The sequence below is a fragment of the Eubalaena glacialis genome, chromosome 7 (genome assembly GCF_028564815.1).
Source record: "Eubalaena glacialis isolate mEubGla1 chromosome 7, mEubGla1.1.hap2.+ XY, whole genome shotgun sequence".
In the NCBI taxonomy this organism is placed as follows: domain Eukaryota; kingdom Metazoa; phylum Chordata; class Mammalia; order Artiodactyla; family Balaenidae; genus Eubalaena; species Eubalaena glacialis.
The window spans coordinates 15984512-17137944 of NC_083722.1; the positions used below are offsets into that span (position 1 = coordinate 15984512).

The following is a 1153433-nucleotide window of genomic DNA, read 5'->3' on the forward strand; positions in this document are numbered from 1 at the left end:
CGGATTAGTTGGTGGAGAATCCGACCAAACAGGGGGCCAGTAACTTCGGGGCAGAACTAACATTGTCATCAACGTGGCCTCCAGCTTCAAATCCAACTGAAGGCCTGTCAGACAGTCACAACAACTTCCCCTCCAAGGCTGGGCCTCACCCTGGCTTTCTGGAAGAGTTTCATCACCAAAAAGCTGCACAGAACTTTAAATGGCCGGGCCAGAGTTTCTCAACTCATGTCCCCTGTTGAGGAGCAAAAAACATGACCCCACCACTCCCTGTCCCCATGGAGATTTTATAGGAGGCCACCACCACCAGATGACAATCTGCTTTTCACACCACACACACATATACACACAATCACACACACATACATATACACACACACACAGACATATGCTTGAGGATCAATCAGGCTAGACAGGCTCATTAAATATCACACAGTTCTAGAAACTGACCAGAATTGAAGCAATGTTCCTCTTATCTTGAGCAAAATGACAGCTTACATGAGGTGTCTGACGGCAGAAGGAGCTTGAAAGCGTTGTTAAAATAAAAAAAAATCAACACTTAAATGTGAACTGCCAGAAAAGAAAAGTAGGCCAGTTTGGGTAGTATTTATGAAGCAAATGCTCAGACCACTCATAATTTTCCACAAAGCTATGCTCTTCAGACTTCAAAAAGTAGTCTTCACATTGGTGTAGGTTTAAAAACAGAAGATTAGCCCTACACGGATTTTCTTCTGCTCAACAAAACACAGATTATCATCTAGTCTAAAATTTTCCCTTAAAAATGGAGGAACTACGCTTAGATCTTGAAAACAAAACATCACAGAACTTAAATCTTAATAATTCTGTTTTACTGATACTGTAGTACAATTAATGTTAAAGAACTATTAGGTGATGCAGAATCAAGAGAATGGACCAGTTACACTATAGGTTAATTCAGCTGGCTTCTGGAGGATGGGACATGATTCTAAGATGTATAAGAGCTGTACCATGGACTCATCACTCTCTTTTCCTTCCCCTTTATCTCTGTTTCCATCAGAGATCAATTCATAATAATAATTATTACATGTTAGATATACCTTTTAAAAAGCTCTCTCATTTACCAGTGACAATAACCCACGTGGTTGTTATTATAATCTCTATTTTATAGATGAGAAGTCTGGAGTTTGGAGAGTTTAAGTATCTTGGCTGTGTTTAGGGAGGTTGAATAAAACATGCCTGTCTGATTCCAGAACCTGGGCACTCAGTCACTATGCCAAGTTGCCTCCTCTAAAACAAAACATTTCTCTCTTTATCAAGAGGCCCACTCATACACCCACAGGCCTGTCATTCCTGCGGACAAAGCACTGCATTTACTGTTCAAAAATGAGGTGGCTTGGGGTGATGCTACAGGCACTCCGTCTCACCTGTTTTCTGTCTGCCGTAGGATGAGGCTTGATATCAAGGTCAAGTTTCTAATCTCCTTTCTGAAGCTATACTCAGAATGTGAAGTCATCCAGAAGATCCAGTGCTTATCTTGATGACTGGTCTAAAATTAAAGGCCAGACAAAAAGACCTGAAAAAGGATCTGGCATATTTCAGGGAGGCAGCATGATACTGTCGACTGATAAAAATTCAACACCAGTCTCATGCCAATCCAGACCCAGCCAAAGAAACTCAAACAACAAAATTGAATTAAAATCAGCCTCAAAGTTTACAAAGGTGTAACCCTTCAAGAAGGTAAATTCTCATGATTCAATCAAAAATAATCACCAACAAAAACTAATTAAAACCATCTACAATGACATAACCCACGTAAAAATAAAATACCATAATAATAATACCACATATTCGTGTAATGATACTGTGTATTCACAGAGCACACTCATTTATAACATCCCCTTTGATCCTCCCAACAATTCTATGAGGTTGAAAGGGCAGGTGTTATCACTTTTATTATTATGTCATCACCCTCTCCATTTTTATTCACGAGAATACGAAGTTTCTGGTAACTTGCAGCTAGCTTATCCAGCTGGTAAACAGCAAAAGTAGTATTCAAACTTGGCTATTCCATTGTTCTTTTTATTACACAGAAATCTTTTTATTATACTAGGAGACCACCTTCAGGAAAACAGCAGAAACTGTTGCCTGCATAGAACATTTAACTCCACGCCTAACATTTGAGATCTGATCCGGAGAATGGTCTGAACTGACCCACGATGGGTATCAGTTTTGCTTTTTAAGCAGTTTCTTTAAGCATCACCCACACAAAACTGTAGGGAATTTAGATTTTGCAATCAGTGCCCTACTCCGTCACATTTTAGCTCAACCATTCTGCGTTTGCTTGGGGCATCTGTTACCTCCTACCTGCCTAACGTATTTCCTGAGTTGAGGTCACAGTTAAACATTGTTTTTATATTTGTTCATGTTCAGAAAATTAAGAAATTAATATAACTGAACACCTACCAGATTTAGCTCTTACTGCTGCATAATATAGCATTTTCCCCTGAGAATACTATCATTCAGTCATTCAAGATAAATCAACACAAATCCTCTCAGCCTGCTAACCTCTGTACTTACATCAGGGAGATGCTGATATGTCTAAAGACAAAAGAATTCAAAATAATATGCCAACCTCTGAAAGAAACGAGTTATGAGAAATACAAAGCAGAAATTAGTCACGGATAAGCAAATGCAGAAATAAATCCCGCTAACAAAACACCATTAACTAAAAATACACAGAACAATATTTATAAATACGATTTTGCACAACTTCTGAGTGGGCAGGATTGGAGGCTAAAATGTAGAAGAGAAACAGGTAATGAAAATCTAAAGAACCCAGCCTTTAGAGCAAAGCAAAACTGGACCTGAAAACCAGTACTGCTTTTTACTAGTTTTGTGACTTTGAGCAAATCAATTATCTTCTTCAAGTCTCCGCTTCCTCCTCTATAATGTGGAAATAAGAATTACCGTCTCTTTTGGCTGGTGTAAGGACTGAAGGAAAAATTATATATGAAATAACCCATCATCAAGTAATTGTTCAAAAAATATTAATTAACTCTGCTCAGCGGAGCTTACCCTCTACAAGCTAACATTTTATTTTTAACTTTAGTCTTTGGGGAAGGAGAGGTTTCTAAAATGGATCGCACATGTCCCTGCATACTTAAATGGAGTTCGTGACCATTACTGAGTTTTTGCTGATGAGTCAAGAACCCATCCTGCAATAGAGTGATGTCTTGGAGTCCACTGGCTTGTCAAGAATTTGTCCGTACACTAAACTATGCCCAAAGAGGTCAGCTTTTTCAATTACTGTGTCTACTTTCTAGTGTTTCAACCTCTTCTCATATTTCGGTTGTTGCTGCCTTGACTGCTATTTTGGTTCTCCTATGAGTTAGGGAACTCTGTAAAATCGCTAGGCTTTGGCTGAATGCCTAAGGAGTTCTTGTAGAAGTCAAGTACAGTTGTCCCTCAGTATCCGGGGAGGGTTGGTTTCAGGATGTGCGGCAGACATCAAAATCCGTGGAAGCACAAGTCTTACAGTAGGCTCTCCTGTCTGCGAGCTCCACCTCCGCGGATTCAACCTACTGCTGATGGAAAACGCAGTACTGTATGCAAACTATATGTACGGAGGGCCGACTGTACTTCGTTTTTAAGTAAGCTCTATGCTGTCTATCTCGGATATTCAGAGGGTTTTTTTTTTTTTTTCTTCTTACTTCTTTTGGGTGTCCTGACATGCTTGGTGTCCTGATATGCTTTGGGTGTCCTGACATTCTCCATCCCCTGCCCCAGCCCCACTGTGGGTGTCGTTGCTGAGACCGCTGCCATCTTAGGCTTCAGGGAGCTGCCCAGCATTAATCCTTTAATCCTAGACCTCGTATTCAGATCAGAGGCCACTTGGACGCTCCCTCAACTCATATTTTTACCTTACTCTTCACTCTCTGTTCTGCTGCCTGATTCCTAGGCCCAATGATAGTGTCAAGCACAACAATGCTTCAGAATGAAGGGATGGATGGTTTCCTGGCAATCAGTGCAGCCAGTGGTCCTCATGACTTCTCACTTAAATCCTCATGACCCAGTCTGTTGTTCAGAGCCTGTGTGGCTCTCCGTGTCAGCACATTAGGCTGGCCAGCCCTAAATGCTGAGTGTACACTGTAGTCTGTTATTTATAGGACTAAAGTAGGTATTTGTCCCTATTCCCTAAGCCTTTCCTATACTCCTATTGTGCCATTTCTGCAACTTTCATTTACTTTGAAACAATTTCCATCATTACTGGTCAATTATTTCAGAGTATCTCAAAAACATACTAGCAGGCGCTCCTGTTGGCAGTCTCTAAGAAAGGAACATCAAGCTCAGTTGACCACAGGACATTTTTTGTGTGTTCATGGTGCATCCTTCAGAATTAACATTCCCCAGATTCACTTGGGGAAACAAGGCTTTTGCTTTTGAAGACTGAGTTGACATTCAGCAGATGTTTTTTGAGGAACTGTTATTTATAAAGCACTATTCTAAACTACCAACAGACAAAAATACCTCCCCCAGTGGAGCTTATACTCTAGCAGGGGAAGACAACAAAAACATTAAATATATATATATATGTATATATGTATATGATATGTATATGCAGGGTACATATGTTGTAGTGTTTTATAGGGTGGCCAGGGTAGACCTCATTAAGATCACGTTTAAACAAAGACTTGAAAGCAGCTAAGGAGTTAGCCAAGCAGATTTCTGGGCAAAGAATATTCCAGAAAGAGGAACTGTCTAGCACAAAGGCCCAAAGACAGGAGTAGGCCTGGCAGAGTGGAGAAACAACAGGCTGCCAGGAAGCCTGGAGCAGAGCGATTGAGGGGAGAGAGGGAGGAGATGGGCCAGAGAGGTATGGAGAGCCAGCCTATGGGGACGTTGGGGGCCATCATAACAACTTTGTCTGTTCCTCTGATTTCGATCGGGAGCCACTGCAAGGATTTGAGCAGAGGAGTGCCTACACTCTTTAAGCAGCTCCCCTTTCGCCTCCCCCTAGCCCCTGGTAACCACCATTCTACTTTCTGTTTCTATGACTTTGACTACTTTAGATACCTCCTATAAGTGGAATCATATGATATTTTTCTTTTGGTTACTGGCTTATTTCATGTCCTCAGGGTTGATCCATGTTGTAGCATGTGACAGGATTTTCTTTCTTTTGAAGGCTGAACAATATTTCATTATATGTAAAGGCCACATTTTGTTTATCCATTCATCTGTTGATGGACACTTGGATTGTGTCCACCTCTTTGCTATGGTGATAGTGCTGCTATCAAAATGGGTGTGTAAATATCTCTTTGAGACCCTACTTTCAACCCTTTGGATATATACCCATAAGTGGGATTGCTGGATGATATGGTAGTTCTCTCTTTAATTTTTTGTGGAACCATCGTACTGTTTTCCATAGCAGTTGTGCCATTTTACAATCCCATCAACAGTGCACAAGGCTTCCAATTTCTCAACATTCTTACCAACACTTGTTGTTTTCTGTTTTGTTTTTATTCAGTAGTAGCCATCCGAATGGGTGTGAGGTAATCTCACTGCAGTTTTGATTTACATTTCTCTGCTGGTTAGTAATGTTGAGCACATTTTCATATGCTTGTTAACCATTTTACATCACCTTTAGAGAAATGTCTGTTTAAGCCCGTTACCTATTTTTTGGTCATGTTATTTGATTTTTTGTTGAGATGTAGGAGTTCTTTGTATATTCTGGCTATTAACCCTTTATCAAATATATGATTTTCAAATATTTTCTCCCATTCCGTATGTTGCCTTTTCACTCTGTTGATTGCGTACTTTGATGCACAAAAGTTTTTAAGTTTGATGTCCCATTTCTCCCTTTTTACTTTTGTTACTTGTGCTTTTTTGTCATATATAAAAAATCATTGCCACATCCAACGTCATAACGTTTTTCCCCTATGTTTTCTTCTAGTTTTCCAGTTTTAGGTCTTACATTTATGTCTTTAATCCATTTTGAGTTAATTTTTGGATATGGTGTAAGATAAGGGTCCAACTTCAGTTTTTTGCAGATGGATTTCCAGCTTCTCAACACAATCTTAGACTGTCCTTTTCCCATTGAGTAGTCTTGACACCCATGTTGAAGAACATTTGACCATATATGTGAGAGTTTATCTGAATTCCCTCATTTTTTAATGTAAAACAATTAAACTATCTCTTTCCTTCCAAGCTCTTTAAAATCTAGCCTATAAAAGGACTTATTATTTTCCTACATAAAGATAATTTTCTCCCTGAAAGAGATTCTCCTGCCAGCTGTGAAAATTTTAGATTTTCCGGCAACTGTCACAGCTATGAATTCAGTCTTCCTGGGCTGCAGTTTCCATGTATGTGGATGAGAAATAAAACTGCCCTGCAACCACTGTAGATTTTTTAAACTATATTTATTGAGAGATACATTATATATGTAAATGTAATAATATATATACACACATATATATATAATTTAAATTAAAATAACCAAATTAAAGATATATGCATGTTCCCACAACTCTTTTAAGAAATAGAACATCAGGAATACCATCAACAGTGCTCTCCAAACCAAGGCTTGTACCACCCTCACCCCCCCACCCCAACTCAGGTACGTAAGGACTTTCTGGGGGTACCTAAGCATCCACCAGTTTAAGTAAATTATTTCTAGATACCCAAATTCCATATATACTCTTCCTAAACCCAATTTGCCTGAGAACTCTTGAGTTCCCAATAGTCCTTCTCCCACTTGACCAAAGCACCCATTGCAAATCTCACAGTGCACCAGGGTCCTGGGTGTGAACCCCTCTCATCTCCAAATAGGCCAGGTCTCCTGAGGATTAAGCAAGGTACCATACACCCACAGGCCTTTCTGTGTTTCCCATTTTATGCATATTTCTGTCAATGGTAAAGCATGAATTTTAGAATCAAGTATTGTGGCTCCTGTCAAGATGTTCTGAAATCAGATCCATGGTAGTGATAAGGATGGAGGTGGCAATGATAATTTTCTACCTCTTTCTTCCCCAGTTTATTTTCAAAGAATGAGGAAGAGTCCTGGGAGAGAAAAACAAAGAAAGCATGGATAAGAAATACTCAACACTGAAAACTTGGGCTTTATTTTTTCATATATTTAAAAACAAGCATTTCTTTTCAGCTATTTTCAATACTCTTTCCTAGGGTGTGTCATTTGCTGGAAATAAAAACATCTTGATCAGCTGAAGAAGCAGAATGATTCTGCTTCTTTTCCGTGTTACTGGAATGTTTTCTGGGACTGCCAAAAATATCAGGATAACTTTGGGTAAAATCCAAAGATAAAATTTTTATGTAACTTCTTTCCATTTTGGTATGTGGTACTCAATGTAGTAATTAAAACCCATTTTATCAATTATATTATGAATTTTTTGTAATTACAGTGAATCCTCGTATTATTTCATCCTATGAAATGTTTATTATTTTCTATCTCCTATTAATAAAAAAAAGTATTGGGCTTCCTTAGTGGTGCAGTGGTTGAGAATCTGCCTGCCAATGCAGGGGACACGGGTTCGAGCCCTGGTCTGGGAAGATCCCACATGCCGCAGAGCAACTAGGCCCGTGAGCCACAACTACTGAGCCTGCGCATCTGGAGCCTGTGTTCTGTAACAAGAGAGGCCGCGATAGTGAGAGGCCCGCGCACCGCGATGAAGAGTGGCCCCCGCTTGCCGCAACTAGAGAAAGCCCTCGCACAGAAACGAAGACCCAACACAGCCAAAAAAATAAATAAATAAATAAATAATAATTTAAAAAAAAAAGTATATGAAATAACTGCTAGTCCCACCAGTTATTACCAGTATAAACCATTCTCTTTATTAAAAGCATAGAAGAAGATCATGATTCTTCTTATAAAAGGATTTATTTCCAAAGCCAACTATACTTCAGTAAAATGTAAAATAGATAAATAAATAAGCAAAAAAAGGATTTATTTCCAATAAATTTTACTTTTTGTGTTTAATGATTATTTATCAACATTTATAACATATTTAAGAATTTTTGATAAAGTGGGTACTAATAATAATTACAAAGGTAATTTTTTTTAATCTTGGAGTCTTATGACTTCAGAAAATGAGATAAATGTTAAGATTACATTTATATGCATATTTTGTTTTGGATAAGTATGATAGGATAATCAAGAGAAGAGTTTCAATCATAAAGATATATTAGGACAAAAGCTTGTGGAGGAAGTAGAATAGAAATATTATTCAAAGAGAAAAAGGGAAGATTTACATATTTTAATGTTTTGTTTTATTGAAGATTAGTTGATTTACAATGTTGTGTTAGTTTCAGGGGTACAGCAATGTGATTCCGTTATACCTACATATATACCTATATTTTTCAGATTCTTTTCCCTTATAGGTTATTACAAAATATTGAATAGTTCCCTGTGCTATACAATAGGCCCTTGTTGGTTATCTATTTTATATATAGTAGTGTGTATATGTTAATCCCAAACTCCTAACTTATCCCTCCTCCCCTTCCCCATAATTTTTAACAAGTTAAAGAGCTTGTTTACATATGTTTTTTTTTTTTAAACATCTTTATTGAAGTATAATTGCTTTACAATGGTGTGTTAGCTTCTGCTTTATAATAAAGTGAATCAGTTATACATATACATATGTTCCCATATCTCTTCCCTCTTGCATCTCCCTCCCTCCCACCCTCCCTATCCCACCCCTCTAGGTGGTCACAAAGCACCGAGCTGATCTCCCTGTGCTATGCGGCTGCTTCCCACTAGCTATCTATTTTACATTTGGTAGTGTATATATGTCCATGACACTCTCTCACCCTGTCACATCTCACCCCTCCCCCTCCCCCTATCCTCAAGTCCATTCTCTAGTAGGTCTGTGTCTATTCCCGTCTTGCCACTAGGTTCTTCATGACTTTTTTTTTTTTTTTTCCTTAGATTCCATATATATGTGTTAGCATACTGTATTTTTTTTTCTCTTTCTGACTTACTTCACTCTGTATGACAGACTCTAACTCCATCCACCTCATTACAAATACCTCCATTTCATTTCTTTATATGGCTGAGTAATATTCCATTGTATATATGTGCCACATCTTCTTTATCCATTCATCTGATGATGGACACCTAGGTTGCGTCCATGTCCTGGCTATTGTAAACAGAGCTGCAATGAATATTTTGGTACATGACTCTTTCTGAATTATGGTTTTCTCAGGGTATATGCCCAGTAGTGGGATTGCTGGGTCATATGGTAGTTCTATTTTTAGTTTTTTAAGGACCCTCCATACTGTTCTCCATAGTGGCTGTATCAATTTACATTCCCACCAACAGTGCAAGAGTGTTCCCTTTTCTCCACACCCTCTCCAGCATTTATTGTTTCTAGATTTTTTGATGATGGCCATTCTGACCGGTGTGAGATGATACCTCATTGTAGTTTTGATTTGCATTTCTCTAATGATTAATGATGTTGAGCATTCTTTCATGTGTCTGTTGGCAATCTGTATATCTTCTTTGGAGAAATGTCTATTTAGGTCTTCTGCCCATTTTTGGATTGGGTTGTTTGTTTTTTTGATATTGAGCTGCATGAGCTGCTTGTAAATCTTGGAGATTAATCCTTTGTCAGTTGCTTCATTTGCAAATATTTTCTCCCATTCTGAGGGTTGTCTTTTGGTCTTGTTTATGGTTTCCTTTGCTGTGCAAAAGCTTTTAAGTTTCATTAGGTCCCATTTGTTGATTTTTGTTTTTATTTCCATTTCTCTAGGAGCTGGGTCAAAAAGGATCTTGCTGTGATTTATGTCATAGAGTGTTCTGCCTATGTTTTCCTCTAAGAGTTTGATAGTGTCTGGCCTTACACTTAGGTCCTTAATCCATTTTGAGTTTATTTTTGTGTATGGTGTCAGGGAGTGTTCTAATTTCATACTTTTACATGTACCTGTCCAATTTTCCCAGCACCACTTATTGAAGAGGCTGTCTTTTCTCCACTGTATATGCTTGCCTCCTTTATCAAAGATAAGGTGACCATATGTGCGTGGGCTTATCTCTGGGCTTTCTATCCTGTTCCATTGATCTATATTTCTGTTTTTGTGCCAGTACCAAACTGTCTTGATTACTGTAGCTTTGTAATATAGTCTGAAGTCAGGGAGCCTGATTCCTCCAGCTCCATTTTTCGTTCTCAAGATTGCTTTGGCTATTCGGGGTCTTTTGTGTTTCCATACAAATTGTGAAATTTTTTGTTCTAGTTCTGTGAAAAATGCCAGTGGTAGTTTGATAGGGATTGCATTGAATCTGTAGATTGCTTTGTGTAGCAGAGTCATTTTCACAATGTTGATTCTTCCAATCCAAGAACATGGTATATCTCTCCATCTATTTGTATCATCTTTAATTTTTACATATGTTTTAAATGGTTGTTGGTAATAGTATAAAATTATTATAGTTTTATATCTTATTGAATACTTTTAAAAGCAAGACATGACAGTTTTATTTTTAAATGTCAAATTTTACAACACACTGGAAATTACATTCTTTGCAACTCTTTCAACTTATAATGAACATTTTTAGATGGTAATTTTAAAATGTAGGAACAAATACATAGTTTCTCAAAATTCTTTAGGGGAATAAGTGAACAAAATATTTGAAAGCCAGTGCCGTAAAAAGTCCTATGTGTCCCTTCTCAATGAATTACCATCTCACAAAGGTGACAATTATTTGAATTTTATATTAAGTATGTACTTGCTTCTTTTTGTAACTTTGACATGTATGTATATATCCCTAAGCATAATTGTTAGGTTTAGCTGGTTTTGACCTCTGTACAAGAATTCCGCATTCCTTGTGGTTTTTTTTTAACACTCAAAAGGTTTTTGCAGTTCATCCATATAGGGATGTGGTTAAAATACCTTAATCATTTTCACTGCTGTGTGGTATTCCTTTATATAAACTATATCACAATTTAACAATTAGTTAACAATTAATTATCACAAATTAACAATTTAACCATTAGCAGTGGTTAAGAATCCGCCTGCCAATGCAGGGGACTTGGGTTCGAGCCCTGGTCTGGGAAGATCCCACATGCCACGGAGCAACTAAGCCTGTGCACCACAACTACTGAGTGTGCACTCTAGGGCCCATGAGCCACAACTGCTGAAGCCCGCATGCCACAACTACTGAGCCCAGGTGCCTAGAGCCCATGCTCCACAACACAAGAAGCCACTGCAATGAGAAGCCCGCACGCCACAACTAGAGAAAGCCCGCGCACAGCAAAGAAGACCCAAAGCAGCCAGAAATAAATTAATTAATAAATTAATTAACAATTATCTGGTTCATTTGATATCTGGAAACAATGGATTCCAGATTTTTGCTTTTAAAAACACTAACATAGGGCTTCCCTGGTGGCGCAGTGGTTGAGAATCTGCCTGCCAATGCAGGGGACACGGGTTCGAGCCCTGGTCTGGGAAGATCCCACATGCCGCGGAGCGACTAGGCCCATGAGCCACAATTACTGAGCCTGCGCGTCTGGAGCCTACGCTCCGCAACAAGAGAGGCCGCGATAGTGAGAAGCCCGCGCACCGCAATGAAGAGTGGCCCCCACTTGCCGCAACTAGCGGAAGCCCTCGCACAGAAACGAAGACCCAACACAGCCATAAATAAATAAATAAATAAATAAAAATTTAAAAAACCCAAAAAAACACTAACATAAAACCATAACAATGCTGATATAAATATTCTCAACCCCTGGTAAACATAGATAAGAATTTCTTTGTAGTATAGATTTAGGAGTGAATATTGCTGGATCATAAGCTAAATGCACATTCAACATTACAGGATGAGACCAAATTGTTTCCCAAAGTGGTTGTACCAAGCTGCCCTCCCCCCAGCAGTGTATGAAACTCCCAGTGTTCCACATCCTCACTCACACTCGGTATTTTTTTATCTTTATTGGAGTAAAATTGCTTTACAGTGCTGTGTTAGTTTCTGCTGTATAACAAAGTGAATCAGCTATATGCATACATATATCCCCATATCCCTCCCCCTTGTGCCTCCCTCCCACCCTCCCTATCCCACCCCCTAGGTCGTCACAAAGCACCGAGCTGATCTCCCCGTGCTATGCAGCTGTTTCCCACTAGCTATTTATTTTACATTTGGTAGTGTATATATGTCCGTGCTACTCTCTCACTTCGTCTCAGCTTCCCCTTCCCCCTACCCCGTGTCCTCAAGTCCGTTCTCTATGTCTGCGTCTTTATTCCTGCCCTGCCACTAGGTTCATCAGTACCATTTTTTTAGATTCCATATGTATGCATTAGCATATGGTATTTGTTTTTCTCTTTCTTACTTCATTCTGTATGACAGACTCTAGATCCATCCACCTCACTACAAATAACTCAGTTTTGTTCCTTTTTATGGTTGAGTAATATTCCATTGTATATATGTGCCGCATCTTTGCTCAACATCACTAATCATTAGAGAAATACAAATCAAAACCACAATGAGGTATATCACCTCACACCATTCAGAACGGCCATCATCAAAAAATCTACAAAGAATACATGCTGGAGAGGGTGTGAAGAAAAGGGAACTCTCCTGCACTGTTGGTGGGAATGTAAATTGATACAGTCACTATGGAGAACAGTATGGAGGTTCCTTAAAAAGCTAAAAAAAAAAAAAAACTAGAAACACACTTGGTATTGACAGCCTTTTAAGTTTTTGTCAGACTGGTGAAGGTTAGGTCCTTTTATTATTTTTTCTTATTAGTAATGAAGTTTAGCATCTTTCTATTTGTCTAGGGACCATTCATGTGTCCTCTTCTCTGAAATATCTATTCATGCTTTTTGACTATCTTTCTATAATTTGTTTTGTGTTTTATCTATTTCTGTTTTATTTTTAGGAGTATTTTATATGTTCTGGATAGCAGTACTAAACATGTATCAGTCATAATTATTGCAAATATCTTCTCCCAGGCTGTAGCCTGTGTTTCTCTCTCTTCATGGTGTTTTTAAGTAAATGATCTTAATTTAAATTTAGTCACATATTTAACCTTTTTCTTTATTGTTGCATCTTATTTAAGAAATCTATCTTACCCATAATTCACAGATAAGCTTATTTTCTATTATCTCCTAAATTTTTAATTAATAGATTTTTTAAGAGCAGTTTTAGGTTTACAGAAAAATTGATTGGAAAGTACAAAGAGTTACCACAAACCCCTCTCTTCCCACCCCGCCAGTTTTCTCTATTATTTACATCTTGCATTAGTGTGATACATTTGTTACAATTATGAACAAATACTGATACATTATCATTAACGGGAGTCCATAGTTCACCTTAGAGTTCACTCTTTGTGTTGTACATTTTATATGTTTTGAAATATGTATAATGATATGTATCCATCACTACTGTATCAAACAATATGGTTTCACTGCTCTCAATATATTCTGTGCTCCACCTATTTATCCTTCCCTCCCCCATCTCCATCTCTGTAGATTTGCCTTCTCCAGAATGTCATATAGATGAGATCCCACAGTTTGTAGTCTTTTCAGATTGGTTCTTTTCATTTAACAACATGCTTTTAAGGTTCCTCCCTGTTTTTTCATGGCTTGACAACTCATTTCTTTTCATCACTGTGTAATATTCCAATGCATGGATGCACCACAGTTGTTTATCCATTTATCTACTGAAAGACATCTTGGTTGACTAAAGCTTTTTAAAATTTTGTTTTATACTTAAGTCTCATCTAGAATTAATTCTTGGGTATGATGTGAGATAGAATTCAGGTTTCATTTTTTACGTATGGATTATTAGATGTTTCAGAAACTTTTATCAACCTGTTCCTATTTTTCCCACTGATCCAGCTCTGTCATATATCAAATTCTCATTTTTGTGCTGATCTGTTTCTAAGGTCACTATTTTATTCCACTGGTCTCTGTGTCTACTCTGGGCCAATACCACAATGTCATAATTACAGTTGATGTATTAAAGCCTCGGTACCTGGTATGATGTGTTCCACCACATAGTTCTTCAGGAGCATCTTGACAATCTGGGACCTTCTTCTTCCATATAAATTTTAGAACCAGCTTGTTAGTTTCATGAAAAACTCTTGGGTTTTGACTGGAATTGTATTGAATTTCTTTCTCAATTTGTGGAGAAATTCTCATTTGTGGAGAACTGAAATCTTTATAATATATAGAATCTTGTGCTCTATGAGTATTGTATTTCTCTCAATTTATTCAGATCTTGATGTTTTCAATAAAGTTTTATTGAAATACCTTGATCATTTTTATTAGATTTGTTCAAGGTACTTTATATTTTCTTTTGCACTTGTAAATGTTCTCTCTTTTTTTTTTTTAATTTATTTGTTTTTTATTTTTGGCTGTGTTGGGTCTTCGTTTCTGTGCGAGGGCTTTCTCTAGTTGCGGCAAGCGGGGGCCACTCTTCATCGCGGTGCGCAGGCCTCTCACTGTCGTGGCCTCTCTTGTTGCGGAGCACAGGCTCCAGACGCGCAGGCTCAGTAGTTGTGGTTCACGGGCCCAGTTGCTCTGCGGCATGTGGGATCTTCTCAGACCAGGGCTCGAACCCATGTCCCCTGCATTGGCAGGCTGATTCTTAACCACTGCGCCACCAGGGAAGCCCTTTTTTTTTTTTTTACACTACATATTCTGTTTGTTGCAATTTACTTTTGTAATTGATCTATCATCTTATATATAGCAACCTTTTAAATTTTTATTCATTTTACTTATTTGTATATAGATCCAATTTTTCTAAGTAGAAAATCATATCTTCTTTTAAAAGTTACAGTTTATGTCCTCCTCTCTACTCTTTATATTTTTATTTCTTTTTTTTTTTTTATCCTATTGAGCTGGCTAGAACCTCCAGTACTTTCATATGGAATCTGAGAAGACATAGTCCTTCTCCTTGAAGTGCTTTATTGAGGGAAGTAAACTCATCAATATGATACATCGTGACAGGACATAGGAATAGTTGGTATAAATTATATGGAAATTGAGTACGGCTACATTTAATTCCTCCCTAGAAGACAGAGGTCAGGTCCTACTATGTATTGGGTTGGCCAAAAAGTTCATTCGGGCAACACGTTACAGAAAAACCTGAACAAACTTTTTGGCCCATGCAATACTTATCATTGTAGCTTAGACATATACGTTAATATTTTGCTAACTGAAGTCAATTATATAATCATTCACAGAGTCTTAAGACAGGTAGAACATTGTTTTTGAAATGAGAAGATAGATTTAAAAAAACAATTATTTTATTCATACATGTATTGAACATATAACACCCTTACCCAACATTGTCCCCGACCATACAGTATACTGATGCACAGACAAACACAGTCTGCTCTCAGTTATTAACTGGGGAAGGGGGAGGGACTCTGTTTAAACAGTGAAACATTTTTGTGTCAGTTTGTTCTTCCAAGAAAATAACAAATACATGGGGCTCATATGTAACCCATGACAGTCACTGTGGAAAAAGCATATTGGTTAAAAATTTTGCTCATATTGAGTTAAAATCTGCTGTCCCGAAACTCTTAACCACTATTCCTAGTTCTGCCAAATGAAATAAAAAATATTTTCTTCCAATTGACAGGGGTCAAAATCTGTGAAAAGAGCTTTTTTTTTTTTTTTCTCTTCTAAGCCTTCCTTTCCATTGGCTAAACTAGTCCTTCAATAACGGTGTGATTTTAAGATCCCATACTATTTTAGTTACCCCCCTCCTGAGAAACTATTGTATGTCCCTGTCTCTCTTAAAAACCATTACACAAAACTGAAAATCATTTTCCAAGAAAGAAATGACCAGTGCATTGTAGATGGAGACTATATCATCGCTGTTTCTAGAAGTTAAAAATATCCCTGCCATATAGAAGTAAATTTACATTACTTCTTTTGGTCCCTCAGTATAGAACTCAGACCTACTGTCATCTATTTCAAGAAAACAATTTTAAATTAATATGAATAAGAATTTCTCCTAAGAGCCTCTTCCATACAAATAACTATTAGGCCATGTCTCCCCAATCCTATCCTTATCTATTAGCTTGTGATCACATTTTCATTGTTTCTTTTGGTTGTAAATGACAGAAATCCCATTTCAAGCATCCTTAGGCAATTAAAAAACAAAACAAAAAACAGGGTGATGATTTATTGGCTAACAAAGTGATTAGTCAAATAACTGAAAAGTCCAAGTGTATTCACACTTCAGACACATCTAGATCCCGGGTCTCAGTGTTTTCAGGGTTGGTCTTTTGCCATCTCTGGATTTTGTTTTCCTCTATAATGTTCCATTCTTATGCAATACTCCCCTTAAAATGGCAAGACGGCTGCCTGCAGTTCCAGGCTAGTGTCCTATCCTCTCAGTAACCAGAGGATGCTGTCCTGCCAACGGGAATCCCAGGATTGAGTCTCATTGGCTCTGGATGGGTCACATGCCCATCTCTGAACCAAATAAAGAATGTACCACTCTTACTGGTCAGGCCTGTGTTACATGCCCATCTGTGGAGCTGGAGACTGAATTAGCACAACTCAACCTTTTAACTGAAAGTGGGGGAAGAGTAATTTTCTAAGAAAACAAATAGGGTTCTGTTACCAAAAGAAGGAGGAGTGGATTTCAGGCTTTCAATAAAAACAAATGTCCACTTTAGCTTTAAAGTTCAGATATATTTATCTCTATTAAATTGAACCCATATTTCTATATTCTAATGTTGATGTCTTCACTAGCTAGCTGCATGCTTTTGGTTTAATAATTTAACCCCTTTGATTTAGTTAACTCATTGTAAAATGAAGGCGAGAAGGAGGTGAAATAATCACTAAAGCTATTTCCACTTTTAATTCCCTCATTTCGTGGTATATATGTTATGTAAATGGAGGAAATTAGGACTTTAAAATGTATTCTCAAATGTGAAATTCTGCCATTTGTAGCAATGTGGATGGACCTAGAGAATATTATGATGAGTGAAATAAGTCAGACAGACAAATACTGTACATTATCACTTATATGTAGAGTCTTAAAAATAATGCAAACGAATGTATATAACCAAACAGAAACAAACTCACAGATATAGGAAACGAACTAGTGGTTACCAGTGGGGAGAGGGAAGGGGGAGGGGTAAATTAGGGTATGGGATTAAGAGATACAAACTACCATGTATAAAATAGATAAGCAGACTTACATTCTTCAAGATGGCGGAGTAGAAGGACGTGCTCTCACTCCCTCTTGCCAGAGCACCAGAATCACAACTAACTGCTGAACAATCATTGACAGGAAGACACTGGAACTCACCAAAAAATACTGCACATCCAAAGACAAAGGAGAAGCCACAATGAGGCGGTAGGAGGGGCGCAATCACAATAAAATCAAATCCCATAACTGCTGGGTGGGTGACTCACAAACTGGAGAACACTTATACCACAGAAGTCCACCCACTGGAGCGAAGGTTCTGAGCCCACGTCACGCTTCCCAATCTGGGGGTCTGGCAATGGGAGGAGGAATTCCTAGAGAATCAGACTTTGAAGGCTAGTGGGATTTGATTACAGGACTTCGACAGGACTGGGGGAAACAGAGACTTCACTCTTGGAGGGCACACACAAAGTGGTGTGTGCATCAGGACCCAGGGGAAGGAGCAGTGACCCCATAGGAGACTGAACCAGACCTACCTGCTAGTGTTGGAAGGTCTCCTGCAGAGGCAGGGGGTGGCTGTGTCTCACCGTGAGGACAAAGACACTGGCAGCAGGTTCTGGGAAGTACTCCTTGGAGTGAGCCCTCCCACAGTCTGCCATTAGCCCCACCAAAGAGCCCCGGTAGGCTCCAGTGTTGGGTCACCTCAGGCCAAACAACCAACAGGGAGGGAACCCAGCCCCACCCATCAACAGACAAGCAGATTAAAGTTTTACTGAGCTCTGCCCACCAGAGCAACAGCCAGCTCTACCCACCACCAGTCCCTCCCATCAGGAAACTTGCACAAGCCTCTTAGATAGCCTCATCCACCAGAGGGCAGACAGCAGAAGCAAGAAGAACTACAATTCTGCAGCCTGTGGAAGGAAAACCACATTCACAGAAAGACAGACAAGACGAAAAGGCAGAGGGCTATGTACCAGATGAAGGAACAAGATAAAACCCCAGAAAAACAACTAAATGAAGTGGAAATAGGCAACCTTCCAGAAAAAGAATTCAGAATAATGATAGTGAAGATGATCCAAGACCTCAGAAAAAGAATGGAGGCAAAGATCGAGAAGATGCAAGAAATGTTTAACAAAGACCTAGAAGAATTAAAGAACAAACAAACAGAGATGAACAATACAATAACTGAAATGAAAACTACACTAGAAGGAATCAATAGCAGAATAACTGAGGCAGAAGAATGGATAAGTGACCTGGAAGACAGAATGGTGGAATTCACTGCTGCGGAACAGAATAAAGAAAAAAGAATGAAAAGAAATGAAGACAGCCTAAGAGACCTCTGGGACAACATTAAATGCAACAACATTCACATTATAGGGGTCCCAGAAGGAGAAGAGAGAAAGGACCACAGAAAATATTTGAAGAGATTATAGTCAAAAACTTCCTTAATATGGGAAAGGAAATAGCCACCCAAGTCCAGGAAGCACAGAGAGTCCCATACAGGATAAACCCAAGGAGAAAGATGCCGAGACACATAGTAATCAATTGGCAAAAATTAAAGACAAAGAAAAATTATTGAAAGCAGCAAGGGAAAAATGACAAATAACATACACGGGAACTCCCATAAGGTTAACAGCTGATTTCTCAGCAGAAACGCTACAGGCCAGAAGGGAGTGGCACGATATACTTAAAGTGATGAGAGAGAAGAACCTACAACCAAGATTACTCTACCTGGCAAGGATCTCATTCAGATTCGATGGAGAAATCAAAAGCTTTACCTACAAGCAAAAGCTAAGAGAATTCAGCACCACCAAACCAGCTCTACAACAAATGCTAAAGGAACTTCTCTAAGTGGGAAACACAAGAGAAGAAAAGGACCTACAAAAACAAACCCAAAACAATTAAGAAAATGGTCATAGGAACATACATATTGATAATTACCTTAAATGTAAATGGATTAAATGCTCCAACCAAAAGACACAGGCTTGCTGAATGGATACAAAAACAAGACCCATCTATATGCTGTCTACAAGAGACCCACTTCAGACCTAGGGACACATACAGACTGAAAGTGAAGGGATGGAAAAAGATATTCCATGCAAATGGAAATCAAAAGAAAGCTGGAGTAGCAATACTCATATCAGATAAAATAGACTTTAAAATAAAGAATGCTACAAGAGAAAAGGAAGGACACTACATAATGATCAAGGGATCAATCCAAGAAGAAGATATAACAATTATAAATATATATGCACCCAACATAGGAGCACCTCAATACATAAGGCAACTGCTAACAGCTATAAAAGAGGAAATCGACAGTAACACAATCATAGTGGGGGACTTTAACACATCACTTACACCAATGGACAGATCATCCAAAATGAAAATAAATAAGGAAACAGAAGCTTTAAATGACACAACAGACCAGATAGATTTAATTGATTTTTATAGGGCATTCCATCCAAAACCAGCAGATTACACTTTCTTCTCAAGTGCGCACGGAACATTCTCCAGGATAGATCACATCTTGGGTCACAAATCAAGCCTCAGTAAATTTAAGAAAATTGACATCATATCAAGCATCTATTCTGACCACACGTTATGAGATTAGAAATGAATTACAGGGAAAAAAACGTAAAAAACACAAACACATGGAGGCTAAACAATATGTTACTAAATAACCAAGACATCACTGAAGAAATCAAAGAGGAAATCAAAAAATACCTAGAGACAAATGACAATGAAAACACGACATCCAAAACCTATGGGATGCAGCAAAAGCAGTTCTAAGAGGGAAGTTTATAGCTATACAAGCCTACCTCAAGAAACAAGAAAAATCTCAAACAATCTAACCTTACACCTAAAGGAACTAGAGAAAGAAGAACAAACAAAACCCAGAGTTAGCAGAAGGAAAGAAATCATAAAGATCAGAGCAGAAATAAATGAAATAGAAACAAAGAAAACAATAGCAAAGATCAATAAAACTAAAAGCTGGTTCTTTGAGAAGATAAACAAAATTGATAAACCATTAGCCAGATTCATCAAGAAAAAGAGGGCGAGGACTCAAATCAATAAAATTAGAAATGAAAAAGGAGAAGTTACAACAGACACCGCAGAAATACAAAGCATCCTAAGAGACTACAACAAGCAACGCTATGCCAATAAAATGGACCACATGGAAGAAATGGACAAATTCTTATAAAGGTAAAACCTTCCAGGACTGAACCAGGAAGAAATAGAAAATATGAACAGACCAATCACAAGTAATGAAATTGAAACTGTGATTAAAAATCTTCCAACAAAAGTCCAGGACCAGATGGCTTCACAGGTGAATTCTATCAAACATTTAGAGAAGAGCTAACACCCATCCTTCTCAAACTCTTCCAAAAAATTGCAGAGGAAGGAACACTCCCAAACTCATTCTTTGAGGCCACCATCACCCTGATACCAAAACCAGACAAAGATACTACAAAAAAAGAAAACTACAGACCAATGTCACTGATGAATATAGATGCAAAAATCCTCAACAAATACTAGCAAACAGAATCCAACAACACATTAAATGGATCATACACCATGATCAAGTGGGATTTATCCCAGGGATGCAAGGATTCTTCAGTATATGCAAATCAGTCAATGTGATAAACCATATTAACAAACTGAAGAATAAAAACCATATGATCATCTCAATAGATGCAGGAAAAGCTTTTGACAAAATTCAACACGCATTTATGATAAAAACTCTCCAGAAAGTGGGCATAGAGGGAACCTACCTCAACATAATAAAGGCCATATACGACAAACCCACAGCAAACATCATTCTCAATGGTGAAAAACTGAAAGCATTTCCTCTAAGATCAGGAAGAAGAGAAGGATGTCCACTCTCACCACTATTATTCAAGATAGTTTTGGAAGTCCTAGCCACGGCAATCAGAGAAGAAAAAGAAATAAAAGGAATACAAATTGGAAAAGAAGAAGTAAAACTGTCACTGTTTGCAGATGACACGATACTATACATAGAGAATCTTAAAGATGCCACCAGAAAACTACTAGAGCTAATCAATGAATTTGGTAAAGTTGCAGGATACAAAATTAATGCACAGAAATCTCTTGCATTCCTATACACTAATGATGAAAAATCTGAAAGGGAAATTAAGGAAACACTCCCATTTACCACTGCAACAAAAAGAATAAAATACCTAGGAATAAACCTACCTAGGGAGACAAAAGACCTGTAGGCAGAAAACTATAAGACACTGATGAAAAAATTAAAGATAATACCAACAGATGGAGAGATATACCATGTTCTTGGATTGGAAGAATCAATATTGTGAAAATGACTATACTACCGAAAGCAATCTACAGATTCAATGCAATCCCTATCAAATTACCAATGGCATTTTTTACAGAACTAGAACAAAAAATCTTAAAATTCGTATGGAGACACAAAGGACCCCAAATAGCCAAAGCGGTCTTGAGGGAAAAAAAACAGAGCTGGAGGAATCAGGCTCCTGCACTTCAGACTATACTACAAAGCTACAGTAATCAATACAATATGGTACTGGAACAAAAACAGAGATACAGATCAGTGGAACAGGATAGAAAGCCAAAGCCTGGAGATAAACCCATGCACCTATGGTCAACTAATCTATGACAAAGGAGGCAAGGATATACAATGGAGAAAAGACAGTCTTTTCAATAAGTGGTGCTGGGAGAACTGGACAGCTACATGTAAAAGAATGAAATTAGAACACTCCTTAACAGCATACACAAAAATAAACTCAAAATGGATTAGAGACCTAAATGTAAGACCAGACACTATAAAACTCTTAGAGGAAAACATAGGAAGAACACTCTTTGACATAAATCACAGCAAGATCTTTTTTGATCCACCTCCTAGAGTAATGGAAATAAAAACAAAAATAAACAAATGGGATGTAATGAAACTTAAAAGCTTTTGCACAGCAAGGGAAACTACAAACAAGATGAAAAGACAACCCTCAGAATGGGAGAAAATATTTGCAAACGAATCAACGGACAAAGGATTAATCTCCAAAATATATAAACAGCTCATCCAGCTCAAATAGTAAAAAAACAAACAACCCAATCCAAAAATGGGCAGAAGACCTAAATAGACATTTCTCCAAAGAGGACATACAGATGGCCAAGAAGCACATGAAAAACTGCTCAACATGACTAATTATTAGAGAAATGCAAATCAAAACTACAATGAGGTATCACCTCACACCAGTTAGAATGGGCATCATCAGAAAATTTACAAACAACAAATGCTGGAGAGGGTGTGGAGAAAAGGGAACCCTCTTGCACTGTTGGTGGGAATGTAAATTGATACAGCCATTATGGAGAACAGTATGGTGGTTCCTTAAAAAAGTAAAAATAGAATCACCATATGCCCCAGCAATCCTACTACTGGGCATATACCCAGAGAAAACCATAATTCAAAAAGACACATGCACCCCAATGTTCATTGCAGCACTATTTACAATAGCCTGGACACGGAAGCAACCTAAATGCCCATCAACAGATGAATGGACAAAGAAGATGTGGTACATATATATAATGGAATATTACTCAGCCATAAAAAGGAACGAAATTGGGTCATTTGTAGAGACGTGGATGGATCTAGAGACTATCATACAGAGTGAAGTAAGTCAGACAGAGAAAAACAAATATCGTATATTAACGCATATATGTGGAACCTAGAAAAATGGTACAGATGAACTGGTTTGCAGGGCAGAAATTGAGACACAGATGCAGAGAACAAATGTATTGACACCAAGGGGGGAAAGTGGTTGGGGGGGAGTGGTGTGATGAATTGGGAGATTGAGATTGACATATATACACTAATATGTATAAAATGGATAATAAATAAATAAATAAATAAAACAGATAAGCAGCGAAGATGTATTGCACAGCACAGGGAATTATAGCCATTATCTTGTAGTAACTTAATGGAGTATTATCTGTAAAAATACTGAATCTCTATGCTGTACACCTGAAATGAATATAATATCATAAATCAACTATACTTCAGTTTAAAAAACCGACAAAAACAAAAAAAATTAAAAAGTAAAATGTATTCTCAAATGCTGGCAACAATAAAATTAAAATTCCTGTGGCTGTAAGGTTTATCAAGTATGCTAGCTCCCTGGGAATCCTTAAATTAAATTCTAAAAATCTTCACTGAGTGCCTACTATCAATCAGCAAGTAGTCCTCTAAATGGAAAAAGACTCTTGGGAAGTATTCAAGAGAGGAATTCTGATTTCATAATTGCAAATATTCACCAAAGGGGCAGGGGAGGTGTGTATCTTAAAAAAGTTACAATTGCAGGCTCTATTTAACTCTGATTTTTAAAATGATATTCAGGAAGGGTGGAAGGAGGGAGACAACCAAGCACAAGCAAAATATGATACTGACCTATAAGAAATAATAGGAAGTCCAAAATCCAGAACTATTTGAGGTTTGCCTTGTGAGACATGGAATGGTGTAAAGAAGGAAAACCGGGGTCTTGAACTCAGACAGAACTGGATATAAAGGTCACCTCTGCACTAAACTATTTGATGGCTTTGGGAATTTAAGCAATTTACTAACCCATCTATCTCCTTATCTGTAAAATGGATATCATGACTTTTCTCAAGAGAATGGGATTATAGCAAATAAATTTCTGGCATGAAGTAGTCATTCAAAAGACACCCTTCTTCCTCTAGCAGGCCTGACCTTAGGAACATTTTTATCTATGACTTGACTGAAATCATGGAGACATTCACTTGATATCACAAATGATATGAAATTCAAGGAATAGAAATTATAATAAAGGAAAGTCAAAGTTCAGAATGGTTTCCCATTTCCTTGCTATGTGATCTTTGGCATGTGTTAAACAACTGGAGCCTCAGTTGCTTCATCTCTACAATTAAGATAATTATTTTTACAAATTTTACAGGATATGGTGAAGGCTAATTACATCATTTTCATGAAAGCTTGTCTAAACCATAAGGCACCGTATGAATCAGTGGTCACTCAAGGGTGCCATGTTTAGATGCGCAAGTGGTACACTGCACAAAGGGCTACATTTAAAGACAACATTCACTTCAGAAACATTATAGATTTGTATTCTAGGGCAACAATTTTCTAACTGGTGGCAACAAAATGCCTTGTACTACAAAACTGGTATATTATAATAATTTTCCAACAGAAGAAAGTAAAGTACCTTGAAATGGGGTGTATTTTTTCTAATTTTTACAAAAATACTTTATAGGCTAGCAGTGTCCCTGTGGCTATTTATCCCAACTCCAAAAGACAGAATAAAACTAGTACATAAAAACTATGGAGAAGAGTCTTTGTAACAATCATAACTTTGAAAACAAAATGGATGGAGTGAGCTCCCTGTCCCTTGGGGTATTCAAGAAATGACTGACACCATTAATGAAGGACATTATATTAAAAACTCCATAGATCAAGTAAAAGTTAGAATTGATCATCTCTATAGGAAAGAGAGTTAACATTTATTAAGCATTGACTATGTGTTGGGTATTGTGCGGGAGTTAACATACTGTTAATTCATGATACGAGTTAATCCTGATAAGAGTCCTTCAGAGTTTGTAACATTATCCCTGTTTTGAAGACAAAGAGGTCAAGTAACTTGCAAAGATTCATACGAAGCTAATAAGTGGCAGAGAGAAATTGTCAGAGTCTGTATTCATTTACTATGGCTGCTGTAGCAAATTACCACAAACATTGTGGCTTCAAAGAACAGAAATTTTTTATCTTACAGTTCTGGAGGTCAGACATCCAAAATGGGTTTCACTGGGCTAAAATCAGGGTGTCAGCAGGGCCACATTCCTTTCTGGAGACTCCAGAGGAAAATCTATTTTCTTGCCTTTTCCATCTTCTAGAGTCTGCCCACATTCACTGGCCCATAGACCCCCTCCATCCTCAAGTCAGCAATGGGCTGGTCAAGTCTTTCTCACGTCACATCACTTTGATACTGACCGACTCTTCTTCCTTCAGCTTTCATCTTTGAGGACGCTTGTGATTATATTCAGCCCACCTGGGTAATATACCTACTTTCAAGTCAGCTGATTAGCAAACCTAGTTCCAACTGCAACCTTAATTCCACCCCCCGCTCAACCCCGCCAAGTAACTTAACATATTCGCAGGTCCAGGAATCAGTTCGTGGACGTCTTTGGGGGACCATGATTCTACCCACACAGACTCCAAAGCCCATCCTCTTTTCTTTATATCATACTCCCTTCTCACTGCCTCTCCAACGTTCTTTCCAATTCTCAGTGAAGCTTATGGAAAATGTAAAAAGAAAAAAAAAAAAAGAGAGAGAGAGAGAGAAGACATGATCCCTGCTGTTACGGAGCTTCCAGTGAAGTTGAGGTGGCGAGAAGAACTCGTATAAAGTGTAACACCCAATTTGGGTTTGCAAGTGACACAGCCCATAAGAGACATCACAGTTAAACCTCCGCTTACAAACTCCCTGGCTGTGGAAACCTAGTGCTAACGTTTAGTCCTCTCACTGCTGTGCTCGTGAAAACAATTTTCTAATTTCCTGCACGCAAAAGTGAAGGGTACGGAGCCGTTTGGGGCGTTGGACAACACAGAGAAAGTGATGTCCCAGAAGCAGGGGAAACAGTGGCATGTGCTGGGGTGAAGTCACAGAGGCAGGGAAGGCCCAGGGAGGGTGACGGAAGGAGAAGCACTGTGGAGGTTGCAGGAGAGGCAGCAAAAGGCTCTGGTCGGGGAAGAACCGTTGCTGAGCACAGATGCCTCGTGAGTGGGCCAGAGCCTGGACGCCTCCTCGTGAAACTTTGGACAAGAAGCCCACCCCCAGAATGCTTCTGCTTCGTTCGTTGTGATGGTAGCAAGTCTATAGAAGGGAGAGAGCCACGTGGACCGAAATAGTCAAATTCTCAATGAAGTCATGAGAACTGAAACAGGATCGTTATTGTGGTCGCTGAGAGAGAACAGAGGGCAGTCCATGGCAGAAGCGATTGGAGAGAAAAGGATCTGAAGAGAGAACGGACAACCAGGAGAGCCTCTCATGGAAGGCTCGTCCCACCATGGTTGCCAACTTCATCCCCAAGCCAGGTGTACTTTAAAAGCATCTTTATCACAGCCAGCGCTCTGCTGCCGCAAGCCCCGAAGCAGGCTCAGACCCTACCAGTACCAGAACCCTCTGAGGTACTTGTCAAAAATGCAGATTTGAGGGCTTCGGGGCAGACCTTCCAGAGCAGAGTGGCTAGCGCTGGGGACCAGGAATCTTCATTTTAACCAAAATTCCCCAAGGAGATGAAATTGAAAGCCAGGGAGGCAGGTGGCCCAAATCCTTCCCTGTAAGAAAGATCACTGAAAATAGATTAACACTTCACCATCAGGTGAAGGTCAATGAACTGGGCCAATAGGAAGAAGATGTAAAGGAAAGAAGCTTTCTGTGTCCCGGTACTGTGGTCGCTGCAGAAAGCAGCCTTGAGAAACGTAAATGGGATCGCTAACATTTAGACTCCTTAGATATCTGTTTTCAGACCCAAACTTTTGTGGTGCCAACTACTTGGTAATTTTAAAAATAGAAAAAGGACTGTATTTTGCTCTGAAATAGTATTACTTCAATCATTCTGTCTTTTCTATAACTATGGGGGAAATATGTACTAATTGCAGTTAGGGGAAGACTATCAGCAGCATTTAAAGGGAGAGCTACCCCCTCGAGAACATAAGCATCTATTCACCAGTGGCAGCTATGAACTATAGGCAAATTGTAAGAAAAGTAATAACATTGATGCTCATTGGATACAGTTAAAAAGGCTTTCAGTTTAAAAAAGAAGAATAGAAAGAAAATAACAATAAATGTATTACTATGTGTGCCATTTTAAATTTTAGTCCAGAGGGACTTCTGAATGTGGCTCAAGATTCAAAATACCTTTTAAAATCCTTTAAAGTTTCAACACGTCTTTTTAGCACCATCTGCATAAAGGAAAAATGCCTTCACATTACTAGATTGTACCGCACCTATTTAGAGTATTTTGTCTCAAACAGGTATGGCCTCAGCCACACCTAAGTCTTTTTTGTGTTCAAGCCAAGTGAGAATTCTGTGGCTGGAGACCAATTCTTTCCATTTTTGGAGCTTCATCAAGATTCGTTGAGCTATTTTTTCAAACCTAGGCTTCCTCCTACACGGATGGGCATTTAATAGAGACTACTTTACAGGGCTGTAAAGAAATTTCTATTTCTCTCTCTTCCTTTCACTTCTTTAAATTTCATTTCTTGTCTTAGAAGATCCCACCTGTTCTTCAAACTTTCAAGCCAAGGCTTGAGTCATCTATTCTCTACTGGCAATTTTTGTTTATGTGTTTTTTATGTTTATGTTTAAGCTTTATGTTTAAGCTTTAAACCAAAGTTCACAACCTTGGCTATACATCAGAATCACCTGGGGGGGGGGTGATAAATTACTGATGCCAGGGCTGTATTCCAGGCCAATTAAAGTGAGGTGATCCCCAGCAAGACAAAGGCAAACTTATTCTAAAATTGATATGGAAAAGCAAAGGACTTAGAAGAACTAAGACAATTTTGAAAAAGAGGAATAAAATGGAAGGAATCACTCCACTTGATATTAAGGCTTATATAGCTACAGTGATCCAGATAGTGTGATAATAAAAAAAAAAGATAATGTGGTACTGATGGAAGGATAGATACATAGATCAATGGAACAGAAAAGAACCTGTGAATAGACCCACATAAATATGTCCAACTTATTTTTGACAAAGATGGAAGAGTAATTCTAGTGAGAAAGAATAGCCTTTTCAAGAGATGGTGCTGGAACAACTGGACATGCATAGGCAAAAAATGAATCTCAGACTAAACCTCATGTCTTATACAAAAAATTAACTTAAAATGGATCACAGACTTAAATATAAAATATAAAACTACAAACCTTTTAGAAAAAACATAAGAGAAAATCTTCAGGACCGAGGGTTAGGTAAAGAGATCTTAGACTTGAGGCCAAAAGCATGATCCACTAAAAGTATTGAAAAATTGGATCTCATTGAAATTAAATTTTTTTATTCTGTGAAAGAACCTTATAAGAGAATAAAAAGACAAGCTACAGAGTGAGGGAAGATATTTACGAATCATATATCCTACAAAAGAGTTGTTTCTAGAAAAATATAAAGAACTCAAAACTCATGGTGAAAAGCCAACAATCCAATTTCTAAATGGGCAAAAGTCATGAAGGGACATTTCACCTAAGAGGATATACAGGCGGTGAACAAGCACATGAAAAGATGTTCAACATCATTAGCAATTGGGGAACTGCAAATCAAAATCATGAAATATCACTACACACTTACTGGAATGGCTAATTTTAAAAAAAAGTGTCACCATCTAATGCTGGCAAGGATGAGGAGAAACTGGACCACTCATATGTTGCTGGTGGGTATGTAAAATGGTACAGCAACTCTGGAAAATAGTTTGACAGCTTCTTATAAAACTAAGCATGTACTTACCATTTGACCCAGGAATTCCACAGTTGGTCATTTATTCCAGAGAAATGAAAACTTAGGTTCACACGAAAACCTCTACATGATTGTTTATAGCAGCTTTCTTCATAACAGCCCCAAACTGGAAACAACCCAAATATCCCTCAGTGGGTGAATAGTAAAACAGACTGTGAAACACCCATCCCATGGATACTACACAACAATAAAAGGCAGCCAACTGTTGATACATCAACAACTTAGATGGATCTCAAGGGAATTATGCTGAGTGAAAAAAGCCAACCTCAAAACATCACATACTGTGTGATTTCATCCACATAACATTCCTGAAATACCAAATTATAGGGATGGAGAACAGATCAGTGGTTGCCAGGGGTTAGAGGTGGGAGAATAACATGAGGGAGACTTGTGGTGACGGCACAGCTCTGTATGTTGATTGTGGTGGTGGTTACACAATTCTACAGGTGCTAAAATTGCATAGAAACACACACACATGCACACACAGGAGCGTATTAACACTGGTGAAATCTGAATAAGCTCTTGTAGACTGTACCAATGTCATTTTTCTGGAGTTGATATTGTACTATACTTAATGCAAGATTATCATTGGGGGAAACTGGGTGAAGAGTACACAGAATCTCCCTGTACATTTTTTCCGATTTCCTGTGAATTTATAACTATTTCAAAGTAAAACTTTTAAGCAAAAAAAAAAAAAAAAGTACATTAATAAAATGCTGATGCTTGACCCCTATTCCAGACAAATTAGATGAAAATTTCCTGAGGTAAGACCGGACACTAATATTTTTAAAACTCTTTCCAGATTATTCTACGGTGCATTCAAGATTGAACCACTGTTTTAAGCAAGCATGGATTTCCAAAAATATGTAAATTACAAAGATGAGAACTTGCTTTATTAAAAGAATCTTTGCTCTACAATACTAAATTGATCACAAGCAGTCTTTCAAGAATTGAGCCCTCTAAATCACTTAAGAAATCTAATTTACACATTACCTTTTAGGAACACATATATCTAGTGTTCATGCTGAAACACGTGAGTAGTCATAAGTAGCTAATGCTATAAAGAAAAAAAACAAAATTCAAAAGGACATATGCACCCCTATGTTCATAACAGCACTATTTACAATAGCCAAGACATGGAAGCAACCTAAATGTCCATCAACAGATGAATGAATAAAGAAGATGTGGTATATACACAATGGAATATTACTCAGCCATGAAAAAGAATGAAATAATGCCATTTGCAGCAACATGGATGGACCTAGAGATTAACATACTAAGTGAAGTAAGTCAGACAGAGAAAGACAAATATCATATGATATCACTTACATGTGGAATCTAAAAAAAATGATACAAATCAACTTATATACAAAACAGAAATAGACCCACAGACATAGAAAACAAACTTACAGTTACCAAAGGGGATAGTTGGGGTGGAGGGTAAATTAGGAGCTTGGGATTAACGTACACACTACTATATATAAAATAGATAACCAACAAGGACCTACTGTATAGCACAGGGAACTATACTCAATATCTTGTAATAACCTATAATGGAAAAGAATCTGAAAAAGAATATATATGTATATGAATCACTGTGCTGTACACCTGAAACTAACACAACATTGTAAATCAACTATACTTCAATTTTTAAAAAAATCTATTGCATTTAGCTCGCTGAGAAAATGTATTTGACTAGATTATTAATTTCTCTTTATGTCTACTGCTTGAAACTGCCTGTCTCTCCAAATCAGTGTCAGCAGAGTATCACCTGACAACATTTAAACATTTGCCTTTTGTTTCAAGAATCTCAAGGGAGATTGAGAAGTAGCCCCCTGGGGCCTCAACAGTGTTCATCACGAGGGCAGATATTTTAAGGATATGAGTTGTACTGGACCAGCACTAGACCCTGAGTGATACAGCCTCCCTGGATTTTTACTTTTTAGTGCATTCATGATATATGCAGGGCCCTCTAAATCATGGGCCCAATATCCAGGCTCCTCTCACCCCAGACTAAGGTCAGTCCGGCACACATCCTATAAAATAAGTCTCATTTTATTGTTTGTATCTCAATTGTGCATGTGACCTGTTTGATAACCAACTTTATTTGCCATCCTGGGATCAAGGTAACTTTTGTTCTAAAAATTATGTCTGTCCACAAATGATGATCTTTTATCATTGAAAGATCTCCAAAGAATATGCCAGAGACTCAAGAGAGGAATCCAAAACAATTTGAAGAGTGGCAGCATCTCTGGAATATCAGTGTAGATTCTCAAGGTAAACTGTTACCAAATAAAAATACTTATTTGTTTGTTACATGTCTTGTCGTTTTCAAATCCTATCTTGAAAACTCAGGGGTGCCTGGCTACTACCCTGCAAAAACTAGGTGAGGCTAAGAAAGCTCCTGTGCTCTCTATCTGCTTTTATGTGGCAATTCGGAAAGATTCACACACTTTGCCACTGCTGCCATCTTCCCCCTCTTGCATTCTTTCCATTATTTTTCTGTAAACATTATTTCACATAATTATGGTCATAAATATATACATTAAAATTGTATATTCTAACCATCAACAAACAATGTGAGAAGATAATCTACAGAATGGGAAAAAATATTTGCAAATCATGTATCTAATAAGGGGTTAATATCCGAAACATATAAATAACTCATACAACTCAATAGCAAAAAACAAATAACTCAATTAAAAAATAGGCAAAGGACCTGAACAGACATACCTCCAAAGAAGGTATACAAAAGGCCAACAGGTACATGAAAAGATGCTCAGCATCACTAATCTTAGGGAAATGCAAATTAAAACCACGATGAGATATCACCTCCTGCCCGGTAGAATGGCCATCATAAAAAAGACAAGAGATAACAAATGCTGGTGTGGGTGTGGAGACAAGGGAACCCCTGTGCACCATTGGGGGAATTGTAAATTGGTGCAGTTACTATGGAAAACAGTATGGAGGATCCTCAAAACAATTACAAATAGAAATACTATACCAGCAACTCCACTTCTGGGAATATATCCAAAGGTAACAAAAACACTAACTTGAAAAGATATATGCTCCTCCATGTTCATAGCAGCATTTTTTACAATAGCCAAGACATGGAAACAACCTAACTGTTCATCAGCGGATGAATGAATAAAGAAGTTGTGGGATATATATATATATATGCAATGGAATATAATATAGCCATTAAAAAAAATAAGGAAATCCTACCATTTATGACAACATGGATGGACCTTGAAGGCATGTGCTATAACACCTCATAGAAAAAGGGATCAGAATTGTGAGAGAGGGAATTGGAAGAAGGTGGTCAAAAGGTACAAACTTCCAGTTATAAGATAAATAAGTACTAGGGACGTAATGTACAACACGACGACTATAGCTAACACAGCTGTATTATATACAGGAAAGTTGTTAACAGAGGAAATCCTAAGAGTTCTCATCACAAGGGGAAAAAATTTTTTTTCTCGATAAAACTGGGAGGAGGGCTTCCCTGGTGGCGCAGTGGTTGAGAATCTGCCTGCCAATGCAGGGGACACGGGTTCGAGCCCTGGTCTGGGAAGATCTCACATGCCACGGAGCAACTAGGCCCGTGAGCCACAACTACTGAGCCTGCGCGTCTGGAACCTGTGCTCCGCAACAAGAGAGGCCGCGATAGAGAGAGGCCCGCGCACCGCGATGAAGAGTGGCCCCCGCTTGCCACAACTAGAGAAAGCCCTCGCACAGAAACGAAGACCCAACACAGCCAAAAATTAAAATTAATTAATTAATTAATTGAAAAAAAAAACTGGGAGGAAAAAACCTCTAATGCTGTCAGCCCACTTCCCAAACAAAACAAAACAAAAAAAACACACAAAAAAGACTAGCAGAATTCCTGGAGTACATAAAAGCTTATCGCCACTGAAAATTTCCTGGCACAAGACCACATATTGGTCCCCTCATTTTATTTGTAGCATAACCATAGGTGCTAATTAGGTGCTCTTTCAAGCTGCCAGAGTAAGATTCTGAGGTCCCAAACTGCTGTCAGCCTCCTCATCCTTAGCCCTGAGGTGCTCCTCTACAAGGAACTTCTCACACTTGACATGTCCCTGCTCTTTACAAATTATTTTGGATGACTTCTTAATTTGAAGAGTGATGTCACCCATGGCTAATGAAGCACGCAGGAGCTGCAGAGCCGTCAGGAGATAGGGACGCTTCTGATTCCCCTCTCTGCTCTCCGAGGACCCCTGTTTCTAACTGAAGTACTTGTGTCTACCCTTTAGCCAGTGTTGCGTCTCTTTACAATAAAACGTCAATTCTTTATCTCTGGGTTGCAGATTTGTGCAGGTATCAGAAAACTCAACTCTGGTTATCCTTATTTTAATGTTTTTCCCTCTCTACCAGTGACTTCTGAAAGACATAGAAAAGAGATTATTTCTTGCAAGAAGCGTTATCTATGTAGTTTGTCTCTAATCCAGGTAGTGATTGTTGTATGTTTTGCAAAGGTATTGAGCAGTCTGACATTGGGAAGACTTCCGGTGAGAACTCAATAAGAAAGCACGGCCAAATTCAAAATAAATCCTTTTTCCTACACTAGTTTGGAAAACATACAACTCTGCCTACCTTCATTAAGAATTAGCTTGTATCAGACGGGAATAAAGACGCAGACCTACTAGAGAATGGACTTGAGGACACGGGGAGGGGGAAGGGGAAGCTGGGATGAGGTGAGAGAGTGGCATGGACATATATACACTACAAAACATAAAATAGATAGCTAGTGGGAAGCAGCCGCATAGCACAGGGAGATGAGCTCAGTGCTTTGTGACCACCTAGAGGAGTGGGATAGGGAGGGTGGGAGGGAGGGAGACGCAAGAGGGAAGAGATATGGGAACATATGTATATGTATAACGGATTCACTTTGTTATAAAGCAGAAACTAACACACCACTGTAAAGCAATTATACTCCAATAAAGATGTTAAAAAAAAAAAGTGCCTTACCAAAAAAAAAAAAGAATTAGCTTGTATCAACTATACCTCAATAAAAAATGTTAAATTTAAAAAAAGAAATGTTTGTGAAATAAATAAATGATGAATAATGAAACTACCATCCAAAATATTTTTTTTAAGTTTTTTTTTTTTTAATTAATTAATTTATTTACTTATGGCTGTGTTGGGTCTTCGTTTCTGTGCGAGGGCTTTCTCTAGTTGCGGCGAGTGGGGGCCACTCTTCATCGCGGCGCGCGGGCCTCTCTCTATCGCGGCCTCTCTTGTTGCAGAGTACAGGCTCCAGACGCGCAGGCTCAGTAACTGTGGCTCACGGGCCCAGTTGCTCCGCGGCATGTGGGATCTTCCCAGACCAGGGCTCGAACCCGTGACCCCTGCATTGGCAGGCAGATTCTCAACCACTGCGCCACCAGGGAAGCCCCCAAAATAATTTTTTAACAAAAGAATTTGTTCCAAATTTTCTTCAAAATTTTGGTTAGTAAATTTCTTAAATTAAAAAATAATTGTATATTCTTATTTGCTACTGAAGTTCTTTCTGGCTCTGCTCTGCCCACAGTATTTTATTGTAGGAGCAATACTTTGCAGGCTACAAATATGCCCAATTATTTCCTGAGAATTATTTTTTCAGGTATCTAAAAGGGAAAAAAAATGAAGAGAAAAGATATATATAAAATTAAAATTGTCCAAGATCTTTACACTGAAAACTACAAAACACATAATAAAGAATAAAGAAGGTCTAAACAAATGGAGAGATTATACCTTGTTTATGGATTGCAAGACTCAATATTTGTTAACATGGCAATTCTTCCCAAATTGGTCTATAGATTCAACAAAATTCCCATTTAAATTCCAGTTCTTTTTTGTCAAAATGTATAAGCTTTTTAAAAAACATATATGGAATTGCAAAAGAACTAAAATCACCGAAGCAGCTTTGAGGAACAGCAAAGTTGGACATTCAGAGGAAGCAGTAGCACAATTGGCCTTGGTGAGCTGAAGCCCAGCTGTCCGTCACTTGCACAGCCTCCATCTCTGCTACCGTGGCCACTCCATTCATGTGCCCAGGTCCCTGATGGCCAGTGACAGAGGCCTTGCTAATGTCAACTGGCCAGAGCATTTTTCCTATTTGGTTGTTTAATGCATCTCCCACGACCCACACTTTCTGATGGGTATAACGTGATACAAAAATCTTCACATTTTGTACCCATTTTCATATGCCCAACCATATGCCTCTAACCCAGACCTGTCACCAAAATTCCAGTCCATTGCCTTCCAAGCTCCTGACCACGTGGACAGGCCACTGACCATGGCCCAGGAATCTGTGAATAGTCCCATCTAGAGCCACTTCTTCTTCTACACAACATAGATGACAAGCTTTGCCCATTTGAGATGACTTCCTCTGTCTACCACCTTTCAAGGCAATCCTAAGTATGGTCATAATGCAGCTGCCATTCATTATCAGGTTGTACCCACATAATGAGCCAATCATCCATAAGCCAATCTTGGACTTTTTCGTCTTCTTTCAACTGGTTATGTGGGACCCGCCGTATAGGTGGAGCTGGTGGGGGAGAAATTGTGGCAGCAGACCTGGAGTTTGGGGCTACCTGCTCATATAGCTTAACCCATGCCCTCTCGTCCTGCTCAGACTCAATCTCAGAGGCATCATTTCAATCTTACGATGGGCTGCAGCTGGCTCCTTATGAATTTGTATTCCTACAAACCCATCCGAAATGGCAGCGGTAGTTACCTGGTGCACCGTGTGCAAGCATTCCATGTCTACCTGGACCCAATAATACGCAAGGAGCTGTTTTTCAAAAAGCATATAATTCTTCGTGGCAGATGGCATAACCTTGCTTCACAACACCAGAGGCCTGTTTTGTGATTCTCCCACCTAGGGCTTGACATAAAATCCACACTGCAACTTTTTCAACTTTTTTTTTTGGTATCTCTAAACACCATCGAGTCTGCTCACTTACATGGCCCAGTTGAGCCCTTTCCTGCACCAGGACCGACCCAAAGCTGACAACCTTCCAGGCCTCTTGGTAGTGAGTTATAGCCATGTTCCCATGTGTAAAGTATGAGCCTCTAGAACTCAGAGAGGCCCACAAGCAGTGTGCTCCCTTCCTTGTGTCAGGGGACGCAAGATGCAGCAACTTGTCTTTACTTTGGAGGATATGTACAAACACACCCCTGTGCACTGGACCCCTAAAAACCTTCCTCAATTGGCAGGGCCTTGAATCTTTGTAGGGTTTATTTCCCATCCTCTGGAGCACAGATGTCTCATCAAGGCCTCCAATATGCTCAGCACCTCTTACTCATGACCAGCACGATCACTGATGGAACGGATCCGTGAGATGTTCTACAGCACTATTTGAAATATTTTAAAAAATGGAGATAACCTAAATGTCCATCAGTATCCATGACTGACTAAATCATTAAAAGACTATTAAAAGGAAACAGGTCTATAAAAATACAAAGATCATTATGATACCTAATTGCATAAAAAAGCAAGTTACAGAGTACTATGTGTAGTATGAGCCGATTGATGTAAAAAGAAAAACATGTTTGTATGTGCATGGAAACGCTGTGGAAGGATACACAGTAAACTGTTGTGTGAGTGGGTTTCTCTAGCACAGAGAAGGAAACGCAGGAATACGAATTGGAGAAGGAAGCTTTCGGTTTTAATTTCTACGAGATTGTCAGGAAACTCTGTGTTGCTCAATAATGGCATGGGCATAACAGGATGATGTTGAGGAAATGTAGAGATACTATGTTTGTGGCTCAGATGACACATGTCTGAAACAGGAAGCCCATGAAATTAACAGAGAAATGAGCATTCAGGTCACATACACTTTTCCACGTAATGAAGTCATCTTCAAGGTTACCACTTTTGAAGACTCATAGCTCATGAAGAGGTTGTATCCATTTACTTAAGCTTTTCCCTCCTCTTTAACAATTGAGTTACCTGCAATTTTCCCTGCTTTCAATATCCCTGCATAATTATATTAGAACATGTAAGTTTAAAAAATTCTTCAGGCTATTTCCTTAGATAAATTCCAGTGGGTCAAAATATGTGATCCCTTCTGTGATTAATGTTGCCTGTTGATAGGTTACCCTCCGGAATGACTGTCACTTCCAAGGGACACTGCCAAAAGTAATTCCCATATTCTCAACTTCCTGGAGTCTTAATTATTTACTTTGAATTATATTTAGTCTTCTGTGCACATCACATCAAAGGCCAGAGAATTCTGCCTGCATGATTTAGAAGGGGGCGAGCCCAGTTTCTGCCAGCCCACTAGCCGAGACATCCCTGCCCACAGCTTTATCTATTGTGTGAGAACAAGAGTCACTCAACTTTCCAGCAGTAGTAGTGTCATTCTCTAATTAAGTGACCTGAATAGATACATTAAAATAGCTTTGGGGAACACTGGGTTAAATCAAGTTTTAAAAATTTCTTTTTTACCAGATGTTGCAATGCTTTTAATATGCTAAGTTACTGATACATTGTGAATCTCCAATAAAGGACTAAAATAATCACCACTTCCAAAACTTATTTGACCACAAATCCTTTTTGTTTTCTTTTGTGAACATCTCTCCCGATTAATGTTCTGTGGAACTCACTTTAGGAAATGCTACTCAACAGTTATATGATGGAAACAACACATGTGCATTTTTTTTCACATAACAGCTTCTTCATTTTGCTCTGCTGAAGCAAACTGCAATTACCATTTATTGTGAAATTTGTGATATCTCTCTTTCCAGTCTTTTTTTCATCACTGTTCCATTTGTAGTATTAGCCTCTACATCTCTACTCTGTATCAGTAGTGGGCCTTCATTTTAAATTAAAATTTTTCCCCACTTACAGATCTACCTCTTAAGATTTTCAATATTTAATAGAGGATATAAGACTTACTCACAAATAACTATAAGATGGACAACTAGAAAAATGATTTAGAGATATAATTAAAATTATAATAACATTTAAATGTATTTACCGCTTATGATTCAATAGGTATCAGCGTAACTTACCTCTGCATAAAATATTCAAACAAATACATTACAATATTACATTGGTACATGTAAAAAAATAGTTCAAACTGAGTCAATCCATTGACCAATTAGATAGGTGAATACTAAATGACACACACACATTACATGTGCAATACATTACAATGTGATGCAATGGTTAAATTGAAATACAGTTCTACCAAAATGGCTGAGTGTGTCTAATGGGAAAATATTTCACACTGCTTCAGTTTTTTAAGTTAAAATGAAAATTAATTAAAATGAAACAAAATGTAAAACACAGTTCCTCAGTTACTCTGGCCATATTTCTAGTACTCACCAGCCACGTGTGGCTAGTAGCTACCACATCACTGGTAGTGAAAGGGAAATGCAGAGTCATAGGGGAGCTTCTCAAAAGATAAGAGAGACTTGCACACATTGTACATGGAAGGGATGTTGCTGATGGAGAGGGAGAGTGGGTACCACATAAAGGAGATATGAGGATGTGGGATCCAGAGGGACCAGACTTGAAGAGGAGGAGGGACATCTTACTCCAGCCCTAAAACTGCCACAATACCCTTCTACTCCATCTTCATGTACCCCGTCCCCATCTCTCTAAAAACAGTACATAAAGTAGGCTTAAAACCTCCAAAGATGATTATAAAGGGAGGGGTTTTTAAAAGAACATGACCTGTGGCATCAAACAGACCTGGGTTCAAATCCTGCCTCTACCATTTACTAAGTGAGTTTTGTCAAGTTATTTAAACATCTGAGACAGTTTTCTTTCTTTTTTTAAAAATTGAAGTATAGTTGATTTACAATATTGTGTTAGTTTCATGTGTACAGCAAAGTGATTCAGTTATATATATATTTTTTCAGATTATATTCCATTATAGGTTATAACAAGATGTTGAATATTGTTTCTGGTGTTATACATAAATTCTTGTTGCTTATTGATTTTATGTATGATAGTTTGTATCTGTTAATCCCATACTCCTAATTTATCCCTCCCCCCAAACCTCCCCCTTTGATAACCATAAGTTTGTTTTCTATGTCTGTGAGTCTGTATCTGCTTTGTATATAGATTCACTTGCATTATTTTTTAGATTCCACATATAAGTAATATCATATAATATTTGTCTTTTCTCTGTCTGACTTAGTATGATCATCTCTAGATCCATCCATGTTGATGCAAATGGCAATATTTCATTCTTTTTATGGCTCAGTAATATTCCATTGTATATAAACCAATCATCTGTTGATGTGCATTTGGGTTATTTCTATGTCTTGGCTATTGTAAACAGTGCTGCTATGAACATAGGGGTGCATGTATCTTTTCAAATTAGAGTTTTCGTCTTTTCCAGATATATGCCCAGGAGTGGGATTGCTGGATCATATGATAGCTCTATTTTTAGTTTTTTAAGAAACATCCGTACTCTTTTCCATAGCGCTGAGCCTATGATTAAAATAGGGAAACTCCTTATCTTAAAGAATGGTGTGAGAATCAAATAAGGTAATGCACACAAAGAAATGCTTAGCACGGTACCCATCTCATTGGAAGCACTCAATCTTTCACAACAGGTGGTAAGAACACCCCTCACGCATTTCACAAATTTGTCTGAAACTGTATCTGATAGCTATGAGGAACCCCAAGGCTAGCATGTACTAAATTGTACTTGGCAGAGCTGTCAAATCAAAGAATACTAGTGAGAAATCTGGACATTTTCTAAAGCGCTTTCCCTTACCCACCATCCTTTTCCATAAGGCCTTCTGCAGCTAAATCTCCTGCCCTCTCATCCAAAGCAGACTATGAGACAGGAGGAAAAGCTCGTAGTAATAGATGGTCAGGTATCCTACACTTGGCCTTTCTTCCCTGTATCTTTGAAAATCTAAACTCGATGTGATATTTCACAAAATATTTGAGAGGTTCCCCCCAGTTTTGTGGGTAGTACACCTTTCCTAGACTCTTGGAAAAGACATTCTTTAGTCCTCCAGTAGCCAAACCACCTCAGAAGGGGCCTAGCCAAAGCCTACTGGTAAGGGAAACTGCTCTGAGGGAAGCTGACTCAGATCCCGCCTCGCCCAGCGCCCACCATGCACAATGACATCAACAGCGCATCAAGAAGCTTTGGCGATGCTAAAGAAGAGACAAGTTCTTGCCCCTCCAAATTTCCCCCTCCCCTTCCAGTCACTTTCCCGACCTCCACTAATTGGTTGGAAGTTCTCATCACTCTATACTGTCATTTTTGTGGTGTAATTTCCCCAGTGGTAAGTCAAAATGCTGATAGAAGAGTGGGTGTGCAGAATGATTTGATGACTTATAAAAATGATCAAGGCTTCATGAAGCCTGTGTACAGGTGTTTTATTACGAGGTATTTCAAACAGACAATAAACGAGGAGAACAAAATAATAGACTCTTAGTCACCACCATCCAGATTGTTCTCATTTTCCCCATGTTTACTTCAGATGTTTTTGAGGGGATAAAATATCACAGATGTGGTTGAAGTCCTCCTTATACCTCTTTTGGAAGTTGCAGTTATTATTATTCTTTAAACGTTATAAATACTAGGTTGGGAGCATGGTAGTAATAAATCTGAAAACAGCATTCAGAGGTAAAGTGAAATTTTTCTTCTGTTGCAATGGGGTTTAACTAGTCTTAGGGCATGTTTTCCTTCTCATTTATAGGGCCTTTTTCTTCTTCATTTTTTCAAAGAATCTCAAACCCAGAATTAGGATTCATTGTGCTATTAGGTTGTAAACAAAAAACAGATCGAAATGTGCTTTGAAATTATTACCTGCCTTCAGTCTAAGTTATTAAAGTTTAAGATGCCCAAAGACATGCTGAAAATCTTGTGTAATTTCACAAGTTAAGATATTTGATTTTTTATTTTATTTTCCCATAGTGTAGCCATTTAGAATTGTGAATTTCCTGCAAAAATAACTGATTGCTGCTCTTGCCCAATTGAATCTCTTCCTATTCAACTTTTTGTTCATTTCCATCAAAATCTGAATGTTTATTTATCCACAAATTTCATAACTCAGGGTGAGAGCCCTGCAAATGTAATAAATATGTGTTTTTAGTTACTAACTAAATTTTAGTTAGCATCTGAATTTTCACATTATAAAAGACTAGACTATCTAGAAGTTTAGAAGCTTTCTTGTTACTTTTCCAAGGACCCATTTGGAAAATCCAAACTTCCTCATCTTCCCCTTAAGTTCATTAATCAAGCTATTTTTCGATAAAGCTTTATGCCCATTCTTCCAGACGGAACTCTCCATACACATGCACTCCCTCTCTTTCGCCACCTAGAGGTCAAAGAGTAGAACAACTCATAATCTTTCCAAGCTGTTTCCTCCCAACTGTACAAAATTATCTTTTTTTCCTCCAACACAGGAATTTCTGTAATACTTTCTACCACTTTTAATTTGTTCATACATTCTACCTTATACAATAGTTATTTGTGAACAAGTCTTATGTCCCCTTACAGACATTGGATATCTTAAGGGGCAGGTCTATATGTTACCCATTTCTTTTTATCTTCCATAGCACCTAACTCAATGCTTTACAAGGAGAATAATGAATGAAAGAGTGAATGAACAAATAAACAAACATATCAATTTGGGGACAGAATCTCATTCATCTCCATTCAGTCTTGGGTATATAAGAAAAGACGACAACCATAAGAAGATGCTCCCTGGCAGCATGATGTAGGGTAGAGTGGTGCTGAAATATGAAAAGAATATGACCTTGGGAATTAGATTCTTGCCTTCTCCAATCCTAGCTCTGTCACCAGCCAATCAGGAAATTGTTGGTTAAATAACATTTTCTCTTATACTTGCTTTCCCTTTCTCTAAAGTAAAGAGAGTAATACCTATTTTGCAACAATGTATGAATATTAAGTAATACAGCATAAGAGAAAGTGCCTTGCTCTCATAATAAATAAACAATAAAGTATACATGATTGTTCCTGGAGAGGGTGCTTGCTCACAGAAAGATGCAAGATCTTTCTGGGCCCAGCTCTTTCACAGGCTGACCAGCTGTGCCACCTTGAGGAAGTCATTCACCCTCTCTGGGACTCCCTCTTCTCATTAGTGAAATTGAAAAGTTGTGTGCATAATCCTTGAGGTCTCTCCCAGCTCTGTGATTTACAAAATAAATGTTTAATGTATCAACTCATTATCACAGTATGTCTGGGTTGAGGAACTCCATAATTCCTCTCTTTTTTTAAACAACAACACAGTTGACAAATTTATAGTAATCACTACTTCTAAATTTTGTTTCCCTCATGAGAAGAATAAGAATCCAACTTTAAAAACCTCTACATCTTTCAGAAAAGAATATTTAATTGCCTTTATATATGACACCATCCATTGAGCATATTTTTGCTTCAACATATTTTTGCTGAATGAAGGAATGAATAATACTTTAGTGGGTGTTTGCCAAAAGTTCCAAGAATGATAATTCATATTCTCTACTAGGCTTGATTCTTTATAAATAACCAGCTTAGCTTTTTTTCCTCCCCAAATTGGCTTTGAGTCACTGATATGATTCACAACTTAAAAAATATAGGTTGAACCTGAAATTGCCCTGGCGGGAAATGAGCTAAGGAACACAGTACAGGTGAAAGGGAGATGCCCTCCCCCCAGAAAAAAAGATCGTTCTTCTTTTCATTTTCTAGTTCCCAACATGAAATGAGGAAATGTCAACACGTAGCTTTATTCCCATCTCTCTGATCACATTGGTTGAAATGGTAAAATCAAACGTGAAGTACAAAGCAATTAAATCTCTAGGATCTAACAGGCACATTTTTTTTCAGGTGTGGCTGGCCTTCCCACTGCACCCCAGATGAGTCACTTAACAGGAGCTAAGCAGAGGAAGATGAATTGACATTCTGTCAGAGAAAAGGTACATACCAGGTCAGGTCTTGACCCACAAAGAAATCGTTGATGTCACACAGAAAGATACAGATGGCAAGAGCTAAGAGATGACTACCAGAGAGAGGTCAGGATGCTCTAGCACAGCTAGCCCTGCTTGCATCCTTTAAAAGGGAAGAGATGGCAGAGAGCAAGCAGCACAGGTGCCATTGGGAAGGAGGTCTGACTGACAGAAAGAATCGATGCACTTGCTTGTTTTAGAAAGTTTGCCTTGTTTGAAGAAGGATCCTAAAAGGTAAGAGGATGGTTTCAGTTCCCTGTTTTCAATATCCTCTCTGCAACTCAAACTTCCAGTATTATCCAGAAGCTACTTTGCCTTCTCCTGGCCTGTCTTCCCATGGATAATGGCATATCGTCATGTTTGTCCAGAAGCTTATAAAAGCAATTATCCTGGGGAAATAAACAAGACACACTGGGAGAATAGAACACTGTTAAATAGGAGTAGGGTGGTTTCAGCCCTTAGGCAAGTGCCAGGAAGTTACCTAGTGCCCACGCTACGATGTGGGCAAGAAAGGCTCCTTCCCTGGACTGAATGCTGACGCCTGCTCTTCTCGGCCCATGTCCTCCCTTCATGGCCAAAAGGACACACCAATCTGGAGCTCGTAACCTCTCTCTAGATGACACTACAGGCACCCAAGACCTTGGAATTCCCTTCCCAAATAACCCTGAGCCCTCTTGCATGTTCTGCACTGGTGTCTTCTCTGGGTTTGGCCCAAAGGCAGACAGAACAGCTAGAATACCCACTCCTAGCCCTGCGGGACAGCTGTTCGGGGAGATGGTAGAAGGTAGACAGAGCTTGTATGCAAGACTAGGGTGTCCGCATGTGCCTCGTGCCACAAGGCCCTACAGTACAGGACGGAGCTAGTGATGAGAAGAGAAGAGGGGTGGCCGGGGGACGGCAGACATTCAACACTAAGTGGTCTAAAAATTCTAAATTTGACCTTGACTTCCAATCATGAAAGCACATTAGTCAATATACGTGGATAGAACATATTTTGTTTAGCAAGTTGTTAGCTTGGTTTAAACCTATGACTTGTGGGCTTCCATTTGTGCTCTTGCCTGGGTCCTGTGAATGTTGGAGGTTTCAATCAAAGGTTGGTTATTTATTGCTTTTATTATGACAAGTGATTTGCAATTTGGTCAGTAGTGAAGGATTGTTTCTTTGATACATGTCAATTTTTCATTCTGTTAAAGGGATTGTTATGCTCTACATCCTAGAGCAATTTGTAACCTAATGTCAATAATTCATAACAATACCAGAAGAGGGGCTATAGTTTTTAATGTAAAAGCAAATGAAGTTGTAAGTTTGGATTATGGTTTCAAGAAGTAATTCTAGTGACAGCTGCCCTTTTTCTTTACATTTCTAGACACTTTTTTCCTAAGTGTCTTTATAAAAGGACTTTGTGAGGTCTATTTAGTAAATTAATGAATTTTCTGTACTTTAGTTTATTTTAGAGAGAGCACTATCAAAATATTTAAACATCTTTAATACTAAAAAATGTTTAGTAGATCTCAAAATTTGCACTTATTATTACTATAGTAACTATCTTGGGTGCCATGCTCACTTGCCTTGCTGCTCTACAAGTCATAAAAATACCAAATAGACACCAAAGTCTTGTTAAATGCACCCTGACAGAGTACAGAATTCTGTTTTATAGTCTGTCTCTAACACTGTTTAAGGGACTTAGTTGCCAGGGAACCTCATTATCACAGGATCTTGCTTGTGCTCTAGTCCTAACAGCAGTCTTGCGGAACAGCATCATTGTAAACTGCCAATTACCATGAATCCAGATGTTTTGAAAGTCTTTGTGAAAAGGGGATAGGATACTTTTTACTTTTCTTAAGCTTCATCACCATATTATTTAGGCTTTGTGTATTTAATTAATTATTTGAAATAGATATTAAATTCCATCATCTTATTGGTTTGGTCACACAATGTATAGTGGTAAAAGAATGTCCTGAAGAGGATATAAGTTCACTCACCACCCAGATGAAACCCAACGCTATAAGGCTAATTCCCTTTCCAGTAACAAATGCCCATAGCCCAATCCAAAGCCTTCAGGAAAAGGGGACAGATTCTCCCTTATTTCTCCCCTTCCAAAGGAGCACATGTACCCCAGGTAAATCCTTTTACAAACCCCAGGTATTGTTCAGGCTGCTCTTCCTTGCCCTCAGGTGCCATGTTGCTTTCAGTCTCTCGGCAGCATCTCTTGGCTGCTAATTGCCTTGCCTTGTCAGTATAACGCCAAACTGGCATTTACTTCCTGACTGCTGGAACACAGTCATGGCTGTCACAGCTAGCATCACAGACATTCCCCTGCCAATGACGTTCCTCACTCTGACCCCTGCCAGCCATCACTGACTCCACCACCACTGGCTCTACTGACGCATACTAGTTCCTTGGAGAAGCTGAGAAAAGAAGGGACATCTGGGCTATAGACTTTCTGTTGCCCAACGCAGATCCTTGACATTGCTCTTTCACTGGAGAGGTATGAGTCAAGCCAGCTACCTACCCTTTTATACAGAAAGGTCAGACAGTTCCATTCATTTTCTTTGATTAGCAGGCTGTGTAATATCCTCTCCTCCAGGATGGTCTTTTACCATCTTATAAGTCCCTTATCATAACACTTGTCTGTATCTCCTTGTATTTACTTATCCACAAGTGCTATGAGGGCAGGGATTGTATCTACCTTGCAAATTGTTATATCTCTAGCACCTGGTGCTACCACACCCTACAAATCTTCCTTAAACTGAACCGAACCTGAAAAACTTAGGGCAAAAACTGTACAGGCATCTATCAACACTATAGTGTGTGCCTCCAGAACTTCTTCCCCAGCCGTCACCTACCTTCCCAGTCCAACAACCACAAATTATGATCAAAGAGAAACCCCCTCGGTCTTCAGGCCCAGCCTCCCAGGGTGTATGCAGGTTATTTTAGATGGCTGGGTTGAATTTTTGTCTTGAGGTTTCAAAACAACTACTCAAAATTAGGGGTGTGGGGAGACGAGGGGAAAGCATGTTTCTGTTTGGATCTGCAAGAGACACAGCATAACCTCCCTGCTGTGGAAACCATTCTCATCATTGAAAGGGCTTCAGCCTTCAAACCATGGCCTCACCATGGCTACCCACCCGTCTTGGTTGGGTGGTGAAAATGGGATCAGGAGAAATGAATATACAGAAATGGAATAGAAGAACAAGACATAGAAAAGGTATGCTTACATGTTCATTCTTAACTCTTAGTCCAATAAAGTCATAATTAACTAAATTATAATTTCATTATCCTCTAACAGGAGATAATTCTGACTTCTGGCATTTGGCATTTGTAAGTGACACTACTCAGAACAATTCTTATCTGAGTGTGGGATGTGACCATACCCATCAAGACAAGCCCAACCATATTACCACTCTGAGGAGATGTAAAGATTGTTCCTTGGTTTGGGACCACAGCTGCCATTTACAGAATCATAGTGACTGCATATAAATCAGCCTCTTTGACAAAGAACCTTTGTGGGTCAAGCTGTCCCCTCCTAACTACCTCAGGCATGGCTTTGGTGACAGTTCTTAGTAATCAAAAAGTAGCACTATTTAAAATTCTTCTTCAGAGGGTACTTAACAGTTTTTCTTTTTTGTCTTTCAACATAGTGTGCTATAGTTCACAAGATGGAAAATAATGATATTTTCTTACTGATAATTCATTTCAGAATAATTCAGTATCGTGATGATAGCAGGAGAGAATGGAGGAGAGTCTATTGATATAAGACAGACAGGTATTGACCCTCAATGTATCATTCAACAAACACGAATATCTAGCTGGGGTGGTGCTATGTGGTAAGACTGTAGGAAGACACAGTCCTTGGTCTCAGGTAGCTAATAGTTTAATGTGGAGGAAAGACTCAGGTAAACCAGCAATTGCAGCAAGTTTATTCGGTGAATGTTATGGTAGAGTTATATTTGGGTAGGGAAGAATATTTGGAGTACCAAAAAAAAGGGCATCCAATCAGACTGGGGGAGGTGGTATCAGGAAATGCTTCCAAGATTCATGTTTAAACTGAATCTTTTTTTTTTTTTAGGCCATGCCACGCAGCATGCAGGATCTTAGTTCCCCGACCAGGGATCGAACCCGTGCCCCCTGCATTGGGAGCTCGGAGTTTTAACCACTGGACCACCAGGGAAGTCCCTAAACTGAATATTAAAGGCCAAGTATGACATGGAGAAGATGAGGAGGGAGGAAGAGGGTAAAGGCATTCTGGGGAGAGGCCTTACTACATGCAAAGGCATGGAGGTACAAAATCTTGGTATGTCCTGGGAACTACAAACATGGCTAGAGAAAAAGGCAGGTTGCAGAATGTTGCATGATCTGGAGCCAGACCATGTAGAAGCTACTATGCTAAGCTCAGTTTAGAGGACCACAGATTGGCTTAGGCTGTTCACTGTACTGTAAATGCTGCAAAGGGCAGAGAACATACCTTCCTTGTACATTTCTGTATCCTCCGTGTCTAGTACATGGTAGCCTCTCAACAGATATGTGTTGGATAATTATATTAATTTATTAGTTAAACCCTATCACTGGAAGGAGAATACTTTTTTAATCAATTACAGGAAGGACAACTTTTATTTATAGTAGCATACAGTTACTACAAAATGAAAAAAATGTAAAATACAAAAGATACTTTAAAGATAAGCAATTTTTTTGTTTTTTGTTTTGAAAAGATAAACAAAATTGGCAAGAAGCTAGACTCACCAAGAAAAAGAGAGAATTCAAATAAATAAAATCAGAAATGAAAGAGGAGACATTACAACTGATACCACAAAAGTACAAAGGATAAGAGACTACCATGAATAACTACATGCCAACAAATTGGACAACCTAGAAGAAATGGATAAACTCCTAGAAATATTCAACCTACCAAGACTGAATCATGAGGAAATAGAAAACCTGAACAGACAATTACTAGTAAGGAGACTGAACCAGTAATCAAAAACCTCCCCCCCAAAAAAAGTCCAGAAGCAGATAGCTTCACTGGAGAATTCTACCTAATATTTAAAGAAAAATTAATACCAATCTTTCTCAAGAAATTGAACTCGTTTTACAAGGTCAGTATTACTCTGGTATCAAAACCAGACAAGCACACCACAAGAAAAGAAAATTACAGGCCAATATCCCTAATGACCATAGATGCAAAAATTCTCAACAAAATCTTGGTAAGCCAAAATTAATAATACATTAAAAAGGATTATACACCATGATCAAGTGGGATTTATCCCAGGGATGCAAGGATGGTTTGACATCTACAAATCAATCAAGGTGATATAACACATTAACAAAATGAAGGATAAAAATCATATGATCATCTCAACAGATGCAGAAAAAACATTTGACAAAATTCAACATGTGTTTATGATAAAACCTTTCAACAAAGTGGGTTGTTCTTATATGAATAGACATTTTTCCAAAGCAGACATGTAAATGACCAACAGATGCGTGAAAAGATGCTCAAAATCACCAGTCATCAGAGAAATGCAAATCAAAACTACACTGAGATATCACCTTACACCTGTTAGAAGGCTATAATCAAAAAGAAATAACAAGTGTTGCTAAGGATGTGGAGAAAAAGGAAATTTTGTGCACTGTTGGTGGGAATTAAATTGGTGCAGCCACCTGGGAAAGCAGTATGGAGGTTCCTCACAAAATTAAAAATAGAACTACCATATGATCCAGCAATCCCATTTATGGGTATTTAGCCAAAGAAAACAAAAACATTAACTTGAAAAGATTATGTATCCCCATGTTCATTGCAGCATTACAGTTGACCCTTGAGCTACCTGAGGGTTAGGGGCACTGGCCCCTACTCAGTCAAAAATTTAAATTATAACTTTATAGCCAACCCTCCACATCCAAGGTTCTGCAATGGCAGATCCAACCATCTGCTGATCATGCAGTACTATAGTACATATCTGTTGAAAAAAATCCAGTACAAGTGGATCTGTGCAGTCCAAACCCATGTTGTTCAAGGGTCAACTGTATTTACAACATTCAAGACATGGAAGCAATTCAAGTGTCCACTGATGGATGAATGGATGAAGAAAACATGGCATATATACACAATGGAGCATTATTCAGCCACAAAAAGAAGGAAATCTTGCCATCTGCAACAACATGGATGGACCTTGAGGGCATTATGCTAAGTGAAATAAGTCAGACAGAGAAAAGTAAATACCATATGATCCCGCTTATGTGTGGAATCAAAAAACCAAACTCATAGATACAGAGAACAAATTGGGGAGGGGAGCAGAAGTGGGTAAAGGTGGTCGAAAGGTACAGACTTTCAGTTATAAAATAAATGTCATGAGGATGTAATGTGTAACATGGTGCTTGGTGACTGTAGTTAATAATACTGTATTGTATATTTGAAAGTTGCTAAAAGAAGAGACTTTAAAGTTCTTATTACAAACAAAAAAAAGATAACAAGAATCAGTACCTACCACAATTATTATAAAGAGTTTTAAATTCCATCAAACAGATCTCTTAAGGATGCATGGAGTGGCATCCTTTTCTTCTCATTAGCAACACAGCAGAAAATATCTTTGAAGTTTAAAGTGCTGTCCAAGTGTTCCTCAGAACTCTATTATTAATTTCACATACTATGTTCCATGCACTATCCCTTAATTCGTTGTTTATCTAAAAATTCAACTTTAAACTGGATGTCCAGAATTTCATCTGTCAAATCTATATTATGGCCATATAAAAATACCGACTTAAGTAAAGTTAAACAAATATCTTTTATGCTGGTCTCCACAGAGCCACTAATAAATTCTGGTAAATAATGTTTCTCTGAGAGGGAACTGAATGTGCAGTTTTTCTCAAACTTATCTGAACAAAAATTCCTTTTTTAAATGAACATTCCCAAAAAGCTACTCTGAAGGGCAATTACTCAATTATCTCTGGAGTTTCAGTGTCCTATTCACTAAGTATTTCTACAGTTTCTTACTGGATTCTGAGCAAATCATTTCTCCATTTAATATCATCAAATCATTCTTTCCAAGAGAAAGTGTGAAATCCTTAGCATGAAACCCAGGGTCTTCTGCAATCTGTTAGTTACCTTTCCAGCTTCACTCCCAGGTTTTCCTCATACACAATCCTACCCACGTGTCTCACTGAGCTCCCCTCCACCCTCTGAACATTCCACACTCTTTCAGACCTCAGTAGTCTTTGCATGTGTTTCGTCTTCCGGGAGTGCCCTTCTCTAGGTCCCTACCTTCTCAATGAACCATTAATCCCTTAAATGAATAAAGATGTTGCTGACCCCCCCACCGAGCAGTTAGTCATTCACTCCTTCCTCTTCTCACAACACTGGGTGCATTTGTCTGTTAGTACTCACCTTCCTGTGCTATAATTATTCATTTACAGGTCTGCCCCCTCCCCCCAGTAGACAGGCAACTTTTCAAGGGCATTGCTTTATGTTATTCATCTTTGAGTCCTCAGCTCAAACCATGGGATTTGACACATATATGCTCGATAAATGATTGGTGAATGAATGAATGAATGTAGATGTGATTTTTAAATGGAAGATTCAGGTTGTGGACTCTTCCCCTTTTTCCTCAGTCCTCTCTGTTTTGGTGAATGAATGAATGAATGTAAATGTGATTTTTAAATGGAAGATTCAGGTTGTGGACTCTTCCCCTTTTTCCTCAGTCCTCTCCGTTCTGCTTCTTCAGAAGACCTAGAATGTCTTCCAAGAATATAACTATTTAACAAATAGGTACCATTTTATCGAAATTGACTCAGACTTCTAATACTTTCTCTGAAAAGAATGAGAGACAATGAAATTAGGTAAATGTCTTAAAACATAGTATCTATCCATGGATCCTTGCCTTCCCATGGATTATGATTATATGATAAATTACTTAAAACACGTTTTTCTCTAGTTACATAGTAACATATTCAAAGAGGCTTACTGACATTCAATTAACCCTTTATCTTCCATACATGAGGTATTATTATTTTCATTTTAAGAGGTATGAAAGTATAAGAAGCCATGCCCACAGGAGAGTAAACCCTCTTTGGGCATTAGTCTAAAGTTCTTGACTGATTTAACCACCTTCAGCAACCAATTAGAGACCATAAATGTTGATAGATCTATCTGATTCAGGTACCTCTCTTAAAAGTATAGTGGAAAAAGATGTGGTACATATATACAATGGAATATTACTCATCCATTAAAAAGAATGAAATAATGCCATTTGCAGCAACATGGATGGACCTAGAGATTGTCATACTGAGTGAAGTAAGTCAGACAGAGAAGGACAAATATTGTATGATATCACTTATATGTGGAATCTGAAAAATGGTACAAATGAACTTATTTACAAAACAGAAATAGAGTTACAGATGTAGAAAACAATCTTGTGGTTCCCAGGGAGGAAGTGGGGGAGGGATAAATGGGAGACTGGGATCAACACTACTATATATAAAATAGATAACTAATAAGGACCTACTGTATAGCACAGGGAACTCTTCTCGATATTCTGTAATGACCTATCTGGGAAAAGAATCTGAAAAAGAGGGGATTTATGTGTATGTGTAACTGATTCACTTTGCTGTATGGCAGAAAGTAACACAACATTGTAAATCAACTATACACCAATGGAGATTTTTTTAAAAATAAAAAATAAATTTTAAAAAAGTATATGAAGAATGACTTCAAAACTCAGGACTTTATAAATTCAACAAAAAGATTAACTGAGACTAATGAACCCATTATATGGAATAAATTATATACAGTTTACTAACTACAGACATATAGATAGAAGAAACAGGTGTATGTAACCTCTTCCCGACTGGAATTTGCTCTCACACAAAGTTCTAATATATGAAGATTTATTTTCCAATATATTTTCAACAACTAAGAGAATTTTACTTCAAGTATTAAAAAGTTGTGTATTAAAAGTTGGGATTCCCTCCATGAAGGAAACTGAAAAAGAGAGAATTAAAGGCAGAGAAAAGAAAAAGGAAGTAAATTGAGTAATACAAGCACAGTTATTGGTAAATAATATTTGCTGACTTGAGTTGGATCAAGATAAGGACATAGAGGCTTGAGTAATAAAGTGAAGAGAAAGATGTATTTAAAAAAAAAAAAAAAAAAAGCTGAGGGAAAGTAAATCCAGGCCTTAGAAACACATTATTAGGAATGAGAAGACTGTGATGGGTAAAAGAGTGTCTGATGGCGAATTGATTGACATGAAGCCACCAAAGACAGGAGCAAGCAGAGGAGTTGGGGAGGCTGCTCAGAAATACGGGCCTGACCGGGGGAAGCAAGCTAAGCAAGGGCGATATAGCTCTGCTCACTGTCAGCTTTCAGTGATGCTTTATCTCTGAGGCCTCATAGGGACCCTATAATAAAAGTTTATTTAGTTGAGAAATAAACTGTCTGGGATCATAAAATGAGAAAGACACTCACCCTGGGATGGAGGCCCAGAAAGACACTGGACGGCCTCAGAGCCCCACTGAGCATCTGGCAGGCACAGCCTGCACAGCTGCTGGTGAGCAAACGATGATAAATGGAAAGTAACTCCGCGGACCTCACAGTCTGTAACGGGCATGGACGAGATCATGAAAAGTGTCCTTATTTAGTGGGCTGTCTTTATGGTTTTATTCTTAGTCATAGTGACAGCTAAGCTTTCGTGTTCCAGATTGTTCAAGGAGCTTTACATATTAAGTCATTTAACCCTATTAACGACCCCATGGAGTTGGTACGATTATTATTTTCATTTTATAAACAAGGAAACTGATACATAGAAAGATCACTTGGCAAGTAAGTGGTGGAGGGAGTAGCCATTGGAATCTAGTCGGTCTGACGACACACATGCACACACGTACCCCCAGGGTGACGTTCTCATAGTAACTGTTCAGCCATCCTCCTCGGAAGGGTGCTAGGAATGACCAGGGTGGTAACTGCCAGGGGCGCCTTGTAGGGGCTGTCCCACACAAGCAAGTGTCTCATGGTCATGTCTGTGCTAAGCCATCACCCGGTATAGAAGCTACGCACTCTGGCCCAAAGAAGGAACATGACCCAGGCTAGGTCAACAGAGAGCCCATGCCCTGGCCACAGTATAGTCCAATAATCCAAGTGGTGGGCATAAGAATCCCATCTGAACAGTCTGAGTCCTTCCCTAGGATCTTTCCAACTGAAATTCAGAGATAAATAGACATCTCTGGCTGCAAATCTTTCAGGATGTGACTTTGACAGTTGCTGAAGGCCACTCTTCCTACTGGGCAGAGAATGTCCATCTCTATTAACAGAGAAGGAAGCTTAAGTGGAACAGATGAGAGAGAGAGAGAGACAGACAGACAGAGAGAGCTAACAATGTTTGGGTTCCTGGTTCCAGTCCGTGGGACCCCAGAATGACTCTAGGTCCTGTGATGGTCCTTTGAGCTACTTCCATGCTCTTCAGATAAACCACTCGTTTTGTTTAACCTAGTTTGGATTGGTTTTCTGTCACTTGCTGTTCAAAGTGTCCTGGCTGAAGACTCTTCTCTCGTTTTGCATCTCCATCATCCCGTCCTGGTTTTTAATCAGCTGCTGAGGTGCTTCTGAATCCCACGTGGACCACATGCCGTGGCGGTCCACCTCCTGTGCAGATTCACATCTGTCCACACCACATGCTCTGCGATCTGATCCGTGGATTGCAGAGGAGATTTTGGTCATTTATACCTACAATTTTCAAAGTTTAGCTTTCGGGAACATATGTTTAATACTCATATTTCCATTTCTCTAGATATCCCCATTTTAATTGTTATTGCACAATTCTACAGAAAATGCGGAAATGCCCCAAAATTTGGGTACTTTTTCTTTCCGATGATGAAAAGCTTTAATCCTTGTCTTTAAGCAGAAAATGAGTACCTTACAGGTAAAGTGTAGGCTGGAAAATTTTTTTCTAGAAGTCTGTCCCACTCTGATGATAGTCTCTGGTTGTGACAGCTGGGGTTAAAAACTGGCCACCTCCTTCCTCTTTGGAGTTCTGTTATTTAACTATTTCATCCCTACCATATGAGCCACAGTATGACTAAATATTTTGCCTACAGTACAGCTGATTAATAGATAAGCAGCTCTTCTCTCCCTCAGTTTATATTTGAGTAGACCACACTGTCTCTAAATATACACACAAAAATTGATGTACTTGAAAGTATAAATGAGTCAAAGATGACAACCAAGAAAAGTTGAGATTTAATTCACCTGTATTATTTCTTCCCATAGTTTTGAATTAAGAGCTAAATCTTGGATTCCAGCCATCTCATTTGGTTCTGAGTTTCTTAGATGGCTTTGTACATGATAAACCAATAGAAGTCTTTTTAAAAATTTATTTTATTAAAGTATAGTTGATTTACAATGTTGTGTTAATTTCAGGTGTACAACAAAGTGATTCAGTTACATATATATATTCTTTTTCATATTCTTTTCCGTTATGGTTTATCACAGGATATTGACTACAATTCCCTGTGCTATATAGTAGGACCTTGTTGTTTATCCATTCTATATATAATAGTGTGCATCTGCTAATGCCAAACTCCCAGTCTATCCCTCCCCCTACACCCCCTCCCTCTTGGCAACCACAAGTCTGTTCTCTATGTCTGTGAGTCTGTTTCTGTTTTGTAGGTAAGTTCATTTTGTCATATTTTAGATTCCACATATAAGTGATATTATATGATATTTGTCTTTGTCTGGCTTACTTCACTTAGTGATAATCTCTACATCCACCCATGATGTTGCAAATGGCATTATTTTACTCATTTTTATGGCTGAGTAGTATTCCATTGTATATACGTACCACATCTTCTTTATCCATTCATCTGTCAGTGAACATTTAGGTTGTTTCTATGTCTTGGTTATGGTGAATAGTGCTGCAATGAACACTGGGGTACATGTATCTTTTTGAATTAGAATCTTCTCTGAATATAGGCCAAGGAGTAGGATTGCATAGCGGTTGCACCAATTTACATTCCCACCAACAGTGTAGGGGGATTCCCTGTTCTCCACACCCTCTCCAGCATTTGTTATGTGTAGACTTTTAAATGATGGCCATTCTGACCAGTGTGAAGGTGTACCTCACTGTAGATTTGATTTGCATTTCTCTAATAATTAGCAATGCTGAACATCTTTTCATGTGCCTATTGCCCATCTGTATGTCTTCTTTGGAGAAATGTCTGTTTAAGTCTCCTGCCCATTCTTCCATTGGGTTGTTTGTTAGGAGAAGTCTTCTCCTAACATAGGCCATGTGTCCTTGAGGTCAACTTTCAGCATTCTCAGCATGAGCACAGGAAGCTCCTGGTAGACCTGAGGGCAAGCCTGCCCACCAAAGCAATCTGAAAGGTGATTCCATTTTCTGGGTGATGCAGGGGAAAACCTCTTATAATAACTTAATTAAGCTGTCAATCAAGAAGTCGTTATCGAGAGCCACCTTCAGGACATTCAGGAAGGAAACTAATGTCCAAGGCAATAGCAGAGGCCAGTGCTAAGGGGGTCAGCTATCCCAAAGGCTCTAAGTAAAATCACAAAATGGGAGAAATTTATCTGCCCTCTTCCTTTCTTTATGATCTCTTCGCCCCTCTGTACCTATTCTTTTTCTAATATAACCAGTATTTTATGCTGTCCCACCCACACCTAGACCTGCCATTCATTCATTCCTACGTGCATGCATTTATTTATTCAATAAATATATATTGGGCAGTATGTACTCGGCACTGTTCCGGGCAGTAGTGAAATAGCAGTGAATAAACACCATTCCTGAGCCTCAAGGAGCTTATATCCTAGTGGTGGTAGACAGTGAGAAAGAAACATACAGCAGATCAGATGTTAAGTGCAGTGGAGAAAAATTAATTAGGTTAAGAGAGACAGAGAGTAGGACTGTGTGTGCTGTTTCTTATTTTATTTTACTTATTTTAATTTTAAGGTTTAATTTCATTTTTGGTCAAAGCAGGACCTACTGCAACTGTGCTATTTGGGCAGAGACATAATAGAAGTGAGGGGATCAAGCTGTGGGGATATGGGACCCTGGGCTGGGAAACCACAAATGCAAAGACCCTGAGGCCAGTGATTGCTTAGAATGTTGTAGAAACTGTTGGGAATCCATGTGGCTGGGGTCCCAGGAGTGCGGGAGTGAAAGGAGAGCAGCCAGAGCCCAAGGGCACGGATGGGGGTGGGGTGTTCAGCTTCTCCCCCGTGTGAGATGGGAACCGCTGAAGGGTTCTGAGCAGAAGAGTGCCAGGAGCTGGTTTACACTTTAGCAGAATCACTTTGGCGGTTGTGTTGAGAAGAGATCGGTGGGTGTGACAAAGGCAGGGGCAGGCAGATGAACTGGAGGCTATTACATAATCCAGCAGAAGATTACGCCTTTGAGGTTGTTTTAAAGATCTTGAAAAGTCATCAGACTTTGGTTATATTTTGAAGGTAGAGCCAATGGGATTGGCTGATGGAGGAGAAAACCATGCATAAATTATTCTATTAAGATAATCATTACTGTGGTGGAGGTTTATAGCATATAGTGGAACCACAGGGGAATTTGTGCCTCGATCTGGCTAAAATCTACGTTCTCTAATGAAATACAAATGCTATTCAACACTGTGTCCTAAGCTTCTAGGAAAGGGCCAGGTATATAAAAGGTGCTCAATAAAGGCCTCACAGAGGAGAGAGTTTTAGGCTGAGATCCAAAGGGTAAAAGGATTTTTACAGGTGACAAATGGCCCATAGGCTAAATTTATCAGCCATCCTGACACCCCTTCCTCCTCCAAATAAAATGATCTTTCCTTACTTGGTACAAACTTGGGGAAGGGGAGGAGAATTTAAATCAAAGATTTCTAAGATCTAAGATCTTTACAGCAGGAAGTATTCGAGATAGGTGTTAAGAGAAATGGGAGAATATATTTTTGATCTCAGAGTTAGAAAGAAGTCCATAAACAAAACCCAAAAGCACAAACCAAAAAGGAAAAGACTGGTTAATCTCTTGAGTATATTGAACAAAGTGGCATGACACAGAAGGGGAAAAGATAGTTAGAATATAACAGAAAAGAGATATATAAAGATATCTAATAAATCAATGAGAAAAAGACAGCTATATCTAAAATGAGCAAGGGATATAAATTGTCAGTACCCAAAAAGGAATTCCAAAGGACAAATAAATGTGGAAAAGGCTTGATTATTGGTAATCAGGTAGGTACAAGTTTAAACAATAGGCAGATGAGAAGCCTATCAGTTTCACTGACTTTTTCTTAGAACACGTCCTTGTGGAGCCCTTACATCACTGGTTCCAGTCTGCAAAGGTTGCTTTCTGGCAGCACATATACTGTCTTAGATTCCCCTTCCCCACGGCTCTGGGAAACCCCTTTACTTCTGTTTAGATCTTATTTTCAGGGTCTTCTGCCTACCGACTTGCTGACTGACTTTGCCTTGACGAACACAGGTTCCATCATTAGGTTTTGAGACTCAGTGAAAGAAAAAGCTCTCTGTGTTTCTCTACTCGACACACTACTCTTCATTCTCCCCAGCAAACTTCTGACACCAGATGTGTGGGTTCTTTCCCCACACCAAGCAGTTCTCTAATTTTGTAGACAGCTGAGTGTCCTACAAGTTAATTCAACTCTGACACTGTCTACCTGGGGTTAGCGAAGACCCCATAGGTCAAGGGCTCAGTCTTACAAGACTCCCCCCTCCCACTTCAGATGCCAATCTCAAGTCCAGGTGGTTTCCCGTTCTTCTAACTGACCAGCTATAAATTGGAGGTTCCCATGACCCACCTCCTTGGGTTCAACAATTTGTTAGAGCAGCTCACTTAGGAACACAGTTCACCTACCATGTTACTGGTTTATTATAAAGGATACAACTCAGGAACACTATCAAAAAACTGTAAAAACAACACACAAATGGTAGAAAATATTTGCAAATCACATATCTAACAAGGAACATGTTATCTAGAATATATAAAGAACACTTACAACTCAACAATAAAAAGGCAAGTAAGCCAATTAAAATATTGGACAATGTATCTGAATAGACATTTCTCCAAGAAAGATATATAAATGGCCAATAAGCACATGAAAAGTTGTTTGACATCATTTGTCAAAAGGGAAATGCAAATCAAAACCACAATGAGGGACTTCCCTGGTGGTGCAGTGGTTAAGAATCCCCCTGCCAGTGCAGGGGACACAGGTTTGAGCCCTGGTCCGGGAAGACCCCACATGCTGCGGAGCAACTAAGCCCGTGCGCCACAACTACTGAAGCCCGCGCACCTAGAGCCCATGCTCTGCAACAAGAGAAGCCACTGCAATGAGAAGCCCACGCACTGCAATGAAGAGTAGCGCACACTCACCACAACTAGAGAAAGCCTGTGCGCAGCAACGAAGACCCAACACAGCCAAAAATAAATTAATTAATTAATTTTAAAAAAAACCACACACAATGAGATACTGCTTCACAACCATTAATATGGCTAGAATCAAAAATTCAGATAGTAACACATATCGGTGAGAATGTGTAGAAATTGGAACCCTTATACACTGCTGGTAGGAATGTAAAGTAGTGCAGCCACTTTGGAAAACAGTCTGGCAGTTCACCAAATGATTGAACACAGAGTTACTATATGACCCAGCAATTCCACTCCTACCTATATACCCAAGAGAAATGAAAGCACATGTCCACACAAAAACTTGTACACAAATGTTTATAGCAGCATATTCATAATGGCCAAAAGGTGAAAACAACCCAAATGTTAATCAACTGATGAATGGGTAAACAAAACTGGTATAACCTTACCATGGAATATTATTTGGCCACTAAACACAGTGAAGTATTGATACATGTTACAACATAGATGGCCCTTGAAAACACTAAGTTAAAGAAGGCAGATACAAAATACCACATTTTTATGATTCTATTTCTATGAAATGTTCAGAATAGGCAAATCCATACAGACAGAAACTAGATTAGTGGTGGCCAAGGGCTGGAGAAAGGGTGAATGGGAACTGTATTAGTTTCCTAGGGCTGCCATAACAAACTGCGTAGCTTAAAACCACAGAAATTTATTCTCTCACAGTACTAGAGGCTAGAAGTCAGAAATCTTAAGCGTTAGCTGGGCCATACTCCCTCTGAAGGCTCTAGGGAAGAGCCCTTCCTTGCCTCTTTCTGGATGCTGATGGCTCCCAGCAACCCTTGGCATTCCTTGGCTTGTAGCTGCATCACTCTTATCTCCGTCTCCCCCTTCACACGGCTTTCTTCTCTGTAGCTCTGTGTGCCCTCGCCTCTTCTGTAAGAACACTGGTCATTGAATTTAGGGCCCATGATAATTCAGTATGATGTCGTCTTAACTAATTACATATGCAAAACCTTATTTCCAAATACAGTCACATTCCAAGGTTCCAGGTAGACATGAAGTTTAAGGAGACACTATTCAACCCACTATAGGAAGTGACTGCTAACAGGTATACTGTTTCTTTTTGAGGTTATGAAAATGTCCTAAAATTGACTATGGTGATGACTACACATATCTACAAATATACTAAAAACCATTTAACTATATACTTTAAATGAGAGAATTGTATGGTTGTGAATTATATCTCAAAAATAAAAACTATCTTAAAAAGCAAAAAGCATTAAGATTCAACAAGCTCCCAGTGATGGAACTTCCAGAAGATGTACAGGAAGAAGAAAAATGATCCCAGAAAAAACATATGAGGTGTAGGATGGAACAGTTACTGTGAGCTGGAAATTAGGTCCCTGAAGGTCAGAGACTTTGTTTTGTTTACTGGCTGAGTCCCTAGTTTGGAATAGATGTTCAAAACTTACACATTGGATAAATGGTTGAATTGGTAAATAGGGGCATAAATCTAAATAAATGTTTTCATTAAACAATAAATTCTAATTTTTATGATTAAAAACAAAAAAAGAAAATAAAACAAAAATAGCTGACAATAGCATGTAAGCTGGGAGAATGTGATCAGAATTAGAGCAATGAAATGCCTTGGAATTTTTGAGGCATGGGCTAAGGATATTGATTATAGACTTTGTAAATTAAATATGCATGAAAATATTTCAAAAGGAACCATTAAGAGAATAAAGAGGTTATAACTTCCTAGCTAATTGAGCAAAAACTTAAGAAAAAGAGAAAGGAAGCTCAATTAATCCAATAGAATGTTGGAAAGAAGGAAAGTACAGATAACGTGGGACAATTAGAAAGCAAAAAAGCGAGAGGACAGAAAAAAATCCAAATACATCAGAAATAGATGTACGTAGACTAAACCTTCCATTTAAAAGACAGATTGTTAGATTAAAAATAAATCCAGCTAAATGCTGCTTAAAGATACATATCTAAAACATAGGAACATGGGGAAAAATATACATATATAATATATATTTTATGTATTATATATGTAATTATATAGAATATATAGTACATATATTTTATAATTTATAAATATACATATTTTATGTATCTTAATATGTAACACATATAATGTGTATTATATTTTATATTATGTATGTTATATAGTTTTTATATATTTTATATATCATAAATATTTTGTCATATAAAAAATGTATATATATATATATATATATATATACACACACACACATACACACACACACACAAGTCCTTAACCCAAACCCTAGAACAAAATGTTTCAAATTCACATTAATTTTAATTTATTTTAAGAAATTAATACAGGTATATGTTACATCTGCATAACATCCCCAGTGGGGTTTGATGCAGCACTTCAGAACCAAGCAGAGTAATATTTCTGAAAGAAACATTAATATTCACACTAAGTAGAATAAATAAAGACTAAACAGCTTCACATCAGCACAGATCAGGTTTTGCTGCCAAATGAATTATGAAAAAAAAAAAAACCTTTGTTTTTCAGAGCTCTTTGGTCTTCAGAACTGCAGATAGGGAATTACAGACTTGAAGCAGGCAAATATTAGCCAAAAGAACTGGTATACCTGCAGTAATATCAAACCAAATAGGTTCTGAGGCAAACAACATTATTAGGGGTTACCAAATAATATTTCTAAAATCTTCAGTTCACCAGGAAGGTACAACAATTCTAAATTTATCTATCCTTACTGAGATAGCCTCCAAACACAAAGAAAAATTGATAGTACAATAAGGAAACTTTCGTGTACATGCAAAATAATTTCAATGTATTATATACTCTGTTCAGTATTTCAATGTGTCTTGTCATCCCAACTAGATTACAATAATCGGTGATGAGTGGGTGTTTTCCTTCCAAGTGAAAGGCCCTTTACACTCACGACCTCCTTTGAGCTTCATGTCCCTATGAAGTAGGAACTGGTGTGCCCTTATTGCAACAAGGGAGATTAAGTAATTTGCCCAAAGTCGCCCTGCTAAGTATCAGAGTTTGGATTTAAATTTAGTTCTGCCTGACTCCAAAGATCCAAGACCTTTTTCTGTGGATCCTGAAATAAGCATAAGACATCATCCCCTGAGTTAGTGAAATTAAAATGGCAGCCATTATATAGCAGAATTTAAATCGAGATTGGTGATCTATACATAGTATCTATCATTTTCCAGAAGGCATATTATCAAGTGTCCATGCACAGGAGACACGTTCTAAAGACTGATACAGTCATCATCTTCCTTCATCTCCCGGAATACTGGGATTGTCTCCCTGACCTTCAGACAGCTTTGAAACGAGATGAACTCACAATCCCAAGACATTCTGAGATTTCTCAGCCTCTAACTCACATTATTCTTGTAACACAAAAATGCAGAGTTGTTTGGGTAACGAATGAATTTATAGTTTAAAATGTAAAGCCTTTTAAAACCTGTTTAAAATGGGTTTTCTACTTTCATTCACCAATTATCCTCCATGAAATAGAAAGAGAAAATAGTAACTAAAACCGGTGACAGGAACAGCAGTAGGCAGAAAAAGATACAGAGAAAAATAAAGTCTAGAAATAAAAACAACATATTTGTCCTTATGCTTCAAGAACACCAGAGACTACTCAAGACCGGGCGTACTTCTCTTCACCAGGGGTATCGGAGGATGCTCAAGACAAACCACTGCTCGTCCTGTGTCACAAAGAACGTTCGAGCAAGATGGAGACGTGCATACTCACAATCCACCGCAAGAGGGCGCCCATCAAAAGGGAGTGAAAGGTCATCCTGCCCTAAATAAGCACCGGAAGAGTAAATCCCTGTCTGAAAAGCTTGAGAATATTTTTATAATCAGGCGCTGCTAGAATTGGTAAAACAACGATCCAAATTAAGATTTTTTCCCTCCAATACTATTTTTGTGTTGTCAATCCCATTTCTGTAAAGAATTCTTAGAGACACTCTATAAAGAATGAAAACACATTTTCCTGTCTGTATGGTAAAACAGAAACCAAATGAATTGCTCACATAAAACAATTCCAGTAAGCGTCAGTGAAAAAAATAAGTGAATTTTATTTTAGGTAGACTTTACTAAAAACTGGAGACTAAAAGGGATTCAGCCTACATTTCCCTTTAGAAAGGAAGGAAGGGAAGACGTGAATTTCAATTTCAATTTCTTATGAACTATTGAAGAGTGAAAAACTTGAGTTCAAATTCCAGTTTTATCTTCCAGAAGTGTTGTTAGCAGCTGTCTCAGCCTCACTGTCTCTCCATATCATTGGTGCAGTGTTTGTCTTGGATAACTCTTTCCTTCTAATGGCTTCCACTAACAAATCCATCCTATAGATCTAATCTGTCAACCAAGAATCTGTTAGGTGGCCAGGTGCCCAGGAGCCAAAAGGTGGTGTGTGTCCTATAGGCCAGAAGAGTCTCTGGGATCAGGCATTTCTGTGTTTGAACGCTGCCTCCACTTCTTGCTAGGTATATGTAACTTTGGGTTAGTCTTTCAATATGCCTCAGCCTCTGTTTCCTTATCTGTAAAATGCGAATAATAATAGAGCATAGATAGGGATAGGGGATTAAGAGGTACAAACTACTATGTGTAAAATAAATAAGCTACAAGGATATATTGTACAACACAGAAATACAGCCAATAGTTTATAATAACTATAAAAGAAGTATACCTTTAAAAATTGTGAATCACTGGGTTGTACACCTGAAACTTATATAATATTACACATCAACTATACCTCAATAAAAAAAAAGAGGAACAATTGTAAGGACTCAATGAGATTAAATAATATAAAGCATATAGTAAAGTGCTTTGTCTAAGAATGTGCTCAATAAATGTCAGTTAAAATAATTCATTAATATTTATTGATCACCTATGCTGTGCCAGGTACCATTCTGGGTGCTCGAGATGCATCCATGAACAAAATTCTGAATGATCCCTGCCATTGGGAGTTTGCATTCTAGAGAGGAAAGGCAGATGGTAAACAACAGGCGTAATGAATAAATAAAGTATGCTAGAAGGCAAGAAGGTAATCAGTGCTGTGAAAAAGAGAAGTAGAGCAAAGTATAGAGACTGGAGAGGGCAGTACAGTTTTAAACAGGGAGTTGGGTAGGCCTCATTTAGAAGGTGGGGCTTGAGAAAAGAATTGGTGGTGTGGGAGATACCATGTAGCTATGGTGGGAGGAGGGGCATTTCAGGTGAAGGTAACAAAACAAAACATGGCATCTTCCCCCATCAAACCTTCTGTCATATTTTCCCTCTTTACCAATGTTAAATTCTTCCAAGATCATAACTTTGAAATCATTTTTTAAATTCCTTTTTTGGTTCATTCTTTGTGTTCTAGCTTTTTTTTCTTTTCTTTTTTTCTTTTTAGAGTCTTTAGATGTACTCTTTTCTGTCTCTGCTGTCATGACACGAACACAGATTAAGACCTGGCCCTAAGACCAAAAAAACGCCTGGTGCCCTTTTTTATAAGTTGCAAAGGTCTGTAAAACTTCATGAAAACTGAAGATTTCTCATTTTTAGGGGCCCCCCTTTTGTCCCGGGGTATGTGCTTAATCTGCCTCTCAGATATCCAAAACGACCATCCCCCTGTGTGCATTCTTATCACCCACCTCACTTGTAGGTTAGTTCCATTGTTTTTATTTATTTCTTAGATTTTACTGAAGTCTAGTTGATTTACAGTATTGTATTAATTTCTTCTGTACAGCAAAGTGACTCAATTATACATATATATATTCTTTTTCATATTCTTTTCCATTATGGTTTGTCACAGGATGGATAAACAACAAGGTCCTACTGTATAGCACAGGGAACTGTATTCAATATTCTGTGACAAACCATTGTTTCTTAACTGGTCTTCCCCTGCAGTTCCTCCCAATATAATCTAGACCACACAAAGCTTTCTGATTTACCTTTCTAAGATGTTGCATTCATTTGTCATCTCTGTATTTAAGAACTTGTAAAGTCTAAATTGCAACACCTGGGACTTCCCTGGTGGGCCAATGGTTAAGACTCCGTGCTTCCAATGCAGGGGGCCCAGGTTCGATCCTTGGTCAGGGAACTAGATCCCGCATGCCGCAACTAAAAAAAAAAAGATCCCGCGTGCCGCAACTAAGACCCAGCGCAACCAAATAAATAAATAAATAAATTTATTTAAATAAATAAATAAATAAATAAACTGCAACGCCTGTCCTCATAATTATGAATAACTTGAGGTTGGAATCCTAGTTTGAAACTTCTGTTGTAGTCCCAGAAATGCTTAGCCTGGTGGATGCTACATGGAAACACTCAACACTTGTTCAATCGATTTGAAAAGAAAATTGAAAGAAAAGAAAGAGTGAAACTCACATAGCTCCAAGTCTTCCAGCTCTGGGGACCATATTGATTTTTTTAAAGTCTGGTTTACTGAAGCATAATTTAAGTACAGTAAGATTTACTCTACATAGTGTACAATTCTCTGAGTTTTGACAAATGCATACGGTTACATAGCCACTGTCATCCTCAAGATACAGAACAGTTAGGACACTCTACTAAAACACTCCCTGTGTCCCTTTGTAGTCAACCCCTCTCTCTGCCCCCAGCAATCATTGATCTGTTTCCTGTTTCTATAGTTTTTTTCTTTTCTACATGTCATATAAATGAAATCATCCAGTATATGACCGTTTGAGCCTGGCTTCTTTCACTTAGCGTAATGTATTTGAGATTCATCCATTTTGCTTCATATACCAGTAGTTTGTTCCTTTTTCTATTGTATGGGTGGACTACAGTTTGAAGAACATTTAAACTGTTTCCAGTTTGGGGCAATTATGAATAAAGTCACTGAAATCAGTCATGTATAGGTTTTTGTGTGAACATATGTTTTCATTTTTCTTGGATAAACATTTAGAAGTGGAATTGTTGGAGCATGTAGTATGCTTTTAAAGGAAATGCCAAACTGTTTTCCAAAATGGCTGTAACCATTTTCCATCCCCACCAACAATATAGGACAGTTCCAGTTGCTCCAGATCCTTAACAGCACTTGGTATTATCCACTTTTTCTTTATTATTTTACCAATTCTAATAGGTATATTTCATTGTGTTTTAATATGCATTAATGAAACTGTTGAGCATCTTTTCCCATGCTTACTTACCATCCATCTATATTCCTTGGTGAAATGTCTATTCAAATCTTTTGCTATTTTTAATTGCTTTGTTTGTTTTATTATTAAGTTTTGAGACTTCTTTATAATACTGAATACAAGTCCATTAACAAATATGCTTTGCAAATATTTTCTGCTAGTTTCTGGTTTGTCTTTTTGAAAAATGTTCATACAGTAGAGTTCACATGGGTGTACAATTCTATGAGTTTAACACATGCATGGATTCTTCTAACAATCACAAATAGGATATGGAACATTCCAGCACTCTAAAGAATTCTGTCCCACTTTTGGTCAGACTCTCCCCACCCCAACCTCTGGCAACTTGTTCTCTGTTCCTATAGTTTTATCTTTTCCAGTCTCTCAAGGAAATGAAATCATATAGTATGTAATCTTTTGGGACTGGCTTCTTTCACATAGCATAATGCTGAGCAATGGTCTATGGTATGGATGTACCACAGTTTATTTGCCCACTAAAGGACATTTAAGTTGTTTCCAGTTTTTGGCAATGAGGATTTTTGGAAAATCGGTGCATTATTCTCATGATGAATAAACACAAAATATTAGACATTGTTGAAGAAAACAGATTCAAGCAACATTGTTGGAAAAGTCAGTGAAGAAGGGATATCAGGAAAGTGGAAAGAAAGGCCACCGTGGGACCAGCTCAACTAGGATAATATACCCACGGGGAATAAGAGAAACTAAAATGAGTGTGAGCAGCAGTGTGGCTCAGAAAGGCAGCCCAGGGCAACACAACTCTGCCTTGCCCTTGAATGCAGGAAATGCAGTTGAATGCAGAACAACTACTGGTAACATTATGAAGCTATAACCATATTCAATATTTTACCTACATTTTTATAATTTCTCCTCCCTACTTCTTAGGAATATTATAATAATTTAAAAGCCATTTGCACCAGAACAGCTAAAACCTAAATCAGAGAGAATGTTTAGAAGCCATATTGAGGAAGAAGCAAGGAAAAAATTCAGCTGAGAGCCTGCAATGAGATGCTTATTTGTTCTCTGAGCTGCCTATATATCTTCCAGGGCAAAAAGAGAAAATTCTTTTAGTTGTTAATTGGAGGAAAATCAGTTTTTCAGGAGAGGAAAACATTTTCCTGTCACTAAATTCTCAGATAAATTTGTCACATAATTCCTTATATAGAATACCCATAGGCAATATCGAATAGCATCATGAAAACAACAGTTTTGCCAGAGATGCAAAAATTTCTTCGTAGGAAATTGCATTGTGTTCCGTCTCCTACATAATCTATCAGAACATAGTATGTAGGAAAATTTGATGGATTCACATCTAGTTTCTCAAACATAGTCAGTGGTACCCCCAGGTCAAAATCACTTAGCGCTACTTGATACGCATTCAAATTCCTAAGCTTTATGCCAATCCAACTAAATCAAAATTTGGATAGACAAGGCCCAGGAATCTGGTACATTAAAGTTTGAAAACCACCGCTATAGAAGAATATGGCTGCTTTTCGGTCATGTAGAATGCAGAAACAGGAATGGGAGAATTTGGGAAAATGAATAATTAACACGTCCTTTAAACCATCTCTCTTGATATTAATTGCTTCCGCTGTGCTTTTGGCAGCCAATTAAGTGCTGCATTCTTTGGTAAGTGCCTGGGGTGCAAACCTTCAATATTATTGACTGAACCTTGGTAATTTAAATACTTTGAAGTGTGTAAGTCTACAAAAGAAGCCATACTATTGCTCATCTCTTGAAAAAAAAAGTCTTGATAAGCACTTTAATAAAAAAAAAAGAGGTTGATCGTATTTTAATTTCTATTTGCCCAAACTATCTGCTGTAAGCATGTCAGCACACTGCGTGTTAGTGTCTGCACTGTCTGTCACAAATGAGACAGAAACACGGACCAGGAGGCCCTTAACTTGAAAACACCTTGCCTGAAGCGTTAGTTCATGTATGTGCCAGAAAGTCATAAACTACAGTTCTTTGAAAATATTCTCGAGTTTAGATTGTGCTCCCACATTTAGTTGAGGTTACTGAAGTGTTACAGTCTATGTTTCATGAATCTCCTTATTCTTACTTCAGTAAACCACTAGAGGATTTGTCAATTTTCTCTTTAAAAGCAGGATGAACAGAAGAGGTGAACCAGTGAGAAGTAAGTGGAAATTTCAAGTCAAGAAAACATACTGCGTTTATTTTATAACCCCATTTATACTTAGATTTAGCGCATGCCCAGAAGACCTTGATATACATTTATTTCCTTGGGAGAAGATGCCAGCCTGTATAACAATATCCACAGTCATTATCTGTGTCTGGCAGCAAATCACATTTGTTAAGCCCTTGTGGGCATGTGTGAATGCTTGGTGAGTTACAACACCTCTATAAGTGTTTACATTTTAGGGGTAAAAAACCCACCACGTTCAGATTGAAAGACATATTGGAATGCCTTGGATTTCTAAAACCCAAGTAAAAAAATAGGAAGACGACTCCCACTGAAAATAACACAATATTGAACTTTAAATCCATACAATTAAAAACACCATTTTGCCTTTCAGAGTATGCAAAGAAAACCAATTACCACAACCACTGTTTGCTTTGGAACGATTAGAAAAACAAAATATGTGAACATTATACTTGACTTATGATTAGATTTAACTTTCATTTCTATTTAACCCAATCCTTTTTGTCTCGTGGGCTGAAAAATTCTGTTTCTCATTCAGTACAGACCATCCTTTCTTCTCCCCACCCCCAACCTTCAACTCTCAAGGAATGCATTTCCTAGAGGAATGTTATGGCCCGTGTTCTCATTTCTGCCCTGTACACTGTATTATGTATACACATAAATATATACTTTGTGCTGTTTACCCTTAAAGAACTTTGATTTGGCCAGTTACCCTAACACTTGATTCCTTTTCAATCATGTAGTTGATAATAGCTGGAAGTTCCCTTAGAGTTCCCCAATTTTTAAACATTAAATCTTTTAGAGTCATTCCAGGCCATTTCCTTTTCTAGTCCCTGACTCTTTCTTGAAATGACCCCTTTTAGTTCAGCTAAATGTAAACAGAACTAAATTTTAGCTCTGCTCTTACAAGACCTGTGTTTAGAATATGATTTGCTCCAGGCCAATGCTTTTCAAAGGGGGAGATTTTGATCTCTAGGAATCCTTGAAGGTGAATGATGACAAAGATCGGGAAGGAAAGATTAAAATTATATATGTACACATATTTGTTCATCATACTTATGTTAAAGGGAAAAAATGATTTAGATGCAAGTAAAAGGCATCTAAGCATGAAGGGCCACTTACGTAATTCAAAAATGCAGAATTATCCTATAACTCACTAAATAACTTTTGAAATATTATTTCAAAATGGATTTTATTATATGGTTCTATTTATATGAAATGCCCAAAATAAGCAAATTCATTAGAGACAGAAAGGAGATTGGCGGTTGCCTGGGGCTGGAGGGTGGAGACCGGGAGAAGTGGGGAGAGGCTGCTCAGGGTACAGGGTTTCTTTTGGGGATGATAAAAATATTCTAAAACGAGGTAGTGGTGATGGTTGCACAAGTCTGTGCATATACTAAAAACCACTGAATTGTACACTCTAAAAGGGTGAATTTTATGGCTATGTGCACTGTATCCCAATAAAGCTGTTATTTTAAAACTGGATTTACATGGTTCCCATCTGACAATAAGAAGATAATAAATAATCCAATAGAAAATGGGCAAAGAATATGTATTGGAAACTCTCAGAAGAGGAACCACGATTTGGCAAATAAGAGGTTTCCCCACAAGGGGTTGGGGAAAATGCAGAACAAAACAACAATGAGATATTTAAACCCATTATACTGGCAAAAATTATAACAATTCCAAATGATAGCAGGATGTGAAAGTGAGATTCTCATACATAGCTGGTGGGAATGTAAATTGGTACAAGAGCTTTGGAGGGCAATTTGGCAACATCTCAAAGTTAAAAATAAGCATACCCTCCCACCTGGCAGTTTGGTTTCTCAGCACACTCTCACAAAGCAGGGTGAAGATATATGTACAGGGACGTCCATTAGCATTGTTTGTAATTGGGAAAAATGGAAACAACTCAAAGACCTACCAATAAAGGGATGGGGAATTAAACTATAGTACATATATACAATGGAATACCATATAGCACTAAAATAAATAAATTAGATTCACTAGGGGAAATAATGCATTTACAAAACATGCCACAGAATTTTTTTAAAGAGAGATAAAATAGGAAAAATAAGATTAAGCTAAGGGTTTAATGCACAAAATGAGGTTTGGTTTACTTGTTAGTGCTGGATCACATTTGGCTCTAAAATTTTAGCAGCCAGTGCGAAAGGATAATCTGATCAATTACAGAATCAGACCGTGATGGAAAAACACACAACTCTTCCTGACACTAAGATCAGAGGGAAATTTCCCCCAGGGTTTTCAGAAAGAGGCCACCACATAAGGTGGGTAATTAACATCCTCAATGTCATTCACCCATCCATAGAATGACCCTTATTTCCACAAAGACACATCTCCGTGCTTCAGTGTCCAAGTGTCTGGCTTTATCAGAAGATTCATTTTTGAGATCGGGGGTTAGAAACCGAGGTGCCAAAGTACTTTGCTTGGCCAGCACCGTATTTAAGATTTTTTAATTTGAATGCCTTCAGGTGGCACATACATTCCTTAGAATAGCACTGTCAAATAGAACTTTCTGCAATAATGAACATGTTCTGTATCTGCACTGTCCAGTGTGGTAGCTGACAACCCTATGCAGCTACTTACTGAGTATGTGAAATGTGGCTGGTTTGATTGAGGAACAGAATTTAAATTTTATTTATTTTTAAGTAACTTTAATGTAAATAGTCATGTGTGGCTAGTGGGGACCCCACTGGGCAGTACAGCTCTAGAAAACCACGGGTCCCACCATTCTCTACTTTATTAAACCCCACCCTCAAAATCACACATTTAGGTTATCTGGCCCCTAGAGGTGTATCTGTTTGTAACTCATGTTTTAAAGTACCATGTCTCTACTGCTATATTTAAAATAGATAACCAACAAGGATCTACTGTATAGCACAGTGAACTCTGCTCAATATTCTGTAATAACCTAAATGGGAAAAGAATTTGAGAGAAAAGAAAGAAAGGAAGGAAGGAAGAAAGAAAGAAAGGAAGAAAAGAAAGAAGGAAGGAAGGAAAGAAGGAAGGAAGGAAGGAAGGAAGGGAGGGAGGACCGTGTCTCGAGGAAGGATAGATTGTCATTTTATGGTATATCCTCTTTTGTTCGTTTATCCAATAAATACTCTTTCTACATGCATCAGGTCTGTGACAGACACAGCACTTACCATCTCAAGGGCAGCAGAGACCAATCAATCTATGACAGCCCTGCAAGGATGGGTGATGCATATGGTGGAGGAAAAGCAAGGTCCAGGGAGCACACAGGATAGTGGCATTTAACACCCAACCTGAATTTGGTGGGACAGAGAGGTGCCCTGTAAGGGAGAACTAAGAATAAGTACAAATCAGCTGGAATGAGGGGCAGTTCTCAGAAGAGGAAACAGCATGACCTATTCTATGGCTTCAAAAAAATTCACTAGAATTTAGAATGTGGGGACGGATGACAGTGAAAGACTGGCAAAGGGTGAGATCATGCAGGATGTTAGAACTGACTTTGGACTTTGTCCTGAAGGCAATAGAAAAACCACTGAAAAATTTTAAGCAGAGGAGTAGATTCCTATCTTCTCTACATTCAGAATAAACCCGCAAGAATTACCACATGATCCAAAAATTCTACTTCTGTAGATACCCAAAAGAAATGAAAGCAGGGACTTGAACAGATATTTGTACACCCATGTTCATAGCACCATATTTAAAATAGCCAAAAGGTGGAAACAACCCAAGTGTCCATCAACAGATGAATGGATAAACAAAATATGGTCTATACATAAATGGAATATTACTCATCCTTAAAAAGGAAGGAAATTCTGACTCATGCTACTACATGGATGAATCTTGAAGACATTATGCTAAGTGAACAAGTCAGAGACAAAAAGACAAATATTATATGATTCCACTTATATGAGGTAACTAGAATAGTCAAATTCATAGAGACAGAAAGTAAAATGGTGGTTGTCAGGGACTTGGGGGAGGAGGGAATGGGGAGTTATTGTTTAATGGGTACAGAGATTCAGTTTGGGAAGATGCAAATGTTCTAGAGATAGATGGTGGTGATGGTTGCACAGCAATGTGAATGTATTTAATGCCACTGAACTGTGTACTTAAAAGTGGTTAAAATGGTAAATTGTATGTTATGTATATTTTATCACAATAAAGAATAAATGAATAAAACTAAATAAAATAAACCCTTATTTCTTGCCAAAACTATGTAAAAGCCTCCTAACTGTTCTCCCTGTGACTATTCTTGATCCCTTATATATAGTTTATTTTCTATTCAACAGAGAGAGTGATGGATGAAACATGAGTCAGGTCACCTGACTCCCCTGCTGAACAGCTTTCAGTGGCTGGACTGGCCTCTAGTGATCTGGTCCCTCGTCACCTCCCTGGCCTCTTCTCCTCCTATCTCTGATGGCTGACTCTTCTCCAGCCTCACTGGCCTCTTTGAACTCACTAAGAAATCTCGGGCTTTCTCATTCTGGAACATTCTTTCCTCTGATATTCACCTAGTTTGCTTCCTCACTTCATTATGAAGGTAATATCACCCTTCAAACACCTTTCTTGACCACCCTATCTAAAAACATCCCTACCCTGCTTTCCTTGATAGAACTTACCCCCGCCCATCATTTTAGTATATATCCATCTGTTAACTTGTTTATTGTCTGTCTCTCTTGCAATGTAAGTTCCATGAAGGCCAGGACTTAATTTTGTGTGCTACTGAATCCCAGTCATTGGAACAGTGCTGGTCATGGAGGAAACATTCAATAAATATCTGGTGAATAGAAGAATAATTATATTTGTGTTTTAGAAAGATTGTGAGGATAGACTGCAGTGTGGACTAGAATGGGAGATACCAGCTTGGGTGGCTGTTTCTTAATCACACAAGCAGCTAAGATGGCCCAGATAGTGGCAGGGGGTCACCGGGAGATTTGGGGAGACAGAGGTATTTAGAAGAGTGAATCAAGAGGAAGGATGGAAGGTTCATTCAAAGAAGTAAAAGACTCAGAAAGAAGAGCAGGTCTGAGGGAGAAGTGAGCTCCATTTTAAACTCATTGAGTGGACTTTCTTCATAGAAATGTTCAGTGGGCAGTTGTATTTCTTCAACAGAGGGATCTGGGTTAGAAATGCAGATTTGGCAGTTCATAAATATAATCTCAGTGGAAATTTTGATAACCCTTGAGCAGCAGTTAGTTGGAGGTTATACTTTTTGAATAAGTACTTAAATGTACATATTCAATGGTGCCAATTAACTTCAGACTCATGTGCTCTCACAGTGAGCCAAGTTGGTCATACTTTTTAAACTGTTAAGGAAGGAATGCAGGAAATGAAATTTCTATTTTTTAAAAAAAGTGGAGTAACGTTACTCTTTTTTTTTTTTTTTTTTTTACTGTAACAGGGTCAATTTTAATGGATTATATCCAAACCTCAAGCCATATATTCTGTAATCCACCTAATTAAATATACAGATTAATGATTGGCCTTTATGGGAACATCATTATCCTTTATATTTAAAAGCGATCTCCTAATCCAACTCCATCATTTCAGATATGTGGAAATAATATCCCTTGGACATTAATGACCCACCCACCTAAGGTCACACAGTTGGACGTAACAGAATCAGAACTAGAATCCAGAGCTCTTACTCTGTGTCTAAGTAGTTCATAATTGTGGGCACAGTATTTAGATTTTTGTTTTGGTTTATCTTTGGAAGGATTCCTTCAAAATTGTTCATCATGACTGCATGCAGTTTACCAAGACCAAAGCTACCTGGATACCCTTCAGTGACCCATTTGTCCCACCCAGGGAACCTCTTGTCAGACACTGAGTCTTCACTCTTTATTACCTTTCTGCAAAGTTGAATACGTAGCAGAACTGCTTGAGAATAAAGATATGGGCTCCAAGGCACACTCGGATTTCACATAACTAAAAAGTACAAGCCATTTCTGCCTTCTAGATTTAAAGTCTGGACTTTGCTACCACTCCAAGGCTTTTCTTGAATGAGTTTCTTGCTTCATGGAAAAGCATTATTAGATGATGTCCTAGGAACCAAAATTTAGTGACCGCTTGCAGCAATGAAATCTTACATTAACTGGCACAAAAACAGAAATATAGATCAATGGAACAGGATAGAAAGCCCAGAGATAAACCCACGCACATATGGTCACCTAATCTTTGATAAAGGAGGCAAGCATATACAGTGGAGAAAAGACAGCCTCTTCAATAAGTGGTGCTGGGAAAATTGGACAGGTACATGTAAAAGTATGAAATTAGAACACTCCCTAACACCATACACAAAAATAAACTCAAAATGGATTAGAGACCTAAATGTAAGGCCAGGCACTATCAAACTCTTAGAGGAAAACATAGGCAGAACACTCTATGACGTAAATCACAGCAAGATCCTTTTTGACCCACCTCCTAGAGAAATGGAAATAAAAACAAAAATAAACAAATGGGACCTAATGAAACTTAAAAGCTTTTGCACAGCAAAGGGAACCATAAACAAGACCAAAAGACAACCCTCAGAATGGGAGAAAATATTTGCAAATGAAGCAACTGACAAAGGATTAATCTCCAAGATTTACAAGCAGCTCATGCAGCTCAATATCAAAAAAACAAACAACCCAATCCAAAAATGGGCAGAAGACCTAAATAGACATTTCTCCAAAGAAGATATACAGATTGCCAACAGACACATGAAAGAATGCTCAACATCATTAATCATTAGAGAAATGCAAATCAAAACTACAATGAGATACCATCTCACACCGGTCAGAATGGCCATCATCAAAAAATCTACAAACAATAAATGCTGGAGAGGGTGTGGAGGAAAGGGAACCCTCCTGCACTGTTGGTGGGAATGTAAATTGATACAGCCACTATGGAGAACAGTATGGAGGGTCCTTAAAAAACTAAAAATAGAACTACCATACGACCCAGCAATCCCACTACTGGGCATATACCCTGAGAAAACCATAATTCAAAAACAGTCATGTACCAAAATGTTCATTGCAGCTCTATTTACAATAGCCAGGACATGGAAGCAACCTAAGTGTCCATCAACAGATGAATGGATAAAGAAGATGTGGCACATATATACAATGGAATATTACTCAGCCATAAAAAGAAACGAAATTGAGTTATTTGTAGTGAGGTGGATGGACCTAGAGTCTGTCATACAGAGTGAAGTAAGTCGGAAAGAGAAAAACAAATACCGTATGCTAACACATATATATGAAATCTAAAAAAAACAAAAAATGTCTCTGAAGAACCTAGGGGCGGGGCAGGACAGGACAAAGATGCAGATGTAGAGAATGGACTTGAGGACACGGGGAGGGGGAAGGGGAAGCTGGGACGAGGTGAGAGAGTGGCATGGACATATACACACAACCAAACATAAAATAGATAGCTAGTGGGAAGCAGCCGCATAGCACAGGGAGATCAGCTCGGTGCTTTGTGACCACCTAGAGGGGTGGGATAGGGAGGGTGGGAGGGAGGGAGACGCAAGAGGGAAGAGATATGGGAACATATGTATATGTATAACGGATTCACTTTGTTATAAAGCAGAAACTAACACACCATTGTAAAGCAATTATACTCCAATAAAGATGTTTAAAAAAAATAAAAGAAATCTTACATTAGGGGCAGAATTAAGAACCATCTCAATTGTGATGGCCACTCAGTCAGAGCTGGTAATTTTTCTGACCATAGTGGAAACTACTTGTGGCAGATTCTTTAAGTGGCTACCCCAAAGCCTCTCCAACCTCTTCTCCTTGCCCCGTCCTACTATAAATTCCTCATTAAAGTGCAGATGGCCAAGTGAGCCAATTCAGACACATAAGCAGAAGTCTTCCCAGGCCACTGCTGGCAAGTCGGCATGACCTTCTTCCCATTTCCCTTCCCTCCTCACGGACAGGATGGCTTGAGCTACAGCAGCTTTCTCGCGTTTATGAAGGAAAAGGCCAAGGGAATCGCACAACAGAGGCCCTGCCATTGTCTAACTGCTGAACCAAAACCCACCAACGCCAGATTTCTCATGTGGGAAAAAGTATTCTCTTCTTGTTTAAGCCACTGTAGATGTATTTTCTGTTTCCCACATCTAAGTACAATTGTATTAGATTATTCAGTCTAATAATGGAGGGGGTAAGGGGGTAAGAGAAATGGGAGAATTGGGTTGTTTTAGTTTAACTAAATTGTTTTATTATTTTAATTTTAAAAAATAAATAAATAAATTTGTAGCCAAAACACTAATGAAATAACTCAAATTGAAAGGGTTGGCGATGGGATGGGAACTATCAGAATATTTGTGGGCGGAACCTAGCGTGTATATATGGATACACACTATATATATATATATATATATATATATATATATATATATGGTCCCCAACACCTCCTCTCCCAATTGGGAATTATCTGTATATCATATTTTCTTTACTAGGTGCAGTTTTATCTCTTTATACCACCATAATCAAGCATGAAAAAGAAATGACCTAGAAAGTGGGTATCCGAAGACAACTTTCGTACACACAGGAACTTTTCTCATTTGCTAAACTCTGAATATTGCCAACAAATTTCAGAAAATATCCTAGGAGCATGAAATTATATAAACCATTAGAGACACTCTTAGACCATTTGTGACGCTCTATAGGGCTGCACCCCCATGACCACATGCTGAGGAGATTAGGGAAAATCTGCTTTGCCCAGCCCGGGATTCAGGCTCCACTCTTGTCCTGACACGACCCTGTGACAGCCCACTCCCTCGTCTGTGCGGTATGCAGAGCCTCAGCTGACTAAGCAATTGCCAGCTCTGGACTCTGTTGCTATTAGCGCCTTGGCCGCATCACTGCAAACCATCTGCTGGCTTTCCCCGAATCCACCCCTCTGCAAAGATCATGGTTCAATCTATTCTACCACAGCGGGGCCAAAGCTCCCTGATTGACAATGCTAGTCAATTCAAAAATCAAGATCTTGCCAACAATGGGTTGTTTCTTAGATCCTTTGTGGTTTTCTCCCCAGTCCTACAAATAACAATGATAGTAGGCCTTGAAATCCAGAGGCATCTTCTTGGTTCTCTGACTTTGCAGGAAACAGCTGGGCAGGTGTCTCAACAATATTTTGTCATCCTTGATTTGACCACCAGCCTGGGAAACACCGAAACGGGTGAAGTCGGCCTGTCCTGGCTCTTTTAGAACACCTCTTAGTACCCTCAGAGCTTCTTCTTCTCCCAGCTGCCACCTGGTGACTCTCTGCCCACCCAGAACCATCCCCTGGAAAGTCTATACACATGTGTCCCCAGCCAATCACCTGCCACATTGGGGAGAGATGCCCTTCATGAATAACTTAGCCTAGACTTAAGGTGTTATGCCATCTGGGCACTGGCTCTTTAATAAGCACCTCAAAGCCAAAGGAACGAATCTGGTGGTACTGTTTCGGGCACCAGTGACAGGCTGCTGGGAAACATTCTGCGGCAACACCAACCCCAAGCATGTCTAGATCCCGCCTGCCTGCGAAGCCTCTGCATTTTCACTCTTGTGAGACATTTTGAGTACTCTAGCACTTAAGAATAACAAAATAAAAATAAATACAATCTGTACATGTTTTATTTGTCCTCTTCCTCTATCAGCTATTTCTTAAATCAAGTCATCTTTTTTCTAATCATAGGAGTTGGAAAACAGTGTCAATATTTCTGTAGTGGAAATCCTAGAAGCTCACCAAACCAGCCGACATGTACGTACCACGCCGCCATAACCACACACAGGAAAAATTTGTCAAAGCAAGCCAGAAAAGCAGCCCATTGGGTCACTTTCCTTCACATCAGTGGCACTTTCCAGTGGCCACTAAGGGTCATCTGGTTGGTCTCTCTGAGCATGAATGTTCCCTACTGTGACATAGTCTATATTTTTGTTTCATGAGTTTCTTTGTTTATTCTATTTAATACAAATGAAACATCACCTGATTGTTCTCTCATTAAATGCAGCATTAGACTTCCCCACTAACTCTGCAAATTATTTTTTTCAGTGGTATGTGGAAGCTGGCAGAGTAAGCGATCTGTTATTTGTCCTGTTGTAGTGGCTTATGAAGAAAAAAGCATGGCAATTATAAGAGCAATGTTTTGGGCACTTAAGGTTGATGTCGTAACTAATTTCAAAAGCCCTTCTGATCACAATCTCCTCTCCTACCTTCTGCCAGACCTTTTGGGTCCTGTTAAAAGAGCCTCTAAAATCATGGGAAGAGTGTTCAAAGTAATTTAAGAAAACAAACTTTACACCTTGCAAAAATAGTTCACTGGGAATTCTTGGTGTCAATTCCCAACCCCAGCAGACTGCCTGGTGTGAATTTCACCTGCCACTTGTCAGTATCCCAAGGCTTGATTCAGGACAGCCCGGGGAGTCAACAGGAGACTTGTGGTAATATAATTAGAAAGGGACCCTTTGTCCCACTAGTATTTTTCTATTTCTTCCTTGCCCTCTGTAGAATGGGCTCCCAGCCTAAAAATGCTACTTCTTAGAAGAAGCCTAACAAGCAACAGGCAAATGCATTCTTGTCTGCGATGCAAAGCAAGCCCAAGCTGCTCGTTCTTACTGGGATAAAAACAAACCAACATGTAAACAAAATACATTACGAGGCGTATGAGGTCATGGGTGGAAGATTTCATCTTAGAGGCTGCTCCTGTCACGTGATTGGCAGGTGCTAGAACACATCAGTTCTGTTAACCAGTCCTGCTGTGTGCCCTGCTCTCCCCCTATTTCCCTGGGTGAGACGTCAAAGGGGGCCTCTGCTCCTCCAGGTGTGAAACAAGCACGATGATAATCTCACACATTCGGTACATCAGTGAGGGTTGGCCTCACAGTCATGCTACTGTCTACGTCTGTGTCACTTTCCCTGCCTGCGCCTGCAAAACCCACATGGAAATCTGCAAGGGGAATTTATGTTTCTTTCTCTGTCTTGATCACAGCCTCTTTTCCTGTTCCCACTGCTGACACTGTCTCTCTAGTTCTACTCACTTCCATCTGGCTGCCAATTCCTTCCCACAAAGCCAGATGGAATTACAACCCAACATTGCACAGTTCGAATTTGTCCTACACATCCTATCTGTACTTTGATAAAACGGGAATCTTTGAACATCATAAAATGATGATTATTTGGAGTGTTACATGTTCAAAGGTCAAAAAGAAATACAGGAGAGAGAATCGTATCCTGTTTCTTTTTTAAACTGTATGCTTCCAGTCAATCTGATAGGATTACATAGTGAACTTGTACAAGAAGTAATTTTGCATCTATTGCCTGCTAATTTGTAAAAAAAATAGGGGGAATGATAGTGCTATGATGCAATGAATTAGCTCAGTCTTAACGATTTCCTGCTACAACTGCTTTGTTAGGTAAATGAGATCCTCAAATGCTTTAAGGATTAGAAAACCCCAGTGCTGGAGGGACAAAACAGATCTGTCAAACAACGTCAACCCTGTCGGCTGTTTTCCTTACCTTTGCATCTGAAGGGAATTGAATTAAGTATTAATTTCATGACGACTTTTCTTAAAGCTAGGATCAAATCACTGCTCTTCAAAAAACTTTGAGAAGTAATACATTTAACAACATGATATTTAGAGGCAGGTTTACCTCGTAGTATTTACAGGCTGAGCAATGAAGCTTTAGACTGACGTAGGTTCAAATCCCGGCTCTTGTACTCACCAGCTGTATGAACTTGGACAGATTAGAAAGCCTTGGTTTCCTCACCTGAAAAAGAGGAATGAGAGCATTTCTGTGAGATTTGTGGCACTGTGCATATAAAAGAGACTTAGCATAAACAGTGGAGTTTCTGACTTGGGATCAGATCCTGGCATTGTTGCATACGAGTTATGTGACCTTGACCTTGCTATGTAAATATTATAGCACCATTATAGCTTAAGTGGTGCTATGATACATGTCTTACAGGGCTACTGTAGAATTAAATGAGACTGTAATTAAAGGGGTCAGCAAACTTTTTATAGAAGTGTAAGATAGTAAATATTTTAGGCTTTGCAGGCCATGTGGTCTTTGTCACAACTACTCAGCTCCGTCCTGGTCACACAAAAGCAGCCATAGGTAATGCTGAAATGAATGGGTATGGCTGTGTCCCCATAAAATTTTACTCACAAGAACAGGTCATGAGCCAGATTTTGTCCATAGGCCATAATTTGCCAATTCCTGCTCTAGGAGATAATCAATAAATGATAAAACTGTAGTAAGAAACACAATCTTTTTAATTCATGTAATTGATCATAGATGAGACAGAAAGAGAAAGAATTGAAGATGCAATCTTTCCCTAGACATCTATATGTTTTTATATAATTACTCCATGTTAGATATCCATATGAATTCTATGAACAATAATAGTGCAATAAACAATAGAGATACATGCATTCCAATGTTCATTGCAGCACTATTTTTTAAATAAATTTATTTATTTATTTATTTATTTTTGGCTGCGTTGGGTCTTCGTTGCTATGCACAGGCTTTCTCTAGTTGTGGTGAGCAGGGGCTACTCTTCATTGAGGTGTGTGGGCTTCTCATTGCGGTGGCTTGCCTTTGTTGCAGAGCACGGGCTCTAGGCATGCTGGCTTCAGTAACTGTGGCACACAGGCTCAGTAGTTGTGAAACACGGGCTTAGTTGCTCCGAGGCAAGTGGGATCTTCCCAGACCAGGGCTCGAATCCATGTCCCCTGCATTGGCAGGCGGATTCTTAACCACTGCGCCACCAGGGATGTTCCTGCCTCACTATTTACAATAGCCAAGGCATGGAAGCAAACTAAATGTCCACTGACAGATGAATGGATAAAGAAGATGTGATATATAATATTCCATTGTTTTATATATATATACATATATATGTGTATATATATATAAAACAATGGAATCTTACTCAGCCATAAAAAAGAATGAAATAATGCCTTTTGCAGAAACATGGATGGACCTAGAGATTATCATACTAAGTGAAGTAAGTCAGACAGAGAAAGACAAATATCATATGGTATCACTTATATGTGGAATCTTAAAAAAATGATACAAATGAACTTATTTACAAAACAAAAACAGACTCACAGATATAGAAAATAAACTTATGGTTACCAAAGGGGAAAGGTGGGGAGAGGGATAAATTAGGAGTTTGGGATTAATAGATACATACCACTATATATAAAGTAACCAATAAGGCTTCACTGTATATAGCATGGGGAACTATATTCAATACCTTGTGTTACCTTGTAATAACCTATAATGGAAATAATCTGAAAAAGAATATATCTATATCTATACCTATATCTATATACCACTGAATCACTTTTCTGTACACCAGAAACAAGCACAACATTATAAATCAACTAAACTTCAATTAAAAAATGATTTAAAAATATGTTAATAGGCTGAGGCCAAATAAAGGGAGGTCATGTGGGTCGTTATAATGTATTTTTAGCCTTCATCCTGAGAGAAATGGAGACCTGCCATAGGGCTTTAAGCAGGACAGTGGCAGGATCAGATTTGTGTTCCAGAAGACACAATGACTACAGTGTGGAGAATGGACCTGTTAGGAATCTATTGCATAGTCCAGGCATGACGTAATGGTGGTGGAGACAGGATTGGTAGTAGGAAGGATGGAGAAGAGTGAATGGATTGGAGAAATATTTAGAAGGTGCCATTGACATTAATGTTAGATTGGTTTCTGAGAATTGGAAGGCATGAGAAAGACTGGAGTGAAAAGAGGATAACAGTCTGGGAGAAGATAAGGAGTAGATAGATGGTCACATCATCTACTGAACTAGGGAAGAAGAACAGGTATGATTTAGGGACAAGATGCTTCCGTTTTGCACGTGTGTTTAGTGGACCCATGACATATCCAGTTGGAGAGAGCTCTTTCCATGCCTCCTCAGCTGCCCACCTCCTGCCATCCTCCTCTGACCTGCTTCCCTCCTCTTCCTTGTCCTCTTTCTCTCCTGAGTTTAAGGCCTCCCAACCTCAGGTCTTCAATTCCCATCAGAGGAAAATAAAAATAAAAACATACTTATGAGAAGGATTAATAATGTGATTCTCCCTAGAGAAGATACTTAACAATTTCATATCAGAGTCTGAAGCATCTGCTTCTATTTGATGGTTTCCACTGGTCTCAAATGTCTCCACAATGATGGTTAGCTATTATGGTTCATCTTATATCTGCTGATTAAAAGTGGTCTCCAGTGGGCTCTTTCTCAGAAGACAAGAAAATCACTGAAAGATTAATTCTAACATCTTTCCTTAGAACGACCCAGGATTCTACTGACCCTGTTAGATGTATCACACCATATTTCCATTAGATCGATGATTTTTACACAGTGTTTAGTTATGGAACCCTTTTGTCTGAGGACAGGTTCCCTAGAAATAGAAGCTGAGATGGAGATTCTTGCACAAGTGATTTGTGGAGGAAGTGCTCCTGGAGAAGAGGAGAGGGGAAAGCAGGATAGGGCAGGATGGAAATGCTGAACAAGGATGTGGTCTCAGCTGGAGCCCAGCTTCTGCCTGATCCCCAGGGAGCCGGGGAGCCAATCTACACTACAGACTCAATTACCTGCTAGGCAAGGGGTCGGCCTTTTGTATCCCATCAGCTGGTCTTTGGCTGAGGGCGGCTGAGTGGGGTTGTAACCTCCAGGCAGCCCCATGCTGAGGGCAATTCTCTGGACAAGAGGGCAGTGGTGGGTCACAAGCAGCCAATGTTCACAGCAGCTGGGGGATGGGTGCACCAGGCCTGGGAAAGGTAATCTAGACAGGGAACTAATGGCTTTCTTCAAACAAAATCTTACCTGGACGTCTAATAGATGTAAAGGAAAACACACACACACACACACACACACACACACACACACTGGCGGTGCATGGCACCTTCACAGAAAACCTTTTGACTCCTCATCACCCCCAGAAGGAGAGAAAGCTCACCAGTTTCTATGAGAAATTTACAGGAGTAAATAGTAAATATTGTGTTTAAATATTTAATGTTTAAAAATGTTAGAAAAGTAACCAAATTAGATAAGATGATCATCATCATCTCAAAAAGGTATAAAGAGTTTAAAAGCACACTTTAAAAGCCCTATGAATGAAAGAAGAAAGAATAGCAAAAATAAATATACATTTTACAAGGAGATACAAAAAAAAGAAAAAGAAAGAAAAAAGAAAGAGTATGACTAACTCAATTACTAGACCCAATCCACATTGGGTACTTAATAAAGATTTGCTGAATTGAATGGAATTGAATTGATTATCCCTCCAAAACATCATATACTGAATGTTTTAACTTTTCAAATTCACATGTTAAAGTCCTAACCTCCAGTACCTCAGAATGTGACCTTATTTGGAGACAGGCCTCTACAGAGATAATCAAGTTAAAATGAGGTCATTAGCGGGAACACTAATCCAGTATTACTGGTATCCTTATAAAGGGGAAATTTGGACATAGACACATAAAAGGAAGACAATATGAAGACACTGGGAGAAGATAGTTATCTACAAGCCAAGGAGAGAGGCCTGGAATAGCTCCTTCCCTCACAGCCCTCAGAAGGAACGGAGCCTGCCAACACCTTGATCTTGGACTCAGCCTCAAGAACTGTGAGATAATAAATTTCTGTTGTTTAAGCCACCCAGTCTGTGGTACTTTGTTAAGGCAGTCCCAGGAAACCAATATATATGCCAAGGAATATGTTTGGGGCAAACACTGAGGAAGCGGTTCACAAGGCTTGCCTGTTTGATTATAAGGAAAATAAGAGTTGCTATCTTACTGTTTGATTTCAAAGTGAAATAAAGTCATCATAGAATAGTAAAAGTTATGGTAAACAACAAAAGCCTAAGAACACTGGAACACCATGCAAGGAAAAAATAGGCAGAAACAGAATTGTACTTTGAAATGTCAGTGTTCCACATGACAAATCGGGAGGATCAAGATTTAATGAAGAAAGTGTGGGGTTGATTAGTATAATAAATTAGGTACAATTAACAGACATGTAGAATCACAGAAGTTAATACATTTTTTTTCTAGTGTAATGGGTCATAAAAAATATCAATCAAATAAGGCACAAAAATATTTCTTCATTCAAACAACAGCAACGAAAAAGAGATTCTACATACCACATTCTCAAAGTAAAAAATAGTACAACTTGATATAATGAACAATAGCAGAATTCATTAAAATTTTAAACTAATTTCTTAACTAATAACCTACATCAGAGAAGAAATCTGCTATACAATTCCAATATAATTTAAACTACATATTTATATTGTGTAATAACCACATATGATCACGATATATAAAGTTTATATATGGCTGTCACAAAATTATGTAAATGCGAGTAAATTCATCAAAATAAACACAGTTCTCTTTGGGTTGTGGGACTCAGCCCTAAGTTTCCTTATTTAATGAATTTTCTAAATTACCTATTTTTTAAAAAGAAAGAAAATCATGAAGAAAAACTAGAAAAAGGAGACCTAATAAACTAAGCACAAATAAAGAAGGCAAAAGCTATAGAATCAATAACAGGACGTTCTTGGACAATTTTTTAAAAGTGTTAATCATTGAAATAAAAGGAAAACCCGGATTAGTAACATTCTGTGCAAGAAAAAAGCTATCACAATTCAAACCCAAACTTTTTATTTCACTAAAATGGAGGACTATTAATTTCAACTGTATGTTAAACTTGATAACCAAAACAAAATGGACGACTTTTCAAAAATATAAAATATAAAAGCTAACAGAACTCACAGAAATACAAGTTCTCATTTTGATTGGTGTAGCGTCCTGAAGAATATCTCATGAGGCTTTCTGAGAACATCTTTAAAGTACCTGTTATTCTACCCTTGAGTGAAAAATTAACAACAGGTGATTTATTATAACAGACTTATTATAGTAGAGAAAAAAAACCCAACAGAATTAAGCAGAAAAAAATAGGAAAAGCTGTTACAATATATGAAAAGAAAGGAGGAGAAAAGGCACCTGGCCCTGGCCCTGCTAAATTTGCAGAGTTTTCAAATAACAAATAATTTTGTCACATATTGTTTCAAAAACTGAGAAAAACAGTATGTTTCAGAACTGACTTTATAAGTTAAACATGGATTTGTGTCCCAAACCTGAAGTCAATATCAAAGAAGAAAATTGTAATTATCAGCATAGATGCAAAGGAAGAAAGGGGAAAGGGGAGAGAAAGAGGAGGGGAAAAGGTGGGAGGAAGTGAGGAAGCAGGAAGGGAAAAAAAATGAGATCGTTCCAAACATCTAAATACAAATGATCGCTGATGACCAAGTTAGGTTTATTCTAGGAATGCAAGGTTAATATAACACATAAAACATGATCAAGACAATCATTATATTAACAGAAAAGAGTAAAGATCATATAATTATGTGAATAGGTACAAAGAAAGTATTTGATTAAGTACAAACTATTTTCTTGATTAAAATTCTAGGAATTTTTCTTTCTTAATTTGATAAAGAGTGCGTATTTGGGACTTCCCCAGTGGTCCAGTGGTTAAGACCCCGACTTCCAAGGCAGGGGCTGCAGGTTCAATCCCTGGTCAGGGAACTAAGATCCCCCATGCCTGTGAGATGCGACCAAAAAAACAGAGTGCATACTTAAAACTGATAGTCGCTATCGCACTTAGCACAGAACTTAGCATCAGAAATGTTCAGCTTCAAAATAGGAGTATATCAAATTTCCCTTTGTCATTAGTCCTACTAAATATTGTACTAGAAAAGTCATCCATTGTTATTCTAAATAAAAGAGATGCAAATATAGACAAAGGAAAAAATAATATATGACTTTTTACAAAATATTATAAGTGAGTTTCACGAAGAAGCAGGTTATAAGATCCACGCATCTTAATTGAATTGCCGTAAATTAGTGACATACCTTAAAAAACAACCAGTAAAGTAGATGTACTAGATGTTTGTTCTAGAAACCAGAAAACAATGATAATCAAAAAGAATAGAAATCAGGAAAAGAGTCACTATTAATGAATATTATTGGGATAACTAGATATTGGTATCAAGAATTATACCAATTACTACCTTATGTCATACAATGAAATAAAGCTTATTTTAAAAACTAGAAGTTATTAAGAGTATTACAGCTATGGATGGTTTGTCATCACTGTTGTCAATCAAAGATAAGATGTCAAAAGAGATCAACAAGTATATGAGAAAATACAGCAAAACAATGTGTACAGAAGTCACAGGTTACCATTCATTATGGCAATCAAAATTTAATAACTCTAGGGTCCACCTTTTAAATTAGCTAAAATCGATTTATATCGTAAAAATCCAATACATTGGGACTGCATACAGATGGCTGTACTAACAGCTATCAAGTGGCATGTCTTTCCAGAAAGCAATCTGACAACATTTAAAAGCATTATTAAACTGTTTTGTATGTTGACAAAATAGTCATAACTTGGAGATCTACTCTCATTCCCCTCAAAACTCCAAATTTTAGGAATAATAATTTATATAAGAATGCTCATGGCAGCAGTTTAATAGCAAGATATTACAAACAGCCCAAATGCTCAACTACGGGTAGATGCTTTAGGAGATGCCAACAAATACCGTGCGGAGTGCTTGCTTTCTCTCTCACACCCTCTCTCAGTGAACGACAGCAACACCCACACACGAACCCCACAGAGAAGCCCAAGACTTCTTTCTTTACCGTATTCCAGCCCTTCCCGCATCTATTAGCTTCCTAACTGGTCTCAGCCTCCAGTATCATACTGCTTCAGCTCATTTTCCGCAATGGTGCCAGAGTGCTCACTCTGAAACTCGAAGCTACTTACAAATCCTCTAGTGCCCATCCCTGTCTCTCCAACTGCCCATCAAAATAAAATCCAAACAGCATGGCATCCAAAGTTCTCCAAGACCTGACTCTACCTTCCAGTTTACTTCTTCACCCTGCCCCCCCCCCACCAGCCCCTACACACACACACCCTGTTCTCTAACCATTTGGACCATTTTCAGTTCAACAAGCGCATCACGCTGTTGACAACCTACAATGCCTTTGCCTTTGCCTTTGCCTGGAACGCTCTCCCCTCCCCTCTTGTCCTCCTGACACACACACCTCATATTTCGACCTTAACTCAAGCTTCACTTCCTTATAAGTCCTTCCTCATATAGCAGGGGTGAAATGCATGCACTTCATCTCAGATATGCAAAAATGTACTCCTACATTTATTTTCTCTCAATTATATTATTCCTGTCCATGATAGGGGCAGTGCCAAAATGTAATTCGGTCTCTTTGGGTTGAAAACTGTTGCTTTCAGGAAGACAGGGAAGTTTCCAGCACCTCACGAGACAATTTCTTCTCTTTCAAAGGAACTCATGCACCACCACTCCCAACAGTTCCCAAGATGACACCTGCATGCAGGGATATCACATATCTTCACTACTGTCTCAGTCTCTTCCCTGGCTTTGCTGAGATATCACCTGCTTTGTCAGATCTCTGAATGTACTGAACTGGTAGCTGCTGAGATACGGTTTGTCGACCTGGATTTTGGACATTGTGATAATAACAGGTGCAGAAATCCACGACCTCTGGCATCATCCCCATCTTCTGAAGCCTCCTCAGTCTGAGCCCAGGAGCCTTTCCAGTCTCCTGGCAGAACAGCCCTGCTCTGACATGTGTGGAGCTTCCGGAATCCTCATGCCACGTGCAGGCTTTGGGCACCTGGTACCCTGCATCAGACTCATAAATTTAGATCCATCCTCTGCCAATGCCATCCTATTGTTTTTGTGTCATACAGGATGTGATGATGTGATAAGCTGTCCCCAAATAATACCCAAAGAAACAAGGGATCTGCCCCAATATTCTTGGTTGCCACAAAACTACCTGGCTGCTTCTACACCCTATCCCAACCCTGAAGAGTGAGTCCAGCAGTTATAACTCAACCCTTGCCCTTCACCTCCTCTCTCCTGAGCACCTTCTCTTAGTGCTGGAATGGGTTTCTGATGTCTCTTCCTGACCTACAGGAGTTACTAACAACAATGCTTTTCAAACGTTGATGTGAACATAAATCACCTGGGGAATGCTATTAGAAAGCAGATTCTAATTCAACAGTTCTAGAATGGGGCCTGAGAGTCTATATTTCTTACAAGCTCTCAGGTGATGCCAGCCAAGCTGGTCAACCACCACTCTTTCAGGAGCCAGGCTGATCAATCCTCTTTCCCTGGGCTGTATTCGCTTCCCCCACTCCACTTCCCTGGGACAATAATAGCAGAGGTGGTGCATGGAAAGAAAATAGATGAGCAATGGGAAAATGTATCAGGGCGTGTTCCACAAATATTATCTCAATCACACCGACCACCACCACCTTTTCCTCTCCCACTGGAACCCTCCTGCTTTTCTGAGTGTCCTCATATGCTGTACAAATGTCAGACACTGCTCCTGTAGCTGATTCTACGTGTTTCTTCCTAACCATACTATACGTTTCTTGAAAGTATAGAACAGAATTCCCAAGCTGGTGGCAAAAGGCTGCATATGGCCACACAGACACTTTGTTTTACTACCGCAGTGCTTTTAAAATATATGAATTGCTTGCCAAAGGCAAAGCACTGATTCTCAACCCCAACTGCACATTAAAATCACCCAGAAAACTTTCAAAATACGTCAGTGCCTGAGTCCTACCCTCTGAGCGATTCTGCCTTAGTTTAGTACAAATACATCGGTATTTTTTTGTTGTTTTTTGTTTTCTTTTTTTTTTTGCGAGGGCTTTCTCTAGTTGCGGCAAGTGGGGGCCACTCTTCATCACGGTGCGCGGGCCTCTCACTATCGCGGCCTCTCTTGTTGCGGAGCACAGGCTCCAGACGCGCAGGCTCAGTAGTTGTGGCGCACGGGCCTAGTTGCTCCGCGGCATGTGGGATCTTCCCAGACCAGGGCTCGAACCCGTGTCCCCTGCATTGGCAGACAGATTCTCAACCACTGCGCCACCAGGGAAGCCCAGGTGTTTGTTTTGTTTGGTTTTTTTTGGGGGGGGGATTGTTTTTTAATAAACTTTTTTTTTGGCCGCACCGTGGGGCATGCGGGATCTTAGTTCCCCGACCAGCGATCAAACCCGTGCCTCCTGCAGTGGAAGTGTGGAGTCTGGACCACCAGGGAAGTCCCTTTAATAAACTTTTTATTCTAGAAGAGTGTGAGACTTAGAGAATTATTGGAGTAGTTTCCTACGCCCCACACCCAGTTTTGCCTCTTATTAACAACATCTTATATTACCATGGTGCATTTGTTACAATTGATGAACCATATTGATACATTATTATCAACTAACGTCATACTTTATTCAGACTTCCTTGGCTTTTTTTCCTAATGATTCTTTTCTGTTCCAGGATCCCATCCAGGACACCACATTACATTTAGTTGTTATGTCTCTTTAGGTTCCTCTTGGTGGTCACAGTTTCTCAGACTTAGCTTGGTTTTGGAAACTTGACAGACCTGAAGAGCAGGGTCAGGGATTTGCAGAATGATCCTCACTTGGGATTTGTTTGATGTTTTCCTCGTGGTTAGACTACAGTAGGCATTGATATATTTTTAGTGAATTAATTAATTAATTAATTATTTTTATCAAAGTATAGTTGATTTACAGTGTTGTGTTAGTTTTAGGTGTGCAGAAAAGTGATTCAGTTATACATATACATATTATCTGTGTGTTGTGTGTATATATATATTCTTTTTCAGACTCTTTTCAATTATAAGTTATTACAAGATACTGAATAGAGTTCCCTGCGCTATACAGTAGGTCCTTGTCGTTTATCTATTATGTATATAGTAGTGTGTATCTGTTAATCCCAAACTTCTAATTTATCCCCCCCTCCCTTTCCCCCTTGGTAACGGTAAGTTTGTTTTCTAGGTCTGTGAGTCTATTTCCGTTTTGTAAATAAGTTCATTTGTATCACTTTTTTAGATTCCACATGTAAATGATATCATATGATATTTGTCTTTCTTTGCCCGACTCACTTCGCTTAGTATGATAACCTCTAGGTCCATCCATGTTGCCACAAATGGCCTTATTTCATTTTTTTTATGGCTGAGTAATATTCTATTGTATATATACACCACATCTTTATCTATTCATCTGTCGATGGACATTTAGGTTGATTCCGTGTCTTGGCTATTGTAAACAGTGCTGCTATGAACACTGAGGTGCATGTATTGTTTTGAGTTAGAGTTTTCATCTTTTCCAGATATATAGACATCGGTATTTTTTAAAGATCCCTCAGTTATTCTAAGTCCAGCTAGTGCTAAAAAAAAAAAATCATTGATTTTAAGAATGTGAAGCGTTCACATGAAAGTTCAGATCTGGCTTCTCTTGACACGTGGGGGAGATCTGACAACACTGAGTCTGCTATCCTTCAAGGAAACCCGTTTGACAATGAGAGGTGGTTACTGCACCCTCCAGGTCTCTGCAAATCACTTCACCATGGGCCTCCTCTCCTCACCCCCAGGGTAGACCTTCACCTCTTATTCTTTTATACACAGCAACTGGCACGGTACCTGACACAAAGCACATACTCGATAAACGTTTATTAAGTAAATGAGTGACAATGAATTTATAAAGGAAAGAACATATAGTTACTGAAAATGGCAAAGCTGTGTGTTATATCATCAGATTAAAATATTGGGGCAAGATGGCCAATTGACTTACTCAACATTCATTCTAACCTACTTTCTATATTATACAGCCTATAGTTTTTATTATGGTTACAATTACATTTCCTAGACTCCCTCGCAGCTGGGTTTCCTCAGGGGAGGGTGGTCCTGAGAAACTTACTTTGGCCAGCAAGTCCTCAGCGTGGTTCCGGAAGTTGTCCCCCAAGCATAGCCCCCTCAATCTGCTCTTGCATTTTCCCAACAATTTCTCCATAAATTTACAGTCTGGATTCTGTCATCTTCATTTATTCATCTTGAGTGATAGAATAATTGGTCAGAAACTACAAATTGCCTACCCTGTATCCATTCTCTTCTTCACTAACTTCTATATGTGGGAGGTGTAAATATGTCATGCTTTAAAAACATGTGCTCCATTTCCATATCCCTTTGAAGAATGAATGGCCAAGGAAATGAAATGGAAGAGTTTGGACAGAGCTTCTGGGAAAGATCTACAGGCAGACCTCCGAGACAGTGCAGGTTTGGTGCCAGACCACCGCAGTAAAGCAAATAGCACAATAAAGCAAGTCACACGAATTTTTTGGTTTCCCAGGGCATCTAAAAGTTATGTTTACACTATACTGTAGCCTATTAAGTGTGCAATAGCACTATGTCTTTAGAAATGTATGTACCTTAATTTTAATATACTTGATTGCTAAAGAATGCTAACCATCATCTGAACCTTCAGCAAGTCGTAATCTTTTTGCAATAGTCTCATTAGGTCACTGATCACAGATTACCGTAACCAATATAATCATAATGAACACGTTTGAAATCTTGTAAGAATTACCAAAATGTGACACAGAGACACGAAGTGAGCAAATGCTGTTGGAAAAATGGCGATGACAGAATTGCCACAAACCTTCAATTTGTGGGGGGGAAAAAAAAAAAAGAAGCCAATATCCGTGAAGGGCAATGAAGAGAATTGCAATAAAACGAGGTGTGCCTGTACTCGCTGGCAAGCACTCATTTGTCCTCAGACCATCCTCCAACTTGGATGAGATGTTTTTAGCACCACCTCTTGTGAAGGTGGAAGCCATGTGCTAAAGATGGCAGAGAAGAAAGCCAGGAGGAGGCTGGATATTGATGCCACTGTAGTGCCGTCACACCAGCCCTTGACTGCCTTCCTCTAGCCTTCTTGTTATGTGAGAGAGAATCAATAGTAGTAGCTTATAATAGTAGTAGCTTATAATAATAATAGTAGCTTATCGTGTTTAAGCTACTATTATTGGGGGCAGAGTGGGGGGGGTCTCAGTTACTAAGCATTTAAAGCAGTTCCTTCATAATAAAAATATAATGTAACAAAATATCCAGCTGAAAATGAAACTTTATGAGTGTTTTTAGCTCTAGAGAAAGGGGAACTAGAAAATCAACTGGGCCTTTTCACCAGCCCAGTCTAATCCCCTTTGAGCCATCAAAGGGCTCTCCCTCCATCTTGAGAGCCAATTTAAGGTCTGGATGTTTATCTGGGGGGTCAAGGCTATTACCTGGCAAGGGGATTCTAATCAGCCCTTTATCCAGAGGAAGCCCTGGGGAGAAATTGACAAAGGGAAGGCGGTCAGGGCTCTGGATTCATTTGTTTATACAGAGCTTCCTAAATATTCATTGTGTATCAACTGTATGCCAGACACGGTCTGGGCATTAAGTCCCAGCAATGAAAGAAAGATCAGGCTCTGCCCTCAGGGAGCGTGCACTCTGGTGGAGCGTCTGCCAGGAAGCCAAGCTGTGTTACAGAATCAGCTAAGTGGAGGTGTCTGTGCAGGTGAAAATGGAGAAGAGATCTGCCACCCGACCTCCGCCCAAGACAGCTCTGCAGCCTGGAACAGAGCCCCTCGCCCTTTTAGGGAGGGCTTCTCTCTCAGACCAGCTGTCACTCTCTAATCTGCTCTCCCCACTGTGATCCTCGCTGGACACACAGCTCACCAGTTTCCCTGTTACTTTGTAAATTATGGATAGGAACTCTAGCCTTCATGCTCTGGGAATGGAAGAGAGTAAGCTGGGCTATAGTGAGCTTGGAGAAGGGGAAGTAGAGGTCTGGTTAGATAGTTATTAAATCTTGGTTTTTAGAAGCAGAATTCGAATAGAATATACACACTGATTATAACCATTTATTTTATAATGAATACAGAACGTGACCTGCAATGTGCAAGGCACTTGATCTTACTCAGTCTTCACAGAAACCCAGAGAGTGATGCATTATTAGCTTCATTTTACAAATGAGATCAATGCTCAGAGAAGTTAATTATCTTGATTGGGTGCAGTAAGAAATCAAAATCGATCCATCAGACTCTAAGGTCACATTCTTCCCACTTCACTATTCTGGCTCTTCCATACCAGCCTACAACTAAAGACCTTGGGTCCTAGAGAATATTGCCAGTCTAAGTTTTGCCAAGCAAATCTTACAAATTCAAAACATAGCCACAGCAATCACCCTGCAAGAACTGATGCTGAAGGCTGAAGTAGGCTGTCCAGCTTGGAGGAGAGCACAGGAGCCATATGAATCCAGGAATTTAGTGTTTTTCAGTAATCATCTTTCTCAAGAGTACATCCAGCCAGAAGAAATATTTGACAGTACAAGAAGTTGCTTTTTTTTTTTTTTGGTAATTTACATGACCTATTCTTGCTGTGGATGGGGGTCTAAGGCCAATTACTACTGCCCTAAAGAGAGAAAAATATTTTCTCCTGCCATTTTCACCTTCTCAGTCTTTGATTAAGACTGTAGGGTCTTCAGCAATATCCACCGGTTAACAGAAATGCACAGACAAGGGGAAACTGGAGAAGAAAAGGAGTTGCCAGAAATTTTTTTCCAGACCACTGGATCCTCCTCAAACTAATTAGCTTGTAGCACGTAGGAAGAGAGATTGTATGTCTCATGGTCAGTAGGAGTGTAGGTTAGTCACTAACTGTTACCCTCTCCAGGCTGGGGAAAATTACTCCCCCAGACAGAATCCGTGGCTCTACCCCCTCACACTAGGAAGGTATCTCTAAATTTGTACTAACTACACGTCTGCCACCTCAGTATCAGGAATGACGTCTTTTCATCTATGTCTCTGTATCAAAACTCTGAAGTGTTGGTGGCAAAGGACAAAAAATTAATTCAAACTGGCATAAGCTAAGGGAAAGGGTGTTTAAAAAAACGAAAAAGGAAATCTATAGGAACTTTTCTATAAAATTGAAAGTACCAGACTGATAAAGCCTGGATCCAGGGGCTCAAATGCTATCTTCAGAATTCCATTTTTATCTGTCTTAGATCTGCCTCCCACGGAGTGGGTTAGGTGCTGTGTGCTGGCTCCTGGCAACTCCAGGCTCGCTTCATTCTTACTGTTATGAATCCCAGGAGAAAGATATCTTCCCGGTACTGCTGTGTTGGGTCTTCGTTTCTGTGCAAGGGCTTTCTCTAGTTGCGGCGAGCGGGGGCCATTCTTCATCGCGGTGCGCGGGCCTTTCACTATCGCGGCCTCTCTTGTTGCGGAGCACAGGCTCCAGACGCGCAGGCTCAGTAATTGTGGCTCACGGGCCTAGTTGCTCCGCGGCATGTGGGATCTTCCCAGACCAGGGCTCGAACCCGTGTTCCCTGCATTGGCAGACAGATTCTCAACCACTGCGCCACCAGGGAAGCCCCGGTGCTTCCCTCTTAAATTCTGGGTTCATTCTGATTGGAGGAATCGGAGTGACTCAGCCACTTCTGAACCAATCACTAGGTAGGGGAATGCAGTGCTGTGATTGGCCAGCCCTGAGGCACATGCTTCTTCTCTGAAGCTGGGGCTGGAGACCGGAGTCTAAACCACGTGGATTGAGCAAGGATGGGTGGGAATAGTTCCCTAAAAGAAATCCATGGAGTTGTTACTTGAAGAAAAGGTGTAATGGATAGTAAGTAACCAAAAGAACGCATATTCCTGCAGTATTCCCACTCCCTAACCCAGTGCTTGGCACATAGTAGGAGCTCAGAAGTCTTTATTCAATTTATTGTTGACAGAGAAGGTTCTGCCTAGTGTAGACCTGTGCTCGGAGCAGTGCCTTGACTCTGGTACCCTATGGTGTTGGTAAGTGATGCCCACCTTGGCTTTCTTTACCCTCGGCTCCTCTCCTCTGAGTTCTGACTTGATCCACACTTGATCCTGGATAATTCCCTCTGCTTCACAACATGCCTTCTATTTCCAATCATGACCAGTCTACCCTCTTTCCACCGAGGTTGAGCTCTTTAGAAGGCAAGGTCCAAGTTGCCTCCCTCTCTGGTCTTCAGAACGCAACTGGACCTGAGCTGTTCTGGGTGAGGCACTAACTGGGATGAGTGCACTACTGCACAAGGATGAAGGACAGGAAGTAAAAGAATGCCAGAACGGAAGTTCTGTTCTCTAGCTCCCCCATTGCATCCTCTTTCCAAGCACCCAGGGCTTCTTTTCCACAGTTTATCTGGCTGATATCCTGAGAATAAGTCCAGGGGCCTTTCAAGATGCCAGCAGTTAGTGTCTAAATAGTTATAACTGCACTGGTAAAGTTCCATCTCAGAGTATTTTACTAATTGGCCGGGAAATATTGTGCCCTTGAAACAGTCAATAGTTAAACCCTATATAGCATCTGTAAGAAGATACACTCATTTCCTGGCTGCTGTGATATTAGAGGCTACCTTCTACTCCCAAAAGAACTTGGAGTTGACTGAATCTTCTTGTATTATGAAACTCACATGCTAAGTTAGCATAACAGGATGCTAGCAATCCTCTTTGTTTTCCTACAATAATTAATTTTTCTTAAATTTCTTCCTAATTGATGCACTCATTTAAAAAATTTACAATGTATATAACAATGACTGACCTTCATCTTAAAAATTGTGCACCAGAAGGTAAAATATCCAATTTCCTATTTTCACCACCCATATTCTTTTAAATAAACCTGACATTTAAGACACTAATTGTAGATATGTATTCCAGTTCGGGCATCATAGATGAACCTGGAGTAACTAATAAACTTTTGATTTCTCATGCATTCCAAATAAGAACTTGAAAAAAAGAGAATCATCCAGGACAGGGGATTTTAACAGGTGCCTGAGGATTTGTCTTCAAGTATGTCTTTACAGTAAGAGGAAACTGAAAGTGAAATACAGAGTAGCTTACGATAAGGGACATATTCTATATCTGCACAGTGCACTTCTCCATAGAATGTTGTAATCCTTATCTCAGTGATCTTTGTTACCACACGGGGAGTTGAGTAGGTGGTCCATGACTCCATTTTACAGATAAAGAAACTGAGGCATAGAATAATTGAGTTTCTCAAAGTTGCATACATTAGAGATAATGCTGGGAATAAAATCCACTCTTAATTATCAGTCTAGAACCTACTCATATTTTTAAAAGCTAAGACCCACCCAGCTTGGTTATTAACCTTTATTCCACTTGCTGCTGTTCTTTCTGTCTCCCTTGAAATTCTTGTTTTCTTCTCAGATGTCAATTGTCTTCCTGGCACCAGAATCTTTTTTTGTTTTTTCCTAATCCTTGGTTGTCTCTCAGTATGAATAGATTTCCTGTTTGTGTTCCTGAGGCTCATGAGTGCATTTATTTTACCAGCTGAGAGACATGAGCCAAAATCCTTGTGACATACATTGAAATGCAGTTAAGCTGTTAAGTGGAGCACAAAATGTTGTAAAATCAAAATACCAAGGTTTATGGGTGCAGAGTGTACAGGTTTATGCTATTCAGCCCTGATTTCCAGGAGGCATGTGCCTGCCCTTCCCTGATGTAGGGCTACATGTGACAAATTGATTTTTTTCAACCAGGGTTAAATAACGATTAATTTCCCAGGAGCATAACTTTCCTTAGGGGTTGTAGTAAAATGTCCTTGTCGTGCCCTTTCACGGTTAGGTGACAGAAAAGTTGAATCTTTGGTTTTTTAAATATGCTTTTGACAGCAAATGTTCAGAAAACTTCCTAGGGCTTGCACTAAAAACCAAACTCTTCCTTAATCACATCACTTGTTCTTAAACATATCGCAGATTCTAAGAGGGGAAGCGTTTATTTAGCATTAATCACCTTCTAGGTGTCAGGGTCTTCTAGACACTGTTTCCCTAATCAAAAATGTATCGTTGAGAATTAAGTACAGAGAATAAAGAATCAATATTTGACTAGGCTTTTGATAGGAGGATAGAAAATTTTGATTAACAGCAATGGGTTTCAGAGAGATGTGGATCCAGAGCTTAGCTCTCTGCTGCCTTGGGAAAGTCAGTTGATTTCCTGTGCCTGTCTCCTCACCTGTGAAACGTTGCTAATGGTACCCAATTCCCAGCATCCAAGTGGAGCTGAACTGAGCATGTAAAGCATGCTTGTTGTACTCCATGAACAGCAGCTATTTGAGGGTATGCTTAAAAATTAAAAGAGGCTGTTAATTGCACTTGTGTGTACGAGAATATTCAAGGCGATTTGTCACTGATGATTGGTGATAACTTGAACTCAGCATCCCATTCTGTTCATTTTGTATATATTGTATAGATGAGGCACAAGGTAGCAAGTCACCACGTGTCCACTTATAATTTGAATGAGTGCAGACCGTCCGGTTCTCTGATCCGTGAGTGGTAGAGCTTTATGTTTCTATAAGAAATGAGAGAATTGATTTCCTGTCTTTACAAAGAAGGGGAAGACAGAGTTCCTTCCACTCTCTCCAGCTCACAGAAAGGTAGTGGTATATTCTCGAAGATTAGACAGCTGAGCTGGTTACCTTTCTATAAGTAGAAAATCTTTGTGATGGAATTGAATTTTATTTTTGCACATGATCTAATTTGAAGCTCCAGAGTTAAGGCAAAAAAAAAAAAAAGTCTCTTACTTACTAAAAACTGAACTAGAACTGGAGCTTTCAATGCGTCTTGACGCTGCTGTGGCCGTAAGGTGGCTGAGCCATGAGGGCATGGATGAAACCCAAACTCAGTTTCTCTTCCATCTCTAGTTCTGTCTGGTGTATTCTGCAAATGTGCAGAAAAACCCTTTGGCCCACCTTTTTACAACCAGTGAGGCAGCTGGAATTACCAGCAGCTGCCACTAGCAGAGCTTTCTTCAGGAGTTTCCAGGTCTTTGCTTGAGGCTCACTCTGCTACAGGTGTATAAAGCCCTGCAGATTCCCTGCTGATCAGCTCGCTGGTGCTCACGGCACGGACAGAGCTCGTTAGCACTTTTCTGTGTGAATGGGGCCATGACCATGGTGTTCTACTGGCGGAAGTCGGTTACCGCAGTCAGACCAATAGCCACCTATGAGCCACACACACACCCCTGCCACCAGCTGGCCTGCCTGTGGACAAGCAGCAGCATCACACCCCCATCACAAGGTCAACACCACCAGTAGGAAGCAAGACAACAGGACTCCTTCACGTTGGCGCAAGTGGGTGGTCCTACCAGAGGACAGTCCTCAAACCATCATTACTGGGAACAGCAATGCTAAGTGTGTTTTAGGACTAAGGTAGGAAAAGTGAGGATGTTGAATGATTCAGGAAGCAGGAATCAGAGAGATAAGCATGAGGTCATGTTGGTTAGCTATTATTATGGTACTTTTCTCAAAAAAAACCACAGAATGTACTTGTGTGTACATGAGAGCCAAAAAAGTCAACTAGTATCTATTAGGCAACAGCAACAAAGTTGATCACAATATTGAGTTGGATGAGGTTGGAAGTACATTAGAAGTATCTAAATTCCGCCCATCTTTTAAGGCTTAACTTAAGTACCATGGCTTCTAAAAGCCTACCAAGAGGAATCTCTCCCTCCTCTGACCTTCCATTCTATCTCTTGTCTACCGAAAGGTTTCATACTTTTTAAAGCTGTAAATATCTTTATTGAGAAAAAAAATTCTTCACAAGCCAATATGAAAACCAGATATAAGCAGAGGCTCTGACAGCAGTGGGGATGTGCTAGCCTGAGCATCTCTCCACCGATAGCCTGAGGAACCCTGGGGTACCCTGGAACACTGTTTGAAAAATACTCGCCTATATCACTTACTTGGCAGTTAACTGGCATACACTGTCTTATGTTTCCACCTGATTCTTGTAGATTTGCCAACTAGATTACAAATTTCTAAAGGGCAAAGATTCAAATGCAAACAACAAAACCAGCAAGAGCTAGGAGCCAGGAGGTGGAGGTTCTGGGCCTGGTGCTGTCACTTGGCAGGCCTTGCATATGAGCCCACTCAGTGTGCTGGGCCTATAAAGGCCAAACTAGATAGTATATAAGAAATGTGACCCTGATTCCCAGTTTCCCATGATAGTCCTGGTTTCCATGTGCTGTAGACCAATTAACTTAATTATTTTTAGGGCCGCTTTCACTCTCAGAAGTCTCCCAATTTGGGATGATAATCCTGTGACTTCCCTCTATATAAGGCCTCTTTTTGATTCATGATGCTATGCTGGTGCTTCACCTACACATTCACACCCCATCCCCACGCCCACCAGCATAGGGCTTAGGACATAATAAGGACTCAATGTATATTAAATTAATTCAGAATAAGACATAGTTATTAACCTAAAGGGGCTTGAGACCTAACTGAGGTGATGACTTACACGTATGAAGTCTCTAGAAATCAATACAGACCAGTGTGCAGTGAAGGCTGGTAAATTGTGAGACAAATGAGAAGGCCCACAGCCAGATCCCATGTTCTCAGTACTGCAGGTGGTCATTCCCATCCTAGCACGTAAGGTTTTGAACAGCAGAGCCAGGGAGAGGAGCCAGATGAGCAATGGCCAGGACCCAGACACGGGCAGACCGCCAAGTGGGAAACGTGGTTGGGACAACAGGGGTTACAAGGTAGTGAGTTTCAGGGAAGCAGAGTGTGGGCCTGCTTAGCTGTCTGGCTGGCTGGCAGAGCTCCATAGAGTGAGGCAATCGGCAGCAATCCAGGCAGGCAGTGGGGTCAGCGAGGTCCATGTGTGGATGGACCAACAGCAGTGGGGTTACCGTGGCAGGGGAAAGCCAGGCGTTGGGTCTGGACAACCCCATGCAGCCGCCAGCCCTGGAGAAGGGGAATCCTGAGGCAGAGACAGGGCATGGTGGTTTAGGCAGGAACTTTCTGAAAGTTGGGGGAAAGTGGATGCTATAATTTGGGCTGATTTGGCTAGGGGGCAGGCTGGGATCTCAATGGTGGGTGAGAACTGAAAGAATGAGTTGATAGTTGGCAGAGACCAAGCAAGAGGGATTAATTTGGTTTGGAGCATGACCCCGAGGAGAGGAGCCAGCTGTCCAAACCACAAACTAGGGTCTAACTTGCGTTGGTACCAGTGCTCGGATCTGGCAGCAGAAGCCCAATCCCTGCCTCTCCTGATAGGCAGAACCAGGCAAAACGACTGGGGCAAATCCCATGAGTTATGAGAGGTCGCTGGGCAGAGCACGACTTCCCCAGGGCGATGGTTACAGTGGGTGAGGCTGAAGGTAGAGGCTTTGAATCATGTCAAATCTTAGTAATGTTCACAGCAGCATTACTTACAATAGGCAAGATATGGGAGTAACCTAAGTGTCCATCAGCAGGTGAATGGATAGAGAAGATGTGGTGTATATGTATATATACACAATGGAATACAACTCAGCCATTAAAAAGAATGAAATTTTTCCATTTGCAACAACATGGATGGACCTGGAGGGTATTACACTATGTGAAATAAGTCAGACAGAGAAAGAAAAATACTCTATATGATATCACTTATACATGGAATCTAAAAAAATAAAACAAATGAATATAACAAAACAAACAGACTTGCAGATATAGAGATCAAGCTAGTGGTTACCAGTGGGGAGAGGGAAAGGAAGAGGGGCACAATAGGGGTAGCAGGTTAAGAGATACAAAACTACCATGTATAAAATAAAAAAGCTGCAAGGATATATTGTATAGCACAGGGAATAGAGCCAATATGTTATAATAACTTTAAATGGATTATAAGCTATAAAAATTTTGAATCATTGTGTTGTACACCCGAAATTAATATAATATTGTAAATTAACTATACCTCAATAAAAAAGTAAAAAAAATAAATTTCCACACACAAAAAATTTTAGACAGCAAATACAAAACTAGGTCATAAAACAAGAGTTTGATTGAGAATAGGTTTTGAGTTAAAGATCCCAACGGGAGATCAGGAAACTAGAGGAAAAGGTTGAAGAGTGGAGGGTCAGGGCACACAGGACAGCTTCCAGGGCAATTTCATGACAAAAAGTTAGCCCTGATGGTGGCCTTATATGTAGCAGTCCCAACATGGGCTGACGTAGATGCACTTGAGCCACTGAAAGAGAAGCTGATGATACATGGCAACACCACCTCCAGGTAGAGGTCATGCATGCAGTCACACAGGAGGGGGGTTCATGGTTCTGGGAGAGCCTGGCCAGCTGAGCACAAGACTCCACCTAGCGGCTGGAGGGAACAGGTGCAGCCCCCCAGGAGAGGAGGTAGACGAGGGCCCAGGCAGGATGTGAGGGCCTCAGCAAAGCAGACTGGGGGTCAGGCTGGGGCTTCAGTCCCGGAGTAGAAGTCAGGACCCAGGACAGAAGCACAGGCACACACATTCAAGGTTAGATGTATAGCTGGAATGTGTTGGACCCGCCCAGGACCACCAGATATTGGCCAGGGGCAGCAAGACGGCAGGGTGGTGGAATCTGGCCTCTGTCTCGACTCAGACTAATTGGGGTTTTAATCTTGATTCTACCATGAGCTGGCTGTGAGACTGTCAGCGAATTAACATCTCTGAATTGTGGTTGCCTCGTCTTTAGGGTGGGGATAACAACATGTACTTGGCACATGCTTGTTGTGAAGATTATGTGATGTAATGTGCATGAAGCCCCAAGCTTGGTGCCTGGCACCATTATAGATGCTCCATAAACAGAACTACTACCATCATTAAGACTAAATCCAAACCACACCTATTGGGAGGGAGGCAGATGGAGCTTTTAATACACTGCCAGGATGGTCCAGATCACCAAAGGAAATGGATGATGCCCAGCCTGGAGGTTTAAAGCTGGATGGTGCTGAGATAGAGGGACCAGGAGTGGGCTTGGTCCTATGGAAAAAGCAAGGGCTAAGTTTCTTAAAACAGGAGTTCCGGTTCAGAGAAGAATCAGCTATTGGGTACTGACTTACTAGCCTCTGTTTCCAACTCAAGGAGCACTGAGCCTACAGGCAGAGTCCAAACAACCCTTGCAGAAAGAGGGAAGGGATGTGGGATTAGGCAACCAAACAGTTCATCATTCTGGGAGCCAGTGGACCCTGTCATCCAAAAAATATCCCCTCTCCTTAATTCAGGACCAATGGTACCTAAAATTCCACCATTCTGTATTCATTTCTTTGAATTAAATATTCTTCCCCCTAGGCATAATTGTTCAAAACGTAGGCATTGCAAGATGTGGAACACACCGAGTCACTCATAGTTCATGCATCCAGACCTCAATCTGCTGGGATGCCTGCAACTCCCCCAGAGGATTCATGTGGGCACTGACCTTCTCCAGACCTGGGGCAGCCAGCTCCAGAGGAGGAGAGGAAGCATCTTCAGGACTGTGAGGGCTCGGGAAGAAACTGGGAGAAGACGGAAGTTCACACAGCATTTGTTCTCTTCTTCCTGCTCACATTGGGGTTTCATGAGATCTAGTTTCTAGATTCAGTTCTCAACATGAGGACTACAGGCATCTGGTCATGGGCAAGATGGTCTGGAAAGGTAAGGGGAGGAACATTGCCTCCACCATTTCCTTTTTCTGGGGCCCAAACCTCTGACAGGACCTTCTTCCTTTGGTCTCCAGACTTCCTCTGAGGACGCTAATACCTTTAAGATTTGGGCATAATCTGGCTGAGGCGGCTTTCAATTTAGGCCCCAAAGCTACATGAGAAATGTATGAGTGTGGGAAAGGTGGGGGCGGGAGAGGGATAAATTAGGAGTTTGGGATTAACACATACACACTACTGTATATAAAGTAGATGGTCAACAAGGACCTACTGTATAGCACAGGGAACTATACTCAATATTCTGTAATAACCTAAATGGGAAAAGAATCTGAAAAAGAATAGGTATATGTATAACTGAATCACTTTGCTATACACCTAAAACTAACACAACATTGTGAATCAACTATACCCCAATACAAAATAAAATAAACTAAAATAAAAGTATGTGTATTGTTGGCTTGCAAAGGTAAGTTTTTGACCTGTGCTGAGCAACATACAATAACCCAAGCCACACATGGCTCCTGAGCCCTTGAAATGTGGCTGGTCCGAACTCAGATGTGCTACAGGTATAAAATATGCACCAGACTTCAAAGACTCATTACAAAAAGAAAAAAGAACGTAAAATGCCTCTTTAATAATTTTGTACATTGATTACATGTTGAAATGATATCAATAATACTCAGGATATGTTGGGATAAATAAAATGTATGATTGAAATTGATTTTTTTAAGCTTTTTTAATGTGACTACTAATTTTTTTTAATTCCATATGTGGCTTGCATTATGTCCTATTGGACAGCACTGTTTTAGACAAATTGATGACTTAGTTTTGTCCAAAGAGTCCCAGCCCATGAAGGTCCAGCCACCCCCACTGTGATTAATCAGTCTGGTGAGTACCTGACCTCTGGCTGATCACAGAGGGGCAGCTCATCTGGTGAGAGGGAGGGTGGTGGCTCCAGGCAGGCAAAGATAACTGAACGTTACCTACAGCAAATGAAACCATCAACAAAACAAAAAGACAACCTGAATGCGAGAATATATTTGCAAGTGATATAACCAATAAGGAGTTAATATCCAAATATATAAACAGCTCATACAGCTCAATATCAAAAAAACAAACAACCCCACTTAAAAACGGGCAGAAGACCTGAATAGACAGTTTTCCAAAGAAGACATACAGATGACCAAGACACATGGAAAGATGCTCAACATCATCAACCATCAGAGAAATGCAAATCAGAACCACAATGAGATATCCCCTCACACCAGTCAGAATGGCCATCATCAAAAAGACCACAAATAGGGCTTCCCTGGTGGCGCAGTGGTTGAGAATCTGCCTGCCAATGCAGGGGACACCGGGTTCGAGCCCTGGTCTGGGAAGATCCCACGTGCCGTGGAGCACCTGGGCCCGTGAGCCACAATTGCTGAGCCTGCACGTCTGGAGCCTGTGCTCCACAAGAGAGGCCACGATAGTAAGAGGCCCGCGCACCGCGATGAAGAGTGGCCCCCGCTTGCCACAACTGGAGAAAGCCCTCGCACAGAAACGAAGACCCAACACAGCCATAAATAAATAAATAAATTTTAAAAAAAACCAAAGAGTGAGTTGCATACAACCCGCTTGGTAGATGCTTTAAAAAAATAAAATAAAAGACCACAAATAACAAATGTTGGCGAGGGTGTGGAGAAAAGGGAACCCTTGTATGCTGTTGGTGGGAGTGTAAATTGGTGCAGCTACTGTGGAAAACAGTACGGAGGTTCCTCAAAAATCTAAAAATAGAACTACCATATAATCTAGCAATTCCACTCCAGGGTGTATACCTGAATAAAATGAAAACATTAATTCGAAAAAATATATTCACCCCGATGTTCATAGCAGCATTATTTACAATAGCCAAGATATGGAAGCAACCTAAGCATCCATCAACAGAGGAATGGATAAAGAAGATGCGGTACATAGACAATGGAATATTACTCAGCCATAAAAAAGAATGAAATCTTGCCATTTGAGACAACATGGATGGACCTAGGGAGTATTATGCTAAGTGAAATAAATCGGACAGAGAAAGACAAACACCAAATGATTTCACTTATATGTGGAATGTAAAAAGCAAAACAGATGAAGGAACGTACCAAACAGAAACAGACTCATAGATACAGAGAACAAACAGGCGGTTACCTGTGGGGAGAAGGAAGGGGGAGGGGCGAGTTAAGGGTAGGGGATTAAGAGGTACAAACTACTAGGTATAAAATAAATAAGCTACAAGGATATATTGTACAGCACAGGGAACATAGCCGATATTTCATAGTAACTATAAATGGAGTATAATCTTTAAAAATTGTGAATCACTATGTTGTACACCTGAACTTGTATAATATTGTAAATCAACTATACCTCAAGGAAAAAGATTTTTTAAAATAACTGAACATTCCCTTTATCCCTAGTGTTGGGATCTGTTAAGGAAGTGCTGTCTTGCTTCTGGTCAGACACAAAGACACTTAGGCAGCGGGAGAATCTCTCCTAGCCTTTTTCCCCCATCACCACCTTACGGTTCCTGCCTATGTGCTGAGAAACAGAAACTCTTAACTCTCTATTTTTTCACCAGCTGGTGCCTTGGAGGACAGGATCTCCAGTAAAACATCTCGTGCTTTTCTCTCTCAGGGAGCTCATGACTCTGTGTTAACACCCATCTACATCAAAAAACCTGCTTTAGCTCCTCCTCTGAAGCTAGAAAATTAGACCTTTATTAAGACTACTAAGGACACAGACCTCACCTCATTTCTTTACTCATTCAACAAATATTTGTGTAATGTCTACTCCATGCCCAGCATTGAAGAGAAGAGCTAACAAAGCAGACCTCTGGCTCTGTCGACCAGCAACAATTGATGTGTCCATCTTGACATTTCTTTCTTGAAAAACTTGCTTCTTGTTGCCCCTAGACATCCCTTTTTCTTAGTTTTTCCTATTTCACTGTCCAGCCCATCTCCTTAACTAGTTCCTAACTGCCCAGATCTTTGCATCTTGGAGTTCCCTCAGTCTTCAGACCTCATCTTTTTTATCATCACAAACTCCCCAAGTTATCACTCTCTTCCAATGGCTGTGAATTCAATCTGTGCTCCAACAACACCTCGTCTTCTCCATGACCAAATGCCTGGTCCCAACCTCTCTCTTGGATCCCAGACTCATATATCCAGCTCCCCCTTCAACATTTCCACTTGGATGTGTAGTAGAATCTCAGATGTAGCACATCTAAAGCTAAATTCTGGTTTCTCCTCTAAAATCTGCCCCAACTTGGTATATTGAAAACCCATTCTTCCAGTTGTTTAGGTTAAAAAAAAAATCTTGACATCGTCCTGACTCCCATTTCTCTCACATCCCATTTCTAATGTATCAGCAAATCCTATCAGCTCTATTTCAAAATACATCCACTTTCTGACCATTCTCTCCATCCCAACCCCTACTCCCTTGGGTCAAGCCACAGTCGTCTCATATGGGGGATTATTACAATAGTTTCCTAATAGGTCTCCGTGCTATTATCCTTGCCTTCCTATATAGTCTATTCTTAAGTCAAAAGCCAGAGTGGTCCTTGAAAAATGTAAGCAATAGCATATCATTCTCAGAACCCTCCAACACCTTCCATCTCTCTCTAAGTGAAATCCACAGTGTCTACTGCATCAACCAGGCCTACCATACTCTCCCCTGCGCTCTCCAATCCGGCCACCCTGGTCCCTGGCCTCCTTGCTTTCCTAAAACATACCAGCCAAGCTGCTCACACTTCAGAGGCTTTATTTGTTTAATTAATTAATTTATTTATTATTTATTTTTGGCTGCGTTGGGTCTTCATTGCTGCATGCGGGCTTTCTCTAGTTGCGGTGAGCGGGGGCTACTCTTCGTTGCCGTGCGCAGGCTTCTCATTGTGGTGGCTTCTCTTGTTGAGGAGCACGGGCTCTAGGCACATGAGTTTTATTAGTTGTGGCACGAGGGCTCAGTAGTTGTGGCTCGCAGGCTCTAGAGCACAGGCTCAGTAGTTGTGGCGCATGGGCTTAGTTGCTCCGCGGCATGTGGGATCTTCCCGGACCAGGGCTCGAACCCGTGTCCCCTGCATTGGCAGGTGGATTGTTAACCACTGCGCCACCAGGGAAGTCACTATAGAGGCTTTAAATTTGCTGTTGCCTCTACCTAGAAAACTCTTCTCGCAGACATGTGCCTGGCTTGCTTTCTTACTTCCTTCAAGTCTGCTCAGATGTCACCTTCTCCAGGAGGCCTTCCCTGACCACCTCTTATAAAGTAGCACTCTGTACCTTGCTATCCCCTTCTTCTGCTTGATTTTTCTTCCTGATGCTCATCACCATCTGCTGTATGTTCACTTAAGTGTTAATTGCCTGCCTCCTATTAGAATGTGAGCTCTCTGACAAAAGGGTGTGCATCATTTTGTTCACTGCTGTCTCCCACCATCTGTTACAGCACCCAGCACACTGTAAATGTTCATTCAATATTTGTTGAATACATGAAGGCAAAGAAATGGTTTCCTTCATGAAGATAATCATTATAAGAGGCAGACAATAAACAAGCAAAAGAATAAACACATATAATTACAAGTGGTGATGAGTGTGGTGAGGAAGCTAACAGGTACGGTGATGGAGAAACCACTTTAAATAGGGTGGTCAAAAGGGATCTTCAAAAAGAATTGGGATTAGAAGAATGAGATAGGGCCAGCCCTGGAAATGGTGGTAGAGGACCATTCTGGAAGGAAAAAATAACACATTCAAAGACCTTGAAGCAGGAATGAGTTTGACATCTTCAAAGTTTTGAAAGTGGTCAGGGTAAAAGGAAAAATGACAAGAGATGATGTTGAAGAGGGATCCAGAGGCCAAATCATAAAGGACCTAATAGACTACGGTAAGGTTTAGATTTTTTTTTTTTAATTTTACTTTTTATTGAAGTAGAGTTGATTGATTATATTAGTTTCGGTATGCGGCATACAGAGTCAGTGTTTTTGCAGATCACACTCCATTATAAGTTATTACAAGATAATGACCATAATGCCCTATGATATACAAAATATCCTTGTTGCTTATCTATTCTAGACATAATAGTTTGTATCTCTTAATCCCATACCCCTAATTTGTCCCTCCTCCTTTCCCTCTTCCCTTTGGTAACCACGAGTTTGTTTTGTATAACCGTGAGTCTGTTTCTCCCTTGCACATACATTCACTGGCATTACCTTTTAGACTCCGCATACAAGTAACATCACCCACTATTTCTCTTTGCCTGACCCGTTTCACCAAGCATAGTATTCTTGAGTCCATCTACATTGCTGCAAATGGCAGAACTTCATTCTTATTTATGGCTGAATAATGTTCCATTATACATACATGTACCACATCTTCTTTATCCATTTGTCTGTTGATGGGCACTTGGGTTGCCTCCAAGTACTGTTTATTGTAAATAGTGTTGCTGTGAACATTGGGTACATGTATCCCTTCAAATAAGTTCATTTTCTGCAGATATATATCCAGGTGTGGAATTGCTGGATCATATGGTAGTTCTACTTTTGATTCTGGAGGAACCTCCATACTGCTCTCCATAGGGGCTGCACAAATCTACATCCCCACCAACAGTGTCCGAGGGCTCCCTGTTTTCCACACCCTTGCCAACATTTTTTCTCTCTGTTCTTTTTTTTGTTTTTTTTTGAAAGTAATTTTATTTTATTTATCTATCTATTTATTTATTTATTGGCTGCATTGGGTCTTCGTTGCTGTGTGTGGGCTCTCTCTTTAGCTGTGGCGAGCAGGGGCCACTCCTCGCTGTGGTGCACGGGCCTCTCACCGCGGTGGCTTCTCTTGCTGCAGAGCATGGGCTCCAGGCGCGCAGGCCTCAGCAGTTGCCGCCTGTGGGCTCAGTAGTTGTGGCTCTCGGGCTCTAGAGCGCAGGCTCAGCCATTGTGGCACAGGGGCTTAGTTGCTCCGTGGCATGTGGGATCCTCCCGGACCAGGGCTCGAACCCGTGTCCCGTGCACTGGCAGGCGGATTCTTAACCACTGCGCCACCAGGGAAGCCCCAATCTGTGTTCTTATGGTTATAGCCATTTTGACAGTTGTGAGGTGATATCTCATTGTGGTTTTGATTTGCGTTTCTCTAACAATTAGTGACGTTGGGCATATTATCATGTGCCTGCTAGCCATCTGTATGTCTTCATTGGAAAAATGTCTATTCAGTCCTTTTGACCAGTTTTTAATCGAGTTCTTTGATTTGTTGACTTGTATGTGTTCTTTGTATACATTGGATATTAATCTCTTATCAGATATATCATTTGAAAATATCTTCTCTCATTTAGTATGTAGCCTTTTCATTTTGTTGATAGGTTTCTTTGCTGTGCAAAACTTTAAAGTTTGATGTAGTCCCTTTTGTTTATTTTTTCCCCTCTCCTGAGGAGATATATGCGAGAAAATATTGCTAAGGTCCTGTGGTGCAGAGTGAGGTGGACCAGGGCTTTAGCTCAAACAGGGCAGGGAAGCATAGCGAGGCAATCAAGGGTAACCTTCAGAGCGGAAGTGAAACAGCAGCTCTCCTGAGAACTCAGCCCACTGGTTTCCTAAAGTTTAGATTTTACTCACCGTTTTGTCTCAGGCAACACCTGTCAGCAGCAAGTTGAGAGGAATATCTGAGATGGTGTCCAGAGATGGAATGTAGATTTCTGGCCCATTACCTTAAGCTTCTTAGTTAGGAATGGAGTGGCCTTCACAAGGAGCGTGCAGACTGGTCCTCCTACAACAAAGCTTCCAAGATGCCATTTCCTGTGCAGGAAGCAACAGCGTCCTCTCTCTATAAGAACCAGCCCCCAGCTGCTCCAGCTCTTCTGTTATTTGCTCCCTCTTTAATTAAGTAGCCAGTTTCATCTCCCACTACAGCAACATATCCCGTATGACGTTTCCAGTCCAGTTGGCCTGGTCCCCATTATCTTCTCTACATCCTCACAGCTGCCCCTAGGCCTTTGCTTATGCTGTTTCCCTGGAAAGAAATACCCTGTGCCTCACCCGCATCTCCAAATCCCAGCTCTAGTTCTGAGACAACCAGGAGATCAGATTTATAGGCCTGGATCATGATTTCAAATTTACTTTATTAGTGTAGAAACCTGAAGAATGCTCCCTTCTGCCCTGCCCGCCCCCCCCAAAAAAAGAGATCCACATCCTAATCTCTGGAACCTGTGAATGTTATTTCCTGTGGCTAAAACAGGACTTTGCAGATGTGTCTAAATTAAAGATCTTGACATGGGGAAATTATCCTCCACTGTCTGGGCAGGTCCTAAATGCAATCACAGGTATTTTTACGAGAGAGAAGCAGAGAGAGAAAACCTAGACAAAAAAAGGGGAAGGCAATGTAACCATGGAGGCAGAGATTGGAGTGATGCGGCTACAAGCCACAGGACACCAGCAGCCACCAGAAGATGGAAGAGGCAAGAAATGGAGTCTCCCCCAGAGCCTCTGGAGAGTATGTCCCTTTGACACCTGATTTCAGCCAAGTGATGCTGATTTCAGATTTCTGGGCCTCCAGAACTGTGAGAGAATAAATTTCTGTTGCTCTAAGCTACCAAGTTTGTGGTAATATCTTACAATAGCCACAGGAAACGAATACAATTATGCTGCTCTCTTCCTTGGCCTGTTGTCACTTTGGAAGGTCACATTGCTTCCCTGTCAGCTTTCCTGGTGAACTGCTAGGTAATTCCTGCTCTTTTGCCTTCCTTGATGCTATGCCCACTCATATTTATTGCATCCTAATTTCACAGGTTTATGTAGGTATGTTCTCCCTCCTGCTTTCTTCGTCATAAAGCCACATGTTCTAGCCAGCCAGACTCCAGGCAAATACCTTTATGGTCTGGTGGCAGATCCAGGATGGATCGTGCTCAGCAGGCCTGGAGGCTAGTTCAGTAGTCCATGAGTGAGGTGATGGAGTGTGGACCAGTAGGTGGTTTGAGCTAGTTAGGCTGTCTTGTTTTTTTACTTTTGATAATACTGGGTGCCTGGAATTGTGATGACTAGAGACAGAAAACAAAGGCTCCAGGCATTATTGTACCCAGGGACTTGTGACCTGAAGTGAAAGGGAAGAACTAACAAAATGTAATGGCTGAATGGCTCCAGGGGATGAAGAAAATAGAAACACAAGGTTTTAAACCTCAATCACTGGGAAGATAAATAGACGTACTATTGACAGAAATGGAAATATTAGGACACAATGAGAGTTGGGGAGAGAAAATAATGAATTTTTTATTTGAAATATTGAGTCTTAGGTAAGTGCAACTGGCCACTTGAAAGGTCATCTCCTACTGGGAAGTCTCCTCCTCAACTCTGGTGCTTCCAGAATCCTCTAGTTATGCCTTTATTGTACCCTGATGACCTGTATCATTATTACTGGTTTTTCTGTCTTCCTAACAGTCTAACAGTCTGTGAACTCCTTAGGGGAAGAATGGTGTCTTCTTCTATCTCCAGCACCAAATAGATGCTCAATAAATAAATTTTAAATGAATTAACGAATGAGATGGAACTCAGACAAGAGGTTTGTGCTGGAGCTGAAATCCTTGGAGTTTATAGCCCACTTTCATGGGTGAGGGTTGAAGCCATGAAAAATAGTACAGCTAGATCTGTCATCAGTTGGGTTCTACAATAACAGGAAGTAGTTCTAGCTAAGTAGTTTTTAAACTTTAACCCAATATTCAGGTGTCAGGGATCATAATAATCAAATAAGGAAGAAGACAGGAGTCTGAGACATTATCATCCATCCAGGGCTTTCTCGAAACTGGAAGTAATTTTTCACTAGCCAGGCAGTTCAAAGTTCACTCACCCTTATCCCTGTTGTCATGCAACCTTCTAATAAGCAGCCATCAGAGGCATAAAGATATTCTTTATGTGACGTGTCTGACTTCTGGGGACTGGTAATTATATTTTATGCCATATCAAAGATCTAGTCAGGCAGGAAGCTCTACAGGCAATATATTTTTTTGCTGGATATTTCTGCTCCTAAAAAGCTGCCAAAGGTATGGAGTATTCTTTAAAATGCATTTCATGCACTACTGTAAAATGCTTTTCCTTATATTCCCAGCCAGATCCTTTTTGTACCTCTGTAGGCATCAATACATGGGGTCAACTTCTTCTGAATGCCAGAAGAGATAGATAATAATCCCAGCTGTTTTAGATACTGCTCTTACCTTCATAGCCTGGACCTATCATTGAACTTCCCTGGGCATTTTATGATATATTGATTGAACCTAATTAAGTCAAGAACTCGCTCTCTGTATCTGCCTTAGCAGCCTCTACACAGAGCTATTCAATTCAAACAACATTTACTAAGCTACTAATAAGTACAAAGCTCTGGGCTAGACACAAAGATAAATAAGACATAGTCCTTGTCGTCCGGCAGACCATGGTCTTGGAACAGTTAGGGTTTATATGCACATACTCTAACCCAGGAAAACTAAGGTAAATACTGTAAAAGCTATGTAAAGAGGGATCGACCTTTTCACAAAGTTTACCTTCAGTTACTGGGTTGAAATGGTAAAGATCTGAATTACTCGTTAGAAATAGTAACGACTCTGCCTGCAGATTTGTATGCACTTGTTTTTGAAACAGAGTATAAGGAATACTGACTCACTTGGTATTATGTACCTCAGTCACTTTCTTCATGATTAACCCAGACACATTCTTCTGGTAACCACCTTTGCTGCTCCTCCATTTCTGGAGGCCATGTTTAGACAGACACAAAAATATGTGGGATTGTCTCCTAGGAAAATGCAGCAACATTTTTAGGATGACCTTGGGGAGCTTTTGTTTCTTTAGCTGGAGAATCCCTTTTTCATGCTTTCATTACTTGATTTCCAGTTCCAATAGTTCCATGCCATATTACCTGGAAACTTTTGAGAACTAAGTTTCAACAACTGTGTGTGGACTCTCCTCTCCGTAGGACTCTCCCTGGTACCTTAGCAAAGACTACGTGATGCTGAGTTAACATCCTTCACAATTCTTTCCCACTCCTTTCTCCTGAGAGAGGCTAATGTTCCGACATGTCTCCACCACTGCCAAGACTCCAAGACAGGCACTAAAGAATTGGATGAGTCCAAATCTTCAGGCAGACATCGCTACACCCTAAATTTTGATAGAAAATTATGTTCACGGAAAATCATAGCTATTTCTCTAGAATATTATTTTACATAATATTCCAGGTAAGTGGTACTTGATTATGTGTGTGTGTGTGTCCAGATAGATTAGATAAATAGATAGATAGATGGTGTGTGTAAACTTGTAATTTCAAACTTCATGGTTATTTTCAGAAATTTGTACCTGCAATTAGAGCAGACTACAACTAGGCAGTAAGTGCTTTGATTGCATCCCACAGACTTCCAGACTTCAAACGTACATGTGGTTAATTTAGAAAGAAATTACCATGCTTTTCCTACACATATTAGCTTGAGCAAGTCACTTAACCTAAATCTTAGTCACTTTTTTACAAAATGGGAATGATCATATCTGCCCTTCTGAACTTTCAAAGTGGTTATGAGGAACAAATAGGATATTGGTAAAGCTACTTTATATAAAACAAAGGGCTCGTGATTATTATTATTCAAAAGTGTCTTCTAGACTCTTGGGTTCTTTGCTATCTGTAGACCACTAGGCAATCTAGCTATTGTGGGTATTGAAGGTGGACTTCTTTGTCTTTCCATTAAAATTACTTACAATCTTGGACCCCAAATATCTAAGACTAGAAGTTATTCTACTCAGAAAATTCTAGAACCTTACCTGTCATTTATTCAATACATGCGTTATTAATATTCCTCTGTGTCAGGAACAGAAATAGACCTTGGAGATGCTAAGACAAATAATTCAGAGTCCCTGCCTATAAAGGACTTAGAATATAACTGAAAGAAACAAATAAATGCAATAAAACTTTATAGGTACTATATAGAAGCACGTATTCTTCTCCCACACAGGAGGGAGAGGTTGAGTCTTGCAGTGGGCAGGGGAGTGTGACAAACCTTGCTTACTGCCTAACAGTCATCCTTCCCCCTTCCCCCAAACCACCACCCACTAGACAGACTTGAAGGTCAAATACTCCCTTTCTCACCCTCCCTAGCAACTAAGCGTGTATGTGACACAGATGTGTCAGTGAGATACAAGAGTAAATTTGCCGGTGGTTTCTGGGGAAATGTTGCTTTCTTAATAAAAGGGCTCGTGGAATATTGTGTTTTTCAAAGATGGCCACAACAATGGCTTCCACCCATGTGCTCTTCTTACAATGTGATCGTAAATCTTCTCCCATTAAGAGATGGGGGTCAATGTCCTCTTCCCTTGATCCTGGAGTGAGCTTTGCGATTGTCTTAGCTAACAGAGCGCAGAAGTGGCACTGTGACATCTGAGGCTAGATCATAAAATTGCCACGCATTTCCACCTTGCTCTGTTGAGAGACTTGCTTCTGGAAGCAAGGAAGCCTAAACTATGCCAAGGGACCACAGGGAGAGACTATGTCTAGATGCTCTGGACAATACAGTGGAGGTCTCAGCCCACAGTCAGCACCAACTACGAGACCTGTGAGTGAGGACATCTCTCAATGACTGTAGCCCCCACCAGGGAATCATGCCCAGCCTTGAGGTCTTCCTAGCTGAGACCCCAGACGTGGTGGAGCAGAGGCAGCCTCTCCCCACTGTGCTCTGTACAAATTCCTATACCACAGAATCTAAAAGCGAAAGGAAATGGTTTTTTTTATGCTGCTTAGCTTTAGGGTGGTTTGCTTTACATCTGGAATGTGGATATAGCCAGCATGACCCTTTCTTTCTTCTTCCAGCCTTGATTCTAGGAGCTGAGCAGAGTGGGAGTGGCAGAAATCTTACAACCACATAGTGAAAGCATGATCTTGGCCTTGACATTGTTGAGCTGCTGAACCAACACCCACAACTGTCTATCTCCAGACCTCTTGGAATGGGAGAAAAATCAATACACTCTTGTTTGTTTATGCTGCTATAAGCCAGATTATCTGTTACTTATAGTTAAAAGCACCCCTGACTCACACAAGTGACCCCTACTGGTAAGATTTGGTGGATTTATGGGGGATAAAATTTGATTTTAAAATATCAACGACTGTCTAATCAGAATAAAAGTGGAGATAGCAATTGTTATCTAGTCTTCTGAGAAATTTGGCTGTGAAGAAAATGAGAGAAATGAAGTGGCAGCTATGGGGATCCTATGGGCAAATTTTATAATCCATGAGGCAATATCTAGTAGAGCCAGAGAGATTAAAAAATGGAAAGTGAATAACCTCAGCAATTATTGGTACAGTTCAACCCTACTTTGGCCCTTGCTGTCTTTAACCAGTCTCAAAGACTCTCTTGGAAACGTTAAAAACAGGGCCAGCTTCCTGGGTGTGCATCTCATACAGTTGCACAGGGCTTCATGCTTAGAAGGACCGCACAAGTGATTTAATGCTCTACTGTCTCTGTCTTGAACTTCTTAATAATTTTTGAACACGGGGCGCCACATTTTCATTTTGCAGAGTCCTGCAAATAATGCAGACAGTCCTGCCTAAAAGTTTCCTGCTCCTACTACCCACTCATGTGCAGTGCTAAGAAACAACTTGGGCTTTTATTACCAATGGATTTTTGTCTTAAGGGCACTATGTTCCTCAGGTTTTAAATAACATGGCACAGGGTGTCATATAGACATTTCTTCAGATGGCCATCAAGAAAGTGGCCTTTTCCAGCGGGGAAATTTTCCAGCCCTGTGGAGTCCTGGACCAAGTGATCACAAGCCCAGTGAGACTCTTGTAGCTCCTAATTAAGACCCTGCCATTCAAGCCCATGGATCTCCTGCCCAGCACTTGCATCACAATGTCAAATGCGCTAGCAGATCTGTGAATTAATTCCTCAAGAACTATACCCCATAATATCCAGATAATTGGGCAGCTGAGTGGCCCACTGCTGACTAATACCTTCCACATGACCAGCTGAAATATTCCTCCCACAGTAATTATGAATTCTCTCATCTATCCTTCCCATCCACCCCAGAACCACAATTGTGCCTACAGGATGAGCTCCAGATCAATCTCTGGGACACGCTTCATGTCCCAGAGGCTTGGTACATGAAGCTCTTGTATAAAGAGCTTGGTATAAAGTCTCTGAAAAAATGCAGCTACTTAAAGGGGATTTTATGTAGATGGAATGACCTTGGTTGCCATACTCTTTATATTTTATCTCTCTAGCTGTTCAGAAGACTTCAGGATGTCTCTCAGAGGACATGGATAGCTAAAAATAGTTAAGCAAGTGATTTGATCCACTGTCACTGATATGGATGAACAAAACACCATTCTCTCCTTCCTTTCTATGTGGAGATTCCCAGAACCTGGGACTTCACCCATTGCTCACCATAGACACCCGCTAAGGTGGGGCAAAGGGGACAGCAGAATATTCTGTGAAGCTGTCATTTTCAAGCCATCAGGCATGTGCCATAACTATGGATCAGGAATTCCAGCTGCAGGGTTCATTCCTTTTCTAGATAAAGGCACGGTGATCAGGTCTCCAGACAGCTGGGCTGAGCTTTAGTCCTACCAAGAATGAAAACCAGGCATGGGGGTAGGAGGTCTGTTGGGTGGATGGGCCACATATGGTAAGGGTTTGATTAGAAAGAGGGCCTGCACATCCACGAGGGTGTCTATGGCCCCATTTTCCAGAAATAAAGCAACAGATTCTTACCAAGCTCCCTCATCCTCCCCATCAGCAGGCAAAGAGCCACTGACATACACCACCTGACCTGACTCTAACGGGCTCAGGGCCTGGGAGGAACCAGATGGTCATTTCTTGCAGATGGGGGTGAGTGTGGCTGTGAGTTGAGGACAGTGAAAGCAGGAGCTTACCTCCTTTCCCCTCCCCTCTCCCTGTGCTAAGGGAAAAGACTACGATGAATTTATTCCTCCATTTTTATTAGCAGGGCTCAGCAACCTTTTTTTTAATTTATTTTTGGCTGCGTTGGGTTTTCGTTGCTGCACACGGGCCTTCTCTAGTTGCAGCGAGTGGGGACTGCTCTTCACTGCGGCGTGTGGGCTTCTCATTGTGGTGGCTTCTCTTGTTGCGGAGCATGGGCTCTAGACGCGCGGGCTTCAGTAATTGTGGCACACGGGTTCAACAGTTGTGGCTCGCAGGCTCTAGAGCGCAGGCTCAGTAGTTGTGGTGCATGGGCTTAGTCGCTCCACGGCACGTGGGATCTTCCCGGACCAGGGATTGAACCCGTGTCCCCTGCATTGGCAGGCGGATTCTTAACCACTGTGCCACCAGGGAAGCCCTCAGCAATTATTTTTTAAAAATAAAATTTAATGTTTGTTTTTTAATAAATGGCTAAGTACTAGCAGAAAACTGAAAAGCAGAAAACGGAATTCTACTCACTTAGAGGAAAAGCTGGTAAAAACCCTGGGTGTTTGATAAATACCTTCAAGACCCATTTCTGTGCCCACAATAGAGAAGCCCATGGTCCAATGCCGACATATCATAGCAGCCTGAAATCATTCCAGCCCAAATATCTTAGAGAGGTATATGGTCCACAGGCATACTTTAAAAAAAATCCTCTTTTCCTTCCCCCACCCAAGGTCCCACACCCAACAGCTCACCTCTTGATTCTCAAAACCCTCCAGAAAATATCCTCCAAGCCCTAGCCAATGTGCCTTTCCTGTCAGTTCTCATCACAGAAGCCCAAAGGACTTCATCTGGCAAGACAGACCCTTCCATAGAGAATGAGAGAGAGAAAGAAACATATCAGGCAGACTTAGAATTCTCCTTTGCAGGTGGAGAGAGGGGAAAGCCGAGCTCATATACACTGGTAATCATTTTCTTGTCGTATATGTGCATTTTAAAAAATGAATGTTTTTCTACATCAATCAACATTCTTCTGTGTCATGATTTTGACTAGCTTCATTGTATTCCATTGTACAGATAAACTATAATTTCTTTAACCAAAGCACTATTTAATTGATTTCCAACTTTCACATAAGGTCTGTGATAAATTTCATTGTTATTTAAATCTTTGCACGTAACCTCAATTATTGACTTAGGATAAATATCCACAGTAGGGATTCAGATGCATTTTTGGGGCCACGTGTGTGACATGCATTGACTTAAATAACATAAGAGTGTATTTAGGGCTTCCCTGGTGGCGCAGTGGTTGAGAATCTGCCTGCCAATGCAGGGGACACGGGTTCGAGCCCTGGTCTGGGAAGATCCCACATGCCGCGGAGCAACTAGGCCCGTGAGCCACAACTACTGAGCCTGCGCGTCTGGAGCTTGTGCTCCGCAACAGGAGAGGCCGCGACAGTGAGAGACCTGCGCACCGCGATGAAGAGTGGCCCCCGCTTGCCGCAACTAGAGAAAGCCCCCGCACAGAAACGAAGACCCAACACAGCCAAAACAAATAAATAAATAAATAGCGTTCCCTTTAAAAAAAAAAAAAAAAAAAAAGTGTATCTGTATCTGGGATAAAGTCAGAGCTGGGATGGTGATTCTATGCCATGATGTCAAAGATCCAGGTTCTTTCCACCTTGTGGCTCTGCCATCCCTAGATATTGCTCTTGCCCATGTGAGCTAAAAGCACATCTGTATTCCAGACAGCAAGACACGGAAAAGGGGGAACAAGATACCACACTCCTGCCCTTTTAGGGCTCAACCCTCAGGTTATACGCATCACTTCGGCTCTCATTGAGCATTGGCCAGATCTTATTCATGTACCCATACCTAGCTGTAGGGGAAACTGGGAATATGATCTTTATTCTACGTAGCCTGGCTGAAAATTCCACTACCATGGAAGAAGGGGTTAACGAGTATACATTTTTAAGGTTTTTGATATATACTACCTTATTGGTCTGCAAAAACTGTAGCAATTTATATTTCCCTCACTTGTGCCAACACAGGACATTTAAAATACCCTGCCAAATCAATAACTCAAGAAAATGATCATTGTGCTATTTTATTTTGCATTTTCCTAATTTCTGGTGATGTTTGTACCATTTTTTTTTCTGTTGAAATACATCTTGGAGGTGGCTTCTGAGATTCTAAGTGCAGAGTTAAGTGGGAAACCCAGATTTCAAGATTATAGACTCTCAGTAGGGCATGCCAGCTTGCCCAGCATCTTCCAGGGCTGTTTTGTTACAGACAGTTCTAATTCTGGTTCTCAGGAGTGGTCCCTTTTCTTTCACCAAGTATGAATCTACTGTTGCCAAGTAGGTACCTTTGGGTTTTACTGTTTCAAAGACTTTCATGACATGGTGAGGCAACCCCCTTTGAGGCAAGGGGGGAATTCCTCAGAACTTGAAAGGACTGTTCCTTCTGGGAATTCCAGCTAAACTAAGTTCAGTGTTATCTTTGTTCATTTAGTGTTGCCGGTCATCCAGGACCCCCAATCCTAAATGAGATAGCCTGATTCAGGACCACAAAAACTCCTGCCAGGTCTGGGAGAGGTCCACTGTATCTGTCAGGAAAGGCTAGGTTATGCTGAGGTAACAAACACTTCCAAATTTCAGTGGCTTAAAACAACAAAGTTTTTTCATGCTTACAGCATTATCTATCTTGGGTCTATCTTGGAGTAGGGGGCTCTACTCCAAGTCACTCTTATCATGGGACCAAGTCTAATAGAGCCTCACCATCTGGAACATAGCCAGCCACTAACACAGCAAATCATGCACTGTCTCGCAAAGGCTTTTTCTCATAGGTGGGATATGTTACTTCCACTCACATCATATTGGCCAAAGCAAGTGATATGGCTACACTTAATTTCAAGGGGGAGAGAAGTGAAATTCTACCATGATCCTTGAAGGAGGAGAACCAGAAATATTGGGGAATAGCACTAATGATGACCAGACTCTTATTTCCATGAAGTGGGGGGTGGCGAATTCAGGTTTTAGGAATCTTTGGAGTCATCTTGGCTGGTTTTCTAAGGGTTCTAGGTAAGTTTTCCATGGTCCTTATGAACCTGCAGGCTCCTTAAAGATAAAATCTTGTCTTACTTGCTTTGGATCCCTAGTACCTGGCACATGGCAATTACTCAGCAAATATTAACTGAATGGGGGATGAGAGAGAGGGAACAGCTTTTATATAAAAAGTACTGGAGGCTGGAGAGCATAGGAACAGAATACTAGGAGGGGTGGCTCCTTGCTTGGGGTACTTCAATTCACCACATAAAAGGAGCCAGAAATAACAAGTTTATATAATATAACCAGGTGGTGTGGGTGAGATGGTGGGTGGCTAGCTAGGATGGAAGGATACTGACCCATTGTTCTCATCATCACACACCCATACCTGTACAACCTTGACTCATACACACACACACACACACACACACACTCCCAGTGTGTCTGAGTTCACATGGGTATCAGCTTAATTTCCAATGATCCCATAATGCTACGTGATATACACATAAACATGCACATACATACATCCAGCACTAGCTGATTATAAATGTCTTGTTCATTCTTTAAAAAAGCTTGGCAATAATTACCACCACCTTGAAAAGAGCAAAAATAAAAAGCCTAAAAATTTTCCATGATTTAATTTTTCATAGGCAGGAGGACAGGATTCATTTATTCTTTATGTTTTATCTTATTAATCTTTTAAACTAAACAAGCAATACATGTTGTGTCAGTAAAGATAATTTTGTTGCAAACCCCCAAATCAATTGAGGGTAACTTAAACCAAAGACAAAACAAATACAAGAAACTGGGTAACCCTAAAGTCAAAGTAACTCCTAAATCCTCAAGAAAGATAGCACCAAGGAAGTTCTGGGTATCTCTTTTGACACGGCCAACAGAAAATTCGACTCTAAAAACCATCTATTCCTATATTATCTATATCAAGATTCAGATTCCAGGAAAGTATCTGACTGGCCAACTTCAGATGATGTATATCTGCTTTTCTGTTGGGTGGGATGGGAAGGTGGGAAACAGAATCACATGGACGGAAAGCAGGGCAATTACTCAATAGAATGAACACTGATTAGGACAAAATAATAGATGTTTATGACATGTGCTTATATTTTTAAAATAAAAATAAATGTACGGAAGAAAATTTAAATCACCTATATTCCCACCACAGTTTATATTCTGATATATAGCCTTTCAGACATTTCTCTAATCATATATATTTTTTTTCCTTGCAGAAATTGAGTCATACTGTATATCCTGCAGTATAATTTGCCTTTTTTTCACTTAAAATACCTTGAGAAAACTCTATGTAAATAGCAACAAGATTGAAATATAGTTTTTAATTTAGAGTAAGGAGACTCAAATGAATTACAATTAAAGATAGTGACCAGTAGACTAATTAATCAATGTTAGAGCAAAAATTGAGTCATTGGTTCCAGACCTATAGTCCTACCCATGAATAACTTCTACCAGTATATCTGAATTTCCATCTCTTCGTCTATATACCTGTCTACCTATATACATACCTATCCAGAGCTAGCTACCTACTTTACCAGTCATGATGGACTAAGTAATGCTCCAGTAACAAACAACCCTGAAATCTCAGTGGCTTAATAAATGTATTTCTTCATCCTACCACATGTCCAATGCAGGTTGGGGAGACTCTGTTTATTTAGGCTCCAGGGTAACCAGGGTAATAAAATCTCCATTCAACCCAGCAGGGGCACACAATATGGCAAAGCACACCCTGGTTCCCAAAGCCTCACCCAGAAGTGACACATCTTACTTCCAAGCATATTTCATTCACCAAAGCAAATCTCATGGCAATCTAACTCCAAAAAAGTAATCCTGCCATGCAACCCTACCATGTCCCCAGAAGAACTAAAATATTTGTGAGTGGCAAGTGGCAAAGATGACACTTTGTTTTCTGGAGTTTATAAACAATTTAGTAGTAGAAATTGGGTTGGAATGGAGAATAAAATCTTTCCCGATTTGCAAATCCTTTAAGAGGATCAAATGATTTAACCATATTAGTCAGAGTTTGCATCATAATCATTTCCATGTCTATCTCAAACTATATTTTGTCCCTCCCCCTAATCCTCTGTTCATCTAATACCAAACGAACCAGAAAGTAAGGACATGGACAGCTGGTGCTGGTAACTTGCACAGAAGACAATTTCGGGATATGCTAAAAAGCCCAGTGTTATTCGTTCTAGGTGACCTAAAACAAATAGATATGATTATTTAAACTGCTTTAAAAATTATCCTGAGGAATTGAATATCAATATTAGAGCCCTATCATCAGTGATTCAGACCAGGAAGCTATTATGAAAATGCTACCAATAATAATATGCAGCTCTGCAACCAGTTTATTTCAAGGGTTACCTACTGAATATATTAACTGATTAAATTTAATTAAAATTCAAATCACTTTTTAAAAAAGTGATATACAGATTATGGGAGAACTACATCTTTAGCCATTGTATGGTGCAACTAAGGTATATCAATCAACCTGTTACATTTATTGAGGGATCCCAAGGGACCATGGTCTTGGGGAAGAGAAAGATGGACAGGGTCATCATCAGAGGGCACCTGAGCCTAGGACAAGTTGGGTACCACTGGAACCAAAGGATACAGCCCTCTGACTTAGGTGGAAGCTGAGATGGAAGCAAAGGTAGCCAGTTGAATCATAGTGGAAGCTACGGATTTGAGGCAGACAGGTTCCAGGGATGACCTCTGATGAGACTAGACACAAATGCTTATTTATAACCAATCTTGTCAGCTCGCTGGTAAATATGCATCAGGCATGGGAAAGAGCAGAAAAAGGAGAGACGATGGGACTCCAGGGACGACAGTTTGCAGTCCTTGGAAAGTGGGGCTGAGCCAGCGGTGGGCACAGCAGAGGACTCCCCGAGGCCCAGGGCAAGTCTTATTGGGATGTGGGCAGGAAAGGACTTCTGCACCTGGCATAGCACAGGAGGATGTTTCCTAGAAAAAAGCCATAAAGACACTGAAGAACCAAAACTTATTGCAGAGGAAAACGCTTAGCTGCGGGCTAAGGGCTGGGCTTTCACTTCCTGGTCCTGCCTTCTGTTCACCGAGCAGCTAGGGAGGGTGAAACTGGCCTCTGTCAAATGCACACTCTCTTGCCAGACCTCGGCTACTCTGAGCAGAGAAGAGAGGGTCTCCCAGTCCTAAAAATGCAGGGGACAGGCTGAGAGAAGAGGTATAGACGGAGCGAAATTGGATTCAGAAAAATGCTGCTCATCCTGCTCTTGTCCAATTAGCCCATCCCCCTTTTAGAGTCCAGATGCTGTATGTTTGGTGATATATATGCAAGTTTTAATCAAGTCGATATATATGCAAGTTTTAATCAAGTCAGCAAGTATTCTTTTCCGTTCAATATAAGAAGCAAAATGGTTGAGCTCACTATTTTTTTAATGTATCAAATATATTGGAATTAAAAAAAATTTTTTTGTAATTATAAAAGTAATACATGCAAATGTAGAAATTTTTGGAAAAGCAGAAAACTATAAAGAAAAAAATGTAAAGGAACCATAAGCTCACTGCCTGGAGATGGCTACAGTTTAATGTTTAATATGTTAATATAATGTTTAATGTATTTCCTTCTCATCTTTTGCTCTGCAATTTTTAATAATTTAGATTTGTAAAAACATTTTAAATTATATGTTATATATAATATGAACCCTATGCTTATCAACTTTAAATAAAATATGAATGTTTTTCTATGTATTAGAAAACTCCAATACTATTTTAATGGCTTTACATAATCTTAGTGGTTCACCAGCACTTATTCATTTTCCTATTGTTAGTCATTAAGTTCATTTCCAATATTTCATTATTATAAATTATACTGAAATGCATTCATAAATATATTTCAGTATAATTTATATATATAATATATATATAAATTATATATATATTAAATATATAATAAGTATATATATACTTATTAAACATAAATATATTATATTATATATATATATTATATATATGAGCATACAACATTGTCCACATTTTGAATTATTTCAGTAAGATAAATTCTGAAAAGTGAAATCACTGAGTTAGAAGACAAACACTGAGGTAGTTTTGAAACACGACCCTGAAATTCTTTGACACTCTTCCTAGGGAGAGCTGGGGTCTATTATCCCCTCTCCTTGAGTCTCAGCAGGTTTGGGACAACTTCAACCAATAGAGTAAACAGAACTGATGCTGTGTGGTCTCTGAAATTTGATGGCTGGAGCATCCACACTTGGATCTCTGAGCCGCCATATAAACAACCTTGACCACCCCACGGTTGCCATGCTGTGAAGAAGCCAACCCACGTGGAGGCCAAGTAAGGCACTCCAGGGGACATTCCTAGCCTGTGCCTCACTCCAGTCTCCAGTCCAGGCCCAAACTTGTGAGAGATCAAACCTTCTGAAGGTCAAACCCCAGTCACTGAGTCACCCCCAGCCTTCAAATCTTACCAGCTGAAACCCCACCTGTCTTAGAACAGACAAACCATCCCCACTGTTCAAATTCCTGATTCCCAGAATCTGTGAACTTAATAAAATGATGTTTTAAGCCAAGTTTCCGGTTAATTGTTCATGCAGCAATGGTAACTGGAACAAACATTTTCAGGGTTCTCGATATAGCCTGTCAATTTGTTTTCCAGGCAGCTTATACCAATTTGGACTCCCACCTAGAGCACATGAGAACTCCCATAGCACCGCACTTGATCCACACTGACACATTTCAGAATTCATCTCTTGTTTTATCTTTAAATTTTTACTACGGAAAATGAACATTCACAAAAATGAGGAACTAATATATGAATGAGCATGTACCCATCACCTAGCTCCAATAATTCCCACTCTTATTTCATCCATCTCTGCCCCTTTCTACTCACATCTCTTCTTTCTACCAGCAGAGCAGTTACATTTCTACATCACTCTTCTTAAATAAAAATATATTTGCTCCTGTTGGTCACTGAAGACCAGGACTTGCCAGAAATAGCTAGATTAAACAATAAACAATGGAGTAAGAAAAGAAGATTGCTAAATACATATTAAATAGTTACAACGAGTTAGGCGCTATTTTAAATGGATCACACGTAATCACTCATTTAAGCCTCTTAGGAACTCTAAGAGGTAGGTAAAATTAATTACCATCATCCCATTTTACAGATGAGGAAATAGAGGCACAGGAAACTAAGTAACGTGTTCAAGTTTGCATAGCTAGCTAGTAAGTGGTAGAGACAGAAATGGAATCCAAGCAGTCTGGCTCCAAAGCCCATGCTGATAATCACTCTACTACTTCACTGCTCTTGAGGGAGCCTAATTTCTGTGGCTGGTTATAGCAAATTAGTTTGTATGGCACACTGAACTGATTCTCTAATCCACCATTATCCCAGTTACTGGGGAGATATTTGAAGGTTGAAGATATATATGGTGCCATTTGACCAGATGGCTCAAGTAGAAGTATTGCTGGTTTACGTGTGGAGCCTTGTAAAGAAAAAGCCAGTTTGTGACCACCTAGAGGGGTGGGATAGGAAAGGTGGGAGGGAGACGCAAAAGGGAGGAGATATGGGGATATATGTATATGTATAGCTGATTCACTTTGTTATAAAGCAGAAACCAACACACCATTGTAAAGCAATTATACTCCAATAAAGATGTTAAAAAAAAAAAAACAAAAAGAAAAAGCCAGGCTAGGAAAAAAGGCAACTGTGTTATAGCCTAGTAAAGTCAGGGTTTCTACTGCATATGGAATAAGTCTTTTTATACTGAAAAGGAAAAAAATACAACTTCTGGATTAATACAGTGGAATAAAGCTGCATCTTACCTAATTCCTAAGGAAATAATGGAAAAAAGTAGAAGCAAGTCCTCCAGAAATTCACCAGCAGCAATCAAATGAGGAAAGGTGCACATTCCAATGCTATAAACCTTGAAAAGGTGGTCTGGAAAGGACATAGATTTGGGAGTAAAGCAGGGCAGCATCTTGGTAGAGCTGCCAACCCCAATTCCTTGTGTCACAAGTTATAAAATCCTAAGCATTCTCATCAATACTCCAAATCTGCAAATCTGTGTGGTTATCCTTATTTTTTCTGTTTTCTGATTGCAGGGAATGGAAATGGCTGCTGAGGTGAATTGGGTGAAAGAGTCCATTGGAATAACATGGATGGGAAAGCTCTAGGGCTACCCTCTTAACTGGAGAGGGGATCCAAAGCCTGTGGAAATGCAGGACACCAGGTGGGATGAACTCAGAAGCACAAAGCTCAGGTTTTCCAAGAGGACGCCAGCCTCAGCGGAGCCCCCCTACCATGCCCAGAAGCTGCAGAAAAACAGGAAACAACTGAGCCTGCCTATTTTCCAGCACCACGATGGAAACAAACTGGTCTCAGATAAGGTGGGAAGGCAGTCACAGAGCCACCCACACTCCATCAGGGCAAACAGGGGGTTTGACAGAGCTGCCCGAACTTGAGCAAGATGAAAAGACTCAGCCCTAGAAAGGAGGCACCGGTGCCTGCGGGGCTGGGGGTGGAGTAGGGGGGGAAGGAACCAACTGGAACAAAAGACAAACATACACCGCAGCCTGCATGAAAATGTGACTCAAGGACAAGAAAGACTTGACCTTACCAGAGTGTCCAGGACAAGGCAGAGCCACGGCGGCGTGATCAAGGCCTTCCAGAGACTGCCAGAGAGAGGAGGGGTCGAGGAGAAGAGAACCAACCAGAGCGTGTCCACGTGAGACAGCCTCTGAAGGCCCAGCTGGGGAGGCTTGAGACCTTATTCCTTTGTGAGATTCAAGGCAGTGAGCCAGCTCCAGCCTTAGGACCAATTCTGAACCCTTCAGAAAGAAGACAGCTATTTGAGTACCACAGTGTATTAGGTACTAAGCTCCCTTCATGTATTAAATCATTGAATTCTTACAGCAACCCTATGAGATATACTGTTATCATCCCATTTTACAGATAAAGAAATTTTACCCAAGGGCACACAGCTGGGGAGGTGGTCTGGATCCAGAATCTATTCTCTTATCCATTAAACTCCCCTGGCTCTCCTTTACTCAAAAAAAAAAAAAAAAATTTGAATCCTCCTCCAGAGCTGGAGAAGCCCATGTGGTTTAATGGGTAGACACAAGAACTAACTGCAGCCTGCCTAATCTAGGAGAAGTTAAGAGTTTTTTGATTTTTCCTCCCCACTCCTATCCCTGGAAAGTAGCTCAAGGAGGAAGGCAACAGCCATCCAGTTGGTTACATTTTCTTTTGCTAACAAACCTTATTTTCCAGGTAAATAACCAGGTGAAATTAATCTGATCTCTACTAAGTGTTAAGATCTTTCTCTTAGGTAAATGAAAATCCCTTCACCAACAGGTTTAGCCTCCCAGGCTGTGGACTACACCCATACATAAAACACCCACACAGGCACACACAGCTTGCAGCAGTGTTTTCACACAGACGTAATTATGACTCACAAATAACCATGGCTGGAGCATAAAGCACTCAACCAGAAGTTACATAAGCATGGATGACATCCATTTGCTACTAGAGCAGTACTAACATGAGGCCTAGTTGGGTTGGAGAGTCAATTAACAGAAGGCAGAAAGAGGCCATTTATTGTAATGAATTCTTGAAGGGGGGGGTCTCTGTCTTGTAATCACTAGACCACTGCGGGGAGTGTAGTATTTCACCAATTAACAATAAACTCAGCGATAAGCCCAAATGTTGCTTCCAGAGAGGCATTTGGTCTGCAAACCAGTGACTCTAGAAACTTTCTCTGACTCAGTATCTCATGTTCTAGAGTTGATCACCCTTAAATAATTCCCACATGTGAATGATGATGGATTCTTTTTTTGGATTCTCCCAGAAAGTACATAAATTGTATTAAACTCCTCAAATCAAAAATAGGAGAGGGGGACAAAGCCAGGCTTCTCAGCTCAGAAGCATAAGGGACACATGAAATGCCTACAGCATGTGGGGCAGCAAAAGCGTTTGGCCCAAATGTTGTAACTTCCTCCCTATTTAACCCTCTCTGTCTTATTTGCTCCTTGATCTTTCTCTAAAGTTGTTGATGTATGAACATATGGAAAACTTGTGAGAATAGGAGGGGTAGAAGAAGTTGATTATTGGAGCGTTGATTATAAGAAGTATAAAGAATAGATTGTTGGATCTATTTTCTCTATTGCCCTACTTCCAGTGATCTATTCTCTATTAGTATTAGTATTAGTATTAGTATTGCTTTCTCTATGGTACACCCACTTGTTGGCACGTGTAAAGGTGTTAGTTGAGAAGATAAGGAGGAAGAGAGAACAAGTGACATCATATGGAGGATAGTGGCTGAAAACTGTATTGGCACCAGTAAAACTTCCTCCTCCAGTGACGAGGCTTGGTGTAGGGAATGATCTCACATCTCTGCAGGCTCTGGGGCCATCCCTGAGGCAACCATGAGTGTTTAGATTCAATTTAGAACAAGTCGGTAAGGGACTTCCCTGGTGGCGCAGCGGTTAAGAATCCACCTGCCAATGCAGGGGACACGGGTTCAATCCCTGGTCGGGGAAGATCCCACATGCTGCAGAGAAACTAAGCCCGTGCTACTGAACCCCACGCATCCTAGTGCCCATGCACTGCAACTACTGAGCCCGCGTGCTACAACTACTGAAGCCCGCACGCCTAGAGCCCCTGCTCTGCAACAAGAGAAGCCACCGGAATGAGAAGCCCACGCACCACAAGGAAGAGCAGCCCCTGCTCGCCGCAACTAGAGAAAGCCCGCGTGCAGCAACGAAGACCCAACACAGCCAAAAATAAATACATAATTAAAAAAAAAAAGTCGGTAAGAACTACTACTATTTAGAATCATCAAGGGTATTTAAGTACTTGTGGTGCTACATGTATAGGGGACAGAAGAACGAAGTACATCAGTGGAAGAATTAGGAAGACTGAGAAGAGAAAAAAAAAGGACCAGCGAAAAGCAATTACACAGAAGCAAAGAAATTAGGGAGTTGCAAGAAGAGAGAGGAGAGTTAAAAGTGTCCAAATATTAGGTTTCTTGAAACGTTTTCTCCTTAAAAAAAAAAAAAAGTCCTTTCTGGATCCTACATATCTCCCTTGTACTCTCCCCCAACTACTGTCTAACCACGTTCTTCCTCAAGAGAAGTCCACTGTCCTTTTCTCACTCTCCACCCTGACACTAATTCCATCTATTTCTGTAACCGAGCAAGACCCTGTGGGTCCTCCCTGGACCGACTCCTCCCCCATATCCTCTGCTGAAGCTCCTCTCTCAAGTGCCCAGATAATAGTATCTGATGCACATTTCCTGAGTTGTTTTACAGATGAGAAAACTCCCACCAAATGGAAGAAATTAACTACTTGATGACCATGAGCACGTAGCCCTCACGCCTACTGGGGCCTAAGGATTGATCACGTTAACCCCTGTGACGCTTGTTACCTCACCATCAACCAATCAGAGAATTGTGCACGAGCTGATCAAGTACCCTGGGACGCCCCTCCCTCACCTGGCCTTTAAAAATGTTTCGTTGAAATCCATCGGGGAGGTCGGGCTTTTTGAGCACTAGCTGTCCCGGACCCTTTGCTTGGTGCCCTGGAATAAACACTGCACTTTCCTTCACCACAACGCGATGTCAGTAGATTGACTTTACTGCACGTGGGTAAGTGGACCCAAGTTTAGTTTGGTAACATTTCTCTTGTTTTAGCCACCTCTTGTCTACATGCTCAGGACTCCCAAATCTATTACTCCTGTCTCAACCTCTCCCTGAAGTTTAAGCTCACTGTTTTTCGACTACTTGCTAAACAATTTCACCTGGAAACCCCATAGACCCAGCTGAACTCTTTATTGACGTCCCTGGTCTACAGCTTTCAGCTGGACCCACCACTATCTAACAACTACCCACTCTGGAAGCCTGTGAGGCATCTTGGATAATGCCTCTCCTCCAACCCTCATTTTCAATCCCTGAGACTTGCCTCTTTTGGCTCCTTAACATTTCTCAGCTTCATCATCCCTTCTCCACACTGAGTTCCTGTCACGTCATCTCTCTCCTCGACCACCACTGTGATCATCTGTTACTGGTCTCCCCTTCTCTGGTCCTGCCTCCCTCAAATCCATCCTTCCCACATTCTCAGAGTCAGCTGATTGCAAAGCTCACTCTCCTTTAAAGTTTAAAAAAGTTTAAAGTTTAAAACTTTTCATTTTCTGCCATTATCCATGGACACTATGGAAACAACTTAAGTGTCCATCCACGGATGAATGTATAAAGAAGATGTGTTATCAACGTACACTGGAATATTATGCAGCCATGAAAAAGAAGGAAATTTTGCCATTTGCAATAAAATGAATGAACCTTGAGGGCATTAGGCTAAGTGAAATAAGTCAGAGAAAGACAGATGTATGATCTCTCTTATTTGTGGAATCTTAAAAAAAAAAACTCATAAATACAGAGAACAGATTGGTGGTATCCAGAGGCAGGAGGTGGGTATGGGTGAAATGGATAAAGGTGGTTAAAAGGTACAAACTTCCAGTTATAAAATAAATAAGTCCTGGGGATGTAATGTACAGCATGGCAACCATAGCTAATAATACTCTCTTGCATGTTTGAAAGCTGCTAAGAGAGATCTTAAAAGTTATCATCACAAGAAAATGTAACTGTGTGATAAGAGATATTAACTAGACTTATTGTGGTGATCATTTTGCCATATATGCAAATATCAAATCATTAAACTGTACACCTGAAACTAACATAATGTTATATGTCTATTGTATCTCAATTTTAAAAAACTGTTCACTTGCTGCCCATCATCCATTGGATAAAATTGCCATGGGCCCTCCATCATCCAGCCCCTGCCTCCCTCTTCCATCTCCTCCCAATGTCCCCCTCTCCAAACTCCAGCAATAATGAACTTTATGAGGTTCTAATTACACATGATGCTATTTATTCCTTCATTTCTCTGCTCATGCCCCTTCCCTGAATCCAGCTCAGCCTGACCATCTCACACGCATACTCTAAGATTCATCTCCACTTTGCTTTCTCCAAAAACCTTATCTGATCCTTCCAGGCTAGTTTCCCTCCCAATACCTTGTACATTTTTTTAGTTCATGCAGTAAAACACTCAGAATTATGCCTAATAGTAGCTTAGAGTAATAACTCCAGTGTACGCTACACAGCTACTCCATCACATCCCACATCGTATTATAAGTGCCTGTTCTTATTTCTGTTAGGTACTGAGCTCCTTGAGGACTTGCAGGATACCTTTCATTTGGCTGTCCAGATCCACTCTACCCTTCTCCCTCCTGCTCTGCTCAAGGAGGCTAATGTATAGACACATCAATTGGCTTCCTCATCCACTGGCTTCTAATTGGTTTGGAAGGGGCACAGCAGGGTGAGGAGAAGGTCAGGGTATTTATTCCTCAGCTCAGTCCTTGCTAGGTTGTCATTGGCTGACTGCTCTCTTGACTGAAAGCCACACTGGACAGGAAACACCTCTACATAGTTTCCTGGTACTTCTCCTTCACCTCCCATGTTCCAGTAGCTTTGCTCCCCATCTCCCCCAATTTCAGGCCTAAGGATGGTAAAGTGTTCCCACTGTTATTAGCTTTAGAAGACTACACTACCCCGTGTGGTTTCCCTACACTCTGTCTACATTCTCTTCAAATTCACCAATTTTAAATACCATCTGTTTTTTCTACTGGGATGCTAACTGATAAAAGGCTAAAGATGGATTCTTTTTTGTCTCTGAAGCCTCATATCTAGCATAGTGGCATACAGTACGTGCTCAGTAATGACTGGGTGAATAAATGTGTCATCCTGCTGCAGTTCATCAAGTCACACCCAACTAAGTCTGAGATAACAGAAAACAGTGGTAATTAATGAACTAACTAAACTTCGGTTCGAGAGAAAATAGAAATGCTTTCAAAAGCCGAGGTAGGGGAGTAGTCTCAAGACAGGGACTTGTAATCAGTTAGGATTAGAGAAAGCAAGGATGGTCTTGATCTTCCTGGTAAATTTAGGAGAAAGGAAGTTCACCTCTGGAATTTGTAAAAGGTTGGAACAATTGATGAGACGAATGAGATATAGGAAGATATAGAAAAAAGAACTGACAATTAGCAGAGAAAGCACAGTTGACGCTAGTGTTTGTATTTGTGCGTACCTATAGTATGCCTGGACACAAGAAAAGAATTCAAATAAACACTGTGTTGAGCACTCCCATGGGCCAGGCATTGGAGTAGGATCTGGAAACGTGGTAATGAATGAGACATAATTTCTATCTTTGAGAAGTTTGCAGTAGAGAGAGAGGAAGACAAACACAAAAATAGATCATTTAAGGGCCACCTGGTAAGGACTATAGTCTGTGGAAAGCTCCCACAGACACGGGAAAGTTTATCAACCCAGCGTGGAGGAGAGAATGGGAAAGAAGTCCAGAAAGACTTCCTGAGGAGGTGAGCTCTGAGAGGTGTCCTCAAAGAGGCAGCCAGGTGAAGAAGGGCAGCCCAGGCTTGGAGTCATTACGGTGACCAGAGGAGAAGGTCAAAGGGGTAGAAGCACAGGACTCATACACCCAACCCCAGACCCAAGATCCAAACACTATGACCTGCTTGGAAAACTATTGGTTTTTTGTAATTAGTTTTAATTACAAAAGATATCATTAAAACATGTCTACAAATAATGTAAAGAAACTAAAATAGGTTTTCAGAGTAAAAATAGAAAGTCTGCTTTCTCCTCACTATTAATTCCCCTCTGTTCCTCAGCGATAAACCTCGCTAACACCTAGGCAGGTTTCCCAAATTTTCTTCTGTGTGTGGTAGAATAATATGTTGGTACATTAATCAATGTGATTTTGTCTTTGATATTTGTTTTTGTTTCTGACTTCTTTTCATAATTCTTTTTTATCTGATGACCCTTTTAGTTATACTCCCTACACACCCTATACACACACACACACACACACACACACACACACACCCACACCCACACCATGAAAGCAGGACCATGAGGCAGGGGCATTGTAAGAATCAAGGCAACTCACGGCCAAAGCTTTAGATTCCAACGACCTGACATAAAAGTATTCTCAGTTCCCGAATCTTGATGTTATGTATCAAAAGCAAAGCCCTAAGATATTTGGGGCTAAAAACTCATGGCATAAACAGTCATTTGCAAATAGAAAGGTTGCAGAGGCCAACTTCCCTGCCACCAGAGACTAGATAGGAAGTGGAGTGATGGAAGGGACAGGACATGACAGAGGGGTGGGGACCTCAGGATGAGGGGCAGGACCTGAAGCAGCCACATCTGTAGAAGAGGAGACTCCGCCTTCCTTCCCTGTGAGCAGTGGAGAGCCACCAGGGGGCCAAGGCAATGTCTGCAGAGGGTCCAGCAGCCGCTTGAATGAGCAGAACCAAGGAACCCTTCAGCTGTTCTTCTGGTTGCCCTCTGGTGAGGGCTTCCTATAAACAGCAGCCAGCTGGACAGCCATCAGTTGTTCAGCAGATATGATGCCTGTTTACGCCCCAGAACTTTGCCCTTTTCAAAGGCCCAGGCCATTTATAGGCCTCCAAGATGGAGGGCGGAGCCAGGATACATAAGAAGTGATGTGTGGTCAAGCAAGCTCTAGCATCCACTTTGGGTGGCCTAACGAGAACCAGGTGGCCACCCTGCTGCCTGGACAGAGGGGACCACAGCCCAACGTATGTCTGTACATAGATGCAGATTATTGTTTAACACTCACATTCCATAATTTCATACTTTTAACTTTCAACACCGAGAACAGTAAGGTCAAAGTAAATCCTCAATAAATATTTGTTGAATAAATGAACGATATATGGGTGATCTTTCCATGTAGAACGTATGGATTTCCATTATTCTTTCTATTGGCCGCTCAGTATTCTATCATATGATATAATCTATTTAACTATTTCCCTACTAACAGACATTTCAGCAAGCATATTCCTGTAGGCTAGATACTGAGTGCAACTGTTGAACCAAAGTATATAGACATTTTGATAGATACTGCCAAACTGTCCTCCAAAAAGGATATGCCAATTTATGCTTGTAGCGAAGGCAAATGATATGATAGCCAATGTTGACTGAGAGTTTATTGTAGCCAAGGCACAAATATTCTGCGTGGATTGATTTTTTGATTCCTTCAAATAGCCCTTTAAGATAGGTATTATCTTCATTTTACATATTTAGAAACTGAAGCATAGACAAGTCAAATAATTTGACCAAAGTCATGGATTAGTAAATTGGACTCCAGAGCATATGTCCTTATCCATGTGCCTCTCTAAGGGAGGGTATCTATTTCCCCACACCTTTATTAATAACAGGGATTGATGCATTTTTGTCAATTTCATGAGATAATGTAGGTGAGCATACCATATGAGCTCTGAAGTAGATGTAAAGGGTAAAACCTTAGGAAGTTGACTCCACGTGGCTACCTCTCCAGTAGACCCAGTTTTTAATATTTTTGTGACTGAAAGAAAAGTCCTGCTGTTCTTGCTGACAGTGTAAGAGTATTGGTGAGGGATCTGATTCGGAGACAGCAGAATCACTCTACCTAGTCACAACAGAAATGGATCTATCATTGTTATCTAAGCTTAAGGAATTTCCAAGAGGGACAGGACCAAGTTTGGCAGCCACATGGCCAGAAACTATGCCGCCGGGAGAAACACCCAACCACACCAGGAGCCTGTCTAACACCAGGAAGCCTCTCAGCTGCTGCTGGCACCACTGGACACAGGACAGTTGTGCCACCACCCAGCTGCCCCAGAAGAATCAGAGTCTCCACCACAAGATCCTGTCTCCCCGTGGGCTGCCAGCTCATATCATTTGCTCCACCTTCTAAGTTTCTGGTGGAAGCTACTGGAGTCTGCAAAGTGGATTGTTAGCTTTCTAGCCTCTGAAGTACCATCCAGAAGGGACTGAAGTGAGTTCTACACAACCGACAGATTCCACTACAAGGAAACATATACTTTTTCTCCCTAAGGGTTCAATAAAGTTTTGTCCTCTGTGAATGAGAGGGGAAAATATTTATTTATTTATAAATAAATATGATTTATAAATATGATTTATAACTAAATAAATATGATTTATAAATATCTTTATTTTTCCTGATTTAGTCCTCTTGCAATTTGTCCTAAACTTGAGGGCAGCGTTGTAAGTGAGAATTAGTGGCTCCAGCTATGAGAACAAAGTGAGAACTGGAAACCGGTGAAGATTTAACATCCCCAAACGAAGACAATCGATCACCTGTTAATATAGATATAATGGGGGGAATTCCCTGGTGGTCCCGTGGTTAAGACTCTGCGCTTCCACTGCAGGGGGTCCGGGTTTGATCCCTGGTCGGGGAACTAGGATCCCGCATGCCACACGGCGAGGCCGATAGATAGATAGATAGATAGATAGATAGATAGATAGATAGATAGATAGATAGATAGATAAAGGTAGATAGAAAGGTAGATGGACAGATAAATGATATAGATATAACAGTAATGGATATCTGTGTCATTGTCCCCCCAGCACTGACTTCTCTGCTTCTGAGAAGGGCTCTCCCCAGCACCACTCCCATCTGCATGGCTACTATAAGACCTTCCTTGTTCATCTATGCTCTTGATAATTCTTGCATGACTACATCTCCCAGCCAAATGTGACAAAGCTAAGGGTGAGCAACTGACCCAAACCAAAATAATGAGTGCCTTTACTGGTGGTTTTGAATTTGTGACTCAGTGGTGGAACCCATAAGATATGACCCTAAAGAGCTGTTGGTAGCCCTGTCTCTTACTAGTCTGCAGTGAAAGAAATAAAGCCAATCCAACTGAGCGAAGCCACGGCCATAGACAGAGTTCCAGTAGCATTTGAACTTCTGGTTCAAGTCATCCCCAAGACGTACCTGCATTACAGCCCTATTTGACTTACCATACCTGATCAAGTTTAAGACACCATCAGTTAAAAGATGCACCACTACGTTATGTATGTATTTGATGTAAATACACTTGTAATGAAATAGTAACATGCTATCAATTGTTAGACTCATTTCAGAGCTGTTTTTTAAAAGTGTAATGCAAATTTTAGAATCAATGAGCTAGAGTAGTTATTCAACTCTTCCTTGGCATCTAAGCAAATTCAAGTTGGCTTGCCATGACTTACAATCACAAGACTAATATATTATGGACTTACATATGTGAATATGATGCAGAGAGAAGTTCTGACCTGGGAATAAGATAATGTGAAAAACACACAGCAGTAAATATTTCTTAAGGGAAAAATTATGTCATGTAGGAATTATAAAGAGCATAAATTACCCTGAAAGTAAGCATGATTGCCAGTGTCCTCATTTGCTCCAGTATTACTTGGAAGCATCCAGTGACCCATCTTGAGGTGAAGAACTAAAGACAGTAACAATAGTTTCAAGCAAGTCAATTAAACCATTTTCCTATAATTATCAAACATAAACACAATTTCGGATATTGGTTAATATACATGAGCATCTTCTCAAGAGTGAGAGAGTCCCCAAATTCCATCCTCTTAATGTAATTAAATCATATTCTAACAACTAGTGAAGAAAGAATGATTCAAACTAAAGAAAGCTTTAAAACTCCACAAATCAGCAAACTTTTCTTTGGGAACAAAACAGTTTAGAAACTCAGATTTACCTTTGCCAGCACAGGTAACGGGCCCTATCCGAAAGGCTACAGAGATTTGCCAACTGTTCAAGGTGGTAGTTTGAATTTATGGAACAAAACAAGAATTCATTCTTACAGGTTCAAGTGTCCTGTATCTCACTTTTATTTTAAATTTGGCTCGTGGTCTCCCGTCTGCCGTAGCGTGAGCGGCGAACTCACACAGTCTGCCAGATGGCAGAGGGAAGCCCATTAGTTATGCTTCGCACATCCTGATCAAAACTGAAAGAAATTATGCTCAGATTGAGGAGGGATGCTCGAGAGTAAGGCAATGATTAGAATATTCTGTATTTCTACAGAAGATTTCACATCATCATTGTCCATAAATAAACTCATTCTTATGATCTGCAGACCCAAATCTGGGATTACTTCCAAAGGAACTTCTCTCATGGTTTGGGTCAAAACGCACACGTTCCTGTGATATTCATTAGAGAATGCCACAGAGCCGATGCCCTTTCAAGGTTATCTCGAAAAGTCTGAGAATTAGACTGTGAGATAATACATTAAATGTTGTGCCTTTCAGAGGAGGTCTGTTCTTTAATAGGTACTGGGGAGGAAGAAGAGGAGTTCAGTTACAAAGGAAGCTTATTAGAAACTTTGAGAGAACAGGCTTGATGAAAATTAATGGGAAATGCAATGTATAAATACTGCTGATGAGAAAAATTCTAAGAAGTACTCTGAAAGGAGCTGAGGGACCCAAAAGCGTATAGAATAATATTAACTGATTGCTTTAAGGAAAACCAATCACTGTACATATGTCCATGGAAGCCAATCCCAGCTCCACTTGGAATTGTTCTTTTGACAAGGAGCGAATGAATAACTATTTCTAGTCCTCGGTTGCCCCATCTATAAAATAAGAATAAAAATGCCTGTCTTTCCCCACCCACTAGGATGCTGTGAAGAAAAATGACAGAGAGAGACATTTCAAAGGGGGGAAAGCTCTGTCTCAGTTGAAGAAAGGAAAAATATCTTTCTTCCTATCCCGAACTTTCTGAAAAAGCTAGACAAATCAACAGACATTCACTGAGCATCTATGATAACTCCAAATCAGCTCTGAGGGAAGCTTAGAAGACCACAAACATGCAACTGCAGTAATAGAAGTAGAGAAAATAGCACAGTGGTCCAGGGTAAAGATGGCCCTCCAGTTGTGAGGGATGCAACATGTACACTTCCTGCTCTCATGGAGTTTCTGGTCTAGTGCCCAGGGGAGCCCTGGGGCTGCAACATCCAAGCCTGGATCTCCATTAGAATTGCATGGGAAGCTTCCTAAGATCACAATCCCTGGGTGCCTCGCCCAAGATCCAGTGAATTGGAGCATCTGAAATGAAGAGGGATGTGACAGGTAGAGAGGTGATTGGATGACATCCCTGGACGTCTCACGCAAACTCGCATCAGTGTGGTTCTGCCCTTATTTACATTCAGCAAGATTTTGGTTGAATAGAGAATTCAACATCAAAAATAAAATAAGCCTTTGGTTTTGCAAAATCTTAGGTCTAATGGGTTTCCTCATAGACAGGAAATTATTTCAAGAAATTCTTTCATTCATTCACTCATCATTCGTTCACTCAACAAACACTTCTTGTATGCCTCTTGTGGCCCTAGGGTCTCAGCAGTGGAAAGGACAGACAAAGTCTCAGCTCTTCTGAAGCTATCACCAACATAAACTGAGCATCCAGACCCCCAGCTTTTGTTTTTTCAGGTTTGATTCTTTAACTGAACCAGATGTTCTTCCCATAATTCCACACATTCCTTCTCACCCTACCCCCTTTCTGCCACCCTTTCTTCCCTCCAGAAATTCATTTCTATTTATTTGCAAACACAGATTTTAACATTTGCTCATCTGAAGTCTATTAGTCTCTGCATATTTCTGCCCTTGATTCTGAACCAGGCAGGGCAGTAAAACAAGTACGTCTGTGTAACACGTGCTTGTTCCTTGCTTCATTTTCTTCTGTTTTATATTCAGGATGACAGGAACTATATCTTGGAGCAGGAGGTTTACATGTACATACCTTGGGTAGATAGAATCTGATGGGCGATGTAGACATGATCAATCGACAAATATTTATGAGACATTCCTGAACATATAAAACAATATCCTCATTCTCAAGAAGCGTATCAAGCTTCCTGTGATGGACAACTCAGTAAAGGTAACAGAGGCCTACTCTCTCCCTTCAGTAATGTGAGGAGAGGAGAGGAAGGATTTTCAAGGTGGCAGGCAAATTATCTCCTCCTGTAGTGCAAGGCCAAAATAATGCCTGCCTTGTATTGAACAGTTTCACATTAGGTACTGTGTGTGTGTGTGTGATGCAAGAACAGGACTAGTGGTACCTAGAGGGATAAACTTTTCACTCTTCCTGGTGCATATCTCACCAGCTTTGGGCAGGATGAAAATAAGGGCAATTCTTGATAAAACCAACAAAAGCGAAGATGGGAAGGTGACCCTCTGAGCATCCTTTCCTCCTTTGTTCCTCCTGCTCTCCCTCAAGTGGGCTTTCTCATCACCATCACCTCATCAGCACCGCTCCCATCTTTCTGTTCCCAGAACATTGCTACCCAAGGCCCCACTGTTTGTCCCACCTCCTCGCTAGGGTATGAGGGCACAGCATTCCACCGAGCCCCCTCCTTCATTTGTCAACAGAGTGAGTGCAACTGCTGCTTGGCAGGTGGACCTCCCTTCCTCCCTGCTCGAGAACGTCCCTCCTAAAGCTGGCTGGCCAAAGGGAGAGGACGACCTTCCCAGATAGAGAAGGACTGTTGTCCATGTGAAGAGTCTACCGATCTCTCCCACAACCCTCCAAGCTCACGTTATTGTGCTTTCTCCAGCACCAAATTTAGCCTCTCTGATCCAGATTCTTTGACATTGCTGGTAAACTTTAACGGATCAAGTAAATTATTCCAGGCTAATCAGCTCATGGGAAAAGAGCCATGGAGAATCTAAACACTCATCTGTTACCTGTCTCAGTGTCATCTGTGAATTATTACAACCTCCCAAGACAACATCCCGACCTTTGTTCTCTTAACCCAAGGAAATGCCTCTAAGAGAAGGAATTTCAGGCTACGGTAAAAAGGGCAGGAGATATATTAGCATTGGAGGGTCCTTCACCTCATACTAGTACCTGTAGGTCATCCTCCAACACAAAACTAGTTCAACAAAGAAAATTCAGTGACCTTCTTGCAAGCCCTCTTCTGCAAGGAGAGGAAAAAATTATTATATACTTCAAGTATTAGCCATGTTTTATACATTTTCTGCCATAGTTTAAGTTGAAAATGTTTTCATAGAACCATAATGTGTAAGTAGTTCTCTGTACATTTCCCCAAAATAACTCAGAGTTAAAAAAAATATCCATTTTTGTAATAAAATGTTGGGAAAATAACCTTAAGGATTAAATATCAACTACTTGCTCTTAAACCAAGGACATGCCATTTACCTTTAAACCCTTAAACCATCACTGAGTAACTGAAAGATACAAATCATATTGTTTCTGGTTTTTTATAAGAGCTTTGTTTTGTTTTGAGCAACTTAACATATAAACAGAAAATATTACCCTGAAGAAAAGAATGTGATCACTTTTTTTGGCAAGTAAGATGTTAGCAAAGACATTTACCTTTGTAGAATTTATTAGAAAGAAATTTACCTGCTGTATTAGTGTCCTAGGGCTGCTGTAATGTGGGATCTTAAAACAAATGAAATTTATTGTCTCGCAGTTCTGGAGGCTAGAAGTCTGAAATCATAGTGTTGGCCAGACCATGCTCCCTCTGAAAACTGTAGGGGAATCCTTCCTTGCCTTTTCCAGCTCCTGGTAGTTTGCTGGCAGTCTTTAGCATTCCTCAGCTTGTAGCTACACACTCCAAGCTCTGCCTTCATCATCACATGACATTTTCCTTGTGTCTGTGTCTTCACATAGCCATCTTCCTACGTGGACACCAGTCTTGTTGGATTAAGGGCCCACCCTATTCCAGTATGACCTTGTTTAACTCAACTAATTATATCGCCAGTGACTCTATTTCCAAATAAGAACACATTCTGCAGTACTGAGGGTTAGGACTTCAACATATCTTTTGAGGGGGACACAATTCAAGCCATCATATCTGGAATCTGTAATTTTATTTGAGAATGACTTGGAAAGCAGGTCTTGCCCTCTGGAGAAGCTGGGTCCTTGGTCTAAACCAGTGTTCCATTTTCAGAACTATGTTATTGATATATATAGGCCACTGGGCTCCCGTTTAGGGTGGTATGAGTTGTAGAAGGATCACTGAATCAAGAGTAGGAATATCTGAGTTAGAAATTCAGCTCTGCCATCTAGCAGGTGTGTGACTTTGGGCTAGGCGTTTGATATCTGTAACCCTTTGTGTTAGAGAGGGTAAAAATACCTAGGTTTTTCAGAAGGTTAGAAACACCTATATACCAATATTGCATAAAGCAAAAGCACCTAGCCTTGTGGATTATTGTGAATATTTTTAATTATTCAAAACAAGACTGTATTCATGTATTACTTGTAAAATTAAAATACCTTCATTAAAATGCATACGGCTTTATAATCTGTAAAGCACTCACAAATTAAGATATCATTACATTTAATAAATCATACCCAATGTCTTAAAAAATATTAATATTCCTCCCAAAATATCTACCATTCATCTTAGATTTCACTCGTGCAAGTAAATGGCATTTGAGGCAATTGTCCAAAGCACTCCCACAATTCCATATTCCATCCCTTTCTTTTTCTTCCTCTCACCTTTCGCCTTTCCCATTTGTTCTTCTTCTGCTTTTCCTCTGTTGTTTGTTTTAGGTCTTCTTCTCCGCTCAAGGGCATTCCTAAGAGCACACAGGATTAACAGAGGTTGCTGACCATGAACACAGAATAGGTCACATGTGTGGCCTGTCCACTCAGTGCCCTGTGTTATACTCACTTCCCACTCATCTGTGATTTCAGAGTAGCTGTGGGGAGTTCCATGCACCCCAATGCTGTTGCACCTCAGGTGTAAGCCCAGCATCTCCCTTCAGTTCTGCTTGAAGTTCTCTCCAAAGGTAAGGAAGCCTACTCAACTGGGTGCACCAGCAGCTCCAAATTACAGATAAACGAGGGACAAGAGATGCTGGGTAGATGCCTCAGTTTCCCTTCCTTTGGAGGGACAATTCTGAGACATTCTACCCAGAGGGTCCCCAGGTCATTAACAAACCCCCTTTCTTGGCTTTTGCTCTTTCATTCTCACTGCTCCTTCACCCCTGCTTTCTGATATCATCTCCCAAATAAGCTACCGGCACCCCAATACTTATCTCAGGCTCTGGAGCCCAAACTAACACAGCACCTGATAGGCTTCAGCTCCATAAGCCTTTAGACAGGAATTATTCCATTTGAAGTAACAGAAACTCAACTCAGACTAGCTTAAGCAAAGAGGGTCCTTATTAACACACGTAACTGAAAAGCACAGGAGTCCAGTTTAAAGTACACCTAGACCGAGGGGCTCTAATTATATTATTAACACTTGGATTCTCTTCTTTTTTTACTTCCATTGTCCTCTGCATTGACTTCATTCTCAGGTAGTCTCTTTCTAAATCATCATCTCTAGATGATTTAGACTTATATCTTCCCAGTTTAGAAGATAGTAGAAAGAAAGAGTTCCTTTTTTCCAATAGATATAGAAAAACAAAATCCTGAGTTGAGTTTCACTGGCTTGGTTTAATCCATATGCCCACCCATGACATTTGATTCTACCTCATCTTCTCTTATTATTTTTGGTGCCACGTGAGAACAAGACAAATGAGTACCTAGAGGGATAAATCTTTCAATTTTACTCATGGATCTCTCACCAGCTTTGGGTAGAATGAAAGTAAGGTCAACTCTAGGCAAAATCAACTAAAGGGAAAGTGGCCCTCTGAGCTCCCAAGTAGGAAAACCTAAGGCTTAGAAAAGACTTACTGGCCAGGCCCAGGCCACATTCCCACTCTTGAAGTGGGGGTAAAAGTTTCCAGCTTCAAATAAATCACATGGTTCCTAGCAGTGAGGAGTAGGGACCAGCAAGCAAAAGTAGCTGATGCTTTATGTATAACTACATATGTCTCACGCCCCTACAAATCCACGTATATCTATTTATCCAACAAACACTTAACAAGCATGTACTATGTGCTAAGCATCAAAAAGACAAAACTGACTGAAGAAAAACATCTACTCTCAAGATGTTCACAGTGCAGTGGAAGAGAGAAAAATAGAAAGCAATAAGAAATCAAGAGAGTATCATTTTAATTCACATGCTATGGAAAAGGAGAGAAGGAGACATCAAAGTCTGCCTGGGTTGTCTGGTCTAATTCACTATGATGTCTTACCTAAATAGGTCAGAGGTTGGAAAACTTTTTCTGGAAAGGGCCACACAGTAAATATTTTCAGCTGTGTGGTTTAAACTCTCTCCGTTGCAACTACTCAACTCTGTTCTTGTAGCCATAGACAATATGGAAACAAATGTGTTTGGCTATGCTCTACTAAAACTTTATTAATGGAAACCAAACTCTGGATTTCTTTTAATTTTTCACATGTCATAGGATATATTCTTCTTTTAATTTTTTTCGATCATTCAAAAACGTAAAAAGTATGAAAATCACTCTTAGATTTCAGGCTGTACAAAAACAGAGTGGGCCAGATTTGGTCCAGAAGTCAGATTGCCCATCCCTGACCTAGATTACTGCCACAGTCCTGGCCACTCCAATACATTCCCCATCCTGCAGCCGGAAGAATCCTTCTAAGACCAAATGTTATCTTGTCACACATCTGTCTCAATGACTTTTCATTGCCTTCAGGATAAATTCCAAATATCTTGATCATTGTAAGTTTCTTCACAACTCCTTGCTGAACTGCTTTTATTTCCTCCAACAAACCATGCATCCCATATTCCCTGCTCCCATTCCGTATTACCTAAATAATCCCTACTCTTTCTTCTACCTATTTTTTTTTTCCTCCAAGAAACCTTCCTTAAACTCTTCCCCAAGACTGGGTTAGGGGTCCTTAGTGTTTTGATAGCACTGTATATTGCCTCACTTCACAGCACTTATTATATATTATAATTATTATCATAGTATATAATTACAATGATAACATTATTATAATTCCCTGTTTGCTAGCCTGCATCTTCAAGCTGGATGAGGAACCCTTAAGTCTATCTCCTTCTCACTTATATCTGCCATTTCTAATTTAGGGTCTGGCACAAAGTAGATGCTCAACAAACGTTTATTGGATAAATGAATAATATGAAGAGGGGTATCTTAGGAGGCTTTGCAGAGGATATGTTCCACGAGCAGAGTCTTAAAAGATGAGTAACAGTTTATAATTTTGACAGGGAGTGGTAGGTATTTTTAAGCAGAGTGACAGCTATATTAGACGTGAAAGTGGGAAAGACCATTTGCGATACTCCAGACAGTGTGGTATGGCTGGAGTTCATGCTAATTGGAAAATGATGTGAAATGAGGCTAGAGAGAGAACCTGAGAACTTGTAGGCTAAGATAAGGAATTTAGTCTTAACTCTTCAGGTAATGAGGAGCCTTAGAAGGACAGCTGGTTGAATTTACATTTTAGAACGCTCTTTTACATCTCATTGCCCATGTAGATAGTCTAGATACAATTAAAGCGCCTGGGATAAAGTAGACAAGATCATTCTGGCAGTAGAGTTGACTGGAATTTGATGCCAACCTCCCATTAGGAAATAATATTGGAGTCTGCAGCGACAATGCATTTAAGAAATAAGGACCACATGAGTCAAGGAAATGTTAGTGGAAACTTAGTGGAAGTGTGTATTTAAAAGAGGAAAAATTGCCAGATTGGAAATACAGAATTAGAAGAAGTCACAGCCTATAGATATACGCTGTCTGATTCACTAGCCCACACGTGGCTATTTACATTTGAATTTAAATTAATTAAAATTATATAAAACGTTAATATTCAGTTCATTCATCACACTAGCTACGTTTCATGTGATCATTAGCCATGCGTGGCTAATGGCTACTGTACTGGACAGTGCAGAATTACAGAACATTCCATCATTATAGAAAGTTCTGTTGGACAACACTACATAGACTTAGTTGAAGTTATAGCTAAAGTCAAGATCATCCCAGGAGTTCCTCAAAAAGCTAAATATAGAACTACCATATGACCCAGAAATTCCACTGCTAGGTGGAATACAGGCATACCTCATTTTATTGTGCTTTGCTTTATTGTGTTTCACAGATATTCCATTTTTACAAATTGAAGTTTTGTGGCAACACAGCATCGAACAAGTCTATCAGCACAATTCTTCAAGCAGCATTTGCTCATTTTGTGACTCTGTGTCACATTTTGGTAATTCATGCAATATTTCAAGCCTTCCACCAACAAAAATATTATGCCTCACTAAAGGCTCAAATGATGGTTAGCATTTTTTACCAATGAAGCATTTTTAAATTAAGATATGTACGTTGTTGCTTTAGATATAATGCTATTGCACATTTAATAAACTACAGGATAGTGTAAAGATAACTTTTATATGTGCTGGGAAACCAAAAAATGTGCGTGGCTTGCTTTATTGTGATATTCATGTTATTACGGTGGTCTGGAACCAAACCCACAATATCTCCGAGGTATACCTCCGAGGTATATTCAAAATAATTGAAAGCAGGAACTTGAACAGATATTTGTATACTAATATTCATAGGAACATTATTCACAATAGCCAAAACGTGGAAGCAACCTAAGAGTCCACCAACAGGTGAATGGATAAACACAATAAGTGTATACATACAATAGAATATTATTCAGCCTTAAAAAAGAAGGACATTCTGACATGCTACAACATGGATGAACCTCAAAGATACTAGGCTAAGTGAAATAATCCAGACACAAAAGGACAGATGTTATGTGATTCTACTTATATGAGCTACCTAGAGTACTCACATTCATAAAGACGAAAAGTAGAATAATGATTACCAAGGACTGAGGGAAGAGGAGGATGGGGAGTTATTGTTAATGGGTGCGGAGTATTTGTTGGGAATAATAAAAAAGTTCTGGGTATAGATAATGGCAATGGTTATACAACATGTATTTAATACCACTGAATTTTATACTCACAAATGGTTAAAATGATAAATATTATGTTATGTAGATTTTACCATAATAATAATATAAAAGATTATCCAGAGAGAATGACTAGAACAGGAAAAGGGGAAAGAGATTTTTAAGGAAATAGAGAAGAAAATGAAGTCATCAAGGAGATCCAGAAAGTCAGGGGGGTAGAATGGGAAACCAGAGGGAGTGCTGTCAAGGAAACCAAGGTGAGAAAGAAAACAGTGATTTTCTACCCACAGGCCCATTTGTGATATACTGCCAACCATGTTCCCTATTTAAAACCCACAAGAAAGAGGTACACCCAGACCACCAAGTCTGAAAAGGTAGCTTGCGACCCTTTGCTTACTCCTGTCCCAGATCTCATTCTAACCATTATCTAAGTGAATCAAGGATCTTGACTCCACTTTTCTTCTTCGCTTTTTCAAGTTCTCTCTGAGAAACTGCGAAGAAAACAGCTCATAACTTTCCTTTCCCTTAATGCTTGTTGGAGACGTTTGCCTACGTGGCATCATTTCAATGACACTTCAATGTGGTAGGTTCAAAACAAACGTTTAAAAAGGAAGGAAAGGTAAATCTGAACGGGCGATGAAGCAGCATCGTTCCTCAGTCTCTCCTTACTCCCACGTGAAAACAGAAAGGACGTCTAGATAGGAAAACCAAACACCATGGGCTACATTTGCAACAAGACTTAGTGGCAGAGGTGCCTCCACGAATCCCAGAATATAAATGAATGTGAACCAACCACCAGCTGCCATAAGAGTTGTGTGGTATCAGCCCCTGTACATGAGGAAGAAGGAAAGACTTGGGTGGTGCTGGGTGCCTGTTGGACCTAAGAACAGGAGGAGCCCCCAGAGAGCCAGTAGATCTTCACTGGGATGTGAGTGGGCTGATGGGGCCATGGCAGCTGAAACTGAGAGGGGTTTTGCTCCCCAGGAGTAGGTGACAATAAGGGAGGGCAATAGGAAGGTCTAAAGGGACCACAGCAGTCTCATCCAACTCCCCTCAAAACTGACCCTCAGGGCTCCCTTTTCAGACAGGGAGAAAGACCAAGGAGGAACTGCTGGGGGTGGGAATCAAAATTGATCAGGACAACATGGAATCAACCTAAATGTCCATCAACAGATGAATGGATAAAGAAGATTTGGTGTATATATACAATGGAATACTACTCGGCCATGAAAAAGAATGAAATAATGCCATTTGCAGCAACATGGGTGGACCTAGAGATTATCATCCTAAGTGAAGTTAAGTCAGACAGAGGAAGACAAATATCATATCATATTACTTATATGTGGAATCTAAAATCTAAAAATGATACAAATGAACTTATTTACAAAACAGAAACAGACTCACAGACATACAAAACAAACTTATGGTTACCAAAGGGGAAGGGGGAGGGGGTAAATTATGAGTTTGGGATTAACAGATACACACTACTATATATAAAATAGATAACCAACAAGGACTTACTATATAGCACTGGGAACTATATTTAATATCTTGTAATAGCCTATAATGGAAGAGAATGTAAAAAAAGAATATATGTTTTATATATATATATATCTGAATCACTTTGCTGTACACCTGAAACTAACACATTGTAAATCAACTATGTTTCAATATAAAATTTTTTAAAAAGAGACTTAAAAGACAAATCAACATTTTTTAATGGGCAAGACTAAACTATATTTCCTGGAGATGCATATTTGGGTGACAAACTTTTTTAAAAACAAGGAAGTAAAGACTAAAAGATATTAGGCTAACGGTACTTTTAGTGGGAGGGAAGGTGTTGTGGTCAGGATTAGGGTGAATGAAAGGGACTTCAGGGGTGCAGGTCAAGTTCTACTTCTTGACCCGGGTCGGGGTTACAAGAGTGTTCACCTTATAATAATTCATTAACCCATGATTTGTTTTGTTTAGGTTTCTGTATCTGTATTTTTTGTTTCGATAAAAATCTGTTTCAAAACGGCAAGGAAACACATACATTTGAGATAATACCTTTTTTTTCCATCCAGTATATTTTGTCTGAATCACATTACTTGTTAACTGAGCAGGAAGCGCTTTAGTAGAAGAGGCAATTTGCAATCACAGTGCAGTCTAAATAGTTACTAACAGTGGTAACGTTAGTTGCTCTAAGATTCTCTTAACAAGGGAGTTTTCCATGTCATCATTGCCTAGAAGCCAATTTGTAGAGCAGAGACTGCTAGGTCATGGGTGCCTGTGTGGCATTGTTTCCCAAGTGTACCACCTGCATCACAATTATCCTGTTTATAATGCATATTCCTGGACTCCAACCGGAAATTCAGATTCAGTAGATGAGATGGGCAGCGATGCTCTGTGCTGTAAGTTCATCCTAGATTTATTTAAAAACACAAAAGCTCTATCTAAACAGTACCTTCCTGGTCTGGTCAAAGAATTGAAGACAAGAAACTCTACGCTGGTGCGCAAACCGCTATCTATAACAATAATGGTCAATTTTCTAGGATGAGCACCTAGAAATTTTGTTATTAGTGTTTGATGTGGTAATGGCTTAAGGCCATCCTCCTCTTTCTTCCTAACCAGGAAAATAAAACGGAGAATGTTATTTCTATGTGGGCAACTAACTGAATTGCAATAGAAAAGACTTAGACTCAGACTAGTTTTTTCCAGACCCTAAAACTTAAAACTTTACACTCTCAATCCGATGTGACAACCAGATTTGGCTAAACTAAATTAGAGGCACAATTTAAACTTTAGATGTTCCAAAGATTTTCTGGGCTTGTGAACAGTTTCCTTAATCTCATAATATAATATAATAATATTATATATTATTTATATAGTAAATATATATTTACTATATAAATGTATTTATATAATATAAATATAATATTTCCATCTGAAGATTTAATATTGAATTCCCATATTATAATAAATGTAATATTATATTATATTTATCTAATAAATATAATATTATATATTTATATAATATATATTATATCCCATATTATAAAAATATAATAAATATATTTATATAAATATAATAATATTTCCATCTGAAGATTTAATATTGAATTCCCAAAAAAACTGTTTAATAGTATTGTTTCTTGGGAGTTATTTATATAGATCTTATGGATGTTGGCAAAACTGTATCCGAAATTGAAAATGAAGACTTTTAGAGAAAATTGTAATGTCAAATTTTATATCTATAGTATGTATAATGTACATATATACGTGTATATATGTGTATATGTATAGGTGTGTGTGTGAATAAAAATTCAGAGCTTGTTATGGTAACCAGCAGGATGAGAAGGTGTAGTAGGGAATTGGAAACACCCATCAAGTTATTAGACAGAGGGGTGGCAACGCTAGCTGTAGCAATGGGATATAATGGGATATAATGTAGCAATGGGATATAAAGTCATACAGCTGACTGTGGCCATCGATCTCTAGAGCATAAAGGAATTACTTGGAGGGACTTGTTAAATGAGATTCTTGGGTCCTGCCACAGGGATTCTGATTGGTTGCGAACCTGCACTTTTATAAGCTCCTTGGGTGAGTCTGCACCGGGTGGTCAAGAAGTGATACTTTGAAGAATCTTCAACAAGCTGGCGATAAGTTTCATCGATGTCCAGTAAGGAATAATATCTTGGCAGCAATCCAAAACAAGTGAGTAGCAGCTAAGAGGTCTGAGGTTCAGGTAGGCAGGCTAACAGACTGCATTAGTTTCTCAGGGCTGCCATAATAAATGACCACACACTGGGGAGCTGCAAACAACAGAAATTTATTCTATCACAGGTCTAGTGGCCAGAAGTCTGAAATGAAAGTGTTGGCAGGGTTCCGCTCCCTCCAGAGGCTCTAGCGGAGATTCTGTTCCTTGCTTCCTCCAGCTTCCGGTGGCTGTTGGCATTCCTTGTCTTCAGCTCCTCATCCTAACCTCCGCCTCTGTCTTCATGTCTTCACATGGCCATCTCCTCCTCTCTGTATGTCTCTCTTCTCGGTGTCTTTTTTTTTTTTTTTTTTTTTTATTTCAGAGAGGAGCACGAGGCTTTGTGTTTCTTTCCTTCTTTTTTATAAATTTATTTATTTACTTATTTATTTTTCGCTGTGTTGGGTCTTTGTTGCTGTGAGCAGGCTTTCTCTAGTTGCGGCGAGCTGGGGCCACTCTTCGTTGTGGTGCACGGGCTTAGTTGCTCCGCAGCATGTGGGATCTTCCCAGACCAGGGCTCGAACCCGTATCCCCTGCACTGGCAGGTGGATTCTTAAGCACTGTGCCACCAGGGAAGCCCCTAGGTGTCTCTTATGAGAACACTTGTCATTAGATTTAGGGCCCATCCAGATAATCCAGAATGATCTCATTTCAAGATTCTTAACTTAATTACACCTGCAAAGACCCTTTTTCCAAATAAGGTCACAACCACAGGTTCTAGAGATTAGGACAAAGACATGTTTTGGGGGGACGGGCACCATTCAAACAACAACACAGGCCAATTCTGGGACAACTAGCTGCCTTGGGTCACTGTCAGAGCAAGGGAAAGGGTGGTGGTGATTGGCAAGAAGAGTCTGGCTCTAGTGCTAGAGCAGTCTGACCTTCGCGGGAAGGTCTTGGGGACTCAGACTTAGTAAGCAACCAGAAGCTGGCCATGAACAGATGAGCAGGTTAGAGTAGGATGAGCAGCAGAGCTGACTTTATTACCTTGAACTTCGGAGTCAGGATTCTGTAATCCCTACTAACCAAGACATGATCGTGCTCCTACCCTGTGACAAAGCTAAGCTGCCACAGTAAGTGGACATCTGGGGCAGTATGAAGATTAGAGGCCGGGAGTCAGCTTGGACTACAAAGAGCTGCAAAGCACAATCACACAAACAAGTAGAATCATAAGTACCTATCACTTATTGAGCACTTGCTGTATACCTGGTACAGTGCCATTATTATTGCCTCTTTTCATCATAATCTTGCAATACCGGTACTACAATATGGGTTCCCATTGAACGTACAAGAACACAGGCTTTTAAAGATTAAAGTTATATAGCCAATAAGTGGCAGAGCTAGAATTTAAACCAGATCACTCTGGCTCCAAAGCCCATTTTCTTTCTTCTAAAACATGCTACCTCTCCACAAATTAATAGCCTGCCCCAAATTTTAGCATCTTAACTTCTAACACCTCCTCTTCTCTCTTTGAACCCTTCCCACCCCATCCTGTGGTTCACTAGGCATAAAATGTCAAAACATCTGTTTCTCTACCGAATACCCTACATTAAAAATTATAACTTGGCTAAGGTAGAATGGTAAATATTTCAAAGCTTTCTAAACCAGAACCACAGGTGTGAATCTAGATGGTGAACACTTGCTCCCTTGTGACTGTGTTATATCCATCTTACTGTGACCAGTAAAGAGGAGTGTGAGGAGTTCAAGCAGAGACGCTGTGCACAGTCCCAGGTCCTAGGCTTGTCTCTAATCTTAAAATGCAGGTCTTATAATGACTGTGCATGTTGCACCATTCCCTCCTCCCACAATCCCCACAAGAGCCACCAAAATGCATGCTGCCAGTGACGTTCTACAGCTGGTGATATCCAAGTAGTTACAGTACAAGTTTCCTCCGTAGTGACCCACAGTGGAAAGTAACTTTGATGGAACAAGGTCAAGGAAGTTGCTAATACCTTATGCCTCTAGCCCAACCAGCAATTGATGCCCCTTGAATACCACCTAATCTGCCCTAAAGATAGTGTCAGTTTGATGACACATATCATTTATGTCAGTAAATGTTTGGCTACTGGGCCTTGGATCCTCAATTAGCTTGAGTGCAAGACCAAAATATTCTTGAGCCTGGTGCAAGGTGTAACAGTACTTTGAGTTCACCCTATTTCAGGTAACAGGACTGAAGTAGTAAGGACTCCTAGCCTGAACTGACATATCTTGTCAGGCCTTTCAGAAGACTGAGCATATGAGTTTTGAAAATTAATAATAATAATAATGTCTTGCAAAAGGGCTTGAGGTATTGCAATGCTCATCACCCAGTGAGCACCAGATCAGCAGCTATTTTGTGCAGTTCTCAGTGACTGGAAGTGTAAATGATGACCTGACCTAGGTACACCTTTTCCCACAACCTGCCGGGGTCCCTTTTCCTGCTCAGTCTCACAGGCGCAATCTTCAATTTTAAGACCCGTGAACACTTGCACCAACACTGAAGTCAATTTGACAATAATTTAATATTTTTCTGGTGGCAATTTCTAGTTTACTTTAACAAATTCTTTTAAAATATTTTGGAATAGGTTTGGGTCGTCGTGTCAGAGAACTTGGTAGGATACCGAAATTGTAAAGTGCTCGTGCCCAGCGTGCAGCGTTTGTTAGGAGCAAGACGTCACCGTGGGAAGCACGTACTTCTTCGGATTACTGTTTGGCGGATTAGAAACATGCAAATCAGTCCTAGGTTAGCCCAGATTAACTGCCCTGGGTGCTTCTGGGCCAGTGGGTAGGGTTTTGGGGGTGTCTGCTGGACTCGAACCAGTACTTGTGGTAAGATTTCACTCGGCAAAACATTCGGAGTTAATTTTTACTTAAACCCCATCCAGGCTAATAATGAAGCTACCGGTAATGATCTGGAATGATAACTAAATGGTGCCCGCAATCACGTCAGTCGAACCTTCTGCCCCCACGATTCTGTCGGCCCACGTGCTTCTGTCCATCAGCCTCGGCCTCGGGATCAGCTCTCGCCGCGGCATTGGTCGGATTTCAGGAAGAGAGAAACCCACGATTTAAAGGGCTCAGTTTCCACCTGCCAGGCGTCGTTCGCAAGGTCCAACTTGCCTTTGGCACATACTTGGGAGAATCTCTTGCTGTTGTTCATCTATTACACTGACTGGTCAAACGGAAGAGAGTTCCCGAAAGTGTCCCCTTTAGTCACCTTGACAATCTACAAAAGCGAAACTTGCGCTCTAGGTTAGATCCACACTGAGTCTGCGGGGCGCGGAGTCCCTGCCCAGGTCAGCAGTGCCCGCCCGGCTGGCGGGCGGGGACAGGGGCGGAGCCTGCACCAGGCGTGGTCTTCCGTGGGAGAGAAGGCGGACTTTACCCCCACCTCCTAAAAACCCTACTCCCTCCCAGCCAATCAAGGAAGCATATGCAAATAGGGTCCCTGTCGCCCCGGCAACCATGATGCACGGCAGCCAATGGAAACCGGAAAGTTGCGACCCTGCTCCGTGATTGGGACGGAAGGAAGGAGACAGAGGCCCAATGGGCTGTGGGAACGGTCCTCGGCGGGTTGAGGGGCGGGGATATGCAAATATGGTTTGAAAAGCCGGCGGGAAATCTGAGTTTCGCGGGAGGACCTTGGCGCGTAAACCGTATCCCTTCATTCATTGTCAGCAGCAGCTTCCTGGAGCCATTTTTCAGCTGCCGGCCGCAGCACCCGTGCTGCCGCCGCCGCCTCGCAATCCATTGCATCGGCCGCCCCCGACGCCTCCATCCCCCCTCGGGGCCCGATATCCGTGCGCCCGGGACCCTCCTCTCTCCAGAGCCCCGATTATTTTTGGCCCCCGGGGCCCGGGCGGTGCGGAAAAATAAAAAGAAAAGGGAGAGAAGGGGCTCGGAAGCGCCGGGCGGGGAGGAGAGAAGGAGAGACTTGGAAACTCCGACTGCAAATAATAAAGAAATTGAAAACAATACGTTAATATACCATAGCAATAAAAAGAGCAGGAGCGAGAGATGAGAAAGGGGATCCAGCCCGCCCTGGAGCAGTACCTGGTGACCGCCGGGGGTGGGGAGGGGGCGGCTGTCGTCGCCGCCGCCGCTGCAGCCTCCATGGACAAAAGGGCACTGCTAGCCAGCCCCGGCTTCCCCGCCGCCGCCACCGCCGCTGCTGCCGCCGCCCCGAGCGCGTACATCCAGATCCTCACCACGAACACTTCCACCACCTCCTGTTCCTCCTCCCTCCAAAGCGGCGCCGTCGCCGCCGGCCCCCTCCTCCCCAGTGCCCCCGGCGTGGAGCAGACCGCCGGCAGCCTCCTCTACACCACGCCGCACGGACCCTCCAGCAGAGCCGGGCTGCTGCAGCAGCCACCAGCGCTGGGACGCGGCGGCGGCGGCGGCGGCGGCGGCCCTCCGGTAATGCCCTCCCGTTCCCACCGTCCCCAGCCCGGGCGGGAGGTGGGCTCGCACCGCGCGGGGTGGTGGGCGCGCTGCGGGCCGCCCTGGGAGAGCGCGGGGCCGAGCGTCGTGGGCCTCGGCGGCTGCCCCTCCAACGAGGGTTTATTGTTAGACTTGTGTGTTCCCCCCCAGCCCCCGAAGGGTCTGGGGGGCTCCGCCAGGCAAGCGGGGCAGCGGGGATCGCCTTGGCGCGAACCACATCAAACACTCCGAAACTTTTCGCGGCCCCCCCTTCCTTTCCTGCACTTTTCCCTACCCCCACTCTCCCCTCCCCTCCAACTCGAAGCTTCCTCTTTCTCGGGCGTAGGAAGGGGTCACGCCCCGGATGGAGAAGGGGGTGGGGGAGGGAGTAGTGAACTGGGGAGTGGGAGACTCCAGGGGGGTGGAAACCGGGGGGTCCTGGGGGTGATGGCCGCCCGCCGGCCTCGGAGGCCCGTTGGCAGCCGGGGGTCCCTAAGGCGTGCTCGGAGTGCAGGGGCTCTGCCAGGCTGCGCTTGACACATTTTGGGATCTGTAACTCCCGGCAACAAAGGGGCTGGGGGAAGCCATGGGGGGAGGTGGAGCTGGAAGCCGGCTGCAGGCCGGGGCGTGGGCTGTCTGGGGGTGAGGGGCTAGCGGGCGGGCGCCCCGGCCTGGGCGCATCCCGGTGGTGGCAGCGGCGGCGCCCGCGTGGCCCGAGCGCCCGGGCCTTCCTCGCCGGGCCCCGGGCCTGCCCTTGACCCGCCTCTCCCCTTGCCCCTTCCTTCCCCGCCCTGTCCCCCTCTCCGCCCCCCGGCGACGGAGGGCGGGGGCAGCCGTGTTCCCGTCCCGCCGCCTGGGTCTGTCCCTCTCCCCGGGACCCGCCGGTGACGTTTCGCACACGTGCGCGGAGGACGCGCCTGTGACTGGGGAGGAGGCGGCGGCGGGAGGGGGCGCTGGAGGGGGAGAGGGGGCACCCACTTCCTCCTGCTCGCCGGCTCCCTGGCCTGGGACGGTCCCGGCGCCCTCGCACCCGCCCCCGGAGCGGCCACCCTCCCTCTCCTCTCCCCAACCCCCTCCACGGGCGCCCGCCCTCGCCCGGCGCCGCCGGTCCGTTCGGCCCTCCGGGCCCCCTTTCCAGCCGGCCCCCCCCCACCTCCCCCCGGAGCCAGGCTGGTTTCGGAAATGCCCTTACAGCAGCAGGTTAGTGACCGGGACGGCTCGGGGGCCGCCGCCGCCGCGGGGGCACCGGATTCTGTTGGGGGTTGGAGCCGTGAGGGTAGGCGGTTGAGCGGGGTTTTGGAGTGGGAACGGGGGGTTGGGTGCTCGAGGGAAATGAGTAAGCAAGAAAAATCTAACTAAGTAAATGCCCGGCCTCCGGTTCTAGGAACCTCCGGGCAGGAGTGTCCGCCCCAGGGGGTGGGTATGGTGTTTACGTGTGTTTTTTTCTAGGGGGCCGAGGGATGGGCGATCGAAAACCGGAGGGGGGGGCTTCTCGCCAATGGCCGAGTTGAGCTCTGTTTTCTATCTTCCTTCCCTTGTGCTGGAGGGGGAGGGGGGCGGGTCAGAGGGTAGGGTGTCTGTAGGATTCCCAGGCCACCCGCCGCCCCCTCCCTTTGTCCCTGTAATTTATAAAGCGCCTTTGAGAGATGATTTAGGTCAGTATGCGGCTTCTCTTTTTGTTGATACTAGAAAGAAGTGTGGCCCGGAGGTCTTCCTCCTTTCTCCTTTTCTCTCCTTCATTCCCTTCCTCCATGCCTCCTGTCTTCACCCTCGTGGTGAGGCTCGGCCCCCACGAGGCTAGAAACGAACCAAACCCAGTTAGATAAATGGTTGGCTGATAATATCAGTCGTTGACCTCACCTTGTCTCGGCTCCGAATGGGCTGAATTTTTGAAGAATCAAGATTTTGCAGGGGTCTTTAAGAGAGTCGGCACCGATGCAACACTTTGGGGGATGAGATGGGTTTTGGAATAATGAAAAATTTTAATTCATGACTCTTCCCAATTTCTCCTCGAGTTGGATCTTAACTGCTTTGCAGCCCCAGAGATACTTGCTAGGGATGTGTGATACCGTCTCAGTCAAAGAAGCTCGTGGTGTTTTAGTGACTAGGGTCTGCCAGCAGGGGGGAAAGAGTACAGTACCTGCTTACACATAACAGTATCCAGTGTGCCGGATTCTCAGACACGAGAATATGCCACGCTTTTATTAGCATTAAATACTATTACTGACTTGACCTAAACGTGCTTGGATATATTTTAAGCATATTTGCCCCCTACAGGGTTCTGTCACTATATCATAAACCTAATCTGAAACAACCAGCTATTGACATACTTCTGGGACTTGATTCAGATTTATGGGAGGGTAGTTTTGACAATGGGAAATTGTGAGACGACCAGTTTGCTTTTTTTTTTTTCCTTTTGAATTTTAGCCCACCTGGGCCAGGTCTCTGAAACTGTCTAGCCAAACTTCTATGTAATTCATTGTATTTCAGTATTTAAAGTATAAAAAATAACCCTCACCACCGTCCAAGCTACTTCAAAACTTTATCCTCCTTGCCATGAGATTATTATTCCAAAATCATGAGCACTGTATATAAAGTTTGGTTTCTAATTATATTAGAGTCTAATTATATTAGACTTCTATTTAAGTCTTGAACTTTTGTTGATATTCTTTCCCTAAGCAGGAGGGACAATATGGGGATAGCTAAGTGATTGGCTGAGCAAAGAGATCGTTTAAACACTTTCCATCCAAGAAGAGGTTGAGAACTCCTGTTCAAGTGGCCACAGTTACAGACCCACCTGGTTCTGATTCCATGTTCTGTCTCTAGAACAACCAGGAGCATATTCTTCACCTTTTTTTTAATGTGGAAAAAATATATATATACATATGTATATCTCAGTACTACCTTACTAGCTGTAATTGCCTCTGTCATTTACAAGTCGTTGGATCTTAGGCAAATAACTTAAATTCTCACAACACAGTTTCCTCTTCTGTAAAACAGGGATAATAACAGTACGAACTTGAAAGTTCTTTTTAAGGGTTAAATATGATAATGCATGTAAAACACTTAGCACAGTGCCAGGTAAATAGTAGAGGCCCAATAAAATGAATATTCAGAAATTTATATTTTTTTGGAACTTAGAGAAATAATGTAAGACCATGTGCACACTGCCCCTTTGTTGACATATATGAGTAAAATGGTTAAAAGTTTTTAAAAATGATATGTAATTAACTATTTATACCTAGTTAACTTGAGTTTTTAAATCCATAAATCATGGCTCTCCTAAGAATGGATAAAATAGGGACACGTCAGTACCACAGGCCTATGTTAGAGATGGTGGTGATGAACTGCCCCAGCATGAGCTTCTGCCTTGAGTTGTGACAAATTTAGATCAACTCATCCTCACTTTTTTGCCTCGCTCCTCCCTTGATTGCATGGACCGGCCATCTTGCGTGCAGCCCGTGCTTAGTGGCTTTTGTAGAACTGAACTCTTAATCATCACCATGTCAGAGACATGCACTAGATAAATTCAGTTCTAGATGGTGAGCTGTTGGACATGGAAGGAGTCTAGAGAAACCAGAGTCACAAGTGCTATATATTTTCTGGAACTGAAAGGGCTTCATCATTTTCTGCCTCTGCTAAAAAGAAGCTGAAATGATTTCATTCCGCTTCTAGAAAGTTTGGGATCTATTAATGCAAGAGACAATGGCCTGTCACATCTGATTTAATTTAATCCAGTCATAGCATCCCACTGATTAGACTTTGGGAAGGAACCCACAATGCTTGAAATTTCCCTGTAAGAATGGAGAAACCATAGGTGCTACAGCTGGGTCTCTTTCTTTCCTGTATAAGTATAAAAGAAGAAAAATGCTGGGTTCCTGTGGTTCTGTAGTCAATAATCTTGCTTCTGCTGAGATAGATGGTTGGTGCCAAGTTTAAGCTAGGAGAGAATTTTTAGTCACTACATACCCCAAAATGGAAGTTTTAATATAATGCAGTGCCCAGACTCAGGCAGTACAAATAGCTCCACTATAATCAGTACCCAGGGCACCACTCTAATCATCGTCTGAAACAAAGCACCCTTAAACGTGGCTCTGTGAGCTAAGGAACCCAAGCTTGTGAACAGGAAAGGACTTTTTTTGTTGTCGTTTTTCTATAAATCGTCACCTTATGTAATACTTGGAAGAGTAGATTCTGAGATTAATGTTGTGCTGTGTAAAGCTAACGTCAAAACAAAATAATACTCTAAGCTTAGACATGAATAGATAATAGCACCTGGAGATTGAAAGGTTGGAGGGAAAAGTGGCTTTTATTCTCATTTCTCATAGGTATAATCCATATGGTCTTTTATTGCCATCCCCAAAGACACACCATCCATACCTTTAGCCTTTTTCCAAAGGACCTGGACCCACTTGGCAAGGCTTCAAACATTCATAGTTGATTTTTCTGGCTGGTTTTCTAAGTTAACATGACTTAACATATATTCCATTTGTATGTCTCGTTTACATCCACTTTCCCAGGCTGACTGACTCCAATTCCTTTTTAATCACCTACTTTCTACTAACATTTTAAACTAGGAAGAGTGAAAGATCAGCCACTGCCTGTGCTCATTAAATCACATCCCTCCTAGATGCCCATGAAACCGCCCCAAATAGTGCAAGGCAAAGAAGGTACATTGCAATTCTTATCAGATGCTCTGTTTCATTTTGGTTTTTAAAGAGAGGAACTTCCCTGAATTCTTTGAGGTACTAAGTATGTGGTTTAATGCATATTTTTCATGCTTGTTAGCAGCTTAGTAGTGTTTCGGGGACTGTATTTACAATTGCTAAGAAGCATTTTTTCTACTAATCATTTTTCATGGGACTAAGAAGGGAAGCTAACTGGGAAAGCAGTAAGTATAGGAAACCACTAATGGTATCTCTTTCCTCCTACGCTGACCTTCTTCTCTCTGGCTCCCAAGAGTGGCTTGGAAAATGTATCTTACACGAGGAAAAGTTATACAACAGAAGGGACAAAAAGACAACAGCTGGGATGGGGATAAGGAATCCTGGAGGGCAGGAGTAGGGTTAATATAGAGGGATAATACATATAGCTTTGGGGCCAGTAAGAAGGAAATCGGTTTATTTTCTGTTGTCACTTTTGCTTCACATGCTCTCCTCCCAAAGCAATGCATTTTTAGAACTCAAAGAATGTGTAAGTTACAAGGATGCATTCTCAGTCCGCCTCCAACCTTAACTGGGGGTCAATCTTGTTGCTGTGACAGCCACAATCATCTACAATATAACTTTGAAGGGGAAGAGATAAAGCCCACTGGTTGCCAGGTTGCCATCACAAAGCCTGGGCCCCTTGCTTTGCTGGAGAACCTGGGTGAAACAGACCACTGCGTAGCTTTGTAAACTAAGGCCGGGGTTTATGTCAGCGGAGGTTGATAGCAGTGAGAATGGACAGCTGATGGAATAGAGAGGAGATAGGAGGAAGTAAGAAGAATAAAAGTAATTGACTTCAGTCTGCTTTCTATTACTGTAGCCCAACCCTCTGGGGCTATTTCTAGTGTCCAGACAACATTCTTATAACTAATTCTTCTAATTAGCATAGGCAATAATTGATATTCCCAACTGTCTTTGAATCGTAACATGTGAGAGCTGTAAAGCAAGAGTCATCATCAGACCCAATCCCCTTCATTTTGCAGGGGAGGAAATTAAGACCCAATGCAGTTGTTACTTACCCAAGGTCACAAGCTAACTAGTGGCAAAGCCAGAACTGAAACTGGAGACTGGAATTCTTAGAAGCAGCCCCATTTGCCAAGAGAAAGTTAACTAAGTCTCATGTGCCCTATATGGGAAAATTGGGATGTGTAGAATACATTTTAGATTGCCTTCAGGAATGGTTACATTTTTAAAATAGACACATACAGAAGTGTCCTTTGAACAGTTGGCTTTAGAGTGACAGCTCATTCTCAAAGGTACAAAATAAGCCACGCTCCTTTAGATGTTCAATGAAAGGGAATTTTAAAAAATAGAAGGAATGACTGACTCTTATAGAAACATGATAGTAGCCTTCTTAAAGCTTTATTTGTTATTTGCAAATTTTTGTGGATATGACACTTCCGGTGCTCAAACGGTGAAACATACTTCACTGAGAATAGAACCTGAAAGGATTTTTGCCGCTCTCTTCAGGAGAAGGGCACAGTACAGCTCTGGTGTTGGAGGTTTGTCCTGGGCTGTCCACATCCTGGGTGACTGTTGTGGTTTTCAGAGGTCCTGGGGCCCTTGCCCAGTGACATTAGACCAGGTGCCCTTCCTTCAGGAAGATTGCTGGTTTAACAAAGTTTAACTCTTTCAGGGGAAGAAGTCCTCATCCCCTAAAAACCAGAACTAATTTCCTTAAAACGTCTTCTTTTACTTGTGGAATTGAGAAAGCTTAAAAATAGAATCACTTCAAGCCCTGAAGCCTAAAAGTGAAACATAATCCAATGTCGCTGTAGTTCACCAACGCGTTAGGGGCAGGGATATATGGCTTGTCTATAAACCACAAACCAGAAAGGTGCCATGTGTAGGTGCGGTCTTAGATCAGGGAGCAAATGCTGGTGAGACCTGTAGTTATCAGTGAAGCTGATTTCCCCCGGAGGACTTTATGGTGGATGGAGTCCATCTCGGAGCAGAGGAGCTGAATGCCCTTGGTCCTCCCAGCCAGCTCTTGCCTGGCTACCCAGGAGATCCCGTTGGCTCCTCCAGCACGCGCCTGACTGCTGAGAAGCGCTCCTCCAAGCTCTGGTTTTCATGATCCTGAAAGTTGCAGCTCTGGACACTGGGGGTCACAGGCGGTCAGCTCAGAGCCTATAGATTTCACCCCTCCCTTGCCCTTTTTCCATGTCTGATGCTTTGAGGCTCCAGAAATATATAACCAGAGCAGCAGCCCTGTGACCCCATCCCTTCTGAGCCTTTCTGGGTCTGGCAGCCCTTAGGAGAGGTGAAGGCTTATATGTACCTAACCCACACCCTACACCTAAAATGCAAACTGAAGGGCAGCCAAGTGTACGAGTCAGACGATGGAGCCTGAAGCCAGAGTGTCTGGGATCTTATTCTGTGTGACTTTGGGCAACTCTGCTTAACCTATGCGTCTTAATTTCCTCACCTGTAAAATGGGGAAATCATAGTAGCTACCTCATGGGGATCAGGACGATTAAATGAGTTCATATTTGTCAGGTGCCTAGACTGGTGCCTGACCCATGGGAAGGATTCAGTAGATACGTGGTGGAATTGCCCTTTTCTTCCGTGGCTGTCTCTTGGGCCCATCCTCTGGTGGTTTAGTTTCTGAACCAGCCCTTGCGTCCATCCAGACCCAGTTTACACCTCTAAAAATGGCGGTGATGAGGAGGAGGAGTGAACCACGGGGCGGTTTTCTCCCAACATACTCTGTAGGATCTTTGTATCTCTTTATAAGCCGTCCATGGACTTGGGAGACCGAGCAGAAAGATACACGTCTTATTATAGTAGTCCTTTCGGTAGTGATAAGTGTCATGACGAAAATCTTTATTTCTGTGATTATCTGTGTTAATAAAGTTGCACTCTTAACATGATTTCACTCCTGTACAGTAAACTAGGGCTTAAGACTGAATGGTGGAGATCAGGGTGTCTGAGGTGTCTGGGGCCCTGCAGGATTGGAGGCCCCAGTCAGTGTGGGGTGGGGGGAGCTACCTGCGGGCCTCCCTGTTGCCTTCTCTTTTCCCTCTCTCAGTGCCTAGTTGTTTGGTGTGTTATGCCTGTTCCTCCCACTTACCCCTCACCTCTCCCTCTGCCTGGCTTTTAGAAGGAGGCCAGAATCACAGCCTTCACGGCCTGCTTCCGTGACTTATCAAATTAATTACAACCTTTTCCCTAGCGTTGGAGGTCCAGTGAAATCTCGCCCTTCCCGTTGTGCTTCCCATTCCTCCCCACCGGGATCCTGGCATGGCACAGTGCTTACGGTGGCTGCTGCTTTCCCTCCGGTGCATTTATCTGCTCGTTCCTCTTGCTGCCGTCCTTCCCACCAGCCTGTCAGGGACGCCCCCTGCACAGAGCCTTCCCTGATTCCCCAGGCCTTGGGTCCCTCCCTTCCCTCAAGTTACTGCTTCCTTCCCGTAGCACATCTTAGTCTACCTTGTATCCTCATCAGTGGTGCCCTTGACTTACTCTTCCTCCAAACCCACAAGCTTCAGGAAACCAGTCTGTGGTTTTCTCATCGTGTCGTCCTTGCAATGCCTTCTCCATTGTGGACGCTCAAATATTCGACGAGAGGCGTTGTCATTAGGCACCCACAGTGTGCTTGGCACCCCAGTCTTCCTGTTGAGGATGCAAAAGAAGTACGAAGTGTGATCCACCCACTCTTGAGTTTATAGTCTGTTTGGGGAGACAGGCTTTAAACACAAGTTGAGTCGCAAGCAAGACTAAACAGGAGTCAAACAAGACTCATCTTGTCCTCGGTTGTACAGTATCGACAGGATGTGCCAGCTGGACCATGGGACTGGGCAGGCCATGGTTCCCATGGTCACCGACCTTAGAGCACATTTGGGTGTATATTTGAATCATCTTGGCACTTTCGAGAAATACCCCCATCTAGACGTGCGTATTTTTTGAAAGTGTCCCAGGTCATTGTAACGTGCACTCAATTGGAACCGCTGGAGTAGGTGGACGGGGAAGGTTTGGGAGGCTGTTCATGGCTGGGGAAACGTCATGAGGCCAAGGTAGGAAGGCAGGAAGTCGGCTAGCATAAGGAGACCAGTTGGACTGGTGTCAATATGGGGGAGTAATAGGACCTAACACTGGATACATTGGTAAAGTTGGTCTGGAATAGAGATTGCCTTCCTACAAGGGCCAGGCAGGGAATTAACTGGGGGGTATGGAAAGGTGGGGATAAGTAGTGTGGGAGTTGGGCTTGAACAAAGAAGAAATGCCCTATCAGAAGGCAGCCGAGGAGGGACCCCGCCCTAGGTGATGGCTTCCAGAGAGGAAAGCAGGTCCCATTTGTTGCTATATCTTCCATTTTCTTAAAATGCCAGAAATCTACCAGCTTTAAAATGCAGGCTCAATTAAAACGGAAAATGTGCAAGCCAAACAAAATAGGTCTCTGGGCCAGATTTGGCTTCAGGGCTGCCACTCAGCAGTCTCTGGTCTATGGGATAATAATAGCTAATGTTTATCAAGTGCCCACGCGCATGGAGGGCACTAAAGTAAGTGCTTTATGCGCATTAACACATTATCCACATAACCTATGAAGTGGGTATTATTACCATGCTTGTCCTGCACAGGAAGAAGCAGACAGTGAGGGGTTAAGAGGCTGGCTCAGGGCTCCGCGGATGAGAGAGGCAAGTGAAATTGAACCCAAGGAGCCTGGCTCCAAAGTCTGCAGACCCCAGAAACCTGGGCCAGGTGCACTGGTACCCCATGCCAACCCTTGTACCAGCTTCTGGACTTCCAGGTCATTGCCAAGGCAAACCATCCAAAGACGAGTGACCCAAAACCCAAAGGAGGTGAAACAAAAAGCACTCCCAAGGGGCTGAGAACTTAGGGGGCCCAAGCAAGCACTGTTGCCTGGCACCAACACCACTGGGAACCAGGGTGATAATGCTGGACACCCGGCCCTCAAGGGATTTACTTTACCCTATAGCAGGAAGACTTTCCATTCTGTCTGGTCTGGGCCTGCCTGGAACAGGTTACCAAGTGGACAGAAAGGCAGAAATTCCCCTGGGAAGAAAAGTAGGGCACACCATTTAGAGCATGGGTGCTACAGAGTTATGAGTCTGGAAGCAGGACAGCAACAGTGATGGTGTGAAAGGCAGGATGGAAGTGAGAGACAGGCTAAGGGAGAAAAGAAATACAAGACCTTGACTCCCAAGATGGTTAGCTCCTGGGGCTGAAAGAATGGACACTGCTGAGCTTTTCCTCCATCAGGGTTTGCACCCTGTGGAGGGAATGGTGAGTTTGGAATGAGCTGGCTGTGAGGGATGCCGTGGGCCACCCAGCCTTCTAAGAGGCTAGGACCCAGCCCTGGGAATGTGGTTCTGGCACAGAGGTTAAAGTGGAGGGCTTGATGAACAACGGACAGCCAAGACTGGCCTCCTTAGCTTAAAAAAACAAAAAATTTAATGTGGTGCTACAAAAACCTTTCATCATTTTCACTTCTCCTTCTATAATATGAAAACGAGACAGATTCATCAGGTTGATTTGGGGGATCAATATTGTCAGGGCTCCCAGAGACGAGCCATCAGATGTTATTTATGACATACTTTCCCAGGTCTGGGCCTGGCTCCTAGCTGCTCTGAGAAAGCAAAGAGCCAGCTGGAGAGTGCTGTGCATAAAGAAAGGTCACATAATTATGTCTTGAACTAAGATGCCTTTTTTGACCATTATTTCCTGTGCTCTCTGATTTTGCAGATTAAAAAAATATATATCTTGGATATATTTTCTTAAGCCCTAGCATATTAAAGTTTAAAAATGAAAGAGCCATGTAAATTCCAAGTATCTTTATCATTGATTTTTAAATATGTAACTTGTATTTAAGCCTAGTTGCAGTAACCCTTGAATTGACCAATTTTGTTGCTATGTTTGGTAGCAGGACTTGTGATGATCACACTAATAATGTGGTAAAGTTTTCAACCTTTTCTGTTACTGTTTTCCTTGCTAGCATCTCAGATACTCTAATCCTGGGACTAGTCTTTAGGAAGGAGGTTTTCAGCTCTGGGGACCCATGGCATGGTCGTGGGGTACGGAAGGAGCATAGGACTTGACATCTGACTCCAGAAACGTGCTCTGTCGCTTATCAGCGTGTGACCTTTCACAAATTCTATGAGCTGTAGTTACCTAAAATAGTGTTCCTGTCTCCTTCAGTGGCTGGAAGGATTAAATGAGATAAGTTTATAGGAAGTGTACTGTGTGTTCCTAACTTAGTGTGTTCACCCCGCTGCCCCTCCTCCATGGTTAGGAGTGAATTCTCAGCATTTTTACCCATTTGAGGGAAAACAAAGTACAGGACACTTACTGAACACCCACTCTGAGCTGAATCGGTTCCCAGTCAGTATTCTGGGTGTTTCAATGACTAAGATGTTCTTCTGGCCCTCAAGGAGTTCATCGGGAGATAGGGGAGATGAAACAAGTTCTTCAATAACTAAGACAAGATAAAAGACAGTGAAGGCTGTAAGAGAATATCGATGAAGTTTCTTAGGCATCCAACCTGGGGCGGGGGTGGGAGGGGTGGGATAGAGAAGGCTTTGAAACTGGAGCAGAGTTTCAGCACCACTGATATTTTGGCCAGATACCTCTTTGCGGGGGGAGGCTGTCCTGTGCCCTGTGGCTACTCACTACTCTAGTGAAGACTCCTCACCAGATGCCAGTAGCACCCTCCAGTTATGACAATCAAAATTGTCTCTGGACACTGTCCAATGTCCCCCGAGTGCAAAATCGGCCCACATGTCTCCCCCGCCCCCTTCCCTGCCCTGTGGATGAACCACTGAACTAGCCCTTTATTGGGCATGCCTAACCCCCGCATGGAACCCCAGCGCTGTGATTCACTGTCCTACTCTTGAGAGATGATATAGAGAAAACGTGCTCTGTGTAGCCAGCCAAAGCCCTGCCTGTTTTATGATCAGGCATACTAGGAATGGGCCACTTGAAGCCTCTCCGTAACTTGGGGAAGAAAGGATCAAAGTCTGCAGTTCAGAGAAGGCCAAAGAAGTTTTGCATTTATCGTTTACTCAACTGGGTAATGAAGAGAGACCTTCTGCTTGGGACCAGCTTCTCCATAGATAGTTAGATGGTTTGGGAGCATCACTTCCTTTCTAACCTGTTTCCTTACCTGTGAAATGAGGAGAATCAAAGTTCTCATCTCATAGGTTGTTGTGAAAACTGAACGCCCTGATGCATGTAAAGTGCTGGCTGTAGCTCCAGCCACATACTAAACACTCCAACGTGTTGGTTAGCATCATCTATATTATTACTGCTGTCATTGTTGTTGCTATCATTGTTAGCAAGTTGAGCTTCCCTTTCAGGGCAATTCAGCTGTTAAAAGCCATTCCCTTTGTTGCTGGTGTTTCCACAACCACTTCCCTTGCTCCTCCATCCCCACGCTGGCCCCAGTTTCCAGCACGGGGCATACTGATTCATTTGACTTACTTAGCAGTTATGTATAGGGCACCTAGTGTATGCCAGCCCCTGTCCTAAGTGCTGGGGATGCAGCAGGGTCAACACAGACAAAATCGCCTGCCTTCTTGTGGCTTGGATCGTGAGTGATGCAGATATGGCCGTGTAACAAACGACCCCCCCACCACCCCCCTTCCTGTCTTTGATGGATCCTGTTCTGTTTTTTTCACAACAGTGGTTCTTAAATGTGTAGTCCAGGGCCAGCAACAGCACCTGGGAGCTTTTTAGAAATGCAAATTTGGGGTTCACACCCGAAACCTACTGAGTCAGAAATTCTGGGTGTGACCAGCAGCTTGGGGTTTGACAGGCCCCCCCAGGTCTTTCCGATGCCCAAGTTTGAGAGGCACAGTTTGGGAAAAGATACCTCTCAACAAGAAAGGACTAGGGGAAGCCAAGGCCTGGATTGGGCTGTCGTGTTACGCGACAAAGAGGGTGTTGCCCATACAGTGCATTTCCAAAAACAGCAGCGCTTACGAAAGATCTTAGGTGTATCAAGACAGTTCAAAACCGGCAGTGCCCTTTGATCTCTTCTGGGCCTGGCATCCCTTTTTGAAATGGGAGGACTCTGGGAGGATCCTGTGAGCCACAGCACAGAACTCAGTAACAGACATTCTTAGCCTTCTTTGGGCTTTTCAGCATCATCCCGTGAACAGGAAAACTGCTTCCCTCCCTTTTCTCCAGAGGCTTTTGATGTGTTTGTTTGACAATTATGTTCCTCCTTTTAATTCCTTCTCGTTTAATCGTCCTCTTCTCTAGCACCAGTAAAAATCCTTATATCTATAACCGAATTGCCAGCCAGATGTACCAGGCTCCTCTGGAAATGAAATGGTTGCTCTCCTTACATGTCTGGTAATTTGGGTATTTAAAGATATCGTGAGGAGTAAATGAAATGAGAGACCCTGGGCCAGCGTCCAGCCTGGAGCTGGGCACAGAGTGTCCGGCCACTTGATAAATTCCCGCCCCTGTTCCCAACTCATCATGAAAACCAGTAAAGGCAATAAGTAGATACCACAGTTCTTTATGTGAAAAGCTTTCGACTACCCACAGTTTGAATGGGTATGAATAATCGTCATATAAATTATAACCAAAATCATGGAATCAGAAGTTCTGATCAGTTAAAACTTAAATATATATGTAATTAAATAAACTTAGAAACTTAAAAGAAATAGATGTTACCTGATTTTTTTTTTCCATGAAGATGGATTTTTTTTTAAAGCCCTGATCAGACTGACAGAAATTCTTTACTTCTGCACTAGCCCAAGATTCTGCTTATACATCTAAATTGATAGATTCTTTTTTTTTTTTTTAAACTCTACAAAATATTTTATTGCTTGGATGTGCGAGATAAATTTAGGAGGCAGAAGAATAAATACTGGCTTTCAAATTTCTTTGTTAGTGATACACAGAATACAAAAGGAATAGTTTCACAAGTTACAATCAGTTCAGTTTGGGATACATTGTTTGGGTATGAGTCTGAAACACCAAGAAGAGTCCTAGATATAGAATTAAGTTGATTTTTTTCATACAAAATTATCTAGCACCATATACTGATTAATCAGTATAATGCCAATTTATCATAACACCAAGTTCTCATTATATGTGGGTCATTTCTTGAGCACTCTGAACTGTTACATTGACATACAGTACTTGCCCACTCCCATGCCAACATTACACTAGTTTTATTTTTAAAGTCTTGTTATTGCATAAATAAGTCTCCACACCTTATCACTACCACATCTTCTTCTTCCTCTTCAAAATTGTCTTGGCTGTTTTGGTTCTTTTTTTTTTTTTTTTATACAGCAGGTTCTTATTAGTCATCAATTTTATACACATCAGTGTATACATGTCAATCCCAATCGCACAATTCATCACACCACCACCTCCAACCCCCGTGGCTTTCCCCCCTTTGGTGTCCATACGTTTGTTCTCTACATCTGTGTCTCTATTTCTGCCCTGCAAACCGGTTCATCTGTACCATTTTTCTAGGTTCCACATATATGCGTTAATATACGATATTTGTTTTTCTCTTTCTGACTTACTTCACTCTGTATGACAGTCTCTAGATCCATCCACGTGTCAACAAATGACCCAATTTCATTCCTTTTTATGGCTGAGTAATGTTCCATTGTATATATGTACCACATCTTCTTTATCCATTCATCTGTCGATGGGCATTTACGTTGCTTCCATGACCTGGCTATTGTAAATAGTGCTGCAATGAATATTGGGGTGCATGTGTCTTTTTGAATTATGGTTTTCTCTGGGTATATGCCCATAGTGGGATTGCTGGATCATATGGTAATTCTATTTTTAGTTTTTTAAGGAACCTCCATACTGTTCTCCATAGTGGCTGTATCAATTTACATTCCCACCAATGGTGCAAGAGGGTTCCCTTTTCTCCACACCCTCTCCAGCATTTGTTGTTTGTAGATTTTCTGATGATGCCCATTCTAACTGGTGTGAGGTGATACCTCACTGTAGTTTTGATTTGCATTTCTCTAATAATTAGTGATGTTGAGCCGCTTTTCATGTGCTTCTTGGCCATCTGTATGTCTTCTTTGGAGAAATGTCTATTTAGGTCTTCTGCCCATTTTTGGATTGGGTTGTTTGTTTTTTTAATATTGAGCTGCATGAGCTGTTTATATATTTTGGAGATTAATTCTTTGTCCATTGATTCGTTTGCAAATATTTTCTTCCATTCTGAGGGCTGTCTTTTCGTCTTGTTTATGGTTTCCTTTACTCTGCAAAAGCTTTTAAGTTTCATTAGGTCCCATTTGTTTATTTTTGTTTTTATTTCCATTACTCTAGGAGGTGGATCAAAAAAGATCTTGCTGTGATTTATGTCAAAGAGTGTTCTTCCCATGTTTTCCTCTAAGAGATTTATAGTGTCCAGTCTTACATTTAGGTCTCTAATCCATTTTGAGTTTATTTTTGTGTATGCTGTTAGGGAGTGTTCTAATTTCATTCTTTTACATGTAGCTGTCCAGTTTTCCCAGCACCACTTACTGAAGAGACTGTCTTTTCTCCATTGTATATCCTTGCCTCCTTTGTCATAGATTAGTTGACCATAGGTGCATGGGTTTATCTCTGGGCTTTCTATCTTGTTCCATTGATCTATGTTTCTGTTTTTGTGCCAGTACCATATTGTCTTGATTACTGTAGCTTTGTAGTATAGTCTGAAGTCAGGGAGTCTGATTCCTCCAGCTCCGTTTTTTTCCCTCAAGACTGCTTTGGCTATTTGGAGTCTTTTGTGTCTCCATACAAATTTTAAGATTTTTGTTCTAGTTCTGTAAAAAATGCCATTGGTAATTTGATAGGGATTGCATTGAATCTGTAGATTACTTTGGGTAGTATAGTCATTTTCACAATATTGATTCTTCCAACCCAAGAACATGGTATATCTCTCAATCTCTTGGTATCATCTTTAATTTCTTTCATCAGTGTCTTATAGTTTTCTGCATACAGGTCTTTTGTCTCCCTAGGTAGGTTTATTCCTAGGTATTTTATTCTTTTTGTTGCAATGGTAAATGGGAGTGTTTCCATAATTTCTCTTTCAGATTTTTCATCATTAGTGTATAGGAATACAAGAGATTTCTGTGCATTAATTTTGTATCCTGCAACTTTACCAAATTCACTGATTAGCTCTAGTAGTTTTCTGGTGGCATCTTTAGAATTCCCTATGTATAGTATCATGTCATCTGCAAACAGTGACAGTTTTACTTCTTCTTTTCCAATTTGTATTCCTTTTATTTCTTTTTCTTCTCTGATTGCCATGGCTAGGACTTCCAAAACTATGTTGAATAATAGTGGCGAGAGTGAACATCCTTGTCTTGTTCCTGATCTTAGAGGAAATGCTTTCAGTTTTTCTCCATTGAGAATGATGTTTGCTGTGGGTTTGTCGTATATGGCCTTTATTATGTTGAGGTAGGATCCCACTATGCCCACACTTTCTGGAGAGTTTTTATCATAAATTGGTGTTGAATTTTGCCAAAAGCTTTTTCTGCATCTATTGAGATGATCATATCGTTTTTATTCTTCAGTTTGTTAATATATTGTATCACATTGATTGATTTGCATATATTGAAGAATCCTTGCATCCCTGGGATAAATCCCACTTGATCATGGTGTATGATCCTTTTAATGTGTTGTTGGATTCTGTTTGCTAGTATTTTGTTGAGGATTTTTGCATCTATATTCGTCAGTGGTATTGGTCTGTAATTTTCTTTTTTTGTAGTATCTTTGTCTGGTTTTGGTATCAGGGAGATGGTGGCCTCATAGAATGAGTTTGGGAGTGTTCCTTCCTCTGCAATTTTTTGGAAGAATTTGAGAAGGATGGGTGTTAGCTCTTCTCTAAATGTTTGATAGAATTCACCTGTGAGGCCATCTGGTCCTGGACTTTTGTTTGTTGGAAGATTTTTAATCACAGTTTCAATTTCATTACTTGTGATTGGTCTGTTCATGTTTTCTATTTCTTCCTGGTTCAGTCTTAGAAGGTTATACCTTTCTAAGAATTTGTCCATTTCTTCCAGATTGTCCATTTTATTGGCATAGAGTTACTTGTAGTAGTCTCTTAGGATGCTTTGTATTTCTGCGGTGTCTGTTGTAACTTCTCCTTTTTCATTTCTAATTGTATTGATTTGAGTCCTTTCCCTCTTTTTCTTGATGAGTCTGGCTAATGGTTTATCAATTTTGTTTATCTTCTCAAAGAACAGCTTTTAGTTTTATTGATTTTGGTATTGTTTTCTTTGTTTCTATTTCATTTATTTCTGCTCTGATCTTTATGATTTCTTTCCTTCTGCTAACTTTGGGTTTTGTTTGTTCTTCTTTCTCTAGTTCCTTTAGGTGTAAGGTTAGATTGTTTATTTGAGAGTTTTCTTGTTTCTTTAGGTAGGCTTGTATAGCTATAAACTTCCCTCTTAGAACTGCTTTTGCTGCATCCCATAGGTTTTGGATCATCGTGTTTTCATTGTCATGTGTCTCTAGGTATTTTTTGATTTCCTCTTTGATTTCTTCAGTGATCTCTTGGTTATTTAGTAACGCATTGTTTAGCCTCCATGTGTTTGTGTTTTTTTCCCTGTAATTCATTTCTGATCTCATAGCATTGTGGTCAGAAAAGATGCTTGATATGATGTCAGTTTTCTTAAATTTACTGAGGCTTGATTTGTGACCCAAGATGTGATCTATCCTGGAGAATGTTCCGTGCGCACTTGAGAAGAAAGTGTATTCTGCTGCTTTTGGATGGAATGTCCTATAAATATCAATTAAATCTATGTGGTCTATTGTGTCATTTAAAGCTCCTGGTTCCTTATTTATTTTCATTTTGGATGATCTGTCCATTGGTGTAAGTGAGGTGTTAAAGTCCCCCACTATTATTGTGTTACTGTCGATTTCCTCTTTTATAGCTGTTAGCAGTTGCGTTATGTAATGAGGTGCTCCTATGTTGGGTGCATATATATTTTAAATTGTTATATCTTCTTCTTGGATTGATCCCTTGATCATTATGTAGTGCCCTTCCTTGTCTCTTGTAACATTCTTTATTTTAAAGTCTATTTTATCTGATATGAGTATAACTACTCCAGCTTTCTTTTGATTTCCATTTCCATGGAATATCTTTTTCCATCCCCTTACTGTCAGTCTGAATGTGTCCCTAGGTCTGAAGTGGGTCTCTTGTAGACAGCGTATATATGGGTCTTGTTTTTGTATCCATTCGGCAACCCTGTGTCTTTTGGTTGGAGCATTTAATCCATTCACGTTTAAGGTAATTATCGATATGTATGTTCCTGTGACCATTTTCTTAATTGTTTTGGGTTTGTTTTTGTAGGTCCTTTTCTTCTCTTGTGTTTCCCACTTAGAGAAGTTCCTTTAGCATTTGTTGTAGAGCTGGTTTGGTGGTGCTGAATTCTCTTAGCTTTTGCTTGTCTGTAAAGCTTTTGATTTCTCCATCGAATCTGAATGAGATCCTTGCCGGGTAGAGTAATCTTGATTGTAGGTTCTTCCCTTTCATCTCTTTAAGTATGTCATGCCACTCCCTTCTGGCCTGTAGCGTTTCTGCTGAGAAATCAGCTGTTAAACTTATGGGAGTTCCCTTGTATGTTATTTGTCATTTTTCCCTTGCTGCTTTCAATAATTTTTCTTTGTCTTTAATTTTTGCCAATTTGTTTACTATGTGTCTCGGCATGTTTCTCCTTGGGTTTATCCTGTATGGGACTCTCTGCGCTTCCTGGACTTGGGCGGCTATTTCCTTTCCCATGTTAGGGAAGTTTTTGACTATAATCTCTTCAAATATTTTCTCTGGTCCTTTCTCTCTCTCTTCTCCTTCTGGGACCCCTATAATGCGAATGTTGTTGCATTTAATGTTGTCCCAGAGGTCTGTTAGGCTGTCTTCATTTCTTTTCATTCTTTTTTCTTTATTCTGTTCCGCAGCAGTGAATGCCACCATTCTGTCTTCCAGGTCACTTATCCGTTCTTCTGCCTCAGGTATTCTGCTATTGATTCCTTCTAGTGTAGTTTTCATTTCAGTTATTGTATTGTTCATCTCTGTTTGTTTGTTCTTTAATTCTTCTAGGTCTTTGTTAAACATTTCTTGCACCTTCTCAATCTTTGCCTCCATTCTTTTTCCGAGGTCCTGGATCATCTTCACTATCATTATCCTGAATTCTTTTTCTGGAAGGTTGCCTATCTCCACTTCATTTAGTTGTTTTTCTGGGGTTTTATCTTGTTCCTTCATCTGGTACATAGCCCTCTGCCTTTTCATCTTGTCTACTAAATTGATAGATTCTTAATTGAATCTATCAATTGAAGAGTCATCTTCAGTTTACAAATGGTAATGAATTACTATTATGTTGATTATGTTAAAAGGAGTGTTTGGGGTGGATTGATAGTTCCTTTTGATAAAAGGCTGTGTCTTGAAAATGCATGTGGAAGATTATAAGGCTTTACTATGGCCCAGCTTTGTCCTGTTGTTCTCTTCTAAAAATGTCTCTCTGGCCATCAGTGGGCATTGCCATCCCCTTTCCCTCCACCTTCAGCCAAAACAACTTCTGGTTACAGTGACGGTTTTAAGTTTGCCATTTGTGGTTGATTATATTATAGAAGTTGGGAAAGTAAGGCGAGCAGTACTCATTTCTTGCTTCCTGCGTTGCTCGAGAGTGAGGATCAGCTTTTCTAAGTCCTTGACTTTCAAAGTTTGCTGCTCTATATGGTACGGGTGGCCAAGGTGTGGCCCTTACGTGCCACCACCTCTGAAGGTCTAACATGACTCAGCGCCTGCCATCCTTTCCAAAACCACGTCTGGGGACCAGGGTGTGGGCCTCCCCTCCGCCTTGCAGAGGGAATAAAAGAAATTAGACTAGACTAGAGCCATGCCATCTACATAGTTGAGTTCTATAAATATTTTTTAGATAGATTGTTACATTTGACAGTAACAAGTTGCCGAGTGTTGGGCTCTTTTGAGTCTTGCTTTCCCTTTGCTGTAATGTAAGAATAATGGTACAATGGTCAGCTTATTGGCTGCCCGTTTCAGGTAAGGTAGGTCTCCGGCTCTTTTAGCGCCTTGGAGAAGTGCTCTCAAAAGGACTAGATATAGACCCCAACTTTGCATGATTAGGGACTCAGATTTATTGCTCTGGGGGCAATTTTGTGTAAATCGGAGTTCTGAAAGCTGATAAACTAGAATGCAAACTTATTAATTTACCATGAGAAACATAACTGCCAAGTGGACAGTTGCAGAAATTGGTATTGCCTTGGGTTTCCGATCAGAAGGTTATTAGCTGACTCAGAATAAAGGGGTTGAATTATCCTTTTAGTACCCTCCCACTGTGCTAGCTCCTCTCTGGAGCTCACCTGCAGGGGTGGGAGTCCTGCTGGCTGTTTAAGGAACATAATGGACAGTGTCATTTACTCAGGTGTCCAGTGATGACTGTTACGAAACACTGACTTTGTTGCCCCTTCCTTTTTTTTTTTTTAAGAAAAATACTTGCTTTTAGTACAACTTTGTTATTTAAATAAATCAAAGATGGTATAAGTCAATGGAGTAAAATCTGAAATAAACTCTGCACTCCCTCCTGCTTCACTTTCCAGAGGTAATCACAACAGCTTGGTTTGTCCCTTTTATATCCATTTGCAAATATATATCTTATATAAAGGTGCGAATTGTGGCTTGCAGTTTGTACTTAGCAAGGTGTTAGACACATTTCCATTTTGGTATTCATTACACCTTGTATTGCCACCCGTTATATGGATATGCCAGAATGTAGTTAACTCTTCCCATTTGATTGTTATTCCTAATTTTATAAACAGAGCTACGTTGAATATCCTTGTACATATGTTTTTGTGCGTGTGTGTATTTCTGAAGGCTAGATTTTTTTTAATTGAAATATAGTTGATTTACAATATTATGTTAGTTTAAGGTGTACAATACAGTGATTCAAAATTTTTATAGATTATACTCCATTTAAAGTTATTATGGCATCATGAGAAAGTCTACAAACAACAAATGCTGGAGAGGGTGTGGAGAAAAGGGAACCCTCTTGCACTGTTGGTGGGAATGTAAATTGATACAGCCACTATGGAGAACAGTATGGAGGTTCCTTAGAAAACTAAAAAGAGAATTACCATATGATCCAGCAGTCCCCCTACTGGACATATACCCAGAGAAAACCATAATTCAAAAAGACACATGCACCCCAATGTTCATTGCAGCACTATTTACAATAGCCAGGTCATGGAAGCAACCTAAATGCCCATCGACAGACGAATGGATAAAGAAGATGTGGTACATGTATACAATGGAATATTACTCAGCCCTAAAAAGGAACAAAATTGAGTCATTTGTAGAGACATGGATGGACCCAGAGACTGTCATACAGAGTGAAGTAAGTCAGAAAGAAAAAAACAATTATCATATATTACCGCATATATGTGGAATCTAGAAAAATGATACAGATGAACCGGTTTGCAAGGCAGAAATAGAGACACAGATGTAGAGAACAAACGTATCAACACCAAGGGGGGAAAGTGGGGTGGGGATGAATTGGGAGATTGGGATTGACATATATACACCAATATGTGTAAAATTGATAACTAATAAGAACCTGCTGTATAAAAAAATAAAATAAAATAAAATTCAAATATTAAAAAAGTTATTAGGTAGGCTAAATTTCTATATGTATATTGAATTTCTATCACAGGGCACATATAGTAAAATGCTGGACAGATAAAGCCAAATTATCCCCCCAAAAAGGCCGAACCGACTCATCTTCCTCTATTTTCTCATACTCTTTCCAATACTGGATTACATTAGTCTTTTGCAGTTTTGTGCATGATGGTTTCGCTAGTGATGCTAGGTACTACCTCCTGATTTTTATTTTGTGTTTCCTTCATTATACTACTGTTATCACCACCACTGCTGCTATTATTACTGCTGCTGGTTAATAACTTATTGAATGTTTTATGTGACAGGATTGTTTTAAGCACTTGACATGAAATTTACCAATTTAAAGTTTAACATCCCTGTGAATTTGGTATGATTATTGTTGTCATTTTACAGACGATAAAAGAGACATGAATTAGTAAATTTAAGTGTCTGCTCAGTTGGTATTTCTGTGAATTGCCTCTTTGAATCCTTTATCATTTTTGTTTTTAAGGCTGTTTATAGTTTTCTTGCTGATTTATTGGGACTTTTCATGACTTATTGGAACTTTCCAGATATTGGACTTTCTCTGGTGTGTGTGTGTGCGCACACGTGTGTGGTAAATATTTCTTACCAGTTTGTTACTTTTCTTTAAATTTTATCTTTGAGATGTATTTCTCTGTACAGAAGTTTTGCTCATTTTTTAACATATAAAACTACAGTCTTTAGTTGATGACTTTGGTGGCTTGTTTTGGGAAAGCCTTTCCTAATTCCCAAATTATAACAATATTCTTTATTTCCTTCTTCTGACCTTATAATTTTATTATTTTGATATTTAACCTCTTTGGAAGGGGTATGTGTATGTGTTAAAGATCTGACTTTACATTTTTCCCAGATGGATAGCCAGTTATACTAGTGCCATTCATTGAATGGTTCAGCATTTACCCATGAATTTGAAATGCCACTTTTGTCGTGTGTGTGTGTTTGTGTATGTGTGTGTGTATGTGTGTGTGTGTGTACATGTGCAGGCTCATGCATGGATCTGTGTTGATCTGTACCTGGACCTTCTACTGTGCTCTGTTGATATCTTTGTCTCTTTCTAAGGAAATAGCATCCTTCTTTAAATACAGTAGCTTTATGGTATGTTTTGCTACAAATAGGGAAAATCCCGCCCCCTTTCATCTTATACTTGGTTTTTTTCATTAAAATTATAGTTTTCATTATTACATTTTTTTTACACATTCTTGCAATTGTACAGATTGGGGTTCTGTCTCCCCCATTCACTGTCAATTTGAGGTCATAAGAAAGATAATACTTGCCTACCTTATTGAATAGTTTTGTACACTGGGAATGGCAATGAGCATTTTACACTTGTTATTTCATCTGATAAAGCAACCCTCCCTCATCTGTAGAGGAAGAAAGTGAAGCTCAGTGGTTAAGCAATTTGTTCCTGGCTACACTTCCAGACCGTGGTAGAGCCAGGATTCCAGGCCAAGGGATTTCGAACCTCTCTTTTAATTCTGATGCTCTCTGCCCCACCCCCAGACACGTGGAGTCTCCTCATGGGATATTTACTGGCCTTTGGGATGGGTTATTAGGTGTCTCCATGTCTATAAGATCTCTCCTAAGTACTCACCTATTGGGGCAGCAAGACTTGAAAAAGCCAGCTTGGCCAAGGGTATTTGTTCCAATTTAGGAGGAGTCAGGGTGGAGCCACAGTGTAAAATACAAGTGAGAAGGGAGAGATCATTTAGCAGATGCTTCTTCTTAGGCTGGACACTTGTTTAACCTCTGAGAGCAGTGGGTCAGGACGTGGTTTGTACAAAGGTGAGGAGGACACAGCCCTTGACATTAAAGTAAGGGGCATTCTAGTGGGAGAGGCCACAGACAACCCTGGGAGTTTCTACCTTTTCGAAGAAAAGGCAACACGTGTTGACTCCCTAGTGGACAAACAAAGGTCTGCGGTGATCCTGAGAGGGGCTTTTAAACGGGGGCACTTTTCCTCTGTGTCTAATCCATCTACCTACCAGTCTAAGCCTTCTCTTCCCTCTGGTGGTTGCCTCTTGATTCAATTTCTCTCAGGTGCCTTCTGTGGATTCTTACGGGTGAACATCAGGAAAGTAATTTTCTTTGGAGAACGTTGCCTCCCAAACAGAAGTCCAGCTGAGCTCCCACCGGGAGCCTTGGGAAAGCAATCCCATTTAGTAGTAGTGGTATATTGATTTTGTGTGTAAAATGGACCCGGAGGCCTGTGACAATGAGTCCATTTGAAATTATAATTTAAAATATCTAACAGAATAGCTGGGCAGAACTACTAGCCCAGAATGTAAATGATTAGATGCTTAGTGAATTTCTCGTGTGCAATAATTAAATTGGCAATTGGTAGGTCAAGTTTTGTTTTCGTGTCCTAAATCCTTTAATTTACCTTTTCTTCAACAATCACTGGTGTAAGGGTAGAGGCATAGCTATTAAATCTTAGAGATCTTTATAAAAATACATAATTTTGCTTCCTTGTTTGTTTAATTAGCCCACTTTACCCAATCTTGTACAATAAAATAGAAGGCATTTCATCAAAGAATTCTTCTTTTTACTGCATGACTACACTCTTAATTTTGTGAAAGCTTGCAAGGTTTCCTTCCAGATTGAAACGTAAACGTATAATTATTTTTTTACGTTATTTAGCACTCGCTGCCCGACCTTGTTTCTTAGGTCTGCAGTTATGGCTGGTACGTCCATTCCCCGCCTCCCCGTTGCTAGTGTCTCTGCGGTCACCACCTAGTGTCGCTCCAGGATTATGACCACAGGTGGGGCTCCTGGGGCTGCACTGGTGGTGACCACGCCGGTGCCGGTAACGCTGACGTCCTGGCTTCGCCTCTGCTGACCCCGGCTTTCTCTCACTGTGAGGACTGAAGCTTTAACTCTGCCCACTCTGTTAGCTGTCGTTCTCCACCTTTCCTTTAAAATATACTTTCAAGTCTTCCTTCCCTTCCCCCCACCCCCCCCCCAATACAAGTCACTACCCTGGCCGCCTGGCTTTTTCCATTCTTGACAAATGATCTGTCCACTGTAACTGTAGCTCCGCTGTGCTGATATCTGTTGAAATTAGACCTAGAATCTAAATGTGGCTTCATGAAACGATAGGTGAGACATTTTTCTCTTTGAGTAGTCTGTGATCTACTGGCACCCCCAAACCACGTACCTGCACCTTCTCCACTGTGATATTGGGGGGGAAATAGGGAAAGTGATTTAGAATTGAAAATTCTGTATAAGGCACCGTGTTAGCTGTCTTCTGCATCTGCAGTAAAGCCGAGGGCTGTTCGCCGCCATTGCTGCCTGCTCGCCCACCCCCGCAAGCATACTGAACGGACTTCAACCTAACTGCGTTTCCTATCTTGTAATAGGAATCAAGAACCTTCCCTTTGTTTGCTCCTACAGCTGCTTCTTACCCTAATGAGACTTTGTAACCCAAAGCTTAAACGTTTCAGTGTGCTTTAGGGAATGAGTTACCCAAACACTTTGTATTTGGGCCTTTTTCTTTTAGAAGTTCAAAACAATAATTGGGTCCTGAAACTACTCCTGCAAAATAGGTGCGTGACGAATATGACTGTTTATGTTGGAGGCGGGCCAGACTACGCGGTGATTTCTTACATGGAACGGGAGGCCGCCTAGGAAAGAAGGATTAGCTGGGGCCTGGGCAGCACAGGGGCTTGCCATGCGGTCAGACTTCTCAGGGGGACCTGGGGTCTGGCAGAGCTCACAGCCTGAATGGGCTGGATCAGTTCTCTCACATCTAGGCTCATTTGCTCTCTGTCAAATGTGAGTGATATTTATGGACCCCTTCTACTCAGATCTCCTGTGACTTTGTCCACTAAGCTACAGGGGTCCTTGGGGGGCCTCGGGGAGGTTTGGGAGCTCAGCGGAGCCACTCAGCTGTAGCCATGCATTGGGAGTTCCACTGGAGGTGACTGCGACCTTAGCAAGAAGGGAAAGCCACAGAGGGCGGGATCTTCCCACCACTTGCCACACCCCTTCCCGGCCAGCCTTGATGTCTCTCACTTCTCCTCTTTTAAAGTCCTAAGGGTTAATAATGATGTTTACTATTTACATTTGCATTCCTGATAGTACTCTTTCACAGTGAGTTGGCTCCAGTTCATTTTCTAGTCTAAGTAGATCTCAGAATCAGGGTGTGTTTCTTCTGGCCTATGAGATGGGCAGAGTTCAAGTACAGCAGGCCTAGGGGAATGTTACAGTCATTCAGAAATCACTGAATATCGCTGCCCGCCCGCGGCCAGGACTTTGGGCCCTGCCCTCCAACAACTCACTGAACTGCCTTTAAGTTCTTGCCGCGATTCTGAGAAATACTGAGAAATGTTATTTCCGGGTTACAGGTGAGGAAACGGAATGAAGGTCAGAGACATTTAGTGACTTGTTTTTCCCCTAAGATGAGAGAGGTGGTTAAGGGGTTAGACTTTGCAATTACTTGGGTTTAAAATCTCACGAGCTGTGGGAACTCGGGCAAGTTATTTCACTTTTCTAGACCTCAGTTTACTCATCCATAACGTAGGACAATTAATGACCTGCCTCTCTGGGTGGATGGAGAGACTGAGTGAAGTGACCAGAACATAGAAAGGGACCAGAAGTTTAGCTCTTCCTAGATATGGTGAGCAAGTGGGAGAGATGGGACTGAAAACTGGTCTCCGGTCTAAACCTTGTGTTAGCACACAACTTCCTGTGCATAAAGAGAACTAGAGGCATCTTTAGATAGATAGACCTATTTCCTTTAATTATACTGTAAATATATTTAGAACAATTTTGATCAGCATGGATTTGGTGCAAATTTTGTTATAGTTGTTTTTTGTTTTTGTTTTTGTTTCTCTCTCTCCCCCCCCACCCCGCCCCCGTCTGTTATTCTAAGCTGCCCTGAAATGATTTTTTAAAAATTGCTGGGAGCTCAGGGCTAGAGAGAACCAAGACACTAAATGTTCTCCTAGGCCAGTGGTTCTCAATTGGAGACAATTCTGCCCTCCGGGGAATGGACACTTGGCAATGTCTGGAGACATTTTGGGTTGTCATAACTGGGGATGGGGGGCTGCTACTGGCATCTAGTGGGTAGAGGCCAGGGATGTTGTTAAGCATCCCACAACACACAGGAGGCAGCCCTCTCCACAGCAAAGGATTATCAGGCCCCAAATGTCAGTAGTGCTGAGGATTAGAGGCCGTGCTCTCAGGTAATCCCATTCCTATTGCAGTCAAACTTTCTTCCCTTATTGCAAAGTCATATAAGTCTTTTCAAACAAGGCATACACATTTTCTAAGGTATATTGGTTTTCCATGTGAAAAATCTTCAAAGTCCTGAAAATCTAGGACCATTTCTCAAACTGTAAGGGGAGGAGGAGGTTGGAGAGGAAATTGTTCAGATCTTTCTCAAGGTGTGTAAAGCTTTCAAATCCAATCAGAAATTTTCTCAACAACTTTCTTTTTTGTGTTTCCCCCCCCCCCCCCGCGCCCCCAGGATCACATAACCTACATTAATGGTTTAGTTTTTGTAAGCACTAGGTAAACAGTGGCAAGCTATACAAATAAAATGTGTTCTTACTACATTTTAATTGCTCTTTTTTATACAAATAATGTATGGCTTTTGGTTCCTACACGTTGATTTCAGGGCAATTTTAGTATTTATTTTTAAACTATTTTATTTCTCTCAAGTTAAACTACCCTAATTGTTAGAATGAGCCATCAGTTCTAAAATGCATCTTGTTTGTTAGAATAGCAGCTTGTTCTAACTAGTTATTCTTTGAGCATGTGGTTTATTGAGGTTAAAACAGGAGCTTTAAATTTTAAAGAGAAATTTTACTTTTAAATTCTAATTTTGATAATTTCCCATTCTGGAATATTAAGGTAGGTAGGATTGCCATACAGAATATAAGATGCCACATTCAATTTGAATGCCAGATAAACAAGTACTTTTGGTATAAGTATGTGCCGTGCAGTATTTAGGATATACTTATAATAATAAAAAAAAATTTGCTGTTTGTTTGAAATTGTAATTCAACTGAGTGTTTTGCATTTTTATTTGCTAAATCTGGCAACTCTAATGATAGGACTCAGAGTATTGGAAAATACCAGGAAATACCACTCATGTCTGGCATCTCCCTGCATAACTTGATCTTGGATGTTGTACTTTACAAAACTGTTAAATAATAAGTCTCAGACAATTATTTGCCAAAAAGATGGAAATAATTTTCTGAAGGCAATTTGGAAAATTTGTTCTGCAATGACATTCATTGGTCTTTAAGGGTAGCTTGAATAAACTAGAAGAAATATCTCACCTGATGTTCAGAAGTGCCATATATCGGACCTTAAAACTCAATTTCAGAGGTGAAAGTTGGATGGGAGAGAATCCTTTCTATGGTTTGGCTTCCAGGGACTTAAATGAGGTGATTATACAAAATCTAAACTCTTGCTGCTCTTCATAAGTGGTAGAATTCCTTTTAGAGCTGAAGGGCCAGTTACATCAAATGAAACAGGTGTGTTGTAAAAGACTTAGATCGGCTTTGGAAAACAGCAAAAAAGCCCAACCAAAATTCTCATCTAAAAGACAGAATTTGTGGGCTTCCCTGGTGGCGCAGTGGGTGGTAATCTGCCTGCCAATGCAGGTGACACAGGTTCGATCCCTGACCCGGGAAGATTCCCACATGCCGCGGAGCAACTAAGTCTGTGTGCCACAACTACTGAGCCTGCGCTCTAAAGCCCGTGCTCTGCAACAAGAGAAGCCACGACAGTGAGAAGCCTGCGCACCACTCACTGCAACTAGAGAAAGCCCGCGCACAGAACAAAGACCCAACACAGCCAAAAATAAAAACAAATAAGTAAATAAATTTAAAAAAAATAAATAATTTAAAAAAATGAAAGACAGAATTTGCAGGAGTCTGCTGAAAGCAGGCATGCCCAAGTGAGTCTTCTTTAACGTTCTCTCCATTATCTACTGACACCCATATTTACCTCTTGGGAGGAAAGCAACTGTCATGGATGCCAGCATCTTTATATCTTTGTGGCCTCGAAATGGGTCCATTGCAGGATCTTGCTGCCTTCAGCTGTTTTAAGGATGGTTTTGCCTCTGGAGGAAGAACCAGCTGTGTCAACTGTCGTCAGCTAACTTCATGTTTCCTCTGGGCCCACATCACATCCCCGTGGCCCACCCTGTTTTTGGCCACCTCTGGTGCATGCAGTACTGCTTCTTGCTTTCTCCCAAATAGCTTCTCTAGTGCCCCGGCCACACGCACTGCAGCTTACAAGTCAAGGGCGCTAACATCCCTGAGGCAACCCTCCACCCCTTGGGAAAGGAAGGGGGCCAGGGGGTAAATGTCCCTGCCTCTCAGAACAGTTCTGGGGGCATTCTATTGACAGATGCTTCCTGGGAGACCCCAACAGAATTAAGCCCCTGTCGCCCATGGCCATGAGCTGGTTCACACACTCTTAAATCATACACCTGCCTCATGCCCCCTGCTGTCTACTCCTGCTTCCTGGGATCACTTCCAAATAAACCACCTGCACCCAGGTCCTTGTCTTGTTTTTCGTTTTTGGAAATGTCTAACTGTAGACACCTGTTGTATTAGTTTGCTAGGGCTACCATAACAAAATACCACTGACTGGGTGGCTTTAACAACAGAAGTTTATTTTTCAGAGTTTGGAGTGTGGGAAGTCCAAGATCAAGTTTGGGTTCAGTTAAGATCAGCAGGATTGGTTTCTTCTAAGGCCTCTCTCCTTGGCTTGCAGGTGGCTGCCCTCTTGCTGCCTCTTCTCACGGACCCTGTGTGTGTGGATCCTGGTGTCTCTCTGTGTGTGCAAATCTCCTCTTCTTATAGGGACACCAGTCGTTGGATTAGGGCTCACACTAATGGCCTCATTTTAACTTAGTCACCTCTGTAAAGACGCTGTCCCTAAATTCAGTCACATCCTGAGGTACTGGGGACTAGGACTTCAACATGTGAATTTTGAGGTGGACACAATTCAGCCCATAACACCTGTGAAGAAGAAAAACTCCATCTAGAATACAGGCTACCCCACCATAATTATTTGGCCTCAAGTTTGTGGTTGTCTTCACAAACTTTTCTGTCTTGTCTACCCTAGGACCTTGGAGAGGTGGGTCTGTGAATTTGGAGTGGAAAAAACTACATTAGTTGGCTATCTTGCTTTAAATTTAACGAGCAGCCTGTATGTGTCCACTTCTGCCCCGTACATTCTGGAGAAGGCATGCCAGGCAAGGCTGCTGCCTCAGCCTGAAGGGGCTTAAAGTCTAAAGAAGAAAAAGAGACCATTAGACATACATCAGCAGAGTACAGTTTGTTTGTTTGAGACAAGCTATATGATACAGACCATAAACTTAGAAGTTGAGGGTAGATATGCTGCTTCAGTGGGGTTGAGTTTCTTATCCCTGAAGGAATGATCAGATTATGATAGGTAATGTTTGACTTAGGTGATTTTTGGAACTTCTGCCCTGAAATTCTCTGATTGAGAGGTCAGTGTGGCCTGGAGCGTGTGAACATGTGATAGATGTAAGGAAGAAGGGAGGTTACGGTAGAAATGAACAGAGCCTCTTCTGCTTCCTCCGGGGTCTTGAAAGAGACCAGAGGGTCTGTGTGAGGGAGTGGGAGGAAACGTTGACAGGTTACGGTGAGGTCAGGTGTGTTGAAGAAGAGGGAAATTTTTTTATATGTTTGAGCAAGGGCCCCACAGCACAAAGGAAGATGTACTGGGCAGCGTTGTGTGGGAGGGAAGATGGGTCCAGGGAGGAGAGCAGCATTTTAGGGTAAGATAAGTTAGGAAGTGAGAAAGACCTGAGCCAAGCTTCTTCCTGCCTCAGAGCCTTTGCATTTGCTGTTCCCTCTGCCTGGAATGGCCTCGGTCCACATCTTCCCATGTGACCTTGGCTCCTGCCAAGGAGCCAGAAAGGCCCCTGCCATCATCCAGTCTAAAACGCCCCTCCCAGCCACTCTTTATCCTCTGTTCGTGTTTTATTTTCTTCACACTAATCTCTGTCTGAAGTTAGGATCTTCACCCAGTACCTAGAATGTGGTCGGACAGTTACCACGTGCTCCGTGAATACTTGCTAATGAAGGAAGAACTTGATTGGGCTCTGGGACTCTGGCCGTCGGGGTCGACTAGCTGTCCCACAGGCTTGGCTTTCGGTTCCTGTGCACTGAGTTGTGCGGTCTATTGCAGTGTATTAAAACCCAACATGTTAACAAGTATACGTTTATTTTCAATGGCTGGCGGTAGGTGGACTCGCTGAGATTTGGGAGGTGGGAAGGTCACTCAAAGTTTCCTTGGCTCCTTCCTAATTTTTTTTTTTTTAAGGTCATATTTACTCAGTTCAGTTCAGACATTTACTGAGTGCCTATCTCGTGCCGTGCATTATGCTTATTTATTTATTTTTTTAAATTAATTAATTAATTTATTTATTTATTTATGGCTGTGTTGGGTCTTCGTTTGTGTGCGAGGGCTTTCTCTAGTTGCGGCAAGCGGGGGCCACTCTTCATCGCGGTGCGCGGGCCTCTCACTATCGCGGCCTCTCTCGTTGCGGAGCACAGGCTCCAGACGCGCAGGCTCAGTAGTTGTGGCTCACGGGCCTAGTTGCTCCGCGGCATGTGGGATCTTCCCAGACCAGGGCTCGAACCCGTGTCCCCTGCATTGGCAGGCAGATTCTCAACCACTGCGCCACCAGGGAAGCCCCATTATGCTTATTAGGTATCAGGAATCACGGAATGAATAAGACCTTAAGGACATCACAGGCCAGGGTATGGTTCTTAACCCAGGTCCCCGAATAGAATTCTAGTTTCCTTCTTTCTTTTTACTACCCTGTAACTGAAAGTTAGCATTTCCTTTCATTACGAATGTAGGCAATAAACCACAGTAGTACCGGCAGTACCTTTGACTTCGTCACCTATAGAAATCACAGATATTTTCATGTCACATTACACTCGTTGGCAGGTATCTTGAAATGCTGTGTATGCTCATCACAACTTCAAAATTACAGTGATTTTTGGACCTGCTACTGGATATTTTTACTGATTGCATTAGTAAAACACATAGATTACTGTATAAGTTTCTTTTTAATTTTTTAAAATATTTTGTATAGCTGTATTTCAATACAGGTGTTTCCTTTGTGATCCTATGTATTTTATTTTAGGTATATAAAAACATTAGTCTGAGAAGGGGTTCATAGGCTTCCCCAGAAGGCCAAGGGAGCTCACGGCACAAAAGAAGTTAAGAGCTTTAGTGGAATTATGTTATAATAAATAAATAAATAAATAAATAAATAAATAAATAAATAAATAAATAAATAAATAAGAGGTCCTATCACTTTATCTTAAATTAGGATAGTAATTCCTATCAAAAATGATCCCACCCCTTGCTCTGGGCTTACTGATTCTTTCTGAGTCTTCTTCTTCCCTCCCCCAGGAGCTTGTATAATTTTGAAATGGACCTTTTGGTGAAAGATTCTTTTTGTCATAGTTTGATTGGAAGATGTACTCACCTTGACAGGACTGTAAGAGGATATTGCAAGCTTTGATGATTGAGCAGAAAAATCTTAGGACAGCTGGTCAAAACAAGCTTGTCCTGCCTTGTGGGAGAGACAGAGCTTTCCAAATGATCTTTTGGTTTAAGACCTTAATTAAAAACAGCCTAAATTCACTTGTGGCAAGAATTTATTAAAGGAAAATAACCATGAGTAAATCCCTGTTGAGGTCTGAAGAAAGGAGCGATCCAGTGGGGGTCAGGAGGCTTGGATTCTGGTGAACTCGGTGCAGGGTAGCCAAGAAACCTCGGACTGGTCACTTAACAGTTTGTGATCCATATAATTAGGGGGTGGGATGGTCACTAAGATCTAAGAGTCTCTGAACCTGAAGACACTATGATTTGTGGTATATTTAGGTATAGTTTAACTGTGACATCAAGATGTCAGAAGAAAAATTTACAAGTAATACATCTCAGTTTCGCTTCTCATGGGAGAAGCCACTTAGATCTTAGACCCACTAAAAGCATCTCAATGCATCAGTGGACTTTTCATTATTACCAAAAGTGTCCTGCTTGTTCTTTCTCCAGAAAGTACATAGAGAAATGCAGGTTTCTTCCAAAATGCCTTTATTAAATTTAACTGTCGTACCTTGGAGCTTCACGTCTTTGTCTCATTTAGGATCAGAAGGGGGCCAGGTAGCTGAATATCCTTTCCCTGCCCGGACACCCCATTCACTGCTGCAAACTTTATAATGCTTGTGGGCATCCTTGGAATGAGAGAGCACTGGGGACCAGCCACGGGTAATACTGAGCAGAGCCAGTGACTTCTACTCTTCAAAATTAGCAAAGTCACACGCACATAATCAGAGCATGGCAGATGGAGAGGGGGTGCGGAATCTAGAGAGTGACCAGTTCCAGGCATAAGCAATGGAGGAGGGCCCTGGAATATGGCGCCAGAGCCAGAACAGTTGGCACCGGCCCCAAGTGCTCTGTACAGCACTGATGGGCCGCTGGGTGTGGCCATGGATGAGTGAGGTTCTGCTGGATTATTTCAGAATATTTCATGATGGTTTTAATGTGTTCTTCCCAGCAACAGCTCTTTGAAGTAGGTGGATCCATTTTACAGAGGAAGAACTTGAGACCTAGGTTGGTTATAACTTGCCCAAAGTCATGTAAAAACTTAAGTCAACGCTGAATGTGTGGCGACTTGAATATTGCTTGGACTTTTGATTTGATAGCGAGACCAGACCACTTTAGCATAATAAAAGTTGTAGAAGTTTACAAAGTCAATTTGTTAACTTAAATAAAAAGAGAGAGGGAACAATGAACATTACTAAAATTCATTGAACTGCTGAATACCGTAATTAAAGGAATACCAGAGGTAAGTAGAATGGGCTCCTTTTGTTATTATAGAACAATAATAATAGTAATAGCAGTTGTTGTTACAGCTCTTTCTTTGCTTGCTTTCTTGTTCCTCTCAACCTCCCCTGGGGAAAAAGAGAACTTTACCAAAACTAAGATCATACACTAAAGAATTGTCTTTGTAAAAGAAGAATGTTTGGGTTTTCTCTTAGAACATTTACGGTAGAATGGAGATTCTAGATTTTCTTCCTCTCTCTGTACATTAGAAGCTTTCTCTCATTAGCAGCCCTTTCCCCCCTCCTCCCTTAAACAAAAGTACCAGGCAGGAGTAGGAAAGCATGAAGGAAAGGGAACACAGTGACTAATTCAATCCCTTGAATTCCAGCAAAGTTCTAATACAGACTTATATAAAAGTGTAACAAATAAGTCGAATTAGGGAGCAGGAAAATCTTTCATACCTTTTAAAACATCAAAAATCAACATTCCCAAGTGGGATGTGCTACCGAGAAAACGAAGTCTCTTGGCTGGACCTAGCTGATATGGAAAGTAAAACATCAGTCATTGTGAACTACAGGTGACTGGTAATTTTGAATAGAATTTATCAGCTTTTGAAATGGCATCGATTTAAAAGGAACAGTCTTTGTCTCTAGGGCAAGACTGTTCTTATTCTGGCTTTCTGATACCCTTGATCTATCAGAAGAGTATAAAAATTGGCTGATGCAAATCCAATTTGGAAATGGAACTAAGCGGCACTCTAATCTACAGAAAACATTGAATAATTCTCGAAACGATTGTTCTATAGTGTTCATATATTGCTTTACTTACGTTGGGCAAAAGTTGGTAAAATGCATTTTAGAACTCTGTTTTTGTTTAGCTGGGGAGAGTGGAGAGCAATTAACTTGGAGAAGCATCTAGTATCCAGAAGGGAAAGAAAATCGACACTGAATTCTGAGTAGGCGTGAACAGAAAAAACTGAAGCCACTTAGTTTCACAGCCAACTTGCTGTTGAAGGGCCTTTTAGAGATTCTTTACTCAGTCCTTTCGCTTTACTGATTAGGAAACTGAGTCAGAGAAATCCCTGGCCCAGGGTCAGAGAGAGCCAGTGGGAAAGCTGCCTTCCTCATTACCACCTTCCCGTACAAACTGTGTTCTCCAGCTGTGCTGGGTTATAAGATTTATTTAATGACATGTGTTGACTCTAAGACTGTGATGGTGAATACCTCAGATTTGACTGGGTAATGTGATCTTTTTTATTTGCTTTAAGTTAACTTTAGCCTGTAGCATGGTGTGTTGGAAAGGGCACTAAACTTGGATCTAGAAGACTTGGGTTCAAGTTTCAGCTTTGACCTTAGCTTTTTGCTTCAGCAATTCTGAGAGCCCTGTGTTCTTAATCCGTAAAATGGGAATAATACTACTCACCCAATCTACGCTCCACAGTTGTGAGGATTAATTAACGTGAAGGGCTTTGTAAAGTATAAAGTACTATATAGGCATAAGGGTATTAATCTCACGTTTTGGGTGTTAGGCTAAAAAGACATATTTTCAAATTTTGCTTACTCTATTTGCATAATCATACACATTCTTTCTCTATTTTTACTCTGAGTATCCTTTTCCTTTAGAATTTCTAGATGCGAAGAATGATAGCATCTCTCTTGATCTGGCCTTTGTCTTAAGGTATATACATTCAAAGCAGTGCCTCCAGTGCAATTTGTCAGTTCTTTGGCCTATCTGAAATTTTTGATTCTTTTTTCAGTATATGAACTGCATCTTATAAGGCCATAGGACACTTTAGCAAATGTTCAGGCTTATATTGTGAAAATCCTAGCATGCTCTTCACTGGGGAAATGGAGAATTGAGCATGGTTTGTGATAGAGCATCACCTTAAACAACCCACCTAGGCAACACAGATTGGAAGGAGATTTGGTAATTACACTCTTTCGTTCTTCTATGAATATAGCCGGTCTGGGCAATTTGGGCACCAGAGTGAATTTTTAGGCATGAATTATCTGGTTAAGTTAGCCAGATAATTGCCAGCTGTCTCCTTTGCTCTCTGCTCTGTAGACCCCAGCCTGAATAATTGTCTTCTGTTTACTCAGGCAAGCAAGTTGCTGGTTTCCATTTTCAAACAAAAAGGAACTACATATTAGAATGGTATTTTAATTGAACTATTTTTCCGGCTGATTCAAAGGTCCCCCACCCCTTGCCAAAGGAGTTGCCCAGATGAGAACCCGCTAATTTAGTTGATTTGGGGGCTTCCCTCGTTGAGTCTGGGAAAGACTTAAATACAGGGAAAGAGATTTGGAAGTTGATGGTATGAGATTTTGTGAAATATTCAAAACTTATCTCAAATTCTGACCATTTTTCTACTAATTTTCCTAACTAAATGAAAACTGCAGCTGTATAAATAATGATTTTTGTTTGAAAATATTTCTTCCCTTGTTTTTAGAACCATCAGGGGAATTAAATTATAAATAAGTAGCAGCAAAGGACTACTTTGTCAATGGGAAACAAAATGTAAAATCGCTCAAATTTTGAACTGAGTTCTAGAATGTAGACACCACCCTTCCACATGGGTTGACAAAGCAAGCTGCCCTTTCAAGAGGGAGGAAGAGGCTTACTCAGATGTTTCTTTTTGTTTGTGTGTATGTTCATTCTTATTTGCCCATTTCTCTGTTGGATCTGATTTTAATCCTGCAGTTCTTTCCTCATACTTTTAACTGATTACAAGTGCAGTGATGTGTCCCTCTGCACCCATCTTTTTTTCCTCGCAATTTTTCTTAAAAAAAAAAAAAAGAAAAGGAGAACTCACATTTCACTGACCTCACAAACCTCATCCTACTTAAGCATATGTAAAGAAAATACCTAAATTTATGATCAATACTGATACTTTCCTTTCTGTATGTTTGTGTTTTGTTTATAAACTCCAGTGGAGAAAGCAGTGACCCATCAGCCCAGCCAGGGTGCTCTACCCAGTACTTCATCTCTTGCCGTGAAATCTCCTTATCAAAACATTATGCGCTGTCTGGACCCTTTGTCGTACTTTCTCGAAAACTCCCATCACTGTACGTCAAGGACATACTCACATTATTGAACTATGGGCTTCACGTATTTTGAACTCATCTTTTGTTTCGGAGAGTCATTTTTCTTATGTTCTTCATTCCACAACTTACCCAATGCATATTTTGTGACAGGGCTATTACTGCCAAAGCATTGGTAACAATTATTTAATTCGGTTATCCAGAAAAATTATAATAACCTAGGTTAATATTGTCACCATTATCTTACATTGAACATTCTTTCAGAATTACTCAATGGAAACAAATGGTTGCTGTGAATTTTTATCTTAGCCCTAGCTTACTTCCTATTAAGACAGTTATAAAGAGAAATATATCCATCAGTCTAAAGAAGAGAGGAGAAAATTCAGCCTTCATGTCAGGGAGAATGAATGATTCACCCATCCACACATGGAAGGCTCAGCCCCTCTTCTGTGTCTTGGGCTTTTTAGTAGGAAGTCAGTGATACCAGTACAAAAGCCCATTTTTCTTAGGATTTGGTCTGCTCTCTGGAGCCCACTGGAGACACTGAAGTTTTCTTTCCATAATGATCTTCAATGTTGGTAGTTACTGTCTCTGTGAAAACTCATTAAGAATGAGTTCTTTTCCTTTGGAAGGGGAGGTCACATGCTGGAGCTAACAGTGGACTATCAGAACCGAGGATCACAAGCCTCCTGCTTTAACTCTGGTTCCCAGATTTATTTGAGCCTACTTCTGCCAGGAGTAATTTCAACCAACATCTCACAGTGTACAGACGGTCAAGGAAAGGGAAAGTGGTCAGAGGTAGGGGTGGGGAGATCCTGCAATCCAGTGATGACATGCCAGGGAAGGACCTGCAGGGGTGAGGGTATCCTTTGGGAATCCTTGTTTTGTTTGTTTGTTTTAGTGTGGTAAAATATATATATAACATAACATTTATCATTTTTAGGTGTATAATTAATTCAGTGACATTAAGTACATTTATAATGTTGTACAACCATCACCACTATTTCCAGAATTTTTTTCACCATCCCTGATAGGAACTCTGTGCCCACCAAACAGTAACTCCCCATGCCCCTCCACCCGCCGGTCCCTCGTAACCACTGTTGTACTTACTATCTCTGAACTTGACTGCTCTAAGTGCCTCATGTAAGTGGAATTGTAGAATATTTGTCCTTTTGTGTCTGCCTTATTTCACTTTGCATAATGTCTTTGAGGTTCATCCATGTTTTAGCACATATCAAAAGTTTACTCCTTTTTATGGCTGTATAATATTCCAGTGTGTGTGTGTGTGTGTGTGTGTGTGTGTGTGTGTGTGTACCCCAGTTTGTTTATCTGTTCATCTGTTGCTGGACTCTTGGGTTGTTTCCACCTTTGGGCTATTGTGAATAATACTGTGTAGAAGCATCTGAGTTCCTGCTTTCGATTCCTTTGTGTGTATCCCCAGAAGTGGGATTGCTGGATCATATGGTATTTCCATGTTTAACTCTTAGAGGAACCTCCACACTGTTTTCCACAGCGGCCACACCATTTCACATTCCCACCAGCCTTGCACAAGGGGGGAATCCTTGTTTTGACCCCTCTGAATGTCACGTAACTCGAATATGCTCACCAGGCCTCATTCCTCACTGGGTTTCCCATGAGGAACTGTTTTTGCTGCCTGGTGAGTTAGCTTTGGCTGGGGGAAAGATCATTTTTGTTTTGTTATTACCTGGTTGGGTATGGCAACAACCATATCTTTACGCAGTGTAGGAAGGCTTCCTGAGCCTTGGCTCTGGGTGCTGTGCTGCTCTGTGCTGTCTCCTATAAAGGGAGCCAGTTTGGTGAGGGCTCACCGTGCCTCCAGAAACAGCCTGCCCTGGAGTCTTTTCATGCGCCCGCTAACCATCCTCTTAATAGCTGCCGGTTCATCTAAATGAAAAATTTATCTTGTGCTGCTTGCCCAAAGGAAAGGCTCCTCACTTGCCAGATATTATTTTACCAATTATCTCGGTAACTTCTGTACTTTTTATTTCTTCAAGCAAAGGTGAGAATTATTTGAGTCCCCGTAACCTTCAACTTTTTACACCTTTTTATTATCATCAGGTAGTAACAGTAAATTAAGCAACCTTTAGAATTATTTGAAATGCTGTAACACCTTCAATTATGTGTGTGTGTGTGTGTGTACTTATATCTGGACATGATTCTTTTCCTTGATCAATGCAGGTAAAGCCTTTAGTGAACATTTAGGTTTCTCAGATAATCACTTTTATGGAAATCTCAGATCTGTTTTTTTAATTTAATTTAAACTTTGAAACATTTACGTGAAGTAGGCGGCTCTTGAGCACGATTCTTTTGGCAGATGAGGAAGGGAGCATGTCTGTCAAGAAGGAAAGCTGGACCTGCCCAAAAATTCCCATGGGGGTGCAGTGGGGGAGGGGCCGGTGTAGGCTGGGTACCACTGCCTGCGTTGGGGGGTGGGTAGGCATGAGTGGGGGCAGAGATGTCTGCTTTCATTTCTGTGACTCTTTTCTCTGTAGCTGTGTCCTTCTCGGGTCCTCATTCTTTTTCTCTTCATGGAATTATTATGTTGGATATGGACATAATTATCCCACATCCCAACTCATCATTTCCCCATACCCTCACACTTTACAAAATACACACTTTCTTAATCTGGAATCCCCAGTGTGGTGTTATTAATAACGTGTTTTTTTTTTTTGAAGACTGTAGTGCTTCAGATGCTGTGTCGGCCTGTGTGAATTCCCATGGCTTTATTGCCTATGGAACTTATTTGACAGTTTAATTGTGTGTACTAATATTGCATGTCTTCCATAAGTTAAAAGTTGATTATTTTATTTTATTTCTTTTACATTAATTTCCTATCAGCTGTTTGATCATTGTTTAGCTTGTAAGCTTTTTCGATAAAAGTTCCATATTAGTGTCCCCATGGTGTCTGTACCACATAAGTTCCCCAATCAGGAATTGAACCCGTGCCCCCTGCGTTGGGAGTGTGGAGTCCAAACCACTGGACCACCAGGGAAGTCCCACAAAGAGATTTTTAATATTAGCTACTCACGATTCATCACAGGTTCAGCCTCTGTGAAATAAGCTTCGTCAGATCCTTGAGATGTCCAGTGCGTTTTGCAGTAGAGCTACGTAGTTGACACCTTGAATAGATTAAAGGTTTATCCATTTCTTAGTTCATCCTTTCACAAAACAAGAACACCTGGTATCTAGTATGATCCCTAGTGGGCCCTCAAAAAATATTAGTTTCCACCTCCACCTTACCTCAACTTGTAGGTCTATTTCTCTTTATCCCATTGCATGTGAGTTCCTTACTGTAGCTGATTCCAGAAGAAGAGGCAGGAAAGCAGTGTGAGTGCTGTCCTGGCAGTTCTGCCCAACTTGTTTACATCCTCACCCAGAAGGAAGATCCTTGGAAATGAAATGTTATGTCAAAAGAAAAAACAAAACAAATCAAAAACAGAGAAGACACATTTTCTTTCTTAACCAGTCAATTCAAGACTTTATATTAAGTCTTAGGAAATGTTGCAGAGTCAATCCAAAGGCCTTGGAAAGTCGCCCTGAGTCATGAATGGGTGTAGTTTAGGGCTGGGATATGGCATCGGGACCTCTGGGCTTTCATTCTGATGCTAAGTTCCCCCGAGGGCAGGCATCACCAGGGGACCCAGGCCCAGCACAGTTTGCCACATAATAGGTGCATGTTTTTGGAACTGAACTGCCTTGGCCCTGCCACTCCTTGGGCCCTTGGACAGATCACAGCCTTCTGAGTCTCAGGTTCCTCCTCAGTCGGGGTGGGGAGTGGGGAGCTGGTCACAGTGAGTTGTTTCTTTTGTATGAGAATGAGTGTATTTTCTCCATTTTCTTAGACATAACATTTTTTGGCAGATGTCATCTGCCATTGATCTCTCCATTTGTTTATGAAACAGTGGTACATCTTGCAATCGGGGGCTTCTTAGAGCCGAGGACTTTGTTTTCTCATCCACTCTTGGAGGGAAATTGGGCATTAGAAAGACGGGTTCAAGTGGCTACTTTGCCACTTTCTAGCTGACATTGCTTCCTTATCTGTGACGTAGGAGTTCAAGGAAGATGAAATGATCATTTTGAGCACCGATATCCAACTTTCAGCAGAGGCTCAGTGCATGTTAACTCTAATTATTTCACCAAAAGGCTAGGAACTTACCCTTTAAAGCACGAGGAGCGCCTACTTGACACATACAGGGGTTGGGTAACACCATGGGCAGCGCTTAAGGTTGGAAGCTTTGCTGACCCCTGATGTAAAATATCTGTTTCTGGATTAGGAAATGAAAAATGAGATTTGAAATCTACCCTCTGTCTTATTTTTGACAGGATAGACAACTTATACACTTAGAGGGAACCTAGAAAGTTAAAAGTAAGAACAAATAAATCTCAATGCCAAAAAAGCAGCTTCATAAAATGTCACTGTTTTACTGAATCTTTATAAAGAAATGCAGCCACCTTGGACCCAGAAGATGTTAGTTTTTTAAAATGTCTTCCTTGGATAATATCGGGATGCAATGTAATAAGTTAGATTAACGTATTGTATTAGCTGTGGCTTCTTGTCAGGGAAAATAGGTAGGTCCTCAGAGCACAGAGGAGAGAGGAACCGCCACGTTATCTTGTTGAATGTCGTTTGGAAGGGGAATAGGACCAGCCACTGCCTCGTGTTCTACAGCTTTTGACAGACTTGGGGAAAGGGCCCGGCCTCTCTTGTGAGGTTTTTTTTTTTTTCTTTTGCCCAAGGGACAAATGAGTTAAGCAGTGCTGCATTATTGGTTGTGTGTGTGTGTGTGCGTGTGTGTGTGTGTGTGTGTGTGTATGAGAGAGAGAACCACACACTGGCAGAGCTGATAAGTCTTGCCATTTTGCTTTACATCTGACAAGCCAAGCCACTGCCTTCTCTGCTTGGGCCTCTCAACAAAGCAGTTCCCCACTGCCCCAGACGGAGACCCACAGGGATCTTCTGGGATTCTTTTTTTTCTGAATGTCAGTGATTTGCACTGATCCAGACTCCAAGGGGAAGGGACAGAATGAAATAGAGAATTTATTTTTATATTATGTCATCTCGTGCAGAGACTGCTACATAATCAGAAGTCAGAAATCGAAAGGATTAGACTGTGAAGTCATTTTGCCCACGAGTTGGGTTATAACACATTCATTCATTGTAAGCAGTCACCAACAGAAGAAGCCACTGTCGTCCCCATAATTTATTCTTGCCAGTAAATTGGGTGTTCTAGTGACAGAGTAAGCTAGCGGAATTAAGCAACCTGGAGTTCCAGTCTCTGTTCATGAGTGCTGGGAAAGACCTCTGTGAGACCTCAGGTACCACCACCGCATTCAGATGAGTAAATGGAGGCCCAGGGAGGGGCAGTGACTTGCCCAGGGTCACACAGCGAGTTAAGGCCCTATCAAGGACTAGAAAACAGGCGATTCTTGATACTCTGTCCTTGGGTCTTTCTACTCCACTTCCTGGTGACACAGTGGATAGGATTTTACTCAAATTTCATTCCTGGGGGTTGATGTGAAAGGATTTTCACTTGTCCAACCCCATTCTCTTTTTCCAGGTAGATTACAGGTGGTGATTTTAGAAACTGAGCAAGGGATGCTGGGAAGCTAGTTTGTGGAGTGGGCTTTTTTTTTTTTCTTTGGTTGGTTTGGTTGTCATGAGTGCTCTCCCTGCATAGCCTAGAAACAGCTCCAGAGAAATGATATTCGGCTCTCCAACAAGTGCTAGTGCGATGGCAGGTTCGTGCCCGCTGGCATATACCGTCCTGTAAGTCCCTGCTGCTGAGAGTCGGTACAGGAAAGGTCAGCTGACTTGTTTTGTTTCATTGAATCATGACAGAAAGTCATAGAACCATAACTGTGGTGTCTTGACATGTGCCCAGAATAAGTTAAATGTGTTTGTCTTTATTTATTTATTTATTTTTGGCTGTGTTGGGTCGTCGTTTCTGTGCGAGGGCTTTCTCTAGTTGCGGCAAGTGGGGGCCACTCTTCATCGCGGTGCGCGGGCCTCTCACTATCGCGACCTTGCTTGTTGCGGAGCGCAGGCTCAGTAGTTGTGGCTCACGGGCCTAGTTGCTCCGCGGCATGTGGGATCTTCCCAGACCAGGGCTGGAACCCGTGTCCCCTGCATTGGCAGGCAGACTCTCAACCACTGCGCCACCAGGGAAGACCTGTCTTTATTTTTAAAAAAGTTTTATATAAGGTTTACATTAACTTTATAAATTTTATGTAGCAGCAGTCTGAACATAGAGGATGATTTTAAAATATGATATTTTAGGGACTATGTAAAAACTGGCATCTCTTCAGGGAGACATGGAGGTACTAAAAATTTGGTTATTTTGCCTCATTTGAATACTCTGTGGTGTCCTTTGTACAGTATCTAAAGGTGCTTCCTGGTTTTGCGTTAGAGAAAGGACAGGTTTGAGGGTTGGGGGGAGGGTAGAGTGTAGTTCTTGTCTGATCTGGGGAATTTCATATTCCTGAAGTCTATAATTAGGTGCTTCTGTTGGTTGTTTATTTATTAAAACAAAAGTGGGGAGAGTGCCACGGAGTGAAAAACATTCTATGGCAAACATCTGAGCGTGGCTTAAAAGCATGGGCTGCAAAGAAACGTAAATTCTTTGGCTTAATTGGAGGAGAGTATTTATAGAAATTGAATGATACAGTAAAACTAAAAGCCTGGCTTCTTTCATCTTCAGAGAGCTGTTGTAGTAAATGCTCTTCCGAAAAGCACTTGCCTGCAAAGTGGACTTTGCCATCTAACATCTGGCCTTCTAGAGGTCAGTAATTTTGGCCTAGCCCTATCACTTGACTTGTATTTACTAAGTACTTTTTTTGAGGGAGGTGCGGGGGGGGGCTTTGAATGGTGCTGAAAACATGTAAAGAAAAAATATTCAGACACCAAAGTTTTCTCATGTTTTAAATAATACTACAATTTGATTTCAATCACTCTTATAAAGGAACTTTTATAAGAAGGCTTACTTGAAAGTCTTGCTCTCAGGCCTGTTCCCATCCACCCTACCCTCCTATTTCCATTAGTTTCTTGTGAATTCTTCCATTGTTTGTGCAAACTCAAAAGATTAAATATTTTTATTTTCCTCCTTTTCTTAGAAAAGAGGACAACTGTTATTCTGCGCCTTGTTTTCACATTTAATGATATACTTCAACGAGCCTTCCATGTCAGAACGTACAGAGCCACCTCATGATTTTTAGAGCTAAATAATATTCCATTGTATGGATGTGTCAGTTATTAAACCAGTCTCCTATGAAGAGTCTCATAGGTTCTGTCAGTCTTCTGCTGTTACAAAGTTGCACGGGTATCAACTTTATGCACGTGCAACTGTAACTGCAGAGGATAAGTTCCTACTTACTGGCGATGGTGTTGATTGCCCTTCCACAGGATTGTTTCATTTTGCTCTCTTACCAAGAACTTATGAGAGCTTCACCAACAGAGTAAGTTTCCACGCTTTGGAATTTTTGCCAATCTGATATGCAAACTCTATCTCAATATGGTTTATATTTGCATGCCTTTTTTAAAGCGTGTGAGGTCAGACATCTTATCTGTTTAAAGGCCATTTGTATTTGTTTTTTTGCAAACTGTATCTTCCTGTACTTGACTTATTCTTCTACTGGGTTGTTGGTCTTTGTCTTATTGATTTACAGAGCACTTTATGTAATAGGGAGATTAATTAGCTCTGACACCATGATATGATCTCCAAATATTTTTCTCAGTTTATCATTTTCTTTAGTCTTTGAGGTTTTGGTTTGCCACATACAGAAGTTAATTTTTATAAAACATATTTTTTTCCATTCTTTCCTTTGTGGCTTGCAGATTTTGAGTCACGGAAAGCATCCTCCTCTATCTACCTTCCACACACATGTACGAAATTGACCCATATTTTTTTGCAGAATTATGTAGAGATTTTTTGTTTGTTTTACATTTCAATGTTTGCTCCATTTGAGGCTTATCCTGCTCTTCTATAAAGTACAGAGTCAATTTTTTTTCCAGATATTACTCTATGGCCCTGACCACTTAGTTAAACAGCCCACCTTTACACCCACTTAAATGCCACATTATGAAATAAACATTTTGTAAATGAAAAATAGCCAATATTCCTTTCTGAAACAAGAAACCATGGGTCAACGTTTTTTGAGGGGGGAAATGTAAAGGTCTTTCTCTTTTAACTTAAGACAGCTCTTTCATCTTCTCCAAGGGTAACATTTGCTCACAAGTGAATGAATGAAGTTAACTGAACCCGTCTGTTCCTCTCTAAGGGAATGATAAAATTTTACCTCTTGGCATAAATCTCAAGATTTATCTTAAGACAATGTTTCATTTCACTCAAAGTGAGTTTTCTCTTTATCACAAAGCCTAAAGCAAGGCAGGAACATTTGTTACTCCAGGAGTACCATTTGTGAGCGCTTGGAACAGGCGTCCTCAACATGTGGTCCTCACACCAGCAGCATCAACATCACCTGGGAACTTGTCGGAAATGCAAATTCCCACCCTCGACCTACAGAATCACAGACCTGTGCTGTGGGGCCCAACCATCTATCTGCATTTAACAAGCCCCCTGGGTGATTCTGAGCATGCTCAAGTTTGGGACCCATGGCCTTAGAAGTTATATTTAATCTCTTAATGGAAAATTGCAACCTTATGGCACTGCCTTTTAGGTGGACAGGTTTGGTCCTTATCTTCTTGCCATAGAAAAATGTAAAGACTGGTAGGAAATGACACCATCTGTTCTTTGACAGTGATATTCTTAGAGTAGAAAGCTTCTCTGGATTTTTTCCGGAAGTCATAGAGATATGTCACTAGTGCTTTGGACTAGTACATCTTACATCCAAAATTCAGCCGACTGGGTCAGTGCTTCCCTTTGTCATATAATAAAAAACCAGCAAAACTGGTTTCCATAATACGCTAGGAAGTTCTGTAGCACTGAAGACTTGTCTTACTGCTACAAAAGCATCATTGTTCCTTCTTGTCTCTTGCCCTTCTGCCTTTAAAAATAATTTGGTGGCAGAACAGAATACATATTTCCCCCTGATGAGTGTTCACCACACCATAATTGTGCTTGTATTTGGCCAGGTAAGGCAGACTTTCCATAAACGGCAGTAACTTCTGAGCCTAATTGCCAACCAGGGTTTACCGTAGAGCCATAGTACTAAAACTTTGCTAGACGTTAGACTCAGTTGCATGGCTTTTAAAAATCTTGCCACCCATGCAGCAACATGGATGGACCTAGAGATGATCATATTAAGTGAAGTAAATCAGACAAAGAAAGGCAAATATCATGTGATATCACTTATATGTGGGATCTAAAAAATGATGCAAATGAGCTTATTTACAAAACAGAAATAGACTCAGACATAGAAAACAAACTTATAGTTACCAAAGGGATGGCGGGGGGTGAGGGGGTGGGGATAAATTAGGAGTTTGGGATTAACATACACACACTAATATATATAAAATAGATAAACAACAAGGACCTACTGTATAGCACAGGGAACTGTATTCAATATCTTATAATAACCTATCATGGAAAAGAATCTGAAAAGGAATATATATACACACAAATATACACACACACACATATATGTATATCTGAATCACTTTGCTGTACACCTGAGACTAACACAGCATTCTAAATTAACTATATTTCAGTTTTTTAAAACAGGTTTAAATAAACAAACATTAAAATTTAAAAAAATCTTGCCACCCAGACCATACCCATATACCTAATCAGTATCTCAGGTGGGACCCAGGCATCAGAAATTTTTGAATGTTCCAGTTGATTCCAATGTATATCCAAGTTTGGGAACCAGGATTTGTGCAGTTATTTTGTAGTGATTTCGGTACCACAAGGACTGTAACAGTGACCAGATATCACATGCAAGAAAATGATCCTGAAAATACCAAATACAATCTGAGCAAGAAGTAGCAACTTGCTTGAAACTTAAATCACCTGCTTTTTTTTTTTAAATTTATTTTTGGCTGCGTTGGGTCTTCGTTGTTTCACACGGTCTTTCTCTAGTTGCGGCGAGCAGGGGCTACTCTTCATTGCAGTGCAAGGACTTCTCATTGTGGTGGCTTCTTCTGTTGTGGAGCACGGGCTCTAGGTGTGCGGGCTTCAGTAGTTGTGGCTCGCAGGCTCTAGAGCTCAGGCTCAGTAGTTGTGGCTCATGGGCTTAGTTGCTCTGCGTCATGTGGGATCTTCCCGGACCAGGGCTCAAACCCGTGTCGCCTGCATTGGCAGGCGGATTCTTAACCACTGCGCCACCAGGAAAGTCCAAATCACCTACTTTTTGGATGACTTTCTCATCTTTCAAAGATTCCAGGTGGTAGCATGTGTTTCTCTCCGAATCCCCTGTATTTTGTTGTAATAGTCTTGGTGATTTTGTTGGCAGTGACAAAGTGCCAGGTGGGTCACTTTGGACTTTCCCATTGGCTCTGACGTCTAAGAGACGTCCCTCAGCCTCTCTCTCCGTCTCTCTCTCTCTCACAGACACACACACACACACACACACACCCCTTGGCCATTCCTCAAGTTTAACGGTTGAAGGAGCTGGGGAGAGAGCAAGCCTTGTGTGTTTGGCTACAAATGAAGTCACAATCAAGAGACTTTTGGTATTGTTAAATTTCTGCTTAGGTTCTAGGATGGTTTTTGAATTATATTTTCTTTACCTTATGTTCGTAACTAATCTAGTAAAAATTTCTGGTGAATTTAGCACTTGCCAGGTTCTGGTTAGAACACTCACACACAAGGGCTCTTGCTCAGAAATGTAAATGCAAGTGAACAAAAGAGGTGAACTTTGTTAGTAGAGAGGTTTCAGAGATGCTCACGGGCCTTGAGGCTCTGGAAAGTACTCCAGGGATTTTTCCAGTCCTCTCTTCACTATGTACAAACAAAGAAACAGAGGCTCTGCAACTTGGCCAACGTTCTTGCTGTCCCTCCACAGTCTCACAGTTTAAAAAAAATTTTTTTTAAGTTATATTTTGCGAACTGACAAAAAGAATGATATAGTGACATGGTGGAAATAACACTCACTGTAATGTATCGGTTCTTGTAGTTTCTTATTTTATTCACCTTTATAAACCGCTCCGAGAATATCATCATAAAGAGCGTTCTTCTAAATTGGAATGTGATTCAAATAGCCCTGTCTCTTTTCCTCCCTACTTTTTATGAAGCAACTGCCTACACCCACACGTCTTTTAGTGAGCAAATGCAATGTGTGAGTGCAAATAGAAAAAGATTTTGTGAAAATTAATGTCATCAGTCCAGGAGTTGAAAAAAGTACCAAAGTAATTACAAGATTCATTAATCATATGTTTAATAACACTATCAGGGTTTTTTGGATTGGTTCATTTTATTCTATAAGACTCTTTAACATCCTCAGATCGGTAAACTTTAACCGATTTGTAGAGATCAGGAAGTTTTATTTACCACACAGATAAGTTGTTTGTTATTATTTTTAATAATCAGGTACTGGGCTTCCCTGTTGGCGTAGTGGTTGAGAGTCTGCCTGCCAATGCAGGGGACACGGGTTCGAGCCCTGGTCCGGGAAGATCCCACATGCCGCGGAGCAAATGGGCCCGTGAGCCACAACTACTGAGCCTGCGCGTCTGGAGCCTGTGCTCCGCAACAAGAGAGGCCGCGATAGTGAGAGGCCCGCACACCGCGATGAAGAGTGGCCCCCGCTTGCCGCAACTGGAGAAAGCCCTCGCACATAAACGAAGACCCAACACAGCCAAAAATAAATAAATAAATAAATAAAATTTTTTTAAAAAAATAAAAAATAATCAGGTACTTATTTTGCATTTGTAATGACCAATTGTAAAAAAGTTAACACAGGTAATAGGAACCTGTGGCTGAATTCTCAGGGTGAGACCTCAGGCGGTTCTTTGACGTTCCGCTTGGGGTCGCCCATCAAGAAAAGCAATGCATTTCAGGTTTGTGAACTCACTTTGCCACCCGCGAGATTTCCAGGCTGAGAAGCAGCGGGAGGAGGGGCAGTGGGAGGATGTGATGCAGGTGCAGCTTCGGAGATGAAGAGCGTTTGTGCTTCGTGCACCCACCTTGCCCGCATCTGGAAGTAAGTTCAGTCGTTCCTCGATTTCCCGGGGGGATTGGGTCCACGACCCACGCAGATACGCGGAATCCACTGAGACGGAGGGCTGGAGGGCGTACTGTATATAGACTAGGGGAGAAATTGTTCTCCAAATTGTCAGGTTCAACTTGAGTATTCTTGTAATCTCTCTTTAGTCTCCCAATTAACATAACGTCTATTGAGGTAACATCCAGTGCCTAGAATTGTTGTAAGATATATAGGCTAGAGGTAGTGAAAAGATAAATGGGTTAGAAAAAAACTCACTTGTGAAAAAGGGAGACAAGCTATATTGCCCCCTAAAGAAAGCCTGATTTGTTTCACCTGAGCTTAAGCCCTGTTCGGATAAATCGCTGCTTTTCCTGTAATTACCAAGCTGCTGAATAGAGCCAGGTCCTTGCTAAACTTTATAGTTTGTTATTGATTTTCATCATTAATGAAGGTTAGCATTTATCGTCATCTCCTATACAACACACTAGCATTCTTTTTTTCCAAACTCGTTTAGATGGAAAACATTTTTCTTTGTCTACATGTTCTTTGAATTCAGAATTATCAAGTTTGTACAGTTTTAGAGCTATTGTATCACCCCTATTCCATCCCACATTTTTCTTTTCTTTTTTAAAATTTATGTATTTATTATTTATTTGGCTGTGTCGGGTCTTAGTTGTGGCACGCGGGATCTTTGTTGCCGCACGCGGGTTACAGAGCGCTCGAGCTCAGTAGATGCGGCCCACGGGCTTAGTTGCCCCGTGGCGTGTGGGATCTTAGTTCCCCGACCAGGGATCGAACCCGTGTCCCCTGCACTGGAAGGTAGATTCTCAACCACTGGACCACCAGGGAAGTCCCCACCCCACATTTTTCATAGTATATTTTACTAGTATGTTTTCAAGATCTTTTTATGTGCATTTGGGAAATGAACATGATTTCATATGTATTCATTAGCAATCACTGCCGTAGGCCTTTCTTTTGATTTTTCTTCTGTACCTCAAAGGTAGTGGCTCATTATGAAGTAGAAAAAAGCTAAGACCTTGTTCTGAACCTTTATTGGGTAAGTGAGAGGCTTCTGAATCATGATCTCTGTCAAAATGTTTGCCCACATTAGTATAAGGGAGAGTTAAAGTCCATTTCATGTGTTAGAACCTGGGGAGTCAAAACTGTGAAAATGAGTGGAAGAATTTGACTCCTTTCAAAGAGTTGTATTTTTTCTATTTTGATGGCTGTATTGTTTTGCCCTGTAGATCTAAAAAGAGAGGATCCATACTTTGTGTTCTCCAGATTGAGGGGTCTTTAAATCCTAGGTCAGGTGTTACCTAATAGCAGGAATCACTCTGCTGCTAAAGCAGCCCATTAGCAGGACCCCTACTCACCCAACCAGGCTCCTCTGGAACCCCCTCCCAGACCATTTCTCCATTTCCTCAGCCTTAGAAAGCTCGCTAGTGGTCCTATTTGGTGAGAAATTTCTGTTCTTTATTGTTTCTCTTAAGAATGTTGAATTCTCACCTGCTGTATAAAAAAATAAATAAAATAAAATTTAAAAAATAAATTAAAAAAAAGAGAAGAGCATTGGCACAAGAAGAGAAAATAAAAGAATATTCTTCTTCAAAAGTAAAAAAAAAAGAGGGAAAAAGGAGGAAGCCCCCAATTTCTCCTAACATTATCATTTTTTTTTAATTTGCCAAAAATGTTGGATACATGTATATCTATAACTGATTCACTTTGCTGTACACCTGAAACTAACACAACATTGTAAATCAAGTATACTCCAATAAATTAAAAAATAAATAAATAAATAAATAAAATAGATAGATAGCTAGTGCAAAGCAGCCACATAGCACAGGGAGATCAGCTCGGTGCTTTGTGACCACCTAGAGGGGTGGGATAGGGAGGGTGGGAGGGAGACGCAAGAGGGAGGAGAAATGGGGATATATGTATATGTATAGCTGATTCACTTTGTTATAAAGCAGAAACTAACACCACACCATTGTGTAAAGCAATTATATTCCAATAAAGATGCTAAAATAAATAAATAAAGCTTCTGTGATAGAAAAAAAAAAAAAAGAATGTTGAATTTTCATCTTAGAGCCAATACATGTCTTATCAGTATTACTTTATTCACTTTCCAAAGAATCCATTCTATCTTTTAAACTCTAGGAGATTTCTCAAAAACAGGTAGGCCTGTTGGTAAAACTGTCATTACAAAGGGGGTAAACTTGCCTTTTTTGTGGGTGGGTAGTGCTTTTTAAATAATCCATTCCACAGAAACAAGAAGCTTCTGTGGAAGTTACTGGGGAAAAAAATAATTAGAATAATGGAGGCTTTTCCATCATCTGCCCCCCATCTGGGTGTTTTGGGGTGATTCTCCCATCTCAAAAGTTGTTGAATCCCATGTCTACCTTGTTGGGGATCATATGAATTGGGATCTATGTTATATTTCCCACAGTTGTTTGCTCTTCAGTGATCTAGCCAGCAAGACCACCAGTGGGAGGAACGAACTTTACAGGGATTATCTGAAGAAACTTATGAATCCCAGGACAACCTATGAAAACCAAGGCTCTCTTATACCATTAGATAAGAAGACCACAGTCTGCCCTTTTCTATCTGCGGCTTCCGCATTCGCAGATTCAACCAACCTCAGATCGAAAATATTCAGGGGAAAACATTCCAGAAAGTTCCCAAAAGCAAAGCTGGAATTTGCCATGTGCACCAGCAACTATTTACATAGCATGTTAGATATTATAAGTAATCCGAGATTATTTGAAGTATACCGGAGGATGTGCATAGATTATATGCAAATACTATGCCATTTTATGTAAGGGACTTGAGCATCCTCTGATTTGGGTACCCTAGTTGGGGGTGGGGGTGGTCCTGGAACCAATCCCCTGTGGATGCCAAGGGACAATGGTGTTCTGAAATTCTCCTATTGCAATATATTATGTTTAATATTGTGCTTCTGAATAGTCAGTGTATCTGAGAATTGACATCACTATGTTTACATTGATTTTTTTTTTTAAATACAAAGAAATTTTCATCTTAACAAATTGTGTTAGAGGACCCACCTTTCCTTAATTAAAATAATCTGTATGAAAGTACATGGTAGGCATTGGATACATTTTAGTTTCCTTTCTGGAAATTTCGGAGTTACCTAACTATAGGGAAGTGGAAAAGTGATATTATAGAAATGGTCAGTAATCCTAAAACCTAAAGTCTCCCATCCCCCCTTCCTTCCTTCTTTCCTTCCTGCCTTCGTCCCTGTCATCGGTCCATTCTTTCATTACACTTTGTTCTTTGTCATTCTTCACGGAGGCTTCTGTGCACCCCATCTCCCAGAAGCCCAGCCATCTCTGAACTCCTCATGTTCGCTGACCCCCACTCTTCTCACCTTTAACTTCTAGTTCCTCAAATTTGTCATTTGGCCAATCCCTGGTCCCTAGGCATTTTTGTTTACAACATGTTTCCTCTGTTAATATTCTATTTTCACCAATTTTTGAGATGAATCACAAAGATAGTATATTCTCACATACCTTCTAGCAGAAGTCTATAGAGTGTACCCCCTCCTCCACCCCTCACCTTCCTCCTCATTGATGGACTTCCTTTGAGGCCTTTTCTGTGTATTTTCGACAGTGGTTATTTTTGCCTTTACATAGGCGATCATAGGGCAAATACTGTTCTGAGTTGTTTTTTTTTTTCTAACTAGATAAAGCCCAAGGTGGACCTCACCATAAAATAATGCAGCTACGTGATGTTCTATAATGTGGGTGTATAATATTGAGTGGTTTATGTAACCATTCCCCAATTAATGGACAACGGACATTTAGGTTTTTGTTTTTGTTTTTTTTAACTTCCCCCTGTTAAATATAATGCTGTAACAAAATGATTATACTTGCCTCTCTGTGTACATGTTTTTAGTATTTCTCTAGGATAAATTGGTCCCCAGAAGTATAATTGTAGGATCAAAAGGATGTGTATGTTTAAAATGTTGATCATGCTGCCAGATTACCCTCCAAATTGTTGGTCACATACCTACTTTTCTCTCACTAGCTGACTCCTATTCATTGTTTAATTTTTCAAAATTTATTATAAAATGTTTCAGATACAAAGGGTAGAAAGAATAGCCCCATGTATTGACATTAACAATGCAGTTGAATACTCTTTTGTTTCCCTCTCCAATAGTCTTTTTTTATTCTTGGCTCTTTGCACTTACCCCTACTAATTCTTTAGTTCTACTTAAAATTATACCATGTACCTTATGAAAATATACTTCCATTTCTTCCCTCCTGGCCTTTATGCTAGTATTGTCATGTATTTTACTTATACATATACATGATACAATTTACTATTTTTGTTTAGACAGTCAATTGTCTTTTAAAGGGATCTAAATATAATGGAGGGAAAACCTAAGTTTACCCATGTAGTTACCACTTCTGATACTGTTAATTGCTTTGTATAGATCCATATTTCCATCTGGCATAATTTCCTTCTGCTCAAGGGACTTCTTTTAATATTTCTTTTAGTGCAAGCCTACTGGTGAAAATTTTTTTTGGCTTTTGTGTCTCTGAAAAAGTGTCTGTTTTGCCTTTGGATTTTGAAACATTTTTGCTGGGTATGGAATTCTGGTTTGACAGTTTCTTTCAATGCTTTTAAAGATGTTGCTCCACTATCTTCTGACTACATTGTTACAAATGAGAAACCTCCCATCCATTTATTTCTTTGTTTGTAACATGTCTTTTTTTTTTTAACCCCTCTGGCTGCTTTTAAGATTTTCTCTCTTTGTCACTGATTTTGAGCAATTCGATTGTGATGTGCCTTGGTATAGTTTTCTTTATATTTCTTGTGTTTGAGATTTATTGAGCTTGAATCTGTGGGTTTATGTCATTCATGTCTCTACGTAACTTTTTGAACATATGGAATATAGTTACATTAACTTTTATCTATCTATTAATTCTAATATTTGTGTTAGTTCTAGGTCAGTTTCTGTTGACAGATTTTTTTTTTTTTTTTTTCCTCCTGAATATGGGTGGGATTTTCATGCTTCCTTGGAACCCTGGTAATCTCTGGTTAGATGATAATCATTGTTGGGTGCTAGACATTTTTGTACTTCTGTAAATATTCTTGAGTTTTATTCTGAGATGCAGTTAAGTTTTTTAGAAACAGTTTGATCTTTCAGGTCTTGCTTTGTTAGGTGGGACCAGAGCAGTGTTTATTCAAGGGCTAATTTTGCCTCACCAATGAGACAACACCCTTCTGAGTATTCTACCCTATGCCTCATGAATTATGAGGATTTTTTTTTTTTTTTCAGTCTGAGAACAATGGTAGGAACAATGTGCCTGCAGTTTCAGGCCCTGTGGGAGCTCTAGGCACTGTTTTCTATTCCTTTCAGGAGTTTGTTTTTCCTAGCCTTGGGTAGTTTCTTCACATGCATGCACTGATGAGGGGTCTACTGAATCCAAGATGCCTTCTGCGGATTTCCAAGTTTCTGTCTCTGAATATTCTTTCCTTTTTGGTCCTCTGTCCAAATTCTAGCTATTTTGATCTCCCCAGACTCTCAGCAAAATCTTCTCAACTCAGGGAGTGTATCAGCCTCTACCTGGGTTCCTCCTTACTGTACTGCAGCCTGGAAACTCCCAGACCTCAAATACAGGATTAGAGTTTGCCACTAAATGAAAGTTGAGTGAGCAGGAAAGCAGCACTTTTTGGCCATCAGGTCAATTGTACAAGTATTGGATATTCCTGACATGATATGACACTAGCAGATGTCAGCTTTCAGTTCTTTGCATTTCTTAAAGTAACATTTTACTACTTTAAGAGGGAGTTCTTCAATTGGTTCTTAGGGTCATAAATCTTCCAAAACCATTCTTGCTTCTTGAAGTCCATTTATCATGCTCCTGCACCAGGAGATAGTTTGTGAAACTGTGTCCTCCAGAGCCAAGTGCCCTGGTCCTTTGGAGCCTGAGTGATAAACACATGCTCTTTTTCTGAGAGTTAAGGTACCAGCTGCTGTGCTGTAAGCCATTTTAGCAACTGCGTTCTGAAGTAAGCTTCTATGAACTCAACTAGTTTAGATTCAGAACAGTTACCCTCATGTGTTAACAGTAACTCAGTGGGAGAGAGTTTGCGGACAGATTTTTTTGGTGCTAGTTATGAAGCAGTTGAATTAATACTCTCTAAAATTGATCTGTCAAACCCATAGTAAGAATTTGTTTATAGCCCTTTATTGCTTATAAACTATTTCTCTAGCGATGAATGGTTGAGGACATAAAAAGGAGTATCTTCATGTGTTTAATTATCATTGTTTTCCATGGATGGTATTAGGTCCAACTATTCAAATGGATAGCTCAAATTTGCTTTTATTTTTAGCACTTGTTTCAAGTCCTCACATATAACACAAAGCATGACAGAGATGTAATTTCGTTAACCCAAAAGATGATTGGCTTTCTCACTTCATAAAATTTTAGTGTTTGGTATGAGCAACATAGATGTTTTTTGATAAAACATAATGAAAATTTGTAAGAGGATAATGATTTATCCCATGAGTCCACAAACTGTGGCCTGTGGGCCATATCTGGTCCACTGCCTGTTTTTAAATAAAGCTTTATTGGAATACAGCCAAACCCGTTCATGTGTGGGTTCTGGCTGCTTTCTTGTTACAATAGCAGAGTTGAGAGGCTACAAAAGAGCTGTGTCCCACGAGGTCTAAAATATTTACTACCTGGTCTTTTACAGAAAACGTTTGCCAACTTCCTGGTTTATTGCATTGCTGTTGAAGTGAGGTAAAATCTTAAGACCAAAACTAGGAATTGGAGAGGGAAGTAGAGATTAAATAGTACTCAAGTGGGAGATTCAAGTACACTATTGTAGGGAGACATCTGAGCAGCCGAATGAGAGCCTAAGCTTCCTAAGTGCCCAGCACTGAATATATTTTAAATACTTTTGCCAACCTCCACATTGGAAATTTAGATGTCTGAAGAGAAGAGTTCTTAAATTCCACTTTATGGACAGTAACTACGTATTTAAGGCTAGCAATCATTTAAATGACAGAAGGACACGTTATGAACATATGAATAAATGTAGAACTGTCTTTTAAGTTAGCGATTTAATTGCACAATTTTCCCTGCCGTTTATTTTTCTGTAAAAGCATAGAAAATCCAGACTTCGAAGGGAATAATAAAGCTTAAGCATTGCATGGGGGATAAAAACCTTTTGCCCACTCTGACTGAGAGACCTCTATGACTCACAGATCAAAAGGGTCATCATAGTGTTTCTTATTATTAAAAGTATTACTCATTTTTTCTTATTTCATCTGAGTAACGTTAGGTCTATGTAACATTAATCAGGCCTTTCTCTTAAGCTTCTTACCCATTTGCTGTTAGTTTGGTATAGATAGATAGATAGATAGATATAGAATTAATCTGTAAAAGGTTTTCAGAGGTCTTGGCTTTTGAAGATGAACATCTAATTATTGGGGTAGAGACTTAGGTAGGAAAGATATTAGGGCTTCAGCATTTGCAAAAGAAACAATTGCCTCTATTATTTGAGTTCATTTACTGATATAAAGTGCCAGGCACAGTGCCTTATAGAGACCCATCAATACCACTTGCTGATGAATGAGAATTAAACACATAGAGGGACACTTACGGTTCAGAAAGGCAGATTGTCACACGTATTTATCTTCTTTCTCTTGAAACCCTATGAAAACAATAGTAAACAATTTTTTTAATCATTGAAAATCAGAGGGGGGCAACTTATGAGAACCTACTGTATAGCACAGAGAACTCTACTCAATGATCTGTGGTGACCTAAATGGGAAGGAAATCCAAAAAAGAGGGGATATATGTATATGTATAACTGATTCACTTTGCTGTACAGTAGAAACTAATACAACATTGTAAAGCAACTATACTCCAATAAAAATTAATTTAAAAAAATAAAAGAAAATGAGAGGGGGGCTTTTCGTGGCCAGGATAATCCAACAGATCTCTGGAACACAGAGAACTTGTAGAGGAGCGGCGATCATTAAGTAGAACAGAGGAAGCCATGACCAAAGAGGGTATCGGTCGGCTCTGGAGAGTCACAGAAGCTCGTGTGACAAAACCAGAGATAAAAGGGGATTCTCATCAAGGTCTTCATGCAGAATTAACGTCCAGAAACCAGGAGAGTTTTCCCCAGACAAATAATTTTTTGAGAAATCTCAAAATAAATGGATTGGCTCCATTCTGGCACTTAAGGGCATCACCTCAACTTGAATCATACAGCTCCCAGTTGTCGCTGTACTGTTTTATTCTCAAATGTGTGTCTTAAAGACACAAAGCTTGGTAAGACATTTGGGAAAAGACTACACTATAGAGTGAGACCAAGATTTTTTTTTTTTTTTTTTTAGGTAGGTAATTATGACTATGGAGAAAACAAATGAAACAGGAAACAAAAGAAGACTTTAAAAGAAATAATTAGTGGCGTTGGAGAGGCTATGCTATTCGTAAAACAAGAACAAGATGCTATAAAAATAGGTTGATCAGGGAGCAAAACAAATGTTCTTGGAAACAAAATCTAGTTGCCCATTTTTTTTTAAGTCAAGTGAAAGCTAAATTTGATGTAAGCAAGTAAATAAATTTGATGTCAGTAAGTAGAACAACAACAACAAAAAAGACATGGAAAACAGAAAATAAAAGCTTTAGAGGATCAATCCAAGAGGAATAGGAATTCCAGAAAGATGAGACCAAGACAATGAGAGGGAATGGTTTACAACATAAATGTTTCTCACAGCTGAAGGCCAAGCACGTAGTTTCTAGAAGCCCATGATTTCCTCATGCAGTGAGTGAGAAAAAGATGCACACCTGAATACGTGTTATGAAATTTTACAATAAATGTTAAGACAGGCCTGGAAGCTTTCAGGGAGGTTAAAAATCGAATAGCTTCAAAGGAATGAGAATCTGTGGCTGCAGGTTTCTCATCATCAACACTGGATATCAAAACCCCAGGAGCAGTGCCTTCAGAGTTCTGAGGGCAACAGATGTTCAGCCTTAAATTCTTAGACAGACTATCAAATGTGAGGGTGAAATACGCATTTCAGATATATAAGGGCTCAAATTTTCTCTTCCATACTACTGTTCGGATATGTTCCAGGAAAACAATGGATTAACAGTGGGATCAGAAACTGACTCTATTGCAAGCAATTGGACACAACTCTGGCCAACTGAAGCAGAAAAGATGTTTATTGAAAGGATATTGGATCACTCGCTGAATTGTCAGGAAGATTAGAGAACTAGGCTTGGCAAACAGGCGGGAACAAGGAAGTATCCCTAGCCAGAACCACAACTAAGACGTCAAACCACAGCCATCACCTCCGCTCTGCTGTTTTGCAGGAGCAACTCCAGACTCCAAATCTAGGGTGGGTGTGACTGCGTGTCCCAGCCTAGGTAGCCCTAGCCCAGGTTCCAGGGAAGCTGGGAGAGAGGATTGGGAGTCTTCAATTTCTATGGTTGATTCAAGAGGGGGGAATTCTTCCCCCACCCCTCTTGAGTTCTTTTGGCTAGTCTGATGATTAAATTGACACAAGACAGATTAACAGAGGAGGAAAAAAAACAATTTAATTCATATGCACGGAGGTCTCAGAGAAATGGGACCCCCAAAGTGACCAAAGCAGACTGTTTATGTATCATTTTTAGACGAAGAAACAATTATTTGTGAAGATTTAACGAAACGAAGGAGCTTGTACTTGGGGTAGCAGACTAATGAAGAAGTAACAAAGTTTGTTTATACGGCTCCCTTAGCCTGAATTCCCTAATTCCGATGATAAGGATGCTTTCTATACCTTCACGTGGGAGATTTATTTCCCACTTTCATGGGGGACGGGGAGTCAAAGTATTTTGTTTTTTTTAACATCATTTTTTTTTTCCAGCTGTTTCTCAAGTAAGTTTAATTCAAAATAATCATTGTGTTATTGAGGCATATTTTGGGGTGGCCTGCCCTGGGCCCCAACAGTAAGAAGGTGGCTATGCCTCCCACCAAGACTGACAAAGTGGGGAATTTCCTAACCCACAGGAGGGAAGGGAAGGTTCAGAGTCTGGGCAGTCAAATAAAATGACAGATGTCCACCTCAGGCTTCAACACTGTATGTGGTGAGGGAAAACTGCAGAATGACAGCCATGCGATGGCCTGGAGAACCGTCTAGGGTCTAGACAGCAGGAGGTCCAAGAGCTTCAGAGAGAAAAAGTAGGGACTTGATAGAATATCTGATATGATGGAGAGTTGGAAAAAGTTGAGGATGTGGTGAAGGCAGATGGTGCCAACAAGCGGGAAAGACAATCGGGAACTACAAAGAAAACAGCAACGAACTTTACAAAAAGGACACGCATTCTCAGTATACTGTTTGACTCTGAGGGAACGATATTTGTATAGTCAAAATGCACAGCACTGGCTTTTAATTTAAACAAGAATAATGATGTCACTATTGGGAGAAAGGGTGGAAGAAAGGTGGCTGTCTTATCATTGAAGGAAGTCTTCATAATAACTAAAATGGCTAAACCAAGAAATGTCTGTGTAAGCTTATTTTACTTAGAAATATGGAGGTGACCTCCAGGAAAAATAGTAAAATTTGTTCCCCTGGCGAGGTAGATCCCTGAACTACTGGATTTTTTAAAAAATCATGTGCATCTATTTATTTTTAAATTGTTTAAATTATTTGTTTAAATGATATAAAAAGGAAGGCAGTCAGCAGTTCATAAGTAAATGGCTTCTATTCCAAAGTTATCCATCAGTTTGAGATTCCTTTTCCTTTAGAAACATTCATACGTATGTGGTTAGATTCCCAAACTAGTCCACAAATACAAGTTAGAGTGAAGTTAAAACGCCTAGATCTGTAGTTTAAAAATCAAAAGGAGAAAAATGGTCAAGTTTGGGGTCCATTCTAGTAAGCCAGTGAGAAATGATGGGGGGATCTGGCTGGGACAGTGGGGCAGGCGTGGAGAGGGACACCTCTGAGAAAGGAGAGAGAATATTCAGCCCACCAACTGCTGGTGGCTGGGATGTGGAATGTAAGGGGAAATCTCCACCAAGATAAAATGCATACTAGCTACTCCTGGTGCCAGGTACCTCCGCCTGAGCTTCCGGCGTGCTGTTCAGTTCATCAGTTCTCTGAGATATATTGGTTTCTGATTAAGCTCCCCACCTAACAGCTCATAGAGACGCTGCTCTTAATAGGTTCTGAGCTTACCTATTGCTGGGGGGGAAAACAACAGCAACAGCAACTCCAGAGGAGACCTCAGAGCTCTTCATCTTAGGTAACCTTATATCAATGAAAGGTTGATGCTGGGAGTGTGGTTAAACCATTCGCCTGGCATGTAAGGGACCATGATTTGGCCCCTTCTTTATCCTCTGCATCAGAGCCCCCCTCCCTGCCACCAGCACCTCCAAACTGGGGCCCTTCCAAGTCTCTGTCCTTCTGGTTGTGCTTGGACAGCCTGCTTAAGACCCCCAACTCCCACCCCCTTTTTAAATGGTTAACCAGATTGAGTTAATATATAGTCACAGCTGGAAACTAAGTATTCTTTTCTTAAAATCCTTGTGCCCTAACCCACTGACCTAATGGCCAGAATCCAAGTGGGTTTCAACTGTGGTCTAGTCTCAAGCTGGAGATCCCCTCCTTTGGGTTATTTCAGTATTGTATTTAATCTGGTCCTCATTCTAGAGATTTAATCTCCATTTTCCTCTATTTCCCTTCTTCCTCTGTTCAAAATACCCTGTCTCACCCTTGGCTTTGAGACAAAATGTATCGTATATCTAGTTCTTTCCCTTGCCCAGATCTATTAACTGGGGTAAAGGGAGTTTATTTTAGTGTTCACAATTTGTTAACCTACAGCCAGCATGCCTTTTTCTTGATTTAATTTTTTCCTGTGACTCAGTTGAATGGCAGATAAGAACACCACTTCCCTTCCCACCGTGAAAATAGGATGCGCATTCTGGTAGCATATCCCATTTCTGTTTTGAACCCATACCCGTACACATTGAATGGGTATAAACCACCAGACCTCTTTTGTTGAACTCCAAATGGAAGGGATTTTTGTTTTTCTTGTTATGCAAGAAACCCACACTCACTTTAAAGTGACTTAGTAATATTAAAAGTTAAGAAGAAGAAATAAAATCACCATAATCCTACCACCCAAAGATTAATACTCTTAAACTGTTTGTTATATATCCTGACTTACTTTCTTTCTATGCATATAGTTTCCCCACAGAAATAAAATTTTACTATTCACACTTTAAAAAAAACTTACATATATAGAAATACATCATTATTAATTGCATAACATTCCATTATATAAATGTACAATAACTTACTGAATTTTTCTTCTGAGATTGGGCATTTATGTTGGACATAAGTAGAAAAGTATAAATATTCAAGAAACTGGCTGTGCTGTTTTTAATAGACAAACCCTAGAAACAACATAAATGTTCTCAGAATGTATTCCAAAAAGTGGAAGTGTTAGTTTGAAAGATATAAATTTAATGTGTATATAGACGTATCACTTTGTAAAACCCAACCAAATATTATAGAGCTATAAACATGAAATCATCACCTCATATTTAATTTTACTTCTCAGAGATAATCTCCATTAACATTTGATGTGGATCTTTCCAGACCTTTTTCCTCATGGATACATGGAAAATTTCATATTGAGATCTATAGTTTTATAGTTTTTTTACCCCTATGAGATCATATTATACATAGCCTTCTGCAACCTTAATTTTTCCCCCTTCGTATTTCTTAAAAATCTTTCCAAACATGTAGATTAATCTCCAGCGTGTGTAAATATATATATATATATTTAACTATCCCCTTTACAGGTTGGTAATGTTGGAGCTCTGTGATTTACCTGCCAAGAGACTTCGGGAATTTATTCTTTGGTTCATTCAAAATAAATAAGTCAATTTGACTGAGTGCATGCCATATGCAAGGCTCTGGGAAAACTAAGTTACTTAAGACCTGAGACTGCACTCAGGTTCAGTGCAGAAACCTGGCGTATATATGTGTTATGATGGTGAAATCATGCCCCAGCAGCCTAGAAATTGCTATGGCAGCAAAGGAGTGACATCTCAATCAGTCCAGGGAAGTCGTGGTCACTGACAAATTATTTGAACAGACCTGGGTTCAATCCTGGTATCTGTGACTTATTAACTGAGACTTTAGGTAAATCCTTAACTTCTCTGCCTCAGTGCAAGATGGATATAGGAATGCCTACCCCACAGTGCCGTCATGAATATTTATTGGAAAAGTGGTTATAGCAGAGGAGTGTTGAATGTCCATTAGTAGGTGTCTGGCTAAGTAAACAAATCATGGTATATTAATGAATACAATATTATGAAGCTCTAAAAAATAAGGTCATTCTATGTGTACTGATAGGGACCAAACTCCGAGACATGTTATTAATAGTGTGTGGTTTGCTACCATTTGTGTAAAAAAAATTTTATAAGGTGTGGTGGTGTAAAACTATATATATATTCTTGTATTTACCTAGACTATCTAAAAGGATATCTAAGTAACTTAGTAGTGCTTGCCTTTGAGGAAAGGAGCTGGGGATCAAGAGTGGGAGAAAGACACATTGTAAATCAACTATACTCCAATAAAAATTTTAAAAAAACTAAAAAGAGTGGGAGAAAGTATTTTTTTTTTAATGGTTATGAAGCACACAGTCTGGTTTTTTATTTTTATGTTTTTTATTTATTTATTTTTGGCTGCGCTGAGTCTTCATTGCTGCTTACGGGCTTTCTCTAGTTGCAGCGATGGGGGGCTACTCTTCATTGCGGTGCGCGAGCTTCTCATTGCGGTGGCTTCTCTTGTTGCGGAGCATGGGCTCTAGGCGTGCGGGCTTCAGTAGTTGTGGCGCGGGGGCTCAGTAGTTGTGGCGCACGGGCTTAGTTGCTCCACGGCATGTGGGATCTTCCCGGACCAGGGACTGAACCTGTGTCCCCGTGCATTGGCAGGTGGATTCTTAACCACTGCACCACCAGGGAAGTCCCTGGGAGAAAGGTTTGCTACCCATGTATATCCATTTGTGCTGTTTGAATTACCATGTGCATTTTATGTAAAGGAAAGTTGTTTTTTTAAAATTATGAATAAAATAAAACTTAAGTTTATCATAAAGTAAGATGGTATCAATTTAATATAACTTTTCAAATATTTTTATATGGCAATCTTTCACAATTATTTTATGGAGTGGTTATAAGCACAGACTTTGGAGTAGGCTTATTTACTGGCTGTGGGGATCTTGGAAAAGTTATTTAAGAGCTCTAAACCTCCATTTTCTCCTGTAAAATAGGAAATAATAATAACAACTATCTTATGGGGTTGTTGTAAAAATAAGATAATACAGTCAAGTGGAAAGCAATTAACCTGGCGTATGACCTATTGTAAGCACTCAAATGTTGAGTGCGTTATGGTTGATACTAAAAGGCTATATCTGGGACTCTTGGTTGCAAGTGGTAGTAATCTAACAGTTGTCTCCTACCAAAAAAGGGAATTCTTCAGCTCACACAAATGAAAGTCTAGTAGATCTGTCTTTGGGACTGGTAAGATCTCGTACCTCCCTTGAAGGCACTGGGACTCAGTCTCTCTCTAGCTCTTAACTCTGCTTTCTTCTCTGTTGGCTCAGTTCCCAGGTAGCTCCAGGCTTACATCCTACCAGCCTGATAACTCCCAGTGAAAAGAACCCTGTACTTTCCAACAAAAATCCCATCATTGAGTGATTCATCCTGCTTTGGTCATGGGTAAACCACCCGTAAACCAGTCACATTCGCCAGCTGACTGGACTACAGTGATTGGTGGGCCCAGATTAAGGTACTCACCTCTGTAACCTAGATAGTAAGGGCCAGCCTAAGATGTTGAACAGTGTCAGGCCTTTTGTTTTCAAGCCTGGAGACAGAGAAACCACCTGAACTAAGAACTGTGGAGAAGTTCCCCAAATGAAAAATTAGGGGCAACAAATGCCAGGTAGACAGAAACCATGGATGTTCCCCTCGGCCCACTGCTTGGCTGCCTGACAGTTACTCCTATTATTTTCATACGTACATTTTCTGAAATGTGTAACAGTGCAACTGTTCCTTGCAGAGGCATGTTGTCATAGTTGGGGCTGAGGTCCTATAGTTAGCACATACTTCCTTTCTAGTAAAAGCCACCCTTGATAATAGATCAGGCAGATGCCGTGTGGGTGATCTATATAGCATCACTCATGTTCGGCCTTTACTCCTGCTTAGGACCAAATGGCTGGGCCTCCTGTTAAGCACCAGATATATTAGTTGCTTCACTGGTAGGGACCATGTAATATGAAGATCTGTTTATAAACAGGACCGCTCTCCGTTCAGCAAGATGTTCACACTAAGAGCAAACAAAAATTGAGATGACCAAGAGGAGATTTTTTTTTTTTGATTTGCTTTTTTTATTGTGTTTGATTTACAATATTATATTAGTTTTAAGTGTACATGGAACATTCTCTTGAAAGTGCTGACAGGAAAAAAAAAAATCAACCCAGAATTCTGTATCCATTGAAAATATCCTTCACAGATGAAGATGAAATGTTTTCAGAAAAAATAAAACTAAGATTATTTGTCACCAGCAGACATAGACTAAAATAAATGCTATAGGACATTCTTCAGGCGGAGGAAAAATGACCCCAGGGGATTACACAGATCTTCAGGAGCCAACAAAGAACAGCAGAAAATTTGAATACCAAGAGGAGATTTTTATCTGCGCTGGTGCTCTGTCCAGGGCAAGGGGGTGTAGGCAGAGACTACCTGCCCTGTTTAAATCCTCCCTTCTGGCTTCCTGTTTGTTTTAACAAGCATGTGTGCGCGAACTCGCTAAGGTAAGCAATATGCTCCATCGTAGCCCTTCCCCAAAAGGAAGTCCGGTTACTGTGCCCGTCGTCAGATCTAGGACCTACAAGTACCGTGTGTTCCAGTTTAGTCCCCACTCAGCAGTGGAGGAGAGGTAACAGGATAACGCAACAGAAACATCCATTTGGAAAAGAGGAAATCACACACGGTGGTCACCTCCCAGAGCATGTCATGTCCCCCCCAACAGGAATAGCAGGCACTTGGAGACTTGCTGGAGATGTGGCTTGCTTGTGGCGCCAAGATGGCCACCCCGATTTCTACCCCCTGGGAGGATTTTCTGGGGCTGCCTCTCTTTCACAGCTCATTTCTTTTCGGTGTGAGTTTTATAGGTTTAGGGATTGATTCACTTAAAGACTGAGGTCTCATAGGCCTTTGCTTCCTCTGGTGCCTTTCAAATGTAGTAGATTTTCTATCTAGTATTGAGATTTGTCAACTCTATGGTTTGGTGCTTGGTTACCAAAGTCACACAACCTGACTAGTCCTGGTCCTTGAAGTTAGATCGCAGTTTCTTAGCAACAGATCTTGGAATTTCCCCAGCCTACAGCTCACTGCTTCCACAGGCCTTAGCCTCAAAGCAATTTGAAACAGTAGCTGAGGATGGGGAGGCACAAACAACTATGCCCCCAGGCTGCTGGCCAGTGGGTGGTTCTTATTGAGGGTTCAAGGAGAGTGTGGCCTTAAGGGGCCAGGAGCTCAGGGGCCCAAGCCCTTTTCCCATTTTGCCTTCCTTCTGTGGACTTTAGCAGGGGCAGAGAATACAGCTGTGTATCTTCTTGGATTGCTCTCTACTGAGAAAAAGCCTCCAAAGCAAAGCTGTTTTCTCCTTCTCTACTTTTAGGTAAGCCTCTACAAAGCTTGTCTCTATCAGTAGTAATTTCCTGCAGGCCACAAGAAGTAACCAACACACCTGGCCCCTTGTTAGCAAGGCATGCCAGCTCCCCATTTCACTGGAGCCCGTCTTGACTCAGCCATTTCCACAGGTTGTCACATCCTCCCCACACTTTCAGGAGCCCAACTCAAAGTGCTTTGAGCTAAAAGGAGACTTTATTGGCTAATGTAACTGATGTAACTGAAAAGTCTGGGGAAGGCCAACTGCATGACCTGACCCAGAGTTTTGAATGATGGCCTCAGACCCCTTTCTCTCTGTTTCTCCACTCTGCTTTCCCCTGGGGAGGCCTCATTTCCAGGTAGCTTTCGGCTACCAGCTTATCAACCTTACTAAGAAGGCACACCCCTTCCTACCAGTAGTTCCAGAAAAATTCCTGGGGTTGCCTTCGTTCACCCAGCTTTGGTCCTGTGCCAGGAGGACTGCAATCGCTGTGGGCGAGGGGGCGGATGGAGCATAAAGACCAGCCGGGCCTGGGTCACCTGTGTGCACCGGGGTCACCTGTGTGCACCGGGGCACTCGTAGTCTGTGAGAGGGAAGGGAATGTTCACTGGGCCAACCGAAGCAACAGGCCCACACAAGGATTTGACAAGAGTGTTTGGGAGCAGACAATGAAATTAAGAAAGTTAATTTGCTCATTGTCATTCCTAGGCCTTTGGAGTGGTGATGCACTGCTCAGCAGAAAGATAATGTGTGCCACAAATGCAAGCCACATGGTAAAAAGATACATGTATTTTCCATATATATATACGGAAAAAGGTGAAATGATAATTTTTATAGCATCTTACTTAGTAATATTTTATGAAGCCGAAACAGCATCATTTTAACATGTAATCAATATAAGAATTATTCCTGAGCTCTTTCAGCCTTTTTCGTGCTAAGTTTTGAAATCCAGTGTGTGTTTTACACGGACAGCACGGGTCAGATCGGATGAGCTGCCTGTGGCTCATGGCTTCTTAGTGAACAGAGCAAGTTCAGCTGATAAGTTGTTATTTCCGTTTCTATGTCATGGGGAGTTATTTTGAAATTGTGAATCTCCTCATTAGAAGCATCCGCCCTGAAATGAGCCTAAGTGCACATTGTCACGTGGGTGTCTAGTTGGTACCACCCCCGTCTGAACACCCTTCACACCCGTGCAGTCAGGACTCAGCAGTTACTTATTTAATTACCTGGCTTCTCTCCTGTGCTCTGCGCACTAGGAACCAAGGGACTCTTACCTGTCTTGCTTACCTCTGTTCCCTTCGCCCAGAGCCCAGGACATAAAAGGCATGAAGTGCATATTTTATATGAAAAATCAGATGAAAAACTTGGGTGAGAGCTTCTCGTTTGCCCAGTTTGATGACCAAATGGGGAAAGTAATCCTAGTTGAAACCCAGGATTGAGTGTTTGCAGTATTTGTTATTCTGATGAATGAGCATTTGTAGTCTGTGACCAGTTATGTTACTATTCAATCACCCTTTCTTTCATTGAATATATATATATATAGAGAGAGAGAGAGAGAGTGTGTGTGTGTGACTGAATTCCTACAGAAACCCAGGCTCTGTACCAACCCCTGGGTATGCAAAGATAAATCGGAAGCAGTCCCTGCCTTAAAGGAAATGAGAAACAGATAAGTAAAATAACTCTTACATCCAGCAAGTGTTATGATACCAATAAACACAGAGTGTTTGGGGAGCACAAGGAAGGGGGTTCAACCCAGGTCAGAGATGGAGACAGAAGCAGAGGTTTGCTGGGGAAAAGTGAATTTAAGTCCCATGATGCCTGCGGTATTCTTAGTCTCCAGCCCCATGCCTGGCACGTATGTTGAATCAATGAGTAAATGAACAAAGTGGCTCCAGAGCCTAACCCTGAAGGATGGTTGGATTTGTCCATCTGAGCCCAGGTGGCGAGAGCTCCGCCTCCGGAGCCAGAGCCCCGGCTGGAGGGAACCGAGACCCTGAGTGAAATGGAGGGGGCCAGCGGGGGCTGGCGCGAGCCTGTGGCGTTTGGCTTCACTTGTGATCATCCACATGACCAGCGACCAACGACTGTACTCTCTTATTCCAGGCAAAGCGCAGGCTGGAGCTAGGAGAAAGCGGTCAGCAGTACCTCTCAGATGGTTTAAAAACCCCCAAGGGCAAAGGAAGAGCTGCGCTCCGAAGTCCAGATAGTCCAAAAAGTAAGGATTCCATCATCTCTTCCTCTCTTGGGTGTGAGCTTCCCAACTTTCAGAGCTTGTGGCTGAAGGGATGCCAAGGTGTGGATAATTTTGGCATGTTTGGTTCTTTTTCATTTCTGCCTGTGCCTATCCAAAAAATAAATATGATGTCTGCAGACACCCAGTGAGAGGTTTACAGAGTCACTCTGGTACCTGAATACTGACTTCAGGGGAGGCCTCTTTTGATGTGTGCAGTTTCATTTTTCAACTCAGAATACAAGCTCTTTGGCACTGTTCCATAGTCAAATCTAACTTTAACTTTCCTTCATGGACCTTACTTCAGGGACCAGGGCTAGCTGGGTGTAGGTGATATCTATGCCAGCCTAAATCTCTAGTTCAGCATATGGCAGCGTAAGAATTGAGACCAGTAAATTGCAGCTAGTTTCCATTTCCATCAAACACAATCGTTTCTTTTGGGAGAGAGAGAAAAGTAGGTTGGAAATAGCTAAATAGTCCTTTACATCTTTGGCATTTAATGCAAAGGCTAAATTAATTTAGACTTTGTCCTATCCTGTGGTGTATGAATTAGGCAATCCACAAATTGTGTGTTGTACTCAGTTAAACCCTTGACCTGTGCACCTACCTGTAAGAGAATAAATGCAATATTAAATGAGGACAGTTCATTCCAGAGGGATGGGGAGACTGGATTGAACGACTTTTCCAGGTATTCTTCATCTACATTATTTGAAAAGTTGGTGAACGAGTTATATACACACAGAGACACTGGAGTCTGAAAGGGCAGTTAGGATGGGTCTGTCTGGGCCCCATCATCAAATGCTGGAGAGATTCACAGCCGGACCCCATCAAATTAGGCTCCACATGTGCTGTTCTCATGAGGCTACAGCACTTTTTCATTCATTCAACAGATATTTTTGAGCACCTACTATGTGTGAGATACTTCACTAGACCCAGGGAGTAGGGTAAGCCAAAGTAGAAACTACTGAGAAATTCACAGTAAAACGCTTTAATCAAACAGGAGTTTTTTACTGTCCCTTCCTTTTCTAATAAAGCAATTTCATAGCTTTCCATAACTCACCAAAAGCATCAGCGACAACAGCTTTGCTTCCAACACTAATACCTGGGCTGCTGGGGGAATGGGGGCTTGCTTGACTGCAAAGAAACCCTTCATTTCTTTACCTTTCCCCCTATCCCCCCACCCGCTCGGCTTTTGTTTTTCTTTAAGCTCCAAAATCTCCCTCAGAAAAAACACGGTATGATACATCACTTGGTCTGCTCACCAAGAAGTTCATTCAGCTACTGAGCCAATCACCTGATGGGGTCTTGGATTTGAACAAGGCAGCAGAGGTGCTGAAGGTACAAAAGAGAAGGATTTATGACATCACCAATGTGCTGGAAGGCATCCACCTCATTAAGAAGAAGTCTAAAAACAACGTGCAGTGGATGTGAGTATGAGTCACGGCCCCCGCATTCACTGGCTCTGGGGTCCTTGCAAACTGCAGAGGGGTTTCTCCCAGGCCCAACTTTCACGCCCATGCCCACACTTCATTCCTTTTTTCTCCTACTTCTCTCTCCTTCTCTCTTCCCTCCTCAACTCCTTAGCCAGAAGTTCAAAGTCTCTTTACAAAGAGACCTTCTGTTTAGATGCTGTCAGAGATAAAAGGGTTTATATTCAATTAGCCTCAAGCAAGGGGATCCTGGGATTAAATGGAGCCCTGCATCTGTAAAGTAAAACGCTGTTCATCTGTCACCGTGATATCTACGTGTGTGCTCACATGTGTAATCTAATAGATGCTTACACAGGTCTGTGGCGTGTCTCTAATAGGAGTTTAGAAACTATCTGTGGCTGTGTATCAACACATCTGTGTGTACGCACAGTTGTCAGGTATCTTTATTGATGGTTCTCATTGCCGATTAACTCACTCTCTGTGTAAATTAAGTCAAGGTTCCTTCTGGAAAACCGGGATGATAATACTTGTCATCTACACACCCACATGTATGATTAAATGTATGATAATGTCGTTTGTGAATTATGGACAGAGCAGCTGAACACCCAGTATATCAGAAGGAACTATGAAAGCATTATTGGAAGGAATAAATCTGTTATGGGTTGGCTTTGAAAAAAATATTACTTCAAACATGATAAAATGAACATGTACTTTTTTGGAATTTTATGACAATTCAGTGACCCATTTTAGCCTGTGGTTGAGACACACCTGTTGGGAACTGATTTTTGTTCTTGCATCCAGCACATATACCTGTTTTCTTCACCTCCTTTTCCTTTTTAGTGGTTGGTATAAGACCCTCAGAAATGACGTAGGTCATTCATGCTTTTTTTTTGGATGACGTTTGGTTGAATTTTGAACCATTCCATCTTTTTCTTCAAATTTTTCTATCTTGCTATGTCTTTCTGCCCTTTTTCCCCTGTTGCTTTTCTCCCCGCTGGGAGGCATGTGGCAGGAAGGAGCCTCCCCCTTTTGCCCTTTGAATTTGAGTCTTCTGAAGAAACAGGCTCTTCTGGAGGAAAGAAACCTGAAAATAGCAGTGTTTTTTCACTTAATTTCTATGGTGTGAAAAGTGAAGGACTTTATGTATGAAAAAATATGTATAAACGTTCTAATTTTAACACTTGGCTAACAAACAGTGTGACCTCCTGCATCAAGAGGGGACATTTACCCGAAGGACCGTTTCCCCCAGCCCTCCCGTTCGCCCTCTCCCCTTTGGCCTGTCGAGCAGCCATGCAGAGCCTGTGTTTGGGTTTCCAGGGGCTGCAGTCTGTCTGAGGACGGGGGCATGCTGGCCCAGTGTCAAGGCCTGTCTAAAGAAGTGACCGAGCTCAGTCAGGAAGAGAAGAAATTAGATGAACTGATCCAAAGCTGCACCCTGGACCTCAAACTGTTAACCGAGGATTCAGAGAATCAAAGATATCCTTTGTGCCACCTGTTTGGCGGGGGTTAGTGCCTTCCAGACTATTTCCAGAGTTGATGATCTGACTTTTATGCACAAGGTAGAATTTGACTCTAGTTTCATACAAGTAAGCGTGTGTGTGTGTGTATGTGTGTGTTCAGTATTTACGGAATGATAGTCATTAGACTGCATCCTATCGTATCTCTTTTGATAGCCAGGTGGGAACTGTTTTTTCAAGTATTGTATTCATGTGTGGTTGGGACATACGGATACACTCAGAGCGTAAGGCAACACTATTAATGAGATATGTAAGGTGTCAGTAGTCATATTAATGATAACAATCAGCAGATTCATCTTGGGCTTCCCAGGTTTTAGGTGGGTGTTAGCTGTCACTGTTGGGGTTCTCATATTCTATTTTCTTTTCATCAGATATTGGGGGCAATTGGAATTTGTTGAATCTGTAATTGAACTATAGTTGAAGGAATTGAAAGAGTATAGAAGAATCGTTCTATAGTTTTTAAAGCACGTTATGCTGAATCACAACACCAAAAACTGATTTCAGAAACACCTCAAGGCCTAAGAAATCTCAGTTTATCCATTCATCCACAAACATTAGTGCTTGGAAGTAAAAATATAAAAAGCCAACTCTTGTTCTTAACTGGCTGACAATCTGTTGACCACCTGAGGAAAACTTAACTGTTCATCACCTCACTTCAGACCATAGAGGAGAGAGATTACTTCATCGTGTTGACGAGAAGATTTTGCAATTTTCTCAGTTCTTAGTAGAAGACAAAACCAGTATTTTAAATAATCCCATCTCTAATTTTAGTTCCCCATTTATCTTCGTTAGACAGAAAATAAAATGTGACCTGCCTAGTTTCTTCTAGTGTCTCATCTCTAGTAGGCTTTCCCTTGGAGTTATGGGGACATTTATTTTCCAATTTAAGCAGTTTTTTGAAACTCTGATTGTTCATTTCCTGTTGGCCAAAGGATTAACCTTGTCAGCTGATGATCAGTGAGCTGGAGAAGAGGTGTGATGATTCGACACCGCCCCCTCCCCCCTCCCCGTGGTGGCCAGAGTGGGCTTACACTGGTAGACACAAGAGTAGCTCTAGTTGGGCTGCTTCATACATTGTTTACTCAGGAGCCCCTTCGGGGAGGAGATATGGCTGTTACATGTGATTGGCAGCTTATAGCCTTGTCACCTACATTAGCTTTCTCTGGTGCCTTTGTTGCAGAAAATGAAAGCTTCCTTGCAGGGGGCTGCTAACCCAAGAAGCAAATTCAGGAGGGAGCCACAGTGGAAGCACTTTTAAGTTTGTGAGATTAGAGAATATGTTTGCACAATCTATTTCAATTTGCCATCCAGTTCCGAATTTGGTACAGCTTGTTCACAAATGTGTTGAAATTTTCCTTCCTGCAGCATGTTGGGTAATTGTAGATGAGGTTTTATTTTAATAAGTGGTTGTCAAATAGCTTTTTGACAGTGGGCTGTGGAGTAAGTACCTAGTTATCAGTTTCCCCACTGTTCTCAGTAAAAATTCATAACTGCCAAGTCTTCTATGAAGACAGCAATTGGCTTCCTTGATGAAACAGATGATGACCTAAAACCCAGAATCCTGCGTGAGCTGTCCTGTCAAGCTCAACACTGAAATAGCTGTTGTCTGAACTACTGAGACTTAAAGATGATAGTCTGTGATAGATGCCCCTAAATGTACTTGCAGACTTTGGGTGAATGTGCTTTTTTCTGGACAGCAGGTTCATAGCTTCATTCAATTTCTAATAAAAAGCTACTAATCTAAGGGACATCATTTCCTCTAGGCTTTCTAAGTCCTATTTCTGTATTAAACATGTTAGATCACAGACTCTATTCACTACATTATATTACCTCCGGAAATGCCTTTGTTGGGTTGTGATTTGCTGTTTTATCCTAGGCATTTTTTGTGAGTTAATATGAAAAGCAACTGGCTAAAGACATTGTATGTTAATTATGGTACTCCATGTCCCTTATAAAAGAAAGCTATGCGACCTATTCTCTTGTAGTACCAAGTCAAAGCCTGTCTCTCTAAGCAAGCTAGCATGAATACTTTATCATATAATAAGTACCATGTTCTTTCGTAATATCCTCTTAGGTTTAACTGTCAGGGCACTTTAAAGAATTGTTCAGTGCTCGGAAGTAACTACCAAGAGTACTGAAATATTATTTTACTCTCTTTTCCTAAATCATTTAGGTTGCAGATCATCTGGAAGCTGCTTTCCTCCTTGCGAACACTGAAATATTGTAGTTAATAATATCATACAAAGGGTAATTTTTCTAACAGAGAAGTAATGACGCTCTTATCAGTAGGCAATATATAATCACAACCAGCCCAGGTACACTTAAGAAAACAAGCTCTCTGCCTGAGCAGTGCTCGGAGTTCTTCCACGGATACATAGATTTCATTCATCCATCTGGGTGGCTGCTGACACTTTTTAGGAATCAAGTAGCAGATAGAAGTTACCGGTGTTTCAACAAAATTATGGTTAATAGGGCTTAAATTTTTTCTGTGAATTGGGATCTGCCATCATTCAATTTGAGTGACAGAGTACTTCATTGGATGGAGTTCATGCAATACCTGTGCTCCAGAGGAACCTGGTTTGAAAATCCCTGACCAAATTGGGTTTCAGTTTTCTTTTGAGAGTTTATTTTAACTATTCTGTTTCTGTGTTTATGTTAGTATCTTAAGTAGCCATGAACTTAGAAATGGAAAGAAAAAAGCTAGACACTTCTTTTGTTGTTTAGAATAACAACCAGAAAAGAAGATTCACGGAAGAGCCCATATATTTAAAGATCTAGAAGGAGAGACAGATATATTCTTCTAAGAAATAAAATACTTAAAAATTTTTCCATGCATCTATTTTGTTATCTTCATAATGGTTACATCCGAGACGATTAGTTGGAAGATTTCCTTAACACTCATTACGTTAGCTTATGTTACATATCAAGATATTCGAAAAATTAGTGGCCTTAAAGACCAAACTGTTATAGTTGTGAAAGCCCCTCCAGAAACAAGACTTGAAGTGCCTGACCCAATAGAGGTAAGGAGATAACGTCTTTGTTCATCTGTAGAGATCTTTTTGGAATGCCTGGTGTTAAAGAATCATTGACTCCTGGTTAAAGTCTGTATTCTCCTAAAAGCTTGATAGTTCTTCCCCATCTGTTTTACTTAATCCTAACTTTAAAAACATTTCAACAGTTTGATATGTATTGAGTGTCCAAAAAGTCTAGTTTTAACATAGCAGGGCATTCAACTCAAAGTGCTATATGGGGCCCTGTCCCTCTTGTATTTTCTCTTTTTCATAATTTGTTATATGGTAGTTCTGATCCATTTGAACCGGTGGGGAATTTTACGTTGATTACCCTGGATGTGGTCCCCACCATGAACAGAGATATAAATGTTTTAAAGTAGCTCCCTAACTTATCTTAGGACATTTTAAGAATTTATCATTTATAACACATTTACTTTTAAGAAATCAAATGGGACTTCGGGTTAATTGATAGACTAGAATATTGTAAGAAAATGAGGAGCATATTTTTGTGATTGCTTTCAGATATACTTTGATACTATAGGCCTAGACTATAACTATAAGATAAAGAAATGTAGTAAAAGAATGCGTAGAAAATAAAAAAGAGAATGAAATTTGCAAGCTCCCATCTAGGGTAGAATTCTCACCTTAAATGATAATAATAGCTCTATGACCTAGATAAAGAAGAATTTTAAATATTAGTGTGCTGCATTCTCTTATTAAACTTAGTTCCTAGCACTTAAGAGTACTATTCCTCCAGTGGCTATTAAAGTTCAACATAAAAAAACCCCTACTGTTAAGGAATAATAACATGGGAATGCTGTATTTGGAACACTTAAAAGACCTTCTAACAGTCTGCATAAAAGGAATATATATATATTTTTTAAATTCACCTCCTCTTGGCAAGGGTCAGCAAACTTTTTCTTTCAAGAGCCAGACAGTAAATGTTTTTGGCTGTGTGAGCCCTACAGCCTGTTGGGACTATTCAACTGCCCAGCTCTGCCATCATAGCATGAAAAAAAAGAAAAGAAAAAAAAAAAACAAGTATCAGCCAGAGGCTACACATAAACAAAGGGAATGGGCGTGACTCTGCCAATAAAACTTTATTTACAAAGCCAGTTAGTGGACAGGATTGACCCTCGGGCTGCAGTTTGCGGACCCCTGCTCTAGAGGATGACAGTCATTGATGGAGGCGGACTACCAGTAGAGAAACAAAAGGAACAATGAAAATTACCCTTACTTTCCATTTTTTGATGAAAATTACTATAGCTTTCATTTGCAAAAGAACTTTCAGTTTGAACTTCTCTCACTTCTTCTGTTCATAGAGCCTACAAATACATTTGGCAAGTACCCAAGGACCCATTGAGGTTTATTTGTGTCCAGAAGAGACTGAAACACACAGTCCAATGAAAACAAACAACCAAGACCACAATGGGAATATCTCTAAACCCACTTCCAAAGGTAAAAATTCCACTTTTGTCATTTGGAAACTATGTTAAAAATGAATGTGGCTAGAAGGATCCTGTATCAGAATCACAAGTCTAGGCAAGAAACAAAAATTTCTGTTATTAATGTTAGTAAGGTAACATTTTTTAAAAAAGGCATTCTGAATAGTTTGCAGAAGAAAATAATGATCTTCTTCAGGGCAAATGGCTCCTCCACCCACTTAATGGAGCCCCTACAGGCTTTTGCCATCAGCAGAAACCATTTCTTTACAGTGTTTTGGAAAACCAGCGGAAGTGAGGAGTGAAGCTATAAGCTGTCTGGGTGAATCACCAGCTACACTTGGCCGCACACCTCTGAGTGATACCGCAGAGATCATTAGAGAGGGAACTGAAAAAAGTTAGGAGAGAAAAGCCTTTTGCCAAAGAAGTTTTATCCTAATTTCCCCCGCAGTGTGATGGGGAGAGAATAAGGGAGGGAAACCCCAGGAAAATAAATCTAACGCATCCCTCCACTGTCCACCCAGCAAGGGAAGCTTTTTGCAGTCTTTTTGTGTTTTCAGATTGGAGATATGCATTTAGTTTTCTTCTACTACCTCCCAATATAGGAGCAAGAATAGGAATGATTTAAGTGATCAGGTCTGACTTAATATTGAGGGGGAGAAAAAAATGCTACCTCAAATGGTAAAACAAAAGACCACTTTTTTTTTTCCACCCTAGAACTTCAAAGTGGATGTGTCTTTTTATTTATTTGTATTTTTAGAAGTATCTTTAATAAGCTAGTTGTTCAAAAAAAGACTAAGTTAAAATCAGTGATCTCTACTAGGGAGCCAACTTTTCAGTCTGTAGGTTTTGTTTTCTTCTGTTTTTCTTTACAGAATGACTAATTGATAGCAGGACATTTTTTAAGTTTGTTAGCCTCTAATCTTTGAAGCTACGTGTATTCTTGTTTGCTAACCGTTGGTATTTTAAAAGATGAGTAAGACCAGAACACAGAAAGGCTTACCAGGGTCACTGCGCACAGTGCCTGTTAGCATGAGGTGATCTATACTGTCATGTCATCTAATTGTCCTTAGCAAAGAGTGCATGCTTTTATAACAGCAACACGTACATGCTTCCCCAAAATTAATTTGATTTTTGCCTAACTTATTTTCTTCTTTCCACCAACTTTTTCCGTTCAGACTTGGCTTCAACCAACTCAGGACATAGTGATTGCTCGATTTCCATGGCAGACCTTTCTCCCTTGGCCTCCCCAGCCAACCTTTTACAGCAGACCGAGGACCAAATTCCTTCCAACCTAGAAGGACCATTTGTGAACTTACTGCCCCCCCTGCTCCAAGAAGACTATCTCCTAAGCCTTGGGGAGGAGGAAGGCATCAGCGATCTCTTTGATGCTTACGATTTGGAAAAGCTCCCACTGGTGGAAGACTTTATGTGTAGCTGATTATGCTTTGTGTGGACTTCCCTTATAAACCAATATTTTTTTATTATGAAACCGAACATCTGTCATGCAGTGTTGTCCCTTCCTACCTTCTTCCTCCAAGATAGTATCATGAAGTAAACTACAAACTTCAGAACAAAGCTGACATTTTAATGAATTTAAAAAAAAAAAAAAAAATTGTCTAAACGCACAGTTGCAGGCTCCCTTGGGAAAGCCCTGCCTTGCCCCAGGCTCCAAAATCTCCTGGATGAGTCAGCAAGTGAGAAAATGTGCAATCAGGTGTCTCTCACCCGTCCTTTTCCTCCCTCCCTCCTGGATTGGCTTGCTGTGCCTGACGGATGGGCTGTAGACTGGGGTCTGGCCACCTGGCCCACTCGAAAACAGCAATCTTCCTTAATAGCATTTCAAGCCGTGCCTTCTTCGCAGAATGCATGTCTTTGGGGTCTGCTAATTTGGAATGGAACTGCAGGAACTGTAAACTTGAAGTCATGCAAAAGTATGAAATGGATTTCTTCAGCTCTTCTTAGGAATATTTAAATTACTGTCATAATTCAGTTTAAGCTATGGACCGCGTGTCCCACTAGGAGGTCAAGAGATCCTCCACAGCCTTTCGGATGAAGAAACTGTTTTCAAGTGTTTGTCGCAGATATAGAAGAAGAGTTGAGTTCTGCCCCTCTGAGCTGTTGTGGATTTTTCCTGTCTCCATAAACCACTTCCACTCCCCTGCCCCCAATGTATTTGTAAGTTTGAAGTTGATTTGTAGCAAATGCCTACTTTGGAGTTCTTTGTGGATTATTTTAGATTTTTTTTTTTTAAGCTGCCATTTAAGCATTCCTGTGGCACCCATCACCATTTCAATTTAATTGTTTACTTTGAAGCAGTTTTTGCTAATTCAAATTATTTAAGCAGAGGTAGAGAACCTCTATTGAGCAGAGCATCTAAACGTGTGTGATCTAAGGTTTAACAGCCTCTGCAAGAAGCTTTGCCCCATCTTGCTTCCTTTCCCAGGAGGGGGCGCTTGGAGCCAGTGGAGCTCGCTGACAGGGGCGGCCCATTTGGAAGGAGAACCAGGTCAGATGACATAGCAGCCCCAAGGAGCAGCAGGTGTGGATCCCTCCGTCCTTGGGCTTCCCGGGCCCCCGTGACCGGGGAAAGGGCTCTCTTACACTGCACTCAGGGAGACCACTTCTCAGGATGGGGTCAGATGGAGAGGCCTCTGGGGAGAACGACATCCCCCGTTGTGAGTAGCGTTCTGTCAGTGGCATTTACTTCCGCTGGTGAGAACAGGGAGCTCCCATTCCCCTTCCGCTACGAAGGAGTGAGCTGGACCAAGGGAAGTCAGGGATGTAGAAAAAGCAGGACAGGATGCCAGGGCATCTCCCCCTTAACTCTTCAGGAATGGTGTCCCAAGTTGGAGGCTTCGTGACAGCTGCAAATCCTACCAGTTCTGTCCAAGAATGGCTTTCCCATTGGCCAGGGGGAGACGGCCCTCTCCCGCTGGGAATGTGGCAGAGTACCTCACATCCATTCCTTGGATGCTAAAGACTGTGGGAATGAGGGAGTCATCTAAAAAACAAACCTCAACGCAAAGAACAGTTAAATTGAAATGCTATGTGCCCAACACAGCGGTAGGCACATAGCAGGCACTCGATTCACGTGTTCAATTGAATGGCAAAGATATCCCTTAGGAAAAACACAAAACAAAACCGCGAAAGCCCTAGCCCGGTTAGTCTAGGTAGATTTCCACAATATGCAAAGTGGTGGTCGGGTCAAAACAATGACACCAGCACTTTAAACTATTTGTGTAGGTATGCATGGGTGTATGTTTGAGAAGAAAAACAAAGGTGCAGATCATCCTCCCTTTTCTTCGGCCTCCATCCCCACCCCCGTCCCCTCACACACACACTGGACTTGGTCCGAGATGAAGCATTTGCGGGGGGGGGAAGGGGGAGCTTTGTGTCAAGTGCCTACTGGAAATGCACTGTGGGGTGTTTTCCTGTATGGGAAACCATTTATGCCAAGCTTTTCCCCATTTCCCATATTTATCTCATCTGGTTAGCTGCCTCTGCTTCCAGCTTTGTGTAATTCTCTTTGCCAGCTGCACAAAAGCTGATTTTTTTCCCAAAGTCTAAAGACTGAGCTCACCTGACTAGGTGTTTGTGTGTTTGGTTGAATTTCTCGTTAAACCTTTTCGTAACGTGATGCCGTATTTATTGTTTTAAAAATGAAAGGAATCCTAATAAGTCTTAAAAGTTCCTTCATGCATAAGGTTTTCCCAGTTAATGGGCTTAACTGGTGTACATTAATTAGACGTCCATACTGTATTCTGTTTGCATTAGTCATTTTATTTTTGCAATAGTATCTGGCACACAAAGTGGGTTAGTACTACAGTATTTGTGTTACTTTAAGTACTGAGTATGCAGGTTTCCTGGTACCATTGAGTTGCTGCTATTAAAGCTCACACATGAAATGGCTAAAAGTTACAAGTGTGCGAATTATGACTGCGTGAGCCTTAGAAAGTAAACTGTATAAAGAGCAACACATGAGCTGTCAAACAGTGTTAGGTGTGTGTTTATATGTACAGATTTGTGCGTAGCAATCGTTTTATTTAAGTTGATACGCAGCCTACTCATATTTTCATTATCTAGCAATTTTGTACAAAAATAGCAATTAATTTGTAAACACTGCCAGAATATTTTCTAGCTGGTTTGTAATTTTTTAAGAGTGTTATTTTGTTTTTGTTTTTTTTGTTGTTGTGTTCTTGTGTTCATTTTTGTTGTAAGTGTAGATCTGTAAATACAATTGCAGTATTTAAAGCTTTAGCTTTCAGGAAAAAGAAAGTAAGAACTCAGCGTGTGCATGACAACTCGTGTGTACGAGAGGAGGGATTTGAAGGAAGATGCCTTGCAGAGAGAGTCGGGTGGCAATTGTCAGATTGTGGGAATTTCTTTTCCTGTGGGGTACGTGATTTTGTCAAAAGGAAGTATTTCTCCCAAAATTGGGAGTAGGCAAACTACTAATCAGTTTAGCTTTGTGTTGTATGCTAGTTAAAAAAAGAAAATATGTAATATAATGTAAAAAAAAAAAAAAAAAAAAGCTTTTATGATGGATTTTGTAAATAGATTTGTTACAGGGTAACCTGTTCTCTAGCTGTGATCTTACCACTTCAAATGGGTGTAATTTGAATAAATTTTGTATGGTAAAGGATCAATAAAATGATTTTTTTTTAAAGAGTTTAGACTTGTAGATAGATTTTCTTACATTGTCTTATGCTCCTACATTAATTTTATTTTTAAAGACATGCTTAGCAAGTTAAGGGGAACGTTTGAACAGAAACTCAAAACATTGTATGTCTTACCATTTAGTTGGGATTTGGGGAATATTAAGCAAAAAATTTTTTGAGCACCTGTGTTACGCTTGCCACTTTGGGAAGCAGAAGAACTTGCCATGTCTCTGATCACTTGGCAGAAACCACTACCAGGTATGGAGAAGGATTTCTACACTGAGAAAGGGACAAGTCTTTTATTCCTCATAAGGAATATGAAGCCAGTAGATTCTATTTCTCAAGATTGGTAATTACCTTCCTTGTTCTAGATTCTGTATTTCTTGTAATGCCACCTATGAACAACTTCAGATTTTTCTGACTGCCATGTCACTCTTAACTCAGAGCTCATCATGTAAAAACTTCAAAATGTATATCATATACACACACAGACACACAATCAATACACAAGAGTTAATGTACAAAAAAGAAACATTCCCTGCCACCCCCCTGCCCCCGTCTACTCACCCCAGAGGTAACCACTATTTTCATTTTTCCTGTGTGTATCCTTCTGGTCTAGGTGTTTTCTAGGCATATATAAACGTGTGTAAGCATACAATTTTTAACATAAATCGTACTTAATACATATATGTTGATGTTTAGCTTTTATTTTTTTCCACTAAATAGCATCTTGGACATCTTTCCATGTTTGTACTTAGAGATCGTGTTCACTCCCTTCGAAGGCTGCATAGCATTCCAGTGATTAAAATTTTATTTAATAATTTATTTACCTAGCTAATTTCCTGTTTGAAGATATTTTTGAAATAGAAAATATGTTTTAGTGAATGCTTATACTATGCCAGGTACTATTTTTTTTTAATATGGTAAAATACACATAGCATAAAATTTACCGTTAGTGACATTTAATACATGCACCATGTTGTCCAACGATCACCACTCTGGTTCCAGAACATTTTCATCATCCAAAAAGGAAACCGCACACCCATTAAGCAGTCACCCCCCCATCCTCTTCTAGTCCCAGCCCCTGACAACCACTAATCCGTTTTCTGTCCCTATGGATTTGCCTATTTTGGTTATTTCCTATAAATGGAATCATACAATATGTGACCTTTTGTGTCTGCTTTTTTTCACTTGGCATTATGTCCTCAAGGTTCATTCATGAGGAAGCACGTATCAGTACCTCCTTCCTTTTTATGCCTGAATAATATCCCACTGCATGGATATACCACATTTCCATTATCTGTCCATCAGCTGATAGACATTTGGGTTGTTTCCACTTTTTGGCTATTGGAATGCCAGGTACTATTTTAAATGCTTCATATGAGTGCTCTGTGGTTTTTCACAGCACACATCACTAGCTAATCCTATATACGTTATCGCTCCTCTTCTAGAATGTGAGCTCAATGAGGAGAGGTACTTTGTATTACTCACTATTGTGCCCCCAGTTCCTAAAATAGTGTCTGACAAATAATAAGCACCTAATACATATTTAAATGAATTATTTGTATTTAGCAGATGAGTCTGAGGTTTAAGAATGTTAATTAAAAGGTAACACAGTGATATAATGAGCTCAAAGGCTTTCTCACCTCATTTTGTACCTTATACTGGACTTTTTTTTTCTTCACATTTTTGTGTTTTATTTTTAGTTCTGCCTGGAGTCCTGTTTTCCCAGAGTTGGGGCACCCGATTTCTGTCATCCAGCATAGCCGCTGTCCTATCCAGGGGTGTGCACATTTGGTCAGCAGGTACTCTATAGTCAAGCCAGTGATGAAAGTTGAACAAAGTGAAACAGAAATGGATCCCTTCTTCCAGGTAGACTACTGAAGGTGGGGGGTGGTAGGAGCTGGCAAATAAAACAAGAATTGTCCATATACAGTTGAAAAATGTAGACAAGATGAATTTGAATCAATTGTGTAGAGCTGCAACTTTTCAAAAGGTGAATATATGACTAGGATGTGTAAACAGTTTATAATTCAGAAACTTACCTGAGTATTGTTTTAAAATGGGCTCACTCTACTCTGGGGAGAATTGAGAAATCAGTCTGTAATACTGAGATAGAAAATAAAACCATTATTAAAAAGTTAATTGTATTCACTCAATGTCCATTAAGAGAAATATCAATAGTTGTTCATTTATTCATTCGGTCACTCTTTGAATGAGCATAAAGTGATTAGTATATGCCAGACACTGTTGTAGGTGCTGGAGTCCAAATGGAAAAAGACATAGATCCTATTAGCAAGAGGAAGCTTATAGTCTAGTGGGGAGAGGAACGAGTTTTAGCTAGGAGAAGTAAGTTCTGAGGGCCAGGTCTTAAGTGATTTTTCCTTCCAAAGCCATATTTGGAAGACTTGGAAGGATAGATGGTTAGAGGCAGAAATGGAAATGAAGATGTAGACTTTCTGCTGGAGAGCTTTACAAAGCAGGAAAGCTTCTGATCCAGAGTGATTAGAGACCTGTGCATCTGGATGCAGGAGGGCTTTTGCAGAAGCCTGCCCAGGTAGGCACAACTCAAACGTGAATAAGCCAATGGATTCATTTTCTAGGATCTAGGGAGCTGGGGAGCCTCAATCCAATCTCGACTACAACCTGGATACCATGAAGGAAAATGACGAGATTAAATGGTAGGTCATGCCTTGGGATATGAAGGAGAATCCCTGCCCTGGCTACTTAGAATTAATCAGCTAGGAGTCAATCAGAAGTTAAAAGAAACACCATTGTGGTGCGCGGGCTTCTCATTGCGATGGTATTTCTGTTAACTTCTGATTGACTCCTAGCTGATTAATTCTAAGTAGCCAGGGCAGGGATTCTCATTCTTATCCCAAGGCATGACCTACCATTTAATCTCGTCATTTTCCTTCATGGTATCCGGGTTGTAGTAGCCCCCGCTCGCCACAACTAGAGAAAGCCCGCGCAGCAACGAAGACCCAACGCAGCCAAAAATTAATTAATTAATTTTTAAAAATAAATATATTTAAAAAAAAATTTTTTTAAATGAAATACCATTAATAGCAGGAAGTTGCAGTTATCCACAATGCAAAGAGCAAGGTTTCCATTGTGCCCTTAAATCTGGGACTTCAAGACTGAAAGACAAACAGGACAATTTCTTAAAATACTCTGGAATGTTTATAACACTAGAAATTACTACCATGCTTTGTTGTGTGAAGACTACTGTCAAAAAGTTCAGGAGTTCCTTATGCTGGGGGATCTGGGAAGTGCTGTGGCAAACAGAAGGGACAAAGTCCTATGTCATCATGTGCTTTAGGAACAACACTGGAAACTCCTGCATGTAGGGCTTCTGTTGGGCTGTTGTAGGACTTGAGTATATACCATATAATAGAAAAAACAGAGTTAGTTCCTAGGGGAAAGGGAGGATGCATGTGGTTTCTCTTTCCTACATCAATTTCAGTGGCTGACTGCACCCAAGTCAGGAATACAGAAACATGGGCATTAGAACCATTTTTTAATTTAATTTAACCAGGGAATTCAGATAAACACACCAAAAACATTAATCAAGGCCTAGTTATTTTTCAACTCAGACAAAGCCAGGTCAACTGGTAATGACCATAGAATCACAGAATTTGAGTTGGAAGGCAACCTTATCCCTAACAAGGAGCTGGTTTCATCATGTGACAATTCAGCGATCACGTTTTTGTTCATCAAGAAAACAATCTCCAGAATCCGAGTCCAATGCCCTTTCTGTGATATCTATAAGGTCTGCTATAAGGTCTGTGATATCTATACAGGCACATCAGAAACCGCCTCTTCCCAGTTTTAGTCTTGGAACCACAGCCTGGATGACATGGTTAATTCGTCCTTCTAAATTAACATAAGCTTCTGGAAGATCTGTGTCCGTATTATGCACTGGCACTGTTAATTTCTTCTACTCTCCCCCACCATGTTTCATGGGTGGATGCTATCATTATTCTCTGTGTCTCTGTGCACAGTAACAAATTGGGAGAGATGGAAACCATTGGAAGGCCAAGTCGGAGGACTTCTCAGTGGTTCTTTTGTCCTCAGTCTTTGATAAAAATGGATTTGCTCTGTTGAAACAGAGGAAGAATCAAATTGGCAACAGCTCCTAAATAGGATGTTCCATCTCCCCCTTGAAAGACTCAGACTTCTCTTCCTGTACAGGCTACTTTTCAGCTTTAGAAGCCTTTAAGACAGCTTTTCTGCATAATCAAATTCAGGGGCAGTTGCCTCAGCTGAAGCCTAAACTATACTGTGTCTCTCTCATCCTTGAATAGTCCTTAGCATTGTACAAGGCTGTACAGTTTACAGAGTATTTTTGTTTGCCTTGTCTCTGCATCTAAAGCCATTTGTAACTGATGGCAACAGCTGCAGAAGTAACTAATCAATTGAAAACTGACAAACAGTATGTGGGCAGTGATATAAACAAAGGATGAAAAGCATTTAGCTTTAAGCCATACTCTGGAGACCAAGGAGCAAGAAAGAACACTGAAATTCTACAGGAGAGACCTGAAATAATGATGTCAGTAAATAAAAATTAAACCATGTCAATAAAGAGAGCATGTTTAAATGGGTTAGGGATGGGAATAGAGGTTGTATGTGCTTAGAAATGGGAGGAGACAGAACAAGACCCAAGATGCTTGAAAAGAGCCACAGCTAAATCCTATCCTTGGCAAGAAACCAAAGAACAGCTGTTCCTTTCGTCAAAGAGAAGGTACCATCACCATTGATTCAAAGTTTGGTTATCTATCAAGGGAATAAAGTGGGTGCTAAAGACAGGGGCAGGCATAGGGGTGTAATGAAGGAAAGGAGACAATAGAAAGTGTGGAAGTAGTTCCCTTACCTGGTCCTGGGAAGGAGATAAACCAGCAACTGGGGGGAAAAATTAGTTATAAGTGAAGAAGAAAGAATTGGATAAGACTCCTGCTCTGGCAATACGGCTGATTAGATGGGCAGGAAACCCTCTTGTTACAAAAAACCTAGATTGCACAGAGAAAAAAAAAACCTTTTTAATTTTTATTGTATTGCTGAGATTACAGGGAATTCCTGAGGGCCAAAAGAATAAAAAAGAAAACTGAGCTGAAAAGAAAGGTTGAAGAGCCTGTAAATGGGAAAGACAGGTAAACCTTAGGTTGGCTACCAATTTCATTTCTAATACTGTTACTGGAATTGAGAAAAAATGTCTTAGGCCAACAAAGAAAGATTGAAGTACTGAACCTAAGACTCAGATTAAACCAGAGAAATTGGAAGAAAGCTCTAGTGCTCCAGGTCAGAGTCATCTGGCTTTCAGCAGAGCAAACACATATCCTTTCTGGACAAGACCTCCTTAACGTAGGACCACAGACTGCATCTTCCAAATACAAGATCACAGTCACAGATCAACAACTATATAAGGAAACAAACCAGCATTAATAGCAGAAGCAGGAAACATCAGATTTAGACCTCAAAGAATTCAAATAATGGAACTATCAGATATAGTATATAAAATAAATATGTATGAAATGCTTAAAGAAATAAAAGATGGTAACACAAAATGAGTGGTCAAGAAGAGATGATCAAAACCTGCCGCACAGATTAGAAAAAGAATAAAATAAAATGTTAGAAATTAAAAATAAAGTTGTTGAAGAAAAGAAAAAAATGATGGCTAAACCAGCAGATTAGATACAGCTAAAGAGATCATAATAAACTGGTGTGGTAAATCTGACAAAATTACCCAGAATGTAGCACAGAAAGAAAAGGAGATGGAAAATACAAATAAATTTTAAGAAATAGGGAGCAGGGACTGAAAAAATAATTTTTTGTGTAAAAAATCCAGATAATAAATATTTTAGGCATTGTGGCCATAAGGTCTCTGTCAAAACTATATACTTAACTCTGCCTCTGTAGCGTGAAAGCAGCCATAACCAGTCAGCAAATAAATGAGCATGGCTGTGTTCCAATAAAAATTATGGATGCTAAAATTTGGTTTTCATGTAATTTTCACTTGTCATGAAATAATCTTCTTTTGACTTTTCCCAACCATTTTAAGAGTAAAAATTGTTTTTTAGCTCACAGGTTGTAAAAAAAGAGGTGGTGAGCAGTTTCTAGTCCAACATGTGGAGTGTGGAAGTTGTCACGCCTGTCCTCACAACAAAGAAAAAAGCTGAACAATGTGAAAATCAACAACTCTCCTTAGATCTATGAGAGAATTGAGGTCCAGGACAAACTACCATCCTGAAAACTGGCGAAACAGGCAAATCCAGAGAACCAGAGCTTACCCAGAGCAAAAACAGCCACTGGAACCAGCAACTGGTATGAAAACCTCAAGGGTAATCGACTAGTTGTTAGGGTCTGGGTGTAGACTAGCTTGAGAAATGGAATCTCCGGAGGACCCATTCTTAGGACTCCTTACACCTTCACTAGTTTTCCCTCCAGGTGGGAAATAGGGAAACAGAGATGGGGAGCAAGGATTGGATTTTTTTTTTTTTCCTGTAAAGAGCCAGATAATAAATGTTTTAGGCATTGTGGGCCATCAGGAGAAGGATCTCAGGGTGAAGATCTGAGAAAATCTCCCTCATGTTTCTGGTAGGGGGAGGGGAAAGTAACTATTTTGAAATATGCTCAGACCATTCTGTTCTCCTTAATAAAGGCCTGTCTTTAAGGAAAACCATTTTGCCAGAGCCTATCCCATGTGGATTTTGCCAGTCTTACTGATGTGGGGGAAAGGAAATACCCAGTTCCAGCCCTTTCTAGCCTTCCTGTCCCATCTAAGGGGGGAAAAAAAGCTGAGAAGCTTGTGAAGGTCACAGCCAGGGGCAATAAAAGACTGAGATCTAATCATGGGATTACAGAACGCTTACCATTGCCCACACCTTACCACCACATTAATAGGGCTGTGTATAATCATAGGGGACTACAGTGGAAAGAATTGCAAGCCTCAGACTCTTTTTAAAAAGGAGTTTCTAGTAAAACCCAAAGACAACAGGAAAGGCAAAAACAATGACACTAGAGAAAATTTTAGCCACTGACACAACAGCTACAGCAAATAGTACACACAGCCTACCTCCTAGCCAGATAAACTTAAACCTCACACTAAAGGCCTATCTACCATAGTTCCTTTTACCCAATATATAATGTCTGAATTCCAGCCAGAAATTACAAGGCTGGGAATTCCCTGGCGGTCCAGTGGTTAGGACTTGGCACTTTTGCTGTGGGGGCCTGGGTTTGATCCCTGCTTGGGGAACTAAGGTCCTGAGTGCTGCGAGGTGCAGACAAAAAAAAAAGAAAGAAAGAAAGAAAGAAATTACGAGGCACACTAAAAGGCAAAAAACAAAGTGAGGAGACAAAGCAAGCAACAGAAGCGGACTCAGGTATGGTAGAGGTTTGAGAACTATGAGACTGAGAATTTAAAATAACTGTGATTAAGATACTAAGGGCTCTAATGGAAAAAACTGACTTCATGCAAGAACAGATGGGCAATGTAAGCAGACAGGTGGACACTGTAAGAGAGAATCAAAAGGAAAATACTAGAACTTAAAAACACAGAAACAGAAATGAAGACCATCTTTGATGGACTCATTAGTAGATTGGACATGGCCAAGGAAAGAATCAATAAGCTGGAAGATATGTCCCTAGAAACTTCCTAAACTGAAAAACAAAGAGAAAAGATAATGAAAAAAATAACAGACTATCCTAGAACAGTGGGGAAATTACAAAAGGTGTAATATGCACTTAATGGGAATACCAGAAGGAGAAGAAAGAAAGAATGAAACAGAAAAAAGACATTTACATAATAATGGCTGAGAATTTTCCAAAAGTAATGACAAACACCAAAACACAGATCCAGGAAGCTCACCAGAAACCAAGGAGGATAAAAGGTCTAGGCCTAGGCATATCATATTCAAACTGCAGAAAGTCAAAGACAAAGAAGAAACCTTGAAAGAAGCTAGGGGTGGGGAGGACACCTTATCTATAAAGGAGCAAGGATAAGGATTACATTGGACTTCTCAGAAAAACCACGTAAGCAAGATGAGAGTGGAGTGAAATATTTAAACTGTTAAAAGAAAAAAAAAGACCAATCTATAATTCTATATCCAGAGAAATTATCCTTCAAAAATCAAAGAGAAATAAAAACTTTCTCAGAAAAATAAACATTAAGGGGATTTGTTTCCAGCAGACCTGGCTTGCAAGATATGTTAAAACAAGTTCTTCAGAGAGATGGAACATGACAGAGGTCAGAAACTCAGATCTACCTAAAGAAAGGGGATTTGTTAGAGAAGTAACAAATGAAGGTAAAATAAAATATTTTATTTTTCTTACTCATAATTGAGCTAACAGATAATAGTTTGTTCAAAATAACAATGGCAACAATATGTTAGATGATCATAGCTTATGGATAAGTGAAATGAATGATAGAAATGTTATAAGGCATGGAAGAGAGGAATTGAGATCCTGTTAGGAGATACCTGTACTACATGTGAAGCAGAATAGTGCTATTTGAAAACGGACTTAGATTACTGCAAACTCTATGGCAACAACTAAAAATTTTTTATAAAGAAGTATAATTGATATGATAAGAGAGGAGAAAAATAGAATCTTACAGAATACTCACTTAAAACCAGAGAAGAGAGAAAAAAAGTAGAAGACAAAAAAAGGGAGGGGGCAACAAATAGACAACAGTAACAAATACGGTAGATATTGATCCAACTATTTTCAATAATCACTTTAAATATCAATGGTGTAAATACACCAGTTGAAAGCAGAAACCGTCAGAGTGAAATAAAAAACAGGAGCCAACTGTGTTATTTATAAGAAATCCACTTTAAATATAAAGACAGCTAGATTAAAAGTAAAGGAATGGAGAAAGATATACCATGCAAATACTAACCAAAACAAAGTGGAGTCGCTATATTAATTTCAGACAGAGCAATACCATTTGCATTAGCGCCAAAAAAAGCAAACACTTAGGCATAAACCTAATAAAATATGTGTGAGATCTACATGAGGAAAACTATGAAGCTCTGATGAAAGAAATCAAAGATCTGTATAAATGGAAAGCTATTTCATGTCCATAGATAGGAAGACTAAAAATTGTTAAGATATCAGTTCTCTCCAATTTGACCTATAGATTCAACCCAATCCTAATTAAAATCCCAGCAAGTTATTTTCTGGATATCAACAAAGAGATTGTAAATTTTATATGGAAAGGGAAAATCCCCAGCACAGCCAACACAAAACTGAAGAACAAAGTTGGAAGACACTACCCGACTTGAAGACTTACTACAAAGCTATAGTGATCAAGTCAGTATGACACCGGTAAAAGAATAGACAAATTGACCTGTGGAACAGAAAAGAGAGTCCAGAAATAGACCCACAAAAATATAGTCAACTGATCGTTGAGAAAGTAACAAAGACAATTGGATGGAGAAAGGATAGTCTTTTCAATGGTGCTAGAACAATTGGACGTCCACACGCAAAAAAAAAAAAAAAAAAAGAATCTAGACACAGCCTTTACCTCTTTCACAAAAATTAACTCCAAATTAATCATAGGCCTAAATGTAAAACACAAATTCATAAAACTTCTACAGGATAGAAGAGAAGAAAATCTAGGTCCCCTTTGGTTTGGTGATGACTTTGAGATACAACACCAAAAGCATGATCTGTGAAAACAATATGGATAAGTTGGACACAGTTTGATATAATGGTACTGGTGCCTTATTCTTAAAATTATGTAGTGATGGGCTTCCCTGGTGGCGCAGTGGTTGAGAATCTGCCTGCCAATGCAGGGGACACGGGTTCGAGCCCTGGTCTGGGAAGATCCCACATGCCGTGGAGCAACTAGGCCCGTGAGCCACAACTACTGAGCCTGCGCGTCTGGAGCTTGTGCTCCGCAACAAGAGAGGCCACGACAGTGAGAGGCCCGCGCACCGCAATGAAGAGTTGCCCCCACTCACTGCAACTAGAGAAAGCCCTCGCACAGAAACAAAGACCCAACACAGACATAAATAAATAAATAAATAAATAAATAATTATGTAGTGAGTTCACAGGTACTCATTTTATTATTAAGCATCAAAACTTACATTCATGCTGCACATAATTTTTTTTTTTAATGAATTTATTTATTTATTTATTTATTGGCTGCATTGGGTCTTCGTTGCTGCACACAGGCTTTCTCTAGTTGCAGTGAGCGGGGGCTACTCTTTATTGTGGTGCGTGGGCTTCTCAGAGCAGTGGCTTCCCTTGTTGCAGAGCACAGGCTCTAGGCGCGTGAGCTTCAGTAGTTGTGGCACACGGGCTCAACAGTTGTGGCTCACGGGCTCCAGAGCGAAGGCTCAGTAGTTGTGGTGCACAAGCTTAGTTGCTCCGTGGCATGTGGGATCTTCCTGGATCAGGGCTCAAACCCGTGTCCCCTGAATTGGCTGGCGGATTCTTAACCACTGCGCCACCAGGGAAGTCCATGCACATAATATTTTTGTATGTAAAATTATTACACAATTTTTTTTAAAACTTTGACGTTGGGCCTCAAAATGTCAGAAGGATAAAGGTAAGGGATTGGCAACTGTGACAACCAACTGGTCTTTAGAGTACCAAATGTGATAGATCATTACCTGATATATAGCTAACACACCATAGTTTGAGTTCATCTTTTTTTTCTGTGCTGTGCACTGCAATAAAGCCTTCTGATAGATAGATAAAAATAGGGAATTGGGCAGAATTAAGAGAAAGGCAAAGCTTTACAATTCATTATTTTTTTAAAAAGCCAAGAGTTAAATCAGAAACAGAATATTTAGAAGAGAAGCAAGGAGACAGAAAAAACTAGAGTTTTACCTCAGCAGGACTATGGCGTGCTTTGCTTAGCCCTTCTTTGAAGTGCTGATGTGTGCAGAGTGCCAGGAACTGCCCTTGATAAAAACTGCTTTTCCTCCAGGCCCCTTGTCCAGCTGAGTTCAGTTACCTTTTCAAAGGCCCCAGGCACAACTTGCTTGTGGATAGGTGCCAACAGGGTAGAGGCCAGTGAGAGCAGGAAGACCTGAGGAGCAGGAACCACCACTGATACTGTGCCGTATGCCCTACCCCTTTCGTAGTGATTTCGTGAAAATAGTAGGCAAAAAACCAGAGTAAGAAAGGTCTTCTGAGCCGTTCTTGCTGATTTATTCTTTCTTGCCTTTCTCACCTCCAAATTCCACAGCTTATATCGTATCATCTTTGCTTTCTCTTACTTCTTTCCTCCCTCAGGCCCGCTGTTTGTCAGGCCATCACAACCAGTGTGAACTTGACTTCGATGCACCTGCCCAGCACTGACCTCCTACCCCTGAGCCCAAGTCCCCTCCCACCACCCAGGGCTTGTATTTGGCATCTTAGACCTTACTATTCCAATTCTGGCTATCACAGCATGCATTAATGGAAGAGCAGAGACAATCAAACAATATTGTATTCATTATTTTCTGGAAATAACCATTCAACTCAGTTTACAATCTTCTTTGGGCCTCTCCTCTTTTTTTTTTTTTCCCATTTATTGTACTTTGGGGGAAATGCTATATAATCTATACATACTCTTTTCATCCTTTGTTTAGCTTTTTTTTTTTTTTTTTTGCTTTCAAAAGAGATTTTTATTTATTATCAACATTTGGCTTGATACATGAAGGTCTAGAAGAAACCAAAAGTTATTTCTGACTTTTTCATTTCAGTGATTATGTTTCAAAAATCAGAAACCCTACTATAATTAAAGCCTTAAAGCAGGTTAAGATACAGGTGTGTGGATTTCTTCACTAAGGTCTCACATTTCCTCCCAAGCAGTCAACCAATATTCATCATTAAGCCCCAATTCCCTAGGCATCTCTCACATGTTCAATGTGGCCTCTTATACACACGTGTCCAGTGCAACCAATCCACACATAACACACACACCAAGTCTCCAAGGCAGCCACAATACACAACACCCTCTCAACATTCATCTGGTTGCTAATCAAGGGCCATTCTTCTTGACACTGCCTACTATCTCTTTTTCCATTTCTCCCACAATATTCACTGCTCAAAACAACAAAAGAAACAAGTTCCTTTTCCCTAACCGCAGACGAAACAGCTTCTTTAACTCTATTCCACCCCAGCCCTCGCCCCCGCTTATTCTGTACCCTGCCTTTATTACTCAGAAAGCACAGGGCCTGGTAAAATCTCACTCACCTCATGCTATACGTACCAGCACCCAGCTACTGGTGGACCCAGGACAGAAGAGCATCAGAGTCCTGCACCAGCCGTATTCAGTCACCTCATCCACCAGAGGCAGCTGCAGAGCCCAGGCCATCCTGGCTCCTTCCATACCCCAGAGACACCGTTTCTTGTACAAAGGCAAGTACTGTGATTCTACCCAATGGGGCCAAGACTAGAAAACTCTAAACCAAGATCTCCCACGAAGTACCCACCAGCCAGCCACCCCCAAGGCCGACCCTTACTGCCTGCACCCTTGGCTCTTTGCTCTTGGCTGCCCTGACTTCCAAAATCCGTCTCCCCAGTTCTCCGCAGCCGCGCGAGGCCCCTTTGGCTTAAGTCTTCCCGACCGCCCGGAGGGCCTCTGGACTCCCCGCATCCCACTCGCTGGGCTCCCCCTTGAGCTCGTGGTGATCACCCGCCGCTTTCCAAACAGACCAGGGCAGCGACCCGCCGCCTACCCGGCGCTCCCAGGCCGCTTTCGCACCTTTCCCTGCCCCCTTCTGCTGGAAGCCCCTCCCTCCCGGGTCCGTTCTCCTGCTCCCCTCCAGGCCTCGCTTCCGGTCATCCCCAAATCACTTCCGGTCGCCCTTTCTCAACCCCGCGGCTCTTAAGTGAAATCCAGGTTTCAGCTGAGCTGACTCGCCGCCCTTGGCAGCGCCCCACGGCCTGGGAACAAGGATGGGGAAAGCCCAGCTCCGGCGTGACACCCAGACCCGCCAGGCTCCTCCACTGCCCCAGCTGCTTAGCTTCAAAAAATTACAAAGGTATTCTCTTCCTGGTGAAATCACCAGTTTTGTCGTCTTATATTTCTTTTGGCGATTCTGTGACATAACTGAAATAGATAGTACTAACGCTATGTCATTTATGAAAGCTTTTGTTTTAGGATGACTGTTTGTCTTACCAGGGCAAGAAGGTGACATGACAATAGAAAAGTAAATGGAGACCACTCTCTGGCCTCTTCCCTCTTCTAAGTGTTCTGTACCACTTAGAGCTGCCATGCTCAGGACTGCTTGAGGGATACCGAATGAATATCACATAGAAATCCTCAACTCTTGGGACTTCCCTGGCGGTCCAGTGGTTAAGACTTCGATCCCTGGTTGGGGAGCTAAGGTCCCACATGCTTTGCAGCCAAAAAAACCAAAACATAAAACAGAAGCAATATTGTAACAAATTCAATAAAGACTTAAAAAAAATGGTCCACATCAAAAAATTTTAGAAAGAAAGAAAGCCTCAACTCTTAGCATTAAGGACATAATAAAGTTCCTATTGCTTCAGTTATCAAAAATATAGCGGTTTCAATGTAACCTCCCAAACTTAAATTATATAGCGGTGTAATGAAGGGGACTTTCCAGATGGTTCAGGAAAATTCTAACACCAGCCATGGTTATTGAACAGATTCAGCTATAATTCCCTTCTCTTGGTTCTCTTCTTGATCTCAGCAACTCTCTTACTTTACCTCACTTTTTAGCTCTAGCACCACTAAACAAAGGGCTTCTTCTAGAAATCAACGTATTTGTAGATCTGAGACAGTCTACATTTTAAAATGATGGAGGAGAGTAGTTTAAGCTGGTTTAAAAAAAAACAAAATGCCTGGAGGTGTTTTGACAGCGCATTGCAGTGTTGAGCACTTGGCTTTCATTATGCTGTGAGTGGTAAGAGATTGATGATAAGTGCTGAGTTTCTTTTGAAACTGTAAACAGGAAGGCCGGCATGGAAGGGATGTGGGAATCAGATCATATGATGACTTTTATAAAAGAGTGGTCTGTGTGTATATATACATATACACATCCTATGGGTTCTGTTTTCTGGAGAACTCGACCAACGTAGCATCTGTGTAGTAGAAATCGTGTCTGTGCTTCCTCCAATATCAAACCATAGGGTCACAGGTGGGTCCTCTGATTATTAGTACTGTGACCCCTCATCTTCTAGACTCAGCTGGCTGAATGCAGTCTCTTCTCCAGGAATTGGAATTGGGGTTAAGAGGAATTCATGTCTATTTCTTGAATGGAAGAGATGTAACCACTCAGAAGTGTTGTGTAGCCGTCTTCTACATGAATTGAGTAGCAGAGGAAGCCATGGCAATTAAAGAAAAAGGAACTCCAAGGGTTAAGAGAAACGGAGATAAGAGACAAAGAGAGAGCAGTGAGTTCCACATGCTTCCTGAAGCCAGCAGCACTCTGGCCCTGAAATTCTCCTTATAATAAATTCTTCATTGCTTAATTGGGCTTCAGTTTGTTTGTATTACTTGCAACCAGAAGATCTTAACTAATATAATAACCTAGCATGTCAGACAGTTTGTCAGCCACTAGGGATATAGAGATTTAAAAAAAAGAAAAAAAAAAGGTATGGTTCTCATCCCACCACTGCACAACTCCCCACCAAAAAAAAAGTCCCTTCCTGCATGGAACCTCCAGTACCCAGGGGAGAGGTACACATGTAAGCAGATAAAGTCTCCACGGTATAGTAAGTGAGGAGATACTTTGTGTTACCAGCTTTAGAAAACAAAAACAAAAGCAGGAATGCCTGGTGAAATTTGAATTTCAGATAAACAATGAACACATTTTAGTGTAAGTGTTTCCCAAATATTTTATCCGGCAACCTCAGAGATAGACCTTAGACAGATGTTAGAGAAGGGGGGCGCTTAACCCAAACAAGGGTGTCTCAGAAATCTTATTTTATTTATTTATTTATCTACCTGGTTAGTTCTTTTCTGGAGAAAGAATGCTTGGGTTGAGTTTGGAAGGATATGTCGGAGTTCACCAGGGGAAGAAAGGCAGGAAGAGTATTTGAGTGAGAAAGAAAAACAAGAGGACTAAAGGCACAGAAGCATGACACAGCAGTGTACGAAAAGGGAACTCAAGCATTTTGGCATCACCAAAGCTCACTAGTACAGGCAATGAGATTTAAAATGTCAGGAAATGTTTAGGGATTCAGATGATAAGCTAAACACGATGATTTTCCATCCCGTGCATACGCCTATTGGAATGTCAGGAAAGATATTTTAAAAACAGTAATTCATAATGACACTAAAAATGTAGAAGGGCTGTAGGCAGCAGATAAAAGAGTTGAGGAATTCCTGGAAAACAGAACATTTATAGCATCACATTAGCAAAGCAACAAAATGGAGAAGCTGTAGCCAAAACACAAAGAGGAGAAAGTCGCTTCAGTGACATTTCAAGGGTGAGAATGGATTTTCCTAGGGAAACCCCAAGTTTGTTGTCCATAAATAGAAAAAAAGAAAAGAGCCTGGACACATCATAATGACAATTACTGAAAGATCTGACTTGGGACAGCAGGATCTGTTGGATCTCCCTCCCCTCCCCATGTGCTAGCAAAGTTTGTTCCCAGAATAAAGGCCTGAGAATGTTTTTCTCGAAGCATGGCAAGGAAGGGTTAGGGTTAGAGTTAGAATTATCATGGCTATTTGGGTCAGAGAGCAAAGCAAGAAGGCGCCAGAGGTAACTCTAGACTTTGGCCAAGACTATAGAGGGTGAAAGATTCCAAATTAAGGTCATGAGCACGGCTCTCTAAAGAGAGAATTGTATTTCAAAAGATAGAAGGCACTAGGTAAGAGGAAGGTGTCTCCAAAACCACAAGTCACCCTCAATCTCTCTCTCTCCTTGTATATAAACAAATACATACATACATGCATATATATTAGGTATGTATTATCTTTCTAAACGACAAATACTCCTTCATAACAAAACTTTTTAAAGTATGCAAAGCCATGGTTTTGCAAAATATCAAAGGTGTCTGACTTTAATAGTATTGCATCTGTCTGGATACTCAGTTGATGGACCAATCATGCTTAAATGTGTAAAAACAATCTGTAATTCATAAATGATTATGTATTTATCCCATAACATTTCTTTTTCTTGACCATTTCAGATTATAATCAATATTTTCACATAATTTGTGTTCTATTGACAGTTATTATCTGAGGCGTTAAAAATAAAATATGATTATATTTGAAATGTACAAAATTGCAATTATTTTAATCAAAATGTAAATTAAAGTAAATATGAAAATTAATTTTTATATGTTTCAAATGTTATTTTTTCTTTTTTTCTTCTTTTTTTATTATTTTTAAAATTTATTTTTGGCTGTGTTGGGTCCTCATTGCTGCACGCGGGCTTTCTTCTAGTCGTGGTGAGCGGGGCCTGCTCTTCGTTGCTGTACGCGGGCTTCTCATTGCGGTGGCTTCTCTTGTTGCGGAACACGGGCTCTAGGTGCATGGGCTGCAGTAGTTGTGACACGTGGGCTCAGTAGTTGTGCCTAATGGGTTCTAGAGCACAGGCTCACTAGTTGTGGCGCACGGGCTTAGTTGCCCCACGGCATGTGGGATCTTCCCAGACCAGGGCTCGAACCCGTGTCCCCTACATTGGCAGGCAGATTCTTAACCACTGTGCCACCAGGGAAGCCCAAATGTTATTTTTTCTAAATTATTAAAATTAAATGACAAACTACACATTAAAGTTAATGAATATTGAATTTTAAAATCAAATTATTTTTAAAGCTGAAATTTAAATATAATTTTTAAAAAATTTATTTAATGTTATTAGTTTTAAAATAAAATACACTAAAAGCTAGTCACATATTTAGTTTTCATGGTCCATCTGGTTGCCAATAGAAAGAATCAGCATCATGCGACATGCCTATTATGTCTAAACATGCATGTATATGCAAATTTAAGAGTAATATGAATTATTTAATGTTGGGAAATTTAATTCACCTGTTGTGTACAATTGTTTCAAATGTTGAGCTAATTTAAGAGAACATTCAGATTCACAAAGGCAAGCAAGAAAATGGATGCTGAGCCCTCTTAGAGAATAATCCTTTATTATGCAAGAATCTACTGCATTCATCTTGAGAGGAAGGATTTGTCATAATTACTAATTTGTATCTTCTCTTTCTTCAGTGTTTCTGCCTCTCAAATTCTCCCTGCTGAAACAATACCCATTTCCGAAATCGATAGGGCACAACTCACAAACATTCAGGACATTTGGACAGGATTGCCCTTTTTTGTTTCAAGGTCACGGACATGGGGAAAGGTGTTTCTCTGGGGCTTGAACAGTGTTAGCATGACAGCAGATGTTTAGGGTTGCAGATTTTCCTGGGCCAGGACTGAATGCCTAGCCTGAGTGGGAAAGGCACCTGTATTTTCTTTAATAATTTATTTTTGTGCAGAGTCTTTTATGCCCAAGTGTCAGAGTGTGAATGCTCCTTTTGCCACATGACCCAGCTCTCACCTGCCATCATCAAAAATAGTTTTCTGTGATCAAAACTTGAACCCACTGATAGGTAACCAGAGAGTCTTATTTGGGCGTGGAAATAAGATGTTTAACCTAGGTCCACACAGCAAATATTACCAGGAAAGAAAAAAGTAAAACAAAGCAAGAACCACCAAACATCTGAGGAAAATCAACACTTTGAAAGACAGGCACCAAAGGCAACAAATAAGGGAATTAACACTAGGTTACACTGTGTTCATTAGAGGAGAGACAGGCGACAGCCAGATCCTGACGGGCCGTGCTGGTCATGCTAAGGAGACTGGACTCTATGTAGCTGTCAGGGGGCCAGTGGAAGTTTCACCAGGGAAGGGCTTCTCATATTTGTGTTGTAGACAGGTCACGGGCTGCCGTGTGAAAAACAGGTTCGAGGGGAGTAAGATTAGAGGCAGGAAACTAGTTAATAGTCCAGATGGGAGTTGATGGAGGCCTGAACTAAGGCAGTGGGAGTAAAAATAAAAGAAAATCGTCTGAAAGTACTTAGTAGATATAATCATTAGAACATAATGACTGATTGGATGTAAAGAGTAAGAATAAAATCAGTCAAGGATAATATCCAGTTTTCTGGTATTTTGACTGTCTGGATCATTATGTTACTCACTGATTTGGAAAAAACAGGAGGAGAAACAGATTTGGTTAAAATTAAAATTAAAAAAATAATAGTCATAACAATAACTGCAAATAATAATAAAGATGGATGACATTTAATGAGTTTCTACTATGTCTCTATGATTCCATTTTATTCTTTAAAATATCTACATCTATTATTAGAGTTAATGCTACAGACAGTCTGAAAGATGGACACTATTAATTAGTCCCCTTTGACAGATGAGGAAACTGAGGGGTAGGAAGGTTAGGTAACTTGCCAAAACTCACAGACAATACCCTTAATAAACAGTGTTACTGTTGTTGTAGCAACTAGTTTATTAGGGTGGTTTCTTTTAATGTCTGCTTTAATCTATTGCCACATAACCAAATGCCAAAACCTATTGGCTCAAAACAACAATAAACATTTATTATCTCATACAGTTTCTGTGGGTCAGGAAGTGGGGAGCAACTTTGTTAGGTGGATCTGGCTTCAGGGGTCTCATGAGGCTGCAGTAAAGATGTCAGCCAGGGCAGCAGTCATCTGAAGGCTGGACTGAGACCAGAGGATTCACTTCAACTTAGCTCACTCATGGTTAGTATGTTGGTGCTGGCTTTTGGCAGGAGACCTCAGTCCTTCCCATGTGAACCTCTTCATAGGTTTGCTTGAGTGACCTCCCCAGGGTGAATGATCCAAGAAAGAAAAAGATGGAAGCTACATTGTTTTTTATGTCCAAGCCTTAGAAATCACACACGGTCATTTCCTTAATATCCTAGTGGTTATACGGATCAGCCGGCTTCAGTGTGAGAGGGAAATATATAAAGTTGAGCCTCATGGGGGTCATCTTGGACACTGGCTGCCATATGTTCTTAACCTGGCCTTGTGGCATTATGTCATAGTACCTTTCAGCTGTGCAATCTAGCTCTCAGCTCATCTGACTTAACCCACAGATAGATTTTTAGAGACAAGCATGTACTCCATACCCTTAAGGCAATCCTTTATTAATATTGAATCTGTCAACCAAGCTTTAGTCAATGTTGAACATGAGGAAATTTGACACTGTAATCGCTGACAGGTTCCTTGAGGCCAATGAACCTCTCTTGGTGGCTAACGGTATAGAAAGGCTAGCATAGCTGATCTCTGCCCACCTCCTCTCAGGCCACTCTCTTCCCATTCATACATTCCAGTTTCACTGGCCCTTTTCCCCACCTTGAAGCCTTTGAATTTGCAGTTCTCTCTGCCTAGAATTTTTTCTCTTGCTTCCTCACACTCTCCCTCTCCTCTGGCTTCTTCTTATTCTAGGCTTCAGTTTACACGTCACTACCACAGAGAGAACTTTCCTGCTCATGTGGGATTCAGACGGAGAAATGGCCTCTCATAACTGGCGACCCTGAACCACATTCTGCCATGAAGCAGGTGAAAAGAAATCTACTCTGCGTGAGGAAGGCAGCTCCATTAGCACCCACATGGGGAAGAAAAGGCACTATTTTTCTTGTTATTATGAAGGATGATAAAGACAATTATTGCTACCATTTGTCAGTACTTAAGAGAGCAGTTGTACCCTTGTCCTCATCTCCTTCAAGAATTCATAAAAAAAAGAGTGAATAAAAGGGACTTTATTGAAGATGTCAAGGGAAGAATGAGGAGAAAACAATCTGCAAATAAATTTCTCTTGGATATCTCTGTTCCAAAGCAACTGATATATTTTATCCAATGTTGTGTTTTTACCAGCCAGCTCTTTCGGGGGTGGGAAGGACTTATTTGTAGAGTTGCCAACTGCTGTGGTGTAAATATTCCCACCATGGTTGATTTTACACTATGAAGATGATGTCACTGAACACACAGTTAGGAAGAAATGCCAACAATCAACGCTTGGGAGCCAATAGGAGCCAGCTCCAGCACCCTAATACCCCATCAGTACCAACCACATTGATTCTTTTCTTCTTCCTCACAGATTTACCCCATCTCTCAGCTCCTAACCATCAAACATTGTGTATCCAAACCCTATTCAACATTCAGCAAGACAAAGGGCCTTCAGTCAGTAGGATTCTCCCTTCCTAGAAGGCAGTATATTTTGTTGGCAGAGCTTGACTCTTGGGATCTTAGTCATCAAAGTATTTCTTCCAAACTCATGTACTAGGTCATAAGAGAAATTCAAGGGAATGTTATCTCCTCTCTCTCCTTATACGTAGGTCATCTCATTTACAGTCCCCATGGCTGTCATTTGGGATATTATTATCTCAATTGTCCAATTAGGAAATTGAAGTTCAGGGAGTTTAGGTGACTTTTCCAAATTCACTGAGTTAGGAAGTAGAATAACCAGGATTTGAAGTTAGGGCTGTCTGGTTCCTTGTCTGGGCTCTTGATCTCTGCCTTACATTTTGTGCACCTGTGAACCATGCTGTGTTGTCAGGCCCTAGCTGGGAAGCACTGAGAGAGTTGTTTCTCAATCAGTCACACAGCCTTCCCAGGATGTTGCTGGAGAATTACAGAATTAACACTACCACTCAAACAAATAAAGTGTTTTAAATAAGGAAATTCAGAAAACTTTTCTTTTGTGTCAATTTTGTGCAAAACACAGAGCCAGATGGAGCTGTGGGTATAAACCAGGACTAAGACCTTTTCAACATTTGTAGAAAAGCAATGATTGAGTTGTTTTAGGGCAACTCTCACAGAGTGTTGCATCTTGGGGGCAACCCAGAGGATAATTGTTAACTGGACAAAGTGTCAATATATCAGGTGAGAGCCTTAGAAAATCAGTTCATCCTCCCTAAACTCAGCTTTTGATGGACAGCATCCATTTACCCTTCTTCTTAGAGTGCTCATTTTATTCTTGCCTCCCCAGCCTTCAGTCCAGATGCTGCAGGTGGCCTTCATTCCATGTCCTACTTCCAGAGAGTTCATGTGGGATGAACTTTATGGCATGTGAATTTTATCTCAATAAGGCTGTTATTTAAAAAATAGAATTCATGCGACTTAGTCTGGCTAATTAGAATATTACATTCTCCTGGCTACCGTGAATTTGTTCAGGGACAGTTATGTAACCTAATCAAGCTAATAAGAAGAAATGAGACTTTTGCTGGGATTGTTGAAAGGCACACCTTTAAATTTTTTTTTTTTTATTTGAATTGAATATGGGAAGATGTTTCTACAGGCAGCCATCTTGTTACCCCCATGGAGCCAGAGAATAAGCCCAACCTTTTTGAGACAAGAAATTGAAATGGCTTTTCCTGATGACATTTTGTTTAACCTTCCTCCCAATCTAGCCTTGACTGAAGCGATATCTTAATCAAGACTTCACTCACATAAGCCAATAACTTATCTTTCTTTCTTTAAGCCAATCTGGATTATGCTTTCTATTATTTGCAATTAAAAAGAAGTTCTAAATGATGAAGAAATTTATACCAGAACTGGGGTGTAAAGGACACTAAACTGTAGAAACGTCTAGGTTAAGGGTAGTTTCAAGAAGAGTGAAGGATCCTCTCTCCTGGGCTGGAAAGTTGGTAACTCTTAACCTTTCATATGAAGTAGGAAACAGCTGGTTGAATGACTGTCGTGTATTTTATCTTGGGACTCAGACTGTTTATTGACAAAGGATGGAACATTAGAGAACAAAGTAAAACAACGTCAGAATTTTAGAGTGTATTGGCTATTTCTTGTGGCCTATGTTCTTATGCTCCAAAAAGGAGGGCTTAGGTTGAAAATGGTTCATCTGAAATCTAAGAGCCAGCATCAGTGTTTTTAAAACACTCCTGACCCCACAGATTCTATCCAACCACCTCCCTTAATGTACTTCTTCCGCCTGAGAAAGTGGGCAATTACCATTTACAAAAAAGTGGCTGGAATGTAGGCCTGGAGCAGAATAGCCTCACCTACCTACCCCAGAACATCGTTTTGAACTCTTCAAGACAGATTTGGAGAGGGAGACCCCTAAGCTAAGGGTTGTAGAAGAACAACAGAGCACTGGAATCTGCTGCTAAGAAACAGAAGTCCATAGATCCAGTTCTAGACTCAGCTAGCTGTCTGGCTTTTCATTAGCCCAGAGGATTGCATGGAAGCAAAAGCTAACTAAACTCCAAGTCTGGCAAACAAAGACTAGTGACTATTTCACGTCTAAATCTCTTGCCACACTATTAGTTGCTAAAGAGATGTGACCTCAGGAAGGGAAATCCTCCCCAACGTCCACCTCAAATGTGGCCATGGAGGAAAAGGGACCATTTTGGCCTATTAAGAAACTCACTCCGTTGCCAGGATTGGAGACCTTGCTGTTCCTGTCCAGTAGTGTATGATGTATATGGACTGGAGACCACTGTATGTTTTTTTTTCCTACTATTCCCTTTTCCAAAGAAAGGTTGATGGAAGCTTGGTAACCAAGACAGAAGATGACTGACAGATCATGACTTCACTTTTATTTCTGATTCTCTTCTCCAGGTACTTTGGTCCTGGGTATAGGGTGTTGTGTTGGTTCTAGTTTATCAGCCTAGAGTAATGTCTGTAAAAGATGAAGGGGGAGCAAGTTGGGTAGTGAAAGCCTTCAGTTGACAACACCGATCATACAAAATCTGGGTCGGTGCCACGGACAGCTCTGTAGCAAAAACTGCAGTTAGAGTAGTCTGCATTGGACTGAAATGGCTACATATGAATAAGCCTGTCATGCTTAATTATCGCCTGGGGGGGTTGCTAAGGAAGAGCCTGCCTCAGCTGAGAAGCTGGGGTGGGTCCTGAAGGTGCTGCTGATGAAGCTGGTAGCAATTGCACTCTTCCTAGCTGAGCAGCATGTACTTTCTTGAGAGCAGACCTGCTGGTTGCTCTTCCATGGCTGCCACAGGGTGATGACCAGTTGATTTGACTATCCTGGCACTTTGGTTCTCTCATTGCCGTTAATACTATTATATATTGGGTATGTTGGGGTGTGTGTGTGTGTGTGTGTGCTTGTGTTATTTTTATCATTTTAGTTGGGCTTTGCTGGATTATATGGAGTCACCCAGAGAACTTAGACATGTATTTCAATGGAGCAACTAGACAGGACTTGGAGTTGTCTTATTTTAAGGATGGAGTGGCTGTGTTTCGATTGCATATGATATTCCTGTATAGAAGTGTGGGCACGTTTTAAGGTATATGTATGGAAAGAAGGGTGTGTGGGAATGTTGAGCTGCTGAAAGGAGTGAACTGAGTAGTGAAAATCTGTTTTTCTACCCAGCACCCATTCATCATTCCAGTTTTCCTCTATGGGACCACGCTGTCCCACACCGGTCCAGGTGCTTTAGAGAGAACTTATTCCACCCTTGCCTCCAGGGGTGGGTGTGGCTCAACCAAAGCACTGCATTCCCCCTGCCAGAGGGATTCTAAGGAGAGGCACAAGACCCAGTCAGAACCAATGATATGCAATGAGACTTTTTTTTTTTTTTTTTTTGAGATTCTTGAGTGAAAAGTAATTTTTCTTTTCTTCTGGATTTGAATCTGGAAATTGGCCTGGAAACTAATGATAGAGTCTGAGAATGAAAATGAGGTCAAGATGAATGACAAGAGTCAAGACGTGGAGGGAGAAATTGGTCCTGGGTGAAATTATTTGAGGCTCTAAATCCATTTTTGCCTGAAGCATGAACCATCCTAAGGTTTAAACATCCTGTTTTACTTAAGAAAATCTAGTTAGTGTGTATACACACACACATCACGCCCACACATGTATTATGTATATACACATGTATATACACATGCTGTTCCATTTCTATTTTCTTCTATATCTACTGCTATATATTAAAAATGAGTTCACACTGACATCTCTAATTCAAATCCAGTACCACAGGGTTCTTTCTTATTTTCTCTGTTTTCCTATTTCTAATTCTCTTGTTAGTGAGAAACTTGGCTCCCACTGTGCTCAATATATCATTTGCTTGATGCTCTTATATGTCACCAATCTCCCACTGTGGCCACCATGCCTCTTCCCCTGTCATGGACACCCTCCTCACCCCACTTGGAATCTGACACCCCACCCCCAGCCTTGGCAGACACTACTCTTACTCTGCCAGGGCTCTGATACTTTGTGCCAGGCTGGTACTGGTGCTGTCCTATACGGATATACTCTTCACCCAACTCCGACTCTGACATCCTAAGCTGGGTCACCCCTGCTGGGTAGTATCCACAGTACGGATGTACCATTGTTTGTTTAACCATTTACCTATTGAAGGACATGTTAGGTATTTCCACTGTGGGGTATTACGAATAAAGCTGCTGTGAACAGTTGTGGACATGTTTTTGTGTTAACATAGGTCTTCATTTCTCTGGAATAAATGCCCAGGAATGCAATCGTTGGGTCATTTGATAAGAGCATATTTAGTTTTTTAAGAAACCACCAAACTCTTTTCCAGAGTGGCTCTACCACTTTACATTCTCATAGTCTAATGGCTTTTTCACCAAATTGTTCAAGAAGGGCAGGGCAAGGGAGGAAGACAAGGGAAGGGAAGGAAAAGAGGAAAAGGGAGAGATAGTTGTAAACTACCACCTATATTTAAGTCTATGTCTGGTTTCTTTAATTTTTTTCTTTTGATCTAGATTTCTGTTTTCATACTATTAACATATCATTTTAATTTTAGTCTATGGAATATTCTTTTATAAGAGCACTTTTCACCTGTTCTTTTTAGCATTATTCTTTAATATTTTGTCCATTAAAATTTTTTAAATCCAGGTTTACTGAGGTATAATATGCGTACAATAAAATTCACCATTGTTAGTGTATACAATTCTAAGAATTTTGACAAATGCACAGAATCGTATAACAACCACCACTATTAAGATATTGAACATTTTTAACACCTTAAAATGTTCCCGCATGCCCGTTTATAGTCAGCCCTTCCTTTACCCCCAGTTCCTGTCGGTTGATGATCTGTTTTCTGTTTTTATAGTTTAACCTTTTCCAGAATGTCATACAAATAGAATCATGTAGTATGTAGCCATTTATGTCTTTTTTCATGCAGCATATTTGTGTGTATGTTGAGGAGTTCATTTTTCTTGCTGAATAATATTCCATTAAATGTATGTACCAAAGTTCAACTGTTTACTACTTGAAAGACACTGGGTTGTTTTCAGGTTTTTCTGGTATTTAAAAAAATGAATTTTATACACATTTCCTGATTTCTACAAAAACTCTTTTATAATACTAATTTCTTTCCTTTATAATTTTATATTCCTTTTTATTTGCATGTCTGTGTTCTTGTTTCTATTATTGTTTTTTCTCTTTATTGTGTTATATCTGTCATTTGTTATAGTAGTCTCTTTTTAAAAAATCAGCTGTTGATTTTACTTGTCATGTGGTTTTGTTTTTTTTTAATATGATTTTTAAAAATTTATTTTATTTATTTATTTTTGGCTGCGTTGGGTCTTCCTTGCTGCATGCGTGCTTTCTGTAGTTGCGGCGAGCGGGGTCTACTCTTCATTGCAGTGCATGGGCTTCTCATTGAGGTGGCTTTTCTTGTTGCGGAGCATGGGCTCTAGGCACGCGGGCTTCCGTAGTTATGGCTCGCGGGCTCTAGAGCGCAGACTCAGTAGTTGTGGCGCACGGGCTTTGTTGCTCCGCCCGCGGCATGTGGGAACTTCCCGGGCCAGGGCTTGAACCCTTGTCCCCTGCATTGGCAGGTGGATTCTCAACCACTGCACCACCAGGGAAGCCCCTGTCGTGTGTTTTAAATTTCTAATGTACTTTACTATGCTTTTAATATTTTTTCACCCAGTGCTAAAAAATTTTCTAAGATCTTAAATTTAATGTTTATTTAACTATTAGTAATAAAATAATTTTAAAGCATATATTTTCTTTTTTTTTTAAACTTTTTTGTTTGGCCACACCGCACGGCTTGTGGGATCTTAGTTCTCCAACCAGGGATTAAACCTGTACCCGCCCCCTCCCCGCCCCCCCTCTCCCTGCAGTGGAAGCGCGTGGAGTCCTAACCACTGGACTGCCAGGGAATTCCCAGCATATATTTTCTTCTAAGAAGAGTTTACCTGCATTTCACAGTTTTTGAGAAGTACTTTATTATTTTTTTAAATAGATTTTTATTGCATTATTACTTTTCTCCTTGATAAGTCTATTGTTTAGGAGAATTAAATTTTTTCATGTAATTAGGGTTTTTTGGTTTTATATTTTTGTTATTAATTTCTGTTCTTATCACAACTGATGGCCTGGAAAACATTATGTATGCACTATAAATAGAATTCCTGCACTTCATTTAATTTATTACAAACATCAATTAATTCTGTATTTGAAGATGTCAGGACCTTTCATACAATACTTCATCCACTCAATCTCTCATATTGACAATGGAGAATTAAAATCTCCAGTATAATTTTGATTTTGTCAATTGCCTGTGTTTCTGACAAATGCATATACACCAGGGCTTTGACACTTGGTTCACATTCTCTACCTAATTTCTGCCACTTTTCCAGGTAAATTATACATTCTATTTCTTAGTGTCAGAGTCCCTTAATCTCTACTCCAACTCTTACTTCCTTTCAACAGCCCACTCTCCTGGCCACATCCTAGACCTTGTTACAGTTTGGGGCTCCTCTACCTTTGACATCTCACTCTCAGACCACATCCTTCCCCTTGATTCCAGGCTCCCACAAAGCAATAAACTCATCTAACCATGCCTTGTAGTCTCTCAGCTCTTTTCCTTCTTGCAGTTGGATTTATCCCATTTTGGATTCTCATTCTTCTCAATCCAATTTGACCCTCATTTTCAGCCACTTCAACTTCGTTCTCACTGGTACCTTCAATTTCCTTCCCTTCCTGTCCTTCTATTCTATCTGTCCTACAGATTCCCAACCTGGGTCAATACATTCATCTGCCTTTTCTGTCAAGACATTCATTCAAGTACTTTCAGGGGCTGCAGAATCAGTAAAGATTCTTGATTGACAATGAGAAACCAACTGGAGCTAGCTTCAAGGAAGGAAATTAACATGAATTAACATAATTAACAAATTAACATTTGTACCCACTCCAGGACTTCTCTCTTTATTTTCATCTCTGTTTCTCTCTGCTCAACAGTTCTTTCTTCTCTCATTCTCTCTCTTTGGAACAGCTTTCTCTTCTCCACAGTTACATGGAAGCTCCCTTATAAACAACTCTTCTGTTAGATGTCAAAACTGATATTGGACTCTCTTAGTCTCAATTTTGAATTCATAGGGAAAGACCTCTGATTGGACCAATTTTGGTCAGAGGTCAACTCTAGACTGATCAATTAGGGACAGAAAGGCAAGGTCATGTTTTATAAAAATGGCAGCTGGGGACTGTGGTTACCATGGGATAGTTGTTACGATGTGCTCATCCATGAACTTATGGCTAGGATTAGGATATGGTGACGGAGCTCGCCCAAGTTATATGTACTCGTAAAATCCAGTACATATTGTGGTCAGAGGAATACTAGGTTCTGAATGAACTGGTCTTAGTCACTTTCCCATTAGTAGAAGCTGAAGTAGTCCATGGCCACCTGAACCACATAGAATTAGAGTAGCTTCTTCTGGATAGAGAACAACAATGACTATCTGATGTAGTTGCTAAATGACAGATAAGGAAGCTGAGAAACTTCCTGGTGCATCTATTTATTGAAAGTTTAATATATGCAGGGCTAGGCTATGATCTGAGTAAGTTTTTACTCAGTATGTTTTCGTTGCTTTATTTGAAGTTTTAAAAAAATCTTACCGGGCTTCCCTGGTGGCGCAGTGGTTAAGAATCCGCCTGCCAATTGCAGGGGACACCGGTTCGAGCCCTGGTCCGGGAAGATCCCACATGCCGTGGAGCAACTAAGCCCGTGCACCACAACTACTGAGCCTGTGCTCTAGAGCCCCCGAGCCGCAACTACTGAGCCTGTGAGCCACAGCTACTGAAGCCTGCGCACCTAGAGCCTGTGCTCCGCAACAAGAGAAGCCACCGCAATGAGAAGCCCGCGCACCGCACCGCAACGAAGAGTAGCCCCCACTCGCTGCAACTAGAGAAAGCCCGCACGCAGCAATGAAGACCCAAAGCAGCCATAAATAAATAAATAAATCTATTTAAAAAAAAATCTTAGAGTGTTAAAAATATCCCCATTCATTGCCAAATATCAAATTTTTTTTTCAAAGTCAAATATAAATGACTTTAGATTATTTTGGATTAACCACACCATTGTTTCCCTCCATTAGCCAAGATAATCAGCAATCAACTAAATAAACTTATATGTATCATTTGTCTAATAATACATCACGATTTTGTCAAAACAAGTCAACTTCAGGGAATACAGTTTTGCTCTGAGCAAATTCATTTAGGATATGAATTCTGCCCATGTTTACATATAACATAATTAAATATATGCTTTGAAAATAAATGCTGTAATTATTCAGTGAGTGCCTTTTTTTCTAAACATTTTTTTCTGCCTCCTTACAAATCATTTATTGAGAAATTAAAGAAGGTAAATATAAGAATACAACAAAGAAGACAAAGAGTCTTGTGTCCTTTGTTTTTTTCCTGGCTTGCTTTTCCTTTTGATCTCTGCTATTACTCTCCAACTGAATAGGCAACAACCCCAGGGGGGTCTTTGAGAAATTTAGAAAAACCAAATAAACCAAATAACCCAAAACTGGACACTCCGTCTTCTTCCTCCCCTCCTAGCTGTTGCAGTTTAAACCTGGTTTCTCTGTAGCTTCAGGGAGTATATTCTCATGAAATCAGCTACTGCAAGAGTTGTTCTGTTCTCTGGCAGAGAGTTTCTGCCTAGTAAAGCCCTCCATGGCTTTTATTATTCCCACCGCTCACTCTCAAAGACATTTTCTCTCCGTGGAATTGCAAATCTCTGAATTTCCCCTACAGATTTATCACTTGTAAGAAAGTATTTGGAAAGAAGCCAGTGAGAGATATGACTAATAGAGAGCATTTAATGAATGCATTTTTAAAAACAAAAGCCATGAGTATCCTATGGTTAAAAAGGGAAAAAAAGAAAAAGAAAAAAACAATTTTCTGTTTCCACATTTTCCTGGCAGTGACAACATTCTGATGCTTGCCAGTGAAATATATCTCCAGTATAATATTTTAGTTGACTCTTGGTCACTGCTAATGTCTTATTAGAAAGCTCTAGTTTTTAAAAAGTCACATTTCTTTAAATGTGTTTTTTAAAATAACATCAGCCAAATGTATTTGATGTTTTTAAACTAGGTGAACAGCCTTTATTTATTCTCCGAATATTTATATCTCAGTTAACTATGATATAATGCTTAGAAAATTGTCACTGTTCTTTCTCAGGAATATGACTTCAGCAGTTTCCCCCCTCTGTACAATACCATGAATTTCCCCATCTCCAAGGGATTGTTCTCATTTAGCGTATCATCATGCTCTTGTTTTTCCTATCTTAAAAAATTTTTTCCTTCCTTTTGAACCCATTTTCTCCACTGCTACAGTCCTATATTTTCGCTCCTCTTTGCAGTAAATCTTCAAAGTTGTCCGTAAGTCCTATCTCCAGTTCTCTTCCCTTCCTCCCCCTTGAATCCACTTCATTCAACTTTTACTCACTCCGCTCCATCAAAACTACCCTTCCAGGTTGCTCAATTCAGTGATTTATTCTCAGTCTTCATCCTACTTGACCTATCAGCATAATTTGACAGTTGATCATTCCTTCCTCCATGATATACTTTTATCATTTGGCTTCTGGGATACAACATTCTTAGTTTTCTTCCTACCTCACTAGTTGCTCCTTCTCAGTTTCCTTTGCTGATTCTTCTTCTCCCTCATCTTAGTATTGGAGTGCCCCAGGTCTCAGTCTTTGATCCTCTCCACTTTTTATATCGATTCTAATCTCATTCAGTATTTTGGCTTTATATATCATCTATATGCCAGTAACTCCCAAATTTATATCTTCAGCCTAAATTTCTCACCTAAACTTCAGAATCATAATTATAACTGCCAAGTTAACAGTCCAATTGGATGTCTCATAGATATCTCAAGTTTAATAGGTTTAAAACTGAGCTCCTGAAGTAATGCCACCCAACAGCAATGAGCTTATGTCCAGTTTCTAAATACCATTTCCCACTAAAAGGAACCACTACTCCTTGGAGAACTGGCTGATTCCAGGGATAGGGCAGAGAAAGTGCAAGATGAGCCTACGGCATCTTGTGGAGCCAGAAAATAAGGAAGTGCAAAAAAAAAATGCAAGAATTCCCTGGAAGTCCAGTGGTTAGGACTCTGCACTCTCACTGCCAAGGGCCTAGGTTCAATCCCTGGTCGGGGAACTAAAATCCCAAAAGCCGCACGGTGCAGCCAAAAAAAAAAAAAAAAAAAATGCGGACATGTCAAAAGAACACAGACGCTAACCTGAAGGCCAGTGGTTTGGCCAAGCTCATTTAATAATAAAAGTAGAAGGAGTAATGGAAAAGGAAAATTACCATTTGTCAAATAGCACAGTAATAATTCTTGTCTACCAGAATCATTAAGGGATGCTAAAATGGTGGGCAAATACACTCTGGGAAACAGGATACTTATATACTCTAAAAGTATCTTCCCACAAGACACTTACTAATAATAATGGGAAAAATAGTAACTTTACATTGCAGAGGCCATGTTCAAAGTACATCACTGGTAGATGAGACCTATAAACATCATGTACCTCCCTGATATGATGGGCTGAGAGGGTCACAGCATCACTTCGGTAGTAGTACTGCCAAAAATTTGTAACCTGAATTTAGTCATCAGCAAACATCAGACCAACTCAAATTGAGGGACATTTTACAAAATAACTGATCTGTATTCTTCAACAGTGTCAAAGTCAGGAAAGACAAAGGAAGAATGAAGAACTGTCGTAGATTGGGTATCATATCAATGTTAATAGTATCGTATCAATGTTAATTTCCTGGTGTTGATAATTATTCTTTGGTTATGTAAAATGTTATCATCTGGGGAAGCTGGGTGAAGGTTATACATGAATTAATTGTACTAATTTTGCAACTTAAAAGAAATCTAAAGTTATTTCAAAAGAAAAAAATAATAAAAGGTAAACAAATTAAGAATATACTGAAACCTGATTTCCCCCTTCTGCAATCTATTCCATCTCCATTGATAGCAATTTCATTCCTCTTATAGTCCAGGCCCAAAACTTGGAAGTCAGCATCCTTTATTTCTCTTTTTTTCTCTCATACCCTAAATCCAGTCTACAGGAAATTCTACGGGTTGTGTCCTCAAATATGTCCAGAATCTAACCACTTCTTATCACCTCCTCCTCTTGCCTCCCTAGTCCAGGATGCTGTCAGTACCTGCCTGGATTATTGCAACAGCTTTCTAACTGACCTCCTCGATCCACCCCTCCTCTCAAAACCTTCTGAAGCCTCCCGTTTCTTTCAGAGTAAAAGCCAAAGTTCTGACTATGGCCCATGAGGCCACACATGATCTGGTTTCGTTCACTCTCTGACATCTTTTCCTATTACTTACTCCATTCCAACCACTCTGATCTTCCTGCTGTCTCTCCCTCTTCTGTAAAAAATTATTTATTTATTTATTTTTCTTGCGGTATAGTTGATTTACAATACTATGTAAGCTTCAGGTGTACAACATACAAGAATTCTGATTCACAATTTTTAAAGGTTATACTCCACTTATAGTTATAAAATATGGGCTATATTCCCTGTGTTGTATGATATATCCTCGTAGCTTATTTATTTTATACAGAGTAGTTTGTTCCTCTTAATCCCCTGCCCTTGTCTTACCCCTCCCCCACTTCCCTCGCCCCACTGGTAACCACTAGTTTGTTCTCTAATACCTGAGTCTGTTTCTTTTTTGTTATATTCACTAGTTTTATTTTTTAGAGTCCACGTATAAGTGATATCATATAGAGTATTTGTCTTTCTCTGTCTGACTTATTTCATTAAGCATAATACTCTCCAGGTCCATCCATGTTGTTGCAAATGGCGAAACTTCATTCTTTTTTATGGCTGAGTTGTATTCCATCATATATATATATCACATCTTTATCCATTCATCTGTTGATGGACCCTGCTATCTCTTGAACATGGCAGGTGTGCTCTTCCCTTAGAGGCTTTCCACTGGCTGGTCCCTTTTACTTGAATGCTCTTTCCCCACACATTCCTTTGCTAACCTCCTCGTCTTTTTAAAGCTTTTGCCTAAAGGTCTTTTTCTCAATGAGCCTACCAATGTAGGCTTAAAAATTGCAAGTCCATCTTTAAAAATTGCAATCCTCACTCTTGGTTCTCCTTAATCTGCAGCAAATTTTTGGCCATTTTATCACCTCTGAGCACAATATATAATTATTATTTATATCATATTTATTATGTATTATCTATCTCTACCTGCTGTCATATAAACTCTTAAGAGGGCTAAGATCTTGGTCTGTTTTTTTTTTTTTTCCCTTGAGTGTTAAAACCGTCCTTGGTGCACTGTACATACTCAATAAATATATTATTATATAACTCAGTAAGTTTGTTATTTGAGTCATATATTACTGAAGGACAGAGAAAACATCATATGTCTCTTTCCCAATCAGGGAGTTAGACAACTGTTATAAATTGTTTAAAAGCTAAGAGAATATGTAAAAATAAGATGAGCCAGGACTCTTGGTTGCAAGTGAAAGAAATCCACTCAAATTAGCTTCAGGGATCAAAAGGGGGGATTTACTTGTTCACAGAACTGAAGAGCTCAGAAGTAAATCTAGCTCCAGGCATGTGGATGTAGGGGGCTTACAGCTGTCCTCAGAACTTACTGATTTCTCCCTACATCACTCAGCTCTACTTTCCTCCGAAATAGCCTGGGTCTCAGGCAGGTGTTCTCCACATGGTCATCCTGGAAGGTCCAACCACAGATTCTCCCACTTGACTGAGAGCCCAGAATTCACTCTGACCTGGCATGGGTTACCTGCCCTGAGGCAAGGGAATGTGGTGATCTCGTGGCTTTGGCCTGGGCCACAGAAACAGCCCCCAAACCACCCATAGTGAGAGTGGGAGAAGGAAAAGATACAATTAATTACAGAAATGAGCCAAACCAATTTGTGTAAATTGATAGAATAGTTGACATTAGAAGTATAGCACTCTGACCTCTAGTGGTTAGATTACATGGAGAAAATTCAGCATTAGCCCAAAGACAACAGCAGGTTAATTTATTTCACATCATGTTTTATATAATCTTTTCTCAGTTTATTTAAGACCATCAGTGTCCTTCCCTTTTGTCCTCTACATTGAAGCATTCACCTGTTTGGGGCAAATTTTCTTTTGGCCTTTCTTGTATCCTTTCTTTTTTCTCTATTTCTACGATCACCATCTTTCTTCTTGGTTTCATATTTAGACCACTGTGATAATCTCCTAACTTATTTCCTTATTTTTAATCCTTTATGAAAACAAACACCTGAAAAGCCTTGCTTAAAAATGCTTTAGTTGTATGGTGTCCAGCTGGGGAATTTACTCTGACAATTTATCAGATCCAATCAAAATCCCTGGGTCTAGCATTAATTTTCATGTGCCCCCTCATCCTTTTGTAATTAAGAAATTCCAGTTAGCTTTCCACCACATGCAGTGGGAAGCTAACATAAATAATAATATATTTGCGTAATACATGTTGACCTGCTGAACTTTAAAAATTGAGAACACATACTTTTCTTATCTCATAATAGATTAATCCATTTTAAATTTCATTCTACTAAACTTATATTCTACACAGAAAATTTCATATACACTTACTATCATTTTTCAAGAGTGAATTAAATGCATGATTTATTTATCATAAAAACATACTGATGGGAACAAATTTATAAGGTCACTAGCTAATTACTCAAATCATAAGCTAAATCTAAAATATGTGCTCCCAAAAACAAAAAACAAACAAAAAAAACAAAAATAAGATATGTGCTCCTAAATTTTTTTAAAATTAATTAATTAATTTTTTGTTTTTTATTTTTGCTTTGGGTCTTCGTTGCTGCGTGCAGGCTTTCTCTAGTTGCGGTGAGCAGGGGCTGTTCTTTGTTGCGGTGCACAGGCTTCTCATTGTGGTGGCTTCTCTTGTTGCAGAGCACAAGCTCTAGGGCACACGGGCTTCAGTAGTTGTGGCACAAAGGCTCAGTAGTTGTGGAGCACAGGTTTAGTTGCTGCGCGGCATGTGGGATCTTCCCGGACCAGGGCTCGAACCCGTGTCCCCTGCACTGGCAGGCGGATTCGTAACTACTGCGCCACCAGGGAAGTCCCTGTGCTCCTAAATTTTTATAACTTTATTTTATTCTTTCTTGGTTAGTGGCTGAGATAGTAAGAATTCTCTAACTTCATTATTGCCCACATTTTCTCTTCGATTTTCACTGTAAAGAATATTAAAAGACTGAGTTAATTACTCTGAAGGTTTATAGATTTTATTGCACATTTCCCTTATCATTCTTTTCTTTTTTTCTCTCCAATGTTTTTCTTTATTTGAAATTTTGCATTTTTAATGAAAGTATACAGTTTCTTTCTTCTGAAGTATTTATATAGAGTAAAAAAAAAGTCCCTGAAGTCAGACTGCTTAAGCTTCAGTTTTCTCCTCTGTAAAAAGGGGATAGTGAGGATAATAATAGTTCTCCTAATTTATAGGATTACTTATAGAGTCATTGTGATGAAAACATTTGGTAATTCACATAGAGGGCTTAGGATGGTTACTGGCACACACATATAAGTTCTCAAAAAATGTTAGGTTTTACTATTATTTTATAGATTCACTTGCATTTTTAGCATGTCTTTGTGTACACGAATTGGTTTGTCTACCACCAACATTTATAAAGCATTTAATGTTATATTGTTGGCTGAAAAAACAATAACAATATGGAGCGTCTATTCTTATGAAGTTTACAATCTAATTTGAGACACAAAGCATAAATATTTAAAATTTGTAGACAAAATGTGGTATATACATACCATGGAATATCATTTAGCCTTAAAAAGAAAGGATATTTGACATGCTACAACACGGATGAACCTCAAAGACATTTTACTAAGTGAAATAAGCCAGTAACAAAAGGACAAATACTGTATGATTCTACTTATATGAGGAACCTATAGTAGTCAGATTCATACAGACAGAAAGTAGAATGGTGGTCATCAGGGGCTGGGGAAAAGGGGGATTAGGGACTTATTGTTTAACAGGTTGAGAGTTTAAGTTTGGGGAGATGAAAATGTTCTGGAGATGGATGGCTGCACAAAAATGTGAATGTACTCAATGCTACTGAACTGTACACTTAAAAACGGTTAAAATGGTAAATTTTATGTTATGTATATCTTAACATAATAAAAAGATTTAAAATTTAAATATTCATATGAAAGAAAATACTACAGTGTAACAGATAAACCAGTAAATTATCAAATGTCATTTTATTTATAAAATGCATCCATTTATTTTTTGAATAAATAATACATCTGCATGGTCCAAAAATAAAAGGTACAAAATGATATACAGGGAAAAGCAAATCTTCCTTTAGCCACTCAGTTCCTTTTCCCAGAGACATGACTCCGTTACCAATTACTTATATATTCTGCCACAGATTTTATACATGTATAAAACTGTAGTTATAACTATAGTCATACACTCTATGCACTATGTTGCAAATTTCTTTTTCCACTTAAGAATAGATAGTGCATTAAATGCAACCTTTTTCTTTTTCAGGAGCTGTAGACACCATAAAGATATTTAACCAATTCCCTATTGAGAAGCCAGAGAGAGTTTTCAGTCTTTTGCTATTGCAAGCAATCTTTCAAAGGATAATCTGGCACATATGTCATTTTGTGTAACTGTGAGCATTTCCATAAGTTAAATTCCTAAAGGTAGTGTCACTGGCTTTTCAAATGATTCAGATTAAAAGTGCCTAAAGAGACAGATTTCGCCAAAGAAGTACTGGTGTCAGTTGCTTTATCCCCAAACTTGGAAACTTCCTCGTATCCTCTTCTTCTACACCTATCAATCTCTAAGTCTTGCTGATTTTACCTCCTCAGTCTCTTCGTCCTCCCTTTTCATTTTCCCATTGCTCACAGCCAACAAATTGATTTAGGCTTTTCACTATTTCTTCATGTTTGAAATGTTGTCCTCAAACCCATCCTCCTGAGAGAATATTCTGCTCAGACATTTTCATGCTACCCGATACATCCAGGATTAGGTCTAATGTCTTTATTTTAGCAAACAAGGCTCACCTTAATCTGATCCCTGCACTTTCCTTTCCGGCCTTCTCTGCTGTCATCCAACTTTACTCTTTTTTGCTTTTATCATGTACAATAGTTTATAGTTTCAGGCCCCCATGCATTGGCCCTCACTGTCTCCCCAGTCTGGAATACCTTTGTCCATTTCCCTCACTTCACCCCTGGGGGAAGTCCTGATCTCTCTGTTGTGCTCCACAGGCCCCTTGCATTCCTCTTCCATAGGGATTGCTATTCTCTACTGAAGCTGTATCCTTGCAGTAGCCTGAAAGGGTGGTAGGGAGTTGTCTTTCTTCCTTTCTAGCTCCAGCATCCAGCAAGTGCATATCATAGGGTATGCCCTCCATGAAATTTGTTTGAACTTAACCAGATCTTGGGGAGAAGGGGTGCACTCATTCATTAATTCAACATGTTTATTGAGAGGCTATTAAGTGCAAGATTATGAGCTAGGCAGTGGGATTACCACCAAGAAGAAGGTGACCCAGGGCCTACTTTTGGTCTAGTGAAAGAGATGGGGCAACATAAACACACAATTCTAATTCAGCTGGGTGAGGACTGCTGTGGACCTTAGGTCACAGTTCAGATTTTTTTTTTTTTGGATGAGCAAAGGGTGCCATTTTAGCTAGAGGGAAATACACTAGGAAAGTCATTTACAAAATAAGGCAATTGCCCCAAATCACTGTGAAACCCAGAGTCACGCATAATTTCGACTTCATGTTCATGGCCATTGTCTTCACTTTCTAAAGTGGAAATGCTTTTCTGGTAAACAAGGCCAGTGTCTGGGGTAAAGAATAATAAGGTGAGATAACTCATGTAAGGTAACCAGGTCAGAATCTGTATGTACTCCATGAAAGTTCTCTTTCTCTGCTAAACTGCTGCTCCTAGACTGTCTTCTAAGCATTAAAACAAACAAACAAACAAACAAAAAACAACAAAAAAACTTGCTTGGTGTTAAATGATCTATATTAAGTTCAATCCAACTGTTCTTTTTTTACCCTTCTTCATTTTCTTTAATACGACCTATTTTCACAAAAGGTCGAGGAAGCTGGTAAAATGTAATGAAAAGAGCAGATTCTCTGGGAGTCCGGCAGAGTTGGGTTTAGCACAGAGGACTGTCGCTGCTACCAGAATCACTTTGGGCACGTAATTAAACTCCCAGTTTCCTCTTTTGTAAAATAAGTATAATAATAAATAAGTGGGGAGATAATGTTTATGGAAAGCTCTGAACACAGTACCCGACACGTAGTAAGAGCTCAGGAGAAGTTAGCTATTAAACGATTCTAAGAACTCGAGGTCTTGAAGGTCTTATTTTCGTTCTGGCAACCAAAAGAATCGTTAAATGAAATCATTACTAAACCAAGTTGAACCTGAACGCGCACTTCCAGCGATGATGTAATTTGATCTCTCCGGGCCACCGTCTGCGAGCATGCGTAAATAAACGTGGCGGGACGTATGTGTCATGGCGAGCTCCATCTAAAGTCGCTGCAGTTTCCGCAGAGTGGCGTGTAGGTTCTCTTACTTTTGGCTGGCTTGTTATTTCCCGACTGCTGGATAAGGGTGGCGGGTGGATCAGTGAGGGGCAGAGTTTGGTCAGAGTTCCTTTTACGGCGGAGCCTTGTTTCCCCAGTTTTAGTCTTTCTCGGGAGGTTTGCTGGTTTGTTTCGCAGTTAAAAGGGAACTTACCAGCTCGGCTGGGGGAATTGGGAGGCAGGTAGCGCTGCCAGAAGTGAGGACGGGTCTTTGGCCTTAGGTGCTGCAGGGCTGTAAGGAGTATTTAAGGGACCTTGTTGCTTATTGACAAATCTAACTTCATTCGTTTTCCCACTTTCTGCGTTAGTGAGTTTGTGGGACGGGGCAAGGCTTTCACAGTTACCTAGCTTTCACAGAGCTGTATCTCAGAAATTTAAACTGAAGTTGGTCTGAAGATTAGGTGTCTTGATTTTTCACTATTCCTTCTTGTTTACTGATAAAACCTGTTTCTGAATCTCGGGACGACACGTGTCTTTCGTGTGTCAGGTGATGTGGATACTTACTTCATTGCCATATTTCTGTTTTGTAGTTATCGGTATTACTTGAATCACGCAGACGTGTTGTAGTGCTGGATAGTATTTATTAACGACGGCCAGACGCTGGATCTCAGTCATAGCAAATGTGGCATGTTAACACACCTGTTCTAATCAGACAGAAATTGGGAGTAGTATGGAACATCATTAACCCTGCTGTATAAAGTAGCCTCTTATGGAGTTTAATCCCTTTTAGGTAGTTTTAAAGAGCCCTTACTGTGGTTTTGTGTAGTTGTTGCGAGCTTGCTTTTTCTAATCACTTTTTATTTTCCAGACTCATCTTTCAAGAAGATTTGAGACTAATTGCGAATAATCAAGGTACTCATTTATTTTAAGCCTTTTATGTTGGAGTGACGTGTTACATATTATAACGTGCAGAAAAGTAGCCTAATTTTAATTTCTTAGTGATTTTGCCACCATCATTATCTGGAAACGCCAAGATCTCCCTATCACTAAATCCAAGAAACGTTTTCATTCATTTTACTTAACTTTGCATTACCTGCCTTGAGCAGCACTGACCATGTCCACCTCTTTCACATGCTCGCTTCCTTTTCCTTTTGTGACCCACTGATTTTCTTCTTCTCTAGTGGCTTTTTCTTGATCTCCATTATAGGCTGGTTCTCTTCTGTGTGGCAGGTAAATATGGAGTTTCTTAAGGCTTGGTCCTGTTCTTTCCAATTAGAAGAAATTCTGTTCTCTTTCTCTGGGTGAGCTAATGCACATCTTCATCAACATTGTTGTTCTCTTTTTTATTCTAGCCATCCTAGTGTGTGTGAAGTGGTGTCTCATTGTGGTTTTGATTTGCATTTTCTTTCTTTTAAAAAAAATATTTATTTATTTATTTATGGCTGTGTTGGGTCTTCGTTTCTGTGCGAGGGCTTTCTCTAGTTGCGGCAAGTGGGGGCCACTCTTCATTGCGGTGCGCGGGCCTCTCACTATTGCGGCCTCTCTTGTTGCGGAGCACAGGCTCCAGATGCGCAGGCTCAGTAATTGTGGCTCACGGGCCTAGTTGCTCCGTGGCATGTGGGATCTTCCCAGACCAGGGCTCGAACCCGTGTCCCCTGCATTAGCAGGCAGATTCTCAACCACTGTGCCACCAGAGAAGCCCGATTTGCATTTTCTTGATAGCTAATGATGTTGACATCTCATCATGTTATTGGTCGTTTGTATATCTTCTTTGGAGAAATGTCTGTTCAAATCCTTTGCTCATATTTTTCGTTGGGTTATTTGTCTTTCTGTTGTTGAGTTGTACGTGTTCTGTATGTATTCTGATACCAGACCTTTATCAGACATTTGATTTGCAAATATTTTCTCCAATTGTATGAGCTCTCTTTTCACTTTCTTGATGGTGTCCTTTTAAGCATGAAAGTCTTAAATATGAAAGTCTTAAATGTAAGTGCAGTCTGTTTTTTCTTTTGTTGCTTATTCTTTTGGTGTCATAACTAAGAAACCAGTGCTTATTCTAATGTCATGAACATTTACACCTATCTTATCTTCTAAGAGTTTCATAGCATTAGTTCTTAAATTTAGGTCTGCAGTCAATTTGAGTTAATTTTTGTATGTGATGTGAGTAGGAATCCAACTTCATTCTTTGCATGTGGCTATCCAGTTGTCCCAGCACCATTTGTTGAAAACACTACTCTTTTCCTCATTGAATTTTCTTGGCACCCTTGTTGAAAATCAGCTGACCGGGTAATATATTTTTGACAAGCATTCTAGATGATTTTTATGTAACAATAATTCTAGGACAGTGATTCTCAAACTTTAGTGCACATCAAAATCACCTGGAGGGCTTGTTAAAGATTGCTGAGCTTTACTCAGAGTATCTGATTCAGGAGATTTTGAGTGGGACCCCAGACTTTTCATTTCTAACAAGTTCCCCAGTGACCCCAATTGTGCTGGTGTGGGAACCACACTGTGAAAACTACTGGTGTAGGACTTTGGTTCACAACTGTGGCAACACATATGAGGATTACTGGAAAGTTTTAAAAAATATTGATGTCCAGGCTCCGTTCTAGCAATTGATTCAACTAGTGCAGGGCTCAGTTGTCTGTAATTGTCCATAGCTCCTCAGGTGACTGTAATGAACACTCAAGACTGAACCTTTGCTGTAGGAGAACAGTGATTCTCAATCAGAGGTGTATAGTGGAATCACCTGGGCAGGTTTTACCTTCCCATCCTTAAATTCCACTGTGGAGAATGGGGCCTGGGTATTTGCTATTATAAAAGGTCTCCTAATAAATCACCTCTGTAAGTAACCAGTACTCTATATTATTCTCTCTTCATCATTTTCAGTATCTCCTTTTTTCACTTACTGTTTTTATTTCCTTTATTAAACTTGATTTCCTCTGCCTTTGAGAAAAAACTTTATACGATCCTGTTGTTCCATTTAACTACTATCTTGCTTTCCTTTTATTCTCAAACTTTCATTATTATTCACTTATTTAATAATTTCTGAAGGCTAACAATTCCATTTACCAGTTCGTTGGCAGTAAGAACTTGAGCTAATTAATAGTGATGAGTGAGTTTGTTCAGGTGCTTATTATATGCAGCCAGGTTTAGGAACCTCTGCATTGTATATTTGTCTCTTTTGTGTCCCTAGAGTGAATTTCTGGAAATGGAATTGCTCGGCAAAAGGATATAAGTTTTAAAGTTTGATATGTATTGCCAGATTGCCCTTCAGAAAGGGTATGTCAGTTTTACCATGCTTTCAGCTAACAGTTGGGTTTTTGTCAGTCTTTGTTATTAGTGGGGTAGATGGAAAATAACTCCTTGTTTAAACACATGCCCTTAGTGTGTTTGAGCATTCTTTCCTATGCTTAATGGCTATTTGCATTTCTTAAGTGTGCTGCCGGTTTTGCCTTTGCCCATTTTTTTCTGGAATGTTTTTCTTTCTTAGGGTTGCCTTAGATTCTTGCATTATTTGTGCTTTGCCAATGAAGCAGAGCCATGTGGGGAGAGCTTGGTGTTGAGAGAGGGCCTAGGTTCTAATTTTAGCTCTATCAGTGGACAAATCTTTTAGCTCCTCTGGACTTCAGTTTTGTAAAATAAGAGGCTTAGCAGTGTTCCTTGCTTTCCTAACTCTGATATTGTATGTCTACTGCAGTAGACCCCTCTCATCTCTCTTCTTCCATACTGTTTCCCTTCAGTGGATCCATAAGCAATTGTGTATGGGATGTAAATATTGTGTAATTAAAAAAAGTGAATATATGTCATTCAATTTATAATCCTTCAGTAGTTCTTTAGTAACATTGAAAGGCACTACCTGGTCTTAGCCTTTCTCACTTAACTTTGTTATTTCAGAGAGTTATAGTTTATAGAAGAAACTGTAGGGGTTGGGTATTTATTTCACCTTCCCACCTACTGTAAGAATTTCCTCCTATGTTATAGAAAGACTAGCTAAATTCAGCTTAAGCAAGTGTTTATTTATCCATTCATTCAACAGGTATTCTGCGCCTGCTGTGGGCTAGGCATTGTTACAGGTGTTGTAGATATAGTGGTGAAAAGAGATGACACCCTTGTTCTTATGGAGCTTACACTGTAGTGAGAAAGACAGATGCAGTTATATATATGGAGTCAGGTAGGTAAGCGTTATAAAGAAAAATGAAGCGTAAAGTGGGTTAGAGGCCGGTGAGAATGTGTGGGATGCCTAATCAGTGTGTGCTTATTTTAGATAGGGTGATTAGGAAAAGGCCTCTCCAAGGTGTCATTTGAGTAGAGAAGTAGGCATCAAGGCATACGAATATCTGGGGATGATATTCAAGGCAGAGGAAGAGCAAGTGTGAAGGCCCTGAGTCAGAAGCTAGTTTGGCCTGCTCAGAGAATGTCTGAAAGATTATTACAGTTGGGGCAGAGTGGGAGGTAGCAGAGGGGGCATATTTTGTTAGACTGGGTAGTGTACAGTAAAAAGTATTTATTGAGAAGCTGCAGTGTGCTAAACAGTTCTAGGCACCACCTGGGATAAAGCAGTGAACACAGCACCCCAAATCCTTTACCTCCCCCCGCCCCCCCATCCCCCCAAGAGTATATATCCTAGTAGAAAGAGGTAGTAACAAAATAATGAAGATATTTTCATGGAGGAAGAAATTTTCCTCTACCTTTCTAGGTTCTTCTGGCTGGTCTAAGAATTAAACTGACAGATTAACAGGAGGCAAATCAAACGAAAGTTTAATAACATGTATACATGGGAGAGACCCAGGCAAACAGTAACTTGCCCAAGTGGTTGAAACCCTTGCCTTAAACCCTTTTGTCTTCAGCTAAAGACAAAAGAGGATCTTGGGGGTAGTGGTTTGGGACCTCAGAGGGGAGGAAGGCAATTGCCATGCCATGGAAAAGCAAATGTTTGGTAACAGAGAGGAATTTTAACAAACAGACTTTGCTAGGTTCCTCCCTGTCTGCACACGTAGTTCATACTCTAGTTATCTGTGGTGATTACTCCTTTCCTGGAACAGATGCTCTGTTTACATTCTTTTAGGCATTTACGGGGAAGGTTAGAGTTTCTTCCTGAATCTTTTGGTCCTTGATTGTTTTCAGCTCAAAATAATCGGTGTGGCAAGCAGACATTTTGGGGTGGCACATTTGCTCCCCTGTAATATCTAAGCAGGTGGTGAAGTGCTGTGGTAAGGAAACAAGGCGGGGAAGGCGGATAGGAGGTGTGTGTACCTGGTGAGGTGGGAGTTGCTCAGGAAGGCCTCATTGGTGACATTTGAACAAAGTCCCAAAGGGCTTGAAGGCATTCCAGGCAAGACGAAGACCTTGCGATCAGTGTGTGCCTGGCGGGTGTGAACTAGCCAGGATGCCCGTGTGGCCGAGTGGAGTGAGAGGGGAGAGTGGTAGGCAGTGGGGTCATGGAGGTAACAGGAAGCTGATTATGTCCTTGTAGAACTTTGTAGCAGTTTTTACTCTGGGGCTTTTTACTCTGAGATGAAATACCAAGGGAAGGTTTTGATCAGAAGCCTGAGAAGAATTTAGGTTTTAAAGGGATCCCTGGCTTACGTGCTGCAAGTGTCCTTCGGGAATTAAGGGTAGAAGCAGGGTGACTATTACAGTCATCCAGGCAAGAGTTAATGTTGGTTTGGACCAAGAATGTAACAGTGGGTATGGTCAGAAATAGATTCTGAACATATTTGGAAGGTCAAACCAGCAGGCTTTTGTTGGTGGATTGGATTTAGGGTGAAGGAAAGAGAGGAGTCAGGGATGGTTCCAGGATTTTTGACCTGAGTGGGTGGAAGGTTGGGGTTGCCTTTAAGTGAGACGGGGAAAGTTGCGGGAGCATCTGGTGTGATGTTGTTGGTTGCAGGTGGGGTGAGGTGGGGAGAGGATCAAGAGTTTTGTTTTTGACCTTTTAATTTTGAAATAACTATTAGACATTCAAGCAGCGGTGTTGAATAGGCAGTTGGACATCTGAGCCTGAAGTTCAGGGGAGGACTGGGGCTGGTTATATAAGCATACAGTTGGTATTTCAAGGCCTCGGGACTGGATGAGATCACTTAGGGTGTGTCTGTAACTAGAGAAGAGAAGTCCTGTGGGCATTCCACATTGAGAAGTTGGAGAGATGAGGAGGAACCAGCAAAGGAGACTTGGGGAGTGGTTGACATGGTAGGAGGAGAACTCAGAGTGTGGGATTCCAGAAGCCAGTGAAGAAGATAGCTTTAGGAAGGAACGCGTGGACAGTAGTGTCAGATGCTGCAGACCGGGTCAGGCGAGATGGCTGAGAATTGACCGCTGTGTACACTGTTGTGAGTCACTGAAATCAGGACAGCAGTTTTGGTGGAGTGGTCGGGGTGAAAGCCCGGTTTAGTAGAGAATGGGAGGGGGAAATTGGAGACAGTTCTTGCAAGGAGTTTTCTTTTAAAGGATAGAAATGTGGTGGAGATAGTAGGTAGAGGAAGTGGGGTCCGGATAAGGTTTTTGTTTTTCAAATGGGAGAAATAACAGTATGTTTATACCCAGATAGTAGTGATTTAGTGAAGAGACAATCAGTGACGATGCCAAGAAGAGGAAGCATGGCTGGAATTCTGTGCTCGAGCAGGTCAGAGTAGAGGGATTGTTCTAAGGCGGGTGGGCAGTTCATTCACTGTAACGGATTGATATGTGGGCAAAGACCCATTTCCCGGTAAGAGAATGAAGTCATCCATCTGTACAGAATGTGGGAGGGGATCTGAGGGTCGGCTTCATTCAGGCCTTCTATTTTCAGTACTGTCTGCAGCCTCATGAAGAGGAGATCTGTGAGAAATTAATTTTCAGAAAACTCCGAAGATCAGCGAGTTTAAGTTTCTTTACCACAGCTCTTCCCAGTCCTTGCTCTACTAATGCATACTGGGAACCTGTAAGAGGCAGACTTTCCCAAATTTATTTGACCACAGAACTATCTCTTCACTGATAGTTAATAAATAGAACGAATTTGGGAAAGACTAACTTAGTTCATTTCACCTTACCTATAGTTTGCTGAGTCGGCCAGGGCTCTCGTTTGCAAGAACAGAAACCCCAACTCAAATGAATTTAAGCCACAGAGGGAATTTATTAGCTCACGTGACTGGGCAGAGCAGGGCTGCATCTGGCTGCAGGCGTTGGTTGGACCCAGTTGCTCAAATAATGTCAGTATTGCTCATTATCTCTCCAGCTCTTAGACGGCTTTCCTGCCTTGGGTAGGTTTCTGCTTTGTGACAGGCAAGATGGCCCCCAGTATCCTCAAGTTGACAGCCTCCTAACTTAGCCACTTCAGTGAAAGAGAAGCCAGCTCTCCTGTTAGCCCCGGCATAGAAGTTCTCGTGATGATTCTGACTGGCTCGGCTTGTCATGTCCAAACCTGAACCAATCATTGTGGCCCAGAGGATGAATTACTCTGGCAGGCATGGGTCTCATGTGCCATGGCTGCATCTGGGGAAGGAGGAGGCCTGTGACTGACAGTCCTACCCTGACCACGTGGTATGTGTGTTCACTATAATTTAAACAGTTCTTGATTGATTGCCATCTGGGTTATTTCTGATCTTTTGTTCTTCTGAGCAATGTAAAGCTAGCTGAGATTTGAACACAGATTTGTCTGATTTACAGGGCGTAGTTTGTCATACTTGTAAAGAGTGCATTACAGCCAAGGGCACAAAATGAGCCTGGCTGGAAATACTCTGTTAATGGAAAGATGGGAATCTGACAAATGAAGAGAAGGAAAACTCATCAGAAAGGCTCGAGACCAGTGGAGAGTGTAGGACCCTTAACACTGGTTTAGGCGACCTGGATGAAAAGTGGTCATTCCGGGTAATTAAGTAGGCCGTAGAGTCTCGCACAGCACGTGGGCTCAGGCTCATCTGCCGTGGAGTCTTTGAGCTGCTTTGGGTAAGTTAGCTTCTCTGTGTTTTAGATTACTCTTCATTTTTTTTTTTTATTTGGCTGTGCCACGCGGCTTATGGGATTTTAGTTCCCCGACCAGGGATGGAACCCAGGTCCTTGGCAGTGAGAGTGCGGAGTCCTAACCATTGGACAGCCAGGGAATTCCCTAGATTACTCTTTAAAGTGAGTATAACACCACCCCCTACCTCCTGGAGTTGTTGTGAATGGTTAATGAGGTGATGCTGTGAAGCACTTGCTTCCTGTCTGGGCACAGTATTAGCGGAGGTCTGCCAGTAAGTGTCCTCAAGTATCGGTAGATCTCATTTTCTTGTGCTTCGCTTTATTGTGCTTCGCAGATGTTGCCTTTTTGTTTTTGTTTTTGTTTTTGCACATTGAAGCTTTGTGGCAACCCGGCATCCAGCATGTCTGTTGGTGCCATTTTCCCAACAGCATTTACTCTGTGTCTCTGTGTCACATTTTGGTAATTCTCGCAGTATTTCAAACTCTTTCATCATTGTTATATTTGTTATGGTGATCTGTAATCATTCATCTTTGTTACTGTTGTAGTTGTTTTGGGACGCCTTGAACTACGCCTGTATGAGATAGCGAACTTAATTGGTAAATGTGTGCTCCTACTTACACCAACTGGCCCTTCCCCCGTCTCTCCCCCTTTCCTCGTGCCTCCCTATTCCCTGAGACACACCGATACTGAAATTAGGCCAGTTAATAACCCGGCAGTGGCTTCTAAGTGTCCAAGTGAAAGGAAGAATTGCATGTCTCTCAGTTTAAATAAACTAGAAGTGATTAAGCTTAATGAGGAAGCCGAGATAGACTGAAAGCTAGGCTTCTTGTGCCAGTTAGCCAAATTGTGAATGTAAAGGAAGAGTTCTTGAAGGATATTAAAACAGATCCTCCAGTGAACACATGGATGATAAAAAAGCAAAACAGCCTTATTGCTGATATGGAGAAAGTTTGAGTGGTGTGGATAGAAGATCAAACCAGCTGCAACGTTCCCTTAAGCCAAAGCCTAATCCTGAGCAAGGCCCTAACTCTGTTCAATTCGGTGCAGGCTGATAGAGATGAGGAAGCTACAGAAGAAAAGTTTGAAGCTAGCAGAGGTTGGTTCATGAGGTTTAAGGAAAGACGCCGTCTCCATACGTAAAAGTGCAAGGTGAAGAAGCAAGTGCTGATGTAGAAGCTGCAGCAAGTTACCCAGAAGGTCCAGAAGATCTAGCTGAGATAATTACAGTGGCTCAGTGCCTGGTTTCAAAACTTCAAAGGACAGACTGACTCTCTTGTCGGGGCTAATACAGCTGATAATGATAAGTTGAAGCCAGTGCTCATTTACCATTCCGGAAATCCTAGGGCCCTTAAGAATTATACTAAATCTTCCCTGCCTGTGCTCTATAAATGGAACAACAAAGCCTGGATGACAGCACTTCTGTTTATGACATGGTTTACTGAATATTTTAAGCCCACTATTGAGACCTACTGCCTAGAAAAAACATTCCTTTGAAAATATTACTGCTCATTGACAGTACACCTGGTCACCCAAGAGCTCTGATGGAGATATACAAGGAGATTAATGTTTTTCATGCTGCTAACACAGCATCCATTCCGCAGCCCATGGGTCAAGTAGTAATTTTGACTTTCAAGTGTTATTATTGAAGAAATATATTTTATAAGGCCAAGCTGCTATAGATAGTGATTCCTCTGATGGATCTGGGCAAAGTAAATTGAAAACCTTTTGGAAAGGATTCACCATTCTAGGTGCCATTGAAGACATTCGTGATTCATAGGAGGAGGTCAAAATTTCAACATTAACAGGAGTTTGGAACAAGTCGTTTCCAACTTTCATGGATGACTTTGAGGGGTTCAAGGTTTCGTGGAGGAGATAACTGCGGATGTGGTGGAATTAGCAAGAGAACTAGAATTAGAAGTGGAGTCTGAAAATGTGACTGAATTGCTGCAATCTCATGGTAAAACTTGGATGGATGAGGAGTTGCTTCTTATGGATAAGCAAGGAAAGTGATCTCTTGAGATGGAATCTATACCTGGTGAAGATGCTGTGAAGATTGTTGAAATGACAACAAAGGATTTAGAATATTACGTGAACTTAGTTAATAAAGCAGAGGCAAGGTTTGAGAGAATCGACTTTAATTTCAAAAGAAGCTCTACTGTGGGTAAAATGCTGTCAAACAGCATTGCATGCTTATAGAGAAACTGTTCATGAAAGGAAGAGTCAATTGATGAGGCAAACGTCACTGTTGTCTTATTTTAAGAAATTCCCACGGCCACCCCACTTCAGCAGCCACCACCCTGACCAGTCAGTAGCCATCAGCATGGAGGCAAGACCCTCCACCCCCAAAAAGATTATAATTCTCTGAAGGCTCAGATGGTGGTTAACCTTTTTTTTAGCAACAAAGTATTTTAAAATTAAGGCATATGCATAGTTTTTTTAGATATAATGCTATTTCACACTTAATAGACTACAGTATAGTGTAAACATAACTTTTATGTACACTGGAAAATCAAAAAATTCATGTGACTCCCTTTATTATGACATTCGCTTTATTGCGGTGGTCTGGAGCTGAACCTGCAGTTATCTTTGAGTTATGCTTGCACATTTCATTTTTCAGGTAGCTTTTCTTCTTAAGTATTTTATTTTAACATAATTGTAGATTTACTTAGTTATAAAAATTATGTGGAGATGCTGTACACTTTACCCAAGTCTCCCCCAAAGGTAACATCTTGCAAAACTGTAATATGTACAGTATCACAACCTGGATATCGACATGATGTGGTCAGGATGCAGAACATTTCCGTCGCCACAAGAATCGCGCACACTGACCTTTATAGTCACATTCACTTTCCTCCCACTCCATCCTCTCCTTAATCACTGGCAACCACTATTTTGTCCTCCATTTCCATTATTTTGTTATTTCAATCTCAAGTATGTTATATAAATGTAATCATACAGTAGGTAACCTTTTGCAATTGGCTCTATTCACTCAACATAATTCTCTGGAGATTCATCCAGGTTGTTACATGTGTCAATAGTTCATTCCTTTCTGTTGCTGAGTAGTAGTCCATGGTATTGGATGTGCCTCAGTTTACTTAACCATTCAACCGTTGAAGGGCATCTGGGTTGTTTTCAGGTTTTAGCTCTTACAAAGAAAGCTGCTGTAAATATTTATTTTAGGTTTTTGTGTGACTGTCTTAATATTTCTCCTGGATAAACACCTAGAAGTACAGTTGCTGGGTTGCATTGTAGTTGCATGATTAGTTTAAGAAAATGCCAAATTGTTTTCCAGAGCAGCTGTACCATTTTATATTCCCACCAGGATTGTATGAGTGATCCAGTTTCTCTACATCCTTGCCAGCATTTAGTGTTGTCACTGTTTTTTATGTTAGTGATAGCTATGTAGTGATATATCATTGTGGTTTTAGTTTATATTTCTCTGATGGCTAGTAATGTTGAATCTCTTTTCATGTGCTTATTTTTCCCTCTGGATATCCTCTTAGGTGAAATATCTCTTTGTCTTTTGTCTATTTTCTAACTGAATTTTTTTCTTTTCTTTTTCCTTTCTTTTTTTTACTATTCTGTTTTTGAGTTCTAGATACTAGTCCTTTGTCAGATATGTAGTTTGCAAATATTTTTTTCTCAGTCTACAGCTTGACATCTCATCTCTCAAAAGGGTCTTTTGCAGAGTAAAAATCTTTAATTTTGGTGATGTCTGGGCTTGTTAATTTTTCTTTTTATGGATGGTGCTTTTGGTGTCAAGTCTAAAAACAATTCACTTAGTTCTAGATCCAGAAGACTTTCTCTTACGATTTTTTTCTAAAAGTTTATAGTTTTGTTTTACATTTTAGTCCAGGATCTATTTGAATTAAGTTTTGTGTAAGGTGTGAGACTTAGGTGGTTGTTCATTTATTTGTCTATAAATGTCCAGTTGCTCGAGCAGAAATTATTGAAAAGGCTATCTTTCCTCCACTGAATTGTGTTTTGCAGTTTTGTGTTTTTTTGGTGTTTGTGTGGGGTGGAATGGTTATTGTCTAAAAGTTTTCTGTCTTGTTAGGCTGCCACTTTTCTGGTTCTTTGGCAACAGAACAGGCTTTTGTTTTGTTGAGGGCTTTTATTGTCTGCACCTGTTGGCATTTCTGGGTTGCTGGCTTCTTCAGCTCCAAGTCTGGGATATAGGAGGCAAAACAAAACCCAAGGAGCTCACCATGGTGGTGTTCCTTGGGTTGCAAGGTCCCTAGCCGGTCTGCCTTCTCTCCATCTTTCAAAATGTTCTTATGTTTATTTTACATATACGTCTGGAGTTCTAGTTGTACTTAGTGGGAGGGATAGGGAAAATATGTTTATTTCATCTTCCTGGAAGCAGAGTCCACATTTTCTTTTCTTAATTATAAAAATTTTGAACATTCAGGAAAGTAGAATTGGATAATAAACACCAACATGTCTATTTCCTAGATTTAAGAGTTGTAAATGTTTCCCCATGTCTTAATCTATTTTTTATTGTTTTAAAATAAATTATAGACATAATATTTACCTCCACATATTCAGTATGCATCTCTAAAAAATAAGATTTTAAACATAAAGACAATACTTTATATCTAATGATTTATTGCAATATCCAAATACTGTCTAATACCCAGTTCATATTCTGATTTCCCTAATTGTTCCCAAAATGTCTTACAGTTGTTTGGACAAAGTAAGACCTGATCAAGAACATGAAGTGTGTTCATATTATCTTTTAAGTCTCCTTTAATCTTGAACAGTTCCTTTCCTGCTTTTTTCTCCATGACACTGATTTGTTGAAGAAATAGTTCCAGTTGAACCCTGGAATGTCCCACTATCAATAAGATTTATCTGGTGTTTCTTTTACTGTATCTCCTGTATTTTCTGTAAACTTGAAGTTAAAATCTAAAGGCTTTATTAGGTTCAAGTTTGGCGAGAATATTTCACGGGTAATGTTATGTTAAACAGATTTTCTGAGGGACTCATACGCTTGAATCATTTATAACTTTTTTATGTGCTAGAGAAGATGCCTTCTGCATCCTGTGATACATTCCTGGATGACATAGAAGATATTGTGTCACAAGAAGATTCAAAGCCCCAAGATAGGCATTTTGCGAGAAAGCACGTTATTCCAAAGGTGCGAAGGCGAAATACCCAAAAATATTTACAAGACGAAAACAGTCCACCAAGTGATAGGTAAGCTTTTCTTTTCTTTGAAATTATATTCAGTATCATACCAGGGGAGAGGCTGGCACTACTGTATATGATATACATAATGTCTCTTTTAAAAAAACCTTTGAAATTTTGAGAGGAAATATGTAGTGTTTTTTTTGTTTGTTTTGTTTTTAATTTGAATGGTTTTAAATTTAGCAAAGTCATTGACTAAAGAAGAAAAAGATGTCAAATTGCATGTTTCTTAAAGGCAGGGCCTAGGGCAGTATTTGGCACAAAGATAGCTCCCTCCCTGCACCCTCCCCTGGCTGGATCTCTTTGCTGTTACAGTAGTTGGTGTGTAATTGTTACTCCCACATTAAAAATTTTATTGGAATTTGTGATTCTTATGAGATAGTGGTGGTTTGGGCATTTGGTTTTTCTTAGCAAATTTACAAATACTTGTGGATCATCTAAAGGCATTGGGCACAAATTATTGTGCTGTTTACACTGTTATATTAGGTCTCTGGTGAAATTCTAATACAATGTAGCCAGAAAGGAATATGCAGTTATATAGTTTTAATATGCTTATATTTGTTTACCTAGTAAATTGTTGAGAGTTTTAATACACTTGATTATTTTGTTTGGAACAGATTCATAAGATGTATGAATTTAAAATTTGCTTATATTTTAATGAATGAAGTTTATTAAGTTTGTCCTAAACATGTCATTAAGGTAATGTCTATTTAATTATTAATTATCAGGGCAATCCAAGTTGAAAGTCCTTTTATTTCCTTTGTAAAAATATTACATTTTTTAGAACTCTATTTTTATATATGGAATGCTTTGAATAGTGCTGTAGAGTGACAGATTTTCATTTTGATTCAGTTATTTATATCTGTAAGTTATAAAATAAAGATTGTAACTAGTATATAGTAGTCTTTAGATGTATTTAACTTTATTTACCATTGCTGCTAGAACCATTTTCTGTGCTATTGTTATTTGTTTGTACCTTTCCAGGAGTTGAACTTAGTGGTAGTATTTAGTAGTACTGAATTTAAAATACAACTCAGAGAAAAGATATTTTTTATATAGAGTCTTAACTTAGAATTCTGTGCTGTTATTTTATCTTGTATTTAAATTTTTGGTGTCACAGCAGATTATGTATTAAGTTGGTGCATTTAATGAATAGCCTGTGAATGGATTGCAGTGAGTGAGTATTTTTGCATAATGGGCCCAGAAATTACCTAGTGCTTTTTTTAAAAAAATCCCTTAATGAGACTTTTTTTTTAAATTCATTAACAGCACTATTCCAGGCATACAGAAAATTTGGATACGAACTTGGGGCTGTTCTCATAATAATTCAGATGGAGAATATATGGCTGGACAACTGGCTGCTTATGGATATAAAATTACAGGTAATGAGATCTGTAATGTATTTTATTGATTAAATTTTTCAGAGCTAAGTTTTTTAGAGATATCTATTCTAACTTCAGCAACTAAAGGACATTTTAGCATAACTTGATGATTTTAAGGGAAAACAAAATGATACCTAATATATGTTGTCTAGATAACAACAGTTGACCCTTGAACAGCACAGCTTCGAGCTGTGTGGGTCCACTTAATCCGGGGACCTTTTCAGTACATACACTGTTATGTTTACAATCCGTGGTTGGTTGAATCCTAGGATGTGGAACCCTCGGATATGGAGGGCTGGCTATGGCACTTGAAGATATGCGGATTTTGGTCTCTGCTGCAGGTCCTGGAACCAATCCCCTGCACATACTTAGGGATGACTCTGTGTGTGTGTGTGTGTGTGTGTGTGTGTGTGTGTATAATATTAAAAAAAAAACTTTATTTTGAAATAAGTTTGGACTTACAGGAAAGTAGTAAAATTGAGAGTTTGTATATGCCCTTTATCCAGGTTCCCCTAATCTTAATATCTAACATAATTGTAGTATAATTAATAAATTGGGAAATTAGCGTTAGCGCAATACTATTATCTAAACTACAGATCTTGTTTGAATTTTGTCCGGTTTCCCATTTACATCCTTTTTATGTTTCAGGATCCAATCTAGGATCTCACCTTATGTTTATTTGTAATGTCTCCTTAGTCTCCTCCAATCTGTGACAGTTGCTCAGTTTTTTCTCATCTTTTATGACTTGGACACTTCTGAAAGAAAATCGATTATTTTATAGAATGTCCCTCACCTTGGGTTTGTCTGATAGAGTAAGGTAATTATGATTACCTTAGATTAGAGTAAGGTAATTATGCATTTTTGGCAAGAAGAGCACGGAAGTGATATTATATCCTTCTCAGTGCATCACATCGGGCAGGGGGCTTCATGATGTTAGTACACTACCCCTTGTCTGTCAGATTTCTCCACAGTAAAGTTACTATTTTTCTCATTGTAACTAATAAATATCCTGTGTCTCCTCAACCTCTTGCCTAGTAATTTTACTATTCGATAATTTTAGTATCTGTTGGTGGATCTTGTCTGCAACAGTTATTACTGTGATATTTGCTTAGTGGTGATTTTCTATTTTCTTCTTTTCTTCCACATTTATTAATCAGAGTCTTCTGTAAGGAAGGGCTGTCCTTTCCTCCCCATTTTATTTGTTGATATCAGTATGAACTCATGGATATTTATTTTATTCTGTAGGTTATAGTTCAGAGCTATCATTATTTATTTTGTTGCTTGTATTGTTCCAACTTTGGCCATAGGACCTTGTTTAGGCTGGCTCCTGTGTCCTTCAAACATGCCCCCATTCCTTTTTGAGCACTTCCTTATTTTCTGGCACCACAAGATATTCTAGTGTTGTATTTTCCCTTCCCCAGCCTCGGAAGCAACCACTTTTCCAAGGAATCCTGACCGCTTTTATTAGGAGAATAGTGTTTAGAACCAGACCAGAGATCTGGGCACTAGTTGTGCTTATTGCTACTGTGAAGTATCAGTGCTTCGAGGTCCTCTCAGTGGACAGAGTTAGGAAATATATATGTATATGAACTGGCACATACACACATGTGTATCTGTTTCTGTTGTATGTACATTAAATGGGAACATAATTTGAATGCTTTGTGAGAGGCAGTGAATGGCCCAGTGCTTTATATGTGTCATCATGCTTAGTCCTTGTGACATAAGGACATATTAGCATCCATTCATATAGGTGAGAATGGAGAGGTTGTTTCTTACTTTAAATCACATGGGCGGTAAAGTCTGTTGCTGCAAAACATTGCTCTTGACCACTAGTCTATATCACATAGCAAATTGCCTTTGCATGTGTAGTTGGCCCGTCCTAGCTTCAAGATGGATGTGAGGAGAAGGGCAGATTGGAAAGTTATTCCTTTCATAGCATTGTTTCCTTCAATAAGTAAATAACCGTATGTCATTAACTCTGTTTTTGATAACTCATTCTTTTTTTTTTTAATTTATTTTAATTTATTTATTTATTTATTTTTGGTTGCGTTGGGGTGTCGTTTCTGCTCGTGGGCTTTCTCTAGTTGAGGTGAGCGAGGGCTACTCTTCATTGTGGTACGCAGGCTTCTCATTTCGGTGGCTTCTTTTGTTGTGGAGCATGGGCTCTAGGCGCGCGGGCTCCAGTAGTTGTGGCACGCGGGATCAGTAGTTGTGGTTTGTGGGCTCTAGAGCACAGGCTCAGTAGTTGTGGCGCACGGGCTTAGTTGCTCCACGGCATGTGGGATCTTCCTGGACCAGGGCTCGAACCCATGTCCCATGCATTGGCAGGCGGATTCTTAACCACTGCGCCACCAGGGAAGTCCTAATAACTCATTCTTTAGACAGCAAAATCAGTCTTAAAACAGGTAAAAACACTCAGTCTGCTTTTAGAATTACTTCTCTGTGTTCATTAGTAATTTTTGTATAATTTAGCCTGTACTTACCTTAATACATTCTGATGGTGCAGTTTGAAAATTAAGAAAATAGCCTTTAAGGTAACTTCCTAAATATTAAAAAAATTCAGAGCTTGACTTATCCTAGGTGATATTTAATATCTAACACATGTTAATTCATTTTAGCCTATTAGCAGGTTTTTAGTCTTATAACAGTACTCTTCTATGTAAAGTAAGTCTTGATGTGTTTATACAAGAATATTAAACTTTGTTATGCAAACCTAATTTTCGTTTCATATTTGGGAATAGTAAAAAGGGAAATTGGTTCCTTAATCACTTGAATGTGAAATTTATTTTTCTTATTAATGTAGTTTATTTCTTTTATATGCCTGTATTACTTATATGTATTCGTATTAATTTTACATACTGTTGATTTTACCCACTTCAGAAATTTATCAGTTTTAATTCTAGTCTGGCTTGCATGCAGTAGACTATAGGACCACTTTCTTACTTGTCTAGAAGCCATGGGCCCAGAAAATATAAACATTAGCTTCCTTAAAATATTTAGTAAGGAAATCTCTACAGATCTTTCATTTAGGTTAGATATATGAATGATTTCTGGATACCTATGCCAGTGGTCTCTTTTGTTATTGTGGAATAATGAGAGTTTATGAAAATTATTATTGCTTAATAGTTTATAATATTTCATTAGTCACATGTAGACCAAAAATATTTTCGTTTAACTCTGTAATTGATAAAATGAGATATATAATAGATTATGTATAATGTACACAGAGGTTACCGAAAACAGTATACAGAGAAATTCAGAAATCTCAGTTACCAATGGTAGATATTTTTACTATTTGGGGAAGAAAGAGAGATTAGGTATATACTTGAAATTGCTACTTCTAACTGTGTGAATCTAGGAATATAATTACTCCATAGTAAGACCTCACAGAGGCTTACTCAGAGAAGTAAATGCTTGTTCGTTGCCTCTTTCAAATCCTTTTTATTTTGAGGAAAAGGGTGGTTTATAACTTATGAGATAATGCCTGCTTGCTTCTCATTTCAAAGAATGAAACCTGCTGAGGAAAAATGATGTCATTCTCTAAAACTCAGATACCTGTTTGCATGATAGAATTAAATTAGTATTATGGAAAGCAGTTAAACTGTCCTTGTAGGTACAGTGGCTTTTTACAGAAGTATGATTTGAACACATACATTTCATGAGTGTGTTCTTCAAGTGAGCAATTTTTATAGACTGACCCCCTACCCCCCAAATAATGCTGCTTTGGTTGTTGTTTTTGGATTATTTCTTTTGAATGTTGGTAAATTATTTTCATTGTCCTCATTGGTGGCAGATCTTTATATCTTGAGAATATATTTAGTGTTTGAATGGTCACAGGTCATTTGAGGTCAAATCTGATGAACAAGTATTGTGGTATGATACTTATATGTTGGGACTCTTCATTACTGTGACATAAAATAGGATACATGCTGATTTTTCTGATCTCTACATTCTAGTTTTCTTTTTCTTCTTTAAATAGAGCATGGAAACATTTAGTTTTTTGTTTATCTCGTCTTTTCATCTCAACAGGAATCTCCTCTTGTGATAGGAAGCACAAAACTATGTTTCAACCATCAGCCTACTAAGTGGTACTAGTTTTGATTCTGTACTAAATTGTGTGTTATCCATACAAATTAAGTAGTGTTAATTTTGTTCTTGTTTAAATCCTGAGCAATGTTTTCCTTATATTTGAGAGTGAACTTGCATGGTTGATTAGATTCTTCACCTTTTACAGAGATAAAGAGAAAATCTAGTTCACTCTTGTGAATTCTAAAATACTTTGGCTCCAGTTCCTGACTTTTTTAGCCTGGTATTATGTCAAAGTGAATGCCCAGTCATAGTTAATAGCTTGCATGATAATCAAATTATTTTGATAAAAGTTTTAAGCTCAATTTTCTCACTGGTAGATGCGGGAAAACTTCATCTTTTTTTATCGTCTTTCTCTGGGAACTTGCGATCATTTTTCATCCTGTTCCACTTTTGGCCTGACCTTTTCAGGTCACTTAAACTTCTTGTTTGCATTTCTTGTAGCATGTAAGTGGTAGTACTTCAGCTCACATATAGTTGCAGTAATTTTTGTGAATAAATGCTCTGGAGTGCTCAGTTGTATTAAGATGACCAGTCTTTTCAAAATTGCTGGCATTCTGATACTGAACAACTTAAAAATATTTTTTAGTTTTAATATTTTAGAGTTTTTTTTTCTAGGCCTTACTAATATTTTATACGGTCAGTGTTTAATTCAGCACATCCACATATTTGTCACTGTCTTTACTCTTCATTCCATCTTGCACCTCAGACCTTTATCTGGAATCTTTCTGCCTAAAGTACACCCTTCAAAATATTTTACAATTTTTATGAGTGACAAATTTACAGAGACTAACAGATTTTCATAAACTTCACTTTTGCTTAATTGCTTAATGATTCATATTGCCCTTTGAGGTTTTGTAAAACTTTTTTTTGATAATTCATTTAGAAATAGCCTGTGTTTAAACTTTATTTTATTTTTTAAGAAAATGGGCAGATGAGTAATTACCATGAAAGCTTCACTTAAAAATCTATTTTTTTGCATTGTTGTCTCTGATTTTGAGGAAAAAACCTTTTTTCAGATGTTGACACTGGAACATGTAAAATAATGTTGGCTCTTTTTTTGGCTGTTAAAATTCTAGTTGGTTTGGATTAAAGACATGATGTATTTTTAGCTCTTGGACAATAGATGGCAGTATTACATTACGTGATCACTGCATCTATGCCATTAATATGAAAAGTGAATTTTGTGTTACAAATAGTCTTCTAATAAAATTATTAGAAGTCAATTAAATTAGTTAACACTTTATTTTATTCTGATTTATTGCTTTTTAAACTTTTTAGTAGTACTTATATAAGAATCAGACAAATTGACCTTTTCAGAGGCAGCATGATCCAGCTCAGATACCAGCCCACCATATGTATGCTGGAGACCACATGTGAAATTATTCGTTCATTGCTTACTGCTTGACATCGTCGTTGCTCTGTTGCCCTGACTGTGCTTGTTCTAGAATGTGGTCATTGTCCTTTTGCCCAGAAGAGCATGCTAAAGTGGGAGTTTTTGAATCTGAGGACAGACATTTGATACCTTTACCATTACATTGCTTTCACACTTAACTAAAAACTAACCTTCACATAAGGTGCATCTTGAGTAATCCCCAAATCTATGAACATATGTTAAGGTTAAAGAGGTTTAATATTAAAAGAGAATGGGGGCTTCCCTGGTGGCGCAGTGGTTGAGAGTCTGCCTGCTACTGCAGGGGACACGGGTTCGAGCCCTGGTGTGGGAAGACCCCACATGCCGCGGAGCAACTAGGCCCGTGAGCCACAGTTACTGAGCCTGCGCGTCTGGAGCCTGTGCTCCGCAACAAGAGAGGCCGCGATAATGAGAGGCCCGCGCACCGTGATGAAGAGTGGCCCCCACTTGCCGCAACTAGAGAAAACCTTCGCGTAGAAACGAAGACCCAACACAGCCATAAATAAATAAATAAATAAATAACAAAAGTGATTGTAAAAAAAAAAAAAAGAGAGAATGGAGTAAATTACAGCACTTTAAAATTTCCCACTCATTCCCACTTTACCAGCATCAAACACATGTTTGATGGTTAATTCAAGATGATTTGAATGTCCAGGCATTTGCAGAGACTTTCCTTTTGGTTATTCCTTCATTGTAGCTTGGTGATTCTCAAATTTAACAGTTTCTAAGAGTTCTTGTACTGTGTTACATACACAAATTCGTGTATGTCATATGTATGGGTGATTTAAGGGCTTTTTGTGTATGCGTGTGTGTTGTGACTATACCTTTGATCACCTAATCGGATCATTAGCTGTAACTGCTTGTACAGCTGTATCTCCACTTGCCCTGCCGCCGTTCAGCTTACTTCCTCTGGTTAGAGATGGAGAGGCTGGTACCTCAGCTACTTCCTGTCTTAGGGTAATTCATCTTTTCTTTACATGTTCTCTCCCATGGTGTGTGACTTCCTTCTGTCTTAATCATCTTTACCTTTGGCATCTCAGAGACACTGTTGCTTAGTGATTAAGAGCAGACTGTAGCCAGCTGTTAATATTGAGCCAGACTGTAAAGCCAGCTACTGCCATGTATTAGCTTTATGACTTTGGGCAAATGACAATACCTCTGTGCTTCAGTATCCTTATTTATTTAATGAAGATGACTACAGCAGTCCTTTCTAAAGATTAAATATTAGTATGTACAAACGTGTTCAATGTGTGTCTGGTATTATCATCATCATCAAACTCAGTACCTGTCACACAATAGGAATTCAGGTGTTTTTTGTGTGTGCATTAGTGAACAAGTAAAAACAATGTTTTGACTATAATGTATTGAAGTAGTTTTATTCTTTCTTTATAGCAGAATAAAAATTAAAGTATACTCTAAAGTTTAAATAAATGTGGTATGTGGTATGTGTGTGAGTCCCTTGAGTTTTTCAGTAGAATCCTATTTAGTGGCTGTTAAGTCCAGTCTTCATGGTCCTGACATGTCTCAGATAAGATCCTCGTGCTGTCACTTTACCTGACATGGACACAACAAATTCTGTTGAATCAGAAATCTAATTTAATCCATTCTTATTAAATTGGAAGCAGTAATTGCTTTCAATTTAATGGGATTGAATTCAGTATTAGAAGTTTTGAGATTCCTTCAAACATAATAAAATTTGGTTATATATATATTTCCATGTATTTGTGTGTATACCTGTGCATTTGCAGAGAGAGAAGTGATCTTGGAGCATTGCTTGTGTTCAGGTGAGTTATCTGCAGCGATTGGTAAGGGGGCATAGTACGGGGTGGCAACGAGAATAACACTTACTCCTTCTTTTTTCCCTTTCTGCCCAGGGAGAAAAGCAGGGAGAATTAAAAGTAAGGGCTTTCAAAGTGGGATTTCCATCCATTCAGAAATAGGGGAGGGAAATCAAGAGTCTCTAGAGAAGATCCAGAATGTTGTTTACTCTTGAGGGGGGGCACATCCAGTGCTCCCAGTGATGAAAAAAGAGCTGTGGGGTGAAAGGGAATCCTTTAAAAATGTATGCTTAGCATGTTTATATTCAGTCTTTCCCACTGAATCATTTTTAGAAATGGCTATGTTTACCAATTTTTATGTCTTATACTGTGCTTTTTCTTGAATATGTTATGAACAAGATGTGAGGCTAATTAATGAACATTTCTGAGTTAATGTCTAATTATTGCATTTGATCGTGGAGTTCTGTTTCACAGATGTAGTACTTCTGTCCCATCCCTCTGGCTTGCTCTTTGCTTTTACTCTTTCAGTGTTTTCAGTAACCATTTTAGCTACCATCTTATCAGCTGTTGTCTTCTTTCTTTCTTTTTAATTGAGTGGCAGTGTGCAGTAATTTAGGATGGGTTCATTACATATTAACTGATTTTGAAGTCTGCTCCATGAAGAACTACTCGATGACTGCACTTTGAATTAAATTCATAGTAACAAATGAATCAAAGATAAAAGATCATTGAGAATATTTTCTTTTTTCCATGTGAGAGCTGAATTGTTAGCTAGCTTACAAAAATAAGGGAGCTGTGAGGGTGTTCTAGAATAACTATGTTATGGTCTCATAAAAACTATTCAGGAAATCAGTGAAAGAGGTAAAAGTAGAAGACATTGAAAATGCTATACAGACATCTAAATATGAGATCAAATTAAGGCAAAGAAGCTTTAGGGGGAATATTTGAAGCTTATCATTTCCATCTCATTTGTAGCAGCTTTTTATCTGTGTCTTAGGTAAGTTGCAAATCACATGCAAGCCATAAACAAGGGCTGTTTTTTTCCTGAGGAAAAAAATGAGAGAAGGCTTTGCAGTTTTCAGTGAAGGTTTTTTCTTTTGGCACAGAGGTAGGAAGAATACTGTATTAGATGAAGAGTTTTTGTGTTCGTGAAATGTAAACAGCTGTGAGAGTGTAGTCAGTGTTTGTATGTTCTTCATGTAGTAATTTAAACATAAATATCTTTTCCTTGCAAGTATATACAAAAAACATTGTACAAATAAAATTTTGCAAAATCTTATTGAAGAATTAATGTTGAAATTTAAAAACTAGCAATTTCAAGATACTGATGACTCACCCATTCTTAACTGAGGGATATTTGAGTCAGGCATTAACATTTTCTGAGCCTCAGTTTTCTTTGAAATGAAATGGTGCTCTGCCAACCTCATGAAATTGAAATGAAAACATATAAACATGAGGTAATATTTTAGTTTTTGAAAATATTTATGTTTTAAAATAAATAACTCATTTATTACACCTTAATGTTATTAAATTGTAAACGGATGTTTTTTTAATTTCTTGCTTTGCTCTCTTTCATCACATTTAAAGATATTTTTGTACAATTTAGAAGCTCAATTCCTAAATGTACCAAAAGGTGGCACTGTTTACGTATATATAATATTTTGCTTTTTGATGAAAAAATGTGTTGCATGTTTTATCTGCAAATGTATTAAATTGAGGTTATATTTTTTAACGTTTAATTTTCTGTTTTGTAAATGGATTTTTAATTCAGGTAAGGTTTACTAGGACCAGGTTACTTTTTTTTTGGAAATAGTTTGGAAATTTAGATATTTGACAATCATCGTGTAGACATAGACTGCTGTATAATCCAATATAATTAATGGTAAAACCTTGTATTAATGTGACAGCTAATGTTTCATGGAAAACATAGTTGCTTTTGTATAGCAAAAACCATTAATTTTTTTAAGCCTCTAAAAACTATCCAGTGATTAAAACATAACAGCCATAAATAAATGATTTGTGTGGCTTTTAGGTCATACCACATAGGTTTATCCATTCTGGAATGTTACTTTATGGTAAAAGTACCTTTGAAAATTTAGAAAAATCCTTCATTGCTTGAATTTCCTACCAGCAGTAGTGAGATGAAAGGAGAATCTAGGTTCTATGAATAGCTTCTCTAGGTGAAGAATGCAAAAATTAGATAATATGAATTTGACTTGAAGTGAGGATTATTTATATAAAGGATGTGGTGCATACATTTCCCATACAGTTAGGTGAAAACCCCCCTGATTGTTTATTCATGGAGCATATTACATCCAATGTAGTTTATGACCCCAGAAGATAATACAATTAGTATATTTTTATGTCCAATAAAAGCTGTCTGTAGTTGTTTTTTAATATAAACAGAATTTGTCAATGATTTTTACTGGATGTAGAACAGCACAAAATGCTTCTGTTACTAATATAAAATGCTTGACTCTTGTTTTGGGTGTAAGATTAAAAAAATCTAAGATAATTTCAGGTGTGCTTCCACTGTTTCCTTTATTTAAAAGCAGAAAATGTTTGAAGTCAACATAACTTGTACATTTCAGTTTTTGTTATTTTTTTCTGAAGTATCTCTTTTTAAGGTACTAATCCTTAGAAATAAAGAGTTAACAGGGCTTCCCTGGTGGCGCAGTGGTTGAGAGTCTGCCTGCTAGTGCAGGGGACACGGGTTCGAGCCCTGGTCTGGGAAGACCCCACATGCCGCGGAGCAACTAGGCCCGTGAGCCACAATTACTGAGCCTGCGCGACTGGAGCCTGTGCTCCGCAACAAGAGAGGCCGTGATAGTGAGAGGCCCGCGCACCGCGATGAAGAGTGGCCCCCGCTTGCCGCAACTAGAGAAAGCCCTCGCACAGAAACGAAGACCCAACACAGCCAAAAATAAAAAAATAAATTAAAAAAAAAAAAAAAAGAGTTAACATCTTCCTCCATTAAAAACTCATCCTTATAACTCTGAAGTGACTGTCTCAGTTACTAAATGTATGTAGTTTGGGGGAAGTGAAGACACAATTGGCAGTTAGAGGGGTTCTTTTATGTTCATGAGAGTGTATGTGCTTATATTTAAATGTTCACTCTTATTGCTGCTTTTGTTGATGTTAGTAATAATGATGCATATGTGATTTGTCTGAATTGTTTAAAAATGCATAATTAAAGGAGGATTTGATTATTCAGCAACTGTTTCAGTAGCTGAAGACTATCATTTAGACATTTTCTTCCAATATTTGACAATTGTTCAGTGAGCTATGAATAGTATGAAAAATTGTAGGAAAGCATTGTAACACTACAATACTTCAGAGCCCATACTCTTAGGATATTCTTATTGTAGAGATTAATGGAGTGTTTTAATTATTTAGCAAGAAACAGATCTGTTTTTTAACCTAGTCTTTTTCTAGATGTAAAATTCTAGGGATTTGGTAAATAACAAAGATTATTTTCCTAAATAACAAAGATTATTTTCCTAAATGACTTTGTGTTTAGGGATTTTTGTAAGGAAATTAGAAAGTGCAAAAATGCTCTCAGAATAACTTTTTTAGAAAGCATGAAACTGAGAAAGACAGCTAAGTGTCCCCAAAATGCTTTCAGTAGGTCCCCACCCCCTGCTCCTCCCCAGGCTCCCCATAATGGCAAATGTGCTTCTCAGGGTAGGACCTGAAGTAGTAAAATGTGATATTATACAAGCAATATTTTTTTCCTAAAATACTTGTGATTAAAAGAAATCCAATCAATCAGCATTATATATTCGTATAAAAAAAGATCTATCATGCAGATTTTGTCTGGCTCCTTTAGATGCCTTATAATAATGTGCTAATTTATGCTGATGATCTTACCTTATGACCCTTCTGTGTGGCCTAGATATGTTAATATGTTATAGCTTTTTAATTTTAGTCATCTGTGTTGGTTGAATATGCTTGTTAGTCCACAGTACCACTCACCAGTCTATGTCAAGGACTGGAAAAGAACAAGAAAAATTTATCTCAGAATCAGTTTCTTTAAGCATGCATTAGTAATGGAGGAAATTACAAAATAGACATAATTTATTTTTATTCTTTCTATAAAAAGTATACTCGGAGGGATTTTTTTTCCTTCTAATATTTAGCCCTTTATCTGAAAGTGTAATGTCCCTTTAGCTTAGCCTTGAAATTGTTGTCCCCCATTTTTGGTTCTCATCTTGATCTAAAAGACACTGATCAACTCAAATGCTTGAAAAATGTGGGGTAATTTTTAAATTAGCATACTTGGCATAACTGCGTAAGTATTTCTCAAACCTCTCTGAGCCTGTGATTCCTTGTCTCTAAAATGGGTTACAGGGCTGTTGTGAAAATTAATAAATGGTTGATAAACGTTAGCTATTATTATATTAAGTATTAATAAAGAAAAGTCACCATTATGTATGTTTTAAATTTGAGTCTCTGAAATGAACGGTAACTTAATGAAATTTAATTTAAATATGTGTTTTATTTATTTTAATTTATTTAAATGTCTTTTAGTTTTATGTATTTCTGTCATGCACATCTTTTTCTGATGGTGACTGTTAATTAGAAAATGAGAATGGGATATTGAAGTAATGTATAATAGATGGCTTCCGGGGGGGAACCAGTGAGGCAGAATGGAGTGATTTCATAGAAGGAATAAGGGATTAGAAGTTGGAAGATTGGAGGTCTTGCTTTAAAGGTGACATGGATTATTAGTGAACTTACTTATCTCTTTTTTGGCTTCTTTTCTCCTTTTTTAAAAAAATGTATTTTATATTGTATTTTATATTAAATCAACTAGAGTTGATTTACAGTGTTGTGTTAGTTTCAGATGTACAGCAAAGTGATTCCGTTACACATATACATAAATCTTTTTTTTGACTTTTTAATTCTTGCCTGTGAAATAACCCATTTTGACTGTTGCAGAAATATGAGGGTTGGGTGGGCAGGTCATGTTTTTTCACCTTTCTCTCACTCTGAAAGAGGTACAGCACTAGGTTAAGAAATATCAAGTGTGAAATCCTTCCCCAGCATTTCTCATTCCATTCCTCCTTATCCCATCTCCCCCAGCACACCTCCAAAGCAGGCTTTTCCTTAACACACTATTACGACCAAGATTATCTTTATCTCTGCTTGTAGCACTCATTAGGCTCTACTGGAATTATTTGTTTACATAACTTTCTCTCCTGTAAGACTGAACTTGAGTATAGGGAGAGCCCTTTTTTCTTGTATTCTTAGTACCTATTACCATATTTGGCCTGTAATAAGCACTTGGTTCGTGTTCATTGAATGAATTTATATCGATGTTCATGTCATTCATGAGAAACAGGTAAAATTTACTGAGTGAGTCCATGGAGTACAGAGGTGGTTTCTCATTTGTGTTGCCTTTACTATTAGGTGTAAACCACCGATGATTTCTTACCACCTGAAAGAATTAAATTTAGCATTTTTCTAGGTCAAGTAGTCTTTTATAAGTTTTTGAGACCCTTTTATGAGCCTGACCATAGTAAGTGGCCTTGTCGGTGCTTTACAAATGTTGTGATTCGTGGGCACCTTAAGTATAGATTTCCTGCTTAAAGTGACTGAACAGAATAGGCACATTGTTCTTTGTTAGTTTCCTCAATTGGTTCTTGTAATTTTCCTGTTTCTACTGGTGATACCTTAAGGCATCTGGCCCGTGTTGAGTATTTCTTCCTGACTCATCATTCCTTCTGCCACCTGCCAAAGAAATGCTTTTACTTTGGTCAAGAACATTTGGAGTGAGTTAGATTTCATTATGGGGTAGGTCATGGACCACCTGATAAGTGTAAACATGTCATACTAATTAGCATTGACTGGCTGCCACTAGAATGCTTAATTCTGGTGTTCTGCTTTTTAAACCTACAGGTGTTATGGAGGATGGAAAAATCCTTTATCTGAATATGAAACTGGGCATCAAATTTGAAGACTTTTCCCCCACTCCCAGTATGATTTTACTTTGTGAGAAGCTCCAGTAGACTGTATTATATTTACTTTTATATAATGTTTCAGGATTGTTAGAATTTTTTCCTTAGGTATATTTAAGTCACCGCTTTTTAAGATAATTTAGAAAAGAGGAATTGAGGGTTGGCAATTAAAAAGGAAGAAAAATGGCTCATAGATCGTATGTAGAGGTTCTAACCTTTTCATCCTGGAAGAGAGGGATACTTTGGGGCACTAGTGCTTATCATCTTGTATCTGAGAGCTGGGAGGCAGCTGAGATTTGTGCTGGAAGGTCCCTGGGACCCCCCAAAATAGGAATCCTTTGCAGTAAGAAAGGAATCTATTGGACTTACAAATGTTTGGACACATTCTTAGAATGCATTTTATCTGCTGCAAGCCAAAAGACGTTTACTCACATTTGAATGAAACTGTAGAAGGGAAATCCTGAATTTTCTCGAAAGCAGGGGAGGTTAGAGAACCTTAAAAGCGCAGTATCCATCCTTATGAACTGAAAGAGTAAAATGTCACTTATTGTCCTTTCTTTTAGTGCAATGTCTTTATTAGACTGTAGTAAATTTTACAGATATTGATAGGGGCTTCCATGGGTTCTTTTTCTACCTTTGGTCTCCCTGTCCTATCTTCCGATTAGATCTTAGATTCCCTCAAATATATTCTCTTGCTATGGAAATCTTTATAAATATTAGCCCCTTGATTGGGGAGGGACTACTTTCCACCTATATTTCTCGAAAGGGAAACGTACATAAATGTCTAGAAAGAGTTGTGTTGAGCTTAAAGAATAAGTACTAAAGGTGGGAGAAGGAACAAGAAAAACTCAACGTTAAAGCAGCATCTATTGAGTTAGACTCTGGGCAAAGCTGACCAACTTGCCTTGTGATCTTAGCCAAGCCATTTCGTCCTTCAGTTTACTTATATCTCAAATGAGTGAGTTGTACTCCAGTGTTCTCTGGTTCTGTATAAATTCATTCATTCATTAGATACTCATCGGGTGCCTGTGGTGCTGTGTGTTCATCAGCGAGCAAGGCAGATATGGTCTCATCCTTGTAAGAAGACTTCTGTTTCCCCTGTCTCTGCTGACCTTTTTCCCATTCTTCCCTTATCTAGTAATTGGGTGGATAATGAGGAAATGAAGCAATTATAAATGATTAATTACAAATTTGGGGACCCTGTCTGCTTATTTATGTACAAAATGGATCAGTATTTTTTTGGGAAAAAAGAACAACTTGTAAAGATGATAGTTTATATACGTTAAAAAGGTTATTAAAATGAAGAAGTGAGTTATCTGTTAGTGGAAATAATTGGGTGACTTAGGAGTGAGAGAAGTGAAAGAGAATGATCTTGTTTAAGTTTAGGTGTGCCAGGTATAAATGGAAAAGATTTATCCCTGACGTTGGAAGGTAATTTAAAAAAAAGTATTTGAGCTTTTTGGGTGTAGTTACGCTGTTGTATATGTTGAAGGTCAGATGTAATTTTTTTGGGCGGTGGGGGTGGGGGGAATCTCTTTGGTTTGAGTCAGCTCTAGTGTCTTGAGCTTTATGCCTTTAGTCTGGAGAACTGAAATTTATTATCTCACAGAAGGGGAAAATAATTTGAATAGAGTTAATTGAAATGAAAGAAGTAAATTTTTCTTTTTTAAGATTTAATCTTATTTATTTCTGGCTGCATTGGGTCTTCGTTGCTGCACGTGGGCTTTCTCTAGTTGCGGCGAGCGGGGGCTACTCTTCATTGTGGTGCGCGGGCTTCTCATTGGGGTGGCTTGTCTTGTTGCGGAGCACGGGCTCTAGGCACGTGGGCTTCAGTAGTTGTGGCACGTGGGCTCAGTAGTTGTGGCTCGCGGGCTCTAGAGTGCAGGCTCAGTAGTTGTGGCCACAGGCTTAGTTGCTCCGCGTCATGTGGGATCTTCCTGGACCAGGGCTCGAACCCGTGTCCCCTGCACTGGCAGGCAGATTCTTAACCACTGCGCCACCAGGGAAGTCTCAAAAGGAGTAAATTTCTACTTAATTAAGAAATACACTGAGACATCCAAAATGAAGAAAACTCCCATATTTGGCTTCTGGATCTAAAATGATACTCTAGTCTGTGTAGGTTGGTTCAGGAGCATTTAACTCTGTTGGAGGCAGCCAGGTTAGCTTTGTGGAATTTAAAACTCTGACTTTTCCCTAGATACTGACGAAAGCAACTAAATTTATTGGTTATTAGGGAGTGAGAGTAAGTTCAATTTTCTCCAGGCTTATGACAATTAGAGGTTGGTTCTAGAATATCTAATGCTTCAGTTTCAAGGCTACCTCTATTTGAGAGCTGTTTTGGGGAGATAACCTTGTAACACATACATTTTAATGAGTACATTACTTTTACCACCTGCTGAAGTCGACTTGGAGTGACTACTGACCTGAAGTGAATGCCTGTGTTCAATATTAATACGGCATGTCTGGATCCAGACAGCAATCTTTCATTTTGACATGCCCATAGTCAAAGTAAATTAATGTTTAAAACCCGAACACTTTAAGTTCAGTCAGTGTGTGCATTCCATAATAATCCTTCAGAAGCAGTTTACATAGAAATGCTGCGTGCTTTCTTATACTTTATTTATCATACATACAGGTCCACATTATAATATTTGTAACAAGATTTATCCATTGCTATTTTTGTGACTCACTTGTCTTGCGGTGGCTAAAGAAATTAATTATTTTAGGATTTAGTCTTTGCATGTTTTAAATAAAATTACACTGTTTTATATATTCATGCCTGGCAAGACTGTAGCCTAATTTCAGTTATCTTATTTTTAGATTTTTTTTTTAATTAACCTAGTTCCTTCCTTTATTTCCGCTCAAATCACACATTTTTGAAAGTATAGTAATTTTTAATAAACTAGGCCTGGAAATAATGCATATTTATGACTTTATGTATCAAGGATATTGCTGGAGGATTTTTCTTTTCTTCCTTACGTGCCGTTTTCTAACCTTGCTTTTATTGGTTAAAAAAACATTCATGGCAGATGTAGTAATGGGAAAATTATATTAACATTTAAGTATTAAATTAGCCTGTAGCCAGAGTCTCCTACTAATATGATGACATTTAGTGAGTTCAGGATTTTAAGGACCACGCTGCACAACTCACTGTTGCACATTTCCTGTTTGCCTTTTTTGAAGAGTATGTTAGACCTGCCTTTTCAGATTGAAAATTTCCATTGTGGAATCCAATGTTGTTATTATTTTACCTTGCTTGTCAGTGTTTGTTATTTATGTATTAAGAATATGTGTATAGTGACCATAATGAGAATAATATGTGATTGGCGCCGTCTGCAAACAAGACAGTTTTCATAACACTTTTACAGCTTAATTTCAAAGAAAAATCTCAAGTTATATTTATTAGCAAACATATTTCAGCTAGGGAGTTTTTCATCCTCCAAAAAGATGGCAGATGGAAGTGAACCTAATATGTGTTAAAAGAAAATACGCTGCATTTATTTTAAATTTTATCTCTTACATCAGCATGATGCTTTTTATTTAGTCTTAGAGTTATAATAAATGCCATACTTTTGCTGTAAAAGTCAAAATTAGATTTCTTCTATGTCCGACAGAATTAATTTTCTGTTCAGAAATAAATAAAATATTTGGTTTAGGGCATAGACCATCAAATAACAACTGTTAGATTACACTTCATACAGTTTTAGTGTCCTGGATCTTGAATATTCCTACATCAGGAAACTATGTGCTTTACCCATGGTACAGTGGGTTTAGATTAGATTTGGAAGCATTGTACAGAGAACACCTATTGTTTCCCTTGAATGATGTATGCCCTACAGACGTGACCTTTGTGACCCACTGCTCTTGCAGTGGTCATGGATTTGCACTGATTTGAGCACAGTCTTTCACTGGGTCCTGTTTTCAGTTCTCACGTGTGATGGCTGGCTGGCAGAATTAAACATCTGCCTTGTGGCTGCAGAAGGCAGTTTGTGACTGGCTGGTTCAAATTTACAACACTGGCTTGTTGAGTATTATGCTGTCACTACCTGAATTAACTAGCTGTGGATAAAGTGTCTGTGAACATGCTCGTTTTTTTGTCCTGCTGCATGGGGAATTTTTGTCCTGTAAATTTTCGTAAGAGGTTATATGAGTTCGGATTAACTGGAAAGTCAGCATTTTAGCACCACCTCTCTTCCAGAGACTTTGTTAGTGATTTCTACAAAAAGAGACTGTGTAAGAGATTATATGATCAGGCCTATTATTCCTGATCTGATTTTAATTTGCTTACTTTTATAATTTTTCTACAAAAAAGAAAAAACCAGCCATATTCTACCTCTAGAAGGTTAAGGAGTTTAGCTAGAACGTATGCATGTGTAGGTTTTTATGGAGTCTTAGACATCTGTACAAACACACTATAGAGTAAGTGCATTTTGTTGAAGCAATAAGATCTCTCAGAAAGTAAGATGTATGGAGGCCCCAGAGGTCTTGGACTATTTTGTTTGAAGCTACCCCTATACCTGCATAGATAGATGACGAGGCAGACATTTTCTTTGGTGAAAAGTAGTTCCCAGCCAACTCTGATATCCACTTCTTGCAGCTTTATGGACTTACTTCAGAGGGCTGGTTACTGAGAGCAAAATATGTGCATGATTACATATAATCAAGGTTAATTTTTATCAAGGGTCACCATGTTTTTGCTATGGTCTGACAGTCATGACCTACATTACAAGAGCCCTGTGGGTCTGTCTGGTGTATTTTTGCTTGATGTCTGGGTAGTTTATTTCAGATGCTTGTCAGTTTCATTATATATTATCGTTTGGGGCTTTTGCTGGATTTTCAGGTATACCGTAAAAACAGTGCTCTTTGCAATTAGATTGTCATGAGGGAGCTTCTGTTTTATGGTGTGTAAACATTCTTTAATCTTGAAGGATGAGTAATTTGGGGGACACTTTCCATTTGGTTTTGTGTTATATTCACTTGGTACATTATTTTGAAATAGAATAAACTTTAGTTCTACAACCAAGATTCCAGATTTGGTTCAGTTAATTCATTCTTTAGCTCTTCTTGGGGAAAATATTTTGGAGTTTTCAATTCAAATGCATTTTCTTTGCTTAAGAAAAATCCAGATGAGTAGTTTATTTCACAGCCAGCAACTAAGTGAGATTTATAAGTCAGAAATTTACAAATTTCTTCCCCTTTTGCCAGTACAAAGGGAATGATAGACATTGTTTTTAAAAAATGTGATTTAGGACATTTTGGTAACTCAAAGACAAAACTTAATGGCTGTTAAAGCTGGGTATTTGGTTTTGTAGTTTGAAATCATATTTAATTTTGGCCATATCTATCTTAGTAGTTTAAAGGATAAACAGTTCAAACAGTAAGAAAAAAGCAGTTTGTGTTTTGTCAGTTTTCAACTTTAGATATCAGTAAATCATTGCTGTAGCCTTCTTTATCTTTTGTTTGCACAAAAAACCTGTTAGAATTATGTCTGGGGGGACCATCTGGTGTGGTTCCCAGTCTTGTCAGTGTGATAAGGGATAAGCTGTATAAACAGGGGCACCAAAAAGAAAAAAAAAAAAAAAAAAAAAGAAATGAAAAAGAAAAAAGCAGGCTGCTTCTAGGAAGGGAAAAGTATGGTGTGGGTTTAATTTTATAATGTACCCACAGAAAGTCATAGGATTTTGCTCATAGTCTATCAAGATTGAGGGTGTAATGTATTTATTTAGAAACCACTGGTCCATGTTATTTGAATGGTTTATCTTCACATTAATATTATATCTTCCTTTTTGATTACAGGGTTCCTATTTTGGAGGTCAGGCTTTTATAAGTTCTTTGAAAATATTTCAGTATAACTCTTGACATTGCAGTGTTTTCCAGACTGTCTGTTCAGTTTTTGGATTTTTTTTCCTAGCTATTAATTTTTCTCTGAGTTGAATCCTCAGAAATCATCCTATTCCTTTTTCATTTGCAATGAGGTCACGGTGCTTCATAAGGAACAAGCCAGTCATTTCCATGGCAACACATTATATCAAAACATTGCAAACCTGTCTTGCCCCTTACCTTTAAACTCTCAAGTGTAGGAAGAAGGAGGTGTGTAAGCAGTGGCATTATTCTTATAGCATATTGGATTACAGGAGGGTTGGCAGAAGGAGAGGAAAGTCAATTAAAAAAAATTAATCTCAAAAGTACCTTAAATTCACTTAGTTATACATATGTGGGGTGTGTGTGTGTGTTATGATTGACTTTATTTTGAATTAAACAGTTTTTTTAGGATGGAAAAATGAAGATTCCAAATAACTGATTTGAAGACTGAGCATTTAGTGTTTATGAGAACAGTAAAAGAAGAAGAAGTAACTGAGTTATATTATCCATGTAAACATATTACACAGTCACTCCAGTCAGGAAAAGTCTACCTTTGCTTAAAGGCTCTAGCACATTCCCATCAGTCATTTTGGCTTAAGGCAGTATTATTTCAGCATGAGAGTGGTACCTTGAACTTCAAAGTGAGTTCTAGAATTTTGTCAGTTTTTTTTCCTGTGGGGAGGAGCTAGTGAGATGATGTGATTACCACTCGTTTATGGAATGGGAGGACAGTGGGTGTTGCATCATTACTGAAAATTTCATACCCTTTAATATCAGGTATTCTGGAGCACAGGGACATTAATTTTTTTTTTTTTTAAATGATAGCTACTATTTTTTTTTTAAATTTATTTATTAATTTTATTTATTTATGGCTGTGTTGGGTCTTCGTTTCTGTGCGAGGGCTTTATTTAGTTGTGGCAAGTGGGGGCCACTCTTCATCGCGGTTAATTTTTAATAATGAAAAGAATTAAAAATAGTTTTTATTTCCTTGTCGTATGTTTTTGCAAAATTCCCAGGGTTAGTTGGTGTGACCTATGAAGATGGTCAGTATTGTAAGGCTTAGTGCCTGCTGTTTGCCCGTGTCCCCTGTCGCAGGCCTGCGCTGTATCTTCGCCAGTCCTTACTGTAGAGTCTACCTGTTGTACTCCCGGAGTTCGCACACCTGGCTCACCCCTGCTGTTGGATGGCAGGTGCTTGGGAGGCAGGAGCTTGCTTTTGGATGGACGGATGTCGCGTGGAGCAAGTGTGCAGTAAACGTTTGCTGAGAGAATAGAGATCAGATTGAATGGAGTTAGTTGTTTGTGATGAACCGTTTTTTTTTCTATGGCAAAGGAATATACTCCCATTTTTTTCCTGTGGATATATAAAGTGAAATTGGAATATGTCCTACACACCCCTTGTGCCTTTCCAGGCCTATCACACAGCTATCACTAGAGAACTCCTCAGCCTGTCTCTTTTCCCCATTTACTTCCACTTCAGAGTAGTTAACCCTGGCAACTCTAAGCTGTCTGTTGTGGAAGAAGGAGCTGCTGGTGGGGAAGGTTTTCAAAGTCTACAGGCATTACTTGGTGGATTGCAGTGAATTTTTCCATTACAAAATACTCGACAGAGAAAAAGACTAAAAGAATAAGATACAGAACAGCAATGTACTTCCAACCCAGATTTAGAAATAAAACGTTACGGGTACAGCTAAAGCTCCCTATGTATGGAGTGGGGGTTAGGTGGGAGTATATTTTTCATCCTGTCTGCCTGTTTACTCCAGAAAAGCGCCAGCCTTTAAAGGAAGTCTTCCCCTCCTCTGTGCTCTCAGAGTGCTACCCCAGGCCTATGAACCCGCCAGTGTGTTATGACCATCTGTTCAGATGTCTGTCACCTCTGCCAGGCTGGGCTTCACCTTTGTGTTCCCAGCACCACACACAATGATGGGGATGGAATAGGTGCTCAGTAAGTGCTTGTTGCATGAATGAGTGCATGAATGAATAGGTGCGGTTCTTTTCTAACAAATGCCATTTTAATGTAGGATTCTGTTTTTGCAAAACTATTTCCTTGTCTAGCCCATAGTTATAGTGCCTTGCTGCTCTGATTTGAACAAATTGAATTAAACATAAAATCCTGCAGAACAGATGCATTTACAAGTCTCTGCTCACACAGCTGCTGGTCTATTTAATAAAAACATAGCTATTTTGATTGAGTATTCATAGTCTTTCTTTTTGTTAACTCTGTTAGTATCGTAGTGTAAGCAGAGACTGCAAACTTTCTGAGATGAGTGGAAGAATGAGCCAGTGCTCAGAACTGGGAGAGACAATAGGAGATGGATGAAGTGGATGTCAATAGGAGGTGTGCTTTTAACAGGAAGAATAAATACATGTATTTGTCCTCCCTGGACCATAACTCGTACGTTTTGACTGCAAATTTCTCGATTATTCTAGTCTTTCCTCCTCTAAATCACCTATGTTTATAACATCCCTACTCTCAATTACAAAGAGGTATTTGCTTTTTAAATTAAAAATTCAGGTATAGTTTATATCCAATAAAATGTACAGGTCTTAAGCGTTCAGTTAAAAGATGTTTCCCATTTTGTACATCCATGTTCCACCACCCAAAGAAGATGGAGAACATTTCCATCACCCCAGGAGATTTTGTTGTGCCTCTTTCCAATCAGTCCTCCCTTTTCCTTCCCCTCTGTAGCAGGCAGTTTCTGATACTATCTGCTTGTTCTTGGGAGACATACAAACAAAATCATATGGTATGTATCCTTTTGTGTCTGGCTTCTTTTACTCAAAATAATGTTTCTGAAATTCATATTGTTGCACATATAAATTCCATTTGCTTCTGACAACAAAATGTGTACACTAAAAGCCAAATAAAAATTTATTTTTACCTTAAAGCTGAGAGATTGTTATGCTTTTTAACGAGTATTGTTAATAGAATTAATGACAACAACTCACATTTATGGAGTGCCAGCCCTTATGCTAAGTGCTTTGCATGCGTTATCTTGTTCAGTTGCGTTCTGTGGTTATGTGTTTATTTAGTTCCCTGTGGCAGACCTATTTGGTGAAGGACTGTCTTGTGTTGTAAAATTCTAATTGTTTTCCACAGGACCAAGCACTGTGAATGGCAGGTATTGATGAGCTAAAATATGAACCAAGAGGAAAAGCATAAAAGGGCGATGGAAAAGTGGCATTGGGTAGGAAAGAAAGCAGTGCAGTAGCGCAGTTTAGATTCCCCTTTCATGACTGCAGCGAAATAGCCTTTGTATATACGAAAAGTTGTCATGTTAAGACTTTTCAAAGATGCTCATAATAATATGATGCCGTTCTTTCTGTTCAGAGTTTTATCAGTCCAGCTTTGAGTTTTCATGTGTAGGTTTTGTTTTGCTTGCACTTACATAATACCTGCTATGTGCCAGACACTGTCCTAACTGCTTTACATGTATTCTCACAAATGGGCAAAGTGTGAATTTTTTCTTTTTAATTCCTGTTTTGCACATGAGGCCGCTGAGGCACTGAGAGGTTAAAAGACTGGACCAAAGTCACATAACTCCTAAGGGTGGAGCTAGGATTCTTACCCTGGGTTAGAGTATGGGTAAAAATTTGAAGAAAAATTCTATACACGATATTAAATTCTTAATTTATCACAAGTTTCATTAATCCTCATTTTTAACGCTGTTCCTCACAAAATGTAGGTATTAAAGTGACCCATGTAGTGTGACAGTCAGTAATGGCAGCTGCTGTAGCACCTTCAGATTTGAGCAGATTTGCAGCCAGTACGAAATGCCTGCAGCAGTCGTTGAGGTACAATCTCCAGTTTGGGTTTTATTTTACTTACTTATGGTTTATACTAAACATCATGAAATTGCAGGTTTTGCCTTTTGCAGTAAAGTACAAGTCAGTAAACCTTTAACACCGCAGTTTTGGTTTAGCAATCCATGGTAATATCTAAAATGTACTTAGCTTTTACTGTGTGCTAGGCATTATTCTGAACGCTTTACATATATATTAACTTCATGTTAATCATGGTTTTCAAAAAAGTAATACTAAATCTTTTTGGGAAAATACAACAAAGCTGTCTTGCACACCCTGGGTTTGGAAAGCCCAGCACCACACCCCCAGTCCTTTTTAAAAAACATGTGCATACAGATGTATAAATGTATTTTCAAAAATAGACATACTGCAAATTTATAATTATTTTGGGGGAAGGAAGTACTTCATGTATCTCACCGATAAAATACTCTGATTGTTTCTTTCACAAGACATTTTATATAGACCTTTTCATATATGTGAAGTAAATTTTAACATGTTGCTTAACTATTCAACATATCTATGAGATACAGTGCTATGTGCTGAGGGAAATGATTTTAAAAATGAAAAGATTTGGTCCTTGTCTTTATTTTTTCAGTTATTGCAGGTGGCAAATACGTATGATTCCAATATAAGGCGATGCCCCAGTTTTCCCAGTGACTGGATTAAATAAAGCGTTTTGACTAACTGGAATATATAAACTTTAGGAATGAAGATGAAATTGTCATCCTTATATTAAGTTATACATACATATTTAAAATTGCATTCTATGAAGTAGTTTTTAAATGTTGCTTTTCTCCCCTGGCTTTTCATGAAGCAATTTTATTTAAACACTTTGAGGGCATCTTGAACATAAGGGTTTTTTCCCCTCCCTAAATCACTTTTTGAGTTGTCTGACACAGTTTTCAAGACTTCACTTCCATTCGACTTGTTTGAAATCCAACATATTTCGAATCTATGATGAGGACCCTGGAAATTTTCTCCCTGGTGCCTGTTCTCATAATTAAAGAACAGTTGGTTTTTTCTTTCCTCCTGGAGAAGCATATATGTTGATCTCTAAAGTGTAAACACTTATTTATTATAATGCTTTGTAAAAATTTGTCTTTGAAAGACTTGTTTACAGTGAAATCCAATACTTGCCAGTGTCAGGTTATATCCCTAGGAGTTAAGTAAGGCTTAAATCCATTGCAGCTCTTTTGACCGATTCAGGTGACTTCCCTAGGCTTCCAGGGGCCCTGTTGCTCAGGGTAATGTCTTCTCCCAGTGATACTGTAACTTGGAATAAGGGGGTGGAGAGAATAAGAGCTCCTGGTAAAAAGAAATACTTGATATGGACTTTATTAGAAGTATAAAACAGTTTTCTCTTTTCTGAGGGATAATTGTTTTGGGAAAAATAAACTGTGCCTTACATTTGGGCATTTTTTTAGAAGATAGCTAACACCTGTTGGAGAGAGTGGATAGGTTGTATTTTATCCCACTTTTTTCTTACTGAACTGTCACCATTGCATACTTGCTTTTCCTTGCCATGAATTTGGTTCTTTTTACCTGATATTTTATTTGTACATTTTTCTGTTTCATATTACCTTGTTAGATTTTTCCCCCATTTTGTCAGATGAAGAACATTTATCACTGTTGATGTCTTCAGGACCATAAATATCTGTAACTCTTGTTTCGGGTGTTAGAGTAATGTTCTATCGCCTAAGATTCTACCAACTTGACCTCCAGTACATATTGATGTATTTCTGGAATGAATGCTCCTGTGATCCTTGCTTGCACATTACAGCTTTGATATTTGAAATCAGAACTGTGCAGTGTGCAAAGACAAAATACACTCTTAAAATATTTGCATGATAATCTAAAGGACAAAAACATTTAGTAGGAGTGGTGGTAGAATGTTTCCAGGATCAACACTTGAATGCTGTGGGAGAAAAAAAAATTTTTTTAATGGATGGCAGGTGGCAGAATTGAAAAACAGGTTTTTATAATGGAAATGCTAAGAGTCTTAGCTATAGTGAATGGTATTGTTGCACTAGATATAGTAGATGTATTGCATTATCTTATCTAATCAGGCACTTTTGTTCGTCAAAGCTCCCCCCCACCCCCCACCGGCAATTAGTTTCAGCAGGCTTGCTGCAGAGAATGATTCCTGTCAACAATCTGAGCTACTTACAGAATTTTTGACAGACTGAGGATATTATTTTATCTTTGTCAAGTTTTAACAGATTTAATAAGCCTAAATTTATTTTATTAAAAATACTACTTTAAGCTAGGAAAGCAATTATAGGAAACAAGTCAGATGTATTCCAGATTAGAGGGGATATGACTTTGCCCCTCTAATGAACATCAGTAACGTTGGCTGCTTTCCTTTTTTTAATTTATTTATTTTTAATGTTACTATTTATATTTCACATTTGAGATTTGTTTTCAATACCCTTACTCTTAGAAAGGGGCTCAGGAAATTTTATTACATTTTATATAGTTAGTTTCCAATCTCATTCTTATTTTAAAATTTTGTATAATTTCTAAAGGCTTTTTGTAAATAGGGGTCTGTAGTGTCTATAAGTCCGGGAGGCTAGGAGGGGAAAGACCACACAGGAGCTGGGTTTGGTCACAGTGAGGAAAGGCACTCTATAGTATGCTTAAAGGCAAAGGGACTCAATTATATTCTAAGAAAGTAGAACCTGGTGGTCTGTTCTGAGTAAAGAGACCACTGTCTGGGCGGGGTGGGGGTCAGTCGAAATAAAAGTGGGTAGTCGCCATTTGGGGATTTTAATCCAACAGGCAGGAGGCACTTTCTGCACGTGCAGGCTGGAAATGCGCGTAATCCTCCCCCGCCATCCTGGAGCATCAGCATCGTGGGGGGAGGGGCGAGGGGGGTAAGCTGTGGTTTGGTGATAGCTGTGACCCCTTTTCTTCTGTGTAATGTTGAGTGTTCTCGGTACAGAACGGACTGGTAAGTCCTGTGCAAGTCAAGGTTTAAGCTGAGGTCCCTGGGTAGTTAAGTGGTTCCAAGAATGTATTTGTTCAGTAGAACTCTTGAATGATTTAATGTGTGCCAGCTTGCTAGTGCTAGGAATACAACGATGACTAAAACACAGCCCATTCCTTTGAAAAGCTATCAGTCTAATGAGGCACATAACTATTTAGAACCATCAGAAGAGAATATTCACACATTCCCAATACCAGATCCACCTACCTGCGTGAATTTGCTTCACCTCCCTACTCTGGTCCCTCCACTGCCCTTGATGAATGTCCATGAGCCCATCTGAGGCCAACTCTAATCACTATGCACTCACCCGCTCTCACCTGCTTGAGGATATTGCTCCTGCAGTTTTCTTCTTCCTCCGTTGAATTATTTCCCCTTTTTACTGGATCATTCCTATCATCAAACATGCTATCTTAAAATAGTCTCCTTCCTTGACACCATATTTCTCTCCAACTATTCCATGTCCTTCTTCCTTTTTGTAGGTGGCAAAAACTCCTTGTAAGCAGTTGTTTATACCTGCTGCTTCCCCTACTTTCCCCAACTTACTCCAGTCATGCCCCTTTACTAAAAGTGCTCTTGTCCAGTTCATCAGTGACCTCTGTATGGCCAAATGCAACTGTCATGTCTTTGTCCTTATAGTCTTTATCTGTTAGCATTTGACATAGCTGATCACTCTTTCCTTCTCGAAATACACTGACTGGGCTTCCCGGACACCACTCCCTCTTGGTTACTGGTTCTCTTCCCACTTCACTGGCTGTTCCTTCAGTCAGTCATCTTTGTTGATTCATCCTCATTATTATGATATCTAAATGTTGGAGTGTCTCCAAGGTACTTTGTTTTACTTTCCCACCTATACTCATTTGGAATTTTATAGAGCGCCCCAGCTTTTAAGTACTCTCTATATGCTGACACTTCCCTAATACATATTTCTGAATCTAATCTTGCCTTTGAACCCTGGACTCTATGCTTTATATCGTTTGACCTTGGATTTTTAATAGACGTGTCTATTTAACATGTTTAAAACTCCTAATCTCCCCCACAAATCTGCTCCTCCATAGTCTTCCTATTTCAGTACAAGGAATCTACCTATGTCCTTTCAGTTACTTGGGCCCCAAATTTTGGAATCAAGGATAACTACTTCTGTTTTCACACCCCCATATTGAATCTATCAGCAAATCCTGATGGCTCTACCTTGAAGACATCCAGAGTCCTACCATTTTTATCACCCCCACCTAGACTACCATCTTGCTCTAAATCGGTGTCATTTTTTTTAACCTAGATAATAGTAGTTGCCTGATTCATCTCCTTGCTTTTACCCGCACAATCTGTTTTCCACACAGCAGTCAGAGATTCTTTGAATACCATATTATTTTACTCTTCGGCTCAAATTTCACAATGCTGTCCAATAAAACTTTCTGCAATAATGGAAATATTCTGTTTTACATTGTCTGATATGGTTAAAACATTGTCTAATACGGTAGCCATTGGCCATATGTGGCTATTCAGCACTTGAAATCTGGTTAGTGCAACCAAAGAACTGAACTTTAAATTTTATTTAATTTTAATGAATTTAAATATAAATAACCGCATGAGTAAAAGCCAAAGTTTTTATCATGACTTTTGAGGTGTTAGGTGAATTGAACCCTTTTTATTTCTCTGATTTCATCTACTACCACTGTCATCCTAATTTTTTCCTTGAACATACCAAGCATGTGCTCACACTTGCTGTTCCCTCTGTGTGGAATGTTCTTCCTCCACGTATCTACTTGTTCTGTTCTTACATTTCAGGCTTTGTTCAAATAAATATTACCTTGTCAGAGAGTCCTTCCATGACTCCCCTATATAAAATAACATCCTTCCCTTCTCTCTACCTCTAATTTTCTATATTTCCTTTGAGTAATGATCACCACCTGTTAGACTTATTTGTTTGTGATCTGTGTCTTCCTCACTAGAATGTAAGTTCTGTGAGAGCAGGGGGCCTCATGTCCCGATACAGTTGTAGCCCCAGAGCCTGGAACGGTTGTTGGCACTCAGCCAACTTCATTAACTTATTTAGTTAATGAATAAGTAATTGGAGTCAAGGTGATAAGCTCTTGTTGACTTATGAATGAAGGCTTCTTATAGATACAAAGGAATTAGTAATGACTTCAGCCTCAGGACTAGGACTACCTTCATAGAACAGTGAAATTTGAATTAGGCCTTAAGGAATGAGTAGAAAATTGTCTTATTTTAGAAGAGATACTGAAATTATGTGACTTAATTAATATTTTAGTTTTACCTTGTTTTCAACAATGCTGACATTTAGGCAACTCAAATGAGTACACAAGTTCTGTTGTGTGGTGGGCACTGTGCTGAGCCCTGCTGATACAAAGAAGAAGATTAATAAGATGTTCTTGCTTCCTTCAGGGAACTCATTGTATGTGATATAGTGGTGTCCACTGATTAGAAATAGAGTAAAATAATGAAAAGTTCAAGTTCAGCTTTTTCTGTTAGCATTTTAAATGGTATATTGATTATTTAATAATTAAGAGATTGACATATAAAAATATATTAAGAGAAATGTCTATTTGATTCCATCAGCACCTATAGTGACCATTCCTCCTAGTAGCTGATTTGCTCCAAGCTGTTGTTGATAAGGATTATTAATTTTTTTTTCCCCCACCTCTCTCCTCTTTTTCTCATTATGGGATTGGGTTCTATAGAAAGCTCACCAGGACAGTAAAATTCATCGGTTGTCTGTGAACTTTCAAAAATTACAAATCTGAACTGTTAAGATTTTCATTGCAAAAGAGAAGTGCTAACTAGGTTTATGTGATAATCTTGGATTGCTGCAGAATAGATACTACGTGAATACTTGATGAATTTAATGCTTTTTAAAATCGAGTATAAATAAACTGAGGCAGTGTCTTAGTACCCTTTTCCTAGCATGTTGTGGTTCATTTAGGTGTTCTGGGTGGTGAATGAGTGTTTCAAAAATACTTTCTTTTCTCCAACCCAAAGAGTATATTCCTCAAAGTCACCTTCAGCATCCCTCCCTCACCCAAGAAAACTCATCTTTCCTCCTAGCTGCCTATGTTACTCTTGTTTCTTTGAGCCCACCTTTGAATTTAGGACTTGTAAAATTATAAACATTTATAAATGTTTGATCTCTGTGTCCATGGAACAGCTTTAAAAATCTTCTTTAATCTCTGAGATGAGGCAGTCAGGAGTCAGGCATCTTCGATTATGGAATCTCTTTGAAGTTTTCTTTCTATTTCAGTTTTTCCCTCTAGCACTCCTACCTTTGGTGGCTCAGAGGTGGATTTTTTTCACTGAAACATTTTTTTCCCCTTTTGCTTAGGTCTCTTTGGCAGTCTTTCAGAAGTTCAGAGGCAAAATTAGTAAAATTAGGCTTTGAACTTCGTTTATTGTTTTCAAACTCCACTTCTCTACTAAGATAGTCTCTTGAGATAGAAAGAGATCTCCTTTTAAAATATTTTCGTCTATTTTACATGCTATTGCTGCTTCTGTTGTAGGTATAATAGCCCTAAAAACAAGCTGTTGTTTTCCTTGTCTAGACTAGAAAGCTCAATTAATCAAGATGTCTTGAGTCTAGCTACTATCCATTTTTGTTTTATAGGATTATACACTTACGTTTTGAAATGAAAAATCTGAAATCTTATGACGCGGGATTTTCTTTTGTGGTTTTATATGAATCAAAAGCCTTGGTCCAGGGAACAATATGAAAACTCTCACTACACAGAAGGTATCTTGTTATTTTTTCATTCAGGTAGCCCTACGTGAAATTATTGGTGGTCTTTTTGTCTCATGAATATCTACTCTCCTGCACGGAGAAATTTGCTTTGCCTTTTGTTTTCGGATTCATATGTTTTGAATGTTCAGGGTAAATAGCGTTAATCAGAGCTGTTAAATTACATGTATCATAATATCTTGCATATTTATGTTGGGCTTTTACTTCATTGATGGATTTGCTTCTGCTTACTCCTTTATACTTAGTATTACAGACACACACATGCACACACACATACATTCTAGTTTCATATTGCTTCCTGTTTGATTTTAGATGTAATTGCTACTCTTACTGAAAGCCAGTGAAATTGAAAGCCAATTGAAACTCTCTTTGTAAGAGAGTTTTTGTTTCTTTAACTCTGTAATTAATAATTATTGTTTCTCAAGTTTCCTTTGGCAGGTATTCTCATGGAACATTCCAGGATCCTATAATACTCCTGTTTGATTAGAAAATTATTCATTACTTGCCTCTCAGTTCTTTAGGAAAATGGAGAGCCTCCCAGTTCACATCAGTGAGACTGAATTTCAGAAAAAGAGTATACCACAAAAAATACTTATAAAATTATTTTATTAGGTGATTTTCTCTTATTTCAGTGAAATTTTAAGAATTAAGCCCAAATTTATGTTTTAGAGTTTTACAGAGTTACTCGTTGACTGTAGAATCGCATTGTGTTATTTTAGACGTTCGAGGGGTGGTCTAGGAAAGCAGGTAAGAATGTGTCATGGCAACAGGCTGCCTAAGTCCAAGAGCCACTTCATTACTTATTTACCGTGTCACCTTGAATAAGTTGTTTAACCTCTCTGTACCCAGTTTTCTCATCTGTAAGTAGGGTGATAGTACCTATTCTATATGGTTGTTATGAATAATAAATGAATTTAGATTAAAATATTTAGGACACTGAGAAGTGCATAAAAGTGTATTGAGAGGAAACAGTACTATAGTAACAGGCAGCTGCTAGTACTATTGTTGTTGTCCTTATTAGTCTTAATAGATCTGTGCCTGAATTCTTGCTTTGTCCTTGAAGAGTTATGCGACTCTCCCAGCTTACTTTACTTCACGTCTAAGTTTTCATCTTTAAAATGAAGATTATATTATGTTGTACCTAATAAAAGTCATCATGAGGCATAGAGACGCATATCTAAATGATCTACAGTGATCTACAAGCAGAGGAGGGCGCCATAACTTTATTACTGGTAGTTGTAGTATTAATATTTTTTTCTCTTGAAAACCCTGCCTGATATCTGTTTTCCTTTTTCCTGAATCTGTTGTAATGTTTCACTGCTAAATGGATATCTAGAGAGTTTCCAGAAAGAGTAACGCTTTTGGGATTCAGGGGTTTAGACAGAATTGAAATAAATGTTGCTTAATTGCCGGCTGTGAGAGAAGCATGGTGGGGATCGTTATGCTTTCAGCAGGGAGTGTGAGGATGTGAGTGCTGGGCCAACATTTCCCCCCTCCTATATCTCCCATCTACTCTTCCTCCTCTCTGTCCAGTAATATCTGTTGTGCGGTGGTTATGACCGCTGGAGTTACAGTGCAGACACTGTGGTGCCTGTAGTATGAATCACAGCCCTTTTATTTTAGTGTCGGCATGGGGGCCACATAAAACTGTAAAGGCATTAAAGGATTAAATGAGTTTCAGAGGTACTGTTAGAAAGATGAAGTTGCACTTCCTTAAATTCTTAGATTTGTAATGGTTACAGCTACAAAAAGCATTGGAATAATCTGGAACCTAGGGAAGGCTGTGGTGTGGGCTAGTTTTGTAGCAGAATTTGCTTTTGCTAATGTCACATACTGATTTTCTTTTCCCCAGAAGGCAAAATTGTTTCTAAACTGAAGCCTCAGCTTACTGAGCTTAATATTGATTTTGAGGGCTGTACAGTGATGACTGAAAAATAGGTTACAGCCATTTTTGAAGAGAGAATATGTTTGAACTTCTACATTAAGGATGGCATGTGCTGTGTGTCTGACACGTCTTGCTGAAGCAAGTCATTAATGACTTGACCTCCTGTCACAAGCATAGACACATGTTTTAAATTCATAAATGGTGGCCCACTGAGAAATGTCTGCTGTGTTCATTAAAATATACATATGAAACTAGAATCAAATTAAACATTTCAAACAGCTCATTTTATTAACTCTTAATAATTAATTAGTTTTTAGCACTGAGAATAAAGGTAATTAAAACAGATTTACTACATGCTATAAGATTTCTGCCTCAGGAAGATGAAAGGGGACATTTATTTTTCATACACTTAAACATTGGCATTTCTGCTTTTATTCTCTGGGGCTTTTGTATATAACAAAAGAACTTACTGAGTTTTTTAAATGATAAAACTATAATTGTAAAATACCTTTAATGCTTTTAAGTCTACCTAAATTCAATTGCAGTCCGTTGGAATGTTAAAATTCCACCTTTAATTTCTGCAGTTAATAAGAAGGTATTTTCTGCTACTGCGGGGTATTGTCACATCATTTTATTTACATTTTTCTTAATTTAATCTCTAGTATGATTTATATCTTTACATGGTTTAAAATACCTAAGACATAAAAGGATTCACAGGCAAAGGTATGTTCCTATCTGAATTCCTTATTTGCTCTGGTCTCATATCCTCTCCAGGTGAAAACATTGATTAGTTTCTGTGTATCCTTCCATAGTTTAAAAAATGCAAACAAATACATGTCTTTGTCACATTAAAAAAGGTAGAAATCCAGACATATAAGGTAATAGATAATAAATGTTAGAAGATAACTTGGAAAGAACAAAGTCACAGTATTGTTATACTTGGAAATCAGTTCATTCAATTGTGTGTATCACCCTGCTCCCCTATTATTTCAGGTTGAGTGTACGTGTTTGCTTCGTCTTCAGAATAGAAAGTTCCTGGAGAGGACCTACCCTTTCTGGAACTGTTTCTGTTTGACCCATCCTATGCAAACTTACTCAGTCATGCAAACACTGTGTGCTTTATACAAATATTACCACCTGTATTTTTTATTTGTGTTTCTCAAAGGAGTTTTTGGTAAAATTTGCATAGTGATTCTGCTCATGCAGCTTTGTATATTGTTAAGAGTTCAAATGCTGTGGATATGAAAGACTATAGTGTGTACCAAATAAAAAGGTACTGTGGCAGGCAGCGTTCTCAGGATAACTCTGTCTCAGGTATTCAAATCTAATTTGCATATTGAATCTAGACCTATGATTATTAACCCAACTCCATTTACAGTTGATGAAAATTTGCATAAAATTGGTCTTCTAGATAGCTTAAGGTATAGTGAGCAAAATGTTAGCTCCTTATTTATGTAGCATGTGCAGCTCTGACTGTCATGATGAAAAACTAATCTAAGCACATTTGGTTTACTGACAGTCTTTTCTGGAAATTAGCTGTGGTATCATGTCACAATGTCAGAAACATGTCTGGCAGTTTTTGTCTTTTCCTACTGGAAATGGTGGATAGCATGTTTCAAATCCTAGAAGCTGTGCTGTGTCAAATCCTCTCTATGTGGATCTTGGTAGGCAGATCATTCAGGAGAGGGGTACTATGGCTTGATGTGCTTTATAATTTTGAAAGAAATTACACTAATTTTGTTCACTTTATGTTGGCTCTTCCCTTATTTCTGGTGTTAACTGACAACTTCGCAAGCACTTGGTCTTTTTTGTTGTTGTTGTGTAGAGAAGGTGATTCTTTTTATTAAATATTGAATGAGTGTATGCATGTGTAATGATTTACTGGAGGCAGTGAGCTTATATAAATCTTTTCAGATGAAGTTCGTGGCTATTTACAAAGGTTGATTACTTCTTAGAACAGTGATGGCCTGAGATTTGCAAAGGCAGAGGAAAATCACACCTCTTATTTTACCTTTCTCCATCTGTTAAACCTACTGTAAATATATTGGTAAGGGTGTCAGGACATTGAATAGGCCTCTGTATTTGAACGGTTTGATCCTATCAATTTCACTGAAGTCATTATCCTCTGTAGGACCTCAGGATAGTATCACTTTCGAGGTAGTGCCTAAACAAACATCAGTCCTTAAGTAATACAATTTTATTAAAATTTTTCTCCTTTTATTATGAATAGTCTCTGTGCCTTTTAAAATAAGTTTTTAATAAGATGGTAATTGAATAATACTCAAGATATTTACTTTTACTTATAAAGTTTTGGCTGCCTTGAACAAATCTAATGTTGTCCAAAAAAACCTGAATGGATGGGTATATAAATGTAAAATATTTTGTAGCATTATTTATACATTATTTCTGGCTAGTGTGCACCCCTTAGTGTACTTAAAATATTAGATTTGTAAAATTCACTTTATGTACAATATTAGATTAGGATGTGTGTTACGTAAAGTGAGGCATGCCTCTATGAAACCTGGCATGTTTTTTTGTTCCCAAATTCTGTGGTGGGTGTGCTGAATGATAAACAGTCATGCTCTTAGTCAGATTGATCCTGGATCCCTTGAGGGAACTGGCAATTTCCCTTGGATGGCATTGCTAAATCTCCAGTTTTCTTCCTGACTTGCTCCTCCTGTGGCCCACACTTAGGTCAGATTTCTGAGAAAACCTGTGTTATTGATGAATGCTTTGTACATGATTATAGAAGGCTCAGTACCTCTGAGAAAGAGCAGAAACACGTAATTAAATGCAAATGGTGGCAACTTGTTTAATTTTGAGTTAATGTGGGTTAATCCAATGCCATTGATCACTTGGGGGTAGCACTACTTGGGGTCCATCTAATAAATATCATAATGATTGTTAGTTTTTCTTTTAGATAATAAATGCTTGCTCTCCTCAAACATTAATTTATTAAGTTTGAGCAGACATTTTTTTGGAGAGAGAATGGTAAATGGTGATTAAAGTTTTGGGTTTAATAAATGGAAGGAAAAGAAAAACCCTGAGAATTGATTTAAATTTGTCCTTGGAGAAGTGGGAGTGCTCAGAGCTTCTCTGGTAGTGAGCTGGTAGTTGATGGGGATGAAGATGATGACATAAGCAAAAATCTGGGAGCATCAAGCACAGGTATACTAATAACACAGAGCTTACAAGTTTGCTTTGTGCTTATTGCACTGTAGAATTGTAATGGAGGAAAGGACTCTTGACAGCACTCAACTGACACATGTAATAATATAGCTAAGAAAACCGAGGCGCATAGAGAATGGAGGACGTGTGCCAACTTATGGAACTAGTTAGTGGCAGGTTGGATTCCAGGTCTTATTTGTTTAGCTCAGCACCTTTTCCTTCGCTACTCTCCTTACTTGTTTATTGGTTATACAGAATTATTATTGGGCTACCAGATGGTTAGGTATGATCGAGAAAGGAGATAGGAAGACCTAATGCAAAAGTTTATTTCGCAATTCTGCTGCAGACCAGGGCTGCTGACAGTCAGTTAGTAACAGCAGCCAATGTAACATTGAGGGCTTTCCATATGAGAGGCAGGGGGCAAAGAGCTTTACATGTACTTGCATGTAATCCTTAAAAGACATCTGTGAGGTAGATAGCATTGTTATACTATTTTGTAGATGCAAAAGTTAAGTCTTAAAGAGATGAAGTAATTTGCTAAAGATAAGTATCTACTGAGGGTAGGAGCACAGATTTTATTTTTGGCTGCATCGGGTCTTCGTTGCTGCACACGGGCTTTCTCTAGTTGCGGCGAGCGGCGGCTACTCTTCCTTGCGGTGCGCAGGCTTCTCACTGTGGTGGCTTCTCTTGTTGCGGAGCACGGGCTCTAGGCGCATGGGCTTCAGTAGTTGCAGCACGCGGGCTCTAGAGCGCAGGCTCAGTAGTTGTGGCGCACGGGCTTAGTTGCTCCACAGCATGTGGGATCTTCCCGGACCAGGGATCGAACCTGAGTCCCCTGCATTGGCAGGCGGATTCTTAACCACTGCGCCGCCAGGGAAGTCCCAGGAGTGCAGATTTGAACTCCTCTCATGTCACATTCTGCTTCCCATTGTATGTCAATCACATAAGGGAAGGCCTTTGCAAAAATCCAAAGCCCTTTCCAGCTCTAACATCCAGTGACCACTGAATTTTAATTTCTTTTCTTTTCAATTATAATGTGAAAGTTAGCTTATTGGATCTCACTTTAGCTTCTAAGAGGCAAGACTCCTTCATGTGGTAGAGTTCATTCAGGAAGGTCTGCCAATGCTTAGAAAGGGAGCAGTGAGGTTAGCTTGACATTATTTGGTCCTCAGGATTTCAGACTTCCCCTCACTGGTTAGTGATTTCTTTCGGAAGTGGTTTTAAACCATCTTTAAAATGGCTTATTTACAGTCTTTTGAGGATTGATGGCAAAGGGACATGTTACCCAATTTACTTTAGCTTTGAAAATTGGAATACTTACCTACCTTTTGTCTTTCTATATTTCCTTATTTCTCAGAGGTTAGTGATGGATTCAGCAGCCTCATCTGTTTGTTCTCTCATTACCCTGGGATATCAGTCACCTGGGCTGGATTTGGAGCAGTGAGGCACTTGATGCTTCTTTCTCATCTTGACCTCTAATTCCTTTTAGCCATGTTTATTGTATTCTTTTCTAATCTGAAGAAAATGGTCACACCCAGTTTCTCAAGGCAAGGAAGAAAAACTCAGTGACCATCTTTTCTCTGGGTCTCCTTTATTGCATGGGACTATAGTCCTGTCATAGTGATGAAATCTCAGAGGGGGATAGATTTAGGGAGTGGCATCCATTTGTTCCCACTGTGTTTGGAAACAGGGAGGGTACTATGAGCAAAGGTTGTATTCTATGATTTTTTTCCCTCCTGCTTTTCCCTTTTTCTCCTGATTATTTGCCTCTGGCAAACACTGGTAAGAATCACAGTGCAGACATCAAGGATTTGAAGGCAAATCTATGCCCTCTTCTGCAGATAATGATTCTTTGGAGAAATAGCTCCTGGCTTGTATTGGGCCTTACTTGAGACTGAATACGTAATCATGAGGTATCACGTGACCATGTGGCCTGAGCTTCCTACCATGAATTGGGTTTTGCCTAACCCATTTGGCCAGAGATTGGGAATGAACAAAAGCAATCTGTTATCAAATGGAAATGGTATATAACAGACCAAATTTGGGCAGGTATGGAAGGTATAAGTATGTTGTATGAGTAGGTGGCTCCGATGCCTTCAGTGCCAGCTTTTGTTCATTGCTGCTGCTTTTTCAGTCTATATTCCTATGGCCTCCTTATGATCAGTTGAGCAAAGAAGAAAAAAACTTCAACCTGGTTTACAGATGAGTCCACATGATATGCTGGCTATCACTCAAAAGTAGACACTGCAGCACTAAAGCCCCACTCAAGACTAACCATGAATGACAGTGATGAAGCAAAGTCCCTACAGTGGGCAAACTTTGAGCAGTATATTTTGTTGCCTGCTATGTTTGGAGTGGGAGATGACCAGAGATAAAGACCTACATTGATTAATGGGCAGTTGCTAATGTTTTGTCTAGCAGGAACAGAATCTGAAGATTGGTCACAAGGAGGTCTAGGGAAGAGGTGTGTGGATGGACCACTCTGAATATTCACAGACTGTGAAGATTGTTTCCCTTGCAAATGCCCACTGAAGGGCATCTACTGCAAAGAAGACTCTTACTAATGAGGTGGACAAAACGATGTATTCTGTGGATGTGAGGTGGACAAAACGATGTATTCTGTGGATGTCAGTTAGCCTCTTTCTCCGGCCACCCTGGGTCTTGCTCAGTTGGCCTATGAAAAAGTGGCTGTTTTGGCAGGGCTGGAGGGTTCATGGTTCAGCGGTATGGACTTTCTCCTAACAAGGCTGACCTGGCTAATGTTATTGCTGAGCGCCTAATCTGCCAACAGCAGGTTTACCATTGAGTCTCTGACATGGCACCATTCTCCAAGGGAACCAGCCAGCCATCTGCGGGTGGTTGATTATACCGGACCTCCTGTATCATGGAGAGGACAAAGATTTATCTTCTCTGGAATAGTCACATATTCTGCATACGAATTTGCTTTTTCATCTATAATGCTTCTGCCAACACCACCATCTGGGTTCACAGAATACTTCATCCACTGTCATGGCATTCTGTGTTGCATTGCTTCTGATCAGGGCATTCATTCCACAGCAACACAGGTGTAGAATAGGCTCCTGTCCTTGGAATTAACTGGTTTTGCCACATACCCTATTACCTGAAAGTGGCTTACCTAATTGAAAGGTGGAATGGCTTACTGAATACTCCATTGCAGCACCAGTTGAGACAGTACTATGAAAGGATGGAGTTCTGCATTATAGGATGCAATATATACTTTGAATTATATGGTTCTGTCTCTCTCATAGTTAGAATTCATGGCTCTGGGAATCAAGGATTGAAGTGAGAGTGGCATTTCTATTATACCTAATAACACACTTGTAGAACTTTTGCTACCTGTTTTGGGAATACTGAGCTCTGCTATTTTGGAGATCTTAGTCTCCAAGGGGAGAATGTTTCCACTAGGGGAAACAACGGTGGCTCCACTGAATTGGAAGATGAAGTTACTACTTGGCCATTTTGGGGTCCTTGTGCCACTGAACCAACAGGCGGCGAAAAAAGAGGCTAACTTACTCGTCGGAGTGATCGATCTTGATTACCAAGGGGAAATCGGGTTACTGTTATATTATGGAGTCAAGGAGACAAAATCTGGAATCCAGGGGATTTTGGGGGCGTTCCTCTTAGTATTTTTATTCACAGTAGTAAAGGTTAATGGAAAACTATGTCAGCCAAAAAAGGGCAGAATGATTAATGACTCAGATCTTTCAAGAATGAAGGTTTGGGGACTTCCCTGTCGGTCTAGTGGTTAAGACTCGGTGCTTCCACTTCAGGGGGCGTGGGTTCGATCCCTGGTCAGTGAACTTGATCCTGCACGCCATGTGTTGCAGCCAAAAATAAAAAAATAAAAAGAATGAATGTTTGAGTCACTCTGCCAGATAAAGAACCCAGAGCTACTGAGACAGTTTAATCTCTAGAGCTTCAATTTTTTTTTTTTTTTTTTGGTTTGGTTTTGTTTTGGTTTTGGTTTTTCAGGTCTATGCTTAATTTCTTGAACATACATAATATAGTTATAATAACTTTTTAATGTTTCTGTCTGCCAATTGTAATGTCTGTGTTAATTCTGGGTCAGTTTTGATTTATGGATTTTTCTCCTCATAATGGGTTTATTTTTCTTAGTTTTTGCATGCCTGGTAATTTTTAATTAGATGCTAGACATTGTAAATTTTACCTTGTTGGATGTGGGTATTTTCGTATTCCTGTAAATATTCTTGAGCTTTGTTATGGGATCCAGTTAAGTTACTTGGAAGCAGTTGGATCCTCTTGAGCATGACCAGAGCCATGCTTGGTCAAAGGCTCTGCTGAGGCAAGACCCTTCTGTGTACTCTAGCCAGTGTCCCATGAATCATAAAGTTTTTCCATCTGGCTGGAGAGAACAGGCATTATTCCCACCCGGAGTGAGCTTTGGGCACTGTTACCTCCATTCTTTTGAGATTGTTCTTTCCCTAAATTTGGCTTGTTTCCTCACATGTTTGCACTTATCAATACTCAGCTGAGTATTTGAAGAGCACCTTCTGCAGACCTCTGGAATTCTCTTGCTTTGTAGCTCTCTTCTTTCCAGTTCTCTGTCCTGCAAATCATAGCAAACCTTGGTTTCCCCAGACCCTTAACTCTTAATTTGGATTCCTCTGGACTGTCTTGGTCAAATACAACTCAGACTGGAAACTCTGTGAGAGCAATAAGCTTGGGGCAATTGAGAACCCATCTCATTTGTATCCCCTCCCTCAGGGGTCATTCATTGTCCTTTACAGTGTGATGTTCAGTATCTTAAAAACTATTGTTTTATATATTTTGCATGTTTTGGTTGTTTCAGGTGGGAGCTTTTAGTATAGTGTTTGAGACCACATATTCATGTAACATTTAATAGGCTAAGATTAAACAGAACAAAACATACTGATTATTTAGAAAGTCAAAAGTAAACCTTTCTGCATAATGGGAGCCTGTTTTTAGCCATTTATAACCACTTCTTAATCATGGCAAGATACATTGTTATTGAAGATTTGTGTGTGTCCAGAGTTTTTCTTTATAAATTGTAGAACATAGAGAAGAGAGAAAGCAGGTAAGATTGACCTGATTTTCTCTGTAGGTTTGTGTTTGAAGGGAGGCTGAATGTATAGAATTTCAAGGTGATAGAGAAGGAGTAGAGTTTATCTGAGCACAAAGAATCATTTGTAAATAAATGCAGGATTAAAAAAGCAAAGAATCAAAAGAGCAGCTTTTAAAGCCCAGTACTCCTAAGGTCTTGTCTTCACGATATATTTCTGTGTTTGTTACTTATTGATTTGAGATCTGTTTTATGTATGTTGAATTTATCAGGCTGAAGGAGTTGATCCACACATGCTGCAGAAAAGTTGAGTAAGAAATGGGAGAGCAAAAAGCTAACTTTCATGAAACTTTTCATAGAATCGATTTCAATTCAGGGTGAAAATGGCAAAACCCTGTGGCTCCCGCTGCGGTTTTGAAGGGTATTCTGGCTGTTGGTGTGATTCTTACGAAATGAGGTTTTTATTTCTTTGGCTTCTTTTTGCCTTACTCTATGCCAGGTGCTTTACATATATTATCTCATCTTTTTCTCTTGACAAATCCTGTGAGGTACTTGGTATTAATCTCATTTTAAAGGTGGAGATTTTTGAGGCATATAAGGGTTTAGGTAGTTTGTTTAAGGTCACTGCTAGTAAGTGAGCAGGGATTGTGCCTGGAACTTTGACTCATAGGCAAGCATTCTTTATACTTCATCACATGGGTTGTGTGTTTATAGTTGCTTTTTCTGAAGTTAATACATGAAGACTTTTTTCCTTGGGTAAAGAGCAAAAACTGAAGAACTGAAAGTAGTTCGTAGGTGATCTCAGTTTCTTCTGGTCACCAAATTAACATAAAAAGGGAAGTATAGACTGAGTAGCCTGTCTAACCCAGGTTTTGTGTTTTCCCTGTTCTGACTAATGTACTTTTTGTTGAAATGCCCACACTTCTTTTGTTGAAATGACCATATTTCTAAATAAAATAGTTACATAATTTTAAATACATATTTTAAATAGTTAATTATGCATTCTTGTAAATGATCTGTGATAGATTTTTGTATCAGGTAACACTTGGAGTCATAATGTTGGTATTACAGAAGAAAGATTCAGAGAGTCCCTTTCCCGTATAAAATCATCTGATCCCGAAGCACAATTAAATAACACTATAAAAACAGAGTTATTATGACAGGGGGTGGTGGCTACCCTTTTTTCTTGAGAAGGCAGTGGTTATAAGAATAGAGTTGAATACATTCAATGCCAGCATGTATTCTTTTGTTTAAGCCTATTGCCTTATGAAGAATGTTAAATAATGGTGTACTGAGATAGCTCTTAATAGATAGCTCATAGTACTTTAAGTCTGATTATGTTCTGTTGTTCCTGAAATAAATTAACGTATGTGTAGTAGATATCACCATGTGGACAGACAGAAGGTTACTGAAGAACGGAGAAGTTTAGTGCTCGTCATATAAATGATGTTATTGCTTCTGGTAATGTCTAAAGCCTGTGGCCAAAGTTGAAAAGTTCTTGAACTAATAAAAATAATTCTCATTGTTTGATTGTGAGAGTGATATTGGCAATTGTGTACTTTTGTTTTCTTTGGCATATTCTGTATACTTTAGGAAATCAAAAAATTTAAGAAATTGAAGATCTTCTTTTTTTAGTACTTTTTAGGTTTGTTCCTGGTTCCAAGTAGGTATCAGTTTATATAACTGCATTGTACTATGTTTTACTCCATCCAAACACAAACAAGTAAATAAAATCCATTGTGTTATATCCTTGAACAAAAACACTGTTTTGTTGCTGGCATATGGTTAGTCATTAGTTGTATTCAGTACCATACCTTCCTCATTTAATGGCACTATCTGTTAAAACTATGACTGATACCAGTAGAGAGGAAGCCAGTTATTTTTTAGTTTGTGAACGTGGAGTAAATGAGAGTATGTCTGCAGTTGCCTGCAGTCAAGTACTTTACAAGTGGCTTAGTCAAACAATTGGAGCTAGTGCTACCTTGGGAAACCAGATCAGGAAAGAACGTGATTTAGCGTCTTTATGTACTCTTAGCAAGGGATAATGCGTTATAAAAAATAAATAACACATGATTAAGTTATTCAAAAAGATTTGCATGATATGCTTTGTTTTTAATGCTGTTAAACCACTGGTGTTTGTGGTTTGCGATTGCAGCTAGCGTGCTGAGGGTTGGAAAAGGTGTTCTCACAATGAGGCAAAAACCTTTATAAGAATGATTTTTCACAGACTAGGATTTAGGACAATTTTGTACAGTAAAATAACTCTTAAAATTGTTAGACATTTATAAGTTGTTCCTTTTCATGTCAATGACTCTGTTCTGAAATAAAGTTTTGCACTGCATGTGTGAGGCTATAGCATACATTACAGGCCTTGCTGGGGTTGGGGAGACACTGGTTTATTCCTCACGGCCCTGTGTGTCGGCGGGGGCAGTGAGTGTGTGTGCTGTGACTCTTTTGCTCCCTCCATCTGGGCTCTTGGAACAGTTTTATTTTTATTTTTTTAATAGTTTTGACTTTGAAATTACTTATGGTTGTGTTTTTGTCTGGTGTCCTCTTTACCCACCCTTCCTGCCCAGGCTCATTAAAGGACCAATAACCAATATTCAGGTTAGGGTTTTCCTTCCCTCTCTCTCCCCCTCCTTTTCCCCTTTCTCCCTTCTGTGAGTAAATCTTATCCAGATGATGAAAACAAAAATTAAGAAAATATAAAAGGTAGGGAAATATGGCAACAAAATTCAACTTTGACTTAGAATCAGTCTTAAATAATTGTGTCAGAAGAGGTCTGTGGTAGCATGACTGAACATGTTTCATACTTGTTGGAATGGGCATAATTTTTTAGACTGAAAATGATTTTCCCTCGGATCTTTGAGGCATTCCTTCCTTTTAGAATTCAGTCTATTTTTTTTTTTTAACATCTTTATTGGAGTATAATTGCTTTACAATGGTGTGTTAGTTTCTGCTTTATAACAAAGTGAATCAGCTATACATATATCCCCATATCTCCTCCCTCTTCCGTCTCCCTCCCACCCTCCCTATCCCACCCCTCTAGGTGGTCACAAAGCACCGAGCTGATCTCCCTGTGCTATGCAGCTGTTTCCCCTTAGCTGTCTATTTTACATTTGGTAGTGTATATATGTCCGTGCCACTCTCTCACTTCGTCCCAGCTTACCCTTTCCCCTCCCTGTGTCCTCAAGTCCATTCTCTACGTCTGCGCCATTATTCCTGTCCTGCCCCTACGTTCTTCAGAACATTTTTTTTTTCTTTTTAGATTCCATATATATGTGTTAGCATATGGTATTTGGTCTTCTCTTTCTGACTAACTTCACTCTGTATGACAGACTCTAGGTCCATCCATTTCACTACACATAACTCAATTTCGTTTCTTTTTATGGCCGAGTAATATTCCATTGTATATATGTGCCACGTCTTCTTTATCCATTCATCTGTCGATGGACACTTAGGTTGCTTCCATGTCCTGGCTATTGTAAATAGAGCTGCAATGAACATTGTGGTACATGACTATTTTTGAATTATGGTTTTCTCAAGGTATATGCCCAGTAGTGGGATTGCTGGGTCATATGGTAATTCTACTTTTAGTTTTTTAAGGAACCTCCATACTGTTCTCCATAGTGGCTGTATCAATTTACATTCCCACCAACAGTGCAAGAGGGTTCCCTTTTCTCCACACCCTCTCCAGCATTTATTGTTTGTAGATTTTTTGATGATGGCCATTCTGACCGGTGTGAAGTGATACCTCATTGTAGTTTTGATTTGCATTTCTCTAATGATTAGTGATGTTGAGCATCCTTTCATGTGTTTGTTGGCAATCTGTATATCTTCTTTGGAGAAATGTCTGTTTAGGTCTTGTGCCCATTTTTGGATTCGGTTGTTTGTTTTTTTGATATGGAGTTGCATGAGCTGCTTGTAGATTTTGGAGATTAATCCTTTGTCAGTTGCTTCATTTGCAAATATTTTCTCCCATTCTGAGGGTTGTCTTTTGGTCTTGTTTATGGTTTCCTTTGCTGTGCAAAAGCTTTTAAGTTTCATTCGGTCCCATTTGTTGATTTTTGTTTTTACTTCCATTTCTCTAGGAGGTGGGTCAAAAAGGATCTTGCTGTGATTTATATCATAGAGTGTTCTGCCTATGTTTTCCTCTAAGAGTTTTATAGTGTCTGGCCTTACATTTAGGTCTTTAATCCATTTTGAGTTTATTTTTGTGTATGGTGTTAGGGCGTGTTCTAATTTCATTCTAGAATTCAGTCTAATAGTTAAGAAGTCTGATGACAATCTGGTTTTTTCTCTCTCTAGGTATCTTTTCTTTCTTTCTTTTATTTTATTATTTATTTTAATAATAATATTATAAATAATATTATATTTACTTATAATATTATAAATATTATAATATTTATAATATTGCATTGGGTCTTCGTTGCTGAACATGGGCTTTCTCTAGTTGTGGCGAGCAGGGGCTACTCTTGGTTGCGGTGCGCGGGCTTCTCATTGCAGTGGCTTCTGTTGTTGTGGAGCATGGGCTCTAGGCACGTGGGCTCAGTAGTTGTGGCGCATGGGCTTAGTTGCTCCACGGCATGTGGGGTCTTCCCAGACCAGGGCTCAAATCTGTGTCCTCTGCATGGCAGGTGGATTCTTAACCACTGCGCCACCAGGGAAGTCCCTGTAGGTATCTTTTTTTTTTTTTTAGAAAACATTTAGGGCCTTATCTTCAGCCTCTGTGAAATATTAGAAGGGTATTTCCAGGTGTGGATGATTTTTTAGTTACCATACTTAGCACTCTATCAGACAGAAGTTTCCTGTCTTAACTCTAAAAAGTTTTAAATTTTATTCTTTATTTCCATACCTTTATTTTCTTTGTCTTTTTCTGGCAATCCTATTATATATGTTAGTCTTTGTGGACTGAACTTCTTTGCCTTTTAACTTTTCTTTCTTATTTTCTGTTTGTCTTTTTGCTGTACTTTCTGGAATTTCCTTGACAGTGATACACTAAAAAATACATGTTAACAGTTAATTTTAGTGCATATTTAAAATTTTATCCAAAAAAAAATAAAAGTAAAAATAAAAATCCATATGTGCATTAATTATACCTAAAGAAATCTGTATTCAGCATTCCACATTTTCATGCAGATTGTTAATATACTATTGAATTTATATATACACATACAATGTTAGTTTTGTATGCTACCGATGACCACCTCTTTATTTTATCAACAGTAACTTCTGGGCTTATCTTTCATGCCTCTCTGGAATTTTCCATCATTTCTTTGCTGTAGATTGCTATCTTTTAACCACTTAACTGCCTTTGCTTTTGTTGCCTCCTTTCTAGCCCGAGAAAGTATGTTAGTGCACATCTACCCACCCCAGAATAATTTTCTTCCAGTTGTGACCATTTCATCATCTTACTTTAGTGTAGAGAAAGACTGCAGGCAAACCATGCATTGTTCCTTGATAATATAGACTAGTAAATATAATGAGCAGTTGATTGTGCCTGCTATACCTCTTTGGATGTAGGAGGAATTCTAATAGTCTGAATGAGAGCAAATTAGAGATTATTTTAAAGTGATAGTATCATTTTCAGGAGGCTAACTTTTTATTAGTATATTTTGGATAGGTAAGGCTTTCTTTGTGGCCCAGGACCAAGACATTTGTTTTGTATTTCAGTTTTAAACTAATAGTGTATGTAACTAAGACTCTGGTGTTTACTATTACTGTCATGTTTTTGGATCAGAGCTACAATATTAAAAAAAATGTTTTTGAATGGATAATTTATTCACATGGCACAAAATTTGAAAGGAACAAAAGGGTATAAAGTACTGTCTCCATCCGTTTCAGCTAATAAGTCTTTCTGAAGGAATCCAGTGTTAAAATTTCTCTTTCTCTCTGTAAAGAAGGACATGGAATTGTAAGGATAAATGTACATACATAATCACACATACACATATATAAACATACGTTTGTTTTTTGCCTCCTCCTTTTACCTAAAAGCTAGCATATAATACACATGGTTTTGCACCCTTTTCATTTAACAATATGATTTGGTGATCATTTTCTACCAGTTCATTACAAATTTCCTTATTTTTTGAAGTAGTATTGTATTCTGTTTTAGAGATGTAGGATAATTTTTTTAACCAGACCCTTCATTCTAGACATTTGGTAGATACTGCCAGATTGCTTCCTTTGCTAATCTGATGAATGAAAAGTGATATTTCAGTGTCTTTGCATTTCTCATAAGAGCTATTTGTATCTTCTTTTCTGTGACCTATCCATGTCCCTTTATCATTTTTCCATTGGGTGATGCTTATTAATTTGTAGGCCATCTCTGTTTGGGAAAGTAATCCTTTGTGATATGATTTCCAGATTGTCCCCTCTTTGTTGTATTTGTTGTTTATGGTTGCTTTTGCCATGAAGAAAGTAATTATTTTTTATACAGTTGACCTTATCAGTTTTCTTTTATTCCAAGATGATGACCGTAATTCTCTCATTGTTTCTGCTGTGACTTTTTTTTAAAGGTTCATGTCTTTTTTCCTTAAAAAATAGATTTATTTATTTATTTATTTCTGTCTGCGTTCGGTCTTTGTTGCTGCATGCGAGCTTTCTTTAGTTGCGGCGGGTGGGGTCTACTCTTCGTTGTAGTGCACAGGCTTCTAATTGCAGTGGCTTCTCTTGTTGCAGAGCATGGGCTCTAGGTGTGCGGGCTTCAGTAGTTGTGGCATGTGGGCTCAGTAGTTGTGGCATGTGGGCTCAGTAGTTGTGGCTCGCGGGCTCTAGAGCACAGGCTCAGTAGTTGTGGCACACGGGCTTAGTTGCTCCACGGCATGTGAGATCTTCCCAGACCAGGGCTCGAACCCATGTCCTCTGCATTGGCAGGCAGATTCTTAACCACTGCGCCACCAGGGAAGTCCTCTGCTGTGACTTTAATGGTTTCATTTTCCTACGTTTAAATCTTTGAGCTACATGGAATGTATTTTGATTTCTGTGTGACATGTGGATCCAACCTTCCCCTCTTTCCCCAGATGACTAACCAGTTCTCCTGACACTATTAACTGAGTCGTTTATCTTTTCTCCTCTAATTTGAAATGCTACCTTTACCATACACTAAATTTGTAGATGCATTTGTATTTTATTTTCATATTTAAAAGTTATATTTGTTTATTGTGAAGGTTCAAACATACACACAAGTAGAAGGAATAGTTCATTGAACCTCCCATACCTATCAACAGATTCAATAATTAAGATTTATCTTTCTTTCATTATTTCTGTTTCTGTTGAAGAATTTTAAACCAATCCCAGATACTGTGTTATTTGACCCACATATAACTTCTGCATGCAGCTCCAAAAATATGCACAGTTTAAAAGATAAGTTAAATATTTGACTTTTTATTCCAAAGGTCATGAAGAACCTAGTGGCAAGACGGGAATAAAGACACAGACCTACTAGAGAATGGACTTGAGGATATGGGGAGGGGGAAGGGTAAGATGTGACAAAGTGAGAGAGTGGCATGGACATATATACACTACCAAACGTAAAATAGATAGCTAGTGGGAAGCAACCGCATAGCACAGGGAGATCAGCTCTGTGCTTTGTGACCACCTAGAGGGGTGGGATAGGGAGGGTGGGAGGGAGGGAGATGCAAGAGGGAAGAGATATGGGAACATATGTATATGTATAACTGATTCACTTTGTTATAAAGCAGAAACTAACAACAAAAAAAAAATTTGACTTTTCCAAATTCAAGAGAAAAAACATTTGGGGCTAACATTTGGTGTCTCTGTGTTTTTATTAGTAATCAGTTACTTCAGAGGGTGACATCATATTAGCCCTTGAGTTGTTTAGTATTGAGTCATCATGAAGCTTTCCTCCTGCACTGTTATTTTTTTGGAGGGGCCTGGCTCTGTGTACCATGGGTATTGAAATGTTTTATTAGTGTAGAGGTGTCCAGATGATTTCACTAGTGGGCCACATAACGAGCAGTCTGTGTGTAGGCTACATGAATAATAAAATTGTAAGCAGTGGTTAAGTATAGCCAAATGTATGGGTGGGAGCCGGGGAGTGATACACAAGCAGTTAAGATACATCTCAATCTATTTCTGACTTGTATAGAAGGCTAGTGCTAGAAATCGTTCTTGAGAATAAGGGTGTCAGGGCATATGTCCTATTTGATTCTAGAATTGTATCACTAAAGTTAGTGCTCGGTTTCAGATGTGTTAGTTTCATGTGAGAAAATACACTTCCATGATGCCAGATGGGTACAAAATGTTTTACATAACTATATATTTCGGTTTAAGTTATATTTGTTGATTAGATTCCATGGCTAGTATGTTTCCTTTCACTTTAATCTTCTTAAAACTGAGCTAACCTAATAGGGCTTGTTCTTGATAATTCAGTTATATCCTTAGATTTATTTCCAAAGGCAGCTTCAGAAACTTAAAACATGGCTCACACTCTTGTACATCTATAAAACTCTTTTGAAAATGATAAACCATTTTCATCAAATAGCCCTGGTATTCACCAGGATTCACCAAATACCTTACAGTGATATAAAATGAATATAGAATTTAGTTATTATTTGCACAATTCATATATCCAGTTTGACTAGGAATTCTTCCTTTTTTTTTGAAGAATTCTACAGTTCCTTGATTTTCTTCAGTTTCATTGTGTTTTATATGCCTTGTTATAATCTGTTACTATTTAGTGAGTCCCATAGATATTTGACTGGTTAGGTCTTCCAGAGCCCTACAATTCCCGAAAATGATCTGATAAGGCACTTTTTCATTTATCTCATTGGTTTTTACTATCTAGTCATTTGATTGAATTAAAGTCTCCATATTCTCCTTAAGCTTTTAAATATCCCCTTAATTTCTACGTGTGTTCAGCCAACTTGGGAAGGTTATAGCACAATCCCATAATGAATAATTTAGTGGAAAGCTACTCACACCTCTTATTTGACTTGAATAAACTGGTTGAATCTTTTCTCCCTTGTGTAAAATATAAGCAAATTATCTATGGCAGGTGTACTCAGTTTTTCCACGTTAGACAGAATTTCTCAGTTTCCTTCTGGTAGGTTTTTATCTCTATTATTAATTCATATGTGCTGGCTAAATAGATAAAACAAAGTGTGGGTTGAAAATCTTATTTCCCACATGTATAAAAACATAGTTTATATTTGAGGGAAAACAAAAAACAAAAAAACAAAACCTCCTCAATCTATTTGAGGGAAATGGTAAAATTTGGAAAAGTATTATCTAGACACCATATATTTAACAAGATTGCTAAATTTTCTGTTTTTATAAATATAACCTTCTTTTAGAACTACTAAATTTAGAATTATTGGAAATAATTATTAGTCCAGATTCTTAAAGAATTTAAATATTTGTACCATTTGTTAAGCTTCTACAGTGTGCTGGATCTGTCCTAGTAGCAACTGTTGTATATCATCTTTAACTTTGACAACAAATCCACAAAGTAAATATTATCTGCATATCATAGATGAAGAAACCGAAGCTCTAGAGGTTAAGTATCATCGCTGTTGTCACACTGCGATGTATGATGCAGTGTATGTGATTCAGTGAAGATTTAAAGCTACATTTCTGAATACAGAGCTCTTTCTTTTCAACATTTGATGGTTTCTACTGAATTCATGAAGATGAGAAAACTAGCACACTTAGATTTACTGTACCTGTATTCCCTGCTTTTCTAACACCTATTTTAGATAGGTGTTAGGGTGGGTTGGAGGACTTCAGATTTCAAAATAGATGAATATCTTTTCTTAACAGACTTAATTTTTTTGGACAGTTTTAAACTTAAAGAAAAATTGAGCATATGGTACAGAGTTCATATATATGCCCCTGTTTTCCCATGGTTTCCACTATTATTAACATTTATATTAGTATGGTATATTTATTATAATTGAGGAGCCAGTATTGATGCATTATTATTGACTAAGTCCATAGTTTATTCGTATTTCCTTTGTTTTTACCTATTGTTCATTTCTGTTCCAGGATGCCACCTAGCTTATCATGTTACATTTACTTGTCATGTCTCCTTAGGCTCCACTTGCTGTGACAGTTTCTCAGATTCTCTTTGTTATTGAAGACCTTTACAGTTTTAAGGACTCCTGGTCATTATATATTGTAGGATATCCCTCTACTGGAATTTGTCTGGTGTTTTTCTCATGATTAGACTGGGAGGATGGGTTTTGCGGAGGAAGACCACAGAAGTGCCATTTTCATCACATTATATAATCATATCATATCATATCAACATGATTTATGAACGTTGATGTTGACCTTGATCAGCTGCCTGAAGTAGTGTTTGTCAGGTTTCTCCACTGTAAAATTACTCCCTTGTACTCCACCCTTTCCGTACTGTGCTCTTTGGAAGGAAGTCACTTACGTGCAGCCTATACTTGAGGAGTGGGAAGTTATGTTCCCCTTCCTTTATTTTTTTAGTTAATTAATTTTTTTAAAGAATTTTTTTTGGGAGGGTACTTCCCTGGTGGCACAGTGGTTAAGAATCCGCTTGCCAATGCAGGGGACATGGGTTCGAGCCCTGGTCCAGGAAGATCCCACATGCCGTGGAGCAACTAAGCCCCTGTGCCACAACTACTGAGCCTGTGCTCTAGAGCCCGTGAGCCACAACTACTGAGCCCGTGTGCCACAACTACTAGCCCGTGTGCCTAGAGCCCATGCTCCTTAACAAGAGAAGCCACCACAGTGAGAAGCCTGCGCACCGCAGTGAAGAGTAGCCTCCGCTCGCCACAACTAGAGAAAGCCCTGCGCGCAGCAACGAAGACCCAACGCAGCCAAAAATAAACAAACAAACAAACAAATAAATAAAATACGCAACATTAAAAAAAAGATTTTTTTTGGGATGTGGACCATTTTTAAAGTCTTTATTGAATTTGTTACAGTATTGCTTCTGTTTTTTTATGTTTTTTGGCTGCGAGCCATGTGGCCAGGGGATCAAACCCTCACCCCCTGCATTGGAAGGCGAAGTCTTAACCACTGGACTGCCAGGGAAGTCCCATGTTCCCTTTCCTTTAGACTGTAATATCTACATAATTCATTTGGAATTTTTCTGCATGGGAGATTTGTCTCTTCTCATTTATTAATTTATTCAGTCATTTATTCATATCACTGTGAATGCATGGATATCATTTTATACTTTAGGTTATAATCCAGTACAACTTAATTTTGTTACTTAAGTTGTTCTAACTTTGGTCATTGGGAGATCTTTCAGTTGTTCCTTTGTCCCTTTGACATATCCCCATCAGTTTCTTTTTTAATTAAAAAAAATTTTTTTTAGTACTTTCTGGCACTACAGGGTTCTCCAGGCTTATTTGTATATTTTCTGCCCCATTTCTATGTTGACTTAAAGAACAATGCAAACACAAGAGTTGTGAGTGTAAGTTTTATTCAGGGTCTTGCTGAGGACTTTAGCCTGGGAGACAGCCATTCAGCTCTGAGGAAACTGCTCTGAAGAGGTTGGGGAGAAGCCAGTTTATATATGATTTTTGGCTAGGAAATATATGCAGTGAAGCATTTATCTTGGTAAGAGATTACTGCTGACCACAAAAAAGAGTATCTCAAGTTAATAATTTTAGTGTTTCTATGTATGGGAAGATGCAGGAATCTGGGGTCATTGAAATTCTTCCTGAGGTATACTTCTAATTATCTATGGGGCTAATTTATCCAAAACAGAGTGCCTTACCCTGATTTTTTCATCCTGAATTCCTCCAGGGTGCACTGTCAGTCAGCAGCTGCAGTGGGTTATCAACTCACCCTTGTAGAACTGGGTGGTGAGGAACATTCTTTGTTCACCCCCAGAAGCAGCCATTTCTCCAGGGAGCCCTGGTTCCTTTTACTAGAGAGAGGTATTAGAAACCAAGATTGGGGTGCTAGGTGTACTGGTTGCCAGTGCTTGTCATTTCTTGTAGACCATCTCAGGCGGCAAATCAAGGAAATACATATGTGTATACTAACCCATGTATATACACATATGTATAAATATTCCCATATGGATCTATATTAGGTTAAACATGAGTTCTTACCTATGTCTCCAGCTCTGGTTAGTATAACTCCTATTTTTTTTTTTTTTTTTTTTAAACATCTTTATTGAAGTATAATTGCTTTACAATGGTGTGCTAGCTTCTGCTTTACAACAAAGTGAATCAGTTACACATATACATATGTTGCCATATCTCTTCCCTCTTGCATCTCCCTCCCTCCCACCCTCCCTATCCCACCCCTCTAGGTGGTCACAAAGCACCGAGCTGATCTCCCTGTGCTATGCGGCTGCTTCCCACTAGTTATCTATTTTACATTTGGTAGTGTATATATGTCCATGACACTCTCTCACCCTGTCACATCTCACCCCTCCCCCTCCCCATATCCTCAAGTCCATTCTCTAGTAGGTCTGTGTCTTTATTCCCATCTTGCCACTAGGTTCTTCATGACCTCTTTTTTTTTTTTTTTTTTTTCCCTTAGATTCCATATATATGTGTTAGCATACTGTATTTGTTTTTCTCTTTCTGACTTACTTCACTCTGTATGACAGACTCTAACTCCATCCACCTCATTACAAACACCTCCATTTCATTTCTTTTTATGGCTGAGTAATATTCCATTGTATATATGTGCCACATCTTCTTTATCCATTCATCCGATGATGGACACCTAGGTTGCTTCCATGTCCTGGCTATTGTAAACAGAGCTGCAATGAATATTTTGGTACATGACTCTTTCTGAATTATGGTTTTCTCAGGGTATATGCCCAGTAGTGGGATTGCTGGGTCATATGGTAGTTCTATTTTTAGTTTTTTAAGGAACCTCCATACTGTTCTCCATAGTGGCTGTATCAATTTACATTCCCACCAACAGTGCAAGAGTGTTCCCTTTTCTCCACACCCTCTCCAGCATTTATTGTTTCTAGATTTTTTGATGATGGCCATTCTGACTGGTGTGAGATGATACCTCATTGTAGTTTTGATTTGCATTTCTCTAATGATTAATGATGTTGAGCATTCTTTCATGTGTCTGTTGGCAATCTGTATCTCTTCTTTGGAGAAATGTCTGTTTAGGTCTTCTGCCCATTTTTGGATTGGGTTGTTTGTTTTTTTGTTATTGAGCTGCATGAGCTGCTTGTAAATCTTGGAAATTAATCCTTTGTCTGTTGCTTCATTTGCAAATATTTTCTCCCATTCTGAGGGTTGTCTTTTGGTCTTGTTTATGGTTTCCTTTGCTGTGCAAAAGCTTTTAAGTTTCATTAGGTCCCATTTGTTTATTTGTGTTTTTATTTCCATTTCTCTAGGACCTGGGTCAAAAAGGATCTTGCTGTGACTTATGTCATACAGTGTTCTGCCTATGTTTTCCTCTAAGAGTTTGATAGTGTCTGGCCTTACACTTAGGTCTTTAATCCATTTTGAGTTTATTTTTGTGTATGGTGTTAGGGAGTGTTCTAATTTCATACTTTTACATGTACCTGTCCAATTTTCCCAGCACCACTTATTGAAGAGGCTGTCTTTTCTCCACTGTATATGCTTGCCTCCTTTATCAAAGATAAGGTGACCATATGTGCGTGGGCTTATCTCTGGGCTTTCTATCCTGTTCCATTGATCTATATTTCTGTTTTTGTGCCAGTACCAAACTGTCTTGATTACTGTAGCTTTGTAATATAGTCTGAAGTCAGGGAGCCTGATTCCTCCAGCTCCATTTTTCGTTCTCAAGATTGCTTTGGCTATTCGGGGTCTTTTGTGTTTCCATACAAATTGTGAAATTTTTTGTTCTAGTTCTGTGAAAAATGCCAGTGGTAGTTTGATAGGGATTGCATTGAATCTGTAGATTGCTTTGGGTAGCAGAGTCATTTTCACAATGTTTATTCTTCCAATCCAAGAACATGGTATATCTCTCCATCTATTTGTATCATCTTTAATTTCTTTCATCAGTGTCCTATAATTTTCTGCATACAGGTCTTTTGTCTCCTTAGGTAGGTTTATTCCTAGGTATTTTATTCTTTTTGTTGCAATGGTAAATGGGAGTGTTTTCTTAATTTCACTTTCAGATTTTTCATCATTAGTATACAGGAATGCAAGAGATTTCTGTGCATTAATTTTGTATCCTGCTACTTTACCAAATTCATTGATTAGCTCTAGTAGTTTTCTGGTAGCATCTTTTGGATTCTCTATGTATAGTATCATGTCATCTGCAAACAGTGACAGCTTTACTTCTTCTTTTCCGATTTGGATTCCTTTTATTTCTTTTTCGTCTCTGATTGCTGTGGCTAACACTTCCAAAACTATGTTGAATAATAGTGGTGAGAGTGGGCAACCTTGTCTTGTTCCTGATCTTAGTGGAAATGGTTTCAGTTTTTCACCATTGAGGACAATGTTGGCTGTGGGTTTGTCATATACGGCCTTTATTATGTTGAGGAAAGTTCCCTCTATGCCTACTTTCTGCAGGACTTTTATCATAAATGGGTGTTGAATTTTGTCGAAAGCTTTCTCTGCATCTATTGAGATGATCATATGGTTTTTCTCCTTCAATTTGTTAATATGATGTATCACGTTGATTGATTTGCGTATATTGAAGAATCCTTGCATTCCTGGAATAAACCCCACTTGATCATGGTGTATGATCCTTTTAATGTGCTGTTGGATTCTGTTTGCTAGTATTTTGTTGAGGATTTTTGCATCTATGTTCATCAGTGATATTGGCCTGTAGTTTTCTTTCTTTGTGACATCTTTGCCTGGTTTTGGTATCAGGGTGATGGTGGCCTCGTAGAATGAGTTGGGGAGTGTTCCTCCCTCTGCAATATTTTGGAAGAGTTTGAGAAGGATAGGTGTTAGCTCTTCTCTAAATGTTTGATAGAATTCGCCTGTGAAGCCATCTGGTCCTGGGCTTTTGTGTGTTGGAAGATTTTTAATCACAGTTTCAATTTCAGTGCTTGTGATTGGTCTGTTCATATTTTCTATTTCTTCCTGGTTCAGTCTTGGCAGGTTGTGCATTTCTAAGAATCTGTCCATTTCTTCCACGTTGTCCATTTTATTAGCATAGAGTTGCTTGTAGTAATCTCTTATGATCGTTTGTATTTCTGCAGTGTCAGTGGTTACTTCTCCTTTTTCATTTCTAATTCTATTAATTTGAGTCTTCTCCTTTTTTCTCTTGATGAGTCTGGCTAATGGTTTATCAATTTTGTTTATCTTCTCAAAGAACCAGCTTTTAGTTTCATTGATTTTTGCTATTGTTTCCTTCATTTCTTTTTCATTTATTTCTGATCTGATCTTTATGATTTCTTTCCTTCTGCTAGCTTTGGGGTTTTTTTGTTCTTCTTTCTCTAATTGCTTTAGGTGCAAGGTTAGGTTGTTTATTCGAGATGTTTCCTGTTTCTTGATGTAGGCTTGTATTGCTATAAACTTCCCTCTTAGAACTGCTTTTGCTGCATCCCATAGGTTTTGGATCGTCGTGTGTCCATTGTCATTTGTTTCTAGGTATTTTTTGATTTCCCCTTTGATTTCTTCAGTGATCACTTCGTTATTAAGTAGTGTATTGTGTAGCCTCCATGTGTTTGTATTTTTTACAGATCTTTTCCTGTAATTGATATCTAGTCTCATAGCGTTGTGGTCGGAAAAGATACTTGATACGATTTCAATTTTTTTAAATTTACCAAGGCTTGATTTGTGACCCAAGATATGATCTATCCTGGAGAATGTTCCATGAGCACTTGAGAAAAATGTGTATTCTGTTGTTTTTGGGTGGAATGTCCTATAAATATCAATTAAGTCCATCTTGTTTAATGTATCATTTAAAGCTTGTGTTTCCTTATTTATTTTCATTTTGGATGATCTGTCCATTGGTGAAAGTGGGGTGTTAAAGTCCCCTACTATGATTGTGTTACTGTCGATTTCCCCTTTTATGGCTGTTAGTATTTGCCTTATGTATTGAGGTGCTCCTATGTTGGGTGCATAAATATTTACAATTGTTATATCTTCTTCTTGGATTGATCCCTTGATCAGTATGTAGTGTCCTTCTTTGTCTCTTGTAAAAGTCTTTATTTTAAAGTCTATTTTGTCTGATATGAGAATTGCTACTCCAGCTTTCTTTTGATTTCCATTTGCATGGAATATCTTTTTCCATCCCCTCACTTTCAGTCTGTATGTGTCTCTAGGTCTGAGGTGGGTCTCTTGTAGACAGCATATATATGGGTCTTGTTTTTGTATCCATTCAGCCAGTCTGTGTCTTTTGGTGGGAGCATTTAATCCATTTACATTTAAGGTAATTATCGATATGTATGTTCCTATTCCCATTTTCTTAAATGTTTTGGGTTTGTTATTGTAGGTGTTTTCCTTCTCTTGTGTTTCTTGCCTAGAGAAGTTCCTTTAGCATTTGTTGTAAAGCTGGTTTGGTGGTGCTGAACTCTCTCAGCTTTTGCTTGTCTGTAAAGGTTTTAATTTCTCCATCAAATCTGAATGAGATCCTTGCTGGGTAGAGTAATCTTGGTTGTAGGTTTTTCTCCTTCATCACTTTAAGTATATCCTGCCACTCCCTTCTGGCTTGCAGCGTTTCTGCTGAAAGATCAGCTGTTAACCTTATGGGGATGCCCTTGTGTGTTATCTGTTGTTTTTCCCTTGCTGCTTTTAATATGTTTTCTTTATATTTAATTTTTGATAGTTTGATTAATATGTGTCTTGGCGTGTTTCTCCTTGGATTTATCCTGTATGGGACTCTCTGTGCTTCCAGGACTTGATTAACTATTTCCTTTCCCATATTAGGGAAGTTTTCAACTATAATCTCTTCAAATATTTTCTCAGTCCCTTTCTTTTTCTCTTCTTCTTCTGGGACCCCTATAATTCGAATGTTGGTGCGTTTAATGTTGTCCCAGAGGTCTCTGAGACTGTCCTCAGTTCTTTTCATTCTTTTTTCTTTATTCTGGTCTGCAGTAGTTATTTCCACCATTTTATCTTCCAGGTCACTTATCCGTTCTTCTGCCTCAGTTATTCTGCTATTGATCCCATCTAGAGTATTTTTAATTTCATTTATTGTGCTTGTCATCGTTTCTTGGTTCCTCTTTAGTTCTTCTACGTCCTTGTTAAATGTTTCTTGCATTTTGTCTATTCTATTTCCAAGACTTTGGATCATCCTTACTATCATTATTCTGAATTCTTTTTCAGGTAGACTACCTATTTCCTCTTCATTTGTTAGGTCTGGTGTGTTTTGACCCTGCTCCTTCATCTGCTGTGTGTTTTTCTGTCTTCTCATTTTGCTTATCTTACTGTGTTTGGGGTCTCCTTTTCACAGGCTGCAGGTTCGTAGTTCCCGTTGTTTTTGGTATCTGTCCCCAGTGGCTAAGGTTGGTTCAGTGGGTTGTGTAGGTTTCCTGGTGGAGGGAACTAGTGCCTATGTTCTGGTGGATGAGGCTGGATGTTGTCTTTCTGGTGGGTTCGTCCACGTCTGGTGGTGTGTTTTGGGGTGTCTGTGGCCTTATTATGATTTTAGGCAGCCTCTCTGTTAATGGATGGGGCTGTGTTCCTCTCTTGCTAGTTGTTTGGCATAGGGTGTCCAGCAGTGTAGCTTGCTGGTCGTTGAGTGAAGCTGGGTCTTGATGTTGAGATGGAGATCTGTGAGAGATTTTCGCCGTTTGGTATTACGTGGAGCTGGGAGGTCTCTTGTGGACCAGTGTCCTGAAGTTGGCTCTCCCACCTCAGAGGCACAGCCCTGATGCCTGGCTGGAGCACCAAGAGCCTTTCATCCACACGGCTCAGAATAAAAGGGAGAAAAAATGGAAAGAAAGAAAAAAAGAGGATAAAATAAAATAAAATAAAGCAATTATAATAAAAAATAAGAAAAAAATTATTAAGAGTAAATTTATTAAGAAAAAAAAATTTTTTTTTAATTTTTAAAAATAGATTTATTAATTTTTTATACTAAGAATAAGAAAAAAATTATTTAGAAAAAATTCATTAAGAAAAAAAATTTTTTAATTTTTTAAAATAAAAAATATGAAAAAACTTATTAAAAATTTTTTTTAAAAATAGAAAATAAGGAAAAAATTATTAAGAAAACATTTATTAGGGAAAAAAAAAATTTTTTTAAGCCAAAAAAAAAAAAAAAAAAAAAAGAAAAAAACGGACGGACCTAACCCTAGGACTAACGGTGAGAGCAAAGCTATACAGACAAAATCTCACCCAGAAGCATACACTTCTACACTCACAAAAAAAAGGAAAAGGGGAAAAGTTAATATATCCTGCTCCCAAAGTCCATCTCCTAAATTTGGGATGATTCGTTGTCTATTCAGGTATTCAACAGATGCAGGCACATCAAGTTGTTTGTGGAGCTTTAATCCGCTGCTTCTGAGGCTGCTGGGAGAGATTTCCCTTTCTCTTCTTTGTTCGTACAGCTCCCGGGGTTCAGCTTTGGATTTGGACCCGCCTCTGCATGTAGGTCCCCTGAGGGCGTCTGTTCCCCGCCCATACAGAACGGGGTTAAAGGAGCAGCTGATTCGGGGGCTCTGGCTCAGTCAGGCCGGGGAGAGGGAGCGGTACGGAGGAGGCGGGGCGAGCCTGCGGCGGCAGAAGCCGGCGTGACGTTGCAGCAGCCTGAGGCGCGCCGTGCGCTCTCCCGGGGAAGTTGTCCCCGGATTACGGGAGCCTGGCCGTGGCGGGCTGCACAGGCTCCCGGGAGGGGCGGTGTGGAGAATGACCTGTGCTCGCCCACAGGCTTTTTGGTGGCGGCAGCAGCAGCCTTAGCGTCTCATGCCCGTCTCTGGGGTCCGCGCTGATAGCCGCGGCTCGTGCCCGTCTCTGGAGTTCGTTTAAGTGGCGCTCTGAATCCCCTCTCCTTGCACGCCGCGAAACAAAGAGGCAAGAAAAAGTCTCCTGCCTCTTCGGCAGCTGCAGACTTTTTCTCGTGCACCCTCCCGGCTAGTTGTGGTGCGCTAGACCCTTCAGGCTGTGTTCACGCAGCCAACCCCAGTCCTCTCCCTGGGATCCGACCGAAGCCCGCGCCTCAGCTCCCAGCCCCCGCCCGCCCCGGCGGGTGAGCAGACAAGCCTCTCGGGCTGGTGAGTGCTGCTCGGCGCCGAGCCTCTGTGCGGGAATCTCTCCGTTTTTCCCTCTGCGTCCCTGTTGCTGTGGGATCCGCGCTGATAGCCGCGGCTCGCGCCCGTCTCTGGAGCTCGTTTAGGCGGCGCTCTGAATCCCCTCTCCTTGCGCGCCGCGAAACAAAGAGGCAAGAAAAATTCTCTTGCCTCTTTGGCAGCTGCAGTCTTTTTCCCGGACTCCCTCCCGGCTAGCACCGAAGCCCGAGCCCCAGCTCCCAGGCCCCGCCCGCCCCGGCGGCTGAGCAGACAAGCCTCTCGGGCTGGTGAGTGCTGGTCGGCACCGCTCCTCTGTGCGGGAATCTCCGCTTTGCCCTCCGCACCAATGTGGCTGCGCTCTCCTCCGTGGCTCCGAAGCTTCCCCCCTCTGCTACCCGCAGTCTCTGCCCACGAAGGGGCTTCCTAGTGTGTGGAAACCTTTCCTCCTTCACAGCTCCCTCCCACTGGTGCAGGTCCCGTCCCTATTCTTTTGTCTCTGTTATTTCTTTTTTCTTTTGCCCTACCCAAGTACGTGGGGATTTTCTTGCCTTTTGGGAGGTCTGACGTCTTCTGCCAGCGTTCAGTGGGTGTTCTGTAGGAGCAGTTCCACGTGTAGATGTATTTCTCATGTATCTGTGGGGAGGAAGGTGATCTCCGCGTCTTACTCTTCCGCCATCTTGCCCCTCCCTTCAACTCCTATTTTTAAAGTAATTTAAAAAAACATTTTACAAGTTTATGACAGTTTTATCCTGTCCCACAACAGATACCTTTTTCTGTTGTTTAGCTTTGTTGTTTAGCTATATTTAGGTGGATTCAGTGTTCACTCCCAGTTGTTTCCTGTAAGGACTTCTCCATTCCTGTATCACTTTCATTCTTCCATGGATTATATAGCTTTTTTATACTCAAGTTGCCCCCCGGCCCCCCAGTGTTTATCGATACTGTATTTCCTAAGTTCTTACTCATATGTTTGAAAAAAATTTTTTTTAATAAAAATTGATTTCTATCATTGTGATATTCAAAAATTTTATCCATTCACCTTTCATCCTCATAGTACTTCTTTTATTTATTTATTTATTTACTGGCTGTGTGGCATGTGGGATCTTAGTTCCCTGACCAGGGATCAAACCCATGCCCCCTGCACTGGAAGCGTGGAGCCTTAACCACTGGACCCTCGGGGAATTCCCTTATAGTTCTTCTTTTTGATTTTGGATGGATAGTGTGGGCAAAGGAGTGAGGGATAACACTGAGTTGATGATTGAAATCTTTTGTTTTCAGTTTTATATGTTTACTCTGCTTCCAGATGACATTTTAAAAAAATTTATAAAGTTTGGCCCCTTTTCAGGTTAGAACACTTGTGGTATTTTTCTTTGCTAATTTTATTTCTACTATTTAATTCATTGAGATTTGAAAAAAGATAGGATCAGTGAGTCTGTGTTAGTCTGCCATCTTTTCCCTTGACCAACACATTTTTTCTTGAAAGCCCTTTCCACTCTGCTTTACTGCTTCCTCAAATTTACTATTTACATTTAAGTACTATTGCAATATCTAATTGTTATCTTAGCTGTTATCTAGTACAACTCTCAATTTTTCAAGAACTTAGTTAGCTATCATTTTCATTAGAAACTGACATGTTGATTTTTTTTTTTAATACTAATCTGAAACAGAAAGGAGACCAGTTGCATTTGCCAGGCTTTTTTCAACAAAATATTTGGTGCCTAAACATCTTTGTGGAGACTAATTATATTGTTTTTATAATTCTTCACCAGGCTTTTTTGGTGAAGAAAAATGTATATTAAAGGTGTTTTGTTGATTAGTGAGCAATGAAATATAAATCTGTATATTTCCAGGGCAAAGCATAACTTCTCTTCAAATAGTTGTAGACAAGTTTTGTTGTTGAAGAAAGTCCATTCGTTTTTTAGTAACAACAGAAAAAGAGTTTAACATTGTAGTGAATTATATACCCTTATTTTAGAAGAATGATAATTTTTGAAAAATCTTAAGATAATCAGTATATAAGCTAACTTTGTAAGCCAGGAAAGCAAACTAATAAGTTTATGCAGTGATCCATTTGGACCATGGACAGGAGAGTATGATATAATAATATAACAGCCTGCCAACTTAGACTTATTTTGTAACACTTAGGTTATTCAGTGTATTAAAGGTTTTAAAATGGGATCCTTTATAGTATACTTTCCCAAACTCCGTGGGAAAGGGAAATTGCTATGTTGTGTTCAAATCTTGTTAAAATAAAATCTTATTGCTATAATTTACAGAAAGAGTAGTATACTGATTCAAAAATTTTTTAATGAAGTGCAAGATGCTTGCTGTATGTGTTTTACAAAGTAAATCAAGGTGGAGGTTAGTAATTAATAGGGAGGTTTTATTGATTTCTAAGCCAGGGTGCTTGACAAAAAAATAGTGCTATGTAATAGACCCTTATTTTATTCCTGATATATTTTGAAGTGCTTTTAAATACATTTGACAGCAGGAGTGTATAAGTGGTGATTAAGGTTGCAGAGTCTGGAGCCAGATTGCTCAGTTCAAATCCTTGTTTTATCATTTGACAATGTGTGACCTTGGCCAAGTTACTTAAGCCCAGGTTCCTCATCTGTAAAGTGGAGACAACCATGTACCTGTCTCGTGGAATTGTTGTAGGGATTGAATGAATTTATGCCTATGAAACTCTGAGAGCCTGGCACAAGAATGTGCTGAGTAAGTGATAGTTATGATTTATATCTATTTATATCTCATTTTTAAAAAAGGCATATTGGTTTATTAATGTGCTTTCTCTGGGAGATTGGAGAACTGTTTCTGTGCAGCTTATTATGGAATTCTTTTCTTGAAACTAGATCCTGTGCAGTTGGGGAGAGTTTACCACCTAATTCAAGGGGTTTGTTTTCAAAGTTTATGAGAAGGCATTTGGTGGTTTGGGGTGAACGCTAGGATGAGGGGCTGGTCAGCTCTTGGTAGAGACCATTTTTTAGGAGTGGAGTAGTAGTATTTGGATCTGAGACCCATGGGGACAGCCTCTTTTCCCTATCAGTCAATTAAGAGGACTCATTAGGAAAACTCATAGTATTTTGTCTGTTTTTGTAAGACTTTTCCTCTCTCTTGAAGTTGCTTCTTTTTATCTTCTTACTCAGGAATAGGCTAGGTAGATAATAGGGTGTCCAGCTGCTGCTCTGTCCTGTTTACACAGTATGAAAGTCCTGCCTTTGATGTACTTGGATCCCTACTTCTTTTCACCTTAATGCTTTCTTAAGAACTCACCACCACCCTAAGCCCCCCCAAACCATATGAAACTGGCCTGTCATCTCAGATGAGAACCGAGGGCTAGACTTAATTTAAAAACATCCATGTCCACATATGAAGGGAGTAGTGGGGGGAAAAAAAAGGAGAGATACGAAATTTAAAAAAAATTTTTTAATTTAATTTTACTTTTTATACAGCAGGTTCTTATTATCTATTCTATACATATTAGTGTGTATATGTCAATCCCAATCTCCCAATTCATCCCACCAGCACCCCCCTGCGCCACTTCCCCCCTTGGTGTACATACGTTTGTTTGAGACATGAAAATTTGAAAAGTATTTCAAATTATGAGATTACTTAGTACTAAAATTTTGTACATAAGCCTCTGTGTTTAAAATTTTGTATAGTAGGGCTTCCCTGGTGGCGCAGTGGTTGGGAATCTGCCTGCCAATGCAGGGGACATGGGTTCAAGCCCTGGTCTGGGAGGATCCCACATGCCGCGGAGCGGCTGGGCCCGTGAGCCACAATTGCTGAGCCTGCGCATCTGGAGCCTGTGCTCCGCAACAAGGGAGGCCGCAATAGTGAGAGGCCCGCGCACCGCGATGAAGAGTGGCCCCCACTTGCCGCAACTAGAGAAAGCCCTCGCACAGAAACGAAGACCCAACACAGCCATAAATAAAAATAATAAATAAATAAATAAAATGAAACTTAAAAAAAGAAAAAAAACACACCTGCCAAGAAACTCGGGAAACCCAAACTAGATTTTAAAAAAAAAAAAAAAAAAAAAAATTTTGTATAGTACAGTATTTCTGCAGAGTTTATGGAAGCCAATTTTTGTTTGTTTAATTGAGTTTATCATAGTCACATCAACAACTGGTATTAGAGTAAGCTATAGCATAGAAATAGTTTCTTTGTAATAATGATTTTATTAAATTAAAAAAAAAATTATTTATTTTTATTTTTGGCTGCATTGGGTCTTTGTTGCTGTGCGTGGGCTAAGCCGTGAGCAGGGGCTACTCTTCGTTTCGGTGCCCGGGCTTCTCATTGGGTGGCTTCTCTTGTTGCGGAGCACGGGCTCTAGGCGCGCGGGCTTCAGTAGTTGTGGCAGTCAGACTCAGTAGTTGTGGCTCGCGGGCTGTAGAGCGCAGGCTCAGTAGTTGTGGTGCACGGGCTTAGTTGCTCCGCGGCATGTGGGATCTTCCTGGACCAGGGCTCGAACCTGTGTCCCCTGCATTGGCAGGCAGATTCTTAACCACTGTGCCACCAGGGAAGCCCAAAACAAAATTTTGTGTCTAATGTTTCTATGCTTTTTGGCATAGATCCTATGATTATGGTTTGTAAAATATTCCCACCTTCTTCTTCATCTGTTTTCTGAGTAGTAGGATGATTTCCTAGAATACTTAGCACACTTAATTCAAAAAGACAATATTTGTCTTCGCTATGGTTGCAATGAGATAAAACACTGATGCATTCTGGTTAAAGATATTATGGACAGTTAATTCCTAGGAAAATTATTTTATTTCTATTAAAGCATTTTGTAAGAATAAAACCATAGATATGACTGGTATCTGTTTTTGTAACTGTAATCTAAAAATAGTTCCATATTCTATTCCACTTTGGCAAACTTCTTTTAAATATGTTGTAAAACTTTTATTTACCTGGGTTCTCTTATCTATGAAATATAAAAATGACTGTTAGAGAAAATTTATTGGTTAACTAAGTTAAAGTGTTCAGTCGATATGCATCCATTTTACCTTTTCTGCATTGGTTAGTTAAACAAGAATTCCAGTGATGTGTATGTTAGTCTAGAATGTTTCTCACAGTTCTCACCAGGGAAATGTGTGAATTTCACTAAGTTAATTGAAAAGTTTTGAATGTCTTTGTGACTTATGATAAATTCCTAAAATTGGGGCTTTCTAATGAGTCAAGTTATATATAGGTAGTGTGTAAAAAGTCAATATATTGCTCTAAGGTACAGTTTAATAAGTGTTTAGACATATTTGGCTTAAGTGCGCTCTGTATTTTAACTCTCTTAAGTGATTTGTAATATTTGATCTATCTTCCCCGTGAGGTTAAGTAGAAGTAAGGCATTTACAATCAATACATTGCTTCTGGGTAGAGCATAACAGAAACAGATTTGGCTGTAGTGAAGATTATAAAATATCATTGTAGAAGAAAATATAGACTGTTAAGTGAAAAAAATTAAGCGAGATTTTATAAAATTGGAATTGGGAGACTCTACATCCGTTTGACAAATATCGGCCTTTTTTTTTTTGGCTTAGCCTTAAAGCCATAGCACTGTCTCCAAGACCTGCCTTTGTTGTGTTCCCTGTTACCCAACCATTAAAGTCTGTTTTGAGATCTGTGTTTTCTTTGCTGCAGTTACTTTGGGCAGAGTGGGGCTTGAGAATGTGGATTGAGAATACTTTTTTCCTGCTTTTTTTATTTCGTAATTATTTAACTTCTAACTTCACTGTTACTACTTTTTTTTTCCCTTCAAGACTCACTGAGTTGGAGTAGTCTTATTCAGAAGCCTCCTTCCTTTATTGTTTTTCCTGATCCTTGTGTTGTACGCTGAAACTAGCTTCATTGCTTTTATAAATGTTGGTGTTAGGAGAGATCATTTCCCATCTGTCTCATTTTGCAAATAAGCTTCCTGCTAGAAAGTAAGCTGGGTGGAAACAGAGGCCTTGACTAAATCACTTTGTTTTCCCAGCACCTGGTAGAGTGCTTAACACATAGTAGGCTCTTCAAAATACATGTTGAATGAAAGAAAGGAAATGAGCTCCTGACAGGCTAAGTGAATATACGTGGGGAATGTATAACACATACTATCAAATTAATATACATTATAAAAGTACTCCAGAAGGCTTTAGAAAGATTAGTTATTATTAGTAGTATTCATACAATAGTAAATCATTTTTCATATTTTTAAAGAATTTATTATTAGATAACATAACTTGTATTTAGATATGGATGCTTTTCATTGTATGTAACAAAACACCTAGTCAACAGTGGCTTAAACTAATGAGGATTTATTTTTCTTACATGAGAAGACGTTTGGAGGTAGGGATCTTGCTTACATTGACTTAGCTGCTCAGCAGTGTCAGGGCTGTTCTGTAATTTTCTTGGCCTTTCCTTCATGGTTGCAAGATGGTTGCTCCTGCTCCAGGCATCACCTTTCTGTCCGAGGTGCCACGAAGGGGTATGGATTGACAGCAGCATCTCTCTTTTTACCAGGAAACCAAAAGCCTTTCTGGGACATCTCTCTTCATTTTACCAGGAAACCAGAAGCCTTCTTGGAAACCTTGTAGCACAGCAGACTTCCCCTTAAGTGTTATGGCCAAAATTGATTCACATGGCCACCGTTAAGTGGAAGGAAGGCTGAGAAAGTGTGATTTAGCTTTTCCAGCCTCTGGTAGAGATGGGGGAAGGGAGAAAGAGTTTGGAAATAGGTATTGGGTTTGTTAACCAATAGTATCTGCAAAATATATCACTTTGGCTAGCCAAAATCAAAATATAGCCTTCTTCTTATGAATGCATTTTCCATGGAATACAGTTACCACGTTTCTGAGGGAGATGATACCTGTTCTCATCCATGATTGCATCTACCTCTTAGTCCAGGGTGTCTGCTTGATGTGTACTTTTCTCCGTCAGGTCTGGTTGTAGCTCGTCTTCTGGTGACCTAAAGCTAAAAGAGAAAATCTGTGTTCCTTGTACACCCAGAAAACTTCAGTGGATAAAGGAACAAGATAACTTTAATAAATCCTCCCACTTAGGAAGAAGGGGGAGAATTAAAAACTCAAAGTAGTCACTGGTCCACAAAAACACCATGCTGTGGAAGATGTTGAAGACTTCCTGTTCTGGCAGTGGATTAATTCCCAAGTTAATCCATCTGCTGCCCCTGTTTTATGTTCCCTGGGAGGGTCTACCTCGGTCACAAAAGTCTTGTTTACTGTGGCTATACAAGAAGTCTTAAAATCGGGTAGACTGATTCCTCCTACTTTCTTCTTCCTTTGCAAAATTGTTTTGGCTATTTCAGGGACTTTCCTTTTCCATATACATTTTGGAATAAGTTTGTCTGTGTCTACCAGAAACCTTGCTGGGATTTTGATAGGACTTGCATTAAACTTACAGATCAATCTGGGGAGAATTGACATCTTTACTACGCTGAGTCTTTTAATCCATGAACATGGTAAGTCTCTCCAGGGATTCGGTCTACTTTAATTTATTTCAACAAAATTGTATAACTTTCAGCATACATATCTGGTACATATTTTTTTAGATTTACACCAAAGTATTTCATTTTCGTGGAGCACTTGTATAAGTGGTATTCCTTTTGTTGATTTTTTTTCACTTGTTAGTTGCTAGTATATACAAATGCAGTTGATTTTTGTTTGTTGATTTTATATTCTGTGATCTGGCAGAACTCAATTATTAGTTCTCAGAGTTTCTTTTGTAAATTTCTTGGGATTTTCTACATAGGTAATTGTGTTATCTGCAAAAAGAGACAGCTTTCTTTACGATTTGTTTGTATTTTACTTCTTTTTTTTGCTTCATTGTGCTGTCTAGACCCTCTAATACTGTGTTGGATTTGAGAAGTGAGATGGGACATCCTTGCCTGGTTTTTGATCTTTCACCTTTAAGTGATATTAGCTATAGAAGTTTTGGTAGATATTCTTTATGTGATTGAGGAAAATACTTTCTGTTCCTAGTTTTCTGAGTGTTTTTATCACGAATGAGTATTGGATGAATTATAGATACTTAAAAATACTATGAGGGGGACTAAATTACTCTTTTTTAGTTGGAAATATGTTAGTGCATGAATAGCAGAATGATAAAGTCTTTTACCTAATACATATAGTGCTTAAGGCACCGAAGACATTTTTACCTGGCTCTGAATCAATTTCACTTATTTCTCCATATTTAAGGAAAGATTTATTTATTTATTTATTATGTGAATTTATTTTCTTTTTGGCTTTTATTTATTTATTTATTTTAACATCTTAATTGGAGTATAATTGCTTAACAATGTTGTGTTAGTTTCTGCTGTATAACAAAGTGAATCAGCTATACGTATACATATATATACATATATCCCCATACCCCCTCCCTCTTGCGTCTCCCTCCTACCCTCCCGATTCCACCCCTCTTGGTGGTCACAAAGCGCCCGAGTTGATCTCCTTGTGCTGTGCGGCTGCTTCCCACTAGCTGTCTGTTTTACATTTGGTAGTATATATATGTCAGTGCCACTCTCTCACTTCGTCCCAGCTTACCCTTCCCCCCTCCCCCTCCCTGTGTCCTCAAGTCCATTCTCTACGTCTGTGTCTTTATTCCTGTCCTGCCCCTAGGTTCTTCAAAACCATTTTTTTTTTAGATTCCATTTATGTGTGTTAGCATACGGTATTTGTTTTTCTCTTTCTGACTTACTTCACTCTGTATGACAGACTCTAGGTCCATCCATTTCACTACACATAACTCAATTTCGATTCTTTTTATGGCTGAGTAATATTCCATTGTATATATGTGCCACATCTTCTTTATCCATTCATCTGTCGATGGACATTTAGGTTGCTTCCATGTCCTGGCTATTGTAAATAGAGCTGCAATGAACATTGTGGTACATGACTTTTTTTGAATTATGGTTTTCTCAGGGTGTATGCCTAGTAGTGGGATTGTGGGGTCGTATGGTAGTTCTATTTTTAGTTTTCTAAGGAACCTCCATACTGTTCTCCATAGTGGCTGCATCAACTTACATTCCCACCAACAGTGCCAGAGGGTTCCCTTTTCTCCACACCCTCTCCAGCATTTATTGTTTGTAGATTTTTTGATGATGGCCATTCTGACTGGTATGAGGTGATACCTCATTGTAGTTTTGATTTGCATTTCTCTGATGATTAGTGATGTTGAGCATCCTTTCATGTGTTGGTTGGCAATCTGTATATCTTCTTTGGAGAAATGTCTATTTAGGTCTTCTGCCCATTTTTGGATTGGGTTGTTTGTTTTTTTTTTTGATATCGAGCTGCATGAGCTGCTTGTAAATTTTGGAGATTAATCCTTTGTCAGTTGCTTCATTTGCAAATATTTTCTCCCATTCTGAGGGTTGTCTTTTCGTCTTGTTTATGGTTTCCTTTGCTGTGCAAAAGCTTTCAAGTTTCATTAGGTCCCATTTGTTTATTTTTGTTTTTACTTCCATTTCTCTAGGAGGTGGCTCAAAAAGGATCTTGCTGTGATTGATGTCATAGAGTGTTCTCCCTATGTTTTCCTTTAAGAGTTTGATAGTGTCTGGCCTGACATTTAGGTCTTTAATCCATTTTGAGTTTATTTTTGTGTATGGTGTTAGGGAGTGTTCTAATTTCATTCTTTTACATGTAGCTGTCCAGTTTTCCCAGCACCACTTATTGAAGAGGCTGTCTTTTCTCCATTGTATATTCTTGCCTCCTTTATCAAAGATAAGGTGACCATATGTGCATGGGTTTATCTCCGGGCTTTCTGTCCTGTTCCATTGATCTATATTTCTGTTTCTATGCCAATACCATACTCTCTTGATTACTGTAGCTTTGTAGTATAGTCTGAAGTCAGGGAGCCTGATTCCTCCAGCTCCATTTTCTCTTTCTCAAGATTGCTTTGGCTGTGCCGGGACTTATGTGTTTCCATACAAATTGTGAAATTTTTTGTTCTAGTTCTGTGAAAAATGCCATTGGTAGTTTGATAGGGTTTGCATTGAATCTGTAGATTGCTTTGGGTAGTATAGTCATTTTCACAATGTTGATTCTTCCAATCCAAGAACATGGTATATATATCTCTCCATCTGTTTGTATCATCTTTAATTTCTTTCATCAATGTCTTACAGTTTTCTGCATACAGGTCTTTTGTCTCCTTAGGTAGGTTTATTCCTAGGTATTTTATTCTTTTTGTTGCAGTGGTAAATGGGAGTGTTTTCTTAATTTCTCTTTCAGATTTTTCATCATTAGTGTATAGGAATGCAAGAGATTTCTGTGCAATAATTTTGTATCCTGCTACTTTACCAAATTCATTGATTAGCTCTAGTAGTTTTCTGGTAGCATCTTTAGGATTTTCTATGTATAGTATCATGTCATCTGCAAACAGTGACAGCTTTACTTCTTCTTTTCCAATTTGGATTCCTTTTATTTCTTTTTCTTCTCTGATTGCCGTGGCTAGGACTTCCAAGACTGTGTTGAATAATAGTGGTGAGAGTGGACATCCTTGTCTTGTTCCTGAACTTAGAGGAAATGCTTTCTGTTTTTCACCATTGCGAATGATGTTTGCTGTGGGTTTGTCGTATATGGCCTTTATTATGTTGAGGTAGGTTCCCTCTATGCCCACTTTCTGGAGAGTTTTTATCATAAATGGGCATTGAATTTTGTCAAAAGCTTTTTCTGCATCTGTTGAGATGATCATATGGTTTTTATTCTTCAATTTGTTAATATGGTGTATCACATTGATTGATTTGCGTATATTGAAGCATCCTTGCATCCCTGGGATAAATCCTACTTGATCATGGTGTATGATCCTTTTAATGTGTTGTTGGGATTCTGTTTGCTAGTATTTTGTTGAGGATCTTTGCATCTATATTCATCAGTGATATTGGTCTGTAATTTTCTTTTTTTGTAGTATCTTTGTCTGGTTTTGGTATCAGGGTGATGGTGGCCTCATAGAATGAGTTTGGGAGTGTTCCTTCCTCTGCAACTTTTTGGAAAGAGTTTGAGAAGGATGGGTGTTAGCTCTTCTCTAAATGTTTGATAGAATTCACCTATGAAGCCATCTGGTTCTGGACTTTTGTTTGTTGGAAGATTTTTAATCACAGTTTCAATTTCATTACCTGTGATTGGTCTGTTCATATTTTCTATTTCTTCCTGGTTCAGTCTTAGAAGGTTATACCTTTCTAAGAATTTGTCCGTTTCTTCCAGGTTGTCCATTTTATTGGCATAGAGTTGCTTGTAGTAGTCTCTTAGGATGCTTTGTATTTCTGTGGTGTCTGTTGTAACTTCTCCTTTTTCATTTCTAATTTTATTGATTTGAGTCCTCTCCCTCTTTTTCTTGATGAGTCTGGCCAATGGTTTATCAATTTTGTTTATCTTCTCAAAGAACCAGCTTTTAGTTTTATTCATCTTTGCTATTGTTTTCTTTGTTTCTATTTCATTTATTTCTGCTCTGATCTTTATGATTTCTTTCCTTCTGCTAACTTTGGGTTTTGTTCTTCTTTCTCTAGTTCCTTTAGGTGTAAGGTTAGATTGTTTATTTGAGAGTTTTCTTGTTTCTTGAGGTAGGCTTGTATAGCTATAAACTTCTCTCTTAGAACTGCTTTTGCTGTGTCCCATAGGTTTTGGATCGTCGTGTTTTCATTGTCATTTGTCTCTAGGTATTTTTTGATTTCCTCTTTGAGTTCTTCAGTGATCTCTTGGTTATTTAGTAACGTATTGTTTAGCCTCCATGTGTTTGTACTTTTTACGTTTTTTTCCCTGTAATTCATTTGTAATCTCGTAGCATTTTGGTCAGAAAAGATGCTTGATATGATGTCAGTTTTCTTAAATTTACTGAGGCTTGATTTGTGACCCAGGATGTGATCTATCCTGAAGAATGTTCCGTGCGCACTTGAGAAGAAAGTGTAATCTGCTGTTTTTGGATGGAATGTCCTATAAATATCAGTTAAATCTCTTTGGTCTATTGTGTCATTTAAAGCTTCTGTTTCTTTATTTATTTTCATTTTGGATGATCTGTCCATTGGTGTAAGTGAGGTGTTAAAGTCCCCCACTATTATTGTGTTACTGTCGATATTCTCTTTTATAGCTGTTAGCAGTGGCCTTATGTATTGAGGTGCTCCTGTGTTGGATGCATATATATTTGTAATTGTTATATCTTCTTCTTGGATTGATCCCTTGATCATTATGTAGTGCCCTTCCTTGTCTCTTGTAACATTCTTTATTTTAAAGTCTATTTTATCTGATATGAGTATAACTACTCCAGCTTTCTTTTGATTTCCATTTGCATGGAATATCTTTTTCCATCCCCTCACTGTCAGTCTGAATGTGTCCCTAGGTCAGAAGTGGGTCTCTTGTAGACAGCATATATATGGGTCTTGTTTTTGTATCCATTCAGCAAGCCTGTGTCTTTTGGTTGGAGTATTTAATCCATTCACGTTTAAGGTAATTATCGATATGTATGTTCCTATGACCATTTTCTTAATTGTTTTGGGTTTGTTTTTGTAGGTCTTTTTCTTCTCTTGTGTTTCCCACTTAGAGAAATTCCTTTAGCGTTTGTTGTAGAGCTGGTTTGGTGGTGCTGAATTCTCTTAGCTTTTGCTTATGTGTAAAGTTTTTGATTTCTCCATCGAATCTGAATGAGATCCTTGCCGGGTAGAGTAATCTTGGTTGTAGGTTCTTCCCTTTCACCACTTTAAGTATATCATGCCACTCCCTTCTGGCCTGTAGAGTTTCTGCTGAGAAATCAGCTGTTAACCTTATGGGAGTTGCCTTGTATGTTATTTGTGGTTTTTCCCTTGCTGCTTTCAATAATTTTTCTTAGTCTTTAATTTTTGCCAATTTGATTACCATGTGTCTTGGCGTGTTTCTCCTTGGGTTTATCCTGTATGGGACTCTCTGCGCTTCCTGAACTGGGTGGCAATTTCCTTTCCCATGTTAGGGAAGTTTTCGACTATAATCTCTTGAAATATTTCCTGTGGTCCTTTCTCTCTCTCTTCTCCTTCTGAGACCCCTATAGTGCGAATGTTGTTGCATTTAATGTTGTGCCAGAGATCTCTTAGGCTGTCTTCATTTCTTTTCATTCTTTTTTCTTTATTCTGTTCCACAGCAGTGAATTCCACCATTCTGTCTTCCAGGTCACTTATCCGTTCTTCTGCCTCAGGTATTCTGCTATTGATTCCTTCTAGTGTAGTTTTCATTTCAGTTATTGTATTGTTCATCTCTGTTTGTTTGTTCTTTAATTCTTCTGGGTCTTTGTTAAACATTTCTTGCATTTTCTCGATCTTTGCCTCCATTCTTTTTCCGAGGTCCTGGATCATCTTCACTATCATTCTGAATTCTTTTTCTGGAAGGTTGCCTATCTCCACTTCATTTAGTTATTTTTCTGGGGTTTTATCTTGTTCCTTCATCTGGTACATAGCCCTCTGCCTTTTCATCTTGTCTGTCTTTCTGTGAATGTCTCTTGGTCATTGAGTAGTGTATTGTTTAGCCTCCATGTGTTTGTATTATTTTACAGTTATTTTCGTGTAATGGATATCTAGCCTCATAGTGTTGTGGTCGGAAAAGATAATTGATACAATTTCAATTTTCTTAAATTTACCAAGGCTTGATTTGTGACCCCAGATATGATCTATCCTGAAGAATGTTCCATGAGCACTTGAGAAGAAAGTGTATTCTGTTGTTTTTGGATGGAATGTCCTATAAATATCAATTAAATCCATCTTGTTTAATGTGTCATTTAAACTTTTTGTTTCCTTATTTATTTTCATTTTGGATGATCTGTCCATTGCTGAAAGTGGGGTGTTAAAGTCCCCTACTATGATTGTGTTAGTGTTGATTTCCCCTTTTATGGCTGTTAGCATTTGCCTTATGTATTGAGGTGCTCCTGTGTTGGGTGCATAAATATTTACAATTGTTATATCTTCTTCTTGGATTGATCCCTTGATCATTATGTAGTGTCCTTCTTTGTCTCTTGTATTAGTCTTTATTTAAAGTCTGTTTTGTCTGATATGAGAATTGCTACTCCAGCTTTCTTTTGATTTCCATTTGCATGGAATATCTTTTTCCATCCCCTCACTTTCAGTCTGTATGTGTCCCTAGGTCTGAAGTGGGTCTCTTGTAGATAGCATATGTACGGTGTTGTTTTTGTATCCGCTCAACCAGTCTGTGTCTTTTGGTGGGAGCATTTAATCCATTTACGTTTAAGGTAATTATCGATATGTATGTTCCTATTAGCATTTTCTTAATTATTTTGGGTTTGTTTTTGTAGGTCTTTTCCTTCTCTTGTGTTTCCTGCCTAGAGAAGTTCCTTTAGCATTTGTTGTAAAGCTGGTTTGGTGGTGCTGAATTCTCTTAACTTTTGCTTGTCTGTAAAGGTTTTAATTTCTCCCTCGAATCTGAATGAGATCCTTGCTGGGTAGAGTAATCTTGGTTGTAGGTTTTTCCCTTTCATCACTTTAATTATGTCCTGCCACTCCCTTCTGGCTTGCAGAGTTCCTGCTGAAAGATCAGCTGTTATCCTTATCGGGATTCCCTTGTATGTTATTTGTTGCTTTTCCCTTGTTGCTTTTAATATTTTTTCTTTGTATTTAATTTTTGATAGTTTGATTAACATGTGTCTTGGCCTCTTTCTCTTTGGGTGTATCCTGTATGGGACTCTGCGCTTTCTGGACTTGGTTGACTATTTCCTTTCCCATGTTAGGGAAGTTTTTGACTATAATCTTTTCAAATATTTTCTCAGACCCTTTCTTTTTCTCTTCTTCTTCTGAGACCCCTATAATTCAAATGTTGGTGTGTTTAATGTTGTCCCAGAGGTCTCTGGGACTATCCTCAATTCATTCTTTTTATTCTGCTCCCTGGCAGTTATTTTCACCATTTTATCTTCCAGGTCACTTATCCGTTCCTCTGCCTCAGTTATTCTGCTATTGATTCCTTGCAGAGTATTTTTATTTTCAGTTGTTGTGTTGTTCATCACTGTTTGTTTGCTCTTCAGTTCTTCTACATTCTTTTTAAATGTTTCTTGTATTTTCTCTGTTCTGTTTTCGAGGTTTTGGATCCTCTTTTCTGTCATTACTCTGAATTCTTTTTCAGGTAGGTTGCCTATTTCGTCTTCATTTATTTGGTCTTGTAGGTTTTTATCTTGTTCCTTTGTGTGTAACATATTTTTTTGTCCTTTCTTTTTTTTTTGATGGGTGGGGCTGTATTCCTGTCTTACTGTTTGTTTGGCCTGAGGCATCCAGCACTGCAGTTTGCAGGCAGTTGGATAGAGCCAGGTCTTGGTGCTGAGATTAGGACCTCTGGGAGGCCTCACTCTTTTTAATATTCCCTGGGGTCTGAGGTTCTCTGTTAGTCCAGTGGTTTATACTCAGAGCTGACCCCACAGGAGCTCGGACCTGACCCCCGGCCTGGGAGCCGAGATCCCGCCAGCTGGTTGCTGGGGGTTCCTCCCATCCCCCTAGGTGTCTGTGGTCCCCCACCGGTGCCTGGTAGGCGCCCTAGTTGTGCAGAGACACACATTCCACGTCCTCCTAGTCCACCATCTTAACTCCACCTGTCTCTCTTTGGCTTTTAAAGTAGATATTCCTTTAATATAGACATTTACAAAAAACCCAGTTTGCCGATATCTTTATTGGTCCTGCCACTGACATTGTTCCCATACAACTGATGCTCCTTTTCCTGTCAGAGAAAAAATACTTCCATGTGCATAGTCATATTCCTTGTATTTTAATGCCTTTCATTCTCTTGCAGTTTTTTGGTGGCAGCCTTGTATTCTTATGTTGCCAAGCAGCCTGTCTGTCGAATTGCCTCTTGTTTTCAAAAACAAAACAAAACAAAAAAAAAGATGTTTACAGAAAAGTTGCAGGAGCACTACAGAAAATCTTTTCCTTTTCCTTTTCTTTTTCTAAGCCATTTGAAAGTAAGCTGTTCACTTTTGCCTCGTCACCCCCAAATACTTTAGTGTCTGTTTTCTGTAAAGTTATTGTCCAACAAAAATGACAACACTGCCATCAAAAATGGGAATTGGCCCTCAGACCTCCCTACCATCTGTTCTTCACTCCTCACACAGGTTATCCCTATAATGTCATTTATAGCAAGAGGATTTTGCATTGAGGTGTCATGTCTCCTTAAGACTTTTTAAATCTGGACCAGTTTCTCTCTCTTTCCTTGGCTTTTTATCATTGTCACTTTTGAGGAGTACAGGCCAGTTATTTGAATGATCCTCCCATGATTTGTGTTTGTCTAATGTTTCTCCTGAGTAGGTTCAAGTTAGGCATCTTTGGTAGGAATATCTTCAGAATTGATCCTCTTAGTGCATCCTGTCAAGTGGCACCTGACTTGGATTTGTCCCATTATTGGTGATGTTAACTTTGATCCGTTGATTAAGGTGATGTCTGCCAAGTGTCTGTACTTTAAGGTTATTTTTTTCCTGTTGTTGACAATGTATTTTGTGAGAGGGTTCCTTGAGCTATGTAAATTTCGTCGTCAAACTTTCACCTCTCTCGAGCTCCTGTACTCTGCACCTTGGTACGTCCCTACAGAGATGGCCTCGTCACCCCTCCCGGATTCCAGTGCCCTGTGAGCACACCCTCCGAACACCTCGCAGGGCCATCCTCCTGCGTGCGTACTTTCCTCACCCTGTTTATGGTCTGACAGCAGACACCGGGCAGCTGCCACCACCCGCTCCACGCGGCGGCCCTCGTCACCTCCCCTGGGCTTGGGCACCACAGGCCAGGCTGCCCTTACGTGCGTATGCCCACCTCACTGTCCTCCAGCTCTGACACCCACTCTGGGCTGCCCCCTGCAGGGATGCCATTCTTGCTCTTCCTGGGCGCTGAGACCCTGGGCTGGGCTGCGCGCCTTGGTGGATGCTCCTGCTCTGCTCAGGCTCTTCCACCTGGTGTCAGGCCACTCTCCTTTGTGACCGTCCCTCCCTTCTTCACTTCTCGTCCGCTGAGCCCCCATGCTGAGTCACCCTCCTGTACAGATGCCTTTCTCCTCCTGCTTGTGCTCTGACAGCCTCCTCCCCTTGGATGGGCTCTGACACCACCCACCGCCCCCAGCGTGACTGCTGACCTTGCTCGGCCGCACCCCATCGCCTTGTACGCAGTCAGTATGGAAGGCGGGGAGGGTGAGGGGTGCTCCAGTCTCCTCTTAGTTGTTACATTCTTATCCAGTCCCCCGATGTTTGCTTTCTTATCTCTGCTTTCTACTTCATAGCTCTTTATATGAGGAGTATAGATAATTTATAGCATTCTAAATATAAACTTTATTTTCTTTCTTTTTTTAAAAAAATTAATTTATTAATTTATTTTTATTTTTGGTTGTGTTGGGTCTTCGTTGCTGTGCACGGGCTTTCTCTAGCTGCAGTGTGTGGGCTTCTCACTGCGGTGGCCCCTCCCGTTGTAGAGCACGGGCTCTAGGCGTGCAGGATTCAGTAGTTGTGGCACTCAGGCTCAGTAGTTGTGGCTTATGGGCTCTAGAGCGCAGGCTCAGTAGTTGTGGTGCACGGGCCTAGTTGCTCCGTGGCATGTGGAATCTTCACAGGCCAGGGATTGAACCCATGTACCCTGCATTGGCAGGAGGATTCTCAACCACCGCGCCACCAGGGAAGCCCTAAACTTTATTTTCTATAGAGGAAAGTAGATGACTATAATCTGTGACTAAATGTGCAAAGCTTAGTTGTTGTAGGCATCACGAAAGAAGTAATCCCTATACATGGGAGTGAAGGCAACATTGCCATTTCCCTCAAAAGGGAAATTGATAGCGCAGATTTTAAAGTGCTTCAGTTCACCTGTTAGAGACACAGGTCGTCCTGGCCCTGCCTCCTGGTTTCCAGTTTAGGACGCCTCTCTGCAAGTCACAACATCTTTCTATCCCTGTTTCCTCATCCATAAGATGGGGATCATAAATACTTCATGGGGCTGCTGGGGAGATTAGATGAGATAAAGTATTTGAAAATGCTTTGCAAAGGGTAAAATGCTATGCACATGTGGTTATTTAGTTCTAGTTTATTGCATAGTCAAATGGAAATCTACAGGAAATTAAGTCAAGCATTTTAATTGCACTTGTGATTTCTAGGCGAATTCCCTCTGATTCATAAGGCAGAGAAGAGGTCAGCATAGTTTTTGCTTTTCGCTACCACTTTAAGTCCATTGTTCTGTCACCATTACTCAGTCAGGCAAACACTCCTCTTTTGAAGTCCTGCCCACCCATTCTGCCTCTGTGACATATTTCCACCTCCTTGATGATTTTTACCCCTGGTGTACAGTAGTCCTCCTCACTGCGGTTCCTGCTGTCTGTCATCTTTGGTGACATCAACGTCATTGACCTTATATGAGTTCTGTCATGAATTTACAATTGTTTGTGGCGCAGTTCTGCTCACATAGATCACTGGATAGTATCTTAAAGTGAACATGTCTAATGCCGAAGTTACACTCTTTTCCTCTGACCTGCTCCTCCCTACAGCTTCCACTTACGTTACTGGTGTCACTCTTTGCATTAGCCTTGTAGGTTAGAAACCTTAAATCTTCACTCTGTCATTTCCCATATCTAATTAGTCACAGAGTTCTTTTGTTTTTGCAGAAACCTCTTTCCCATTGGAGGCTTCCTTTTCCCATAATTAACAGCCTACCTCTGTCCCTTATTAACTAATCTCTGAACTATCGGTATAGCCTTCTTCAAGGCCAGCGTTAGAACCTTGGCTTGGCAGGTTCCAGCATGGGCCTCTCTTGAATAATTGGATGAAGAGAGGGCCCTTGGGGTCAAAGTCAACTCTCTGAGGGGCCAGCCCTTCCAGATGAGCCATTTGGATGCTATAGAACATGTCTCCAGAGACCTTACGAACCTTCAGATGGTTGGGATCAGGCTTGGGGAAGAAGCTCTGCCTTGTCAGGCCCAGACTCGTGTCTGAAAGCCTCTAGAATCTAGGAAGACCTGATGTTTAGAATATGAGTGCCATTATCAAAATACAGCTACTGTTAATATTTTGGTATATTTCCTTCTAATCTATTTTCTTTTAAATTTATTTGTTTTATTTATTTATTTTTGGCCGCATTGTGTCTTTGTTGCTGCATGTGGGCTTTCTCTAGTTGTGGCCAGCGGGGGCTGTTCTTCAGTGCGGTGTGCGGGCTTCTCATTGCGGTGACCTCTCTTGTTGCGGAGCACAGGCTCTAGGCGCGCGGGCTTCAGTAGTTGTGGCTCGCGGGCTCTAGAGCACAGGCTCAGTAGTTGTGGCGCACGGACTTAGTTGCTCTGTGGCATGTGGGATCTTCCCAGACCAGGGCTTGAACCCATGTCCCCTGCATTGGCAGGCGGATTCTTAACCACTGTGCCACCAGGGAAGCCCTCTAATCTATTTTTAATGCATAGGGTTTTTATTTTACTTTTTCTATATATGTATAAATTTCATAATGTATTAAATGAAAAAATTATTTCTGTGATAATTTTGTAAGTGTAATTAAAAAAAAATTATCAGTACACAGTGTTCCATAGAATGAAAAGTTGCTGCTGTTATTTGTTCTTGTTAGAACAAGAAGATCCCCTGGAAGAAATATCAGATTCTCTATCAGGGCTTGACCCCAGCTTCTGCTGAAAGTAGTATTTCTCTAGAGTTAACTCTTTGATTGCTGACAAGAACTAGTCTGTTTGCCCTGGAAGTTTGGTCTTGATGCGTACTCATTAACGCGGCTTTCTGCTGCCCTGATCTTTGCTACTTTGCTCATTTGTTCATTCATGCATTTCCCCTCCCCCCTCCCTTTCTTTCTTACTCTCTCTCCCTGCCCTGCCTTCCCCTCTTTGCTTCTCTCACTCCCTCCTTCCCTCTCTCACTCCCTTCCCTTCCCTTCCTCCCTTCTTTCCCTCCATCCACAATAAGAGCATATTTTCTTCTAAGTCCTCAGCTTGGCTCTGGGGATTTAAAGGTGAATAGACAATTGAGGGACTCATACTAAGGGGGGGACACATTTATGAATCTTTGCCAGATGTGCCACTAGCTCATCTGTGCACACACGGGGAGCAGTGCCTTACTCTTTCTGAAGAGGGTAGAGAAGGCTTCCTGGGGTGATGACATGTACCTGAGTTGTGAAAGGTGAGTAGGAGTTTGCTAGGGCAGGTGGGTGGAAGAGACATTTAGGCAGAGGGCACAGAAGTGAGAACAGTGGTGATGGTGTGGCTCAAGCTTATCTGTAGTATTTTGTTACTGTTGTTGTGTTTTTTAAGCAGTTTTATTGAGATAATGATTCTCCTACCATACACCATTTGAAGTGTACAATTAAGTAGTTTTTAGTGTATTCACAGCATTGTGCATTCATCACCACAGTCAATTTAAAACATTTTCATTGCCCCAAACAAACTGCTTTAGCTGTCACCCCTCAGTCCTCCTTGCTCGCTTTCCCAGACCTGGGTAATCAACAGTCTGCTTTCTGACTCTTTTGACATTTCATTTAAGTGGAATCATATGACGTGTGTTCCCTTGTGACTGACCTCTTTCACTTATCAGGTTTTCAAGGTCCATCCGTGTTATAACATGTATCACTACTTCATTTCTTTTTATTGCCTAATAATATTCCGTTGTATGGATATACCACATTTTATTTCTCCATTCATCACCTGATGGATGTTTGGGTTTTTCCTACTTTTTGGCTATTAGGGATAATGCTGCTATGGACATTGATGTACAATTTTTTGTGTGGACATATAGTTTTATTTCTCTAGGCTATGCATCCAGAAAAGGAATTTCTAGATTATATGTTAACTCTATGCTTAACAATTTGAGGAACTGCCAACCTGTTAGCTGTACTAATAGTCAAATTAGCCATACTGTTTTACATTCTGATCAGCAGTGCATGATGGTTCCAATTTCTCTCTGTTCTCGTCAACACTTGTTATTATTTTATTTTATTTATTTTTATTATAGTCATCCTAGTAGATGTGAAGTGGTAACTCCTGGTAGTTTTGCTTTGCATTTTCCTGATGGGTATTGATGTTGAGCATCTTTTCATGTGATGATGATTTATTTGTATATCTTTGGAGAAATGTCTATTCAGAGCTCTTGACCATTTCTAATCAGATTATTTGCCTTTTTTAAATCATTGAATTGTAATAATTTTTATATTGTCTCTAGTGTTTTGAAGCAAAATTAAGAGTAGAATACTTTACTTTTGACTTTAAGTAGAAAATGACTCAATCAAAAGTTTGAATCACCTAAAAGAAAGAAAATTTAAATCTGAAAAGTAGATTTGGAGATAGGGGATATCAATATTAATTTTCAAAAGTGGTAACATTAATATATTCCACAAGTCAAATTCTAGTTAAATGATCTTACTCGTTTTATTAAGCTAATTCTCCCTATTTATGTGCACTGGTGTCAGATAATCAAATACTCGCTTCTCTTAGGAAGTCCCCAGCTGCTGTGACAAATGGGCAAGGTTTTCTAATCGTTTTCTAATCGATTTCTTTCCCAAATTATCCTTTAAGGCAGTGGTTTTTCTTTTCTTTGTCTCTTATTCTTTGTCTCAAATTGGTAAAACATATTTGTAATTTTAGAAAGTTTGATACTGTCATTTGGGGATATTATTTATGAATATCTGTCAATCAATTGAACAGCAGTTATTGGATGCCCGCTTAGGTATACAGTTGGCTCATTCTGTTTCTCTCTGGGAGTCATAGTCAAAATATATAACATTGGTGTGGTGTGGGCATTAACAAATCCGAATGGACACTGGCTTTAAAGTACTTCATTCACAGTCAGTTTCATTATTCCAGTCATAGATCTTTGTCATTCTTCTTTGTACTTTGAAGTCCAGTGAACCTATGCCTAGTCCATAGCTTTATTTTTTTTATTTTTTATTTTTTTTCATAGCTTTATTTTTGATCTGGATCTTTCCTCCCTTGGCAGTATCCTATGGATATTTCTCTTCTGATTACCAAACTGGTAATTGTTTTGACCCAGTAAGTTTGCTGGGTCAAAATCCTAGAGGTAGCTCTGGTATTAGCGATAATAATATTCAGCAGATAACCTAAACTTCCCTTCAAGGAGATACTTCTGTATTCCAGAATTGGTCATGGAAGTGTACCATTCCAAGCAGATGAATCAAGTTCTCGATTTGTGCTAAACAGTTGAGCATTGTATATAATCTGAATGGAGACCAGATGTTTTGCAAATTTGCTAGTGAGTGGTTTCTCTAGGTTGTTATGATTTGCTCTTTGGCTAAATAGAACTCTTTTCAATATACCACTTGTAAAATGTTTGAATCAGGAAGGAAATTTTCCATGGAATACGTGAATGTAAAGATACGATTGGACTAGTCGACTGCTCTGAAAAGCCATCTTTTCATTGTCCCCGAGACGGGCTCCCTGTCTACTGCAGCCACGGGTCTGTGTGCCTCCTCCGCAGACATGGACTCGGGCTGCTTCATTGCCGGAGTCCACGAACTGGGGCTTTTTTTTTTGTCTGCTGCATTGGATCTCCGGTGTGCCCCACCATGTCAGACACGGCCATGGACACCAGCTCTGAGATCATCACCAAGGACTTAAAGGAGAAGAAGGAAGTTGTGGAGGAGGTAGAGAGTGGAAGAGGTATACTGCTAATGGGACGGCTGACGAGGTAAATGGGGAGCAGGAGGCTGCCAGTGAGGTAGAAGAAGGTGGGGAGGGAGTGGAGGAGGGGGAAGGAGGCCGTGGGGAGGAAGAGGGTGGGATGAAGACAAGGAGGCTGAGGCAGCTATGGGCAAATGGGCAGCTGAAGGTGACGAGGATGACAGTGTTGACACCAAGAAGCAGAAAACTGATGAGGTTGACCAGACAGCAAAAAAGAAAAAGTTAAACTAAAAAATAATGGGTGGGGGGGAAGGCCACCCTGAGCCATTCACTCCCCACTTCCTCTCTCAGAATCTAAACATGATTACCTTGGAGGAGAGAGGCCCCCAGGCTGCCCACTGTGGGCAGAGTCACCTGCAGGTGACGCGTGCTCCCCACCACCCAACCAAACCCACAACGTGATTTGCAACAGGAGAAGAAAAAAACCCAGATCTTTCAAGGTCCTGCTTCTTTTCTTAAAGGTGACATGGAAGACAAACTTATGGTTACCAAAGAGGAAAACCGGGGTGGGGGGGATGAATTAGGTGTTTGCTATTAATATATACACTCTACTATATGTAAAATAGATAACCAACAAGGGCCTACTATAGCACAGGGAACTATATTCAATATCTTGTAATTACCTATAATGGAAAAGAATCTGAAAAAGAATAGATTTATATATATATATCAATATGTATATATTTGTATAACTGAATCACTTTGCTGTACACTTGAAACTAACACAACATTGTAAATCAGCTATACTTCAATTAAAAAAAAAGTGCTTTCAAAAGGAAGATTTGTTTGTATTTTAATTTGCATTTTTATTTTTGAACATGCTGTTAGGGGTCAGCCATTTTTAATGATCTTGGATGACCAGACCAGCCTTTGGAGTGTTCTCTGTCCTACTTCAGACTTTATTTGTTGTGTGACCATGTTCATTATAATCTCAAAGGAGAAAAAAAACTGGTTAAAATAAAAACAAAGCAAAAGCAACAACAAAAACAGTCTTATTCCCAGGATGCCAGTAACTTTTTTTGGGTATGTACTTAGCTGTACTGTAAGTAGTTTTATGAGATGGTTATAAAGGCCAAAGATAAAAGATTAATTTTTTCCCCTTTTTTTCTCTATGAAGTGACTGTTTTTTTTTTTTTTGGTCTGTTGATGTATGTGTGAAACACTATTGTCCAACAATAAACTGGAATTTTATTTTACTGAGTTGTTCTTTAAAAAAAAAAGATAAAATTATATATTTTTAAACAACTCTTATTTTTTGGTTTGTAGCAAATTCTCAATAATGAATTATTTTCTCCTTACCAAAATACAGTTGCAGTTGGCTGCCAATAGTGTGTATCTTATTCACCCACTTTTCATTGTCCACATGTATAGATTATCCATGATAATCTAGTTAAAACAAAACAACTCTTGCTTCCCTTTGGTTCATTGATAGTTTTCATAATTGCCATAATGGCAGCCGTAGGGAGGGAGGAGACTTGTACAAGGGTGGCAGCCGTGGAGATAAATAGCAGACATAGTCACATTCTTTGGAGGTAAAATCCTTTGGGAGTTGCTGGATTTGCTGTGGGAGATGGTGAGGTGAAAGGAATGATTAATGATGACTCCCAGGTTTCTGGTTTCAGCATCTGAGTACACCTAGATGTACTCTTAGATCTGAGATGCCATTTATGGAGATGGGGAATTCTGGAAGATGGAAGGTTTAGTCATTTGCCTGCTGACTCTCAGTTTCAATTCCCTGATTTCCTCTGTCCTCTGTATTGCATGGAACTGCATTTCAGTCTCCTTGCCTTTTGGCTTTTGTGGTTAGATTTGGCCAATAGGAGGCGCTAACGGAAGCCTGGCGGATGGAGTAGGGAGAAAGTAGGGTGGTTTCCTCCCACTCCTGTTGCTCTGGGTCAGGTTCCAGGAAGTGGCAGCTTCATTCCTGTGGCTTCAGTCCCTATCACGCAGCTCCTCCGTTCGTTGCGGTGCTGCTTTCCGACGGCAACTCCTGTTGCTGCTCTTGCTTCTGCCAGTGATCACAGCTTCTGGGCTTTTCCAGTCAGTCCCTCCAGCCCTTAGGCTGATGATGGTTTCCTGCTGTTACTCATCTCCTGGTTGCTTCACCCTTCCCCATTTGGTGAAGACATTTGGTGTCTTGGCTTTTCCATCGCCCACGTAACCACACTTCTGTATTAATTTTTCTTTATCTTTATGCCTAGAGTGGTTTCTGTTTTCCTAACTAGAACCTGAAAATTTGAGAGTTCAGTTTTGGAAATGGTCTGTGTCCAGTTTAATATTTTTTCAGGCTGTTCCAGTGGAGATGTTACTAGATGAGTTGTATAGTGAGCTCAGATGGATGTCTGAACTCGGAGAATAAATTTGGGTATCACCTCTCAGTGCACTGGTAGTATTTAAAACCGTGAGAGGTATGGTTGGAATCATCCAGTGAATAGATGACAAGGGAACCAAAATCTAGTCCTAAGGAACTCTACTTCATAGAGGGCAGGTGGGAATGGATAAAGTAGAGCAGCCAAGGAGGTAGGAGGAAAACAGGAGAGTGATGCTATCCACAACGTAAAGAAAAAAGTGTTTGACTGCATGGTGCGCTGTCTGTGGCATTTGGCATCAGTTCCCTTGATGAAAGTGGTTTCCGGGGAATGGAGAGTGGTTGAAGGTCTTCATCAAAATGAAGTGGTGGAAGAGTGGATGGGAGGTGGCAGAGTATATCTGGTACAGAGAGACACGTCTTTCCAGATGTTTGACTATGGAAGGGAGTAAAGAAATGGGAAGATAGGAGGATTAAGACAAGCTACAGTTTTTACAGTTGCTTTTTTACTTTGACAATGCTTAATTTTTGAATAGGTTCAAAAATAAAAAATAAGTTATACAAGGAAAAAATCTTCCTCGTCTCCCATCAGTCCTATTCAACTCCCTCCTCCCCATCCCAGCCATTGCTATTTGTTTCTGATGTACATCCAAAAATTTTTTTAATATGAATACAAGCAAATGTGAATATGTATTCTCAGTTTCCAGTGGTAGCATAGTATATATATATATTTTTAGTGTCTTATTATTTTCTTTGAACAATGTGTCCTGGAGATCTTTTTATATTAGGACTTCGAGGTTATTCTTTTCCTTTTTTTTTCTTTTGTAAGTAGCTTATAGGAGTCTCAATTCTTTTATTTTAATTTCATTTTTATTTTATATTAGAGTATAATTGATTTACAGGGTTGTGTTAGTTTCAGGTGTATGGCAAAGTGATTCAGTTATACATATACATTTATCCATTCTTTTTCAGATTCCTTTCCCACATAGGTTATTACAGATTATTGAGTAGAATTCCCTGTGCTATACAGTAGGTCCTTATTGATTATCTATTTTATATATAGTAGTGTATATATGTTAATCCCAAACTCCTAATTTATCTCTCCCCCCATAGGAGTCTCAATTCTGAATAAACTAAAATGTCTTTAGTCAGTCACCTTTTGCTGTTACAAATAAAGCTGCAATTAATGACTTTGCACCTGTGCAAGTACGTTTGTCGTAGCTAAATTCTTGGAACTTCTTGGTCAGAGGATATGCATTTGCCATTTCGGGAGATCATGTCAAATTGCCTCCATAGCTGGTGGCCTAGTTTATATTCCCACCAGCAATGCGTGAGAGTGCCTGTTTCCTCACAGTTACATCAGTTCAGTGTGTTACCAAACTTTTGGGATTTTGACAATATAGGAAGTGAAGAAAAATGGTACAGTTTTTTTGGGGGGTGCAGTTTTAGTTTTCATTGATTAAGAATGGGGTTCAACATCTTTTTGTATGTTCAAGAGCCATATGTGTTTCTTCCTTCGTAAACTGTTCATATTCTTTGCCCACTTTTTTTCAATTAGATTTTGGTCATCTCAACATTTGAATTTTACTTATTAGGCCTGAGGGCCTAAAGGCTCAGTGTGGCAGGAACATAGTAGCATACAAGATGGGCTTTGGATAGAGGAGTGGGGACCAGATCGTGCAGTCCCCTCTAAAGTCCATTTGGTGTATTTATTGCTGCTTAGTTTACAAACCTATTTAACACCTAGAAATAGATATCCTTTTAGGGATTCTTTAGACACAGTTACTTCTGAAGTAATTATGTATCGGGATCAGCAGAGCAATTTAATCTGGAAAGAGAATGGGGGAATATTAGCGGTGTTCTGTTCTACATAGTAAGTAAACGGTCTGTCTGTCTAGCGCTCTGATTTTGATTATGACCAGGTCTGTTTCGCTATATAATTAATCTTCAGTAGTTACTGGTAGAGTTTTGCCAGCTATTATTTCTCATTTAGGAGAAAAAAATGTTCTTTTCCCTTCATACAGTAAACAGAGTTCAAGCTGACCCTTGGTTTCCTCATCTTATTTCTGCGAAGCGCTCAGCATGACTGTTTTAAAAGAACAAACTCATTATGCGTGTAATCTCCAAGCGTAAGTGCTTTCCCCAGGAGCTGCTATGTTCTACTTCACTCAGAAACATGCCGAACAGTCACCAACACTGCACAGTGGAGGAGGGTCAGTTCTTGCTATATGTATTTCAGCGAGGGAGCTCGAGATACTCTGTCAGTCTGTCTCTCTCTTTCATTTCTTCTCTTCATCTTTCCTACACCTTCTTTTTCTCCCTGTCTTCTCCCCAGCCTCCCACTCCTCCAAGCCTAGCTGGTTAAAGGGAGCATTCTTTGTCATGGATCACTTTGCTTTTATAAAATAGATTTTGAAAGCATGGTTACTCCATGCTGTGCATTTCCACAGTCCCTATAAAGAACAATAAATGAAATGTGGAAGGAAAATATGAAACTGTTGACTAGAATTTTTATTTTGCCTTTTATTGGTTTTAAGATGTTTTTCAATATGCTCCTTAAAGGTGCTTTAAAATTTTTGTATTATAGCATGCTCTATTCTCTGAGTTTTTAGTAGGCATCCAGTGGTTTGTATTACATAAATAAACTCCCAGCTGTGATTAAACATAATGGACATTTAAACTGTTTGGACTTGCCTTGCCTTCCAGAGTTCTGTGGTAAAAAATTCCCCCCAAATGCTGTTGGGTCCAAAATAATCAAGACTTTTCTCCCTTTTTGTTTTGTTTTTAGTGAATTTTTATTTGTATCAGCTTGCTTAGCTGCCTTACTTAAATTATGGATTTAAGTAGTTTAAGGCTCCTCTTACTGTGTGAGGCTGCTCCTCTAGTTGACTTTCAGATGGAACAGTTGTGTAAGGTAAATGGTTTATTGTGGGTACTGTTGATATGAACCATGCCCATCTCTTCTGTAATGCCACCGTTATGCAGAAGGCTGCAGGGGGAAGGGAAGATTGGTTGCTTTGAAAGTCAGCCTGTGCTCTGCAGTAATGCTCCTGCACTCAGTATTTTTGTTTTTTTGAATTTTTGAATTTTATTTTATTAATTTTTTTATATAGCAGGTTCTTATTAGTTATCCATTTTATATGCACTCAGTATTAATTCTTTCTTTACTTGCCTGTTTCCCACTGATAACGGAAGGCCAAGAGCTGACATGTTCAAGATCTTGGAAATTTTGGAAATAGCCGAACAGCTCCTTTTGAAGCCTGGTTATTTGTCTTATTAGAAGTAGTATCATGAGGCAACCTCAAGGTCATGTAATACATTTTTTACTTTGTTTTTAGGTATTGTCTATATTATTTTTGATCAAGAAGCAAAGAGCCCCTAATGAGGCATTCTAATTTCCTTAAATTTACAGTCTCTGAAGTCAGTTTGTCTGGATTTCTAATCCTGGCCCCCTCTCTTGCTGTGTGATTTTAGGCAAGTTACTTATCCTTTCTAAGCCTTAGATCCCCCCTCTGTAAAACTGGAGTAAAAGTTGAACCCATCTCAAATTGGGAGGATTAAATGGGAAAAAAAAAGGAGTATGACGTGCTTGGCTTATTGCTGGGTACATAATATGTACTCAATAATGTTAGCTATTATCATTATTGCTAATCAGATTTTTATTACTTTGGATTTAGAAGTAATTTATCTTGTATACATAAAGAAATAGTTTGGAAAGTAAATGCGTTTCGATTAAAACAAATAATAGTTTGTTTCTCCATCCTCACACTCAAAGTGGGTGGAGTGTCAATGACCATCATTTTCTTGGTTCAGTGAGTGCAAAAGCTTTTAGCAGTGGGGAGAAAAGTCCCAGAAAATGTATATCAGGTCACTGTTTTCATGATGGATCACAGCAGGAAAATAGTTTATGTTCTTACCTTAAAATGAAAGAACACTATTGATTCTGAGCCCTATGAAAAAGGATATTAAAAAAATTTTTTTGAAGGCTTGATTAGTTTTTTTTAGTTTAGTTTAAATGCTGTTAGAAATTCGAACAATGCAGACGGAGGTAAATTAAATATTAATGTGTCCCTTCTCAGGGTTAAACTTTATAAAATTATAAAAGTAATATCCATGCAAGTTTAAACAAAAAAAAGAGACTATAAAAGTGCATATTAAGACCATATTGGAGGCCAGCTGAACCTTCATCTTATTTCCAAGGGCAAACACCTCAAACAGTTTCATATTTATGCTTCGAGAATTTTTTTTTTTTTTACTTAGAACAGGATTTCCTCTTTTTCCATTTTAAAACACAAGTGAAATACAAGACCTACTCTTCACTTTGCTTTCATCTGATGATATAACAAAGATTATTATAAATTAGTACTTACAGATTTATCTTGCTTTTTTAACAGCTGAATGGCATTTTAGATGCAGTCTCATAATTTATTTAACCAGTCTCCTTATAATGGATATGTAGGCTTTCCAAGTTTTTTGCTTTGTCAGTAATCTTCCATGTGAATTTTAAAATTTATATGTGTGTACATATATATGTATATGTATATGTGTGTGTTTGTATATAAATATGTGTGTGTGGTGCAAGTATCCTACAAGCATGTGTAGGAGAAATTCTCATGCACATTTAAATTTTTGACAGCTATTCCCATGTTGCATTCCAAAGAGTTTCATCAGAATAGACTCCATCAGCAGAGTAGAGCTTGCCAGCTTCCCCATTCCTTTGCTAGCACTAGGTAGTACCATACTTTCTAATATTTTCCAATTTGGTATGAGCACAAAGGATCTTATTTCATTTCGCATTAAAAAAATTCAGTGAGATCAGTGTATATCGGGGTAAAGTTCTAATAGAGCAAACATCTAAATGTAGAACCCTATGTGTATTAAAATAAAACATGGGTGAATTCCTTAATAATCTGGGAGTAGAGGAAACTTTCTAATTATGACTGAAAATCTGGAAGCAGTAAGAGAAAAGTTTGATAGATTAGCAGATACAAACTATTATATATAGGATGGATAAACAACAGGGTCCTACTGTATAGCACAGGGAATTATATTCAACATCATGTGATAAACCATAATGGAAAAGAATATGAAAAAGAATATATATATGTATAACTGAGTCTCTTTGCTATACAGCGGAAATTAACAGAACGTTGTAAATCAACTGTACTTCAATAAAATTAAAAAAAGAGAAAAGTTTGATAAATTTGATATCCTGAATATAAAAAAGCATAAAGAAACTATAAAAAAGTAAAATAACAAGCCAGGAGAAAATATTGTAACTTCTATCATAGACAAAAGATTAACATCCTCTTTGTGTGTGTGTGTATATTTGTGTGTATTTGTAAATTAAAACTAGAGATTAAAATGACTATTTATCCTGATAGAAAAATGGCAAAAGATCTGAACAGATGGAAAACGGGGGGAAAAAACCCCCAACTCTGCAAAGGCCCTTAAACATGTGAAAAAATGCTCAACTCATTCTTAATAAGAGAAATGCACAGTTCATATCCCACTGGCTTCCTGTTTCTCATCGCATTGCCCGAAGTACAGAGGTTTGATAGCACACTCCATGGGTGATACTGTCGATAGATGGGCAGTCTCATGCATTGCTCATGGGAATGTGAAGCCATGCACCCCTTATGGAGGGGAATTTATCCTTTGACCCAACAGTCACACCTTTTTGGACTTGATTCCACAGGTAATCTGGGAAAAATACAAAATGATATATGTACAGTGCTATTCATTGCAGCGCCATTTGAAATAATGAAAGACTGTAAGTAGTCAAATCTTGAGGTCTAGATTCCATGTGGCTAGCCTCAAGTGTGTAGCTTTTTACCCCAGTACTGATATCCCAGCTCTGGCATTGGCAATATTTGGCTTATGTGCAGATGATTTTCAGCTGCATGTCACGGGTTAACAAGGACAAGTGTTGGAGGACAGGTCTCATGGTAGGTAGAATTGTTTCCTGGGTCTTCTCGAAGTCTGTGCCTCCAGTCTTGGTGCCTTCTTACTGCCTTTCCCTTCCGTGGTCCGTTCTTGCCCATTTCCCTAGTCCTGTCCCCTGTGTTCTCCTCTCTAATTCTGTTTCCCTGTCCCAGGCACTGGAGAACCTGACATGGATGCTCTGATTAAGGCAAGAACATAAGCTGTTAACCTTCTCTTAGCAGATAGTTAACCCAGTAACCTAATTACCTACTAGCAGTAGGATGTTTGAACAGTTATTTTATTTGGGGTGGTGAGGTTCTAGAAACTGCACGTCTTCTGGTATTTCCCGATTGTTCTAGATGCTGCTGCTCTAAGGTAGACATGCCAAATACTAGCTTATTCTGTTTCAGATGCATCTCACCCCCACCCTGCCTCCTATATTAATGTTTGAAGTTGGGATGTATCTTAAAACTTAAAAGAACAGAGAATAATGTTCCACCTCTCTTGAAGAGCTGTTACAAAGTTGGTTGTGTTTCTTATTGTTGATGGCATCTTAAAACCCAGGAAATGTGTTCATAGGGGGCAAAACATGTGGAATCAGCATTACTTATTGGTAAATAGCCATATACGATTTTCCTCCTCACTCCCCTTTTGTAGTGAGTTTGTTTTCTGTGTTATTTAAAAACCTTAAAAAAGGGCCTTTGCTGGGTGATTGTAAGTTGGCACAGAGCAAGCAAATACTCAAAATTGAGAAAGGAAAATAAAAAAGGGTGGAGGACCATCTTATTTTTTTTGGTAACAATACTAATATTTATAAAGATATCTTTCTTGAACTCTTAGCATTTAACACAATTGATTATTTCTTTTTAATTTAATTTTATTTATTTATTTATGGCTGTGTTGGGTCCTCGTTTCTGTGTGAGGGCTTTCTCTAGTTGTGGCAAGCGGGGGCCACTCTTCATCGCGGCGCGCGGGCCTCTCACCACTGCGGCCTCACTTGTTGCGGACCACAGGCTCCAGACGCGCAGGCTCAGTAACTGTGGCTCACGGGCCCAGCTGCTCTGCGGCATGTGGGATCTTCCCAGACCAGGGCTCGAACCCGTGTCCCCTGCATTGGCAGGCAGACTCTCAACCACTGCGCCACCAGGGAAGCCCTGATTATTTCTTTTTAAAGTACTTTCTTCTCTGGGTTTCTATGACACCATGCTCCCTAGTTTTTATCCTCTTATCTTATTGGCTGTTCCTTTTCCATGTCCTTTTCTCATCTCAACTCCATCAGACCATTGAACAACCAGATGTTCTGTCTTCTGCTTTTTCTCTCTCCTTTTTCCCCCCACCCTATATTCTCTCCTTAGGTGAGCACATCCATTCCTATAAATTCAGATATCTTTTTAGGGTTTAGATTCTCCCATTTGTGTCTCCAGTCTGGAAGACTCCTGTGAGCTTTGGTTTCATATATACAAATGGCTGATCAGTATTTCTAGTTGGACATTTAATAAGGATCTCAAACACAACATGGCCACAACAGAACTATCAATTCCTGTTCCCCAAATCTGTGCCTTTCCAAACCTCCCTCATCTCAATAAATGGCACCTCAGTAACTGATGCTCAGGCCAGAATCCTTTCCACGTGTTTAGGGATCCTACATGATTCCTTCTTGCACGACTCGTACCTGATCTAACAGTGAATTCTTTAAATTCTGCCTCCAAAACGTGCCTCCATTCACTTCTCATTCTTGCCATTGCTATAATCCCAGGTTTCCATGGTCTTTCGCTTACTCTTAGACCAGTGTATCAGCTTCCAACTGATTTTCTTGTCTTTACTTTTTTCCCCACTTCTTTTACTTTTACCCCATCTACAGACTTTTATTCACAGTGTTTCCAGAATGGGATTTCTGAAGTAGGAATTAGTTCATGTTTGAAACCCAGTGGTGACTTCTCATTACTCTTAGAATAAATGTAATTTTCTTAACTTGCCAGTGTTATCTGGTTCCTGCCTACCTCTTGGACCTTTCTCTCCCTGTGTCCAATCACACTGGTCTTCTCTCTGTTACTGGAACATGACAAGCTTGGGCCTGTTTCATGGCCTCTGCGCTTGTGCTATATTCTCCTTGGAATGCTCTTTCTTCTGATCTTTGCGTGGCAGATTCCTTCCCATTGTTTAAGTCTCAACTCAGATTTAAGCTTCCAAGGGAGACTTATTTTGACCAGCAACCCCACAATTATTTTCTGTTCATTACTCTCTTTAATCATCTTAATATCATTGACTGGTACCTGAAATTATCTTGCTTATTTCTCTGTCTTTTGTTTTGATCAGACTTCCTCTTTAAGGCTGTAAACTCCTTGAGGGTGGAAACTGGTTTCACTCTCATATCCCTAGTACTTAGAACAGAGCCTGACACATAGTAAATCCTCGTTGTGTTTTGGTAGTTGACTGATTTATATATATGCTCGTAAGTAGAACAATCTTTTGACAATATTAAGTAAGATATATTAGCACAAAACTGAGTTCGGAAATAATTGGATAAGAAACTCCTGTGTTGGGCTTCCCTGGTGGCGCAGTGGTTGAGAATCTGCCTGCCAATGCAGGGGACACAGGTTCGAGCCCTGGTCTGGGAGGATCCCACATGCTGCGGAGCAACTGGGCCCGTGAGCCACAATTACTGAGCCTGCGCGTCTGGAGCCGGTGCTCTGCAACAAGAGAGGCCGCGATAATGAGAGGCCCGCGCACCGCGATGAAGAGTGGCCCCCGCTCGCCGCAACTAGAGAAAGCCCTCGCACAGAAACGAAGACCCAACACAGCCATAAATAAATAAATAAATAAATAAATTAAAAAAACACCAAAAAGTTTAAAAAAAAAAAGCGAGGGCTGCACATTCCCCAATTAAAAAAGAAAAAAAAATCACAATGCCTGAGAGTGAAAGGCCTTTCAGTTTATTTAAAAAAAAAAAAAAAAAAAGAAACTCCTGTGTTCATCAGAGAAGGGACATTGTCTTTTTGGGGGTGGTTACCAAAAAGTTAGGTAATTTTGTGGGCATTTTGGTATATTCATAGGATTCCTGTTGATTGCAATTACTGGATCACCAAGCAGTATTCACTTTATTTTGTAAGTCAGTACATTTCAACATTGGCAAAATTCCAGACAGTGTAGAATAATATGCCTTATTTATTGCTGGAGTTCTCCTTGAGAGGGCTTTTGTTGAAGTATGGGGAGAGTTGTCTGATGATTTTATGGTGACTGAAGAGAAGAATGTGCCAGGATACAAAGTTGGCATCTGGCACAGATAGTTCTGTCTTTTGATTTTTGTTTGTTTGAAGTAAATCTGTATCTCTGTATTTTTATCATTAGCTAACAGACATCCATGACTTTTTCTTATGTGCATAATACATTGCTCATAGTATTGCTTCGTCTTTCAAAATTCAACATTCATTCAGTAAATACTTATTTAATGAGTATCTACCATGTACGAGGCACTGTAATAAGTGCTGGGGATATGGCTGTGAATAAGATAAAGTCTCAGCCCTAAATATTTGTTAAATAAATTGATGACTTTCTTGGAGTTTATTTCAGAGGATTGGTATGGCCTTCAGAGCTTTAGGAAATTGGTAGATGGCATCTAACAGACCATATGCATGTGGTCCCACACATTATCCCTCAGTCATCTTTTTTCCTGTACCTACTTGTACATTGTCTAGTGTTCTATGGTTATTTGAATGTCTGTTCTGTGCCCATCACTGTGTTAGGCCCTGGACATTCAGAGAGCAGCAGAAAAAAATGTTGTCTTCAGTATCTCTTAAATAATAATAAAGACAGGCTGGAAAAATGAATTATTTTAATACAGAATTGTAAAGTGCAAGAATAGTCTAGACACAGTCTACTATGGGAGGCAGAGAGGAGGCATCTCACAAACATCAAGCTGAAACTGAAGGATGAATAGGAGTTAGCCAGGTGGATAGGCAGGTGAAAGGGGTATGAGCTGTCATTCTGTGAAGAAAATAGAGGTATTCTAGGCAGATGGGATAGTGCAAGCTTGAGGAGTTTGGTTTGGTGTGGCTGGAAGGAGAGATGAATATAGGGAGAAATGAATATCGCAGTTGAGGAGGTGGAGATCTGGATAGGTCTTGAATACCAATTGTAAATCACTGTAAGATTGAAAAGGTACTACGATCAGATTGCTACTAGAGGATTATCTTTTAGGCGGCATCGTGGAGACTAATTTGGAGGGAACTAGAAGAGGTAGGTGAATGCTCGTCATTTCCAAGTTTGAGCAGGCAAGTGGCGTAATCAGATCGCTGTTTTACGAAAGGCCACTCTGGCTACTGGGTGGGAAAATAGACGACTGGGTGAGGGTGGGGAGTATGAATGGAAGGAGGGAGACGAGTTAGGAGTATTCAGCTGATGTATAGTAATGAGGAGCTTTCCTTTTCAAGAATTGAGGATCTTACCTCTTTGTAAAAAATTTACCATTTTTATAATACAATGTTGGGGGAAAAAGTTTTGCCAAGTTACTAGAAGCTTGGATGTGCTCACCATCCCTCTCGTGTAATGCTCTCACTGGAAGCTCCATTCCCAGGTAGAGAATGTACACACAGACATCCATATGTCCTTAGTTCTTCATGTCTTTTGACCTTTGCTTCCGTTCTTATTGAAATACCATTGAAGGTGCTGCAGTTTTCAACTTTGGTTTTCCTTTCATTGTGGTAATCCTATTTTAATGTATAAGTCCTTTTAGGCAGCAAGGTTGTTGGAATAGCATCAAGCACTTCAGGCATTTATAAATTCATTTCGAGGGACTTCCCTGGTGGTGCAGTGGTTAAGAATCCGCCTACTGGGCTTCCCTGGTGGCGCAGTGGTTGAGAGTCTGCCTGCTAATGCAGGGGACACGGGTTCGAGCCCTGGTCCGGGAAGATCCCACATGCTGCGGAGCAACTGGGCCCGTGAGCCACAACTACTGAGCCTGCGCGTCTGGAGCCTGTGCTCTGCAACAAGAAAGGCCGCGATAGTGAGAGGCCCGCGCACCGCGATGAAGAGTGGCCCCCGCTTGCCACAACTAGAGAAAGCCCTTGCACAGAAATGAAGACCCGACACAGTCAAAAATAAATTAAAAAAAAAAAAAAAAAAAGCGTGTATTCACTAACCACACCCTTACTACAGCTGCAAGTTAGCCTTTAAAAAAAAGAATCCGCCTACTAATGCAGGGGACATGGGTTCGAGCCCTGGTCCGGGAAGATCCCACATGCCGCGGAGCACCTAAGCCCATGCACCACAACTACTGAGCCTGCGCTCTAGAGCCCGCGAGCCACAACTACTGCAGCCCGTGTACCACAACTACTGAAGCCCACGCGCCTAGAACCTGTGCTCTGCAACAAGAGAAGCCACCGCAACGAAGAGTAGCCCCCGCTCACCACAACTGGAGAAAGCCTGCGCATAGCAATGAAGACCCAGTGCAGCCATACATACATACATACATGCATACATAAATATTCATTTCGATAAATGTGATGGGTTTGGTTTGGGTAATTTGTTGTGTTGCTGGTGAGTTTGTTATAGTGTATAATAGTATCTAATCAAATTAGTGAGGAATAAAAGACTCACTTTGATGTAAATCATTAACTTTTTCAAAGAAGACAAACAATATTTTTAGTAACATCTCAAGCTGAAGAATATTCAGTGTATAATACATGTGCTTGAAAAATATTAACACACAGCCTAAAAAGGGGCAATTAATTTCATGTTCAGAGGTAAGATTAGGCCAGTTTCACTTTAGTTTTTGGAAGTATTAACTACTCGCAAGTATTCAAAATGTTCGAAGAAAACGCTTATCCTCTTTATATTTTAAATGAGAAGATAATAGCACAGGTTATATATTTTAATATTTATTTCTCACCAATGTTTCCATATTGAAGCAGTTATCTACTATATTGTAATTGCCTGTTTACTTGACTCTACCCACTAGCTCTCTCTCCTCTCCCCCTGCAGTCCCAGTGCCATCTGCGTAAGCACTTGGATATTTTTGGCTGATTAAATGTGATACTTAACTTTTTTTTTTCCTATTTATCTTTTTAATAGAAAATGCATCAGAGGCAGACTTATGGCTCCTGAATAGTTGTACTGTAAAAAATCCGGCTGAAGACCACTTTAGAAACTCAATTAAGTAAGTGGAAGTTGATTTTTTTCTTATCTTTTATAAGTGATGTAAGAATTAATTTTCAGGAAATTAGCTTTTAAAAGGTTCCTAACATTACAAATACTCAGTATGTTACCAACAAAAGTATGAGTTGGACTTTGTGCATTATACTGTTTTGAATTTATCTGATAAGGAATGAAACGTTAAGGTAGACTTTTCTAATAGGTATTTGAGTATTTGTGAAGTTAGCTAATAAGTGATTTGAATATCTGTCAAGTATTAACAACATACTTTTTCTCAGGGAATCCAGTCTCTACTTTTTGAAACTATCCAAAGCAGTCCTTACCTCTTTTCTCTTCCTTGTCCATTAGCACTGTTCTAATAATGCCTGGCCATCAAGGGAAGTACCGTTTATTGGGGGAGCGGGCATGTAATCCATGGTTCTTGAATTGTTCCTCAAGTTACAGTGAAAGAAGTATCTTTTTTTCACATCTCTGAATCTTACTCCACCCACTCCACCCACTTCTTACAACCTTCATTCTATAAATTATTTCCTCATTCACCTCTATTTTCATCTCTCCAACGCCATTGGTGCCTTTTCATTGGTATTTAAACAAGCTCAGATCTACTCAGCCCCATACACCCCTTTTAGCTCCGGTCCTGTTTTTCTTCTTGCCTTCCCCGAGAGACTTTTAAAATTTTTGGCTGTGCTGCGCGGCACGTGAGATCTTAGTTCCTGGACCAGGGATCAAACCCCCTGCAGTGGAAGCGCGGAATCTTAACCGCTGGACCGCCAGGGAAGTCCCCCGAGAGACTTCTTAAGATTTTTCATTTCCTGACTTTACTCTCAAACTCACCCCCCACCACACTGGTTTTATTGTGAAATATATCATACATAAATGAGTTTATGAAACATGTACAGTTTAAATAAGGTTAACAAACTTAACGCCTAATATCTACCACCCAGCATAAGAAATAAAGCATTGCTGAGACCTTAGAAACTGTCCCGTTGTCCCTCTTTCAGTCATATCCCTGTGATGTAACCTTTATCCTGACTTTTGTGGGTCATTTCCTTCCTTTTATTAGTAAATTTATCGTCTATTAAATATATCTCTAAACAATGTGTTGTTTAGTTTTGCCCTCTTTTAAACTTCATTTATTGGACTTACACTGTTTGTGTTCTGAGATTTGCTTCTTTTCCTTAACATTTTGCTTTTAGATTTATCCATGTTGATGGATGTAAAATAACTGGCCATTCATAGTATTTTACTGAATGAATTTGTCACAATTTATCCATTTTATTACTGAAAGAGTTTTGAATTTTCCCTGTGTTTTGCTTTCACGAGCACTGCTGCTCTGAATATTTTGAACATGTTTTCTGGTGTGAATGTGCAAGAGTTATTTTAGGATATGTACCTAGGAATTATGGGTCACAGGTGTGTGCATATTCAAACTTTTAGGTAACGATGACTTTTCCCCCAGCGGATGTACTGGCGTTCACTCCCACCAGTCATGGATGTGTGTGGTTGCTCTCCGCTCTTGCCAGTACTTGATATGGTCAGGGTTGTAAATTTTTGCCAATCTGGTGGTGGCGATGGTATCTCAGTGTGGTCTTAATTTGTGTTTCTGTGATTACTAGTGATGTTGAGCATCTTTTTATATGTTTATTTGCTATTTAGATTTTCCTTTTCTGTGAAATGGCTTTTTAAATATTTTTCCCTGTTATTTTTTTATTATTTATTTGTGGGAATACATTAAATGTATTCTATATACTAACCCTTACATATTACATATGTTGTATCAATTGTGGCTTATCTTTCACTTTCTTTTATGGTATCCTAGGATGAAGAGAAATTCTGGCTTAAAATTTATCAACCTTTGCCTTTGGGTCTGTGCTCTTACTGTTTAAGAAGTCTTTCCTTACTCTGAAGTTAAGATAGTCTATGTATTTTCTTCTAAAAATTTCATGGTTTTTACTTCTTACATTCAGGTTTATAATTCATCTGGAGTTGATTTTTTTTTTTTTTTTTTTTGGTATGATACCAGGAAGAGGATCCCATTTTATTTATTTATTATCTGTGTAGACTCCGACTTTTTCCAGTATCATTTATTTTTTGAAAACCTGTCCTTTCTCCTTTTATCTATATATTATGCACTCTGTCATAGGCTGAGTGTCCATAGATGGTTGGGTCTGTCCATGGGCTCTCTATTTGGTTCCACTGATCTATTTCTTTATTTTGGTGCTTATTCTACTACTGCTTACCTGACATAGTCATAATTAGTATAGATTTATAATAAGTCTAGATGTTTGATAGTGCGAGTGCCTTTTTGTTCTCCAGTTTGAAGGAAGACATGTTTTTGTTTTTGAACATGCTGTATTTTGAAGTTACAGCTAAATATTATAATAAAGTAATGGATAATATTTGATTTTTATCAAGTATCTTGTATGTGGCAGGCACTGTTCAAAGTGCTTTACATCAATTGGATATTATCTAGTTTAATTCTTGCAGTCTACGAATGAGTTGTAGGTTCCAATTTTATTTCTATTTTACAGATGAAGCAGCATCTGTTTTGCAGATGAAGTTCTCTAAAGCTGTTGAGTTCATAAGTGGTGGAGGTGGGATGTTAACCTAGGTAGTCTCACTAGAGCCTGTGCGATCTTAAATTTAATACCAGGTAAAGAAGTCAGGTAAGCAGTTATAGAATTGAGGCAGATATCAAAGAGGCAACACTAGAGGTACAGATTTTGTATTGTTTCCATAGAAGCGATAGTTGAATATGATGGTTTCCTCAACTCAGAAATCATGGAAGGAGCAGAGAAGAGTTGTTACCTGAACGATGGTGGGAGGCTTAGGAGGGTGGTAGTGATGTGAGATGGAACAGGGGAGTTAGGGTCATGGTTAGGACCAGAAGAAGGGAGAATTAAATCAAGAGCAGAGCATGATGCTTACCAGGTGCTGCTTATTTTCAAAGAATGCCTTTTATGGGAAGTCTATCATGTTCCCTGATTATCTACTTTTTCTCCTATAGGAGAGACATAAGATACAAAGATATTTTAGTGCTACTGATAGCCTCTAAGTACAAAACCCAGAGAATTCAGTTTGTGTGATTATCAATTTTAAAATGTGATTAACGGATACACTTCTAGACTGTTTATAAAAGTTTACTTAAAAACTCAAATATAACTTGTGTCAATGGGCTTATATAAACTGTTGTGAATGCGGTTCAAGGTAATGACACGGTGTTTGAAAGATTAAGTGAGGTAATCACTTAAGATATGTTTGTCATTTTAACACTACAAAGCTAGTGGTAGAGAGCACAGGTTCCTTTAATGTACTATTCTGCTGGCTTGAAAGAAAATTTAAAAACAGTATTATAGGTGATTAAGTATTTTTTTAAATGGTTTTGAAAGCTTTTGATAATAACAACTAGTTCTTGTTAACATAACATCTAAGCTAACATTGGATTTGTTTCCAGAATAAATATAATCCTGTAGAAGGCACAGTAACAATTAACATTGAGAAAATGTCAAATTCAAGTGACATTTATACATTTAAAGACTTTCAGTGAAAGATTACCTACTCTTGTCAAGCATTTTGCTTTATTTAAATGTTCCCCCCCTTTCACCACTGTCTCCTAACAAAGCAAAACGAAGAAAAATAGTTCATAAACTTTATTACACCTTCAGTCATGCGACACATTTGTCTTCTCTCAACCTCTAGCTCCATCCTTTCCCTTCAGCCTCCTCACGAGCATGCATTTTTTTCCCCCATGACAGTGAGGCAACATTTAAATTCAAGGAGACCCTGATAGGGTGTTTCATCTCTCCTTGTTCAGCTGCACCTAATGCATTATGCTCATATTCACCCATTTTCAGGATGGGCTGGGGGCTATTTTTTTCTAACCTGAACCCCCTACAAATAATGATTGCTTCGCTTTGCCACTTATTTCTGAGTGTTTGCCATCATTTCTTATCATCTGCTTTTGTCTCTCTCCCAATGTATTCTTTTTTTTTTCCGACTGTAGAAATTTTTTTTATTGAAGTATAGTTGATTTACAGTGTTGTGTTAATTAATGCTGTACAGCAAAGTGATTCAGTTATACATATATATACATTCTTTTTTTATATAATTTCCATTATGGTTTATCATAGGATATTGAACGTCGTTCTCTGTGCCATATGTATTTTTGATATTTAATAGCTGTTTGTCTGTTATCAACTCATTTTATTTCTCTTGAGCTACCAGGCAGTAGACTCTCTTAACAGGAGAAAAGAAAGAAAACTGAGAGATTTATTATCTTTCATGTAATCAATGCATAAGATCCCAGAATTGTCAATTTGTGACAAGACAGCCAGGGCCTTTTTTTTTTTCTCCTGGTGGTGGTGGTCAAAAGTATTAGTTTTGCAACTTCACAGTATAAAAAATATTGGGAGTATTATTTAACCTTGGTCACAGAATATTGGCTTAAAATTATTTGGAAATTTTCATTTTATACACTAATGCTGATAGTAAATCATTCTATTTTAAAATAATTCCTTAATCTAGTCCAAGTTACACACCTGGCATGAAAATGCATACCTGTTAATCCGTAGGCTGTACTGCTCAGTACTTTCTACTAGTTGATCTAATTACTAAGGTTTTACAGCGTTTGTATTATTGATGTTCAGATTGATAAAACAGGAGATTTAAGTAGTAAAAAAGGAGTTAAGAATGATTTTTTTGGCTGCCTTTTGAACTTTGAAATGTTAAATGCTATTGCCTTTACTAATTTTGAAAAAATCTCTAATGAGCCCCATGTTTTGTGATGGCAGCCTGTTGTATGCATACTCTTTCCTCTTGAGCATTTGCCAGTTGCCCTGTCCTTGTTTTATCCATTAAACCAATTTGATTTAGACAATATGGCCTTAAACTTGAGGGGTTCTTGAGTAAACGAAAAAGATCAAAAGTTTCAAAAAAATAAAATTTGCTCTTAATGAGAGTATCAAATAAGAAAACTCCTTTGGTTAGTGCTTTATAGAAATGTGGGATCTTTTCCATGCCACCTAAAGGAGGTCATTCAGAGGCTGGTGAAAATAAACACGTCTTGTGTGTTCTATATAAATGACAGAAAGAATAGCCAGCTTGCTTTGATCATGGACTGTCAACCTCTGTTTGACCTTGTGCGTTATTAACCCAAATGGGCACTGTGGTTTAGCCACACTGATAGTAGATAGACGAGTCACTAGTTCTTTGAACCACCTTTGCCTGGAGAAATAAATGGTAATGTTGAAGGGATGGTTTAGATATCTCAGTGAAATTACTTGAAAGAACAATGGAAATATAAGGAGAAATGGACAAAGAAGAGAAGTGTATGTTGAGACAGAGGATAACCTGCTTTGTATGATATCCTCTGTTTAAAGGAGGGCTCTTTTTAGAAATAGCATTCTGTTGATCAAGTAAATTATTGGATGTTCACTCCTATTATGAAAAGATTTTTTGCTTTATGTGGATTTAACTTTGAGTTCTTCATTGTAAATTGAAGTTGGGAGAGGCATCAGAATAAATATTTCAACTTGAATTTGTAAAATAAATTGCCTTCAAAAAAGCTGACTTATTAAGAACAGAGAAGTGCTTTCCTTTTCAGTTAGTAATTATACAGTTTAAAAAAAGAAAAATACTCGACTGGTTCTGTTTTTAACTAGATTTGTTAGTAATCAGGTTATCTTTATTTTTTTAATTAAAAAAATTGGCATTGGGAGATAAAAAATAATACTAGGTTTTAGTTTGGCCTTTTGCAAGAAACAGGTTAGATAACGCAAGGTCTTTTGTTAAACTTATTTTTTAATGTTGTAGGTTGTGGATTTTTTTCTTAAAACTTAGATATTTTAATTTTGGCTTTTCTAGTATGAAATGGCTTTAGTTCAGTACCACTTTTATGTTATTGTTTCAAGTGTCATTCATTGTTTGCTTTTACCAGTCACAGTCTCATGGTTCCAGCTATCCTTTCCCACCTTAAAGGTTTCCCTCTATATGGAAAGTTAGTTCAAAATATTGTACTGTTTAACTTAATATGTATTGTCAATTAAGTTTTGTCTAAGGCGATTGTTTTTCTCCGAACAGTGCTATTTTTAACATGAGTTTACGTTTCCTCCTACCATTTCTCATCTACTTCCACTATTTAGATACTATCTGTGTGTTGATTACTCCCAAATTTCTGTTTCTGACCCTGGCCTCTCCTTCCAAGAACCAAACTTGTATGTCCATTGTATGTCCAACTGCTTTCTGGACTTTTCCATTTAGATGCCCCGTTGACACTTTAAATCATCGTGTCAGAGCCTCTTCATTGTCTACCTCACCTTTTCCCCAGCTAATGTTCCTGTTTGTATTGCCTATCTTGTTTGGTTACAAGGTCACCCATCAGATGGTCTGGGAGTTTTCTTTGACTCCCTCTTTCCCTCCCCTATTTTCCATCCTTCAGAACTACTTCTAAAATATCTTTTCCTTCCTCTCTTTGATTCCTTCCTTCTCATTACTTTTGCCCAGTGTTGTTAGTGTTTTTTTGCTTCTTGGAACTTGCAGTGAACCACTGTGTTCTCCTGTTTCATCAGATTGCCATGAACTAGACACATATCTTTTGAATTTAATCCTTTCTCTCCATCCCTGTTGCTAATGTCTTAGTTATGGTCCTCAATATCTCTTGCTCTTATATTACAATAGAAGTTAAGCTTGTTCTCAGCTCCTTTTCTGTTCCAGTTCATGCTTTCCTCTCCTTCACACCCTGTAATGGTTCCTTCTCAGCTACAGGATAAAGATATAATTTCTTAGTGTAACAAGGTCTTTTAAAATAATCTGTTCCTTGCCTACTTCTATGGCCTCCTTTCTCACCACTCCTCCATAGAATTTTACTTCTTGCCTAAATTGTATGATTTTCCAGACATATAATGTGTTTGCATATGTTTTTCCTATTCCTTGGAACATGCTCTCCCTCTCCCCCAAAGGCATGCATGTGTGCATGTCCATGCGTGTGTGCGTGCACGCACACACACACACACTCTCTCATGCACCCCATGTAATCCTACTTGGCAACCTAGTCATCTTGTGGGACTCATATCAAAGGTAATACTGTGAGCAAGGTTATCTCCCTTGTAACTCCCACCCTTTACCTCCAGGGTCCCCAGAGTTAATCACCCTCTGTTCTGTGCTACTTCTTTATCCCGTACAAACATCTATTGTTGCATATTACATTTTATTATTTGTTTACATATTTGGCTGTCTACTAGATTGTGGTCTTGAGGTCAGGTTATTGACCTCAGGAAAATCCTTTTTTATGAAGTCTTTGACCCTCTGACTCTACCATGTAATGATTTTCCTTTTCTTGGGAAACAGATACCATTCATGGAGTAAGACTTGCTTGTCAGCTGTTCTGCGAAGAGACTCCCAAGGCACCTGTGAATCCCTTGTAGAGACAGGCTGTATATTTGCAAAAAGGGGAAAGAACATTCTAATTTGCAAAGATTGTACTAAAGGGCTCTCTTTTTAAGAAATCGTGCTGTTTTGCTTTTTATGTTTTGCTTATAAACTAGGAAGAAACCTGCCCCTTCTTGTCCTAAATGAGATAAGAAACTTGTGCTTGCCACTATTGGTCCATAGTTTCTTTCCAGAGTGAAGTAGTAAAAGGAGTGAGAATTCTTCTCCCTTCTTGGAGTATTGCTTGGTCATGCTGGCAGAAGCTCAGCTGTGAGTGGCAGGACCCTGTTCTTCCTGCCAAACTAAGTGAACTGGGTCTGCTTCAGGACCTTGGCCATTGGATTAATTGAAGCATCTCATCTTGAGTCAGAGGGTAACAAAGGTGTAGATAAAAATCAGGTAGTGTTAGACCTTGTTTTAGACACACGGTTGTACTCAACATGTGTTTGTACACTTAGGTTAAATTGATTGATTCTTCCTTTTTTGGGAAGAGTGCTTGGCATCATTCTGCTGTCAGGACATCAGCAAGTCATTGCTAATGTATTATTTTGTGTTAAGTATATTATTAATTATATAACTATATTAATATCACAACACTTGTCTTACATTTGAGTATCAAATTGTCCAGTTTCAATGAATGAGCAAAAAACATTAAAAACACCAAAGTGGGAGAAAGAAATCAACATGGCTGTTGTGGGGTAAGAAGTAGATGTTTTGGAGAGGTTGACTTGATATAGGATCTTTGAGAGAGGAGTGGAACAGTAAGATCTATGCAGACAGTGATGTTGTCTCAGTTGTTTACTGAGGGATCCTTGGTCTCTGGTACAGTGCCTGGTAAATATTTGGCACTGAGTTTTGCATTGAATTGAAAGCTGATTTGATGAAGACCAAATTTCTCTGGATAAGTTGCTGTTTATGTGTTAGGTCTTCTTACTGTCTACCATATGTGAATTCATATTATTCAAGTCTTAAGTCATGGGTCTGTTTAGTCTACTTTCTGTTGATGCTAGGACTTTGTATTGTTTTTTCCCTGTCAGCTAGTCTGGGGTTAATGATGGTATTAGAGGAACATGCTTTCTGTAAACATAAATGAAGAGTTCTCTGTTGATTCCTAAAGAGAGGGGTGAGAGTTACATAATTCAGAGCAGATTTTGACCCATTTCCTGTTACAGACTTTAGTTGTTTGTCCCCTATCCATGGAAAACATGGAGATGAATGGGAGTGCAGGGAGATAATTACATGACAAATCCCAGTGAGAAATTTGATGGGGAGTAAAGGAGAAAAGTATATTTTAGGATTGAATTCCTGGTTGACTTAAAAAAAATGAACGAATAGTTAAATTTACAGTTGTAAGATAAGTTACTTAATTTGCAAATCAGGAACAGAAAAAGCAGTTTAGATGTAATAAATCATTATTAAATACAAAACTGAGTTTCATAGCTATCAAAAATCTTTTTGGGGAATAGTATTTTGCATATTTCATGATTACTGTTACATCAACAGTTGCTTTGTTTTTGGCATTTTAAGCAAGAGAGTAAGTGAAAGAGGTCAGAGTATTATGTACTGGCAACAGCTGGCTGATAGCATTGAATACTTACGTAATTAAATATATGTGTTGGCGGTTGTCCTAACAGCTCTGTAGGTGGAGGCCCCAGAAAGCATGCAGAAACTTGCTTCAGCAGGATTAAAGAAGAAATCAACATGATCTAAGCCTGTGCTTTCAGCCAAGAGTGATTTCCTATTGTTTTGGTTTGAAAGACATTCTACTTATTCTTGGTGTGTGTATTTATACAACAGCAGAGAAAAAAAGACACTTGTGTTTTTTTACTCCCCTTCTTGTATGCTCTAAGTGTGAAAAACATAATCTTTCTTAATTTTTGTTCACTCAGTAGTGTTGTTTATTAACTGATAATAAATGAAATAAAAAAGTATGACCTTTAAACCCATAGGACACAATACTAAAATATTAAATGTTAACTATTTCTGTTCCTTATTTATGGTTACAATTAGGTTTAGGTGTCCTCTGGGCCATATTAAAATAGTTATGTTGATTTTAGACTGCATTAAGGTATGGTTGTCTGTCATCATCGAAAATTGGATAAGGGGTGGCAGTGAAGGATAAACAAAATCCTCAGGTAAAATGCAACTCTGCCTTTAGTTAATAGTCTTATGTGTGGATGCAGATTCTACTCAGAGTACCTTATGTTTACCTCTATTACTGTTTTTATAGCTCAAGGGCTGAGGGCAGTCCTTGAGGCACCTTTGGGTACAGGCTTTGATGAGTGGATGTTACCTTTGTGGGATTAGGAAAAGATGTCAGTTCTTGTAGACACAATCCGGAACAGCTGTGTGTGGCTGCCTCTATAAATAACCCTGTATTTTAATCATATCTTCATCTGTCTGTAACCCATTTCAAAGTTCCTTAGGGACAGTCACTATGTCTTTTATCTGTATCCCAGCACCTAACACAGTGGTTGACAATAATAGTTGAACAAATGAATGAACCAACTCATGTGTTTGCTTTCTCTGTATGTTTTTTCTCCTCACTCCCCCTCCACTCCCTGCCTCTGTCAGAACAAGTGTCTTCCTCCGTAGCTTTTCATAGAACTTCTTCTGTATCTCTTTCCTATTAGATTGCATTACTTAGAAATTAAGTTCAGCTGCATGTCATAGAGGACCCTGAAAGTAGAAGCTTAAATAAGATAGGGGGTTTATTTTTCTTTGTATAATGCAAAGTCCATAGTTAGGAAGTTGCTGGCTTTGGTTTACCAACTCAAGGATGTGAGGGCTAAGTCTCTAAAGCTTTATTGATCTTTCCATTACGATGTAAAATGGCTGCTACTCTTCAGTCATCATATGTACTTTACAAAAAGGAGGAACTACCAAAAGGGACAGTGCCAGCTGAGTTGGTCCCTCTTTTAAAGGCACTTCATTGGAAGTCCCACACAAAACCCTGTGTTTGCATCTCATTGGCTGGAGCCATATCACATGACTACCTCTCTTTGTAAGGGAGGCTAGGAAATGTGGTTTATTTTCATTTGTTTTAGACTAGTCATGTTGTTGTTCCCAACAGAATTGGGGTTCTGTCAGTACTGAAGAAAGGGAGAATGCTCACTGAGTCTTAACTCGATGCCTCTGCTACAGGTTGTAGTCTTTGAGGCAAGATACGTATTTTATTTACCTTCTTCATTTATCAGGACTAGAGTATTGGATGAGATTCTCAACATATTTGTGAACCAATGGCCTTTCTTTCTCCTGTTTACTTTATTCAGAATGTTTAAGAAACAACATAGTTGACATTTGAGAACTTTTCTTCTTTTTGGTTACCCTGAGCTGTCTCTGATGAAGTATTGATAATAACAATAACAAAATACACTGGAGAAGCTCATGGCTTAGATGTTGCATACACAAATAATAATAACAAAAAAGGATAATTGGGATTTTCACATATTTTCCACTCTTAAGATCTGCAGTGACCATATTTGAAATGGAATCTATGAGGAAAGTATGTATCTCTCATTGTTTCTGATACTCCATTTTGTGATAACAATGATTATAAACCTGGTTTAGAAACTAGAAATTTTACAAGAATTTAGACAGAAAGCAAAAGAAGAGTTTAAAATTATCACAGAAGGTCTTAACTAATTGGAAGAAAGGTTGAGACTTAAGTTCATTCTATAATTAACTGCTAGAAAACAGTATTTTATATAATTCTAAAAAGTTTGTTTCAGCTGAGAACAATGCTTCTTTTCACTCAGATGGAAAGTTAGTGTTTTACATTTAACTTGAAAAAAAAAAAAAAAAAGTGGAGAATTCGATGTAACCAGTGAAAAGCTAACCAAAGGGAAGAGTCCTATAAAACTTGCTGTAGGGTTTCTGTAGGTTGGTGCCATTGGATATTATTAGAGGAAAATTAAGAGCATCCAATCCTTATCCTAGGTTGTGAACAATCTGAACATTCTGCAACAGTGTCTTTTTGTGTCCTTGCAGAGATGCTCTGCTGAACCATTGTTACAAACTGCCCAGAGGTATTTATGTTGTAATGGCCCATTCTTTGGTGTTTTTCTTCTTGTGGTGAGTGAGTGAGAGAGAGAGAGACAGAGAGAATGTGTGTGTGAGAGAAGGAGGGGGGGGGAGAGAGAGAGAGAGGGAGAGGGAGAGGGGGAGGAGGAGGGAGAGGGAGAGGGGGAGGAGGGAGAGGGAGAGGGGGAGGAGGAGGGAGAGGGGGAGAGAGAGTGTGTGTGTGAGAGAAGGAGAGGGGGAGAGAGAGAGAGATAGAGGGAGAGGGAGAGAGGGAGGGAGAGAGGGAGGGAGAGAGGGAGAGTGGAAGAGAGGGAGAGAGAGAGGGAGAGGGAGAGAGGGAGGGAGAGAGGGAGAGTGGGAGAGAGGGAGAGAGAGAGGGAGAGGGAGAGGGGGAGAGAGAGTGTGTGTGTGGGAGAGAGAGGGAGGGAGGGAATGGGTCTGCTTTTCTCAATGTAGATGCATTAAGAAAGAAGTGACAGAATCACATGATACAGACAATTTTGGGAAAAACACAAGGTGTATGTCAAGGCTCCTCTTTTACAATATGTTTTAGAAATCAACAATTCATCCTTTGTGCCAGCCAGTGATGTGCTTTCTAGCTCATAAATTTCTTTTCTAAGAGGGATCAGATAAGCAAGTTTATGGCAAAACTAAAACGTTTAACTTGATGCTTTCCTTAAATGCCTGTCAATAGCTTTTGATAGTTACTGAAGGGAAAGACTTGTTCTGCTTTAAATGAGAAAATGTTTTGAGTCAACTTTTTAAATAATTTTTTTGTGATCTGCAGTTGAAATATTGATTAATTTGTTCTTTTGATGTTTTTACTCCTTTAATAAATAACAAAGGTTTTGGTGTCATTGATCATTTACATTTAAAAATGGTAATTTTTAAAGAAACACGAAAATAGGACTGATGGATATTCCATTGAGCAAATCCTGGGCACATGGTACCTTGAGTATATATGTTTCTTATCCCCTCATTGTCCCACTGGCTAAATAACTTTGGGCATCTTTTAGAGCCTTAGAACTCTGTGTTAGAGGAGAACACAGATGGAGTTGAGACCCTGGGTCCTGGGAAGAAGGTGTACCTGTGTAGGTGGGATTAGAAGAGGGGGCCTTATCTCTAGTCCTAGTGGGGGTGGAGAGGAGGGTAAAAGATCTAGAATCTGAGGAGTCTTTTCTTCTCCTATAGGCCTAAGGCAGTGTTTCTGAACCTTATCAGACCCAGTGATCCTTTTGTATAACAAATATTTAGCAAAGTACCCTTTAGTAAAATTCATGAATAACATAACTTACCTATACACATTATTACAAATAACACAGTGCTCTGAGTATAATTAATGTAAGGGGGAAATAAACAGAAACATTGGTAATGTAATATATATTTCAAAATATAAATACTCAGGTACTAACACACCAGAAGACCTGATGAAATCACCTATATGTAGAATTACACTGAATGTGAGAGTAATGAATTCCATCTGATATGTGTATAGCCTTAACAGCTTAAATACCAACAATGACATTGCCCTAGGGATGCCCCTTAGATTCTAGGACTAGATAATGTAAATATGTTTTTTACCTACTTGAATGTTTAATGGGAGATTCAGAACTCTTGCAGGACATGTGGAGTTCTTTGTACAGGACAGACATGTGCCTTAGAAGACACCTAGCACTTCTGACTTCTGCCCACTAAATGGCAGTTACATTCTCCAAACCAGTATCACAACCAAAAAGATTTGATAGATTTAACCCCTAGTGATTATAATTTCTGTATGGCCTGAAGCACCCAAAACAAGATTTAAAAAATCGATAGAGATTTTAAAATATATATAATATATGCATGTATATATATATACATATATATGTAAATATAAATAAATGTATATATGAATAATATCAAAGAGCTCCATAAATGAGACAGCTTAATTAAAAAGTCTTCAAAGGGTATGAACAGGCAATTTATGGAAGAGGAAATAAACATGAAAAGTTTATTCATCCTTACCAGTGGTCAGAAAAATACAAATTAAAATGAGATACTGTTTTTTTGCTGAGTAGATTGGATTTTTCAGTAGAACTGGTACTCCTAAGATTTGGGGGAAATGTTTGCTCTGATATTATTGCTGGTGAGAGTCTGAATTACCACAGTCTTCTAGGAAAGTAATTTTTTGATAGGTATAAAAATTAAAAATATGTATGCCCCTTGATTTAGCAATTCTGTGTTTTATGACCCTCTCCTATAGATATAAAAACAGGTGTCTGCAAGGACAGGGATATAGAGTCATTTATTGCATAATTGTTTATAACGGCAAAAAGTGTTACAGCAAATCTGACTCTTCTATTCCTCTCTCCCTTCCTCTCTCCTTCCCTTTATCTCTCCTCCCTCTTTCTTCTTCCCTTCTTCCCTCCTTTCTTCAACTGTGTACCCTGAAATAATTCCCTACAGGTGTATATAAAGCTTCCTTATTTTTATAGATTCATAGACTACTTTGTGCTCTTATTTATTTATGGATTCATAAATGTTCTATTTTATATACATGACATATTATTTACTCATCTGTTGATGGACAGTGAGTTTTTTCCTAATAATTGGCTATTATAAATATTGTTTATAAACATGCTTTGACTGGAATTTTATAGAGTATTAAACTTTTTTGTTTTAATTTGCATCTTGAAATAATGTCATACTGAAAAGTTTCAAGAACAGTGCAAAGACTTCCCATAGACCTTTCACCCAGCTTCCTCTAACATTTAAATATCTTACATTACCATAATGCAATGATCAAACCAGGAAATTAATATTGATACAGTACTATGAACTGTTATACAGATCTTACTCAAAATTTGTCTTTTTTTTTGGGTTCAGGATTCAATTTAGGATCCTACATTGCATTTAGTTGTCATGTCACAGTCTCTTTCAGTCTAGGACAGTTCTTCAGTCTGTCTTTGTCTTTTATGACATTGGCACTATTGAAGATTGCTGGTGAGTTTTGTTGTGGAATATTGCCGAATTTGAGCTTTCCTGATATTTCCTCATGATTAGATTCAGATGGTATGCATTTTATCAAGAATACAGGGAGTGATAGTTATGTGTCCTTCTCAGTGTGTCATACCAAGGAGATTCAGGATATTGTTCAATCTTTTTCTTTTTTGTTAACTTTGACATACAGTCACTAGGTGTTAAATTTATCTACTTACGGTGGTAGCTTTCAGCTTTCTGCTCTATAGTTACTATCTTCCCCTTTGGAGGTAATATGTATTTTGTGATACTTAGGTTTTATGCATATATCCTGTTTCTCATCATGTTTTCACCATTACTTTTAGCATCCGTTGATTATTTTTGCATATAACATTTAATACTATGGTATTTATCAAGTGATGATTTTTCCGTTGCCATCATGCCATCTGCATTAATTAATTGGAATCTTACTGTAAGGAAGAGCCGACTCTTCTACCCTCCCATCTGTCTGTCTGTCTTTGTAATATTGTCTTCATAGAGTCAAGGTTATTTATTTTAACCTTGGGCATAATCCCTTGCTATCATTATTTTTACTGCTTGGATTGTTCTGGATTTGGCCAATGGAAACTCCTCTAAGTTGGCTTCTTTCTGGTACCATAAGAGTCCAGGCTCATCTTGTACTTTCCTTGCTTTGGTTATCTGTCTGTATATGTATTAACAAGCATGAGGTCATACTGTGCCCTTTGATTCTATTTCAACTGCATAGGATTTATTTCTAGCCTAGCCTCCCTCCCTCCCTTCCTCCCTCCCTCCCTCCCTTCCTCCCTCCCTCCCTCCCTTCCTCCCTCCCTCCCTTCCTCCCTCCCTCCCTCCCTCCCTCCCTCCCTCCCTCCCTCCCTCCCTCCCTCCCTTCCTTCATCTTAGTTCCCTGACCAGGGATCAAGCCTGAGTCTCCTGCATTGGAAGCGCAGTCTTAACCACTGGACCGCCAGGCAAGTCCCCTTCCTTTTCTTATATGTAACTTCATTCTGTAACAGTGAGAAACGCAGCTCTCATTTTTTACAATGCGTTTATGTTATTTGTTCAATCCTGTTAAACATCTTAAGTCCTTTTTGTCTTGAATCTTACATTATGTAGTCAAACTGCTGCTTTCCAAAGATACTGGAATTCCCTGTTTATTATCCCCATTACTCTCTTTCCATCCTAATCCCACCTGTCTCCATTAGCTTCTAGTTTATTCTTCCTTTTTTGTACATATAAGCACAAGTCAAGTTGTGATTCTTCTATTTCTACTATGTCTTCTACATTTATTAATTGGACTTTTACTACGAGGAAGGGTTGTTTTCTTCCCTGTCAATTTATTTAATCATTTATATCAGTATAGACTCATGGTTATTTATTCTGTGGGTCATAATCCCACAGAATAAATATGCAGAATTCTGTATGCGGAATCCATGTAAATTTTTAAAGTCTCCCTTTGTTTTTTACTTAAATGGTAGCATATTCTAGATATTCTTTTATTCTTTTCTTTTTGTAATATAGCCTGGAAACTCTGCATCAGTTGATAGAGATCATCCTCATTCTTTCTTATGGCTGAATAGTAACTTCATTGAATGGCTGTATCATGGTTCATTCAGCTTGTGTGGACATTTAGGTTATTTCCAATATTTTGTAGTTCCAAATAGTGCCGTAGTAAGTAAACTTGTGCACATATATTTTTGTATTATTGCAAGTGTATCTTCAGGATAAATTTCTAGAGTGACATGGCTAGGTTGAAAGGTAAGTGAATACATAGATATTACCAAAATACTACCCCCCGCCCCGCCCAAAAAAAAAAAAAATCAGTCTCTTGGATTTTAAGTTTCCTTCTTCTGAGGGTGCATTCCTGAGATTCTCCATTTCATATTCTCTGGTTCAATTTTAGATTGAAATCCCTTCACTCTCACCTTTATTTTAAAAGGGTGGTTCCAGCATTATTTGGTCCATGAATATTTCTGTCTTACAATGCTGTTGTCAGTTGTGGCTTTAGAATTCAAGTGCTCTTTTCACATTTAATCCTTGTAGCTTGAATTCTACTTTGCTTTCTTTTGTACTCTTTTTATACCTTTGTCTGTCCCTTTAATTTAGCCATTCTGAACTATAATACTTTGTTTAAGACGTGTCTTGTGTATAGAACAGAGTTGGATCTTGCTTTGTGAGCCAAACTTAAAATTTTTTTCTTCTAATAAAGAAAGCCAAGCTTCTTTACATTTGTTGATATGACTGATATATTTTGTCTCTGTGGTGATATTTTGTGATCCTCTCTCTCTGTATATATTATTTTATATTTGCTGTGTTGCTCTATGAGATGTATTTTTTTTCCCTTAAATTAACTAAGTGGTATTTAGGAATGTTTGTGTTTTTATTCTAGTAGTTACATTTGTCTTTATACCTTTTAAATGACTGTATTCCTCTTTTACCTATTTAATCATTTACCGTCTATTCAGTGTTAAGAGTTTAACTTCTTACTTTTGCCAACCAGTGAACTTATTTTACTTTCTCACTTCCTCTCCTTTTTCTTCACATTTTTTTACACTGTTTGTACTTTGTTACAACTTGTAAAATTTGTACATTAATCTTCAGCTTTCAAAGATTAATGTCCCCACTTTTATTTTCGTCTCATATCTACAGTTACATGTATAAATGGATGTATCACTCTGTTTTGCTGAAATTTCCCTAGTCTTCGGTTGGTGCATTAAGCTCATTCTGTAGTAGAATCTTCAAGAAGGGATTATGAATTCCTGTATGTTTAAAACTTTTTATATAGCATTGATACTTAAAGGACAGTTTGATTGGATATATAATCCATTATTCATTCTTTCTTTCATTGAATTTCTTAAAAAAAGCTGTTCTGTTGTTGCCTTGCATTGTGTTTTATTTTAGACAACTCTGATCCCAGATCAGATCCCCGATTTGCTTTCCTTTGTTCATTATTTTATCTTTTTTGCCCCTAGGCCTTGAGTATCTTTTCTTTATCTTTGAAGCCTAAGAGTTTACTAAGGTCTGTCTGGGAGTTGATTCTTCCCGGTTAATTCTCCCAGGTATTGGGAGAATTTCAATATGTAGATTCAGATCTTCTTTTATTTCTGGAAAGTTTTCTTGGCTTCTAGTTTTAAATATTGGTTCTATTCCTTTTTTTAAAAAAAATCTTCTGTTGGACTCCAGTTTTATGAATGTTATTCCTATTTCCTGTTTCTCTCTGACTGTTTTTTTAGTTTCTTTATCTCATTACGTTGATTGTTTTACTGCATTTCTTCAATATTCCCTATTGCATTTTTATTAGATTTTAGAATGGTTCTTTATAGTTAGGTGGGATCATTTTTGGGTGGGCTAGTTGGGAAGGCTTTTGAAAGAATAAGTCTTAATCTAGATCTCAGACGAGTTCTAGAATATTTATTCATAGTAAGAGAAGAACATTCCAGACATATCAGAAAAACACTAAATAAAAATCTTTGTATATTATATTCCTTGCCATTCCTCTTGCTGCCATTCTAGTTCCGGTCCTCTTCAGGTGAGACCTAGATTATTACTTGGAATGGAAATTATATGTGGGTAGTATTTTGTTCTGCTTGGAACTAGCTGACAAAGGGTTTGTTAAGATCAGTGGTGGTGAATAGAATAAATTAAATGACTATTTTTAAATTAGTAATTGTGAATATGGGATAAAATGAGTGGCACTGTTATCCATGGCCTGAGCCACCTTGTAGATTAGACTGCCATGTAGAGAGACCCTTTTAGCCATTTCTTCAGCAAGTATCATCATCCCTTATCTCTTATATGTTGGACAGTATACTGGGCACTGGGGCATGGCCCCTGTCCTCAGCTATAAATAAACCTCTTTAGAGCAGAGCTTTGTTCTGTGTTGAATGGCTTTAGAGGGAGGTTCTGGTGTAATTAAATTGTATAGTTTCTGAAAGATGAATGAATGTTGCTTTTGAAATTTATTGGAAGAACATCTTAGAATGCAAGGGCGTTATCAATTATGTCAATTTTAAAAAAAAACTTTATGATGATTGTACACTCCCATGTGTTAGTAGTTTTTAAAGATATGACATTATATTTGAAGTTAGTTTTCTTATAAATATGTGCCAAATTAAGGAAAACTGAGGGTGAATTTCCTGACAGTGCTGTTAGCAATGTTTGATTTTTTACGTTCATTGCTCAAAGCGCTACTATTCGAGGACTAATCTTTTTTATTTTTTATTTATTTATTTATTTTAAAGATGGTTAAAACTAGACAGGTTGTCACTTACCTGGAATTTTTCTTTCAATAAGCAAGACTTGATTAAGACTGACTGTTGTCTGTCACTGTCTACATCTGTGATTCTCTATTCTGATGGAAAGAAAATCTTTACTTTCTACATATAGCTTTATATAGAAATCTGGCTGGACAGGGCACTTTTTGGATCAAGTATTGAGCCTTAAAAAACCTTGAAAAAGATAATTTAACAAACATCCTTCTGTTTAGCAAGGTGAGGCTGTTTATAATAGGGCAAAATTTAAACCCATGTTTCTTGTTTGCTAGCTTGCAAAGGGATATTTTGTTTGATCATCTAAGTTTTCTGATATCAGGATGTGATTTTAAGGGGAGAAAGTAACAATTTTTAATACCAGTGATGCTAAAGTTTTGTTTTTTTTTTTTAATTAATTTATTTTATTTATTTATTTTTGGCTGCATTGGGTCTTTGTTGCTGTGCACGGACTTTCTCTAGTTGCGGTGAGCAGGGGCTACTCTTCATTGCGGTGCGCGGGCTTCTCATTGCAGTGGCTTCTCTTGTTGCGGAGCATGGGCTCTAGGTGCGCGGGCTTCAGTAGTTGTAGCACGTGGGCTCAGTAGTTGTGGCTCGCAGGCTCTAGAGCACAGGCTCAGTAGTTGTGGTGCATGGGCTTAGTTGCTCCACGGCATGTGGGATCTTCCCGGACCAGGATTTGAACCCGTGTCACCTGCATTGGCAGGCGGATTCTTAACCACTGTGCCACCAGGGAAGTCCCGATGCTAAAGTTCGTAATGCCTGAAACGAACAATCAGTATTTTGTGAGAAATGAGAAACAGGTTGGGAAGGATCCATGGTTTCAGTTTTGTTTGTTGCGTCACATTAGTTGGGGATCTTTAGCTTAAGCCTCTTTCCTGTTGGCCTGCTTTACCTCAACTGTTCAGTGTTGTCATGAATGCATTTACAGTTTTTCTGAACGATGGCCTCTGTAGATGAATCCCTATAAAGAACATAGGAAGTTGTTATAACAACTCCTAAGCATGCTCTGGAGTCCAGAATGTTTCCAGGCAGCAACAGTCCTGTGCGTGCTGATCTCCGGGAAATCCAGTTCTTTCCTGCTGCTTAGTTGTGTGTCGTCGCCGGCCCATGACTGGACAGGCTTGAGCCAGTATTTGCCTGGGTCTAAATTCTGTGTTCCTTCCATTTTACTGTGCTTTACAAATTTATTAAATTCCTACTTTATGCCAGGCATTGTATTAGGGGCCAAGGACCAAAAAATGACTAAGGCAGAGTACTGTCTTTATTTGATAGGAGAGACAGTGTGCCAGTTATCTGTCTATCATCTCTCAGCCCCCAGTTCAGCCTTCTTTGCCTTGCTTTGTGGGACTGGAACTGGACCTGGACCCAGTAATAGTTCTCCTCTGTTAGCAGCTGCAGTCAGTCGAGGGTGCTGGTGGGAAATTGCAAGGCTATAGTAACAGGAAAGCACTTCTCCTCTGGGTTCCAGGCCTCTTTTCTTTCTTATTCACTGCAGAGCCAGGTGTGGGTGTGTGGAAGGCCTGGTGACGTTCTGGTGACAGTACAGATCCTGCCTCCTTTCCAGAGATATTGCAGGCCATATCCCTCAGGAAACTCTGGTTCTGGCTTTACCATACCGTCTGTACCTCCCCTGATCTTACATTCCTTCTCTGACCGGATAACATTTCTCTTTTATTATCCAGATCTAGCAGTGCAAGCACTTCCCTCTTGAAGTCTTCCCTGAACTTCCAGCCCAAGTTACATTTTCTACCTTGCACTCCTTTGAAGCGTCCTGTGTTTACCATAGTTTTATCATCCTATTAGAGGGGATTGTAATTTTCAGTTGGACGGTATTTCCCTCCTTCAAAACTGTGAGCTTTTATCTATTTCAGTATACCCAGCACCTAGCATAGCCTCCCAGATGCTGACTGAATTGATTTAAATCTTTTATTTCGCTCTTTACCTCTTCCTTCTACCTAGTAAAACATTGTTTCTGAGGGAAAATGATAGCTATCTTTTATTGAGCAGTATGTGAGGCACTTCTGTGGACTTTGTCTTATTTAATTTTTTTTAAACTTGAGGAAACAAGTATGATTAGAGGGGTCAAGTATCTTGCCCCCAGGTTTACGTGGCTAGGAAGTGATGGAGTTCGTTTTAAACCTGGGTCTGCATGTTCAGAAGATGTTAAAAGTTAAACAAGTTTTTGTATGTTTCTAATTTTTATTTTCGTTATAGTTAGTATAGATCTGTTAGAGTACCATAGTAAACTAGCATTTGGGTAATGATTCCTAGTTTTATTTACACTTAGAGATTTATTTGTTAGCAGGAAATTCTAATGGATAGTGTCTTCTGCTCTTCAAAATTGGAATTAATACATGGCTCTTTCGTCTCTCACATAGTGATTTTTAGGGGATGAAAATCATGGGGTCAAAACCATAATGTCCATTTTATGACTCTTGTATAATTCTACCTGCAAATAAATGGTGTTTTCTTTGTCATTGATTGTTGTTTTTTAAAGGTTTATATGTTGTGACATTGATTTTCAAAGTTATAGATGCTTTATCTCAGAATCATTCAGAACTGAATGATAAGGAATTCTGTTTTTATTGTATAAGGCTTATGTTTCATAAAGCTAGTCTTAGTGTTAAAAAACAGCTGATTTTTCAGAAATATCGTTGGTTGGTGATCCATAGACTTTTAAAACAATTTTTCTTCTCAATTATTTAAAAAAAAAAAAAAAGGTGGCTTGTAAAATGTTTGGAAAATGCAATTTGAAAGTCACCTGTATCCCTTTAGGCAGTTAACATGCTGCCATATGACTTTACAGTCTTTATCTGTATTGGTTTCTCTTTTACATAGATGAAATTGTTTTGTGCTATTTTTGTATCCCACTTAAAAAAACACTTCAGTTTATTACTTGATTAATATTAATTTTAAATGGCTGTGTAATCTTTCATTTTATGGATAGTTTATGTACATTCTTTGGCTGTTGCTTAGATTTTATCCAATTTGTCATTCACTACAATAAATGTATTGTATCCATCAAATAAATGAACATCTCTGGGTGTAAGTCTTTGAGTTCAGTTCTGGCTGTTGTATATTTTTATAATGTAGCTTAGATTTGCAAAGGTGGAATTTTAGGTCAAAAAATGAGCATTTCAAAAACTCTAGCTATATTTTGTCACATTGCTCTCTAGAAAAAGTGTATGAGTTAGCCTCCTGTCCAGCAGTGACAGAGACACACTTCTCCCTCATGTGCTTTTGGAATTACGAATTTTGATTTTGCTAATTTAGTGGGGATTGGGATGACAGTTCATTGTTTTAATATGTATTTCATTGATTATAAATAGAATTGAACATTTTTACATGTATTTGGGTTAGTGACCATTTACCTTGTCTTTATTATAGACAATGTTTTTCAAGTATGCTCATATGCGCTTCTTTGTATATTGAGAATCAGCTATAAGAGAACTTTTAAAATCAGGACTGCTTTACTATGCTAATAAAAACAGTAATCAAGAATAAATTTAACATTGAAATCTTGGGAGAAGGTTTTGCAGATCTAATTTGGGTTCATTTACTAATATTCCTATGTATCCACCATGGTCTGCTTGAGTACTTTCATCAGTGTACAAAAAAAAGGAAATTGAAACGTAAAATAGATAGCTAGTGGGAAGCAGCCGCATAGCACAGGGAGATCAGCTTGGTGCTTTGTGACCACCTAGAGGGGTGGGATAGGGAGGGTGGGAGGGAGGGAGATGCAAGAGGGAAGAGATATGGGGACATATGTATATGTATAACTGATTCACTTTGTTATAAAGCGGAAACTAACACACCATTGTAAAGCAATTATACTCCAATAAAGATGTTAAAAATAAATAAATAAATAAATAAAAAGGAAATTGAGATTATATGTTATAATTATTTTGCCCATACATAATGATGAATATATTTTTCAAATAAGATGAAATATACATTTCATGCAACAAATGCTATATTACTAGACTTTTTTAAAAGTGGGAAATATCCAAGGGAATAGGCAACAATGACTGAATTCTTTAGGGACTGTGGGTGGGTAAGATGCTTTATGACCTAGCTCCCAAGAGGTTTTGTGGATTTCATTTGTAAGCTGCCATTCATTGTCCCGCCTCTTGTCTTTGGCTCTCTCCAGCTTTCTTCCTGAATCTTTGGACTAGTTCCTGTGGAAAATATGAGTTCACAGTGGTGCGCTGTGGGCCAGGGCATCTCTGGGCCAGCAGACCCTGAGTAGCCAGTGCTGCTGAGAGCAGGTGCGTGTGCAGATGGCGTGGTGGGGCCAGCCTGCCTTCTGCTTGGTGGAACTGGAGAAGGTGATTGGTCATGCAGCTTGCTCTGCATAATGGTCTGAGGCAAGGGAGCAAGTGTACCAGGCTAAGTGAAAGTCAGAGCTGGCAGAGCAAACATCCACACTTAACTTAATCTGAGTTTTATTAAACTTCCTTATTAGTACTCTTAAGCAGTGGCCTCCGCACATGCTGTTTTGCCTCCTTGCCTCCTCTCTTGCCCTGTATCTTCTGAGGGAGGTGATGGTAGTAGATACAGAAAGGGCAGAAAGCAGCTATCCAGAGTTGGAGAAGGTATTCACTTGTCAGTGCTCTCATAATTTAGAGTGGACTCCAAGGCAGTGTAAAGGCAGCTCATTATGTGCCTCTGTCTGGTTTCTGTCTTTTCTTGTATTTATCTCTAAAATGGAGTACACATACCCCTAGGGTAGATAAAACAGTGCATTGGGAGTTGGGTGGGAAGAAAACAGTAAAAACTTCATTTTTATCTCATACTTTAAAAATTTCTACTTCTATATATCTTTTATAAAATACACAATCAATTTGTACAGTAAGACAAGTATATAATTTATAAATAAATATGTATAAATTGGGGTGGTATGCTCAAAAGTTTTTTATTTTTAACTTTAAGTTTTCACAGCATGGAGCTTTTAAATTTTGTAGGACTTTGTCTTATGGGATTTGTTGTATAGGTATGGTAACTTTTGCTTATTAATACTAGGACATTGGTGAAACCGCAGTCTTTCTTGGATGGGATTTGACACCTCAGATTGGGACTTGAACCCCATAATCCCTGATTTAGGAGGGGACTGGAACCCACTGTCTTTTAATTGTCTTTAATTTAATCGTCTTTAACTCACCTGGTGTCAGGACTTAACTGAAGCTCAGATTCTTTTGTTTCACAGAAAGAATTCAGCTTGAGGCAAGGCCGTAGGCAAAGAATGAGTTTAATAGCATAGGACGCTTGTGAGAGATGTAAGCAGGCACACAAGGAAGTGCAGCCCTGAGAACAAAGAGGGCTACATTTTTGTAATCAAAGGAAAAGTGGGGAGAGGAGAAGACCACCTTCTTCATTTGGCGGAAGCTGTCATTAGTTCCTCCTTTAACCCTGTATGGTCTAACTGGTACTGTCATGGTGCTATTTAAATCATATGTATATTAGCAAAAAAGTGGTAACATATATTAAAATATGGCAGTTCATCTCAGGTTTCGGTATAATGTCCCTTTTCACCTATATTCCTGTCTTGGACACAAGCAGGAATGCAACTTTTCAAGGACCATTCACTCCCTGACTTCATGTAACAAGATCCAGACCCCATGTCTATTGTCTTGTGTTTTAACTATCAGGACTTGGTGGCTTGAGTGTGCCTGGAACTTGAATGCGCCTGGTCTTCCTTCAAGGTAGTGTAGACTGTTGCTGGGTTACTGGGTTTTTTCCTTGAGTGGTCATTAGCTTAGGACAGTCTCCCAAACTCCCTTAAAATTCCCTTTCTGTCTTTAATCCCCTAGTGGGACTTTTAAACTAACTAATTATCCTACTCTATCCCTATCATTGGGACATTTATATAAGATTACTGTCTACCTATTAAGAGTTTTTTGGTTTTGGTTTGTTTTTCCCTCAGAGTAAATCAGGCTTAATAGAGTACATATGAAGGCCATGAGCTCGAGGACAGTTCTCACTATTTCTTTGCCAGGATTTTACTCTGAATTTTAAAATGTCAAAAAGAGTAAAGGCTTCAGCGCTGGCTAGTGTGGATGCATTCTCGGTTTGTCACTCAGCCTCAGAGCTCACCTGGAGTTTTGTAGCTGTTTTAGGCAGCTTTCTGTTTGGAGCCCAAAGTGTCAGGAGCTCTTGTGAATTCTGTCTACAGCTAATAAATAGGTGTAATGATAGTAATTTGTCTCTGGTTTTCTTCATCTTTCCTTCTTTTAAATGTCTGTTTATGATGTTTGAAACCACTCTGGCCTTTTAATTTGGTATTCCACAGAATTTCTGTATGGGTCACGTAGGGGTTAGTTATTTTTGGGAAGTCTGAAATTTTATTATTCTTGAGGTTTGAAAATCATGAAACCTGAAGTGAGACCATTGTAGAAAGGTTAGTGATGGGGATTATCAGCTGTGAGAATTTATAGTAATTCTCATTTTTGGCGTTTTTTTCCATAGGATAAATTATTTTTTGAGGCTTCATTTTTAGTTTTAGTTGTTTTTCAGCAGCCCCGAACATACGAAAGAATAATCAAACCGTTTGGATAAATTTGGAAAATCAGTATTTTGAGGGGTCACAATTAAGAGAAGATGGGAGCTGCCAACAGTGGTAAGAAATTAAGAAAGAGCCAGAACTTGCAAGAGATCAGATCTCAACTGATCTTTGTGGAGGGTGGCCCTTCCAGTTCAAAGACAGACTGTCACTTTTCTTCCTTCATTCTCATTTCCTCGACAAATATTTTAAGTCTGCAAATATTTATTGGCTTTTCTTGTTAGTCAGAAATACTAACCATTTGTGATAATTTACTGAATTGAGATAAGGTAATTCTTGTTTATGCAGTTCCAGATTACTGAAATCCCTTTGAGACTAAACTTTTAGAACTACCACCTGTTAGAACTTTTTGTGTGTTTTTTATCAAGAGGAAGAACAGTTACTTTCTTGTTTCCCAGAAACAAATAGTGAAGAACAGGACAAATGACCAAATTATCTTTCCAGATAGATGTGTTTCTTCCAGGGACAAATGTTCTGTACTTAGTTTTTTTAGTTGATATACTTCATATTAATGTACACTTAGTACTACACACAACAGCAGTCTTACTTTCTTGCCTTTGGCTTCCCAAAAGGTCAAGACCACGAAGATACTTTTGCCTTCTCTTGTCATGTCTCATCCATTTAATGTGGATGATTGAAGTCTAATACTGAAAGCTTTTCGTAAGACCTAGTTATACTTGAACTAGGGGTTACTTAACTTAGAAAAATTCTAGTTTAATTAACTTGTAGTTCAGAACCTGCCAGCTACATTCATAGGAGTCACAGTTTTTACTCTGGATGCAGGAGGAACCCCTTCAATTCCATAGAAGGAGAAGAAAGGACATCTCTACCTGTGCATCAGGATGTCCTTCTTTAAGTTGTGCAGAGTGTTCTCCGCCCCCATCTTTTGCATAGTCTCCATGTTTATATTAATTTGTTATGAAGCATCAACTCAGCAGAGGTAACAGGAACAAGAGCTACATTGATGCCAGGGCTAAAGAAGTCCTTTCTGTCTTTTTCATACAGCCCAAGAAAGTAATGAAGTATGTCATCATCCATGTACTGAAATACATAAAAACCAAATTGAAGACCTTTGTCACTGCCTTTCACCTCTAGTGAAAAAGTAGAAAATGTTTTAAGTCCCTGTATAATGCAGAGCTGCCTCTTTTCCAGCCTGTAAGTTTGAAAGAAATAGATATAGTACATGTTTTTTAGGACTGTGTCTTCCTGGGAAAAAAATCAAGTTGTTTAGCGCCTTCAGCACTGGATGTTCTCATGCTTCTAGATGAAATTTGGTATTGATAGGTATGTCCAGAATTGTTTCTAAAAAGGTATCTAGGACATTTGGCCCACCCGCCAATAACCCTTTGTCTCTCAGATGAAGGGCTTGTTGTAAAACTCATCTTCTAGGACTGTTCAGGTTATATAGTTCCATCCAGATGTTCATAAATACACACAGTCTTCTGTTTTAGAGCTGAGCCCAGATGTCAGGTTATACTTGGAGGAAGTGGTATTTCTGTACTACCAAGGTGCTTTGGTTCTTCATATCTGCTAATTCAGTTGCCACCTGGTTTCCTGATATCTGTTCCTGCTACTTCCATCATTCTTTTGTTGTTCACTTTTTCTCTGGCCATGCAGGTATACCCTGGACTGCCACCCATTCTTCAGGATGCTGTGTGCAGCCATCCTGGTTTTCACTGATTTTATTTTTTTATTATGGTAAAATATACATAACATAAAATTTACTATTTTAAACACATTTAAGTATACAGTTCAGTGGCACTAAGTACATTCAGATTGCTATGCAACCATCACCACTATCCATATCCAGAACCTTTTCATCTTCCCAAATTGAAACTCTGTACCCATTAAACAATAACTCCTCTTTCTCCCCTCCCCTTAGTCCCTGGTAAACACTATTCTACTTCCCGTCTTCATGAATTTGACTGTTCCAGGTACCTCATATAAGTGGATTCACTGAAATTTAAAAAGTAGATCTGAAAAGGCCACTGCCACATTTCTTGAATGTGTGGTTTAAATCACCAGTTAAGTTTGCTTTTCGTCTTCTCTTAGCTGTGGCCCCAAAGGCATTCCACAATGACTGGCCAGCTAGGAGCAAGAGAGCAAAACATGGAGGAGACCCTAGACATCTTTGGCCTTCCTCCTTTTAATAAAAACCAATCCTGAGAAGTTATCTAGAAATGAAAGCGTTCTTCCCCATATTTTTTACAGCCCTCAGTGGCAGCAACGTTGTACTTCTGCAAAACAGGAAGGATTTCAAGTTCAGGCTTTACTTCGTCTCCAAGTCTCTGAAGATTTTTAAAGTTAGACTGTGAATTCTTTAAGAAATCAGGTAGCTTAAAGGCATGTGAAATTAGTGAATAAAGTCCATTCTTAGAAAACAAAAATTAGAAGTTAGCCTCACATTTAGCAAAGACATTTTCTTTTGGTTTTCTCTCTAAAGTTAGTATATGGACATTTTAATTTGGAACTCCTTTTTAATCTCTAGCCATCATTTCATGCTTGGATTAGAGAAAAATTTGTTTTTATTTTAATAATTTTTTAAAGTAAATATTTTAACAAAATTATTTATATTTTGACCAAATGTCTCTAAAGTTATTTTTATTTTTTTGAATTTTATTTTATTTATTTATTTTTTATACAGCAGGTTTTTATTAGCTATCTGTTTTATGCATATTAATGTCTATATGTCAATCCCAATCTCCCAATTCGTCCCACCACCACACCCCCCCGAGTTATTTTTAATATAGGATATGTTAAATTGAAAGATACTGTCATGTGAGAAGAACCACAACTGATGGTTATATAGCATTTGAGTCAATGCTGTGTAACCCTTTCATTAACTTTAAGAAAGTAGTCCATGACCCCATCTCCTGCTCATTTTCCTTCCAGCTTTCCCCAGTTAGGACTTGATCAAAACAGAACATGCTGAAGGATATTTTGTATGGTGTGGGTACTCGGCACTTGCTTTTCATAGTGTTCATTTGTGATATTTTAGCATTTTCCCATGTTTGCTCATGAGGATTAAAAAAAAATCCTGTGTATTGCTTTATCAGACACTTGACTGCTGAGATGATCATATGACCTTTAGCACCATTTCTGGTGACTATTTAGAAAGTTTTTTTTCTGTACCAGTTCATTCAGGATGAAAAAAATCATGAGAGAGGTGCAAGAGAAAGAAAATTATCCATTCTCCCAGGTTGGATGAACTAGACACTAAAAGATACAGTTCAAGAACTAGTGTAAAACATAGCTGAAGTAAACTGATTTTGTTTATAAAAACCAAACCAACTCCTCTGAGATGTGCAGATCATTCACGCCGTTGGATAAAATGGTTTGAAATCCAAAAATGCATTGTTCATCATTGTTTGAAAATAACGGCTTCTTGAAGAAAGTTTTGATTTCTGCTTTGGGTAAGGTGTTTGAAAGGTCAAGTGAATTGTATAATAGTTAAATTTTTCTCTGTTTTTAGAAGGTATGTGGTATTCATTTAGATCAAACGAGAAGGCCACTTGTTTTGGGGAAAATAGAACTTGTGTAATTTAAGGGAAGACTTATTTTAATGGAAAAAACAGTAATTGTTGGTTCACTTGATTCCTCAGGGCTGTATGGTCCTTAATGATTTCTGAGTCACAGATCATTTTAATAATCTGGTAAAAGCTAAGGACATTCTCTCCCTACCAAAAAGAAGCACATTCACAAACACATGGAAAGTTTTCATACAATTTCAGTTGGATTTCTGGAAAGCCATACATGGATGTCAAGTTAGAACATACACGGATGCCAAGTCTTTCTCTAAGGGCTGTAGTGAGTTGACGTTAAGTCAGATTTGTCATTCACAACACTTAGTTTTTGCCAAACAAGTTTGAGGCAGGGGAGCTACTTCTCTACAAGTCTCACACCACATTCTGCCACACAGAGATATGTATTAATCATTCATTAGTGCAGCAGGCTCAAAACAGTTAATGCAGTTTGTTACATAAGCTTGATTGAAGGTTCAGATCTCTGTGGTCTTAGGTGCCTTGACCGGCACTTTGTCTGGAAGATTCATCCAGGCAAATGCAGTGACATTTTAGAAGTAGGATTCAGTTACCTTTATATTCAACATCAGACAACAGAGAATCCTCCTAAACCCATGACTGGACACAGGACCTTCTAGAGATTAAATTTGGGGAGCTATCTCTAAGGGTAAGAACTATGGGCCTCACTAACTCGTATGCCCTGTTGATTCAGAAGTATGTCATGTCTCTAAATTGTTTAGTCAGTCTATATGTGTCAAATACTGTTACTTTCAATAAGTGAAAACCCATTTGTGGCAAGAATCCTGCAAGTCAACAAGCTACTGTTTTTACCAGTAAAAACTCATTTCTGACGTTTAATGTACCAATTAGCAAACCCTGAGTTGTTAACTTGAGATATTGATAATAGAAGTATTTATAGTAGCTGTCTCTGGAATTGGGATTCTGATTAGAGTACACTGGGATTTGCGTTCTTGACTAGGGCAACTGAATGTCCCCAGACTCCAGGTTTGAACTACAGAAACTACATTCTTTATGCTCAAGTATTTTAAACTAACTGACAGACATTGTAACAGCAGGTAATAATTTGTATGCTTTCTATCAATGAGACCCTTGTTTCATACTGACTGCTTTTAATCATTTTCCTATTGGGTTGATTTTAGTCCCAGTTTTGTGGTGTTCCAGTATGTGTTCACATGGTCCCTGTCTCATGGTGGGGTCTCCAATGCATTGCATTGTATGTGGCTATAATATTTTGGCTGCTGAATGAATTTTGGTTGAATGAATAATGAACATTCAGAATCCCCGCTGAGCAAAACTTTAGACAATCTTTTAATTTTAGAAGAATTTTAGATTTACACAAAAGTTGTGAAGATAATGTAGAGAATTCCTGTATACCCTTCACCCAGTTTCCCTTATTGTTAACATCTTACATCACTATAGTGTTTTTGTTACAACTGAGAAATTAACATTGGTTCATGTTGCTATTAACTAAACACCATGCTTTATTCAGATTTCACTAGTTTTCCCCCAGTGTCCTTTTTTCTGTTCCAGGATTTCATCCAGGATTGCATTTAATGATCATGTCCTCTTAGTCTCTAGTCAGTGACAGTTTCTCAGACTATCCTTGTTTTTGACAATTTTGAGGAACACTGTCTTGTAGAATGTCCTTCAATTTGGGTTTGTCTGATATTTTTCTCATATTTAGAGTGGGGTTATGGGTTTTGGGGAGGAAGATCACAGAGGTGACGTGCCACTCTCATTATGTCATATCAGGGATACATGCTAAATAATTTTATTTTTAATATTTCAATCTCAGAATGGAGAGATGGAGAGAGCAAGAAGGTGAAATTTAAATAAGTTAGTTTTGCCATGGTAAAAATTGTGGTAAAGGTAAGGCGAGGGCACTGAATCTACAGGAAAAATTTCAACTTATCTGGGGGAATTCAGCCCTTGGTATTCCCGTCATGCATTGTGTTGTATGTTGGAGAGTTGGTAGTATTTACTTTATTTAAATGCTTGACTGATATAAATCAGAGAAATGAAAAGGCCAGTGGTATATAGATAGATATACATCAAGGCAAACTGCAATAATCTTTAAAAAGTCTCTCAAATAACCAATTTTTTGAAGTTAGAAAAATTCTTAATTGGATTTTTTTCCTTTGCGGCTATGTTTTTTTCTTTCCCTGTGTTCTTCTGCGTTAGGGTTTATATTTTTCAAGCTGAGTTAATGATATTGAGAAACATTTCAAAGCATTTGTCACCAGAGTAGTTCATCCCTTAATTAATAGTGAGGTGGTTTTGCAGACAGGTGACACACTTTAATGTATTGCAGAGACTAGTCTTGTTAGTTATTGATTAGTGACGAATAAATTACTGCCATTTTTAATAAGAAGAAAATTTCCTTTGAGGATAATTAATCAGATTCGTGTATTTCCCAACCAGTGTAGGATTATCATCTTTTTTAGCTACAAGAATGAACCTGCCTGCCTCTGCCCTGGATAAATTCAGGACAGAGCAGACAGGTTTCCAGGTTTGTATTTTGATCTTTACTTTCATTTAGGCAGATGAGAAGTGTACTTGCTTAAAATTACTTCAAACTGCCTTTCCTGTTGAGTAGGTTTTGAACTACCTGCCTGACAGATGGTGTTGGAAGTAATTACTAAAATCATGTGTTTACCTGTACATGGACATGTGTTCACCAGATGCACCCTGTTTACCCAGTGCTGCTGATTTCTTAAAGAAATATACACCTTCTGGATAGAGTTGCATAACTTAGGAGAAGGAATAGAAGCTCGGCCAGCCAGAGCTCTCCATCTCTCTCAGTTGCAAAATCAGCTGTACTGAGGACCATTTACATCTGTCTCTTCATGAGTAGTCAGATTAGTTGAAAGAACCACTTTCAGATATTATTTAGCTTTCCTTCTTTTGACTGACTTAGTATTTTTATTTTACCTGTCTACTGATTTAACAAATAGCCCCCTCAACTGTATACTCAACAGTAGTAAAAGTGATCAGTCAGGCTTTAATATGATGGTATTATATATTTTTATTTTATTATTCATTATTGTATTATTTTATTTTATTATTATATTATTGTATTATTTGTACTCAGCATTTTAAAAAACATGTTTTCCAGATCATATGGTAAAGATATATCTATCCTCTCTATTTCTAAATTCTGATTTTGGAGGTCTGGCCTTTGGATTAAGCTTTTTTTTTTTTTAACAACTCATGGGCAATTTCTTTATTCATGAAGATTGAGAACATCTATTTTAATGTTTTATTTATTAACCATCAAACCCTAATTTATGTTTTCCACCTCATTTCTATTTTACTTCTGTTTAAAAAAAAGTTTCAAAAACTTAATTATAGTGACCCCCTTTTAACATGTGTGCCTTAAGTGTTCAGTTTTGAAACTTGGTACATTTAACTGTCTATAAACCTTGAGAAACAAGGAAAGTCATTGTTTCAAGATTTTGACAGGTGCAAAACTGTAAATAATTACAGGCCTGGGCAGAAACTAGAACAGAAGTTGTACAGCAGCTGGCAGGCCTGACCTGTGACAGGTCTGACCTGAGTTAAGTAGCCTAAATTTTATGGCAAGCTCGGATTTGTTTTCTAGCACGAAATTCACCTTCTGCTACAAGATTCCAATGATTGAGACTAGATATCAGCTGCAAAGGGAGAAACGTATACAGAATATTGAGAAAGAAAACTGTCCATTGAGCCACCGTTTGTGTGATGTTAGGACCAGATGGAATTTTTATAGATGAATTTTGAAACTGATTTACATGTTGACTGAAATAAATCACTCAACAAACACCCAAGGAGGGGGGTGGTCTGGCTTTGTTTTTTGTTTTTTTTTTTAAATACTTTTTATGTTATCTGTTTCTAAAACATCTTGATTTTTAGTCTTAGGAACATACTTGACTTTTGTAAAGAAGAAAGCAATTTTAATTATTTATATCTTGGGAATACCTGAGTTGTACTTTTCTCGGTCTTCATAGAGAATAATGCAGATTTTTAATGGGATTTTATCACCTTCAGGTTCCATTAGGCAGTTCCCCACCTTACAATTGCCAGGTTTGTTGCTGATGCATGAACTGCCTCCCACTGCCCGCAGCTTCCACCTCCACGCACCATGTTGTTACTGCTGGGGAAGATTATAGTAATAGCTAACGGGAAAACATGAAGTAATACAGTTAGTAAAAACATGGTATTAGTAAAAATTAGTAAAATAAAAGTTATGTTTTGGGCTACAACTTTTTTGGAGGGAAGAATATAACGGCATTAAGTATGAAAGCATGATGTTATTTAATTAGTTTTACACATAATATTTTCAGGAATATATTTAATGCTTAAATGTGCACATATGGTTCATTGTGGTGTTAATTTAAACTTTGAAAACTGCTGAAAGTTTCAGTTAGTAGAGAAATAGTGAACTTTCATTTAATGATCAACTTATACATGAATTAACTCACGATCTTTATTGTTTTCAATTTTGGGAACATTTGAAAATAGCAGGCCTGTATTGTGGGATTCATTCAACATGATGATTGAGTGTCTCAAGAATTAAGCACTGTCTAGGCACTGGGATTTCAGCACTGAATAAAAACACTTAGTGAGCATCCACGGGCAAGGAGAGAAATAAACATTCATTGACATTTATTGAGCTGTACCAAATGCTCTTTTAATTCCTTGGGATATAGTAGTGAAAAAAGCAAATTTTTTTGTCTTTTATGTGTTGACATTGTAGTTGCAGAAGAGAGGTAATGTATACCTCTGGAGAAGAAAGGTAATGTATAATTCTATGACGGAAATGAAAGCAAGGTCTTGGGGGAGAGATTGGGGATTCTAATTTGGATAGGATGGTCAAGAAAGATTTCTCTGATAAGATGACATTTGAGCAGAGACTTAAATGAAATAAGGTAATAGCAGTGGGGATATTTGAGGAAAGAATATTCCAAGCAGAGGGAATAGCAGTGGGATAGGAACGTGCTTGGTTGTTCAAGGAACAGCAGGGAAAGGCCAGTGTGGCTGGTGGAGAAGGAGCCAGAGGAAGAAGGGTAGAAAATGAGTTTATTTTCTACTTAGTGAATGTCTCTGAATATATATATCGGGGTAAAGTCACATGGGACCAAGCTAAATTGTATATGAAATGACAGTGGTATAAAAAAAGAAAATAAGGATCTGTGGAAGATGTCCCTAGATGAGATCAGGAAATAATAGCGTCAATTTGCTCATTGTTTCTGAAATTAAATCTCACTTGTGTGACTCTCCTTGCGATTTACTCTTTCAAAATGGAATTCTACATGGTGTGGTCCATGCCCTGAGGTTTGTATAAATTGTTGAATTTATGGCATGGCAATACCCATTACAGGGTGGCGATCCAGTTAATTTGCAGCAAAGAATATGAGGTTTGGAATAAATGGGTCAGAAAGCCTGACTAAAATGAGAATAACAATTCACATTCAATTAAAATGTGCATAGCCTGTAATAATTTTTCATTGTAGAAGGGTTAAGGGGAGAACAGAAGTAGAATGATAATTAATAGTTGTAAATTTAAAAGTCAGCTTTATTCCAAGTGTTAATTGGTCAAGTTCCTGAAATTGTAGAAACACAGATCATTGTGGTTATAATTGAGAGGCATGCTAGGTAGCTGACCTCAAGTGTGAACTGATTAACTTATGGCTTGTGTAATCTGCTTTAGCAAAAGTAGATATTTAAAGATAATTGTTTTTTTTTTCATTTTACCAATGACAATATTTATGTTTATGGGGTTTTAATTTATTGTAATATCACTGAGAACATTTTTATGGTGATTCTTTCAATTTTAACATAGGTATCAATAAATGAAATTTTGTTTCATGCATAATAGTATTACTTCAGCTTATTCACAAAATATTTATAAAGAACATCATCAATCAACTGTTAAAACTCTACCATATTTAAAACAGTGCAGGTTTTTGAAATGTAGTAGTAATGATTATTGAAATGCCATACAAAGATAAGACTAATTAAATCTGTACCGTTCAGAGAAGTATTTCACCAAGAGGGCCCCTACGTGTAAACAGATTGTATTAAAAAAAAGTTCTTTTGCAAATACTTGCTGGAATTCAGGACTCATTTTTACCCAGGAGTAATAATATATATGGTATTTGATTTTCAGCCAAGCCCAAAATATATTAGGAATCTATACATATGTCATGGATTTTAGAGACAACTCTGGTGCAGTTTTGAGCAGATCTAATTTCTAGTAAGAACCTGTAGCTTTTCTTTTCCTTGGTGTACGTGTTTCAGCAGCACATTCCTCCTTGAGTCTGTTTAGGATTACTTGTCTATTTGTTGCGTGTGTCGCTTTGTCCCCTGTGGTGGGTAAGGGGGTCTGTGTTCATAGGGTTGCTTCATGAATTGGGTCTACAGGTGAGGCAGTTATTGATGTCACCAAACATTTAATCCTGTCACTAGCTCTTCCCAGGGCAGCAGTTCTTACCCATGGGTCCCCATCCCCTTGATTCTCAGCCACAAGAAAGCTGAGGTGATGGGTAGGGCCATGCCCCTGACTACCCATTTGCTCCCCAAGTTGTAGGACAGTAGGAGGTGGTGAATGCCAGGTGCGGTGCTGGGACCGATACTCTCTCTCTACTTAACGGTCTAAGGTGCTTCCTCTGAAGATTCCTTTGCCTTAATTCCACTGCTAATGAGGGGATACCCACCCCCCTCCCTAGCTTTGCCTGATGCGGGGAGGCAAAGTCGTTTGGGGCTGGGTGTTGGCTGGAGGGTGAATTGTGTGGTGGGGGAAAATAAGGAGGAAAGAAGAAGAATCACTCAACCTAACTTCTCTTACTTTCCATTAGGCTTTCTTGGTCCTTTTTGGTAAATTTGAGGTAGTGATCAGATGCCCATAGGCTGACCCAGCCAGCTTTTGCCTACTTGCCACTCTTAAATTTCTGTTAAAAATATCCTATAAGTCAAATTCCAGTGAAACTGGCCACACCCTTCTCCTTACTTCTGACTTTATTTCAGATTTGTAACATCTTACCTTTATTTACTGACACCAGAATGTTCGTTGAATTGAGCCCCCTAATTTTACAACCGAGCAAAACAGTACCATCAAATATATAACCATATTTAACTATATATGTGTGTATCTGTGTTTATGTATATCATTTATGTATGTTATCCAAAGTAATAAATAATCTAGGAGTACAGCATCTGTCTCACCTGCTGCTCTCTTTATGATGTGAAGGGATGAGTCACATGAGTAATTGTATTACTTGTGTAAAGTACTTGGAAGAGAGTTTCACTTGCCTAAGTCCTTTGCTGCATGTCATAAAGATGAAAAGTTTGAGCCATCTGTTACTTAAAAAAAAATTACCCTAGTATACCACCTGGTGTTTAACTAGGCCTCGGGATTTGTTCCAGATACAGCACTGCTTCATTGAACAAATATTGGGGTGAGTGGTGGGTAGGGTTTGGTGATTACTTCTGCAACTTGGGAGGGGCCCTTTTCACTGAGTCTTGAACAATGTTATTTGGATCATTGTTATTTCCTATTGTGGTTTGCCTGCCATTAAAAACAATTTTGTCTTAATTTTGAAAATTGGATATGAGGAGTAACATTACACAAAAACAACATTATACAATGATGGAGATAATGTTCTGTGCAGCATGATTTAATTTGGAGCAGTGGATGGCCACCTGCTAGGCCTTTGTTCTTGTGGCAGTCTGGCAAGTGGCCCCAGTGTTTTGGTTCTTTCGTTGGTCACGTGGCTGTTGAGATCTGCCTGGTTTAGTTGCAAACCATTAATCTGGTAGCACAGAATGATGGAATATTTGACTACTGGGTGTTTGAAGTAAGAAAACAAATCCCTTTTAAAGTTGTTATTCAGCAATCACAGAATGCTTTTATCTTGTTGATATAACATCTGAGTCTTTACATTTTATCTAAGGGTAGCTTATTCTTATCTACAACATAGAAACAGAAATCTAGTAGTCTTTGGCATTATGGTAACTAGCTACCATATAGCACCTGTCTGCTTACCCACTGTGGTAGGGTAAGCCTGTAATTCAGTGACCAACCTGGGACCCTTTGAGCGTGACAGAGAGCCACTAAAAATTATAATGGGATAAGAGGCATAGACTAAGACATATGGGTACTCTATTTATAAGACATGGCCATTTTTATCGTCCTCTGTGATCAGGAATAACCAAATATTCCATATGTTTTTAAGGATGATTTCTATATTTAAATTTCCTTAATTGTGGCTGGTACCGTGTCTCATACAAAGTAGGCACTAAATCAATATTTTCAAATTGAATAAATGTTTATGTTTTTAAAAAACTTGGGCTTCCCTGGTGGCGCAGTGGTTAAGAATCTGCCTGCCAATGCAGGGGACGCAGGTTCGAGCCCTGGTCCGGGAAGATCTCACATGCCACGGAGCAGCTAAGCCTGTGCGCCACAACTACTGAGCCTGTGCTCTAGAGCCCGCGAGCCACAACTATTGAAGCCCACGTGCCACAACTACTGAAGCCCGCGTGCCTAGAGCCCGTGCTCCGCCACAAGAGAAGCCACTGCAATGAGAAGCCTGTGCACCACAACGAAGAGTAGCCCCCGCTCGCCGCAACTAGAGAAAGCCCATGTGCAGCAACAAAGACCTAACTCAGCCATAAACAAACAAACAAACAAACAAACTTAAAGCTTCCTGCTATTTAAAGATATTTATATTTAAAAATGTACATTTTAAAACAGATTTGGGTTAAAAATCCTCTATATTTTCCCGATATTCAGGCCCAGTCTCAGGCTTCCCCATAGTGATAGTACCCATTGGCCTATGATTTGAACTCTGAAACCGTTTTAATATGTAGTTTATTATAAAGGTAGGGAAAGCACTTAAAAATTGCAATTGCCTATTGTTCTGTCTAAAATAATTTAAAATACATACTAAGAGAGTGAGCCATTTAGTCAAGTTCTTATGACTTACCCCAGTAACTTATTTACTTTACCTTGTTACTTGAAGTTGTAGAACAGTTCATTGGTTACTTAACAGTTTCTTGAATTTCTTCTGACAAAATAAGGATGCCAAATTATTCAATTTAGTTATCTGATAGTACCTAGTCAGAGACTTTCATAGTAGGATTGAAATTTTGAATAATTTTTTATGCTGAGCTTTAAGTTTGTGTTTATCACTTTAGAAATTTTCTTTGTTTTAAAAAATTTTCTCTCTCTTTATAAGCCTTAATTTATTTCATACAAGAAATAGAAAAGGGTGCAGGAATTTCTCTCCTTTTCTACATGAGATAATCAAATGGTGTTTCTTGCCCATCTCCTTTTCTATATGAGATAATCAAATGGTGTTTCTTGCCCATCTGGCCATCTCATGAGATGGATTTTCAACCCTGGAATGTGCGTTACAGTGTGGTGGGTTTTGGAACGTCAGTTGTGGTTTGGAGACAATCTGTGATGTGGGCTGGGAACTTTAGTGTTTTCTTCTGGTCTGAGATAGGTTTTTTTCTTTTCTGTTTTCAAAAGAGGTGTTAGAAGATCCTGGGTTCTAAACCTTGTTAGTTGGTTTGACATGCTATTTGTCCTAGTCTCCTTGTTTCTAATATGAAAGAGTTGAAATAGATGTTAAATTCCCATTTCTTTATTCTTTGTGTGTGTATGTGTCCTGATGATTTCATAGTCTTGTTCTTTCTCCATCTTTCCCTTTTTCTTTTCTACAATTCAGACCTGATTTTTTTTTTTTTTTTCTCTTGATCTTTCAGTTTTTTCTTCTTGTTCTCAGGTCTTGCTTCTCTGATTTTTCTTCATGTTGGTAAGAGTTCATGCAGTCTGCTTATTTATTTCTACCCTAATTGTTCATAATATTCAGATACTGGTCATGATAGAACTTTCTCAGGTGCTTCCTGATTTTCATACAGCAGAACTAAATCCACTAGGGAGATATTTATTTACCTGTTAATTATCTTACCCTTTTGCTGTGGAAGCTCCCAGGGCAGGCATTCTGCTTTGTTTACAGCTATAACCTCAGAGCCTGGAAGTATGCTCGGTGCCTAATCACTATTTAAAGAAATGAATAGAAATGCTTTAGTTTCCCGATAGTTTATTAAGTCAGATATTAATTAGGGAGAGTCTTGGAGTTCCTTTGCTTTACAGAAAACCTGAGTCTTAGCTGGTATTTGAACCGTCTACTGAGGGGGAAAGTACTTTGGAGTCATTCTTCTCGTGATAACGTGGGCTTAGAGTCTCTTTCCTTTCTACTGCTTTTTGTCCCCAGACTTGATTTTACTATTTTAGTTAAGGTCCTTTTTGCTGCAAGTAGTAGAAATCTCAACTGAAACTCACTTAAACAATAAGGAAGTGGATTATTCTCACAACAAGAAGTCCTGGAAAGCTTCAGAGTGAGTTGATTGCACTTTGCTGTTGTCATAAGAGACCCAGGTTCATTTGTTCTTTTTCCTCTTCCTTTTACATTCTTAGCTTCATCCTTAAAGCTGGTTCTTTCTGTGGTTATTAGGACAGGAGCAACGGTTGAGTCCCTATTTTACCAGTGGGAAAGAGGCTGGCTTTTCCTTCTTTGAAGGCCTGAGCAAGACTTTCTGCATGTATCATTGGTCCAAATTGGCTTCAGACTACTCTTTCCTGAACATTGGCAAAGAAGATGGAAGTATAGCAATTGACTTGGACTAATCATCTCTAGTGAAATAGATATTGGAATCAGCTACAACACTCACTAAGATCTCATACGAATTAACCTTTTAAAATAAATTTCTGAAGACTGTTGATTTCCTGAGTTCCAGGTTAGTACTTCCCAGAGTAATTATGTTCATAACCAAGAGGATGCTGAGTGAAGTCAACATCATCATGATAATTGCTTCATTAGGGAAATTAGTGTTTAAATTAAAAAATGTGACAATTTTGTTCTGTCTTCCCAAAGTCTAATAAATATGACGTGCTACAATGTTTCTATAAAGTAGAAAGTAGATATGTAAAGTCAGAACCATGATTCCCCCTTAAGTGTATTTGCACTGATAACAATTGGTATGTTTAAATTATTTAAATAAAATGAAATCTTGTTGACTAGAAAAGTGGAAAAGATAACTAGGACATAGTGAAGCTTACTTAAAAAAATAAAAAGTCAATATAAAGGCAATGTGCATCTGTCACCTTAACTTCCTAAAAGGTTTTTGATTTACTTGAACATAACAGTAATGGATTATTTTTGTGTGGCCAAGAATTATCAGTAAATATTTAATGCACAACTTGGAAGCATTATGATATTGTGGAGAAAGCACTGAATTAGGAATTGGAACCCAAATTTCTAGTTCTGATTCTGACCCTAACTACCTATGTGACTTCTAGTAAAACATTCAACCTCTATGAGCCCTCATTTCTTTATCTGTAAAAGAGTTCCTCTTTAGTTTTCTAAAAATGTCTTGCGCTTCACTGGTTGAAACCATTCCTTTCCTGGGAATTTAGTGATATATCTCTTTCCTTTAGAGGTGTGACCTTTTTAGTGTAATTAAGATCATATGTGATTTAAGTTTATTTGAACAAGGAGGGACAGGTAAAAACTAAATCCAAGTTGTGAGATAGATAGGTGTTCTATCTTCAGTGCATATATCTTATAGAAAAGAGTCTTTCTGTTCTGAAACATACATTAGAAAGGCAAGTATTTTGTAGATATATGTGCATTACATTTTCCCAACACTTCTGGTACCTCATTAGCCAAAGATGAGCTTCTAATGATGTCTGGCATCTGGAATGATGTCACACTAATAAGTTTGTAAACAAAATGCAGATGCATGGATTCCCCAGATCAACTGTAATTCAGTAAAAAGAGGTTTGGATTTGGAGTCTTAAGAGTAGGTTGAAATCCTGGCTCAGCTAGTTGAGAAGAAAGCCTGGTAGTATAGTAGAATGAGAATATGGACACTGGAAGGTGTTTGGTTTTACCACTTACATTAATACATTGTGAAGAACCAGGACATTTCAGCTTGGATACCTTTGGCTTTAAGTAGCAAAAGACTCAACCAAAAGCAGCTTGAACCGTAAGGGCTTTATGATCTCACATAACAAGAAGTCTGGAGGTTGTCAGTTCTAGTTAGATTCATTTCATGGCAACAACGTCTTCTATGAAACACAGTCCTTTTGATGATGCTGTTCTTTCTTTGTGGCAATATTGCTATAGTAGCAGTTTCAGGTATTATATGCACTTATGACGACAGCCAATGAAGAGAGGTATTACTCTCGTAATTCTCTTCTTAGTAGAGAGGAGAATCATTCCCCATAGTGCCAACTGCATACCACTGGCTAGAATTGTATCCCAAAATCACACCTAAAAGTTACTTACTAGCAAGGAGAATGAAGACATATGACTGACTTAGACTATTTTTTAACCTGCCCTGGGACTTTGGGAGACTCTTTCCTGAGCACAGTGCCTCAAAGGATTGACAACAAACAAAATCAGGTCTTTGCTAGCAAGAAAAAAAGGCGTGGGTTGGGAGAAGGGATCCGAGTTGGAAAGCAATAGTGAGCGTACCTTGTTTCTTAGAATCTAATAGGAGATGCACATAAACCAAGAGATTGTGATAACAGAAGATGATACAGTCTATGACAGGGAAGTGTATAGGGCACTACAGAAGAATACAAGAGAAAAACTTAAGTCCTAAAGTTGCAGTGGTTGGAAAAGACTTTTCTGGAGGAAATGGCATCTAAGTTGTTACCTGAAGAATGAGTGGAAATTAGGCAATTATTAGTCATTGAGCCGCGCTCCCTTTTCCCACATTTATAAGAGGTCAGAAGCTAGCCATCACGGTGTATCCAGGACTATTTTAAGAAGAATTTTAGGGCAAAAGTTGTGGATTCAGTACCCAATCAGACTTAAGCCCCATTACCTATAGCTCTAACAACTAATGTTCAAAATGATCCTTATTCTTCAAGTGAAAGTTATATAATAATTTTCAAAGTGCCGTATATTTTCGGTATGAAACACTCTTTTATCTTTGTAGGAGTCTGAGAATCAGAGGACTTGTAATTGTGCTGCTCTAACCGCTTCTGTAAACAACAACCATTACTTACCTGATGCCCTGTAGGGAGAAGTGTTTAGTAGACCAAAACCTAGGATGGCTTTCATTATTCAGGAAGCACCGGTGAGAGACCTTTCCCCTTTGATTATAATGCAAAGCATATACAGTTGGCCCTTTGTATGGAAGGATTCCACATCTTTGGGTTTGCCTCCGCGGGTTTCAATCAACTGTGGATTGAAAATATGCTGGGGGGTTGGGGGGGATTCCAGAAAGCTCTACAAAGCAAAACTTAAATTAGCCTCACGGAACAACTGTTGACATAGTATTTACAACTATTTACACAGCATTTACATTGTATTAGGTATCATAAGTAACCTAGAGTTGATTTAAAGTATATGGGAGGATGTGTGAAGGTTATATGCAAATACTATGCCATTTCATATAAGGGACTTGAGCATCCTTGGATTTTGGTATCTGTGGGGTCCTGGAACTAATCCCCCCTTCTTACCGAGGAATGACTGTACCTGGGATTAACCATTCTGCTATGTTATTTTACCTTTGCGTGCATTCTTTAAACTCTTTCTTCTTGAGTTTCAATTGAATTAATTAATTAATTTAGAGAGAAGACTATCAAGTGTTTTTCCTTCTTCTAATGATTAGGAAGTGAGAGTCCATTTTCTGTCCTCTACTAGTATTTTTGCATGTTTTTCTTCTCTTTAAATAATACCAGTATCTTATATTCTTTAAAAATGATACTGCTTCCTGAGAAGAGTACATGAAGTGACTCATTTTTGGCTCCTAGTCCTTATTCTCCACAGGCATAGACATTGTATTAGGAGATGGATACTCTATTTTTTTTCTTGTTACTGGGAGAATGTTTGCAAGATTAACCAACAGGTATTTCAAGTAGGAAAAGCGTGTGGTAGAGTTTACAAATAAATTCTTTTTTTTTTTTAAACATCTTTATTGGAATATAATTGCTTTGCAATGTTGTGTTAGTTTCTGCTGTATAACAAAGTGAATCAGCTGTTTGTATACACATATCCCCATATCCCCTCCCTCTTGAGCCTCCCTCCCACCCTCCCTATCCCACCCCTCTAGGTGGTCACAAAGCACCAAGCTGATCTCCCTGTGCTATGCGGCTGCTTCCCACTAGCTATCTGTTTTACGTTTGGTAGTGTACATATGTCCATGCCGCTCTCTCACTTCGTCCCAGCTTACCCTTCCCACTCCCCGTGTCCTCAAGTCCGTTCTCTACATCTGAGTCTTTATTCCTGCCCTGCCACTAGGTTCATCAGTACCGTTTTTTTTTAGATTCCATATATATGCATTAGCATACGGTATTTGTTTTTCTCTTTCTGACTTATACAAATAAATTCTTGATGAACTAGGACTCATACAATGTACAATGGTAATTCTTAATTAAGAATTTATAATTGATATTGCCTTATGTTTTAATTTTCTCTTTCCTCATCTTGCTGAAAACAAAATAAAATCTAAGTTCAAGAAATGTAATAATTACAATTGAAATAAAAATTTCAGGCATGTTCTTTATTGAGCCTTTAAAATACCTTATCACAAAATATTACAAGGTGAGTACATGGGAGAAATCAGAGTCACCTATGTGGGTTGGTTACTGTAAAACCCAAATGTGAGAAATATATTATCTTCTATATTAGCAGGCTATTTTAAAATCCATCTGTGATACTAATTTTGATCATATATGAACTTTTAATAAAATTTACCCTCACTTCTTTAAAAAAAGAAAGAAAACCTAAGTGTAAGGAGAATGATTTATAGGATATTTATAAAGCATTTAATAGAAAAGACAGATTTTTTCCCACTTGTTTTGCAGGGGGGAGATCAGGAATTCTGATTGGATCATGCTTAATTTGAGATGCTTACGAGATACCTGAGTTGATATGTTTGTATATATGAGGTTGAGGTTTGAGAGAGGTATCTGGGAATCCTTATCCTGGTATATAAAGCCATGAGACCGAAGAAGTTCGTGTAGGAAATTAGGGTAGATAGAGAAGGAGAAGACCAAGGACTAGGATCCAGCAGAGGAGGCTCAGTCGAGGTGGAAGAAACCAGGAGAGTGTTTTGTCTCAGCAGGCAATTGAAGGATATGTTTCAAGAAGAGGGATTGATCAGCTGTGTAAGTACTGCTGAGAGATTGAGTCAGATGAAGACTGAGAATTGATCGGCTGGATTTGTCAAGGGTGGTTCTTGATGAGCAGTTGCAGTGGAGAGGTGGGGATATAGGACTGATTTGAGTGGACTTAAAATAGAATGAGAGTGAGACAGAGTACAGATTGCATCTTAAGGGAGGTTTGCTATAAAGGGAAGCAGAAATGGAGCTAGAGCTGTGTGGGGAAAGGTTTAGAATCAAAGGAGAGTTTTTTTGTGTTTTTAAGATTGGATGTTACTGCATATTTGTATGCTGTTGGATATGATCCATTATAGAGGTAAAAATTGCTTAGTAGAAGGAAAGAGGGTAATTATGGGAGCAGAGTATACAAGAGGGACCGGGATCTAGCACACAGGCAGAAGCATTGGGCTTACATGGCAGTAAGGACAGTGGATTTATTTTAATAGATGTTGATACAGAGCAGGTAGTTTGATAGATGCGGTGGTGGAAAGAAAGAGCAATTCTCTTCTGATTGCTTCTGTTTTTCAGTGAAATAAGAAACAAGGTCATCTGCTGAGAACCTTAATGGAGAGAGGCCATGTTAGAGCAATATAAAATGCTTGCTTTATTTTCTAAATAATATTTAGGAAATACATTCTTCCCTTAGCTGTTGAGTTTTTGTTGTTGTTATGGTGGTTAGCAATCTATGCCCATACATTTTATTTAAACAGGGAGAACCGAATTTCACTAGGACTTGTATGGTATAAATCAGATTCTACCTTCTCCCCTCCCACTGCCTTTTGAGTATGGGGATTTGAAATTTAGTGACCTTATGTTTTGGTCCTTCTTGTTCTAGTTCTTTAATTTTTCAGTGGTAGAGAGGGAAGATGGTTTCATTGAGTTCAGTTATGTTTTGCAGCATCTACTTGCTTCCAGGACTTGGGAGTAGTTGAAAATGCATTCCTAATACAGTGAAGTGTTCCAACTTCTGAAGCTCTAGTGGCCTACCTACCCCTCTGGTGAAAGTGACCCGAGTGGAGACATGCTTTTGTTCAGGTTTTAAGTGAAGTCTTGTCCTCCTTCAGTAGGTGTACAGATCTGCATTTCTTCTGTTTTCTTTGAGTACTTCAGAGTATCCCTTTTTTGCCTTAAGTAGTAGAGACCAATGTTAACTCCTCTTTTATTCTTGTATTCCATTTTTCAGCTTGCTTCTCTGAACTTCATTTTCCTCATTTGTAAAGTAAGAATCCCTCACAGGTTCTTGAAGATTTCATGAGGCAGCATGTGATGTATGTGAAAATTGCTCTGGAAAAGCCTAAAGCAGTATAAAAAGCAAAATCCTGTTGTCATGATGATAATTTTTGTTATTCTCTAGAAGACATGGACCATCATTTAGACTCTTGGGTTTCACCTTACAGGGGCATTCATTTCTTGTTTTATTATTTCTTATTTCTTTTCTGTTAGGGGCTTAACGTAGTGACTTGAGTAGTATTCGAGATTGTGATGTGTGGGGTTGAAATTTGAACACTGCAAAACTGGAGGTGGGAGGAAGGAAACTGAATTTATTGCCTGCTTTCTTTTTTTTTTATTCTAACTTTTTAAAGCCACAAACTTTCCCTTTTACCACAGTTTTACAAATGGATACGTGAAAGCATAAGCCAGAATTTAAAATATTAAAAATGAACTTTCTTCTTATATTTTCATTTGCTAATTTTCAAGTCTACTACAGATCAGCTGGGTGTAAAAAGATTGAACATACATTGCAGGTTTTTGGGGGGAATTTTCAAAGAAATTTTTCTTTTTATTCTAATTAAATAAAATTTACTAATTGAGAAAGAAAAAAATTTCTAGCGATGTTATTTGCCACTGTGGTATTTTTTCTTAATCTTGGTGGCAAATGCTACCTTTTGGGGGCAGATATTTCTTCTGTCAACCAAGATTTTTAGTGCTGGAATACGCATCAGGGTTCATCTTGTTTAACCATTTTCATGTATATGTGAGAAAGTTAAGGCTCAGAGACAAAGACGATTTGTCTTGCTGTCAATTCATGGTACAGCTGGGACCTGAATTTAGGTCTCTGGACAGCGTCAGATTTTCCTTCTTGAACCGCCCTGCCACTTAAAGCTCACAGTTGTGTTTGCAGAAAGAATGAGAGAAGTTGCCCATACACAGTACAGGAGAGCAGACAGAGGTGCATTCTGTGCACTCTTCATGCTTTTTAATTTTCCTGTCCTTTCAGTGGTATAAATGGTAATTAATTGCCACAAAATATAGAACATAAACAAGTTTTTGTGATGTTCTCTTGGAATGTCTTCAGTAATAATTCTGACTTACTTGGTCTTTTCAGTGTCATTCCATTTACCGCCAACAAAGATGGTCAGAGGACAACATACAGTTTTGTTTCTACAAGCGTGCATTGGGGTTCTTCCAGCTAACTGTGACATCCTGTTTACATACCACGGGTCAAAACCGCTTTCATGTGGGTTCTGAGATATAGGGAGTTTGAAAAGGCTTTAGAGATGGCTACCACAGTTTTACTTCTCTTCCCCTTTTTGTTTACTGGGAAATCTCTGGTTATTTAGTTCTAGAGTATTTTTTATTAGAGATTTATTTTAACTTTGTTGTAAAATACAATGATAAGTTTTAAAATTGCAGGACGACGTATAGGTTAGGGAACTATTTTAAAGCAGAGACCCCTGTCACTATCCCCCCAGTTCAAGAAGTAAAACACTGCGAGCCACTCTGGAAACCCCCTTACGTCCCCCATCACAGTCACAGCTCTCTCCCTACCCCCACAGATGAGCACTGTCTTGACTTTTATAATAATCACTTCTGTATGGCTTTATCCCTTATGGCTTTATCACCCACGTTTTGTTTTTAGACAATGCAGTTAAGTCTTGCCCATTTAAGAAAAAAACCTGAAGTGTATTTTAAAATCTCTCTTAATCAATAGGTTCCCCTTCTAGCTCTTTCTTTTCCTTATAACTTACCTGTTGAAGAACTTGGGCCTTTTGACCTGCGAGCTCTCCATAGTCCAGATTTTGCTGATTGCATATACAGGTGCAGTTCAGTACCTTCCTCTGTCCTCTGTTTTTGCTGCAAATTGGCAGCTTGTTATAGAGCCTTGGCAGGATTTTAGGTTGAATTGTATTCTTTCATTGGGAGGCTCGTAATGTGTGGTGGTTTCTCTGTTTTCGATGCTACCAGCCGTTGACATATAACTCCGTGAGTCATTATTTCTTTGGGGTTTGGAAAATGATGACATTCTATTATATCATCTTGTCAGAGATTAGCTGTAATAATTTGATAAGGAGATGTCTCCCCTCATCAGCTATTTACTCATTGGTAGAGTTTATAGAGAAAGGCAGGATAAATTCTAGATTCCCTTATTTACCTGATTTCTAAGATAGTAAATTGGATCCTATCATTCTCAGAAGGTGACTGATAGTCCCCCCCCCCCTTTTTTTTTAAAGTATGATTAGAAACTCATGATTTTAAACATATTTGGGCTTCAGTCAATTGCGATCCTTACCCAAGTTCAAATTGTCCTGTCTTTGGCCACTGTGATCCCCTTCAGGTTGATTTCTGAGTCCTTTTGACATGACCCTGGTATTCTTTGATAGCTTCCTTGCTCTCAGGTGGTTTGATAAGATGTTCCAAGCTCATCGTGTACGTTTCTCGTCCCAGACATGGAATCAACCATTTCTTTAAGGAGCCCTGGTTCCTTCAGTGGGAAATGGCATTTCATCACCACACCTGCGTGCTTTGCTTCTGTTGTTGCTTATTGTTCCTAGGCTTTTCCAGTCTTTTCAGTGGACACATCCACACTCCAACACAACTTTTAAGATAACATACCTCAGGAGTTCATATTGACATTTCCAATTTACATTTAAGATTATAGATTTTTACCTTAATCTCATATATTACATATATATTTCCTTCCTTCTTCACCAAGAATCCTAGTTCTCAAGAACATAGGGGATGATAGAATTAGAATTATCCCATAGTCCTCATTAGCTTTATTCCACTTTATTTATTATTTTTTTTCCTCCAACCAGTTTTATTAAAGATAACAAGGTTCTATATACAAAGTGAGCTAAACCTGTTGCTTCAAACATGACACTTCCCTTAACTAGTGTTTTGTTAAGTCAATCCATAGAGTGTCAAAAAGCAGCTTACTATAAAATTAATAGAAAAGTGCCCAATGCACATTACATGAATGGCCTAATTACTGGAACTCTAATAGTTCTGTAAGATAATTAACGTAAGGTACAATTGAGTCTCTATGACAAGCTGCTGGAGAACTGATACGGAATGTCTTATACATACAGTAGTTTCAGAATAATAATAGTACTTGTACATACATCACCAGTCACGATTACTGAAAAAGTTAAAAGGATTGTTTTGCAAATGCTATATCCCCATTCTCCTCCCAAATATTTTTAATGGGAATTCTGTATCTACATTGTCAAATCATAGAGTCATTACATACTCAGTTTCTCACTTTCAACCCTTATTTGATATTCATTCCATAAATAACTATGTATTTAATGCCTGCCACAGAGACCCCATGTAAATACCCTTCTAGTTATTTTTGGTGGTTTGAAGTATGTTTTAGTAGGTTCCTTAGGAAGGGCCCCTAGGAACAACAGTCTCTTAGTCGTGATATGTTGATACTACTTAGTGCTCCTTATACTGTATATACAGTCAGTTTTGCTGGATATAAAATTCTTGGGTCACATGTTCTTTCTGGTGTAGAGCACTGGTTTCAAAGTCTGGTTTCAGTGTAATTTTTTCCCCTCCTTATAAGTAATGAGTTCTTTTTGCCTAGAAGCTCAAAGGAGTTTTTTCTTTTTCTTAAAGTCCAGTAATTTTATTAGAATGTGTCTTGGTGTTGGTTGTTCTTATTGTTCTGGGGTAATGTTCTCAGGTATATAGTATAATCTTCCAATATATGGACAAAACTTTTAAATTTTTTGATGTAAATTTTCTTGAATTATAATTTTTAGTATTCCCTTCCCTTGCCTTCGGGTTTCTTTTTCTTCTTCAGGAACTCCTTTCATTCATATGATAGATTGTCTTTGCCTATCTTCAGTAATTGTTACTTTCTCTTGAATCCTGTGGTCTTGCTGAACTACCTTGTTAGTTCTAGTAACTTTTTATTCCTTTAGGATTTTATCCATATTCAGTCATTTCATTTGTGAAGAAACCCTTTTGATTCCTTTTCTCTGTGATTGTATGCCTTTTCTTTCCTTATGCCTTAGCAAGGGCCTCCATTACAATATTAAATAAAAGTGGTAAGAATGGGCATCCTTGCCTTGTTTCTCATCTTAGGGAGAAAACATGATGTTAGCTGTAGGTTTATTATAGATATCCTTTATCAATTTGAGGAAGTTCTCCTCTAATTTTAGTTTGCTGAGACTTTTTTCATGAATGGATTTTGAAATTTGTCAAATGCTTTTTCTGCTTTTGTTGAGATGATCATTTGGTTTTTCTTTTTCAGTGTGTTAATACAGTAAATGTGGTTTTATTTTTAGGAGCTCTGATTCTAGTTGTTTGCTTAGGGGGTGCTAGAAAGGATGATAAGATCACGATTGGCTGAGGAATGGCTTCCTCTTGAGAATATGGGAGTTCTTTCAGGTGTGGTGATTGTGGCCCTGTGGTGGCTTTAAGTCATTCAGTGGCACTGCTCTGCTTACCTGGTTGCAGTGCTAATGCTCACAGGTGCACATATAAGACCTTCTCCTTTTATGTTGAGAGCTGTACTTGAGGTCGTAACCTGTAGGTAACTCTGGAAGCCAATTGCTGTGAGGACAGGGGACTCAAATCATTGTTTGTCCATCTTTAATTATGGAGATCAGCTTTTTCTAGGCTCCTTTCACCTTTGATTTATAGGTTTTCTTTGGAAAAGTCACTTTTTTTTTTTTTTTTTTTAAAGTTTTACACAAATGCTCCATGACTTTGGTTGCTCATGTTCCCTTTCCCATGTGTAAATTATGTCTTCTCTGGCATTTTGGGAAGGCGCAGAGGTGTTTCTGTTCATTTGGTCATCTCAGCTCTCTGCTGGGATCAAAGTACATAATTTGGCTTTACCTTTTATAAGGAGTAAGAATATAGTAAATTTCCACACCTGTTTTTTTGTGTTTTAAGTAAGGCACTGGCGCCAGCGGCTGCTGTGGTTCCAGTTGTAACCTGCTCCTCCACAGCACTTTTTCTGCAGTAATTCTGAATATAATTCTCTTATTTCTTTCAAGTCCCATTTCTTTTTTTTTCTAGCTTCAAATTAAGGATTTTTTATATTATTTATGTGACCATAACAGTCTAATTTTTTTTTCATGTGTAAAAATACAGGTAATATGTAGTACCTTATTAGTTCTGAGATAAAAATGAGGGAATATCAGTCTAATAGAGTGTTGGTTTTCTCTCTTTTTCTTATATATATATAGGTATGTATGTGTATACTCCTATGCATTAGTAAAATATAGTTACTTAAAGGGCCAATTAATTGATTAATTTCAGTAGAATTCAGAGAAAAATCTCCAGAGGGAAATGGAACCTTTAAATTAACCACGGATGTCAGCTAGCCTTAATAATTAAAAAAGCATCCCAAGAATGACATGCTTTGTTTCTACATATAAAGGGAAATGGATAATTAATGGGATTATACAGTTAAAGCAAACCAAATCTTTCTTTTCATCCTTAACGTATATAATTTTTCACCCCACATATTTCATACTTGCTACATAGTGATTGTTCATAAGTATTAGTTGATTAAATAAAAATTTTTAAACTGCTGCAGTCCTCTGTGTTGTTTTTCGTGTATACGTACGGCCTTTTCATTGTTTTTTCTGTTCCCCATGGCGACAACATTGAACATGGAAGAGACACTCTGAACATGTTGTTTTGTGTGGCTCAGAGGGAGCCTGTAGTCTCTTTCTGTATGACTCTGCTGATAATAATGAAGTAACAGTGAAGAAATCCTCTCTTTAGTTTATTATGGTATACTTTGGTTTAAGTCGTGTTGCTAAATGGTGAATGTCATTTGCTTGGTTATTTCAGTTGATAATTTGAATTGATGTCAGTCTGACGTTGGTATCAGGGTGATGAAGCTTGTCCTTTGCTGGCATTGCAAACAGGAAAAACTTGACAGTTTTTTTTCCCCATCAAAATGGATTTTGTTTTGTACATTGATGTTGGTAAATGGGGCATTTTCACGTAGAAGGCAGTGTTTGTTTCACTGAAATTGCTTTGCTTTCTGGGACTAGAGTTGAGTAGTGGCTCCAAGGTTTGTCTGTGACCAGCTATGTTGGTTGCTGCTATAAAAAAATCTTTTTTTTTTCTTGTGAGGTTAAAAAAAAAAGTTGTATTTGTGATCAGTACCTTTCTGAACTGAGGTCAGAGTAATTATAACTAATAGCTGTATTACTTTTCTGAAGATAAAATGAAAATTTAAAAAAAATTTTTAAAGAAAGAGTGATGGAGGGGACAAAGGAGAGTTGAAAGGAAAACCGTGCTGTTTAAACACTAAGAAAATTGTTCTTAAGAATATGATAGTAATTCTTATGAACTGTTTATTTGATTTGTGAAAGAGTCTGAGGACTTACCATAAAATTCAAATGTACGTAAATGGTGTTGACACTAATCAAAGGTAGTTCCTCTGATTGGATTATCTGTGTTTCTGATGATGAAAAAGATGGATTCCTGCTTAGTGTTGGCCTTATTAAATTTTAAGAGACGTAAGCATGGCTCTTAATCACAACTTTAGTTAATGATTGATTCTAGTATTATTTCCTGTTAATTGGTTTTTCATTCGTTTATTAAGTTGCAAGAGGTTTCTTGAAAATGTACTGTGAGGTGTGTAAAATGAATCATATCTAGGCATTGCCCTTAGGGAGCTTATAGTCTTGTAGGGGAGAGAAATCTATTGGAAGAGCTATTGATATATATCTATTGATATAGTATCAATACTATAGGTGAGTGCTGAAGATTGTAAATCATTTGCCATAAGAACAGTACAGATAATTCTTTCTGAATTAGCTAGTTCAACTTTAAAAATAAGTTTTTTAATAGTGCCCTGAAATACTGATGTTCTCTGCCTCTTGCGCCTCCAATGAAACCTCTTGATCATGCAGGAGTTAGAGCTGGCTGAAACGCAGTTAAGCAGCTTGACTTAGTCTCTTCTGTTGCCTCAGTCCTGTAGGTGTAAATTAGCCAAAGACACAACTCCCGCAGATTCTTATCTTTTCCAGGGCACAAGTGTCTCTTGCTTGGCCACTTTTTAATTGTATTATTTTAAATAACAAAGCACTTTTCTGTTACCTCCTCCAGGGGATCAGTTTTTCCATTAACTAATGCCTCTTTGGAAAAGTGACTTTGAAAAAGATGTAAAAACTTGAAAATTTTGTTTAGGAACCTTTTATAAGCGTTTACATCAGCTTTTTACTCAGACTGTTTAAGTCAGTTCTAAATTCTAATTTTTTCTGGGTCTCCCACCAGAAACCAGGTTGGGATCTAATAGTACTGTAGCTCAAATTGTATTCAGGTTGGAACTCTAAATAAGACCAAGTATGCATTTTCCTTCAGAACTTTTAGCCCTGTAATCCCATTAAAAAAAAAATTATTTATTTATTTGTATTTATTTTTGGCTGCATTGGGTCTTCGTTGCTGCACGCGGGCTTTCTCTAGTTGCGGTGAGCGGGGGCTGCTCTTCGTTGCCGTGTGCGGGCTTCTCACTGCGGTGGCTTCTCTTGTTGCGGAGCACAGGCTCTAGGTGCGCGGGCTTAGCAGTTGTGGCTCGTGGGCTCTAGAGCGCAGGCTCCGTAGTTGTGGCGCACGGGCTTAGTTGCTCAGCGGCATGTGAGATCTTCCCAGACCAGGGCTCGAACCCGTGTCCCCTGCGTTGGCAGGTGGATTCTTAACCACTGTGCCACCAGGGAAGTCCTGTAATCCCATTTTTAATCGGAACCAGAACTGTAAATTTCCCTCATTTCTTGCTCAAAATATAGATTCCTGTCGTAATTTAATTTTGGTCTTTCTTGGTGAATGTGATAATTAGAGTAAACTATAATGAAATGTGAAAATTGGATGGTGAATTGAATAAATGTAACAGCTGATTAGGGCATCTCTTTTCAGTGTCACTTTATTAAGGTCTTCCTATATACTGATATACCTAGGAATTTTATTTTAAAAAAAACTTCTTTTCTTTTTCCTTTCTCTCTTTGTTCCTTTCCTCTGTTGAAGGGTATTACCTTCTAAAGTGTTTGCTATGAGTAGAGTATCGGTGTATTGATCTTAGGGAGGTGAAGTAATTACAGATTTGCTTTTCATTTTATGGGAATAATCTCCATAATAGGAATATACATGTCATATACTTTAGGTTATTTTTTTTTTATGTTAATCCTTTTAAGGAAGGAGTGTTTTACTTACATTAACTAGCTTATCAAGAAGAAAATAATTGATTCAAATACTAAGTGCTGTGCAAGTCCTAAATGCAGTTTTTTGGGTTTTTGTTTGTTTGGTTTTGTTTGTTTGTTTTTACATCTTTATTGGGGTATAATTGGTTTACAGTGTTGTCTTAGTTTCTGCTGTACAACAAAGTGAATCAGCTATTTGTATACATATATCCCCATATCCCCTCCCTCTTGAGCCTACCTCCCACCCTCCCTATCCTACCCCTCTAGGTGGTGACAAAGCACCGAGCTGATCTCCCTGTGCTATGCAGCTGCTTCCCACTAGCTATCTATTTTACATTTGGTAGTGTATATATGTCAATGCTACTCTCTCACTTCATCCCAGCCTCCCATCCCCACCGTGTCCTCAAGTCCATTCTCTACGTCTGCATCTTTATTCCTGCCCTGCCACTAGGTTCATCGGTACCATTTTTCTAGATTCCGTATATATCTAAATGCAGTTTTAAATGTAGTGAGGTATCATATATACAGTGGTCTGATTTTCACTAGCCTCACTCATCTTACTTTGCCTTGGATCTTGAAGTTACATAAAAAAATCCACTGAACCTTACACTTCATGATGTAGGGTAGGGAAAAAAATACATACATCTCTTTGTATGTACGCTCTTAGGTTCAGCAACTGGGGCATGTGAATCAAAGTGATAAAAGACAGACTAACGGGAAAAACAAAACAAAACAGTTGTAATTATGCAAGTATGCAGGAGTTAGAATTTGGAGATTATATACCATCTTAACAAAGGGGGTAAAGAATGGAGAAGAGTTTAGACAAAGGAAAAAGGGGCTTATTGGGGAGGTGTAAATTAGGAGAAGGTGATTAGGAAATACATGATAAATAAGGCTTTTTGGTAAGGCTTGTTATGCAGGTAAGAGTCTGGTGATAAGAGCTGTCTCTGGAGTAGTTCTCTTCCTGGTACTAGAGAGGGAGACACATTTACAAATAGAAATTTATGTCCTGCTTTTATCCAGATGGAAGAGGGGAGAGAGCTTTTTTCCTGAGTCTGCTGTTTCTTAATTGCCTTCATCTCAAAAGAATTCTTATTCCAAAGTGGCATATTTTGGGGTGGCATATTCTGGTCCCCTTAAATGAGAAAAGAAAGTTCTAGGTGATTGATAACATTACACCAGATATTATGAGGCCTACTAATTCTTTATTTGAGCCTGCAATAACTCCTCCCATTTGAACTCAGAGCACTAAAGTTATTTTGCAGCATTTCACTTAAAAAAATATAATATTAAGGTATATTTTATAATGTACATAATACATTAATATAGTACTCCATGTGCATGATTTATATACAGTTGTATGTATTTATGTATTTGAGGTCCATCTCTTTTTTTTTTAACTGGTGGATACCTTGATAAAAAGTTTGGTGGGGCTTCCCTGGTGTTGCTGTGGTTAAGAATCCGCCTGCCAATGCAGGGGACACGGGTTTGAGCCCTGGTCCGGGAAGATCCCACATGTTGCAGAGCAACTAAGCCCGTGAGCCACAACTACTGAAGCCCACGTGCCTAGAGCCTGTGCTCTGCAACAAGAGAAGCCACTGCTCTGAGAAGCCTGCGCACCGCAACGAAGAGCAGCCCCCGCTCGCCGCAACTAGAGAAAGCCCGCGCGCAGCAACCAAGACCCAACACAGCCAAAAATAAAATAAATAAAATAAATTAAAAAAAAGAAAAGTTTGGTAACCACTGCTCTGTAAATTTATTTGTTCTTTTTGATGTTCTAACCTTGTACTTAAAATATTGATTTGTATGTCTGTTCAGTTTGCATATTTCAAACTTTCTTTTTTGGCCCTTTTAACTTCCTGTGTATTCCTTGAGGCACAAATTCCTCTTGGTATCTGACAGACCTCTAAGCATATATTGTACACATAATTGGCACAAAATATTTCATTAATGAATTTGTAAAAATCATATATAAAATGAAGTTTTTGATTGTTGTCATTTATTCCAGAAATTTTTGTAGATTCATTGCATGGCAGTTAGAAATGGTGGTGGTAGATTGAATAGACAAGTTAGAAATATATTGAGAAGTAATAGCTGACACAACAGAAAGAGAAGAATCAATATATATGGCTTACTGAGATTATTTATTATGGGGCCATACAACCTTATGGATCTTGGTAACCCCTGGCTTAGGACATCATTATATCAAGGCAAAGGGCAGTGATGGATGACTGCCAGTACTGTCTTTACTTTGACCTTGGGCAATCTGTTTAGTCTTCTAATCCTCAGTTTCCTCTTTTATAAGTGAAATGATAGGGCTAGAAAGTTTTGGATGTCTCTTACAGATGTGAAATTCTATATCTACTGTGATTATCTAAGGCAATCAACTATAGGTTCAGTTAGATTCACTGTATCTTGTGTAATAAGAAATGTAAGCATGTATTTTAGAAACATTTCCTTGAGAATGGTTACATATGTTTTGCCTGGCATGTAGGCCAGTGTGTAGGGAATAAAGTTTTGGGAGGTGAAAGAAGGCAAATTAGAATGAATAAGTGTAAGCTATCTAGAGGTAGAGTTTAATAATAAGAACATATGGACAAAACATGTGTACAGTGATTAAACAGGAAATTTTGAAGTAATGAACTTCCTGCCATTGAGGAAGTAAAGCAGAAGCCACATGACCATTTATAAGGAATATTGTAGAAAATATTAAACATTTGGGTAAAATTTATTTAACTGGGCAAGCTGCCTATCCAAGAGGATGTCTGGGAATGTTGGGGAGCACTGTGAGGTTACCTGAAGTAAGTTAGGGAGGTAGATAGGGAGGAATATGGCACATAATCCTCTGAAATTGGTCTTTATCCCAACATGATGGCTCCCGAGAAGCTGGTCCCGCTGCCCTACCACAGATGCTGGGGAATCTTTCCCTTGCCCTGTTTTGGTGTCAGGCTTTTGAAAACAGTGTTATGAGTGTCTTCTTTATTTTCTTAACTCCTTATCCAACAGAGATGACTATTATTTACAATTTGGAATATTTCCTTTCAGAATCCCTGGCAGGATTCAGAGAGAAGCATCTTCCTGTAAGCCTAAGGAATCTTTCCCATTCTCTGCCCTTGATTCCCTTTGGAGCATGAGGCTACCCAGGCCCGCCTGGTGCTTTCTTACTGTGTTTCTTATCCTTCGTGAGCGTGCAAGCACAAGTCACCCATTTTCTGATTTCTGCAGGAGGTTCTTCTTCCTGCTTCTTGCCATCCCTCTCCTGTCTTTGGTCTCTCCCCCTTCCCCCATCACTTTTCCCCTATAGCTTTTTAAAAAAAACATTTTTATACTTCTCATTGAAATTCCCTTTTCTATAATGAACCAACCTTCCTTACGCTGTTAACCTCTTCACAGAAGTCTATGTCCTTGTCAATTATACCTCAATGAAGCTGGGAAGAAAAAAAAGTCCATGCCCTATTCTCACCATCTTTCTTAAAGTCACAGAATCCTTTCTTCAAACACAATATTTCACAAACTCTTGATAGGTAGAGCAGATGAAAGCACGGTAACGGAATGTAGGAGGAAGAGGAAGTCTCTGGTCCTGCTTGCTCAGCCCCCTCTGTGTCCCTGACCTGGTCCCTCAGGGACCTCACTGGGAGTCAGCGTTCCACAGCCCTGCATTCAGAGAAGCTGCGTCTCCTTCATAACTGGGTACCCTTGGGTCTCTTTACACGGGCACATGCTTCTTCTCCCACAGGGCTGCTCGCAGCTGTCCTCGCGACCTCGGCATCTCTGTTCTTCCCCTGCACGCAAAAACCTGGGTTGTGAGGCCTATTTCTTCCTTTTCTCACTAGATTGTGAGAACACCTTGAGGGTAGAGACTATCCTTTTCTTTTTTTTGTTCCCTTGTGTTTAGCATGTGGTGACTGACTGAATGGTAGAATGGAAAAATAAAATGCTGAATTAATGACTTTTAAAAAAATAATAGTTCTTATCGGTGAACCCAGGAACTTGTATTGCACAATAAAGGAAACCTATTGAACCTGAAATCAAGTGGGAATTTCTTCACTGGTTTTATATGGCCAGTTCATCAGGGAATGGCAACTTGTTATATCCAGATACACTTTAAAGAAATGACTGCTGTGTCTAAAAGGATTAACTATTGTACTATGATAATCTGCCTCAGGTGCCTACTTTGTTTGCCACTGTTATTGAGTGTTGAGAAACTTTTACCCTTCGGACTCCTCTTTTCTAGTGCGATGAAGACCATTCCCCGCGTGGTAACATTCTTTCTTCTCATGGGGCATAAAATGTGCAATTACGTTTTTAGCTTTGTTGGTTAAAATAATATTCAGTATTGTGACCCTGAGATTAAACCCCAGTTACTTTGGATTTGAATGTCTCCAGACAGCCCCAGTTACCTATTTGAATATATCTGTTTGCATTATTTTTTAGACTGATAAATCCTATCAAGACTTAGAGTAACCTTATTTTCAACTTTTGGTGGCTCCTAGCCTAACTCTGCAAGTCTTGATAACAGTCATGTCTGGAGACAGTTGCATTGTTGCTGCAAACTCTTTCCTCCTTGACTGGTTGTTCCAAAATTTAAAAGAAGGGCATCGTGGTTATGGAAATAGATCACAAACATAGATCCTTAGTTGTTTTATCTTAGATTATCTGCTGAGGTGTTTTTATGAGTTTCACATGGCTACATGCCTGCACATAAATACTTAAAATAGTGTCCTCTCACTTGAGTATTTGAATGCAGACAGTACTCACTTGCAGAGTAGTTAAGAGTGCTTGCTTTGCATAGAAACAGATTGGTTTTGACCCTTCTTCCAGTACTGCTGTTTTTAGAGTGGTATCAATATACATTTAGAAATTAAAAAATCAGATGTATATTTAAGAATACTTTTTCATAAAAGAAAATATTGACTGAAGACTTAGATATTACTATGAGTATTTTTATATAGGTTAAATATCAATTTGCAAGAAGGATATAAGGAATAAGAGAAATGGACATGGAGAAGAAGCAACATTTCCTCTTTATCTGCTACTTATAGAGAACTGAGTTTTTCTTGATAGATCCATGAATTTACTACTCTTCTATTAGACTGTGATTTTGTTCACAAGACTCAGGAAAACAAGAGCTGTGAAATATTAAATTGTGTTTCTACTTTGAAGACATTCAATATATTATAATCTGTGTCAATTTCTGTGTTGTTTTAATCAAGAAATGTTTGCTCCAATGTTTATTACACAATCAAAACTCAAGTTTGATTTATGTTCTGAAATGTAGGATTCAAGGACTCAGGAGATGCTGGGTGCTCATCCCAGCTCCAGCACTAAATCCACAAAGTGTGGAACTTTGGACCGCGACCATTGCGTCTTCTTGAATATCAATTTTCTCATCTGTGAGATAATGATATTATATCATCTTTATGTGTTTTCTATGATGCTGTGAATTTTAAGATTCTGTACAAATTATTTCTTTCATTTGGTGCTTGGCAGAAAAGAACAAAAGGTTTCTTTATGTTTTCTTTATTACTCAAGTTAATGCTCTAGACAAGGATACATCACTGTTTTAATTTAGAAATGCGTTTCAAGAAAATATGAATGATTATATTGAATTAACTTTACATTCAGTTTTCATTTAACTGTATGTGCTGCCGAAGCGAGCACTCAATTTTCATTTTAATTGACATTTCAAGGCTATCTAAAATGAAAACATGGAAATTTATAGTATTTTAAAATTTCTTAAGGTATTATTCTTATCAGCATTCATATGTGAAAGGATAAGGCTTTAAAAAATATGTCTGGGCTTCCCTGGTGGCGCAGTGGTTGAGGTTCTGCCTGCCAGTGCAGGGGACGCGGGTTCGGGCCCTGGTCTGGGAGGATCCCACGTGCCGCGGAGCGACTGGGCCCGTGAGCCACGATTGCTGAGCCTGCGCGTCTGGAGCCTGTGCTCCACAACGAGAGGCCGCGACAGTGAGAGGCCCGCGCACCGCGATGAAGAGTGGCCCCTGCTTGCCGCAACTGGAGAAAGCCCTACGCGCAGAAACGAGGACCCGGCACAGCCATAAATAAATAAATAAATAAATAAATAAAATAATTAAAAAAAAAAATATGTCTGTGCTGGGTACATTTCTAAAGAAAAAATTTTCAGGCCTTATTTCAGGCTTATGAACCGGAACAAAGTTTACTAAACAAGAAGAACAGGATGTGAGAAAGGAATGTTTAGAACAAGAACACTCTTTGAGAAATTGCATTAAAACTTTTGGTACTTTATTTGGTCACAGAGTGTAGCATCAATATTCCATAGCTGGGGTATGATTTTTGGATTATAGTTCTGGTCTACCCTAGCATTTTAAAGCCAAATTCAGTAAAAGCATGAAATAATATTTTAAATAAATTATTTAAACCTCTCTATTTTGAAATTTCCTCTTAATTTGCTGGTGTTCTGCTTACTCCCTAAAATCAGCCTTGGACTGTTCTTTCATGACCTGGTCTAGTGTTGATAAAGTTAGCAGAATGCTTTCTCTGGGTTGTTGTATATTGGCTATACTGTTTTCAAATATGTTGGTGACCTTGATGAAGTACATATAAATGCTAATCATGATTATTATTGCTGTTGTAGTATTGTTGGTCGTGATATTACCTTTTTTTGTTTTTGACACTAATATTTTTTAGCCTATGGGAATGCTTCTACGTTGCTAAAGAACCTTACAGTTTTGTACTCAATAAGGATTCTCTCCACACCTTTAGGGATTGTTGCATCCACTATCATCAGCCATCACTTTGGAATACATTTCAAAAATCTACCCCCAGCTCTATTGCCAGCCAGCTGAATTGCATCCAGAGACTTGATGGGCATTAGCAGAACCTCAGATTTGGTGTGTCCTATTGGAATTTCCTTCTATCCCAGTACTCAGCTTCTGCTGACAGCTAGTGGCACCACTTTTCTTTTATCTTCTTAGACTAGGGATCGGCAGCCTCTGGCCTTTGGGCCAAATCGGACCTGCTCCTTGTTTTTAAAAAAGTTTTATTGGAACAGAGATGTACCCATTTGTTTAAGTATTGTGTCTATCTGCTTTTGCTCTAAGGTGGCAGAGTTAAGCAGTTACAACAGAGACCTGTGATCCCCAAAGCCTGAAGTAGTTTACTCTCTGGCTCTTTTTAGAAAATGTCTGTTAATCCCTGCCTCAGACTCAAAACCTTGACATCACCTTTGATTCATCCTTGGGGTTTCTCAAGTATATTCTAGCAGGAGAACTCATCTCCTTTTAACTTTTTTTTTTATCCTCCACATGTGTTCAGGTCCTCACATCCTTTTGCCTAGGGTATTAAATGAATTTCCCCAGCCACTGGCTTCTTTTCCCCGTGTATTTCATTTTGCACCTTGCCACCAGGGTCCTGTTCTCAAAGTTTGTCTCTACTCTGTGTCCACTCTGCCACCAAAATTTAAAGTTTCCCCACTGCCCACTACATTGGAGCCTGTCCAGCCTTTTTTTGTAAGGCTCCTTCCATAATATGAGCCCTATGAGTCTTCCTTATATAGAAGTTCTTTCTATAATGAAATGCTTTCCCCTAACTTCCTCCCTTCTTGCCTTTGTCCGTGGTGTAACAACTGCCTGGAGCTTTTCCTGCCTCCATTTCACCCTCTCCGACTCCTGTCTCCCCTTAAAATCCTCTCAACTTTTTTCATAAAGCTTTTTACTGCATTTTTCTATGTGCATATTCTTTGTCCCTCCATGATATGTTGCCTGTACATCTTTCTGTCACTTTAGGACATTTTACTTGCTGCTGTGTTGCTTATGTCCTTTTACATCTCATCTCATCCATTATAAACCAGAAGCTCGTCGAGTGTAAAGTGCCTATCTTCCTCTTACTGTGGTCCCTTAAACACTCACTATCATGTCTTCGACGTGCTTAATAATTAAGTAATTGAATCACATTACTGGAAGCCAGCTTTTTTTTTTTTTTTTTAATAAATTTATTTTATTTTTATTTATTTTTGGCTGCGTTGGGTCTTTGTTGCTGCTTGCGGGCTTTCTCTAGTTGTGGCGAGCGAGGGCTACTCTTCGTTGCGGTGCGCGGGCTTCTCACTGCAGTGGCTTCTCTTGTTGAGGAGCACGGGCTCTAGGCATGCAGGCTTCAGTTGTTGTGGCGTGCAGGCTCAGTAGTTGTGGCTTGCGGGCTCTACAGCACAGGCTCAGTAGTTGTGGTGCACAGGCTTAGCTGCTCCGCGGCATGTGGGATCTTCCCGGACCAGGGCTTGAACCTGTGTCCCCTGCATTGGCAAGGAGATTCTTAACCACTGCGCCACCAGGGAAACCCTGGAAGCCAGCTTTTTAATTTGGATGTAATAATTGGTTACCTCACAGACCCTTGAAGATTTGGCAGTGATTCTAGGTGCATAGCTAAAGTTTGTGAAGAAACCAGATGTTATTTCCTTGTACATGTTATTAATGTAAATGGAAAGATTTTTTTGCTTGATAAGGTATTTCACATTTACTACAAGAAAACTATTTGTGTGCAATGGTGTGCTTGGTACTGATAAAAAAAAAAAAAGTAAAACCAAGTGGCAGAGCCAGGCAGTAATTCTCTTGGATATGTTAAGCAATCTACCAATGTCAGATTTTCTTGATTCTATTAACAAGCTTTTTCAGGATTCCAAATGGAAAAGTTATACCAGAGTACTTTAAGAAGTTACGGAATTGAAATGCTTGTGGATGCTGTTAAACTAGTATTTTGTCCTCTGCCCGTTCATTCATTTAATCATTCTCTGCATACTTCCCAGGGGTTTTGGCGTGGCTGTTGATCACCCATAGCTAGTTCTGTTAACCATCCCCTGCCACCTTTTTTAGGCTTTCAGTTCTGAATTTGTAGCCTTGAAAAAGTTGACAGAAACAAAAAAGGGTGCCAGGCACAGAGACTTTTCACTTCATGGTGGTGTAGTCTAAAAGTTACAAGTCTAGAAACTGGACTGCTGACTCCCTTAGCTTTCTCAGTTGGTTTCAGAAACCTAGACATGGCCCGGGGTGGGGGGCTCAGAAACACAGTTGGTGTACAAAACACAATACCCGAGCAACCAGTGGAAAAAAGTAAACAAAGCATCACAAGTCCCAAACCCACGTACTTGAAAAAGAATTGAAGACTTAAAATTTTAATATAAATGGGTAAAGAATATGAATAGTTTCTAGGAAAAGTTGTTAGCTCTACTTGGTTTACCACTGTCTTCTAGCACAGAATCAATGTTTGCTGTATGCATGTGTGCCCAGACAAATGAGTAACACCCACATAAAATATATCCCAACTTCCTCCTAAGTAAAGAAATGCCTAGGGGCTTTCCTGGTGGTGCAGTGGTTGAGAATCCTCCTGCCAATGCAGGGGACACGGGTTCGAGTCCTGGTCTGGGAAGATCCCACATGCCGCGGAGCAACTGGGCCCGTGAGCCACAACTACTGAGCCTGCGCGTCTGGAGCCTGTGCTCCGCAACAAGAGAGGCCGCGATAGTGAGAGGCCCGCGCACCGTGATGAAGAGTGGCCCCCGCTTGCCGCAACTAGAGAAAGCCCTCGCACAGAAACGAAGACCCAACACGGCCAAAAATAAATTAATTAATTAATGGAAAAAAAAAAAAAAAAGAAATGCCTAATAAAATAACCAGACATGTAGACCTTTGAACCAACATTTCTACTTCTTAGAATTTATGTTAGGGAAATTTAGCATAGATTTTGCATCTAGGTTTTTATAATCCAGAAATACTGTCTCAAATATTCAAAGATTATCTATCCATCCACATGTATTTGTATGTGTATGTGTGTGCATATGTCTATATGCATGTGTATTGTGAAAAAATTTGTAATAGTGAAAAATTGGAAATAACCTAAATGCCTATCAGAACACAAATAGTTAAGCTATAGTATGCCCACATTGTAATGTTTAAAAAGGATGAGGTTCCACTGCTGGGTATATATCCAGGATATATAAATACAAATTCACAAAGATATGTGCATCCCCAATGTTCGTAGCAGCATTGTTTACAATTGCCAAGATAAGGAAGCAACCTAAGTGTCCCTCAGCAGATGAATGGATAAAGAAGATGTGGTGTATAGACACACACACACACACACACACACACACACACACACACACACACAATGGAATACTACTCAGCCATAAAAAAGAACAAAATTGTGCCATTTGTAACAATAGGGATGGACATGGAGGGTATTATGCTAAGTGAAATAAGTCAGAGAAAGACAAATACTGTATGATATCACTTATATGTGGAATCTAAAAAATAAAACAAGCTAATGAATTTAACAAAAAATAACAGATACATAAAACAAACAAGTGGTTACCAGTGGGGAGAAGGAAGGGGTTCGGGCAAGATAGGGGTAAGGGATTAAGAGGTACAAACTACTGTGTATAAAGTAAATAAGCTATAAGCTATGGGGATATATTGTATAACATGGGGAATATAGCCAATATTTTATAATAACTATAAATGGAGTATAACCTTTAAAAATTGTGAATCACTATGTTGTACACCTGTAACTTCAATAATATTGTACATCAACTAAACTTCAATTAAAAAAATAAAATACAAAAAAATGGGATGAGGCTGATCTTTAACTAAAGAAACAAAAGGAAAGATACACAAGGTGTATTGGATGGAAGTTGTAAAACAAAATATTGTTTCATCTTTGTGTATTTATAGTGAACACAGGTCTAGTTACACATCATACCTGCATATGAGAGGGATTCTCTGGACATAAGCATAAATAATCTATAAGTTGTAGACAGTCTCTGAGGAACAGAAGTGAGGAGATGTGTGAATTCTCAGGATAGAGGGAGTATTATACCTTCTGTTTCTTACTTTTCTCTTCAATTTTTTCAATGTATGTTTTACTTTTATACTAGACAAAAGACTGGGAAATCATATAGTATGTTTTAATATTAATATTTAAAATAATGAATGATTTAAAATAATTGAATGGCTGATGTCTATTTGGAAAATGTGGTTTTCAAGAACGATTTATATCCTTGAATAGTCTATATAAGTAAAATTTTTTGTTTTATAATGAGGCTGTAATGAAAGACATTATCAGATCGGACTGCCATTGTGTTGTTTATGGTGTGATAAATAGACACATAGTTCAGAAGTCTTATTATAATGCACTTTTTGAAGCAGTTGTAAGAAAATCCTGTTTGATGCTAGATGGGCTTGTTATGTTTTAGGGAACTTACGTGCACTAACATCAGTTTCCAAGGGTATGCTTGTGAGGAAAAGAATTAACACTGTTTTCTCTTCAATCTTTTAGAAAAGCTCAAGAGGAGAACAAGAAAATAGTGCTTGCTGGATGTGTTCCTCAAGCCCAGCCTCGTCAGGACTACCTTAAAGGGCTGAGCATCATAGGGGTAAGCTTGTACCTGATAGGAAAAAAGACAGTCCTACATTGTTAAAACTTGTCATGGCTCCACATTTTATTTTCTATTTCTAGGTTATTTACAAGCTAGGTTGCACTTCTGGCTGTCCTTAACATACTTTCCCTATTGCCACGGAAACTTTGTCGTGTCTGTGTAATGTCTGAACCTAGCGCGAAAACATATTCTAGGTTCTCTCATTTAAAAAGAAAAAACTCACACAATAAAAAGCCATAGTATGGAATTTAAGGTCGTTAATTATAACCTGGTCTTTGTCTGTGTGTCCAGCACTATCTCTTGCCATATCATACTACATAGGTGTCTTTTTTGGAATGTCCCACTTCCATCTTACTCATCCCCCAAGTCGTGGCTTCACCATTACCCCTTCTCTCAGCCTGCCCTGACCGCTCTGCGCAGGCCTCGATAATCCTGTCTCTGGGTTTCCTTCACTTACTATGCAGTTAACCTTTCATTTGCTCTCTCAGCATTTCACAGAGTCGTATTTTTGGGGTTAACTTATGTGGTTTTTTGAATACAGCCCACCTCTCTTTTTGAATTATTAGCTCCACGCTGACAGCTTTTCAGTCTTTTTTTAAACTCCCACCACGTTTCTCCAGCCTTTCCCAAGGTGCCTGAAATACAGTAGGCATCCTTTCAATCGGTGTTTGGTGACTGACTGAATGAAAGAAGCTTCCTTTTGTACTTCTGTTGTTGGTGTGCTTCTTCCCCTGTTGGACAGTAAGTTCTGTGAAGTCAGGGGACGACTACTTACTATAATATCTTTCTTATTCTTTGTGGACATCACTGTTCACAAATGCCCAGAGGTAGTTAGCATTCAGACAGTACTTGTTGACCAAATGGTGGTGTTTCATCCTTCCCTCCATTCTGCTATAGCTGTACTCACTGTGCTTAGTAATGATCTTCTTTTAAAGAGGCTCTATTAATTTAAAAAAATATATAAAAATATTGTATGCTCATAGAAAAAATTGTATGAAAAATTGGCATCTGGATTGAGACTTATTGGATTTTTTTCCTTATTTGATGTACTATTGATAGGTTCCTATACTGTATTCTCAGTGTAGTGAACTTGTTTTCTGCTGTGAAGTCCTTGCCCCACTGGCAAATTTAATAATCTTTGAACAAACATTCTCATGTTAAACAAACAGAAGCTGAATGTTTGGGAACTTTAGTTTGTTTTCACCACTTGTCTGTTTACATTTTGATTTCTCTTGGTTTAAGGAATGAACTGAATATGGACTCCTGAGTTATCTTTTCATGTCAGACTAACTTTCTCCATAAACATAATCCTGCTGTGTTAGGGAAATAGAAAACTAGTTAGAATTCTGTTTTCGAGATAAAGCGTGGTAAAAGCTTGGAATTCATCTTTGAGTTCATCTCAAGGAATTAAGTTCCCAGAATAGTAGAATTTCTGTAGTATGGCAAAAGTCTCTTCTCTGTGTACACTATGGTAACATTTCCCTGAACTCCACTCTGTGTTGTGAAGAGCTTAGTGTATGTGAGGATGCTGGGGAGATTCTCAAGATGGTGGGAGAGAGGATGCCCAGTGCTGGTGATACGGAACACTACTTTCAGGGATGATGTAAACTCGTGGGTATGGCAAATAAACATATTTTTTCCCCATTTAATCTAGCATGCTTTCTGTTCTGTCTCTTTGTCTCATTTTATTACCATTAAAATTCTTTATATTTATTTAGCTTCTTTATAATTGGAGAAACAATACATGTTTGAAAAAGTGAATAGAAGGAAAATTCGTAATCCTCTCACCCTAACACAATGTTTATCCCCTTCAGACCTCTGCATATTTTACTTAATTGTAATCTCAAAACTATTTTGTGTCCTTATTTTTCCATGTGATTTTATTCCATGAGCTCTTTAACCATTTTAAGTCCTGTGTTAATTTTCTGCTGAAGGATATACCATAAGTTACTTAACTGTTCTTAATTGTTGGATATAAGTAGTTTTCTAATTTTTGGGAAATGTACATCATACAATAATGCTCATAAAGGGCTTTTTAAATTTAAGATCAGTATATTGTGAAAAGTTTCCAAAAGTAGAATTGCACTATCAATAACAGCATTTCGGGGTTGTAGTTTAATTATATCTTCAGCATTTGGTATTATTACTAAAGTATAAGATTGTTCTTTGTCAACATCATTTTATAGAGCATTTTTATCTGTGGCAGCTATATGACATCTATCACAACTGACTATATATAAAAATTATGTACAGGAGAACTGAAAATTTTGAAGAAAATTTGGAGAAGGAAACCAATATTATTTATAATTGGCGTTTGGAGAGATCTATTTCTGAATATAATTGTTGAACTGCTACAAAATCAGAAACCTTCTGAAACATAGTGAGTTACAGTCAAGTAAAGAAATGAATTATATTGGTTTACACAAAGAAAAAACAATGCTGAAGTGTAAAAAAAAATGTGAAGGTGTTTAAATTCATTGACTTGGGAGCCTGTTTTTAGGAGGATGTTTAGAATTGTATTGCACAGTTGATTTACAGGCTGTGTGAAGACTGTTATTCCTTCACAGAATTTTCCTCACAGAGTTTCTGTGATGGAGGGCGTTAATAGAGGTCGAAGGAAGACCAGCTGTAACTGTATTCTGTGCTTTCACCTCCTGCTAGGATTTGTCTGTGTTGCGCCACATACAGGGAGGATGGTCTGCTCTGTTGACCAAGTGATCGAAATAAAAGGCTGCCTTTAGATGGTGAGCAAGGTACTTATTGCACACTTGAGTTAAAAAGACAAGTCTGTCCCATGTTTGCAGGTGCTCCTGGACTAAGCATTTAAGAAGATGTTTAATAAGGAAGAATGATATTTGTTACCATCATAACGTTAATTTCCACCCATATCAGCCTTTAGAAATGGGACAGTTAATTTGTTTCCATAATCTGAGAGAGCAGTGTGGTGAGGGCCCTTAGTAATTGGTGATTTGACTCCTGGGCTTTATATTATCATCTGTCGTAATGTCTCCTGAATCTAGTTGTGATTAATATTGTCTGTGTGGTGGGACGGAGAAAGAAAATAACAGAATATCAACCAGAAGTAATACCTATCAACCTCTGGGTCCAGAAGAACTGGCTTTGGTGGCAGTAATCTTCAGGCTTCTCCCATCCGGGTTTTCTTTTATAGCGGGAGAGGAGAAAGAACAGATTTGAAAACGTATATGTGTTGGATAGAAAGACCTTTTTTTAACCAAAACTTTTTCCCTAGCATGATTAAATGAAGTTTATATCTAGAATATAAATTTATAAAAACATAAATTTATAGGTAATCAGTGCAGAATCAAGATCTTTTTCATTTTTATGGGATCTTGAAACATTTTACCTTACAGTGAAAATTTTCATTTCTCTCTTTTATTCAAATAATATTTATTTATTTACTTATTTATTTTTGGCTGCGTTGGGTCTTCATTACTGTGTGCAGGCTTTCTCTAGTTGCGGCTTGCGGGCTCTAGAGCGCAGGCTCAGTAGTTGTGGTGCATGGGCTTAGGTGCTCCACGGCATGTGGGATCTTCCCAGACCAGGGCTCAAATCCGTGTCCCCTACATTGGCAGGTGGATTCTTAACCACTGAGCCACGGGGGAAGTCCCTTCATTTCTCTTTTGACAAATACTTATGGTTAACTATTCACCTTGGAATTAGTTTTCATGCAATGTCACTTTTTTTTTTTTTTAAAATCACTGCTCTTATTTGTTTACATTGGTTACTCTGTGTCTAGCTGTAGGTAGTTCCAAGATGTTGTGACTATACCTATTGAATGCTACTTTTCTTCTCTTTAGTTTGTTTTTTGGCAGGAAAGTTTCTTTTAGCTTAGTCAACCAGAAAGGATGTTCTGTTTTAAAGTCTGGTAGCAAAAAAGAATAATAGACTTCAGAGCTCAGAAAGCCAGGCTTTAAATCCCAGGGCTGCCACATTATTGTTTTTTCTATTCAGCTAGTACTTACTGAGTGCCTACTAAGTGCTAGCTACTGTTCCAGGTGCTAGGAATGCAGCGGTATATAAAACCACCAAAGATCCCTGTCCCCGTAGAGCTTACGTTCTAGTTCTTGGGGAGAGAAATCTGGTTTGAGCCTAGAACATCTTCAGCCTCCTGGAGAATGTGGTGGGATGGGTCCCTAGACGATGGGGAGATTGATTAGTTGGGAATTTCTCTGTAAGGTTCAGGTGGAAATACACTTTGTGTCCATCAGCTGGGAGTTGTGTTAGGAATAGATGGCTGAAATCATATTTATTTGCTTGAGTTCTGCTTAAGGTAGTGTTATTTCTCAATTCTTACAGTAGTCATTATTGATAGGCATGACATTTATTAGGAAGGTTGGTTTTTATTCTGTTACAGGAAAGCATGTTTACAGAATGGTACATTTTGTGTAGATTTTCTGAGCTAATAAAGACTGCATCTGAAATTGGCCTTGGCATTGATTCATTAGGCTTATCTTTGTATAATATCTCTAGAAATCCTAAATAAACTGTGAATTAATAAACAGGTTGTAACATTTAAAAACATTTTTAAAACATGCAATTCAAAGCAGAATACACAGTTAGATGCTGAAAATTTGTATATGACAGAACTTCCTGATGTGCCAGCTGTGAGCCCTGCAGGCAGATGCATATTTTCTTTGGAGAGCTGAACAAAAATGTGGTTTTACACAGGTGTCCACTTATCTCAGGGACTCTTACCAGGTTGATTTGCAGTGGTTTAAACATCTTTTCAGGCAGGCTGCTCTAATCCTGAAAAGTCAGACAGCTTGATGACTCTTTCATATGTGAATGCTAATTTTGAAAATTACGCGTATAAATAAAGCAGCATTTGAAAGAGGATACGTTTTAGAACATTTCTATCATATTACTGTATTCCAGAAGGTAAATAAATTCATGAAATGGAATAATGTCACGGTAATGGTGGCATTGATATTGAGGGCAAAATTTTAGAAACTCTCCTTCTCCTATTTGTCTCTACTTCATGTCTTCTGATATTTCTTCTTGTCATATTCCATTTTTTTTACCTTTAATTATCAAAATGGCAGTATTGTAACAGAATGACATGTAGATTTAAAAGCCCATTCGTTTTTGTACCTTCCTAGATCTGTTGTTTTTACTTTTTCATGGCTTCCTCTAATTTTATCTATATGTGTATACATTTTTCACCTACTGAATTATAAAAAGGTAGTCTAGCATACTAGGAAGAGCATGGATTTAGGAGCTAGGTTACACAGGTTCATATCCCTGCTCCACCACTTATTAGCTGCGTGACCTTGTACAAGTTACTTAACCTCTCTGTGCCTCAGTTTCTTCATCATAGAATGGAGGTAATAATAGAACCTAACTCCGAGTTTTGTAAGGGTTAAAGTATGTAATACACATAATGTGCTTAGCATGGTCCCTGGCACATAGTTAGTGCTCTGTATTAGCATTTTTTAAAAAATTTAATTATCTTACTAGTAGAGTTAACACTGAGCACAGCTATGTGCCTGGAGTGAAACTATTTGCTAGAGATACAGAGCTGAATAAAACTTGTCTGTTCCTTAAAGACAGTAAAATCTGAGGAGAGCTGCAAATAGTCATGATAAATATGCATAGGGATAAAGTCTGGTGGGCACACAGAGGTTGAAACCATTCTTGACCTGGGTTTCAAAGGGTGAGTAGTGGTTTGATGAATGGAGAAAGGAGGGAGGGCTTTTGAGCAGAAGCAGTAACGTATCTAAGGAAAAGCATGTGTGCTTCAGGGTGCCTGGCAGGGAGAAGGAATAGCAAGAAGTGCACCCTGATTTGAGTGTAATTTGGAGGCGCTAATTTTAAGAGGTGTAGCTTGGAGTAGTGCAGATGAGTGATAAATAGAGTGGAAAGAAGGAGTTTGCATTCAGTGAAATGCTTAAGTCAGAATCAACATGACAGGGTGAAAGACTGAGGGAGGGTAGGGGTAAGATAGTGTGAAAAGGTAAGTGTCAGAAGCAGTATAATCTAGTGGTTATTTCTATATGTCCTTTATTCATTATATGTTAATTATTTTCTTGTAGGTTATTGATACTAATTTTTTTGTTATTTTATGTATGATTTATTGAGATATAATTAACATATAATGAAATCACCTCTGATGAATTTTGTATAGAACATTTCCGTTGCACCGGAAATTTCCCTTGTCTCCTTCTGTGGTCAGCTCCCCCACCTCCCACCCCCAGCAAACAGTAAACACAGCCCTCGGAAACCAGTGTTCTGATTTCTATCCCTATAGTTTTGCCTTTTTCAGAATGTCAAATAAATGGAATTATAGGCATACCTCAGAAATATTTTGGGTTTGGTTCCAGACCACTGCAGTAAAGCGAACATCGCAGTAAAGCAAGTCACACGATCTTTTTGCTTTTCAAGTGTATATAAAAGTTGTGTTTACACCATACTGTAGTCTTTTAATGTGCAATAGCATTATGTCTAAAAAATATATTCATACCTTAATTTTATTTTATTTTATTTAAAAAAATTTACTTGGCTGTGCTGGGTCTTAGTTGCAGCAGGTGGGATCTTCACTGGGGCATGCGGGATCTTTAGTTGCGACACGCGGGACCTTTAGTTGGGGGCGTGCGGGATCTAGTTGCCTGACCAGGGATCGAACCCGGGCCCCCTGCATTGGGAGCATGGAGTCTTAACCACTGGACCACCGGGGAAGTCCCCATACCTTCATTTTAAATAATGCTTTATTATTAAAAAACGCTAAGCATCATCTGAGCCTTCAGTGAGTCACAGTCTTTTTGGGGGTGGAGGCTCTTACCTTAGTGTTGATGGCTGCTGACTGATGAGGGTGGTGGTTACTGAAGGCGGGTGACTGTGGCCGTTTCTTAAAATAAGAGAACACTGAAGTTTGCTGCATCGACTGACTCTTCCTTTCATGAACAGTTTCTCTGCAGCCTGCAATACTATTTGATAGCATTTTACCCACAGTAGAACTTTCAAAATTGGAGTCAGTTCTGTCAAATCCTGCTTCTTTGTCAACTAAGTTTATGTAATAGTCTAAATCCTTTTTTGTCATTTCAGTAATCAAGTTTGCTGTCTTATGTGGGCGCCGTTCATGCTGCCGTAAATTAATTACAGTAGTGACATTAAAGACCACTTATCACACATCACCATAACAAATATAATAATGAAAAAGTTTGAAGTACTGTGAGGATCACCAAAGTGTGACACAGAGACAGGAAGTGAGCAAATGCTGTAGGGAAAATGCCTGTAGACTTGCTCCATACAGGGTTGCCATAAACCTTCAATTTATAAAAAACTCAGTATTTGGAAAGTGCTGTAAAGTGAAGTGCAATAGAATGAGGTATGCCTGTATGTGTTACTTTGTTTCTTTTTTCACTTAGCATGATTCATTCAGTATTCATACATGTTGTGATTATTATCATTATTTTTTTAACATTTTTATTGGAGTATAATTGCTTTACAATGGTGTGTTAGTTTCTGCTTTATAACAAAGTGAATCAGTTATACATATACATATATCCCCATATCTCTTCCCTCTTGCATCTCCCTCCCTCCCACCCTCTCTATCCCACCCTTCTAGCTGGTCGCAAAGCACCGAGCTGATCTCCCTGTGCTATGCGACTGCTTCCCATTAGCTATCTATTTTACATTTTGTTGTGATTATTAATAGTTTGTTACTTTTTATTGTATGGAATTATTTCACTGTATGGATGGACCACAGTTTGTCTATCCATTTAGCAAGTTGATGGAAATTTGTGTTGTTTCCAGTTTGGGGCTATGAAGAATAAAGCTGCTGTAAACATTCGTGCACAGGTCTTTGTGTGAATTATGTTTGCATTCTCTTGGGTGAATACCTGGGAATGGTATTGCCTGGTCATATGGTCAGCATCTGCTCAGCCTTGAAAAAATTGCCAAAGTGTTTTCCAAAACAGCTATACTATTTTGCATTTCCACCAGCAGTTCATTTGCTTCACATCTTGACCAAAGCTTGGTACTCCCAGTTTAATTGTAGCTGTTGTACTAGGAATGAGTAGTATCTCACTGTGGTTTTAATTTGTTTTCTCTGTTGGCTAATGATGTTGAGCATATTTTCTGTGATTGTTTGATATCCATATATCTTTGATAAAGTATTTGAATTTTTTATCACCTTCCCCTCTTTTTTGGTGACCTTGAGTTAGGAAACTGTTTCTTAGGTAGCCACATACAGCTATTTCTTAGGACACAGAAGAAAAGAAATTGATAAATTGGACTTTATCAAAATTAATTCCTTTGGCTCCCCCAAAGATACTGTTAAGATGAAAAGATAAGCCATGGACTGGGAGAAAACATTTATAAAACACATATCTCCTAAAGGGTTTATACCAGAATATCTAAAGGACTCCTAGAACTCAACAGCAGGGAATCAACCTATTTTAACTTGGGAAAATTTGTGTGTCTTTTTATCATAATTTTTCATTGCCTTTTAAAATTTTGATATATTAGAAACTTGGAATTTGAGGGAGAGGGGAATGAGTGGGTAATTTCTCCTGTGGTTTCAAAACTTAAACTTAAGTTTCCAGGATCTAGGAACAGGTCTGATAAAGTATATATTTTTTCTTTTTCTTTTAGACCTTTTTTTTTTTTTTTTAAATTATGGAAAGGATTTGTTCAACTCTTCACTCTGTTTGCAGTTTACTGTGGTGGACACTTACAAGCTCCATAAAGCCAGGGATTTTGTTTGCTATTATTTTACAGCTTTACATATTTTACATTAGTTTCTGTACTTAGTGCAGTGTCTGGCTCAGTAAATACTTATTGAGTGAATATTTGTTAAATATCAAGTATGCATTTATATTTTTCCATATTGTTCTCAGTTATTCCAGCAGCATTTATTTTTAAAATTTCCTTTCCCTCTTTGATGATGCTTAACTCGTATCATGTTTGTTTCTTAATTAATGTATGAGTTTTACATGTCCCATAACAAATTACTACAAACGTGGTTGGTTAAAACAACACGCATTTATTATCTTATGATTCTGAAGATAAGTTGGGCATGGGTTTTACTGGGCTAAAATCAAGGTGTTGACAGGGCTGCATCCTTTTCTGGAGGCTCTAGGGGAGTCTTCTTCCTTGCCCTTTCCAGCTTTTAGAGGCCACCACATTCCTTGACTTGTGGCCCCCTTCTTCCGTCTTTAAGGCCAGCAATGCAATGCCATCTCTCTCTGACCCTTCTTCTATCTTGATCTCTCTCTCTATCCAGAGATGGGAAAGATCCTCAGCTTTTAAGGACTCATGTGAATAGATTGGGCCTATCTGGATAATCCAGGTTAATCTCTTCATCTCAAGGTCCTTAATCTTACTCACACCTGCAAAGTCCATTTGCCATGGAAGGTAATTTACTCTCTGGTTCTGGGATCATGACTTGAACATCGAGAGACCATTATTCTGCCTACTACATGCAACATTGTTTATTAGTTGATGTTTTACATCCCTAATGTGTATTTCTGTTTGAATTCTAGTACTACTGTTTTCAACTTTAGTATTACTTTATATATAATTTTTTACTTTATAACATGTCCTATTATTTAATATGGCTATAATATTCTAATGTCCCAAAGAATGTTTCTCTATGTAATTGAATTTAGCATGTTGATTTTAGTTTCTTACAGATCCCCCCCCACCCCCTGCGAGAAGGTTTTATAGGTATTTTAATTGGATTTAAGGGGGCAAAGTTCCTGGTACTGATCCCCATTTTACTGGCATCCATCTAGCCTGGCCTCGTCTTTCACTTAGTAATTTTTATCTCTTACTCAGTGTTCGTCACTCACTGGTACCATTCAGGTGGAAAATATGCTTTTAGTGTTGTGTGGAATGTGCTGTCATATAACTTTTGATGAAAGGGCTATTTGTACCACTGGGGAAGAATTTTTCTCAATGAAGAGGTGAAAGAAGATGAAACTGTACTGGCAGATGAGAAAGTTTTTTTGAAAAAGTTAAACCACATGTAACATCAAATGCTCTTTTGTGTAACATTAGTAAACTTGTTCATGGGCTTGTGAATTCAAGAAATCTTTCTCCCAGCAGAGTTAGCTAGTGACTGCTCTGGACTTCTCCAAATTTAAGAGATTTGGAAATTGAGCTCTCTTCCAATACCATTTATAGAGATAGGGACTTCCCTTAACAGCTTGAAGGAAAATTTTTTAGAGAGAAAAATATTTTTTTACCATGAAGTCAGTATTGAACTTTAACCTGTCAAATGCTGATTATTGGATCAAGCTCCCATTATGGTAAAAGTGAAAAATCTGAACATGTATTTAATGGAAAAGGCTTTTTATAGTATAGTTCTTAACAGAGGTAGAAAGAAAGGCATTTTTTTCTTTTAAAGGTTGATAGAGTTTTTAGGTGGTTTTAAAGTGTTGGTGTGATATTTCTTAATTAGAATGAAATGACAGGTTGTCCTAGTTTATTTATATACAGTCAAAATTAAGAGAGCTAATGAGAGAGTTCCTCTGTATCTATGTTGATGTGTATCTATAATTTATTAACCTTTGTTACTCCTGAAAGGATTTGAAGTGTCTTGGGATAAAATCAAGGGGTAGTAAAACCCCAGCCAGATTCATACAAGTATAAAAAGACTCACACCAAGTAATAGAGAAATGTGGATAAAGAGTGGTCTTTGCACATTTTTGATAGAATTAGCCTGAGCGATGCTACTGAGATTGTTCAGTTAACCCTCCAATCACTTCCTTTCTCAGGTAGAATATAAAGTGTAACCGGCACAACATGAGCTACAAGGTCTCACATAGTCTTCCTTCCCTGATTATCTGACCTCATCTCCTACCACGATGACCCTCATTCGCCATCACTTCTGTCTCTCAACCCCTGTATGTGCTCTTCCCCCTGGAGGTTCACGTTGCTGCTTCTGTGTTATGGTTCACGTCCCAGCATTAATGCTGCCTGTCCAGAGGTTGACCTGGACCACTGTAGCAAAATTGCCCTCTCCTCCTCCAGCCACTCCCAGATTTTATTTTCTTCATAGCGTCTATCATGATAGGAAATGAACATTTTCAGTTGTTTACCTGTTTGTCTCCTCCAAATAGAATGTAAGGCCCATGAAGCAGGGACTTGATATTTTCACCATTAGATCCCCCGTTCCTAGAACAGTCATAGTACTTGGTTGGTGCTTAATAGATATTTGTCAAGTGAATGCATGCACGGCAGAGGTGATTGGTGGGTGAGCGTTTGGGGGAATAGTTGTTGCGTCGTTAACTTGAAAGTCCAAGTTCAGTTGGATATCATTTTGTGATCAGTTAGTAATGACCTCGGTGTGTAAAGGAAAAGGGAAATTCACAAAACGTGCCCCTTATGTGCCATTCCTAGATAAGATATACTAAGACCACTTGGCTAGAATTTAGCAGGATACCTTCGTGCCTTAGTTCCCTCAGCCTAGGAAATAACAGTAAGTGTCTACTGCCGAGGGATGTTCTGAGGATTAAAAGTGATGGTGCATGTGGTGTGTTAGCACGGAGCCTGGGACATGGTAATTGCTCAAGAAATGTTAACTATCATGGTGTTATTAGTAGTTTGGTTGCAACTTATCTAGTTGCTGGTTGTTCAGAAAAAAAGATACTTCAAGTGCATACTAAAGCTGAACTTCTGACTGCAGGACAGTATTAGCCTGTTCCCTGACTACACTTTTATTTTAGCCTAGTTGGCAAAATTGTGTTTGAGGTGTGTGTTAGTTTCCTAGGGCTTCCTTAACACGTCACCACAAACTGGGTGGCTGTCTTAGCCATACTCTAAACCTGCACTTTCCAGTGTGGTTGCCAAAAGCCACAGGTGAATAGTTAAGTGAATTAAAATTAAAATTCAGTTCCTCAGTCACAGTTAGCTGTGTTTCAAGTACGCAGTAACTACATGTGGCTAGTGGCTACCATGTTGGAGAGCCCAGTGTGTAAACATTTCCGTCCTTGTAGAAAGTTCTGTTGGATAGCACTGCTCAACAATTAGGAAACTTCAGAATAGCTCTTTTATTTGCTTTAGGTGGCTTTGTATAGGTTTGTTTCTTCAATATATGTTGAGTTATAAATTTGGAGTAGTTCATAATAGCTGAATAGAATATTTTTATGGGTTTCTTTTAAAAGTTCTGCAGCAGAATGACTCATTAATGTTATTTATGAATTGTTTATTCACCAACTCCTTTCTTCATTGTCAAGATCGTATGGAGTCAGTAATAGAACATACCGCATGTCTTTTTCTTTCCTGTATAGTTATAACTAAGTGCCTGAAGGACACAAGATACTCTTTTATTTATTTTATTTGAATTATATGCCAGAGACTAAGCTCTTGTGTATTCAGGACTACAATTTATAGTGTTAATTAAGAACAGCTTTCCCATTCTTCCCAGAATGCATTCAATATATTCCTCATTACTGTATGTGAATCTTGACTGTTCTTGACTTGTTCTCACTCAGGACTGCTTTTTCTTCTCTCCCTGCCTCCCACCCTGTTCTTTTTGCCTCCCAGCCTCTGCCTCTTCCATTTAATATCCCCTCCCCTGACTCTTCTCTCTTTTTCTTCACTGTCTCCTCTTCTTTCTTTTTCTCCCACCGCTTCTTTTTTTTCTCCCACCGCTTCCTCCAGTATCCTCTTTACTAAAAATGGAAGTGACACAACATTTTCTTTAAAGCATTTAATGAACTTCCCCCCTGCTTTTTTGTAATCAAATGCTGTTTTCTCTTTTTCTTAAAGTTTGGTAGAGCCTTCCTTTTGAAGTCCTGGATTCCCCCCACACCACCCAGCGATTACTGATCAGGTGTAGGCAATATCTATTTTTCTCCCTTAAAAGTGAATGTGATAATCAAGTACTTTTTCAAAGTCAGAGGATATATTTTCACCTTGATGCATTTCAGAACTGATGCAGTCACGTCAATTCTGTGTGACCGTTAGGGTAAAAGAAAATCTTCATCTCTTCAACACCCACACCCACGCACACACTTAAAAGTTTTATTTTGACATAATTTCACACTCACAGAAAAGTGGTGAAAATAAAGAATTAACATATACCATTTACCCAGATTCCCCGCATGTTAATATTTTACCAAATTTACTTATTCTTTTCATATATAGACATTTTTCCTGATCCTTTTGAGAGCAAGATGTAAACCTGATGCCTCTTTACTTCTAAATATTCTTGTTTTTAAAAAACAAGGCTATTCTCTTATATCACTATAGTCTAATTATAAAAATCAGGAATTTAACATTGCTAAAATACTATCAGTTAGTATGCAGACCTTATTCAGATCTTGTTAATTGTTCCAATAATGTCCCTTACAGGAAAAGAAAAATCCCAGATCTAGACCCAAAGTTACATTCAGTTGTCAAGTCTCTTAAGTCTCCTTTAACTGGAACATTTCCTCAGTTTTTTCTTGAGTTTCATGACCTTGACATTAGAACATTTGACCACCCTCAACCTTTTTTTGGGGGGATGGTGGCAGTAATAACAGCCCTTTTGAGATATATAATTCAAACACCACACTATTCTCCCATTTAAATTGTGTACTTGAGTGGTTTTTAGTCTATTCACAGTTATGCGACCATCATCACAATCAATTTTATAATATTTTCATCACTCCAAAAAGAAACACAGTACTCCTTAGCAGTCCCTCTCATTTCTTTCGCCGCCCGTCCATGGGTAATCACGAATCTACTTTGCCTCTGAGAATTTCCCTATTATGGTCATTTCATATGCGTGGAATCAGACAATATGTTGATTGATTTTTTCCTTTTTTCCTCTGGCCTCTGTCCTTTAGCATAATGTTGTAACATTATTAATACTTCATTTCCCTTTATGGTTCAATGACACTTTGTTGTATGGATATACCACCTTTTGTTTATCTATTCATCAGTAGATGGGACTTGGGTTGTTTCTGCCTTTTGCATATTATGAATAATGCTGTGACGATTTGTGTACAAGTTTTGTCTGGGCATACATTTGCATTTCTCTTGGGTATCCAACTAGGATTGGAATTGCTGGATCATATGGTTTAATGGTTTGAGGATCTGCCAGACTGGTTTCCAAAGCAGCAGCCCCATGTTATTGCATTCCCACTAGCAAGGTGTGATGTGGGTTCCAATTTCTCCATATCCTTGCCCACACTTGTTACTGTCTGTCCTTTTGATTACAGCCATCCTAGTGGGTATGAAGTAGTATCTCATTATGGTAAAATATACACAACATAAAGTTTACTATCTTAATCAATTTTAAGTGTACAGTTCAGTGGCGTTAAATACATTCACTCTGCTGTGGAACCATCACCAGCATCCATCTCCAGAACATTTTCATCTTTCCAAAATGAAAATCTATGCATGTTAAACAGTAACTGCCCACTTCCTCCATTGTGGTTTTGATTTGCATGTATTGGTTGGTTAATGATGTTGAACATCTTTTCATGTGCTTATTGGCCATTTGTATATCTTTCTTGGAGAAGTGTCTAGTCAGATCTTTTGCCCATTTTTAAATGGCTTATTTGTCTTTTTATTGAGTTCAAGGAGCGCTTTATATATTCTAGATTCAGGTCTCTTATCAGGTATATGATTTGCAAAAATTTTCTCCCATTTTCTATGTTGTCTTGTTATTTTCCTAGTAGTGTCCTTTGATGTACCAAGAGGTTTTAATTTTGATGTTCAGTTTGCCTTTTTTATCACTCATTCTTTTGATGTAATAGTAAGAAACTATTGTCTAATACAAGATTCATCTATATTTATGGCTTTGTTTACTTCTAAGAATTTTATAGTTTTAGCTTACCCCCAACTTTTTAACCTTTTAACTCCTCCCTCCACATGTTATTCTGACTTTTCTCCAGGGAACCCGCTTCTTTATCGGTCCATGTGCTATGAGATTGGGTGCAATACTCCCTTTGAACTGTGATGTCTCCAACTGCATAGGAAAGCATTTTTGTTTTGGTTCCATTATTGAATTACTTCATATTGTACTTCTTTTATTCTGTCTTTTCCTCAACTGATATGTTGGTCATTCACCTACATTCACTGGGAAATTTGATCAACTCTTCCTTCCTTATCCTACCTGTATTTCTAATATCGTGGGCAATCTGAGTGTCCATATGGAATGTCTCACCAACACTCTAACCTTACTTCCTTACTTCTCAACTCCAGTGGTTATCAGCTTTATCAAACTCTTTCAGCAAATTGTTCTCATGACTAGATCTTGGACCTTGCTGTTCTTCAGAAATACTAAATGCCTATATCTGTACTCTGTTATAATGTCCTATTCTCTTTTCTCATTTATCTCTCTCCATCCTCGCTCCTCTTTCCCACCCTCCCTTTCCTTTCTTCCTTCCTTCCTTCCACCCCCAGCCGCTTTATTTCTCCTTTCTGGCTCTGCTTCTTTCTCTATCTAACCTATACTTAAAGTTTCATGTTATCCAGCATAGATAGTTTCCTTTTTTCCGTATCCTTCACATCTGTCCTGTAAACCTCTGTGCTATTTCCCCAGCCTTTTGAACGTTCTTGGCACTTGTTAGATGTTTAACAAATGATGAGTGAATGAATGAATGATGGAATGAACAAACCTTGGGTCAATCCATTTAACTGTTTGGTTCCTACATAGGATCTGCTGGGTCCTGAGGAAAATGACAGCTATACATGGAGTCATTGTTAAAAGTTCATGGTATCTAATTTCAACTGGTATCTCAATACCGTAGCAATTTTTATGTGTTTCTAGTCTTCTCTCTCTCTCTCTCTTTTTTTTTTACCAGGTATTAAACTTTTAACAGGTATTTTAAGCATCCACTCTGTTCTTATTTAACAGTATGCTTTCTCACTCATAGCAGATGAACTTGCTTCTTATTTCACTGAGAAAATTGAGGCCAACAGATGGGAATCTTGTTTTATATCCTCTTTGACTTCTACAAGAGTAATAGCATCTGTTTTCAGGCTTCCCTCCTAACCCCTTGTTTCAGAAGATGACTTGGCCCCTCTCCCATTCTGGCTTGTGTCTCTACTACCTGTGTTTTGGATCTTACCCTCTCTACTTCCTGAAGGACCTAGCTCCATCAATTATTTCTTCTATCTTCAATTCCTTTTTATCTATGGCCTTTCTCTCCTCAGCATGTAAACTTTAAAAAAGAAAGGAAAGAAGGAAAGAAAGAATTAAATATACTAACACATGTATATTCAATTTTTTTTTTTTTAAGCTATCAGGAGTCCTCTTTCTCTTTTTTCTATGCAGCTTTTTGTAAGAGTTGTCTGTATGAGCTGTCACCATTTTCTTATTTATGATTCATTACTAAACTGGGTTCATTGACCCCCTTATTGTTAAATCAGGTATACCCATTTTAGTCTTTATGTTACTTGTTATCTCTGAAGCATTTGACACTGTTGGCTACTTCTTCCTCTTTGAACTCTCTATTATCCTGGGTTTGATCACATTCTATAAGGAAGCCATGTGGATTCTCTTAATAAAACCAGAACTTAATGGTTCCAGTGGTTCTGGGTGGACACATCCATCTCCAGTTAGGTAGGTTTGTTTAGGACTAAAGATCTAACTTTCTCTGAGATTTACTTTGCCTTTGACAATTTCTCAATAATTATTGTTACTACTACCATCATGCTGGGCCGAGTGGTCACAGGCAGAGCTGGATTCAAGTGTGTTCTCTCAAGTCTTCCCTTATTTCCTGTAAGGCACTGAGGCCAAAAGAATATTTCAAAGAGATGTGACATTGCATTTTAAATAAAGTGTTTTTAAAAGGTTCTTCTTGTCTCAGTTGAGTTCATTGCAACATCATTGTATAATAATGAACGATTAGGAGTAACAAAAATGCTCATCATTAGGGGAACTCATCACTACTGAACTGTATGAATGCATTATGTTATATCCATATGTGAGAGAGTAGGCAGCTAGTAAAATGAATGAAGTAGACCTAGATGTATTGATGATGTATAGAAAAAAAAATCAAGCGGAGGTCTGTTATTTTATCTGTCATCTGTCTATCTGTCTCATAATTTGTTACGGAAGAAAACGCTACAGAACAGAATTATGTGTAAATGTTTAACACTTGGTATCTACTCATCAAACCGTTATGAGTGATTTCATCTGAGGAGTGGAAATGGAGGGTGTTATGAGTTACTTTATTTCCTTTTTATATTTCTATTTTGTGATAAAACAATAATGATTCTGAGGATTTTAAATGTAGAAGAAATATCAACTTATGACCTTTTCTTACCTGTCTTGCTCTCCTTCCTCTAGCTTCTTGGGCTACAGTCTTTGCTTTTTTCATTTTCCTTCCAAACTGTAGCCACTCTAACTGAATCCCCTTAGTGGGCTTCTCCTATCTGAATCCTGTTTATCCCTCAAGAGTCATCTCTGGTTCCCTGAGAAGCATTGCTGGATTACTCAGACGTGTTTTATTATCTTCCCTTTGTGTTCCCATGGTACCCTGGGAAATCTTCCTTAGTCACTTGTGTCTAGGGCAGGAGCTGTTATTTGATTTTGTATTCCACGGGCCTGAGCGGGGTACCCAGCACATGGTAGAAATTCATTAAAAGGGGTTTCAGTGTTAAAATAATAAAGCATAAAATTTGGAGTAGATCTTCTTAATACCAGCATATGTCCTTTTGTGTAGGTTGTCATATTATGCTATTTTCCTTGAAGCTCTGTGTGAAGATACATGTTTTAATTAAACTGCAATTTATATCTCAGGATGTGTTCAGTTTATGTTGATAGGCTATCCTAATAGAACTCCAGGCAGTTTATTTAAATGTAATATTATTTCTTCAATTATAATTGGAGGACAGGAGAGTGATAATTTCATACTTCATTGTAACACAAAACAATACGGAGTATTTCTTATAGTATCTCCAAATGCATTAATTAAAGAAAACTTGCATTTGTGTGCTTCGAAATGTGTTATGTTGACTCAAGCAGAAGGATAAACAAAAATTGCTGTTTCTTCTGCATGTAAATTGCTTGTCTAACAGTTTGTTTTCTTTTTAGGTTCAACAGATAGATCGTGTGGTAGAAGTTGTGGAGGAAACAATTAAAGGTAATTGTTGAAAGTCAGATAAGCACATGTATATACTATTTGAACTGTATTATAAAATACTACTTAGTTAACATTGTTAAGCATTTTTATGAAAGTTATTGTTGGACAAAAATCATAAAATTTTGTCCTTGACTGCTTTGTGCATTGACCAATCCAATATAGGAGGCATATATTTGGTTGGCTTATAAATGTCAGGTATAGTCTTTTTAAAAAATCTTATTTTTATTTTAGTGTAAAATAGACTTAATTTGAACCTCAGATCAGGAAGACAGAATTTAATTTTAAAATAAGGAAACAGCTTTATTTTCAGTTTTATTGAGATATAATTGACATTATTTACTTGTTTTTATATCACGTAATTAGTTGTAGTTATCCCTTCTGAAAGTACTTTAAAAGTAGTATTCAATTTTGATTCCTCTTCTATGTATAATTTTTGTAGTTACAGAAAATAGAATTATGCTTTGATTGTTTTATTAGCCAGTGTTCTTTGAAACAGTTTCTTATTGAAGCCACTGAGGAATAAACCATTCTTAATTCTGTGGATTAATTTGTAAATATAGTCTACTTTAAGTGAATTGAGGTTCTCACTTAAAATTTTAACCATTTTTTTTAATAAATGGGAATTTGTGTTTTAAAAAAAACAGTCTACTTCCATCAAATTGAGATTTTTAACCACATACTTTTCCTTCTGGCTTGTATTTACTACCTTCCACATGCTGTTATTCATTAATTTTGAGTCTTTAATTTATTAGGTGACCACAGAATATGAGAATTTTAGACTATACCTTAGTCTTCCTTGAAATCCTGAAATAAAATGAAATATCACGATTAAAAATTTGTAGCAGTGATAACTTTGAATTTTTTTTTTCAAACTATACCTCAACCCCATCTTGTAAGGTCTAGAAGTATCATCACTAACATTTATTGTGCACTTACAGCGTGACAGGCACTATGCTAAGCATGGAGTAAGTCATTGAATTTTACAACAGTACTGTGAAGTACAGTGGGTACCTCTGTTTTCCTCATTTTTTAGAAGAGGAAGTTGCGACATAGGGGCACACAGGTAGTAAGTGGCATAGTTGGAATCTGAATCTAGGCAGTCTGATTCCGATGCCTGTGCTCTTAAATTTGACACTGTGTTCATACTATACCATGATTGCTGTGCTCTCTCCTAGTTGAGAATCACTGCCTTAACGGTTCAGTTGAGCTTCTTAAAGCAGGGCTTCAGGATGCTTGAGGGTATTGTTGCTTGAGTACCAGGCATATACTAGCCACTAAATATTTTTTAAAAACTGAATGACAGTAAAGATCATACAGGAGAAAATCTAGGTGACCATAGGTATGGCGATTACTTTTTAGATGTAACACGAAGGCATGATCTGTGAAAGAAATAATTGATGAGCTGGACCTCATTAAAATGAAAAACTTCTGTTATGCAAAAGACAGTATCAAGAGAATGGGAAGACAAGTCACAGGCTGGAAGAAAATATTTGCAAAAGACATACCTGATGAAGAACTGTAATCTAAAATACACAAATAACTCTCAAAACCCAACAACAGGAAAATAAGCAACCTGATTAAAAAATGGGCCAATGACTTCATCAGAAACCTCACCAAAGACACACAGATGGAAAATAAGCATATGAAAAGATGCTCCACATCATATGTCATCAGGGATGACACCAACCAGCCTGTTTCCTCCAAGAGTTAACTCATTAATACAAATTCAGATTTGCTTGAAAGGGGCTTATTATGAATAACAAAAGATGCTCCTCTCACCCTATCACTCAGGAAATCATAAGAGTTTTAGGAGATCTGTATCAAGAACTGGGGATGGTGACCAAATATGTATTTCTTATATCACAATATCACAGAAGGCCTATCACCTCCAGGTTGGGTTAATTAGGGATAGCATCGCACTGAAGAGTTTTGCTTAAGTGGGTTTATTGGAGCGACTGTAGTTGGGTTTAATTGTGATAGTCTACGGCAAGAGATGAGTTGAAGATGAAGTTGCTGTGGGTGTTCACTGGCAGGTTGGTTTGAGGGTGAGAAGATTGATGAATTAAGTCTTAGTAATACAACAGGAGAATTTCAGAGATGGGAGAAATAATTTTGTTAGATGCCCTTAGTTTGCAGATGAGGAAGCTGATCCAGGAAGGGGTTAAGGGACTCATTTGAGATCTTCTTGTTAATGGAGATCTGGGTCTGTCACTGAAACTTCCATTCTTCACTTTCTATTTCTACTGCCAAGACTTACAAGACAGCACAAGTTAGTGAAATAATGTGGTCCTTGTAACAGTTAACTACTTGTTGGTTGTTTTTCAGTAAGTTACTTTTCTGAGACTCAGTTTAAAATGGAGAGGATTAAATGGAGAAGACTTTTGAGATACCTGGGATGCACTAGGGGAAAATTCATGTTAATGTTTATTTCTTACTACCCCCTTAATACTTAGGGTGCAGGAATAATCTAACTGACCTTCGATTGCAGTCATGCTCCTTTCAATCAGACCGTATATACGGCTGTCATTTTCTGGGAATATCTCACTCTCCTGTATGTGTACCTTCAGTGGTTGCCTGTTACCTACCAAATTAACTTGTGACTTCTACCTCATTCTACCATTTCCACTTTTTCTTCCATTAATTCTGTACATACACCTTTTGCTCCAGTCAGCTGTACTGTTTGATATGTCTTGTATATTATTTGCAATTTGTTTCACATACATCTTAGGATCTTACACAGAAGTGGATAAGTTCTGTTTCCCTCCAGATCCATTCCCCACCCTTCCCCACCTTGATGTGTGTCCATGGAGGCAGACCTGTGTGGACTGCATCGGTAGGATCCTTGCTACCTGGCATCTAGTTGGATTTCTGCAGTTAGAGGTTGGGGGTGTGACTAGAGTGTGAAATGGGAGGATTCGTTCCCCTCTCTCACTCCCTTCTTCCCTGCCCATCCTAACCTGAAGGTCACAGCTCCTGTCAGGTGGCCCTCTCTATTCATCTGTTTCTCCGGGTTCCTGTAACTCTTCCTTTCCTTTGCTTTTTCAGGCCCAGGGGTGAAAACACACCCCATTGTTGCTAGCCTGAGAGGATTGCATTGTCTCTTGTTGGTTTTCCTAACATTGCCAAACTTTAGTAAATAGTCCCTTTATTAAAATCTCTGCAGTTACGCAGTGTGCCATCTGCTTTGCTGGGACCCTGATTGATAAATGCTCCTTGGAGGAGAAGGCTCTGCCCAGGAGGGCCAGATGGAATACAGCCTGACTAGAGGGTTCTGCTATAACTGTCTTGTTTCCACATTTGATTCCTGTTGGGCTGTCTTCATATGTCTTCCTTGAAGGGGGTTGGGACACACAGCCTCTGCCACAGCCTGTTTGCATTCTTCTTGTGGTATACAAAGTAGTATTTTAAAAAAATGTATTAATAAGATACATTGGTGATAAAAACATTTAAATCTATTGTAATTACAAGAAAACCAAACAAAGCATATTCCCTTTGTATCTGTCTTGGTTGGAGCAAACTGGAGAATTTAAGATATGCTGAATGAGTTCTCACTGTTTAACACTAGTGGCCTGAAAATTCCATCCATTTATAGCATTTGCTTTAGGAGACACCCTATTATAACGACTTTCGGATTTTCTTTTGTATCATCTTGATAGTTGAACAAGATATGTAACTAAAGCTAAGGGAAGAAGTACAATATTTAAAGGATTTACATTTCTTTCTTTTTTTTTTTTAACATCTTTATTGGAGTATAATTGCTTTACAGTGGTGTGTAAGTTTCTGCTTTATAACAAAGGGAATCGGTTATACATATACATATATCCCCATATCTCTTCCCTGTTGTGTTTCCCTCCCTCCCACCCTCCCTATCCCACCCCTCTAGGTGGTCACAAAACACCGAGCTGATTTCCCTGTACTATGCAGCTGCTTCCCACTAGCTATCTATTTTACATTTGGTAGTGTATATATGTCCATGCCACTCTCTCACTTCGTCCCAGCTTGCCCTTCCCCCTCCCGTATCCTCAAGTCCATTCTCTAGTAGGTCTGCGTCTTTATTCCTGTCTTGCCCCTAGGTTCTTCATGACCATTTTTTTTTTTTTTTTTTTAGATTCCATATATATGTGTTAGCATATGGTATTTGTTTTTCTCTTTCTGACTTACTTCACTCTGTGTGACAGACTCTAGGTCCATCCACCTCACTACAAATAACTCAATTTCGTTCCTTTTTATGGCTGAGTAATAATCCACTGTATATATGTGCCACATATTCTTTATCCATTCATCTGTTGATGGACACTTAGGTTGCTTCCATGTCCTGGCTATTGTAAATAGAGCTGCAATGAACATTGTGGTACATGACTCTTTTTGAAGTATGGTTTTTTCAGAGTATATGCACAGTAGTGGGATTGCTGGGTCGTTTGGTAGTTCTTTTTTTAGTTTTTTAAGGAACCTCCATACTGTTCTCCATAGTGGCTGTATCAATTTACATTCCCACCAACATTGCAAGAGGGTTCCCTTTTCTCCACACCCTCTCCAGCATTTATTGTCTGTAGATTTTTTGATGATGGCCATTCTGACCAGTGTGAGATGATATCTCATTGTAGTTTTGATTTGCATTTCTCTAATGATTAATGATGTTGAGCATTCGTTCATGTGTTTGTTGGCAATCTGTATATCTTCTTTGGAGAAATGTCTATTTACGTCTTCTGCCCATTTTTGGATTGGGTTGTTTGTTTTTTTGATATTGAGCTGCATGAGCTGCTTGTAAATTTTGGAGATTAATCCTTTGTCCGTTGCTTCATTTGCAAATATTTTCTCCCATTCTGAGGTTGTCTTTTCGTCTTATTTATGGTTTCCTTTGCTGTGCAAAAGCTTTTAAGTTTCATTAGGTCCCATTTGTTTATTTTTGTTTTTATTTCCATTTCTCTAGGAGGTGGGTCAAAAGGATCTTGCTGTGATCTGTGTCATAGAGTGTTCTGCCTATGTTGTCCTGTAAGAGTTTGATAGTGTCTGGCCTTACTTACATTTAGGTCTTTAATCCATTTTGAGTTTATTTTTGTGTATGGTGTTAGGGAGTGTTCTAATTTCATTCTTTTACAAGTGGCTGTCCAGTTTTCCCAGCACCACTTATTGAAGAGGCTGTCTTTTCACCATTGCATATTCTTGCCTCCTTTATCAAAAATAAGGTGACCATATGTGCGTGGGTTTGTCTCTGGGCTTTCTATCCTGTTCCATTGATCTATATTTCTGTTTTTGTGCCAGTACCATACTGTCTTGATTACTGTAGCTTTGTAGTATAGTCTGAAGCCAGGGAGCCTGATTCCTCCAGCTCTGTTTTTCTTTCTCAAGATTGCTTTGGCTACTCGGGGTCTTTTGTGTTTTCATACCAATTGTGAAATTTTTTGTTCTCGTTCTGTGAAAAATGCCAGTGGTAGTTTGATAGGGATTGCATTGAATCTGTAGATTGCTTCGGGTGGTATAGTCATTTTCACAATGTTGATTCTTCCAATCCAAGAACATGGTATATTTCTCCATCTGTTTGTATCATCTTTAATTTCTTTCATCAGTGTCTTATAATTTTCTGCATACAGGTCTTTTGTCTCCTTGGGTAGGTTTATTCCTAGATATATTATTCTTTGTGTTGCAATGGTAAATGGGAGTGTTTTCTTAATTGCACTTTCAGATTTTTCATCATTAGTGTATAGGAATGCCAGAGATTTGTGTGCATTAATTTTGTATCCTGCTACTTTACCAAATTCATTGATTACCTCTAGTAGTTTTCTGGTAGCATCTTTAGGATTCTTTATGTTTAGTATCATGTCATCTGCAAACAGTGACAGCTTTACTTCTTCTTTTCCGATTTGGATTCCTTTTATTTCTTTTTCTTCTCTGATTGCTGTGGCTAACACTTCCAAAACAGTGTTGAATAATAGTGGTGAGAGTGGGCAACCTTGTCTTGTTCCTGATCTTAGTGGAAATGGTTTCAGTGTTTCACTATTGAGGACCATGTTGGCTGTGGGTTTGTCATATATGGCCTTTATTACGTTGAGGTAAGTCCCCTCTATGCCTACTTTCTGGAGGGTTTTTATCATAAATGGGTGTTGAATTTTGTCAAAAGCTTTCTCTGCATCTATTGAGATGATCATATGGTTTTTCTCCTTCAATTTGTTAATATGGTGTATCACACTGAATTGATTTGCGTATATTGAAGAATCCTTGCATTCCTGGGATAAACCCCACTTGATCCTGGTGTATGATCCTTCTAATGTGCTGTTGGATTCTGTTTGCTAGTATTTTGTTGAGGAATTTTGCATCAATGTTCATCAGTGATATTGGCCTGTAGTTTTCTATCTTTGTGACATCTTTGTCTGGTTTTGGTATCAGGGTGATGGTGGCCTCGTAGAATGAGTTTGGGAGTGTTCCTCCCTCTGCAATATTTTGGAAGAGTTTGAGAAGGATAGGTGTTAGCTCTTCTCTAAATGTTTGATAGAATTCGCCTGTGAAGCCATCTGGTCCTGGGCTTTTGTGTGTTGGAAGATTTTTAATCACAGTTTCAATTTCAGTGCTTGTGATTGGTCTGTTCATATTTTCTACTTCTTCCTGGTTCAGTCTCGGCAGGTCGTGCATTTCTAAGAATTTGTCCATTTCTTCCAGGTGGTCCATTTTACTGGCATAGAGTTGCTTGTAGTCATCTCTCATGATCCTTTGTATTTCTGCAGTGTCTGTTGTTACTTCTCCTTTTTCATTTCTAATTCTATTGATTTGAGTCTTCTCCCTTTTTTTCTTGATGAGTCTGGCTAATGGTTTATCAATTTTGTTTATCCTCTCAAAGAACCAGCTTTTAGTTTTATTGATCTTTGCTATTGTTTCCTTAATTTTTTTTCATTTATTTCTGATCTGATCTTTATGATTTCTTTCCTTCTGGTAACTTTGGGGTTTTTTTGTTCTTCTTTGTCTAATTGCTTTAGGTGTAAGGTTAGGTTGTTTATTTGAGCTGTTTCTTGTTTCTTAAGGCAGGATTGTATTGCTATAACTTCCCTCTTAGAACTGCTTTTGCTGCATCCCATAGGTTTTGGGTCATCGTGTTTTCATTGTCATTTGTTTCTAGGCATTTTTTGATTTCCCCTTTGATTTCTTCAGTGATCTCTTGGTTATTAAGTAGTGTATTGTTTAGCCTCCATGTGTTTGTATTTTTTACAGATTTTTTCCCATAATTGTGGTTGGAAAAGATACTTGATATGATTTCAATTTTCTTAAATTTACCAAGGCTTGATTTGTGACCCAAGATATGATCTATCCTGGAGAATGTTCCATGAGCACTTGAGAAGAAAGTGTAATCTGTTGTTTTTGGATGGAATGTCCTATAAATATCAATTAAGTCCATCTTGTTTAATGTATCATTAAAGGCTTGTGTTTCCTTATTGATTTTCATTTTGGATGATCTGTCCGTTGGTGAAAGTGGGGTGTTAAAGTCCCCTACTATGATTGTGTTACTGTCGATTTCCCCTTTTATGGCTGTTAGTATTTGCCTTATGTATTGAGGTACTCCTGTGTTGGGTGCATAAATATTTACAATTGTTATATCTTCTTCTTGGATTGATCCCTTGATCATTATGTAGTGTCCTTCTTTGTCTCTTGTAACAGTCTTTGCTTTAAAGTCTATTTTGTCTGATATGAGAATTGCTACTCCAGCTTTCTTTTGATTTCCATTTACGTGGAATATTTTTTTCCACCCCCTCACTTTCAGTCTGTATGTGTCCCTAGGTCTGAAGTGGGTCTCTTGTAGACAGCATATATACGGATCTTGTTTTTGTATTCATTCAGCCTGTCTATGTCTTTTGGTTGGAGCATTTAATCCATTTACATTTAAGATAATTATCGATATGTATGTTCCCATTACCATTTTCTTAATTGTTTTGGGTTTGTTTTTGTAGGTCTTTTCCTTCTTCTGTGTTTCCTGCCTAGAGAAGTTCCTTTAGCATTTGTTGTAGAGCTGGTTTGGTGGTGCTGAATTCTCTTAGCTTTTGCTTGTCTGTAAAGGTTTTAATTTCTCTATTGAATCCGAATGAGATCCTTGTTGGGTAGAGTAATCTTGGTTGTAGGTTTTTCTCCTTGATCACTGAAAATATGTCCTGCCACTCCCTTCTGGCTTGCAGAGTTTCTGCTGAAAGATCAGCTGTTAACCTTATGGGGATTCCCTTGTGTGTTATTTGTTGTTATTCCCTTTCTGCTTTTAATATTTGTTCTTTGTATTTAATTTTTGATAGTTTGATTAATATGTGTCTTGGCGTGTTTCTCCTTGGATTTATCCTGTATGGGACTCTCTGTGCTTCCTGGACTTGATTAATTATTTCCTTTCCCATATTAGGGAAGTTTTCAACTATAATCTCTTCACATATTTTCTCAGTCCGTTTCTTTTTCTCTTCTTCTGGGACCCCTATAATTCACATGTTGGTGTGTTTAATGTTGTCCCAGAGGTCTCTGAGACTGTCCTCAATTCTTTTCATTCTTTTTTCTTTATCCAGCTCTATTCCACTATTTTATCTTCCAGGTCACTTATCTGTTCTTCTGCCTCAGTTATTCTGGTATTGAGCCCTTCTAGAGAATTTTTAATTTCATTTATTGTGTTGTTTATCACTGTTTGTTTGCTCTTTAGTTCTTCTAGGTCCTTGTTAAACGTTTCTTGTATTTTCTCCATTCTGTTTCCAAGATTTTGGATCATCTTTACAATCATTATTCTGAATTCTTTTTCAGGTAGACTGCCTATTTCCTCTTCATTTGTTAGGTCTGGTGGGTTTTTACCTTGCTCATTCATCTGCTGTGTGTTTCTCTTTCTTCTCATTTGGCTTAACTTACTGTGTTTGGGGTCTCCTTTTCGCAGGCTGCAGGTTCGTAGTTCCCGTTGTTTTTGGTGTCTGCCCCCAGTGGCTAAGGTTGGTTCAGTGGGTTGTGTAGGCTTCCTGGTGGAGGGGACTAGTGCCTGTGTTCTGGTGGATGAGGCTGGATCTTGTCTTTCTGGTGGGCAGGTCCACATCTGGTGGTGTGTTTTGGGGTGTCTGTGGCCTTATTATGATTTTAGGCACCCTCTCTGCTAATGGGTGGGGTTGTGTTCCTGTCTTGCTAGTTGTTTGGCATAGGGTGTCCAGCAGTGTAGCTTGCTGGTCGTTGAGTGGAGCTGGGTCTTGGCGTTGAGATGGAGATCTCTGGGAGATTTTCGCCGTTTGATATTACGTGGAGCTGGGAGGTTTCTTGTGTGCCAGTGTCCTGAACTTGGCTCTCCCACCTCAGAGGCACAGCCCTGATGCCTGGCTGGAGCACCAAGAGCCTGTCATCCATGTGGCTCAGAATAAAAGGGAGAAAAAAAGAAGGAAAGAAAGAAGAAGATAAAATAAAATAAAATAAAGTTATTAAAATAAAAAATAATTATTAAAAAAATTTTTTTAAGTAGTTAAAAAAGGAAAGAAAGAAAGAAGAGAGCCACCAAACCAAAAAACTAATCCAATTATAACAAGCGCTAGAAATTATACTAAAAAAACAAAAAAAAAGAAAAACAGACAGAGAGAACCCTAGGACAAATGGTAAAAGCAAAGCTACACAGACAAAATCATACACAGAAGCATACACATGCACACTCACAAAATGAGGAAAAGGGGAAAAAATAATAAATCTTGCTCCCAAAGTCCACCTCTTCAATTTGGGATGATTCGTTGTCTATTCAGGTATTCCACAGACGCAGGTACATCAAGTTGATTGTGGAGATTTAATCCGCTGCTCCTGAGGCTGCTGGGGGAAATTTCCTTTCTCTTCTTTGTTCGCACAGCTCCCTGGTTTCAGCTTTGGATTTGGCCCCGCCTCTGCGTGTAGGTCGCCTGAGGGCGTCTGTTCCCACTCAGACAGGACGGGGTTAAAGGAGCAGCTGCTTCGGGGGCTCTGGCTCACTCAGGCCGGGGGGAAGGAGGGTACGGATGCGGGGCGAGCCTGCGGCGGCAGAGGCCGGCGTGACGTTGCACCAGCCTGAGGCGCCACGTGTTACTCCCGGGGAAGTTGTCCCCGGATCACGGGACCCTGGCAGAGGCGGGCTGCACAGGCTCCCGGGAAGGGAGGTGTGGATAGTGACCTGTGCTCGCACACAGGCTTCTTGGTGGCGGCAGCAGCAGCTTTAGTGTCCCATGCCCGTCTCGGGTCCGCGCTGATAGTCGCCGCTTGCCTCCGTCTCTGGAGCTCGTTTAGGCGGCGCTCTGAATCCCCTCTCCTCGCGCACCAGGAAACAAAGAGGCAAGAAAAAGTCTCTTGCCTCTTCAGCGGCTCCATACTTTTCCCGGACTCCCTCCCGGCTAGCTGTGGCGCACTAGCCCCCTTCAGGCTGTGTTCACGCTGCCAACCCCAGTCCTCTCCCTGGGATCCGACCGAAGCCCGAGCCTCAGCTCCCAGCCCCCGCCCGCCCCGGCGGGTGAGCAGACAAGCCTCTCGGGCTGGTGAGTGCTGCTCGGCACCGCTCCTCTGTGCGGGAATCTCTCCGCTCTGCCCTCCGCACCCCTGTGGCTGCGCTCTCCTCCGTGGCACCGAAGCTTCCCTCCTCCGCCACCCGCAGTCTCCACCCGCGAAGGGGCTTCCTAGTGTGTGGAAACCTTTCTTCCTTCACAGCTCCCTCCCACTGGTGCAGGTCCTGTCCCTATTCTTTGTCTCTGTTTCTTCTTTTCTCTTTTGCCCTACCCAGGTATGTGGGGAGTTTCTTGCCTTTTGGGAAGTCTGAGGTCTTCTGCCAGCGTTCAGTAGGTGTTTGTAGGAGTTGTTCCACACGTAGATGTATTTCTGATGTATTTGTGGGGAGGAAGGTGATCTCCACGTCTTACTCCTCCGCCATCTTGAAGCTCCTCCTACATTTCTTTCTTTAAAAAATACTCATATTCACCTTAGTCTTGCTTTACGTGGTCACTAAAGCCCCCCCTAGTTTTTGGTATAAAAGCTTTGAAGGAAATATAAATCTGGGTATTTGTTCTGATATATGTATATGAAGTCCTCTAAACAAAAGAAATCTTAAAAAAAATTCTTTGTAAAAGATAGTCAAACCAGATAACTTAAGACAAATGATTGCAAATAAATATTGCGTATTGAAAATAGAAAAATGTTTCTACTGTTAAGTCATATTTCTTCTCTAGTCAGTCTCTAATAAAGGAGGCCTCAATTGTTTTAATATGTTTGCTGGTATTTCATTTAGTCTGATTTCAGATGCCTCCAGTGTTGGTAATTCAAGGCTTTCCCAGTATGGTACAATCTGAAAGTTTTATTGATTTTCCATTTCCCCTAACTTCTCAGTAATTGATGTGATCTTGGATTAGGCTGACCTAAATTCCCAGGGTACTTCACCAAACAGCTCTTTCTTATTTAACACATTGCTATTAATCTTCACTCTGTCAGAATTGTACTTTGCATTTGATACTAATTTAGAATATAAACTTTTTGTAAATTGAGACTGTAAGGTGGAACTATCTCAAGGGTGGTTTTATCAGTGTTAATGACTTAGTAACTTCTCTTACGATGGAGATTTAGTTGAAGATGTTTCCACACTTAATGAGTAAGTGAACTGAGCTTGGATATGTAGCATGGTACATCTGGGATAGTATTGAACCACAAAAGCACATCTGCTATTTCAGCATTTGCTTTTCAATAAAATAATTTTCTTTTTTTTTTAACATCTTTATTGGAATATAATTGCTTTACAATGGTGTATTAGTTTCTGCTTTATAACAAAGTGAATCAACTATACGTGTACATTTATCCCCATATCTTCTCTCTCTTGAGTCTCCCTCCCACCCTCCCTATCTCAAGTGAATAAACTGGCAACATAGAGTAATTTGATGGCTCAGATGTAACTAGACAGGAAATTTAAATCTGCTTTTCTCTTTTTTCTTGAAAATTTTGATAATTAGAAGTATTTAATAGTTTGTTACTTTTTATTGTCATAAAGCACAGAGCTGATCTCCCTGTGCTATGCGGCTGCTTCCCACTAGCTATCTATTTTACATTTGGTAGTGTATATATGTCCATGCCACTCTCTCACTTCGTCGCAGCTTACCCTTCCCCTTCCCCACGTCCTCAAGTCCATTCTCTACGTCTGCGTCTTTATTCCTGTCCTGCCCCTAGGTTCTTCAGAACCATTTTTTTTTTTTTTTTTTTAGATTCCATATATATGTGTTAGCATACGGTATTTGTTTTTCTCTTTCTGACTTACTTCACTCTGTATGACAGACTCTAGGTCCATCCATCTCACTACAACTAACTCAATTTCATTTCTTTTTATGGCTGAGTAATATTTCATTGTATATATGTGCCACATCTTCTTTATCCATTCATCAGTTGATGGACACTTAGGTTGCTTCGATGTCCTGGCTATTGTAAAGGGTGCTGCAATGAACATTGTGGTACATGACTCTTTTTGAAGTATGGTTTTCTCAGGGTATATGCCCAGTAGTGGGATTGCTGGGTTGTATGGTAGTTCTATTTTTAGTTTTTAAAGGAACCTCCATACTGTTCTCCATAGTGGCTGTATCAATTTACATTCCCACCAACAGTGCAAGAGGGTTCCCTTTTCTCCACACCCTCTCCAGCATTTATTTGTAGATTGTTTGATGATGGCCATTCTGACTGTTGTGAGGTGATACCTCACTGTAGTTTTGATTTGCATTTCTCTAATGATTAGTGATGTCAAAATATGCTTTGAAAGGATACTCTTATGCATCATCTCATTATGTGTAATCTCTGATGTAGTTACTGTAGTCTGAGTATAGTGGAAAAAGTTGTGCATTGGCTTTACATGTTGGGAACACTTCCCCTTCTCACTGGTATAATTAGATAGGTGATAACTTCTGCCTTCTAATAACTAAAGGAGCCAGAAATTTATTGCTGTTATTTAGTTTTGTTTTTTGTTTTTTTTCCTCATGAACCTGTTTGTTTTAAGTTTATGTTCTGTGTTAATATGTGGTTACAGGTTGGTAAACATTGCATTTTGCCACCTTCTTAGATGTGTCAGTTCATGTCCCTTTCAGTCTTCTTTCCCTTCTCTCTCCTCCTTTGTTTCCCTCAAATAACCAGTCCTCTAACTTTACTTATTTATCCTCTGTATTTCTCATATGTTCTAGAATGGACTTCTTTTTATTCACTGTATCTCTTTTACGTAGCATTTTTTCTAGTCATAATAGTTTTAGAAGTAAGACCGGGCAAATTTCTTTATGGTCCCATGGTCCCAAACAGCAAAGTTCTACCATAAGACTATAAGTTGATTTTTCACGTCACTTTATTTTATAATAGCTAGTTTGGAATAATGGCTGGAAAGGACTGTTTATTAGAGAAACCACCATGTCTTGTCTGTATTTCTCTAACTTTATAGCTTTATTAGCTAAATTATCAGTCCTGTTTCTAGCCACAGAAACACTATGCAGTCCCAGAATTATTTATGTGCTCCAAAATTGCCAATAGATGCTCTCGAAAGAGTCTTCCTTAAACATTGGAAGTAGTCATGTTTATTTTATTTTTTAAAATAAAAGTAGTTAAGTAACTTTAATTTGTCAAATATTTTTCTGCCATTAAAACTTTTAAAACTCAAATAAATGCATAAATGTGTCCTCCAGGTGAATTCTGCTGTGCTGGCTTCAGACTTGTTTTATATGTTTTGGTTTGTCTTAAAGTTAATTACACTGCTTTTGTGTGTTCATCACTTATATTTCCCTTTCTGTTCAAAGATGCATTATCTTATGGTTTGCAGCCACCTTTTATTAATAATGGAATTTATTGATATGAAGACTTGGGTATTTCATTAACTTTGACTTCTTCATTCCAGAGTGGAAGTGGGGAGGGTGCATAGTGTTGAATAGTTTGTTAGGTTGATGGTCGTGTTAGAGTTTGCACATAACACTGTTATAATGGTTCACTGGATTTGATTGTTCAAAACAAGGAAAGGAAATTACTTGAAGTTTGAACTTCTCAGGCTTCCCATGACCCAGCCCTTGTGTTAGTGGTCCCACTGATCTGTCTGGTAAAGTAGCCCCATCCTTCCTTGTTTAAATATTAACAGGGACTTGCCTGCTGTGAAAATTGGGCTTACATGTTAACTCTTTGCAAAGCTTGATTCTGCCTTGGCAGATTCCATGAAGGTGAGACTGCAAGTATTGTTGAATTCTCTAAAAATGCATTACTGTAGTCTAGACTTTTGTGAGAACTGTTCATATTAAAACAGTTTATAAAGTTTGAACATTAATCATGTTTGTGTATTAATAATTTTCATTGCAGGTATTTGGTATTCTCAGATATAACAATCTCTGAGTCCCACAGTTCTAATTTCTATTTATTCTAATAGGATTTACTTAGTAAACAATGACAAGTAGATCAATTAATCCTGTTTTGAGGCTCTCATAGAAAACATTAAAATTAATATAATAAAAAAACTTTAATGTACTTAAGTTCTTCCTTTATTGTAACTACCTTTGTAGAGAATTGGCATGTGGTACACTGCTTTTATACTCTGCATGCATATATGTGGTTTATTGCATGTCTGGAGAAGCTTTAGTCTTCATTTAAAGAATCTACTATTTTTGTTTAGTAAAATATAATGAGAATGGTTGGGACTATAAACTTAGAGAAAACAATCCTAGAAGCTTTATTATGTTTTTTAAATAGAGGGTGAAATTGTAGGTTGATCGTGGTGTTTTCTGTTGCAGTTTGACTGTTCTTTAACACAATAGTAAATTGTACTGTATTGGTAATTCTTCTTTGGTATTTTATAGCTGGGTTCTGTAAAAATAGAAATACAAAGCAGAAACCAGGTCATGTTAGAGGTGCAGTATCTAAAACTCCAGTAGCAAAATATACATAAAATTTGTGACATTTTTGAAAATTTTATTAAAAAACAAATATTGATATTTTATTGCCAGTAAAATCATATAACACAAACAAGTGAAAAAACTGGCAACAGAGAGTAATTTGATGGCTCAGATGTAACTAGACAGGAAATTTCAATCTGATTTTCTCTTTTTCTTGAAAATTTTGCCAATTAGAAGAATTTATTTAATGAGACTAGTTGTAGGGTGTCTTTTATTAGGTGATACCATTGACCTTTCCTTAGAAAACCTAATATTGTTAGCACTTGGTATAGAGAAAGAATGCTCAGTTGATACTAAAGTTTTGTATCTAATGTTTGGAGATGCACATCTTTTCTTTTAAAAGTTCATTCCATAACACTCTACAAAACACACAGCATATGTGTAGCAATTACTTCTGAGACTGAGAGAATAAACACTAATTTCACTTACTTATTAGTTTGGAGGTGGGGGGACTCATTTGCAGAATCTCCAGTTAGGATATCGACTATGGATGGATTTTTAAGGAGAAGTTTATCAGTACTACCGTTTTATAACAAGGCATACATTTTATTGAGTAATAAAGAAATAGTAACTGAAATGTCTTTGTGATAGATGGTTTCTAACACATTAAATCTTTAGTGTAACTCTGAAAATTCCAGTGCCCCATTTCTTTAAGCTTCCCTGAAGTCTGGTGCTGTGATGAGCTTGAATCATGGATTGAGGACGTGAAGGGTTATGTTGAATTACTTGGTTCTGCCGCTAACAGCGTCGTGTTTAACAACCCACGCAACCTCATTGTCCTCAGTTTCCTGGGCTGTAAATTGTATGACATGGAAGGTCCCTTCAGCTCTGACATTCTAGGAGTGTTGGAGTCTGCAATATAAAACTGAGTTTCAGAGCCTGTCATTAGAATGAGACATTGACATTTTGGACAGTGATCTCTAGCAAAAGTTATTGACTAGCTTTTTCTTGCGTCCTAATCTCCACATGCCAGAGTTTACTTTTTCTTTCCGCATACCTTCTTACTTACAAAATGAATTTGAAGGCGTTTGTGGCAGACATACCATGCATTTTTCTTTTGTATGTCTTTGTATTCTCCAGTGAAGAGGGTCTTGAGTAAAGCACAGTTCCCTGACTCCTTTGCCTTTACTCTATTCCGTGGTAATGCCATCCTAGGTGGTGATAAGTGGTGTACTTCCAGTGTTGCTTAAGAGTTTTGTGCTTCTCTAAAGCAACTTTCATTTCTACCCTGGGGCATATTTATTTTCGGGACTTTGAGACAGGCAGTTTTCATCTTGGTGACTGGGATTGTTGGGGCAGGGGGGAAAAATAATTTGAGAGGTTTTAATGCAAGGCGTGAACATGAACTGCAGCAGTGATTCTCAAGGGTGTTTGCTTGGACAGGGACCCTTAGCCAGAGTGGGAAGATGGCAGGGTGGCTTACCTGAACCTGGGGAAGCTGGAGGGCCTGGAGACTCTGCCATGTGGCTCTTCACCTAGATTCATTTGCCATGTGAGCCACTGTCACAGTGGTAAGCATCCTATCACTCAGATGTCCTGGGGTGGGAAAACAGCCATGGCTCTCTGGCATCTATGCTTAGACTTACCCAGGGTCAGGTGCAGTTCCTGGTACCCTACTTATGCCTTCTTTCTCTTCCCTCATATTCAAGAAATTGTATCGGAATGCAGTGAGTGATTTGAGAGGGATGACCTTGAATCTACTTTGATTTATATATTTAAAATATTTAAAAAATCATTCACAAATCTGATTATCATTATCAATGCAATTATTTGTGACCTATTTCCTAGTTCTCCAGAGGTTTAAAAATAAATGGGATCTGACTTTATATTACAGTGATTGAAAGTTTTAAAAATCTCCTTGCCTTCTTGCTTTTGAGAAACGTCATTAGCATTATAGGTCTTGATAAGATTACAGTTGCGTTAATTATAGTAGCAACTGTAATTACCTTCTGTCTGGCTCTTTGTAGCTTACCCTTTCGTATACATTAATTCATTTGTACTCCACAGGAACCCTGGCATTACTGATTATCCAGCGAGGCAGCAGTGTGCTGTAATTTGAAACCTACTTCTCTAATCTCAAGTTCTTTAGGTTCTATTAAGCTGCTTACCTTGAATGGAGGGAAGTGAGAAAGTGAGACCCATTTATTGTTGTCTCCATCCCTCCTGCCTATTGACTAAGGTCACGGCTCAACCATTTCTAGTTCCCTTTCATATCCTCACTTACATGTTTTGTTCCTTCATGTTTCTTGTTTCCTCTTTGATTTCTTTTTCCCTTTCCTCCTTCTCATTTTTACTTGCCATTTTATTTTGTGCCAACATAAAAACTTTTTTTGTAAGGAGTTAATAAAGATTTGCTATATTTTTTTAAAAAAAATTCTGAGAAGAATATTTTAGTCTTACCTTGCTATAAGGGTGCTTAATTTAGGAAATGAGTGAGTAAACGTATTCCTTAACTGTAAGCAACCAATAAAAAAACTAATCTAACCAGTAAAAACCTAAAGAGATTCTGCAGAGAGAATTCTCTTGGGTGTGTTTTTTATAGGTAATTTTGGAAGGTTTTAAGGTAAAACACAGTTTATACTGTTTTTACTGTCAAATGATTAAGTCAAGAAAATCCTTCCATGTTTTTTAAGGATATGGCGTATGTTCTAAATTCTAGTTTTGTATTTAGGCCAGATAAGTATTGAAGCTGTAATCAGAAGGATTTTGATGTAGATAACTTTCAGTCTTTAACATTTCACAACCAACATTAATTGTAATTTCTTGAATTAAGGTTTGTTTGTTTGTTTTTCAGTGTTCAATACTGAGGTTTTGAATTAAGCTTTAAAAATAATGTTTGGCCAATCTTTTGATTAGAACTAAGAATGCGTATCTCAAACCCACATAATTTCTATCTCATAAACTATGTTTAGAGGCATTTAATTTTTGAAGGTGGGGTTTTTCACAGTGGAGCTCCTTTATGCCAAGTCTTAATAAATCTTTTCAGTGAATTCTGGTTTTAGTGATAGACTGGTTTAAGAAGCAGAAGATGAACAGACAGGATTTGTAGCAAAGATCTGTGCTTGCTGTGTTAGCAGTGTTGTGTCCAGATGTACTGGGAAATCTATGTAGTCGTGTATGTAACTTGTATGTGTGTCCTGCTCAGCCTCCCACACTACAGTGTCATTTCTCCTTGAAGCCTTTCCTGATCTTTTTTTAGGAGAGTTGACCACTCTCTCATGGTGATCTACTGTCCTTAAAAACACTGATCAGACCATGTCTGGCATTTCATTCCAGTTATTTGTTTACAAGTTGTTTTCCTCAAGACCATAAGTCCCTTTAGGGCAGAAGTCATTGTGATGACTCAGGACAGAATAGGTTTTTTTTGGGGGGGGGAGTTGGGTTTGGGGAGTCTTTATGTTGTATCTAAATATTGATAAAATAATATTTCAAACCTACTTCATTTTTTACTCATCTGTAGCATTTTGGAACTTTTGTTTCGGTTATGCATGTGCATTAGTGTATTGTGTTGTGATATAAAATGTACATCCTCTTTGTTTTTCATACATTTCTACACTTATTTCACTGTCCTCATTTCTCCAGAAGGGCAGTGGTAATGCCAGTCACAAGGGGTTGAGGACTAAGATTGTGAATTTAAAGCCAGCAAATAAGTGCCAGATGCCCCTTCCCTGACTTCCTCCCTTTAGGTTGCCTTTATACTGCCTCCCACCGCTCCTCGGTGACATTTTATAATGATTTGAAGAGTAGCAGGAGGAGCTTGACATTTTCATTCATGATTGGATGTGGGGATTTGAGCTAAATGTGGCTTACAGTTTCCTTATTCTTGTATAGTATTGTTCTCTCTCTTTTTTTTAGGAGCTTGAATGCCATCTGTTATTAGGTCTGTTATCTCTGCTTTCATCACCTGGTGCAGTAATTTGGGGAATATGGGTTTGAGCATGAGCAGTGATTAAGTTTTTGCATTGCTGCCATGGATGCTTTACTTACTGAAACGGAAGGACTGAGTAGCTTTATTGCCATAAACATTAAAGCCGGGGAGGGGGAAGGGTAAGCTGGGACAAAGTGAGAGTGGCATGGACATATATACACTACCAAACGTAAAATAGATAGCTAGTAGGAAGCAGCCGCATAGCACAGGGAGATCAGCTCGGTGCTTTGTGTCCACCTAGAGGGGTGGGATAGGGAGCGTGGGAGGGAGACGCAAGAGGGAGGGGATATGGGGATATATGTATACGTATAGCTGATTCACTTTTGTTATACAGCAGAAACTAACACACCATTGTAAAGCAATTATACTCCAATAAATATGTTAAAGAAAACACCCCAAAACATTAAAGCCTTGGAGCTACTGAAATTTAGAATTCAGGAGATCTGTGGTGACCTAAATGGGAAGGAAATCCAAAAAAGGGGATATATGTATATGTATAGCTGATTCACTTCGCTGTATGGTAAAAATTAACGCAGCATTGTAAAGCAACTATACTTCAATACAAATTTAAAAAATAAAAAAGTAAATAAATAGAGTGTGGGAAAAAAAAAAGAAATATATAGAATTCAGAGGAGCCTACTGTAGCAAGACAGCCAACCACCTGAGTTCTTTTAAGGATCAGTACTGAGGTGGAGTTACTGACATGCGACTGCTTTGACTTTTGAATATTTTGATGTACACTTGATTTAGATTGTGAAAAGTAAGTTGGCACCGTATAAATCTCCTCCCACTGTCGTAAAAGGTATATCTGCTTGCAAAAGATGTAATTAAATCATAAAATTAAATGCTTCTGGTAGTTTGCCTCCAGAAGGTATCTCCATTACTATAAGAAGACATCTTGCTTTTGTGGATTATTTATTTTATGTATTCTTTGTCCAGTATGATGACTTGAAAATAGTTGTCATTAGTTGTACCAACAATGCTGTACGAATGGAAGAAAAAGTTAGAATTTTCCTTTCCAACATGTTTTCATCTTTACGTCTTCCACAGTTCTGGATCATACATAAATTTCACATCATTATAATTATAGTGTAGATACTTTTTTGTGCAAGAAGAGTTTTGATATTAAATAACCCTCAAACTTTTAGGGGATTTAAACTTTGTATTCTGTCCTTATCTTAGCTTCCTCTCCAACCCAAAACTCTGGAAATGCACGCTGGTAACATCAGGACCTTAGTAGGCTCTCTTTGCTTATACTTTGATTCATGCTTTGAATTCTGTCTTTTTGGACAGTTGATTCTTACCATTCTTCTCTTATTTTAATGTCTTTTTCTAGGTGTCATTGTTCTAGTTAACATTTAAAGTCTTCGTAATTGCTGAAATCTTAGTAGCTAAAATTGGCGCTTGAATTGTAATGATCTTGTGTTTTGAGTCAATTCTAGCATTTCGGGTAAAATTTTCCAACCCAGACTAGCTGCTTCTTTCACTTAACCCAACTTCTTTGTTTTACTTTGCTTTCTTCTTTTAAAATGAAAATATTTCAAGAGAGTTACTTAAGTGTGACTATTAGAGAATGCTTGCTTTCTTGGGAGGAACCTACATATGAGGAATGACATTGAACGGAGTAGAGACAAACTTTGGCTAAATTTTTGTTTTTTTGTGTAATTAAGTAGTTAAAAAGCCTTTGGAGGCTATGCCGAGTAACAGCTCCAAGCACTTCGTAGAAAAACAGTAAACTGAGCTTTCCTTTCTAATATTCTTAAACAATATTCAAATTGATGGGGCTCTATTAAGTGAGAATTGATGTCTGTAGTGCATTTACTCATTTTTTTGTTTTTCTTTTTGCTTGAATATCTACCAGTCTTCTCTTACCCTCTGCCCCAGCATTGGGTTGGGTTTGCTTTTATTAGGAAGCTTTCCAGCAGGACGACCCAGAGCTTAGGGTTCAGATAGGTCTTCAGAATGTCTGTTAATAGGACTGAATTTGTGTGAAGTGAGAGCAGTTAGTAAGAAATGAAAAAAACTTGGCATGAGGCCTCTCTGGTGGTAGTGGAGGTGGGTGGTCACATATTAAGGAAACAGTGAATGGCCTTTAAAATTAGGTGAGAAGAATGAAGTATTGAAGGCAAGTCTGGCTGTTTATAGAGCCTTTAGAAGAAAAAGAAATTAAAGGGAAAAGAAATAAACAACTGGAGTCCAAGTTGCCAGATTACCGGTGCTTCTATAATGTGTAATGATATTCTAAGGCTAACTTGTACAAATGACTTTAGCTTTGAGAACCAGAGGGGGAACGATTGGTTTGTATGTAGAAACATAATTTAATTAATAAATACGTATTTTGTAGGTAGTCCTATTTCTATCAGTGTGTGTGTGTGTGTGTGTGTGTGTGTGTGTGCATGTGTGTTTACATATATGCTTATATTCCACGGGTTGGTACTTTTCCGCTTTTGAATGACCATTATAATTGGCTTCCTGACATGTTGACAGACAGGGCTTTCTAGTATGTATGGGTGGGATGTTTTTCCTCAGCTCTAATAATGTTCAGTGCAGTTAGCACTGTGGGATTTGGGAAAGATTATTTGCTCATGAAGATCCATAAACAACACTGAATATTGATTCAACGAGTATAGCCATTATTGTACAAAATATGCCTTTTTTCGTATAGGTTTTTCAGTGTTATGAATTCACAAGTGTGCATATAATAGTGAATTATATAAAACAAACTAGCTTTTGGTTCAATACTTTGTAATATATAATAATTTTAGCTAAAAAAATAGTAACATTCTTTACTGGATTAGATCGAATGTAAAAACGAGCACAGAATCAGGGTTTTGTAGCTGATTTATAACTAACTGCTGAAAGCCTCAGGCTTAAAATTAAATTTGGTTTAACAGGACTGAATTTTATGTGACACTTGTAAGTAACAACTTAGAGAGATGTTTATTAAAGATGGTTAATAAGCCCACTGAGACATATTTGACCGTTATTTAGAGGAGATGAAATGTGAATTTACATTGAAAATAGGAAAGATAAAATCTCGGAAATTGAACATTTGAGTCTGTCCCATTCTGCATATAAGGCAATCTTCTTTTTTCATCCTTGGATTAAAATCGCATATCTCTATTTTAATAACTTACATCTTTATCCCTGTCTCCTCAGTGGTCTCATGTTATTATCAGTTTATCTGGTCACACTGAGCGTCATTGTTCCCATCTGTTCCTATTAATACTTCCTCCTTTAATTTCTTATTACGTGTGATTGAAATGATGTAAAAACCAATATTTTCACTCTCCTTTTCTTTCAAACTCTGTTGTCCTGATTTCTTTTCTTCCTCTCCTTCTCTTCAGTCTAGCCACAAAGGGTGAGGAAATTCGCAGTAGTCACAAAATAAATCGGTACTCATTGAGCAGTGTTCTTTTTCCTTCACAGTGCTAGGCATCAGTGGCTAATCAGAAGGGATTGTATAGAGAAGCAGTGTGTGAGTGTCTAATGGTGGTCCTTACGGCTTGGTCCCTTCATAAGTATAGCATGTTCATTTTCAGTATAAATTTGCTCCAAAAGTTTCCTTTTTACCTTTCACATTTTTATTCCTTCAGCATGTTTCCCTGTTCCTGAGTCCTTGTTTCCCTTCCTTTTTGTCCCACAGATACACCTTCTTTAAGACATCTCCTTCAGTTTTATTATTTATTCTGTCAAATTTCAGTTTGTTTTAGAGGGTAATAATATTGATAACTGCACATATAATGGGTAATGATTTGTAGTATATGTTTTTATTCTGTGGTCTATAGATTTAAGGAGTTACTTTGAAATAGCAATTCTGTTGGCAAAAGGATTTTTTAAAAAGATGGTATAACAAGTATAAAAGTTCTATTCTGCTAGTCTGTTTTTTAAAAAAATAATCATTATGTGGTTGAATTTCCTTTCTTTCATCTTTGACCAGATATAATGAGGGACTTTTATGTTATTTCCTACTTTGTTTTTAGTGTGGTATATTTTTCAATTAAAAAAAGAAAAAGACTGTTGCTAGGTCTGCCACTCTTTAATGAATCATTGGGTTGGAAAATAACTCATTATATCATCAGGCAGGATATGTTCCTTTATTTGCATGTAGATAGTTGGAGATGAATAATTTATCAAATGTTATTAGTACAGGCTCATATTGCTGAAGTCTCAGCAGGATATAATGAAATTTGTCTCAGGCTAGTATGAAAATAGCATGCCTTTGCATAGTCATTATTGAACTTTTGGCATCTCTCAGAGAACTATTATGTTATCATGCCAATCTTGCTCACCTCTTCATTAACTGGACTTGTGATTGAAGAGTTCAACTTATCTTGAAAATCTGTGAAATCTGGTATGCCAAATGCTTGTTTGAGTCTAACTATGTTTCTCCATCAGAGCAAGAATTTTCAGAATGAATGAAGTACTTAATGTTTCTTATTAAAGCGATTAGTACAAAAAGGCCTTGACTGATGGTTTTATTACTTCTGGTCCTGAAAAGCTGTCTGTACAGGAGATGTTTAAGCAGTATATCTTTCTGAAATGAGGGGTGATGAAACATACATATAATTGCTTAGAATCTTATATCTGTACTAATTACGTATTTGAAGTTATTTTAAATAATTGCTTTTAAAAAGTGGGCTTTGATTAGCTTGTGGCACGACTGCGTGAGAAGGTCAACAAATGTCCCCACAAGCAACAACAAAGCTGGACAGATGGTCAAAAACAAGCCATTCTGGCATTCTGGAAATTGGCTAAAAGCAGTCAGCAAACTGAGAAGTGTTTATTTGTGCAAACAACTGAGCTTTGGGTAAGAACAGTGTGAGTCTTTGGTGTTTGTGCCTGGTGCTACTGCCGTTTTCCTTCCTCAGCTCTGTGAGCAAGGTTGTTCAACCAGGACAGGGCAGGCTGTAAAAACCAGCAGCTTCACTGCTGCTCCCAAGAAGGCTCAGTTGACTTGGAGGACTGTTAGGGAAAGTGAAGATGTTTATGGCGCGTGACGGGGGGTGGGTGGGGTGGGGTGGGGTGATAGGGGATGGGGTGTCTCTGGCTCTACACAGCTGAAGTTGTAGGCCTGTTTGGCAGAAGTGGTAGACAGACAGACTAGCCACGGATTTAGCAGAGACTTCTGGGAGGTGAGACAGAGAGAGGATGCTTGATAAGTCTTCGCAAACTGTAAGTTGATTGGAGGTTGTGCACATGCACAACAGGGACCAGAGTGGGCCCAAGCTGCCTACACTTATCTGTCGGCTGGAGCTTGTATGCACATCGCGAGAAGGTGGGAGAGGACCCAAGAAAGCCCAGGAGAAAGTAAAAGGTGGGGCAGACTTGAAAATGGCCCTAAGTTTGAATGCTCTCGGCTCATACACAGATCAGTCAACACAGAGTTAGGAATCTTACTGGTTTAAGGTGTTTGAGCATATGCGTGACCAGTCCTTGACTTAGCTTTGCTATGCAGATACAGAATTGACTGCTGGGAAGTTACGCTTTGGGGGAAGAAAGCCAAAAAAGCTAAGAAAGGAGATTAATGACCATTCATTGTGGAGACATAAACTTCATAGACTACCCTTTGGGGGATAAATATGAATTGAGAGTTGCTACAATATATTACCTAAAATTTCTAGTATTTAACAAAATATTATGATACATACAAAGAAACCAAGTATAACCACATTCAAGCGGGAAAAAAGCAGTCAGTATCGATTGTCGTTGAGTGGCCAGAAATGTTGGATTTAGCAGACAAAGACTTGAAAGAACTAAGTGAAACGATGTTAAAAGCATTTAAGAAAAGGATGATGACAGTGACTTGAATACAGAATCACAAAATGATAGAAATTATAAAAGAGAACCAATAGGAAATCTGGAGTTGAAAAGTACAGTAGCTGAAATGAAAACATTCATTAGAGGGGGCTCAACTGCAGATTTGAGAGGGCAGAAGAAAAAAATCTGTGGATAGACCAAGAGAAATGATCTGATTTGGATAGAAGAACAGAGGAAAAATGAAAAGGGCCTCAGAGACCATTGGGACAACATCTGGCACACCAACAAATGTGTCATGGGAATCACAGAAGAAAAGGATACAGTAAAAAACAGCAACAGCAACAACAGTAGTTTTAAACGGTACTGGATGAAAACTTCCCAAATTTGATGAAAACCATTACTTTCGGATCCAAAAAGCTAAATGAATTCCATGTAGAGAAGTCCCAGATATCCATACCTATACACATCGTAATCATTGTAGAAAAAGAGGGAAAATCTTGACAGCATAAGAGAGAAATGACATACTGTGTACCGGAGAACAAGATTAATAGTCGACTTCTCATCAGAAGCACTAGAGGTCAAAGACAGTGGAGTGATATATTCAGTGCTCAAAGAACAAAACTGTCAACTAAGAATTCTATTGATATATCCAGCAAAAGTATCCTTCACAAATGAAGCAAAATAAAGACATTTCCAAATAAAAAATGTGTTGCTAGCAGACTTGATTTACAAGAAATACTGAAGACAATTTTTCAGGCAGAAGGTGGTACCAAATGGAAATCCCCAGGAGGAAATGAAGAGTGCTAGAAGTGGTAATTATGTGGGTAAATATATAGTACTTTATAAATATATATTTTTCACATTTTTCTTTAAAAAACATACAATTGTATAAAACAACAATTGTAGCACTATATTTTAGGGTTTATACAACTATATATGTTAATATGTGTGATGGCAGTGGCACAAAGGAGGAAGAAGGAAAAGAAATGATTCTGGGACGATTGCATATCCATGGGCAAAAATAAACTTAGACCTTTATTATACACAAAAAGTGACACAGTGTATCCTAGACCTAATTATAAGAGTGAAAACGATAAAACTTGTGGAAGAAAATGTAGGAGAAATCTTTGTGCTCTTGGGCTAGGCAAAGAGTTCTTAGATATGACACCCAAAGCATGAGCTGTAAAATAAAATATAGATAAGTTGAACTTCATTATTTTAAAAAAACTTTAATTTTCAAAAGATGCCATTATGAAAGTGAAACTATAAGCCACAGACTGAGAGAAAATATTTAGAAATTATATATCTCATAAAGGTCATATAACCAGAATATGTAAAGAATTCTTATAATTCAATAATAAGACAAATGCTATAACTAAAATATTGACAAAATACTGGAGCAGACATTTATACTAGTGAGGGTTCTCCAGAGAAAGAGAACTGGTAGGGGGGTGTGTGTGTGTATAATGAGATGTATTATAAGGTATTGGCTCCCACCATTAAGGAGGCTGAAAATTCCCAATGTCTGTAGTCGGCAAGGTGAAGACTCTGGAGAGCTGATGTGCAGTTCCGGTCCAGGTCCAAAGGTCTGAGAATCAGGAGAGTTGATGGCGTAAGTTACAGCTGGCAACTGGGCAGGTGCGAGACCCAAGAAGAGCTGATATTTCAGTCTTGAGTCTGAAGGCTGGAAAAGACCAGTTACTCAGCTCAGTAGTCAGACAGGAGGAGTTAGTTCCCTCTTACTCAGCCTTTTTGTTCTATTCAGGTCTTTGATTAATTGGATAATGCCCACCAGTGTTAGGGAGAGCAGTGTGCTTTACTCAGTCTACTGATTCAAATGTCAGTCTCATCCAGAAACACCCTCACAGACACACCCAAAATAATGTTTGGCTAAATGTCTGGGCGCCCTGTGGCCCAGGCAAGTTGACACGTACAAATTAACCATGACAACATTTTACCAAATGGGAATACAATTGGCTAATCAAACGAAAAGGTGCTCAATATCGTTAGTCATTATGGAATGCATATTATTCATTCAAAGCACAATAATATACCACTACACGCCCACTAGAATAGCTGTTGTCAGAAGTTACAATATGAGTGAAGTCTTGGTGATGTGGAGAAACTCAAACCCTCATACACTGCTGGTGGGATATAAAATGGTAGCACTTCTTTGGAAAAGTTATTTCTTATAAAAGTGAATATAAATTTACGACATAACCCACAATTCTTTTCCTAGGAATCTTAGAGAGGTGAACACATATGTCCGCATGAAGATCTGTATTCAGATATTCATAGAAGCATTATTATAAAAGGTGTTAATTGGAAACAGTCCAAATGTTCATCAGCTGGTTGATAGATTAACAAAATGTAATATATTTGGTATGGGAGCATGGATAGACTATAAGCTTGAGAGAGTTTTGGGGGTGATGGAAATGTTCTAAAAATGGGTTGTGATGATTGTACAACTGTATAAGTTTATTTAAAATCATTGAATTGTTTACTTACAATGGGTGAGTTTTACAGGGTGTACTTCAGGAAAGTTATAAAAAATAATATGTATGTATACAGAGAAAATGATAAATATGGAAAATAATAATTGGTGAATATCAAGGAGATGGGAATTCTATTCTTCCAACTTTTCTGTAACTACAATTAATTCAACATTTTAATGGGTCTTAGAAGTGTTCTGATTCTTTTGTAATGTTTTAAAAAAAATAAGTTTAAAAGCTTTTGTTTGTTCTTAAAAATCCAACCCTAGAGTGTCATTTTATCTCAGCTTTTTAATTCTTTACTTCTTTGATTTACAGTTTGCTTTGAGCAGATGATCTGCTTTTGCACTTGGCCTGCAGGGCCAGTGCCCAAGTGAACCCTTCCTGCTTCATATATTTACATATCTGGTCTATGTTAGGGACCATTCATACCTGTGGAATGACACTCAGAGGATATTTCTATTTCTCTCATCTGTGCAGTATGAATGTGCAAATATTCTAAGCAAAGCACTTTTGACTGTAGGACTTGAACACCGCTGCCTTTCCCTTTGGTAGTATTTCTTAGGTTCAGTGATCATATCTTCTCCGGGTTGTTTTTATTTGTTTTCATAAAAGAAAAAGTTAAATGCAAATATTAACACATTTGTTGAAAGCAGTAAATTAAAGTGAAGTTGTACACTCATGCTAACATGTATTTCTGTGCTTTATTTGAAGGTCACTCTGTGAGACTGCTGGGTCAGAAAAAGGATAATGGAAAACGGTTAGGGGGAGCACGACTGGATTTGCCAAAGATTAGGAAGAATCCACTGATAGAAATCATTTCCATCAATACTGGGTAAGCTTCTCTCTAACTCATAAAATATTCAATATACTCCATGAATTTTCCTGGCTATATGACATAGAAAAGTAGTTGAACATTTCCATGGGAAAGAAAAATCAAAAATGAATTTTTAAAAAAATCAGACATGAATATCGTTCCCTCTAAGATGCTCCCTGTATGCAGTTGCACTTATATTTGCAGCAAGTGTTTTTTTCTTTGATTAACATTACTCTAACTTCTTTTTGGTAATACATGTGGATTTTGTTTTCCAGCTCTGCCCTTGGTTAAAATCTTTTTAAGAAGAGTATTTCATTCTGTGAAATGGTTAATACACCCGTCATCTTTGACTATTTTTTTCAATAGCGTTATAGTAGTAAATATTGCCCAAGATCCTAACCATATTTTGATTATTAACTATCTGAAATGAATATTTTTAAATGTTACTTTTATGAGCCTTAAACTGAAGATAAACGTCGTGACTGAATATCAAGTACTCTTTAATTGCCATGTTGGTCTGAAGTTCTGCCTGATTATAACTCCTGGTATAATCAGTCATACTTGGTTTTATTTGCATTTGTTGAATTTGGTTCTTTTAAATAGTGACTCCATTTGAAAAAGTTACTTATTTCCCACTTTAATCTATATTATAATAGTCTGGTAATAAATTTAAATTTAAACCTCATGAAAGTCCCTCCATTCATGCAGCTGCCTCACATTTCCCACAGATTTAAGCCTTCCTGCTCCTTTTAAATTTTAATCTTCCTTCTCTCTTTTTAAAAATTGTCCTCCTTTTGCCCTTTGCTTTCTTCATGCTCTTTCCCACTGAGAACAGGTGAACTTATCTTTCCTGCTCCAGCATCTTTCTACCTCTCTCCAAGCCAGTGCCGTCCTTTCCTCCTGCACTGTTGCAGCTGTGTTGTCACTGGTTGTCTTTTCTCTTGCCTTATCGTCCACCTCTGGTTCATCCTCTCCGCTGCCGCCAAAGACCGGGGACTGTTGAAGAAGACATTTGGCTTTTCCCTAAAAACCCTTGGGGACTTTCAGTTGACTTCGTGAACTTGTCCAGGACCAATGTCTGGCCTTCACTGTGGAAGATTCATAAACCTGGACTCATCAAGCTCAGAGATTACTAGCGACTAAGTCAGAATTTAACAGTCAGAAGCGTAGCTGTCACATTGACTGGAGAATCTAATATATTCTCTGGAGCCTGAGCCAAGTTATGGGTGTAAGGCTGTTTGCTGTTCCCTCTGTCTCAGTCACTCTTCTCCTTCCTTCACATCCTGCATTGCTGCTGCTGCTGCTGTTGTTTTTGACCCCTGAATTCAAATTCCTATTAAAATTGCAGCATCCCTACCTTTCCTTTCCTCCGTATTTGCCTTATTTTCCTTTGTAACATTTCTCAGTATTGAAATAGACATATGTCCATTTATGTTGTAATTGTCTCCCCTCACTGGCATGTAGTAAGCTCCATGAAGGTAGGGAATTGACTTTCTTTCTTATCGTTGTATCCTTAGTACACAGAAGTATGTACACAGTACGGATTTAGTGAATGTTCACTTAATGAATGAATAATTGAGTTCTATAATTTGAAAGTTGAATGGTATCATGTTAATTTCTTGTTGCAGTACAAATTGCCTTGCCACTTGCACAGTAATACTTGGAGTTTGGCTAAGCGTACTTTCTCCTAAACAATGTCTTTAGAGGGGCAAAGTCTAAATGTTTCTGATAGTCTCATTTTTTAAAAAAAATGCAGGACTGATCAACTCCTTTTTGACTGGCACATTCCTTTAAGTATGTTATTATTTTAGGGCCTGTCAAACCCTTTTGAATTAGAATCCATTATTTTAGGATCAAGGTGACTTTGTAGCTACTTGTGACCTGCTGAGTGTCGATTTTAACTGTTTGTTTTCAAAGATACTTTATATTTTTAGTCTCTGTACTTCTCCATTTTGTCACTCTCCACCTCACACTCCAGTATTCAGTCTCACTGAACTACTTGACATTCTCAGCCTCAGGGTCCTTCTCTGTCTTGACTCCATGCCTGTCTGTGTGCTGTAAGGATCCCCTGGCGTGTCTTACCATTTCTCCACTTACTTGTGGGTAATCCTGCCATACGCACTTGTGTGCCCCTTTCTTTGGGTGGCTGCTTGTTCCTCCCCTCCTGACCAGGCTAAATACCTCCATCTTTCCGTTGTGCATCTACAACATTCCCTATTTACCTTGATTATGGCACTTCTCAGGATGCATAATTTATATTTTCTACTTAGTTATGAGCTTCGTGAGAAAGTGTTTCAATTATCACTATTATTATATCTGACTTCAGGGTCCAGTACAAAGTGAGTACTCAATAAATGTTGAATTAATATTGTATTTTCAAGCCACTACTAATTTATTTTGCTGTATATTTTTCAAAATTTCCCTTAGGTAGCCATTTTAAATAGCATTAAGTTAAAATTTTTCATATATTTATAATTTGAATTTTTCTTCTCTTGGATTTAGTGTTTCTTATAATGAGGCTATAGACTTTTTTAAAGCTCACTGGATATTTCCTTTCACTTTCTCATCCTCTCACATCTCTCATATTACAGTATAGAATTGCCCCTTAGTAAATAAATTAGCAAACATTCTTTTGCTGTTAAGAGAATTAATCTGTACTGTCACTCGTTGAGATAAGAGTTTCTGAACTTCTCTGACTACTAATCATTTTCCTGAATCAGTTGGAGCCTTATCACTTGTTCTCAGATGAAAGTCTCTCCATGAGTGTTTGTCGACAGTATCACTCTTAACATCTTTACCTTGAATTTTATTTTTTTTTACCTCCAGTAGAGCTCATTGCTTTTTTTCATTTACATTTAAATGTTTTAAAAGAGTTCTACGGATAATTATTTCTTTCAAGCGAAAATTATCATCTCCATCAAAATCTTACACTTTTCAAAGTTTTATGGCTTTGAAATTAAATATGGATATATAAGTTTCATATAAATTTTCTGTTCATCAGTTAGGGAAAGGATCCCATTTGCAGCAAGTTTTATTACATGTATTGGTAATTTAGCAAAGTTACTGTTAAACTCTATAGAGTTGTTATGCTTTGTTACGTTTCTAACTTAAAATGTAAAAGGAGTATACTAGTCGCTTTAGCCAAGGAAGAAGTTGAAAATTTCAGATCATGCTCGATTGTGGATGAGCTGAGACCACTACTTATTCGATCACATTGTGTATAATAAGAGTACCTTTAGTTCTTAAATAACATTTATTTTTTCTTTCCATACTCTCAACTTTATGTTCAGTTATTCATCCTTCTTATGTTTGCTGTATTGCATATATAAATTTGGTCTACTCGGTTCCTTGTCTCAATTTACAACGTTCTTTTCTTTTGAGGTGAGCCTTCTGAGGTTAGCTGCCCCTTGTCCAATATCACTCTTATTTCTAGACTGTCCCTTATGGGGTAAGTACTCCCTGTAGACATGAATAGGCACATGTTTGTCTAGTAGGATGATGAGAGCTGTATGGACATGACTCTCAAATGCAGGAGAGAATGAAGTTAATCATTGCTAATGTATGTTGAGTGCTTAATGTGGGCCAGACAGAATTCTGTGAAATGTATATTTTTTCCTGTATCTCGTCCTCACAACAGCCTTGTGAGATTTTTCAGTAGATGAGGAAACTAAGTTACAGAGCGGTTAGGTGACTTTACATTGTCATGCAGCAAGTAGGTGACTGAGACTGAGGCTTATCTGTTGTGCCTGTCAGACACTTTTGTGGGTTCACAGGAGCAAGGGATCATATCAAGTGTGGGAACAGAATAATCTTTGCATTATAATGACATTTGAAATGAAATTTCAGCATCTATAGGCCACCCACATTTTTTGCTTATGGTTCCTATAGCAACCGAGCCAGGAAGGAATGAGAGCCTGGGTGGTAGTTTTGGGAAGGAAAAGCAAGGGTGGCAGTACTGTGTAATGGTTAAGAAGATGGGCTTTGGCATTCTCCAATGGATTTATTTGTAACCATGGATTTGGAAGTTCCAAAGAGTGGTTGGAGATAGAAATACAAGGCTAAAAAGAAGCCTTAGTTGGAGGAGTGAGAGTTGAGGTCAGTGAAGGTGAATGGTCAGTGCCCGTGTATAGGAAATAAGAGGAGAGAGAGGAACTATCTATGAAATAAAACTAGTCAGTTGCGAAGGTTTTATGAAAATAAGTGTCTAACTATCAATTACTTCTGATTCCTTGAAGAGAAGTAATGCCAGGTTAGGTGAATCATTTTCGAAAGAGCCGGAAATTTGCAAACCACGTTAGAAATTAGTAGGCTTTGCTACAGGAGGGCTGCTCCTTGGAGGAATTCTGCTATAAAGTGAGAGACGTGGTGTTTAGAATAGAAGGATATTTCTATCTGAGCTTGTTTAGAGGCAGAGGGGTAAGGATTAGAAATATATTGACAGGAGAAACTGTTTAAACAGGAACAGTTGTGAACGTAGTTAGAAAGGTAAGTGTTGGAGAGAAAGACACCTTCATGCTTCCTCAGACATAAGAGTAAAGGATGTGAGTAAGTTTAAGTGTAGAACTTATCAGTTCATTTTTCTTAAAGGTCTTCACTGATTTAATTAAGAGAAAGGTGCTCAGTTCCTCCATGCTGTCAGGCAAAATGGAGGGTGGAGGGTTCAGTGTCATGTCCCTTTATGTTTTGGTTAATATACTATGGTCTCTTTTTGATTCCATTGACTTGAGATACAGCCAGTTCTCGATCAGAATCCCCCCTCCTTCCAAGATTTGTCACTTCTTCCCCGATTTCCTCCCTTTGATGGTGGTGTTCAGCTGATATTCTACCCTACAGATTTTCTATAAACTGGAAGCTATGTCTAATCTGAGATTCTAATTAAAAATTTGGCCAGAACTAATCTTGTTTCTGGGGTAAATATATGAAATTTGAAGAGTCATGCCAGAGTGTTTCATTTTTTTTCATGAAATTTGTGGAGTGAGGTCATGGTCCTGATGCACAACAGAGTAGGAAATCTGTGGATATTTATGTAGACAAGTATCAACCAAGTGCCGTGGTCAGTATAATAGGGAGTCAACATGTGCATAAAAGGAAAAAGTGAGCTGAGGTTGAAAAGCTCAGTTTTTGTCAGGGGACCCCATTTGTGTGATTGCCTTATTTTTTTTCTAGTAGTAAGAATGGAGTGTGGAGACAGAAGGTAATATAGGGGACAAAATGTTAAAAATCAGAAAATGGGCCATAAAGAAAATCTCTGCTTCATTTTGCTGTCTCTGTCACTATCAAAGTCATCATTTTGACAATCCCTTGGCAATTTTCATTCTTCCAAAGCCAAGAGTTGGGTGCTGCTCAGCAGTTCTGATATAAGGTATATCATTTTTTAGATACTACTATCAGATTATCCCTAGTTTGAAGGGGTAATCCTCCCCAGGGCTAAACACATCTTAGAAAATACCATCTGACCCTGTAATACTTTACTGATACTTTCTCTTTTAAAATTTATCGTCTTTCTTGTTATTTGCCATCTGCCAGACATAAAATGATGGTATATGGGAACGTTTAAGGGGAATCTAATTTTCTTTGAGATTACATACTTGAATTTATTACATTTTTTTAAAGTATCTGTTACTTTTCCCCCTGTGACATCTTAGCTTTGGGAAAACAAACTAACTCGGATATTTCAACTTTTTTTCTATAATGTCCGGAATTTATCAGTCCCTATTCCAGGACTAGATACATAGGTGAATGAATGAATGAAAGAGAAAGAATGCAAATTTCTCTCATAGAAGTGAAGTTGTTTTTAGAGAAGTAGGATCATTACTAATAACACTTTGCTATCTTTCTGGTTCTAATGATTAAAACATGAAATAATTATTAACTAGATATAATCACAGTGCATTTGAAAATATAATTATTATGTGCTTACCACATTATCAGGTATTGTATTAGATATTATGACATATACAAAGATAAACATTTCCCAAGTCAACAGGTAACTAACATTGACTGAAATAATCCAAAAAATGCAGCTGTAAACACAGAGTTAATTGCAGCTCCTGTATGGGGAGGATTTGGGTCTTGTTCTGTTCCACGTTCTGGAGAATGAATGCTTTTAGGTGCCAGCATGACACTCTTCTAAGGGTGAGAGTACACAGCAGTGACTCCTGAGACCTCTGAATGTAAGCGGTGTGAGATACTCAGGTATCCTCTTACTGCCCCTCTATGAGATGTGGCAGCAACATAGTAAAAAGGTCTTCTCCTTGACCTTTGTCATCAAACACGACTACTGCCATTGTCAGTACACGTGTGGAAAATATAAGCCTCAAATGCTATCTTTTAATGTTACTCTTTAAATTACAGCTTTCAGAAAATAACATTCTATTAAAAAAAATTTGGTGGTAAAAAATTTATTGGGTTGGTCAAAAAGTTCGTTCGGGTTTTTTGTAACATCTTATGGAAAAACCCAAACGAATTTTTTGGCCAACCCGTAATTAGAAGTGTTCTTTTTTTTAAAAATATTTATTTATTTATTTATTTTTGGCTGTGTTGGGTCTTTGTTGCTGCGTGCGGGCTTTCTCTAGTTGCAGTGAGCGGGGGCTACTCTTCGTTGCGGTGCACGGGCTTCTCATTGCAGTGGCTTCTCTTGTTGCGGAGCACGGGCTCTAGGCGCACAGGCTTCCGTAGTTGTGGCACGCAGGCTCAGTAGTTGTGGCTCGCGGGCTCTAGAGTGCAGGTTCAGTAGTTGTGGCGGACAGGCTTAGTTGCTCCGTGGCATGTGGGATCTTCCCGGACCAGGGCTCGAACCTGTGTCCCCTGCACTGGCAGGCGGATTCTTAACCACTGCGCCACCAGGGAAGCCCTAGAAGTGTTCTTATAAAGCTTGAATTAAGGTTCCAAAAAGATCCTGTTAGAAGGTTGAATATATGCAATATCACACTTGTATTTGGGTGAATCTTTTTTAACATTTTTGGAGAATAAAATTTAGGATATTTTATTTTATAATCCCTTTGAAATGACTACATGTTTAGTATATTCAATGATTCATTAACTTCTTATATCTTAGCATGGTGTCAACAAATAAGTATTCTTTTTTTTTCTTAGTTATTCTGTACTGTTCTGTTTACATGTCCTGATTGTAATAACCGTGGCACTATTCTGAATCTGCTCTCTTTTGAAAAGCTCCCTCAGCCTCGGTGCCGTCCTCAGAGACATCTATTAGGTCCTGACACCTTTCTCCAAGAGGCAGTATCTCAAGATAAAACATTTTCCAAAAAGAATTCAGCAGACTTAATAGTCACTCATTTATTTAAAAATTATTGGTCAATATCACTTTTTTATATATTGGGCGCTGATGACTGTAAATTAATGTAAGTCAGTTTTGTCATGTACAACTCTTAGAGGTTTTTTTGATAGACAGTAGTACCTACCAATGAGGATTAGTTGCTTCTCTACAACCCAGTTGTCAGGTTATAATGAAAGCAAGTCCCAGTCCAAAATCTGCAATAAGAGTTCATTAAGCAAGCTGGCACTGTCCACCTGTTCTTATAAGCTTGGTGAAGTCCTAACTCTTTCTTCTTTGGGGTGATTAAATCAAACCTTGCGTGAAAGTTTCACTTGAACCAGATGAGACAGTATTGTCAGCCTCAAGCAACCAGAATCCTCTATGCAGTGTCTAGAGTGAGGGTAAAGGAGGGACCAAGACAGAATAATACCCTTAATGGTCCAAACCAGTGCTACCCAAAGTGTGATCCATGGACCAATGCCAGGTTATTAACTATTGATGACTGGTCTGTGACAAGTATAGAAATGGATAGTAAGCATCTCAGAAACTTTTAAGATGGTTTAACGTTGCTGCAATGTCTTATAATTCCTTTTCACTGTATTTTACAAAAATACTGGTTTATAAGAGTTTGGAAATAAAAGTCCTGATCTGTCCCTATAGATAGTTTGAGAAACACTCGTCTCAGCTACGGTGTTGCAAAATTCTTTACCCTCTTCTGGCAAATATTTTAGCCAGTCAACTCATCTTGAATGTCACTGATTTCACCAGTGAGATCCCATTTCTACTATCTTTTATGCTGTTAGGTAACCACTTGTGTTTAGTAGTTAACCACTACTTTCACAAATGAAAACTTATTTCTGTCACTTATTATGCTAATTTGCAAAGCCTCTGCTGTTGACCAGGGATAAAAGACAGCTAAAACATACCAGTAAGCTCTGGAAGGTAGCCTTTCTAATTAAATACTAGCAAATTGTAGCTTAAAATAACTCACACATTTTATGTTACACCCTTGACATTCAGTTCTTTCAAAAGTAAATGATAGAAGTCCGAACATGGCCCATGTGAAACTTGAATCTAGAGGTTATAACTGTTCTTTTGGCACATCCCTAAGATGCGTAAGTAACTGCTGTTATTATTCTTGATCTTCTGTAAGCTTACGGAGGCCCGGAAGCTTATCTCTTAGTAATGAGCCTGGAATGTGGTACCAGCCTATTCCGGAGAAGACAGTAAAGTTTATGGTACATTGGAGAGACCTCTGTGCTCTGGGTTTGGAGTCTTAGGCACTGTTATTTTCTAGCTGCGTGACTCAAATAAATTGGGTAACTTCTAAGAGCTGATCTCTTTCATAACACGTACTACCTACTGTATATGTAGCCTGACGCATTATGGGCATTTTTTTTTTTATGGGCATTTTAATAAGTGTTTTCCTTAGAATTGTGATCTTGCTGTATCCTGTTCTCTACCAGCATTCTCCAAGACCCCCTCTCCCTTTCCTTTCTCTGCATCGTTTGTACTATTTAGGCCGGAAAGGTGATGGTACTGGAATTTAACATTAGGAGTTTATTCGATTCATCACCAGCTCCTCAGTCTCCTATTTCATTTGTTCAGTTTTGAGTGAATGTTTGACAAATAAACGAAGAAAAGTTAATCTTAGTCTCTCTTGTAGCTTTTAGAACAGTCTTGTTCACAGTATTCACTTAAGTATTTTAGTATTTCAGTAACAGCAGGGTTACTTAAATGCAGAAAAAATTTTCTGGCTGAGCTGCAGTGTAATTCCAATTACTTCTCTCTGGCTATAGATGATTGTTTTGTAGAGAAAAATGTTAATTTGGGCCATGAGTGAAGTGAAACTTATCTCAAACAATTAAATGTGTGAAATTGAAGTATTTATGTCAATTTTGAACTTGTTACATTTTTACTTTTATCCCAAAGCTAGTTGTCCTGAGATTTGCAGCTGTTTTGATATCTTCAGTGAAATCCCCAAATACCTTGTTTTCACTTAAACATTGTGCAAATAAAATTTTAAAGTAATCTTATTTTTAGTGCATTATAAAAACTGTATTTGGGCAAGATCATTCATAAGAACAGTGGATGGCACTATTGGCTCATACCTGTGAAGTAATTATCATTAAGTTGCAGAACTTTGAAATGCAGGTTTAATAAATGCCTTTAAGTAAGTGGCCCAGTTAGAAATTTTAGACGGCATTAGCATGGGGATTTAGTCTTAAATTTTGTAAATTCTTCTTTATGTAACCATTATTTTATATAAACTTTGAAATGAATATATAACTTTTCTAGTAATTAGATGTAAAGAAAAGGCTGATTTTTAAAAGCCATTTCAAGTTCTAGTATGTTACAGAATATACCATTGCTGTAACTAAAAAGTGCATCTTGCTTACCATTTTTCTGATAAAATTATTTAGTTTGAGGAAGGTAGAATAACTTTGAGTTTGGATAAAAATCAGAATTTAAAGGTACTCAAATTTTGGCATATCATTAAAGAAGCCTTAAAGTTAATTGAGTAGAATGGTTCACACTTTTTTCAGGTTAGTTCATAGATTGTATGGTGAGGATATACATTAGTTATAAATACTTATAGATGCTTTTATAGTTTAGAAAGTTTATTATTTTATTTCATGTGTAAAAGTCTTTTATGTTTGTTATTTAAGAAAACTAAAGAGCCCTGTTTCTGGACATTCATTTATTCAACAAACATGGCTGAACATTTGTTAAGTGCAGAGTATTGACAGGTACCTTCGTTTGGTGTCTGCCCTTGAGAATCCAGCAGGAGAGAGAGTAAAACAAGCAGAAAACAATTAAATAATATCACTGTAAGTAGAGTAGTACAGGAGTGAACAAAGTTATTTACGAGCATGATGGATTGTTTGGGTGAGTTAAAGGAGCTTCCCTAGAAAGTAGATACTGAGGCTGTCTCTCAAAGTTTATCTCATAGGTGGGTTCAAAGGCAATCTAAGCAGGTGCCTCTCTTCCCCCCCCCCAACCCCCCCATCAATAGTGTATTGAATTGTGAAAGGCAGTGTCTTATACAGAGAATGATGAGTGGATCAGTGGGGTGGTGTTTCGAATTAGGGAAGGGTAGGAGAAAGGCTAGAAAGAGATAGCTTGAGATTGCATGGGTTCAAACTTGGCCTTATCATTTTATCATTTGCTGTGTGATATTGTATAAGTTATTCAACCCCTCTGTAGATCTCAATTTTCTCACCTATAAAATGGGGATAATTATAGTGTTGTGAGAATTTAAAGAGATCATCCATTTAAAATAATTAACACAATGTCTGGCACATAATATCTAATCAGTACAATTACTATCAAGTTTATTACTATCACAACTATGCAGAAGGCAGACCTCGGGCCTAATTAGATTGCAGTTTGCTTAAGACCACAGAGCAGTAAGTGGCAGAGTCGTAACTTAAACCACATCATCTAACCAGTTCTTTTTCCAGTAAACCACAGGTTCACTGGCTTCTAGCCCAGTTTTCTATCCTTGCGTTGGAACTGTAGTTGTTTAGTTAGTTGAAAGGAAAGCCAGTTAGAGCTAAAGTTTGATACTAATCTAGAGGTTAGCCAACTAAACCTGAAAAAGATGTTATGGGCCCCAGAATTTTACAAAGAGAGTGGAAAACATGGGCCGTCAAGTGTAGGTGGGCTGGGAGAATTTCTGCTCTTTTCTTATATGGTACTGTGTCAAATGCCTCTTAAGATGCATTGTTTATCCAGTGGGATGGAATCTGAATTTCCTATTACGATGTTTAAAGGATAGGACCGCCCAGTCATATAGATTTAGAGATAGTTGATAAGTGTACCCTCTTGTCTGGTTATCTTTTTTGTTTGTTTTGTTTTCTTGAGTTAGGGTGCACTTGGAGTCAGTACTTGAGTTAGGGTGGACTTGGAAGGGCACAATAGGAGTGAATGAATGGATGTTTCCGAAGAGCTACCATCTGTCAATTTTCCTATTGCTTCAAGAAAACTTGTTTTCCAGCCATATCAGGAAGGGGGAAAAAAAACCCCAATACTTGTGTTGTCCAACTTTAAGTATAATTGGACACACATGTGATTGTGGATAAAGGCCTGTCAGTTTTTTCAATACAAAAATAATATATATCTCATATTTATTTGTGAAACCACTTCGCTTTTATTTTGCTACATCTCAGCATGGTAGCACCAGTTGTTTTATTTTTGCCAACCCTGACAAAGCAGAATGTTTTGTTTGGCTTTTTAAAAAGGCAACGGTGCATGTAGTTAAGACCTCATTTACTTTATCTGATGAAGTAGTCCCTGAGGAATGTGTATTTTTCTGTAAATCCACTAAAGACACTGGGTTTAAGGCAAGGTCATCTTTTAAAATCCTGGTTTTCTATTTTTAAACAATGTATATAGCTCTGTGATTTGTAATGTGTATTTCTGTGGTTCTTTTTAGGTTGTCCTTAAAATAAATATTAATGGTGAGAGATAATATGGATTTAGGAAGATCTTTCTACCTTGTAAAGTACCTTTTATTTTTCCATTACTGCTCTTGAGGAAAACATAAACTGTCTGAAATGAGATTTTTAGTCTGTTCTCCTCCTCCCTCATTTCCTTTTCCCCATCTCTGTTTCTCTCCCCCCACCCCCCCACATCTATAAATTTATGAGAACAAGGTATGGACAATGGATTTATTTATTTAGGACCAGTAGCCCTTCTGACTGGAAGATATCCCCAGTCAAGATTGGTGGTCGTCTACTTTATTCATTGGTTTGTTCACATATTTGTTTGTTTATTCTTTAGTCATTCACTCATTTATTCAACAAACATTTACAGATATCTGTATGTATCAGATACTCTACTAAGTGCAATAAAAGAAACAAGGTTTACCTGTTTTATCACTGCCCCCATGAGTCTTTTATTACTAGCATAGTTTCGTTAACTGGTAAATAACTCTGTTTTAATCATCATGGAATATAATAATCATCAGGTTTTTAAAAAATATGTCTGAGACTTAGAGCTATGTACCTAGAAATGACCACAAATACAGAGAATGAATAAAACAGGACTCGTACGATATATGATGGCTGAAAATGGGCTTGTACAACAAGTAGTGTATAACTTACGTAACAAGTCAGGTTGGGGGGGCCTCTTTGGTAAATTGATTACCGTTGGGAATTCCATCACCCACCGTCACATACTGTTCTCACTCTGGAATTCAGGCAACCCGTGATCATTTGAATGTTGAGTCTCTGCCTACTCTGTTAAATTAAACACCTGATTTCACTTTCAGAGAATGGAATTGTTAAGACCCCTGTTTGCTTACTCCAACTTCTTTCTCATTCTTATTTCTCCTATTAGGTTTACTTTTTCATTTTCCTACCTTACTTCTCAATTTTATACAAAGTAAGAAACAAAGCAATAACAATAAAAGCAAACAAAATTTTGGAAAAAAATTTTTTTCTTAGCCACGCTTGTGGGATCTTAGTTCCCCAACCAGGGATTGTACCCGGGCCCTCAGCAGTGAAAGCACCAAGTCCTAATCACTGGGCTGCCAGGGAATTCCTGAGAATTTTTCATATTTTTAAAAAGATCTCTGTGTCCAGTGCTCATGAGGAGAGAGTGGGGGCGAGGTTCTGCTGGTGCTGAAAGCCAGTCTCAGTGATATTTAGTGATGCCCAATGGTTGCTACATGGCAGTTGGCAAAATGCAAGTTTTCTGTGTGAGTTGACTTGCACTTACATATTTTGTTTTTCACAGTAATATATCAAATGATAAATATTCTTAATTTTGTGGCTTTTGTGTCTAAAATTTCTATTTGGAATATAATTGACAATTTAATACTCCATTAACTTTAAATTTTGTGATAGATTTTCAAAGGTGAATGATGGAAGTAAGAATAATACAGATATTTCAGTTTCTTCTTTTTTTGATTTTTAATTTGATTATCTTATTTTTGCATATCCTAATTCAGAATCCAAATTTGACTAGGGCTTATATGTATTTTCCTAATACACTTCACAAATGCTCATTTGAAGCAGCATCAGTGTGGCTTGCCTCATTTTTTAGTTTCTTTTCTTTATCTTTTATGCTTATATCTTAATGGTTCCTAGACAACTTTAATTAATTGATCCTGTCATGTCTATATTTTCTGATTTCTCTTGTCTTGCAGTCTTTTTATCTTCTTTAAATTATTGCTTTGTTCCCTTCCCATTCTCCCATCTTCCATATCTCCTGTCTTTTCATGAGGTGCCATTACCATCAGGATACGTTGATCACTAGAGTAGTGTGGTCTTCAAGTATCACCAATATGCTATTTTCTTCTCTACATCTGATATGGAATTACGGGTGTTTTTTCTGTTTGTTTTTTTTGGAGAGTGGACCATGGCAGAACCTTTTTCCTGAATTGAGATATAGTGATAACAGCCAGAAAGTAGCTCTTATGATCTAGACTAGATTATCCGTTCTTTTTAGAACACAATACTTCATAAATTTACCTTTGTCTTTTAATTTTCTTTCTGTTCTGATGGTCTTAACTGCAGTTAACTTTGACATGTCTATTTAGTACTCTTACATATTAAAAAGCATAGTTTTTCAAATATATTTCATTAGAATGAATTTACAGAAGTGGAATTATTATGTCAAGGTTAAGAACCTTTTTATGGGTCTTGGAATATAAACTCAAATTGCTTTCCAAAGCATTGTCATTTACAATGCTAACAAGAGGGTACATATTTTACTTCACTATAGAGTCTTCCTTATTATTCCCATTTTATAGAAACTGAGGTTGAAGAGAAAAAATAATGTGCCCAGAGCTACCATCTTAGTATAGATATAGCTAAAATTTGCAGCCTCATTTATTGAATGTGAGAGGCCATTTGGCCTAGTGTTAGGACTATAATTCTGGAGCCAAATTTCTTGGGTCTAAATCCTGGCTCCAGTGCTTACTGTGTAACTCTGGGCAGGTTTCTATGTGTGTCAATTTTCTCATCTCTGAAGTGGGAATAATAATAAAAATAATGTGTTTCCTAGGCTTGTTGTGGGGTTTAAATATATCTATATATAGCTTAGAAAAGCATCTGGTAAATATAATTACTATATAAGAGATTGTTACCATTATCACTATTATTAATTCTTTCTAAAACAACATAGGCATTTTGGGTTATCAAATTACTGAACCATTCAAATTTTTTTTTTGAGTGGATAAGAGAAAGAAAGCAAGCCAGCCAGCCAGCCAGCCAGCCAGCTAGCCAGCCAGACTAGAACCCACATCTTTGGCTTTTATATAATTATGTTTTACTAAAAGCCTCCTTATTTTGAAATACTAGATGAGAAAGAACTAGTCAAACTTAAATACGTCTATGGTAGACATGTGGATTTGTCCTTTGTAACGTTTCCCTGCCAAATGTTTGGATGGATTGTATAGCAACATGATAGTTGGCACAGTGAGTGGCAGTTTGATTTAAGCTATTTAGTAATGGGTTGCACTGCCTGAGATCTTTTGCCAACTAATGAGAATGATCTGAGGCCTTTTTTTATAAGGGATGGAAAAAGAAACCTTTTAATTAGGGGTAGGCTTTGCAAACTATTTAATAAGTTTCTTTATTATTTGTAGCCCCATGGCCAAATACCAACTGTCCACACACCTTCTTAATACAAATCTATTCTTGGATAATTAAAGATCCTTTTGGCAGGTTTATATTTGCAGAGACTGTTAGAGCTAGAAAGAATTTTAGATATTTAAAATCTTTTTTTCATACATGATGCAACTGAGGCCCATGGGACCCAACAGCCTGAAGTCAGGTGGCCTGCCGATTGCACTCACTTTTGGAGAATTTGGTTCGTGACAAACAGAAAGAGACCCCTCTGACAGGTGGTAGACCTTCACCTTTAGGGTTTTAGAGCTTGGTGGGAGGGTTAGAAGCATTTGTGGTCTGCAGGATGTCATAAAAATGATATTTTATTTTAACTTGGATTGAACTAAATAATAGATCAAAACATCAGAAAATGGTATTGCTTTGGCCATTAATGTTTGGCAAATAAACAATGGAAAACAGTGACTCTTTCTACTAAGTGAATTGGGTTACATGCGTTAAAGAGGCTATTGAGACTTAAGATTCTCTTTTGATGTGTGAGAACCTTCACAAGAACTCCAGACTTTACATCTTCTTGTGTTCCTCTTCTTTTCACTCATTGTTCGCCTTTCCCATCAGTGTTTCTGGTTCTAATCTTTACCTTACATTTATTCCTGTAGGTTTATGTGTTTGTATCCCTAGCACCTAATAGTCACTAGCATATGGAACCTCTCAAAAAATATTTTATGACTCAATAATGGTATGTTTTCATTCAAAGGGTCTCTTGCTGTTTGCTGAGTCTTGACCATGTATCCCAGCCTTTCTCAGTTTGTCCTCTCTGAGAGAATTAAACCTAAACTTACAACCCGAATGTTCTAGGCATTCACTGTGGTTAATGAATTCTCTTTTCTCCTGGGCATCTAGATTGGTAAATAGCCGTGTACCATTCTTGGGAGATTGGAGAAAATGATCACTTAGATTATTTTTTGTAGTGCTTAATTATCTTGCCACACTGGTTTAGAAAGGCTGGTTTATTCACTTCATCAGACCTCCTAATACCCTTCTTAAAGCTTACTTCTAAGAAGTGTCATCGTTGATTGACTTCATTTTGATGCCAGTTTTTTTACCCCACATTTCCTTAGGTTGCGTAGACTTAAGTTTTTACTAAGGGTGGTTGCTAAGTTTGCTTTATGCTGAATAAGTTACAGAAAATTGTCTTAGTCTTTTAAAAGAACCAGCAGTAAGTGTGTAATGGAGCTCACATACTGCTGTATTTTTCTCATATAAAGCATATACGGCTTGAATGTCAAACTGGTCACTGCTTGGGTGAGCTTGTATGTGAGACATGCTAGGACCATGACAACACAGGTTCTAAGGGCAAAGGAAGGAGACTAGTGGAACTAGTAGTTTGAGTATCATTAACACCAATGTGGCCACGCCAACTGACCCTTGAGAGTCAGCCCTGTTTTTAGGCATGGCATCTAAGACTAGTAACTATCTGAGTTCTTCCCAAAGGGGGTCAGTAGTAGATGTGTCAGGGCTCAGTTGTATTGTTACCGAGTTCAAGCTCATACTGCTCACCGCATGACAGGCCAATAAATCAAGAGACGAGTTGTTGGGGCAAGGAATAGCGACTTTATTCGGAAAGCCAGCAGACAGAGAAGATGGTTGGCTTGTGCCCCAAAGAACCATCTTGCCTGAGTTAAAATGCAGGCTCCTTTTATACTAAAAGGGGAGGGAATGAAGTCAAACATTTCCTGGTTCGGGTCGGCCTCTGTAGGGGATGTGTTCATTTCTTCCTCCCTGCAGTCATTCACAGGTGGGCCTGGTCAGGATGTTTCCTGTGAGCTAAACAAAGGTATTTTAGCTTAATGCTCATTACCTGGGAAGCAGGGTTCCCAGAGACGGGCCGTTATGTATAATTTAGGCTTACAGGCAACATTCCTTTAGTGATTAACTTGTAATAGAATACAAAAGCTTCTTCCCTATTACAGTATGAAAATAAAAGAAGAAATAAAACCATACCTATCCACAGATGACATGATTATTTACATAGAAAGTCCTATGGAATCTACCATAAAACTCCTAGAACTCGTGAGTTTAGCAAGGATACAGTGTAAACCCACCAAAAAGCAATCCTATTTCCATATATACTAGCAATGTACAATTAGAAACTGAAATTTAAAAAAATATTTTACACAGTAGCTCTAAGAAAAATTAATTAGGTATAATTTCTTAGGTGTAAATCTAACAAATCATGTATAGGATCTGTATTTTGAAGACTATAAAACAGAAGGAATCAGAGAGGACCTAAAAAATAGATATATGAAGTTTATGAATTGGAAGACTCAACGTAGTAAAGGTATAAATTCCCCCCAAGTTCATCTATAGATTTAAAATAATTTTAGTGCAAATTCCACTTGGATTTTTTTTGTAGGTATGGACAAGCTAATTCTGAATTTTCATTTTACATGGAAAGACAAAGGAACTATAGTTATCCAAAACAGTTTTGAAAAAGAACAAAATTGGAGGAATCATACCACCCTATTTTAAAACTAATTATAAAGTAGCAGCAGTCAAGACAGTGTGGTAGTGGTAAAGGGATAGACACTTAGTCAGTGGAAACAGAATAGCAAGACATAGGCCCACACAAATTGGCCAATTGATTTTTGACTAAGGTGCCAAGTCTCTTCAGGGGGAAAAGAAGTATTTTCATCAGGATGTGCTGGAACAAATTGAATATCCATGTGAAAAAAGAAAAAAAGCTTTGACCTAAACATATATATATATTTACATATATATATATCTCCCCCAAAAGGATCAACTGTCTAAATGTAAAATTTTAAATTTTAAAAATTATAGAAGAAAACAAAGGGAGAGTATTTTTGTGACCAGACCAGTGGTTAGGCAAAGAGTTCTTTGACATGATACCCAAAGGACGATCCATAAAAGGACAAAAGATGGACTTCCATCGAAGTGAACAACTTTTGCTTTGTGACTGGCACTATTAAGAGAATAAAAAGCAAGCTGCAAACTGGGAGAAAACATTACATACCCAAGCAGTACCAGGTGCTGATGGGGTTACAGAGCAGCTGGAGTTTTTACACATCGTCGGTGGGGATGCGGAAAGGTACAGACGTGCTGTAAAACAGCTTTTCTGTTTCCTTAAAAAGTTAACCATGGACTTACCATGTGACCAGTAATCCTACTTCTGGACATGAGAAGTGAAAACTTAAATTCACAGAAGAACCTGTACACAGATGTTTGTAGCAGCTCCCTTCCTAATGGTGCAAAACTGAAAACAGTTCATATGTCCTTCAGGAGTTGAATGAATATACTGTGTTACATTCATTCAATGGAACACATTACCAAGCACTAAGAAAAGAATGAATGGTTGATACCCTCACCATCTTGGATGAATCTCAAAAGCATTGTGCTGAGTGGAAGAAGCCAGTCATAAAAGGCTATAACTGTGTGATTTATTTATATGACATTCAAGAAAAGAGAAAACAAATGATGATGGAGAAGAGGTCCATGAGTTCCAGTGGGTAGAGGTGGGGAAAGTGTGCCTATTAAGGGACAGCAAGAGGGAGTGTGTTGAGTGATGGAACTCTTCTGTACTGTTATTGCCACGTTGGTTCCATATGTCTATATATGTGATAAAATTCATAGAACCGTATACTCTACAAAAAATCAGTTTTACTATGTGACAATTATTTTAAAAATTAATTGGCCCTGTAAAGAAAAAATGTATTTAGAAATGTTTAGATGGGGAGTTAAGAGATTGAATTTTGTGAAAAATGGTTTATACCTCATTTAAGTAGGAAGCAGAGTCATGTGGACAGAGTGGGAGATGGATTTGGGTCTGTATATTTGAGAAGAACTGAGCTTTGGAACAGTTGCCAAGGGTAAATGAAGCATTAGTGAATTTGTCCTCAGTACTGAATGGAATATTGTCACCTCTAGGTAATATGAGGTGAATAATGACAGTTAAATGGCAGGATTATGTCATGATTTGATCTATTAAATAAAACTTTTTAATTACCTGGTGTCATTACCCATTAAAGAAGACTTCCTTTCATTTTGACAATTCCTGCTGGTTGCCATTTGTTGGTCAGAAGACAACTTTGAGAAGTATTCTGTTGTTGCTGGAGGTGGGAATGGGCAAGGGTGGAATTTGGTTAGAACAAAAATGTCCCAGTCACAGAATAATTTTGTTATCAAATTAGATGGCAGAGCATTGTGTTTATTATCCAGTGGCACTGTGCTAAAAGAATACAACATGCTTTGACATTACCAGACTAAGCACTTATCACAGTATTCCCAATTCACAGGAAAGCAGCAATCAGAAAAATTAGACAACTTAAAATGGAATATCTGTTCCCAGTAGAATTTCTTTACAAAAGGAAAAAAATGAAAATGAGGCTGCAACCAAATTAAGTTTCTGATTAGCACTTTTATTAGCCGAGCAAAAAAAGCCAGTCATAAATAGTGATTTAATTAAATCATGTTTGATCGTAGCGCTGTGTCCCGTGAAAGTAAACTTTTAGATGTTAGGTGAGAACAGTTGCTCAAAGATTTGAGGACATTGGGAGCTACGTCATTAGTTAATTATAAAACAAGACAAATGATTTCGTGTGGTTTTCTTTGGGCCTTGAGTAGTCAACAGATGTTTCCAGTGCTTCTCAGTTGTTTATTAGAGGAATCAGTGATGAGTTTGTAGTGATGGAAGAATGAGCCTCTCTGAATAGACTGTGTCCAACAATCTACAGGTGAGAATATTTAGGCAGAAAGTAAGAAAGCACTAATTCAGTACAAGCTGAAGTGGAATCTGCTAAGATGTGTTGAAAGTCTTAGACAAGTTTACAAAGGGGAAATTGTAGGGCGTGTAAAGCACATGGTTATTCATTGTGTTATTCAACAGCAGAAAATATTTGAGGAAAGTATTTGAATCTTGTCATGTACTGTTGAACCAGTGTTGTCATTGGTGAACTTCATTTTTTTCTCACAAACTTAGCCTTTCTCAGTTCCATGAGATTTTGTCAGAAACTAAAGCTAAATATAGTGACTTGCCTTACTACACAGCAGTTAGTGACTTAGCAGTGGCAAAGTTTTACTCTGATTTTTTGTGAGGTTAGGGCTGGAATTGAAATTTTTCTGAATGGGGAGAACCACTCTTAACTACTATTACTGAACACTAAGTGGCTTTGGAAATTAGGATTTGCTAAAGATTTGATAATATTTCTTAATGAAATTAAAGTGAAAAGGTAAAATGGAACTTATATATAAAGCTAATACTACAGTAAATTCATTTTGTTAGCAACTAATGTTTGCATCACAAGTAATGTCCAGCTACTCTCTATGCTTCATGTGCTGTCAGGACTTAAACCAAGAAGCACTCTCTCCATTCCCACCTAGATTTGTAGCAGATACATATTTTGAGCTCCAACTACCATCCTAGCAGCATTTTTTGGACCTCAGTGCCAGAGCAAAGGAAATCTCTGTACTTCAAAATCCATTTAAGTGTGCAGTGAGGAACTCCCACCTAACCTTGATTGGAAAGGATTAATCTGCCTTGTAATGAAAAGCTAAAAGGCAAATATCAAGAATAGAATTCTGTAGATGCCTTCCAAGTGATGAATATGCTCAATTACAATCATGCTTGTGTGTTGCTATTAGTATTTGCCATTACTGATCTGTGTGAAAAGACATTTTCAAAGATAAAATAAGTAAATCTCTTCACATATCTGTCTTAACAGATGAACATTTGCAACTGATTTTGATGATAGGGGACATTAACTTTGAACTGAAATTAAGTAAAATATTGTCCTCCATAAAGAGTTTCATTCTTCTCATTAATAGACTTGTATTACAAAAAAATGTATTCTGTTACTGTATTTTGAATTTTGTCAATAAAAATCTTATGGAAATTTGTTTTCTCTTATTATATAAGTGCCTACATAATAATCTTGATATTGCCTTTTGGCCTGGAAAGCCTGGCCTGAAAAAATATTTACTATCTGGCCCTTTATAGAAAAAATGTGCTACCCTTTTGTTAGTTGATTGAAATGTGGAAAGGGGAGTGATGGAAACAGGAGACACCGATGCCTGTGGTTTCTGACGTGACATTGCCATGATGTTCTTGCAGACAGGAGTTCAAGAGAAGAAGAAGTTTGGTAGTGAGACAAAGAAGAGTAGTTGAATTTTGGACCTGTGTTTGGGATGCCTGGGGGAGATTTTCAGGAGCCAGTTGAAAATTTGGGTCTGGGTTTCAGGAGAGAAATTAGGACTAGATGTGCTGTCATTAGTATAAGTTGGTAATAAGGGTGTGGTTTTAAATGTATTTTGTATTCCTTTAGAAAATAAGTATATTTTTCTACTATGTTTTCTATTTTGAAACAAGGCTCAGTTTTCATGGAGTTCCTGAAATACAGACTCTGGTCACTAAGTAAGTACTGTTCCTTGATTTTATAGTAAGGAGGATATTTCACATTCTCTTCTTGACTACATGATATAATTCTCTTTCATTACGTATACTTTCAATTCTCATCCAGAAGATCTTTTTTGAAGGCAAAAAGCATACGTGCATTTTGGCTCCATCAATGTTGCTTGCAGAAAAACCACAGTGTTTTTATCAGGGGGAAAGCAAAAACTTGTTTATAGTGGAAAGCATAACAAAATCTGTGATCTTTTTGCCTGAGGACTCTTTCCAAAACAACTTACTGTAACAGACATCTAAGGTCAGTATTTCCTAATTAAGGCTGTTTAGCTAGAGCTGGGGCTCCCAGTCCCAGCCGTCACCCATAGGGCCATTCCTTCCTTACACAGCGGCACCCCACCCCCCAACCCCCCCAGAACACACACACCACACACACACACATTCCTTCCTTAATGCAGTGTGTATTTCAACTTACTAGTCAGCATCTGGGGGCCATACCTTTTTTAGCTTAAAATAATATGCTAGGAAAAAGATGTTTTACTTCATATCACTAGTGATTTTTAAACTATTATTTTTGCCTTTTTCTGAAAACAAATTTAGAAATCCAGTGTGCCGAATAGGAATATCTCTTCAGTAGCCAACTGTGAGCAGAGAATTTACTGCATTGGTATTTTTGTATACTAGGAATAATTTGTGTACCTGGAGCACGTGAGGTGAAGCTCTGCCGGAGGAGGCAGCACACTTCTTTTTGTTCTTGTCTGCTCTCCGCAGAATGCCTCATTCTAGTGAATGCTCAGGAAATATTTGTTCGGTTGAACTCAATAAAATCAGCAAAATAGAGGATTAACAATTGAAGAATAAATAAATTTAGAAAGGAGACACTTATAGATGAGTCGCTCTGGTTCCTGAAGAGTGACAGAAAATTGGGGATTGGTTTGGCTCATCCTTTTTATTTTTAGCTGACTTTTTTTCTCTTTTATGAATGTAACTCCCTGAAGAAAGATAATATTATTTGTGTGGTCTTATGAATAGAAATTACTAAGGAGTATTCACTATGTTTAGTATATGAAAAAAATTAATAAATACAAAATAGAAAGGGAAGCAGCAAGTCAGTTTAATGGTGCATCTAAACTTTTAGTTAGATGTCCCTATAGACTGATAGTCATCCTTTATTTTGTATCCTATTTTTCTACCTTTTACTCTTCTACATTTCCTTTATTTTTTTAATTATGGAAGATTTCAAGGTGTAGAAAAGAGAGGGTAATATAATGAACCCTCAAGTACTCACCAGGCTGCAGCGATTACCAACTAATGGGCAATCCTATTACTTCACCTGCCTCCCCCCGCTTCGCCCCCCCATCCCCTTGCCTGCCCTAGCACAACTTGATTATTTTGAAGCAAGTTCCAGACAGTGTATTATTTAATTGGTAAATATATCAGTTATGTATCTCTAAAGAAAAGATCTTGTGCATTCTTTTTCCTTCCCATATTGGTGGGGGCAGGGGGAAGAGAAACCAATCTAATACCATTGTTACACCTAAAATAAAATTAATAGATTTCCTTACTATCAACAAATACCTAGTCAGTCTCAAAACTTCCAGTTGATGCCCTTGTTCATTCTTCTTCTCCATCTCCCCCAACCATCTTTACAGTTGGTTCTTTTCAATCAGGACCCAAAGGCGATCCACACACTGCTTTTGGCTGATACATTTGCACCACCACAGCGCTTGGTTACGTGTCCAAGTTGGCCATCAGGCTCACAAGACTCACGTGATTTTAATCTAATACTGCTCTTATGTCAGTTCGTAGACGGACCAAGGGCAGGAGACATAACAGGTGCAACATTTTCGTCTCATCAGGAAGCCTGGTCTATCTACTCTAATATACAGCTTATTTTAGCCTTCACCTATATTGAACATTACAGCTGCCATGGTCAAGAGCGAAGGTGTGTGGATGCCACCTTGACACAGTGATGACTCAGACTCAGTTTTTCACTAATTTTTTAAACCATTCGGTTAAGTAGGCCTAGCCCTGCATACCATTTCACTGAATACAGGGGCAGTTCCATGTAGCAGATGAAGCAGACATAACGTTCTGAGTTTGTCTTAACTCTGATATTTCCAAGTAGGAGAAAAGGGACATTGAAGTCATTCCCAGGAAAGTCTGCATCAGCCCAGGCCAATGTTAACCCTTTACTCACATGGTCTCTTATGTATCTTTTCATCTGTTGTTTGGTTTTTCTCTTGCTTTTTTAACTTAGGAAATCATTTCATTTGTCCTACAATTTCTCACATTCTGGATTTTGCTGATTATATCCTCACTGTGTTATTTAATATGTTTCTTTATTTCCCAGTTTCTGCTGTGAACTGGAAATTAGATCTAGAGGCTTGATCAGAGTTTAGAATTTTGGCAAGAATACTTCATAGCAGGTGGTGTGTACTAGTTATTGTATCATATCAGGAGGCTTATTTCTAGTTATCTTACTTTTGTTAATCTATGCTGTCTTAGTCTATTTGGGCTGCTATAACAAAATACCACTGGGTAGTTTATAAACAACAGAAATTTATTGCTCACAGCTCATGAGGCTAGGAAGTGTAAGATCAAGGCATCAGCATGGTCACCTTCTGGTCAGGGCTTTCCTCTTAATTCATAGCTGTTGCCTTCTTGCTGTGTCCTCACATGGTGGAAGGGTTGGGTCAAGGGATCTCTCTGAAGCCTCAAAATTATAAGAGCACTAATCCCATTCATGAGGACCCCACCCTCATGACCTGTTCACCTCCCAAAGGTCCCACCTACTAGTACCATCACCTTTGGAGGTTAGGATTTCAACATTCAAATTTTGGTGGAACATACATTCAGACCATAGCATGAGGATTATGTTGTTAACTGAATCCAACCTATGTGAAGTTTCATCAGCTTTTTACTTACTGGTGGAAAAAAAAAAGAAAAAAAAAGCTAACAAAAACAGAAATATAGATCAGTGGAACAGGATAGAAAGCTCAGAGATAAACCACGCACATATGGTCACCTTATCTTTGATAAAGGAGGCAAGAATATACAATGGAGAAAAGACAGCCTCTTCAATAAGTGGTGCTGGGAAAACTGGACAGCTACATGTAAAAGAATGAAATTAGAACACTCCCTAACACCATACACAAAAATAAACTCAAAATGGATTAAAGACCTAAATGTAAGGCCAGACACTATAAAACTCTTAGAGGAAAACATAGGCAGAACACTCTATGACATAAATCACAGCAAGATCCTTTTTGACCCACCTCCTAGAGAAATGGAAATACAAACAAAAATAAACAAATGAGACCTAATGAAACTTCAAAGCTTTTGCACAGCAAAGGAAGCCATAAACAAGATGAAAAGACAACCCTCAGAATGGGAGAAAATACTTGCAAATGAAGCAACTGACAAAGGATTAATCTCCAAAATTTACAAGCAGCTCATGCAGCTCAACATCAAAATAACAACCCAATCCAAAAATGGGCAGAAGACCTAAATAGACATTTCTCCAAAAAAGATATACAGATTGCCAACCAACACATGAAAGGATGCTCAACATCACTAATCATTAGAGAAATGCAAATCAAAACCACAGTGAGGTATCACCTCACACCTGTCAGAATGGCCATCATCAAAAAATCTACAAACAATAAATGCTGGAGAGGGTGTGGAGAAAAGGGAACCCTCTTGCACTGTTGGTGGGAATGTAAATTGATACAGCCACTATGGAGAACAGTATGGAGGTTCCTTAAAAAACTAAAAATAGAACTACCATACGACCCAGCAATCCCACTACTGGGCATATACCCTGAGAAAACCATAATTCAAAAAGAGTCGTGTACCACAATGTTCATTGCAGCTCTATTTACAATAGCCAGGACATGGAAGCAACCTAAGTGTCCATCGACAGATGAATGGATAAAGAAGATGTGGCACATATATACAATGGAATATTACTCAGCCATAAAAAGAAACGAAATTGAGTTATTTGTAGTGAGGTGGATGGACCTAGAGTCTGTCATACAGAGTGAAGTAAGTCAGAAAGAGAAAAACAAATACCGTATGCTAACACATATATATGGAATCTTAAAAACAAAATGGTTCTGAAGAACCTAGGGGCAGGACAGAAATAAAGACGCAGACGTAGAGAATGGACTTGAGGACACGGGGAGGGGAAGGGTAAGCTGGGACGAAGTGAGAGTGTGGCATGGACATATATACACTACCAAATGTAAAAAACGATAGCTAGTGGGAAGCAACTGCATAGCACAGGGAGATCAGCTCGGTGCTTTGTGACCACCTAGAGGGGTGGGATAGGGAGGGTGGGAGGGAGGGAGATTCAAGAGGGAAGAGATATGGGAACATATGTATATGTATGGCTGATTCACTTTGTTATAAAGCAGAAACTAACACACCCTTGTAGAGCAATTATATTCCAATAAAGATGTTAAAAAAAAAAAAAGTCAAAAAAAGGCTAGACAGCCGGCTGCATCACGGGTAGGCAAATATATCCTGTAGTGTGTCAGATAAATATTTTAGGCATTGTGGGTCATATAAAATCCCTACCGAATAATTTTCTTTGTGTCATTTTACATCTCTTTACAAATGTAAAAGTCATTATTAGCTCCCTGGTCATATATAAACTGTGTGAGCCAGATTTGACCTACTTGCTATAGTTTGTCACCCTTCATCCTACATCCATTCTTTTTATTAAGCATTGCAAAATCATTAAATTTTAATTCACCTACCATTGCTTCTTCACCTTTTAGTTGGAATTCCTATGAAAATAATTTTTTCCTAATTATTTGTTTACCCTGACATACAGTTCCTATAGAAAAGGCAGGATGAATGCCTGATTCTTTTTCCCTTTTAGTTACTGGCATTGGAAAAATAAGTTGGTTCCCTAGTATTCTCTAAAAGCAACTATTACGTTTTGTTTTGCTTTAAATTTTTAACCAAGAATCATTACACACTTAAGGATTTTTTTTTTTTTTTTTTTTTTTTTTTTTTATGTCTTTCAAAGCGTTGCATGTTGGCTAGTGGAGGTTCCTTCAAGTTGGGTCCTGGGTGTTTTTGCCTTGGTCTCAGTGATCTTTCTAGTGTACCAAGTAAAGAGTTGGACATATGCACCATCACCACAATCATAATGAACATTTCACCCCAAAAGTTTTCTCATGCTCCTTTAAAATCCAATCCTCCCTCCTTCCCTATCTACAAACAACTGATCTACTTTCTGTCACTAAGGATTAGTTTGTATTGATATTTTGTAGAGTTTTATATAAATAAAATCATATAGTATGATTTTTTCTAACTTCTTTAATACAGCCTAGATTGTTAGATTCATTTATATTGTTGTCTGTATGACAATTCATTTATTTTTATTGCTGAGCAGTACCCATGGTAGGGATATTGCAAAATTGGTTTGTCTGTTCATTTGTTGATGGATACCTGAGTTATTTATTTTCTGATTTCAAATAAAACTGCTTTGACCATTATTGTGTGAGTCTTCCCATAGACAATTGTTTTCATTTCCTCTTGGGAAATATCTAGGAGTGGATTGGCTGAACTGATTGTACCATTTTGCCTTTCTGCTAACAGTTGGTGACAGGTGCAGTTTTCTACGTTGTTTCCAACACTTGATATAGTCAGTCAGTGTTAGCCATTGTAGTGAGTATGTATTTATATCTCAGTGTGGTTTTAATTTGCATTTCTCTAATGACTAATAATGTTGAATATGCATATGTCTTTTTAGGTTAGTGCCTGCTCAAATCTTTTGTCTTTTTTTATTGGCTTGTGTGGCTTACTATTCAGTGCTGAGATTTCTGTATATATGTTGGAGACAAGTTCTTTATCTCATATATGTATTTTCTTTCCTTTTCATTTTTTTTTGCAAATATTTTTCTTCCATTATGTGATCTGTCTTTTGATTTTCTTAACATTGTTTTCTGAAAAGCAACAGTTTTAAATTTTTATGAAGTCTAGGTTATTATATTTTAAAATACAATTTTTACTTTTTATTTTATTTAAGACATCTTTGTCCATCCAATACCACTAATATTTTCTCTCTTTTTTTCCTAGAAATTCTACAGTTTTAGCTGTTACATTTAGATATATTATCCATTTTTGGTTAATTTTTGCATGTTGTGTGAGGTAAGGGTTGAGGATCATTATTTTACATATGAATATACAATTGTTCCAGCACTGTTTGTTGAAAGTATCATCTTTTCCCCACGTCTTTGAACCTTCATCAATAATCAGTTGTCAGTAAATGTGTGCATCTATTTCTGGACTATCCTGTTCTACTGATCTGTATGTCTCCCTTTGCACCAATTATACACTATGTTGATTAGTGTTGCTTGAAATCACGTAGTTTGTCTTCCAACTTCATTGTTCTTGTGAAAAATCAATTATACTATTGTAAATCATTTGCGGTTTTAGAAAGTTTAGAATCACCTTTTCAGTTTTTACCAAAAGAAAAAAAAATCCTCTTTTATGATTTTTAATCAAATTGTATTGGATTTATAGACCATTTTGGGGAGAATTGACCTCTTTACAATGTTGAGTTTTCTAATCCCTGAGGATGATATATTTCTCCATTTACTTATATCTTCTTTAATGTCAGTGATGTTTTATAGTTTTTCTTAACAGGTATTACACATCCTTTGTTAAATTTATTCTTAAGTATTTCTTTTGGGGGGATGTTATTATAAATGGTATTTTAAAATATTTCAATTTCCAAATGTTCATTACTATTATATAGAAGTATAATTGATTTTTGTTTGTATCTTACCATCTTGCTAAACTTACTTATTAGGTCTAGTAGTTTTTTGTAGGTTTTTTTTAGAGTTTCTTACATAGATAATAATGTTGTCTGCAGATAAATCAGTCTTCTTTCTTTATGATCTCTAAGTCTTTAGATACTTTTTCTTGCCTTATTACGCTAGCTAGGACTACTAGCCTAATGTGAAATAGAAGGATAAGAGTAGCAGCTTTTTTTTAATATCTCAGGTGAAAAGTAGTGGTCTTTCACAATTTAGTATGATGTTAATTGTGGGCTTTATGTTGTTGAGGGAGTTTGCTTGTATTCCTAAATTTGCTAAGGATTTTAATCATGAATGGATGTTTAGTTTTGTCAAATGCTTTTTCTGCATTTACTGAGATGGTCATATGCATATTTATTCTTTTTTAGTCTTAATATGGTGAATTACATTAATAGATTTTTGAATGTTAAACCAACTTTGCTTTACTGGTATAAATCCCCCTTGGTTATGATGTGTAATTATTTTATGCATTTTTGGATTCAGTTTGCTAAAATTTTGCAACGAATTTTAAAATCTATTTTCATGGAAAATGTTGGTCTGTTTTCTTGAAGTCTAGCTTTTATATCATGGAAATGCTGACCTCCATCTTTTTATTGGTATGTTTAGACCACTTAACATTTAATGTGGTTATTGGTGTGTTGGATTCAGTTCTCCCATTTTGCTGTTTTCTGTTCATCCCATATGTTTTGATTTCATTTGTCCTCTTCTCCTGCCTTCTTTTGCATGAAATGTGAATTTTTATTTTATCCCTTTATTTTGGTCCCATTTTCTTAGTAGTTGCTCTACACAGTTTACCGTATTTATATTTACTACAATTTACTTCCAGGTTATACCATTTTAGATATAGATTAAGAACCTTATAGCAGTATATGATTACATCCTCTTTTCCTTCTTTATTCAATTGTTGTCCTACATTTTGCTTTTTTATATATTGTAAACGACATAATAAATATATCCTATCACTTCAACTTGGCCAGAAGCAAAAGTCTTTTTGCCGTTGTTTCATTTAGCATTCTTGCTTTGGTATTCTTGAGAATGGTTGCAGTTTTGGTTTTTGAATTCTTTGTCAGATTTCTGAATTATTGTCGTGTTTGTTTAATAAGAAAAGTATTGGATAATTTTCTTATTTTCCTATGTTTAGGAATAGTTTATGTAGCAGTGGTGGAAGGAGTTTAGATTCTCTGTTTCTGCTCTAGTAATAGGGTCTTTTGTGTTCCTGTGTTTTCGGGGATCAGTTTTGCTAAATTGTGTGTTTCTAGAAGGCATTCATTTTATCTAGATTTTAAAAATCATTTACATAAGTTTGTGCAGAGTAGTTTCTTATTTCTAAAATTTTCTCTGTTTTGATGGTTAATTCTTTCTTGCCCTTTCTGATTTTTGCATGTTTTTTTCTTTATGCCTTGCTTCCTGATTAGCTTATTGTTTGTACACTTTTTTTATGGAGTCATCTTTATTGGCTTTTATTCTGATTTTAAAAGTAAACATGTTTATTGAAAAAAGGTTTAGAAAATTTGGAAGAATCACAAATAATAGGATAAAAATCAGCTACTCTACCACCCAGATATAGCCTTTATTAACAGTTTGGTAACATTTTGTATGTTGGTATGCATGTAATTAATTGCATATTAATTTAACACAATTGAGATCAGTTTTCTGTGCACATACTTGTGTTAATTTCCTAGGGCAACCATAACAAAGTACCACAAACTGGGTGGCTTAAAATAACAGAAATTTATTCTCTCACCATTCCAGAGGCCAGAAATCCAAAATCAAGGTGTAGGCATGGCCATGCACCTTCCAAACATAACTTTAATCTCTTCATCTTCACATGCCCTTCTTTCCTGTGTGTTTGTGTCCGTATTTCCCTGTTCTTTTAAGGACTGTAGTCATTGAGTTAGGGCTCAACCTAATCCAGTTTTAGCTCATCTTAACTTAATTATATCTGTAAAGACTCTATTTCAAATTAGGTCACTGTCACAGGTTTTGGGTGAACATAAATTTTGGGGGTACACCATTCACCCAAGTACTGTATTCTGTTATTTTCCCTTCTGTTTATTTCAAGGCCTTCTTTGTACTTTTATTTTTATAAGTGAATTTTATGGTCTACTGCTGGGCACCATCAGTGCTAGAGTATATCAGCAATGTGATGTGCTAGCAGCCAATTATACTTCCAGTCTATCCATAAACACCAATTGCCATCATTACCTAACAAAGTGTCATGATAGGAAAGAGAGGCAGGGCTCATTAAATTTTCTTAGAGCTTATATCCCAGTTAATTTTAGAAGATGAGACTGTTCTTTCTCGTATTGTTCTTGAAAATAACTAAAATGTATTATATCTAAGTGAATACAATGAACGTGGTGTTTTTTAAACCTGAATTAAGAATCATACAAAAGCAAATAGATTTAATCAAATTGTATCATCAGAAAACTTGAAAAAAAATTGGTGGCTTGAGTGGTTTTTTTGTTGTTTTTGGTGGTGGTGGTGGTTGTTCCTGGACCTTTTTCATGATACCCATCCTGGTCCTCACATATCCTATAACATTCTCTAGTTATCTTCCACATTTCTTTAACAAATGTTGATCTATCTCTGTTGCTATTTTTGTAACTCAAAAGTCAATGGCTTTTCCTTATGATGAATTAATAAGTATTTATTGTGTGGCTGTTTAATATGTTACATTTTAATTAGTCTAGATACAGGATTCTGGAGGGCAGTGTATGGGCAAGGACCCAACATTCTTTGAGGATAGTACGTGCAGTGTACTGTGTGATATTACATGTTATTTTTGCTCATTTCTTAAAACTGACTGAAAGGTAAGTATTACACCATTTTCAATATTAGAACCATGAAGACAAAATCATATCACTAGTTATTGGTATAATTGGAACTGTAATTTAGGCCTTAATTTTCAAAATTTTGCTTATAGCACTACAGACTTAGGATTTTTCAACTTTAGGGTGGTGTGAAGGTGATACGCATTCAGTAGAAACCTTACTTCAAACTTTGCATTTTGATCTTTGCCCAGGCTAGTGGAGGGGGCGCAATGCTCTCTCTCAGTGCCGGGCAACAGAGGCGAGCAGCCCCCAGCCAGCCACGCCATCACGAGGGTAAACAACTGGCACACTTACAACCACTCCCGACCCAGACAACCATTCTGTTTTTTACTTTCAGTACAGAATTCCGTAAATTACATGAGAGATTCAACACTTATAAAATAGGCTTTGTGTTAGATGATTTTGTGCAACTGTGGGCTAATGTAAGTGTTCTGAGCATGTTTAAGGTCGGGTAGGCTAAGCTATGAGGTTTGGTAGGTTAGGTGTATTAAATGCATATTCTCAACTTAGGATCAGTTTATCGGGACATAACCTCATCGTAAGTTGAGGAAGGTCTGTAGTTCTTTTTGTTAGTAAATGTACAAGCAGGGTCCAGCGTAGAGACAGGAGATATATATAAATGTCCTCTATAAAGTCTTCTATAAGGCAACCCATTTTTAAGAGTTGAAGTGGAATTTGCTTAATTAGTTTTTTCTTTAAATTATTTAAATTCTCGGTCATATACTATCTCTTCATCATCATTATAGGTTTAAAACAATTCTCTGTTTGTCAGAAGGTTGGAGAAAGTCATGGTCAAACTGCTTTTATTTTATGCTACTGATTTGTTTTATGTTATTGGATTAAGTAATATGGGGACTTCTAGGTGTTTTAAAAACCTGTCTTAAAAAAATTGACTATTTATTGTTTTTTGAAGGGTAATAATTGATATAAAGTTGTCCTCTATCTCCAGCAAGCACACAAATGTACCATTTGTCTAATCAGCTTTGTGTGACCCAAGAAAGCACAGACTTACTACTGTTATACTGAGAGGTTTTATGCAACAAGGAACTTTATCATAGGATTTTTGTGAAAAAAATTGCTTGATCTTACAGAATGCTTTATGAAAATAATGGTATACTGGATGAACATGAGTATAACCTGAAGTGCCTGGCTCTCAAAGAAGCTTCCTATTCCTGAAGAAAAGGTCTTTTACTCTTTTCCAAGCCTAGTGCCCCCACTCCCCACCCCCTATCCCATCCCTCCCATCCCCACCCCCAGCCCATCCCCGTTCCCACCCCATCTGCATTCCCATCTGCATCAAGACTTACCAAGTAGTCACTACATTATGGTTCATGCTGTGGTGTCAGCTTTTCCCAAAGGTACTCCCCTCAAACTACTGAGTCATTTCTATGATGATGGCTTATTTCAGAGCTTTCACAATCTCTTGTTTGGTCTTGTGGGACCAGATGTTATACTGTCACAACCAAGAGTTAGATTATGGTCTTTGATAACACGTCTTAAACTTGGAGTTAGCACTATTTCTTCACCTGAGGAATGTTTCTGAATTGAATCTTATAAACTGTTCTATGATAGTAATGTCATGTGTCTCAGATTTGTACCTCGGTCATTACTCACATACTATGGAGCAATAAACTCAAATTATTATAACATTATCGGGTTGTCAGTATTTTAAATAGCAATCCAGTATCAACTAATTATCTTTTTTGTCTGAGTGTTTTGTATTTAAGAAAAGTGGTAAGGTTCTTCTCATTAAAATTAAGCTAATGTTACTTTTCTACCTCCTATACTTGAAATCAGTTACTTAGGGGAACTGTAGATCTATATTATAACCACTGAAAATAAAGAAGAGTGACTACATAATTTCCCATTCAGGGCTTCTACTTTATAAGGCTTCATTCAGAATCAGAGTAAGGTTTGTTAGAACAGATGCATTAAAATTACATAAACATTTAAGAATTCATAGTAAAATTCTTATCAATATATTATGCTCTACCAGTATGGTGCCCCTGTTGCTATGAAGTCACAGTGAGATGCTGTGGTACGCTAGGGAGTAGGGAGAGAGGCTCTTTGTTCATCCTCTTGTGACACATCTTGATGATTGCATATGTTTAGAATGTAGGTTTTATAGAATGTTTTAAAAATCTTTTCATCCTCTTATGTGTTATTAACTAATACAGGATTATGTGTTTCTCCAGTTTGTGGATGATGCAAGTGCTTGATTTATGCTTTATATTAAAAGAATCATTTGGTTGAACTAGAGTTAATAGTGTTTACAAGTGACTCACTTGATCTGGTTGTTGAGAACACTTTCTGACAGTGCCATTTTCAAATGGTGTTTTCTGTATTTTTGGCCTTCACGTAGCTAGCATATATTGTTGCAGAACTTTGATTTATATGTTTGCTGTTTTATTTCCCCATGTTTTGCATGCTTAAATGTTTATCTAGAGTATATATTTTTTTACCTATATTGATGGATAGTTTGTTAAAGATGACAGTCTGCTGGGCTATCCAAAAAAGTTTCAGGTAGGTTATAAGCAAACATCTCTTTTAATTTTCTAGGCAAAATAATTAGAGTATATTTTTTGAAAATCTGATAGGTGTGCCTTGTAGGTTTCTTCTGACTCCAAGTCTCTGTGAGTATAAGGATTTCGAATTTTTTGAAGAAGTGGCAGACTATTCATTGTTGTTGGCAAATGTATTTCTTTTGGATTCATTTAGGGCTCTATCTCCTGTATTCCTGATGGTCAAACTGATACCTGAACTTTGCTTCACCCCACTGGTGACAGAAAACACCAACTAACTAGATACTATCCTATGGTGACCAGGTGATCTAAATATTCATCTTATGCTGTATTGGAAGCTTTGATCACTAAACAAATGAGATTTTTCTATACTTGAAAAAAAATGCAGTGTGAAGATTTATTTAATGTATACGATTTTTTAAAAATATATATTCTGCTTTACAAATGGATTTTTATTATAGAAATAGGAAGATAGCAGTAAATCCCATGTCAAAAATGTTTACTTTTCGTTTTGGTTGAATATTTAAGAGGATATCTCATGGACCTTGTCTGCCCCTATTGGTGATGCCATGAGCTGATATGGAGGCTGCTTAGTACCTGTAGTTGCCCCGGCTTCCTCTACCCAGAGAACACTACAGGGCTGAAGTCTAGGGTGTAGCCTGCCACGGGGGCCAGTGGATTCCCTCCAAGAGTCTGTGCTTGCTTCCTTTTGGGCTCCTCAGAATTCCCGAAAGTAAGCAGAAGTTCTTAGGGATAAAAGTGTGTAGACAGCATTGTCACTGCTCACAGCTCCTCACAAGTAAGGATTGATGTAGTGCTGGCAGAAGAGGGTGTAGGCTTCTGACTCTATAATCGCACCTCCTTTCGCTGCCTGCGCTGACGCCAGTACATTCAGTCTTGTTGGAGTCAAGTTTTCATGGCTGGAAGCCGTTTTCTTTAACGGTGGTGGTGGTGGAGGATGAGGACGAGGAGGAGGAACCCTTCTGCTGTGCTTGCTGGTGAGAGTATAGATTGGCAGCCACCATGTCACTATGGAAAACAGTATGGCGCTCTAGCTGTATCTACTTAGTGCTCAAAATGTGAACTTTGTAGAGGGTGTGGTACTGGTCTAAGACAAGGTACATACAGAAATAGAGAGTGTTTAGAAACTTCGTCAGGTTTTTTTGTTTGTTTTGTTTTTGGCACTTTAGATTTAAGTAATATTACATTGTGTCACACCCTGTGCTTTTGTGATACCTCTCGTCAACTTTTAGAGTATGACTTGATTCTTCTTGGCAATACTTGTGACGTGAAAGCACATCCCTTAGTGACAGGCTGTATTTACTGTAAATACTTTAAAAACTGTTGCTGACAATACACGTCTAATTAATGAATTTTTAAATGATCCCAGTTTACAGTTACTAACCCAAGTTGATTATTTGTTGTGACTTAATGAAAGTGTTGCCAAATTCCAAATATGGGCGGCTGCATAGGCCCCCAAACCTCCTGCAGTCTATTCTTATGGTATTTCTTTATGGATTTATATCTCTTCTCCATTCTGTTTGTTTAGATAAAATTTGGGAGATTACTACATTACATTACATTATATTTGGGGCAAAGTTAACTGCTTTCTTTTTATTCACAGAGAGGACCTGAATTTGGTCCTGGAAGAAGTGTTCTTGCAACATGTAATTATTTAATGTCCTCTTCAAACAGGATCCACGTTTAAGTAGGTGTAGCAACTTTCTGTCTATCTGCAGCCTTTCTCTTTTGAGTTAGAAATGGAGTTCTGTGTAAGAATTGCTCTCAGTGGAAGTCAGTCCCCTGTCCTGGTGACCTCAGCCTGGTTGTCCTGAGGAGAGTGTGGCTGTCCTGAGTTCATGTAAGTGCAGGGGAACCTGCTGAATGAAGAGTCAGTGTGACAAAAGGCTGTGACTTTTTTTCTGCCTAAATATAGTAGTTTCTCACTGTAAGATATTTCATCCTCTGATTTACAGTGTTTCTTTTTGTCTTTCTTTCTTGCTTCCTTTGTGAAACTTGCTATTTTCATGTGCTTTGATTTGGGGGGAAGTTATAAATGGAATTGTGTATTTCGGAGAAGGTCAGATTTAGCAGGCATCACTCATCACATGCCTATCTCCCTTTTTTATTTTTAAACGGCACACGATGTCTGACTCGCACGTGGTGTTTCTTGCTTGGCCGACTGGTGCCAGACTCTGTGTCTTTTGTTTTTAAGAGATAAACGTCTGGTGGTTTTTGTTTTTCTGTGAGACACATGTGAGTCATACTTATCACAAACTATGTCCTTCTTCCAAACCTCTAATTATTTTGGACAACTTATCTTAGTGTCTAGAAGCTAATAGGTTAAAAATTTCAACGTGTGTGTCTGTTTATAAAGGTTTGCTGAGTCATCTATACTTTTCATTCCTTCATAGGTTGATACAGTTATATCTTGGTTGAGTATCTACCAATGCTGTTGGCACTAACTTTGTTTTTATACTTCTGTATTGATTGCAAAGTCAGGAAAAGACTTTTTAAAAGAAAGTATCGCTCAACCTCTGTGACTTACATCCTTCTCAGTCATGGGCAGTACCAAAAATCTAGATTTCATTTGTGTGTTTAATCCTGTGAATTACCCTCTCTAGCTCAGTGGCTCGTAGTTTTAAAAAGCAAACAATACTAATGATCAAAAAGACATCTGAAATATTTCATATAACATTACTGAAAAACTTGTTCAGCATTATTAAACTCATCTTTGTTTCCCCAGTATATTATGACAGGTAGTATGTGTAATGGTTAAGAGAGTGGATTTGGAAGCCGGCCTGTCTGAGCTTATATACTAGCTCCACCACTTAACTGGCTCTGTGATGTTTGTGATATTTGTCAAATCACTTTGTCTCTATGTGCCTCAGAAAAAATAGAGACTAATAATAGTACCTACCTCATAAGGTTGTTTTCAGGATTAAGTTAATATATATAAAGTGCTTACAACAGTGCCTGGCCCTGCCAGATAGGTGCATGTAAGTCTTAGCTATCATTAATCATCTTTGTGATTGTCTAGTTTTACAAATGGTTTGTTAATAACAATAAGAATTTATTTATTATATATTAAAAGTATGTACTGGGATTTATGTTTTTTAAAGCTAAGAATTTCCAGTAGAAACCATTTTTATCTGTAACTCTTAAGAAATAAATTATAGCTAAACACTTTTCATTATCAAGGACTATTGCAAAGTAGTGTTTTAAACATTAAAAAAAAAAGTCCATGGAGTTGTATGCAAGACCAAGTAATGTGATTTTGCCTTTTTTAGCTTTCTGTGTTCTTTTAACATTTGCTTCAGTTCCTAGTTCAAGACATAAAAACATCTGATTTTGAACAAAGTAGGCACTAAATCTTGTATGTCTTGTTATCTAAAACTTAAGTTTTCATTGAGTTACTACTTAAGTTTTCTTGACTGTTGATACACTTCCACATTATTGTTTTAAATAGTCTTTTTTTATTGGGAACATTTCCTTGAACATTGACTAGAGTATCAAAAGAAGTTTTTGTTTGTGGTTGGAAAAAATGTTTTTAACCTGCCAACAGAACTTAAAATTGCATAAGAAAATGGGTGTTGATGCTGAGAAATGGTGTGTAGGCAGCAGATCTCTTGTTCTGTCTGAAAACAGTGATGAAACACAAACAACAAATGTGGAATTGCTGCTGCTCTATTTTTGTGTGGGAAAGACAACTTCAGAGTAGGAGAAAACTTTCTGCTGTTTTAATACATCTTTATTATATTTAGGCGTGGGATTTTCTTGGCAATCATTATAGGGATCACGGAAAGCTAATTTCTATAAAAAGTACTGTGGTGCCTGTTTCATTATATTTGTGTTGAAATTTAGCAGGAGTTTATAACTTGGGATTCATTGTTGATCTTTAGGTAATCTGTGAACTCTTGAAATTGTCTGTAGAATTTTACTTTGTTTTTGAAGCTTTCATGGTGCATTGTTATCATTAATCAATTTTTTACTCTTTTTTTAAATTGTAGTAAGGTGTATATAACATAAAATTAACCATTTTAGCCATTTTTAAGTGTACAGTTCAGTGGCATTAAGCACATTCATATTTTTGTGTAGTCATCACCATTGTCCATCTCTAGAACTTTTTGATCATCCCAACCTGAAACTCTGTACCCATTAAACAATGACTCTCCATCCCCTCACCTGCCCCAAGCCCCTGGCAACCACCATTCAACTTTCTGTGTTTATGAACTTGACTACTCTAGGTACCTCAAGTAAGTGGAATCATACAACATTTGTCCTTCTGGTTCATCCATGTTGTAGCATGTGTCAGAGTTCTATTTTTTAAGGCTGAATAACATTCTGTTGTATGTTTATGTATTCACCCGTTGATGGACATTTGGGTTGTTCTACCTTTTGACTGTTGTGAATAATACTACTATAAACATTGGTGTACAAATATCTGTTTAAGTTTCTGCTTTCAATTCTTTTGTATATATACCCAGAAGTGGAATTGCTGGATCATATAGTAATTCTGTGTTTAATTCCTTCAGGAACCAACATACTGTTTTCCACAGTGGCTATACCATTTTATTACCACCGTCTACAGAATTTTGTATTGTGTACATTTTTCTTGAGAATTAATTATGAGATTTCATCAAAGCCTCAAAGTGAGCCATTGTCCTAGTATTTAGTCCTTATCAGGTTTAATTCCTACATACCTAATACAATGAATATTGTATTACAAATATTAGTTTTATTAGGCCACCTACTTGTTTCCTCATTCCACCAAAACTTCCTTGGGAAGATGAAATGCACGGCATTACCTTTCAACTTTAGTCATGTAAGTTAACATCAAAATAGGTAACCGTAGGACTAGGTAGACTCTTGTGTTCAAGTAGTCCTGAAGAACAGAATTATTTTTCAAGCTCACCAAAAGACTGAGATGACAAAACACAAAAAGTAACATCAAGTATTTTATCTCAGGTCCTTCTATACTGAGAGTATGGAAGTGGACTGACATTAATGATTTTGGTTTCTCAGATTCATGGAAGAGACTGTGGGTCAACAAATACTACTGTGTACCTTTAAGTATATGGATAAACTGTTTTTAATGTGAATTTGATAATGAATTTATGTAAATATTTTAACAGTAGTTTTGTTATTCTTTACTTTAAAATGGATTATTATCAACCAATGACATTATCATAGCTGAACATTTTTTCACATAACTTTAGAATGAGGGCTAACAAAAATAAATTAATTGATTGATTGTAGAGGTATGACTCCCTTTTCACTTTCTCCAAACAAATAAAAGAAACCCAATGACAAAGAAAAGTCCAGCAATATCTTTTGTCTTATATCCCTGTAGCACTTGACAAAGATTATATGAAGTCGAGCATGATAATTTGAGATACTATTCAGTATTCTTCTGTTCATTATATTTTATTTCCTAAGGCAGAGAAATTGTGCCATAGAAGATTTTTTTTTTTAATAAATGAATTTTAGAATCATATATTTTGGGACCAAATTTAAAAATCCAAAACAAACTAAAGAAAATTGCATATGACATCTAATATAATAAGGCTGCGGTACAAGAAGTTGTCTCCCCCAGCGTCAGTGGTGAGGCTACCTCAATCCACCTTTCCTCTTCTCCCGTCAGGATTTCTGTTGTTGATGGGACTGGGGCCCATCTCAGTGTTGTCTTTGGGCAGGAGAAAAGGTTGACAACAAGCGGTACAGTTAAACTGCATTTTAGGAAATATGCTTTTTTTTTCCTTCTTCTTCAAATTAATTAGCTGAATCACTGGGTCTTCGTTTCTTATTTGTAAAATGAGAGGATTGATCTAGAAGGGTGTACTTTCTGACGTTCTTTCTAACTCTGATTTTCTTCTTTGTGTGTGTGGGGTGGCGAGGGAGTATGATCCTGGAGTCTTAGAAACACCCCGAATTCTGAAACCTTGCAAATTCCCCAAATAATCTTTATAGAGTTTTGATAATATGTCTATGCTGTAATTCTTTCCTAGTTTGAAGGCAGGGACTATCCATCTTGTAAACCTCATATCTCCCAATATAAGGCATTTCTCAAAGTTGGCACCTAGAAAAATTGCAAATGCAAAGAAAATTGTTCATGTTAAGGAAGGTATAAAATTATTGTGGCAGACACCATTTAATTGGTTCTTTGAAGCTCTTAATGGATTTTGGTGCATATATTGGTTATTTGCATCCATATATTTCAACTGCAGATCATAAATAACTTAATGATAATGAAATATAATGACTTGCATAATGCAAAGTTATGAGATACACCTTAATCCAATGGCTTTGTTTGCATTTTTCTGTGTTATTTTTGGCAACCTTCCTCTGGCTTTCAGACCCTCAAACGGTCTTGAGTGCAAACCTGTATTTCATAATCTCTAAAAGAAAGGAGCTGTTTTTAAGAACAAAATCTTTTCCCCAAAGTCTCAGTGCATTTTATTGATATGAATTTTATCCTTGTACATTTCTGAACTAATTCCAGTTTCCATAAGAATGCCATGTGCTGATTGCTTTAGTTCTGAGTTCCTGAACTTATTTATTGGAAAAGGAAAAGGGATTTCTCTGTAATCATGCCCTACTCTAAAATTGGTGCTAGAACTGGTTTCTCTTGGGTTTTATGGATGACATGAGGGAGGAGTCGATTCCTGAACAAAACCAATGTTCTTTGAGGAAGGGGAGTGGGTATAAGTCCAGGGCGGAAATCTAACAAGATGCCCTATAGTTCACCCTTTTCACTCCCAGACTTCCTCTTATACATGTTCTTAACTAAAATTTGCCCTTCAACGAAACACCCTCACCACCTCCCAAAACAAGGACATTTCAAAGTCTCATCCAGTTCCAAGACCAGGTCCTCTTTCTCGGGTCTGATGGAACCCCTCATGGTCTTGCAACCTAAGGCTGAAGAATAACTTCCGTATGTCTGTTCATAATGCTGGAGCAAGAGCAGGATGACAACGATAAAAGTTCCCATTTTTAAAGGAGGATAGTGGAAAACTACACACATTGGCCACTCTTTCATAGTCCAGGAATGGCGAGTACTCCCTATACCGGCAGGAAGTTAGTTTCTTAGTCAGTGTGTTTGACAGCAAGCGATTTTTACCTCTGAGCGTGTCTCCTTTTTCCTTGTCTTCCGTAGCACATCTGGGATGGCCTCTGGGAAGGACTGTCCATTTGGGAACTGCAGCTTCTAGTAGCTGTCCTACAGTGGACATGACGTTGAAGGGAAGGTTGCTTCAGAGCAGTGGTTTTCCGTGTGGTCTCAGGACCGGCAACACTGGTGTGACCTGGACAGCAGGTTCTTGGCTGTCACCCCAGACCTGCTGAATCAGAATAGGGGCTCCCGCAACCTGTCCGTTCACAGCACCTCCTGGAGCATTGGGTCTACCGAGTTTTAGAACCGTTGACATAGACATTTAGCAGGTTTTGTGGTTTCTTGGGCAGATTAGCTCCCTTAAAATCTAAGTAGACTACTGGTCTGTTTATGGTCAGGTGCATTTGCAGTAACCAGAGTCATCCTTTCTGAGCCTCTTAGGGCATGAAGCCTCCACCCAGGCCCTGGGACCTTAATTTGAAGGCCACTGCCCCATCTTGGCCTCTGCTTGCTCCTTGCCCTTAGGCTGCATTTCAAATACATTTTCACAATGAAGTGTATTGTCTTCTTTGTTAGACAAGGGCAGGCCTAGTGGCTGGAGGTGCTGGACGGACAGCTCTGGGGGTGGGGTTAGGTGTCTTCTAGGCTCCAGTCTCATCCCCAGTGGAATCTAACTTCCCAGCCTCTCTTTTCACAAACCTTAGCTTGGCTTTCACAACTTGGCTTTTTGTTTGTTTGCTTGGTTTTTGTTTTAACCCTGCTGGAGTCCACATAACCAGACTTTTAGCTTATTTGGGTTATAGAGGCAGAGAGGGCCTCTTATAGCAAAGATCTTTTTTCTCCCCTCTCTGCTTTTACCCTAAGCTTATCTTTATCTAGGCTACAAGTAAGCAACACATGTCATCGTTCTTAATTTCTGTACCATTTTAAGTTTCTTTTACCTGAAGCAGCCAAGTAATGAATGCCTGGAGTAATCATGAAGGCCTTATTAGCTCATTGGTTAAGAGTGCTGATGTTCAACTCTCCCTTTTGGGGTTAGAAACATGTGCCACTAACAGGGACAGGAGGCAAACGAGAAAAAGCAAGTCCTTTCTCTCTTGTTCAGCCTTCCTGTCTCCCTCTTTTGCCCCCGGCTCTCATGGCCTCACTGGGACGAGTTTGGCAAAGCATGGAATCTATAGACTAGTGCTCAGCAATAAAAAGCAGTGAGCTCTTGATACACTCCGCAATGTGGAGGAAAAAAGCCAGACAAAAAGGAGTACATACTCTATGTTTCATTTATATAAATTTCTACAAAACTAATTTATCATGAATACCAATTTATAGTGAAAGAAAGAACAGGTACTAGGTACTGGGTACTGGGGTGGGGAGGTGACAAAGGGACTGGAGGGAAAGATGACAGAGAGACACAAGAAACCTTTGGGGTTGATGTATTTATATGTTAACACTCAGCAAATTGCACATTTTAAATATGTGCAGTATATTGTATGTCAGTTTTACCTCAATAAAGCTATTAAGATTATTAATATACTTAATCATTAAAATAATACCTATTCAGCAATTAATCAGGGCCTCCTCCTACCCACTAAAAAAAAAAACAAAGCACCCAACCCCTTGAGTATTCTTAAAAGTAAAGAGGTGGGTGCAAACATTACTTCTGGCTTTTAATTAGTCTGTGTCCTGTAAACCGTTTTCAACTTCAGTTTTCTTCTCTGAAAAACAGAGCTTTTACTACCGGCAAGGAGGCTGGGAGAGGGAACGCTTTGTGAGTTCAAGTTCACACTCTTCTCTCCTTCCTTCCTTCTTCTGAGTGTTGAAAAGATACCCCGTGGGATCCCGCTCTGGCCTCCTTTTCCTTCTGTATAATGGAAAGGTAAGGTGAGGTTAGATTGCCCTTGGACAGGCCACACGTGCATTATTTGGTTGTGAATTTGTTGAGTAGCTGTGTCATTAGTTTGGAGATGCCCTCAAGAAATGGCAGTGGGAAAAGAAGAGCCTTGAAGTAAATCAAAAGGATGATCGTGTTTCAAAGGCTGTTTCATTTGCTGAATTTCAGTCATTAGCTTACAACACATGTAATAAATGTGCATATTACAAAAATATCTTCTCTTAGAAATAAAAAGGCAGCAGCACCACCAAGGCAATCATACCTACAAACTCAGCTTAAACTGCAACTATTCTGTGGCAACTTAAATGGTTGTACAGTAGAAAAGAAATAGATGCGCTTGTTCCTGTAGTACGTGTTCCAGTCGGGGATGCATCTGATGAGTTGTGACTTTGAAGGGTCTACAGCTGTTGTAGGTTAACATTTTTGTAGCTAACGAGCTTCTTTTCTTGAAATAAGGACAAAAAAAAATGTTTATTTTCTCGGCAGTTAAAAGATCCAAAAATGTAAATAGTTTCTTTTTTTTTTGTCTAATTAGCATAAAAGGAACATATTTTAATGATATTTTATTTTTTTAAATTTTATTATTATTATTTTTTAACATCATTGTTGGAGTATAATTGCTTTACAATGGTGTGTTAGTTTCTGCTTTATAACAAAGTGATTCAGTTATACATATACATATGTCCCCATATCTCTTCCCTCTTGCATCTCCCTCCCTCCCACCCTCCCCATCCCACCCCTCTAGGTGGTCAAAAAGCACTGAGCTGATCTCCCTGTGCTATGCAGCTGTTTCCCACTAGCTATCTATTTTACATTTCGTAGTGTATATATGTCCGTGCCACTGTCTCACTCTGTCCCAGCTTACCCTTCCCCCTCCCCGTATCCTCAAGTCCATTCTCTAGTAGGTCTGCATCTTTATTCCCGTCTTGCCCCTAGGTTCTTCTGACCATTTTTTTTTTTTTTAGACTCCATATATATGTGTTAGCATATGGTATTTGTTTTTCTCTTTCTGACTTACTTCACTCTGTATGACAGACTTTAGGTCCATCCACCTCAGTACAAATAACTCAATTTCGTTCCTTTTTATGGCTGAGTAATATTCCACTGTATATATGTGCCACATCTTCTTTATCCATTCATCTGTTGATGGACACTTAGGTTGCTTCCATGTCCTGGCTATTGTAAATAGAGCTGCAATGAACATTGTGGTACATGACTCTTTTTGAATTATGGTTTTCTCAGGGTATATGCCCAGTAGTGGGATTGCTGGGTCGTACAGTAGTTCTATTTTTAGTTTTTTAAGGAACCTCCATACTGTTCTCCATAGTGGCTGTATCAATTTACATTCCCACCAACAGTGCAAGAGGGTACCCTCTTCTCCACACCCTCTCCAGCATTTATTGTTTCTTGATTTTTTGATGATGGCCATTCTGACCAGTGTGAGATGATACCTCATTGTAGTTTTGATTTGCATTTCTCTAATGATTAATGATGTTGAGCATTCTTTCATGTGTTTGTTGGCAATCTGTATATCTTTTTTGGAGAGATGTCTATTTAGGTCTTCTGCCCATTTTTGGATTGGGTTGTTTGTTTTTTTGATATTGAGCTGCATGAGTTGCTTGTAAATTTTGGAGATTAATCCTTTGTCAGTTGCTTCATTTGCAAATATTTTCTCCCATTTGAGGGTTGACTTTTCGTCTTGTTTATGGTTTCCTTTGCTGTGCAAAAGCTTTTAAGTTGCATTAGGTCCCATTTGTTTATTTTTGTTTTTATTTCCATTTCTCTAGGAGGTGGGTCAAAAAGAATCTTGCTGTGATTTATATCATAGAGTGTTCTGCCTATGTTTTTCTCTAAGAGTTTGATGGTGTCTGGCCTTACATTTAGGTCTTTAATCCATTTTGAGTTCATTTTTGTGTATGGTGTTAGGGAGTGTTCTAATTTCATTCTTTTGCATGTAGCTGTCCAGTTTTCCCAGCACCACTTATTGAAGAGGCTGTCTCTTCTCCACTGTATATTCTTGCCTCCTTTATCAAAGATAAGGTGACCATATGTGCGTGGGTTTATCTCTGGGCTTTCTATCCTGTTCCATTGATCTATATCTCTGTTTTTGTGCCAGTACCATACTGTCTCGATTACTGTAGCTTTGTAATATAGTCTGAAGTCAGGGAGCCTGATTCCTCCAGCTCCGTTTTTCTTTCTCAAGATGGCTTTGGCTATTCGGGGTCTTTTGTGTTTCCATACAAATTGTGAAATTTTTTGTTCTAGTTCTGTGAAACATGCCATTGGTAGTTTGATAGGGATTGCATTGAATCTGTAGATTACTTTGGGTAGTATAGTCATTTTCACAATGTTGATTCTTCCAATCCAAGAACATGGTATATCTCTCCATCTGTTTGTATCATGTTTAATTTCTTTCATCAGTGTCTTATAATTTTCTGCATACAGGTCTTTTGTCTCCTTAGGTAGGTTTATTCCTAGATATTTTATTCTTTATGTTACAATGGTAAATGGAAGTGTTTCCTTAATTTCACTTTCAGATTTTTCATCATTAGTGTATAGGAATGCAAGAGATTTCTGTGCATTAATTTTGTATCCTGCTACTTTCCCAAATTCATTGATTAGCTCTAGTAGTTTTCTGGTAGCATCTTTAAGATTCTCTATATGTAGTATCATGTCATCTGCAAACAGTGACAGCTTTACTTCTTCTTTTCTGATTTGGATTCCTTTTATTTCTTTTTCTTCTCTGATTGCTGTGGCTAAAACTTCCAAAAAAATGTTGAATAGTAGTGGTGAGAGTGGGCAACCTTGTCTTGTTCCTGATCTTAGTGGAAATGGTTTCAGTTTTTCACCATTGAGGATGATGTTGGCTGTGGGTTTGTCATATATGGCCTTTATTATGTTGAGGAAAGTTCCCTCTATGCCTACTTTCTGGAGGGTTTTTATCATAAATGGGTGTTGAATTTTGTCAAAAGCTTTTTCTGCATCTATTGAGATGATCATATGGTTTTTATCCTTCAGTTTGTTAATATGGTGTATCACATTGATTGATTTGTCTATATTGAAGAATCCTTGCATTCCTGAGATAAACTCCACTTGATCATGGTCTATGATCCTTTTAATGTGCTGTTGGATTCTGTTTGCTAGTATTTTGTTGAGTATTTTTGCATTATGTTCATCAGTGATATTGGCCTGTAGTTTTCTTTCTTTGTGACATCTTTGTCTGGTTTTGGTATCAGGGTGATGGTGGCCTCGTAGAATGAGTTGGGGAGTGTTCCTCCCTCTGCTATATTTTGGAAGAGTTTGAGAAGGATAGATGTTAGCTCTTCACTAAATGTTTGATAGAATTCGCCTGTGAAGCCATCTGGCCCTTGGCTTTTGTTTGTTGGAAGATTTTTAATCACAGTCTCAATTTCAGTGCTTGTGATTGGTCTGTTCATATTTTCTACTTCTTCCTGGTTCAGTCTCGGCAGGTTGTGCATTTCTAAGAATCTGTCCATTTCTTCCAGGTTGTCCATTTTATTGGCATAGAGTTGCTTGTAGTCATCTCTCATGATCCTTTGTATTTCTGCAGTGTCAGTTGTTACTTCTCCTTTTTCATTTCTAATTCTATTGATTTGAGTCTTCTCCCTTTTTTTCTTGATAAGTCTGGCTAATGGTTTATCAATTTTGTTTATCTTCTCAAAGAACCAGCTTTTAGTTTTATTGATCTTTGCTATCGTTTCCTTCATTTCTTTTTCATTTATTTCTGATCTGGTCTGTATGATTTCTTTCCTTCTGCTAACTTTGGGTTTTTTTTGTTCTTCTTTCTCTAATTGCTGTAGGTGTAAGGTTAGGTTGTGTATTTGAGATGTTTCTTGTTTCCTAAGGTAGCCTTGTATAGCTATAAACTTCCCTCTTAGCACTGCTTTTGCTGCATCCCATAGGTTTTGGGTCGTTGTGTTTCATTGTCATTTGTTTCTAGGTATTTTTTGGTTTCCTCTTTGATTTCTTCAGTGATCTCTTGGTTATTAAGTAGTGTATTGTTTAGCCTCCATGTGTTTGTATTTCTTACACATTTTTTCCTGTAATTGATATCTAACCTCATAGCATTGTGGTTGGAAAAGATACTTGATACGATTTCAATTTTCTCAAATTTACCAAGGCTTGATCTGTGACCCAAGGTATGATCTATCCTGGAGAATGTTCCATGAGCACTTGAGAAGAATGTGTATTCTGTTGTTTTTGGATGGAATGTCCTATAAATATCAATTAGGTCCATCTTGTTTAATGTATCATTTAAAGCTTATGTTTCCTTATTTATTTTCATTTTGGATGATCTGTCCATTGGTGAAAGTGGGGTGTTAAAGTCCCCTACTATGATTGTGTTACTGTCGATTTCCCCTTTTATGGCTGTTAGTATTTGCCTTATGTATTGAGGTACTCCTGTGTTGGGTGCAAAAATATTTACAATTGTTATATCTTCTTGGATAGATCCCTTGATCATTATGTAGTGTCCTTCTTTGTCTCTTGTAATAGTCTTTGTTTTAAAGTCTATTTTGTCTGATATGAGAATTGCTACTCCAGCTTTCTTTTGATTTCCATTTGCATGGAATATCTTTTTCCATCCCCTCACTTTCAGTCTGTATGTGTCCCTAGGTCTGAAGTGGGTCTCTTGTAGACAGCATATATACGGGTCTTGTTTTTGTGTCCATTCAGCCTGTCTCTGTCTTTTGGTTGGAGCATTTAATCCATTTACATTTAAGGTAATTATCGATATGTATGTTCCTATTACCATTTTCTTAATTGTTTTCGGTTTATTATTGTAGGTCTTTTCCTCCTCTTGTGTTTCCTGCCTAGAGAAGTTCCTTTAGCATTTGTTGTAGAGCTGGTTTGGTGGTGCTGAATTCTCTTAGCTTTTGCTTGTCTGTAAAGCTTTTAATTTCTCCGTCAAATCTGAATGAGATCCTTGCTGGGTAGAGTAATCTTGGTTGTAGGTTTTTCTCTTTCATCACTTAAAATATGTCCTGCCACTCCCTTTTGGCTTGAATAGTTTCTGCTGAAAGATCAGCTGTTAACCTTATGCGGATTCCCTTATGTGTTACTTGTTGTTTTTCCCTTGCTGCTTTTAATATTTTTTCTTTATATTTAATTTTTGATAGTTTATCCTGTATGGGACTCTCTGTGCTTCCAGGACTTGACTAACTATTTCCTTTCCCATATTAGGGAAGTTTTCAGCTATAATCTCTTCAAATATTTTCTCAGTCCCTTTCTTTTTTCTCTTCTTCTTCTGGGACCCCTCTAATTCGAATGTTGGTGCGTTTAATGTTGTCCCAGAGGTCTCTGAGACTGTCCTCAATTCTTTTTTCTTTATTCTGCTCTGCAGTAGTTATTTCCACTATTTTATCTTCCAGGTCACTTATCCGTTCTTCTGACTCAGTTATTCTGCTATTGATCCCTTCTAGAGAATTTTTAATTGCATTTATTGTGTTGTTCATCTCTCTTTGTTTGCTCTTTAGTTCTTCTAGGTCCTTGTTAAACGTTTCTTGTATTTTCTCCAGTCTATTTCCAAGATTTTGGATCATCTTTACTATCATTCTGAATTCTTTTTCAGGTAGACTGCCTATTTCCTTTTCATTTCTTAGGTGGTGGGTTTTTGCCTTGTTCCCTCATCTGCTGTGTGTTTCTCTGTCTTCTCATTTTGCTTAACTTACTGTGTTTGGGGTCTCCTTTTCACAGGCTGCAGGTTCGTAGTTCCCGTTGTTTTTGGTGTCTGTCCCCAGTGGCTAAGGTTGGTTCAGTGGGTTGTGTAGGCTTCCTGGTGGAGGGGCCTAGTGCCTGTGTTCTGGTGGATGAGGCTGGATCTTGTCTTTCTGGTGGGCACATCCACGTCTCGTGGTGTGTTTGGGGATGTCTGTGGCCTTATTATGATTTTAGGTAGCCTCTCTGCTAATGGGTGGGGTTGTGTTCCTGTCTTGCTAGTTGTTTGGCATAGGGTTTCCTGCACTGTAGCTTGCTGGTCGTTGAGTGGAGCTGGGTCTTGGCGTTGAGATGGAGATCTCTGGGAGATTTTCACCATTTGATATTATATGGAGCTGGGAGGTCTCTTGTGGACCAGTGGCCTGAACTTGGCTTTCCCACCTCAGTGGCACAGCCCTGATGCCTGGCTGGAGCACCAAGAGCCTGTCCTCCATACAGCTCAGAATAAAAGGGAGAAAAAAAAGAAAGAAAGAAAGAAGAAGATAAAGTAAAATAAAGTTATTAAAATAAAAAAAATAATTATTAAGAAAAAAAATTTTACATAAAAAAAAAAAAACGAAAAAACGGACAGACAGAACCCTAGGACAAATGGTAAAAGCAGAGCTGTACAGACAAAATCACACACAGAAGCATACACATACACACTCGCAAAAAGAGGAAAAGGGAAAAATATATATATATTGTTGCTCCCAATTCCACCTCCTTAATTTGGGGTGATTCGTTGTCTATTCAGGTATTCCACAGATGCAGGGTACATCAAGTTGATTGTGGAGATTTAATCCGCTGTTCCTGAGGCTGCTGGGAGAGATTTCCTTTCTCTTCTTTGTTCGCACAGCTCCCGGGGTTCAGCTTTGGATGTGGCCCCGCCTCTGCGTGTAGGTCGCCTGAGAGTGTCTGTTCTTCGCTCAGACAGGATGGGGTTATAGTAGCAGCTGATTCGGGGGTTCTGGCTCCCTCAGGCCGGGGGGAGGGAGGGATATGGATGCGGGGCGAGCTTGCGGCGGCAGAGGCCGCTGTGACGTTGCACCAGCCTGAGGTGCGCCGTGTGTTCTCCCAGGGAAGTTGTCCCCGGATCACGGGAGCCTGGCAGTGGCGGGCTGCACAGGCTCCCGGGAGGGGAGGTGTGGAGAGTGACCTGGGCTCGCACACAGGCTTCTTGGTGGCGGCAGCAGCAGCCTTAGCGTCCCATGCCCGTCTCTGGGCTCCGCGCTGATAGCCGCGGCTCGCGCCCGTCTCTGGAGCTCGTTTAGGCGGCGCTCTGAATCCCCTCTCCTCGCGCACCAGGAAACAAAGAGGCAAGAAAAAGTCTCTTTCCTCTTCAGCAGCTGCAGACTTTTTCCCGGACTCCCTCCCGGCCAGCTGTGGTGCAGTAACCCCTTCAGGCTGTGTTCACGCCGCCAACCCCAGTCCTCTCCCTGCGATCCGACCTCCGAGGCCCGAGCCTCAGCTCCCAGCCCCCGCCCGCCCCGGCGGCTGAGCAGACAAGCCTCTCGGGCTGGTGAGTGCTGGTCGGCACCGCTCCTCTGTGCGGGCATCTCTCCGCTCTGCTTTCCGCACCCCTGTTGCTGCGCTCTCCTCCGTGGCTCCGAAGCTTCCCCCCTCTGCCACCCGCAGTGTCCGCCCGCGAAGGGGCTTCCTCAGTAGTTTCTTTGAGAATTTACCATGTGTTATATATGTTTTAGTTGCCTTTAATATTTTTCTTTTATCATGGTGGAATTTAGATGCCTTAGGATATGATATTTGGCAATGGATATCAGAACATCAGTAAAATTGTGTATATTAGTCTAGCAAATTTTGACTTTGTATATCGAAGTTGGATGATCTAGGGCTTCTTGGTTTCAAATCCTAGCCTCACACCTAATTAGTAGCCTTTACTAAGTTACTTAGCCTCATTCTGCCTCAGTTTCTTTATGTGTAAAAGAAGGTCGAGAAAAACATGAACCTCACAAGGTTGCTCTAAGGATTAAAAGTGATTTAATACATCTAGAGTGCTTAGTGCCTTGCAGACAGTAAGCCTTGTGGAACTGTTAGCCTACTATTATTATTATGTCAGCAATAGTGTTGTGTTTTTAAGAATCTGTACTTGATGCTAACACATATATATGGAATCTAAAAAAAAGATGGTTCTGATGAACCTAGGGGAGGGACAGGAGTAAAGATGCAGACGTAGAGAATGGACTTGAGGACACGGGGAGGGGGAAGGGTAAGCTGGGACAAAGTGAGAGAGTGGCATGGACATATATACACTACCAAATGTATAGATAGCTAGTGGGAAGCAGCCGCATAGCACAGGGAGATCTGCTCGGTGCTTTGTGACCACCTAGAGGGGTGGGATAGGGAGGGTGGGAGGGAGATGCAAGAGGAAGGGGATATGGGGATTATTTATACTTATAGCAGATTCACTTTAATATACAGCAGAAGCTAACACAACATTGTAAAGCTATTATACTCCAATAAAGATGTTAAAAAAAAAATCTGTACTTGAAAGATTATTTCTTTGCACACTGTATACAAATTGAACAATTTAAAATAAGATGTTTATTAGTTTGTAACTCGAGTTATTGGGGAACATTGTGAGGCTTTTTAACACGTATTAGCAGATTTGTCTTCAGAAAAGTTATACTAATTTGTACTCTCATCAGCAACCTCTAGAGCCCCTGGAAATGGAATTACTAAGCCAAATTAGAATGATTTTATCTTGATAAATTTTAAAATGAACCAGTTTTCCCTATTTAATCTAGAAAAAAAAGTTAAATAGGACAGGAGATATTTGGAAATATAAGAAAGAATTTTCCAGTAGGATCTGTTGGAAGCCAACAAAATAAACATTTAAGGGTAGGTAAGAAATCTATTCTGGGAAATACTAACAAACAGCATTTCCTATCATTTGTTTTGTACTCTTTGGGAGTTGTGGGCGCTCAGGTACCTGGTCTGATCTCCAACATTTGGATAAACTATCTTACTATATTGCATCAGTTGATTCTTTTAAACAAAGGTAACATTCCAGGGCTTCCCTGGTGGCGCAGTGGTTGAGAATCTGCCTGCTAATGCAGGGGACACGGGTTCGAGCCCTGGTCTGGGAAGATCCCACATGCCGTGGAGCAACTAGGCCCGTGAGCCACAACTACTGAGCCTGCGCATCTGGAGCCTGTGCTCCGCAACAAAAGAGGCCATGACAGTGAGAGGCCCGCGCACCGCGATGAAGAGTGGCCCCCGCTTGCCGCAACTAGAGAAAGCCCTCACACACAGAAACGAAGACCCAACACAGCCAAAAATAAATAAATAAATAAATAAAATTTAAAAAAAGGTAACATTCTATACCTTTGTGTCTGCCTGTATGACTAGCCCTACTGGGGAGCCAGAGGCTTCTTATGATTCACTTTTGCCTCCATCAAAGGGTGGCTTCTTTAGGATCATATACCCCATGCGTATCCCCATCTCTTGGGAAGGAAGTTCTCCTTAACTGGTATATGGCTTGTCTGTAAAACATTCTCCTTTAGTGTTCCCATTCGAGTTTTTGAATTGAAATATTTCTTCCGTTTGAGGTACATTTTTTCTTCTTTCATCCTAATGTTTCTGAAAACAGCATGATTCTTTAGAAAGGATTAAATTCTATATTTAATTGGGATAGCTTTTATCACTCCTTGTCCCAAAAAAGAAAGAAAAAGAGCTTTTATTGAATCAGTAGGGGTTCTTACAGTCATTCAAGGAAATAGGTGTAATATGTATGAGGGAGAATGCTGTACACTAAACAAACCATTGTGCACCTGAGGCTTGAGTGGGAAGAGCTTTCCTCTTGGATGTTTTGGTGGTTGGCTTGATAGCTAGTGACTTTACATTAGGGACCTGCTGGCCCCCTCATTTTTTTTGGGGAGGGGGATGCTGCACGACATGGCATTTAGGATCTTAGTTCTCCAACCAGGGATCGAAGCCATGCCCCCTGCAGTGGAAGCACTGAGTCCTAACCACTGGACCTCCAGGGAAGTCCCTGGTCCCCTCATTTTATCTCTGGTATATGGTATTTTGTCTTGGCCCTGCTTTAGATATAATCGCCAAAGGGGAGAGATAGGCATTGGATTTTACTTATTTCATTATTATAATGCTAATTGGAATGTAGCTCTCACATTTAGAGGATTTGTTGAAGTGAAAATGGTGGGTAATTGGGAATTCCCTGGTAGTCAAGCAGTTGGGACTCCCTGCTTTTACTGCCAGGGGCCTGGGTTAGATCCCTGGTCAGGGAAATAGAATCCCACAAGCCACGTGGTGCGGCCAAAAAAAAACAAAAAAAAAAAACCAGAGTTGGGTAATTGCATAAATGCTTAGGCTTTACTTTTCCATTTCAGTTTAAAACACCTCCTCTATCTTCATTATGTAATTACACCATTATTTGACCCAAACAATTTATTTTCCTACACAGGTTAGAAAATTATCTGAGTTTAGCTTTCTAGTTTCAACACAGTTGAAATATAAGACTTTGTTTTTTTCTGTTCCCAGGATGTTTTGACCCATGTTCGAACAATACCTTTTTTCCTAGGCACCAAAATATGGTACCTGTTATATGTTATAGAATTAGTTTTTGCCAGTGTTTCCTGTGAGATTTCACGCCGGCAGACGTCAGCCTCCAGAGCCACTAAGGAAGCAAAAACAATACCTCTCTGCTGATACTCCTTTACTTTTCAGTATAGTTTGAGGTTCATTATTCAGTTTTTTCTTTTTTTTTTTTTGCTTGGTATAATTAGTGTGTGGTTAGTCAAACTTTGAGGAGATTAACTCTTAGATAAGTCTTTGCTAGAGATCACTTCCCATATGTTATCCTTAAGAGTACTCAAAAGTGAAGATTTAGTTTTCCTTAGTTTAATAGAAGATAAGTGTTAACTATTAAGCCACAGGAAGTAAATTGTTATTTCTAATATTGAAGTAAATTGTTATTTCTAATATTATCACCAAGTAAATTTGGCCTCAACTCAGGCATATAAAAATAGTACTATGTTTTACAAATGCATATGCCTTGGTTCCATTCTTGCAGATTCTGATTCAGTAAGTTTGGAAAGGGGGCCAGGTATCTGTACGTAAAAAGAAAAAAAAAAAAAAAGTCAAACCCAAAACACAAACTCAGAGATGCAGTGAATATTTATGAGTGGAAGTGGCGAAACTGTGTGTGTGTGTGTGTGTGTGTGTGTGTGTGTCTGTGTACTTGTATGTTTGTGCTTTACATACAAATACATATCTACTTGATTATGTTACTTTAAAAAGAGTATTTGTTATTGCTTCTTTGACCTTATAGTATGTTAGGAATATGTCCTACATGGCAGAATTGTATTTTAAAAGGAAGAATTATATGTATATATTTATAAACCTAAATATACACATAATGTATAAACATAATATATATGTAAATGTATATATGATTTACACACCCACTATATAAATAAAGTCCCCTACCACGGTAGCAGATAAATAGTTGCCATCAGAGTCCCTATTTCTTTTTCAGCTTGGACATTCATAAGTTAATTCAGAGCAGCAGCACAGAGTCAGTCTCTATGGGTTCTCCAGTTCTCATGGCCAATCAGGTAGTTTTGCTTCACTAGCAAATATTATTTGGTGGCTACAGCTATCTCCACTGCTGTCTTTGAAAGGTATAGAGATAATAGCTTAGTCTTAATTGTTTGTACTGCTGTCATTGTTTTATAAAACTAAAAATAACAATGTAGGCGGAATAAAAAAATTTTTGGAAAAGTATGTGCTCTGTGGTTGTCAGAATTTCCTCATTGTTCACCATGCTATTTTGGTAAACACATTCAGAAAACAGTTGTTGCTGTTATGGGGGTGGGACTTTGTCCCCCAGGGAGTAAACCACTAGCTATAAATAGAACACATTGAAAATCCAACTGTGATTATTATTGTTGCTTATTAATTATATTCTATGTTTGTATCAGTTGGCATGTTACTCGATTTAGGCTAATATTCAGTTAAAGCCATTTTTCTGCTATTTTTGCCTGTACCTCTTCAATTCTAAAGATTATCGTAGACCAAAGAAGACATAAAGATGGCCAAAAAGCACATGAAAAGATGCTCAACATCACTAATTATCGGAGAAATGGAAATCAAAGCTACAATGAGGTACCACCTCACGCCAGGCAGAATGGCCACCATCAGAAAGTCTACAAGCAATAAATGCTGGAGAGGGTGTGGAGAAAAGAGAACCCTCCTGCACTGTTGGAAATCCACTTCCAGAAATATAAAATGGTCAAGCACACAGTGAATCACATACATACAAGTATAACCTGTTCAGCTCAATTCAGGACTACTTGAAACTGTGTGTGTCAGATATCATCCATTTAAAGTTACTTTTCCCGTGAGAATATCAAGCTTTTATTTTATGTGACTTATAGGTTATAATGTTATTATGTAGACATTCAAGGAATGGAGTGATAAATTACTCCTATTAATAATAGTAATAGCTGCTCACATTGTTGAAGTGCATTCATTGTTGAATACTGCGTTTAGTAACACTGAAGACTTAAAGAGAAATCAGATATTTTATTTTATATCATATTTTAATATTTTATATATTTTAAAATATAAATATATCTTTTATTATAATAAAAATATTAAAATTTAAAACATTTTAAAATATAAAAATATATAAACACTATAGGGTAGTTTAACTTTTTAAAAAAATGTCTTTACTTGGCAAAATAGAAAGTTTGCACCCTATTTGGTTGCCAGTTTTAAGTGTGTGCATTTTAAGTTTATTGCTCTGTGACATCTTAAGGTCTGGAAACTATTGATGGAAAATGTATGAACAGTTATATTGAAAATGGATAAATCAAATCATTGGTTCTTTGATGGGTACTTTGGCCCTTCATTTCTCTTGTTGGATGGTCTATTTGGTTTGGTGTACACATTGTACTGTGTTTATATCCTGTGTAGGGTCCCTGGCCTTATAGTTTTAGTCTCCAAGCTTTAGTTTCCTGTTCCCAACGGCCTGACCTTGAAGACAAGAGTGCAGATCCTTTTGCCTACCAAGATCCATGGTATCTCCCCATCCCTCTCCATTCCTGGCTTCCCTTTCCCTGCTTCATTGTATCTTTCTGGATTTGTTTCTAAGCAGATAGAATTAATAATTGCCAGCCCATTTTCTGCTAAGCCCTGCTCCTGACTCTGTAACAAAGTATTGGCTTGGCATCTGGTCTGGTTCATTATGAAATCACCCATAACTGAGTATTTGTTGATATTCTAATAGTATACAAGTTACTGTGTTAGATACTACATCAGATAGTAAAACGAGTAAGATACATGCCTGTTTTTTTAAGTAAACTGTAATCTGTGCATTAAGCCCACAAATAATCATGTATTCTTTTTAAAAAATTTTGGTAAAACACAAGTAACATAAAAGTTGCCATCGTAACCATTTTGCCATCTTAACCATTTTTAAGTGTACAGTTCAGTGGTATTAAATACATTCACATTGCTGTGCAGCCATCACCAACATCCATCCCCGTAAGTCTTTTTGTCTTGTAAAACTGAAACTCTATACCCATTAAACAATAACTCCCCATTTTCCCCCTCTCCCCAGGCCCTGGCAACCACCATTTTACTTTCTGTCTCTATGAACTTGACTACTCCAAGTACTTTCGTATAAGTGGAATCAAGTCTTTTTGTGACTTGCTTATTTCACTTAGCATAAAGTCCTCAAAGTTCATTCATTTTGTAGTGTATTGCAGAATGTTCTTCTTTTTAAAGACTGAATAATATTCCATTGATTTTGCTTATCCATTCGTCCATCGATGGACATTTGGGTTGATTCCATATTTTATTGATTGTAAATAACACTGCTGTTGCCATGAATATGATTATACAAATATTTCTTCAAGACTCTGCTTTCAATTCTTTTGTGTATATATCTAGAAGTGGAACTGCTGGATCATATATGGTAATTCTACTTTTAATTTTCTGAGGAAACACCATACTGTTTTCCACAGTGGCTGTATCATTTTACATTCCCACCAGCAGTGCACAAGGATTCTGGTTTCTCCACATTTTCTCCAACACTTCTTCTTTTGTTTTTTTGATAATAGCAATCCTAACTGGTGTGAGGTGGTATCTCATTGGAGTTTTGACTCTTATTTCCCTAATGATTTAGTGATGTTGAGTATCTTTTCATGTGCTTATTGGTCATTCATATATCTTCTTTGGAGAAATGTCTACTCAAGTCCTTTGCCCATTTTTGCATTGGGTTGTTTGGTTTTTTGATATTGTTGTTGTTGAGTTTTTGGAGTTCTCTATATATTCTGGGTATTATCCTTTATCAGGTGTATAGTTGGCAAATATTATCTCCAATTCTGTGGGTTGCCTTTTTACTCTGTTGATAATGATGCAAAAAATTAAAAACTTTTCCTGAAGTCCTTTGTCTGTTTTGTTAAGTTGTCTGTGCCTTTGATGTCATGTCCAAGAAATCATTGCCAAGTCCAGTGTTGTGAAGCTTTTGTCCTTTGTTTTTTTCTAAGAGGTTTATTATTTTAGGTCTTACATGTGGGTCCTTGATCCATTTTGAGTTAATTTTTGTATATGGTGTTAGGTAAAGGTCCAACTGTATTCTTTTGCATATGGATATCTAGTTTTCCCAGCATCATTTGTTGAAAAGACTGTCCTCATCTCATTGAATGGTCTTTACACTCTTGTCAAAAATCATCTGACCATATACAAGAGGGTTTATTTTGGGGCTCTCTGTTTTATTACACTAGTTTATATGTCTTTGTTTATGTCAATACCACACTGTTTTAATGTAGCTTTATAGAAAGTTTTCGAAATCAGGAACTGTGAGTCCTCCAGTTTTTTTTTTTTTTTTTCAAGATTGTTTTGGCTGTTTGGGGTACCTTGAGATTTCATATGAATTCTGGGATAGGTTTTTCTATTGCTGCAAAAAATGTCATTGGAATTTTGAAAGGGATTGTACTGAATCTTTAGATCACTATGGGTAATATTGAGATTTTAATGATATTAAGTCTTTTAATCTATGAATATGGGGTGTATTCCCCTTTATTTATGTCTTCTTCAATTTCTTTCAGCAATGTTTTGTAGTTTTCATTGCATAAGTCTTTATAACACTTTGGTTAAGTTAATTCGTAGGTATTTTATTCTTTTTGATGCTATTGTAAATAGCACCATCTGCAAACAGATTCTACTTGGATGCCCCTTCTTTCTTTTACTTGCCTAATTGATCAAGCTAGAACTTCCAGTATTATGTTGAAGTGGTGAAAGTAGGCATCCTTGCCTTGTTCGCATCTTAGAGGAAAAGCTTTCAGTTGTTTATCACTGCAAATGAGGTTCTTTGTGGGTTTTTCACATATAGCTTTTATTATGTTGAGGGAGTTCCTATTTCTAGTTTGTTGATTATTTTTATAATGAAAAGACGTGGAATTTTGTCAAATGCTTTTTCTACATCAATTCAGATGATCATGTTTTCTTTTTTTTCTCCTTCATTCTGTTGATATGGCATTTACATTGATCGATTCACACTGTTGAACCATCCTTGCATTCCAGGAATAAATCCCAGTTGGTCATGGTGTGTAATTCTTTTAATGTGCTGCTGAATTCTGTTTGCTAGCATCTTTTTTTGTTGAGGATTTTTGCATTGATATTCGTAAGGGATATTGGTCTGTGGTTTTGCTTTCTTTCAGTGTCTTTGTATGGCTTGAGTATCAAGGTAATTTTGCCCTCAGAGAATGAGTTCAAAAATGTTCCCTTCTATTCAGTTTTTTGGAAAAGTTTGAGAGGGATTGGTATTAGTTCTCTAAATGTTTGATAGAATTCACCAGTGAAGTAATCAGGTTCAGAGCTTTTATTTGTTGGGAGATTTTTGATTACTGATTCAAGCTCTGTACTAGTTACAGATATATTCAGATTTTCTATTTTTTTCATGGTTTAGTCTGGGTAGTTTTTTTGTTTCCAGGAATTTGTTCTTATCAACTAGGTAATACAATTTGTTGGTGTACAATTGTTCATGTCACTCCCTTATAATCCTTTTTATTTCTTTAGAATGAGTAGTAATGTCCCACTTTCATTTCTGATTATACTAGAGTCTCCTCTTTTTTTTCTTAGTCCATCTAGCTAAAGGTTTGTCAGTTTTATTGATCTTTTTGAAGAATCAAGTTTCAGTTTTGTTGATTTTCTCTTTTGTTTTTCTATTCTCTATTTTGTTTATCTTTTCTCAAATCTTTATTTCCTTCCTTCTGCTAGCTTTGATTTTAGTTTATTCTTCTTTTTCTGTATACTTACATTGTAAAGTTGGGTATTGATATGAGATCTTTCTTTTTAAATTTAAATGTTTATAGCTAGCTATGAAATTTCCCCATAGAACTCCTTTATCTGCCTCCCATAAGTTTTGGTGTGTGGTGTTTGTTTTTGTTCATCTCTAAGTATTTTCTAATTTCTTTTGTGATTTCTTTTCTGATTCATAGGTTATTTAAAAGTATGTTGCTTAATTTCCACAATTTTGTGAATTTTCCCTCTTCTTTTTGTTACTTATTTCTGACTTCATTCTCTTGTGGTCAGAGAAGAAACTTTGTATGGTATCTATCTTTTAAAATATTTGGGGGACTTCCCTGGTAGTCCAGTGGTTAAGACTTTGCCTTTCAATACAGGGGGTGCAGGTTGGATCCCTGGTCGGGGAGCTAAGATCCCACATGCCTTGTGGCCAAAAAACCAAAAAACATAACCCAGAAGCAATATTGTAGCATACTGAATAAAGACTTTAAAAAAATGGTCCACATCAAAAAAAAAAATCTTAAAAAAAATAATAAAATATTTGGAGTCTTAATTTGTGGTCTAACATATGGTCTGTCCTGGAAAATGTCCTATGTTTATTTCGTTGTTGTTGGGCAATTTACCATTCAAATCTTCCCTTGGAAGTTGCTAGCCTTCAGCTGACTCCAGAGTTCCAAAGTAGTTACACCAGACAGATTCTGCCAGTGCAATTGTTGTCTAGGTGGGGAGACAGATTCCTGGAGCTTCCCACTCTGCCATCTTCCCATAATCCTTCCCAACAATCACATATTCTTACCTAGAGTAAGTTATTGTATCTTAAGAGAAGTAGAGTACAATCAATGATAAAAGAATTTCAGATAAGATTGATTGCATCTTTCACTTGGCCATCTATGCAACTTTGGGCAAGTTTTTAAATCTCTTTCAGCCTCACTTTCCTGTATGAAAATTAAGGATAATGATACTTATATCAAGATTGTTGTGAGGATAAATGAAACAATATAAAAGTATGGCTGAGTGTCTGGCAAGCATTCAGCAACCATCTTTTACTCTTATTAGCACCTCCCATACCCCAAATGATTTTAAAGCTTGTGATGAGTTTTGTAGAGATTGATGGGTGATGATGATAAGGATATCTCTTTCAGGTAAAGGGAATGAGAAATAAGGGTACCGAGTTTAAATATGTTGGCACAAGTTTTTGAAACAAAGGATGTAGCACAGCAGCTAATGGGGGTAGGATAAGGAAAAAATATAGCTGCAATTGTTTTTGAATTTTGTACAAATAGAAGGGTTAGCAGCTGGGTTCCCAGACCTACCTCTGACCCCCCTCTCCCCCCCTCCCCCCCAGATGAAAAGGAACTCCACAAAGGGCTCAATTACAGTTAAAGACAGAGGTGGTAATTATTAGAATGAATTTTTGGAGTAGGAGATTGAGATTGGAGATCGAGGCAGTAACTCAGGTGGAGAGATTTGTTACATTGGAGGAGTCCTGGCTACAGGAAGCTTAAAGAATTTAGGATATATTCTGCTAGTTTTTCAGGTGTGTTATTTTTCCTTTGCTTGTTCAGGATTTTGATCTTGGCAAATAGGAATTATTATTTGAAGATCCAATCAGATTTTGCTAAGAGTATCTCTTGTATTTATTTAAAAGATCAAAAAGTTTGTAATTTTCCTGGAAATACTTTAAAATACTTTAAAAACCATGATGAGGGCTCACAATAGGCTATATTTAACAATCAAGTCTGGCACAGCCTGCAGTGCGTGAACCTTTTCTTTCTTGAGTTTTTGTTTTTTCTTTGCTTCATGAGGCTTCCATATGGAAGGCCACAATATGATTTTTCCAAGGTTTTGCTCTATGAAGGGCTTATTTTGTAAAGTTTGAAGCTTTGAGAAAGATTATGCTCTGTCAACTGATGAAAAATAAATAAGGATTAAATTATGTGAGTGGCACAGAATGTTAGTTTGAAGTGTTAATGTTATTGTTAAAACAATAGTTTCTGCATATTTAAAATTATCTTTGACCCTAAGCAGAGAGAAGCAGAATCCTGAGTCACATAAGCTTATTTTTCGCCTTAAAAAAAGTGATATTAGTGTGGGTGAAATTTTAAAAGTGTAACTCTGATTTTTAAATTATTCCCAAACTTCTGATATCTAAAGATGCTCTTTAGAAGAAAAAGCTTAATGTATTAAAACTTTTAATTTTTCTTTGCTTTATGTGGTTTTGGTATCAAATCGGCATGTTGTTGTGCATTTGAACCCTTTGAAATATTTTAATTTTTAATTTTAATTGTGAAAATTTATTGTTATTTCACATATTTAGTTTCTGTAATTTAAACATATTCTACCACAGATGCTTTTTGAGACTTGAGTTTTACTGCTAAATTAAATGCCCAGTCTGTCTCTGCTTTTGAAGTTTTTAGTTATTTCTTGGCCTGTGGCCATATAACAACCTGTACAAAGATGAGTAGGTGGGGTGTGCTACCTCTATCCTTCTATCGCAACAGGCTATGTCTGTTCAGGATTTTTGCCTCTTCCTTGCAGTTCAACAGCCATCTCTTTTTGGTTTTGGCTTTCAACAGTCAACCCTCAAAGATCTTTTGTTTTGTGACGGTGAAAGAAACTGGCTCAGTGTTCTTACTCTTAGACAATTATTTAATTGTTTACAGATAACTGTAACTACTAAAGGTTTCTATGATGAATCCTTTTATTTTGTTGGAGGCTTGTCATGTCGAAATGATTGGTCATCATAATTCCTGGTGTTTGAGAAGATTGTTTTTAAAGCAAATAGCATCAAAAAGCTCATTCTTTCTTTTCTGATTTTGTATTGGGTGTTTTTCCTGTGTATTATAACAAATATCTCTCCTTTTTAAATGTAAGACATAGCAGATTTAATGCTTAATTAGTGCTGTTTATAACATGCTTATAGAAATACTCTCTATAGAAATTTTCACTTTATTGAAATAATATGAAGTATTACTTTGGTAATTGCAGATAAGGATGAACCCATCTTATACAATAAAGAGTTTAGAACTTCAAAAGTGTATCACATCAACAACTCTAATTAACCCCAAGGGAGCAATTTAGTGAAGAATATTTTGAATTCTTAATGTACTATTTATACTTACTGGCTTATTTTGATTATTATAAATGTTTCCAAATATCACCTTGTTTTATTTAAATGTTTTAGTACATTTTCATGAGTGATTTTCCATGGGGGATACATTTCCACCTTTATTAAGTGAGCCAGTAGGAAAACATGATTTGGTTTCCATAGTTGATTTAAATCAACCTATCAGCAACACATCTGTTCCATAAAGTTAGGTACCCCTGGAACATGATAGTGCATAATTAATTCCTTACAGAATTGTTTAGAACAGTTACATTAAAGTTACTGATCACTTACGAGGTGCCAGCAGTATTCTAAGTGTTTTATGTGTGTTAATTGATTTATGTTATAAATATTTAAAATACATGCTTCCCTTCCCCTTCTCTAGGCTAGTGTCCCTTAAGAAAGTTATTTTTAAGAAATACCCCAAGTTAGAAATAGTAGTAGCTTTTATCGAGATTGTCCACTGAATTTATGGAGCTCTCCATTGGGAATAAGTAGTATTGAGGGTAGAGAGAGCAGATTCCTCAGAACGGTGCTGATTCAACTTGAGTGCATGGCAGTCATGAGGGGGGATCCCAGGTGAATGAATAAGGGGTCTTTTGCATCGAGCTCATCATGAAGCCACCGAGGAGAAGGACAGAGAGAAGAATCAGCTTGGAGGACCTGAGCAGTAGAATTTAAAAACCATGGCAAGACAAACAAGGTGACATATTCTGCCACAGAGCAGCAGTAGGATGAAAAACAGAACTTGTAAACAACAACGGTGAAATAACGAGTTTGGGCCAGTGGATGGACAAGAAGCCTAGCCTTAGATTTCCAAAGAATAAAGGAGAGAAACAGGTTTTAAACAAATAGTTCCATACACAGGATGATGAGTACCAGCCATATCTTTGAATATATGTGTTGTATTACTTTATATCTCATGTCAGATGATTGCCTATCTTACTATTATTTCTTATCTGCATTTGTCTATAGCTAGGATATTTGATACATATTTATTCTGGGGAGACAGCTTGGTATGGAAACAGGAGGGAATTTGAAATTTGGCAGGCTTATATTTGAATTTTAGCTGTTACATGTCTCAAACAAGCTACTTATCTGATTTTTCCCCCACGGTTTTACTGATATAATTGCCATATAACATTGTGTAAGTTTAAGATGCACAACACAATTATTTGATATATGTATATATTGTGAAATGTTTACAACAGTTTAAGTTAACATCCCTCGTTTTACATAATTACAGATTTTTTCTTGTAATGAGAACTTGTAAGTTCTATTTTCTTAACGCTTTTCAGATATACGGTACAGAATTGATAACTACAGTCACCATGCTGTACATTACACCCCCAGAATTTATTTTATAACTAGAAGTTTATAACTTTAGACCACCTTCACCCTTTTCCCCCAACTCCCACAAACCCCACCCTCTGGTGATCAACAATATTTTCTTAGTTTCTTTGAAGTTGTTTTTTTTTTTTCTGTTTTTGTTTGTTTATTTTAGATTCCACATATAAGTGAGATCATACAGTATTTTTCTTTCTCTGGCTCACTTATTTCACTTAGCATAATGCCCTCAAGATCCATCCATGTTGTTGCAAATGGCAGGTTTTCCTTCTTTTTAATAGCTGAATAACATCCCATTGTTTAAACGTATCACATTTTCTTCATCCATTCGTTTGTTGAAGAACAGTTGGGTTGTTTCCATGTTTGGCTATTGTAGATAATGCTGCAATGAAAATGAGGTTGCAGATACCTCTTTGAGATAGTGATTTCATCTCCTTTGTAGATAAACCCAGAAATGGAATTGCTGGATCATACAATAGTTCTATTTTTAATTTTTTGAGGAACCTCTATACTGTTTTTCATGGTGGCAGTACCAATTTACATTCCCACCAATAGTGCACAAGGGTTCCTATTTGTCTACATCTTTGCCAGCTGTTGTTAACTCTTATCTTTTTGATAATAGCCTTTCTATCAAGTGTGAGGTGATACTGTGGTATTGATTTGCATTTTCTTTATGATTAGTGATGCTGAGTATCTTTTCTTGTACCTGTTGGCCATTTGAATATTTTCTTTGGAGAAATGTCCATCCATATTATTTAGATATCTTAAAATTGGATTATTTATTATTGAGGTGTATGAGTTTTTAAAAATATATTTTGGATATTAACCCCTTACCAGATATTATGAATCCCTTATTGTAGAGCAATAATCATATATTATTATGAATTTATTCATAATCAGATATATGGTTTGCAAATATTTTCTCCCATTCTGTTGGTTGCCTTTTCATTTTGTTGATTGTTTCCTTTGCTGTGCAGAAGGTTTTTAGTTTGATGCAGTCCAACTTGCTTGTTTTTGCTTCTGTTACTTGTGCTTTAGGTGTCATATCCAAAAAAATCATTGCCAAGAACAATTTGTTTCCCTGTGTTTTCTTCTAGGAGTTTTATAGTTTCTGGACTTACATTTGTCTTTAATCCATTTTGAATTAATTCTTGTCAATTGTATAAGTGAGTGATAGTTTCATTCTTTTGCATGTGACTATCCAATTTTCCCAGCACTATTTGTTGAATAGACTATCTTTTCTCCATTGAGTATTCTTGGCTCCTTTGTCAAATGTTAGTTGACTGTATATGCATGAGTTTATTCCTGGGCTCTCAATTCTTTTATGTTGGTCTATTTGCCTGTTTTTACACCAGCACCTACTGTTTTGATTACTATAGCTCTGTAATATAGTTTGAAATCAGGAACTGTGATGCCTCCAGCTTTGGTGATTTTTTTTTTTTTTTATTTCATCAATGTCTTAAACTTTTCATTGTACAGATCTTTCACCTTCTTGGTTAAATTAATTCCTGGGTATTTTATTGTTTTTTGCTGTTGTAAATGAGATCATGATTTAGTCTTGGTGGGTTGTATGTTTCTAGTTTATTTATTTACTCTAGGTTGTTCAGTTAGTTGGTGTGTAGTTGTTCATAGTATACAGTATCTTATGCTCCTTTGTATTTCTGTGGAATGAGCTGTATTATCTGACTTTTTGGTAGCAGATGCTTCATCTGTAAGATGGAGATAGTAACATCAACTCTAGAAGAGTTAAATGAGATAATGTATGTAAAACATCTAGCAAAATGCCTGGTGCTCAATCAGGGCTAAACAAAAGTGAGTTACTCTCCCAAGGAGAAGCCAAAAAAACCTAGTTTTCTTTTTGCCCTTGTTATGAAACAGATGGAAATTGAAAAGAGAAGACATATAACAATTGGGAGACTAGAACCTCTATTCATAAGAGAGAGGCCACAATTTGTGTGTGTGTGTGTGTGTGTGTGTGTGTAAATGGCTTAGGAAGAAAGGAATGTTAGCTGTTTAAGAACATGTGGTCAGTTAAAAATCAAAATGTGTGTGTTGTTTTACTTAAGAGCTCCGTGCAAAAATAATTAGAAATTAAGCATTACATTGTTGCCTCCTGAGTTCAATGATCTGTATGTATTTTAAAGTCATATATTAACAAAATTTCACATTGGCCAGTTATAATTATTAAAAGTTCAATTTTCCTCTGTTTGAAATTTTAAAGCATTTGTATAATGATGGTCTTTTAAAACCTTGCTATTTATTATAGCAATTGAATCATTGAAGAAATGTTATTCTTTGTTTTTTTTTTTTAATTTTTTTTAATAAATTTTTATTTATTTATTTTTAGCTGTGTTGGGTCTTCGTTTCTGTGCGAGGGCTTTCTCTAGTTGTGGCGAGCGGGGGCCACTCTTCATTGCTGTGCGCGGACCTCTCACTATCGTGGCCTCGCTTGTGCGGAGCACAGGCTCCAGACGCGCAGGCTCAGTAGTTGTGGCTCACGAGCCCAGTTGCTCCGCGGCATGTGGGATCTTCCCAGACCAGAGCTCGAACCCGTGTCCCCTGCATTGGCAGGCAGATTCTCAACCACTGCGCCACCAGGGAAGCCCTATTCTTTGTTTTGTTCAATGTTGTTGAGCCTTATCTTTCTGGCATAGGAATATTTTATTATGTGTAATTGTTTTTCTTTAATTTTATAATAAGAAAATTTATTTAAACTATATTTTTAAATTATAAGAGTAGAACCAACATTTTAGGTTTTTTAAAAAAATTAATTAATTAATTAATTTCTGGCTCCATTGGGTCTTCGTTGCTGCATGTGGGCTTTCTCTAGTTGTGGTGAGCAGGAGCTACTCTTTGTTGTGGTGAGCAGGCTTCTCACTGAGGTGGCTTCTCTTGTTGCAGAGCACGGGCTCTAGGCATGTGGGCTTCAGTAGTTGTGGCACACGGGCTCAGTAATTGTGGCTTGTGAGCTCTAGAGCACAGGCTCAGTAGTTCTGGTGCACGGGCTTAGTTGCTCTGCAGCATGTGGGATCTTCCCAGACCAGGGCTCAAACCCGTGTCCCCTGCATTGGCAGGCGGATTCTTAACCACTGCGCCACCAGGGAAGTCCAACATTTTAGTTTTTAAAAGACAATTCTGTATCATGTCTGAAGTATTTTGGGAATTAATCCTATTTTTAGAGTTTTTAAAATTAATGTTGTCATTGTTCTTCTTTACTTTGACTAATATAATCCCAAAGAGCATTCATTGGACATGTTTTAATATTTTTTTCTGATTTCAAAGAGTTAAAAATATTATCTGAAGATTTCTTAGGGTGTACTTTCTTATGAGAATTCTGTACTGCCTATTTATTCTTTTTCTAAATTTTATTTATTTATTTGGCTGCATTGGGTTTTTGTTGCTGTGTGCGGGCTTTCTCTAGTTGTAGCGAGTGGGAGCTACTCTTCATTGCGGAGCACAGGCTGCTCTAGGTGCATGGGCTTCAGTAGTTGCAGAACGTGGGCTCAGTAGTTGCAGCATGGGGGCTCTAGCGTGCGTGGTCTTCAGTAGTTACGGCGTGTGTGCTCAGTAGTTGTGGCTCGCGGGCTCCAGAGCGCAGACTCAGTAGTTGTGGCACATGGGCTTAGTTGCTCTGTGGCATGTGGGATCTTTCCGGACCAGGGATCAAACCCATGTCCCCTGCATTGGCAGGCGGATTCTTAACCACTGTGCCACCACGGAAGTCCCTGCCTGTTTATTCTTAAATCATTAGTTAAAAGTTAAATGAAAAGCTTTTTCATTTATGAATAATACGGTATATATAAGTGATACTAAAATTTTGGTTTTATGATAGCCAAATAAGTGTCATTCGTTTTAAAAAATGTGAATCTTTAATTTCTTTTGATTTTGATTAACCATTGTAAGCATTTATCCTTTTTGCTTCCACATTAATGTGTGCATTTGAAGATAATATGGGATTTGTACAATCATTCTTGAATAGTTGAAACTTAACAGAATTGCAAATTGCAGATTTCTGTGCCTGGTGGAAATAAAATAAATATGAAGCATGGTAGATATTCATTTTTTATATCTCTTACATAACGTGGCAAATGATACTAAAACAGCACTTTGGTGTATGTTTTGGATATTTTTTTCCCCGTGTTAAGTGTGCACTGTCTTTAAAAATTTAACTTTATTTATTGCTGTCATTTGAACAGGTGTCTCAATGCTTGTACCTACTGCAAAACTAAACACGCCAGAGGAAAATTGGCCAGTTATCCGGTTGATGAGTTAGTAGATAGAGCCAAACAGTCTTTTCAAGGTAAGAGTTTCTAGAATTCTGTGTGATTATAGTCTTTTTAATAAATTATAATAGTCTTCTAAGTAACACTTCACTTTAGATACATGCTTCTTTAGCTTTCTGAAGAGTTTACAAATATTTCAGCTTATCTAATAGAAGATGTTACCAGATTCAGGTTATAATATTCACATAACTCCCCTTTCACCACTCTTCTGTTTCCTTATGACTCTAAGGTAAGTGACGTATTTTGAAATTTATCACCTATCTTTATATTCCATGGAAGAGACAAGAAAATAAAAATGAAAGCCATGACCTTCTGTTGTGTGTTAATAAGACTTTTGTGGACTGAGTGAAATACTCAAGATTTCTCCCTCTTTCTTTGATAAGTTTCGGACCATTTAGAAAATAGAGCTAATAAGGTTTGCCAGGAGTCTTGGAAAGAGAAAGTAGGTTTTACTATGAGCCAGTAGAGATAACCCTCCTCATCCACAGGACTGCTGTGCGGCAGTAAATATTGGTACTGGTAGAGAGTCCTAATGAGAACAGTTTTTGTGTGGGTGGCCAGCTACTTTTGAATCATCACTTGCTGGAAAATGTGATTGCCTAGGTATCTCTCAGCATATAGTAAGACTTATCTGTAAGACGAGTCTCAGTTGTGTTGAGTCACAGTTGTGTTGACACATAACCATAAATTGCCCCTTTTGTCTTGGCTTATAATACGTGTATATAACATTGATGTGTTTTTATAACCAACATGAGATAATCTATTGTCTCATAATCTTGTGGGTTAATAGTTATTGGCAATGTACCTTTCCATTTAGCAAGTAACTTGGAGTGCTACTTTCCGTACTTCACACCCTGAATCTCAGAATGTATGAGTTCCAAACAAACTTATTCAGTCTAAAGATTTTATCAACATGAATTTGAAATGCTCTTCATAGCAGAGAGAAAAACACACTTGATTAATATAACACGTCTCAACAATTTTTTTTCTACCTTTATATTCTTAGCACAGTCCCCTCCTCTGTTCACATTCAGCTTGTATTGAAAGAAATAAATGGAAACTTACTCTTGCAATTGTTCGCTTTCAGAGCCAGGTAATTGTCTAATCTAAGGAAAAGTCTGGGTGATTGTCTTTTCTGCAACATGGCTACTTTAAGGATTTTTCAGAAAGGACATGAATTTGCACAGAAACCTACTTTATTTGAAAAATGATCCCTTTGCTGACATTCTTACTTAGTGTTTGTTTTTCCATATATCTGTTGGATAATGGAGATATTAAAACTATATGATTTATCCACCTAACTGTGCAAATTGGAAGGCATTCAAATTACAAATACAAGTGACTTTGCTGGTTAAGGTGAGTGACTGAAAGAATATATCAGAGGTTAGCAGTGACTTAGTGGCTATTTATAGAGAAAGTATTAGAAGAGGTTTATTTAATATTACTTTCATCATCATCAATAGATACGTATGTGCTTGGTTATTCCCAACCAAGGAATGTATGCAATGTAAAGTTTTTCTTTTTTCTTTTTTGAATTTTATTTTATTTTTTATACAGCAGGTTCTTATTAGTTATCTATTTTATACATATTAGTGTATACATGTCAATCCCAATCTCCCAGTTCATCACACCACTCCCCACCCTGCCACTTTCCCCCCTTGGTGTCCATACGTTTGTTCTCTACATCTGTGTCTCTATTTCTGCCCTGCAAACCAGTTCATCTGTACCATTTTTCTAGATTCCACATATATGTGTTAACGTACGATATTTGTTTTTCTCTTTCTGACGTACTTCACTCTGTATGACAGTCTCTCGGTCCATCCACGTCTCTACAAATGACCCAGTTTCATTCCTTTTTATGGCTGAGTAATATTCCATTGTATATATGTACCACATCTTCTTTATCCATTCATCTGCCAGGGGGCATTTAGGTTGCTTCCATGACCTGACTATTGTAAATAGTGCTGTAATGAACATTGGGGTGCATGTGTCTTTTTGAATTATGATTTTCTCTGGGTGTATGCCCAGTAGTAGGTGTAAAATTTTTCTATTGTCTTGTTATCTGTATATTAGGGTTGAAATGGAAGGCTAGTTTTCGGACTGGCAGGCTCATTTTATTGCTATGTGGAATGGTTACTAAAATATCGAGGTCACAACCTTCTAGGTAAGCCAGTGTGTTTAGGCAATTTTAAGTCCTAAGATGCTCTTTGCCATAGGAGAGTTTGAATTCAAAACAGTGCTCTGCTGCTTACCAGCCACATGATCTGACCAAGGTACTTGACCTATATACAAGCCATTGTTTTCTCATTACTGTGACATTAAGTGTTACTTGTTTGAATTTGAGATAACTTACATGAAGTAATTGGTTGTGTCCTTATTATGAAGAAGTCATGTTACTTAAACTGAAGGAATTTAACATAAATGCAAGAAGAGGGGTCTAATTTTGAGTGAGAATATTGGAACATCTAACATTGGAACATTAAATGATTAGAATCAAAAGACAAATTTTCTTTTGCTTCTAAAATATGTCTTATGAAAAACGTCTCTATAGATAGAAACTAGTATGACAATTACCTTTTATTTTCTTAATTTGAGAATTGCAAATTCATGCTAAGGATGGTCTTACAATTTCACAATAGGAAATAGTCTATAAGCTCACATTTTAAAGACATTGAGTTAGCAGCATTGTCTTTTTTTCTGCAGAAGACATTGGGATCATAATGGTCTTATAGGATTCCTATGTTTGAGTTTTAAAATTGCGAAGAAGGGACTTCCTTGGCGGTCTAGTGGTTAAGACTCTGTGCTTCCACTGCAGAGGGCACAGGTTTGATCCCTGGTCGGGGAACTAAGGTCCCTCATGCCACGCGGCACGGCCAAAAATTTTTTTAAATAAATAAATAAATAAATAAATAAATAAAATTGGGAAGAATAATTATGAAGTTAAATGTAATAGAAGAAATAACCCGTTTTTCTTATTTCTGTGACTTCTGCGTAATTCGTTCTTTAGTAGTTCAGATATTAGGAACGTTTGGGGGGGGTCAGAGCCCCTTAAATTCTACATTATACCATTATTGAATTGTCCTATAATCAATAATAAACATTATGATTCTTTGAAAATTTACTCTAAGATGAAAAGTCTAAATATTATGTCAGTAAATTTTAGTGCTATGTTTAAAGCCGTCCTGTCAGTGCAAGTTAAATTTCCCAACTGAAAATTGCATTTCCTTTCTTTCTTTTTCTTGAAGTTTTAAATGACTGTGTGTCACAAATACAAAGTGATTTAAGAAAAAACTCTCCACCAATTGTAGAATAGGGATTACAGTCCCGGTTGCCTGTCACGTGACAGACTATACAATAAGATCACAATTTCTTTCTGAGTAGCATATTTATGAAGCATTTTATATTCATAAACATTTATTTCTTAGAAGTCTAATGAGTGAAGAGACTAGGGCTAACCCATAGGCAAGGGAGCATTCAGAAGAGCTTCTGAAATAATCATGAAATCATTCTGAATATAAAATGGTTTCCTAAAGTACTAAAAATATACTAACTATATATTCAGCTGCCAGGAATGAGAAAGGGAGCTCATTAACTTTTGAATAGATATCATTAAATAAAATTGTTTATATTTTTGAATGGAAACTTTAGTTTACCTTTTATAAAGAAAATATAGTTTATATTTCATTGGTTTCCTAGCATTTTGGTTTTTTTTTTCTTTTTCTTTGACTTATCCTAGCCCCTTGACATTTTCATTGACTATTTTTACCTTCTCAGTGTGTGTATCAATTTTGTGGGCAGTTCTGCATATGAGTGTAATATTTACCAGGTTAATTTCTGGGTATCATCACATTGTTCTAACAGACCATTGGGAAACCTCTCCCCTCACTTCCTCACCTATGCCAAACTTCAGGTTTTAAAAATTCCTAGTCTTTGGGGGCTGGGGTTTGACATGGTTGCATTTTAGACATCTAGAAAAACATGCCAAGCAATGACCAGGACTTTGTTGGGGCCAGAATGAATTTGCAAGCTAGTATTTTCTAGGATATTTGTATTGATTTTTCTCTAGCAACTAATCAATCAGTTTCAGTTGTATAAGTGATGGAGCAAACCTTTTTAAGTGTGCTGGGTGAGTGGTGTGGAAACACCTTTCACTGCTGTCTCTGGAATCAAAATGTAGAGATGATGGATGATCTGTTTTCATAGCTCTCATGTGCTTTTCTAGATCTCATTTCTGTGTTGCTACTTTCTTTCTCCCTCATAAATCTGAACGTCCCCCACAAGATAAGTGGCATAAACCAGTTATGGAAAGGTAAATAAATTAAGATGAAATATTCAGGGCAAGGAGAAAATTTCTTGATGCTTAGTGATTTCAAGATTAATGTTGGAATTTTATGAAATGAATTCTGTTTTATTTCAAGACTTGCAAAGATACTGTCTATTGTGTATGAGATTAATTATGCAGTGCAGCTGGAAAACATTGCTTCCTGCCCTTTTAGATAGGAAAGGATATGAGCAATATTTGATTTTCTGGTGTATGAACTTCAGATTGTTGAGCTGTATGGTTTACATGAAGTCGCATTTGACGTATCACCTTTAGCAATGAGTACTGTATATTGATTTTCATCTAAGCTTAAAAAGAGACCAATAATTGCATCCTATTAATTTATATGGCAGTTATTTAAATGTCTTTTATTCCTTTATCTTTTCATTTGTGCTGTGTTCAAATTGATAAATCTATTTCTTCTATAGGATTAATAATGTTACTGTACATATTTGTTATACATTGTCAAATTCCAAAAAGGGATTTTAGGCAGCTTACATTAAATGATTGTATGTAAATAGACCATGAAAATAAAGGGTGTATGAAATGCTGTGTTATGTTTCAAGAGGGAAGATAATTATACCAACTGGTGAATCTTGGCTGTCCCAAAGAATAAGGAGATAGGGTGATTTATATAATTTGATTTGAATGTATAAAAGGAAGGATATATTATTTAAAATTTATTTATTTATTTTTGGCTCTGTTGGTTCTTTGTTGCTGCACACGGGCTTCTCATTGCAGTGGCTCCTCTTGTTGTGGCAGGTGAGCTTCTAGGGCATGTGGGCTTCAGTAGCTGTGGTGCGTGGACTCTGTAGTTGTGACTCATGGGCTCTAGAGCGCAGGCTCAGTAGCTGTGGCGCACTGGCTTAGTTGCTCCACAGCAAGTGGGATCTTCCTAGACCAGGGATCGAACCCGTGTCCCCTACCTACATTGGCAGGCAGATTCTTAACCACTGCACCACCAGTGAAGTCCCAAGGATATAGTTTATAATGAGAAATCTACATGTTTCTAGGCTGTAAACACTAAGAAGAATTATTTTCTTACATCCTTTTCTAAGAGACTGACAAATATAATAGAAATGCCTTTAGCTGGCAATGTGTAGAATTTTAAGATATAGTTTCTACATTGTCTTTTCTTCTGTTGATTCTTGCAAATCCCCCAATATAATATTAAACTATAACTTTTAAAGACATTTTAATGGGGGGAGCTAAATAAATGTAATGTACATAATACATATAACTTGATAGGGAGATCTGATGCCTAAAGAGCTGTTTATCAGATATTTAGCTTAAATAAGCTGCGATTAATCACTCTGATTTCAGAGAATGTTAGTTCAGGCTATCTGTGGCAGACCAGAGTATGATTTACTTGGTTCTTGCCTCTTCAGACCTTTGAGTTTCTAAGTCAGTGGTGTTCAGAGTTTTCTTAGCAATAAAGGAACTCTTTCTTCAAATGAATTTTGAAAAGTGAAAGCAGAACTGCCAGGATTGAAGTAGAGGTGGGGCCCTGTTTAATGAGCCCTTGCTTCTGAGGTCTTTCCTCAGAACCTTTAGGATTCGGCCTGAATTGGCTGGTGTAGTTAAGTATTTCTCTGGTGTATCCTTAAATACACCAGTCTGGGGCTGGAAGATGTTTTCTTAAAGGGCCAGATCGTAAATATTTTAGGCTTTGTGTGCTACAAGGTGTATGCTGCAACTGTTCATTCTAGCATAAAAGCAGCCACAGACAGTACATGAATGAATGGGAGTGGCCGTGTTCGAATAAGGGTTTCAATGGTCAACTTCGGAGAAAGCTAACTTAAAGTAAATGAGACATTATTGGGAACTTCCTATTGTCTCTAATATGCTAATACACATCATAAATTCATAAGAGACGGATGTAGTCTTTAGAAACTAATGTTGATCTAGAATAGATTAGTATTATCAGTCTAGCTGTTCATTTTAGTCACTTGGAAATTTTATAAAACCAAAACCACACTGATGTCTGTGTCCCATTGCTGACAACTGCACCATCATTTCTGTGGATTGGGAGGCCCTGCATTTTCTAAAATATAGTTGATTCTAACGTATAAGCCAGAGTTGAGAACTTGAATTGAGAACCACTAGTTTAGATAATTTTTTGGTTGAAGTTGTTAAATGAACTGACCCCCTTGACCTCTACTGAGAGAAATTATGAGGAGGAAACCCTGGTTGATTAGTAAAGAATGAGCCATGTAGCACAGGGAACTCTACTCAGTGCTCTGTGGTGACCTAAATGGGAAGGAAATCCAAAAAAGAGGGGATATATGTGTACCTATAGCTGACTCACTTTGTTGTACAGTAGAAACTAACGCAACAATAAAGCAACTATACTCCAATAAAAATTAATTAAAGAAAAAAAAAAAAAAAAGAAGAATGAGCCAGGTTAGGGAGGTTGGCAGGGCAGAACAGTGTGTTGTTAATTTGCAGACACCACCCTGCTAGTAAATGGCTGGTTTCAAAATCCAGTGGTGCTTATTTAGTGAAAAGGCTCAGTGATTTTTGTTATCTCCAGGTATCACAAAAGGGTCAGCTGGCATTTTATGAGTGTTTACTGTGCTGTATGGGAATTAAAAAGGTGGAAAAGATGGGGTCCTTGTCTCCAAGGAGCTCCTCCTAGTTTAGGAGGACAGAGTAGCCAGTTGGACTAATGAAAATTAAAAGTACACAGAACCAGGAAGCAAGTCTTCAGATGGCAAAAACCATTGAGCCTTTTAACTTAAATATCTCTGCATTTTGAAAACATCCGTTATCTGTCAGGGTGGTGTCAGCAAATTGACAGCCCTTGTGCTGCGCCTCTGCCTTCCCAACTCCAGGCATCCTTTACTGATCAACCAGGCTTTCTCCGCAGAATCCCTCTTAATACAGAGTTCTTACTAGCCACTGCTTAGTATTCCAGATGAAATCCACTTGCCATTCTTAATCTTAAGGTTTATGTGATGCTAGAGGTCTATGAAAGAAAGAAACCAAACAGTCACTCTTTAACTGAAGTAACTATTGGCACTATATAGTTGTTATTTTGCCATTCATTCAGCAAATATTTATTGAACATTTATTAGAAACAGTTCATATTTCTCCTGATAGGCACATGCTTTAGAAAAGCTGTGATAACAATACATTATTATAATCAGCCTTTCATTACTTCTGCCAATAAGATAGGGAGGCCAGTGGTGCGGTTTGCTTATCTCTGCTGTGGGAAACAAGGATGCAGTCTCAAGGCTGTTTTACGCAATGACATCTGTTCATAATTCTCTAAGCTTTCGTAGTTCAGAGTACATGTAATCCAAAGTACGGAAAATTTGGAGCTTCTGGGAATATGTTTTTATATCCGTCCCCCACTGTTACTGGTGAGTTTTATCTTTTTTACTCTATTTTGTTCCACAAAACAACCTGCAAGTATGCAGGTAAGTATGAAAACCATACAAAATAAAGAGACCTTGGGAAAACATATGAGGAAAGTCAAGACTTGGTGCGGCATTGGAACATGGGAAAGTAGGCCATAGTCAGATAGGCAGTTTCGACTCTGAGCTTCTCTTAAAAGCTTATAATCTATAAGGAATAAAAACAACCCAACTTGGCATTAGATTTGAAAGAAAATTTTCACATGTGAGCTCTTATAGGGAGTACTGAGAGATGCATGAGGTCTCAACAGCATCCCTTTAACACTCAAACTCACTTACCGAGTTTCTTAAAGTTGTATGTTTTGGCATTCCTTGTTAAAACTTGCAGCCGTGCCCTGTAAAGCATAACACTCTGAAAGGATTTCTTGGGAGGCTAAGACAATACATTCTGAATATTTGGTACTGTAGTGATCTGACCCCACTTCCATAGCCCTTGGGCACCACAAAGGAATCCTGCTGTGGAGGCGGCTGCTAGCTTAGGGTCTGCATGCCCGAGGTCGTTTTGTGAGATGATATGTCAGAGTGCAGGAAGAAGATACTAGAATTTATATTGATCTGTATTTTCTCTTCCTTAAAAAGTTTTTTGGTGTATGTTTCATATTGTATATAATATATTAGCACAGTAGTGCTTGAGTGTCATTAATAAATACATCTCCCTGGAGATGCATTTAAAAAAATTTTTAAGTGATTCCAGAGAGTGATTTTCTAAAATATGGAGACCACTGATTTAGAGGAACAAATAGCCTGCCCATTTTCCACTGGAAACCCAATTCTTTCCGCCAGGCATTTGGTTTCAGCAGGGCAGCAGAGTTCTTTGCTCTCTGTCAAGGTCCTAAGGTGCCTGTATTCTGTTTTGACTGAGTGCACATCCATCTGCTTTTGAGATCAAATAAGCAAATAATGAAGTTTGTGCCCTTTGGAGGAAACCTGAAGTACTTAACAAAGACTCTTGCCGAGCATCTGCTCAGAGGCAGGCTCTTCGTCCTCGGCAACACATGTTCCCGCTCTCCTTCCATCTGGGTTTCAGGTCACTGGGGGACTGAGCCAGGAGGGCATCGGGCCAGCCATGGGTGACAGTGTGTGTGTATTTGGGTTTAGTAGGTGCTCAATAAATGTTGAATGAGTGGCTAATCCTGAATTGATTATACTCGATGAAATTCCATATGCGACTTGGAACCTGCAATGAAAATAAAGCCTGGAAAAGCTATATTTCTAAAGTGGGCAAGAGATATTGCTTAGTTTCAGCTGTTCTTCCTTCACAATTGAGTACTGTGTCTTATAACACAGGCTTGATTTTATGATACCAAATTATTTGTGGTGGTGGCAGCTTTCCAAGATTTGCAACAGAGAAGTAATTTACTTTTGGAAAGTAGTTCCTGATAGTTAACGGGTATCTGTCATTTTACCAAATGAGTATATCCGTGTAGGTCCGCGTTTCTAGTTATAAATAAATATTTGCTTTGATATTTTTCTTCTATGAAACAGAATTCTGCAAACGATTTTTGGTGACAAGGGGACAGAAGTTAACCAAGGGTTTGCTTTCAGAGTTTGAACTGAGGCTGATCTGTCTCTGGGATCATTTTGGTGAACTTTAAAGGCTGCAAGTTAGTTTTGGAAGGTTGTTTAATGGAATTTTAATAGCCCTGGAAAGATGTGAAAGTGATAATGCTACCTGGTGGTTTGTAAACCTGACCTTTGTGAGATGTTTTCTGGGCAAAAGTACTACTTTGTGATGCCAGCAGCTTTTATTGATTCTGCAGAGTATGCAGTTTTCTAACACTGGCTGTCAATTCATTCCAGCTGAAAAATTATTAAATTTCTTCTCCTGCTTGTGTGGATATTAAATTGCAGTAAACATACTTGCACAATGTCAGGTGCGGCAAGCACAATTTTCTGCGTGTAAAAAAATGTTTGTTAGTGGGACCTTGGCTGCTCAGCAGAGGTTATAAATTTCTGTATTTCTTTTTATTTGTTGCTCTCAGTTATGCTTTTTATTTCTCTTCATGAGTTCTAACACATTTCTTGTTATTTGTAATATAAGAAAGAAAAGTTTGATTTAGACTGCTGACTTTAAATACTATGCCCTTTAGTTCATTTCTGGTATGGGTGAGAACCTGGGGGTAAGAGGATTTAACCAGTGAAAATATAATTGGGGCAGAATGAGAAAGATCTAATGAAAGAATGAATTGAATGAAAAAGGGAAGGAATGAAGGCTTAGATGATCATACACTCCACATAGATCTTTTTGACTTGTTGAATTTTAGTTAAGGAAGGTGAATGATGGTGAGGTAGTAATCATCTATGGAAGCGGTTCTTAAACTTTACTGTCTCTGAGAATAACCACTGGACCTTTGGGATGTGTATTTAAAATGCAAGTATCTGGCCATATTTGCTATTCAGTAGGTCTGCCATAGACCCGGGAATTTACATTTTCAAATGAGTCGCTCCAAATGACCCAGGTATAGGTGTTGTGAGGACCACTTCTAGAGACTTGTCTAGAGAACCTTCTTGATTCTCAAATACCGAGTCACTTGATCAAAATATTGAATGGAAGTGGAGAAGAAACGTACCATTTATGGTCAAGAATATCAGCATAAACAACGTAAGCTACGTAAATGGTCTTCTTCTACATGTTCATCTTATTAGGAAATACATATTTGATTTCTCTAAATACCTTCCTCAGTGGGTGTGAAGTGACAGGCTTCAGTGGTGGGTGTGGGGACAGTAGCAGTGTTTCCTGAGGCAGGCCCGATACAGAGTGTGTGTGTGTGCATGGGCATTTGATGCGGCGTGATTAGAGCCCAGAAACATGGTGGAACTCAAAAAAGTAGCCCAGGAGGTCATCAAAACAAAGAGATCTGAGTCAGAAATCAGAACCAGAGTCTGAAACCAGAAAAGTAGAGAGAAAATAAACCCAAGCACATGGGGAATAAATAGGAGAAAATCCTAGCTAATTAATTAGAGTGGGCCATATTGCTTGCCACTTGCAGAGTGCTGGACTTGATTCAGGGAGAAAAGGCTATGTGTGCAATGGACAAAACCCACTTTTGTCATAAATAGTATTTGAAATATTTAAGCTTAGTTGATTTTATGTTTCATAATTACTTACAGATTTTATAAATACATTTTAGAATCTAAGATTTAACAAACCCAGGGAATCAACAATTCCTGTTTTCTTCTCTCTGAATACCATGTGGGTAAACTATTGAAAAATCCTGGTAGACTACTACTCCGTGGCCCTCGTTGAATCACTCCTCCTAGTATTCATGCTTCGTGTAGATAGACCCCTTCCACATTGACTATCTGCTTGTCATGTGGCTTGCTTTGGCCAATGGAGCATTAGAAAGCATTATGCAAGCAGAGTTTGATAAGCACTTGTATACTGGGGCTTGTTCTTATGGAGTGTTGGAGCCCTAAGCCACCTTGAGGGAGGTCGAGCTACCCTACTGGCAGTATCATATGGACAGAGAGATGCATAGTCAGCCCACAGATATTCTAACTGAGACTCCAGATGTGAATGAAGAAGCCATATTGAATGTTCCCACTATCACATTGATCCAAAAAGAACCTGCCCAGCTGAACCTAATCCACATTGCAGAATTAGGAGCAATAATAAATTATTGTTTTAAGCCACTAACTTTCTGTGTAGTGTGTTTTGCAGCAATAAGTATATTTTGTTAGATACTTTAAAAATATATTTTAGTATTAAAATGTCATAATGCCATTATTATATTTACAGTACCTTTTATTCAGTATAATATTATTGTATATATATATTCAACACATATATTCAAGATTGTTTTCCATTAAACTAAATATGGTGGTAATAATAAGATATGGTTTAAACAATTACTGGCATATCACCAGGAATTGTTAAGCATAGAGGGAGTTAAAAATCACAGGGCCATGTAGCTTATAGTCTGCAATTTAGTAAGTAAGCCATTATATCACTGAGTGATAAGAGCAGTGATTCAGATAAGCCTTAGATACTATGGCATTTTGGTTAAGAACAGAAAGGGTTAAATTCTGTTTCCATAGTTTGTTAGCTCTGTGCCCTTAAGAAAACTGTTTGTTCTCTCTCAGGCTTAGTTTTTCGCCTGAGAAATAGGAGTAAAGCATACTCATTAGATAATCAGCATGAATATTAAACAAGATAATGTAATGCTAAATCTGATACTTTGAGAATAATAAATGGTTGTTATTATTGTTGTTGTTGTTCTTAACGATATAGTAAGAGGGCAAGAAGGAGGAAGGGGAACAGAAAAGAGAAAATACTGTTGCCATTTTATTTTTCTTTATTTTTCTTTTCTGTATTTTTCTGTTCTGTGTGTATTCACATGCTTTCACATGCCCATGCCTGGCTGTATTTAAGAAGAAACACTGGCCTGTAGATGTGCTGCTCACACTTTAAAGGGCAGACAGATTACCTGGAGATTTTGTTAGCATGCAGATTTTGTTTCTAGTGGGTCTTGAGTGGGGCCTGAGAATTTGCGTTTTAAGTTCTCTGTTGATACTGGTACTGCAGGTCCTCATGACCTTTCATATTTTAGTCTCAAATCTCCTCTTCAGCCGTCATCTCTCACCATTCATAATTTGATCTTCAGTCACACAGAACTTTTTCTTCATACGTCTGTGATAGTGCTTACCAGGTGTAGTTAAAGTGACTTGTTTAAATATTTATATTCTCTGCCTCCTCTGTGATCTCTGTGATAAGGACTGCTTGGGTCTCACTTATCTTGATATCACAATTAATGTTCAGTAAATGTTTTTTGATACATGCCCTTATGATTCTCATAACTGTAGACTGGAAACTTCGTCTTTCATCTTACCTACTAGAAGTAGTAAATGTTCTCAGAACCTTTGAACCTATGAACCTTCTCAATATCTGGCTGTGGATCCTGGAGTCTGAAGGAGTAGTCAGCCAGTATCCTTGACTGGTAATGAGAGAGACATGGATTGTTCACAGATGGAAGGTAATTTAGGGAGGATAACGTGGATTGGGCACAGTTCAGACTGTTTCTTTTTGTGAATATTAATGTACACCCGTACTATATCATATAAGCAAATAATGGCCAACTAGATAATATTTGAAACAAAGTGAATGTTCTGCATAGGAAATGTTGAAGAAAACTGGATTTAAAAAGATAATATCTGTTTTCTTTGAAAAATGGGGTTGCTACGTATTATATACAAGTGAATTCATTTCTGTTTTTGTATCTATATTTGTTCACTCTGGCTACATCTGTGCTTTATTTTTTAGATTAGAAATAATTTATATGCAATGGTCTGACCTTCATTTACAGTTGTACTGACTTGGAGATATAATTCACTGTGTAATTAGTTTTAGTAAAAAGGGAGGGGGGTAGGAGAAGCTTGGCACTATGTTAAGTGGAGAATAATTGAATAAAGGTTTTAAAAGTAATTTCTCTAACTGTATTAGCCCAGCATTTGAATGTTTCCAGCAGTATTATTTCTGCAACTAAATTTTCAAATAGTATATGCTTTGTATAAATTCATAAATATTTCAGTGGCATGAAAATATACCTCTCCCTATGAATTTCAAAAATCTGTAAATTTGTTTGCTCTGATTGACTGACATTTTGCTTTTTGATGACTAGTTCTTGATTTAAAATGATGCTGTTTAAAATAACTTACTTTTGCGTAAATACAAGAGAATGAGGTTTTCTGTAGCACTTTAGCCAAGGTTAGTGTTGGGTTTAATCTTAATTGTTATTACTATTATTTGTTTATTTAACAAACATTCGTCAAGTACCTATTAAGTGGAGGATTTGTGATAGTGAAATGCTGTTTACAGTTTACATTTTTTGTAGTGAATCCTGGAACATTTACAAGAAGCAATTTGTGATTTGTAAGTATGACTTGATAGCAGGTTATGAAGCAAAAACATATTTTTCTTCACTAAAATATAGAATTTGATAAAATATAAGTTGCTGCTTAAAAGAGGCTGGCTTGTTCAGAATAATTTATATAAAAGGAAAAATAAATGGACCCTTGGACCAGTGTATTTTAGGTAGGGCAAGATATTTCTCAGATTGGGTGTCAGCTCACTCTTGACATCTGATCACATATTCAGCCACTATATTGCTAATTATTCTTAAATATGGACTTCAGGAAGCCAAATTGCCATCCCCAAGCAAAGAAAATTTTATTTTATGTGCTGCCTAGTATTTATTATGTTCTACTACCAAAAACCATAAAATAGAACCTTTGCACGTCACCGATTTTATTCCTTGTTTTATTTTCATTCTTATTTGTGATACTGATTTTTTGTGATAAATACAGGTGTGATTATAAATATAATTCAGACATTATGCTCTTTTGTGGGCCCTTATATTAATAAAATTGTCTAAGAAGTGGGTGTCAAATGATGTTCTTCGTACTTTTACGTGTAGCTTTTCAGTTCATCCCTACGTTTGCTTAGTGGATTACAGCTGCTGGTGCTTTTTGTCCCTGTTTTACTGAAGCACAGAGAGGTTACACTGCAAGTCTGAAGAAGAGTGATAAAATAGAGGTTTCCTGATGGACGGGCCATTGTACTTTGCACTACAGCATGCTGCCCCTCTGGGAAGATGTTGTACTCAAATACTTGATATTGCAAATGCATTGGTTGCTATAGTGCAGTTTAGTTTATTATGGTAACTGGGGTCATTTCATCAGTTGGGATCATTTTGAGAGAGGCCCTTAGTGGAATTGCAATCATAATGTTCTTGAATGGTGGCACTGACACATTTCACAGGTTTTCAGTTTCATTGGTGTCGCTGTTTCAAAAGATTAGATACCTTATAAAAACAACAGAATGCTGAAAATCAGACCCAAGCAGTAATTTTAGGTTCTAGGTACTTTAATATACTAGGAGAAAGTATTTTAATATGTGTCAGTAAATAGACTACATTTAAGTACATTCATTAAGTAGTTCATTAAGGTACATTTAAAACTAACTCTGCTTAATTTGTAAAAATACCTGTTCTTTTCAAGTTTGGAGATTAAAAATGTTTAAAAGAAAATAAAACAGTATTTCATAGTTTAGAAATGTACGTAAAATGAATATAGTAATGATGTTAATGATGCGGAAAGATTAGTTCTACTATATGTAACTATTACCTTGAGGCTTTGGATCCATGAAGATACTTAAAGTTTCCAGTGTACCCATCAGAGTAGCTTGATTGCCTAAAATCTATGTTCTCCTCATGCCACGGATTTGCATTAAATGAACTGTGAATTTTAATTTGAAATGTATTTGGAAACCAATTCCTATTAAAAAGTGGATTTATAGCTTCAAAACTGGGTACTTCAGAAATGCCAAGTAAATCCAGTTCATCTTCAGTTGCCAGTTGTGTCTGTTTTTAATTTTAGGCAATTGCATTTGTGACCCACTCTTGTTTGGCTTTACTTTTTGAGAACCAGTGCTCCAAAGAAAGAAAAAATAAACCCACTTTTGTTCCTAGTTTATTTGCAAACCAGGTCAGACGCCCTTGATTAGCTCTCAGTTGGAGGATAATTTGAACCTTGACAGATTGAACCCAAACAGCAGGGTTTCTCTAGTCTGGCCAACAGATAGAAAAAATAAAATAAAAGCTAATTCCAGTTCACAAGCCGTACAACAGGACTGAATAAACGTGCAACTGTTAATGAATAGCTATTTCAAATATTTACAAAAGGCCCAAGAAAAAAGAAAAGATTAGCATCTTAGGCAGCTGTTCTAAGGGAGCCCTATTAAAAATAAACATGATAAATGATGCTCAAGAGCTAATATATCTATCAAATATCAAATACATTCAAAGAAAAAAACACTGTTTCGGAAAAAAAAAAAACTATTAAAACTCTTTGGAGCATGACTATCTTGCTTTGTGGTTTACACCAGAATTTTATTTTTATTGTTTTTTAAATGTATCTTTTCTAACCCCTCAAATATTCTTAGGGATGCTATTTTATAGATAGTCAGGTTATGGGTAAGTGAATGGAATCATCTGAGTGGTATCCATTGTGATTAAATTGGTTAGAAACTTTAAAATTCAGCTATATATCGTTTGAATGAAGACACACTGTTAATTGTTATTTTATGGGATTGCAGATGATATAATGGTTTGAATATGACCATAATGACATTTTAGCATCATGGCAATTGTGCTAGGAAATGCTACATAAAGATGGAAATTATTACTGAAGCAGTAAGGTGTTGGTTCCCAGCACTGATTACAAGTACAGTTATTATTGTCTCTGTGTGCTTTAAACAGTGTTTCTACAAATCCATCCTAGTCTCCTCATGTAAAGTACCCTTTTTGCGCTTAGCTAAAATTAAACTGTACTTGCCATGCATTAATGACTTGTATAGTAAACTTTTGGCATTCAAGACTTACCATGTGTGTTTTTAACTATTTTTTGATACTTTGAAAGTGTGGAAAGAAGCAGTTTGAATTTTCTGATGCTTGTATTTGTATTTGAGTAGCTGTGTTTCGAGGCTAAAGTGGAAGATCAAGTCATTTATCTGGTGAATGAGTTCAGCCAGCAGCTCAGCATTTATTTCAGTGTGATGTGGAGTAAGTCTCTTGTAATTTTTTAGTTGTAGATGACTAAATCTTTGTTTCTGTGTCCAAGATGTCACCTAAAAGAAAGCCAATTACTAGTGGTATAACCTTTGTGGATTTGGAGATGATAATGATCTACTGTCTTAATAAATTAATATTTGAAAAGTTTGAAGAACTTAATTATTTTGATTTGAGGTCATTTCTAATTTGTAGAAGTGTGATTCTTTACGAGGAGTGTGGATCATTTTGTGGAAGTTCAAAAACCATGCTCCTGAATGAAGTGCAGCCTGTGTGGGAGTGATGTCTGTGATGCACATATAGAGCAGCTTGGTCATGATCTCAACTACAAGTCAGTTCAGATATGTTGATGTATTATTAAGCCCACTCTTTGTTTTCAGGCTGGTTTCTGAACCAGTGCAGGAGTATGGCCATCCTTAGTCCCTTCTAGAGAGGGTATGTATTATTTGGGGAGACCATGGTGAAGGCTGACAAAGAATCATGGGATGTCATTATCCGGCCGTAGTGTTTCTCTGACTTCATAGTCCATTCCTCTCCAGCAGGACCTCTATGGACCCATTTCCCCTATCCCCACCCAAATTGGCACAATTGAATGCTCCATAATAACCTATCACCTGGAATAGCCTTTAATCACCGTTCATTCATTTTTGCTCTCTAATGGAAGGGTTAGAAAATGGAAGGGATATGACTAGAGAACATAAAACGCGTGTATAAAGGGGGCATGAATAAGTAGTAAGGGGATGAGGAAGAAAGCTAGACAAATCAGTCCTTTCTTTTGAGCCACATGTTGCTTCTGTGTAATAAACAATGTTATTATTATATTGCTGTTTAATTCTTTGAAATATACACACTGCCTATACACACACACACAGGAGGGGAATTATATTATGATTTATACATAGAAGGAGAGCAGTATCAATTTGATATTTTTATGGTAACTTTTTTATTTGTACTTTTGTTGAAGGGGTACTAAATATCACCCCCATTCTAAAAGTGGTTTTAGTGAAATCTGAAAGTGTCTGTTCCTTACTTCAAAAATACTTGCATTCAGACTCCATTGATAACACTAAATTTTCATGCTGTTCCGAAGTTATATTAGGCCCTTAAACTTCGACTCTCTTTGTACTTCATCATTGTAATTTACACGCTGGGTTGGTACATTCGCTTCAAGACAGTTTGTCTTGCGCCTCCAGCTGCTCCCCAATAGCCATTGTGCTGAATAAGCACTTATTTCAGTATGTCCTTGATACAATTAATGCAGGCATCTGCAGAAGCGGCGGCGGCGGCAGCAGCTGCAGTGCCTTATGGAAGCCAACTTCTGCTTAGCATTGTGATAAAAGAAATAGTTTTGAGCTGGAAGCTAATGTTGGCTTATTTTTAGCATAAAAAGAGTTGCACCTGCCAGGGCTAGCGGAGGACTGAGGTTTGTTGATTACACGTTCTTGTTAGTACCATTGTTATTGGTAAAATGGGGATGATGTCATCCTTATCAAACTGAATTGGCACCCTGTAGAGTGACAAATAATTTACCCTCTGCGGTTTTATCAGCATGGGCCGCATGTTAGAAGCAACCAGAGTGCTGAGTTTTCACAGCTGAATGCTATGGAACTGCAGAGGTGTATGAAAATGAAAGGGATTGATACTTGTAATCAGTGCACATAGTAATGGCCAAGGTGTAATGAAACATAAGTGCACATTTAGGGTAATTATGCTGCTACCAGGTGGGGCCCTGGGGCTTTGCATGTATAGAAGCTGCTTGAGGTGGTAGATGTGCAGCGAGGAATCCTGCAGCACCATCTGTTAGATTCTCATTTTCTCATTAATTCTTCTGTCCTCTAAGTCTGGGCTACATTGACTTTGAACAGCACTTCATCTGTTCAGTATCTCATCTCATTTTCGTTGGGAGTTGCTTTCAACAGTGGTATTGATATGATGTAATTCACAGTCTCAGCTATGTGAAATATATTAAAACCAATCATCGAGTTGATTTTTTTTTTTTTTGAGTAAAGCTGTCTTTAGTAACGTCCACGTGACTCTCTCATTCTAAATGATTCACCACTTTTGTAGTTATTTTTTAATAAGATAATTAAAATAGCTGTTCACATTGACAAAATGCACATTGTTCTCCAAGATGTTTTATAAATAAGATTATTTTATAAAAAATTACAAAAGTGCATCTTTCGTAATTTTTTAAAAATTACATGTCTTATTTCTACAGGCTGATGTAATTTTTGTCTCAAATATAACAAAAATTTATTTTTCAATCAAGCTGAGGAATAAGTTATTGTACAACAATATGAATATACTTAATACCCCTGAGCTGTACACTTAAGAATGGTTAAAATGGTTTTTAAAAAAAGAATAAGAAAATGATACTTGAAGTTGTATATATAGAAAAGTAAAATGCTTTAAATGTGCTAAATGAATTTTATAAATATTTTCACTAATATTAAGAAAAATATTTTTAAGGCACCTAGCATGATGTTGTAGGTAGTTCACATATGACTGCTTTCTTTATTAATGTGAATTTTAATATCATGAAAAATTTTAGTGGAATCTATAGTATACATTCATGTAACACGAAAAGTAACAATAAAGTAGCATCTAATGGCCAACTTTTTAAATACCATATATTATTTTATATCAGGGTTCAGTGTATCAGAATAATTTGGGCAATCTTCTGGAGTCTCTGCTTGCATCTGACTGACATTAGATGAGCGATTTCACAATCTCTTTAATAAATACAAGTATAATATTTATATGGTCTGAGTGGTTCTCTAAGAGCTTTCTATAAATAACAGAAATACCCCTATTTAAATTTTCCACCAGGAGAATCCCCATGCATTTTGTCATTCCATTTCCATGAATTTTCCTAAAATGGAAAACGAGAGAAAGACACATTAGCTTCTTCCAAAAACTACATGAACGCCCCCAGCTACGCCCCTGCGGTCAGTGTTTGTCAGTGGGCTTGCACAGAGGCTTGGAGAGCTTTTCTCTCAAGTGACAGTGCTGCCATCTGAACGTCCCTTCGGTGGATCTCAGCCTGGTAACCAGCTGCCTCCAGCTCCATGGAAGGAGAGAGTTAAAAGCAATTTACTACCCAACTAATTTTTTTTTCACGTTTATCTTGAATAAGGCTCCTAAAACATTAATAAAATGTATCTCATTTCCGCCTCCTTTCTATTATAAATTCATTTAAGGCAGCAAATGAGAAGAGGTTGAAAACTCCTTGTAAGTTATCTCTTGGGAAATTACTTGATTATTACTTAATATGTAGTGTGGTGGTGGACAGAAAGTATGTCAGCCATACTTTATTTCTCTCCTAAAGTTTACTCATTTGTATTCAGAGCATTTAAATATCAGGATTTTTTTTTTTTTTTTTCTCATACATTCAACAGACATTAGCTAGATCACCTATTTACTAGGCTGTGAGCTTAGCAAAGGCCAGGCAAGAGGTCAAATTATTTGAATCCTGGCTTGGCCACTAGCCAGATATGTGACTTTGAACTAGTAATTTAACCTTTCCAAGCCTCAGTCTTCTCATCTATAACCTGGAAATAAGAATTCTTTACTTTGCACAAATTGTGAGAATTCATGATAATGTATTCCTAACAGAGTGCCTGTGAATGGGCACTCACTGGATGGTTGCTGCAGTGACGGCTCTTTTTACTAACAAGTATGATTAAGAACCTATACCCCAATGTTTAGATTATCTTCACAGAAACCATTGCACAGGAAAACACAAGAATAAGTCATCATCCTTTATTTACTAGCACCACATATTCCTCAAAGGCAAGGGTAGACATATACCTGCACAGTTCCAAGATACTTAATAGATTAGAAATGCCAACTGAAGGGTATTAATCAATTAGGAGAAAGACTTACATGTATAACCCTTCTTGTGATGGTATTTTTAAATACATAAAATACATAAGATTTTAAAAGAAAACAAATTATATTGAAATATCATCTTCAGTGTTCAGAAAGGACATTTTTGTGATGTGTGTTTCTTTATCAATACATTAAATAGCAAGATGCAGCTATGTGTCTAATAATTTTAATAATTTCCTAATAGTGATATTTCACAATATCTGGAATAACTGTAATGTGATATGAAACTATAATTTCTTGTGGACAAAAATCACAATACTGCAAATACCTGTAACTTGTTGGCATAATTGTAAAAATGCAAAAATTTGGCAAAAGATTAATGAAAACAAAGTTGTGACTTTTTTTTTCCTCATTCAAATTCGCGCATTCATTCCTTCACCCCTCAATTCTGTCATACCTTCAGGGTTTTTGTACCCAAAATAAGAACCCCTGGTGGAGTATAGGTAACTTTCAACTAGCTTTCCTAATAAAGGAAAAGATGTAAACAACAATGACAGAAGCTAATGCACACACTTATCAACATCAACAAAATCCAAAAATGACTCAGACCAGCTGGTTTGTGTTGTATTAGTCCTTGACCAAGACCCGTGATCAGTGGGCTCTTCAGTGCTACCTCTGTCCGTCCCCTCCTATAACATTAGCTTTGTCTTACAGTCTTATAATCAGTAGTTCCTTGTTACTTATGTTTCCAAATGTACTTACTGTTTTATTTGAACTAGAATACAAATTTTCCATGAAATCAATGTAATTTCCTGTCAAATCTATCTGTGTCACAGGTCTATAACATTCACTTACTTTACAGACAAAATATCTGTCTCTTTACCTGTGAGCAAAGAATGCTTAGGAACACAGTAGGCTTGGAGTTCTCAAACAATGTGGCCTGAGCTTTAGGGGATGCCTAAATTGAAATCTTGAAATTATTTTGCCCAAACATAGAGCAACAGGAAAGCTCCAACCATATTCCTCAGAGATTGTAGTTACACAGTTTTATATATCTTTAATTATAGAAGATTGTAGCCACAAAAGTATACCATGTTTTAAAAAATATATTCAGCAACTTGTATTATTAAAAATATTTTAATTTAAAATGTATACTTTAGAGCAGTAGTACTTTGTTTTTTTAACTCTGAAAAGCTTACTTTTCCTAATCTGCACTTTTCTGATTATAGTTTTGATTATCAAAATTGTACTCAGAACTAAGTAAAAGTAATTTAGTGAGAGTCATCAGAGTGCAGAGAAAGATTAATTTTGGCTTTTAAGATGGTGCGGGATTTTCTAGGAGGTACCTTTAATCTAGGTTTCAAAGAACATGTAGGATTTGGTAGATGGTAATGTGGGAAAGGACATTTCTATTCTAGGCTGCAGAAATAATACGAGCAAATACTGAAGGAGATGGACATGCATGTTTTCGTTAGGAACACAGCGCAGTCTGGATAGCTGGGTGCATGGCGGTGATGAGTCTATAGAGGCCCAATTATTGAAGCTTTATGTCCACAGCTAAGAAGCTTAACCATTATTTTGTAATTATTGGAAGGAAATAAAATTTTTCTTTTTTAATCAGAAAGAACATAGGAACAAATCTACATTTTAGGGAAATAATTCAGGTTGTATAATAATATGAGGAATGATTAGAAAAGGGAAAACATTGGCGAAGAATGAGATTATTAAAAGGCTGTTCTGTTCAAATGATCCAGGTGAGAGACTTGAACTTGGCACTGGGAATTTTGAAAAGGATGAGTTAGAACCAAGGGATACTTTAGAATACAGATTTTTCAAAATTGGAGGATGGAAAAAATAAACAGACAGTCATAAATGACTGAAATTTGTAGTCTGGATGATTGCAAAAGGAAATGGAAATTGAAACAGGAGCAGCTTGTTTTAGAGGAAAAGGCAGTTTTAGGCTCAGGCCCAGCGTAGTGTTGGAAGTCTTTCTTTGTAGAAAAACATAGCTGTCCGTTCCAAATTCTCATCTGCTGCTCTCTTAAAAAGTTCACGTTTACATGAGGATTGGGGACTCAAACTTTGAAGCAGAAAACTGAAGAGATGCTATCTGTTTTGCAGAGGTTGAGTAGGATGAGATTTAAGAAGATATCGTTGATATGACAATTAGGAACTCATTGATTACCTGAAGAGAACAATTTCATTGTAGTAGCCATCCCCAGACTTTAGTGTGCCTAAGAATGGCCTTAGAAAGCTTGTCCAAAATGTAGATTTGTTAACTCTTTATCACAGGTCTCTAGGACTAGGGCAGTGCCTGGAAATCTGCTTTGAAAAAGCACTCAGATGATGATGATGATGACAGTAGCTGATATATATATATGTATATATGTGTGTATATATGTATATGTGTGTATATATATGACTTTTTATATGCCAGACACTGTTTTAAGTTGATGATATTTATAATCATGGTCTCATAAGAACCCTATGAGGTATGTACTGTAATCTCCCTATTTTACAAATGAGAAAACTGAATCACAAAGAGTTAAATAACTTGCCCCAGTGTACATAGCCCAGAAATGGTGATTCCACAGCCTGTGATCTTGACCACCATGTTACTCCCAGTGAGTGCGGAGAATCAGTAACTTAGAGCATGGCCCATCAAAGGCAAGTGAAGGAAGCCCACTGACCCAGCCTTTCATCTACCAGGGCCCTTAGTCATTGTATTTATTTCTGTGGGTGTTTTAAAAGGCATTGCTTTGTTTCCTGTTACAATTCTTGTAACACTGTTTTGACCTTGCTTAATTTTTAATATTCTTGGAGCCTTAAAAAATGTGAGTGACCAGGTTTCTCTTAACTTTCAAGAGGCCCTGGGCAAGTGATTGCAGAGGAAGTTGGATTGCAGTGAAAATAGTAGCTAAGGGGAGGCAAGGAAATCAAAGTAGCTAAGGTTTGGAGGTTAAGGAGTAGCACCTGGCCCAGAAGTCTGTGTAGAAGGATCTTAAGGGTGGCAGTCCCAGGTGAGGAAGCTGTGGTTTTAAAACAAGCATACTGATTCCACTTAGAGTTATGCTATTTGTACTGCCTTGAAGGACATTGGGCCTGGGATACAGAAGGAAATAATTGGGGTTGGGAGTGGGGACAGGGGGAGATTGCTAAAGCCCCATAAAAACTACCCTTTGGTGCCCCCAACTATGGAAAAAAGAATGGAAATGGTGTGGTAGATGATGAAATTGTATGGAGGGAACACTGTTTTTACATTAGGGGCTATTTACGCATGTTTCTGTATGACAAGGAAAAAGGAGGTGGAAATGAAGATTTTGGTCTTACTAGAGAGATGGATCTTACGTGATGGGAGAGCAATTTCGAAGGAGATGGGAAAGGATAGTAAGGTTAGATAAGCCAAAGAACAGGAACACTTGTTACTGTGACACGAAAAGGGAAAAGGAGAGTTCATGTCAAAAAAAAAAAAAAGAGAGAAATTTTGAAGTGATGGAAGGAAGGTTAAAGACTTTCAAATGTTCTCCAGCTCTTTTAATAAGTAAGTAACAAGGTCATCTGCTCCCAGGAATCACTGGGGATTTGAGGAGTATGGTTGTATATCACCTGATAACTATACGTCTCTGTAGACCTTTGAAATTGGTAAGAGAAAAAATAATAGAAGCTCTTAGAAGATGTTTCAGTATTTAGATTTAAAATATTTCATCTTCACTGTTGTTTCTGAGATATGTTGGGGGGGGTTGGAAGACTGATACCAGGAGGGGGCAGCAGCGCTATAAGCATTTAATTTGGGTACATATTTCCTTTCTCTGTTCACTTGGCTTTAAAAAATTAAGTAATAATGTGTTTTCTGTCCCCATTACCTTAACTAATGAAAAAAAATGAGCCTATAAAACTATTTAATAGTCTTACAATTTATTAATTTACTAGTCTCACATTGCCAACCAAACACAGCAATTGTGGAAAGTACTGAAAATTATCCTTATATGTAATAGTTTGGTTTCAAAAATTTTGGTATGAAGTAGGCCTAATTTTGTCCCATCTCTGCGTGTGGCTTGTATAATAAGAAATTCAAAAAAAAGCTCACCAGCTTAAATAGCTTTTAAGATATAAACTGTGGGAATATAGGACTAATTGGGCTTGTTGAAAGAATTTTTAACATATAAACATTAATTTTTATTGAGCACAGACTGAATTGAAAAAGGCTAAACTTACATGTTAAAATAATTTGGCGATCTAACGGCAGATTCAAAATTTCTGAAAATGTAAATAAATTAAAATGTTAGGCAGTGTTTTGCCATCTGTAATGAATTAGCATTCCATTTTACCAGCTGCTGCTGGGGTTTTGAATCTGACTCAGGATCTGAACACACTGGTGGGTTGGTTGCTGCTGATAAATACAAGAACCTGTAGTTTAGACCGACAGGGCTGGACTGGTGATTAGAGAAGTCACTGCACTTTTAAGCAGCAGAGAGCCTTACACTTGGGGCAGGAGGTAAGGGTATACTTTGTGTACAGGTGTTACAGTACGAATGAGGAAGATGGGTACCACCACTTGCTGCTAAGGGGTCAGAACATGCAGGATATCACTACTGTTGAGCATGGAGTCATCCTTGGAGGAAAAAACTTGTACCCGTCTTTTATCTAGTAGACATATTTTAGGCTAAATGGCAGTATTTGTACATTGCTGGGAAATTTTATACTCTAGATTAAATTCCCTAATATTTTTTTCTTCTTGTATTTCATTTCCAAAGCTTTTATTCTGAGCCTAGAGGATATAATGATTTCTTGGAAAGAATTTGAACTTTGAAGTCAAACATACCTAGATGTGAACTCAGAGTCTGTCATTTCTTAGGCATGTGATCTTGTCAAACAAGTTGCTTAAACCTTCTGAGCCTCAGTTTCCTCATCTGTAAAAAAAAAAAAAAAGGATGATATCTACCTGGTGGAATTGTCGGGATGATTCTTACACCTTGGAAAGCCACCTCAGTCTGATACTGTTTCTATAGCCCTGAAAACATGGAAATAAACGAAGAAAAACAACAATGGCTCATGTTTGGTCACTATGCCTTTCTGAGGGAATAAGCCCTAGCCAGGTATCTGTTGATTTCCTACACCATGTTAAGATCTGTGATACTATGGGTAGTAACCAAGAAACAGATGTGAAGGTTTAGCATTTACTCTATAATAATGTGCCTAAATGGCACTATATTCATTTCACAGATAGGAGATTACTTACATGGTTTAGTAGCCTTTTATTATTTTTTCCCTTGGTGTAGACTTATCAAAAGGACAAATGTTTACTAAAAGTTTGTTTGCTTCAGAACTGAAACATTTTGGTGTCCTAAATCCTTACATTGTTAGTATCATACACATTCAATACATTCTGATTCTATAAGTAGTAACACAGATTTAGAATTCAATGTATAATCATTTTGTTTTCTTTCCTCATTGAAGAGGATACTCCATTTTAAGTGTTTTGCTTTATTACCTTTAAGTAATGAAAACAATTAGTTAAAAGATTGACCAGTTCCCAGTATAACACACACACACACACACACACACACACACCTGTGTGTATTTCTCTTACCTCTTTACTATCAATCTTTTTACAAATCAGTCTTCTATATATTATAAATGTATGTGCTAGCCAGAACCAGCCAAAAGTCAATACACTTATTCATTCAACACATTTATTTAGTGTATTGTATGTGCTAGGTATGGGAAGACATAGCTGTGACTTATAATTCTGGCCTCATATAGCTGACATTCTAATGGGGGTGGAGGGGAGATGGTGTGGACTGCCGTGAATATAGAAGAGTAGACAAGCATTTATATTGTGATCTGATTAGTGCTGTGACAGGGAAGACTAGTGTGGTTAGGGAAGCCTTCCTGCAGCCAGTGGTACAAAATATGCAACACTTCACCAAAAAATATATTTGTAACAGCAGTTAGGACTCAGGGATGTGAAAATGCCTCCCTTGTTCGATGGCCATAGTGATTCTGACCCTGACAGATTTGTGCATGCCATATAGACACCTGTGCTGTCTAAGACCTGACCAATTTAGGGAATTTTTAGTTAAATATAGTGAAAGTATCCTGGGAGTTTTTAGATCTTTCTTTGTCTAAAATTTCTGTCCTGTTCCCACCATCACAGAATCTTCAGGTGTCCTCCCGGGCTGACCAGGACTGAGATGTACCGATCTGGCCATTATACAGGCCTGCCTGAGCTCACTGCCCTGGAGCAAAGACGTGTGTCATAGATTTACTAGTGACTCACTGTGTATTACTCTGGCTGGCCCTGACTCTGCTTCCTTAGTGGGAGTTCAGTGTGAACTCAGAGAACCTGTTTGCGACCCTAAATTGGTTCTGTGTGCATTTCTCACCGTTACTCATCCACGCATGACTCATGGCTCGGCTCTCATTTTAAATGTGTGCATTGGGGTCACTCTTAATTGAGCCTTCCTTCTCTTAGAAGCAGAATGTCATACTTACCCTGTGTTGACTCAGCCCTTGAATGTTTGAAGTGTCTGTATTTGGCTTTGTATGGTTATAATCCTAGCTCCTTAGCCTGGAAATTTAGGCCACTTGTGGTCTCTATTTCCAGCCATAGGCCTAACCACCTCACTTCCTGCTGCCCCTGTCAAGCTCACCTACTTACACTTTTCCACATGTGCTTCAAGCTTTCCCACCAAGATGATGGATCTTTGCTGACCTGGTTTCCTTCCTTCCTCAGGCCGAGTTCAAAATTGCCACGTTGATTTTGGAATTTGAGGTGATTTCTCCAAACAGAAATAATTTCTCTCTACTCAAGACTGTCATATATTTAATAATATTTTATGTTTTTGTCCATATCCCATGTACTGTCTCATACATATAGGTTCTAAGTAAAATTTTGCTGGTGGAAAGGAGTGGGGAACTAGACTTTAGTAACTGAGAACAGCAAGATTGAATGCCCTTCTTATCTGTTATCTAATAAGCTGCTCCCTGTTCCCCTGCAGACTTTGATCTCCAGCAGCCATTTCTATGCTAACCTACTCTGCCCTCATTCCTACATATAGCAAGCAGCTTTGCACTGTTATCCTGCACTCCTTCAATTGTTGAATAAGTCAATAGATCTTTAAAGCCAACCATAACAACCCTATGTTTTAAAATACATCTCTCCCATCAGAGATTGTTTCAGTACCAAGAGGACAGAGAAGTATCTACACAGTCTTAAGACTGACGTTCAGGTGGGCTCTGCTCCCATTTTTGTAGACCCAGAAAGCCACTAGTACCACTGACAAAGCCAGGCTCCCTAAAAGGGGCAGATAACACTTTGGAAGTGGGAGGAAGGTGCAGTAAGAATCTCCATATGGTTTTAAAGTATTGGTACTCCCTGGTTCAGATGAACAGAATACACCTCATGGGTTTAAAATGGCTCATATATGCTTAAAAAAGCTCTCAATAAATAATATTTCCTGCCTGTTACATACAAGGTGCTTGAACAGTTTTTATGCCATTTAATCTTCAAAACAACTTTTTTTGGTAATTATTATTCCTGCTTTTATAGATGAAGAGCCTGGGATTCAAAGATTTATGCAGGAAGCAAAAATGTATGTCCTGGGGTCAGGCTTATTGCTGTCTCTCTCTGCTTGGTGTTTTGAAATTAATTTAAACTTCATTCTCCTTTTTATCAGCAAATTCCTTCATATCCTTGCTGGATTTTGAGACTTTTTGCCCTTGACCTCCTCTGACTTTTCTTACCTCTCTGGTTTTAGAAGTCATCCCTGATTCCCTGGACTTCCGGTTCCTATTCTGTGCAATAATCCCTGCTATTTGCTGCCTGTATCCTGGAGTGATATTTAGTGAGAGAATTCCTCGCAGTCAATTAAAAGGTTTGCCCTGACTGTCCATTTCTCAATTACAGCACAAAATTGAGATACTGATTATCCTCTCTCTATTCCTACCCTTCCCTCATTTTCTGTCTTACCGTGTTTTACATCTGTGTGCCTCTTGTCTTCCTCAGTTTCAGGCCTCTCTGACTGTTATGAGCAGGGTTGTCTGCCGTGTTCTTGCCATTGCTTTCCAGTGTTTAGTTCACCAAGATAGTTGTTTTATTTTTCTCAGAGGTTGTGACTTTAGTAGTTATTATTATTAAATATCTTATTATTAAAATGTTAAATATTTTATTATTAAATAAAGATTATTATTTTTTATTTTTATAAATAAATTCCATGTCTTCCACATCACACACAGAGAAGCACTCCGGGATATTTTATTATATTGGAATTTTTGTAAGTAATTTCCTTATGCATCAACATGAAGAAGTTTGCCGAAGGCTCCAGAATACTTAGAATGGGAATGTGAGGTAAGAGTGTAAGCAGTTCTATGTATTTTATGTTATGGGTTTGGTTTTTTTTTAACCCCATCAAAGAAACTAAATTCTTTCAGCTTTTATAGTATTTTAATGTAAAACCAAGATGCTATATCATAATACTGGTCTTTCTGTTATTTATACATTTCTCTGTGACCTATATATCTTATATGGGCTATATAAAGCCCCCTGAATTCATATATAATGTAGGTCTGAAAACGTATTTGAAACTCGACTATTTAAAAGTCAAATTATTGATTTATATGTTATAAAGGGGGGAGGGTTGCTAAATAAGTTCCCATAAGGCTTAAAGAAACAGATTATAAAATTACTTATTGTTGGTTCCTGCAACACCTGAGCAACTTAGCAGGTGGGAGAACATCCACAGGTGACTTGGCTGGATGGGTTTGGGGGCTTCCTTGGCAAGGGATCACCAGCTCTCTGAGGATTGGGGAAGTTATCCAGGCATCTTCCTTAACTACTCTTTCTCCATCTGGAACTTATGTCAGGATAAAATATATATATGTGTATATATACATATATATCCTTAAGTATAAATTATATGTATATAAAAAACGAGGATTTAATATGCTGTCCTTCCCGATAGTTGCTAAGTCTTTGTCCCATCACTATTCATTAAATAGACTAGCAATTCTCCAGGTGTGATCCCAAACCAAACAACATCAGCATCTTGGTTCTCAAACTTTAAGCACTATCACAGTCCCCTGGAGGGCTTATTTAACACAGATTGCTGGGCCCCGTCCCCAGAGTTTATGATTCAGTGGGTCTGGAGTAGAGCTCAAGTACTTGAATTTCTTTCAAGTTCGAAGATGCTGCTGCTGCTGCTGGTCTGGGACTATACTTCAGGGATTACTGGAAAAGAGACCGTCCTTTCTCCATTGGTGTATTAGTCCTTCTTTACCATATATGTCTATAAACATATATTCTCTCTATATGATACATAACTCTATAAACCTTCATTTTTTATTCTTTATTCTGTACGTTTCTTATTAGGATTTTATTTTTAGCTTACTCTTCTTGTGAATGGATTCTCTTTTTTGGTTATGTTTTCTGTCACTTACAGATGGGCAAGCTATTGATTTTGCTATATTTATCCAGACATTTGATTGAACTTTCTTATTACTTATTAATCCTGTAGCTTTTTAGTAGTTCTTTTGGGCTTTCTAGGTAAATAGCCATATTATCTCTATTTTTCTCTTTGAATTCTGCTTATTCTAGAAATGGCTCTCTATGAAATGCTTTTTCTTTCTGCTAGCATGTTGCTGTTATTTGTTATGGTTTTATTTAAGTCCTTATTAATTAATTAATTATTTATTTTATTCAAACAGAAAGTCACAAAAATTATAATCATCCTCATCAGTTCACTCAGTCCCATGTAATTAATTTTTTTTTCATCTTGATCTTTTGTTAGCACTTTTATGAGTTTATCAGTTTTCCATTAGAGCTCTGAAAATGCTTATTCATTCAGTTCAGCAGTACAGTCAGTTACCAGAAACCTGTACTTGTCAGAGTCTTTTCCATGAATTCCTTGAAGATGAAATCCTTTTATAGGAACATATTTGCAAAAGCATCAGAGTACACCCAGAACTGTCTGTAAATGACAAAAGACCTAAAAATGACCATGGTTAAAGATTTGATGAAAGTTCATAATAATGCAATTGACAAGGAAATTTAGTTATTTCTGAGATATACGTTTTAAAGTAATAACTAGAATTATGACTTATAACATTACACCAGAACATATAAGATTCTTAGAAATTTCATGTAATGTCTGAAACATTTATATTAACATATTTCCATACAAATAACCCAAAGAAAGTTTAGTATTAGTTGTTTTGTTTCTTTGTTTTTTTATTCTGCGGGTTTTTATTAGTTATCAGTTTTACACACATCAGTGTATACATGTCAATCCCAATCGCCCAATTCAGCACACCACCATCCCCACCCCACCGCGGTTTTCCCCCCTTGGTGTCCATACGTTTGTTCTCTACATCTGTGTCTCAACTTCTGCCCTGCAAACCAGCTCGTCTGTACCATTTTTCTAGGTTCCACATACATGCGTTAATATACGATATTTGTTTTTCTCTGTCTGACTTACTTCACTCTGTATGACAGTCTCTAGATCCGTCCACGTCTCAACAGATGACTCAATTTCGTTCCTTTTTATGGCTGAGTAATATTCCATTGTATATATGTACCACAACTTCTTTATCCATTCGTCTGTCGATGGGCATTTAGGTTGCTTCCATGACCTGGCTATTGTAAATAGTGCTGCAATGAACATTGGGGTGCATGTGTCTTTTTGAATTATGGTTTTCTCTGGGTATATGCCCAGTAGTGGGATTGCAGGATCATATGGTAATTCTATTTTTAGTTTTTTAAGGAACCTCCATACTGTTCTCCATAGTGGCTGTATCAATTTACATTCCCACCAACGGTGCAAGAGGGTTCCCTTTTCTCCGCACCCTCTCCAGCATTTGTTGTTTGTAGATTTTCTGGTGATGCCCATTCTAACTGGTGTGAGGTTGTAGTTTTGATTTGCATTTCTCTAATAATTAGTGATGTTGAGCAGCTTTTCTTGTGCTTCTTGGCCATCTGTATGTTTTCTTTGGAGAAATGTCTATTTAGGTCTTCTGCCCATTTTTGGATTCGGTTGTTTGTTTCTTTAATATTGAGCTGCATGAGCTGTTTATATATTTTGGAGATTAATCCTTTGTCTGTTGATTCGTTTGCAAATATTTTCTCCCATTCTGAGGGTTGTCTTTTCGTCTTGTTTATGGTTTCCTTTGCTGTGCAAAAGCTTTTAAGTTTCATTAGGTCCCATTTGTTTATTTTTGTTTTTATTTCCATTACTCTAGGAGGTGGGTCAAAAAAGATCTTGCTGTGATTTATGTCAAAGAGTGTTCTTCCTATGTTTTCCTCTAAGAGTTTTATAGTGTCCGGTCTTACATTTAGGTCTCGAATCCATTTTGAGTTTATTTTTGTGTATGGGGTTAGGGAGTGTTCTAATTTCATTCTTTTACATGTAGCTGTCCAGTTTTCCCAGCACCACTTATTGAAGAGGCTGTCTTTTCTCCATTGTATATCTGCCTCCTTTGTCATATATTAGTTGACCATAGGTGTGTGGGTTTATCTCTGGGCTTTCTATCTTGTTCCATTGATCTATGTTTCTGTTTTTGTGCCAGTACCATATTGTCTTGATTACTGTAGCTTTGCAGTATAGTCTGAAGTCAGGGAGTCTGATTCCTCCATCTCCGTTTTTATCCCTGAAGACTGCTTTGGCTATTCGGAGTCTTTTGTGTCTCCATACAAATTTTAAGATGATTTGTTCTAGTTCTGTAAAAAATGCCATTGGTAATTTGATAGGGATTGCATTGAATCTGTAGATTGCTTTGGGTAGTATAGTCATTTTCACAATATTGATTCTTCCAATCCAAGAACATGGTGTATCTCTCCATCTGTTTGTATCATCTTTCATTTCTTTCATCAGTGTCTTATAGTTTTCCGCATACAGGTCTTTTGTCTCCCTAGGTAGGTTTATTCCTAGGTATTTTATTCTTTTTGTTGCAATGGTAAATGGGAGTGTTTCCATAATTTCTCTTTCAGATTTTTCATCATTAGTGTATAGGAATGCAAGAGATTTCTGTGCATTAATTTTGTATCCTGCAACTTTACCAAATTCATTGATTAGCTCTAGTAGTTTTCTGGTGGCATTTTTAGGATTCTCTATGTAGTATCATGTCATCTGCAAACAGTGACAGTTTTACTTCTTCTTTTCCATCTTGTATTCCTTTTATTTCTTTTTCTTCTCTGATTGCCATGGCTAGGACTTCCAAAACTATGTTGAATAATAGTGGTGAGAGTGGACATCCTTATCTCATTCCTGATCTTAGAGGAAATGCTTTCAGTTTTTCACCAATGAGAATGATGTTTGCTGTGGGTTTGCCGCATATGGCCTTTATTATGTTGAGGTAGGTTCCCCCTATGCCCACTTTCTGGAGAGTTTTTATCATAAATGGGTGTTGAATTTTGTCAAAAGCTTTTTCTGCATCTATTGAGATGATCATATGGTTTTTATTCTTCAGTTTGTTAATATGGTGTATCACATTGCTTGATTTGCATATATTGAAGAATCCTTGCATCCCTGGGATAAATCCCACTTGATCATGGTGTATGATCCTTTTAATGTGTTGTTGGATTCTGTTTGCTAGTATTTTGTTGAGGATTTTTGCATCTATATACATCAGTGATATTGGTGTGTAATTTTCTTTTTTTGTAGTATCTTTGTCTGGTTTTGGTATCAGGGTGATGGTGGCCTCATAGAATGAGTTTGGGAGTGTTCCTTCCTCCGCAATTTTTTGGAAAGAGTTTGAGAAGGATGGGTGTTAGCTCTTCTCTAAATGTTGGATAGAATTCACCTGGGAAGCCCTCTGGTCCTGGACTTTTGTTTGTTGGAAGATTTTTAATCACAGTTTCAATTTCATTACCTGTGTTTGGTCTGTTCATATTTTCTGTTTCTCCCTGGTTCAGTCTTGGAAGGTTATACCTTTCTAAGAATTTGTCCATTTCTTCCAGGTTGTCCATTTTATTGGCATAGAGTTGCTTGTAGTAGTCTCTTAGGATGCTTTGTATTTCTGCGGTGTCTGTTGTAACTTCTCCTTTTTCATTTCTAATTTTATTGATTTGAGTCCTCTCCCTCTTTTTCTTGATGAGTCTGGCTAATGATTTATCAATTTTGTTTATCTTCTCAAGGAACCAGCTTTTAGTTTTATTGATCTTTGCTATTGTTTTCTTTGTTTCTATTTCATTTATTTCTGCTCTGATCTTTATGATTTCTTTCCTTCTGCTACCTTTGGGTTTGTTTGTTCTTCTTTCTCTAGTTCCTTTTGGTGTAAGGTTAGATTGTTTACTTGAGATTTTTCTTGTTTCTTGAGATAGGCTTGTATAGCTATAAATTTCCCTCTTAGAACTACTTTTGCTGCATCCCATAGGTTTTGGATCATCGTGTTTTCATTGTCATTCGTCTCTAGATATTTTTTGATTTCCTCTTTGATTTCTTCAGTGATCTCTTGGTTATTCAGTAACATATTGTTTAGCCTCCATGTGTTTGTGTTTTTTACGTTTTTTTCCCTGTAATTGATTTCTAATCTCATAGCGTTGTGGTCAGAAAAGATGCTTGATATGATTTCAATTTTCTTAAATTTACTGAGGCTTGATTTGTGACCCAAGATGTGATCTATCCTGGATAATGTTCTTTGTGCACTTGAGAAGAAAGTGTAATCTGCTGTTTTTGGATGGAATGTCCTATAAATATCAATTAAATCTATGTGGTCTATTGTGTCATTTAAAGCTTCTGTTTCCTTATTTATTTTCATTTTGGATGATCTGTCCATTGGTGTAAGTGAGGTGTTAAAGTCCCCCACTATTATTGTGTTACTGTCGATTTCCTCTTTTATAGCTGTTAGCAGTTGCCTTATGTATTGAGGTGCTCCTATGTTGGGTGCATATATATTTATATTTGTTATATCTTCTTCTTGGATTGATCCCTTGCTCATTATGTAGTGTCCTTCCTTGTCTCTTGTAACATTCTTTATTTTAAAGTCTATTTTATCTGATATGAGTATAGCTACTCCAGCTTTCTTTTGATTTCCATTTGCATAGGACATCTTTTTCCATCCCCTCACTTTCAGTCTGTATGTGTCCCTAGGTCTGAAGTGGGTCTCTTGTAGCCAGCATATATATGGGTCTTGTTTTTGTATCCATTCACCATGCCTGTGTCTTTTGGTTGGAGCGTTTAATCCATTCACATTTAAGGTAATTATTGATATGTATGTTCCTATGACCATTTTCTTAATTGTTTTGGGTTTATTTTTGTAGGTCCTTTTCTTTTCTTGTGTTTCCCACTTAGAGAAGTTCCTTTAGCATTTGTTGTAAAGCTGGTTTGGTGGTGCTGAATTCTCTTAGCTTTTGCTTGTCTGTAAAGCTTTTGATTTCTCCATCGAATCTGAATGAGATCCTTGCCGGGTAGAGTAATCTTGGTTGTAGGTTCTTCCCTTTCATCACTTTAAGTATATCATGCCACTCCCTTCTGGCTTGTAGAGTTTCTGCTGAGAAATCAGCTGTTAACCTTATGGGAGTTGCCTTGTATGTTATTTGTGGTTTTTCCCTTGCTGCTTTCAATAATTTTTCTTTGTCTTTAATTTTTGCCAATTTGATTACTATGTGTCTCGGCGTATTTCTCCTTGGGTTTATCCTGTATGGGACTCTTGGGTGTATCCTGTATGGGACTGTGCTTCCTGGACTTGGGTGGCTATTTCCTTTCCCATGTTAGGGAAGTTGTCGACTATAATCTCTTCAAATATTTTCTCTGGTCCTTTCTCTCTCTCTTCTCCTTCTGGGACCCCTATAATGTGAATGTTGTTGCGTTTAATGTTGTCCCAGAGGTCTCTTAGGCTGTCTTCATTTCTTTTCATTCTTTCTTCTTTATTCTGTTCTGCAGCCGTGAATTCCACCATTCTGTCTTCCAGGTCACTTATCTGTTCTTCTCCCTCAGTTATTCTGCTATTGATTCCTTCTAGTGTAGTTTTCATTTCAGTTATTGTATTGTTCATCTCTGTTTGTTTGTTATTTAATTCTTCTAGGTCTTTGTTAAACATTTCTTGGATCTTCTCGACCTTTGCCTCCATTCTCTTTCCGAGGTCCTGGATCATCTTCACTATCATTATTCTGAATTCTTTTTCTGGAAGGTTGCCTATCTCCACTTCATTTAGTTGTTTTTCTGGGGTTTTATCTTGTTCCTTCATCTGGTACATAGCCCTCTGCCTTTTCATCTTGTCTGTCTTTCTGTGAATATGGTTTTTGTTCCATGGCTGCAGGATTGTAGTTCTTCTTGGTTCTGCTGTCTGCCCTCTGGTGGATGAGGCTACCTAAGAGGCTTATGCAAGTTTTCTGATGGGAGGGACTGGTGGTGGGTAGAGCTGACTGTTGCTCTTGTGGGCAGAGCTCAGTAAAACTTTAATCCACTTGTCTGCTGATGGGTGGGGCTGGGTTCCCTCCCTGTTGGTTGTTTGGCCTGAGGTGACCCAACACTGGGACCTACCTGGGCTCTTTGGTGGGGCTAATGACAGACCCTGGGAGGGCTCACACCAAGGAGTACTTCCCAGAACTTCTGCTGCCAGTGTCCTTGTCCCCATGCTGAAACAGAGCCACCCCCCGCCTCTGCAGGAGACCCTCCAACACTAGCAGGTAGGTCTGGTTCAGTCTCCCCTGGGATCACTGCTCCTTCCCCTGGGTCCCGATGCACACACTACTTTGTGTGTGCCCTCCAAGAGTGGAGTCTCTGTTTCCCCCAGTCCTGTCAAAGTCCTGCAATCAATTCCCACTAGGCTTCAAAGTCTGATTCTCTAGGAATTCCTGCTCCCTTTGCCGGACCCCCAGGTTGGGAAGCCTGATGTGGGGCTCAGAACCTTCACTCCAGTGGGTGGACTTCTGTGGTATAAGTGTTCGCCAGTCTGTGAGTCACCCACCCACCAGTTATGGGATTTGATTTTACTGTGATTGCGCCCCTCCTACCATCTCATTGTGGCTTCTCCTTTGTCTTTGGATGTGGGATATCTTTTTTGGTGAGTTCCAGTGTCTTCCTGTTGATGATTGTCCAGCAGCTAGTTGTGATTCTGGTGTTCTCGCAAGAGGGGGTGAGAGCACGTCCTTCCACTCCGCCATCTTGGTTCCTCCTCCTTATTAATTTATTTTTAATGCAATCTTAAATCTCCTATTTCTGCATCCAAATTAAACATTTTTTAAAATTTACATACTTTAAAATTCATTCTGTTTGGAGACTGTAACTGGGACTACAATCAAGATACTAAACAGTTGTACCACCCACAAAAATGCCGTGCTTGTCCCTTTGCAGTCCAGCCCTCTTCTCACTGCAAGCCCTGGCAACCACAAATTTGTTTTCTGTCCCGATAGTGTTGCCTTTTCCAGAATGTCATATAAATAGAATCGTATAGTATGTAGCCCTTACAGTCTAGCTTCTTTCACTTAGCATATCATATTTAAGATTCATCCATATTGTTGCATGTTTATTCCGTTTTATTGCTGAATAGTATTCCATTGTATGAATGTACCATAATTTGTTTATGGATTCACCAGTTGGAGTACCTTTGGGTTGTTTCCAAATTTTGGCAATTATCAATAAAGCCACTATAAAAATTCACATACAGGTTTTTGTGAGATAACATCCTAGGTAGTTTCTGACTTTCCTCACCAGTTTTTCCTTTTCATGTTGTCTTTACTGCTATCATGTCTTCTCATAATGGAGTCAGTGTCCTTTTGTGTGTTGTTAAGAACAAGTTTCCAAAACTGGAAAAAAAAAATGTTCTTTTATTTACATTTTATGTTGATGAGAATTTGTCTCTCTTTGGCACTTTGATTTTTTTTTTTCTGTTTTGCTGCTGAAGTTTTTGTTCTGTGTTTTCTTTGCTCATCCTTTGTAAGAGAGAAGTCTACAGTCGTTTGTGAGGTATAGATGAAATTAGATACTTTAAGTATTACCATGAGTTCTGGCATAGATTGGTATAGGGCCCACAGGATCTTCTCAAATCCATATTGAAGGATAACAAAACCAAATTCTCAGTAGGTGGCTGAATGGGAAATGGAGCAGCGAGGAACTGGATTTGAGCTATAAGCATGAGCCTCTTCTCACCTTCTCTGCATGCATTGTTTTCCCAGTTGTTGCATTTTAGTCAAGACAAGGATGACTAATGCCAGGCAGCTGCCCCTTTCCCACATGTGGTAGGCAGACTTGAAATGTGGTCCCCAAGATTCTCACCCTCTGCCGTACATGCCTTACATAATTCCCTCCCCTTGAATGTAGGTGGAATCTGTGAGTATGATAGGATATTCCTCCAGTGATTTTGTAGCCACTAGCCAAAGTGGCAATTCAACATTGAAATGTGGCTGATAGAACTGAGCAACTCAATGTTTTTATTTATTTAATTTTAATTAATTTAAGAATAAATAGCCATATGTGCTTGCTGAAATATTTGGAATGAAGTGTACTGATGTCTGCATCTTACTTTGAAATGCATAAAATATTAAGATGGATAGTTATGTGGGAAAGCAAGTATGGTAAAATGTTTCTATCATAGAATTTAGCTGCTGGTTACATGGAGTTCATTATACAATTATTTCAACTTTTTCTGTATATTTGAAGTTTTATAACGTGATGGGAGGAAATCTTTCAAAGTACTTTACTGAAAACTTAATTATAACCAATAAAGAAAAGTCCAGGACCAGATGGCTTCACTGGAGAATTCTACCAAACATTTAAAGAAAAAATAACACTAATCCTTCTCAGACTCTTTCAAAAATAGCAGAGGAGAGAACTTTTCCTAACTCATTTTCTGAAGCCAGCATTGTTACCCTGACACCAAAACCAGAAAAAGACATTAGGAGAAAAGAAATTACAGACCAGTATCACTAATGAATATAGATGCAGAAATCCTCAGCAAAAGTACTAGTAGATCAAATCCCACAGCATATTGGAAGGATTGGACACCACCACCAAGTGGAATTCATCCCAGGAATGCAAGGGGGTGGTTAAACATAGAAAATCGATCAATGAAATACACCATATTAGATAATGAAGGGGAAAAGAAACATATCATAATCTCAGTTGACACAGAAAAAGCATTTGACAAAATCCAACACCTCATTTTAATTAAAAACACTAAAAGAAAAAATTCTAAAAATAGAAGGGAACTTCCTCAACACAATAAAGGGCATTTATGAAAAACCCTCAACTAACATCATACTAAATGCTGAAAGACTGAAAGCTTTCCCCCTAAGATCAGGAACTTGCTTCCACTACTGCTGCTTAACATTGTACTGGAAGATCTAGGAAGAGCAATTAGAAAGGAAAAAGAAGTAAAACACATCAAAATTGGAATAGAAGAAGTAAATCTTTCTTTACAGATGATAGGATCCTATACACAGCATATACCAATGAATCTAGAAGAAAGCAACTAAAGCTAATAAATGAGTTTAGCTAAGCTGCAGGTTACAAGATCAACACACAAAAAAGTCAGTTGTTTTTCTGTGCACTAGCAATGAACAATCCAAAAATGAAATTAAGAAAGCAGTTCATTTACAATAACATCTAAAAGAATAAACACTTAGGAATAAATTTAACCAAGGAAGTGAAAAAATTGTACAGTGCAAACTGTGAAACATTACTGAAAAAAATGAAATAAGATAAAATAAATGGGAAAACGTTCACGTTCATGGATAGAAAGCCTTAATATTGCAAAGATGTCAGTATTATCCAAAGAAATCTAGAGATTCAACACAATACCTATCAGTGTTCCAAAATCCATTTTTGCAGATACTCAAATTCATGTGGAATTCCAAGGGGCCCTGAGTAGCAAAAGCATTTTTTAAAAAAGAATAAAGTTGGAATACTCATACTTCCCAACTGCAAAACTTACTATAGAGCTACTGTGATCAAAACAGTGTGGAACTTGCACAGGGACAGACATTTGGATCAATGGAATAGAATTGGGAGTACAGAAATAAACCCATACCTCTATGGCCAACTGATTTTTGACAAGAGTACCAAGTGCATTCAATGGGGTAAAAATTAGTATCTTCACCAAATGGTACTGGGACAACTAGATTTCCACATTCAGAAGAATGAAATTAGACTCCTTGCCTAATGCCAGAGAGTTAAAACAATAAGACTCTTATTGTTATATAAGACTGGGAGAAGATATTCATAATACATTTATTTGACAAAGGACTGATATCCAAGATTAAGAATTCTTAAAACTCAGTAATATGAAGACAAACAACTGAATTTTAGTTTTTAAAAAAATTTTTAAAAATTATATAATTTTTAAAGGCTGCTTTCCATTTACAGTTATTACAAAATATTGGCTGTATTCCCCACATTGTGCAATATGTCCTTGAGCCTGTCTTACACCCAGTAGTTTGTACCTTCCACTCCCCATCCCTGTATTGCCTCTCCCCCATCTCCACACTGGTAACCACTAGTTTGTTCTCTATATCTGTGAGTCTGCTTCTTTTTTGTTATATTCACCAGTTTGTTGTATTTTTTTGGATTCCACATCTAAGTGATATCATGCAGTATTTGTCTTTCTCCATCTGACTTATTTTGCTGAGCATACATAGTGCCTTCCGTGTCCATCCATGTTGCTGCAAATGGCAAAATTTCATTCTTTTTTATGGCTGAGTAGTATAGACACACACATCTTCTTTATCCATTCATCTGTTGAAGGACACTTACGTTGCTTCCATGTCTTGGCTATTGTAAATAATGCTGCTTTGAACATTGGGGTAGCACATGTATCTTTTCGAATTAGTGGGGGGTTTTTTTGGATATATACCCAGGAATGGAATTGCTGGGTCATATGGTAACTCTGTTTTTAGTCTGTTTATTGATTGATTGATTGATTGATTGCTGCATTCGGTCTTCATTTTGGCGAGTGGGGGCTACTCTTCGCTGCGGTGTGCAGGCTTCTCATTGCTGTGGCTTCTCTTGTTGCTGAGCATGGGCTCTAGGCGCACGGGCTTCAGTAGTTGTGGCTCGCAGGCTCTAGAGCACAGCCTCAGTAATTGTGGCATGCGGGCTGAGTAGTTGTGGCTCGTGGGCTCTAGAGCACAGGCTCAGTAGTTGTGGTGCACGGGCTTAGTTGCTCCACGGCATGTGGGATCTTCCCGGACCAGGGCTCAAACCCGTGTCTCCTGTATTGGCAGGCGGATTCTTAACCACTGCGCCACCAGGGAAGCCCAAGGTCTTACAGTTTCTTTAAAAAGTAAATGTACACTTACCTCGTGATCTAGGTATTATACTCATTTACTGAAGAGAAAGGAAAACAAATGGTCAGAAAAGATTTGTACGGAATGTTTATAGCCATTTTGTTCACCATAGCCAAAAAATTGGAAACATTCCATGTGTCCATCAATAGAAAAATGGATAAACAAAGTGTAGTTTATTCACACAAGGGAATATCATTTTGCAATTAAAAGGAACCACTGATAGAAGCAAAAATGGATTTATCTCAAAAAGTGCTAAGTCAAAGAATCATTACACACAAAATACTCAGGGTGTGTTTTCCATTTACATGAACCTCTAGAACAGGCAAAACTAATCTATGGTGGGAAAATGTTCAGTGTATTGCCTCTGGAATGTGGCTGGGGAGGAGGTGGTAGAGATTGATTGATTAGGTGCATGGGGATCGCTTCCCAGAGGAGTGCTGATGGTGTCTTGAGAGTAGTTTGAGTTCCACAGGTGGTATATATTTGTCAAAACTCACTTAAGATCTGTGCATTTCCTTTTATGTAAATTTTGCATCAAATAGAAAAACTCTAGTTAGTGCTAAAAAAGGAAAATAATTCTAAGCTTCTAAGAATTCAGTGGTGTAAAACAAAACAACTGCGTGTCTTATGGGGCTGTTACCACTTGCCTTGGGCAGTGAGAGCCTGGTGTTTTACAGCGCACTCACCATGTATCTTAAAAGCAGGTGCTTTAAGCTACATCTTGATGTTTCTGACTGCTTAATTATCAATTTGTAGACTCTAAGCAAGATGCACAAATGCCGTATATGGAAGCTTTCCTTTCTCAAGAACTTCCTTTCTAGTGATAAAATTGTCAGGACCCAGATTTGAACACTGTAAGCAGTTGTGAAGAAAAAAGTGCTTTTGGCGATTTAAGTGGAAGGAAGTGTGCAGTAGATAATTGGATAAATTTTCAGGGATGACAGAGTGTTTATAAAACCATGTTTTTCTGTCTGTGTCCCTTGTAATTTCAAACAGTGTGATGGAAGAGAACCTTCTGGTGACAGCCAAATTTTTCTCTCCTAAACTTTCCAGTGTTTCTTTAGCATTGCTTAAAATAAGAATCACCTGGAGTGTGGGTTCAAAATATACTTCCTACACTCCTCTCCTGGACATTTTGCCTCGGTCTGGATGAGAATCATGATATTTGTCTTTTTAACAAGTACATCAGACAATTCATGTCAAATTGTTTGGGAAACACTGCTTTCAGATTGTAGGTAAAGGCATCAGACCCGAAATACTCTTGTAATTCTTAGTGGTGACCAGTAATAGCTTAATTATTCAATAGAACAATAATAAAAATGATAAGATAATATTACTGAATGTTACACAGTTACTGTATTCCATTCACTCTTGTGAATGCTTCGTTTGTATTACCTTGTTTAATCCTCAGAAAAGTAGAAGGTGCTATTATTATCTCATATTACACATGAGAAAGTAGGTCCAGAGAGGACAAATAATTTGCCCTTGGTCACAAAGATAGAAGGTGACAGGGTCAGGCTTTAAATCTAGAGATTCTGGCTGCAGAGCCCATGCCTTACCCAGCACTTCGGCCGCAAAATGGGTTGTTGAAAAAATATTTTCTTCTTTTTGAAGGTTGTAAGGAATTTTTCTCCAGTAGTGTGTTGAGGTCTAATGGTAGTCCAGTGCCTCTGTCCTTCCTCTCTTATCTCCTTACTGAGTCACTAGTGCTCGTGACCTTGAACCGCATAGGGGTTGGAAGGCTTTGGCTTGAAGTGTGACATGATCGCTTATTAACAGCAGAACCTTGTGCGTGCCTCAGCCTGTCCCTACCTCGAGTTCCTCACGCTTCCTGAGTTGGTCAGATCACGGGAGGTGAGGCCAAGTGGTGTATCACTCACCCTCCACTCGCATGACGTTTCACCCTTTGCTGCCCATCCTGCTCATTTCTTATATGCCTATGGGACTCAGCTGCTTTTTTTGATGGTTGTCTATTTTTCTTTTTTAAATTTAGTCTAATCTCCAAACCCTTTTTCTCAACTCTTTCAGTTGCTGTAGCTTCCTTTGAGTTGCTCTGGTTTTGTGTCTCTCCTCTTCTTTAGCATTTTGTGGTTTTTGCTTATTGTGTATCTCTGTTCAAATAAATGTTTCCACACCACAACCCTGAGGAAACCTTACCCAAAAGTTGGACTCAGATTTGATGAAGGCACTGCAGAAGACGTGGGGACACAGGACACTGCATTTCAGCGATGCAGTCAGTAAAATCCAGCCTGAGGAACTTTACAGGATCAAAGACACAGTTTCTTCAGCAAATAAGGGGGAGTGATAGGAAGAGAGATGGAAGGGGAACCATACAGATTAAAGGATTTTAAAAGAAAATTGCAATGTGTGGAGTGCATGTGGATCCTTATTCATACAAAGAGTTTTCGTTTGACAGTTATAAAATTGAATACTGATGATTTAGAAAAATATTTAAAAACTTTTTAGGTGTGGTAATAATGAAATATTTATAGGTGAAGTGACATATCTGCAATTTGCCTCAAAAATCCCTGGGAGGGGTTGGAGGGGGGCGTGTGTGGATGGGTGGCCATGGGTCTGTATGGGTTGTATTTATTGAAGCTGATTGATAAGTACATGAGGGTTTTATTATACTGTCTACTTGTATATGTATTTGAAATTTTTTATAATAAAAAGTTAAAATGAAATATGTGCTTATAATCCTTCTTTGTCTGCACAAACCTCCAGAATTAATGAAGCAGTTCTTACCTTAAAATTAATTCTTTATAAGGAGTTTTCGTTTACCTCATACTGACTATCCACTTCTACCTTGAACTGCTAAGATTTTGTTCCAGCATTTTCTGACAGGATCTTTCTAGATAAACCAAACCTTCAGGAAGCAGTTGCCCTAAGCATCTGTCAGTAGAGTCTGATCAGATTGATTAAATTAAATGAATTCAACTGAGGCAAAGTCAAGCAAATGAGAACCTCCTGGTCTCCACTAAACATCTGCTCCTGGTGACGGGCTTACAAAGGTCAATCTTCCTTCTTTACCTGAGTCGGATTTGAGGGAGCAGGTGCAGAGTCGTTTGCTTCTTTTGTCCTGCACCTGCCTCACCTCGGGTGAAGGGGAACAGCTGTGGAAAGCAGAATAGCGTTACTCTGTAGGTGGTGGGTCTGGAATGAGCCCAAATAGGCAGTTCTCTGTGCAGCCTCATTTTTAATAGCTGATATTTTTGACTTGGCATCACAAAAGAAGCACATTAGGACATCTGAATAAGGTACTAAATTCTTTGAGATTTTGACTGGAATCAGATAATCATGATTCATTCCACTACCTGCACTGAATGCAGTTTAGAGCCTACTTCCATGAGGCATTTGCTGGCCTTTTCCTTGCCTCAGAGCAAAAGGACAGTAGGGTTCGGTGCACCTGCCTCCCTGCCGTCTAACTAAACATTCTTGGCATATTCAGTTTAGGTCTCATGCCTGTAGCAACTGTTTCTTTATAATTAGAGTAAAGAGTAAGGGATATTACAGGATATGTTAAGGCTGAATTGTTTGAGTGGGGAGGGCCTGACTCAGGGGAAGATAATGTAAATTTTTTAAAGTGTGTTTGTCTCATTGCATAATTTTTATTTGTGTACAGAGTTGCACTTATGTATATTCTTTTTAAGGTTTTCTTTCTGGTAGCGTGTAGAATGTATAATGGTTAAGTAATTGACTTCCGCAGTCAGATGAATCACTGTTCTCCTATTTGCTGAGTCTACATGACTTTGAATGACTTATTTAACATCTTTATCCTCAGTTGCCTGTCTGTAAAGTGAGGAGAGTGACAGAACTAACTTCACTGAGTTGTGGTGGGAATGAAATGAAGAAATGTATGCAGAGGGCTTGGCAAGGGATTGGGCTTGAAATAAGTGCTCAAATGATGATGATGATGATGTTGATGATGATGATGGTGGTGGTGGTGGTGATGGTGATAGTGATGACGGTGGTGGTGGTGGTGATGGTGATGACGGTGGTGGTGGTGGTGGTGATGGTGATGGTGATGACGGTGGTGGTGGTGGTGGTGATGATGGTGGTGGTGATGGTGATGATGGTGGTGGTGATGGTGGTGGTGGTGGTGATGGCGATGATGGTGATGGTGGTGGTGATGATGATGGTGATGATGTTGGTGATGGTGATGATGGTGGTGGTGGTGATGGTGGTGGTGATGGCGATGATGGTGATGGTGGTGGTGATGATGATGGTGATGATGTTGGTGATGGTGATGGTGGTGGTGGTGGTGGTGATGATGAGTAGGAGTAGTAGTATAGTATTATATGAGCAAAAAGATTGCATGTATAACTTTGAACATCTCTTACTAGATTAGAAATTAACATTATTTCATGCTAACAAAACACACCTTGCTAAAGCAGTCAAGTGATGTGATTATAAATGAAATATAAGTACATAGAAAAGAAACACGTTGCAACTATTTGATATGTAATTGTGTACTGAGCCCATTTTAATCAAGGTGAAAATGGAATTATTGCCAAGGATACTGGTGGTTCATTTGCTTATTGGCTGCATTCTTAGTATCTAAAATGTCATTTTGGAGTCAGTCTAATACATTAGTTTCCGGTTCAGCATATTATTGACCTCAACTATTTGATTCTTTAAAAATTCAGCTTAAGTGTATTTTTAGTCAAGTATTATTCAGTAAATTAATATACACATTCAAGAAAAATTCTTTTATTCTTACCATACCATGCAGATGGTCTTCATAAATCAACAGTGATAAATTTACCAGTGTTAGAACTTGGGAGAATTAACCTCTGATCTTGCATTCTGCACTCTCTTTGCTGTGCTTTCGATCATATAGTAAATAATTCTTCCAGTGGTATCAGAGGAAAGCACATTAACACCTTAAGTTTTTAAAAAGTCTTAAATTTAAGCAGTTTTTAAAAGAATTTTGAATGATAATCTTCTTTGTAAAGGCTGCTCTTCTAAATCAGAGATTCTCCATTTGGGGAAGTTGGAAGAAGGTCTTTTATTTCATGTTTGAGTGTTATAGGTATAATAACTGACTCCACATTTATAGAGGTGAACCACTCATTTATAGAGGTAACTTACTTTTCGCTAAGTTATGTACTTTCTAACTTGAGTTTTGACAAATAAAAATAACACATAAAATACATAATTAATATATCAAAAACTGGTGAACCTTTCACAGAGAATGAACAAGTGTTAGTATTGTCACATGCTCTTTAGGGTTTTTTTAAGAAATAAAATATTACAGATAAAGTTGGAATACCCTGTCATTTCCTACCAGGTTTTATTCTTCTGCTTCTCTACCAGAAGTAACTGCTGTCATGAATTTGGTGTTTATTGTGTGTGTGTGTGTGTGTGTGTGTGTGTGTGTGGTATGTTTATAATATTAAAAAATGGTTTCATACTCTCAAATATTTTTCAACTTTTCTCTTTTCACTCAACATTTTGTTTTATAGAGCTATCCATGTTGGTCCATATATCTGTTTCACTCATTTTAATAGCTCTATAGTATTTCATTTTATGAATTTATAATTTATTCATTTATCTGGTGAGAGATATTTGGATTATGTTCAGTTACAGTGAAATCGCAATGAACATCCTTATGCTTATTTCCTTGCGTACATGTGTGGTAGATATTACCTCTAAGTGAAATCTTGGGTTAATGGATATGTTTATTTTCAGTTTTACTGGATATTACCTCAGTGCTCTCATACAGTCCTTCCAGAAGTGCATTTCTCCACATCCTTACTATTCATTTTTAGAATTCAGAATCTAAAATTTCTATCAGAAGAATTGTGTGTGTAAGCTGATAGATACATAGATAGGTAAACAGAGATGCGTTTGTTCAGTAGGTATTTATCATCATTGTGTGGATAATTTCCATTAGGAGATTTCAGAATTTGCAAATGACATCTAACATTGGCTGTTGTGAGAGGTCAGATAAGTCTCTGTCTCTTTAGCTTTGTTTAACTGCCACTATTTATAATCATTCCTGGAAAGAATGGGAATGGCTTCCCATAATAATCGACCCTAGTGCAAGCACCTGTGTGTCCAAACCACACTCAGGTGCATGATTACCCAGTGGAAATATGCATGTTTTGATAGTCACTCCTTAAAATTGTGTTCCTCGGCTTTCTTTACCCCTTTTGAGGAAGCTAAAAGTCTAATTTCCTTCGCTCCACTGCAGATCCTGACATGCTGCCACTCACAACAGGGTCTCCAACATCATTGAGCTAAGTATGTCAAAGAAAACTTAGCATTCTGGGCATTGGCTGAAAGGGAACACTGCCAGATAAAAATAGGGAACACTGCCAGATAAAAATTAAGAGATTGGGATTTGGGATTTGGAAATGGCTTTTTTTCTTTTGAAATCACTTTATGAAATTTAAAAATGGGATTCAGCAGAATCGATAGCGAAGTCTTGGTAAAAACAAATTAGTAAGTAAGACACTTACATTATGTCCGGTTGATGTAAAATGCATATTTTCACAATTGCTTAGATGAGTGTTTTCCACTCATCTAAGAGTGGAAATAAAGAGTAAAGAATATTTTAAATCAGTAATGAAAGCCAGGGATTGGGTTTTGTGGTTTAGAAATAAGTATATATAGTTGGGTTTGATTTATGAACTCATCAAATTAATGTGGTGCTTTCATTTTTCAGTTAACATTTCAATGTAGGTTAGGTTTCTGTGCCCCATTTTTGCAGACTGAGACTGCTAGGTGTGGCAGGGATCACCAGGATGAAAACTCCATCCCTCTCCTCTCCCTACCTGTCTCAGAATAAATGTATCTTCCAAAGAGAGCCGTGGCCTTGGAACTCCGTAGTACATAGAACTCAATCAGGTTAAAATGGTCTTGAGTTCAGAGGATGGTCTCAGAAATCATTTTTTACTCAGATCTACTATCTCCAAAGGAAAATAAAAAAGGCCTTTAGACTTGGAACTTCTGTTGGTAAAAGTGAATTTTTAAAAAAATTTCTGTTTGAAACTTATATTTAAATGATGGATGAATATGTGTTAGGATCTGCCGGGTAGTGTGTTGAGAAGTGTGGCAGTCTTGTCTAAATGTACTTAATAATTTGGAAACTAACTATTAAGTTTGATTGTTTCAGGATTCCTACACTACTAATATAGATTCAAAATGGTCCTAGACAATTAAAGTGTTCAACAAGCAACCAGTTTTCTGCTGGAGACATGATTCTCTTTATGGAAAAGACCACCTTCTTAGACCAAAACCCACCTAGATATAAAGGGTAGATGAGGATGAAGGCTGGGATTATACTTTTAATCTCCTAATGCCGTAAACCTTGAGATAAGGGTGGAGGGACAATTTAGGTTATTTTATACTGTTGGGATGAGCCTTGCTTTCCAAGAAGACCCCAATCTATACCCTTTAATTAAAGATGATTTAACTGGAGATTTTTTTAGAAAGGAGCTAAGTTAAATGAGCACCACAAGAAAAGCAGCTGTCTTTTCTACCCTTTAGTTGAAATGAAGAGCCCATGAGTGGGGATGGGACAAGGCAGGCTCAGATGAAGAATTGATTAGCATGCCATGCCTCTTAAAGGGGAGGCTGTCCACCTTGCCCCACACCAGACTGAGAGTGAAGCCATATGTCGTGGCCTCTTTGACCTTAGGAATCTGGGAGCAGTCAGGTGCCTCAAGTAACATACATCTACAATTTAGTAAAAGCAAATATATGTTAGGAAAGTCTTCCTAGAAATAACTCTAATTTTATATTTCTTTTGTACCAGATCTTCAGTTTTATAATCAGATGATAAGTCTGCTTTTCTAGTAAGGGACCACAATCTTATCCCAGTTATTTAGGGGAAAATGGTGTCCCTATGTGTGTATAGAAGAAAGACTGGATTGAAATAAAATATCTAAGTAGTTATCTCTCAGTAATGGGATTTAGTTATTTTAATTTTATATTCTATAGAATTTATTACAGTGAGTGTCCAAAATCCTTTTTCCACAATCAGTGTGAATTAACTCCTCCCATTATAAAGTAATTAAAAATACATAGTTAAAGCACTTAATGGTTTTAGTGCTGCATAGAAGGTAAGAAGATATGTGATGGCTGTGATGTTTTTGTGGTTTATTCATTTTACAGTTAAATGGCTTCAAAACTAATAAACCAATGTTTAAGATTGGATTATATGAATGACTCAGTCAAGGTCTGATGAATTGATGAAATTAAGTTTCTGAGTCTGTAGAGAAGTCCATGAAAAATGTAGTTACTCTTCAGGGTACAGTCTTGTTAATCAACAGACTTTTACTCATCCACTTCTGGGCAGAGAAGGATAACCCAGCTACTTTTGGGTATATTTCACTTTGTGACAGTTTATGACAGGTGGGTTCTGTAATGGGGGACACCTTGGGCTCTTTTTTTACTGTTTTTACTTGGTCTGAGTTTGTTTCATTTGCTTCTGCGTATCTCAGCATATGCCGTCCTGTACTGCTTGTCATTCTCTGTACCTCTAGATATTCTCTTGGTCCTTAGAGGTGCACTGTTTCTGCCCCGCCCCCTCTTTTTGTCTCTCTTCGTGTTCCTGATGATTTTGTAGCCCTCTCTAGTTGGGGTATTCCAGATGAGATTTTTAGGCGGGCTAGACCATAATGACTGGAGCAGACTCACTAAGTGTGACTGTCTTCCTGAGAGTGGCTTCCTGCTTAGTTTTCTTTAGCTTCTTCTCAGGAGTGAACTCATCTTTATAGGAATGCTATCATTATTCTAAAGTGGCCTACTCTTGACTAATGACTGTTTTTCTTGGCATCTGAAATCTAACAGATAGAAACCCAATTCCTCTTTCTAAATACTGAGAGTACTGATAAACTAAACATTATTTAAATGCTCCCATCATGAAAATTATTGAATAAAATAATGTTCTGTAAAGTTAGTCATATATATATTTTTAATTCTCTAACAATAAGATTCTGTATTTAAAATAATCTTATGATGAAACTTTTAATAAAACAATTCCCTCCTACTTATGTTTGCTCAAAATAGCTTATTGCTAAGATTAATGGCTCCCAGGGTTCCCTCTATACAAAATATTAGTGCCAAGAGTACTTTGGACATCATCTTACTAAATTCCACGTTTTATTTGTATGGAAATTGAGAGCAAGAGGGGCTAAGTGACTTGCCCATGTTATATAATTATGTAACTAGTTCTAGTGAACTCAGTACAGCAAGACACAGTCTCCTGGGATCCTTCCTCTTCCAATTCTTTAGCTACCACATGACACTACATCCTGTTAATGGGATGTTATTTTCAGGGCAGAGTATGTCTTGTTCCTGCTGCAATGAATCTTATTAGCAGAACGATTCTGCTTTTTAAAACCATTTATTGGGCATATAATATCTCCAGGTATTGTGCTAAGCAATTTACATATCATTAATTTCATTTTTATTCTTACAATAACCCTGTGAAGTTGTCATTACTAACCACATTTTATTGATGAGGAAACTGAATCAAAGGGGTCCTGAGAGATACGACCAAGATAATGCAAGTATTTACTTTTTATGACCATGCCGTGTAAGCTTGAAGCACTGATTAAGTGTTTGGTGACTAGAGATGTTGCCTGGACCCTCTGCTCTTAATACCCTAGGGAACAGTTTAAGATTTACACTTGACCTGCTCAATATTCTAGTCCTTAAATTTTACCCACAGTAACTTTTCTTCAGAGGAAGTGTGAGATTGAACAGCGCCTCCTCCCTTACCCGTATAGGATTTGGCACCCATGCTGCCTTGGGATATTGAGTGTGTGGCCCAACCCTCATAAAAAATGGTAAGCAAGCATGTACATGGAATCACACTAAAGCCGTTTTCCGAGACAAGTAGGTAAAATGGTGTTATGAAAACAGTGTTTTGGGACTTCCCTGGTGGCGAAGTGGATAAGACTCCGCACTCCCAATGCAGGGGACCCGGGTTCGATCCCTGGTCAGGGAACTAGATCCCACATGCGTGCCACTACTAAGAGTTCGCATGCCACGACTAAGGAGCCCGCCTACTGCAACTAAGACCCGGTGCAACCAAATAAATAAATAAATAATAAAAAACTAAAAATCAAAAAAAAGAAAAAAAGAATGCTATTTAAAAAAAAAAAAAGAAAGAAAACAATGTTTTGATATCTTCTGTTATTTAAAAGATAGTCTCCAGGCTGCTGTGGTAATATACTTTAGTGCTGATGATTTCGCATCTTTGGTAAATTGTGAGATGCTCAAGGCTTATATCCTAATCAGCACTGTCATGTGGCCTCTTATGTTTTCACTTTAGATAGTCCGTGCTCTGATGCAATATGCAGACGGAAGCACCAGCACCGTAAATCGATATTGCTAGTGGCACATCATATATAGGCTATTTGAGGGAAAAAGGTTGCTGTTAAATTTAATGATGAGGTTGAGTGTCATTAACTGTGTGCTTATTTAAAGAGGGTCCCTCCCATCCCAGACTTCTGCTCCCTTCTCAGAAATGTCACTTTCAAACAACACCTGTAGGTTAGAGTCATTTCCAACTTTCTCTTCATGGACTCACCTTGCTTTTGCTAATGGATTTCTTGGTAAAGGAGGAAAACACAAACTCTCTTTTGCAAAATACTACTGTAGCATCTCTGCCTAAGTAATGGGTTGTAGAATGTAAGAGAATAGGCAGCATTCCTTAAGGAAATCTTTTATGAACATGTGATAGAATATTTTATCATTTGTGTAGATCTTTTTCCCTGGAAGTTAAATATTAAATTTATATGGAAAATCATTGTCCTGTGGGTTTTGTGTAATCTATAATAGTTTCAACTGCAATCATGTACTGAAAATCAATGGGACATGTCCTCTTCCATATTCATGACGAGGTATTGTCCATTGGAGCTCAGGTATTAAAATGTGAGCATTTAGGTTGCTTTTGAAATTCAGAGATGACAGCCTCACTGATGCTTGCTCTGTGTGGAGGCAGGTGCGGGGGGGAGCTAGTGTGTGAGTTCTATGGTTTAAGAGTCAGATGCAATGTCAAGTAGGCCTTTTGGTGATGTACAGGTATAAAGATGGAGTCTTTATTTGTGACTCTTACCTTTTATTGCAGAGTCTGTTTTTTTCTCTTGAATTAGTGTTTAATATCACTATTCAGTTGTGACATATATACAAAAAATTGTGTAAATCTTAAGTGTACAGTTTGATTTTTACAAACTGAAACCAAGAAACATAACATGTAACCAGCACCCAGATTAAGAAACACAGCATTCCCATCAACTCAGAAAGCAGTTTCTTATCCCCCAGTCATCCACCCAGATAACTCCTTTCCTGAGCTCTAATACATTGATTAGTTTTGCCTTTATAAATGGCCAGAGTAAGGGTTTTGAACTTTATTTAAGAACAAAAATGGGAAGAAGTCATATCAGAAGGTTTGAGGCAGTGGCGTGACATCATTTGATTTGCATTTCTAAAAGATCAGTAGCTGCGGTGTGGAGAAGGGGTCCAGAGTTTAAGTGGAGGGACCAGATAGGAGGCTATTTGATGAAATCACCTGTGGTATGACCTAGGGTCATGGCAGTGGAGATGGAAAGAAAGGGACGGATTCAAGATGTGTGCGTGTGTGTGCACACACACACACATGTGCTTGCCTACACAATTGGCTAGATTAAACAGAAATTAGATGTTAAGGCATGAGTAAGTGGCGGGGGGAGCATTAATATTTCCCAGGTTTATGGATGAGGTCTAATGTACTGAATGAGAAAGACCGGAAGAGGCAGGTATTTGGCCGAGAAGCTCTGGAGGTCCAGTTTGGGCATGTTATTTTTAAATAGCTGTGAGTTGTCAAAGGGGGATGATCAAGGAGGTAGTTGAATACATAGCTATATCTGAAGTTTGAAAAAAAAGAGTTTGAGCTGGAGATCTGAATTCAAGAATTGCTGATACAGATTACATTTAAAACCATGGCTATTAATGAAATAAACCTCTTAGAGATGGAGTATAGAGTGAAAAGAAATGATAATATTTAAAAGGTATGGGATACAAAAAACGGGAGGCAGAGAAAAGAAGATGCAATCCAAAAGGCAATAATGGAAGAATGGCCATTGGCAGTGGGATGACAGCAGGTCATTTAGGCAGTCCACATGGATGACAGATGAAGAGTGTACAGAGGTAAAGCCCTCCTGGGAGTTGAGGGAAGTAGTGACACACTCAGTTGTGATGTTAGGACTTCTGCCCACGAGTCATCCCTCTGTCTTATACTGTGGCTGTCACTGTATTCTATAGGCTGAATGGCACTTAGCTGTAATAGGAAGCTGCTCATTTTTGAGGGAAAATGGGCAAGTTTGAAGTTGTAGATAGAAAAGCCAAATTATTTTTAATATATCATTTTGCCAGTCCTACTCACCAAAAGGCTATGCCCAATTTCTATTTGAACAACCAAACTTAACCCCACCTGTTCTCTCTCCACTTAACACACACACACACACACACCCCTTTAATGCTGAATATCTTAATTTTGATATCAAAGCTTTTCTGAGGATGTTAGTCTTTGAAACACTAGCTCCTTTAATCTTCCCAAGCATCATTCTTTGGAGATGTGTTCTTGAATAAAGTGCTGCTGGAATTGGTAAATGCATGTTCATTACTTTACTCAGCCTGAGTTCCTTTGAGACTTTATAATTGAGCATTCGTAATATGCATCACTTCAGAAGTCTTCAGAGATCAATCTTGATGTTCCCTCTTTTAGCTTTGCTACTTTTACAGTGCCCTTATATATTTATTGGAAAAGATGAGATGATTTTCTGCTCCTGTATGCTTTAGTATGATTGCGCAGTCACGATTGTATTTTCCATATAGTGCGCATAGTAACTGAGAAGAAGAGAGGATTCTGGTAATGAAGGTGCTGCTTCTAAATAGAAAATGTTTTATTTGGAAGTGCTTATAACCACCCCTAAGGAACAAATGAAACTCTGTAGTTCCTATGCAGTCATATCATAGGGCAGAGTTGGGCTTGCTTTATTTTGTCATGATAAACATAAATCCTTTTAGGATTAGAAATTGTAGTCTCAAAACTGACTATGAAGAAAAAAATAGTAATTAGGAAAACAAAAAACAGCCCTAGGCAAGTTCTCTCACCACTGTGGTCTAGAAGGTATGTGTATCAGTTAAGGATCTATCAGGGGAAGCAGGACCACTGGGAGTTATGGGATAAAGGCTTTACTACAGGAGCTGGAGCCTCCACAGTGTGGCGGGAACTGAGGGACGCAGGTCCGGGCTGGAGATTGGCAGTGGGCTGCAGGCTGCTCCTGGTCAACAGGGTCAGCTTGGACGCAATTGCTGGAAACAGAAGGGAGGAGAATGAGATGAAGCTGGAACCTGCTAGCGTTTCTGCGTCTTTTGTGAGCACTTCTAATCACAGTGACCTTCATTCAGAGAGAAGTGGCTGCTGCCTCACTTCTGCTTCCAAATCTCACGTGAGCTCCTCCTTGGGCTAGCTTTAACTCAAGGACCGAACAGGGAAGGAACAAACTATCACAGAATGGAATCTGAGTAATGGGGCTCCTGAAAGTTGATATATTTTCTCTGCCACTTCAAATACCAGAATTATCGAATGGCGATAAAAGAAATGTTAATGTATTTTTCACTAGAAGACAAATGACATCTTGAATATGCAAGGTCAGCTTAGTAAGAATTGAGTACTGTCTGTTTATCAGATTTAGATGGGCCTAAGTATAATTACTTGAAAATATTTAGCATTGATTAAAAATATTGTATTTAATATAAGAATTATAAATACAAATTTAATTGAATGATTACAATGAATTCCTTCCTCAATCTTCACTGGTAGGCAAATGAAAAGACACACTGGACCAGACATGACTCTCTCTAGATTTTAATCCTAGCTGTATTATAAACCAGCTATGTGACTTGGCATAAATATTTAATTTTTTTATCTTTACATTCTTTATTTATGGGGATTAAAAGAAATAGTGTATGTGGAAACTAAGAAGCATTATACAATCTTCAGATATTACCATGTCTTTAGGGGCAAATTTTCCTCCAGTCGACAAGAGGTTAACTTATATAGTAAACATTTTTATCCTAAGTAATGACCTTCTAATGAATAGACTCTCTGCATTACATATTAAGTCTGATTCCATTGAAGTCTGTCTCCAAGCAATTGTAATGTGACAGAATATTTTTATTAAAGTTTAAATACTCTTATTTCTTGGTTATTTTTCTAAGAGGAATCTTCACTTATATTTTCAGTGAAAGTACTGGTTTAGCTTCATTAATAAGAAAATTATTCATTTTTGTGAATATATCCTGTGTGTCTTGTTGCTACAATATATGTATCTGAAGGAGTACTAGGCATTGGATCTGTTCTAATGAATTGTCAAATTTTCTGGTTGTTTCCTCTTTGTTGTTGCTGTCTCCTTTCCTAGTAAACAAAACTATATTAAATAAAAGGTAAAACACTGTAAATTAAAATCCAAAAGCTAAAAAAAGCTGTAATGTGATAAAAACATGTGTGCATTTATCTGTGTGATTTGTGTGTATGACGTGATATGTATAATGCGTTTGTTGAATTTAAGCCTCCCTAGGACAGAGTTCAAATTGCACAGAGCTCAGAAATCTTTCCAAACATCTAGTACAAGAAGAAAATTAGAGTTAGGTAATCAGAATTGATGAAGGGACCAAAAGTGGGTCAGATTTTCCAAAGAATATATCATAGTTCAGCACCTCTTAGAATTAATCCAACAAGTCTTGACTCATTCACTATAATTTAGTCTTGTAAACCAATGATACTTTGCTTAAAATGGCCACTAGTCATATCTAGACTATTATTGCATATGCAGTCAATGAGATTTATCTAAATGCTTTAGGTGCTTCACTGAAAATCAACTTAAAACACAGATTTTATTTTAATATGGTACTTGCCCTGGTGGTTTTGTTCTGTTTCTTCCAGCGTTTGAAACATACGTCAGTACTTTGAGCTGCGCCCAGACCACCCACCACCTATGTGCAGTTCTGCCCTTAGAGTCTCCATGTACAGGGAGAAAGATGATGTCCCCGGGTGAGGGAGGTTGAGATTCCGGAGGCAGTGAGAACATGCTCCAGGCTGGCCTCAGGCAGAGCAAAGCTGCAGTGCCAGGAGGGGCAGAGCCGCAGGTGCTCGTTTCCGCCGGGGGGGTGGACTTGGTGGTGGGGCAGTCTGAGTTTAGCAACTTCAACCTGGTGGAGTCAGCCCGGTGGGGCGCAGTGTGACTCACGCAGTCATCACACCTACTCCCCCCTCCCCAGAAGGTAAGCATTAACTGTTTGTGGTTATCAGATAGTCCTGTTTCCTCCATTCTCATGTTCTAAATTAGAACAAAGTTTGTCATTCCAAGCTGTTTATTTCTGGATGTTGTTTTCACTTTATCATTCCTCCTCGTAGTTCTTATACTAACAGCTCTTCGACTGTTCTTTGTCCTCATCCAGCCCGTTGTTGCCCAAATGTCTTTGATAAGAATCATCTTGGCTACTGGTTAAGCCTCTGGTTTTCCAGACTCTTCCCATGGAGGGTCCGATTCTGTGAGTCTGGGTGGAACCTGGGAGATTGTGTGTATAACAAGTACCTCCGGTGATTCTTATGGTTTAGGTAGTGCTGCCTGACCTTGAGAGATGAGCTCAGTGTGGCAATGCATTAGCAAATCCATCCATGGGTAGGTTGCCAGCTTTAGCAAATAAAAATACAGGAGGCTCATGGGACATACTTATACTAAAAATTATTCATTGTTTATCTCAAATTCAAATTTAACTTGGTGTTTTATCTGGCAGTCCTACCTTTGGAGAAAATAGATCTGTGCTGTAGAAGCAGCTGTTTGAACTTGTAGCCTGGGGGCCAGATGAATTCTAGCCAGGAGTTAGAAATCTCTTGGACATAAAATGTAGGTGCCACTTCAAATGCTCTGTGTGTCCCCTGATTTGCTGGAGCATGGTGTTATGGGTGAAATCGCATCCCCTCCCCCAGATTCATATGTTGAAGTCCTAACCCCCAGTACCTCACCTTATTTGGTGGTAGTGTTGTTACAGAGTTGATCAAGTTAAAGTCATTAAGATGGGCCTTAATCCAGTACGACTGGTGTCCTCATCAAAAGGGGAAATTTTGTTGACAGGCACTCACATAGGGAGGATGCAATGTGAAGATGAAGGCGGCTATCAGGGTGTTGCCAAGGAACCCCAAAGTTGCCAGTAACCACGAGAGGCTAGGAGACAGGCATCAGACTCTTTTTTTCAGCTGTTGTAAGGAACCAACTGTGCCAACACCGTGGTCTTAATCCTCTAGCCTCCAGAATAGTAATTTCTGTTGTTTAAGTCACTCAGTTTGTGGTACTTTGTTAGGGCAACCCTAGCAAACTAATAAACATGCAGTACAGAAATTGTGGTGATGAACTTTCTCTTGCCTTGGTGTGGAAAATCTGTGGAATGTAGGCCTGACAACTAGCATGACCTCCATTTTACAAATGTGAAAGCTGAAGCTCAGAGTGGTTAAATGACTTACCCAAGCTGACACAGCAAGCCATTGGTTAAGGTATTCATATTTACCAACATTTATTAACATATAAATATGGAATAATGTTTATTACCAATAAAGTAAAAGGTAATAATAACCTTTTTTTTTTAAACATCTTTATTGAAGTATAATTGCTTTACAATGGTGTGTTAGTTTCTGCTTTATAACAAAGTGAATCAGTTATACATATACATATGTTCCCATATCTCTTCCCTCTTGCATCTCCCTCCCTCCCACCCTCCCTATCCCACCCCTCTAGATGGTCACAAAGCACCGAGCTGATCTCCCTGTGCTATGCGGCTGCTTCCCACTAGCTATCTATTTTACATTTGGTAGTGTATATATGTCCATGCCACTCTCTCACCCTGTCACATCTCACCTCTCCCCCTCCCCATATCCTGAAGTCCATTCTCTAGTAGGTCTGTGTCTTTATTCCCATCTTGCCACTAGGTTCTTCATGACCTTTTTTTTTTTCCCTTAGATTCCATATACATGTGTTAGCATACTGTATTTGTTTTTCTCTTTCTGACTTACTTCACTCTGTATGACAGACTCTAACTCCATCCACCTCATTACAAATACCTCCATTTCATTTCTTTTTATGGCTGAGTAATATTCCATTGTATATATGTGCCACATCTTCTTTATCCATTCATCCGATGATGGACACTTAGGTTGCTTCCATGTCCTGGCTATTGTAAATAGAGCTGCAATGAACATTTTGGTACATGACTCTTTTTGAATTATGGTTTTCTCAGGGTATATGCCCAGTAGTGGGATTGCTGGGTCGTATGGTAGTTCTATTTTTAGTTTTTTAAGGAACCTCCATACTGTTCTCCATAGTGGCTGTATCAATTTACATTCCCACCAACAGTGCAAGAGTGTTCCCTTTTCTCCACACCCTCTCCAGCATTTATTGTTTCTAGATTTTTTGATGATGGCCATTCTGACCGGTGTGAGATGATATCTCATTGTAGTTTTGATTTGCATTTCTCTAATGATTAATGATGTTGAGCATTCTTTCATGTGTCTGTTGGCAATCTGTATATCTTCTTTGGAGAAATGTCTATTTAGGTCTTCTGCCCATTTTTGGATTGGGTTGTTTGTTTTTTTGATATTGAGCTGCATGAGCTGCTTGTAAATCTTGGAGATTAATCCTTTGTCCGTTGCTTCATTTGCAAATATTTTCTCCCATTCTGAGGGTTGTCTTTTGGTCTTGTTTATGGTTTCCTTTGCTGTGCAAAAGCTTTTAAGTTTCATTAGGTCCCATTTGTTTGTGTTTTTATTTCCATTTCTCTAGGAGCTGGGTCAGAAAGGATCTTGCTGTGATTTATGTCATCGAGTGTTCTGCCTATGTTTTCCTCTAAGAGTTTGATAGTGTCTGGCCTTACACTTAGGTCTTTAATCCATTTATGGGTGTTGAATTTTGTCAAAAGCTTTCTCTGCATCTATTGCGATGATCATATGGATTTTCTCCTTCAATTTGTTAATATGATGTATCACGTTGATTGATTTGGGTATATTGAAGAATCCTTGCATTCCTGGAATAAACCCCACTTGATCATGGTGTATAATCCTTTTAATGTGCTGTTGGATTCTGTTTGCTAGTATTTTGTTGAGGATTTTTGCATCTATGTTCATCAGTGATATTGGCCTGTAGTTTTCTTTCTTTGTGACATCTTTGTCTGGTTTTGGTATCAGGGTGATGGTGGCCTCGTAGAATGAGTTGGGGAGTGTTCCTCCCTCTGCAATATTTTGGAAGAGTTTGAGAAGGATAGGTGTTAGCTCTTCTCTAAATGTTTGATAGAATTCACCTGTGAAGCCATCTGGTCCTGGGCTTTTGTTTGTTGGAAGATTTTTAATCACAGTTTCAATTTCAGTGCTTGTGACTGGTCTGTTCATATTTTCCATTTCTTCCTGGTTCAGTCTCGGTAGGTTGTGCATTTCTAAGAATCTGTCCATTTCTTCCAGGTTGTCCATTTTATTGGCATAGAGTTGCTTGTAGTAATCTCTCATGATCGTTTGTATTTCTGCAGTGTCAGTTGTTACTTCTCCTTTTTCATTTCTAATTCTATTGATTTGAGTCTTCTCCCTTTTTCTCTTGATGAGTCTGGCTAATGGTTTATCAATTTTGTTTATCTTCTCAAAGAACCAGCTTTTAGTTTCATTGATTTTTGCTATTGTTTCCTTCATTTCTTTTTCATTTATTTCTGATCTGATCTTTATGATTTCTTTCCTTCTGCTAGCTTTGGGGTTTTTTTGTTCTTCTTTCTCTAATTGCTTTAGGTGCAAGGTTAGGTTGTTTATTCGAGATGTTTCCTGTTTCTTGAGGTAGGCTTGTATTGCTATAAACTTCCCTCTTAGAACTGCTTTTGCTGCATCCCATAGGTTTTGGGTCGTCATGTCTCCATTGTCATTTGTTTTTAGGTATTTTTTGATTTCCCCTTTGATTTCTTCAGTGATCACTTCGTTATTAAGTAGTGTATTGTGTAGCCTCCATGTGTTTGTATTTTTTACAGATCTTTTCCTGTAATTGATATCTAGTCTCATAGCGCTGTGGTCAGAAAAGATACTTGATACGATTTCAATTTTCTCAAATTTACCAAGGCTTGATTTGTGACCCAAGATATGATCTATCCTGGAGAATGTTCCATGAGCACTTGAGAAAAATGTGTATTCTGTTGTTTTTGGGTGGAATGTCCTATAAATATCAATTAAGTCCATCTTGTTTAATGTATCATTTAAAGCTTGTGTTTCCTTATTTATTTTCATTTTGGATGATCTGTCCATTGGTGAAAGTGGGGTGTTAAAGTCCCCTACTATGATTGTGTTACTGTTGATTTCCCCTTTTACGGCTGTTAGTATTTGCCTTATGTACTGAGGTGCTCCTATGTTGGGTGCATAAATATTTACAATTGTTATACCTTCCTCTTGGATCGATCCCTTGATCATTATATAGTGTCCTTCTTTGTCTCTTGTAATAGTCTTTATTTTAAAGTCTATTTTGTCTGATATGAGAATTACTACTCCAGCCTTCTTTTGATTTCCATTTGCATGGAATATCTTTTTCCATCCCCTCACTTTCAGTCTGTATGTGTCTCTAGATCGGAAGTGGGTCTCTTGTAGACAGCATATAGATGGGTCTTGTTTTTGTATCCATTCAGCCAGTCTGTGTCTTTTGGTGGGAGCATTTAATCCACTTACATTTAAGGTAATTATTGATATGTATGTTCCTATGACCATTTTCTTAATTGTTTTGGGTTTATTTTTGTAGGTCCTTTTCTTTTCTTGTGTTTCCCACTTAGAGAAGTTCCTTTAGCATTTGTTGTAAAGCTGGTTTGGTGGTGCTGAATTCTCTTAGCTTTTGCTTGTCTGTAAAGCTTTTGATTTCTCCATCGAATCTGAATGAGATCCTTGCTGGGTAGAGTAATCTTGGTTGTAGGTTCTTCCCTTTCATCACTTTAAGTATATCATGCCACTCCCTTCTGGCTTGCAAATAATAACCTTTGTAGAGTGATTGTCATGTGCCAGACACTTCATGTGCATTATCTAATTTAATCTTCAAGAAGTCCAAGTTCTCTGGTTCCAAGCTCTATTCTGTATTACTTCTAGACAAGAGAGATGCCAACCAGTTGTATAACTCTGCAAAGGACTAGATGAGAGTAAAAGGCTATTTATTTAGTTGGGTTTTTTTGGCTCTAGAATTATGTATTTTGGTTCACATTCTCATTTTGATATGTACATGTGAATTAGTAATCTTTGATGTGGACAAGGTCACCCAAAATGCCTTTGTTCATGAGTTTTACCAAGAATTAGAAGAATGTGATACAAGTAAGGTTTTCATCTTATTATTTATGCGCTTTCTGTTTTGTCTTTAGACCAGGATAGATATTGTCAAATTTGATTTCTCGGTATTAAATTCCTATTAATGCTTAACAGTTTCCCTACAGGATTGCTGTCAATAAAATCTTCCTGACGCAGGAAATAATAAGACTTTACTTCTCTCTTCTTCTTCCTATGTCTTCCCCGACACCTGAGATTTGTGATGCAGACTTATTTCTTTGGGATTTCACTGTAATGTGTCTAGTCCAGCATTTTAACAGTTAATGTGTGCCTAGCACATTGGAAAGGAGGATTTCTCACCAGAGGTGATTTCTGGCACGCAGAGTGTGTGGCTTCTGAGATTTATTATTTTTATGGGGTGGAGAAGTTTCTCCAGGCATTTCTGTGAATGAGAGATCAAAGTCAGATGGATCTGACAACTTTCCTCTGAGAAGGACCACCCAATAGTTCGGTAGTTCTTGTGTTTTTCTACCGCATGGTGACTGGTGTTCTCATGACCCACTGCCATTTGGTTTTGAGTGAAAGTGTATGAAGAAACCCCTGTTTGTGCTCTTCATTTTTACCAGGAAACTATTGGGTAATTTAATTGTTTAATTCAAATTCATAAAAATTTCCGGGGTTCTTCTCCCTCCATCCCCCCCCCCCCCGCAACTTCTCCTTAGCTACTATTTGTTTGTTTTCCCTTCATCTAAAGTGGAGTTCAGTGAATCCTATTTGACTCCCTGCCTGGGTTGGGGAAACAGCAGGCTTTCCTAGATTGGGTCCTGGCATCAAACTAGGAGACCAGCTTCACCTTCTCTTGAGGTGAAGTTGGTCTCCTAGTTTCTGCTGATGAATAGTTTTATCAGGGAAGTGGTGTGTTGATCTGGCCTTCAGTTCCTACCAAGGGGAAGGCATTCAGGAGTCTAGATGAATGAGGAGTAAGGGTGATGGTCTAATTTAGGAATAGCTGAATGAGGCAGGTAATCAAGAATGAAATCAGAGGTATCTTGTGAAAAACAGATAGCCCAGCAAGCAGGATGTCAGTTGGAGGCTAACATGGTCACATAGTTGATCTAAGAATCAAGTTTACTGGAGGAAATTTCTGAGGATCTCGCTTTCTGTCTTCCCTTGTGGGAGGTCACTCCTGATTCTAAAGAGTCCATGTTTCACCCAAATGTCGCCTTCTCAGGGAAATCTTCCCTGACTGTCCTCTCTAAAATAGCACCTGCCACCACCCACACCCCCATCTTTTAATGTCTATATAGATTTACATTTCTTCATAAGAATTATTATACATCTGTTCATTTTCTCCCTCTACCCCACCCCAGCCCAGTGTAGATTCCATAAGAGTCTGGACTGGATATTTTCTTATTGCTACTAACCAGAGCCTAGAACTTAGTAAATGCTCAATAGAAATTTGTTGTTGAATTTTTGAATGACTGTCTTAATGGCAGAGATATTAACACTACCTGTCTGGTCCTGCATTATTTTCTAAAATGCTACTATTTAAAACAGGTTTTAAAAGCATAATAATAGTTTTCTGTAGTTTCATGTAGCCCCCTAAAAAGGTCTTTAGTAGCCATTTGAAGTAGTACTCAATTTTCCCACCTTTTTAATGTGAAGATTGTCTCACAGCTCTGCTACCACTTTGACAAAATTTACATATCATTTGTAAATCTAAAGCATTGCTCATAATGCTCACCTCCAAACTCACAGTGTATGACTGAGCATATGTTTTACTTAGTTTACCATGGTGGTTGTAAAATTGGAGATAGGGTAGTCTGTTTTACTCCTTCTTGTAGAATTTACTTGCTAAAATAATAATGGACTTTATTTTTTTATAAATTTTTTGAATTTTTATTTGTTTGTTTATTTATTTATTTATTTATTTATTTATGGCTGCGTTGGGTCTTCGTTGCTGTGCGTGGGCTTTCTCTAGTTGCGGTGAGCGGGGGCTACTCTTCGTTGAGGTGCGCAGGCTTCTCATTGTGGTGGCTTCTCTTGTTGCGGAGCACGGGCTCTAGGCACGCGGGCTCAGTAGTTGTGGCTCACAGGCTCTAGAGCACAGGCTCAGTAGTTGTGGCTCACAGGCCCTAGAGCACAGGCTCAGTAGTTGTGGCTCACAGGCCCTAGAGTGCGCGGGCTTCAGTAGTTGTGGCGCATGGGCTCAGTAGTTGCGGTGCACAGGCTCTAGAGCGTGCAGGCTTCAGTACTTGTGGTGCGCAGGCTCACCAGTTACGGCTCGCAGGCTCTAGAGTGTGGGCTCAGTACTTGTGGTGCATGGGCTTAGTTGCTCCATGGCATGTGAGATCTTCCCGGACCAGGGCTTGAACCCGTGTCTGCTGCATTGACGGGTGTATTCTTAACCACTGGACCACCAGGGAAGTCCCTAATGGACTTTACATTAAGGTGTTCTCACATCATATTTGCTGAATCTTTATTAAATTCTTAATCTTTTGCTAGGCAATATGCAAATATCTGAAAGAATATTAATTTATTAAAAATTGATTTGCATTTTGCAAATCACAGATTATTTAATAATGGGAAAAAATTTAAAAGCAGTGATGAGAACAGATATCTCTGCTTGTTTCCTAATCTTAGGGTTCTATATTACTCAGAGTTCTCCAGAGAAATAGAACCAGTTATGCATACACACAGGCACACAGAGGTTGAGTGAGTGAGTGAGTGAATGAGTGAGTGAGTGAGTGAATGAATGAGTGATTTAAGGAATTGGCTCACATGCTTATGGGAACTGGCAAGCCTGAAATCTGCAGGGCAGGCTGAAAATTCCAGCAGGAGGCAATGCTGCAGTCTTGAGTCTAAAGGCTATTTAAATTCTTTTCTCTTCTGGAAACCTCAGTCCTTTGTCTTAAGGGCTTCAACTGATTCGAATAGATTTACCCACATTATGGAGGGTAATGTGCTTTACTCAAAGATTTAAATGTTAATCACATCTAAAAAAATACCATCATGGCAACATCTAGACTGGTGTTTGGCCAGATAACTATATACTATAGCCTAGCCAAACTGACACAAAAATTAACCATCACAGGTAACATATGACCCAGTAGTCCCATCTGTACATGAGTATACATGAGTGTTCATAGTGGCTTTATTTGTGATAGCTCCCAAATGGAAACAACTCAAATGTCTTTCAACAGATGAATGGATAAACAAACTGTGTCCTTACAGTGGAATGCTGCCCTCCAGCCTTGGGAACCACTGATCTTTTTGCTGTCTCCATGCTTCTGCCTTTTCAAGAAGGTCATATAGTTGGGGGTCATATAGTATGTAGCCTTTTCACATTGGCTTGTTTCACTTATTAATATACATTTAACTTTCCTCCATGTCTTTTCATGGCTTGATAGCTCATTTCTTTTTAGTGCTGAATAATATTCCATTGTCTGGATGTAGCACACTTTATGTATCCATTTACTTACTGAAGGACATCTTAGTTGCTTCCAGGTTTGGGCAATTATGAATAAAACTGCTATAAACATCAGTGTGCAATTTTTTTTTTTTTTTTGGTTGCGTTGGGTGTTAGTTGCAGCACTCGAGATCTTCCGTTGTGGCGCGCAGGCTTCTCTCTAGTTGCGGTGCATGGGCTTCTCTCTAGTTGTGATGTGTGGGTTTTCTCTCTCGAGTTGTGGCCTGCGGGGCTCTGTAGTTGTGGCACACGGGCTCCAGAGCATGTGGGCTCTGTAGTTTGTGGCACGCAGCTCTCTCGTTGAGGTGCGCGAGCTCAGTAGTTGCGGTGCGCAGGCTTAGTTGTCCCACGGCATGTGGGATCTTAGTTTCCTGACCAGGGATTGAACCCACATCCCCTGCATTGGAAGGCAGATTCTTTACCACTGAACCACCAGGGAAGTCGCAATGTGCAGATTTTTATGTGGACATGTTTTCAACTCCTTTGGGTAAATATCAAGGAATGTAATTGCTGGATTGTATGGTAAGGGTATGGTTAGTTTTGTAATAACCTGCCACACTATCTTCCTAAGTGGCTGTACCATTTTGCATTCCCACCAGCAGTGTATAAGAGTTCTGTTGCTCCATGTCCTCGTCAGCATTTGGTATGGTCAGTGTTCTGGAGTTTGGCCATACTAATAGGTGTGTAGTATTGTCTTATTGTTGTTTTAATTTGTATTTCCCTGATGACATATGATGCGGAACATCTTATGCTTATTTTCCATCTGTATATCTTCTTTGATGAAGCATCTGATAAGGCCTTTGGCCCGTTTTTTAATTGGCTTGTTTATTTTCTTGTAGTTGAGTTCTAACAGTTCTTTGTGTATTTTAGGTAACAGTTCTTTATCATATATGTCTTTTGCCAATATTTTCTTCCAGTCTGTGGCTTGTCTTCTCATTCTCTTGATACTGTCTTTTGCAGAGCTGAAGTTTTTAATTTTAATTAAGTGCAGCTTATCAGTTATTTCTTCTATTTTGCATCTAAAAAGTAATTATTATACCCAAGGTCATCTAGGTTTTCTCCTATGTTGTCTTCTAGGAGTTTTATAGTTTTGTGTTTTACATTTAGGTCTGTGATCCCTTTTGAACTTATTTTTGTGAAGAATGTGTCTGGGTTAATTTTTTTACATATGGATGTCCCGTTGTTCCAACGTCATATGTTTGAAACACTATGTTTGCTCCATCGTATTGCCTATGCTCCTTTGTCAAAGATCATTTGACTATATTTATGTGGGTCTAGGGCTCTCTGTTCTGTTCCACTGATCTATTTGTCTATTCTTTGATCAATACCCTGCCTTGATTGCTGTAGCTTCTTAGTAAGTCTTGAAGTTGAGTAGTGTCAGTCTTCCAACTTTGTTCTTCTTCTTCAGTGTTGTGTTGGCCATTCTGGGTCTTCTGCCTCTCCATATAAACTTTGTTTGGTGATAGCTTGCTGGGATTTTAATTGGGATTGCATTGAATCTATAGATCGATTTGGGAAGCATTGACATCTTGACCATATTGAGTCCTCCTATCCATGAACATATAGACTATCTCTCTATTTATTTAGTTCGTCTTTGATTTTATTTATCAGAGTTTGTAGTTTTCCTCATATAGATCTTATACATAGCTTCTTGTATTTATACCTGCATACTTCATTTTTTGGGGGTTGCTAATGTAAATGGTATTATGTTTTAAATTTCAAGCTCTACTTGTTCATTACTGGTATATAGGAAAGTGATTGACTTTTGTTTATTAACCTTGTATTCTGCAACCTAGCTATGATCACTTATTATTTCCAGGAGTTTTTCTGTCAGTTCTTTCAGATTTTCTACTTAGATGACTATGTCACCTGCAAGTAAAGACAGCTTAATTTCTTCCTTCTCAGTCTGTATATCTTTTATTTCCTTGTGTTTGTCTTTTACACTAGCTAGTACTTCCAATATGATGTTGAAAAAGAGTGGTGAAAGAGGTTGCCTTGTACCTGACTACACAAAGAGATTTAATATGCCATTAAATATCACAAGCTTTACCTGATTTAAAACTTTCTCTGATAAAAGTACTGTTAAAAATGTTATTTTAAAAAGGAAAATAACAATCATAATAATCTTGAATTTTGCTGGAAGATATGATTGTAGGCTAGTTAGATTTGGGGGACTATACTCCAGTAAACAAGTCTGTCTGTTTCCCTCTAATGGGAGAATTGTAACACATGCTCCTTCTTGCACATCAAAGAAAAGCCACAAAGAAGAGTAAGACATGCTCATTCTATAATTCTGCCCACATATAAGTACTATGAAGTTTTATGTGTGCTTCTAATCATTCTTAAGGCTTATACAGTCATCCTGCCTATCTGCAGGGATGGGTTCCAGGACTCCTGCAGACACCAAAATCTGCAGATGCCCAAGTCCCTTATATAAAATTGCGTAGTACAGTTGGCCTTCCATACCCGCAGTTCCACATTCACAGATTCAACCAACTGTAGATCAGTTTTGACCAATAGTTGGTTGAATTCCCAGATGCAGAGCCCACAGATACAGTGAAGGCCCACTGTAAATGCGTATCGTTTGTTTTAGGACTTCAGCCTGGAGGTGATAATCCTCTTTCTTCCACTTCTCAGTCTCTTTTAACTCACCTATATTCCTATCCCTAAATACAGTTTTTCACATGGGAGGCTACATAAAATGATGCTATGTTACGGAGCATTAAGAAACAGGAATCAACCCATCTTTGTTGTGTTTATCCATGCTTGACGCTGAGGTGAGCAAGAATGTAGCCAGCACTTAGTTTTCATGGACATTCCTACCCTCTAGTATTGGCCAATAGCAATATTATGCATATCTTATCCTAGAATCCTTCACTTTATGAGTCAGAACAAAGTGTTCATGTTACAGAGGTGGTTCCACTTGAATACACATGTTTAATGATGAAAGTGATTTTCTGTGAGAACTCAGCAAACACTATTATGTCAGTAGTCATTGAGTTACTAAAGATAAAAGGAAAAAGGAAAGAGGAAAGGGAGGATTAAAGGGAACAGAATTCGCCAAGGTGTGACGTAAGTCAGTAAGGGGCCTAAAGCATCAGCTGTGCCTCTACAGTTTGAAAAGGTTGAGGGTGACTAAGAGGTATTGGAAATGTTGGCCCTAGGCAGTTAGGAACACTACAGATTTTCTTCTTCATTCTCTGTGATGGACTTAAATCATGATTGGAGAGACTGCTGGAGCCAAACCATATTTGTTTGCTATATTTATGATTTAATTATTTGCTCTAAAACACGTCTCTTTTCCACGATGAAGGGCTGAAGACTGTTCATTTTCTTCTTTATGTGGGTGTTTATTTGGTCTTAGCAATTTATAGCCTGTCCAGTTGGCATTGGTTATGTTTGCTGGCTGCCCAGTACCTTTTGAGTGCTCTTACTATAATCTGGGATGTTTCCAACCTTGTGAGAACTAACTCCCCAGGATGGAACTGAGAAGACTAACCTCCTTTGCCCTAGGACACTGGACTGTGACCTAGATTCCACCTACAAATCTGAATTCTGAAATGAGCAACTTGAGGATAGAGGCTCCATCTATAATCCATTGTTGCTAGCCAGAGTGGCAGTAGCGGCAGCCTGCCCTTGGGGATGGCAGTGTTTGCAGGGTTGAATTCTTGGTGCAGCAGAAACACTGACATTCTCATTAGGCCTGTTTTGTACTATGTTGTACATTGTTCTTGGAAGCTTAGTATTGAGCCTCATTCTCAGTATCCTTTTAATAAACCCCTTTTCTGTGTGATTACTCAGAATCAGCTGCTGTTACAACTAAGAACTTGAATGGTATCAATTCTCAGTTAATGCTGTGGAGCATCTTATTAGGGTGTCAGACTAAATTTAGCCTGGCTGTGTTTCAGTGACAGGTAAAGACAGAGGACAGGGTCTAGGCTTAGAACTTGAAAAGAATAATACCATTTTTAGGACTAGACCTAGAAAAGTAGGCCTGTAAATGAGGAGTGACGCCTGGGTTCAAGACAAAGGTTTGAAAATACTGTATGCTAACACATATATGTGGAATCTAAAAAAAAAAAAAAATCGTTCTAAAGAACCTAGGGTCAGGACAGGAATAAAGACGCAGACGTAGAGAATGGACTTGAGGACACGGGGAGGGGGAAGGGGAAGCTGGGACGAAGTGAGAGAGTGGCATGGACATATATACACTACCAAATGTAAAATAGATAGCTAGTGGGAAGCAGCTGCCTAGCACAGGGAGATCAGCTTGGGGCTTTGTGACCACCTAGAGGGGTGGGATAGGGAGGGTAGGAGGGAGACGAAAGAGGGAGGGGATATGGGGATATATGTATACATATAGCTGATTCACCTTGTTATACAGCAGAAACTAACACACCATTGTAAAGCAATTATACTCCAATAAAGATGTAAAAAAAAAAGAAAAGAAAAAGGTAAAGGTTTGAGCCCACCATAGGAAAAGCTAACTCCAAGACAAGGTGACGGTAGAGATCAAAGTCAGTAAAGTGAATGGAATATGTTAGATTCATGCTTGATTGACACATTGAAATATGGGTAATTTTTGTCTTGGTTTTAGAAAATTTTAGATTTCAATACCTTTTTTTTTTTTTTTTTTTTTTTTTTTTTTTTTGTTTCTTTTTTTTTTTTTTTTTAAACATCTTTATTGAAGTATAATTGCTTTACAATGGTGTGCTAGCTTCTGCTTTACAACAAAGTGAATCAGTTACACATATACATATGTTGCCATATCTCTTCCCTCTTGCATCTCCCTCCCTCCCACCCTCCCTATCCCACCCCTCTAGGTGGTCACAAAGCACCGAGCTGATCTCCCTGTGCTATGCGGCTGCTTCCCACTAGTTATCTATTTTACATTTGGTAGTGTATATATGTCCATGACACTCTCTCACCCTGTCACATCTCACCCCTCCCCCTCCCCATATCCTCAAGTCCATTCTCTAGTAGGTCTGTGTCTTTATTCCCATCTTGCCACTAGGTTCTTCATGACCTCTTTTTTTTTCCCCTTAGATTCCATATATATGTGTTAGCATACTGTATTTGTTTTTCTCTTTCTGACTTACTTCACTCTGTATGACAGACTCTAACTCCATCCACCTCATTACAAACACCTCCATTTCATTTCTTTTTATGGCTGAGTAATATTCCATTGTATATATGTGCCACATCTTCTTTATCCATTCATCCGATGATGGACACCTAGGTTGCTTCCATGTCCTGGCTATTGTAAACAGAGCTGCAATGAATATTTTGGTACATGATTCTTTCTGAATTATGGTTTTCTCAGGGTATATGCCCAGTAGTGGGATTGCTGGGTCATATGGTAGTTCTATTTTTAGTTTTTTAAGGAACCTCCATACTGTTCTCCATAGTGGCTGTATCAATTTACATTCCCACCAACAGTGCAAGAGTGTTCCCTTTTCTCCACACCCTCTCCAGCATTTATTGTTTCTAGATTTTTTGATGATGGCCATTCTGACCGGTGTGAGATGATACCTCATTGTAGTTTTGATTTGCATTTCTCTAATGATTAATGATGTTGAGCATTCTTTCATGTGTCTGTTGGCAATCTGTATCTCTTCTTTGGAGAAATGTCTATTTAGGTCTTCTGCCCATTTTTGGATTGGGTTGTTTGTTTTTTTGTTATTGAGCTGCATGAGCTGCTTGTAAATCTTGGAGATTAATAATACCTTTTTTTGATTCTGACTTCCCTTTGTCATATTTCCAAGATTTTAAGTCTTAAAAAGTTTCAAAGATTCAGGTTCTTTGTCTACCATATACAGAAGTGACTAAACCAGAATTATTTTTGCTTTTAGTATTACGTACTGCCATTCACACTTTCATTTAGTTGTTTTTCAAATAATGATGGTAATTTTTCAGTTATTAGTAGTATGCCCAAGAAAGCACTTACAATGAAAATACACTTCCAGAAATTGTGGACCTATGGAACTGTCATTCAGATACTCTTAGTTTAGTAGATTTATTCCAATATTGAGAGTTTTACTTACCTTTTAGAGAATGAACTACTAACTCTTAGTTTGGGAATATGGCAATCAGGAGGTAATGTTACTTTAATAATATGGTCCATACTGCTAAGTGCCTCTCTTTCTTGAGATTCAGATGGTTGTCTCAGTTAAAGCCCCTCTCATACATATGCAACTGAAAGTTTCCTTCTTAAAAATTTCTTATTAAAAAATAAAATGATAATAAAAATGGCTTACATTTATTTAGTGCTGATTGGGTCCAATCACTGTGTTATATGTTTTATAATACATAAATGATGTGTGAGCCATACAACACCCAGAAAGACAAGTTGTTATCCCTATCTTATCAAGAATATAAGACTCAGAGAGCTTAAGTGACTTGCTTATGGCGCTCCAGGTCTGTTTTAAGTTGATGTTTCAGAGTAAAATTTGTTTGTTTGTTTTTTGGCTGCACGATGCGGCATGCAGGATCTTCCCCAACCACGGATTGAACCTGTGCCCCCTGCATTGGGAGCGTGGAGTCTTAACCACTGTGCCACCAGGGAAGTCCTCAGAGTAATTTTAAATTAAACAAAAGGACACCAAGGTGCTTTTCTTAAGAATCTCTACTTGTTATCCTAAACCTGATCTCAGAGTCTTAAGTAGACTGGCCCTGTGGCCCATCCTAGCTTATATCTTCAGAGAATAGTTTAACCTGTGGACCAACTTTGTGGCTTGATTTCACAGACTACTATCTTTTAAAAGCTGGCAATGTCTACTAAGAATCACTTCATTTCACTCCCTATTGGTGAAGTAATTCCTCACAGATTTGAGCTGCACTTTCTCTAGTTTCTATTCTTCACGCATGGCCAAAACAGCAAAATGAGTAAGAAAGTGCTGTGTGGAGAATTTAAGCCCTCTGACTTGTTTCTCAACAACTGCAGATACCTCCACTATTTTCTTGTTTTAGGAAGGAAAAATAAGTCAAACTTTTCAGCTTTTTCTCTCATACTGGGAGATGCCAGGCCTGATTTGCACTTACTTTAGAGGCCCTAATATATTTATTTGTATGCTGTTAACTGTGAATGAAGTGCCTCAGATAGATTTTCCAGAGCTGTAGTACTTAAAAGCATAGGATATTTTGAATAAAGTGTAATAGGATATTTGAACAAAATTCAACCTGGTTTTGCGATAAGGGCATACATACATCCTGAACCAATGCGGAGAGAAGAATGACATCAAACTTCTTTCAATCCTCCCATGCTCTTTGGGGAAAAAACTTGGTATTTGAATAGATCATCACCCCATCAACATTCAAAGGGTCTGCTTCTCCTGCCATAATGAATCACATATTCAAAATGCAGACATAAAAGGAAGCACTGTAAAACATTTTTTGTATTTTAGGCTGTAAAGAAATTGTGGTTTTGAAGTTTTTCTTTCTTTACCCTCTTCAGTATTCTTGATTTTGGGAAGTTTGTGTGGGGTGACAGAGGAACTTAACAAAACAATGATCTCACCTGAGAAACACAGAAGTCAGACAGAGGGGACAGTATGGAAATGAAGATTTTAAGTCGTATAATAATCTAGTAACATCTGGTAGTGTGTGTGTATGTACTGTTCTGTGAAAGATGACAGGCAAGCTGCTGTAGCGAAAGAGTGCTGAGGGTAAACTGAGGGTAAACTGAGGGTTCCTTAATTTCCCTGTGCATTGCATTCCATATTAGGCTTTAATTGTTTGAGTCAAACGACTCCAAGCTTTTTTACCCAGAAAAACAGTCTGCAGGTTGTAAGATCTGACTGAAGACTGGGATGAGAGTAGAGAATCGGAAGTTGACTTTTATGGCTTGACTTTATTCAAGCAATAACTCTCCCTTTGGAAGCTTTTGTTCATTACAAAAGTAGGTTGTTTCAGTCAGTCTAAATAATGCACAGAAATTTCCATCATTTATCAAATGGTTTGTAATTTCAGCTGCATCTATATACCATTTGAGCTGATATATTAAAATGAATGAATAGCATAATTTATGTTTAAGGTATATGTCTTAAGCATTAGGCACAAGAGTATTTATTAGGTGAGGGGGTATTTGACTCAAAACTGTTTTATTAAGGCAGACTAGAACTTATAAAAAAGATAAAGTAATTTTAAAAGGTATTTAGAGGGGAAAGGCATGTACATATAAACTTAGGTATTTATTTAAGGTGTTCAAAATTCTAACAGAGAAAATTGGTTATTAACACACTGACTCGTTAAATAGTTAACTCTCTAGCTTACATTATAAATACTACATTAGTTATGTTCCACATTGTACTTATTATAGAATATAGTATTATAAGAGCAAAAATCCACAATACCTTGTTTAGTAAATTTTAGGGTATATTGATTTTTACTTTGAAATGAGGATACATTTACATATCATTTTACATCTAAATGAAGATGCATCTTATAATTGAGGGAATTTTGTAATTATTTGGAAATATTTTGTGGTGGTTTTTTCCCTTAGAAGCACACTTTATAAAGTGCGTTTTATTTTACTTTTTTTCCAGCTTTATTGATATGTAATTGACATATAACAAAAAAGGTGTATTTTACATTGTTGGTGTCTTAGATTCCATTATAGATAGTAATTGTCTTTTTCTTTGGGGGGGTTATAGTTGCTTTACAATGTTGTATTAGTTTTTGCTGTACAGCGAAGTGAATCAGCTCTATGTGTACATATATCCCTCCCTCTTGGACCTCCCTCCCACCACCCCCCCCCAATCCCACCCATCTAGGTCACCACAGAGCACTGAGCTGAGATCCCTGTGCTACATAGCACGTTCCCACTAGCTAGCTGTAGTGTATGTATGTCAATTCCAATCTCCCAATTCATCCCCCCCTTTCCCCCCACCCGTGTCCACACGTCCGTTCTCTACATCTATGTCTGTATTCCTACCTTGCAAATAGGTTCATCTGTACCATTTTTCTAGATTCCACATATATGCATTTATATACGATATTTGTTTTTCTCTAATAGACATATCTATAAATAAGAATTGTGAAGATACTAGAACCTCAACCGATAGTCAAAATATCAAGCCAATGATATTGGTTAGTAAGTACTATGACATTTTGAAGAATACTTCCAATCAATTTTGTTTCTTTCTTTTATGATAGAGTAATGGCCCATCTAAAAATGGGGAAAGAAATTAATGTTAACTATGTAGACATCAATGAAAATTTCTGCAAGTTCCATTATATTTTTCCCATAATAATTTTAGGAAGATGAACTCAAACATATTGAAGGAACTTCTATAGAGCTCTATTAATAGCCTGAGGATGGTTTTCTACAGATGATATCATTAGCCTGGAACAATATTGCACTTTATTTAGTAAATGGAATGAAAAAACATACAGAGGGTATTGATGCATGACATCAGTATGGGAGAAATTGGTGGTGTCAAGAGAATGAAAGAATCTAAATTAACCTAGAAGATTTGGTCCAAAACATCAATAGGTGTGTAGTGTGATGAACTGTAAAATCGTTTCTGTAAAGAATTGAGGCTTGGCACTAACCCTGCAGGGGAGTGGGAGATAATCTGGGCAGCTCACTTAGATTATGTCAAGGATATGTTGTTCTTGTCAGAGTTACCATTACTTTGGGGTAAACCATATAAGTATTGAGAAATAATCCTCTGTTACACTCTGGAGAAATTCAGTGAAAATGGGCTAGAAAAAGAGACCTCTGAGAAAAATTAAAAGAAATTGAAATGGTTTGATTTAAACAGAAGAATCAAGAGATTAAGAGTTATAAGAAGAGGTACCAGCTGTTCTCCATTTCTATTAACAGAGAGTAAGAATAAATGGATATTAATGAGAGTGGGAAATAAGCAGGTTGGTTGTTGTAATAGTACCAGAAAGAAAAAGGAGAGCCTATCCTTGGAAATTTTGAACACAGTACGTAATTGCGCCTGGTAATAACTATGTAGTCATTTGATAAATATGTATTGAATGTCTTCCATAGAAAGGTCTAATGTTAGGTGTTGATCCCTGTTTGAAGATAAGAGACTAAACTAGGGACTAGATATACAGTGTCCTTCCTAGTTCTGTGACTTTCTTGAAAGTAGTTAGCAGGCTAAGTGAGACTTCTTGAAAAATGGAAAAACCTGTGTGGTATCCATTCAGTGAGGTAATGTATCAATATATTATATACAGAGTCAAGAATAGAATGGTTCTATAGAGTTAGTCACCCTTTGATATCAATTAAACTGACGTTAATATCTAAGTGTCTTTTGCATATTCCTTAAGAAATGTCAGGAGAAGCAAGAGAAGGTTAGTAATGCGGCTTCTATTTTCTTTGTCATTATTTACAGTGTATTATGTACACGGTGTAATCCCTCAGCCAACTTTAATTTCATAAGCTATTCGTTGTGTTTAAACAGTGCCTTTCTTATATTAAATATTTATGGCAGTCTTTGAGAAGAATACATTAAAATGACAGATGGGGGTCGTTTGAAACATTTCCTTGATTGAAGGCAAGGGACCCCCTTGTGAATTTATAGTCTGCTTTCAAAGAAAAGTTCACAGTGTCTGATAATAACCCAAAGAAGCAAGAATTCCACCAATTCCCAGCACTGTGATTTCAAAAAGCAATGGCTGCAAACAATCTTCATGCTTCAGCACCTCCCATTTTGAAATTGTTTGCAAGGGCAGTGAAGAATGATGAATAAAAGCATTTACAGTTGTATTGCCTATTAATAATTCAATAAGAGTACACCTATTTAGCATTAATATTACTTTTTCATTGATTTTTATCCACAATAACAAAGATAAGTGGAAAATCGAATTTTTGACTTATGTTGGACAAGAAGATATGTCCTAAACTCTAGAATTCTGGAACTTGAAGGATACTCTGGGAATCACATCCTAGGTTTCCTAAAGGAGGGATGAGCTTTTTTGCTTTACTCTTTTCTATTTGCCTAGGTAACCAATAAGCCTGAATAATGGTTATTTATTGAAAATGTTAACCGGAAATAATGGGGGTTTTTTTCCCCTTAAGAATGATGTCTTCTAGTTTAAACTTAGAAGAACTTTATATCTTTAATTACATTACTTTCTTTAGTAGTCATCATAAAACCTATTCTCTTTAATAGGAGCTTTGCTGAATATAAAAATTAATTATGTGAATTTTTATTAAAATCTTAGATGGTTATTTATTAACTCTCTCATTTGACTGTTGATAATTAGGATGCTTCTTTCTTAACCACCCTTACTCTCTTTTTCTAAGCGAAAAGCCTGTGTTTGATGTAAAAGGGAAATGACTGTCTCTGAAAAACTTATTTTAGCTTTATCCAGCTATTTCATTAATGTTTTATGAGTGCTTTGAATGTCTCTGACCAAAGAGAAATTATGACTCTTGTAGTATTGTAAGTCAGTTGCCAATCAATAGTGGCTATCCTTGGTTGATAGAGTGATTATTTTACAGTTACACAGAAAGTAAGTATGTGTATGTGTGAGTACCATGGGCAGTCTGGTAATTTCAGACTCCCTTTAAATTTATATTTTCAAGTTATTATCCAACAGTTATTTAGTGAGGATGTGAAGCAGCTGATTTTCTAGTGGTAAAAATTGTATATCTTTATTTTTTTTAATGGTTTGTTATGTGTATGGACTGTAGCATCACATTTTAATATATAGTTGAAGAATTCTTCCACACATGTGCTTTCAAGAATCTATGAATCCCCTGAAATATCAAGCAAAATGTTGTATGGGGCTAATTTCTGGAAAGGGATCCATAATTTCCATCAGTGTCAAAGGCAATCTCTAACCCAAAAGAGTTGAGCTAAGTAAATAGCCTGGTCTAATCTTATTTTCCAGATGAAGAAACTGAGATCCAGCAAAATCAAGTGACTTATTTAAAGGGAGACAATATTGGAAGAGCTGCAGTTAAAATCCTTTCTCCTACCATAGACTGTCCCTGAGGTTTCCAATATTCTTTTAAAAGTTAGATGCTCAGAACCTGGAATTGAAAAAATTATGGACCTTTTCCATACAAAAAAATCTATTCAACCCAAAATAAATATGAGCTAGAGACCTGAACTTACAATATCTCAGGGATATTGTTTTGAGTTCCATCTTAGCTTGAAGTTATTATCTGTAGAAGACAGCCAGTATTGATTACATTTTGTAAGAGAAAGTAATGCCTCCTCCCCTGCCCAATTTTAACCTTATATAATGGAAATGTAGCTTCTCCTTCTTCCAGCATTTGTTGAATAAATCTTCGTAGTTCCAGATAATAAGGAGGGTTCCCAGTAGACACTGAAAGGATCCTTACTTAAAGGCCCAAGCTTAGTGGGATGACCATCCTGGGAGGATGGTGACAACAAATGGTTTTAATATATGCAACTACCCGTTGGTTGGGTTTTCTTTGGGTGTACTCCTGGTCTTCTTGGGGAGAGGGCACATAGAGATATTATCCCATTCTTTCTGGTAACAAAGGCTAGCCTTGGGGGCAAGGATAATAGTTACTAGTGCAGTGCAGTGTAGGAGAAAATGGCAGAGGGAACCCCAAAGAGCAGAGGTGGTCTCCAGCAAGAACCATAGTAGGGAAAGTAAGATACAGTCAAGAAGGCAGTGGGATGAAGATGTTCTGAGAAGGGCAGTTACTCACAAAGAAGAAATGATATCAGGTTGGATGTTTCCTGTTTAATCTTAATCCTACTTAATTTTAAAATAATCTTTCTAATTATTTTGATGTTCATAGCAGTGATTTTGCATTTTATTTGGCTTTTCATTAACATTCATAATTATTAAAACAGCTTTTTAGGGTTTCATTTGTAGCAGGCAGGGCATGGGCTAGGTTTATTATTTTTATTTTTACTTTTCGATGGCTCACACCAGCCCTGACTGAAAGTCTGCACCTGTTTACCTCCGCGGTCACTGGCAGGTGTGTTCTTCCTCATGGGCAGGTGGGCTGCCGATGACCCCTTCCTGCATAGCATTCAAGGACTAACTGACGTCAGTGTCTCCCATTTGGACCCCAAAGAATACAAGGACAAAAGGCTAGAGATTTGGCACCTTGTTTTTTTAAAGGGTGTCAGCTCCTGGCTTATGATTTGAGGATTTGTTTAAATACTCTAAAACTGTATTTTCTTTTTTCCTTTAATTTTTAACTCGTCTTCATAAAGTTCATTTTCAAAAAAATTTATCAAGTTGGTTTGGATTTTCCAGATCAAAAGTGTAAGTAATTTCTGGACAAAAAGTGCCAAGAAAAGCTGCTTTAAAACAACAAATCTAATTTTAAAAAACACATAATGAGTTAAAAAGCAGACTCAAACCAAACTAATGAAAGCTATTTAAGAGAAGTCAGTTGAAGTTTCTAAGCATTTATTTCATTGCTTTTTTAACTCCTTGACTGTTAACACTTTAAACGTGAATTTGAGAAAAATTAGCTTGTTTTTGAACTCTATAAAAAGTATTTTTTTCTTTTAATTAACTTCATTGTTTTTAAAGCCCTGCACTGCATCAAGCTCTATTTCTGTGCTTGGGTAGTTCCCATTTGCAAATGGGGCAATTTCTGCATATAGGTCTGAACAGGCTATGCCACAATTATCCTTTTTATTGTAACTTGACTGTCAAAGAAGTAGTTTTCTTCTCCAAATGGAAATTCAGAGTAACTCAAATGACTTAGTAAACATACTGTCGTTTCCAATTTCCAAAGGCAATGGCCCCTGGTCCAGCAAACAAAACCCATGTTGAGACCTGAAATAGATCCATATCGCCTCATTGTTACTTTGGTATTTCACATGATAATAACAGTTGCTAGTATTTGTTGTTTACTCTGTGCCAGGCAGAGTGGGAATTGCTTTGTATGGATTGTTGCATTTATGTTTACATCACCCCCTGTGAGGTGTGGGTGTGATTATCTTCATCTCACAGCTGAGGAAACCTAAGCTCTGAGTCATGTAGTTAACTTACTCAGGGTTACCCAGCTAGCAAATGGTAGAGTCAGAATTCTAACCCAGACTCTAAGCTTGCTGTAACATGAGCATCTGTGCTATATTGATACACAGGGATGTACATTTATGTATGTGTGTGTGTGTTTCTCGTTATAATTCATCTTTTTTTTTTTTTTAATTTTATTTATTTATTTATTTATTTATTTATGGCTGTGTTGGGTCTTCGTTTCTGTGCGAGGGCTTTCTCAAGTTGCGGCAAGTGGGGGCCACTCTTCATCGCGGTGCGCGGGCCTCTCACTATCGCGGCCTCTCTTGTTGCGGAGCACAGGCTCCAGACGCGCAGGCTCAGTAGTTGTGGCTCACGGGCCCAGTTGCTCCGCGGCATGTGGGATCTTCCCAGACCAGGGCTCGAACCCGTGTCCCCTGCATTGGCAGGCAGATTCCCAACCACTGCGCCACCAGGGAAGCCCCTATAATTCATCTTTGAAGCCACTTCAATTTAGAGGAGTAACTATGCATAGTAATTGGCCTCGTGGGCTTCCGCTCCTGCGCTGAGTTTTTTACCGGAAAATTTGCCGTCGTTGAATTGTCACAATCCAATGTCACTATGCCCACTTTGCAAACAAGACATAGAAGATTTTATGTGGTCATTGTCACTGACTAGGAAGAGGCCAACCCAGGGATTAGAACCTGGTCTTTCTTACAAATAACGTATGATATCACTTATATGCGGAATCTTTAAAAAAATGATTCAAATGAACTTATTTACAAAACAGAAACAGACTCATAGACTTAGAGAATGAATTTATGGTTACCAGCGGGGAAGGGTGGGGGGAAGGGATAGGTTGGGAGTTTGGGATTGACAGGTACACACTGCTATAATTAAAATTGATAACCAACAAGGACCTACTGTATAGCATAGGGAACTCTGCTCAATATTCTGTAATAACCTAAATGAGAAAAGAATTTGAAAAAGAATAGATACATGTATATGTATAACTGAATCACTTTGTTGTACACCTGAAACTAACACAACATTGTTAATCAACTATACTCCACTATTTAAAAAAAAGAACTTGGTCTTTCTCCAAACAAAGCTATTTTTCTATTTCTGGTTAGGAATATCTGGACAAGCCACCCAAAAGGATTAAAGTACAATTGAAGGGTTTTTGTTTGTTTGTTTGTTTTGTTTTGTTTTAGTGTGTGATGGTATTTGTCTCTGTGGGATCTGATTATCTTTAGAACACTTTCTAAAAAAATATTTCCTAACCACAGAAATACTGGGAAAATTCATTTTGAAAAAATTTGCCCTTTACTAGAAGGTTAAATATTTGAATCATTTCCCTCCTTTCTGCCCCATCCCTTTCCTTCCTTTAGCAAATATTAGTTAAGTAGTTATTATGTGCAATGGTCATTGTATGAAGAGCTGGGAGCACCTAAAGAAAAAAACACACATTCTGACCTGTAAGAACCTCCAAATGTTTTTTGAGCAACTACTGTCTACTACTTGCTTTGAAGTTTACAAATGAAGGAGTAAAAATTCATAAAATCTTCAGAGGATTGATTTTACAGTATAGTTTATCTCCACGTATTTACTGTGCATCTCAGACATTGAGATCTTTCTCTGTGCTTTAGTGCCCACACCTAACCATAAAATCTGGCCATTGTATCACATATTATCTCTCCCAATTCTGTGTTTCTCTCAACTGTAGTGGAAAGCCTGTACATCGTGGTGACACACGAACCATTTGCAAGCTCGTGTTAAGAATCCGGAGCCTATATTCCTTTTGGGGATCAGTAATTGGGAAGTATGAAGTCATAGTGTGAGTGTTAACTAAATTCGAGGAGGGAATTTCAAGTCTTTAAAAGGCGTGAAAAGGTATTTTTTTAGAATTTTGATAATATATTAATTGTTGTTGCTGTATACGCGCATGAAGCCTAACCTAGTGTTTCTCTAAGTGTGGTTATCAGTTATCAGCAGGGTACATGGTCTTAGACATCAACCCACACTTACTTCATTAGAATCTCGCCCACCCTGCTCAGATTTTTAATATGCTTTGTAAGTGATTCTGGAGCACAGTAGCACTTCAAGCCTATTTTCTTGTTGATTTTGTATGTATTTAAGCAGAAGCAGAAGAAACTCTGGTTTGAGTAAAAAAGAAATTACAGAGGGATACTCAGTGACTTGTGAGCCCTAAAGGAAGCCTCAGTAGATCTCTGTAAATTAAGTTGAAACAATGCCATCTGGCCCAAAGATGTGCCTTCCTTAACAGATGGTAGTTTCTTCAATGGTTCTGAGTAGGATGAGGCCAGAATTCCCTAACACCAGATTCCAGAGCTTGGAAAACTCTCACTTCTTAAAGAATCTGATTTGGTAACCAACACCAAAAATATTCCCTTAAAGAAAAATGGAGGGAGAGTATTTTTCTACTTAGTTCCAAAGAGACCTCTTTTTCTGATGAATTCACGTAATCTTCACAGACGCCTCCTAGGGGAACCCAGCAAACAGTGTTAACTTTTTTGTTATATACTTGCTATGAGCCAGACCCTCTACTAGATATTTTTGTGTTATTGAACTGAACAGTCAGGTGAGATGGTTATTATTTTTCCTTAAGTCAGTTAAATAACGCCCAAAGATACTGAGTTAATCAGCAAAGGATTTAGGAATGAAACCTTGGTTGGCTGAGTTGCAAAACACGTCTTCCTAAGGCAAGAAAAATGGAAGACATAGCTTCCCACTCTGAATCCCACACACAAAAAGTTGCATCCCATGAAGCCACCATCTTTCCAAATTTAGCAGAGTAGGTTGAGTGAAAGGACTTTCTTCATCTCTCCTGAAAGAGGGGTCATCTCCTTTTTGAATTTAAGTGTTTACCTTACCCATGAGAATATAGTACCCTTTGCCTCAGGTCAATAAGTTAATTGTTTTGGTTTTAAAGGTCTTTCCTTCTGGCTCTTACAGAATTAGAATAAACAGAAGTGATGTTTTAGTCAACAATGTTATACATCAAATAGGTGACAGTGTCGATGTGAAAGCTAGATGAGAGTTGACTCTAAGACAGTGATGAGACGTTTATGAACTAAAACTAGGACTCAAAATTAAGAATGTCTCTGCAACTGTAACTTTAGCACATTTGCCTGAATGTTATAATGTATTCACTGTAAAGTCTAGAAGCCTTATAAATATATGACTGGCAGTTGCCTTAGGCAGAAATCTTTTACTGATGTAATGAGATAAAAGTAACTAAGCTACATGTAGACTGATGGGTAATTAAATCCATGTGAAGCATTTTGTGACTAATTGCTATGTTCTAATCACAGATTGCTTTCTATTTGTCAAGGTAAGTGTATATAATTACACAGTCCTTATTTTCTTTAATCTGAAATCATCCCAGTTGGGGGAATATTTTTAAGCATTCTGAATCTTACAATATTCGGTACATTTCTTGCATAAAGGTAACTTGCATATTTTGTAATTTGAGGGCCTTTTATAATAAAATAGCTGTTAGGGTCACTGACAGCAATTCTGTGGTCAATAGAGATTTCTACAGTCTAGGTTCATTGTTCGTTTTTAATTTATTTTTTAATAGTAAAGCTGGTTTGTTATTTACTGAAACCGGTAATGTTCAAAGCATTATATGGACTGTGGTGCCGATCGCAGTAGTTTGAAAAAACCAAGATCAGTAAGTGATGTGAAAGGATTGCAGTTGAAAATGGAACGGAGGATGTGGAATGGAGAATCTCACGCACGCGCTCTCAGAACGATGGCATTTAACTGAGAGAATGATTTCCCGTAAATGTCTGATTTACGGAAGACCCAGTCTTATCTCCTGTATAATATCTCCTAAACATCCGCCAAGTATCTCTCCCCATCCTTAAACCACTGAACTTACTGCTTGGACTCAGGCTGGACTCCCCCCTCTTTCCACTCCTTGCCCATAAATACAGCAGACTCCCCTGTAGCTCACTGCAGCGTGCATTCTCCAAATGTGATTCCTCTGCTCTTCCCAAATAAACTCAATGTCTGGTAATTTGAGGTTGCCTCCATTTACCTCTTTATTTAGGTTCACCGTGGATTAAAAAATAGAATATTTTGAATGACACAGGTAGAATGCATAAATAGCTTTGGGGGTGGGAGAGTCTCGGTATGGGAGAGCAATACAGTTCAAGGCGTGGCTGTAACTACTGGGCACATTAGAGCAGGTAGACAGCCATCTCTAGAATCAGGACTAGAGGGGATTTGGACACCCACTTGAAGTATGGGTTTTTCAATACAAGTTGCCTCTGCTCCTCTGTGACGCTAGACAGTGTGCTTCTAGGATGTAGGACCTGTGTCTTGTTCATCTTTAGTCTCTAAGCATGGTGCCTGGCATATGGATCTCATTTGGTTAATATTTGTGGAATTATTATGAATAACATGACCAAAAGGAATCAGAGATCATTTTCTGCAGATTCTCTTCATTTGTGAGTGCCGCTTTTTCATTTTCTACTTGGATAGACTTTTCTGACCTTTAAGGCATATTATAAAGCCATTGCATTAAAACAAAACAAAACACCTGTATTTAATTTACTTTATACATACTTTTTATTAAATTAAGTGTGTAACATCATTTTTTATTGCTAATGATTTTTAATAGCCTTGCAATTTATAATAAATATTCTTTAGCTTTGGTCTTCTCTAAGTGGTAACTATTATGAAAGGCATGGTTTTCAAAGCTGAATTGTAATATATTTGTTAAAAAGCCAGATACTTTCCCCTCTTATCCTTCCCACTGTTTTTCCTGCAACTGTTAAAGCTGCCCTGTGTGGGGTATGGAATTGGGCTCCTGTAGCTGCACACCAGACCTGCTTCCCTGCCATCTCTATGGAAGAGTGTGTTGGCAGCTTCCAGGGATTGGATTCTCTCTTATTCAGATACAGGTGTTACGTTGATGCCTTTACGCCACTGTTCCTTGTCCTGTAGCTTCTCCTTTGTATTAGTGCATATGTAATAATAAATATAGATGTAATATATTTTATCTTCATTATATCTAAGTTTAATACATCAGAAACGTAGAATATTCTTTCCTGTTGCATGTTGACATTATCATTTTTACATCTTCCTGGCCTACTCGTTATGGTTATTTACATGATAGGCAATATCTTGTAAATATTTAGCTTAAGAATATTCTGTACATTTAATTTTTAAATTCTCTTTCACAGCTCTGTCATCAGTTTTGTTTATAAGTGCCTTAGGAAACTGGGAAAGTTCACATAGGGCTCAATGGTGACTTCCTAATAAATACTACTTTGTGATGTTAATGGCAGTACTATGACATGTTTCAAAAGGCAGTCTTTTCGCTTCTAACAGCAAATAAATATATAACATTTTTCTTCTTTACGTAGTGTGTGCAGCTTTTTATTTGAAGATGAGTTCTTCAAATCCTGTTCATTTGATAGATTTTTTTAATAAGGTGATAATTTATAGAAGCATCCTGACATTAGCTATTTTAAATCAGGAAACTGTACTCATTGCTAAGGGAAATGGGTTCTTGATTTGCATTAGACAAAGAGTAGGTTGGGTCTGCCCTATGTAAATTTCACTTGAAGCCTCTGCATTAAAGTGGTAAGCAAAGGTTTCACAGATACACACTATTCTCCTGGTAACAAATACCCTGTCTTGATCTTCTTCCTTTTAAACTTTTATTTTGAAATAAGTCTGGTCTTAGAAAACGTTGCAAAAATGCTATAGAGAGGTCACAGTCTTCATCCAACTTCCTCAAGTGTTAATATTTTACATGACCATAGAACATTGATCAATAGCAGAAAATTAACATTGATGTCATACTGTTATGTAATGTATAGACCCTATTCAGATTTCACCCATTGCCCCACTAAAATCCTTTTTCTGGTCCAGGATCCAATCCAGGACCTCATATTACATTTAGTTATGTCTCCTGAGTCTCTTCCTCTAGTCTGGGATAGTACCTTTGCCTTTCTTTATCTTTCATAACCTTGATAGTTTTGAAGTTACTGGCCAGTTATTTTAAAGAACCTCTCTCGATTTCTGTTCGTCTGATGTTTCCATGTTATTAAATTCAGATTATGTATTTTTGACAATAATACCACTGCAAATGATGTTGTGCACTTTTCAGGATATCCAGATTCATGATGCTGAGATGCCTGATTACAGGTGGGGTTAAATTTTTTCACTTAATGAAGGTGGTATCTGCCAAGTTTCTCCACTGTGTAGTTACTATTTTTCTGAGTTAGTAAGCATCCTATGGGAATACACTACAAGACTATGCAAATAACCTGTTTCTTCTCATACTTTTGCCCACTAACTTTAACATTCGTTGTTGATTCTTACCTCCAATGATTATTACTGCATTGTTCGCCAGTTGGTGATTTTTCTATCTTTCCTTTTGCAGTTAGTAATTGGAATTTTATTATAAGGAAGAGTTGTGCTTTGTCCCCTATTTTTTTCAAATATTTATTTATGTAAGTATGGATTCATGAATATTTATTCTATACTTCAAATTCCATTACTCTCATTATTTATATTACTGCTCAAATTGTCCCAGATTGGCCATTGGGAGCTTCTTCAAATTGGCTCCTGTGTTCTTTAGATATACTATGAGTTTTTTGAGCATTTTCTTCCTTTCTGGTACCAGAAGATGTTTCAGGCTTGTCTTGTACTTTACTTACCTCAGTCCTAGAATCTACCATTTCTTCAAGCATCTGTTGTTGTTTTTATGGGAGAATGGTGTTTAAACCCAAGATCTGGTCACTAGTTATGCTCACTGCTTCTGGGGTATCATCATCTGGCTTGATCTTTTACATTTCAAATGTGTGGAGTTCTGTTGGAACTGAAAAAAGTGAACTTCTGGGCTTCCCTGGTGGCGCAGTGGTTAAGAATCCGCCTGCCAATGCAGGGAACACGGGTTCGAGCCCTGGTCTGGCCTAGAGCCCGTGCTCTACAACAAGAGAAGCCACCGCAACGGGAAGCCCGCACACCGCAACGAAGAGTAGCCCCTGCTCGCCGCAACTAGAGAAAGCCCGCGCAGCAACGCAGCCAAAAAAAAATGAATTAAAAAAAAAAGTAAATAAATAAAATAAACTTAAAAAAAAAAGTACACTTCTGTATATACTGATGATCTTCAAATGATTCTTTAGTGGAACTCTGCTTTTCCTCCTGTTAAAATAATGCTGTTTTCTTTTTCCTCATTTTCCTCAATATGTATTAAGTCAATGGATTGAATTATCTCAATTGTCAGTATTTTTCAGAAAACTTTTTCTCATTGTTTTTGATGGCTATCCTCTACTTGGCTGGATGTATAAAAGATGACAAATTAGTGCATAAATAGAAAACAAGTATTAACAGAAGCTCAAACAATTTATTACGATTATTTTTACAGTCTGTTCTGTTTTTTCCTGTTAAATACATATATTCAATATATTTTAGGCATCTTCTGATTGTGCAGTTTTCTACTATAATGGGAAAAGCATTTATATTTTGTGTTCTGTTTGAAATACTATGACTTTCTGGTGTTCCTACCACTTAAACAAACCTGAGACCTGCACTTGTAGGCTCCTTGTTCAGTCCCACATGTTCTCATCCCCAAATCTTCTCCTTCTCTTCTGTTTCATGTGTTCCTTTCCTCCTATCTTTTTATTAATTGAATAATTCAATCAGCAAATATTCATGGGATGCCCGTGAAGTCTCAGGCACTCGTCTATTGCAGGAGATACATCAGTGAACAAAACAGGTGAAAATCTCAATCTTATTGTAGCTTTCTTTCATCCTAGTTGGAGGTCGGGTAGAGAGACAATCCACAATAAATATAAATAGAAGTAAATTATAGTATGTTAGAGATATTTCTCCCCATATTTCCTTCTGCCTGCTCCTCCCTCCTGTGCTGTTCACCAAGTCATTTCTCTCCATGGATACTGTTGGAAATCTTTAAAATAAACAATAAGTGAAAGAGACCCTCTCTAGGACTTCAGCTTAATCCCCAACCAGCTGAAGTCACATGAAATAATGATGGCAAGAAATCATTTTCCCTCATGAGGTAGTTATTTTAAAATGGCATTCTGTTTTCCTCTTAGGCTAGAGAAGAATTAACGTTCTATTTTTAAATATTGAATATTAGCTATCTAGATTTGCCTCACATAGCAGAATTTAATAAAGGTCATTGTGCTTAATTATGCTTATAGAACCACTTATTTTAAAACACACTGATTTCATTGGTTGATTTAGCTTCTAAGTGTTTTGTAAAACAGAAAAAAAAAACAACTTTACCAGTACTCATTTAATGACGGAGATTGTTAGTTGTCATAGAAAATTTTAATTGTAAAATGTTTCCAAAATATAGAAAACTATAGAAAACTAACACAGTTAAACACACACACACACACACACACACACACACACACACACACACACACACACCAGTTACCAGCTGTATCAGATCCTAACATTTTATTATATTTAATTCAGACTTTTTTTTTTATAAAGAAAGAATTTTAATGTTGAAGCCTCTTGTGTGTATCTCTCCATGATCGCATTTCACTCCTGTCTCCTCTGGAGTTAATGATTTATTGTTATTTCCATCGTTTTCTTATTCATTCTTTCTTCTTCTACTGCCTTCTTTTGGATTGAGTATTAGGATTCCATTTTTATCTCCACTGTTGCCTTGTTAGCTATAACTCTCTGATTGATTTACTGATTGATTGAGTGATTGTGGCTGTTCTAGGGTTTAAATACTATTTAGAGTAGTGGTATGCTGGTAATGAATTCTCTCAGCTTTGTCTGAAGTCTTTATTTTGCCCTTATTGGATACATATTTTTCTATTTTCATTGAATCCAAATTCTAGTTCAGTTTTTCAGTGTTTTGAGGATGTCTCTTCATTACATTCTGGCTTGCATAGTTTCTGACAAGAAGTTTTCTACCATTTTTATATCTCTGCCTGTGTACAATGTCATCTCCATCCTCAATTGCTTTTAAAATTCCCTCTTTATTTTTTAAAAAAGAATTTATTATAATGTGCTTTGGTGTGGTTCTTTATGTTTATTCTACTGAGGTTGATTGAGTTTCTTAAATTTTTAGTTTAGAGTTTTCATCAAATTTGGAGAAAAATCAACCCTTATTTTAGTGAATCTAGTTATGCATGTGTTATTCGGCTTGGTATTGTTCATTTCATGCTCATTCTCAGTGTTCTTTGCCTCTTTGCTTCATTTTGGATAGTTTCTGTTACTAGGTCTTGAGCTTCATCTCTAGAAGTTCCAGTTGGGTCTTTTTCTAGAATTTTCTGTTTATTTTCTCATCATGTTCATGTTTTCCAAACATGTGAAAGACATTTACAATAGCTGTTTTAAAGTCCTTGTCTGCTAATTTTATCATCTCTGTCATTTATCACTCTGTTTCATTTGGTTGATTTTTCTCCTCATCATAATCATAGTCAGTATTTTCTTTGTTGTCTTCATGTCTGGTAATTTTTGTTTGGCTGCCAGGCATTTTGAATTTCATTTTGGATTTTGTTGTGTTCTTTTATAGTGTTTTGGACATTGTTCTGTTTTAGAGTTAAAATATTTGAAAGTGCTTTTATTTATTTATTTTTTGAGGCTTTCTTTTTAATGTCTGTTAGTATAGGTCCAGAGCAGCTTTTAGTTTAACACAAATTTTTCTCTACCCCTAAGGTGGTTACCCTTCTTGAGGACTCTATCCAATAATTTGTGTATTCTGAAGCCTTTCTTTTGGTCTGTAGGAACACAAACTGTTCCTGGTCCTGTGTGACTTCAAGGAATTGTTTGTCTTACTGCTTTTCTATGATTATATACCCAGCCTTGGGATTTAGTTTCCTCTCTTGCATTCTCAGTCAGAAACTTGAAGGGAGCCCTCTGCTGATCTTTGGAGCTCTGTCTCTGTACATCTCTCTCACTGATAATATTTAATCCTGTAAAGGTAGTTTTCTGAACTCCAATTTCTGTCTCCTCAACTTGGCAAGATCATCAGGCTCTGCTTGGTTCCACTTTTCTGTGCTGTGGCCTAGAAAATGCCTCCAGGCAGTAAGATGGGCTGTCACAGGACTCACCTCATTTGCCTTCCTCAAAAATCATAGTCCTAAAAAAAAAAAAAAAAAAAAATCATAGTCCTGCACTATTATTTCTTGTCTGATGATTGTTGTTTTATATATTTCGTCAAATTTTCTAGTTGCTTATAACATTAAGGTAATTTTTATAACAGTTAATCCTTCACGTGTAGAAATGGAAGTCCTCACAATATTTCTTTTTAATTAAAATCATATGTTGTCATTAATATGGCCAGAGTCCACAGTTAATCCTGGATATTATACGTTCCTCTACAGAAACAGACATATTGGTGGATATAATTTTGATTAGCACAGCTTGGTCAAGTTACAGAGCTAGGTTTTGGTTATATGTTATTCTATTGTAATATATATTAAAAATCACCTTCTATTAATACCATGTGCAAATGTTTGTAATGCTTTGTTCTTAGAAATTTTAAGTTGAAGAGGTAGTTGATTATTAAATCCTTGATGTCTGGGGAGTGTATCAGACCTTCCTATTCTGATTCATCTTCTTCTTCTTCTCAAGGCACAACCACCAACTTCTCCATAAAACTTCCAAACTTTTAAATATGTTTTTGTCCTAAAATCGTACTGTACCCTTTCACTATGTAGGAACAGCACTCACCCCTTTCCCCCTTTTTTACTTTTTACTCGCCAGAGCATAAATATCTTCTGATCTCTGTGACATTATACCCGGAAAGGGCACGAGTTATCCTTCCAAGACTATTTTAACCAGCCTACTTTTTGGCCAGTTGCCAATTATAGTTAAAAAGAGTAAAACTGATCTGAATTATTCTGTTTATCATGATAGTTACTTGGTGAGTGTGTAGGAGATTCTTAAGGATGAGCCTATTTTTCCTTTCCTTTTCCTGCCTCATAAGAGAGGGTTCTATTTTACTTATTTTTATTTGTCTTTCTTTCTGAAGTTGTTGTAGTGGTTCAACGTCTTTGAAGACTCTATGAGTTTGTGGCAAATGCGGGTTTGTTGGACGTCAGCTTCAATGATGCTAAGTGATGGGCATGGCCCAGTAGTAGTACTTAGGCTCTGTGGGGTGAGAAGAAGTAAAAAGGAGAAGAGACAAAAGAATGACACCACTTCCTTTCCCTCCAGGTGCTCCCAACTGGAAAGCATAAATGTTATACTGGTCTCGGGTTCCTTTTACTTGTTTCTATTTAAATATGTGAGTCTTGTTTCATGCATTTTGGTCATTTATAATAAATTCCCCCTCCAAAAAACAGTGAAAGAAAACAATTTTTTTAAGTAAGACTAGACAGTGGCATTTTCTGTTACTTCTTTTCCTGTCCCTTCTTATATACCAAATCTAGTGATTTGAGAATTCTGAAACTGCTTTGAATATTCATGAGCATCAGCTTGAGAGTTTCTTAAAACATGGAGTTATTGAGAGCTTTCACTAGCAATTATAATAGGCATCTTGCATATTCATCACATACAATAGTTAATAGGTTATTGACGTGGAATTTTTGCTCTCTTAGCTCTACCCTGTGAGCTTGAGCCCCTTGCAACAACTTCTGTCACCAGTGGCTCCCATTTTACAATTCTTTTTCACCACACATCCCTCACCCACTTTGCCCCAACCACACGGACCACTTCGTGGTCCCTTGGGAACTATAAACATGCTCGTTCTGGGTCTTTGCACTTATAATAGCCCCTCTGCTGCAAGTGCTCTTCCTTCAGATCACTGATCTGCGTGGCTTACTACTTGGTTCATTCAGGTCTCGTGTCATCCTAAGTTGTCCTTAACTATTCCCTGTCAGCAGTAGCAATGTCCTTTCCCAACCACTTTATCACTCCTTCCTTTGATCCTACTTTCAAACATTTTATTAGCACTTACTTTTACTTGACAATATATTCTTTATCTCTCAGTTTATTGTCTCTCACTTGAATACATTTCATGAGGGCAGAAACCTTGTCTCTAGATCTGGAACAGTGTCTGGCACATAATAATACTCAACAAATACTTGCTAGAAGAAAGATGAGTGAAAGAATGAGTGATGTTATATTTGTATTACATCGATGCACCTTCAAACTGAACATAAGAATGTAGTAGAAAATAGAAAACTCTATTTGCTGTTTAAATACTTAAAATATTAATTGATAAGTTTTATATTCAAAGTGAAAGTTCCCTAATTATAACTACAGAATTTCACGTCCTATTTGACTGTAGATTGGGTGGAGTTCACTTTTCTTTTTTTAACTTATTTATATTTTTAACATCTTTATTGGAGTATAATTGCTTTACACTGTTGTGTTAGTTGCTGCTGTATAACAAAGTAAATCAGCTATACGTATACATATATCCCCATATCTCCTCCCTCTTGTGTCTCCCTCCACCCTCCCTATCCCACCTCTCTAGGTGGTCACAAATCACTGAGCTGATCTCCCTGTGCTATGTGGCTGCTTCCCACTAGCTATCTATTTTACATTTGGTAGTGTATATGTGTCAGTGCCACTCTCACTTCATCCCAGCTTACCCTTCCCCCTCCCCCTCCCTGTGTCCTCAAGTCCATTCTCTACGTCTGCGTCTTTATTCTTGTCCTGCCCCTAGGTTCTTCAGGACCATTTTTTTTTCTTAGATTCCATATATATGGGCTAGCATACGATATTTGTTTTTCTCTTTCTGAGTTACTTCACTCTGTATGACAGACTCTAGGTCCATCCACCTCACTACAAACGAGTCAATTTCATTTCTTTTTATGGCTGAGTAATATTCCATTATATATATGTGCCACAACTTCTTTATCCATTCATCTGTAGATGGACACTAAGGTTGCTTCCATGTCCTGGCTATTGTAAATAGAGCTGCAGTGAACATTGTGGAACGTGACTCTTTTTGAATTATGGTTTTCTCAGGGTATATGCCCAGTAGTGGGATTGTTCGCTAATATGATAGTTCTATTTTTAGTTTTTTAAGAAGCCTACATACTGTTATCCATAGTGGCTGTATCAATTTACATTCCCACCAACAGTGCAAGAGGGTTCCCTTTTCTCCACACCCTCTCCAGCATTTATTGTTTGTAGATTTTTTGACGATGGCCATTCTGACTGGTGTGAGGTGATACCTCATTGTAGTTTTGATTTACGTTTCTCTAATGATTAATGATGTTGAGCATTCTTTCATGTATTGGTAATCTGTATATCTTCTTCCTGGAGAATGTTCTATGAGCACTTGAGAAGAAAGTGTATTCTCTTGTTTTTGGATGGATTGTCCTATAAATATCAATTAAGTGCATCTTGTTTAATGTGTCATTTAAAGCCTGTGTTTCCTTATTTATTTTCATTTTGGTTGATCTGTCCATTGGTGAAAATGGGGTGTTAAATTCCCCTACTATGATTGTGTTACTGTCGATTTCCCCTTTTATGGTTGTCAGCATTTGCCTTATGTATTGAGGTGCTCCTATGTTGGGTGCATAAATATTTACAATTCTTACATCTTCTTCTTGGATTGATCCCTTGATCATTATGCAGTGTCCTTCTTTGTCTCTTGTAATAGTGTTTATTTTAAAATCTATTTTGTGTGATATGGGAGTTGCTACTCCAGCTTTCTTTTGATTTCCATTTGCATGGAATATCTTTCTCCATCCCCTCACTTTCAGTCTGTATGTGTCCCTAGGTTTGAAGTGGGTCTCTTGTAGACAGCATATATATGGGTCTTGTTTTTGTATCCCTTCAGCCAGTCTCTGTCTTTTGGTTGGCGCATTTAATCCATTTACATTTAAGGTAATTATCAATATGTATGTTCCTATTACCATTTTCTTAATTGTTTGGGGTTTGTTATTGTGGGTGTTTTCCTTCTCTTGTGTTTCCTGCCTAGAGAAGTTCCTTTAGCATTTGTTGTAAAGCTGGTTTGGTGGTGCTGAATTCTCTTAACTTTTGCTGTCTGTAAAGGTTTTTTTCCTCCATCGAATCTGAATGAGATCCTTGCTGGGTAGAGTAATCTTGGTTGTAGGTTTCTCCCTTTCATCACTTTAAATATGTCCTGCCACTCCCTTCTGGCTTGCAGAGTTTCTGCTGAAAGTTCAGCTGTTAACATTATGGAGATTCCCTTGTATGTTATTTGTTGCTTTTCCCTTGCTGCTTTTAATATGTTTTCTTTGTATTTAATTTTTGATAGTTTGATTAATATGTTTCTTGGTGTGTTTCTCCTTGGATTTATCCTGTATGGGACTCTCTGTGCTTCCTGGAGTTGACTGACTATTTCCTTTCCCATATTAGGGAAATTTTCAACTATAATCTCTTCAAATATTTTCTCTGTCCCTTTCTTTTTCTCTTCTTTTTCTGGGACCCCTATAATTCAAATGTTGGTGCATTTAATGTTGTCCCAGAGGTCTCTGAGACTGTCTTCAATTCCTTTCATTCTTTTGTCTTTATTCTGCTCTGCAGTAGTTATTTCCACTGTTTTATCTTCCAGGTCACTTATCCATTATTCTGCCTCAGTTATTCTGCTACTGATTCCTTCTAGAGAATTTTTAATTGCATTTATTGTGTTGTTCATCATTGTTTGTTTGCTCTTTAGTTCTTCTAGGTCCTTGTTAAACGTTTCTTGTATTTTCTCCATTCTATTTCCAAGATTTTGGATCATCTTTACTATCATTACTCTGAATTCTTTTTCAGGTAGACTGCCTATTTCCTCTTCATTTGTTTGGTCTGTTGGGTTTTACCTTGCTCCTTCATCTGCTGTGTGTTTCTCTGTCTTCTCATTTTGCTTAACTTACTGTGTTTGGTGTCTCCTTTTCACAGGCTGCAGGTTCATAGTTCCCATTGTTTTTGGTGTCTGCCCCCAGTGTGTAAGTTTGGTTCAGTGGGTTGTATAGGCTTCCTGGTGGAGGGGACTGGTGCCTATGTCCTGGTGGATGAGGCTGGATCTTGTCTTTCTGGTAGGCAAGTCCACGTCCGGTGGTGTGTTTTGGGGTGTCTGTGACCTTATTATGATTTTAGGCAGCCTCTCTGCTAATGGGTGGGGTTGTGTGCCTGTCTTGCTCGTTGTTTGGCACGGGATGTCCAGCACTGTAGCTTGCTGGTCGTTGAGTGGAGCTGGATCTTAGCATTGAGATGGAGATCTCTGGGAGAGCTCTCACTGATTGATATTACATGTGGCCAGTGGGTCTCTGATGGTCCAATGTCCTGAACTCGGCTCTCTCACCTCAGAGGCTCAGGCCTGGCAGCTGGCCTGGCATGCTCAGGCCTGACCAAGACCCTGTCCGCCACACAACTTTTGGCAAATCTGAGGTCTTCTGCCAGTGTTCAGTAGGTCTCCTGTAGTTGTTCCAATGTAGATGTATTTTTGATGTATTTGTGGGGAGGAAGCTGATCTCAACATCTTACTCCTCTACCATCTTGAAGGTCCTCTCTCTTCACACTATTCAGTTTTGAAATGTTCCATACTCACAGATCAATCAAGGAAAAGCTTAAGGGCAGATTTAGGGAAATCTTCCATTACTCCTGTTGCTAGAGGATCCACATTTCATCTGGAAAGGACATAAATCTGGCAATGTCACTTCAGGTCTAGCCTATCCACCTTTTTTTCCTTTGTGCTTAGTCTGTTTCACTTGCTCATAGCGGGCCCTGTGCAGAGGCCTTGCCCCCGGCCCTTCAGACCAGAGATCCTCGTGAAACGGCTGAGCCGACACCTGAGCTCGGTACGTGCGCTGAATCTCCTCGCAGAACACTCAACTCAAGGTGGTGGCGGGCCGTGTGCAGAGACACTGTGTATGCCTGGAATTCCCTTTTGAGAAAGACCTTTAGGACCAGAAAACGTTAATCATAAAAATATTCTCTTCTGAATCATAAAAATATTCTCTTCTTGTAAAGATTTAAGTTCTATTTGTTCTTCATTCTGTAGTTGAGTTCAGTGGCCAAAATAACACAAAATCTTTTTGCTTCTTTAATTTTCTTTACCCTTTAAACTATTCTGTAGCTCTTTAAGTTTGTCATGGAATCTAGATAAATTTCTGTCCATCAACATGATCAACTCATATTAGTCTTTTCTGAGAACAGGTACTGCATTACAGGTATCTATCTATTCTTTCCTCTTCCTACTTCCTTTTATATCTGTACTATTTGGACTGCTGGGAGTTGAGCCTCTTGTACTTTCTTTTAATAATAAGATAACATCTCTCCCCACATCCTACTGAAATACCAGAGAGTCCTTTCACAGACGCAGCCGTCTGTGTTCTCTCTAGGAGTGTTTAAAAAACCCGCATATGGAGTAGAACACACTGGTATTAAGAGGATAAACTTAATCTGTTGCATTGAGGCTTATTGCGGATTTTGGAGCCTGGGGAGTCAGATACCTTGTTTTCAGAAAGCGTGTCATCATTTTGTGGTGTTTAATTTGTTTTTAGCTTTCCATTATTTCCAAATTCTTATGGAAGTATGGAAATAAACAATTTTTATCTGATTATGACCTTCGAAAAGAAATAAACAAGTTGTTTTTATTTAGCAGCAACATTATCAATTTATGCCAACAACAGTTTTTCTGAGTATGACTGTAATCACAGATGTCAGGATGCTCTGGAAATAGTCTCTTTGTTACCTCTTATTATTCAAGCACTAAAAAAGATCATTTTAAAGTTTAATTGATTTATGGGTAATTGGTCCATCTGAACCTACGTGTAAGCGGAAAGTCTTACTTCTAAGTAAAAGGTGGTTTTTATTCACGTGCCATGCTATCCAACGATCACTATAGGGTAATAAGGAACTTTGAGTAAGATTGCTTAGAAGTTAAGATACTATGCAACAAACTTTGCAACATTCAGGCTACATTTTCATATTTTCCAAAGAAATTCATTTTGATATTTCCTTATTGCCTAATGCAGAACCTAGCACACTGCTGTGTACACTCCATGTGTGTGTGTGTGTATGCATGTGCATACATGTATGTTTATATATACCTTTGTGGGGACAAGGAAGAGGTGCTTGTCAAGTGTTAGCTAAATTAAACTTAATTAGTCATTTTTACTGAACACAATCTTATTAAATTGATTCATGGAACCAAAGTTTATTGAGTGCTTCCTATGTGCTAAGCACCATAATAGGTCCTAGGCATATGTGTATTAGGAAGATTTTTGCATCTCTGCCCAGAAGATGCTTGCATCCTATCAGGAGACACAAACAATTAAGCCAATAATTATAACACATTGTATTACAGAATTTTGTACAAGATGCTTGGAAGCACAGGAGAGGAGCATCTGAATTAGTCTGGTTGGTCAGGAAAGTTTCCTGGAAGAGATATTCATTATGCAAGAAGAGTGAAAGGCATTTTAGACGGAGGGAACAGCAAATGACAAAGCGTAGAGTTCTGACTATGGTGTCGTCCAGTGTTAGGTTTACCTGCAGTAGTGGTTGTGTTGTGAGAATGTAAGGGAGAATGTTCTTGATCTTAGAAGCTATATGCTGACATATTTAGAGGTAAAGTGCCCTAATGTCTGCAACTAATTCTCAGATGGTTCAGGAAATAAAACAAACAAACTTGTATTTTTGGATGTGGAGAGAGTGCTCACAAATGTGACAAAATATTTTTCCTGGGTTTAGGTGAAAGAGGTACAGGGATTCGTTGTACTACTCTTGAAACTTTTCTTGAAATTTAGCAGTGTTCAAATAAAAAGGGGAGGGCTTCCCTGGTGGCACAGTGGTTACAAATCTGCCTGCTAATGCAGGGGACACAGGTTCGAGCCCTGGTCCGGGAAGATCCCACATGCCGCGGAGCAACTAAGCCTGTGCGCCACAACTACTGAGCCTGTGCCCTGGAGTCCACGAGCCACAACTGCTGAAGCCCACGTGCCACAGCTACTGAAGCCCACGCACCTAGAGCCTGTGCTCTGCAACAAGAGAAGTCACCACAATGAGAAGCCCGCACACCGCAACGAAGAGTAGCCCCTGCTCACTGCAACTAGAGAAAGCCCGCGCGCAGCAACGAAGACCCAACGCAGCCAAAAATTAATTAATTAATTAATTAATTTAAAAATATATATATAAAGAGGAAAAGAAAACCCTTCAGGTCACTAATTAAACTTTTTTCAAAAGTTTAAAAAAGTAGTATAAACATGATATAATTGAAGAATTACCTAATTAATAACTGTCTTCTATGGTGGCCTATTAATTGGGTATTTATCAGTGATAGATCATTATTCTATAAAAGATAGCCTTGACTGAATCTGCTGTGATGCTATCTTTAATAAAATTGTTATTTAAGTTCTTTTTTATCTAAATGGGAAACATAAGACCATTGAGTGTCTAATAATAGGATCAGAAGGGACCAAAGGAGTTATACTGTCTAATTCACTATTAAATGAATAAGCTAAATAGGTAGAAGGCTGCCTATGTATATTATTACTTAGAAACATTGCCATTGAAGAAATTTCCATGACCTTTCAAATGCTTAAACAGAGGGTCATATTCATTTGTGAATTGTCTAAGATTATTTTTTAAGAAGAAAGAGCCCATAAAAATCTAGTTAATATACACTGTGACCCTTAAAAGAGAGAATGGGGAATTAAGAGCAGAGAATGTAATGCATATTAAATAAACATAACAGATAATGTATAATTCATATTCCTTATTTTGGCCATAGAAGAAAATGGATAATGAAGGCTGGGATGGATGGTTGTGAAAGACTAGGGGATGGAATTGTGGGAGGAGGGAAAGGCAAGGTTAGTAGTGGAGAGTGCAAGACAGAGGAAGAGAGAGAACACATCTTCTGAGGAAGAAAGATATAGCAGACTTTGAGGTGATTTTTTTTTTATTGAAGTATAGCTGGTTTACAATGTTATGTTAGTTTCTGGTATATAGCAAAGTGATTCGGTTATACATATATATGTGTGAGAGTGTATGTGTGTGTGCATTCTTTTTCATATTCTTTTCCATTATGGTTTATTATGGGATATTGAATATAGTTCCCCGTGCTATACAGTAAGACCTTGTTGTTTATCTATTTTATATATAGAAGTTTGATTCTGCTAATCCCAAACTCCTATTTTATCCCTCCCCACTGCCTTTCCCCTTTGGTAACCATAAGTTTGTTTTCCATGTCTGTGAGTCTGTTTTCTGTTTTGTAAATAAGTTCATTTGTGTCATATTTTAGATTTCCCTTATAAGTGATAGCATATGGTATTTGTCTTTCTCTGTCTGATGTACTTCACTTAGTATGATAATCTCTGGGTCTATCTATGCTGCTGCAAATGGCATTAACTCTTTTTTCATGGCTGAGTAATATTCCATTGTGTATGTGTATGTACCACATCTTATCCATTTATCTGTCGAACATTTAGATTGCTTCCACGTCTTGGCTATTGTAAATAGTGCTGCTGTGAACATAGGGGTGCATGTATCTTTTCCAATTATAGTTTTCTCTGGATATACATCCAGGAGTGGGATTGCTGGGACATATGGCAACTCTATTTTTAGTTTTTTGAGAAACCTCCATACTGTTTTCCATAGTGGCTGTACCAGTTTACATTACCACCAACAGGGTAGGAGGATTCCCTTTTCTCCTCATGAGGTGATTTTTTTAATAATTATGTTTAATTGATGTAGATTTTCTTACCATCTAGTGTTTTTTAACTATTGATCCAATTAATCACTGTTTACAGTGTTTATATTTTTATAATCACTATTTTTAGAGACTCTACTCATATGGAATAATCGAAACAATTTATTATGATGGAAATTTTCCCCAGTGATAAAGCAAAAGCTACCAGAGAAATATCACTTCTCTGACCAGATAAAATCAATCTTCACCCATATTTTAATTTGTTACAATGAAGCTCATACACAGGAAGAGTTATAGTGAGTTATAATCTTTTGAACTTGAGTTTTGGCAAAGTTTGGTTTTTCAGAAAGGATTTTCTTTGTTGTGAGACTATTTGACTGAGAATATCATCTTTCTTTTATTATTAACCTTTTATGTCTTCTACTTTTTCCATCCTCTGTCATCTCAAATTACTATGAAGCAGAGATCAGAATGTAGCTGTTGTAGCTGCTCTCTGCTCAGGGAAAAGTAGTGTTAGAACTATAGGCTGATCTGTAATTACTTGGGTAAAATGATAATGGATTCCAATAACTTAACTTTTCGAAGCGTTTTCCTTTATAAGATGCATTTCATTTCTTCCTAGTGTTTGCTTTTTTTTTAACCAAAATTAACACAACAAAAGGATGATAGATGATCTTATGAACCTAATGTTCATTAGAAAAGTCAGATAGACTGAATAATTTAAGGAACATGAACAAAAGTCAGGTAGATGAACAATTTTAGGAAAAAGTAAGATTCCTCCTTGGATGTTTAAAAAAAGCCTCATTCCTGTCTCCTGAATTTCTACCCACCACTTTCTTTTTTTGCATGTATTTATTACAGGCATGGGAGTTTTTACTGGGCATTCACTTCTCTTATCTCAGTTCTTCCTGCCTGCTTCTCTTTTTTATTTTCATGTGTTTGTTTTTCTGGCATGTATTAGTCAAGATCCATGTTACAGTGTAGATGGGGGTCTCTCTCATTGGGGTTGACATCATACCCACGTCAAGCCAGCTCAGTTCGCCCTTGATCTTGGTTTCTAAGGCTGTGTTCTCCAGTACCCATCCGCCTCCACATCACCACTGATAGGGATGTATATGAAGTTCCCAGGATGTCTGTCAAGTGTCCCTCACCGGCGCCTGAGTAATAGCCAATCTTAGATCACAGAAGTTTAATGATGAATCCATATCTGTCATGAGCTGGAAGAGCTGCAGGGCACATAGTAGGTAAGGGCTTAATAAATGTTTGATGGATTAATAAAGAAATGAATGTGCAAAGGAATGTAGCTCATAACTGAAGTCCTTAAGGAATGAAGCTGTTTAGGCAAGCGCTTCTGTCCATAAGTATAGCCAATTAAGAGTGCAGCTCAAAGCATGCATGTGTGTCCCAATATCCATTAGTGATTACAGACTGCAGCCTTCGGTTTCCCTGGTGAATTCATATGCAAGCTGACCTGACAGGCACTGCTTGCACTATGAATAATCACAAGACTTCGGGATTCCACACTGAGCTTCACCTTTACTATGAAACAGCTTTCTGTGGCCTAACTGTGGGAGGGATCAGCTCTCATTAGAATGAATGCTTGAAATATAACCTTACAAACCTGAACTTTCTCATGTTAAGAGCAAAATCATCTTTGACAAATTTTTGGATTGAATTGGCAAGGCACAGTTCTTCTCAAGTCCAAGGATTTCACATTTTGCACATGCTTTCTTATTTCATTGTGTTTTAAACCAGGTTGCTATTATAGAGAGCATTTTAGCAGCCTTGATCTTGGAGACATCATGACCATTATTCCTGTTGTTGCTGATGTAGTGTTACAGCTGCTTCCTCTTCATGTGATTTAATTTGAAGTTTCAGCCCACCAGGGGGCTGTTGGTCCCCACCTATGCAGCTTGAAGAGCTGGATGCTGTTATTCCCATTCCTATTCATAGCGATTTTTCCCCTTCTGTATTCATCTAGCAACAACAAGGCACTGTTCCAGGAACTCGCGCTCTCTACATAAGGCGTAACATGGAACCATTTGGATGGAAAAATTATAAATTAAAATTATTCTGTTCATTTTAAAATATTCATATTGTGTTGCTCAGATGCCAGTAACTGGAAAATCATGGATAATGTCCTGTTTTTATAACCTCTTTCAGAGTGTTTTAAAATCCATTTATGTTGTTACTTAGCCATCTCTTTCCTGGAGTGGATTTTGTGATAAGATTTTTTTTAAAAAGGCTGTATGAGTCCAGTGTCTGATGGCATATGTAATATTAAAATACAGATAATACCACTGATTGCAACCAGTTTTTTTCAATAGAAAAATATTTACTCCATGTACAGAGAATATTTATAAAACTATAGAGCTACAAAGGTAGCCTGTGGACATGCCAGATTATTTACTTTGAGGATAAAACTTTTTATTAAATGATTAAAACTAAGCAAAGGTTTATTAATTTCTGAAACTACATATTTAAATTAAGATATCCCATATATTCATAACATTATTGATTTTCAAATATTAAAAACACCTCTAACTTTTAAAATGGAGCTGTTTTTTGTTGTCTCCTGTTCTTTAATTTTGGGAAACTAATTTTATTTCTATCCTTGTATTTTCCATGTTGTCTGGGTGTGGGTGAGGACGTGCTTGTCTCAGAAAGATAGTAAAGTGGGGAAAAGTGAACATGTTTTTATGGAGGTTGGCTAGTTTGTTGATAAAGTAAATATATCTCTTCTTCTAAAGGAAAGAATAGTGACTGGAGATGTTAGCTTCATGTATTGATATATTTTTCCACCTCTGTGGAACATGTTAAAGAGAGTGAAGATCTTTCCTTTTTGCTTCTTTGTTCTGTAAGTTTTAAGTTCACATTCACATAGAAGCTATGTGTTCTATTTGTTGTCTCTCTTGGCTAGGAATATTTAAATGTATTTTTGAAATTATTCTGTTCTGTCAACTAAAGACAATTTAAAATTTTAATTTTAAGACTCTTCCTAGAAACTTCTACTTTTGGTTCAGGCTGTCTTCTTTGTTTGTGTGCCTTGTGTGTGTGTGTTGAGGTTCTTCAGAAGCAACAAATCACGTTAGCGTGAACAAATTTCACAGGCCCATTTCACTGTTTATTTTAGCCTTGTGAATCATTTGGCCTTTTAAAACAGGCTAATCCTTTAATTGAATATGCCTTCAGAAAGATTCTGTGTGCCCTGAAAACTTGGGTGGCTCTTGCTAACTCTGCTTTATTTATTTTAAGTAATACTAGGTGATCCAGAAGTATTTCCTTTCAATTTCTGGAAGAATGTTATTGCAGGCCGGTAATATTGGAAGTCAGGATTCTTTATAACAACAACAACATGGAAACATAGATACGTTTTTATAAAGTCTGATTGATGGAAAATAAGATGCAACCTGTTCTATTTTTAGTAAACAGCTTTTTCAACACAGATGCTTAGTTTATACAGCAGCCAGCTTCTTTGAATGCAGCAATATAATGCACTCTGTTCTTAATTGAATTAAGAAAACAAATTAGCATGGTTACTACAGGAGAAATGGGTACCTCATAATTAATAATTTGTGAGTCAAACTTTAACGACACTTGACGCTTTCCTTGGGTCGGTGACAGACTGATCAGTGAGTTAACTGCTGGTGGTACCTATTTTGTGGAGTGACTGTTTCAGTTCCGGGGCTTTTGCTATTCAATAAACTAGGTATTGTCTGTGATGGGACTAAAGCTTTAGTCTTGATCAAAGTGCTTTGGAGGAAGCATGGTTGAACTGATTGGCTGTGAATGTTAATCACTCCATAGGATGCACTGATAATTTACAGCATTGTTGTAACCCTCTGGTGTTCATAAAATGAACTTAATGACCCAGTGCCACCATGGGATAAGCTGCTTTTTCTCTGCAATTGAATACCCAGGCTGCCTGCATATCAGTGTTGAGAAATACTGCATTAAAAAGAGTGAGCAGCTGTATGATGAAGGCAAGGGCTCTGCAACAGATTTGTTAATTATCTCCTTTGATTCACAGAGGGTGTTTGTGAAATATGGTTGACCAGTGAAGACACAGGGGCTTATGGCAGAGATATTGGCACCAGTCTCCCCGCACTGCTGTGGAAACTGGTTGAAGTGATTCCTGAGGGAGCAATGCTGAGGCTTGGCATGACAAATCCGCCCTATATTTTAGAGCATCTGGAGGTAAGGAAAAGCACCCCATTTCCATGCTGACACAGAGACGAACCAATCCAGACAACGTGGCAGCCTCAGCACCATCACATGAGTTTCATTTAAAACCACTTTCACATTTTTTTTTTTTTGTGGTCCCACGTTACCAAGAATGAATCGGGAATTTCAAGTCCCTTCTTTGTCAGTCTGCACATCTTGTTTCTGCTTCCTCACCATTAATTAATGTTGCCTAGATTTTCCAGTATTTGCCATCTTGTCCCACTTCTTTGTTTCTTCCTTACAGCCCTTCAGTTTTCCAATGCATAAATTTGCCTCAGTTCCTCTGTCTATAACCCTTGTCTGTTTCAGGACTGCTACTACGTTGCATTGATTTTGCAACCAACTGTAACATTGCATTATCTGAACTACTGTTAGCCCTACCAATAAGGATACTGTGCAGTGGAGTTTAAGGATGTTTTAAATTTGATTCTTTTGTCTGGTGATAGTTAGGGGAAAAATGAAATCAAAGAGATGTAGAGCTTTGTAGTCTTCCACTTGATTCTCTTGTGGTCACTGTGAAAAAAGGAGTCATGATAATGCAAGATCCCTGGTTTTGTTTTTATACCTTCCATGGATGAACAGTGTGCCTACCCTCAAGTAGCTTACTATTAAACTAGGAAAATGGACCTGTGTACAAGTAACTGTGGTACTTGATGACAAATGATAAAATAAATATGAGCAAAGAATATGGACAAGGGAACAACCATGTAAATGAAAAAGTACATGCTGGGATCCATGATTATTATTTGAGAAATAAGATTATGCTATTAGGCCCATAGTTAAGAATAAGAAATCTAATAAGTGCTGTTGGAGAGTCATGTGCAAAGTACAGAAACAACTCATTTATGTTTTTATCAGTTGTGTTCTTTGCAGTTAGTTTGTACAGAAAAATGACATTTCAGAATTCTAAAAGCAAGTATAGTGGCTGAAATTTAATGTGAATGAATATTCAAAGATTATTTCTGTTGATTTGATTTGAGGCCTGTACTTGTTGAGGTTGTTGTTGAAAAGCCACCCTGCTATCAGCAAACTATTTTAGAAATTCTGAAAACAGAGTGGATCGCAATCTGATCGTTAATTATAAATATCTAATGAAGAAATTTAGCGATCTCAATTTTGTTTTTCACATTTTCCCAACCAGATCTTTTTAGTAAAGGTGTGTGATTTATATGTTAACTTTGGTACTTTGGACAGTGTGTGACTATTATGATTTGCTATTTAAAAGTAAGCCACAGGCATGTCAGTTTTTACTTAACCCTTTGACGTGGCACTTGAAAAAGCAAGTGATTCTCTGTAAAAATCAAATCTGCTAAGAGCTATAGCAGTCTTGCTATGTTTGCAGTAAACGTGAGGCATCCAACATGAAGATCAGGAGATGTGCTGGATATATGGTGGGTAGGAAGAGAAGTAAGCCCTGCCAATATACAGCTGATAACACCCCAGTTTCTTTGGATTTAAAAAATCTTATCAAATTTCAAGGGAACATTAGTAGCTAGAGTCAGAGCAGTTCAGGTGGGGCTACAGTCAGAGAAGTTCAGGTGGGGAGTAAACACAAGGGGAAAAAAATCATGTATTGGCTCTGTGATGAGAAACCTAATATCTCTTGGAATAAACTCAACCCTTTAGTTAATTGCAAGATTGTAGGAACCAGTGTCGCGTTTATAGCAAACTCTAATGCTCAGCATCTAAAGTAGTGCTAGAGTTGTTGACCTCCGAATAGATGCTCCAGAAGAGCTGCTAAAAATCAACAGAGGATGGTAAATGTAGCTTTACGCTTTACCTGAAAAAACACAAGTGTTTATTAGTTCATAGATTGTAGTTAGAGTGATAACAAGTTACAATTGTTATAAAATTACCTTTTAAAAATTCTTGCTTTAAGATATCTATAATGTTGGCCTTCCCTCCTACATTCTCATTTTCACGAGGCGAGGACCTTGTCATATCTATGTGTCGATCTACCCCGCCCACTAGTGGCTCAATAAATGAATGAATAAAAGATGAATAAAGGAAGAGCCTTTTTCATAAAATAAATTGTAGAGCCCACTCTATCATCTTGAACTTTGAAGTCGTCTGGCCAGAAGAGGCAGCACAAGATGACAAAGTAAATGAGCTTCAAGGGTGAGAGTTTGTCCCAAAGAAAGCCACCCATTCCCCTCCACTTGATATGCAGGGAGTAATTCCATCCTGTGGTTCCACAGCAAAGGAGAGAGCAGTCCAGAGGAATCAGAACCAAAGGAGACAAACAAAGAAAGATGTGCTAGAAAGAAAAAACCCAAGTATCTGGAAGCAGGAGCTTTTCAAGTCTTCCTCTGTCGCTTTGACAAGACCTGCACACCTTGGTGGTGGTTCTCATCCTCCTCTGAGTGGCAGAGCTTCAAGCTCGCAGTGTCCTACAAACACATCCTTCTGTAACAGGAAAGGTGTCTGAGCTCCACAGGCATCACTGGCTTCCAAGTGTGAAAAAGGACCTTAGGGAAGGGAGCCAACCCCATGGAGCCTAACCCCACACCCGCGATGCATCGTATTTCCCATTTTCCTCTCACTAAGCTGAGACTGCTCTGAAGAAATTACTTGACTTACCTAAAGTGCTGAAGAGAATTCATCAATAAGAAAAAAAAAGAAACGGGAAAAGCTGAAAACGGGGGAAAAAAATAACACCAGTGAATGACAGGTGATGATTTTTTTTTAACTGCCAGGATAGAAGGAAGCCACTCTTGAAAAACTACTCTGATGGTATAATACACTTACGGTGAGGGTTTCTGGCGAATTGTATGGGTAGGACCCAGCCTGCTTGTGTTTCTGGAAGATGCTTCATGCTACAGACTTTAATTATAGAGCACTTCACGGGGCTGTTTTCCTTCCTCTTGGTTATGTTCACTTCACATTCACCTGACTCTTGAGATTTTTCTCTTAAACTCTTTTACCAGTTTTTTTTTTTTTAAATTGCACAGTTTAAAGGGGAAATCATTTAAAGGAAAATACCAAAGTTTCTATCATTATTTAAACGTATGGAAAAATAGGTCTGTTGAAAATACATTTTATTAAATCTTCCAAGGGACAGAAGATATCACACTTAACGTAGGATGCACGTCTAACTTTTAATTGAGAGTCTAACATTATGTGTGGCACTTTATTTAGTAGATATTGAATAAATGTGTAATGAATAAAAGGAAAGGAGGGAGAATTCTTAATCCCTAACAGGCAAAGTCAAGTATCTAATTGGAACACCTACAAACCCTATTTTTAACTTGTCACTGCCCTAAAAAACCATATGGGATTCATTTTAAATGATGACATAAGTGTCAGAGATATCTCAAACATATCTATATATATGTATACCATATATATATGGTGGGAAAACACCCTGGAATTGAAGAAACGTAATTATAAGCTTATGTAATACTTATTAAATTTGGATATGAGGTAGAAACAATAGATAAAACAGTAGATTAAAAAATATTTTACCTCATCTTAGGTCTGTCATACCTCTTTATTACCCATAGAATAAAGATAAGCTCTTTATCATGACATGCAGGGTCCTTAAGATGCTTCCTCCATTACATCGCTGTTTGCTCTTCCCTTTGCTACCTTTATGAGGTCTCCTGTGTAGCCTGTATTTTTTTTAACCATTTTATACTCCTGCTATTTTTACTTTAACTTTTTCCCGTTTCATACTTACCACATGATGACAGTTGTTAGTATTGAGTTAATCAGATACACTGATATTTGCTACTATTGGGTTGGCCAAAATGTCCATTCGGGTTTTTCCGTTAAAAAAACGGGTTCTTAATGGAAATACATATGTTGACTAATACATATGTTGACTAATATATTGCCCCTATAGTGGCAAATAAGAGATATTTTCCCTCTATGTTTGCTTTCCTGTTGATACCGCTGAGATAATAACACTGACATATTCCTGTTTAATGAACTCTGACCTTCTAGGTGGAGCAGCTTGTGAATTTGATTACTCTTGAAACTACATTGCTTAGTTTTGCCCTCTGCGTTGTAGGTAGCCCACAGCTAAGGTATTAATTCAGACTGAACATAACACATATGAACCCAGCCAGGTGTGATGTGGCCAGTGACAGTGGTGCAATGGCTACTGGTACCTGGGCACCAGAAGGCACTGGTAACGTTATTCAACACTGCTTAATAATAATCATAATAACGTCAGTACAATCTCTTGGGCATTTATTATTTTCTAGAAACCATACTGCTTGCTTTACACATATTATCTCTTTTCCTTCTTACAGTAAGCTAGCTATATAGGTATCATTATCCTTATTTTATTGATTGAGAAGCCAAGTCTTAGAAAGCTTTAATAATTGGCCAAATTACATAACTAATTAGCAGCTGAACAGGTTTCTAATCTTGTCTGACTCTAAAATGCTTTCTGCTGTACTGCATCTTCCATAAAACCTGCTCAGGTATTTCCCAGATTCCTTCCATGCTTTGTCAGACTCTGTCCAGCCTATCTCTGTGGGCACTCATCATGGTTCATCATTACTTATTTACACGTAAATCCAACAAGACTGTTATCATCTTTAGGAAGAGGCTGTATTGTTTGTCTTTGCATTTCAGTGCCTGTGATGACATGCACTTAATAAATGCGTGTGGAATGATGTGATGGCTCTAAGTTTAGCTGTTCTTTGACTGCATGTCTTATACATATTGAGGTACCTTCATATCTGGGCTGAGCGTCTAGTTTTGGAAGAGTTTGTGGATGGTTGTCATATGTGTTTCTCACTTATGAGTCACACTTTTGTGAAGAATTACTAGATGGTGGAGGAGAATCCATCTAAGGGATATGCTTTATTATTTGCCCTGCTAAAATATTGTAGTGACAGATAGTATCTTTAGGACTACCTAGAGCAAATGAGCTCATTATATGATTATTGAATTTGTAGATTATCTAGGCTTTTAGCTTCTTTCTTCTCCTTCCTGCTTCTTAGCTTTCACTGCTTTTTGTAGTCTCCATCAGAGAAGTCAGCAGTGGATGGTCAAGGAGGAGAAATTAAAATCAGGCAATTTGTCTTGTTTTTCATTTTATGGGTTGGCTGGTAGGGAAAAGATATTAAAGCTGTTGACCAGAAAGGGATATGGGAATTATCTGTGGATTTTATTTATCTAAGCTATTCTGGTTCTCCTTGTGTTATGAATAATTTAAAATAACTGTTATCTTCCTTGAAGATGCCTGTATGTCTTAAAGTCATATCAGAATTTTAGTGCATCACTTAACAACCTGGAACAGAGAGGGCAAGTTGATTAATTTGGAGTGCAAATGCTTGTTATTAAGGACTTTTCCTACATTCAAATTATAAATAAAGCAAATTGGTTATTTTAAAATTTCTATTACTCTGTAAAATATTGCTGAGAATACTGACACTCATATTCATATTGATGTGCTACATTTTATTCAGCTTGAATTAAAATGTATAAGTTCTTTAAAGATTTATATTTAGTATATTTCTGTTATTTATATTATATGTGTTACATTGTGTAAGGTTAATCATAGTGGTATTTTAAATGTTCCATCTGTTTTTGGTTGAGAAATCTTGTAGTCACTACAAGTCAGTTTCCTGCTACCCTTGATTTTTGTATATTTACTTCTATTTAAATGACCTTATGTTCCAATCCAATAGTACATTTAGGAAAATTAATTTATCTGGTAAGACAGTAGATATCTGTCAAGGACTTTTGCTGCATGGTAATTTATGAACATTAATAGTATGTTTGGCTTGGCAGACTTTTGAAAAATGCCTCATAGTTTCAAAGTAATAGCAAACACAATACCTGCTGTGCTTATGTTTCATCAAAGCAATACAGAATTTCCAAATTGAAGTCAACAGTTCACATGGGGTCTTTAAACTTTTTTTTTTTCCTTAAGGCTTATACTTTCCAGGATAATAGAAAAATATGTAAATAGATTTTGTGCTGTTGTATACAAACTATTTCACCCTTTTGGTGAATAGAAGGACATGCTCAGTGATTCGTTTTGAGCAAGGAAATGGAAAGGAAAAATCCTTTATTTCTGCCATCCACGTACTATAGCTTTTGGAACTTGTCAGTGTAGTTTGTGTGACTGTTGGTACCCCGTTTCTTACTGATTAGAATCATCAGCACTTTACTTCATTCTTAACCTGGCATTTGTGAATAGATTTCAAGAGGTCAGTGAAACCTCTAAAACTGGAAACCAAAGTTTGTGCCTATCTGAAAATTTAGGGGGAGGAAACCATCAAATATTAAAAGGATTCATATACTTAATAAAAAGCTTATCAGGCCTAATTATGAGAGCTGAGAGCAGCCCCCCTGGAAAGGAATGGGGGTTATGCCCCAGCCCTATGTGCCGAATGACTTGACTCCTTGTGATAAACATGAAACTTAAATGCTACTCCACATAAGCATGATGGTGGGCTCCACCCCACATTCCAACTCTGCTCCTCCTTGGAGGGATCTGGGTCTGAGCACCAGCAAAGCTTCAGTCTGGCCCTTCTACCAAAACATTTGCACCTCTGCGCCTCCTTGTATCTCACCCCGTTCCGTCCTGTGATCCTCACTTGTTCCCGCTTCAGGCTTCAGCTCCTAACCCCAGCCCTGCCCAAGAAGCCTCAGCTTTTCTTGAACTCAACAACTCCTCAGAAAGACTTCCATAGCTTATTGCTTCTGACTACTGAGCTTCAGTTTGCAATGTTCTGTCTGGGTGATTAAGCCTCAGGGTAACATGCAGGCCAGAGGACCCAGAAAAGAAATGAGCTCTTAACTAGATAGACTTGATCTCGACAAATAACTCCTTGTTGCTGTCCTCACAGCCACAGACTCATCAGTTTCATCAGGAATTTTATATTATGCTTATCATCTCAGGTATGTTTTCGGGGGAAAATGAACTATTTTGTGCATGAATGTTTCTCATGTTGAAAATATTGGGTTTCTCTGTCTTTTGGGGGAGAACAATGGAAAATGCCTTGTTTTAAGATTCTATTTATATGGCCAGCAATAATTTATACAGAGACCCACCCTGTGGGCCTCCCTGCTGCCCTCAGTTACAATTTCTGAATTACCAGATAGCATGGATGGGAGTCTAGATCCAGCAGAGGAATATAAATAGTCAAATTGGCTTTGGTTATCATAATATGATTTAATCCACTTTGTGATAAAAACTATCTGAACTTTGCAACCACTAATATCATCATTTTATCTCTTGCCATTGGCCTAAGTTTATTGCCAGTGAAATCCAGAGACATACTGATATTCATTGCCAAAAGAGAGGATCATTTTCCTGAAAGCAAAAGAATGTAGGGACATAGGGATAAAATATGGGTCAAGATGATAAGTAAAAAGGCCTCAGCAAATGCTTTATAAAGAAACTGGTGTCATAGTCAAACATCTGGAACCATGTCTGTGTGTGTGTGTGTGTGCGTGCACGCTTGCATGTGTGTGTGTGTGTGTGTGTGTGTGTGTGTGTGTGTATATATATATATTGGGTTGGCCAAAAGGTTCATTTAGTTTTTTTCTGTAAGATGGCTCTAGTAGCACTTAGTTGTCTTTAACTTCATCCTAAACAATTTTGTTAGATTGTATGTGACAGCTGTCATATCAGCGTGCATTTAAAAAAAGACATCAAAATTGGTGAATTTTTAAAAATTTATTTATATTTTGGCTGCATTGGGTCTTTGTTGCTGCGTGCGGGCTTACTCTAGCTGCAGCGAGCGGGGGCTATTCTTCGTTGCGGTGCACAGGCTTCTCATTGTGGTGGCTTCTCGTTACAGAGCATGGGCTCTAGGTGCGCGGGCTTCAGTAGTTGTGGCACGCAGGCTCAGTAGTTGTGGCTCGCGGGCTCTAGAGTGCAGGCTCAGTAGTTGTGGCGCACGGGCTTACTTGCTCCGCAGCATGTGGGATCTTCCCGGACCAGGGCTCGGACCCGTGTCCCCTGCATTGGCAGCCGGATTCTTAACGACTGCGCCACCAAGGAAGTCCAAAATTGGTGAATTTTTGTGTAGCCATTTTAATATTGAGGATGGAAGAAAAAAAGCAACATTTTTGGCATATTATGCTTTATTATTTCAAGAAAGGTGAAAATGAAATCAAAACGCAAAAAAAGATTTGTGCAATATATGGAGAAGGTGTTGTGACTGATTGAATGTGTCAAAAGTGGTTTGCAAAGTTTCATGCTGGAGATTTCTTGTTGGATGATGCTCCACGGTCGGGTAGACCAGTTGAAGTTGATAGCGATCAAATCAAGACATTAATTGAGAACAATCAGTGTTATACCATGCGGGAGATAGCCGACATACTCAGAATATCCAAATCAAGTGCTGAAAATCATTTGCACCAGCTTGGTTATGTGAATCGCTTTGATGTTTTGGTTCCACATAAGTTAAGCTAAAAAAACCTTCTTGACCGTATTTCTGCATGCGATTCTCTACTTAAACGTAATGAAAACGTTCTGTTTTTAAAACAAATTGTGATGGGCGATGAAAAGTGGATACTGTACAACAATGTGGAAAAGAAGAGATCGTGGGGCAAGGGAAATGAACCACCACCAACCACACCAAAGGCCGGTCTTCATCCAAAGAAGGTGATGTGTATATGGTGGGATTGGAAGGGAGTCCTCTATTATGAGCTCCTTCTGGAAAACCAAACAATTAATTCCAACAAGTACTGCTCCCAATTAGACCAACTGAAAGCAGCATTTGACGAAAAGCGTCCAGAATTAGTCAACAGAAAACACGTAACCTTCCATCAGGATAACGCAAGACCGCATGTTTCTTTGATGACCAGGCAAAAACTGTTACAGCTTGGCTGGGAAGTTCTGATTCATCTGCCATATTCACCAGACATAGCACCTTCGGATTTACATTTATTTAGGTCTTTACAAAATTCTCTTAATGGAAAAAATTTCAATTCCCTGGAAGACTGTAAAAGGCACCTGGAACAGTTCTTTGCTCAAAAAGATAAGAAGTTTTGGGAAGATGGAATTATGAAGTTGCCTGAAAAATGGCAGAAGGTAGTGGAACAAAAGGGTGAATACATTGTTCAATAAAGTTCTTGGTGAAAATGAAAAATGTCTTTTATTTTAAGGCACTTTTTGGCCAACCCAATAAAGCAGAACACTTTAATATTTCAGAATTGTCAATATAATTCTAGGATACTAGAAGCCTGGAAATTTACAAATTTTGATTGTGGCATACAAAATATTCCTGTTTCATCTTTTAGTATTCTAGTGTACGTTTCAGTTTCTAAAGGAGGGCATTAGATACGTGATGGTTTAATTTGCATCTTAAAAGGCGTTTCACATTGCTGTTTTCCCTGGATCCTTAATTTCACAGGAGTAGCTAAGAAGGCTTCCATGTCACCTGTCGCAATTAGTATAGTTCAAACTCCACAATACACCATCTGTGGGCTTTATCTTCCTCATTAATTTAGGAAGTCAGTTATGCTCAAACCACTGAGAAAAGCCGCCTTCGACTTGCCTTCATAAGCACAGAGCATGGCTAACACATAAGGCATTCAATGTAGTTTTTTTCTTTACACTTTTCTTTTGGTACTAGGATCATTTCTGTATTGATTCTTTGCTCTGATAGCCTATGAAAGACTACCCTAGGCCATTGCTAATTCAGCACTTAGTAAAATGAAATCCTCGTATTTTATATCAGGTGGGTAATGGAATTTTCACGTGATTCATGGTGTAGAACAGAAAGGTTGGTAATGAAGTTAATGGTTCAGGGAATACTTGAGGGACATTCTGCATATTTTTCAGAAAGTAAAATGCAGTTCCTTACTTTGCTTCTGTTTATTTTTAATATACTAAATTGTTTGTTGTTTTTAGATCCAATATGCATCGGTTCTTTTTCCCACATCTTCCTTTGTCTACCACAAAAATAATCCACATAAAAATGTTAAGCTTTCAAATTTTAAGTCCAAAATTCTTTAATGTCATTTAATAGTAAATGATGATTGTGTCCTAAATTGGAAACATAAGCATTTTTATATGAATAAGAACACCTTTATTTGTATGTGTTGAACAGAACTATCAAATAGATTATAATGGGCATGAATAGTGTATGTGTAATGAATCATTTTTAGCATCAGAGGATGCTGCATGTGGGCCAGAGAAGTCAAACTATTTAGAGTAATATTGAAAGTTCTCTAGTTATTCATTAGTTTAGGTGGAAAAAAACTATTCTGTCTCTTTTTGTAGCATACATTTTTCTGTGTTTTTAAAATCACTGTGAAGAGTTTGCTGCTTGTAAAGCATTGTTTGACTAGAGAAAGTATTGTGGATTAGAGTGTCTCTAATATATGGCAACAAAGAAGTAACTTCCATGTTTACATGTTAAAATATATCTAAAAAGCAAGCTTTACATCAATTTTTTATTATACAGTCATATGGAATGTCATCCTAAATGCCGATCAGTTGAAATTTCAGACGTTAATCTTTTCATTAATTGGCTACTATATACTCAAGCTTTGTCTTTCCACCTCAATAGATCCTTGTTATTTTTTCTTCCTCTATTCCTCTATTACTGCCTTTGTATTAGTTTCCTATGGTGGTTGTAACAAAGTACCACAAACTGGGTGGCTTAAAATAACAGAAATTTATCCTCACAGTTTGGGAGGCCAGAGGTCCCAAATCAAAGTGTTGGCAGGGTTAGTTCCTTCGGGAGGCTCTGAGGGAAAATCTGTCCTGTTCCTCTCTCCCTGCTTCTGGTGGTTGCTGGTAATTCTTGGCATTCCTTAGCTGGTAGACATATCACTGCAATCTCTGTTTCAGTTTTAACATGGTATTCTCCTCTCTCTGCGACTAAATTTCCTCTTCTTTATAAGGACACCAGTCATTGGATTGGAGTCCACCCTAATTCAGTATGACCTCATTTAAACTTGATTACATCTGCAAAGACGCTATATTTCCAAAGAAGCTCATTTTCACAGGTTCTGGGGATGATGACGTCAACGTGTCTTCTTGTGACACACAGTTCAGCCCACAACAGCCTTCTTTTGTGGTAAATAGATATTCTCTATGTGCCATTTTAATTCATATATATAATCTTTAAAATTTTTTTTTAGTGGTTACCTTAGTATCTTAATCTATAACAGTCTAGTTTAGGTTAATATCAACTTTGTAACAGGATACACAATTTTTGCTTCTATATATAGCTCAATTCCCTCTCCCCTTCTTTATGCTGATGGTATCAAACAAAGTATATCTTTGTAAAATGTACACCTATCAACGCATTCATAATTAGTGCTTTATGCAGTTGTCTTTTAAGTTAGATAAGATAAAAACAAGAATTACAAACAAAAACCACATTTATACTGTTACCTTTGTAGTTACCTTTACCTGTGCTCTTTATTTCTTCATGTGGATTGGAGTTAGTGTCAATTCATTTCAGCCTGAAGGATTCCATTTAGTACTTCTAACACAGGTCTCCTAGAAAAGTATTCTCTCAGTTTTTGTTTATCTGGGCATAGCTTAACTTTTTCTTCATTTTTGAAGGATGGCTTCTCTAGATACAGAATTCTTGGTTAACAGTCTTTCAGCACTTTGAATATATCATTCCACTGCCTTCTGGCCTCTGATTTCTGATGAGATATCAACTGTTAATCTTACTGAGGATCCCTTATACATGATGAGATGCTTATCTCTTGCTGTTATCAGGATTCTGTTTTTATCTTTCAGCAGTTTATGAGATAGCTAGGTATAGATCCCTTTAAGTTTATCCTACTTAGAGTTTGTAGAGCTTCTAGGTTACATAGATTGTTTTTCTTCAGATTTCTGAGTTTTGGGCCATTATTGCTTCAAATATTTTTCTGCCTTTTTCTTTCCTTCTGGAATTCATATTATATGTATGTTGGTATGCTTGGTGGTGTCCCACAGATTTCTGAGGCACTGTTAATTTTTATTCATTGTTTTTTTTCTGTTCCTCAGACCAAGTAATCTCAATTGACCTGTCTTCAAGTTTGCTGGTTGTTTCTTATACCAGCTCAAGTCTCCTGCTGAGCCCCTGTAGTGAAATTTTTACTTCATTTCTTTTACTTTCCATACCAGAATTTCTATCTGGTTCTCCTTCATAATTTATCTCATTATTGATATTCTTCATTCAGTGAGATGTCATTCTCATGCTTTTCTTTAGTTCTTTAAACATGATTGTCTTTGCTTCTTTGAACATAGTTAAAATGATGATTTAAAGTCGTTGTCTAGTATGTCCAGAATCTGGGCTTTTGCTGGGAGAGTGTCTATCGATTGCTTTTGTGTGTGTGTGTTTTTCACATTTTATAATTTTTTGTTGAAAACTAGACATTTGACTATACTTTTAAATATAATGTGGCAGCTCTGGAAATCGGATAGTCTTCTCTTGACAGGATTTATTGTTGTTGTTGTTGTTTGTTTAGTGACTTTTCTTAATTAATTCAGTAAAGTCTGTACTTTGTTATGTGTGGCCAGTGAAGTCTCTATCAAATTAGCTTAGTAGTCACCTCATGATTGGACAGAGATTTCCTTAAATGCCTGGAACCAATAAGTCTCTGTCTTTGTGGAGGAGCCCTTTGTTCATATTGGAGCATCCTTCAATGCTCAGGTTGCCTATACCTCCATCTTTACCTGCACTTCCTGTTTGTGTAGAACCTCAGACTTAGCCAGAGGTGAGAGTTAAGGGCCTTCTCATGTCTTTACTGAGCAGGTGCACAGCCTGGACATGCACACATCCTTGTGCATGCACATGGCCTTCTAGATTCCCAGGAATGTGTCAGTGTGTTTCAAAATCTCCTCTGGACATCACATTCCCTAGCTTTTCCTTTTATGCTTTTTGATTTGCTTATTATTTGCTCTGTTATTTGCAGCCCCAGGCAGCCATGATGTTAAGCAATTGCAGATGATTATTTTTGACAAATGCCCCTGGGAAAAAGGCTTTTCTACTGGGTGAGTGCCAGGTCAGGTTAAATAAGAAAGCCATGTGAGTAGAGTCTTCCATGAAACCACTGCACAGGGCAAATACTGACAGTTTTTCTGGGAATGGGGCTTTGAAGGAGCTCCAACCCTCTTCTGCCCCCTTCAGTGGCTGCCAGACTGCTGGTTTTCACCATGATTGAAGGTTGTTGGTTTTCAAGGCCACCACAGAACTGGGGAGTGGGAGGTGAGAAAAGGGCCAGTTTAAAATGCCACATAACTTTCTGTTCTTACCAAGATTGCTCCATTTTTCTTGAATAAACACTCATCAGATTGCTGTAAGCCTTTAGTTAATTTCCAGAGTTCTGAAAAAAATTGATTCTGACCATTTTTGTCACTGTCCTCATTGCCTTTTATGTAGGAGAGGATTTTCAGAGGTCTTTACTCTGCCATTCCTGCTGATGTGATTAAATATTACTTATGCCTTAAAATGGGCTGCTTCTATATCTGTCAGGCCATAAGTGTATGGGGTTAGCTCAGTATTCTTCCTTAATTTTTGTGTTCCATGTCAAAGGTACCGTCAATCACTTGTGGTTCCATCTGCCCTTGTAAAGCTTTTGAGGAGGAGCTCATGTCATTAGTAGGTTACTGACAGCAGAAGATCACTATTAATTGAGTCTCTCAGTGGCCTGTAACAAACAACACACTCACAGAAAGCACAGAGATTTAGAGACTAAAATGCATACCTCATTAGATACTTGTAGCTGTGGGCACCACACAGAGGATACTGTGGCTTACTCAGACGGAACCTTGCATATGACATTTAGTTGCTTCCCTCTCTTTCTTTATTGATTCTTTTTCTAAAAACCATACCCAATACTACTTTGTTATTTATATTCTAATAGATAGTTCAACTTCCACAGTCACTGTCTTTTATATTGTTGAAGCTACTGTAGATCTCTTCTCATGAAAATGCTTTGGGGGACTTCCCTGGCGGTCCAGTGATTAAGACTCCATGCTTCCACTGCATGGGGCATGGGTTCGATCCATGGTTGGGGAACTAAGATCCCACATGCTGTGTGGAGTGGCCAAAAAAAAGAAAGAAAATGCTTTGTTTTCTTGAGAGATGGTGTCCCTATCACTATGCCATGTTCCATCCTCTGTGTAGTCTTCCAGAAAGCTTTGCATATCAATTGATTAGGTATTTGTTAATCAGAAAGATGTTTGCTGTTGATGCTGCTTTACTAAACTAAAAAGATATCAAACTTAGAATTAATAGCTATAGATTCTAGAGTTTGTTAAAAAAACACTGGAAAATACTGGTAATTCGAGGATATGTAACTCCAGGAATTAAAGAGTCATTTTGAAATTTGCAGTACATTGTTTTACTGTCATGAAAATAAATGCAGATTTTAAAGTTCCTCAGTTTCTTTACCAACATTTTTGTTGAAGTATCTTTATGATGTTTTTATTTATTATCCTTCTAACTTAATGGGACGTGACCGTACTGAAGTGTTCACAGAAGTAGAAGACCTGAGTCTGAATCAGTTTGTCATTAATCTGACAAATTCGTTGAATCTTGATCACTCTATTTATATTTCAGTCTTTTTAAAAAGAAACACCATTTTGAAGGGGCTGAGCTGAATGAGATAGGTTTAAATTTTTTCCATTTGACCTCTTAATTCTGAGCCTTCTAAAATCTTTGCAAACTCATTGTACTTGATGTAACCTAGAACTTAAAAGAAAAAAAATAGCATTTCAAAGAATTGTTGTGCCATTCCATTATCTGGTATTTGGTATGAAATAATCATCCCAATACTTGCTTTGACAGTTGTATCATATTTATATAAGCCTGTGTCAGAGAGGCCTGGAACCCAAAAGCTTTCTGTTTCTGTAGTGAGTGTGGGGAATCACTTACTGAATTTGCATCCTCTGCCTAACACCTGAGAATGAAACATTTCTTTTGGATAGCATGGCCCTCCTCACTTGCAAATGCTTTTCATGTCGCAAATGATACAGTAGAAAAATGAAATCTATGGAAAACCATGTCAAGAAGATCTCTCTCTTATTCAAGGAATGATTATTGCATAGATGGAGTATTCTAGTTCCCCACCTATGACCCTGGAGAGAAATCGGGCATCATGTTGGTGGCTGGCTTCATGAGGCCTCAGACATACCTCTAGCATTCATTCTCAGTCTCCCTGGGCTTGGGGCACTCTCTGTTCTCTTAGTGAGTCAAGTCTCCCAGGGCACCAGCTACTCTTCTTTTGTATATGGGCATACCTCATTTTATTGTGCTTCACAGACATGGTGCTTTTTACAAATTTAAAGGTTTGTGGCAACCCTGCATTGAGCAAGTCTATCGGTGCCATTTTCCCAACAGTGTGTGCTCACTTCGTGTCTCTGTGGCACATTTTGCTGACACACATATTGCAAATTCTTGCAATATTTAAAACTTTTTCATCGTTATTATTTGTTATGGCGATCTGTGATCAGTGATCTCTGATAAAACTGTTTCAAAAAGATTACGACTTGCTGTAGGCTCAGACAACTGATGATTAGCATTTTTTTAGCAGTAAAGTATTTTTTGACTAAAGTATGTACACTTTTTTAGACATAATGCTATTGCCCACTTAATAGACTACAGTATAGTATAAACATGACTTTTCCCACCCTTTTTTTGTTTTTCTTTCCAACTTTGAGATATAATTGACATATAATATTGTGTAAGTTTAAGGTGTACAATGTGATGATTTGATTCAAATATATACTGTGAAATGCTTACCACAACAAGGTTAGTTAACACATCCTTCACATCACCTAATTACCACTTTGTTGTTCTTGTTATGGTGAGAATATTAAAGCTCTATTCTCATAGCAACTTTTCCTCTATACAATACAGTATTGTTAACTGTAGTTACCATGCTGTATATTAGATCCCTAGAACTTAGTCCCTCAAAGCCCTTACTGTTTCTGTAAAGAAGTTGTCAAAAGAAAGCAGGAATAACAATAACCTACTTCTGTTTCTCCATTCTTCTGTACTTCCATTCTTTGATATAGTCCTGAATGTGCTGCTGATTTGTGTGGGGCACTGAGCGCATTTTTCACATTTCTCTGGCTTTTGATGTTTTCACATATCACCTGGGGCATAATAGCAGTTACCCTGTACGAAGAATATTAAACAATGTATCAGCAGTGCCCTATGGGATGCTATATAAATGTAAGATTTTGTTTTATCTGGATTAGAGTAACATTGGTAGGACAATGAATTAATATCTTAGAATAGTACCTGACATACAGGAAGTACTTAATAGTTTCAGCTATTAATATTACTATTATTATATCAGAATTTTGGAATTTTACCTTAAAATAATGTATCAGATCTGAAAGTATATAACTTGTTCTTTATTTTTCTTTATGAAGGTATCTTTTGGATCAGGCCTGTACAACTTTTAAGGATTTGCTTATCAGAAATCTCATGATTAATAGACCAAGATGAAGTCTAGGGTCCTCATGGGGAAGGAGAAAGAGATCTAGTGAGGGAGTGAAGCAGGACTCATTGAGGAAGTGAGAGACTTTCCAAGGTCTCTGGGGTAGGAGTGCCTTATAGGTGACTAATCACTACGAGCAGAGATAAAGGGATGCCATGATTCACCTGGGCTCTGCTGTAGTGCTGCCATCTGTCTTTTGCCCATCAGAATGTCTGTGAGAGTCATCCATGTTGTTTTGTGTGTTGGGAATTTGTTACAGGTCCATTGCTGTGAAGCGTTCCATTGTGTGAATACATCATAGTTTGTTCAGCCATTTTCCTGGTGAACACTAGGGTGATTTCCAGGTTTCAATTATTATGAATAAAGCTTACATGAACATTATCATACATGTCCTTTGGTGAACAGGTGCACTCATTTCTCTTAGGTATATACGTAGGAGTGGAATTGCTGGATCATAGGGTTGACATATGTTTGGCTTTAATAAAACTGCCAGCCATGTATGAGAGTTGCCACTATTCTCTTAGATAGACTTTTGAATGGGAAGACCCTTCAACAGATGGCCTAGCATAATATTCCCCCTATAAGGTGAAGTGTTGGGATTGGTTGTGAGTTGGTTTTTTCCAGTAGGTACTTGATGTAATGCCTGTTCAAGAGAATGAAAACCTTCAGAATGTACAGGTTTTATTTATGTTAGATATGTTTGTATGATGGCAGATTGAATAATTGAGCCACATGTTCTGTTAGAATGCATTTTGGTATAATTTAATCTACCTACAATACAATACAATTTAGAAGATTTATATTTGAGAGGACACTGTTCTGAAAATCTGAAGACCTTGGTTCCAACCCTAATTCTAGCACTGTGTAACTGTGTGACCTTAGGCAAGTCATGTAACCCCTTTAAATCTTTGTCTTTGTATAGAAGTAGTAGCAGTGGAAGAGGAATTTGATATATATATCACTTAGTTTTCTCATTCTATGATTTTTTAATAAGTCACTTAAAGTTATTATGTTAAATTATTACCTTACATATCTAATTAATAAATTAATGTAATACATTAATTTTCATTAACTCAGAAAAGTGATTACAGACTCAAAGACATGGAAGTGACTCACATTTTAGACTACTGAGACTATAGGATCTACTAAACCAAAAATGTCCTTTAAAAAAAAAATTTATTTATTTATTTTTAGCTGCATTGGGTCTTAGTTGCTGCATGCGGCCTTTCTCTAGTTGTGGCGAGTGGAGGCTACTCTTCATCACGGTGCGTAGGTTTCTCATTGCGGTGGCTTCTCTTGTTGCGGAGCGAGGGCTTCAATAGTTGTGGCATGCGGGCTCAGTAGTTGTGGTGTATGGTCTTAGTTGCTCCACAGCACGTGGGATCTTCCCGGAACAGGGATCGAACCCATGTCCCCTGCTTTGGCAGGCAGATTCTTAACCACTGTGCCACTAGGGAAGTCCCAAAAAAATGTTAAGTTCTTAAAAAATAAAATGCTAACAACTTTTCTGGCAACTACTTTGGTTTTGTAATATATCACAGATGTGGCTACTCAGCTACTATGTAATCAGAATCCTAAAGGACATTCTACGTATAATGTTGCAAACGTTCAACTTTGGACTGGGTTTTGTAAAGTCAGCTTGAAATAGATTCAACCCGTCTGTGGCTCCTCAGATCCTACCTACACTGATTCAGAGTTTCACATGTGGCTAGTGTTTTTCTTACAGTTATTAGTGTCATGGTGTAGGGAAAAGGGCAATCAGCTGTTTCTGTTATGATTAAAGGTAGAAGTTTCCTTTCACAGTCTTGCCGTTTCAAAATTTGATTCCTTTATTACATCCAGATGGGACTAAAGGAAGCCTTATATTGTACTTTTTCTTACTGCAGAATATATAATTACATCGAGCAATGCAAAATACCTTGTGAAAATATAAACAGGAAACAGATGTTAGGTTAGACATACAAATGACTATGAAGTTGAGCTGTTTCTGAGACTACCAGGTTTTCTTATTCTCTTTGGGCTATAAGTTACTAGTTTTATTACTGAGGGATGAAATATAGTATATTCTCTTTGAAATGGACTGTGGGAATTGATCATGTTGCACATTTTAATGTTGAATAAAAAATTAAAATGAATTTCATCATCATTTTGTTATTGGTTGTTGTTTGAGAGAGATGACTAGTAAAATGGCTAGTGAATACGGAGTTTTTTGTTTTTTAGGATTGTAGAGTCTATGTTTTTTAGAAGATCTCATATTTTGGACAGGAGAATGAAGATAAGTTTGGATACTAGCATAGAGTTTGAGCAGTGTCATCTGCTCTTCAACTGATTGGCCTTGTCATGTGACCTCCTTGTATCTTATTTATCTTAAAAATGGCTTTAATTTTAGGTACCTATAATTTAGTAATACTTATCATAGGTCTCTCATATTTGCAGATGATGACAAATTATTTTTGGTTAACTTCATTAAAAATTCTCCTTTATAAAAAGTAAGATGCCCATCGATGGATGAATGGATAAAGAAAACAACAGCCTGGATGGACCTTGAGGACATTATGTTAAGTGAAGTAAGACAGACAAAGACAAATACTGTATGATCTCACCTATATGTGGAATAAAAAGAAAAAAGAGAGAGCCCATAAAAACAGAGAACAGATTGGGTAGGGAAGTAGGCAGTGGGCAAAATGGGTAAAAGTGGTCAAAAGGTACAAATCTTCAGTTGTAAAATAAATAAGTCCTAGGGATGTAATGTACAGCATGGTGACTACAGTTTATAATACCGTATTATATTGTATATTAGAAAGTTGCTGAAAGAGTCGATCTTAAAAGTCCTCTTCACAAGAAGAAAAACAATGTGTTGACGTGTTGTGAGGGATGTTAACTAGACTTATTGTGGTGATCATTTTGCAATATATACGTACGTCAAATCATTATGATGTATACCTGAAACTAAAATGTTATATATCAATTATATCTCAATTTTTAAAAAAACGACTTTGCCAGTTTTGTTTGTGGTTGTACAACTGTACAAAGTTACTCAAACTGTACACTTAAAAAAGCAGGAGTATAATCTTCAAGCTTAAAATGCAGAAACTTAGGTATAAACTATCTAAAGTTGAGGTTTCCCTGGAGGCACATAGGAAATCATTGAAAAAGCCAGAATGAGAATTGTGAATACTGAGTCTATAGTTTGTCTCGCTTAAACACATTGACTCTTGGTTTAACTGCCATTCAACTCAAACAAAAAGATACCAACTGTTTTTTGTTTTTTTTTTAAACATCTTATTGGAGTATAATTTCTTTACAATGGTGTGTTAGTTTCTGCTTTATATCAAAGTGAATCAGTTATACATATACATATGTTCCCATATCTCTTCCCTCTTGCATCTCCCTCCCTCCCACCCTCCCTATCCCACCCCTCTAGGTGGTCACAAAGCACCGAGCTGATATCCCTGTGCTATGCGGCTGCTTCCCACTAGCTATCTGTTTTACATTTGGTAGTGTATATATGTCCATGCCACTCTCTCACCCTGTCACATCTCACCCCTCCCCCTCCCCATATCCTCAAGTCCATTCTCTAGTAGGTCTGTGTCTTTATTCCCAGCTTGCCACTAGGTTCTTCATGACCTTTTTTTTTTCCCCTTAGATTCCATATATATGTGTTAGCATACTGTATTTGTTTTTCTCTTTCTGACTTACTTCACTCTGTATGACAGACTCTAGGTCCATCCACCTCATTACAAATACCTCCATTTCATTTCTTTTTATGGCTGAGTAATATTCCATTGTATATATGTGCCACATCTTCTTTATCCATTCATCCGATGATGGACACTTAGGTTGCTTCCATGTCCTGGCTATTGTAAATAGTTCTGCAATGAACATTTTGGTACATGACTCTTTTTGAATTATGGTTTTCTCAGGGTATATGCCCAGTAGTGGGATTGCTGGGTCGTATGGTAGTTCTATTTTTAGTTTTTTAAGGAACCTCCATACTGTTCTCCATAGTGGCTGTATCAATTTACATTCCCACCAACAGTGCAAGAGTGTTCCCTTTTCTCCACACCCTCTCCAGCATTTATTGTTTCTAGATTTTTTGATGATGGCCATTCTGACCAGTGTGAGATGATACCTCATTGTAGTTTTGATTTGCATTTCTCTAATGATTAATGATGTTGAGCATTCTTTCATGTGTCTGTTGGCAATCTGTATATCTTCTTTGGAGAAATGTCTATTTAGGTCTTCTGCCCATTTTTGGATTGGGTTGTTTGTTTTTTTGATATTGAGCTGCATGAGCTGCTTGTAAATCTTGGAGATTAATCCTTTGTCCGTTGCTTCATTTGCAAATATTTTCTCCCATTCTGAGGGTTGTCTTTTGGTCTTGTTTATGGTTTCCTTTGCTGTGCAAAAGCTTTTAAGTTTCATTAGGTCCCATTTGTTTATTTGTGTTTTTATTTCCATTTCTCTAGGAGGTGGGTCAAAAAGGATCTTGCCATGATTTATGTCATAGAGTGTTCTGCCTATGTTTTCCTCTAAGAGTTTTATAGTGTCTGGCCTTACATTTAGGTCTTTAATCCATTTTGAGTTTATTTTTGTGTATGGTGTCAGGGAGTGTTCTAATTTCATACTTTTACATGTGCCTGTCCAATTTTCCCAGCACCACTTATTGAAGAGGCGGTCTTTTCTCCACTGTATATGCTTGCCTCCTTTATCAAAGATAAGGTGACCATATGTGCGTGGGTTTATCTCTGGGCTTTCTATCCTGTTCCATTGATCTATATTTCTGTTTTTGTGCCAGTACCATACTGTCTTGATTACTGTAGCTTTGTAATATAGTCTGAAGTCAGGGAGCCTGATTCCTCCAGCTCCATTTTTCGTTCTCAAGATTGCTTTGGCTATTCGGGGTCTTTTGTGTTTCCATACAAATTGTGAAATTTTTTGTTCTAGTTCTGTGAAAAATGCCAGTGGTAGTTTGATAGGGATTGCATTGAATCTGTAGATTGCTTTGGGTAGTAGAGTCATTTTCACAATGTTGATTCTTCCAATCCAAGAACATGGTATATCTCTCCATCTATTTGTATCATCTTTAATTTCTTTCATCAGTGTCCTATAATTTTCTGCATACAGGTCTTTTGTCTCCTTAGGTAGGTTTATTCCTAGATATTTTATTCTTTTTGTTGCAGTGGTAAACGGGAGTGTTTTCTTAATTTCACTTTCAGATTTTTCATCATTAGTGTATAGGAATGCAAGAGATTTCTGTGCATGAATTTTGTATCCTGCTACTTTACCAAATTCATTGATTAGCTCTAGTAGTTTTCTGGTAGCATCTTTAGGATTCTCTATGTATAGTATCATGTCATCTGCAAACAGTGACAGCTTTACCTCTTCTTTTCCAATTTGGATTCCTTTTATTTCTTTTTCTTCTCTGATTGCTGTGGCTAACACTTCCAAAACTATGTTGAATAATAGTGGTGAGAGTGGGCAACCTTGTCTTGTTCCTGATCTTAGTGGAAATGGTTTCAGTTTTTCACCATTGAGGACAATGTTGGCTGTGGGTTTGTCATATATGGCCTTTATTATGTTGAGAAAAGTTCCCTCTATGCCTACTTTCTGCAGGGCTTTTATCATAAATGGGTGTTGAATTTTGTCGAAAGCTTTCTCTGCATCTATTGAGATGATCATATGGTTTTTCTCCTTCAATTTGTTAATATGGTGTATCACGTTGATTGATTTGCATATATTGAAGAATCCTTGCATTCCTGGAATAAACCCCACTTGATCATAATGTATGATCCTTTTAATGTGCTGTTGGATTCTGTTTGCTAGTATTTTGTGGAGGATTTTTGCATCTATGTTCATCAGTGATATTGGCCTGTAGTTTTCTTTCTTTGTGACATCTTTGTCTGGTTTTGGTATCAGGGTGATGGTGGCCTCGTAGAATGAGTTGGGGAGTGTTCCTCCCTCTGCTATATTTTGGAAGAGTTTGAGAAGGATAGGTGTTAGCTCTTCTCTAAATGTTTGATAGAATTCGCCTGTGAAGCCATCTGGTCCTGGGCTTTTGTTTGTTGGAAGATTTTTAATCACAGTTTCAATTTCAGTGCTTGTGATTGGTCTGTTCATATTTTCTATTTCTTCCTGGTTCAGTCTCGGCAGGTTGTGCATTTCTAAGAATCTGTCCATTTCTTCCAGGTTGTCCATTTTATTGGCATAGAGTTGCTTGTAGTAATGTCTCATGATCGTTTGTATTTCTGCACTGTCAGTGGTTACTTCTTTTTCATTTCTAATTCTATTGATTTGAGTCTTCTCCCTTTTTCTCTTGATGAGTCTGGCTAATGGTTTATCAATTTTGTTTATCTTCTCAAAGAACCAGCTTTTAGTTTCATTGATTTTTGCTATTGTTTCCTTCATTTCTTTTTCATTTATTTCTGATCTGATCTTTATGATTTCTTTCCTTCTGCTAGCTTTGGGGTTTTTTTGTTCTTCTTTCTCTAATTGCTTTAGGTGCAAGGTTAGGTTGTTTATTCGAGATGTTTCCTGTTTCTTGAGGTAGGCTTGTATTGCTGTAAACTTCCCTCTTAGCACTGCTTTTGCTGCATCCCATAGGTTTTGGGTCGTCGTGTCTCCATTTTCATTTGTTTCTAGGTATTTTTTGGTTTCCCCTTTGATTTCTTCAGTGATCACTTCGTTATTAAGTAGTGTATTGTGTAGCCTCTGTGTGTTTGTATTTTTTACAGATCTTTTCCTGTAATTGATATCTAGTCTCATAGCATTGTGGTTGGAAAAGATACTTGATACGATTTCAATTTTCTTAAATTTACCAAGGCTTGATTTGTGACCCAAGATATGATCTATCCTGGAGAATGTTCCATGAGCACTTGATAAAAATGTGTATTCTGTTGTTTTTGGGTGGAATGTCCTATAAATATCAATTAAGTCCATCTTGTTTAATGTATCATTTAAAGCTTGTGTTTCCTTATTTATTTTCATTTTGGATGATCTGTCCATTGGTGAAAGTGGGGTGTTAAAGTCCCCTACTATGATTGTGTTACTGTCGATTTCCCCTTTTATGGCTGTTAGTATCTGCCTTATGTATTGAGGTGCTCCTATGTTGGGTGCATAAATACTTACAATTGTTATACCTTCCTCTTGGATCGATCCCTTGATCATTATATAGTGTCCTTCTTTGTCTCTTGTAATAGTCTTTATTTTAAAGTCTATTTTGTCTGATATGAGAATTGCTACTCCAACTTTCTTTTGATTTCCATTTGCATGGAATATCTTTTTCCATCCCCTCACTTTTAGTCTGTATGTGTCTCTAGGTCTGAAGTGGGTCTCTTGTAGACAGCATATATATGGGTCTTGTTTTTGTATCCATTCAGCCAGTCTGTGTCTTTTGGTTGGAGCATTTAATCCATTTACATTTAAGGTAAGTATTGATATGTATGTGCCTATTCCCATTTTTTAAAATGTTTTGGGTTTGTTATTGTAGGTGTTTTCCTTCTCTTGTGTTTCTTGCCTAGAGAAGTTCCTTTAGCATTTGTTGTAAAGCTGGTTTGGTGGTGCTGAACTCTCTCAGCTTTTGCTTGTCTGTAAAGGTTTTAATTTCTCCATCAAATCTGAATGAGATCCTTGCTGGGTAGAGTAATCTTGGTTGTAGGTTTTTTTCCTTCATCACTTTAAGTATATCCTGCCACTCCCTTCTGGCTTGCAGAGTTTCTGCTGAAAGATCAGCTGTTAACCTTATGGGGATTCCCTTGTGTGTTATTTGTTGTTTTTCCCTTGCTGCTTTTTTTTTTTTTTTTTTTTTAAAAAGGATGCACAAATATCCTTGAGTTTTATTAATATTCGTGTCCTTTTTTTTTAATTATTAGCACCTTTAATTATTATTTATTTATTTGTTTATTTATTTTTGGCTGTGTTAGGTCTTCGTTTCTGTGCGAGGGCTTTCTCTAGTTGCGGCGAGCGGGGGCCACTCTTCATCGCGGTGCGCGGGCCTCTCACTATCGTGGCCTCTCTTGTTGCGGAGCACAGGCTCCAGATGCGCAGGCTCAGTAGTTGTGGCTCACGGGCCTAGTTGCTCCGCGGCATGTGGGATCCTCCCAGACCAGGGCTCGAACCCGTGTCCTCTGCATTAGCAGGCAGATTCTCAACCACTGCGCCACCAGGGAAGCCCTCCCCCTTGCTGCTTTTAATATGTTTTCTTTATATTTAATTTTTGATAGTTTGATTAATATGTGTCTTGGCGTGTTTCTCCTTGGATTTATCCTGTATGGGACTCTCTGTGCTTCCAGGACTTGATTAACTATTTCCTTTCCCATATTAGGGAATTTTTCAACTATAATCTCTTCAAATATTTTCTCAGTCCCTTTCTTTTTCTCTTCTTCTTCTGGGACCCCTATAATTCGAATGTTGGTGCGTTTAATGTTGTCCCAGAGGTCTCTGAGACTGTCCTCAGTTTTTTTTCATTCTTTTTTCTTTATTCTGCTCTGCAGTAGTTATTTCCACCATTTTATCTTCCAGGTCACTTATCCGTTCTTCTGCCTCAGTTATTCTGCTATTGATCCCATCTAGAGTATTTTTAATTTCATTTATTGTGTTTTTCATCGTTGCTTGGTTCCTCTTTAGTTCTTCTACGTCCTTGTTAAATGTTTCTTGCATTTTGTCTATTCTATTTCCAAGATTTTGGATCATCCTTACTATCATTATTCTGAATTCTTTTTCAGGTAGACTACCTATTTCCTCTTCATTTGTTAGGTCTGGTGTGTTTTGACCCTGCTCCTTCATCTGCTGTGTGTTTTTCTGTCTTCTCATTTTGCTTATCTTACTGTGTTTGGGGTCTCCTTTTCACAGGCTGCAGGTTCGTAGTTCCCGTTGTTTTTGGTATCTGTCCCCAGTGGCTAAGGTTGGTTCAGTGGGTTGTGTAGGCTTCCTGGTGGAGGGAACTAGTGCCTGTGTTCTGGTGGATGAGGCTGGATCTTGTCTTTCTGGTGGGCACGTCCACGTCTGGTGGTGTGTTTTGGGGTGTCTGTGGCCTTATTACGATTTTAGGTAACCTCTCTGCTAATGGATGGGGCTGTGTTCCTGTCTTGCTAGTTGTTTGGCATAGGGTGTCCAGCACTGTAGCTTGCTGGTCGTTGAGTGAAGCTGGGTCTTGATGTTGAGATGGAGATCTCTGAGAGATTTTCGCCGTTTGGTATTATGTGGAGCTGGGAGGTCTCTTGTGGACCAGTGTCCTGAAGTTGGCTCTCCCACCTCAGAGGCACAGCCCTGATGCCTGGCTGGAGCACCAAGAGCCTTTCATCCACATGGCTCTCTGTGGTCCTGTGGTCTAGGTCTCTCCTGCTCCAAGTGTGCTCCAGAGACCAGCAGTATAAGCATCACCTGGGAACTCCAGACCTGAATCAGAGCCGTGTGTGCTGGCTCTTCCGAGGGTCCCTCTTGAGGTCCTAATTCAGCCAGGAATGATGGCTCCTGTGCTCCTGAACAGGCTTTGCTTTCCCTCTCAGGAACAGAAGTGAGCTTCAGGTACAGATTAGGGACGCAAAGACCTGCCTTTGATATGTAGGCTCAGTGGTGCCAGAGGCTCCTCAACAAGGGCTGGGAGTGATGGGGAAGATGGGCATCAGCTCCAAGGGGCCACTTCATTCCAGGTCCTTCTTTTTGCTTCTCTCCCTTTTTGCTCAGTCTGTTGCTGTTAGCAAATGTCCCCTGGAGGCATTTCCTGGCTGGTAGAGTCTGTTACTCCTTATCACTTCAGTGGTTTACCGTCTCAACTCCCCAAGAGAGGTGCTCACCGGAAGCACCGCCGCAGTGGGGACCCGAGGGGCTCACAGGGAACAGGAGACGACGCCACCGCTCGGTCTCCGGCACCTGAACGCTGACCTGGAGCGCTCCAGGGGCACCGCCAAGGGCCAGGCGGGACGCACTTCTGCACCGAGGGACGCACGCCCCCAACTGTTTTTTTATATATAATGTGGCGGGATGGTGGGGGTAATTGAAATGTAGAATGTGGTAATTGCCTAGTAGAGATACAAAGTGCTTTAAATGAAAATTGAAAAGAGATGATTATTTCTTTGTATACATTGGGAAACACAGGAGGAATTGATACACGAGGTGTGGATAGTTTTTGGTAGGCAGGAGTAGCTTGGAAGTGGGGAGTTGCGTTCTAGGCTGAGGTTGACATTTCAACAAGGGTGAAAAGTCTAGAGCATGTCCCAGGCAAAACGCTATAGGTCCCTTTTAGGTGGAGATGTGCTCCCTGGGAGTTGGTATATGTTGGAGGAAAAGAGGAAAGCTATCAGGGAAGATGAGATTGGAAAGAGGGCAGAATGCCAGGCTAAGATGTTGGGACTTGGTTTTGCAGACCTGTGAGTGGTATTGAAACTTTTGCTTGGTGTTACCCCAAAATAATTTTCTAAAATCATGTGCCACCTCATACATTTTTTGATTGACATTGAATTTTTTTTCATGCTAAGTTTAAATAGCTGCAGAAGAGGTAACCTCTGGTATACTTTAAATATAGAATTGTAAAATAAAATTGTTATATCACTCTTTCAAATGTATTCAAATAAATATTAAAAAACTAGGAGAATTTACATCATCCTCTTTTTTTCCCAGAATTTGAATTTCCTTTTTCTCTACAGAATTCTATCTAATATATTTTTAAGCTTGAAAGTCATCTATTGATCATTCTACAACCCTTTTCTGTGTCAAAATGTGTATATAAATTAAGACATTGTGACTGCAAGGCTCTAAATATTTTTTTAAAAACACTTTTTATTGAATTGTCATTAGATTAGTAGTAGTACACAATTCATCAAAAACAGTATAAGTACTTCTTAAGCATAAATGTAGAAATTTATTATAAATTCTGCTTTTAATGAAATGGATGTTGAGGGTGGCAGCCATGGGAATTCGTTATGTTGTTTTGGAAAAGGCAGCTTCACAAGTCCCTACTTGGTGACCTGAAGGTGTTCAGTAAAAGTGAGAGGGAGGAGACCCCGCATGAAGCCTTGACCACAGACAAATCGGTTTTATGAAAAAGTACAAATGGAAATTAAAGACCTGGACATGAATTCATTTTTAAATGACCCTTGCCTGCTAGTTTGTTTCCCTCCAGGAATACTCTGTGCCCATTTCAAGGCCCAATTTACACTATGGTTTGTAAGAAAGAAGTTGTGAGACCTGGACAGTGCCAAGTTATGCTCAGGAGGTAGATATGGCCAAATATCAGAGACTTCTGAGGGTTGAGTAGTAGAAGAAACACATAGCAACTAATGGGGTGTAATCGATGAAGGTGAGAAATTCAGAGGTTTTGAAACTGATCAGGAAAAGGTTGTAATGCTTCGGCAAGGATATACTGCTTTCATTTTTTTAAATTGAGCTATAATTGACATACAACTTAGTTTCAGGTATACACCATAATGATTTGATATTTGTATGTATTGTGAGATGATCACAATAAGTGATAAGAATAGGCAACTACCAATCTGTTCTCTGTATATATGAATTCTTTTTCTTTTTTTTTTTAATTTCACATGTGAGATCATACAGCATTTGTCTTTTTCTGTCTGATTTATTTATTTCACGTAGCATAATGCCCTCAAGGTCCATCCAAGTTGTCACAAATGGCAGGATTTCCTTCTTTTTTTGGTCTGAATAATACGTATACCATTGTATATATACGCCACATTTCCTTTATCCATTCATCCACAGTGAGTTCATTTTTAAACGTCATATATATAATCAGTGCTTGGGAAAGTCATTCAATAGTTTATTAAGGGGAAAATAAACACCCAGATGGGAGTATCCCATTTGTTTTTAATTTTTAATGAGTAGTTTTAATGTATAATCCTTAAACCACTAAGGGACTGGATTTTCCTGTCTTCATTTCACCCAGCCGAAGACATTTCATTTACTCAGGGCAGCCTCTTGGGAGAAATTTCTTCATATGGGCTGTGTTCTCCCACTTCTTGACACCATTTCTGGAGAGACACTGAGTATTATTTGTTCAGAATAAATTATTCTTCTTATTTCACAATAATCCCAGCTCTTTCTAGATCTCCTATCTGAACTGTGCCCATTTAGGTAATTCTGTGGAGAGATTATTTAGAGTCCTTTGAGGTTGGGACAAAGGAAATGATCTAAACATTCTATGGAAAACTGTTGATGGTGCCAACACTTTCCACTGGCATTCATTTCAGCGTATTGCACATTTGTTAACCTCTCTTGGACATAGTTCTCTTTTTTCCTATCTGTCTTCTAGATTCTCGATCTCTAGCTAATTTTGAAATATTAAAAAAGACAGAGTACTTGATTTGGAAATCCTTTTTCTCACCTAAGACAGAAGGAAATACTTAGTATGTAACATGGTATCTTATATCTCCTTAATCATTGTTATTTAGACCCATCTTTATCCAGTTTTGAAGCCAGGTAAACATAGTATATTAACAATATATATTTATAACATTTGATCACTGGAAAGATGAAGTTCAAGGCCTGCTCTATCTTTTTTTTAAAAAAATACTTTAATCGTATAAAAATGGCAACATTTAAGATCTGAAAATACTTATGTATCAAATGATTGCTTCTATAACCTTAGGCAGAACCTTGGTTCTGCCTAAGGTACATCAGATTTCTATATTTGCAGAGGCTACAGACTTTGACAGAAAAGAGGAAAATAAAAATCTTCATTTCCCTCTCTAATCTGAAGAAATCTATTTTAATTGCATAGTATTTTAACTTCCATTTGATTAAAAAATAACAGAACATTTAAAAAATAGCTCAAGTCTTAACAGGTAAATTTGGCTCATCACATGGAATTTTTTCCTGATCTTTCTTTATAGTCTATACAAGCTATCTGATCCTATAACTTTGGAACCACAGTGCTTAAAAGAGCAGCAGATTCAAATCTCAGAAAGTATTCTGACTAGGTGTTCTTAGACAAGCTAGCCTACCATGCAGTAACTGGAAATTCTTTCATTTCAGATCCAATTAAAGAACTGACACGTGAAGCCAATTTTACCAAGTGAAAACAATTAAAGTAGAACAAGGAAGAAATAGGCCCCTCTTTGTTGCTTTATAAAAATTATATACCCATTTATCCGTTTGACCTCAAATTCCATATTGTTCAGTAACAAAAGAGTGCAAAGATCCTATTAATTTATTATATTTTAATTTCAACGAATGTAATAAGAAGCATTTAATTCATGCATTTTGAGACATTTGGAAAAAATCCACACATTTCTAATAAATCAAACATAAGGAGAATTTTGCAAACTGAAAATTTTAAACTCTTTGATTTTATTTTGGTCTTGTTTTGGAGAGACAGCTCTCCACTGCTTATTTCAAGCCCTGCTCCCAGAAATGACTTGTTAGTTAACACTGTCATGTGAATTAATTAGTGCTGTTCCTCAGGAATGATTTTACAGTTAGGGGGGGACACATTTGTGAGACACATTTTGATGGAATGGAGTGTAAGAGAGTAAAAAATCTTTTCCTCTACCTTTCTTAGGTTGTCCAGGTGGGTTTCTGTAAGTTAGACTAGCCAAAGATAGATAAATAGAGAAAAACAGAAAGTTATTAAAATGTGCTTTCCACTCATATGCATGGAAGCACCCAGCAGTCAGTAACCCCAAAGGGTGTTTAGAACTTGGGTTTGTATACCATCTTATGCTAAAACCGAAGAAGACGGATTTGTAGTTCTGGGTGAGGAAGACTAGTTATGGGAAGGTGACCAGGAAAAGTATGGTAAACAGGGATTGTTTAGAAAGGTTTGTTATGCATATTTAAGTCTTGTCTTCACCATTGATAGGAATTGTTAAAATTTTGTTCTCTTATTCCTAGTATGGAATTTCTATAGTTACATCTTTTTTCCCCAAAATTTCTACCTATAAAAATGGAAAATTCAGAACTTCCCTGGTGGCACAGTGGTTAAGAATCTGCCTGCCAATGCAGGGAACACGGGTTCAAGCCCTGGTCCGGGAAGATCCCACATGCCGCGGAGCAGCTAAGCCTGTGTGCCACAACTACTGAGCCTGCGCTCTAGAGCCTGTGAGCCACAACTACTGAGCCCGTGAGCCACAACTACTGAGCCCGTGTGCCACAGCGACTGAAGCCATGCACCTAGAGCCCATGTTCTGCAACAAGAGAAGCCACAGCAATGAGAAGCAAGCGCACCACAAAGAAGAGTAGCCCCTGCTCACCGCAACTAGAGAAAGCCCACATGCAGCAACGAAGACCCAATGCAGCCAAAAAAAAAAAAAAGATGGAAAATTTATAAATAGAAATTCCTTTTACAAAAGGAAAACAAAGGCCCTGTTTTTAGACCTTTTCCTGGGTCTGCTGGTTCTCAGTGGCCTTTAGCTCAAAATAATCCATATGCGAAAGAGGCGTATTTGGGGGTTGGTAACTTTTGAGAGTCAGGGTGACTGTATTTACACTCCAGTTGTACCACTGTGCCTTGGACAAGGTTGTAACTTCCCTGAGTGTTAGATTCAGTAAAACTACTCTCTAGGTTTGTTCAGAAATTTAAATGAGATAATGAGTGTTGTTACGGAACTGAACTTGGATCTGCTCGCCTGACTGGCAGCAAAGCCAGTCTCCTGGCATCAGGGATGAAGAAAAGTACAGCATTCATTGCAGGGTGCCAAGCAAGGAGAATGGGCAGCTCATGCTCAAAAGACCTGAACTCCCTGATGGCTTTCAGGGAAGGATTTTTAAAGGCAGTGTTCGGGGTGAGGGTTGCAGCTCATGGACTTCTCTCTGATTGGTTGGTGGTGAGGTAACAGGGTGATGTTTTGGGAATCTTTATCATCAACCTCATGGTTCCAACCAGTCAGGGGCCTACGGCTTGTGATCAGCATGTAATCACCAGCCTCCACCTGGGTGTGGGTCTTAGTTTCTGCAGAACAACTTAAAGATTTGTGTCAGATTGTTATGTATATCCCTTGAGGAGGAACTAGGACTCTGTTTTATCCCTAAACTATTGTTTCAGCTGTTACTAGTTTTCTTGCGTGACTGCTTTTCCTTTGTTTCTGCATTCTCTCACTTCCATAATTAGTAACTACTTGAGTTTGCTCTTTGGAATTTGGGGGAGGCCTAGGGGACTAAAGCCTGTTTTTCCACAAACAAGAAATGGGGGTCACAGAGGGGCTTTTATACCCAGGAAGGCCCTGCCAGAGCTCTGCAGGTTTCATTGTGAATCAGCAAAATGTCTAGCACATAAGGATGCTTATCACTATTATTACTGTTACTACTGCTGCTGTACCACTTGATAGTATTGTGATTTGGAGAGTGCTGAGAGCTTTCTTCTTCCCTCTAATAATCATTCCAATTAAATGACATCTTCTGGTCCATGTTTTTAAGAATTCCCTTACATTACAATAAATTTGGGAATGGGGAAAGAATTGCCCATCCCTCTTTTCTCCTTTTACTTTCATTCTCATTTTTGTTTTTGTTTTTGAACAAAGAAATTTCTTTCAGGTCTATTTATTTTTTTTACTCTCTCATCATAGCTCCAGGGACAGAGTTGCTCAAATGGTAATAACTTCTTCAGGAATGATTCTAAGGCATTTTTGCTGATTCTTATCTCTGATTCGCCTTTGTTTGTTGTTTTCATATTCACATTCCTCTCTCCTGTTATGCTAATGTGGAATGAGCCCCTTGAGTATAAGTGCCTGGGTGATTTGAACCCTGCTTAGAAGAAAGGTTTACTTCTTTCATTTTTGAAGAAATTGAGCTCACACTGAATGATGTATTGTTAAGAAATATTATTAACTTAATATTTTGTTCTTTGAAAATCATTTTACTTTCTCCAAACCCACCAGATGGTATCAAATATAATTTTATAATATAATTGTTTCAAGATGATAGTGACAGTATTGCTTTAACTATGATTTATTTTTCTCTTTCTATTTTTGTTTTTCCAAAACTTTAAAAATGAATATATATTACCTTTATAATACAGAAAAACATTCGTTTTTAAAAAGAACAGTGTTTTTCATTATTTTATGTACACTAATTACCATATGCATCTTTATTTTAGAAGTATGTAACAGGTTCAGCCTATAAGATCTGTGAGTCCAACCCTCAAACAAACAATTCTCTCTTTAAAGTGATTTCAACAAATGTTACAGTTGGTATATTTGATAAAAGAGTAAATAGGTAGAGAATCATTAAGTGGTCCCCAAGTGTACTCCTTATTTTTCCCAAATGTACTTTTAAAGGTATAATTGATATTATTAGACTAAAAGAAGCAGAACTGATATGACAGGTTACTGGATCATTTTACAAGATATACAGCCTTATGTCTTATGTGTGTTACCTGTTGACTATTTTTGAGTGTACAGTTCAGGGACATTAAGTACATTCACAGTATTATGCACCCATCACCACTATCCATCTCTAGAGCTTTTTCATTGTCCCAAACTGAAATTCTGTGCCCAGTAAACAATAAACTCCCCATGCCTCTCTCCCCCACTTGTCTCCATGAATGTGACTCTTCTAGGTACCTCATGTAAGTGAGATCATGCAATATTTGTCCTTTTGTGTCTGGCTGATTTCACTTAGTATAGTGTTTTCAAAGTTCATCCCTGTTGTAGCAATGTTATGTTATTTTAAATATCTCTTTTTTAGGTAGTTTTACTCTCAATGCCAGAGCACACTGTACAGACTTCAATTAGCTCTTATTTCCCTGTCCTACAATTTTACCATACATGCTCATACCCCAAGAGTATACAGTGTTTTTCTCTATCTCTCCATTTCCTTGCTTAATGCCTGGCACTTAAACAGTTAAATTACAGTTGAATGAATGAATGATTGAATAACCCAGTTGATTAATCAAAATGGTTATTTTAGAGTAAATCCTACAAAGAATTTAGGTAAAGGTCAAACATCAGTGCCTGTGTTCTAGGAAATCCTATTTCTGGAGTCACCTTCAATGCTCCAGAAGTCATATAGGTCAAGATAAAATAAGATCAGAGTCATATTTCATCCATTATTTCATTAATGACACTGTAACAGCCACTAAGTCAATTACCAGCACCTACATTTACTTTCAGCCATCTAAAAATAAATTATCATTAATAGCATCAGAAAGTGAACAAGGGAACACAAAAAGAGAACACTTCCAATCCTTATATCCCAAATGAAAAGGAGTGGATATTGTGAACAGATTCTAATTTACATTTGATCTATAACTTAATTATAACAGGAAATTCACTTCTAAACTGCAAAGAGTTAACATTTCCAATATTTGCATTAAAATAAGTTGAGACAAAACATCTGTTCTAATTAGCTTTCATAGAAATGTTAAAAGGACTTCAGTCCCCCTTTACCATTACCACTCATCTTAGTGTCAGAGTCAATAATCAGACTTCACATTATGAAGATAAGAATATACATTAATACTAATGTCAAAATGCTAAGAGTTGTAATTATACACACATTTATGTTCAACTGGTATTATCAGTGTTTTGTTTTATTTTTAAATTATTATTCTGCTCTGCTAATGCCAAGAAATCAAAAGAGTTCTTGTATCTGGATTGTTGTGATGGTTACATGAATCTACACCTATGTTAAAATTCATGAAACTGAACACATAGAAAAAAGTCAATTTTACTGTATTAATTTTAAAATAAAATAACGGAGAAGAAAACTAACAATAAACTCTGTTGTGATTCAAACACTATATAACATGCATAGGTGTATGTTAAAAATTATGTCTATATAAAGTATATATGTTTATATATTTTATATATATATAATATATACATATTTAAAACATAGTTGCCCTTTTTTCCATTAAAAAAAAAAGACCATGTCTACCAGACACTAAAAGAACAAATCAATACCTGATCAATTTAATGGGGATGATACATGCAACCCAGTTAGACTGAGTGTTCAACTCAGACAATTCTGTTGGCTTCTCTTAAATATGACGTAAATAATTAAAGAACCCAATGCGAAGGCAGATGTTAAAGATTTATTTAGAAATATTTAACTCTTATTTGTTTATGGTCTGATTATCCCAAATGATGCTAACTTTACATAACTTTCGTTTTGCACGTCACACGGTAGTTAAAAGAATGTTCTGGGGGCTTCCCTGGTGGCGCAGTGGTTGAGAGTCTGCCTGCCAATGCAGGGGACATGGGTTCGAGCCCTGGTCTGGGAAGATCCCACATGCCACGGAGCAACTAGGCCCGTGAGCCACGACTACTGAGCCTGCACGTCTGGAGCCTGTGCTCCGCAACAAGAGAGGCCGCGACAGTGAGAGGCCCGCGCACCGCGATGAAGAGTGGCCCCCACTCGCCGCAACTAGAGAAAGCCCTCGCACAGAAACAAAGACCCAACACACCCAAAAAAATAAATAAATAAGTAAATAAATTAAAAAAAAAAAAAAAGAATGTTCTGGTGATTTCACTGCTCTAGTAACGGTTGCTTGGTATGTGAAATGATGCAGCTAAACAAGTATTTATTAAACAGCAAACTGTGTTTCTGGGATGGGGATGCAAAGAAGGCAGTAACCTCCTTTGCATTTTATAAACAAACATGTAAACACAAGTGCCTCCTTGAATGGAGAAGCACTCACTTGTGTCCGGCACTCGACTGAGTATCGATACTTTATGTATCTCATCTGACTCCTCCCTCCACAGTGCAGGTATTTTTATTATTTCTATGGTAGATCGTATCACCGTTTACCAAATATTCTGCTTTCCCTCTCCGTGGGAGTGTGAGAATCTCTGCCTAGTTAAGCTCAGGAGCAGCTGTGTGACTTGCAACAACCAGTGAAATGCGGGAAGAAGGTTTAAGCCAATGATTCTCTTTTCCTCTCCCTCTTCCACATTCACAGTTTGCAAGTGGAAGCAACTTGAGCAAAGCTTCATTAGCCAGTCCATGAAAGTTATGTAGCATGAAGAAGAATTACATTTTTGTTGTTATAAGCCACTGAGGTTTTTTTTTTAATTTTTATATTTATTTTTGGCTGCATTGAGTCTTCGTTGCTGCACGCGGGCTTCCTCTAGTTGTCGCGAGTGGGGGCTGCTCTTCCTTGCGGTGTGCAGGCTTTTCACTGCAGTGGCTTCTCTTTGTTGCGGAGCACGGGCTCTAGGTGCATGGGCTTCAGTAGTTGCAGCACGCAGGCTCAGTCGTTGCAGCGTGCGGGCTTCAGCAGTTGTGGCGCGCGGGCTCAGCCACTGAGATTTTTGAGATCGTATGCTATACAGCATAACCTAATGCATCCTACTGATACATTGTCATTTTATGAATGAAGAAAATGAACATTCGGAGACATTTAAATAATTTGTCCGCAATGAAGAACAGTAAATGAAATAACTAAATGTAGAACCTAAGCCTGTCAGACTGCTGAGTCCTTTTTCTTAACCAGTTTTCAAATAAACACTGGAATGGAATTGTATATCAATTACAAAAGTAGAACAGGGGATGAAGAAATTAAGCGTTGTATGGGCCACAGAAAGTTCCACCCCAAATGGAGTTTAATTTTGAGTGATAAACAAGAAATTTCCAGGCAAACTGCACCATTCTGTGAATATACTAAAAAACATTTAATTGCATATATTTTATGAGTGAATGGTATGGTATGTGAATTATATGTCAAATAAGCTATCTTTTCATGCCTAAGGGTAAATGGTATAGTTTGTCTTTTTTTGGGGGGGGGTATTTTCTTGCTTCAACATATATCTTAGATTAGCTGAAAAAAAAAAAACATAGCAATGTTACATAAAGTTTAGCATTTTAAGTATGCAGATACAATACTTCCTAACAAAGCTATAATCTGAGACGGCTTTCACTGTGAATGCAGAGACATCTGAATGCAAGTATTAATATACACTGAGTGACTTTGTTTAGCTGGTAGTATATATATTCAGAACCAGGTAGAATATGATGATTAATTTGATGACTGCTGGGCAATAAAAGTGAAACTTAACATTTCTTTTAAAAATGCACCATACATAAATTGCTTTTTTAAATTAAGCCTGTTTTCATTCATTATTTTTTCTTTGCTTTTTAAGTTCATTAAAAAAATCACAAACAGTGAGGTGAACACCAATTTGTAATAGGAAAACCCCATGTGAAAACACCAGATAGAAATACTGTTTTGTTGATCTGTTAGACATTCTCTGGTCTTTGCCTATAAAATAGTCACCATCTATTTTAAGCAGCCTTGGTACATCAACCCTTAAATAAAAAATGACCATATATTAAAATAGATACTATTTCTATGCTAGTTGCTACCAGGGCTCCTTAAAACACACACATGCGCATGCATGCACACACAGACCTACACAGGCCTGTGTGCACACATGTCTGCACACATACTTGCCTGTCTACTCAGACTCTCTTACCCAGCTCTGAGCTTAGGGTTGCTCATGGCTGCTGCTCTTGGGCACACCATTTATAAATTATTTCCATAAGAATGTACATTGTAATTCCAATCCAAGGCTCCAACAGACTTTTAGAATTATAACCCATGGTGGGGCTACCTATAAAGAATCTGATCTTTTCTTAGATATATATTTACTTACATATTCATATATAATTTTTCACTGTTCTAAAATTAAAACAGGCTGATTATCTGCTTGTTTACCTGCCTGAATATGTGCTTATTTACCTGCTTTAACCAAATGGAGCTAATTGAAAACTTGTCTTCCTATCAAATAGCGATTATATTTTCAATCTCTCTCTTTGTATCTTGATGTAGTTTTGACTCAGATCTACGTTTATATGTTTGGCGGTGTACTCAGCAGTCCTAGCCATTGTAGAGATCCAGAGAGGAGTAAAACATAACCGCAGCCCTTGTCCACCTTCCATCTGGAGATGCATGACCCATGTGGCAAAGTAGAACCAAGGAGATATTTTGGTACCACCAGGAACAGGTTGCTGAGGAATCACAGAGGAGGAAGTCATCTCCTGCACCAGAGAATCTGTAACTCTAAGCTGAACCTTAAAAATAGAGAAGAATTTTGAAAGGGGAAGTAGCCCAAAGGTTACTCTTAACCAACAGTGCTGAGTGAGAAGAGGGATAAAAGGAAAAACAAAAGAAAAAATATGTACTTTGTCTCTTTGGGGTACATTAATCTATGTTAAGTCATGATTCTTTTAGTAGAAGAAATACAGACTTTAAATAAGGGGCAAGTTTACTTTTATTTTGTGTTCTGGTGCCTACTCTTACAAAGTCTGTAGTATGAAGCCGAAGATAATTACTAGCGGGAAATCTTATTTTGAGAGCCAAAGGGGAAAAAAACCCACCAAATTTATCCTACTTGTTTGCTATTAACATTTTGATTTGAAAATTGTCATACTGTAATAGGCCAGTGCTTCATCTAGTGCAGTATCCTGTTTATAGGAGAAGGCCACCTTGAGTGTTTCCAACAGAAACTGCGCCCTTTCTGGCCCTGGGTCATGTTTACTGGGAACCCCTTTCAAATTTAGATTTTGCAAGTCAGTACAAGTTATCTCTCCTTCACTTACTAGGTAAGGAAACTGCCTTGTTGAAAAGCTGTTCTGTTTATTGATAAATTCCCGTTCATGTGTCTGAAAACGTGTTACCATGAACTTTAAATACTCTCCAAGGAAGAAGAATGTTAGATAATTTATGTATTGAGCGCCAACATATAAGCACATACTGGATTATCTTATTTTATTTTTACAACGGCCTGGTAGCCCAGTGAGGTGGGTATTACCACTATCTCCATTCTCCAGATGAGAAAACCAAGGCACAGAGATTGAGAGTAAAATTTCATTTCACAAATTGTGTTATTTGTTTAGGTGTCATTTTTTTTTACCACAGTATGTATGTTGAAAGTTAGTTAAAGCTGAGTCCTGTGCCTTTAGAAAACAGAGATTTTTGTATAATTTGTTTTTCTCACACTGTTCAAGAATCTTGATATTCAAGTGTGAAAAACCTGAAAGACAGAGAATCTATCAGGAGGACAACATATTTATTGTAGAGTAGGTAGTGATAAATGTTGCCCTGCATCCCACAGCCTTATTATACATGGAAGGTGTTGAGTAAGGAGATGAAGAGCCTTCTAACTAAATACCCAGCCAAGAAATGTAACAGTTTTGTGAAGGAAATCTTCAGATGATGTGTTAGCCAGTTATTTTGCTGCTAAATAAGAAATTCTTGAACTTCAGTTCCAATTTAGTAATCTATATATAACAAGGTATATCCCTATTAATTCCTGGAAGAGAAGGTCAATAAAGGATATCCCTGAGTAATATCATTTGGTTATTTGAATCTCTTAGAAGGATTTTTTAAACCAACTAAGCTGCTCCTAAGAAGATGGTTAGTTTGAGTTTGTCACTCTTTTCTTCCACTTTGGTAAAAATACTAATATTATAGTCAATGGAAAGAAAATGAAGGAATGAAGGGTATGGGTGATACATATGCATGACTGACCCCTGAATAGCTAAGAGAGGTGACTGTATGGAATTTAGGTGGCTCTTTGACTCCATAAGATCCCTCAAAATACTGTTCTAATGATAAAATGAGATGACAGACGTGAAAGTATGGTACAGTACTTTGTGAAAGTATGGTACAGTGCTTTGAAAACTGAAAATCACTGGACACATGCAAGTTATTAAAGAGCAGTTCCTTTCTTGACATTTTTATCTCTGTTAAATCTTTAGTGTTCTCTCTCTTCTCCCCCCTTTTCCTCTCCCCCTCTTTTTCTCCTTCCTTCTTCTCCCCCAACCCATTGATGGGCCATAAATTAGTCACATTTTTCTTCTTGCTCACATAAATCATAAATGGTTTCCTTACCACCGTTTTCCTTTTACCACTCTTTTTTCTACCCACTTTGTATCCTTGGAGGAATTTAGAACAATCTCTGAATTTCCTAATTTGTTTCACTTAAACTTGCTCTCTTTAACTTTGGAAGACAGATTCTTCTTTCTGCTCTTTCCTTATTTCTCTTCTTTGGAGCTCTGCAGCTTAAAGGTAGACAGCAGTAGGTGACCACTGGTGAGCTGGTTGGCTTCATTGTCTGATGCTCTGCCTTTTGCATAGTAGATACTCAAACATCAGTGTTTGCTACTAGCTAAAAAAGAAACAGGTGAGTTACAGATTTCTTTTTCTCCTTCAGCGTTTAAAAAAAAAAAGTGTTGACTTGCCCTAAATTTGGGAACTTTATTCAAGTACACAGGATTCTACAGCTTTGACCGTTTGCCTTAAATGTTGCTGCTTCTGCTGCTAATGTTAACAGGACAGAATATAACACTGCTTTGAGGGAAGGGAGGAGTGGTGTTTATTTTGAAGTATGCAAAAACCTTTTTTACTCTCTAGGCATTACGTGAGTTTATGTCTGTTTTGTCGCCTAAGAGAGGCAATGACCGTGAGGAAATAACACTTCTGTGAAATCCTCCGAAAGTCATGTTAAATTCCCAGATGTCATCCTAGAGTGATGCCCGTGGACTTTCACTCGAGGAACCTAGAAGATTGGTCCGTTTTCAGCTGTGTGTCTTTGCTTGCACTCGTGAGAACTGATCTGAGGGAAACCATTCTCTGATTTGTTGAAGTGATTGTTTTCTCCTTCCATCTTTTTCAAGGAAATGGCAAAAATCCTTAGTCACCCCCGAGTCTACGCCTTTCTGCACGTACCAGTCCAATCTGCCTCTGACTCTGTGCTCGTGGACATGAAAAGAGAATACTGCGTGGCTGACTTCAAAAGAGTAGTGGATTTTCTGAAAGACAAGTAAGTCTGTTAGCATTTAAGAAAATAACCATCTCCTTTTCTCTTTTAAAAGCATGTGGCAAAAATGCACTTATGGTAGCCACAATTAAAGGTACCAGAGAGAGGTGAGACTTTCGAAGCTTTCAAAGCCTTTAAGTTTTCCTTAGACACCCTTGATGTGGTTTCTTCTTGCCCCTCAGTTTTAGCCACCTTCCATCTGTGCATCGCACCCCATTAATTTGTGTAAGGTTGCCAGTCTTCCTAAGGTAATGTGCATTGTGATCATTTCTGTACCTGACCTAGTAGACGAAAACTGCTTTAGCTTTGCTCTGCTTAAATCTCCTTTAATGTGGCTTTTTGAAGTTGTCAACTGATTTTGACGTGGAGGTAGGTCAAATCATGTCACTACAAAAGAGATAATTTTCTATGAGATACCATTTTTTGAAGAGTATCTGGGAATGTCTTTGCTTTTACACACTTATCCTTGTGGTTTTCTTGCAGAATGGGATTTATGAGGAGATTTGGGGATTCTGTTTTTTTAAAGTTCAAATTGCCATTGACCAAAATTAAGGCACATTTACACAATCTCAGACATGAATGATAATTTTGCTTCCACAGAAAACACTTGCAGCCTATAATTATATTCTTCAAAATCCTACTTCTCATCATCACCAAACGTTGAATGCCTTCTGTGATTATAAAAGGCAGGAAATAATGCTGGCCAAGGTCATACAGAATGTTCTCGTCTGGGGCACTGTTCTCCCCGCTGGGGCTATGTCATTTATCTTGGCATATTTGTGGCCTGGGTCTTTCTGCTTTCCATATTTTTTTCCCATAATCTTTTCCTCTGTTGTTTTTCTAAATTAAAATACAACTCTTTATTTCCATCTTCTTGTTTATAATTATGTACCTTTGTACCAAGTACTACATGGATATGATTGCTTTATACAAATTGTAAGCAATTATTTTTTCCACCTTCAATTAGTCACTTATCCTGACTACATACAGATCTTTTAAAAATCTTTTTCTTCTTCTGTTTACTTTCTCCTTCCTTATTCATCTTCCCTTTATGTGTCTAATTTTTTTTTTCACCTCTAGGCATTTCTTGATTATCCTAACCACCAGAAATAAAGACACTTGGTGTGCATTCAAGCAAGTACAGCTAATTGTTCGAATATTCAAATCAGTGAATAGAAAGTATATTTATTCTAAGATTTCATAGTTATAATCGTTAAGTATATACAACTTTCAAAGTTGAAAACAGATTAATGATGGATCTCTAATACTTCCTGATCTTGAACAGAACTGAGAGCAAGGCTAAAGAGTAAGGATTTTTACATTAGATGTCTGTTGTTGGCCGGTATCCCTCCTTTGCATTTATTCTAGCTTATTATAGGTGAACTTGTCTCATGTAAGAGAGTCCTTTTGGGCACGCTGGTGCTGGTGAATAGCATGTTTTCAGAATTGCAAATAATTGGTTACACCTGTGAAATTTCTTACCTTTTGCTTACTAGAGCAGTAGCAAATAATGCACACAGTCCGTACCTGTGGCACAAGATTTTGCCGAGTGTAGACATGCAGCCTGTTGTGCAGAATGGACTAGAACACTTTCCAAATAGTTGTGTTAATGTGACTCAGTGAGGTTAAGGAATCAACACCTCCTTTTACCTCCATTTGGGTGAGTGCTGACTCAGTTTTTTGGGGAATTAATGTGGCTACTTAACTGGGCAACAATTTCCCAACAGGTTTTTAGCCTTTTATGTTACTCCAAAGATGGACCTTTTAAATCTGTTGCATTTTGAACAGTTTCAACAGCATCCATGAGCTAAATAGGGGTCAAAAGATGATCCCATCAAAGTATTAGAAAATAGTACTAAGCTCATTATTCTTTCTTTGGATTCTGAATTACACTGTGGCATCCATGTGACTTTTCTAGAACTATCCCGACTGTCTGGAAGACTCCAGAACCTACCTAGGGATCTCCAGTATTTCCAGCACTGGAAGTATCAGAGATCCCTGGAGAGGAAATTAGAGATGCCTGGAGAAGACAACCTATCCCACCCATCCATCCACAATTTCAGTTTCAAGTGCTGTGACTCCCTGGGATTGGAGAATATGAGTCTAGCCAGTTAGCATCTCCAGGTGATTTTTTAAAAATTAACTCTGTACTATATATAGTTTTAGACAGTTCATCAGAACCAAAAAATTGTATGTTTTGTCCCATCTATCATGTTGCTTGTAAAGAATAGTATAGCCTCAATCTTGTGAGGACTCTAACTTTACTCTTTAGTGGAAAAGTTCTCCTGTCCTCTCAGGGAAGTTCATCTATCCAGTGAATAATTTCCAACTATGATGGACATTTAGAAATAAATGAAATATTTTAAGCACTCTTCTGCTCTGACATTTGCTTACTTTTCCCTATAAAAACTAGCATAGCTTTATGCCAAATAGATTCATGATTCTTGGAAACACCAAAGTTTCAGGGGTTTCTATAGAACCACTAGTCTGGATAACTGATCCAGCATAAAATTGTTTTGTTCAGTGTTTATTAAAATTTAATACAGTATTGTCATTCTTAGAAAGAGGGTCTGATATTACCACATTGCCCTAGTTTATGCCTAACACTAAATTCATACAATGGCTCTCACTTAAAATGGTGTGTCTGGTGCTCACTCCTGTTTTTTAGGAGTATAAATGTGGCCCTTTTCATTTGCATCTTTTTTCCTCTGAAGCTTTTGAAGTCTTTTTTGTAATGAACCTTTAACAAACAAGAGTCTCATTTATTTATTTTTTTCTCCAGCAGTGTGAGGCTTCTCAAATATTCATGTTATGAATTTAGGGATGAGGTATTTCCTGATCTGTTTCCTCAAAAAATCCAATCTTTAAAACAACCTACAGCATTTAAGACTGAAATCCACACTATGGGATTTTACATAAAGCTGCATGCTTTTAAGCTGTTAGTTCAGCGGTATTCGTGGTGCCATGTTTCTCAAACAGTGGAGGTGAAATCTTTTTAATTAATTTTCTTTACAGTTGAAATTGGCCCCTGTTTTAGCTGGGAGCAGTAGAAGTTTACATATGAGCCAGCTTGAAGCTGATTCATTATTCTCTTCAGTTGGTTGAAAGTTGGCAGCTACTCCCATAATGGCAGCTGGATTGAAGATAACCTGGTAGTGTTAGCACGTGTGGAGGCATATGGGAATGTACTAAATCAGGCAACCTTTGCAAAGAAAAGTGTCTAAATTACTTAATATACTAATTTAAAACGGCTGGTCATGAGCAGACAATCATATGACTGAAATTATTCTATTCAAATTTATTAATCCTGTTGGAAAATTAAGCCCTTTGATGTTTTTATTTAAATGGATAAGATGATTTCTTGAAATATGTAATGGGATTTATAGGGATATGGAAGAAAACTACATAGAACAAAGCAAGAGATGCGATTCTGGTTTGAGAGAGATTTGTGTTTTTATAATTTTTAATAAATACCTCATAAATTTTACTGTTTTCATTACCTGTCACTTTACTGGCTTCTCTGTTGTCTTTTTAACATAATACTGGGATTTTAAAAAGTAGAAAACTTGAATCATTTATTTTTATTTTCTCGTGTAATTTTAAAGACTTACTTCCCAATGAGAGGATTTTTCGCTGTGATATATGGCAAGGATGTAATTAGGGTTCCCAGGACCTTAGGGCCTTGGACATAAACTTTAATTGGGTCCTACCCCATTTGAGCAGCGTTGAATTTACACAATCACTCCCCAACATAAACTGTATATTCACATATATTTTTAAAAAATGACAACATGCAGAGTTCTTTTCTCAAGAATATGTTCTAATGCTAAGTAAAAGAATCGCTTAGTCCTCAAATTCACACATGAAAGTGTGAAAGAAATATGCAAGAATGTCCTATTGATAGATACATTTTAAGAAATGAAGTGGTTTATGAATTAAAAGACCTAACCGTTTACACAAATTATTTTGTTAAAAGTCCAGTGACCTTTTGATTTATGTTAACTAGACCTTAAACTTGGGAGACAAGGTTCTTCTCCCTCACTCAATAAATAAAATTTGAATGAATTAATGACCAGTTTGTTTTCACTTGCAAGTTGCATGGATCTAAAGTAACTTGCACCGTACCGTTAGCGTCTTTGTGTTGACTTTTAATTCCATGGTATTATCTATCTCAGAATTTACCATTATCATTTGTCAGTGTACTGTGTACTTCTAGATTAATTTGTCTTGTGTCCCATGCTAACCCTTTTAGCCCTGTGATATCCATTCACACACCCCTAAGTTTACTATACCCAGAGATTTCCAAGTGAAATGCCACAACCAATAACTAATGAGTACTCAGGGGTAAAGGGGAATCTTTTTGTGGGGAAAACAAACTAGAGGGGAAGTGGCAGCTTTGCAGAGAAAGTTCTGTCCTCTGACCTGTCCACTGTACGCTCAGACAGTGAAGGGGCACAAGGGCATGAAGCTGGGGTCAATCTGGCAGGATGATTTCTCTGAGTCACAGTTATCTCATATCATCCAGCCTGTCCTATTTCCTACTTTTCCAATCTATCTGCAAAAAAGTCTTGCTCACTCATTAGTATCCTGAGTTCTTTTTCTTCCTTTCATTAGTCCCTGTCATCCGTGTGTCCATACTGGAGCACAATCTGATAAAAGGCAAATTATATTAAACTTGTATTTTATTCTGTTTATTTTCCCCCTCTGTCTAGTTTTATTCCTAGTGGCTTGGAAACGTAAATAGCAATATTTGTCAGAATAGAAGAAAAGAAAATTGCAAAAAAAAATTAAAAAAAGAAAAAAGAATGATTCAACAAGGATTCAATAATTAAGTTTCCTTCCAGATGCATTCCCAGATGTGTTTCTGTTTGCTGAATAACCACCTCCAAAATAATTTAGGCAAAACACTTCCCTCCAAGATGTTTTCTGGCTCTTTTTCATCATCCTTAATATCTTTAACTAGGTTGTTATTTTGGGAGTCCCTAGGGTCTTGTTCACGCTTTTATCTTTTGTCAGATTTCTTTCTGAGGTAGTGAAGTTCTGTTCTTTTCCCTTCTCTCCCTTGCTACTTTTAAACTTTTTCAAGAGAATGAATACATGTCATTGGAAGAGTTATCTAGTAGAAAATCATTTACTTTTTCCTTTTTGAACATGGTATTATATTTATATTTGGAAGATTTTGACATCATGTGCTAAATACCATATTATTTGGGGATTACCCCAAATTTGATTAATTGGTTTGAAGGTAATTAAATTTTCTATTGATTTAGCTTTCTATTGTCCTTCTAGCCTGGTTCAGAGAGAATTCTCATCACCACTCATCTCTTTCCACCTCCTTTTGTAATATGATTGTGTTATTCCTTTTAGGAACTGAGAGGCTCCCTTCCCTTAATCCTTTGTATGTTTTCTCTACCTCAGCGTTTTGATGTAAACATTAGAGTCTGTCAAGTCATATACTAATAGTAAGCATTTTTCCTTTCAGAGTGCTTCTTTTATTCCACAGGGCTCACATATTGTCAGGATGTTGTCACAAAAACCTTGGCAAGTATCTAGGTTAGATATTTTTAATCTGCACTTTATAGAGTGAAGGTCAGGGTTCACATGGTTAAAAAGACTTGTTGAAATCCCATAGCGACTTAATGCATTATAGGACTAGGTCCTCAGTTTCTACTGTGTAACAATCTTCCAGCCCATTCTAATAATACCTGTTAATTAAATGATTCACTTTTTCATTTATCTGTTTTGTGCCCAGCACTATAATAAATGGAACCATAACAATATCAATAATACTACTTAACATGCTAATAGTAATAAAACCAATAACTAATATTTTTGAGTTTTACTTTTGTGCCAAATACTGCTATGAAGGCATTGCGTATATTAGCTTATTTAATTTTTAAGACCCAAAGATGTTCAGTAATTTCCCCGTGGTCATGCAGTTAGTGACAGAACGTTGATGAAAACTCAGGCCATGTTATTGCTGAGCCAGTACTCTATTGTTGTTCTCATCTAAGGCATGTTGCTCTAGGGGTGGAGACAATAAGGTGGACTCAACAGATGCTGAGAAGATAAAAATTTACCATGTGCGCTCAGAAGGGAAGATGAGGAAGGTAGGCATGAGTGTCAAGGATGGCTCCTCGGTATCTTATCTCAAGACATAGTAGAAGAAGATGTAGTTAACCAAGATAAGGAAATGAGAAGAAGGAGGAAATTGGGTGGAAAAGATAATGGCTTTGGTTTTAGACATATTGAATCTGAAAGGCCTTTGTAGGCAATCCAGAGCTGCTCCTGCAGGCTATAGAAAATATGGGTCAAGAGCCCAGGAGGCAGATGAGGGCCTGGAGAGAAATACTTGGCAGTCATCAGCATTTGAGGAGTAGACGAAGCTGTGGGTGATGAGATCATCCAAAAGAAAGAAAACAGGCCAAGAACAGAAGTCCAGGGAACGTCAGTACTTGAGTGGTGGAAAAGGAAAAACGATCCTGTGACAGAGGCTGAAAAGGCACAATCAAGCCAGTGTAGGAGGAGACCCAGAGGGAAATAACACCGAGGAAGCCAAGGGACGTTGCAGTTCTAGGGAAATGAAAATGGTAAGGGTCAAATGCCAACTGGGGTTGCCTCCTATAAGCAGATGTGGGGCTAGGTGCTCTGGGTTATATGGGAAAATAAAAAGTATTGTTAGATTACTTTCTTTACCAAATACTATAAGTGTTCAAAAGCTACTGAGTTGTAGTCATGGCTAATATGAGAACAAGTCTTCCTGGTCCTTGGTTGATGGCCACATCCTCGGTTCCTAGCACAGTGCTTGGTTTGTCCCCCTTGACCTCCATATGGTTGCTCTGTGTACATGGCAACCAGGGGCACAAGAACAAGAAGCAGGGATAATGTGTATTTGTTGAAGAATGGCACTTACTCTGGAACCAATAACATTAAGGCTTAGAGTAGTATTTCTCAGTCTGCTTTAATTAAAGTTCTCTTTTCATAGGCAAGAAAATCCCCTGATGTTTGCAGAGAAACTGATATATTCCCTTTAGTGGAAGATAGTACTCTGCTTTCCTAGAGATTCAGTGTTCCGTGGACCCCTGCTGGCTAATAGCTCACGATACTTATTAGTATACCCCATTAGATACCCCATTAGATACCCCATTAGATACCCCATTAGATACCCCATTAGTATACCCCATTAGATACCCCATTCTACAGGTGAGGAAATTAAGGCACATAGTTAAGAGACTTGCCCCAAGTTACTGTGCTAGTAACTGGCAGATTCAGATTCAGGCTCCAGCCTGTGATCCTCCAAACTTTATTTGTTGCTATCATGGCATCTAGCTTTTTCAGGTAGGATAATTTTTAGAAACATTAGGGATAATGATAATTTTCCAATTAAAAATTGTACTATACTTTTAAAGAGAAATTTTAAAATTTTACATGCTTTCTCTTAAAAATTTAATACCTCTTTCTATAGTCAGTATGCCCTTTTTAGCTTTTACTCCCCATCCAGGTGGAGTCACTGGGTTAAGGGGGTGATAAGTTGTTTGAATGTGACCACGTGGAGGAAACCTACAGATAGAAGTAATGAGTGGCTTACCTGTAACATCTTTAACTATAAGCTGTACGTTCTTCATGAAGTGTGTATATAAGTAAATAAAATGCTGTACTAATGGTTATGTGTTGCAGAGCTATCATCCTACATAACCTGCTTGTTGTAAAAACTTTGTAAGTCCTCATTTCTACCTCCTAGTTATCCTTTTCCCTAGAGCCAAGTATATTAAATATACAGCTCCAACTCCTGCTCGTAAACAGCCGCAGTTCTTAGCACTGATCATTTTCTCACTTGCTGCTGCATAAGGAGAGAGAACCAGTTATTGGTCACTCTTGCCTCCCCTTTCTCATCCTTGTCATCATCCTCTGATGGACATTCACTGAGTCCTCATTATTCTATCCAGGACCTTCCATTCTTAACAGAAACAACAACAAATCGAGGGAGCATGTATAGTGCGTGTAATTTTGACTGTTCTACTAGACTTTGCAGTACTATTCAAAAGGTGCCAAAACTAAGTCAGCAGCAAACAATGGGGAAAAAATTAGATAATGTAAGCCACAATTGTTTTTAAAGTTTGAATCTCAGATTATTAAAATCTGACCAATTTAAATTAAATTCTGGAAATAAGACAAAAAACATCACTGTGAATTAATTTCAAAGGAGCCAGAGTCTTGCATTTGTTCAACTATTATTAATTGGTTATAGAATATATGTTAGGCACTTGTTAGGTGTAGAATATGAACACAGTAAAACTTGATAACTGTCTTTTAGGGACTGACATTCTTAAATCATGGATAATATTATATAAATACTTGTAACTACAGTGTTTGGTAAGTATAGTGAAACTCTAATGTTAATTCTGGTATAGCGGGTGGGGACGAGCATAAATGTTTATTATAGGCTTTCCATGAATAAGAAAGAAATACTGAATTACAGGTCTTACATGAAAACCAACCTCTTTTCCTTAGACAATTATACTTTGTAGGTTTGAGTTTCTTTATGATATCATAAAACCTACTGCTATTGAGAAAGGCTTTAACTAGCTTACACACACACAAGTATATTTATATATATAAAAGTCATAGTTCAGTTTGTCTGCAAGTGACAGAAAAAAAGTAATGGCATAAAGAAAGTAGAAGTTTATTTTTCAGTCATGCAAATGAAGTCCAGACTAGGCAGTAGGGCTTTATAAGGCTCTGGCATATCAGGGATGCAGGCAGGCTAAAGCTTTCATCTCATGGCCCAACATGGCTGCTTGAACTCCAGCCATCAGATTTGCATTCTAGTCTGTAGGAAAGTGAGAGGCAAAGAAGAGTATGTGTTCCTTCCCTTTAAATGCTTTCTGAAAGTCACACATGTTACTTTGATTATATCCAATTGGTCAGAACTTAGTCATGTGTTTGCACTTGGCAGAAAGAAAGGCTAAGCAATGTAATTTTTATTTTGAGTTGCCTTGTTCCCATTTGTAAACAAAGGGCTCCGTTGGAAATAAGAGTAAGTGAGATAGTGGGGAGCAACTAGTAGTCTCTGTCTCAGTGTTTCTCATTTGATCACTCTTCTTGCTACATATAGAACTTATCCTTTGTCTAAGAGAGATAACCCTTTGTCTAAGAGAGATAACCCAAGCCCCATCTAGTTACCCTGTCCTACTGTACCAAGATCTATGGTTGATGCACTACCCTTTTTAGAAGGTCCAGATGTGGCTTTCTGTGGACTGATGGCTATAAACTAAAGGGCAACCCAATAAATTGCCCATTTAAAATGGAGTAAAAATAAGATGATTATAACTTTTAAAATTCCCATTTGAAAAATGGAGAATGTGAAACACATATCAGCTACTATTCGATGGGTATTAACAAACCCTGTTTGGTAGAAATCATGAAGGTTTTCTGCCCTAGCGCTGAAGGACATTCTTCAGTTATCCCATCTGATGAGCCCTGATTTCCCTCTGTGAGAGAAACTCCCTAGTTGATTGACCTTCACGGCCATATCTGTGAAAGGCATTAGGGAGTCTGATCTTCTGCCTGGGTTCTAACACTTCCATGCCTGCTTTCTTCTGGTGCTGATTAGAGACATGGAAATTGCTTTAAGAGCTGTACATGATATGCAGATCATCCTGGTGTATCTTTGGCAGCCCAGTTCCCTAAAAAATTTAGTATGCTTTCAGTCTATTTGTTTCTTGTCAGTTCCATGAACAAGTGTAGTCAGAAGTCATGTCTGGATATAGTTTTGAACCTGGAGACTCTCTTATTTATTGACCTCTGACCTCTGTTTATCTCCTGCCTCTGAACTTACTGATGACTCCTTTTCAGACCATCTGAAACACTCTTAATCCCATCACTGCCAGAAAACTGGGCCAGTGTATGATGGGGCACCAATTCTGTCTTCCATGGTATTGTAGCCAGTGCTTGTGATTGCTTTGCTTGGCTTTTGCAAACCTGCAAACCTCAAAATCACAGAATTCTCAGTCAAATTAGACTGTAATTCATAAACAGAGATTTTCTTAGAAAAGCTCTGTTTTGTTAAATCTCAGCTTGCAGCGGGCCAGTCCTAATCTGTGTTCCTTGTTGCTAAGAACAGTAAGGGGGAGCCAGCTCACATTTAAGGTCCTGAATCATTTGTAGCACTTCTACTGCTGCAGACTTAGTTAACATTTGGTCTGTCTTCCAAGGTTCAGCAGGTGACAATTTGACCAAATATTTTGCAAACATATAACGTTAATTAGCTTTCCAGCCTGCAATATGGGTTCTTTCTACCTGCTGCCCAACTAAACTAATGCCATACTTTTAGGTTCTATCACATGTAGCACTCCATTTTAGATAGGATTGGTTTTGGCTGTGAATTACCAAAAACATAAAATAATATCTCAAAGAAGATAGATGTGTATTGCCCTCTCGCATTTAAAGAAAAAATTTAGGAGGTAGTAATCTTGTGCTGGTGGGATGGTCCACAGCAGCAAGGACTCAGGATTGTCTTGTTGCTCAGCTCTCCTCAGCCTGAGTTTCTGTATCATGGTCCATGATGACTGCTTAAATCCATCCATCAAGTCTGCATTCCAGCCAACAAAAAGGAGAAAGAATTGAAGAAGGGTGTACCCCTCCTTTCCTTAAAAGTTACATTCTTGGAAGTTGTACAGGACACTTAAACTTATACCTCATTGATTAGAACATGGCCATCCCTAGCTGCAAGGGAAGATAGGAAGTAATGGTTTCTTCCAGGCGTCCATGTGTCTAGCTAATAATCTATTTCTGTGGAAGATGGCGGGAATGGATATGGAGGGGTCACCAAAAATCTCTGTCACTACATGTACTTTTTTAAAAGTTCTCATGTTCAAGTTTGATAACTGCCCCTAAAAAGAGTTGAATTTGTAATCATAATTCTAAGCATCTAATTATTTTTTCTTGGGTATCATACCTTCTTTTGCACGTGAACCAGTTGATATTCTTCGTTTTATATCGTTGCTGGTGGGGTTGGTGGTTTCATTTTTTTAAATGTACATATACTGAGACCACCTCACAAACTAAACAATATTTTGGCATATTATCAGTTGTCTATTTTGAGTGATTATCAGAAAATGCCATTTAAGACTCGAAGACTTAAAGACATTTAACATCTTCATTTTTTTTCTAATATCAAAGATCAGTGTTATCTCCATTTTTCTTGTCCTAGATGTCCTTTTTGTATACATTAGCAATTGCCTCAGCCTCATGGTGAGTCCCTTCTTGTGGTTCCGTACCTCCTAGGGCATATCCTTCTACCCACTGCTTCTATCTATCACACTAGATCCAAAAGTAAATGCAAAAGCCTTAAGTGTATTTCTCCTGCTACCATCTCCAATTCAAGATGACAGTATACTGGAGTTGGCATTCTACCAGAATTACTAAATACTTTCATGTTAGAACAGAAGAGATGGAGAGGAGAAAATCACATTTTTCTTTTATTTGTTGGGGCAAGCTTATTTCCACCCCAGGATTTCCTCTCCTTTTGTGTGGGGTTACTTGCATGATGTGCTTTTGCTTTATTTACTTTAGGTGTCTTAGATTCTTAAAGGAATTTCTTCCTTATAAACTAATCTATTTTGATCAATGAAATCAGTGGTTTCTTGTTAATAGCCTTTAAAGTGAACAGATTTCTTTTCCCTTAATTATTATTTAGAGCAAGTTGTTTTTAGTCTAACTATGTAAATAAGACCAAGCATCAAACACCTTTTAGAAAATACTGTTTTAATTCAACTGTCCAGTAATGCCTCTTTTTCACATACTTTTCCCTAATTTATTGTGATTCAATGTTTTAATCGTATCGTTGGAAAAAGTATTATTCTTTTGAGTTTTTCCTTGAAAAAATTTATTTCATTGTCTAGTTTGCTCTAACTCTTTCAATTGTTAATTCTTTTTTCTCCCTTTTAAATACTTTGTGCTTTCAAGAATCATGATATAATTAAATTTTGAAGAGTGTTTTTCTACTTATAAAAAAGTCAGAATTCATCTTAACTTTTATAGTGTAATTCCCTGAATTTTTTTAATAGAGATAAAAGAGACTAAATTTGATGGGAAACTCTACAACATTAAGAATCCTGGTACATAGGAAGCTTTTAAAAAAAAACTATTAAATTTTAATACATTTTCAAGCAATATTTTCATGCGTAAAAGATGTATGTTTTCCCTTTCTGTAAGCTAAAATAAATCTCCATTTTTTTCCCCAAATAAAACAGCAACAGAAACGAACAAATAGAAAAACAGCATTTGCATAAAAACATTACGTCATGACTTTTTCTCTGGATATTACTCACTGAATAATTATATTAATTTCTAATACTTATTGAGCACTTAAAAACGTCCCAGTCACTCTTCAGATTGGTTTATATATATGAACTCATTTAATTCTTACCACAACCCTGTGAAACACGTATTTTTGACAATCACATTTTAGAGATGAAGAAACCAAAGCACAGAGAACTTGAAGTTACATAGCTAGTAGGTGATGGAGAAGACTTTGAACCCTGGTTGCCTGGTACCAGAGCTAGTGCTTTTGAACTATTGTGCTGTACTATTGCACGTGCTATGCTCTGAATAAGTACTGCTCAAAAATTGGCTCATAGACCAGTGCCCGTTTGCAACCTCTTTGTCTTTGATGTACAAGATTACTGAAATTGAAAGTAAGCGCTTAGATTTTCTGGTAATTTAACATTCCCAAGACATCAAATTTATGATATATTTTTTAGTAATTCACCTTAGTTGTGTTTTTAGAAATGTATCAGTCCATAATGAATTGAAAGGAAAACTGGTTATTCTCCACAAATAGTTCAAGAAGCACTGCTCTAAGGAGAGTAGCTTTTATAGCTGTTAGGTGCTTTTAAATTCATGATTTCATTCAATTCTCACAATGACCCTGCAAGTTTATGGTGCTATTCACATGCTTTAGGTTGAAAAACTAAAGATCAGAGAAGGTACATTTGTGATGGATCTGGTCTTTATTCTATACAGTATAGAAACTATATTCTCCCGTCCCTGGTGACATTCATATTGAAACATATAAATTTGTTGAAGCCTTTCAAGATATTTTTTCTGTCGGTTATCTTCATAAAAGATAACTTAGATTGAATAAGTAAGAATTTTTTTTTTTAATTTAAAGATTCTTGAAACCTGGAGAATATAAAGAGAATAATACAACCTGGTCATGTATTAATCCTTTGTTAAGATATTATTTTTATTGTGAATTATTAGAGGCAATTCTTACTTTAAATGTATAGCGGCAACCCTAGTTTCACTTATTAAGATATTTTTATTTTGACTTATTGGAGGCAATTGAGATCTTCTTGCTGCTGCCTCTCATGGTAATGGCAGAATGTCAGGTAGCGTTCCCTCAGTTTCCACATCTATAAAATAAAAACGATGAGCTAAGTTATTTAAAATTCCAGTCTAACTGAAGGTTTGTATCATTTTCCCCCCTTTTCTTAGCTTTCTCCTGATGCGTTTTAGTCTTTTCTGCTTTCCAGTTACTCCTGTTCTCCAGAAACCCCTTATGGAACCTGCATTTTCCTGTGCCCTCGCTCCTCCTCACGGCCCACTTTCTCTGAAGAATGACCACCCTGCTGCCTGCCACCCCTCCCCCGCCTTCCATCCACTCCTTGATCCTCTGGGGTCTGGTTTCTGCCCACTCTCCTTCAATAGGTCTACTCTTGTTAAATTCCTCGTTGCAGACTCCGGCAGGCAGTCATCTTTCATCCTTAATTTTCTTCTCTTACGTTGGCCAGCTGCCTCCTCCGTGAATCGGGTTCAGTCTCCATCAGTCCTCGCCCCGCCTTTCCCCCCACCTTCACACATGTGCATCTGTCTATCAGAACGCTTTTCAACGAGAGGGCTCCACTTGGGTGTTCCTCAAGCTCTCAGTCCCCACCTTTCACACTTACTCTTCCTGCCATTCTCTTTGTCTTAGTAAAAGGCCCCCCTATCCATCCGTCCAAGTCAGAAGCACAGTTTTTGTGGACTTTCCTCTCTCCTTTTTCCACCCAATCTAATCTGCCACCAGCTCCCATGAGTTTGATCGCCCACACGACCTGTGTCTGACCCTGTATCCCCACTCTCACTACCCTCATTGAGGAAGTTCTATGAATAGTGTTGCCTCCTAAATCCCTTCCAGGCTCACTCCCTCCAATCCACCCTTCACTTCATTGCCAGAATGTTCTTCCTAAAATACAGACCTTGTATTTTTTTAAGCAAAGTTCTTCCATAGCTCCCCATCACCTTCAGTACAGGAAACAGCAGCAGTAGTCGTTATATCGTCTACTACTTACTGATGTGTACTGCCAGGAATGCTGCAAAGTATTTTACATGCATAATCTCCTTACAGTTTATCTCCATTATGATGCTTCCCCACATTGTTCTGTGCTTGTGCATGTTTCCCCCCCCCCAGACACTCCCCCCACCCCGTACAACTTCATGAATGTATCTCCAGCACATACTACAGTGCCTAAAACATAAACCCATTATATCTTTGTTGAATGAAGGATTTCTGTTGTTGTTGTCATAGGACTGATTTGTGTTGTAGGATGTGGAGATTTTGAATCCTGTAGTAGAAAAGCCTACAGGAAGGACAGCAAAGGCTTTGCTGGCTAAGGCAGAATACTTGTCCCAAGTCAAGGGAGTCAGAGGCCCTGTAAGGCAGCCCACCCGCCTCTTTCATCATCACCTGAATGCACCGGGACTCGAGAAAGGGTGAAAATGACTGTCTTTATGCTTTGATTCAGTGCATACAGCCTACTACTAGCAGCCTCATGCTGACATGCACCATATTTTAAGGAAAAATAATTGTATCCTATAGAAAATAGCCTTGGAAAGTCAGTTCCCTTCCTAGCTCCGCTTTGTCTCACTCTTCACTGCTGACCCCTTTCACTGAAAGACAGTGATTTCATTATTGTTATTGTAAGATAGCTGGCTCTTCCAGACTATTTTATATTTCTTAAGTGATCAACCTTCACACAGCATGGTATCCTGTGTTTAGCAGCAAAAACGATTCTTCTTAATTCCCTTTCTTGGGTGTTTAATTTAAAATATATAAAATTTAATTTAATTCCTCCATTCTGAGGTGTTCTGAAGGGTGTAAACTGAGATTATGAACACTTTTAGTTCAGGTTACCAATAGGAATTTGACATTTATATGAATAATATCAAGAGTTACAAAAGCTAATATAGAATTGCAAGGGCTATCAAGCTCTGTGCTTGAGGCCATAAATTGATTGCCAGCAGGGGTCAAGCAGGAGTCTCTGCTTTCTCTGTACAGTCTCCCTTGGGTAAGCCATTGCAGTATTTGGTGCACCAGCAGAAAGGGCAGAGAGAATTTACGCCTTCTTCAAACAAATTGCTAGAATATTCACTGCTTAAGATAGGTGTGGATTAATAGGACTTCTTACTTAGACAGCTAAATATAGAGCCCAAGATTATTTTTCTAGAAATAATATCAAGCCAAGGGAAATAAATCTAACAATGTAGGCAAGTATATGCAGACGGGCTCTGTTTGGTCCACACTGTATGTTTCAAGACAGGGTTTTATATTTCTGTTTTTTGCTATAAGAGCTGCTGAGAAAAAATAAACACTGATTCCAAATGAACTAATTTGGTCCTAATTACCTAAAACAAAATGCTGAAACCAAAGTTGATCCTTAAAATATAAATATGTATATGTTGCAATTTTTGATTATGTCTGTTTATTTCATGTCGCCTTAATGGAATGTATTCTTATAAAAATGTTATTAAAATATTGGAATAAGCTTCTATCTAAGTAATAGAAGTTATACTTAGATATAAAATAGAAGGATTGTCTACCCTTTTGCAAATATTATGACATTGAGTGCTTTTGATAAGGATGAACTCTTAGGTCAAGCAAACCTTTAATAGCCTAAAATTGAATAATACAAGTTTGTACATTATTATTACTTTTTGTTCCTTATTGTGGTAAGGGTGTCCTTTGTGAAGGTAGGAAGTGAATTCTTTTTGTTCTACATTCCCTCACAGTTTATTTAAATGAAGTTACATCCATATGTAAACTAGGTGTGTTTTCTTAGTGGCAAAAGGGAGGTTATACCTGGACTACCTTATTTTATCTCTGTTGCTTTGTCATCTGTCATGTCTCATGCGTTCGGTGTTTGTTTTGTTTTGGTTTTTGTTTTTAACTAATTGGTTTCTATCGTCCTCATCACTGAGTTATTCCTTTTCTTTTCTCTCTCAGTTTTAGGAGAAACTATTTCTTCAGGTACCCATTTGTTGCAATACTGTGGATGTATTATTATTTTTTTCCTAATTAAGATCCCATGTGGTATTCTTTCTACTGCTGTGTCAGGTGCTGTGGACAGAATTAGAGTTTCTAAAGGAGTTTTGTTTTGCATTAAAAAACAAACTGGAGGCTAGATGGCATAAATATTAGTGGCTTAGGCTATCATTAGATACAGGAAATTTAAATAATACCTTTGCCAGAAGCCTCAGAAGTCACTCAATTGTAGCAGTAAATAGCCCATGCTTCAGCTGTTGTACATGGTCAACTGCTGTCTTGTGCAGCGTGCATTACAGTGATCTTTTAAAAATTTTTTTCTTAATTAATTGGATGTACATAGGAATCACCATCCATACAGCAATAGGCAAAATATAACCTATTTAAGCCTGTCTTTCAAAATGTTTCATATGCCGGCAGGCCACTAGGAGATGCTAAATAACAATATGGCTATTTAATTTACTTATTTCAACTAGCGTTGAGGAAAGAATCTTAAAAGTTGCTTCTAGCTTAATTTTCTTTTTACCATTTTATCTTTTTTCAAAGCATTTTATTTATACAGTGGCCATTTTCTCTTTCCTTCTTTACCCCCCAAATATTTTATCTCTAAAATAAAAATGCTTTTTTAACACCAGTATCCTAAATGATATTGTTTAGAAGTTTTAGAAGCTATGGTGCTAACCTCATTAGAAACAAATGTTTCTTTCTCTTTTTTTTTTTTTTCTTTTTCTCTTTTTCTTTTATTCTTTACTCCAAAAAAAAAAAAATTAAAGGAAAAGATATGTGGTTTTTGCCAGTTTAATTAATATGATCATGAACATGTGGAATTAGAAGGCAGCTTAGAAATCAGTCTGTCTTTCCTTGTTTTCAACCAAAGCCCAGAGAAGTTTTTAGGTTTTGTTTGTCTGTTTGTTTTTCCATTTTACATATATTTAATGGCCAAGTCAGTCTCTGGTTTTCTGTGGCACCACCTGACTGCCACAAAAGGCTCATTCTCTGAAACTGTCAGAAGTCTGTAAGTTGGTTGTATTGGAGATAGCCCCATATCTTCAACTAATTTTTGCTGTTTTTGACAGAAAGGAAATCGAGCAAATTCACCGGTATTATGATGTTTAAAGAAAAAAAAGAGCCAAAGGAAAAGAATGCTAAATTTAAGTATCTTAGGAACCTCGCTACTTTGGTAGAGATATTCAAGTGAGGTGCTCTCATACTTTTATTCTGAGCAAGAATTTTTTGTGGGAGTGGTCAAAATCAGAATATTGGAGCACAGGCCTTAGGTTTAAATCCTGACTGTCTTTGTCATATTGACCCAGTTACTTAACCTGTTGGACCTTGGTTTTCTTATCTGTAAAATGAGGATAACAATACCCTTTCTTTAAGGTTGTGAGACTTAGATGAGATGATACGCATTGAGATACACTTAGGACAGTGCTTGGTATGTACTTACTAAATGATCGCTGCTACTTTTCTTCTAGTAATAAAAACAGCAGCACAACCACAACACAGAACAGTAGTTAAGTGATACCTAAAAATAAAAATAATCGATACATGTTATGTAGAAGCCAGTGTACTTGGCTTATGCAATCTAAGATACACACAAGGTCAGTATGGAAGAAGAAGAACTCACTGAAAATACTTTTCTGTTTTATTTTCTTCTGCAAGTTTTTAGAAAATGTCCCCTTAAGCTAAAAATGTAGTTTATTTGGCAGAACTCATCCAAAAGATTGAGAAAACAGGGTGAGGATGTAACAGCTACATATTAATTAAGGTCTACTAATGTCTCTAAGAATGGTGCTATGAATTGGGGTCACATTTTTTTTTTCCAGGAGACCAGAGTTCCCATCACCATTTTGAGACCTTTCTCCCTTTATTCACTCCAACCCTCATTCAACCCCCAGTTGTGCCAGGCCTCCAAGCCTTTCAGTCTTTCCTCTTCATTGTAAACCTTTGCTTTCCTGGAACACCCCACAGTCCTTTTCACTGGTAGTTAATTTTGTAGGAAGTCATTCCTGTTGAAATGTTGTTGGTTTGATAATGCCTGGAAACTTCTTTCCTAAATAAAATTTGCATTTGCCTGGGGTCTTTACTGACTTAAAAGAAGAAATAACAGGGAATAGGTTAGGAACTCTGAAGAGTCAATATGCAAGATATTTTTGTTCAGAAAGAAATTTCAGAAGTTGTATGTTTTTCTAATGGACCCACCAACACACTTTAGAAAGGATACCAGTATGTGGAATAGTCCAGACTCCCAGCACTGCCTCCCCTTTTTGAAGCTCCCAGGTACAAAGTTTTGTTGCATTTAAAAGCAGAATTAGTTCTCTTACCTCTGGATGGTGTAAAACATTATCTTGTTCCACTATTTTAATATAAATAAAAGTATTGTCCTGAGTTGCTGCACAGGTTTGTGCCGGCCCAAGAGTTAATTTTGTGCGCTACTGAGAGGGGGTAAATTATCTTCAAGACCTCTCATGGCCTGGCTGCTGCCCAGAGTCCTGGGAGATGTAATCAGTTTCAGTTAATTCCAAACAATAGATTGTGGCAGGGACTCCAGTAAGTGGTGGGTTGACTGCACCCAAACTGTTGATTTAAGTTGTCAAGGGAGCTTGACTCATACTTAGACCCAACACAAGTTTGGGTCAGCTGACTTATCTGTAAACCATTACCAGTAAAGGAGGCTTCTTTTGTGTGTGAGGAGGGAGGGGATGACCTCTGGTCCTGTTACCCCTCCTCCTGTTCACTGCCACCTCCACAGCCTGGCCCTGAGGCTCTTTCTGTGACTTTTCATCTGTTCAGGCCTCGGCTTCTTCATACCACTCATGCCCATCACTGGTTATCCAGCCACATACGTGCCTGAGGGAGATGCCAGTATATTGTGCACTTTGTGTAATTTCTATTCATTTCTACTCATCATCACTCTTGTTGGTGATGTCTAATAAGAAGTGCATTAGTATTCACTTTATCATATGCCACATCTATATTGCACTTCTTGACTCTGTAGGGATTCATATCTGTCCAATATATTTTAGGCTAGGGCAGGGCAGGAATTACATTGCATCAGCATTAATCATCCTTGTTACCTTTTGATTAGATCACTCAGGTTAAATACTGGTTGGAAGAGTGATCTAAGGTTGAAAGCATGAGGACAAATATGGGCAAAACATTAGCAGTTTGTTTTCATATGATTTTATTTTAAGTTTGAAGGTAAATGTTTCTCAATTTGTAATTCAATTTTTTTCTACCATTTGCCTTTGAAAATAAGTTGTAGCAATTTGAAGTTGAGACACAAACACAAGTGGAAACTTGTTACCGGTTTGATACCAGTTTAAATTTGTTTACTCTGAGGTGATTAAAGTCTATATATAAGTATGTTTGTTTCAGTGGGTCCTATTAAAGGATATTTTTGTTTAATGGGGAGGCACTGTGAGGAACTGGACCCCAGAGGGTGAGCCAAGGTGGCTGTAACCTCACACACCCCTGTTAGTGCCTGACTCTGAGTCTCCGGAAACCTTGAGGGCCATGCTTTGATATGGATTGCCTTCGTGTTCTTTCTGGAAATTAGTTTTTGGTTTGGAAAGCCAGAAAGCTCCAGCTCTTTAAGTACATAAAGTCAAGTGATTTTCTTCTTCCATACCCTTATCAGACTTTGTACCCTATCTCTTTCCTGTTATAATTTTGAAAGTCCCCAAATCATTTAAGAGATTTGCTTCTCAATCGTAAATGAGTCCATTTTCTAATGACTAGAATTTTGTCTTCTAGAGAATGTCTGCTACAAATTTCCTTGGTTTTTATTTTACTTTCCAGTTTAGTTTTCATTTATCTTAGAACAGAGTGCAAATTTTCATGAGAATAGAAGCAATAGACAGAATGGCACAATATATTTTTATTTACCATAGATCATAGCCATTTTGCTTTTCTATGGCAAAATGGAGACAAATCCATCATGGCTCTTTCATCATTTTCTGTGTCATTCACTTTAATGGGATGCATTAGTTGCTCACATGGTATGACATGGGAAAGGAAAGTTACGATTGTTTTCTTTTGGTTTACATAATATCTTCAAATGAGAGGAAACTGTCCTCATTTGAAGAATGTATCATGAATTTTAGTGTGTGGCATTTCCTTTTATATTAATTTGTAAATACATATGTAATAGAGATAGTAAAATAACAAGACGTGGCAGTTCTATTTTGGCCAACAAAATAATATGATATACATATTATGTTTGTATCTGCTAGGTTTTACTTTACTGTTATGAAATGAGGATTAACTTCAGAGATGAGTCGATAAAAAGTATCAACATTAGAAGTAAATTTTTTCTGAGATAAAGTATGGAACAGTTTGACAGGTGACGTGAGTCTATGTAATTTTAACATATATTAGCAGAATTTATCTATTTATACCTGTACTCGGGAATTGAGTAGTTTACAGAGAAACATGTGAAACGTAAGGTTTTTTTTTTTTTTTAAATGCAGTTGAAGAAATCAAGAGAAAGGAGAAAATTAATGTAGGAAAGATAAGATGATGCCAATGGTCAGGTTATTATTAAAAATACATGTCCTCCAATCTCATGCACTTTTCAGGTTGGCTCTGGTTAATTGTCACTTGTACAATTTGTCACCCCATCCCTTCTCTTCCCCAAAATTCTTTCTGCTTTTTGGATTATTAACGTGCGCTAAGATAGTATTTTTTATAGTGTAGTTAATAGTCAGACTCACTTTTTCTGATTAAGCATGCTCTTATCTACATGCTTTTCTATATGTTTTCAGTTCGTTTTTCTTAAAGGCGTACTTGTCTGCTCTAGTTTTTTTTGTGTGTGTTGACTTGGTTTTGCTTGTTTATTTTTATTATAAATTTAAGCAAGTTTTAAAGAAATGCAAAGGTGGATGAATGTTCTTGTTATCCCTCTTCGTCTAGAACTTTCAGGCCACCCCTCTGACTTCTTTCTCCATTTGGAGACATAGAGATTTTGGTCTGTTTATTTGGGGATAGGAAGGTAATGAGCAGTGAAATGGAGACGAACAAAAAGAATTCAAACTATTATTTTCTCTGGGCCTTGGCAACGAAAGTTTTAAGGGAATTATTAGACTATTTAAGTGCTCTAATCATTCTCTTTGAAATAAATGAATAGTAAACTGATTTTGTGGACCCCTGTTCCTCTTTCTAGCTGCAGAGGAATTTATCAAGAGATAGAAAGCTTCATCCCAAACTTCCCTGACAGGTTGCTCATTCCTCTGCTTGCTTTTTGTTGGTTTATGTGTGGACGTGGAAGAACTCTGTAGAGAAAAAAGAATACAGTGAAGGTTAATTTTCAACTATTTATATTGTTCTCTGAATTTACAACTGAACACCTATTGGTTTGTAGTCATTTCTCTCCCATCATTCTTTTGAATACACATTTCCATGATTCAGTGTTGTCCATGTATTTATCATTTTTAGAGGTTATATAACCTTTTGGTAAGTTTACATTCCCTTCTTTACATAGTTTTTCCTCATTGTTAAACATTTGGATTGTTTTCAATTTTTAACTATCATGTAAAGAGTTGGCTAAGAATTCCTTTCCCTTTTTTGAAGGGGAGACTACAGAATCAAGTGAAAATTCATTGTACAGTTGTGGTTCTTTTTTTTTTTTTTTTTAAATTTATTTATTTTTGGCCGCGTTGGGTCTTTGTTGCTGCGTGCGGTCTTTCTCTAGTTGCAGTGAGCGGGGGCTACTCTTTGTTGCGGTGCGCGGGCTTCTCATTGCGGTGGCTTCTCTTGTTGCAGAGCACGGGCTGTAGGTGCGCGGGCTGTAGAGCGCAGGCCCAGTCGTTGTGGCGAACGGGCTTAGTTGCTCCGCGGCATGTGGGATCTTCCCGGACTAGGGCTCAAACCCGTGTCCCCTGCATTGGCAGGTGGATTCTTAACCACTGCACCACCTGGGAAGCCCAGTTGTCTCTTGGTATCCCTGGGGAATTGGTTCCAGGACCCCCGCAGATGTCAAAATCCATGGAGGCTCAAGTCCCTTATATAAAATGGCTTAGTACTGTCGGCCCCCACGGGTTCCGTATACTTGGATACAGATGGGCAACTGTATGTATTTGCAATTAATATATTAATGTTAGATAATCCAAAATTATAATATAATACAGTTGCATTTTTTCAGTTCTGTAAGTAAATTATATATCCTTATATATTCAAAATACACAGTATAATTTTGTTCATTTTATGGAATTCTTTGAAATAGGCTGTGAAGGCATTTATTTGATTGGGAATCAAGAAAAATAGGTTTTGTTGTTGTTGAATTGGAAAAACTGATTTAATCTTTGTAGTTTCAATTTGAGTCTCATCTTTTGAATGCAGGGAGTAGACTAAGCATGCTGTAAAGTTCACTTTTGCTCTGAAACGCTACCATTTTAAAACTTGGAACACGGCTTTACTGTTTTAAATGGTTATACATGACTATTATTATATCTTTGCTTTTATGATATATTCTTGGTCTTATCTCTAATTTACTTAATGTCAAGTCACAACCAGAAGGACAACAACCAATATCTTTATGATTCCTATGAGAAAAAGCAGACTTTTATAATGCTTTTTCCAGGAATTCATTTTGGAGAAAAGTGGAAACTACCCATGTGTGAAACCAAACATACATGCAGTCTGAACTAAGACGTTATCAGAGAAAATGGCTTCATTTCTAGACACTTCTTTATCTGTTATTGGACATGATTTTATACATTAGGTTGTCCATTTATAATAATGACTGGCTGCCAGAGGGTGAACTTCAGCCTCCCTTGTGTTCTCTCTTTCCTGTTCTTCATCCTTGTCATGAACTCTCATCATTTGATCTCTCCTAATTCTCCAGTCTTCTGGCTTCCACCTGGCCTGGACCCCATGGTCCTCTCTTTTAGTGATATTCTTTGATAACAGCTTTGGCATTTCTTTACTTCTAATCCTACCCTACCACTAGCCTTGGCCCTGCTACTAGCACCCACTTCTCTCCCTCCAGATTGCTAAATGTGCTTGTAGAAGTCTGGCTTTAACCTTACTAAAGGAGTCATATTTTGGGGGGGCATTGGGTGACTTTTTTTCTTTTAGGAGTCGTATTTTTTAAATCTTTATTGAGCCTTCTTTGATATTCATCTCTGTTTTCTTTTTCAGTCTGTTTCTCCATATTCATATTAGCCACATTCAATTTTTTTCATCTCTTTCAAGTATAATACTCCAACTTTACCTAACCTATTTGACAGTAAAATGGTACCTCCCAACAAGTAGCACCTTAATTCCCCTCCCTGTTGAGCTCAGAATGTAGTTGTATACTGATCGGTTTCCACATCCTTCCTGCCTAAGGATTTGTCACTCCTCACTCCCCTCTTCAGCTGGACTGATGCAAATCCTAATGGGCAGGGAGGTGAGAGGCGTGGCAGTGCCAGGTTCCCATGTCGACCATGTTTTGGAAAACAGAATCTGTGGGGCAAGAGCCAAGCAGAGTTAGCCGAAGGCTTTGGTCCAGGGGTCTGAGGTGGAGATCACTAGGCCTGGGGTGCTCAGTAGGGCCAGAGACATGAAATACAGGTGGACTAAACACAGGAACTGAGGAGGAGTCGGGGAATCCAAGAAAGGAGCAGGTGGGCCCAGGTGCTAGGGAATCTGAAGGAAGCTGGTGTGAAGGTCATCTGGGCAGAATGGAGTCACTGTGGTGAAGTAAGCCCAGGGGCTGAGTCAATGAAATATCTTGTTTAGACTATTGAAAGAACTTTCTAATAGGTCTTTTTTTTCTGACTCTGACTCACCTCTCCCATTTCCAACAATTATAGTAGTTAACATTTAAGGATTGCCTCTGTGCCTGGCAGTATCTTAGAACTGTGTGGATGTTAATTTCATTTGATCTTCCCAGCATTCAGCTAGTTAGGTTTTATCCTCAGTTTGTAGACTAAAACATACAGCCTTAAAGAGGCTCAAGATTTCTCAATAAAACTGGGGTGGGGCGGAGATGCTCAGGATCACACAGCTGTTTACCAAGTACCTGCTAGACCTTTTAACCTGGATGTCCCATTGACGATTCAAATTCAGCTTCCAACAGAAATCATATCCCCTTCCCCAAGCCAGCTTCACTGATTTAAGGCTTTATTATTTCTCTTCACTGCACTTAGGCTTTCAAAGTTGCTACAACTTAAAATTTGGAGATAGTGAACTTGATGCTCTTCTCCTCCTTGCTCCCTACATCTGGCAATTAACTGGTTGTCACCAACTCTCTGTCTCTCTCTCTCTCTTTCTTTTTTTTTTTTTGTAATGTCGATCACTTTCTGAATGAACAAGAGAGAAAAAGGAGATAAGATGAAAGTCAGAGTAGAGAGTGTTGGAAGTCAGAGTGATGGAGGTGGTGGTGGAGAAGCACTGTTTCCTGGGAGACTGCCTATGAAACTTCTGTTTAGGGCTTCCCTGTAGGATAAGTACGTTATGCTATGTGGGTTAAGTGCTCTAACTTCAAGGTTGTATGAAGGTATAAGCATCAGTTTCCACTAAATCCCTTCTTCTGATGCTTTCCTGAAATCATCTGTGGAGATGTCATGATGAATTTCACTCTTATTTATTTTTTAATAGGGAATGCATGCCCATGGGGAAAAAATTCAAAAAGTATAAAGGGGGGGATACATTGAAAAGTAGGTCTCTCACTCCAGCCACTCAGTTTCTCCTTTTCTGGGGTATTTTTAATTGGGGGGAGTTGATTTAATTACTCCCTTGGTCCATTCTCTTTTCATTAAAGCTGACAGGGGTGTTAGTGGATGTCTAGGACCTCCCTTAGTTCATTCTTTGTGTCTTCATTTTCTGTTACTGAGTAACAGATTACCACATACCAAGGCCCAGTCTCTTTCAGGGTATTATTTGCATGACTTTTGAATACTATTTGGAAAATGCTTCAGTGTCCCAAGGCTTCCCGAAAGTGTGGAGTCGTCTAGGCCTTTATTCCTCCATTACCTGTGGTGACTTTTTTTTCTTTGTTTGCCTAGGACCATCCCGGTCTATGCCTGTTGTCCTAGCATGTTTATTAATAGCACCACACTTTCACTCCACGTCTGTGTTTGGAGGATAAATAACATAGACACACTACCCATACCATTTAGCTCCCACAAGGCCCATCTTTCTTAGCTACTTCTTTCTGTAATGCTGATGCTGTTTATACACTGACAACCCATCGACCTTAAAGCTCACACCATCACATCGTTTGTCAAATGATCAGTTAAGGAAAGGATGATTAACAGTGTCAAACACAGTAAGTAGGTCAAGTGGAATTAGGACAGAAAATAACATTCATGGATTTGCCAGAGATGAGATAATTTCATCACTGTGTTGAGGCAGGAGCCAGGATATAGTAGGTTTTCCAGGAAGTTAACCGTGAGGAAGTAGAAGTGGCAATGATAGACTGTTCTTCCAGAAGTCAGGAAAGGAAAGGAAGAAGGGAAAATATTTGGAACCAGTTAGGGAAAAGGGATGGAGGAGTTAGGCAAGACAAGCTGGGTGGATTTGTTCCTTAGTGTAGGCGAGCCACGGTATAGAGAAGAGTATGATGGTGCTAGAGCAAGGAGCAAGCATGACAGGAAGGCCCATCAGGGGTTCTAGAAAAATGGAATCCAGAGCACAGTTATAAAGGAAACAGTAAATGTGTTCCTCGGAACCTGGAAGGAAGATACAGAAAATTATACCAAACTACATTGAGATGTGTGGATGAAGACGAAATTCTGGTCCTGCCAGATGGTCTCCATCTTCTCTCTTAAGGAGCCAGTGTTATTTTCTGTCACCATAGTTGGTTTTGCAACTGGTACTCTTACGAGTTTCCCAGCTTTACCTTTGAGCCACCACTGTCTTATCTCTGGAGATTCTAATATCCTCCAAGTATTTTTAATAAAAAAAAAAATTTGTAAAATAAAAAAATGTTTGGAATTACACCTGTTTAATTTCAAGTAAGTGGCCAATTAAAGCAGCTCATAGATGAGCTAGTCTGATAGACTTTATTTTACAGAGATGAATACAGTTTTTTAAAGCACATGTGTAGTTTGATCCCAAGGCTGGTCTGTACCTAATATAGCTAGCCAAATCTCTAAGGAAAACATCTGTTTTGTTATCAGGCCAACACAAACTGCCTACAAGTTCAACACATAAAAGACTTGTTCACGTGAACATAGGGTTACTTTAATACAGCTGTTCGTTCATCCAAGCAAAAAATGGATAATCTAATCTCAGCAAATTATTTTTGTTATTTTTTAAATAACCAGTTTTGGTTTGACTTAATAAATATGAAGAAATAAAACATGAGCAATTCATGTATGACATTTTCCCTATGTAAACAAGAGGCTCAAGGGTACAGAATTTCATTTTAGGAATTTTATTTGTGAATTGTTAACTCAATTACTTTTAAAATCTTTTAATCTATAAATTTTACAATACGGTGGATTTGTCTGCATGGCATGTATAAAGACATAACGTCTTTTACTGGTGCTCATTTTTAATGAAATAGACCAAATTGATAGCATGTTAAGTACTTTTCATATTGAAATATTTATTCTGTTAATGTATGTGCATGTTGATGTTTGTGCTTGAGATTCAGTACAGATTTTATGTCAGCATCTTTCTCTCTTTATCAACAACAATCTTAGGCAATCATAGGAACATATCATCACAGGAACATATAATATGTAATCAACATTAAATATTGCCTAAAGAGTTAAGTTCTCAATAAGCAAGATTCTGAGACCCATGATTGGAGACTGGGCTTGTTTAAAATCTATTGAAATTCTCTTTATAGAATTATTCAGACCAAAGTGCAAGCAATCCCTGAGACAAAGCACAGCTTGCCTAGTACCCTCCTGGGAATCTCCCCTACTCTGGTACTTTTCTTTACTATTAAAAAAATTATATAGCTGCCATAGATTTTGCTTTGAACATAACTCATATTTGAGAGGAAAACTTTACTTTCATATGTATTTTATACTCTTCAGGGTCATGAGAGAAGCATGTAGTGTAGGGGTCAGCAAGCTTTTTTGGTAAAGGGCTAGAGAGTATTTTAGACTTTGTAGGTCAAGAAACAAAATCAAGGATAATCTATCTATCTACCACCCATTTCTAAGGAAAACCAACTTTCACAAATTTTTATTGATGAAAGTAAAAATATAATAACAATGTATACAATACTTAAAATATTGACCTACTACTAGTAAGAATAGAATTACTTTAGTTAGATAACATTTCACTTATTGGGGTACAAAGATTAATGTTCCCTGTCATCAAACTCAATCACTAATATTCATGTGTCAATGTTGATGTCTAATGAGATTTTATGTATTTCTTTTTTGAAAATATCTTTTCACATAGATACATAATGCCAAATATTGGTATCAATTCATGACATCAGTATATCATGGTTTTAATTGAACCTGTTTATCACTTGGCATTTATAGAATTCTGTTAGATCCTTTTCTTGATATTTTCCTTTTATCAAATCTGTCACTTCCAACTGAAGGTTGGGTGGAAGCTCCTCTCAATTATACAACTAACTGGATTTTCAAATGTGGACATTTCCCTTGCACTTGTATTGAGATCAGAAAAATGCTGCTCAAACTGTAGTTTGAGCTCAGGAAATGAATCTGCTGTAAATTTGTGTGGGATGGAGAGCACGCTTTCACTTTTGACAGCATGTTAAGTGTATAAAGCACCTGAACATTACTTGTGATTTAAACAAGTTAGTTGTCGTTATAAATGACTTCACTGCAGTATAAGTTTTGCATAAAAGCAAAATTTGCCATGTAATAGGTTGAATTCATTACGAAACATTATCAAATCTGTAACAAAATCTAATTTTCAAGACCGTTTGATAATAGTAGTTGAAGTTTCTTCTTGTCAAGAAAAATTTCAGTTATCAACCTTGATCTCAAAAAATATCATGGTGTAACTTTACCACTGCAAAGCCTTTGAAGTGGTATGTGGTAGGATGAGGCAAAATATTCAGCTTCTGTTTATGACAAAAGGTCATGGAACTGATGAAAGTTAAGTTCACAAGAGTGAATGAAATTGACTATTGACACTACTGGCTCAATAACATATAAGATTCAAATATTTCCACAGAGTACCTGCTCATCAATACCATAGGCTTTTATTCTCACAGGCTTGTAAATTTGTTTACCTAAGGCTTTTTTTGTGTTTCATACATTATTTTTACCCAGCATCAGTTACAACACATCATAGCCGATTCCACTTCAGGTTGTGATGAATTACTGTTTTCTCAACTCCTTTGAAAATATTCTTGCCTATAGGTGTTCCATGCAGACTATTCATAGAGGTTAATTTTCAGTCACTTCAATTTTGGCATGGACTTCACTCATAAACAAAAATAACTCTGCAGTACTTGTAGCATCTCTTAATTCATCAAAGCCAAGGATCCCCTGTCAAAATCATTTACTTTGTTTTCTAGTTGACTGTTGCCGTTGGTCGCAATATCCTCAACTCCTTGCGGGTAGAACATTGAGAAGAAGGAGGTTGTGGGAGGAGATGACCCCAAAGGAGTTAGGTTGGGTTGGACCTTACTTGCTTGCCATTCATAAAGGCTGGAGACATATCTTCCAGGGCATTGAGGTTTTTGGGATTTTTTGTTTGTTGGGAAGGGAAGGGAAAAAAAAAATCTCAAGGAGAAACCCAATCTGTAACAGTTAAATCTGAAGTTGCTTTGGTTGAAAAGTCAGGAGGTGGGAGACCTAGAGCCCCGTAGTCCTGAACTGCCGCTCAAGCCCTGTCCCCTTAGCCCTTCTTGCAGAACAATTTTGAAAACACAGTTTTTAGCACAACTGGGGAACATGTGATAAGATGTACTTTGAGCAAAGTGCCTTTGCATTACAAGAGGAAGAGGGAGGAAACTTGTTTGATCACCTGTTATGTATTAGACACTGTTATGTATTAGCTAATAAGTCTTTAAAAGTATCTCACTTCATCCTCGTAGCAACATAACTAGTAGATATCATCACCAATTTGTAAAATGAGGAAAAGAAGGTTCAAATCTATAGTTAGGTTTTTTTTTTTTTTTTTAAACATCTTTATTGAAGTATAATTGCTTTACAGTGGTGTGTTACCTTCTGCTTTATAACAAAGTGAATCAGTTATACATATACATATGTTCCCATATCTCTTCCCTCTTGCATCTCCCTCCCTCCCACCCTCCCTATCCCACCCTTCTAGGTGGTCACAAAGCACCGGGCTGATCTCCCTGTGCTATGCGGCTGCTTCCCACTACCTATCTATTTTACATTTGGTAGTGTATATATGTCCATGACACTCTCTCACCCTGTCACATCTCACCCCTCCCCCTCCCCACATCCTCAAGTCCATTCTCTAGTAGGTCTGTGTCTTTATTCCCATCTTGCCACTGGGTTCTTCATGACCTCTTTTTTTTTTTTTTCCTTAGATTCCATATATATGTGTTAGCATACTGTATTTCTTTTTCTCTTTCTGACTTACTTCACTCTGTATGACAGACTCTAACTCCATCCACCTCATTACAAACACCTCCATTTCATTTCTTTTTATGGCTGAGTAATATTCCATTGTATATATGTGCCACATCTTCTTTATCCATTCATCCGATGATGGACACCTAGGTTGCTTCCATGTCCTGGCTATTGTAAACAGAGCTGCAATGAATATTTTGGTACATGACTCTTTCTGAATTATGGTTTTCTCAGGGTATATGCCCAGTAGTGGGATTGCTGGGTCGTATAGTAGTTCTATTTTTAGTTTTCTAAGGAACCTCCATACTGTTCTCCATAGTGGCTGTATCAATTTACATTCCCACCAACAGTGCAAGAGTGTTCCCTTTTCTCCACACCCTCTCCAGCATTTATTGTTTCTAGATTTTTTGATGATGGCCATTCTGACTGGTGTGAGATGATACCTCATTGTAGTTTTGATTTGCATTTCTCTAATGATTAATGATGTTGAGCATTCTTTCATGTGTCTGTTGGCAATCTGTATATCTTCTTTGGAGAAATGTCTATTTAGGTCTTCTGCCCATTTTTGGATTGGGTTGTTTGTTTTTTTGTTATTGAGATGCATGAGCTGCTTGTAAATCTTGGAGATTAATCCTTTGTCCGTTGCTTCATTTGCAAATATTTTCTCCCATTCTGAGGGTTGTCTTTTGGTCTTGTTTATGGTTTCCTTTGCTGTGCAAAAGCTTTTAAGTTTCATTAGGTCCCATTTGTTTATTTGTGTTTTTATTTCCATTTCTCTAGGACCTGGGTCAAAAAGGATCTTGCTGTGATTTATGTCATAGAGTGTTCTGCCTATGTTTTCCTCTAAGAGTTTGATAGTGTCTGGCCTTACACTTAGGTCTTTAATCCATTTTGAGTTTATTTTTGTGTATGGTGTCAGGGAGTGTTCTAATTTCATACTTTTACATGTACCTGTCCAATTTTCCCAGCACCACTTATTGAAGAGGCTGTCTTTTCTCCACTGTATATGCTTGCCTCCTTTATCAAAGATAAGGTGACCATATGTGTGTGGGCTTATCTCTGGGCTTTCTATCCTGTTCCATTGATCTATATTTCTGTTTTGGTGCCAGTACCAAACTGTCTTGATTACTGTAGCTTTTTAATATAGTCTGAAGTCAGGGAGCCTGATTCCTCCAGCTCCATTTTTCGTTTTCAAGATTGCTTTGGCTATTCGGGGTCTTTTGTGTTTCCATACAAATTGTGAAATTTTTTGTTCTAGTTCTGTGAAAAATGCCAGTGGTAGTTTGATAGGGATTGCATTGAATCTGTAGATTGCTTTGGGTAGCAGAGTCATTTTCACAATGTTGATTCTTCCAATCCAAGAACATGGTATATCTCTCCATCTATTTGTATCATCTTTAATTTCTTTCATCAGTGTCCTATAATTTTCTGCATACAGGTCTTTTGTCTCCTTAGGTAGGTTTATTCCTAGATATTTTATTCTTTTTGTTGCAGTGGTAAACGGGAGTGTTTTCTTAATTTCACTTTCAGATTTTTCATCATTAGTATACAGGAATGCAAGAGATTTCTGTGCATTAATTTTGTATCCTGCTACTTTACCAAATTCATTGATTAGCTCTAGTAGTTTTCTGGTAGCATCTTTAGGATTCTCTATGTATAGTATCATGTCATCTGCAAACAGTGACAGCTTTACTTCTTCTTTTCCGATTTGGATTCCTTTTATTTCTTTTTCTTCTCTGATTGCTGTGGCTAACACTTCCAAAACTATGTTGAATAATAGTGGTGAGAGTGGGCAACCCTGTCTTGTTCCTGATCTTAGTGGAAATGGTTTCTGTTTTTCACCATTGAGGACAATGTTGGCTGTGGGTTTGTCATATACGGCCTTCATTATGTTGAGGAAAGTTCCCTCTATGCCTACTTTCTGCAGGACTTTTATCATAAATGGGTGTTGAATTTTGTCGAAAGCTTTCTCTGCATCTATTGAGATGATCATATGGTTTTTCTCCTTCAATTTGTTAATATGATGTATCACGTTGATTGATTTGCGTATATTGAAGAATCCTTGCATTCCTGGAATAAACCCCACTTGATCATGGTGTATAATCCTTTTAATGTGCTGTTGGATTCTGTTTGCTAGTATTTTGTTGAGGATTTTTGCATCTATGTTCATCAGTGATATTGGCCTGTAGTTTTCTTTCTTTGTGACATCTTTGTCTGGTTTTGGTATCAGGGTGATGGTGGCCTCGTAGAATGAGTTGGGGAGCGTTCCTCCCTCTGCAATATTTTGGAAGAATTTGAGAAGGATAGGTGTTAGCTCTTCTCTAAATGTTTGATAGAATTCGCCTGTGAAGCCATCTGGTCCTGGGCTTTTGTGTGTTGGAAGATTTTTAATCACAGTTTCAATTTCAGTGCTTGTGGTTGGTCTGTTCATATTTTCTATTTCTTCCTGGTTCAGTCTCGGGAGGTTGTGCATTTCTAAGAATCTGTCCATTTCTTCCAGGTTGTCCATTTTATTGGCATAGAGTTGCTTGTAGTAATCTCTCATGATCGTTTGTATTTCTGCAGTGTCAGTGGTTACTTCTCCTTTTTCATTTCTAATTCTATTAATTTGAGTCTTCTCCCTTTTTCTCTTGATGAGTCTGGCTAATGGTTTATCAATTTTGTTTATCTTCTCAAAGAACCAGCTTTTAGTTTCATTGATTTTTGCTATTGTTTCCTTCATTTCTTTTTCATTTACTTCTGATCTGATCTTTATGATTTCTTTCCTTCTGCTAGCTTTGGGGTTTTTTTGTTCTTCTTTCTCTAATTGCTTTAGGTGCAAGGTTAGGTTGTTTATTCGAGATGTTTCCTGTTTCTTGATGTAGGCTTGTATTGCTATAAACTTCCCTCTTAGAACTGCTTTTGCTGCATCCCATAGGTTTTGGATCGTCGTGTCTCCATTGTCATTTGTTTCTAGGTATTTTTTGATTTCCCCTTTGATTTCTTCAGTGATCATTTCGTTATTAAGTAGTGTATTGTGTAGCCTCCATGTGTTTGTATTTTTTACAGATCTTTTCCTGTAATTGATATCTAGTCTCATAGCGTTGTGGTCGGAAAAGATACTTGACACGATTTCAATTTTTTTAAATTTACCAAGGCTTGATTTGTGACCCAAGATATGATCTATCCTGGAGAATGTTCCATGAGCACTTGAGAAAAATGTGTATTCTGTTGTTTTTGGGTGGAATGTCCTATAAATATCAATTAAGTCCATCTTGTTTAATGTATCATTTAAAGCTTCTGTTTCCTTATTTATTTTCATTTTGGATGATCTGTCCATTGGTGAAAGTGGGGTGTTAAAGTCCCCTACTATGATTGTGTTACTGTCGATTTCCCCTTTTATGGCTGTTAGTATTTGCCTTATGTATTGAGGTGCTCCTATGTTGGGTGCATAAATATTTACAATTGTTATACCTTCCTCTTGGATCGATCCCTTGATCATTATATAGTGTCCTTCTTTGTCTCTTGTAATAGTCTTTATTTTAAAGTCTATTTTGTCTGATATGAGAATTGCTACTCCAGCTTTCTTTTGATTTCCATTTGCATGGAATATCTTTTTCCATCCCCTCACTTTCAGTCTGTATGTGTCTCTAGGTCTGAAGTGGGTCTCTTGTAGACAGCATATATATGGGTCTTGTTTTTGTATCCATTCAGCCAGTCTGTGTCTTTTGGTGGGAGCATTTAATCCATTTACATTTAAGGTAATTATCGATATGTATGTTCCTATTCCCATTTTCTTAAATGTTTTGGGTTTGTTATTGTAGGTGTTTTCCTTCTCTTGTGTTTCTTGCCTAGAGAAGTTCCTTTAGCATTTGTTGTAAAGCTGGTTTGGTGGTGCTGAACTCTCTCAGCTTTTGCTTGTCTGTAAAGATTTTAATTTCTCCATCAAATCTGAATGAGATCCTTGCTGGGTAGAGTAATCTTGGTTGTAGGTTTTTCTCCTTCATCACTTTAAGTATATCCTGCCACTCCCTTCTGGCTTGCAGAGTTTCTGCTGAAAGATCAGCTGTTAACCTTATGGGGATGCCCTTGTGTGTTATTTGTTGTTTTTCCCTTGCTGCTTTTAATATGTTTTCTTTATATTTAATTTTTGATAGTTTGATTAATATGTGTCTTGGCGTGTTTCTCCTTGGATTTATCCTGTATGGGACTCTCTGTGCTTCCAGGACTTGATTAACTATTTCCTTTCCCATATTAGGGAAGTTTTCAACTATAATCTCTTCAAATATTTTCTCAGTCCCTTTCTTTTTCTCTTCTTCTTCTGGGACCCCTATAATTCGAATGTTGGTGCGTTTAATGTTGTCCCAGAGGTCTCTGAGACTGTCCTCAGTTCTTTTCATTCTTTTTTCTTTATCCTGTTCTGCAGTAGTTATTTCCACCATTTTATCTTCCAGGTCACTTATCTGTTCTTCTGCCTCAGTTATTCTGCTATTGATCCCATCTAGAGTATTTTTAATTTCATTTATTGTGCTTTTCATCATTGCTTGGTTCCTCTTTAGTTCTTCTACGTCCTTGTTAAATGTTTCTTGCATTTTGTCTATGCTATTTCCAAGATTTTGGATCATCCTTACTATCATTATTCTGAATTCTTTTTCAGGTAGACTACCTATTTCCTCTTCATTTGTTAGGTCTGGTGTGTTTTGACCCTGCTCCTTCATCTGCTGTGTGTTTTTCTGTCTTCTCATTTTGCTTATCTTACTGTGTTTGGGGTCTCCTTTTCACAGGCTGCAGGTTCGTAGTTCCCGTTGTTTTTGGTATCTGTCCCCAGTGGCTAAGGTTGGTTCAGTGGGTTGTGTAGGTTTCCTGGTGGAGGGAACTAGTGCCTGTGTTCTGGTGGATGAGGCTGGATGTTGTCTTTCTGGTGGGCTCGTCCACGTCTGGTGGTGTGTTTTGGGGTGTCTGTGGCCTTATTATGATTTTAGGCAGCCTCTCTGTTAATGGATGGGGCTGTGTTCCTGTCTTGCTAGTTGTTTGGCATAGGGTGTCCAGCACTGTAGCTTGCTGGTCGTTGAGTGAAGCTGGGTCTTGATGTTGAGATGGAGATCTCTGAGAGATTTTCGCCGTTTGGTATTATGTGGAGCTGGGAGGTCTCTTGTGGACCAGTGTCCTGAAGTTGGCTCTCCCACCTCAGAGGCACAGCCCTGATGCCTGGCTGGAGCAGCAAGAGCCTTTCATCCACACGGCTCAGAATAAAAGGGAGAAAAAATGGAAAGAAAGAAAAAAAGAGGGTAAAATAAAATAAAATAAAGCAATTATAATAAAAAATAAGAAAAAAATTATTAAGAATAAATTTATTAAGAAAAAAAATTTTTTTAATTTTTTTTTTTTCACACACACTGTATTTTATTTTTACAAGAGATAAATAGTCTGACACCAAGCATTGTACATGGATGACCACAACAAAAGCAACAATGATTGCAATTACCAAACATGAAACACACTCATACTATGTCATAATATTGACATTCAGTCCAGTAATCCTCCACTGTAACAGCTCCTTTACTTTGCAGTGAAAATTGATTTGTATATTCTTTGCCTCTGAGTCCTTGTGGGATTTTTTCTTTTTTTAAATTCAACCAGAAAGTCACAAAAATTATACTCATCCTCATGAGTTCACTCAGTCCCATGTAATTAATTTTTTTTTTTTCATCTTGATCTTTTGTTAGCACTTTTATGAGCTCATCAGTTTTTCATTAGAGTTCTGAAAATGCTTATTCATTCAGTTCAGCAGTACAGTCAGGTACCAGAAACCTGTACTTGTCAGAGTCTTTTCCATGAATTTCCTGAAGATGAAACCCTTTTATAGGAACATATTTACAAAAGCATCAGAGTACACCCAGAACTGTCTGTAAATGACAAAAGACTTAAAAATGACCACGGTTAAAGATTTGATGAAAGTTCATAATAATGCAGTTGACAAGAAAATTAGTTATTTCTGAGATATACATTTTAAAGTAATAACTAGGATTATGACTTATAACATTATACCAGAACATATAAGATTTTTAGAAATTTCATGTAATGTCTGAAACATTTATATTAACATATTTCCATACAAATAACCCAATGAAAGTTTAGTATTAGTTGTTTTGTTTGTTTGTTTATACTGCAGGTTCTTATTAGTCATCAATTTTATACACATCAGTGTATACATGTCAATCCCAATCGCCCAATTCAGCACACCACTATCCCCACCCCACCGCTGTTTTCCCCCCTTGGTGTCCATATGTCTGTTCTCTACATCTGTGTCTCAACTTCTTCCCTGCAAACCGGCTCATCTGTACCATTTTTCTAGGTTCCACATACATGGGTTAATATACGATATTTGTTTTTCTCTTTCTGACTTACTTCACTCTGTATGACAGTCTCTAGATCCATCCACGTCTCAACAAATGACTCAATTTCGTTCCTTTTTATGGCTGAGTAATATTCCATTGTATATATGTACCACAACTTCTTTATCCATTCGTCTGTCGATGGGCATTTAGGTTGCTTCCATGACCTGGCTATTGTAAATAGTGCTGCAATGAACATTTGGGTGCATGTGTCTTTTTGAATTACGGTTTTCTCTGGGTATATGCCCAGTAGTGGGATTGCTGGGTCATATGGTAATTCTATTTTTAGTTTTTTAAGGAACCTCCATATTGTTCTCCATAGTGGCTGTATCAATTTACATTCCCACCAACAGTGCAAGAGTGTTCCCTTTTCTCCACACCCTCTCCAGCATTTATTGTTTCTAGATTTTTTGATGATGGCCATTCTGACCAGTGTGAGATGATATCTCATTGTACTTTTAAAAATAGATTTATTAATTTTTTATACTAAAAATAAGAAAAAAATTATTAAGACAAAATTTATTAAGAAAAAAATTTTTTTAATTTTTTAAAATAAAAAATATGAAAAAACTTACTGAAAAAAAATTTTTTTTAAATTTTTTAAAAATAGAAAATAAGGAAAAAATTATTAAGAAAACATTTATTAGGGAAAAAAAATTTTTTTTTAAGCAAAAAAAAAAAAAACAAAAAAAAAAACGGACGGACCTAACCCTAGGACTAACGGTGAGAGCAAAGCTATAAAGACAAAATCTCACCCAGAAGCATACACATATACACTCACAAAAAAAGGATAAGGGGAAAAGTTAATATATCCTGCTCCCAAAGTCCACCTCCTAAATTTGGGATGATTCGTTGTCTATTCAGGTATTCAACAGATGCAGGCACATCAAGTTGTTTGTGGAGCTTTAATCCGCTGCTTCTGAGGCTGCTGGGAGAGACTTCCCTTTCTCTTCTTTGTTCGTACAGCTCCCGGGGTTCAGCTTTGGATTTGGACCCGCCTCTGCATGTAGGTCCCCTGAGGGCGTCTGTTCCCCGCTCAGACAGAACGGGGTTAAAGGAGCAGCTGATTCGGGGGCTCTGGCTCAGTCAGGCCGGGGGGAGGGAGCGGTACGGAGGAGGCGGGGCGAGCCTGCGGCGGCAGAAGCCGGCGTGACGTTGCAGCAGCCTGAGGCGCGCCGTGCGCTCTCCCGGGGAAGTTGTCCCCGGATTACGGGAGCCTGGCCGCAGCGGGCTGCACAGGCTCCCGGGAGGGGCGGCGTGGAGAATGACCCGCGCTCGCCCACAGGCTGTTTGGTGGCGGCAGCAGCAGCCTTAGCGTCTCATGCCCGTCTCTGGGGTCCGCGCTGATAGCCGTGGCTCGCGCCCGTCTCTGGAGTTCGTTTAAGTGGCGCTCTGAATCCCCTCTCCTTGCACGCCGCGAAACAAAGAGGCAAGAAAAAGTCTCCTGCCTCTTCGGCAGCTGCAGACTTTTTCTCGGGCACCCTCCCGGCTAGTTGTGGTGCGCTAGCCCCTTCAGGCTGTGTTCACGCAGCCAACCCCAGTCCTCTCCCTGGGATCCGACCGAAGCCCGCGCCTCAGCTCCCAGCCCCTGCCCGCCCCGGCGGCTGAGCAGACAAGCCTCTTGGGCTGGTGAGTGCTGCTCGGCGCCGACCCTCTGTGCGGGAATCTCTCCGTTTTTCCCTCTGCGTCCCTGTTGCTGTGTGATCCGCGCTGATAGCCGCGGCTCGTGCCCGTCTCTGGAGCTCGTTTAGGCGGCGCTCTGAATCCCCTCTCCTTGCGCGCCGCGAAACAAAGAGGCAAGAAAAAGTCTCTTGCCTCTTCGGCAGCTGCAGTCTTTTTCCCGGACTCCCTCCCGGCCAGCACCGAAGCCCGAGCCCCAGCTCCCAGCTCCCGCCCGCCCCGGCGGCTGAGCAGACAAGCCTCTCGGGCTGGTGAGTGCTGCTCGGCCCCGCTCCTCTGTGCGGGAATCTCTCCGCTTTGCCCTCCGCACCAATGTGGCTGCGCTCTCCTCCGTGGCTCTGAAGCTTCCCCCCTCTGCTACCCGCAGTCTCTGCCCACGAAGGGGCTTCCTAGTGTGTGGAAACCTTTCCTCCTTCACAGCTCCCTCCCACTGGTGCAGGTCCCGTCCCTATTCTTTTGTCTCTGTTATTTTTTTTCTTTTGCCCTACCCAAGTACGTGGGGATTTTCTTGCCTTTTGGGAGGTCTGACGTCTTCTGCCAGCGTTCAGTGGGTGTTCTGTAGGAGCAGTTCCACGTGTAGATGTATTTCTCATGTATCTGTGGGGAGGAAGGTGATCTCCGCGTCTTACTCTTCCGCCATCTTGCCCCTCCCTCTCCTTAATATTCCGTTTTTTTTTTTTTTGAAGTATTGTTATTTATAGGATCTCAGCTCTTAGGAACAGTGCTATTCAATAGAGCTTTTTGCAACGATGGTAACGTTCTGTATCTGTGCTGTCGAATATGATAGAAAGTAGCCATATGTGGCTATAGAACACCAGAAAGGTGGCTGGTGTAACTGAGGAACTGAATCTTTGCAGGGCAAAGAGGGCAGGAATGGCTGGCTGGGGGCAGGGGACAGGATAATTAGCACAGACTATAAACCTAGATGACATTCAGAATTTTAATAAAAAGCAATTTTTTTCATAGTGGTTATTACTACACTTACTAGTTGTGCTTACTTTCATTACTATCCCTTCATTAATTAATTCAAGCTTCAGAGAATTTTTGGAACCTGTCAGTAAGAAGAACTGTAAATCTACACTTTAAGAGACTAGATATACTGTGAAAAAGCTGATTTTCCTCCTGTACCTCAGAAATCTCCTTTTTGTACAAATCTGAAATTCCTCTTAAAACGGTCATTTTTCTTAAACTGCCCTAACATATTATAGTACCTAAAAGGCTTATTTGAAAGATGACCAGTATATAAAGCTTTTCCCCTATCAGTTTTTTAAAATTAATTTTTATTGGAGCATAGTTGATTTACAACATTGTGTTAGTTTCTGCTGTTCAGCAAATTGAATCAGTTATACATATACATATATCCACTCTTTTTTAGATTCTGTTCCCATATAGGTCATTACAGAGTATTGAGTAGAGTTCCCTGTGCTATACAGTAGGTCCTTATTAGTCATCTATTTTATTTTATTTTTTTAATTTATTTATTTTATTTATTTATTTTTGGCTGCGTTGGGTCTTTGTTGCTGCGCGTGGGCTTCCTCTAGTTGCAGCGAGTGGGGGCTCCTCTTGGTTGTGGTGCGTGACCTTCTCATTGCAGCGGCTTCTCTTGTTGCAGAGCATGGGCTCTAGGCGCGGGGGCTTCAGTAGTTGTGGTGCACGGGCTCAGTAGTTGTGGCTCACAGGCTCTAGAACGCAGACTCAGTAGTTGTGGCGCACAGGCTTAGTTGCTCCACAGCATGTGGGATCATCCTGGACCAGGGCTCGAATCCGTGTTCTCTGCATTGGCAGGCGGATTCTTAACTGCTGCACCACCAGGGAAGTCCAGTTATCTATTTCATATATAGTAGCGTGTATATGTCAATCCCAGTCTCCCAATTTATCCTTCCCCCCCTCCCCATCAGTTTTATACTTAATCTTTACTTTCCTCATCTATGAATAAACAAAATATTAATTGTCCAGTATATTTAGCACAGGTTTAGGTAGTAGCACTACTTAAGAATGAATACTCATGAATGAGTAGATTTAGTCTCACATTCAGCTTCTTCCTTGAGAGCTGAGTCTACAGGAGCTGCTTGTACATGTATATCATGTAAAATAGTATAATTAATTAGATGTTTGTTGATAATATTGATAACTAGGAATTTCACTCAGCAATTGGTTTTCTTCTTCTCATACTGTTAACCTAATGAGTAATGGGCAGGATTTTCAGCAGCTCACCATTAAGCTTTATGTTGATGGTGAAAAGCCAGCTTAGAAATTAGCACCTTGTAAAATATAGGGAACATTTAATTAAGGTCTCTACCTTCGTACTTGTATTTTAGTATGTTTAATTTCTTGCTAAACATTGATGAACTTCATAATTCCAAGAGGATTTAATTAATTTTAACTTTTGGAAGCATGTCTGTAAAAAGTGTAATCAGAACAGTATTATGCCTTCAGAAATCACTCAGATATTTTTTCCAGGACAAATGCAAATTATGGTTGAAACGTGGGGGACCAAGCCATATGAACTAATGTCAGTCAATAAACATGCCATATAATTTTCTCTATTTTGATGTCTTCTATTCCATTTTTTCTGTTCATGCATGATGGTTTTAATGTTTTACATGGAGGAGTTGTAAAAAATTAGTGTAGTTTCAGTGGCTGATTTTGTGCAACAAACATTAAATCAGTTCCCATGAACAGACCCCTGGTGCAACCCTTAATAAATGCAAACTTTATTTTTAGTAATGACCTTTCGTAATGTGAGCCTTGATCCGTTGAGATGCTCTTCGCTTTTGATGCATCTCCAAATCCCTTTTTTTATGCATTTTAAATCAACACACGCTTGCTCTGAATTTATGCATGTGGATAGACGGAGATGTAATTTAAACACATCTGTTCAAATATGCATTTCAGATCAACTTGGTGCTGGTTCTCATAATGCGATGAAGTTTTTTGACGGGTATTATATCCCTAAAGCACACAACAGATGGTATTTATTAGAGAATGAATAGAAATGGAGTTTAAAGTTGTTGAGCTTTTTGTCTTAAGTCATTCGTTTTTTAGTCATAAAACAATAATGGTCTGAAGTCCTGTGCCCTTCTGATAAAGCTTTGTGAGAGACTGTTCTCTTTTAGATGAATGTCTCTTTGTCAAGTTGAGATTAAAAATATATTTTTGTTGAGGAGTCACCAGTGCTGAGAAAGTTAGATAAAAAAGGGATAGAGTAAATAATAGCTAGTATCTAATTATTAATAGCCTATAATTTATAAGTCATATAAATAATGGATTTAAATAGATTGAATAGCTTCATTAAAAATCTTCATCACTTTAGGCATACGTCAATGAATAGTTTCAGATTTATTAAATAATATTGTTATACTTTAGGGTCCTTATTTCAATGCTAAAAGTGAGATTTCTTTATTAATCTTCAAAGCTAACCTTTCCCCCCGCCCCGAATACTTGTACTAAAAAATAAATGACATATCCATAAAATGGTGGTCTAAAATTAATATAAAGAAATTCATTGCCTTTCAGATTTACCATTTTCAGTTGTGAGTTATATCTAAGTGACTGTCATTTCAAGAAATGCAGAAAAATATGACATAAACACACATTGTTTTTTCCGTAATTCCTTGCACCCCTCACTCTTTGAAGCATCATGCCCCCCTGTGTACCTCTGTGCCCGCTCCTGCAGATGAGAAGCTGACAAGACTGCAGTGGCTTCATGAGATGATGAGCCCTTGATAGGAGAATAGTGCGTATCTCAAGGTTTTCAGAGGTATAATAACTAGCTTTTAGCACTTATTTCTTTCACCAGAATTTATAACATTGGGAACCAGTTCCAAAGAGCTGAATCAAGGATAAGAAACAAAATCTATATATGCACGCCTTTTTCCTGCATTTGATAGGAAGCTATATTCTCATGTCTATGATCAGATGCAAGTAAACCAGACTGAGATTACGCGTGAGCTATTATTGACTTCTACAAACAACAGCACAAATAAGTCTTTTTTTTTCCCAGAGATTTAGACAGAGGGAGTGCAAAAGGAAGGTAATGATTTGTAAGGTAACTTGCAGTTATGTTAGGTGGTAATAGAAAACATTTTAAAATATTTGAAATAATATAATTGCTTTGTGCTGGGAACACGTACATGAATAAAAGATGTTAGCAGGTGTCCTGCTAGTATAGAATCTCATGCTGTTGTATTTATTGGAAATATGCACACCATCAGCAGATTTAAATTTGTAAAAAGTAATCGAAGCAGAAGGTTTGAATAAAAAACTCAGGCTTAAAATCATGTAACTCCTTTAAACTGAATTTCCAATTTAATAAAATAGAGTTTCTGTATCCAGTTACCTTTCTATCTTAGATTTTTCGCTATTATTCTGAAAATCATATTTTTCTGGGTATTTCAGATTTTTCCCTTTAAAATACTTTAACACATAACATAAAATAATTGCCTATAATATATGATGTGTCCTTGCGTAATTTGGTAACGGTTTTTGTAGCGTTTCTAATATTTGATGATTAGGGACTTAATGTTTAACGTCTCTCTTGGTTATAATTTTTATGGTGAGTAGCATACAGACTTGTAAACATCTTTTTATTACTGTCGATGTACAAAGACACATTTTCTTGTTATTTCATGTTCATCAGTAAAATTTATTTTAATACAATAAATTACATGGATAACACAGTTTTAGCTTTAAATAAAGGAATAGTCATCTACTAGAGTGCAATTTGCTTTCTGGTAAAAGTGTTTTTCTTCTTTTTTATTTTTTTCCTTTTGCTCTATTTTTATTCCCTTAATGTTTTGAACTGCACGGGAAATGTAGAGTCAAGGTGCTCAAGTCTTAATCTGTTTTGAGACACTGCGCCTCCCTTCCAGCATTTCTTACAGTGTGGTCCTTGTGCTTATCTTTCAACTTTATCTTTTAACTTTCCTGCCCACTGTACCCCACCACCACTACCACTGTTCACCCCATCCCTGCTCCTCTGTTAACAAACACTTTTTTAAATTGACATATAACATTATATTAGTTTCAGGTGTACAACATAATGATTCGGTATTTGTATGTATTGTGAAATGATCACCACAATAAGTCTAGTTAACATCTGTCCCCATACACAGTTACAAATTTTGTGTGTGTGTATGATGAGGACTTTTTAAAAAGATCCACTCTCTTAGCAACTTTCAAATACTATAGTCACCAGGCTGTACATTACATCCCCATGAACAAACATGGTATTCGAACTGCACCATGGACTGGGAAGATAAAACCCAGATGTGACATGCTCCCAGCCCTCACTGCGCTTAGAGTTCATCAGTTATACAACGAACACTTCTATAGTGACGCTGGATACTCTGATTGGATAATCTGGTCTGGATTCATGGTCTTACTTTCCTTCCATTCACTTCCAGGTTTAACACCCTGGAGTCATGTTGACTCTTGTTTTTTACTGTCTCCACTCCCTTCCTGCACCACCTGCTTCCTCCAAGTCAATCACCTAACAATCACAGATGGTCATACCATGACTCACACTCCTTTCCCCTTTCCATCTCCACTCTCGCCATCCTAGTTGGGGCCATCATTATCTTGTGCTCTATCATCTCTCTCATCTAAGGCATTCTTAAGGCATTGCCAGAACCATCTCACTGATGCACAGTTTTAAAGGCATTGCTCCCCATTGAAGCCTTTGGTAGCTCCTTTTTGCCAAACTTCAACATGCTGGTCCTAACCCCCTTTTTTAACTGGAAGTTCCACTACACCCTTTCATGCATATTGCGTCCTATGGTGTTTGTTGTTTCTTTTTTATCTGAAGCCTTTGCTCTTGGTTTTCCTCCTTTTGAAAGTCTTACCTTCTCTCTGTGTCTGACCAGTGTCCAATACAGGAGCCACTTGTGTCTTTTGAGCAGGTGGAATGTAGCAAGTCCAAATTGAGATCTGCTGTGAGTGTAAAATACATACTGGCTTTCAAAGACTTAGCAAGAAAAAAAGAATAACATATCTCATTAATTTTTATATTGATTGCATGTTGAAATGGAATTTTGTATATATTGTGTTAAATTAAATACTGTTAATTTCACCGGTTTCTTTTTTAAATGTGACTACCAGAAAACTCAAAATTACATGTGTCGCTCGTGTTATATTTTTATTGGTTAGTGCCACCCTATACCGTCTGCCTCTGTCCTCTGAGCTCATCTGCCACTTTCATTAAAGCTACTTTCGTCTCTCTCCCCTCTGCATTTACATCGCTGTAGGATTTATTTTCAGTGGTCACTTATTCATTGTGCAAGGGAATTATGGTTATTTATCAAGAGATAGTATGTACATTGAGTGAAGAGCTCAGAATTTGGAATCAAGATACCTGGGTTCCCATCACATTCTGACATTTACTAATTTGGTAACCTGGGGGAAGTCATTTAACCTTGCTGAGCTTCAATTTTTCTCATCTGTAAATTAGAGATATTAGTAGTACCTATCTTACGGGAGTCCTGGGAGGATTAAATGAGTTAATGTACAGAAAATAGAACACTGCCTGTCATAAAGTGTAATGTAAATGTTTTCCATAACCACTAAAATTACTACTACTACTTCTACTACTGCTACTGGTATATATACCTGACTTATCTCTGACTGGGGTCTCTGAAGACAGATATAGTATCTTGCTGTCTTTATATTGCACGGTTCTAGGACATAGAAGGTCCTCCTTATATGACATTGATTAAGTTGATTGTCGATTCAGTTGATAATATGGATTGAATTGAATTTTCCCTGGGAAATTATCAAAGCCCAAAGTGACTCTTCTGCCTACATCTTTTTCAAAAAGAGAAATTTCAATAGAAGGGTGACCTACATGAACATTTAAGGTTCTTTCAGTCCCCCAAAATATGTGTTATAATGGTTCTTTATTCTGTTTCTTCTGTCCTTGGGGATACTTCCTAGGCAGTACTCCTAGAGATACTTCCAAGACGGCCCTTCCCTCCTTTCATAAAGCATTTATACACACTTAAGAATATGTCATGTCTGCGTGTTTTCACCATTTGTCTCTGTACTCTCGAACCTCTGCAGATTATTCTGTTCATCGTCCCTATTTTAGTGGTGATGTGTGCTTTTGCATTTTGCTATCTCAGTGTCATTTTCTCATGATTTTCTGTCACATTCAGTTTGTTTATGTTCACATTTTATAGAAGTATCATCATACAATTAAAAATTATTATTCAAGGCTGCCTGGGAAACGTGACTTGTGTTCAGAAGGAAATAACTTTGTGTAGGAAGCCTGTTGTCAGACTACACAGACCCTGTCTTGGACCTTTAGGTATGATGAGATAGCCATTGGTTGTGTTTTACCACCTGGGGTTTCTTCATTTACTTTTTTGGTCAGCATTTGATTTGTTAAAGCTGTTTGCTAAAGGAATTGCTTGCTGTAATTGGAGCTACATGCATAGACTGAAGTGGACTGTAGATTCTAGTGCTGTCACACTTTGTTTCTGTTGATTTCAGCAGATTCTACATTAGGAGGTGGCAGTCTGGGGCTCTGTGTACCTTGTCATGCCGACAAGCCTCTGCAGTTTTTCCCTGTGTCCTCCCCCACCACCCCCAGTCCGTGTTATTCCTGATTTCATGTTCTCTAAGGCCCATAATCCCATTTATTCCACCACCCCTCCCTTTCCCACCCTTCTCCCTTGTATTAAGCCTGGCACTGTCGGCCACATCACTGTTCACCTCCACCGGTGACTGGAAATGCTGCACAGCCCTCCGGTGTATTCTCATTCTATTTGTTTGGCCCCTTGGTTGTAGGTATTCAGTTATCGTAGGTTGGATTGAGTCAAATTGTCTTCAAATCAGGCTTTCATCTGGTAGATCTTACCACACCAATGCCTGTCTGATAGACACTTACACCCTCTGTTTATGTTGGTGCTCACAGACAAAGATTTTTGGCGGTCTAACATCACAGCACAAAAACCTTTTGCACAGGCTGTGGTTCCTGAGAATTGTTCAGTTTAGCAGGTTTGAGAGGCAGCAGTTAGTGTTCAAATCCTGATTCCTCTCTGCAGATACTTTGCCTCTCGGAACCTCTGTAAAGTAAGTATATCACCCCTTCTTTCTCAGAGGGGTGTTTTGATGTCTGTGAAGTAACACAGAAAAAGGAGTATTAGCATGTGACCCATTGTGGGTCTTTAGAGCCGTTAGTTGGATCTGAATTATATGAAAGACAGAGATACTTTGGGTTCTGTGCCAGGCTATGAACTGTCCAGGACTTGAAATCAAGCACCACCACAGTTATCTAAATATTCCTCAGATTCTTTTGCCAAAAATTTTGCAATCAGTGCTACTTTCTAGACCTTGCATGGTTTGGGACATGATGTGAAGTGTTAAAAATTAACAAGATTGTTTGTTTTCTCACTGCTTCTCTGAGCCAAGGGCTAGTTCTGTCTGCTAATGTTTCTGGTCTCATGGGGGCCTGTCTCTCCTCATTTTGGCGCCGCTGAAAATGTGTGTGATAAAATCTGAGCTTTCGTGAATACCTTTTTGCTGGCTACTGGCACAGATATGCTATCTTGTGAGGATTTTTCCCCCTACATTTCTTTTCCTTGGCTAAAAGGATTAGTACCTGAGTAAAGCACTAGGAGTCAGAAAACATAATCCCAGACCTGCTCTCCTGTTAACTCGCTCCGTGACCATGGACAAGTGACCTCATCCTCAGTGTCCTTGTTTTTTAACGTGAAAGTAATAATCGAATAACTGAGGAATGACTGAGTAGATCACGTGTTAAGTGGGTATTTTTGTTACGTAGTAGTTGTAGGCTCATCAGATGGCACTGGTGCTTCTAGATGAGAGTCTCAGTCAAGCTGCTCCATGATGACACCTGATAGTTATTGTTTCTGAGAAAGGAGGCCTTTGGGAATAATTGTATCTGGCACTATTTGATACTCACTGCCCACCATCGCTGGGTGGCAGTTTGTCATTTAAAATCACAGACTCTGAAATCAGACAGATCCAGACTCTACTGCTTATTGCTGGATGGCGTTAGGCAAGAGACTTAATATCTCTGTGCTTCTGCGGCCGTATCTATGAAGTGGAGAAAATATTACCTTTCTCATTAACTGCTTTGAGGATTGAATGAGTCAATATATGAAAAGCACTTAAAGGAATGCCTGGCACACAGTAAGTGTTCAGTAAGGTTCAGAGAGGCTGGTGTCAGAAAATGCCACAAGATCAACCTGGTATTGAGCTAGTTCATTTGTGACCAGTTATGTTTGCTGCCCTAACGATGACTTTGGAGATCTTTGTAGTGTCCTGGTGTTCCCTCATGTAATGGCTTTGTTCTTGGTTTTTGGAACGTGTCTTGGTTTAGGATCAGCTGCCATCAGCATCAAAGCAGCACCCAGCAGCCCAGCACTGCTGAGCCAGGGGTATGAGCAGGCTGCCTCCAGAGAGCTGCTGTGGCTGGAACTGACCTGGGTTGCCACTGTCGGGAAGGGCCCCAGGCTGTCTTAAGGATCGGAGAAGCATGTCTTAGGCGGTGCTGCGTGACTGTGGAAGGCTGGGGAACAACCACTGCTGACAGACCAGCCAGGCGTGGCGTGAGACGGGGTGGAATTGCCTGTTTGGAGGCAGAGATTCGGGCCAAACGGGGGATCCAAAAGGCAGCGCCATAAAAAGTAACAGGCCCTTCCCATAAAAGCTGCAGTGTTTAAGGAACAGACACATTTCGTGTGATTTCTGTATGGAAAGGGCTCTCGGCCACTTGCTGCCTCTCTGCCATCGCAGCCCTCATAGACGTTGACTATCAAGAACTCTGCCGAGAACATACCATCCAGTTGATAAACGATTTTTGAGTGGTGGAACTTACCACCTTCAAAAATACACGAGAGCAACTGTAACGTAGAATTAGAATGAAAACTCTTCTGAGTCTCATAAATCTTGCTTCAACATCAAAGATTCCAGCTTGAACCCCATTTCCCCAGATTTTAAACTGAAAGTTGCAAATGAACTCAGGTCATTTAAAATAAGCTTTGACTCCTTGTAAGTGTTTTAATTATTTCTAGAAATAACAATTTAAGGTGAAACAACTGTTAGTGAACTAATACATTTTTTTAAAGTGCTCATTGGAGAATCGATGCCCTCACTGTAAGCAGGACAGATCAGCTCCAGTGGCCAGTGTCTGGGCAGCATCTGTATAGCTTTTACTCCAAAGAGAAGCATGTCACTTAAAAGCCCTGTGATAGCCCCTTCTCTTCCCTTGCCAGATAGGTAAGGTCAGAAGTTCACTTCTCGGACTTTGAAGTAGAATGCTGAGATTGATATTAGTCAGTACAGGGATTAATTATGAATAAAGCCCATTGCTTTGTTGAGTTTATTTATCCATCACCCCTGTCTTTCTTCCCAGTTCTCCCTTGCCCATCACCTTTAATTCAGTGGACACCTTTATTGAGCCTCAGCTATCTGTGAGCTGCTGCCTCCTTGCTGCAAGTATAAGAAAATGACTATGACCCCATCCTAGTTCCACCAGCTGCTTATGGTTTATTACTAGGAGGCATAAGGCAAGAAAACAAATGTGAAAGGTGCCAGGTGCCATCGTAATCCGGCTTTCACAGAGGTATGAAGGAGGAACCATGAAGTTGAGATGCTGAGAGAAAATCAGGAAAAATTTTGTCAGAGAGATGTATCATGAGGGAGGAATCGTATAGATAGGTGCTAATAGATTGTGCACCAAGATTCCTCTGGGAGAAACTATTCTGATTTGAACTGTGTCAAGAAGACTTTGGTGATAATGAAAAGATTGATTAGGGCTGCGTTTTGGAGAGCATCATATGCCAGCTGATGGCCCCCTACTCACCCTGGAGCATCCCTGGGAGTACTTACCAAAATCAGAGTCATGATTTTGTTTGGTTGTTTAAAATAGCTTCAGGTAATAAATATTTTTGGCTTTGTGATTGCAACTGTCACAGTTACTCTGTTCTTGTAGCCAAAGCAGCCATAGTCAGTAAGTACATGAATGGGTGTGGCTGAGTTCCAGTAAAGCTTTATTTATAAAAATAGGCAATGGCTAATTTTGGCCGATGAGCCATAGTTTGCCAACCTTTGATCTGATTTTGAGAGTAAACTGAATTTAAACAAAACAGAACATGAGTTCCACTAATAAGGGATAAAGAAAGTAATTGTGAATGATCTAATACTACTGTGTTTTGATTTGATGGCATTTGGCATGCTCTCTCTCTGTATTTTTCCAGTATTTACGATGCTACTATACAACTTGCATTTTAGGATGGTATAGACTTGAAATGTGATATCGATGAGTACCATTTCTTGATGATAATGACACTTCCATTTTAAGTAAAAATTTGCCTAATTTCTTATTTACAGTGGACTGGATTTTAGAGGCAACCACCTTATGACTATACCATTTTATAAATTATTCTTCCTGAGACCTGATGTTTAGTCACCTTCCAATTTTGTTTTCCTATTAAAGAATGCTATGATCTGGGTTTGAGTCATTAAAATTTCAAGTGATTTTTTTTTCAAAGTTTAATTGTAAAGGATTTAAGCAACTTGCCCAACTTTGTAGTTTTTGCCCTGTCCTGATATTCGTTTAATTGGTTCTGCTAATGTGAATGCCCTTTCAAATATGAAAAAAAATAAAGCAAGAGGGAAACGTTGATTATTTCAGTAATTGGATTTTCTCTTGAATAAAATTATTTCACCCACTTTATCTTTCTGACTGAAGGGATGGGGGTGGTTGACCAATTTTCTTTCATATTATTGTCAGAAGCAGACAGAGGTATAGTCTGTTCCAAGGTATCAGAATAGCATATTGGGTTTGGTTGTAATTAATTACCGATGCTGAATATATTCTGGCCCCTGCTTTCATTCCTAAATCTAAATTTCCACTGTGTGCAAAATAATTCCATCCAGGAAGAATTCTAATTACTTTAGTAATTATCATCTTATCTCTAAATGGAATTCAGACATTTGCTGCAGTTTATGAATGTTAGAAATGTTTCATTTCCTTTTCACCTTGAGTAACAGAAAAATACACATTACGGAATCTGGCTTCATTGAACCTTATAATTCACGTCACCATAGAAACGGAAAAACTCATATAAGAATTGTGTTAGCAGTACCATAGAGAGTAAATACCTTCACTTTAACTGGCAATATCATAAAATGATTTTATAACAGATGTGTAAAACTTCTATGAAATTTAATATGGTTCCTTTTAAATATTATAACAATATTATCCAGTTTGCTTACTTTTAATTTTTAAAGCAGTATCTTTGGTCTTATGGAAGGCTTTGTGCCTACTCTAACATGTTTGCTGTGGAAAGCAAGCATGGTGTTACAGGATAAAAAACTTACTTAACATAGTATTTATTTAGTTTTAAGTTAACAGTGATGATTCATTTGATTTTTGCTTGAAGCCAAACTGTATATTCTGGATTTAAACCAGGTTTAGAAATGTAATGGATGACACCAAATTCTTTGGCGTCATCTCCATCTGCTTGGCCCCCTGTCTTTTTTTTTTTTTTTTTTTTTTTTTGCCCTGTTTGACAGCCACGTTTCTTTCTGAGTTTCAGAAACACTTTTTCCCATGTACTTGATCAGTTTTATCACAGATATTTAATAGTTAGTCATTTTTTTACCATTTTATTTTGTTTGTTTTCAGTTTTAATATTTTTTAATTGAAATATAGTTGACTTACAAGGTTGTACTAATTTCTGCTATACAGCAAAGTGATTCAGTTATAAATACATATACATTCTTTTTTTATATTCTTTTCCATTATGATTTATCATAAGGCACTGAATACAGTTCCCTGTGCTATACAGTAGGGCCTTGTTGTTATCCATTCTCTGTGTAATAGCTGACATCTGCTCACCCCAACCTCCCACTCCATCCCTCCCCCAACCCATTTTTTTTACCATTTTAAATCCCGATTTCTTAGAATTTCCAGAAATTTGCAAAGCTTTAGCAAATCATTTGTCATTTTATCCAAGTTCCTTTCCTTGTCTGAAACATATTACTTTTTTTACTTCAAAAAAGTAAAATTGTACCAAATTTAAACAATGAACCATCTGAATTTTTTTAAGCTTCTTAAAAGATTTTATTACTTTCAAAGAGAAGGAATAATTTAAAAAGCTAATTGCTACTAAATTTTTCTCAGAGTGAGACCTTGAAAGGCTATCTTTGTTTATAAATATCACTTAAATTACTATGTGAATTATATATTAACATGTAGATTTTGGCTACTATTGAAAGCAGTTTCTTCAAACAAGTAGGTTAAACTGCTCTCTAAAGGTCAGAAATGTTATACGTCCTGCTTTGAAAAAGACCACAGCTATTTATTTGTAGGAATACATTTATATTCTTATTGTATTCACGTTCCAAAAAATAGGGTTGACGTTTTTCTAAACCATTTACCATTTATTTCTAATTTTATTCTCAGAGAATGTGGTCTGTGTAAATGTGATCTCATTAAGGTAGTAGAATACTGATTATTTTGATTAAGGTCCTATTAGGAAGAAAAATTTTGCAAGCATTTGCTACCAGAGGATATTTAGAATTCAAACCCAAACCTTTCAAGCCGATCAGTGCTATTTCCACTACTCTACTCTGGTGATTATGGAGGCATTTAAAACCTAAATGGCAGAGGAGCTTCAAGATGGCGGAAGAGTAAGACGCGGAGATCACCTTCCTCCCCACAAACACATCAGAAATACATCTACATGTGGAACAACTCCTACAGAACACCTACTGAACGCTGGCAGAAGACCTCAGACTTCCCAGAAGTCAAGAAACCCCCCACGTACCTGGGTAGGGCAAAAGAAAAAAGAAATAACAGAGGCAAAAGAATAGGGACGGGACCTGCACCAGTGGGAGGGAGCCGTGAAGGAGGAAAGGTTTCCACACACTAGGAAGCCCCTTCGCGGGCAGAGACTGCGGGTGGCAGAGGGGGGAAGCTTCGGAGCCACGGAGGAGAGCGCAGCCACAGGGGTGCGGAGGGCAAAGTGGAGAGATTCCCGCACAGAGAATCGGTGCCGACCAGCACTCACCAGCCCGAGAGGCTTGTCTGCTCAGCCACCGGGGCGGGCGGGGGCTGGAAGCTGAGGCTCGGGCTTCGGTCGGATCGCAGGGAGAGGACTGGGGTTGGCGGTGTGAACACAGCCTGAAGGGGCTAGTGCGCCACAGCTAGCCGGGAGGGAGTCCGGGAAAAGGTCTGGACCTGCCGAGAGGCAGGAGACGTTTTCTTGCCTCTTTGTTTCGCGGCGCGCGAGGAGAGGGGATTCAGAGCGCCGCCTAAACGAGCTCCAGAGACGGGCGCGAGCCGCGGCTATCAGCGCGGACCCCAGAGACGGCCATGAGACGCTAAGGCTGCTGCAGCCGCCACCAAGAAGCCTGTGTGCGAGCCCAGGTCACTCTCCACACCGCCCCTCCCGGGAGCCTGTGCAGCCCGCCACTGCCAGGCTCCCGTGATCCAGGGACAACTTTCCCGGGAGAACACACGACACACCTCAGGCTGCTGCAACGTCACGCCGGCTTCTGCCGCCGCAGGCTCGCCCCGCCTCCTCCGTACCGCTCCCTCCCCCCAGCCTGAGTGAGCCAGAGCCCCCGAATCAGCTGCTCCTTTAACCCCGTCCTGTCTGAGCGAAGAACAGACGCCGTCAGGCGACCTACACGCAGAGGCGGGTCCAAATCCAAAGCTAAACCCCGGGAGCTGTGCGAACAAAGAAGAGAAAGGGAAATCTCTCCCAGCAGCCTCAGGAGCAGCGGATTAAATCTCCACAATCAACTTGATGTACCTGCATCTGTGGAATACCTGAATAGACAACAGATCATCCCAAATTGAGGCAGTGGACTTTTGGAGCAAGGATATATATATATATATATATATATATATATATATATATATATATATATATATATGTTTCCCTTTTTCTCTCTTCCCGTGTGGATGACAGGGTGTTGCTGCTCTGACCAGGCGTCAGGCCTGCGCCTCTGAGGTGGGAGAGCTGAGTTCAGGACACTGGTCCACCAGAGACCTCCCAGCACCACGTAATATCAAATAGTGAAAATCTCCCAGAGATCTCCATCTCAACGCCAAGACCCAGCTCCACTCAACGACCAGCAAGCTACAGTGCTGGACACCCTATGCCAAACAATTAGCAAGACAGGAACACAACCCCACCCATCAGCAGAGAGGCTGCCTAAAATCATACTAAGTTCACAGACACCCCAAAACACACTATCGGACATGGTCCTGCCCACCAGAAAGACTAGAACCAGCCTCATCCACCAAAACACAGGCACCAGTTCCCTCCACCAGGAAGCCTACACAACCCACTGAACCAACCTTAGCCACTGGGGACAGACACCAAAAACAACGGAAACTACGAACCTGCAGGCTGCAAAAAGGAGACCCCAAACACAGTAAGTTAAGCAAAATGAGAAGACAGAGAAACACACAGCAGATGAAGGAGCAAGGCAAAAACCCACCAAACCTAACACATGAAGAGGAAATAGGCAGTCTACCTGAAAAAGAATTCAGAATAATGATAGTAAAGATGATCCAAAATCTTAGAAATAGAATGGAGAAAATACAAGAAACGTTTAACAAGGACCTAAAAGAACTAAAGAGCACAGAAAGAGAGATGAACAACACAATAAATGGAATTAGAAATTCTATAGAAGGGATCAATAGCAGAATAACTGAAGCAGAAGAACAAATAAGTGACCTGGAAGATAAAATAGTGGAAATAACTACTGCAGAGCAGAATAAAGAAAAAAGAATGAAAAGAATTGAGGACAGTGTCAAAGACCTCTGGGACAACATTAAACGCACCAGCATTCTAATTATAGGGGTCCCAGAAAAAAAAGAGAAGAAGAAAGGGACTGAGAAAGTATTTGAAGAGATTATAGTTGAAAACTTCCCTAATATGGGAAAGGAAACAGTTAATCAAGTCCAGGAAGGGCAGAGAGTCCCATACAGGATAAATCCAAGGAGAAACACCCCAAGACACATATTAATCAAATTATCAAAAATTAAATACAAAGAACTAACAGCCATAAAAGGGGAAATCGATAGTAACACAATCATAGTAGGGGACTTTAACACCCCACTTTCACCAATGGACAGATCATCCAAAATGAAAATCAGTAAGGAAACACAAGCTTTAAATGATACATTAAACAAGATGGACTTAATTGATATTTATAGGACATTCCATCCAAAAACAATAGAATACACTTTCTTCTCAAGTGCTTATGGAACATTCTTCAGGATAGATCATATCGTGGGTCACAAATCAAGCCTTGGTAAATTGAAGAAAATTGAAATCGTATCAAGTATGTTTTCCAACCACAACAGTATGAGACTAGATATCAATTACAGGGAAAAATCTGTAAAAAATACAAGCACATGGAGGCTAAACAGTACACTACTTAATAACCAAGAGATCACTGAAGAAATCAGAGGGAATCGAAAAATACCTAGAAACAAATGACAATGAAAACACGATGAACCAAAACCTATGGGATGCAGCAAAAGCAGTTCTAAGAGGGAAGTTTATAGCAATACAGTCCTACCTCAAGAAACAAGAAACATCTCAAATAAACAACCTAACCTTACAACTAAAGCAATTAGAGAAAGAAGTACAAAAAAAAACCCCCAAAGTTAACAGAAGGAGAGAAATCATAAAGATCAGATCAGAAATAAATGAAAAATAAATGAAGGAAACAATAGCAGAGATCAATAAAACTAAAAGCTGGTTCTTTGAGAAGATAAACAAAATTGATAAACCATTAGCCAGACTCCTCAAGAAAAAAAGGGAGAAGACTCAAATCAATAGAATTAGAAATGAAAAAGGAGAAGTAACAAGTGACACTGCAGAAATACAAAGGATCATGAGAGATTACCGCAAGCAACTATATGCCAATAAAATGGACAACCTGGAAGAAATGGACAAATTCTTAGAAAAGCACAACCTTCCGGGACTGAACCAGGAAGAAATAGAAAATATAAACAGACCAATCACAATCACTGAAATTGAGACTGTGATTAAAAATCTTCCAACAAACAAAAGCCCAGGACCAGATGGCTTCACAGGTGAATTCTATCAAACATTTAGAGAAGAGCTAACACCTATCCTTCTCAAGCTCTTACAAAATATAGCAGACGGAGGAAGACTCCCAAACTCATTTTGCGAGGCCACCATCACCCTGATACCAAAACCAGACAAAGATGTCACAAAGAAAGAAAACTACAGGCCAATATCACTGATGAACATAGATGCAAAAATCCTCAACAAAGTACTAGCAAACAGAATCCAACAGCACATTAAAAGGATCATACACCATGATCAAGTTGGGTTTATCCCAGGAATGCAAGGATTCTTCAATATACGTAAATCAATCAGTGTGATACACCATATTAACAAATTGAAGGAGAAAAACCATATGATCATCTCAAGAGATGCAGAAAAAGCTTTAGACAGAATTCAACACCGATTTATGATAAAAACCCTCCAGAAAGTAGGCATAGAGGGAACTTACCTCAACATAATAAAGGCCATATATGACAAACCCACAACCAACATCATCCTCAATGGTGAAAAATTGAAACCATTTCCACTAAGATCAGGAACAAGACAAGGCAGCCCACTCTCACCACTGTTATTCAACATTGTTTTGGAAGTTTTAGCCACAGCAATCAGAGAAGAACAAGAAATAAAAGGAATCCATATCGGAAAAGAAGAAGTAAAGCTGTCACTGTTTGCAGATGACATGATACTATACATAGAGAATCCTAAAGATGCTACCAGAAAACTACTAGAGCTAATCAATGAATTTGGTAAAGTACCAGGATACAAAATTAATGCACAGAAATCTCTTGCATTTCTATGCACTTAGGATGAAAAAATCTGAAAGTGAAATTAAGGAAGCACTCCCATTTACCATTGCAACAAAAAGAATAAAATATCTAGGAATAAACCTACCTGAGGAGACAAAAGACCTGTATGCAGAAAACTATAAGACACTGATGAAAGAAATTAAAGATGATCCAAGGAGATGGAGAGATATACCATGTTCTTGGATTGGAAGAATCAACACTGTGAAAATGACTAAACTACCCAAAGCAATCTACAGATTCAATGCAATCCCTATCAAACTACCACTGGCATTCTTCAGAGAACTAGAACAAAATATCTCACAATTTGCATGGAAACACAAAAGACCCTGAATAGCCTAAGCAATCTTGAGAAAGAAGAACGGAGCTGGAGGAATCAGGCTCCTGGACTTCAGACTATACTACAAAGCTACAGTAATCAAGACAGTATGGTACTGGCACAAAAACAGAAATATAGATCAATGGAACAGGATCGAAAACCCAGAGATAAACCCACGCACATATGGTCACCTTATTATTGATAGTGGAGGCAAGAATATACAGTGGAGAAAAGACAGCCTCTTCAATAAGTGGTACTGGGAAAACTAGACAGCTACATGTAAAAGAAGGAAATTAGAACACTCCCTAACACCATACACAAAAATAAACTCAAAATGGATTAAAGACCTAAATGTAAGGCCAGACACTATCAAACTCTTAGAGGAAAACATAGGCAGAACACTCTATGACATAAATCACAACAAGATCCTTTTTGGCCCACCTCCTAGAGAAATGGAAATAAAAAGAAAAATAAACAAAGGGGACCAAATGAAACTTGAAAGCTTTTGCACAGCAAAGGAAACCATAAACAAGACGAAAAGACAACCCTCAGAATGGGAGAAAATATTTGCAAATGAAGCAACTGACAAAGGATTAATCTCCAAAATTTACAAGCAGCTCATGCAGCTCAATATCAAAAAAACAAACAACCCAATCCAAAAATGGGCAGAAGACCTAAATAGACATCTCTCCAAAGAAGATATACAGATTGCCAACAAACAAATGAAAGAATGCTCAACATCATTAATCATTAGAGAAATACAAATCAAAACTACAACGAGATATCATCTCACACCCTTCAGAATGGCCATCATCAAAAATCAGCAAACAATAAATGCTGGAGAGGGTGTGGAGAAAAGGGAACCCTCTTGCGCTGTTGGTGGGAATGTAAATTGATACAGCCACTATGGAGAACAGTATGGAGGCTCCTTAAAAAACTATAAATAGGACTACCATACGACCCAGCAATCCCACTACTGGGCATATACCCGGAGAAAACCATAATTCAAAAAGAGTCATGTACCACAATGTTCATTGCAGAACTATTTACAATAGCCAGGACATGGAAGCAACCTAAGTGTCCATCAACAGATGAATGGATAAAGAAGATGTGGCACATATATACAATGGAATATTACTCAGCCATAAAAAGGAACGAAACTAAGTTATTTGCAGTGAGGTGGATGGACCTAGAGTCTGTCATACAGAGTGAAGTAAGTCAGAAAGAGAAAAACAAGTACCCTATGCTGACACATATATATGGAATCTAAAAAAAAAATGGTCATGAAGAACCTAGGGACAGGACGGGAATAAAGACGCAGACCTACTAGAGAATGGACTTGAGGACACGGGGAGGGGGAAGTGTAAGCTGGGACAAAGTGAGAGAGTGGCATGGACATATATACACTACCAAATGTAAAACCGATAGCTAGTGGGAAGCAGCCGCATAGCACAGGGAGATCAGCTCGGTGCTTTGTGACCACCTAAAGGGGTGGGATAGGGAGGGTGGGAGGGAAGGAGATCCAAGAGGGAAGAGATGTGGGTATGTACGTATATGTATAGCTGATTAACTTTGTTATAAAGCAGAAACTAACACGCCATTGTAAAGCAATTATACTCCAATAAAGATGTTAAAAATAAATAAATAAATAAAACCTAAATGGTTACCTGCTAACATTTTTTTTGATCATTATCATCACTCATCAACAAATAGGTAGATGTAATTATTCCTATTTACAGGTGGCCCAGAGAGAGGAAGCAGTAATAGTACCACTAGAAAGAAATCAGATTTAAATCCAGACAGATTTGGGTCCCCATTTTCTAGCCACATTTTCACAGATTATCTTACTTTTCTGAGCCTCTGGTCCCTCTTTCACAAAATAGGGATGACAACACATCTCTTCCTGGTCTGCTGTGAAGACCAAGTAAAGTAATGAATGTAAAGCATTTATAATAGCAAGTGCCGTATATAGTACGTGCTTAATAGACGCCAGCTTGCTTTTGTGTTCCTTAAGAGACTAACAGAAATGGGGAACAAGACCACACCAACTACCTTGAACCTGGACTCTTCTCCCTCTATTACACGTATGGCCCCTATTTCTGCTCACGTTTCTTTTGTATCTGGTAGCGTCGATAAGTGTTAGTAGAAAATTTTAGCAGGAGTGTATGATCAGAGTATAAAAGACACTAAAAGTTGACATGACATGATCCGTTTGATATTCTTCATCACAAAAAAATTAGAAGACACTGACATGGTGAAGTGATTTATGTATAAAGTATAGGAAGTTCTAAAATGCTCTAGATATGAACAATATTCCAGCTTCAGCGCCGCCTGACAAAAGTCCAAAAGTATCTAACGAAGGAATTACACCAGAACTGAGTTTGTTTCTGGAAGTCTAATTATGTTAAACACAACTGCACAAATAAAAACTGTTCAATATAAGTTGACAACTAAAAATAAAATAAAACTAAATAAAACTAAAAGAATAAAGTTAAAATAGCTCAGACAAGTTTTTACTTAGAAGGTAACTTAAAGAGCAGTTCTGTACACAGTTTTCTGTTCGTTAAGGTTTGCTCAAGTGTGTACATCAATGAGATGAGTACCTAAGTGACACAGATAAGAGATAAGACTGATCCTTCCTTTACCATTTAGTGATTCTGTGATGATTGGCAATCTCTTCTACCTTTTTGAATCTTATTTCCCTAATGGTGCTTTCCCTATTTCCCACAGGGACAAAATAGAATCTATCTTATGTGGAGGTTGTATTAAATAAGATGTAAGTTGTTCACATATTGCCTGGCACTTAGTATTGTATAATAAATGATAGTTGTTGTTATCATCTCTCTGACAGGGTTACAATAATAATAGCTAAAACATGTCAGGCAGTACGTAGCAGGCACTGTCCTGAGCATCTAGTATATATACTAACTCGTTAATCCGCTTATCTGTGAACACTTTTACTATTCTTATTTTATAGAAGAGGAAACTGAAGCATACTAGTGCTAAATAAGTAACTTGCCCAAGAGCATGCAGCTGGTTAGTGGCAGAGCCCCTCAGTTACACATGGGAAGAGTTTTCTTCTAGATATCCATGTTAAAAAATTAGGGATGAACTCCCAAGCCACACCAGTCTTTCTTTGTCCTAGTGACTCATTATGGCTTTTCAACCCTTATCTAAATGTTTCAGGGCTTTTTCTGTTTTCAGCTCAGGTCCTTTGAGAATTTCTTCATAAAATTATGAAAATAAATTTAAAGCTGCTGAAAGGTGTCTTAACTTTATTTGAAGATGTCATATTGTTTCTCCCTAAATTTCCTCTTTCGGTGTGAACAGAATGATTGCTCGTTGTCATAAATCAGTAGTTGGGAAATAAGTCCAAGTTTTCCTCCTTCTCCCTTTCAACCTTAACCTTACCTTTTATTATCTTTGCCTTTGGCCCCTATTTGGCCATATTTAATTCTTGGACTATGCTTTGTCAAAAGCTTAGCTAGTAGGGCTTCTTAGAATAAAGTATGTTCTGGAGCAGGGGTTCCCAACCCCTGGCGGTCCTCGGCCTGTTAGGAATCGGGCCGCACAGCAAGAGGTGAGCGACGGGCGAGCAGGGAAGCTTCATCTGCCGCTCCCCATTGCTCGCGTTACCGCCTGAAGCATCCCCCCCCGGCCCCCCACCCCCATCCGTGGAAAAATTGTCTTCCATGGAACTGGTCTCTGGGGCCAAAAATGTTGGGGACCGCTGTTATGGAGGATTGCATAACTATCTGTCTGTCTTCAGAAAGATGTTTTGTTTCTTTCACTTTTAAGAGGGTTGCTGTGGGTATAATTCAGATACCATCCAGTAAGCACCCAGTGTAAGGGTATGTTTGAAGATTTTTAGTGAATGTATACATTTGTGCAACCGTCATCACAAGTCAGTTTTAGAATGCTTTGGTTATGACACAGAGTTTCTTAATGCCTATTTGGAGTGAATCCCTGCTCCCAGTCCCAGGCAACCAATGATCAGTTTTCTGTCTCTAGTTTTGCTTCTTGTAGAAATTTCATGTAAATGGAAACGATAAGTAATCCTTTGTGTCTTCCTTCTTAGGATGTTTTCAGGGTTCATCCGTGTTGGTGCATGTATCATTAGTTAGTTCTCTTTTATTTGTAAGTAAATTTCCATTGTATGGATATGTCACATTTTGTTTATCCATTCACCAGTTGATAGACACTTGGACTGTTTCCAGGTTGAAGCTATTATGAAGAACGCTGCTGTAAAAATCCACATACAAGTCCTTGTGTGGACATATGTTTTAATTTCTCTTGTGTAGATAGCTGGGAGTAGACTTTCTTAGTCACAGTAAGTGTGTATTTAACTTTTCAAACAATTGCCAAACCGTTTCCCAAAGTAACTGCACCATTTTAAATTCCCACCTACAATGGATAAGGGTTTCAGTTTCTCAATATGCACATGGATGTCTGTTGTTTTCTAGTGTTTTTTCAATATAGCCATTCTCCTGGGTATGTGGCATCTTACAAGGTTTTAACTTGCATTGCCCTGATTATTAACGACGTTGGGCAATTTTTTATGCACTTATTAACTATTCATATATCTTCTTTAGTTAAGTGTTAAAATCCTTTGCCCATTGTACAGTTGTGTTGTCTTCCTGTTGGTGAGCCATAAGAGTTCTTAAAATATTTTGTATACAAAATATACAAATCTTTTTATCAGATATATGATATGTAAATACTTTTTCCCAGTCTATGGCTTCTCTTTTTCTTTTCTTAATGGTGTATTTTCAATAAGTCCAATTTATCAGTTTATCCAATTTTTTTTCATAGATTGTGCTTTTGGTGTTGGTGTTATAGCTAAGAAATCTTTTCCTTACTCAAGTCACAAAGATTTTCTTCTGGAAGTTTAGTAATTCTAGCTCTTACATTTATATCTATGATTCATATAGAAGTACTTTTTGTGTATAATGTAATGTAAGGTAAGGTAAGGGTCTAATAAGTTTTTTTTGGGGGGGCATATGGTATCCAATTGCTCCAGCACCATTTATTGAAAACACTGTCACCTGCCCTCGTTGAATTGCCTTGGCAGTTTTGCTGAAAATGAACCATAAATGTATGGGTGTATTTTTGGACTCTATGCTGTTCCACTGATCTGTCATTATACTGCTACCACACTGTCTTGATAGTGTAGCTTTGTAGTAAGTCTTTTAAGTCAGGTTCATCCATTCCACTAAGTTTGTTCTTTTTCAAAATTGTTTTGGCTATTTTAGGTCCTTTGCATTTCCATATAAATTTAGAATCAGCTTGTTGATGTTCTCTACAGAAAAACATCCTGAAATATTTTGATAGTAGTTGCACTGAATCTTTTTTTCTTAATTATTTATTTATTTATTTTTTTTTAACATCTTTATTGGAGTATAATTGCTTTACAATGTTGTGTTAGTTTCTGCTATATAACAAAGTGAATCAGCTATACATGTACATATATCCCCATATCTCCTCCCTCTTGCATCTCCCTCCCACACTCCCTGTCCCACCCCTCTAGGCAGTCACAGAGCACAGAGCTGATCTCCCTGTGCTATGTGGCTGCTTCCCACTAGCTAAATATTTTACATTTGGTAGTGTATATATGTCCATGCCACTCTCTTACTTCGTCCCAGCTTCCCCTTCCCCCTCCCCGTGTCAAGTCCATTCTCTACGTCTGCGTCTTTATTCCTGTCCTGCCTCTAGGTTCTTCAGAACCTTTTTTTTTTTTTTTAGATTCCATATATATGTGTTAGCGTGCGGTATTTGTTTTTCTCTTTCTGACTTACTTCACTCTGTATGACAGACTCTAGGTCCATCCACCTCACTACAAATAACTCAATTTCATTTCTTTTTATGGCTGAGTAATATTCCATTGTATATATGTGCCACATCTTCTTTATCCATTCATCTGTCGATGGACATTTAGGTTGCTTCCATGTCCTGGCTATTGTAAATAGTTCTGCAGTGAACATTGTGGTACATGACTCTTTTTGAATTATGGTTTTCTCTGGGTATATGCCCAGTAGTGGGATTGCTGGGTCATATGTTAGTTCTTTTTTTGCCCTGAATCTTAGTATCGATTTGAAGAGACTAACCATCTTAACAACAGTATAATCTTCCAATCCATGAAAATGATATATTTTTCAATTTATTTAGCTGTTCTTTTATTTCTCTCAGCAAATTTTAAGAAACTCTTTAAATTATCTGTTTCTATGCTCAAATTTATTCTTAAGTATTTTTATGCTATTGTGAATGGAACTGCTTTCTTGATTTCATTTTCTCATTATTCATTACTAATATATAAAAATACAATTGATTTTTTTTAACTTTTTACTTTATATTGGAGTATAGTTGATTAACAGTGTTTTGATAGTTTCAGGTGTACAGCAAAGTGATTCAGTTATACATATACCTGTATCTATTCTTCTTCAAATTCTTTTCCCATTTAGGTTGTTACATAATATTGAGCATAGTTCCCTGTGCTATACAGTAGAAAATACTGTTGATTTTTATATGTTGATCCTTAGCTTTAGTGAACTCATTTATTCTAGTAGATTCATTAGATTCCTTAGATTTTCTATGTATGAGATTATGTCACTTGCAAAAAAAAAAGACTTCTTCCTTTTCAGTCTGTATGCTTTTCATTTCTTTCTCTTGCTTTTCTGCACTGATTATAATGTTATACTCCACTAATATTTTGAAGAAGTGAGAACAGAATTCTCTGCCTTGTTACTATTCTTAATGGAAAAGCATTTAGTCTTTCACCAATAAATATGATAGTAGCTGTAGATCCTTTATCAGATTGCAGTAGTTTCCTTTTGTTCTTTCTTTGCTGAGAGTTTTTATCATGAATGGGTGCTGGACTTGTAAACTGAGTTTTCTGCATGTACTAATATCACCATGGGGTTTTTATCCTTTATTCTTTTCATATGGCTTATTGCATTAATTGATATTTGCACGTCATACCAACCCTTGCATTTCTGAGATTAAAAACATGGTCATGATATACAATACTTTTTATGTGTTTTGAGGCTCACTTTGCTTATCTTCTGTTAAGAATTTTTGTCTCTGAGTTCATGAGGGTTATTGGTCTGGAATTATTTCCATCTCTTTCTCTGGTTTTCATACAGGCTACTATTGCTGAACTTGTAAAATGAGTTTCTCATCTATTTTTGAAACAGTCTCTGGGAATTCCCTGGCAGTCCAGTGGTTAGGACTCGGGTCTCTCACTGCCAGGGCCCCAGGTTTGATCCATGGTTGGGGAACTAAGATCCCGAAGCAAGCTGCATGGCCAAAAAAAAAGGAAAGAAATAGTCTCTGTAGAATTAGTTTTATTCTCTCTTAAATGTGAAGTCATCTGGGCCTGCACGCCTCCATTGTTTTGTGTTGTTTTCTTTGGTGACAGTATTTTTAAATTACAAATTCAATTTTTGTAATAGATAAAAGGCTTTGCAGATTTTCTGCTTCTTCAGTTTTTATAATTTATGTCTTTCAAAGAATTTTCCTGTTTCATCTAAGTTTTTAATTTATTGGCTTAAAATTGCTTACAATATACCCTTAGTATCCTTTTAATGTTGATAACAACTGTAGTGCTGTCCCCTCCTTCATGCCTGAAGTCGGTCATTTGTGTCTTCTCTTCTCTTCTCAGTCTACTAGTAGTTTAGTAATTTTATTAATTATTTTTAAAGATGCACCTTACTTTTATTGTTTTTTCTCTATTTTCTATTTTATTGACTTCTTCTTTTACCTTTATTTTTTACTTTGGGTTTGATTTGCTCCTTTTTTTTTTTTTTTTTTAGAGGGTAAGCAAATCACCCAAGGATACACAGCTGGGCAGTTTAGAAGCTATGATCTTTGACATCTTTTTTTTTTTTTAATTTAATTTAATTAATTTATTTATTTGTTTATTTTTGGCTGTGTTGGGTCTTCGTCTCTGTGCGAGGGCTTTCTCCAGTTGCGGCAAGCGGGGGCCACTCTTCATCGCGGTGCGCGGGCCTCGGGCCTCTCACTATCGCGGCCTCTCTTGTTGCGGAGCACAGGCTCCAGACGCGCAGGCTCAGTAGTTGTGGCTCACGGGCCCAGTTGCTCCACGGCATGTGGGATCTTCCCAGACCAGGGCTCGAACCCGTGTCCCCTGCACTAGCAGGCAGACTCCCAACCACTGCGCCACCAGGGAAGCCCTGCTCCTGTTTTAAAACTTCTTAAGGTGGAAGCTTAGATTATTGTTTACCTCTTTCTAACACAGACATTTAAATCTATAAATTTCTTTATAAGCACTGCTTTAGCTGCATCCCATATATTTAGATATGGTATATTTTTATTTTCATTCCATTCAAGATACTTTTTATTCCCTTTCTACTTCCAGTTTAGCTTCCCTGAAATAATGGAGTAATTGTCCTGGAATTAATCTCTATAGGACTAAAAAATGTTTCTTTTCATCATGTGTTTTGTTTATGCCTAATAATTTTAATAGGTCTGATCCTTTTACTGATCATTTTTACCGCTTTCTTTTGAGGTAGATAGTGTGTGTGTTAGTCTCACTTTTTTCACATGTGGAATTTGAAGCTCATAATTTACTGATCTAAAGAATGAAATAGAATCATCCTTTTTATATTTTTGCCAGTGAAACACCAAATTGCAAGTGAAAGTCTTGAGGTGTATTAAAGTACAACATTTTTTGTAGTATTTCAAATACAGTATGGCGTGTATATATGTATGTATTTTTAGTCAAGGTGAATAATTAAGTATTTTAAAATATTTGGGGCTTTCTTAAATGCCGGCCTGGTGCCAGCAAATAGGTGGTACTCTACTTACATGTCCCTGATCGATTTTCATAACTAATCATACAGCTCAATGTAGATGCATAATTGGAAACTTTCTCATTAATTCCATTCCCAAGTTATTTAATGAACTCTTTTTGCAAGTAAATAGCAAGTATAAGTCAGAAAAAAATGGGTCAAAACTTTTCTTATTTAAGCTAATTGGACATTTTCATTTTCATCATTCCTTCAGAATTAATACTACTATAAAAATGTAAAATAGAAGGTCTTTTAAATTTTAAAAAAGCATAATACCTAGTAGTTATATTTATTAGACTCACAGCTTCAATAAATTTGTGGAAATGATCATTTTTAAAAATTTTAGTAAGTTGAAAATTCATACCGTCTCAAAAAACAGCATTTACTCACAATTAGCATATTAAATATTTGGATTAATATACTATTTTACGCTCCTTAAAATTTTCTTATAGCCACTTAAATCATATGCATGCAATTAGTTTAGAATTTGGTCCACTTCAAACATTTTTGATTTTTCTTATGAACTGAAGAGAATATTTACTAGTAAGCAAATTAGCAGTTTAAATATGAGATATTTTATTTGGTTCACCTAAGGAGCCCAATTATTTTGAAGAACCTAAGTAGCATGATTTGCATATACAAAATCAATGTATAGATGAGCTTCAATACTAAAGTGTAGTCTCTACTTTGAAAACATTTTTTGGGTAATCAGTTTATATTCTTATATACTTTGAAACTTAAACTGCTTTTAGGTGTTTCACGAATTCATAGTGTCCTATACCCACCTCTGTTATTGGTCAACTTTTTGTGTAGATTATCAAATATATTTATACATTGAACATCCCCTCCCTTAACATTTATGATGACTACTGTAAAGGTTTGTCTTTTCTTTTTCACTATGGACTTTAAGGCCAAAGTAAGCAGGTGTTACATAATACTGAACTCAACTACATTGGATCAAGAAGGATGTGGGGTGAGGGGGTGGAGGATCAGTAAGGTACTTTCCTTTGGGAATACCCCAAAATCTAGTGCCAAGTTCATTCCAATTCATAGCCTGGAACAATAACCAATTGTCTTTGTTGCTGCAGTGTTTCACAGGCAATTTCTCAGATTTTTTTTTTTTTTTTTCCTAATTTCTTAGGGGAGATGGACTCTTCTCTGTCACTTCTGCTGTGATCCATTACTTTTATTTTTAGGTGTGGATTTCTTTTGTTCAGAAATAGTTGTAAGTCAACTGTAAAAAATTGCTAATTGAAGTTATTAACATAATTCTATTTCACATGCTTTAGTCTAGAAAATAATCTTTATTTACAATTTACTGTAAAGGTATATTTTTTATGGTTTTCAACAGTAATTTTGATAATTATCCTTAAAAGAGAAAAAAAAATTTTTATAACACGATAAAATTTTTTTAAATAACTTTTTTCCAAATATACTGTTAGATTTTTCTGTATGTATATTGTCTCATTTTCTATTTAGCATCAGATAGAAAAGTTCCAGACCTTGGAACTTCCCTTACTAATTAAAGTTCAGCCAAGTTAATAGCTGGGTGAGACTAAGCAGAAATCAAGAAAGAAATACTTTTAAAAATAAATTTGTCATTCTTTCACATGGAATATTGTAGCATACTTATGGAGAAACTCAATAGCCAAAGAGAAATGACTTCCAAGATGCTAACATATGGACCTATTGAAAAACAAATGGAGCTTGTTACCCAGTCACTGTGATGAAAAGCTTTTAGTGCTTTATTCTTAAGTATTAAAGGGCAGCAAGAGTCACTATTTATTACGGCAGGTCTCAGTCATGAATGAAAGGGACCAAAATCCAAGAACCCAGAGGAAATAGATACAGTTATAGTGAGCAAAGGAAAGATTGTGGATAAACTGTAATTGGTATCCTCAAAGAGTTAAGAAAAGATGTTGCATCTCTAAAAAGCAGTAAGCTGTGAAAAGGAAAACTGGAAAATGAGAAAGAGCTCTTAGAAATTTAAAATATGATAGACAATTAATTTTTTCAGTAGAAGCATTGGAAGATAAACTCAAGTAAATCTTTCAGAAAATGTAACAAAAGCACAAGATAGAAAATAATAGTGGAGCAGCTTAGAGGGTCAATCCTGTAGTTTCAGCATTCCAAAGAGAGGAGTTGCAGAGAGAGAAAGATTTTAAAAATAGCATAAAATTAGACCTATAGACCATGAGTCTCCAGATTGTACCCTGTACAAATATTTAAATACTTAATCTAAGACCTATTATCATGAAATTTAAAAACATTGAAAAAAATTAGTAGCCTAAAAGCTTTCAAAAAGATAGTGGGGCACTCTGTTTGCATCAGAGTGAATCTGGACATCTCATCTCAACCTTGCCAACTTAAAAAAAAAAAGGGAACAATACAAAATTCTGATGGGTAATACTTTTCATTTTGGAGGGCTATGCACCCCACACTATCAGTCAGTTGTGTGTGGATTAAGACATGTTCAGAGATGCTAAAACAATAACAAAATTTCCCTGCCACTCTTTTTGATGAAGCTTCTGAAAGAATGCTCCAGCAGAATTAAGGAGAATAGAATAGTCAAGAATTAGGAAGACATAGGATCCAGAAAAAAAAAAGGAGGGGATTGAAAAGAAAACCAAGGAACCACATTCAAGGATGACAGCTGGTTCATTATGAAAGCAACACATACTTGAAGAAAGTTAGGAGTGGCATTTCCAGAGAGAAAAATGGAACTGGTAAATTATATAGTACATTGAGAGTTTAGAAAGTAGTATTGGTTTTTGATAGAACTGATGGATCTTCTGGAAAACATTTACATAGGTACATAGAATATTAAGCAATTTTGTTTAAAAAGGAGGCAATTATTAACTCTAGGAAAAATTAAATATGGCAAAAGAAAACTTATTGATAGTATACCAGTTGGCTGTGAAAGTGAACAATATCTCAGCATTTATACCAATGGAAATGCTATTAACACTATTAATTTAACTAAAAATTGAGCAGTGATTATGTTGGGAGGGGAGGGATAGAGTAGTTTAAAGAGCTGAATCCTCATTGAAGTCTGCAAATATTGCCTAATAGTCAATAAGTCTAGAAATAGAATAAGCATCAATATTAAAATATAGAAGGATGAAGAAACATCTGCAATTTTTTAAAATGGGTATTTCCTGAGGATGATAGGGGGCCGTGTTTTCCATAAACTTTTAGTATTTAGGGCATTTTAAAACTGTTTGCAAATGTCCCTTTCCTAAAAATAAAATTTAATTTTAAACGAGTTTAAAATGTCAAGGAAATAGAATAATTATGGACTGTAGTCAACTTTGTACATTTTTGTTTTATTATTTTCTAGAGTTCCTGGAATAACTATTGCTACAGACATTATCTGTGGTTTTCCTGGAGAAACAGACCAAGATTTTCAAGAAACAGTGAAACTTGTTGAAGAGTACAAATTTCCAAGTCTCTTTATTAACCAATTTTACCCAAGACCAGGAACTCCCGCTGCAAAAATGGAACAAGTTCCAGCTCAAGTGGTAAGATACTTTTCTTGTAAGGTATTATATTTAGCCAACAGCTATAAAAATGCAGCTGTGTTGCCTGCCTTAGCACAACTAGCTCATGGTATAACCAACCCTTAAGTTACAAAATACGGAATGTTTGTTCCCAGTTGGGGTCAGGGGCAGGGAGACCTTGGTACATTAAATGACCTTAGGCAACTATAATACTACCTTTTTTTTTTTCTCTTGAAGTGTGAGGTTCAGATGACACGGGGAAAATTTTTTAAACTAATATCTAGTACTAACTGTTTATAGGATAAAGCCTTGGATCTTTCACAATAAGGCAAAATTTAAATATCTGTGAGCAAAGGAGGCTTCCCTGCTTCTTAAGAGATGCTTTTCATAATTTGTTACTTTCTGAGGGTCCCCTGGTTTTCCTACTTTTCCATGGGATAGATATGATGCTGTCTGTCTGTTTCGGATGTGTGTTGCTTTCACAGTGAACCTCAATTTAATTTCCTCCTTACATGTTCATAGATATATTAGAATAAGATGACCTAAAATAAATGTGAAAAAGTTTGAGAGCCAGTAAAGGCAAACTGTTTCCCAGAATGCACCAGAAATTAATGACCTCAAACAAACATTTAGTTTCTAGATTCATTGGCCCAAGATGAAAAAATGTTAGTAAGCCTTAAGAGGAAGTAGAATTTTTTTCACTGAAAATTTTCTGCTTTGTTTCTGATTACTAAAACAAATTGTCTGCTACCATTAATTTTTCATAAACATAAAAAGAAATCAAATGAACTAATTACCTTTTATATCTAAATTACAATTTTTATTGACGTATAATTTGCATTCAGCAAAATTACCTCTTTCCGGCATATAGTTCTTTGAATTTTGATGAATGCATTCACTAGTGTAACTGGTCCCACAATCAAGATACAGAACAGTTCCATCAGGCCCCCCCCTGCCAAACTCCCTTTTACTTTTTTTGTAGTTATCTACTCTCTCCATCCCCAGCTCCTTAACAACTACTGTTCTATTGTCCTTATAGTCTAATTCATTCTTTTTTAAACTTCTTTAATAAAAAAGTTTTTAAACTTCAAAATACCTGCAGAAGAGTGTACAGCTGTATGTTTTCATAAAGGGAATACTTCCATGTAACCCTCAGTCTGATCAAGAAATAGGACATTAGCAGTACCCCAGAGGTCCCCATCATGCCTTTCTCTTTACTATCCTCTCCTATTTCCCAACAGAAACCACTATCCCTCATTCTGACATATTAGTTTGACCTGTTTTTAAACTTCATATAAATGAAAGAATTCATCAGTGTTTGAATGTTGGGTTTTTAAATTTGACATTGTATTGGTGAGAGTAGTCTGTTTTTGCTAATAGCTGTATCTCATTCATTTTCTTTGCTGTATAGTATTCCATTTATGCAAATCACAATTTTTCCATCCTAATGTGAAAGAAGAATTGGGTCCTTTCAACATTCCATTGTTAGTATTGCAACTAATACAGCTGTCAGCTTTCCTGCTTGTATCTTTTATTTGACTCGTGTATGTAAACATTTCTGCTGGGTGTTTAGCTAGGAGTGTAATTGCTGGATCATAGGAAATACAATTACTCTGCTCTACTAGATGCTGCCCAATAGTTTTCCCAACTAGTTGAATTTAGAGTTCCAGCAGCAGTATATCTAAAAATGCTAGTGACTCTGTATCCTTGCCAACAGTTGGCATTATGTTTTTATTAGTAACCATTCTGATGGGAACGTAATGTAATCTTTTTTTTTTTTGGCTACATTGGGTCTTCGTTGCCGCACATGGGCTTTCTCTAGTTGGGGCGAGCGGGAGCTACTCTTCGTTGTGGTGCGTGTGCTTCTCATTGCGGTGGTTTCTCTTGTTGTGGAGCATGGGCTCTAGGCACGTGGGCTTCAGTAGTTGTGGCACAAGGGCTCAGTAGTTGTGGTGCACGGGCTTAGTTGCTCTGCGGCATGTGGGATCTTCCCAGACCAGGGATTGAACCTGTGTCCCCTGCGTTGGCAGGTGGATTCTTAACCACTGTGCCACCAGGGAAGTCCTGTAATGTCATCTAATTGTGGTTTCTATATCTCCCTGTCAACTATTGATACTGAATACCTTTTATATGTTTATTGGAGATTTGGATACACTTTTTCATGAAGTGCCTGTTCACACCTTTGCCCCTTTATCTCTTGGCTTACCTGTTTTGTTTGTTTCCTCCCCCGTTCCTTCCTCTGATTTATAGGAATTATTTGTGTTTTCTGAATAGAAATCCATTGTTGGTCATGGTAATTTAAGTACCTTCCATTCTGTAACCAGTCTTTGCACTCTTTTAATGGTGCCTTTTGAAGAGCATTCTTAATTTTATGTAGAATTTATCAATATTTTTCTTCTTGTTTTAGTGTCCTGTTTAAGATTCCCTTCCCCACATTGTCATGAAGATACCCTCCCCCGCAAAAGGTACTCTTAGAAATTTTATGATTTTGCCTTTTACTTTTAGATCTTTAATCCAACTGGAATTTATTTTTGTTTAGATTATGAGGTACGGAGGTCAAGACTTTTTTAAAAATATAAGGATATCCATTTGAGTCATCACCACTTATGGAATATCTCATCCTTTACCCACTGCTCTGCCTGGTCACCTTTATCATAAATCAACTATCTCTACACGTCGGTCTGTTCTGGAACTTTATTCTGTTCCTTTGGTCTGTTGATTTTTCCACAAAATCACAAAGTTAATTACTGTAGCTTTGTAATAAGTCTTGATATTGGCAGTGTAAGTATTCCAAATGTTTTTTCCTTGAAAATTGTCCTGACTATTCTTGATCCTTTGACTTTCTAAATTTGTCAACTTCCATCAAAAAATCCTGCTGGAATTTTAATTGATATTGTATTGATTCTATAGATCATTTGGGGGGAAATTGACATTGTAATAATATCAAGTTTTTCATCTTTGAATAAAATATAGCTGTTAGTTATTTTAATCTTCTTTAATTTCTCTCAATAATGTTTTATAGTTTTCTGTATACAAGCCTTGCATATCATTTATTATTTTTATCCATACATGTGTATTCCCTTGATATTATTAATCATTTTTAATTGTTACTACTATTTAGAAATAGAATTGATTTTAACACATTTACCTTTCACCCATCAACTTTGCTGAATTTATTTATTCTAATAGTTTTTCTGTAGGATTTTTTTTTTCTTCCAATTTTTCTGTGTATACAATTGTATTATCTGAGGATAGTTGCAGTTTTACTTCTTCCTTTTCAATCCTCATAACTTTTATTTCTTATTGTATTGCCTGGAACTTCCAGTACACTACTGAATAAAATTGGGTAGTTTTCTCTTCTTTCCTAACTCAAGAGTGGAGTTTACAGAATTTCACCATTCAGTATAAAAGTTAACTGTAGTTTGGGGATTAGGGAAGTCCCTTTCTAAGTCCTAATTTACCGTGTGTGTGTGTAAATTAGGTAAATTACGTCTGTGTGTGCGCGCATGCGTGCTTTAATCATGAATAGAATTAAACTTTTATCACATTCTTTTCATCTATTGAAATAATCATATGGTTTGTTTGTGGTGTTAAGTCTGTTAATATTGTGAATTCTACTGAATGGCTTTTGAATATTTAAGTCAACCTTGCATTCCTGGGATAAACTTCTCTTGGTCATGATGTATTATTTTTGATATGTTATTTCAGTTAGTTTGCTCAAATTTTGTGAAGAATTTTTACATCTTTGTTCACGGAAAATTTTGATCTGTAGTTTTCTTGTGATGTCTTCTTAATTTTGGTTTCAGAGTAATGTTGGCCTCATAAAATGAGTTGGGAAGTATTCCTTCCTCTACATTTTGCTGGAAGAGTTTGTATAGTATTTCTATTATTTTCCCTTAAATATACCTAGAATTACCTAATGTATTAAGTGGAATTGTAAGATGGCCCCAGAAACTCCCTCATCCCTTCCCCCCTCATTAGGGTACATACTCTATGTAATCCCTGGGGCTGTTAATTTGATATTTGCTCTACCCTTTGGTTTCTTGGTTCTGCCCTCTGAGTCATTTTTCCTTGTTCATGAAGGCAGTTTCTCAAAAACGTTGTGGCTCTTCCCTGTACTTCGCTGGAGTTTATTCCATTAGACAAAAATCACATCAACAGATCTTTATGATATGATACCTTCTCTACCTTAGCCCCCTGCTGAGTACTTTTCTTTGTGTTTTTCCTCCTTGGAATTCCTGGAGCTTCTTTACTCTGCCCTGACCTCTTTCGTCAGCTTTGGAAAATGTCAGCCATTCTCTCTTCAGGCATTTCTTCTGCTCCATTCTCTCTTTCTCTTCTCTTCTAGAATTTCAGTTATACATGTTATGATATCTTCGTTATGTTCCCCAATGTCTAATTTATCCTTTTCTATATTTTTCCTTCTTTGTTCTCTTTCTGTTTCTGGATGTTCTCTCCTCACCTCTTTTCTAGTTTCTTGCTGTTCACAGTAGTGGATAGCAAGGTGAACAGCAACGGTAGCATGTGTGGTCCCTAGAGAAGCAGCACCGCTGCCCACCCATGGGGCTGCTGGAAATGCAGGCTCTCAGGCCCCACCCCATCCCAGACCTTCTCAGTCATTCTTTGTCTCCACATGATTTGTCTGTACATTAAAATTTATGAAGTGCTATTCTAGTTTACTAATCCTTTATTCATCTGTTTTTAATCTGCCATCAAGCCCATATATGGAATTTCTCATTTTAATTTTTTTACTTCTAGAACTACAATTTGATTCTTTTTTTTAATAGATTCCAGTGTTCTAGTGAAGTTCCCCACACTTTCCTCTATATTTTTTGAACATATTTAATCAGTTACCTTAAAGCCCATACTGAATTCTCCAATATCTGGATCTAATGTTGGTTTGTTTGTATTGTCTTTTTTTTCTTGATTTTGATCATTTGTCTTCTCTTTCTATATACCCGATCATTTTTATTATATGACTACCATTGTTTATTAAAAAAAAAACAACTATAGGGTCTAGACTGTAATGTATCTTCCTCTGGGAGTATTTAATTTTGCTTCTGCTAGACTCTAAGATAAGGACTGATTATTTGAATTGATCTGAGATTGATTTTTCAAACTGTTTTTCAGTCTTTCTGAGGATTGGGTTATTTCTGGCTTGCCCTTACTTTTTGAAGGCAGGCAGGGGTGTGTTGGTTTTTAACAACTGACATTCAGCAGGAAGGGTTCTGATTTATAGCTTTTGCTGATTTCCATAGTGTAAATACTTCCACTCTTGGCAGTTTCAAATCACCAATGTGATATCACTGAACAGCACATGAAATTGAGAAGAGATGCACATAATCAACTCTTGTGAGCTGGTAAAAAGCCTGAGCCAACATACCACCTTAGTGGAGCTCTTCAGGATCTCAGCTGAAATTCTGTGGTGGTTAGCAGGGCCTTTTTTTTACGGCAGGTCTTCAACTCTAATTTTTGTCTCTGCAGGATCATGAGAAGGCTTAAGGCTCTGCATAGTTTCTCAGCCTCTTAGCTTTTACTTGGCTGCTCAGTCTCCCAGTCACTGCTAACAAATTTATAAACACCCAGAAGGGAAAAGTAGATCCAAATATTGAGCTTCTCTCTAGGATCTTAGTTCCTCAGGTTCTCACTGCCTTGGTAGCTTTTTGATGTTCAAACAGCACATATTATAAATTTTATTCACCTTTTCTAATTGTTCTTGGCAAGATCATTGGTCTGATACAAGCTGGTTTGCCTTAGCCAGAAGCAGAACTCATTGCATAAAATCAGCTTTCAGATGCTTTTTATTTTGCTCTTTTATCTTTTAACCATAGCCCCTTAGCATCTTCCTTACATTTTTAGACTTCAGTCACCCAGTCCTGGCATAGCAGAACCTTTTTTTGTTTTTTTAGACTTTATATTTTAGAGCAGTTTTAGGTTCATAGCAAAATTGAGTAGAAAGTACATAGAATTCCCATATACTCTGCCACACACACATACAACTTCCCCTGATATCAACATCGCACACCAGAGTGTGGTACGTTGGTTACATCGATGAACCTACAGTGGCACATCATTATCACCCAAAGTCAGTAGTTTACATTTCAGTCTACATTCTTTGCATTTGTGGAAATGTGTAAAAACATGTATCTACCATTATAGTATCATACAGAAGAGTTTCCCTTCTCTAAAAATTCTCTGTGCTCTACCTGTTCATCCCTCCCCTACCCCCCAACACCTGGGAACCACTGATTATTTTTACTGTATTCATAATTTTACCTTTTCCAGAATGTCAGATAGTTGGAATCCTAGAGTGTTGTATCCTTTTCAGATTGGCTTATTTCACTTAGTAGTGTGCATTTAAGGTTTCTCTATGTCTTTCTATGGTTTGATAGCTCATTTCATTTTAAAACAACAGAAATTTATTGTCTGACAGTTCTGAATACTGAAGTCCAGAGGCAGGCCCCTGCTTCCTCTGGACGACGTAGGAAAATCCTTCCTTGCCTCTTCCTAGCTTTGGGTGGTTTGCTGCTAATCTTTTTCTTTTGCCTGTAGCTGATTTTCTGCCTTCATTGTCACATGGTATCCCTGTGTGTCTCTGTCTTCACATGGCTATTTCTTGTAAGGGCCCCAGCCATATTAGATTAGGGACCCACCCTATTCCTCAACTCAACTCATTGCATCTGCAGTAACCCTCTTTCCAAATAAGGCTGCATTTTGAGATTATGGGGGTTAGGACTTCAACATATCTTTTTTGGGGGGAGATACAACTCAATCCACACACTTCTCTAAATTTCTGTAATTATGCTCTAGGTAAAAACTAGCCTGGAAGAGTTTCATCTTTATAAAATTCAGAATCTTAAATAAAAGGAATTAAGTATTAATGATGAAACTCTTTGATGACCTGCCGTCAAAGAGAGGATATATCATGTGCATTGAATCTCCCTGGTTTTCCTAAATTTATCAAAAATTAACAACTGTCTACCCTAAGGTAGGTACTTTATGAAACTGCTTAGCAACTGGACGTCACTAAAATAAAACACTGCTACAAAATAGATATCCATTCTTTCTTATCTGTTTCCCATTTCCTTGCCTAAAAAATCAACAATGAAGATGGGCTCTAACCCCTTATTGGAAGAAGACCACAATATCAGTTACTTTCAAACAACACTTTTTATTCTGTCTTTAGAATGCCTCTTAGTGAAAATATATTGTTTTCTTAGGTATATTTTATTTCCACTAAAATCACCCCCCCCCAAATGTTCTTCTCCGATAAATGACATGAATAATTTCAGTATACTTTTCCCTTTCCCATAACTACTTTTACATGAATCCTAGTATTAATATAAATAAATCCCAGTGCTTTTCATGCTTTATAGTAGAGCTCTGATAAATGAACTAAATTTTGTATATTTTTTAATCATTTAAATCATCAAATGGATAAAAGCACCATACAGTTGAGTTTTGCATTTGCATAGGTGGGAGGGGCAGATTTTTTGTCAGTGCTTTATTGCCTGCTGAAAAAAAAGTATAACCCTCTTAAATTGATAATGAAAATAATTTAGGCAATGTATTTTCATGATCAGGATAGACTAAAATTTTTTTCTTAGCTTTTGCAAGCTTATTAATGTATAAGATTTAATAGTGGAATCACTTAAGCTAATTGGGAGTGACCTTAGACTTTTAGATGAAAGGTCAAATTTGCATGTTTACATTTTCTATTTCATTGAGTCTTCCTTGAGTAGTCTTCATCAATCTTAAGTAATTCTATTAGTATTTTAAAATTATGGCTGAGGTTCTTAGTCTGCCTAGAAAAGGTAACTTAAGTTTAAAAACTCATTTGATTCTTAGCTATCAATTCCAGACTTTGTTTTTAGAAAATTTTGATGAAAAATAATGAAGTTGTAATGAAATCTTTATTTTAAGAGGCCTATGACTTGAAAAAATAATTTTTAGGTGATGAGAGTAGCTTTGGAATTTTCATATTGGTTTAAAATGTTAAATTGTGACATTAAATCCACCTGCTTGCTTGTCTTACATCTTGGAACTAAGATAATGTCTTTAGATATATGTTAGCACAAAAGAATCATAACTCACTTACCTGCAGTTTTGAGAACATTTACCCTAGGGATAACGAAGCCACAGTAGATGCTTCCTGCCTCAGCTCTGAGGAGTGTGGGTGCATGTTTCTGAGACACCTGGAGGGCCATCCTTGAGATCGATCCAGGCAGCTTTGCTGAAACTGTCCCCAGTAGATTTCCCTGTGATGAGGGAGTGAATTTTTGCTGGAGGTATTCAAACCAAGGCCAGGTGACCGCTTGGAGTAGATGTTGAATAAGAAATGTTCTTAAATCATATGCAGGTTTAAGAACAATGACATATAATGGCTCTCCCAAATTTAGCTGCCTATGAATTCTTTAAAAAAGCAAAATAGAGAAATAAAGCAGATAGAAGGAGCTTTGTTACCTTCTCTAAATGTTTTTAAAAGCTTGTTGTTTCTGAGTATGATCTAAAGTTTAACAACTCAGTATTTTAGAGACTATCAAGTTGCCTTAATGGAAGGAATTCTGATATTTTTGCCTTACTTGATAGTATGATTACATTATTTACACAGTCTCTGATTTTCAAATTAAAGTTTTTCCTTGGGGGAGAGGTAAAAATATTTTCAAGAGTTTTTATACTCTAGATTGTCCGTTATACTTTATTCTAAATTGATTTCCAAACATATGTCGAGGGAAGCCCCTTTTCTCAAGATTATTTTCATTTTGACTTCTCTTTTCAGAAGGAATATTTTGGGATTCTTACACGATTGTGTTCGATTCTTCCAGTGAGTCTTTTTTTTTTAATTTATTTTATTTTTATTTGTTTTTGGCTGCATTGGGTCTTTGTTGCTGCGTGTGGGCTTTCTCTAGTTGCGGTGAGCGGGGGCTACTCTTTGTTGGGGTGCGTGGGTTTCTCATTGCGGTGGCTTCTCTTGTTCCGGAGCACAGGCTCTAGGCACGCAGGCTTCAGTAGCTGTGGCGCATGGGCTCAGTAGTTGTGGCTCGTGGGTTGTAGAGTGCAGGCTCAGTAGTTGTGGCTCATGGGCTTAGTTGCTCCATGGCATGTGGGATCTTCCCAGACCAGGGCTCGAACCCTTGTCCCCTGCATTGGCAGTTGGATTCTTAACCACTGTGCCACCGGGGAAGCCCTCCAGTGGCTTCTTTTTCTGGACATATCATTTCTCTTTTTATTTCCTCTTTTGGTAGGGTGTTTAGCCTGACCATAGTTTTGTTTTTAATAGATTTCAGCAGATCACTTAACAGAGTCTTTTATGATGCCTGTAGTAACATTAGGAAGTATGAGCTAGATTATAATCCAGAGTGGTGGTTGGGAACAGCCTACTTTGAGTTTTTATACAGATGGTATTCGTTTAACAAATGGAGAATTGAATTGAATGATCTCTAAGGCCCCTTGAAACTCTTAATAATGTTTGATTCTCTATCATTTGGTTTTAAGGCCACCTTTCAAACCATGTTTAGAAAATTTAGGTGCTTTATTTTTCTAGATCATCGGCCTAAATATGTTTTCGGCATTTCCCTATTCTTTCACCTTTTACTTTACTGTGAATCCAATGACTTTTTGTTTGTGTAATCAATAAATTGAATGACTTCTTCTTGAATGTGAACTAGGAATGTTAAACATAATAATTAAATTAGTTGATTGTACAGCTCAAAATGGCGGCAATGAGACCAGCTGTGGGAGAGAGAATAATTGGCCCCCAAAGATGTCCACACCCTACTCCCCAAACCTGTGAATATGTTACCTTACAGAGTTAAAAGGACTTTGAAGATGTGATTAAGTTAAAGCAGTTGAAATGGAGAAATTATTGTGGATTATCTGGGTGGGATCAGTGTAATCACAAGGGTTCTTGTAAGAGGATGGCAGGAATGTTAAAGTTAGAGGTGGGGAGATGTAAGGCCACAAGCAGAGATCGGAATAATGTGCTCTGAAGTTCAAGGACAGGACCATGAGCTAAAAAATGCACATGGCCTCTAGAAACTGGAAAAGGCCAGGAACAGATTCTCCCTTAGACACTCCAGAAGGAACACAGCACTGCCAGCACCTTGATTTTAGCCCATGAGATCCATTTTAGGCTTCTCACTCCCAAAACTAGGAAAGAGGTAGCACTAGTGAGACCACTATTTATTTTTACTGCCACAAGTGGATTTTCTTTTTTCTTTTTTGTTTCATTTTGTTTTGTTTTTGAAAAGCTTGCTCCTGATTCCTCTCAGCCTAAATCATTCTTCAGAAAATCCCAACCTTCTCTCAGTGTATGCTCACTGCTCCCCCTAATTTTCTGCCCTCTGACCTCTTGCCTGCCTGCCTGCCACAGAAATCTGCCTAACTTTTTATTAAGTCCTGATGTGACATTAACAAACTGAATTCCATTATCACATAAATCAGCTTTCATGTAGTCAGACCCACAGGACTAGACACGTGTAGACTGTAATTCCAGGATGGAGCCACGTTTTGTTCAGGATGGTAAAGATAGGAAAAGCACAGATTTTTGTTGATACCTGAAACCCTTTCTTATGACTCTTCTGTTAAATACAAGCCATTGTAAGAAAAAATCAGGGATGGCTATACTTTGGAACCATGGGTTTGTCTTGGGAATCCTAGTATTTCAAGTTTTCTAAAATAACCCAACTTTAGGACAACGAAGAGTCAGATATGATTTGAAAGCCTTGAGTTCAGTGATAGCAGTCTGAATTTGTACTTTATCGTGACCTTACAGAAAATCTTTTTTTTTTAACTTCTGTAGAAAAAAAATGCACTTAACTTGTTTCTTTTGATATTTTAATTTCTTGCTTTCATTTTGGCATTTATTTTTATCCTGCTTCTTTTATGAATTTATAATCACCAAAACAGTGGGAAGATGTGTGGGTATAAGTTTTTTTCTCAGGTGCTGAATGGTGGTGGGTATTAGGGTTGAGAAGGACTGAGTGAATTTATATTAAATAAAGGAATATAAATTCTATCCTTTGCAAAGTCATCTTTATTATATTTTAGTCTGACTTTTTCAGTGATGATTACATGCTTTGCTTTATATAAGTTTCAGAAAAGTTAGAAGGATCTACATAATTCTTTTATGCCTTTTATATGAACTTGATTTATTAAAATTGTAATATTCAATTTGAACTCACTTTTTATTACCTTAATAACAAGTTTAGAACTGAGTAGACTTTGGAGTAACTTCTAAAGATAAAGAACCTTATGATCTATCTCATTTCTTGACCTTATTTTTTTCTGTGATAACTATGGTTCATTAATAACTCCATATTTATAACCTTCCAAGGGATTTATAAGTGTAGTTCCAAGTATTAGAGCTAATGTTAAATGTGTATTTAGGTCAACAGAATATATTTGGTAATTTAATATGACACTCTTTTCTAACTCCTGCCTCTTAGAATCATGTTTATTTCATAATTAAGGACTAACAAATCAAATATAACCAGATAAGCATTCAAATGGATAAAACTGTACTCTACTAATTACGTTCTGAGATCATATAATCTATGATGAATGTCCTGATTCTTTATTTTTGCTACTCATAATAAAGCACCTTTATAGAAGTGACATGTAAGATTCAAAGGGCAGGGAAAAGAAACTTCCATTGTTTGAATGTAACACTTGCCAGAATCGTATAGTCTGTGCTTTTCGTGTACTTTGTCCTGTGTTATTCTTCCAACAATACTTTCAGGTATCTGGTATTATTTTTTACTTTACAGATGAGTTAGCTGAGGCTCAGAGAAGTTAAGTAAACTCGCCCAAGGTTACATAACTACTAAGTGAAACGCTGGAGACTTAGACTCCATTCTTTGACTCTTTGCTCCATGCTCGTTTTTTTTTTAATAATTAATTTTTATTGGACTGTAGTTGCTTTACAATGTTGTACTAGTTTCTACTGTACAGCAAAGTGAATCGGCTATACTTATACATATACCCCCTCTTTTTTGCGTTTCCTTCCCATTTAGGTCACCACAGAAACTGAGTAGAGTTCCCTGAGCTATACAGTAGGTTCTCATTAGTTATCTATTTTATACATAGTAAACAGTAAAATAAGTATTTATCCCAGAAATTCAAAATAATTTTAGAACATTTCGACCAAAAAGGTGTTGGTTTCCAAAGTTGTTTTCTGTCATAGCAGTGATTTTTTTTATTTATAGGCCCTAGAAATTTTTTTTATTTCCTAAAAATGATTTTAAACTTTATAGAAAAGTTGTAAGATTATATCTCCAGTATACCCTTTACCAAGATTTATCAGTGTTTTTAACATTTTGCTGAATTTGCTTTCTCTCAAGAAACAGACAGAGACTTAGACATAGATTTTTCCCCTGAACAATTTCAGAATAGATTACAGACAGACATCATGCCCCTTTACCCCTTAATATTTAGTGTGTGTTTCCTAAAAACAAGGATCTTATATATAATCACAATATTGTTATCATATTCAAGAAATTTAACACTGATACTGTACTTTCCCTAATCTACAGTTCAGATTCCAATTTTGTCAAGAATCCCAACAGTGTCCTTCATAGCTGTCGTTTTTCTGATATGGGACTCAGTTCAGAATCTTATATTTAATCTCTTTAGTCCTCTTTAATCAAGACAGTTCCTCGGATTTTCTTTCTTTCTTTTTTTTTCTTATTTATTTAGTATTTGACCATATTGTCTATACTTGAAAAGCCTCTGGAAAAGGAAAAGAGTTAAATATCAATTGGAATTAATCCTGAAATTAAAAAAAAAAAAAAACTCACCAGAAGTCCCCATAATAGGCAGAATAATGGCCCCTCAAAGATGTTCACTTCCTTTTTTTTTTTAATTTTATTTATTTTTTTATATAGCAGGTTCTTATTAGATTTTCTGTATATTTCATGACATATTGACAATTTTTAAGAGTACTGGCCAGTTATTTTATGAAATGTCCCTCAACTGGGGTTTGAATTTTCCTCATGATTAAATTCATGTTATATATTTGACCCTGTTAAACTAAATAAATGATATGTTCTTCTCAGAATGTCACATCTGGAGGCACATGATGTCTTTTTGCCCCTTATTGGTGATGTTAATTTCAATCACGTGGTTAAGGTGGTGTCTGGTTTCTTCACTGTGTACTGATCTATTTTTAGCATAAGAATGTTTACTCTCAAATATTTAATAGGATCAAAGATAGGAAGAAAAAATAGGCCTTGAAAACTCAAAAATCTTAGTGGTTTAATTCCCACTTTCAATTTTATGATAGCTTGGACTGCTACAGTTATGTAGTCTAAAAGATTTTTCATTTCGGGGACTTCTCTGGTGGCACAGTGGTTAAGAGTCCACCTGCCAATGCAGGGGACACGGGTTCAAGCTCTGGTCCGGGAAGATCCCACATGCCGCAGAGCAGCTAAGCTCGTGCACCACAACTACTGAGCCTGCACTCTAGAGCCCGCGAGCCACAGCTACTGAGCCTGCGTGCCTAGAGCCCATGCTCCGCAACAAGAGAAACCATCACAGTAAGTCCACACACCACAACGAAGAGTAGCCCCTGCTCACCGCAACTAGAGAGAACGCCCGCAGGCAGCAACGAAGACCCAACACAGCCAATAATTAATTAATTAATTAATTATTGTAAAATTGAGTAATATTTCTAAAAAAAAAGAAGATTTTTCATTTCTTAGTTTAAATCTATTCTAAATCTTTTGATTTTTTTCTATCAGTTTTTAATCCTTAGGCTACAATATTTTTAAACAAGATAGTTTATTTTTTCCCTTTTTTTATTGAAGTATAGTTGATTTATAATGTTTTAGGTGTACAATGAAGTGATTCAATTTTATGTGTATGTGTGTGTATTCTTTCTCAGATTATTTTCCATTATAGGTTATCACAAGATATTGAATACAGTTCCCTGTGCTACAGTAAATTTTTGTTGTTCATGTATTTTATATATAGTAGTATGTGTGTTTGTTAATCCCAAATTACTAACTTATCCCTCCCCCCAAACAAGATACTTTATTTTTTTAATTTTTTTTAACTTTTTATTTTATATTGGAGTATCGTTGATTAACAATGTTGTGTTAGTTTCAGGTGTACTACAAAGTGATTCAGTTATATGTGTATCTATTCTTTTTCAAATTCTTTTCCCATTTAGGTTGTTACTTAATATTGAGTATAGAGTTCCCTGTGCTATACAGTAGGTCCTTAAACAAGATACTTTAAATTGAGTGTGCAGTGTCAGAGAGGGGAAACTGAAATTGGAAAGGCAGAAAATTTGTTTCATTGAAGTGCCTGTATATTTACACAGCAATTAAGTACATGTAGAACTTTCATTCTCAAAAACTGTGCAGATCAAAAACTTGTGTGGATCAAGAGGAGCTAGGAAAATTCATGGATGAAATATCTTTAACATTTAGGGGGAATTCATAGGTCATGAGTGACATATTTCTCCTGAAATGCTATGATACTCACCACTCTATTGGCTTGTTACTCAGTGTCAAAGTCATACCGTGGGAGTCAGAAATACTTTCCGTGTACCCTGTATTCCTTTACTGTCTTTCCTCTGGACCTTCGTTATCTGTGAAGTCAAAAAGTGACCTCTCAGACTACTTTCTGGGTGATTTGAACTTGTTATTTTAAGACATCAAATGTGGAGGAAGAATCCTATATGTAAATTCCAGTTGGTGGGATTAAGTTATGCTTAATTCTACTTGGAAGCAAGCCCAGAAACATATGATTGAAATCACTGGGGACATTACAGAGTTAATTCCAAGATCCAGTAATTGATGGATCTCTTCCCAACTAATTTGATATTAAATCTTAGAGAGCCCAGGAGCCCCAAGACCCCCAGGGAGCAGTCCTTTTTGTTCACTTTATGCTATTAAAATGAAAATCAGTGAGTTCTTCAAAGGTCTAGAAAGGTTATCCAAATGGATAATTTGTCAGGTACCTGAAATCCTATTCCATTAGAGAACCTAAAGACCACTGTGAAGTAGTTTAATTTGATTTATCTTCTGTTAGCAGCCAGAGTTAACAGGGACAGATTGGAAGTTGAAAGAAGGCTCTCTGCCGGCACCTCTCATCAGTGTGATGTAACCACAGCAGGCATAGTGCCCGTGATGACCAAAAACATGGCTCTGGGGAGTAATTTAAGTCTCTTGATCACTTTGGCAATCAGATCTGCTATTTTAAAAATTATAGTTAAAGCTACAGTTAGGATAACATTAATTAATCTATCTGGTATCAGATAAGCTTCTATATGCCAGGAGCTGGGCTGGGTGCTACACCAGGTATCAAGATGATTCCTAGGCGTTCCTTATTCTGAAATAGCATAATCCAGAAAGAAGAGAAAGATGGTGTAAATGGCAGTACTACAGGGCAGTGTGTCTTGACTGCTGTAAGAGCGATACAAAAGGCTGTTAACACTTAGAGGCTTGTGAGTGTGATGATCAAGGTCACTGTCAGAAACTTTTAAGCTGAGGTTTTTACTCTATGAAAGATATTAGAAGTAAGGGACAAGATGTTTCTAGAAAATGATGAGTTTAGATGAGTTTAGTTCTTCTAAAATGCAGGGTTTATAGTAAATCATGAGAAGGACCTTTTAGAAGATGGATTGGGGCCAGTCAAGGGAATTCTGACTCTGTAATCACACCCAGACTCACAACCTTAGCCGCTGGGAACCTAGATAACGATCACAAGCTGAGCCATCAGAAGCACATCATCTGGGACTTCCCCGGCGGTCCAGTGGGTAGGACTCGGCACTTTCACTGCCGTGGCCCGTTTTCGATCCCTGGGTGGGGAACTTAGATCCTGCAAGCTGCACAGAGTGGCCAGAAAAAAAAGAGATACATCATCTGTACTTCGTAGGCAACATCTGCTGTTTGGATGTTTTCGAGCAGAGGAGTGACGCAATTTCAGCAGTATTGTAGGAAGATGAAATTAGGAAGAATATGCAGGATGCATCCACGTGGAGAAAGGCTGCAGGCAGGAATTGAGAGGGTAAGGAAATAGTGTTGCCATGAGGTGACAGAGGTCTAAGTGTTGGTGGTGAATTTAGAGGTAGACAGAAAAGAATGAACAAGAGAGACTTTACAGGAAGAATCTCTATGGCTTGTAGAGGATGCTGGCAGCTTACACCTTGTATAATGTTCACCATGTACCAAGCACATTTTTGATGCTTTATGTGTATCGATGCATTTAATCTTCACAACAACCGTGGGTAGCGACTGTTCTTATCCCCATTTTACATTTGAGGAAACTGAGGCTCAAAAGTCACACAGATAGTGATGGAGTTAGGATTTGACACCAGGCATTCTGGCTCTGTACTCTGCTTCCTAGCCATGCTATCAATAATAAATTATAGTGGCAAGGGAGAAAGAAAAGCAGTGCCTAAAATAAAGCTCTGACTTAATTAAAATACAGAATTCTCAATTTCTATTTTAAATGTATAGAATTTTAGAGCCAAATTTTTACTCATTTAAAGGCAAAATGCTTTAACCAGCGTGACAACCTTGAAGATGTAGGAATCTGTGCTCTGAGGCTTCACATGGTAAAATTATTTACCCAGTGTTTCATCCATGGAATAGATAATAGGGCCCAAATGGGTGAATGGACAGCGGCCATAGGCAGACCGCAGTGCTGCTCTAGCTATCGTAAGGCGTGTCTGTAAGTGTTCAGGGTCAGAATCTGGCATTGAATCCCAGGCACCTCCCTTTGCCTTCCCAACAGTTGCCATGTTTTCTTTCACCCCCAGAGCAGCTTCAGATAAGACCCAGGGTTTAAACGCTTCATCGCTATGCCCAAACTCCTTTTTCACTTTGACTTTTTTGCTGATCTCTGTTGAAAACAGAAAAACAGAATGAAAACTTGGAGGAAGTTTACAAAGGTTAAAAAATATCATAGTCTCTCATTTTTAATTCTTAACTATCTTACTAGATCTAGATGTCATTGTCCTAAACAAATATTTTTCAGGAAAGATTTATATGTCTATCACTGATTAGGATGGTGTCCTGAACCTATGTGACCTACTGACTCTCTTGCTTGTGAATTAGTAAGGTGTTACTTAACTTGACCATATCTGTCCACTTATCCTTCCATAGGTCTTGTGGATTCTTTCTCTTCAGCACTTAAGCCTAACAAAACAATGAGTAGCATAAACAGCAGGAAACTGGGGGCAAATTATGTGCTCAGTCTATCAAAGACTGAGCAAGTGATGCCAGACATCATTGGAAATAGGATGAGATGGGAAAGACTGTTCTTTATTAGAACTCTTCCAAGGGAGAGGGACTGTATGTGGGTTATAACTAAAACCGTGAGAAGCCACCTGGAATGAGCCTTCAGACTCCCAAAGGATCTGCTTTGAGCTTCCTCTTAAAGAGGGAGCGTCTGGTTCACTTCGTGTCTTTTGATTTGCCCAGTGGCGTGAACAGGCTAGGACACCACTCCCTGTGTTACTGTCTTCCACCCCCTCCCATCTGGTGCTCAGCTGGTCCTCTCAGAACATCAAACATGTCAAGAATATTGGCTTCCATGGACACCAAATGAGTAGTTTATAGGAGATTTTATCTATCTCTAATTCTAGGTCAGTGGTTTTTAACATTTTTTGAGGATCTGATGATACACACACACACACACACACACACACATATATATATACACACGTATATATAATATTTACTACACATACATACATGCATATATGTATATACATATGCATTCTTCCCAGAAAAAAGCCAGTTTTCCCAAAAAGGTCAATGTTTTTGGAGTATATAGATATCCTGAAGCCATCCATAATAAGGACCAGTGTGCACAGTGATTTGTGTCACCTGACTGGCTTACTCCTGTCTCAGTTTACTTCCTGTGCACAGTAGGACATTTCCTCATAGATGGGAGGCACCAACAATGAATGATTGTTGAATGGAATGAAAGATTAAATGTAGACTGACCACATAATTGCTGAAGAAGCTGCATAAAGACACTAACTTAGATAAACAGGTTCATTCATGAGAAAAACATACTTGAACATCTGGTTAGTGAACATGCTTCATATAAAACCTAGCAGAGAAAAACAGGTCAAGAACAAAGATAGTACAGCACTTCTAGAATCTGGACTTACAGAGATCTGAGACAGAATGAAAAAGAGACCATTATAAGATTTGTGCAATATGACCTGAAACTGGAAAAGAATTCATAGAAGCAGTTTATAAATAACATTTAAATGTAATTGAAACAACGCACATGATCTACAGGTTAAATAATTGGTTAGATGTTTTTTGTTGTTATTGTTTTGGGTTTGGGGGGGTATGGGAGTTCTATCAGAATGTAATCATCATTTATAATGAAAAAAGTACTGCCCGATTCCAAACAAACAACTTAAAAACAAAGTTATAGAATATAACTTGTTTAAAAGTTCGGAACTATATATACCTTCATCATTTACTAATTTCTGTCATTAATGTTAGGCTCTCCACTACTGTTTATTTTTTTGGCAACTGAAGCTGTGTTACTAAGAGTCTTGAAAATTAATGATACAAAGCGTGTTAAGTAATACCTTCTACATTGTGGATCCTGAATCACACACTATGCAGTCTTACAATATATTGTGCTTCTGGAAATTAAAATTATAGCATTAACTTTCCTTGATTTTTTAAAATAATGAAGCAAGAAAAGGATAAACTGGCCTTCTTTATGAGGTCAGCAGGTGGTGAGGTGAATGCTCTAAAATTCCCATACCTCGAGGAGATTCTAGAGGAATTTGAATTGTGCTGGTGTTTCTTGGCCTGGGTTAGTCCATCCATAGGCTTCAGAGGGTCTGGAAACCAACTGAAGTTGTGTGGAACAGTGAAAGAGTCTATATAAGTATTTTTTTTTTCCTGGAGGAGGAATTCATTGGTTTTCATTAGATTCTTTTTTTTTTTAATAAATTTATTTATTTTATTTATGTATTTTTGGCTGCGTTGGGTCTTCATTGCTGTGTGTAGGCTTTCTCTAGTTGTGGAGAGCGGGGGCTACTCTTTGTTGCGGTGTGCAGGCTTCTCATTGTGGTGTGCAGGCTTCTCATTGCGGTGGCTTCTCTTGTAGCGGAGCATGGGCTCTAGGCGTGCAGGCTCAGTAGTCGTGGCACATGGGCTTAGTTGCTCCGCGGCATGTGGGATCATCCCGGACCAGGGCTCGAACCTGTGTCCCCTGCATTGGCAGGCGGATTCTTAAACACTGTGCCACCAGGGAAGTCCCCATTAGATTCTTAACGGGATCCTATTCCACAAAAGGTGAAGAACCAATCATTTGTTAATATCTCAGTTTAAGAAAACAAATTTTAATATAGGTATTTTTTTTAATAACCTGTGTTTAAAAAAATTCAACTGAGTAAAATTTAGGTATCTTGTTGGCTTTATTAAGTAATTCATGAATTGGGCAGCATCCAGTCTAGCAGATTTGAGAGGCGGTCTGAGGAGCTTACGGAATGAAGGACTTTAATAGGCAGAAGAGAAGAGACAGGATCAAGGAAGTTTTACTGGGCAAAAAGGCAGATTGGTTATTGCGAGGTTACTTTCCTTACAACGGATGGCAGGGGCCCATCAGGCAGATGACCTCACTAATTCTGATCAGGTGATTTCTGATTCACTGGTTCAATATTCCATTTCTGGAAGAGCTGAAACTAAATAAGTCTTGGTTTGGTGACATGAGGCTTAGCACAAACTACTCCATTTTGGGCCTGTTGCCTTGTTTTTAATACCTGTTCAATTGTTAAAATTATCAATGCTTAGTAATCTTTTAATCTTGAAGGCCTGGAAAATGAACAGTTTAAAAGATTAAACAAAAATATTATTTAAAAATAAACTTCTGTTTTCTGGTTTTTAGAAAAGATAAAATTCCCATGCCTTAAAAACTGTGCTTTCAGGCCCAGTCTTCCATGGTAGACCCCATGTCAAGCACTCAGGTCTGATATAAGAGACCCAAGTAACCAGGCATAAGGACTTGAAACTTAATACTCTCCTGTATTTTTTTTTTTAACATCTTTATTGGAGTATAATTGCTTTACAATGTTGTGTTAGTTTCTGCTGTATAACAAAGTAAATCAGCTATACATATACATATATCCCCATATCTCCTCCCTCTTGCGTCTCCCTCCCTCCCACCCTCCCTTATCCCACCCCTCTAGGTGGTCACAAAGTGTCCCATGTTTTTTAAGTGTGGGATTGAAGGTTTTTGCCAGCCCTAACTTGTAATCACGAGGACTGCCCTTATGATCTTTTTCTCCCGATTCATTCAGCACTTTATGTGTTAGGTTCCTATGTGCCTGACACCGCAGTGAGGCACAATGTGGCCAGGATGCTCCGCTCACGGTGCACAGGGAGGAGAGCAGCAAAGAAAAGTTGGCAAAATGCCAGAGAGTGTGTAGCAAATTAAAATAGGTTAATAGAATCAGTAATGGCTGGATGGATCCTTTGTGATCCAAAGGCCACAAAGTTATCACCTCTGTGGAGGTGATAACTGAATTCAGATCAGAATAGGCAGCCAGCCTTGTCAAGATTCTAGGAAAGAAGATTCTAGGCAGAGGGAATATCTCACCCAACAGCCTTTGAAAGGGATGGTGTGGGAAACAAAGAGGAGAGCGATGTGGCTGAAGTATCGTGGGTGAGGCGGAAACTCGTAGGAAATAAAGTAGGTGAGGTGGACAAGGGTCAGATCATGTCAAACTTGATAAGCCAGGGTAAGGGACGTGAAGCAGGAGAAACCATAAATGTAATACTAATTCTGTAAAGTAAGATTTGAGGATACTGGAATTCTTTGCTTTTGAACATAGATACAACCAGATGGAATTGAAATTTCTATGTGAACTGAAGTAATGGTTAGAAAACAATAGCTAACATTATTTTCTGATGTTGCTGTACACCGTGCCAGTGTGAAAGTCATCATCATTCTTTGACTTTATGGAGATATATATCTAGTCATTTATGAAGAAAATTTATGAGGGTCTCATATATTTGTAACTATAGCTACACAGACATTTGTTACACTTTAGCTTGAGATAAGATAATAAATACAAGTGATATTATTGAACTGTCACAGTTAGGTTAATTGGAAGACTAATTAAGAAGTTTGCAGGCTATCATTTATTGCGTGATTACTATATGCAGACACTGCACCAAGCATTTTATTGACATTTCGTCTTACCTTTATGGCTGTCCTACAAGGAATGGTATGTATATTAAGACTATAGATTAAGCCTGTCTGTAAGTGCCAGCTAGACCAAAAGGGTAATAAGCACAACTGTAACACCTTTGATTGTTTTTTTATAACCAGAACACACAGTTTCTTCTCTCTTTGAGCACAGTCTTCAGAGAACACAGAATCTGTTGTGTTTGGAAAAACAAAGAGTTGTAGCATGCAATTTTCAAATGCCCTTTGCCAGTAGAGACTGATCTTATGCATTATGGCATTTATTTACTCATGCACAGCCTCTAGAACAAAAGAATGCTACTAGTGTATGTATTAAAGAAACATAAACAGGGACTTCCCTGGTGGCGCAGTGGTTAAGAATCCGCCTGCCAATGCAGGGGACACGGGTTTGATTCCTGCTCCAGGAAGATCCCACATGTTACGGAGCAACTAAGCCCGTGCGCCACAACTACTGAGCCTGCGCTCTTGAGCCCGCGCGCAACAACTACTGAGCCCGCGCACATAGAGCCCGTGCTCCACAACAAGAGAAGCCACTGCAATGAGAAGCCCGTGCACCACAACAAAGAGTAGCCCCCGATCGCCGCAACTAGAGAAAGCCCGTGCACAGCAATGAGGACCCAACACAGCCAAAAATAAATTCATTAAAAAAAGAAAAGATACACAAACAGAATACATACAAATCAGGTGAAGCGTGTACAGAACGTGTGTATTTCAAATAGCTATTGTGTCACTGAAACTGCCAGGCACAAATTTAGTCTTGTCATTTTGTTCTCACACTGGGGAAAAATTAGTTTGTTAAATGTTTCGTGTAACTGTACTTGTTTTACCAAGCTGGAAAGTTGGAGCTTTTTAATTCTAGTTTTCATTACCTGAATATCAGGCTATTTTTTTCATATGGTATGCGTAGTATCTCATGACTGGAGTTTGCTTTGTTTTTTTTTTTTTTTTTTTTTAAAGGGAATAGGTTCAGAGACAGGAACCTTTTTTTTTTTTTTTTAATTAATAGCTACTTTATTTATTTATTTATTTTTGGCTGTGTTGGGTCTTCGTTTCGTGCGAGGGCTTTCTCTAGTTGCGGCAAGTGGGGGCCACTCTTCATCGCGGTGCGCAGGCCTCTCACTATCGCGGCCCCTCCCGTTGCGGGGCACAGGCTCCAGACGCGCAGGCTCAGCAGTTGTGGCTCACGGGCCCAGTTGCTCCGCAGCATGTGGGATCTTCCCAGACCAGGGCTCGAACCCGTGTCCCCTGCATTAGCAGGCAGACGCTCAACCACTGCGCCACCAGGGAAGCCCCGCTTTGTTTTATAGTATCTGTACTCCTTGTATTTTTCAAGCACTATTTTGAAAACATGATGTATTTCTCCATTAAAAACACAATAAAAATAAACAAGAAAAAAGCAAAAAAAAAATTTCTAGCATTATCTAAAACTTCTTCACTTTTATACAGTGGATTCTAATGTTAGATTATCGTTTACTATGTTCTTTACATTGATTCTTTTGTAAAAGAAGTTTATAAGTTACATGTATATATGTACACTAAGTGGTTTAAGGGTTTTTTTTTTTTTTCAAGAGTACTAAAAATTTTTCAAAGGATATTTTGGCTTCAAATTTGAAAAGAAAATTCAAGACAGATATAATTTCATTCTGTCCCAAATCCCAGTAAAACTACAGCACAGAGATTTTTATTTCAGGCATTATTAACCTACAAGGATAAAGAAAACAGAAGAAACAACAGCAAAGTTGCTGTGACAAGGAGATAGACAGTTGACAACTAACCTTACCACCCCAGGGAAACCTAAATACCTACCTGGTGGGGAGGAAAAGCCCAAATCCAAACTGATAATCAACTTAATGCATACCACAGAATTCTTTTTTTTTTTTTTTGGCCGCACCTCACGGCACGCGGAACTTCCCCCACCAGGGATCGAACCTGTGCCCCCTGCAGTGGAAGCGTGTTGTCTTAACCACTGGACCACCAGCGAAGCCCCACAGAATTCTTAAGTGGCCCAAGAATTGTCTGGCACCTCTGGAAGGGAGAATGAGGCAGGAAGGGAGATGACTAAAATGAAGAAGATTGTTTAACAACTATTTAAGAAGCAGTTAGATTTCTCTATTTCCTCCCCAACTAAGGCTTCCAGGTAACATCCCTTCACCTACCCTGACAGAAGACAGGAAGCTTGTTCTCTGAAGGAGATACGTGTTAGAGTTCTTTAGAGAAAGAAAACCAGCAGGATGTGTATGTAGACACACACACACACACACACACACACACACACACACACACACACACACATATATATATGGAGGCTGAGAAGTCCCAAGATTGGCAGCCAGCATGCTGGAGACCCAGGGGGCCGATAAGTAGTTCCAGTTCAAGTCCAAAGGCTTGAGAACCAAGAGGGCCAATGGTATAAGTTCTAATCCTAAAGCTGACGGATTCAAGACCCAGAAAGAACCGATGTTAAAGTTCAAGTCCAGGGGCTTCCCTGGTGGCGCAGTGGTTGAGAATCCGCCTGCCAATGCAGGGGACACGGGTTCGAGCCCTGGTCTGGGAAGATCCCACATGCCGCGGAGCGACTGGGCCCGTGAGCCACAACTACTGAGCCTGCGCGTCTGGAGCTTGTGCTCTGCAACAAGAGAGGCCGCGATAGTGAGAGGCCCGCGCACCGCGATGAAGAGTGGCCCCCACTTGCCACAGCTGGAGAAAGCCCTCGCACAGAAGCGAAGACCCAACACAGCCAAAAATTAATTAATTAATTAATTAATTTTTAAAAAAAATGTACTTAAAAAAAAAAAAGTAAAAAAAAAAAAAGTTCAAGTCCAGAGGCTAGGAAAGACCAATGTCTTTCAAGTCCAGAGACTAGGAAAGACCAATGTCCCAGCCCATCCAGTCAGGCAGGAGGAGTTCCCCCTTACTTAGGCTTTTTGTTCTATTTGGTCTTCAAGTGATTGGATAAAGCTCACCCACATTAAAGGGAGCAAATCTGCCTTACTCAGTCTACCAATTCAAATGTCAGTCTCATCCAGAAAACCCTACAGACACACCCAGAATAATGTTAGCCAAATGTCAGGGCACCCCATGGCCTAGTCAAGTTGACACATAAAATTAACCATCACAGGAAGATGCAAGGTCTCTGGACTGGTGGCCACAGGGCACAGTTGAGGGTAAAGAAGATTCTGTCAGTATATGGACATCACATGTCTCTTTGTTCATTTAGCAGATAGAATGCTGGCAGTCATACATGCCTCTACCTTCCCAGCAAGAGTTTGGAAGAGTTTCTTTGGGAAACCTGACCAGTCCAAGACTTAAAAGATGTTGACATCAGAAGTTCCAGAATTAAACAGTCTAGCCAGATCATCCTATAGTAAGACATTGACAAGCCCGGGCATAGGCTCAGAAATTTCAGTCAGCTTTTTAGTCCCTATATTAGTCTCCTAGGACTGTCGTACTAAATTCCACAGACAAGGTGGCTTTAAACAACAGAAATTTATTTCTCACAGTTCTGGAGTCTGGAAATCCAAGATCAAAGTGCTGGCAGGGTTGGTTTCTGGTAAGACCTCTCTCCCTGGCTTGTAGACGGCCACCTTCTCGCTGGGTCCCAACATGTTCTTTTCCCTCTGAGTGCGCAGAAAGAGGGTTTTCTATCTCTTCTTCTTATAGTCCTATTGGATTAAGGTCCTGTCCTTATGACCTTATTACCTTTAATTACTTCCTTAAAGGTCCTAGCTCCAAGTGCTGTCACATTGAGAGTTAGGGCTTTGTTGTATGAATTTGAGGAGAGACACAGTTCAGTTCATTATAGTACTTTACCCTTAAACTTGAGTAGGCAATCAAAGATTACCAGACAGCTGAGGAAAGCCGTTAACTGACATGAAGAATAGGGCCAAAGCAAACAAACAGAAGTGGGATGAGAGAAAGAAGAAAAAAAAAAAGACGCAGGACTATGCAGGGAGAGTAAAACTTTTTTAAAAATCCTTGCTATTCTCAGAGAAATGAGAGAAGGTATTATATTCCTGAAACAAGATCAGGATGCCAAAAATAAAGATTTAGAGAGCAAGAAATATTCTTAGAAATTAAAAGCATGGTAGCAAAATGAAAAATTCAGTAGAATTAGAAGATAAAGTAGAAGAAACCTCCAGAGAGTAGAACAAAAGGAAACAAGATAGAAAATAGTAGGGGAATAAAAGGAAAATTAGAGGACCAATCCAGAAGGGTCCAACATTCAAATAATAGGAATTCCAAAATAAGTGGACAGAGAAGGAAGGAATTGTCAATGAAATAAGTCAAGGATATTTCCTATGACTGTAGGACATGAATTGCCAGACGGAAAGCCATCACCCTGAGCCCAGCAGTATGTATGAAAAATAGACTACACTAAGACAAGAGAGAAAATCCAAGTCAAATTCAAAGGATCCAGAATCAGAATGGCTTCAGACTTCTTAGTGGCACCCAGAAAACAAATGATGCCTTCCCAATTCTGAAGAAAAATGCTTCCCATCCTAGAATTTACTATCTCACCAAAGCATCAATCAGGTTCCAAGATAGCTCTTTTTCAGGAGGCTTTTAGAGAATTTTGGGGCATCATCAAAACAAGAGAGTATGCTGAGAAAAGATATAAGATAAAGGAACAGACAACTCAACACAGATGAGAGGCAAGCAAAATCTCCAGGATGATGGTAAAAGAGAGAGCCATGAATCAGAGTTGGAGAGAAACCGGACTAAATATTTAGTCTGAGGGAAAGACTTGAAGAAGACGAAAAGGATAGAGTATGAAAAGGATAGTGTGAATGAACTTCTTGAAGAGTGACTTAGATAAGTGGAAGGGAATTGGGGATTGAATTAGCAATAAACGCATAGAAAATTAAGCAAATGAGAAAAATGACCTTTTCTTTAAAACTCCAGAGAAAACAAAATATACATGAAAGGAAATATAATCATAGTTGTTACATAGCTGAATTCTGAATGGCATGTGTATGATGTCATCATATCGGGAAGTGGGGGTGGGAAATATACAAGTAAATGGGGTGGGCAGGGGAAGGTATGAAAGCTCATCTTCCATAGTGAGAAATCAATACATAGTATTTAATACTAAAAAATTAGCAATAAAGATAGTTATTTAGCAATATGATAAAAGAAAGGATAAACTTAAAAGAGTTGAAAAGTAGTTACTTCTAAGGAAGCAAAAATAGGAAAGGGCAGCTGGGAAACCGTTGAGGTTGACTCTTAGATTTTATGTGTGTGTAAGTGATTTTGGAAAACAACTGAAAAGATAAGCACATGTCTCGGGGAGGTTAGGATTAAGAGAGTTGCTAGAACCAAACAACATACACAAAGAAGAGATTACATCAAGGCGAACTCTCCAACCTAGAAACTTGTTGAGGTGCACATGAGTATAAAGAGGTAGGAAGATGCTGGCATTGGAAGAGACGAAGAACGACGAAGAACATATAGCATCCCTCTGCAACTAATACGTTCATAAAGAACTTCCGACCTTGCTCTGGAATTTTTTAAAAAATAATGAGGTTCATGGTCATTTGCTCTTGGTGATAGAGGAAGCCAGTATATCCAGTCACAGGGTGAAGGGAAGGCAGCTAATTGCTGTTAAAATGTATGGAGTGTTCAGTAAATCTTTGAGTGAATGGATGAATGCTTATCATTGAACTATAGTTATGAACACTCTGAAAATATAAAGCACCATATAAATGTCAAAAAAAGTTTGGACTTTGACATTGATTAAAGTTACTTTAAGCATAACTCCTTTAAAATCATCATAGTTAGGTAGATTATTGAGCTTTTTCTAAGATACTCTTGTCCTTTTGCATTGTAAACGTTCATGTATGTTTAAACCTACAGGCTTTTTTTTTTTTCACCTCAGGATCATCTCCCAGTGAAAAAGCAGAAAGCACACAATATTCACAATAAGTGAATGTCAGGGTCTTCTCACTTCTTAGCTCTTCCTCTTTGGAGAGAGAAAGAAAGAGAGGCAAGAGATGAGAAACTGACAGGGACACGGGAGCCTTATCCCAAGGCTGAGGAGGAAGGCCTACTCTGAGCCCTGAGAATATGCTTCAGCTGGTGGGCAGAGGCCTCCTAAGAATAGAGAGCCTGGCTGATGGGATAACAGTCCTACAGCCTCCAAGGAGGTCTGGGATCCTGGACTTAGTAGGAGCATCGTGTTCTGCCCATTTTCTCATTACTTAAAATGATCAGGCCTGTCATTTGGTACAGAAACCTACCCTCTCTGGGTATTTTTTCCTGCTTGTGTGAACATGGATTAATTTCTCTGAAAGCTATTATGTAACATGAATTATGTTTAGCCGGAGCTGTCTGAAGTGTTGGAATGGGCACAGGGCAAACCTCAGCCACTTTATGTTCCTTCTGTCTTGCCCTTTTTCTAATTTCCTAGGCCTCTACCGCCCACCCACCCACCCTGCACCGTCCTTGCCAGTGGCTGAAAATATTGCTTGGCTTAGAGCCAGCCTCAGAAACTTTCATCCACTGGCTGTTTGCCTAGTAACGTTGCTCTACAACATAAAAAAAAATCGACTGATTTCTGAAGTGACATGAGGATGAGAGAATGGAGAAGATTGAGCTGTATATTAAATTGTCTTCTGGTTATCAAATAAAGACTCTCTGTCATAAAGGCCAAAGATAAAAAAGAAAATGTGTATGTTTAATACATGGAACAAAAATAAGTCTATTTTTGACGTAGTACTGGAGGAGAAAATAGGTCAAAAAGCCCAGCCACCCCTGAAATGAATTTTAGATTCTTATTATTGATGTGATGGGACAGAGAGAGATATCGGTGATGGTCAAGTTGCTGATAGAAATGATTTTTTTACAGTAGGTGCTAAATTAGATGTAGAAAGTAGGAGCGTTATCAAACCTACATTGTCATGTCTGACCTTCCAGGTCCCAGTTGTGGAATCATAATAAAAACGAGTTGTGGGCTTATCTAGCGATTCAGCAATAACTGGCACAGAACAATTTTCAAGCTTCTCTTCAAATGGGGTGATACCAGAGGTTATTTGGGGTCATGAAAGAGATGCATTGGTTTTGATCAGTTTTTAGAACTGTAGAGCAGCTTATCTGTGGGTCAGAGAAATTTAGTTTCCTCCATTCTTGTTTCATCATTTTTCCCCTTGGGTGCGATGTGGATTAGCCTCTGGAAGCCAGGATGAGGCTCTGAGCATTAATAGAGTTTGTGCAGGTCCAGACTGTACAGCCCTATGTATTTCACAATGTTGGGCTCCAAGCTCATTGAATGTTAGATTTAGTAAAAGCGTGTTACCATCTCTCTGTAAATGAAAGGAAGAAAAGTATTTAATGACAATACAGAAAGACATAGGACTCCAGGGCACTTATTAGGAAAACCCACCCCGCATTTATTTTGTCCACTCGCAAAATATTATTCTCTCATAGTTACATCTCTAATATGACTTCCTATTTTTACTTTTTTTCAATTATATAATTTGTCCTTACTAAAATGATTTACAGGCATCAGACATTGTAACAATAATAAGTAGAAAAAAGTTAAATAAAACCATTTGTCCCCGCCCTCTCCCTAATTTCAAGTAGTTTATAGCATAGTAAACCTTTGAAGATAAAAATAAAGACGGTGTAGCGCATAGATGGCAGCAGATTTGTTCCCTCCACTGTTTGCTGGGTTGTGGTGATGAGCCAGACTTCGAGAGAGTTTTAACACTGTAACTGGTAATTCTAAAATACTGCAGTGAGAATAGTTGTCACATGTTAAAGGAATTTTTTAAATTTTAGAAGTAACAGTGAAACTTCTCATGCATTGGTAATGTTTATATGTATGATTGGTCTAGAAATTCTAAAATTGTGTGAAAACAAATTTTACAGGAATTAGATTAAACCCAGTTTTCTTTCCTTTGTCAAACTGCTTAGCTTCAGAGTAACCACAGGGGCAGGGTGAGGGAGATGGAGGACCTCGGTGGGGAGGTAATGTTTATTCTTGCACGATCAGGTGTTTGGGGTATGTTATAAAAGCTAGTATCAAATATATGGATAGCAAATCAGTTATCTGACTGTATTCTGAACTGTTATTGGTTGTTTTATTTACCTATTTATTTTTAAGGTAAAAGTAATCCATGACTTATAGCTGTTGATATTGTCCTTTCCTAATATTTTTCCACCTGGCAAAAGATACTGGTGTTGTCATTCCCCTATCCTGTATATAACTTGTCAGAGAAAGGAGCAAGCGTTTATGAGAATGCAGACATGCCAGCAAAAAAATGTTGTGCATATATATAAGTTGACTCAAAAGCGGAATCCCGTGGAAATAAGTTTCAAATTCTGGAGTTTTTACGATTATCATCTTAAAGTACCATTTATAGTTATAAAAATAATTATATCCAACATAAAATAAATTTGCATTTGACTTAGTAATCTGTGTACAAACCATAAACAGGTCATTCATTAGCACAGCCACTTAATAAGCAGTGTTACACCAAAGGTTAATACCCAGAATTTTTGCAATTCATTTAGCAAACATTTGTTTACTGTGTTCCTGGTTGTGGTTAAGTGTGGTAATTATTTCTCCCGCTAGTTTATAAGTTCTGTTGAGTCCAGTGGCCTCATCTGACTTGCTGTCTGTCTCACCAGTGCTTAGTATGGCCCCTGCAGCATGAGGGGCACACAGTCAGTGCATCAAATGAATGAATAAGTGATACTGTTAAACCTGAAGGTGTTTTAAAAATTTATTTTATTGGAGTGTAGTTGATTTACAATTTTGTGTTAATTTCTGCTGTACAGCAGAGTGATTCAGTTATACATATATATACATTCTTTTTCATATTCTTTTCCATTATGATTTATCACAGGATACTGAATATAGTTCCCTGTGCTGTACAGTAGGACCTTGTTGTCCATCCATTCTACATATAATGGTTTGCATCTGCTAATCCCAAATTCCCAATCCATCCCTTCCCACCACCTTGGCAACCACAAATCTGTTCTCTGTCTGTCTGTTTCATACATAAGTTCATTTGTGTCATATTTAATTAATTTATTAATTAATTTATTAGTAGTAGTAGTATTTTTTGGCCACATGGCATGTGGAAATCTTAGTTCCCCGGCCAGGGATCGAACCTGTGCCCCCTGCATTGGAAGCACGGAGTCTTAACCCCTGGACTCCCAGGAAAGTCCCTGTGTCATATTTTAGATTCCACATATAGGTGATATCATATGGTATTTGTCTTTCTCTTTCTGACTCACTTTGCTTAGTATGATAAACTCTAGGTCCATCCATGTTGCTGCAAATGGTATTATTTCAATTTTTATGGCTGAGTAGTATTCCATTGTATAAATGTACCACCTCTTCTTTATCCATTCCTCTATGGATGGACATTTAGGTTGCTTCCATGTCTTGGCTATTATAAATAGTGCTGCTGTGAACATAGCTATTTAATAGCTAATTTTTAAAGCTCAGAGAATGTATTTTAGGTATAGAGGGTGAGAATGGAGACAGAAAAACTGGTGGGAGGCTCTTATGAGGAATCGGAATAGCAGCTATCTCCTCACAGAGGAATAACCAAGGAATGCTGAGGTGGCCTCAGTCCACAGAGGTACCCAAATTATGCAGGGGGCAAGTGATTAGAGTAATGTGAAGTGGGGGGAGCAGGAGTCTGTAGGGAGAATGAGGACAAAGGAGGATGGGGAAGCTGAGGTTATACAAGTTGAGTGTTGTATTCACAAATAGAGAGCCTGGAGGGAAAAGGTGACTTGGGTGGCTCATTTGAGGGTGTAGGAGGCTCAATGAAGATTAAACCAAAATGTTGTGGGATGAAGGGGGTGGCAGTATTTATTGAACAGCTCACACATGCAAGGCACTTTAATAAAGCCTTGTGGAGGGAAGAGATGCTACCCAGACAACCAGGACATGGCTTCTGCCCCAAGGAGGCAGTGACACACCGGGAGAGTGGTGAAGCGAACTGTGGAAGCACGTAATTTAAAAGGTTCTTTCTGTTTGGGGGGATCCAGCAAGAAGGATAGGATCTTTGAACTGGGCTTTTCAGAATGAATTTAATACATGGAGATGGTAGGGAAGGCATTCCAGGCCAAGGAAATAGCATTAGCAAGATGTGAACTCAAGAAAATGTGGGGTCAGCCAGGAACAAGACACTGTCTTTGGTGTTAGTGGGGAAAGTGGGCCAGAGCCCTAATGCAGTACTTGAAACTTGATTCTCTGAACAGCGGGAGCCCTTGCAGGTTTTTAGACGACCATGCGTTAGAAAACTCACTCTGGCCTTAGGACAGAGTTGGGTTAAGCATTGGTTCTCAACCCTGGCTTCACGTCAGCCTCACCTGCAAAGATTTTTAAAATTCCAAATCCCAAGCTGCACCCCAGATCAATTAAATCAGAATCTCTAGTGATGGCACCCAGACATCAGTATTCTTTAAATCCCCAGTGATTCCACTGTGCAGTCAGGATTGCACGCCAGTGATTTAACGCAGGGCTTGGCAGACTCTTTCTGTCAAGGGCCAGATAGTAAGTATTTTTGGCTTTATGGTCCCTAGGGTTTCTGTTGGAGCCATCCCAGGCGGCCATTGTCCACAAAGGCAGCCGTACACAATATGTGAATGAATGAGCGTGGCCGTGTGCTAATAAAACTTTACGGAAATTCGAATTTCATATAATTTTCACAGGTAACCAGTATTCTCGTTCTCTGGATTTTTTTCCCCCCCGATTTGAAAATGTAAAAACAAACTGCAGACTGTACAAAACTAAGCAGCAAGTCATATTTGGCCCACAGACCCTATTTTGCCAGTTCTTGACTTAGAGGGTGAAAATTGGACTCAGGTAGTCCAGGAAAGAAAATATTACTACAGTAATCCAGATAAGAGGTCAAGTTAACTCTCTTTTGTGGTTTGTTGGAAGGGCAGAGTGAAGGTAAGTGATACTGAATTGATATTTATAGCAACTCATGTTCTCATGTGCTACTTTTGAGCACCCAGAAGTTACTGTACAAAGGATCTTGGAAGGAATCATTGTGTGTGGTATGTAGTGCTTAGCCCCCTTTGACTTTGTCTTTTTGCAGGGATTTGTTTTACATTGAAAGGCTGTTTCTTTTCCAACTACTTGTAATGGCTTTTCGTTGTGGCAACACCTAGCACCACAAACTGGTTAAGTCTCCTTCCTTATGTGCCAGCCATGCTTTTGTTTTCAAAGAATGACCTTTCCTTGCAAACAAATGTTCTCTTTAGAAAGTAAGGTGAGCTTGATATAAGGAGATATGGCTACTTACATTTTATTTTATCAGGTACCACTGCATTAATGCAGAATTCCCTCTTTGCATTTTCTTCCAGCATTTGTTGCTTGGTTGAGGATCTGCCAGGATAAATGGTGCCGCTGCACCTCCACCTCCCGCACTATGAAAACGAGAGGCTGATTATTGCACCTTCATTCCACTGAGGTTATTTTAGAAACCGTAAGGCTAGGGAAAAGTTTCCCACTGACACTGCTGTGCTTTAAAATCAGTGGTACATTTCCACGTTGGCCTGGTTATTTTGAGCACCATTACAGTCGGGTGAACAAATTCACTTACCTATTTTCTAACTTCCCCTCTCAGAAGTCTGCTGTTTCAGTGTCTTCCAAGAATGGAGGTTATACTGGGCCCCCCACTGTGAAGATTGGAGAAACTAAAGAACATGTTAACTCTCCTTGAATTTGCTGTAACAGGAGGGAGAGAAGGAAATTTAGGACCACAGCCAGCAGCATTCATATCTTACTGGAAAGTGAGAGGTGAAAAAAATAAATAAAGCTTTATTTTTATTTTTCCTACCATGCTCACAGTAGAGTTGTTTCTCATAGAACACAGAAGTATTATATATATGAACCATATAAAGGAAAAGCAGATGATATTTTGAAGTTTGTGTGTTCCCCTGAGTATTTTGGGGTATTTTTGATCACCAAACATACTTCACATCACTAACTTTTTTAATTGATTTCTAAATTTGGGGGTCGACTGTTTAAATTCCAGGGACTTGTTTTCCCTTCTTCTCAGTGGTCTTGAGTGGTTCTCATCATCTTAGGGACACCAGCCAAAAACCTACGATATAAAAGTGAGGTTGTGATTGAGCGCTGATAATGTCAAACGCTTTTAATTAAGCCTCTGATGTTTTATACATTGATAACAAAATAAAGGTTCAGATTTATTAAATTAGCTTTCCACTTATTTTTAAAAAGCTCTCACCACATAGGGAACAAATATGTAACAGCAGCCTGTTCTGTGCAGCCAAAGCCTCAATGTGCCCCAGAGGAATTCCTGCATAGAGTCCATTTTTAAGGAAAGGAAGAGGTCAGGAAATAAGGCAAAGCTATAGGCATAATGTGGAGATTAAGAATGGGAATGCCTGATAGAATTCACAACCCAGGATGACAACAGCTGAAAGACAGTGTGGAACTGATAGAGAAGAATAGACGTTAACAGTTGGAAGAGACCTTAGGGATCATCTTGGCTAGTGGTTCTCAACTTTGACTGCTCATTGGAAAACTCAAGAACTTTTAAATAATACACTTGTGTAGGTCCCACCATGCCAATTAAATCAGCATCACTAGGGATTAGGACTAGAGCATGCATATACTTTAGAGGCTCCCCAGTGATTCTAACCTGCAACCAGGGTTGAAAACCACTGGCCTAATCCAACTCCTTCATTTTACATATGAAATCCAAAGCAGATACCCGGCCCAGTAGTCAGAGAGGTATTATTTGCTTGGATTTTAACCTTAATCTTCTTGTGTCCTTATATTCCCTATGCGATCATATCCCCTCTCCCACTTTAAATTACACCAGTAGGCTCATGACTCCCAAATCTCTCTTCTTTTTTTTTTAATTGAAATATAATTGATTTATAATTTTGTGTTAATTTCTGCTGTACAGCAAAGTGATTCAGTTATACAATACATATATATACATATTCTTTTTTATATTCTTTTCCATTATGGTTTATCACAGGATATTGAATATAGTTCCCTGTGCTATACAGTAGGACCTTGCTGTTTATCCATCCTACATATAATAGTTTGCATCTGCTAATCCCAAACTTCAAGTCCATCCCTCCCCCTTGGCAACCACAAGTCTGTTCTCTATGTCTGCGAGTCTGTTTGTGTTTTGTAGATAAGTTCCGTTTTGTCGTATATTAGACTCCACATATAAGTGATATTATATGGTATTTGTCTTTCTCTTTCTGACTTTCTTCACTTAGTATGATAAACTCTAGGTCCATCTATATTGCTGCAAATGGCATTATTTTGGTTTTTTTTTTTATGGCTGAGTAGTATTCTGTTGTATATATGTACCACATCTTCCTTATTCATTCATCTGTTGATGGACATTTAGATTGTTTCCATGTCCTGGTTATTGTAAATAGTGCTGCTATGAACATAGAGGTGCATGTATCTTTTTGAATTATAGTTTTGTCTGGATATATGCCCAGGAGTGGGATTGCTGGATCATATGGCAACTCTATTTTTAGTTTTTAAGGACCTCCATACTGTTCTCCATAGTGGCTGTACCAACTTACATTCCCACCAACAGTGTAGGAGGGTTCCCTTTTCTCCATACCCTCTCCAGCATTTGTTATGTGTAGACTTTTTAATGATGGCCATTCTGACCAGTGTGAGGTGGCACCTCATTGTAGTTTTGATTTGCATTTTTCTAATAATTAGCACCACATCTCTCTTCTTAGCACCATACACTTATGTCTAACTTCCTTCAGATTAACTCTCCAAATGTCACTATATTCAAAACTGAACTCCCTCCCCCCCCCCCCCCACCTCACCACTCAAACCTGCTTGTCAGTCTAGATTCCTTATCTCATTGCAGGGTACCTCTCCCCCCTCAGCTGTCTGCGTCAGAAATCTTGGAGTCTTCCTCTGCTCTCCCCTGTCTTGTACTCCTGTCTAACCGAGTGCCGCCTGTCCTGCCTCTTAGCTATTGCTCACGCCCATCTCGCCGACTCCCCTTGCCCCTCGCTTCCTTTGGGATGGTGTCATTTCTTCAGAACCACTGCACCCTCTTCTCACAGCCTTCGGCCTCTAGCCTTGCTCCCATGCTCCATCTCTAACAGCATAACAAACCTCTTTCTGCAACTCAAATTTGATCATTTGTCACATTTCTTGCATTGTGTGCTCTAATCATTTAGCCATTTCTTTGATTCAACAAAGCTACGTCTTTTTTCTCTGCCTCAGCATTCCTATACTCGACCTACTTTCTTACAGTATAAAATGGCATAATCTATCTATAGACTCAGTTCTTTTCTTTCTGCTTTTATCAAAAGCTGACCTCCCCAGTACACCGTACTATTTTCCCTCCTCAACCAAATGCTGTCCCATTTCAGACTGAGTTTAATGGGCCCTGCATTGCCCACACGCTGACTCGGGGAACCTGCCCCTGCAGGAAGTATAATAGAAGAGCCCAAGGTAAACATCAGACCTGCCTCAGCCTCAGACCACATCCTTGGAAGTCAAGGCCTTCGCTTACCTCTGAAGGTTTCCTGGCTACTTCATTTCTTATCCCTGACTTCAGTGTCTCTTGCTGCTTTTTGCTTAGTCGCTGTTCTCACTGTGATTCTCCCAGTTCCTAGTTCTTCACCAACAACGCTTTTGATTCTCAGTCTTTGTTATTACCTTGCAACTCTTGGCTGTTTCCACCCTTTTGCCTCAGGATACGGTTCCTGAGGTGGAATGCCTGTCCTTTCCCTGTCATGTAGTAACTGACCAGTCCTTGATCCCTAGCCGTTATTACCTGGAATTTTGACTCCAGCCCCTTGGAATGTATTTAGAGCCACAGTCTCCTAGTCCCCATGGCACCATCATTGCCTCTTGTCTTCATTGCCCCCGCGTGACACAAAGGTCAGCTATTCAGAACCTGATCGTCCAATTGGTGAGTTTCCTTGGCTCCTTATCCTCTTACTCTTACTTTGCTGCTGCTACTTGCCACTTAATCAGTTAACCACTTCTTAGGCTCTCTACCAGAAAGGGAGCAGGAAAAAATAAGTGTGTTGAAACTCTCCTTTCTTAGCATATCATTTATACTTTAAAAAAACAAAAACAAAAAGGACAGCTTATTTTAGTAGTTGCCCTAGAATTTGCAATATACATTTACAACTAGTCCAAGTAAAAGAAATCCACTTTTACATAGGATGATAAAACTTCACAGGTAGTATGAATACCTTGTAATAACAAAATAATCCTAATTCCTTCCTCCCATCCCTTGTATCATTGCTGTAATGTATTTCACATATACTTAAGCATACATAATCAAATACATTGTTGCTATTATTATTTTATCTAACTGTTATCTATTAGATCAATTAAGAATAAGAAAAATTAATTCACTTTCACTTATTCCTTCCTCAGTGCTCTTGCTTTCTTTATGTAGATTCAGATTTCTGACATATATTATTTTCCTGTTCTCTAAAGAACTCCTTTTAACATTTCTTGCAAGGCAGGTCTACTGGCAGCAAATTTCCTCAGTTTTTCTTTGTCTGAAAATGTCTTCATTGTTCCTTCATTTTTGAGAGATAATTTTGCAAGGTACAGAATTCTAGGTTGGTGGATTTTTTTTCTCTCAACACTTCAAATATTTCACTCCATTCTCTCCTTGCCTTCATGGTTTCTATGGAGAAGTTAAAGGTAACTCTTACCTTTGTTCCTCTATAGGTAATGTGTTTTTTCCCCTCTGGCTTCTTTCAGGATTTTTTTCTTTATCTTTGATTTACTATAATTTGAAAATGATATGCCAAAGTGTAGTTTTCTTGGCATGTGTCCTGCTTGGTGTTCACTGAGCTTCCTAGATCTGTGGTTTGGTGTCTGACCTTAGTTTGGGGAAATTCTCAGTTATTCTTGTTTCAAATATTTCTTCTTTTCTTTTCTCTCTTTCTTCTCCTCCTGGTAGTCCCATAACCACATATGTCATACCTTTTTTAGTTATCCCACAGTCTTTGGATATTCTGTTCTCTTTTCTTTCAGTCTTTGTTCTCTGCTTTGTAGTTTTCGAGGATTCTAGCGATATATCATCCTCTAGCTCAGAGATTCCTTCCTCAGCTATGTTCAGTCTATTAATAAACCCATAAAGGCATTCTTCATTTCTGTTACATTATTTTTGATCTCTAACATTTCTTTTGGTTCTTTCTTAGGATTTCCATCTCTCTGCTTACATTGTCCATTTGTTCTTGCTGTCTGCTTTATCCATTAGAGCCCTTAGTGTATTAATCAGAATTATTTTTGATAATTCTAACATTTCTGTCATGTCTGGTTGTGATTTTTGCTCTATCTCTTCAAATTGTGGGTGTTTTTTGCCTTTGGCATACCTTGTGATTTTTATTGATAGTCGGATGTGATGTACTGCTTAAAAGGAATTGCCTTTAGTAATGTGGCAAGATGTGAGAGGTGGGGAAATATTCTACACTCCTATGATTACATCTCAGTCTTTTAGTTAGCCTAGGCCTCTGGACTGTGCACTTCTTGGTGTTTTTCTCTCCTCTTAGGTGGGATAGGATGGCTAGGTGGGCTGGAGTTGGGTATTCCATTCCCCAGGTCAGTTAGGCTCTGGTAATAATACCGTAGCAGGTTCAGCTTTGATTAGCTAGTTTCTCCTGAAGGCAGGCCTTGTTAAAAACAGAGTGCACTGGTGTATTTCAAAATGGTTCCTTTTCCCTCTCCTTCTGCTGGAAGCCCAAGGGGATTTTCTCTGATATTTACTGTGGGAACCTCATTGAGCTTCTGCTAGTAAATCTCACAACACTGTGAGGGCCCCTACTACTGAATCCCCTCGGAGTCCTTAGCTCTTAGAGTTGTTAGCACCGGGCCTCCAACAATCCAGCAATTACAGTTCCGGTTTTCCTGCCCCAGCGCTGGTTCCCACAGGGATTCGCTCTGCCCTGGGAAGCTGCATTCCTGGTGATTGCCAGTTGGTCTCTCCAGTTGCAGGGGGGTGGAGGTGGGCAGGCGGGGGAGGGCAGTAGTTTTCCCTGAGTTTGTGGTTTTTCAGTCTTTTCAGCTTATTACTTGTGAGGACAGAGTGGTAATTTCCAAGTTCCTTACATGCGGAACCAGAAATAAGAAGTCGGTACATTGAAACTCAAACTTGCTCTTTTGTCTCCTTACCACAAAGTATGATGAGGATTTGTTGAAACATTTATATTTTATTATAATATACCTTAAGCACATTGAACTCTCTGAAAGCTTGTAGGTTTTATCATTTTTGAGAATCTGTATGTAGAAATGACATTCATAGCGTTATTACAGTTTTACCTTATAATCACACTATTTTATTTGAGAAAACTTTAATCTACAAGTAGCGAATAGGCACAGAAAACACTGAATTCGTTTGAGGAACCAGGAGAAGTTAAATTGGTGGATACTGTTAAAACTCAGTTGATTGTGTAACTTCACGTTCAAAATACAGGTTCTCATCACATGTGGAATGTCTTTCAGATCCGAGCTCTTTTGTTACCTTTGATAAAAATTGAAATAATTACATCATCTGGAAATCGGAACTGTTAAAAATCCTCCTTTGGGGCCTTTAATTTTGTTTGGTTTTGTCTGAAAGGGAGTTTAAACATGGATATAAAAGGGGTTCATCAGTGTTTTCTGTCCTTGCAGAGTGAAATTCAAAGTTCCTATAGGCAGGAAATGCCTATGGGATAGAGATCTTCAGATATTCAGCTTGTCAGAAATGTAGAAACTTTACCAAATTTGCATACTGCCTCATTTTAAACACAGCTGCAACCCACAGAGACTGCAGGACTCAGCATGTAGTTACTTTTTACCATCCTCTCATCTCTGTGGCCAGGACCTTGAGATTAATGACGAGGTGGACTTGAAGGCACCTCGTACTGTTCTCGGGGAGATGTTTGCCATACTCATTGTACTTTGGCCACCCTCATTCCAAGTTCATCACACAACTTGTTTGACACGTTTACTTTTTGAACACTTGGAGAATTAACAGGTGGTTGCATGACTGAGATGTTTATTTTAACAGGCGAAAAGGTGGGAGGTAATTTAGACACACACTATGATGCAATCGGAAACTACCTAACTCTTCCATTTTTGGCTCAGCTTTTTGTTTCAGTTAAAACTGCTGACAGCAAGGCTCAACTGGTCTTGTAGCTTCGTATTGTTAACATTGTCTGCACGTGAGGAACTGGCTCAATAGCAATAATGACCATGCTTCAGTTACTCGTACATGAAACCTTCTCCTTGGCTTTAGTGCTACAACTTAGTAAAGGGTCTCTTCTCGGAGTTTCTGCCATCCGCAGTTACATTGTGAATACAGAAGGCTCTAAAAGCCCTACATCTATCTCAACATGCTCTAGAAAACAACTTGTAACATTCTCTGTCTGAATATAGAATGCTCAGAAGGCAAAATCCTACAAACAAGACAGCAAGACAGCTCATTGTTATTTTCCTTGATATGTTCACCCTGATGTGTCAGGATATCCGTTAGGGTTGATTCTTGAACTGTCTTCATTCAGCGAGCAGAAGCAACAAGGAATTTTACTGGACAGTTAGTTGTTCATTTGGTTTGGGGGTCAAGGGACTATTGCCGGAAGTGGACGTGGTCAGAGATAGAGATTCTAGGTGAGAGATGGCTGACTTTTTCCGTAAAGGGCCGGATAGTAAATACTTTAGGATTTATGGACTATAGGGTCTCTGTTGCAACCACTCAACTTCTGCTCTTGTAGCGTGAAAGCAGCCATAGATAATACATAAGAAAATGACAGTGGCTGTGTTTCAATACAATTTTATTTACAAAAGCAGGCAGTAGGCTGGATTGGCCCAGGGGCTATCATTTGTCAATCCCTATTCTGGATCCCAGAAAATACAGTTCTGGGCTATATGACTCTGACCTCACAGGAAAAATAGCAGTGGTGTTCAGTTAACTGGACTAGTAACATATAACCTTCAATATTCATAGCCAAGACTTTACTGTAGTTGTATATAATAAATTTGTTGTCAGAAAAAGGCATTCTTTCCTCACTGTCTTCTTTTGGGGCTTAGTCTGAATAGTGTTATTTGCTTTTTATTTATACCCTACTTTCTTCCCAAAATAATAGAAGGTATATTTAGATTTTAGCTATCAAAATAAAGATATAAAATCCAAACCCACATAAAAAGGTCACATGAAAGAACCTCTGAATATTCCTTATCCACCTGCCAACTCAAGCTGGTAGCTCAACCATTTTAGGGACTAATTGGTCCTTGGGACACCTCCTAAGTTGAATACTGATATGCTGCCTATTTTATCTTCTCAAGCATAATTTCCTTTCTGAAAAAAAATTTCCCCAGTGTTTTATATTGTCTCTTACCAAAGGAAGTGTTAATATCCGTCATTTTTCTTCTGATTGAAGTATAAGCCAAGAACTGTTAAACCAACTAAGTGGGTGTATGGAAAGGAAAGAGAAAATTATAAGCTAATGAAAACTTTGGCGGGCAAGTGACCTGTTCAGAACAGATTCCAGGGCTCATAGAGCCAGGGGACTGTTTCCAAACTGTTAGAGATACATCTCTGCTCTCTAGAGAAAAGGAGTGTTAGATTATTTTCGAGCCCAGTGGTCAGAAGCACAGCTCAGAGCTGGACAGAGGAGGTAGGAATTGTAGCTGAGCTGCAGGGAGAGATGACTGTTAGTGGTGTCAGAATGTGGAAACAGGCCAAGTGAGTTGAAGGACTGCTAACTGGATTTGTGGCTCCAAAGACAGTTCTGAAGTAGGGAACTAATCTTTGGGAAAACTGTGAGTGTATACAAATGACTCTAACACAAGGTCCTAATTCATATCAGCTCTGACTGCTGAGCCAAGTAGCTGCCCAAGGTCATATAGAACCTATGCCGGGGATCTGCCTAGACCTATGGCGTAGGGGAGGTGTGACAGATGTGCTCATGAGGAGGCTGGAGTTTAAAGAAGGAAACACTTCCCTAGGAAACATGGGTACCAGGCAAGCATTAACAACATCAGAGTAGAACCTGGAACAAGATGGGGGCAGCATTAAGGACAAACAGGCCACTCTCATGACAGAATTTTAAGATGTGGTGTAGTGGGCTAACTCTATGATGTATAAAAAATAAATACAAGAAATAAATTCTATAATCAGCAGCTGGGATGATGTTCAGTATCTGTTTTTAAAATGTCTTATCTATTTTCTAAATTTAAAAATGTTCTCACCTTTAAACGAAAAAAAGAAATTAAGAATTTCCAACCTAAGCCACAATCCCTTCTTCTCTTTCACTCTTGATGAGAGGACACACTGGTCTAGTGTTTGGGGGAGGGGGCAGCTTGACAGTTTCTGTCAAGGTAATAAACATGCATTCCACTTGATCCTGCAACCTGACTTCCATAATTTATCTTTTAAAAAAAAAATACACACACTCAAGCTGGCAAAGATGTTTGTGCAAAGATTATCATTATATTTATAAACTGAAATGCATTTCAGGAAAAAAGTTCAGATTTCAGAAGTTTTTGGATTTCAGAACTCTGTCTAAGGGATTGCAGAGCTGGATATATAAGCATTTAAGTTTGGCAGGGATAAATTGTGAAGAGGAAAAAAGTAAATTTCAGAACAGTGTATACGGAATGGTTCCTTTTCTTTGAAAGTAATAGTAATCAATTGTGTGTGAAGATATGTGCACAGAAGGTCTGGAACCATCCACAAAATTGCTCATGGTGGCTATGGGGGAGTGGACAGATCACAGTGGATTAGTAAACAAGCTGATTCTTATAGTAACTCTCATAAGAGAACCGCACACTTCTTCATTGTCACAGACACTGAGGAGCAGGAGGTGGAGAAGCCCGGCTTCTTCTAATGACGAAAACATCATTGGAAGTGAAGAGAGGCTTCTCTGTTCATAACTGTATATGAGACTTACATGTCATCATTACTGATACAATAGTTTTATGCCTAACTCAGGTATATTCATTTATTCATTAGTTTAGCAAATATTTATTGAGGGCCTACTGTGTGTGAGACACCATATATATAACAGTGCCATATATACATATCTATGTCACTATATAGCAGTGACAGAGCAAAGACAGCCTCACAGCTGCAGGCTCCAGCAGACAGACCCAGGCTGTGACCAGGAAGCCTGAAGTAGGCATATTGCTTGTTTAAATGGATGCGTGCTAGTGCCTAACTCAGAGTAACTGAAGTTGGTATTGCAATGAAATTGAAAGTGTCCTAAGTATGTTTTTCTTTCTTTTCATAGTTTCTTCTTCATTTTAGTCTCTGAATTATGCATTTATTATAAATAGAGTTTTAATTATGGAACCTTCTAGAAGGAGGTTGCCTCACTGGTCTGTGACAGTGACCCACATAGCCATCAAGTGGCCTTGGTTTCTGGTTATATCCATTTGTCCCAGGTTGACAGTGTAGCCCCTCAGCTTGCACAAAGGAGGAATCTCTAAATAAACAATGTTGTAAAGCAGATACATACATACATACATACATACAGATAGACAGATATACATGTGTATATTTTTGCCACCAGTGTACTCACATGTTTGTGTTTTCTTCCACAGAAAAAGCAAAGAACAAAAGATCTTTCTCAAGTATTTCATTCTTACAATCCATATGATCACAAGGTAAGAGAAGAATGTTATCAGGGTTCCTGGGTAGTAGAAGTCCTTCTGAACGTATAGCACACTTTTCACCAGTATATAGTGATTTTGAACTACAGTTACCAATTACATTTATATTTCAGTTTTAATTTTTTAACTCTTTATCTCTTGTAAAGAAAAGAGAAGATCTGTATTTCTGAACTAAAATAATTCTATTTTATGCATATTAAAATCTAGTTACATATCATCACTGAAATCTCAAAGACTGTGAAAAGACAGATTTGGGAGTGTTTTTTGATTGGTGGGTTTTTTCTTTCCAAACAGCGTAGTAGACGAACCTGGCTTTGGAATTGGTAGAGACAGTTGAAATATTATCTGCCAACTGTTGGTTCTCCATTGCTTCTGACAGAAAGTTATGTTTCTAAATAAAAATCCTAACAAAAAGCAGTGCCGAGAATCATAACTGAAATATTCACTCCCGAGAGTTTTGCTACACAGAAGACCGAGTAGTGTAATGACCCCTGCATCCCCATCCCATAGCTTCATAGACCCATGGCCAGTCTTGTTTCATTTATACCCACACTCTCCACTTCCTATGTTTGAAGAATTCTCAAACATCTCTTCACTTATAAGTATTTCACCATATATTTGTAAAGGATAAGTTCTCTTTAAAAAAAAAAAAACATAACTTATTAAAGAAAACGCTCAACACCACATCTTCATGGGGAAATACATTAAAGTATTCTGAGACTTGTACAAAACTTCTATATCATATAAGGTTCCAGTAAATCTGTTAATTCGAGGTGATTTCAGAAGCAAACAAAACATTCGCACAGTTGAAATGCTAATATAAACTTAAATCTTTATCTATGAATCTACAAGGAGACATGTGGTAGGGATTTTTTAACTAGCCAAAATAAGCAGTGTGAAAACTACTCTCCTCATTTGAGAATACAGAGATGTCTGGATTCAGGAGGAAAAAATTGTGCCAGTTGTTCATAGAAGTTGAAAGAATTTGAATAGCTTCTAGTGTTTCTATAGTGAACAGTTGACTTAAGCATCAGAAATTTGTCAGAAGAGGTGTTTATATTCCACGTGACCGCAGCGATATACAAGACTAAAAATTTTATCATTTCAAGTTACATTTTTCAAGTTAAATCAGTCACTTTGCAGAATATGGCAATTTGTTTGAAAGAGATTGAGCGAGCCAGGCGTGTCTGACAACGCAGGCGGAAGGTGCAGGCTGATAAGTAGTACAAGAGCAAAAGGAATGAGATTGGCCAGATTTCTGATGGGGAAGTTGCATTTTTTTTTAGACGATGCCATTTAATAAACATAAATGCAACAGTGGCTGAAGTTAACATTTAACAACAGCAACAACAAGAGGCTATGACAAATCAAAGGTTTTGCCTGACTTGTCTAAATTTTGCCCACTTCGAACATTTTTTTAATTCACAGTTAAGGGAAATTCCATTATTCTTTTATTAGAACTCTTAATGGAACTTCGCCATTCACAGCTTCTCCCAGCTTCCTCTTCATATCCTTTGTGGCACTGTATCAAAGTCACCTCAGATGATTTTGGCTTCCCTTGTGAAGACTTCATTCCTCTACAAATTAGTCATCAGGCAGTGAGGAATTGAATGTAAAATGCTAGATGGAGTTCCTTTTGATCTTTGTTTTAAGATCGGTAATAAATTATTGTTAAGTAGCTGGACTGCTTGATGAGTGGTTTTTCAAGCTCCCAAGGTTTAGCCTGTTGGCATTCTGTTTTATTCTATATGTGTAGTAAAGGAAAAGGGAAAAGTTTTCCTTCTAGCTCCTGCCCCTTACTGCCTCCTCCGGATTTTCTAAGCTCCAGCCAGGCAAGTCTAACCGTGTTACTTTTAACTGTGTCTCTTGTTGGTCAGTGTCCCCAAAGCCTAGAATCACAGGGATTGAGTAACGTGCACTATTTTCTCAATATTAGAATGTTCCTTTTTTCCTCATAAATAAAATAATAGAAGGTTGTGATTCGAGTTACTTCGTCATTTTTAATTACCCAATTATATTCGAACAAATTCGTTTTCTAGGCAGAAAAAACGTTAGTGTAAAACGTTTTGTAAGATGTGGTTAAAGTTGGTTTAAACATCTCATGCTCAATGAGATTTCTGGAGTGATCTTCAGGTTAAATATATACATATGTCATAAATAAAAGCTTATATAAAATAAAATATAGGCTGTCTGGGATTTGCTTTAAAAAAGAATCAAAGGAGGAACGTGGGTAGTGCACAGTAAAATAAGGTTGGCCATGTGTTGATGATTATTGAAACTGAATTATTGGTTTGTAGGGGTTCATCATTCTACTCTGTGTATTTTTTTATATGATTGAAATTTTCCATAGTAAAAATGATGCAAGAAGTAAAATAAACTATGGTCTGCTCCTGGGAGTGAATGTTGTGGTATTCTTTTCCTCTCTAGCTAAATTTTTTTAATTGTTCATTTTCCCCTTGATGTAAATTTGTACCAAAGAAGGAATACTCAGCATTTCAGTGGGTTCATTATGCTGAGTAAACTCAGAAATGCAACTCCTGTTCTAGAGTTGGCATAATTTCCTGGGGCTTCATCCCAAATTATAGTGGGTCACTTAAATGATAGCCTTGCCTACAAGAAACTGTTAAAACAGTTGTAATTACAAAGGGGCGTTGGTACCACCGTTTTGTTCTCAGTGAGTCAGTTATATTTGCTCTCCTTTCCTTCCCCCCAACCAAGACTGCTCCTGCCTGACCCCAGACACAGGAAAGTCACCAGGTTAAACAAATTTGTTGTTTGAGTGAAGCCAGGTGCATTTCTTAATCATACTGTAAAACCATTGTTTAGGTTGTAAATGGTCAGTTTGTTTTCTCTTAGGTGCTGTTGCAAAAAGCAAATAAAGCTTAGGGCAAAATGAGCATTCAAAATTAGTCTTAAGAAAAATACCTGATTTGTTTTTTTAGACTCTAAGACAAATTTTGCTGGAGACTGGACGAATTTCAGCTTGGATTGTTATTTCTGGTCCCATGTCCATTTTTTAAAAAATTGTTTTTCGGAGTTCTCATAATACAAACTTACACAGAAAGGCTTGACCAAACCTAATTCCCACATATCTATCCTAATAAAAGGGAACATTGGTAAAGGGAATCCAAAGCAGCAGGTAATCTGATTGTATTTTGAACATTATATTCTTTCCTCTGTTATTTTAATAAACACATAATAAACATAGCTTGGAATTTCTGAAAACACATCATACTAGCTACCAGGAAGATTATAGGGACAGAGGTCTTCCACTTCACAGGCAGCCAACCTGGAGTTGAATTTTTCCTTTGGAGAAGTCACAGGTAAGTAGAAGAGGCTATAATTAGAACACTTTTATTAAAGGTATGCAAATTAGCATATGCTTTTTATCTTCGGCCTGACGAAAATATTGCCATGCGTATAAAAGATGTCTCTCTCTTTCTTATTTCCTTCCTTCCTTCTTTTCTTTCTTGTTAGATTTTATCAGAATTATGTGTTTGGAGAAATCTAGGTTTATTAGCTAAACACAGATGTTTTTTATAATCTGCTATTGTAAAAAGCTACTATAAAATATGAAAATACTTGGAAAGAAAAAAGTACACAGTTCTGTTTAGATCTATAGTGGTTTTTAACATCTGCAAAATTGAATAAGTTCCTATTCCATTATTCTTTTATTAGAACTGTTAATGGAACTTATGGGGCAGAGATTATTTAAACAAATAATCTATATGAATTAATATATACTTGACCATTAAAAGTGAGTTTTTAACAGGTTGTCACTGTTACAGTTTCTGTATTTTGTGAAGTGGGCTTCTCATTTTCTTTTAGTGACTGTTGTTGTTTTAATAATTTTCTACATTTGTAAAATGTTCTACATTTCCTATATAAATCAGCGGACAAGTAGAAACATTATTATATGGCTCCTGTGTTGGTGCAATAAACTTTTCTTTGTCTTTTGGTGACCAATTTTTTTTAATGACTTTTCTACACACATAGACATGTATCACTTGAACTGTAAACAAACTCACATGTCCAAAAAACAGCTGCGTGTGAATACACTTGATAAGTTAGCATGTGAATAGATAGAAAATCACTCACTCCGAGGGATTTTATGTAGCAATCTTAGCCGTCAAAAACACAGCCGGGAACCTGAAAGTAAGCCAGCCTAGGCCCAGACTGTCAAAATCATCTAATTCTCTCTCCCCGCCTCATTACTTCTTCAGTTCTCCATCCACAAACAGTCCATTTTTGTTTTTTTTTTAATAGTTCTAACAAACATAGATGCCTGGCTTCCCAAACCACGGTCAACCCTAGCAGCAGTTAAAAAGAGGGTAGTTATTGCTTCAAGAAGTCAGAGCTCCATTAAGAAGTGGCCGCATACAAAATGAAAGCAAGGACAAGGCCATAAAAGCTCTAAGTCATTAACAGAGGGACTCTAAAAGTGCAGCTGCCCAAGTCCACTTCATTTGGACCCAAATATCCCTATAATACATTTTTGTAGTCCCAGAGTAAAATAATTGGACCAAAATTATATCAAGAAACAGATGTTTTGTTTAAAAATAGTAGAGATGTGTATAATCTATTTTTACAAACTATTTTACGAATAAATTTCATTTATCTTGAAAACTCTCTTAGGAACAGCTGGTTCTTAATAAGGTTGGATAAATGAAGTATGTATTACTATAGAGAGTGGTTTCATAAAAGAGAAATAGTGAAAGAGTGGTTGAACATGTATTGGTAATTGGGTTAAGGACAGAAAATATGTGTGAGAGCATAAAAGGTGAGAAGGGTAGAATCAGTCTTCCCCCAAATTATTCATTCATATAATTAGATACTGTAAAAATATTAAAGCCTTTGAGAATTATTATAAGATATTTTTATCCTAAAGATTACTCTAGGCCTAACTTGAGTGAATACTTGTAAGTAGTGAATCAGTACAATGCATTTTTAACTGAAGTATTAAGTATACAAAAGAAGTTGATATGTATTTCCCTTATCCACCCTTCTAAGACTACCTTAAGAACTGTCGTGAATACAGCCACTTGCAGGAATTCGTATCTCCTAGTGCACAGTGAACTATATAATAAACAATGTAAAATTATATTTTCTGCGGCTTCATTTGGGCAGAAGCCCAATCTATTTCAGAAGTCTTGGGGCAGAAAAAGTCTTCAGTTATACACCCCCCTTTCTTCCCTTAAGAGATTAGTAGTCTCTATGACATCAAGTTTCATAAATACGTATATCATACCTTAAGCAAAAGGGACGGTTTCGTTTCGGAAAATCATGTATTGATTTACACTTCTCCATTAATCAAATATGTCTAGTGATCGAAGATAAAAGTTACTTTATCCAGCTCTTTATGTTTGAAGAATAATGGCCATTTGACTCCGTCCTCAGGCAGCTACGATACTGTCAAACCTTCCTCATCCCCTGTGCTTTGAATAACATCATGCAGCAGCAGAGTGCTGTGGGTTGTGCTCTAGAGAGGGAGATGCAGACTTGGATTATTGCCTGCTGGCCCTGGTGAGCTTTGAGCTATCTGCCGTCTGGAAACAGCAAATTCAGTTTTTAATGGATCCGGCACTCTATGATAGCCAGATTTTCATGGCACATGCAGAGAAAGAAACAAGTTATTGATTTGGCATGTTTATGCCATGCTTAAAACAGTTCTCTGCAGCAGGTTGGCCAAAGCCATTTGTGCACTTACCTCCATTCCCCATCTCTGGCAAAGACTAAAAAATGTTTAAAAAGTAATTTTCGGGATGCTGCTAAATATCAGGAACAATTGGATTAGCTTCTAACTGTTTGAGTTCCCTTATTGTCATGTTAACATGTGTCATACTAAAACCGTGCTCAGGTTATGGCCTTGAAACACAAAGAAGTGGGCGCTTCAGTAAATATTAAACCCATTTCATTGGCCCCATGAACTCCACTCTAAAGTCAGTTGAATAACAGCCTCAAAATAATGGACATACTAAAAAGCTCTTTTGGTGTAAAATCTGTGCTTCCCTCTCTAGGTGACCATATAATTGTTACCAAAGAGGCAGATATAGTTCAGCTGCTTCCAGCTTCAACAATAGGTATCTCTAGCCACACTTTTGCTTCCTGATGAATGCCAACCTGATCCAAAAGCATTTTCCTTATTTTTAACTTTCCTCAGCTTGTGATTCAAGTTGAGTAACAGGTCATGTTTCCTTGAGCCTAACTTTGATATTGTACCTATGTATTTTTTTCTTTTCCTTCTAACATGACATTGTTCTAAAAATCAAACATTATTTTTTTACATGTTGATTTAATTTACCTTGTTCCTGTAAATGCAGGGGTAGGTGGTATGGAAGTATGTGTAAATGGCAGAGATTTTAGTGATGTTAAAATGATATATCCAGGGACCCATAGATGTCAGAATTCTGCTCTGGCAGTTACCCTGAGGATTGACAAGGAGACTGGAATCTGATTGGACCTTTATTATTATTGTTATATTATCATTATTATTATCATTATTATTATTATTAAACTACTTACAGCACACCCTGTAACTGGTAATATTCTCAAAGCTTTACATATACACATAACTCATTTAATCTTTATACCAACCCTGTAAGTACTGTTATTATCCCCTGTTTTATAGATGAGGAAACTGAGACATGGATTAAGTAACTGCTCCAGGTCACACAGCTAGTAAGTTATAGAGCATTCTAGCTCCAGAGTCCATGCTTATCACCCCTATGCCGTGAGTAGCTGCAAATCTGCTGAGTAAGAGGCTCTGATAAAGGTGGACTGACAAACACAGCTTAAGTTCAAGGTCAAGATGGGCCTTCTTACCCTGCCTCTTTCCCTCCAACCCCTAAATCTAAATAGGCAAACTCTATGTAGAAACAGAGGTAGGAGAAGGAATAAGGAGAGAGAAAGGACGGCAACAGTCCAGGGGAAGAGTGTCAAGGATTCCATTGACTGGCCTCCCTGTAAAGCAGACAGTAAAGCAGCCAAGCTTGTGCTGACCACGGCCACCCTCACCTCCACTCTTCCCCTGTCTGATTAATTCACCATCAGCCTGGGGCAAAGGAACCTTGACTTAAGCTGTACATCAGGGCTGATATTATCAGAGACTAGCAGATGACTCTGAAGCGCTGTCGGGCACACTTTTTCTCACAGAGCCCTGTTCACCTCGCTCTCCTTTCAGCTCCCCTCTGTGAAGGTGGTAATGGGGCAAGTTCCAGCCAAAGGATGGGAGCTCTTCAGGGCCAAAACAGCAGGGGATGTCCAAGCCAGCGAAATAGGGCACACCAGCCTAAAACCCTGGAGCCCAGAGAAAGGTTGAGGAGAGAATCAACTGAAGTCCAATGGAGATGGGAAAATGGCAGCAGGGCAGGTTAGAAACTGGTAGACTGCTGTCCTGTTCCATCTCTCAGGACACCAGCTAGCATTTGCGACTTATTTCATGGGCAGGTGGCGTCATGAGGCAAAAGTCAGAACGTTACCCAGGTCCTGACTTAATGTCCTGTTTCGTAGCATATTCTCTTCCCTCCACCTTCCCGCCCAGCTACTCCCAGGAAATATCAGCAATAGGGAAAAACAAAGTTCATGATCAAATATTTTGCTAACATTCAGTATAAAAGTACTGATAAAAAATTAATCAAAAGAAAATCTAAAAGGCAACAGAAGCAAAAATAAACAAGTGGGACTACATCAAACTAAAAAGCTTCTGTACCGCAAAGGAAACTATCACCTAAATGAAAAGGCAACCTAGCAAATGGAAGAAAATATTTGCAAATCATATATCTGGTAAGAGCTTAATATCCAAAATATATAAAGAACTCATACAACTCAATAGCAAAAAAACCCACAAACAATCCAATTAAAAAGTGGGCAGAGGATCAGAGTAGACATTTTACCAAAGAAGATATACAGATGACCAACAGGCGCCTGAAAAGATGCTCAACATTGCTAATCATCAGGGAACTGCAAATCAAAACCACACTGAGATATCACCTCACACCTGTTAGAATGGCTGTTGTCAAAAAGTCAAGCAATAAGTGTTGGCGAGGATCTGGAGAAAAGGGAACCCTTGTGCAGTATTGCTGGGCATGCCTCTGTGGAAAACAGTATGGCAGTTCCTCAAAAAATTAAAAACAGAACTACCAAATGATCCAACAATTCCACTTCTGGGTATTTATCCAAAGAAAATAAAAACACTAACTCAACAAGATGTATACACCCCATCGTTCATTGCAGCATTATTTACAATAGTCAAGACATGGAAACACAACCTAAGTGTTCATCGATAGATGAATGGATAAGGAAAATGAGGTGTGTATATATACACACACACACACTGGAATATTATTTAGCCATAAAAGGGAGTCTTGCTACTTGCAGCAACATGAATGGACCTTGAGGGTATTATGCTAAGTGAAATAAGTCAGGCACAGAAAGACAAATACCGTATGATCTCACTTAAATGTGGACTCTAAAACAAAACAAAACAAACTTACAGATTAAAAAAAAAAACCAGATTGATGGTTTCCAGAGGCAGGCTGTGGCAGGTGGGAGAAATGGGTGAAGGGAGTCAAAAGGTACAAACTTCCAGTTATGAAATAAATAAGTCATGGAAATGCAATGTACAGCATGGCAACTATAGTTAATAATATTGTATTGTGTATTTGAAAGTCGCCAAGAGAGTAAATCTTAAAAGTTCTCATTGAAAGAAGAAAATCTTGTATGTATGGTGACATGTTAACTGGACCCATTGTGATCATTTTGTAGTATATACAAATATTGAATCATTATGTTGAAACTAACACCTGAAACTAACATAATGTATTTCAATTATACCTCAATTTAAAAATAAATAAAAAAGAAAATCTACATAGAAATGGCAGTTACTATATTTTAAATTATTTATCAGGCCTAAAAGTATCTCAGTTTCTACTGTCATTGATTGTATACTGCCTCTACGAAATTCACTAGCATAAGGAAGAAATCAGCAGAGGAAGGGAGAGGAACTGCACTGCACCAAGAGCCAGAGTATGTGCATCTACCACTCATCCCCGGGCTGCTTGCCTCTGACTGCTCCAGCAGTCACCCCCATGCTGGTCCTCTAACATCAGTCTTTGCATGCAGTTAAAACATATCACCAGTCTCTTTCCTTCTTGATACATACCTGCCCCAAACCTTTTTTCTATGTCTCACCACCAGTGGGCACTACCACTTACCAACCTTTCCCAACAGCAGACTTAGCTAGCACACCCTCCACTTGATATGTTAGGCCTGTTGCATGTTGGGTTGCCAGTTAGCAAATGAAAATACAGGACACCCAGTTACACTTGAACTTCAGATAAACAGTGAGGGGTTTTTTTGTTTATTTGTTTGTTTTTGTTTTTGTTTTTTAGTATAAGTATGTCCCATGCAATATGTGGGACTTATTTATACTAAAAATTTATTCATTTATCAAAAAAAATTTATTTATCTGAAATTCATATGTAGGTGGGTGTTTTGTTTTTATCTGGCAACCCCAGTTGCATGTACATTACACTTTTCACTTCAGCAAATTGAGATAGATGAAAGGGAGAAGAATATCCAAAATGGAGTGAAATAAAAAATGATTTTAAAACCTCCCCTGTATATAATGTGAAGGATATGAGCAAGTTTCTTCCTACTCCTAACCCCATCATTGTATAATGTGTGTGGCCTCCCTGTCAAAGGCTGACACCAATGTCGGACATAGTTTTTCAAACATTCACAATTTTAATTAAGAAGATAAAACAAGTTACTCATTTAACTTTTGTTCTCTGAAATCTTATGACCATGTTTTATCCTGGGAAACCTGTTTGGAAAATTGCTTGGAAGACACAAAGAGAAGTTAAATTAAAAAGTGCCTGTACCTTATTTTCAAGGAAGAATTTTCAACCCCCCCCCCGAAAAGTACACTTTGTTTCTCAGCAATACATTTTATCGTAAAATATATTAATGACTTCTTTGTAGCTGAATTTATTTTTATTGAGATGCACTAAAAAGTATTAATGCCATTGATGCTTAAAGCAAGTAATGCAGGCATCCACTAGAGAAATGAGGAAGCTATTACTGACTTTTTTCGTCTCTAGCTCTGCTGCTCAAGTCTTCATATGGTTGAAAATCCTTTGATTGGTGCAGTGTGGGTTGATGCTGTTTGCGGAGTTGGCTCCCCAGGCCTGGCCTCTGTCTTCCTCAGCACATTATTAACAGCGGCTAAAGGCCCCAGTCTATGTACCACTCTCCTATGATCACCAACCTTCGATACAGATTCTGACTTGCACAATTTCCAGAATTCTCTTGACAAAGAATAGTGAAATGAAAATATTTCCATGGGCCAATAATTCATTCTCTCCAGGGTTTCTGTGCAAGGTTAAGAGGACATAATTACAGTTAGCATCTATGGTGCTTTTTTAATATATACATTAATACTCTTCTCTTGAAATTAGAAAACTAGAGACTTTTGGTACCTGGAAGAAAATAAGGTAAACAGCTTTTTCTAATGATTGTTAATATTTTCCATTATTCAACACTGTACCTTTGGGTGCTTTTCAGATGTCCAGAGGTATTTTAAATGCACATGTCAAATAAAAATAAAGGAGTTTTAAAAGCTCAAGTTCTTTATAATTTAGCTCTATTGTTATACGGCACACACATGGGTAAGAAAGGAGAATATTCCATTTTTAATTACTGTAAAGTATAATAATCCAGCATATAATCATACAACAGAAATCTCTAATTCAATTTAGGTCTTTTTTTTGGAGGGGGGTAATTCTAAAGCTGCTTTTTTGTCTGTATTCCTCACTCTTTATTTCATATCAGCACTTTCTTTCTCTAATTTAATTTGAAACGATGTAGTTAACGTTTTATGTTTGCCTCCCTCCCTGTAACTCTGGGCCTGTGTGCTTCCTTTCCATTGGTTTTCAGTTTGTCTTTCTCCCTGCGAGCTGATTACCTTCCCCTATCCATTCTTTGTACTCATATTTCCTTACTATGCCACATACGTTTACATCTCTCCACCCAATTTCTCAGATGGTTTTGCTTTTTACCCTCTAATATGTTCCTGCTTGGAGTGTATGGGGTGTAATTCTTGGGATCTTCAACCCGGTGGCATATTCTGGAACTTTACTTCCTTTCCCCTGGAGACAGTAACACAGAAAATCAACACTGGGTCCGTCCATTCTCCCTTCTTAAACTAGAGAGCTCATGTAATCCCGCTGCCCGCCTCTTGTATACGTAAAGAAAAGTCTCTCTTGTCCTGTTGAATTCTTACTCATCTCTCATGACCCAGTTTAATTTTACCTTCTTTGCATCCTTTCTGATGCTCACAGAAAATTGTTGTCATGCTATCACTATGACATGCATATGTCTGTATAATTTTGAGTTGTCATGCTCTTAGAATTCAGTGCCATTCAACAATCATGAGTCTTTTCCTAGGGGACAGGCATAAATGCTTATAACCCTATAGGGCAATAGAGGAGTTGGCAACAAACATTGCATTGTAATTATTTTGCTCTGTCATATATTTATTGTTGATATAACTGTTTCCTCCTGTTACACTGAGGATGTCTACAGGACATAGATCATATCTCACTTGTCTTTTTTTCCCCTCTCCAGGGGAAGACCCTGAATGGTGGACTAGAATTTAGTGTGTTGTATATATGAAGTGTGTTTCGTTCTTCTTTTGCTCTACATACCATAACTGTACAAAGCACTTACCCCTTATCCCACAGCAAATACAAGGTGAAAACTCAGCCTTTTAATTCCCAGTTTGGTGCTCTGTCCATGTCACTACACAGTCGGAATGTTCCAGTAGTAATGACCACAGCTGTGGGAGGATGCGCTAAGTTTGTTCTTGGTTTTTAATTGTAAAATAGGTAATACACGCACTTAAAACCATGCTCAAAGAAATTCTCCCTCCTAACACTATCCTACAGATCCCTGTTCCCCTCCAGAGGCAATCACTGTTTTTGGTTTTGTGTATATGCTTCTAGAGTTGTTTTCTGCATATACAAACACATACCTTCCTATGTGTCTTTATGTAGATACATGCCCTTTTTAATTCAGATGTTAACATACTACAAATTCTTCTCTTTTTCACTTTACAGTGTATCTTGGAGATAATTTCAATCAGTACATAAAGAGCTCCTTGTTCCTCTTTTTTTAATGGATCTTTATTGGAGTATGATTGCTTCACAGTACCGTTAGTTTCTGTTGTACAACAAAGCGAGTCAGCCATATGCATACAAATGTCCCCATATCGCCTCCCTCTTGAACCTCCCTCCCATCCTCCCTATCCCATCCCTCTAGGTCATCACCAAGCACTGAGCCAATCTCCCTGTGCTATGCTGCTGCTTCCCACCAGCCAACTATTTTACATTCGGTAGTGTATATACGTCGATGCTACTCTCACTTCACCCCAGCTTTGCCCTCCCACCCCATGTCCTCAAGTCCATTTTCTGTGTCTACCTCTTTATTCCTGCCCTGCAACTAGGTTCGTCAGCACCATTTTTTTTTCTTAGATTCCATATATATGCGTTAGCATATGATATTTGTGTTTCTCTTTCTGACTTACTTCACTCTGTATGACAGACTCTAGCTCCATCCACCTCACTACAAATAACTCAGTTTCATTTCTTTTCATGGCTGAGTAATATTCCATTGTATATATGTGCCACATCTGCTTTATCCATTCATCTGTCAGTGGACATTTAGTTTGGTTCCATGTCCTGGCTATTGTAAATAGTGCTTCAGTGAACATTGTGGTACATGACTCTTTCTGAATTATGGTTTTCTCAGGGTATATGCCCAGTACTGGGATTGCTGGGTCATATGGTAGTTCTGTTTTTAGTTTTTTAAGGGACCTCCATACTGTTCTCCATAGGGGCTGTATCAATTTACATTCCCACCAACAGTACAGGAGGGTTCCCTTTTTACCACACCCTTTCCAGCATTTATTGTTTCTAGATTTTTTGATAATAGCCATTCTGACCGGCGTGAGGTGATACCTCATTGTAGTTTTGATTTTCATCTCTCTAATAATTAGTGATGTTGAGCATCTTTTCATGTGCCTCTTGGCCATCTGTATGTCTTCCTTGGTGAAATGTCTGTTTAGGTCTTCTGCCCATTTTTTTAACTGTATTGTTTGTTTTTTTGGTATTTAGCTCCATGAGCTGTTTGTATATTTTGGAGATTAATCCTTTGTCTGTTGTTTCATTTGAAAATATTTTCTCCCATTCGGAGGGTTGTCTTTTTGTCTTGTTTATGGTTTCCTTTGCTGTGCAAAAGCTTTTAAGTTTAATTAAGTACCATATGTTTATTTTTGTTTCTATTTCTGTTACTCTAGGTGGTGAGTCAAAAAAGATCTTGCTGTGGTTTATGTCAAAGAGTGCTTTTCCTATATTTTCCTCTAAGAGTTTTTTAGTGTTTGGTCTTATATTTAATTAAGTCTTTAATCCATTTGGAGTTTATTTTTGTGTATGGTGTTAGGCATTGTTCTAATTTCATTGTTTTACATGTAGCTGTCCAGTTTTCCCAGCACCGCTTATTAAAGAGGCTGTCTTTTCTCCATTGTATGTTCTTGCCTCCTTTGTCATAAATTAGGTGCCCATATGTGCGGCTTTATCTCTGGGCATTCTATCCTGTACCATTGATCTATATTTCTCTTCTTGTGCCAGTACCATACTGTCTTGATTACTGTAGCTTTGTGGTATAGTTTGAAGTCAGGGAGCCTGATTCCTCCAGCTCCGTTTTTCTTTCTAAAGATTGATTTGGCTACTCGGGGTCTTTTGTTTTTCCATACGAATTGTAAAATTTTTTGTTCTAATTCTGTGAAGAATGCCATTGGTAGTTTGATAGGGGTTTCATTGAATTTACAGATTGCTTTGGGTAGTATAGTCATTTTCACAATATTGATTCTTCCAGTCCAAGAACATGGTATATTTCTCCATCTGTTTATGTCATCTTTGATTTCTTTCATCAGTGTTTTATAGTTTTCTGAGTATAAGTCTTTCGCCTCCTTAGGCAGGTTTATTCCTAGGTATTTTATTCTTTTTGGTGCAATGGTAAATGGGAGTGTTTCCTTAATTTTTCTTTCAGATTTTTCATCATTTGTGTATAGGAATGCAAGAGATTTCTATGCGTTAATTTTGTATTCTGCAACCTTACCAAATTCATTGGTTAGTTTTAGTAGTTTTCTTGTGGCATCTTTAGGCTTTTCTATGTATGGTATCATGTCATCTGCAAACAGTGACAGCTTCACTTCTTCTTTTCTGATTTGTATTCCTTTTATTTCTTTTTCTTCTCTGATTGCTGTGGCTAAGACTTCCAAAACTATGTTGAATAATAGTGGTGAGAGTGGACATCCTTGTCTTGTTCCTGATCTTAGTGGAAATGCTTTCAGTTTTTCACCAGAGTATGATGCTTGCTGTGGGTTTGTCATATATGACCTTTATTATGTTGAGGTAGGTTCCCTCTATGCCCATTTGCTGGAGAGTTTTTATCATAAATGGTGTTGAATTTTGTCAGAAGCTTTTTCTGCATCTATTGAGATGATCATATGGTTTTTATTCCTTAATTTGTTAATATGGTGTATCACATTGATTGATTTGCATATATTGAAGAATCCTTGCATTCCTGGGATAAACCCCACTTGATCATGGTGTATGATCCTTTTAATGTGCCACTGGATTCTGTTTGCTAGTATTTTGTTGAGTATTTTCACATCTGTGTTCATCAGTGATATTGGCCTGTAGTTTTCTTTCTTTGTGACATTTTTGTCTGGTTTTGGTATCAGGGTGATGGTGGCCTCGTAGAATGAGTTTGGGAGTGTTCCTCCTTCTGCTATATTTTAGAAGAGTTTGAGAAAGATAGGTGTTAGCCTTTTTCTAATTGTTTGATAGAATTTACCTGTGAAGCCATCTGGTCCTGGGCCTTTTGTTTGTTGGAAGATTTTTAATCACAGTTTTAATTTTGGTGCTTGTGATAGGTCTGTTTATATTTTCTATTTCTTCCTGGTTCCGTCTTGGAAGGTTGTGCTTTTCTAAGAATTTGTTCATTTCTTCCAGGTTGTCCATTTTATTGGCATAGAGTTGCTTGTAGTCATCTCTCATGATCCTTTGTATTTCTGCAGAGTCAGTTGTTACTTCTCCTTTTTCATTTCTAATTCTATCAATTTGAGTCTTCTCCCTTTTTTTCTTGATGAGTCTGGCTAATGGTTTATCAATTTTGTTTATCTTCTCAAAGAACCAGCTTTTAGTTTTATTGATCTTTGCTATCGTTTCCTTCATTTCTTTTTCATTTATTTCTGATCTGCTCTTTATGATTTCTTTCCTTCTGCTAACTTTGGGGTTTTTTTGTACTTCTTTCTCTGATTGCTTTAGGTGTAAGGTTAGGTTGTTTATTTGAGATTTTTCTTGTTTCTTGAGGTAGGCTTGTATTGCTATAAACTTCCCTCTTAGAACTGCTTTTGCTGCGTCCCATAGGTTTTGGGCTGTCATGTTTTCCTTGTCATTTGTTTCTAGATATTTTTTGATTTCCTCTTTGATTTCTTCAGTGATCTCTTGGTTATTTAGTAGCATATTATTTAGCATCCATGTGTTTGTATTTTCTACAGTTTTTTTTCCTGTAATTGATATCTAGTGTCATAACATTGTGGTCAGAAAAGATACTTGATACGATTTTAATTTTCTTAGATTTACCAAGGCTTGATTTGTGACCCAAGATATGATCTATCCTGGAGAATGTTCCAAGAGCACTTGAGAAAAATGTGTATTCTGTTGTTTTGGGGTGGAATGTCCTATAAATATCAATTAAGTCCATCTTGTTTAATGTATCATTTAAAGCTTGTGTTTCCTTATTTATTTTCATTTTGGATGATCTGTCCATTGCTGAAAGTGGAGTGTTAAAGTCCCCTACTATGATTGTGTTACTGTCAATTTCCCCTTTTATGGCTGTTAGCATTTGCCTTATGTATTGAGGTACTCCTGTGTTGGGTGCATAAATATTTACAGTTGTTGTATCTTCTTCTTGGATTGATCCCTTGATCATTATGTATTGGCGTTCTTTGTCTCTTGTAATAGTCTTTATTTTAGTGTCTATTTTGTCTGATATGAGAATTGTTACTCCCGCTTTCTTTTGATTTCCATTTGCATGGAATATCTTTTTCCATCCCCTCACTTTCAGTCTCTATGTGTCCCTAGGTCTGAAGTGCTTCTCTTGTAGACAGCATATATACAGGTCTTGTTTTGTATCCATTCAGCTAGTCTATGCCTTTTGGTTGAAGCATTTAATCCATTTACATTTAAGGTAATTATTGATATGTATGTTCCTATTATCATTTTCTTAATTGTTTTGAGTTTGTTTTGTTTTGTTTTGTTTGTTTTTTTGGGGGGTTTGTTTTTTGTAGGTCTTTCCTTCTCTTGTGTTTCCTGCCTAGAGAAGTTCCTTTAGCATTTGTTGTAAAGCTGGTTTTGTGGTGCTGAATTCTCTTAGCTTTTGCTTGTCTGTAAAGGCTTTAATTTCTCTGTCGAATCCAAATGAGATCCTTGCTGGGTAGAGTAATCTTGGTTGCAGGTTTTTCCCTTTCATGACTTTAAGTATGTCCTGCCACTCCCTTCTAGCTGGTAGAGTTTCTGCCGAAGGTCAGCTATTAACCTTATGGGGATTCCCTTGTATGTTATTTGTTGCTTTTCCCTTGCTGCTTTTAATATTTTTTCTTTGAATTTAATTTTTGATAGTTTGATTAATATGTGTCTTGGCGTGTATCTTCTTAGATTTATCCTGTATGGGACTCTCTGTGCTTCCAGGACTTGATTGACTATTTCCTTTCCCGTATTAGGGAAGTTTTCAACTATAATCTCTTCAATTATTTTCTCAGTCCCTTTCTTTTTCTCTTCTTCTTCTGGGACCCCTATAATTCGAATGTTGGTGCATTTAATGTTGTCCCAGAGGTCTCTGAGACTGTCCTTAATTCTTTTCATTATTTTTTCTTTATTTTTCTCTTTGGTAGTTATTTCCACTATTTTATCTTCTAGGTCACTTGTCCCTTCTTCTGCCTCAGTTATTCTGCTATTGATTCCTTCTAGAGATTTTTAAATTTCATTTATTGTGTTGTTCATCATTGTGTGTTTGCTCTTTCATTCTTCTAGGTCCCTGTTAAACGTTTCTTGTATTTTCTCCGTTCTGTTTCCAAGATTTTGGATCATCTTAATATCATTACTCTGAATTCTTTTTCAGGTAGACTGCCTATTTCCTCTTCATTTGTTTGGTCTGGTGGGTTTTTACGTTGCTTCTTCATCTGCTGCCTATTTCTCTGTCTTCTCATTTTGCTTAACTTAGTGTGTTTGGGGTCTTCTTTTCGCAGGCTGCAAGTTTGTAGTTCCTGTTGTATTTTGTGTCTGCCCCCAGTGGGTTGTATAGGCTTCCTGTGGAGGGGACTGGTGCCTGTGTTTTGGTGGATGAGGCTGGTTCTAGTCTTTTTGGTGCACAGGACAATGTCCGGTAGTGTGTTTTGGGGTGTCTGTGAACTTAGTATGATTTTAGGCAGCCTCTCTGCTGATGGGTGGGGCTGTGTTCCTATCTTGCTAATTGTTTGGCATAGGGTGTCCAGCACTGTAGCTTGCTGGTTGTTGAGTGGAGCTGGGTCTTAGCGTGAGATGGAGATCTGTGGGAGAGCTCTCACCGATTGATATTACGTGGGGCCAGGAGGTCTCTGGTGGTCCAGTGCCCTGAACTCGGCTCTCCCACCTCAGAGGCTCAGGCCTGACACCCAGCCAGGGCACCAAGGCACTGTCCGCTGCACGGATCTTGACCCCCAGGAAAGCTGCTCACTGGGCGCACCACCACAGTGGGTATCCGAGCGGCTCGCTAGGAACAGAAAACGACGCCACCGCTTGGCCTCGGGCACCTGAGGGATGACCTGGATGCTCCAGGGGCACCATCCAGGGCAGGTCGAGATGCTCCATAAATGTTAATTTAAGGACCAAACATAATTTTTTTCAAGGTCTGATTGTCTCTTATACTCTTGACTATGTATTTCTTGAAACATCTTCTGTATTCTGTGCACACACGGAAAATTTATAAGTTTGTATGGACAAGCAGTGGTCCCACTGGATTTCCATATTTCATATTTAAAATGTATCTTTTCTATTCCCAGTTATGTTACATTTATATAAAATTAAGGAGAATGGTTTGAAAGCAAGGTGTGCTTTCTTCTGTGGCTGAGTGAAGAGTGTGCAAGCTCCTCTTAAGGGTGTGATGCCTTTTCCACACCAAAGGTTCACAAACTTGATGGCACATTAGAATCAACAGGGGTGCTTTAAAACATACTGATGCTTGGGTCCCACATGTCTGCACAACTTGTTTGTGTCTGTGTGTGTGTCTTTGTGTGTGTTGCATTGCTTCCAAATGTTCTAAATGAGCAAATTATGCTAATTGGCTTCATTATAAAGTTATGGGTTCCCATCTCAGCTGAGCCCTCAACCTTAATCCTTTTCTTTATCTGCGCTCAGCTCCCTTTCCCATTTCTCCTAGCACTTATCCTAAACCTTTATCACTTTTCTTAGTCCTTCTGTCTCACCCCTACCTGTAGCCTGCACGTGCACGCGTGCGCACGCGCACACACACACACACGCACACACACACACACACAGAGCCCCCTCATGAATTGGTCTTCTGTTTATATTGCTCAAACAGAAGACCAAAGTCTACCATTTTGAATTTCAAGTTTTACCCACATTGTACTTAATCTGATAATGTGACATATCCCTAAGGATCCTAATTGACTTACAGGATATTTTATTTAAAGTAATGTTGTGAATAACTCAACTCATGCTGACTTAAACAAAGAGACAATTTATATGTATAATTTATTGGCTTTCTTAATTGAACTGTCAAGGTAGATTTTTGCATTAAGCAAGGCTTGATTCAGGACTCAAATGGAGTCACCAGTAGCCATCTTTGCTGTGTCACTTGGCAGGGTTTGATATATCAGCCATTCTCAGACTCATCTCCGTGGAGTTAGCAGAGTAGCTATGGCAGCCCCACTCCTCACACTACCAAATACAAAGGAGAGAGAAGGCCACTGTCCTGGAAAATCCAGCCAAAGTTCCATCAAACCTGATTGATTTGGGTTGTGTGCACTTCCTTGAGTTGGGGGTCAGTGTGTTTATTCAATTAAGCCAGTCAGGGTTCTCACCCCAGGAGCTGTGGGTGCTGTTAATGCCCTCAGACTGCATTGGCTACAGCATGAGGGATGAAGAGGCAGTGAATTCCCCAAGGAGTGAAAGATGAATGCAGCAAGGGCAAACAACACATGTTTACAGTCATGCACATTATCATAATATGGTCTGTCTATAAGGATTTCATCAACATCTGAGCAATGTATATTTAATTTGAAGTGTCATGTGTAGATATAGTAAAATTGCTGGGTCATATTGGACCATTTTGACTTTCTGGTGAAGTGAATGCAAAAACAGAGTTATAATATGTTCTGTTTTTATAAGCAACATAAGAAATCACTCTCTGTCATTGAATTTGTGAGTTTAATATTTTTTTACAAATAGTAAAATTACTCCACTAAATATTAGAAGTATGGTATAACGGAGTCTGAAGAACTGACTTCAAATCAATGTTCTGTCACTTGACTTTGGATAAGTTATTTTCTTATCTGCTAGATGCAGATATAAGTAATACCTGTCTTATTTATCTCACAGAGTTATTGTGTCAAATGAAATGATATTGTATATGTTAAAGCATGTAATAAAAAGGCAGAGTTAATTGTTATTTATTTCACTATCTCATCAGGTTGAGTTTACCTGACCAAAGAAAATATCATTATAATTAAAATGTAATTCTCTTTTACTAACACATTGCCTTCATTACTTAAAACCTGTTTTGTTTTTATTTTTGGCTTTGTATAAAGCCTCAGGGTGGCTTATATAAAAAGTACATAATATATTTTAGGACAGAATAAGAAGAACTATGTTGTTTACCCATAAAATCTGAGTCATTGCTACAGTTAAGACTAAAAGCCTGGGCTTCTGGGAAGCAAAGGCAAATAGATAAACAGCTAAATGCACAGCTTTCATTTTGTAATAACAGAAAGTATATCACTCAAGAGGAGTGACAACCTTTTCTTTGGGCAAATCTCTAAATAGAATATATCCCATCAATCTTTCTGTTAAGGGGTATTGAACAGCATAATGGACTATTGTACCATAAAATTTACAAAATCCAATAAGCTTTTAAACTATTTTGTACAGTTTTGAAAAGAGAAACACTGAAGCCTGGGTTTTAATAGGCCATTTATTAGCTGTGTGACATAGGCAGTTTGCTAAACTTCTCTGAGCCTCAGCTTTCTCATCTCTAAAACGGAGATTAAAAAAAATAATACCTACCCCATGGAGTTATTATAAGGAATAAAAAAGAGAAGTATGTTGAAGAGATTGGTACAGTGCTCTCAGTGTTGTACTTAATAAATGTTAGATGTTATAATAATAATTATAAATCCCATCAGTAAACTTGTATTGCTGTAATTAGATATCAGTAAAAGAATATCAGCAGTGAGGTAATTTTATTGCCATTAAAGCCTGCATGTGATTGGATACTAGCAAATATCACCAGGGCCCTTCAACTAGATAAAAATCTAACCAGCTGGAAATCTAAAGGAGAAAAGTGAAAATAATTGTTTTGGTTCTCTCTGTGAACTGATTAAAATTTACTGTTATATATATATATTTTTAAAACGAGTCATTTTAGAATAGCACTGAAGTACTCCCAGATAGCATAACAGTGAAAAGCCTGTGGTGTGAAGGGTCAAAAAGCTAACTAACATGTGGGAACCCAAAGTAGACCTCATAATTCACACTTTCGCTGACAGTACCTGCCTTAGAATGCTACTTAGATGTGTGTTGGCTTCTTAGCATATAGTGGCCTAGTTGAAGTGGTCCAGCCATTCCTTTGTATAAGCAGTATTGTCTTGCAGGATGCTACCTTTAAATTGTAACTCTAGTTTACCATTCCCTCCCACCACCCCCCAAAAAAGTACAGGGAGAAAAAATAGAAAAAGTGTACTGATAACTCTAGATATAACCCAAAATAAGATTACTTAGATTATTTTACATGCTAATACATTGGTGATAGGTGGTGTTTATCTTTATCCCTTAAATTGTCAAAGTAATAGGGTATATATTTAGAATCATTAATGTTAGCACTGAGAGGAATTGTAAGGTCAAATTAATACAGTTCCTTCTTTTTTCTTTCTTTTTAATTTAGGTGTGGAAACCAAGGCCCACAGGGGTTAAGTTCCACAGGCAGTTAGCTAATTAATAATAAAACTATACCTTAAAGTCAGATTTGCCAACTGCTAGTCTGAGAGGCCTTTCATTTCACCACAAGGTATTTTGGGGGTTTTTGGACATTGTTGTTTATTTTTGTTTGTAGCTGTTATTGATTTTCAATATTTGCATTCTGCAGCATAAGAGCTTCCTTATTTCTAATTATTATGGGATTCAAAACTCCAGTGAACTCCACATTTTAGCAAACTGGACTTAACATGTTAAGCCCTTGAGGTTGACGTGAAGTTGATTTGCTCGACTAAATGTGAATTTCCAGGTTACTTGGCCAAGCATACAGATCACAAGAGAAGTTGTAGTGGTACAGTATAATAACACAACTACTATTCTTGGGTTATGTAGACCTCTTTGAGGTTTGTATGAAAGAAAGCAACTGGAGTTGCCCTCTTCATTTCTCTACTGGTAGAAAGCCACAGAATTGGCCAGGCTGATGGTAGGTCCTCTGTTCCCTGGAGACCTCTCCATGGCCAGCACCCAGGGAATACAGTGGTTAGGGTTGGGAAAGCAAAGCTGTAAGAGGATGGTATGACAGAAATCGCCAGTGCAAGGATGGAGAGGACCTGCCACTTAGAAGTAAATTTGATTTCTCTTTTGTAATCAGTAAGTCCTCTTCTCCCTGGTTTTTCCTCTGCACTAGCTGCCACAGTGGAATTAAAAGGAGTGTGTTCCCAAAGACTAATTTACCATACAGGGTGGTGCTTATGATTGTACCAAAGTTCAAAAAGCAGTTATGAAATAATGTATTCAGTATAATGCCAACATTAGGTATCTGTGCTTCTGAATTGTCTACCTTTTATGTAATATGACTTCTATAAGAGGAGTGAAAGGAGTAAATATTACTTTCCTGTAAAAAGGCTTTGACTGAGCTAGAGAAAATTTGGATGCCTCTAGATTTTTCAGAATCTGATTTTTTTATCTGTATCATCTGCTTTAAATATAAACATCACTGAATTTTGGAACTACTGATGGAGGACAGATAACTGCATTTTGGGGTATTTATCTCAATAATATCTAGTTATAGAAGGATGTACAGTTTCTGTATCAGTTTAATTTCCACCTCTTGTTGGACCATTTTGATGGTATGGTCTTGTATGTTTTGATCATAACTATTTTCCTTCACACGATGCATCTTCATTACTTTGGTCTGGCCCATGTGTTATGTATAGTAGAAAGTCACCAGAAACAAGTCAAAAGGAACTTGACTAAACCACCCGATATTCAAGTTTCGGTAGAAGTAAAACAGAGAAACATTTCATGGGAGGGAGTTACTGAGAAAGATAAATGTTGTTCATGTCTAACACTGGAAAAATGAAATAAAATGAAAACTAGATGGCTGCTCTAAAATGCTTTTGATCAGTTCAGAACATTTAGTTATTTATGTTAAATTTTCACTAATTTGAAGTAGTTTCAAGGGAGACCTGAAACTGCATTACTCATATCCTGAACTAAGAAAGTATAGACATGTCTGTTTTAATACGTACCCATATATAATGTGACATTAGTTACTAATTCAGCCTGAAAAACAGTCATAATGTATGCAAGGTCCAAATTAGTGAAAAATATTTCTTTTTAAATATTTTAAGTGAATATTTAGTTTATTCTAAAATAATAATAATAGATAATAAATAAATAAACTTGAAAGCTTATTACTTTCAAGTAATTTTGACTAATTTCAAGTAATTAGATAAATTCAGTATTCCAAGGAGGAGTACCTTGTGATTCTTTTTATGAGTAGATAAGCGTGATACATTTTCTAAGACATCAATAAGCTTTTAAAAAGGAAATGTAGTTATTTAACCACAGAAAAGTTCTTAACCTAGCTGGTAATTAAAGTAATACAAATTTAAATTATAATAAAGTATTATTTTCACCTATAAAATTACTAAGGTTTTTTAATAGAGACTACCAAGTGCTGGATGAGAATATAAATTTTAGAGCCTTAAAATTCATATCATTTAGCTCAGCAATTCCGCTTCTGAAAATCTATTCTAAGGAAATACTTCTTAAGACAGAAATACCACTTTTCACAAAAATGTTCACTGTATTATTAACGATAATAAGAGGGAGAGAGAAAAAACTCAGATGTTTGCCATTAAGGAAACTGATTATGTAAGTAAATCATAATATGTGCAGTAGAATAATACCCAACCAATAACTATTACTTAGAATTTATAACAATGTGAGAAATGGTCATATTGTTAGGGGAAAGATGCTAACAGAATTTTACATAAGTTTGGATGTTTTAAAACAACAAAATATTGAAGATAGAAATACCAAAAATTTCTACTTAAGGTCTTATTTATATAAATATGCATAGTCACTCTTTTTTCCATTATTGCTACAAAAGTAAAAGTAGGCTGTTTTCTTTCCAAATTATCTCATGTGTCAAGTTCTGAGGGTCATAATATAATTTTTATCTTAAAGCAGAAATGTCTTTAGATAACATATTTAAGTTTTCCAAATATTTTTATTTCCATTAGCCTTTTAGATGTGTAGTTTTCAATATATTTAAATATCTCATTTTGCCGCATAACTCTTCTGGAAGAAGCACACATTTCCTGGAATTTTCTCTTGGCCTGCACATCTGTCTACCTCCCCCAGCTCCACAAAATTAGAATTCCAAGATGGTATTTCAGTGGCTCTGAGGAATTGGAACCTATATATTTGTTTTAATTTTTTTTTTTTTTTTGGTCCTACCGTGCCTGGGGATTATTTAACATTTTCTAAGCACACATGATCCATTTACAAAGACAAAGCACCTTGTGTTTCTGTAGTTATTTTTATGTAAAGCTATTAAAGGAACAGGAAACATCTTTCGACCACCTTTCTCCCTACAATCGCCCCCAAAATAGTCATTAGTATTAAACATAACAGAGACTAAAATTGTTTCCCATAGGTCCATGGAGAAAGGCTGCAAAGTAACACTAAAGCATTTGGGGTTATTTATAATAAAGCCTGTGTGAGAGAAACAAGATGCCAGCTCAGGCAGACAGTGGCAGCTGCTTTGTTACTACGTGGCACCGTCCCATCCTAAATCAAATGGGAAATGGATACTGTTTGACAGATACTGTCATCAGTGCAAGCATTATTAAAATAATTAAAAAGCTTCTAAATTTCTTTTTGTTGGTCCTAAGGACAGACTGTTTGCTTGCTGGGGCTTTCCCGGCTCTGATGCTCAGGGCTCCAGCGACGAATTCCTGCGCCAGATTTTTTATCCAGCCAAGCCTGAGCTGTGACTTTTTAATCCCAGTGGGACAGTGCAGCTATGTTCTTGGCATTTTCTGCCTATTACCAGTTAGGGTCTGTGAACAGAATCTCCATTTGTGAGAACCTCATTGTGGAGAGCACGCAGTGGTCTTTTCATTTTGATTGATGGTTCTGGTTCTGCACCATCTGGCTTCTGATAGGCTGCATTAATCATATCCTGAACTAAGAAAGTGTAGACACGTCTGTTTAATATGTACCCATACATAATGTAACATTAGTTATTCATTCAGCTTGCAAAACAGAGTCATAATGTATGCAAGGTCTTTATATAGTAAAACATAAATATTAATATGTGACCCATTAATGCTGTTTTTACTTGTACTAACCTCCCACTAGTACATTTGTTTATGAAGATTGAGGAATTAAGAGAAAGAAGACCATGTGCACATTTACATGAACATGTATAGTTTTGCCGATGTCTCATATGAATTTAGAGTGATGTATGCCTATAATACTTATCTTGCCCATATTTACTTTATATATCTTTCTAACTGCCTCTTAAAATGCAGGTTAAATGCAAGCTGCAACACAGATTCACTTTTTCTCATGTGAACTGCTTGCATCAAATGTAGGTCACCCGTTTGCTGGGGTCGCTGGGGTTGTATGTGGCCCTCCTCTTTTGTGCTGCCTCCGGCTGGGCCCACTTTTGACAAACTGTCTCCTGCTGTGTAATAACGTCCAGAAAAAAAAAGAGAGAGAGGATAGGAATTCTCAAGTCAAAGAAAGTTTGCTCCAGATTTAGGACTATCATACTTCTCAGTAGCTTAAATTTGGTTTTAGAAATTTGCTAGGACCTTTTCCAGTTAAGAGAGATTTAGTGTGCATTAATCATAATCCTTTCAGTACCTCGAGAAGGGAGGGTAAAAGAGGATTTAAATTCTCCTGGGAAGTTACCTTGTACAAAATTGCTAGAGCATATTTCTTAAGGTAGCAAATTAAAACCATAACTTCATAAAACACATTTTATGTTTTATTAATTATGTTTTGTCCTAACAGCACCATATTCCTTTGTGGCTACATCTTCTTATATGTGCCTTCAACTCAAAGTACGTGTTTTAATGAATTATACTCCTGAAGCATGAGTGAAGGTTAAAGCTTGTGTGCAGCAGAATGCAAAATGCAGTCCACACTGTAACAGGGCTCAGTCCTGGAAGAATGTATGGGGCACAAGGCCGATGATCATGGTTTTGTTGAGAAAGAAGTAAACTACAGTTTCTGTTTGAAATGTCATCTCACTGAGATTTAACTTGTCACATAAGTGCTATGAACAATACCAATAGAAACTATATAAAATGTCATCCATGGGTCCAAACGGACCTCCGAAGGGTTTATGCTATTACGGTAGCATGATCTAGAAAGCTGGGAAAAAAATCATTTTTAGGAGTAAAAACAGTAACATAAAATATTCATCTCATCCGTTTCTTATCTTAAAGCTATTTTTAGCTGTTTCTTCTGGTAATTTAGATCCCATTATTGCTTAATTCATTCTATTAATTGATTTTAAAAAAATACACTCAACTGCCAAGAACACTGCACTGGAAAACTAGAGAGCAGAAGGTCTGTGATAAACAGAACTATGGCCGTGAGAACAGCAGTGCAGTTCTAGGGATTTGTGAAAAACTCTGATTTTGCTAAGGGAAGGCGAGGTTCATGTTTTGGCTGTGCCACTCGACTAGCTGGACAGTGTTGAAAATGGGTTCAAACTGGCTGGCCTATTTCCAGATTAATCCTCCTTCTAAGACGTGATAGTCTTAGTGAGCTTTTTATCTAAAAAAGAAATATCTTCAATAACCTCAAACCCGATTTCTTATCTTGAAAATGAAGATCATCCCTGCTCTATCTACCTTTAGTGTTTGTGAGGGTTGAATGGTATAATGTGCACGTGTTAACTTTTAAATACTTTAAAAATATATGCACTGTCATTTTGTGCTGATTAAACTTTCCTGGATTTCATCTGTTATATTCATGAGAGTTTGCACAGTGATATATTCATGAGAGTTTGCACAGTGATATATTCTCGTTCTATGTCACAGTAAATTTAAGAACCAGTGAAATGATGAACACATGCGTTTCCTGGTGCCTGGGTTCCTCTTCTTGTATAAATTCCCTCTAGAGTTTACAGCAGAGGTTGAAAACTATTTTTTCCTGTAAAGGACCATATGCTAGTGAAATACAGCATAATTTCATTTCCTTCTTCAAGCAACATCTAAACTATTGGACTGTGCTTCTTTAAAATTAAGGACATTCATCCTGAAGCTCTGACAGGAATGAAAGGGTAGGACTTTCAGAGCAAAATATTTCATTAGTACAGGAAGGCGATGCCAGAAAGACAGCTTTCAAAGGCCAGTGCTTCAGTTCTCTGCCGGAGAACTGGGGCCTTGCAGAGGGAGGGCGCGAACAGATGGACAAGTTACAAACTAGACAGCTTTCCCCTTCCTCCACGATTCATCCTTAGATTTTGATTCAAAAGGCAATAAAGTCCCAGAACGCCAAATAAACCTCCTTCAAATAGTAAATACAAGAACACAAGTGGTTTTTAAATTTGTAACATTTTAATGAATCTATTATGTTTTGGCATTATCATGAATATAAAAACATTTATATTGTTACTGAATTTTAAGTACTTTTTCATGTTGCCAGCTTGTCGGAGGGACAGCCAGACATGTGTACGGTTCTGCAAATCAGGGGAAAATAAATTGCATTCAAGGCTGCATTTTGTGTTAGCTTTGACTTTAGGTGAAATCAGGTGCCTCTCTGTATACTGAGCCAGTATCACAGGGCAGATTTTAATGTCTGTAAACAGTAAGTCTTGCCCTGATGCCAGCATTGTCCCCATTTAGGGACTCAGAAGTCATTATATGAAATTTTGTAAAACTCGCATTTATTTATTCAGTCACTGTAGGCAAGGCACTGGAAACACAAAGAACAGGGTATTGTGCGGCCCCAGGTCTCGACACGTGGTGCGTTGGGGGGGATAGAGTTGAGCAGCTAATTTTAATTCTAAAAGCCACACATAATGGCACTCACACCACTGTTATCAATTACTCTATTATAGTAATCGTGCTAATAGCACACCACAGATACAGTTTAAAGGAACCACATTCTATGAAACTTTGAAAGCACAAGGAATTCAGTACTAGCTTCATGCCTGAAGACAATTGTGGGAACCAAAACTCATTCATTATTTGATTCAGATCAGTTTATTCCTCATTCTCCTAAGACTTAAAATGCCCACATTTTTTCCCCTAAAACTCATATTTTAGAGATTTGTCTAAATTGTCATGGCCCTTGTGCCAATTCACCAAGAGCGTAATGGTCCCAACGTACCTCTTTGGGTTTCACATCTGGCTTAAATTGAAACTAAAAACCTAGCACATACCTGTGCAAATAACTTTCCAGGGCTTTTTCCTTAATGGCACTATACTCTCATGTATTATTTCTTTTGACGCTATCTCAGATCATAAAGATAATGCTGAGGAATTACTTCCTAGCTCTCTCTCCTCTACCACAAGAAATTATTTGCCCTTGTACTCTTCCCCCAAGGCCTCCAAGGTTATTGATAGTCCAGACTGATGTCTACCATTTCCATCCCCTCACTGCCACCAATTACTAATGTGTCCTGCACCATATCCATAGGCGTGGAGTAAGTACACTGATTGGAATAAAAAGCGGAAAACTCTATTGGGAGGAGCTGGAGGGTGGGACAGTCATGCATTATGCAGAGTTTGTCAGCATTAATGTGAACAAAAGGTCACCAAGACTCATCTCACTTACAATAGGGAAAGAGCGTTTGCTCTGTAGAATTCTACATTTCATAGTTAACCTAGTATGCTGTAATTATTTAGTTTCAAGTTGAAGATACCATTCTTGCTGAAAAAAAAAAGCTAGTTATTTTCAATAATAGTTGATCAACCTGTGTATTACTAGTTATGAGTTATTTCAGTTATTTACAACCTGTACTTGACCTTCACTGCCAAAGGTAGATTTATCATATTAAGGAAAGGAACTACTCTTATTTTCTTTTTCACAGCCTGTTACCTGTTTTCAAACTACCTATTTTCAAAAGGGAAAGCATGAAAAAGCCTTGAAATGAAAAGCACGACTTTAGCCTTGACTAAAGTCTTCTTCTAAATATATGAGATATTTATCTTTTGAAAGAGTCTTTTTTTTTTATGATTTAGGATTTTTTTAAATAAAATGCATATAAAAATGTGAATTGGTTTTCTTTTCCAAAGCGATAATTTCATTAGAGTTCTTCATTAAAAGAACCTATTCATGGGGTAAAATGACAGCATGATTGCTGTTTAAGCTCATTATTTTCAGATGGCAGAAAAACGAAATAATAAAAGGAAAACCTCTTGCACAGTTAATATAAAGGTTAGACAAGATAAGAAGATGCTTGTCAGAATCAAATAATATATAGGCCAGGGTGTCCCTATTTTTCCCAAGAGTAGAAAGTCTTAATATAACTTTCCATTCCACATCTATTGTTTATAAACATTTCTAGAACAGCTCTGTGTAGCATACACATATGCCTTGTGCTCCTCACAGTTTCCTCCTTTCTCCTTTCAGTCTTATTTCAGTTTCATTCTTACTGTTTTATTCCTTTTCCCCTTTCTCCCTTTAACAAAGCAGTTCACTTTCATATGTGTTACTGGGACCATATTTTGGTTCAAATGATGCTTGTTGCCCTTAACCCCAAAAGGTCTGGGTAAGTAGTTTGTTTATTGCCATCTATATTTTGTCACACAAAAGAAAATGATTCCTTCAAGCAAATTCAGTGGCTCAGTCGTAATAACCCACATTATCAGGGTGTGTGTGAGTTTGGGGGAAACCATTATTTTATCATTTCAACCACAGGCAACCACAACCCACAGTTTTTTAAATGCCCATCCTTTAAGGAACATAATTTTGCTTCTAACATTTCTGTAATCCAAATTTGCCAAAACATCTGGGCAGCATGGTGAATGTGAGAAAGAGCAAGTGATCTGAAGTTCAAGAGAACCTGGCGTGGAATGTGCATTTTCCCCTTTACTAGCTGTGAAGCTTTGGGCGCGTTTCCTAATCTATCTGACCCTCTCATTGGCCATCTGTAGACTAGGCGAACACAGTGTGTAGTTTTTGTGAGAAATAAACCTCTCCAAACAACTGATTCATTGTACGTTAGTACTCGTAAAGTCTCTTACCCATTTCCTTTCCCTTCCTGCTAAACAATTACTGTTGAATATGCCCAGTAGTCCGGACGCTTGGAAATACTGAATTATTGAATATTTTCATGTTTTATTTCTCACGCCTTTCCATGGCAGTTGAGAAAAATACATTGTAATGAAAACATATACACCTCACGGCTCGTCTCAGTCAAGGCCATCTTTATACATAAATTCAAAGTCCGTCCCAGCCTCTTCTGGCAGTTACCTTCCCCCTGCCCCGCTGCCTGACCTTCTCATTGCTCCCAAGCTCCTCCCCCTCTCACTGTCTCCTGTCATCCACACAGCCCAGCCACTTGCAGTAAAGAAGGTGTAAACACAGCCATTACTGGGTATAAATGATTGAAAAGCGTCAGTATGAGAATCTCTCCCACTATTTTCATTTCAACAAAAGAGACAAGGACTCAAGCCCAAGTATTCACTACTAATTGTTGATTCTCCTGTGTTAATGAACCTTCTTATTTTCTAACAGACTTTCTGGAACTGGTCAGTTATAATGTCCCTGAAAATTATAATTTGAAATTGGCCTTTTACCCTTTTAGAGGTTACTTTTGATGACTTGTGACCCCAGCAAAGAGATCCACAAATCACTGGAAACTGCCCCTTTCAGGCAGAAGCCCATTACACTTTGTGACCACGTAGTTCAGTAAAATGCAGTGTCCTGAAGGAAGAGATTTGGGAGGAAAAGGGAATGGCAGCCACAGCATGACTAGAAGTAGTTATTTCTAGTCATCAACGTGTCCTAAGAAAGGCATAATAGCGCTGGAGACGGTAGAGAAAAATAACGTCCACCTTCAGCGCGTAAATCTGTAGTGTTGTGCCTTTTCTCAAAATCTTCACTTACGGAAAATATATGAAAATCTTGTTCATTATTAGGATATACGTTGCAGGCAAGAATATCTTTGTTTCTCTCAGGTAGGTTAAAATTGTATCTTATTCAAAATCCCTAATAAGGGAGAGACTGGGAAGACTCATAGGTAATTGTTGGTAATCTCAGCTTTCTGCTGACTTTCTGTTTCTTACGTTGTTGTACTCTTCTGATAGAGGATGTGGCCAGATATGAAAGATTAAGGAGAAGGAGTAAAGGGGAGTCCACTGAATGGCTAAATGTTCCCATGAAACATATGAATAATACTCTGTCAAGCACTGGATTATATACTGCCTTGTGTGTTTGCTTAATTATGTCTTGGCAACTAGATTATAAATTCCTCATGGGTAGAGACTATGTCTTATATTTTCAAATGCCTTAGAGGAAACTAGGCTAGTAGTTGACATTTAATGGGTTCTAAGTAGATACTTGCTGAGTGGAATTGAATTTATGGTAAAGTTCCTTAGAGATTCCCTATGGAGGCCAGATGTAAACACTAGAGGAGTCTGATTTTTCTTTGGAAAAACTTGGACATGGCTGATGTGGTTTTCCTTGGACACACCTTTTAGGATAGCACTTTAATGCAGGCCACTTGGTTCCACTGCATCTTCCTGAGAGACTTGTCTACTTTTGAGCAAATCATGCGTCTACCCAAGGTTGTCAGCCAGGGTTGATGTCCCTCTGTGGTGGTGCCCTGGCGTGTGGTGCCGAGGCGCCAGGGGCGCTCAGCATCCTGAGTGTTGCACAGCAGCGTCCTTCACGCTAAAAACTTGTTGTGTACGTTATGCCACTACTCCCTGTCACTAGGAAGTGCTAGATTCCTTAGTTTTTCCCTTCCTGCTACTCACGCCTCATGTTCACCCCTCCTGCCTTGTGCACTGTGTCTAGGCTTTACTCAGCTGCTTGATTCTTGATCATGCCAAGCTCTGTCTACTTCGTTATCTTTGCAGGTTTTGTTCCTTCTGCTCTTTTCCTACTTTCTCCTCTAGGGAGTGTCTTCTTCTAACCTGTCAGGCACCAGCTCCTCCAAGAAGCCTTCGTTTGTTTCAAACCCAGACTGGGATAAGTGGCACTTTCATGTGCTTTTCAAAGCACCCGGTGCCTCCTTCTGCCGTGACATTTTCCCCAGTGAATTGTGGTTATGGGTTTGCTTTCTGTCTCTCTCACTAGACTGAAATCTACTTAAGAACAAGTTGGATACCCCAGGATCTCACCAAGTGCCTGACACATACTGAGCACTTCATAAAGAATTTTTTGAATGAGTGAATCAATCAGTGCAATTTTCAGACAGGAATTAGTTCATTCGGCAAATATGTATTGTGTGCTTTTCATAACTAAGAAGAGCCTTGGCATGAGGCATACGAGGATATCACCACCAGTGGCGGCGTGGAGGGGGAGGAAGCCTTGTGCAAGGAAAGGGAAGAGATCAGGAGAAAGGATGGAGAGTTATCCTTACCGTGGGGCCAGCTCAGGCTTGATTCGCTTAGTATCTCTAAGACCGTGTGTGGGACATGAGAGCACAGCTCGGCCGTGCTGTTCCAGGCAAGGGCCTCAGACCCAGCCGGTCCAGAAACGTACGGATCTCAGACGCGCTAACTACAGAGGTGAGAGTAAGCATCGAAGAATTAGGCAAAACAATTTATAAGTAAATTGGTTCCTGATACATCTGAAATGTTCAGTAAGGAAGAAAGGAAGGAAGGAAGAATTTTTTTAAGCTGCTCTTCAACACAGATATTCGAGCATCACTGGTCCAGGCAGTCCCAGCATAGTGATGCGTTTGTTTCACACCAGGCTCCAGGCTGGGTGCTGACAAAGCAGGAACTTACTGCTGATTCCTCCCTTCCTTTCTTCTCCTCCTGGCAGGGGGACTGGTTAACTTGAGACAGAGGCAAGTGGTTAGAATTAGGGTCCTCTCTGAGTACCTAGAGTTCTAGGTAAGACACTAGCACCTGACCAGAGCTGCAGTACCAAGCAGAAAACCAAAAAAAAAAAAAAAAAAAAAAAAAAATCTGTCTATGTGGATCAAGTCAGCCTGTCAGCAGTTTCGGGAGAGCTGAGACTCCACAGAAATCGGGGTGCCCAGTTTTCACTTCAAGCAGCAGGGTTTGTGGTAGCACATCTCATTCTAACCCCTACCTCCTGGTGAGTTGGTGGCCACCAATGCACTCTGCACCCTGACAATGATTTAGCTCAAGAACTAAAGGAGGCTGGCTGGATTCATAGGCTGGGAACCCTCATGGGCAGCAACTGAGCAGGTTATGGGAGGTGGTAGCTGACATGCCTAGGATGTGAGGAGCATTATGCCAGGTATTACGAAGATTCAGAGATGAACAATTGTGTTGATAATTTGAACCAAAGCATAGGCAAGAATACAAATAGAATGCTTTAAGAGAAACAAGCACAAATTGTAGTAAGGCATTCTTAAAGAATAAATATGAACCAGTTTGTGTGCAAATTAAAGCAAGAAAACATTACTTTTACAAAATTATTGCAAGAAGTTAGAGATGGTATTGGCACTAGTACATTTATTGACTGTTAAATAACAAGCAGTATGACCCTCATAAAGATTGTTTATGCGTGGCAGGGTTGAAGTGCCACAGGATAAAACTCATAAGCTTTACTTACAAGAGTTCTAACTCGTGTAGAAAAAAAAATCCTGCCAGACAGCATGTCTGCTTTGTTTGGAATAGAAACATAAATATCTAATTTGCCTCATTACGGAGAAGAATGCATGATCTGGGCAGCCTGAAGCCAAATAATCATTCCATCAGTCTCAAAATGTAGGGAACGTAATTAATTTGCTGATTCCGCCTAATCCTTATTCTCAAATGGTGAAACAGAAATCTGTAAGTTCATACATCATTGAGTTATATTTTACTTCTTAAAAGCTAAAAACACAATTTTGCCAGAAGATCAAAAATAAAAGCAACTAGGATTAGGTCAGTATACCCTGAATTGGGAAAGTCAAAAACACGCACAGTAATTAATTTCTAAAAGTTTGTTTTTCTGTCAGCATTCCTCTATTTTGTAGGGGTTGTTTTTTTTTTTTTTTTTCTATTTTTGTGTGTGTCATCAAAGCAAGTGTGTCTGTAAGGATGACTGTGTCTCATGAGTGCGAGGTAGGACCATGCAAACCTTTCATAGTAGCATTTCATCCCAAAAGCTCTTCTGTTCATTTTTCTGTTGCAAAAAACGAGGGTGACTAACAGCCCACACAAAAGCTTTGTGTGTGTTTTTAAACAAAATTGGCTTGATGTTATTTAAATGAGAAATTGATATTTTGTTTTTTACATTTGTCAGGCTTTTATTTTTTAGCTGGTGTCTTGCTAGATGTTTCAGTTTCCTGGTGGAGTTGTAATAAATGAAAGCAAATGCATTTTTATTAAACCATAAAAATGATCAACTATGCACTCTTCTAGAGAACGCTCATGTGCAGCATAATTGTTTAATACTGTTTTCTTTCCACATTAAGTCAACCTGAAAGACTATTGATTTTACCAAACCCCGTTTCTTAATGCCATAATTCTCCAGGCCTGTGTCTCCGGGGACCCTCGTCAGGAGGGTAATTGCGTGTCTTGCTGCTCTCTGTTGAACGGCCAGTGACAGGCCGTCTGGAACAACTCAGGTCATAGAACAGTGCATTTCCCCATGCTGAGCCCTCTGCTGTTCCGCCACAAAGAAGGAGCCCCCCTCGTTTATGGCTAAATGAAGAGGGAGTTTGAAGGTGGAAAACACCAAAACTTTCATAGGCATGTTGTATTCAGAAAAGACTGGAATACCATTCTATGTGAAGCATTAATTTTGCCTTAATTTATAGAGATGTGCCCAAATCGTCCTAGTAATTACTTTCATTTGTATAGTACTTTACACAAAGCACTATACATATGAATCTTCTCACCACGAAGCCCTGTTCGCTTGAACAAGTTATTTCACTTCCTCGAGCCTCAGTTTTCTGATCTTTGAGAAATGGGCATAAAATTGCGAGTTGTCCTCTTACCCCCACGGAACTGTGAAGGTCAAATGATGTCGCAGTCAGTCAAGCAAGCGTTAGGTATTTTCCCTCGGCTCGAGTGAAGTCACACACATCCTCACACACATCCGTTAACAACTGTTTTAAAGCGACCACCGCGCAGTAAGTCCTGTGCCCTGAGCAGGGAGCCCAGTGTGATGCAGGCACTGGGAGTGGATCCTGCGATGAGGCAGGTCACACTGAATCACCTGTCATTTCTTCAAAACGAAAGAAACAAGTGCAGGCGAGCTGGGACGCGGGGGAGGAGCAGCCAGGAGAAGGCCACCACTTTCCATATTTTCTAACATTTCCTGTTTCGAGTGGTGTTCTTATTTGCTCTCCACCAGAGGTGGCTTCAACCACTCACGCAGAGTGGCTTCAACCTCATCAGATGCGCAGAATTAGTTCTCCAGTTTCAGTCGGCTTGAGCACTGGGTAGTCATGCCCCGTTGGGTTACTTGGAGCCGTATGTATCTGTGAGGTCTGCAGAGGTGGGTGGCGTGGGGCTCCTGCACACACCAGACTCACAGCCTCTCTTTCCATTCTCCTTCTCAGGACGATGTCCTAACTGTTGGAAGTGTGCAGATTTTCATGTTTGTTCTTAATGATGAAGAGCAGAAAGTCTATACAATTTTTAAATTAAAGTAATAATGTAAATGTCTTCATTTACTGAACTGATCTTTTCACATTCAGAATATCTCCTTTGTAGTAACTCCTTAAAAAAAAAAAAAGATTCCAAGAGCTTGTAACATTATTAGGAGAAGAGATTTTTTTTTTTCCTCCTGTTAGCGACATCCCAGAGAACTGGAATTCTCTATTAACCCATAGGTCAAGCATCCATCCTGACACACATCTCTTTTATTCTACCTCATTTGTAAAGGAGCAGTTTATTCTTAACTTGATTCCTGGCCTCTTTTTAGGGAGCATTCGAAGTTAATCTCAACAAAAAATAGTAATTCAGATTGGCAATCTGTGGTATTAGGGAATAGAGTGAAATCGAGTAATCTTAGCATGAGAAAGAGCCATAGAGATCATCTTATCTAACCACTGCATTTTGCAGTGAGGCAGCCACGGCCCAGAGAAGCTAAGTGTCTGTCTAAAATCACGTGGCTGGGTTATGGCTGATCCTATAATTCGATACACTAGGCAACATAAAGAGTGATATTTCCTAAACGTTATGGTGGGCTAGAATGTAACATTTTTTATAAAAATAAATACATGTGAAAACTGGCTTGGAGACTTCGCACTTCTAAACTGGTGCCCAATATTATATCTTTCTACTGTCCTTAAATGGGTCTGGACTGTACGTAACACAATTGCCTAGTAAAATAAAATGTATCCTCAAGTATGGCTCTGGGAGTCAGGGACCAGGCAGTTGTCTGAGCTCCAACATGTACTTTCTGGGTCTTCGGGGTTTTCCCTGCTCGGAAATGAGGATGGCTGACATGACCGACTATCAGCTCCCTGGGGTGCCATTCTTCCCTAAAAATTCCCTAAAAATATTGCAGTTGATGTCCCGTAGCCCAGAGGAAAACATGGTTTTGGTTTCAGACCCAACCTCTCGAATCTATCCTACAAATTCCAAAGTAGGTTCAGCTCAAAATCAATATGGAAAGACCGGACTAGTCTTGGTTGCCTTCACTCTTAACCTTCTGAGTTTTGAAGTGAGGAGGAAAATATGTAGAATTATTTCTAGAGCCTCTAGTGTTATTCCTGGGTTAGACTAGTCCCACTAAGATATTCTTGAACTCACCTTCCTACCCAGGGTGCCTTCAAAACTCTGCTCTTGTCCTATGATCGAAATAAACGTCATTTCTCCTACACTTTCCTATCCGATCCAGGTCCATATCCACATTTTGGGGAGCCTGCATGGCCCATCAGCAATAATGGCTGTGGGTGCCATGACCAAAGGCTCTTCAGCAAACACAGGCAGGGAGTTGATTGGGGGAAATGTCAATGCCCTAGAACCTGCCATCCAACAAATAGTTTTTTGCTATGACTGTCTCACAAGATCCAGGTGAGGATCAACTTGGGTTCTTTTCATACATGAAGTCATTTTTATTGAGATGCTTCTTGACATATAGCAAAGAGTGACATCATTTAATACAGAGAATGTTCAACAAGGTGAAAGTCTGGAAAGTTTAGGTCTTCAACTTTATGGTATATTGTTTTTTACTTTTAAATATGATTTTCACCTTTAATCATCTGAAAAGTAGCCCCATGTGAGTAACTGACTTTCTCGCCAGACTGGCAAGTAGAGAGAGCGTGGTGGAGATTAATGGGACCTGTGGCGTTTGGAGGCCTTAGTAGAGTCCCTGAGAGATCAGACCATCACACAAAGGCTTAGAGCTTAAACTAATAAGAATAACAAAGCCTAACCCGCAGCTCTGTCCCCCTTGTCCATTCGCAGGAGCCTTGTAGGTTATATGCGCCAGCTCCCTAGTTAGTGCCCTGCAACCAAGACTAGCCTCTCTCCTTAGTCATGTGGGATTCTGACTCTACTTTGACTTGAGAAGAAGCTAATTGTGGCTTGATTTTTTTTTTTTGGAAAGAATGATTAATAATCACTTCCATTTGGTGGAATGTAATCTGTGGAGGCAGCATTAATGTTTTTACTACCTTATGAAGCAACATAAGGAAGAAAGGAAAAACAAAAAAACCCTGTATACTCTTTTGCAACAAGCTATAAAATGATGTATTTAATCTTCAATAATTAAACAAAAACATTTTTATTCACATAATGTTACAGTCATATTGCTAATACCAGCTTAATGCTTACTTTTTAACTAATTCATTTTCTCATTTGTGGCAATTGAGAAAGGTTTATTAAATCTAATGACTGTTTTAGGATTAAGTAGGGGAAAAGCATGTTCTAATTACAGGGATGGATAAAAGCAAACTAATTAACCAAAAACGTGTATTTCCTTCCTGAGGGATGTCTGGTCAGGCATCTCCGAGATGAACTCGGGTTACCTAGCTCCTGAGTTTTTTAATCATGTTTTTAGATTGCATTTTTTACACCATCTGTACCATTAACACGACTGTAATTTCTGTCACAGTTGGAAGCTTCAGTTAATAAATGTTTTGTTTTAGAGGGGGAAGGGAGGCAGACAAGAAGATGGGAATGTTTATGAATGAACCAAAGGAAGAGACTGTGTCTTAACGGAGGGGCCTGAAATGAAATGCTGGACATTGGTGACTGGGGCTTTGGTGTTGCCCTTCTGTGCCACACATTATAGCTTACGTTTACTTGGGAAAATAGTCTTAATTCATCCTTTAAAAAAAAAATCTTAACTAATAGAAAGTATAATCACCAGCTAATAATAATAATACCTAAATAACCTCATTCATGTATAACAATATATACAGAAGAATAGGTAATTATTTTATGAAACTCAGAAGCATTGATTTTTCAGTGTTTTGTATATCCTGAGCAAAGCACAGGATCATGGTACTACAGTTTGAGCTCCAAATAAATTATTTTATCCTTTTTTGAAAAAATTACAGGTTTTCTGCATATGCATTCCTTTTTTAGCGAGCGACTACCACCGCAGGCTTCTTTAAAGCACACTGATTATGTTTTCACAACTGGAGAGAACAATCAGAGGTTTTAAAGCATCTGATTGTAATTTCAAAGAGTGGTGGTGTACTGATAAAATGTCCGCAGGAATAGATAATAAAGTTGGGGGGCAAGGGTCGGGGGAGACAAGACACAATGCGAGCTGCAGATTGTTGCCCAAAACCAAGTACACATACTTTTCAGATGGAAAAGATTATCATTCATGACGAAAAAATTATAAACTCTATGAAGACCCTATTTTTAGTCAAGTCCTAGAATACTAGGATGAAATTTTACATCTGGAAGCCGAAGCGACATTAGATTTCATACTGTGAAGGAAACATCAGTATGTATTGTGTGCCTGGTATCTGCTGTGTGCTTAGGGATACAGATGATAACGGTAGGAGTCTCCCTGAAGGAGCTTACAGCGTAAGTCAACATTTGGGGCACTAGGAGTGGCAGCAAAATAGAAGTTGTAGTAATTTACTTACAGAAAAAAGTTTTTAAGGAGAATTTTGGTAGTAGTGGAAATAACACTTATCTGGTTGTAATAATTTGTATATACAGTGGCCTTTTGACACTTGCTGGCCATATCCTAGAGCCTTTGTGAATCCTCAGATTCCCAAACAACCTTATAGCTTATAATTGCAACCCTAAATTATGCTAATAAAAGTATTTGAAAATTTAGAGTGGCACCTTCAGGCCTGTCTGAAAGAGACTGTGTACATTGGCAGTAAGGAAGCCATGTAAAGATGTAAAACACTGGGAAGTTGGCTGTCTTCACTCTTTAAGTGAGTCCATCCCATCTACCAATCTTGAAGTAATTTGGGAATTCCAACTTGTGTGTCACCAAAAAAGCAAATAGATAAATGTCCTGAACATCCCAGTTCAAACAAGTAGTAAGGATCTCACACTCATTTGAAAGAATTCTCACATTAATTGTGCATTTACCAAACAGCACACACTTCCAGGAGCAAGAAAAAAAAAAAGGCTGTTGGGTATTCATAAACAAGGTACACAGGTATTCCTTACTCACTGTGCTAAAAGTCAAAACTTGCAATGATTCCTTCGAGAGCATCTGGTGGAAGCTTGCTTTCATGGCCTTCAGTCCAGGACCATGTTCTCGAGCAATATGTTCTTTTTAACAGAATTCCACCACTGAAGGGACCGGTGCAGATATGACTTTTATTGTAATGGAAGTTTCCCTATATAACCAAATCTTCACCCTTAAAACAAAGCCTAGTTAAGATAATGAGGGCAAGTGTAGTCAAAGCCTCCGTAAGTTTGCTTGAAACTTGGCTCTTAATGTCAGTTAACCAAAAACTCTTTATCAATAAAACCAGTAACCTTGGAATTGATCAGATTAAGCATTCAAGTCAACTTCTTATTTAAAACGCTTTCCGATAATTGCCACGAAGCCTTATTAAATACAGCAGCCCAATTTCAAGGTTGTTCTGTCAACTTCATCCTGACAGGCTTTTCCATATTCCATTGCTGGCTTTCTAACTTACTTTTCACCAGACCCAAATCAGAGTAATGAAAACAGTCAAACTGCTCATAAAATGTCACATTACTATGAGAGCACACATTATTTCTACAGATATTTTCTGTCAGTCACTAGATCACTACTGAAATGACAGCAGTGCCTGCCTGGAACATGCTTTAAAAATGACAATCCCATACTGTAAAGACTACTTCAGCAGTAAAATTTACTGATTTGTCCCTTTGATCTCAGCCTACAAAAGATACCAAATGTTACTCAGGAATAAATAAAACATTTACAGAAAAGAGGAGGAAAGGTTATATGCTTCATTTTGCTTATCAATGTCATTTCCAAGCCAACAATTTTATTAGGGGTAGGGGTATGGTGACATGCTATTTTTAGTTTGTAGGGGAGAAATGTGACATTTAGAACAAATGTCATAGCATTTCTTCAATAAAAATCCATGCTGTCAGCTGCCTAGCTCTAGAGAATTATAGAAAAGCTGGACTGAACTAAAAGAGAGGCAACAATAACTCGATTTTTAGCTTAACCCTCTCAGACCCAGGCTCAGTGTGGACCGACATTAATAACAGTTTTTGTTGTGCAGCTTGGGGACACAGGCCTGTATTTGCACAGAGTGTTTCTTGAAAGAATCTGTTCTGTCTACTTAAGAAATGACCCTGTGTTCAACCAAAGATTTGTGACCTGTTGTATTCAGTGAACCTTGAGGAGAAGCAATCTCTTCACAAACAAAAGAACTCAAATACCTACTAAAATAACTATTCTAAGACGAAAGCCAGAAAATGACTTTTTATTGACTGTAAACAACAAAATGAGCAGCAAAAAACAGTAGAGGAGATAATTACTAGAATTTAATATAAAAAGAAATAACATGTAATGAATGTAGTTCTTGTTATGGAACTTTTTGCCCTTATCTCTCCCACTTTTTTTGGCATCTGTTCACATTCTATCATGAAATATCTCTGGGTTGTTCTTTAACTTCTCAGGACAAGAGCCATATCTTACATTTCTCTCAATTCCCCACTGTGCCTAGCACAGTTCTTGATAAAACTATTGAACAGTTAAACCACTGGTTTGGGAAATGTGGTCCATATCTAATTTTTTAAAACTTTCTGGCTCTCCCTAGCATGCCGCCCCCGCCTCCAAACACACACAGTGATGACTTTCAGGTTTTGCCATTTTTAAGGTTCAGATCCTACTCAGTCCACCCTGACTCCTTTGGGTAATAATAGTCAACTTTGCTGACAATGACCTATGCACTTTTTAAATACGGATCGTTATTTCATTAAGTGAGAAGATGGAGACATTGGGGACTTTCTTAATGTTCTTTCCCCTTGCAAATAATCCTGTGCTTTGTTCATGATCTTTCCTTTCCTTCCTGTCTCAAAGAGGTTCCTCTCTTCCTTGACAAAGCTCTTCCTTCCCTTTGACTCTCAATCAGGTCTCTCCAGGCTTTCTTGGAATTCTGTCATTTGTCCCCAGGAGTCTCGAGGTCTCCCCTATTCTGGGTCTCCTTCCTTTTTGCTTTCTGATGGGCCTAATAATAATTTCCACTTTAACCTGCCTTCTTCTCTAATGCTAAACATGAATGAACACTCAGTAGGTCCCAGGCATTGAGCCAGGTAATACACATGGGTATATACACTTTCGAATAAGGTAGAATCCCTTCTCTTAAATAGCTGACAACTGCCAAACCGATTCAGCAGGTAATCTGTTCTATATATCACCTCCACAAACAATCATTCAGCAAACATTTCCTGAGTCAAATTCAAGTGACACAGTGATGGCTAATGACAGTCCTTGCTCTCAAGGATCTCATAGTGTATGCAATTCCTAGAGCCCATACCAGCTCTACGTCTCATTTTGAACTTGTACTTGTTTCCTGTCCCAAATTCTGAAGTGTATTTTTAAAGATTTTTTTGATGTGGACCTTTTTTTTTTTTTTTAATTTTATTTATTTATTTATTTATGGCTGTGTTGGGTCTTCGTTTCTGCGCGAGGGCTTTCTCCAGTTGCGGCAAGTGGGGGCCACTCTTCATCGCGGTGCGCGGGCCTCTCACTATCGCGGCCTCTCTTGTTGCGGAGCACAGGCTCCAGACGCGCAGGCTCAGTAATTGTGGCTCACGGGCCTAGTCGCTCCGCGGCATGTGGGATCTTCCCAGACCAGGGCTCGAACCCGTGTCCCCTGCATTGGCAGGCAGATTCCCAACCACTGCGCCACCAGGGAAGCCCCTGAAGTGTATTTTGTATGTATCCAGAATGCTTAATGTGGTTTTTCTTCGGTTTTGGTGGAAACATTTTGAAGGCAAAGACTGTTTTTCCAAAACTGAATTTTTTTTTTTTTTAACATCTTTATTGGAGTATAATTGCTTTACAGTGGTGCGTTAGTTTCTGCTTTAAAACTGAATTGCTTTTTATCTTTCATGGTCATTGCCTGACAGGGGACCCTAACCCCAGGGCCACCTCATGCAGCCACTCAGGCTGTGGACTGTTCAGCTCCAGGGGGACCAAACACATCTCAGTCTAAGTGGCTCTTGATGCTCAAGAAGTATTTTTGTCTGACTCTTGGGATGCCAGCAATTTATGAAACATTGTTTTGTGTTCTAAAAGGCATCCTTGAATCCTTTCTTTCTCCTACTCTTTTTAAACTCTCCCACCCACCCAGTACATAAAGCCATGGGAATAATTCATACTCAGTGGTTCAGAAGTAGGTGATGTTTTGAAAATTCATTTTTATATGAATTAGATACATATGATTTAGTAATCTGTATATGACCCCAATTGTATTCCTAACCTGTTTTTTCTAATAGTGTTTGTTTTGGGTTTTTTTTAACATCTTTATTGGAGTATAATTGCTTTACAATGGTGTGTTAGTTTCTGCTGTGCAGCAAAGTGAGTCAGCTGTATGTATACATATATCCCCATATCTCCTCCCTCTTGCGTCTCCCTCCCACCCTCCCTATCCCACCCCTCTAGGTGGTCACAAAGCACCGAGCTGATCTCCCTGTGCTATGCAGCTACTTCCCACTAGCTATCTATTTTACATTTGGTAGTGTATATATGTCCATGCCACTCTCTCTCTTCGTTCCAGCTTACCCTTCCCCCTCCCTGTGTCCTCAAGTCCATTCTCTATGTCTGCGTCTTTATTCCTGTCCTGCCTCTAGGTTCTTCAGAACCTTTTTTTTTTTTTTTTTTAAGATTCCATATATATATGTGTTAGCATACGGTATTTGTTTTTCTCTTTCTGACTTACTTCACTCTGTATGACAGTCTCTAGGTCCATGCACCTCACTGCAAATAACTCAATTTCGTTTCTTTTTATGGCTGAGTAATATTCCATTGTATATATGTGCCACATCTTCTTTATCCATTCATCTGTCGATGGGCACTTAGGTTGCTTCCATGGCCTGGCTATTGTAAATAGAGCTGCAATGAACATTGTGGTACATGACTCTTTTTGAATTATGGTTTTCTCAGGGTATATGCCCAGTAGTGGGATTGCTGGGTCGTATAGTAGTTCTATTTTTAGTTTTTTAAGGAGCCTCCATACTGTTCTCCATAGTAGCTGTATCAATTTACATTCCCACCAACAGTGCAAGACGGTTCCCTTTTCTCCACACCCTCTCCAGCTTTTATTGTTTCTAGATTTTTTGATGATGGCCATTCTGACCAGTGTGAGATGATATCTCATTGTAGTTTTGATTTGCATTTCTCTAATGATTAATGATGTTGAGCATTCTTTCATGTGTCTGTTGGCAATCTGTATATCTTCTTTGGAGAAATGTCTATTTAGGTCTTCTGCCCATTTTTGGATTGGGTTGTTTGTTTTTTTGATATTGAGCTGCATGAGCTGCTTGTAAATCTTGGAGATTAATCCTTTGTCAGTTGCTTCATTTGCAAATATTTTCTCCCATTCTGAGGGTTGTCTTTTGGTCTTGTTTATGGTTTCCTTTGCTGTGCAAAAGCTTTGAAGTTTCATTAGGTCTCATTTGTTTATTTTTGTTTTTATTTCCATTTCTCTAGGAGGTGGGTCAAAAAGGATCTTGCTGTGATTGATGTCATAGAGTGTTCTGCCTATGTTTTCCTTCAAGAGTTTGATAGTGTCTGGCCTGACATTTAAGTCTTTAATCCATTTTGAGTTTATTTTTGTGTATGGTGTTAGGGAGTGTTCTAATTTCATTATTTTACATGTAGCTGTCCAGTTTTCCCAGCACCACTTATTGAAGAGGCTGTCTTTTCTCCACTGTATATTCTTGCCTCCTTTATCAAAGATAAGGTTACCATATGTGTGTGGGTTCATCTCTGGGCTTTCTATTCTGTTCCATTGATCTATATTTCTGTTTGTTGTGCCAGTACCATACTGTCTTGATTACTGTAGCTTTGTAATACAGTCTGAAGTCAGGGAGCCTGATTCCTAGCTCCATTTTTCTTTCTCAAGATTGCTTTGGCTATTCGGGGTCTTTTGTGTTTCCATACAAATTGTGAAATTTTTTGTTCTAGGTCTGTGAAAAATGGCATCTAATGGTGTTTTGACATGACTTTTTAACACTTGTTATATATATTGACAACCTCAGTGGCAGGGTGGAGGTATGTGATTTCTTTTTATCATTAAGCGTTGTCATTTCTAACCATGGATTCTCAAATACAAAGGAAAATAATTGCTCTTGTATAGATTTATTTAAGACTGTAATGAATTAACCTAATGTCATTTGAACTTGGGTTGCTTCTGCTTCTATTCTGATGTCAGTGAACATATGTCACATTTCTTCTATTATGGCAGCTGTATAATTATCAATAGCAGTATTTTATATTAATCAAAATATAGGATATCTCACTTCATCTTTGTGTGCACATAGGGGTTTGGGGGGGTGTCACTGTCTTAGCTAGGAACAGAATTCCTCTTAGGAAAGGAAATAGCTTTGTCTAGGAAACTATTTCAATAAGCAGTTTAATGGACAAAGAAAGAACCTGAGACCATGAATGAGAAGGAAAAAAGTTATGAAAGATAGAACTGAATGCTCGGCAGTAGAAAAATAGAGGGGATTTTTCTCTCACTATAAACAGAAGAAAGAGTGATGAAAGAGGGGGAAGAAGTGGGGAAATAATTAATATTTGATTAAATTAAATAATTAATAATTAATAGGTGATTTGCATTTTCTCCCTGTGTGCCCTTAATCACAAAACTAAGTCAGAAGACCAGAAATTGGGAACTAGATGTGACCTTGAGAATGCAAGACCCCCAGATGTTGAAAGTCATATGGAGAAGGGCACTGTACTTTTTTTCACAAGACAAGGTGTGGAAGTTTGGAGCCTAGATCTGAAGGGGTAGGGAGACCCCAGATGACATCTTAGTTTCATATATATTCATTCCTGGTTTCCTCATCCACAAAATGGAAATAATAAAAGTGTGTATTTTCTCCATTCTCATAACCTCCCATTTTTGCACTTTTTACATTTTATTGTTATTGCTTCCTTCATTTTCTGTCTTGATACAATGAAAGCTCTTTAATAACAGGGACTGTATCTGCTTACTGTATCCATAGTGTCTAGGACATTTAGAAGGTTAATGAGTATTTGTTGAATGAGTTGGTAAATTCACTTATAAGTCACTTTGCAAGTTTGTGATTATTCATTATGTTCAAAAGACCCATTTTCCATGCCTTAGTATTTAATCTTGCTGGGAATTAAATTCATAAAATCTGTGAGAAGGACAACCTGCCAGTATGTATCAAAGCTTTCCAAGTGTATAGAGGAATATATTAAAAGAAACAGTCATGAATTTGAGTAAACATAAATCTATGAGGAGGTTCATTGCAGAAATGTTTGTAATAATAAAATGTTAAAAAAGAAGAAAAACCCTAAATATCCAGTAATGGGTGATGGATTAATAGATATGCTACACTCACAGGATATAAGGCCATGCAGCCACTGAAAATCATGTTGTAAAGGAATATTTAATGATGGGGGAATGTTTATTCATGTGTCAAAAATGGAAACAGTATGACGAGATAACATGTATCTTTGATATCAATTTTATTAATAATTACAATATATTTGCTTAGAAAAAAATAAGACTGGTAACATACACCACAACATTAACAGTAGTTATCTCTAAGTGACAGAATCCCGGGTGATTTTCTTTTTTGGTGGCCTTTCTGAATTTTTTGAAGATTTCTAAAACAAACATGTAATGCTTTTGTAAAGAAGGGTGGAAGAAAGGAAAGTTTTCCAGTGCCATTTTGTGGGGTGATGGGACAAGCCCATGAGGAAGGAATTGAAAGGTAAATGGAAGGTGAGGAAAGGTGACAGTGTGTACAAGGAAGAGAGAGATGGCTCCACAGTTAAGAGTAGCAGCCACCAAAGAACTTGTTTGGTGGGGTTAATAGAACTCAGATAGCTAGAAAGGTGCAGAGAGATCCCTGGAACCGGAGGAGCAAGATTGGTATGCATACCTTTGTCATGGCTTTGACATGGAATCCTCCTAAGAGTATCAGGCCATGTGAAGTAGGTAGGAAACAGAACCCTGGTAGGCTTTGTCTAGGGGAAGGGTCTGCAGTCTGCCTGGGTGGGTTTTTTTCAGCATAGGATTTAAGCACATTTTAGCCATATATTCCTTTGACTCTTAATATGTGTTTATTGATTTCTTTTTCTGCACCTTGTTCTTTGTTTCTGCAATGATATTTTGAGACACAGTGGGTAGAGTGGAAAGAGATGGGCTTTTGAGCTTGGCAGAATTCAGCAGACAGGAGTTTGATCCTTACTCTTTCACCTCTGAGCTCTATGACCTTGGACAACTTTGCTTCGATGCTCTGAGCAAGTAGTGTTAAAATGAGGCTAATAACAAGTACCTTGCAGGGTTTTATACAAGATAAATGTATGTAAAGTCACTAGCGCAATGCCCTTCACAGTAATAGACAGCCAATAAGTGTTAGCTGTTGTTCTTAAGATTGTATTTTCTTATTGTTCTTGCTTACACAAGCACAGTGTATCTTATAATTACAAACCCATGTGCTTGTGTTGATGTCTTGTTTTGTTTGTAGTTTTAAAAAATTTTTTTACTTAAGTAGTGTAAAGAAAAACTAGTCAAAATCTTTAAAAAGTTCACATCTTCACCAGTAAAAGCAAGATGCCTTGTTGGTTCTGAGTGATCCTAACCAAAATCAATAGCGTGGTGATACTTCTATTTCATTATGACATCTACCAGTCACCTAAACTGGCCTTCTTGAAACAAAACAGTCTTTGAGAAATGCAAGCACATCCCTCGGCCTTGTTATGGAAAACTGGCAGACACCTGGATGTGCCCGGAGGGACCGTGCTTGCACTTCTCACTCCATAAGCAACAGCCTTCTGTTGTGAATTAAATCTTCACAGTCAAAATCTGCGTCTGCATGTGCTTGTTTATTTGGAAAAGAAATGTTATTCAGAGGCATTTTATTTGTAATAGTTACGGAGCAATATGAGAGTGAGCGAGCTGAATATTCGTATAGTGCTCTTTCCACGGTAAGATTCCTCGCCAGCATTTGTTTTTCTTTCTGGCTTAACTATCGTTTCCTATTACGACAAGGGACAAGTTATATTTTATACGTACGTGTGAGTATGATGATTCACATGTGCCGGTAACATGTATGGATACTGTATGTATTCTGTTTGTGACTTAATGTATATAATATCTGAGGCTATGCGTGTTAGTGAACTGGTTTCTATTTACACAAGAAAAGTTTTCTGGTTTCGCCCACCCTTACTTTATCCGAGAGGGTAAATGCTGTTCTCTTATCTCACATCCCAAGCTGAGTTCAGCATCTGGAGAAGCTTAAGGTCCCAGTGCATCAAATTATCATGCTCAAACTGTTGTTTATTACATTTTGTCCTGTCATTCCAGTGACAGAATGTCAAAGCTTTTCTTTCCGTTACCTTCAGCTCTCAGCATCTGCAGGGATCTGATGTCCTGTTCCTGCTTTACTCAGGGAGAACTCAAATGCTCAGGATGAAGGCTACAAGCCACAGGACTGCAGGCACCGGTTAAGCCCTTTGCTAAAGCTCAGGGGGGGTTTATGCCCCGCCGTTTCCCTCCCTGGACCACAAAAGCATACTCTATTTTATGGATATCTGGTAGTTTCTTACATATTTCCATCACTCTTCTTCTGGGTAGCGAATAACCACAGGCAAATCATGGGTGATACCATTCATGATAGTATTGATAGGGTAAGTCTAGAAATTCAGTGCGCATTTCATCACTAAATGTTTCTACAAGTATGTGGCCTGTAATCTGAGTGATTTAATTTGGATAAATGGGAATATTGTATCCTATAAAACTCAGTCTGGAATAGCTAAACATGCACATGAATTTCCCATTGAATGTTTAGAATCTTCGACTTCTAGCCTTTATTTTTTCAATTAGAAACATGTGTACCTAATTGCGTATTTTTAGTTTTACATAACTGTAATCATATATATCATTGTACATGATTTGTCTTTCTGGGATGAATTTTTGTCCTGCCAAAAGATGCTTTCATTTCTAGGATAGAATGCAACTTCTCTTACTCAGATAAGAGGAAATCTGCCAGTAGTGAAAAACACCACACTGATTACAGGTGAACAAACATTTGTATATTTCTACTCAAACTCTCCTTTGGCCCAGGCAACACTCCTCTCTCACCTGAACTTCATCAATCACCTGCCAACTCATCCCTCTACATTCATTCTTGTTTCCCTCTCAAATCTATTCACCCAAGGGAAACTAGAATGATCTTTTATACCAATAAATCTGATCATATCATTTCTCTGCTTAAAACTGTACAATGACTTCCCATTCTTACGGAAAGCCCTTCTGCGTGTGAGGCTGAATCTCTCCCCATGCTCCCCCGGCCCTCTCTGCTCTGAGCACACCTTGCCTTCTTCTGCTCCCTCAAGCAAATTCCTTCTCCAGTGCTGCTTCTCTGCCTGAAATGCTCTTCCTGCCCTTCTTCACCGCATTAGCTCCTGGTCATCTTGCAGATCTCACCCCCAGAGCTTCCTCAGAGAACCTTCCCCAGACCTCTCTGGCTAGGCCAGATCACCATCATGGTTAATAACAGGTGACACTCCTCTTAAACACACACCTGAGTTACCATTTTACATTTGTGTCGTTATTTGATCATGGTTCATCTCCCTCACTAGATTGTTAAGTTCCATAAGAACAGGGACCATACCTGGTTTTGCTCACCATGGTGTCACTAGAGCCCAGCCCAAAGCCTGGCATACGGTACCTGCTCAGTGGAGACTTGTAGAATTGAAAGAAGACAACCATATCTGTAGTATATTCTATTTTATGAAAGTATACCCTCAGTCATCCTGGTTTACAGTTTTCACAGATATCCACTAGTTGTTTTTTTTTGTTTATTGAAGTATAGTTGATTTACAAGGTTGTGTTAATTTCTGCTGTACAGCAAAGTGATTCAGTTATACATATGTATACATTCTTTTTTATATTCTTTTCCATTATGGTTTATCACAGGATATTGGATATAGTTCCCTGTGCTATACAGTAGGACCTTGTTGTTTATGCATTCTGTATTTAGTAGTTTGCATCTGCTAACCCCAAACTCCCAACCCATCCCTCCCTCCCCGCCTCACAACCACAAGTCTGTTCTTTACAGATATCCACTCTTAACAGTGACACCTAATTCATGTAATTATCACTCTGTTGAGATCTTGCTTCCTTTGTATATTTGTTTTGTAGTCTGCAGTGTAGACTAGCCTTTTAAAAATTTTAAATCCCTGCTCCAGTCAGGGTTTGAAATGCGAAAAGTTCCCTCTCTTTTCACCCAGCATGGATTGGGTTTGAGGATATGTTTCCATAAGAGACAAGAGGGGGAGATTATTGACTTCCTAGCAACTCTTGAAAAAGATCTTTGCAATGAGGCCTGATTATTTTCATATCCTGTATTTCCAGAACAAGAGATGTTTAAAAAAAAAAAAAAAACCACTGTGACACCAAATGTATAGGATTTGTTCTTGTGATTTTGGATTACCTTTTGCTTTTGTCCATTTGTGACAGTTCTCTAAGGGAACACTTTGTTTATCTGGGCAGTATGTAGCATATTTGTGGTCTGTAAATATTTTTGTAGATCCACTTTAAACCACGTAGACCTAGGCTTGAGAGTTTCAGTGAAAGATCAGTAAGAACCTTTGGCTTTGAAATGACATCTGAGCATCCTACCTTTTCATTTTCATTCCATCTTTTGGTTTCAAGGGGAAAAAAAGATTTTTTATTCACTCTACTTTTTGGATACATATGTATTTTTACTTAAACAGTGGCTAATTCAGTCAAGAAAATAGCTGTTAATTAGAAAATGCAAGTTTAGGAAAAATAGGAGTCGATTATAATACAGGAAGCCTAGGGGTTACGGTGAAGGTAGGGTCAAAGGTGGACAGAGAACATGACCTTTTGGTGTTACCAGCTTGATTTGCGTGTCACAAGCGCAGAGTAATTACCTTTCTCCTCTGAGTTAAGAGACTGTGGAAACCTTATATAAATGGGCCCATCCTCCTCCTGTACTTGACGAGGCTACATTTCTTTCTCCCCTCCAAAGATAATGTATAAGATTGACATTATCAGAAGAAAAATAATGTTGGTTGCTGGTTTTTTTCTAAACAGTAGCAGATAAGCAAAGACCATTTTCTAAGTAACAGTGACTTCCTGCTTCATTAAAAGATTATTTATGTTCTGTGGAAAAACACTATTTAAATGGTAGTTTCAACAAGCAAGTTGTATCTCTCTTTCCAATCAGTGTAGGAGATAAACTGTTAGCAATAATGAAGAGATGCCCACTGAACTGAGAATATACTATTTGGAGATAAAGAACTTTGGGGTGGTTTTAATCACTTTCTGCCTTTCAAGAGAATTTGTCCACTTAATATATTTATAAGAGTGATCTTAATTTCAGATTTATAATGTTTCCGAATATATGTTTTTGAATGTACACATAAAAATTAAATTTAGAGGAAAGAGTCTCCGAAATCACTCTTCTGTAAAGCTGACTATAAACTCTGCTCCTCTGTTGCTTCCATTATGGGATTGGAGTAATTAAGCAGACATAATATAACACATAAAGGAATTTATTAGGCTTTTATTAAAGCTTGATAATTTGAGTTTCAGATTTTAAATCTCAAAGGGCTCATAATTGTTGTCATTTTCTACTAAAAGCCGCATTTAGAAAGAAGTTAAACTGCGGTGCAAAAGAAAAGATGTGTTTGAATGGAAAGTACAAAGTGCCATTTTCATTAATTCAGCATTTGAATGTGAGCGCCTATTGTGCCTAGCATGAGGCTTTTAATGAGTAATAAGACACTGCTTCCCTGAGTTAATTTATGCTGATATTTTCTTGAAACCCTGTTACTTGCAGGAAGTAGACATTGGAGATGGAGATGTGCCTTGGTAGGAAGGGAGAGATTGGTTTCAGACTCCAAAAATGTGAGGGACTAATTTGCCAGACCAATTCAAAATCTTAGAAAGGTTTTCAATTTGATTATTGACTCAAGAAACACACTGGGACAGTTCCAGGACTCGGCAGGGTGAATTCAGGTTTGTAACACTGAACAGCCGTCTTCTGGTTAAACAGTGTGTCCTTGCAGTTTTAACCTTTGTTTCTAAAAATTCTGTCTAAAAAATATTAGTGAGTATGGTATCTTTGAGTCTTTAGGATCTTTTTTCAGCATATTAATTTGTTTCGTACTGAAATTCTCTCTGTGGATATTGTAAGGAACTGAACTTCACTGACCCCACAAAATTCATTGAAATTTTGCCTCTCTGATTATGAGCCTTAATTTACTGCTTTCTCCCAAAAGTCTAGAGAACATCCGAAAGCCTTTCCTAGTGGCATGGTTGTCAGGACAACAGATAGGATATACCTCTCATCGTGTCTCCTTATGGATTCCTAATTCCCCATAAAGCTGCATCTCTCTGGGGTCATGAAAATAAACATCTCCCCAAGAGAGGCAACGTTTTAAAATGTAAGAGACCCTAGAACTGAAAACTTTGATGGAAAAGGGATAAACGGGGCTCAGAACTGTGAGATTCATTCCACTGTTTTGCCTAGAACCAGCCCTGGCCCAAGATTTGAGTTGGATGAATTCCCGTTAATGGAGGTTTTGCTCTAATGTTGAAAATAAAAACAAAACTGCTGGGCTCAGTTAGAACTGAGCATCACATTTGTAGTTTCCCTGCCCCTTGTTTGCTTTCAAGGACCGAGAATAAGACTGTTGATGTCTCATTTACTGGTGTCACACCTAAGCCCATCTATTATAATCCATCAGGGTGGACTCACTGCACACACACAGTGATATCAGGATGTCTATCTCACAACACACAGAATTTGGCCTTAAGTTCATGCCTGATGTAGGGAGCTAGCAAGTGGCCCTTTTCACCTCTGCTCCACTCCTCATTCAGTCCTGCCTTATGAAAAAGTTACTTCTCCGGAGATGCCTGAAGCTGAGGTGGTGGTTTCTTGGCTCTGGTTGTGTCCACCTCCTTCCTGGGGTTTGTGTAGTAATCTGTGCCACCTCTCAACATTGCAGAGGCCTCACATACATCCTTCGCTGCTTTTGGTTTTTTTCTTTAAACATCTTTTTTGGAGTATAATTGCTTTACAATGGTGTGTTAGTTTCTGCTGTATAACAAAGTGAATCAGCTATACATATACATATATCCCCATATCCCCTCCCTCTTGCGTCTCCCTCCCACCCTCCCTATCCCACCCCTCTAGGTGGTCACACAGCACCAAGCTGATCTCCCAGTGCTATGCGGCTGCTTCCCACTAGCTATCTGTTTTACATTTGGTAGTATATATAAGTCCATGCCACTCTCTCACTTCGTCCCAGCTTACCCTTCCCCTTCCCCTTCCCCATGTCCTCAAGTTCATTCTCTACATCTGCTTCTTTATTTCTTTATTCCTCTCCTGCCCCTAGGTTCTTCAGAATGGTTTTTTGGTTTTTTTTTTTCTTTTTTTAGATTCCATGTATATGTGTTAGCATACGGTATTTGTTTTTCTCTTTCTGACTTACTTCACTCTGTATGACAGATTCTAGGTCCATCCACCTCACTGCAAATAACTCAATTTTGTTCCCTTTTATGGCTGAGTAATATTCCATTGTATATATGTGCTGCATCATCTTTATCCATTCATCTTTCGATGGACACCTAGGTTGCTTCCATGTCCTGGCTATTGTAAATGGAGCTGCAGTGAACATTGTGGTACATGACTCTTTCTGAATTATGGTTTTTTCAGGGTATAGGCCCAGTAGTGGGATTGCTGGGTCGTATGATAGTTCTATTTTTAGGTTTCTAATGAACCTCCATACTGTTCTCCATAGGAGCTGTGTCAGTTTACATTCCCACCAACAGTGCAAGAGGGTTCCCTTTTCTCCACACCCTCTACAGCATTTATTGTTTATAGATTTTTTGATGAGGGCCATTCTGACCTGTGTAAGGTGATACCTCATTGTAGTTTTGATTTGTATTTCTCTAATGATTAATGATGTTGAGCATCCTTTCATGTGTTTGTTGGCAATCTGTATATCTTCTTTGGAGAAATGTCTATTTAGGTCTTCTGCCCATTTTTGGATTGGGTTGTTTGTTTTTTTGATATGGAGCTGCATGAGCTGCTTGTATATTTTGGAGATTAATCCTTTGTCAGTTGCTTCGTTTGCAAATATTTTCTCCCATTCTGAGGGTTGTCTTTTCACCTTGTTTATTGTTTTCTTTGCTGTGCAAAAGCTTTTAAGTTTCATTAGGTCCCACTTGTTTATTTTTGTTTTTACTTCTATCTCTCTAGGAGGTGGGTCAAAAAGGATCTTGCTGTGATTTATGTCATAGAGTGTTCTGCCTATGTTTTCCTCTAAGAGTTTGATAGTGTCTGGCCTGACATTTAGGTGTTTAATCCATTTTGAGTTTATTTTTGTGTATGGTGTTAGGGAGTGTTCTAATTTCATTCCTTTACATGTAGCTGTCCAGTTTTCCCAGCACCACTTATTGAAGAGGCTGTCTTTTCTCCACTGTATATTCTTGCCTCCTTTATCAAAGATAAGGTGACCATATGGGCATGGTTCATCTCTGAACTTTCTATCCTGTTCCATTGATCTATATTTCTGTTTTTGTGCCAGTACCATACTGTCTCGATTACTGTAGCTTTGTAGTATAGTCTGAAGTCAGGGAGTCTGATTCCTTCAGCTCCGTTATTCTTTCTCAAGATAGCTTTGGCTATTCGGGGTCTTTTGTGTTTCCATACAAATTGTGAAATTTTTGTTCTAGTTCTGTGAAAAATGCCATTGGGAGTTTGATAGGGATTGCATCGAATCTGTAGATTGCTTTGGGTAGTGTAGTTAGTCATTTTCACAATCTTTTTTCTTCCAATCCAAGAACATGGTATATCTCTCCATCTGTTTGTATCATCTTTAATTTCTTTCATCAGTGTCATATAGTTTTCTGCATACAGGTCTTTTGTCTCCTTAGGTAGGTTTATTTCTAGGTATTTTATTCTTTTTGTTGCAATGGTAAATGGAAGTGCTTCCTTAAATTCTCTTTCAGATTTTTCATCATTAGTATATAGGAATGCAAGAGATTTCTGTGCATTAATTTTGTATCCTGCTACTTTACCAAATTCATTGATTAGCTCTAGTAGTTTTCTGGTAGTGTCTTTAGGATTCTCTATATATAGTATCATGTCATCGGCAAACAGTGACAGCTTTACTTCTTCTTTTCCAATTTGGATTCCTTTTATTTCTTTTTCTTCTCTGCTTGCTGTGGCTAAAACTTCCAAAACTGTGTTGAATAATAGTGATGAGACTGTGCAACCTTGTCTTGTTCCTGATCTTAGTGGAAATGGTTTCAGTTTTTCACCATTGAGAATGACGTTGGCTGTGGGTTTGTCATATATGGCCTTTATTATGTTGAGGTAAGTTCCCTCTATGCCTACTTTCTGGAGGGTTTTTATCATAAATGGGTGTTGAATTTTGTCGAAAGATTTCTCTGCGTCTATTGAGATGATCATATGGTTTTTCTCCTTCAGTTTGTTAATATGGTGTATCATGTTGATTGATTTGCATGTATTGAAGAATCCTTGCATTCCTGGGATAAACCCAACTTGATCATGGTGTGTGATCCTTTTAACGTGCTGTTGTATTCTCTTTGCTAGTGTTTTGTTAAGGATTTTTGCATCTATGTTCATCAGTGATATTGGCCTGTAGTTTCCTTTCTTTGTGACATCTTTGTCTGGTTTTGGTATAAGGATGATGGTGGCCTCATAGAATGAGTTTGGGAGTGTTCCTCCCTCTGCTATATTTTAGAAGAGTTTGAGAAGGATAGGTGTTAGCTCTTCTCTAAATGTTTGATAGAATTCGCCTGTGAAGCCATCTGGTCCTGGGCTTTTGTTTGTTGGAAGATTTTTAATCACAGTCTCAATTTCAGTGCTTGTGATTGACTGTTTATATTTTCTATTTCTTCTCGGTTCTGTCTCGGAAGGTTGTGCTTTTCTAAGAATTTGTCCATTTCTTCCAGGTTGTCCATTTTATTGGCATAGAGTTGCTTTTAGTAATCTCTCATGATGCTTTGTATTTCTGCAGTATCAGTGGTTACTTCTCCTTTTTCATTTCTAATTCTGTTGATCTGAGTCTTCTCCCTTTTTTTCTTCATGAGTCTGGCTAATGGTTTGTCAATTTTGTTTATCTTCTCAAAGAACCAGCTTTTAGTTTTATTGATCTTTGCCGTTGTTTCCTTCATTTCTTTTTCATTTATTTCTGATCTGATCTTTATGATTTCTTTCCCTCTGCTAACTCTGGGGTTTTTTGGTCCTTCTTTCTCTAATTGCTTTAGAGGTAAGGTTAGGTTGTTTATTTGAGATGTTTCTTGTTTCTTAAGGTAGGATTGTATTGCTATAAACTTCCCTCTTACAACTGCTTTTGCTGCATCCCATAGGTTTTGAGTCATTTTGTTTTCATTGTCATTTGTTTCTAGGTAATTTTTGATTTCCTCTTTGATTTCTTCAGTGATCTCTTGGTTATTTAGTAGCATATTGTTTAGCTTACATGTGTTTGTATTTTTTACAGTGTTTTTCCTGTAGTTGATATCTAGTCTCATAGCGTTGGGGTCAGAAAAGATACTTGATACAATTTCAGTTTTCTTAAATTTACCAAAGCTTGATTTGTGACGCAAGGTATGATCTATCCTGGAGAATGTTCCATGAGCACTTGAGAGGAATGTGTATTCTTTTGTATTTGGATGGAATTTCCTATAAATATCAATTAAGTCCATCTTGTTTAATGTATCATTTAAAGCTTGTGTTTTCTTACTGATTTTCATTTTGGATGATCTGTCCATTGGTGAAAATATAGTGTTAAAGTCCCCTACTATGATAGTGTTTTTGTCGATTTCCCCTTTTATGGCTGTTAGCATTTGCCTTATGTATTGAGGTGCTCCTATGTTGGGTGCATAAATATTTACAATTGTTATATCTTCTTCTTGGATTGATCCCTTGATCAGTATGTAGTGTCCTTCTTTGTTGCTTGTAATAGTCTTTATTTTAAAGTCTGTTTTGTCTGATATGAGAATTGTTACTCCAGCTTTCCTTTGATTTCCATTTGCATGGAATATCTTTTTCCATCCCCTCACTTTCAGTCTGTATGTGTCCCTGTGTCTGAAGTGGGTCTCTGTAGACAGCATATATACAGGTCTTGTTTTGTATCCCGTCAGGCAGTCTATGTCTTTTGTTTGGAGCATTTAATCCATTTACATCTACGGTAATTATTGATATGTATGTTCCTATTACCTTTTTCTTAACTGTTATAGGTTTGTTTTTTGTAGGTCTTTCCTTCTCTTGTATTTCCTGCCTTGAGAAGTTCCTTTAGCATTTGTTGTAAACCTGGTTTGGTGGTGTTAATTTCTCTTAACTTTTGCTTCTCTGTAAAGGCTTTATTTTCTCCGACAAACCCGAATGAGATCCTTGCTGGGTAGAGTAATCTTGTTTGCAGGTTTTTTCCTTTCATCACTTTAAATATGTCCTGCCACTCCCTTCTAGCTGGCAGAGTTTCTGCCGAAGGTCAGCTGTTAACCTTATGGGGATTCCCTTGTATGTTATTTGTTGCTTTTCCCTTGCTGCTTTTAATATTTTTTCTTTGAATTTAATTTTTGATAGTTTGATTAATATGTGTCTTGGCGTGTTTCTCCTTGGATTTATCCTGTATGGGACTCTCTGTGCTCTCTGGATTTGATTGACTATTTCCTTTCCCATGTTAGGGAAGTTTTCAACTGTAATCTCTTCAAATATTTTCTCAGACCCTTTCTTTTTCTTTTGTTCTTCTGGGGCCCCTATAATTCGAATATTGCTGCATTCAGTGTTGTCCCAGAGGTCTCTGAGACTGTCCTCAATTCTTTTCATTCTTTTTTCTTTATTCTGCTCAGCAGCAGTTATTTCCTCTATTTTATCTTCCAGGTCAGTTATCCGTTCTTCTGCCTCAGTTATTCTTCTCTTGATTCCTTCTAGAGAATTTTTAATTTCATTTATTGTGTTGTTCATCATTGTTTGTTTGCTCTTTCGTTCTTCTAGGTCCTTGTTAAATGTTTCTTGTTTTTTCTCCATTCTATTTCCAAGATTTTGGGTCATCTTTACTATCATTACTCTGAATTCTTTTTCAGGTAGACTACCTATTTCCTCTTCATTTGTTAGGTCTGGTGTGTTTTGACCCTGCTCCTTCATCTGCTGTGTGTTTCTCCGTCTTCTCATTTTGCTTAACTTACTGTGTTTGGGGTCTCCTTTTCTCAGGCTGCAGGTTCGTAGTTCCCATTGTTTTTGGTGTCTGCCCCCAGTGGCTAAGGTTGGTTCAGTGGGTTGTCTAGGCTTCCTGGTAGAGGGGACTGGTGCCTGTGTTCTGTTGAATGAGGCTGGTTCTAGTCTTTCTGGTGGGCAGGACCGCGTCTGGTGGTGTGTTTTGGGGTGTCTGTGAACTTATTATGATTTTAGGCAGCCTCCTGCTAATGGATGGGATTGTGTTCCTATCTTGCTAGTTGTTTGGCATAGGGTGTCCAGCACTGTAGCTTGCTGGTCGTTGAGTGGAGCTGGGTGTTAGCGTTGAGATGGAGATCTCTGGGAGAGCTTTCGCCATTTGATTTTACATGGAGCTGGGAGGTCTCTGGTGTACCAGTGTTCTGAACTCGGCTCTCCCACGTCAGAGGCACAGGCCTGACACCCGGCCAGAGCACCAAGACCCTGTCAGCCACACGGCTCAGAAGTAAAGGGAGAAAAAAAAGAAAGAAAGAAAGAAAATTAAATTTTAAAAAGTTATTAAAATAAAATTTGAAAAAGTTACTGAAATCAAATCTTAAAAAGTTATTAAAATAAAAAATAAAAAATAATTATTAAAATTTTTTTCAAAGTTAAAAAGTAATAAAAAAAGAAAGAAAGAAGAGAACAACCAAACTAAAAAACAAATCCTCCCATGATAACAAGCACTAAAAACTATACTTAAAAAAAAAAAAACAAAACCGAAAGAATCCTAGGACAAATGGTAATAGCAAAGCTTTACAGACAAAATCACACAAAGAAGCATACACATACATGCTCACAAAAAGAGAAGAAGGAAAAAAATATATATATATTGTTGCTCCCAAAGTCCACCGCCTCAATTTGGGGATGGTTCGTTGTCTATTCAGGTATTCCACAGATGCAGGGTACATCAAGTTGATTGTGGAGATTTAATCCGCTGCTCCTGAGGCTGCTGGGAGAGATTTCCCTTTCTCTTCTTTGTTCGCACAGCTCCTGGGGTTTAACTTTGGATTTGGCCCCGCCTCTGCGTGTAGGTCACCTGAGGGCGTCTGTTCTTCGCTCAGACAGGACGAAGTTAAAGGAGCAGCTGCTTCGGGGGCTCTGGCTCACTCAGGCCAGGGGAAGGGAGGGGTACGGATGTGGGGCAAGCCTGCGGCAGCAGAGGCCAGCATGACATTGCAGCAGCCTGAGGCACGCCCTGTGTTCTCCCAGGGAAGTTGTCCCTGGATCACGGGACCCTGGCAGTGGCGGGCTGCACAGGCTCCTGAGAGGGGAGGTGTGGATAGTCACCTGTGCTTGCACACAGGCTTCTTGGTGGCTGCAGCAGCAGCCTTAGCGTCTCATGCCCGTCTCTGGGGTCTGCGCTGATAGCCGCGGCTCGCGCCCATCTCTGGAGCTCGTTTAGGCAGTGCTCTGAATCCCCTCTCCTCGCGCACCCCGCAGCAGTGGTCTCTTGCCTCTTAGGTAGCTGCAGACTTTTTCCTGGACTCCCTCGCGGCTAGCTGTGGCACACTAGCCCCCTTCAGGCTGTGTTCACGCCGCCAACCCCAGTCCTCTCCCTGGGATCTGACCTCCGAAGCCCGAGACTCAGCTCCCAGCCCACACCTGTCCCAGCAGGTGAGCAGACAGGCCTCTCGGGCTGGTGAGTGCTGGTCAGCACCGATCCTCTGTGTGGGAATCTCTCCACTTTGCCCTCCGCACCCCTGTGGCTGCGCTCTCCTCCGTGGCTCCGAAGCTTCCCCCCTCCGCCACCCGCAGTCTCCGCCCGCGAAGGGGCTTCCTAGCGTGTGGAAACTTTTCCTCCTTCACAGCTCCCTCCCAGTGGTTCAGGTCCAGTCCCTATTCTTTTGTCTCTGTTTTTTCTTTTTTCTTTTCCCCTACCCAGGTACGTGCAGGAGTTTCTTGCCTTTTGGGAAGTCTGAGGTCTTCTGCCAGTGTTCAGTAGGTGTTCTGTAGGAGTTGTTCCACATGTAGATGTATTTCTGATGTATTTGTGGGGAGGAAGGTGATCTCCACATCTTACTCTTCCGTCATCTTGAAGGTTTCCTCCCTCGCTGCTTTAAGCTGCATCCTGGCCTCTTAGTCTTCACAGTAACGCGAAACAAACACCAATTTGTTTGGAGCCACAAAGAGAACCGTCTGTAGTTTGGGGATATATTCTTTTTTTCAAGTTGCCACCTTTTCCTCTTTCCTTGCTTCTTTCTTTTCCAGCCTAGCCCCTTCCATTCTCCCTTAATGGTTCTCTAACCAAATGGCCAAAATCCTTATTCCGTGGAGGCTCCTAAACCACAGACATTTGTTAGATGAATATCAGGAAAAGTATATGGAGTTGAGTTCTCAAGCAAATCTTATCGTAAACTTTGTGGTCTTAAAATGAGGCTATTGTTTTAATTACTTGGGCTTCCGGCTCCCGTTCCTGCCCCACTAGCTCTGTCTAAATTATAGTTCCAGAATGGTCTATCCCAGTACTTAGCATTTAGTGCTGGTCCAGGATAACGTTTTCACTAATCTGACTTAAGGAAAATAAGGACAATACAGTACAGTAAATTTAAATTTACTATTTAAAAGATTATTTTTAAAATCCCTTTCTATTATGAAATGATTGTGATCATAAGTATTACATTTTCAAAAAACTTATGTCCTTACTTGTAAAATAAAAAGTGGTTAACCTTATAAGCAAACTGGGTTGGTTTTTTTTAATAGCTTTACCCCTCCCCCTCCTCAATTTTACTAGTGTCCCTGCTCTGTCTAATACTCTACGGCACCCACCATTATCTGCAAGTCCGCGTGCTTCAGCACAACACAAAGGCCTGGACCGGCCCCTGTCTACTCCCATCGTTTCCCACCATTTTGTATTCTGAACTAAATTGGCTGGATGGCATTCATTTCTAAAAGTACTAGCCGGGTAAAAATACATCAATGATGGTATAATATAAACTGGGAAACTTATATTCATAAACACAAAGTTAAAAAATTCTCAGTGCCTGAGATTAGATCAGAATGCCCTTTCCTCTTTCATGGCTTCTTTTCTGCTTGAAACAGCTTTCCCACTTTTTGTAAACTTTAACTTTTTTTTGGTTTGGGTTTTTTTTTTTTTTTTTTTTTTTCAATTGCTGTTTTTCACAGTGGCTGCACCAATTTACACTCCCACCAACAGTGTAGGAGGGTTCCCTTTTCTCCACACCCTCTCCAGCATTTATTATTTGTAGACTTTTCGATGATGGCCATTCTGACTGGTGTGAGGTGATATGTCACTGTAGTTTTGATTTGCATTTCTCTAATGATTAGCTATGTTGAAACCTGATTAACTTTTATTGATCCTTGAAACTTAACTACCAGCTTCACCCTCAGCGCACCAGTCTCTGTGCCCTATACCTATGCTTGCTACTTTTATCAAGAGCATGAACACATATTGGAAAGAATCTCTTTCTTACATCTGTCGCCATCACTAAGCTGGAAAGTTCCACGAGGTAAGGGATCTGGCTTCTTCATCTTTGTGACCTTTGCACACACTCTGAAGACTTTGTGAACTGAAACAAATGGAATAGACAGCTAAGATGTGGTTAATCAGAATGGAAGCAAAACTTTTTCTTTCCTCCTTCCCCAAGTGTCTCTTCAGAGGAGCAAACTTCCTTCCTGACTAAAACCCTGTTGCATAGCAGCTGACTGTAGCTTTGGTGGCAGCAAAGATAGTTTCTCACATCCCCTCCCTTCCACTTTCTGTTTCATGAGAGGGAGGTCCACCTTGTCTTTATTTAAATTACTAGACCCTTCTGAGAATTTCTGAGCAATCGCTCCACTCCTGAAATCAGCTTCTTTTTTGCCGAGCTCTCCTAAAATTTGGTGCTCTAGTGTTTGTGTGGTGGTACAGTAAAATAATAGTATTGTTGTTTAGGGTTCTGAGGTCAGACTGTAAAGAGCCAAAAAACACTTGATTGCAAATCGAAATATCAGATTATTTTTATTGGCTCAAAACAGTCTAAGATGATAAGTTATTAGCTTCCTTTTACCTTTTATATTTATAAACCCCTTTTCTTTACTTTGCTTTATGGAGAAGGAAATATTGACAAACACTCTGGTTTCAGAACCATTAGAAGAGACTAGATTAGTAAATTATTGTGCTGACATATTGTTCTCATTGTAAGAATATTTTTCGTTTTATTCCATCGAAATTTATTTCTTCAGAATTGACCATGTCCCCAGCATGTGGCACATACTGAGGGGAGAGGATGAAGAGAACACTGATCATTGCCCCAGACAGGGAGGCTAGTAGGGGTCAGTGCTGTGCATTATATTAATAGAACAATTACAGAAGAGTGGGTGGGATGCTGTCAGGGTGATAATTGCGAAGAGTGAGGGCCTTAGGTACCTGAGGACGGGGTGACTGAAGAGAAGTTTCACAGAGGAAGGGATGCCTGAGCTGAACTTAAAGGCTATTTCAGTGCTTAGGGGGTCATTCTGGAAGCAGACTGCCCAGATTCATATCCTAGCTCTTCCACTTACTACCTGTGTGACCTTCAGAAAGTAAGTTAACCTGGCTGTGCTGGTAGTTTTCTCATAAGTAAATGGAGGGTAATTGTAGTACTTACTTCACAGAATTTTTGTAAGTATTACACACATTAAATGACACGTGTTACATGCACTAAGCACTTAGAACAGTGCCTAGTGCAGCTTTTACTACTATTAGGAGTTGACCTGATAATTGAATTAGGGAAAAGGAGTAAATGTAGGGATACAGATGTGTGAGAGAGCATACCAAGTTCAGGGAACCTCATGCAGTTTTTCAATATTGCCCCAAAAGGAGGTAGTACATGTAAGAGTAAAGGGAGGTGAGAACTGTACAAGCTGATGCGATTTGGACTTTATCCTGTAAGTGACGGGAGACCCATTAAAAGGCTTTAGGTGACTGGGTTTGGACTTCGTAAAGAATATCCTCCTGCCAGTTTTAAGGCTAGAAAAGGGAAAGACAGGGAGAGATTGAGGATAACATAGATTGTGTAACATGCCAGGCAAGAAATGGTATAGACTTACAGGAGCAGCAGAGGAAAGGATGCTACACTCCTCACCCAGCAGTTTTGTTAAAGGCTAATTGCTTTCATACCTTTTGATGGGCCAGGTCCTTTGATACACTAGTCGTCAGCCAAATCAAACATTAGTACAAGCATATTGTCCTCATCTCAAATTTAACTATTGAAAAACCTTTAGATGGACAAAAGCTTAGCTTTTAATAGACTAATCAAAGAGAGCATAGTGGAAAATTATTATTAGAAGGGAAAATTTTAGACTACTATGAACTATTTGGAACATGGATTTTTTAAAATAGAGGAATAATCAAATAACTCCAGTGAAGAAGAAGCTACTAAATATATGGTACCACACTTTGTCTCATATGTTGCTCCTAAACACCTGTTTATTATCTGCATCAGTACTGGTCTATTATGAGGGTGGATATGAAAGTGGAAGATGGAAAACCCAGACTACTCGGTAACTATGAGTATATTCCTTAACCTCTGGGAGCCTTGCTTTACTTTTCGGTGTCCTGGAGATAATATAGTCATCCCCTGGTATCCTCGGGGGATTCCAGGACACACACACACACACACACACACACACACACACACACACACACACACACACACACACACACACACCCCGTACCAAAGGGTGCTCAAATTCTTTATGTAAAAGGGCATAGTATTTGCATATAATATACGCACATCCTCCTGTATACTTTAAATCATCTCTAGATTACTTATAATACCTAATACAGTGTAAATGCTTTGCAAATAATTGTAAATACAGTGAAAATGCTATGTAAATAGTTGCCAGGCACGCAACAAATTCAAGTTTTGTTTTTTGGAACTTTCTGGAATTCTTTTTCCAAATATTTTTGGTCTGCGGTTGGTTGAATCCATGAATGCGGAACCCTCAGATACAGAAGGCCAACTGGATTTCAGATAGCTGTCATGAGAAACAAATGTGATAATGTAGGTGAGAGCCATGTGAAATAGAAAAGCGGCATTTGCCAAGCTGTGCATCTAATAGGGGCTATTTTAAGCTTTTTGTTTATCCTCTGGTTCTTATAAATTTGGGTTTGGTTTTAGTGGAGTTTTTGAGCCAGGTGAGAAAGAGTTTGAGTAGTGATGCTGTTAAATTTTAATTTTTGAGTTGCTTTTCCAAAGTATTTCTGCCACATGCACTGTCAAAGCTGACAGTTGACTGACTTAATCACTTGTAATGAAAGTGCCACTAAAAGTAACCATGACTAATTCATATGAACCATGGAAGGGCTATTTAATAAATACCAGAAAATATTTAATTAGCTTAGAAACAAAGACAGCAGCTAGTTTATAATAGACACGAGGACCTTACCTAACAATGGCTACTCCACTTGATCATTCTGCCTAGGTCACTAGAATTATTTAACAATCTTAGGCCTCACTGTGATCAAGAATATGTACTCTGCTCACAACAATTTTATGGTCTCTGTATTCTATTCTGTGACCTTTCTTTGACACAGTGAGAATGCCTCCTCTCAGATGACTGCTGCAAATCTTGTCAACTGATAAAGGGACCAAAATCCTGAGTATGTTTACATGGATGGCCAGTTGACGGCACCTTGTCTACATATTCTTCTGTGACATTGAAGTAAATCAGGATTGTTATAGATTCCATTTGATTTAATTTAATAAATTGTATTTACCGTGAGCCTTTATGAGCCTTACTCAGGGAGACACAAGGACCTGCAAGCTGATGTCAGAATATATTGGGTTGGCCAAAAAGTTCTTCTGGGTTTTTGTAATAGCTTATGGAAAAGCCCAAAAGAACTTTTTGGCCAACCCAATATGTCTGAGTCTCTGAGGACTTCTTTCATTGCCTTCTATAGATGTCTTCAGAAGCCCTTGAAACTGTTGTGTGTGACAGACGCTAGACATAGCCTAGAAGGTGTACTAGATTATAAATGGCTGTGCAGAGCTGGCAGCATATTATTGCTTGACAATAAGTCTGAGTCGTGGTGAGGTTCTAGCCAGGATGTGTTTGGGATGTATCCCATCTGTAGCCACAGATTGCAGGTAGGAAGCATGCTGACTAGTGACTTGAGTACAAAAGCAGAAGATGAAATGAAGTCAGTCAGTGTATCCTTTGAGAAGATAATAGACAACTGGGGCTTCCCTGGTGGCACAGTGGTTAAGGATCCGCCTGCCAATGCAGGCGACACGGGTTCGAGCCCTGGTCCGGGAAGATCCCACATGCCACAGAGCAACTAGGCCCGTACGCCACAACTATTGAGCCTGAACTCTAGAGCCCACGAGCCACAACTACTGAGCTCTCATGCCACAATTACTGAAGCCTGCGTGACTAGAGCCCATGCTCCGCAACAAGAGAAGCCACCACAATGAAAAGCCCGTGCCCCGCAACGAAGAGTAGCCCCCGATCGCCGCAACTAGACAAAGCCCACGCACAGCAACAAAGACCCAACTCAGCCAAAAATAAAATAAATAAATAAAGTTTAAAAAAGAAAAACATAGTAGACAACTTTTCACACCAGTGAACTCAGGCTTCTACTCCTAGTGAAGAACTGAATTCCACGCAGGTAACGTCCAGGCGCTCAAGCCCTTTCATCAGTGATGCTTACGAAGGGCATTTGAGATTAAAGCAATATGGGCTCATGATCAGGGTACTGAAGTGTCAGTCAGCCTGGAAGACAACTCATTTGAGCAGATGCTCTACAAGCAACACATGGAAGCTACAGAGAGATTAGTTTTGAGTCACTTTGGGGACGAACCTTTAATGCTGACATAACTACACATGAGGACATTTTTGTGTGTAATTGTATATTTCCCTGGACTCGAAGCTATTGTCTTACAAATCAGAAAATAATACACCACAGTTGGGAAAAGTTGATAGGAGTAATTTCAAAATAAAATGCATACCATCTGTTTCTAAGGGCTAAAGGGAATATTCTGAAAATCAATGTGATTTCAAAGAGCTATAAAAACAATTTCTAATGTACCCATAGCCCAGGTAAATAGCAGGCTTTTAGCAGTTTTCTTTTAGGTAATATATTTACCCCCAAACCAAGAGCGCTTCAGTATTTTTCTGTATCTCTCCATTTTGGTTTTTACTTCTCTCTCTCTCCCTCTCTCTCTTCCTTTTCTCAGAGGTTCCTTTCTCCCCTCTTCCTCTTTATAAATATCCTCCTTCTCCAAAACATAAATATGTAAGTGTATTCTTTCCTGCCTGAGGCAGAAGCTGATTTAATGTGGATGGACCTCTTGGGCTACAAGACAAAGTTCCAAGTCTGTGAAGACTTGTGAGAAATTCATGTGAGAGGCAAGGAAGAAATTATTTATTTAGAGAAAGGAGACACCTACACAGGATAGTTTTTATCCCAATGAAAGTAATACGGGAAGAAACAAAATAAGATGGTCTACAAGTTGGACATTAAAAATATATAAGAGATTGGAATATTTTACAAAGTGCACCCCATGACAGTAAAATTGATGAGCAGATATTGCAAATGTTGTGCACCTGTGTCCTCACTGAGACCCTGTATTGTTTTAAAAGTGTTATTTACCAACTAGCCTAATCCTTGGTGGATTTGTCAGTCTTCTGACAGGAGGAAGAAAAAAAAGAAAACCCATCAAATTTTTGCTGAATGTAGACGAATTCATACCTACCAGTGAGAAGCAAAGTAATAATGAAGACAGCTAATGATCTGTGGAACATACAAGTAAAGTTTAGTTTGTCCGATAAGATGCCTAAAGCATCCCCCCTGAGATCATCACCAGGGCCATATTGTATAGTTACAGCAGACGGCCTGGTCGACCAGGAAAACATTTAATATTGTGTAAGGCTGGAGTTACAAGGGAAGATAACAGAAGTAGTTTCATTAGTCATCTTATTTCATACACATTATCTACTTAAGGACTTTTTTAGGTTTCCTTTCTTCTTCATGAAGTTTGGAGCAAAAAATCATGACACTGTTTCTAAAATGTTTCTGATGCATTGAATATGTTTCACGGTTTTCACATGGAAGGTAGGGAAAACTTCCTGCCATTTACAGAGGCTGAGAAAGTACCATAACCTACCAAAACAGATTACATTGCTTTTAGCCGACATAATTCAGCTGTTTAGAGACTTGTAAAGTAATGGTCGGTTTGCAACTCTGTCGTTCACTGTCAATATTCTTTAAAATGGCCATTTTCATTAGATGTATTTCTGGAAGCACAATTATTAGGTTTAAGAGTACAAATGTTACTTGGTTAAGGGGTTCTTGATAAATACTGCCAAATTGCTTTCTTGAAAAGCTGACCAATGTACATTCTCACCCCAGCCTAGTCTTCAGTTTCAAAGATTAATTTTGGGGGGGGACTGATGAATGATTCTTTTAATGTGCTGTTGTATTTATTTGTCTTATATTGCGTCCAGATTTTCTACATCTATACTCGAAAGTAAGATTAGTGTATAGCAGTGGGTCTTAATCTGGGGGAAGCCATGATTCATTTGAAAATCTCAGGAAGATCATGAGCCTTCCTCTCAGAAAAATCAACATACCAACAAAATGCAGATTTTTCATATTTTAAGGGGACTGTGGAGAGTCTTCCCCTTAAAATATTGTTGCTCCCATTATACTAAGTGCTTTGCATGGATTATTTTATTTAATCCTCACAATCTGGGGCATCACAAAGGAAAGCAACGCACTCAAAGTGGCATAACTATCACAGTTAACACTTGAACAACATGGGTTCAGGCTGCCCAGGTCCACTTATGTGTGGATTTTTTTCCAATAAATACATCCTACAGTACTACACGACCCACAATTGGCTGAATCGGCAGACATGGAACCGCAGATACAGAGGAAAAACTGTAAAGTTATTCAAGGATTTTCAGCTGGTGGGTTGGTGCCCCTAACCCCTGTGTTGCTCAAGGGTCAACTGTAAATGGTAAAGCTGGGATTCAAACTCCAGAACCTGTCCTCTTATCCAGGATATTATACTATATTGAGGTTAAGACACCTTGTCTTTCTTCTTTTTTCGCGTTGTTTTGTCAGGTTTTTCTAATAATAGTAATGCTGCCTTCCTAAAAATCTAATGGGGTAATTTGCCATATTTTTTGTGTGCTCTGGATCTGTTTCTGTAGCGTGAGGTTATCTGTTTCTTAAAAGTTTAAGAGTTGACTGCTAAGAAGCTTTCTCGCCTGGAGTCTTTTAAGAGGAAATTGTTCAATAACCTTTTTAATTGCTTATATGTATGTCAGTTTTTTTAAAATGTTCAGTCAATTTTTATAATACATTCCTACAATAACTACCTATGTCACTGATTTTCTTTTTCACCTTTTTAAGCATAGAGTTGTATGTGATGTTCCCTTAATTATTACCGTGTCCTTTTCATTCCTCGTTGTTTTCTTTCTTTCCCTTGATTGCTTTGGCTAATGTTTTGTCTGTTTCAGTATTGATTTGTTGTTGTGTTTCACTTTGTTTTTGTGAGCTCCTCCCCCCACGCAGAAACAAAACTATGCTTGAATGATTAATTGTTCCTATTTTTATATTTTCTATTTCTGCTTTTAATTGTATTCCTTTATTCTGCATTTCTTAGGGTGTGGCTGTTGTTGGGCTTGTTGTTCTTGTTTTTCAAATTGCTAAACTTCATGTTTGTTCCTTGTTCTGTTCTTCCATGTCTACTGTGTAGTGTTCTGATCTTTCTTATTTTTAAGTTGATTTATTTGGAGTTTCTCTTTTCTCCTTGATCTAGTGACTATTGAGCGAAGTGTTTTTAATTTTCATATGTATTTTCATAGGTTAATTATTATTACCTTTTTAAAATTTTATTTATTTATTTATTTTTGGCCGCGTTGGGTCTCCGTTGCTGCACGCGGGCTTCTCATTGCGGTGGCTTCTCTTGTTGCGGAGCACAGGCTCTAGGCGCGTGGGCTTCAGTAGTTGTGGCTCACGGGCTTAGTTGCTCCGTGGCATGTGGGATCTTCCTGGACCAGGGCTCAAACCTGTGTCCCCTGCATTGGCAGGCGGATTCTTAACCACTGCGCCACCTGGGAAGCCCTAATTATTATTAAGTTTTTAGATAATAGAATCCTAAGTTCATTCCTTCAAAAAGTTTGACCATTGTAGAGAGAAATGAACATGTTGACACTCATATGAGAAGAGAAACCTGAATTTACATTTTAAAGTCTATTCAGTTCAACAGATATTTATTGATTGCCCACTGTGTGCCAAGAGCTATGCTAGGTAGTGGGAACATGCCAGTGAAAAGATAGAAATAGTCTCCTTTCTCATGAAAGTTTTATTCTGGTAGAGAATGAAGACAAGTGCACAATTACAGGAAATACTGGAGAATTAACTGAAAAACTAAGAAGACAATTGGGTATGAGCCCAGCTACAAGATCCCATCAAAACTAAAATTAACAGAAAAGGACGGTTCAAATAAAAGTAATGGAAAAAGATCCCATTCACAATAGAAACCAAGCAAATACATGTACCAACAAATAAATCTAATAAGAAATGTACAAAATCTTTATGATAAAAACTGATATTTTTTGAAGAATATGGAAAACATATTTAAATTATAAAACATAACACATTCCTGCATAGGCACTTCAATATAATGCTAATGTCAGATGTCCCCATATTATTCTATAAAGTCGATATAATCTTAATCAAAAGCCCAACAGGGTTTTTTGATAAATTTTGCTACAAAAGAGTAAATACTTCTATATAATAAGTGATAAAATTAAAAGATAAGCAGCAAACCAGGGGAAAATATTTTTAATAATTATAATTCAGTAATTGTAATTCAACAGAAAAATGGGCAAATGCATTCAATAAAGGTATGGGAGATGTTCTATCTCATTGGCAAGTAGGGAAATGAAAGTTACACCAAAAATATTTGTTCACCTTTTATGCTGCAAAGTTTTTTGTGTTTAGTTGATAATATACCGTGTTGTTGGGTATAGGAAAGAAAGCCCCGTATGCTAAATGGGAAAGTATACATTGATAAAGCCATTTTGGAGGGCCATTTTGTTTTATATATGAAAATCATAGGGACTTCCCTGGTGGTTCAGTGGTTAAGAATCCACCTGCCAGTGCAGGGGACACAGGTTCCAGCCCTGGTCCGGGAAGATCCCACATGCCATGGAGCAACTAAACCCATGTGCCACAGCTACTGAGCCTGTGCTCTAGAGCCCGCGAGCCACAACTGCTGAGCCCGCGTGCCTAGAGCCTGTGCTCTGCAACAAGAGAAGCCACTGTAATGAGAAGCCCGTGCACCACAACGAAGAGTAGCCCCCACTCGCCTCAACTAGAGAAGGCCCACGCGCAGCAACGAAGACCCAATGCAGCCAAAAATTAATTAATTAATTAATTAATTAATTAAAAAAAGAAAATCATAACTGTAAATATTCTTCCTTCGACCTAGTGATTCCACTTCTAGAGAAATGCTCACGCACGTGTCCGGAGAGGCATGTATTGCGTTGGTCATAGCCAAAAATTGAAAACAAGCCAAATGTCTATTAATAGGGAAGTAGTTAAATAAATTATGACATCTTCATTACATGGCCTCCTGTGTACTAATTTGAAAGATAAAGTAGGGCTTTATGTGGTAACTTTCTCCTGAGCGCAGTGGGGAACCATCATAGGGTTTTAAATGGAGGCATGAGATGACCAGACTTGAGTTTTTAAAATATCTCTCTAGGTGGATTATGGGAAATGGATCAGAGAGACAGAAAATAGAGGCAAGAATCCCATTGCCAGGCTGTTAATCCAGTCGAGTATTGATGGTGGCCCCATGGTATGGCAGAGCTGAAACTGTTGTTACACGGACAAAAAGATACTCAGGTGGAAAATCATTTTGTATTCTATTTTAATGTATGTTTGTTGGGCAGCTCCTATGTACAAAGCAGTTTCCTAGGCAAGGATGATAAAGTAGGTCTCCTGACTGTAGTATCTATTTCCTAATAGGTTAAAATTATAAATCTATTAGTTTTATTGTTTGCTTTCCAAACGAGGCCTTTCACCCCCTTTTTTGAAACAGTGGAGCTCATCTAGGTGACCACGCTAGCCTTTTTGTCTTGACTGTCAGGAAGCTCAGAGGTGAATTCAGCGCTCAACTACAGGGACCATATAGCTTAAGTTTAGGGTATAATTAGCTTCCACTTTTTCCTCCATAGTTTCATCTTGTATTTTCATTTTCAAAAGCTGCATGGTTAAGTGTTGTTTTTATTGTACGCGGATTATCCATTGTTTAAAAACTAGACAGGTTTAAAATTACTGTTAAAAAGCAAAATTCAAATGAGTAAATTTTAAAGATGTTATTGGCTTTAGTCGACGATTCATGAACCGAGCAGCGTCCAATCTAGCAGACGGAAAGGAGCTCCAAGGAGCTGTACAAAATGAAAGACTTCCGTAGGCAGATGCGAGTGGAAACGAGGAAGTTATATTAGCAAAAAGCAGACTGGTTGTGGTAAGGTCACTTTCCGTCAGGGAGTGGTAGGGGTCTCCTGGGCAGGTTACCTTGCTAGTGCTGACCGGATAATTCCTGATGGACTGGTTTAAGATTCCATTTCTGGGAGAGGCCAAAACTGTAATTAAGTCTTGGTTTGGTGATGTGGGGCTTAGCATAAGTGACTCCATTTGGGGCCTATTATCTTGTTCTTAACAAAATAAATGCATTAAACTTACCATTTTAGCTGCATATTCTCTTTGATTCCCTTGGTGACTTTAAAGGTGTCATTTGATTTTTATCTCCTAAAGTTGTGAATATTTCATATTCGTTTAGCAAAGGTCTTCTAAAAAGAAACGGGCCATTTTAAATCCACAGCAAGCTACACGGAAATTATCGGCTCCCCAAGATAAATTAAGCATTTATAACATTACTTTAACACTGTAACTTGACTCTAAAATTGAAGAGGTAGCATATAGCATGGTAGTTAAGAGCTCAGGCTTTACAACCAGACCACCAGGTTTGAACACAGGCTGTGCCTGTCACTTACCAACGGTGGGACTGCAGGCAGGGACTTTGTCCGTCTGGGTCTCAGACTCCTCATGAGGAAGTCACTACTGCATGAAGTTGTTCTGAGCACTCAACTAGCTAATATTTGTAAAGCACTAGCTATAGGTATTTGTTAAATTAAAAAAAAAAAAAATGAGATGAAGATTCTTTTTTAGCATACATCTTTAGATGGAAGAGAAGTTTGTTTCATTTAAGGCTGTATGGTAAGAGGAGCACTGAAGGTTTAAAGCTTTGATTTTGGTTTTTCATGCATGCAAATATACTTCTAAAGGAAGAGAGCATTTTTCTATACATTAATCAATTTAAAACCATAGATTGTTTTATGAATGTTCATGCTGATTAATTTTGCAAGGTGTTAATGTTGCAAGGCCAAACAGTGAAACACGAAGAAGTGAAAAGGCTGGCATTTAAAAAGATGTGCAGGGGCTTCCCTGGTGGCGCAGTGGTTGAGAATCTGCCTGCCAGTGCAGGGCACACGGGTTCGAGCCCTGGTCTGGGAAGATCCCACATGCCGCGGAGCAACTAGGCCCGTGAGCCACAACTACTGAGCGTGCGCGTCTGGAGCCTGTGCTCCGCAGCAAGAGAGGCCGCGATAGTGAGAGGCCCGCGCACCGCGATGAAGAGTGGCCCCCGCTTGCCGCAACTAGAGAAAGCCCTCGCACAGAAACGAAGACCCAACACAGCGATAAATTAATTAATTAATTAATTAATTAATTAATTTTAAAAAAAAAAGATGTGCAAATAAGACAAACGAGGGGTGTGCTCAGTATACAGCTGTCTCCCCAGTGGTGAAATTTTTAATCTGCTTGGGATTTTTTGTAAATTACAGTCTAAATAAAGGAGTAAAAACTATTGCTTTGAATTCATGTGTATAGATAGCCCTATATGAAGGATGACACATGCACTAGAACATGAACTCTTAAGAAGCCCAAGACAGCTGAGGCAAAGGGTCTTCCTGCCCCCGTGGTCTGAAAATGTCTTCACAGGATGGGATTTCATTTCTGAAGAGCAATCCTCACAATCCCCTCACTGTGAGAGAAGAATTATGATTTTGAAATCCACAATTCTGCTGTTCATTTGAATTATTTACATAGGCAAGACTTCTCCTTCTTAAATTAGAATCATAGTGAAACATGATTTTTTTTTGGACGTTTGGATATTCGCAGTTAATCTAGGTAGACTTGAACAGAATGGAAATCTATAAAATACTGCCTTTTTTTCCTTAATCTTTATTTTATATTGGAGTGTAGTCTGATTAACAATGTTGTATTAGTTTCAGGTGTACAGCAAAGTGATTCAGTTATACATATACATGTATCTATTCTTTTTCAAATTCTTTTCCCATTTAGGTTATTCCAGAATATTGAGCAGAGTTCCTTGTGCCTTGTGTTTAAAGTTAGGTCTCGGGACTTCCCTGGTGGTCCAGTGGTTAAGACTTTACCTTCCAAATGCAGGGAGTGTGGGTTCGATTCCTGGTCGGGGAGCTAAGATCCCACATGCCTCGTGGCCAAAAAAAACCCAAAAACATAAAAAACAGAAGCAATATTGTAACAAATTCAATAAAGGCTTTAAAAATGGTCCACATCAAAAAAATCTTTTTAAAAAATAAATAAATAAAGTTAGGTCTCTTCCCTTCTACTGTGGAGAAGGTCTTTTTTTCCCTCCACTTTAATACACTGGCTTATTTCCATTTTGGGGATATTTAGTTTTTATATATCATGATAATCACTGTTTTGATAAATTGAACACACACACCCCCCCCACACACACACATTTTATTTTGTAGAGGGTATATTTGTTATCAAATACAAGGAAGAACTAGTTCCAGTTTGTAATGATTATGAATTTTTCATAGATTTGATTTAATTACCTAGTTCTATTTGGAAATTTCAATTCGTATTACTATTTTTCTACCCTCTTTTCATTAACTTCTAAAAGTGAATGCATAAAAAAGTAGGTGTTTTGAACAAAACCAGAAGACTTGATTTATAAAACCAAAGGCTTGATTTAAAGAGTGTGATATGATTTTCAACCTGGCTAGGTATTATTTAAGGTTTTTATCTGATCTACTTTTTCTCTTTTAGTAGCAAGGCGATACATCACCTCAAAAATGCCTGCTGGATCTACTCAAACATTTGTTCTATAAGGAAATTGAAGAATCATCATTTACTGATATATTTGATGATTTTCCAAAAAGATAATGCAAGCAAATACACAGAGTAATGGTTTATTTATTTATTTTTTTAAAATTGTTGTTTAAATTTATTTATTTATTTATTTATTTATTTATTTTTGGCTGTGTTGGGTCTTCATTTCTGTGCGAGGGCTTTCTCTAGTTGTGGCAAGCGAGGGCCACTCTTCATAGCGGTGCGTGGGCCTCTCACTATCGTGGCCTCTCGTTGCGGAGCACAGGCTCCAGACGCGCAGGCTCAGTAATTGTGGCTCACGGGCCCAGTTGCTCCGTGGCATGTGGAATCTTCCCAGACCAGGGCTCGAACCCGTGTCCCCTGCATTGGCAGGCAGATTCTCAACCACTGCGCCACCAGGGAAGCCCAATGGTTTATTTTTGATAAAAATTTTCTCAAAGCCTAGCAACCTAACCAGAAATGTTGCATAAACCAATATGCAAAGTGACATTTTAAAATGTATTCTGTAGTATTTTAGCTGATATTTTTATATACGTTTCTTTAATTCTAAGATAGTCGGATGTAAGCTTTTCTCATTTCATAGACAGCCAGAGTGAGTGAGTAGCTTGTCCAAACCAAAGTCAGAATCTCACTTGAACTCAACCTGTTTTGTTGTCACCCCTTGATACTCTGTCTAGTCTGTCAACTAAATAACGAAATGCCACTTAGAAGATAGGAGCAGCCAGTGTTGCAAGCACAGGACAGCAGAGCAAAATGAGAGATGAAGATTCAAGGGGCAAGCACACAGTATGCAAGGCGAGGGCAGTGTACTGGGGAAAGAGTAAGATGAGAGAGAAAAGGAAACCGTAATGAAATTACATTTCTTATCATCATTCTTAACTATATGACAGCAGTTACATATATGTTTAAGGATTTTTAATAATATAAAATTCTTCCACAAAGCCCCATGCCTACTTTTCTTTATAAATCTTTCACCATTTATGTTGTGATTGCACTGATAGTGGAAAAGACATCAATGTGCTCTTAATATGGATGTGCCCTGTGTAGATTTTGAACTCAAATAATGAAGAGGAGGCCACACTTCTTAGCTTTTTTAAAAAACTTGATTTTAGTGTTAATTTTAAGTTGTATATAAGGCTTTTTAATTGAAAGAAAGGAGGGATCACATTGTCAAAGATGATCTTGTTAAAAGTCATTGCAGAAGGAATTAATCTGATTGAAAATGGTACCCAAAAAAGTTTCCAACCCAGGACAGCTTCCAGACAATAACTTACTCACTTGTACACCATCTGGGCCTCTGTAGTTATAAAGGTGGTATCAGTATCACGGACAATGCATTTTCATGTAGCAGTTGTCACTTTCTTAAGGAATGGCACCTGCTCTCATTTAAGTGAACTGGCTGTGCTTGCATCTGACCGAGGACCCCAGAGGACCCACCCAAGCACGTGAGAGCTCAGCTCTGGTCTCCAACCAGGTTCCCTGTTCTTTCTGTAATGCCGGGGTCACTAGCAGAGCACACAGCTTAGGGAGTGATTCCAGCCTGTCACATTTTTCTGAATTTTTACCCAAACAACATTTCAACTCAGAAAGTGTGAGAAGAGTGCTGTCACGATTAGTTTTAAAAGTTTATAAACTTATTTGCCAGTATCCGTATTATCTTTTAACCTAGGACACAGCAAGTGATAGACTCATTAGCAGGGAAGTAACTTCCCTGATGTTGGCATGGCGCTGCTCGCCTTTCCTCACCTCCTTTCAGGGTGAGCAAAGCCCTCAATATCTTTGCAAAGAGCGTCTGGGATTTTCAAAGACAGAGAAGGAAGTAAGGTGGTTGGGTGGGGAGCATGATGGGAAGGGGAAGAAAGAGAGAGAGAGAATGAGACCATAATAGAAATATTACCCAAAACAGGCTTATAGAATAAATTGCCCTGATTCAACAATTCATTATCATGAGTTTGCTTGCTAATAGTGAGATGTTTCCTTCGTTTATCAGTCCGAGGCCTTATTTAACCTTAAGACTAATGCTAAACAAAGTCACATGCTGAACATGAAGATGCCTAGTTAGGAGCAAGTAGTTTCGGGAAGGGAGGGCATTCCCCCCCCCCACCCCCGTGTTTGCTAGGAAATGCTGGGCATGGGTATATTTTAATAATTAGCCTTAAATTTATTTTATATTTCTTGCCTACTGGCTTTCTGGCAAGCTGAAGAATTTGTAAGTAATTGTTTATTCATAATAATACATCTTTGTATTTTTAAAAATCATAAATAAAATTTTTCTGACTGAATATTGTAAGCTATTAACTATCACCTCCATAAAAATGGAATCACTCAGCTTCACCGTTATACACTATGTGACTTTGGCTAAGAGCACCGCAGTGGGCCGTAGTTTCCTTGTCTGTAGAGAAAGGATAATGTCAATACCTACCCTAGAGAGTGTGTGGTGGAGAAATACGGTACGCCATTGCATCGCTGGAACAGAAGGAGTTGGGGGGGTGGTGCTTGTTCTCTTGGTCGTGGTAGGTTCTAGAAGTAAGTAGAGAACTAATACAAAGCAGAGAACTCAAGGTGATTATTTTGAGAAAAGATCTCAATAATTTTCCATCTTTCTCTACTGGTTAGTGAATATAGATAATACTGAAAATTTCTCTAACATTTCCCATCTTTTTCTGCTTTACTCTGTTGTGTGCTAATTCCAGCACCTCTTATTTTCTTATACCTCTTCTTAAGGGCCTTGTTTTGTGCCGTCTTCCAGACCCACAAATTAAGTAGCAGAGAAATGGTGCGGCCTTGTAGACTGCAGAGAACACTTGGGCTAGGAAGCTTGGCGCCTGGGAGCTGTATCTAACTCACTATTAACCTCGAACAGGTTACTTAAATTCTTTGTGTTTCTTGGTCTCTGAGTTAGAAACAACAAATGTATACCTGAAAATGAAGAATAGGGAACTGTTATCAACATCCCTCACCAGAGTGGTACATTTGTTACAAGTTATAAGGGAGATACATGGGAAGTCTCTGGATCCGCCTCTCAATTTTGCTATGAACATAAAACTGCTCTAAAAAAATAGTCTCTAATAAAAATAAATAAATAAGGAACTATGTGAAGTAAGATTATTACAGCTGCTATTTGCTATGAAGGTGGTAACAGAAAAATGCATTTCTTCTATGTCCCTTGGAATAAATTCGAGAAGTAAATCCTTTGAGAATAACCTCACTGATGATTTAATTCCAGTTTAGCAATTTTTTAAAAAGTATCAGTACATGACAATCTAATTGCAAAAATATAACTATGTACTTGTTAAAAGAGCTGGTTCATTCATTCATTCATTCAACATTTATTGAGCACCTGCAGTGAACCAAGCATGGTGTTGGCACTAGAGATATAGCTGCAAATAAAAGAAACAAAATCTCTGATCTCATAAAATGTAGAATCTTGTGAACTTGCATCTAGGTTATTTATTTCCCTTAAAAAATTTTAAGGTATCAGCTTGCTCAAGGTAAGCAGGATATTTTGCCCTGCTGTAGTGCCATATGTATGTACTGTTCTTAAACTTCTCACTGTCCTATGTACTGTTTCATAACAGAGAATTGTTTATTATTATGATTCTGATATGTTAATGAAGAGGTACTCATTTGCAAATAACTGTTTAATATGTAATTAAGATCTGGCAGTTCTCTTAAAAATAAAGACAGTTAAAATGCATAGTCACTGGCCTGCTGTAGTAAATATGCAATTGCAAGACATTAAGTAAGGCATATCCTATTTATCACTTTTAATGAATCTTTCACCCTAGTCCCACTGTAAGCCCTTGATGGTATTCCTGTTATCCCACCCATATGCTTCTAAAGGCATTAACTGTTCATGGGTCTGTGCATGCCCCAGTATAAAATCAAAATCTCTAGGGTGTTTTTGATCACATATAAGCAAGCTTAAAAAAAAAAAAAAATTATCATTACCATATCCTCGTTAAGATGATGGGCCCCTGACCATATCCTGATGTTTGCTTAGCAATCTGAAATTCATGTATGCAAAAGGAATTTTTCTTATCCTTTTGAAAGAAGAATGATAAATATTTATATAGCCTTAACTCTTTCAGGCAGGCACAGGATCATGTTTTAGAAGTGACAAGAAGCTGCTCAGGGTGTTTTTTTTTTTTTTAAGCGTAATTCATCTTTCCAATAGCTGAAAAAATGAATTGTGGGTTTATCAATATTGGACAATTATCCTCCTTTCTTCCCATTAAATATGCTTTGTCTTACCTCTCTGAAATCCTTTTGAGTCAAGGCTTTGAAAAGGGAGCACAAGAGTTATCTCTGCTTTTTGGGCAGCATTCCTCAAGAGAGATGACAGCAGGCCCAGCAAGACAGCTGACCTGGGCTCCTTAAGGTCCAGGTCCTGCAGCCTTCTGCTTTGTTAGCCTGTTTAGCAACAGTCTATATACATTAAATAATCCTGCATCCATATGGTGTTGCTTTCTAAAACCTATGCCTATTCTGAAGCAGTAATTGGATAGAGCCCCAAGATAGTTTTCTACTTAGATTTTTCTCTTGACTCCTTCAGTCAAGATATCCAGCAGTAATGTTGAACTCATGAATGTGTTTCAGCTCACAGAGCTACCTTCTATAGTAAATGAAAGATGCATGAAATTTGGGAATATACTCCTGGCGGTAACAGGAGTACTATCAGCTGTAATGCCAACAGTAATCCAACTTTTCCAGCACATATACTGACTCCCAAAAGCTAGGTCATTAATCTGAAGACAACTCAAGATTCAAGCCAGGTGATTATTTTAATTGTTTCTTCCAGACAGGTAAACCGAATCCCCAAAATGTTACTCCCATTCATTCTTCCACTCAGCCTTGCCTTTGGCAAACGTTGTTAATCCCAGGCTATGTGTCAGCTCTGGAAGTGAAAGGAAGGAATACTGGTGATGAGACTAGTGCCAAGCTGTGCGGCAAGGGCCAGCCCCTGGCCGTGTCCATGGGACACTACTGCTGCTACCACCACAACCACTGCCAGCAGAAGCTCCCTTCCCATCGTGCGCCCTTAGCCTTCACTGCAGGACAGACACCTTGCTGGCCCTGCCTCCTCCATGGATATGTGGGCCAGAAGTGGGCTTTCAGGTTACTGGTTTCAACCCCCTTCCCCCTTGTTTAAGATGAGGACACTGAGGCCCCAAATTGAAATGATTTGTTTGGAGTCAAACAGCTAGTTAGTGGCTCTTGTCAGTTTGATGACTGTGTGTCGCGGCGTGTTCCTCCTTGGGTTAATCCTGTATGGGACTCTCTGCACTTCCTGGACTTGGGTGACTGTTTCCTTTCCCATGTTAGGGAAGTTTTCAGCTATTATCTCAGGCCCTTTCTCTCTCCCTTCTCCTTCTGGGACCCCTATAATATGAATGTTGGTACGTTTGATGTTGTCCCAGAGGTCTCTTAAGCTGTCCTCATTTCTTTCCATTCTTTTTTCTTTATTCTGTTCCACAGCAGTGATTTCTACCACTCTGCCTTCCAGCTCACTGATCTATTCTTCTGCCTCATTTATTCTGTTGTTGATTCCTTCCTAGTGTATTTTTCATTTCAGTTATTGTATTCTTCAGCTCTGTTTGGTTGTTCTTTGTATTTTCTAACTCTTTGTTAAAAACTTCTTGTAATTTCTCACTCTGTGCATCCATTCTTTTCCTGAGTTCTTGGATCATCTTTACGATCATTACTCTGAACTCTTTCTTGGGTAGATTGCCTATCTCCACTTCACTAAGTTGTTCTTCTGGGGTTTTATCTTGTTCCTTCATCTGGAGAATGAAAGGCTTCTTGACTCCCTGGTTAGTACTTTTCAAGCTCTTCTCTTCTTGGCCAGGGTTCTGTCTTAAAAGAGAAGGAAATTGTACCAATGTACCCAGATACCTTTGTAAGATGTCAGACCAGTAGACTCAGACTGTGGTGATGACCAGAGATCTAGTTACTGACTGGGAATTAAAATACCAAATTGTTGTACTTTAAAAGATAAAGCAGGATAGACTTCATAATAACGTGTTGTGTTTGAATACTACTTTTTGGCAAAACTTTAAGGTGGAAATAGGCAAGAAGTTAAAAAACAAAAACAGTGTGATCTATTAAACAGGAGAAGTGGGAGAGAGGATTTTTAAAAATTCACTCTTCCTGAAGGGTGGAAGGTAGAAACCAGCTCTTGAATGTTGAGTAGTTCACCAGAGAGAGAAGGGCCTTTTAAGATTTAAGTGACTTCTCAAGTTTTATTTTAACTGTGTGCTGCCATGTGCAGATTGTGTATAGCATCAAAATGTCTCGCCCCCACGTCTGCTGCCTATGATGTGAATGACCTGAATATTCTCAAGGTCTCTCAGTTCCTGCAAGGCGGCGACTTTGCAGCAGTGTGGACAATCCAGGCGCGCTACGTAGGTTCAGTAGGCTTTCCCAGCTACGCAGTGCGCTGGCTCAGTGTTTGCTCTTGAGTCTCTCTAACGATTGCAGAGGTTCCTGGCCACCCCTGTGATCAACAGCTTTTCCTAGGGCAGCTCACAGACATGGCAGTATTTGGGTTTACATAGACTCTGTAATATTGTGTTTGGCAGGAGAGACCATTAAAAAACAAAAATCAAAGCAGCCCTCATAACTAGATTCCTTTTTGAAAGGTTACTGATCAAAAAATATAGCTCAGAACTGAAAATTGTTTGGTTTAAATAACTGCATCCTTTTCTCTCTCCTCCCCACTCAATCCTTCCCCCAAAGTGGATTGATATGAAAAAGTACATAGGATTACTTGAAGCTTTCATCTTTCTTAGTGATCACCCTGGAAGAATATTTTTTTATCCTTGGTTTAAGGAGAATCTTTTATTCTTGGTTTAAATTTATACAACAACTACCCACGTGTTCACCTGCAACCTCAATTTCCTTGTGTTGAATTTCATATATTTTCTCAGTTGTCTATCATCAAGAGGAGATGGGGAGAGAGGATAGGTCTGAACCAGACTGCTCTCATTTAAGTTCCATGATGTATGTATGTGTGTGTGTGTGTGTGTGTGTGTGTTCATGCAGACGCGCACATGTGCATGCACACATACTCAGGGCTAATTACTGGTTGCGATAAATTTGGTCGAATTTCAATTTAGCTTCATTAACTCTGAGACAGGGTAGTAATATCAAAGGGGAAAAACAGAATAAGTGAAGAGAAACAAATAGATCATTTTCTTTAAATAAAGATATTTTAGGGGGAACTGGTATTCATTTTTTAGGTCATCATTGCTGTTTCTCAATATTATATACCTATGAACCACATAGTAGGACTTGGTGTGCTTGAAGAAGCTACATTTTCATAGCAGGAGAGGAAAGCAGAATAAAGCATTGAGATGCAGGTGCACAGTAATACAAGTGGGCTCTTTCCCTGCAGCCGCGATGCCTGGCCAAGAAAGCAGAAGCTCTCAAGCCCAGCTCTCAGGGTCTCCCAGAACTAAGCCAAGAAGCACAGGGGTTGGGGGGGGGGAGCAGGAGAGAATAATTGTTATACAGTCTTCTTTAATGAGATGTATTGCCCGCTGCTGAAAGATTGTGGCAATGTCTTTTGTTATGCTAATTAGGCACCATTAGAGCTTGGCTGTCTTTGATTTCTGCTTAATCCATTCTGCTTCTTCTGCTTCCATCTCGACTGGCAAATGGTTGAAAGATGGTGGGTGTACTGCACGTGTTAGTTATTGCTCACATCTATGCTGAGTTCTCTGGTAATAGGGTTGGTAACAAAAGATTTATCTTACCGAAGGTGGTACATATTTTGGACGTTCATTTTGGCTTTTTAAAAAATGAAGTTGAGAATGGTCTGTTTCTGCCTTTTAAGTTCAAACATCATTTGCTTTTGCAGCCACACAAAATGGGAAATGACAGATTGGGAAATTTAGATGGCCTCTCTTTGGTTGCCTGATTCCCCGAAAAACAATAAGCAAGTTGATCATGGCTTAAGCTTTTGGAGAGGCTAGGGTCGACCAGAAAAATGGAAACAAGATTAATTTAAAGGTCAAAAAGAGAACTTTAGCAATTCAAAATTCCTGCCTTTAACAATTTATAGATATGTATGCATTCTTTCCTAAAATTGAAGCATTTCATTTACATGATTAGTGCAAATTTAAGGGTATTTGTGGTGAGTTTAAAAAAAAATTTTTAAATGATCAATCTGGTCCTTAAAATAGTGAAAGGGGGGATTTCTGTTAAATTTTTTAAAACTACCTAATAATGTTTTAGGGCAGTGCTGTCCAGTGGAAATGAACCACAGATGTTATTTTAAATTTTCTGGTAGCTATGCTAAAAAAAGTAAAAAACAGGTGAAATTAGTTTTAATATATATTTTATTTATATATCAAAAATATCATCATTTTGTTGACCTACAAGAAATAGGCTGCCATTTGTTTCTCCAATAAAAATGGGTTTATGACGGATCAGCAGAGAATTGCAGTTTGGGGTCTACAACCACATGCAAGTCCCCACACAGCAAGGAGAGGAGAACTCTTTTAAAGAGGGGAAAAGGAACTTAGGATGAGTATAGTAAGCAAAGAGTTCACTGGAGGAATTGAGAGTTCAAAGCGCTATTGTGACTTTTCATTGGCTGAGTTGTTTTGGTCTCTCATTAGCAGAGCTCTTGCCAGGAAAGAAGAGAAAGTCTTTCTTCCTCTTGGGCTCTGCAATCCTCATAAAACACAGGACTTCCCCTTCTGGCCTCCCGACTCTAATTTCATTGAGGTTTCTGTTGATTAATTTTTACAATTTCAACATGCGTGTAATCAATATAAAAGTAATGAGCTAGTTTATACTCTTATTTATGTTAAGTTTTTGAAATCTGGTAAGTTTTTTACACTGGTGTGTGTTTCACAGCACATCTCAATTTGGATTTGCCATGTTTCAGGTGCTCCACAGCCACTTGTGGCTGGTGGCCACTGTACTGGATGGTGCAGCTTTAGATTAATTCATTAATTTGCCACATGCCTAAGCAACTGTCAGGATAAAATCCATTTTTAAAGTTATGGGTCTTCCTTGCTGCGCACGGCTTTCTCTAATTGCGGCGAGCAGGGGCTACTCTTCGTTGCGGTGCGCGGGCTTCTCATTGCGGTGGCTTCTCTTGTTGCAGAGCTCGGGCTCTAGGCGCGGGCTCAGAAGTCGTGGCTCGCGGGCTCTAGAGCGCAGGCTCAGTAGTTGTGGCGCACGGGCTTAGTTGCTCCGCGGCGTGTGGGATCTTCCCAGACCAGGGCACGAACCCGTGTCCCCTGCATTGGCAGGCGGATTCTTAACCACTGTGCTATCAGGGAAGCCTTTGAACTAAATGATCTTTTAATTCCACCACCCACACAGCTCTGAATTCATAATTCAAAAAATTCACATTTAGAGCCTGAGTACGCTAGAACCTGTACATCTTCTCCTATAAATTAGTATTTGAAAAGAAGCCTTCTTTCCCCACAAAGAAAATTAGGTGTCCTGTATACCACACCCACACCTTTTCTCTCCAAATGTCTGAATCTTTCTTTGAATTCTTCCGAGTCTTGTACTGTTTTGATAAGAGTATTTGGTAGTATAGGAGACTGAAGGTGCCTGGTGCTCAGTGCTTTTGGAATGAGGGCTTTGGGCAACTGTGAGGTGAGTTGGCAAGTAATTACTGCACATTACTAGATTACATGAACACTAAATCTCTCTCTAAAACTCAGCTGCCTGTCTGAGTTTGTAATTTGGATTATTTATTGTGTCACCAGTGAAAATTCTAAAGACACTTTCCAAGAAGGTAGTCTGTTCAATAGTTCTAAGATACAAGGATGGTCACCTTCGTGCCTATGTGAAAAGCTCATCAAAGAAAATTGGCCCAGACTTGCTGAGTAATGACTGATAGGGACCAATGGGAAAAGATCAGGAAGGTAGAAGCAAATGGAGATAATTGTTCAATCTTGGAATTGAAATTTTAATTAAAAAAAGGGTTCCACATACATATCCCATATTGGCCCCACTTGGTCATCCCATTAACAAGACCTCATGAATAGATATTACTGGCAACATCTGGTTTTAGGGCTTTTGGTAGTTTTAAATGTTGAGCAGTTTCCTATACTGCCTGGGCATTATAGAGCTTGCCTAGTCTGGGAAAAAATAGAGGTAACATACTTGCGCCGAGTCTGTGATAAGGAAAGGCAACTTGTTTGAGTTTGTTAAGAGAATGTTCTAGAATACCAAAAATGTACAGGCAGGTAATGAAAACTTGGCTGGTTTTCAAATTGGAAGTTCAGTCAGCTCTCAGGTACAGATCTCTAATGCTGCAAAGGGATCAGGTCAGCATTTGTCATGTACGTATTTGCTGTCTAGAATGACTTTTACCAGATCAGTAAAGCACTGTTACTGTACTGTTATTGTTGGCTGTCAACCAGCAGAAGAAAATGGCTTTGTTATGAAGAATGGCATTTGCCTCCAACTGGAAAGAGACTCCCTTGGGTTGCCTTTCTCTTACTGGGGTGGGCACATGGCTAGAAGGAAACCAGCCAACAATTGAAGACAAAAGCACAAGGGCCATTGTTAGAAGAAATTTCGTAGTCTGATTTGATTCAACAGAACCACCTTGGGTCTGGTCTTTGTAACTTTCATCATTGCTTTGGGAGGAAGGACTTTCAAAAAGCCAAATTGTTTTTCAGTTTTTCTTTGGTGTTTAGGTTATTTCTGAAATGTGAAGAAGGAATAATAAAGCCACTAAGATACTCATGGCAATTACTAGATAAACATAAACACTTTAGAGGTATGGATATTCTACCTCAAAGGAACATTCCTTCCCTTTTGAACACGTTTAATTCTAATAATAATTATAGCTAAAGAATATCTGTTTCTTCACACAGAGGATAATGTTTTTTTAAAAATCTAATAGAATGTATTTCCTGTCATTGTTTAAGAGTCGGATACAAGTCCAGCCCCTTTCACAATGAACTGTCCCACATCTTCTCTCAGGAATCCTTAAGTAGACCAGTAAACTGATGGCAAGCATTTTGAATATGATGGACTTAGAGGCTCATTACCTGTTTTCTATGCTATCATCATTTTTGACACACATTCCTGTGCCATGGTCCTATTTCATTATAGAATGGCGTTGTGGAGTAAGGATGATATTAAATTTTAATGTTACTGCTATTATTACTGTTGACTGTTTTTAGCGTTAAGTATGCCTGCTTCTTTAATTCCAGCCTCTGCAGGGCCAGAAAACAGAAGTGTGCATAAACAGTCAGGAAAATTACTGTATACCGTGGAGACCCAGCCTCGCATGTTCTGCCTGTTGTGAATGATGAATCAAAATGGAAAGGTTATCATTTTCATTAGCTAGGAAAGAACAAGACCATACTTTTCTCCAAGTGTAATTACAGTGGTTCACTGGCAACATTACACTGCAGTAATTAGTCTAAAGGTGTATGTGAGGGCAGGCTTTTGCACAGACACTAGAAATATTATTTCAGAGTTTAAGGTCACAGCCTTGTGTTTAACATGTTCCAGGCAGCTTAGGGGAAAGAAAAAAAAAAAAAAAAAAACTAATTTGACTGGAGGTAAAGAAAGACATTTGACATTTCCCAGAGTCATGCATTCAGAAACCAGTCAGGTAGAAAAATTGTGTTTTATTATCTACAATAAAAAAAAAAACAAAAAAACTTAGCTGCAGAAGTAGCATGTCAGAATATTGTATAGGATAAACACAGATAAAACTTAAGTTTTTTAGGAATGTGCTGTAAATAATTATGAGAGCTTTTGATATGTGTGTTTTAAATCTGTATTTTTCCACCTAAGGCAATTGGACAGAAAAATTAATTGCTAGAAACTTTTCAGGGGAAGCAAAATAATTCCTCTACCTTCTTATAACTGTTTTCAAGAAATAAATATTTCTCTTACACAGGTCTTCTAATATATATCTGTCCTTTGTGAATGTTTTTTGGATACTCTGAGTGGTTATATTGAATTAATTAAAATCTCTCTAACCTAACCCTTCAGAGTAGAAAGTGAATTGCAGTTATTTTCTAAAGCCACACCTCAGGCTTTCTGTTTAAGTAAAACAAAAGTGAGAAGAAGGGGAAAAAAAAAACAACTAGTTAAAAGTAAGATTTACATAAAGTTTATACTTTAAAGCCATATATGGGTTTAAAAGAAACTCTTTGCTTCTTCTAGTTCAAGGAATACTTATACAAGTAACATTTCTTACTGGGTTAAAGGTAAAAGCCCAAGTACTCTTAATGTCTTTGTTAAATTTCAGTATTATCTGCCTGTCTTGAAGCAATTCTTTTTAGTTTCCCTCTTTAAATCCTTAAATAACCATACAGAGTATTGTTTGTTTTAGGACAAATGGAGAAATAGAATGTGCTTGAATGAACATTCATTCAGCAACCAAATTCTGTTGGAAACCACTGCTTTTTTAATGCAAGTGTGTGTTTTCTGTGTGTTATCTGGCCATATGGTTAGAAGTGATGTTTCTCACCACTTCAGGCACTCGGGAAATTTGAAGCATAGATGTGACACAAATAACACAGCCAGCTGATTATGTAATGTACTGTAAAATCTACCCCCAAATTGAATTTTAAAAGAACATTGCTTTTTGTTTGTCACAGATGTTTCTCTGCTCAAGGAAAAGCCATGCACTGCAGAATCAGAGCCATGGTGGTGTACGTTTTCTGCAGCTAGCAATTAAATAGGAGACATCAAGTAGCAGGAATGCTTCCAAGACTTCTTTCTGCCACTGAGCAAATCACCGCATCTTGCTGGACCTCAGTTTCCTCTCTGTGAAATCAGAGATTGCTAAGCCCCCTTCATGTTCTTACCTTCTTTGTCTATTTAGGGGAATAGGGTCTTTCTTTTCTCCCTTTGTGGTTTAAAAAAAAAAAAAAAAAGCATAAGAGCTTTTCTCATATCTTTTCAACAAAGCCTAGAAAGTTCTACTACACTCCTTTCATGGTGGGAGCCGTAGTTCCCATCACCTCTGTGAGATCAGCGGTAATGCAGGAACCTGGGGACTTTTTCTGTACCTTCTCTTCCTTCAGTGACCCAATCTGTGAAATGGAGGGAAGGTTTTTACAAGACTATTTCTATAGTTCATTTTTCATAAAATGTATTTATGAAGTCAGGTTAAAATGTACTAAGTGAAGTTCTGCACGTCCTTGGAAAAGCCACTGTCTTCACTGACATCTGATGAATAAATTACAAAGTACATCTAGGTTGTTACAGTAGGTGCCAGGACTGACAGCCACTTTGAGGAGTCCTGACAAATGTCCTGAAAGTCAAACTTTGTAAATGGAAACTGAGTTTCCCATAAAAGTGCAGGGGGTTGTATTCCCAGCCCTAGTTCTTTTTTTTTTTTTTTTTAATTTAATTTTATTTGTTTATTTATGGCTGTGCTGGGTCTTCGTTTCTGTGTGAGGGTTTTCTCTAGTTGCGGCAAGTGGGGGCCACCCTTCATCGCGGTGCGCGGGCCTCTCACTATCGCGGCCTCTCTTGTTGCGGAGCACAGGCTCCAGACGCGCAGGCTCAGTAGTTGTGGCTCACGGGCCTAGTTGCTCCGCGCCATGTGGGATCCTCCCAGACCAGGGCTCGAACCCATGTCCCCTGCATTGGCAGGCAGATTCTCAACCACTGCGCCACCAGGGAAACCCTTTTTTTTTTTTTAAATAAATTTATTTATTTATTTATTTATTTTTGGCTGTGTTGGGTCTTCGTTGCTCCTCACGGCTTTCTCTAGTTGTGGCGAGCGGGGACTACTTTCGTTGTGGTGTGCGAGCTTCTCATTGCGGTGGCTTCTTTTGCTGCGGAGCACGAGCTCTAGGCACGCGGGCTCAGTAGTTGTGGCTCACGGGTTCTAGAATGCAGGCTCAGTAGTTGTGGTGCATGGGCTTAGTTGCTCTGCGGCATGTGGGATCTTCCTGGATCAGGGATTGAACCCGTGTCCCCTGCATTGGCAGGTGGATTCTTAACCACTGCGCCACCAGGGAAGTCCCCCAGCCCTAGTTCTTAAACTCTAAAATGCTCTAGAAATTAAAGAAGCATTTTATTTAATCAGCTATAAATTATATACCTGTAAAGAAAATCAGAAGGAAAAGAGGTTATTTTAAAAAGGGCTTTGTTGGGAAGATTTTGACAGGATTCTTCGGGTTCAGGTCACTGAATAGCTTTATGAAAAACTTTGTAAATGTTTCTTTGGTGGGTATTAAGATCACGTTGTTACTTTAAGTGCAGCAAGAAAGTACCTGTAATTTGCAGAGGGCTCTAAGCATACATTTACTGTGAAAAAAGAGACAGCCTGGATTTAGAGTACGTATTTCCTTCATCTGAAACCTTGTGAGCAGACCAAATCTACCATGAATGACGACTGAGAATTTTGGAACTGAAAGGTCCTCTAAAAATCAGAATCTACTTCTTCTTCAGCCCTGCTCACCTCTCCCCAGCTCCACGTCACTTCTTCCAAACTCTCATTTTTTTTCTATGAGGAAAGCAAAGTCCCAAAATGTAGCCAAATCTCTTTTACCTTAAAAATAATCTACCCAGACCCATGTCCTCTCACCCTACTGTCCAGTTCGAATATGTGGCATTTGATGGTTTTGAATAAACCTTCTTCCTCTTCCTCTCCCCTGGGCTCTGCTAGAACTGTGCATTCCTGCTTCTGACCATTCCTTCTCCCTCCAAATAACTTCCCCCTTTCTTCCTGTCCTTGAAAGTTCCAGTTATCTTAAAATCACCCTCCAGACCGACCGACCATTCTTTGGGTTTACAGTTCCACTTGCGTCTTCATCATCCCTGCTGAACAGCCATACTGTGCTACCAGTCACAAAGTTTATGGAAACCATTGTTTTCAGCCTCCTCTACATTCTCAAAATATATGTGTGTGTGTGTGTATGTATACAAATATTCTATAAACTCAGGAGTTTGTTCATTTTTTAAATTACTCAAGCAGTCTTGTTGTTAACTTCCTCTTCAAAGGGCTTGTCTTAAGCTAGCGATGTAACCTTGCATTCCTGCCGGAGGTTCCAGCTGTTAGGGAAGGTTCGGACAGGGATGGTGACTAACCCAGGAAGCCGCCTTCTCAGCAGAATATCAGCATGTCAGCAGAGAGTAGATGTTGCAGAATCTCAGAGAAGACACAGTGTACACCCATCATTCTCTAAGACAAACTGGTCCCTCTAGGGCAGTGGTCCCCAGCCTTTTTGGCACCAGGGACCAGTTTTGTGGAAGACCGTTTTTCACGGATTGGGGGGCTGTAATGCGAGCGATGGGGAGCAGCACGTGAAGCTTCCCTCACTCGCCCGCTGCTCACCTCCTGCTCTGCGACCCTGTCCGTGGCCCAGGGGTTGGGGACCCCTGCTTTAGGGGATTAGCTCTGCCTTTAGCATAAGAGAAAGCTGGGTGGCTGTAGTCCTAGTGGCCTAAGGGTAACTGTTGCCCTTTTTCTCCTGAAGCCCTGCTTTTTCCTCTGAGAACAGGACTTCCTTGCTGGATAGCAGAGGCATTCTTAGGTAAATCAGGATGATTATCCTAAATCTTGTTATGTGGTCTTTAACCATACTGGGTTATCGTGTGGGGCTGGGGAGAAAACAACTGGAGAGTAAGGAGGTGGCTCATTTGAAAAAACAGTTGAGGCTAATAATACGTTTGGCCCATAAGTTTCCTTATTGTCACCAAGGCAAAGTTGCCTCTTCCAGAGTTCCAGCTGAAACCCGCCCCCCCTTCCTTAACTTCCTTGTTGTTTTTAAGGTTATTTGAACCAGTTGATTCTCTTAAAGGTCATATTTGATAATTCACTTCATTGCAACTTCTTTCTTAAAAAAAAGTACTGCTTAGAGCATTTATTATTTGTTTTTGTTGGATTTTTTAGGGGTTGGGGATAGACTGCGTCAGTTTTTCATCAAAGTCCTGTCTTGCTTATGCTCATTTTTGCTCAGTAGCCTCTGGGGAACTTTAAGAGCCTCACCAATGAGACAGAATCCATAGTTGAGGGGACCAAAAGGGTGATTGGAGAGGTGTTTGCCACTATAAATTACTGCCCGTAACAATTTTCCTGAATCCCTTTGGCAAATAATAGTTAAATACTCACATACAAATAGTTCTCTGATGGTTGATCGAAAGCCCTGCCCTCTACTGTATAAACATAGCAAGTCTTTCTAACTCTATATGTATATATTACTGTCATTGTTATTCTCTCCAGATAAAATGGAGTAGCCCAAAAATGATTACTACAACTGTCCACGTTAATTCCAACAAGAGGAAAGAAGCGGCATACATTTTCAGTGGCTCTGCTCTCTCGTATTGTTGTTAATTTCCTGAAAACTTAATGTTAGATGAAGTGTAATTGCAGATTTCCTTAAGAACCATTGACAGATACTTATCTTAACTTATAAGCAACTCACACTGTGAAATGTGTGCAAACATTCTAAGTTTCCTTCCAGTAGAATATACTTCAGTGAAACCCAATATTCATCAGTCTTTTTTAATAAACAGGGCCATTAAAGCTCAAAGTAGAAGCTGGGAGTAGTTCTTTTGTTTCTCCTTGATCTTTAAAAGAGACAATAGTGCGGGAACTTTACACTGGTTTTCAAGGAGTGAACTAAGTTAAGTGTTTGATAAGTATCCTAGAAACCTTACAACCTTAGGCTAAGGGGGCTACATTTGAATGAGAGAGTGAAAAAGAGCAAATTATGGTGTATTTAGGTATTGGCATTGTATAATGGACAGAAGAGTTTGGTGTTCTTGTTTTTTTCTTTTTGTTAGGTGGTCTATTTAGTGCAGCTGTGTTTATGTTTCCTGAGTGGTAACTGCCTGAACATGGTGACAAGTCCCTACATATGAGAATAGGGATTTCGTCTAAAAAATCTTGCCAATGTGCTTTAACATAGAGGGTTGTATTTATCAAGTAGCAATGGCAAAAATGATTCCAGGCACAATTATCCAATACAGCTGGTTTGCTAAATCAGACATTTTGACCATGTTGTAAAAAAAAAAAAAAAAAAAGTAATGATACTTTAAATGTTGCATTTCACAGTAGAATGAAGTTGGAAATAGTAGACTATTTTAAAATGGTCACATTGTTTTAACCAACGTTTTGGCTGATTTAACTTCTTGGTTATTAAAAATGCATGCTTAGGTCGTAAATATAGATCCTGTAGAGAATTAACAGTCCCCTATTTTTGCTGTCTTTCTCTTAAAAAAATAAAATGAATATGGGGTCATGCCTGCAACAAAAAAGAGACAAGTTGCCCATGACAGAGAAAACGTATATAACAAGTAAATAACTGAATTAATCAGTAATTTCAGAATTGCATATAACGTGAGAGATGTTTAGGTACAGGGACTTAATGACTAGTTTTTAAGGTATTTTCTTTAGTGTTACATCCCTCATAACTCAAATTAATGTTTATTACCACTTTCATATTGCCAAAATATTTTCATGAATTTGGATTAGAAGCAGCTTGTTCTGGCTTGTTTTGCAACTTTGTTTCAAGAAAAACAAAGTGATATTTAGAAGATTTTTGTATGTCTTAGAAGCCTTAATTATCTAACTTATGTTGAAGAAGGAAATAAGATCAAGTTTTGTTTCATAGTTCTGTAAGAAAATAAGATTTTGTTCTACACTAATTTTATATTACTACATAGATAATAATGTCTTTCTGGAAATTTGAATCAGTGATTCTTGTATTGGCTGTTAAGTAGCTAGCAATCTGGAGTCTACTTTAAATTCAAGAAGACACGACTTACTGGTCCATAACTATTTGGGTTGGCATTTATTTTGGATTCTCAGGTGTTTGCCCTGATCTCTCCTGTTTTTCTCCCCTTCTCTCCACAGATTGGTGAGAGACAAAAAGTGTTAGTCACAGAAGAATCTTTTGATTCCAAGTTTTATGTTGCACACAATCGATTCTATGAGCAGGTAAGAGATACTCCCATGTTCTTAGGGTTTCTCCAAAATGAGAAAGACTTCTAAAAGTAAATCAATTTAAGCAAAAGAGACTTAAAGCAGGGGGGAGGTGTAGAATCTTGTCGCAAGAAGGCTATTTTATAGCATCAAGCCAACCAGGCTAACATGGGGCTTATCTTTGTGGCTTAATCTCCAAAACATTCTATACAAAGGAATAAGTGTGTTTTAGTCCTCATTCATCTTTGACAGGACCAGCCTCTGGCTTTGCGGAGTTTGGAACAGGCAATTCTCACTGCCAAAATCCCCACAGCCTGGCAACGTGGAGGGGAAAGTTCTGTCCAGAAGACAGGAAGGATGTCTGTACCGGCGACATCAGCCTGGAAGGGCAGGGATTTCCTCTCCCTGTCACAGCACTCACACAGGCTTTTGATTGGTTGGTCTGTTGGTTGGCTTTTTTAGTGTTGTTTAGTTTCAGGTGTTTTTTTGGGGGGTTTTTTTTTGGTTTTTTTAACTTCCACATTGATAAAAAACGCTGGGGGCAAAGGGAAAAGAGTCTGTTCGTTGGACTCAACTCAAGTCGTGTGAACAACTCTGGAGACCAGCGTAAGGATCAAACCAACTTCACTATGAGAGTTTTGTTCGAGGCCAACCCGAAGGGCTCCCCACTCCCTGCCCGTTAAAGTAGCGTGCTTTGCCCCACCAGCAGCCAGACTTCTATTTCAGCATTTGGGATTCCACTACCCCAGGTGGTAAAGCAATTCAAAAGCGATTGAAGAAAACAGTGCCTCCTTCAGGGGCCATGGACCCTGGGAAGGGCCAAGGAGGAGGTGTAATATGCCCCTCCAGGTTAGAGACTCTCATAAGGGCATAGGGATTTCATGGGTCATCCCTGGATCGTATTCGCTTTTCTTAATATCAAGTGAGTTTTCCTACTTTTCTTTTTTTTTTCCTACTCTCATCAAATGACAAGTGAAATTTTTTTCTGTGGGTCATGGCTTGGGAAGGCTCTTCAGGCCAGCCTGGGCAAGTCACGTAAGGGATGGGCAAGGGAAGCCGACCGCCCATGTTAGAAAGCAGGGAAGCAGGAGCCGGAGGGGCCTCCAGCATGGATGGTCCACGTGGAATCATCTCAGACTGGGCACTGGGTCCTCAGGGAAAGCGGGGGAGCTTTTCATGGCCCAGACTGAAGGTGCCCTGTTCGGTCCCCAGTAGAGACTACAGTTGAGGATGGATTCCGAACACTCCATGTTTGAGCTGAGTCTGTCTTCTCCGTTTTCCGCCTCAGTAATTGACTCCAGAGAGCCATTTTCCTATTCAGGCCAAACCTCTGCTCAGCCCTCGGGAGGAGCTTGATTGTATTTTGGTTGCCTCTTTCCTCTCCTTTCTCTTGCCATCTGGGTTTTCGCCTCAGCAGGGAACTTTTTTCCCCTTCATTTTAAAGGCGATGGCATGCCTCATTAGCTGTTTCCTCCAATTTAAAGCAGTCGAGCTTTTTCCAATTATTAAAACCGGAGGGAAAAAAACACTGAGCCCTTCATTCAGATCAAGGCAGCAGATCAAGGAGAGTTATTTTCCCCGAGAATAGTACCAGATCTCCCAGGGATAGTTTGCTCTAGAGATTTTCTTGTTTTATAAAAACTGATTTAAAAGGGCTTTCATATCCTGATACTACAGCTCTTTTAGTCCATTTGCTTGCCATGAGTAATCCACCACCCAGGTGACTTTTCTTCCTATACTTTGATGAAGCAGTGTACTCAGTGGCCATAAAAAATCAGACTCAGAAAGACCAAGATCCATTTTTGCCTCTCGGAGAAATTGGCTGTGGAACTTCTGGCTCTCATCTGATTTTTTTTTTTTTTTTTTTGGTCTCTACAACCAAGCATATCAAAATTTCATGGGAATTATTTTTCTAAAAAAAGATGACTTCCAGAAGATTGTATCTAGATATCAAAGTATTGCTGGATTAGAATTAGTCTATTTATTTTGGATTATGACTTGAAAAGATTGGCAAGTAGCTCAAGTACTGAAATAGAAGTGTGAGGGAGACATAATACATACAAACTACCTGTAAGTCCAAGAGGAGGGGAAACATTTGCTCGAGGTAAACAAGTACCTCCGTCAGTAATCTCTAGTGGAAAGGGACCATCTGACAGTTTCCTGTGAGCCAGCCAAAGTACCCTTCAGAGGCCTGCTTCTACGTGGAGGTAGAACTAACAAATACACGCTTTTCATAACAGAGCGAAAGAAATGAATGGCAGCCATCAGTTAAAGGAGTCATTTAGTTCCAAACACCAAGGTTTGGAATATTGAAAAGGTGGCTTTGAAATGTTCTTCCTCTTCCCCCAAAACACACACACACATGTGCACTTGCACACACACATATGTACCCAAACATGCGGGCCTTTATTTGAAGTGGCTGCTCAAATCCTGACTCTGACAGCGAACTTGGAAGGTATTAAAAGTATAAGGCTTTCATCGGTGGTGTCCCAGTTTTCTTCATTGCCTGGGACAGCCAAGAGTAGGGTATCAAAGGCCTGTCCAAGAGTGACTGGCTGATGCCTCGGGCGGTTCCAGGCCTGCCTTCCACGTGCCCTAGGACCACAGGCATCCCACAAGGAGAGAGCGCTGTCTGTAGCCCCTTACCCCTCCCAGAAATGCCTTCCCTTCCTGCTAGATCCCCAGGTCCTTGAGCATCTGGAAGATAGAGCCCACTTAGGAAGGGATCCCCAAAGAGAAAAAGGACATTAAGGGACAAGTGAGGAACTCTGAATAAAGTGTGGACTTTAGTTAATAGTAATACACCAATATTGACTCATTAATTGTGACACATGTATCATACCAACATAAGACGTTAATAAGAGGGACACTGCGTCTGGGGTATACGAACTCTCTGTGCTATCTTAATAATTCTGTAAGTCTAAAACTGTTCTAAGATAAAATTTTATTTTTAAAAATTAAGGCTTCTCTAATTTTTTTTAAGGTTTTAGTGCCAAAGAACCCCACATTCATGGGGAAAATGGTCGAAGTGAACGTTTATGAATCAGGAAAACATTTTATGAAAGGGCAGCCAGTTTCAGATGCCAAAGTATACACTCCATCCATCAGCAAACCATTAGCAAAAGGAGAAATCTCAGGTTTAACAGAGGTGAGTAGAAGATGCTTTTCCTCTCTACCCTGCTAGTAAAACAGCAGCTCTGGAAGCACAGTGATTTCCCACCATGTTTCTGTTATCATTTATAGTACTCTTTTTATGTATGCATGAGGCTTTAATCCTTTCTGACAGATTGAAATCTGAATTAGAAAGATGCATTTATGCTGATGCCTATAGCTTTGCTTCTCTGCCTGTGAAGGGAATAAGCTGTTTCTGCTTCTAGGCTAGAAACAGAGGGCAAAAGCCATTATTTTCAGGTGAAAGATTTAACACGGAAGATGATCTGATCCAGTATGTTTCTGTGTCAGTAGATCCTGAGTGGAAGGGGGTAAAGGAAAGGATAATTTTTGTGCTTTGCAAAGCTGTTTGTAATATAGTAAAAACCTACATACAGTTAAACAGGCATTAAACCATGTCAGCATATGTGGTTATGGTGCCTTTCTCTAGGGTGTTAGCTGAATATCTGCTTGAGTAATGTGGAGTGAAAATTAAACAATTTTTTATTTCTATAAAAAAGTAACCTGACCCCTATTTTATACCTTGGTAAATACGGCTGTTTGCCAAATTCTCTCTTACATTTCATTGAGCTACAGCTGTAAAAGCTGATGGAGTGTGAAATGAAAATGTGTATCACATTTCTAAGCATCATTTGATGTCCTCTCTTCAACACAATTGTTAAGTGCTCCCCAAAAAAGTATATAGTGATGACTTAACATTCAGAACAATGATGAGTGATATTTATCTGGCTATATAATTCCAAAATTGTTTTAACATATGTATTATCTTTTCCCTCAAAAGAAATGTCCAGGGCATGTTAATTAAGCTTTAGGATTAATGATGAAGAAGTTCATATTATCTACATTCTCGCTTATTGTGGTGGTGGACTCTGGAATCCAAATGTGAGTGACACCTCTCATGAGCTTGACGAGGACATGTGAAGAATCCGTGTGTATAGCCATCTGACTGATTATGGAATGACGTAGGCCAGCCTTTGTCAAAACCCTGCCAAGTGTGTCATCCTGCTCCACCAGGAGTGAACTCTCACACTTGATAAGCATAACCGTTAATGTTTGCTGTTGTTTAGAAAAAAATCATACATCATATGTGGGGCTTTGGATGGATGGCCAGGAAGGAACAGTGTAATCCAGCATTTAAATTATATTGCTAGAGATTTGGCTTTTGACATGTTAACTACTACTTCAGAAATTTTTAAAGGAAGTGGCTTTTAAAATTTTTTTCTTCTGTTTTTCCTCACGGTATGTTTTACAACGTTGATTTTAAATCGCCCCAGTGAAAAGGATTTTATGACAAATGGCAGTGGTGGGCAAATTATTATTTCAAGACCCTGCCTGCTTTAATTCCTTCATGTAAGCCTATTGAAAAGGGTGGTATTTTTTTTTAACATCTTTATTGGAGTATAATTGCTTTACATTGGTGTGTTAGTTGCTGCTGTATAACAAAGTGCATCCGCTATACGTATACATATATCCCCATATCCCCTCCCTCTTGTGTCTCTCTCCCACCCTCCCTATCCCACCCCTCTAGGTGGACACAAAGCACCGAGCTGATCTCCCTGTGCTATGCGGCTGCTTCCCACTAGCTATCTATTTTAGATAGTAGTGTTTGGTAGTGTATATATGTAGCGTTTGGTAGTGTATATATGTCCATGCCACTCTCTCACTTCGTCCCAGCTTACCCGTCCCCCTCCCCGTGTCCTCAAGTCCATTCTCTACATCTGCATCTTTATTCCTGTCCTGCCCCTAGGTTCTTCAGAACCATTTTTTTTTTAGAGTCCATATATATGTGTTAGCATACGGTATTTGTTTTTCTCTTTCTGACTCTGTATGACAGACTCTAGGTCCATCCAGAAAAGGGTGGTATTTTAAAACATCACATTAATAATACACAAATAAGGAAAAGCAGTACCCTTTCACTGGTTCCTTAACTGTAATGTTGCTTTCTAAAGGGGCAACCCCATTTAAATTCCATGGGGCAGCTTTTTCTATTCTCCTCTGCCTCCCTCCAGCCTGGGAAATGGTGTCATCAGTTCTCTCAACAGCCCTCCTCTGAGCCGGGATGACCCAAAAACCCTAGGTGAGACGAGGATAAAGGTCATTTGACTGCTGGCCCTTCTGGGCCTCTGGGAATTATAGTTTGATCGCATGCATGAGGCCAAAGGGTTAGCAATATTGATTTGGGCATTTACATTAAGGGAAACATCAGGCAAGTCCTTTATCACCATTTGAGACTTCATGTAAATTAATGAACATAGCTTTACGCTTCATTATTTGTCTGCTTTTAAAGATATGCCAAACTCAGGGTCAAAAATCCTTCCTTAATGAATTTGTCCTGGTGTTACAAATGGTTTTGCTAATGATATGAACCAAAATAAATTAAGCAGGAGGAGAACGGCTTCCATTTTTATAGGATTTAGAAGTAGATGATAGAGGTTATAATCCTGTCTCAGACATTTTGAGTCTTTGAGTACTGATACAGGTGCTGGAACTCTTTAGTGAAAACGTGAGCCTCACTCTGTGGATGAAGTGTGACCCTGGAAGCAGTTACACCTGAGTTTGCATCTGTGACTTGCCAGTTTACCCTAGGCCTGTGACTCCTCCGAGCTTTAGTTTAGTCTGTTAAATGTGACAATAATGTCTGTTTCATAGGGTTGTTGAAAGGAATGTATTCAATAGTGTATGTAAACCACCTAAAACTATTTTTGGGACGTAGTAAATAGTTACTAAGTGGTTATTTTCCCTTTCCCCCAAATCTAGCTTCTCTAGAAAGAGCAGACTCTGCAGATGACCGTGGTACTATCAGCTTTGGTCTTGTGATCACGCAGTGCACATTGTATTGGAGTGGGGGTGATCTGTTAGGGTCACCTTTATTATTTATTCAGGGCATTTATTCAGTGCCAGAGACACCAATCCCATCAGAATTTCTATCTTCTTAAATTTTCTAGGCTTTTTCTGAGTTTTTCTAGACTAATAATCTCCTCATACACACTTTGTAAAGAAACCTAGAAAGGCCAAAGCATCTAAAGCAAAATACTGTGTAAAAAAAATTATTTTCCATAGTAAATGTATTTCCTTGCATTTCCTTGTATTTCCTTACATAGTAAATATATTTCCTTTCCTTTCCAGACTAGGGGGAGAAGCACAGGCTGGGTACGAGTTATGAGATCTGGATTATAGGATTCTGGCATTTGCAGTAACAGACTCTTTGACCTTTTTTTTTTTTTTTTTTTTTTTTTTATTTATTTATGGCTGTGTTGGGTCTTCGTTTCTGTGCGAGGGCTTTCTCTAGTTGCGGCAAGCGGGGGCCACTCTTCATCGCGGTGCGCGGGCCTCTCACTATCGCTGCCTCTCTTGTTGCGGAGCACAAGCTCCAAACGCGCAGGCTCAGTAATTGTGGCTCACGGGCCCAGTCGCTCCGCGGCATGTGGGATCCTCCCAGACCAGGGCCCGAACCCGTGTCCCCTGCATTGGCAGGCAGACTCTCAACCACTGCACCACCAGGGAAGCCCCCTCTTTGACCTTTTGTATGTCACTTAGGTTCCCTGGACCTCGGTTGTCTCTAAGACTCTGTGATTGAAATATTTCATTTGACAAAAATGGATTGAATGCATACCCTGTGGCAGGACTTTGAATTCTAATTCTGTTCTGTAAATATTAATAGAAATAAGGCCTTGTTATTTTCAAATGATAATAGTTACATAAATGCCCATAACATGGTGGGAAAGGAAAGCTATAGTAAAGTCAAAAGCTTACTGTCCTCTCAGAAATTATATTCTAATAAAAACAGCATATAGTAATATCTTTTTATGGTTATTACTATTCCTCTTTTCAGTTCAGTTAGAGGAATGGAGGAAGAGAGGAAAGGGAGAATAGGATAGAGAGACAAAATTAGTCTGATTATTTTTAGGGAAGGTGGGAGCCAAAATCCCACCTCTAACCTAATAGGGAACATTTTAAAATAAATATCATTTAAGGGTAATTAATTTCAGAAAAAGGTTATGTAATAATTATCCAATGGAAGGCATTGTAGAGTTCAAAGGGATAAATATAAATCAAAGAAAGGATAGATCATGCCCTTTTCTATGGAAACTGTCAGGCAACTTTGTTCTTAGGAGGAAGAAGAGATGGGAGGAAGCAGGGGACACATAAATTTTCATAGACGTTCCAGGACAGTGATTCTCAAGTGTGGTCCCCAGACTTGCAGCATCAGCAATAAATGGGAACTTGTTAAAATGCAAATTCTTGGGCCCCAACCCAGACCTGAGCCAGAAATTCTGGGAAAGGGACCCAGTAATCTGTTTTTTAACAACTTGTCCAGGTAATACTGATGCAGGCTGAGGTTTGAGAGCCCCTCTTCCAGGAAAATGATTCTCAAGTGGGAAGGAGCGTTTGATATTTGTAAAAACAGTATGTTTAGTGAAAGGGGCCAAAAGAGTAGGAACTTGGGGAAAAACAGTTTTGCGATGTTTTAAGAGCATGATATTTTTACCATGTTCTCTCGTGGAACCTAAATCTGTGTTAGCACATCCAATTTAATGTGATGATCTTTTTTATACAATTCATGTTTCTTGGAAAATTACTGTGCCGTTCAGGCATTCCATCTGAAGAAAATCATTGGGTAAACAGGACCTAGTGTCACCTGTACCAAAATCCATGACTATTTGATAATATGAAAAATCATCTGAGAGCCATCATCAAAGAGTAGGATCAAAAAGCTGTTTTGCTTTAACTCTATTCTGGAGAATTTCTATTACAGAAAATTTCAAGCATATACGGAAGTAGAGAGACTGGTATAATTATCCCACCTACTTATCGCTCACCTTTAACAGTTATGTCATCTCTGCTCTTATTCACCCCCATCCCCCCTCTGATTCTTTTGAAGAAAATCCCATTTACCATTTTATTTCATCGAGGTATATATCAGAAAATATCTCTGAAAGATGAAGACTCCTTTTAAATACAGTATCAAATCTAAAATAATTAGCATCAATTCTTTATCCGGTTAATTTCAACACCGTGTTCAAATTTTGCAGTGTTGTAAGCAGTTTGTCTGAATCAGAAGGCAGATCAGGTCCACTCATTGCAATTAGTGAGTATGTCTTGTAAGTCACTTTTAATCTATCGGTGTTCCCTTTTCTCTCTTTTTTTCTCTTTTTGTATTGCAGTTTTTTTGTAGAAGAAACCAGGTTGTTTGTCCTGCAGCATTTCCCACAGTTTGGAATTTGCTAATTGTATCCTCTGATACAGGCTTCTCTGTTCCCCACTTGTTTTATAAATTGGTAGTTAGATTTAGAGGCTTAGTCAGATTCAGGTTTGAGTTTTTGACAAGATTACTTTGTGTGATGCTGTGCATTTCCATTATGAGGCATAGAATGTCTGGTTGTCTCTCTTTATGTGTCAGTGGTTGATGAGCATTGCCTAGATTCATTGAGTCATTAGGGGTTTCAAAATGGTGGCGTTCTAATTCTGTCTTCCCTTCCTCATTTATTAGCTAAAAGCACTTCCATGAAGAGAAACTTTGCCTTACTCATTTTTGTTTACCCTGAGGTACATTTCTGACGGGAAAGGTGAGATAAAGGCTTGATGTCTTTCTCTCTGTTTACCAGTTTTAAAAATTTGAGTTGATTCTGTAACATCCTCCAAAAGTAGCCAATGAGGGTTTTTTTAGTATTATTATAAACTCATGGATTTTGCATATTTGATATGGTTTTATCCATTGCAGTTATTATATTTAATTGGTGCTCAAGTAGTTGCATTTTTGGATAGTGGAAGCTCTTCAAATTGCCTCCTCAATCCTTTGACACAGCTCCTGAAGTCTTTGATAGTTACTTTGCTTTTTGATGTGACAAGATGTTCTAGGCTCATTCTTTGCTCCAGACCGGGAATCAGCCATGTCTCTAAGGAGCCTTGGTTTCTTTTAGTTAAACAAATGATATTTAGAGCCTACAGTGTGGGCTATTTAATTGGTCATTATATTTATACCTTTCAGCAGGTGGAGCTACAAAAATCCACCCCCCCCCTTTTTTTTTCAATTCATACTAATGCTCCCATCCAGGTCAAATTCTGAAATTTTCTGTCTTGCACCTGTAACTTCTTTCTTCCATCCCAGTTCACAGTAACACCGCGTAATTATTCATTTGCTTTATCCTATAATATTCACGTAACTGCCTAATAATAACTATACCAACACTATCACCAACAATATGATTACTGAAAGCAGTTTAGGTGGTGGTGGTGGTTTTTCCGCTGTTTTTGTTCATGGAGTGCCTCCCACTAGGGATGTACAGGCAAAAAACGGTTCTAAAGGCACCTGAAATAATTCTTCTTCATATAGTTATACCAACAAATCAGTACATAAGTAGGAGTATTCGTTTTCCATTTCTTTGAATTTTTAACACTTAATTTTGTTTCATAATTATGTAAAATACTTTGCAAAATCGAATCTACCAAAGTGTTCTGAGAAGCCCAACTTCTACTACTCCTGTCGTGTCCACCCTGTTTCCTTTCTTACCTATTTAAGGAACTGTTTTTGTTTGTTTTAGTTTTCAGTTTATTCTTCCATTGGTTTGTCTTAACAGTGTAAACATTTATATATATTACATACTTTTTATTACCTTCTTCTTAGATAAATGGTGGATACTTTTGCTATTTTCACTTAGCAATATATCTTGATGTTTACTGCCTAACTGTATATAGAAATTCAGTGAATGTTTCGAATGATTTTTCTTAGGCTGTTAAACAAAATACATGAAAGTCTAAATTGCTCTAGCACCTGAGTTGAATAATATTACCCTGTATGAAACCCAATACCCTTTTGGTCAAAGAAAAGACAGGCAGAATTACCTTATAGAGAGGACTGGCTCCTAGACCTACAGGAGTGGACCGCAGCCTGATGGAAGGCATTAAGGTGGCCAGAGAAACAATAGGCCACAGGATAGAAGTGGTCAGACATGCAAGCAAAACAAGGAAGGTCCAGAGCCAACACTGGCAGAAAACACCTGTGTCCCAGAAGAGAGGCTGCTTTGGCAGGTGGACTTCAAAAAGTCAGAAAACTATCCCTGTTTAGAAATGAATGCATCTGGTTACCTTAGCCTGGTACCATTATACACTTGATTCATTTACTTCCCTTTGTTGAGTCCATGATTACCAGGCCACCCTCTGAATATTGTTTGCCTTTCCTATGCAAATCTGCCTTCCTGCAGGAAGAAAATAGGTTTGTTCAGCCCCCTGTAAATGTGCTGTTTATAAATTGGCATTCCAGTTTTATACACTGGACTCCTGAGTCCCATCCACGTGATCCCTTCTGTAGATGCTGAGCGGTTCAGTTTCTGAGCTTTCAAGGCTGTGAGCCAAACCCTGGGCCATGTTAAATCCCCTAAGGGAACAAATGCCACCCCATGTGGCCTCTGGAGAGATTGCAAGGGATTTTTCCTCTCTCTGTACCTACTCTGCATTGCCATTGGCTAAATACTCCACGCCTACTGCTATGACACAAAGCCAGTAGTTATGGAGTGTTTATTATGGGCTAATTACTGTATCTTACACACGTTCACTCACAGTATCCCCATAATGCTGTGAGGCAGGTACTATTCTTATCCCTATTTCAGAGATGAGGAATCTGAGCATCAGTAACTCAATAAATAATAACAACTTATCCAAAGTCACAAAATTAGAAGGTGGGAGAGGCAAGCCAGGATTTATTTCTCAGTCATACCAATTTCCAAGCCTGTGTCCTTGTTTTTGAATTGTGGTAGAATACATATATAACATAAAATTTACCATCTTAACCACTTTTAAATGCACAGTTCAGTAGTGTTAAGTACATTCACAAGTTGTTCAGCCCATCTCCAGAACCCATTTGTTTCATCTTATAAAACTGAAAGTCTATACCCACTGAACAACTCCCCATTCACCCCTGCCCCTGACAACCACCCTTCTGTCTCTGAACTCACATACGAGGAATCATAACAGTATTTGTCTTTTTGTGCCTCGTTTCTTTCACTTAATGTAATGTCCTCAAGGTTCATTCCTGTTGCTGCATGTGTCAGAATTTCCTTCCTTTTGAAAGCTGAATAATATTCCATTGTGTATTTATACAGCATTTTGTTTATCCATTCATCCATCAGTGGACACTTGGGTTGTTTCCACCTTGTGGCTGTTGTGACTCACGCTCCTGTGAATGTGGTTGGACAGATATCTCTTTGAGATTTTGCTTTTGATTATACACCCAAAAGTGGAACTGCTGGATCACATGGTAATTTTAACTTTTTTAGGAACTACCATACAGTTTTCCACAGTGGCTATACCGTTTTACATTCCCCCCAGCAGTGCACAGGGGTTCCAGTTTCTTTCATATCCTTACCAGCCCTGATTATTTTCTGGTTTTTTGGTAGCAGCCATCCTGATGGGTGTGGGATCAAGCCTGGGTTTTTAATCCCAGGCCTATATTACCTTTCCTTTTTGAGTTGCAGGAGTCTTATTTGACAACTTCTGGACAGCAGTTTCCTTTTATATAACAGAGAAGCTTACACTAGGTACAAAAAAGGAGAGAAAAAAAAAATGATGAGAAAATGGACAGTATTAATCCTCTTCTCTGTGTTCTGTTAAAAGTGGTTCGAGTTGTGAGTTTGCCTTAGGAATACATGGGAATGTGAGCGCTACCGCTGCTTGGTAAAGACGAACCAGATTTACTGCTGACGTTCGTTCTCCTTTTATGGCCCATGTTATAACAGATCACTTGAATCCTCCCATTTCTGGGATTGATACTTAAGAAGTCAGAGCTATTTTGTGCCTGGCAGAAGAGAGAGAAGAAGAAAATTCTCTCCTAATTCTAAACTTAAAAGTAGTGAGTTTTATTCCAAAGTTTTCCTCTTATTAGTTTTATTCCTAGTCATAGAGAATTGCTTTAAAGAAAGAAGAAGTAGGGTGGCTTTGTGAAAAGAGCTCGAGATTTGGAACCTGTCAGGTGTGGGTTCAGATTACAAGCACAATTCCTGTGATGTTGTACAGCACACTTTCTTCAGTCGGTCTCTTCTTCTGTAAAATGGGCATAACTAATTCGCAGAAGATTAAATTAGATAGTGTGGACAGCGTGCCCAGTGCATAGTACATATGTTAACATTTGATAAAGGGATTCAGTAAGTATACCTTTAAAAATCAGTGATTTACTGGCTTCTATTTTAATATTTTTACTTTAATTTTCTAAGTGGTACTTTACTTCCATTGGTCGTCACTATACAACACAGTATAGCAAATAAGAACATGGATTCTAGGTTCTGATCACCTGCGTTTGAATCCTTGTTTCACCACAAGAATTAGACCTTGGGCAAGTTACTCAACCTCTCTCTACCTCAGTTCTTGCCTCTGGAAATGGGGGATCATAATAGTACCCACTTCATAGGATTTACATGGAAATGGCTTAGCAATCAAGAAATGTCAGCTACTGTTACAGTAAATGTTGGCTACTGATAATTAATCATAATTATCATTATTAATTTGTGATACATGCTAGGGCATCATTTTACTTCAAGCAGTGAAGGTAAAAATTGCATAATCTTTTATCATTTCAAATGTTGTGATCATCAGCCATTGGTTTCCTACAAAATGGCAAATGAAACCAGATTCATTTAGGGGTTCTTCCACACAGTGAGAATGACAAATTCACAGAAAGAGGCTCCGTAACAATCTTGCAGCACTGGCTGTTCTTACTGACAGGCATTTCTTCCTCTTATTCCTTATGCCCCCTTTTAAAGGAGAATATTCTAGAATGGAGACCTGGACCTACCCTGTTTCTCACAAGGGAAGGGAAGACTGCCCCAGGGTGCCTGGCTGCCACCTGTTTCTCATCTGTTGGGACTTTGATCCTAATAATGGATTCACTTGAGCAGTTAGATAGCTCAGCACCAACAGAGCCAGCTGCCCTCAGAAAGGAAGCAGAAGTTTTAAAGGGTGGCATGGTTTGCCTCATTACCAGACAAAGGGCCAGCAGGATATTCAGGTGTACTGAGTTTTATGTACAAACTATACTATATTTTCAGAGCTTTGACCCTTAGAAAAGCATTGTTAAAATGCTTTCCTCTCCATCTAACATTCATTTCCAAAACTACTGAAGTGAAAGGGTCTATTAGTTCAGGGCCAGATTTGAAAGCGCATGAAAACTGCATTCATGAGGTTAAGAAATGGCTTAACAATTAAGTTAAAACAGTTGAGAGTGGATCTAATTTCAAACAGATCAGCTAACCGTGTTAGAAGTAAATGAGGGTGTGTTCCTTCCTATTTTTCCTTCCACCCCCAAGATACTGGCTCCAATCCCGAGCAATTTTTCCTAGTTGTTTTTTTTTTCCTTTTTAACTTTATATAATATTGAATTCTTCATTGCCCACATGTTAAATTGTTGTCACAATTAAAACTGTAGCACATTTAATATTTAGTCCATTCCTTCCTTTCATATGGCTTCTAATTAGTTTCATTTGCAGATCCATTAGGACATATTTGGGTTTCACAGTCTAAGATACACAGCTTTTATTCTGTGCCCCTGAGCTGTATTTTACTGGGCATTACAGCTGAACTTGTATGATTATGTCAGTTCTAAAGGTCTTCAGTATGTTTGCAATACCTTCCATGGACCAATTTGAGTACCATTCAGAGTATCATCAGAGCGAGCTGATGCTAAACAATTAGCTTTCATTTCACTTGCATCAGTAACTGTGCGATCGCTGACGATAATTTTCCCCCTCCAGAGGCTTGTCGCTGGGGCATGGGGAGGGGAATTGCATGCATCAAGGAACTAATTGTGCCTCGATGATAATAATAATAGCTACTGTTTAGTGAGCCTCTACTATGTGCTTGGTGTTGAGGCTTTTTACCTGTATTACCTCCTTTTATTATTCTGGCCTGGGTTAGAGCAGCTAGAACACATGAAGTGTTCTTTTTTTTTTTTTTTCTTTTTTGATGTGGACCATTTTTAAAGTCTTTATTGAATTTGTTACAATATTGCTTCTGTTTTATGTTTTTGGTTTTTTGGCCACAAGGCATGTGGGATCTTAGCTCCCCAACCAGAGATCGAACCCACACCCTCTGTACTGGAAGGCGAAGTCTTAACCACTGGACCGCCAGGGAAGTGCCATGAAATGTTCTTTACATGGCTGTGCACACTCACAAAGAGACATCATAGGGTGGGATTGGGCAGGCACTTTCCCTTCCTCTCTGCATCCTTTGCCCACAGTCGGAGAAGCGGGTAGAAGGAGCTTGAGGCAAGGCCACGGGCAGACTCCCAGAGCTAGGAATCGCTGAGAGCAAGAAAAAGAATCAGGCCCCCAGCCTGAATTACTCACAGATTGAACATGCAGGTAATGCCTGGCTTCTTAGGATATGTTTTAGTACTTATTGAACATGATATTATCTAAGCACCGGACTAAATATTGGAGATAGAAATAATGAATATGGTCTCGGCCTTTGAGGAGATTTTAGTCTGAATGTTCTTCTGGTAGTACTGCTATTCTGTTGTGACCCTTTTGGGGAGGGATTGGGGTGAGAGAGAGGGTCCTATGTGGGTGCACTAGCTACCCGATGTGACATCATTGCTCTGGTGATTAAAGTTTTATGGATGATTCTTACCACATCTAAGGTGTCCAGAATTGCTCTTTCGTTCTCTCATTTTGACTACGTTACTTTTCAGACTTTTTACTCAGGCATCAATTACCAGTGCCAAAGTAGGACCATATGTCTCGGTTTGTCTGGGACGGTCCTGGTTTATACCTGTTATCCTGGTATAATTAATAATAGTGCCCATTTTTCATTCTCCAAAGTATCCTGGTTTGGATGATAAATTATACGGTCATCCGATCAATTCATAAAGTAGACCCAGCACTATGCCAAGCACTGCTTGGGACCAGCAGTCTTAAGGTGTGATCCTTGCCCTCAAGGAGACGGAACTGTAGTTGGGAAGAGAAGACAGGTGCTTATAAAACAAAATCTGTAATATGTAAAGTGCTAAATTGAATGACATCAGATCATAAGAGACTGGAAGATAGGAGACCTCTGTAGACTTGGGGTATCAGGGAATGTATAGGTCAGGGTTCTTTGAAGACAACAGAAAACAGCTCGGTTAGTTTAAACAGAAAGGGGTTTAAAAAGGGATACTGGGTAGTCCACAGAATCATTCGAAGGGCTGAGAAACAGACTCTTCGCTGAGTTTTCTGACAATAACACCCAAACCACATAGAAGCTGCTGGTAAGATATGTTACCTCTGCCCCTCCTGCCCCAGCAAGATAGAAGCCCCGAGCCCTGACTGCTTCCTCGTGAAGCTTACTTCACATTCCAGGTCTCAGACCTCTTCCATCTGAGTGTGGAGAACCGGGGTCTCAGGTTTTGTACCCTAGGGACAAAGGAGGATGGGAAGTGTTTCTTGGAATCTGTATTAGCGAGGTGGAATTTACAGTGTGGAGACGGTCAGTGTGAAGAGAGTATTCACACAGTTCCCACTACAGAGGGTTTTGTGGATGTGATGGGATTAGAACTGGACTTGGAAGGTGAGAAGGACTTAATCAGGGAAGTGAAGAAGGAGATTTTTCTCAGTGCAAAAGGAACATGAGTCAAGTGACAGAATGCACAGGAATAAATCTGGCTTTCCTTGGGCATCTGTAAGCAGATGTGGGCAATTGGGAGCAAGTGTAAAATACTGTTCATTGTGAAGAGTGGGCCCTCTGGGCTTTGAAGTAAAGTAGCACATTATACAATAAAGCACATGTATTAGTCCATGATAACTTAGGCTATGCTGCAGTAACACATTAACCCTGAAATCCCATGCTTAACACGAGAAAGGTTTATTTCCTACTCATACTACAACACGTCTGGCATCAGGGATTGTCTGCTCCACCCAGGCACTCAGGGACCCAGGTTGCCTATCTGGAGAACCAGCCTCTTCACTGCCTCAGCACAGGAGTGGCGCAGGATATTTCTATTTATGTCTGTTGCCCAGAACTATTCACATGACCCCACCCAATTTCAGGAGTTTGTGAAATACATACTTCTGTATAAATAAGATAGAGACGATATGGGTGAATACTAGAAGTTTCTACCATGCACGTTGGCACGTTTTTGAGCACGAGCAAAACAGTGAAAGTAGCCTGTGTGAGCAAAAGTTCACAAGAGCAGGGCCACCCTGTCTGTTCTGTTCACCACCAGCTTCGGGCCGTAGCACAGTGCCTGGTTCAGAGTTGGTGCTCTGTACATACTTGTTGAATGAACTTGGCTGTTGCTGATACGCAGGGTGGAATAGAGGGTTTCTCGACAAGAGGCAGGGAGGTTGACAGTACGTGATAGGTTGATATCGTCTATTACTTCAGCTTAGGACATTAGTATATTCTTTAAAGGCTAAAAAAATCACAGTCAAGCCACCCAACCTGCTCTTTGAAGTCATTTGACATCTGGATAAGCAGATTGCAAAAACCCCTTTTTAAACTGATGTTAATCTTGCAAATTTAAATTCTTTTCGTGGAAACTGTAAGGATGAGTACTTTTAGAGCCAGGCATGCTTCTAACCATAAATGTTCAACCTATTTCTCCTGTCATATTCAGAGTACTAACTTCGAGTTGTGCCTAAAATAATAGAACCATGAATATCTTTGTTTTCTAACATAGTTTGCCATGTTTGAAATGTAAAGGGCTTTGGAGAAATAAATTTTCTCCTGTCCCTCAATCTCCCCAGTGTAATTCTATAAAATTACTGAGAAACATAAATGCACAAGCCATGTGTCAAGTCAACAGTTATCTGGTAGGAAGTCAACCTATAAAAGTAGGATCCAGTAACTCTCAGATTTGCCACCACTTGAGAAAGAAGTCCAAAGGACAAAAAAAGCCAAAAACTGTTGCAGATTTACTTTATCAAGGTCAGTATTTTCCTTCTAGAGGCCCCTGGCTCCCAGGGATTCTTTCCTGCAAACATCCACTTTGAAAGAATAGAGTATCCCTCAAGCACATACACTTTGTGGTATTACTGTGTAGATTTCGGAATTTTGGTTTTATCCCTTACAACTGTGTGCATTGGCTGTTCACTTACCATCTCAAGGTATGTTTCCTCTTCTATAAATTGGGGGTAATAGAATCTATTCAATAGGGTAGTTTTGACAATGAAGTGAGATAATGCATGGGAAGCACTCAGTAGTACTGGCACGGAGGAAGTGATCAATGACTATGTGGTACGAAGTTGGTGGCATGGTGATGATCACTGAGGATTTATTTGGGCCTAGTTAACCAAGATGCTAATATCGCATCCATGACATATATACCGTGAGAAGAGGAGTTGGTCATTGGTCTTTTCAGTCACATTTATAACCAACAACAGCATTTTTTAAAGTATAGTTACCTAAAATAAATACTTCGTGATCGTGTTTCTAAGTTTCCCCTTTTCATTGACTTTGAGTGCTATTTCTTTTCTGCTATCCTTCAGATGAGGTCAGTTCCTCTGAACAGTCACAAAGCATCCATAGTGTAGGATAGTGTTATTTGCTACAGGCTTTTTCTTTTAAATATTCTTGTAGGAGGTGGTTTTTCCATGCTCTGTACTATATAATCTGAAAATAAACAAACAATCCGCCTAATTGGTCTCCCTGTTTCTACCCTCTATAAAAATCAGATCATGTCTTTCTTGTGGTCAAAATCTAGGGTTCCATATGACCTAGGATATGTACCCAGCAGAATTAAAAGCAGGCACTCAAATAGATACTTGCTCTGTTTGTTGCCAATTGTATTGTATGCCAATGTTCATAGCAGCATTATTCACAATAACCGAAAGCTGGAAACAACCCAAGTGTCCATCAACAAATAACTGGATAAACAGAATGTCTTTGATATGTCGATATGTACATACAATGGAATTTTGTTCAGCCATAAAAAGAAATGAAGTTCTAAAGCATGCTACCACATGGATGAACCCTGAAAACATTATGCTAAGTGAAATAAGTCAGGCACAAAAGAACAAATATTATATGATTCCACTTATATGCAAGATCTAGAATAGGCAAATCTGTAGAGCCAGAAAGTAGGTTAGAGGTTATCAGAGGTTGGGGGTAGGAGAGTTGTTTCTTAATAGTTACTGAGTTTTCTGTTTGGAGTGATGAAAAAGTTTTAGAAATAGACAGTGGTGATGGTTGTACAACATGGCAAATGTAATTGCCACTGAACTGTACACTTAAAAATGATTAAAATGGTAATTTTTATGTTATATATATCTCACCACAGTAAAAAATATTAAAAAAAAGTCTCGGGTTTCCCATCACACTCAGAATGGAAGCCAAAGGCCCTGCAGTGACCTACAAGGCCTAGTGCCTTGCATATTCCTCCGTTGCCTCTCTGACATCATCATTTACCCTTTTCCCCCTCGAACACACTGGGCCAGCCACACTGGCCTCCATGCTGCACCTGAGATGTGAACACACCAGGTTTGCTCCCTCAGGAGGGCCTTCCCACTTGCTAGACCCTCTGCATGGAACGTGCTTCTATTAGATGCCCACATGTCATGTCTGTCCTCTCCTCCATTCAGTTCTCTGCTGAAACCCACCTTATCAATGAGGCCTTCCTGAGGAGCCCTCTGTTAAATAGCAGCCCCCACCATCTATCACACCTAGTACCCCCTGTCCTTACTCTGTTTCTCTCCATGGTACATCTCACCATCAGACATACCAAATATCTATGTTTCTTTGTCTCCAGCTAATAAAATGGAAGCGCCATCCATGAGGGCTGAGCTATTTTGCTTTGTTCACTCCTTTGTCCTTAATGTCTGGAATAGTGCCTGGCATAGAGCAAATGCTCACTCAGTGTCTCTTGAATGAATGAATGAGTGAATGAATATATTTGTGCTGAAGATATACGTGTATCTCTTACTTAAAAAAGATTGCAGAACCAAATATCTGGTCATACTATATATTAGTTAGCTATTGTCACTATAAATGTCTCATATTTAACAACCACAAAACCTTAGTGGGGTTCAGCTAATCTCGACTGGGCACACTCACACATCTGCAGTCAGCTGTGGGGTCTCTGAGTGGATCTTCTGATCTAGATGTGGCTGCTGACGTGCCTGGTGGTTCAGCTGGCAGCTGGCAGGTAGCCACAACTGGGACTACTTGGATGAATCAGCTCTGCTCCATGTGTCTCATCCTACAACAGGCTAACCTGGAAACGTCCTCATGGTAAAGGCAGAGGAACAGGAACAGCAAACAGAAATGCACAAGAGCTTTTCAAGCCTTGGCATACGGCATGTTTGATAACATGCCATTGGCCCAAGTAAGTCACGTGACCAAGATCAAGGAAAGCACTAGGCAGTTATGTGACAAAAGGCACAGCTAGGGGAGCATGAAGAGTTGGGACCATTGCTGTATTCAGTCTGTCCCAACCTATGAAATCCTGGACTTTTTTGCTTGTGAGCTGCACATTGTTCCACCCTCTTTCTGTAGCCCCACATAAATTACATGCTGCTTTAGCCTTTGAGCCAGTCATCCTAGCTCTACAACTCAATGTCTTGTTTTTAGTTACTGAGTTGTGGAACTGGAAGGGTTAGATCTAGTTTTAAAAATAAAACAAAAGAAACCCCTCATTTTTCACATAAAAAATCTAAAAGTTAGAAGTTAAGGCTCTTTCTCATGGTCTTTGATTAGGAAACTTCAAGTTCTCTGGAGTATGGCAGTTACTCTCTGAAGTGTATGTACCCAACAACTCTACATTATCACCCGTAGGGCCTGTGGTAGGCAGAATAACAGCCTCCCAAAGATGCCCATGGCCTGATCCTTGGAACCTGGGAATGTCAGGTTACATGGGAGGCAGGGGATTTAAGGGTGCAGGTGGAATTAAATTTGCTAATGAACTGACTACAATCCTGCAGCCTGTGGAACAAAAACCACATTCACAGAAAGATAGACAAAATGAAAAGGCAGAGGACTATGTACCAGATGAAGCAACAAGATAAAACCCCAGAAAAACAACTAAATGAAGTAGAGATAGGCAACCTTCCAGGAAAAAAATTCAGAATAATTATAGTGAAGATGATCCAGGACCTCAGAAAAAGAATGGAGGCAAAGATCGAGAAGATGCAAGAAATGTTTAACAAAGACCTAGAAAAATTAAAGAACAAACAAACAGAGATGAACAATACAATAACTGAAATGAAAACTACACTAGAAGGAATCAATAGCAGAATAACTGAGGCAGAAGAACAGATAAGTGACCTGGAAGACAGAATGGTGGAAATCACTGCCGCAGAACAGAATAAAGAAAAAAGAATGAAAAGAAATGAAGACAGCCTAAGAGACCTCTTGGACAACATTAAACACATCAACATTAGCATTATAGGGGTCCCAGAAGGAGAAGAGAGAGAGAAAGGACCCGAGAAAATATTTGAAGAGATTATAGTCGAAAACTTCCCTAACATGGGAAAGGAAATAGCCACCCAAGTCCAGGAAGAGCAGAGAGTCCCAGGAAGAATAAACCCAAGGAGAAACATGCTGAGACACATAGTAATCAAACTGACAAAAATTAAAGACAAATATTATTGAAAGCAACAAGGGAAAAACAACAAATAACATACAAGGGACCTCCCATAAGGTTAACAGCTGATTTCTCAGCAGAAACTATACAAGCCAGAAGGGAGTGGCATGATATATTTAAAGTGATGAAAGGGAAGAACCTAAAACCAAGATTACCCTACCCGGCAAGGATCTCATTCAGATTCAACAGAGAAATCAAAAGCTTTACAGACAAGCAAAAGCTAAGAGAATTCAACACCACCAAACCAGCTTTACAACAAATGCTAAAGGAACTTCTCTAAGTGGGAAACACAAAAGAAGAAAAGGACCTACAAAAACAAACCCAAAACAATTAAGAAAATGGTCATAGGAACATACATATCGATAATTACCTTACACGTGAATGCATTAAATGCTCCAACCAAAAGACACAGGCTTGCTGAATGGATACAAAAACAAGACTCATATATATGCTGGCTACAAGAGGCCCACTTTAGACCTAGGGACACATACAGACTGAAAGTGAGGGGATGGAAAAAGATATTCCATGCAAATGGAAATCAAAAGAAAGCTGGAGTAGCAATACTCATGTCAGGTAAAACAGACTTTAAAATAAAGAATGTTACAAGAGACAAGGAAGGACTACATAATGATCAAGGGATCAATCCAAGAAGAAGATATAACAATTATAAATATATATGCACCCAACGTAGGAGCACGTCAATACATAAGGCAAATGCTAACAACTATAAAAGAGGAAATTGACAGTAACACAGTAATAGTGGGGAACTTTAACTCCTCACTTACACCAGTGGACAGATCATCCAGACAGAAGATTAATAAGGAACCAGAAGCTTTAAATGACACAATAGACCAGATAGATTTAATTGATATTTATAGGACATTCCATCCGAAAACAGTAGATTACACTTTCTTCTCAAGTGCACACGGAACATTCTCCAGGATACATCACATCTTGGGTCACAAATCAAGCCTCGGTAATTTAAGAAAATTGAAATCATATCAAGCATCTTTTCTGACCACAATGCTATGAGATTAGAAGTCAATTACAGGGAAGAAAATGTAAAAAACACAAACACATGGAGGCTAAACAATATGTTACTAAATAACCAAGAGATCACTGAAGAAATCAAAGAGGAAATCAAAAAATACCCAGAGACAAATGACAACAAAAACACGACGATCAAAAACCTGTGGGATGCAGCAAAAGCAGTTCTAAAAGGGAAGTTTATAGCAATACAATCCTACCTCAAGAAAAAAGAAAAGTCTCAAACAATCTAACCTTACACCTAAAGGAACTAGAGAAAGAAGAACAAACAAAACCCAAAGGAAAGAAAGGAAAGAAATCATAAAGATCAGAGCAGAAATAAATGAAATAGAAACAAAGGAAACAATAGCAGAGATCAATAAAACTAAAAGCCAGTTCTTTGAGAAGATTTTGTTTATCTTCTTTGAGAAGATAAACAAAATTGATAAACCTCTAGCCAGACTCATCGAGAAAAAGAGGGAGAGGACTCAAATCAATAAAATTAGAAATGGAAAAGGAGAAGTTACAACGGACACCGTAGAAATACAAAGCATTGTAAGAGACTACTACAAGTAACTCTATGCCAATAAAATGGATAACCTGGAAGAAACGGACAAATTCTTGGAAAGGTATAACCTTCCAAGACTGAACCAGGAAGAAATAAAAAACATGAACAGACCAATCACAAGTAATGAAATTGAAACTGTGATTAAAAATCTTCCAACAAACAAAAGTGCAGGACCAGATGGCTTCACAGGTGAACTCTGTCTAACATTTAGAGAACAGCTAACACCATCCTTCTCAAACTCTTACAAAAAATTGCAGAGGAAGGAACACTCCCAAACTCATTCTATGAGGCCACCATCACCTTGACACCAAAACCAGACAAAGATACTACCAAAAAAAATTACAGACCAATATCACTGATGAACACAGACGCAAAAATCCTCAACAAAATACTAGCAAACAGAATCCAACAACACATTCAAAGGATCATACACCATGATCAAGTGGGATTTATACCAGGGATGCAAGGATTCTTCAATATATGCAAATCAATCAATGTGATACAATATATTAACAAACTGAAGAATAAAAACGATATGATCATCTCAATAGATGCAGAAAAAGCTTTTGGCAAAATTCAACACCAATTTATGATAAAAACTCTCCAGAAAATGGGCATAGAGGGAACCTACCTCAACATAATAAAGGCCATATACAACAAACCCACAACAAACATCATTCTCAATGGTGAAAAACTGAAAGCATTTCCTCTAAGATCAGGAACAAGACAAGGTGGTCCACTCTTGCCACTATTATTCAACATAGTTTTGGAAGTCCTAGCCATGATAATCAGAGAAGAAAAAAATAAAAGGAATAGACATTGGAAAAGAAGAAGTAAAACTGTCACTGTTTGCAGATGACGTTACTATACATATATAATCCTAAAGATGCCACCAGAAAACTACTAAAGCTAATCAATGAATTTAGTAAAGTTGCAGGATACAAAATTAATGCACAGAAATCTCTTGCATTCCTATACACTAACAACAAAAGATCAGAAAGAGAAACTAAGGAAGCAATCTCATTCACCACTGCAACAAAAAGAATAAAATACCTAGGAATAAACCTACCTAAGGAGACAAAAGACCTGTATGCAGAAAACTATAAGACACTGATGAAAGAAATCAAAGATGACACAAACAGATGGAGAGATATACCAGGTTCTTGGATTGGAAGAATCAATATTGTAAAAATGACTGTACTACCCAAAGCAATCTACAGATTCAGTGCAATCCCTATCAGATTACCAATGGCATTTTTTACAGAACTAGAACAAAAAAATCTTAAAATTTGTATGGAGACACAGAAGACCCCGAATAGCCAAAGCAATCTTGAGGGAAAAAATTGGAGCTGGAGGAATCAGACTCCCTGACATCAGACCATACTGCAAATCTACAGTAATCAAGAAAATATGGTACTGGCACGAAAACAGAAATATAGATCAGTGGAACATGATAGAAAGCCCAGAGATAAACCCGTGCATCTGTGGTCAACTAATCTATGACAAAGGAGGCAAGGATATACAGTGGAGAAAAGACAGTCTCTTCAATAAGTGGTGCTGGGAAAACTGGACAGCTACATGTAAAAGAATGAAATTAGAACACTCTAACACCATACACAAAAATCAACTCAAAATGGATTAAAGACCTAAATGTAAGACCGGACACTATAAAACTCTTAGAGGAAAACATAGGAAGAACACTCTTTGACATAAATCACAGCAAGATCTTTTTTGACCCACCTCCTAGAGTAATGGAAATAAAAACAAAAATAAACAAATGGGACCTAATGAAACTTAAAGGCTTTTGCACAGCAAAGGAAACCATAAACAAGACGAAAAGACAATCCTCAGAATGGGAGAAAATATTTGTAAACGAATCAACGGACAAAGGATTAATCTCCAAAATATATAAACTCATGCAGCTCAGTATTTAAAAAAGAAACAAACAACCCAATCAAAAAATGGGCAGAAGACATAAACAGACATTTCTCCAAAGAAGACATACAGATGGCCCAGAGGCACATGAAAAGGTGCTCAACATCACTAATTATTAGAGAAATGCAAATCAAAACTACAATGAGGTATCACCTCACACTGGTTAGAATGGGCACCATCAGAAAATCTACAAACAACAAATGCTGGAGAGGGTATGGAGGAAAGGGAACCCTCTTGCACTGTTGGTGGGAATGTAAATTGATACAGCCACTGTGGAGAACAGTATGGAGGTTCCTTAAAAAACTAAAAGTAGAACTACCATATGACCCAGCAATTCCACTACTGGGCATACACCAAGAGAAAACCATAATTCAAAAAGACACATGCACCCCAGTGTTCATTGCAGCACTATTTTCAATAGTCAGGTCATGGGAGCAACCTAAATGCCCATCGACAGACGAATGGATAAAGAAGAAGTGGTACATATATACAATGGAATATTACTCAGCCATAAAAAGGAATGAAATTGGGTCATTTGTAGAGACATGGATGGACCTAGAGACTGTCGTACAGAGTGAAGTGGTGGTAGGATGAATTGGGAGATTGGGATTAACATGTGTACTCTAATATGTATAAAATAGATAACTAACAAAAAAAAGAAATTAAACTTAAAAAAAAATTGCTAATGTACTGACTTCAAAATAAAGAGTTTTCCTGGATTATCCAGGTGGGTCCAGTGACATCAGAAGAGACCTTAAAAGTGAAAAGGCTCCAAGAGAATCAGAGTCAGAGAGATGAGAATGCTGACTTTGCAGATGGAAGGGGGTTACAAGCCAAGTCACATTAGCTGGAAAAGGCAAGGAGATGGATTTGTCCCTAGAGCCTCCAGAAGGAGGATGACACCTCACTTGATTTTAGTCCAGTGAGACCCATTTTGGACACCACTCATGTGATGATGACAGGATTCAGTTTCTTACGGGTTGTTTGAGGTCTCAGTTCTTTGTTGGCTGTTGGTAGAAAGTCTCCCTCAGTTCCTTCTCATGAGGGCTTCTGCATAGGGCAGCTTGTTTCCCCCAGAACAAGCAAACAGAGTGAGAAAGGTAGAAGCCACAGTTTTTAGTATCCTAATTTCAGAAGGGACATCCCATCATTTATGTGGAGTGTAATTAATTAGAAGCAAGTCAGTAAGTTCAGTCCATCGTCCCGGGGAAGGTGTTACACAGGGACGCGGCTACTAGGAGGTGAGGATCGTTTGGGGCCATCTGAAAGGCTGCCTGCCACGCTTTTATAGTGATATAAATAATTAGATCTCTTAATATTAGTCTTCTCTCAGTTATTTTAGTGACTTTTGGTAGAATCATCATTTTTTATTTTTAAAAAACTATCCATATTCAAAGTAGAAAGGGAGAATGGGCATACCTTGGAATGGATATTTGGAAGAACACATAATAGAACTTTGGAAGTGATAGGAAAATAGGTAGAGATGTGAACTTTTTTCAGATGGCTGAGTTTAGTGTAATTACAGTGAGTATGTACCATGTAATTTTACTTAACTAGTTTATCTGAACTTTGCAAGATGAATAAACATCACGGTGATCTGAAGGAAACATTTTGCATGTTAGCTCGTCATTTGTGAGATTCTTTGAGACAGAACAAAGCACCCGCCATCTCCTTTATTCATTTTATGCAGTTCATGGAGCTCAGTGATGCTAAAACCATATTTCCAGTGTCACTGAAAATGATACTTAGGATGAGAGGTTTGCATTGTGATAGCGGTTAACATCACCCGTGGGTTTTTTTTGTTGTTGTTGTTATTTAAAACACAGACATCTGCCAACACACCCTCATGGTTATGTACTTGGACAAAATCCGTAGGAGTAATTATTTTGAGTTGAATTGATTAAAGATTAACTTTAATGCACCCAATTGTTATGTTCATCTGCATCCCAGTTCACAGCTTGCAGTGTACACTCCATGCAACGAGGATGGTTTCGGTTGTGGTTTAAGAGATTATCAAAAGGACTTCATTGTCAGTGAAGCATTTTGACCCAATTTACTTTTTCTTTAACTTTGCCACACCTGTGGAGCAGCTTTAGTTTTTACTAATGCTTATTTCCAGCCAGTAATTTGGAACAGATGAGTTCTGATTTCTACCACTGTCATGAACGTTGTGATCACAGACTTTATAGTCCTAAGTGAGCCTTTTGGTCTGTGCGCACACACGTGTATGTGTGTGTGTGTGTGTACATCTGTGGCTGATATTTAGTTAGCAGAAGAGAGAACTATACTATTACTTTTGGATCTGATTCTCTACCCTACCTGCCCCGCCCCTCTTATTTTGGTAAGTGTTAACAAGTCGAAAATCAGGAAAGTGTAAGCTTATTTGAATGGACATTTGGTGCTAAGTTCAAGAAAGATTAAGAAGGTCAATGAAGGGGACTTCCCTGGCGGTCCAGTGGTTAAGACTTCACCTTCCAATGCAGGGTGTGCGGTTCGATCCCTAGTCGGGGAGCTAAGATCCCACATGCCTCGTGGCCAAAAAAAAAACAGAACAGAAGCAATATTGTAACAAATTCAATAAAGACTTTAAAAATGGTCCACATCAAAAAAATCTTTAAAAAAAGAAAAAAGGTCAAAGAAGTTGAAGGCATTCAGATAGAAGCCCGCAGTGGAGGGTTGAGAAGGCATTACAGAGACTGAGCAGTCACCTTTGTTCATCTCTTCTTACCAGGGACTCGCGCAGCGGTGCGCGTGTGAAGGGATGCTCATGTGAAGAGGTGCCTCCTTAGGTTTATATTTTGGGGATAAAATGCACTTGTGATAGAGATACCTTTCTGCTATGAAGATAATTTTGTATTCAAAGCAAACTCTTCAAAATTAGGAGATTTAGAGGTTCCTTTCGAATAGTGTACCGCGCTGCATAATGTATATTTTAAGACAATTTCCTTGTATTGATCACATATTTGGTTTCGATAGGTTTTCTGCATAGGCCGTATGTTCAGGCTTGGTTGAAAAAAAGATGATTCTAAACTCTAATTTATCTAGAGTTACAAGATATCAAACAATTTTTTCTTCCTCCCTGTTAGCTTCCACTTCAAGCTGTAACAGTGCCTCTGAGCCATGAGAAAAATTTACACATAAGAAATATTTTGAATTTATTAAAAGAAGTTCCGAGCTTAAGAGTTATTTTCAGATCTCTTGAGTAGGGTGGAATACGATCTTACAGGAAATAATTAGGATGGGCAGGTGCCGAGCTTTGGTTTTTGGTAGGATTATTATCTCTTTCTTTCATTTAGTGCTGTTCAGGTCAGAGGGTTGGGCATCCAGCAAGGGAGGGATCGCCGAGACCACGCAGGGACACGTCAGATCTGTTCCTTTGGTGGACGTCAAGCCAAAATTATTCGGAATATAATCTGAAATGCATTTGATCGTATGGCAGACAGTTTAATAATTTATGTTTGGCCTTATTAGCAAAGCCTTGGGTTTACTCTGCTATCACCAAAATAAGATTCAAAAAACTAAGATAACAGTGGTTTTTTTAGAGTGTGTGTGTGTTCTGGTTTAAAACTTTTTCTTTGCGATTTTAATGATCTGATAAACAAGTACACATTTGAGGTGAGGGGGAAGAGGAAACATTACATATGAGTAACTGCTGGTTTAGAATTGCTCATGCCCAAAAGTGATACAGAAAGGCTGACAGTACCGTGCGGTCATCGTGTGAGTCTGTGACAGAGATTTTCAAACGTCAGTTTTCTCCCCAAATAAATGATAAGGTGTAATTGATTCCAAGTTTAATTTGTTGATCCTGTTACATGACGATATACCAGTAATGCTAATGGACTATACACATAACATTCTTTCCAGAGACTGCAAGAGCTAGAAAATACTACCATCTTTGGCTCAGAGATAATGGGCACTCCTAATTATGTGATATTAAGATGCTCCCAGTTTGAGAAATGTCTAGAAGCATAGTGGAGGAAGGTACCTTGGCCCCTGTAATCCCCTGTCCGTCCTGGTATCCGGTAATGACACGAAGCACAGGGACAAAGTTGTCTGTCAGTCCAGGAAGGGAAGCTGGCATGTGGAATGTGATTGCTGGCCCATGGCAACACCTGCAGGTGGCAGGGACCGAAGAATTCATTTAGAAGCTGCACTGCAAGCTGGGGAGACAGGTGGCAACTCTCTTACAGGGATGTCTTTTATTTGAGCAGAACCAGACCAACTGTTCCTCATTAAAACACATTTTGCAACATGTTCTAATGTGAGCAGATCAAGTATGTGTGCATGTGGGCATGTGCGTGTGTGTGCGGAGAAAACCCGGGACGTGCCATCCACAGGTCACGTTTACAGTCTCAACATGGCCCAGAGCTGCAAGACAGGTCGCGTGCAGTGTCTCTGCCTGACCTGACGCTGGCTTTCCTGGAAGGGCCTTCTCTAGGGAAACACAGAATAACACCATTACCTCCATGTAAAGTGTAGAAAGTCTGTTTGACAGGAATCTTGATACTGGTAGTTATTTTAATAATTATTCAGTGCCTTGATTTTTCTCATTGCTTTGCATTGCACTATAAATGCATCTCTGATATGTAACTACCAGGCTAGACTTAATACGTCTAAAGCCAAGCCTCTCCTCTGCTTCCACATTTACACCTACTGTCTGTGAATTGGGTGAATACTTAAAGTTGGGAGAAACTCGTGTTAACTACTTCACTGGGCGGTTGGGTGGATTAAAGGAGAGAAGGCATGGAGAATAGAGCCCTGCTGGACACATGGGGAACGTTCCAGAAACACTGCTTCTTCTACTTAATGTTTTTACACAGAGCTTGTCATCCACCTTTCTTGCTGGATCGTTATGCCTCTGGTTCTGCAACCATGTCACAATTTATAAACATTTTTGATGAGGAGGAACTGCAGGAGAGGCCGCTGAACAGGGTGACTTTCTTCCGCTGGAAGGGCAAGTTCATCAGCTCCCAAGAAAAGGATCCTTGCAACTATATGAAAATATGAACACAGAATGCAAAGGAACAAGTAGAAACACAAATATCCCTTCAGAAAACGTTGATTGACCCCCTTCTAGGTACCCTTTCCTTCAGGTCTGTTTCTTTCGGCTGAAAGAGCTGTGAGGAGGACAAATAAGGGTGGCCCTGGAGGCCTGTTTTCTTAGCAAGCAGTTTTCTCAGCGGGTCTGCGTTAGCTCCACAGAAGGAAAGGGCCTCAGAGGAGGCCCAGCCCTGGTGGCCCCTGTCTTCCTGCACCAGGGAGCTTCAGGATCAGCCGGCCATACAGTTGCCGGGAGGCGCCCTGCACCCCTTTCCTGGTAACTGTGTCGAGCCCGAGGCTTCTGCTGGAGCGGGTTCTCCTGTGCAGCTCGTTCAGCTCTGCCTGAACTGAGCGCACTTTCCGGTGGGACGGTGAGAGCTTGGGGGACCACGTGTGCCGTGAGTGCCGGGATGAGGGCCAGCCAGCAGGACACACAGCCCGCAGAGTGGGCGCTACCAGTGCATCTGGGCTGTGTGCTGGTTGAGAGAGGTTTTGTCCAGTCGAGATCTGACACGTCAGTAAGAAGAGGGGCAGGGGCGCATAGTGGGTGGAGGCGAGATGGCAGGGTCAGGCAGAGAGCAGAGCAAGGGCAGAGTCGTGGCGGTGACGGTGACTTGTTTTCTTCCTTTTTTAGTTTCCTTGAAAGCAGCGTTACAACAATATTAGGTATTGGAAGAAAAGGCAGACATAAAAAGGGCCTGTAGCACACCTGACAGGTGAATTCCTCTTTATAAGTGGTGGTGTCCAGGTCTCCCTTCTTATATAGGATGGTTTTAGTTAAGAGCCTTTCCAGAAGGCTCACCCCACAGACTGAGAGCCCGGGGAGTAGGAGGTGCCAGCTTCACGGCGGGCGTAGCTTCTCCCTCGTGGGTTAGAGCTGCAAGGACAGCATCCGGGACAGGACGTCACCCTCCCGGCACTGCTGGCAAGTGCTGTGGGAGGCTCTGCCCTTCTCCGTCTTCCACGCCACACTCCTGCAATGGAGTAGAACGGTGGCCCTTCGTCGAAACCTTCTGTATTCCTGGCACTCTGCCCAGGCTCTGGGCATGCGAATTCTAACCCTTTCAACAACATCTTAAAGTCGATATTGGTATCCCTACCTCACAGAAGAGGTAACTAGGCCTGGAGAGCTTAAACCACTTGTCACACAGCTGATAAATATGTGAGCTTGGATTCGGTTTCTGGTCTGCCATGCTATTCATTATACTGTGCACCTCCTGATGATATGTGTAAGAAACAAAAATAGTTTAAATTGATAAACCATATTTGAAAAGCAAATAAAATAGTGACTTTGTAATTTTACAAAAATGATATCTGAGGCAGTTTGCATATTTCGTTAGGACCATAAAATACCATGTTTCATCTTCACTGAATTTTCAATGTTCAAGACACAGTGTATATATCTCGTTTAATCCTTATAACAACCCTATGATGTGCAGATACTTACCGTATCTCAGGTGATTCTGTATGGAAGCAAAAGAGAGGATAAACTATTTGCCCAAGAATTCTCAGATGGAGGTGGGATTAGAGCCCAGAGCCCGTGCACGTCCCGCTTCTAGAACAGGTCCCGTTTGTTTCTCGGGTGATGAAAGTGCCCAGGTTAAAGGCCTCTCCTTCCTTTCCCTAGCAATACATGTATGACTGCTAGAGAAGAAGGAAATAATTAGAGGTTGACTATTGTTACCATCCCAACTGTCTTTATCTTTAACTGATTGAAATCTGATCCCTGAAGGTTCTGAACATCAAAGTTGTTTTTGGTTTGGTTTGGTTTGGCTTGGTTTGGTTTGGTTTGGTTTTTCTGGCATATATATGTGATGCTACTCTAATAGATTTATTACTTTAGTAGGATTTGATAAGCTATACTTTTGAAAATTAGAATATGTTTAAGAATTAGGAAGTAAGTATGTTTAGAAATTAATCAAGGGAACAGTGAGATTTACAAGGGGGGGAAAACATGTTAATCAAAGTTAACACTTTCTTAATGTGTCCTTAGTCTACTATGACTGGATAAATACATGGATCTTTTTGGTTGAACGAAGGTCATATCCTGCTTTGTTTCTATCTGTTTTGTAAAAGGCATTTCTAAATGGAATTTGATTTTTTAAGAATTATAAATCTGAGAGTTGATGTTTGAGTAGTTTTAGTAAATAATAAAATTTCTTGTATTTGTCGCATTATAACTTGAGAGATACAAGTGTGTCTTAAATTTCAAAAATTAATAACTTGGTAATGTTTAAGAGGTTTATGGAAGGTTCGAGCCTTCTATTTACTTTCCAGAACTATTGACTATGCCAAGTTTTTCTCTAAAGTCAATTTTACACATCATTCTGCGTGTGTGTGTGTGTGTCTAAACTTTATCTTGCTATTGGTTATGTATCATCACTTCACCTGTAAACCCTTTTTATTTTCATTACAGTCTAGAAATACTACATTATTTTCTATTCATGAATGGTGCTTCTGACTGTGTGGAAATCGCAATAGTTGTGCATTTATATGTTTGAGGATCTTGGACTTTATGAGAAAGTCCTTGTATTTCCTGTATTTCTAAATTACTTTTCCTTCAATATCACAGTGGTAGTGACAATTGAAACGTACAAAGCTAGCTGGCAACAGATTACTCTGTCATCTGAGAAACTTTTTTTCAATCTTATATTTAAAAACATATTATCAAACTCCCTTAATCAAGATGGTGAACCGGTACAGGGTGAAGATAATAAAAGAAGCACAGCATGGTAGAGACAGGCTGCATTTTCTCTCTCCTGCTGTGTCATCAAGCTCTCACCTTGATCTTAGGGAGAATGACAGGGTGGGCTTCTTGTGGGGCTGCGTATGGATGCCACGGTACTCCATACGCTTCTGTGATGCAGACTTGCTCCCAGGGACAGGAGAGCGGCTTGCCACCATATGGGTCAGTTATGTTCAGATGTGTTAAATGTTTGAGTGAGGGAGGGAAAAATCAGTGCCCAAGAAAGAATGACTATGTTGAACCCAGCCACAGATAATCCACAACGCTGGTTTAATAGGTACCTTTTATATTTTGAGCAAAATTTTATGGCAAATGAGTTGGAAGGAACAGAGGAAGAAATTCTATGAAACTCTTGTTAAAAGTTGAAGGGTATTTTCAGGATGAGAGCACAGGTACTTTACCTGTACTGCACCTTTGTGAAGCAGAATGTGTTAAAAACCCAACCAAATGCTTGATGCTATGAGACTTACCTAGTCCTGCCCAGGGCAGCCTGACCCCTGGCCCCCTACACCAGTGATCACCGAATGGCAGCTTCTGGGATTGCAGGCACAGAACCAAGGTTCATTATTCTGAACTGGGGGTGGGACAGGGGCAGATCTTCCCTGAAGCTAGTAGAGCTTAAGATTCAGGGCCTGACACTTTGAGGGACCCCTTCCAAGGCCCTGTTCTTAATTTTGTATTGATTTTTTTTTTTTTTTTTAAGAGAAAGCATCAGGCCCCACAGTGTCTGGATCTGTGAACCTCCTGAAGTTGTTTGCAGGGTGTGAGCGAGGCTGTGTGTATATGTGCACGGATGCCTCCACAGTTTTCTGGGGGAACAGTCTGTAGTCCTCACTGCCTTCTCAAAGCCATCTGTGACTTAAAAAGGTTAAAGAACTCAGGCCTAGGAGAACTTAATCAGCCTCTTAGTTCTTGTCTTGTAAACCCAAGCTTAGGAAGTGATGGTTTAATTGCTAGAGGCAACAACTCAAGACTCGTCTACAGTTATGCGCATCGATCACCAGAGACATAGCTAAGCATGTTTTTGATCAGTTGTATCTCATCTGGAATACACATCCTCATATCCGTTCATTCACTCATTCATTCGTTCATTCATTTCTGAACACTTGCTGAGTACCTGCTCTGTGTTTGCTGCTGTGCAGGTTCCAAGAACCCAGAGATGAATTAGGCGACCTCTCTGCTTTTGAGGAACTCACAGAGCTTCCGTTATTTTAGCTGTAGAAGGCTGCATTCTTTCCCAAGGTTGAGTGCTGTCCTTGAGACCTTGGGGCTATTTTTAACCAATCAAAATGAAAGCTTGTCAACATATTCCCAGCTCCAAAATATCAACGCAGAAAGCCAATCGTACAAGAGAGCGGTTTCCCGGGGCAGCTCTGGGTGCAGCCGTCGCTGCTGCGGGGACCACGGCTCCGTCTGTCCAGCTGTGACCTTCTTGTCAAGGGCCCCCAGTGCAGGGACAGCAGCAGGGTGTCAGCCCAGATCCCGGAGGAGCCCAGAAGTAAATGATGGCTCGACTGCCATTGGGGTTGAGAGATCTATCCTTGTGGACAAAAGCTATATTAATTTTGCAATCAGTCTCCTATAGTCAAAGCAAGAATTCTTCCATATCTATCACAGGCAAATATTAGCTGGTGGAAATTGAGTTGTGAAAGTTCTTCTCATTTCCCCATTCCTATTCTTTGTCCCTCCATTACCCACTCACCTGAACTCAAGTACTGTTGATTCTACATTAAGTGTCTGTTGTTCCCTCCTTTCCGTGCCTTCTGCCATCCTCCCAACACAGGTCCTCAGCACTCTCCACCTCATCTGTCGCCACAACTTGCCCCCGGATTCTCTGCCCCCATTCTCCCCCCTCCCCTCAATCCACCCTACACCTTCGTGCCAGAGTTACCTTCTGTAAAGCACACTTCCAATGTTTCTACTGTGCGTGGCGGGGCTGCCTTTCCACACAGAGGCCGAAGCTGTCCCCAGAAGATTGTTCAAGAGTGTGGAAGGAAAGAATAAGCCACGTGAAATGGTTGTTCGGAGGCATCTTGTGCTTCTGTGGATTTCTTGCACTTCCACGGCCGTGCCTCTGGGTCGCCCCCTCCTCCCAGCCCCGCACTGTTTCTTCCATCCCGTATGCTCCTTCCCCACCCTGCCTCCATCTCTCAAAATGTTATTCAGGTTTCAACAGGGGAGACACTGATTCTAAGGCCTGTGCATAAGGTGGAAATCTTATATCATGGAATCGAAATTACACTTTGAAACACTAGAAGCACCCTGAGAGTGGCCAGGTGCCCCCGTCCCCTCCTCCCCACACCTGCTGAGACGCGTCTGGGAACAGAGAGCAACGACCAAGTCTCGCCGTCCTGTCTCCTAGCTCTTCGTGCTCCCTCCAAGCAGGGCTTCCCAGCCTTCCGTGTCTGGCGCATGGCACGCCAGAGTGGGTGGGGAGGCTGTGCGTGGGGTGGATCCCTGTGGCCACTCAGACCCCTCAGGTGCCCCCTGAGGGTCGGGGCAGCCCTCCTGCAGCCCTGCGCCAGCCGGGAGGCCCTGTCCTGAGGGGCGTGTTTGATGAATAAAATGGCTTCCGTGTTTTGTTCCTTTGTCCTTCTTGTTTTCCTGAGTGGATATGGTTGCATCCCTAAAAGTTAGATACATTTGTGATATGACTCCACTCTGCATAAATTCTACCCTTCATGAAGTCTGCCTTGATTCTCCGTAAACGCTGTTGGTCTCTTTCATATAGTTTGTGTATAATCTGGAAATTTATGAACTTGGTCTGACCCTTCAAGGAAAGGAACTATAACTTGTACTTAACTTGGCCTACCTGGCCTATGGTAGGTGTTTGAATGTGCCTGTGTTGAAGGAGTGAGTGATAGCTTCTTCTTACATCAAACTAAAAAGCTTCTGCATAGCAAAGGAGACCATCAACAAAATGAAAAGGCAACCAGCTGAATGGGAGAAAATATTTGCAAATCATATATCTGATATCTGATAAGGGGTTGATATCCAAAATATATATAAAGAACTCATACAGCTCAATAGCAAAAAAAAAAAAATCTGATTTTAAAAATGGGCAGAGGATCTGAATAGACAGTTTACCAAAGAAGACATACAGATGGCCAACAGATGCGTGAAAAGATGCTCATCAGCACTAATCATCAGGGAGATGCAAATTAAAACCACAATGAGATATAACCTCATACCTGTTACAATGGCTATCATCAAAAGAGATAAGAACTAACAAATGTTGGTGAACATATGGAGAAAAGGGAACCCTCGTGCACTGTTGGTGGGAGTGTATATTGGTGCAGCCACTCTGGAAAACAGTATGGAGTTTCCTTAAAAAACTAAAAATAGAACTACCATATGATCCAGCAATTCTACTTCTGAGTGTTTACACAAAGGAAACAAAAACACTAACCCAAAAAGATACATGCATCCCATGTTCACTGCAGCATTATTTACAATAGCCAAGACATGGAAGCAACCTAAGTGTCCATCAATGGGTGAATGGACAAAGAAGATGGGGCATATGTATACAACAGAGTATTACTCAGGTGTAAAAAAAAGAAGTCTTGCCATTCAGAACAACATGGATGGACCTTGAGGGCATTATGCTAAGTGAAATAAGTCAGAGAAAGACATAGAATCTAAAAAAAAAAAACAAAACTGAATATATAGATGCAGAGAGCAGATTAGTGGTTGTCAGACACAAGGGGGTGGCAGGTGGGTGACAGGGGTGAAGGGAGTCAAAAGATACAAACTTCCAGTTATAATGTAAATATGTCCTGGGAATGTAACGTACAGCATGCTGACTATAGTTAACAATACTGCATTGTATATTTGGAAGTTGGTTAGAGAGTAGATCTTAAAAGTTCTCATTACAAGGGAAAAAAATTGTAACTGGGTTGTAACTAGACTTACTGTGGTGCTCATTTCACAATGTATACAAATATTGAATCCTTATGTTGTGTACCTGAAACTAATACAATATTATATGTCAATCATATCTCAATAAAAAAATAGCTCCTTCTCGGGATCCTTTGCTTGACTGATGCCACATTAGCACTTTTTTTCTTTCTTATTTTGCATCCTTAATGTCTTTCGTTTTCCTCTATGTTTCTCTCTCTATAGGAATTCAGAAATAGGCTTGGGAACCACCTGAATTCAGTATCCCACACCTTGGATGCAACTCAGCGAAACTCGGCGAGTTCCAGAATGGCGCTACCATTGCAAAGGCTACACCAGGACTGTGCACTGAGGATGTCTGTGGTCCTGGCTCTGTTTGCTTTTCTTTTTGCTTTTTTGATCAAGGTCTATAATTAAAACACAACTAACTGAAGCATCTGTGAAGAAGAATAATGGGTTCAATCCCTGGTTGGGGAATTAAGATCCCATGTGCTGCACGGTGTGGCCTTTAAAAAACAAAATCTGTGAAGAGGAATAAATTTCTAATTAAAATCTTCAAAGAAAAGGAGAGTGACCACATCAGTTCTCAAAGGGCAATAATTTATACGGTCTCCCTGCCCTGCAGCCACACTCTTTAATGAGGCTTACCCAGTCTCACCTTGAGTTGGACTCATTGGTTATTTGACCTAAAACCCAACAACAGCTGCCATAGCATGTCTTTTCAATTAAGCTCCCCTTGGCTTATTTTTAGCAAGAAATGCAAGTGGTCGCATTTTCTTTAAATCACCAATCTTCAAGTCAGAACCTGTTTGTACCATGCGTCTGGTCACCTCTTCCTTATGTAGGAAGAATTTTCCATTTTCAATAAACATTTTTACATGTATCTTTCTCTTTATGCTTTGTTTGGGGTCACGATGCTACTACACACATCTTATTTTCCACAGCAGATGCGTTGCTGAAAAGTTTACATGGAAACCTGTTTCTGGAACTTGAATCCTTTCAGAATGTACAGGGAGAGCCTACCAATTAAAGGGCTCCTGGCGACATTTTGAGAAGTCTGAGGAACCAGCCACTTCTTTAGCAGACTTTCAGAGACTGGACTTGTCGGAAACAAGCTCTGCCTCTTTTCTGACATTTTCGATTGATTCCATCCACTGTCTATTTCTACCTGACATCACTGGCCTTTACTAAATGAAGTGATTTCTTCCACAATAAAAGGAATTGGTGTAATGAGCAAGGCTCATGACTGTCAGCATTTGAATAAGTTATTTGGATTGTATAGCGCAGGGAAATCAGGCACCCAGTCGTTACCACAGGACAGTTTTCATTTTTAAACCCCCATCCCTGTTCAGCTCTTCATTTTATCTCAAAATGTTTCAACCTCTTTTGTATCTTTTGAATCCAGATTAAAATTAAATTATATCGTAAGTCGGTGAGTTAAAAAACCAAAACAAAAACCTTTAGTATTAGTACACTTCTCCCGACCCTGGTATGTGCTTCTAAGAGGAGATCACATTTAAAATGCAAGGGTTTGCTCCTGCTTCCCTTGAGTCCTGCGGTGAGATGTCCACTTGGGATCCCCCTGTTCTGGCAGCGGCAGGAGAGAGATGTGTTGGCAGAGAATAGGAGCCTGCTGGGTGCTTCCTTTCTTGAGATATGTGCAGTCATTTCTTTATTAATAAACAGAGTGGGTTCCAGCGTGGTACTTATTTAATAAAAACCTAGCAGAAGTGGAAATGCTACCGAAAGCCTAGAGTCACACTATGTAAGACATAAGAAAAGCTTCGCATCTGGGACAGATTGGAGACAGAAAGCTTTTTTTCTATTTCTGCTGTCTCACTCTTTTCCTCTCACCCCTTCATCTGCTTCTTTCCTCCCCTCTAGCTCTGTACCTGTCTCTCCTCCGCTCTCGTCCCTTCATTTTTTCTTCTGTGAGTGAGAGTGATAAACCCAGCAATCCGATAGCCCCACGGCCCCTCACCAACTGTGGTGGGGATTCTCAGGGATTGTTCAGCCATACAGGATTGTCCCCGCGCCGCCCTGGCTGTTACATAACCCCACGTAGGCTGCGACTCCACTCTGCTCTTCGGTCCGGAAAGTTTAGAAGCCCTGCAGCAGGGACCAGATCGTACACGATAGCAGTCACCATATTGGGGACCAGTTGGCAAGGGGGTGGCAGTGGTCTGGAGATCCACCTTGCTTCTTCCATGACCTCCTGCTAGAGGGATAAGAGAGAGAAGCGTGGGTGGGTGTCAACCACTCAGTTATCTCGTAGACAGAATTCTGAATGCGACTGAGCTTGGGAGCCATAGGGGTAAGTGTGGCATCAGTAAAGCTGTTTCCTTTCCAGCTCCTCTCCTTCTTGCCCGTAGTGTGATGGCACATCTACCCTTTTGGGGTTAGGCCTGATGGTGTGACCTGGCCAGTGCAAAGGGAGTGGAAAGGTCCTGTCTTTCTTTAGGGCAGCCATGTTCAAATCCAGTCTGCCCTGTGTTCTCTGCACCATAGACGTCCTTGTGGACACACGTGTCAGGATGCAGCTTCCTCCAGCCCGGGTCCCTGGGGGAGTGCAAGGAGCAGTGCCTTCCGCCGGCGTGTGCTAGACGTCGTGTGGAACAAGAAAGGAGCCTGTGTTGAGCCCCTGAGATTTGGCAGCTGTTACCATAGCGTGAGCCAGCCTATCCTGATTCACACAGAGTCAGGCATGGTAGAACCGTTGACCTGCACTTTGTAAACATAACTGTTGTTATGCTTTATATTTTCTTTTCATGTTTTTCCTTAGTACCAAAGTCTTTTCGTTTTTTCTTTAATGCGGCCCTCTCTACTAAAAAGGAAACCTGTGAAGAGATCTGTCTTCGTTCATTCAGGCTGCTATAACAGAATGCCGTAGACTGGGTGGCTTCTAAACAACAGAAACATATTTCTTACAGTCCTGGAGGCTGGAAAGTCCAAGATGAAGGTGCCAGCAATTCGGTAGCTTGTGAGGGCCCACTTTCTGGTTCACAGATGGCCGTCTTCTTGCTGCGTCCTCGTATGGTGGGAGGGGCAAGGGAGCTCTCAGTCTCTCTCATAAGGGCGTTAATCCCATTCATGAGGGCTCTACCCTCATGACCTCATCACCTTTCAGAGGCCTCATCTCCCACCATCACACTGGGGATTGGGTTTTAACATATGAATTGGCAGGGGGTGGGGAGGACAATATTCAATCTATAGCAATATCTTTTGAATACTTTGGCCAATTTTTTTCTTAAATTCTTTATTAGAGTAAAACAAACATATGAAAGTGCACAGACATATATATAAATACGTGCATAAATCGTAGGGCGGCAGCTTGATGGATTTTCAAAAAGTGAACACATTGTAACCAGCACCAAGTAGGCTCTCCATGCACCTTCCCAGTCACTAACTCTGTCCCCCAAAAGGTAACTACTGTCCTTATTTCTAGTCATAGATTGGTCTGCCTGTTCATGGACTTTGTATAAATGCAGTCACACAGCAGGCACTGTTTTGTGTCTGCCTTCTTCTGCTCAACGTTGCATGTGCGATGCACCCAGGTTGTAGTGTGTGGCAGTAGTTCATTCACTTCCGTTGCTGAATGGGATTGCGCTGTATGAATATACCACGTTGTAATTATCCATCCTACTTTTGAGTTGTTTCTAATGTTTTGGCTATTAGAATAATAATGCTATAAACATGTTCTTGGGTCCACAGAGATGTGCATTTGTGTGAACTTATATCGAGAAATGGAATTGCTAAGTCAGGGCGTTTGCACACGCTGCCCAGTGGTGTTTGGAAAGGGTTGTACCCATTTACATTCCTGTCAGCGGTATCTGAGAGTTCCGGATGCCGTCCACTTGTTGATGCGAACTCTGCCACTCTCCCCACTGTTTCTTCTCTCTGTACCTTTGACTTCGTTCAGCAGACCTTGTCTCTGTTGTCTCTCATCCGTGAGGCAGCCCTGTTTTGATAATAATGATAACACTGATAACCATCAACTCTCTAGCCTTTAAACGTGTCAGACAAAATGATATGGACTTTACAAGTGTTCATCGGTCCTGAAAACACAACCCTGAGATAGGTACTATTATTCCCATTTTGCTGAGAAAAAGAAAAAATCTAAAACACACAAGACTAAGTAACTTGCCAGGGGCACAGAGCTACTAAGTTCTAGAGGCAGAACTTGAACTCAGCCTGACTCCAAAGCCTGTGCTTCTAGGCTGTATACTCTTCCCGCTCCCATGACCCCATCTTCCACCTAAACTTGACCTGAGCCAATAGACGGGTATCTAGGATCAACTCTGTGGATGCCTAGGTTCTGGGGGAGCCCAGCCTTTCTCTCCATGTCATCCTGCTCCAAGAATGTGCATGGTACTTGATGCACTCTTCAAGATTGAACAATCAAGTTTCTTTTCCTTCCTTCCTCCTTCCCTCTCCCTCTCTCTCTTTCTATCTTCCCTGGTTCATCAAGTGCAAGACTGTCAATAGGATAACATAAAAATCTTTGGTGAAAACTTTGCTTTGTTGCTAGGAAAATGTGTCTAAACATCAGATTTCCATATGTCGTTCAGTCAAAACATAGGCTTTTCCATTGACTTCACTCCAGGTTGAAAATTTCAGTGTATATTATAAGATGTCGTGGAGGGAGAATTAGAGTTACAAATGAAGCTTCAAGAGGTTTTATCATTATAAAATAAGCATAGGGGGAAAACGTAAGAAGGGAGAGAGGTAGAGAAGGGAAGAAAGGAGGGAGAGAAAGAAGAAAAGGTAAATGATAGGAGGGTAAGTGATATTCTTAAGGCTTGCCTGGCCCCTAAGACCCCCAAGGTGCTGCACTGAACTCACAGGAGCACCATGGGATATTTTACATTTTTGAGGGAAACACAATGACATCTGTCAGATACCATGTAAAACTATTAGCTCAAAATAGTTCACAGTTTCAACGTTAAAATGCACAACATTTTTTGATGTTACCGTATCTTTGTAAGACTAGGTTTTAGGTGGTTACTGTGATAAAAAAGCAAGTATCAAGTGAAAAATCAATGTTTAACAAGGAATGAAGGTGATTTTATTTCAAGGTTTGAGAAGTTGTGCAGTGCCCAAAAGATGCACACCTCCCATTAATAGATAATTATGGCAATTTTAGAATGAAATAGATATATTTATTTCAATTTACATGTATTATTTTTTTCAAATAGTTCTTGTAATATATTAAGATACAAATATTTCTTAAGTTGTTAGGACCTACCTACTTAATAACCAGAGTGGTTAGCTGTTTCTTTTGGCCTAGGGGGTGCCATGAATCAAGAAAGCTTGGGTTTCTGCTCTACGATACAACCTAACCTAGAGCATCCATGCCAAATTTATATTTAATCTGGGGTCCTAACCACTTCTCAAAGTATTTTTAGTTTTTAAAAGTTAATTCATCGATAGCACATTTGATAAATTTATACTTGCTTTTCCACTGAGCTTGATTTTTATGCTGTTGAAACCATAGAAGTTGAGTTAAGGAACCATGAAGGAGTTAAGGACCTGAATCAACTGGGTTCAGATCTCAGTTGTTTCCAGTACAAATCTGAGGAAAATAGTATAGGGAAAGAGCATGAGATTTTTGATATCAACAAAAGTTTGGTTTAAATTTGCAGCCAGACCACTTCTTTCTGAGCCTCATCTGTAAAATAGGAACACAACTGCATTGCAGTGTCACTAAAGATGAAATGAGATCACATGTATCAAGTAGTGTGTCCTAGGCACACATCCGTTCTTCCCCTTTCATGGTTCCTTTAGCCATTTAAACATGAAAACCAACTTTATAAATAAGGTTAGGTGTTTTAAATTTTGTTATTAACACATGACTACCCAAAAGAATTATATGTGAGATAAAAAGATTCTTGCCTCAAGGGACTTAAAGTCTAATTTTAACAAATGCAGCAAAGGAAGAAAAATTCAAAGAAAATGGATTGCAGCTGTATTGGAGGAGATCAAATTAACGAATGCTGTGGAGCACAGATTTGGGTGGCCAATCTAAGAACAAGAAGGGCATTTTTCCATGGCCAAAGATTAAAAGAGCAAAGAGATTAATAGGGAGGCCTAGAAGTCATGCCCTTCCCCACCCTACCTTGGGGTAAAAGGAAGTGCAGACACTATTATTCTTCATTAGTTTTTGGTCAATTATTTCCTACCAGTACTGTTTCCTAGAGCTCTATAGCCAAAATATCCCAACTGTGTAGCAGTTGAAGCAAAGAGTTTCATTTGGTCTCTTATGGTCTTCCTAATTTATGGGCATCTGAATACACTTACAAGTACTGGTGAGGCAAGTGCCCAGGAAAAAAAATGTAGGGGGAAAAAACCCAGAAACCTTGGATCAAGGTAAGGGAAAACTTGGAGTTCAGAAAAGCCTGAAGAACTAGGAATTTTAACTCTCGGGTTTACCTAATCTGCTTTTAATATATGTAATTAATCATAATAACTATAGATGTTATCCCAGACTGTCCAGTTCCAAGGTCCAAGCTTTTAACTTCTGTTTTTAACCCCTGGTTTCCATAAAGAGGAATAAAACACAAGTGCTTTTTAAACAGACCTAAAGATTTTCAAATAGATGTAAAGGAAGTTGTTTACTTATGACTCAATGTACTTGGGTCCAGCCTTTGTGACCTGAAGCATACCATCCACATAATGTATACATAAGTAATGAAGTAATGAGTCTAAGTACAAATTCCAGCTCATTTTAAATTCAGTGTTATCTCCCTCAAAAGGTCACTTTAGAATGACTCTGTTGACACTCAATCCTGAAAGAAATTCCTCATGCTATCTTGTGAATCTTTGCCCTTGCAGGAGGAATTTATGTGACATTTTTACTCTTGCAAGTGTAATTTACTTTGAAATAACCAGAAATAACTTAAACAGTGAGTGAAGCATAAGAGTGAACTAGGTATATTGGTAGGAGTCCCTGGGAAAATTCTTTTGTGGGCCTTGGCTCTCTAAAGAAGAGACCTTGCAGCAAGAATTTTTTTCTTTAAACCCTAGACTTTCCCCCCTGACCAGCATGAACAAAGAAAAGTCCAGGAGCAGGTGGCTTCACAGGTGAATTCTACCAAACATCTAAAGAATAATAAACACCAATTCTTCTTAAACTCTTACCAAAAAATGGAAGAGGAAGGAACACTTCCTATCTCATTCTATGAGGCCAGCATTATCCTGATATCAGAGCCAGATAAAGACACTACAAGAAAATTGCAAACTAAAATCCCCTATGAATATAAGTGCAAAAATACTCAAAATATTAACAAATTAACTTCAACAGCGTATTAAAAGGATTGTTTACCATGACCTAGTGGCATTTATACCAGGAATACAGAGTGGTTCAATATAAAATCAATCAATTTAACATCACATTAATTTTAAAAGGGGGGGGCATGTGATCATCTCAGCTGAAACAGCAAAGACATTTGACAAAATCCAACACCCTTTCATGACAAAACTTCTTAGAAAACTAGGAATAGAGGGGAAATTCCTCAACATGATATTTATGAAAAACCCACAGCTAATAGTATACTCAGTGGTGAAAGACTGAAAGCTGCCCCCTAAGATCAGGAACAAGACAAGGAGGCCCACTTTCACAGCTGCTATTCAACATTGTACTAGTAGTTCTAGTCAGAACTGTTAGCCAAGAAAAAGGAAGAAAAGGCATCCAAATTGGAAAGGAAGAGGTATTTGTAGATGACATGATGATTCTATGTATAGAGAAGTCCAAAGAATCCACAAGGAATCTACTGGAGCTAATAAACAAATTCAGCGAAGTTGTATATTACAAGATCAACATGCAAAAATCACTTGTTTCCTTTTGGATTGTTTCACAATCCAAAAAGAAATTCAGAAAGCAATTCCATTTACGATAGCATCTAAAAGAATTAAATACTGAGGAATAAATCTCACAAAAGAGGTAAAAGATTTGTATGCTGAAAACTACAAAACATGGCTGAAAGAAATTTTTACATATCTAAATAAATGAAAAGATATCAATGTTCATGGATAGGAAGACTTAACATTATTAAAATGTCAATACTACCTAAAGTGAGCTACAGATTCAAAACATTCCCTATTGAAACAGACTTTTTTGCAGAAATGGAAAAGCCAACCTTTATATTCATATGGAATTTCAAGGAATCCCAACTAGCCAAAAGAATCTTGAAAAAGAATAGATTTGAAAGAACACTTTCACTGTTCACAAACACTTTCCAACTTCAAAACTTACAACATGGCTACAGTACTTGAAACAATATGGTACTGGCATAAGAACAGACATATAGATCAATAGTATAGAATAGAGATCTCAGAGAAAATTATTCCCATAATTGGCCAATTGATTTTTGATAAGAGTGCCAAGATCATTCAATACAGGAAGGACAGTTTTTTCAGCAAATGGTGTTGGGGGAACTGGATATCCACATACGAAAGAATAAAGTTGGACCTTTCCTTACCTTTCACCATATATGAAAATTAACTCAAAGTGGATGAAAGACCTAAATAAAATTAAGAGTTAAAATTATAAAATTCTTAGAAGAAAACAAAACATTGGGAGAAATCCTCATGGCATTGAATTTGGCAAAAATTTCATAGATGTGACACCAAAAGTATAGTCAACAAAAGAAAATTTTTAGATTTCATCACAATTAAGAACTTATGTGCATCAAAGGGCACTATCAAGAAAGCAAAAAGACAGAATGGGAGAAAATATTTACAAATCATTTCTCTGACAAGAGATTCATACCCAGAATATATAAAGAACTTCTATAACTCAACAATCCAAAAGCAAACAACGCAATTTAAAGATATGCAAAGGACTTGAATAGACATTTCTCCAAATCAGTTACATATACAGCCAATAAGCACATTTGTTCAACATCTTTAGTTATTGGGGAAATGCAAATCAAAATCATAATAAGATATTACTTCACACCCATTAGGATGGCTACCATAAAAAAAACACAAGTAAGTAAATAAATAAAACCAAACCAAACGAAAAATAAAAATGTTGACAAGGATGTGGAGAAGTTGGAACCCTCATGCAGTATTGATGGAAATGTAAAATGGTTCAGCCACTGTGGAAAATATTTTGGCAGTTCTTCAAAATTGAAACCTAGAACTACTGTATAACCCAGCAATTCCACTCTTAGTTATATATCCAAAAGAATTGAAAGCAGGGACTCTAATACATATCTGTACACCAATGTTCATAGCAGCATTATTTACAATAACCAAAAGGGAGAACCAACACAAGTGCCCACTGATGGATGAATGCATAAACAAAATGTAGTATATACATACAATGGACTATTACTCAGCCATAAAAAGGAGTGAAATTCTGACACATGCAACAACACGGATGAACCTTGAAAACATTATGCTTAGAGAAATAAGCCAGACACAGAAAGACAAGTATTGTATGATACCATTATATGAGGTACCTAGAGTAGAAAAATTCATAGAGACAGAAAGTAGAATAAAGGTTACCAGGAGCTGAGGAAAGGAGGAAAGGGAAGTTACTGTGTGATGGGTACAGAGTTTATGTTGGGTATGATGAAACAGTTTTACATATAGATAATGGTGATGGGTACAAAACATTGTAAATGTATTTAATGCCACTGAATCATACACTTACAAATGGTTAAAATGATCAATATTATGTTATACACATTTTACCAAAATAAAAATGGCATTGTAGTCTAAAAATGTATGGTGAATTTGAGAGACAACGTGGCTAGGGTGAAGGCTATATAAGAGAAGTGCCTAGAAATTAGACTAAAAATAAGCTCAGGTTGTGAAAAGTTTTGATCCCATTCTAAGGAATTTAGACTTTATTTGATAGTCAAGGAAGAGCCACTGTAGGCTTCTAAATGGGCTTCTGAGCATTGCAGGCTCTGAAGAGATTCTTGTCTGAAAAGATAAGCAGTGACCGTCTGGAGGCTGGCCTGTTCTGTTGATGACCCAGGCCAATGGGCTCCTGTTTCCTGACCCTATACCACCACTTTCGGAAATGTACAATGTAGTCATCACTTTTCAGGGGCTATGAAGCAAGGCTTAAGGAGAGTTAAATCTCTGTCCTTGGTTTTGAGTTTTTTATCTGCTGCCAAGCTTCAAATCTGTCCACTTCCAAGAGGACCATTAGCAAGCCTCACTTAGCCGGTTGGTGATGATTCCTATCATGGCTGTTACCGACACTAGTGTTGCTAACATGGGGGTTTGCTTGTTTTACAGTTGTTGCTGTAACACGGAACTGGATGCGTGGGTCCCACCATTATCTCAATTAAGAAAGCGCCTCAGTAAGAGTCAAGCTCCCGTCTTTGTAGTTCAGTGCATTTGCTCTTTAATCTTTGCTTTGCACTGCCACACTGAGGCGCTTCTGGGGACCTAGCAACCCTCTATCCCTGCAGCACCTGCTACCTTCTCTGCTTAGCTACTGTGATTCAAATCAGCGACTCCAGCTTTCTGGGTTTGATCTTCTGTATCTCAAATTCTATTAATACACCTGTTCAGTTAAGAATTCACATGCTCTATTCTCAACAAATGGATGAGAATACTTAACCAAAAAGCCACCTGGGATAACTATCTCGGGCCGTGGTCTTAGAGAGCAGATGCTCCTGGGATTTTGTTTCTCTGTTCTTTGGTTTTTCAGCCAGTATGATTTCTGCAACCTTACTTGGTGTCGTTTGAGATATAAGGGAAGGGCTTCTGCCGCCATAGAACCCTCATGGTCCACTACCCTCAATTCCAAACTTCACAGGAAAACTCTAAATTCCTGATTATTGGCCCACTGAAGTGTTAAAACTTGTCATGTCTACAGGACCGGGAAAACTAGGCTATAATTTGGTATCAACTCCATGTTTTGGGCCTGAGTAAGTAAACCTGATTCTAGCACAGTCTCTTACCCAGGAAACAATGGTGAATAGTCAATATCATGTCTCATTTGGTTCCATATCCGAGAATAAAATCGGAAGTCAAACAGAAAATGAGATGGAGCTTATAGAGTCTGGGTCCCATCTAGAGAAAGTAAAGGAGCTGTTGAAATTTACTTTTAAATGTATTACATGGAGAGGCATTCAGGATGGCTTGGGTTTTGTGTCATTGAAAAGAGTGACCTGAAAGCCTCTGAAAGGTCTGCTCTAGCTGTTGCCCTTGACCTCTTCTCACTTTTCCTGTTTTTATATCTTTTTTGTCTCTGATTTTCCAACAGCTTTTCTTCTCCTACATCCCTTCCATGTGTAACATCTCTAACCCTATTCACGCAGGATAAGATTCTCAAGCCTCCAATTTAGATCCCTCTTCCCTTTTTCCCTCTTAACACAGCATCCTCCAAGATTTTTGAGGTTAGAGAGGTTGAAAGTTCCAAAGCAGTCTGACAAAAAGCACAAGTTGGTTGGATCCCAGTCTAAAAAATTTAATCTTATCAAACCAGCTTGCCTTGGGCAATCAGAATTATACCAGCTGCAAGAACATTCACTAGCTAGAAATGTCGTATTTCAGGTTGAAGAATATTTTAATGCCTTTAGACACACAAATCAAAAGGAAAGTGGGGGAGGGGAGAAGCAATTTAACACCAGCTTTCCCTCACGCTATGGGGCAGAGTCAAGCTGTCTATCTGAGGAGCTGCAGTAACTCCAATTAACATTAAAAGCAAAACTTGTGGCAACCCAACATTGAAGTCACAAGTGTAAACCCCCAGAAAGGCACCACCGGCTGCCTTCTGGTAATCAGTCCTAAACAACCTGTGTTTCTCTGCAGCGTGTCAGGGAATTTAAACTTTCCTCCAGTACTGCTGGAAATTTGAATTGAGATTTGAATAAGTTACACAGAAAGACTGTTCTTTCTCAACACTTGATAAAAGATCGGGATCGCTCTGTGTCTCTCTGCTTCACCCAAGACTTGGTCTTGCTTGAAAAGCAGGAGTGGTGAACCCTGCAGGTCAGCCTAGAATAAGACAAGAGGGGCTCATAGGAACCATAGAGTTGGACCCCCTTACCTTATAGATGGCAAAACTGAGGTTAGAGGAGTTCAGTGACTTGTCTAAGATCCGTCCCTCTAGTCTGGAGCATTTCTGAACAGGAATCCCAAGTATTCTCTTTGTTATTGAGAAGCTTTGGGACTTACCTGTGTCCAGAGGTGTATCAAAACTGAATGTATCTCTTGAGGCTCCCCTCATGGCTAAGAGAATGCCTATACAGCCCGATGCCAGTTTGGGCCAACTGCAACTGTTTCCATCCCCTGAGTTCTTAGTCCCAACCCCAGAGAAGGCAGTGGCGGTGGTGGTGACTGGGGCCACTGCGCTGAATTGACCCAGATTCACTTTTGTCTCTCCACTGGAATGGGCTTATAAAAAGTTGAGTTATAAAAAGAAACTTGAGCGGAGTTATAAAATTCATATTCCTCACACTCCTGAGTTTATACACCCTTTGCTACAACTATGTTGTATTTAGGAATATAGTGATCACTCTTCTTAATTTTAGGCACCAGATCTGGAATCTCTGCCTTCCCCACACCCAGAGCAGTGTGGACCTTCTCATTTTCCTCCTAAGATTGACCCAATGGCCCCATTTACTCTTGGACAGGTTTGGTATCTTGGTCTGGGCCAGATTCCCTGCAGCAGCTTCTGACTGTTCAGTGCACACAGGTTATGGACCACCCACCAGAGTCACTTAAAGCCCCATGGGCCCAGGACTGCCCAGTGTGTCAGGGGCCGATTTTCTCATTCCATAATTCTGTTACCATAAACATTGCTTTCATTATATACAACTTGAAAAGGTGAAACACCCTACTTCATCTTCTGTCATAGGGAAAATTTCTCAGCACTTAGTGGTTGGGTTAAGATTTGAGGCCTTTGTGACTGGAGCGAGGAAACGCTCTCCAAGGCCGTGAGAGAATGAGACTGAGTCACAGTAGTTGGGGGTCCCTGTTAAATTGTTGGGTCTGGAACAGGAAGTTAATGCAAAAATCCAGGAATGGAGATGGCAGAAGGACGGAATGTCACAGAAATGAGGAGAAGGGTCCTGGATAACTACTTCTGAGGAAGCTGAAGTCACTGTAATTTGCCATTATTGGTTTTTGGTTTGTTTTTTGTTTTTGTTTTGTTTTGTTTTTTAATTTTGGCTGTGCCGTGTGGCTTACGGGATCTCAGTTCCCCGACCAGGGATTGAACCCAGGCCACAGCAGTGAAAGCGCCAAATCCTAACCACTAGACCACCAGGGAACTCCCTGACATTATTGGTTTTGGAAATCATGCTCAAGCATTGGTTGGATTGGCACAAGAGTCAAGGCAGATGGAAGCAGTAGCCAAAATACCTTTGGTGCATGTAGCAGTAATAGTAAAAGTAAATAGCATTATCATCATCGTCACCGTAGCTACCATTTACATACAGCCAGGCATTTTCCCCAGCCCTTTAATATATTAGCTTATTTAATCCTCATAGTCACTCTGAGCAATTATTCTAGATGAGGAGACTGAGGCACAAAGATGTGATTTGTCCAAGGTCATTAGCTGGTAAATGGCAGAGCCAAGATTATAACCCAGGCAATCTGGTACTACAGTCCTATTCTCAACCAGTTTGCTTTACTCTCTCAAGCTAGAGAGGGTGGGCAGAGCACACACAGATGCCCTCAGACCATGAACACAGGAGGTGTTCCAGGTAACGGGAGGGCACTGGGAGAAACAGAATCCCTTCTGGCTGCGGGATGAAGACTTCCTGAAGGGGAAAGACAACTTGGCAGATGTTTGGTGCTATGTACCAAGCACTGTGCTTGTCATTGGGATAAAAGAAGTGAACAGGACAGACGCTGTCTCTGCCTTTGTGAAGCTTGGGGGCAATTGTAACCCAGCTACTCGAGGTAGAAAATACAGGGAATCATCAGAGCATGGGAGGGACATCTAACCCAGACTGGGGAGGTCCATGAAGGCCTTCTAAAGAATGCTAAGTACATTGAAAGGGGCAGGCGCAGGTGTCATGAGATCGTGGGGCAAGCAAGGAGTATAAACCAGATTGCTGAACGGTGAGGGGATTTAGCCAGGCAGAGAGGTGAGATAGAATTTGGGGCAGACTGGAGTAGAAGATTGGCAGACAGCAGTACCTTTAACAGAAGTTATCTTACATGGAAGGACCTTCTAAGGGCAAGTTTTCTTTCATCGGAAGAGTGAAATATAATTCCTAAAATTTGCCCTAAAAATCATCAAACAAGGAAAAGTAAAGCCCACAACTGAATTTTTTCTAATGTCTAAAACAAAAAAGCCACAGACTGTATCTATGTAAGCAATTTTGTTTAGCCCCTCCTCTTTTCTTTCTCACCCTCTGTAGCAAAAAAAATTAAGTTCAGAGCCTCTTAGTACTCATCAGAACCTCCCCTATCTTCAGAAGGTGGCAGGTAACAAGTTTTTCCCTTTGCAGATAATTTTCTCTGTCTCTTAATGTTTTGTAATCAGATGTGGTAGCTCCAACTTCTCTTTATTCCAAACATAGCCAGGAAGGAATTTCTCAGACAGGTTAACTTTTGATAGCAGGTAATTTTAATCCATTGCAAACATCAACCTGACATGGACTTGCTATCTTCATTATTTTAATTACTCTTTGGGGCCACTTACCTCCCCCGCTCGCGCCCACCACTCCTTCCAGGAAGGAGTGAATAGAAATTGGCAGCTTTAATCTTATCATGCCATGGACCAGATAATTTTTGGCTTAATAATGATATCATTTAGCTTCATACCTTAAGTAATGAAATTTGTTTGTGAAACTCTTTATGTTAACCGAAAAAAGAGAAAAAGTTACCTTTTTTGATGGGAGGTCAGTCACCTCTGTCACACTGCTGTCTGTGCTGTTCTGAACAGCTGACAGTTTCTGTTAATTTACTTTCACTCCCCAGTTCAACCTCCCATATGGAAAGCTGGAGTGATTTTTGAATAACAGCAAGTAATATCTGATGTGGCAGCAACTGGCAACTCTGACATTGAGCTTGGCTGTGGCCATTACCCAGGATTCCTCACTTCTCCTTGAGAAGCAATTACAATTTCACAGGCTGGAATTAAAATTCCCTGTGGTCTGCAGTAGAGCAACTGACACTGTCAAAGTGATTTCAGGCTGCTAATGTCTTGCTGGGGTATAAGTAAAAAAAAGAGTTCCTCCTCTTGGAAACGGAGGTCTGTCAACTTTAAAACGCGGACTCTTTGATATGTTTTCATTCACGCTGAGGTCAGTGGGCACTGCCTCCTTCCAACAAAACTTGTTAGAGCGCTAGATTGCGGAACGGGTGTTTTCATAATGATGGAGCAGAAGTAGGGTTTGGGGCAGGAAGAAGTGTTCAGACTAGCAATGAAAATAATGAAAATGGGCCCCAGCTATTGTATAAACCAAATGAGGATGTGGAAATAGGGACAATTTCTGAGCTCTAACCTGGGGAAGGACACAGAGGGCACATGCCCTTTATGGCGGTTCTCTGACAGGTCTTCATGGAGACCCTCTTCTGGCCCAGCCCTGTAAGGAAGAACCAGAAGTAGTGTGTTTTAACAGAAAGCTCAGAGCTTTGGGCATTAGACCTGAGTTCCAATCCCGGCTTCTCCTCTTATTGTGTGTTCTTTCGCAACAAAATTTAACTTCAAGACTCAACTTCCTTTTCTATCCAACGGGACCCATAATACCGACCTTGCAGGGTTGTGATGGATCAGATGTGAAAAGTATTCTGCACAGTGACCTATCCATAGTAGATGCTGATTAAATATTACCTGTCATTAACAAACAGAAAGGCTTTGTTCGATCATGAAGTTTCTCAAACCTCAGGACTTTTGTCACAGCCAAGTACCATCAGCCGAATTGCTTACTCAATAGTTTGCTTCCACTCACTCACTTTGGAGACTTAAATTTATCTATTTTAAAAGAAAATGTTTATTACAGATGGCAACCCTATGTCACTTGCCATCCATAGAAGGTTACCATTTTCAAAAAATGAAAAATAAAAAAGTGTTAATATATCCTACTTAGCATTGCTTGAAGAAGACTCAGGACTTGAGGCTTATAGCAGTTGGTTTAAAAACAAACAAACAAAACCGAAAAGAGGAGACAAGAGAAATAATAGAGAGGCATCCAAGGCATTCTTGCCCCAGTCTGAGCCTCTTCCCTTCCCTGAGGTCTCAGTCCTCCTTCCTTATCAGCTACTCACCCCCGCCTGCATTTACGGACCTGATCAATTTCCATGAGATTGCTTGTTTCATCTCCTGTAGCCTCATTCTTTCATTTGAAAAGAGAGAAAGAAGCATCTATCAGAGAAGTGTGTCAACCCCTCTGAGTTTTTCTTTCACTCTACTCCCCAGACCCTGATGTGAGTTTACAAGTGAAAACACCTGGGTAAAACTCATTTTCTTTCTGATGAAGAAACGTGCAGCACCTGTGAATGAGAGTTGGCAGTAATCCAGTGATGCCCATTCCACTCCTGAACTTCTCAGTGGTCAAGGGCCTTGATGAGGCAGAGCCAGTAGATGTTTCTCCCACACCCTAGTTTCATTCCCTCCTTCCTGAGTGCCCAGTTCTGCAACACAGGCCTGAGCAGGGACGCTTCTCGTTCATTTTCATGTTGTCCAGTTACACCCTGGGTTAGTTTTGATCTGATCAATTTTTCAAAGGAAAATTATGAAGCAGGTCTTTTCTCTACAGCTACCAAATCACACTGTGTGGTTTTATCATCTTATTTTCCAAATTAATCTTTATCTTTTGAAAGAGTTTTTCTAAAATTTCCCCACCAAGCCCGTGTCGCTTCTGGGAATAACAAGACTTGTTTCAGCTACATTTTTAAAACTGTACTTAATGAAAAGGTCATCTACAGATGAAAGTCCAAGGCTAGCCTTAGGGTGGCTACATCAGTATTCCTGGGACAAAGGAGAAGTCAGATGATGAGAAATTTAAATTTCTACTGCAGTCTTTCTACTTAGCTCCTGTGGTCACCTCTTCGGGTGCTCCGACAGCTCACATACCCCAGGTAACCAACAAAGGCCAACCCCTTGGAAAGTCTCATCTGACCATTCTCAGTTGTATTGTCCACAATTTGATCCCAAAGTGAATCTAGGGGAAAATAATTACACAAAGGAATGGAAGTATTTATGACATTGAATAAAAATTACATTTAGGAGGGAAAAAAAGGTAATAAAATTGTCCTGAAAGAAGGCATGCAAAAACAAGGAAATTACTGAGATTAAGTAATAGATGGAAAGTAATCCTTGGATTTATCTTTTATGTAAAATGATCAGTTAACATCAGGCAGTGTCTTGGGCCAGTGGTTTCCATGAGTACAGAGGTAGGACACCTATTTTTCAACTTTTCTGGGGATGACTTCCACCTTTTATTTTTAAATTGAAGTGAAATTCGCATAACATAAAATTAACCATTTTAAAATGAACATTTCAGTGGCATGTAGTACATCTGCATGCTGTGCAGCCACCACTTCTGTATACAGTTGACTCTTGACCAACTTGGGGTTAGGGACATCAACCCTCAGTGCAGTCCAAAATCCCCATAAAACTTATAGTCAGTCCCCAATATCCAAGGTTGCTCTGTATCTGTAGTTCCTCCATATTCACAGTTCAACTAACTGTGAATCGTGTAGTACTATAGTATTTACTATTGAAAAAAATCTGTATATAAGTGGACCCGCACAGTACAAACCCTTGTTGTTTGAGGGTCAACTGTATTTCCAAAACTTTTTCATCACCAGAGACAGAAGCTCTGCACCCTAAGCAGTAACTCTTCATTTTCCCTTCCCTCAGCTCTTGGTAACCTCTGTTTTACTTTTTGTCTCTGTGAATTTTGCCCATTCTACATACCTCGTATAAGTGGCATCATATAATAATTGTCCTTCTGTATGTGGCTTATTTCACTTCACATAATGTTTTCAATCCATGTTGTAACATGTATCAGGACTTCATAATTTTTATGGTTGAATAATATTCAATTCTATGTATATACCATGTTTTTTTTTTGTCCATTCACCTGTTGGTGGATGTTTGGGCTGTTTCCATCTTTTGTCTATTTTGACTAGTGTTGTTATGAATATGTGTGTACATGTATTTGTTTGAGTTCCCGTTTTCAATTCTGTTGGGTACATATGTAGGAGTGGAGTTGCTGAGTCATATGGTAATTCTATGTTTGACTTTTTGAGGAACCGTCAAACTGTTTTCTTACAAGTCCACCTTGGCAACTCATTCTGTTGGATTATGCATTTCTGTTTCCTTAGATCCTCTTAACAATCTGCTTTAAAAATTTCCTAACATATCTAGAAATTTAAAATGCAACAAGCCCCACGTGGCTACTACTAACCTTCAATAACCGTCAACGTTCTGCCACACCTGTTTCATTATTTCTCTCCACACACTACCTCACTTTGGTTTTCTGGAGCATTTTAAAACAAATACCATACATCATGTAACTCCCCCCCAACCTCCACCAAAATTTAAGTATACAACTAAAAATAAAGAGCAGCATCTTCTTACATTACCACCATAACCAAACTAACACTAATTCTTCAATATCAACCAATAAATGGTCTATATTTACATTTCCCCAGTAGTCTTAAAATACTGTCTTGCCTTTGATTTGTTTGAATCCGGATCCAAAGAGGATCCAATATATTTCATTAGTTTATATCTGAAGTGGCCTTCAAGTGGTTTTAATCTCCAGGTCAGGTGTCTTATAGAATGTTCCCACTCTGAAATGAACCAATTTCTTCCTTGTGGTGTCGTTTAAGCCTCTCTTAAGGTTAACATTTTATTTCTGCAATAGTGATATAGTCGATTCCTATAGTATTCACTCTCAAGCTTTAAAACCAACCATAGTAGTCACCTGAGATGTTTTTCTAAAAATGCAGATTCTTGGCCTTTGTGCCCCTTCCCTCACACATCCCTCTGCTCCCCAGACTCTGATTGAGGAGGTCTGGGTTGCATACCAGAAATCTGCATCTTATGCACGCTCCTCAGGCAATTGGGGTGCAGGTGGTCCCTAACTACACGGTAGAAGCGTCACCTTTATGGTGAAGTGTGAATGGACATTTACATATTTTAAAGTCACTTTTTATTCCACACTTTAACTGTATGTTTCAATTACCCAACTAACTAACCGAGTATAAGTAAGAATGTTGCTACTCTAATGCTACCCAAGATGAACCAGAAATAACCACCCAACATTCACTGTTCTGATTCAGTCACACCTTATTTGCCCACAACTTCATTATCCAATGAAAGGACTAAACTCAGGTCCCCATCTGGGCCTGACAAGGTACTGATTTCCTTCGCCTTGAGGTGTATAGGGGAGGCCCGGGATAGCTGATGGGGTATCTCTGTATATCCCCAGTATGCTGTATGAAATTATCGTTTTATCTGCATTTGTCATTTTTGCATATATTGGTGTGAAATAGGTCAGAAAGCACTGGAAAGGGTGCTACATCAACATCTGGCCGATCTTGTAAACTAATTTTCTCTCTCATTCCACTTTAAAATAAATAGCAGGCAATAGATAGATAATGTCAATCAGTGTGAACAACGAATGCCTTATTTTGGACATTGATATATGCTCAATGTTCTTTTCTGAGTGTTTCTCACTAGCAGCTATAAGTGCTCAATGGTTTTCAAGAGTTTTATATCTTTATGTGCATGTCCTAATACTGGAAATACTGACATTGTAATGTGTACTTGTGTAACAAATTATTTGGACTATCTTAACAAAACTATGTTTATTGTTATACAGCTATAGTGTTAACTGCCTAGCAACTATTGTTCCTTTCTTAATTTGTTAAAACACTGCCACATACAAAATTACTCTGTCAAATAATTTTGTTTAACAAATACTAATCTTATAATTCATTTTCTATGAACATATGGAGTATTTGAACTGATGGAAAGCTTTTAAATAACTTTGGGGATAACTTTTAAATTACCAATGGCATTTGCTTTGAATTGTGATTCACTTCTCTGGGGAGAAAATTTATTTTGATAAGCTCTTAAAATTAATCAAATTCTATGAAGTAACTTTTCTTAAACATCAGTATTCATATTTTATAGTTATAAAGAATAATACCTACATTAGCATTTGCTATTACTGTCCAACTATGGATTTTTGAAAGAATTGTCTGTGAGGCCCTTTAATTTATTTTAGGTTTGTTTTTTTTTTTAACATCTTTTTTGGAGTATAATTGCTTTACAATGGTGTGTTAGTTTCTGCTGTATAACAAAGTGAATCAGCTATACATATACATATATCCCCATATCTCCTCCTTCTTGCGTCTCCCTCCCGCCTTCCCTAACCCACCCCTCTAGGTGGACACAAAGCACCAAGCTGATCTCCCTGTGCTATGCAGCTGCTTCCCACTAGCTATCTATTTTACATTAGGTACTGTATATATGTCCATGCCACTCTCTCACTTCATCCCAGCTTCCCCTTCCCCCTCCCTGTGTCAAGTCCATTCTCTACGTCTGTGTTTTTATTCCTGTCCTGCCCCTAGGTTCTTCAGAACCTTTTTTTTTTTTTTTTTTAGATTCCATATATATGTGTTAGCATACAGTATTTGTTTTTCTCTTTCTGACTTACTTCACTCTGTATGACCGACTCTAGGTCCATCCACCTCACTACAAATAACTCAATTTGCTTTCTTTTTATGGCTGAGTAATATTCCATTGTATATATGTATAAGGATGTGGCACCAACAGTGCAAGAGGGTTCCCTTTTCTCCACACCCTCTCCAGCATTTATTGTTTGTAGATTTTTTGATGATGGCCATTCTGACTGGTGTGAGGTGATACCTCATTGTAGTTTTGATTTGCATTTCTATATTGATTAGTGGTGTTGAGCATTCTTTCATATGTTTGTTGGCAATCTGTATATCTTCTTTGAAGAAATGTCTATTTAGGTCTTCTGCCCATTTTTGGATTGGGTTGTTTGTTTTTTTGATATTGAGCTGCATGAGCTGCTGGTAAATTTTGAAGATTAATCCTTTGTCAGTTGCTTCATTTGCAAATATTTTCTCCCATTCTGAGGGTTGTCTTTTTGTCTTGTTTATGGTTTCCTTTGCTGTGCAAAAGCTTTTAAGTTTCATTAGGTCCCATTTGTTTATTTTTGTTTTTATTTCCATTTCTCTAGGAGGTGGGTCAAAAAGGATCTTGCTGTGATCTGTGTCATAGAATGTTCTGTCTATGTTTTCCTCTAAGAGTTTGACAGTGTCTGGCCTGACATTTAGGTCTTTAATCCATTTTGAGTTTATTTTTGTGTGTGGTGTTAGGGAGTGTTCTAATTTCATTCTTTTACATGTAGCTGTCCAGTTTTCGCAACACCACTTATTGAAGAGGCTGTCTTTTCTCCATTCTTGCCTCCTTTATCAAAGATAAGATGACCATATGTGCGTGGGTTTCTCTCTGGGCTTTCTATCCTGTTCCATTTATCTATATTTCTGTTTCTGTGCCAGTACCATAGTCTGATTACTGTAGCTTTGTAGTATAGTCTGAAGTCAGGGAGACTGATTCCTCCAGCTCTGTTTTTCTTTCTCAAGATTGCTTTGGCTATTCGGGGTCTTTTGTGTTTCCATACAAATTGTGAAATTTTTTGTTCTAGTTCTGTGAAGAATGCCATTGGTAGTTTGATAGGGATTGCATTGAATCTGTAGATTGCTTTGGGTAGTATAGTCATTTTCACAATGTTGATTCTTCCCATCCAAGAACATGGTATATCTCTCCATATATTTGTATCATCTTTAATTTCTTTCATCAGTGTCTTATAGTTTTCTGCATACAGGTCTTTTGTCTCCTTAGGTTTATTCCTACGTATTTTATTCTTTTTGTTGCAATGGTAAATGGGAGTGTTTCCTTAATTTCTCTTTCCGATTTTTCATCATTAGTGTATAGGAATGCCAGAGATTTCTGTGCATTAATTTGTATCCTGCTACTTTACCAGATTCATTGACTAGCTCTAGTAGTTTTCTAGTAGCATCTTTAGGATTCTCTATGTATAGTATCATGTCATCTGCAAACAGTGACAGCTTTACTTCTTCTTTTCCGATTTGGATTCCTTTTATTTCTTTTTCTTCTCTGATTGCTGTGGCTAAAACTTCCAAAACTATGTTGAATAATAGTGGTGAGAGTGGGCAACCTTGTCTTGTTCCTGATCTTAGTGGAAATGGTTTCAGTTTTTCACCATTGAGAATGATGTTGGCTGTGGGTTTGTCATATATGGCCTTTACTATGTTGAGGTAAGTTCCCTCTATGCCTACTTTCTGGAGGGTTTTTATCATAAATGGGTATTGAATTTTGTCGAAAGCTTTTTCTGCATCTATTGAGATGATCATATGGTTTTTATTCTTCAATTTGTTAATATGGCGTATCACATCAATTGATTTATGTATATTGAAGAATCCTTGCATTCCTGGGATAAACCCCACTTGATCCTGGTGTATGATCCTTTTAATGTGCTGTTGGATTCTGTTTGCTAGTATTTTGTTGAGGATTTTTGCATCTATGTTCATCAGTGATATTGGCCTGTAGTTTTCTTTCTTTGTGACATCTTTGTCTGGTTTTGGTATCAGGGTGATGGTGGCCTTGTAGAATGAGTTTGGGAGTGTTCCTCCCTCTGCTATATTTTGGAAGAGTTTGAGAAGGATATGTGTTAGCTCTTCTCTAAATGTTTGATAGAATTCACCTGTGACCTTTAATTTATTTAAGATGAATTCTCCCACCTACTTTCTAAAAGGAGGATCTTTGTATCCTCCTGCAATCACTATTCCTGACATTTACAAAATAATGAATCTCCTTTTTCTATTCATTATTAGCTTTTTTCTAAGAGGTTTCAATACCAGCACATTTCTGATGTCATGAGTCACAGAAAATTAATTAAGAAAAAATAGAGGTCATAAGTCCACTGTCCATTCACATGAGGAAAGCACCAGAAGGAGACCTTAGCTCACTGTCATTCATTCACATACCAGAACTGTCATCCTCACAGCTGTCTACTTTCTTTCTCCCTACACTGTGACTTACTATAACCAGTCATCTTACTATCAGAAAAGATTAGAGAAAAGGAAAGAGATAAGGAGGAGAAAAATGAAAATATTGGAAAATTGGAAAAACTTTTCAAGTTACTATTTAATTTCAAAAATTGCTTTTGATAATTTTTCAAAGAATTTGAAATAACACAGCAGGTCTAGAAGAATATCTCAGTTACGTCTCAATTCTTGCCACTAGCTAGAACCAACACTTATAAAACCACTCCTAGAAGACATGTATTGTTCTTAATCAAGGGGAAAGAAACCAACATATGCTTTTTTTCATTTTGCCGGACACAATAATAGTCACTTTAAAGGAGTTGTCTCATTGAACATAATTAATTGTATTTAGAGTTATCAAATTTTGGAAATAGTTCACCAACCCATATAGAGTTGAGACAGGACCTGCTAATAATATGAGACATAGACAAGTTAAAGATGGTCATATTTCCTTTAAGGAAATCCCTAGGGATGCCTGATAAAACTCAGGGAAGAAACCTAGAAGTAGAGAGGAGTTGAACTTTGTAATGAAAAAAATACTGTTTACGAAGACCCAACTTTTAAAATGCCCTATATATAATGAATCCTTTTATATGGGCTCTGACAGCAAAACTGCCTTAAACCAACTTCCCCACCTAGTGGCCAGCACAGGAAGTTGTTTAAAAAACGTTCCTCGTTACAGCTTCTCTCCCTCTAGGGAAGGGTTCCCGTTCCCCTCCTGACATATCCATCCTTCCTCCTTTCTTTCTTCCAAACAGTTAGTGATATCTATTATGTGCTAAGTTCTATTAAGTGATGGGAACATGAAGGTGAAAGAAACACAGTCTCATCCACAAAGAGCTAACAGTGTTTAGCAGAAAGAAAGCCACATAAAACATAACATTTTGGGGGGTGTTAAAGAAATATCCTGTGCTCAAAAATGCTAGGCAAACAATGGTTTTATTGTTTTTCATTATATACATATATACATGCATTTTATATATATATATATATATATATATATATATATATACACACATGTATATATGTATATATATGAAATAAATAGCACAGTCCTTAATTCTAGAGCCATGAAGATTGGCAAGCAGCCAGATCCAAGAAAATTTCAAAAAGAGGCATGGAACTAACAATTGATGAACAAGAGGAGAAAGAAAAATCAATGTATTTTCCAAGTAGGTTATCTCTAAAGTATAAACGAGCTCTGCTATGATGTTTCTGTTTCTTCCCACTTTGTTTTTAATTCACAGTTTCCACATTGACTTCCTTGTTACTTCTGCTGTGGAAACCTTCTCCTATTAGTTTATCTGGTCCCTTTCTTCTTTGGAGGGTGTATCATCCAGTGCAGGAATATGAGGGAGAAAAAGCTTCAGCAAGTGAGGGAGGGATTGTCTCGCATACAAGAAGTCTGCGGATCAGTGGTGCGGTGGCTCCCATATGGCTTCAGAATCCCAGATTCTTTCCAGCTCTCTGCAGCAACATTCTTAGTGTGTGGCGGTTGTGTCCTCTTGGTTATGAGATGGGTATCTACTCTGTAGCCCCCCATTTGTGCTTTAGGCAAGAATAAGGAGAAGAACAACGGCCAGAAGCACTTCTAGTGGCTTTGGCTACTTTAAAGAGTTTTTCCAGAATCCTAGCTCTGTAACTGCTGCTTATGTCTCATTGGTCAGAAACATATCGTATGTCTAGTCATACTTGCAAGAAGCTGGGAAATGTAGTGTTTTGAAGCTGGGTACACTGTCACCGGAACAAAATCGGTGCTCTGTTAGTGACGAATAAAGGGCAACATGCAAGTTGTGCAGGTAACTGGCAGTGAATGTCAGGACTCTTTCCAGGCTGCGGTGACTCTCCTTGAACAGCATTCCTTCCCGTGACCACCTCCTTCACCCTTGTTTGATCCCACTGTTCCCGGCCCCCATCAGGGCAGTGCTCTGCCCACGGGAATCTCCCAGGGGATGTAAAAATCCCACAGCCAGGTCACACCCCAGACCACCCACATCTCACACTGGTTCTCAGCGATGGCTGCACATTGGAGTCACCTGAGAAGTTTTAAGAACTACTGATAACCTGGTGTCACCTGCAGAGAAAATAATGTAATTGCTCTGGGGAAAAGCCTGGGCAATAGGAGGCATAAATGCTCCCCAGGTGATTCTAATATGTAGCAACGTTTGGGAACCATTGTGCTACCAGTAAGCCCCAGCCAGCAATAGCTTTTCATGCTCCCCAGGTGATTGCAACGTGCAGTCACGCCTGAGAACCACTATACTAAGGCAGAAAGCTCATGGATGCTGAGCTGGGAGCTGCCCTGGGTTACCCTTCCCGTTCTTAACGGCTGGAATTTTGGAGTCTGTATCACTTGGGTCTGTAGACAGACCACAGAGAGGAAGCTTTTCAAAGACAATGATTAAGAAAAAGGAATAATCTAATCTCTACAAGCTTGTAAAACACTAGTCATCGACATAGAGATTTGTGAAGGACTTTTCCATCCTTGGACATTTTTACATCTTCCATCCCTTCTCTGTGCAAGGGCCCTCTCAACAGCTAGGTGAGATTTGCACCTTTTATTTGTGGGTGGTGGGGTCGGAGGATGCTGTGGGTAGGGGGAGGCAGCAGCCCTTCTGGATTTAATGAATTTTCTTCCCGGGGCCTGTGAGTTGTTCAAACTCTTACCGGGGATTTTGTTTTCAGTGAGTTCTTGTCTGTGGTCATACTATCCTGCTAATGCTGGAAGGGTGAGAGTGCGTTGTGTTCAAAACCTGACTGCTTTGATTTTAGATGGAAATCAGAACAAACAGGAGACTTTTTTTCCACTCATTTATAATGAATAGAAATTCATAATTTAATATTATTGTTTCATGTATGTTTGAGCTGGATGATTTCACCTGTGGCAGCATGTATTATTTCAGAGGCCTAATTAATGATTTTAACATGCTTTTAAAACATTTCCAGAGCTTGACCATTGGCCCAAAAGCTTATCTTAGGGATAGGGTAAGCTAAAGCCACTTTTGAGAAACACAGTCAGTTCTACAGCAAAGATGAAGGAGATAAGACTGAAGACTCACTGATAAGTAGTACGAAAGGAAGTTTTGAAATTGAGAACATAGATCTGGCTGTCAGAGTCAAGGTGGAACCAAATAAAGGAGAGAGTTTCTTGGATAATTCCCCATAATGTCACCCTGACACACTGTATGTATATTGGTTCTTCTTGGCATTCATCCAAAGGTTTTAGAGATTGGAGTATCAAAACGAGTTTGTTATAATAAAAGGTACTGTGTTTTAAGTACCTGTTTTGTACCAGGGGATGTTTAGGCCCATTCTGCGTCTTATCTACTCCTTACAACAGCCCTTTTTACAGAAAAACAATTGAGGCTCAGGGGAGTAAAATGACTTGACCGAGGTCACCTGTGTGGTAGGTAGTAAGCAGCAGAGCTGGGGTTTGAAACCAGGTCTCCCCTTAAGGGATTCCTTTAATTGCGTTATTTAAAGAAAGAGGAGGAGGGGAAAAGAAGGAGAAGGAGGAAAAAATCTGAGAAAGTGTTACAGCAATCCTCAACCATCTGTGCCTAATTTTTCAAAATATTTTTATCTGATGACTCCACCTCAGCGTTAGTCATTTCATCAGCCATGGTAAAACTGGGGAGTCTTGACAGGCCCTCACCAAATATGAGCTGAGTGTGTGAATGTGGTTTATGCCGTCTCCTCACCACAGAGTGAGAGTCAGTGGGACCAGAGCAGACGTGCTCAGTCCTGTAAACACACAGTTGTCCTTTTTGAGGAAGAGGACTTCTGTTTGTATCATTGTGGAGCATCCTATCTTTGGTGGAATGACCAATGGCAGCTAAGATTTGGAAAAGTGACAAATACGGCCTCAGCATCTCTTTCTATGGTTCCTCCGTTATGACCGTCTTTGAATTCATACTCAGTAGGAACTTATTTCATGCCTTCTGTGTGTCTAACGTTATCCTGGGCGTTGTGCACATCCTAACCATAATTATCAAACCAGAAATTTATTCTAAGTTAATTTCTATTTGTAAAAAAAAATTTAAAGCTAAAGTTGCTTTTAGGAATTGCTGTTGGCTGCCAGTTGCTGACCAGATAATATCTAAACACCTTAGCTTGGCATACACAGTTCTCACCACATGCTGCCAATTGCCTGGCCAACCTAATCCCTTACCAGTCATCTCCATGGCAACTCACTCCAGCTCCTTGGAGATTTTCATTGTTTTCTGGGCCATGCTTGGTCCACTGCTGACTCTGTGCCTTTGCATATACTATGTCTTCTGTTTAGAATACCTTTCCCTCTTAACCTGTATGGTGTATTCCTATTCATCCTTCAGAGCCTTATTTGCACATCCCCCCTCTATGAGTAAGGCCTCCCTGACTCTTAGGCAAAGTGAGTTGCTGTCTTCTGTTTTCATGACTCTGTTCCCAAAGTAAAATAAATATAAAGTTTATGACAATACTTCCTATTGAAACGTCTCTCCCAATGGAATTTGAAAACTCCAAGGGCTGGGACTGTGTTTTATTTATCTTTACCTGTGTCATGCCTGCCTATTGTAGGACTTCAGTAGAGTTCAGTAGGACTTCAGTAACTTCTGAATAAGTTAATAAAATTACACAAAATTGAAACCCTGTCAGAGAACCTAAGATGTGGGAGGGTTCGTAGGGACAGGAGAGATGTTGGAAAAAATATCATTCCTAAATGTGTAACTTTGAACAGATTTGGAGTGAGATGATGAGTATGAAGGAAATAACCAGGGCACTTAGACATGATTAAAATTAACATATTGCATAAAATTTATAAATATAAAGAAAGTCAAAGTAGAGATGTAGTGTCTGTGGACTTGAAATTATTTGTAGAGGCTTTGTAGAGGAGGTTAATTTGAAACCTGTGCTTGAAAGAGGGATGGAAGGATCTCTTTAGTTCATGGGAAAATGGTCTCAGAAAGCCATGTGCATTGAGGAAAAAGAGACATGCATCCAAAAATGTGGCTAAGCTGAGTGCCTCGTGCCTGGCAGGTCCTCAGTAGCTGCGTGATTGTGCTCGAGCGTTTGGAGTATCCACCACGTGCCCCTCATCTACACCACCGTGCCCTTCATCTACTCCAATTTTCAGATCATTCAGAACACACACTGGCAGTCAGATGAGGAACAGAGTTATCAGTTTCATTGCCCAGAGCACTGGGTAAACTGGGGGCAATGTGCCCTCCACACCCTGAACCAAACCCCCAAACCTGAATGCCAGATGGACTTCCTGCTCCCTAAGTCTGCACGATGGAGGCTGGTTCCCACCTCTTGAAGAGCCAGGTCTGCAACAAAGATGTTTAGTCATCAGAGAAATTCACAGTCACCTGATGAACCCAGTCGGTAGCACAACAGAGAGAGCTAGAGAGTGGAGGAGAGAACTATGGGCTCCTAAGTCAGCTTCTAGAAGCCAGACCCTGCACGCTAAGAACCACAGGGACCTGGAAGAGAAGCAGGCTCCCTGCCATCCTCACCGGTCTGTGAGGAGGTCTTGGGGGAGAGAGGGGAGACAGAGGCTGCTTCCTTCCCACTCCAGAACCAAAATGACCTAACCCACTAGTGCCACAGCCTCCCCGTGCTTCTTCGGAAGGGTGAGCAGAGTGTGGAAAGAGGGGCCACCCGTGTTCACCCTACATTGTTGCCTCCTCAGAAATGGGTTTAATTCCTTTCCCCTCTGTGGAAACATGGGCTGGAGGTGGGGTGGGAATAATCATTTCTGCAAAAGACATGCTGAGCAGGAGGTATGTTTGACTGTCCTGGGGGTGGCAAAGGCTGGTGCAGAAGGATGAAGAGGCTGGGGCTGTGCATGGGTCGCAGGAGCTGAAGGGGGTGGGGGCAGAGCAGAGGCTGACTTTCACCCTGTAGCTCGGGGGCACCAGCCATGAGGAAAGGTTGTGTTGGAAGAATAGTCCTGCTTAAAGGTGGTCAGAAGAGAAGTCTCTAGAAAAGGAGGCAGGACCCATCAAGAAGTTGGAGTGAGTCGGTCATCTGTCAAGGTCAGTTGCATCAAGTCTGAAAGTAGCTGGGAATGTTGGGGCCAGTTCTTCCCTTCATCCGAATTTGTGAAGGATTTGGTAACCCCACGTGACCTTGCCAAAGGCCCTCCAGTATTAGCAGAATCAGTGTGTAAGGGCTGAAAAGGACTCAAAGACCAAGCCTCTTATTTTACAGATGAGAAAACAGAGGCCAAGAGGGATTGATTTGCTGTCAGCTTTACAGTTTTATTATTCCCTCCAAAAGCATCATAAATGTCCACAATTGTTCTGTGGTGACAATCAAAAGACTATCTTTGTCACTTTCAAAAGGTGTCAGGTTTCGGACATGAGACAAACCTTTGATTTACAAGCACGCCTCTTCACGTGACAGCCTCCTTCAGGTTCATCATTAGCTACTAAAGTTTTTAAGGACATGGAGCTGTGAAAGAAGTGTTAAACTGTACAGTTAGTGGAAGTTGGTTTTGCTAAATTGGATATCTGCGAGAAGCTTTTTGAGCCATGAGAGTCAACATTTTTCTTTCATTACCTTTAAAGTCTGTTTATGTGGAAGATAAGGAAAGGCCTGGCTCAGGTACTCATTAAGAATCAGTGGGAGGGTTGAGCAGGAAGGAATAACAGAAAGGGGTCTGAACAGAGGACCTAGCACTTCATTTATTTTTTCTGGAATTCACTCGTCACACTAATAAGGGACCAGGCTTGATATTGAGGACACAGTGAGGAAAGCCCTCTGTGGCTGGTACTTCATTCTTCCTTGACCCCATATGGTTTAACAAACAACCTTCAATCTCCAGATGGCACTCCACAGATTGGCATCATCAACACTCCAACAAAACTGGAAAATGGGTTTGTTCCTATGCCATCTGTATTTTCAGGGTCTTCTTTATAAGTGCTTAGTGTTTTCAGCCTTGTTCCCTGCTAGGGTCTGAATGTGACCCCCCAAATTCATATGTTGAATCCTATCCCCCAAAGGTGATGGTGTGTGGAGGTGGGGCTTTGGGGAGGTTATTGACTCAAGAGGGTAGGGCCTTCATGAATGGGATTAGTGTTATTTTTTTCCATCTTTATTGAGAGATATAGTTGACATATAATATTGTATAACTTCAAGGTGTACAATATGATGATTTGATACATGTATGTGTTGTAAAATATTTACCACAATAATGTTACTTAACACATAAGTACCATTTTGTTGTTATTATGGTGAGAACATTAAAGCTCTACCCTCTAAAACTTTCCAAGTATACAATATCAATATAATATTGTTAACTTTAGTCACCATGAGTATATTAGATCCCTGGAACTTATTCATAACTCAAAGTTTGTACCCTTTTGCCCAATATCTCCCTATTTCACTCACCCCTCAGCCCCTGGCAACTACTATTCTACTCTGTGTTTCTCTGAGTTTGATACTTTTAGATTCCACATATAAGTGAGATCACCCAGTATTTGTCTTTCTCTATGTGATTTACTTCATTTTGCATAATGCCCTCAAGGTCCATCCACATTATTGAAAACAGCAGAGTTTCTTTCCTTTTCATGGCTGAATAATATATTCCGTTTGTTTGTTCTTTCGTTCTATCTATCTAATCTATCTGTCTATCTCACATTTTCTTTTATCCATTCATCCTTCAGTGGACATTTAGGTTGTTTCCATGTCTCAGTTACTATGAATAATGCTGCAGTGAACATGTATGCAGGTATCTCTTCAAGATAGTGATTTTATCTTCTTTGGATATATACCCAGAAGTGGGACTGCTGGATCATATGGCAGTTGTTTTTAATTTTGTATAGAAACTCCATACTGTTTTCCATAGTGGCTGTACCAATTTACGTTCCTACCAACAGTGCACAAGGGTTCCCTTTTTTCCACACCCTTCCCAGCATTTATCTTTTATTTTGTTTTGTTTGTTAACAGATGTGAGGTGATATCTCATTGTGGTTTCGATTTGCATTTTCCTGATGATTAGTGATGTTGAGCACCGTTTCATGTGCCTGTTGGCCATTTGCATGTCTTATTAAGGAAAATGTCTATTCAGATTATTTGGCCAGTTTTTAATTAGATTTTTTTTTTTTTTTTTTTTTTGCTTTTGAGTCATATGAGTTCCGTGATTATTTTGGATATTAACCCCTTATCAGACATATGATTTGCAAATATTTTTACTCATTTTGCAGGTTGCTTTTCATTTTGTTGTTTTTTTCTTTTGCTGCACAGAAACTTTTTGGTTTGATTATCGTCTCACTTGTTTATGTTTGGTTTTGTTGTGCCTTTGCTTTTGGAGTCATATCCAAATATTCATTGCCAGGATCAATGTCAAGGAGCTTTCCCCCTATGTTTTCTTCTAGCAGTTTAACAGTTTCAGGTCATACAGTCAAGTCCATAGTCCATTTTGAATTAATTTTTGTGAGTAGTGTAAGATAGGTGTTCAATTTCATTCTTTTGCATGTTGATATCCAGTTTTCCCACCCCTATTTATTGAAGAGACTGTCCTTTCCCCATTGTATATTAGTAGCTCCCTTGTCAAATATTAATTAACCATGTAAGAATGGATTTATTTTCAAGCCCTTAATTCTGTTCTATTGGTCTGTGTGTCTGGGTTTTTTTGCCTGTATCATACTGTTTCGATTACTACAGCTTTCTAATATACTTTGAAGTCAGGAAATATTTAGCTTTGTTCTTTCTCAAGATTCCTTTGGCTATGTGGGGTCTTTTGTGGTTCCATACAAATTTTAGAATTTTTTTTCTATTTCTGTGAAAAATATTATTGGAATTTTGGTAGGGATTGGATTGGATAGCTGGCTATGGGTAGTATACATTTTAACAATATTAACTCTTCTGATCCATGAACATGTGATATCTTTCTATTTGTGTCTTCTTCAATTTCTTTTATCAGTGTCTTATAGTTTTCAGTATATAGATCTTTCACTTCCTTGGTTAAGTTTATTCCTATGTAGTTTATTGTTTTTGATGCTATTGTAAGTGGGGTTGTTTTCTTTATTTCTTTTTCAGATAGTTCATTGTTAATGTATAGAAATACAAGTAATTTTTTTATGTTGACTTTGTATCCTGCAATTTTACTGAATTCCTCTATTTGGTCTAACAGTTCTTTGGTGGAATCTTTAGGATTTTCTATGTAAAAGGTCATGTTCTCAGCAAACAGAGACAATTTACTTCTTCCTTTCCAATTTGGATGGCTTTAATTTCTTTTTCTTGCCTAATTGCCATGAGTAGAACTTCTAGTACTATGTTCAATAGGAGAGTTGAGAGTTGGCAAACTTGTCTTGTTCCTGATATTAGAGGGAAAGCTTTCAACATTTCATCATTAAGTATAATGTTAGCTGTGGACTTGTCAGGTATGGCCTATGTTATGTTGAGGTATGTTGCTTCTCTATCCATTTTGTTGAGAATTGTTATCATGAATGGATGTTGAATTTTGTCAAATGCTTTTTCTGCATCTATTGATTATATGATCTATAAATGATCATATGATTTTTCTCTTTTATTCTATTGTGCTGTATTTATTGGTTTGCATATGTTCAACCATCCCTGTGTTCCAGGAATACATCCTACTTGATCCTTTTAATGTGCTATTGAATTTGGTTTGCCAGTATTTTGTTGAGAATTTTTGCATCTGTATTCATCAAAGATACTGGCCTGTAGTGTGCCTTTCTTGTAGCATCCTTATTTAGCTTTGGTATTAGGTATGCTGTTCTTGTAAAATGAGTTTGGTAGTATTCCCTTCTCTTCAGATTTTTGGAAGAATTTGAGAAAAATTGACATTAATTCTTCTTTAAATATTTGGTAGAGTTCACTTGTAGAGCCATCTGTTCTGCGCTTTTCTTTTTGGGGAAGTTTGATGACTGATTCAATCTCCTTACTTGTTATTGGTCTGTTTAAATTTTCTATTTCTTCATGATTCAGACTTGGTAGGTTGTATGTTTCTAGAAATTTACCAATTTCTTCCAGGTTTGTACACTCAAAGGTGGAAGCAGCCCAATTATCCATTGACAAATAAATGGGTAAACAAAATGTGGTCTATACGTACAATGAAATATAATTCAACCTTAAAAAGGAAGGAAATTCTGACACATGCTACTACATGGACGAACTTTGAGGACACTATGCTAAGTGACATTAAGCAGTTTGTCACAGTTTGTCCTTAAGGACATTATGCTAAGCCAATCACAAAAGGACAGATGTTGTATAATTCCTCTTATATGAGTACTCAGAGTAGTCAAATTCATAGAGATAGAAAGTAGAAAGATGGTTTCCAGGGGCAGGGAGGAGGGGAGATTGGGGAGTTGTTTCATGAGTACAGGGTTTCAGTTTTGCAAGATGAAAAAATTTTGGAGCTTTGTTGCATGAGAATGTGAATATACTTAACACTACTGAACTATACACTTAAAAATTTTATGCCATGTGTCTTTTGCTACAATTAAAAGTAAAACAAAACAAAACATATAACTCATTAAAACTGAAATGTGCAGTTAAGATTGTAGTAACTTTTTTCTATAGTGAAGGAAAATGCCTCTTAGAGTTATCTCCATAATTCCTTTTTCTTAAACCACTTAAGTTCACTTCAATTGTGAAGCACATTTGATTCCTCTCCATATTCTCTCCCAAGGACTTTTTTAAAAATCGTTTCACCCAAATGAGGGTTTTTGCAGAAGTTCTCTTGGCCCTGATGCCCAGAGGTAGTGAATTCAGTAATGAATGCCTATTGAAAATCAGTAATCATCTCCGCTTTCTTGATAAATGGAAGCATCTTTACTGTGACTTTGTACTGCAGACTCTCTCTCCCTCTTACCTTGGGTGGCTGGTCAACCAGTTAGCTTCAAGTTATACTAGGGCCACACCCATTCCCCTACTTACTGCCACATGCCTGCCTTTTTTTTTTTTTTTTTTTGTAAATCATATCATGGATCACAAGGACAATTGGGTGAGAATGTGGGGTGGTTAGCACCAATCAGGCAGAGCCAACCATTGGGGTTAAGAAAATACTTGTTGCATGAATGAATCAAGGCATGAATTGGACTTGAGAATGAATCTCATAGCCATGTGGAGGATGGGTAGTATGACTGGCATATAAGGAGGCCTACAGCATGCTTACAGTTGGTCACGGAGCGGGAGTCATAAGCATATAGCACAGAGTGCAGGTGGGTCTCTGCTGGCTGAGAACCACACTCTCAAACGATGAAGAGCTCACAGCAAAAAATGACCCGATGGGACTTCCCTGGTGGTCCAGTGGTGAAGACTTCGCCTTACAATGCAGTGGGTGTAGGTTCTATCCCTGGTCAGGGAGCTAAGATCTCACATGCCTTGTGGCCAAAAAACCAAAACATGAAACAGAAGCAATATTGTAACAAATTCAGTAAAGACTTTAAAAATGATCCACATCAAAAGCAATCTTTAGGGAAAAAAATGACATGATGCCAGTAACTCCTCATCAGCCTTTCCTGTCCGGTCAGCATCTCTCATTTTCTCACAGGAAGGGCTTGTGGAAAAGCTGCCTCTTCCCAGCACCATCGCCAAACAGCTTCAAACAGCTCTGACACTTTGCTGTTCATCTCAGAGTTAAACTAAAGCAGCGAGGTCTCTCCTTTCTGGAACCAGCATGGCCTTTAATAGGGTTAGAGAGACATATTTCTTCTCCCTTGCCCATGTTTAAATTGGGGCTCGAATCCGGTCATCTCCAAGACCCCAAGGGGAGGAAGGAAGTCTGTTTAAAGGGATGCTTGACTTTTCCATTCACAAGGATGTTGTACTCATTTCCTAGGGCTTCTGTAACAAATTACCTCAAATCGTGTGGCTTAAAACAAAAACTTAGTCTCTCCCAGTCCTGGTGGCCAAGAGTCTGAAATCAAGTTGCTGGCAGGGCCATGCTCCCTCTGTAGTCTCTAGTGGTGCATCCTCCATGCCTCTTCCTGCTTCCTGTGGCTCCAGGTGTTCTTTGACTTGGGGCTGCAGAATCCCATCTCTGCCTCTGTCTTCACGTGGCCTTCTCCCCTGTGTGTTGGAGTCTCTCAAACCCTCACTCTGTCTTCTTCTTATAAGAACACTAGTCATCGGATGTAGGGCCCACCCAAATCCAGGATGATCTGATCTTGAGACCCTTAATTACATCTGCAAAGATTTTTCTTCCAAATAAGACCACATTCACAGATTCTGGTGCTTAGGACTTGGACTTCTCTTTTGGAAAGTTAATATTCAACCCACTGCTGGTGAAAATGTTTCAGCTGAAATGGTGGCCGATAAGCTAAAACCTCTTTGGAGCAATGTCGGCTTAGTCCTGTTCTAACTTTCTCTGTTCGCCAGGGCTTAGGCCTCCCCAGACTGGGCCCATGATCCAAATCTCATTCCTCTCTGCCACCCCTTCCCCAATCTCCTACCAACCTGCCTATCCGCTCCCCCCGCCCCCATTCTCTTTCCTTTAGGCAGAAAATAGCCTTTTAAACACATGGGCCTGGAGAAGTGAAGCAATTTGTCAAGGTTATACAACAAGTTAGCAGGACCCGAGTTCCAGAGTCCTAATCCAATGTCCTTTCTGAAATAGTTATTTTAAAATCATATTGCGGCAGTTATAAAACATGGGGAGTAGAGCTTTCGAATTAGAACATTCAGCTTCCTGCATTCCTGGCAGCCTTTCCAGGCTGTTTCCAAAGAAACTTATCAGCCTGTCAACATTCTCACCAGCCCCTCTTACCTTCCCTGTGTCACAGGCACGACAAAGTGCAGACAAACTCGCTTCGCACAGCCTCCTCAGCCAATCGCTATGGAGGCGATTTCTCCTGTCTCTCATCCAAGGCGTGTGATGGCAGCGACTTTCAGGCAGCCGAGCCGCACACGAGCTCTGTGAACTATGCTGTCAATTTTTATTTGAATCCGCCTTTATTCACAGTTTGATTTCATTTAGGATTGGCCTCACTTCCTGTTCAAATGCCAGGCCTGCGGCCTCACACTAACTGGCAGAACTATCTAGTCATCACTACAAAGAAAGAACTCTGCCCCTGGACTCTCGCACAGGAGTTTGGCTTCTGTGTTAACTCCATCTTCCTGGGCAGCTCTCCGTCCTAAAGCAACAGTCAAGAGAGAGTGACAAGGAATTTCATCTTTACTTTCTGTTTCTGGGAACGACGCTGGCTTGGAAATTGTTTCTTTTTCCTTTTCTCAGGTCAGGTTTGCTTTCTCGTGTCCTTGAGGAGTAGGAATAGAGAGACCACATTGTAGATCTCTGAAATTATAGCCCCTGTGAAAAGATCTTAAAAGGGAGATGAATAAAGTATTCTGAATCTGGCCTTTGGGTGCTTATGAAGTCAGAAAATGCGTTCTTTGGTAAAGGATTCATCTCAGGACACATGTGAAGGCTAGAAGCTGATCTCTCGGCAAACACTAAATTTAAAATGTAGTATAGGGAACAGAAATGGGGCAAAAGAAGCTCATTTCCATTACATTTTCAGTTTGGCATCTCAGAGTGACCAGCAGAAGATACACCACAGCCAGGAAGGGCCAGGATGCAGCTGCTGGCTGCTACCTGAGGGAACACCCCTGAAGGTTGTTCCTGTTGTTTTGCCTGTTTTCTCTGACTGACTTGATATAAAGCCACTGTAAGAGTCCGCCTCTTTGTAAAGCTCATTCACAGTTGTTGGTTGTGGCGGTTGTTTAAATCAGAGAAGTTTAAGCCTAAGAAAAGCAGCGGCGAACCCAAGATCACGTGTGAGCTAACTTGGACGCCAGGCTTCAGAAAGGGCCAGAGGATAAAATGAGTTGGATACACACCAGTTAGCACAGGCCACGGACACCAGAGCAGAGGAGGTTGGAACCAGGTTGAAACTAAGCAAGTATGAAATGAAGCTGGGAGCGGAGGACAAAAGCAAAAAAGGTATTCAGATCTTTGTCTTCTTCCCAAAAAGGGTCCAGAAGTCAGAGTATGCTCCACACATGCATATACTCAAATTAAATCACATAGGCCCCATGAAAGGAGGCCATGTAGATTGCTAAAGTTCCTCACACTTTTCAAGCTGAAATACTACCTTCTTCTCCCAGTCTTTCCAGGTTCCCTTCACCAGTTATTCCAAATCAGCAGTTTCTTCTCATCTATAACCGTAAATGGGACTTTGTACCTCTCTCGAGGCACGTGGAAGTGATGAAACTGAGGCTCAGAGAAATTAGGAAATTCGCTAAATTCACACAGTAAGACTCAAAGCCAGGACTCAAAACAAGTAATTCCAACTCCATGACCAGTGTCTTTTCTCTATTGGGGGTAAGATCAATAAATATTTTACGTACATAGAGTTTGAGTTGGCAACATGGCACCCATTTGGGGATATGCAACCAGGTAACAATGGGTCAAGATCTAGAGAAAAGTCTAGGCTAGCAGTGTCCATTTGGGAGTCATTTGCTTGAAAGCTGTGAGGCTAATGAGAATGTGCAGGGAGAGAAAAATGAAGGACGCCAAAAAGCTTGATGATAAGACCTAAAGGAATTCCCCAACTTAAGGAGTGAAAATGTGGACAGACAGGCAAAAAAGATGGAGCAGTGAGAGAGGTGGGAAGAGAACCAGGAAAGGCTAGTGCCATAGGAACTCAGTTAAGAAGGAGGCAGTTGGGGCTTCCCTGGTGGTGCAGTGGTTGAGAATCTGCCTGCCAATGCAGGGGACACGGGTTCGAGCGCTGGTCTGGGAAGATCCCACATGCCGCGGAGCAACTGGGCCCGTGAGCCACAACTACTGAGCTTGCGCGTCTGGAGCCTGTGCTCTGCAACAAGAGAAGCCGTGACAGTGAGAGGCCCGCGCACCACAATGAAGAGTGGCCCCCGCTTGCCGCAACTAGAGAAAGCCCTCGCACAGAAACGAAGACCCAACACAGCCAAAAATTAATTAATTAATTAATTTAAAAAAAAAAAAAAGGAGGAGGCAGTGGTCAAGAGGATTTAATTTGAGATAATGGTTTGCAGGAGATAAGATCCAAGAAGGGTCTATTTGAGTTAAAGTTAATGAAGCAGTTGACCTTAGAGGTCTTCAGTTAGACCTCTTTTCTGAATTCTATACTTTTTTTAAAAAAAAATTTATTTATTTATTTATTTATGTTTTGGCCGTGCTGTGCAGCATGTGGGATCTTAGTCCCCTGACCAGGGATCGAACCTGCACCCCCTGCACTGGAAGCGCAGTCTTAACCACTGGACCGCCAGGGAAGTCCCTCTACTTGTATGTTGAAGTATTTACTTGACTTCCCCAAAGCACCTCAAATCATATATTCAGGTGTCCTGAACTTACGTCTTCCTCCCTGCACTGAACTCCCCAAATCTAATGCTCTTCCATGGTCCTTACTTCAGTGAATGTGTCTATCATCTATTCTGTATCCAACGGTAGCTCTTAGTCACATCTTCTTCCTCACCTACTATATATAATCCAACATCTTCCTAGCTGCAAGGGAGTCTGGGAAATTGGCTGGAGTTGGCTTGGACCAGGGCTTGGCAAATGTTTTCTGTGAAGGTCCAGGTAGTAAATATTTGAGGCTCTGCAGGCCATACGCTGTCGTTGCAGCTGCTCAAATCTGTCCTTGGAGTGTGAAAGCAGCCATAGACAATAAGTAAATGAGTGGGTGGGTCTTTGTTCCAATAAAATTTTATTTACAAAAACAGGTGATGGGCTGGATTTGGCCCAGGGGTAGTTTGCCAGCCTCTGGCTTAGACAAAACATAACCTGCTTCTAAGAGCCAGCCACACTGGAGCTCTAAACAGTCATGATTCTGTAGGCATGAAGTCAGTGGGGACTGGCTATTGGTGGACCATTAACAGTGCCTGCTGTGCCTGGGCAAGGCTCTTCTCTTTTCAGACATGGGGACTGCCCCTTCCTGTGACTAATGGCAACAAACTACCCATTGGAGGTCTTTGTTGAATCATGGAAGCCGTAGTTTTGGTTTTTAATAAAAAGTGCAGTTGAGTGTTTTCTTCCCTGACTATTGCTCATTAGAAGAGTTAGTCACTAATCAGTGACTTTGGCAAAAGGACCCACCAATCCTACAAATCATCAAATTAGAAAAATTTTAAACTGATGCTCTGGCTCTTGAAGCTTTATGGAAGGAAAACTAGGATTGAAATAGCTGGAGGGAGCTGTGAGGCCAGGACACCTGTGCTGGGGTGTATGTTAATTTGTTTGGAAATATTTATCTATGCACACATAGATGGTGCACTTGATGAGTAACTATATTTGTGCCACACTTACGTGCTTTTTCTCCGCCTTTAATGCAATCAGTGCACATTATAGAGGATAAATATGCAAATGTTGAATAAAGCTTGAATTTTTTGATTAAAAAAGCTAAATAAGGGGAATTATAAGTACCCAATTTAACATTTTAAATATGAAATGAAATGTTCTCCTTCATTCCCGTTCATTGCCGTGGATTTTGTTGATATTCGTCATGGAACTTGATTATTTTATGCCGATCTGTTTTTAAAGGAGTTGGCATGGGTTTTGGTGAGATCATGGGGACGAGGGTAAGTAAGGCTGGGAGGAAAATGGCTGTCTAAAGAATGACTCTTTTTCTGTCCTGGGTGATGTTGGCACACGAAGCAGCTTACGGCTTGTGTACTTGCGAAAGAATATCAGCATATAAATAGTTGGGAATTATATTTCCAAAAGGAAGCATTTTCCCCACTCAATTTTCTCTTAATTCAGAAAAGTTACTTTTAAATTGATGTAACACAGCAGCTTATAACAGTTACAGTATTCTCCTCCAGGAATAAATGCAGACTTTTCTCTGCTCCCTTTTCAACTTGGTAAAGAAATGCTCTCTCTTCAGGCTTTGCTCTTTGTGAAGAGGAAAGCGAGCCTCTCTACTGGCTTGGGATTAAAGAGTTCACATTGCAATCGGTTGATTATTTATTAAACACTTCCTCATGTGGGATTCAGTACTGTCCATAATTAAATTACAGAGACCCATGCCAGGATCTTTGGAGTTTAGAATCTTCCATGGTCTATGCAGCTGGGTGATCTTGGCCAAGTGGCTGGTCATGATAGCATAGTAATTATACCTCATAATTTTGCAGCAATTTATTCAAAGTATTTCCGCCTGTGTGTCCTTGTTTCATTTGAAACCTACCTCTGGGCCTCAGGAAGAGAATGGGTCAGGCCATTCCTAAGTCCCTTTTGGAGCTACCACTATGAGTTCAATAAGGTGTTTAAATGGGGAAGAAAAGAACAGGGTAGACTAATGATAATTGCACCAAATTTAACCCTAATTGACATGCTAGTGTGAACAAGTAGTAGGAAATCTAGTATACAATAACTAAACAATGCTTTGTCCATGCTTACCAATAAGCTTTCAAGATTTATAAAGCTTTTCACTTAAGGTTCCCTGGTTTGGTCACTTTCTAAGGGAAATCCCTCCTATAGTTTTTCTTACCTCTAGTATTTTATACCAATTACTCTCCTCATAGTTCAAGGCACGCAATCACATTCCAAGAATGTGAAATTCTTCAGAAGCTGAGACCCTTCCTACGTCAATGGAAGGAGTACAAATGTTCAAGAAGTGACAGTGATCTGATGGCATGGGCATTACATTCATAGCAGTAGCAAAATTTTAACCCATGTCCCTTACCTGTCTTTTCTGAAATGAAAGGGCTGACAAGATGTTACATCATAATACCCCCATTTAAACTCAATGTTGCTTTCATTTACACCCAAGTGAGGAAAGTATATATTAAAATTTTTTAAAATAAATGCTTCATTTTGGAATAATTCTAGATTTGCAGAAAAGTTGCAAAGATAACACAGAGTTCCCATACGCCCCTCACCGAGTTCCCTCTACTGTTAACATCTTACATTATTACAGTACATTTGTCAAACCTAAGCAACCACTGATACACTGCTATTAATGAAACTCCAGACTTTATTTGGCTTTTACCAGTTTTAGGAAGATATTTTTAAATCTCAAATGTCTGAGTCTGTGTACAGGGGTCAGCTCAGCTGTTTCAAGTTCTATGAACCGGAGTTGATGGCATTGAATCACAGAATGGCATATGAGTAAAGAATTTTAGGATCTACATAGTGCTAACACATTTTTATAAATGAGGGAAATAAAGTCACTGGGGAAACAAAAATCACACAGGGCCAACATCACTTCAGTTGCACAGCATGTTCTGCCCAGACAGGTCTGACTAGTGGCCACTTAGGTCTTGGCTGCCCTTTTCTTGGTGAGAAAGAATCCTTGTATAACACAGACACACCTTCAGGACACATTGAGTTGAAAAGTCCCTTCCATCGTAACATGCAGAAAGATCCCAATTCTCGTGGTCCTTCTAATTTGTTCAAGGAGAAATTCTATGGCAGGAGCCATGACAGAACAGGTAGGTGGAGTTTCTGAAAAGGGTGTGATTGAGGTATACTTCCAGCTTTAAACGCTACAGCAGAGAAATGAGTCATCCTAAAACTCTTAGGGTTTCCTGGCAGTAGGCACTTCATTTGGGCTGTCTGTGCGGGTTAATTCTATGGGTTAATTTCAGGTACGTGTAAGGTGGTGCGATCTTGCATGTCAACACAGAAAGGAGTGCAGGAAACACTCTGTCAACACGCATAACCATTAGTCTATCTACAGCTGGTGCCTTTGAACCATCTTATTGAGCATCAGGGCAACCCAAATACATTGCTCCTTAGCAGTACAGATGGATACCAGGAAACCGAGCAGATGCATTGTAGCTAATCAGGCAGAGGCACAGCAGGCTAACTAAAAGCTAGGATTCACATGCCTTCGTGAACCTTAATTAAAGAGCTTGGTGCCTTCTTTTGTTTTATCTGTTGCCAGCGTTTGGTCTCCTATTGTGACAGCTTTTTTTTTTTTTTTTTAAGTAATCATCAATTTGCTGTGATAATGTAACGGGGAGACGGAACAGTACTGTGTCTGTGAAAGAGCAGTAATGGTGGTGGCCGCCTAAGAGTTAAGGAGCTGCTGCAGCTGCAAACCAGTGCTTGCAAGAGCCAACTGAAGGGGAGGCCAGAGAGAGGGGGCAGGGATCCGGATACTTCGGAACCCATCCCGCAATCGTCTTACGTCTTATGCAGCAGCCAGCAGAAACCAAATGTCCTTAAGGGAGAGAGCGCTAAATTATTGAGCAGGCTCTCAACAGCAAGCAAGTGGAAAAGGCATCTGCAGATTTGTGTTTCACGCCCCAGTAATAAATACAGTGTTGAGAGAAGAAATCCGTCCCAGCAAACGCACAGGGCTGGGGACAGATTCTGCTCACAGCCTCTTCCATCTTGCAGAGACTTGAGGCAGAGCTTTTTGGCTGGGCTCATTGCCCTTCCATGTGAGCTGTGGGAAGGGCGGGGGGGTGGAGAAGAGATACCTCAACTCATAACTAGGCTTCCTGTCATGGACAGAGTTTGAGAGAAAGAAGCCAAGGAAAAACTTCACGCTGTGGAGAATGTATGAAAATGTATCTCCACACAGGGTCTCTGTTGCCCCTCAGGGCAAGCTTCTTGAGGATGAGAACCCTCTCTTATATGCCATCCTCTCTCTAGTTCTTTGAATAGTGCCTGGTGCATAGTACTCTACTCAATATATATCTCTTAGGTCTAGTTTTGTAGAAGCTTCTAAATGACACAGTCTCATATTTGTTGCTGGAAGGCAATGGAAAGAGACATTGCATCCTAATAATCTGCACACAAAGCTAGTTGGGTCCTTGGAAAGAGCACTGGATTAGAGAGACCAGAGACATCCAGAAATGAGGGCATTCAGAAGGTTTGGGCAGTGGGCCTATCTAGTGTGAGTCAGCTCTGTTTCAAAACCCCCTAACATGGTGCCCCGAGTCTGGCTCTTCAGAGGCGCTGTGCTTACTCACTCATCACTAAGTGCGTTCAGTCACAGTGGCCCGGGCTCAGTGACCTCATTCACTCGTCCTGCAGTGCCTGCTTGACCTCAGCTCCCTGCTCCTGTGCCCTGGCCCCGGGACCATCTGGCTTCATCTTCTGGATCGTGATATCGACCTCAGGTCTGCCATGTTTGGGTGACCCACTGGACATTTCCCGGCATGCTTCTCTATAGAAGATAATAGATGCAAGATGGTGATAGAAATGAGTCTTGACATGTGTGAGTTGACACCTGGTGTTCAGTCAATTACAATTAGTAAGTTATTAAGTCAGGCCAGAAGCAAGCATGGATCTGTCTCATTATAATCTTGAATCTCACAAGAGACCAGCTGACAAACCACGTGGAGGATTTATGTAGCCCACATTTGGAGAAGCCCAATATGCTCTTTATCGTAGTGGAAAAAGACTGGGGAAGAAATCATTCTGTGACCCTCTTTTCTTCATTGGCTAACAGGTTTTTCTTTAAAGCATCTATCTTTAAAAACGTTTTAAATGCTTTATTATCATTACTTAGTCACCTGTGAACCACAGAGTATGGGCTCTTAGAAGAAACATTGACATTGTATGTGAGTGAAGATTGAACTGGTTGAAGTCGCCTTGATTTTCCTTTAAGATAAATCTTGAAACATATAATTTCATGTTCTTGAATTTTTGACCTATATTACAGACCTACACTACAGGATGGAAATTTTGGGTGTAGATTGGCCATTTTGACTGGACATAGTAGTTGGCTGGCCTAGAGGCCCCTTGGATTCTGGAAGTCTTCAGGTCCTCAGCCTACAGCCCATGTGTTAATTTAGGTTTATCGTGCAAGTATTTCTGTACTCCCAAACAACTTCAGATTTGCTAAAAAAAAAAAAAAAAAGCACTTCCAGAATCTGAGTGCAAGTTCGGGCCCATGTTCGTTCTATCCCCATGCGCACTATCATTTATGTATCTCTAAAAGGCTAATGCTGATTGGTTCTCAGCAGAACATCTTGGAGAAGTACACCCCTATGCACTCTCATCAGTCCTGTCATGGTATTTCTAACCTTGGCTGGGATTTGTGTTCATCATCTACCAGTGACTCAGCATTTGAGGCTAACCGAGCACGTTGAATTTGCTCCAGGGCATTTGGAAATGCGCTGCAGTTAGGAGTTGGTATAACGCTTGCGTTTTTTGTTTCTCATTCTTACCATTCAGCCAGAGACAAACACTAAACTCCCATTGGGTGAATGCTGACCATCACCCTGGAAGCTGAGGACAACTACATAGAATAGAGAGGTCATGGTTCATGTCTGAGAAGAATGTAAATGGCAGAGAGAGAAACTAAAAAGGGAAAGTGACAGAAACAGGGAAAGTGACAGAAACAGGTTAACACTCCCACAATACAGTCTTACCATTGTATTGATTTGGAAATAACCTTTCCAGAAGATTGATTCAGGGGGCATTCTACCTCTTCTAGGATACAAGGGCTTCAATTTTCCTTTTTGCCACCCGTGTCTATCTGAGACAATTGTCTTGCTAATTCATTAGATGGTTTTTTTTAAGTTGCTGAGTTAGATTTGAGCTACATACACTCTAAGTTGGTGAATAATATTATATCCACGAGTTTAGGACCCATAAAGGAGGTGGAGCAAGGAACAAACTCAGGATGCTCTTCTTTTCGTCCTCCCTCCCTTACCCACCCTGACCCAGCCCCACATGGACTCTTTATTTTGAATGTGTATGGAGTGGCAAAAAATATTAATGTGACCATTGGAATGGGGTGAATAGAATAGAGTAGGGGCACAGGCTTCTCCCCCCTCGGCCCTTCCTGCTGCCTGTCTCCAGTCCACATTTCTGCTCATCTTAACCCCTCCTGACTTGACGAAACCCAGCCTCTTGGGAAATCAGGACCTCTTAGGCTTATGATGTGACTGTGTCCCGAGGGCTGTGGTCCTTTGGCTTTTTTCTTTCCTGATTGATCGGAAGTCCTTTTCCCACTTATCACCAGGGCTGTCTCACTGCCCCCTCCCCACTTTCCAGATGGCTCTGGGATGCTTCAGAACCCAGGCAACTGTCCTTGGCATTCTTCCTCTGAACCTCTGCAAGGATGGCACAGTCCAGAGTTGTTTGAAGCCTTCCCTAGTATTTTGGTTTGTTTTTTTAATTTTTATTGGAATATAGTTGCTTTGCAATGTTGTGTTTCTACTGTACAGCAAAGTGAATCAGCTATACATATACATATGTCCCCTCTCTTTTGGATTTCCTTCCCATTTAGGTCACCACAGAGCGCTGAGTTCCCTGTGCTATACAGTAGGTTCTCATTAGTTATCTATTTTATACATAGTATCAATAGTGTATATGTGTCAATCCCCATCTCCCAATTCATCCCACCTCCCTCTTCCCTCCCCCGGTATCCATACCATCTCTACATCTGTGTCCCTAGTGGTTTTAAGCACAAGGAGACAAACCTGTATGCATTTCCAAAATGGTTTGGAAAGCCCAGGACAGGGCTGATTAGGGGGAGCTCGGCCCTGTGATGAGCTTGGTGCATGCCTTCCCCTTACACAGCTGGCCCTAATATTGGCAGTGCTTGAGATTAAATGGTTGTGTGAGAACTTCCCTTTGTGATAACTAAACTGTTTCTCTGCCCAGATCTTATTTCATGAGCAAAGTTCCTATTTTTGAACATCTTCTTTATAAATATCTTGAATTCAAGGGTCTCTTAAGAGTTTCCAGGTATTTAACAGAATCTCAGGGATCCAGTCAGTGGCAGGTGGGTTAACTATTAGAACTGTTTAAGTAGTTAGGGTTCTGAAATGGAATGAGCTGGGTGCCTCAGGAGGTGGTGAGTTAGCGCTTCATGACAGAAGAAGTTAAAGCAGAGGCCAGTGAGTGTTCTATGGATAAGATAGAAATGTCTAATGGGCACAGGTGGCAGGTAGTCCCTGAGATGGCCCCCAGTGACCCCACCTCCCGGTATGCATGCCATGTGTAATCCCCCCTTCCTAAGTGTGGGTTAGACCTAGTGAATTTCTTCTACTAAATAGAAAAAATGATGGGATATTACTTCTGATACAGGCATACCTCATTTTACTGCTCTTTGCTTTATTGCATTTTTTACAAATTGAAGGTTTATGGCAATCCTTCATCAAACAAGTCTGTTGGTGCCCGTTTTTTAAAAGCATTTGCTTACTTCATGTTTCTGTGTCACATTGGTAATTCTCACAATATTTCAAACCTTTTCATTATTATTTGTTACAGTGATCTGTGATCAGTGATCTTGGATATTACTACTATGACTCACTGAAGGCTTAACATTTTTTAGCAGTAGAGTATTTTTAAGTTAAGGTCTGTACATTTTTTAGGCACAATGCTATTGCACACATATTAGACTACAAGATAGTATAAGCATAACTTTTATATGTACTGGGAAACCAAAAATATTTGTGTGACTCACTTTATTGCAACATTCCCTTTATTTCTGTGGTCTGGATCTGAATCCACAATATCTTCAAGGTCTGCCTGTATTACTTTGCAAAAGACCATGACTTGTGTTTTGTTCATACTCCCTCTCTTGCCATCTCCTTTGCTTGCTTGATGAAGTCAGCCACCATATTGTGTGCTGGCATATGGAGAGGCAAGGAACAGAGTAAGACCTCTGGCCAACAGCTCATGGGGAACTGAGGGCTCAGTCCAACAGCCCAGGAGGAAATGCCTTCTGCCAACAATCTCTTGAGTGCACTTAGGACAGATTCTTCCCCAGTCAAGCCTTCCGTTGACTGCAGCCCCTGCCAACACTGGGATTGCAGCCTGTGAGAGACACTGAAAGCAGAAGACCCACGTAAGCTGCACCTGGATTCCTGACCTACAGAAACTGTGAGATGATAAACGTTGTTGTTTCAAGCCACGGAGTTTGGGAGTAATTTGTTAAGTAGCAGTAGATAACTAATCCGGCATGTTGAGTAATTGACCTCTGATATCCCTCCCGGACCTATAGGATTTTATGAGTTTTCAGGGGTTAAAAAAATGAGACTCAGAGGTATTGACTGTATTGATATCTAAGCTGTGCTTTTTTTTCTCTCTCCTCTTTTCTTATTAAGCCCAATAAATAGTTGTGCTTATCTGTTGGGATTCATTTTTCCTTGTATTCAGGCTTGTCAGCTGGCTGAAACCTTATTATGCCGGCCAGAGAAAGTGAAGTAATTCAGGCAAGAGTCTTTGGAAATCCTAGGAAGTCCAGCAGGAAAAGGAAGATACCATCTGGTAGCTTATGCAGTGTGCCTTACATGTAAAGTAAGAGTGATCACAGCTCAAATAAGCAGTCCTGAGGTGTCATTGATTGCTCTGGGTCTGAGCAGTGCTTTCTAATCTAACCTATTATTTTCACCTTTAGCACCAGGGCCCATCAGCGCTGGCACTGAATGGTTCCTTTAGTCATCCATTCAAAGAGCTGCCACAATTGCTTTCTGCATAGATATATTTGTGACCTAAATTCTACTGGTTCAATAAGAGAATTACAGTGCTTTACTGTGACTTGAGGAAGCCCCGTCAAGGTTTTGCCACTACAGTTCGGAAGATCTATTACTCTGCCAGACCAGCCCACTGAGTTAATGTTTTATATTAAGATTTCTAGTCTTTATTCCTAGAAACAGAGGCAAGTGTCATGCTAATGCTTGATGTTGTTGCAAGAAATAAAAGATTTAGTTTGAAATTTAGGTGATTTAAATAAAAGAAAAATCTCAGCACGGTGAACCAAATTCACCCCCTTTCTCCACCAGGCACATGGGCGGACCTCACCATGCTTGAGCAGTGGTGTATTTTAAACCAACAAAATGGTCTAGAAGACAGACCCTAAGGAGTTCAATCGTGTGAAAAAATCGTCCTGTGCTCTCGGCATATCAAGTACTTAGAATCCATTAGGAGCAAGCACAACTGCCTGCTTATGCTTCTAAATAGTGTTCTCATTGTGAATTGTGACTAGCAATTTATCTTGGGGTGGCGGTGGAGAGGGAGCAAGAGACGTTGAGGGGAGTGTGATGTGATGCTTGGGGGAGTGCGGCTGTCACCTTTAACATCTCGTCCCAGTGGCCGGGTGTCATGGACTGTTTCAGCCTTTGAGTGTGTGCTCAGCACGGCGCTTCTTATATCCCACTTTAAATAAAGCTTCCATCTGCAAAGATTTTCACAAAATAGGTTATTATATGCCTCCTGTAACATAACCAAAAACGATAGCTTTAAGGGTATAGCTGAGGGAACAGAAACCCAGAGGTTAAATCTTTTCTTAAAAAAAAATTGTGATAAAATACATATAACGCAAAATTGAAAATTGTGATTAAATACATAGAACACAAAAATTGACTATTTTAGCCATCTTAAAGTGTGCAATTGAGCCACATTTATATTTCATATAAATGGAATCATATAATATGTGGCCTTCTGTGTCTGCCTCTATCAGTATTTCATTCCTTTTTACGGTTGAATAATATTCCATTGTTATGGATGTACCACACTTAGTTTATCCATTCATCAGTTGATGGACACAGATTAAATGCTTTTAACATTAATTAACAGCAACATTAACTAAAACTATGTTAGGTATCTACAACCAATTAATAGATGACAGTATTAGTAATAATGACCATTTAGGACTAAACAAAAATGGAGTTCTTTTCTTAGACAGCAGATCACAGGAATGGGCTCCTTTTTCTGAAAGCAAGATTCAGGATTTATCTCTTAAAATGCTGAGACAGAAACATACTTGAAAGATGTGATTATCTTGAAAATGGATCTTCTGAATGCCCTAGGATGTTTTTATTGGTTCTGGCATTGGCAAGCTGGGGAATTACCATGGGGAAAACTTGGTCCCAGTAGCATGATTGTGGAAAACTTTTGGGAAGGTTCTAGGAGGAGGGTCCAGGAGCTCTCTCTTAGGTTATGTGTGTGTGTGGAGGGTCTGTTCCACTGCCTTTCTGGCTAGAGTTTTATCGATGTTCATGAATGATTCTGCCTCAGGCATGCAGATGATCTTCCCCTATCAGAGACATTCTTGGGTTTGGGGTTTCTGTTACTCAAGGGTCTGACCATTACCCCCAGTATGACTGGCACTGTTGAGCTTGGAAAATGGGATGGCATATAGGATGGGAGAACCCACAGCCAGAGAGCCTGGCAGTAGGTCTGAGATGGAGAGGTTGGGTTGGTGTAGGTAGAAGCCTCTCTAACCCATGTTCCCATGAGGACAAGCACTATTCTGGTGTGTAATCATAAACCTTGTGTTTAAAAAATGAGCTGATTGGGAAACTTCTGAGGGTAGGTAGACCTCACAGACAAGAGGGATGGGAACACATTTTGTTCTATAGTTCACACAAATGTCAGTTTTAATCAAGTCAGCCTTGTGTATTCAGAGACTCACACCAGAGTCATCTTTCAAGATATTTCTCAAACTCCGGCAGTTGCATCAGAGGAGAAAAAAAAAATGCCAGCTTCTTAAATTGCGGAATTGGGAACAGAGGTGTCAGTGATTGCGTGATTCTTTATACCTCCTATAGATTTTATAAAAAATCATATGTATCTTTTGATTTTGAAACACATGCCTAAAGTGTTCTGCACACACCGAGCAGCTACAATTAAAATGGATAATACATGCTTTTACTTTTAGAAAAATAGCCCACGCCCTTAATTAGATGACTGTGTGCACTGCACGGCATCTGTTTGCGTGGTGCTTGTCAGAAAGTCTAATGAGCAACGTTGAGTACTAATGTGCTGTATTGTCCACTGCTGCAGATCCCGGATGTGGGCTGCCACTTCCACTCCAGTTTCTAGGACTGGCATTTCTCCCTGGCCCATCTCTGCAGTTATTAGGACAAGGTCCCAAACTGGCTCGTGTCTGCAAGTGAACATTGTATGAATCAAAGTCAAAGTGATTCACAAACTGAGAACATGATCTACCGACCTGTGCAGGATGGCTTTTGAGGGAAGCTGCACTGTCTTTCTAGAAGTGTGTTATCAGAGTGCCTTGGTCACGGTAATGCAGCACATCCTGGAGTAAATGCACATGATTAAATATGACTATAAGTGGAAAAGGAAACTGACATAGAATCTGGAACACGTTAAGCGCTCAATTCATGACCCTTCATTCTGAAAGCATCGGCACAAGGCTAAGTCAGGGGACCTAGACTATTTTCCAGGTGGAAAGGGTATAAAAGACTGAAGCGTATGCCAGTCTTTTGGGCACAACCTGCCAGACATTTGTATATTTCTTTGAGACATGACCAGAAAAGTTTAGTCTGATGCCACGTGGATTCTGCACACCTCTCGTGGGGAAGCTTCTGGATGAAGGCATTGAATTTGGTGAGGCACTTTAAGGTGTTTCTAGAGTGCAGCTCTTCATATAGAAAACTTAAGTCCTTTCCAACCTCTCTCCTGAGTGGGCGTCCCATCTATGTTTGAACGTCTTCACTAGCAGCATCTCACTACTCTAATTTCTGAAAATGAAACATTTGCCCTATTTGTACTTTATGCACAGGAAACTCACCAGCTGCCATTATTCCTCATAATACTCCACCAGAGTGATTGCATGATGGATCAGTTGCATTGATTGCAAATCGTGGGAGGAAGGTTGCCCGTAAGTTTCTTACCACTTGTATTAGTTTCCTAGGGCTACGGTAACAAAGTACCGCAAAGTGGGTAGCTTAAGACAACAGAAACGTATACTCTCACAGTTCTAGAGGCTAGACATCTGAAATCAAGGTGTCAGCAGGACTATACTCTCTCTGAAGGCTCTAGAGCAGGACTCTTCCCTGCTTCTTGTTGACCCTGGTGTTTCTTGGCTTGTAGATGCATCACTTCAATCTCTACCTCCTTCCAAGACTTCATGTGTCTATTAGCCTGTGTCTCTCCTCGTCTTCTTTCAAGGACACCAGTCATATTGGATGAAGGGCCCATGCTACCCCAGTATGACTTCATCCATACCTAACTGATTACATCTGCAATGACTCTATTTTCAAAGAAGATCACCTTCTGAGGTACTGGGGGTTAGGATTTCAACATATCTTGTGGGAGGACACAATTCAATCCATGACACCACTCAATCTTTTTCCATGTTCAAGAAAGGAACTCAGCCCTGATGAATTATTAGAGAGAAGATGTCTCAAGAATTGTTAAAGACTAGGGAGCTATAAGGCTATCACCTGGACCTCTTATCCCCGGTGGTATTACAGAAGGTTTTGCAAAAAGAGACAACATTGCTGATTAAATAATTGCTTACTGAGTGTTATGACTTTATTCCCTATTAGATTTAATCCATATTAGATTTTCTTTTGTTCAATTTGAGTAGCATTGCTGCTATGTTTGTCAACCTTTTCAAACCCATATAATTCTTTCTTACTTTATCTTCTGTGTATCCCCAACAGCTAAACCAATTTTATTGAGCTTTGCTTTTGGAGTTTTTGTCAATAAACATTTGATCAATTAAGTGTGTTTTGCCAACTACACGTCTGGTCTTCGTATTCTGATGCCGCCTTCTGAGAGGGAGCATGCTTTTCCACTCCCCCTTGAGAATTGCTGCAGTAATATAAGTGGCTGTCATTAGGATGGGGTGAGTGCAGAGCTTGCTGAAGAACTGTTCATACCCCTTTTCTGTACCTCTGTACAACATTCCATCACGTCTGAGGACAGGTGCTCCTCTACATGATTAGTTAAGGTTTCCGCTTTGTGAGAGATGATCAGAGTGGGAGAGGGAGGGGGAGTTAGGCAGGAAATGGGGGTGAAAAGAGGGGAAGACCACCTTGGTCATCAGGATTATATGAATGACTCTGGAGGTGCCCGAGATGAGAAACATCAATCACTTCCACATCCATGTTGCCTGAATTATTTGCCAGGCATTTCTGTGGTAGGATTCCTGGTCTCCAGGTGGAGTGGAAAGAGATAGTCCCAAATGAGTTTGGAATAAGGATACTGGTAAGTGAGAGGGTCTAGTGACAGGTACTCATGCATTCATTGGATGGTTGACTCAGAAGCTTTAGGGTAACACTGATTATAGTATATCCACCTTCCTTGTTGGTGAAATAAAAGAAAACACTACTTCCAGTTAACTACAGGCTTATCAATTATCATCAACACCATTTACCTACCTTTCTTAATGAGGCTAAATGGTTAGTTTTTGATAACAACTTTGTGAATTAATGAGTCAAATCTGTGGTTTGGGAACAGTTAACACCAGTGAGGGAAAATGTGAAAACAAATTGCTTATTACTATGATAGTGGCAAAGTTTTGCCAACTCCTGGGAACATCTGCTTCCTTTGAGAGGGCCCTGCCCACACAATTCTCAGCTCTACACATGGACGTGGTTCGCCCATTGTTGGAGAGTCGGGTGTCTCCCTCTTTCAGTGACTTGGCTCTAAGGAGAAGCAAAGAGAAGAGAAGGGATGAGTGAGGTAGTTAAGACTAGGAGAGCTGGGACGTACTTTTCTCTTCTCCTTTGGGGATTCCATTTAAATCCTGTAGAGAAAGCATTACCCAAACCCTTAGCGTTCCTGGAAGAACAGAGAAAGTTTGCACCAGGAAAATTTGCTACATACTTAATGCGCTTTCTATTCTTGGAAGCAATGCACAGCAGGGCAGATGTGGTGGGCAACCTAGTACAGCAGAAGCTGCAAAGCCTCAGAATGGCTTCCTCCCCTTTCCATTACATTGCTTGTGACTGCAACTCCTTTTACTTGTGTGATGAGCAATTGAGAGCCCACTGGTGTTTCTCATCTACTAGGAGAAAAAAGTGTGCTAGACAGAACTGTGAAATCAGGATTTATCTGCTGCATTAAAATACAGGAACCAACTTGTCAAATTCTCTGAGAACTAATGAGAGTAAAATTATCATAATGTGTTCTCCAAATAAAAAAATTATACATATATAGTAAAAAAGCAAGAAATGTTTATTGTAGAATATTTAGAACATGCAGAAAAGCTCTAAAAAGAAAATAAAAACTGCTTGTAATCATACCACCTAGTGATAACCATTGGCATTTTGACATGTATTGTTCATGAAGACACACACACTCCCAATTTGGATTATATTATTCATACTGTTCAGTGTTTCCCCTTAACGATATTGTTAATGTTTTCTTAAGGTGTTAATTACTCCTCTAAAGCTGATTTTAAGTGACCAAATAATATTTCATTGCGTGGTTGTGACATAATTTATCTAACTAACCTTCTAATTACTGGACGTTTAGCTTGTCTCCAGTTTTTCACTATAAGTGATGCTACAATAAGCATCCTTGTATGAAACTGTTAGTGCAAATCCTTTCCAGATAATTGCTTTGTTATGTTCTCTTCTGTATTTTTGCTGTTTTTTCGATACATATATATTCACTTAGCAATAGCAAGTTTAACTTGTACTTATGTATTATATTAAGGAAGCTCTTGTTTTATTTGCTCACGTTCACGAAGCAAGTGTATTTTCTATTTTAAAAGAACTTCTTAAATAGTTAGAATAAACTTAAAAAAACATTAGATTCAACTACAAGCACACTGGAGCACTGGGCTGTGAATTGGTCTGCTCAGAGTGCCGTAACAAAATAGCATAGAGTGAGTGGCTTAAACAACAGATAATTAGTTAGAAGTTTAAGATCGAGGTTCTGGTTGATCCACATTCTGGTGAGGGTCTTCCTGGCTTTGCAGATGGCCACCTTCTCTCTAGGTCCTCACATGGCCTCTTCTCGGTAAGCATATGCTTATGGATAGAGAGTGAACTCTCTGGTGCCTCTTCTTATAAGAACACTAATCCTGTTGGATCAGGGCCCCACTCTTATGATCTCATTTAACCTTAATTACTTCCTTAGAGACCCCATTTCCAAATACAGCCACACTGGGGGTTAAGGCTTTAACATGATGAATTTGGGGGGAGACGCAAACCTTCAGTCCATAGCATTCAGTGCTCTGCCTGCCAGGACCACTGGGGTTGGTGGTATCACTCCCACACTCTTCAGGGTGGCCTGCCCCTTCCCTCCCACCGTGGCTCTCTGCTGGGAGAGTCCACACAGTTCTCTTTGGTGGCCGTCTGGCCCAGTGAAACTGAAGAGGGGGCCCACTCCTCTGAAACTCAGGGGGAAGCAGTCTTGCCCCTGAGCCTGTGTGATGGGAGTGGCAGCCCTGATGATCTCTGAATAGCCTTTGAGGTCAGTCTTCCTTTTTCTTGAATGATAGCGCATGTTAACAGCCTTTCTTCATTTTGTCCCATTTTCTCTGTTTCATTGAGTCCCAGCTGGCAGTGTTTCTGCAGGTATAATCCCATCTCTGATGCTAGCTTCTGTGGAGTTGGCTGATTAAATCCATGGTTCACACCCATCCTCATGGCCTTCTCAAATGGTAGTTCAGCCACACCCTCAGTGTCTTCAGAACATGCTTCTTCATTTTTTTGCAATATGGATAGGTTGAGAATTTTCCAATTCTTAAAGCTCTGATTCCTTTCTGCTTAGCAATTCCTTCAATTTATCTCTCTCCTCTTGCATTTTACTATGGGTGAGAAGGAGAAACCAAGATGCTGCTTCCACACTTGGCTTAGAAATCTCCTCAACTCAATATCCAATTTTATCATTTGCACGTTCTACCTTCCATGAAACACTAGAACACAGTTCAGCCAAGTTCTTTGTCACTTTGTAACAAGGACTGCCTTTCCTCCAGTTTCCAATAACCTTTCTCCTTTCTGTCTAAGGTCTCACCAGAATGGCATTGAATGTCCATATTTCTACCAACATTGTTTGTGATGATATATGTATCCTTTAGGAATATGGAGGCTTTCTCTTTAGCTCTCCTCTTTTCTTTCTGTGTCATCACCAGAATTGCCTTTAATATCTAGATTTCTAGCAACAGTCCCTTCATAGCAATCTAAGCTTTTCCTAACATGCACCTCAAAACTCTTGCATCCTTTACCCATTGTCCAGTTTCAAAGCTAATTCCACATTTTTAGGTACTTGTTACAGTGCCACCCACTTCTTGGTACCAAAATCTGTATTAGTCTCCTTGGGCTGCCATAAGGAAATGTCATAGATTGGGTGGTTTAAACAACACAAATTTGTTTTCTCACAGTTCTGGAGATCAAGGTTCCAGCTGATTGAGTTTCTGGTGAGGACTTTCTTGCTGGCAGAGATACTTGCTTTCTCTATGTCCTCTCATGGACTTTACTCAGTATGTACGGCGAGGGTGTGGGGGTAGAGTGAGTGCGCTAATAAGTGCTATGGTTTCTCTTCTTATAGGGATACTAATCCTATTGAATCAGGGCCCCACCGTTATGACTGTATTTAACCTTAATTATTTCTTTAGAGACCCCATCTCCAATTATAGCCATCTGGGGTTAGGGTTTCAACATATGAATGTTTTAGAGGGACACAAACATTCAGTCCATAACAGACTGAGATTTCTGTGTGTGTGTGTGTGTGCTTTGGGTGTCACTTTTTTTTTTTTTAACATCTTTATTGGAGTATAATTGCTTTACAGTGGTGTGTTAGTTTCTGCTTTATAACAAAGTGAATCAGTTATACATGTACACATATCCCCATATCTCTTCCCTCTTGCGTCTCCCTCCCTCCCCCCCTCCCTATCCCACCCCTCTAGGTGGTCACAAAGCACTGAGCTGATCTTCCTGTGCTATGCGGCTGCTTCCCGCTAGCTATCTATTTTACATTTGGTAGTGTATATATGTCCATGCCTCTCTCTCACTTTCTCCCAACTTAACCCTTCCCCCTCCCCGTATCCTCAAGTCCATCCTCTAGTAGGTCTGCGTCTTTATTCCAGTCTCGCCCCTAGGTTTTTCATGACCATTTTTTTGGTTTGTTTTTTAGATTCCATATATATGTGTTAGCATACGGTATTTGTTTTTCTCTTTCTGACTTACTTCACTCTGTATGACAGACTCTAGGTCCATCTACCTCACTACAAATAACTCAATTTCATTTCTTTTTATGGCTGAGTAATATTCCATTGTATATATGTGCCACATCTTCTTTACCCATTCATCTGTAATGGACACTTAGGTTGCTTCCATGTCCTGGCTATTGTAAAGGGTGCTGCAATGAACATTTTGGTACATGACTCTTTTTGAATTATGGTTTTCTCAGGGTATATGCCCAGTAGTGGGATTGCTGGGTCGTATGGTAGTTCTATTTTTAGTTTTTTAAGGAACCTCCATAGTGGCTGTATCAATTTACGTTCCCACCAACAGTGCAAGAGGGTTCCCTTTTCTCCACACCCTCTCCAGCATTTATTGTTTGTAGATTTTTTGATGATGGCCATTCTGACTGGTGTGAGATATCTCATTGTAGTTTTGATTTGTATTTCTCTAATGATTAATGATGTTGAGTATTTTTTCATGTGTTTGTTGGCAATCTGTATATCTTCTTAGGAGAAATGTCTATTTAGGTCTTCTGCCCATTTTTGGATTGGGTTGTTTGGTTTTTTGATATTGAGCTGCATGAGCTGCTGGTAAATTTTGGAGGTTAATCCTTTGTCCGTTGCTTCATTTGCAAATATTTTCTCCCATTCTGAGGGTTGTCTTTTGATCTTGTTTATGGTTTCCTTTGCTGTGCAAAATCTTTTAAGTTTCATTAGGTCCCATTTGTTTATTTTCATTTTTGTTTCCATTTCTCTAGGAAGTGGGTCAAAAAGGATCTTGCTGTGATCTATGTCATAGAGTGTTCTGCCTATGTTTTCCTCTAAGAATTTGATAGTGGCTAGCCTGACACTTAGGTCTTTAATCCATTTTGACTTTATTTTTGTGTATGGTTTAGGGAGTGTTCTAATTTCATTCTTTTACATGTAGCTGTCCAGTTTTCCCAGCACCACTTATTGAAGAGGCTGTCTTTTCTCCATTGTATATTCTTGCCTCCTTTATCAAAGGTAAGACGACCATATGTGCGTGGGTTTATCTCTGGGCTTTCTATCCTGTTCCATTGATCTATATTTCTGTTTTTGTGCCAGTACCATTCTGTCATGATTACTGTAACTTTGTAGTATAATCTGAAGTCAGGGAGCCTGATTCCTCCAGCTCCGTTTTTCTTTCTCAAGATTGCTTTGGCTATTCGGGGTCTTTTGTGTTTCCATACAAATTGTGAATTTTTTTGTTCTAGTTCTGTGAAAAATGCCAGTGGTAGTTTGATAGGGATTGCATTGAATCTGTAGATTGCTTTGGGTAGTATAGGCATTTTCACAATGTTGATTCTTCCAATCCAAGAACATGGAATATCTCTCCATCTATTTGCATCATCTTTAATTTCTTTCATCAGTGTCTTATAATTTTCTGCATACAGGTCTTTTGACTCCTTAGGTAAGTTTATTCCTAGGTATTTTATTCTTTTTGTTGCAATGGTAAATGGGAGTGTTTTCTTAATTTCACTTTCAGATTTTTCATCATTAGTGTATAGGAATGCAAGAGATTTCTGTGCATTAATTTTGTATCCTGCTACTTTACCAAATTCATTGATTAGCTCTAGTAGTTTTCTGGTAGCACCTTTAGGATTCTCTATGTATAGTAGCATGTCATCTGCAAACAGTGACAGCTTTACTTCTTTTCTGATTTGGATTCCTTTTATTTCTTTTTCTTCTCTGCTTGCTGTGGCTAAAACTTTCAATGAATAGTAGTGGTGAGAGTGGGCAAACTTGTCTTGTTCCTTATCTTAGTGGAAATGGTTTCAGTTTTTCACCATTGAGGATGCTGTTGGCTGTGGGTTTGTCATATATGGCCTTTATTATGTTGAGGTAAGTTCCCCCTATGCCTATTTTCTGGAGGGTTTTTATCATAAATGGGTGTTGAATTTTGTCGAAAGCTTTCTCTGCATCTATTGAGATGATCATATGGTTTTTCTCCTTCAATTTGTTAATATGGTGTATCACATTGATTGATTTGCGTATATTGAAGAATCCTTGCATTCCTGAGATAAACCCCACTTGGTCATGGTCTATGATCCTTTTAATGTGCTGTTGGATTCTGTTTGCTAGTATTTTGTTGAGGATTTTTGCATCTATGTTCATCAGTGATATTGGCCTGTAGTTTTCTTTCCTTGTGACATCTTTGTCTGGTTTTGGTATCAGGGTGATGGTGGCCTCATAGAATGAGTTTGGGAGTGTTCCTCCCTCTGCTATATTTTCGAAGAGTTTGAGAAGGATAGGTGTTAGCTCTTCTCTAAATGTTTGATGGAATTCGCCTGTGAAACCATCTGGTCCTGGGCTTTTGTTTGTTGGAAGACTTTTAATCACAGTTTCAATTTCAGTGCTTGTGATTGGTCTGTTTATATTTTCTATTTCTTCCTGGTTCAGTCTCGGAAGGTTGTGCTTTTCTAAGAATTTGTCCATTTCTTCCAGGTTGTCCATTTTATTGGCATATAGTTGCTTGTAGTAATCTCTCATGATCCTTTGTATTTCTGCAGTGTTAGTTGTTACTTCTCCTTTTTCATTTCTAATTCTATTGATTTGAGTCTTCTCCCTTTTTTTCTTGATGAGTCTGGCTAATGGTTTATCAATTTTGTATCTTCTCAAAGAACCAGATTTTAGTTTTATTGATCTCTGCTATCGTTTCCTTCATTTCTTTTTCATTTATTTCTGATCTGGTCTTTATGATTTCTTTCCTTCTGCTAACTCTGGGGTTTTTTTGTTCTTCTTTCTCTAATTGCTTTACGTGTAAGGTTAGTTTGTTTATTTGAGATGTTTCTTGTTTCTTAAGGTAGGATTGTATTGCTATAAACTTCCCTCTTAGAACTGCTTTTGCTGCATCCCATAGGTTTTGGGTCGTCGTGTTTTCATTGTCATTTGTTTCTAGGTATTTTTTGATTTCCTTTTTGATTTCTTCAGTCATCTCTTGGTTATTAAGTAGTGTATTGTTTAGCCTCCATGTGTTTGTATTTCTTACACATTTTTTCCTGTAATTGATATCTAGTCTCACAGCGTTATGATCGGAAAAGATACTTGATACGATTTCAATTTTCTTAAATTTACCAAGGCTTGATTTGTGACCCAAGATATGATCTATCCTGGAGAATGTTCCATGAGCACTTGAGAAGAATGTGTATTCTGTTGTTTTTGGATGGAATGTCCTATAAATATCAATTAGGTCCATCTTGTTTAATGTATCATTTAAAGCTTATGTTTCCTTATTTATTTTCATTTTGGATGATCTGTCCATTGGTGAAAGTGGGGTGTTAAAGTCCCCTACTATGATTGTGTTACTATTGATTTCCCCTTTTATGGCTGTTAGCATTTGCCTTATGTATTGAGGTGCTTCTGTGTTGGGTGCATAAATATTTACAATTGTTATATCTTCTTCTTGGACTGATCCCTTGATCATTACGTCATGTCCTTTTTTGTGTCTTGTAGTAGTCTTTGTTTTAAAGTCTATTTTGTCTCATATGAGAATTGCTATTCCAGCTTTCTTTTGATTTCCATTTGCATGGAATATCTTTTTCCATCCTCTCACTTTCAGTCTGTATGTGTCCCTAGGTCTGAAGTAGGTCTCTTGTAGACAGCATATATATGGGTCTTGTTTTTGTATCCATTCAGCCAGTCTGTGTCTTTTGGATGGAGCATGTATTCCATTTACATTTAAGGTAATTATCTATATGTATGGTCCTATTACCATTTTCTTAATTGTTTTGGGTTTGTTATTGTCAGTCTTTTCCTTCTCTTGTGTTTCCTGCCTAGAGAAGTTCCTTTAGTATTTGTTGTAAAGCTAGTTTGGTGGTGCTGAATTCTCTTAGCTTTTGCTTCTCTCTAAAGGTTTTAATTTCTCCGTCAAATCTGAATGAGATCCTTGCTGGGTAGAGTAATCTTGGTTGTAGGTTTTTCCCCTTCATCACTTTAAATATGTCCTGCCACTCCCTTGTGGCTTGCATAGTTTCTGCTGAAAGATCAGCTGTTAACCTTATGGGGATTCCCTTGTGTGTTATTTGTTGTTTTTCCCTTGCTGCTTTTAATATTTGTTCTTTGTATTTAATTTTTGATAGTTTGATTAATATGTGTCTTGGCGTGTTTCTCCTTGGATTTATCCTGTATGGGATTCTCTGTGCTTCCTGGACTTGATTAACTATTTCCTTTCCCATGTTAGGGAAGTTTTCAACTATAATCTCTTCAAATATTTGCTCAGTCCCTTTCTTTTTCTCTTCTTCTTCTCTGACCCCTATAATTCAAATGTTGGTGTGTTTAATGTTGTCCCAGAGGTCTCTGAGACTGTCCTCAATTCTTTTCATTCTTTTTTCTTTATTCTGCTCTGCAGTAGTTATTTCCACTATTTTATCTTCCAGGTCACTTATCCGTTCTTCTGCCTCAGTTATTCTGCTATTGATCCCTTCTAGAGAATTTTTAATTTCATTTATTGTGTTGTTTATCATTGTTTGTTTGCTCTTTTGTTCTTCTAGGTCCTTGTTAAACGTTTCTTGTATTTTCTCCATTCTATTTTGAAGATTTTGGATCATCTTTACTATCATTCTGAATTCTTTTTCAGGTAGACTGCCTATTTCCTCTTCATTTGTTTGGTCTGGTGGGTTTTTACCTTGCTCCTTCATCTGCTGTGTGTTTCTCCATCTTCTCATTTTGCTTAACTTACTGTGTTTGTGGTCTCCTTTTTGCAGGCTGCAGGTTCGTAGTTCCCTTTGTTTTTGGTGTCTGCCTCCAGTGGCTAAGGTTCGTTCAGTGGGTTGTGTAGGCTTCCTAGTGGAGGGGACTAGTGCCTGTGTTCTGGTGGATGAGGCTGGATCTTGTCTTTCTGGTGGGCAGGTCCACGTCTGGTTGTGTGTTTTGGGGTGTCTGTGACCTTATTATGATTTTAGGCAGCCTCTCTGCTAATGGGTGGGGTTATATTCCTGTCTTACTAGTTGTTTGGCACAGGGTGTCCAGCACTATAGCTTGCTGGTCATTGAGTGGAGCTGGGTCTTGGCGTTGAGATGGAGATCTCTGGGAGATTTCCACCGTTTGATATTATGTGGAGCTGGGAGGTGTTTGGTGGATCAGTGTCCTGAACTTGGCTCTCCCACCTCAGAGGCACATCCCTGGTGTCTGGGTGGAGCACTAAGAGCCTGTCATCCACACGGCTCAGAATAAAAGGGAGAAAAAAAGAAAGAATGAAAAAGATAAAATGAAATAACATAAAATAAAGTTATTAAAATAAAAGATAATTATTAAAAAAATTTTTTTAAGTAATAAAAAAAAGAAAGAAGAGATCAACCAAACCAAAAAACATATCCACCAATGATAACAAGCACTAAAAACTATACTAAAAAAAAAGAAAATAAAAAGAAACAACGGACAGACAGAACCCTAGGACAAATGGTAAAAGCAAAGCTATACAGTCAAAATCACACCCAGAAGCATACACATACACACTCACAGAAAGAGAAAAAGGGGAAAATATATATATATTGTTGCTCCCGAAGTCCACCTCCTCAATTTGGGATTTGTTGTCTATTCAGGTATTCCACAGATGCAGGGTACATCAAGTTGACTGTGGAAATCTACTCCGCTGCTCCTGAGGCTGCTGGGTGAGATTTCCCTTTTCTTTGTTCGCACAGCTCCTGGGGTTCAGCTTTGGATTTGGCTCTGCCTCTGCGTGTAGGTTGCCTGAAGGCATCTGTTCTTCGCTCAGACAGGACGGGGTTAAAGGAGCAGCTGATTTGGGGGCTCTGGCTCACTCAGGCCGGGGGGAGGGAGGGGTCCGGATGCGGGGCGAGCCTGCGGCGGCAGAGGCCGGCGTGACGTTGCAGCAGCCTGAGGCGCGCCATGTGTTCTCCCGGGGAAGTTGTCCCTGGATCACGGGACCCTGGCAGTGGCGGGCTGCACAGGCTCCCGGGAGGGGAGGTGTGGACAGTGACCTGTGCTTGCACACAGGCTTCTTGGTGGCGGCAGCAGCAGCCTTAGCATCTCATGCCCGTCTCTGGGGTCACGCCCATCTCTGTAGCTCCTTTAAGCGGCGCTTTTAATCCCCTCGCCTCGCGCACCCTGCAACCATGGTCTCTTGCCTCTTAGGCAGGTCCAGACCTTTTCCCGGACTCCCTCCCGGCTAGCCGTGGCACACTAGCCCCTTCAGGCTGTGTTCATGCCGCCAACCCCAGTCCTCTCCCTGCGATCCGACCGAAGCCCGAGCCTCAGCTCCCAGCCCCCGCCCGCCCCGGCGGGTGAGCAGACAAGCCTCTCGGGCTGGTGAGTGCTGGTCGGCACCGCTCCTCTGTGCGGGAATCTCTCCGCTTTTCCCTCCGCACCCCTGTGGCTGCGCTCTCCTCCATGGCTCCGAAGCTTCCCCCCTCCGCCACCCGCAGTCTCCACCCACGAAGGGGCTTCCTAGTGTGTGGAAGCTTTTCCTCCTTCACAGCTCCCTCCCACTGGTGCAGGTCCTGTCCCTATTCTTTTGTCTCTGTTTTATCTTTTTTCTTTTGCCCTACCCAGGTACGTGGGGAGTTTCTTGCCTTTTGGGAGGTCTGAGGTCTTCTGCCAGCGTTCAGTAGGTGTTCTGTAGGAGTTGTTCCACATGTAGATGTATTTCTGATGTATTTGTGGGGAGGAAGGTGATCTCCACGTCTTACTCTTCCGCCATCTTGAAGCTCTTCCCAGACTGAGATTTTGAAACTTAAATACAAGTCCCTATCTTTGTACAGCACTTTTTATCTTTCTAAAGCACTTTTATGTATGTTATCCCATTTAATCTGAAATAAGTTCTATAATCTTTGTTTTCCTCAGGTTACCTTCTGTAAAAATTAATTTTTTTCAAAATAATACCTGGATAGTTTTCAAAGTCAAATAATAATAAGAAAAGCCTTATAACAACAGTTAAATAGCCCCTCTCTACAGACCTGTTACCCCCCCCAACCCTACCCTTCTAGGCCCAGAGTTTCAGAGGTAACCATGTTAATGACTTTTGACATGTTCCTTCATATTTCTAAATACTGTGCCTATGTATTAATTATCTATCACTGCATAATAAGTTGCTGCAAACTTAGTGACTTAACATAGCATACCTTTCTTAACTCATTATTTTTGCAGGTCAGGATTCCAGCACAGCTTCACTGTGTCCTTTGCACAGGGTCTCAAAAACTGTAACCAAGATGTCAGCTGAGCTGTATTCCATTCTCGAGCTCAGAATCCTCTTCTAAGATCATGGGCTTATTGGCTGAATTCAGTTCCTTAAAATTGTAGGACTGAAGTCCCTGTGTTGCTGGCTATTGGCTGTGGCCTGCTGTCAGCTTCTCAAGGCTACCTGATATTCTTTGCCATCTGGCCCTCTCACTGCTTTCAGCAGAAAATCTCTGTTTAAAGACCTTTATCTGATTAACTCAAGTCCACCGAGTATAATCTCCTTTTGTTCACCTTGAAATCAACCAACTTGGGACCTTTGCCATATTCTACTGGCCAAAAACAAGTCACAGTTTCTGCCCACACTTAAAGAGTGGGGAATATACAAGGGCATGACACATTGGGGCCACCTTAGAGTATATCTGCCACAACCTATAAACTTGTATCGGATTCATCAATTTTAAGTATTCCTGAATTCCTTATTTGATACATAGTATTTTAGCTCTTATACCTCCCTTCCCCTCTCAATTTAGTTATATCACTTAAAAAATTAAATCCATGTCTGAAGCTTTTCTTATTATGTTATGTAAATTTGTGGTGGACATTTGTCATATTGTGTAACTGCAAAGTCTCCTTTGAACACTGTTGCTGTTTTTGAGAGATTATCTGCCTAATGAGTTCTCCCTTGAATTCCTCCCTTATCATTTAGCTTCTAATGTTGCCATTGAGACTGAATTGTCCAAACTTCAAATGTGGAAGCCCTAACCCTCACTGTGATTATGTTTGGAGATATGGCTCTTAGGAGGTAATTAAGTTTAAATAAGGTCATAGAGGTAAGGTCCTAATCCGATAGGATCAGTGGCCTAATAAAAAGAGAGAGATTTCTGTTGTTTAAGCCGCCCAGTCTGTGGGGTTTTGTTATGGCGGCCCAAGCAGACTGACAAAGTGCCCAGTGCTGCTCTGACTCCTGCTTCTTTGTATGTAACCTTGTTTTCTTCTCTAGAGGTGTTTAGGGTCTGTTGTTTCTAATGTTCTGAAATATGATAATGCATCTTGATGTGAGTCATTAAAAAAAATTCACTTAGTGGAAATTTTCAACTTGGAGATTCAGCTTCATTTATTTCAGTTTTGGAATTTTTCTCTTGTATTATTATATCTCCCTCATATTTTCTCTGCTCTTTCTGGAATTTCTATTGTCTGGGTATTGGACATTCTTGTCTAACCCTTAATTTTCTTACCTTTTTCCTCCTATTCTCCATTTTTATCATTTTTTAAAAGTCTGCTTTATCTTCCAATTGCATTTTTAAATTTGTAAGTTTGGCTCTCATATTTTTAGCTTCCAGGAGCTCTTAAATGCTTCTTCTTCTTTTTCTTAAATACATCTTATTCCTGTTTCATAAATGTAATATCTTGAAATTTTCTTTGGCTTTCTGTTGTTTTTATTTCCTCTGAGTTTTTTTGGGGGGGGGCAGTTATTTGTTTATAGCCATTTTGGAGGTTTTCCTCAATAAAGGCCAAGAGGAGACCAGGGTCAACTTGTTTCCCATACAGAATTCCAAACAATTTCTCTGTATTTATATCCTGTCTCTTACATATCTCCTTCAGGCTGCAACTGTCTCCAGTGAGCTTTTGTGGGTTTCTGAGATTCAAAATAGCTTATTTCTCAGCATTGTCATCCCTGCTAACTCTTCAGTTTGACTCCTCCCTCCTCTGCAAAGTATTTACCATTCCTTCATTTTCTTTCTGTCTTTATTTATTTTTATTTATTTATTTATGTGGCTGTGTCAGGTCTTAGTTCCTGCACGCAGGATCTTTGTTGAGGCAGGCGGGACCTTTCGTTGTGGCGCATGGGCTTCTCTGTAGTTGTGGCGTGCAGGTTTTCTCTTCTTTAGTTGTGGCGTGCAGGCTCCAGAGTGCATGGGCTCTGTAGTTGTGGTGCGCAGGTTCCAGAGCACATGGGCTCTGTAGTTTGTGGCACACAGGCTCTCTAGTTGAGGCACGCAAGCTCAGTAGTGGTGGCGCGCAGGCTTAGTTGCCCTGCAGCATGTGAGATCTTTAGTTCCCTAACCAGGGATCAAACCTGCATCCCCTGCATTGGAAGGCGGAGTCTTTACCACTGGACCACCAAGGAAGTCCCTCTTTCTGTCTTTATATGTTGTTGTTTCCATTATAATTATCTTCTGGTTTCATTAAACATAAACTTTGTGTTTCCACATCTTTGTTGTTTTAGGGTGGTTTGAGGGATTATTTTCAAGAGAAGGGGGCCACAAACATGTTTACTCTACCATCTAGATCCAAAAGCACTCCAGACCATTTTAGAATGTTTTTCTAGTTCCCTGGTAGGAGGGACAGAGCTTTTGAGCCCCTTTTCAAGATAATAGAGTTTAAAGCCAGGAGAGGGACTTTGTGTGTCTCACAGCAGACCAATGGATGTAGAAGAAAACTGGAAAAACTCAAATCCCAACGAGGATTTTTCTGAAATGCAGAAAATGGATAAACGGTCTATTTGAATTATGGAATTTCCTGTTTGATAATGCCCGTTGCTTGTAACTGGTTGGTCAAAATTAGATTTCACAGAAACATTATGTTTTGATTACAATGTTAGAATTCTACAGCAAGACATGCAATATGATTTGAAGTCCTCAAACTCCCTAACTGTCAGACTGAATTTTTGTAAGCCATACTTGTTCACCCTTTAGAAAAACAGAAAACTTGGCAATGCTTTTCTGGCCAGAATGAAGCAGAGTGGCAATAACCATGTCAGATTTAAACTGGGGAATGGTAAAATACTGCCACTTTCTTCAAAATAATCAAGGTGAAGGCTAACATTCCCCAGTGACCAGGGAGAAAGATCTGGGGCTTGGCTTTCGGCTTCTTGAGGGTTCAAAATGGTGTTCTGGTTCCTGCTCTCAAGGTTATTGAAGGAATAATATTTTTAAAAAGGCTTAGTGATTTCATGTTTGTTATTTACTGAACTCCAAACAGTCTATATGGTTTGCATTAACAAGACTTCTGCAAATTGTGTGGAAGGGATTTAAAATAGTTCTTTGACTTATAGGAAAATGAGCCCACAATTCCTGGCTCCTCAGAGCTCCTTGTGGGAGCCCTGGTGTAAAATGATCTTTTACATGCCTGGTTGGAACTATGAGTCCAATAACATCTGCATTTCTAAAAAATAAACATTTTGCATGTCTAACTGAAAATTTCTTTTTCAGCTTTTTTTTTAGTACTAAGTAGATTGATTTGTTGTATGTGCATTCTAGTATGCAGAGAAGAATTGTCAACAGATTTAAAATACATATTTGAGGAGATTCTGTGGTGATGACTATGTCGCTAGTTTGGAGTCAGGGTTCTCCACTTTTTTTTCCCAAACATTGTTGTGTGTTAAAGGAAAATTCTCAGCTTAACAGGTGCTTATGGCCAAGACAGTGTTTTCCTACAGGCAGGACCCTCCCACATGACTTTAGGCTCTCAGAAAATGTCCCTACCTCTCCAAATAGTTTAGGACAATATCACCCTGCTAAAGTCTCTTATTGTACATCTATAGATCCATTCTACACTTCAGCACCTTTGGGAGAAGTAACACATTTCCAAAGGCACAAATGTCCCAGACCCGATGGTGAATCTGCTTGTTAGCATGGACGTGACAGAGAGGAGAAGCTGGAAATGCCCATAAAACAGAAGGAAAGGGCTTGGTTAAAAGGAGGATTTTGTAGCAAGACAGACAACCACAAACTACTTAGCTGTCAGACTCAATTTTTAGAAGCCCAAAGCCAGAAAAGTTGCAGAGCCTAATGAAGACAAACTTTTCCTACTTGTCAGTTTTGCTGGGGACAAGCCCTGCAGATGGGCTAGGAACAGGAAACTTTCCTGTCACGCATGGTAAAAAGGCAGAATGACAAAGTAGCAGACCGGACCCTGGAATGTGGTTTCTCTGAACATCAGGTGAACTCTGGGTTAGAGAGGGGAACTCTTTTTTCTCCTCCACTTGCCCAGAACAAGTTCCTAGGCATATCTGGGCCTAATGAACAGGATTCCTCATCTTGACAATGCGGCTCCAATTGGGAAGAATGGGAATTACACTGTTAGAAGTATTTGCTTACAAAGAGTTTCTAACACTTTGTAAAGTACAACTATTTCTTTAAAAGAGTGTAAGTGACAGAAAAAAAAAAATCTTAGCTAATTTGAAAGGAAGTGAGGATGGTTGTTAAAAGTAATACTTTAGAAACAGAGTCCCAAATTCTTTGTAACTGTTTGGAGAAAAGATTCTGGGTCATGACATTCTCCAGTTTAAAAATGTTCTTTATCTCCCCTCTACTGACCACAGTCGTTCTGTACCTATATGAGAATTCTTTTAAAAAGCTCTTCCCAGGAAAATGTGTGCATGCACACATGCACACATGTACACTCTTTAATTATAACTTTCAGGAGACTTTAATATTTTCATATGAAAAACCACGACGTACAGAAAATGTCCAGTTTCTAGCCTGCATTCTAGATCTTCCATAATTTGGCCCCAGTGCACTTCTCCATTAAGGAATTATTTTTTTGAGACGTGATTATGCCTGGAGAGTATGCTGAGATCTAAGCCACAGAATGTGTGATGGTCTCCAGACACTGTGCAAGGGAAGATATCATGAGGTAGAGGGCAAAGTGCTGATATGGGCATTAAGTTTTGTGACTTAAATAGTTTTGTAACTCCTAATGGTGTGACCTTGGGGGGGTGGAAATGTCATTTAATCTTTTTGGGTCTCAATTTCCTCATCTGCATAACTAAGAGTGGTTCAATGATCTCTCTCTTTTCTCATACCTCTGAGCTTTTAGACTTTATGATTCCCAGTTATCACCACCTCATGTGGGGCCGGTCCCCCTCCCAGGAATTGTTTATCAGGCTGCTTACAATATGAGGGCGTTATAGAGGTTCTAAGCCAGAGAGCATAGGACCCTGACCACCTTGTAGGGAGGCAGGTCCAGGATGTATCTGAGTATAGATCAGCTTCTGCCCCAAGTCTGTCTGCCTCCAATTCTCCCCTTTTCTGGTGTCCCTTTTTCTGGGTTCTTTGAGCTCTTGGCCAAAGTGTACCCACTGATTTATTGCTGAGTAGACCCAGTGTCTGTGGACTCCCTGCTGCTTTTGATTCCTCTGAGAAGTGGGTTTTCTACCTCTGATGCATTTATCTACCTGGCCCTTCCAGTCATCACATCCACTCTGGGCAGAGATATCTTGCCCGCCTGGTCAGTTGCCCTGCCCCTCTCTGCTGCTGGCTCCTGTGGCTGCCCGTATCTCAATGTCACAGTGATATGGCCTGAGAACGGAACGACCAGCCCTTCTTAAGGGCATCTCGCTTCCTTAGTCTGCTTGGGCTGCCATTACAAAATACCATAGACTGGGTGGCTTAACCAACAGACATTTATTTCTCATGGTTTGGAGGCTGGAAGTCTGAGAGTGGAGTGCCATCAGGGTTGGGTTCTGGTGAGAGCTCTCTTCTTGGCTGGCAGATGGGTACCTCCTCACCGTGTGCTCACATGGTGGAGAGAAAGGGGGCTCTGTTCTCTCCCTTTTCTCATAAGGATACTAGTCCTATCATGGGGGTCCCATACTCATGACTTCCCAAAGGCCCCATCTCCAAACACCATCACACTGGGGGTTAGGGCTTCAACCGAGGAATTGGGGGAGGGACACAAACATTTAGTCTGCAACATTCTCCTCTCTGACTGTAGATTGAAAGAGGATAAGAAGTGACTTCCAAAGAAGAGTACACCTGAAACATTGTAAATCAACTATACTTCAATAAAATAAAATTCTTTAACTCAGAAAGAAATAATAGGGCTTCCCTGGTAGCACAGTGGTTAAGAATTTGCCAGCCAATGCAGGGGACACGGGTTCAAGCCCTAGTCCAGGAAGATCCCACATGCCGTGGAGCAACTAAGCCCGTGCGCCACAACTACTGAGCCTGCACTCTAGAGCCCGCAAGCCACAACTACTGAGCCAGCGTGCCACAACTACTGAAGCCCGAGCGCCTAGAGCCCGTGCTCCACAAGAAAGACAAGCCACTGCAATGAGAAGCCCGTGCACCGCAACAAAGAGTAGCCCCCGCTCGCCACAACTAGAAAAAGCCCTCGCACAGCAACGAAGACCCAACACAGCCAAAAATAAATAAAATAAATAAATAAATAAATAAATAAGGAAAAAATAATAAAGTCCATTTTGTCTTTTTAAAAAAAGAGAGGGCGGCTTCTCTGATGGCGTAGTGGTTGAGAGTCTTCCTGCCAATGCAGGGGACACGGGTTCGAGCCCTGGTCTGGGAGGATCCCACATGCCGCGGAGCAACTAGGCCCGTGAGCCACAACTACTGAGCTTGCGCGTCTGGAGCCTGTGCTCCACAACAAAAGAGGCCACGATAGTGAGAGGCCCGCGCACCGCGATGAGGAGTGGCCCCCACTTGCCACAACTAGAGAAAGCCCTCGCACAGAAACGAAGACCCAACACAGCCATAAATAAATAAATAAATAATTTAAAAAAAAAAAAAAAAGAATTTGGGGCAGAGGTAGAAGAGGATTAGAAGCAAGGAGCCTGAGGGTCTTCGAATTTGCATTCACCTATTATTTCCAGTGTTTGTAATTTTAGCTTTAGAGACCGTTTTATGACCCTCCTCCAAGCACTCTGATGAACATGTAACTTTCACACTGAAACATCTTTTCAGTTGAGAGGGGAGGTTTTCTGGGATAATGTTGGGCTTCATTTTGAAACAAATGGTGGCGGTAATTGAAATAGAAATTAAACTATCCTCCTCCAGGTTCTATAGAACTTCTTTTTCTTCGAAGAATCACATACAAATTTCATGCATCCTCTGGCAAAATTATGGCTGGAGACAAGTGTCTGTCATAGGTGACAAAAATGTAATCTCTAAATAATTTCATCCTTGGCCTCAACAGAAGCAGAGTGTTTCTGTGTGGTCACCTTTTGGAGGAAGGTCAAGATGAGCAGAGACCACCAAGCACATTTCAAGGAGGATATTAGATTTCACTGGAGCCAGGAGCTCAGAAGTGAGTTATTAGAGTTTTGTTTACTATACCCTCTGGCTATATCCTTAATTAGGTGGAACTGATAAGCTTGATAAATTTTGAACTATTGCTTTCTGTTTGCCAATAACGAAATATTACTGTGTAGGATGTTAGTTATTTTCCGCATCAGACCCCTTCTATTTTCCTGAAGATATCATTAGTTTCCATTTCAATAGGCCTTTTGTTTAGAGAGAGAAGAATGTCCTTTTTACCTTTTTTAATTAAAGCACCTTGGTGACTAATATACAATTTCTTGAGACTTTACTCTGACCCCAATTCTCTACTTCCTTCTCTTCAGGGCTCCAAGGTTTTACTCTCTCAGGTGATAATTAGATTAAGGAAAGGACTCAGACACAGGTTATTTCTTCCCAATTCTCACACATTTCTTAGCTTATATTTCCTTTTTCTATTTCTTCTTCCTTCCTTTCTTCCCTCCCCTTCCCTTGCCTCCCCCTTCCTCTCTTCCCCCCACCCCCAATTTCTTCTTTCTTTTTCCTTCAACTGTGAATTAAGCGGACCCTACTGTCAGGAATCTCATACCTATAAACATTACATCCCTATTATAAAATGGTAAAAAGATATATGGGCAGTATTTTAAGGAACCCCAAACCACTGGGAGTAACAGCAAGAACAACAACAAAAAAACCATAGAAAGCAAATATGTGTTTGTTTATGAATCAATTGCATACATAGGTTTATACATACAATTAAACAGATATGACATGTTGGAATATTTTCTTAGTGATGTCCTGAAACTATAATTATAATCTTAATGAAACAGTCAAGTTTTAACAGGTCCAAGAATAATTATTTTACTGTTCTGTTTGGAATGCAAACTTAGAAGTCTAAGAGTTCAATTAATTATCCCACAGTTGAAAGAGTTTGAAAGTAGAAGGATTTTCTTCAAGAGTGTTGTTTAATATAGATTTAAGTCTGGGTTCAGTTTCTGCAGGCCAGAAAGATATCCTCTTGCTAACCCTGTCATTCAAATACACCTAGGAAGAATAGTCCAAGTAATCACACCTAGGAAATGAATCAGCTTATTGAGAGGTAAAGGGAAACACCTGGATGTTAGAAATGAACAGCAAATGCAGCAAATGAGATTGCCAAGAATATCTGTGGGAAGGAATAAATCAGCAGCTATTCAAGGATGAGGTTCATAAGTTGTTGCAAGTTACCCTCAAAACAGAAGAATGTGAAACAATAGGCTAAAATGCTCTTTCATTTTACACAGAAAGATTGGTTCTAGGAAGAGGCTATTTAGGAAGATGGCATTTGAATCATTTTTGAAAAAGTTTCTGCCTTTCTGATTTATATCAGAAATTAGACTTCTGGACAGCCTTTAGTTTCAGGATGTTTTCTATGGTAACTAACATGTTTTCCTGTGGCTGGGCCACTTTGAGAGAAGTAGAAGAGAAGGTTGAGGTAGAGAACATATGGGAAGAAAATATCAATAAAACTAAGGGTTAGAAATGGCAAATATATGGGTAAATGTAAAAGACTGTGTAAATGTAAAAGACTGTATAAATATATTTTTTCTTTTCTGTTCTTCAAAAGACATTTAAAATTGTATAAAGCAATAATTATAGCCCTGTATTTTGGGGTTTATGACATATATACATGTGATATATGTGGCAATAATAACACATAGAAAGATGAAGTAAATGGAGCTATACTGAAGCAAAATTTCTATATTTTACCAGAATTAAGTCAGAATCAAACTAAAGTATATCATTAGAATTTGAGATACATATTGTTATCCCTAGAGCAACCACTACAAAAATAGCTTTTAAGAAAAGAACTTAAAAAAATATAAAGAGGAATTAAGATGGCATATTAGAAAATATCTATTTAATACAAAATAAAGTAGTAAAAGAGAAATAAAGGAACAAAAAAGATAAACCAGTTTGCAGGTAAGAAATAGAGACACAGATGTAGAGAACAAACGTATGGACACCAAGGGGGAAAAGCGGCGGGGGGTGATGGTGGTGGTGTGATGAATTGTGCGATTGGGATTGACATGTATACACTGATATGTATAAAATGGATAACTAATAAGAACCTGCTGTATAAAAAAATAAAATAAAATTCAAAAAAAACACATGAGATATGGAAAACAGAAAAATGACAAATATAAACCCAGCCAATTCAATGATTACATTAAATTTGAGTGGACTAAACATTCCAATTAAAAGGCAGAGTTTGCCAGAATGGATTAAAAAGCAAGAACTAACAATATTCTGTCTGCAACAAATACACTTTAGAGTCAAATGCACAAATAGATTGAATGTAAAAAGGTAGAAAAAAATATACTATGCAAACAATAACCGTAAGAGAGCTTGAGTGGCTATATTACTATAAGACAAAACAGCCCTTAGTCAAAAATTATTACTAGAGACAGAGAGGGACATTTTATAATGATAAAAGAATCAATAGATGAAAAAGATATGACAATTATAAATATATACATATGTAACCACAGTGCCCCAAGATATAGGAACCAAAAACTGACAGAAGAAAAGAAATGTCAAATTGAACAGAGATTTCAATACTCCTTTTTCAATAATTAATAGAATAACTAAACAGAGAATCAGCAGAGATATAGAAGACTTGATTAACACTATCAAACTTAAATGGCCTAGTGACATTTATAGAACACTCCACCCAGCAACAGTATAATATATATTATTTTCAAGTACAAAAGGAATACTTTTCTGGATAGACCATATACTATGTCATAAGAATAAATTTAAAAGGATTAGAACCATTCAACCCTAACAGAATTAAAGTAGAAATCTTTCACAGGAAGAAATTTAGCAATTTCCTATTATTTGGGAATGAACACAATTATAAATAACACATGGATCTAAGAAGACATCAAAAGGGACACTAGGAAATATTTCGAACTGAATGAAAATTAAAACACAACATACAAAAAGTTATGGATGCAGCTAGAATAGTACTTAGGAGGAAATTTATAGATTTAAATACCTATATGAGAAAAAGAGGTTCTCAAAATAATCCTCTAAGCTTCTACTGTAAACCAGCAAAAGAAGAGCAAATTAAACCCAAAGCAAGCAAAAGGAAAGAAATATAAACTCAATGAAATAGAAAGCAAAAACACAATAAAGAAACCCAATGAAATCAAAGTTGCTTCTTTGAAGAGATGAAAAAAATTGATAAACCTTTACCTACACTGACCAGGAATGAAAGAGGGAAGACACAAGCCATTAAAACCAGGAATGAAAGAAGGGACATCATTGACCCTACAGAAATGGAAATAATTATAAATGGGATATTATATAACTTTATGCCAATAAATTAGACAACTTAGAAAAGATGGACAAATTCCCAGACAGGCATTAATTACCAAAGTTAACTCAAGAAAATAGAGAATCTGAACAGAAGGATAAGAAGTAAAGTGTCTGAAGTAGACATTAAAAATCTTCCTACAAATAAAATCCCCCTAGTTCCAAGTGGTGAATTCTATCAATTATTTAAAGATGAAATAATACCATTTCTAGACAAATTCTTTCAGAAAATAGAAGAGGAAGGAACATTTCCCAACTCATTCTTTGAAGCCAGTATCACCCTGATACCCAAGCCAAACAAAGACATCACAAGAAAAGAAAACTTCAGGCCAATATTCCTCATGAACATAGATGCAAAAATCTTTTTAAACATATTAGCAAACTGAATCTAGCAACATCTTAAAAAAATGATGATACATCCATTGCCAAGTGAGGTTCATCTCTGAAGTGCAAGGTTGGTTTAACATCCAAAGAGCAATTAACATACCATATTAATTCAGTAAAGGGCCAACTCTGCCGCATGATAAATGATAATCATTAAATGCAGAAAAAGCATTTGGCAAATCCATCTCCCATTCATTATGAAAACTCATATTAAACAAGAAATAAAAGGGAACTTCCTTAACTTGATAAGGGGCAGGTATGAAAAATCTACAGTTAACATAATACTTAAAGTGAACTGAATGCTTTCACCATGCCCATTCAACAGCATACCAGAGGTTCTAGCTAGTGAAATAAAGTAATAAAAAGAAATCACTGGCATCTAAATTGGAAAGGAAGAAGTAAAATTGTCTTTGTTTGCAGACAACATGCTCCCGTATAAAAAAATCCTAAAGAAATTACACAAAAGCTACCAAAACTAATCAAGAGAGTTTAGCAGGATTCCAAGATAAAAGATCATAGTACACAAATCAATTGTTTTTCTGTGTATTTGCAATAAACAATCAAAAAATGAAATTAGGAAACAATTCCATTGATGGATGCTTCCAAAAGAATAAAATACTTTGGGGAAAAATTAGCAAAAGAGCAAGTCTCTTAAACTTAAAATGGAAAAACATTACTGTCAGAAATTTAAGAAGATCTAAATAAGTGGAGAGACATTCCATGGTCATGAATTGGAACACTCAATATTGTTAAGATGACAGCTCTCCCCAAATTTATCTATAGATTCAACACTATCTATATCAAAATCCCATCAGGCTTTTCTTTTTTTGGGTAGGAATTGGCAAACTGATCCTAAATGTATATAAAAATGCAAAAGACCTAGGATAACCAAAATAATTTTGAAAAAGAAGAACAAAGTTGGATGACTTACACTATCCAATTTTAAAACTCATTATGGAGGTATAGTAACTAAGACTATAGCATTGGCATAGGATAAACATACAGATCAATGGAACAAAATTTAGCATCTAGAAATAAACTTTTACATTTACGGTCTTTTTTTGACAAGAGTGCAAAGACAGATCAGTGGGAGAAAGAACAGTCTTTTCAACAAATGGTTTTAGAACCATTGGCAATTTTTTCCATAGGAAAAAAAGAAACCTCCACCTAGACCTTACACCATACACAAAAAATGAACTTAAAGTAGATCACAGACTCAGATGTAAGAGCTAATGCTCTAGAGGAAAACATAGGAGAAAAATCTTTGTGATCTTGTGTTAGCCAATTGTTTCTTAGATAAACACCAAAGTTACCTTCAATTTAAAACTGTTGATAAATTGGACTTCATCAAGATTTAAAACTTTTGCCCTCTAAAGACACAATTAAGAAAATAAAAAGGCGTGTCACAGACTAAGAGAAAATGCTTACAAATCTGATTGAAGACCTCTACCTAGAACACACACACACGACATATATCTTATAAGATAGTTATCTTATATCTTAGAAAATAATCTTATATATATCTTAAGTATCTTATATCTTATAAGATATATATATCTTACTGTACATCATATATTTGTGTATATGACAGAGGGCTTGTGTATGGAGTGTATTGTTTTAAACTCTTACTACTAAATAATAATAAGGCAGTATCCCAGTTAAAAATTGGCAGAACATTTAAATAGTCATTTCACCAAAAAGATATAGAAATGGCTAATAAGTACTTGAATAGGTGCTCAACATCACTAGTTATTGGGAAAATTATAATTAAAACCACAGTAAGATACCACTAGTTATCCACTTGCATGGCTATAATCAAAGTCTAACAATACCAATGAGGTATTGATGAGGATGTGGAGAAACTGGGACCGTAATATATACATTGTTGGAAGATAGGTAAAATGGTATAGAGCCACTTGAGAAAACAATTTGACATTTTCTTAAAAGCTTAAACATAGACCTAACATACATCAGTAGTAACACCCTTAGGTATTTACCCAGGATAAATGAAAACATATTTCCGTACAAAAACTTGAATATGAATACTCCTAACATCATTATAATAGCCCCAAACTGGAAACAATCCATATGTCCATCAGCTGGTGAATAGGTAGACAAAATGTGGTATATTCATACAATGAAATCATATTCAGCAGTAAAAAATAATGAACTATTGATACACAGTACAACATGGATGGACTTTCAAAACATTACACTAAGTGAAAAAAGCCAAGCAGGAAAGACTACATGGCTTAACTAATATGAAATTAAAAAAAAAAAAGCACATGTATAGAACAGAAAACAGATGAGTGGTTGCCTGCGACTGGGATTGGGGATGAGGATTGTCAGAAGTCAGGCACAAGGAACTTTTTAGAGATGTTCTAGAACTGGATCATGGTGGTGGTGTGATAATTACCCAATGACACAAATGTGCCAAAATTATCAAATTTTACATTTTCAGTGAGTGAATTTTATGTAAGTTATAACTCAGTAGAGCTGTTTTAAAAACCACCTTAAGATTAGATATTCATGGAAGAGATTGCTCAGTAGAACTATCAAGAAATTTTCTAGAGAACCTACAGAATGGAAGAAAATATTTTTCAAATCATATATTTTATAAGGGATTAATATGCAAAATATTAATTCAAGAACTCATGCAACTCAATAGCAAAAAACGAAAACAAAACCTAATTAAAAAATGGACAGAGAAACTGAATAGATATTTTTCCAAAGAAGATATACAAAAAGTCAAGAGGTACGTGAAAAAGTGCTGGACATCACTAGTCATCAGGGAAATGCAAATCAAAACCACAATGAGATATTATACCTCACATCTGTTAAAATCGCTGTTATCAAAAACAACCCCTCCAAAAGCAAACAAAAAAACCCGAGAGATAACAAGTGCTAATGAGGACGTGGAGAAAATGTAACCCTTGTGTACTGTTGGTGAGAATGCAAATTGGTGCATCCTCTGTGGAAAACAGTATGGAGGTTCTTCAAAATATTAAAAGTAGAACTACCATATGAGCCAGAAAACCTGCTTCTGGGTATACATCCAAGGGAAGTGAAAACAGTATCTTGAATAGATAACTGCACTCAGATGTTCACTGCAGCATTATTCACAATAGCTAAGATATAGAAACAATCTAAGTACCTGTCAACAGATGAATGGATAAGAAGATGTGGTACATACACACAATGGAATATTATTCAGCCATGAGAAAGAAGGAAATCCTGCTGTTAGCGAAAACATTCATGGACCTTGAGGGCATTATGCTAAGTGAAATAAGTCAGATAGAGAAAGACAAATACCGTATGATATTACTTATATGTGGAATCTAAAATAGCTGAACTCAGAGAGTAGAATGGTGGTTACCAGGAGCTGGGGGATGTGGGAAATAGGGAGATGTTTGAACTTATAATGGGTATGAACTTCCCATTATAAGATGAATAAGTTCTGAGGATCTAACGTACAGCATGATGATTATACTTAATAATACTGTACTATATACTTGAAAGTCACCAAGAGAGTAAATCTTAAATGTTCCCACCACACACAAAAATACTGTAATTACATATATGTGATATGATGGAGGTGTTAGCTAATGCTGTAGTAAGTATATCAAATCAACACATTGTACACCTTAAACTTACACAATGCTGTATCGTCAGTTATATCTCAGTACACCTGGAAAAAAATTTCAAATCTCCTTTATTTCTTAGTTGGTTTTTAAAACACTTGACATATCTGAAGTTTGTTCTGGCGTCAACCCTTATACTACAGTAAGTGGTATAGTTCGCCAACTAAGTTTCAAAATATATTGTATAATTGGGTAATTGGTACCCCTATGCTGATGACATATATTTAATTCCAAAATTCTTGTACAGAATATTTATCACCTACTTCCAATATTTTATGAATTTCACTGTGGTTTTTAGAAATAACCTTTTGCAATTTTGTAGGCGAATATATTTAGTGGGCAATAGGAGAATTAGCTCTGTAGGCTGTAACTACTATCTCGTCCTTCTCTGAATTGGTTGAAGCCGTTGTGGGCTAGCCAGGAAAAGATGTGTTGTCAGAAACAGAAGTAATTGGCCTTTCTCTGTGACTGCTTAATGGGATCTTACATTAATGTGTATTAATGTATCCAAATTAGTGTCATTTTTTAAAGCAGTGCAAGTTTAGAAACTGAACCAAGAGATCGCTGTAACTTCCTTTGTTTTATAGAAGGGAAACTGAACCGAAGGTTGATTATAATGTGGCTAGTTTGCGTGTATTGTAATTACAATTTGTGTAGCCCATAAACTCAAGAATAATGAGATTCTAGGATTATTCCATTAGAATCTTGACGATGCTTCCAATGCATGAAATATATACATATATTCTCTGCCTTGCCCCTCCATCACCCCAATGCACACAAACATATCATTTAGCATAAAATCGTATCTGATTTCTAAAAAGTACACATGCTAGAAATTCTATCCCAATGGCTTCTACCACCTAATCACTCTGAGACTAAAAGCTTATTAAAACAATGTTGGTTAAATGCTTCTGTTGCTCAAACCAGTTTTGACTTTTTAAAATAAATATTGGGTTGGCCAAAAAGTTCTTTCGGGTTTGTCCATAACATCTTACGAAAAACCCGAACGAAATTTTTGGCCAACCCAATACAGTCAGAACTTGTCTCAGAGTTTTTAAAATAGTAAAACTGACAAATCTTTGCCCTAGGAGGGTGGCTTGTTTGTTTGAAAACAATTTGGATTCTTTTAGGGCCAAATTTGATGATTAAGATGGTTTATCAGGTTGGAGAATATAATTTTTAATTGGAAACGGTATATTTGGATTAAGTACTGAGGTGTTTACTTCTGTGATTTACAAACTATTTTAAGGAATGGAAGTATCTATGGATATCAGAGCATTGCTTTATTTTGCGGAGATGAGTTTTCTAGTTATGTGGAATGGAGGAAACCTTTTCATCCAGCAGTTACCGTATAATTCCTGGGAATCATAAAAATCATGTTGTCAAACTGAGTTGAAAGTTAGATACTGTGATGATATTTTCAGAATTCTTGGAGAGCTGGAGAGGGTCACAGCTCCCCTCTCCCCACAGCTGGAGAGGGTCACATGGGGCTGAAGCTCCTGCTTCCCTTCCCCCCCCCTTCCCCAATCCATCTTCTATTGGGTATCAAGAGTAATCTTTTAAAATGGTAAATTAGTGTCTTCTCACTTTGAAATTTTCATTGGTTCCCCCAAATCTAGAAGTTTATAACTGCTGGCCTTACTAACTTGAGTCTTAAGTCGGGTCATTCTCGAGTGTCTACAAAGCCCCATTAGGGAGGGGTGGGGGATGGCTTCATATGAACTCAGCATGGCTCCTCTGCCTTCCTTCCTTCCAGCTGTGGCTCTCTCAGTCAGCCCTGTCTCTGTTGACATCTCCAGGGTTCTGAGAGGGGCTGCCGGGCCTCGGCTGTGGTGCCCAGGAGGTCCACCTTCTCTCCCCGTTGCTGGAGGATTTTCTCCTGCAAATACCATTTGTTCACCCATCTCTGGCCCTGACTCCCTTTCTCCAGCTGGAAGTGCCCGTCTCTTTGAGAGGAAAGGCCCTCTGCGGAGGGACCAGGCCCTTAAGTGAGACATTTTTGCCACTTTCCCCCAAAGCCCCTCCTCCTCCATGGCACGCAGTTACTCTGGGAGAGGCAGGGATGGGGTGCGGATTGGAACCTCATACTGCATCCTGACCCCCTTTGCACTGGTGTCACTCAGGCTCCGTCCCCTGCTCCAGCCCGTTCCTCCAGGTTCATCCTTGACTTGGTGAGTTTCTGTCAGCATAGTTGTTCGTCTGTCATCTGCCAGCTCCATCCTTGACCTGCCCCATTCCCAGAGCCCATCAGTCATGTTAGTGGGTGTTCATCCCCAATCGTGGACAGGGGGTGTGTGTGTTCTTTCTCATGGGGCTCCTGAGCCCCCTTAGAACACAGAGTCTGTGACTGGATAACTGTTCGTTTATCCCTAAATACTCTATAGTAATTAAGGAGACACTGACCAGAATGCATAGCGCCCCGTGTGGGTAGGTGAGTATCAGCTCTTCGCAGACACAGGATCGTTTGCATCCCTCACATCAGAATTGTTCTGACTCCCCTCTACCTCCCCAGGCTCCTCCCCGTCCATCCTCCGGCCATCCTGAACTACGAGCAATTCTCTAATAGCTCATGCACGCTGCTCTTGTTCATTTATCCAGAAAGACACTTGAGCACCTGCTGTGCTCTGTGATCAAGAGACGGAATGTGACAGATGCAGGTTCTAGAGGTAGAACGGAAGAGCTTACATTATAGTGGGGAAGGCATAGAAATAAACAATCACGTAAGGAAGAAAATACCATACAGTATTGGATACTGTGAAGAAAATAAAGCACACTGACGTACCAGAGAGCGTCTGGTGAGCTCCTCACACTGGGGACCAGGGAAGGCCTCTCTGAGGAAGTGACAATCAATCTGAAATCGGAAGGACTTCCGTTCCCCTTGAGCACATCTTGTATAAAATACAAATGTAGGGGAAGGATACTGGTTTGCTAAGGCTATTGTAACAAAATTCCACAGACTGGGTGGCTTAAAGAACAGAAATATATCTCTCACAGTTCTGGAGGCTAAGAAGCCCAAGATCAAAGTGTTAGCAGGGTCAGTTTCTCCTGTGGCCTCTCTCATTAGCTTGCAGATGGCTGCCCACTTGCTGTGTCCTCACATGGTCTTTCCTCTCTCCATGCATCGTGGTGTCTTTGTGTGTCCTAATGTCTTTTTATAAAGACACCAGTCAGATTGGATCAGGGCTCACCCTAATAGCCTCATTTTAACTTAATCACCTCTTTGAAGGCCCCATCTTCAAGTACAGTCACATTCTGATGTACTTAGTGGCTGGGGTTAGGGCTTCAACATATGAATTTGGTGGGGGGCGGGGGTGTGGGGAGGTGAGGTTGGGGCAGAGGACACAATTCAGCCCATAACAGCAAGTTAGGAGTCTACTGCAGAGTCTGGAGGAGAGAGGACAGAGCGTCTACTAGGAGGTGGCATGAAGTTAGAACTAGATGGATTGGGGATGTATTTTGGGGTAAAGTCAACAGGAATTAATGATTAGATGTGAGCAGTGAGGGAAGGAAGGGGGTCAAGAGTGACTCCTAGGTTCTAGCTAGAGCCACTGGATGGACAGCGGTGCCATTTGTTGGGAAGCGGGCTGCCATACCTTCCTGCAGAGAGTTTCCTGTGGCAGGAATCCCCTTTCATGTGCACCCACCCCAATTCCTAGGCACCCTACTCTTCTGTCTTGTTCTGGCTAACTCCTTCCTTTTCTTTAAAACTTCAGCTTGAGAGTAACTTCCTCAGATAAGCCTTATCACCCTTTCTCCCCCCGCAGAGATATGCTGGGTGAGTGCCTCTCCCCTCCCCTTCCTTAGCCCTCAGCAGTTACGCCTGTGCACTCACACCAGTGTCTTCTCATGGCTGGTTTGCTTGTCTGTCCCCTTCCTTAGACCGTGAGGACAGCAAACCCTGTGCTGTCTTTCAGGGCCTAGAGCAGTGTCTGCCCATGGTTCACAAAGAATGTTGAAATAAAATGAAGCTACTTGCTTGGTTTTAGTGGTCACCCTTATACCTCCCAGCTGCCACTTGGCAGTGGCAAGTTTTGACATTTAGAGAATTTTTCCATGTATATCTTTCAACATTGACTGCGGCTGTGCCCTTTAAGGTGCTGATGATGTCCATTTAAATGTGCGTTTATTTGAGATGGCAACATCTGGAGCAGAGGGGGGTAGGGGAGAGGCTTGGAATGAGTAGAACACACTGTGATTATTGCTCCATCTCAGATCCCAGGTGCTTTAAAGTCTTCTCAAGTCCTTCATCGGCTGTATTGATTTAGCGAGATTTTCTTTTCTTTTTTTTTTAAAGTCAGCAATTTTCTTTTTTTTTTTTTTTTTTACTATTTATTTATTTGACCGCATTGGGTCTTAGTTGCGGCACACGGGATCATTGTTGTGGCATGTGGGATCTTTCGTTGCAGTGCTCAGGCTTCTCCAGTTGAGGCACGCGGGCTTCTCTCTAGTTGTGGCGCATGGGCTCCAGAGTGCACAGGCTCAGTAGTTGCGGCGTGCAGGCTTTGTTGCCCTGCGGCATGTGGGATCTTAGTTCCCTGACCAGGGATCGAACCCGCATCCCCTGCATTGGAAGGCAGATTCTTAACCACTGGACTGCCAGGGGTGTCCCGATTTAGAGAGATTTTTGAGCACAGTTTTCTCAACCTTATTGGGATTTTGCAAGTACATTCCCTTCATTTGTTTTCACAGGCACCTTCAGTACAACATAAGAAATGCTGATATGATTCCTTTACAAATAGTGCCTCCCTTAACTTCCCCTGAATTATTATTTCTTACACTGCCAAATGCCTGCAGTGTAATACAGGCGGTACAGACCCATGGATGAGCGAGCCCTTCTCTTGGCCTACACAGATTTTGTACGTGGGATAGACTGATATGCGCACCAACGTGGAAATCTACCAGCACTCAGGGCCGAACTGGCAGGATTATGAGAGTGAGACTTTAAAGCAGAGACCCTGCTCTCAGTTACCGGGGAGTAATCAAAAGCTATCAGAAACACCTCTGATGGGCACTAGGCTATAGGGAAAGCCTCTCCGTGTGGGTCTCTCTTCTTTGTGCTTTCTCCTTCCGTCTCCCTCTCCCTTCCACATTTTTCTCCTGCACGTGCCCCCTCACCGTTTCCCACCTCTTCTTTCTCTGTCTTCTCGCTTGCTCCCTCTCATCTGTCCCTATTGGGGAAAAATTGATGAAGGATTACTGTGCATATATCACACATCCTATACATATATGTTGTCTGTACATATAGCAGAATTACATATATTGCTTGAATGTATGATGCAAAGCTTCTCATTTCCAATTTTTAATTTTAAAATGGGTAAGTTAAATATTTTATATTTTTTCTCTCTCCAAAACCTTTTTTCTTTGTTTTTAATGTGCATGTGAGTCTTTCTTATTAATTTATTTTTCTTTCTAAGAATCAGTTTCCCTGCCCACCCCATCCCCTCCCTCATTCCTGCTTCAGGCTGAGCAAGAAGGAAGGAGAGGCATGAGATGAAATGTGATGGCGGGGGTGGGAGGGGGGAGCTGAGGGGCAGGGAAACCAGGCCCCAAAGAGTGGGTGCCCTTTCCCCTTTGCACTTGGCCCAGCTAGAGCTTTGGACCAAAAGCTTTCTTTGAAATGGGAGCTTCGTTTTCCTCAACAAAAACAGAAAGCCATCTTTCCCGTTACAGAGGTGCTTTGCTCTTACCCAGTGGCATTTTTTCAGGGAGCGCTTGACTTGCCTGCTGAGAGCTCAGTGCCGGGGAAGCCTTCTCCCAGCCACACTCTCTCTTGTGACCGCGAATGAACCAGAAAATTCTCTGAAGCGACAGGACCCGGCAGATAGAGGCTTGATTTCTTTTGTGTGTGCGTGTGTGTTATGCATAAGAAATCATTATCTTTCCATAGACTGGGGTCATTCTCTTCCCTCTTTTACTACAGACCTATAAATTTAATTATTTGGTCACCGCGGCTTTAATTAAAACGTCTTACTTATCTTTAGAGGTTTCCTTTTTAAATTTCTAGAGATTAGGATTATCCACAGCATGTCAGCTCTTTTTATGTCCATATACTATATGGTTTCTATAATGATGTAAAAATGAATTACTGAGATCCTAGAAGCTAATCATATTCTGCACTTCTCTCCTAATAATCCCAGATTACATTAATCATAAATGTCAGCAGCATCTCTAGATGACTTCTTGACTTTTGACAAAAAGCCTTCATCTTGGCCCTTTAAATTCCAAGGTCAAGGAGAATGTAACATTCAGAATAATTATTAGCATTATTTTACGTTGACATTTCCTCCCTGCTTCTAGTTTAACATTCCACCCAGGCAATGAAGAAGAATGTCATCTTTCGATTCACTGGAGGGAATTGCCCCAATTAAACCTGACTTAAAGGCTATTGGAAACGCTGTATTAATTTGCCGTTCTTCTTTAAAATAGAAAATATTTCATGAAGGAGAATTTTCATTAAAAGCATTAAGGATTTACCATGACATGAACAAGCAATTTTTGAATTGACTTCTTTTCTCCCCAGGCTAGAATAATAAGCACAGTGCACCTCGGCCAGACCAGGGTCTCCCTGTCGGTGGGCATTCCATCTGGATGAGCCTCCTTTTCCTTTTAGCTCAAAGGTCATCATTACAGTTTTGTCACATCAGAAATGATTAGAGGTGTCTTTTAGAAATCCTGGCCTTTCCGCAGAGCAACTAGGCCCGTGAGCCACAACTACTGAGCCTGCGCGTCTGGAGCCTGTGCTCCGCAACAAGAGAGGCCGCGATAGTGAGAGGCCCGCGCACCACGATGAAGAGTGGCCCCCGCTTGCCGCAACTAGAGAAAGCCCTCGCACAGAAACGAAGACCCAACACAGCCAAAAAAAAAAAGAAATCCTGGCCTTTTCATGTAGTAGGGCCTCCTCCCTATATTCCTTTCCCCGAATCCCACCCTTCTACACTTTAAAAAAAATGTCAAGCTAAGGTTATTGGGGCATGTTCTAAAAAAGCCTCTAATGCTACACTTGCTATTTAAGACGGGGGTGATGAGCTTCTTCCTAGAACATAAGCGTCAGGAAGATGGAGCTCTTCTCTGACTTATTCAGTGCTGTATCTCCAGCACCTGAACCGGGGTCAGGCAAATTTTTTTTTTTTAATTAATTAATTAATTAATTAATTTTTGGCTGCGTTGGGTCTTCGTTGCTGCACGCGGGCTTTCTCTAGTTGCGGCGAACAGGGGTTACTCTTCATTGCAGTGCGCGGGCTTCTCATTGTGGTGGCTTCTCATTGTGGTGGCTTCTCATTGCGGTGGCTTCTCTTGTTGTGGAGCACGGGCTCTAGGCGTGCGGGCTTCAGTAGTTGTGGCACACAGGCTCAGTAGTTGTGGCTCGCAGGCTCTAGAGCTCAGGCTCAGTAGTTGTGGTGCACAGGCTTAGTTGCTCTGTGGCATGTGGGATCTTCCCTGACCAGGGCTTGAACCCGTGTCCCCTGCATTGGCAGGTGGATTCTTAACCACTGCGCCACCAGGGAAGTCCCCAGGCAAGTATTTCTGACGTGAATGAAAGGAGGCCATGAAACACAGGGCCCGAGACTGAGCTCTGGAATCCAGACTGGGATTAGATCCCAGTTTTGCCATCTACTGATTTTGTGCCATCTTGTGTCCACTGGCAAGTTATGTCATCTTTCTAAGCCTCGGCGTCTTCATCTGTAAAATGGGAGAGTAGTACCAGCTCCATGGGGTTGTTGTGAGGATTAAGTGAGATAATGCTTGTGAAGTGCTTAGCTCTGGGCCTGGCAAACATTTCAGTCTTCTGAGTGAGGCAGAGATGGGTCAGGGTTAATACCCCGCCCTCCCTCCTTAGGTCTGTCACCTGGCAGTTGCCCCCAGGGTGCGGGGCAAACTAAACATCCAGGTGCCAGTTGGTTTGGGGCTTCTGCTAAATCTCTGCCATTCCCTTTCCAAGCATCTCTTGTAAAATTGTAGGACTCTAACCCCCTCCCTAGAATTCTAAGGCAAAATTCCTAATCCAGTCCTGCTTGACTGGTGCCTATTCCAGCCACGCATCTTAGCTTACTGCCTGCAGCAAGTTTGAATCTTGGATGCTTGTCTCTTTGGACTGCATTTCTGGACCTGGCTCACCTAGATCTCACCTACATCTATGCCACAGCCTCACCTTCCCGGCTGACCTGGGCAGCGTCCTCTGGATTTTGCCTGTGTTAACCTGCCTGATCCCCCATCTCCTGTGACTTGTGGCCTGACATGGGACATCCATCCCCCTACAGTCTGGCCTGGCTCTTGTCCTTGTCCTTTCATACAGCCACCTGCCACTTGGCATTCCCTGATGTCTTCACCTGCACAAAGTTCATATTGCCTTGTATTGGGGCTTGTCCTAATGTCATGTTCATTTTAGGCAGAAACATTTCTTCCCTAATGCTACTTTCTCAAATAAACAAACAAAATATTTTGAAGTTTTTCAGACATGCCAAAAATAAAAAGAGAAAGAAAAAATGCAGAGATAAAATAATAACCCACCATCAACATATAACAAATGTTAACACTGAGCTGTATTTGCTTCATATTTTAAAAAACTGAATGGTGTAGATACAGTCAAATCCCCTTTCCAGATCCCTTCTTGGTACCATTTCCTTCTCTCTCTCCTTCCTTGGAGGGAATCACTATGCTGAAGTTGGTCTCTTCCCTCCCGTACGTGCTTTTATACTTTCACTATGCATTTATGTGTCCATAAATTATATCCGACGTTGTTTTTGTTTTACGGTTTTATATAATTTAAAATTTTACGTAGTATGCTGATTGTATCTGTTATGGGTTGAATTTTATCTCCATAAATTCCTCTGTTGAAGTCCTAACACGCAGTACCTCAGAATGCGGCCTTATTTGGAAAAAGTACCCTTGCAGATGTGATTAGTTGAGTTACGGCGTGGTCGTACTGGAGTAGGGTGAGTCCCTGTGACTGGTGTCCTTATAACAGAACATCCTGGGAAGAGACAGAAACACTTACAGGGGGAAGATGAGGTGTAGACACAGGAGAACACTTTCAATAAGTCAAGGAACACCCAAAGTACCAGGAGCAAATATTCCCTCGCAGCGCTCAGAAGGAATCCTGCCTACCTCTTTTTTTTTTTTTTTTTTTTAAGTGAACATAATATCTATTTTCATCATGAAAACATTAAATTTTGGCACGTTGTTTCATTGCTTTTTAAAAACCTGTTATCTCACTTAAACCTACTCAGCAAAAATGCCAATAAATTATATAAACTATAGTTTGGTTCTTTTTAAAACTAGGAACATAATATGTTTTATAATAAACAATAATACTAATCTGAGTTGTATGAACTGTTAACTTGTAATTCATTTTAATATTTAGCGTAAAATAAAACCCTAACCAAACACATGCTGATACACTGCTGCAGAAGTTTCTCAGAAATGCCCTCCTCTTCACCGTGTGCCAGCATCCTTCTGTTTCTTCACTGAGGTACAGAATGCAGACAGATCAAGTGTCAAGGCACTCATTCTAAACTGTCCTATCCTGCTCATCTTAGGAGTCGCATTGGATGAAGGGCTGATGCTATGTTATCCCCCAGACCACGCTATCTTGCCTTTAAGTAAATCCATTTCTTTGAAAGGAAATCATTAACTAAGAACTCCATACTGAATTCAGAAACAATGGTTCCAACACACATTAAATCAAATGTGTTAGTTCTTAAAGTCACAAATTCTGGAAAGTAAAAGTAGCAGACAAATACAGAACTTATATAAGCAACCAGTGAACTAAGGCAAATAGCATTACCACCACATGCCTTAAAATATTATATTTTTGGTGTCTGTAGCTCCCTGCAAATTGTATTTTGGGACAGTTCAGATGAATTTTAGTGAAAGATGTGTGTTCTGCATAAAGTGAGAGTAATAGGATTATCAACAGGGATGGCATCATTTACAAAAATACATCAATAGTTGTATTAGTGAACGTTCTCCACTTGGTTTCTAAATCTGTATTGTCTGTGGGGCAAACCAAAGCGTTGTCTAAAGATTCCGTCTTCAAAGTTACGAGATAACCTCTGACATTCCTAGAGATTGTAAAGTTAGATGTGACCCTGTTCCTTGCCATCATCTTCATCTTTGTCAGCCTCATCATCTTGGTCTCTGGATTCAAGTTCATCTTCTTCTTTAACCTCTTGATCTCAGACTCCTAGCCTCCAAAACTATGAGCAAATACATTTCTGTTGTGTAAGCCACCCAGTCTGTGGCTTTGTTACAGCAGCCTTAGCTGACTGATACAGTCTCCTTCTGCAGAGTTACTGTCTTTGTCTCAGAGGTATGCTTTCTAGGTTTAGCCATGTTGGAGGTAGCAGCCCACCACTCCCATTTTAAATATCAAATGCGGTAAGGTTAGCTGCTTTTTAAAGAACATAGCCCAACAACACATGCAGCTCTTGTTTATTCTTTCCACTAAAAATGTCCTGAGCACCAACTCTGTGCTAAGCCCCAGGTGTGGGGGCAGAGCAGGGAGGGCTAGTGAGCGAGGGGGAAAGGCATTTAGGAATGAAGGGGTGTAACCTGGGGCTTTGACCATCACACCAACAGGGAAGGGCAGTGGAGAGTGCATTTGGTGGCATGAGCATCTAAGCTGGTAGCGTCTAGGGAGAAGGGGGCTATTGTTTGGAAGCGTCATACTCCACAGTTGGTGAGATGCTCACTCCTCTATTGCAGGGCTTCCCACACTTCATCAGAATCCCCTGGAGGCCTTGTTAAAACACAGATTTCTCAGCCCCACTCCCAAAGTTTCTGACTCAGGTGGTCTAGATGGGGCCCAATGATTTGCATTTCTAACAATTCTCAGGTGATACTGATGCTGCTGGCCCAGGGAACACACTTGGAGAACCATTGGTCTTTTGCATTTGATGACTCTCATTGGAGCTTTTGTAACTTTCTTTTTTGGGAGTTAATTTGTAGCAGGATTCAAAAATATCTGTGTCATATCTTGGGTTGTAAGATGTTTGCCCTGATTAGTCTTTTTTTTTTAAGTTTCTGGTAGGGTTTGAGAAATTTCACTTTATGTCAGTTTCTTAGTTTCCAGTTCCCACAACATGCAGGGAGGATAGGTTCAAAGCCCACACCTGTACGTATTACAGGTTTGGGCTTTTATTTATTTCTCACTGGTGATCTTCGCCATTTCCCCTATTTTCCTTTGAGTTCAACTCTCCCTCTATATTTGTAAATGTTATATCTTATCCAACATTTGGGTATTTTTGTAACTGGAGGAATCAAGGCCACATCAGGTTCATCTGCCATGTTGCTGGACGTTCAATATTATGTTATGAAATCCATTTAACACTTTCTTGCATCCAGTTCAATTCACACTCCTCCCAATGATTTTCATAAGACAGTATCATCACCCGCAGGTTACAGATGGAAAACTAAAGATCAGAGAGTTTAAGTGATTTTCCCAGTGTTACACAGCTAATGAATTGTGGAACTTGTTCTGAAACCTAACACCAGTGCACTTTCCCTCCACTTTGGCACCTACTACAACCTAAGTGTAATGGTAGCGTTTCTATAAGGTATGAGAGTAATATTGTAATTCTATAGGATATAGAGTTATTTAAAAAGCCATACAATATGCTTGAAAACTCTCCAAGTTTCAAAAACACTGCTAAAATTCTTCCAAGTAAAGCTGTCAGATGCTGTCAGGAACATCCACATTTGACTGTTTCTCTTCCATGGAGCTAAAAGCATCTTTTGAGAATCTGAGAAAACTTTTTTTCCATACCATCCATGCCATCAGTCCCATGAGACAGATTTTCATCTCTGTTTATGCCTGAAATTTAGCAGAAATCCTCTCTGTTTTCTTCTAGTAGATTCTAGTGCCAGCATCTAAAGGATTTTCCTCGGTAGTATATAATCTTGGAACTCTTTAAAGTGCATTGTGTATTATGGAAGGAGGAATATGGAAATCTAACTTATCCATTTGGAAATAAATTTTAGGCTTAGCTTAGAAATAGATTTTAAGGTGGGTTTTCTTCTTATATCCGCTGGCTTGGGTATAAAGAAGGTCCTTTCTGGAGAGGAACTTTCCAATGTGGATGCAGCTAGCAGCTGAGTTAGCTTACTATTTGCTGCTCTGGAATCTATAATTGTGATCTTTTGAACTGTCTTGATCTCTCACTCCCAGCCTGGGTCAAGCAAATTGCAGATTATCCTTCCAACTGGGAACTCTAGAAGGATCCTCTAGTTTCATTTAGATTCTCTCCATTTCTGTCCCATTTCCATTCACCTCCCGCCTTTTTTGTCTTAGTCTCATGTACATTTCTTGTCAACACGCCTCAGGCCCTGCCTTTCCTGAAACTCATTTCCTGGCAGGTCTCGAGAGAGCAGTAGTGGATTTGCTCTTCCTTCCTGTAACTGCTGTCTTTCTCTCTTCACATGGTCTGCTGGAGGGCCTCCCATGACATTTGCAGCCCAGCTTTTGCAATGTTCTGGACCTTACCGGGTGTGTTTTACATACTAAAATTACAGATTTCATTCTACTGTTGCCTACCCTCCTGTAAGTCTGCTCTGTTTTCCTTACTAGCCTTTTTTATTCTGTCAGAAGGAATTGTTAGGTTGGTAGGCAAAACGTTTCCAAGCCAAAAGCCTTCTCTCATGAATAGCAAAATCATTACAATTTGCTTAATTTTTAAAGTGTGTTTTATTTTCATTAAGGAATACACAAACTTGTCATAAAAAAACAACTTGTTAATGGGAATTTGTTTAATGGGTAGAGAGTTTCAACTTTGCAAGATGAGAAAGTTCTGGAGATCGGTTGCACCATAATGTGAATATACTTAACTATATACTTAAAAACGGCTAAGATGGTAAATTTATGTTGTGTGTGCTTTACCATGATTAAAAGGAAACACCCAAACACCTTATCTTAAATTTTATATATTTTTGTAAGCTGTCCCAGTCCTTTTAGGAACAAGGTGTCTGCAAATGAATATATAAGATGTCTGTATTTCCACCATTTCATTCTGTCCTTCTGATATTGGCATACAACACCCACCTTTGCTTCTACACCCATAAGTGTTTTTTAGGGACGCAGAGCCACAATTACAGTACAGTCCTCCCTCGGTATCCACAGGAGCTTGGTGCCAGAAGTCACCACGCTACCAAAATTGGAGGATGCTCAAGTTCCTTATGTAAAATGGCATAGTGTAGTTGGCCCTCCATCCGTGGATGCAAAACCCATGGATACGGAAAGCAGACTGTACACATTTAAGGCGGAAACGTTCTTCTTACTTGCCTGACAACGCTTCTTCTTTGTTGACCTTTCAGTGCCGCAAAGTAACCCTGTCCGGACAGAGGTAGATGCTCAGGGCATGAAGCCTCCTTTTTGCTCCTTGGTACCAGGATTATCACATTACAGTAGCACCCCCTGTCCGTGTTCTCAGGCACACGCTATGCTGTGGATAATCATGGAAGAGAAAGTTTGGGAGTGATGTCTTTGGAGTAATGTCCTCTAGCTCTGTTTTCTTCTAATTTATTAAATGTGAAAAAACAAGGTCGGGGTCAAAGCCCACGTGGTCTCCTCAGCACAAAAGGCGTTTCTCAACAAAACTGCTGGAAGCATCATGCTGACAAGAAGTCATGGGGATATTATCAAAGAAACTTTGAGATGTGGTCGCTTCCAGGGAAAAAAGATGCAGCTTACACCCGCCGTGTGTCCTCCAATTATTACCTCTAGCTGCACCGTGTTGCTTGCATGCTACCCACACACACACAGCTGGCCCTAGTGATGCCGGGAATCTGTTTAATTGTATAACGTGCTTTAAAGCTTCTCAGGGGATTCAGGTGATTATTTCAAACGGCAGGATTATTATTATTTTTTTTTTAGTGGTTGAAGGGATTAAAAAAAAATTAGAAATATAACAACACTTGGATCATTTTTGAAGTGCATCTATTTTTATTTTCTGCCTGAAACCAAAATGCTCTTGGCAAAGTCTGTCCCTGAAATGACAAATATCTTAAGTCACGGAGTCCAAAAGAAGGCAGGGGGCCCAGTGTGCTAGAAACCAAAGCGGGAAACAGAAATCCAAATTTGAATATTTGACTGTGATTGCCTGGATGAGTGAAGCCTTGGACAAAATAGAACTTTCTTCATGTGGGGAAAAAAAAAAACAAAAACACAAGATATTTATTGCTACCCTCTTACTTCACAGTGATGCTTGGTTCCAACAGCAGCTTTGCAAAGCATGAGAAGTTACCGAGGTTTCTGCATCTGGGAGCTAAATGCTCTTGGAGTTTTTTTTCTAAACACGAAACATCTAAGCGAAAACATCCCCTGAATAATTGCTGTGAAGGTATTCAGCTTCTCAGATGGACTTTAAAAGTCTGTTAGCTTACCAAGATCTTCCATTTTCCCATTCCTACTTATGTGTATTGAGGGGAAATCAGCGGATGAAGCCACTATATTCATTATGTACATTTACATTTACATCTTCTCTCCTTTACACTTATTTGGTGAATCCTTGTTTTTGTGGCTCACTTTTTGAAAGTTCTAGCCCTTGGATGTCTTCAAATAGCCAGCCTCCTTTGAACGCTGAAACGAGTTTTTTAAGTGTTCAGGATATGGGGGTGGGTGTTTTTTTTAATCTGTTTCTCAATCCTTTCTATGCCGTAGGGTATTAAAAGCAGAGAATAATGGAAAATACTTACATTGTGCCAGGCACAATTCTTAGCATTTTAAATAAATTAACTCACTTAGTCCTGCTATAGGTTCTATCGTTTCTTGCAGAGAAGTAAACAGGCACGGGGAACTTAAGGAGCTGCCCCTGTGTTTTCTAGGTAGTGAGTGAAAGAGCTGGGCCGGGGACCCAGGCCTCGCCCTGGTCCACTGCATTGGACTCGCTGGGGATGGGCGCTCTGGGGATGGGTGCTCCCCCGCCCCCCGGTGATGTGCTGGGGAAGGTTTAACAACAAGTTCTCAGACAAAAAAAAAGTCCTTGTTGTTAAGAGCCTCTGCTGATTTCCATGGCTCAGTCCTCTCTGGGGCCCATTTCAAGCTGCCAGTGGGAACTCAGCTGGCTCCCAAACTTCCTGAAGATGGAATCATCGGCTGTCGTGAGCCAACATGAGGTGGCTCCAGGGCAGCACCTCTGTGTGTTCTTCAGCAACAAGTGAAGGACGGTCTGTGTGCTGGGTGCGGCCGCCCTGACACACATCCCTGAGACTGGCCGTCTAGGGCGGCTTTTCAGGGAGAGCTGGCCGCCTCTGCACCTGTCTCCCCAGCCCACTCCTGACTTCCGGCTTCCCTCTGTGACTGGGCAGCACTGTGCCTGGAAGTCAGGGCCAGGCCAGCGGGGCCCCCGCTCAGGTCAGGTGCAGGACAGGTGGCAGCTTGCTTAGGCGACACACGGGAACGTGAATGGCATCTTTTTGGAGGAAGAGTGAGGAGAGAAGGGCTAAGTTGCTAATGAGAAGAGGTGAGGGCCACCCACAGCTGACAGGGAGCTGACGCACGCCCATCAGGGTTCTGTCCTCCTTCTCTAGGTGAGGGCCTGGGCCCGTGGGGATAGCTGCCTGTCCTAAGGGAGCTGTACTTGGTTTACGGCAGATCCAGGTCTCTTGAGAAAAGGAAATTTATTTTAAGAATATTAACAGGGATGTGTGTGAATACCTCTCCCCCAGGCTGATTTTCACTGGTATCTGATCTTAGTTTACAGAAGGGGCAGGGGTACACTGGCATCGAGCTGTCAGAGACACACAGCCGGAAGGGATGGTGGGCCTTGGTCACCAAGGGTCCACAGAGGACGATGTGGTTTGACCGCTTTCCACACTTAGGTTAAGGCTCTTACTTTGAGTCTTTGGGGACTGACCCTGTGGCATTCACATTGTGTCTCAACACAGCTTTCCTTGAGCCCCCAGATTGGGCCTGGGCTTTGCTCGATGTCCACAAGGTCCTTAGAAATAGCTTAAATCCACACAAATGGAATCAGCCCATGAGTTTTCTGAGGGCAGGGAATGGGGAGATTTGTTTGTGTGGCTTCTGTTGAGTTTGCTCAACATGGAAAAGGAATTTGGGGTGAAACACACAAGAGAAACAGAGTAGGCTTTTGTAAAATTTTAATTGTTGATTTATTTGTTTGGTTTTTTTGGGGAGATGTTTCTGCTGCCAAGGGGAAATCTTCCTTGTGATCTGTTGTCAATGGCTTCTTTGTGTTCACATTATACCACTTAAAGGGCCACATTTCAACTCTGCTCTCTGGATTCCAGTCTTGATTTCCACTGAGAGAAAAACCTCATTCGATTTCATATGACATTAGGGGGAAGAACTGCTCTGAGGGTGTGAGTGGGATGGGTGTGGGCCTCACCTGCAGCCCAGGCCAGTGAGGCAGGAAATGACACTCTTCATCATTCTGTTCCTGCCTATGCTTGGTTCCAGCCCAATGGCCAGGCACCTTCATCATTCCTGCTGAAGCTGGACGGGCTTGTTACACCTCTCCCTGTTTCCAGACGGTTCTCTCTGAGCTCCAGACAGAATGATTAATGGCCCTTTGGGTCACCCCTAAAAGACAGAGGAGACAAATATACCTCATTCATGGGGAAACAAGCCCCAGGACATACATTATCTAGGGAAAATGAGGTGGCCAATGAGCTATTTCATTAGGTATTTATCAGCTTTAGTGTTTATTGTAGGACTTTATTTGGTTACTATATACATATTTATATGTATGTATATTTTTAAATATATATACATGTATAGTATATATACACACTTTATTAAAAATAAGAAGAAAGCACTAGATACTAGAATATTATTCATGAATTGCTTTTCTTATTTCAAAAGGTGGAGAAGACTTAGATAAAAGTAGGTTTAACAGAATCCAACAGCACATTAAAAGGATCATACACCATGATCAAGTGGGGTTTATCCCAGGAATGCAAGGATTCTTCAATATACATAAATCAATCGATGTGATACACCATATTAACAAACTGAAGAATAAAAACCATATGATCATCTCAATAGATGCAGAAAAAGCTTTAGACAAAATTCAACACCCATTTATGATAAAAACCCTCCAGAAAGTAGGCATACAGGGAACTTACCTCGACATAATAAAGGCCGTATATGACAAACCCACAGCCAACATCGTTCTCAATGGTGAAAAACTGAAACCATTTCCACTAAGATAAGGAACAAGACAAGGTTGCCCACTCTCACCACTATTATTCAACATAGTTTTGGAAGTTTTAGCCACAACAATCAGAGAAGAAAAAGAAAAGGAATCCAAATCGGAAAAGAAGAAGTAAAACTATCACTGTTTGCAGATGACATGATACTATACGTAGAGAATCCTAAAGACTCTACCAGAAAACTACTAGAGCTAATCAATGAATGTGGTAAAGTAGCAGGATACAAAATTAATGCACAGAAATCTCTGGCATTCCTATACACTAATGATCAAAAATCTGAAAGAGAAATTAAGGAAACACTCCCATTTACCATTGCAACAAAAAGAATAAAATACCTAGGAATAAACCTACCTAAGGAGACAAGAGACCTATATGCAGAAAACTATAAGACACTGATGAAAGAAATTAAAGATGCTACAAACAGATAGAGAGATATACCATGTTCTTGGATTGGAAGAATCAACTTTGTGAAAATGACTATACTACCCAAAGCAATCTACAGATTCAATGCAATCCCTATCAAACTACCAATGGCATTTTTCACAGAACTGGAACAAAATATTTCACAATTTGTATGGAAACACAAAAGACCCCGAATAGCCAAAGCAATCTTGAGAAAGAAAAACGGAGCTGGAGGAATCAGTCTCCCTGACTTCAGACTATACTACAAAGCTACGGTAATCAAGACAGTATGGTACTGGCACAGAAACAGAAATATAGATCAATGGAACAGGATAGAAAGCCCAGAGATAAACCCACGCACATATGGTCACCTTATCTTTGATAAAGGAGGCAAGAATATACAATGGAGAAAAGACAGCCTCTTCAATAAGTGGTACTGGGAAAACTGGACAGCTACATGTAAAAGAATGAAATTAGAACACTCCCTAACACCATACACAAAAATAAAGTCAAAATGGATTAAAGACCTAAGTGTCAGGCCAGACAGTATAAAACTCTTAGAGGAAAACATAGGCAGAACACTCTATGACATAAATCACAGCAAGATCCTTTTTGACCCACCTCCTAGAGAAATGGAAATAAAGACAAAAATAAACAAATGGGACCTAATGAAACTTCAAAGCTTTTGCACAGCAAAGGAAACAATAAACAAGATGAAAAGACAACCCTCAGAATGGGAGAAAATATTTGCAAATGAAGCAACTGACAAAGGATTAACCTCCAAAATTTACAAACTGCTCATGCAGCTCAATATCAAAAAAAAACCCAATCCAAAAATGGGCAGAAGACCTAAATAGACATTTCTCCAAAGAAGATATACAGATTGCCAACAAACACATGAAAGAATGCTCATCATCACTAATCATTAGAGAAATGCAGATCAAAACTACAGTGAGGTATCACCTCACACCGGTCAGAATGGTCATCATCAAAAAATCAACAAAGAATAAATGCTGGAGAGGGTGTGGAGAAAAGGGAACCCTCTTGCACTGTTGGTGGGAATGTAAATTGATACAGCCACTATGGAGAACAGTATGGAGGTTCCTTAAAAAACTAAAAATAGAACTACCATACAACCCAGCAATCCCACTACTGGGCATATACCCTGAGAAAACCATAATTCAAAAAGAGTCATGTACCAAAATGTTCACTGCAGCTCTATTTACAATAGCCAGGACATGGAAGCAACCTAAGTGTCCATCGACAGATGAATGGATAAAGAAGATATGGCACATATATACAATGGAATATTATTCAGCCATAAAAAGAAACGAAATTGAGTTATTTGTAGTGAGGTGGATGGACCTAGAGACAGTCATACAGAGTGAAGTAAGTCAGAAAGAGAAAAACAAATACCGTATGCTAACACATATATATGGAATCTAAAAAAAAAAAAAAAAAAAAAAGGTTCTGAAGAACCTAGGGGCAGGAGAGGAATAAAGATGCAGACGTAGAGAATGGACTTGTGGACACGGGGAGGGGGAAGGGTAAGGTGGGATGAAGTGAGAGAGTGGCAAGGACTTATATACACTACCGAATGTAAAATAGATAGCTAGTGGGAAGCAGCTGCATAGCACAGGGAGATCAGCTTGGTGCTTTGTGACCACCTAGAGGGGTGGGATAGGGAGGGTGGGGGGGAGACGCAAGAGGGAGGAGATATGGGGATATATGTATATGTATAGCTGATTAACTTTGTTATAAAGCAGAAACTAACACACCATTGTAAAGCAATTATACTCCAATAAAGATGTTAAAATAAATAAATAAAATAAAAATAAAAATAAAAATCTGTTTCTTACAATTCAAATAAAAAGTTTAAGCAAAAAAGAAACTAAAAATAATCTATATTTTTAAAATCACACAAATATACCACTATTAACAATTTGGTATATATCTTTCCAGTTATTTGTTGATGCATACAGAAACATTTCTTTATACAATGAGGATTATATTGTGCATACAATGTTATAATTACTTTTTAAATCTTAATATGTTGTGAGGATTAAACAGGATAAATTATTAAAAAGTTTTAACACACTACTTAATAGTATCCACTAAATAAAAGTTAGCTGTTATAGTCATTATTATTTTCTTTCTGTATCAAATATCATTACCTATTTTGTTTCTAGTTATAAACAATCATATAATGAAAATTTCATGGACAGATCGTTACACACAGCTGTTATTATTTCTTTAATATCGTTCCTTGGAGGAGAATGGCTGGGTTGAAGGATATTCACTTATTCATTAAGCAACTCTTTATTGAGTGTTTACTATTTGCCAGCAACTGTCTTAGGAACCAGAAATAACAACCAGAATAACAAGACATACTTGGTATCTGCTCTGGTGGAGCTTATACTCCAGGGAGAAAGGAAAAATAATTAAACAATTACAGAGAATTCTATGAAGAACAAATTCAAGTTGTCAACAAACATAAAAAGATATTCAGCCTCTCCAGTAGAGAGGGAAATGCAAAGTAAAATATTAATGAGGTGTCAGTTTACACCCATTAGATTGACAGAACTAACCAACAAACACCTAAAGGCAGCCAGAATGTGGAAGAGATGGGTGCTCAACCTTTTAAGAAAGTAATCTGGCCACATCTATAAAAAATAAAATGCGTAGCACTCCCATGGAAATAGTATTTAAGAACATACATCTGAAGAGGATCACAATGTGCCACCCCAAAATATGCCACTTTGGAAAAAGGATTATTTTGAGCTGGAGGAGTCACAGGAAGAACTCTCTGCCCTGCCCCTTTCTGCCTAAAGCAGGGTACAAATTTCCCTTTGTAAAGATACCCACCCCCCTCATAGCAGAAAGAAGAGGTGACTGTTACCACTGGGGACAGCACTGACTTGAGTCTGCATAAACAAACCTTACAAAAATAACCTTTATCTTCCATTAGTTTTCTCTGTATATTTACCTTCCTACAATTTACCACCCCTATTAGCCCAAACTCCTTTACCTTTGTCTTGTCACTTCTCCACACTTTATCACCTTTTGTTAAAATGGTATATAAGCCCTCAGACCTAACCAGTTCTTCAGGTTTCACTTCTTTACTGTGTAATAAACTTTTCTCCTGTTAATCTGTCTTTGTCAGTTTCATTCACAGGCCCCAGGAACTGAATATAAGAGGTTAGAGGAAAAGAGTTTTTTTCCCCCCTCCCCCAAACATTCAACAGTGTTTATTGCATCTTTGTTCATAGTGGCAAAAAACTGGAAACAAAGAGATCAAAAGAGGAATCATGATATAGCCACTCCATGGGGGTTTTTATGCATTTGTTATTTCTTGCATGATATTATCCCATATGTGTGATATTATATATATTTATATATATATGCATAAAAAATTAGGAAAAATTAGATTTAGGGATATCCATAATATCTTATTAAACAAAAATTAAAAAGGAGGGAAAAAAAAGTTTCAGAGTAAGAAACAGGTATGATTCACTTTCAGTGAAAAATAAGCCACCAAACTCGAATATATGTAAAAGCTTGTCCATTTATATGATCAAGGAGAAATGTGTTTACAGATACCTGGCATGGTATTAATATTGGTTACTGTGGGGGGATGGGATTGGGTAGATGATTAGCTTTTTTCTTTTGCACCTTATCCTGTATTACTTCTGTAAAGTATCAAATAAAGAGAATTTTAACAATGAACAGTTCATTACTAATAAAATACTGCAGAGAAGATTGAGAGTGTTCCGGGAACTCATAGCAGAAGCACCTAGCACTCCTCCTCCAGCTTCGATATGGATCACCTGTCTGAAGGGCTAGGTATAGGCCAGATACTTGTCCAGGAATAAAGAGCCCATGATGGGTGTAAGTAACAAGTTGTGGCCACAGTTACCAGTTATTGTTTTTAGACTGTGTGATGTTATCCACCTGCCTAGCTGCATTTCTTGAGCTCACTGTAGTTAATGAAAGAATTTTAATAAAATTTATTTATTTATTTATTATTTCATCAATTTTTTTATTGAAGTGTAGTTGATTTACAATGTTGTGTTAATTTCTGCTGTACAGCAAAGTGATTCAGTTATACATATATATACATTCTTTTTTTATATTTTTTTCCATTATGGTTTATCATAGGATATTGAATATAGTCCTCTGTGACATACAATAGGACCTTGTTGTTTATCCATTCTATATATAAAAGCTTACATCTGCTCACCCCAACCTCCCACTCCATCCCTCTCCCGGCCCCCTCCCCCTTGGCAGCCATCAGTCTGTTCTCTATGTCCATGATTCTGTTTCTGTTTCATAGATAGGTTCATTTGTGTCATATTTTAGATTCCACATAAAAGTGATATCATATGGTATTTGTCTTTCTCTTTCTGACTTACTTCATTTGGTATTATAATCTCTAGTGGTATCCATCTTGCTGCAGGTGGCATTCTTTCGTTCTTTCTTATGGCTGAGTAGTATTCCATTGTATATGTGTACCACATCTTCTTTACCCATTCATCTGTCAATGGACATTTAGGTTGTTTCCATGTCTTGGCTATTGTGAATAGTGCTGCTATGAACATAGGGATGCATGTACCTTTTTGAATTATAGTTTCATCTGGATATATGCCCAGGAGTGGGATTGCTGGATCATATGGTAATTCTATTTTTAGTTTTCTAAGGAACCTCCATACTGTCTTCCATAGTGGCTGCACCAGTTAACATTCCCACCAACAGTGTAAGAGGGTTTCCTTTTCTCCACACCCTCTCCAGAATCTGTTATTTGTAGACTTTTTAATGATGACCATTCTGACCGGTGTGAGGTGGTACCTCATTGTAGTTTTGATTTGCATTTCTTTAATAATTAGTGATATTGAACATCTTTTCATGTGCCTCTTGGCCATCTGTATTTCTTCTTTGGAGAAATGTCTCTTTAGGTCTTCTGCCCATTTTTCAATTAGATTGTTTGGTTTTTTTAATTGTTGAGTTGTATTAGCTGTTTGTATATTTTGGAAATTAAGCCCTTGTCGGTCACATCGTTTGCAAGTATTTTCTCCCATTCTGTAGGTTGTCTTCTCATTTGTTTATGGTCTCCTTTGCTGTGCAAAAGCTTGTAAGTTTGATTAGGTCCCATTTGTTTATTTTTGTTTTTATTTCTATTGCCCTGGGAGACTGACCTAAGAAAACATTGGTACGATTTATGTCAGAGAATGTTTTGCCTATGTTCTCTTCTAGGAGTTTTATGGTGTCATGTCTTATGTTTACGTTTTTAAGCCATTTTGAGTTTATTTTAGTGTAGGGCATGAGGGTGTGTTCTAACTTCATTGATTACATGTGGCTGTCCAACTTTCCCAGCACCACTTGCTGAAGAGACTATCTTTTTCCCATTTTATATTCTTGCCTCCTTTGTCGAAGATTAATTGACCGTAGGTGTGCGGGTTTATTTCTGGGTTCTCTATTCTGTTCCATTGATCCCTATGTCTGTTTTGAGGCACAGAATTTAAAATAAGTTATCTGTAATGCAGAAGAACAGTCAGCTTTCAACTCTGGGGCATTCCACTTTCTGGTTCCCAAGCGTTTCCTCTGTATGATGGGTACCTTCTCTTTACCTACCTTGTAGGATTGTCAGCAGGATCCCATGAGATAAAATAGATGAAATTGCCCAGCACAAACCTGTCACAAGGTAAATCCTCACAACGTGTTACTTGATCTTAACCTGCCCCCTCCATCTCGCAGAGCCGCAGAGCCGTCCTAAAGACCCTGGGAGGAACAGATGTGAGGATGCTTTGGAAAGTGTGAGGCATACTACCCAAGGGAGCCAGAAAGCCAGCGCTAGAGCCCGAGGGCCTGGGCAGCCGCTCCGGTTCTCAGATATGCTCTTTGCGTACTTTCACTGCACAAAGTTGAACCAAGTTCAAGAAATTGGTGACTCGGCTAACGGCCTGGAGAATGAGGAACTGGATGAGGCGAAGTGCTTCAGAGGAATGTCTGGCACAGAGTCCTTATTTCCAGAACTTTTCAGCGCTGGCAGGTGTGAGATTGTGCAGTCACTGGGAGCCTTGCCAAGGAGATTCAGCGCTCACTGTGGAGTGCGGAGGGGAAAGTCCCTCGTGGGCCGCGTGTGCTGCTGAGAGCCAGTCGAGGCTTGGCCGGTCGCAGAGACGGAGCGTGCTAGCCAGCTCCGAAGGGTGGGGAAAAAAGTGACGAGACAAAGCTTGTCCCCTAGCATTCTTTTTCTAATGTTCTGTGTGTACCAAGTGTCTCATAGCACGAGGTGAAAATATCCGAAAAGACAAGGAAAGGGGAGAAGTACTGGTTTCATATTCATGAAACTGAAGCCTTTGAATGTCATCTTTTCCCCCTGTATCCACCTAAAACACGGTAGCCCTCCCAGCCTTCTTTCAAATCCAGCTTTAATCGTGCCACACGCTGTTTTTGTTGTATGCTTTGACTTGAGGTAGAAATCTACTGCAGAACAATTCCCAGGCCCAGTTCTTCTGAGAGAAAAAAGGGAGCTACTGTGATGGATGGGCACCCACATGTGCCCCAGCTATGGAAGGGGAAGGAGGCAAGGGCAGCCCTGGGTCTGCAGGTAGGTCATGGTCAGAGCACAGAGGTCAACGGATGAGACTGTGACTGAAACATGTGTACTTTGCTTTTGAGTTCTGAGGTAAAAGCCTTTTCTTGGTCAGCCTCCTTTCTTACCTCTCTCTACTCTGTGCCTTCCTGGCCTGATGACCTCATTTTCTCAAGTTAAGTCAGGGTGGAAACCCTGTGAAATAACTGACCTCACACAAAATCCCCTCCTGTCTTCGCATCCTGTGGTCAGCGGAGGTGACCATAGATAGTCATTAATTAACCTTTTAGCGCTGGCTGTTTCTGCTGGCCCCAAACACGCAAAGACTTTGGAATAAAAATGGCAACTCACTAGTTTCCTGGGTTTGTGTAAACAAATATTCAGAAGAATGGAAGGTACTGTGTATTCAATAGCTTTTCCAAAAAAAAAAAAATCAGTCACAAAACTGCTATTGGTAGAAAGTCAGCTCTTTGGGGGGATTCTAGGCTTGGTTCTGCTGGTGTTTATGAGGGCAAGTAGCTTTCGTTTTTCTCGTACGTAAAATGAGAAGGCTGAATTAGGAGATTGCTATGGTTCGTCTTCTTTCGAAAAAAATTCTATGATTCCACGATTCTTCTGCCTCAGGCAACAGTTTGGGATCACCAGATTGAACAATATTTGGGACATACTTACTCTCAAAAATCGTTTGCTGTTTATCGGAAATTCGGATTGAACTGGGTGTTCTATATCGTATCTGGCAACACTGCCGCGGTTACCTTTTCGTTGGGAGGAGAGCAGCTGACCCTGGTTCTGCTCCTTGCCTGGGCAGAAGGCGGGGCCCGTGGAAGGTGCCGGCGAGAATGGGCTCCCTGCCACCCCGTCCCAGAGCTCACCCCGGCCGCAGAGCAGGAGAAGGCCCTGCTGACCCGCTCAACTTTTCTCATCAGGGACACAGCAAACTAAATCCTCTCCAGATCTTTTTAGGCAGAAAAGCTCAAACTTATATTTAATTTGGCCACATTTCCAATCAGCGTTAACAAAACAAAACACAATAACAACTCCTTTTCAGTATAAGGAGACATTTTCTTTTTTCTTTCTCCATGGAATTAAGTTTTAGCACATAGCCAAGGAGGTAGGTCCTCCTCGACAGAAAATCTTGGACATTGTATGCATTGGAATAAATGTCACTTTGTGAGGGTGATATGCCCAGCACCTCAGTGAAAATAAAAGTGCTCTGAATCTAGAAGTAGGATTTGCCATCAGAAGAAAAGAAAGATGAGATTTACATCTATGGAGCGTTTGATAGCTTATACATTTTTTTTTCTTACATTGTTTGAATTAATTTTTACAAATAACCCAATGAAAGGAGTATTGTGTTAGTTCTATTTTACGGGTAAGGAATTTGGCTTAGAAATATTACATTTCTTCCCCCAAATCAACCAGCAAGTCAATGGAAGATGGGGCTCCAAGCCCCATCCCAGGTCCTCAACCATAGTTACCTCTCTCCACTCTGCTGCCGTGCCGTGTACGAACTCTTTGTGGAAGTCACATATTTCTAGCGTCCCTGTGGGTTTAGAAGGAAAGTGTCAGTGCTTTTCAGTGCTTTTGGCAGAATGCTGACATGTCAGTCCCCGCTCAGGCCCCATTCTTCTGGGCCAGTCCAGCAGGCCAGGACAGAGGCTCTGAGAACTGGCTGATCAAAACCAGCTAGCCCAATTAGCATTATTTCAACAGATGAGGGAACAGCGGCTCAGATTGTTGAAATCAGAGCAGGCAAGCCACTGCGTGCTCCCTTTCCCTCCAGTGATCAGGCCCTGCTCAGCCCGGGCAGCTCGGGAAATACTCAGAAAAGCTCACTTTCCGAGTAGAAATGGCTTAAGAAAAAGGACACCTGCTTCTCCTTTCTGTTGCTGATATGGGAACACACCCTGTGTGTGTTTGGTGACTTAGTAATAACTCAATTGCCATTGGTCCAATTCACTTCTGCGGTCTCGGGATGGACACACTAGGCTGGGTTCCAGGCATTGTTTATGCCAGGAAACTAGAAAGTTGACCAGAACTCTCAAATAAGCTTCGCCATGCTGCTCTGAAAAAGATCTGCTAGTGTTAGGGTTTTGAATAGTAATGGCATAGTCTAAAATGTTTTCCTGTTGTATTTGAAAGTATTACATGCTACTGATTTTATATAGTAATTAATTAATTAGCTAATTGAGCTCCTGGAAAATAAATCACTCACAATCCCTTACATTCTGTGTGTATAACGTTTGTATTTACTTATTTATGTTTTATACATTTACATATTTTTTGATCACCTATGGAGAAGAAGAATAAAAACTTACTGAAACCACATTGGACAAATGACTTTCAGAAAATACACACTAGCTGAGATTATGCGGTGACTTTTTAGATTCTTCTTTCACCCTCATAAATAAGAAAATCCCTTGAACAATTTTTAAAAATTATAACAGAAAGGAAACCTTCATTGCCCAAACCTGCATCTAAAAACCTATCTCCCCAACTGCTTAAAAGCCTCATTTCTTTCTAGCTGTTGACAAACAACACATATTAACATAATTGAGATAATTAAGGGCAGTGCCAGGTACTGTTATCCTACAGGCTTCTGCAGTGCAGAGGCTGCCAATTTCCGCTCCCTCCTAACAGCCTGAAGGCGTGGAGATTAACACCTACAAAGTGTGGTGGCTTGAATATAGATGAGGGGAGAGAGACCGGCTGCTTCCTTTGATTAAAACATTAGAATAATAATTATTACAATAGTGAAATGGCTTCAGCCTTCTGTTAAGATTTTTTTTTCTCTCCTCCAGTTTACTATGTATCTCTGAAACTTTTTTTTTCTTTCCTCCATATGGCAAATTACTATCATTGAAAATCTTATACTTCAAGTTGAGAACACTTTGTACGGATTGAGTTAGTGGTCCCCAAGACAGGGTAATTTTCACTGTTGCTGAGGAGAGGAAAATATTACTTCTGGAGAGCCAGCAGGCATTTTATTAAACAATTGTACCAGCTGGTAACAAATTATTGCCTTTATTCGGAACTACCATTTGGAAGTCAGATGCATTCATTTCAGTGGGAAGTAAGTGAGGGGACCAGCTAGGGTTCTCGTGTTGGCAGATTCCTTAGCAGGCCAATCTAGACCCAAATCAGGACCAACGTTGAGGCTATTGGCTACTGTTTTTACATCAAGGCTGTGATTGCTTTTAACTTGGAAACTGATTCCACTGTCCCTCTTTCCTCTGTCTAAGACTCTGGAATACTTAAGGAGGTTTAGAGGAAGGGTAATACACATACTGTGCAGAATCCAAATGCAATATTAATGTACTCCTTCTTCAGTTGTGATTTCTACAAAATTATTTCATATACACTGTTGCTGCAGCCGCTAGGTCCCCTCTGTGGTATGAGATAAGAGACAGCCACTACATTTTTGCAAAGGACAAAGAAACGCTGGCTTTATTTCTAAAGGTCTTGTGATCCAGAACTTGGTTCTGTTCTTGGAAAAAAAAAAAAAAAAACATGCTTGGCCAAAAGTAGCCTGAGCCATGTTATCAGCTAATATCTCCATTCTGTATTTTTAGTGGGCAAATAAAATCTATCAGGACAGTGTAATTTAGAAGGGTGGAGAGAGCTGCATGATTTCCAGGGCAGGGAAAAGAAGACTCTGGTGCATTTTTGGTGGAACTGATCTGTTTTGGCAGTAACTTCCAGCTTCCTTTTTTTTTTTTTCCTTTGCATAGTCTCTCTCTCTCTTTTTTTTTAATGGAAAAGTACAGCACGAGGCCCTGAAAGTGGAGAAGTGGTTACTGAGAGCACTGCCTATTCCTCTTTTAGTAGAATTTGTTTTCTGCTGCCTTCTTGCTGGATACCTGTTTATTAAAAAAGTTAAGCACCTTCCTGTCAGAAACTTAATTGAATTGGACTTATTCGAATCCTGGGGAAAAAGTGCCTTTTGGTCATTTCATTCCTTCAAAACTTGCCATACCTTTTGACCAAATTGATTAAAACAAGTATGAGTTGGGAACCCAGATAATTTTCTCAACCAAATCATCCTTCTCAGTCCTCCCCTGGAGTCCACCTTTTCCTTGTAGTTTCTCAAGGGACATAGAAATCAACTTTGGGTAAACCAGCACTTTTTTGAAGATGGTGAAAATGAGACAGAATTAGAATATTGTATTAGATTGAATGGGAGCAGGAGTAGGGAGGGTTTGCACTGTAGATTCCAGACCCAGGAAGTTAGCCAGATAGAATCCCGTGTCCAAAGCTCTAACTACAAAAGACGTGTTCTCACTGTTTGGAGCAGAGTGAGAGGATGGAACCGAGTTTAGTAGCATCGCCTCCATTCTTTCTCTGTGAAACACAAGTCAAGTCCCAGGTGAAAGCTGGTGACCACCTCCAACTCCATTTGATTTGGCAGGCTGGTTGGTCCTGTGAGAAGATGCCTTTCCTCTTCCTCTCTACCTGCAGTCCCTCCTTCTCCCCAAACAATCTCCGCCATGAAACCAAGGCAGATGCTTCTTGCCTCTTCTGCATTCAGGGGAGGAGCTGAGATCAGGTCTGTGTGGCAGGGCTTGTAGGAGGTCTTATACTTGTATGAGGAGATAGAGAATTGTGGAAGCTCAACAGGAATATATATCTGTATGTGTGCACGTGTGCATTTGAAATTTAACTAAAAGTACATTAAAAGATTAAGTACCTGTATTCATTTCCTGGGGCTGCTGTAACAAATTGTCATGCACTGAGTGGCTTAAAACAGCAGAAATTTATTCTCTTACACTTCTGAGGCTAGAAGTCCAAAAGCAAGGGGTCAGCAGGGCTGTGCTCTCTCTGAATGCTGTAGGGGAGAATCTGTTCTTTGCCGCTTCAGCCTCTCGTGACTGTTGGCATTCCTTGGCTTGTAGCCGCATCACTCTAATCTCTGCCTCCATCTTCACATCACCTTTTCCTCTGTGTCTCTATGAAGGATACTTGTCACTGGATTTAGAGCCATAATGATCTCCTCATCTCAAGACTCTTAATTACATCTGCAAAGACCTTTTTTCCAATAAGATCATATTCACAGATTCTGGGGATTAGGAAGTGGGCATATCTTTTGGGGTCTACCATCTAGCCCACTGTAGTCCCCCAGACTGATCATTTGCTCATAGGAAAATGTTTGGAAGCAGGTGCAATATTATAGATTGGTTGATTGATTTGCATAAATGTATTTCTCTCTATTATATGCCTTAACTTGTTCCAAAAGGTTTTAAGGTAGATGCATAAGATCATACATTGTTTATGAAGAGAAATGGTTTTTATTCTAGATTTGTATTATTCTTGCAGATACAAGCTGTGGTCCGTGGGATTTGCATGCCCTTCTCAGGCCCCTCTGGGCACAAGGAACGCTCATTCACAAAAGGAGAGAGAGGATATTTCTGCTACTGTCTTGCCCATGTTCTACCAAGGACCTTGTCATCCCCATTTTGCCAAATCTGGTAAACTTCTCACACAAGCTCTTTCAAAGGCAATGATTCTCTACCTTCGTTCAACTGTAGACCCTCATTTGCTGTTTGTTGACTCATACTCCTTAAAAGAGATGAGGAGAGAAATGTCCTCAGCATCCCAGAATACTCCCTGGCGAGTTGGCCAAAGATGAAGAGACAGAGGACCTCAACTGACTAGCATACATTACTTTGGCCTGCAACATGCCGTGCAGCCACCAAACTCAAGTGAGACGTGGTGACCAGGCTGTAAAATGAAAACCATTCTCCCTCCTTCCATGTGCTTCTTGCCCCTATTCCCTGAAGCTCACAAGCCATTACTCTCTGCACATGTTCTCCCACAAAGTGTAGTACTCTTCGAACAGTAAGTCAGGATCCCTCTTAGGGGCCCATCATATTTTAAACTCTACCTCCCACAAATATGCCCTGGTGTGCTGGTCCCTATTCTTGGATTTAGTGATAAATGGTGAGTGAAGCCCTCATTTAGACTTGAGCCTCAGCTGTGGACTCCAGTCCTGGTTTTATAAGAGAAGCCAGCACTGGGGATTTAGGAGCATTTGTGCCATTATTAAGACTATGCATTTTGATTCTTGTCCTGTGATTTTGCCTTGAGTATCACCCATTCCAGAATCCTGGAGGGAGAAGGGGTATTTGCAGTCAGGATTCAGACATTCTTGGATTTCCAGTCACAATGCCTTCAAAGTATCATCAAACCCTTTTGCAGAGGCCACTCACTTCTTTGATTGGCTCAATGAAATATTTTATTGATTATAATTGACATCTGGCACATTAAAAAGGAGTATTTCTTCAGAAACTATGGGCTATAACCAAACCCCGTACAGCATCTTGGCTAGGGCCTATGCCCTCTACCCAAGAGATCGTGAAGGAAAAGAGGCCCAACCATCAACTTGGATTGTGACCAATCAGATCAGCAATTCCTCCTGAGAAGGAGAAAAAGCAGAAGCAGATATGGTATTGGGCAGAGCAAAATACATTTCCGTCCCCACTTCTTTCAGTTACCTTGTTTGTATTGAACTTGGGTCTAGGGTATGATGGTCCCTATTTCATTCTGTTACCACTCTGCTGGGTCAAGGTTTGATCAAAATCCACAGTCTTGGGGGACCTTCAAGATGGCGGAGGAATAAGATGTAGAGATCACCTTCCTCCCCACAAATACATCAAAAATACATCTACATGTGGAACAACTCCTACAGAACACCTACTGAACACTGGCAGAAGACCTCAGACTTCCCAAAAGGCAAAAAACTCCCCAAGTACCTGCGTAGGGCAAAAGAGAAAAGAAATAACAGAGACAAAAGAATAGGGACAGGACTTGCACCTCGGGAAGGGAGCTGTGAAGGAAGAAAAGTTTCCACACACTAGGAAGCCCCTTCACTGGTGGAGATGGGGGGGTGGGCGGGGGGAAGCTTCGGAGCCACGGAGGAGAGCACAGCAACAGGGGTGCAGAGGCAAAGCAGAGAGATTCCTGCACAGAGGATCAGTGCCGCCCAGCACTCACCAGCCCTGCTCACCCGCGGGGACGAGTTGGGGCTGGGAGCTGAGGCTCGGGCTTCGGAGGTCAGATCCCAGGAAGAGGACTGGAGTTGGCTGCGTGAACACAGCCTGAAGGGGGCTAGTGTGCCACAGCTAGCCGCGAGGGAGTCCGGGAAAAAGTCTGGACCTGCTTAAGAGGCAAGAGACCATTGTTTCGGGGGGTGTGAGGAGAGGGGATTCAGAGCACCACCTAAATGAGCTCCAGAGACGGGCACAAGCCACAGCTATCAGCACGGACACCAGAGACGGGCATGAGATGCTAAGGCTGCTGCTGCAGCCACCAAGAAGCCTGTGTGCAAGCACAGGTCACTCTCCACGCCGCCCCTCCCAGGAGCCTGTGCAGCCCGCCACTGCCAGGGTCCCGTGATCCAGGGACAACTTCCCCGGGGGGAACATACGGCGTGCCTCAGGCTGTTGCAATGTCACACTGGCCTCTGCCGCCACAGGCTCGCCCCGCTTTCCATACCCCTCCTTGCCCCTGGCCGGAGTGAGCCAGAGCCCCCTAATCAGCTGCTGCTCTAACCCCGTCCTGTCTGAGCGAAGAACAGTTGCCTGAGGGTGACCTACATGCAGAGGCGGGTCCAAATCCAAAGCTGAACCCCGGGAGCTGTGCGAACAAAGAAGAGAAAGGGAAATCTCTCCCAGCAGCCTCAGGAGCAGCAGATTAAATCTCCACAATCAACCTGATGTACCCTGCATCTGTGGAATACCTGAATAGACAATGAATCAACCCAAAATTGAGGCGGTGGACTTTGGGAGCAACTGTAGACTTGGGGTTTGCTGTCTGCGACTGATTTGTTGATGATTTTTATGTTTATCTTAGTGTAGTTTTTAGAGCTTGTTATCATTGGTGGATTTGTTTATTGGTTTCATTGCTCTCTTCTTTTTTTTTATTACTTTTTTAAATATAATTTTTAAATTTTTTTATTTTAATTATTATTTTAAAAAACTTTTTTTCTTTCTTTTTTTCTCCCTTTTCTTCTGAGCTGTGTGGCTGACAGGGTCTTGGTGTTCCGGCCAGGTGTCAGGCCTGAGCCTCTGAGGTGGGAGAGCCGAGTTCAGGACACTGGACCACCAGAGAACTCCCAGCCCCACATAATATCATTTGGCGAGAGCTCTCCCAGAGATCTCTGTCTCAAATCTAAGACCCAGCTCCACTCAACAGCCAGCAAGCTACAGTGCTGGACACCCTATGCCAGACAACTAGCAAGACAGGAACACAACCCCACCCATTAGCAGAGAGGCTGCCTAAAATCATAATAAGTTGACAGACACCCCAAAACACACCACCGGACGGGGTCCTGCCCACCAGAAAGACAAGATCCAGCGTCATCCACCAGAACACAGGCACCAGTCCCCTGCACCAGGAAGCCTATACAACCCACTGAACTAACCTTACCCACTGGAGGCAGACACCAAAAACAACGGAAACTACGAACCTGCAGCCTGTGAAACGGAGACCCCAAACACAGGAAGTTAAGCAAAATGGGAAGACAGAGGAATATGCAGCAGATGAAGGAGCAAGGTAAAAACCCACCAGACCAAACAAATGAAGAGGAAATAGGCAGTCTACCTGAAAAAGAATTCAGAGTAATGATAGTAAAGTGATCCAAAATCTTGGAAATAGAATGGAGAAAATACAAGAAACGTTTAACAAGGACCTAGAAGAACAAAAGAGCAAACAAACAATGATGAACAACACAATAAATGAAATTTAAAATTCTCTAGAAGGAATCCATAGCAGAATAACTGAGGCAGAAGAATGGATAACTGACCTGGAAGATAAAATAGTGGAAGTAACTACTGCAGAGCAGAATAAAGAAAAAAGAATGAGAATTGAGGACAGTCTCAGAGGCCTCTGGGACAACATTGAACGCACCAATGTTCAAATTATAGGGGTCCCAGAAGAAGAGGAGAAAAAGAAAGGGTCTGAGAAAATATTTGAAGAGATTATGGTTGAAAACTTCCCTAACATGGGAAAGGAAATAGTCAATCAAGTCCAGGAAGCGCAGAGTCCCATACAGGGTAAATCCAAGGAGAAACACGCCAAGACACATATTAATCAAACTATCAAAAAATTAAATACAAAGAAAAAATATTAGAAGCAGCAAGGGAAAAGCAACAAATAACATACAAGGGAATCCCCATAAGTTAACAGCTGACCTTCAGCAGAAACTCTGCCATCTAGAAGGGAGTGGCAGGACATATTTAAAGTGATGAAAGGGAAAGACCTACAACCAAGATTACTCTACCCAGCAAGGATCTCATTTGGATTCGACAGAGAAATTAAAGCCTTTACAGACAAGCAAAAGTTAAGAGAAATCAACACCACCAAACCAGCTTTACAACAAATGCTAAAGGAACTTCTCTAGGCAGGAAACACAAGAGAAGGAAAGACCTACAAAAAACAAACCCAAAACAATTGAGAAAATGGTAATAGGAACATACATATCAATAATTACCTTAAATGTAAATGGATTAAATGCTTCAACCAAAAGGCATAGACTGGCTGAATGGATACAAAAACAAGACCTGTATATATGCTGTCTACAAGAGACCCACTTCAGACCTAGGGACACATACAGACTGAAAGTGAGGGGATGGAAAAAGATATTCCATGCAAATGGAAATCAAAAGAAAGCTGGAGTAACAATTTTCATATCAGACAAAATACACTTTAAAATAAAGACTATTACAAGAGACAAAGAACAACACTACATGCTGATCAAGGGATCAATCCAAGAAGAAGGTATAACAACTGTAAATATTGATGCACCCAACATAGGAGCACCTCAATACATAAGGCAAATACTAACAGCAATAAAAGGGAAATCAAAGGTAACACAATAATAATAGGGTACTTTAACACTCCACTTTCACCAATGGACAGGGCATCCAAAATGAAAATAAATAAGGAAACACAATCTTTAAATGACACATTATACAACACGGAGTTAATTGGTGTTTATAGGCTATCCATCCAAAAACAACAGAATACACTTTCTTCTCAAGTGCTCATGGAACGTTCTCCAGGATAGATCATATCTTGGGTCACAAATCAAGCCTTGGTAAATTTAAGAAAATTGAAATCGTATCAAGTATCTTTTCTGACCACAATGCTATGAGAGTATATATCAATTACAGGAAAAAAACTGTAAAAAATACAAACACATGGAATTAAACAATACACTACTTAATAACCAAGAGATCACTGAAGAAATCAAAGAGGAAATCAAAAAATACCTAGAAACAAATGACAATGAAAACACGATGGCTCAAAACCTATGGGATGCAGCAAAAGCAGTTCTAAGAGGGAAGTTAATAGCAATACAATCCTACCTCAAGAAACAAGAAAAATCTCAAATAAACAACCTAACCTTACACCTAAAGCAATTAGAGAAAGAAGAACAAAAAAAACCCCGAAGTTAGCAGAAGGAAAGAAATCATAAAGATCAGATCAGAAATAAATGAAAAAGAAATGAAGGAAACAACAGAGAGATCATTAAAACTAAAAGCTGGTTCTTTGAGAAGGTAAACAAAATTGATAAACCACTAGCCAGACTCATCAAGAAAAAAAGGGAGAAGACTCAAATCAACAGAAATAGAAATGAAAAAGGAGAAGTAACAACTGACACTGCAGAAATACAAAGAATCATGAGGGATTACTACAGGGAATCATATGCCAATAAATTGGACAACCTGGAAGAAATGGACAAATTCTTAGAAAAGCACAACCTTCTGAGACTGAACCAGGAAGAAATAGAAAATATAAACAGACCAATCACAAGCACTGAAATTGAAACTGTGATTAAAAATCTTCCAACAAACAAAAGCCCAGGACCAGATGGCTTCACAGGCGAATTCCATCAAACATTTAGAGAAGAGCTAACACTTATCCTTCTCAAACTCTTCCAAAATATAGCAGAGGGAGGAACACTCCCCAACTCATTCTACAAGGCCACCATCACTCTGATACCAAAACCAGACAAAGATGTCACAAAGAAAGAAAACTACAGGCCAATATCACTGATGAACATAATGCAAAAATACTCAACAAAATACTAGCAAACAGAATCCAACAGCACATTAAAAGGATCATAGACCATGATCAAGTGGGGTTTATCTCAGGAATGCAAGGATTCTTCAATATAGACAAATCAATCAATGTGATACACCATATTAACAAACTGAAGGATAAAAACCATATGATCATCTCAATAGATGCAGAAAAAGCTTTTGACAAAATTCAACACCCATTTATGATAAAAACCCTCCAGAAAGTTGGCATAGAGGGAACTTACCTCAACTTAATAAAGGCCAAATATGACAAACCCACAGCCAACATTGTTCTCAGTGGTGAAAAAGTGAAACCATTTCCTCCAAAATCAGGAACAAGACAAGGATGCCCACTCTCACCACTGTTATTCAACATCATTTTGGAAGTTTTAGCCACAGCAGTCAGAGAAGAAAAAGAAATAAAAGGAATCCAAAACAGAAAAGAAGAAGTAAAGCTGTCACTGTTTGCAGATGACATGATACTATACATAGAGAATCCTAAAGACTCTACCAGAAAACTACTAGAGCTAGTCAAGAATCTGGTAAAGTAGCAGGATACAAAATTAATGCACAGAAATCTCTTGCATTCCTATACACTAATGATGAAAAATCTGAAAGAGAAATTAAGGAAACACTCCCATTTACCATTGCAACAAAAGGAATAAAATACCTAGGAATAAACCTACCTAAGGAGACAAGAGACCTGTATGCAGAAAACTATAAGACACCGATGAAAGAAATCAAAGATGCTACAAACAGATGGAGAGATATACCATGTTCTTGGATTGGAAGAATCAACTTTATGAAAATGACTATACTACCCAAAGCAATCTACAGATCCAGTGCAATCCCTATCAAACTACCAGTGGCATTTTACACAGAACTAGAACAAAATATTTCACAATTTGTATGGAAACACAAAAGACCCCGAATAGCCAAAGCAATCTTGAGAAAGAAAAACGGAGCTGGAGGAATCAGTCTCCCTGACTTCAGACTCTACTACAAAGCTACAGTAAGCTAGACAGTATGGTACTGGCACAAAAACAGAAATATAGATCAATGGAACAGGATAGAAAGCTCAGAGATAAACCCACGCACATATGGTCACCTTATTTTTGATAAAGGAGGCAAGAATATACAGTGGAGAAAAGACAGACTCTTCAATAAGTGGTGCTGGGAAAACTGGATAGCTACATATAAAAGAATGAAACTAGAACACTCCCTAACACCATACACAAAAATAAAGTCAAAATGGATTAAAGACCTAAATGTCAGGCCAGACACTATAAAACTCTTAGAGGAAAACATAGGAAGAACACTCTGACAAAAATCACAGCAAGATCCTTTTTGACCCACCTCCTAGAGAAATGGAAATAAAGACAAAAATAAACAAATGGGACCTAATGAAACTTCAAAGCTTTTGCACAGCAAAGGAAACCATAAACAAGACGAAAAGACAACCCTCAGAATGGGAGAAAATATTTGCAAATGAAGCAACTGACAAAGGATTAACCTCCAAAATATACAAGCAGCTCATGCAGCTCAATATCAAGAAAACAAACAACCCAATCCAAAAATGGGCAGAAGACCTAAATAGACATTTCTCCCAAGAAGATAAACAGATTGCCAACAAACACATGAAAGGATGCTCAACATCACTAATCATTAGAGAAATGCAAATCAAAACTACAGTGAGGTATCACCTCACACCGGTCAGAATGGCCATCATCAAAAAAATCTACAAACAATAAATGCTGGAGAGGGTGTGGAGAAAAGGGAACCCTCTGTCACTGTTGGTCGGAATGTAAATTGATACAGCCACTATGGAGAACAGTATGGAGGTTCCTTAAAAAACTAAAAATAGACCTACCATACGACCCAGCAATCCCACTACTGGGCTTATATGCTGGGAAAACCATAATTCAAAAAGAATCATGTACCACAATGTTCATTGCAGCACCCTTTTACAAGAGCCAGGACACGGAAGCAACCTAGGTGTCCATCGACAGATGAATGGATAAAGTAGATATGGCACATATATACAATGGAATATTACTCAGCCATAAAATGAAACAAAATTGAGTTTTTTGTTGTGAGTTGGATGGACCTAGAGTCTGTCATACAGAGTGAAGTGAGAAAGAGAAAAACAAATACCGTATGCTAACACATATATATGGAATCTAAAAAAAAAAAAAAAGGTTCTGATGAACCTAGGGGCTGGACAGGAATAAAGACGCGGACCTAGAGAATGGACTTGAGGACACAGGAACGGGGAAGGGTAAGCTGGGACGAAGTGAGAGAGTGGCACTGACATATATACACTACCAAATGTAAAATAGATAGCTAGTGGGAAGCAACCACATAGCAGAGGGAGATCAGCTCAGTGCTTTGTGACCACCTAGAGGGGTGGGGTAGGGGGGGTGGGGGGAGGCCTGAGGGAGGAGATATGGGGATATATGTATATGTATAGCTGATTCACTTTGTTATACAGCAGAAACTAACACACCATTGTAAAGCAATTATACTCCAATAAAGATGTTAAAAAAAAAAATCCACTGTCTGTCTTAGGTGGGCTGCCGTGGGGCCTTAACCTGTCTGATAGCTCAGTCTGACATTTCTTCTCTGAAATGTCTTCTTCTCTATAGCTTGTATTTATTCTTAGTCAAGGATTTCCTAGACTCTGATCCAAGAAGCATGAGTCCTGAGAGGTGTTTTGACAAGAAGAATGAAAGGGGGTCTGGCATCTAATATGTTTGGAAAACTCAGCATGCTATAATCCCCTCTTGGAGATTCATAACAAACATTAAAAGCCTCCTTAACCTTGGTTACTGTGGAGTTTCCCAAGCTTAGTTGACTCCAGAAGTCCACTTTCACAAAACAGCTATTAAGAGCGAGAGACACATTCTGTTAAATACTGGCCTGGTAGAAGATATTTTGGATTTTGAAACAAAAGGCCTGTGTCTGAGTCTCCTCTGTGATTTCCTAACTGTTGGCATCAGATAAGTCACTAGTGACCTCAATTGCATTGAATATAAAATAAGTGTATATAGCACTGTCTTACCTTACGCCTACCAGGGTGGTGAGAAGCAAAGATGTCTGTGAAAGCACTTTTAAAATTATAATGGCTGTTCAAAAATAGTTATGTATATGTAGATCTAGACCAGCACACTGAATCTGTCCCCCTTCCTGATTTTGTAAGTAAAGTTTTATTGGCACACAGCCATGTTCCTTTGCTCACACATAGTCTGTGGCTGCTGCTACACCAACGGTGGCAGAACTGAGTCGCTGAGACAGAGGCCACATGGCTTACGAAGCCCCAAATGTTTATTATTTGACCCTTTATAGAAAAAGTTCAGTGACCCCTGATCTATAATAAAAGAAGTCATTGATATTCAAGGACTTGTTCTGTGTGTGTGGGCAGAGAGATGATAAGGCAAAGCCCCAGCCTGGATTCTTGTCTCAGGGCACCCAGGTGGCTCTGACCCCCTCACGAGGTAGATCAGGTGCTAAGGTCTCCAGGACTAGCAGGAAGGTGGTAGAATAACTGCACACAGACTTTCTCTAGATAATAACTTGGGCGATGCACATGCCTGGACACTTAAAGTAGATTGTGGAAGGTTGCCCAGTCTACCCCAAGTAGAAAGAGGAGCCAAAGGGCCGGTCGCTCCAGGCCTCTGGAAGGGGCAGAGTGACAGTTTGTCACAAATGCATTATTGCAAATTGCAACCGAGGACATAGTGTTTCTGTGAGTGTCTAAATTCCTTAGGAACCAGAGACAGGTGTTCACTTGAAAGTGCACTTCTCAAAGGATTAGCAGAGCACTGAAATGTCACGGTGACACTGCTTAACATTTCATCCTCAGGTCCTGCCTGGTGTGTGAGCTGGTGTTTTAGGACCCCCAGGTCCCTACCTCTCAGACTGTTGGAAACACTCAAGAGAGATCAGCATTCTGAAAATCCGTCTCAGTGATTTTTCTGGAACTCGGCATCCTGAACTCAGCTGCTTTACGTTCACAGACCAAGAATGCAAACAGTGAAGCACAGAGACATTCCTGGAAGGAAGAATGCTCTCCACTTAGTCGGCGGGTGAGTAACATGATAAGAGCTTTAAGGCCAGGAGCTGGATGATGATCGTATCGCTAAGACCCCTGTTTCTGGTCTCCGCAGTCATGAGCTGCTAACAGCATCTGGCGTCCGTAACTCCTGGTTGCGGAATGCTGGCAGGGCTATTTGTGGAGCCTGTCTCTGAGAGCACACTTAAGACACCTCATACATCTCCAGCCTTCCTCCCCAGCTCACGTGGGGCGTGTGCCGTGGATCTGTGCATGACGGGGCAGGATGAAACGGGCCGGAGAGTCACCGTGACATTTCAGTGCTCCGTTCATCTTTTGGGAATTGCTCTTGAGGGTGCGTACTTACCTCTAATCCCTGACGATTTTAGAAACTCTAAGAAACAGAGTGACAATCACAGCGTGGGGGCAGACTAGCTGATTATCATTCTGCCTGTTCTCCTCTAGTAGAGTCGTCAACTTCCCTTAGCAGTTTGGAGGCAAATGGACTTTCCTTGTGCTTGGGGCTCACGGCCCTCTACAATCTGGGGATGGTCTCATTCCCCAGGACTCTCGGGCCTCCCGCTGCAGGCCAGAGTGTTACCGTCCCCAATATTCCACCCTCTCCCTTCTGCTTGCCTCACTCAGGCTCTTGTCTTCACCCCACCCCTCAAGCCCCATCTTCAGGAAGCCTTTCCTGACATCTCTAAGCCCTTTATCTGAACTCCCTTGGAACGTAAGCTCTATATTGCAGTTTAACATTTAATTAGATCTTGTGATTTACAGCCCACTCTAAGTATGTATGTATTTTTACTCTCCTCTCTCCAGAAAGAAACATCCGCTTCTTGAAGGCAGAGACCATTTATCTCCTCTGACCCTCCCTCCCCACCAGTCTAAAATAGCGGTTAGCATATAGCAGTTTGTCAGTAAATGCTGTTGAAAATGAGAATTTTGAAGATAGGTTTAGGGGTCTCTCTGATTACTACATTTAGAAAAAAAACATGACAGGTTTCAGAGAGATATAGCAGCAGTGCCAGCTTCAGAGTGGTAGCCATGTTCATTCTAGGACTCAGATGCACCTGGAAGGCCAAGGGTAGGCCGCCAAGACCTATCTGCATTTGATCCAAGGAGTTTCTTAGGAAGGGACTCACCCTTGGGGAAGAGAGAGTAAAGGGTCATGATATTTGGACAAGGCCTGTAGGCCAGTGAGGGACAGAAGGGGTTTATTAGTTTCCTGGGGCTGCCATAACAAAGTACCACAAATCGAGTGGTGTTAAACAACAGAAATTTGTTCTCTCACAGTTCTGGAGGGTAAAAGTCCAAAATCAAGATGTTGGCAGGTCCAAATCCTCTTCGGGAAGATCCTTCCTTGCTGCTTCTGGCTTCTGGTGGCCTAAGCATTCCTTGGCTTGTGGCTGCATCACTCCAGTCTCTGCCTGTCTTCACATGGCCATCTTCCCTCTGGGTGTCTGTCTTCACATGGGGTTCTCTGTCTTTTAAAGGCACTGGGCATATAGATTAAGAGCCCACCCTAACGACCTCATCTTAATTTGATTGCATCTGCAAGACCCTATTTCCAAATAAATTCACCTTCACAGGTTCTGGGGGTTAGAACTTCAACACATCATTTTGGGGGATTTAATTCAGCCTATAACAAGAGACATCTTTAATGGAGAGTTGTGTGTTATTCTTTAATATTACTATTCCTTTCTCTAAAGTCTTTGAGAAGTCAGTAAAAGCAAATCTTTATAAAACATTGAATTTATATTCTTATATACAGTCAGCCTTCAGTATCTGCAGGTTCCACATCTGCACATTCAACCAACCACAGATCAAAAGTATTTGTAAAAAAAAGTTCCAGAAAGTTCCAAAAAGCAAAACTTGAATTTGCCATGTGCTGGCAACTATCTACATAGCAGTTACATTGTGTTAAGTATTGTAAGTAATCTAGAGATGATTTAAAGTATACAGGAGGGTGTGCATAGGTTATATACAAATACTATACCATCTCATATAAGGGACTTGAGCATCTGTGGATTTGGGGACCTTGGGGTTCCTGGAAGCAATCCCCTTGGACACCAGGGCTGACTGTCTTGGGGTTAAGTGACATACTAGTGAGGTTACGAGCATCTTCTCCCCTTGAGACTGGCACTTGGTGGAAACTAAAAGGGCAGCCGGGTCTGAGCAGAGGAGCCCAGCCTACACCAGGGGTGGGAAAGCAGTAGAAGCTGAGGTTGCAGAAGGAGGAAGAGGCCAAGAGGACTGTCCCCGCGTGCGTGCTGGGGGGGGAGTCGGACCTCACCGGAGACTATGAGCAACCCTCTTCCCTCCTTTTCCGCCTGCTTCTAAGCTCCCCTCCCACCTCCAGATTCCTTCTGTGGGCTGTCTTCCTTGTTTCTCCAGCTCTCACAGTCCCATGCTCTCTGGGCTTCACTGATACCCTTTCTTCCTTGTTCCAAGAGCCTATCAATCCATTTTATTTAAAGGAAAAAAAAGAAATGATTTTCTCCTGTAGGGAGTGTCATCTATGTCTTTATGGTTCTACTGACTCTGTTTTTAACTGCGCAGCTTTCAAGGAGAGTACCTTTGCCTTTACCAATGAACAACCATTGCTTGTACTTGGGAACCTATCTCATTGCCTGGTGCCAATTTCTAGAAAGTGTGAAGCCCCTCCCGCCCTCTGGTTTCCCTCTCTGATAACGGGTAGAAGGTGGAGATGACCAGATGCTTCCAGGTGGCACAGATGCCCTCTGGCTGTAACATCTCTGAACCCCTGCCCAGAACTGTGTGGGTCAGAGCTGTATGTACCTGTTGTTGGCTGAGCTGCCTTTTACACGTCCCCAGTGAGCTCTCTCAGCCTCTTTATTTGGTCATGGGCATCCTCTTTTCCGACATAAAATAGGAATTAGACTAATACCGGCCTCTCAGTCTTGAGGCCCTCATTGGGTGCCTGGGGGAAGAACCTGAGGTGGAAAGCTGCCCCTGTTGACGTGGACCCGCCGGTCGTGGGGCATCTGCGCTGGGGGTGATCCCAAGGAAGGTGGCAGAAGCCAGGCTGCATCTGCAGCGACCACAGCCCTGGCATGCCCTGCAGTGCCAGGCCTCTGGGGATCTTGTGACTGGCAATGCTAGCTGCTGCTGGTGTCCGAGCCCCTCCTAAGGGGCGGAGGGGGTGGGGAAGAGATGAGCTCACCCTTCCCCTCCCTGGCCATTCAGCTGTGCCCTTGCTCACCTCCCTGTCACCCGGGCCCTCGGCAGGCCGGCGCTGACAGGGTAGCAGGACACTGTGGTCACAAGCCCGCCAGCCACACCCCACTTGATTCTTTTGCTGGGTGTATAATCAGGGCATTAGAGGGAACTCGACAAACAAAAAGGATGAAGTAAAGTCCTGAGATTTGGGCCAATATTTAGGAATTGAAAAAATCTTTGCTAACATGAGAGTGTCTGTTGCTGATACGTTCTTGCATATGTTTGTGCTTACATATTTACTTACAGAGGCTTAATCATTAAATCATGTTATCCCCTAAAGATGTTCTCAGCGGCAACAAATCTCTTGGCATGAGATATCATAGCAATAAAAACTACTCCTGACAGGCAGAATGCTGCTGGAGTGCAGAAAATAAATTTTAAAAACTAGGTTAAAACAGTAGGAGGCATGATAGTCTAGCAGAAATTAAAATGGCAGTCAGAGATTGTCAAATCTTCTTTTCCTGAATAATCATTGCACTATTTTTAGCTCTTAATTTTTTCATGTGTAAAAATGATGGTAACATTACCTTTTCTCCCAGTTCCTGACCAGAGCTTCCCCATCTTCCTCAAGTCTGGAATCAATATAATGTTTAAAAAAAAAAAAAAAAAGAAAAAGAAAACAAACGCTTGTCATTAATTGATAGAGAAACTGATTCAACAAATTGGGTTCAGAATAAATGATAGGAATGAGGGAGAAGGAAGGAAAAAACTTTAGGGATACAAAGCACACTTTCATGTTTTTAAAGAGTTTCTTGTCACATGAAATTGGCTGTGATTTTTTTAGGCTAATATCAGTTAGTCAAGATTAATAATAATACTGACAATTTGAGTGGCCTGTAATATGTGTGGCAGCCTGGCAGATGCCCTTTTTCATTAATTACTCAATCACACCAGCTCCCTGAGGAAGGTGGAACACCCCCTGTTTTATAGATGAAAAAACAGTGGCTCCAAAGACCAGATGAGTTGCCTAGGGTCACATGACTAGTGGCCATTGGAGAATGGCCAAAATACCATGCAATGAGCTGATGGAAATATCATAGATCTTGGATATTGATGTTCTGTGGGCTGCTCACTATACTCTGGCATCTTTACTCTCCCCTTCCCCAAGAAACTTGCTCTTGCACTGGGCCCTATGTACCTCCTGGGCTTCCAAGGCCTTAGCTAGTTACCCAAGCCCCGATAGACTCAGAACAAATATAGCCTTGTCCTACGGGCAAATCCGGAGACCAGGAGATTATGTCAGCATGGCTGGACCAATCAATGCTCCAGTCACTCAGAGGCCTTCACGGTTCCTGGCTTTCCCTTCCCGTGCAGAGGCAGACCGAAGGGGGACGGAAGTGATGCTGCCTCAGCTGGCAGACCCTGGGGAGTATGTGTGACCAGACTGGTACCTGGCTTCACTTAGCCCTAGGGCTTTACGTGTTCCAAAAGTACAGCCTGTGAGATATACAGATGTTCTTTGTTTTTTTTTTTTAATTTTTATTTTATATTGGAGTATGGTTGATTAACAGTGTTGTGTTAGTTTCAGGTGTACAGCAAAGTGATTCACTTATACAGATACATGTATCTGTTCTTTTTTAGATTCTTTTCCCATATAGGTTATTACAGAGTACTGAGTAAAGTTCTCTGACCTACACAGTATGTCCTTGTTGATTAGAGATGCTCATTTTAATCTCTGTTCTTGAGTGGTTAGTATATACTCTGGTCAGGAACACCCACCCCCGGGGTGGTCTGTTAGATTCGCAGCCCTCTCTGCTCCACAGTCCAGATGTGTGTGGCTCCTTCAAGGCTTTGCTTCTTGGCCATCTCCATCAGCAGCAGAGGCTTTGTGATTTAGCGCAGGAGACGTTGGGAAACATTTTTCCTTGTCAGGGCAAGTGGTGTTGAAGACGCAGGGACTGGCTAGAGCAGTCTCCAGGCCCCTCTGCCCTCGCCCAGACGGGGCTGAAGACTACAGTCAGCCTGGTCACAGGTACTCCTCAGAATGGCATTTTGTGTGGCCCTGATACAGTCACCTGATACCCACTGGAAAGTAAACTGAATCTTGCTGTTAGGGTTGAGGAATACATGACTCAAATGAGAGTTTTTCAGAAAGCGCTTGTTGGGATGTATAAATAGGCAGAGGCCTGGGATTTTACTCACCTTCCAAGAACACGTGCTATGACTGCACGGGTGCTGGGTGCCTGTTGGCCGGGAAGTGTTTGCCGAACCAGTCTGGGATTTCCTTTCATTGTAACGTGTCCCCGGTGGTGAGTGTGTGTGTGTGCGCGCGTGTGCACACCTGTTATTTCACTGGTGGGCTGGAGTTGCACGCACGGGCCCGTGTGGGCTGGAAAGAGGTCAGTGTGCACATCGCTTCTCAACCCTATGTCCAGTGACATCACAAACTAGCTTAAAATCCACCACGAAAATGAGCAAATACTACCAATCAGGGCTTTTTTTTCCCTGGGAAAGCTGGTCATTAAACATTTCCCGAACACCACTGCCTGTAGTCTCTGGAGGCTAATTGAGAATGTCCAGATTGGTTTAGGAGAGTTTGCAACATCACTAAAATAAATCAACCTGCTTACCTCTATTGTTAATCCATAATGATGCTCGAAAAAGGTTTTAATTTCTCTTATAAGAATCCTAGGGTTTTTAAATATATATGTATTTACAAACCAGGTTTAAAAATGTTAAAAGCGACACACTTTTTATGAAATAGTAAGACAATACAAAGAAGTAAAAAAGCTGGAAATTATCACCCTTAGTTCTACCACCCAAAGATAATAATTTTTAAACATAGATATTTACAAAGTTAAGTCGCTTGACCAAGCTTTACTTTTAAGAAAGAAAACCAAAAAGAAGGGAAGCCCTCTTCTTGATTTTGTTGAAATAACCCTTATTCATCGTGGAAGGCCTGTTGGAAAGGTTAATTTTCAGTCTTTCATGATCACTTAAATGAGTCACGATTCCAAAAAGAAAACCTGCTTTTCCACAAACTTAAAACAAGTTTGAAGTTGGCCCTCCCTTTGTCTTGGATTTCAGTGTTCAAAAAGTTAAGATACTGTCTGACTTCAGCGTGTTTGCTGGAGTTTTAGGGGTTATGAAATAATAAGATAAACTGTCCTCCGAATTCTCACAGTTTGCTGCATCTGAGCTCCCTGAGAAACTGTCCTCAGCAAGGAGTTCAGTCTTTGGAATCATTGAAAAACGAAGCCCCTTCTGATTGCACAATGAGAAAGTCGGAAGTAACTGTGGTGAATTCGGGGACCCACGAAGTGCAGTCATCAGGGCCTGGCCGGGTTCAGAAGCGCAGAACAGAGCACATTCGCTGAGATGTGTTTGCTTTGGCACCAAGACTATTTTAGAAATAAATTAAGGATCCAAATGTAATAAAAGTAGCAGGGACAAGCCTGTCTCTTCTCTTTAAACAACACTTGCAACTTGTTACCCCACGTTCTGATGCTGTCACACTGCAGTTGATTTGAACCCACTGCATCTGGCACTGATTAAGTCACATGAGGACATCCGACCCCCTAACCTTATAGGGCACCACCATTATCCCTGTCCTGAAAATACACCCATGTGAGCTCACCCCTGATGGCTTGTTTAAAGTCATGCTTGTGACTCTTCCAGGCCTGTAAGATAATTTTTCTATTCCAGAACTTTAAGATGGGTCCATAGCAAGAGCTGGGCAGAATATTGAAGGCTGTTGGAATTATACAGAACTTGGAATTGGGGTCCCTGCCCTCGTGTTGTCTGCCCTCTCATGGGGGATATAGGGTAAGCATCAATTTATAAGGCCCAGCAGAACCCAGATCACAGAGCAGGTGCCCTAAAAGCCATTGATAAAAAAGCTTCCACTCACCAAGAGTGAACCTAATGTAGACTATGGACTCTGGATAATAATGACGTTTCAATGTAGGTTCATCAGTTGCAACAAATGTACCCCTCTGCTGTGGAATGTTGGTAGAGGGGGAGGCCGTGTGTATGTGGGGCAGGGAATACATGGGAACTCTCTGTACTCTCTGCTCAATTTTGCTGTGAACTGCTCTAAAAAATAAAAAGAAAAGCTTTTTAAAAAGCTTCCATATTCAAAGGGTAGGAAGAGTCAACTGCCAGAGCTATGACACTTCTGGTGGTCACATGAAAGCCAGACTCTGAGTATGTGTTCAAGGGTGCTTTGGACCCTGAGTCATTAGAAATGAGTTTTTAAAAAGGAAAGAAAGAAAAGGAGGAAGGGAGGGAGGAAGCAAGGAAAAAAGGAAGGAAGGAAAAAAGGAAGGGAGGAAGGGAGCTCATTTGAAAGACTGTTTCCAGTAAACCCACCAACCATTGATTTGTAAAAGCTTTCAGTTAAAAGTAATGAGAGAGAGAGGGAGATGCTGCATTTTCAGTATGTTTCCTTTGAGTGCATTGTTTTCAGAAGATTTAATTTATTCTTTTCAGCGTGGTACAATAGAGAGGGGAATAAAGGTAGAGCAAGGGAGACAGTCAAAGTCCAAGAGATCTGCAGTGTGACTCCTTCCTGCAAATCCACAAATCTCCAGTGGAATCTGTAAAGAAAAAAGCCCTAAAATGCCTGCCTCAAAGTAAGCAGAGAACAGGCTAAGTCTTGTGTTCTGGGTGTCTTAGGGTGTAGTAGGGACAGCTCCCGAGGGTTTAGGAGAGTGAAAGCAAGAGAGAAGCATGAAAGAGAATATGAGTATCAAAGGAAAAATAATTTGATTAGTGCTGGTTTTCTTAAGCATGGTAATGGTCAATTTGAGGAATATTGTTACAGCCAGAAGGATCCCTCTGGTGGCTATATTATACCCCAAACCTAGAAACTGCTGACATCAACACCAAACCCAGATGGTAGTTTCTAAACTGGTTTAATAATAGAATCCAGAGTTATCACACAGAAGAATTTCAACTACTAAACCAGTTTAATCTGAAATGATGCTCAGAAGGTATAATAGTGACAGAGGGGATAGCTCCAGTCATATGGGAAAGTACTCATGATCCATTAATCTTGGAAGATTATTATAGAAACAGAGAAATCACCTGGGGATTGACTGTTTATTGTTAGGTGATAAATTGAACCACACTGGGAGGAAGTCATGACATCTGCTAAGTACTTTGAACTTGGCCAGAAAACCACGTATCTCTTCTTGGTGACTCACTTCTCCAACATGATAGGACTCACTGCTTTTCAACTTATTCATAATCAGACAAGAAAGAAGGTGGCAGGATTTTAGTATGATGCTCAAAGATACTTGTGGGAGAAACATATTATATATGTATTAACTTTCTCTTCTGCTAGATGTGGAGCAGATCTGAAACATTTTTGGGTTGGGTCCATGGAGACTGGGAAGGATGATGGGGGAATGCAGGTATTTCAAGGGATGGATAATTGATCCCACACATATTCAGGGCCTCTGAGGTGGCAGGGCCATTGTGGGGTAGGGGTGGGGTTCAGTAGGCGATTACAGTGCTGCGATCTCTATTGATAAGCTTGGCACCAAGGGAGTGGAGCCAAAAATGCAGCCACTTGACCTTGAAGGGATTATGTAGACCTGGGTAAATAGTAGCAATATGACTCCCACAGGCTGAGGATCAGACCCTCTTCCATTTTCCCAGGCCCAAAGACATGTTTTATAACCAGGCTAGTTACAGCTGTCTAAGCATCTATATCAAAATCTACCTTCATCTGCCTCCTTCCATATCTGTTTCCAGCCAGGTGTGATCCGTTCCCATCCTTCCCTAGGGTTAAGCTCTTATTGTCCATGACATGAGACCACTACCTGCTCCAGCTGGACTATTTAAGAAATCTTTAGCTCAGTGTTTCTCAACTGTGACTGCAAACTAGAGTCACCAGTTTTAAACCTAACTATACTCATGCTCCAAATTTGGACTCAGTTGTTATGGAGAGAAATTGATTATTGAATTTAGATTAAAGCATAGCCCAGGTGATTCTAATGTATAGCCAGGGCTGAGAACCATTGCTTAGCTGAATCTACATCTGGTTTCTGGGTAGGGTTTATCTGATGCTTTTGTTGTATTGACTTCTATTGAGTTGACCTTGTATTGATTCTCCAGTCTGCCTAGGTTCTGACCTTTGATAATTTTTTGTCATGTCTCCCAACCTATTGCCTCCTTGGCCTCTGAAACTTGCATTCTCCTATGCAATCTTCTTGAATATGGCTTTTCCTGCAGAAAAACCCAATCATATCAAGAGGCATATTAGTAGAACCTTTGCTTCTAGAGACCAGGACATGATTTTCTGGTTCCATCTGCAGTCTCTGGCTGTGAGACATTAAAACAGAGAACATGTGGCCAAGGGGGGCCCTGGTATCACAACCCCAAGGTTATAACAATGTGTCTTTAGGGGTCTTGCTGTCTTCATGGCTCCCTGAGTTCAAGACCCAAGAACTGGAAGGTGTGTGTGTGGCTTCCAAGGTTCTCCAACTCAGAGCCAGCACTCCAATTATCGAACTTTATACATCTCAGAACGGGTGGAAAAACAGGGTGATCAAAGTTCACACTTTGCCTTAGTAAAATGTCCTCCCAAATGGGGCAAATTTTTGTTTCTGAAATGCCCAGCCTCTACTTTGGGACTCTTGTGTGTTGTTTAAACTTCATCATTTCACTGTTGAGGACACAGAAAGGACAGTGGGTGGCTTCCAGAATTTAGACCAAGGTGAAACTCTCATAAACCTTTATTAGGCCTCACAAATCCCTTCCCTACTTTGTGTCTGTTATCCTGAGGCACAGGCTTGCCAGGGTGACAGTTTAGAGAAAAGAGTGAGAACTTCCCACATCTCAACAACTTTGGTTAAAATCTCCAGGAGTTCTGGTCTCTTGCAAGTGAGAGGTTAAAAAAAATGCTTAGGAGTTGTGAACTCTTCCTTTGAAATTCTCATTTGCCTTTGAATATACATACTCTTTGTCGTAATATAGGAGAGTCACCTATATTACCCACAACTCAGGCTGACTGGGAGAGATTTTCAGTTCTGCAAAGCTAACTTGGTGTTTCGTAGGATTATATCTTCTTTCTTAAGTCTTTTCGGGATGCAGAATGCTTGGTTTTCCTGAGCTCAGGTTCTGAGATCTGACGTACCACCCCTAGGTTATCAATCTGAAATATAGCTTTAAAAACCTGCATAGATATGGTGGTATTTGGAAAAACAAAAAACAAAAACCCAACTCCAAAATAGACCTATAAGTGAAGTTGTCCTCAAAAGGTATTGAATCATATATTTGCTAAGTTAGAAATATTGTTTAAAGCAGCTTTATTCGTTCAATTACTCTCTGTTCATTATGCAAAAGACCTATACAATTTTAACAATAGTTTTCTAGACTTCCACTCCTTTGTAGTTATGGGTAGTGGTGCTAATTTTTCAAGAAACTGGAATGGGGATTTAAGGTATGGGTTTAGGCTGCCTGGTGAAATTCAATGAAATCAATAGGAAGCTCCTATGTTTGCATTCTGAGCATTGGAACTAAGGAGGTGTCAACACACATACATTTCCCAGTAATGAAACTTCAAGATGTGCTCCTTAATGGAAGATAATCAACTGCAATGCAAATTTAATGAACTCTGATTTTGAACTGCAAACCAAACCCAATATCCCACAGAAAATTAATCTAGTCAGTAATCTCATTTGAAGCCTTAAGCTGTGAGAACCATCCTGGCACTGACCAAATCTGCCTCTTCAGATCCTCATGGGAGGTGACCATCCTTCTCAGGTTTACTGCCTGTTCCTGCAGTATTTTCTGCATATTTCACTACTGGCTCAATGCTACCACTCTTCATCCTTAACAGGGGTGCTATCAAACTTATAGTAACCACCCCTAAAATGTTAACCTCCATAAGACTGTTTGGGGAAAAAAAAAAACCAACTTGATCTGAGCTCATATAAAAAAAGAGAGAAAAGCTCCTTCTCAACCAAACTCCACTCCAGTTTAATGTAGGCATCCACCCCTCCACGGAACAGCTCCACTTTCCCCCCTCCGTCCTCCATCAAGCCTTGGGGAGCTTTTCTTACTTTCCTTGAACCACAGAGAATCTCCCTTGGCCCCTCTGTCTCAGAAACTGGGGCTATTTGCCCTGCATCAACTCTTCAAAGTGGAACTTCCTTCCTTGATCTCATGGCCCTTTATCCTTCAAAGGTCCCCAGAAGAGGCCACCTGCAGAGTACTCTTCTTTCCAATGTAAAACTACTTCCTGTGATTACAGGTGCTTCACCTCCCATCATGCCTTTTTAGGAGTGGCCGACAATCAGTGGGACCAGGATGTCTTTCTGGCTCTTTTGATAAGGCACCCTGGTGCCAGGCCGAGCAGGCAGCAGAATATGTAGGTCTGGAAAGTAGGAGAGAGATCACAGCTGGAGCCCTGGGGTTTGATCATCCCCACATGGAACTATTCATTGACATAATCGCTAAGGTAAGATTCTCAGTCAAGGAGATGGAAAATGGAAGCAAAATTCCATAGCACCCTGAATCCTTTAGAAGGTGTGGATGAGCTCCATGGGGCCTGGTCCTCTGCAGGTGAAGGAGAGAAAAAAAAAAGGAGAGACAAGTGTAGCAACTGGAAAGCCATACCATGTAGAGAATGCTCATGGCATAGAAAAAGGATGTGATGCAGTTTTATGCATCTTTTCCAAGTTAATGACAAATACAGGTTATTAAGCCTTTTGAAGAGTATTTTGGAAGCAAATAAAGCCTTCCGTAGAAGTTAATTTCTAAAGATTTATAGACTTGGTGCTGAACTACTGTTCTTACAGTAACTGCATAAGGGAGAAGAAGACTTAGCACTAATGGCCTGGAAACAATAAGAGGCTGCCATAGCGTGGTTGGTGTGATTTGTGGCTCACAAACCACATGTGGTATATGCACTGGGATCAAGACTTGAGATGAGGAGAGACTTCTTCTGAAGCCACATTTGGGTTAAAGGTTATTCCCTCCCTGCCCACCCCCCCACCCCACCCCGACCCCTGCACCGCCAAGTTCCTTAGAGGAGAAAGAATTGAAGGCACGTGATAAAACCCCCTTTGTAAACTTTACAGTTCATTTTGTTTAAGTAATCACAGTGTGCATTGTAAACTGAATCTGGGTTGCCAGATTTAGCAAATAAAAATATGGGACACCTAGTTAAATTTGAATTTCAGGTAAACAATGAATGACTGTTCTAGTGTATATCTGTCCCGTGCAGTATCCGTTCTGGATTTTATAGGATAACCCTAAACTGAATCTAGTTCTCATTAGAGTGTCATATTCAACATTCTCAACAACACCTCCTGTTTTCCTCATGAGGATCCCAGTGAAAAGCCTTCTAGGCTTCGCTGTTGTCCTCTGCATTTACTGGGTGTCCTCAGTAGCTCCACCACATGCTGTTTCTCCAATTTCTCTATAAAATTTTCATTCCCTTGTGTCCCAGTGGCTTAAGGAAACACTCCAGATCCTTGCCTCCTGAACCTGCTGGATCTTTCATGCGGTTTTTCTCTTGTTGACCCTTTTCTCCTAGTTTTTTCTCTTCCTCTAGCCACTCCCCCACCACCTGGCTTTTCAGATGGTCTCTTGCTTTCCGAGATGACCCTCCTCTCATCTGTAGATGTCCTCTGCCTCACACTCCAAGCTGGGAGCCAGCCTTGCCCACTTCCGAGTGGGAGCTGATTTGGGGGGTTGTGGCCAAGATGGCGCACTGCACCCTACTTACCGCAGTTAGCAAGACCAACAGATCTGATAGATCCTCCCTAACTATTCAAGCCTAGAATTTCATTTGGCCCACAGTGGCCAAGATGAGGAGAGAAGTCCCTCTTACAGAGCGCTGTCTCTTTAAGGCTGAGTTCTGCAAGGTTTCCACAGTGAAGGCTGCTCTCCAGGCCCTGGGGGAGTGAGGGGCCAGTTCTCAGCAATCACGTGGTTAAGGCAGAAGCACCTCTGAGAGTGTTTTTACGATATTTTATTTTATAACACTAGGATCTTAGGGGGAAAGGCATTGCACAGTTTTCTTAGGAGCTCCAGACTCCAACTCAAAGCCTCATTCCAAAGAGCCCTTTCCTATTTATTCACCCTGAAATAAAAAGATTTTAATTTGAGCTGACAATCTCCACATTTCATTAGCACCGAAATCAAGTAAAATCAATTCATGTCACCAGGATTGTTTATCACAGAGGAGGAATAAAAATATATATATAACCGCATAGTGGCAGATTTCACCCAGTGGTTATAGAGAGAAGATGCCTCTCTTTGCAACTGATGTACTCAGTTCTACAGAGTACCCTGAAACGGCTCTACCTGGTTACCTCTGTGGGGTTATCGCAGCATTTCTTGTGACCTAGAGCCCTAAGAGTTCTGGTTTGGTCCTCTGAGGCATGTTTACCGCTGCCCAGGCTGGCAGTGATAAATGCCATGTCTTTTTCGACCTAGAGGTTATTTCTGCCAGAGTTCTGCTCAATTCTAACAGCTCAGTAGCTGGGTATAGTTTCTGCAATGGCCCAGGGTGGGTTAGATCTGGGCAGGATGGGGGCAAGCCCCAGGAACCACTCCTAGCTAGTTAAAACATTATTTCCATGTGAGCTAATGCCATTCCTCCAGCTTTTCATGGAAACAGCTCAGAATTATCTAGCGACATCTGGAATGACTCTCTCTCTCTTTTCCCTCACAGCGTGAACACTGTCAGAGATTTTTACTTCATGTGACTATTTGCCCTGTAAATGTGATTATCGTAGTGACTGCATTTATCCACGTGGACAAATGAGTTTGTACACGTAAAAATCTTTGGGGCTGAAGCCAAACAAGGCCCCTCTCCTTTGCCACCCTTCATTCCTTCTAGCTCACAGCTATTTTTACAGCAGCTTGAGAGTCTGGAGTTTTGGGAACAAGCCAAGTGTTTTGGGGTGTGTCTGTGCAGATTCAAAGACCTTTGGGGAAAAAAGCAGCAAAAGAAAACAATTTTCCTTTCCTTGGTTTCTAAGCATTTCTGTTCATCTGCATCATGTATGTGAATGTTATGCTAAGTTGTTTTACATTTGGGAGAATAGACTGTATTTTAATATTCTCTGTAATCTTGGTTTTCATTTCCTTGCAAGCCCTTTATTCTACTGCCAAATCGCTGACCTGTCTAACCTTTGCTGCAAGGATAAACTCTGACCTTCATGGAAATTCCACCATCTCAGGAAAGGAAAACTTTAGCTCCAGCCAGGCCTAGAATCTTGCAGTGAAAGGAAGCTGAAGTGAGATTTTTATTGGAATAGGCACTATCAAATGGTTTATTCAAAGTGAGCATTTTAAAGAGTTTCTTTTTAAAAAAATTGACTCCAGCATTATTGTTTTAAAATATGTAACTTCAGATGGTGCCTGGAAGTAGGCTGTAAGAAAAAATTAGTAAAATAATAACAAACTCAGAAAAAATAAAATAATAACAAACTCAATGTTTTCTCATAGTGTACGGATCCTAAGTTCAAATCTTCAAATTTCAGCATAATGACTACAGTTCTTAATATTACAAATATGAAAAGCTACTTAATCAATTACTTAGTCTTTCTCTTCCATATCTTCCCATTTCCCTTCCCAGTTCTGAAGGGCGTTTTTAGTCACTAAATACATTGTGATATTGCTTTTCCAAACTTTTATTTCCATGGGCTATGGAAGGTTTATTAAAATGGGTGTGATTCCCAGTACTGTAGAAAAAGTATTCTTTTTGTGGGGAGGGAGTGGTAACAAGCCATACAATTACACTCACTTGGCTAAGTGTTATTTGATTTCCAGAAAGAATTTACTATTAGTCTGAGATCAGAGTCATTAGCCAAGATGAAAGGTGAAACAGAAGTCTGCAGTAGTTAAATTCAGCCTCTGGGTAGAGTTGTCTGCTACTGGTACAGGGACAGTGGGACTATCCTGTGGAAGAACAGAATGGGACCATCTTTCCAGATCCAAGGTCTGAGGGGTTCTAGAACGTGGAATAGATATCACTATTAGCTGGCTGAGAAAATAAGGGTCAACAGGTGAGACACTATTAGCATGAGTCCCTTAGTGCATGTACTTTCTCATTGGTATTTCATGACCCCTCTTCCCTCCATCAGAAGCAGGAGAAACAATGAAACAAATATCTGTATTGAGCTTCTATTATATGCTGTGAGATATTTCAAAAGGGAAAGACTGTTCTCATCTGGCCTTGCTAGAGAGCTAAGCCACTTTGACATGAACTCAGAGCCTGGCAAGGACGCATCTACCTTCCAACTGAGTAGTTGGTGATATTTATGCTCTAGGATATGACATCACGATGATCACAGTCTCCTGAGAAGTTGTTAAAAATGCACTTCATCCCCTGAGATTCTGAACTAGTCAGTAAAATACGAGGCCCAGGAATCTGCATTTTCAGGAGCACCCACAGTTTCTAGATGCAACCAATCAAAGCTGTCCTCATTTATACCAGGCTTCATCTGTTTTTAAAAAATGTTAGGCAGGAGAAAAGGGCTCCAGCTAAAAAGATTAGTTCCGAAACCATGCACTGAAAGATAGTCTTGAGGATTAATGGATATTTATATATATGTATAAATATATGCATATATATAATACTAAATAGATATACTCTTTATACTTATATACTAAATATATTTAGTTTTATGTACCTTACTTTTAATATTTTAATTATATATACACATAAAATATATATAATTAAGGTACATATAGACACAGGTTTTATTTAAGGCTGGAAAATACGAATGCTCCTTAGTAAGGATCATTATTTTTGTACCACATGAGAATTATTTTTGGTAAAAAAGTCCAGCAGGGGCTGTTTCACAAACTCCTTTGGCTGGATTTGCTGTGAAGGCTTTCTGTGGCAGAAAGTCTCTGTGCTGTATGTATATAAGGAGGTTGTATGCATGTGAGGAACGTATATAAACTGTATATATTATATATAATATATACATGTATATAAGGGAGAGGGGAAGGAGCAGAGCTCTCTACAGATTGAATTTGGTCATTTGCTACTCCAAATGCATGAAGCACAAGTGTTATAACTGAACGTGGGTGGAGGTTAAAACTCCTGAAAGAGTGGTGTCACATTCTTGATACCGGCAGCTCTTTTCAAAAGCTCAGCGGCAGTCCTATTTTCAGAATTTCTAAACTGACATAGTTTTGAGGTGCCAGCTAGTTAGAGAAGACAGAATATATTAATAGACTCAGGTGGTAAGATCCAGAGGTATGACTTTAACCTTATAAATAAGATCCCTGGTTTTCAAAATCCGCCCCCCCCCATCCATCTCCAGCTTCCCACACCCCTGCTGATTGCTCATCAGTTCCCAAGTTCCCATAATTGAGGACAGTGCCTTCCGCTAAAAAATATCCCTGAAATACATTAGCACATGGACTGCAGTGCAAGCTAAGCACAAGAAACAGACCTCAACCCTTACTCCCCGATATTCTTATTCAGTGGGTCTGGATGAGGCCAGGAATTTGCGTTTTAACAAGCACCCAAGGGCTTTCTGAGGGGACGGATACTTGGACTCCAGCTTGAGCCAGCCCACATTACAGCGTGCACGGCTGATGGTGGATTCCTTCTCCAGAGCATAGGGAGCCCTGGGTCCGCACTTCATGGCAAGTGCAGGGAATATACACGCTCGGGCACAGCAACACCACCTCCATGCTTTCTCAGGAGTAGCCCTTGATAATCATCCATACGAGACAGATGTTTAAAATACAGAAACAAATGAAAAAGACTAGAAAGAGCTCTTCGCCTTCTTAAGACCATTATGAGTAAGATCATATGATGGGACCATTTTTTACCGGGGGAGGAGGGTTCCAAGCCTTTAAGTTTGGAACTCAGTGAATAAATATCAGCGGCGTTTGTTCTGCAGAGCAGACGGGGCATGGAGAACGAGCTAGAGGATGTTCCTCTGGACACCGTCCCGGGATAGCTGGGGACACACACCCTCTCTCATCCATTCTCCATCTCTCCTCCACGTACACTTGCACTTCTGAGGGCACAGACACTTCACTGTGAGGAAGACTGATTGGATCTGTGACCTGGAGTCAAGGGAGTCAGCTGGGGAGACGGCTGGGCATGAGGTTGAACTCACGGGGAGCGGCAAAGGCCTCGGAAAAACTGAGTGCACGGAAATGGGGACGGTCCTGGGTCAGAGGGACTGGCCTCCCTGGCCAAGGTGGTGATACCCAGGAAGACCTGAAGCTGACTGGTCGTGATTCACGTCAATAAGAAAGTTGTAACAAAGTACAGTAGGGAGGGACCACTTTGGGTAGAAGGTTTTAGGAAGGAATAGCATCAGCTAGAAGGACCTTGAAGAAAGAAAGGGATATAGACGTCAGATGGGGGAGCCAGGGAAGGGGCGAGAGCCTGGATGCTGAAGGATGCTTGGACTCCTGTGGTCCAGTCCGTTGTCATAGATAAGGCTGAAAGGCCGGCTGGGAACAGCTGTATGTCAGGCTAAAGGTGTGTCGGTGTGTGTCAGTGAGGTGATGGAACAGGTGAGTACTGTGATCAAGCCCAGGTTTTAGGACGATCGATCAGGAAGCAGCAGATAAGATGGACTCATGCAGGGCAAGAACGGAGTCAGAGACATAAAGGAGATTCTTGCCATAGTAAAGGGAAGTGTTAAGGAGGCCTGAACTAGGGCAGTGGCATTTAGGGCCTTTGGGACACTTGCACTGGCAGTGGAGCTGGGCCTGGTTAGGGAAAATTACCAGTTTGGTTTTGGACCCGTTGCACTGGAGATGCCAGCAGGCTGTCCCCGTGGAAATGTCCAGCTGGCATCTGGAAAAGTGGGCCTGATGGTAGGAGCACTGGGTTAGGGAACAGAGCCTCGGGAGCTGCCTATGGTTAGAGACAGGAGGAGTGGGGAGGAGACAGGAAAGGAGGCATTCCCCGTGTGAGGGACTGCTGTGGTGCAGTGTGATGGGACACAGGGAATCAAAGAACCTCAAGGAAGAAGTGGCAGCAAACAGTGTCACCTGCTGCAGCAAGGCCACAGCTGATGATCTCTGGGATCGGGGCTACAGTTGGTGTTAGCGATGCAGGCAAAGTACGGAATAACTCGTAATCTAGGGTCGAAGCAGAAGAGCAGTTTATGCTTGCACCAAAGGGAGTAGCGTAACTGAAAGAAGGGTTTTTAAAATATTCATTCATTCACTCATTCATTCATTCATTCATTCATTCATATTACTGTCAGACAGAGGTCTGTTTGTCAGGGAGGTCTAAGGAGAGAGTGCAAAGGTTGAAGATATAAACAGGCCGTGTCCGGGGAAATGGCTCAGAGAGGGTCAGAGAGGATGGAATGAAGAACAGCGTCGAGCACAGGCCTCGGCACAGGAGGGGCCCACTTCTTCTTCAGAGACAGGACGGAAGTTGCTGGTGAAGGTACAGAGGAGTTAAAAGAGAAAAGGTGTTGTTTAGTGGGTACAGAGTTTCAGTTTGGGATGATGAGAAAGCTCTGGAAATGGATGGTGAATGTACTTAATGCCACTGAATCGTACACTTACAAGTGGGGAAAATGGTAAATGTTATGTTAGCTATATTTGATCAGAGGGAGAGAGAGAAAGGGTGAGCTCAGTCTTGCAGTCAGGTAGGTAGGGAGGGTGAGTGCTGTGAGCCCCCGAGGGCGGGGATGGAGGGAGAAGAGCTGTGAGGACCCGTACCAGGCAGCACAGGAGGTGGGCACCAGAATGGCCCAGGTTCAGGGGTGATGTGGGAGGTTCTCCTTTTCTTGGTAAATCTTAATCCTATCACGTCCATCCTTTGCCTAATATTTGTCAATGGTTTCCCATTTCTCTGAGGATAAAATTCTAACTCTACCAGGACCGCCCAGGCCTGGCATGAGCTGAACTCTGCCCACCTCCCTAACCCTGCCCCCCACCATTCCCCTCAGACTCCTCCCTGCAGCCACACAGGCCTTCTCAGGTTCCTGGATGGACGTGCCGGGCACACTTCCTCCTCAGGACTTTTGCACGTGCTGTTCCCCGTGAACAGCCCCCCTCATCCTGCAGGTTTCAGCCTGAACGCCCCCTCCTGAGGAAGTGGCCTCCCTCTTCCCGCATCATCCCCGATCACAGCACCTGGTCACTTCCTTCACAGCACTTGTCACATTGGGGAGCGATGTATGTATTCATGTGTCAACTTGTTCATTCTCTGTCTCCCCACTAGTCTGTGAGTGTGATATCTGTCCTGTCTCTTCCCAACAAAGTGCTCTCCACACATAGCAGAGATTTGCTCGGTAAATATTTGTTGAATGAATGAACGAATGAATAGATCAATCTCTTGACATTTTGCAACAGTGCCCAGCAGTCTGGGCACAAGAGAAAAGAAAACAGAGAGTGGTGATTACATAGGACTAGGAATGACTTTGGGGAACATGTGTGAGAAGTTGGGGGCAGGGGGAACTTACCAGATTCAAGAGAAACAGATGTATGAACCCACTAGGACCTTGAATAGACTGATTGAGATGAACGTACCCAAACAAGGAAGAGATGCAGATGCACAGGTTTATTGCATATTTGTGCTCTGCGTAGCAAACTGAGCGTGATCAGGCCAACAGACACATTAGATTCATACCCAGATTTCCCGAGTGCCGAGATGGCCTGAAACATCCACGGTAGTGAAAGCTACTCTTGGGCACTTGCTCCAAAACAGTGCTTGCACTTTGCACATTAGCTTGTTTAATCCTCACAACAACCCTCCGTGGTGAGTACTTTTCTGAAGATCAGACAGTGAGCAAGATAGCAGAGTCCCCATTCAACTCAGGCCTCTCTGTCTGTGTACACTGGGGTTTAACCGCTCCTAGATTGTTACCAAGTGTATGGGGTTCCATATTCACAGTCACTACTATCAAGGAGATGATAACTTCAAAGCAATCGCAGGAGGATTGAACATGAAGGTAAAACCCTCAGAAGGTTTACAGAAGGCATATCTTCTAGGTGCTCATGTGAGACAAAGAGTTGGTCCCCCACACAACATTTAATAACCAAATCACTTGCCCTGGGGCCTAACATCTTTTCTTTTGCGAAGTATTGTTTAAAAATACTTTGTCCAGAGCACACCCTTCAGTGATTACTTGATGGGAAAGCCTCTATGGAAACGCCACATCTTGAGTCCCACTTGCAGTCATTCTTCCTCCTTCTTTTAAGCACCAAATGCTGTCTTTGGCACTTTGCAGATTGGACAGAAGGTTGGCCTTCAGGGGCACAGAGTGAAAGCCATAATTTTCTGCCCCACTTAGTGCTATACGCAATTTTCATTTTCTGTTTATAAAAATTATTAGCACCAGTAGTATAGGAGCAGCTTTTGGGGTGGAGTTTTGTTGAAATTTCAGCTTGGGAGCTTGGAAGGAAAAATAAGATCAAAGTGGAGTAACATGAGGAAATGTAAATATTAGGGAAACGGCCTGGAGAGGATGGTGAAATGCCAATCCATCTGACAGCAGATTTCCAAGGAGAACTGTATTTTCATGACCAGTTCACATGTAAATAGTCAACGGAATGGATTATTCTGGCAAAAGTGAGTTCAGAAAATCTGCTTGATAATATTCATTCAACCTGCTTTGCTTTCCTGTTGACGTCAGTATTTTCCAGCAAGAGCAAGTGCTCAGAAGCCACATGGACGGTGCGAACCCCAGGCAGGAAGCCTTCCCAGCACCAGCCTCCTCTGGGTAATGGAGAGACAGTTCCCTTCGGGATCTGCTAGAATGGTTTTGAGTTTTGGCAGTAATGATCATGAGGCCGTAAGAAATCGATTGGTGCTGGGAGAGACCCCTGTCTCCTTTTCTCTGAGCCCATAGTATACAAATGGTCTTATCAGTAGTAGATATTAACATACTTAAGGGTTCAACGTAGAATCACTGTTGCAAGGCAGAGGAAGTGCTGATGTTATGGCTCCGTGAATTATTTCTCCTTATTTCCATCGACCTCTGTACTGCTCTTGGAGTGACGGCACCACACGTTCGGGTAAAAGTAATGTAAAGAACACAGTGAGGCGGTTTTGTAGGAACCATAGATTGAACACTGCTCTAAAGATCACTCTCATCTTCATCAGACCACAGCTGTGTGGGAAATATATTAACCCATTAATAACCTGAGGTGGACAAGACATACCGAGGGGGGGAATGCCTGAAGAACAATACGTTTTGACTGTATTCCCAAACAATGGAGATTTCTATTCATTCCTATGAGACTCTCACACATCACTCTGTAAACAAAGCTGATCATGAAACCTGTGGGAAGCAGTCTAAAGTTTAAATGGGTACCCACACTCTTCTATTCACATAGAGGGGGCCCTGTTTCCAAACCATGGGGATTTTAAATATAAAGAGGTATTGGTTTTCCAGGGCTGCTGTAACAAAGTACCACAAACTGGGTGGCTTAAACAACAGAAATGCATTGTCTCACAGTTCTGGAAGCTAGAAGATCACCAAGATCCAGGTGTCTGCACAGTTGGTTCCTGCTGAGAGCCATGAGGGAGAATCTGTCCCAGGCCTCTCTCTTAGCTTCTGGTGGTTGCCGGCCATCTTTGGTGTTCCTTGGCTTGTAGAAGCATCTCCTTGATCGCTGCCTTTATCTTCACATGGTGTTCTCTTTGTGTGCATGTGTCTGTGTCCAAATGTATCCTTTTTATAAGAATGGCAGTCATATTGGATTAAGCTTCACCCAACTCCAGTATGATCTCATTAACTAATTACATCTGCAAGGACCCTATCTGCAAATGAGGTCGTGTTCTGAGGTCCTGTGGGTTAGGACTTCAACATATGAGTTTGGGGAAAACACAATTCAATCCATAACAAAAGAGTTGGTCTCTTGAATTAGGAGCTTATTAATTAGTTTATAGGATATATAGGCTCTTGATTTCCCCTTTTACTTTTTTTTTTTTTTTTTTTTTTTGCTGCCCAGTTTCTTATAATAAAAGTTAGGTAAAGAGGAAAAAAATAAAGTTCAAGCCAATGTGTCTCACTTCGTGGCACGAAGCTTTGGTAACAGGATGGGGTCAAAACGAGGCTTTTAGTTCATGGTGCGTATAAGCAGCTTCCCATCACAATGATAGATAAGGGGGTGGTGGCTGAATTATGGATAAGATACCAGACCTAATTATAATGACAATGATAAAGTAAGGATTGCAATCCAACTTAAAGTCGGGAGCCATAATATTGATATGTCTTCTGGCAACAGTGCTCACTGCCATGTGATTTACTTGTTTGACACCTTCGTCAAGTGTGTATAGGTGGCAGGTTCTATTCTAGGCTGACCTTGGGGAGCCCACACTCCATGGGGTGGAGCTGGAGCATCCCTGCCTGGAGGTCCAGGACCCAGGACAGGGCTGGAAATAGGTTGTGTTTCGTTGAACAGACTGGGGCAGACTGGTGGGCTTCATACCAACAGACATGCTTGTTTGCAGGTCAAAAGGTGATGTAGCTCTTATTTTTTAAAAAAACAAAAAAACAACAAAACAAACCTTTTTCTTCCCGTGTCTCACCACCTCATTTTCCTTCTAACCCATTCTCAAGACCTCAGTCATGTTAGACAGGCTACTTTGCCCCATCTCTCCATCTCACTAACTTATTTTAGAGAAAATAGTTTTAACAGCTTTCTCCAAGGGAAATGATTCTGAAATTTCGACCACCAGAGTTTTTCCAGAACATTCTAAAATGCAGCAGTAACTTCTGAAGGTACCAAGGAGAAAATGTTTAGAAAACGAAATTGCATTTTGCTAATTGCCATGCTGCATAGCTCTTAGAGGGCTGTGGTGAGGATTACGGGAGAAAGGCACCAGAGTGGATTACAACACAGAGCTGACCTTTTACCCCCCGGCTGAAGCTTGAAAAACAAAACCAAATCCCATCTTACTAAACCATACCTGCGTCTTTTCTGGGAAATACCCCAGAATACAAACTTGTTTGTTTTGTGAGATGGTTTCCCTTGCCTGGGAGAACAGTCCCGAAACTCAAGTCATAATGGTCTCATGCTGCATAAGCATTTTGCCTCCTCGGATTGGGCTTGAGGCCTTTTTTCCCCTTCCTTCTCCAACACACATCAAATGCTTAGGATCATAGTTTGTCCTGGGCAGGTTGTGCAATTTTAATCTTATAAATATGAAAATAAAAGGCACAATTAGAGCTAACACAGGACACTTTATTTTTAAACCAAAGGAAGCAAAAACAGCAACAGGAAAGAAAAGAACCCAATTAGGACTGTCTCTGGGGCAAATGTCCATTGGCCCCAGTTTCTTCTACTTTTCCCATCCTTTTCTCCATCCCCATCCCATCCCTCTCAGGCTTCTCGATCTTGTCTGCCTCGGTGAAGCTCTCATGTTCTGATTCAACCCCAGCTTCGGCCACTAAAATAATGAAACTTAAAAAACAGATTTAATCTGATGTCTTTGTGACAATGCATTTTTCACTCTCAAGAATAAAAGGGACTTTGGAGTTGAGGAGATGCTTTAGCCAGTGAGTAAATTGCTGGTGGTGTCGGGTAAGGTGGCCCCAGAGTGGCAGTGGCCTACTGGTAGAGACCCCATTAAGAATAATGGCTAATACTTACTAAACTCTTATTGTGTGCGTGTATGAGAACTCGTTTGTATTTTATAACAGTCCATAACGACAGGTAAAATGGTTTCATTTTACAAGGGAGGAATTTGAGGGGGAAAGAAGTTAAGTCACTTCACAAGTTACTCAGCTCTCCTGGCAGAGTTGGGAAAGGAACCTGGGTCTTTCTGACATAAACATTACCCTTTACTCTCTATCTAATAATAATAGGGCAAGAACCAGGAGAACAGGGAGACAGAGATCTGTTTGTGATCTTGAGAGTAGAGTTATACAAGATCCAGAAGTTGGAAGTGCCAGGGAAAGTCATTAAGTTCCAGTATTTTCCATTCTCCTTCAGCCATGGGGCAGGGTGAGTGTGGTTTCTACTGTCGACAAGGCCTGAGAAAATGTTACAACTGAGGTTTAAATATCAAATGTGTGCATACAATGGAATATTATTCAGCCTTAAAAAAGAAGGAGATCCTGCCTTATGCAACCACGTGGATGATCCTGGAGGACATTATGCTAAATGAAGTAAGCCAGTCACACAAGGACTAATACTGCATGATTCCACTTATATGAGGAACCTAAAATACCCAAAGTCATAGAAACAGAGAGTAGAATGGTGGTTGCTGGGGACTGGGGGAAGGAGGGAATGGGTAGTTGCTGTTTAACGGCTATAAAATCTCAGTCTTGCAAGATGAGGAATTTCTGGAGATCTGCTGTGAGACGTTGAGCCTACAGTTAATAATACTGTATTGTACATTAAAAATCTTATGGGGTAAGATGAGGGTAGATCTCATGCTAACTGTTCTTACCACCATAAAAACAACACCACCAAACAACCTCAAATGCATAATGGAGCCAATCAACCTTTTCCAGCAATAGGATGGGGGTTAGGGGGCAGGCAGCACGGGAGAAAGTCAATGATTAGATGGCGCTTGAGTGGTGGATTAGAGAGGCAGAGGATCAGAAGAGGACACAAGGGCTTGGAGGGTGCTGACAAGAGAGGATGTGCTGGAGGGCTCTAGGGTTCCACACAGGCATATGAGGAGACAAAGGCAGTCACTTGTCTTCTCACCATTTCCTCGGCCTTTCCCTCTTGCTGGCAGCCTTCTGGTTGTAGCATAGCTTCTGTGCCTGGGAAGCTGACGTGCCTGCTTCCTAGTAGGAGGAGGATAAAGAGAGGTGTCTGCCCCCTTCTATCGGGAAAACGCTGTCAAGGATGTCCCCAGCAGCGCCGTGCTTGTGTTCCATTGGCCAGACTGACTCGTGGCCACCCCAGGCCAGGAAGGCTGGGAGAACCAGTAAACCAGCTGGGGTTATAACTACAAGGAAGGAGAGACTGGATGAGCGAGCAACGTATCTGCTGCTGCTATTGCTGTTCGCATCTTCGTGTAAATAACTTATCAGTTGGCTTTTTTACCTGAAAGCTGTTATGCTATAGGAAAGGAATTTTGGCAGGTATGTAGGACAGAAATAGACCTAAGGTGAGGAAAGGGAAGGATAGTTTCGTGTACCGTGTGCTTTAAGAACACAGGTTTGAAAAGAAGAAGTAAAGCTGTCACTGTTTGCAGATGACATGATACTATACATAGAGAATCCTAAAGATGCTACCAGAAAACTACTAGAACTAATCAATGAATTTGGTAAAGTAGCAGGATACAAAATTAATGCACAGAAATCTCTTGCATTCCTGTATACTAATGATGAAAAATCTGAAAGTGAAATTAAGAAAACACTCCCGTTTACCATTGCAACAAAAAGAATAAAATATCTAGGAATAAACCTACCTAAGGAGACAAAAGACCTGTATGCAGAAAATTATAGGACACTGATGAAAGAAATTAAAGATGATACAAATAGATGGAGAGATATACCATGTTCTTGGATTGGAAGAATCAACATTGTGAAAATGACTCTACTACCCAAAGCAATCTACAGATTCAATGCAATCCCTATCAAACTACCACTGGCATTTTTCACAGAACTAGAACAAAAAATTTCACAATTTGTATGGAAACACAAAAGACTCTGAATAGCCAAAGCAATCTTGAGAACGAAAAATGGAGCTGGAGGAATCAGGCTCCCTGACTTCAGACTATATTACAAAGCTACAGTAATCAAGACAGTTTGGTACTGGCACAAAAACAGAAATATAGATCAATGGAACAGGATAGAAAGCCCAGAGATAAGCCCACGCACATATGGTCACCTTATCTTTGATAAAGGAGGCAAGCATATACAGTGGAGAAAAGACAGCCTCTTCAATAAGTGGTGCTGGGAAAATTGGACAGGTACATGTAAAAGTATGAAATTAGAACACTCCCTGACACCATACACAAAAATAAACTCAAAATGGATTAAAGACCTAAGTGTAAGGCCAGACACTATCAAACTCTTAGAGGAAAACATAGGCAGAACACTCTATGACATAAATCACAGCAAGATCCTTTTTGACCCAGGTCCTAGAGAAATGGAAATAAAAACACAAATAAACAAATGGGACCTAATGAAACTGAAAAGCTTTTGCACAGCAAAGGAAACCATAAACAAGACCAAAAGACAACCCTCAGAATGGGAGAAAATATTTGCAAATGAAGCAACTGACAAAGGATTAATCTCCAAGATTTACAAGCAGCTCATGCAGCTCAATAACAAAAAAACGAACAACCCAATCCAAAAATGGGCAGAAGACCTAAATAGACATTTCTCCAAAGAAGATATACAGATTGCCAACAGACACATGAAAGAATGCTCAACATCATTAATCATTAGAGAAATGCAAATCAAAACTAAAATGAGGTATCATCTCACACCGGTCAGAATGGCCATCATCAAAAAATCTGCAAACAATAAATGCTGGAGAGGGTGTGGAGAAAAGGGAACCCTCTTGCACTGTTGGTGGGAATGTAAATTGATACAGCCACTATGGAGAACAGTATGGAGGTTCCTTAAAAAACTAAAAATAGAACTACCATACGACCCAGCAATCCCACTACTGGGCATATACCCTGAGAAAACCATAATTCAGAAAGAGTCATGTACCACAATGTTCATTGCAGCTCTATTTACAATAGCCAGGACATGGAAGCAACCTAGGTGTCCATCATCGGATGAATGGATAAAGAAGATGTGGCACATATATACAATGGAATATTACTCAGCCATAAAAAGAAATGAAATGGAGGTATTTGTAATGAGGTGGATGGAGTTAGAGTCTGTCATACAGAGTGAAGTAAGTCAGAAAGAGAAAAAGAAATACAGTATGCTAACACATATATATGGAATCTAAGGAAAAAAAAAAAAAAAAGGTCATGAAGAACCTAGTGGCAAGATGGGAATAAAGACACAGACCTACTAGAGAATGGACTTGAGGATATGGGGAGGGGGAGGGGTGAGATGTGACAGGGTGAGAGAGTGTCATGGACATATATACACTACCAAATGTAAAATAGATAGCTAGTGGGAAGCAGCCGCATAGCACAGGGAGATCAGCTCGGTGCTTTGTGACCACCTAGAGGGGTGGGATAGGGAGGGTGGGAGGGAGGGATATGCAAGAGGGAAGAGATATGGGAACATATGTATATGTATAACTGATTCACTTTGTTATAAAGCAGAAGCTAACACACCATTGTAAAGCAATTATACTTCAATAAAGATGTTTAAAAAAAAAAAAAAAGAACACAGGTTTCTGAGGAGTTCCAAGCACAGATCGTTGTATAAATAGAAAGCAGCCAGGCAACTGAGGGGCCCAAGGGCCGAGTGATGGGATGGGGTGATTAAAGCAAGATGTGATGGCAGCAGTGATGAACCCAATTTATAATTAAAATTTTCCCAGGATGGGCAACTTTTCTGGTATCCCAGTTGCTAAAGAACTTCTCCAATGCCTGTTTATTTGGTTTTATTTGTTTTTGTTTTTATTGCCATGCAAACTAAACTTCACAGATGCCTGCTGTCAATAAACCATACCCAGGACCCTTTCCAGGCCATTAAGAAAGATGCTAGCGACCTTCAGCCTACAGCACAGCTAGGGCTGCAGGTGGAGGGGCCGAAGGAGCAGGCCTTCCTGGCTTCAGGTCACTTGCCTCTGGGAGTTAGCCTGGTCATCACCGAGCTGCATGGCCTCAGGGGGATGAGGCCAGGATGAAGCTGCCTTCACTCAGCTGCAGACTCTTACTTAGTTTATCAAGAACAAGGCCAATCATGAATTAGCTCAACAGGAAGAGCCAAAAGGAGGGGGAGATCCTGAATCATTGCCTTTAATTTCTTTTCTCTCATTTTTTTTCCCAGTTGATTTTAGTTCAGTTTCATCTTGGAAGTTCCTTTGGCTGCAGAGGCGTGGGTTTTCCCTGCAGTGAGGTCAGGGCACTGGGCTTGGGGAGGATCATTTACATTCTTGGTCTCCCGATGGATGGAGCTGCTGGCAGCTCTCAAAGGCAGACAGTGACTCTTTGTGGACACCGCAGTGGGTGACTTGCCAAAGGTCATCTACGGAGATGGGGAGAAGCCACCATCCTTGGGCCTCCCATTTGAACTTGTGGCCCACAGGAAACCCAGAGAAAGGTTTGCCCTTTTAGTGTAACTTCTGTTATTTCCAGTTCAAGCATCTGGCACTGAACTGCTGGAAGATGGTTTTTTAAATTTGCCTTATTTAAAGAGAGTCTATTGATTTATCATGCTATTGCTGCTACTTCAGATTCCTAACATATGCATAAGAGTGATTTATGAAAATGTTTTTATCTTCTAAAATTGTAATTATTGAATATTGGTATATTTTTCTCCTATGTCCTCAATGATTTCACTCCATAATGAGCCCTGATTGCATGGACCACCCATCCCCCCTTTGAAAGTCAAGCTCTCCATTCCAGGCTAGGTTTTTGTACCAGATAATTTGATATTACACTCTCATCCCTTTTAAACTACAATTTAAAAAGAAATTAAGTCAAATTTTTAAATATTTTTATTTGGAGGAAGTCACATAATGAAGACAGTTCTACTTATTTTAGATTTTTGACATTCTAGTGAGATGACCGTGTTAAAAGAGTTTAATTCATCTTCTTAATTACCAAAACATATTTATAGGTGCTCTGTTAGTGTATAAAGGAAAAAATACAGGCCCTTCTGAGGAGTAGTTTTCATTCTAAGGAATGAATTGATGTTTTCTATTCAAGTCCATAAAATTAATTTCAAAGTGATTTGAAAATTACCTGTCACACAGTTGACTATTTTTAGGTTCATCTCATGGATCTTTGTAGATCCCTCTATTGTATCAAGTGCCACATGGAATTCCAGCTCTCCATTTACTTGCTTGTCTCCTCTGCCAGCCAGTAAGCTACCAAAATGATTTTGGATGAATATATAAATGGCTGGGAATGGGAAGGAGAGTAAAATTAAACAACTAATAATGAGTTAAAGCAATCCTTTAAAAGGCGGCAATTACTGGAACAGAAGTGCACGGTTTAACTAAGGCACAGTTGCGTTAAGATAGCAGTGTAAAAACACATGGAAATATTTGCATCTTATTCCCCCCAGATTTAGTTAGGGTCCTTTTGGCAGTAGAGAATAGCAAGAGTGGAAATGAAGGTTTCATTTTCCGCCCACCAGTATTTACTTCTCCATTCAATTCACAGAAGTCCCACCTTCCCTCACACCCTCACCATCTCTAGTGGGTCCTCTGAGGTTGATATCCCTGGCCCCTCCGTTCAGATAACCTTTCCAAATCATGGGCCTGAATATGTCATTTCTCCTTTAAAAAACACCCAATGCCTCCTCATCATCTTAAAAGAAAGCCAAACATCTCAGCATGCCCTGCTGCTGGGCTCCTCCTCACTCACCCCCATCTACCACCAAATGGACCATATACGTTAGTTATTGTAAATTTCTTGCAGCCCTTGAACTCGCCATGTTTCACATCTCCGTGCTTTTTGCACATGTTGTTCGCTCTGCATGGACTCTCCCTCTGCCCTTTGTCTTCCTATAATCCTATCTTCAGCTTCTAAACTGGGCTCAACAGTTAAGTCCCTTGAGAGCCCTCCCTTCCTTCTCTCTCTTCCTTTGTGACTGAGTTTATCTGCTTCTCTTGTAACATCTCTTTGTCCATTGGTGTTATTTTGTGCACGTGGTGATTGTTTCCTGTGCACTGGCAGGAACTGGGTCGAGTTCATCTCTGACATAAGGATTCACGCATTATCTGACATGTTGCATTTGCCTGATTCATATCTGTGGGAATGACTGAGTGAAAGAGTATTTGTAGACTTTGTTGAAGAGGTAGGGTTGTGGGAGATTTTCAAATGGTGGGGATGAAAGGTGTAGAATGTCCTTGAATTCCAAGCCTATGTGGATTTAAGTTCCAAATACTGTATATTAGTTTTAGGGAAGCCTTCTTTCTAGTCCTAGAGCATTGGTTCTCAAAGTGGGATCCCCAGATCAGCATCATCAGAGTTACCTGACACCTTGTCGGCAATGCAGATTCTCGGGCCCCATCCCAGACCTGGGCAGGACCCAGCGATCTGTATTTTAACAAGCCCTCCAGGTGATTCTGAAACAGACTTAAATTTGAGAACCACTGCCCCAGGGAACAAGGAAGTCAGGATTGAGCAATATGCTTGTTTCCTAGCTTGAATTCAGTGCAGACGAGTGAGTTTACACAGGCTCACCAGTGTGAGGAACCACTAGCGACTCTGTTCAATTTACCTAAGTATATAAGGCCGCCCCCCCTTCAGATCTACTTTCCTTTCTTAGCCTGGGTTTCCTACATCCCTCAGTTTCTAATGGCAAAACAGAGAGTTCTAGAAAATAAGATCTAGAACATTTGGTTAACAGGAATAGATATATCAGGAACGAGAAAGGCCTGTTTATGTTGGAGCAAGTGCATTGGCCTCAGGGTCTGCCGTACCCATTGGGGAGAGGGAAGGACACAGTGGTACGTAGTGGATGGACCATGGCTTTGAAGTCAGGGATACCTGGATGAGGATCCTACCTCCAACGCTCAGAAGCTGGCCAGCTCCTTGACCTTCGCGGGCCATAACTCCATCAAATGTGAAAGGGGAATTACAGTCCCTATCCTCTAGGGGAATTATGAGCATCAAATGGGACACGACATATTCAGGTGCTCAACAGATGCTCGCCCCTTCCGTCCCCTACCACCTGGTAAAAGGCCTGTCCTGGGCCAGATTCACAAGGGAACGAAAGGGTAGGGCTGAATCAATCAGTGCTACAATCTGAAGCTGGGCTACCCCATGGCATTCCAGCAAGGTTGGGTGACAGAGAAACCCTGGTAGGTTGCCAGGTGAAATACAGGACACCCAGTTAAATGTGAATTTCAGATAAACGACCAGTAACTTTTTAGGTAGTACTTGTGTGTCCCCTGCAACGTCCGGGACGTACACTAAACAATTATTCTTCATTTATCTGAAGTTCACATTGAACTGGCTGGCTTGTATTTTTATTTGCTAAATCTGGCAACTCTGACTCTCCTTAGGGTAGAAGCAAGTTCCATGGCAAGGCTTTCTGCCCCCCTCCCTAATGTTTTAATAAAGGTCATCTCTGAGCAGAACATTCTGGGTACAACCTAATAAGGAAACTCAGCACTGGGAGATACTGGGTGATGTGGACCCGAAGGGGAGGCCCAGCCCACTGTCTTGGGAATTTGGGAGGAGGGAAGGGCTACTGCTGAGGATTCTTGCCTCTGCTAGGAGAAGAACTGGAAGCCACCTCTTGCCCTCCCTCCCACTCCAGGCCCCTCCGGAGGTGGAGTTGTGGTCGTTGCCCCATTTCTGTGCACGTGCTGCACAACTAAGTCAGATGAGGGATTAAAAGCCATAGCCATCCTTGTTAGGATTCGATGGTGTTCATTCTTATTTTCCAGTCTGGTATTAGTATGGTAATGGGACTCTATTAAATCTAACAAGCGAGTTGGATCTTAAAGCTTTTGCTTATTTCCACCCCTTTGAACATGCTTAGCAGTTGAATTATTTAAACTAGGAGGAGCCAAGGGAGTTAGGAAGGAGGGCTGCCTGCCCCAGGCGGAGCCAGAGGAGGGTGCTAAATGTGGTTATCAAGAGATCAAAGACCAAGGAGAGACTCCTTTGATCTGGGGCTTGTCAAAGTTGCAGTTAGATCTTTGAGACTCTGCATTTGGCCCCTGCCTCCTCCCCACCCTTTCTTCTTATTTCTTCTCTTTTCCTGGACACCTGGAAGTGCTAGACCCAGGCATGCCCTGGAGAAAGCCGTGTGGCTGAGTGTGCTCTAGGACACAGGAGACATAACCTCTCCTCGAGGAAAACCCCTTTTCTAAATACAGTTGCTTTCATTCATCATTTTTGAGGGGAGAAAAGATAAATGTGAAATCCCCCAGTTATACCTGCAGATGCACGTCCCAGTGTGTGAGCTGATATGAATCATACTGTGGTTTCAGTGCGTTTCCTTTGATGCAAACAGGAAAGGTACCAATTGGCTGGGACTAACTCTGAGTTGCCTGGATTTTCCAAATGTTTGGAGTGGCGGGGCCGGGGTCGGGGCGGGGAGGCAGGAGGTGGGGGAACCCGGGGGAGGTCAGTCACATCTGAGTAAAGGCTGCTGCATATCCAAGCCATATTCTACCTCTTCTGATTTCTGTGACTTTTATTTTCTAGATAACATAAGACTACACAACCACATTTAAGAGCCCTGCTGTGTCTTCCCTTTACCCCGAAAAGCTGCTTGTCAGGGCCCTTAAGATCTTATTTATGGCAATCCTCTGAGCAGCCTCGGTCTCATTCTGAGAAGTTTTTACACAACTTGTACGAGTCAGGAAAGTACAAGAATAATGGGTACATTTCTGCCGATGAGTCAAACACTTCATCCCTATCAGTCTGTGCAAGATACAGGATGTCTGTGGTTTTAACGTTTGCGTCCTTAATGGACAAGATTTGATATGTGTGTTTCCTAATCCCGAGCTATTGAAATATTGATTCTCATCCTGACCTGGCCTCCTGGGAATGGAGCCAGTCTATCTGCATCTCTGCGCTCCACATTTAGACTGTCTTCCTGCTGGCCTAGACTGTGAACACCAGGATGAGATTAGATTTGCTGGGGGTGGGGCGGCTGGGGAGGAATGTAAATCCCAGTGAAATAACTGTCTGGCCTCGTTTCTATTTGACAGAATGGGGCAGCTATTCTAGACGTTTTTGGCCAGTGTTATCATGTGTTTACCCGAATATCCTTTTTGCCTTCTTTTCCCCGTAGGTGATTTTTTCAAATTTATTTTATTGAAGTATAGTTGATTTCCAATGCTGTGTTAATTTCTGCTGCCCAGCAAAGTGATTCAGTTATATATATATCTTCTTTTTCATATTATTTTCCATTGTGGTTTATTACAGGATATTGACTGTAATTCCCTGTACTATACAGTAGGACCTTGTTGTCCTATTTGATTTTAATATATACAGGCTGTCCAGTGAAAATAAGAAAAGAAGTCCTAGCTAAAGATCCATTTGAACTTCCGAGTAGGATTGTCTAAAAAATGTAAAGTATTTTACAAGGAATTCCAGAAAGATGAATAATTTATACCACGTCGAAAATATCTTCTGACATGGAAAATATTAGAAGCCTTTCCACTATTTGTGTGATCTTTGAGTATCGATGAAAGATGGTTTGGAACCAGACTGTCACAGCCTGGTGCTGGGCACAGAGTCTGATGGGCTCTAACGCCATCCTATTTGAAGATGGAGGCGTGGGGAATGTGTGTGCCAAGCGACCATCCATCATCATCAGTCCAACCCCTTTGCGCCATGACGACGCTCAAGAAATAGAAATAGAACAAAGGTGAACCCCAAGGAGACTAACAGGCCCTCGCACAACATGTTTAATGTCTTCTTAAACATTGCTGACTCCCTTCCTTCATCCCTCTCTCTCACACCACTTCCCCAGTTTGCACCCACGCAGTCATTCACCTGGACCAGGTGATGACTTCCTACTGTGCCTCCCCTTGCGCAAGCTTGTGCCTTCCCATATTCATCCTCCATACTATTGCCAGACTGAGGTTTTGAAGATACCCACTTGTTTACAATCCTCTAGGGGCTCCCTACTACCCAGAGTCCCATGGCCCTTTATTAACAGACACAGTCGTCCATGACCTGACCCACCTCCGTCTGCAGACTTGGCTTCCTTCCAAACCTATCTTGAACTTCACCTTCCAGAAATACTGAAATGTCATGCTCCATGTTTGCCTTTGCACGTGTAGTTTATTTTTCTTGGAGGTTCATTCCTTTCTCTCTCCCTTTTGGAGACTCCCCTCAAGGACATCTCCAGGAATCCTTCCACATTTGCCATCTCTTCCTTCATTAACTTCCCTTCCTTAGCAGTACCTGTGTTTGCCTCCATCTCTGCCCTCCCCGTATTTACTGATTTCTTTTAGCCCATTCATCTCCTTGACTACGCGGTGAACTCCTGGAGAGTGGGAGCAGGCCCTATTTACCTTTGTGACTTACTCAGTGGAGCAGAGAAGGTGCTCATGAGGGGTCTTGACCGAAATTTAAGAGAGGATGCTGAGAGTAGAAACAGGAATAATAAAGGCAAAAAGAAATGGGCATCAGTAACATTTTGATTTTGGTGACAACCCTTTAAGGAAGGATTATTATCTCCATTTTATTGATGATGAAACTGAGGGTCACAGAGATTAAGTTTGGCCAAAGGTCACAGACAGCAATTGGGGGAGCCATAACCTGAGCATGAACACCTAGAACAGCTCCAAGAAATGATCAATAAGGATCAATAAATATTTGTTGAATTGAACTGGTTGCTGGAATAGCTACCAGCATTATTCTTGAGGAGGTTCATCATCAAATCACACGTAGGAAGAGAATCTTTAAAGACCATCTAGTTTCTTTCAGTAGGATTTTATCTTAATACCAATTTGATATAGTAAAATTAGGTAACAGTCTCCTGGATTTAAATATTCATTCATTAGTTCCTTCGGCAAGTATTTATCAAGTATCTTTTATATGCCAGGCACTGTACTAACACATGGGGGTGTGATTTAGGGGGAGAAACCTGCCCCAATGAGGCTTTTCCGGAAAATAATCTGTCTAGAAAAACCCCTGTAATAATGTGGAATGAACTAACCATTGACTCACCAGTGGATGAGATATTGTACCAACCAGACTCATAAAAATCATGCACACTAGTAGACCCAAGTCACTGAAGCCAGGAGCACTTATGACTCACCCAGGACTTCTGGATCTTTTTGGGTTTGTTAGTTGGAACAGAAAGGACTCTAAGCAGCCAAGGAATTTATTGAAAAGATTAGTTGGCTCCGAGAGCCACTAGGACAGCTGAAGGACCAGGCTCAGGAACTGGGCAGAATCAGAGGGAGGCAATGCATCAGATTTTTGGCTAACATCCCTCTGCAGAATGGGCCAGTGGGGACACTGCTGCCACCTGCCAGTCACTGTGGTCCACACGGCTGCTGGTGCTGAATTCTGATGCCGCTGGTACCATTACCACCACTAGAAAAGAATTATCCTATGTCCCCACATCTCGTTATCATCAACTGCTCTTCCTCATGCGTACATATACTTGGTAAGCCCTGTGCACACTTAAGTCTGTACCTTGGCTGGAAAGGATGCTGGGAATGTGGGTACCCCACCTCTGCAGCAACTATAGAGGATCAGGGGCTATGCCTCCCCAAAAGACTTATACATAGGAGAATTCTCCAACATAGGAAGGGCATCTAGACAGAAAAACAGTGTCCACTATAGTCACTAATTTTAAATCTTAGGATTGAGGTATCTCACCAATGGCCACATCATACAATATGAAAACGAATAAATGTTTATCTTTGTTAACACTACTGATTGAATTCCTGAACTGCCTTTGGTAATTAGCATCAGTGTTTTACAGAAATAGTGGTCAAAGTTTTACCACGTGCCTTTCTTTCTGGAAATAATAAAAAATGGAACAATAATATTTTGTGACAATTATCTATTTTCCTCCTTCCCTTCCTCCCTTCCTCCCTTCCTCCCTTCCTCCCTTCCTCCCTTCCTCCCTTCCTCCCTTCCTTCCTTCCTTCCTTCCTTCCTTCTGAAAACACTTATCAGGTGTCTACTATATACGAGGCACTGTGCTTGTACTAGAAAATCAAAGATAAATAAGACGTACTTTTTACCATCAAGTTGCCCCTAACGTCATGGAGGAGAGACGGACATGGACAAAATAATTACCCCGCAATGTTAGAAGGGCTAGGATAGACATCTAAAAAGGGTTCAATCAGGACATGAAAGGTTGTATGTTCATCTTTACCCTGTGGAATTGAGAGGTTAGAAAAATCTTCATAGACAAGGTGGTACTTGAATTGAGTCTTCAAAGATGTAAGTGGTCGCCTGGAGAAAAGGCAGAGGGACATTCCCAGGTGGTGGGGTGGGAGGACTCATGATGAGCGAAGAGGGCATGAAAAATTGCTGACTAGTCAGCAACTCTGAGAGCTTGGAATCGCTGGGACATAGTGTTTGGGGAGATGGCTGGTGGACTGTGTGAAATAAGACCTGAATGAAATAAAATGAAAGGTGCTCCTTGCATGCAAAGGGGTTTGGAGCTTATCTTGATGGACCACAGAGCCACTGAAGGAATAACATGATCCAATTTATACTTTCAAAAGATCACTCTAGTGGCAGTGAGGAAAGAGATCTGGAATGGGATGAAAAACCAAGGGGCCAATTAGGAAATTAGCACAGTCCAGGTGGAAGATGGTATAAGATCCTATAGTACTGTCATAGCAGTGGGAACGGTAAAGAGGATACAAAATAATTTTGTAGGAGCTGGAATCTGTAGGACTGTGTATGGCTGAGGAGAAGGCTGGTGGTGCCCTTCCTTTAACAGAGAACTCAGGAGGAGGAACAGGATTTTGTTTGGGGGCGAGAGGGCTGGTTGGGTGGAGACTGAGATGACTCTTTATGCTTTAACCATGTGGATCATCTAGATGGAGATGTTGTGTTGGTGGCTGCATATAAAGGACGAGAGCTCAGGAGAGAGATCTGGAATTAGGGTCAAAACTAAGAGTTCCATCTCTGTAGTTACCTTACTAAGAAATCTCTAGGCTCTCCTAGTTACTAGAGGAAACCTGATAACATATATTCCCAAAGCGTGAAACTGGAAAATTCAGGCTTAGTCTCAAAATTCCAAAGTTGGAGCTAAAGTTTGCACCTTCCTAAATCTCAGAGTATTTAAAGCAAATAATACCGTCTTTATTGGGAGTTACGTTTATGACAATGGAAAAGACACTGGGTTGGCCGTCACGTCTGTGTCTTCTATGGAAACTCTACCCATTACTTACTTTGTAATGGGGGTGAATTACTCTGGACTTGATTAGTTCTTCTCTGCAAAATGAGAACTAATTGATCTCTGTAGTTCTTTTTGGTACTAAATTAGCCTGAATGACTGGAGTCCCACCTTGGATACATATGAAGCCTTTTGATTTTTAAGTTAAATCTAGCTTGGGCCTCCAGAGATTGACAGGATACCCAGTCTCTCTAAGTTATCCAGATTACTTAGTTCTGGTAATAGACACCTCCTGGAGAAAGAACTGCCATATGTGACCAGTCCATGAGGTAGCCCTCTTGTGGCCGCTCTTGCTGCATCACTGCCTTCCTGTAGACCCACGTGGTCACAGCTCAGGGCTCCCGTCCTCTCCTGTGACGATGCCACTGCTGGTCCAGATCTTTGTGCCGAGTGGCTCTTTAGGACAGGATGATGATCACACTCTCAAGGTCCACAGCTCTTGGTGTACATTTCCTTGCTTGGCTGTTCCCACCACCCCAGTACACCCACATTATCCACCCTACACCAGAACCACCTCTCCATCACTCTGCTCTTGTGGAGTTGGGGTTACATTTCTAGGCTCTCCCTTTGCCATCATGCTGAGACCCCCTTTGGAGGCCCTTGGTGTCTTTTCCTGCCAGCAGACCTCAGTCAGTCTACTCCGATCCACCAGAGACTAGTTTGTGGATACCTACTTACTTTACATTAAAGTTATTCTTCCCAGAGCCATGGAAACCTCCAAGAGGACTCGCCATCTCTAGGATAGAGACGAGATTGCAAATTTTAAATAGCTACCTACTTTTGTTAAAAAATAAAAGTTAACAATTCTGATTAACCAGGCACCCATTTAACATTACATGTCTCTGTAAACAGTGAACAACAGTAAGAGAAGGGAGGGACCCAAAAGGAGGGACTGGGAAAGAACTCTGAGAAGTGAAACTTTTGTAGTCAGCATCCCATTAGGCAGATACAGTCCCTGGTTAGAAATCGTTTTGTCAGGATCCAATTTTTCAGCTGAGGCTGTGGGAAATTCTTGTGGTGTGTGGGTAAGAGGGTGTCCATCATCACGACAGACGGGATAGATAGTGCACAGCCACCCACCCAGCGATCAGCTCTCCGCATATGGCGGCCACATGCCCAGAACTGCCCTTCCTGCTTCTCCCAGCTTGGATATGAAAGTGCGGGCCAACCACAGACTGCCTGGGGGTGGGGGTGAGGCTGGGAGTGAGAATGTCCACCCCACAGCATCACAGAAGAGCCAGCAAGTGGGAGTGCCTCTGAGACTGCTGAGTGATTTTTCAAAGAGAAAGGGCAGCTTTGCAAACAGCGTGGGGAAAGCAAGCTGGATTGATGAGTAAGGAGCAAAACATTCTAGAAAAACATCACCATTTCTTGCACAATCAACCACTGAATATGTGTCATCAAACACGAGAACATCCTTACCTGGCAATAACACAGCTGAAATAGATCATTTAAGTAATTTTTCATTGTGACTGAGCCCAACATGGCCTTTAACCATCCCGTAACAAGAATACTGACACAGTAGCCTGAAGTACAGAAAAAGTTTATTTTCTTCATAATCAGATGAAAGTGTGGGTACAGAGCCAGAGAACAGGCTCATATTGGAATTTTGGGGTGCCTTAAATTTAAAACAGCTTTTTAATTTTTTTTTTACAGTAACTGTACCATCCTAGTAAACTTCTTGAGATGAAATGAAGAATTTAGGTTTCACTGGGAAATCTACATGCATCTTAAAGAGGGTACACAGTATCCTCAACTTTGTTATTCTCTGAAGATGAGTTCTTTGAGAATTAGGATCCTGTTTTTGCTTTGTAGTCATCGCATGTGTCAAGGAAAACATTAAAGACAAAGCCACAGATTGACTTCAGCCACAACAGACTGATGTACAGAGCGTGAAATATGCAATATGTGTAACTCCTGAACCCAGCATCCTACCTAATGAAAACCCCAGGAAGGTGACTTGCTGATCCTTGGTTTCATAATTAGAAGTTTTGCAGGAACAAACCAAGTCAAGAGGAAAGGTACACTTTTATAACTAGTGGTTGCTGTGATTAAAGTTATTAGTTAAGGAAGGGCTATTACTCGGGGCAAAACAGTCAGAAGGAAGTTTTAGCAATTAAGTCAAATTCACTGTGGTTGTGAGGGTTTGGGTTTTTTTGTCCCCCTTTCTTTCTGGAAAACAAAACAACCTCAGGCAAGTGTTCTGTACTTCTCAAAGAGCATCTTGACTCCACAGTGGCTGGAGAGCAAACAGCGAACAGTGAACTGTGCTGTTGATTCTATCAGTAGGTTAATTAAGAAAGCTGTTAGGGATGATAAAAAAAAAAAAAAAAAAAGCCAGCACATTTTCAATTCATATTGACAAAATCCATGACCTAGGCAGAACTGATGTTTGTTCAATACTAGGAAGACGTGCTAGAGGCATTTAGAGGAAAAGGCTGACACAGAAAGCTGAAAGTCCAGTACAGGATGTCCCCTACCCTATTAATAATGTTAGCAGAACTGATCGTTTGAAATTCCACGTGCTTTTTCCTCTCATATAAATTATGTAAGCGGAAGTGTTCAAGGCTTCAGATTCACTCTGAAAAACCCAGTTCACTCATAATGGAGTCGTCGTGAAATAGGGCTAGTTTGGGAGTTGGGAGACTGGGTTCTAGTCCGGGATCTGAAGCTAATGTGTTACGTGGTTTGGGACAGTGGGTTTGACTCTGCATTTCGACTTCTAGACTGTGTGTACCTTCAACACAGTCCAGTCTCAGGAGCACAGAAAACCCACCTTTCCCGTGTAGCATTTTCCACTGGGGGAAATCTGTTCACAACTCCAGTATGGGATGGTAGGAATGCATTGCCCTCAGGGCAGTGGCACTGAGTGGGACCACCCTTCTGCAGGATGAAATCACTCCATCTGCTGCTGGGTGGCTGGGCAAAGACTGATGAGGAGTTTGAGATGAGGCCACATTGCAGGTTGTCCTATGTTTGCAAACCCTGAAGTCAGACCTTGATCAGGAAAAATCTCCCAGTTCCCTAGTTAGGCTTTTATTTCATTGACCTTGGGGTTGGCTGTCCTGTTTCTCTTTCCATGGCCATTAGTCATTCCCAACCCCCCCAGAATTTATCCCCTTGGAAACACCAAAAACTGTTTCCTCATGCTACCAGCAAGTTCACAAGTGCTTATGGGATTGCTTTAGGGGACATGGAAAAGGGGTAGAAGGGAGTAAAAGGGTTCCTCCTAGACCTGGCATTGGCTCTTGCTCCCTGATCCCTTTCTCCCTTAGGGAGGACACCACTGGTGAATCCCCAATCCCCAGTTGGGACGGGCCCAGGGCAGGAGCCACCACAGAAAAGAGAAAGTGAGAGAGAAGGGACCTCTCTCAGGAGGCTCTAGGATATAAAGGAGATGTAACTGACAAACCTCTGACTGCAAATGAGGTCAGATGCACTCAACATGTTATTTTGACACAGTTACTCACCACCTCAGAGTTGAGTTAACAACATCATTTCTCAAGGCCTTTTCTATCTGTCAATATTTGAGCACCTTTAGTGACTTAAGCTCTAAATTTAATCCTGTGATATTTTGGACGCTTTAAAAGTCTGGTGGTAAAAGATACAAATATTGACTCCCAAAAGTGAGTTCAGAGATTTGATTGAGAAATTAAAATACACTTAAATAATCTCACTCACTCTGGTTTATAGAAGCAAGGATATTGTGTATTTGGACGAAGTGGCTAGATGGCGTATTGAAAAACCCAAATGAAAACGAGAAGGAGAGAGACCTTATAAGTTACATGGAAGGACCACAGGACATCCCTGGGAAGGTCTTAATAGCAAGAGTAAAATGGACAGTAGGGATTGGAATGAATAGAGTTGGAAGAACTGAGCTCAGGAAGTATAGAAGGAGATGGAAGCTCAACTTGGGGAGCTAAATACACCACAAAGTAGATAAAAGCAGAATCTCAAAACTAGGATCTATGCCAGAGGCACAGACAGGGACTCTTTATTGCTTTTAAAGGATGACAGTTGAAGTAGCATGGGACTTTATTGGTTATCTATCTCCATTCCATCCTGTTTGCACCTCAGATTTGCTTCATATGATGGTAAAGCTTAACTTGTACAGTTATTTTGACCAAATGCCAAGCAGAAGGATGGAGGAAGGGGTGCCACTAAAAATGGAAAATAAGGGAAGCTAGTGAACATTTGACATTGTTTGTTTTGACAAGTAGTCATACTACTTTCAGGTACATGTGCATTTTCTCCATTTTCACAACCTCTTTCTTCTAAGTCTCTAAATATCATTCTCTGATTATAGCGTTTCCCTGCTCAAAATCCATAAGTCTTTTCATGTCTGTGGAATAAAGTCCAGCTATCTCAGCCTGGCCCTTGTAAAAGCTCTTAATTATCCAGATCCACACGTGTTAAACTAAAATATATAGCAGACCTATGCCCATACATAGAAGGCATGTGACAAGTGTTGGTCCCCTTAGTGGATGTTAGTTGTTTCCATCTGGCATCTATTTCTTTTCCTCCTTCCTTTATCCTAAGATAACCCTTATTTTTCTTAGATCTCCCTTCACCCAACACTTGGAAATATGTCTCAGGGGAAAAGGGAGGCTCTGGTTGGTCTAAGAATAATCCAAATCCCCTTGCTAGTGACTGGTTTAGGAATGTGCTTATAACACAGTTCTGGCCAATGAGATGGGAGGAGAAGTGTGTCAGAGGCCTCTGGAAGTTTCCTTGCTTTTGAGAGAGTCTTAGGGAGAAGCGAAGTCTGTCTTTGGATGCTTTATGTTTGACTGGGTTTCCTGGAAGTAAGCCAACCCCAAGAAGAACAGAGAGATAGAAAGAACCTAGGTCATTAACGGCATCCCCAAGCTGCTGAAGCAGCTACTAACTCTCAAGTCTTCCCTGCTTCTGGAAACCCTGTTATATTAATATGATACAATTTTCTATTTTAAATCAGAGTCAGCCTTTCAGCTACTTGCAGCCAAAAGCATTGTACACAATCTTGTTCCATTTTTATTTTCTGTTTCAACCTAATTGCAATCTGGATCTTTACCACTTCAGGGTCCCCAGCCAAATGCATTTGCGCTACTCTATAAATGCCCCTCAAACTCCCTCCCTCCCTCTACCCATCTACTGAAATCCTCACCATTAAAAACCTTATTAAAACATCATTACCACTAAGAACTCTTTCCTGATAACCCACCCTCCTCCCAGCTGCCAGAAAGTTTTCCCTTCTTTGAATTCCAAAAACCCTTTCCTTACACCTCTTCAGTCATTTTTCCTATTCGGGCATCATAGTTATTCGTGTGAACGTCATGTCTTTTTCTAATTGGAAAGTCCTGGGCTGTATCATTTATAGTTTTGTAGTCACCTCCCATCTAGAATAGAGTCTGTGTTTTATATAAAGCACTTGAAATTTGTTGAAGGAATCAGATATTACTAGACTGATTTACCACCCACCCTCTGAGAACTCCATGGACACTAATTGGTGTAGTAATAAAGTAAGAACACTAATTATGCAGTTGATTCTTTAAAATGTCGCCTCCCTGTGAGAAATGTACGAAATGAAATTTTTAAAGAATCTGGTCCCTCTAGTAGGGTGATTGAGTGAAATTTAATGATGACAATTGAATGACATTGTAAACAATAGTATCAGTTCACTTAGAAAGCTCTTTGCATTTAAAATGCAAGAGTAAATCGCCTAAGGAGCTTGGCTATGGTTTTTTCAGTTGAGTGGAACAGTCAGATGCCCAAATTTCAAAAGCAAAACGGAAACAAAAGACAGTGCAGAAATTGTGCTCCCAACTCCTCTGATGAAATATTGGCTCGTCGGATTTACAGTACTGTGACAAACCTAACGAATTAGGAAACTGACATCTTGGTTTGAGAGGAAGGCAATATATTGTACTGTTAAGTAGCAATAGAATAATGACTCTTAAATCAGAAATCATGGGTCAATAAACTTGCATTTCTCTTTTATGGGATCTTTTTAAACAATGACATTATTTGTTGATCTCTGATCCAAGTCTGACTGTAAGGATACAATTAAGATTGGAGAGACATTTTAACTTCATCATATTTTATTGATTTTAATTAATTTGAAATATTTTATACATGCAGAAAAACACAGACGCTAACATTTCAGACACCCCATATACCCAGCATCCTGATTTAACATGATAATATTTGGCTACATTTGTAATATTTATTTTATATTTTAGATCTCATCCTTTTGTGTGATACTCAGAATGAAGTTCTACTCAGATTTTGAATTCACTAATTCATTATGATTTTCTTGAGTTTTATTTTTAATTTAGGCAAAATTTATATAGAGTAAAATGCACAGTAAATAAATGTAAGTCCAATGACCTTTGACAGACCTACACACCTGTGTGTAAATAAACATCCCAATAAAGATGTACATTTTCATCACTCTAAAAAGTTTTCTCGTGCCATGTTGCAGTCAATCCCTCTCAAGAAGCACATCCTGTTCTATCACAGCAGATTATTTTTGTCTGTTCTTAAATGTCATTTAAACGAAATCATATGGTATATTCTCTTCTGTGTCTGACTTCTTCAGCATGACAAAATGGGTTTAAGATTTATCCATGTTGTCACATGTTTTAGTAGTTTTTCTCTTTAGGTTGTTTAGTAGTTTTCAATTGTATGAATATACCACAATTTCTTTGTCCATTCTCCTGTTGATGGACTTTAGGGTAAGTTTGGGATTATGAATAAAGTTGCAATGAACATTCTTGTGCATGTCTTTTGTGGATGTGTGTTTTTATTTTCTTGAGTTAAATACTGAGAATGGAATTGCTGAGTCATAGGGAGGTACATTTTTAACTTTATAAGAAGCCAACAAATTTTTTCCATAGGAGTTGTACAATTTATATACCCAGCAATGGTATGAGCGTGACAATCACTGCACATTCTTGCCAGTATTTGATGGTTGTTAGTCTTTTTTTTTTTTTTAAAGAAATCTCCATTTTAATTAATTTATTTATTTATTTATGGCTGTGTTGGGTCTTCGTTTCTGTGTGAGGGCTTTCTCTAGTTGCGGCAAGTGGGGGCCACTCTTCATCGCGGTGCGCGGGCCTCTCACTATCGCGGCCTCTCTTGTTGCGGAGCACAGGCTCCAGACGCACAGGCTCAGTAGTTGTGGCTCACGGGCCCAGCCGCTCCGCGGCATGTGGGATCTTCCCAGACCAGGGCTCGAACCCGTGTCCCCTGCATTGGCAGGCGGATTCTCAACCAGTGCGCCACCAGGGAAGCCCTTGTTAGTCTTTTTAATTATTATTTTTTTAGTGGAATGAGTGGCTTCTCATTGTGGTTTTAATTTGCATTTCTTTGTTGACTAGGAAAATTGAACACTCCTTCATATGTTTTTCTTTTATCATTTTAATCTACTTTGGTGAAGTGTCTAAGCATTTTGCCCATTTGAAAATAAGTTTTTCTTTTTTAACATGTTAATTTGTAGTGGATTTTATGTATTTTGCATTCAAGCCCCTTGAGATATGTATATCTATCTACTTATCTATTTATATATACATAATTTTTCTCTTGTGACTTCCCTTTGTATTTTCTTAATGGTACATTTTGATTAGTGGAAATGTTTAATTTTTATTTCTCCTTTCCTACTTTCTTTGGAGTTAATAAAATATTTTTTAGTATTCTATTTCCTCTATTGACTTTTTAAAAGACAGCTTTATTAAGGCATATTTGACATACAATAAACTATACATATTTAAAGTGTACAATTTTATGTTTTGTCATATGTATACACCTGCAAAACCATTACCATAACCAAGATGATAAACGTGTCCATCACTCCCGAAATTTCCTCAGTGCTCCTTTTATAATCTTTCTCCCCGTCTCTTCTCCTCCCTGTTTTCTTTTAACCCCATGCAGTAACTACAGATATGCTTTCTGTCACTGTAGATTAGTTTGCATTTTTTAGAATTGTATACAAATGGAATCATACTCTATATACTCTTTTTTGTCTGGCTTCTTTCATCAGCATAATGAATTTTGGTTCATCCTTATACCTGAGTATATCAATAGTTCGTTACTTTCTATTACTGAGAAATATTCCATTTGTTTATCCATTCATCTACTGATGAACATTCGGATTGTGTTGTTTTGGGCCATTACAAATACAATTTCTATGAACATTTGTGTGCAAGTCTTTGTATTGACACACGCTTTCTTTGTTCTTGGGTTAATATCTGGTAGTAGAATGGCTGAATCCTACAATAGGTATATGTTTAAGAAACTGTCAAACTTTTTTCCCGTGGTTGCATCATTTTATATTGCCATTATCAGTGTAGGAATGTTTCAGGTACTCTACATCTTCACCAACACTGATATGGTCATTATAGTTTTAGCCATTCGAATAGACATTTGTGGCATCTCATTGTGGTTTTAATGTGCATTTCCCTAATGATGAAGGTTGAACATTTTTTTTAAATTTGCTTATTTTCTTTGGTGAAGGATGTGTTCAAATCTTTTGACCATTTTTAAAAATTGGGTTGTTTTCTTATTATTGAATTTTGAGAGTTCTTTATATTTTCTGGATACAAATCTTTTATCGGACATCGTTTGCAAATATTTCTCCCAGTTTGTAGCTGGTCTTTTCATCTTCTTCATTTTCTTCTCATAAATGGCAGAAGTTTCTATTTCTGATTATGTCTAACTTATCAATTTGTCTTTTTAGGGATCTTGCTTTTGTTGTTGTATCTAAGAAATCTTTGCCTTACCCAGGGTCACAGAGGTTTTCTCCTATGTATTCTTCTATAAATTTTAGAGTTTTGGTTTTATATTTAGATCTGTGCCCCACTTTGAGTTAATTTTTGTATTGACAGAAGTTAACTTTTGCATATGAATATCCAATTGTGACACAACATTTGTTGAACGTCTATTGACTTTTTAGGTATTCCTCTTCGTATTTTTTTTTTTAAACTGTTGCTCTAGGGATTTTATTGTGCATTCTTAATTTGTCATACTCCACTACCACTTCATGTGAAATATGAGAATCTTGCAGTAGTATAATTCTATATGCTGCCACTCCATTCTTCATGAACTGTCATATATTTTGCTTCTACTTATGTTATAAAAATCCACAGCAAAATGTTATTATAGTTAATTTAAATGATCAAATTTGTTTTAAAGAAATTTAAAACATAAGAAAGCAGGTTTTTCAAAATGTACCCACGTATTTACTAAGAGTGGTGGTAGTGGCCTCTCTCTGTATAACTGAGCTTCCATCTGTTGTCATTTCTCTTCAGTCTGAAGAACTTCCTTTAAGAATTTCTTGAAGTGAGGATCTGCTGGTTATGAATTCTCTTAGCTTTCTTATATCCAAAAAAAATTTTTTAAACCTCATTTATTGAAGGATATTTTCACTGGCTGTTGAATTCTAGGTTGACAGTTTTCTCTCTGTGTTTTATACATACCATTAGATTGTTTTCTGACCTTCGTTGTTTTCTGTGAGTAGTAGTCATTCATAATTCTTATCTTTGTCCCCTGACACACAGTGTCTCTTTCTTTTCCTCAGAATGCTTTATAATTTATCTTTGATTTTTAGTACTTTCACTGTGATATGCTGAGGTATGATTTTCTTAATGTCTTTCATCAAATTTGGAAAATTCTCAGATACTATTGCTTAAATATTTTTTTCTATTCTCTCTCCTCTCCTTCTTCATCTCCACTTACACTGTGTTAGATCACTTTATATTGTCCCACAAGTCACTGAGGCTTTGTTTTTATTTCAAAATTTTTTTTTTCATGTTCAGCAATTTGGAAAATTTCTATTGAGCTGTCTTCAAGGTCACTGATGCTTTCTTCTGTAGTGTCCAATTTACTTAATAGTAAATTGCTTATCCAGGCGATCTTTTATTTAGGATTTTATATTTTTCAGCTTAATATCCATTGGCTCTTTTTTATTGCTTTTATATATTGACTAAGATTCCCCATCTCTTACATCATAGTTATTCATGCTTTATTTCACATCCTTAAGGATATTTATAATAGTTGTTTTAAAATCCTCATATACTAATCCTAACATCTGGGTCTTTCAAGGTCTGTTTCCATTTTTTCTCCTTGATTCTTTGGAGGTTTAATAATTTTTTATTGCATGCTAGGCATTGTAGATGATACATTATAGGGAGAAGTGATTATGTTGTCTCCATTTAAAGGGTGATAAGTTTTGTTTTGGTGGTATTGAATAGTGACATAATTGGTAGATCTTGATCTAGTCAGACTTTGTTTTAAGGTTTCTTAGAATAGTCTATTACTATTTTTGCCCTAAGTCCTAGGGAATGGCTTTTATTCTAGGACATAAATTTTACTAAGATATGGCTTTTCTAGGGTCTCAATTGAATGCCTGATGTTTTCAGCGAGGAGTGTCCACTCTGGCTGGGCCACAATCCCAGATTCTCCGAACTCTGTGTGCTCGCTAATATCTCTGTTCAGCTCTCAGCTTCCCAGCAGCAGAACTCACAGAGTCAGGCTTTGTACATGTGCTTCTCAGTTCTTGGCCCAGGATCTGAGGGAGTGGCCATCCAGTTTTCTTGGGCCCCAGCTCTGTGTAGCTACCCCTTTCTCTGGCCATGCCCCCACGAATTTTAGCTGCCTCCAAAACACATTCTGAAGAAGAGTGGCAATATGGACAGCTCTATCTTATTTCTGATTTTAACAGAAATTTCTTTAGTATTTCATTGTTAGCTTCCAGTAAATATTCTATCTTGTTTTAAAATCTTCTATTTTTATTTTACTCAGAGATTTCATCCTGAATGCTTACTGAGTTATATCAGTTACTCTTTTATCATATATTGGTATAGTCCTATATTTTCCCCTTAATTTATTAATGGAATAAATTATGTTGATAAAATTCCTAATGCTCATTCGTAGGTTTCCGAAATAAATCCTTATTTTATACACTGATAGGTATGCTTTTCAATTTTTTAAGCCTTTAACATTTAAATGAATAAAACAGAATAATAAGCTTTAAAATACAGGGTGCTTAAAAAAAAAGGACAAATACTTCTTAAATTTCAGTCACTTTGCCTTACTTAAACATACAAAGGCAAGTTGATTATTAACAGTTAAAAGAAATTTATACTGTGTCTCTCTTCTTGTGCTACTAAGACAATTACATTCAGCTTTCTTGAAGTATAATTGATGACAACTGCAGTTAAAGACAATTGTCTTTGATATTGTGAAAAGAATTTAGAATCCTAGCTCTACCACTTAACGAACCAAGTGACCTTGTTTAACTTACCCTCTCAGAGCTTCTTACCTTCTCTGTAAGATGGGGGTGGAAATCACACCTACCCTGCAAGGTTAACGTGAGCATTAAGTGTGATGATGGGTGGGGGTATGTTTTGTAAGTGCTAAGCTATTGTTGGTGGCTTTTTTTTTTTCTTTTCAGAATTGCTCCACTGTATTTCTTTTCCCTCCTTTTTCCCCTCTTTTAAAACATTAAGACTTCCGTGTCTTTTTAAAAGCAATTTGAAGTTCACAGCAAAATTGAGATGGAGGTACAGAGATTTCCCATATACTTCCTGTCCTCACACATGCATAGCCTCCCCATTATCAACATCCCCCACCAGAGTGATGCAGTTGTTACAAATGATGAACCTACATTGATACATCATAGTCACCCAGAGTCCATCCTTTACCTTAGGGTTCACTCTTGGTGTTGTACATTCTGTCGGTTTGAACAAAAGTATAATGACATGTATCCACCATAATAGTATCATACAGAGTATTTTCACTGCTCTGAAACTCCTCTGTGCTCTGTCTATTCATCTCTCTCTCTCCAAACCCCTGATAACCACTGTTCTTTTATTGTCTCTGTAGTTTTGCCATGGAGTTTTTTTTTTTTTAATTAATTAATTAATTAATTATTTGTTTATTGGCTGTGTTGGGTCTTGGTTGCGGCAAGCGGGATCTTTTGTTGCGGTGCGCGGGCTCTTCATCGCGGTGCCAGAGATTCTCTAGTTGTAGCGTGCACTCTCCAGAGCACGTGGGCTCTGTAGTTACAGCATGTGGGCTCTCTAGGTGTGGCACATGGGCTAAGTTGCCCCGCGGCATGTGGGATCCTAGTTCCCAGACCAGGGATCGAACCGGCGTCCCCTGCATTGCAAGATGGACTCTTAGCCATTGGACCACCAGGGAAGTCCCCGCCATGACTGTTCTTTATTACCTGTGGTCCCCAAGGACTACACAGCTGACATGGGACATTGCTTGTTAAGGAAAGGGCGGCAGGAAGGTTCTCTCTGGAGCCTGGTTGTCACTGTTCACTATTGGATTTACTGTCCTGGCTGCTGGGCAGGACCCCCGCGGGTCCTGTTATTGTTTGGAGAGGCATAAAATGGAAGAAGAAGTCCACTCTCACTTCCTGAAAAAGAAGGAAAAAAGGAAAAAGGGAAGAGAAAATTCATTTGTCCCTGAGAGGAAAAGGAGGAAAGAAATTTAAAGGAAATTCACTTCTGAAGACTAGGACTGTAGCAAAAGCAGAGTTCTCACCCTGCTTCCAATATCCCTGTTAGGACTATTTCATTGTTTTTCCTAAAGGAAGAATGGGAAATGATTTTAATACTCCAATTCAACTACCTTAACATTTAAATAAATTTTTAGAGGCAGGCTTGGAAACCTAACCATCTAAAGAATTTTTTTTTAATGCATTGTATATTAAACAAGCATACAAACAAAAACCTTGCAAAGATGTTTTGTAACTTAATTCACCTTTCTGTCTCTACCCAGATGCTTCATATACACCTCATCAGCTCAAGCTCGAAATGCCTAAAGACATGACAGCAATGCTTATGAAGGGTTCTATTGAATGGCTGAAGAATGGTGATCAGACATCAGGATGTATAGCAGAGGAAAGCAGCTGTTCTGTTTTGGAGCCATGGAAATGCTTTGGAATGGTTTTCGAGGAACAGTCAACAAACCTCCAGGTGAGTGTCAGATACTCAGGGCTGCCCTGACCCCAGACAATAAGAATAATGGAGAGTTGTGGACAATTTCAGAGTCGAGAGTGTCCAGAGAAAATCCCAATAAGGCTACCCTTGGCTAGGTGGCCAAAGTTTTACATGTACCAAAACATATTAAACAAATGTGCACATATACCCTCAGCTTGTGACTCTGGGCAGTAAAACTATTAAATTGCAATATTAGGGCTCAAGTATATTCACTTGAACTAATTTAACTTATGTTTCAGATAATGAGTCAGTTAAGTTCCTGGAATTTCGCTCTTCTTATTTTTCTTTCTTCTGAATTTAAATCCTAGTTCACCTAAGAGATTTCAGTGTTCTGGGAGATCTGATTTGTCTAAAATAGATGTAAAGAGAAGCTCTCTATATTTATAACCAGACCAGAGCATGGTCAATGGTGAGAGAAACATCCCCATGGTTCAACTCTATAGCCCTGAGGACAGCTAAAAGAGAATTTGGGTTGTTAGGCAGCTATCTGTTGATGGAATGATGCACTTAGAAGATCTTCTGCTTTCCATTTGTAATGTTATCTGTTTGGTTGGTAGCCAGTTTGTTGTTTTTCAGGAAAAATTCTGCAGAGATAAACATATGCTTCCATGTTGCTATTCTTCTGGTTTCCACAATCCAGGACATAGGCCTGCCCACTATTTCATTTATCTCCCTTTGGAGACTCAAAATTGATTTATTAAGTTGAATTAGCTTGGGTTGATGCAAAGAAAGGTCAAAAATTGTGATGGAAAAAGGATTCATAAACAATGGTGGAGCGGCTTCCCTGGTGGTGCAGTGGTTGAGAATCTGCCTGCCAATGCAGGGGACACGGGTTCGAGCCCTGGTCTGGGAAGATCCCACATGCCGCGGAGCAACTAGGCCTGTGAGCCACAATTACTGAGCCTGCGCGTCTGGACCCTGTTCTCCGCAATAAGAGAGGCCGCGATAGTGAGAGGCCCGCGCACCGCGATGAAGAGTGGCCCCCACTTGCCGCAACTGGAGAAAGCCCTCGCACAGAAACGAAGACCCAACACAGCCATAAATAAATAAATAAAGAGGATGCATTTCAAATTGTCTTTAAAAACAAAAAATAATAATGGTGGAAAAAGGATTAAACAAAGCAAGCAAATCAAGATGGCAGGAGAAAAGGAAAAAAAATAAGGAAGAAGTGAAAATGATGATTGATGTTGATGTTGCTGTTTTAACTGAGAAATTTAAAGGCTGCAAAACATTGAGAAATCAAATTAATGACCTGGAAACTAAACTCAGATTAAGAAATGTCAGATTGGAGGATAATCTTGATGGGGTAGAAGTAGGAGAAACAATGACTGTTCCCTCCCCCTTACCCCCCCCCAAATAAAACATTGCAAAACAGCTTTGGGTGAATAATTTTTAATTCCTTTCACAAGCCATATCTTAATTTCGCTAAAGCTTGATGCCATGACAGAAATCTGTAGTTTATATGTGAGATGAGAAATTCTTACAGGGAAAAGATAAATATCTTAACTTCCTTTGGCCTCTGATGACTTTTTGTTTCTGTGGAGAAGCTGACAGAGCTACTGGCTTTGATTGTTTATGATTATGTAGGGCTTAAACCAAAGTTGTTAAGGGTACTAAACATTATGAGTCAAATGCTTATCTGGCTAACTCCAATTATCATATTTAAGTCACGTACTCCCTTGAACTATTATCTTGATAAGTATCTTTTCAAGATTGTGCTAAATCAAAAGAATTTTTGAATAGTAAAGAGAAAAGTATTTTAGAGAGGATGTGAGAGGCAAAACATTTTCTTTGTTCCTGATCCTACTTGAAGATTCCCAGAAATTGTTCTAGAGTCACAGTGGCTGAATGGCCTTTTTTATTAATGGGACTGGGTGTGGTGCGTAATTATTACACAAATAATAGATAACAGTTGTTGAACATCTACTCTATGCCAGACATAGTTCTAAGTGCTTTATATGTATAAATTCAGTTGGTCTGCACTACAATCAAAAGTGGTAGGTATGGGACTTCCCTGGTGGTCCAGTGGTTAAGACTCTGCACTTCCAATGCTGGGGGCTCGGGTTCAATCCCTGGTCAGAGAACTAAGATCCCACATGCCGTGTGGCACCGCCAAAAAAAAAAAAAAGTGGTAGGTATGATTAGTGTCCCCATTTTAAAGATGAGAAGAGCGAGCTGCAGAGTTAGATCATTGCCCAGGTCACCCAGCTCTTACAAAAGAGGCAGGATTCGTATCCAAGTTATCCTGGCTCCAGAATCCACCTTTTCAACCACAATACTGTGGTTCTAAGTTATTTAAAGACACTGGGATTTTAAAAATAATCTATTTCTGGCCATGGGTGTAAAAATATATTCATGTATCCCAGGAACAGTTCTGTTAGCAAGAGGAAGTCTCTTTTTTGTTACCCATTCATTTTAAGTCAGTTTAAATACAAAACAAGTCAGTTTTCGCACTGCCAAAAAGAGTACAGTAAGATGTGGAGAAAGCCAGAGAAGCACGTGTTCAGAGGGACTTTGTGTTACCTTCCTGGCCTGAATGGGATCAAGGTTGATATTTGCCTTTTTAAAAAAGATGGAGCTAAAATTTAAAGAACTGATTTTTCTTGTTTTAATTCATTTTATTTCTTTTGATATTATGGCCTGTTTAAATTACACAGCAGCTGTGAGTGATAAAAGAAATGCTTCAGTTCAGAGCAGGGAAGAAAGAACATGTTTTAAACCATGGAGTCAGAAGGTGAGAGACTCCCGGGTTACCAGGCGCAGAGCTACTCTCAGAAGAATGGGATGAGTTGGTTCCTGCACCCCTCAGCGCAACAGGAAGCGCATTGTCTCCCAACATGATGGGGCTCTCAATACCACAGCGTTGGAAAGAGCCTTTGTTTTTTTCCACCCAAGGGATCATTTTAAATAGTCTCTCAAGATGGTTGAAGTGGCTGTAATCTGGTCAATGTTCCTCAAAGCGTGGAGAGTACCCGTGGAGCAAAATAGAGAAGAGATTGGAAGCAGAGTGGGAGAGACGAGCTCCACTTCCAACCCATCCACTACTACACCCATCACTTTTTTCTTCCTGCCCTGCAAGGTACACTGTTGCTACCAAAGTGCAAGAAAGTGTCTTTGTGAGTTTGAGAGCTCAAACAGGTGAGGGGGAAAGGCACCTAAAGTAACAGTGGTAAGAGTTTAGAAACAATATTAAAAGCCGTGGAATTACATCAAAACTCAGTAGGATGGAATTCCATCAAAAGTACACGTCTTGGAGCCCACTCCTTAACGTCAAAGGAAGGCTTAGCTTAGATCTCTATTTTCTACATTGATATTAGGAAAAAGGTATGGTTTCTTTCTTTTTACAATGTTTCCTGGCTACAGCAAAAAAAAATTCCTCAAAATTTTGCGTGCAGAGAGGTGGATTAAATAACTTTAAGAGTTATCTCTTTTCCAAAGAGACGGTGTCCTTGCAATTTTATTAATTAATTTATTTATGATATCATAGGTTAAGCCCGTATTTAATGAGAATGCTGATGGATGAAACCATGACCGTATGGCGATTATTACAGTGGACCAAGATTCCAGATTTTGTGCTTGAAGACACGGGCAAAGCAGGTACAAGTTCTCTCAGCAGATATTTTTATTTGTGAAATGGGACAACACTTCTGGTTGCTTTTCAGTGGTGAGGATTAATGCAGTGCATGGTACTGGGCTTGACAACCTGTGAGTAGAGATTTGAGGACTTAGGTGCTGCAATGAGCACGGTATTATTATCACTTGTAACTTTCTAAATTATGGAATTATGTAGAGCGGCCCCGACTGCAGATTGCATGTGAAGCCTCTGAAAGGCATTTTACTTCATGCTTTCTGGGATGGTAAAATTGTGATCAACTTTATGCAGATCCGAAACAAAGAGTAGAGTTTGGGTTAGATTTCATATGAGACACAAGAGTTTGGATGACCCTCATTTTCAATATAGTCAATAAAATGCCAGTTTACAACTGAGATGAAGAATTAAAATTCTACTGAAGATTTATCTTCCTACAAGGTGTAGTCTGTATATATTTTCCAAAATTATGTGCTTTATGATTTTGTCATAAAATGAATGCCCATTCATTCAAATATAGAAAAATAGAAATAAATGTCTCTCTTAAAGAGTCAAGTACCTTGACCAATTTCACAAGTAGTGAGAATGGCAGCCGAGTTAGGAACCCAGGGAGTCTGATTTCCAAGCCAATGCTATCTTTGCAACATCACAGTTTAGAGTTTAGCTAATTTAATATTTTGCTTTTTGTTTTCACTTAACATTGTGCCAAAAGCATATTTGACGTAAAACTTTCTTAGGGGGAGGTATAACATTCTATCAAGTACCCCAACAGTGTTTTTGAACAGTTTTTAAAATATCTTGCGAATGTCAGTATTCGGGGTGAAGATCAAGGGTGCTGGAAGGTTCGCACTGTGTGTCCGCACCCGGCTGGAAACACAGGCTTACACAACAGCCTTGCCTTCCTCACACCTGGCTGGGGTTTTGCAGAGTCAGTAGGAGGAGGCGATGACCACAGCTGTCTTTATTTCTAGGAAGTCAGACAATGGCTTAGTAGATTTTACTTGGGAGGGAGAAAGAACATTTAAGAGGAATATTTAAATCATAAGAGAAAGAAATGGAAACTTGTTTCTTGGGGAATCACTGAAGAAAGAAAGGAGAAAAATCCCATCTATCCAGCATGGTTAAAGTGGCCCTTTGCACTTAGATGAGTGTATCAGGGTGTAAATTAATTGTTTCTATGCCTTAGATCTGAAGGGAATGGAAAAAAGTCAAAAAACAAAACAAAGCAAAGGAAAAAGGATAATTTACCATAATACTCTCAAAAGCCAAAGTTGACTAACACTAGCACCGAGGTTATTCTAAGACGTGGATTTTCTGATGACAGGACTGGGAACCCTCCGTTCCTCCTAGGTGTCCCCTCGACCTCCCGGGAGGCCTTCTGCCCACTGCCACTCTGCTCTCTCCCAGGAAGCTGTTGGCTATTACTTCATCTGCTCTTTTCTGGGCTCCCCAGTTTCCTTCCAGCAGATCACTCCGCTCCAACAAACATACACATCTTCCTTGTCATGGATGCACGTCCTATGTAGATTTACTCTATAGTTAGTGAAGTACCAGACTCATTTTACAGTTCATAAACTAAGTTTGGATTCATGCTCAACCTCGCTACCAAAGCTTTTGCAGCTAAGAGCTGCAGCTCACATCACGTGCCCTGAGTTGCCCCTACCTCTGCGCCTGTCACCCATCAGCGAGATCTATTTTCTCTGCAGAAGCACATGCATTGCCCCACGCTGACAGTCACTGGTTTTAGCATTGGCTGATCACCAATACCGTTGTGTTAAGTGAGATTCATAGATGCTGATTGCTTTTATTGCATAAATTACTTCATTATTAAAATCAGGTCATTTGAGTCCCCAAACCATTAACATGAAGGTTATTAACATAATTTCATAAGCTAATAAATCAAGCACAGGAAAAGAATTAAAGGGTTCTTAATGATAAGTGTTTCTTCAGAGATTAAGGAACAATTTTCTTATGCATATATTAACATTTTACGAGTGGGTTCTTGCAAGAGCAGTTTTTTCTCTCTGCATACATGACTCACACTCTGTCTTCTTCATACTTGGCCTCTGAAACTCATTTTCAAAATTAAGGTGGTTTTCTTTTCTCCTTTTCAAAGAACTATAAAGCAATTTTCTTTTTTTGATGATGAATGTGTAAGTATACACAGAAATTTTATTTTTTTAACATCTTTATTGGAGTATAATTGCTTTACAATGGTGTGTTAGTTTCTGCTGTATAAGAAAGTGAATCAGCTATAAATGTACCTATATCCCCATATCTCCTCCCTCTTGCGTCTCCCTCCCACCCTCCCTAACCCACCCCTCTAGGTGGACACAAAGCACCGAGCTGATCTCCCTGTGCTATGTGGCTGCTTCCCACTAGCTATCTATTTTACATTCGGTAGTGTATATATGTCCGTGCCACTCTCTCACTTTGTCCCAGCTTACCGTTCCCCCTCCCTGTGTCCTCAAGTCCATTCTCTACGTCTGCGTCTTTATTCCTGTCCTGCCCCTAGGTTCTTCAGAAGCTTTTTCTTTTTCTTTTTTTTTTTTTAAGATTCCATATATATGTGTTAGCATACAGTATTTGTTTTTCTCTTTCTGACTTACTTCACTCTGTATGACAGACTCTAGGGCCATCCACCTCACTACAAATAGTTCAGTTTCGTTTCTTTTTATGGCTGAGTAATATTCCATTGTATATATATGCCACATCTTCTTTATCCATTCATCTGTCGATGGACACTTAGGTTGCTTCCATGTCCTGGCTATTGTAAATAGTGCTGCAATGAATATTGTGGTACATGACTCTTTTTGAATTATGGTTTTCTCAGGGTATATGCCCAGTAGTGGGATTGCTGGGTCATATGGTAGTTCTATTTTTAGTTTTTTACAGAACCTCCATACTGTTCTCCATAGTGGCTGTATCAATTCCCACCAACAGTGCAAGAGGGTTCCCTTTTCTCCACACTCTCTCCAGCATTTTATTGTTCGTAGATTTTTGATGATGGCCATTCTGACTGGTGTGAGGTGATACCTCATTGTAGTTTTGATTTGCATTTCTCTATTGATTAGTGGTGTTGAACATTCTTTCATGTGTTTGTTGGCAATCTGTATATCTTCTTAGGAGAAATGTCTATTTAGGTCTTCTGCCCATTTTTGGATTGGGTTGTTTGTTTTTTTGATATTGAGCTGCATGAGCTGCTTGTAAATTTTGGAGTTTAATCCTTTGTCAGTTGCTTCATTTGCAAATATTTTCTCCCATTCTGAGGGCTGTCTTTTCGTCTTGTTTATGGTTTGCTGTGCAAAAGCTTTTAGTTTCATTAGGTCCCATTTGTTTATTTTTGTTTTTATTTCCATTTCTCTAGGAGGTGGGTCAAAAAGGATCTTGCTGTGATTTATGTCATAGAGTGTTCTGCCTAAGTTTTCCTCTAAGACTTTTATAGTGTCTAGCCTTACATTTAGGTCTTTAATCCATTTTGAGATTATTTTTGTGTATGGTGTTAGAGAGTGTTCTAATTTCATTCTTTTACATGTAGCTGTCCAGTTTTCCCAGCACCACTTATTGAAGAGGCTGTCTTTTCTCCATTGTATATTCTTGCCTCCTTTATCAAAGATAAGGTGACCATATGTGCATGGGCTTATCTCTGGGCTTTCTATCCTGTTCCATTGATCTATATTTCTGTTTTTGTGCCAGTACCATACTGTCTTGATTACTGTAGCTTTGTAGTATAGTCTGAAGTCAGGGAGCCTGATTCCTCCAGCTCCATTTTTCGTTCTCAAGATTGCTTTGGCTATTCGGGGTCTTTTGTGTTTCCATACAAATTGTGAAATATTTTGTTCCAGTTCTGTGAAAAATGCCATTGGTAGTTTGATAAGGATTGCACTGAATCTGTAGATTGCATTGGGTAGTATACTCATTTTCACAATGTTGATTCTTCCAATCCAAGAACATGGTATATCTCTCCATATATTTGTATCATCCTTAATTTCTTTCATCAGTGTCTTATAGTTTTCTGCATACAGGTCTTTTGTCTCCTTAGGTACGTTTATTCCTAGGTATTTTATTCTTTTTGTTGCAATGGTAAATGGGAGTGTTTCCTTAATTTCTCTTTCAGATTTTTCATCATTAGTGTAAAGGAATGCAAGAGATTTCTGTGCATTAATTTTGTATCCTGCTACTTTACCCAATTCATTGATTAGCTCTAGTAGTTTTCTGGTAGAGTCTTTAGGATTCTCTATGTATAGTATCATGTCATCTGCAAACTGTGACAGCTTTACTTCTTCTCTTCCGATTTGGATTCCTTTTATTTTTTTTTCTTCTGATTGCTGTGGCTAAAACTTCCAAAACTATGTTGAATAATAGTGGTGAGAGTGGGCAACCTTGTCTTGTTCCTGATCTTAGTGGAAATGGTTTCAGTTTTTCACCATTGAGAACAATGTTGGCTGTGGGTTTTTCATATATGACCTTTATTGTGTTGAGGTAGTCTCCCTCTATGCCTACTTTCTGGAGGGTTTTTATCATAAATGGGTATTGCATTTTGTCGAAAGCATTTTCTGCATCTATTGAGATGATCATATGGTTTTTATCCTTCAGTTTGTTAATATGGTGCATCACATTGATTGATTTGCATATATTGAAGAATCCTTGCATTCCTGGGAAAAACCCCACTTGATCATGGTGTATGATCCTTTTAATGTGCTGTTGGATTCTGTTTGCTAGTATTTTGTTGAGGATTTTTGCATCTATGTTCATCAGTGATATTGGCTTGTAGTACTCTTTCTTTGTGACATCTTTGTCTGGTTTTGGTATCAGGGTGATGGTGGCCTTGTAGAATGAGTTTGGGAGTGTTCCTCCCTCTGCTATAGTTTGGAAGAGTTTGAGAAGGATAGGTGTTAGCTTTTCTCTAAATGTTTGATAGAATTTGCCTGTGAAGCCATCTGGTCCTGGGCTTTTGTTTTTTTGGAAGATTTTTAATCACAGTCTCAATTTCAGTGCTTGTGATTGGTCTGTTTATATTTTCTATTTCTTCCTGGTTTAGTCTCGGAAGATTGTGCTTTTCTAAGAATTTGTCCATTTCTTCCAGGTTGTCCATTTTATTGGCATAGAGTGGCTTGTAGTAATCTCTCATGATCCTTTGTATTTCTGCAGTGTCAGTTACTTCTTTTTCATTTCTAATTCTATTGATTTGAGTCTTCTCCCTTTTTTTCTTGATGAGTCTGGCTGATTGTTTATCAATTTTGTTTATCTTCTCAAAGAACCAGCTTTTGTTCTTATTGATCTTTGCTATTGTTTCCTTCATTACTTTTTCATTTATTTCTGATCTGATATTTATGATTTCTTTCCTTCTAACTCTGGGGTTTTTTTGTTCTTCTTTCTCTAATTGCTTCAGGTGTAAGGTTAGGTTGTTTATTTGAGATTTTCCTTGTTTCTTGAGGTAGGATTGTATTGCTATTAACTTCCCTCTTAGAACTGCATCCCATAGTTTTTGGGTCATCGTGTTTTCATTGTCATTTGTTTCTAGGTAACTTTTGATTTCCTCTTTGATTTCTTCAGTGATCTCTTGGTTATTAAGTAGTGTATTGTTTAGCGTCCATGTGTTTGTATTTTTTACAGTGTTTTTCCTGTAATTGATGTCTACTCTCATATAGCATTGTGGTCGGAAAAGATACTTGATACAATTTCAATTTTCTTAAATTTATGAAGACTTGATTTTTGACCCAAGATATGTTCTCTCCTGGAGAATGTTCCATGGGCACTTGACAAGAAAGTGTATTCTGTTGTTTTTGGATGGAATGTCCTATAAATATCAATTAAGTTCATCTTGTTTAATGTATCATTTAAAGCTTGTGTTTCCTTATTTATTTTCATTTTGGATGATCTGTCCATTGGTGAAAGTGGGGTGTTAAAGTCCCCTACTATGATTGTGTTACTGTCGATTTCCCTTTAATGGCTGTTAGTATTTGCCTTATGTATTGAGGTGCTCCTATGTTGGGTGCATAAATATTTACAGTTGTTATATCTTCTTCTCAGATTGATCCCTTGATCATTATGTAGTGTCCTTCTTTGTCTCTTGTAATAGTCTTTGCTTTAAAGTCTATTTTGTCTGATAGGAGAATTGCTACTCCAGTTTTCCTTTGATTTCCATTTGCATGGAATACCTTTTTCCATCCCCTCACTTTCAGTCTGTATGTGGCCCTAGGTCTGAAGTGGGTCTCTTGTAGACAGCATATGTATGGGTCTTGTTTTTGTATCCATTCAACCAGTCTATGCCTTTTGGTTGGAGTATTTAATCAATTTACATTTAAGATAATTATTGATATGTATGTTCCTATTACCATTTTCTTAATTGTTTTGGGTTTGTTATCGTAGGTCTTTTCCTTCTCTTGTGTTTCCTGCCTAGAGAAGTTCCTGTAGCATTTGTTGTAGAGCTGGTTTGGTGGTGCTGAATTCTCTTAGCTTTTGCATGTCTGTAAAGGTTTTAATTTCTCCGTCAAATCTGAATGAGATCCTTGCCTGGGTAGAGTAATCTTGGTTGTAGGTTTTTCCCCTTCATCACTTTAAATATGTCCTGCCACTCCCTTGTGGCTTGAATAGTTTCTGCTGAAAGATCAGCTGTTAACCTTATGGGGATGCCCTTGTGTGTTATTTGTTGTTTTTCCCTTGCTGCTTTTAATATTTTTTCTTTGAATTTAATTTTGATAGTTTGATTAATATGTGTCTTGGCATGTTTCTCCTTGGATTTATCCTATATGGGACTGTCTGTGCTCTCTGGATTTGATTGACTATTTCCTTTCCCATGTTAGGGAAGTTTTCAACCATAATCTCTTCAAATATTTTCTCAGACCCTTTCTTTTTCTCTTCTCCTTCTGGGACCCCTATAATTCAAATGTTGGTGTGTTTAATGTTGTCCCAGAGGTCTCTGAGACTGTCCTCAATTCTTTTCATTCTTTTTTCTTTATTCTGCTCAGCAGCAGTTATTTCCTCTATTTTATCTTCCAGGTTATTTATCCGTTCTTCTGCCTCAGTTATTCTGCTATTGATTCCTTCTAGAGAATTTTTGATTTCATTTATTGTGTTGTTCATCACTGTTTGTTTGCTCTTTTGTTCTTCTAGGTCCTTGTTAAATGTTTCTTGTATTTTCTCCATTGTATTTCCAATTTTTCAGGTAGACTGCCCATTTCCTCTTCATTTGTTTGGTCTGGTGGGTTTTTACCTTGCTGCTTCATCTGCTGTGTGTTTCTCTGTCTTCTCATTTTGCTTATCTTACTGTGTTTGGGGTCTCCTTTTCGCAGGCTGCAAGTTCGTAGCTCCCATTGTTTTTGGTGTCTGCCCCCAGTGGCTAAAGTTGCTTCAGTGCGTTGTGTAGGCTTCCTGGTGGAGGGGACTGGTGCCTATGGATGAGGCTGGATCTTGTCTTTCTGGTGGGCAGGACCGCGTCTGGTGGTGTGTTTTGGGGTGTCTGTGACCTTATTATGATTTTAAGCAGCCTCTCTGCTAATGGGTGGGGTTGTGTTCCTGTCTTGCTAGTTATTTGGCATAGGGTGTCCGACAGTGTAGCTTGCTGGTCGTTGAGTGGAGCTGGGTCTTAGCGTTGAGATGGAGATCTCTGGGAGAGCTTTTGCCATTTGATATTACGTGGCGCCAGGAGGTCTCTGGTGGACCAGTGTCCTGAACTTGGCTCTCCCACCTCAGAGGCACAGGTCTGACAGTAGGTGGAGCACCAAGACCCGTCAGCCACACGGCTCTTTCAGGTACCCCTTGGATGATGTGGACTCTGAAAATCCAAGTTGCACCCAAGATTCCATTCCCTTGTGGTTACTCATCTGGATCACAGACATGTAGGACCTGTCTGCCCTGATAGGCCACCTCCAGTATCTTCCCCATAAGCATCTTTGCCGTAAACATATAAAGCAATTTTCAACTGAATCCATTAGCCTTCTGTGATATGCACTACCTATAAAATTCTTTTTTCACACTTCTTAGACTGCAAAAGCTTTGGGATGGCAGGGAAAGCAAGGTAGAGTTGGAAGGAAAAATACCTTGGATTAGTCTTAGGTAGTGCAATTTTCATTCTAGGTGAATTTCAAATGTATTTTTAGGTTTAAGAGGTTCTAGTGAAGTTCTAATTATCTCTCTAATTACAACACATACTGAGGTTAAGTGTTCTTATCAAATGGTGCATTAAAAATGGGTTTTATTCCCAGGCTGGATCTAATAGGGTGAGATACTGGCCTGAACACATAGAAATTGGTTCCCTCATTCATTTCACTTACCAGATTGTGAGAGATTCTGAGGGTCGGAACCATCATTATCCAGTGCAATGATGTTGCCTAGAAACGAAGATATGTTCCAATGTAAATTAGACTATAATAACTTTATCCTTTGTGCAATTTGTGTAATGTTTTTGGCAAATAGCAACTGATGGATCATAATTGAAATACGTAGACTGTTGTTAGCAAAGCATTACGTGTGATTTTACAGGTGAATTGGGGAGATGGATGGGCCAACAGTTCTTTCTAAGAACAAGTGTAGTGATCACACCACACTTTTTCCTCTGTAATCTTCAGTGACTACGAATATTCCCCTGAAGAAAGCACAAACTCCCCTGGACCTCCTCCTGCCCACCTGCTTAAAACCTTTCAACAGCATCTCATTGCTCTTAGGAGAAAAAAACATTTCTCAGCATGGCCCACAACCCCACATGGTCTAGCCTGCACTTATTGGTCTAGCCTCATCTCAAAGCTGGCTTTGCTATTCTGCTTGCTTTCAGTTCTTCATAAGCACTTTTCCCCTTCCCATCACAGGGCCTTTGCACAGGTTTCCCTATCTGATTATAATGTTCCCTGCTCTCTGAACCCATTAACTTCTATTCATTCTTCAGATCTCAACTGAAGAGCTACTTCCTCCAGGAAGGCTTCCCTGACTTTTGTGATTAGGTCAGATCTTTCCTGGCTGCGATAATACCATGAATGGCTCAATTACATGTTTGTCACAATTGCCATTTTTTAAGTTTTATAGTGTGTTTTTTTCTACTGTAAACATGTTTACATGGTAAAAAAAAATCAAAATGAAATAAAAAGATATATACTGAGCTATCTAGCTTTGATTTCTGTTCTCATTTACCCCACAACCTCTCCTTTTATAGACAAACATTTTTTTTATTAGTTTCTTATATATCTTTCCAGTATTTCTTTTTTGCAGGGACAAGTACAAATATGTATCTTGTTTCTCCCCTTTTTGACACAAAAAATAACGTACTTTATGTGTGTTCTACAACATACTTTTTCTTTCCTAACAATGTACTCTGGAGCTTATTCTATATCAAGACATAAAGAATCTCTCTGCTTTTTACAGCTGCGTAGAATTCTACTGTGAAACTCTTGCACTGTTTCTGGAACCAGTTCCTTATGCTGGCAGTTGGCTTGTTTTCAGTCTTTTACTATTACAAATAATGCTGCAATTAATAACCACATGTGCATGTCTCTGTCTTTTCCACGTGTGCAAGTTCTGTGTAAATACCCACAAATAGGATTGCTGGGTCATAGGATAAATGCATCAGTAATTTTGATAGAAATCACCACATTACCCTTCCTGTGGGTTGTACCACTTCCCACCTTCATCAGCAAAACATGAGTGTCCATTTCTCCACAGCTTCACCAGTCGTGTTGTCCAACTTTTGATTGGGAGGTAAGAAATTGTACTCAGGGCAGTTTTAATGTGCCTCTGTCTTATTTTGAGTAAGGTTGAGTATCTTTTCATGTGCTTAAGGGCCATTTATAGTTTTTGTGTGTATGAACTGACTGTTCATGTCTCTTTGCCCATTTTCTGTTGGGCGCTTAATCTTTTCATTCCTGTTATCTAGGTGCTTTTTATTAGTTGATATTAACCATCTACCTGTGATGTATGTTGCAGATATTTTCCCCAGTTTGTCATTTGTCTTATGACTTTCCATATTGTGTTTTCAGATAGATAATATCACTCTCCTGCTAAGACACCCGGGAGGGCAAGGCCCACAGGTCTTGGGCTACCACTGTGTCCCCAAATCTGTTTCTTCCTCTGTAAAAAATGTGAACCTTGTTGTAGGGCCCCTTCACCTCTGAAAGTCTATGATTCCATTTTCTCTTCTTACCTTTTGGTTTATTAAGGTTCCCCTGCCTTCCCCTCTCCTCTGCCACCCCACCCCCCGCCTTCCCCTCCCTCTGCCTCTCTGCACTTGGGCTCAGGGGTCACACATACCATTGGGAAATGTGGAAACTCACATGGTGTTACCTGAGAAGTGCCTAGAAGGGCTCCCTCCCGCATATATCCCACCTGATTTTCATGTGAAATTTCACCATTAGTGATACATTGTCTTCTCAATTCCCACTAACTTTATTCAGCTCTCTGTTACTTCTTATCTGGACTTAAGCTGGTCTCCAAGTTGCTCTGCCTGGATCACTTCTTTTCACCCTTCTGTCTATGTGCTGCCTCCAGATGACATTTCTTATAGAAGAGCTTTGATCAGGGTACTTTCTAACTTTCTTGTATTGTCCATTTCTTTTATTGTTAAAGTTCCAAGTCCCTTCATGATAAGATCTCAAACTGTATTTTCAGCTGCAAGTCTCATGTGCCCTCCCTGGTACCTTTCCTTCCATCACGTAGGCTACTCACTGTCATCCATCTCCGTCCTCTTCTCAGGCTGGTCCTTCCATCTGACATGTCCTCCTTTCCACCAGGTCTAATTCTACCTACAAAGTATTACCCATTTCTCATCATCCTCCTCTCAAGCTGGGATTAAACTCTGCTTTCCCAGTGCCCTCATAACAGTTTGAATAAAAGATCATACTGCATGTTTTTCTTGGAAGGAATGTTCATGGCTCTCTACTGGAGTATAACCTCTTTGAGGGTATATTTTTTCATCCTCATAGGGTCTGTAAGTAACAGTCCCTAGGGCATTTATTGCCTAGAATTGAAGCAACGGTCACTGCCAGGAACTTTAATTTTAATTTAATTTGTACAGTACTCCTGGGATGGTAGCAAGTTAGGTAAGAGTTAATTAGTTTAGCAGATTTGGTTTTTTCCTCTTAAATTATGGTTCAGTAAAATATTAGTGTATACCTTTGTGTATGGGCATGTGTGTGTATTTTTATGTGTGTGCACACACACAAATGCCCACACCATTGCATGCTTATGGAAAGGGAATAGTATTGAAAGGGAGGAAAGTATATAGAGGTGAGAATAGAGGGGAACTGAAGAGAACATTCTTCACTTTATTGTTTTGCCAAAGAGCAACTGCACTCTTTCCTGAAACAGCCCACCTCTTTGTCCTGCCAAATTATATCTTTCCTATGTCTTTGATTTTGGATAAAATTTATCCATGGAAACTTTTCTAGTTAACCCATAACCACCATACCCCTTGCATCTCTCTGATAGGTTAACACATTCTGCATGGATGTGTTAAGACATTACTGAAACAGTCTAGTGTATCTTGAGGCTATCTTTTATCCATCTTATCGCCTCTTTGTCCTTCCTGAGATAGTACTTCCTAATTTAATCTTACAGCCTTTCCAGAGGAATAGCTCATGACTATTTGAGAGTGAAAGAATTCTGCAGGATATTTGATCTGGGTCAGACCCTAGTGCTCATCTCCATAACCCTCTCATTTAGCTGTGCCCATGGCTGCCTGGATTGAAGACTACATTGTTGCAGCCTCCCTTGCAGCTAGCTGTGGCCACGTGACTAAGTTCTGGTCAGTGAGATGTAAGTAGAAGTGCCACATGTAACTTCCAGAAGTGATTTTTAAAGCAAGAAGGTGCTCCCTTTTAAGCTCTCTCTCCTTTCCAGTGGAGGGGGATGTCAAAATAATGGATGAAGCTTGAGGGACCATCTTAGACTATGAGGTGTGATCCCTATGCTAAAACTGGCAGTATAGCAAGATAGAGCCTGCGTCTGTGATGATTTTCTGCTGATGCATTTCTAGATACCCACCCCCAGTCTTCTTTTATTTATTTATTTAAAAATTATTGATTGATTGATTTGGCTGCACCGGGTCTTAGTTGCAGCACATGGGATCTTTGTTGCCACGTGCAGGATCTTCAGTTGCGGCATGCGAACTCTTAGTTGCGGCATGTGGGATCTAGTTCCCTGACCAGGGATCAAACCCAGGCCCCCGGCATTGGGAGCATGGAGTCTTAGCCACTGGACCACCAGGAAGTCCCCAGGCTTCTTTTACATGAAAGAGAAGTAAGACATTTGCCTTGTGCAGGTCTTCATTATTTAGGGTTCCATTATTCACGGCCAAACCTAATCCTAACTGAATATAGTCATAAAAAAGAGCAAGATCTGGAGAATTACCAACAGGCCTCAAACAAGATTGACATATTAAAATCACTTTGGAGTGATAGTACCTCTCCTTATTTAAGACATTCCCAGGAATTTGAAAGAAAGGAGCAAAAAAATTCCAGGCTGGCATGATTGCACAAAACAACCTACCCGAGAAGATTCTTGTTGAGAATGCAGTGACGTGGGCATTACATACAGTAGAGAAACTGAGCTCCAGGAAGGAAAGTGACTCTCCCTAGACCACCCACCTCATTAGTTAGGTTCTGAACTCTACTTCCTTGAGGCTCCTAGGCCAGTTCTCTTGCCTCAGCACGTTTTATCTGCAAATTTAATCCACTCTCCATCGGGAAAATTGGTTATACCCTGGGAAACTGGGCTGAAGCGGAGTGGAATATTCATCTTAGCTATAAGGCCATGAGTAATCAAACACTGAGCTTTCATCTACCACCCACAAAAGAGAAGTTTAGCTTTCAAAATGTCTGCAAAAAAAGTTCTTTCAAGTTGTGTCTTTCTGACTGTAGGAAATGAGTCCTGCATGAGATGATACATGATAAAATACTTTGTGTGGGGCTGAGAGGTGCAGTGGAAGCCAATACTCTCCTGTCTTCCCTGTGGAGTTAGAAATCTCTGGGTCCCAGGAGTTGACAGGTGGACCAGTCACAGTTACAGTTACAAAGTTGTGCTTGAGATCATGAAATGGAAACATAAATACGACAAACATTTTCTTTGGTACTAGATGACAATTTCCCAGTGCACAGAGCTCTTCAAAAAACAATATTGCTATTTAAAAAAAAAAAAACAATATGCTGTTTCTTTCTACTAAATCTTTCTGCATATTTCTTATTCATTGCAAATTTCTAACACCTGTCTGTGTATAAAGGTGCTAAATCCGAGTTGGATATAACAAATCCTCATATAATGGGAGTTGTGCTTTTTCAAAGGCTTTCCTCCCCGTCGTTTCAGGAAAGTTGCCTATCTTAGAATCTCAGGTTTTTAACACTGACAGAAACCTCTTAGTTCAATATATAAAGAATCCAATCCCTTCATTTATAAATGAGAAACACTGAGGTCCTAAGAGAAGAAAGATTGTGCTACAGACTAGCTCAACTAGCTCTAGGTCACAGAGCTAGTTGAAGTTTTAATAAGTATCTCTTCAACTGCTTTTAAATCTTTGAAGAACTGATTAAAAAGATATATAGGACTTCCTTGGTGGTGCAGTAGTTAAGAATCCACCTGCCAATGCAGGGGACACGGGTTCAAGCCCTGGTCCGGGAAGATCCCACATGCTGTGGAGCAACTAAGCCCATGAGCCACAACTACTGAGCCTGCGAGCCACAACTACTGAGCCCACGTGCCACAACTACTGAAGCCCGGGTGCCTAGAGCCCGTGCTCCGCAACAAGAGAAGCCACCGCAGTGAGAAGCCCGTGCACTGCAACGAAGAGTAGTCCCCGCTCGCCGCAACTATAGAAAGCCCGTGCACAGCAACGAAGACCCAATGCAACCAAAAAAAAAGTTTATTAAAGAAAAAAAACTTAAAAAAAAAAAACAAATATCTTTTCTTCTGTTTTCCAAGCCACCCAGCAGTCCAGATGAGATCTCAGGTTTGGAATCATAAATATGGGACAACAAAGTACTACAATATACAATTCATCAAATATTTTTCTTTTACCCTGAAAGAACAAAATGTATCATAACCATTCATTCTTTCTCACCTTTGTCGTCAGCTTTCTATGCATGGGTTGAACTGGCTGTTCTTTGCACTGAGGTGTGTGTGTGAAGATGTCATGTATTAACAGCTAATTAGGAGCGTTTCAGAGCAGAGGTCGGCCTCGCTAACACAGCCAAGTTTCTGTGTCACGGTGGTGCTGGATGCAGCTGCTGCTCTTAGGTGTCAACAAAGAAAGCCCAACACAGCGGAGACATTAGCCTAGGGCTAGAAGAAGCCTTCTGAGAGCAGCCAAAGTCCTCATTTGGAGCCTGCCACGTAGCTGTGTTGGCTGTTGGTCTGAGCAAACTGCTAGCTGCCCGGAGGCCCCTAGTAACCCCCTGCTAGCTCCCAACACCTCTTACATTTACATGGAACAAACTACAGGCCCCCCAAAAGGGCAGCAAATACTTGTGAAAAGAGCCGTAGTGCTAAGAGAAGGAGACTGAGATTGTAGCCACCACTCTGCCTCTAACTGGATGATGTTTCCATCCCATTCGCCTGCATTGTCAAAACAGTAGTTGGCCAAGCTTTCAGTCCTCAGAGAGAAGTTATCAGGAAAAAGTAAAACAATTAACGAAATAGCATGCTTTGGGGGAAAGAGGAGAGAGAATGACATATTAATATAACAACTAGGAGGTGATAAAATCTACATCTTCTATACATGATTTATCTGATTTACTACCAGCAGTATCACTAGTATATAAAATATCAAAGTTCTGTTTGATGCATTCCAGGGAATTCAATATTTTGCCTTCATTGAAATTGATTAGGGTGTGGTACTTTTCACTTTTCATTTCAGACTTTGAGAATGAGAAGGAGCTGCTTTTCTAGCTTCAACTTAAGAAAAACAGCTAATGAATTCATCAGTATTTATTCAACAACAACTCAGTTTGCACAGGCCTGTGCTCAGAGATATTGGGATTAAAGCTTGGACCTGCCTGATTCTTGGAGTACATTTTAGGCAGCATGTAATTCATACAAATGCCCTATTGAGCACCTATTCTAGATGAGGCAAAGAAGGCTGTTTTGACATTACTATTTTGAGATGGCCACTTGGTAATTGCCATCTTTACTTCCTTTCTTTTCCTTCATAGGGAACACAAAAATTTCAGAACTCTTGTCACTGGTGTTTAGTGAAAACTAATAGAAACTGATTGTCATACAGAACACAAAGGGTATAATTGGTTTCACAATTACTTAGTGCTCCCAAAAAACAAACCATAGGGACTTCTAGCTAAACACGGCAGATAAAACAAAACAAAACAAAACATGACCGAATCTCCATTCCCTCTCGAAGCCCCACTAAGATGACAGAGAATGAAAAAGCACACATCAATAAGGACCATGGGAACAAAAGAGGAAATAGCATTATTTTGAAAGCCAGAAAGCAGGTGGATGGGCAATAACTGACTTACTAGACAGGAGAAAGCTGAATGGCAAGAGCCTGTAAGAAGCAAAGCCAAAAATCAGGTTTGATGGAGCCACCGAGGTCCCAAGAGTCTCAGCAGTAGAGGCACCAGCTGCCTCCAAAGGGGTGTGGGCAAGACTGACACCAGGAGGAGTGATTAAAAATCTGTTTAAGGAATACTTGGACCTAGATTCCCTATGGTATCCTGCACTGCCAGTGACTATACCTTCTCAACTCAGTACAAGACTGAAGGTTTATTCTCAAAAGAGGTTGAGTGAGACTGCTCTGGATGAGCGAATACTGGACACAGCTGAGGGCACTCGTGACAAATAGAAACCAGGGAGGCTAAGAGGGGCATCTGCAGACCAACTGGTGGCACCGCCAGCAACATTTGACCCCCAGAATGCTGCATGTGCACTGGCAAGAGAAAGGAGCCTTCCTCTTTGGGTAAATGGATCAGCCCAGGAGACAGTGGCTACAGGTACTGGGGTAACTGTGGTAAGAGTGATGTCCACATACTAATCCCTGAAGCCTGTGACTATGTTAGGTTACATGGCAAAGGGGAATTAAGGTAGCAGATGGAATTAAGGTTGCTAATCAGCCAACCACAATAGGGAGAGTGTCCTGGGTTATCCAGGTGGGCCAGTGTCATCACCAGGGTCTTTAGAAGTGGAAGAGAGAAGCAGAAGAGGTCAGAGTGATGTGATATGAAAAAGACTTGACCCACTGTTGCTGGCTTTGAAGAGGGAAGAAGAGGGCCAAAGGTCAAAGAATACAAGTGGCTTCTAGAACCTGGAAAAGGGAAGGAAATGGACTCTTCCCTGGAGGCTCCAGAAAGGAATGCAGCCCTGCCGACAACCTAATTTTAGCCCAGCAAGACGGAATCAGACATTTGACCTCCAGAACTGTAAGATAGTAAATTTGTGTTGCTTTAAGCAGCCAAGTTTGTGGTAATTTGTTACCGTTGCAATAGAAAACTAGTGCAGACACAGACTGTTGGGGGAGCCCAGCAAAATACCTGATCACCCTACGGTGAATCTCATTTGTTGCAAATCCCACACATACACTTTCATTCCTCAGACAGGAACTTTTTAGGACTTCTGCCCCTAACTTTTTAGGACTTCTCTTGAAAAATGGACAGCCAAGGAGTAACAGATATTTGAAGGAAATATCTAACATAAAGGCAAAGTTCAAAATTAATAAACACCACAGAGGGAAGAGACCATTCAGGGAGCAGAAGAAAATGTAAAAAACAAACAAAACTCTCAGAGAAATAAGAGAAGATATTGCATCCATGAAACAAGAACAGAGTGCTCTTGAAAAGGAACATTCACAAGACTTAAAGCACTCTTAGAATTTAAAAATATAATAGAATAAATAAATATTAAATAGAATGGTAGAGAAATAAAGTTTTTAAAACTCCAAAAAAGAGGTCAATGGCAACCCATCGACATGGATCTCTGTTAAAGATATCAAGAATAGGTCTTACTTTAAGAGATACCAAGTAAAATTTAAAAGAAAACAAGAGGGTAAAATTGATTGCTATGCTCAGAAACACTTGGTAGTCCAGGACAAAAGTTAAGTACAACACAACCAAATAAAGAATGATCATCCATGTAACCAACAGAGATATCATTTGTCAAATCTCTTATGCCTGAATAGAAGGGCATATGATAGTCTGCGAAGATAACGCTCATGAACTCCCAGAGCATGGTGCGACGGTTGGCCTGACAGATATGCTGCGGCATATTGTCCTGGCCTCCTGCTGGCCCGCAGGCTTCTCAGTTGGTTTTGCAGGGACAAGATATAAATACAATGAGGAAAGCTTTGATGGTCAGCTTGGTACCTTCACCTGCTATTTGAACTAAAATTTTGCCAGAACTACCACTGGAAGTAAAGTTTTTGGGGCTCTGAGGGGAGTTGTGGATGGAGGCTTATCAATGCCTCACAGTACCAAATTGTTCCCTGGTTACGATTCAGAAAGCAGGGAATTCGAAGCAGAAGTATCTCAGAAGCACATTGTGGCTCAGAACGTTGCAGATGATATGAGTTACCTTATGGAAGATGATGAAGATGCTAACAAGAAACAATTCTCTCAATACATAAAGAACAACATAGCTTCAGACATGATGGAGGAGATGTACATGAAAACTATACTACTGTATGAGAGAATCTGGCCTATCAGAAGAAGCCTAAGAAAGAAGTTAAAAAAAAAAAGAGTTGGAACTGTTCCAGAATGTCTCTTGCTCAGAAGAAAGATCAAGTAGCTAAGAAGGCAAGCTGCCTCAGAGCTCAGGAGTGGACCACTGAGAGATAAATCAAACCACAATTTTCTATGAAGATTTTTCAGATAAAGACAGTAAACTTATTGACAAAGCAGCTAAAAACACCACCACCACCAACAAAAACCTTCGTAAAAGTAAAACAAATGAAAACAGTTTTTAAAATAAGAGAAAATAAGATTTAAAAAAATAATCTGTAAAGGATATCCAATAGAAGTCCCACAATAAGTAGAAAAGTTATTAGATTGAGTCAACATGCAATTAGATGAATGAAAAAGGAGCCCCACTGAGATATATCATTGCCTTTTTTTTCCCAGAAGTCCAGTAACAGAGATGATTCTAAAAAATTCTAGAGAAGAAAACCTGATTATGGACAAAGGATCAGGCATCAGAAGGTCTCAGAGGTCTTAAAAATAATATTGGAAGTAGAAAAGCAGTGCCTTAACAATTCTGAAGAAAATAATTTCCACCTTTGAATTTCCGTCCACGCTGTTAGACAGGTCTGCAGGTGGGGTAGCATTTCAAACATTCAAAGTCTCAAAAAGTTGCTGCCTATGCACCCTTTTCCAGGAACCTACTAGAGAATACCCTCCAAAATAAGGAGAAAGAAAGAGGACACCAGTAGACAAGAAACAGGGCGTTCTACAGAAGAAAGTAGCCAAGGGAACCTCAGAGTGATTACTATGCAACAGGGCCAGAGAAGACCAAGTCCAGATTGAATAGAAGGATGGAGGGCTCCAGAGGGATGACTCCAAGGGGGTGGGGGAAGAAATTGATCATTCATCTGTTGTTCTTAGGAAATGTATACTTACTGCAGAGTTTGGAGCTGAATAACTGGCAAGCACATAGAAAAGCTTTAGCAAACAACTCAAAACAAGACAATTATTTACTCTGAGGATCAGAGCAAAAATCCTCATGTAAGAAAGAAACTATAATCCTAGTTCACTATGAGATCTAGTTATGAGTAAACGTCCATCATTATAATAGGGTCAATATTAAATACTCATTTAACTCTGACTGGTGATATATGCTATGTCTATGTAAAGAGAATGGTGGTGAGGGAAAGTACCTATGTGTACATATACTACTTGTGTGTAGTAGATTGCAAAAATGGCCACAATTTTCTTCTCCTGTATCCTTCACGATGAGACTTTATAGCACCTCCCGTCAAGAGGTGGAGTCTATTCCTCCTCTACTCAAATCCAGCTGGCCTTGTGAGAGAATGAAGTGGGGGTACCAGAAAGCCAGTTCTGAGCCTGGGCCTCAGGAAGCTGCACGTGCTTCCACGTGGACCCTCGGGAACCTGCCCATCCTCTGTGTGAACATGCCTGGCCTCACCTGCTAGAGGATGGAAGACCATGTGGAGAATGGAAGAGCCACCCTAGCTGAGGCCACTCTGGTCAGCCAGCCCCCAGCCACCCCAGTAACTGACCACAGCTGACCATGAGCTCAGCCAAGACCAGAATTGCCCAGCCCAGTCCAGTTCAGACGGCTGATCCACAGAATTGTGAGTACGTAAATGGCTGGTTTAAGCCAGTACATTTTGGAATGATTTGTTACACAGCAAAAATGAATTGATACTATGCGTATGTGTGCCTGTATGTCTACAGGAGGATGTTAATGCAGTAAAGTGAAGTTTTTGTGTTTTATAGTGGGAAATCATTACATCTATCTAAATCTGAAAAAGCAAGCAACACAAGAGAAGCAGGTTGTTTAGAAACATGACGACAAAAGCAGTGAATGGATTTTAAAATGGATATCCAAGGAGTGTAAATCAGGGGTCAGGATACAGGTTTTCATTACAGGCTGTGTAGAACTGTTTGATTTTTTAAAATTAAGTACACATTTCATTTTGATAAAACGGCAAAATAAGTGGAAATAAAAAAGAAAAATAACTAAACTTCCCAGTTACTGGTAGTCAGCTGGTGTAGAGCATCGGCCATTGCCAGCAGTAGTCATGTGTTCAACAAATGCCCCAGCAGCTGGAGGAATTTCCTACTAACACCTTAAGCCACAACCAACCCAGTTTTCCCTTTTGATTAGTATTCAGTCTTCTAGTTTGCATACTTGTGGTTAGTACACAGTGGGAGAATTGAAAAAAAAAAGCACATGAAAAGTTAGATGCCGAGCCTCAGACACTGCAGGTGTTCTTCACCTGGTAGTCTCCATCCTAACAGAGTCAAATAAGGACCACAAACATCAAAACATAATGGAAAACTAGCTGCAACCAAAAGCAGGGCATGGAAGAACTAGTCACTAAAAATCATTCTGTGGTAACATTGTTGAACTGGCCTGGGGAAAAGATGGAGCAAATCACCGTGCTCAACACAGCGAGGTGGCACTATGAAAGCAAAACGCACACAACTGCAGCAACAATATCTATTGTCAGACAATCGCCCTCTTCTTCCCTCATAGTATACTTTCTGTGCTTTAAATGTACTTTTTTCTTTGTAATGATTCTTTTTAAGTCTGTTTATAGAATTCTCTTTCCTCTGTTACGTTGGGAGAAAGTAAGTGATATTTTGAGAAGACACAGAAGGTAAAAATAAGATACTAGATTCTAAGTGATGTGTTTATTAGTCAGAATAGATAGATGCTGTAGTAATGAAAACCCCCAAGTCTCTAGGACTTAACATCACAGGCTACATCTTCAAAGTTAGGTCTTCAGAAAAACTCTGGTTATCTAATTCACTCAAGATCCGAGCTGATATACCCTGCCATGAACACTTCCTCTCAAAGCTGACCGGAAGTGACACTCATCACTTCTGCTCGTATTTTTTTAGCCATCTTCACATGGCTGTGTCTAAATTCAAATGGGTGGGAAAATGCAGTTCTACCAAGTACCCAGAAGGAGAACTGGAGTATTTGTGACATATGCCAACTCAATATGCTATTCTCCCTGCTGTTCAACATAGTCATACGTCACCTAGAATATAAATGAGTTATGTGTATTTTTAATCCAAAGTATAGGAACTTTTCCGCGATGTGTTTTACTCTGGAAAATTATTGTGCTTTAGAGGCAGATGATGCATCTGACTAAGGGGGAGGGCCTGGGAGGTTACATGAGGTTTGAAAGTTATGTAAAGTAATGTGGTTTCCTTTTTTTTTTCTTCCTGCGGTTTAATGATGCAGCACAGTATTCGTAGACCAATCCTGGTCTTCCTCAAGTGGTTTCTATAACAAGATAATTTTCTTTCACCCGATCACTAGCCAGTTTGCTTTTGCCTCCAAGTAGAGCCTTATTTTTGCCTAAATTTTGAAGACTGTGACTATAAGGGCACACCACTTTCTGCCTGTTTAAGAAATAATCAGGGGACTTCCCTGGTGGTGCAGTGGTTAAGAATCCGCCTGCCAATGCAGGGGACATGGGTTCAAGCCCTGGTCTGGGAAGATCCCATGTGCCGCAGAACAACTAACCCCGTGGACCACAACTACTGAGCCTGTGCTCTAGAGCCCACGAGCCGAAACTCCCGAGCCCGTGAGCCACAACTACTGAAGGCTGTGTACCTAGAGCCTGTGTTCCGCAGCAAGAGAAGCCACCGCAATGAGAAACCCACACAACAAAGAGTAGCCCCCGCGCAGCAACGAAGACCCAAGGCAAACAAACAAAAAAATTAATGAATTAATTTTTAAAAAAAGAAATAATCCGAGGTGGCCTGGATGTAAAAATGCTAATGCATGCATGAGAAAACTTTATTTATTTAAATCTCAAAGCCACAGTTGCACTTTGAGAAGGAGAGGTTCAGGTGAGCAGGGCCTGTGGATCTGGAGGAACAAAGTGGAGTTTTCAGATGAGACATTGGAGTGGGGAAGGTGGGAAGTAGGTTTCCATCCCTGGGGACAAAGGAAGGAAACTTATTTTCCTACCGTTATTTTTGAAGAACTTCAGTGATAAGCACTGGGCTTCTCTCTTGCATCAGGATGGAAATAGAGAAGTAGGGGTTCTAAATATTTAGCCAAAGTCCCAAAACCCTTTGATCCTACAGCTTCAAATATGTCATGCATCACATCCAAGTATGGTTACACTTCCTTGCTAAAATCCAAACAACCAGAAAGCTGAAATAATCAGAACTCTTTATTGCCTGGCAGTAAGAAAAAAACACATGGCAAGTAAATCAGTTGAAATCAGGCACACCTTCAAAAGCAAAGCAATTATCAGAATGTTACAGGGTTGGGACTGATTTCAGCCAAATTTCTTAACTTCTCTAAAACATATGGCACATTCAGGCAGAAATAAACTTCGCTGAGATGAACCGTTTACCACATGTGGCTCATTTTGAACTCTAAAATCTTTATTATGGAAGGTTCCATCTAGTCAGAATTATAAGCAGTAAGTTCTTTAACGTGAGACCTAAGGAGATCTGTTGTGAATATTTGTTGTGGATACTCAGACCCATAAGTATGTGCCTTAAACTTTAAACCATCTATTCAGGGTTCTGAGAGAACCCTCTAGTTCTTACTCATGACCATGCTGTGACATGTGACAACCAGGGGTCTGAAGGAGTGATCTGAGCTGGTCTGCTAAAATCGCCTCCATTTGAGAACCATGGGGCTAGACCACTGCTGTCTTACAGAAATATGATGCAGGACGTAAGTGTGAGCCTCAGAAGTAATTTTAATTTTTCTAATAGCTACATTAAAGAAACGTAAAAATAAACTGCAAAATCAATTGTAATATTTTTTATTTAAGCCAGTATATCCAAAATATTATCATTTCAACAGGTAACAATATAAGAAATTATTCATGAGGTATTTTCCATAGTGTTCTTTTTTTCCCTGCTAAGTCTTTGAAATCTGGTGTATAATTTACACTACAGGACGTCTCAATATGGATGAACCTCCCTTCAAGAGCTCAGTGGCTACACGTGGCTAGTGGCTATCTTGTTGGATAACACAGGTCTAGATGGCTGTTAAGGACTTTGTGTTTGTCCCTCCAAAATTTATGTGTTGAAACCTAACCCCCAATGGACGGTATCAGGAGGTGGCTTTGGGATGTAATTATGTTTAGATAAGGTCATGAGGATGGAGTCCCCCCGCCCTCACCCTGCCATGCTGGGTTAATGTCCTTATAGGAGGAGACTAGAGCTTGTTCTCTTGGCCATGTGAGGATACAAGGGGAAGACAGCTGTTTGCAAACCAGGAAGAGGGCCCCACCAGACACCAGTTTTGCCAAAGCCTTAATCTTGGACTTCAGCCTCCAGAACTGAGAGAAATAAATGTTGTTTAAGCCCCCCAGTCATGGTATTCTGTGATAGCAACCTGAGCAGACTAAGTCAGTGGCTTTGCTTTTTTCCACTATCAGTTTGAATGCCATGGTTCTCTGTCTCTGTAGTTCGAATGTAAGTATTAGAAAGGCAGGGACCAAAACTTACGCTCACAGCCATAAATCCATTGCCTAGCACAGCGCCTGACACAAAATCAGCACCTATTGTTGAATGAATATGAGGACATGTACGCACTCTCTGTCAACGGTGTCCTCTGCTTGCTGTGGTGATGGAAAGGGCAGATAGAGCACAGGCATTTCTGCTTAGTCACTTCATGCCAGTTTTGTGTGGGTACATTTGTACCTAAAGAATTGCCCAATGAGAACTAAAGATATGACTTCTTTGATTTTTCAAAAAAAATTATATTCGGGGGGAGGGTGAAATAGGTAAAGGGAATCAGCTGTATGATGATGGATGGAAACTAAATTCTGGGTGGTGAGCCAGCTGTAGTGTATATAGAAGTAGAAATATAATGTTGTACACGTGAAACTTATATAATGTTATAAACCAGTGTTACCTGAATAAAAAAATAAATTAAAAAATTATATTCAGAATATGTTTACTGTTAAATACATTGTATGAAACAGTAAACATCGTTATTGCCAATTTGTCACAATGTTGGGTTAATTCAGATTCTCTACCAAGCATTCTGGAGGAATGGTAAATTTGTAATTTTGTTGTTTTGTTTCATCATATTAGGTTTTTGGATGAATCCTATTCTAACCCTGGTTAATAGAACTGTGTGCAACAAAGAGGGTAAAAGAAACCTCAGTGATGGCCATTCTTCCCTGTAAAGACCTTTTTTTTTTTTCATTTAAGAGTACCATTTAGAGAATTAAAACAGGTCGCAGGGTAACACTTGAATATGAGCTAGCATAGCTGGGTCTATTTCTTCCTCGGTACGAATGATCTCTTCTTTGTATGTATTTTCCTTTGTGTTGTTTCATCTGTGAATCTTCTTTCCCAACAACCATCTCCAAAAATGCTGATGAAATGATAAGACACCTCCACAGCAAATGATTTTCCTTTAATTCTTTCATTCTAAAACAGAGAGTTTTAGAAATTTTTTAATACCATCTCCTTTCCAAATCTTCAAGATCATCAAACTTCTTTGGGGTGGGGAGCTTTTTAAAAAGATTAAAGGGACAGAAAATGTAGACAATGGAAATGACAAAAAATATAATAAATAAAGAGGAGTATGAGATTCGGGACATTTCCAAACAGGAAATAAAAAGCAATATGGAAGTGTGTCAGGCAGTTGATTAGTAAACATATGTTATTTTTCTTGAAAAAGAAGTCTTAAAGGACTTCACCTCCAGAGATTATATTTCATTGGCTCTGGTGTGGGTCCTGATCATTGCATGTTTTAAAGTCTCATGGGTGATTTTGATGATCAACCATAGTTAAGAACCAGTGGTTTAATTTCCTATATAAATTAAAAGAGGGGGTATATAATAGGGAGATATATCCTAAAATCCGTTGTTTTTCTCTTGTGAGACCTTCTCTGGGCAAATTGAGGTCTTGTCCAGTAGTGGGTCCTGGACATAAATGAGGGTTAATGAGAAATACTTTGAGCTAAAAGTGAAGACAGCTAGGTTTGATTTTGTTACTGACAACCCGTCTTTAAACAAGTCATTTATTCTTGCAATCAGTTTTTCTACCTGCAAAATGGATTTTGCAAGCAATGGCCCTTACTTTATGTTTGTTGAAAATGTGATTTGAAATGTATTTAGGCTGTGGAAGTTACCTTAATTAAAACTGTTATATCAATAATTACTCATTGGTATATAAAACAGAAGATCAGACTTGCTTCTCAGTATTTCCCCCCAAACATTTTCTTGCTACTTTATTCATTGGTGGAAGATGCTTTTTATTGTTCTCATGAGAAATCATCCTAAGACTTAGTCTAAGGATGGAGGCATAGACAAACACAGCAGGATCACAGATACATAACAGAGATAGGCACAAATACACATGGTTTCTCTGATCTCTAGTAAAATCTCAAACTAACACAAAATTAGTTCCAAAAAATTATTTCTTTATTGTTTTATAGTATATTTTCAAATATATGTTTTTTTTTCTTATTTGGATAATATTTCATAATTAATGCATAAAAATTTAAAGCATTTAAAGCATTCTGTTGTTAATATTTTTTAAATGGTAGGGCTAATTTCAATGAGACATAAAAGAAAGCTGTGGTTAATAACTAAGTATGAAAACACGGCTAGTTAGAATTAATTTGCATATGTAAACTTAATGTTTATTTTATTCAAATCAAGAAATTTGCATACAAATTGAAGGGCATTTCTTTTATGTCATGTTTTCATTTTGTTAAAGCTCTGATACTTTATAAATATCACACTGGCTCCAAGCAGTTATTGTTCTGATATAACAGGGTGTTATAGTGATAGCTCAAATTTTGTGGTGAATTCATTTTCATGGAAAGCCAGTATTATATACTCCATCAAGTGTGTTTAGGATCTATCTTCAGAGAAGATAGATAGAAAAAACACATACTTACGTATCTCTGTAAAATCAGAATGATCTAGAAAGATGGAAGGTAGTATCAGCCAGCATTGGGCTGTCTTGCCAAGAGGATACTTCTCTGATTGGTTTATCACTCATGAGAAGAGGCGCACACGTGGAAGCCATCTCAGATCGAAGCCAGCACATATGCCTCTTGTAAAATACCACCCTCTGAGGCAGTGGAGAAAAGCTCTTTATTCCCATCCCCACCCCATTTCCTGCAACTTGTGAAGTCACAGAATTTGGGGAAATAGTGACGCTTCCTGGCCTAGATTTAGCACCATCTGGGAAGTAGAATGAGCGGCCTGGTGCTGCCACCACCGCTTTCATCTGCCACATTCTCGGAAATTCATCACCCATAGGGTGATTCTAGCCAATGCAAGTCACTCTCATCCACGGGGAAGAGAAAGAAAGACTAGGAAGTGAGTCCTGCCCAAGACGTCCTCCTGGCTGCTTCTATGTGCTACCACATCCCGTGTAAAAAGGCCTTAGGCTGACTTCCAAGGCCACCAGTGATTTGGCTCCACCCTGCCCGCTTCTCTCCGCTGCCAAATTGGTCTCAGTGATCTCTGAACAGACTCCTGTCTGCCTCTGTCCTTACTGAGATTGCTGCTCTTCCCTGTTATCCTTCCAGGGGGCAGCCCAAGTCTCAAATCTCTGACAAGTCTTCCTTGATTCCTCCAGCTCACACTACAGTTCCTCCCTTCTGACCTTACAGTTTTGTCTGTAACAAGTAAATTAGAACCTAATTACATGCTAGGATGTATTGTCTTTTGACTGTTTCATGTGTTAATTTTAGTTCCCCAACTAAATTGTAAGCTCCAGAGGATAACTTTTGTGTCTAATGTCTATTTGCTAAACTCTCACTTTCCCTTTCTTCTGGTAACCATCGGAGTTCTAAGTCCTTAATAGGTGTTCAATAATTCATAGCATCTTAGAGTTGGGACTTTTAAATCCAGATAATAGATGGGCAAATAAACTCTGCTGTATTAGAGAAGTAACCACTTCTATAATGCTTTGCCCTCTTCCTTCCTCCCTTCCTTCCTTCCCTCCCTCCCTCCTCCAGTCTTTCTTTTTTCCTTCCTCCTTCCCTCCCTCCTTCCCTTGCTTCCACATTTATGCTGAGTTGAAATCTCTCCACCTTTAACTTTTATTAATTTATTCATTCAACCAAGATTCTCGAGCACCTACTGGGAGGTGGACCTTGCCAGGCTCTGGGGATATAAAGGTGACTATGACTTGGCTCAGTCTCCTGGGAAAGGCAAACCAGTGAACACAGGGCAATGTGAAAAGAATTATGCTGGAGGGAGGTTTAAAGTTGCTGAGACAGCACCTACCTCCCCCTGAGGTCACAGCTTTGCCGTCTTGCAAGGTCAAAACAGATCATTACTAAGGCTTAACCAGCATTGATTCAATTGTGAAGACCTACTACAGATTCTTAGCAGGGAAATGGCTAAGGCTGACTTAAAATCATACAAGGAAGTTTGCAAATTATGTACCAGTTGTTTTTGCATCATTTTCTTGATAGAAGCGGCAATCTGGGAGATGTTGTTTTGTCACAAACTTCTGCAATTTCTAAGATATTTTATCCCTTCCTGGGTTATCATAAAGAGTAGAGGTAATGTATGTAAAGTATCTACTGCTGCAGTAATGACAATTATGAGTAAAATAAATTTAGTATTATTGAGGGCTTACTATTACTATTGGATACTATTAGATATTCGCAGAGATAGATGCTATTTTAAGCTATTTATCATATTAGCACTTTTAATTCTCACAAAATCCCAATGTACTACTATTACGGCTGATTTATAAGTGAGAAACTGAGATTTAGAAGGTTAAGGAAGGTCACTCACTTACTACGTGGCAAAGCTGGGATTCAAAACTGGGCAGTCTGGTGCCAGAGCCCAGCACTCTGGCTTTTGCTACTATTGTCTGTAGGGCCAGTAGAACAGACATTTAAAATAGAAACTGTCTTAGGAAATTCGGTATACATGCTCTTGGTAGTTTCCAGTGGGTGGGCTAAGCAGAAGGGACAGAGGATCACGTGTGAACGTGTAAGAGGGGCGAAGTGGGGATTAAGAGGACAGCTATTGGGCTAGCACCGTCTGTCATGAACTCCAGCCCTCTTGCCCTTGCTCACCCATGGCCACCAACTCACACACAAACTCCTGGGGCCTACTTGAGCTCCTAGGCAATGCCATTTCTATTCCACCCTGCTGATCTGCTATCAAACTTCCAGATTTCGCTTGCCTGGCTTTTAGAAACCAGGGTTCCTTTCTTGTTTTCTAATTCTGCCATCTTTACAGCAAACACACAGCAGTTTGGGAATTCTGTCTTCCCCCTCCACCCTTTCATCTTCAATTTCAACCAGGAACAGCAATAGATTCATTAGATAATAAAAGCTAATAGCATGTTATTCCCAAACACCATTGTTTAAAGTAAAAATTACAGTTGTCCCTTGGTATCCACAGGGGACTTGTTCCAGCACCCATGCAGATACCCAAATCCAAGGATGCTCAAGTCCCTTGTATAAAATGGTGTAGTATTTGCATATAACTTATACACATCTTCCCTTAATACTTTAAATCATCTCTAGATTACTTATAATACCAAATACAATGTAAATGCTATGTAAATAATTGTAAATACAATGCATATAATTTTTAGCACATGGCAAATTCAAGTTTTGCTCTTTCGGAACTTTCTGGAATTTTTTATTTTGCATATTTTCCATCCAAGTCTAGTTGAATCTTGGGATGCGGAACCCACGGATATGAAGGGGCTACCATACTCTTTTATTTTAGTAAAACCCCAGCTTCAGGGTACCGCTGAGGACTGGTTGCCAGAACAGAGGTGAAGAAGCTTCGGGGGCTTCTGGAAAGTGGAGCTGTGGGGTGGGCCTTAGGTGAAGATGAGGAGGCCATTGCAGGTGGGGTGGAAGAGAAAGGAGCGTCTGGTTTCTCTCTCACTCTCCTCCCTTCGCCCCTTACTTTTATCTATTCTGATGTCATAGACGCTGCCCTTGCCCAGCCGGGTGAGATAAGGGGTCATGCCTGACAGTAGCAGCCAGAGGCTGGTGAGGGCAAGGGGCTGGACGGCTGCTCTAGGTCTGCTTATGTGCAAGGGACAGATAAAAACTAACTGGCTCAGTGAATTGCACTGGCCTGCATTTTTCTTTTTTTTAACAAAATTCAAATGCCCCATTTTAACGTTTAGAAATTAGACATACAATGCAGAATCACTGTAGAAAAATCAGGATGACTGTTAATCTAGACAGCACTTTTTTTGATCTCTTTTTGTTACATCCAAATAGTGGAATCTGTGGTCATCTCAGCTGCCCACTCATCATTTGTGGTTTTATGCTAACTTCAGATTTGAGGGATAATCTTAGATTTATTTATTTATTTATTTTTACAATAAATTTATTCGTTCGTTCATTCATTCATTGGCTGCGTTGGGTCTTTGTTGCTGCACGCGGGCTTTCTCTAGTTGCGGTGAGCGGGGGCTACTCTTCGTTGCGGTGCACGGGCTTCTCATTGCGGTGGCTTCTCTTCGTTGCTGAGCACGAGCTCTAGGCGCACGGGCTTCAGTAGTTGTGGCATGCCAGCTCAGTAGTTGTGGCACGCGGGCTCAGTAGTTGGGGCTCGCGGGCTCCAGAGCGCAGGCTCAGTCGTTGTGGTGCACGGCCTTAGTTGCTCCGTGGCGTGTGGGATTTTCCCGGACCAGGGCTCGAACCCGTGTCCCCCACATTGGCAGGAGGATTCTTAACCACTGCGCCACCAGGGAAGTCCCATAATCTTAGATTTAGATCGCCCTGGGTTCATGAATATAAAGGACTTCAGTAACTCCTTTACTCCTAGTCCAGGCTAGAAACAGAAAGTAGAATAAAATCTATCAAAGCAAAAATAACAAGGCAAGACAAACTTTCAGAACCAGCATTTTAGTTTTTTCAATTGAATGTATTCACAGCCCAGTTTCTTTCTTTCTTTCCCTTCCCCCTCCCTCCCTCCCCTCCCTTCCTTCCTTCCTTCTTTCTCTACCCCCCTCCCCCCCATCTCTCTCCAGCAATGATTTTGCCAACCTGTAGAGAAACGAGTTGTCTCAGGAGCATTAAATGTTATAACTGATAACAGTGAACTATGAACAGGGAGTTGGGCCAGAATTTCATACAGCTGAAAAATAATTCCATGGAGGGCTAGATAATATGAGGACAGAGGAATCCTGAAGTGATAATGGGAATTGTGTTCAGGTAACCTTGAATCCCAGAGAGCGGCTTGCAAGGAAAGTCTGAAGCGGATGACTGCCTTTTATGTGGAGAGAAAGGGAAAAGGGATTGATTTACTGCACAAAGTTCACTCATTCCTTGGCCGGCCACTGGGCAGAGTTTTTGGGGACAGGACACCTCGGGACTGGAGTTTTGGGGATTCCATACACCACATCTGTATTGTGCTAGGTGCCATGGTGGATAAACACTAGAGCTTGCCTTCTTCTTAAGGAATCATAGTGCCCCCAAAGTGCCTTCTGGTTCTTGGTTTGCCAAGTAAATGTGTAGAACTGTATCCTGTGAATGTGAAGATGGGGAGGGAAATCAACAAGGGACCTAAATTCTAAGCCACATGCCCAAAGGAAATGGTCTTCCCATAGATAAACACCATGTTTGTAATTGGAACCAAATCAACTACAAGCCTGTACTTTGCCTCTTGACTAATGGCAGGTAACCTTAGGAAAAAAAAAAGATAATTACTAGAGGCAGAATAATACGAAATTAACAATCACAGAGACCACTTTAAGGGGAAGTTCCTCCCCTGGTTCCTTTATTTGTGTATTCCACAGCTGCTTTCCCATTGCTCAAAAGGTAATTAAGAGGTGATAATGATATGTATCCCCCTTATCAAAGTCATTAACACATTATTATTGTTGTGAGCAGGCTCGCTATTGCTTGGTCGTGGAGATGCCACTTTAGGAGAAGAGTCTTTATTGCTCTACCAGAGATTTCTGCTGTGATGAAGAAATTACAGTTTGGGGATGAATTAGCAGGTTATATTCTCTGTGACTCTTGAGTGTCTGATTTCCCCAAACCTTGTGGGTTTCTGAGAACCCCCAAGGCCATTCTGACTCTCAATTTAACCAACAGCTTTCCTCCTTTCCGAGCTGTTCTCTGCCAATCAGGGATGGAACTACTTCCTATCCATCAAATTGCACATCTATTGTAGTTGAAGATTTGGCTCAAACCCCGCTATCCTTGGTGCCTTCTCTGAATCTATACTCAGATAAAGACTCTACAAATTCTCCTAACATCAGTTGGTTTCCCTGCTTTGGTGAGCAAGTGCTACCATGTACAGATTCACTCAGACTGCAGTAAAGTTTTGTAATTATGTAATCTCTTAAACATCTTGGGAAAATGTGGGAGTATCTGCTTATGGAGCTTCTCACATTTTAAAGATATCTACAGATTGGAGAGGAGAAGGGGCAAATGCATTCAGATTGGTTCTGAAATCTCCTAGGCTTTGTTAGATTAGAAAATGGTCTGTACGATTTTTCTCAGATTTGTGTTTAAATTGTACGATCCTTAAGGGCAGAAGTGTATCCGATTTGTTGATCATAAACCTCCTTAGAACCAGAGTTACGGCAGCTTAAAAATAACTTCAGATGTATCCAAATAAATGTATATATTTTAAGAGTCAAATATTACTAAAGCGCTTTAAAAAATAAAGACAAAACCCACAGTTCTTCTCCTGCCCCACCCCCTTTACCACTAGTCCCTGCAGGTAGCTACGTTAAATTAATTTTAGCAGTTTCTTCTGGTATTTACTTCCATATTTCTAAGTCATATATGTGTCTGACTAGATCATTATTTAGTGACTATTACAGTTGGGGAGGACTTAAGTCTCCTATCCCACAACACTGCTTCCTCTTGTTCCCTTTTTCGGTTAAATCAATATTCAGGATTTATATTATTATAACTGTATAAATAATATTCACTACTGAGCTAACATTACACTATAATTACCTTTCCTTTCTTGTACAACGTTTTGTTTTTCTTGGAGTTAATAATTGCCTTGTTTTTTCCATCAGCCTGGCTTTGTATTTAACTATCCCCAACTTTCAACAGTATCCCCCAAACTTTCCACATAGTAATATAGAACAGGGAATCTATCAGAGTCTAAATACCTCCTTTCTGGGACCCTTGACGTCTTTTTTCCAACCTAGACTGGTTTTTCTCTTGGGCTCCTCTACCACTGTTCTCCCAGGACTTCCCGCTGCTGTCATCTTGTTGATTCTCTTCACCTCCTTCCTGTGCTGGAGCCTCTCCTTCTTGGTTCCTTCCTGGTTTTCCTCTTTCTTGCTTTACTCCCTCATTTTGGTGGCACACCCTTCCTGAGAAAGGGTGCATGTGAGGTAAATTTACTGAGAGCTTTCCTGCCTGAAAATATCTTTATTCTACCCTTGCATTTGTTTGATAGTTTGGCTGAAATTTGAATTCTAGGTTAAAAATAATTCTCACTCTGAATTTAAAGGCATTGCACCATTATCTTCTAGCTTCCAATGTTTCCATTCACAAGTCTAATGTCATTCTGATCCCCCATGATTTTTATGTGAGTGTTGTGTAGTTCTGTAGTTGTGAAATTTCAAAATGATATGCCTTGGTTGTGTCTTATTGTGTTGGTCATTAAGTGGTCCTTTTAATCTCAAATTCCACATCCTTTTGGATCTTTTAATCTAAAGATCCATATCCTTCGGGTCTATGAAATTTTCTTGTAGTGTTTCTTCAATAGTTTGTTTCTCCCTATTCCCCAACCCCCCTGATTTCTCCTGTGGAACTCTTATTGGTCAGTTATTGACCCTTCTGGATTAATCTCACGTTTTCTTATCTTTTCGCTCACAAATGCCTGCTTTATTTTTTTGTTTTGCATTCTGGAAGACTTCACCTACCTTGTCTCCCAAACTTTCTACTGATATTTTAAAAATATCAGGGCCCATATTTTTAATTTCTAGGGAATTTTTCGTGTTCTAGGATTGTTCCATTTTTTATAGCACCCGTGCTATTTTATAGATGCAATATGTTTTTTTAACCTCTCTGTGGATGTTCATCATACTTTATTTGAAGTGTTCTTCTAATCCCTGCATTGTCTCTCTTCCCTCTGATTTTCTTGTTTTCTGTTTGCTGGCTTTGTCTCTTTCATGTTGGACGTTGTCCCTCAAATCTTGTGATCCTTGGCTACAAGGGAATCACATGTGAACTGAATGCTCTGTGTGTATGTAAGGCTCACCAACTGAGGGATTCACTATAGAATGATGGGGCAGTAAGCCAACATTTTTATTAGTGTATCCCTGAATTCTACAGGTCTTTTCTTTAAGCCCTTTAATTTCTCAACAGTAGGACTTTCCAAAGCTCTTTCTGGGGATTATAAACCTGGCTGTGGCCTTCTGGGTGGTAGGTGGGAGGAGGCTAGAAGAGTTTGGTGATCAGACTTTTGCTAATGGCCCCTGTTTCTCTGTCTTCTGTGCCTTGGGTCCCTGGTCCTGAGCCTGTTTGGTTCAATTTTTTGAGAGAATAAGTCACCTGTCTCTGGAGGTGGGAGGTAGGTGATGATGAGACCTAAGGAGCTAGCTGCTTTAAGTTGACTTTCAGTCACCCTTGACCTCATGCCTGTATCTTCTGCATGCCCCACACCTCCAGTTCCTGAGCCTTCCCAGAGTTCTGAAGGATGGTTAGCTTGTTCCTCATTGGGTTGCCTCTATGGGCACATAGAATCCAGCCTTTTCTGTTCTGCTTAAACTGTTATCATTCCTCCAGTAGTTCTCATTATAGCAGATATTCGTTGCCATCCTCATCCACTGATGTCCTCTTTGCTGTTGTATTTCTTGTGGGTTTATACTTTTGTATTCTTTTACTGATGTGTGAGTGGGTTTCCAGGAGGAAGTGGAGATAAATATATATTTATGTATTCAGTGTCTCACATTTAGTTGGATATGAATTTTGTAACTTGATTGATGATTACTTCTGAGTTATAGCTTATTTTTTAAGGGATGTCAGACCTTATATTGATAAATGAAATCAGAGTGGGAATTTAAATATCATATTAACATAGCATTTATTTCAAGGTTAATACATGCAGACCCAGTCTTCCCTTATAAATTAAACAATATGTGAAAGTTGGATGTGCTAACTAGGTTAGACCAGGACCGGGTTTGTTTTGTTCGGTTTTGTATCAACCATTCTCCTAGGAGTTAGCCCACAGACTTTTTTTTTTTAAATTAATTTATTTTTATTTTATTTATTTTTGGCTGCATTGGGTCTTTGTTGCTGCACTCAGGCTTTCTCCAGTTGTGGCAAGCGGGGGCTACTCTTCGTTATGGTGCACGGGCTTCTCATTGCGGTGGCTTCTCTTTTTGCGGAGCATGGGCTCTAGGTGCACAGGCTTCAGTAGTTGTGGCACGTGGGCTCAGTAGTTGTGGCTCCCGGGCTCTAGAGCGCAGGCTCAGTAGTTGCAGCACACGGGCTTAGTTGCTCTGCGGCATGTGGGATCTTCCCAGACCAGGGATTGAACCCGTGTCCCCTGCATTGGCAGGTGGATTCTTAACCACTGCGCCACCAGGGAAGCCCAGCCCACAGACCTTTAACGAATAAACTTAAAAACAACAACAACAACAACAATGAACTAATACAGCTGCAGTTTTCTTCTTTTCTTCACTAAACATTTTAATGATCAACTAAGTGCAATAAACTTCTGTATGAGCTGGAAATATCATGATGAAGGAAAAAGAGTCCTTAGCCTGGAGAACTTCACAGTCTAGCGAAAGAGACTGTCAAGAAAACAAATAAATATTAGGCAATGTAATTCATCTTAGTTTAGAAATATGCACCCAGTGCAATGGGAGTACCATTTCCCCCTAAAGGTGATAAAAATGCCTAGGTCAGTTTTTCTTGATACTCTTTATGTAGGCTCCAAGGCTCTGGCTAGTGTGAAGGTTGGAAATGAGTCCATATAGCTTTATGCTCTATCCTAGATATATAGCTATATGTGATAGATGATAGATCAGATAAATAGATAGATAAACAGATAGATAGACGCTATATTTTAGCAGGCCCTGTACCCTAGAGGAGCATCACCAGAGATGGATAGAAGCTCTGAATACATCTTCTCCTCATCATGGAGAGACTCCCCAGGCTATGCCCTTCAGAGTTGATCCAGTGGTGTGTATGGGTTCAAAAATGCTCCTCAGTGCTGACAAGAATCCTAGGTAGGCCTTGGAAGTGATGGTATTATTACAATAATCATATCATTGTTATTATTTCTAAACATGTCTGTGATTAATCTTTGAGGGCAGGTTGAAGGTCTTCTTCATTTCAGGAGGCCCTGTGGTGCAGTGCAAAGAATATGGTCTTTTGCAGGGGAGCTGGGTTTGAATTCCACATAGTGGCTGTGTGACTTTGGTCAATTACTCAATCTTGCTATACACCTAAATTTACTGCTATATCTGATTGAGATAATAATACCTAACTCCCAGATTGGTTGTATTAAATGAACAAAGCCAGATAAAGGGTTATGGGCATTTCTTGATGGGAAGTAGGTGCAGAATAAATGGTAGATATTATTTTTTCTTCCTTCGCCATCAGGGGGTGAACCTCTCAAATGGAGAGACCATATGCTCTTCTTACATGTAGCCCCACCCTTCATGCAATGCTGGGCATGAAGTTGGCACTTAATGCATATTTAATGAATGAATGAATAAATCAAAGAATGTTTGGATTATACGAGTTGAGGTTATTTTCCTGACATATGAATCATCATCATTTGCTATTTTCTTCCTTTAGAATGTATTTTCTTAACTATTTGCTGATCCTAATAAACCACTATTCTTTTCTGAGCTCCTGGATTACTGGTTCTCTAGTGCTGCAAATAAAGCTAAGTGCTAAGTGCTGCTAAGAGCTAAGTGCTAAGAGCTGCAAATAGAGCTAAGGAACACTAACATTATTTTTAAGTGCCCAAATAGCACTTCAAATCCAATACCGTGGTGGTTCGGAATGAAAAGAGGCAACAGATTGTCTCCATTCTTCATTTAAAAGACCCTTTGGCAATCACTTCCTTTGGCAGGTCTGCAGATAAGAGTCTTTGGCTGTGAGACTCTGCAATGAGAATAAAGGGCGAGAGGAGATGGTGAGATGAAGAGTTCATGTGTCTTTTTTTTTTTTTTAATTTTATCATGTGTCTTTTCATACACTGGTAGCTTTCATCCACAGAGCTGGAGTGGGGCATTTCCTGTCAAATCTTCCATTCACTCTTCCATTCATGAATGCAGGAGCAATGTTTGGCTAAACAGCCTTCATCATTTTCTAGCTTGGGCAATTACATTATATTAGGGCAATTTGTTTTTAAAAAGTTCTAGCCTCAGGGTCATCCTTACTGCAGCAATCTGGGCAGCATCTGCTTTTGCTCTTTGTGGGGTCTAGGGCTCCTTGGCAGCCGGCATCTTGGACCATCGTAGAACCTCCCACCTTCTATAATTGGCATCACGCAATTTAGCTCTGAGTTTTAGTTCCACTCTTTGGGTCAGCTTTGTCCTCCCAGTTATTGTTAGAAGTCCTTTGTGTGCCGAAACCATGCCTTCCCCATTTCTTTCCCACTGTGCTTGGCACACGCCTTGCTCCGAAGGGATCTACCAGCCAGCGGCCTCTTGTGTTAGTGTTTCCTTGAACTCTGCAACATCTGACTCCGTGAAACACCTTTTTAGATTAAACTCTTTTACAAGGACTTCTTTGAGCTTACGCTTTTTGATTCGCCAATATTATTGCTGATCATGTCTCTTTCATTTCTTTACCCAGGGGAATCTCATTTACTTCCAGGGCTCTAATTATGACTTTTATGATAATGACAGCTAACCTACACACTCATCTCCACCTCTTAGGAAATTCACAATCAATACACCTAAAAGGAAATTTATTACCTTTTTGCACAAATCAGTATTCCTCTCTTTTGAAATTTATTTTATTCTACTTTGTATTTATTTAGTTATTTTAGTATGTTTCACTTGATTTTAAACTCTCTCTCTCTCTCCAGCTATACCTGTAGATTTAAATGTATGTCTATATGGATATCTCTATGTATATTTACTCTATACCCCTCTATCACTTGGCCTCTGTAGATGCCTAATGAGTGTTCGATGGTTTGTCTTGCTTCACTGTTCTGGCCTTTATATTTAACTCAGGTTAGGTCAGAAGGGCAGTGCTTTGAGATGAAGATCCTTCCAATCCCATGGGAAGGAACAGATCCAGTGTGTTCTCCAGAGATGATTATAGGGCTTCAGACCAGGAAAATTAAAAATAAAGTCATAAGGACATAAATACACAACATTTTTAAAAAGTTGATTTTATAAAGGAAATCATTAGGCCATGACAGTGCCATATCAACTCAACAGGAGTGTCTAAATTAGCTCAAGGTTGGATTTTTGAGGCATCTGGGACTTGAGATTAGAAGAATTTTGTGCAATATTATAGGAGACATGACTTAAATCATCTTTTTCAGAATAGTCTTGGAGAATACAAGTTTTCATAATTTCCAAGAGATTTCAGGTGTGGTCCTTGAAACACAAGGATAGATAGGGAGGTTGTCCTTTAAGTTCAAGAGTTATACAGACTCATCTCATCACAAGCACATGGTGGTAAGACCACAGAACACATCATCTCCAGTGGATGCTGTCACTTCCCCGCCTAGATGAGATGGAAAAAGCCCACTGAACTTGCTAGGCCGAAGGCAGGTTAGACCATCAGAGTGGTTCACGGCCGTAGAACCTTCCCAGTGAATCTCTCCTCTTGCCTGCAACCATCTCTTGTGGTGCTTCAGATTCCCCTGTATTTCATATGCCCAAACATCCCAACCAGGCACAGACTTACAAGTGAGGGAATTGGAATCGTCCATTTCCATTCTGAAGTGTCTCCCTGGAGCCTCCATTCTGGTCTCTGTTTAGACTGGACCTCAAAACGCTAAATGTGCTTTTTCTCCGCTAGACACTTGGAAAAGGGGCTGTGAAATTTACAGTGCAATTCATATCACGGCAAGAATATTTTAAAACAGTGGTTTACGGTGTTTAAGCAAGCTTATTAGTCAGCAGGGATTTCTGCTGATGGCCCCTGGGATATCGAGTTAAGAATAGCTGGCTGCATGTCTGTGTTTTGGGCTTTGAAATGCTTTGGTTTCTTGGGCCACATTATCGCAGACTTCACCGCATTTTCAAACAACACACATAATAAATGACGTCTCCAAGAATCACTGTATGGCTTACCTGGATCCCTCTCCCCTTGTTTTGCACTCCATCGTCTGTTGCTTACATTTAAAAAGCCTGCTGGAGACTGTTTTTCATCTAGCTCACTAGAGAGGAGTAGTTTTTCATGAAGAATTGGGTTGTTGAAGTGGTTGTAATTCTTCTTCCAACAATCTTGGCACCGGAGTCAATTTTAAAATGTATACATTTAGCTGGGTTGCTTTGGCTTGCCCTGTTTACAGTGGTGGATTTTGGGTGAATTCTCAGGCCTGTGCATGAATTCATATGCCTCAGTGCTTTGTATTAAAACTAGCGTTTGCATCTACAAAGTCTCCAGTTAGATGCAATAATATTTAATTTAGTTGGGGAAATTAGAAACAACAAAACTTCACACATGACATTGAAATCAGAGTATATTAAGATACTCGTCTTCAGGCAGTGTTTCTACAAGCAGTCCTATGTGACGGTAACACTGCCACATGGTTAAGTAAAAAGGTTGATGGACTTATAGATCTTTTGAGTTCAGTTAGCACAGAGTGCATTTCTCTGCTTCTTTGAGACTCATGCTGTCTGTAACCAGACATAATTAAAAGATTAAAGAGACATTTAGAAATGTGAAGCTGGTCACTTTTTAATCAGGGAGATTGATTTTCCAATCCCAATGTGAAGGTGGAATTTTAAATAATTTATAGGGTAGAAATCAGTGGCTTGTCACAACTTGGCTAAAAGAATAAAGGCAAGGGGAAAAGAGGGACTTAATTTTTTCTTCTTCTTGAAGTGCCTTACAGAAAGGAGCATAAAAGGGAGTGAGCCATGATTTGGTTGTTATGGATGAGATGTTTCCCAGCCTCTGTATCTCTGCTGGAAGAATGAAGATTAGTTTGGTTCCTTCCCACCCTCCTTCCTTTTCTCCCTGTGGCTGGAGGTCTGGACAAATTCTCTTGACTACTCAGCAACATTTCTCTTTTATCCTGCAGATACCAGTCAGGTTCCAATCGGGTTAAAACCAGAGTCTCCTAAAGAGGGATTGTGACTGCAGTACGGTGATGCCTCCATTAGCCAAGAGGGGCATTCCAGGGGCGCGTATTATCAGAAACTAAACAATCAGAGTCAGAATATAGGAGGGTTAACGGAGGGCTCCATGGGGCTACGTCAGGGCACTTCTGGCATTAAAAGAAAAAGAGTCATCCGATAGTAATGTAGGTTCCAGTAATATGTGCAAGAAGATATTAAAAATGTGTTTCAGAATCCTTGGTGTTAAGGTTGATTGATTGATTGTCCAACACCAGAAGAAAGCTTGCAGGGAGCAGATAGCTAGCAGAGGTTGTTCTTTTAAGGGTATGGATTGTTCAGGAAGGATTGAAAAAAACTTCTACTCCCAGGTTGGCCAAGTTGGTAGGTCTTCCCTAAGTCAGGGGGTGTCAGGTAACAGAGGTTCACTGCTGGTCCCTTCTGAGCATGCACTGATCATGACACCTCTCCTCTTTCCCAGATGAGTTTTCAAGACCAAATCAGACTTACCTTCAGACAAAGCAGTAGGCTTAGTGAAATTTTCAAATTTGGTTTGCCCTCTCTCAAGATTTCTCTGCTGCTTTTAAAGTCTAGAGTGGCTTTGCCAAAGTGGAAGGTGGAATGGAGAAATCCTTTTATTCCACAAGTACCTTATGAAGTCGTGGTTGCTGTGGATGAGTTGCTATTAAAGTGCATTGGTCGGTAACGGGAAGTAAGTGACGGCAGCTCCTTCTGTGCCAGCTCTTAGTCACCTGCTCTTGCTCTTGGGAAAGGAGGGGGTGGGATGGAGAAGAAGGTGAATAGGTGAGGGCTAAAGAGTGCACACTGTGCTGGAGGGGCGGTGGGAGGGAATTACTCTCATCAGAGGGAAGGAAATACAGAAGAGGCTAGAGAAGAAGATGGCTTCTCATGGCATCTGTCTGCCATGAATTTGGCTGGAACAGTTAGAAGCTGGGAACTAAGACATTCTTGCCCTCATCAAGATCCATCAATTCAGTGATTTATTTATAGGAAATTTCCTCCCATAGAACTTACTGATTAGAGGTATCACTGAAACAGGGGCCCAGAGCTTCTTAGAACGAATTGGCTAAGATTCCTAACCTTCTCCTTCTGGCTTCTGAGATGGTGATGAATAGATTAAATGTAGAGGCCAAAAACCAACGCTCCAGATAGCAGACTGTGGGGCTGGATGTAACGATGAATTTCTGAAGATGAACAACATTCAGCGCCTCTTTTTGCCTTCGTGCTCTATATCCATGCATTCCTGTTCCTGTGCAAGATGTAACTAGAAATTACTACATGACAGTTCTGTCATTTCTACAATCCTGGCTACTCACCTATAACCCTAAAGCAGGGTTTTTCAACTGCAGCACAATTGATATTTTAGGTTAGATCATTCTTTTCTGGAAGAGGCTTTCATGTGCCTTGAAGGATGTTTAGCAGCATCCCTGGCCTCTACCCATTCAATGCCAGTAACACCCGCTCCCATCCCCAACTTGTGACAAACAAAAATGTCTCCAGATATTGCCAGTAACCCCTGGGAGGATAGGGCAAAACTGAGAATCACTGTCTTAATCAAAACCTATAATTTATATTGAATTAGTAGGCCAATTACAAATCAGGTTGAATCTTCACTTATTTATTAAGCTTTCCTACAAATACGTAATAAATAATAAGACCACATTAAGCATGAGCCTGTGGGTTTGAGCCATACTGGAATCATTCTCTCATAATTGTTACCTACCCTGTTTACACCAGTGTTGCAATACAATCCTTAATAAGGCTCTCTGAACACAAAGTTGTACGTTACCACCTTCATTTCAACTCTCTTCCTCTTTGCCTCTCTTTGTAATTCCCCACCACCACCCTCTTAACCACCAACTGACTTAAATATGATACCTCTTTGAAGAATGTTTTCCAAAAGGCAATGTGTACTGTAAACAAATGATTCACTCGTGGTGGAGTTTCAGGCAGCAGAGCTCAGGTGGCCTGGGAGGGAGTTCTGCATGGGAGCCTCTCCCCTGTCCTTAAATCCTACCAGGCAGCAGCCACCCAACCCCTCTCTTTGTCTGGTTAACTCTGTCAGGGCAGATTATGAGTGTCCACTGACAACTGGCAATAGTAGCCAGGGGTTTTGGTAGCTTTGCTAGGAAACAGATCTGGTTTTGCTGTGAAGGATATTGTCTTAAAGGAAATGGAAGCTTTTTGCCCCAGGAAAGGAATAAATGCAATCAACAGTTCTTACAGGGATCCTGGTCCAAGCAGTTTTGGTCAGGTTCGGTGTGTCAGCAAATTGAACAAAAGTGTTACCACTGTAGATTATGAAATGCAGAGTCTAACTTTAATAAGGTAACCAGTAAATGTGGGAGTTCTGGGTCAATAATGGGGAATTCTGGGTGAGTGAGAGCCAAAGAAAAATCAGTAAGACAGACCAACCAACAACAACCTGCAGGGTTACCATAAAGAACTCCTCACTTGAAAACTAAATGAGAACAGGCAGTATAATTTCTATCTGTGAAACTGAGGGCAATCATCAGTTAGATCCCTTAAACTATAGCTTAATTAATTAATAAAGAATATCCTGTAACCTGCCTTCACTGACTAATTGTTCTTGCAAATTGCATACCCTCCTAGCTTCACATAGCTTAGGCAATATATATCACAAGACTCCTTTAACTGCCCCCTATAGCTAACACTTCTGACGTATGGATTGCTGTGGTAATGGTTGATTAAGTTGTTTTTCAGGAACTTGGAGTCAGCTGCTGTCCAGTTCGAATCTGAGCCAGTTAAAACTGGCTGGGACCACCCACCCGACAACTGGGCATGCACAAGTGTCTGCTCAGTAACCTTTGACGTCAGAGGGTCACAAACTCCACCCTCAGACATGCTAACGCTGCCATTTCCTGAACATGCATCCCATGAAAAAGCGTGTAATTCAGACAGGCCTGTGTAGAGCAGCGATTACCTCTTTCTGTACCTCCAAACACCTTATACTCTCCAGCCACAAATACCCCAAGCCCCTCGCCTTGGTGAGGCAGATTTGAGACTTGTTCTCCCGTCTCCTAGTTCGGCTGCCTCGCGAGTAAACCCTTTCTCTGCTGCAAACCTCAGTGCTCAGCGTCTGGCTTGCTGCAAGTCGGGCAAATGAATTTGGTTCGGTAACATGTGCACTAACGTAGTGTTGCAAATGATGTTTGATCACCAGGTACATGTTGGGGGGGGATTCCTGTCCTAAGGGTCTTCTAGCACTTAGGCCAGCTGGAGGGGGGAGTGGGCATTTGGGGCCACTGATACCTGGTCTGTCTGAAGATGGAGCCCTGAATAACAACCAGTCCCTCTGACAGCAAAAGTTGGTCTATTCCTTACCTTTCTGCTAGCTGAATAGAGTGAAAAAGAAATGATCTTGCTGGTTAAAAAATCTCATGCTAAAAAAAAAAAAAAAAACTCATGCTATATATTTTGAAAAGTTTCTCCAATTACTGGAAACACAAGTGTTCATTCAAAATAATAAAATGGAACAAAACAAGATGGGATAAACTCAGAGGCAATCCATCCCGTGCTTCTAGCTTTCTTGAACTGGGATACAGTTCCTGTTAAGAATACAACGCCCCTGAAATCTGTAGAGCAGAGCAGGCAGGGCAGCAGCAAGCTGTGATCCGTGACTGTCCAGTCTCTCCTGCTTAAATCAGCTCCTATCTGTCTTTGGAGATATGCCACCTTTCCTGTCTGTACACATGTGTTGACTCTTTCCTGAACCATTTTGAGATGTCTGGTGAAAACTGGATCTGGCATGTAAATGCTTGCTGAGTTTCCAAGCTCTGTAATGACTGCTTCCCTCCCCACATAAACGATCTGCTCAGCATTAAGACTCAGGGCTGTCTGTTTCTTACTTGACTTTCAAACATTGGGTAACTCACTCCTAGGTGATCTCATTCAGTTTCAGGGTTTAAATACCATCTGTTTGCTGATGTCTCCCAACTTGCTATGTCCTCTAATCCAGAATTTCACCTGAACTCCTGCTCCTTATTTCAGGATCACAACTGGGATGTCTCTTGGGCATCTCAAACCTCACATGTTCAGAACCTTGACCCCTGATTCCCATCCAGCAAACCTGTTCTTCCTGCAGTCTTCCGCATCTCAGCAAATGTCAACTCCACTCTTCCCCACGATCAGGCCAAAACCTTGGTATCATCCCATCCCTCATTACCCACATCTAATCCATCACAAAACTGTTGGTTCCACCTTCAAAGAACATCAATCCAGGATCAAGTCATTTCCTGCTGCCCCTACGTCTGTATCTGGCCCAAGCCCCGCCTTGTCTCTCGCCTGGTTAAACACAACAGCTTCCTAACTCATCTTCCTGCTTCCCCTCTTGTGCCCTTTCATCTGCTTTCTCAGCACAGCAGCTAGAGGAGCCCTTTTTAAATTGCTGCTCTGCTTAGGATCATCCAGAGTCCTCCCATCTTAGAGTCAAGCCAGTGTCTTACGGACAAGAGGCCACACTGATGCTCCCGGTCGCATTTCCTGCCCCTCTTCCTCTTACTCACTGTGTTCCAGACCTACCGTCCTCCTTGTTTTTCCTTAAGCCCACCAAGAATTCTTCTGCATCTGAGTCTCTGCACTTGCTATGACTGGCCTGGACTGCTGTTTCCCTAGACAGCAACCCGACTTCCACCCTCACTAACTTTGGGTTTCTGCTCAAATATCAGCTTACTAGTGGGGGAGTCCTTGACCCGACTGTCTAAAGCTGCACTTGGACCTTTGCTCCCCACATACACCTCTCTACCCCCTTACCTATCTTATTTTTCTCCATGGCATTTATCACTTATACTTGTATACTTACTTGTATCCTTTGTCTCTCCTACGAGGATGTAAGGTCTATGAGGGCGGGACTTCATTTTGTTCAGGCTGTGTCCCTAGGGCCTGTATCAGTGACTAATACCTTCTAGTACACGTTTGTGGAATGAATGGCACCTTTTAATTCCATTTAAATGTTACTTTTGTAGGAAGCCTTCCATGATCCTCTAAGTCTCTGTGAAGCGTCCCTCCCACAGCTGTCTGTGCTTTCCCTGTTACAGTACTTCTCACACTACAGGGTGATTTTTCATGGTTAATTTATTAAAAACTCCCGTAAGAGCTGTATCTTTTTCATTGATGAATCCCCAATAGTTGCAAAGTGGTTAGCATATCATTGACACTCATATTTGTTAAATTGAATGCAACTTATATATATTTATATGCATATATAGTATACATAATGAGACTGGATTATAATTTGAGTGAAAACTCACATAATATAGAATTAACTGTTTTAAAGTATACAGTTCAGTGGTGTTTCATACATTCACCATGTTGTGCAGTCGTCACCTCTATCCAGTTTCTAAGCATTTTCATCACCCCAAGAGGAAACCCCACCCCCATTAAGCAGTCACCACCACCACCTCCCCCTCAACTCCCTCCCTCACTCCAGCCCCTGGCAACTACTCATCTTCTTTCTGTCTCTATGGATTTACCTATTCTGGATAGTTCACATAAATGGAACCCTACAATATGGGATTTGTTTTTGTCAGTGAGGTTTCAATATAAGTGACTTAGAAAGTCTTTAGTAAAGCAAAACTGTTTTTAATCCTATTGGCATGTGTAGCAATAGGTCTAACCTGTATCCCTTTCTTCCTTTCAAGTACATACCACTTGAAATGGCTAAATAAATGAATGTGAAACACTTTCTTCCAAGGTATCACTGTTATTTTACCAGAAGCCTTTTCTAGTGCAATGGCCAACCCTTCAAGCCTTCATCTTTCTCCGGCTCCCCCATCCTGTGTCTTTTATTCCATTCTCCCCCCACCCCCATAGTTTACTGTCTTCTCTCCCACCTCTTTTCTTGACGCCTGCTGGGATGAAAGTATTGGCGGTAAAAGACTAAAGCTGAGGGGAACTGATGAAAATCCATAAAATCATGAAAGGTAGAGAAAATCTGTGTAAGAACTTGTTCCCCAAATCTCAGAATCTTTTTGAAGCTTAAAGGAGCTAGTTTAAGGGAAAAATAGAAAAGAAGTTCTATCTTATGTAGTAGATTGAATACATACAGAACTTGTTAT

General features: G+C 39.1%; 2 protein-coding genes and 2 pseudogenes across 5 annotated transcripts; all 4 read left to right on the forward strand.

Moving 5' to 3' along the window:
* Positions 1 to 151960: 151960 nt before the first annotated feature.
* Positions 151961 to 229387, forward strand: E2F3 (E2F transcription factor 3). 2 transcript variants are annotated; one of them, XM_061194864.1, is made up of 7 exons: positions 151961 to 152359; positions 219524 to 219635; positions 220858 to 221077; positions 222398 to 222556; positions 225503 to 225617; positions 226931 to 227066; positions 228229 to 229387. In XM_061194864.1, exons 1-7 carry the CDS (start codon positions 151961 to 151963, stop codon positions 228489 to 228491), a joined length of 1404 nt encoding a protein of 467 aa, XP_061050847.1. In that variant the 3' UTR covers positions 228492 to 229387. The 2 variants fall into 2 exon arrangements, with proteins under 2 accessions (XP_061050847.1, XP_061050848.1); XM_061194865.1 differs by lacking the exon at positions 151961 to 152359 and adding an exon at positions 153313 to 153562 and having other exon boundaries at positions 220876 to 221077.
* Positions 229388 to 269411: 40024 nt separating this feature from the next.
* CDKAL1 (CDK5 regulatory subunit associated protein 1 like 1) lies at positions 269412 to 939089 on the forward strand. Of its 3 annotated transcripts, none has more exons than XM_061194866.1 (16): positions 269412 to 269466; positions 270299 to 270342; positions 282397 to 282571; positions 283832 to 283944; positions 379651 to 379735; positions 444393 to 444489; positions 462491 to 462539; positions 490310 to 490430; positions 557529 to 557632; positions 659299 to 659465; positions 699438 to 699583; positions 767772 to 767952; positions 810674 to 810736; positions 902297 to 902380; positions 905349 to 905513; positions 938516 to 939089. In XM_061194866.1, the coding sequence occupies exons 1-16, from the start codon at positions 269414 to 269416 to the stop codon at positions 938705 to 938707; spliced, it is 1839 nt and encodes a 612-aa protein (XP_061050849.1). In that variant the 5' UTR covers positions 269412 to 269413; the 3' UTR covers positions 938708 to 939089. The 3 variants fall into 3 exon arrangements, with proteins under 3 accessions (XP_061050849.1, XP_061050851.1, XP_061050850.1); XM_061194868.1 differs by having other exon boundaries at positions 269440 to 269466; positions 282402 to 282571; XM_061194867.1 differs by lacking the exon at positions 269412 to 269466 and adding an exon at positions 269929 to 269977.
* LOC133094878 (prothymosin alpha-like) lies at positions 365234 to 365579 on the forward strand (annotated as a pseudogene).
* A 186364-nt stretch (positions 939090 to 1125453) lies between the features above and the next one.
* On the forward strand, positions 1125454 to 1126302 carry LOC133095649 (large ribosomal subunit protein uL18-like; annotated as a pseudogene).
* Positions 1126303 to 1153433: the final 27131 nt, after the last annotated feature.

Excerpts from the sequence above, each read along its gene's own strand:
- E2F3 (XM_061194864.1), top strand. The coding sequence starts at position 151,961 with ATGAGAAAGGGGATCCAGCCCGCCCTGGAGCAGTACCTGGTGACCGCC. Across the intron at positions 225,618-226,930 it reads AAGTGCCTGACCCAATAGAG|AGCCTACAAATACATTTGGC; the intron begins GTAAGGAGATAA and ends TTCTGTTCATAG. Across the intron at positions 227,067-228,228 it reads CTCTAAACCCACTTCCAAAG|ACTTGGCTTCAACCAACTCA; the intron begins GTAAAAATTCCA and ends TTTTCCGTTCAG.
- CDKAL1 (XM_061194866.1), top strand. The coding sequence starts at position 269,414 with ATGTGTCATGGCGAGCTCCATCTAAAGTCGCTGCAGTTTCCGCAGAGT. Across the intron at positions 269,467-270,298 it reads CAGTTTCCGCAGAGTGGCGT|ACTCATCTTTCAAGAAGATT; the intron begins GTAGGTTCTCTT and ends TTTATTTTCCAG. Across the intron at positions 270,343-282,396 it reads ACTAATTGCGAATAATCAAG|AGAAGATGCCTTCTGCATCC; the intron begins GTACTCATTTAT and ends TTTATGTGCTAG.